This window comes from Tursiops truncatus, chromosome 14, assembly GCF_011762595.2.
Source record: "Tursiops truncatus isolate mTurTru1 chromosome 14, mTurTru1.mat.Y, whole genome shotgun sequence".
Lineage (NCBI taxonomy): Eukaryota > Metazoa > Chordata > Mammalia > Artiodactyla > Delphinidae > Tursiops > Tursiops truncatus.
This window is the reverse complement of record NC_047047.1, coordinates 70,390,961-71,484,767: the sequence shown is the minus strand read 5'-3', so window position 1 is coordinate 71,484,767 and position 1,093,807 is coordinate 70,390,961. Positions and strand designations below refer to the sequence as shown.

At 44.7% G+C, this 1,093,807-nt stretch overlaps 8 protein-coding genes, 2 long non-coding RNA genes and 1 pseudogene across 28 annotated transcripts; 4 read left to right on the top strand and 7 right to left on the bottom strand.

Annotated features, from left to right (window-relative positions):
* Positions 1-77,953: 77,953 nt before the first annotated feature.
* Positions 77,954-174,662, bottom strand: LOC109551224 (uncharacterized). Its single transcript, XM_073791641.1, has 12 exons — positions 174,647-174,662; positions 161,964-162,121; positions 160,641-160,717; positions 158,965-159,157; positions 158,471-158,887; positions 157,314-157,530; positions 157,014-157,144; positions 154,527-154,678; positions 152,205-152,357; positions 85,500-85,588; positions 83,665-83,856; positions 77,954-80,083 (listed from the first exon to the last, which is right to left on the bottom strand). The coding sequence occupies exons 1-6, from the start codon at positions 174,660-174,662 to the stop codon at positions 157,315-157,317; spliced, it is 1,077 nt and encodes a 358-aa protein (XP_073647742.1). The 3' UTR covers positions 77,954-80,083; positions 83,665-83,856; positions 85,500-85,588; positions 152,205-152,357; positions 154,527-154,678; positions 157,014-157,144; position 157,314.
* LOC101321408 (5'-nucleotidase domain-containing protein 3 pseudogene) lies at positions 113,678-119,952 on the bottom strand (annotated as a pseudogene).
* A 49,926-nt stretch (positions 174,663-224,588) lies between the features above and the next one.
* On the bottom strand, positions 224,589-501,875 carry LOC109551210 (uncharacterized). The gene is made up of 7 exons (XR_012325791.1): positions 501,598-501,875; positions 468,506-468,604; positions 468,136-468,234; positions 465,025-465,773; positions 364,919-365,010; positions 298,144-298,271; positions 224,589-224,941 (listed from the first exon to the last, which is right to left on the bottom strand). It is a non-coding gene; the product is annotated as an uncharacterized lncRNA (long non-coding RNA).
* Positions 302,660-305,223, bottom strand: LOC141276354 (uncharacterized). Its single transcript, XR_012325792.1, has 3 exons — positions 305,207-305,223; positions 305,006-305,080; positions 302,660-302,718 (listed from the first exon to the last, which is right to left on the bottom strand). It is a non-coding gene; the product is annotated as an uncharacterized lncRNA (long non-coding RNA).
* Positions 501,876-502,084: 209 nt separating the features above from the next.
* Positions 502,085-813,788, top strand: KLHL29 (kelch like family member 29). Its single transcript, XM_033838957.2, has 14 exons — positions 502,085-502,670; positions 586,770-586,877; positions 670,325-670,654; positions 744,743-744,884; positions 747,752-748,264; positions 787,962-788,100; positions 797,102-797,304; positions 798,458-798,717; positions 801,440-801,638; positions 801,781-801,963; positions 802,169-802,349; positions 807,598-807,791; positions 808,155-808,299; positions 810,312-813,788. Exons 3-14 carry the CDS (start codon positions 670,370-670,372, stop codon positions 810,493-810,495), a joined length of 2,628 nt encoding a protein of 875 aa, XP_033694848.2. The 5' UTR covers positions 502,085-502,670; positions 586,770-586,877; positions 670,325-670,369; the 3' UTR covers positions 810,496-813,788.
* A 19,505-nt stretch (positions 813,789-833,293) lies between these two features.
* Positions 833,294-984,207, bottom strand: ATAD2B (ATPase family AAA domain containing 2B). 3 transcript variants are annotated; one of them, XM_019943168.2, is made up of 28 exons: positions 983,619-984,207; positions 962,454-962,605; positions 955,798-955,847; positions 955,291-955,444; positions 953,807-953,909; positions 952,293-952,401; positions 948,987-949,103; positions 945,935-946,010; positions 940,989-941,087; positions 939,333-939,444; positions 938,808-938,923; positions 937,164-937,338; positions 929,341-929,429; positions 923,263-923,422; positions 918,278-918,368; positions 912,543-912,854; positions 910,072-910,207; positions 901,981-902,167; positions 890,983-891,168; positions 878,795-878,930; positions 876,555-876,751; positions 872,862-873,021; positions 850,203-850,325; positions 846,973-847,110; positions 842,592-843,275; positions 839,917-840,044; positions 839,479-839,607; positions 833,294-836,708 (listed from the first exon to the last, which is right to left on the bottom strand). In XM_019943168.2, exons 1-28 carry the CDS (start codon positions 983,832-983,834, stop codon positions 836,667-836,669), a joined length of 4,377 nt encoding a protein of 1,458 aa, XP_019798727.1. In that variant the 5' UTR covers positions 983,835-984,207; the 3' UTR covers positions 833,294-836,666. The 3 variants fall into 3 exon arrangements, with proteins under 3 accessions (XP_019798727.1, XP_019798728.1, XP_073647664.1); XM_019943169.2 differs by having other exon boundaries at positions 876,570-876,751; XM_073791563.1 differs by lacking the exon at positions 948,987-949,103.
* A 3,469-nt stretch (positions 984,208-987,676) lies between these two features.
* On the bottom strand, positions 987,677-1,000,969 carry LOC141276353 (uncharacterized). The gene is made up of 2 exons (XM_073791565.1): positions 1,000,242-1,000,969; positions 987,677-987,929 (listed from the first exon to the last, which is right to left on the bottom strand). The coding sequence occupies exon 1, from the start codon at positions 1,000,967-1,000,969 to the stop codon at positions 1,000,361-1,000,363; it is 609 nt and encodes a 202-aa protein (XP_073647666.1). The 3' UTR covers positions 987,677-987,929; positions 1,000,242-1,000,360.
* UBXN2A (UBX domain protein 2A) lies at positions 999,676-1,038,631 on the top strand. 5 transcript variants are annotated; one of them, XM_073791564.1, is made up of 8 exons: positions 999,676-1,000,129; positions 1,000,255-1,000,341; positions 1,016,960-1,017,014; positions 1,022,107-1,022,245; positions 1,026,517-1,026,623; positions 1,029,461-1,029,598; positions 1,030,802-1,030,960; positions 1,034,168-1,034,500. In XM_073791564.1, exons 1-8 carry the CDS (start codon positions 1,000,075-1,000,077, stop codon positions 1,034,256-1,034,258), a joined length of 831 nt encoding a protein of 276 aa, XP_073647665.1. In that variant the 5' UTR covers positions 999,676-1,000,074; the 3' UTR covers positions 1,034,259-1,034,500. The 5 variants fall into 5 exon arrangements, with proteins under 5 accessions (XP_073647665.1, XP_033694847.1, XP_019798730.2 ...); XM_033838956.2 differs by lacking the exon at positions 1,034,168-1,034,500 and adding an exon at positions 1,035,988-1,038,631 and having other exon boundaries at positions 999,682-1,000,129; XM_019943171.3 differs by lacking the exon at positions 1,034,168-1,034,500 and adding an exon at positions 1,035,057-1,038,631 and having other exon boundaries at positions 999,684-1,000,129.
* MFSD2B (MFSD2 lysolipid transporter B, sphingolipid) lies at positions 1,033,493-1,061,453 on the top strand. 9 transcript variants are annotated; one of them, XM_019943162.3, is made up of 15 exons: positions 1,033,493-1,033,763; positions 1,039,750-1,041,866; positions 1,045,704-1,045,829; positions 1,046,994-1,047,118; positions 1,047,649-1,047,772; positions 1,048,088-1,048,166; positions 1,048,256-1,048,386; positions 1,050,244-1,050,334; positions 1,050,451-1,050,572; positions 1,051,002-1,051,085; positions 1,051,390-1,051,470; positions 1,051,705-1,051,814; positions 1,052,170-1,052,313; positions 1,052,701-1,052,871; positions 1,053,691-1,053,849. In XM_019943162.3, exons 2-15 carry the CDS (start codon positions 1,041,780-1,041,782, stop codon positions 1,053,713-1,053,715), a joined length of 1,500 nt encoding a protein of 499 aa, XP_019798721.1. In that variant the 5' UTR covers positions 1,033,493-1,033,763; positions 1,039,750-1,041,779; the 3' UTR covers positions 1,053,716-1,053,849. The 9 variants fall into 9 exon arrangements, 8 of the variants coding, with proteins under 8 accessions (XP_019798721.1, XP_019798725.1, XP_019798717.1 ...); XR_002177906.3 differs by lacking the exons at positions 1,033,493-1,033,763; positions 1,039,750-1,041,866; positions 1,048,088-1,048,166; positions 1,052,701-1,052,871 and adding an exon at positions 1,059,331-1,061,453 and having other exon boundaries at positions 1,045,176-1,045,829; positions 1,052,170-1,052,276; positions 1,053,691-1,054,159; XM_019943166.3 differs by lacking the exons at positions 1,033,493-1,033,763; positions 1,039,750-1,041,866; positions 1,052,701-1,052,871 and having other exon boundaries at positions 1,045,176-1,045,829; positions 1,048,135-1,048,166; positions 1,052,170-1,052,276; positions 1,053,691-1,054,684.
* A 140-nt stretch (positions 1,061,454-1,061,593) lies between these two features.
* On the bottom strand, positions 1,061,594-1,079,345 carry WDCP (WD repeat and coiled coil containing). Of its 4 annotated transcripts, none has more exons than XM_033838950.2 (4): positions 1,079,296-1,079,345; positions 1,070,150-1,071,962; positions 1,065,258-1,065,375; positions 1,061,594-1,063,456 (listed from the first exon to the last, which is right to left on the bottom strand). In XM_033838950.2, the coding sequence occupies exons 2-4, from the start codon at positions 1,071,941-1,071,943 to the stop codon at positions 1,063,335-1,063,337; spliced, it is 2,034 nt and encodes a 677-aa protein (XP_033694841.1). In that variant the 5' UTR covers positions 1,071,944-1,071,962; positions 1,079,296-1,079,345; the 3' UTR covers positions 1,061,594-1,063,334. The 4 variants fall into 4 exon arrangements, with proteins under 4 accessions (XP_033694841.1, XP_004312234.1, XP_033694843.1 ...); XM_004312186.4 differs by having other exon boundaries at positions 1,079,249-1,079,329; XM_033838952.2 differs by having other exon boundaries at positions 1,061,594-1,065,359; positions 1,079,249-1,079,329.
* A 1,580-nt stretch (positions 1,079,346-1,080,925) lies between these two features.
* FKBP1B (FKBP prolyl isomerase 1B) lies at positions 1,080,926-1,092,187 on the top strand. Of its 2 annotated transcripts, none has more exons than XM_004312184.4 (4): positions 1,080,926-1,081,089; positions 1,084,645-1,084,692; positions 1,090,407-1,090,519; positions 1,091,534-1,092,187. In XM_004312184.4, the coding sequence occupies exons 1-4, from the start codon at positions 1,081,053-1,081,055 to the stop codon at positions 1,091,576-1,091,578; spliced, it is 243 nt and encodes an 80-aa protein (XP_004312232.1). In that variant the 5' UTR covers positions 1,080,926-1,081,052; the 3' UTR covers positions 1,091,579-1,092,187. The 2 variants fall into 2 exon arrangements, with proteins under 2 accessions (XP_004312232.1, XP_004312231.1); XM_004312183.4 differs by having other exon boundaries at positions 1,080,932-1,081,089; positions 1,091,579-1,092,187.
* The last annotated feature ends 1,620 nt before the right edge of the window (positions 1,092,188-1,093,807 follow it).

Sequence of the window (1,093,807 nt, the reverse complement as noted above, 5' to 3'; positions counted from 1 at the left end):
TCACTTACCCTTTCTAAGCTTCCGTTTCCTCGTCTGTAATACAGGAATATTTCTATTTCCTTTATCTTCTGTCATTAATAAAATGAAGACCGGGACTTCCATAGAGACAATTTCCTAAGGATAGTTTCCTAATTTCCAAAGAAGTATACAGAACAGCAGGCTCATTCCTGGCTGCCTGAATCACCATTCTTTAATATCTTTTCTTCAAGAAGGGATGGTTTCTGCTCTTAAGTCCTGGCTCAATGGGGGAGCCAAAATCTTTTCTTTAGTAATCTATTATATAAATTTGAGAACAGTTTACAAAATTAACAATATATTTCTTTGCCAAGAATCTCAAATTATAAGAGAGAGTGAGAGAGAATAAAACAAGCAAAACTTCACAAAGTATGTACCTTGAATAATCCACTTAATGGATGCAGTTTGCCTCTGAAGGCACCCAGAACCTGGGTCCTGTCCTACTTATGAGCAGAGACCACAATCAAAGAGCTCTCTTCCATTTTTCAAAGTCTAAATCTGAGAGGATAAAGTGGCGAGAGGGTCTCCACGTCTTACACTCCAATCTACCTGGGGCCTGCCTTCCAAATTCTGGTTTTCCTGGCTAAAACCAGTCTCTTCCATTGACAATGTCCAACTCCTTCAAAAGATACCAAAACAAGCTTTAGAATGTTGTAATAAAATAATAGAACCCAACTTTCAAAGAGGACACTCTCATACACACTATCAATGGACTATTAAATTACAATCGCACAATTATACTCAATAAATAGTAGTCACTGCAATTTTTTTCTTGTTGTTGTTATTGTGAGTCAGATGTTTTAACTTCCAGGTTAAAATATTTGTGGTGAGGATGTGAGTAATGACAGACAAGCCACACAGAGTTACTTATGGTCTTGGCAACCCTCAGCATTCCCCTTGGTCATGAAAAGGTTTTGCGATGACACCTAGCTGAAGCCAATAGGAATGAAGCCTCATAATACTGTCAGCAATGTTTATTTGTCATTCATCACAACATAAGTCATAAGAGATTCAGGATCCAAGAATTGGTCAGAAGGGGCTCACGCAGAAGAAATCACTGTCCCAGGCTGCTGATGAGACCAGCTGGCCTCAGCGGCTGTATTTCTCAGGCACCAGAGAGGAATAACACGCTGTTTGTGATTCCTTGATTCAGAAAAGGATTATTAAACACACAGCATAGGGAGCCTCTGCAAAAAGTAATGAGTTTAGTAACTGAGATTTGTGGTGACGACCCTAAACTAAAGCAGAAAATATCAAAGTCGGGTCAATAGTATAGATTTCTCCCTTTTTAACAGTGTCTTAATGATCACAAAGAGGGCTGTTCTGTTTTGATTTTTTTTGTTACATTCCAGTTGGCATTTCACGTTGACCTCAAAACAATTTATTTAGTAGGAACATCCCTAGAAGTATAGCTAATAAGTGCAAGGGATGATGTTCTCACAGGCTGTCTGCTTCCAAAGGAGATGGGAGTGTGTGTGTGTGTGTGTGTGTGTGTGTGTGTGCGTAAAGAAGTGATGGCCTCTCATCTTTTTCAGAAAAACAAGCACTTGATTTTGTCCCAAGTCAAATCAACATAATTCTGTCTCAAAATTCTCTTGAGAATGTCTCATAGCCACTCAGAAAAGAGAACACATAATTTTGGAAGTTATGTGCTTAGGCTCCATTGCACACTGGGGGGTTATGAACATGAGAGGCTTCAGTTGGGTTTTCCATTTAAAGGGTTTGGCCTAAACTGAAGTATGGCAGGTTCCTGGGCAGAAACTTATAGCAGTGTTTGAGGTCGTGTCATACAGAAGTCATCTAGTATCGTTTTGGCTAAATGTACAGGAAGTTGGAAGGAATTTCCAATCTGTCTCATCTTTTCCCAAGCCACTGCCCCCACCCCTGATAGCAAAATGCAGTTCTGAGAGGACTGGGAACCCAAGTGCCACTACCTCATTGTTTACCACATGCTTAATTACGAAGCTCTCATTTTGTTCTGCAATCAGGGAAAGCAAAACATCATTTACAAGAGAAACCACCAGAAAAGGTCAGTCCTGAGAAGTGATTGATGCATTCCCACAAGGAAAAGACTCTCATTGGAAGCCTGGTGGTTGATAAACACACTTATCTCACTCCCCATGGTGGAAACGGACAGCTTTCTGGAGTCAGTGAAGTGGCACAAACGAGGAGCGGGCTTCCCCGGGGCTGTGGGCAAGGCCAACAGCGCACTGAGCAGAAGCCCGGCCTCCAGGCATGGCTGCAGCCATCACATCACGGGCCCATTAGGAAACTCATCACTGCTGCCAGAGGGTGAGTTTCCCCAGAGGCGCTGACATACTCAGCCACAGCCCCACACACATACAGGCACAGTTCTGCCAGCGCCAGGGGACCCCAGGCCGGAGATGGCAGAGCAATGGAACCGCAGGGAAACCTCAGGCCACCTTCCAGATTCAAGGTGTTATCTGTGCACTCAAGGTCTGGTTATAGGAAAGACAGGGCTTCTCTGCCCCTGCAGTTCTATTGTCAGAGTTTGGAAAGCTCTCATCACTACAAAATTCCTTGGCAAGATCAGGACCCAGCAAAACTGAAACAAGGATAATCCACCTAGTGTGGCTCTCTCTCCTCTGTGCCTGGGTCCCTGGTACTTGCAACACCAAATGGCAGGCTGCACAGCAGGAGGACTCAGCAGTCCACTGAGGCCCCTGCTTTGTTTTAAACCCTTTAATGACTCCAAATGTCAGGAAAGTTTCTCAGGCTTGAGATTTTTAGCACAACTGAACACAGCAACCCCACAAACATTAAGAAGGCAACAAGCTAACCTACAGGTAGCTGAATATCTACACTGAGATCCTATATTCAGAGGTGAAGAGGAGGTAGAGGGAGAAAGACTATTCCAAAGCTCGGTCCAACATCTCACATCTAAAATTTAACATGACAGTTCAGTCAATGAAATAATTTGGCTGCCGATTCCCCATTGGCTCCCAGAGACATCAAATCCAGCATGATCTCAATCATTCAATAACCATTTATTAGGCACCTGGTAATCAATCTGAATAAAACAAAGATTCTTCCTCTACGAGTCAGGGTGCTTGGTTAACAATAACAGAAATGATGGCTTATTAGAAGAGTACTAAGTAGTTTGCAATCTCAAGGTGTAAATGAAGAGCCAGCCTTAGAAAACAGGCAGGAACGAGAACCAGAGGCAAGGTCATAGTACAGAGATGATCTAGATGGGACACTACTGATATCACCACTGGACATCAAACGCCACTACTGAGCTAGAGCAATGATCTCACCAGACCATGGCTTCTACCATAACCATGGCTGGAATCAATTCTCAGCAGCCCCTAGTGATAAACATTAATGCTCCAAATTAAGGTTCTAAGTAGGATCATGAGATCAGCTAATTTATATCATGTACCTGTGCGCCAATGTTGGGAGCAGGAAAGGACTATTTTCCAGACTTTTTGGCCTCTGTAGTCAGAAGCAGGGCCTTCTGTTGTAACATACATGATGATATATTCTACCAGAGAAAGAGTGTTAAGATTTCCAATGGTCGAGAAAAAAAGAAAAAGCGACATGTCTGCTAAAAACTTCAGAATGGAGTAGGAGCCGGGAGTGGAGACCTGATTATCTATAAATGTACATAACTGTGACACCAGCAAAGTAAGACAGATGCTACAGGTCAGGTGCTAGGGATAGATCTTGGCACCTAAATAAAGAAAATACTACTCTGGCTGGGGGGTAAGGAAAATTTCATATAGAAATAATTTTTAGCTGAACCTTAAATGAAAGATGGGCTTTCAAAAGGTTTGTAAAGATATTGCAGGGAAGAAATACCGCCTGTAGTATTAGAAGATCTTCCCAAGTATAAAATGAAACTTTGTTGGGGAGAGGTTTGGATGAGTGGACAGATGCTTTGTATACAGCTTGAGAGCTTCTGCCAACTTAACCTTTCAATAAATCAATGATCTTTCCAAAACAGAACAAATTCACATGACACTAAGGGAAAAGTGATATTCATCCCCAGGGCAAAAACAGAACAGGAAAAGTTATGCCCATCAGTTTCATCTTAACTTCATTCATATCACAAATAGGGAATTAATATAGAGGGAATACCTAACCTCTTTGCTTTTACAAAGTAATGGTAACTATAAACACAGACGGAACCAAACAGAAAACTGTTGACTCATGGCTGAGTTTGGTTTCTAGACCTTGAACAGGTTGAGAAACTGCATATAATCAATTAAGTTGAAGTAATTAATCAATTTCACTAAGGCTGAAGGAAGATCTATCATAGAACTTTTCTGTGAGGGAAGGAAACTGTTTCCACCACGTGCCAAATTACTTAACATGACCATCAACGCTGGCATCTAATTGATTTGCTTTCATCACATTTCTGTCTATAACGACTGTTGGAATTTTACTTATGAGAAAGGACATGAAAATTCAAATTCAAGATGAGGAATTTTTCTTACATAGAAATGTAAGAATTACTCTGTCTTTGTCTGAAAGAGGGTGACCTAAATGGCAAGGAGTGTGAAACACCAGGCACAAGAGAAATGTGAGGAAAAGCATAGGAAGAGCTAGAATGCAAGGGCCAGAGAAGCTGCAACTCAAGGGGAATATGGGAATTCTTTTCAAATAGCTGATGGATTATAAGATAAAATTGGCAAAAATTAAAGTAATCCAGTAATGGATTCAGCTATAAATAAGAATGGACCATTCAAGTAGAATTTGGATAATGATCTGTTGTTATGGTGATGACTGCTGAAGTTCTTCAAATTTCAAAGCTGAAATGACCAGATGGGATAGCTGCATGTCGATTTGTCTAAATCTAAAGGTCAGCATAAGAACATTTATATAAATAATTTTGAAAAAAATAACTACTGTTGACTAAATGAATGCATGATTCCTGTATAAAGATCACGTTAATAGAGAGCAAAATCTTGAGTTTCTTCTCATTAAGCGATAGTTGCCAAAGACTTTACAAGGACCTAAAGGATCTTTTGCTACTGGAGTTATCTAATTATTCCTGGAGGTCAAAATAAAGTCATTTCTGTAAACAATTTCTGAAAGATAAAATATTCTTTGGATAAACAATTCTTCCATGAAGATCAGATAAAAATAAATCAAGATTTTGGGTCCCCTGGCTGATGTCTAAGTGGCATTAACTGTCCCCACTCTTCTCTCATCTCCTCTTCTACCTGCCCCACCCTCAGTCACTCTATCATAGTCACCTCCGCCTCTTCAGATATGCCAGGTACCATCTTGCCTCAGAGCTTTTGCATTGGATGGTCCCTTGGACTAGAATTTCTCTCCCAGAGAAGAATTTCTTTTCTCCATATCTCACCTTCTTGGGATGGTTTTCTATGACCACTCTACATAAAACTCCCTACCACAATGCATACAAAACACACACACACACCACCCACATACTTGTGTATATGCATATACATACACAGCAGAACCAATCTCCTTACCTGCTTTTTGATTTACATATACTTCCCACCTTTCAAAATTCATACTTACTAATTACATTCACTCTCTCTCTCCCCATTTTAGAATATAAGTTAAAGAGTTAGGAGTCTGCTTTATACATGAAAGAAATCCTCACGTCTCAAACAGTACCTTGCACATAATAAACCTCAATAAATAATCATGGAATAAATTGAAGCATACAGATTTGACTATGATATTACTAAGTTAGGATTTGGTATCAGCAACATAACTATAAAATACATTTGTGGTAACTCATGCATTAAAAAAATTATAATGAAAAGTAGACATCAGAAGTTACAAATTGAAAGAAAGAAACTACTTACTAAACATAAAAGGAAAAGCTAGTACAGTATTTAGAGGGAAATGTATATCCTTACGTTAGAAAAAAAGGAAAGGCTGAAAATTGATGATCTAAATATTCATCTCAAGAAAGATTCAACATACTATAATAAATTGAAATAATTTAAGAGAAAGGAAATAATAGAAATAAAATTAGTTAAAATAGAAGATGAATACAAAAAGAGAGTTTTAGCAATATCAAATTTGGTTCTTTGAAAACACTAAAAATACTTTTAAAGAAAAAAGAAATGTCCTTGTCAAAAGTGATCAAGAAACCAAGGGAGAAGATACTAAAAAACAATAATCAATGGGGAACACACAGAATTCAACATGAAAGATGAAAAAGGGGAATACTAACTAAAACTTTACTGTAAAAAGCAAAAGTTAGACAAAGTAAGTATTTCCTTGAAAATACCATAAGAAAAATGAGCTGAAAAAAAATAAGAACAACATAGACCAAAATTAAAAGACAAAATATAAGGAGATATGGGTGAAGAAAGGAAATAGAATAAAATCAAAATAGAAAAGCAAAATTAAAATCCACCAGGAAGGCAGTAAAGAGCAGGTCTGATTTTGTGAAAAATCAGATCAGACGTTTAGAACAACCCGAGAATTTCCCTGAAAATGAGGAGAAAACCAAAAGGAGATGGAAAACAATGAAGGAAATAGTAGAAATACAGATTCATCCTAACAAAATATGCATTCTAACTTAAAAAAAAAGAATGTTTTGGGACTTCCCTGGTGGCGCAGTGGTTAAGAATCCACCTGCCAATGCAGGGGACACGGGTTCGAGCCCTGGTCCAGGAAGATCCCACATGCCAAGGAGCAACTAAGCCTGTGTGCCACAACTACTGAGCCTGTGCTCTAGAGCCCGCGAATCACAACTACCGAAGCCCATGAGCCTAGAGCCCATGCTCCACAACGAGAAGCCACCGCAATGAGAAGCCCGCGCACCGCAACGAAGAGTAGCCCCCACTCACTGCAACTAGAGAAAGCCTGCACGCAGCAACAAAGACCCAACACAGCCAAAAATAAATGAATAAAACAAATAAATTTATTTTTAAAAGAATGTTTTATAATGAAGTCATAATTAAGGCAATTTTTTTGTGTTTTTTTTAAGTCTTGAGTTGAAATAGATACATGATGTGTATTGATTAACAGGGCTCAGACTAAATTCTTGGTAAAAATCGATGAAAGGAAAAAGTCACATCTAGTAACCTGCTGGTAATTATCTTAATTGTCAGTTAAAAAATAATTACTAAATTTTTAAGCAAATACGCAGAAAAATGTGTTACTCACAAAGGGACAGGAATCTGCTGGTCTCTAACATCTTTTTTACGCTCTGTCAAAAATACAAAATACCTAAAGTTCTGAGAAAAAACATATTGAAACCTAATGATTACAGACACAACTAAATCGTCTTTCATGTCTTAAAGCAACAGACAGGGAGGTAAATATTTGAGAGAGTCAAATATACAGTACTGATATACCTAACCCCTTTGAAACAATTATTTAAAGACATACCAAGTGACTGAAGGGACATCAAAATTAATAAATCTCAATTAGGAAGGCTGTAATATTTCTAAAAGTGGCAGCTTTTCATTGCTCAATTAGTTGGACATCTAATTCAGAATCAGTTTATTTATGTGCCGAAATTTAGATTTTGTAATCCTACATACAAAATCGAGCGTGCTTTGCTTCACATAGCTACTCCTCAGCAGACTTCTTTCTTTCCCCAGAACCAGGCAATTATGTGGAGACATAACTTCCTCCCACTGTTGTATGGGAATGTGTTTGAGGAGAAAACAGTGACTTCACTGTGACAAAGACTGCCAGCATTGTTTATAGTATTCATGTTTTTCATCTACTACCAAGATAATTACAAGTCTTTCTCTTCCATCCACAAAATCAGAGAAGCAATTTTAATATCAAGATAATTAAATAACTGATTTTTATAATTTAAACTCCAGTTTAATAGCTAAAGTAAGTTTTTAAACATTAGGACAAAGCAATAAAAACTAACCAGCGGTCAATAGTATACCAAGCGTCTCTTCATTTCCCCTTCATTCCATGGATTGTAACTGATCTGTATTCACTATGCTTTAAAATCACCGCACAATGTAAAGTAGAAGCTATATTAAACTCCAAAGAAAGAAAGATTTTAAGAAAATACAACAAAATTTTCCAAGCTTATCTTTAAGTAATAGAACTTTTGTTCTATAGTTACAATAGATTTTGTTGTTCTTTGTATTTTCTCTATGTTCCAAAGTTTCTATATTTTTTACATAAGAAATATTAACATTTTAAAACATTACAAGGAGACTAAAATTATGCAAATAAAAAAAGAGTGGATACATGTGTATGTATAACTGGTTCACTTTGCTGTATGGCAGAAACTAACACAACATCGTAAGTCAACTATACCCCAATAAAATTTTTTTTTTAATTAAATTTTTTACAACTCACCAAAATGTTAACAGCAGTTATTTAGTGGCACTGCGGTTAAGGATGAACATTTTTCTTCCCTCAAGATTTCTGTAGTCTAAATTTGTATGAGTAATGTGTTTCATACTATTATTTATTTTCACAAAATGTAATTAATTTAATATTTATTTTCATAACAAAAGAATAATTATACCTATGTTAGGAAGGGTTCCTGAAGGAAATAAAGGACACTCTCGAAAAGATTTACCTGAAAGAGCCTCGTGAAGGGATTATTTAAAGAGGTTTGGGCAGGGTTAGGAACAAGGTAAAAATAGATGAAAGGAAAAAGCCACATCTAGTAGCCTGCTGGAAATTATATTAAATTATCAGTAAAAAAAAAAAAAAAAAGTTACTAAATTTTTAAGCAAATATGCAGGAAAATATGTTACTCCCAAAGGGACAGGAATCTGCTGATCTCTAACATCTTTTTTATGCTCTGTCAAAAATATAAAATACCTAAAGTTTTGAGGAAAAAAAATATTGAAACCTAATGATTACAAGGAATGGTGAGACACCCAGGGTTGGGGAACAGAAGAAAGCTGTTCACACTTGTGATTCTGAGGGAGTAAAGGGAGAAAACGGTGCTTCTAAAACCCAGGGAGAGCTGAAACTACAGCAGCAAGGACAATTTGGCATGTGCTGTGGCTGGAACAAAGTCACTGCCAGATACGTGATGGGGGCGGGGAGTGCAGATAAGACTCTGACTCTCCATTCTCTTGCCCTTTGAGATTCCGCCCATGTTTCCCATTGCTTGAACCCAAACAGAGCAACAGGCAAGAGAGCCTACAAGATGCAGAGCACAGAAGTCAGGCTTCTGGAGCACAGAGCAGGACACAGAGGGTGGATAATGAATCTGGGTGGGCAGGTAGGCAGAGGGACAAAAATAACCAGTACAGGCCTCTGTGTACACAACACCCTAGCTGAGAGCATCTGTGCACTTTTCACCTCATTCTCAGACCCCTGACTCAACAACTGAATTAACTTTTGGACTCTAGTCTCTTTTCATCTCTGTTCTACCTGGACCTGGCTATTCTCTGCTATTCAAAGGATAAACTGTAGTACAATAATCCAGATCCAAGATAATGCCTTAACCGGAAGGGCAGCAGTGACGTGGGTAAAAAGTGATCCAATCCTGGATATATTTCAAAAGTAGAGTCCATTGGATTTGCTAATGGACAGATGAAGACTGTGAAACAGGGATGAGTCAAGGATGACAGCAAGCTCTGGTGGCCTAAGCCACAGGGAAAATGGTCTTGGCACCAACAGAGAAGAAAAAAACATCAAGAGCTTAGTCTTGAACATATTGAGATTTCTATTAAACATCCAAGTGGAAATACTGAGTAGTCAGATGGATACTTACATTACATAAGTGTGGAGAAGGTCTGTGCTTGGAGTATAAATTTGGAAGTCACATTTTGTATTTGGTGTGTGAAACCATGTAATTGAATAAGATCATGAAGAAATAAGTGAAAGAGCGCTAAGCCCTGCAACATTCCAACATTTAGAAGGCAAGGAGATAAGAAAGAATCAACAATGAAGACTGAGAAGGAGCAGCCTGTGAGATTGGAGGAAAACTGGGGGTATGTGTTTTACCTGGAAGCCAATTTAAGAAAGAAATTATCCAGAATCCAGGAGGAAAAGGTAAATAACTGTAGCAGATGTTGCTTTAAGTCCAGTAGGGGGACGGCTAGGAAGTAATTATTGGATTTATTAAACAGCGGTTCCTGGTGAGCTTGTCAAGATCATTTTTACTGGATTGGTAAAGGTGGACTCAAAGCAGAACAGGAAGAGAAAAATTAGGGATAGTGTATATCACAGACAATTCTTTTGAGATTTGTTTTTAAAGGCTATTGATGTGGAAAGTGGGGGGATCAAGGTTTACATGTTTATTTGTTTTAAAGATGGAAAAAATAATGGGATGTTGGTATATGGTTGGAAAATACCCCATTCTCTAGAGTGAGATATTCCTCAGGGTATCAGATATCTGACAGCATTTTCTGGAAAAAAAAATATATGTGTATCCATATCTATTTATAAATTCCCTTAAGATTTTGAGAGCTGGTCTCTAAGGAGCTGATTTTAATCTTTGCCATCTCCAAATTAGACAACCTTAGAGAGTGGAAAGATAAATAACGTCTCTGGTGTCTTACAGCATCAATTGATGTTGGCCAGCACTGACAGTTCTTAGTAATTGAAGAACCCATGATTGACTTACTTCTGCCCCCTCCACACTCTGTTTCTGAAACATGAGGGACTCCTGGAGTGAAGGAGGCTAGGCAGAGAGAGATGGGAGCAGAGGCCAAACATGACTTCCAGACAATTCCTACTTCAATGTCAAGTAGACTTCATTTTTATGCTTTTGATGTAATCACTTTCCTACTTCCTATTCTGCATCTCTGCTTCTTCTTCTCCCAGTGAGAAAGAGAGGAAATGCAGCAAGTCATGGGTGGCATTGGTTTTTCTTTATTTTTCTGAATTTTTTCATCATGGTCTTTGGGATCAGGGGAAAAAATCTTCCATACGTCACGTTAGAGTCCATGGCCCTGTTCTGGACTATGCTTCCCATTCCTGACACACCTCTCTCTAAATAGATTTTTTCCATTTCTACACAGCTATATTTCCTGGCAAAACACAAACTGTATCAAGGTGAAATTGTGAGGAAGGCATGGAGCTCAGTTTGGACAATGATTAAATTCAGATATAATAACCAAGGAACCATGTAAGCCACAGGCAGGGAAACGAGGAGTTGATTAGTATGGGCCCAGGGTTAACAACTAGGGAAAATGAGAAAAATGATTAACAACAAGAAATCATTGAGCAGTGCCATTCTCTGCTGGGTCCTGGCAGCCAAGTAGCCCAGGAGTCTTCCCAGATTCCACTTTTCTCTGCTCCCTAAGTTCAGCCTGCCTCCAACTGCTGAATTTTCTTCAAATACCTTTCTTTGGTATTTCTGCAACCTTAGGCAAGCTGAGGGCCTCCAAGCCTTATAGTTTAATGCCTGTCTTTGCCTGGTGTCTGACTCTCACTCTCCAGATTACCCCCACCAAAGAAGTTTCTGCTCTGCAGCAAGAATGAGCACTTACAATTTACTCTCTTTCCAATGCTTCCAAAATCAAATCCAGAGTCCTGGTCTTAAGCTTGTGGATTTTCTATCATTCCTTGTCCCTGTCATCAAGTTTCCCTTTAGAACCCTCTCTCCTAACCCATTCCTTTACCCCTACACCTACTTCCTCTCTTCTAGGGCTTCCAGCTCAGAGTTGACTGTCTTTACCTGTGCTATATATTGTATTCTTAGAGATCAAGTGTTTTCTCAACCCCAGTTTATATGATTCTGTGATTATCTGTTAATAACTCCATAAATTCTGTACACACTAAGGAGATTGCAAGCACTTCAGGAAAAAAAATAATCCATATGGTTTATCATTGCAGCAAAGTAATGGGTGGAACACATTAGACATGAGTCACCCAGGCAGGAGTGTGTCTTTATAAACCTTAGCACATCAGCATGTTGGGTTAAGGAGTGCAATCTTTAGCAAAGAAACCTTAATCCTCTCTGCATAATAACAAAGCAGCACTTACCTAGGCTCAGTGGAAAAAATTCATAGAGCCAATGTCTGGAGGAGAATCAGCTGATGTGCTTTATATGGTCTGTTTAATCAAACACTCATTCCTTTGACTGCATTTGCAGCAACTTTACAACATGGTGTACGATCCCTCCCGTCTGTCTCCTGACTGTCTCTCCAGCCTCCCCCATCAGAGCTTCTCCACATGCTCCTTACACTCAAACCAGCTCCCCAGGTTGTATTGTCCTTCTTCTGAACTGGTCACATAGTTCTCTGTGCCTTGTTTTCCTTCAGACTCCTTTTTCACTTGGTAAACACCTATGCAACTTTCAAGATTCAATTCAAAAGTCACTTCTTCAGTGAAGCCTTTCCGACTGCACATCTCCTAGCAAAGTACCAAGTATCCACAGCAGGCACTCAGTATAGACTTATGGATTGACTGATTATATTTTAGAATCTGTTCCACTTATTGTCTTTCTAGACCTCCAAACTATAAAGGTCTTTTTGGAATTTATTCAAAACCAACCCCAAAATCAAAGTCCCAAACTAAACATATAGCAACAGATTTAATAGTGTTTTGTGTAGGTGTAGGAACAACTCAATCCCATCACTGTGTACAATGATCTGGGTATTGGAACGAAAATCCAAGTATTAACCTTTGTTCTGATATTACTATGTAGGTAAATTTCAAATTGTGCAATAGATGTATTTCTAAAACATTAAATCATGTTTTAAATGCACTGCTGTTTGCCCCTACCAGTTTAAGAAAATCAAAGAAAAAAACACTTATATAAAATAAAACACTTCCTAATATGAACAATTATTCTCAAATATATCTAGTTTGTAAATTTAAAGTCTGGCAAATCCACCTTCTCCAAATTAGGATCCACCATCATTATTATTTATCATTCAAAATAGAAATCTAAGTGTGCAAACGTACAAAAGGTAAGAAAATAGGATAATTTGTAAGAAGATATATAGAACTGGGCAAAATATCCCTAGTTATTCTCATTTTTTTCCCTTAAAAACAAGAAAGCAAAACAAAAATATATACAATTAAAGTATTAAAACCCTCTCATATCATTTAATCTCTATAAAATCACTACAAATAAGCAAGGAAATTATTACTATTGTAACTATTTCATAGATGGAGAAAGTAGAGTCCAGAGAGAGCAAAGCAAAGAATCCCAGGTTATATTGTGTCAAAGTTAAAACTAAGTCAGGCCTGGGGACTTCCAATTCTGTGCTCTTTGGAACTCTTCTATAGAGAAAAAAAAGCCAAGTTCAATAGTATAGCTGTAACATTTACAACTTGAGATGATTTTGGAAATCTTCATCACAATAAGCTTCAGTGAGTAGAAGTTTAATCTGTTAGTGGGAGAGAATTGTTTACTCGGGGAACCTTGATAAGAATAACATTATTATAAGTCATTGTAAATATACAGACTTCACTTAAAAAAAAACTCATGGAATATGTGAAATGGGATATTCCTCACATAATTATAATTTTCGATATAAAAAAAAATGATATATGCCAGAAACGGTGTCTTTATTCCAACCTTCATGACAATCTGCACAGCAAGTAAAACCATTCATATTTTATAGATGAGAAATTGAGGCTGAGAGCAGTTACTAAATTATCTAGGTTGACATAGAAAATTTACCAGTGTTGTCTCCCTCATTCCTGGCATTATGCCTAGGACAGGGAATGCTTTAGATAAATATTTTTGAATGAATGAACAAACAAAGTAGTAAAGCCATGGTTTGATTCAGGTGTGTCTGCTTCTGAAGGTCAAAGTTTCTTCCTTGTGGCACACTCTTTGCTTTATAGATAAATGTATTGCTGGAGTCTTTAAAAGAGAGAGTGTCGCATGTGAATTTTCAGATGATCTGCTATGTGAAGTAAGGGAGGCCTGGACTGTAAAATGCACTCCATACTGGCGGCACTGAGACCTGCCAGGCCTGATTTCCACTCCTGCCTTTAATCTCTCAGTTGGCTTGTCTGGATATGGCTAAAACTTTAGGCTGGTTGGTAAGTGAATCACTCTATCCCCTCCTTTCCTTCAGCTCCCCAGACTCCATCACACTCTCCCTGGGGTCTTTCCCTGCTCTCCAGAGCTGTACTTAACATTCAAATTAATGCACATGAGTACGCCCTGCCTGTAGGCACCTCTGAAAGGAACATAGGCAGCTTCAACAAGATGACTATTTCCAGTAGGGAGAGATAGCCAGTGACAGGTGAATGCATCCTATTCTATCACATGAAGGACTAAAGATATTTACTTGTCATAAATGGAATAAAAATGGGAATGAAAATCTTTTTTCCAAATCATGAATTCCCAAAAGCAAATCAAGAGGTAAGGTTAAAGAGCAGTCTTTTGTATATAAAAAAGATAAACAAGCAGGACCTACTGCATAGCACAAGGAACTATATTCAATATCTTGTAATAACCTATAATGGAAAAGAACCGGAAAAAGAATATATATATATATATATATATATATATATATATAATTGAATCACTTTGCTGTACATCTGAAACTAACACATTGTAAATTAACTATATTCCAATTTTTTAAAAACCCAGCTATAGATTTTTAAAAACTCGTAATATATACATGTTATCAGTGTACAGCTCAATGACTTTTCATAAACTAAAAGCACTCACGTAATCAGCACTCAGGTCAAGAAAGAGAACCTGACTCACACCCTAGGATCTCTCCTGGGTCTGCTTTCCAGTCACTATTTATCATCCCAGTCCCCCAGTCACTATCCTTATTTCTAACAACAAAGGTTAGATTGTCTTGTTTCTATACTTTATACAAATGGAATCATGCAGTAAAGTAAATAAATAAAAAATAAAGTCAGGGGATTTTCTTCCACATCCTTGGGTCCTTTGCTACAAATTCTCAGTAAGCAATCAAAGACAAGTTCACAAACCAAGGGAAAATGGTGGGGAGGGTGGGCGGTGTGCAGACCACTGTAACATGTCACCATTGACCCTCATAGGGAAGGTTTGCCCAGCAGGTAACCCTACCTCCTCCCTATTTTCACCAAGGCTTTTCAAGTCTATTATTGTAAAGTGTAATGATTCCACAGACTCTCTGACTCCATCTCCTAACCCCACATGTTGTCTGGAGACAAAGAACCCAATGTGTTGGGAAGGCTCACCTGAGGGTGCACAATTACAAAAGACCAAAAGAGGCACATGGGGATGCAGGGCAAGCCTAAGGAAGTAGACAGAAGAGAGGTTCTTGCAGAACACCAGCTCACTGGAAGAAATACCAGAGACAGCAAGTCGTGAGTAGATAAATTCACAGCACACAACTGCATTTCCTAAGCCTTTTAGCCTCACACTCTCTCTGCAAAGCCTTTGCACCATAGACCATCTCTAACATTCTGAAGGCATAGCCTACCCCATCACCATCATGAGTTGGGTTTTCTCCAGAAAGAAGGATGCAGCCATGCAATCTGGTGTTTGTATAGAAAATACAACAGCAGAGGAAGGGGAAGGTACACTCAAGAACATCTGCTCAGAGACATCATCTGAGAAGTAGTCAAGCACTCACGGGATGGAAACATCTGTTTCTAACAGTTCCGCATTCCAGGAGCCTGGAGCTGCAGGAGAGGCGGAACCTAGAGAGAGGAGCTGGGAGAGGAGAGACTTAAACAAAAAGGAAGTCAGAAATTAAATGATTCCGATAACGTGCAAGGAGATGTTGAAAATAAAGACACAGAGGGTGGGAAGGAGAAGTGTCTCTGGACAGAGTTTTGGTAGTCTTCCAGCACAAATGATGAATATGGCTCCTAAGGAGAAAGAAACATCAACCTGTGCTCTATAGAGCAACTAGAAGGAGCACCAAGACCCACAGTTCCCTGCTAGATGCTTAGGTAACTTGGCCCAAAGTCACAGGTTTTAAGCAGAAACTAGGGTAAATGCAGGTCTCTCAGACCCAGTGACCATGCTGGTTCCCCTACTCAACACTTGAGCTTTTTGTAGCATTTACAGTAACCATTATTCTCTCATCCCTGAAAAGTTCTTCTGCACTGGCCTCCAGGGCTCCTCCCTCTCTGGGTTCTCCTACTACTCCTCTGCCCAGTTCTCCTCAGCATCCTTCTCCACCTCTTCTTTATCTCTTACATACTCCCTATGCCTCCAATTTGTCCCTCATGCATATGAGCCAGAGAGTTAATATTTTCCCTAGATGATATACCTCATCGACTTCTGTATATAACTCTATGCTGATAACTCCTAAACGTTTGTCTATATTAGATCAAACCCTTTCCTTAGCCCTACATCTACATAACCAACACCATTTCCAACTTCCTCAGAGGAATCACAATCAATATTTCCCAAACTAAGATCGGCAGGTCTATATCTCCAGAGGACACCCCTTCCCATTTTACTCCAAGCTGCATGAAATGCACCACTATGTTCCCATAATTTCCAAAGCAACATGTTGTTATAGTTCTCATAACAGAACATTTTAGTTGTGTATTTACCAATCTTCCCAAAAGACTTGAGCTGTTCAAGAATTGGAACTGTCTCATTCATATGGATCTAAATATCAAGTAGGCAGTTAATGTTTCTTGAATGAGTAAATGTAGAGCCTAGTTAGAGACACCACCATAGCATGTCCCACAAGAAGTCATTCTAAGTGCCTCCTTTTCTCTCACCCTCACATCCAGGTGGCCAAGCTCTATATTTACTTACCTTCTACATAACTTCTGAACATTTTGTTCATTACCATTTCTAACCAGTCTCTCCCCAACTCTACCCATCCTTTCACCAATCCCCACCCGGTTTCAACTCTCAAAGATCTAAAGGCAGTTAGTGAGTGATAAAAGTGAATTAAAAAACATAATTGTGGGCTTCCCCGGTGGCGCAGTGGTTGAGAGTCCGCCTGCCGGTGCAGGGGACACAGGTTCGTGCCCCGGTCCGGGAAGATCCCACATGCCACGGAGCGGCTGGGCCCATGAGCCATGGCCGCTGAGCCTGCACGTCCGGAGCCTGTGCTCCACAACGGGAGAGGCCACAACAGTGAGAGGCCCGTGTACCGCATAAAAAAACAAAACAAAAACAAAAACATAATTGTTAAATACATAAAAAGCCAAACCTCTCTTTCTGCACAAGCCAACAGCCCAAAAAGTCCCAAAGCAAGGGAGAAAAGAACCATTAACTTTAAATATTGATTGCTTTTGTAGTGAACATTTTTTAATTGAAGTATAGTTGATGTACAGTATTATATGTTACAAGTGTATAATACAGTGACTCACAATTTTAAAGGTTATACTTTATTTACAGTTATTATAAAATTAACCCCCTACCCCTATATTACCCCTCCTCATTTCCCTCTCCCCGCTGGTAACCAGTAGTTTGTTCTGTATATCTGTGAGTCTGCTTCTTTTCTGTTATATTCACTAGTTTGTTGTAATTTTTGGATTCCACATATAAGTGATATCATATGGTATCTGTCTTTCGCTGGCTGACTTATTTCACTTAGCATAATACCCTCCAGGTCCATCCATGTTGATGAAAATGACAAAATATCATTCTTTTTATGGCTGATTGGTATTCCATTGTGTGTGTGTGTATAAACACATACACACAGATATATATATATATATATATACACACACACATATGATCTTCTTTATCCATTCATCTGTTGAGAGACACTTAGCTTGCTTCCATATCTTGGCAATTGTAAATAATGCTGCTAAGAACATTGGGGTGTGTGTATTTTTTCAAATTTGAAAAATTTTTTCAAATTTTTTCATATATATACCCAGGAGTGGAATTGTGGGATCATATGGTAGTTCTATTTTTATTCTGGGGGGAAACCTCAATACTGTTTTCCACAAGGGCTGCACCAATTTACATTCCCACCAACAGTGTTCAAGGGTTTTCTTTTCTCCACAGCCTTGCCAACATTCCTGATTTGTGTTCTTTTCAATGATAGCCATTCTGACAGGTGTGAGGTGACATCTTATCCTTGTTTTCATTTGCATTTCCCCGATAATCAGCAATGTTGAGCATCTTTTCATGTGCCTGTTGGCCAACTGCATCTCCTCTTTGGGAAACATCTCTATTCAGTTCTTCTGCCCATTTTTTATTGGGTTGTTTGTATTTCGATGTTGAGTTGTAAGAGCTATTTATATATGTTGGATATTAACTCCGTATCAGTCATATCATTTGCAAATACTGTCCCACATTCCATAGGTTGTCTTTTCATTTTGTCAATAGTTTCCTTTGCTGCGCAAAAGATGTTAAGTTTAATTAGGTCCCATTTGTTTATCTTTGATGTTATTTCCTTTGCTTTAAGAGACAGATCCAAAAAAAAATTGCTACAATTTATGTCAAAAAATGTTCTCTCTCTGTTTTCTTCTACGAGTTTTATGGTATCTGGTCTTACCAAGGCAATCTACAGATTCAATTCAATCACTATCAAAATACCAATGGCATTTTTCACAGAACTAGAACAAATAATTTCAAATTTGTATGAAAACACAAAAGACCCTGAATAGCCAAAACAATCTTGAGAAAGAAAAACAGAGATGGAGGATTCATGCTCCCTGACTTCATACTACAAAGTTACAGTAATCAAAACGGTATGGTACTGGCATGAAAACAGACACACAGATCAATGGAACAGAATAGAGAGCCCAGAAATAAACTCACGCACTTATGGTCAGCTAAACTATGACAAATGAGGCAAGACTATACAATGGAGAAAAGACAGTCTCTTCAGTAAGTGGTGCTGGGAAAACTGGACAGCTACATGTAAAAGAATAAAATTAGAACATTCCCTAACACCATACATGAAAATGTAGTATTGGTTACTAATAGAACTGGACATTCTAGTTATTGAACAAAGACTGTTTGGGAGACTAGACCAACCATAAGAACTTTAGTTGCTGAAGAGTAACTAGAGAAGCATAGGACTTTCCTTGTACTTTTTTCATCTAAAGAGAAAGAGAAAGAACTAGCCCACAGAATGCATTTGAAGGGACAGAGGGAGACTAAGGTAAAGTCGCCATATTATTGTGTTCTACAAGTTCTGCTTATTTGACACAACATTTCCCCAAAAGTTGAGCTGTAGTTAAGTAGTTAACATAATTCCATCATTTATAGGCATTTAATTAAAATAATTTTTATTTTGACTTGGCAGCTGTCCAACCATGAAGCTAATGTGTCTCCTCTCCCATGTCTCACCCCATTTGAGGGCCCTTGTGTAGCTCATGAACCCTACTCATCCTGCCTGCAGAGCCCAAACAATAAAGCTTCACTGACTCATTACACTCACTCAGCCAAAGTGCACTCTGAAAAATGTAAATCAGATCATGTGTTTCCTCTATCTAAAATCCTTCCATTAATCCTAATCACCTACAGGATAAAGTCCAAATTGCTAAATAGGCAAGCATGAGCTTCACAGGTCTGACCCCAGTTCCCTGTCCAGCCTCATCTCTTGCCACTACCTGCCACCATGTTCTACTATTGTGGGAATTTATGCAAATGCAGCATGAGGCTACTTTATACATGTTTTACATTGTCTGGAATATTCTATCCTGTATCATGTATCAAGTTCAAGTCTTTACCATTTTTAAGACTTTTAAGAATATCACCAACTCTCTGAAACCTTATTGAATCTCCTTCCCCAGGCCTAGCCATAGTTTATCAGCCATCCTCCTATTATTGCTTTTATCACACGCACCTGGCTAAATATTTGTTACATATCTGCCTTGCCATCTGGACTGGGAGGCAGGGGCTAAATTTTATCCAAGCTTGGTTCTCAAGCTTTAAACCTAAAACTTGACACGTATTAGTTAACAAAAAAACTTTTCTTGAACTAATATATCAAAGAATGTAGTTGCCTCTAGTAACAATGTAAATTACAATTATTTGGAGGCTATAAAGAATATACATAGTAAAAGAAGGAAGATTAGGCCAAAATAGGTGAAGGAACTTTAAAAGGAACTTCAAATATGTGATTATGTTACGTATTTGTAACACAATGAGAATGTGAAGGAGACACAGAAGATCATAGAAAAGCAAATATTATTTCAGGTTATAGAGGAATAAGATTGATTCTGGAATCTAGAGGTAGCTTGTCTTGACATCACCCCTAGCAAGATTCCATAAAATATTACTGAATCAATTATGTATGATTAAATTGAATCTACAGAGGAAACAGCATTACTGGGAGTAACTATTTCTCTCCTAAAAAATAAAAATCATATATCTAAAATCATTATTTTTGTTCTCTCAAAGTTATTAGTCTGATAATTTAGGACCATGAGATACCTATAAAAAATTTGTCAAAACCCTTATTTGGATCATCACAATATTTTCTTAAACAAGAAACAGAAATACTAAAATATGAGTTAATTCAAGTACTTTGACGTAAGAGAACCCATTCATACTACAGGTCTAACCTCAGAGTAACAAGCATTCTTCCACCTGGGCAAGATGAGGAGAGAGATACCCCATGTAATGTGTTCATATTAAGACCACTGAAGGCTAAAGGTTGAACAGGAACACTGAGAAAAAATCCTTCAGCACCATTCCTTACCCAAAGCACACAAAAAAGAAACTCATCACTAGACAACTTTAAAGACTATGTTAGACAAGAAGTAACTGTAGTAAGGAAAAGTACCAAAAACAAAAATTCAGTTGAAATATTACCAGACTGATTCAATTCTCTACACTAATGGCCTAACAGAAGGAGATGTGCCCATTTCCTTTTGTAAATAATAGTTACTTCAGTCTCTTCTGTTCTTCAACATACTGTCTCTGATATTTAATAAAAAATGATGACACAAACCAAAAAAGCAAGGAAAAGAACCCACTGTCAATAGATAAAGTAGTCAATATAAGCAGACTTAGGGATGCTTAGAACTATCAGATAGGTACATTAAAATAACTACAATTATTATTTTAAAGGATCTAGAGCAGGGATCAGGAAGCTATGGCCTTCAGCACAAATTCAGCTTCTTCTTATATTTGTTTTTTTTTTTAACATCTTTATTGGAGTATAATTGCTTTACAATGATGTGTTAGTTTCTGCTTTACAACAAAATGAATCAGTTATATATATGCATATGTTCCCATATCTCTTCCCTCTTGCGTCTCCCTCCCTCCCACCCTCCCTATCCCACCCCTCCAGGCGATCACAAAGCACCAAGCTGATCTCCCTGTGCTATGCGGCTGCTTCCCACTAGCTATCTACCTTATGTTTGGTAGTGTATATATGTCCATTGAACATAACCACACTCATTCATTTACAATTACTGATGGATACTTTTACACTACAATGGCAGAGATGAATAGTTATGAGACTATAGATCCTATAAAGCATAAAATATTTAATATCTGCCCTTTTACCAAAAATAAAATAAAAAGACTTGCTGAAAAAAAAAAAGACTTGCTGATCTCTGGTCTAATGGAAAAGGTTGACAATGTGCATAAACAAATACGGAATATTGACAGACAGATGGAAACTATAAAAGTCAAATGGAAATGCTACAAATAAAAATGATATCAGAGATGAAGAATTCCTATGTTGGGCTCATTGGGAGGATGAAAACTGTATAGCAATAAATTTGTTACTTTACAATGTGTCAATGCCTATAGAAATTAACCCAATTGAAACACAGAAATATAAAAAAGGAGGAAACTAAACAGAATAGAAAATCTAAGAGGAGTGGGAAGTATCAAATGGTCAATGAAAATGTGATTGGAGTCCCAGAAGGAGATAGAACAGAATAGAGGAACTATTTGAAGTGATAATGAAAAAGAATTTACCAAGCACTGTCACCTAGACCTGCAGTTGGTTAAATGACGATGTCCAGTAATGTGAAGGGTTAAATAAACGGATGCCGTAACTTAAACAGAAGACTTTCATAATATAAAACATACTTCTGACTTTCATCCTGTCCTTTATATACTTTTGCTGATGATTTATGTGAAAATATAGGTTTACTAATCAATTTTTTGGATGACATTGATCTAAGACACAAAAACAAATCACAGTGAGTGGAAGAAGCAGAATCAGTAATATCTAGATAGGCTTACTTGTACAATGGGCCAAACTATAAATATAATCACGAACTTTAAATACATAATACAAACCTGTAAAAATAGAGGGTGGAAGAGGCTTGGCTTAATTGGATATCCAAAGTATAGTGGATTTACATGAAAGTGAATTCCATACAAACCAGTTATCTGTGTGTGATGTGACTCCCAAACAAATGGACGTACTCCCAAATGGTATCAGGAGAGGTACAGAATTTAAGGCAATCAAAGTAAGAGTCCCCTTCTAGTCTTCAGCTAGCCTATTGAAATCAGTGGACCATTTGACAACTACATTGTTAATAAGTACACAAACTACATTGTATTCAAATGTAAGTGGCAGGAATGATTGAGAGGACTTGAAATCACACCAACAGAACAAGAGATGTTTAACTTGAGAACAGTCAATGCAATCAAGACATGAAACAATTCTCAAAAGTCAAAAGGGAATTAAACTTGTTTTGTATGGCTTCAGGAGACAGAATTAAAACATGATTAGGAATTCTGAGAAATCAAATGATAGTTTGATATACTGGGAAACTTTTTAACAGAGCTGTCCACAATAGCTGCCTGATAAGGAAGTGAGCTCCCCATCACTACAGATGTCCACATAAAAACTTCATAATGCAGATAAGACTTAACCATAGGATTGGTGGTTATGTACATAGCCTTCCCACCTGGATTGTCTACATTTATGTAATTCTGGAAAGAGGAAGCCATATGGAGAAGAGAAAAGGGAAATGAAGATGATGGTGGGACCAGTCACTAAAACAGGTGTGGATTTAGGAGGAAAAAATAATCTCACATTTCACGTTGCTTTTGAAGTGCCTGTCAAATAACCTATCAGAAATGTTAAGTTGGCAATTAGTTACATTGTCTGGAGTTTAAAGGAGAGGTCTGAGCTAGAGATAAGTTTGGATATATTCATTGCATACTCCCCAACAGAAATATATAATGAATCTATTTTTAATAATATATTTTGCTTAATATGACACATTCAAAATATTATCATTTTAGCATGCATCAATATAAAAATTATGAATGAGATAACTATATTCTCTTGTTGTTTGTAATAAGTCTCTGAAATCTGTTGTGTGTTTTACACTTTTATTACATCTTAATTCAGATACCCACATTCCAAATGCCCAGTAGCCACATCTGGCTAGTGGTTATTTACTATACTGGACAATGCAGGCATAGATGATCACTGAATTCTTTAAAATTGATAAATATGGGGGGAAAATGCTTTAGGATTAAGCAGTGATAAAACCCAACAGAAGAAAATATGATATAGTCAACAGAGACGAAAAATCTGGGAAAGTATATTGATATGAGAGCCATGAGAAGGAAGTGAAGATGTGTAGGATCAATTATGTTAAATTCTGCTGAAAGTTCAGGAATTAAAAAAAAAAATCTGTTAGATTTAGGTATGTAGCAGAACTGGGTACCATGGGCAGGACAGTAGCTGCATGACAGTGGATTGAATAAGGACAGTTTGAACTCAGTTATTCTCAGAATGAGTAGGAATGTGCTCAGACATTATGGTTCTCTGCCCAGTTAGCCAAGGGCTTTGGATCTCTGTTGGTTAATCCCTTAAAGGAAAAGAACAAAGGGCAGGTTTCAGGGCGCCATCTCAGGAGGCTCCTACGCAAGGCACAGAAACGAAACAGCAGCAATGCCTCCTTTTTGCACATATCACATTCTTTTGTAGTGGATTCTTTTAGAAGATGCAAGCTTTCTTCCTATTCTTCAGTCACAATCTGGGATAAAAATTGTTCAAAGCATAAAATAAGGCTTTAAAAGAAGGATTCATCCTTTAAAAGAAGGATTCCCTGGACATCTTTGGGTGAGGAAGGGATGGGGGAGCATCTTCATGCATGGAGCTGAGATACTGATGGTGACTCTTCAGAACTAACAGGTAGGCAACAGATGAATGATGCCTTTGTGGTGGTCACCAGGGAACAAATCCAGGTGTTTATGTGACCTAGTCTCAGCTCCATTCAGGTAGATCTTCTCACAGCTCCGTCTATAAGACACTATTAGATAAACGATATCTGCATGTTCTGCCAAGCACAGCAAGGACACAGCTAGGTCCCACAATGCCCTCACTTAGGGGGCCATATCCAATAGTCTTTATCATTGCTATCTACAGAGCTGTGTCCATTGGCCAGAGACGCCCCCAGCTACCTCCCATTACAAGTGAGCATATCCCCTGGAAAAGAAATGGGATAGAAAAGAATGATATTTTTAGAGACAACATGTCTTAGGTCCAGATGCAGTCTCAGTCCTGAAGCATCAGACTCTATGAACAAAACTTCACGTTCAGGCCAATGGGTTCAAATGAAGAACACATAAAGATTCTATTATATGGCCTGTTTGCCTTCAGTTGACGCATGGCAAGTCTGTGCTCATTCATTTACTTGTACCTCATGGTACAAGAATAAAAGAGGCCTGAGTTCTAGCTCTGTGTGATACTGAGCAAAGCCAGTCCCTTTTCTGGGCCCTCAGTCATTTCATCCTTTTTGGCTCTGACATGATCTGATCCTACCTCCATCAGTTCAATGCTCTCAGGTTTCTCTACTACCCTTGGTCCCCCTAGGATCTCTGTTCTCTTCAAAGTGTTTTCTCCTGCCAGCTCACTCAGAGGATTCATGATGACTGTGGTTGCCATAGGAATGATTCATCTATCATAAAGGTGGCTGCATGAGATCACATATACTCGAAAGAGAGCTAGAGGGGGGGGAAGTGATATTCAGAACGAGGAAATAGATCCACACTGAATGTGGATGACAGCTTAATGAGAGGGAGCGATAAAGTCTGTGCATTTTCTGTAACTCTCATGTGTATTTGAACTGCTCTGAGAGCACAAGTGCAGATCCACCATCCAACATGCCACCCACGTGTTTCCCATGCCCATGCAAGACACTTCCTCCACAAAGATAGAATGTAGTATGTAAGCTGTAAGGAATCAGCCCCCTCCTCACCAGCCACTTGATGAAAATGGAAGGTCAGGAGAGCCTGGGTGATGCTGGATACCATGCCCTGAGCATCAACAAGCTGCCTGCTTGTTTATGATAACTTATTTGTCATTTACAAGAAAGGGCTGGAGACAATTTTGAAAAGATTTAGTTTTTTACATAGTTTGTTTAATACTCGAACTTGTTCTTTTTATTCTTGAGGTGGACCATTTGTATTACAATATAATCCAACTGCCAATACTTCGATGGTCATTTTCTTTTCTTTCCCTAATAGGACTTCACAACAGCCTACACTCTAATTTCCACCCCAGACTGAGTATTGAAACTCAGTTGTGAATTGAACATCCTGTCAATACTGGTCACAGACTGAGCCCCCTATTCTAGCCCTAGATGGCCATCCTCCCAAGCCTAGCCATGGACAGAACCCTAACTCAAGCCACAGAGAACCCTGTGGGTGGCCAGAGAGTGACCACCATTAACTAGAGCCAGTTATCTCACCATGACCCCGGAAGGGAGCAGAGGAGAGGAGAGGTGGGTGGTCAGTGCTAGCCAGTGCCACATGGGGCCACACTTGATTGTACATGTCTCTCTAAGGATGGGTCAGAGGCATTTTTATTATGAAATATGATACATTCATTTTACAGTTTCCTAGCAACAGGATGCCAATCAGGTGGCTGTAATTCAAGGATTCTTCTTTATTAGGAAGGAGCTGGGAGCAGCAGGGTAGGGTGGGAGGACTTCCCAACATGAGAAACAACTGACAGTTTGCTTTGAGGATGAGGAAACCAAGCCTGCAGAAGAAGGAACCTTGGAGAGTTTGCCTTTCTTCCTTCAGACTCTTTGAAGCAGGAATTCGCCCTGCTGCTGCTTCTGCTGGCTTCTTGCTTCTGCACTAATTACTAGTGTTGATGGGTCCAATTTCAAGTCATATGGCATGTTCCTGAATCATGCCCAGAGCTTGCTCTGTGCACAAAACACTGGCAGTACAAGACAAATCAGGACAGGAACAATAAACCGTCTCAAACTTCCCTAGCATGTTGGCTAAGATTTGGAAATGCTGCAATCACCAACTCACGTGGATAGGTCCCTGAGACATTATCCTGTGGCTCATTCCCACTCTTTTTAGCACCTGCAAATTTATTACATAAGATACTATTTTGTACTCAATTTAATTAGTTAGAACTATCTGTAGTCATTTGAAATACTCTCCATGTTGATTAAAATAATTAGTGTAGGGCTACTAAATATTTACCTAAGATATGAATCCAGGGGGAATTTGATAAATTTAATTAGCAAGAACTAATTATTGTTATGATAGGAATTAGAGTTTAATAAATTTAATTACGGAGCACAAATGACGGTTTCTTAATTAATAGATACTAGTTGCAAACACAAGAGCCATGATCATATTTTCAGGCAGGACATGCTATTCAGCACACCTTCCAGATGTCAACTCTAGCAGCCATGGCGACTTACAATAAGAGGAGCTAACACCTGTAAAGTGCTTCTGCTGTCAGGCACAGGTCTAAGAGCTGTTAGCATATGAATTAATTTAATTCTTACAACAACTTTACCGTTGTCCACATTTTACATGTATAGAAACTAAGGCACTGAAACGTTAAGTATCTTGCCTAAGATTACACAGCTAGGAAGTGGCAGAGCTGGCATTGGATCCCATGCAGTGTAGCTCAAGCATCCATGCTCTTTACTATCTCTAATACCTAAACCAACCAAACTACAAAAATAAAAATAGAAAGTGTGAATGTTCAAAAGATCAGCAACCAAAATGCTCAAGTCTGCTTTGTTAGTCAAGTATAATAGACTTGTGTTGTTTGCAGATTTCATTTACACAATTGTGGAGACTCTGAAGAGACCCTGAAGGCATCTGGCCTTGGGTCATTTATAATTTTGCTGAGGCTCAGATGTGGAAAGGCTGGGGTGCTGAAACTGATGAGTAGTGAGAGAGCAGAGCTGCATTCAGGGCTGCATTCCAAGACTACTCTGTGGTGCTTCCTTATCTGGCCCGTTCTGCATACGTATTCTATTTGGGAATTTTCTACCATCATGGCATTTGCGAGTTTGGAGAATCAAGAGAGTATCAGGGGTCTACTATGTAATAACTTTGCAAAAAGTACAATTTGTACTCCAACCAATCACGGGCATGCGCCTCATTCAGTCTAGGATATTTAAAGCTGAGAGTCCTTTCACAGTAATCGAAACGGTCCTGAATCACTGCCTATCTGACCAGACATGGCAGGTTCCACATGATCAGGCCCTGACCTCTTGCACTCCCTATTAGGAAATGCCTTTCTTCAAGAGGGTCTGGCTCATTTCTAACTTGATATCAAAATAGGGCTTTGGTGATGTCCCTGAGTGCTGTAAATGAATTCACAGGGAAGATACAGACCCTCCCATCACAATCCCTTTGGTGCCAGGGATATTCTGTAAGGACAATGACTCTTACCTGGAGACAATTACATAAGGTAATCCATGTCAATGAGCTCACTACAGCACTTGAGCTGTATTCAGTATTGGTTGTATATTTTCCTATATTTGTAATAAAAAAAAAGGGAAGACTCTTGGAGTCAGTGTCCAGAATCCCATGAAAGGTTGGTGTTTCAGGATGCGCAGTGGAACAGCCCAACCTGTGCTTATCCATACCTATGGTCAGATGAGCCATAAGTATGCAAATTATGGCCATTGCAGGAGGAAATACAGAGCAAGGATCCCCTCCAAGTCAAATGCTCTACATGAGGAGCTGAAATTCTCCTATCTCTCAGTGTTTCATAGAGTGATGCAGAGGACCATTTGACTTGGCCTGTAAGGAAAGTCCTTGCTTTGTTCTTGAGGCCTGGAACCTGACAAACTGTACACATCACTTGGATCTCCAAGGGCAGCCTGGCTTGCAGAGATCAGTTTCCTAAGTAGATTATTTGACAACAAAGTATATGAAGAGCAAGCCAAACACGTGGAATGTTTACCAGGGTGGAGACATCAGCTGCAATCTTCATGCTCTGCACTTGTGTCCCCAGCTCTGATCAGAGCAGAAGTCTCTCCTTCAGTCCCCTGGTCTGGGTAGCAGCCTTCTGAATCAGCAGCTCCCTCAGGAGGCAGACCAGATATAGGCATAGGTTGCACCCCAAGTTCATCCCTCAGAAATATCTTATCTGGCTTGTTTCTAAAGTTCTTCAAGGTTTCGTCTGTAGCTCACCTTACTTGTAATTGAGAGAAGTCGCTATAAACTTCCCCTAAGTCCTGCGCTGAGTCATACAGCAGTGATATTTTCCCTTGGTCACATGCTCCAGGATTCCGTCCACTCTTCATGGGAGCCCAACTCATGGAATGAAATCCTAGTGAGTCCCAGAATCAAGCTCATCGCACTTTTAATGGAAAACTCTTCCTGCCCTTGATACATTTTTACATAACAGTTGACAAGTCAGTGCCTCATTCTATGCCCCGCTACACATATATTTTGGCCACCAAATATGACCCAAGAATTTATTAAAGTTGGCCATTTTGCTGTAACCAGAGAAGTCATTGGATGTCAGTAAAGCCAGCTTTACATTAGCAGAGGCACGCTAGCATAGAAGAACTCAAGTCTTCTGATCCCAATTCAGTGCTCCTTTCATTGTATGCAAAATGATGTAGAACTTCTTTCTAAGAACACATGTCCTGTAGGCTTAATTGCCATTCTGAAATCTGGACAATGTTTGGAATGGATGGTCTAACTTCTTTCAAAATGTTTGAATTATTCACATTAGCAACATGAAGCAAGACCACTAGACTCAACAGATGCTTCCTAGAGCTTTTTTTCCAGGAAAAAGGGTTGACTGGCTACCGTCATAGGCACCGGTCCCCAGTTCCCAGCTCATATTCTTACCTAGTGTCCTTCCCATCAAGAATTCTGTCTTTGGGACTTCCCCGGTGGCGCAGTGGTTGAGAGTCTGCCTGCTGATGCAGGGGACACGGGTTCATGCCCCGGTCTGGGAAGATCCCACATGCCACGGAGCGGCTGGGCCCGTGAGCCATGGCCGGGGAGGCTGCGTGTCTGGAGACTGTAAAAAAACAACAAAAAAAAGAATTCTCTTTCACCTGTGCCTTTGGGACATTGGGGAGTGCCAGGGCTTCATTCATGGGGCAAATGGGTAATTGTTAAAGGACAGCATTATGGGGAGATTGCAAAAACCCAGATAGTCTAAGGCCCAGGGCTTTCTATTCAAAGTGGGGTTCTGGAAGATCTAGATTGGTGCCAAAGTGCAGAACAAGCCTGGAGATCACCTCCCTCAGGCTCAGCTTTGTTTTGAAGAAATGGCATTTCTCCCTCAGGTCAATCCTGAAACCCAGTTGAATCTAAGGGGAGCAACACGGGAGGGGGAAAAAAAAAGATGAGAAAAACCAATAAATAGTAATAACAGGAAGCAGGAAAAGACAGGCCTGGATGTGCAATTCCTTTTGTGCCTGCTGAATGAACTCTGGTGGGGATGTGGAAAGAGAATTATCCTATTTATATATTGAAAGGAATTTTAAATATGCATAGGCAGGGAGAGCGGATCCACAGAGATTGAAATGCAAAACACAGTATGGTCTGAGCATCTCTCCTTCTATCTTCCAGTACCATTAGCAAGTTCCTTGCACCAATTTCTGGAAAGCTCCTTCTAAAACTCAGAGCCATCCTTCTCCTTACTCAGCATTTCTATCTTAGAAAAGCAATTCTATTTTTATAAAGAAATGGGCCTTCACTTGCAAAACACCTTGCAAATGCTTTCAGACAGAAACAGAGCTCACGTTTCTACACTGATGCACACACATGTCCAACCAACCCATTCACACACACACACGCACACACACATATACACACACATGCACGCCTCCTTCTGCACCACAATCTCCTGGCTGCTTGGCACTAAGGTGTTTTTTTTTTAACATCTTTATTGGAGTACAATTGCTTTACAATGGTGTGTTAGTTTGTGTTTTATAGCAAAGTGAATCAGCTACATATATACATATATCCCCGTATCTCCTCCCTCTTGCATCTCCCTCCCATTCTCCCTATCCCACCCCTCTAGGTGGTCACAAAGCACCAAGCTGATCTCCCTGTGCTATGCAGCTGCTTCCCACTAGCTACCTATTTTACATTTGGTAGTGTATATATGTCCATGCCACTCTCTCACTTCGTCCCAGCTTACCTTTCCCCCTCCCTGTGTCCTCAAGTCCATTCTCTACAACTGCATCTTTGTTCCTGTCCTGCCCCTAGGTTCTTCATAACTTTTTTTTTTTTTAGATTCCATATATATGTATTAGCATACGGTATTTGTTTTCCTCTTTCTGATTTATGTCACTCTGTATGACAGACTCTAGGTCCATTCACCTCACTACAAATAACTCAATTTCATTTCTTTTTATGGCTGAGTAATATTCCATTGTATATATGTGCCACATCTTCTTTATCCATTCATCTGTTGATGGACACTTAGGCTGCTTCCATGTCCTGGCTATTGTAAATAGAGCTTCAATGAACATTGTGGTACATGACTCTTTTTGAATTATGGTTTTCTTCTGGTATATGCACAGTAGTGGGATTGCTGGGTCGCATGGTAGTTCTATTTTTAATTTTTTAAGGAACCTCCATACTGTTCTCCATAGTGGCTGTATCAATTTACATTCCCACCAAAAGGCACAAGGGTTTTAGATACTGTAGGTTCATAACATGCACATGGAAACAACTTTTCACGCTACTGTGCAGGGAGACACAGTAGTGTGGATTAAAGGCCATGGGAAATATCATCATTCAACTGATCACAATCACTTTGGGAACATGTAAAAGACAGAAAACTGGTCATATTTCTTCATTAATATACTTCATTCACATTGAGAAAACAATCTTTTATTCCACACAAATATCTCTTTCCTTACTAAATCTCCCCATTCACCATCCCCACCAAGCACACATCACCTCTCCTAAAACAGAAGGAGCTACTATCCTCAGAGGCTTCACTGAGGACCAAATAAATAGAGTAGCTGCTGCTGGCTCCCCTACCATGGACCAACACACCTTAAGTTCCAAATCAAAGCTCTGAAAGAAAGAGGAATTACTAAATAAAAACAAGACCTTTAATCCATTTGGAGTTTATTTTTGTGTATGGTGTTAGGGAGTGTTCTATTTCATTCTTTTACATGTAGCTGTCCAGTTTCCCCAGTACCATTTATTGAAGAGGCTGTCTTTTCTCCATTGTATATCCTTGCCTCCTTTATCATAAATTAGGTGACCATATGGGCATGGGTTTATCTCTGGGCTTTCTATCCTGTTCCATTGATCTATATTTCTGTTATTGTGCCAGTATCATACAGTCTTGATTACCGCAGCTTTGTAGTATAGTCCGAAGTCAGGGAGCTTGATTCCTCCAGCTCCGTTTTTCTTTCTTAAGATTTCTTTGGCTATTTGGGGTCTTTTGTGTTTCCATACAAATTGTAAAATTTTTTGTTCTAATTCTGTGAAGAATGCCATTGGTAGTTTGATAGGGATTGCACCGAATCTGTAGATTGCTTTGGGTAGTACAGTCATTTTCACGATATTGATTCTTCCAATCCAAGAATATGGTGTATTTCTCCATCTGTTTATGTTATCTCTGATTTCTTTCATCAGTGTTTTATAGTTTTCTGAGTACAAGTCTTTTGCCTCCTTAGGTAGGTTGATTCCTAGGTACTTTATTATTTTTGTTGCAATAGTAAATAGGATTGTTTCCTTAATTTCTCTTTCTGATCTTTTGTTGTTAGTGTATAGGAATGCCAGAGATTTCTATTCATTAATTTTGTATCCTACAACCTTACCAAATTCATTGATTAGTGCTAGTAGTTTTCTGGTGGCATCTTTAGGATTTTCTATGTATAATATCATGTCATCTGCAAACAATGACAGTTTTACTTCTTTTCCCATTTGTATTCCTTTTATTTCTTTTTCTTCTCTGATTGCCTTGGCTAGGACTTCCAAAACTATGTTGAATAAGAGTGGCGAGAGTGGACATCCTTGTCTTATTCCTCATCTTAGGGGAAATGCTTTCAGTCTTTCACCATTGAGTATGATGTTTGCTGTGGGTTTGTCATATATGGCTTTTATTATGTTGAGGTAGGTTCCTACTATGCCCATTTTTCTGGAGGGTTTTTACCATATATGGGTGTTGAATTTGTCAAAAGCTTTTTCTCGACCTATTGAGACGACCATATGGTTTTTATTCCTTAATTTGTTAATATGGTGTATCATATTGTTTGATTTGCATACAATGAAGAATCCTTGCATCCCTGGGATAAATCCCACTTGATCATGGTATATGATCCTTTTAATATGTTGCTGGATTCTGTTTCCTAGTATTTTGCTCAGGATTTTTGCATCTATGTTCATCAGTGATACTGGTCTTTAATTTTCTTTTCTGTGTGATGTCTTTTTCTGGTTTTAATATCAGGGTGATGGTGGCTTTGTAGAATTAATTTGGGAGTGTTCCTCTGTCTGCAATTTCTTGGAATAGTATGAGAAGATCTGCGTTAGCTCTCCTCTAAATTTTTGATAGAATTTGCATGTGAAGCCATCTGGTCCTGGACTTTTTAAGACCAGACACTATAAAACTCTTAGAGGAAAACATAGGAAAAACACTCTTTGACATAAACCACAGCAATATCGTTTTTGACCCACCTCCTAGAGTAATGAAAATAAAATAAATAAACAAACAAATGGGACCTAATTAAACTTAAAAGCTCATGCACAGCAAAGGGGACCATAAACAAGATGAAAAGACAACCCTCAGAATGGGAGAAAATATTTTCAAATGAAACAACGGACAAAGGATTAATCTCCAAAACATACAAACAGCTCATGGAGCTCAATATCAAAAAAACAAACAATCCAATTAAAAAATGGGAAGAAGACCTAAATAGACATTTCACCAAATAAGACATACAGATGGCCAAGAGGCACATGAAAAGATACTCAACATCACTAATTATTAGAGAAATGCAAATCAAATCTACAATGAGGTATCACCTCACACTGGTCAGAATAGTCATCATCAAAAAATCTAGAAACAATAAATGCTGGAAAGGATGTGATGAAAAGGGAACCCTCCTGCACTGTTGGTGGAAATGTAAATTGATACAACCACTATGGAGAGCAGTATGGAGGTTCCTTAAAAAACTAAAAATAGAACTACCATATGACCCAGCAATCCCACTACTGGGCATATACCCTGAGAAAACCAAATTCAAAAAGAGACATATACCACAATGTTCATTGCAGCACTATTTACAATAGCCAGGACATGGAAGCAGCCTAAGTGTCCATCAACAGATGAATGGATAAAGAGGATGTGGCACATATATACAATGGAATATTACTCAGCCATAAAAAGAAACGAAATTGAGTTATTTGTAGTGAGGTGGGTGGACCTAGAGTCTGTCATACAGAATGAAGTATGTCAGAAAGAGAAAAACAAATACCGTATACTAACACATATATACGGAATCTAAAAAAACAACCAAAAAAATGGTACTGATGAACCTAGTGGCAGGGCAGGAATAAAGATGTAGACATAGAGAATGGACTTGAGGACATGGGGAGGGGAGGGGGTAGCTGGTGCGAAGTGAGAGTAGCATTGACGTATATACAGTACCAAATGTAAAACAGTTAGTTAGTGGGAAGCAGCTGCATAGCACAGGGAGATCAGCTCGGTGCTTTGCAACCACCTAGAGGGGTGGGATAGGGAGGGTGTGAGGGAGGCTCAAGAGGGAGGGGATATGGGGATATATGTATGCATATGGCTGATTCACTTTGTTGTACAACAAAAACTAACACACTATAAGTGAAGCAATTATACTCCAATAAAGATCTATTAAAAAAAAAGAAAAGACCTTTTTCAATCATCTTAATTTTTCCCCACCCCCGAGTCTCTCCCTTTCTCACAAATTCATACAAAGTCCCTGGCCCTCTTCGGTTCTGTTGATTTACAGGATTTAGTCACTGACCTGGGTATTACTCTGGGAAAGCTGCCATTCTCTGGTTACTTACAGGAGAGGATATTTTGAAATTATGAAGATTGCTAATAGAAAGTCAAGACCTTCAGATTTTTATAACAGGCTTCCAGTAAATGATTAAAATATAGAGAAGAAAGGGAAGAGAAGGAGAGATGAATTGTGAGAGCACAATCAATACCTCAGTGTCAGCACTCTGTTTGTTGTGTGTGGCTTCTTCAAGTAGGAGGACATCTTGGACGAGTAGCTGTATAGCTTGACCATCCACCCAAGACCCAGGAAGAAGCCCTTTACCAAATTCCTGACCTACTTGCAGGCCCAGTCACATTCTGCAGGGTTTGCCTGGCTAATATCTCTGTATCCTTTATGTTTAGTATCACTTCCTCTAGAAATCTCTCTCAGAATGCTTCCCTTTTGACGTTTGAGTCATTGCAGTTTGGAGGGAGAGGGCTTCAAGGATAGGAAAGATGACTAACTCCATACTGAGATCTGTGGGTTTTGTGATTTCTACGGAGAATCCAGGTGGTGAGATGTAGTGAACAGCTGGCTCTCTGGGCCTGGATATCAGGGCACAAGGCTGGGTTCAGAAGCAACTGGGAAGCTACCAGCAAATGAACTGTCCTGAAGGCACTGGGTTGAGGGGAGTCCCCAGGTGTAGCCTAGGCTTGATGCATCCCTGGGCCGCCACCATACAGAGGGGCGATATCAAACTCGGAGGAAAGAGATGAAGTCAGAGCTCTATGTGAAGGGTTTTCTGCAGGCCCAGATTCATGATACCAGCGTACCATCATACCTGGGCCTGATGATGAATCATCATCACTGTAATTACGTTAATGTAACATTTCTTACTGAGAATCCAGGAAAGTGCTTACATCTACACTAAGCTTTCATGCAATCAAACACTGAATTTTTTTTAAAGCCTGAAAATGGTATTAATGTGTGAAAAACACTTAAAAAAAAAAACCCACCAATATCTTGAGAACAACTGAGAAGAACGTTTCACCAGGCTGTCTACAGTTCATAGCTCCAGCCTGAGCACAGGCTTGTAAAGACATATAACAAAGGTGCCTCTCTCCCTGAGGAATAAGCACCTGAATCATCCACTGCCTTCAAGTGTGGCACCTACCAAAAAACAACTCTCCCTTTGATTGCCACAAAATGCTCACATTTCCTTAGTGTTGATTTGCAGGTGAGAGGCTGAGGGAGCCCAGAACCAGGTCTCCAATTAGGCCTCATTATCACTAACCAACAATGGACCAGTGGAGGGACCGAATGAAAACTCTAACAGCCATCTCTCTGGGTGCTTTGATGTCCACATCTTCCATCTTCCTTGCAGCCTTCCTTGATGCTATTTAGGCTGGGCTCATAATGTTAGGGGATCTCTTTTCCAATGGAAGCAGAAATATAGTTTGGCAAAAAATAAAACCATGGTCCAGTTAGATAAAGGGAAGCTATGTATGCCTTAAGCCTCCTCCCCCTAATTTCCATTTATAAGGACATTTGTAGAGCCTTGAAGGCATCTGCTTCTGAGTTCTGTGTCTGATAGTGCATCATAACCTGCTTTAACCTTTTACATGCCGTTGGCCTACCTGTGGCTTTCCATGCTGATCATTTTCCATGGTCCAGATTAAGGACCACCTCTCTCATGATGGCTGATGGTGCCAGTGAACTGACACCACCCTGACACAAATGGGAACCTTCCTAGACCCTTCCCTTGGTCTCACATCTAGGTACCATGTATGTCCAGGAGAGTACCACCCTTGGCACATCACCCATAGCCCACCCCATGCGAGCTCAGAGCCCCATCCTTTCTTATCAGAATTTGAAATTTCTTTGTCTTAGTTAATTCTCCCTCTAATCCTTATCACATACAGAAAGCAGAATGAGCTTTCTACAATGAGTGGCTGACTTTTCCATTCTTCTGTTAAAAACTCTTTAGCCCCATCACTGCCTTCCCATGCATACAGGAGGAAGTCCAAGCTCCTGCCCATGGCTTACAAGGTCTCCATGATCTGTTCCCTCTCTGCTTTGCCAGATGTAACCCCTGTGCAGGACAAAGTGTGTCAGACAACTAAGGAGATGATTTTATTCAGGCTATTGCAATAGGAAGAACGAATGAGGAACATATCAAAGAACAGGAAGGGGCTTTGAATTTGATAATAGACAGGTAAACCAGGGAGTCATGGGCAAGTCCTATGGAAGTTATGAAGAAGAACTGAGATGGGCCTATCTAGGAATATATGAGATCACAGTGATTGTTTTTGTGGTTAGATTTTCTTGGAACACAAAAGGGTGAGGAGACTTCCTAAAAGCTATCTCCAGGAGCACAGGACTCAAGTAAAGTTCAGCATTGTCATCTCATTTCACTCCACCACTCTGACTTCTAGCCATAGACACACTCACCTGAGCTGTTTTCACACCCCTGGGACAGAGCTCAATCTGCTCTCTATGAATGGAAAGCCCTTCTCTGTCTTCTATGCCTGAACAACTTTCAAGATTCAGTTCAAGATCAGTTACTTTCTCCATAAAATCTTAATCAGGACCCACTTTGTTGTTATAAGGATTAAACAGAGTGATGTAAGTGAAGTCCTTTGCATGGGGCACCCGGTAAGCACTGAAGAAACACAGACTTATAAACACCTTTCCTGGCTGGGCCATGCAGGTGGAGCTGCCCCCACTGTACCCCACTCAAAACATCTGTCTTCACACCTGAGACACTAGGACTCAGTTGTTGCCATGAGCTCCTCCTCATGCTGTTTATTCATGCTTTTAACAAACATTTATTAATCCTCACTGGGGCTACAGCAGTGAACAAGACAGTCTCACTGCCAGCCCGTACGGAGATAACAGCCCCTGAGGCTACATATGAGTAAGTAAATAACTGCAATTTGGAGGGGTGCAAGCACAAGGAGGCTACTAGGTATGCATGCTCTGGGGGTTAAAAGTAGACCTCTGACCCAGACCGGGGCTGGGTGCACACAGGTTTCTGGGAGGAAGTGATGGCTAAGCTTAGATGAGGGGGAAACTGTTCAAAACATAATTTGTAAAAGATGTAGACCCTGGAATGAGAGAGGGAGGAAGGAAGGGGAAATGCCTCACTTAAGGCAAGATAACTGGTCATCCCTTTCTTTGCCTTCCTAGTCTACACACACACACACACACACACACACACACACACACACACACACTCTAACACTCTGTCACACACAGGAACATGCAGACACTTCCCTCATGGCTTATCTCTGTTCTGCCTATAAGCGTCAAGGTGTGAAGAATGAACCTTTTATCCTACACCTTGGATGGACCGTCTGTGTCTGAACTTTTTGTCTTGGTGCTGATAGGAATCTAAGTTATTAACCCTGATAAGCACCCTTTAATTTTTTTTCCTTAGAAGTTAAGTGGGACTAAGACTCTACTTAGAGGAAGAGCTGGGGGAAGAGAGTAAGGAGGTCCCGTGATAAGCACTCAGTAACCATTTCCTTCACTTGTTCCAGAGCCAAACCTTTCTAGCAGCAAGTGTGATGAATTTGTGCACTGTGTGTATAGTAGTAACACTAGATATTGTCAGGAAAAAAACAATGTTTTGGAAAGCTTGTTCCAGGCAACATGCATGGGGATAAACCCCTGGGAGTCCAGAGTGTTGGGAGCAGGGCTGCTGGTGAGTAAGTGGGGGAGGTGGAGACCAGGGCCAAAGAATGAGTGAGGGGCTGCCAGCAAAGGCCCAAAATGCCTCTCTGGGAGAACTGAATTCATTAACTTCAACTTTGAGTCCTCATCCGTTTTCTGCACTGAGGGACTGCTGTAGATGGGCCACTTAGTGATAACACTCACAATACCTGCGGTTGGCTAGGGACGTGGCTGTTTGTATGAGATACCACCCTTAGCCACTAAGAGCTCTCTGTGTGCTCTGCTTCACCAGCCGTCTACCATCAGCCCCTGCAGACACACCGTGGGCACTCATCACCAGCCCAGAAACTCCATTCACTGTGAAGCTCAGGTCAGCCCATTGCTCCACTGCCTCTGCAAAAGGCTGTTCCAGGGCCAAGGATGCACAGGGAATTGTTAAGGATCTATAAAGGAGTTGAGAAAAAAATACGGTGTAACCAGAAGAGCCCTTGAGAGCCAAGATCAGCTTTATATTTTGCAGGGTCCAGTGAAAAATGAAAACATGGAGTTCCTTGTTCAAAAATTATTAGCAATTTCAAGATGGCAACAGCAAAGCATGAATCCAAGCCTAGGACCCTTCGGATCGCAGGGCCCTGTTTGACTGCACAGGTTGGACAAAGTCAGACCAGCTGAGAGGTCATAATATCCAAACCCCTTATTTTATGAGTGAGAAAATTAAAGACCAGAAGTGGAAAGCATTCTCTTGTTCCAGTCCCATGCAATTTCATGCAGTAGGAGGCCTCCACACTGGGGTTCCTTAGTCATGAACTGTTCATTTACCAGTTGCGCAACCCCAGACAAATTATGTACTCTCTTTCTCCCTCAGTCTCCTCACCTGTAAAATGGGGGTAATAACAGTACAGACCTCAAAGATTATTCATTAGAATTAAACACAGTAAAGAGGCAGAGAATTCAGAACAGTACATGAGCTATAGTAGCTCCCAATAAACGATCACAATTTTAAATATTGGTAATAGCAGTAGTAATGATTGTAGTATTTCAGTAAGCTCCTCCTTTTGTCTCTTTTGAGTGGCTTTCCTTTTCTGTATCAAGGAGGGGACAACTTTGCCAACACTGACTGTGAGCCACCTCACCATGGTCATAGTTGTAGGGCAGAGGTCCCCAACCCCCGGGCCACAGACTGGTGCTGGTCCGAGGCCTGTAAGGAACCGGGCCGCACAGCAAGAGGTGAGCAGCAGGCAAGCGAGCGAAGCTTCCTCTGCTGCTGCCCATCGCTTCCCATCGCTCGCATTACTGCCTGAACCCTCCCCTCCACCCCCCACCCCCACCCCCGTCCGTGGAAAAACTGTCTTCCACGAAACCGGTCTCTGGTGCCAAAAAGGTTGGGGACCACTGCTGTAGGAATTAGGGCTATAATTCCTATAGAGAAAGGCTAGACTCTTATAAAAAGCTGACTCCAGCAGTCCTGCTCCTGGGACCCTGCAGCATTTACTCCCATCAAAGACTGGGCTGTCTTAAAAAAGAAGGAAATCCTGCCATCTGTGACAACATGAATGGACCTGGAGGGCATTATGCTGAGTGAAATAAGCCAGACATAGAAAGAGACATACTTTATGATCTCAGTTATATGTGGAATCTAAAATAGTCAAACTCATAGAAGCAGAGAATAGAATGATGGTTACCGGGAAATGGGGAGATAATGCTTAATGATACAAAGTTTCAGTTATGCAGGATAAATAACTTCTGGAGATCTACTATACAGCACAATGCCTATGGCTAACAGTGGTGTATTGTATACTTACAATTTCCTAGGAAGGTAGATCTTAAGTGTTCTTCACCACAAAATAATAATAAATAATAATAATAATAAAGGGGATGGAAGGAGACTTTGGGAGGTAATGGGTATATTTCTGGCCTTGATGGTGGTGATGGTTTCACAGGTGCGTACTTATTCCCAAACTCATCGAGCGGTATACATTAAATGTGTACCGCTTTTTATATGTCAATCATATCTCAGTAAAGTGGTTTAAAAAAGTAAAGCTCCTAGTAGATTAAAAGAAAAAAAAAAAGATAGGGCTGAGCTGCATAAAGGTAGGGCTTCTCAAACTGCTTTCATCTACATAACAGCAGGATGTCCAGGAGTGCTTGCCAAAAGCTCACATTTCTAAATCCCAACTCAGACCCAATAAATCAGAATCTCCCAGGGTGGGATCTAGGAATCCAGTCTAACAAGAACCTCTAGAAATTCTTATTTCACACCAAAGGGCGAGAACCACTGTCCAAGGCCAGCTGCAGGTGCACGGCCATCAGCGAGCCCTCCGGCGCGTGGTGCCTGCATGGAGCGTGGCATCTGCCTCACTCCTTCAGGCTGTCTAGCCCCATGGTAATCTTGCATGGGGAGGGCACCCAGCAGCCACCAATTAGAGCATGTTGGTTGGCTGTCAGATGGTTCACCACACACATCTCACATCTAACACACGAGGAAGGCCAACTGCTGTGCCAGCTGGTCAGGCTGTTCCATCTGGGCCTGGTCCAGGGAGACTCTGGCTGGGGTCCTGAGAGTGACCGAGAGAGGAAAAGCATGTCACCACCCACAGTGTCTTGCTCTTTGCAGCCTTCAACTGTGGGACACCTCTCCCAATTCTGGAATTTACTCAAGTCTCACAGCTTACTGCTAAAGCTCGAGCTATACAAAAAAAGAACGAGGGGCATTTTAAGCCTCACTTTAAACAGACTTCAGAAGGATAAGGGGGTCAAAAGGTACAACCTTCCAGTTATAAGATAAATAAGTTCTGGGGATGCAATGTACAGCACGGTGACTACAGTTTAACGATACTGTTTTGTATATCTGAATGTTGCTAAAAGAGTAGGTCTTAAAAGCTCTCAACACACACACAAAAGTGTAATTATGTGAGATGACGGATGTTAACTAGATTTATTGTGGTGATGATTTAGCAATGTATAGATATATCAAATCATTATGCTGTGCACTTTGACTAATACAATGTTATATGTCAATTATATCTCAATAAAACTGAAAAAAAAGTCTTCCACCAGATGCACAAGGTCATAAATTGCTTTAATATGATAAGTTATCTGGTGGTTCTTTATACCAACTATACCAAGCAAATGGCAAACATTCCTCACTACTCAGGGTAGCCTGCCTGGCCCTTTCTGTCTGTCACTTGGGGAAAGAGAAAGAAATCCATTTGAAACCAGGCTCTGGTCATCATGGGGATGGCGGGTGTTGCTTTACCATCCTGAATTAAATTCTCCTCTCCCCAGCACTCAAATTTACCTTCTTTCAAAGCACATAATTTGCACTTTTAATTTATACCTTTGTCAGAAAGTAAAGCTGACTTGCTCACTTTTTTTGGCTGGCATCTCTAATGGCCCCAAACTCTGCTGCATTTACAAGGAAAGCACAGGAGGAGCTTGGGGATGTCCCAGCACACCCTGCAGGAAAGGGAGCAGCATTCTGAGGAAGTGAGGCGTGTGACCCTGGGGGACCCTCATGGGGCTCTGGATGCCTAGGTGTCTGCTTCAGGACATCTTGAGAGTTAACATCAACTCAGCAAGACTCCCTAAAAGCAGATCCAAGCTTGTGCCCACTACTCATCCACAACACAGCCCCCTGTGTGGCTCAGAGCCACTCCTATAATCCCCTGCACTACATCCACCTGCATCAAATCTTCCCTGTGGACCATGGAGGCAGCCAACATATACATTTATGAAAATAAGCACAGTATGAGAAAAGAAAAATCATAGGCCCACTTTCCCCAAAGCTTTATTTTTCATTATTTTGGCTCACAGTGCTTCTTACCAAGTTTTGTTTGTTTGTTTGTTTTATATTTTTATCTACTGTATTATGCTACCACTACCATATAAGCTTCATGAGGGAAGGACTATGATTTGTTTTGTTCGTAAAACATACAGGTGCTTAAAATGTGGTTATTAAATGAGAGAATGAAGGAATGAGCTCACTTAACCTAACCCAGTCTTGATGGACACCCCTCCCACGAGTGATATCATATGCTACCTAGTTCATAAAGAATATTTAACAAAGACTTGGGGGATAAAGAAGTTTGTTGAAATTATTCTTTTTTAAAAAGTCAAAATATACATAAGCCCATTACTTTAATTGTTTGTTCCAATAAAGAGAAAGGCAACAGTCTAAAAAATAAACATAACCAGAAAAAGAAATAAATATAACAAGAAAAAAACTCCTAGAAGAAAACATGGGTGGTAAGCTCCTTGACACCTGCCTTGGCAATGATTTTTTAGACTTGACACCAAAAGCAAAGTCATCAAAAGCAAAAATAAACAAGTTGGACTACGTCAAACTAAAAAGCTTCTTTGTACAGCAAAGGATAACAAAATGAACAATCTAATTTAACAATGAACAAACAATCTAATTTAAAAATGGGCAGAGGATCTGAATAGACATTTTTTCAAAGAAGACATACAGATGGCCAATAGGTACATGAAAACATGCTCAACATCACTAATTATCATGGAAATGCAAATTCAAACCACATATCACCTTTCACCTGTTAGAATGGCTGTTATCAAAAATGCAAGAAATAGCAAGTGTTAGCGAGGATGTGGTGAGAAGGGAACCCCCAGGCACTGCTGATAGGAATTTAAATTGGTGCAACCCCTACAGAAAACAGTATGGATGTTCTTTAAAAAAATAAAAAAAGAACTATTATATGACCCAGCAATTCCACTTCTGGGTATTCATCCAAAGAAAACAAAAACACTAACTTGAAAAGATATATGCACTCCTAGGTTCGATGCAGAATCATTTACAATACCAAGACATGGCAACAACCTAAGTGTCCACCAAGGATGAATGAATAAAGAAAATGTGGTATGTACACGTACACACACACACACACACACACACACACACACACACACACACACACAGGAATACTATTCAGTCATGAAAAAGAAGGAACTCTTATCATTTGCAACAACACACATGGACCTTGAGGGCATTATGCTAAGTGAAATAAGTCAGATGGAGAAAGAAAAATACCACATAATCTCCTTATGCGTGGAAACAAAGAAAAGCACATGAGGGACAAGTGGCAATGCTCAGAGAAAGAAGACACAAGGTCAGGAGAGATGTGCTGAATGTGGATGGGTCTTGGAAGGAGGTTAGCTCCTAAGTCATTAATTGAGAAGAAGACATCCTCTCTTCTGAGAAGACTTCCTGACCTTACAGGCTGGCAGTCCACATAGTCTTTTATTTTTTTTTAACTGTTTTTTTTAAATTTATTTGTTTTTATTTATTTATTTTTGGCTGTGTTGGGTCTTTGTTGCTGCACATGGGCTCTCTCTAGTTGCAGCGAGGGGGTCCTACTCTTCATTGCAGTGCATGGGCTTCTCATTGTGGTGGCTTCTCTTTTTGTAGAGCATGGGCTCTAGGCACGTGGGCTTCAGTAGTTGTGGCACAAGGGCTCAGTAGTTGTGGTGCACAGGCTTTGTTGCTCCACAGCATGTGGGATCTTCCTGGACCAGGGCTCGAACCCATGTCCCCTGCACTGGCAGGCAGATTCTTAACCACAGGGAAGTCCCCACATAGTCTTAAAGACATTGCCAATCATGGTACTTGTCACAAGATATTTTAGCACCTGTGTACTTGCCCATGCACTTTTGAAAGACTATGTTTTATTTGCCTCTGAATCCTTGGGCTCCAGCACACAGTAAGTTCTCATTAAATGTTGGCCGAACAAATGTTGGCTGAACATGAGTTGGCAGGCTTTTCTGGGTGGAAGGAATGGATTGAACAAAGACTCGTGGCAAGGAACAGTGTAAGCAGACAAGGAATGCATGTTTGTTTGTTGCTAAAAAAACTGGAGCTCTGGACGATTCAATGTTATAGTGACAAATGCACCTAAGTTAGTGGTCTAAGCAAAGAGCTGCATTAAGAAACCATCCCTTCCAGCCTGAAGCTACCTTTGTTGCTGCACCCAGATCATTAATAAAGGCATTGCTGTTTCCTCAGTAGTTTTGTGGAAAAATGAGTACCTGTGTCTTCATCTCCCTCCCTGGGGCTTTCCCTACAGGTTGAAAAACAAGAGGGTTCCAGCTACAGGGAGGGGAATCAAGATCCCACTTCAGATAACGAGATTCTTGGACGCATGTACACACCCTCGGTGAGTAAGAAATACCATCAGAATGTCAGGTCAGGGATGGGGTGGTCATGGCACCAGCTCTTCCTCCCGCTCGCTCTTCCTCACAGGATTTCCAGAAGCAAAAGACTCTTGTGCTTTCTAACAATAATCTAAACCAGAGGCATCTGCTTTCATCTTTCTCAGCTGAAAGGCCTTTTAAGCTCCCCACTGTTTGTTTTGGTTTATTACTGAAAGGCTAAAACTATAAAAAAAAAGGTATTGTTGTGGGTATTTTCCAATTGAGATGAAATATTTAACAAGGGTGAGGTGGGGAGGAGGAAGTTTGCTGAAAATACCATTTTTTAAAGGTCAAAAAATGCATAAACCTATTACTTTAATATTGTTTGTTCCCACGAGAGACAAAGTGTTTGGAGCCCTCCCTGCTGCTTCCTCCCCCCAGACTTCTATGCACAAATGCACACACATTTCAGGTCCATCCTCCAAAAGCACAGCTATGATCTTCTTACAGTTCTGCTTAGACTCTTCCTTGGCTCCACCCAGCCAAGAAAATGAGATACAGTCTCCTAGTGCCGCAGGAAAATCCTACCACAATCTAGCTTGAACTAGTTGTGTATGCTCACAGCTCACAGGGTCCTCCCAGCCCCTCTCCATTTCAGCCTATCAAAAAGATATATCCATGCATATATTTTCAATGTATGGTTTTACCTCTCTGTGTCATAGAATCATGACAGTCTCTGAAATAATCTCTGTGCCTCTCCCTTCTCATCCATGGTGACACATCAAAACCTGACCCAAACTTTCCATACTTAGCGCAAGTTCGCCTCTTCCAAGATGTCTCCCCATCGCCCCAGTTAGAGCCCTCGTAGAGGCACGTGGCCATGCTGGGCATCTTCTCAGGGATCAACTTCACTTTTAGGTTGTGACTTTCCCAAGAGCAGGGGCCAGGATCTATATAACTTTGTGTCCCCCACCAAACACAATGCCTCCGCCTAGCCAGTGCTCTGTATTTTCTGAATGACTGAATTAATGAAGAAAGAAGCCAGCCCCTTCCTCTCTGCAGTATTTACTCCACTATTTGTGCAAAAATTAAATTCTTAGAACATGCCAAAGCACTCTACATAATGGATGCTTCTTCTGATTGGATTATAATTAAAATAAGATTTTTTTTTTTGGTAACAACATAGTTACCTCGATTGGCAGAAGGGAGATGGCAGATGTAATGGATAATTGATGAACAGTTTGAATGTTGCCATAATGTATATCCTATTATGTTTCCTGTTTCAAAAGACAGCTTTAGGGGCTTCCCTGGTGGCGCAGTGGTTAAGAATCTGCCTGCTAATGCAGGGGACACAGGTTCGAGCCCTGGTCCGGGAAGATCCCACATGCTGCGGAGCAACTAAGCCCGTGCACCACAACTACTGAGCCTGCGCTTTACAGCCCGCAAGCCTCAACTACTGAAGCCTGCGCACCTAGAGCCCATGCTCCGCAACAAGAGAAGCCACCACAATGAGAAGCCTGCACACCACAACAAAGAGCAGCCCCGGCTCTCAGCAACTAGAGAAAACCCACGTGCAGCAGCAAAGACCCAATGCAGCCAAAAATTAAATAAATGAATAAATAAATAAAATTTTTAAAAAAAGACAGCTTTAGAGGAGCATCCCAAGAACCTGTTGTTGAATTATCATCCCCAAGTATAGCCGGATTATACAGCATGAGAAAGCTGGAAAATTGAAAGAGCTGACAGCGGAGGAGGGAACAGAATAGGAAGACCGCGGGGCTGAAAGAATGGGGCAGTTCATTAGGAGGCTGCAGAGTGGCATGACGCTGGGTCCTAAGTAGCCTGAGAGGCAAGGGCTGCTCCGCACACATTCTAGACAAGCATCGTCCAGTACAGTAACCATCAAGCAAATGCAGCTATTGAGCACTTGAAATGTGGGTGAACTAGTATGTGTTGTAAGTACAATAAAATCCATGCTGGATTTTAAAGATTTAATATGAAAAAAAAATGTAAGCTATCTGGGGCTTCCCTGGTGGCGCAGTGGTTGAGAGTCCGCCTGCCGATGCAGGGGACGCAGGTTTGTGCTCCGGTCCGGGAAGATCCCACATGCCGCGGAGCGGCTGGGCCTGTGAGCCATGGCTGCTGAGCCTGCGCGTCCGGAGCCTGTGCTCCGCAACGAGAGAGGCCACAACAGTGAGAGGCCCGCGTACCGCAAAAAAAAAAAAAAAAAAAAAAAAATAAGCTATCTAATTAATGATTTTTATAACTATTGCACATTGAAATGATAAGACGTTGGATATATTGGGCTAAATAAAACATATTATTAATATTAAATTCAACTGTTTATTTTTTAATGTGGTTACTAGAAAATTTAGTATTACATATGGGGCTAGAGTTTGTGGCTTGGATATTTCTAATGAACAGCACAGTTCTAGACTAAGTTTTCTAGACTAAGTAGGATGTCAGTCTTCTCACCCCCAAGAAGAAAAAAGAGCATCAATCACATTCAAAAAAAAAAAAAAAAAAAAAACAGAAGAAGAAGAAGAAAAAACAAAGCAGGTACCAGAGCTGGCAACTTCGTGGTAGGAGAAGAGTCATTTTCTGTCCAGACGTCCATACAAATTTTTGCAGAGCTCCAAGGCCTGGGACTGCATCTGAGTGTAAAGAGTAATAAATTAACAGTATAACTATTACCATGGCCTCCGGATAGCTGACCATCCTAAGCCCCAAGCAGGAAAAACACCAAGAAGTAATTGTCATATTTGGATGTGGGAATAAAAAAAAAAAAGAGGTTCTTTAAAAAGGAGCTGTTATGCTTTAACTTGTATTTTTTCTATCTTTGCAGGGCTCATTCCTATTAATGGTTTATTTAACCTGATGTTCCTAAATGGGCTGGTATGTGTGGCTTAGCTAATTCTTTATCAGCTTTGGGTACCATTCACTATAATAATTAGGTCTAATTTCTTACCAAAAAAAGTCTTAAGATTAACATATAACCAAAGGAGTCTTTGAAATCAGTAACTTTGACCATCACTTTACTTCTTCAACCTGAGTAAACTGAGATGTGGCATAGCAACCTGTCAAGGGCCACATACAATCCTGGTAAGGGTTGGGGTGGGAGGATGGGGACAACAGTTTGAATTTGAGTATTTCTAGTGTCAACAGAAATCTTTTTGCTGTAATTGGCTTAGTCCCCAGTTGAAGTTATGCTTATCCAAAATCTTAGGTTGTATATTAGTTATCTACTACTGTGTAACAATCTACCCCATAACTCAGCAGCTTAAAACAACACAGTGTATTATCTCAGTGTCTGTGAGTCAGTAATCCAGGTGTGGTTTAGCCAGATCTTCCATCCCAAAGTCTCTCACAAGGCTGTAATCAACATCAGCCAAGGCTGCAGTCACCTGAAAGTTCAACCAGGGCACAGTCTGCTTCCAAGCTCACTCATGCGGTAAATACTTTCATGTATGTATATATGTGTGTTGCAGAGATAAATTCTCATAAATACTGCTATTGCTTTTTCTATTAACTGGACAAATGACTTACCCTGCATTTATATCTGCTCACCACTCTTCTACCTTCTCTCTCTGCTCCTACCCCCTCCCCACAAAGAGTAAAAATAAATTTACCCTTGATTAAAAGACCTGTAATCAAGGGTAAATTTATTTCACAAAAGGCTGTCAGCAGCTTATGTAGAACCAACTTCCCTGTATCACATGTAAGTTCTACCAAAAAATGGCTTGTAATGCAATTCTTTGTGAGTTTTCACTTGCAGCTGTACTAACAGATGAAAGATCAAAGACGGAGCAGTCCCTTGCACAGCCGAATGCCAGTGGCTTCTCCAAACTAAGCCATTACTCTCTCAACAAACAGGCGTCCACCCTTCTGCCCACCAATTCATCTCACCCAAGAGACCACCTGAAGAGCAACTGGACTGAAGGTGAAGCTGCAGCTTTTCAAATAACAAGGAAAGGCAAAAGCCTCTTATGACAGGATGTGTTTCATTCCTCCCATATTTTCTGTTTGTTGAGGCTCATCAATCCCCCACCTGCACCAGCCAGTGGACTGTGAGGGTGGGGGTGAGAAATCGCAGAGAGAAAAACACTCAGGGCAGATATTCTGCAGCTTGGCATCTCCCCTGGCAGGTGCAGCAGGGCTGCTCATAGAGGTCTGGGGCGCCAGGGCTTGTGAAGTCTCCCTTCTCCCTCGCTGACCCCACTCTGGCCCCTTTGTCCAATCCTGAGGGGACTCCAGTCAACATTTTCACTCCCCTGCCAATGGCTTTAACATCATAATTGAGTTTTACTGCAAACCTCTTTTTATATTTTGTTTATTTCCAAAACCTGCCTATTGTTTCTCTACCTAATTAAACAGCAGACCTGACCATCACATGTAACTATTTACTGATGACTCAGATATCAAACAACAATGACCTCAAGACCACTGAGTGTGTGTCTGCTTGTTCTCGGTCAAAATGGCCCTAGATCTTTGTGCCTTTAAGTTCATGTACCATTTCCTATAGATTTGCTCTCTCTTCCCTCAAAACTAGGCTTTGATAACCATTTTTACATACGGTTAACCTGCCTGGCTGGAATTCTCTCCTGTATGCAAATCGAAGCACACACACTCATATTCCTCTCTAATGCAGGGCTTCTCATCCAATGGGGGCTGGGGGAGAAAAATACAAAACAAAATATAACATCTATGCAAAATGAGTTACAATGTTCTGATTACAGAGCTCAAGGTCTCTCTCGTGAGTTCAATGCATCATTTTTACCTTCAGTATTAGTTTGCATAGATCCAGTTTAACAGCCTAATAGCTACAAAGAATTGTGAACTCTGGGTAAGTGATTAAAGTCCAATTTACACCTTAACTTTTATACATGTGTAATAGAAGTTTGGTGTGTGTGTGTGTGTTTGCGCATTACGTTTTCCCTGAACGTCACCCACTCCATCATCTGGTGTAGAAATACTGAAGATATTATTGACTCATCATTCTTCTTTACTCCTCACATCTGATCAGTCACCAAGTCCTTATAATTCCACTTAAAATATTTCTCAAATCCATTTCCTCTTATGCGTTCCATTGGCTATTGCTATGTGTAACAGTTTGCTAGGGCTGCCGTGATGATTGATTTTATGTGTCAACATGATTGTGCCATGAGGTGCCCAGATATTTTGGCCAAACATTACTCTGGGTGTGTCTGTGAGAGCATTTTCGGATGAGATTCACCTTTGAATCAGCAGACCAAGTAGAGCGGATTGCCTCCCTAATGAGCGGCTCTAACCCAATCAGCTGAAGGCCTGAATAGAACAGAAAGCCTGACCCTTTCTCAAGTAAGAGGAAACTCCTCCTACCTGACTGCCTGAGCTGGGACATCAGTCTCTTCCTACTTTTGACTTTGAAGTAAAACATTGGCTCTTCTCGAGTCTCAAGCCTGCTGGCTTTGGGAACTTTTATCATCTGCTCTCCTGGTTCTCAGGCTTTTTTATACAGACTGTAACTATACCATCATCCCTCCTGGGTCTCCAGCTTAGTCTCCATAATTATGTGAGCCAATTCCTTACAATAAATCGATAGATAAACAAACATTCAGACAGACATACCCTGTTGGTTCTGTTTCTCTGGAGAAATCTGACTAATACAGATGCCATAACAAAATACCACAGATTGGGTGGCTTAAGCAACAGAAATTTATTTTCTCACAGTTCTGGAGGCTGAAAGCCCAAGATCAAGGTATCAGCAGGTTTGGTTTCTCCTGAGGCCTCTCTCTTTTGCTCACAGATGACTGCCTTCTCCCTGTGTCCTCACACGGCCTTTTTTCTGAGCATGAACATCCCTGGTGTATATCTTGTGTCCTAACCTCGTCTTCTTCTAAAGACACGTCAGATTGCATTGAAACCCACCCTGACAGCCTCATTTTAAGTTAATTACCTATTTAAAGGATCTACCTCCAAATCCAGTTACATTCTGAGGTTCTAGGATTTAGGGCTTCAACCTAAGAATTTTCGGGAGACACAAGTCCATAACTCCATGGCTATTGTCTTAGTTTATGGAAATACTCTTTTATCATTCCTCTCCTTCCTCCTGCCACCTTCCAATCCATCGACAATTGTTAAAGTACTCTTTCTAAAATCCAAATATGATCATGCATTATCTATTTTATTTGGTCTTGTAAGTTCTTAATGTTTCATTGCTCGTAAGACACAGCTTAAAGTCTTTAGCCAGAAAATATCAAGGTCTTCTGGGTCTCACCCTTAACTACCCCATTCTAGTGTCATCTCTCATCATTCTTCCTCATTTGCCCAACACCCTATTTGTAGCCATCCCAGAAAACTCTGCAGAGATCATTCATCTTTGTGTTCAACCCAGAGGCTTTTTTAACTATATCCTTTGAAATGTGCAGCCTCCCTGAGCACATGCCCTCTGGCCATGGCTACATAATTATCAGTGGATCTGAATCTTCCTTTCCAGACAGAATAAAACTTCAATACTACTTTGTGTCCAAATAAAAAACATATTAATTAGTTAACCCATTAACTATTTTCTGGGTACCTGCTTTAGATCCAGCCCTTTCCTAGGGACCAAACTTCCCAGTCTACCTTGGGAGGTGAGAAATGTACATGTCGTAAAAGAACTAACAATACAATCTATACTCTCTTGGCCTTCTCCCAAAGATGGCCAACAGAGATAACTCATCTATATCTATTGCTAAGGATTTGGTACTATCAATGGTTTAAAATAAATGGAAACAGTGTCTAGCAGAATAGCAACTTTTCTTCTGGCATAACATATACAACAAACCAGTAATAGCCAGCTCCTCTAGTCCACGATTTGCTGCCTAGAAATAGTCATAACCAGAAATAACATAAGTGTGACAGTCTAAAGACTCAGACCATCTATCAGTACAGTGATTTCAAAAGCTTAGTGTAGGTGGATTTATAAGACCAATAAGCCACCACTGCCATTATCTATAATAAAGTAATATAGACCCCAAGGAAGCCTGGGTAGCTGAGAACACTGTGTGCACATGGTTGTGTGGGTAGGGGTGATGTGCTTGGGGGCTACCCATTAGCTCTACACACTGAGACTTCCAGTACAACTTCAATACCTTAAGTTAAATTGGGCAGTTAAATGCCATCAGGCAATTTCTCCTTCCCTATCAAAACAATAAGCCACAGTATCACTACTGTTAATTATCTGAACAAGCTGCTTACATAGAAAAATAATGCCATCACAAAAGAGATCCACAATGCCTTCATTGGATTTCCAATTTAAATTTTTTAAGATGTTCAGGTCAGATGAGTAACATTTCACCAAAAGGAAACAGTCTTTTCTGAGTCTTAACTGACCTAAATAGAACAAGCACAGGGAAGGGGATCAATGGGGACAAAATATGCAAGAAGATTTGAAGAGGTGCTGTTGGTTGGCTAAACACTGCACTTAAAAGGCGCTGGGGAGCACTGATGAAGTCATGAGAGGGAAAAAATATCTCACTAATAATTCCGAAGCTGTGAGCACAGAGACCATAACTACCATATACAGAGAAAGCATGCAGACATGTTTTATTAATTTCTGGGTGAATGACCAGACCACATAGCCCTGGGTATTCTAAAACGTGAAGGTAATTGTTGTCATAGCATTCTTTTCTTTTTTTCCCAACATCTTTACTGGAGTATAATTGCTTTACAATGGTGTGTTAGTTTCTGCTGTATAACAAAGTGAATCAGCTATACATATACATATATCCCCATATCGCCGCCTCCTTGCATCTCCCTCCCACCCTCCCTATCCCACCCTTCTAGGTGGTCACAAAGCACCGAGCTGATCTCCCTGTGCTATGCAGCTGCTTCCCACTAGCTATCTCTTTTACATTTGGTAGTGTATATATGCCCATGTCACTCTCTCACTTCGTCCCAGCTTACCCTTCCCCCTCCCCATGTCCCCAAGTCCATTCTCTAGGTCTGCGTCTTTATTCCTGTCCTGCCCCTAGGTTCTTCAGAACCACTTTTTTTTTTTTTTAGATTCCATATATATGTGTTAGCATACAGTATTTGTTTTTCTCTTTCTGACTTACATCACTATGTATGATAGAGTCTAGGTCCATCCACCTCACTAAAAATAACTAAATTTCATTTCTTTTATGGCTGAGTAATATTCCATTGTATATAGGTGCCACATCTTACTTATACATTCACCTGTCAATGGACACAGGTTGCTTTTATGTCCTGGCTAATGTAAATAGTGCTGCAATGGACATTGTGGTACATGGCTCTTTTTGAGTGATGGTTCTCTCCGGGTATATGCCCAATAGTAGGATTGCTGGTTTGTATGGCAGTTCCATTTTTAGTTTTTTAAGGAACCTCCATACTGTTCTCCATAGTGGCTCTCCATTCCCACCAACAGTGCAAGAGGGTTCCCTTTTCTCCACACCCTTTCCAGCATTTATTGTTTGTGGACATTTTGATGATGGCCATTCTGACCGATGTGAGGTGATACCTCATTTTAGTTTTGATTTGCAATAATCTAATGATTAGTGATGTTGAGCATCCTTTCATGTGTTTGTTGGCAATCTCTATATCTTCTTTGGAGAAATGTCTGTTTAGGCATTCTGCCCATTTTTGGATGGGGTTGTTTGTTTTTGTGATATTGAGCTGCATAAGCTGTTTGTAGAGTTTGGAGATTAATCCTTTGTCAGCTGCTTAGTTTGTAAATATTTTCTCCCATTCTGAGGGTTGTCTTTTCGTCTTGTTTATGGTTTCCTTTGCTGTGCAAAAGCTTTTACGTATCATTAGGTCCTATTTGTGTATTTTTGTTTTTATTTCCCTTACTCTAGGAGGTGGGTCAAAAAGGATCTTGCTGTGATGTATGTCATAGAGTGTTCTGCCTATTTTTTCCTCTAAGAGTTTGATAGTGTCTGACCTCACATTTAGTTCTTTAATTCATTTTGAGTTTATTATTGTGTATGGTGTTAGGGAGTGTTCTAATTTCATTCTTTTCCATGTATCTATCCATTTTTCCCAGCACCACTTATTGAAGAGCCTGTCTTTTCCCCACTGTATATTCTTGCCTCCCTTGTCAAAGATAAGGTGATCATATGTGCATGGGTTTATCTCTGGGCTTTCTATCCTGTTCCATTGATCTATATTTCTGTTTTTGTGCCTGTACCATACTGTCTTGATTACTGTAGCTTTGTAGTATACACTGAAGTCAGGGAGCCTGATTCCTCCAGCTCCGTTCTTCTTTCTCAAGATTGCTCTGGCTATTCGGGGTCTTTTGTGTTTCTATACAAATTTGAAATTTTTGTTCTAGTTCTGTGAAAAATGCCATTGGTAGCTTGATAGGGATTTCATTTAATCTGCAGATTGCTTTGGGTAGTAGTCATTTTCACAATGTTGATTCTTCCAATCCAAGAACATGGTATATCTCTCCATCTGTTTGTATCATCTGTAATTTCTTTCATCAGTGTCTTATAGTTTTCTGCATACAGGTCTCTTGTCTCATTAGGTAGGTTTCTTCCTAGGTATTTTATTCTTTTTGTTGCAATAGTAAATGGGAGTGTTTCCTTAATTTCTCTTTCAGATTTTTCATCATTAGTGTATAGGAATGCCAGAGATTTCTGTGCATTAATTTTGTATCCTGCTACTATACCAAATTCATTGATTAGCTCTAGTAGTTTTCTGGTAGCATCTTTAGGATTCTCTATGTATAGTATCATGTCATCGGCAAACAGTGACAGTTCTACTTCTTTTCTGATTGGGATTCCTTTTATTACTTTTCCTTCTCTGATTGCTGTGGCTAAAATTTCCAAAACTATGTTGAATATTAGTGGTGAGAGTGGGCAACCTTGTCTTGTTCCCAATCTTAGTGGAAATGGTTTCAGTTTTTCACCATTGAGAACGATGTTGGCTGTGGGTCTGTCATAGATGGCCTTTATTATGTTGAGGTAAGTTCCCTCTACACCCACTTTCTAGAGGATTTTTATCATAAATGGGTGTTGAATTTTGTGGAAAGTTTTTTCTGCATCTACTGAGATGATCACATGGTTTTTCTCCTTCAATTTGTTAATATGGTGCATCACATTGACTGCTTTTCATATACTAAAGAATCCTTGCATTCCTGAGATAAACCCCACTTGATCATGGTGTATGATCCTTTCAATGTGCTGGTGGATTCTGTTTGCTAGTATTTTGTTGAGGATTTTTGCATCTATGTTCATCAGTGATATTGGCCTATAGTTTTCTTTTTTTATGACATCTTTGTCTGGTTTTGGTATCAGGGTGATGGTGGCCTCTTAGAATGAGTTTGGGTGTGTTCCTCCCTCTGCTATATTTTGGAAGACTTTGAGCAGGATAGGTGTTAGCTCTTCTATAAATATTTCATAGAATTTGCCTGTGAAGGCATTTGGTCCTGGGCTTTTGTTTGCTGGAAGATTTTTAATCAGTTTCAATTTCAGTGCTTATGACTGGTCTGTTTATATGTTCTATTTATTCCTGGTTCAGTCTCCGAAGGTTGTGTTTTTCTAAGAAGGTGTCCATTTCTTCCAGGTTGTCCATTTTGTTGGCATACAGTTGCTTGTAGTAATCTCTCATGATACTTTGTATTTAGGGTCAGTTGTTACTTATTTTTCATTTATAATTCTATTGAGTTGAGTCTTCTCCCTTTTTTTCTTGATGAGTCTGGCTAATGTTTTATCAATTTTGTTTATATTCTCAAAGAACCAGCTTTTAGTTTTTTTGCTCTTTGCTATTGTTTCCTTCATTTCTTTTTCATTTATTTCTGATCTGATCTTTATGATTTCTCTCCTTCTGCTAAATTTGGGGGTTTTTTGTTCTTCTTTCTCTAATTGCTTTAGGTGCAAGGTTAGGTTGTTTATTTGAGATTTTTCTTGCTCCTTGAGGTAGGATTGTATTGCTATAAACTTCCCTCTTAAAACTGCTTTTGCCACATCCCATAGGTTTTGAGTCGTCATCTTTTCATTGTCATTTGCTGCTAGGTATTTTTTGATTTCCTCTTTGATTTCTTCAGTGATCTCTTGGTTATTTAGTAGTGTATTGTTTATCCTCCATGTGTATGTATTTTTCACATATTTTTTCCTGTAATTGATTATCTAGTTTTATAGCATTGTGGTCAGAAAAGATACTTGATACAATTTCAATTCTCTTAAATTTACCAAGGTTGATTTGTGACCCAATATATGATCTATCCCGGAGAATGTTCCATTAGCACTTGAGAAGAAAGTGTATTCTATTGTTTTTGGATGGAATGTCCTATAAAGATCAATTAACTCCATCTTGTTTAAAGTGTCATTTAAAGCTTGTGTTTCCTTATTTATTTTCATTTTGGATGATCTGTCCATTGATGAAACTGGGGTGTTAAAGTCCCCTAGTATTACTGTGCTACTGTTGATTTCCCCTTTTATGGCTGTTAGCATTTGGCTTATGTTTTGAGGTGCTCCTATGTTGGGTGCATAAATATTTACAATTGTTATATCTTCTTCTTGGATCGATCCCTTGACCATTATGCAGTGTCCTTCTTTGTCTCTTGTAATAGTCTTTATTTTAAAGTATATTTTGTCTGATATGAGAATTGCTACTCCAACTTTCTTTTGATTTCCATTTGCATGGAATATCTTTTTCCATCCCCTCACTTTCAGTCTGTATGTGTCCCTAGGTCTGAAGTGGGTCTCTTGTAGACAGCATATATTCAGGTCTTGTTTTTCTATCCATTCATCCAGTCTATGTCTTTTGGTTGTAGCATTTAATCCATTTACATTTAAGGTAATTATCAATATGTATGCTCCTATTACCATTTTCTTAATTGTTTTGGGATTGTTATTGTAGTTGTTTTCTTTCTCCTGTGTTTCTTGCCTAGAGAAGTTCCTTTAGCATTTGTTGTAAAGCTGGTTTTATGGTGCTGAATTCTCATAGATTTTGCCTGTCTGTAAAGGTTTTAATTTCTCCATCGAATCTGAATGAGATCCTTGCTGGGTAGTGTAATCTTCGTTAGAGTTTTTTTTACCTTTCATCACTTTAAATATGTCCTGCCACTCCCTCTGGCTTGCAGAGTTTCTGCTGAAAGATCAGCTGTTAATCTTATGGGGATTCCCTTGTATGTTATTTGTTGCTTTTCCCTTTCTCCTTTTAATATTTTTTTTTGTATTTAATTTCTGATAGTTTGCTTAATATGTGCCTTGGCACGTTTCTCCTTGGATTTATCCTGTATGGGACTCTCTGTGCTTCCTGGACTTGATTGGCTATTTCCTTTCCCATATTACAGAAGTGTTCAACTATAATCTCTTCAAATATTTTCTCAGTCCCTTTCCTTTTCTCTTCTTCTTCTGGGACCCCTTTAATTAGAATGCTGGTGCATTTAATGTTGTCCCTGATGTCTCTGAGACTGTCCTCAATTCTTTTCATTCTTTTTTCTTTATTCTGCTCTGCAGTAGTTATTTCCACTATTTTATCTTCCAGGTCACTTATCTGTTCTTCTGCCTCAGTTATTCTGCTACTGATTCCTTCTAGAGAATTTTTAATTTCATTTATTGTGTGTTCATCATTGTTTGTTTGCTCTGTGGTTCTTCTAGGTCCTTATTAAATGTTTCTTGTATTTTCTCCATTCTATTTCCAAGATTTTGGATCATCTTTACTATCATTACTCTGAATTCTTTTAGATAAACTGTCTATTTCCCCTTCATTTGTTTGGTCTGGTGGGTTTTTACCTTGCTCCTTCATCTGCTGTGTATTTCTCTGTCTTCTCATTTTGCTTAACTTACTGTGTTTGGGGTCTCCTTTACAGAAGCTGCACGTTCGTAGTTCCCATTGTTTTTGATGTCTTCTCCCTGTGGGTGAGGTTTGTTCAGTGAGTTGTGTAGGCTTCCTGGTGGAGGGGACTGGTGCCTGTGTTCTGGTGAATGAGGCTAGATCTTGTCTTTCTGGTGGGCAGGACCATGCCCGGTGGTGTGTTTTGGGGTGTCTGTGAACTTATGATTTTAGGCAGCCTCTCTGCTAATGGGTGGGATTGTGTTCCTGTCTTGCTAGTTGTTTGGCATGGGATGTCCAGCACTGTAGCTTGCTGGTCATTGATTGGAGCTGGGTCTTAGCATTGAGACAGAGATCTCTGCGAGAGCTCTCGCTGATCAATATTATGTGGGGCTGGGAGGTCTCTGGTGGTCCAATGTCCTGAGCTCAGCTCTCCCACCTCGGAGACTCAGGCCTGACACCCGGCCAGAGCACCAAGACCCTGTCAGCCACATGACTGTGGCAGGTGCCCGACACTTGAGAGAGCAGAGGGTTTAAAGTCAGAAAAACTGGATGAAGTGATGCCTCAGTCGCTTGCCAGTTGTGGAACCCAGGCACAGCCCAAATCTCCCTGAGCCTGTTTCTCACCTCCACTCAGCACCAGGGCTGTTCCAATGTCATTGGGTCTCCGCCTGTCACTCGGGACTGGTGCACCTCCTCCCCCATGTCCAGCCCTCAGCTGACCCAGAAGCAGACACTGTCATAGCATTCTTGAAGTGATAACTCATGTGATATTACCCTGTTCAGGTGATGTTAATGGAAGCTGAAATGGGAATAAAATCTCCAGAAAGTCCCCGATGGTCCGAATGACGACAGCGCCTATGAATTTTTCTCGTCTATGGCTCAGCTATGGGGTCGCCGTATTGAACCTTCTGTTTTGAATGCATCCAGCCTTGAATATGAAATGATGGATCTCCTTAGATTTTAAGCCCCCGACACTTTGTTCTATTAATAAATATTCATTTTCCTTTTCTCCCTCCAGTAGCATTTTCTCATCAATCATGGCTGAAGTCATAGCTGTGAAAGCCCTTTATCTGTTACTTTTCATCTCTACATGATTCTGTGCATCCTTACAAAATTATGAAATTATTGAAGATTGGGTCTGAACCTTTTGTTTAGTGTTGTTTTTAATCATCACTGAATCTGTGTTTATTCCCAGAATGAAACCACTTTGTTATTTTTTCTTCATTTTCTTCTAGTACATGTATAAATCACTCCATTGGAATCTACTGTCTTGTAAAAATAAAAATGATCCCCAAATGTTCAAGAATTACTCAGGGACTATTCAGTATTCAATATGTCAAAGCAGCCAAGACAGACAGTCAGGAAGAAGATTAGAATCAATGAAGAAAAATCCATCCCCGGCACAAGTTGTCCTGCTGCCAGCGCTGTCAGGGAAGGCCTGCTCACTCGGCACTCTCATTACTGGAAGAAAAAGTCTTCAAGCATGAGACCAGGGAGAAGGCTGAAGTCTCTGCTGCCTGAGTTCTTAGGACAAATCCAGTTTATTTTGTCAAAACAGATACTCCTATGGAGTGGCCGTCTGCTGCATGGTTTTAAAGATCTCCTTCACCTCTCTGCTGCCTCCAGACAAGGAACAGTCAGTGAGGCCACAGCAGGGGCCTTGGGATAACCCCAAAATGCTGGGATGCTGAGATCTCCAATTATTTCCTGCTGATCCACCGACATCAGAGGCTCTCTGCCTGGGGCAGGCTTTTTGCTCAGTTCTGCCACTCTTCTCATCCTTCCATCCAGAGCTGCATATCATCCAGTCTACTCCTACCCCATTCAAACTCCTTCCACAACTGGGCACTTTAAAAGGTTAACATCTGCCTGGATTTCAAATATGAAAACTGGCTCAGGTGTTGACAGAGTTGATAATAATAGATGATGGTCACAAAAATGGGATCAATGAGCACCTCACAAACCAAGAGCCTGGGAGCACCTTCTGCAGGCATGGCCCATGCTAGGCTGCACATTTGCAAAAGCAGCTCTGGAAGCCACTGGATGGCTACAAGTGTTGAAAGCAGCAAAGAAGTTGGGGCAGGCTGAAGACAGTGAACACCTGGAGCAAAGAGGCTTAGTCTTCCCCTTCCATAAGAATATGCTGGAAAAGATGTCTACTTCTAATGCATTGCTAGGCTCACACAATTGCGAAAGGAATCCCAGCTTCGGCACCTGTCTAGGTTGTATCTAAAGGCCCTTCCAAACCACTGATGCTTAGACTTTGTGGTCAGGAAAGGAAGTAAATTCAGTTCTTCTGTATGGAATACAGGGTCTGCTTGAACCCCAACCTCCAATCACAAACTCCAAACTCTTTTTGTTTTCCACATCTTTATTGGAGTATAAATGCTTTATACTGTTGTATTAGTTTCTGCTGTAGAACGAAGTGAATCAGCTATATGTATACATACATCCCCATATCCCCTCCCTCTTGAGCCTCCCTCCCACCCTCCCTATCCCATCCCTCTATGTCATCACAAAGCATCGAGCTGATCTCCTTGTGCTATGCAGCAACTTCCCACTAGCTATCTATTTTACATTTGGCAGTGTATGTATGTCAGTGCTACTCTCTCACTTCATCCCAGCTTTTCCTTCCCCTGCTGTGCCCTCAAGTCTATTCTCTACATCTGAATCTTTATTCCTGCCCTGCCAATAGGTTCATCGGTACCGCTTTTTAAAATTCCATATATATGCATTAGCATACGGTATTTGTTTTTCTTTCTGACTTACTTCACTCTGTATGACAGATTCTAGGTCCATCCACCTCACTACAAATAACTCAGTTCCTTTTCATGGCTAATATTCCATTGTATATATGTGCCACATCTTCTTTATCTATTCATCTGTGGATGGACATTAAGGTTGCTTCCATGTCCTGGTAGATAGTGCTGCAATGAACACTGTGGTACATGTAACTTTTTGAATTATGGTTTTCTCAGGGTATAGTCCCAGTAGTGGGATTGCTGCATCATATGGTAGGTCTATTTTTAGTTTTTAAGGAAACTCCATACTGTTCTCCATAGTGGCTGTATCAATTTACATTCCCATCAATGGTGCAGGAGGGTTCCCTTTTCACCACACCCTCTCCAGCATTTATTGTTTCTAGATTTTTTGACGATGGCCATTCTGACCAGTGTGAGGTGATATCTCATTGTGGTTCTGATTTGCATTTCTCTAATGATTAGTGAATGTGAACATCTTTTCACGTATTTGTTGGCCATCTGTATGTCTTCTTTGGAGAAATGTCTATTTAGATCTTTCACCCATCTTTGGATTGGGTTGTTTGTTTTTGTGATATGGAGCTGCGTGAGCTGTTTGTATATTTTGGAGATTAATCCTTTGTTAGTTGCTGCATTTGCAAATATTTTCTCCCATTCTGACAGGTGTCTTTTCATCTTGTTTATGGTTTCCTTTGCTGCGCAAAAGCTTTTACATTTCATTAGGTCCCATTTGTTTATTTTTGTTTTTATTTCCCTTACTCTAGGAGGTGGATCAAAAAGGATCTTGCTGTGATGTATGTCATAGAGTGTTCTGCCTATGTTTTCCTCTAAGAGTTTTAGAGTGTCTGGCCTTATATTTAAGTCTTTAATCCATTTTGAGTTTATTTTTGTGTATGGTGTTAGGGAGTGTTCTAATTTCATTCTTTTCCATGTATCTATCCATTTTCCCAGCACCACTTATTGAAGAGCCTGTCTTTTCCCCACTGTATATTCTTGCCTCTTTTGTAAAGATAAGGTGACCATATGTGCATGGGTTTATCTCTGGGCTTTCTATCCTGTTCCATTGATCTATATTTCTGTTTTTGTGCCTGTACCATACTGTCTTGATTACTGTAGCTTTGTAGTATACGCTGAAGTCAGGGAGCCTGATTCCTCCAGCTCCGTTCTTCTTTCTCAAGATTGCTTTGGCTACTCGGGTTCTTTTGTGTTTCCATACAAATTGTAAAATTTCTTGTTCTAATTCTGTGAAGAACGCCATTGGTAGTTTGATAGGGATTGCATTGAACCTGTAGATTGCTTTGGGTCAAATTACAGGTTGAAAATGCAACCTGTAATTGCAATTTCACAATATTGATTCTTCCAATCCAGCAGCATGGTATATCTCTCCATCTGTTTATGTTATCTTTGATTTATTTCATCAGTGGTTTATAGTTTTCTGAGTACAGGTCTTTTGCCTCCTTAGGTAGGTTTATTCCTAGGTATTTTATTCTTTTTGTTGCATGGTAAATGGGATTGTTTCCTTAATTTCTCTTTCCAATCTTTCATTGTTAGTGTATAGCAATGCAAGAGATTTCTGCGCATAAATTTTATATCCTGCAACCTTACCAAATTCATTGATTAGTTCTAGTAGTTTTCTGGTGGCATCTTTAGGATTTTCTATGTATAGTATCATGTCATCAGCAAACAGTGACAGTTTTACTTCTTCTTTTCCAATTTGTATTTGTTTTTCTTCTCTGATTGCCTTGGCTAGGACTTCCAATACTACGTTGAATAATAATGGTGAAAGTGGACATCCTTGTCTTGCTCCTGATTTTAGAGGAAATGCTTTCAGTTTTTCACCATTGAGAATGATGTTTGTTGTGGGTTTGTTGTATGTGGCTTTTGTTATGTTGAGGTAGGTTCCCTCTATGCCCATTTTCTGGAGAATTTTTATTATAAATGGGTGTTTTTGAATTTTGTCAAAAGTTTTTTCTGCATCTATTGAGATGATCATTTGGTTTTTATTCTTTAATTTGTTAATATGGTGTATCACATTGATTGTTTTGTGTATATTGAAGAATCCTTGCATCCCTGGGATAAATCCCACTTGATCATGGTGTATGGTCCTTTTAATACAAACCCCAAACTCTTCAGAACTGAGTGAAAAGGGAAATGTATCAAGTCCACTTCCTCATTCATATTTAGGAAACCTGAGCTCAGGAAAGAGAAACAGGCCCAAAGTCATGCATTCAGGTGGACATGTGACCAGGGCTGGAAGCCATGTCTCTGGGTTTTCATACCTAGACTCTTTCCCCACACATCTTAAGTGGGGGCGATATGGGCAGTAGGTTCCTCCTTTCTACTGAAAGCTGAATGTTGGATATAGCTTCCATCAGCTTGAAAAATAGAGCCAGTCTCCAACCAGGAGACTCTGTGGCATGTAGTCATTGAAGCACAAGGCTTTTAACAAAGACCTCCACAGCTGTGTCTCAGGAAGTGTCACCAATACCTATTGTGGGTTTGACTATATGACATGCAATCTTACCCTGGTTTCTTCTTTGTAAAACAATACAGAGATCCTACTGTTCTTACAGAGATGTTGGAAGATCAAATTAATGATTAGTTATGAGCACACAGAATTTCATGGAGATTACTTTTCAATTTCACATTATTATTTTCAACAAAACTGTTGTTATAATTACATGTCCAATGAGTAAGACTAAATATTGGGAGGATTCTTTTTTAACTTAAAAGATAACAAATGCAATCTCAATAAAACAATTTAATACAGTAAAAGCTCATAAAGCATCCCACAATTATGCTTGACATGCACAAATCTCCAATACCAGATGCCCTATGTGACAAATTTCTGACAGGCTTCCAATCCTCCATGTCATGGCTAACAAGTACAGGCTGTTGGCACCCTCCCCAACTATGAAGACGCCAGAGGAGAAAAAGGAAGCTTGCATATTTAAGAAAGGTGGTCAAAAACTAAGCAAAATGTGTGTGAAGTTTCTGGGGAGACAGAAGAGTGATGGTTAAGTTTGGGCTGTGGCCTAAAGTGGAGCAGGCCAGGGTTCAATTGGGAGACAGCTGCTATACCACTCTGAATCCCAATAAGGCCCCAGCATATTACCTTCCGGCTTGCTTTAATCCAGGGTAGGAATGCAGCTGTTTACATCTCCCCAACCACCCTATGCCTATTATCACAGAGGGGGATACCCTGGAAGGGAGCCCTGGGAACTTCTCTGGAAAGGTTATAAAAAATGATTGAGCATAAATATCAGCACCAGAGTTTCCACATCACCAAGAGGAACAGTCTAGGATCTAAGGTTTGCTCCTCCACCCTGATGGTACTATTTGCCAAGACAGCTGGTGGTCCCTAGGATATAAAAATAAGCTCACAGAGAAAGTGAGGTATTTGAAGACAACATGGGCTATTTTTTAAAAAGACAACAAATGGAACAACCAACAGCAGAAGATAGAATATATACCAAAAGGAAGACAGCTAGGTCTTTAATCTGCTTGGAGTTTATTTTCTTAAAATATAATAATGAGCTAATTCTCAAAACTTGACTAATGGTCTATTTGTTATATCCCTGATTTGTGATCCTGTCTCTGTCATTCATATATATATATATATATATATATATATATATATATATAAAAAACAGATTGTGAAAGGCAATACTATTAACAGAGGAAATGTAGAATATATGGGTACCTCAGATTGGATAGATATTTACCTTATAGTGGGAAAGGCTTTATTAAACAAAATTCAAAATATATAAATCATGAGAGAAAAAAACTAAACAGAAAAAGATTCCTGTACTTCAAATGCCACTCTGTGTGAAGGCAATAATAAGAGAAACCTGGAAGATATTAATAAGGAATTACTACCTGGATATATGAAGGATTTCTGTAAATAATCTAGAAAAGATAAGAAGCCAATACAATATAGATAAAGGATAAGAATAGGCAACTCAGAGGGGATCTGAAAGGCTAATAATAGATGTTCAGACTTGGTAATCATTATTGTAATCATCTGATAGGCAAAATTAGAAAGTAGGCAAAACTAATGTTGGAAATAGAAATAGTTATGCAGTGCCTTTCTGGAGAAAATCTGGTAGAACTTACTGAAATTAAACATACACATAGACCATGATTCCCAGTCATCCCATCCCTGAGCAGATAGCCCAGAGAAGCCCTCTCACAGGTCCATAAAAAGACATTTGTGAGGATGTCCACATCCACGTTACTGTGACAGCAGAAGTTGGAGCCAACCTAGATGCCCATACCTAGAGAATAGAAACATGAAATGTGCTATAAGCCTACCATGAAACTCTCCGCAGCAGTCAGAAATCATCAGCCAGTTTTCCATAGAATAACAACAAGGCTATAAAGAGACAGAAAGATTTAATCACTCTCTGAAATGGGAGGACATCCATTATCTACACTAGTGAGAGTACCTGTGCAGGAAGGAGAATGGGATGGCAGTTTAAAAGGAAAATAACTGGGCTTCCCTGGTGGCCCACTGGTTGAGAATCTGCCTGCCAATGCAGGGGACACGGGTTCGAGCCCTCGTCTGGGAAGATCCCACATGCCGCGGAGCAACTGGGCCCGTGAGCCACAATTACTGAGCCTGCACGTCTGGAGCCTGTGCTCCGCAACAAGAGAGGCCGCGATAGTGAGAGGTCTGTGCACCGCGATGAAGAGTGGCCCCCACTTGCCACAACTAGAGAAAGCCCTCACACAGAAACGAAGACCCAACACAGCCATAAATAAATAAATTAAATTTAAAAAAAAAAGGAAAATAACTAAAATTAAATGAAACAAAAGAGGCACCTTGCATGAATAATGACAACATTAGGTATTCATTTCTGCATACATTCACTCATTCATCTGGTAAAATATATGCTGAGTGCCTACTTGTGCCTGATAAGCACACTAGGATTCCCAAGGTGAGTTCCTGCCCTCAGGCAACCTCCTATTGGTGGACTGAGGAATAGAACTGATGATTGTGAGTAAATCAACTCTGGATTCCTGTGATTCTAAGGGAAATTGAGATGACAAAGAAAATGATGAGAGTGATGGTGAGAGATGAGGAGGAGGATGATGATGCCAACATTACATCTGAAGAGACAGAGCCCAAGGTTAATAATTCCCTAACCTCACTAGCATATATATTTAAAGGAAATTAATTTAGGCAAACTGGATTCTGGAGCTTGGTGAATTTCCTCTGGGAGGCATAACACAGAAACTCCCTGTGGGAGGACGTCAAGTTATCTGGTGCCTGGCAACATTTCTCACACCCTGCATGTCCCCTAGATGCCACAGAGCAATCTTATGACACATGTAGAAAAGAAGCAAAATACCCACTGATTACTCCAATTTTCCTAGTGTTATCACCCATTAGGTTTTTCCCCTGGAGCCTAAATTCAGCCCAGCCTCCAGTGCTGCGCTGGATTCTGTTTCCTGTGAGTGGATCTGCCTCTAATACAGGTGGCCAAAGGCAAAAGATGGATTCCTTCTGAAAAAAAGAGAGTGCTGCTCAGTGCAAAATGACCAAACCCTTGCTACTCTGGGTCCTTCCTTGAAAGCTACTCAGAAGAAATGAGTTTTGATGGACTCTTACCATGCAATCTACATTTTCAGGACAAAGCAGTAGCTTTGTCGCCTCAGAAAGTGGCACAGGACTGTGGTGCATGTGTGTGCTTACAGGCAGCTGAGGTGGTGGGTGTGGAGGATAAAGAGGAAATTAGAATATCCTCCAGAAACAGCACCCAACCTCAGGTATGGGGCTAACATATCTCATCCTTAAAGATCCTTCTCAGAAATTCAAATGTCTCAGGAAAAGGGCTCATTTCCTTTAAGACTGTGCTGCTTGCTATTTCTTAAACGCTAACCATTCTGGATCCCTCATTCATCTCATGCTCCTTCCTTCCTCCTCCCCACACATTTTTCTGCTTCATCTGGATCAGAGAAACAGTCAAATACACTCAGGCTATGGATATGGCTGAGGCTGGAGGTAGGCAGGAATTTCCAGAACAAAACATGGACACTTTCTCAGGGTCTGTACACAGGCACTTAAAAACCTTCAGACACAAGGTTTTTGAAACATCGCAACACCCTCCAGTGTTGGCAAAGGTACAAGGAGGTTAACCCTGTCACAGCACTTGGCAATGCATTTCAAGGACTTCCTATTTGTCCACTACCTCTGTCCAGAATTGCTCTTATGGGAATTTATACACAAGGAATTATCAGAAATATGGGCAAAGATTGACATTTAGGAATATTTAATGCAACATTTTGTTTGTGACCCATATTGGAGGCCTTCCTGTCTTCTGAAAATTAAATAAAATTATCCTGACTCTATCTCATGTGCTATGGAAATTGCAATGTCTTCCTCAAGATTTCTGATAATTCTCAGGGCTTAAGCTTTAAATTCCTGTAACGAGTGAACTCTAAATCTTCCCAATATTAATCTAAAATCAGAGCTTTATGCCAACTGAGGCTGGGGATTCGGTCCCTTTTCTTGACTTTCTTTCTAAAACATGTGGAATTTCTACGAGTTTCAGTATTTAGAGAGGAATCAGAAAAATAGAGATAATACAGACACAGGAATATAAACACTTTGTTTGAAAATTAAAAATTCTTAAATTCTCAAAAAATTCCTTCAGCCTCCCAGACTTTTGATTCAAAAGTCCATCCCATGTAATGTTGCTCAGATCAATGTCCTTTTTGTTTTAATCATTTTATCTCTCTTACTTCTCTATTTGCCCCAACCCCGAATTTTATCTAATACCATAAACAGAGAAATGTAATCTCTCTGTTTTGCCACCTTCAGATAGATCATGTTCTCACGGCCACACCAAAAAGGCTATTGACATATTTTCCTAAAGATAGTCAGTTATGAAGAATTTCTTTCCTAGTAAGGACATGTAGGGAGTAAGCATGCCTCTCTGTCAGCTGACATCATCATGCTTTCATGTGGTGCCTGAAACAGTGGCAGTCACTTGGTAACCATGGGGAGAAAATACAAGGGTCAGGAATGGAAGAGCAGAAAGGGCCTGGGACCCTAATAACATTACTGAGCTGCAAAATTAGCCCTGACAGGAATTACCACCATAATTCTTCTTGCAAGAAATAATAAACATTCCTTTCTTTTTATCATTATTTAAAACATTTTTAGACAAGAATATCAACTCAATTCTGACACTATTTACCCAGAGATAGTGTCAGATCGCACAGCCGAAGGGCTCAGTACCACAAGACTGCTCCTACCCCATGCCACCCCTCACTTCAGACACCAGTTGCAAGCCCTGGTTATCACCTGTGCTTCTGACCAAACTTCCTGTCCTTGGGTCCAATTAATTTGCTGGAATAGCTCAAAGAACTTAGAGAAACACTTCAACCTGGAAGCTCTCCAAAACCCCTACTATTGGGATTTTATGGAGGCTTACCCACATAGGCATGATCAATTATTAACTCTGTTTCCAGACCTTGTACTCTCTCTGGAGAAGTTGGGAGTGGGGCTACAGCTAAAAACCTGGGACAGAGACCAATATATTTCCTATTATCCCACAACAAGTATAATTTTACTTGTAGCCAAAGGCATATTTGATACATAGTACATCAAACTCTTCGCATCTCTCTGCCTCAGTTTTCCCATCTCTACTATTGATATAACAATAGTAGTTTATTATATTGGGTTCTTATAGAGATATAATAATCTAATGCCTACATACAGCAAATAACCTATATACATTATATATTATATAACTCTCCATATACACACACACACACACACACACACACACACACACACACACATATATTCATTCATTCCCTGAATAATGATTAAGTGTCTAGTAAGAGAGATTCTGAAATGAAAAATACAGGATTAAGTTTCTCTTTTTCTAGCAGCCTTTAATAATCTGGCCTTTTCAGCTTTAGTTTTTGTTAAATCCCACCAAAAAGCCTTTGCTCTGGATCCACTGTATTCACATGTTATTTGCCTAGGAGGCTATGCTCCTTCTGGACTCTGTGTATTTGCTATTTCTTCTGCCCTACTGCTTCCTCCCACTCTTCAGGACCTAAAGAACTCATCTTTACCTGATTTACCTACCTGCAGAATATATTGATCATTTTGTTTTCCTCTGTGACCCATAAAATGTGTGTGTGTGCTTCCACTGGCATGTTAGGCAAGAATCCAAAAAAGAAAATACTGAATCCTATTAATCAATGTTTCTCCCTGATGAGATTCTGATGAATATAGTCTCAAGGAACAGTAGTCAAATGGGATATCCATTTGGCTACTGTTCCCAAAGCACCATTCTGCTATTAGCTCTAAGAGCATCCCAATGCTGAACCCTCCTAAAAATTGGGTTAGAAAAGTGGGTTTGGCTCAAGGCCTAAACAGGGCCTCCTAGTTCCTCCCTCCCACTGCTGTGAGGTCTAAACTTAGCCTCTTACCTCCATCTTAGTGGCCACATAAAGAAAGGCAGACCAGAGCAAAGAGTAAAAGGGATGTTCAGGCACCAAAGAAGGTGCCCCCGCCGTTTGCCAGTTCTATCAAATATTGCAGAATACAGAGAGAGGGGCATGAACTAACTCTTTCCTAAGGGCAAGCTCTATCTAGGTCTGTCTACCTCAGGGCAACAGGAAGTGCCAAAGAGCATAATTAGCGCCTTGAACAACGATTAGTCATATTAGCAAGCTCTCCTTCCTCGGCATATTTCTAATGAAAGGAACTGAGACTAAAGCTTCCCTTCCCAGTAGTATGCGTATGATTAACTTCATATTTTTATGTGGTAAACTACATTACTACTCAACATTATTTATTGCCCTGCCCCATACCTCCCTGCTTTCCTGTTTGTGGCCCTGTGACTCTCTCTGGCCAATGAAGTATGCACTTCTAACCAGCTGACAACACTTGTGGTTAAAAGCTTCAAGAGCCAGCACTTGCTTCACCAAAGTCTATTTACCCACTGCCAAGGTAACCAGCAATGTTCCAGAAATAGCTGATCTATCATCCTGGCTCCTGGAGTGAGAAAGGGGATGACACAGAGCAGAGGCCCCAGCCAACCATCAGCAGCTAAGTGGGGTGCGTGAGCAATAAAACTTGTGAGTTTGAAGCGACTGAGATGTTCCAGATGTTTGTTATAGCAGCAGAGCCTCGCCTAATCCTGATGATCCCAGGAGTTCCTCTAGGAATGGATCCATCACTATATCATCAGTCTAATACAAAGCCCAGCACATATGCATGCTCAGTGAAATCTGCAAATAAACCAATGAATGTTTTTAATCAAAGCTATCATTTTCTGCACTGAGAAGCAATGTGGTTTAGCAAAAGAGATTAGACTTCGGAGTCACAGAGACTCATTTAAATCCCATTTTGCCACTTACTAATTGTGAAACTTCAGGAAGTTCAACTTTCTAAGTCTCCTTCTCCCCACTTAAGATAAATTTTGCTTGAAATGCTTTCCTCCAAAGGGTTCTTGTTAGTGTTAAATGAGAAAATATCTAGAAAGAACCTCATATGTTGTCAGAATTTGTAGACACTTAATACATTAAGTTTATTATGAATAATACTGGCCATTTTCTGTTTTATTCAAAAAAACACACATAGCACTGGAGGTAAAGACAAGAAGCAACATACTACAAATATTGCTGAAGTATAATCAACTGCACTGAATAACTGATTGGTTGAGCAGGATTGAGGGAAAAGAGCTAAGAAGTAAAATACAGGATAATTACCGGATTTACAAAGGATATGGTGTGAGCACTGCTATTTGATCCACATAGAGCAGACAGACAGGTTATATGGGGCTTGACATGGTTGGCCAGGGGTATGGGATTATACATTCAATTTTACGTATCTTGGGGCCCAGGGGTTGTGGATCATCCACATAGAGTTTTGGAGTTGATAATGAATGTATAGGCCTGAAATTTAGGAAAGATCTATGTCTGTACCTATAAATGTTTACTGACTACATTAATAGTTAAATTCGGGTCAAAAGAGGTAAGTTAACACTCAGTGAGTTTTTGGTAAGCATACTTCATATTTCACATGTACATTTTTTTTTGGCCATGCCAGGCGGCACGTAGGGATCTTAGTTACCCGACCAGGGATCGAACCCGTGCCGCCTGCAGTGGAAGCATGGAGTCTTAACTGCTGCACTACCAGGGAAGTCCCCTTTCATGTGTACATTTCTGCATAACCACCAATTTTCTACAGATAAAGGGATTAGCTTACTTTGACTCTGATTCGTACATGTCCTATTCTGACAACAACAAAAAAAATTTTTTAACTATTTTGAAACTTGAAATTTATATTAAAGGAGACCCATGGCTATTTAACCAAATACAAAGATAGTCACCAAAGATTAAACCATTTGCGAAGTATAAAAAGAGCTAGCCTCATTAAGCAAAATTTTCAGAAAGCTGGTCATTTAGCACCAATTTTTTTTTTAACATCTTCATGGAGTATAATTGCTTTACAATGTTGTTAGTTACTGCTGTATAACAAAGTGAATCAGCTATACATATACATATATCTCCATATTGCCTCCCTCTTGCATCTCCCTCCCACTCTCCCTATCCCACCCCAAGCTGATCTCTCTGTGCTATGTGGCTGCTTCCCACCAGCTATCTATTTTATATTTGGTAGTGTATATATGTCCATGTCACTCTCTCACTTCATCCCAGCCTAACCTTCCCCCTCCCTGTGTCCTCAAGTCCATTCTCTAAGTCTGTGTCTTTATTCCTGTCCCGCCCCTTGGTTCTTGAGAACCATTTTTTTTTTTTAAGATTCCATACATATGTGTTAGCATATGGTATTTGTTTTTCTCTTTTTGACTTACTTCACTCTGTATGACAGACTCTAGGTCCATCCACCTCACTACAAATAATTCAGTTTCATTTATTTTTATGGCTGAGTAATATTCCATTGTATATATGTGCCACATCTTCTTTATCCATTCATCTGTCGATGGACACTTAGATTGCTTCCATGTCCTGGCTATTGTAAATAGTGCTGCAATGAACATTGTGGTACATGACCCTTTTTGAATTATGGTTTTCTCTGGGTATATTCTCAGTAGTGGGATTGCTGGGTCATATGGTAGTTCTATTTTTAGTTTTTTAAGGAACCTCCATACTGTTCTCCATAGTGGCTCTATCAATTTACATTCCCACCAACAGTGCAAGAGGGTTCCCTTTTCACCACACCCTCTCCAGCATTTATTGTTTCTAGATTTTTTGATGATGGCCATTTTGACCAGTGTGAGGTGATGTCTCATTGTGGTTTTGATTTGTATTTCTCTAATGATTAGTGATGTTGAGCATCCTTTCATGTGTTTGTTGGCAATCTGTATCTTCTTTGGAGAAATGTCTATTTAGATCTTCTGCCCATTTTTGGATTGGGTTGTTTGTTTTTTTGATATTGAGCTGCATGAGCTGTTTGTATATTTTGGAGATTAACCCTTTGTCAGTTGCTTCTTTGCAAATATTTTCTCCCTTTCTGAGGGTTCTCTTTTTGTCTTGTTTATGGTTTCCTTTGCTGTGCAAAGCCTTTAAGTTTCATTAGGTCCCATTCGTTTATTTTTGTTTTTATTTCCCTTACTCTAGAAGGTGGGTCAAAAAGGACCTTGCTGTAGCACCAATTTTTGTGTCTCATGAGTTTTAGCCATTAGTCTCTTAATTAGTACTAGTTATTCACCACAGTTGGAGATGGTAGTTTGAAGAAGATGGAGTGACTTTTCCCGAGTCATTAATTCAACAATTCGCTTTTTTTAAAGCATAAACTCTGAGAAAGGTACTGCCCTGGGCATATTGTGGGCTGATAAATTAGAATCAGATGTGATTCTCACCTTCAAGGAGACCACAGCTTCAGATGAGGCAATGGTAGGAAGGACTACGGGAGAGACCCAGGTGAGGTGCCACGGATGGAGGAGCGGGGAGTGATCACTTCCAACTGAGGAGGTCAAGTGGGTTTGTGTGGAGCCTGTGATTCTTCAGCTACTTCTTTAAAATTAAGCATAATCTATATATGTGGGGTAAATGGTGTAAGGAGGGCACTTTAAAGAGGAGAATCTCTAGAGCAAAGGTATAGAGGTGGGAAGGAGTTGTGTACTTATGCAGAAGAGTTAAAACTCAATTCGATTATAACTGAATATTTATCAAGTGGTGAGCAATGGGACAGAAAAAGTAGATTAGGGCCAGGCCGTGAGGGATTTTGAATACCGGGCTATGGAATGTGATCTTTATTCTGTAACAGATCCTAGGACTCCACTGAAATAACTTAAGCAGAAGAGAGATTGACACTTATAGGGAATTCCGAAAGAATGATATTTGGGAGCTTTCCTGGAGATAGATTTTCTCATTATAAAATCAGGGAAATAATATTTACTGCACCGAGGATGGTTTTAAATGAGATAACCTATATAATGCCTTGGCTGGTAGTAGGTTCCCTTCCCATCCTCTTCCCTGAAAGTGACCTGATAATATCCACCTGCTCCTCATTAAGACCCCAAGGGCAGCAGTGCAACAACATGGGAGATATTAACAAGGGCAGGTGCTATAAAGGCACCTGGAGACCCAGAAGCAGGGATTTAGCAGATAAAGTAAAGGCAAGCAATAAAAAGAGAAAGGGGGAAGAAATGTTTGGCAAGCGCTGTTGAAAAGAAATAAATTGGAAACCTGTTATGCATGTATCTGGGACACTGCTGTTAACTCAGGAAGGGAGGGAGGGCTTACAGAGGAAGCTCCAGCGGACCCTCGGGGGGGGGGGGGGGGTGTGTGTGTGTGTGTGTGTGTGTGTGTGTGTGTGTGTGTGTGTGTGTGTGTGTGTGTGTGTGTGTGTGTGTGTGTGTGTGTGTGTGTGTGTGTGTGTGTGTGTGTGTGTGTGTGTGTGTGTGTGTGTGTGTGTGTGTATGTGTGTGGTGTGTGTGTATATGTGTGGTGTGTGTGTGTGTGTGTGTGTGTGTAGACACTGCAGCACATCCCAGCTGTATGGGCTGGTAGAACAGAGCTGGAGCTAATCACCAGAATTGTTTCAGTTAGGAAAATCAAGTCACATGTGTGACTTGTCTCATCAAGTCACAAGTGTGACACCACAGTAGTGTCTGCAGGCAAATTGACACATGCAAAGTTCCAACAGGAAAATCTGCAGAGGAGGGAACGGCAGCCCTCAGGGCACTACTAGCAACTAAACATACAGAGTGGAAACAGCTGAAGATAGGCCTCACTGCTGCCAGGGTTAAGTTCTTACCTGTACAGAAAGCCAAGGTAACCTCAGGGTGTGATCCAACTACATATCTGGCCAGCCACTGAAGTATCAGGAAGTCATCAGTGCCCTTGAAACAATGTGTCCACTGTTCAAGAACTGGATGGGAGGGACTGCACTTGATGCTTGCTCTCCAAGGAGGCCAGAGTCTAGACAGAGAGAAACAATATGCCCTCTATGAACTATGAAGACCTCCAGGCCTCCATGAAATATGCAGACACTAAGGGACGGAGATGCTCAGAGGGGCTATACGAAACCATTCTGCTATAATCAGGAAGTTTCCTGGAAGAGAAGCACACGAGCTGAAGCTTGAAGAATAACAAGGAAACACGGGAGAAGTTAGCTAGGGTTGACAACACAGGGTAAACAGTAGGGTGGGTAATGACAAAACTAACCCAAGACAAGACTCTGTTCCTTCTGCTTAGTGTTTTCATAGGTACACAGCTGCAACTTTCAAAACATCTACAGACAAGTTTTAAAAAAACATGGATTACTGCCTTTCCTCCTAACATATCTCCTCCAGAGCAAATACTGCCATGAACCCTGCCTGACTCTGGGAAGAGTTTACAGCTTAGGTTGTATCCTAAGCAGCCACAAATCATCCCAGCTCCACACCAGAGGTCCTGGGTAAAGAACTGTTAGTACTTCTCTCCTACAGAGTCTTGTAAGAGGATGCAGGCTCCATAGGGCAAGAACGTTATTGAATGAATGAATGAATGAATGAGTGAACAGGATAGGTAAACCTTCGAAAAGAACTTAAATGGGGGGCTCCATACATACCCTAGAAAGAGGGGTTGGCAGACTGTTTACACATATAGGTATCTGTTGAATTACTGAATTAAATGATGCAAGAATCAATGAGTAAATGAATTAATGGATATGCTACTTTAAAAACTACCAGAGTTCTGGGCTTCCCTGGTGGCGCAGTGGTTGAGAGTCCGCCTGCCGATGCAGGGGGCGCGGGTTCGTGCCCCGGTCCGGGAGGATCCCACGTGCCGCGGAGCGGCTGGGCCCGTGAGCCATGGCCGCTGGGCCTGCGCGTCCGGGGCCTGTGCTCCGCAGCGGGAGAGGCCACAGCGGTGAGAGGCCCGCGTACCGCACCGCAAAAACAAAAAAACTACCAGAGTTTTGATCCCTGAGAGAAGCCTTCCTGAAGGTGTGCACTGGGCAAGCTTTAACAGCACTGCTCACCATGGTAGCAGAGCTGAAGTTTCCAGTTCTGCTCTCAGGGTCCTACAGGACACCTAACCCCGTTCATAGCCCACCCCGACCGCCCGCGCACATACAGCCCACCGTGCAATGTCATAAGTTCCTGCAACCGCAAAAGCTAGTGAGTTAGCTAATGAGTCCTTAGGGACGTCAAATCGGCGCGTGTTTTACATGAGAAAAATGATACTGATCCAGACAGCTTGAGTTGCAATAATTTTGGGGTTCTGTGATTTGGAGGGTGTGTTTCCTACCTTAGGTTAGAAAACTGGTGCCAGGACAGGGAACACGCACAGTGTTATTATTCCTACGGTCACCGGCAAAGCCCATGAACAATTCCCAGGAAATCAAAATAGAATCTGGGTAACAAGATAAAGTCTAACCTTTTTTTTTCCTTTGTGCTTAATGTAGTTTCACTTGCTCATAGGGTGCCGAGTTCAGAGGCCTTGCACCTTGCACTCTTCAGACAGAGTTTCCTGTGCCAGGTGGCTGTTCCCGGCTCTTCGGCTCAGTGGAGAACGTGCGAGAGCACTGCTCAGGACACCTTAATTCAAGATGGCGGGGGCGCGCCCCGTGCAGAGACGGGGCACCCAACTCGCGAGAGCTGCGCCAGCCCCGCGAGAGCTGCGTCAGCCCCAAGAGAGCTGCCTCAGCCCCGCGAGAGCTGCGTCAGCCCCGAGAGAGCTGCGTCAGCCCCGGGAGAGCTGCGCCAGCCCCGCGAGAACTCCGCCCCTTTCTCCCTAGCAGAGAATCCTGTAAAGCAGCCCCGCCCACAGAGAGAGACCGTGTACTCTAGAGCCGGAGCTCGCACTACACTATTCTTTAATCAAAGAATAAAATTTCATTTGCTTCTGAACTAAACTCCATCTCATTCTATTGGCCTGAACAGCACCAGGCAGAAGGACCCTTGTTGGGGACTCGAAAGGGTCAGTAACACTACTACCCATTGGCTTAGATCATTTGTGATCTCCTTTCCAGGGGGACCTAACATGCTTTACTTACCCTAGTAGGTCACTAAGTCCTCTGTGGCAATACTTGGAATTAAGGGGTCAAGGCCCCCAGTCCATGCTTGTTCTGTGCACCTAATACTTGACAGATTTCAGCAATGTGCTTTCCTTCCTGGTTAGAAACAAAGCTCTTGGAGGGTTGTGAATGTCTATGACATTTTCTTTATAAACCTTCATGTCCTAAAAACACACAAGTGGCTCCCAAAAGATGCAGTTTGTAGACAGAGGCTCCTACCGGAGCTTCAACTCTGGACCCTGGGTAGATGATGACCATTTGCTCATCACCAAAATGTTGATGGATTTCTCCAGTGACCCTGCCCAAATTACCAGGGAATGACTGTCAACTCAAGCAAACAGCCCACCAGTCACTTGGACAAGCTCAAGCTTTTTGTGGCAATTCGTTTATTTAAGCTACATAAAGTACTAGCTTAGATTTGGCTCCCATGTGGTAGGTAGTTATCCTTCTTCATTCATAAACCAGCATTTAAAATGCAGAGGACTCACACTGCCTTTAGTGTCCTTAAGTTCCTGGCTTATGTGAGAGTTTTGTTTAGGTCAAAAATCTCAAGCCTCAGTCTTTGTCTTTCAAATATGGGCAGACTCTTTTCCTGCGAAACTTGTATGCTCTCTGAGAAATAAACACAGCTCCATGCTAGGGAGCAAAAAACAAAACAACAAAAGAGAAAACAAAAACATCATGAGTTCATCCCAGCAGAGAAAGATGGTCCCACGAGATGTTCTGAGGCTTGGCGACAGGCAGAGCAGGCAGCAAGCAGAGTACCAACTGCTATTAAAGTGGATGATGGGACATGATGGTCATGACCAGTAGGTAATTCGGGTGAGGCAGTGGGCAGGAGGGCTGGGAGGTGGGCTGGCTGCCTGGAATGCTTAGGCATGATTTCCTCTACCTTCATGCTGTCACTCTCAGCCCTTTATATAGCACCAATGTCATGCCACATCAGCTGCACCTGTGCCCGTGTGATGACTTTCAGACTCAGATAAATACCATCAACTGGATGTCAGGATAATGGGCACAATGGAACACTCTGGTGATTGATCTGTTTGTTTCCACCCTGGGGCTGTGGGTCTATTAAATAAACACTGGTATTTTGAAGGAAAAGCAGGAGAAAAGACGCTTGATAGTGGCCTTTAAATTTCTTGTTTGGTTTGGATGTTGTTGTTTGCTCTTTGGATTTTTTTTTTCTTTTTTTTGGTGGGAATGATTTTTTTCAGGTAAATAGATCTGGACACAAGCAGCAAGACTTCATTTGCCAGTTCCAATTCCTCACTGAATGTACTCCACAGCTGGCAAGGTGTCAGTGATTAGCTGATTTCCCTGCTCTGTTGTGAAATTCTGCCCTGTGGCCAGATTAGACATGAGAAATAGAGGGGCTACGTGATCTTCCCCAGAGGCCTCACCACATGATACTCCTAAGGCCAGCCCTCTCACCTCAGGCTGGTAGATAGAATCTGGGATAGAACAGACTCTTTTTCTCATTTTGCACAAAGCAAGCTAGTGTAATATTCTGCCTAGCTGCTGCATAATTCATTGCATTTTGGATTATTTAATTTTAAGGAGAAATTATTCATAAGAAAAATATTTATAATTGGAATTACTGAGAAATTCTAGCTCATGAAAAGCTACCCTCTTCCACGCTTTGAAATTGTTTTTTTCCAGTTTTTTAAATCCTGGAAAAAAATTATTCAAAATTTGAGTGTTCCTTTTCTTATTTTTTCACCCAAGAGAGTTCCTTACTTAGTATGTTACCATTTCTTTACCTATAAAATTCAGATGATATCAGTGAGAATTTCATAAGTGGAATGATGTAAAGCTGTTTTGAGTTACTTTCTTCCTTGTACCCTCCTGAGAGGGTACCCAGCATTAGAGAATCATGATATCAATATTAGGTACGTAGGAACTTGGAATACCGAAAGTTAACTCTGTCTGCATCATCCCTGCCAGGCCCTGAACGGAATGATCCTGGGAACAACGTGAAAGGAACCTGCATGTCCTTGTAAGCAACAGGTGGATTCTAAGAGGTAAGGTGATGACTCCCAGCCTCTGCTCATTAATTCTCCCATATCAAGCTGGAATTAAAAATAAGATGGAACATAAGACAGTCACATTGTGAGAAAACTCCCTCCAATTTTCTAATTTTTGTTGAGAAATATGTGAAGAAGGGCAACAACTGACAACATGATACCCTCCTATACTACTTCTCTACAGTTGTACTACTCAAAGTGTGGTCTGTGGACCAGGGCTAGAGTATGAACTATTTGTCAGTGATCTGCAATGAGATGAACAGAGACATTAAAAGCAAATATGTCAATACTTGGATAGCAATTTGACATTCCACAACAACCAGCCAGTAATCTGTGGATTCATCTTTTTTGAACAGCATACAGACTAATCTGGGTGTTGTCAGACTTAGTGGTAAATCACAGTGGCTCAAATTGTATTCAGTCGTGTGTAATAGGATATATCTACCCGTGACAGGTGAGAAATCAGAAATGCCAGATAGATGACCCATAGATAGGAAGAACAAACAGGTCCTTTGCCACAGACAGTGAGAGGCACAGTGTTACTGTAATCACCAAACTTGTAAACTACCCACTTATTGTGCATCCTGCTAGGTTGAATGTAAGCTCCATGAGGGAAAGAACTGTGCCTGCCTTCTCCAGTGCTCTATCACCAAAACCTAATACAATTCCTGGTTTGTTGAATGAATGAATGAATGAACGAATGAATGGGGAATGTTTAGGGTTCCACCTCCCTCTCAGGTTGGGCAGCCATTAGATGTCAAGAGAAGGCAGTTACAGTACCTATGTCAAGTCCAGACAGGGATCACTCAAAGCTCTCACTGTCCTCACTTACCCAGACTTTAGTGTCAGTCTTAAAGTCTTTAAAGGCAGTGAGACAGAAGAGTCTGGAATACATCTTCAAATATGTAAGTCAAGCCTCTAAAGAAATAGGATTCCCTCTATAGAATTCATTTTATTACCACCTTTTCAGGATCACAGCTATTCCAAAAGCACAGTATGACTGATATTGCTTATTATAAGTACTTATTATTTGGAAGTAATCAGTGTCCCATGAACATGCCATGGTTCCTAATAAACTTTAGAGAGTAAACAAGGGTTGCTGACATTACAAAAAAACCCACAAAAGTAATGCCCTTGTTCCCTCTGAGGACACATAGGAGAAACAGACAACACTCACCGTATCATAATATTTTGACTTAAAATATATTTTGTCGACAAGTAGTAGAAAGTGAAAGCATTAGGCTAGAATCCACAGTGGCTCCCACTTGAGGGTGGTACAGTCCTTCAGGGGGACTTGGAAAGGTACGGATGTCCCAGGTATCACTGCATAGCAATGCCCTCCAAATTAAAATGGCATAAAACAACGACCATTTTATTATACTCACATTTTTGTGGGTCAAAAATTCAGAAGGGGGCTTCCCTGGTGACGCAGTGGTTGAGAGTCCGCCTGCCAATGCAGGGGACATGGGTTCATGCCGCGGAGCGGCTGGGCCCGTGAGCCATGGCCACTGAGCCTGCACATCCGGAGCCTGTGCTCCGCAACGGGAGAGGCCACAACAGTGAGAGGCCCGCGTACCACAAAAAAAAAAAAAAAAAAAAATTCAGAAGGGGTACAGTTGCCTCTACTCCACAACAACCCAGGATCTCAGCTAGGAAGATTCAAATAGCTGAGAAGTTCTCAAATAACCGTAGGCCGGAATCATGTAGAGACTTCTTCATTCACATGTTTGGTACCTGGGCCAAGATGACTCAAAGGTGGCCTTAGCTGGGACTGTTGACCAGAGCAACTGTATATAGCGTAGCACCCTCAGGGAAGCCAACATCTTACATGCTATCTCAAGCCTCCAAGATTAAGACTTCCTGCAAACAAGGGGGAAGTTACATGGCATTTTAGGACCAAAGCTCAGAAGTCACACAGTGTCACTTTTGCTGTACTGTATCAGCCAAATTGAGCACAGGCACACCCAGATTCAGGGAAAGGTAACATGGGCCTCACCTCTTGACAGGAGAGGTGTCAAACAATGAACAGCCATGTTTTAAAACCTCTCCAGGGCAGAAAACTTCTGGAATTTTAGTAAACAACAGCCAGGGATGCCAAGGATCCTACAAAGCATGTGACAGTTTTGCACCTCAAAGAACTCTCCTTCTGAAGATGCCAGGAGTACCCCTGTCTATAAATGCCAGATCCTTGGATTCAGAGAACCAGACAGAAGTCATTTCACCCAAGAACATGACCATCCACTTTACAAAAAAGGAAATCAAAGTCTGGGGTTGATGGGCTGAAACTAGACTCCAGGTCTCTTTCTTCCAAGGTAGATAGTCCTAAGCACCTGCACCTTCCTCAAGTAAGTCTTTGTTAAAAATTCCTAGTATATAAAATGTAACAGTGGATGTTAAAACTGGTTTAAAAGTGTGATGAGCAACAGGATATTTACATGGCCCCAAAGTATCTGCCCACACATTCTTTACTAAATAAACAGAGAAGAAGAGTAACCTTACAATGGAAAAACCTGGTGGATAATACCTTTACCTGATGATCAAAGTGACAGATGGGCATCACTTGACTTCTGATATGAGGCACTGAGAAGGCACAGCATCACTTCTATGACATTCCTGCTCAAAATATACAACCTAAATCTAATCATGTTTGAGGAACATTCTACAAATAACTGGGCTATGTTTTTCCAAAAAGTAAAAAATCATAAAGACAGTCTCCTCACTCTCAAGTAATTCAGAAAAAAAGAATATATTAGTAGACACACACGCAATAGAGGAGAATGAGAAAGTAAAATGGGCACAACAGTTGGTAAATCCGAAAAGCGGGTTTGCAAATGTTCCTGCACTACTCTTGCAACCTACCTGTAAGTTTTGTATAATTTTGAAATTATATCAAAATCAGAAGTTACAAAATCAGCAACAACAAAACATTTAATGGTGAATTTCTTGGTGATGTTCTCCCAGCTACTGCAATGAATTCCATTTCTTAACTTTCCAAGGAGTCATAGTTTAAACAAACCACAATGTCTTGAGCTTTGCTCCCATGCAGCTCTCTCTAGTCTTCAGGGAGTAGATCTAGGCTTTGGGGGGAGATGTCAACCAGAATATTTTAGGGCACAAATCGGTCCTGCATATAGATCTTTTAGTTAGGTTACAGGAAAGTTGGTATAACAAAGACACCCAAAATCCAGAGGCTTAAATAAAAGAGAAGTTCATTTCTGTCTCATCCAACAGTTCAGGAAGTTTGAGCAGCTCTGCCATCCTCAGTCTGAAGCTTCCATCAATGGGTCCAAGGGAGCAGCTTCGATTACCATTTCCTAGTCAGAGAGGAGGGGGAAAGAAAGAGAGAAAGACACATAGCTTCATTAGAAAACTCAGTCCAGAAGTTTACCTATATCACTTCTATTATCACTTTCTTGGTCAAAATTTAACTACATGCCACAGCTAAACCATAAGGAGGCTGAGTAATCAACCTCTATCTCTGTAGATGTGTACACGTTCCCAGCTAAATCTCAGGGTGGGGGTAATGTTCTATTATTAAGAGGAAGAGAGTGAGAAGGGATCATGGTAGGTAATTTGATCCTCTGCCCAGAGAACATAGACTGGGGGGACTTCCATAGGACCAGCAGAGCATCTCAGTCATGTTTCCAACAGGGGTATGGGCTTTGGGAGGAGGTAGGAAATTCATGGAAGAAATCGGGCTCCCAAAATAGACACTGTCCTGTTTGGTGTCCATTTGAAAAAATTATTTAATTAGCTGTAAGATTTCCAGACCCGAGGTACTTTATTCTGGAGACAAAAACCAACATTTTCCCAGTCATGGAGAGTCAGAATTGCCATGTCAGATTATTTTCATTCTGTTGACAAAATAAACTGTCTTTACACAAACAAAGCGGCCTTCATCCATGCCTACATTCACATCCATGTGCACACGCGCACAGATTTGTACACTCACAGACATGGTACATGAAGTTGCCCCAGGGTGCTCCCTGAATCCTCTCTCAGTGACTCCCCATTGATTGGGAGTGTGAGGTATATTTACACTGTCGACTCTCACCTACATTATGTGGTTACTAAATGGTTTCCATAAAATAACAGGCAAATTACCCAACATTGCTTTTTAAGGGATTATGTCTTGACTCATCAAATTTATGAGTGGCTAAATTGCTTTATGTACATCTGAAAAAATAACTTATCCCAGAACAGGCGAGCTAACACATCTGTATTCTAGTTGACTACAGCTCCATTTCATTTTTGAGGCTTTTCCCTCAAAATAGCATTTCAAAATGTCTCTTCCTTCCTTTTCTCTCACATCTCTGTAGGATGCGGACATGTACACAGGCAGACGGCAATGGGCTCTGCTTTTTCTGTCCAGCTTCACTGTACCCCTAGGGAGGCAAAGAGGAAGTTAACAAGGGTACAGGAGCATGCTGTCTGCTCTATTAGAAGTGCCAGTTTGCCATTTTAACCCAAGTCCTGAAGATGTGAGGACCACCAAGGAACGTAAGTTGTTTATCATCATCACGAAGCCTGAAGACAGGGACACTCATGCACTAGGAAACCACAGATCCTGAAGCCCCCAGGGTGCCACAAAGAGGTTTTGAAAGTCCCCCTGGTTTCCCATGAACTACCCTGCTGACCCTGCCTGCTCCTCCCTGCTGGTGACTCATCCAAATGCCCAGTGAGGTTCTCCTTGGCCCCCCATTACAGCCTCTTCATCCTGCCCTTCCGCACTTGCCCAGTCACAGCCCCAGACCAAGAACTCTCAGAAAGGCTGCCAACCTTGGCTCATCTGTAGACCTCTCAAAACAAGAGCAGGAACATCCCTAGACTTAAATGCAGCTCCACTGTTTTAATACACCCACACCCACTTTGCTTTTCAATCCCCCATTCCCAACCAAGGATTGTCACTGAAAGCAACATTCACATCTAGAAGGTCTCACTATCTAAATGTAAGAGGTAGCATAGCATGGTGGTTGCAAGTGTGGCAGTGGAGTATGATTGCCTAGGTTTGTGTCTTGTCTCTGCTGCTTGCAAACTCTGACCTAGACAAGGGACACCTCTCTGTGCCAGTTTCCTTCTTGATCTGATTGATAATATTACCTACTTCACAGGATAAAGTTAAGTTAGTTAATACATGTAAATCACTTAGAAACATGCTTGACATAATGAAAGCTCAATAAACATTAGCTATCCCCATCATTATTATTGTTACTATTATTAGAGAATCTGACAATTAGAAGCTCATTAGTGACCTTGTCCAAAGTAATTTCTATAAACCAACGGGGATATATAAACCAGTGTGATGGGGACAGATGAGTGAGTGGGGTGGTGAGAAAGTGGAAACATGGAATTTGGTCAAGAGAAGGAGAATAGATATGAGATAGCAACTAAAGAAGGTCACAAGGTCAAAAAGGAACCAATTTGTTCTCTGACTGTAAAATACCTTGGCAGAAAAATTGTTATAAACTTTGGTAATTCTGATAAATTGGTATGAATTAAAGTCAATCTATTTACAGCAATGAAAATATTAATCATAACTTAAGCAAAGTACTTCAAAGTTACCAAATAGTCTATGTATATCTCACTTTATTCTTAAGTCTGAGGTTACAGGGGAAACCCCTTGACCCCATGTTATACAAGAAAAATCACGTCTCAGGTGAGACGCCTTGTCCCAAGCCACATATCCATCCTGGGCAACCTTCTCTCCCATCTCTAAATTCTTAATATTTCAGAAATACTGATATATGTCACCCCTATTCTCATGAACCTCAGAGAATCTCTATTAATGAGACCAAGTATAATTTCTTAGTTCAAAATTAGAGAACTGCTACAATTTGCTGAGAGCCTGCTTACCCAAACTCCTCACTCAGGACAAGTGTCATAACAGAATCTCCCGTATCATTCCTCTTGGTCAACCAGGGGTCACCTGAGCAAGTGTATGTGCTGACACTCTGACACCCGTCCAGAACTCTGAGCATCTTCCTTTTCTGCTTATCTCCTTCCTTAGGAGTGGACCCCCAACACACACGTACCCAAGCTGAGGGTGAAAGACCCTTCTTTGACTCCAAAACATGGACTACCTGGGCGCTCACTCAGGATTTAATCACCACGACTGGTAAATTATTTGTCTGCACATGTATCTTATCTTTATGTTGGATTCTGAGTTGGGGAAAGTTCCACTTCTTCACAGTCCTCCATCTTCCTATCACAACAGGCCTTGTACCTGTCGCGGGATGTTTTGCTCCCTCCTTCTGATTCCTCTGCTGGTTTATGCAAAGCCCCAGTGACTTAACATTGTGCATTCTCTTTGGCGTTGCTTCTTCTTGCAACTCCCTGGTGTCTTACCGTCTAAATGGAAGAGGTTCTGTGCTGATAGACAACACCGACCAAGATAAACTTGGCGGTGACCGGTGTTTGCAAGGTCACTCTGGGGACCAGTCCAGCTGAGCACAGCAGGGAATGATGCCAGCTGCCCTGGGAGGCCCTCCCATCTCTAGACAAGGCCTGACACTTGCTCAGCCAGGACCTTGGCTTATCAATCATGGCACGTCACAGAGCACTTCATGCTCGTTGCTCTTTTTCCATCCACGAGAGAACTGCTGTTTCAAAGCTTTCCTTGGATAGTCACAACAAAATGTTTGAAATGCTTTAAAGAGGTTTGGCCCTTTATTTTACATTCCTCTAGTCACAAGCAGCAGCTTTAAAACTACTTTTAAACACAGCGGGGAGTAGGAAGGGGTTGTAAAATTCAGAGCTTACATTAAATAAATCCTATAAATGTAATTTCCTTTATTAGGAAAGCAGACGATGTCACAGAAATAAGAAGGTAGAGGTACTAGTTGCCTACGCTGCTATAACAAATTATGACAAACTTAGTGGCTTAAAAAAGACAAACCTCGGGGCTTCCCAGGTGGTGCAGTGGTTGAGAGTCCGCCTGCCGATGCAGGGGACACGGGTTCGTGCCCCGGTCTAGAAAGATCCCACATGCCGCGGAGTGGCTGGGCACGTGAGCCATGGCTGCTGAGCCTGCGTGTCCGGAGCCTGTGCTCCGCAACGGGAGAGGCCACAACAGTGAGAGGCCCGCGTACTGCAAAAAAACAAAAAAACACAAACCTATTATCTTACAGTTCTGGAGGTCAGAAGTCTGAGGCATGTCTCAGGACGCTAAAATCAAGGTGTTTGCAGGGCTACATTCCTTTACGGGGAGGATTTGTTTTTCTTGCCTTTCCCAGCTTCTAGAGGGTACTCACAGTCCTTCACTTGTGGTCCTTTCCATCTTCAGAGCCAACAACGGTAGGTTGAATTCTCCTGACACTGAACTATTTCGAGCTTCTCCAGGGTCACATCTACCTCCAACTCACTCTTTCCCACTTGTAAGGACCCTTCTTATTGCATTGGGCCTGCCAGGATAATGTCCCTATTTTAAGGTACAGTGATGAGCAACATTAATTTCATCTGCAGCCTTAATTTCCCTTTGCCATGTAAGCTAATTTATTCACAAATTCTAAGGATTAGGATATTGACATCTTAGGGGGAGGCACTACTCTACCCACCACAATAGATATCATTGGAGCTATGCTCAGCTCACAATTTAGTGATCCTGATTTAGTTCAATTTCATTGAACTCTGAAATTTGGAAGACAATTTCAGGGGAGTCTGAACCATCCCCACATCCTCCCAGCCTCCCTCGTCCAAAATGGGTCTGCCAAGGTGCTAGCCACATACAGGCTAATCAAGACTCAGGTCCCAGGGATACAAGCTAGAGCAGTGCCCTCTGTGATGCAGAAAGAGCTCTCATGACTAATCTTTGTAGAATTCATGGAAGTGCAAGCTCTCTGAACTGCTCTCCCTTAACCAACTATTTAATGAATCCTTTCCATGTCTTTGGTAAATCATATTGACTGACGGCACAGCATGCTGAAGGCTCTCTGCTAGTTGGCTAATTTCTGATATATATTAACACTGTCACTTCCACCAATTGAGTGGGATGCTCAGCCATGTCAGCTGTGATTGTACCCCAACCATTTATGCCTGTATGTATGCTCTTGTAATGATGTAGTTTAATTAAATGTCACATAAGCCAATGGAAGACGAACATGAAAAGAGAGTTGTTTTTTTATGCACACCAAGTAGAATGCCTTGGAAAGACTTGATATAGATGAGTCATTTTTAAAAAAGGAAGAGGCAGGCAATTAGATGGTAAAACAAGTGTAAGAGAGAGGAAATGCAGTCATAAAAATCTCCAAGGATTTTGCCGAAAAGCGGACGTGGAGCCAATAGTGGGAAATTAGCTACAGTTAAGAAACTGTAGAACTGGAACATGGTGGAAACAAGGTGGGGGAAATCCTTGATGATTAAACAAGCAGTGTAAGTGATCCTAACCTTGCTTGTACTGGCTGAAGAATGGGTGGGTTAGGTCTGACTGATGTGAACCTCCTGTGTAATCCATCTAAGGATGGATTTGAGAATGGTTTGAGAAGTGCTGTACAGATGTGAGGATTATTTCTAAAAGGGCGAGCAGGACAGCTCTTTCTCCATCACAATAGTTGCTGTTTCCCCAAATCCTCCCTGCCTTCCTGCCCAGAACTAGCGGGAGTATTGGAACACCATTCTGTCTGAAAAATCTGTCAACCTGTGCGTGATCCCAGGCTGACAGATCAAGCCATTGAAATAATGCTTCTCTGAAAAACTATTTCCAGAAAATCCCAGCCCTTTGCTTGGTAACCTTACCCTTTTGAAGACAGTTAGTAATTTGGGGAATATTGAAGAGCATTTGGTGACAGATCTGACCTCCTCCTCCTTCTTGCTCATGAGCGTGTCTGGAGAAAAGGATAAATCCATTCTTTAGTCACTGTCTTAAAGTCTCCGTGGGCCTTGTGCCCATACATGCAAAGAAGTCAGATCTGGGCCCTAACAGATTCAAGACAGTGGACGAAGACAAACCAGGAACGCTGGCTACACATTTTCCCTACCTGTCCTTTCTCTGTGGGTTTTTTACCAGTCAGAATGCAGAGTCTTGCTGTCTTTGAGACTAGGATCTAGAGCTGCTCTAGAAGGAAGAGTTGGGCCATCGAATGAGCTAGAATCCTGGTACATTTGTGCAGATGCCATGCAAAACATGTGGAATCCAGGTCCCTAGCCCTCAAGGAGCCCTCAAGGAGCAAGGAAAATGTAATTGTACGTAGATGGGTCAAGAAATAGATATTTTAATATAATTTCAAAACTAGAAAATAAAACAATAGACTTAAAACTAAAACAGGACGACTGACAGTTGAAAGGAAAAGGAAGACGTGTAAGTGACAGGTATGTCTCATACACTAAGCAAATCAACAAATGGTATTTTAAGTTGGTAAATCATATCTGAATTACTATTAGAAGCATTAAAAATAGAACAGTTAAAAGACGGTGTGGGACAGGGAAAGAATGTTTTTCTTTTCATTGGATACTCTCTTATACTGTTTGAATTTGTATGTAAATAGTAAAATGTCTAGAAAAACATATGTTAAACTTTTTAAAATGTGTTCCTCTAAAGGAGTGGAAAGTGAGAAGAGAATCCATTTACTTTCCAACCTCACTTCTGTATTATTCTCAATGAACATGTGTCCCCATTGAAATTTGAAACTTGACAGTGAGTGATTATATATTTATAAAGTGGGATATTATGAAACTATTTAAAATATTGTTGTTGTGGAAGAGTCATGGCATGGAAAATGTTCATAATATGTGGCCAAACTGCTAAGAAGAGCCTTAAATCCTGTTCCCATGTGGGCAAAATGAACTGACCATATTCAAACAAATTGTTGGCTTTGGAGCTTAAAATAGCTATTAAATTATATGTTTTGTCAGTTATAGAAATTATAACAACTTGCTAGCACTAATCAAGTTAAAATAATAAAAGTATAAAAATTATAGCAAAATACTCATGTTGTCTGTTCCCTAGAGATAACATTCTAGTGTAGAGTCTTTGGAATTTTTTCCATGAATTTAGAAATTTTTACTGTGTACATATATACATACAGATACATACACACATATGATTTCATTAAACAAAGTGGGATAACTCCTACTGTTCTACAAAAATAATACAAATGGTTCAAAAATATGTGTAACATTGTTGTACAAGGGCCTCATCAGTTTTTTCTGTGTCCTTCTAAGTTTATAATATGAACTGCTATAGTGAGGATAGTTTTTAAAATATTATCAAAATTATAAAGACTTTTGAATTTAAAATGAGTTCAAAGACAATTAGCTTAAAAAGCCCAAAAGGCTTTATTGAGTTAATGGTACATTTAAAAAATGAAATTAATTTTAAAGCATTGATATTTTTCTAAAAGAGCGATACATTTAAATTGTTTTTTAATTCAGTGTTTCAATTCAAGAAATTGAAATTAACTCAATTTAGCTTTCCTATAGTGTTTGCAAATAGGTCTTGGTATTCACATGGCCTACACACCACAACATGCTAACTCCTGGTAATTTGCTGTGCCCCAGAAAACTGAATTCAGCAGTCCGCAAGCTTGCCTTGATCAGCATTGCTTGGGAAATGGGTGGTGGGGAGCACCATTTAGTTCTTGAGACTCTTAGGCATATGTTGAATGTGATGGTTCTATCTATGCATGTACCCTTTAAAAGGATGGCACTGAAGTTTTAGGCTAACCCTTGTGCTAGGGAAATCTAGTCTGGGAAAAGCTTCATGCACCAGCTTTAATTATTGCCATCCCCTGGAAGGCTGCCACCTTGGCCTCCGTATCTGCTGTCTTTTTCTTATGTGCTGCCTCTTCAAACCATATTATGTGTCTGTAATCCCTGTAATGAAAGCAGATGGAAAGACTGCCTTCATTGAGAACTGGAGTGAGAAGGCACTTCCTCTGAGTCCAGCACCCGCTCTGGCACACTGACACATCATGGTCTTGTATGAGAAGAGGAAGAGCCACACCTCTAAATGAGGCCACAGAGTGGGAAACCCAGGCTTCTGACTGGGTAGTGTGATTCACGGCAGCATTTATTAAACCTCCTTTATGTGTAAGGTACTGAACTGGAAGCACATCCATCAGTGAATCAGATTTTTGTGTTCTAACCCTAGGGCCTTCTAGGTAATAATTAGATGAGCTTGCGTAAATAATCTAACCCTAATGTGACTCAGTTCTCTAAATGTAAAATGGGGACAATAAATAATACCTCTGTAAATTTTTTTTTTTTTTTTTCCCGGTACGCGGGCCTCTCACCGTCGCGGCCTCTCCCGCCGCGGAGCACAGGCTCCGGATGCGCAGGCTGAGCGGCCATGGCTCACGGGCCCAGCCGGTCCGCGGCATGTGGGATCTTCCTGGACCAGGGCACAGAACCCGCGTCCCCGGCATCAGCAGGCGGACTCTCAACCACTGCGCCACCAGGGAAGCCCTGAAAATCAGCTTTTAAGCACTATCTTGACCCGGTTTTGAGGAGCTGGCTAGACGTCAGTCAGTTCCCCTTCTTTTTTTTTTTTTTTTTTTTTTTTGCGGTACGTCGGCCTCTCACTTTTGTGGCCTCTCCCATTGCGGAGCACAGCCTCCGGACGCGCAGGCCCAGCGGCCATGGCTCACGGGCCCAGCCGCTCCGCGGCATGCGGGATCTTCCCGGACCAGGGCACGAACCTGCGTCCCCTACATCGGCAGGCGGACTCTCAACCACTGCGCCACCAGGGAAGCCCATCAGTTCCCCTTCTTAAGCAACCAAATAAAATAAGTCCACACTTCCAGCTACGTCCCTTATCAAACTCTCATACTTCAGGTCTCTAATCATCCCAGGGCCAGGTAACAGACAATTCCTGACAGCCCTTATGGCCCAAAGCCTACTAAAATTATCCAAATTAGCCAATCCTAAATCCGCTGGCCCTGCCTTGCTCTTTCTTTCCTGCAGAAACCCCAATAAAGGTGCTTGCCCACAGTGCACCTCCCTTTGCTTCATTACCCACCCCAGTGCTTCCCCGAGTGGCATGCTGTGTTCTCTCCAGAGAACTGTGGGTAGAGCAAAACTGTATGTTTCTGTTTTCTTTCTCTTCATCTGTGTTTGGCCTCACCATACCTACCCAAGGTAAGATGGTTAAAACAACCTGCTCTGCATAACTCACAGATTGGTTAAGAAACATATTAATATAATGGATATGAAAGCCCTTTGAACAGTTGGAGGGATTACAGACATATGATATGGTCAGAAGCACCCTGTTCACTATTGGACAGAAGCAAAATATGGTGACAGATACACATTGAGGTAGACATAATTAGTGGCCATCAATATCGAGTTCTCTCCTTACTGGGCACAATGAAGACTATCTCACCTAGATCTCTTGCACCTGGATAGAGCCAAGCAACTATTTCTGGCCAAAAGCTGTGAAGGAAAATGGCATGCTTCACTTACAAAGTGAGACACGGAAAAACCCTGCAAGACATTCTAGCTCTATCTTCATTTAGCAGTGGATATGGAAACCATGCAAGGAGACTGCAGAAACACAAGATCTAACAGCCTAGATCACTGACTCAATATATGCTTGGGAGCCCTTGAGGGTTAATATGACCTCTAGCAACTCTTACTTGAGTGAGAAATAAACTTAGACTATATTCCACCAGAACTGGAGATATTTTATAGATATTTTTAAAATAATAAGAGAATACTAAGAACTGTCATATGGCTATACATTAGACAACTTAAATAAAATGGAAATATTTTTGGAAAAACACAAATTACCAACAGCACAAGAAGAAATGGAAAATCTGAATAGCAATAGGTCTATTAAAACAATTGGAATTTTCATTTAAAAACTTCTAATAAAAAAGTAGAGGTGTCCTTACTGGTGAAGTCTATCAAACATTTAAGAAATAAATAGTATTTCTATGCCAAGACCTGTTCTAAACAGAAGATGTAAGAACATTTTCAACTTATTTTATTCCTCTGAGTCCAGCACCCGCTCTGACACACTGAAACCAAAAGTGATACCAAAACTGATACCACTTTGGTACCACTGATACCAAAACTAGACAAAGATATCACAAGAAAACTGAAGACCTTCATGAATATAGATGCAAAATTCCTTAACAAAATATTATCATATCAAATATAGCAATACATAAAAAAATACATCATGATAAGGTGGGGCTTATTCGAGCATTGGCAGATTTGTATAGCATTCTAAAATCAATCAATATAGTTTATCATATTAAGAAAATAGGGAGAAATACCATGTGATTCTATCAATAGATGTAGCAAAATTATTTAACAAATTTTAACACCTATTTTCATCTTTTAATGTGGTGGAGTTATCTATGAAAAACCTATAGCTAAGATAATATTCAATGGTAAAAACTAAACTATTTCCCGTGAAAGACAAAAACAAGGTAAGGAGGTTTGCTCTCACCACTACTATTCAGCTTTGTATTAGAGTTCCAAGCTAGCTCAATAGGCTAGAAAAAGAAAAAAAGGCATACAGATAGGGAAAGAAAGAATAAAAGTGTTTTTATTCATAGGTATCATAATCATATAGAGAGAAAATTCTAAAAATATCTAGAGAAAAACTTTGAGAACTAATAATAAGTTGAGTAGAGTTTCAGGAAACAAGATACAAAAATAAATTGTATACTAAAACAATTGAAAATTGAATTTTAAAAATACCATTTAGGATAGCATCAAAAAGTAAATACTGGGGAATAAATCTAACAAAATATGTTTAACTTTTGTTCCTTTAAAACTGCAAAACTTTGCTGAGAAAAATTAAAGAGGACTAAAATAAATGGGTGGAAATTACATGTTCATGGATTGAAAGACTCAAGTTGTTTATTCTCCCCCAAATTGATCTATAGGTTCAACTCAATCCCAAACAAATTCTCAGCAGGATTTTTTTAAGAAAGTGATTTGATTCAAAAATGTATTTGGAAATGCAAACATTACAGAATAGCTAAAACAGTTTGGAAGAGAAGAAAAAATGGAGGAATCATATAACTTAGTTTCAAGATCTTCTATAAAGTCAAAGTAGGACATAAGGATAAACAAATAGATCAATGGGAAAGTATTCAGGGTCTGAAAATAGACCCATGCACATATGGTGAATTGATTTTCGGGAACCCAAGTAATTCAATGGGAAAAGATAGTTTTTTCAAGAAAAACTGCTCTAAAACTGATTATTTATATGGAAATAAAGCCTGTCCATTACCTCATACCATACACAAAAATTAACTTAAAATGATTATAGGCTTAAATGTGAGAACTTAAAACTTTAGAACTTTAGAAGAAAGCATGGAAAAAATCTTTACTTTCAGATAGGCTAAGATAGAATAGAAAAAACACAAGTCATAAAAGGACACGTTGATAAATTGAACATCAAAATTTTAAAAATTTGTTCTTCAAAAGATACTAATAAAATGAGTCTACAATAATATATTTGCAATACATATATCTGAAAAATGATTTGTATCGAGAATATATACCATACTCTTATAACTCAACAATATGAAGACACAATCCAATTTTCCAAATGGACAAAATATTTAAAGGGAAACATCAGAAAAAAAGTAATATAAGCACCTGAAAATGTACTTCAAATCATTAGTCAGCAGGAAATTCAAATAAAAACTACTGTACACCTGGGATGGCCAAAATTTTAAAACACTGGCAGTACCAAAAGTTGGTCAGATTAGTGAGCAAATGGAGCTCCATATAGGAGTGTATGAGAGTTGCTGGTAAGAATATGCCACTTTGGCAAACAGTTGATTAGTTTCCTATAAGTTAGACATACCTTTATCATATTAACCAGTCATCCTACTCTGAGATATTTACCCAAGAGAAACAAAAGCATATATTAACAAAAAAACATATATTCAAAGTGTTCATCATAGGTTTATTCATAATAGTCCCAAACCAAAATCCACCTCAACAGCCATCAACACATGAATAGATGAACAAATTGTGTTTATACAATAAATACCACCCTCCTATCAAAAGAACCAAGGACTGACACATGCATCAAAAGGGGAGTGTCTTGATGAATGGATAAAGAAGATGTGAGATATATATATAGAGAGAGAGAGAGAATGGAATGAGATATATATATATATATATATATATATATATAGAGAGAGAGAGAGAGAGAGAGAGAGAGAGAGAGAGAGAGGGAATGGAATGTTACTCAACCATAAAAAGAATGAAATGCTGCCAATTGCAGCAACGTGGATAGACCTAGAGAATATTATGCTTAATGAAATAAGTCAGAGAAAGACAAATACTTTATGCTATTACTTATATGTGGAATCTAGAAAATAATACAAATGAATGTATGCAAAACAGAAGCAGACTCACAGATACAGACAACAAACTTATGGTCACCAAAGGGGAGAGGGAGGAGGGGAAGAACAAATTAGGGTTATTGAATTAAAAGATACAAACTACTATGTATAAAATAGATAAGCAACAAGGGTATATTGTACAGCACAGGGAATTATAGCCATTATCTTACAATAACTTATAATGGAGTATAATATGCAAAAATATTTAATCACTATGCTGTACACCTGAAACTAATATAATATTGTAAATCAACTGTACTTCAGTTTTTAAAAGGTTGTGTCTCAAAAACATTATTCTGAGAAGAAAAAAAGGAGTACAAAGTATGTACTGTATGATTCCATTATATGAACTTCTATAATATGCAGACCTCCTCTGTAGTCACATAAAGAAGATTAATCGTCACAAGCCAAATATGTGATCATAGGATGGACTATAAACAGGTAGGCCTTCCTACTTTCTGGAATGATGGAAATTTCTATCTTTACTGTGCTTGTGGTTACACGTATGTATATATTTACCCAAACTCATTGAATTGCACACTTATAATGGGTTCACTTAAATGTATATCAATTACATCTCAATAAAGTTTATTTAAGTTTTAAAAAAGGTAATCAGTGAAAGGTACAGGAAATTTAGCAATATGAAAACAAACAGGACCTGAAATGTATTTTAAATTCCTATTTCATGGTAGAAATACAGAGAAAAAAGGATTCTAATCATGTTCAGATGCCCGTATCTATCTCTGAGTGTCGTGTGTATAAGAATGAAGTTAGCATGTGTGCCCTAGCTGTCCATTTAAAAGAATCATCTGAAATAGGAATATCAAAGACATCGATGAAACAAAAGTTTGAACATCTTCTTTTACCTAATCAACACAGACTTTCTGGAAGCAACAAAGAACTTGAAGAAAGATGCATCTTCTTTCACTGGCACCGCCCAACCCCTTCAATAAAAAACAAACAGAAGAAATCAAAAGATGAGAAGAGAGAGACTTGTGTTTGAATCCCAGCTTCTCTATTTACCAGCCTTGTGATTTTGGCAAGTACTTAACCTTTTCCAGACTTGCTCTTCTCATCTGTTAAACGAGGACAGAAAAGATAACTCATGAATTCTTTGCAAATATTAATAGAATACCATATGGAAACTGCTTAGCAAGGCTTGAAATATAATATACTTGCAGTAAATAATGGTTAGGAAAAAAAGGTAGCTCTTGTTACGTCAGGTTTTTGTCATATATTCCTTTTTATTATATATCAGCATGTGTTCCCCAGAATTGCTGGTGTTTCAATAGCCTTTAAAGCACCGTAAGTTCTGCTGTTAGAATATATTCAAATTCTTTAGGAATAAGATAATACACAAATGTTTTATATGTTCTGTTATCATTTTTCTCTTTGTTGTTTGTTTCTTCTATAGGAAAATTAATGGAAACGCAAAAGGAACGTAGAGATGACTAATTTCAGAAGCCTAGGGAAACCAGAGGGGACAGATATGGCAGTTTAAATTTAGGTTGAATTTACTTTATTCTGCATAGTTTGAAAGGAAATGATGTCACCATTTGGACTGTGAGGAAGCAGGAAATTCTTATCTGACCTTGTGAATGATGAGACATCTCAAAGTCTTATAAATGTAATGGCTGACCATCCTCAATGTTTAAATCTTACCCATCATTCAGGCTTATTCAACTATTTATTTACAGTTTCTAAATTTATTGAAATCTGTTCAACTGCTTTCAGGCAACAAACAGATGGAGTTTAGGAATGGTGAATTCAAATCATCAAGCTCACAAATAGAGAGAATGGACTCGGTCTAAGAACAGACTGCATTGTTGAAAATAAAACGTAACTTTTATACACCAGCGTTTAACTGCTGGGAAGTTCCAAACACTGATGAAAACAGTTGGCTGTCCATCTGGAAAAGGTATTTAAAATTAACTAAAATGCAGAGTGTTATTTTAAGGTAACAATTGCTTCCTATAGATGCCCATTCTGTTCAAAAGTAGGCCTCAAAGTCATAAAATATAACATTGGAATCTGTTAAAGGCTAAACTGCGGTATATTAAATTTTTTAAGTTTTTTTGAGCAAAAATCGATTTCAATTGAGTAGTGCCAAACCCGAAGCGTTTATGAGTACTCCACCTACAGGACAGATTTTTATGGAGTAAAGGCAGAAGCAGAGTAAGGAAAAACCATTGACTGGCTATAGCTTAAAGTCGACTTGGCTGTTTGTGATTGGTTGCCCTTAGGGTTCAATTTTGAGGCATTTACAGGCTTAGATTTTGGTTTGCTTACATATGCTGCCATGGTGTAGAGCAATACCAGTCTCATGGCCTCCTTATTTAATTAATTTAAATCTCAATAATCTCAATGCTGAGATATCTTCTGTAACTCTAAAAGTTACCGTTGAATCACTTTAAAATTGAGAGAGGTTGAAGGTAGTAACTAATGTCAGCAATTTATGATGAATTCAAACTATGAAAATGCCAGATGCTAGGTTGTAAGATATATATGATTGCATTTAACAAGGTTTTCTTTTCACACAATGATTCAAGGATTTTAATAACATATTCTAATCAATAGCAAAATGCCTGACCAAAGCTATTAGCCTCAGCATTAGAAGGCTAAAAGGTAATACTATCCCAACGATATCATAGCTACTAAGATAGTATGGCAGCAGTTAGCCTGGACATATAGTTAAATTACTAACGTGTTACCCAGAATAAATCAGGGAGCAGACACACCGCTTTTCAGAATTAGAATCACAATGAACCCACACAGCAGGTCTGCAGCTGGTGGGTAAATCCTTTTGGGAATCTTGTTCTGCCCCCGCAAATATGCAAGTTCCTAATCCTGGCCACAGGCTTACAGGTCATTGTAGCAACAGCAAAGTAGTCTGGTCTCTTCCATGACTACAAGACTCCCCTGTGTATTCATTAGCCAAGGCTAACTTTAAGAAAGGTGAGATAGGCACAGGGCCACCAAGACATCCATGGGTTCCTCCACATGTCACAGCCTCCCTTGCAGTTGGGTCGGGGCCAGGAACTGGATTCTGAATAATGGAAAAGAGTGGAAGTGATAAAACTTTTTGTGGCCTATTGAAAGCCTTTCATCATGGGATCCAGCCCTTTTTTCCCCTTCTGTGGCAATGCAAGAAGTTGTGGAAGCAGCCCAGGACTTAGAATTCACTGTGTGAATAGAGACCCAGGAGACATGTCCAAGACACACTAGGTGTTGCCTCAGAAAGATATGAACATCCTCTTTTCTGTTATTGTTATTAAGCCAATGGGGTTGCAGGATTTATTTGTTATTGCAGCATAGCTGACCATATGCTGACTAATAAAAAGGATCTTCCTGTTTTGACTATAACACAGTGGAAAATACTTTTGATTCCTTTTATGCCTGATAAATCCCTGAGAGATTTCTGTGAGAAAAGATAACTTTGCTTGATATTCAACCAACAAGAAGGCTTAGATGTATAAAAGAGTAATTTCAGCCACTATCCAAAATTAAGAATCATATAACCTTCCATTTGTACAGCCATATCAGCTTTTTTCATAAAGCTTCATGCACACATCTTCACAATAGCCCTAGAGCTTTTTTTTTAAAGTGTATAAAAGCTCAACTTTACAATTGAACAACGTGAGTAATAGCAGGATTTTAAGCGAGATGTCCGGGAACTCAGCTAGTGAGAGCACAGATGAGACAGGCTGCTGCCTTTGGTCCTTCTGTAATCAAGAAATGCTCCAAGCTTTCAGCCTTGTTGCAGCTTTTTACAAGCTCCTCTTTTAATAACCTTTCTCCGTTGCATTCCTGACTTATTACCTCCCTGGCTCCCAGCACTCTTATTTATATGCAGACTCATTCCAGATGCACATCCCATTGTTTATGCTGTGTTTACTATGTTGTCTCCTAACTAGAGTCCATTATCTGCTGAAACAAGAAGGATGTTCACGAATAAAACACAGCTTGCTTGTGGCTGCCAGAGGAGCCGAGCAAAGATGTATCTTTGCTGATGGGGAGTAACCTGCTGTTTTCATATGAGCTTCCCCTTGGGTGGCTGCAACAGTAGGAGAAGGACTAGAGGGCTGAGAGCATGTGACTTACTTCAGGGAACCAAGCCAAGTGTCATTTCAAAGTCTCACTTCCAGGCAAGCTTTGCCCTCTGACCAGGAACCAAGCTGCAGGGTAGATGGGCCACACTCAGAGCTTCTGATAGACTCGAGATCAGGGAGGTTGCACTTGTAGTCAAATCGACTTAAATAGAAGAAAGAAAGACTGTGAAGGTGGCTGGAAAATACCTGACCTAAATTAACCACTTAGAGTATTGAACATAGCTCAAAGCCAGGTTCAAAAGCTGTCTCTACACTTCTTGTCTGGATCATACATCTGGCCTGTTTAGAGAAATAACAAGGAGAGATGCCTAGCTTAGGTGGTGGGGGTAGGTGTGGCATGAGGGGCTGAGCACAGGGTGAGCCACTCTCACCAAGAGCCACAAGCCAGGTTGGGCCCCTCCCTCATCCCTTCTGCCAAGTATTAGTGGCCATTATGGAAGCTGGTAAAATGTGGACTAATGTAGATGTAATGTAGAGCCTGCTGGCTTTGAAGTCAGACCATTATGTTTTCAAAATCTGGCTTAGCACTTAATAGCTGGGTGACCTTGGTCAAGTAATTTAACCTCTCTATGACTTGGTTTTCTCATACGTAAAATAGGAGGTAAGAATAACTACCTTTGTTGATTGTGAAGATTGGGAATTATATATACAAACGTTCATACACATATATAATGCTTGGTGTGGCATAAGCCCTGGCATATGATCAGCCCTCCGTAAATGGTAACTTTTTAGTCATTTTTATAATTGTGATTATTACACGAAAAACTGCTTATCTGTGCTCTTGCTCTGCTCTACCTCTCACCATCTCTATGAAAACCATCTGTGTAGTATCAACCCCTAAAAACAAACAAGCCCCTTTCGTATGGAATAGAAAGCCAGCAGAGGGCCAACACTTAGTAGATACTCAATATTTCAATTTCTTGAATTGAATTGAATTGAACCCAATTGTGCCCAAAATTTTATATCCATAGGCAGCTTCCTTGGTTTGCTTTATTGGCTTTGATATTCCTCTAAAAATTAAGCTTGGCTTACTCCTGCCTGGAGCTTCTGAGTGTTTTGGCTGAAGTTATGAAATGTGTATGACTTTTTGTGTATGAAGAGTTTTATATTTGATCATGTGCTTTCACATAATTATATTAATACTGGGTGAATTAGAAAAAAAAAAAGAACAAAACTGATGGATCACATTTCTATCTGTATACTACCCATTTTGGACTGGTCTTCTGAAAAAAGTAGAAGAGACCCACAAAGAGGCTTCAGAATGATAGCTATGGGTGAGAGTTTAATATTGTAGAATACTAGTGTCATGGCTTCTAAGGCTGTGGCAGTGTCTTAAGATTAGAAGGGAATTTAGAGGTCATCTAGTCCTACCCCCACCCCAGGCACTGTCTGCCAGCTCCTATCAGGGAAACTGTGAACAGCAGTGGCTCCACAGGCCCTGGCACCAACCCCAGTTCATACTGCCAGACCCTGGGGCACCAGATGCCCACAGCTAAGGAGGGTCTAAGGAGGGTCTAGGGCTGTGAGGATCGTTTTGACCACTGCATACCAAGGAGTCTTGCCTAGTTGTCTCCATCCTACGAAATTAAACAGTAATGGGCAAGGTTTATTGAATTCAATATGCTTTTAAGGCATAGAGCTTGAGAGTATACGTGTGTTCATACGCGATCATATGCACATTTCAAGGTCTAGATTCAGCTAATACTCACAACGAGGACACACAGTGGGCACACAGCACAGTGCAGTTCACACACGACCTCTTACTCCTGGAGATCACATATTACTTTTTAAAGAACATCTGATATGCTTATTAACATAGATTTCATTTAGCGCACACTTCCTTCGTGAAAATGTATCTTAGGGCATGCATTTGTAGTGCTTCCTTTATATCCCTGGGAGTGAGAGGCTGGAGGTGGAGTCACCATCTGCAAGCTTAGGTAGTTTAAGCCCCAGTCCAGGCAGTGACCAGGTGAGGGCATGGGTCCCATCCTGTCCCTGCAAGGGCTAAGTTTCTACAGAACTAGGCTTGGGTGGGGATGTCTGCTCCCTTAGCTGCACGCCCAAAGGTCTATTTACATTTTAAATCACTGTTGTGTCATCGGGTTACATTTTGATAGCTGCCAAGTAGTTAAATTCAGAATTTTTACTCTGAACTGTAAACAGTTTACTTTTCAAATAGCATAATTTTTGAAGTTTTTACTCCTCACCATCACTAAGAAAGCTATCAAGTTTTGGAATTTCATGGAGAAATGTGAAGTGGCCTTTGTAAGCGCTAGATGAACCCTCTGAGGCCTGACATTCTCAACGTGATGGCTCTATTTGCATATATATTGTCCTTCCTAGGAAATGCTAGAGGTGTGGCTTTGGGATTACTGTATCTAGGCAGCTCTGGCTGCCATAGGGGCCTTGTCTTTCTTATATTCATGTATGCATTCATTCATTCACTCACTCACTCGTTTATTTATTCATTCAAAAAGAGTTTATCGTTTCATCTTTGATATCTGGGGAAGTCTGGGCTCTTCTTCTGCCATTAAGGAGGGTGTCAGGAGTCAGGAGTCAGGTGCCTAGAGTAGAGAAGCCAAACACTCAGGTTGATAAGAACATCGAACCTTAGCAATTTTTATCCTGCCCAAAGAATTTTCAGTCAAATAAAGAAATTGTATGGCTGTTCACCTGTGGTTCATTTTGAGTATCTGAGATCCTTCTAGAGGCCTTCTCCAGAAAACCAACTTGTATTTATCCTTGCATTAGACTGGTGTTTCCCTTCGCCTCCCTTCTCCTTGGCTTGAGTTTTCTGGACTCAGCTCATTAAGTCTTGCTGAGAAGGCAAATAAAGCTCCCCTTCAAAAATGGGGCTGAGGAAGGAACAGAATTCCAGGGCGTGCCACGCCTGCAGTGAAAAAGTTATACCAGCTCCAGCGCCTACCACGGTTGCCAATAACTCCAGCGAGAGCGGCAGCAGTGATGTTAATTACAATGATCTGAGCGGTACTGATGTCGCAGGCTCTGGACTAAGGGCAAACATGTATCAGTCATCCAATGGGATGCTTACAAACCACCCTGAGAAGCGGATTTAGTGTCCCCTCTTTACAGATGGTGAAACTGAGAGCACAGAAGTCACGCCGGCTACCCAAGTCCCTCCTCCAGGCAGCTGAGGTGCGGTTCAAAGCAGCCATTCGGCTATGCTACCTCCCTCAGCCAGTTACCACAGCAAAAAGGCAAAGAATGGTATTTTTAAGCTTTTTAAGCTGGAGTTTTTAAGCTTTTAATGTCCCCATATTTATTATCTGTTTCCTCATTTTGCCTGTAGTGTTAATCAGTAAGAGTCAAACAGACTCTGACATTGAAGAATTCCAAGGGATATAAGAGGATAAGCACAGTAAAAAGAAGGCAAAGGTAGTCTGAGTTGATAGATCCTGCTTCACGGAAGAAAGCAACCTGAGACCTAGATTTAGAAAGAGTTTCTGGGATATAACCATCACAAGGCCTCCATGCTTCCCCACAAACAGCTGAAAGTTTTACAGAAGGATAGAGAACCTTACTACATAAAGAATGAGAAGCTTAAATCAAAATACAGTTTTTGGATGTGTTCATTGTTTTCCATCACTTGACCTACTTAGTGCTCCTTAATCAGGAATACATACACAGCCATGCAGCTGAGATTGAGCACACAAATTGAGATGAAGAAACATGGTTAGGAAAGTATCTGGCTGGTGTGCATTCAGTTCATTCATTCAAGAAATGAACAGATTCTGAGGCCCACTTCAGGGCTGGGTGCCAGGATCAGCAATGAGAGAACAGGCAAATAAAGCACAGCACCCTTGCCCTTGAAGAACTGATAGAGTATATTGTATCGGGGTGGGAGGAGTAACAAAGATGATCCACTCAGAGGAGTAAAGGCTCCACACTCGTGTGTCAGGTGTGGGGGACACAAGGCAGCGGTTGAAATGTCTTAAGGCTATACATTTTCCTGGGTGACCAGAGAATAAGCACACATTTTTGCCTTGGCAATGTGGTTCTCACACATGGGAGTGGAGAAAGCCAGAATGCGAGCACATTCTGTGGAGGAAGAGATAGAGAGATGCTCAGAGCTTGCACCTCTCCCTGACAATGAGAGAGCAGCGTGGAGGGCCAGTTCAAGGCAAGCCACAGGTCCACAGATGGGGAAAGATTTAAATTCCCAAAACAGGTCACATGTGCACTGGGCAATTGTGTTAACGTTCACATTTACATTTTTGTTTTAAACAACATAGAGTGGCAATGGAGAGATGAGGTCTGGTAAAGAGTCACTAGGGTGATAATACTTGCTATTAATGTTGAAGGCTGGGAAACAGTATATCAAGGAAAAAGGAAAAGAAGAGAATTCCAAGTGGAGGAAACAGTGTCTTCAAAGAAGGTGAGGGAGAGCAAGGTGATTTGTCCTCCTGACACTCAGGGGTGGGCCTTCCTTCCACTCAGGGTCACCACAGGTAAAGGAAGATTCCAACATGAGTTGGTACCTTAAGGTGTGTCTCCCACAATAATACTGACAACAAAATGCACATTATTTTTCTTTTGCAAAGGATTGTACCCCAATCATCTAGTTCCCAAAGGTGGAATTTAGATCATGTATTTTTAAAATATTTATGGAACACATTATAGTCCTGGCCCCAAGTAAATACTGATGTGAGAGGGAAAGAATCTGGGTCGGGGGTGACAGAGCTGATATTATACCTCATAAGGCCTCAAGCTAATGGTCCAGTAATGTAGGCAGAAGGCACTCATATCTCTGAAAATAAGACAGTAGATAATAGATGTGAAGTGGTTAAAACAAGCCAGGTTCTTGAAGAGAGCAGACCTTGGAGGAGGAGGGGGCACTCCTTCTTTGCCAAATGAATTAAGTGGCTTGACAGATGGGGCAAGGAAGAGGGTGTTGGGCATTCCAGGAAGAGAGCATGTTATATAGTAATGCAAAGAGCCACCAGTGTGGGGTAAATTTGGGAATGATAAAAATTATGTAAAGTATATATCAGGGACTCCCAGAAAAGAAAGATCAGAGCCAGATTCTAGAGGGCTAGGCTAAGCTTCACTTTTAGTAGACAATGGGGGACACTTGAATTTTCTTAAGCAAGGCAGTGACTTAAGAAGATGAACCTGTCAGGGAGCATGGAATAACTGGTGTCCAAGGAGCAGAGAGGCAGAATGTCCAATTGAACCCCTATCATCTGAGACTGAAATGATGAAAACTGGACCAGAGTTCTGGTGGTTGACATGGAGACGAGGGAAACAAATGGAGAGATGATTAGAGGTGATTTATACTGTGCGTGAAATATTGAATGAAATAAAATGTGTGAAGGAAGGTGTAATGTTATGGAGAAGGTGCTGAGGTGTAACAAGAAAAAGGATGTTCTTAACAATCGTTCACAATACTAAGCATGCCTTAGAAGAGTTATGGAGAATGAGGTTTTAGAAGGATTGGGGAAACCACTCACAAGTTACTCACACAGCAACCCCAGTACAACCACCCCAGGGTGGTGACTGCTTTTCTACAAAAGCACTAGCTACTTCCCTTTCCCTGAGCCTATCCAGTCTTCTCCTTTCCTCCACACCGCCCAAGCCAGAAGGACAAAGAAAAGCTAAGCAATCTGTGGGATGCCATTCAACATATAGTTTATTCTGGGCAACCAGGGAAGTATGAGATGATGTACCAACTCATCCCAAACCTGTCCCTGAACAGGAAGAAAAAAATCTCAAGCTATACAAGGTTCTATGTGAAAGTAGGTAGGAAATATTTTGAGAAGTAAGGAATGGAGGGTAGTGGGATTGAAGCATTGGCATCACATCTGTTTCCCGATGCTTCATCTTCCTTATCATGGCTCTTGGGAGCCCTACTGAGAACCACGGGGATGGGAGAGGATGCCAGCACTCTGGAAAGAGTACCCTGGGGAACCACAGCATGTTTATGAACATACTATGGTCCTGTCCTTTCTAAGAAAAGTAGGTTCTGTCGTCCATAACTCTTCCCCTACCTCCTTCCCAAAGGCAAACATCCCAAAACAATACTAAATGATGAGAAGTTGCGCACAAGAAGGCTGCAGGAGACCCTGCCCCTTTAAACTGAGTTCATCTCCTTGTGCTGAGTTAAACTTTTATCCCTATTTTCAGTGGGAGCAGCAGACATCTGCCTTTCAGAGACCTAGTCCACCCCACACCTAGCTCCTTTCAGTAGCTTCCAGACTCCTTGTAAGTCATGGAGACTTACTGACTTCAGAATGATTCCTTAAATATATTCTGCAGTCAATGAACCTGAGGACCTAAATAGTCAAATAATAGAGAAGGTTCTGTAAGTGGTTATTTGTTGTGTCCCTCGAGTGATCATAAGACATTGGTCTTCAAATTGTTTCTCAGTTACCTGGCGTGGTCTATCTGCAGAATCTCCATTGTAAATAAGTGGCTGCCTCTGAAGACAAGATTAGAAAGCAAAGGTTAAGACGACGACATCAGGAGCCCCATATTCTTGGAGGCTGATGCTTCTCTACGGACTATGGATATTTAAATCCCGCGAAGTTTGTGCCCTATTTTCACTGAACCACCCCAGTTGATGAATGTGCCTGTTAATTTATTTAGGAGTTGGTTTTCTTTAAACTATGACATTCAGTTTCCCCAGAGACGCACCATTCCAAAATCAATGAAGACCTATGACTTATATTTATATGCAATTCAGTGGGAGAGAAAGAGATTTTTGAATGCTTGTGGCTGGGGATATAATACTAGGTACCTCCAGCTCATTAATTAATTATTGCTATTAAATGAGTGTCTACTATCTGCCGTATACCAGTCTAAGTGCCAGAGAATATATATATATATATACACGCAAAACCAGTCTTTAAGAGGAGTAGATAATCTTGCAGGAAATAAAGATCAGACAAGGAAAGTAGAACTGTGACACAACAGCATTAGGAGAGGAGAATCTGAAATAATGCTAATAATAATAATAGCAATAATCATAATAAAACGTATAAATAGCATGCAGCATAAGTCAAGCACTATTCTAAGTATTTTGGATACGGTAATTCAATGAATCCTCTGAACAGCCCCGTGAAGTAGATGCAGCATTTATCTCCATTTTACAGGTAAGAAAACTTAGCTCATGGAAGTTATGTAACTTATTCAAGGTGATAAAGCTAGTAAATGGCACAGCTGGGTATTGAACTAGGCTTATACAGTTTAACTCCAAATGCCATGCTCTGAACCACTGTGTTATTGGAGCACGGTGCTGAATGTTCAGGAAGGCTTCTTGTGGGAACTAGGTTGTAAGTCAGTCCTAAAAGATGAGCTAGAATTTAGAAGCGTGAAGAAGAGGAAAAACAACATTCCAGATAGCACTAACAATCTGAGCCTTGTTTTGGAGGCAGAAGTAACCACGCAGGAGTGAACAGCACAGTGATTAAGTGTGTGATCCCTGGAACCAGACTTTGCAGCTTCAAGCCCTGGCGCCACCACTTACTAGCTCTGTGACTTTGGACAAGTTCCCTAACCTCTCTGTTGTCTTGCGTTTCTTCTCATAAAATGGGCATAAGAAATAGTACAGAATGGTAAATTGGTAAGCACTTGTAAACCACTTAGAACCACCCCCGATGCATAGTAAGTGTTGTATGAGGCTTTTCTGAGTGGGTAAATGTAAATTTGGGGCACTGAGAGACAGACCTGGCTAAAAAGCTAAATGACATTCAGCTGCCTGTCGGTATATATCTTCCCTTATTTCCCTCACCTTTCAAGGACCATCTCCATGGCATCCCAGCATAATTTTTGCTTGGGGATAGAATTAGAGAACAGCTCCTAGCCAAACCCTGTGATAAAGGACACCAGTGCAATTTCCATCAAAATAACCACAAACATTCACCCAGAGCCTACATGTGCAAAGTACTTTTAGGTGTAGTTAGTAATTAAAAAAAAAAAAAAAAGGAACAAGAAATTGCAGTTTGAATGCCTCCGGGTGGAACCAGCTGCATGGAAAGCCGTGGCTGTATCAGGCTCGTGGCTGGCTGCAGTGCAGGGCAGAGATATGGTTGGTTCCACTGCTCAGAGCAGCCCCAGGAGCGAGAGGATGAGTCAAGGGGGTCAGGAGCCCTTACTAGCTCATTAGTGCTTCTGGATTTAAAAGAGAGATTCCCAAACCCCAAGAGGTGGCTTACGGCTCGAAACAAAACCCAGTGCATTAACATCTTCGTATTCCAAAATGCTCCCCAAAGCCCTGCAGTTATGCTGATAGAATGTGATCTATACCAAGACGAGTGATGCCAAGGCCCAGACTGGGGAGGCAGCTGAGCAAGGGAATAATTGAGAATGCTATGAATTTCTCTGTTTGTGAACCTCCCGATTAAATAAGAGAAGTGCATCTCAGGAGTCTGGGCCCCCAGCCCTAGACCCTGCTGGCCTCTCTGCCACACTGTGCCTGTGGATGGCAGACCTAGTCTGTCACTGCATCAGATCTCTGCATCTCAGCTAAGCTCTGGGCAGCCCAACAGGTTTTGGAAAGTGCCACAGAGGCCATCTCTAAAACCCTGCACTCTGAGTTTGCTATCTTCAGTGCAACGGTTACCCAGGAGATGGTCCTAGATCCAGCTCAAAGGCTGCTTCAGTTTCTTTTGGGAGGATATCTTTGGGAGGATGAGATGGGAACACGCTGGTGAAATAAGGAGGGACACAATTCACATGATGCAACAAAAATGCCCATATGCATGTGTGAAATGTTTTCTCCAGATCAGCAATATTACGAGTTCGCTTTTCTCTTACAGTCTCGCACAGCACCTCATGGTCACCACTGCAGCCCGGGCAGAGGATGTTAAGAAACAGATCGGGAGCGTGCTCTCAGGAGTCAGGCCACAGTTTTCTTTCAGAGCTCTACTGTATTAGAAAATTGTTTACACATGTTCATAAGCTCCTATCTAAGGCCATGTTCAATTAGAGATCAAATGACTATTATTTTCAACTTGCGAGTCAATCAGTGTATTAGTCTAGACAGGCTACTTGTTGTAACAAACAACTTCCAAGTCTCAGTGACTTCACCACAATAGAGGTTTATTTCTCACTCTTGTCACCGTCTAATGTGGTGGGGGCAGAGGGGGCTCTGCTCCACATAGTCATTAAGGGATTCAGGCTTTTCAGATATAGTGGATCCCACCATCTCCTAGGACCTTGGCATTTTACACTGGTTTCTCCCTCTCCCACTGGCAGACAAGCAGAAAGTGAAGGCGTCAGGAGCCAAATTTGGAAGTGACATACATCACTCCCACCCACATTCTATTGTCACATGGACAGCATTTCCACAAAGGGGAAGTAGGAAAATATAGTCTATCTCTACACGCAGGAGGAAAGGGAATTAACAGAGCTTAGTGAACACTTCCATTGTCTGTGCAGTCAGGGAGGCTTCCTGGAGGGGGCGCTACCTGAGTGCTCTAAGGATGCACGTTCTTGTAGCCTCCCCTGCCTCTCAGGTTGGAAGTAACCTCACAGGTCATTTCAGTCACTGTCTCACAGTTCAGCAAAGCAGAAGCTGAGTGCACAGTAATTGCTTGGACAACATTTGGTGTTTGATCTTAAATGGGATCTAGAGGGAAATGCAGCAGACAGAGGGGCTGAGGGTGGACACTGGACCCAGGGTCCAGAGCTCGGCTATTGATACTGCCTGAGTGGGAGGGAGAGAAACACTGGCAGGATCCCTACACATTAACTCCGCTAATGGTGGGCAGGAGGGTGGGCAAAGGAATCTGTCCGATGCTTTGCAGCTGTTGTGTGTATTAGAACTATCTCCTCTGCAGTGAAAATATCTAGACAACTTCTGCTGAACACCATGTGTATTTGACAGTCACCTGATTTGGTTTCACCAAACAGTATCTGGAATATATAATCTGAGACATATGTAAATACTCATTCATAATTAGCCCATTGTTGCTCCTTTTCTCTGGAGTTAAAAGATTTCTAATCTTGGGCTTCCCTGGTGGCGCAGTGGTTGAGAGTCCGCCTGCCGATGCAGGGGACACGGGTTCATGCCCCGGTCTGGGAAGATCCCACATGCCGCAGAGCGGCTGGGCCCATGAGCCATGGCCGCTGAGCCTGTGCGTCCGGAGCCTGTGCTCTGCAATGGGAGAGGCCACAACAGTGAGAGGCCCGCGTAACGCAAAAAAAAAAAGATTTCTAATCTTGTAGTTTAAAAATCCCACTAAAACTTTTCGATGATAAATCTCTGCCTGTGTTCTTCCTATAGTTAGAGTCCTCTGGCTACAAAGGCCATGAGAGGTCGTTCGACCCTTTTTTCCATTTTCCTGGAAAGACCCCAGTTAATGACAGGGACATGTCTTGTTTTCAGTACCACAGAAAAGGATAAAACACAGGGACGTGTCTTGTTTTTAGGACCACAGAAAAGGAAGAAACACAGAGTATCAGTGCATGAAGAGCCCAGGGCTGTTCCAGTCTGCTAAGACTCACAAAAAGAGGCTACCTGCCCCTCTGGAGGCAGCGACAAGAACCTGAGCCCCGGTTGCCTGGGCCCTGCCTGAACTCCTGCTCTCCCCCGGTTGGAGAGCATCAGCCCTGTATTCCTCTGCTCAGACTATCATAACAAAATATCACAGTCTGGGGGGCCTCAACGACAGAAGTTTATCTTCTTACAGTTCTGGAGGCCAAAAGCCCAATACCAAGTGCAGCAGGTTTCATGTGAGGCTCTTCTCCTTGGCTTTCCTACAATGTCTTCTCCCTGCGGCCTCTTCTCTTGGTGCGCATGTGGAGAGAGCAAGCTCTGGTGTCACTTGCTTTTCTAATAAGGACACTAGTTCTATTAGATTAGAGGCCCATCCTTATGTCCTCATTGAACCTTAATTACCTCTTGGAAGGACTTATCTCCAAATACAGTCACACTGGGGGTTAGGGCCTCAACATGTGACCTACAGAGGGATGCAATTCAGTCCATAACAGCCACTCACTCGTGAGGACCACGCAAATCCTGACACCGCTGTGTAGAGCTGGGTGGAACTGAGCATCACACATGGGGGCCCTCCTCTGCCTTGGGGTCCAGATCCTCATGCTGTCTCTCAGTGATCATCACCCCCTCAGTTAGTCCTGGATCCCTCCCTCCATCCTCCCAAACTAATGGTAATCCCCTGGCTGTCCAGAGGCAGTGTTGCCTAAGGAATTGACAAATTTCTGATCTAGACACCCTTGGTGACAGCCTGCATCCCTGTCTTCTCCCCACCTACAGGCTCTGGCCCAGGAAAACAGGGCTGCAGCTCCCACCATCAGGCCGCTTCAGGATTCTCACTGATGGTCAGCCCTCCCTGGAGCAAATATTGTCCATGGTCACGTGGAATCCCATGAATTAGATTGCTGAGTCCTGACCTTATTCACCACCTGGTGGAGGTCGTTTATTCCTCAACAGATTCTGGCTGATATCGGCTGACTCCCCAGCCTGTGTGAGTGGTGTGGCTCTTGCTTTTGCTGTGGGCTGAGAAGGGAGGGCAAAACATGGCTCTGATCTCCCTGAGGAGCTTGAAGCCACCTCACAGGAGATGGAGGAATCGCAGATGAAGTTGCTTAGTTTGAGATCAATCCAGGACTGTGGGGTGGAAGGCAAAGGAAGAAGGAGCCCAGAACAGGACGCCAGTCTTCTGTTTCCTGCTCCGTCAGCTATTCTGTGTGACTAGGTAACTGACAGCCCCTGTCTGTGCCTCAGTCCCCTGAATGATTGAGTGGGAGCATGAACTAAACGATATGTCCAGTCTCCTCAGATCTGGTATGCCCTGCTGTGCCAACCCACTATCAGATCCTTTGTCCTTATCTTCCTGGCCCAGGACATCCAGGAGGATTTATTCCAAAAGGCTTCTTGGACTCCACGCAGATTCCTTGGGCATCTCCTAATCAGACTCACTCGCCTAGATTTCCCTAGATGGAACTGTGGCCCACCTACCTTCATGTCAAAGGCCTCTCTCATTTTCGAGGTCCAAAAAGATGAATGCTCAGCATTTTCACCAAGGGAAGGGAGTATTTCTTCCAGGAAGTTAATAAGATTGTATATTGTAGCCTTGGGGCACTGGAGAAGGGAAAGAAAAATTCCCTGAAACAACATATCTCTTGTTTAATAAACTTTTATTATTATTATATATGAGTGTGTGAGAATGAGAAATCCATATCCATTCTTCGCGGTCACAGCGTTATTGGTTCTGAGCTTAAAAAATCAGTCTGGTGACTAACAGAATAAAGCACTGACTGACCAGTGATTTTTAATATTTGGCTCTTCCAGGAAGCAATCTAATAGAGTAAGAGCTTATTGGAAAGTGTAGATGATGTGGAAATGAGTTACACAGAGGGATGGGCTGTCTGGGCTTCCGCCTTGGGAAGGACAGGCAGGTATGACAGGTGACAAGGGCCTCTGTGATTGCTGGCTATGCTAGCTCAGCACAACACCTCAGCTTTGGGGAGTAAAATCAAGCTGATAGTTTTGTTTTTCTCTTACTCATCACCAAGTCCTTGTTTTGAACCCTCCTTCTACTGAGAGAATCTTTCTCCCCTGGAAAACCCTTTTGTTCAGGCAGGTCCCAGTCTTCTACCATTGTGTGGCCCATGCACCAGGGCTTATAGTCTCACCCTGAGCTCTCCCTGAGAGATAGCACACCCTGCTTCCTGTTGGAGCTAGGCAAGGGCTCTAACTAACATTGGCCCATCCTTGGACTCTAGAACCCCCTACATCCTAGGTCTAGACTGAGGTTTTTCTCTGGCCTGGGGATGGTGGTTAATAACTCTTTAAGAAACATCAAAAACTCTCTGTTTTCCACAGTGGCTACACCAATTTATATTCCCACCAACAGTGTACTAGGCCTGCCTTTTCTCCACATCTTCATCAGCGTTTGTTATCTGTGGTCTTTTTCCATATGAGCCAGCAATTCTACTGCCGGGTATAGCCAAAAAAAAAAAAATGAAAACACTAATTCAAAAAGATATGTGCACCCCAATGTTCATAGCTACATTATTTACAATAGCCAAGATATGGAAGCAAACTAAATGCCCATCAAGAGATGAATCGATAAAGAAGATGTGGTACATATATACAATGGAATATTACTTGGCCATAAAAAAGAATGAAATTCTGCCATTTGCAACAAGACAAAAGGACCTAAGGAGTATGCTTAGTGAAATATGTCAGACAGAGAAATACAAATACTGTATGTTATCACTTGTATATGAAATCTAAAAGATAAAACAAAGGAATAAATATAACAAAACAGAAACAGACTTATGGATACAGAGAACAAACTAGTGGTTACCAGGAGAGAGAGGGAAGGGGAGGAGCAACAAGATAGGGGGATGAGGTTAAGACATACAAACTACTGTGTATAAAATAAATAAGCTACAAGAATACATCATACAGCACTGGGAAATATACCAATTATTTTATAATAACTTTAAATGGAGTATAAGCTATAAAATATAGAATCACTATATTGTACACTTGAAACTAATACAGTACTGTAAATCAAGTATATTTCAATGAAAACAGAATGTAAAAAATAATAAAAACAAACCTGTTTCTGGACCTCCCACTCTGGGGTCAGCCTCTCTACCCTTAATTTCCTGAGCTTCCTTGTTATTATTCATAGCAACTGACTTTTGAAAGCCTGAACTAGATAAAACCTAAAATACTTTAAGTTTGGCTTTTCTGAGTACAGTAGCAGATATGACTTTCTTTAGATGTTAAAGTAGTACTTTGAGGTCAGGTGACATAAGGTAAACCAATCTCAACGACCTTATTCCCAGGAGACCGTGATGACAGTAGGGTGCGTTGGTGGGTGTGTGTCGGAGGGTGGAGCAGAGGTGATATGATGCAGGGTATAGTAGATGCTAGGGCCGCCATAACGAAGTACCCCAGGCTGAGTGGCTTAAACAACAAAAGTGTGTTTTCTCTCAGTTCTGGAGGCTAGAAGTCTGAGATCAAGGTGTTGGCAGGGCAGCTTCTTTTAAGGCCTCTCTCCTTGGCTCGTAGGTGGCCGTCTTCTCCCTGTGTCGTCACATGGTCTCCCCTCTGTACATGTCTGTGTCCTAATTTCCTCCTCTTATAAGGACTCTAGTCAGATAGAATTAAGACCCATCCTAATGACCTAATTTTAACTTAATTAAGTACCTCTTTAAAGACTCTACCTCCAAGTACAATCACACTCTGAGGCACTGGGGGTTAGGACTTCAACACACAAATTTGGGGGGGACACAATTCAGCTCATAACGCACGGGGTAAAGGAATGGAATCTGTGTGAGACACACACCAGGAATTAAGAAGTGAAATGTGTCTCTGCTGTCATCAGCATTCCTCTTGTACTGGGGTACGCCTTCCCTGTTCTTAGTACCCAGGATCCCCATCACCCCTCGGACCCCTCCTTCTCTACATCTTCTCCCAGCACATGAGTGGTGCAATGATTGATGAGGCAGAGAAGGTGAACCCACACAGGCCACAGGAGAATAAGCCTCTATCTAATAGGGAATCATAAATATTAACCACAGAAAATATTGTTTTGAAAAAGAAGATGTCCATGTACCTCTGAGATCATGTACAGGAAGCAGTCACTGTCACTGACTCAGCCCAAGACTGGGATGATGAGGTTTATTCGGTCCCTGAATATCTGAATCAGCTACTTATGGCCTTGCTGTCTATTTTCCTCTAGCCGAAGACATTGAGAAACCAATGCTCCGAAAATGCAGAAATGCCAAGTGGAGTCAAAGGAGAGCTCTTTGGACCTGAGTGGCTGTCTTTCCTGCCTGGATACAGAGATCAAGGTTCTACCTCCCAGAAGAAGAGTAAGTATTGGGTTAGTGACATTCTGGGAGGGGCACCAAGCTTTGGTCAGAGAAATGCAAACCTGAATTCCATTTGGGAACAACATGCAGGAACGCATCACAGTTCAACAGATTTAAGTGACTGTCCCAGACTTCAGATCTACTCCACTGAGTAGAGGGTTTAGGTAACAGGGTGAACTGACCCTTGGAAGGGCGAGGGCCCCTCCTCCCATCTAGAGTTTTTATGTCCTCAGGGAGCTCCTCCACGTTCCAGGCTGAGTTTCCTGCAGGGGCACCAATGAGAGCAACAAAGCAGAGGAGGGGGCCTCATCCATCTCTGCTTCCTCTGTTTTAGATTTGGCGTGTCCTGGGGATAACTATGAAAAGCTGAAAGTCTTCTAATTTTTTGCACTGAGTTTTCATTACACTTTAAACATTGCCATGGATGGAATTAATGAGCAGAAACCTACTGAATATTCAGCCAGAATTCTCAGAACCCCAGCAGTCTTGACTCTCAGAGCTCAGGACCACTTGGCACTTAAATGATTCCTAACTTTGTTTCTGATTAGTACCAAGGAGTGCCTCAGTCGCCCTGGGGACTCTTTCACCTTCTACTCAGCCAGGAGTATGTTTGACTCACTCTGTTCTTTGTCTCACGGACATGGTTCAGGGCCAGAGGGTCCCGCAGAGGTGGGGACTTATGATTCCCGAGGACATGAGCAGCTGAGAAGATAACCCTTTTCACAGGACTATCTTCACACAAAGAAAAGCTGGCACTCTCTGCATGGATAACCAGAAACATCCTTTGGCCCCTGAAACTTTCCTCCTGTGTTCTCAGTGCCTAGAATTATATTACCAGAACTTGACTCCCTTAGGATTATAAGACATTTTGGTCTTTTAAAGTCCTTTATTAAAATGCAAAGATATCTAGGAAGCATGAAAACTTATAATATCAACAAGAATTTGAAGTCATTGAAGGCAGGAAAGATGACTTAAATGACTTTTTTAATATATTAGATTCTTAGCCGGCCAGGACTCTCAGAAGGTCAAGTCATTCTGTATAATCAAGGTGTTTTATTGAAGAGTTACCTCTTATAAGTCTAATTTAAGTAATATGAAGTATCTTAGATAGAGATCTGGTCTAAAATGTTCCATGCTACCGTACCTTCTTAAATGCAGCCTACCAAATGCAATGAAACATTTTCTTGATAATTCAAGGTCATCATTATGAACTCCCACTACTGCACTCTGCATGGATTCTCTACAGAGGGCTGGGTTGTTTGTACCTGCATGGCAGTTCTTGCATTTCCTTTTAAGCTTTCCGTCTTTTCCCTCTCATATAAGCCACTTTCACCGCTTGCTCATGTGGAAGTGTTTGCCTTAGGCATTCTTTCTCTTTCTAACCTATCCTTTTAATCACCTGTGGGTGGGAAATAAGATACCCAAGCTTTTGGAGGTCTGTGAGTAAAAGAAGAGAAGACAGGCTTTGAATAAGAATGTTTCCCATAGACAAAGGCAAGAATTTTATTATAGAACACACTAATTCTCACTACACAGATACTTTTGCTTTTTCTGTGATTGTCAGCTATTATTTGGATAAGTGAGGAAACCAGATATCCTGATGCATTTCAGGGGGCGTGACTTGCTTTAGAAAGTAAGAGAAAGAGGTGCCTGACCTATAGTGTAATGGAAGGGGCAGGAGTTGGTGATCTCACTGCCCAAACTTGACTCAGTCTCATCAGCAATCCTTGCCCAGTCTGTAAAACATTTCCTCAAAGTAAATTATTTTCCAAAGTGGACACTTTTGAGAATGAAAGGATGCAAAATTAATAATTACTTCAAGACAACAGGCATAGACCAGGACTGTCCTGGGCAAATCAAGACCTAGGGTCTCCCTATTTCTAGGAAACACTGCAGCAACATCAGCTGGTACAGAGAACTAAAAATGCCCTGGACTATTGAAAAGTTGGATGTGCATCACGGAAGCAAGCATAGACTCTTGTTGGGCAACTTCTCCATTTGGATTTAAGTTTACAGGTCATGGACTGTGACCAATGGCTAAGACTGACATCTTAGCAAAGCTAAAACCAAGATTTTATTATCCCTCTCATATTTTGTATGCTTACCCTTCTACTTCCAAATACCACTAAGTTTCTTGGGTTAGCAAATAAAATGTGTTTCTGGATTATATTCCTTAAAGTATCTCTTCTAACGACTATATGGACTTCAGCTGGGGCTGAAATGTTACAATCATTAAATCACATAATGTATCTAAAGTGCTTAGTCTAACATCTGGAATATAGTAAGTGCTCAGTTAATTTTAGCTAAAGCAAATGCAGGTGCATTTGTGAGTGCATACACACACATACACTCACACACATATAACTCTGCTTTTAAACTAAAGCACAATCTGGCAATGTGTGTCAATATTTAAAATATCCTTTCACCTAGATATCCAAGTTCTAAGAATTTGTCCTAAAGAGAAGCGTGTTTATCACAATGTTGTTTATAATATTGGAAACTTAGAATAACCCAATAGGACATTAGCTAAAAGAATAATAGGGCATCTATACAATAGAATATGATACACAGCTCTTAAAATAATAAAGTAGAATTTTATTTATGATATGAAAAAGTCAATGATATATTATCAAATGAATATGCAACTTACAAAGCAGTATTTATGTGTGATTTTTTTGGACAAAACAATGAAAGAAAAGACATCAAAAATACCTTGAAGAGGTATACCAAAATTATATATCTTTTAAAAAATTTTAGTTATTTTCTCTGAATTATGAGATAACCAGTAATCTTTATTTTCTTTTTTGAATGTTCTGAATTTTGTTTCATACAAATGTATTTCATAACTATATATAAATAATATATATCCCATATATACATAATATAGATCCCAGGCCCTATTGAGAGGTGTGCCTTGGCTCCCTGGTCAGTATTCAAAGATGCTGCTCCTGTGTGCTCTCATAATTTCCAGTGCCTGTAAATTTTTTTTGCATTTATCCCTCTGCATGACAGTTTTCCTAATATATATCAGTCTTATCAACAAAACCATGTACATTTGAGGGCAAGCCCTTGACCTGATTCAACTTTGATTTTCCCTTATATGCCACCTGGCTTATAGTTTATGCTCAGTCAATGTTTGCTGAATGAACAGATGCATAAATGAGTAGGTCTCATGGTTTCTAGAACTAAACCAGTCTTCAGAGTCTAGTTAGAAAGCCATCAGAGAAGTGATACATGACTTTACCTTCATAATCCGGCTGTATCACACAAGACCCACAGTCTAGGACCCCCTGGAGGGGTTCCCTCAGGTATACACCAAGTGCTCAATACTCATTTGTTGAAAGAAAGAATAAAGAATTGAATGGATGATAACGAACAGAAGAGATTATAACAGCACCAGCTCCATCCGAAGCAGAGGATCTAGTAAGGGCTGGCACCAAGATCTGAACATCACTCTGAAATTAAAAGTCACAGAAGTGAAGGAATCTTAGAGATCAAATAATCCATCTTTCTCATTTCACAGGTAAAGAGACAATGGCCCAAAGAGGAGAGATGATTTCCTAGAGACACAGGACAGTTTAGCAGCAGAATCTAGGCTGGAACTGGAATTCTCACCACTCCCTGCAAAGCTGCCTCTTTCCTCAATCAGTGCCTGAGGTTTCTGTATATTTCAGCATGCTCTAGCTTTCTAGCTCGACAAATAGAAGGCAAAATCAGGATGTTCCCTATTCATCTGTTTGTCTCGTTTCCTTTCTTCCATCCACTTTATATGCTGTCTGAACCGAACCCCTTCCCAGAGCAACTGCCCCTCTGAAGGCAACCTGCAAGCATCCAGAGACCCAGCTGCCCCAGGTGGTGAATCTCACCTACCAGGGTTTTGTTCTGTTGAAGAAAAGCAAATCCTGCATCAGGCAACAAATACTTTCTGATTCTTGAATAATTGAAAGGCTGGGCCCCAAGCTGCAGCAGGCGAATAACTGATTAGAAATGGAGAAGGGGCAGCAGGGGGGCACCAGCAGCCAGCATCCCGCCCTGAAGTTAGGGCACTCCACAGGGAAACCGCCTCCCTCAGGACCTGCGGCCAGGGCCCAGGCCTGTTTTGGGGACAGCGGGAAGAACTATGCAACCATTCGCATCTTCATAATTCCATAGCAAGCCTCTGTTTCTGCTACCAAATTAATCTCTATGGTGAAAGCAAGAAAACAGAGATCACTTAATGTACCGCATCACTAAGCCTGTGAAAACTGATCAAAGGAATTGAAAGTATGACTCAAACAAATGTCTTCATATTATCTTCAGATGGACTATCAACGACAATAAGCCCATTCTCAGCTCACATATGAGCACTGAGACAATACAGACCTTCTCCTCATTTTCACGCTCTCCTTGCCCAGGTCAGATGAAAAAGACAAACCACACCTCACATTAACAGCATTTCTCAGCCTTATAACCATGGCACCTCTTATATCCACTCAATGAGGCAGACAGAACAGAGATCTCCTTTATCCAGGGGGAGATCGAAGAACACAATAGGAATTGGACCCAGGACCTGCAGCTCACGCTTGTGTTACCCTCTGAGACCAGCTCTCTCCAGTCTTATATGCGTCCTGCCCATGCTCTCTATGGAACCACAGCCATTTCCACAAACTTCAGGTTCAACCAGATCATTCTTCCGTTACATCTATATTTTGTCAATAATTTTCCATTGCCCTCAAGATAGAGACCCAAGTGCTGAAGAGGGTTCAGGGCCTCCTCATTCCAGTCCACCTTCAGGTTCTCAGCATGCACGATGCCCCCCCACAGTGGGCATGACCCCAACCACAGCGACTTCGGCCCTCCTGGCCTCGGAAGTGCCAGAATCATGGCTCAGGTCCTTCACATGTGTGTCCGCCAGGCCTGGAACATCCTCCCCTAGTAAGCTGTTCCTCATCCCTCAAGGCTTTGATCCCTAAGGCTCTCTAACCCCTAGGGAGGGGAAGCCCCTTGTCGTACGTCCCTATAGCACCCTCTCCTCCCGGTTCGTCTCCCTTGTGACTCTGGCTCCAGGGCCCTCTTCTCCATCAGACTGTGAGCCCCATGATGCTACAGGATCACAACTGTCTGGGTCATGTCTATGAACCAGCACCTATTACAATGCCTGGCTCAGAGCAGGGCTTAGTAAATATTTGCTGAATGAACTAATTTTTTTAAATGGCTAAGCAAAAAGTGAAACAGAATCAAAATCAGGCTACTAAAAAATCCTTACTGAGTATATTTGCATTCAGTTTTTATAATTGTTTAATGAATATTTATTTAGTGTCTGCTATGTGCCAGGAACTGCTCTAGGCACAGAAAAAACAACAGTGAAGGAAACAGGCAAAAATCCTTGCACTCAAGGGGTGGATTTTGTTAAAGGAGACAAAAAATGAAGAAAATAAATGAAAGGTATAGTTTGTTAAATGGTGCTTAGAACAATTGGAGGGGTGATACAGGAGGAAACGGGACGTGTAAACATAGGTGCTGAGCACAGGTAGCTAAAGCTAATTCTCATGCTACCTAAGAAGTCCCCGAAGTCTGTATTCCGCTAAATTTCTTTTCTTTTTTATCCAATTCCCCTAATGGTGTACGTTTAATTAGCTTTCTATTTTAATGCTATTTTAGCTCATTCTGGGTTGATATATGGGTCAGGCATCATTTTTTCTCCCATCAAATTATTTCCTTTGGATAAATTTCTAAACGGAGAATTATTTAATCAAATGTACATTTTTCAGACCTCACAAGGCACTGTACTTCCATTTTGTTATCACAAATAATTTTAGAAACTTACAAGGCCACAAGCAAAAACTGATGTACCACTTTCATCATAGCATCAGCAGGGATGAGAACTATTGTTGCTTGTTTGTTTACAGCTGTTATTTTAGTAGATGTGAAAATAGTATTTCAAGGTTCCTTTCATTTGTTCCTCTTTGATTCTCCCATTTTTATTTCCACAGTCTGATTGCCCGAGTACAAAGTAGTGTTTCTCTAACTCGTGGACAAACATGACTGTGTTTCCTAAACTCAAGATCTTTGCATTTTCACAAGACAGCAAAGGCTGCGTGAAAGGCCAAGACAGGAAAAGAGATTCCACAGAATGACCAGGCTTTTCCATTTAGACAACTAGATCATGAAAGCTACTAGAAATGAAGTATGAAAAAGGGTGATAGGGTTCTGACCATGTTGGCAACATGTCAAATACTTAAATATCAAATACTTAAGGCAAATAAGCAATAATCACGTACAATACTAAGAACTAAAGTTGTGATGGTTCTCAAGCACTTATAGCACATCTATTCCTTTTGACCAGTTGAAGAATAGCCCTCAAAGGTAATGTTTTTTGCTCTTTATTTGCCTTTTCTTTTCTTTTTTTTTTTTCTGGTCATACACATTTTAATAAGATTGCAGCACACCCAGTGGGGGTCACGGTGTGGCACTTCATTACAAGGACAGTTTTTTGGTTTCATTTTCCACCCTCCAATGATCACCTTCAAGCAATACACGGGTAGCAGTTTCAGGTAAAATAAAGTCCTGGGAGACGCACAGCAAATGCACTGGCATTTGTCTTCTGACCTGTTCGTTTCGCGCAGCCTCATTCTACAAAGTCTGTTCTGCTGGCTGGAATTTAACCAGAAGCTCTTCTCTCTTTGCCCTCCTTTTCTGGGGGAAAGAGTGAACCTGCCCATCACTTGGGGCACAATGATCCTTCCCCTGCAGCGGGCAGGACACGGGACACGGATACTGAGGACAATCAAGACCAAGGACTTGCAACTTCTCTTGTTCTTTTTTCTCACGAAAGACTTCCAGAGAGGCTGAGTCTGCTTTCAAGTGAGGCACCAGAGTGCCAAAGCCCTAGTATGAGAAGATATCTGGGAACCGGCTGCCGTCTGGGGACCATCTCTGCCGCTGACATCGTGGTATGCTATCGGAGCGCTCGCTCAAGCATCAGCTTTCTGTGAGCAGTTCACCGGCGCACGTCACTGGGCCCCTGCACGGCCTGTGAATGTTCAGTTTTTCCTTGCATTTTCCATGGAAGAGTCAAGAAGAGTTTCAAAACGTCACCTGCTGGAATCCAGAGATGGTATCAAGAAGTCTCCCCATCCCAGAAAATCTGACGCCAGTTACGGTACCTTAGTAAACAAGAAGGCTGATCACAGGGTGTTGACAGGAAGCCAGCCGCTGTCCCCACATGTACAGGAAGGCAGTCCCCGTGGGCTGCTAGCTCCTGTCTTCACGAGCTGGGGGGTATCCTCCGTAATGTACAAAACAGATATCACAAGGCATGTCTGTAAGCGACAGTCACGTCCACACAAAGTCTGCCCAGTGCGGGGCCGCCGCTGGTCCTGGCTTTTCGCGCCCAACATGGCTGGGCCACTGGCTACTTGGCCTGGGCCTCCTGCAGGAGTGGCAGCCTGGCGGCCGGGGGCCTGTCGGACCAGGCAGGAAGCTTGTGCTGCAGTGGGGTCCTCCAGGGGTAGAACGTGTAGCTGATGTCATAGCTCAGGAGGCAGCTCAGGGATGCCACGTAGATGTCGGCAAATCGCAACAGGCGCCGCAGGAAGTACGTGGGGTTCTGGTCTATGCGGAACAAGCTTCCAAACTGGGCGCTGAAGGAACATTTGGTCATTTCTCTCAACTCCTTCCTCTCCTTTTTGCACTCCTGCAAAACCAGCTGTGACTCCGCATCTCTGTGAAGCTGCATCTGCTCCAATAACCCAGTCAAGGTCTGTAGCCAGGTAATTGTTTGAATGTACTTTTCCATGTTCATGATTCTGAGCTCAGATCTCAATTCCAGGATAATTGCACCCGTTCACCAGCCATGCTTTAGGGTCAAGTCCACCAGGTCACTGTATACATGGTCACCAAAATACAACACTTTGGATCCCCACCATCCAGTAAACTTCAAAAGTTCATCTAAATTGCCCTGCTTATAAATCTGGCCTTTCTGCAACGTGTAGATTTTATCCTAGAGTAAGACGCCTTTCACATTCACCTTTTGGAAGGGACTCCACTTATCACTAAAGAAGTTTGGCTTCTCTGCCTGAACGATGACCACATCAAACAGGTCCCTCCAGTCTTTTTCAACAATATACCTCATCCCTTCATCCACAAAGCTACTGGGGCTATTGGTGATGAGAAACATCTTCTTGCCATGATCAGCCAGTTTGGCCAACACTGCATGGGTCTGCTCAGGGTAGCAGATGTACTTTTCAATATTGCTTCAACTGCTCTGTACATGATTCCTTTGGTGTGCACCTCCCGAATTGAATCCTTGACGTCTTTGTACAGGTGCACAGGCTCATAGTCGATGTTGTTCTTCAGAAAGTACTCGTTCACACAGGACAGCAGGGTCATCTCGGGCAGGGAGAAGATGTCCATGAACAGGGACGTGATGTCATGGTGTTTCCGTGGGAACTCTCATAAAAGTTGCTCATCTGTTCCAAAGGCACATGGGAGCCCTGGTACATTTCAATGACTTCCTCATCAGGGACCACGCTTAGGCCTCTGTAGACAGTTCCCAGCTGGATGTAATGAAAAGCACTGATCTTCATCAAGACCACCGCTGCACATCATAATGCAGTCCACGGATTGCAAAGTTTGGGTCATACTCATACTTCCTGATTCCATGGGATACCTGTGTTGGTTGATGAGAAGGTCCCGAGTGGCATTAAATATCAGTGTGTGGAGGTGCTTAGAATAAAACACCAAGGTGTAATCATAATCAAAGCCGTAGATTTCAAGCCGTAGATTTCAATGTCCAACAGTCTCATCTCATTGTTTGAGAAGATGGCATCTGGATTCTACAAGTTGCTCATAACTGAAGTAACCAATTCTTCCGTGCTCCTCTTTGCCTCCCGGTAGCGCTCCCAAAGGTAGCACTTCATGTCTGGGGCGGTCCCAGGTGCCCTGCATAAGGGCCCCATGCGGGGCCCTTGTGCGACCGCCCCCGAGCCGCAGTCCGGCAGCCGCCCCACAGGGCCGCCAGTGCACCGCTGCCGCCCCACCGCAAGTGGCGCCTCAGGCTATTTGCCTTTGTTGAGTAAAGATTTTCCAGTTTATATCCTGGAGGCTTGATTATTCAGATTATTTCTGTATTTCTATATAGCTGAATAAATTAGTAAGTAAAGGCCTTTTTGGTTAATTCATTTAGAAAATTGTATTAAATAGCTATTTAGATCACTCATTGCTCTATTTCATTCTTATGTTATCGTTAATATGTAGTTTTCAGAGTTGTACATGGACTCTAACCAATCAGATGTTAGATTCAGTTTCACTTTCAAAGATAGTAATTAGACATTTCAACTGCTAATTTAAGTTTACTGTCAAATAGGAGACACTTTGGACAATTTATATTTTTTATTGTCTGGCATATTTGTTCTTTTGACATCAACTAGTTATCATGTCTTTTGATTTCAACTAGATTTTATGTATTTGTATTCCTTTTTAAATGTAGCATAATTTACGTATGACATTGACCATTCTGATGTGCAATTCTATGAGTTTAACACATCAGGTTACAAATAATGTAACAGCTACCAGGGTCAAGATTTAGAACTGTCCCATCTCCTTCAAAAAATGTCCTTATGTGGGGCTTCCCTGGTGGCGCAGTGGTTGAGAGTCTGCCTGCCGATGCAGGGGACACGGGTTCATGCCCTGGTCTGGGAAGATCCCACATGCCACGGAGCAGCTAGGCCCGTGAGCCATGGCCGCTGAGCCTGCGCGTCCGGAGCCTGTGCTCCACAACGGGAGAGGCCACAACAGTGAGAGGCCCGTGTAAAGCAAAAAAAAAAAAAAAAAAAAAAAAAATGTCCTTATGCCCCTTGGCAATCAAGCTCTCCCTCTATTTTCAGCCCCTGGCAACTACTGATCCGTTTTTGCCTTTTGCAGATTATCATGTAAACAGAATCATAAAGTATGCAACCTTTTGAGTCTGGCTTCTTTCATTTGGCAGAATGCATTCAAGATTCATCCAGGGTGTTACACGCTTCAGTACTTTTCACGGCAGAATAGTGTTCCTTTACATGGATGTGCCACAGTTTGTTTATCCACTTATTAAAGTGCATTTTGAGTTGTTTTCGGTTTAGAGAAATGATGAACTAAGCTGCTATAGACATCCAGGCACAGGCCTTTCTGTGATCATGTTTTCATTTCTCTTGGGTAAATACCTAGGAGTGGCATTTCTGGGTTGTTCAGTGACTTATAAAAAATTGCTAAATGGTTGTACATTTTGCATTCCCACCAGCAAGATATGAGAATTCCAGTCACTTAACATGCTTATCACCTCTTGATATTGTCTGATATTTTTATTTTAGCCTTTGTATTAGGTGTGTAGCAGTGTCTCATTGTGATTTTAATTTGCATTTTTCTGATGACTAATGAAGATGAGCAACTTCTCCTGGGCTTATTTGTCATCCCTGTGTTTTGGTGAAGTGTCTTCAAATATTCTTCCATGTTTAATTGGTTGGATGTTTTCCTATTATTGAATTTGCAGAGCAATTTACATATTTTGGATACAAGTCCTTTCTGTTTTGCCAATATCTCCTCCTAGCCCATGGCTTGTCTTTTCATTTTCTTAACAGTATCGTTTGCAAAACAGAAGTTTTTCATTGTGAAGAATTCCAATTTATATTCCTTTTAAACAGTGTGTGTGTGGTTTTTTCCTATCTCTTTTTGCTCCTTGCACCACCATCAGTGATCATTGTACAACAGATTTGTTTTGGTCTATTTCACAAAGCACACACAGTTGCCACTTCATCTGCTTAACATCAAGGGAACAAGTATGAGGACATGGGATGAGCATTGAACTGAGAGTCAAGATGTCTAGATTCCTGTTTTGTCAGTGGTTTGCTATCAACTGTGAGCTAATTATTTAAATTCTTTAGGCTTCCATTTCTTCATCTCACATTAGAAATAAAACCCAACTTACCCATTTCAGGAATGGTGAGGATATAGTGAGATAAAAGATGCAAAACTACGTGCAAAATGCTGGAAGGATGCTACATGCATTATATTTTCCTCTTCCAAGAGCCTCGCATCAACTTTGAGAGTCACACTGGACCCACATTACAAAGGTACCTCTATAACTACAAATATAAGGCTCTAATATACTTTGTGTACACAGTACTTCCCTCTTTCACTCTAGAATATCCTTTGGTAGCTTCAAATTTTCTTTTCATGCTCTTATATCCATTTTAAAAATTCTATATATTTAATACTCGATAATCTTCAGATTTCATTTCAGAAACTTGTAATTTTTATTTTTTTCAAAAAGAAATGCTCTAACCAGCAATAGAATTGAGTAAGATTCCTTCCCTTTGACATTTGGCAGAAACATCTTCTTTCATGAAATAGTGGTGTTATTCAACAATGGAGCATGATTTTTTTTCTTCTCTCTCTCAAGGGAGGAAACTGAAGTATAGCAGAAGATTAAACATTCTCTAGGATATGTACAGTCCCTTTTCCAGTAAAAATAGGTAAAGAAAAGGATATCTCTGTGGACAGGAATATTTGTGTTTAGGAAGTTTAGCTGTAAGGTTCTAAAAATTCAAACTGTCTAGGAAAGGAATAAATTTTTTTAAAAGGTTTAGTCTATATAACCATAGGGAGTTGATAATTTGTTACTTTCATGAAGTATTTAAAATCTTTATTTAACATTTTGAATTTAAAAAATTAAAAAGGCTTCTTTATCAGTTATGTAGCTAATTTTGGTAAAATTGCTGTTCGTCTATTTTGGGAAATAGGTAAATCTTACAGTGAATGCGTAATAACCAAATAAATCAAGTCCAGAATAATTGCTTTAAAATGAAGGTCAAATTATGTCACCACTCTGGTCAATGGCTTTGCCATCTTACTCAGAGTGACAGCCAATTCCAAGGGTCCACTCTCCCCCACCTCCCTGATGTCAGCTCCTGTCACTCTCCCCTCTTGCCTTCCCCACTCCAGTTTACTGGCCTTCTGTTCCTTGTTCATTTCAGCTCTTGTGTTCTCACGGGTGCCCTCTGCCCAGAGTGCTCTTCTCCCAACTATCGCATGGCTAATTCCCGGTCCAGGACCAGCTACATAATTTGTTGGGCCCAGTATAAAATGAAATGTATTTTTTTTAAAAATTATTAAGAATCTTAAGATGGCAACAGCAGAGTATTAAATCAAGTGTGGCTATACAGGTAAGTACACCCACAAAGCCTGCCCTGCCTGGCTCCTTGATTCCTTCATATCTCTGTTTCAAAGTCACCTTGTCTTAGAGAAGTTGTCCTTCTGTTCATTCTATATGAAAGAGTTACCCCTAGCATCCTTGGCCCTTTTATTTTGTTTTTATTTTATGTATTGATTACTCGATTGTCTACCTTTCCCCACTGGGATATAAAGTCCTTACATGCTGTATCACCCAGAGCATAAGACATACCCAGCACATAACACAGTAGCCACTCAAATATTTGTCAACTGAATGAATAAAGGAGTAAATGAGAAGTAATAAAAATCCAAAGCCATATGAATAAAAAAAATCAAGAGACAGACCAGCTTTTAAAACAGTAAATATAAAAACTGTATTTGCATGTATGGGGAGAGGCTCAGATTTGGAAATTCAAATTTAGGAGAAAGGAGAATGGACTCAGCCTCAGTTCTTACATTAGCTGGTTCTGTGACTTTGGAAAGGTCTCTCAATCCCTCTGAATCCCATGCTGTCACCAGTGCAGTAAGGGGCCTTCCAACACTTCATTCTGTGACTTTATGGAACAGTCTCAAATGTGACAGTATAATATAACAATCTGATTAGTTGAAGATATTTTGTATACATTTGGGTCAAAAAACAAAAACAGGATGCTCTTTGGATGACTGGTCTAGCATTTCTCCAGTCTTCTCCTTCAATGTGACGGGCCACTTACGAATATGTATGGTATACAGTATACATATATACTGTATGATATATTGTGGCCTCACAAAATCATTTTTCCCAAGGGAAAAGAGCTCTGCTTTGAGGAGTAGCTAGAATTCTTATAAATAGCTTATTACGTATAAGAGTTTGGGTGCCTTGGCCATTTAAACTCTTAAATTGATGACATTCATGTGTTTATTCGAATCCACAGGCTGTCATAGGTTAGTTCTTTAAGAAGAGATGCAAATCTAACTTTGGAGGTCCCCAGGCCCGCACACTTCTCCTCACTCCTTTTTGGGACATTCTGGGGTATCTACTGCTGAATCCATTGTGGAAAACAGAGTCTTCATTTAATATGCCAAGCTCCCTTTTGATATTATTAATTTGAAAAATCATGAAGAAATGTTGTGATCATAAATTCTCCCAGCATAGACGATGTTGAAAAAAAAACCCCACAAAACACTATAATGCCTTCTGGCTCTGTATGTGTCTGTGTTGAAAAACATTTGTTTTCCAAATCTCAGCCTCTATCCTTTTTGGTCAATAGCTGTGCATAGTACTTGCTCTGTAGTTTGTTTTTCATGTCCATTTTGCTTGGGATAATGTCCTATGTCTTTGTTCTTCTTCTGATTCTTTTTCCTCTACTCATTGTGTTTTTTTAGAAAAGAAGCAAACTGATTTCTTCCCCTAGAATCCACATTAATCCTTCCCACTGAAAGATTTCTGATGTGCTTTTATCACTATTTTTATATAATCCCCATATTCTATCTGATAGGAGAGCAAGATGGACCCCCATCACATAGAATAGACAGAGGCAAAATGAACTAAAAGTGAAACCCAATACAGACGTTAAGAGCACAGCTATAGCCTTGGTCAATTGAATAAGGAAGGGCTTAGGAGTCCTATAAATCTCAGTACAAGGTTAGAATAGGACTTACTACCAGGCTCCACTGATGTTGAAGTCTTGATATCCTCGTGATTATGAATCCTACTTCTAGGGGCAAGGATTATAGTTCCTTATTGGGCAGCCCCAGTTCTAACAGTTAGGGAAATCTGAATATAGGAAATTTGCTTCATCATCAGAAAGGCAGGTTAGACAGAGCAGAGCTGAGTGAATTACAGATACGTTATAATTGAATGTCTTCTTGCTCAGACAGTAAGGACAAAATAAGAATAAAAAGCACTGTATGTACATATTATTCCCAATTGTGCTACCAGCATGCAAAGAGCATCTGAGAAGCATGAAAATCCAGAACATCCCATGGACATCCCATAAATGAATCTGCAAATATAGATTCAGGGACATCAAGGATGATTTCCTGTCTATGAAAAACACCTCCTTCTCTCCTTCCTAAAGGTTTGGATAAAAGCATAAGAAATCTTCCTACAACAAAAAATTAAAAGATAGATTTGGCCACCTGGGATAGAAGAAAAGACCTCTGTGGTAGGAACCGGAAGATCTGTTTCCAATCCCAACCTTTTCACTAACCAGCTTGAGTAAGTTTCTCGTAGACCCTTTGTACCAACCCTTCTGTCAGCTAAACACCATGAGTGGGACTCACCCAGCTGACATCAGGTGGGACAGAAGAATCACCCAGCTGAGCCCTTCTCAAATGTTTGAAGCACAACACCACCTCAAAATTATACAATTATATATAATTATTATAATTATATATAAAAATAGTTGCTGTTTGAAGCTACTAAATTTTGGAGTAACCTGTTACACAGTAATAGGTAACTGAAACTGAATTTTGTACTGGAAGCAGGTGCTGTTAGAACACAATCCTGAAGCATGTGGCATTGGCTTTGGAGTGGAGACGTGGGTGAAAGGTAGAAGACCTTGGATGAGACTGTTGGCAAATTGTCAAATGACAAAAGGAAAAATGTTTTTGGAGCCTGGAGAAAAGATGTAGTGGTAGAAAGTTCAGCGAAACTGTTGCCTATAGTAATGTAGAAAATAGAAAAACTAATGAACCGTTAGATCAGGCTAAAGAGATTTCCAGACAACAACAAAAGTAGCAACTGGTTTATTTTTACTTTATGTGACAAACTGCCATAGAGAGTATTTAGATTAAATAAGAAAATGTACAATTTTCAAGCAGATTTTAGAGGAAATACAAGGAAGCCAAGACTTCCTGTTTCCAAAACAAAAATGTTTTCCATTCCCAGCATCTCTGGATGGTAAAATAATCTCAAAGTAAGAAACGGTCTCAGGGTAAAGATCTTAAGGTTGTTGCTATAAGACCTTTGTTGAGACTCAGAAAGATTTAAGGGTGTGCATAGTAGGACTGATAAAAATCTTAAGGAAATGCCTAGTGGATTCTCTTTGGTAGGAAAGGAGCCTTTAAGAATCTAAGGGTTGAATGTTGTAAAATTTTTTATCTAGATAAAAAGGTGTCAAGAATCTTGAAGGCTTTGTCCCATAGCACCCTGTGTCACAACAAGCCAGAGCAGAGCTTACCTGGAAGATAATTGTGAGTATGATTTTGACCTAATGGAAATTAACCCCAAAAAGAGTCCTGCAAACACACAAAGAGAGTTTTAAGAGAATTGTACTACAGAAGTAGTTAGCTGAATGGACACAGTCCAGAATGAAAAGAGACCTTTGTACCCACAAAGGAAGCAGACTGAGAAAACTACCTAGCCAAGCACAGGTCATTTGTTATATAAAAGAAAAGATGACTCGGAGGGTAAAACCAAGAGCCCAAAGAAGAGAGAAAGGAACCAGAGAGAATCATACCCAGGGAGGAAGACTGGGTCTAATCAAGGAAGTGGCCACAAGTACACAGTTCTATTTTCTACGTAGTTGGATTTCTGAATTGGTCTAGACCAGTGACTGCTATGTGCCTCCTATTCCCACCTGTTTGGATGAGAATGTCTGTTATATTTATCCTCTTCCTGTATCACCACTGTCTGTTGGCTGTGAAGAGGCAGATAACTCGTCTCTTTATTCAACATATTCAACTTCTAGACTTACTTACATAACAATATTCTGAACCTCAGCTTGAGCCTGAAGCTAGAATTGGGTGAGAATTTTGAAGGTCTTGGGAGATGTAAATGTATTTGCATGTGGAAGAAATATTAGTGGTCTGTGGCCAAAAGGTGGACTGTGATAGGTGAAAGGTGGTCACAATTTCTTTGATACTCCTACCCTGGAAGGCTGGAGTCTCATATTCTTCCCTTCTAATCTGAGCTGGCCTCCTTGACTTGTTTGATAGAATGCAGCAGAATTGACATTCTGGGAATTTTGAGACTAAATCATATAAAGTCTTGAATTTTTCATCTATGTGGCCTCTTGGGACACTTTCTGGGAACCAGGAACCACCATGCTGGAGAGGACACATGTAGGCATCAAGATGACGTCTCCACTTAGCACAGTCCTCCAGCTCAGACACAGCATGGAGCTCTCGTGGACCCGTGGACCAGCCCAACCACCAGCTGTATATTACGGAGTGACCTCAGTCAATGCTGTGTGGAGTAAAAGAGTTGCCCAACTAAGCCCTGCCTGAATGTCTGAATCACAAAACTGTGAGAAAAAATAAAATATACTTTTATTTAAAGCTGTTGTGTTTCGGGGGGATGAATTGTTTTGCAGCAGTAGATAACCAGAACAAAATCTCTTTCTCCTTCTGGGTCTCAGTTTCCTCACCAACAAAATGTGAGATTTGAATCAGACCTCTAAGTTTCTTCAAATTTTACAAAAATAGCAAAATAACACATAACTATTTTTATTATACTGCCATAATTTTACTTATCAAACATCTATAAATAGTAAGCATGACAAATTATGCCACCTCTGACTAAAATGTCAGAAGTAGAGTTAAAACACTGGGGAATTATTGTCAATACACACTAACCACCATTCTGGCTGAAGATAGGTTAACAAGGTTAACGTTTTTATAGAGACAAACTGATTTCTCCTCAATGATTCTCCATAGGGGCTGGCTAAATGCACTCAAATTACTTAATATCTAAAACAGCGAAGTCTTTCAAACAAAATTTACCTTGAACAAGGCATGTGAAAATTGATCCAGAAAATTAATTCCTATCTGCAAACACATCACTGACTATGTATATATGTATGGGTAAACGCATATACTTCTGCCTACCCATTTAGCACGGGAGGTCTTAACTCAGAGTCTACGTACCCTCAAGGAGTCCAAGGATAGAGTTCAGGTGGTTCACATATTTTCAATGGAAAAAATTACGTATTTATTTTCCCTAACCTTTAACTGAATTTAGCATTAACTTCAATTATGCATGCAGGTAGCAAACCAGAAAAGTATTAGCAGTATCTGTGATTTTTGTTACCAGTAGCAGTCACCAATATTTTCATATCACATAACAGTTGTTGCAGATATCTCTAATTATCATTTGCGCTCATCACAACTTTGTAGGGTTATTAATCCCACCGATAGTCACTATTGAATGCATTAATAAAGATATATATAATTAATGTATGAATCCTACTATATCATAAATTCACTTTTGATATTTTAATATTTTATCATAATTGGTTTCCTTTTTAATGCTATGTTTTAAAATTTATGTATTTTTAAAAAATTATTCTGAAAAAGGATCCATGGGCTTCTCTAAGTCTAGAGAAGGGGACGATGGCACCAAAAGGTTAAAAACCTCTCACTGGCCTCTCCAGCCAGCCAGCACACATCAAGCCCCTGCCATGGGCCCAGAGTGGTCCTGGAGATCGACACACCAATACGTTAGTTTTCTCTCATGCTTTGCTTCCGCTCCCTGTTTCCTACGTTAGTTGCTCTTAATATCAGCCCCTGACTTAGGCCCCGGTCTCGCTTCTGGCCTCCTCATTCTTCACAGATTATTCGGCCTCATACCTCATTACAGAGAAATTGGAACTTGCTCATTTTATCCATGTCCATTGATTCTATTGCTACCTATATGCTGTTCTCTCTCAAATATATAAATTTCCAAATCTCATGTCTCTTTTGAATTCTAACCGCCTACTCATCCTGAATATCCTCCACACACTTCAGATTAAACAGGACCATTCATTACCCATTCCTGCCACCACAAGCTCTGACTCACTCACCCCGAGGCACAGATGGTGACAACAGTTCTGTGCATTAGACCCTTTGGTGCCATATCTGGATTTAACTCCCTCTCCCTCATCCCCAAATTGTAATATTTAATTTGTCCCTTTAAATATTTCTGAAATCCATTTCTCTTACTCGGCCCAGACCCTGCTCAATTCTAGCCATGACCATTTTAAGAATCCTTTAAAGAATCTCCTGGTTTCTAGTATCTCACTGTCTTCAGTCCAACCAGAGTTATCCTTCTAGAACTCAAATGAAGCCATCTCACTTTCCACCTGAAAAGCTGTATTGCCTAGATCAGTGAGCCTCACCTGGGTGATCTGTTAAAGCACAGGTTGCTGGGCCCCACCCCCAAGGTATCTGATCCAATAAGTCTGTAGTGGGGCCTGGAAATTCGCATTTCTAACCCATTCCCAGGTGAGGCTGATGCTGCTGCTCAGGGAACTACCCTTGAGAATTACTGGCCCAAACCAGTAAAACTGTTTGCTTCGTAGTTCTTCCAAGAAAAAATGTTTCAGTACCACCCTCCTAAATATGTAGGCCTATTTATTTATACATTATGTATTCAACGCATGTTCTAATGCACTAACATAGTGGGTACATCATGAAACACACTAAAAATCATCATAAAAAGATGAGATCAAAACAAATAGAAAGTTCAAGACTATTCTTCCTGCATCCAAATGGACCGTGTTGTTCACTCTGCATCAGAGGATTCTGGGAGGGATAAAGATTAAGAATAAGCCCACGACCTGAGATGCAAAGTCTTATCCTCAGTTTTTCTGGTCAATCATAGCCAGCCTGCGTTCTCTCTAATCCTGGCTCCAGACCATACGTTACGACCTTAGGAAATTTCCTTAACCTCTCTAAGCCTCTGTGCCTTCCTCTGGAAAATGGAGATAATGTTAGTAACTACTTGGGATCGTTCTTAGGATTAAATAAATTCATATGCATAAAAAAGTCCCTAGCGTATAATAAATGTTTGATTAACGTTGACTATCATGACTGCTCCCAGTTAGACACCTTATGCTATAACCATGCTGATCAGTTCACTGTTCCCTGAATAAACATCTACAACTCAATGTCTTTGCTCATGTTGTGTCCTCTACCTGGAATATACTTCCTTTGTCTCCAGTTGATAATATCCTCCTCATCTTTCACAACCCAGCTGAAAATATTATGTCCCCCGTGACAACTTAACTCGAACTTCCTGGCGTAATTAATTGGTGTCTCCTCTGCGTTCCTCTGCACTTGTACAAGCCTCTGAATATGGCTTTCCACAATGTATTATGTACAGTTGCTTACATGCCATTTCCTCCAATATTGTGAGCATGATGTGAACAATGTCTAGTTGACCTATGTATCCATCACATCACCCCCAGGAAGTGCTTGGCACATGGCAGATGTGAAAGAGGGTGAGGACATGAGGGTGACAGTCCTATTCTAGTACCACAGCCCAGCCTGTGACCTTGTGTTCGGCTGCAGATGGTGTTTTCCCCAAGTGACTCCCCACTTCAGCCCCACTTTCCCTGGTTCCTTGGCCAATGAGGCTGTGATATAATAAAAATGAAGATTTGGTCTTTTTCCCAGATTCCTGGCACACAGTTCCTAAAAACCTTGAAAACTTCAGAGTGATGAGTGTCTTATGCATGCTACTGAGACGACTGGTTCTAGGGGACCCTGGACAGCTTCAGGATGGCGGTGGTTCATTAGAAAGATCAAGCTTTAATTAGAAACTTGGGACTTTCAGTCCTTTCCCCTAACTTCCTGGGAGAGGAGAAAGGCTGAGATTGAGTCTAATCACCAATGATCAATGGCCTAACCAATCATGCCTGCATAAAGCAACCCCCATGAAAACCCCTGAACAACAGGGTTTATTAAAGGGCTTCTGGGTTGATGAACGCATCCATGTGCTGGGAAAGTGCTGCACCCCAATTCCACAGGACAGAAGCTCCTGCACTTGGGACCTTTCTGGATGTCACCCTATGTACCTCTTCATTCGGCTGTTCATTTGTATCTTTTATAATGTCCTTTCAAATCAACCTGGAAACATAACAAAGTATTTTCCTAAGGTTTGTGAACTCTTCTGGCAAATTATCAAACCTGAAGAGGGAGTTGTGGGAACCCCAGATTTACAGCCAGTTGGTCAGAAGTACAGGTGTCAACCTGAGCTTACAACTGGCATGGAGGCAGTCTTCTAGGACTGAGCTCTTAATCTGGGTAGTCAGTGTCAGATTAAATTGAATTGTAGGCTACCCAGTTGATGTCCACAGAGATGAAGAATTGGTTGGTGTGGGGAAAAAAAACAAAAAACACCCATTTGGTGGAATGTGAGTAAAAGCAGTTCAGAGAGGACAATTAGGTTTCATATGGAAGTCTGCATCCATCTAATAGAAATATGCTAGAGGTACCATTCCTCAAACTAGGCCTTCATCAGCCCTGCATCCCATCCAGCTGAATAGTATGGCCACAAAATGGTGACAGACAAAACCTATTCAAATTGATACCTCAGTTCTTCTCCCTGGTTTCTGTAATGTCATGGCCTTGGATATAAAAAATTGAATGCTTGTCCTCAGTTGAAAACTCCCCCCAACCACATTAATAAGAAAGCCCAAGCTTCCAAGGCCCTGAAGGCTTTAAATTATGTTTCCCTTGAGTCAACACTGGACCCCTCTGTTACAGTATGACCCAGTGCACATCCACATCCATTTGAACCACAGGTAAAATGTATTAGAGGTTGTGCTTCTCAACATTGCCCTGGTTGTCTGCAGGGCTCATCTTCAGCTCTTTCAGAGTTGCTACCAGGTTCTCTGAGTAGACTTGCTCTTTGTAAATCCTTGTTGCCCACTGTATGAAAAATACTGGAATCAAAGTACACTAACATTTTAATAAACCAGTCAAAGCCCATCAACCACCTGCTAATCAGGGTAAGACTGTCACCCTCCCTCTGCCCAGATTCAACGGAGCTCTGTTTACATGTACTCGTGATACTGGGCTATTTTATTGTGAAAGAAAAGCTAGCTTCATGTCACATAAGGTATATTTTTAAACCATGGCACACAGCATAAGGGAGCCAGATACGGCCCTGTCAACCTTAATGAAAGAAGAATATCAGACCCATTAAAAGGCTAAAGTCCAATCACCCTTCAGTGACTTTTCTTCTCATCAGCAAAAATGCTCATTAATTCTAATATCTCTGCTTTCAGGCATGAACTCTGAGATCTGAACAGAAATTTCATTTGTAATGAATACATTTTGACAGAAGTAGAATTATGATGATTCCACTGGTAATAATAATAATAATAAGACATATCACAGGAACCAGAGGATTCTCTGAGCGGCAGGGGATCTGTGAGACCCCTCTGTCTGTGACATAGTCTTATGATGCCCATGCCCAGAAGCACCTGTATAAATAGTGTGACTATAAAATCATGAGGCTGCTTCTTCTAACCAATAGACCAGAGTGCATAGGTCCAGATAGCAAGCGTCCATTACCGACTTCATCAAGTGTTGAGGATGTGGCCTGGCCTTTTGAATAACCCTGCAAGCCTATTTTTGAGCCTGTATTTGGTGAATTTACAGGAATGCTTTTTCTGGGATGGGAGATTATTGTAAGGATACTGGGGACAAGTATGTAGGAGGCCACAGCGTCACCTTGGAACCCAGAGATTCCAGGTCTGGATTTTCCTAAAGAAAGCGATAATCATTCTCCACGATTTAGACATCAGTGAAATAACCAAGATCCTCTTACTTGTCTTAGCATGTATATTTCCCACCAGAAAAAAAATCTTTGAGCTCTGCATACAGCAGGTACTTAACAAATATTTGTTCAATGAGTAAGTGAATAGGTTCAGATTTGCCACTATCCAACACTATCCAATTGCTTCCCTAGTCTTTAAGGAATAAGGCTGTCCAATCCCACAACCTAATCTCACAACCTAACCCCATGACTACGCTAAAGGCAGGGGGAAGCCTCATGGAATAGGCTTTCCTATTTCAATAGGAATATATCAGCCCTGGGCTCCTCACCTCCAAGATAATTTAACATAAAAGAATAGACTACTACTTTTTCAAGCCCCTGCATTTATGTCTCTGCTACCAATAGCCAAATATATCATAGTTTCTAATCCATCCCAACATATACTACCGCTCCCATTTCACAGGTAAGCAAACCAGTTCAGAGAGATTAAGATTCTTGCACCAAACTACACAGCTAGAAAGCATGAAGCCAGGCTTACAAACCCTGGTCTCTCACAGCAAAATCTTGTTCTTCCTAATGTGCCTACCACTGTAGTGGCCATGAATCAATAGAGCAATTAGAATTGTTATGTCTATTGTAATATGTAGTTAGAAAAAGGATTTGGTTTCAATAGATCAAAGAGAAAAGAAATTAGAAAGAGAGCCTGTGGGGAAATGTGTATGTGGAGAGTTGCCAGAAGAGAGGCCAGCCAAGAAAGGATTTAACACAATTGCTTATCAAATGGGCAAAGGACAGGACCTGCAATTCACAGGCGAGGACACATAATTAGAAGACAAATGGGGAAAACATTTAATTTCTGTAGATATCGAGGAAAAGCAAATTGAAACAACAGCTTTATGCCTTCTAAGACAACAAAGAACGGCAGCACTCAGTGTTATCAATGTGGTGTGAAGGCCATACGCAAATGGACCCTGGTGAAAATATAATTTAGAACACCTATTTGAAACAAATTTACCTATAATTGTCCAGAGTCATGAAGATGTTTATGTCCTTTATCTTAAAGAACATATGAGAGAAAGAAATGTATTTATATAGATAAAGATGCGAACCACAGCAATATTCAGAACAGCAACAGTTTAAAATTAAGTGCCCACAAACAAGAGGATGTTTGTGTTATATGGTGGAATATTACAGCGTTAGCTCAGTCTATCCCCTCTGGTCTGGACCAATGCAATAGACTTGTTTCTTGCCGCCAGCGTTGTCCTCCAATCCAGGCTCTACTCTGCCACCAGATGGGTCTAATGAGTATGGCACTCCCATCGCCAGCCTGGTGGAGTTCCAAGTTCTGAGACAGGCCCCCAGGGCTTCTGCGAGCTTTGTTCCACCTGCCTGTCCAACTTCATTCCTTGCACCTGCCCCACCTGCAGGCCTGTGTCCCCAGTGTATTCAATACAATATAAACACATTCATTTCCTGAATATACATCTATAACCCAATGTCCTTGCTTATGTTGTAGCCTCTGCCTGGAATATCCTTCCTTCATTTCCATTTGGTAAAATCCTTCACATCCTTCACAACCCAGCTGAGAAGGTTAGCTGGGCTTTACTCATGCATCTTTAGAATTAGCGGGGCTGTATCTGTGCAACAGATGCCAGTTTGCCTTCAAAACTGAGCTTACTTACTGCCTCTTTGTAAATAATTTCTTAATTTTCTACACCTTCATTCCCAGGTGAAATCAACCATGCTTTCCTTGGGACCTCCAATGAATGGTCTATCATGGTTATACGGATGTTTATCATGGTATCTGTTATTCCATTGCATGTATTTTTGTATATTTCTCTCTCTATTAAACTCCTTGAGATCATGGGCACGTCACCATAGCCAATCATATCAGCATCTTATTCACTATCATTTACTTAATGCTTACCCTATGACAAGAACTGTGCCATGCATTTTGCATTTTATCTCCATATCTCATTAAAATTTTACAACTCTGATAAAGTATGCTGTTAATTAGTCTCAGTTTAAAATATGTGGAAACTGAGGCTCAAAGAAGTTGAGTAACTTGCCCAAGGCACAAAGTGAGCAAATGACATAGCCAAGACTTGAACCCTGGTTTAATTGATTCTGGCCATCTACCCACCATACAGTCTCATTCTCTTTTTTAATATAGTAGCTGAGCATCTTGTCATCATGGAGGAGCCTGAAGGTTCCCAAAGGCAGACATTGGGGCTTCTTAATGAAGACAGGCCGAACGAAGGTAAGGCCTTGACATGGAAGAAAGAACAAGCTGAGTTCTGATGACATCACTGGAGCCCAGGATCCAATGGTGCCTGAAGCTGGCCCTGTGCTGTGGAGACCTCAGCTTGCAGGATCTTGGTTCCAAGGCTGGAGGTCGGGCCCGAGCTCCTGTGGTAGGAGTGCAGAGTCCAAACTTCAGGACTAACAGAGAACCTCAGCCCCAGGGAATATTAATTGGAGTGAGGCTTACCAGAGGTCATCACCTTGGAACCAAGACCTGCCTCTACCCAACTGCCTGCAAACTCCAGTGCTGGACACCTCAGGCCAAACACCCAGTAAGACAGGAATACAGCCCCACCCATCAAAAAAAAAAAAAAAGAAAAGAAAAGAAAAGAAAAGAAAAGACAAAAAAATATGTTACAGATGAAGGAACAAGGTAAAAACTTATAAGACCAAATAAATGAAGACAAAATAGGCAACCTACCTGAAAAAGAATTCAGAGTAATGATAGTAAAGATGATCCAAAATCTCGGAAACAGAACGGAGAAAATATAAGAAACATTTAACAAGGACCTAGAAGGACTAAAGAGCAAACAAACAGTGATGAACAACACAATAACTGAAATTAAAAATACGCTAGAAGGAATCAATAGCAGAATAACTGAGGCAGAAAAACGGATAAGTGAGCTGGAAGATAAAATGGTGGAAATAACTGTCGGGGAGCAGAATAAAGAAAAAAGAGGTGAGGACAGTCTCAGAGACCCCTGAGACAACACTAAACACACCAATATTCGAAATATAATGGTCCCAGAAGAAGAGGAAAAGAAAGGGGCTGAGAAAATATTTGAAGAGATTATAGTTGAAAACTTCCCTAATATGGGAAAGGAAATAGTTAATCAAGTCCAGGAAGTGCAGAGAGTCCCATACAGGATAAACCCAAAGAGAAAGAAACCAAGACACATATTACTCAAGATATCAAAAATTAAATACAAAGAAAAAATATTAAAAGCAGCAAGGGAAAAGCAACAAATAACATACAAGGGAATCCCCGTAAGGTTAATGGTGGATCTTTCAGCAGAAACTCTGCAAGCCAGAAGGGAGTGGCAGGACAATTTAAAGTGATGAAAGGGAAAAACCTACAACCAAGATTACTCTACCCAGCGAAGATCTCATTTGGATTTGTCAGAGAAATCAAAAGCTTTTACAGACAAGCCAAAGCTACGAGAATTCAGCATCACCAAATGGGCTTTAAAACAAATGCTAAAGGAACTTCTCGAAGCAGGAAACAAGAGAAGAAAAAGATCTACAAAAACAAACCCAAATCAATTAAGAAAATGGTAATAGGAACATACATATCGATAATCACCTTGAGTGTAAATGGATTAAATGCTCCAAACAAAAGATACAGACTGGCTGAATGGATACAAAAACAAGACCCATATATATGCTGTCTACAAGAAACCCACCTCAGACCTAGGGACACATACAGGTTGAAAGTGAGGGGATGGAAAAATATATTCCATGCAAATGGAAATCAAAAGAAAGCTGGAGTAGCAATACTCATATCAGATAAAATAGACTTTAAAATAAAGACTGTTACAAGAGATAAAGAAGGACACTACATAATGATCAAGGGATCAATCCAAGAAGAAAACATAACAATTATAAATATTTATGCACCCAACACAGGAGCACCTCAATACAAAAGGCTAATGCTAACAGCCATAAAAGGAGAAATCGACAGTAACACAATAATAGTGGGGGACTTTAACACCCCACTTACAACAATAGACAGATCATCCAGACACAAAGTAAATAATGAAATATAAGCTTTAAATGACACAATAGACCACATAGACTTAATTGATATTTTTAGGACATTCCACCCAAAAGCGGGAGAACACACTTTCTTTTCAAGTGCACATGGAACATTCTCCAGAATAGATCACATCTTGGGTCACAAATCAAGCCTTGGAAAATTTAAGAAAATTGAAATTGTATCAAGCATCTTTTCTAACCACAATGCTATGATATTAGAAATCAATTACAAGAAAAAAAACTGTAACAAACACAAACACATGGAGGCTAAACAGTGTGTTGCTAAATAACCAAGACATCACTGAAGAAATCAAAGAAGAAATTTAAAAATACCTAGAAACAAATGACAATGAAAACAGAATGATCCAAAACCTATGGGACACAGAAAAAGCAGTTCTAAGAGGGAAGTTCATAGCAATTCAAGCTCACCTCAAGAAACAAGAAAAATCTCAAATAAACAACCTAACCTTACACGTAAAGCAACTAGAAAAAGAAGAAAAAGAAAACCCACTACAACTTAGGAGAAGGAAACTAAAAGTTAGTAGAAGGAAAGAAATCATAAAGATCAGAGCAGAAATAAATGAAATAGAAATGAAGAAAACAATAGCAAGGATCAATAAAACTAAAAGTTGGTTCTTTGAGAAGATAAACAAAATTGATAAACCTTTAGCCAGACACATCAAGAAAAAAAGGGAGAGGACTCAAATCAATAAAATTAGAAATGAAAAAGGAGAGATTACAGCTGACACCACAGAAATACAAAAGATCATAAGAGACTACTACAAGCAACTATATGCCAATAAAATGGACAACCTAGAAGAAATGGACAAGTTCTTGGAAAGGTACAACTTTCCCAGATTGAACCAGGAAGAATTAGAAAATATAAACAGACCAATCACAGGTAACGAAATTGAAACTGTAATTAAAAGTCTTCCAACAAACAAAAGTCCAGGACCAGATTCCTGGTCCTAAAGATGTGGAAAAAATATATAGTAGCTGACACATAAAAGGTGCTCAATAATTGTTATAAAAATAAAATTACATGGCAAGCTGGATAAGTGTTTACAACAGTTAGAATAAAGGCAGAATATATAAAATGGATCTACACACTGTTTACAACTCAAGCAAAACTATGTGTGCATCTTTGACAAAGACTTGTGAAACTGACAATGGCAAAGATCAATTTATTAGAGAAATAGAATTCTGGAAATTTTAAAATTGACTTTCCCCTTTCATAGTATTCTTAAATAGCTTATCAAGAATTTTGTTCATGAAAGCCTAGCTCAGTGCTGTTCTACCATGAGAGCTCCCCAAAACATAAAGGTATCAACTGAATGCAGAAACCAGAGGTCTTAACTGGTTAGCTACTGAACATTCCTGGTGAAAACTGTATGCATATCAGCAGGTCAGAAAAATGGATATGTACAACGGAGAAGAAATGCCAGTTGCCTTTTGTGCTGAGCTGCCATACATAAGGAAGACTTGCACAAGACCTTAATTCTGTCTGAAAAGTAAACAAAGCCAGAACTTGCCAGCACCATTTCATAGAAGTGAATTCCAGAGATGGGTCTTTAAGTCAACTCTCCACTATATGCAAAGAATGTATTGAAAGAGTAGGGGAGAGAGGCAAGAGAAAGGAGAAAGAAAAGGAAAATGAGAGTGGAAGAAACAAAATGTGATTTGACAAAGAAGAAAGAAAAAGAGGCAATTAAAACTCAAATACATCTACCTGTTGGTTCTCTCAAAAATCCTTCCCTGAATTTTCGCATTTCAAAATGTGCCGTTGTTTAATTTCACCCAAGGAATAGGAAAAATGATGGTGCCATTAATTGAAATGGGAAATCCAAAGGAGGGGATGCTTTGAGAAAATACAAGCCTGTAAAGAGGACTTGATAAACGTGTGTGCGTAGGCCATTAAATGCAAGTGTCTTGTTTGTTGAGCTTCAGTTTCCAATAGGACATCTTCCATGGCCTGCCAAAATAGGAACACCTCCTCCCAGGGGGCAAGACTACATTTCAGTTAATTTTCTATTTCAATAAGATAGAAATTGCAAGTCAGCAAGAAACAGAGACAGGCTACACAGTTTCCTTAGTCTTGTATTCCCGATAAAATGCAGGGCCCAGAAACAGCAAGAATAGATCTCACTGCTCTTGCCCTTTGCCTACAAATGACTAATGATGAGGGTAGGTTGGGTGGAGGTAGGCTGAGGGCAGGTGGGGCTACCCTGGCATTGAGGCCACATTGAAGGCTAACAACACACACCCCTTTGCAATAAGTTTAAGGGAACAGCATAGTCTTTTCTTCCCATCAGAGACTGACATTTAACCCCACCCCAAAGTAATCACCACCTCCACTTTTCTCTCCCTCTATAAGTCAACAGGAAAAATAACATTCCCCAAATAAGAGATTCATTTCTTATCAAAATAGAACCTTCTTTTATGTAACTACACAGAAGCTTCCTTACTGAAGCACTAAATTCAAAAGCAGCTATAAGTAAAAAGAATCTGCTCTTATCATAAATAAAAGATTGTATATGCGAACTTATTTGCAGTAAAATCTTATGATAAAAAATATAATTTATACCCTAGTTTCTCCTGTGTATTTTATGTAATATCCCAGTAAAATATTTCCATTTTACAACATGTACCTATTAAAACCATTCCTCATAAAACTGTCAGCATAAAATACAAAAACTGGAAGGAAAAAGCAGAGGAAAAGAAAATATATCAAAAAGAGGTGATGAAAGGCAACAGAAGGATGCTTGTGGAAACCCTCCCAGTGAGACATAAATAACAGTAATATGGAGGCAGTGGAAGATGCTAATAATTAAGTAGGATCTTTTAAGGTGAATCCTTAAATCCTTCTTCAAATGCCATTCGTTTCTCTATGCTAACAAGGAATACTCTCACAATAAAATCTGGAGACAGGACCTTACTAGTGACACAGAATGAGTCTACAAAATAAGTCAATTAAAAAGAAAGTGTCCTGGGCTTCCCTGGTGGCACAGTGGTTGAGAGTCCACCTGCTAATGCAGGGGACACGGGTTCGTGCCCCGGTCTGGGAGGATCCCACATGTCGCGGAGTGGTTGGGCCTGTGAGCCATGACCACTGAGCCTGTGCGTCCGGAGCCTGTGCTCTGCAACGGGAGAGGCCACAACAGTGAGAGGCCCATGTAGAGCAAAAAAAAAAAAAGTGTCCTGGAGGACTTTCCTGGTGGTGCAGTGGTTAAGAATCTGCCTGCCAATGCAGGTGATATAGGTTCTAGCCCTGGTCCAGGAAGATCCCACACGCGCAGAGCAGCTAAGCCAGAGCGCCACAACTACTGAGCCTGCACTCTAGAGCATGTGAGCCACAACTACTGAGCCCGTGTGCCACAACTACTGAAGGCCGCGCGCCTAGAGCCTGTGCTCCAAAAAAAGAGAAGCCATGGCAATGGGAAGCTTACGCACCACAATGAAAAGCAGCCCCCGCTCGCCGCAACTAGAGAAAGACTGCACGCAGCAATGAAGACCCAACACAGCCAAAAATTAATTAATTAATTAATTTTTTAAAAAAGAAAGTGTCCTGGAAACGGCAAATATTGTCTGTGAAAATGCAGCCCAACATGTGATTGAAGTTTACTCTCGAGTCAACAGGTGCTCCTCCCACCTACAGGTGGACTTGCAGCCTGTGAGCCAAGGAGCCCTTAAAACCAGCTAATCGGATCCGTCAGTCTTTGGGAGGTTGTCAGTATTTATTTTGAAATCATTTCAGATGTACAGAAAACTTGTAAGAATAATAAAAAGAACTCCAGATACCTTTCTTCCAGATTTCCTACAACTGTTAAATTTTTATCACTTTCTCATATATATATGAATTATTATAATATATAAATTACATACATTCAAATTACACATATAATTAAATATACACATGTATTTGACCAACTGAGAGTAAATTGCTGATTTATGATACCCATTCATCCCTGAAACTTCAGCGTGTATTATTTGGGGGTACTCTTTTACATAACTAGGAGAACATAATCAAAATCAGGAAAATAAGATTTAGTATGATCTAATCTGTAGATCTTATTCAAATTTGGCCAATTGTCCCAACAACAACCTTACAGTTTTTAAAAATGAGATAACTAAAAAAGGAAGAGAAATTGAAAGAAAATTTTAGTCCAGGATGCAGTCCAGGATCACACATTGCATTCAGCTGTCCCGTCTCTTTGGTCTCCCTTAATCTGGAACAGTATCTCTGTCTCTTTGTTTTTTCTGACCTTCACTTGTTGAAGAGAACAAGCCAGTTATTTTGTAAAGTAACTTGGTTTTGTCTGGTATTTCCTCATGATTATATTCAGATTACACCGTTTTGACAGAAATGCCGCAGAGGTGATATGTCTTGGTATCAGGAGGCATATGTTCATTTGTCCCATAAATGGTGATAACTCTGATCACTTCACTAAAGGGGGGTCCTTTGTAAAATTACTATTTTTCTCTTTGTAATTCATAAGCGGAGATACTTTGAGATTAAGTAAATACCCTGTTCCTCATCAAATTTTCACCCAACAGTTTCAGCATCTGTTGATGACTCTTGCCTAAATCAATTATTATTGTGATGGTTCCAAATGAGAAGTGATGCCGTGCTCTATAGATGGGGTGACTCAGATCTCTGGGGGATCAGATGGCTTAATTTTTGACTTGGAAAAGAAAGCAGTATCTATTTCTACTACAATCTATAGAAAGTTAAGATCAACAAAATTGTCCTAGTTGATGGCACTATGGAGAACATAGCATCCATTTTCTGTGCATCAGTAATTCTCAGCAGAAGGGAGAGGTTTTTTGGTTTTTATTGTTTTTGTTTTTGTTTTTGTTTTTGCGGTACGCGGGCCTCTCACTGCTGTGGCCTCTCCCGTTGCGGAGCACAGGCTCTGGACGCGCAGGCTCAGCAGCCATGGCTCACGGGTCCAGCCGCTCCGCGGCAGGTGGGATCTTCCCGGACCGGGGCACGAACCCGTGTCCCCTGCATCGGCAGGCGGACTCCCAACCACTGCACCACCAGGGAAGCCCAAGGGAGAGGTTTTTTAATCACTATCAAAAAGGTCACAGGTTTAGAAAAGTTGAGAAATACTGTACTAGATGCTTTTCTTTCAAGAGAAATTAACCTCCAGTTTAGAAAATGGAATGGCTGTTTTTCTCCTAAGTAATTTTGTTTTATTTTATGCAAAAACATTCTGAATTATGTAACCAACCAAGTTTTTCCTTTTGACAATACCTGCTAGAAAACTCAGAACTTAAACAGTGTGTAGTTCATGGTGATAAGTCTTTTAACTCTGCATTTTAGGGTCTCCTTTTTTGATCATTTAATGTTTCCAACTAGTTTTGCTTTCTCCTTTTGCTCTAATTTCTTATTTATGCATCTATTTTATTAGGTATTTTTGGAGCCAAATGGAAACTTTGTGGACTAAGATAGGCATACAAACTAATTAATAAAATAGTCTATAATTTCTTTTTTCATCAGTTGCTCTCTCTCAAATCTCCAGATCAAATTTCTTATCACCTGGGGCTATCCTATTTTGTTCCACTTGACATGACATGTTGGAGGAGGGGGGGGTGTGAAAGAACACATGAGAAACTTTAATTCAGTGTCATTGGTTAATTCAGTGACTTTATGCTTTCCAGGGCCCTAAAATAATGAGATTGGTTATTGCTTGTCACTTGGAATGGATCCTTCTTGGTGCAGGGAGAAGAGCACTGAACCAGTCATCAGACGGCCCATCCGTGGTATAATTCTACTTCTGCCACAGATGTGGTAGGACCTTGAATAAACCAATTCCAATATCTGAACTTCAGCATCCTTGGGGAATAACTGGGAATGAAAGCACCTAAACTGCCTAGCTCACCAAACTATTGGAAAACTCAATAGGAAAGTGCTTCAAGAACTACAGGATCCAAGAATTCCTTATCATCTGGTAAGAGCATCAGACCATAAACAAGTAAACAAATATACAAATAACTTAATTTCAGATAATAGTAAATGCTATGAAAACAAAATAGATGAAAAGATTCAAGAAGGAAGGCGGGGAGGGTGATTTGAGACCAGAGGGCCAAAGGAGACCTCTGTAAGGAATGGATATTTAATCAGAGACCTGAATAAGGAGAAGCAGAAAGCTATGCAGAGATGACAAGAGCACATGAAGCGGGGATAAAACCTCGAAGGCAGGAAGCCACTCCGTGGGCTCCAGTAACTGCAAGAAGCCAGTGTGTGTAGGGGGTGCTTACACAGGGTAGGTGTGGCAGAGGCGAAATTGAGAATGGAGGTGCAGCCTTTGCAAACCGATCTCTCTGCAGCCTCAGCATTAAGAGCATGGGCTCTGCAATCCACAAACCTGGGTGCACCACCTGGGTCTGCCTCTCACCATCATGGTGGAGGTACTTAAGCTCCCCGTGCCACAGCTTTACTGTATATAAAACAGGAATGATAATAGCAGTTTCTTTACAAAACGGTGTGAGAATTAAGTGTGCTGATGCTTAGTACAGTGCTTGGTACAGGTGAGCTCTTAAGAAGCTTATTACTTTCCAGTCCACTCCATCAAAGGAACAACAATGACCCTTAAAGAATAAACCGCACAAGTCAGGGTTCAAGCACATTTGATAAAACTTTTCTCATAGGATAAGCAGTAAACTCCTCAAGGATAGAGAACCTGTCTGCTCCAGCCCCTCAGCACCTAGCACAGAGCTGCACATAGTAGGTGCTCAATAAGATATCTACCCTGAGTAAATATTTGTGAAAGGCGGTTCCTGACAGTAGTAGCAAGCCAGCCATGAAATGCAGGCAGTAAATCCCGCTCCCCTGTGCCCGGCTCTATACAGAATTCACAACAGGCACAACTTGCTTTTAAACTCAAGTTATGTGAAATGTTTTGAGATGGTCCTAACTTATTCGGAGGCATGCTCACCTTAAGTAATGGGCTGTCTCAGGAGTGAGTCCCTGGCTCTGCCGTAATAGCTGGTTTTTATCAACAATTAGGAAAAGAGGCACTTGTCTGATTACTCGGCCAATTTCTGAGCAAACGGCTCCTCAGCCAACCATTACAAATACGTCCCACCACCACCAGCGTTTCCAAGTTCAGACTTCGCATTCTGGTCATGCTAGGAATGTAATCAACTCCCTCTGTAGAAGTAAGTTAATTATCTCCTTAGGCTGTGAACGCACACACGGGTTTGCTTTCTGACCACGGTGCCTCATGAGAGGGCCCTCCAGAGGAGCCAGAGGGCTTGTCGGCTGCCACCACGGGGCGCCGGATGGCACCCAGGAGCCGTGGTTCAAAACGATCTGGCCTTTATCCCCCAGGTCCCCCATCGCACCTGCTTTAGTGATGCAGTGCTGGACACAGAACTTGACTCTCTCCAGTCTCCTCTGGCCAGCATGGCCGTGCCCTGTTGGCTGGGGCTGGGCTCCTGGAGCTCACCCAGCACCTCCTGCAGCCCCGCTCAGCTCCCAGCTCAGGATGTCCCTCTGGAAGCTGATCCTGAGATAGATAAGGGAGGAAATCAGCTTCTCTGTCCTCCATCACCAGGCTGCCAGGGACAGCAGGACCCAAAGACTCAAACATAAATCACCCACCTATCTCCATGTTTTAAACTTCAGCTTTAATCCAGCTCAGAGTAGGATTAGCTGCCTCAGAGACTGCTAATTGCCAGATGGCCGCTGATAGCCAACCAGGGAAACGTGTGTGTCAGAGCCTGCTGTGAAGCCTTAGAAAGTCAGAACTGGAAAGGATCTGAGCGAGGCAGGCCAACCCTTCACTTCTTCATCATCACAATGGGAACAGGGGCAAGGCAGCGAGCTCTCGGATGCACAGTGAGTTAACAGCACGTGCTGGGACCTTCCTCTGGGTTATTTGAATTGAGGGGAGAAAGAGAGATGAGCACTGAGAGATAGCAGCGCATCCCTAGCTGATTATGTCCTGCTGCTCTCAGACAGGGGCAGAAGCAAGAGGAAGGAAAGTTAATTTACTGAATACCTCCTATATTCCAGGTGTGATGTCAGCTCTTTTCACGTGTAACACCTGGGTTCTAATCCCTGGGCTGCCACTGACCCTACATGTCATCTTGGGTAAATCACTTTCCCTGTGGAGGAGTCTTAGTACCTCAAGTGCAGGCTGAGAAGGGTAGAGTGGATTATCTCTAAGACAGTGGTTCTCATTCTTTAATGTGCACCAGAATCCCCTGGAGGGCTTGTTAAGATACAGGTTGCTGGGTCCCACTCTCAGTTTCTGAATCATGGCGCTTGAGAATATGTGTGTCAAACAAGCTCCCCAGTGGTGTGTTGATGGTGTTCATCTATGGACCACACCTAAAGGTGCATCGCTCTAAGATACGACCACCAACTCTAAAGTTAAATAGCATGCGTGAGTTCATGAAAAAGAAACATACATACACACACACACACACACACACACTCTCTCTCTCTCTCTCTCTTTAAAAAAGAGTAAAAAACAAAAGACCCCAAGCTAGTAAATCAAGCCCAGTGGGTCCAAGCCTATAGGTTTCCTTAAACTCTTGAAAACAACTCTAACATGTAGCAAGCCAAATCTGAACTCAAGTTTATGTCGTGTGGCTCAAGTCCTTTCTTTGGAGAGAATAAAGTGCTGCCTTACCCCCAAGAAGCCTATAAGCCTGAATGAAGGGCGTTCATTAACACAGTCACACTCAGATGGAGGCCCAAGTGGCATCCCAGGGGAGCATCTGAATGTCTTTAGTATCTAGTACATCCAGACATTTGCTATGTACCCTACGAGGACTGCAACCAGCAGGGGTACCACTGGGATGGAGAAGATGCAGGAGTGCTCACCATTGCTTCCGTGGTGTGACCAGAGGTCCACACCCCTAAAATCCCCACACAGAGCACTGCCAACCTCCCAGGACATCAGCAGATTGTTTCTGGGAAATTTCTCAAAACATATATCAACCCAAAGGAAAGCAGAAAAAAAACACATATATATTGAAAAACCAGAAAAATACCCAAATGCTCCTAGGAGAATGTTTGACCCTTGACACGCTATACTCATGGGCTGAATATCTAAGATCAAAGCTACCTTGGAAGGGTATTATGGCTTTTACAGAACAACAACAAAAATGGGCAGGAAGAAAGCCCGGGGCAAGAAAGCCAGAGAACTTCCATGGGGCGCCACCTCTCAGGGAAGATATGTCGTGGGTAAAATCCAGGAAAGCTGTCTGATATTGGTGTTACTTTTGGTCTCCGGTCCTACAGGCTGGTCCACTATCATTGCAGAGAGAATATTTGGCCAACGATGGGAGATGAGAGAAAAGAAAAAGAAATCTCCTTTCCGGAGTCCCCAGTGAGGCACCCAACAAGCTTAACCCCAGGCGGGAGCCGGGTCTCTCACCCAGAGTATCATCTAATGCTTGTCTCCCCAGCCCTTTCCTTCCTACCTTTCAAATGGAAGCACTAAAAGCATTTACACTAAAAAGTAATTCTATATAATTGTTACAAACCAGAATGCAAATGTCATAGATAATCCTTCCGGTAAAATATACATAATGTAAAAAAAAAACAACTTAACAATCAATCTAACAATTTAACAGAGTACCCATTTATCAACTCAAGCCCAGAGTGGGGACAGAGGGTCGGGTGCAGGGGAAACAGAAGAGTGGAGGGTAGAGGTAAAAATAAGCATCTCTCTTCCTCTTAGACAACAGAGTTAATAGAGATACTCGGCACGGATAATAAGTGACATATAAGATAAAATATTGTTTATTTAATGTAACCATTAATAGAATGTAAAAGGCTTTATATCCCACAGAGACTACCAAAAAAGAAATCAGGAAACAGACCGCATGGAAGAAGCAAGAAAACGGCAAAAAAATCACCACCACCCTTCCAAAAAGGAGGCATAAACAAGAGAAAATAGGAAAATAAGATAGCAGAATGAAGACAAACCATGCTTTCCTAAAAGCCAAACCAAAAGGAAAACACCCACTGCTTCCGACGATCATGTGGTACATTATACCCGTTCCCTCTGGGCCCCTTGGTTGTTTCATTTCTGCATCTCACGGACTTGCCTCCACTTCAACCACTGTGGCCACTGTCACTCATTAGACCCTGTCATTCCCTAAAGTGTCCCCCCTTCAGGAACAACTAAACCAATCACTGTACTCACATCTCCTGACATTTCAACTGCAAAAGGAGAGAGGGCAGGTTCAAGGGAGGGCTTTGGCTTCTTTAGGTTTGTAGTAGGAGAAAATGAGATTTTGTTTAAAAAAAAGAAAGAAAAAGCCAATGAAAAGAGTTACAAAGTAAAAGGACGAACAAACAGGAAAGAAAAGGGAAATCAATATGGCAAGTTTTGAAGATGGCAGTTTTGAGGTAGAGACGGGGTCAGGAAAGGGTGGAGCCACTGGCCTCGGAGTTAATCAAGCCTGCAGTTCCTCAGCCACATATCAAACTATGGAATGAGACTGAAGCAGCATTCAGAGAAAAATTCTGAGCCTCAATTTTATTGCTTCAAAAAGGAATGAAATAGAGAAACTAAGCATCTGCCTCAAGATGTCAGAAAGAGAACATAATAATATGAGAAAAGTTTTTATAAGAATGTAATAGAGATAATATTACAAATTATGGTTTTTAGAAAGAAATCTACAGAAATGGAAAAGTAATTCCAACTGTTGACTTTAAAGAAACAGAAAAATATATAGTGGGTGCAATTAAGGGGAAAAAGGTTAGGAATAAACATGTCATTTAACCGTAAGTATGAAGTTTACTTTTTTAAAAGGTAACTGAGTACTATGTCAGCCCTGTTAGTATATTTGAAAATCATTAGGAAAAGAGTTTCTAGAAAATCTATAAACACCAAAATTGATTCATTAAACAAACAGCCCAAGTAGTTCAATAATTATAGGCAAACCTTAAAGAGTTCAACAGACTATATACATATAGACTATATATGTACTACACACATACATATAAAGCAAGCTGTACTCAGATGAAACTTTCATGTTCTCAGGGGAAAGATAATCTTAATGGTACCCAGACCCACAATCCCTTATTTATAGTTCTAAACTTCCAAACGCTTTGTAGTTTATTTTATAAAGTGTTTGAAGACAAAACCTGACTGAAACTCATTTAACATTAAATTTGATCTGAATTCATATATATATATTATTATTATTTTCATGTCATGGTATGAAATAGTAACATGTTTATTATGCCCTGCTGCCCCACATCCCACTAGGTGAGATATGTAATATTGGTTTGGCCAAAAAGTTCGTTCAGCTTTTCCGTAACATCTTATGGGGTTTTTGTTTTTTGGAAGATTTTTAATCACAGTTTCAATTCTGGTGCTTGTGATTGGTCTGTTCATATTTTCTATTTCTTCCTGATTCAGTCTTGGCAGGTTGTGCATTTCTAAGAATTTGTCCGTTTCTTCCAGGTTGTCCACTTTATTGGCATAGAGTTGCTTGTAGTAATCTCTAATGATCTTTTGTATTTCTGCAGTGTCAGTTGTTACTTCTCCTTTTTCATTTCTAATTCTATTGATTTGAGTCTTCTCCCTTTTTTTCTTGATGAGTCTGGCTAATGTTTTATCAATTTTGTTTATCTTCTCAAAGAACCAGCTTTTAGTTTTATTGATCTTTGCTATTGTTTCCTTCATTTCTTTTTCATTTATTTCTGATCTGATCTTTATGATTTCCTTCCTTCTGCTAACTTTGGGGTTTTTTTTGTTCTTTCTCTAATTGCTTTAGGTGCAAGGTTAGGTTGTTTATTCGACATGTTTCCTGTTTCTTAAGGTAGGATTGTATTGCTATAAACTTCCCTCTTAGAACTGCTTTTGCTGCATCCCATAGGTTTTGGGTCGTCATGTCTTCATTGTCATTTGTTTCTAGGTATTTTTTGATTTCCTCTTTGATTTCTTCAGTGATCACTTCGTTATTAAGTAGTGTATTGTTTAGCCTCCATGTGTTTGTATTTTTTACAGATCTTTTCCTGTAATTGATATCTAGTCTCATAGCGTTGTGGTTGGAAAAGATAGCTCATATGATTTCAATTTTCTTAAATTTACCAAGGCTTGATTTGTGACCCAAGATATGATCTATCCTGGAGAATATTCCATGAGCACTTGAGGAAAATGTGTATTCTGTTGTTTTTGGATGGAATGTCCTATAAATATCAATTAAGTCCATCTTGTTTAATGTGTCCTTATTTATTTTCCTTATTTATTTTCATTTTGGATGATCTGTCCATTGGTGAAAGTGGGGTGTTAAAGTCCCCTACTATTACTGTGCTACTGTTGATTTCCCCTTTTTATGGCTGTTAGTATTTGCCTTATATATTGAGGTGCTCCTATGTTGGGTGCATAAATATTTACAATTGTTATGTCTTCTTGGATCGATCCCTTGATCATTATGTAGTGTCCTTCTTTGTCTCTTGTAATAGTCTTTGTTTTAAAGTCTATTTTGTCTGATATATGAGAATTGCTACTCCAGCTTTCTTTTGATTTCCATTTGCATGGAATATCTTTTTCCATCCCCTCACTTTCAGTCTGTATGTGTCCCTAGGTCTGAAATGGGTCTCTTGTAGACAGCATATATATGGGTCTTGTTTTTGTATCCATTCAGCCAGTCTGGGTCTTTTGATGGGAGCATTTAATCCATTTACATTTAAGGTAATTATCGATATGTATGTTCCTATTTTCTTAATTGTTTTGGGTTTGTTATTGTAGGTCTTTTCCTTCTCTTGTGTTTCTTGCATAGAGAAGTTCCTTTAGCAGTTGTTGTAAAGCTGGTTTGGTGGTGCTGAACTCTCTCAGCTTTCCCTTGTCTGTAGAGGTTTTAATTTCTCCATCAAATCTGAATGAGATCCTTGCTGGGTAGAGTAATCTTGGTTGTAGGTTCTTCTCCTTCATCACTTTAAATATGTCCTGCCACTCCCTTCTGGCTTGTAGAGTTTCTGCTGAAAGATCAGCTGTTAACCTTATGGGGATTCCCTTGTGTGTTATTTGTTGTTTTTCCCTTGCTGCTTTTAATATGTTTACTTTGCATTTAATTTTTGATAGTTTGATTAATATGTATCTTGGTGTGTTTCTCCTTGGATTTATCCTGTATGGGACTCTCTGTGCTTCCTGGACTTGATTAACTATTTCCTTTCCCATATTAGGGAAGTTTTCAACTATAATCTCTTCAAATATTTTCTCAGTCCCTTTCTTTTTCTCTTCTTCTTCTGGAACCCCTATAATTTGAATTTTGGTGCATTTAATGTTGTCCCAGAGGTCTCTGAGACTGTCTTGAGTTCTTTTCATTCTTTTTTCTTTATTCTGCTCTGCAGTAGTTATTTCCACTATTTTATCTTCCAGGTCACTTATCCATTTTTCTGCCTCAGTTATTCTGCTATTGATCCCTTCTAGAGTATTTTTAATTTCATTTATTGTGTTGTTCATCATTGCTTGTTTCCTCTTTAGTTCTTCTAGGTCCTTGTTAAATGTTTCTTGCATTTTCTCTATTCTATTTCCAAGATTTTAGATCATCTTTACTATCATTATTCTGAATTCTTTTTCAGGTAGACTGCCTATTTCCTCTTCATTTGTTAGGTCTGGTGGGTTTTTTATCTTGCTCCTTCATCTGCTGTGTGTTTTTCTGTCTTCTCATTTTGCTTATCTTACTGTGTTTGGGGTCTCCTTTTTGCAAGCTGCAGGTTCATAGTTCCCATTGTTTTTGGTGTCTGTCCCCAGTGGCTAAAGTTGGTTTAGTGGGTTGTGTAGGCTTCCTGGTGGAGGGGACTAGTGCCTGTGTTCTGGTGGATGAGGCTGGATCTTGTCTTTCTGGTGGGCAGGTCCATGTCTGGTGGTGTGTTTTGGGGTGTCTGTGGCCTTATTATGATTTTAGGCAGCCTCTCTGCTAATAGGTGGGGCTGTGTTCCTGTCTTGCTAGTTGTTTGGCATAGGGTGTCCAGCACTGTAGCTTGATGGTCATTGAGTGAAGCTGGGTGTTGGTGTTGAGATGGAGATCTCTGGGAGATTTTCACCGTTTGATATTATGTGGAGCTGGGAGGTCTCTTGTGGACCAGTGTCCTGAAGTTGGCTCCTCTATGTCAGAGGCACAGCACTGACTCCTGGCTGCAGCACCAAGAGCCTTTCATCCACACAGCTCAGAATAAAAGGGAGAAAAGGTAGAAAGAAAGAAAGAAACAGAATAAAATAAAATAAAAAAGTAAAATAAAATAAAATACAGTTATTAAAATAAAAAATAATTATTAAGAAAAATAGTTTTTAAATCAAACAAACAAAAAAAACAGACGGACAGAACCCTAGGACAAATGGTGAAAGCAAAGCTATACAGACAAAATCTCACACAGAAGCATACACATATACACTCACAAAAAGAGGAAAAGGGGAAAGCATAATATATCTTGCTCGCAAAGTCCACCTCCTCAATTTGGGATGATTCTTTGTCTATTCAGGTATTCCACAGGTGCAGGGTGCATCAAGTTGATTGTGGAGATTTAATCCGCTGCTCCTGAGTCTGCTGGGAGAAATTTCCCTTTCTCTTCTTTGTTCGCACAGCTCCCGGGGTTCAGCTTTGGATTTGGCCGCGCCTCTGTGTGTAGGTCGCCGGAGGGCGTCTGTTCTTCGCTCAGACAGGACGGGGTTAAAGGAGCAGCTGATTCGGGGGCTCTGGCTCACTCAGGCATGGGGGAGGGAGGGGTACGGATGCAGGGCGAGCCTGCGACGGCAGAGGCCGGCGTGACATTGCACCAGCCTGAGGCGTGCTATGCATTCTCCCGGGGAAGTTGTCCCTGGATCCCGGGACCCTGGCAATGGCGGGCTGCACAGGGTCCCGGGAGGGGAGGTATGGATAGTGACCTGTGCTCGCACACAGGCTTCTTGGTGGCGGCAGCAGCAGCCTTAAGGTCTCATGCCCATCTCTGGGGTCCGCACCTTTAGCCACAGCTCGCGGCTGGAGCTCCTTTAAGCGGCGCTCTTAATCCCCTCTCCTCGCGCACCAGGAAACAAAGAGGCAAGAAAAAGTCTCTTGTCTCTTCGGCAGCTCCAGACTTTTTCCCGGACTCCCTCCCAGCTAGCTGTGGCGCACTAACCCCCTTCAGGCTGTGTTCACGCCGCCAACTCCAGTCCTCTCCCTGCGATCTAAGCTCCGAAGCCCAAGCCTCAGTTTCCAGCCCCCGCCCACCCCGGCGGGTGAGCAGACAAGCCTCTCGGCCTGGTGAGTGCTGGTCGGCACCGATCCTCTGTGCAGGAATCTCTCTGCTTTGCCCTCCGCACCCCTGTTGCTGCGCTCTCCTCCGCGGCTCCGAAGTTCCCCCCTCCACCACCCACAGTCTCTGCCCGCGAAGGGCCTTCCTAGTGTGTGGAAACCTTTCCTCCTTCACAGCTGTCTCCCACTGGTGCAGGTCCCATCCCTATTCTTTTGTCTCTGTTTATTCTTTTTTCTTTTGCCCTACCCAGGTACGTGGGGAGTTTCTTGCCTTTTGGGAGGTCTGAGGTCTTCTGCCAGCATTCAGTAGGTGTTCTGTAGGAGTTGTTCCACGTGTAGATGTACTTCTGATGTGTCTGTGGGGAGGAAGGTGATCTCCGTGTCTTACTCTTCCACCATCTTCCCCCCTCCTCGGAGACAGGGTCTTTAAAGAGGTAATTAAATTACAATACGGTTGCAGGTGTGGGCCCTGATCCAATATGACTGGTGTCCTGATAAGTATAAGATGAGGAAATTTGGACACAAACACACAGAGGAAAGACCATGTGAGGACACAGTGAGGAAGTCGCTATCTACTAGCCAAGGAGAGAGGTCTCAGAAGAAACGAACTCTGCCATAACCTTGACCTGGGACTTCTAAATCTCCAGAAATATGATAAAATAAATTTCTGTTGCTTAATCCACCGAGACTGTGTAACTTGTTGTCGCAGCCCTAGCAAACTAATACAGGCACATTTAATATTCAAGTCTGAATAATTACTAAGTATTCATTCCACCATTATAAAAACATCTCTTTTCCTTCTCTCTGGGCACTACTTTCATGAAAATTCCAAGAATCATAAGGACACCTACTCTGTGCAAATAGTCAGTCCTGGTGACCAGTTTTACAGAAAAAAATGCTAGAAAATCTGAGCAGTCCACCAGAGGGCCAAGTGTACTGCTACTGTGATTCTTGGACCACACACACGGTATTTGTTGAAAGCACGTGACTCAGAAACAGGGGTCATCCTTGTCCATGGATCAGAGCTTATCAATGGTCCAGACACCAGCACCAGGTGGCCCACTCTCCCGGGCCATTGTCACCAGCATTGGGGTGCTTGAGGCATACACCACCCAGGCTGGTCCCATAGGACTTCTCAGGATACAGAGAAGGAGGAGGACACGGCTCCCTCCCTGTATTATGCCTGCATACGGTGGTTCCACATCATTCAATGTCTCAGCTCCCAATGCTGCCATTCCTTTACACAGCACTTTCCTCATGCACTCAGCCATTTTCCCTAAGGCACTTGCACTGGGCCCAGGTGACTGAGTCCAGGAGGCTCCAGACTCAGCCACACACCCTGACCTGCATCCTGCCCCACACGCTCAACTTCCTGGCCCTCAGGAGAAAAAGCAGCCCTTCCCTCACTCAGTCCAGAGCGTGCCTATGCCTGCCTAGTATTATTAGTCATACTATTTTCAAGGGGAAATCTCACCTTGTGAAATGAAACGTGACCTGGTGAAATGAAATAAAAGCAAACCAAATCCTGCCAAGTAAAAGGAGGTGTGTTCCATAACTAAGTAAAATTATTTCAGGAATGCAGAGACAGATAAATATTAGGGGAAATTTTTAAACGACATATCACTAAGTCAAAGGGGAAAAAAAAATCTTCTTAAAAGATGAGGAGGTGACTTCAATAGCATTTCTAATTTATAACACTAACCACCACAACAAAAACATTTTATAAACTAGGAATGGAAGATTGCTCCTTGATATGATAAAAAATCAAAATTGTCCCAAGCCAAATGGCAGTAATAGCTAGTTAAAAGTAAGTGATGTTCCCACTTAACAAAATAATAAGACAAGGCTACTTGCAATCATGGTCATTGTTTATAGTGTTCTAGAAGTTCTAGACCTGTACTGTCCAAAATGACAGCCACTGGCCACATGTGGTTACTGAGCACTTGAAACAGGGCTCATCTGAATTGAGGTGTGCTGTACCAGATTTTGAACACTTAGTATTTTTTTTAAAAAGAGTGTAAAATACCTAATTTTTAATTTTTGTATTGATTGAGGTTGAAATTTTATTCTGGGTATATGGGGTTAAATAATAATATATTATTGAATGAATTTCATGTTTCCTTTTACTTTCTTTTACCATAGCTACTAGAACATTTTAAACTACATATATGAATGGCATTATATTTCCATATTTCAGTGCTCTTCTAGACAGTGTAATAAGGTAAAGGAAAAGAAAAAATCTTTAGCCACAAGAAATAAGAAGGTGCAATTATTACTGTTTGAGGATTAGATGACTGGGTAGATGAGAAGTTATTACACATTTTAAAAAATAATTATTTAGAAATTAATGACTACTTTCTATGCCAGCATTAGACAGTTAGAGAATATAATGGAAAAATGAATCTCAAATGTCCACAAAATATATAATATACTCAAGAATAAATTATACGTAAAATGTAAGACATTTTTATAAATAAATAGTTTAAAATGGCTTTAGTTTCTCCTTTGCAACTGTTTAGGGAAGAAGTAAAGATGTTCTCAGAGAACACTAGTCTGAACTGAGGCCCCCAACTGAGCAAACAGCCGTACTCACCTGACTGCCAGTCTGTAGTGGCTGCTGAGGACCAAATATCCGTGTCCATCAAATACTGTAGAACTCACAGCATACAAGTTCAGCAATGACCTTGTTTCTGGCTCCATCTTAGGTTTCCTATCCTGATGTTTCTTTGCTTAATCATCCAAGCACTGCATTATAAAACATGATACATGCATCAGCTATAATTATACACTGACTTCATGGTTTGTTTTTTCTCCTATTCCTTTAACTTTTTAATGTAGGGCTGGCTGGTCCTTCCCCTTCTCTCAAATGATATTTCTTAGTCATCTTGCATCACTTCTTCAGGGACAACCATAGTCTCTGTTTCTGCACCTCTGCCTTTTCATCTGAACAGATACCCCCTTTTCATTAGAGGCATTTGAAAATGTAACTCTTAGGACTCAATCTTGACAAATATTGCAGAGACAGAGGGACATTTTAACCTTTGACTTGTCAAGGGTAGTCACATCTACACTGAGGCTTAGTAAGGATGTGAGAACATTCCTTACTAAATAAATCTTTTTCTGTAACTTTGGATGTTAACTTTAATGTCATTTAATATAGGAGGAAATTTGTATATGATTTCTCTGAATCCTTAATAGCCTAGGTTTAATAGACTGGAAAGGCAGGGCAGGGAGTCACATATCCTTGGCAGAGGATATAGGACTGTTTGGAGAAAACCTGAGAAAAACCCTGAGAGCCTCCAGGACCCAGTACCTTTGCAATCTGTCTGGTTTATTATCCTGGCCTGGAGCTTGGGACCTCTTACCTCCCAGGTAAAAGACTCCTTTGGCCCTGGGGACAAGGACAATAGCCCCCCAGAAGCCCAAGGGACAATTTACAAAGGCCCAGGGCTTACAGAGCCTTGCAGTGTCTCTTCACTCCAGACATGAAATAGGGCTTCTGATCCAAGGGCCATCCCAGGGAACTACTGGGAAGACATGAGGATCTAGGCTGACAGGGGAAGTGTGCCATTTCTTAAGGCAAAAAGCAGTGGAGAAGAAGCAAATATGGAGGATAAGGAGTTGAGTTTGGGACATTTTTTTTTACTTATTTTTGGCTGCATTGGGTCTTCGTTGCTGCACATGGGCCTTCTCTGGTTGTGGCAAGCAGGGGCTACTCTTCATTGCAGTGCATGGCCTTCTCTTTGAGGTAGCTTCTCTTGTTGCAGAGTACGGGCTCTAGGGTACACGGGCTTCAGTAGTTGCAGCACACGGGCTCAGTAGTTGTGGCGCACAAGCTTAGTTGCTCCGCGGCATGTGGGATCTTCTGGGACCAGGGCTCGAAACTGTGTCCCCTGCATTGGCAGGTGGATTCTTAACCACTGAGCCACCAGGGAAGCCCGAGTTTGGGACATTTTTATGTTGACGTAGAACTACCAAGCGAAGATATATTAGTAGGCATTAGGATCTGGAATTCAGGAAAGACATTAGCCTACAGACGCAGATGTTAACAACTAAAAACGTAAGTCCAGTGGTATTTGATATTTCTCTCCAGGAAATCATCGAGTTTTTCATTTTCAGGAGCACACAGAGGACATGTCTTGGATGACACAGAGGAGATTTTAGAGGAACAGCACTGAACCTCTCTTACGATGCAGGAGGCCAGGAACTTCTGAGTGTTATGTGTCCATTTTCAACTACTGCATAACAAATTATCAGACTTAGCAACGTGAACAATACACATTTATTATGTGACTATTGCTGTGGGTCAGAGTCTGCGTGTGGCTTAGCTGGGTCCTCTGTTCAGGGTCTCATAAGGCTGCAGTTGAGGTTTTAGCCAGGCTGTGTTCTCATCCAGAAGCTTGAATGGGGAAGAACCTGACTCCAAGCTCACTCAGGTTACCGGAAGAATTTATTTCCTTGTGGCTGTAGGACTGAGGGCCCCAGCTTTTGCTGGCTAATGGTTGGAGGCTGCCCTCAGCTCCTAGACGTCACCCACCATTCAGAGAGGCCCACGTGGACTTCCCCAAAATGGCCACTTACTTCATCAAAACAGTGAATGAATTTGCTAGTAAGACAAAGCCTCATATAATGCAATGTAATCATAGGAGTGACATCCGTCACTTTTGCCATATTCGGTTGGTTAGAAGCAAGTCAGGTCCCCCTATACACACTCAAGAGGAAGGTATTATACAGGACACAAACAGGAGATCAGGACCATGGAGGGTCAACTACCTCAGAATCTGTCTGCCACATGCTGCATGGATGGGAGAGGCATTGAAACAGAGCTGAAAAGCCATCTCCAAGGAGCAAACATATAGCAGTGGGAGGCACAAGAACATTCACCACATATTCTGCCATAGGCCACATAAAAGGTGCAAAAGACCACAAATTTAGGCAGCTGCACATATCAACCACTGATTAAATACATTCATTGACATATTCTGTTACGAGGGTACCTATGCTATACTTCAGAAGGTTGAGAGCGAGAGAGGGGGGAAGCAAACAAGCTAGGCTGACGATAACCCTCAAAATGTATTACCTGGGATATTCTGGAGAGATTTGATCGGCATAGGCATCTGAACATTGAATGGGCATGGTGATCGGTCAAAGAATATCTTGGTTGATTTATTTCTCCATCTTCCCACTAGGAAGAACGGAGTTGATGCAACTCTAGAAAGAGGAAATATTTGAAAACTTCTATAACTCAGTAATCAAAACCTACATGAAATAATAGATATATGCCAGGTGCTAAGCAGTTCATCAACAACCTGTGTCTAACTGCTCAACACAGGAAGCTCTGGCCTGGGTTGTTGCTCCTGTGCCCTAACTAGCCTCTCACCTCAGCACCTGCCCTGGAAGAGCTGGCCAAGACTCTCCAAAGCTGCCAACATGAGGGGGTGTGCAGTTTCATCTCCATCTTTTCTCCACCAGAAGCACACCCATGACACTGCCATCTGCTCAGCAACATGGCATCCCAGGCACCAGGGACCCCGTTCGGGACGTGAAACTGGGTACAGGGCCATTTCCTCTTGACACCTCAAGAACTCATCTCCCTCCTGAAACAAGGACAGACATGCCCGATTTATCAGGGACCCAGCGAGCATGGAGGCAAATCTTTGTTCTCAGTAATTCTGAGACTTCAAGGATATTTGGTAGCAACCGAACCTAGCCTGCCTGAGCAACTGTTTCTGCAACACCAAACTCCATGAGGTTGTTAATGGTGAGAAGCGACTCTTGCTTCATCACAAACCAGCAAGAGGACGTGCCCATTTCTGCTTGTCCAAAGAAACAAGCATGTCAGGAAATAACAGCTCTCCCAAAAGGGCAGATGGGCAGCTTCTCCACCCCGCCCCTCCCTTTCCGACCCCATCACAGACAGGAGAAAACATTCAACCAGCCAGGCCAGGGGAGGTGATACATGGAGGAGAGATGGATAAAAATTTCATTTCAGGCTTTGAAGGTGTACCCTTTGGATGCTCCTTGTCCCATTGTTTTGTTTGTTTATTTTCTTGCAGGGGTGTTTGGGGAAGCATGATGCTGTTTTGCAAAAAAGAAAGTACAGGATTTCTGAAAAGACAGCCCCGGGTCTAAATGCTAGCTTTCTCCACGTATTCTCTGCCCACCTTTCAATAGAACAGTCTAATCCCCTTAAATCTGTTTCCTCATCGTCTTAGAAGGGAACATTTAAAAGGTACTTAATCTCACTAAGTTATTGCCACGGGAGCATGTTGAGACCCAGCATTGCACAGAGGCATCCTACACTCCGAAGGACTGCAGAGCTGAAGCCAGCCCGGGGTCCGTCACACCCATGTTAACACTGCACGCCTGGAAACTAAAACCCGTGCTGGGAAAGGGACTTGGCCAAGTTCTCTATGCCAAAAAGATGCCACATGGGGTACTGCCTCCTGCCCAAGCCTGCCGGAGTGGGGAGACAGAGCTGAAAAGTAAACTTCAAAAAACAAAGAAGAGAAAAAGAAACAAACTCCTCCGCCTTGCCTGGGGGTGAGAGCCTTGCGGTTCAAGTGGGACTGAAGAGGGTGGGGCTTTTAGCGCAGGCGCAGGACTGGTCAGGTGGTGAGTCCCCACCGCAGCCAATGAGAGCTCCCATCCAACCTGCAGCCACCCTAGGTCTGCGTGACTCCAGGGGTCCCCTGCTGCTGGGCATCCGAGTGGCCCATCACCCCAGGCTCTCAGACTCTGTTCTGAAGGAGACGGGAGCAGAGCTGGTGGAGTAGCAGTTTCAGCAGCTCCCGTGCCGATCGGCAGGTCTGCGTCTCTGTATCGGGGCGGCCCCATCTCTCTGTGCATCAGGAAGCTCCATGGACATATTTGTTTACTCCATTTGCCGATACGCAGTTTGCACAATATTGAATCTGGAAAGGACACTGCATCCACTGACAGGAGTTTTCCCAGCTGTTAAAAGAAAGAAAGAAAGAAAGAAACCAGCTTTACATTTTTTACATTTTGGAGTAAAAATAAAGACACTCTACCGTGTGCCAGGCTTTCCGATGGATGGTTCTCGGGGCGGGGAAGGCCACGTCCGTGGTCAGGCCACGCTCCCAGATCCAAAGTATTGTTGGATGGCTTTCTCCTAAACACTGTTGGCAGCTCCAGGGACGGCTCTTTTGGTAAAAAGGATGTGCTGGAACGAAACATGGGCCTCCAGCCAAGACACATTTCTTCCTATAAAACAGAAAACATGCACATGTCAGGATGCAAGAAGCCAAAGCCTCTTCAAGAGGGGGGCATCCTCCTCCACAGCATCCCAGGAGAACGGGGGGAACAAGGCTGAGCTGGGCTTTGACCTGAGATGCGTGGTAGGGAGGAAAGAGCTGAATATGTATTCCAGTCCTCCCCATCCCCCCACCTCTCCAAGCCAGGCTTTCAATCAGATGCCTTCTGTCAGCTTGCTTATATCCTCAGATTGGTCTAAACACCTAGCTCCAGTGTAAGGCATAATGAGGCCCTCCAAATCTGTAAGAGCTAAGACGCAAAGCACAAAGTCAGGGTAAGTGGAAGGAAGCCCAGGAGGGGTTGTTCTTCACAGACCCTGGACAGCCATTCCCCTGGATCCTCTCTTCTCACTCAGACCACACTCAGACCCTTCTCATCACAGATCCTTCCAGCCTCCTTGGCAGGCTCTGGGGAGCTGCACAGAAGCACTGCTTGTCCAAACATCATTCTACACGTGGCACAATTCCCTGGACCCTCCTACCCAGAGTGGGGTCCTCGGGGCACCGTCAGCCTCACCTGGAGGTTGGTTAGAAATGCAGAATCATGATGCCCAGGTGTTTCACAGGCACATGGAAAGTTTTACAGGCACTGCCTGGGGGCTTCCTGGAGCATCCTCCTAACTGGACACATGTGCCTCCTTCAAGGTCCTCCAGCAGAGAAGGATGGACAATCGGTGAATCATGAAGTGACAAAGCCCCTCCTCTCACAGCACTCCCAGGTCACGGCCTGGGTGTGGATAAAAGGCACTTTGGACTATAGATCCCACAGCCCCCAGGACTCCAGTTTTCCCAGCCACCCAACCTCTACAGTAGGGGAGCATCTGCTCACACTTTCCCCTCACCATCTTGGAAGAGGAAAAACGGTAGAGCTCAATTCCAGGATGATTTAAGACATCAAATGAGAGGTAAAAAAAAAAAAAAAAATCAGATCTGGGGTTCTTCATTGTGAATTTTTTACCCTTTAGCCAGAGTTTGGCTTTACCTGCTCTAGGGACAAAGGAGTCAGGTCCCAGGCAGCCTGGGTAAAGTTGGAAATTAAGGGTAGTTGTGTCCCTTGGGTGGACATCTGCAGGAGCAGTGGCCCATCGTGAAGCCCAGTTCTGTCACATCATTTGGCTCTTTCAACGCTGTTGCTCTAGTCTGGTCGCTGAATCTGGAGAACTTATGAGCTCATTCCTGGGCAAATCACCAAGCCCTGCAGATAACTCAACAGCGAACTCCCATCAGGAGCAAAGTCGCCCTGCACACCAGCAAGGCTCACCAACCTGGATCCTCCCTCAACATCCAACGTGATGGTGACATAACCACCCAGCCCCTGTGATCAGTAAGCACAACTGCAGGCCTTCAGCGCTTCTCCGGGAGAAGCAGGGGCTACCTTTCCCTCCCGGTTTTGGCCCTCAGGACCTGGTCCATAAATATTACGAGTATCTCACCTTGTATGACGGGTGTGGCAGTTGGAAATGTTTGTTCTGCCACCATAGCTGGTGGTTACATAGCTGGTGCTTACATCCTGTAAGGATAATGGGAACAGAATTGTATTTACTATCAATATGCTATTGGCGTGTGCTATAGAGAGTTTTCGTTTGGCATCATACACATAGATTATAAATTGCAGTTTTGGCCCATCACATCCAGTTGCCATTGGTCATGCCTGGAAACTAAAGCCTAGGGTGAGAAGGGGACTTGACCAAATTCACTGTCCAAGTTTTGTTTTGTTTTTAAGGGCTGCAGCAGTCAGAGGGTTATAGCTGTTTAAAATTTTTTTCAGGTTAAAATTACTATAGAAGATTACATTCTATGAAACCGTGTGGATTTGGTTACCATTTTTCCCATGTGTTAAAGCAGACACAAAATGACTTTCTGAAGAGAATCTTGGTCTAACCCACAGGTACAGCCTGGGTTATCTCCAAAAGGAAACATGAGAGCTTTCTATTCAGGCAGGAGTTCTTGTAAGGTGACACAATTTTGACAAGAGTGTGTTAATCTTATTCCCACCTTGGGTGACTATTAAAACATAAGGTTTTGCACCTACCCACTTCCCTGCAACAGAGAATATTTGCACTCTTAGCAGTTGTCAGAGAATGTAACCTTGAACTTGGTGTCACTCAAATCTCTCAGTTCCTCTTAGCTGAGAGGAGTTTTATTTAGAGAGCATTTCCCGAGGGGAACTGTATTTGTTAAAATAATGCTAGCTACTCTAACAGACAAATCCGGAATTCTCAGTGGCTTGACACCATAGAGGTTGGTTCCTTGTGCATATCTAGTGAAGGTTTTCTGGCTGGTGTCTTCCACCAGACCCTCAGTAGCCTGGGCTTCTTCCTCCCCGTGTCTCCACCTTCCTCTGGGTCCTTATAGCCTTCTCCTCTCAGCCAGCGGATGGGGAAAGGGATTATGGAGAGAATGTATTTACTTCCCAACCATTTCAGCCCAGAAGTGACACACATCACTTCTGCTCAGGCTCAGTGTCAAAGCCATGCCCAGCTGCAGAGGAGTCTGGGGAAAGTACTCATGTGCCCAGGAGGGAAGGAAACAGGCTCTGGTGAACTCAAAGTAGTCCCTGCCATGGAAATGCATTGCTCTAAATCCCTTAAATTGACCCAGATTAAGCCTGTCCATCTGAGAGCTGAGTATCTGGAGAGCAGCAAGTGGGCTCTGCAGAACAGCTTCTCTAGAACAGCAAGGAGTTGTGCCCCTGGTCTAAACAGAGACAAAAGAGAAACACTCGGTGGGCGGGGAGATGGAGGGGGATTTCATACTGATGTGTGCCAGGTGCCGCTGAGGTCAGCAGCTGGGGCCTGATGAAGCTTCTTTTCAAGGAAGAATCCAGGAAGAACATCACTCCAAGAATGTGACACGATTTCGGTGTCACTGGTATGCTTCCGCTGTGCTTCGTCCCGTGTCCTCGCATCCTGGCCTCACAGTGTGATGTGTGCCAACTCCACTCCTGTTCGCTTTTATTTCTTGGGCTGTGACTCATGCCACTTACTGTGCTTTCCTTGGCCTTGGCTGTTGAAAAGCTTAGACTCAGATCAATACAGCCCATCTCTAGCAAAATCGGTGAGACATTAAGGGATGTGTATTTTGAACCAACCTCACACCTGGCTCCATTCACCTCTCCTATTCTTCCATCTCCTGTGCCTCATTTTTTGTCATTTTTATGTCGTCTTGCCATAATCCAACTGTTTTTGTAAACTGCATCTAGTTCACCTGAGGAACACAATGGAATACAAGCAAATAGATTAACCACAGGATTATCAAACAAATACAAGAGTAGCAGTGATCCAGGAGCTACTAGAGAAAGTTGGAGACAGTGGCTTTTTCCCTTCTCTTCTTGCCAAGGTCTTGGCATTATGGGCGTGGCTGCTTCGCTCATGGTGTCTCCTAATGAGCAAATCTCTGGCCTGTGCTCTGTGTAGCTCTGTGTGTGGCAGCCTTCAGGAAGGCACCTTCCCAGGTCTCAGAGCTCCCACACACTCCGGGAGATGGTAATCGCAGCTCGCTGTCTTTTGTATAGAATGACTGGTGTCATGGATGCCTCTCCCTCCCACTGGGCTTCTTCCCCGTATCTTTGCATCCCAGTGCGCCTTTGTACCCAGCAATTGCTCTAACACACCAACCACTAACACCTCTGAGTTCCATGGCAGAATTAGCCAAGGGGCAGCACAGCTCACGGTGAAAAGCAAGTCTCAGAGAAGAACTCCCCACAGAACAAATAGGCAAACAAAACAAAATGAAAGCAAACTCATAGATCCAGAGAGTACACAGGTAGATGCCAGAAGGGAGGTGGGCGATGGGGTGGGAGAAAATAGGCAAAGGGGACTTAGAGGTACAAACCTCCAGTTATATAATAAGTCACAGGGATGTAATAACATACGGAATGTGATCAATAATATTGCAATAATTTTGTATGCAGAAAGTTGGTTACTAGACTTATTGTAGTAATCATTACATAATGTATGCAAAAGTCAAATCATTATGTAGCACACCTGAAACTAACATAATATTGTATGTCAACTATATTTTATTACAGAGAGAGAGAGAAAGAAAGGAAGAGAAGCACTATTCAGTATGGTAGCTACTCGCTACATGTGGCCACAAACACTTGAAATGAGGCAAGTTTGAACTGAGATGTGCTGTAACTATAAAATTTTGAAGACCTAGTACAAAAGAAAAAAATAAATTATCACATTAATAATTTTTAATATAGAACAGGAATTCTCATCTAACCTCTCACCACTAAGTTCCGGAGGGGCACTTGCCTGGGATTCATGTTAAAAGAGAGAGACTGGGGATTCTATACCTCTGCCTACAAGTTTTAGCCCCCTGTCTAATGCACTCAGCTCTGAGACTCAGCCCAGAGAACAAAGACTTTGAGGTATTATTCATCTGTATCATGTGGGCTTTGTTTTCAAGGACAAAAACTATTAACTTAAGGGGAAAAGTCATTTTGGGATTTTTTTCTTTAGTAAAATTAAATATTACCTGGAGCATCTTATCTTTCTCAAGTACAGAAGTTCAATTGCCCACCCTGGGTCCTCTGAATAGCAACTAAGAAAGATAAAAATATTTTCCTGTTCAGAGATGATTTCAGTTATCACAGCACTAAATAGATGGCAAATGAGCAACCGGTTTACAAATGTTTGTTCATGAAGCCTGAATCTGTTGTTTGAGAGAATCTGGGAGGAACTGCTGAGGAAGTCAATGACCAGTGGGGGAAAATGTTTTAAGTGCACATGATAATGCTGAAGGCTGGCCCACGGAGAACACGTGGAAGAACAGGACCTCAAACCAAAATGATCAGGTGCATCTGAAAATCAATATGCCTGCAACACAGATCTGTGTCCCTTATCCTGAGCTAGGGAGAGCTCCCAGTTGCCCTGCAGCCCAGAGAGGCACCACCTTGAACTGCCAAGATGCCCCAACTCCCATGCCTTGCACCCTGCCTGGCCCCACATCACCTCCCTTTTGTCCATTTACCCCTTAAGCATCCAGGCTTCCCCTCTGAGAAGCATGTGCTCCTACATCCTTCCTCAGCCGTGCACACATCCTCACCTCTTTGCTCACAGCACAGGCCAACAACCCAGTGCTCCTTACCACACACATATTATACTGTTAATTCTCTTGTCATTTCTGTCCTCTTGGTCCCCCAATTTCTTAAAAATGACCCTCAATGACACCTGACTCCAAGAAATCAATCCTTCAGTCTCCAGAGAGGGACACAGAACCCCCACAAGCAGAGGATTCAGTAGAAGCCACTAATGGTTCAGTTATCTTCCAAATAAACCCATTTATTCATCAGCAGAAACTCATCCAAAGGCCCATGGACAGAAGTCAGGGGGTCAATGAAGTTAGACGGGGAAAATGTCTATCTTTATTTTCACTAACCTCTAACTGAACTATAGCATTTCCCTCAATTACGAATGTGAGCAATAAACCACAGTAGTTTTAGCAATGCTATGATTTGTCAACAGTAGAAATCAGATATTTTAGTATGTTACGATTGTTGCAGATTTCTCAAAATATTATTTATTTCAGACATATGTCAGTTATTCAACCCATAAGTAGATCTTGCTTTTTGATGAGTTAATAAAGAAGCACATATATGACTGTGCCACACATGTTTTATTTATATTTTGATAACTGTATGTCAGTATAATTAGTTTCCTTTGTAATCCTATATATTTTATTTTGTGCATTTAAAAACATTCTGAGAATGAGTCCTGTCTTAGTCTGGGCTGCTATAACAAAATACCACAGACCAAATGGCTTAAACAACAAACACTGATTTCTCACAGTTCTGGAAGTTCAAGATCAAGTCAGTGTCTGGTGAAGAAATTCATGCAGATAGCTACCTTCCTGTTGTACCCTCACATGGCAGAGAGAGATCATCTGTCTCACATCTCTTCTTTTTAGGGCACTAATCCCATTCGTGAGGGCTCCACCCTCATGACCTAATTACCTCCCCAAAGCCTACCTGCAAATACCATTACATTGAGGGTTAGGGCTTCAGCATATGAATTTGGGAGACACAAACATTCAGTCCATAGCAAGTCCATTGGCCTCACTAGATGCCAGAAGAGTTTATGGAAAAAAAGGGAAAAGATTGTTAGCCACCCTCCCATGACCCCCATGAAGCATGCCCCCACCACAAAGATCCCTGTGACAACACCAGCCACAGAGTCTTCAACAATAGCTCTCCAAGCACTTTACAGACCTGAATTCTCTTAATTCCTCAAGAGGTGATAAATATCCACATTCATGTCAAAAGCAGGAAACTCATTTTTTAGATTCTTTTCCCATATAGGCCATTACAGAGTACTGAGTAGAGTTCATTGTGTGTATATGTCAATCCTAATCATCCAATTTATCCCTCCCCGCCTTACCCCCTGGTAACTATAAGTTTATTTTCTACATCTGTGACTCTATTTCTGTTTTGTGGATAAGTTCATTTGTAGCCTTTTTTTAGATTCCACATATAAGTGATATCATATGATATTTGTCTTCCTCTGTCTCACTTACTTCACTCAGTATGAGAATCTGAAAAAGAGTAGATATACGTATATGTGTAACAGATTCACTTTGCTGTACACCTGAAACTCACACAACATTGTATATCAACTATACCCCAACATTTTTTTTAAAAAAGCAGGAAACTCAGAGTTTAGATGCAGCACAGGGGCAGAAAGGGGGTAGTGGGAAGCACTGAGAGGCCAGGAGAGCTGGTATCTGGGGCTCCTCAGGGTCCGTTTCTCCGGAAGAGGAGCTGAGTGGCCTCCACCCCCACTCTGTGAAGGCCCAGTTATGCCACGCGCAGAGGTGAAAGTCAGGAGGGTACAGCCGCAAGACCACCTCCTCAGGAGCAAAACCCAGCCCAAAATGCTGATACCAGACCGACAGGGCAACTCTCTCAACTCTCACAAGAAAGGAAGAGGAAATTCTTTTGTGAACGTAATTCCGAACTGGGTGAGAGATATTGTGAGCTGCTCAGTTCCCTGCCCCTCGCACTAATTACACAAGCGCTCAGGGTTAATTTGTAGGCGCGGACCATATTGCTGAGCGCACATTTTTTCTGGGTTTCAACCACTCTACTTCTCAAGTTGAAATTACTTCGCTGCAACTTTTCTTTCTTTCTCTCACCTTTAACTCTAAGTCTGTCGGCATGTTTTCCTTTGGCAGTTTGGGAAAAAAAGTAAAAAGGGGGCCAAAAAAAAAAAAGGTTATTTGATCCTTTGAAGAGAGAAATCCTGCTCATGGATTTTCTGCATTGAATTCATCGGAGAGAAAAGAACGATTGAGTGAACAGAATGGGAAAGGGAGGACAAGGAAGGGCACAAGCAGCTTTGATCTCCTCCAGGGGGAGGTAGGGCAGCTGCCCCCTGCATCCCCCAGATATCCCAGGGCATCCGGGCTCCCCGCCAAGCCCTTGGAGATCCTTCTGCAGCCAGGCCACACCCACCTGATTGGTGAACTCTGGGCTACAGGTTCTTCAAACAGCGCAGAAGAGGGGAGCGTGAGACTGAGCCAGAAATGCTCGCGTTCCCCTCCTGGTGCTCACTGCCTCGGGCACTTTGATCAGAGGAAGAAAAGCTGAGAACTAAGAAATCATTCTGAGCGCCAGCTGAGAGAGGGAGAGCTGATAAACCAGGGAAATACTCTTTGTAACATAAGCTTGTATTTCTTCCTTCATCTCTAGGCATAAGGAGGGAAGGCAGAATATGTGGTCATCAATACTAGGTGATAAATGCTCAGAACTTCTGGGTCAGCTCAAGGGCTCACTCTAGGCTGAGAAAGAGAAAACACCTAACATCTAACTCAGGGCAGGCACTGAGCGAAAAACACAGACTCTTACTGCTGCTCCCCACTGCAGAGCCCTCTGGAAATGTACTCCTGACTTTGAGCAGAGCTTTGCTGTCAAGGAGCTATGAGTACCACAGGGCAGTCATTAGGACTCAATTCTGTTTAAAGAACAAAATCCTTAGTGCTTAATAAGTGCTGGGCATCATGCTAGAAAAATCTGGAGTCCAAAGATGAATGGGAGTTGGGGTGCCCACTGTTTACCACAGTAAACTGATAATAACTCAGTGATAAGTGCTATAAAAGCTGTATTCACAAGGTCAAGGATAGAAAAGAGGGAGTGGCAATGATTCATTAACTGGGACAAGTGATGTCTGGGAAGGCTTCCTTGCAGAGGTGATAGGCAAGTTGGGTTTTAACAAATGAATAGGAAGAAAACATGGCATGAGAGCAATGTTCTATACTAGAGAAAGAACACATGCAAAGAGGCAGAAATGTGAAATCTGGAGGTGTGCTCAGCAGTCAGGGTTGGCTGGGGTCCAGGGTCTGGGGAGGCGTGGAGTCTTGACGGATGCGCCTGCAGTAAGGTCACAGAAGACCTTTGCCCCACTGCACCTAGCTCTCCAGGGATTTTATCCTGGTGGAGTGGTTTTAAGAAAGTAACGTGATCAGAAGGGTGTGAGTGTGTGAATGTGTTGTGCACATGTATCCTGGCAGCAGGGTGAATCAGAGGTGTGTAAAATACAGCGATTTCCCCTTTGGACATGCTGATTTTAAGGCACCTCCGGAGACACAGGCAGGGAGCAGCGGGAGTGTGTTTCCGTCACTCAGGCGGGGAATCTGTGCTGAAAATGCAGATCTGGGAGCTGCCAGGCTAACGGTGGTGGCTGAAGTCAGGAAGACGAAGAAACAGACATGAAGCCGCCTCCTCTGGACCCTGGTTCTGCCAAGTGGCTCCCTGCTTTAGAAATTCCTAGAACGTCAGACCTGAATGGTTCATAGAGATTAGCCCTCATCCCCCATTTTGCATATAAGGAAGCTGAAGACTGGTGGCAGCTGCAGCCTTCGCTCTCTGGTCACCGGATTCCCACCTCTGCCTCAGCCTTGACTGGCCTGCCCACTGTGTCTAAAATGGGCCAGAGGTGGGAGGAGAAGAGAGAGACATAAGGGATTGAGGTGGCAGAGGCCAGATTTAGAGGCAGTCAATCTATGACCAAGAAGATACGGGGAAGACAAAGGATATTAAGCAATAGAATGAGAAGGGGGCTACAGGTTTCCAGTGTGGTGCCTTCTTTTTCTCCACCTGGTGAGCTCTCTCCAAGCTCAAAGGCCGTCTCCTCCATGAAGCCTCCCAACGAGCAGAGCCCAGAGTGACCTCTCCCTTCCCTAACCTACAGGAGTCCTTCTTGCATGGTACTCCCACATTTAGCCATAAATTAGAACCTGCCGTATAGCACAGGGAACTCTACTCAATACTCTGTAATGACCTATCTGGGAAAAGAATCTTAAAGCAAAAAACGAAAAACAGAAGTAGAGTCACAGATGTAGAAAACAAACGTATGGTTACTAGAGGATGAGGGGGTGGGGAGGGATAAATTGGAAGATTGGGATTGACATACACACACTGCTATATATAAAATAGATAACTAATAAGAACCTACTGTATAGCACAGGGAACTCTACTCAATACTCTTTAATGGCCTATATGGGAATAGAATCTAAAAAAAGAGTGGATAGATGTATATGTATAACCGATTCACATTGCTGTACACCTGAAACTAACACAACGTTGTCAATCAACTCTACTCCAATAAAAATTTAATAAAAAAGAATTATCTGTGGGCAGGTCTCACGTTGCTCTCAACTGTGAATAGTGGATGGATATCATTGTCTGAACGCCCAGAACTGAGCAGGGGTGGGCCTGCCACAGAGTGGGGTCTCCATAAACAGGGGCTAGAGGAATCAATGCTCCCTGGGAGGACACGAGAGAGCAAGGCTGGCAGAAACAGATCCGGGGATGAAAAACCGAGCAGGCAGACAAGGAAAATGAGAGCAGAGCTCAAGAGAAAGCTGTGGGGCTGCCAGCCTTCAGGAGGCCCAGCCCAGCCCCCAGCCCCCGCCTGAGTCACAGGCAGGAGAAAGCATGAGTGATCTGATACCAATCATGCCAGCTGTGGCAGAGGCAGTACGGGATGATCTAATAGATATTTTCCAGCCTTCGTGTGTATTATCCCCAAACAAAATGACATGTGCTTCCCAGCAGCTCCTCTCTGGTTATGAGCACTATAATTAAGTACAAAGTACACACCCACCTCAGTCTGCACAGAGAGGGCGGGGAAGCCAACCATGGCCCAGCAAAGCTGTCTGGTGGAATCAGTGCCGAGTCCCAGCCTCAGATCGCTGGCCCTCAGACTCGGCAGCCCCGTGCTGGCCTCTGCGAGCTTGCAGTCCACTCAAGACCCCAGGGAGTCAAGGAGGAGGCCGTGGGCTAGGGGAGTGTGGGCAGGATTCTAGCCCCTGTGCTGCACTACATGGGGGTCCTTCTCGTCCTGAGTCTCCAGTTTCTCATCTGGTGTCCCCACCAGGTTAGTCTCCCCGTCACATGAGCCTGGGTTCCCTCTTCGCTTAGGCCAGAGGCCTCAGCAGCTAGAGGCCCTCAAACAGCAGCCACGGCTCTGGCAGGCATGGGACGTTCCTTTAGGACCCTGGCTGTCCCCAGAGCCCCCATCACAGCCAACCCAGGTCTGCTCAGAGGTGGCTTTGGGAACACATGTCTGGATTCCACCAGGGGCATTTAGTAAGTTTGGAACCACAGCGAGATTCCCCTCCCAGACCCAGTGCCGGGCCCAAGCTGGAGGCAGTGACTCTTGTGACAGGGACACTAAGCACTGGGTCAGGTCTTGTCCACCCCCAAGTTTTAAGGGCCCCTGCCAGGCTGCAACAAGCCAAGGGACCCAGACCAGTCAGATCCTCAGAGTGGTCCCCGGTGCCCCAAACTCCCCAGGCTGTGCCCGCTGATTGGCAAGGACCCGGACCTGCCCTGCGGCTTCTTTGTTGCACTATAACTAGACTCAGCACACGAAGGGCCCCCAAACCCCTTTCCTTGCTGTTTTTTCCAGGAATAGATCGTATGCATCTCCTCTAGCCCTGGACTGACCCCAGATTTTCCTGCCGACTGTCCCCCGAGGTCTTCCCGATCTGGGCTGGCCAAATCCAAGCCAGACTCAGGGAGGCAGAGATAGAAGCAGAGACTGGGAGGGGTACGGCAGTCAGAGCATGAGATTCAACATCTGGAGAAATTCTCCGGGCACTCAGGTCTCCTCTCCCCATCCTGGAAAGTCGCCACATGCGCAGAGCAGTGAAAAAAGAGCCTGCGGGTTCCGCCAAAACAGCGTTGGATTGAGGAAGTTGGAGTTTAGGCATCAAGTCCTGTGGTGCTTCCTGCCTCTCTGCGTCCCTCCCCTCCCTGCATCCCACAATCACTGCCCTAGATCGCCGATGACTTCTTGTTCCAACACAACTGTCCTGCACCTGCCAGACGGACCTTTATAAAGTGGTTTCTTCCCGATGTCATCCCCCAGCTGTAACCCACAAGGAGATCTCCATGCCCGAGAGGTGAAGCCTGCTTAATCTGTTCCTCATTGCCTCCCAAGGCTGCTTCTCAACTTCACCTCCAGTCTCATCCCTTTCTTCCTCCTCTCCCACGTGCTTCTCCCCAAGCCAGCCAGGACAGTCTACTTCGGCCTTCCTTCTGCCCTTCCTAATTTCCCCCAAGGCCACGTCCTCAACGCTCAGCCCAGCCTTCCGTCTGTGCAGACGCTCACCCCCACCTCGCCGGCTCACGCCACAGCACAGTCCTGGCCCCTGGGACCCTGCCTCTTGGGCACCTCTCAGTGGTCGTGTGAATTATGGTCCCCAGCTCCATCCTCCTCCCACTTCACAGGGAGGCGGTGGGGATGCTGTCGTGAGGGGTCTTGCTGAGGCGGGACTCTTGCTACGGCCCTTACTACTGTCCAAGGGTTCCTGCCACTCTCTGACCAGAGGCAGCCCACGGAGGGCACCCTGCACCCTCCTGTCCACATTTTTCTCCACTGTTCTTACCACATTCTGACACGATATTTATTTAATGTGTGTTTATGTCTCCCCCCCAAAAAAATTCTACGAAATAACTCTATGAGGGGAGGATTGTTTTTCTGGTTTTGTTCTCAGCTCTATCCTGTGTCCAAAACAGTCTCTAGCCCATGGAAGGCACTCTATAAATATTTGTTGAACAAATGAATGACCGAGTGAATGACTGAATGCTATCATAAGCCCCAGCCACACAGCATCCCTGTGTAGGTAGATTCTTTCCGTGTGAAGCCCTTAGAGAAGCCTGAGCTGAGGTAGAAGGACCCCTGGCTTGGGGCTCAGTTCCCCTGAGACCCAGCAGGAGCAACTTTCTTGTCCACAACCTCAGTTTTCCCACGTGTAAGATGACAGGGCTGAGGGGTGCCTGCAGCCCATGTGCTGAGATCCTGCAGACCTTTCCCGAAAACTGCCTGCAGGCCCTGCCTGGAGCCCAGCGGGCTCTAATTAGGAGCTGGTCTTATCATTTTTATACTTTAATTCTCTCTGGTCAACACCACTTTAATGACGGGCCTCTGTGCGGTGGATCCTACACTCACTGAGCAAGGCCACAGCTCCATGTGGAAGACCTGCTTCCCCAGGGACACAGCAGAGCCCCCCGGCTAGTTTCCTGCCCTGGCCCTGACCCGCACCACTCTCACCCTCCCCTCCGCACCGCTCTTTCTTCTCGACCAGACCAGCGTTGTTGGCCCTTTCTTTCTCTGCCCCATCGTAGGGACTTCAAGGAAGGCCCAGGCCCCAGGAGTGGGTTTGCCCTCTCAAGGCTTCAGGGAAGAGTCAAGATGGGCACTCTGAACTGGCCTTTCCATCCAGGTCCGCCCAGGGCACGTGGACATCCCGCCAACCTATGGGACTAGAATATGTTTTCATCTAGACTTGAGGGTTATATTGTTATTTCTACAGTGAAGCCACTGTCCTCGCCAGATCAAACTGAAATTTTTCTCAAAGAGCGCTGTCCTAGGAGGAGGTGGCTCTCCCCATGCCGTCTCTGGGCGGGTTTGGGGGCGACAGAGCTGAGGCCTCCAAGGGCAGGAGGCAGGATCTGACTTGGCAAGAGGAGGGAGGCTGGAGGGGGTTTGGGCAGGATGAAAGGTTTGAACAAGGCTACAGAGAAACACCTTTCTGAGTTGGAAAATCCTTGACACAGGGCTGCAGCAGCCTCCTGGAAGGTCCATGCTGGCATATAAAGGACTGCTAGGGGGCCCTGGCCTGCACTTTAGGCTGGAGAAAAGGACACAGTGTCAAGGCCAAGAGGCAGCTTAGGGAGAATGTTAGCATGAGCAGGGATGCTCTAAACCAGACCGCCTGGGTCCCAAGCTGGCGGTACCACCACCCACTGGCTAGTAGCTGTGCAGTCTCTTAACACCTCTCCCCATCTGAAAGTGGGACTAACGAGAGCACTTCATAGGGTTGCTATGGCAATTAAATGTCTAATTACGAATAAAGTCTTAGGTCAGTGCCTGGGACAGAATAGACACTCAATGAATGTCTGCTATTATTATTTTTATTTTTATTATTATCATTATGATGATTCCTCCAAAGCACCATTGCCCACATCACCACCAGCACCACCACTCAAGACATCCCTAATTATCAACACGTGGAGCCTCAACACACATCCTCTGGCCTCCTCTGAACTCCTCCTCAACAGAAATTGTGCAGCTCACCCTGAAGGGCCACATTCCAGTTCCCAGGGCAGCAGAGTCCCCAGGCTCTGTCCGAGGTCCCCAATATCCTGTAATCGTGAGAAATCACAAGGCAGTCCTTCATCAGAAGAAATCAGTCCACCCCACGGAAGAGAAGATGCCCCCCGACTGCTCGGATCATCCATTTCCTCTCCACCTCTCCCTTTGCCACCTGTGCCTTCTCTCCAGAAGCTGAGGTTAGAGCCCCACGCCCAGAGCACCAGCAGTCTCTCCAGACCAATCAAGAATCTGCCTCTCATGGGGAAGACCCACTACCCACCTCCAGCCTCTAGTTTAGACCATGATTTCAACTGCCAAAAAAAATCCATGCAAATTGGGGCCAAATTGAAAATCTGTTCATCACTTCTCCTGGTGCCTAGGGTCCCTTGCTGGGGAATTTTTAACAGGCTCAGGTCATCTGAAGCCAAAGAAGAGAGAGGAGACAGATGGAGTCATGCATTTTTACAGTGATTCTTAAGGACGATCCTGTGGAAACCCCCTCTGCCCTCACATGCTGCAGTGGGGAAGTCTCATTCCATGACCTACTCTTACTAAAGATATTTCTCCCCACACCTGACGGCTCGGGCACGTTTCTGCGGGGACTCACTTGCACAGTGGCCTGCAGGAGGGATGTTTCTCACACAACTAGCTTGGAAAAATCCAAGGCTTCCTTGCCAAAAAAAGCATTCTTTTTGCTACATAAGAGAATGCAAGAGCATTGGGTTTAACAGGAAAATGTCCACTGGTTAGAGGGACTTCTTGTCAATTAAAACCAACTCCACGCAAGAAGTGAAAAAATTGGGAGTGAGCCAGGCTCCACCCAACACCCTTGTCACGTTTCTGCATGGACGGTCCAATTTAAAGAGTCCCTGGGGGGCTTCCCTGGTGGTGCAGTGGTTGAGAATCTGCCTGCCAATGCTGGGGACATGGGTTCGAGCCCTGGTCCGGAAAGATCACGTGTGCCACAACTACTGAGTCTGTGCTCTAGAGCCCGCAAGCCACAACTACTGAGCCCGTGTGCTGCAACAACTGAAGCCCGCGTGCCTAGAGCCCATGCTCCGCAACAAGAGAAGCCACCACAATGAGAAGCCTGCGCACAGCAACAGAGTAGCCCCCATTTGCCACAATTAGAGAAAGCCTGTGCGCAGCAACGAAGACCAACACAGCCAAAAATAAATAAATAAAGTCTATAAATAAATAAAATAAAGAGTCCCTGGGATTCCCTTTGCATGAGCCCCTCTGGGCAGTCTCATGGGCATGGGACTTGACTGAAGAATTTGACTCAATGTCTAGTCCTCTAATACCCTGCAAAGGGAGCCTAGCTCTCAACAGCTGCCCTCGGACCATGATCATTCAGCAAAGTCCCAGCTCTGCTCAGGGTGGTAGCCAGGGTGCTCCAGAGAAATAAAAGGATCTACGTAGGTATATGAAGAGAAAGATTTATGTTAGGAATTGGTTCATGAGATTGTGAGGGTTGGCCGGTCTGAAGTCCATAAGGCAGGCTAGTAGGCTGATGATTAAGAGTGGATGCTTCAGTCTTGAATTCTGCAGGGCAGCAGGCTGGGAACGCACGCAGGCTGTCAATGTGACAGTTTTGAGGAGAATCCCTTCTTCTGAAAACCTTCGTCTTTGAGCTTAAGGCCTTAACTGATTAGGTGAGGCCCACCCACATTATGGACAGTCATGTGCTTTACTCAGAGCCTACTGATTTAAACGCTTATCACATCTAAAAACACCTTCACAGCAACATGTACACTGGTATTTGACCAAACAACTGGACACCGTAGCTTAGCCAGGATGACACCTAAATTTACCATCCTACTCGGCATACGTACTCTGCTCTCTGACCATCGCGCTTAGCCAATCTCCCCGCCTACACCTCTGACAGTGCCTGTTCCTCCTCCTTGAGCTTACATGCTCATCATCAGCTCTGTGCTTTATCAAGCTGCCTCTCCCCTTCCCATTGAAAAGCACCCCCATCCCAGCCCTCTTCAAATCCTTCCTTCCTCCTCCAGACCCAACTTCAGTCTTACTTCCTTGATGGAGTCTTCCCTGGCCTTTTTAGGCCACACGTGTCTCCCTTAGGACTCCTGAACCCCCAGGTGTCCACAGCATAAACCCAGCCTTTGATCACACACCTCCTGAACGCCTCCCTTTCCTAGTCTCATTTCTGAGTTAAGAGACCAGCTCACATACCTCCACCTCCCACCTAGGGGAGGGCTGGGAAGATTGAAATGGATACAGATGTCCATCTGCTGGGGGTTTTCTCTACAAAGAAAGAACAACGATGGTAAGCACTGGATTAAAAAACAAAGTCAAAACAGAAAAAGCAGAGAAAATCTGGAGGTCTTTCTGTTTGAAGTGAGCTAAAAACAAAAGTTGAGGTGGGGGTAGGTTGAAGAAGGTGACCTCACTATAGATAAATACATCGTATGGCTCCTGCCCCAGCCAATCTGTAAAAATGTGGGATATTCTGGCCCTGCAACGGAGCTGCTTCTGCGCTGCAGAGGGGGTTTCTGGCAGGCACTGGGACCGCATTAAAGGTCTCCACTCTGTGGAGACCTCTCCAAACCGATGAGCTCAAAGTTCTGCTTTTAATCGATTCAGTGGTGGTATCACTGGGCAGCATTTCCTCCAAAGATAATGGCAGCATCGATTATCAGATACAAAGCACAGGCAGCCTTGAGCAGCTAGGAGCCCAGTGCCAGAGCAAAGGGGCCGAAACCAGCTTTGGGAGTGGGGTGCTGGCTGCTACTGCTCTGTGATGAATACAACTCCCGGCTCAAGCTCCAACCCTGGTGGTGGGAAGGGCCCAGAGCCTCCCCACTGTGAGCCAGCCACCAGCTGTGGGAAGGAGGGAAAAGGAGTGAGCTATACAGAGCCCTCGGGCATTTCTGAAAGGCAGGGTGCAGCAAATCTCAGTGTCTGCTCCATCTCACTTAATTTATTAATATCACTGAGCATGAAAAAGTATCACACCCTGTGCTGAGTGCTATGGATGTAACTGACAGCCCTGAGCCCTGCCTGTAGGGGGCACCCATTCCACCAGGGAAGAAAGACATCGGGCAAGTATTGATATTATAAACAATCGCCAAGAGAAATCAGGCTGATCATGTACCATTTTTAAAGGACAAAGTGACATCGTGGGAGTAGAAGGATCTTCCATGCCGGGGTTGGCCAGAGTTGAAGGGGGTTGGAGATTTTTTTTTTTAATAAATTTATTTTATTTTTGGCTGCATTGGGTCTTTGTTGCTGCGTGTGGGCTTTCTCTCTAGTTGCGGCGAGTGGGGGTCTTCCTGGTAGTGTGCAGGCTTCTCATTGTGGTGGCTTCTCTTGTTGTGGAACACGGGATCTGGGCGTGCGGACTTCAGTAGTTGTGGCACACGGGCTCAGTAGTTGTGGCTCATGGGCTCTAGAGCACAGGCTCAGTAGCTGTGGCACATGGGCTTAGTTGCTCTGCGGCATGTGGGATCTTCCCGGACCAGGGTTCGAACCCATGTCCCCTGCATTGGCAGGCGGATTCTTAACCACTGCGCCACCAGGGAAGCCCACGGTTGGAGATTTTACATATGATTGCTTATCTATAAACAGAAGGCTTCCAACACTGCCTTTACTCCTTAGCCTTTCCTGTCCTGATCAGCTTCTAGCGGCTCCGCTCAGCCTGGGGAGGGCTGGTACCAGATCTTAGACTGTATTAGAGGCCCCTCCTATAAGCTCATATTATGATCAGTGATAACCACCCCTCCACCACCCATATTACTTCTCATTTTCATTGTCCGTTTCATTGCCAGTCTCATCTACTGAACAGTAAGCTCCTTGCAGGTAGGGGCATGTCAGTTTCACTCACAATTTTACCCTCAGAGCCTACAGTTAACAGGGCACATAGCTGGCCACAGCTTTGAGTGCGTGTTTAGAGAAACTAATGCACATTTAGAGAAACTTCCGCTAATAATGGTAGCTGACATTGTTTGCACTGGCATTATGTGTCAGACACGGTAAGCACTTGGCAAACACTGACTCATTGAGTCCTTGCGATAATCTTTTGAGTTTGGCATTATTAACCCCCTCATGCAAATAAGGGACCTGAAGCTCAGAGAAATTAAGTAATCTGCCCAAGGTCACACAGCTTGGGACTATATTCAAACTCAGAACTGTCTCTGGTCCCCACAGATGCTGGCCTGAGGTCCCCTGGAGTGGAAGCATGTTCTCCCCTGTAAGTGTACAAAAAGAGGGAAGTGGTTCTGGCCAGATGTGGAAAAGATCAGAGATTTGAGTGCTCGACAGACACATCCACGAGGCAGGCAGAAGGATCCACAGTTGCCAGGATCTAAAGCTTCCAGGGATTGGGTTCCTAAGCCCACAACATCCTCTGTAAGGAGGTGAAGGCAGGTACCGGACTCTACGAGGCTTCTCCTGGAAGAAGAAAGGAGCCTAAGGCAGGTCCTAGGAAGGTGGTGGAAGGGTCAAGGATCAACGCCCCCTTAGGTTCTTGGCATCTCTCTTGGGTTCATCTGGGCTTCTCCCTGAAACTCAGGGCCTGCTGCATGCAGGAAGCTTCAGAGTCAGTTTCAGACTGGGGCTGGATCTGGGGCAGGAAGCAGAGGGATAGATAGAAAGCTTGTCGCTGTGAAGGTCAGGGCACAAATGAACACAGACAAGAAGCACAGGCACAGAACTGCCAAGTGATATACCTGCTGTCACAGCACAAGCCTTAAGAGGGATACACTAAAACATCATAGACTGGTCTGCCTGTGGAGGTATGCTTCTCCCCAAAGAGCCCCTTCAGCCTGCTGCTACTTCCTTGTGGAAAATTAAGAGAGGCGCTTGTCATCACCGAAGGAAAGGAAAGTAGCCTCCTCATTTCATCACAAAAACTCCTGCAAGCCTATGGCAAATGGCCTCAGTTCCTTCCTTCCACCTGATTTATACCGAAGCCATTGTTCACCCGGACGGTGCTCAATATATCACCAGAATGAACACTGTGCATCTTGGTATTTCACCCTCCAAAGTCTCATAGAAAAATGAATGCTAATGAAGAGGCCTTCCATGCTTTCCTAAGAAGGCCATAACCTCTGATAATACAGAGAGCTTCAGCAGATCAATAAAGGCAATAAATCAATGCAATTTATTAAATGCAACAAGCACCTTCCCAGGCAAGTGCTCAGGAAGAGTCCAGAGCAGCATGTCGCCGGCACTCAGAATGGGAAAAGGTTCTGGTAGCTACGGAGTATGAACAAAGTTTCAACAAATGCCTCAAGAGACAGTTAAATCCAGGTACAGTGACGCTCAAAATCACCTCATCACAATCTCTAGCAGAGCTCTCCCTGTGAGGTCCTCATCTGTGCTCTTTAGACAGAATCCAATTTACCATCCTTTCTACAGCAACACCCAGATCAGCTCCTGGGACAGAGCTAGAAAATGTTCAAGTGAACAAGGGCAAGTTTCACTGTGCAAAAGGAAAGCATGAGTGAGGCAAGATCAAACACAGTGGGTCTCAACAACATGGGAATTGATCTTTGAATCTGCCCATTGTCTTCCCGGAGAGAGAGCAGAGAATGGTCCCCCATCCATGGTATGTAAGGCATCCCAAAGGAGAGTCCACATCCCAAGCCTGGTCCTCACATGTAGACAGAGCTGGTTTAACAATTCATCAGAGCAGGCAGACCACTAGTGTCTGCTTCCTCTGCAAGCAAGAGTTCCTAAAACAGCCCCTGCACTGATGAAGATGAGATCACACTTCTCCCCGGCAAGGGCAAGGTTGGGACTGCCATTTCCTCACCTCAGCTCCAGTTCTGTTCTTATCTCTCTACCTTCAGGCCACTGAGGAGAGAAAGGCCATGGCAGGGTTGCTGTGGGATCATGGTCCAGGCTGTAGACACCCTGGCCCTGGCCTGAGGATGGGCTCCTCCATGGGCAGCGAGCTTTTGTGAAAACACTGACTGTCCACGTCATCCATCCTTCCACCCATCCATCCATCCATTCATCCATCCATCTACCAGCACATCCATCCATCCATCCACCCCCAAATGTTTACTGAGGACCCCACTACATTCAAGTCTCTGTAGGGATGCAGAGGGTCTCTCAAGGATCCAGAGTGTACAACAGATGATAAAATAGCCTGCTGACCAGTGACATGACAGAAGAAATATGAGTTCTGGAAGCAACTACACCTGGTCCTCATGTCAGCTGTGTCTTTGGGTAAATTATGAAACCTCTCAGTGCCTCTAATGCCAAACCTAGAAAACAGGGATAATAACGGTACCTACCAAAGAGGTTCTTTTATCTCATTTAATAATGAGATAATGGAGTTTTCCTAAAGGATGATAAGGCATGCCATCAGGAGTAGAGGAAATTTTAGTTGGAGCAGGGGCAAACTTTTATCTAATATACATATATCTTTCAGTAAAAAGTAATATCAAACTCAATTTCACAAATATTACTACTTAAGATAAATCTAAAATTTAAACTAAGTTTACACAGAGTGTGAAAGGTATTTGTAATACATGTTACCAACAAAGGGTTTGTATCCAGAATATATAAAGAATTTCTACAAATCAATAAAAAGATCACAAAATAATGAAATAGTACAACCACTGGAAAGCCTATTTGACACTGCCTCCTACAGCTGGATGTCCCATCTCATAACCCAGCAATTACACTCCTAAATATACGGTCAGCATACATGTGCTTTAATAAGTATGTATAAAAATATTAATACTGCCATTATTTATAATAGCCAGAAACTGGAAACAACACAAAGGTCCATAAACCACAGAATAAATAAATAAATATTAACAGCAGAATACATAATGGTGCTGTATTCGTGCAATGGGATACTACACAGCAAGGAAAATAAATGAACCCCAGCTATATATAACCACAGAGCTATGCTTTCAAACATGAAACTGAATTATATAAATCAGACATACATAAAAACATACACACTGATCCCATATGTATAATGCGCAAACTAAATGACAGTGTGAGAGTCAGAATAGGGGTACCTCTGGAGAAGCTGTAGGGGAGCATGAGAAGGGTGTCCAAGGCCCTTACCCTGGTCTGTTTCTTGACATTTCATGATAATTTATTGATTTACGCATCTATGATTTGTGCACTTTTCAGTATGTTATATTCATACCTTTTTAAGTTTACAAAGTCTTTAAATATTAAGTAAATCCATGGGTGTGTGATTATAGCAACACTGTGAAGATAATAATCCCTAAAGATGGGAAAATGCTCAGGTGATAGAATTCACTAACCTTCACAAGATACAGATCCTATTCTGTACACTTTACGTAAATCGTCTCACTTAGCTGTCACAACGATCCTAGGAGGTAGGTAATATTATTAGCCCCCATTTTACAGGTGGGGCATCTAAGGCACAGGAAAGGTAAGCTACTTGCTTATGGTCACCCCACTAGCTAGCAGCAAAGCTAAGATTCAAAGCCAGGCACTGAATGATGGTCATGCTCTTAACAATCACCCCATGCTGCCCTCATGAAAAGGACCAACACAATAACTGACACGTAGCCACGCTCATTCTGTATTGACTCTTATTATTAAAAGTAATAGTCTTTCCTCTTGATTCCCTGTAGTCTGCTCAGTGAACCTTCCCGTCATCCATCATTCCTCTCCCAATTTATTTCTATGTTAAGGTTTTGATACCCCTCCTTCCCCTGAAAATTTTGTGTCCATATTTCAAGAAGTCTAGTGAAACGCTGCCTACTTGGGGCCTAGGGGATATCAAAGACGCAACAGCACAGCCTTTTGAAACATAAAAGAAAATAGCCCGGCTGGTGTCCATGATATCTTAACCACGAGCGCACAAGGCGGGATTAGGCTTCACCTGATGATGGGGAGACCACCCAAAGGTTTCCAGCTGAAGGGCTGAGGTCTCGATGTGTGCTCTTCCTTGGGATCCTGCAGGAGCACGGGCGTTGACGGTGGCTGATCACAGGGAAAGCCTGTTGTGAACAGCAGGCCTCTTGACCTCCTAGAAGGAAGCCAGAGACGGACGATGCAAATGCATTCAGGATGAAGCAGGGGGAAGAAAATGGCTCGCAAATATTAGAAAAAGTAAGGAGATGCTCCTAGGGTCCCAGGGCTTGAGGATGTTGCCTGAAATAGACTCAAGATGAATCTGCTCTCAGGAAGCATCACCCTTTGAGAATGCGAGGACATCCACCTGGGAGAAGAGCCTCCCCTGAGCCCCTCCAGAGCAGGAAAGCCTGGCTAATTTGCCGTCTGAAGACTGCTCTTCTGGCTCTGAATATCTACACAATCCTTTTGGTGCTAAATTTATTTGTCATCATTGCAGCAGCCTGTTTAATTATAACTAATGGGTGTACTCATGCTAAGTGACATGCTGTCGGACATCCCCCTCCCCCAACTGGAAATGTCCACAAAGATGCTGGGCAAGGAGGCAACTATTCTCAGGGAGACCAAGCTCCTCTAGTTGAGGCCCCACTTGGATGGAGAAATTTCACCAAAGAAATCTCCCCCCAGGACACCTTCAGGCTGTAGGGCCGGGGCGTTCTATTGGTGAGCTGCCATTTCTGAAAGCTCGACGACAGAGGCAGAGCCCCCATCTCCCAGCCTCCTACAGAGGATGTGATTTCCTATGCACATTATTAATGAGCTTCATCCTCAAGTCACTCTGGCTGCATGTGGAGCTTAGAGGACTTGGGAGGACAACTGGGCAGGCAGGAGAGGCTTTAAAACGCAGCATGTCCCCAGCCTGTTTTAAAAAAACATAGCATCAAAGAGGAAATCAGAGAGTGGGGGGAGGGTGGGGGGCAGTAGCAAAAATGGGATGAAAGAGTAAAATGAGGAAAAGAAAATTTTTTAAAAAGTATTTTAGGGGCTTCCCTGGTGGCGCAGTGGTTGAGAGTCCGCCTGCCGATGCAGGGGACACGGGTTCGTGCCCCGGTCTGGGAGGATCCCACATGCCGCAGAGCGGCTGGGCCCGTGAGCCATGGCCGCTGAGCCTGCGCGTCCGGAGCCTGTGCTCCGCAACGGGAGAGGCCACAACAGTGAGAGGCCCGCGTACCGCAAAAAAAAAAAAAAAAGTATTTTAAAAACGTTTTTAAAAGGAATATATATATATATATTCAGCTCCATTTCTGTTCTGCACTGTTCCTCCCAGCCTTGGGGCCAATCTCTTGCCCGGAAGCCTCTCCTGTGCTTCTCTGTCTGCTCAACCCCTGCAGGTCTTGCAGGGCTACCTGAGCCATTGCCAAACGTCCTCTGTTGACTTCCCCAGATCTCAGAGCACTTTTCCTCCTGGAAATTCCTTCCTAGTAGCCATTTGGCACTTCCTTCATTTAATTATCATCAAAACAAGTATGGATTCCTTGCTGTGAAGTATTTGTGGCAGACGCTAATCCCAGGTCTTAGATAAGGCAGTTTTCCCGGTGGGTGGGTAACTTGTCTTGTTCAAGAGGTTGAGATCCTGAGAACAGGAAGTGCGGCAGGTTCATGGCCACGAAGCCCAAGGCCTGGCACATGTTGGCCCCTCAGGGAATGCCTCTGGATGTGATCAAACTGGATTCAACATGATGCAGAGTGGCCTTGCTTGTTCTTTCCCAGTGACCCCTGACAGGATGCTGTCAATAGCATCACTGCCCATCTTCCCAGAGGGCAGCTGGGAGCAGAAGACCAGCCCCTAAAGAGAAAGGTTTTTGGATGCTAACCCAGCTTTTGCTCGTGAAAGGATAGAACCTCTAAGCCCCAAACATCAACCTACCCTCTTATGTCTCCTGTCTGGTGACTTGGCATCCAAAGAGCAAAGACAGTGATATTGATGGGAGTGGGCGGGGTGAGGGGAGGAGCTACGGATGGCTAAAGACAGCTGGTTGTTTTCAGAGAGGAATAAGCATTTATTAGTGAACAAGTAAGGACCACAAAAGACTCTGATGAATGCGGAGCTTTATGGGAAGATGGGAAGGAGGGAGAGGTAGAGACCTGGTTTCTGCCTTGTCCTCAGAGAGAAAAGACATGGAAGGTAGAGCAATGGAAGAATAATCAATTCCTGGTCTCAGTAGAAATGACAGAGTTACGCCAACCCCACTTCAGGGAAGAGTTTTGAAACCCAGTTCACACTTGTTCCCAAAGGAGCCTCTTCTCATACAGTCATGGACCAGCCCAGCTCCCTCAACATGCAGAAGCATTTTCAACTAAGCCCTATCCCTGGGACTTCCCTGGTTATAGACACATAAAAAAGGAAATCCTGTCATTTTTAAAGGTTCTCACAACCATGATTGTGATGCTTCACTTACTAAGATTTCACATTAGTAAATATAAAATCAACTTTCCATGATCAGAATATATTCCAGAAGTTTCCGTGATGCATCAGTTACTCTTCAGGCTGCAATGAGAGGCAGGCTGAGTTAGCCATAACTTGGCCTGTAATTAAGGATGCTGACCCAGGCTCGCTAGGTGCTCCAACAGCAGAGGCTTCGGTCTCTGCTGCTCTTGAGTCAATCTGAGCTCCCGGGGCCCCTCCTGGCAGAAGAACAAGCCGGGAGATCTCCTTGATCAGAGTCAAGACAACACCATTGGCAACTTAATCACAAAGGAATGAAGTAAAATACAGATACAGCCTAAACGTCTCACCGTCTCCCCAGACAGGCCAGGCTTTGAGATTCTGGATGATGAAAACCATTCTTTCCTATAAGCTCCCAGTGGTACCCGGATTTCCACAGTACTTGCTTCCCCACTTCAGGAGGGAGGGGGCAGCTAGCCATGTCCCTATTGTAAGATGTGACACAACGGCAGTTTTCTGGCCAAGGCAGCACTGACTGGGAGACCTCAGACCTTGGCCCTCATTCCCTCCTCCATCACCGTATGGATCTGCGAGGGAAGCCTCCCCCACATTGGAAGACACCTTGTTCCCAACCCCAAGACATAGTTACTTTCCCCAAGAGAAGACTTTGGCACACACTTCACTGCATCAGTGAGTGCATCAAAATGAGAGTCACCCCAGGGTACACCTGTTTTGAGTCAGGATCTCCAAGTTACATTCCACAAACATCAACTAAGGTTTTCCTTCCATAGGCTTAAGTCTAGATTCTTACATCCAACACCAATCTCCCTTTCCACTGATGAACATCTTGATGTGTGTCCAGTACCATGTTGTGTGATAGAGAGGCTTGCCACTCTGGAGGGATACGACAGTGGCTTGGATCTGTCAACCTGTCCTCTTCTTTCCTGGAAAGGTTACAGTCAGAGTTAAATAACAAGTGATTATAAGGCAGCTTTCTCATTGAAACGAGAATTAATATTAATGCAATTATGTGTTGATGGCTTCGGTGTTCTGTTGACATGGATCAACATTTAAACACTATCACTTAACAAAAATAAAACCATCCTACAAAGACTTCAACAGTAATGACAAGAGGCAGAAATGCGCAAAGGACTCTACAGGGTACCATTTTTACAAGACTGTTCTAAGAATTAGAGGGGAAAAAACCCACAACTCTCCCAGTTAAAAAATCTTTGTTCCCGGGCTTCCCTGGTGGCACAGTGGTTGAGAGTCCGCCTGCCGATGCAGGGGACATGGGTTCGTGCCCCGGTCCGGGAGGATCCCACATGCCGCGGAGCGGCTGGGCCTGTGAGCCATGGCCACTGAGCCTGCGCGTCCGGAGCCTGTGCAACGGGAGAGGCCACAGCAGTGAGAGGCCCGCGTACCACAAAAAAAAAAAAAAAAAAAAAAAGTTTGTTCCCATAAAAAGTAAAAGTTGATTTATTTTTATGAAATACTACAGATATGCTCTTAAATTCACTGAATTCCTCAGCTACCTCATCCCAAATCAATGCTTTATGGAGCTTTTAGGGCCTTCAAAATACAGCACTGTAGCTAAAATTGGGCCATTCCCCAAGCAACAGGATTGCAAGCAGGATGTTAGAGAAGAAAGCATTCTTTCAGAACATGGAAAGCTGTTGTCCTTTTCTTGCAACCCAGATGGTGTGATCTGAGGCGACCGAACAGCATAAGCCTCTCTGCTCAGAAACCCCTGTCCCCTCACTATCTGACCTCATGCTTAGAATCTCTGGCAGTTCATTTTAAAAACAAACGGGCCACTCAAACCATAGAACTCTAGGGTAGAAGGGACCTCAGTGGCCATTCAGGTCCATCCACCCATGTCTCAGTGGGGAAAATGCAGGTCCAGAGACTCAGCCAGAATCATACAATTGGTCATCGATAGAACTTAGACCCAAGCCAAGGGCCCTGAATGGCCAGCCTGGTACCTTGTCCATTGCTCAGCGTTACAGAGTGATTTGTGCCCCACACGTATAAAAGATATGTTGGCACCCTAACCTCCAGTACCTCAGCGTGTGACCTTATTTGGAGATGGGATCTTACAGAGGTAAGCGAGTTAACCTGAGGATATTAGGGTGGCCCTAATCCAATATGACTGCCGTCCTTATAAAGAGGGGAAATCTGGATGCAGAAATAGATGTGCAGAGAGGGAAGACGATGTGAGGAGACAGGGAGAAGCACCCTCTGCAAGGCAAGGGGGAAGATTTTGAATAGATCCTTCCTACACAGCCCTCGGGAAGAAGCAACTTGCCAAGACAATAAATTCCATCGTTTAAGCCTCCCAGCAGCCTTAGCAAACAAATATCACACCCTATATCCACTGTCTGGAGCGGACTGTGTGTCTGTGTAAATGTCTGTGTAGATATGCAGGCTTTATTTCACAGTTCAGGTATCTCTAAACCTGACTTCTTTAAAAGTCCAAAGATACAATTTCCCTAAAAGTATCTTTTACAAATGCTAGCCTCTAAAAGGCACACATTTGGTCAAAACCCAAGGCTAGGCCAACAACCCTAACAAGCAGATACTATTATTAACTCCATTTTCGGGATGAAGTCCCTTGGAGAGGTTGCAAAAACTGCCAAAGAACAACCACTGAGTAAGTGGCAGAGTGGATTTCAAACCCAACTCCATTTGGTTCCAGAGCACAAATTCCTGAGTAGTATACTGCACACAAGGTAGGGAGCTTCCCATCACCAGCAGTGTTCAAGCAGAAGGCGGAGGGCCACCAGTGAAAGATACTTTCTAAGGAATCCCTTCCCTTGAAGGAGAGGGGAAGTGAAGCGTTTTCTAAGGCCCCACCAGCCCTGAGCTGCCCTGAGTTTACAATCCTATAATTACGGCTGGTTTGAGGATTCAAGGGAAATTTCAAAGAGGAAGGAAGATGAGAATATGAATCAGAGTTACTATAGACAGAAAGGGAGTTAATGTTTTAATGTTGGCAGAGGAAGACTTCAGTAGACAGGAGGAAATTAGGAGGAATAGCAAGGAAGGTGTTAACAGGATTCGAGTTCTTGGGCTTTCCTGGTTAGACGATGCCCAAAGCTCCAGCCCCACCAACCTCTATGCTGAGTGTGGGATCACGTGAGCCTCTCAGTTCAGCCTCCATCCTGTGCGCAGCCTGATTAGACTCAAGTGAACCCTTGCAGATTTAAAAGTCACACAGTATTAAGGATGGATATAGAGCTGATGTTCTGAGCTCTTCATTTAGCATTTTTTTCCAGCCCTAAGTTAAACACATACACACACATAATGCTTCCACCATGCTACGAGCTAAATTCTGCTGGTGTCTGAGTGCCCACGTAGCTTATATTATCCTTCATGTGAGCTACATGCACACGCAGTGGAGGGAGAGTAGGTCTCAGAGCCCTCAGTTCCCAGAGCAGCTCCCGAATTTATGCGGAGTCAGAATGACAGTCATTTGAAGGACGGCTTTCCGTCTCTGCCAGGGTTCAGGCGCCAGACACGGGCTTCCTGATGCGGCAGCGCAGCACATAAAACTTGCTCGTTTTCAAGCTAAGTTTTCATTTTCTCTGGTCGGTTTCAACAGGTTGCTGTGCAGAGGATCCACTCAGTACGTGACATTTTCTCAGCTTGCTTCAGAAGAGGAAAGGCAGACTTCCAAAACCCACCGAAAGGTTTTTCTAGGTCAGTAGGAGAAAAGAGTGGTTCAGAATCCTGGCACTGGTTCCCCGGAGAGGCTGGTGAGGGGCTGCTTACGGGGGGAGAGGATCGCCTTGGGGCTGCTTGGCATCAGCTAGGTGAGCTGGACCAGAAGAGAGACTCAAATCCCATACGCAAACGTGGGTGCCCCAGAGCGCAGGGCGTCGGCACCTCAGGAAAGGAGGCTCAAGCTTCACCTCTGCCCCCCGAAAGAGCAGACCCTGCTTACTTCTCCCACTTTCTAGAAAACGCTCAATGCAAACCTTAAATCTGTCAACCTTCATCAGTTTGTGAGACACATCTGTTCATTTCTGCCAAAGGAAATGGGAATTTCTAAGAGAGGGAAAATAAACAAAGCCACATGTGGAGTACCTTGAGTATCCTGCATCTTTAGAGAAGTGCTGCTGGTGACTTGGATTCTTAAGTGCTTGCTGCACCTCTTACGTAGATGCCAGCAAACACCCAGTTCCCCAGTCACAAAGGGCTCCTTCAGAGCATGGGACGGGGGATTTCCTTCTCTCCAGCAGCCAGGCGTTCAAAGCTCTCCTTTCGTACTTCCTTGAAAAAGCTATTTTCATCCTAGGTTTCTGGTATATTTTTCACCCCATCACCGCCACCTATCAAATGATATTTGATCACTGATTGCCTTTTAATGATTCCATCGTGACCGCCTCTCATATTGTAAGCTGACGCAAACCCTCTTTGGAAGTAGCTGGTTATAAAAAGCACCATCACAAAGTGTTTAAGTTAAAATGGGTGGAGGGACTCAGACTTGGAGGAAGAACCCTTCCAGTGATTATACAGGGCATTTTGGAGCAAGAAGAGAATATCTATGTCTCAGCCCTCCAGTGGGAACACTGAGGTCAAGAAAGCAAATGAGACTTGCCCAAAGTCACCCAGCTCATCAGTGGCCAAATGGACTGAAAGAGAAGGTGCCTGATGACGACACGGTGCTAATTCCATCACAGTCACTGATCAGTCACTGATTCGGATACGTGGGGTCCCGGCCACCTCTACAGATGCTGTTGCATCCACACCCCCTGCATGGACCGAGCCAGAGGAGTTATTTTATTTCCCTTTTATCCTATTTGCTTTTCCTGCGGCCCTTGCTTAGACTGCAATGGAGTCTACTCTGCTTCTGAGGGTTACTATTTAGGGAGGGGGAATGGCATCCTCAGAGGTTGCGGGAGATGTGAGGCCATGGACCCACTGTGGCCTTGGCATTTTCCATGAAAACACGCAGGATGTAATTAAGCATCAAGTGGACACCCGGGTGCCTGGCAGCAACATGCAAAATACATTATTTTTCCCCAAACTCCCAAATATCTTGTGTCAAGTTTCTTTCCTCCCACTCTGCAAGCAACACTTTGGGAAAAGCACAGATTTCTCTTGAGAATTTGTTGTTCTGCTTGTTCTTGGCTTGAAGTGACAATTCCTTGAGTGAAGAGCCTGCGGCTGCCGTGGGAATAAGGAAACAGAGAGCGTGCACCTGCTGACGAAGAGCAAGGGCAATGAACCTTCAACGAACCGTGGCGAGTCCCTGCCTGATACCCTGCGAGGCTCCCCACCCTCACGCCCTCACAGGATCGAGTTCAAACACCTTACCTGGTCCACAGGGGCCTCCCTGGCCTGCCCCTGTTGACCTCTCCAGCCTCAGCCCATCGCATCACCCCCTCCCCTTCATCCCACAACCCAGAAACACTCAGCTGGTGTAGCTCCCCAAACACACGGAGCCTGGTCTTGACCCTGGACCTCTGCTCATGCAACCCCTCCTGCCATTCCTCCAGCCTTCTGAGTTCTCCCTTCTCCCCACCCTGGGTCCTGAGGGGCCACTTCCTCTCTTACCCACGTGGCTTGATTTTTTCTTCTTGCAGTATAATATTATCCCAACTATTAGGAAGACCCATTTCATCCTAGAACTCTTCATCTTCCCCTCAAAGTTCAAGGGTCCCAGAAACTACCCATAGGGTTGACTCTTCCCTATAGGTCATGCACGCTGGGGTCACCTCTGGTTTTCAGTGTCAGGTCCTTTGTGGTCCCAGCAGGGAAGCTATCTAAATCCTGCTTCAGCCTCAGGGCTTTGAGCCACGGGTCCTCTTTTTCTACAACCACCGTGACCAGTAAAACACCTTTATTTCTCTGTTTCTTGGGAAATACCCCATGACCATCAATACTTCTCTCTCCTCCACCCTAGGAGCTTTGGAGTCTCTTAAAGCCCCGAGGGGTCAGCTGGTCATGGCAAAACTAGAATATGGATAAAACTCAGGAACTCAGAACTCAGGAGACCCAAGGCTTTTTCTAAGTGTTAAGATGAGTAAACGTAAGTGGGAGGACATGACCCAGACATTTCCATGGGCTGAGTCAAAATTCACGATTTACACTTTGTTCAGATGATCTTCACAGGAATCATCTGAGGAGTATTTATTTTAAAATGCTGTGGCATAACTCTTTATATAATTATAGAATCACAGGCTGCTAGGACTTGCGCAAGATCTTCAATCCACCCACCTTTTTCAGATGGGGTGGCCGAGGCCAAGAGAGGAAAATTAAGGAATTCAAGTTTCTTCACTAGGACTAAGCCCTCTGTCCCCCACTGCCGCCTACAGCCACCTCATCCAGGGACCTGGCCTCTATTCATAGGCCCCTAAGTTACACACAGAGAAGGAATCTCTGCCCCTGTCACAGGATCTGAGAGCAGCTTCACATCTCCCAACTGGGGCCGCTACAGCGTATGCAGTTATTAGCAAGTCTGCCTGACAACATCAATAGCAAAATCTCCCTCTCTCCCGAAGGGACTAAGTGACTCCACACGGATGTCATGTTGTCTGAAGGTTCTTGTCCCTATTCTCTCTTTGTCCTTGAGCCCATCTCCTGGAGCAAGACAAACAGAGGGTTCTAGGGATCCTCCCTCCACTGTTTCCTGGTGGAATATCTCTTATAAATAGAATTTTCTTTGGGATTAAAAGTCCATCATGTACAGCAATTCAGAAGCTTCCATAGTTCAACACGAGTTCCAGATCTGCTTCCCTTCATACGTAGCTTTCTTCCAACCTTGGGTTCTTAAGTCTCACTATGTCTTCCCAAGGACCCAGAACTTTTTTTAAGACTTTATTTTTTTTTAGAGTAGTTTTAGGTTCATAGCAAAATTGAGAAGAAGGTACAGAGACTACCCATGTTCCCCTGCCCCATCGCATGCACAGCCTCCCCATTAACAACACCCCCACTAGAGTGGCACGTTCGTTACAGTCGAAAACCTGCACTGACACATCATCATCCAAAAGCTTCAGCTTACATTAGGGTTCACCCCTTTTTTTTTTTTGCGGTACGCAGGCCTCTCACTGTTGTGGCCTCTCCAATTGCGGAACACAGGCTCCGGACGCGCAGGCTCAGCAGCCATGGCTCACGGGACCAGCTGCTCCGCGGCACGTGGGATCTTCCCGGACCGGGGCACGAAACCGTGTCCCCTGCATCGGCAGGCGGACTCTCAACCACTGCGCCACCAGGGAAGCCCCTGGGGTTCACTCTTGGTGTTGTACATTCTATGGATTTGAACCAACGTGTAACGACATGTATCCACTATTACACTATCATACAGAGTCTTCCTGCTATCTTAAACATCCTCTGGACTCTGCCTATTCATCCCTCCACCAACCCCTGGCAACCACTGACCTTTTTACTATCTTCATAGTCTTGCCTTTTCCAGAATGTCATATAATTAGAATCATATAGTATGTAGCCTTTTGAGACTGGCTTCTTTTACTTAGTAATATGTATTTTAGATTCTCCCATGTCTTTTCATGGCTTGATAGCTCATTTATTTTTACTGCTGAATGATATTCAATTGTCTGGATGTCCCAGTTTATTTATCCACTCACCTACTGAAGGACATGGTGGTTGCTTTCAATTATGAACAAATCTACTATAAACATCCATGTGCATGTTTTTGTGGGACATAAGTTTTCAACTTCTTTGAGTGAATACCAAGGAGTGCAACTGCTGGATTCTATGGTAAGAGCGTGTTTAGTTTTCTAAGAAACCATTACAGTGTCTTCCAAAGTGGCTGTTCCATTTTGCATTCCCACCAGCAGTGAATGAGAGTTCCTGTTGCTCTGCATTCTCTGCAGTATTTGGTACTGTCAGGGGCCTGGGTCTTGGCCACTCTAATAGGTACGTAGTGGTATCTCACTGTTGTTTTAACTTGTGTTGCCCGGATGGCCTATGACATGGAGCATCTTCTCATATGTTTGGTGAGGTGTCTGTTAAAGCCTTTGGCCCATTTTTTAATTGGGTCGTTTGTTGTCTTATTGTTGAATTTTAAGAGTTCTCTGTATATTTTAGACGGCAGTCTTTTATCAGGTGTGTCTTTTGTGACCCAGAACTTCTGACTCTCTAATTCAGAGATAATTAAGACCCCTGGGATAGACCAGAGCTTTAGGATTCAGATTCCCACAGAGATGGGTCTGAACTAAGTGGAACCCCAGAGAGGACTCTGTCATGAGGAGTTTGATGAGTGACTCTGTTCCTATTGAGAAAAGGCAGTCCATTCTTAGGAGGCAACACCACTGAGACTTTAGGAGTCAGACGCATACAGTCTCCAGATACCCACAGGGCACTCACTGTGTTCTTGGTACTAAATCTAGCCATAGGCATAGGCATCATTGGTAGGAGCAGCAGTAATGTCTAGTATCATTGAGTACTGGTGCTTTCTGCGAAATATCTCATTTTATCTTCGGAATAATCTTATGAGGTAGTATGGTTGTGACAGGCTGAATAATGGCCCCCCAAAATGTCCACAACCTAAACCCTGGAACCTGTGAATATGTTACCTTTCATGAATAAAGGGGCTTTGCAGATGTGATTAAGTAAAGATCTTGGGATGGGGAGATTTTCCTGGATTATCTGGGCGGGCCTAACATCATTACAAGGATCCTTAAAGGAGGGAGGCAGGAGGGTCAGAGTAGATGTGATGATAGAAGCCAGAGTGATATGGAAGAGGGAAGATACTGAAGACGGAAGGGGACCATGAACCAAGGAATGCAAGTATTCTCTAGAAGGCAGAGAAAGTAAGGAAACAGACTCTCCCCTAGAGCCTCCGGAAGAAGTATAGTCCTGCCATGCTAGATTTTAGCTCAGTGAGACCCACTTCAGACTTCTGACCTCCAGAATTATAAGATGACACATCTGTGCAATGTTAAGCCACAAAGTATGCGGTAATTGCTACAGCAGCAATATGAAACTAATACAACCATCATTATTCCCATTTTGCAAATGAAGAAACAAAGATGCAGAGAGGTAAAATAACATTTCCTAAATGGTACATCTAGCAACTGACAGATCCAGTACTTGAACCCAGGTAGTTTGATTCCAGAGCCAGGATTCTTAGCTACTAAACCATAATGCTAACTACTAATTGAATCCATGAATTAATAAATAAACAGATAACGAAGATTCATCCTTGAGGTTGTAGAGATTAGAATCAAGTTAAAAGATGATGTAGAAACAACAATACAGAACCCAGAAGGCATCAAACGCAGGTAAAACATACCTTTTTTGTACAAGAGTTTGTAGAAGAGTTACTATAATTTCCTTTGTAGAAGAATTACTATAAAATGAAATGATCAAGTTTTGCTGGTAGGAATGCAAAATGGTTCAGCTGTTGTGGAAAATAATTTACTGGTTCCTCGAAAAACTAAACATAGAACCATATGACCCAGCAGTTCTACTCCTACACTTATACCCAAAAGAAGTTTAAAAAGAAGTACTGAAACAAATATTTGAATAGATGTGTTCATAGCAGCACTATTAACAATAGTCAAAAGGTGGAAATAACCCAAATGCCCATCAACAGATGAATGGATAAATAAGCTGCAGTATATATGTATGATGGAATATTATTCAACCATTAAAAAGGAATAAAGTACCAATACATGCTACAACATACATGAATCTAGAAAACATCATGCTAATTGAAAGAAGCCAGGCACATACATTGTATGATTCTATTGATTTGAAATAGCCAAAACAGGTAAATCCACAGAGAGAGAAAGCAGATTGGTGGTTGCCAGGCTGGGGTGGGGCTGGAGAGGCAGTGGAGAATAACCGCTTAACAGAAAAAAGGGCTTCATTTGGGGGCGATAAAAATGTTTTGAAACTAAATAGAGGTGGTGATTGCACAACACTGTGAATGCACTAAATGCCAATAATGATTAATTTTACATTATATGAACTTAGCCTCAATACAAAATAAAATAAAGGAATACTGAAAAAAATTATCAAGGAGGGCTTTCTAGAAGCTGCGGAACTTATTCTGGGCCGTGAATGATGACTGGGATTAGACAGGCTAGGAGGAGATCGAATAGTAAGCAAAAACTTTAATTCCACACAACAGACATTCTTGCAAATCTGCAAGTTCCTGCACGGTCTTCCCCAGGCCCGCCTTACATAATCCCTCCCAAAGACTGGACCCAGCCCTTAGAGATCCTGTAGGCATTATCAAGGGCACTCCCGCACATTTGCTGATGGCTTTACATAAATCATGTGAAAAAGAAGACTTACTGGAGAACAATGTGCTAATATCAGAAACACTGGGGCAAGCTCTAAGTGATGCAGAAAGCCAGAGAGCAACCCCAAATTAGTCCAGGGTTTGTGGTCAGGAGATCTGAGTGACTGTGCATCACGTGACCCACCTTCCACCCCTGGTGGCACTCACAGTTCTGTCATGCAGCCCATCCACCATGATCTACCTGGCCCTTCCCCACCATTACCTGACTTCTCCTAGAATTCCTGTCAAGGCCACAGGTCAGGTGTCCCTGAAGAGCTGCAGGGGTCTAGGGAGGGCAGTCCTCTGTAAGAATTTTTTTAAAACCCAGCTTTTCTCAGTCATCAATCACACGGCCTGAGGAGTAAAGAAAATGCCAATGGTCTCCCTGAAGGCAGAAGGCTGGATCCACCTTTCTTCAGGAAGCAGAAGCAGTTCAAGGCCCCAAGAGTGAGTGAGGGTTGCTTCCACTCCCTGCCCCTCTAAGGAAGGATTTGAGGAACTGCTTTGAGGAACTCAAGGCAGAACTCATGTCTACACCCAGTTTTCCAACTCTGAGCTCCAAATTACTTCTGTGGGAGCTTCCCAATGCTGTCTTTGGTCACACACTGGGGTCCTCTGGTTCCTTCCCACAAGCCCAGTCATCAATCACTGCAGGATGGGAAGCTGCGTGGAGAGAAGTAATGCGATACATTCAGTTCTGTTTACAGATTGCTTTCAGCCCTGTGGAGAGAGGTACTTCTAAATGTGAAGTGTTACTGCCACACAAGGAGGATGTGTGACTGACAGCTTTGCCTGACCTACCAAGGCTCAGGGCAAAGCCACCGCCCCCGTCCGAGGCCCTCATTCCTCATGAAGAAACAGGGGCACTGGCAATAGAGTCCATCTCTTCTCCAGGCAAATGCATCGTCCCATCCAAGTCCAGAGACCTTTCCTCTGAACTCCTTCAACCCTCCCTATTTGCATACTCGCTGGGTATGTCACAGACAGCCTCGTTCATTACCTTTTCTATAGGTATGCCTTTCATCTAGTACCAGCCTGGCAATTCATCCAGGGGGCAGAGTTGGTGTTCTTCATCCTGAACTCTCATTGAAGGTGTCTTGGTGCCTGCCCATATATACGCTGGCTGACCGAAAGTTGTGCGTTTATATTCCTGCTCCTGTGTCACCAATACTGCAAGCCTTTATGATCTCAAGATTTATGCAGACAAGTAGTAAAATTGTTAACATTTATTGCATGCCTATTGTGTGCTAAGCACAGTGCTACGTGCTTTATACGCACTTTCTCCAAATCTTATAACTACCTGCAAGTATCCTATTCTCAGGGGACAGTGAAAGGCAGTGCCCTCTCTACATCCTCAGCTCTCTCTCTCCCTGAGCCACACCAACTAGTTTCCACTCCTACCTTCCTGCCACTCCCCCAAAATTGCCTTTTCTGATATTGCCTACAACCCCCGTGTTGCCAGAACCGATGGCTACTCTTTGGAGTTCGTCTTGCTGAACCCAAGCAGCAATGCCACCGGGCTGACCACCCCTCGATCTGGAAATATTCTGCTCTTAGCTTCTAGACATCATGCTGCTGGTTTCCCCTCTATCTCCTGACACCTCTGACTACTTTGTCTCAGGCTCCACAGGGGTTGAGGGAGAAGTTCTGGGGCCAGATTGCCGGGTTCCTACCCTAAGCTCCTCCAACTACTAACTGTGACCTTGGATACCTGCTTACTTCATAGGGTTATTGTGAAAATAAAGAAATAAATTCATGCAGCACCTTTAGAGCAATGCCTAGCCCACAGTAAGCCCTCCATGAAGGCTGGCTCTTTGTAAGGTCATTATGATAACCTATTATCACACCATGTCTAGATTTTGAAGTTCACAGAGCCATTCTGGGTCCTCGTCTCATCTCACTTTCACCTAAGGCAGCCTCACTCATCTCCGTGATTTCCGATGACATCTGTATGTTGGCATCTCCAAATTCCTATCCCCAACCCAGATCTCATTTAAGCTCCAGACTCATGTATGCAATCGCCTACCCGACACATCCATTTGGACGTCGTGCAGTCACCTCAATCGACACGTCAGAAACTGAACGTTCCTCTTCCACTTGGCCCTCCTCTGCCTTCTTCATCATGGACAATGGCACCATCGTGCACCAGTGGTGACTTAAGTAAGAGGCCATGGGATCATCCCTGACACTTCTTTTTCTCACACCTCCCACAGTGAATTCATTGCCACAAGCTTCCAATTTCACCTTTAAAGGATATCTTAACTCCATTTCCCTTTTCAACATTTCACTTGCTATCACCCTACCCCAAGTTGCAAATCTCCCTGTTTTATCTTTACCAACCCTAGATTCCTTTACTTACTTGCAACAATGAGGAAGCTCTTGGTGGTGGTGGTGGTGGTATCCTTTTAATGTTTTAATGTAAGTCAAATCATGAAGTCGATCTACACTTAAAACTTTCCAATTGTTTCCCATTGAGAAGAGATTTTCTCCCAAGAGAAAATCCAGTTCCTCACTGTGACCCTCAAGGCCCTTCAGTCTCTGCAGTGTCATCTTGCCACCATCTCCATGGCTGGCCCTGCTCCTGCTGCACTGGGGCTGCCTCCCTTCTCCGGCCTGCTGCCTTAGCCCTTTTGTTCTCCGAACTGCTTTGGCAGCCTGGGGAAGCTTCTGGAGCCCTGCTTGGGATGTTTGTTAGTGTATAAAATAAAATGCATAGAATTACAAAGGAAACAAATTATATCAAAATACAGTTGTCAAAATATTATTTTAAAAATATATGTGGGGGGGCTTCCCTGGTGGCTCAGTGGTTGAGAGTCCGCCTGCCGATGCAGGGGACACGGGTTTGTGTGGCGGAGCAGCTAGGCCCATGAGCCATGGCCGCTGAGCCTGCACGTCCGGAGCCTGTGGTCCGCAACGGGAGAGGCCACAGCAGTGAGAGGGCCGCATACCAAAAAATATATATATATATGTGGGGACTTCCCTGGCAGTCCAGTGGTTAAGACTTCGCCTTCCAATACAGGGGGTGTGGGCTCGATCCCTGGTCAGGGAGCTAAGATCCCACATGCCTCACGGCCAAAAAACCAAAACAGAAGCAATACTGTAACAAATTCAATAAAGACTTTAAAAATGGTCCACATCAAAAAAAAAAAGTCTTTAAAAAATTAAAATTTAAAAATTAAAAAAAATAAAATAAAAATATATGTGTGATGTACCACTTTGGTGAGGGATTTTGATAGCGGTGGAAGCTGTGTGTATAAGGGGCGGGGGGGTGGGTAGGAGGTTTATGGGAAATCTGTGTAGTTTCTGCTTAGTTTTGTTGTCAACTTTAAGCTGTTCTGAAAAACATCCCTTAAAGAATTCAATTGCGATGTAGCAGTAAACATGTACTTCTTTCTTTCTTTTTTTAAAATTTATTTATTTTTGGCTGCATTGGGTCTTTGTTGCTATGCATGGGCTTTCTCTAGTTGTGACAAGCGGGGGCTACTCTTCATTGCGGTGCGCGGGCTTCTCGTGGTGGCTTCTCTTGTTGCAGAGCACGGGCTCTAGAGCGCAGTAGCTGTGGCACACGGGCTTAGTTGCTCCGCAGCATGTGGGATCTTCCCAGACCGGGGATCACACCCGTGTCCCCTGCACTGGTGGGCGGATTCTTAACCACTGCGCCGCCAGGGAAGTCCCAACATGTGCTTCTTTATCAAGGCATTAACTAACAAGATCCAGCAATGGGTCTAATAACTACCATAATTTCAACGTGATATAATAGCTGCAATTTTCACCGGTGTCAACGTCATACACAGTCACCACTAACACTACCGTGAAATAAGGCCAAATTGAGCCTTATTGTCCAAACCAAATTCTCTCCCTTGTTCTTCGACTAAGTAACTCCTGCTAGCCCTTCAGCCCCAGAATTCCCTTCCTTGAACCCCCAAACTAAGGGAAGACCCTCTTCTGTTACCCTCTGTCCCTATACCCCATTTTTATATCTCCAAATTTATCTCAAATTATAATCACATATGCATTTTCTTGCCTGCTTAGTAACTACGTCGCCAGATTGAAAGCTCTGTGAGACTGGAATGATACGTACTCTGGTCAGTGATGGAGACACAGGAGGGCACAGTTCAATGACGGGAGGAATGAACGAATGAGTTGCTCGTAACTGGTAGGCAATGCATCAAGGCTGTAACAACTCCTAAGGTTTTGCTCCTTCCCTGTGCCACACTAAAACATGTTAAGAGCTGGCTTCTGCTTTACACACACGTACCTTCTTTTATTATCTTCCACTGATCTCTCTGCTCAACAGAAAAGTTACCTATGTCAGCCTTCAGAGAGGTTATCTTTACGAAAAATATTTATAGCTCCAATGGTAGCTTTTGCTGAGAAATGGCCCAAAAATGGGTTCATGATTTTAAGTTATTTTTGTGAAAAGTTAAACGATTTCCGATCTATTCAGTTCCTAAGAAATAGACTGTGATGATAATAGTAATAATAAACATTTACTGAGTGCTCTAGGCACTCTTCATATGTTAGCTCATTTAGTCTTTACTGTATCCCTACTTCACAGTTTAGGAAAGGGAGACACAGAAACATGATGAGCCCAAGCCAACAACTACACCCTGTTCGCCCTCCACCACCATATGTACCTATTTTAGATTTTTCTCCATCATCCCCAAGAGCCTGAGATTTGATAACAGAGATTCTTAATGCAAACAGATTCTCGGAGGGGTGGCACCTTAACCCATTCATCTCGACTAATACACTACCCAGGACTAGTCTATCATCAAGTCAGCTAGTCGTTCACCTTGGGAATCAAAAAGCAATGATACAAGTTCGAAGTTCAAGGCTCAAAAAACCTGCCTGGGGAACAGGGGTCATCACATTAGCGATGCCCAGAGCAATACACATGGGAGTGGAGGGGCAAGTGAGGGGAGGATGTGTAGAACAGAATATGCCACCCCAAAATTACCACTCTGGCATAAGGATTATTTTGAGCTAAAAGCAATTGAGAAAAAGTGGACACAGGATGAGTTCTCTACAGTCCCCCTGTCTACCTGAAAACAGATCCTAACTCCCGCCTGGGGAGGTGTCCTCCCTAATCCACTTCCTATACTAGGAGGGGAATAACAACCTTATCACCAGAGATGTGATGGCACCAAAAGAGTTTACACAAACCTTACTAACTAGTCCTCAACTACCAGCAGTTTCCCCATATACTTTCCTTCCTTCAATTTGCTGACCGCAGAATCTCAAAATCCCCTTCCTTTGTCTTGTCACTCCTCTGTAAATTTATCCTCTTTTCCCCAGATGGTTTAAAAGCCTCCAAGCCTAGCTTTTTCTCTGGGAGTTTTCTTTCTATGAAGCCCTCCTGTGCCACATTAAACTTTTAACATCAAATAAATTTGCATGCCTTTTCTCCTGCTAATCTGCCTGTTGCCAGCTTTTCTTGTTTTTATCTTTTTGTTTTTTCACAGACCTAGCCAGAGAATAGAAGAGGGTAGAGGAAACTTTTCCTCCCCTACAGATGACAGATGAAAGCACCAAATTCCAGCTCAGAAGAGCCAGACCTTACAAATATTTCCTCGTTGGGTTAGGTTTAAAGCTGGGTTAAAATTAGAGTTTGAATCTACAGTGATAAGATTTATTTATAGCTAACATCTGGACCAAGGTAAGGGTTAGGATCAGACTGTAGGTTAGGATGAGAACCCTGTTTCAAGTGAAGCCTGGTTCAGGCGGGGCTGGGCTTCCACCTAGACCTTAGCGTTAGGTGGTGTATTGGAAGCTGTTGAGATCTGGTTTGGGGTCAACGTTAAGAGTTGAGAGTCACAGTCCAAACTGCCTCAGGAAAATAAGCTTGGAGGTCCTACTAAAAGTAGTATTTAGGTCTGAATTCAGGTCTTTAAGGATGTTGTCCTTCAGGTTACTGACAAAGACCAGAGGAAGGATGTGTTTTGAGTAGAGAGGTGAGATAGGTTTATGTGTGTTGGTAAGTGCAGATGACAGTCTGGGATTGCAGCTGGTGTAAATAACGCCACAAATTTAGAAGGCGTATGGTAGACCCTACTGCTGCCTAGAGCAGTTTTGCCCCCGGGTCCCTGGTGTTGCTGTAAGCCTGATGGAGAATTCCAGGGTTCCAGACCTTTCCCCACCTGAGAGTCACTGCAGAACCAGCCCTCCTACCCTGGCTTGCTCACATTTCCTACTCTCAAAGCAGCAGCCCGTATCCCTCAGAGAAAGTGAGGGGATACCTGAATCCCCACACCACAGCCTCAGTCCCAAACAGCTCTGATTGGCCCTCATTCAAGCCTCTTTTCCCAGGCCGCTGGACTTGGAGCTGAGTACCTCAGCCTGGAGGGAATGTGGGGGATGGTAAATGGCAAGCACTGAGCCCCCAAACAAGAGGAGGGAGGAACATGTCAGACTAACGGACAATTCCCAGAACAGTGCTGGCCTCACCCAGATACCGCAACTCTCTCTGCTCTGGTGGTGGTAGGTGGGCCTTGTCCAGAGGAGAGGCCACCACGGGAGCCTCATAAGTGAAATCAAACTGCAGAGTTTGATTCTGATGATTTAGCTGCCGAGAAACGCCAGGGATTCATTTCAGTCATCAGGGTAGTAACAACAAGGAGACATGGCCCCCAATTAGGAAAGGACACACGACACGTCTATGATACACAACACAGCAAAGAGCACAGGGAAACTCGGCCTGGTTTAGGAGACCTCAAGCTTGCAGAGGCTCTTCTCCACTCCTTCCTGGGACACCAGGATCTGATTTGAACAACAAATACCCACACTCTTCAGAAAGCTTTCCTGAGAACCATTTGAAAAAGCAATCAGAAAAGAAATCACCCTTTTCCATTGGGAAAACTTTATAATTGGAGGTACATTCCTCCCCAAAGCCAGTACCAGATAAGAAGGAGGGCGCAGGGACCTGGGCTCTAACCTAGAAAATGCCACTCACTGTGCCACATTGAGAGGCTGGCTCCTTTAGGACTCGGACTGGCATCTGTGAAATTGGGGTAGCTGTGCGGCCCCACCTCCCAGGGTACTGGGGCCACGTTGTAAAGGAGCAACGCTTGATGCAGAAGCCAGAGAGCTCAAGCAAACGCACCTGTTACCTTCACAGATCGCACGTGTGAGATGATCGAAGAGCAATGACCTGGGGAAATGGCGGAGTGCAAACAAACGTGCAGTTTGCCCCTGGTCCTGCAGGAACGGCTGGGCCTTCTCCGAGGTGGGCTCCTTCGACTAATTGACCCCCCAGTCACCAAGTGCTCTCACCACGCAGACTGCCTGTGTCCTTCCCTAATTTGGGGCCATTTCTCCTTGTTGTTCCTACACTGATGACTGAAATTAATCCCTGGCATTTCCCAACAGCTAAATCATCATAATCAAACTCTGCAGCTGCCAGATCTGCTGACTCAAACCCCCTATGTATTCATATGATATTTGCCGGGTAATTACAGAATAGAGGTAATTATATTCATGACTCCATTACTTTCATAATTTCAGAGACCCAGAAATCACTAAAAAAATATTCTCACAGGGCCCAGAGAAGAAATTCCTTCAATAACTATCCTAACCCAGCTCTTATCCTGTTTGTCTCCTCACATAATTCTTTTTGGTTTTTTTTAAAATTTTATTTATTTATTTAATTTTGGCTACGTTGGGTCTTCGTTGCTGCACGCGGGTTTTTCTCTAGTTGCGGCGAGCAGGGGCTACTCTTCGTTGCGGTGGGCAGGCTTCTCACTGCAGTGGCTTCTCTTGTTGCAGAGCACGGGCTCTAGGCGCACGGGCTTCAGTAGTTGTGGCACGCGGGCTCAGTAGTTGTGGCTCACAGGCTCTAGAGAGCAGGCTCAGTAGGTGTGGTGCACGGGCTTAGTTGCTCCGTGGCATGTGGGATCTTCCCGGACCAGGGCTCGAACCCGTTTCCCTGCATTGTCAGGTGGATTCTTAACCACTGAGCCACCAGGGAAGTCCCTCCTCACATAATTCTCTCTTCAAAACTGTCCCACTCAACAGTAGCACCTCCTGAGCTCCTCAATGAAGAGAGAAACCAGGGAGATGAACGCAGAGCAGGATAGGGTGGCCCCTGCTTGGTTAAGCCAAAGACTTTGAGTTGACTAGACCAATGTGCATTAGTTATAGTAACACTAACTACTGTATTTCAGTTAATTCCCAGGAGTTCTCAGGGGGTTAACACAATGACTGTCACAGTCCAATTCGGGTGCTTCTCGTCAGGCACCTCAGGGACCCAGGGTCCTTCTATCTTGTGGCTCTGCGCACTCTAAGTCCTTCAAAGGTTTCTCCAATCAGCTGACTGGAGAGACTTTTTAACTCCCTTGGTCCAGACGTGACACGCCTCAACTCCACTAACATTCCTGTTGGCAACAGCTCATCACAGGAGCCACCCAAACTCAAGGGTGCTGATGAGTGTAGCCCTCACTGGGCAGCCCCTCCCAGCAACAGCTCTGTGCTCCCGTGGAGAACACACACCCTTGATGATCGGTTGGCCACTTCTGCCACTGATGATACTAACAGGGCATGGATGAGAGAGGCCAAGGTATTTGTGAAATGATGGACCACTGCACGCTGCCATGCAATGCAAATTAAAGCAATAAAACAAATAACCTAAAGAGATGGCAAAGAAAATTCACTGTCTCCCCCTTCTGTTAACATAACATCCGAAGAAGATCCCTTTACAATTATCTCCAGGTGGGACCCTGTAGCCCCTCCTGGGCAGGGGATTTAGTCCCCCCTCCCATGTCCCATGTGCCACCCTGCCTTTCTTGCATGCTGTCACAGATGGTCTGATGGTGTTACACCTCAAACAAGCAAGGATTCTGGTCACCGGTCAAAGGGGCAGGCAGGGTGACCTCTGAGCCTGATGAAACTGGAGAAGGAGGCAGGTTGTGAAGGCGAAACTCAGGAGTTAGGATGCAGTCATGTCCTACAGATGGTACCACAAGGGCTGCCGCTGGGAATCCTTGTCCCAAATTTGATGGCAGCAAAGGAGGCCCAGTAGCAGAGACACACGAGAGCACAGCAGGGTGACTGAGACCCTGCGCCCTGGAAAGCCACAGGAGGGGCCCTGCAGCTGCTTATAGACTCGGAAAGGATCCCCCAGACTAAGCTGCGGTCAGTTGCATCAGTGAACCTGCCTGTGAGCAGTGTGGGATGGGGGCAGGGGTGCTGAAATGAAGTCAGGACTGGCAATGAGGCCAAACAAAAGAGAAGCTCACAGAAGCGATCTACGGGAAGCATCTCACTCACGTCAGAACGGCCTGTTAAGGCCCAAGTCCATTGCCCAGCAGATGGGTGGTCCCCACACAGTGCAAACGTGTGGAAAACTCACAGGAATTCTTTCTCCTTTTTGAAACTCCAACCTAATAACTACCCTATATTTCCCATTCTGAATTTTCCACTTCAGCCGTTTTCTTTTTGTTTGTTCCAGAAAAGGGATAGAATTAAGTTTTACTGGGCTTTTTACACTTGAAAACCTCTACAACAAAATACAGCTTTTCCCCAGAATTGTCCTTGCGACTGGTCAGAGAAACCCATGACTGGGGCACCCAGGCAGCTTTCCAGCCTGACAGCACTAAGCCCCAGCTCCCGAGAGCCCAGGGTGAGTGCCTCCCCCAACACAGTCCTCTCGTGGGACAGTGAGATGGCAGGACACAACGTCTAGGGCAAGGATAAGAATCTTCCAATTAAGAAGCCATCCTCCAAGGCGTGATTTACCCTTGTCAGCTTTCTCACCTGGGAAACCCTTGGGATTTCCAAAACACTGGTGGAAAATATTTTTTGTGTGGCGTCACTTTTTCAAAATGCAGCATTTAGAAGCATATATTAATCAGCAATAACAAAGAACAGGTCAAATTTCTTTCTTTGTGTTTCTAATTCCTCTTCAAGTAGAAGGAGATGGACTTTCCACTGACCTCTTCTGTCTGGAGGCTCACCCTCTGTGCACCACCTGTTTCTGCAGTTACATTATGTCCCATCATCCAGAACTCAAGTACCCCGCAACCTCAGCCATTCGGAGCACAGCTGAGAAAAGAAAGGTGTTAAAAAGGCAACTGGGCGCCCAGGTGAGAGGTTCCGCTATCCATGCAGAGATACACATGGGAGACTCGCAGCCTCCTTGTTGCACGTACATTTTAGTAGCTCGGTGAGTTTTGTTTGTAGCCCGTAGCACACAAGGACAGCTAATTGGGAAGGGGACAGGAATGACCACGACAGGAGGTAGGAATACTGGTAGCCATAAGAGGTGAACAGACAGACAATCTAAAAGCTCTAAAAGCACAGTCAGCTGGGTCATTGATGCCTGAGGCTTGGCAGGAGCTTGCAGGAGCTGGAGGGCCCTGGAGGAGGAGTGTGGCCTGAATGGACACAGAGGAGAGTAATCCAGTCCCATAAGGACTGCAGGGCATCCCGGGTTCTGAGCAGGAACGTCGAGGAGAGACACCAGGTTGGTCTGGGGAGTCCAGGGCTGTCAGATCCATCATGACACGACACAGAACAGCAAAGCCAGGAGAGACCTGACGCATCAAATTTCCATCCCAGCTTTGCAGGCACTGACTCTGAGACCCGGATGGGGGCGGGTGGCAGTGGTGGTAACTGGCCCATGCTCTGACCACAGGCCAGTGAGACAACCAGGGCTGGTCTGAGACCCCTTCCTCCCTGCCCGGGAATCCACCTCTGCACCTCTGCACGGGGCTGCCTCGCACCCTCTCCTCGCCCCCATCCAGCGGGGGTCCCAGCATCTGTCCTTGCCCTGTGTTGGGGTCAGCAGGATCTCCTATTACCCTGAGCTCACCTAGCGAGCTGGCCTCAACCATTTAGCCTAGACTGAAGCAGGCAGTGGGGCGCCTGCCCAGCTGGGGATTTGGGAAGCTTCCTTAATCATGCTTTCAGAGCACTTTGTGATGCAGAGATGAAAGACGTCTGAAGAGAGCAAAGTACAGCCATTACCATCTCCATCTTCCTAATTGAGGAAAATGAGGTTATTTCTGAATCCTCTGTGATGCCATGGGAAATGTGTTCCACGGGCCTGCATTTATGGCTTCCTCACAACAGCTCCTCAGGGTGCAGAGCACCCAGTCCTCCCGCTCCAGGTTAGGGCCCCACCGTGTGGACGCGCCCCAGCTGCCCAGAGTGGCTCCAGATGCACCAGCCCCGGGAAGGGCAGCCTCGACACAACATCAAAGTCAGCACCTTCATGTGGCATGAAGTCCTCCTCCTCTGCACTGAGTAATTGGAACAAAACGACCCAGGTAGTCTTGCTGTAACATCAAAGCTGCGTATAATAACCTCACAGATGAATTCAAGAGTGAATACGTTCACAGCCACTGTTCAAGTTTGAAGTATGCTGTGATTTTTTTCAGCTTCAGAACTGAGCAAGAAGAAAAAGAAAAATCACCAGCCGTAGCTTTCTTTGTGAACCAGCTGCCCCCCCCCCCCTTTCAGGCTACGGTGAAAGGTGTGGGCTTCCAGCCTTCAAGGAGTGAGAAGTCAGTCCAGGAACACTGATGAGCAGGGGACAGACCCGGCGGTAAAACACCATGATGAATGTGTCTGTGCACAAGTGCAAACCCTGGCCCAGCAGCAAGGTCTCCAGCCCACAGACGGGTGAGGAGGCCAGAGAGGCACTGACCCAACACCTTCAATGACCGTGAAGGTCACAGTGGAGGGGCTGGTCATTCTCTGCAGCCTCTAAGGAATAGCTCCCTTCATTTAGGCTAGAAGACTAAAGATATTTATTTATAAATAATAGAGCTACCAAAGAAAGGAATCCACAATTGGTAAATAGAGCTAATACGGAAAGCCTCAAACGTTGAGCAGCTGGAGTCCTAGGACTTTCCAGAAGCAAGTCGCAAGTCCCCCATCCTGGGAGGGATGTCAGAGGTCACAGCCAATGTGACCCAAGGACAGGATTATGACATGCACCATGGCTGTGAAATAGCACCTGTTGAGATAATAGAAAATATACATTGGTCTCTGCCCCCAGGTCCTGGCACAGAGCTCCTGAAACCCTTGGAATTTCCTAAGCGATAAGAACACTAGGAACATCTTTTGTTCTAATATTTGGTCTTTGAGCCCAGTTTCTGACACAGGGCTCCTGAAACCTTTGTAATTGGGTAATAGGAGTGTCTTTTGTTCTAATGAGGGAATTCTAGGTGGGCTCCTGGAGGAGGACTGGCCACCAGAAAGCTCAAGCCATGATTAGAAGTTTGTGATTTTTATCCCCAACCCCCATTCTCTTGGGAAGGGAGAAACGATGAAAATGGAATTAATGATAAATCATGCCTACATGATGAAGCCTACACAAAGATCCCAAAAGGACGGGGTCTGAAGAGCTTCTGGGTTGGTGGAGATGTGGAGATTTGGGGAGTACCAAACCTGGAAGCCCTTTGCCCCTTCCCAGATACCTTGCCCTACACATCTCTTCCATCTGGCTGTTCCTGAGTTACATCCTTCTATAATAAACTGGCAATCTAGTAAGTAATATGTTTCTCTGGGTTCTGTGAGCCACTCTAGCAAATTAATCAAAGCCAAGGAGGGGGGCAAGGGAACCTCCAGTTCACAGCCCATCAGTCAGAAGCACAGGTGACAACCTAGGCTTGCAGTTGGCATCTGAACTGGTGGTGGGGGGTCAGTCTTGTAGGACAAAGCCCTTGACCTGTGGGACCTAATGCTGTCTCCAGGTAGATAGTGTCAGAATTGGGTTGAATAGTAGGACACCCGGCTGGTGTCAGAGATTTGCTTGGTGTGTGGAAAAAAACCCACACACACCAGAATTAGTTGGAATCAGAATCTTAGCATCGTTTGGAACACAGCCGAAGGCAAACTTTTGAATATCTCCTGCCTTCCCGCTACACCACACAAGCCCTGCTGCTCTCTGCCCAGCTTGAAGCCCTGTTCGGTGCCACCTCCCTTTTCCTCATGGCCTAACCAAATCCCCTGAGTCTTTCGTTCCTTGTTGATCTTAACGCCCTGCCCCCCATTCCAGACATGGCCTGCTGCCAACACACACATTGTTACCCTTTTTTTTATAGCTGCCACACTGCGGCATTACACGCCCAGTTAATGCACTATTTATCCAACCCATTTCATAGCTGAGAAAACAAGGGAACTAAGAATAGGACCATTCTCTTCAGGGAGGGAACACATGGGTGGCACGTTATTGCCATAACGACTGAGAGGTGCTTGATCTTCAAAAATCCAGGGGTCTTTAGATCCATCATCATCCTTGCACCAACTCTGTGAAGTAGCACTCTGTAAACCCTGATTTTACAACTAAGAACACAAGTACTGAATGACCCGCCTAGCTCACATGCCACAGGGCTGCCACCTGCCCGTTCCTAAAACTCACACTCTTCCCCATATATCTTATAGCCCAGTGGCACCCTTGCCCCCTATTACGGTTTGACTTCTGTCCCCCCAAAAAGATGTGGAAGTTCTAAACTCCAGTACCTGTGAATGTGACCTTATTGGGAACTAGTCTTTGCAGATGATCAAGTTAAGATGAGGTCATTAGGGTGGATCTAATCCAATATGACTGTGTCCTTATGAAAAGGGGAAATGTGGACACAGGGACAGACATGCACACTGGGAAAACAGCAAGTTAAGATGAGTCAGAGATCGGGGTAATACAGCTGCAAGTCAAAGAACAACAAAGATGCCAGCACACCAGGAGATGCTGGGGGAGACTCAAGGGGCAGATTCTCCCTCACAACCTACAAAAGGAACCAACCCTGGCAGCACCTTGATCTTGGACTTCTAGCCTCCAGAACTAGGACACAATAAATTTCTGCCACTTCAGATGCCCAGTTTGTGGCACTTTGTTAGGGCAGCTCTAGTAAATGAATACAACCCCGTTATACTCACTTCAACCTTTTTGTTCTCATCGCTGATGTGGATGCAACAGGGCTTCCCTAGGCCTCCAGCGCAGGGCAGAGTCAGAAGGAAAATGATAGCTGCAGAGTGTTCAGCTCTCTCACTTGCCTCCCTTATACTGAGGATGAGTACGAGGTGGGCGGGATTCCGGGGACTCTCACATATATCCTCTTATTCCAAGTCCTGCCCACCTTCCCCCACCACACACACAAACATCCTCCCCAGGCACGGAATGGAATCAAAGGGCCTGGGCCAAGGTTGGCACGTTGAGCAGAAGGTGGAAAGACCAAGGGAGCCTCCCTTGGTCCTTGAAGCTTCCACCTGCCGCCAGCACCTTCCCTCTGTGGCTGAGGTCAGGAGCCTCCAGGGCAGAGGCCCAGCCAACCTCCCAGCCTGGCTCACAGTCTTCACTCCCCTTCCCTGCCTCATCAAGGTGATAAACTGCTCCTGGCTGCCAAGGCTGACCGTGCCCCCAGAGCCACTGTTTTCAGTGCCCAATGCTAGATGACCCCACAAGGCACTGACCTCTGGTCCCCCAGTGCTTCAGAGGGCCCCGCCCAGCGTTTCCTGACTCCCTGCTCCACTCCTGGAAACTCACTACTTCTCATCCCAGTGTTTTACAGAAACTCACGGTTACTTGGGTTTACTTTTAATTTTTTAATAGATCTTTATTGGAGTATAATTGCTTCACAATACAACCACTATGGAAAACGGTATGGAGGTTCCCTAAAAAACTAAAAATAGAACTACCATATGACCCAGCAATCCCCCTACCGGGCACATACCCTGAGAAAACCATAATTCAAAATGAGTCGTACCACAATGTTCATTGAAGCTCTATTTACAATAGCCAGGACATGGAAGCAACCTAAGTGTCCATCGACAGATGAATGAGTAAAGAAGATGTGGCACATATCTACAATGGAATATTACTCAGCCATAAAAAGGAACGAAATTGAGTTATTTGTAGTGAGGTGGATGGACCTCGAGTCTGTCCTACAGAGTGAAGTAAGTCATGGTTACTTTTAATCAACTTTGCCTTGTCTCTACCCTCAAACTTGGAGGATGTGTGGGAGCGCCTGAGTCTCTCTCTGTGCTGGTTCCTCCTCTTCACCAAGCAACACATACCCTTTATGTCCTGACAGCTTCCAACAAGGCCCTCAATGCATTAGGTGAAGAAGCAGTCAGAACGGGGAGAGTTTGCACCAGCACAGCTTGGAGCTCATCAGTGCTTATCAGACTAACTCTGGTGTGCTGGCACCGTGGGCTCTCGCCCCAGGGGCTGCTTCCCCTTGGTCCAAGCTCCCTGTAATACCCTCTGCAGGGTCTTTTGGGCTCTGGGCAGAGACAGGGGTAGAGGCTGGCAAATTCAAACAATGGGAAATTCCCTTTGACATGAATTTATCACTCAGGAAACAATCAGGCTGAATGATTTCTACAAAAGTTCCTGACTCATCATGATTTTGACCCAGGTGTTCAATTGTGGAATTTGCCTCTCTTTAAATTTTGTGACTTACTGCAAATAAAATAGTCTTATTGATATGATTTTGTGTCACTGCTATTTTTCTTAAAAGGGGTGATTTTTTAAAAGCTTGTCAGTTAGGTAGGATGACAGTCTACATAAACCAGAGTTATTTTTTTTCTACTAATCCATATCTGATTTTATAGCATACTTAATAGAAATTGCTGCATAGCTAGTTCCTCTTCCACAAGGTGAGGACTGGAGTTTTATTCTCTTTGTGTTCAGTCACACGTGCCCCCCTGTACATGGGGTGTCAACACGCACATACACAGGAATTAAGTGAATTAAATGCAGGGGCAGATGATGGAAAAGCTCCTCCACCAGATGAAGTATTTCGAGATTTATCAGCATCTCTAGGGTACTCTGAGCCTCCCCGGGTTACCTCTGAAATGCACAGGATTTGGGAGGGATTAGGAGAAACTTGAAAGTCTCTAAGAATGCAAGAAAACAATTTATGACTTGGAAAGTAGGACTCCTTAAGGTAGGTTAGGAATGTGGCCATGGAGTTTGAACAAGAGCCACCTGAAGAGACAGGAATTCTTTAAGGAGCCTTTGAGTCCAGCATGAACTCGCTCACATCTAACTTACTTTTTCATTCTTTTATTATTAAAATAAAGCAATTGCTTCTTCCCCATCAGCCTCCTTTTCCTTGATCTCTATTCAACAGCCCCCATCCCTACCTTTGTCTACTTAGTGTTTTTCAGCTCTGAGAGATATGTCTTTGGTAGCTTCTCAGTGGCTCCTTGTTGTAATTTTCATAGCAATGTAGAGTGGGAGGAGAAAGAGTCAGGGGAGCAAGACCCAGTAACCAGATAATAACTGTCTACCCACCCACCACTCCCCCACATTTCCGCCCAGTGCCTCCAAAGAGACCTGTTCTATCATGTAGTGTCTCTGACACCTTCCCCGTTGCAAACCCTGCAGTCAGGCCTTGTGTATCACTGCTCTCTCTCCACTCACCATAATATACACCATGTCTGCCCAACATGGGATCACCTCTACCAAGAAGGCCCCAGCCCTATAAACATCCCCATCCTGTAAGACGTAGCTCAAGTCTCTGGCTCTCCAGGGATCCAGCTTCTTTCCTGCCCACAGGGAGCAATCCTTCCTCTAAAAGCCTGCCCAGACGCTGTTCGCAAAGCATTTAGATTCATGTAGAAATTCATATTTTCACATGGACATACTTTATCCTCACAACTCAACTGTAAGCTTCCTAGAAGTCCATGTTACACATAGTTAATATTCAATAAATATTTGCTTATGGAAGGATTGTGGCCAAGGAATCCCCATTGATTCTTGCGAGTAGGGGAATTAAAATAGGTAGCGTGTGGGTGAAACATAAGAACAAGTCTAACACTTTACTACTTGTATCCTTCTGCTTCATCATACTGGTCCTGAGTGTTGGCAGACATTCCAATATTCTTGAGAAGTACATAACACAAGTATACAGATGAGTACAGTAGAAACCAGGTTTGCCAACCTACTAAGCCTTTTCCTACATTCTGGGGGTACAACAGTAGTCCGATGACACTCCCACCAGCACATCATGACCCACCTTCATCTGGTACACCTGGACCCCCATGCTTGTCTCACCTGCTCTTCACCATGCTTCTCTCCGAGTTGCCCTGGGGCTTGGCCCTTCACTACCTGGGACTCCAGGACCAGCGTCCATCTCTATATCACTGATCCTCCACTCTGGTTGCATGGGCCCCACCCCCAGACACTAATGTTACTGGTCTAGGTGGGACCCAGACATAAGTGGTTTTGAAAGCCCCTCTTGTTTCTAACATGCAGCCGGTTAAGACACACTGCATTATATGCCTCCACTTCTGCCCTGGTTAGGGGAACCCCACACTTCCTTTTATGGTCCTTGCCTTTGTTCTACAAAGGCTGAGAATAGAAACAGACTCTCCCAAAGGTGTGTGGGCAACTACAAGGAATGAGGATATAGAGGTAGCACAATTTAAATGAGATACAATATGATTTTCCTAAAATTCAAGAGTAATGATAAGCTCTTCCCAGGAGATGCTCTCACAAGCACAGTCCAGTTCGTAAACGTGCTTCTCAGTGTCAGGTCAGCCAACCCCATCTTCTGAAACACAGCCCTCCTCAACCCTTCAGTTTTTGACCCTCCACACACTTTACCACTAGGGGTTGGTCTCAGCCTTTCATGCAAACTTCCTGCTCATCAAGGCAATCACTGAGACACTATTGTTTTCAAGATTGAATCTATTCCATCTGGAATAACCCCACTGGCGCTTTCAGCAAGTCACTCCAGGGTGGTGGCAGCAACATGTTCACCTCATTGGGACCCAGGGGAAACTTTAGCACCTATTACTCTTGAGATATTCTCAGTATCTTCCTCTCTCTCTCTCCTCTCTCTCTTTCTCTCTCTCTCTCTCTCTCTCTCTCTCCCCCTCCCTCTCTTTCTCTCTCCATCCCCCTCCCCCAAGAACATAGAATTATTCTCAGATACAGGAGACAGCACAGTTTGAATCCATAATAAAAGGAGAAATATTTTCCTAAGGCTACATAATCCATAAAGACTATTGTCCCAGCCACCATGACAATCCTTGCATATTATTAACCAGAACAGCTGCAGCTCTTCTCTGCCACTTCCAGAACACGCCCAGGGGTCCAGGGGCCACCAATACATCAGAAACAACCGGCTGAACAAAAGCATGTGCCCTTGAGAGTCACACTTATGTAGCCAGAGAACCCTGAAAACAGTGGTTTATCAATCCCGGCTACCTAGTAGAATCACTTGGGGAACTTTAAACATTTATCCATGCCTGGACCTTACCCCAGATCAATTAGATGAGAAGCTCTTGAGAGGAGGCCCAGGCACAGGTGAGAATCACACTTGCAGCTGCTCTGAAAATAAAGTTTTCCTTACCTTGTGACAAAAAGGCCTCAGTAGGGCAGCTTACCTCTGCTCTCCATTAACAGATGACATTGATTTTTTGCCCCCCACAAAAAACAGAGCAATCCTCTGGAGGCAGGGTAAGAAGCAGGTATAGTTGTACTCCCAGATACACATGAGAATAAAGATGCAGTCCTGTGATGGGCTGAATTATGTCCCCCCCACCAAATTCATACGTTGAAGTCTTTATCCCAAGTACCTCAGAATGTGACTCTATGTGAAGAGAGGGTCTTTTAAAAGGCAATTAAGTTAAAATGAGGTCATTAGGGTGGGCCCTAATCCAATATGACTGGTGGACTTATAAGAAGAGGGAATTTGGACACAGACACATACAAAGGGAAGACCATGTGAAGCCACAGGGAGAGGATGGCCATGGGTAAGCCAAGGAGAGAGGTGTCAGAAGAAACCCACCTGCTGACGCCTTGACCTTGACGCCTCTTTATGAGAAAATAAATTTCTATTGCTTACATCCCCCAGTCTGCGGTACTTTGTTATGGCAGCCCCTTGCACATGAATACAAGCCCTTGCACATGAATACAAGCCCCTTTTTATCAAGGAGCTAGCAGCAAGAGTTTGAGACCCCAAGAAGACTCACAGTGAGTTAATGGCAAGACTCCAACGTTGGCCCTGACTCCAGGAAGTTGTGGAGATTTTTTTCCAGACCTAAGAGCACATAGGTATCTCTTTTTCTGTCAGGAACACATTAGTTGGAGTCTCACTACAGGCAAAAAAAAAAAAAAAAAAAAAAAAAAAAACCTGTTTCTAAAAGCCCCCAGGTCACTTATATCCCCAGGGGCCTAAGAACACTAACTCTGTCCCCAGAGGGCCTTCCAGCTCCCTCTGAGGACCTGGCTGTCCCTGGACCTTGATCTGATGGAGAACCACGTTCCCTGCCTGTCAGAGCCGTCCCTCTCGCTCTCGGAGTCAGTTTCCCATTCAGATTGTATTCTGAAGCTCCCTGTGTGGGGCGTGAAGTGCATGAATGCTCTCAAAGGAGAGTTTTTATCCCAGAGCCTGAAACTGTGACAAAGAGGGAATCTTCACCTGTGAATTAGCTTGATTTTTCCAGCTGCCACCGCTCACTTCTCCATTAGAAGACCCGGCCTCTACACAAATGACGTCTCTGAAAGCTGGAGCAAAATTTTCTAGCTAATAGCAGGCTTCATTTTTTTTTTTTCCCAACCAGGAAATGTCCTCTTTTAGCAGGCAGCTTGAAAAATACCCTTCCAAAGAACTGAGTTGTCAGTATAAACGGCTAAATGAACCTTTATTAGAACTATAAAAAAAAGGCTACTTAACATTTAATTGGACCATTCTTCATGCTTAAACACACTGTTAAAATCATGTCAATAGCTGAGTTAGAAACCACAGTAAAAGGCAAACATTTTATCTGCAAGCTCCATTTTATAGCCTGGTAAGATGAGATCACATCCATCTCTGTGTCTTTCAAGATGATAGATAGAAATTTGCCCAGGTACCTCTATGCCATTCAATTTTTCCTCTCAGATTTACTGAAATTAGCTAATGGAAAAGTCACTCTAACGAGATCATTCCACCAAGGCTGCTCCAAGCAGGATGGAGAGATGAACTCAAGTCCCCCACACCCCAATGTGGTTCCATTTCCATTTCCTTCCCTAATCCTAATGTTCATAGGGCTGTTTATTATCAACCAGTTTATAGATCTCTAGTTAATATTTGCTCAGGGCTTATGTTGATTTCTCAATACATGCAATTTTCTGGTTTCATCTTTATCTTTTAGGATTAGATTGGATCGAGCTGCCTTGTAGTAATTTAGTTTTTATCTTACGCCTTACAGTTTTATGCTCTTGTAATAGCACTTGCTTCTCCTTTTTTATTTAATTAAATATATCTTCTTTCACAACTACAGCATTTTTGTTTTGAGTTTATTTATTTAACAGCTGGCAGGGTGCTGGTGCTTTGTAGAGGGAACCACACTGGGTATTTTTAGAAATTCAGAAGTTGGGGAATGCACCAGCTGAGAAGATGGAAGAAAAATCTGAACTTGGGAGATGAATGCTTAGAGATTAAACTTGGATTGCTTTGGTAGCATGATGGAGCGCCATAGATTAAGTCCTTAAAACAAACAACAACAACAAAATAGCTTTAAAAGTTTGCTCAAGAAAAACACTCCAAGACTCTCTCTTTGCCCTTCTAGAGAACAGCTAGCTCTGTTCATTGGCTCAGCTGGTGCAGAATATAGGCATTGCTAACACCTGAGGGTTGCTTCCACCTCATCCAGACAGGGTGCTATGGATTGGTGAGGCTTTCCAGCCATCTCTGTCTCCGCTGACCAGCTCCATTCAAGTCCTGTGCACAGAAAATTCGGATCCATGCAAGTCACGTACAGGTGTGTGGGACCCTGGGGTCAGGCAAGGTTGTACGACCCTGAGCGATACCACCTGAAAATCTGTGTTCTCCAGGAATAACACCTGTGTGTCCAATAACCATATTATTCTGTTGAAAGTATGCCCACAGCGGTGTTTAGCATCCTAGGGATGGATTAACCATGCAGGAGCAGTAAACAAGGCTGGGAGTGGAAGGGGAATTACCGTGTGCTGAGGGCCTGCCACTGGCCAACCCTGTTGTTGATTAATTTCCTTACAACATCGCATTGACTACTCACCCAAAAAACAAAAACAAAAAACCTATGAAGGACTGATAAAAGCTAGGAGGCCAGTGTATCCAGGTCCAAAAGTCTCTGGGGTAGAGAGTAAGGTAGGAACAGGTATAAAAAGATGAAAAGTGGAGGAAAAAAATCCATGCTTACCTATGCCAAGCCCAGACCAAAGGCCAATGTCTTCCTTCAGTGCCTTTCTAGGATCCTAGCATCCAATAGCCAATCCAGGGCTCTTCCTATAAATGCCTCAATGCATTTCCTTTCCTTGCTGACTATTATTGAAGCAAGAAAGTCAAGGGACCCTTGTCTTTAGCCATTGATCCAAAAACCCAGATGCACCATTTGCGCTGAGTCAGGACAAGCAGAACTAGCCCCAGAAAGAACCTGGGAGGTATCAGGGCTGGTGGGTGTGATGCTGGGAGCATTTGATGCTGGGAGCCCTGGTTTTCCCAGCCACAGTTCTGCCACTCACTCATCCTGTGGCTTAACTTGAGGCAATGCCCCAGCCCATGCACTGCCAGACCTCAGGGACTGGCTTTTGTTTTGCTGAGTTTCCATATGACAAAGTCACTGCATCAGTCTCTCTCTAAGAGCCCAAAGGACATATAAGTGTCTGAGTACAGCCTATTGGTCAAGGAAATGCCCCCTGCCTCCAGGCATAATGAAGCCGTCACCTGAAGTTTTAGTAGCTGCAGAGAAGCTGCCATTAAACCAACTTTCATGTCCCAAACCTGGCCAGGTGCCGCCATCTGCTACTACAGTCTCTGCCGGAGCCCAGCATGAACACTGCATCTTAGAGCAGTCTGAGGAGGGGGCTGCTTTTGGATTTTTGCTCTCATAGTCTGAGGTTTTCAAGGGTGCTTTGCCTTCCAGATTTATTTCATCAAGTTGCTGTTAATTGTGTTTTCAATTAGTTATGTTTAAAACATCTTGAGATTTGGGCAACTTAAATTGCAGTGCATTAATAATTATTAAACAGAGGTTCTAATCAATTATTTATTGAATAAATTTTTAATACTAATGCAGAATCCATTGTCACTGCCACCACGAGTTTGGCCATTAAGGAAAACGCTGACGAAAGAAAACTGAACCTCCAGGATCCTTAAATGAAGGCCTGTGGAGCAGAGCTTCCTGGAGGATTGGCAGCTGTTTCTCTTTCATGTCTGTTTAATCAAGGCTTTGTTGCCTAGAAACAGAGTGTTCCCACATAGTAGGTACTCAGCAAATGTTTGTGCAAGGAGCGAAAGAATGAATGAGTAAATAAATGAATTTAAGAGGAATTAAACTAGGAGAGACTCTTTAAGATCTAAGATCTTTTTCTATTTTAACCATTAACAAACACTTAGAGCATTCAGCTAGGCAATGAAGTATCCACGATGGATAAGACCGTAATCCCTTCCCTCTCAGTCTGGCAGATCATCATAACACAAATTTAAATATAGTGATAATAAAATGTAGTAACCCAAAGTGGCACAGAAACCCACGTGAGGGGTGACTCTTGTAGAGCAGTCAAAGAAGGCTTCAATAAAGAGGTGGTGTGAGGTCCTGGACACTGATTTTTCCAGATGTAGAAATGAGGAAAAGATAATACAACAAGCGTACTTACAGGTACAAGCAAAGACAAGGATGTGGGTGAATTCAAGATCATGAGGAGTCTGCTGGGAAAACAGGAAGTGAGGCTGGAAAGGAGGATGGAGGGAGAAAGTAAGCCACACTAAGAAGCTGGTTTTCACCTGCAGACAAACCCACAGGTGGGTGTTAAGCGAGGGACTGACTGGTCAGATTTGTATTTCAGAGCGAGCACACCAATTCACATTGTACTGAATAATCTAAGCACTATGCAGAGGCAGAGTGGCTAGAGTTGCAGGGTTGGATGAGGAGAAGGGGTGGGATGGAGAGTGAGCTAGTAGCCACAAGTGTGGAACTTAGACACCAGCTAGCTCTAGAAAAGGGTGAGCAAGGCAGCGGGGAGTCAGAGGTGACCCCAGTGTTTTGGCTGTAGTGCTTTTGAGGAAGGAGGTCTAGGTTGAGTGTATGTTGGTGGGGGGCAGAGGGGGCGCGGGGAGGGGATGGCAGATACCAGATACAACAAAAAGCTTCGGAAATGTTAACTTTGATGTCTCTACAGGATATCCAGGTGGAAACCCAGCAAGCGATTGGGTATCTAGGTCTGTAGATCAGCAAAAGGTAGGGGTTGAGCTCTAGATGGAGAATCACACAAGGCAGCAGTTCCAAGCATTTGTTCAGAATACACTATGCCCAGCACTTGGCTGGATAAACCTTTTGCTGTGGAGAGTCATTAAGAATGATCATCTATAGAATTTTTTAATAAAATGAATTAAACATAGGGAGAGTCTAATGTCTCTGTTTAGGACAAAGAAAAGGAATACAGCAAGAAAGCAAAGCCATGAAAAGAAAAGGGATCTTTCTAGAATTCACACCAGTCTTAAACTCAACCCGAAACGAATGGATCAGTCAGTTAATATTACAAAGCACCACCTCTAAACCTTTAGGAATCCAGGGATGCAAAGGTGACATCATGCAATCCCCTCTCAGCCTCACCGAAATCCCTCAGAGGCTTTGAGCCTCACCTTCACCTGTCTGCCCCACCCACTTTCCAGAATCTTCTCTGACCACTGAAGACTAGAGGGCCTCTACATCTGAGCACCTTCAGCCCCATCAACCTCTGACCCTCTTTAGGCTCCGAGCACACATTAAACCTGTACAGTTAGGGCTCCTGGGAGGCCACAACTCCGCCCCACCCCACCACAGACTCCAGCAAGGCGCAGCACAGGACTGAACACGTAACATTTTGTTCTGGTAATTTCTGGTTCCCCAGCAACACTGCCAGCCCTACGGGGCCTCCACTCTCCCACCTCCTGCCCCACCTCCAGCGTGGCTCCGCTTGGCCAACCACAGAGATAAGCTCATATTAGATGTTTAGGGAGGACCTGGGTATAATGGCCCATTGGATCTATGTCATCACACTTCCTCAGGCAACTTCCAGCACCCGCAGGACTCTGAGCTCCTGGCTCATGCAAACTTGCCAGCTGGAGGGAAAGGAGAGGGAGGGGAGATGGGTTAGATTCAATAACCCTCTGCCTCCCCCTCTCACTGACATTCCTGGAAATATTTTAGAATCCCTCAGAACAAACACCCAAAGGATATAAAGACACAATGCCTGAGACAGGGAAAGTGCAAATGAGAGGTATGACATCAAAAGATGAGAAGTGGCCAACCCACCCTCAGATGAGGTGTGTCCAGGCCAGCAGACTCAGAAGTGAGGTCTGTAAGAACTGCCAGAGGCAAGGGCATGAAAACGGTACCCGTGCAGGATGTGCAGCAGTAGGAAGTGAGCCAAGCTCGGAAGCCATCTCCGTCCTTCCAGGCAAAATCCCCTACTCCTTCCTTTGTCTTCTCACATTGTTTTATCTTTCTACTTATTTCCCTACCTCCTTACTAGATATGAGCTCCTTGAGGTGAGGAACCTGAATTTCTCACTTTTGTATTCTCTACAATGTCCAGCAAAGACCTGGCACATTGTAGACCCTCAAAAAATTGTTGATGCCTAAACGAATAAATGAACCCTATTTTTAAGAAATTTTATTTACTATGAAATAGTTGAGGATTTCATAAATGATCTTCAATTCCTTCTAATCCATCATCAAGTTGCAAGAAAATATAAAACAATACAGTGTCAAACTCTACTACCGAACACTATTATGTGACTTTCTGAATACGTCCTACATATCTGAGAACAACAGAAAGAGCAGAGGGGAGGAGTCGAAGGCCATTACATGACTGTATGGTTTATAACTGTGTCTGCTATCTGGGTCAGTGTCTTCCAGGAGGGACTGAAGATCCATTAATAACAGTTGGATTTTAGAGGAATTCTTTTTAAAGGAAAATGTTGTGTCTTGCAAATATTCTGTGTCCTCAGGGAAAAGAAAGCCAAGGAAAGAAAAACTGCAGCCAGCCCACTCAGGAAGAATTGGGTTGGGCCCAGGAAATCAAGATGAGAATGAATTTAGCATTGGTGTTGCTAGAACTAATTATCAGGAAGATTCTTTATATATATTTTTTAAGAGCAGGAAGGAGGAAGGAGCAGTACGCTTCATTAAAATTATAGCCAATAAACAGCAGGAATGGAATATTCCCTTTTTAGCTCTTGGATGTAATATCATCATGCTATTGAGATAGGCAGACCACTGTCATACTTGACATATAAATCCAATGGCTTTTTCAATAACAATGACAACAACATAAGCAATAATAAAACATGTTATGATCTCAAAGCTTACATGATCAAATTAACTACACGACAACCTTCCAAATACAGCTACTACTGTCCCTGTCCACAGGGACAGAGATATTGAGAGCCCCAAAGTTAACCAGTGGTAGATCTGGGACTCAAATGCATGTCTTCTGACTTCATGCCTGTGCTTTTTCTTCTCTGTTTGGCTTGGAGAACTGCCTGATGGCAAATTCCCTGTAGGTCTAGGAAATGGTGGTGGTTCTCATTCCCACATGAGAGCTACAATAACTGAGGTCCCAGCTTACACAGAAAACTAGAGCCACAGAGGCCCTGGGGTCTTGCCCACCCAGTAGGGACTTGACTCTCATAATTAGTAGCATGACACACCCACTTTCCCCAGACATAGATTCATGATGGAGCTGGCCCCACTTAGAAGCCTCAAAGAGGTTTAGTCTGAAACAGGGCTGCCTGATGGCCCCATCAGAGGGCGGTTCATAGTTGGAACTCAAAAATCACAGACAGAAAGACACTTTTGAAATCAGGAAACCTACAAGGGGCAGCAGCTTCAATGGCTTGTCCTTAGATTATACCTCCAACCCTGCAACCCCTTGCTCTCCTAGCCTCCCGCTTCACTAGCACTCTTACTGTGAAGTAGGAATGAAAACAGTTCACACAGAGGCTTGTTGCGAGTACACATTAGAAAAAAAGAGCATGAACAAGCTCTTGTTAATATAGCCCACCCTATCTTAGGAAGAGAAGCCTGGAGATTGGCACAATCAGCCTCTTCCCTCCTTACTGCTGACCTTGGACCCAAGGACCAAGTAAGAGGGAAGGCAGGGAACAAGGACTCAATGTATTGGTCAAGATTCTCCAGAGAAACAGAACCAATAGGATAGAGAGAGAGAGAGATAGCAGTGGAGACTTACTATAGGAATTGGATCAGGTGGTTACAGAGGCTGAGAAGCCCCATAATCTGTCTTCTGCAAGATGGAAAATCAGGAAAGCCAGTGTTATAATAAGTCCAAGGCCAAAGGCCTGAGAACCGGGAGCTCCAATGTCTGAGGGTGGGAGAAGATACAAGTCCCAACTCAAAAAAAACGGCGGGAGAGAATTCGCCCTCTGTTTGCCTGTTCGTTCTATCTGGATCCCCAGTAGATTGGATTGATGACGAGTGAGTGTGCATCTTCTTTACTCAGTCTGTAGAATCTAATGCTAATCTCTTTCAGAAACATTCTCACAAACAAACCCAGAAACAATGTTTTACCAGCCAGCTGGGCATCCCTTAAGCGAATCAAGTTGACACATAAACTTAACCATCCCATTCAGGATACCCTCCAGCCTCAAAACAAAGGTCCAGCCAGGACCTTTGGTTTCTGGAACAGGGAAGCCCACCTGCTCGTCAGTGCTGATTGCATTGTGTTCCAGGGCTAATTGTGCCCCCCTTGCCCTATGCAGACAATAAAAGTGTGTCTTAAATGAAAACCCGTCTCATTTCCCTTGACAATACTAAACCTCCTAATTTCTTTCCCTCCTCTGCAGTTAGTAACTTAAGTCTGCTTGGAGCTAAATGGCCCAGTTAGTACAGCCTGGCTGGGAACATGGCTAACTCAAAGCACCATCCTGCACTCACTGGGGAAGGGCTCTCACAGCAAAGGGGCTCGTACATATGCCGTCATTTTCCATTCCATTCCAAGCTTAAGTTTCTAGGTCAAGAACTCAAGAGGCTGGAGGGTTCTGGATCCCCCAAGGGGAGCCAACATCACCTAATTCTGACCTCACCAGTCACACAGCTCATCTCCCCCCAGGCCTGGATGGATGAGCAAAAGGTTTATCTTGGTTATTAAAGGTGCAATGATTTCTCTTTTAGAGAAATACACTGAGATATTTATATAGAGGAAATGATGTGATTTACAAGATTTCCTTCAGAATAATCTGGGAGGGGGTTGGTGAGCCTAGTGTGTGGATGGGGCAGTCTCGGCTTGAGTGACCCACCACGGGGACCAGGTGATGAGTACATGGGGGTTCCCTAAAAGAGTCTGTCTGCCTTTTTTTTTTTTTTTTTTTTTTTTTTTTTTGCGGTACGCGGGCCTCTCACTACTGTGGCCTCTCCCGCTACGGAGTACAGGCTCCGGACTCGCAGGCTCAGCAGCCATGGCTCACAGGCCCAGCAGCTCCGTGGCATGTGGGATCTTCCCGGACCAGGGCACGAACCCGTGTCCCCTGCAGCGGCAGGCGGACTCTCAACCACTGCGCCACCAGGGAAGCCCTGTCTGCCTTTTATGCTCACAATTTTCCATAATAAACTCCATTTTTTTTGGATAGCATGGTTGAAATCTGAAACGCTGAAGGAAAGAGTCCTAAAAAGCCACATTTTAAGTAAATAAAATTTCAAGATGCATTTGGTACCTCTCTAACTCAGATTGTTTATTATTTATTCCTTAACCTGGTTTTTACTTCTAGGGTTCATCAGAGGACTTCCTCTTAATTTATCCTAAATCTTTATTTCAAAAACAGTCTCTCTAAGACAACAGCTCCCAAACTGCATGCTGGGGTGACATCAAAAGCCTTTTTTGTGGCTTCTCTGGTGGCGCAGTGGTTAAGAATCTGCCTGCCAATGAAGGGGACATGGGTTCGAGCCCTGGTCCGGGAAGATCCCACATGCCGCGGAGCAACTAAGCCCATGAGCCACAACTACTGAGCCTGCGCTCTAGAGCCCATGCTCTGCAACAAGAGAAGCCATCGCAATGAGAAGCCCATGCACAGCAATGAAGACCCAACGCAGCCAAAAATAAATAAATAAATTTTCTTTTAAAAAAGACTTTTTTGGCATCTTGTTCACAGCCTTCTTCCACCTTAGCCACGAGCAGATTGTCTTCCTCATAGGACAAGTCAGAAAAGGGAAGGACCCTACCATTTCCCCCATTTCCTTTCACCTGCCTGTCCTGCCCCTTTGTGCCAGGCAGAGACAGAAAAGGAGAGAAGAGGAGATCACAGTCATATTGGTGGCTCAGATCCCCTTTGGAAAATGTTCTAATTGACTGGAAAAACATAAGAATCTTCTTCTCCATCGACCCATACCCATGTATCAACCACTGCTTGGACCCTGGGGCTGTGTCTCAGTACTTCTGTTTACCAGCTTACAATATACCCAAATTATAAGCCTGCGCCTTAGAGGAAGGAGCCTTTTCAGATGGGCTAGTGCAGCAAACCCAGTTCTGTTAAATCACAGAAAAGCCCCTGCTGCCTCACTCAGCATTTTTCTCTCTAAACCTAGCTAACTGCTGGATCCCATCAGATCCCTACCCCACGTCTACACTGTCTTGATACTTTTCCCTTCTCACTCTAGCACTTTCCAGCCATGAAAATGTCACCTTCTATCTAGACCACCCCATTCCAACAAAGATGACATTTTAAAAACTGGTTTCTATACACATTAATTGGGATTTTAGTCAGAGAAATGAGTACATGTGTATACTTACAATCCACATTGCCTGGGGAGACCCTGACTACAGTTTCTACCCAATTATTATCAAGACCAGCTCCGACAACCCCTCTGCCCAGCCACAGGACACCCCATCCCCTGATGGTACCCTGAGCACGGTGAGCTACGCACAGCCCAGGAGCAGCTACGTGAAACAGACCTCATGCCTTACCCCTCCCTCCCCTTGTCTCACTGAGCGTGAGAATTGGCTTTCTAAAGAAGTGTGCAATGGGGGACATTGCCAGCCTGGTGCCCTGTGTGCTCCAAACCCAGAAGCAAACAAGGGTAGAGATGGAGTATTTTTGAAAGAATGAAAGAAGCGGTACCCATCCAGGGATAAAGTACTCGATTCCCCTGGCGGATCTCTCCTCCTCCTTCCTGCTTTCATGTTGCCTACCACCTGGTTAATTGATCAAAGTATCAAATGGAGAAGCCAGGACAGAAGATGGAGCTGGAATCAGGTAGGATATAGTTGCTGGAAAAATGGGGTGTCCTTGTACCCAGGAAGGCAAACCTCCCGTCCACAAGCAGAGCCTGGGCTGCTATTTGGTGGACCATTCACACACCCTGATCTCCCGGTCAGGAAACAGCTTCCCGATATTTCTTCCAAACATATTTTTTCACCATATTTAACATCTACCTGGCACAATGACAGGTTCGGATAAACAGGAAGAAACATGACTGGACAATCGCGGTCCAAGTGGGTCTACCTCCTTGGGGATCTAGTCCCCAAGATTCAACCACTCTAATTTAGCAACAACTTTTGTCTTAGATTCTCACTAACTGCCTTAGAACACAGGCCTGGATGTCAGTGAATAGGAAATAATCACCCTCCCAGTAACTCTGGGTTACTATCCAGGAAGTAGTTACATGCTATTGAGAATCTTGAATACGCTTTGGCGACCTCCATGCCAGAGGAAGCCCTTCGCTCCCGCTGAAGGAGCCAGATCACTCTTCCCAGGCTAAGCTGCAGCAACCATTGTGAGTATCCCCACGGTTCTCTCACTGTGCACTAAACCAGCTTCCTTTGAAGCAGGCAAAAGTATTCATCCCCTTCAGACAATACGAAGCCACTCTAGTCTGCTGGTCTGTGGGGATGGGGACATGTAAGCAATATACTAGGTGACCCTTCCTACACTTACTAAAGAAAGTGAGGCTGGCATCACTACAAGAAAGAGCCAACTAGTGCATCTGAGACATAACTTGAGATCACCTCCTACTCCTAAGGGAGCAGGAGGTTGGAATTTTTTCCCCTGATTTTTTTTTTTTTTTTTTGCGGTACGCGGGCCTCTCACTGTTGTGGCCTCTCCCGTTGCGGAGCACAGGCTCCGGACGCGCAGGCTCAGCGGCCATGGCTCACAGGCCTAGTTGTTCCGCGGCATGTGGGATCTTCCCGGACCGGGGCACGAACCCGTGTCCCCTGCATCGGCAGGCGGACTCTCAACCACTGCGCCACCAGGGGAGCCCTCCCCTGATTTTTTAATGCTACGGCAGCTGAGATTCAAAAACTTAAAGCATTTTAAGGACTTTAAAAATAGTAGGCATTCAATAAATATTTAGTTAACAAATGAAAATAAGACAATCAGATAGATACATCAGACTCCACCCTCTTCTTTCTTCTCCTCTGCTCTAAGGTAAGATGTAAGGTAAGATTACTAAGAAATTTTTTTATCGTAGTGATTTCATCTGATCCCAAGAGAGGTCCTACTTGTTTCTGAAAACTGTCTAAAGTGTGTTCAGGTTTAATCATACACAGGACTTCCCCCTTCTCAATGCTACTGGCTGGAGGTACCTCCTCAAAGTTAGGATCCTAAGTTCCTGGTGGGGATGAGTCCTTTCATGTTCACCTTCTTCTAACTAAGCATCCAGGCAGCTGCAAAGGCAAGTTTTCTGCATATTTCTCCCACCTAATGGAATGGGCTTTAACAGAGAACAGACTGCTGGCAGCCACACCTGCTGTACTCAGATAGGCGAATCAGAGGCAGTGCCTTGTAGGTGTAGGTCCCTGAGTTACTAAATTATTAAACTGGGCACTGATTCCAACTTAGCCCCAGCCTCACCAAGGCCTTCCACTGTGGTACGGAGGAGTGACACAAGAGATGGGAAATCTGGACATTTCTGATGATCAGGATCTAAGTGTCATTTTGTGTGTCCTAGCAAGACAGCTGGAATGTCACCTCAAATGTCACACAGTGTTCTTACATTTTTCAAGGAGTACTTCCATCATGTTATTAGATCCTTACAAGCACTCTGTGAGGAGGGTGGGGAAGGGATTAGTATCCTCACTGTGTACAAGGAGATCCTGCATCATTCAGCATCATTCAAGAAGTCACCGGAAGTCAGACACGAATCACTGACAGAGTTGTGGGTCCAGAACTTGGGGTGGCCTCCACCTCTCCCTTCTGGTGATCACTGTCACTCACTGTCACTGTTCCTGGTGCTCAGTACACTCCTCTGGGCCACGTATACACTGAGAGATCAGCGAGGTATCTGCCTTGGCCTCTTTCCCAACTTTTCTCTTTCTACCATCCTTCTCCCTGACCTGGTGTAGTGCTCACAGGAATGAGGCCAGGTCTGCGAGCATAAGCCCTTCCCCGAGCTGTCTGGGGAGAGCGCCACATGACATATTCCTAGATTAATTTGAGGTGAATTACCTTCATGAGTGTCCCACTCATAAACACAGTATGTTGTTTTCCTTTTTAAAAGTCTTCTTGGGCTTCCCTGGTGGCGCAGTGGTTGAGAGTCCGCCTGCCGATGCAGGGGACACGGGTTCGTGCCCCGGTCCGGGAAGATCCCACATGCCGCGGAACAACTAGGCCTGTGAGCCATGGCCGCTGAGCCTGCGCGCCCGGAGCCTGTGCCCCGCAACAGGACGAGGTCGCAGCAGTGAGAGGCCCACGTACTGCAAAAAAAAAAAAAAAAAAAAAAAAAGTCTTCTTAAATGTCCTTTAATAGAATTTTTTCCATTTGTGTTTTATACATTCTTCATTAGATTAATCCTTATATATCCTGCAGCGTTTTATTGATATCATGAATGGTATTTTATACTCTATTATGTCTTCAATTTTGTTACTTCTGATATAGAAAGACTCTATATATTTTTATGTCATCTTGTTTCATAACCACACTCTCTTACTGGTCCTAGTGGTTTGTTGATTCTGATGGCTTTTATAAGAAGACAGTAACAGTTTTGTATCTTCCCTTTTAATCAAAGTGGGTGTGTGTCTTTGTGTTTGTGTGTCTTTTGTGTGCTACTTCATTGACCAGAACCTCCATAAATCTGTGGACTATAGTGATTTTAGTAATTTAAGTCATGTCTTTCTTTATTGTCTTGGTCAGTTTAGCTAAAGATTTGTCAATTTTGTTGGTATTTTCAAAGAAACAACTTTTGCTTTTGTTTATATTCTCTATCATTTTCTATATTTCATTAATTTCTTTTATTTTTAATTTATTTATTTAATTTATTTTTGGCTGCGTGGGGTCTTCGTTGCTGCAGGCAGGCCTTCTCTAGCTGTGGCGAACGGGGGCTAGTCTTTGTTGCGGTGCACGGGCTTCTCATTGTGGTGGCTTCTGTTGTTGTGGAGCACGGCCTCTAGGCACACGGGCTTCAGTAGTTGTGGCACTCAGGCTCTAGAGTGTAGGCTCAGTAGTTGTGGTGCACGGGCTTAGTTGCACCACAGCATATGGGATCTTCCTGGACGAGGGCTCGTACCAGTGTCTCCTGCATTGGCAGGCAGATTCCTAACCATTGCGCCACCAGGGAAGTCCCTATTTCATTAATTTCTGCTCATATCTTTGTTTTCTTGCTTCTGTTGGCTTCAGGTTTATTGTGCTGTTTTTTTCAGTGTCTTAAGATGAAAGATGAGGTTATTGGTTTAAGATCTTTCTTCATTTTTTTATTCATATAGGCATTCAAAACTGTAGATTTTCCTCTAAGCACTGCTGTAAGTTTTGGTATGTGTGCCTTTATTTTCATTCATGTCAGTGTATTTTCTAAGTTTTCTTCAGTTTCTTCTTTGATCCACTGATCATTTAGGAGTAAGTTGTTTAATATCCATATGTTTGTGAATTTTCATTTTTTTGTTATTGATCTGTAATTTCATTCTACTATGATCAGAGAGTATACTTTGTATGATTCTAATTCTCCTATATTTATCAAAGCTTTTTTCATGGCCTACCACATCCATGTGCACTTGAGAAGAGTGTAATCTGGCTCTTATTTTTTCTATAGATGTCTATTAGGTCAATTTGGTTTACAGTGTTGTTCAAGTCTTCTATTTCCTTGTTAATCTTCTGCCTAGATGTTCTATCCATTATTGAAAGTAAAGTATTAAGATTTCCAACTATTAGTTTTGGGTTGTCTATTTCTCCCTGCATTTCTAACAGTCTGTGCTTTATGCATTCGTGGGCTCTGTTTGTTAGGTATATATATGTTAATTGTTATATCGTCGTGATAAACTGATACTTTTATGTTTATAAAATGTCCCTCTCTATCTCTATTAACATACTTTTTGCCTTTTATTTTGTCTGATATTAGTGAGACTCCTGGTTTTCTATACATGATTTGTGTGATATATCTTTGTCCATTCTCTACTTTTATTCTATTTGTATGTTTGAATTTCAAATGTATCTCCTATAGACAGCCTATAGCTGGATCACAATTTTTTTTAATCCAGTCTGAAAATCTTTGTATTTTGGTCAGATTGTTTAATCTATTCACATTTAATGCTATTATTATTATATTTGAATTTAAGGTTGCCATTTTACTTTTTGTTGTCTATATGTCTCGCATCTTTTTTGTTCCTTTATTCTTCCTTTACTGCTTCCTTTTGCATAAAGCAAACATTTTCCAAAGTAACATTTTAATCCCTTTAATAATTCTTTCATCATTTTTAGAAGATATTTTCTTAGTGAAAGCTCTAGGGCTTACCATATACATATAAATTTATCAGAAAATAAATCTATTTCAGATTTACACCAATTTAATTACAGTGAGACATAGCAATGTTACTCCTATATAAACCTGTACCTTTTCCTCTCCTGTTGTGCTGTTTTGTTATACATATCACATGTAGATAAGCTACAACCCCAAAATACATTGTCATAGTATGACTTTATATAATTTTATGTCTTTTAAAGAAGTTTAGAGAATAGAGAAGAACAAATATTTATTTACAGAATTTGTTATGTTAACCTTATTTGCGATTTCTGGTTCTTTGTTCCTGTAAATTCATGTTACCAACTAGTGTCATTTCTTTGTTCCAATACAGTTTTTCTCTGACCTATCCTTGTACTTATGTTGTCAAAAAATATCATCTCTCTTTGTTAAAGTCCCAAACAACAGAATTATATACATACTGTTCAATAAACTCCTTTTAAAACCAGGAAAGAGAATAAAAAAGAAAAAAATATGCTTTTATGCTATCTCTTATAATAACATAATTATCTTTAGTCTTTCTTTTTTTTAATGTGGTTTCAAATTACTGCTTGGAGTCATTTGTTTTTAACCTGAGAACTTCTTTTAGTATTTCTTGCAGATTTGCTAGCAACAGACTCTCTCAGATTTTGTTTATATGCGAATGTTTTTATTTTACCTTCATTTTCAAAAGACTGTTGTGCTGGATAAAAGATTCTTGGTTTGACAAGTTTGGGTTTTGTTGTTGTTGTTTATCCAGCACTTTGAATATCCCACTGCTTTCTGGTCTCTATTGTTTCCAACGAAAAATTAGTTCACAATATTATTGAGGTCTCCTTATATATTATGAGTCACCTTCTCTTGTTGCTTTCAAGATTTTTTTTCTTTCAGCTTTTTTACTGTGATATGCCTGGGTGTAAATTCCTTTGTGGTCATCATATTTGGAATTTGTTGAGCTTCTTGGTTGTGTAGGTTAATGGTTTTCATCAAATTTAGAAAGTTTTCAGCCATGATTTCTTCAAATATATTTTTTGCTCTTTTTTCTCCTCTCCTTCTAGTACTTTCATTACACATATGTGTCCCATATTTCTCTGAGTCTGTTCACTTTTCTTCATTTTTTTCTCTGTCATTCAGATTGCATAGTCTCTAAATGATATACTTTTTTTTTTTTTCTGGTACGTGGGCCTCTCACTGTTGTGGCCTCTCCCTTTGCAGAGCACAGGCTCCGGACGTGCAGGCTCAGCGGCCATGGCTCACGGGCCCAGCCGCTCCGCGGCATATGGGATCCTCCCAGACCGGGGCACGAACCCATGTCCCCTGCATCGGCAGGCAGACTCTGAACCACTGCGCCACCAGGGAAGCCCTAAATGATATATTTTTAAGTTCACTGATTCTTTCATCTGCCACCTCAAATCTACAGTTAAGCCCCTCTAGTAAAATTTTAATTTCAGTTATTGTACTTTTCACCTTCTTCATTTCCATTTGGTTCTTTTTTATCTATATCATTTCTAACTCTTCATTATTTTTCTCTATTTTATGAGACACAGTCATTGCACCTCCTTTCCACTCTTTACTTCTCTGACTGTAGTTTCCTATAGTTCCTTGAGTATATTTATAATACTGGCAGGCCTCATTTCATTGCACTTCTTTTTATTACACTTTGCAGATACTGCATTTTTTACAAATGGAAGGTTTGTGTCAACTCTGCATCAGGCAAGTCTATCAGCACCATTTCTTGACAGCATTTGCTCACTTCATGTCTCTGTGTCACATTCTGGCAATTCTCACAATATTTCTTTTTCATTATTATTTTCATTATTAATATTAATAGCTTTAAAATCATTGTTATATTTGTTATAGTGATCTGATCTGTGATCAGTGATCTTTGATCAGTGATCTTTGTTACTATGGTAATTGTTTTGGCATTTTTTAGCAATAAAGTATTTTTCAATTAAGATGTGTACGCTTGTTGGACATGATGCTATTGCATACTTAACAGACTGTAGTGTAGTGTAAACATAACTTTTATATGCATTGGGAAACCAAAAAGTTTGTGTGAATCACTTTGAGGTGATATATGCTTTATTGCAGTGGTCTGGAACCAAACCTGCAATATCTCTGAGGTATGTCTCTAGTTGCTTTAAAGTCTTTGTCTGCTAAATCTGACATTTGGGTCCTTGACAGGCAGTTTCTGTGGCCTGCTTTTTTCCATCTAGGTCACCTTCTTCTATTTCTTTGCATGTCTTATAATTATTGAAAACTGGACATTTTAAATAATGCACCGCTGTATGTTGATCCCTTTCTCTGGGGCTTGTTGTTGTTTGCTATTTGTTTGGTGAGTTGGCTGAATTATTTTAGTCATTTATTTCTCCCTAAGAAAGCAGCCTCTGGTATCACTGCTCAGAGGGTTCAGCCTTGGGCATGCATACTGTCACTCTGGGATGGCAGTGATGTTATTAGTGATTTTTTGTCTCTTTTGCTGATCTCTGTTGTCTGCCTCCATTGATATCATGCCCAGCTATTAGCCTCCACTAATTGCTCGCTGATTATTCTATTATTTTGACAATGCTCTGGGGCATAAATTGTTCCACAGTCTGCTACGATTAAATGTGGGTCCCTTTACAGCGGTAATCTTTGAGGCCAGTCTTGGAGGTTTGTGTTAACCCCAAGAGGGTTCTTCTTAACTGTCTCTTTCCATAATTCTCTCTGGTAAGTTGCTATATGGTCTAAGGTTTAGCTTGTTAGTCACATGGAACTACGAGTTTCCTCTTAATTGCTTGTCACTAAAATCTCCATTGTTTTTAAGAACACTCCTAGGTTTGAACTTCCTCACACCATTGTACAAACAAAGTTAGTTCTCTTGGGGAGAGCTTCAGAGCTCTTTATTCTTATGGCCTGCCTCTCCTCTTGAGCAACAAATCTGCACCACTGCTCCACAGCTGGGGTCAGGGACAGTGGCCTACTTCTCTCAGAGTCACATCCCTGCTCCATGACCTTCATTACTGTCACCTGGGCTGGGGTAGCAGCCTCCAGTCTTTGCAGCTTGCATTTCCTGGAATGGAGCCTTTGCCTTAAAACCAAGCTAGGGTGAGGTGACTAGGGTGCTCTATCTCTGGCCTTCCATGTGTGAAGTAGATTTTCCACCCTACAAGTGCAAACTGGGTAGAGGAAGAAAGCCCTATACTTCTCAGTCACTCTTGCCAGGAATAGAGCCTCTGCAACACAGGATGGGAGTGGGGGCAGGATGAGAAGTGCTGGTTGCCTGCCCCTCTCTAGGAGACACCACAGCCCTCATCTGGGGTCTGGGTGAAGATGGAGCCCTGTGCTCCTGGTTGCATTTGCCTGGAGTGGATGTCCATCACTGTGAGCTGGGAGAGGGGAAGGGAGGAGTAAATTGTGGTACAGATGCCACACGATGTTACTGTTCTTACTGAGATTTAGTAAACTGTCTTGAATAAATATTTCATTTGCTGTATGCCCTGAAGACAGTTTCCAGAGACTTTGAACAGAGAGGGTCCATGGAGTGCCCCACACCACCACTGCAGAAATCATGTCTCCACAAGTCATTCTGGGGTTCCTAGAAGTGTGTGGGTAATGTGCACTGTGAGATACTGGTGGCAACTTGGATCATGGGCCACTGAGAATGGAGATAAGAAGAAGAAAAGGTAAAAAATGGAGAGTGTTGGGGAAGAGAGAAACAAAGAGAAAAGGTGGAGGAGATGTCTATCTAATCATAAGTTTGAACATATTGCAAAAACAAATAAAAATTAATCTGGTTTCAGTCAGTGGCAACTTTGGACACAACTTTGAAGTGTGCATACGTGGTCTTTGGCAGCTCTACCTTCCATCCATGAACTTCTCCTCATCCCTGGTAGCCTCTGGGTGAGGGGACTTGTACTCTAGACTTTTCTCTCCCTCATCTGGTCCCTTTTCAGCTCTGTGTTTAAGTTCTAAAGGAAGTTGCCAGCCCTTAATTCACACTAAAGAAGGTATCACTTGCTGGGAACTGCTTAATGTGAGATATTGCTTTTGGAATTTGCCTTTTAACAGTGAAAATCCTACTCATCCCAAAGGCATAATCTTCTAATTGAGAAACTTAAGGACTCATCACTGGATCAGCCCAGGAGATATTAGGTTAGAGAGAAAGAGGTTCTTTTAGAACATTGACAAAGGCAGTTTCACACATTCCCGAGGCCTCTTGAGCCAGACATTCTAGCTGTGGAATTTCTATCATGTCTACCAATCTGAGGAAGCACACTTTCTCAGTAAGCACAGCTGCTCCCCATTTGGTTAATGATAGCCCATTTCAAATTTGGTATACGCAAACAAAAGAGCCACCAGGCCCAGGTCTATATAGTTTGCCCAGAAAGGCCTCTGTGCCTCAGGCTGCCGCATGGTCTCTGGTAGAGACAGAAGTGTCTGTGTTTTATCTGGCGCATCAAGGCTGGACTATGTCAGGTGAGTGCCAGGTATAGACACTGGGTTATACTGTGATCTACCAGCATTTGGTAGCAGACAAGCCAGTGAAGGGATTGCATAAAGATACCAAGTGCTGTGCTAGCAGCAATGACAAAGCAGGAGTTTCTAAGGACAGTAGATTCCCAAATCTACACATAAAGAAACTGGTCCTCAGAGAGGGCACCAGACCCAAAGTCATACACTTAGTAAATATAAAAAAATGTTAGAATTCAAGTTTTGATATTTTGATTCCAAAGTACGTGCTTTTTTACAGACTATTTTAGTTCACGTGATTGTTTAGGGCAGCAGAGATGTCCTTTATGGAGTTTCTCAACTCACAATGCATGTGCCTTTAAATAAGGCCATCCCTGAGAATGAAAAGTGGTCCTATGGTGCCCTACTAAACTTCGCCAGGCTGAGGTTTGCTCCAACCATTCCCTGATCTAATCTCCCCTGTCCATGGTGCTGAACTTGAAGACCCACAAAGTTGGCCTAAAGCAAAAACAAAGTAATCTGAATCTGAATTGTAAAGGATCTTGAATATTACTCTGAGGCTGGCCATTGAACATCAGTAAAGTCTTTTTCAAACCCTCTGCTTTAGCCTACAAATCTCTCCTCTTTTCCAAAATCTTCAAGTTGAACTGGATAGAATAAGTGAGGCTTTCAATTAACAAGAATTGTTAAAACCAATATCTTTTCAGTTCTATAATTCCAAAGATTCCACTATCTGGGAATAAATTGATGAAAAGAGAGAATTAGAAGGTCTATTTCATAAACATCAACCCAGATCTAACCAGAGTTCAAATAAAAACAATCAGAGACTAGAAACCATCGAGTGGGTCTCAAGCCACAGCACTGAGCTAATGCAGGGTGCTGAGGCTGGTACTGAGAACAAAGGCTGAAGACAGAGTATGTCTTTATATCTGGTGCAGAATTGATTTTCAAGCCATAAAAATGTTAGTTAAGGAACACTGACATGAACTAGGGCAGGGTGGGGGAAAAAAGCTGGAAAACAGCAAGTGCAATTTCAGGCTTATGAGAAATGGAATTAAAGTTAAGAGAAGGAAGGCAATCTATTGTTGTCCAGGAACTGGCAAACAGCACAGCCACTGCATCATTACAGTGGCAACGGCCTGCTGTGTACATGTCTCTCTGAGCTGTCTGACCTAGGAGCTGAGTGATTTATCTACTTTCCACAGTTTCAGCTGGGCCAGGCCAAGAGGATAACTTGGAGAAAGGGGTGGTAGTGGGGGTGTTGACACTCAAGCACCAAGCCAATGAACTCCATATGTCTTGTGTTAGAGAGCATGACCATAAATCAACCAATATCACACATTTATTTCACACCTACTATAAACAAATCTCTGTGCTAGAAAGACGCTGGTCATACAAAAGTTGAAAAGGGCAGAGTCATTGGCCTTGGAGAGCTTAGAATCTATTGGGAAAGATTAAGCATGCAGAAACCAAATTAGTAATATATGTTAGATTATGACTAGAGACAACAGAAGCTGTCAGAATACAGAGGAGAACTGTTAACTTTCATATCATGGAAGGCTTCTGAGAGGAGATAGGACCTGAATCAAATTTAAAAGCAGGTAGAATTTGCACAGGCAGGAAAAAAATGGGGGTCAGCACTTAAGGACAAAGCAATTAGCAAAGCTGCAGAGGCAGGAATGAGTCAATTATGTTTTGAGAAAGGTAACACTGCCCATCTGAAGCCAAATTCATGATCTAGATACAAGAGAGACAGTACCCAAAGTCTCCACATCAAGGGAGAGATTTGAGGCAGCAGTTGAGGCAGTTGAATACTCAAGGCTCTGTGTACATCAATACTGGACTGAACTACTTTGCCAAAAATTGAATGACGTCTCGTGTGAAAATTAAATTTCTACATTGCTGGCTACAGTTGGATATGCTGCTAAGGTACAGAGAAACATCAGGGCCAAGCAGTCTTTCACCCCATGACTCTCCCAAAAAGTTATCTGTGAAGTTAACCAGGATAATGTTTCTTCTTCAAGCTAGCGTGCTCTTATCCTGGTAAATAAGAAAATCCAATGGTGAGGGTTAATTCTGGCAGGAAGAATAGAGAGTCCATAAGAGTCTTTAGAAGTTAGACAAATAACATTTTGTTCAAGTGTCTTGTATTCAATGACCTCATTTCCGACTTGCAACACCAGTTAAGCACATCACATCCTCATTACAAGTTAGTCTACCTCATAGAGCAGCCACCACAGCACAACAATTTGCAGTCAGAAAACAGATTAGAGGGAGGAAGGAAAGCTGAGGAATCCTCAAGGTACAAGGGAGAAAACATCTTATTTCTTATTCTAGACATATTTCTAAAATATATCTAATTTTTAATTTTAGCTCATAGAAGGATAGAAGGAAAGAAAGTCCAGATGAAAATTAAGATGCCAAATCTCAGAGACAGTGGTTTTAAAATAATAGTCTTACAACAAAGGGGCCTTGGGTATGTCGGGGAGAGGCAGGAGTAAATGTGTACTTTGGTGTTGCAAACAAACCTGCTCCAGAGGACTCATCCTGAGGAAAGATCAAAGCTGTATGTCTTTAGGCAGAGGGAACTCAAACAAACAAAAGCAAATGAAAAGATATCTAGCAATTTGGTGTTATTCAACTAATAGAAATTCTAGAGAAAAAATACAAACTTCATTCAGAGAGAGGAGTTCACCTGAGACCTGACCACACTGTACCACTGAGAACATGCTCGAGAACATGCTCAGTGGTCTCCCAATCACCAACTTCTGAGCATTCACATGTATCAAGCATTCATGTAAGTCATCTCGCTTGATGAGTTCAACTCTGAGACTCCCTGATCCCTTGACTTCTGCCTCCAGCACCTTCTTGGATCTCCTTCAATGTTTCCCAGCAATCGAATTCAGTCTCCTTTTCAGGACACTCTCCCTCCTCTCCCCTCCAGATTGAAGGTGTCCCCCCCTGAAATTCAGCTCTCTCTTTACTCCTTTCCCATATTAAACTCAATCCAAGGGAGAGAAAGGCAAAAGGCTTAGAATTTAATCTTAGGGACCTCCAATGACTAGTTTGGCAATGTTGGGCAATGTACTTAGCCATCTTCAATCGTTTTCCTTACCAATAAAACACAGATAATATTATCTTTTCAGCTTATGTTAGTTGACTGTTTTGAAAATCACATGAGATGATAAAAGGGAGAGTGCTCTGAAGACTGTAAAGACTTGTAAGCTGTTCATCTCTAAGGTAAGATGGATGATGAAAATTGTGGTGAATCCTCTCTCATCTATACTGCACACCTTAGGAGCTCCATTATCTGTCTTCCAGCTAACTTGGCTCCAAACACAAACCCCATACTGTAACCCAAATGTGCTAATCACTCCCCTCCCTTCCTTCTACCTCCATTCTACCACTCTTAAGACAACCATTAAAAAAACCCCCCCGTTTAGGACATGGATTAGAGGGAGACTTGGGCTCAACTTGGATAAGACGGCAGCTGGTATAACTGTAAACCACACTGTTGTTCTACCAAGAGACATCTCAATATTGTATTTAACCACGAGGGCTCTGAAGTCATACTTCCTGGGTTCAAATTCCATCTTCACCAGTATGACTTGCTCTTTGACCTTAGGTAAATTGCTTGACCTTTTTGTGCCTCAAATTCCTCAACTATAAAACAGGGATGTTAATAGTAGCATCTACCTCATGGGGTTCTTGTGATTTTTACATGAAATAAGATACATAAATTATCTGAGACATCGTATATGTGAAATAAATATTTGGTCTAATTTCATATACTTAGAGGTGGTAACAAGAACTCAATCATTCAACAAATATTCAAGGATTAACTAGAAATCCATTTGCTCCAGGAACTGGGGATACAGGGAGAACAAAGCAGAGATCTACTCAGATTTATTAGAGTCTAATCCGGAATATAAACAAGTAAATAAGAAATTCAAGCAAGTGGTAAGTGTCATGATAGGGAAAAAATAAAGGATGCTGTGAAAACACACAGAAAGGGCTTCTTGGAAGGATGGAAATGAGGAAAAAGTAATGAGGTGTTACGGGCTGAATTTTGTCACCCCAAAAGTCATACTTTGAAGTTCGAATTCCCAGTACTTCCTAACGTGAATGTACTGGGAGATAAGGTATTTAAAGAGAGAATTAAGGTTAAATGAGGTCATTAGATTAGGCCCTAATACAGTGTTAACAGATGTCCTTACGGGAGGAAAAAATTAGGACACAAACACACATAAAGGGAAGACCATGTGAAAACAGGAGAAGATGGCCACTACAAGCCAAAAAGTGAGGCCTTCAGAGGAAACAAACCCTGACAACACCTTCGTCTTAGACTTCTAGCCTCCAGAACTGTGAGGACATAAACTTCCCTTGTTTAAGCCACACAGTCTGTAGTACTTTGTTAAGGCAGCCCAAGCATACATAGGGTGTGGCAATGGTACTCTTCACAGAGACATGACAGCATATCTGAGACTGAAGTATGAGTAGAAGAGGGCATATTTTGGCAAGGGCAGAAGGCAGGGGGCCACAAGAGAAAGGTCAAGGCCATGACTGCTCATAATACGACCTTTCATTTGTATATATTCCAAGCTCTTTGGAGCACATTATTAACTTCTTTTGTCCTCACAACAGCTTTGAGGTGTTGGACACATCTGAGTCATAACTATCACCATTTTCCAGAGATCAAAGCTAAGGTTCAGCATGGGGCTGAACTTGACTCACCCATACTATAGATAAGTGCAAAACTGAAGCTCTTAGTGAGGAAATAACAAAGCTATCTCTTCCTTGTATTTGGTACTGAATATAGTTTATCTTTATTGATGACATGGAGCAGGAGAAACTTTAATTCCCAGTATAATCCCTTCAAAAACAGCTAAATAATACAAGATAATCAGTTTGGAGACAGATAAGTGAACAATTTGAAAAAGACAGAGAGAATGGTTGAACATGGGCTTACAGATGAATTAGGCCAGCAGATAAGAATGGAAACTGGCTACAACAAATGTTTTGGAGGGGTTGTGGGTGATGGGTAAATTTGGTGAAATCTGTATGTTCTTTTCAAGGAAGGAGAGAAGTGAATATTGAGTCAAAACTTCTCCCCTAGTCCTCAAACATCTTCGATGGTGATTTAAACAGCCTGCCCCCCACACCTAGCACATCTTCCTTGAGGTTAATGAACCTGAGTTGAGCTCTTCGAGATGAATCCACACCGCATGAGGACTTCCAAGAAGGAGGTCAACGTGGTGTTTCCACTGTTCTGACACAGTCTAGTGATGGGACGTTGGTTGAGATAACTAAGAAAGCATTCTTAAAGCATCACCTCAGTTTTCTCACCTGTAAGATGGGGCCTCATTTAACATGAGAGCTAAATGAAAGCATTAAAGGAGACATCTAATGCTTGGTCTAAAGCCTTGTGCCTGGCACAAAGCAAGCACAGGATAAATAGTAGGTCCTTATATAAAATTTTAGGGGAGAAAAGGAGCTGCTTCTGACTTGGGGCTGCAGAGTGATTTAGGTGCCATTAAGCTCCCTTCCACTCTGAACTTTACACTATTCAAATGCATCAGTAATGGATTAACACTTCCACAGCTAAGAGTTCCCTTGAGCAGACAAACAAAGACAGCTGGCAGCACCTAGCATCACCCTCCTACTTTCTGAGATGAGCAAGCTAAAGTCAAAAGGACCTAGTGATATCAGGTAAATATAGTTGAGCCTGTCATTGGAAAGTTCCTAATAAGGCTCCCAGGTGATTCATTGGGGGACAGGAGGCATCTGACACCCAGGCTGCCCTTGCTCACATCCGCAGATTTGATGGACAACTGGCCTCAGATAGTTCTTTTTCGGAGCAATCCAACGTGTTCTTCACAGGGTATCGAAAACACAACAATTATTCCGCTGAGAAATGATGAGAACTAAAAATAACAATTATATTATCTTCACCAAGACAAGAGTACTGGAAAGATGAGAACCAGTTTTTTTCCAGGAAGAGAGAGACACGCTCTTTTTCAAGCCTATAAAGGGTAAACACCAGAACCACCAGATTCCCCCGGGGTTCATGTCAGTGGGCTGCACATGTCTGCACAATCATGCAGTGCCGCATTACAGGGAAATGTCACTAAGCCAAAGGACCTCAAACAGGGCATCCAGTAAATTCTGAGCAACAATAGTGGCCTCATCTGGCTGGACTCCAAAATCAGAGTATTTGGGAACGTGACCTTGCTATACATGGAGGCTCCAGATAGTGAACTGAGGACAGCCTGCCAATCACAACTGAAAGATGCTCCCAGACACCCCCGTGCAAGTGTGAAATCTTCCAACCACATGCTCTTAGCTTCTGTCAACTCCCACACAGGCTCCTGTACCATTCAAGGTACTCCCTGATATTGACGCATTATTGGATTTCTGCTGAAATAATGCTGTTAACGTTGTTCAAATGTTCTGCCTACCCTCCTTAATCTTAAATTCTTCAAGGGCAGCAGGAAGCCCTTCTCCAATTCCTCATGTCCTCCTCTCTTTCTCCAAACCCCTGCCCCAGGCCTAGCTTTAGCCCTAACCTCAGCACAGGCCCCACACTAATGCCTGTGGTACGACTGAAAGAACAGAACCCTATTTGCTTCAACCTCAAAGCACATGGAAATCCCAGGATAAAGTCCTCATATATGACATTGGTCAAGGCAACTGCCCTGTACCAGTGTCATCACAGTGTTCACTCTTGAATATCAAACTCCTCCTTATTGGACTAATATTTTAAGTTCATTAAAATGGCAGGCAATTTGCTGTCTAAACTGTGATATGTTTGTGGTGTTTGCAAGAAATGCAGAACAAGAAAACTAGTAAGACAGAAGTCGTTTTAATCAGGGCCAGGTATTGAAGATGATCATAATGGTGGGTGCTCTCTGTACATTTCTCTTCTCATCTCACACTGACTTTGCTGAATGAAGAAGTTACAAGACTCTGAGTAGGGAGGCAGAGAGATCTTTCTAAAGATGCAGAGCTTCCCTATCCACAATCAGACCCTAGAAAATTGCATAGGCTCATGCCTCTAAACCACAGGTTTTAAGGACCCGCTGCACCTTAAGGCTCTGACTGCTGCTTCTAATGTGTTTCCAGAATTAGAAACTGTCCACAGGAAGTGTCCTATGATCTGGGACATCCCTGTGCCCCTCCTAAGACATTCTGGAGGACCTAGAGACACACAAGAAGGGAAAAGTCTTTTCTTATCTCTTGCTTTCCATCTTCTCTGGCTATTTTCTCCTTTCCAAACTCCACATACATACGCACATGCAACGCACAGTTGGAAAGAACAGGAAAAATCTCACCAACTCTGACCTCATTCTTGAATTATTTGCCCAAAAAGAATAGAAAGCAGTAGAAACCAGAGAATTTTACATGTTACCTATAAAATTAGTATCTATGAGTTAACTATGAATTAGTTAACAATGAAATTAGTAAGTACTCCTTGTAAAAAATATTAAAACAATGCAAACTAGAAAGTAAAAGTTTCTACATATATTTATATGGTTTATGAAGATTTCACAAATGGAAAAGTCAACATTCTTAACATCTTGAGCTACAAGCTCTGATTTACCTTCTGAAAGATAGTAGATGATTAGAACATTTCTGGAAAATCATACCAGAAATTGATAACTGTAATTACTTCTTGGAATGGAGAAAAACTTACTTTTCATAACCTTTTACAGTGTTTAAATTTTTCACTCTAAGCATGCATTGCCTTCTAAAAGTGAAGGTAACCAAATCAGACAATTAATCAATTGGCTAATTTTTAAAAGTTGTTCTAGTTAAGAAGACATCAAATCTAGTCCCACAAATTAAAGTTATTTTCTGGTGTGAGGATCTGAAAACAAAAGCTTTAGTCTCAGCCCTCTCCTTAATATGTCTCATGACTTGTGTTTCCAATCCATGAAAACAGAATTGTTCCATTTATTGATTTTCTTCTATTTCTTTCATCAATTTTGTAGTTTTCCACATATACATCTTATAATACATATCTTGTCAGATTTATACCTAAGCATTTTGGTTTCTGGTGCCATTGTAATTTTTTTAATTTCAAATTTCAATTGTTCATTACTGGTATATAGGAAAACATTTGACTTTTGTACATTAAGTTTGTATCCAATGACCTTGCTATACTCACTCATGAGTTCCAGGAGAGTTGTGTGTTTGTTTCTCAATTCTTTGGGACTTTAGACAATCATGTCATCTGTAAACAAAGATATTCTTTTCTGTTTTTGTGTTGTACAGGTTTTTTTTTTAAAATGGAAGTATAGTTAATTTACAGTGTTGTATTAGTTTCAAGTGTACAGCAAAGTGATTCACTTTTATATATATGATATATATATATATCATATATATATGAACATATTCTTTTTCAGATTTTTTTTCCATTATAGGTTATTACAAGGCATTGAGTATAGTTCCCTGTACTATTCAGTAGGTTCTTGTCATTTATCTATTTTATATATAGTAGTGTGTATATGTTCATCCCAAGCTCCTAATTTATCTCCCCCCACACACCTGCTACCCCCTTTGGTAACCATAAGTTTGCTTTCTATGACTGTGAGTCTATTTCTGTATTGTAAATAAGTTCATTTTTATCTTCTTTTTTAGATTCCACATATAAGTAATATCATAAATTTGTCTTACTCTGACTTACTTCACTTAATATGATAATCTCTATGTCTATCCATGTTGCTTCAAATGGCATTATTTCATTCTTTTTTATGGTTAAGTAATATTCCATTGTATATATCAATATATACCACACCTTCTTTATCCAGTCATCTGTTGATGGACATTTAGGTTGCTTCCATGTCTTGGCTATTGTAAATAGTGCTGCAATAAACATTTGGGTACATGTATCTTTTTGAATTAGAGTTTTCTCTGGATATATGCCCAGGAGTGGGATTGCAGGATAATATGGTAACTATTTTTAGCTTTTTAAGGAACCTCCATACTGTTCTCCATAGTGGCTGCACCAATTTACATTCCCACCAACAGTGTATGAGGGTTCCTTTTTCTCCACACCCTCTCCAGCATTTCTATACACTAATAACGAAATATCAGAAAGAGAAATTAAGGAAACAATCCCCTTTACCATTCATCAAAAAGAATAAAATACCTAGGAATAAACCTACCTAAGGAAGCAAAAGACCTGTACTCTAAAAACTATAATATGCTGATGAAAGAAATTGCTGGATGACACAGATGGAAAAATATACCACGTTCTTGGATGGGAAGAATTAATATCGTTAAAATGAAAGAAATTGAGGATGACACAGATGGAAAAATATACCGTGTTCTTGGATGGGAAGAATTAATATTGTTAAAATGACTACACTACCCAAGGCAATCTATAAATTCAATGTAATCCATATCAAATTACCAATGGCATTTTTAGGAGAACTAGAACAAAAATTTTTTTAATTTGTATGGAAACACAAAAGACCCCAAATACCCGAATAGCAAAAACAAACATGAGAAAGAAGAATGGAGCTGGAGGAATCATGCTCCCCAACTTCAGACTATACTACAAAGCTACAGTAATAAAATCAGTATGGTACTGGAACAAAAACAGACATATACATCAATGGAATGGGATAGAAAGCCCAGAAATAAACCCATGCACTTATGGTCAATTAATCTCTGACAAAGGAGGCAAGAATATACAATGGAGAAAAGACAGTCTTTTCAACAAGTGGTGCTGAGAAAACTGGAAAAGAATGAAAAAGAATGAAATGTAAAAGAATGAAATTAAAACATTCTCTAACACCATATACAAAAATAAACTCAAAATGGATTAAAGACCTAAATGTAAGACTATAAAACTCCTAGAGGAAAACATAGGTGGAACACTTTTTGACATAAATTGCAGCACTATTTTTTTGGATCTGTCTCCTAGAGTCATGGAAATAAAAACAAAAATAAATAAATGGGACCTAATTAAACTTAAACGCTTTTTCACAGCAAAGGAAACCATGAACAAAATAAAAAGACAACCTATAGACTAGGAGAAAATATTTGCAAACAATGTTACCAACAAGGAATTAATTTCCAAAGTATACAAATAGCTCATACAGCTTAATATCAAAAAACAAACAATCCAATCAAAAAATGGGCAGAAGACCTAAATAGACATTTCTTCAAAGAAGATATACAGATGACCAACAGGCACATGAAAAGATGCTCAATATTGATAATTATTAGAGAAATGCGAATCAAAACTACAACGAGGTTGTCATCTCACATCAGTCAGAATGGCCATCATTAAAAAGTCTACAAATAACAAAGACAGTTTTATTTTTTCCTGCCCAATCTGTATAACTATATTTGCTTTTATTGTCTTTTTGCATTAGCTGGGACTCCAGTATGATGGTAAATAGAAGTGGTAAGAGAGGGCATCCTAGACTTGTTACCGATCTTAGGGAGTAAGTTTCTCACCATTAAGTGTTAGGTCAACTGCAGGGTTTTTGTAGGTGTTCTTTACAAAATTGAGGAAATTCCCCTCTAATTCTAGTTTACTGAGAGTTTTTATCATGAATTAGTGCTGGATTTTGTCAAATGCCTTCTCTGTACCAATTTATATTATCATATGACTTTTTTTTTTTTTACCTGTTAGTGTGGTGGATTATGCTAATTGATTTTCCGATGTTGAACTAGTTTTGCAAACCTGGGATAAATCCTATTTGACTGCGGTGTATAATTCTTTTTATACAACGTTTGACTCCATCAACTAATATTTTGTTGAAAACTTTTGCTTCTATGTTGATATAGTCTTCCCTTCTTGTAACGTCTTTATCTGTTTTGGGTTTTTTTTTTTTTTTAATCAGTTTAATGCTGTAGTCATAGAATGAATCAAGAAGTATTCTTTCTGCTTCTACTTTTCTGGAGGAGACTGCTGAAAAGTAGTATCACTTCTTTAAATACATGGCATAATCTACTAGTGAACTATCTGGGACTGATGCTTTCTTTTTTTGAAAGGTTATTAATTACTGACTTTATCTCTTTAATAGATATAGGGCTATTCATGTAACCTATTTATCCTTGTGAGAGTTTGGCAGTTCTTGTCTTTTAAGGAATTCATCCATTAATCTAAGTTATCAATTTTGTGAGCATACATGGTATTCCTTTATTATTCTTTTAATTTCTGTGGACTCAGTAGTGATATTCCTCCTTTATTTCTGATTTTGGAAAATGTTGTGTCTTCTCTCTTTTTCCCTTGGTTAGCCTGACTAGATGTTTATCAAATTTATTGATATTTTCAAAGAAAGAGATTTTGGTTTTATTGACTTTCCCTATTATTTTCCTATTTTCAGTTTCATTGACATTTGCTCTAATTTTTATTATTTTTTGGCTTGCTTTAGGCTTAAGTTACACTTCTTTCTCTAGTTTCCTAAGGTGGAAGCTAGATAATTGATTTAAGATATTTGTTCTTTTCTAACATATGCATTTAACACTATAAATTTCCTTCTAAGCACTGTTTTCACTGAATTCCACAAATTTTGATGTTTTATTTTCATTTAGTTCAAAATAATTTTTAATTTCTCTTGAAACATTTTCTTTCATCTGTGTGTTATTTAGAAATGTGTTTAATTTCCAAATATTTGAGTATCTTCCAGTTATCTTTTTGTTATTGAGTTCCAGTTTAATTTTATTATGGTCTGAGACATACTTAATATGATTTCTGTTATTTTAAATTTGTTAAGATGTGTATTAAGGTCCAGAATGTAGTCTATTTTGGTGAATGTTCCATGTGAATTCGAAAAAAAATGTATATTCTGTTGTCATGGGATGGAATATTGTACAAATCAAGTTGACTGATAATGCTGTTCAGATCAAGTATATCCTTACTGATTTTGAAACTACTCTTATCTATCAATGACTGAAAGAGGGGTATTAAAGTCTGCAGCTATGGTAATGGATTTTTCCATTTCTCCTTGCAGTTCTGTCAGTTTTGCCTCATGTATTTTGTACTCTTTTGTTAGTTACATACACATTAAGGATTGTCATGTCTTCTTGGAGAACTGATCTCTACATTATTATATAATTACAACTCCAATATTATTATATGGCTTCTTTATTCCTAATAATTTTCCTTGTCCTGAAGTCTGCTTTGTCTGAAATTAACATAGTTACTCCAGCTTTCTTTTGATTAACGTTAGCATGGTATATCTTTCACCATCCCGTTACTTTTTTTTTTTTTTTTTTGCGGTACGCGGGCCTCTCACTGTTGTGGCCTCTCCCGTTGCGGAGCACAGGCTCCGGACGCACAGGCTCAGCGGCCATGGCTCACGGGCCCAGCCGCTCCGCGGCATGTGGGATCTTCCCGGACCGGGGCACGAACCTGCGTCCCCTGCATCAGCAGGTCGACTCTCAACCACTGCGCCACCAGGGAAGCTCCATCCCCTTACTTTTAAAGCGTTTTTCTTGTAGACAAAATATAGTTGGTTCTTGTTTTTTTAATTCACTCTGAGAATTTCTCCCTTTTAATTGGTGTATTTAGACCATTTACATTAAAGTGATTATTGATATAGTTGGATTAATGTCTATTATATTTGTAGCTGTTTCTATTCACTACACTTGTTATTTGTTTCTTTTCCCCACCTTTTTGTGCTTTCTCTGGTTTTAATTACATGAGTCCATTTTCTCTCCTCTCTTAGCATATCAATTATTCTTCTTTTTAAAAACAATTTAGTGGTTGCCCTAGAGTTTGAAATATACATTTTTAATTAATCTAGGCCCACCTTCAAATAACAGTATACTGTTCCACATTTATGGAAAGTACCTTATAACAGAGTTTTCCCAATTCCTCCTCCCTGTCCCTTATGACATTGCTATTAGTCATTTCATTTATCCATAAGCCATATACTACTTCAACAGTTATCTTTTAGATGAATTAAGAGTAAGAAATGTAAAAAATTTTATTTTACTTTTCTTCTCCAGGGAAGCATATTTCAGTGTGACTTTGCTGTATTCACCTGTCTCTCCAGATTTCAAAGTGATAGTTTGCTCCACAACATCATTCTCTGATGGTCCAAGAAAAGTCATTGGTTTTCAGTTTGCTCAGCTTTTTCTTGTTGTAAGGATGACAGTGATGACTTCCAGGATCTTCACATGTAGGAGCTAAAACTGGATGTTCCTTTTGACTTGTGTTTCAATATTCTCACCTATAAAGTGGAAGAGACCCTGCCCTGGAGGCTGCAAGGCGATGAGTCATATAGGGTGGGGGTCTTGCAGGAGGATCATGAGATAGGACCTTCTTTCTCTGCGATCTATCAGCCTTTCATTTTATCAAAGTTGATTACTTTTTCATTCTACTCATTCAGAATCTCACAGACTTAACGTATCTTTGCCCATGAGGATTTCTGAATTAAGTCATAAAGTACTAGATTATGTATTCCTTTTGGCCTCTGTATCCCTAACATTTTGCCCTACTCTGCACTTTTATAGTACGGACTCTACCAAAAATAGAATCAGGTTCAAGTTAGGAATAACAATGGTGGTACTCAGGAATCAGGTGAGTTATAGGTTGTGGGATTAAAAGTGCAAGGCTCAGAGATGGCTGGGGCAATAGAAACAGCATATTCAATCTTAGAACAGAGTGTGGGTAGAAAAAAAGAAGGGCATCGAAGGGTCTGTCATTCTCATTACCCTGGGATAACTCCTACTCCCTTGAGATTCCAACTTAATCTCTGGTTGGTCTGTCTGCCTGCTTCCTCTCACTGCTCAAAAATTACAATAGCCATTATTTCTAGAATTATAAAATACTCAATATATAAGGAAAATGAGCATTCATATAGTCCAGTCATCCACCCAAAGCAAGGATCCTTTCAAGCCCCGTTACATTACTAAGACAGTAGTTTTTCGTTTTTTGGGTTTTTTTTTTTTTTTGCGGTACGCGGGCCTCTCACTGTTGTGGCCTACTCCCGTTGCGGAGCACAGGCTCCGGACGCGCAGGCCCAGTGGCCATGGCTCACGGGCCCAGCTGCTCCGCGGCATGTGGGATCTTCCCAGACCGGGGCACGAACCCGTGTCCCCTGCATCGGCAGGCGGACTCTCAACCACTGCACCACCCGGGAAGCCCCTAAGACAGTAGTTTTGCCCTCAGCCAAACCTCATCTTACAATTTTCTCATCTCATTGTTCAGGACTTCACATTCTGAGGGAATCATCAGAATCCCCCAGTTGAGAATCACCTGAAGGCTTCGTTAACCTGAAGGATTTACTCCCCACCCAACCATGAGCTGAATAAACTGCTGTCTGTCTCCTCCTTTGCTTTGGTCTTCTGGCCACTCTTAATCCGTGTGACAAGGGCCCATACAGCCAAGCTACCCCAGCTTTGAAATAAATGATGTGAACACTGGTGCCAAATGTGTAAGTAAAGTTCAAAGATTTATGCTATCCTTTAAAATTCGGCCAATTCCTGTGCACAAGAAAAAATCAATTGTTGGGCCTGCTTTGTTCTTGAAAAACAAAAATCAATCATGGTTCTTGCCAACGATCCCATTACCCTCTGGGTGCCGGGGTCCCTCCTTCACATCCCCATTGCATGTTTACATCAGCTATATTGAACTGCATTTCCATAAGGCTTCTGTCTTGGTTTAAGATTGAAACCACCTTTTATATTCCCCTCTCTTCCTAGCATCCTTAGATCCCTATTACTTTTCCTCAAAATAACTGTAAGTGTGTGAACTAATTAGCTTAGAGAGCACAAGCTCCCTTAATGCCTTCGGAATCCTGCCATCCCACACTGATTTCTCTATGTTCTGAGCTGCAAAATAGCCCCTCACTTGGTTTTGGCTTAATTATTCTTCAAGGTCATCCCTTTGCCACTCCTATCCATGTTCTTTTTCTTCTCTGCTTCTGTTTTTAAGAGGATTTTTAAATAGGTTCGGCAGCTCAGTTATTTTTGAGTCATTACTAGCTTCAATCCCCTTTCACACTTATTACTTGTCCTATTTTTTTGCTAGCCTCACCTCCTTCTCTGCTGTATTTGCAAGCGTGTTTCTGATTCTCTCTGACCCCTTTGCCAGGTTGGAATTTTTCTGTGTTTTGGTGGCCTGTGCCTTTTCCCTGCAGTTTGAACTAGTCTCGCATGGCCTGGATTTGAGAATGGGCTCTCTCCTCCCGTTTATAGCACAGATGGGTCTTTTCCTTCATCTTCCAGCTGCCCCTTCATGAAGCTGGGCTGAATGTTCCCTTGATCTTCAGGACACTCACTGGTCAGGCAAAAGCTCCAAGAAGACATCTTCCCCATTCATGGTGGTTCAACAGCACCCCAGACTTCTGGGTTTCCAGTCCACCTACTGATTTATTTCTATGTTCACCTTTGACAGAAACCAGAATCTTGAGGTGAGAATAATAAAGCAAATGCAACAATTATAATAATAACGCCACCTCACACTGGAGAGCACTGAGGGCTTTTCAAACACTTTCGTATAAATTCTCCCATCCAGAAGACACATTACATAACAGACTTTTATAATTTCCTGCTTTCTTCTAATTATTATTCTAATTATTTTCTATTTTCTTCTAATCTCCTATTGTAATTTCTCCTTCCCACTCACTTTGCATTATCAATCATCACCTAAAGAACCATGGAAAGCACTTCAGAGCTGGATCTAGACCAAGGGATTTTGAACTTTTTGAAGTAGCAGAACAAAGAGCTGACACTGAAGCCAGAGTTCACATCCTATAAGGAATGTGTAAGGAGAATTAGAAAACTGAGGATTAAAACCTCACAACCAAGCACACCCAATAAAAATGGGAAATGCTACAACTGTGAGGCCCACAGAAGACCTAAGCATCCCTCACTAACTCCAACAGCAGGCTCTGGGCAGCACCTCATTCCAGGCATCATAGATTATAGAAATGGGCTCTTAAATGAGACTTAATCTGGTTCTCAGGGGGAACTAAGTCTGCAAGGTATGGGTCTCTGTGGGCAGAAGGTCTGGGCAAGTAAGCAGAGTAGAATGCTAGGTAGAGAGGGAAGAAAAAGAGATACCCAACAATGATGCCAGGCAGAAGACTCAAAGGCCAGGAAAACAAGTCTTCAGAAGTTCACTGTTATGGCCCAAATTGGAGATAGGGCCTCTACAGGGGTGATTAAGCTAAAATGAGGAGGCCATTAGGGTGGGCCCTAATCCAATCTGACCGGTGTTATTATAAGAAGAGGAAATTTGGACACAGAAAGAGACACCAGGGACGCACACACAGCGGAAAGACCAGGTGAGACACAGCAAGAAGATGGCAGTCTGCAAGCCAAGGAGAGAGGCCTCAGAAGAAACCAAACCTGCCTACACCTTGATGCTGGAATCCTAGCTTAAAAAAAATAAATTTCCGTTGTTTAAGTCATCCAACCTGTATTTTGTTATGGCAACCCAAGCAAACTAATGCATTCACCCAGAGGATAAGTTAAGCAGAAAACCCTCAGGTCAGATTTCCTGGGTTCCAATCTCACCTGACCACTTACTAGCTATGTGACCTTGGGCAAGTTATGTAACCAAACTGTGCCTCAATTTTCTCATCTGTTTAACAAGGAGGATAATGGTACCTAGCTCACAAAGTTGTCATAAGGGTTAAATAAATTAATCTTTGTAATGTGCTTAAAAAACTATCTGGCGTATGCTATATTAGTTGCTACTATTATTACTATTACTATCATCTTCATCATCATCATCATCTAATGTGCCAGGCTTTTTCATGGGTTTCCAGAAAGGTAGAAGAAGATTGATGAGACTAGAGAGGGACTAGAGACTAGATAAAACATGTAAACAGAAATGGATTTTTGAGGCAGAAAGTTTGTGACTTAAAGCTTGTACCCGGCAAACATCAATAGCTAATTCTAGGAAATGAAGACATTTCCGGAAGACAGAGTATGTCTCCCCTTTAATTCACACTCATTGTCAGAAGTCTGGGCTTCCCAGCGTTCAAAAGCATTTCAGCAATAAACATTAAGCACCAACATTTGCATTAATATGAAGAAAAAGAACAATAAAGATAAATATCATCAGTGCTTATGTGCCAGGGGGCAGACTTTATGGCACCACAGTCCAAAAACAGGAGAAAGAAAACTTCTGGAGTCATATCAATTTTTGATGTTAAATTTCTGCATACTCTTCTTTTATCTCATTGCATATGAGAAAACATGAATACTCCTTTCCCTTGAAGCAAAGACCCCTCTGAAAAAGATGAAGTGGACAAAAGACAGAGTTCAAATTGCTTGATAGTGTTAGAGTCTTTTTTTAAGCAATAATATCCATGTTTTTAGATGAAAAGATTGTCTAAAAATGTAAGCACAGGCTCTGTGATGTGGTCATAACATGAAGAACTAAATATTTGGCCCTTTAGGTTCTTTGGTCATCATTTCAACCTGCCTAGGAAAAAGGAGATTGAAGCCACATTCCCAGAAATGTCATATTTATCAACAGTAATAAATTTCTCAGAATCGGAGGGACCCATCTGCACTTACTTTAGCAGCAACGACTCAGAAAATGGGCAATTGCTTCCCCAACATGAAAAAAGCATCCAAGAGCAAAGCAACTGATTGAAAAAAATGAGACTAGCCTAAAAGATGAGAACTCTGGGAGGTCATCCACGTTCAGATAAAGGATCTAAGCCTGACTGAGAAAAGCAAGATGACTAATACAATGGAAGGAACTCAGTAGAGTCTGCGTAATACAAACAGAGGGAGCATGGCTCATGGTGAAATTGTTATTTTTTTCCATCACTTAGAAGACTGGGATCAAACTGCTTATCTCAGAGTTCTACTGGTCTACAAATCCATCTCAGAATCCCTGGTTTTAGTTTTGTTTTTCTAAGGCTCAAGAAAGACCACTGTTGGTTTGAAAAGAGATTATTTCAAACTATTTTATTCTGATCCCCTGAGATATCAGATTTTCAAAACTGTTTCAATTAGATTTGTACCCTTGTAACCCTTCATCCCACAACAACATCCCTAACAACAAAGTCCAGGAGCTATGAGTTATGTGTCTGCCGAACAAGTTAAGAAAGGGTTTTAATAAGACCAAATAAAGACTGACCTCTTGGTAAGGCAGGTAGGGAAGGGAATGCATAGGTCATTCATTGGTTTAGAGAGTTTTTGAGGATGTCTGCCTTCTGCAGCTGTGAATGACCCCTCGAGTGTCTCGATTCCACATCCTGTTTGATAGATCAGTTGATCTACCAGCTAGTTCTACTCTACACAAACGTGGCTAGGCTACGTAGCTAACCCAAGCTCTGCAAATGCTGAGGTCTGTTGGCATTACTTTTCCCCCTTGTTTATTATGTGTTGACATCCAGACAGATTCTTAGGCAGGTCCTGTAGACTTCAGATTTTCACAATATTACAATTTCAGCAGGCTGAATTGTTAAAAAATGGAAACTGGACAGACTGTTATCAACTTTAATCGACCATTAGAGCATCGGAGCTTGAAGGCACAGTATTTAACGGCTGGAATGGGGTGGTCAAGTAAAATGCTGTCTCTTTCATTTGGAATCTGGGAATAAAGCCAACCCAGATAGAAAGGGAAAAAAAGCCATTACTCAGACAGCTGTGGCAGAGCACAAGGATCAGTGATGCAAAGGAGCCCAAGATGCAAATACTGCAGTGCACTCGGGTGAGGTTTGTCTACAAATTCTGGTTTGCAGATTTTTTACATAGTGAAGATAAATAAGCTGAGGAATGAGATACTGACCTACCAGAATGAAGGCTATTATCTAATATCAAAAATGGATCCTGTGACATCATATTATACTGCCAGACATGGCCTCAATATGTCATCAGCTCTCTGTGCAGAAATGGCTCTCTTCTCAGAAAGGCAAATCATTTGCTGCCTTGGTTAGGATTCTCCGCCTCAGCCCCTCAGCATGGAACACTGTGAATGCTTCAGACAATGATCCTGGAATTAAGGTTTTTAATTGCACCTGACATTAGTGAGCTTTCGCCTGTTGGCAGCCATCTCGTTAAAACCACCCACGGGAGAAAAGTTATTTTACTAGAAGTTAACGCTCCTTGCTCCTTCGTGCCTCGGTTGGCCATGCCAGATTCCTTCCTGACACCGTTTACTCTGCTAAGGTGGTTTTGCACATTATGAACTTTCAGAATGTTAAACTGAGCACAGTTTTCTTTTAAACAAAATATATTGTTTATGTAAAGAGTCTAATGGCCCATAGCAATCCAATCTACATGTAAAGTACAAGATTTCATATTGAAGCAGTTTTATTACTTCACATATGAAAGATATTGAGCAGTGGTAGGTATATTGTATTTGTATCAGAAAAATGCAAGGGCAGATATATGGGGCTTTGCTTAATAATATTAGAATCGATTATCCCAATGAGAGGCAAGACATCTGATCATTATGGGAAGAAGCATCATTTCCACCCCACCACTGTTGTCTGATGAACCCTTTCCCCTCTTCACTCAGTGAAATAACCATACTTAAAGGATTAATAATGCCTCCCAAACTGAAAACATTAACTGTCTGTCAGCAGCAAGGGAATATTGTTGATATCATTTAAAATTTACTAAGCACATGTGGTTTGCTGGACATTATACCAAACCTATAAAACATTAGATATTTAATCACTGGTTGCTTTTGCATGCTAATTATGTTGATTCACTTGACCTCTAAAAAACTGGATTTAATCTTTCCCATAATTTCTACATTATGGAAACCCCAAACCTATTTTTCTTTACATTTTAGCTTCTTTATCCGTGAACTCTAATCATTAGACAATCTCTTGCAGAGTAATCTGTACTCTTATAAACTATCAGCTATTTGAAATATTTTAGGAGAGAACTAACCTCTTTTTTTTATTATTATTAATCTGGAAGGTTGTTCTTTTTTTTTTTTTTTTTTTTTTTTTTTTTTTTTTTTGCGGTACACGGGCCTCTCACTGTTGTGGCCTCTCCCGTTGCGGAGCACAGTCTCCGGACGCGCAGGCTCAGCGGCCATGGCTCACGGGCCCAGCCGCTCCGTGGCATGTGGGGGATTCTCCCGGACCGGGGCACGAACCCGTGTCCCCTACATCGGCAGGCGGACTCTCAACCACTGCGCCACCAGGGAAGCCCTGGAAGGTTGTTCTTTAAGCACTGCTGTTGAGAGGGAAAAGCTAAACCTTTGCAATGTTCCTAATAAACAGATTCTCTAGATGCCCTCTCTCCTTTTACCACAATAAATATTTATTCAATATAATTGAAAGCCTCGATTAATATTACTTAAATCAGATGGGGTGAGAGCATATTCTTGAGTTAACAAAAACTAAAACTAGCAGGCAATTAGGGACACAGAATAATTTGAAATGAAACCAATGCAAAAGGAAATTTGCATATAATATCCTTTTGGAAATTTTGTTATATTTTTGGATACAAGATTTTGTTGTATGAAATTTCACTTTTAAACATTTTTTTTTCCTTTTCCATGTTTTCAAGGGTGGAAAGAAAGAGCTTTCTTTTCCACCCTAACTGGCTTCTAGGAGTAAAAGGTGGTCCCTAGCCGTCCATGTCTGAATTGATGTGATGTGCTTTGGGATTTAGTTAGAACGCACACATTTTTCCATGTCCTTCTAGCTTCTAGGCATGCAGGCCAAGTTCAAACACAACATCTTAAGTAAATAAAACTAAATTGAACAGCTAAAGCCTTCCTTCAAGGAAAGATATACAGATTAGTGAAGGCCAGACCACAGTGTGATTCTTGCCTTATACCCCAACGATAATTCAACCACACTCTAGAGAGAAAAATGTGCCTCTGCTGCATGACTGTGTGTGTTTGAGTCCACACACAGTTTGCACTTCCTGGGCCCTGCACAATATGGCCTGTGGTATGGATTAGATATAAAATCATTACACTGTGGATGTCAGTGCACTAGTCTTATTTTCCTTCAGTAGAAAAAGAACTCTCAGCCAGAATACCGTTTACATTAAAAAAATGTTTCCTCCACAAGAAATCTTCCTCCCTGTAGATTCCCAAGTCTAGACTTAGCTGCGAAATCCAACCTTTGCCAGCAGGAGTGCTCACCAAGCTGGGAGGGAGCTGAAGCAGACACACCTCTGCTCAGAGGGGAAGTGGGCCGCCCAGGTGGGTCATGACTGCACAACGGGCTCCAAGGCTCATCAGTATGTACCCATCAAAAAAAGGAGCCCTCAGGCACTCCTGTCTCTTCAGATCTCAGAGACTTGGATTCCAGTGAGAAAAAACACACATTTAATCAACTAATAAATTTACTTTTAAGAGGGTCTCCTAACGTCTCGACAAGGAACTTCTACTTTTTAACGTGCTGCAATTTCTACTCTTAATACCTTAGTTCTACCCTCTTTGATGGATCAACATCCCTTATTAAGCAAGCATCCGTAGCGCCTCATTCATCAGGAAACTAAAAGAGCTGTCTTAGTCTGTTTGGGCTGCTATAATGAAATACCGCAGACTGGGTGGCTTATAAACAGCAGTTTGTTTCTCACAGTTCTGGAGGCTCAAAGTCCAGAATCATGGTGCCTGTACGGTCGGGTAAGGGCCCTCTTCTGGGCTGCAGACTTTCTGTGGCTTCACATGGTGGAAGGGACCAGGGAGCTCTCTTTTATAAGGACACTGATCCCATTCATGAGGACTCCATCCTCATGACCTAGTCACCTCCTAAAGGCCCCACCTACTAATACCATCACTTTTGGGTGCTGAAGTTTCAACATGAATTCTACAGAAATGCAAACATTCAGACCATAGCAATAGCCAAAGGACTGATGTTCCTTGATCATCCCAGTTCTATTCATAGCTCTTCATGGCTCATTGCTAATGCCCAAGCCAAAGGGCTGGGTTTTGTAGGGAAGGTCAAGATTTAGGAAACATGTTCTGCTTCCCAAGGAATTAATGGACTCTTTGGAGAGTGTCTTGGTCCATTCAGGCTGCTGTAAGAAAAATACCATAAACTGGATGGCTGATAAACAACAAACATTTATCACTCACAGTTCTGGAGGCTGGGAAGTCCAAGATCACAGCACCAGCAGATTTGGTGTCTAGTGAGACCCACTTTTTGGTGCATACATGGTGCCGTTTTGCTGTGCCCTCAGAGGATGGCATAATTCCAATCATTGGGGCTCTGCCCTTGTGACCCAATCACCTCCCAAAGTCCCCACTTCCTAATACAATTACGTTGGGGGTTAAGATTTCAATATATAAATTTGGGCGGAGGGGATAGAAACATTCAGACCATAGCAGGAAGGTAAGATTCATATGTGATATAATTATTAAATAACACAAGGAGATGTGTGATTAAAACAATCAAAATGTGAGGCTGCTGAGGTTCAGGGAAACAAATATTCCATTATATCCACTACACTCTATTACCAAGGCAGGAAAGTAGATTAACATATTCTTGAAATATTTCCAATGGTAATTGAAATAATGAGTTCTCCTTTCCTTCCCTATAAGCAGAAAAGTCAAGTAATCATATCACGTTGCTACCTTGTCATTCCATGTACTTGATGAAGCAAAGGAAAAGCATCAATAATGCCACTATTTTTCTACGAATCGAAATGTCTTTGGGTTCCACCTTACTTCCTTTCCTAACACAGAAGCATTTTCCCAAAGAGACAATGTAATACATATGGCAATTAGTACCCCTTCTATTTCAGCCCTTTAAATGCACCTGCCAAGCCTATGTCAGCTGTTAGGAGAAATCATAAAAAAGCAATCCTTCCAGAATATCTCCAGGTCCCCTCTAGCCAACCGGTTCCAATTGTTCCCGTACGCTAGTACCCTAGTTCTCAATTCTCTTCCATTCTCTTTGATACCAATCTTGGCTGTCAAACTCTATCAAGCTTCTTGACTTGGCCTTTCCACCCCTTTAGAACATGACCTCCTGTAACTGCCTCTGTGCTCCACATGTGGAAAGACCCTCTATCCCCTCACTCCATCCACCCCTCACCAGAACACAGACCTTCAAGACTCAAGAGTGGTGGTTGGTGTCCAAGGGTCATTGTAAGAGCCAAAAGTATGAGGATAAAAGACTATTTACTCAAAAGAACCAGGGTTCTCTCTGCCTAGAGAACTTTTTTTGAACAGTATGACAAAATATCTGTCTATCTGCCTATATCCTCCACCGGTGGGTGAACTCTTCAAAGCATGGGACAAGGACTTCCTTATCTCTTCATTTTAACACACTGCCTAGAAAAATAACACACACGTGGTTGCTTAATTAATTAATTAATCCATGCTCCAAGGTTAATTAACTCCCCCAAACAAAACTATTTATTCAGTAGTCTCAACTAGAGTTTAGAAGGAAAGTGAACTAATTGAATTAATTCACCCTGAAGCATAAATTATTAAAAATACATCATTCTGGGCTTCCCTGGTGGTGCAGTGGTTGAGAGTCCGCCTGCCGATGCAGGGGACACGGGTTCGTGCCCCGGTCCGGGAAGATCCCACATGCCGCGGAGCAGCTGGGCCCATGAGCCATGGCCACTGAGCCTGCGCGTCCGGAGCCTGTGCTCCGCAACGGGAGAGGCCACAACAGTGAGAGGCCCGCGTATCGCAAAAAAGAAAAAAAAAAAAAAACATCATTCTGATACAGGACCTGACAATGGTATTTTTTTTAATCTCCCCAAGAGATTTTCATGAGCAGCCTGTCTTGAGAACTAGTGGCACAAAATGTCCTCTGTGCTGTGGCCCCTGCTTCTCCCATCATCTACCCCATGCACGTGCCTCTCTAGTTGTACTGAAATAAATGTCCTTTTTCATGCACATCATGCCTGCCCAGACCCCCAGATCTGTTTCACCATACTTGGAGAAATCTGAAGTTAGGGATGATGTTAATGTCTCTTCCAAGGTCTCCCTATCAGTATTATTTGCCTCCTATGGTCTGAATGCTTATGTCCCCCCCAAATTCATATGCTGAAATCCTAACCCCCAAAGATGATGGTATTAAGAGATACGGCCTTTGAGAGGTTCTTAAGTCATGAGAGTGGTACACTCATGAATGGGATTAGCACCTTATAAAAGAGGCTCCAGAGAGACTCCTTGCTCCTTCCTCCATGTGAGGTTACAGGAAGAAGTTGCCGGCTATGAGCCAGGAAGAGGGTCCTCACCAAATGCGACCACCCTGACACCTTCATCCTGAACTTCCCAGCCTCCGGAACTGTGAGAAACCAATTTCTGTTGTTTATAAGCTACCCAGTCTGTGGTATTTTGTTATAGCAGCCCAAACACTAAAACATTGCCTCCCAAATCAGGTTATTTTTTTCCCTGGAAATGCATGTCAGAAATAATGTTTCATTTTGAACAAGAGTTAAATCACCAGAGTAAGGAAACTACATCAAAAACTACTCTGGGAATTTTGGGAAATTTGATGAATCTAAATGAGAAGAAAATACAGAGTGAAGCCTTTTAAGATTCATCTGCAGCAGCTCATCTCAGTGGTGGATGGATTGTGTTGGTGTTGGTTTTCTTCATCTGCAGGGTAAAACCCATTGTCTAACTATAGAAAAAGATTTATTGCAGTTGCCAGAGCTATGAAAGGGAATCATAATTCCTGACACCTCTCCCCATTCTTTCCTCATCCTCTAGCATAATATATCCAGACAATTTGGTTATGACTTAGTAGGTACTGATGGTAGAGCGTAGGGTTCCATTTTGATGGATTCAAACCCAACCCATCCTGCTGGTCTTCGGTAATAACAGAGAAGGTCTCAGAGACCAGAGTGAGTTCAGGGCAGTTTTCAAGTACATAAAAATGGGTGTTTCTCTTGAAGTCAACATAATCATATTCTCTGATGATGTATCTGCTACACTCACGACTCCATCTGAAATATTTAGGGCTTGTTCTTTTAAGATGATCCCGAAACACCCCCTTCAGCTTGTCTTCCACAAACATGCCTTTTCTGAGCGATTTAGGTGTAGAAGGAGGAAAAAAAAAAAAAAAGAGGTGAGGGATTTATCAGGATTAATTAATACACAAGAGGAAAGAGATGTATGTGATTAAACTAAACTCTCAGGTTCATTATAAATATTTTATGCATTTATGTGGCTCTGAATTCTGTCTTTGTCATTTAGGAAATAGCCCTTTGTCATTTAGGAAGCTTCCTACAGGTGAAAATAAGCTGCAAGGATTCTTATACCCAGGTCTGCAGTTGGAAAGACCCAAATAGAGAGCAGTAGGACTGCTGTCAGAAGAGGTAACACTGCCAAGGAGATAGGAAGGGACACACCATCACTGCATTCACTGGGCTGACTGATTCTCTGGAGACACTTTATACAGGAAATATAGGAGAAAGCCTTGGTGGATGAAGGACAGCTCCCAGAGGAGGGGATGGGTGGGGCTAGCATCCCCAAACTCTCCTTTACACCGGCCTCTGCACTGACCTCTGGAGATGCCCTGAGTGTTCCCTCCTCAGCACCTCCACTATTGTTTTCCCCACACCATCCCCTAGCCCTCCACTATGCAACGTCCTCCCTTTACCCTTCTCTCTGCCTGGCTTCTCCCACCCATCCTTGGAAATCAGGCTCCAGTTCGTCTCCACCACGAAGGCTATCATGGCGTTACATATTTAGCATTATCTACATCCCTTGGAACCAGAGGTTCTATTTCAGAGTGGGGCTGATTTCAAGAAGTAAAATCTCAACCACCCAAAGTAATTAAAAAGGAACTTCATTCTCTACTCACATTTCTCAAAAGTCATGAGAAGGTCTCCAAAAGTATAGTTTAGAGTCATATTTATTAAAACTCTCTTTCGTTACTGTCCGTCCTATCCCCAAGGGACTCCCACAGCACTTTTTTCAACCCCTCCCCAGAAAGTGCCTCTTTGTCCCCCAGCCCATGAGGCTTTCTTTCTTCCTTTACTACAGCGGGGAAGATCAAAGTAGAGACCACATGATTCTCTTTGGTGTTCTGGGGGAGAGGCAATGACTTTGAACATACAGACTTCATGAATTTGTATCCCATCATATACTTACTATATATCCTTGTATTCTAGACATTTTTTCCTGTGTATTGATCCTGTCTTCCCGAATAAGTTGTGGATTCTTTAAGAACTATGTTTTATCCACTTTTGTATTTTAGTACAATGTAGGTTTTCAGTAATAGTTTTAGAATGAATGAAAGAATTAAAACATATGAAAGTCAAAGATTAAATTTCATATTTCATTAATTCCTTCTGTAAATATCACATACTACACACTCAATCACTATTTGCTGATGATAATAAAAGAGGAAAGCAACCTAATCAGGAGGAAGAGAGGAGGCAAAGGCCCAGATCAACCCTGCAGTCTTTCACCCATAATGAGCTCCAGTCAACCAAACCTCCAGGGCTTCTTCACCCAGTAATCTGTTATTCAGCCTCTTGTACGTGGACTTGCCCAATTCATTATATCAATCTCGAAAAAAAAAAAACCCACCTGCTTTGTTTTGCTTTTGCCCCTACTAAAATTCATCTTATTAGATATGACCTGTCCTTTCAGCTCTTTGCAATCTGTTTGATCCCTGGGTTTGTTACACACCATGATTCCTATTCTCTGAAGACTTATCAACACGGTTGTAGAGTCGCCTTTTTATTTTTAGTTGTTCATCACATCATGAAAGAAACTCATCTCCATCACAAGGAACTGCAGGTTGTAATTTGAACGCTATGTACATACATTCAGATGCACATTTATGCATGTCACACAGGGGAATGTGCCCACTCCTTCACCCAAAGCATAGGCACGCGCTGGGCACTTCTCCTGACACACACCCACAGACGCACCTCAATACAACATCAAAATGGGTCCAAAGCACATGGCAGGCAGGACGTAGTCTGTACTAGGTGCTACCTGGTTGAGAACACTTGCTGCGGCCATAAAGAGAGGGGCACAGGCACACAGCGAGGCAGGAGGAGGTGCAGCTTCCCAAAGCATGGCTTGAGCATCCTGGACCAGATATTGCCCTCATGGAGCCTCAGGGTCAAAAAGTTTTCTGAAGGGAGAGCAGGGCCAATTTGCTGAGCTCCTATTACAGGCCTGCACCTTCAGATGCATTTGCTCTTCCAGTCACCAAAACACCAGCATAGATCTTATAAACATCAGCATATTTGTACATAAAATTAAGGCTCACCTAAATTAGGCCATGCGTCTGTGTCATAAGGTCAGTAAGCGCCAAAATCAGAACCAAAGAGTGATCTCATCCAGGCTCCAACTGCTGCTGCTCTGATCCCAGATAACCTGTTGGTAAACCCACAACCTGCATCAACCTAGATCTCAGCTGCTCCTCCCGGACACACATGCTGCATCCATCCCTAGGAAACTCCATACAAGTCCTCCATCCTCACCTGGACCACAGTCAGATCCCACTTCCTTTCCCCACAGTGACAATGCCAGGTCTCCATCCTCCTCCTTGGGAAGCCCTACTCACCCTGCCATTTTTTCTACCAGATGAGGAACTGAACTTCTTATTCGCTTGGTTCACTTTTCACCAGCAACTTATCAATGGCATTGTGGTTACAGAGCCAGACTAAGTGCAAATCTTGATCCCTCTACTTTCCAGTTGTGTGATTTCAAGCATGTTAGTTCGCCTCTCTGAGCCTCAGCTTCCTTATCTGTAACAGGGGGCTAAGAGCTGTATCTATCTACTGAGCAATCCCTGGGCGGTTTGAACGAATTGATGAGTATGAAGCACTTGGAACGATGCCTGGCACACCGTGAGCATGAGATGCATGCTGGTTCTCACATGTGCCAGCTCTGGAAGCCAGGAGGACAAGATGGACACAGCCCCTGCTGTAATTCGAACAGGGGAATCAGTGCTAAACACGTAATTGGACAAATAATTAATTAGAGCGGAGATGAGCATTCTGAAGGAAAAGGACAGAGGCAATGAGAGCATCTACCAGAGGGTCGGGATGAGTAGGAATCAGGTAGATCAGGGGTCAGCCAACTATGGCTTGGCAGCTTTAGTAAGCAGAGTTACTGGCACGCAGCCTCACCCTTCCATGTACGAATGTCTATGGCTGCTTTTGCTCCACAACCCTAGGGTCTAGGCAGGGACCTCGTGGACCACAAAGCTGAAAATATTTACCATCTGGCCATTTAAGAAAAAGTTTGCTGAACCCTGAGCTACAGGAGGAGGGAAAGAGAAAAACAATCCATAAAGAGGATGTAGGAAGGCTGGGCTGGGGCTCAAGGAACTCGGAAAATGTGTCCCTCAGGCATGAACTCCCCAGCTTCCTAAACCATATCACCTGCACATACAGACACCTTCAGCTGCACCTTCTTCCCTCTGGCCTCTGGGAAATGGCAAACGTTCCCCTCATTCAGGACCGCAGCCTCCTCTTTGCTCAAGATTTCCTCTCCTCTGAGAACCTGCCCTCCCAGGTTCATTCTTTCTTTCTTTCTCTTTCTCTCTCTCCCCATCCCCCCTCCCCAACTAGTCATCCTACCTCCAGTCTTTCCCACCCATCCTCCCCACTCTGCCTTCAGGGTCATCATTCTAAAATGCAAATCTGACCATGTCACTCCCCTGCCTAAAACCCACCAGTGACTCCCAATTGTTTATGGGTAAGAGTCCAAATTTTAAAACAAGATATACAAAGCTCTACATAATCTGCTCTCACCACATCTGCAACTTTATCCCTGGCAAACTAGGACTACCTATCCTATTGTAACAATCATTAATCTTTCTTCTTGACCACTAACACCTTTGGACGCCCTCCCATGTTTCACAAATCCCTCACCTCATGAGTTTTGTGCGAAGAGAATACAAACCAAATGGTCATGTTCCCAGCTTCCCTTGCAGCTAAGGTCCAGGCTGCCTGAGGTGACCTCAGCTTCCCCTGTCAGATGAACCCAAGTCAGGTTCTGAATCTGAAGCCAGCAGTATGAAGAAGGATGCACAGCACAGAGTTCATTCTGCTGAGGGTGGGGACAGCAATGTCCAGGCTCAAGTGGCAGTGCCCAGTGCCCAGCATTGCAGTGTCAGCAGTGAAAGCCACCCTGGCTGTGTCCAGCAAAGAGACAAAGATGTCTCCTCTGCTAACTGCCAGTCTAGTTCTGGGAATATAGCAGAGAACAAGAGAGAAAAGGTCTCTACCTTTACTGGGATTATATTTTAGAAGCTGCATCCGACTTGCTTCTATCTTCAAGTGACCACCATGGTACTGGACACAGAGAATGTACTCAGTCCATGTTTGCCTCTTGTGTTCCAAGCCATTCCTCTGTTTTCAGTTCAGCCCACTGCCTAAGATCTCATTGTGTCCATGACCTTCATCCTGAGGGCTACTTCACCACCAGTGCCACGGCTGTGGAAGTGGGCTAGACTCCACGATGGGCCCTGATCTTGTTTGCTTTTTACAAAATCCCTGGAATAACTATCTTATTCCTTTTAAGTAGCATGAAGCTGAAAGATGGCTCATTGCATGTTCCTGTTGTTCTAGTTATAGGTGACTACGGGTTTTGATTTATTTCCTTGTGTCCCCATTAGCCTAACTCATCCCAGGACTGTGAACCTAGTAGGTGTTCCATGAATTTAGGTTGAACCTGACTCAGTTGTCAAATGTGTGTGTGTGTGTGTGTGTGTATCTCCTCACAAACAGAGCTTGTGAAGAGAGTCACAGAGTCTAATTTTTGCAGAAAAAATTCAGAACAGCTCTGATTAGTGAGTTTGTTCCATTTCCCAAGAAATCGTTTTAACCTTTAAACACAGAAGGTCAGCCTCTCATCTCTCTGTTCACACATAATTCCCCCTGCCCTCTGCTCTCAGTGCCTCGGCAACCCACCGGAGAGAGAGCCCGAGTCTGCGGGAGGGAGAACATGGGTGCTCCAAGGCCCAGGCTGCCTCCCTGGGACTGACTAAGTCGTCAGAATACGTTATCTCCCTTGCTACATTATTAATGAAATTGCGAGAAGTTTGGGAGAAAAAATTCCCCCCCCCCCAGAATAATTAGCATTTATGCCACACATGGTGCAAACTTAGGAAGATGAACATCAATAAAACAGAAAATGTTCCCTTTGAATCTTATTCTGGAGCCAGTGCCACTTTGAAAGAGTGAAGGGAGTGGGAGAGCTCAGCGTGAATAAATCAGGGCTGCTGGGTCATCTGGGCACTGTGGGTGGCCCCAGTTAGGGCCAGAGGGGGCTGGGGGAGTCCAGCCAGTCCCAAATCTCTGTAGTATCATCACAGATCCTGGGTAGCGGTACTGGAGGTAGTCAGTGGTAGGATGTCCTACCATGGGTGATGGCTCACAAGAGCCCAGGAGACGCAAAGTCACTGAAATGAGGCCAAGGTCAGACAGGCTGGCTTGGTAATTTCCTGAAAGGCCCGGACTGGCCTGCAGGGCTGACCCTGCAGCTGAAGGAAGTTACATGATCTTAAGTAGGTGGAGGTATCCAAGCAGGTCACTCTAACTAGTGGGAATGATTCGTCATAGAGCCCAGGATTTCAGTAGCTTTTTAACAACCATGTCGGACAGCTAATGGGCCAAGTGTTACTTCCTTGTAGAAGTCTTCCCTGCCTCCCCCATTTAAAATAGCACCCCATCATTCCATTTACCATTGCTAGGCTTTCTCTTTCCTCTCACCACCCTTTGTTAGCCTGTATCATATAACCTACTTATTTGTATTGCATACTGTGTATTGCGTATTACATTTTAACACTAGAATGTAAGCTATTTGAGGACGATGTCTTCTTATTCACTGCTGTGCCCCCAGCTCCTGGGTCAGTGCCTGGTATCCAATTAGTATTTACTGAACTCATAAATATATTCTGAACTAAAACTCTGATGTATTTTCACTTGAACTGCTCATTGACCAGGTTTATCTCAACTGTATTTGTTCAATTGTTAGTTTTTAACTTTAAAAATGTAGCATTTTATCTTTTGGGTTTTTGTCCATTTTTCCAGTCTTTCAAGTTTAGTAAGTCTTGATTCCAACACAATGGTGGGTCCCCTCAACCTCATTTCAATGCCTCCAAAACCTGAGCAGCATGCCATTGTCCCTCCATCCAAGTTGACATGCCAGTAGACACGTCCCCTCAGCCTGGATTAATTATTCTTAACCATTTGAGCCAGGAATCATTGCAATAGAGGCTCTCCCTCTGAAAAGGACCTTTGAGATCAAGTGATCAGAAGCTTCAATTTTACAGACTGGGATTCTGGGACCACATGGGGAAGTGAGTGACAAATGGATGGCCTCTCTGTGACATCATAAAAAGTGCAGGGCTTCCCTGGTGGCGCAGTGGTTGGGAGTCTGCCTGACAATGCAGGGGATGCGGGTTCGTGCCCCTGTCCAGGAAGGTCCCACATGCCGCGGAGCGGCTGGGCCCGTGAGCCATGGCCGCTGATCCTGTGCGTCTGGAGCCTGTGCTCCGCAGCGGGAGAGGCCACAACAGTGAGAGGCCCGCATACCGCAAAAAAAAAAAAAAAAAAAAGTGCAGTGATGGGTTCATAAAGCCTCAGCCCCCCTGGGTTAAGTAGGCGCTTCCATAGCAACAAGCTCCCAGGGTGGCCTTGGACGAGCACCTGAATTCTCCAACATCCATGCTAGACAGGTGGGATCCATCCACAAAGTCTGTCTCTTCTTTATCTTTTCCCATACCAAGCGTGGTCCATGAGCAACAGCTGGAAGGACTCAGAAGCCAAGCCAGGGCCCTGGCTTCTCTCCTCTTCACCCTATCCTTCCTTCTCCCTCCTCCTGAGGTGGCAATGCTCTCCTGTTCTCTTCCTTTTCCACCCCACTGAGACATGCAAACTTATTCAGAGGGGGTGCAAATGCCAAGAATATACTGATGAGCTATGGCCAACAGATACTCAAAGACAAAAGAGAGGTTTCCTGGCGCTTCTGAGAGCATAAAATCCTTTGGCTCTCAGTGACTGGCAGCGTTTAATAAAAACATGTCCTGAAACAGCCAGAAATATAAGGGTAAAGGGAAGAACCAGTCACAGTAAGTATTTGTTGAATGAATGAATGAATGAATGACTTCAGTATATGAAACAAAGTAAATGGACAGAGTAATGGAACTGCTGGTGCCTCCTCAGACTTACCTTGGTCTAAGTGGGGACATCAGGGGAAATCACAGCCAGTGCCTCCGCACCTCCCGAGGAAAGGCCGGGCAAGAATAGTCCAACATTAGGGTACAGTGAACACTGCAGAGGTCGCTGTGTGCCCACCTGAGGCCACATCCTTCCTTGGCCTTCTTCCCCTGCCCTAGCCTGCTTCCCTCAGTCCCTGCTCCTGGGAGCACCGCCTCCATAAATCACTTTCTCAAGAATCCCCATCTCCAGCTCTGCTTCTAGGAATGTGACCCAAGACATTATATTTCTTAAAATACAGCAGGCAGTGGAATATTTTCTATTGAATCTGGCCCCTACAACCTTTTTAACTCCCTCCCACCAGACCCCTCATTGCTGGTCCCAGAACACAGTGTCACCAGACTCCCACTTCTGCAGCCGGCTCAGGCTCTACAGCCATGACGTCAATGGCAGCCCGCACAATGCAGGGACGCTCAGAAGTAAACTGTCGGCAGCCACAGTTTTAGACACAAAGGTGAGCAGCTTAGCTTGTGAAGTTTCAAAGCTGCCAAAAGGTGTCTTCGGTTATAGGAACAGAACCCACTGTCACAGTCATTAATTATTTATGGAGCAGATTTGGGAAAGAGTCAGGGGCAGGTGGTGAGACAGGCAATACAGAAATGGAGAGAGATTTGCATGTGCTTATCTTAAAAACTCCCGGGTGGGCTTCACACAGGAAAGCAGTCACTCAGGCTGCCCTCTGCCACCAACACCTCACCTCTCTCCCTTCTGGGAGACCAAGAAGGAAGCAGATAATCCGGAGTAGAAAGCTCTGACCTTCCCAGCCTGCTCAGTTTTAGATTCGGAAGGGCTTTAAATGACAGGCCCAACGTGGCCACTTGGCGTGGCCTGGAAGTATCCCTGTGGCGCTGTGGCCTGTGTGCACAGACTCCCCAAGGCCGTGAAGAGGCTCCCGGCCAGCACGCCCCTTCCCTCTCCACGGGGCTCCTTCAACTATCCCCCACTCACCCACCTGTTTGCCACCTTCTTCCTTATCGTACGAGATCTTGTCTCCGGCTTCAAGGGAAATGCAGAAGGGAGCAAAGTGTGAGGTACTGAGCCTCTGGCTTACACACACACACAACACAGACAACACAAAAAAACACAGAAGGCACACACTATACACCCACAATAGACCCACAACACACACTACAGATACACAACACGCAGACAACACACAATGCACGCGCGCGCACACACACACACACACACACACACACACACACACACACACACCTGCTCTCTACCTGCCCTTTCTTCCTGAAAGCTTGGAAGAGGCGACCTGCTCCTCACACACCCCCTCCCACTGCTTCCTCTTCTCTCCCAAACTTCCAACCCCTTTCGCATTGCAGGCCCCTTCCTATGAGCATTTACTGTGCTGGAGTTTCACTTCTTAAAAAAAAAAAAAAATGGGACAGTCATAAGCAACAGACTACCTCCCCTCCTACCTGCAATGAAAATAGAAGCATCAGATGGGCACCACACACAGACACAGACACACACACACACACACACACACACACACACACACACACACACACACACACACGTCTACACACCTACTGGGGGCCCCTCAGTGGCAGCCAGGCCCTCCCACCACAGCATCACCTGCGCTCCAGACCCACCCCTTCCCCACCCCCAGAGCCAAGTCACAGTTCCCTGAGTTAAACCCTCTCTTAAATGTGCAACTCCTTCCTTTGCCAGCTCCTCTCCCACTTTAAGCCCAGCTCTTCCTTGGGCTCCTTCACTTCCTGGCACCCAGCATCTGAGGGATAACTGATAACTCCACACCCGTGTCTCCAGCCCAGCTCTCCCGCCAGGTCAGCCGCAGGTGTAACAAGTTCCTAGCGGACAAGAGCCTTGAACAAAGCATGTCGAAAACTAAACTTCTCAAGCTCGCCTCCTTTCTCCTTATAATTAATGTCCCACTTCAATAAATCAGCATTTCCAGCCAGCCAGTTGTCCAAACCAGAGACCTGGATATGGTACTTGACTCTTGAGATTTCACCTCCTTCTCCCTTAACCAGTAAAACTCCATGTCCTATCTTTACGTCCCCTAAGTGTCCCTTAATCCATCTCTTTCCCCCTATTTCTTAATTGAGGCCCCCCCATCGCACCTTCTAACACTGGAAGAGCCTCTGTCCTACATGAGGCCCACCCACTCCCATGCACTGCAGTCATCACTCCAACAAGCAAAATGGAGTTGCCACCTTCTCTTTAAACCCTTTCCTGAATATCTTCCCCCTTCACAGACCTCCTCCCAGGAGAAACAGACTCAGGGAAGAGAAACTGAGCAGAATACAGCAAATCCAGGGGCAGGGAAATTACTGATTCATGCATTTGTTCGTTCATTAAATTATACCTTCAGAACTTGGAGTTAGTCCTTCTGGGAGTCTCCAGGCCCAAGCATTTAGTGTTCTTGTTTATTTCCTTCATAGCACTTACCTCCATTTGTTGGTTTTTTGTTTTTTGTTTTTTGTTTTTGATTCACTATTTTTATACTTAAAAAAAAATCTACCTCCCCTTTAAGAATAAGTTCCTTAGGGCTTCCCTGGTGGCACAGTGGTTGAGAGTCCGCCTGCCAATGCAGGGGACACGGGTTCGTGCCCCGGTCCGGGAGGATTCCACATGCCATGGAGCGGCTCGGCCCGTGGGCCATGGCCGCTGAGCCTGTGCGTCCGGAGCCTGTGCTCCGCAACAGGAGAGGCCACAGCAGTGAGAGGCCCATAAAGGTACTCTCTCTGTCTGTTTGATATGGTATCCACAGCCCCTATTCCTAGGTGGGACATATAGTAGTCACTTAATAAATATTTATAGAATAAATGAAAGGATAAATGAATGACCACACTGGCACATGGTAGTTTCTATCCAGAGTCAGTTCCATCAACACTAGTTTGAGAACAAATCTCCCATCATCGATCGGCAAGCATTTACTAAGTACCCGCCATCTACAGGCGGAGTGGGGTGGGCGCCAGCAGCACACATACAGAAAGTGTGATTTCTACACTCAAGTCTCTCTAGGGAGGGATGGACTGAGGTACAAAGGGCTAACTCTCAGCAGTGTGGGACCAGGGCTCTCCATGCCCAGGGACGGGCCTCGCCTGGGGTGCCCGACACAGATGCCAGCCTTGGAGTGGGGACAGTTCCAGCCTGAGGAGCTGGGCCCTGGGGAATGTCCTCCCTCCTTTGCCTTATGCCAGACTCCAGATACCCATTCCATGTGCTCAGCCCCCAGCAGGAGGAAGAACGTGCCTTCCACTCTGGTCCCGGGACGCTATAACTGGAGGAGGGTGTGCAAATTTATCAGGAGAGAAGGAAGAAGCACAGGAATGCGTTAAAAAAGAAATGAAGAGAAAATGAGAAAGAAGGAAAAAGGAAAGAGAAAAGCCATCCCCGACGACATCTCTCATCTCTCCTTTACAATCCTGGCCCCAGGCCTTAGCGCGCTCACCGGGACAATGCGATGCCCTTCCCACCAGCCTCCCTAAACCAAAACACCCACCCTGGCTTCCACTGCAATCCAAGCTCCAGCCAGGATCTGGTGTGGACTTTTATAAACATAAAATCAGACTGTGCAGCTGTGTCACTCCCTGCTTAAAATCCTCCTTGACTTCCCTCACATTGAAAATAAAATCCAAGTTCCATGTTCAGTCATGGAAAGCCCTTCATGATTTGGTATCTGCCCCTGTAGACTGAATCCAGCCACACTGACCTGCTTTTTGCACCTGAAAACACCAGGCTTGCTGCAGCCACAGGCCCTTTGTCCTCATTGTTCCCTCCTCCTGGACGGCTCTGGCCCCTCATTTTCACCAAACTGGGTCCTTGTTGACATTCAGCTTAAACATCACCTTAGCGAAGTGATGCTCCCTTGACTCCCCATTCTGAAGTAACGACAGGGCTCCCTCTCCATTCCATGCCTGGGGGTTATTTTTCTGTACAACCTTTACCAGTATTTGAATCTTTCCTGGTCACATTTTTCTGTATTCCCCGGTATATTAGTCTTCTACTGCTGCAGAACAAATTACCACAACCTTAGAAGCTGAAAACCACCCCCATTCATTAGCTCATAGCCCTATGGGGCTGAAGTCCGGCACAGACAGGCTGAGCTGTCTGCCCAGGGTCTCCCACGGCTAAGATAGAGGTGTTGGCTGGGCTGTGTACTCGTCTGGAGCTTGGGGTCCTCTTCCAGGCCTGTGGGGTTTTGGCAGGATTTATTTCCTTCAGTTGTAGGCCTACAGTTCCCAGTTCCTTGCTGGCCACCAGCAAGGTGCAGCCCTGAGCTCCTGAAGGCCGCTCCCATTCCTTGGCATGGGGCCCCTCCCACTTCAAAGCCAGCAACAGAGTTTTCCTCACATTGAGACCCTCTCACGCTGCGAATCTACCCCACCAGGAAAAGCCCAGTCCCCACGAAGGGATCGCCTATGTCAGGTGGACCCGGGACCATCACTCTGAAAGTCAAATCAGCCATATAACGTAACCTAATCCAGGGAACGACCGTCCCATCACATTCACAGTCCACATCCACACTCCAGGGGAGAGGATTATACCCAGCAGGTATGCCGGGGGGCGGGGGGGGAAATTTGGGGGTTAACTTAGAATTCTGCCTACCATGCCCCCCTTGAGGAGGACATTGCCTGCCTTGTTATCTCTGCACCTCAAGGCCTTGGACAGATCTTCCAACCACAAAGAGAACATGCTGACAATGAAAGTACTGCATAGCACAATGTGGGAAAGCAACAGCATTGCTCAGAAATTACAGGTGCCCCAGGCCCAGGAGCCCTGACCAGCCCCGGCCCTGTCTGTCCAACCCAGGGACAAGGGAATCAGAATCCCACACGCCTGAACCCAGCCATGGGCCGCCAATGTGCCACCACACAGTATTGGAAGCCTCTGGCCTAGACAAGTTCCAGCACATAGCAGATGCTCATTAATTTGTTTTTCATTTATTAATGGAATGAAAGGAAGAGGGCTATCTCTCCTGGAAACTAGAGATGGACAGAATTGAAAGAATTGGGGTGGCGAGAGCAAAACAGAAGCCATGAGCCAATCAAGTACTTTCCACCTCCCTCTGCTCTCGGCCTGTCCAACACCCACTTCCCGAGACCCAGCTCCCTCCAACCCCACCTCCCCCAGGAAGCCTCCTCTGCCCCGGCCTGAGGTCCTGTGCACTGAACGCCTACCTACCTCATTCAGCCCTTTTCAGAGAGCTGCCTTTGGACCCCTCTCTCCTATTGTGGAGCAGTAGGCCAAGTCCTGCGTGCTGTTTGCAATTCACCACGCCTGTGTCTTGGGTTCCCGTCTCACCTTCACTCTGCTTGAGAAGGTGGCTGTTTCACCCACCTTTGTCTCCACCCAGTGCAGATGGAGCGCATTTTGGCTGTGAAGACCTCTGGGACCTGCTTGGTGGTTTGGAATTGAGACCTGCTGTAAGCAGGAAATGGGAGCTGGCCTGAGGTGGGGTAGTCGTGGGGTGAGGCATGCCAGGTGGGGTGGAGACAGAGGCGGGAGAGCAGGCAGCAGGAGCACAATATGAGGCCCTGGCACCTGTGAAAAGGCGACAGAGGCCAGAAGGTCACAGCAGACCTAGAAAAGGAGAGGAAGGAAAGCAATTGGAGCAAGAGAACTGGTCATCATCAGTGGCCTGCAAACACAGGCTACTTGCTTTTGTCCAAACCTGCCTGAAGAGCCACAGTCAGAGAACTGTCTCCACTGTCGCTTCTCCTCACTTCCAGTAGTGGTCACTGTTGGTGCAGATAAAATGAGACGGTGATGCTGGTGGTAGATGGGATATATTTTGCCCTTGACATCCCAGGGAGTAAAGAAAAATGATCTGGTATGCTAGTAGGCTGAAAGGTGACCATAAGCCTATGAGTGAGACTGTCGCCAGCACACAAGCCCCCTTTGGGTACGTGAACAGGAAGGTAATGCTCAGGCCATGGGTTCAAGAAAGACTCTCATTAGGAGTAAGACGGGTCAGAACTAACTAGACTCCAAGTTCTGGTTCTGGGCTCCCCTCCAGGGAGACAGGTACTTAGCGAGGGATCAGAGGGCAGCCTCAAAAGTGATAAGCAGACCGGGCAGCAGGGCCTGGGAGAAAAAGAAGCTGGGATTATTCATCGGGAAAAAACAGGCAGGCAGGATTTACTACAATCTTCAGGTATCAGAAGAGTTCTTAGGCAGTGCAGGCGAAGTCCTGGCAGTGGCTACTGAGGATAGAATAAGGAAAGGAACTTAATCCCTAGCATAAGGGATTTAGGATAGCTAAGGGGGAGAATTTCCTGATGGTGAAGGTTGTTAAAAGTGGCAATGAATGGTCTGGGGAGAGACTCCGGTCTGCTCTGGAAGCTTTTACAAGTAGAAGAGATTATCCTCTGGTAGGGCAGCTTATCTCTAATCCTGCCTGAAGGCAGGGGAATGGACGCAATGACCTCAGGGTCTCCTTCAGACTTGGAAAGCAGGCTTTCCCATCAGTGGGCCAGGCAACACTGCTGAGCAGGAGATGTGCTTTAAGGAAGGCCCAGAGTGTTTCTGGAAATAAAAAGGAGCAGCCCCACGTGAGAGTTCCTTTCCTTTGCCTATCTTTTAGCCAGGGCTGCCTCACGGCAATGGCCAGGCTCCTCTATAACCTCAGGTGTAATCAAGGGCACCTTAGACAAGAAAGCCAAGAGCAACCACAGACCACGCAGAGAGAGATTACTCGCCACTCGGCAAAGCACCCAGGACAGCAGAGCCTTGCTGTGGTCTTCTCCACAGAGGGCTCTGCATTAAAAAATCCATGTGAACTGTTTGTATATTTTGGAGATTCCCTTTGTTATACAGCAGAAACTAACACACCATTGTAAAGCAATTATACTCCAATAAAGATGCTAAAAAAAAAAAAAAATCCACGTGAAAAGCTTGCTGGCCCCCAGGCAGTAGCAACAGGGCGTTTTCAACGTGTTGCTGCCAGCCCAGATGACCAAAAAGGGCTGCGCTAGCTCCAGCTTTCCTCAAACCACACTGCCACTTCCTGTCTGTAAATTGACAAGCCTTCTGGGAACACTGGCCTGTGCGCAGCTGTTCACCTTGCGGACCAGGGAAGAAAAGCCCATGACCGTGTGCATGCACAGCTGAGACCATTAACAAGTACACAGAGCACTGGCCGGGACGGCCTCAGAAGGCTTCTGCGCTTGCACAGAGCTCGAAGGAAGGGCAAGATCTGGGCAGAGACGGGAACACCAACATCTTCTGAGGTGGTTTTCCAAAGTGCCGCCCAGATACGTGAACTGCTCTCAGGGCCATAGTTGATTCAATGTTTTCTGAAACCCAGAAAGCCAAAGACAAGATGACCTTTGGCTTTCTAGAACCTCGGGGTCTGACTCTGCCCAGTATTCAACCAGATAAATTTGGAAGTGCGTATATCTTTTATTTTCAGTTCTATTTCCCCAATGAAGAAAGAATTCTTTAAACCCTAACCCTCTACCTTCACAGAGCTTGATTCTTCATCCCTGCTATTTCTTTCTTATAACTTGGCTGACGTCCTCCCAGCGCTTTTTCTTTGTCCTCCATATCTCTGTTCCAACTCTTTTATAGGATTTGCACCAGCCCCATCTCTGCTTTCCACCTCTCAGCTCTTGATAAGTCCACAGCTCCGTACCCTCCCCCACAAACAGGGCCCTGAGGCCAGTGTCCTCCCTTCAAGGACACCTTTCCTTCTGGAAACTTAAACATCAGCTTTCTGGACACTCCTACTTAGACCGCCTCGTAGCACAGGGATAGGACTGGAGCAAACGGCCAAGGATACTTAGGGGAAATAAGCATGGAAAGGTATTGTTCTGCCCATTGCACATGCTGGACACAGGCAGGAGCTGGTTGCAAAAGCATATTAAGCATGCAATCAGCTGCATCCTCGAGCCCAAATAAAGCTATTTTCATTTCATAAAGCAAGAGAGGAAGTCAAGTCATTAGGGAAATAGGGAGGGAGCTTAAATGCCTAATTGGAAGCTCTATAGCACTTGCAAAGTACCTTTGGTTTTTCTAAAAAGTTAAGGGAAAAACATTGAGCTCAGAATTGCAGATAGATCGATCTCATGTCCCTTCCCGCATTAGCACAGAAGGAGAATCCCTTCCTGTGGGCTCATCCCAACCCAGGTTATGGTACATAAATGACACTGAGGGCCCAGAGGAAACAAGTGGCTCCCAAAAGCAGGAAACATTGAGGAGACAGAAAAAGTCCTCTTCCTTTCCATGGAAGGCAGAAGCTCATGGCCACAGCACCTCTCTGGCTGTTTTAGTTTCCATCTGTTAGTAAGAATTTTAATGAGTTTGATTTGTTGGACATTTCCTACGTGCCTGGTGCAATGTGAGGCTAAACTACCTCTGGAGCGTCAGTGGCCTCCTCTGTCAAACGCAGGGGTTAAGCATGATTGGTGGTTTAGCCCTGAGATTCCACAAAAGTGCCTGGGAGCCACTGAGGGGAGGGGTCCATGTGAGAGATGGACAGACAAGGAAGATTCTACTCCCCCACGCCCATGTCCGCTTGTATCTGTTTAATATTTGGGGATTCCACGTAAGATATTGTTTGGCGGGGGCAGGGGGGCAAGGTTTCTGTTGCTTAAACACACACACACGCATACACACACACACAGAATCCACCGAGGGCTCCTCCAGGATTGAGAAATTCAAGATGTATTCTCCTAATCTCACCATGCAGATGAGGGAAGTGCTCATTGACCAGCTTGGTAACTTTGTTATAGAACTCAGTTGCTCATAGATTCTCTGGAGCATGTAATCCAGGAGCTCAGAGCATAAGAAAACAAGGATTATGTTTCCTGGGAGGTTCAGGCTTGACTTGTTGATTGATCCTGCACATATGACTGTTTTGAGGTAGAACAAGAGCAATTCCTGCATCACATACTTTTTCATAGAGAGCTCCTCTAAACTCATCTTTTCCCAACTCATCTAAACCATGTCTCTTACAAGTTGCAGAAATGAGAACATTCAGATTAACCTGGATGCTCATCTGGTGATGGGGTCTTCTTACAGATAAGGTCTTTTATCCAGAAAATCTGTCTCAGGAGGGCTGAGGGCGTTTATCAACACAGGACTCTTCAATCAAGAGGAGCACGCAGGGGCTTCCCTGGTGGCGCAGTGGTTGAGAGTCCGCCTGCCAATGCAGGGGACACAGGTTCGTGCCCCGGTCTGGGAAGATCCCACATGCCGCGGAGTGGCCGGGCCCATGAGCCATGGCCGCTGAGCCTGTGCATCCAGAGCCTGTGCTCCGCAACGGGAGAGGCCACAACAGTGAGAGGCCCGCATATCACAAAAAAAAAAAAAAAAAAAAAAAGAGGAGCATGCAGGATCAGCAGAAATAGTCAGGAGGAATAGCCTTCTTGAGCCAACATCATGGTGTTTCTGAAAATTCCCAGAGCCCCCAACTCCAAAGGAATGAACCTCTAATGGTTGAATATTAGGTTTTCTGAGTGCCTAGGAGGTAATAACTAGAGCCTCTGGGAAAACTAACTGCCAGGTCCCCTCAAGGAGCCAGCCCTGCAAACACACAAGGACTTAGCCCTTGACTTTTTCTTCTGATCCCTACAATGGGTTCACACTGCACTCCGACGGGCACTTTCCCATTCCACGGAATGTCTGCAGCCACCTTTATCATCACAGAGAATGCAACAAGAAGATAAAGTTAGAAAGTACTTCTTCCCCTGATCTGCAGGAATGATCTCCAGACCTCAGGCCTGTGGTTCATGAGAACAAACATATCCACTACAGTGATCATGAGTAAGTCAGCTTGACATACACATGACATGACATAATGTCCTAAGTGTGATTAGATTAGGTCCCTACCTGCACTGGAAATGAAACCACAGGCATATAACGGAGGACTTGCATCGAGTCACACCCAGTCTTTCTGCAACATCACCGAGCTGGGCACTCATGCCTCTGTCCCGAAGCACAGTCCGTTGGGAGTCCCACAGGGTGTGAAACTCAACTGTTTTCCTGGCTGAAGAGACAGTTGGATTTGCATGGGCAGCAGGGACTGGAACTGCAACTACCAAAACTCTAGGTTCTCCCCAAAATTCTAACCCCAAATAGAGACAGCGTGTCCCTGGAGAAATGGCAGGATGTGGAGAGAGGAAGAGGAGAGAAGCGAAGTCGCAGAGAAAGTGATGAACGGCCAGTCTGCTTTGCCGAGCTAGTTATTACTGAGTCGTTTGCCATTTGGCCCCATGTATTTTTAAAGCATATAGTTAAGGAGCATTTATTAAAATGTTTTCAAGTTGTCCTTCTAAAGAAGAGCCCCTGACAGGTCACTCAGTATACTGCAAAGGTGGGTTAAATACTATTATCCCTGCTGCAGAGATAGGAAGACACAGTATAATGGATTACCTTAATTTCCCAGAGACGTGTGGTGCATTCATTACTGGGAGGGAAAAAGAAAAAGAAAAGAAAAGACAATCAGATTAAAGAGTCCTGAAGCCTGGGCTGCCTTGCCAAGAAAGCCAACCAGTCTGAGAAAAGGAGAGGCGAGCCCCACACCTCCGAGGATGCTGCTCCACAACACGCAGTCCTTAGAGACACAGACACCTTCAGGAGCTCCCAATTAAAATGCACAACAGAAACAAATTCGCCACACAGAAAACTGCGAGGCCTCACCAATCTGCCATGTGAGGCAGATTGGGAGAGAAGGAAAAAATAATCCAGATCCTAGTTTAGTTCAGGAGCTTGTTTTCTTACACCGACAAATCCTTCTAAAAATGATTTCCTGATTAGAGTCAAACGTTGGAGGCCCAAACTCTCCGAGACTGTTGTGTTGTCAGCATGTTAATGTGTTCCTTAGCAACTCTCTCCCTCCACCTTTAGGAGGAAACAACACCTCTACCAGTAACACAAAGCTGGAGAAGCCTCAGCACCTCTGATGATTCACAGCCGGGGAGGGAGGCACAGATATCTGAGGTCGATGGGAGAGTGGGACGCTGGCTGGTAGCAAGACATAGGCAGCAAACGCCGAGGCAGCTGCCAGGCTGTACGGGGAGGCTGTGCAAAAGGAGAGAAGAGGGGCCACTGCATCTCTGTATCTCCACATACTTGCAACCATCATTTGCCATTTCATTTTCATTCGTGAAATGCGAATCCCAGTACTTACACAGAGCTAGTATCTTTTTTCTCACCAGACTTAAAGATGCAAAAAGCCCTAAGGAGAGGTCAAGTTACTGAAGGAAAAGGGTTTCCTGAAATGATTTTGTTTTAATCCTAAACTCTGGAATCTTCAGAATCAGTTCGGAAAGAAATGAAAATCAAAACTTTATGTATCCATTGATTAAATACTTATTACACATTTGGCAGTACGCCGGCCCTTGTTCTCTGTGATTTCAGGTCAGCTCTTTGGGCAATGAGCACCATCAATGAACCCTAAAGCTAGAAGGGACTATCAACTCCAATAATCTCATTTTCCAGATGAGAAAGCTGAGGCCTCGTGAGGTTCTCCTCCTTGAGAGATGAGTGATTTACTGACAAAGCTAGACTATGAATCCAAGTATTTCCACCATGACTACTAATTCTCAGACCAGATGCTGCCAAACTGGACTTGGATGGTCTCTGTCTGAGAAGGGGAGAAGTGAGATTCAATTTGCCAATATTCACAACCTTGGAGGAAGTGATATTCATCCTAAGCCAAAACATACTGGAAAATTCTCTAATTTAGTCAGATGATGTCTCACTTTACATGATAAATGTTTCTAAAAAGTTGCATGCAAATCAAATTTTTGCAAATTGAATTACTTTTTTAAAAGCACAAGACAGATTGCTTTGTAAAGGCATCCTGGGCTGAAAATGAGAAATATTTCTGCAATTTAAATAATAACTACCTCCATAATTTATCTCTTGTGTAATTCATAATTTAATATTTCTTGGTTTTGTTTAGCATCACTTGTTTAAAACAAGAAAGATCTATATTTATGCAGCTAGTGTCACCAAGAAGTTTGAAGTACATTAATAATAACTAATACTTTCCTTCTACATACCCTTAAGAACTAATAAGGAATTGGTATTCCCATTTGGCAGATGGAAAAAGCCAAGGCATGGAGTAAGGATAGATCTAAGATCATGGAGAAAGTCAATGAGGTGGACAGGATGCCTGCATGTTTTTGATTATAAATCTTGCATTTTTATCTATTGATGTTAGGACACTGTAGGAAACTATCATATTCGAGTTCTCCAGAGAAAGAGACCCAATAGGATACATATGGATACATAAGAGGGGACTTATGAGAATTGGCTCATGTGACTATGGAGGCTGAGATATGCCATGACACGCTGTCTGCAGACTGGAGAACCAAGAAACCCAGTGATATAATTTAATTCGAGTCCAACGGCCTGAAAAAGGGGGCAAGAGAAATGGAAGAGGGGCCATCAGTGTAACTCCCAGAGTCCGAAGGCCAGAGAACCAGGAGCTCCGATATCCGAAAGCAAGAGAAGATGGATGTCCCAGCTCAAGAAGAAAGAGCAAATAGGCCCTTCTTCCACTTTTTTTTTTTTCCATTGGGGACCCCAGTGGATTGGATGATGCCCACATTGGTGAGGGTGGATCTTTTCCACTCAGTCAAGTGATTCAAATGCTAATCTCTCTTCTGCGAACATCCTCACAGACACACCCAGAAATAACATTTCCCCAGTTATCTGGGCAATCCCTCAGCCCAATCAAGTTGAAAAATTAACTGTCACGGCTATTGTCTCCCAGGGAGACATTCTCCACGTCACAGATACGTGGACTCCAAAGAAATTCATGAGGCATCTCAAAGATATATGTTCCGGGAATCCAAGACAGCCTCCTACCTTTCTCTCTGCCCAATCACTGGACTCACCTAGGAAACATGGAGACCAAAAAAGAGTCTCAATCAATCCACGACAATGTGGCTTCACGGATTCCCCATCACAATCCACCCCTCTGACGGTAGAGAAGAAAAGAGGAGAAAGTATAGGCTCTGCCCCAAGAACTCTCAGCCTACTGAAAGAGGCAAGGCTCATACAAAAAACTACATTAGAGTCTAAGTTCATATGGGTCTTCCCCACTGGATTGTAGAGCCTTTAGGAGAGGGACTTCTTCATCTTTGCAATGTTAGCGCCTTGCCTTGGAAAAAGCCAGTACCCAGTTGAATTTTTTGTCATATTAAATTATGAAAATGTAGAGAGATTGGGAAGGATGTTATCTGCAAATATCTGGAGAGATGATATAGAATAGATAGAATAAACATATTGTTTGTATCTCCAGAATGAAATCATCTCCACTGCAGTGCGGGAAGATTAATAATAATGCCAACCTCAGAGAGTGGCTGTGGCACTTGAGTGGCAAAATAGATCTAAAGCATTTAGCAAGTCTCTGGCACACAGTGAGCACTTAATAGGCAGTGCCTATCATTTATGTTACAAGGATCACAGATAGTGGTGACAGAGGACCACATGACAGATCGATGTGAGGAAGAATTTTCCAAAAGTATCAAGGGCTGCTCCCTGTGGAAGCTACTACATGGGTGAAGCTCCCTCTCCCAGAGGCTGGACAGTCATCTCTCAATGAAGATGTCAAGAAAAGTCCTGTACTAGGCAAAGGTTGGCTGACAGCACTGGTTCATTAACCTGGCTGAGAATTAGAATAATGTAGGCAGTGTTTTAAATATACACAGGTTTAGGCCAATCCAGACTTCTTTAACAATTGTGAAAAGACCCAGGAATTTATATTTTAATAAGTATCCCAAAGTGACTTTTAGGTAGCTCATCAAGCATGGATCTAATTATCTAAGTTTGAGAACCACCTGTATAGAGAAAGTTTATACTCCCTTCCAGATTCTGAGGCTCTAGGAATTCCTTCATCCATCCTTGATCACCTTCAGAACAGTATCATGGAAAATCATACAGGTTGATAAAGTCAGAAAGATTGGCTTCAAATCCCTGTTCTGCCACTTCCTGTTTGTATCACTTAAAGTGTATTGATTATTCTCCCAAAGCCTCAATTTTCTTGTCTATAAAATAAAGATGATTACCTTGTATGGATGTTTATTCTAGGAGGGGTTTCTGGCACATAGTAAGTATTGAATAAATATTTTATCAGAAAAGTGCCTCTCATTGTACATACATACATACATATATACATACATACATACATACATAAAGACTTAATAAATACCAGTTCCCTTTCTCACCACCATCCCAAACTTTCACATTATGTAGAGGAAACTGAGTTCACTTAAAGAAAGGAGGTGACAAAAGATGAGAAAGTAAGACAACAGAACCACGCATAGATGGAGATACCAGAAGAACAGGAAAATAGCTTGGGAGATTCCAAAAAGCAAGAGGAGTCTCAAAATCTGAAGTAAAGCAGGCACAGAAAAAACACAATGCATTAAATTTCAGTGGGGAAGTGAAGGAGAGTGAACGTATCATGGATCTTTCTGGATTTTGTTGGGTGTTCTCAATCGTTACATCTGCATTTAGAAATATTTATATTTGCTGAAAACCAAGAGCCTTGGTGCACAGGGAGAATGAAAAGAGCAAGGGACAGGGTCTAATTAATCATCGGGGGGCTGTCACACTGACAACTAGAAGAATTGGAAAGTTACAAAGTACCAGCACCAAACAGCATCAATCACCCAACGATGGTAAATAAATTAATCAAAAATCATTGGGTACCAAAAGGTCTGGGGGAAAAATAAGAGGCAGAAGAGAAAAATGATCAGGAGCAGGAAGCAAGCAAAAATAGCAGAGCCTGACCCTGTTCAAGCTGAAGCCAGGTAACTCGGCCACTCTGCCTTCAACGCCTTGCCCACCCCCAAGCAGACTGCCAAGCACAGCTGGGTTTGTAGCTATTACCCCTTCTGTTCTGAATGGGAGATTCACTTAGCATCCCTACTCCCTACCCCTAATAAAAGGGGAAATATTGGTCTTGACAAGTAGGTCATCCTAAATACCACTTTGCTCAAAGCCATTCCCTGACTCATTACTGAGCTGCTATATTTGTGCGTTTGAGTTAAAATGCCCCACCTAAACTGCTGGGGACCAGTTATTACCAGCCACAGGTCTTGGTGGAATACATGACTCTCTTCTCTGGGATACTGGAGGCCCTCACTGACCCAGAATTTTAACACCTGGCCCACCCTCCCTTACCTGGCCTCTATTTCCCCCAATCAGTTTGGTTTTTGTTTGTTTGTTTGTTTTTAACCTGGCAGAAGAGTGGTTATGGAGGATATTAACCAGATCATCAATTTCCCCATTCTTTTCCAGTCAGGATGCACACATCTGCCCCTTTAGGTTCACACAGGATTCAGGGGACTCAGCCATGAATTAAAAGAAGTGAACACCTGGATTTCCTATGGATCCACACAGGGTCATGAAATATTCCAGTAGAGTTTAACATTTGCTACGATCCGCCTTTTTTAAAAATATATTTTTGACATGCTAGATCACACATCCTTTACAATTCACCCACAAGGGTTAATCTGCAATTTAATTCCATTTAACAGATATTCAGTGAGTACGCATAGGTTTCTAGCAATGATATAGAAGTAAGTGGGGTCATGTCTCTATTCTGAGAGCTCATAGACTAGTAAGAGAGACAAAACCATCACAAATGACATGATCCGGGCAACTGTGACCATGGTGACCACACAGAGACATAACCCAGGCACAGTAGGACTAAGGACAGAATTCACTCTCATGTGAGGCATTGGGAAAGGCTTACTAGTAGTGGGGAGCGCTGAGAGAGAGACAGGATTTGATATGACTTGGAAGAATGTTAAGACTTGGATGATGGAGACAAGAGAATGGCGTTAAAGGCACAGAGACAAACCTGAGAAAAGCCTGAGAAGTGGGTGAATGCAAAATATATGGGAGGAGCCATGGAGAGGCTGACCTTGCTGAACAGAGGAAGTGGGGTCATGAGTGGGAGACAGTAGTGATGAGGGTTAGGAAGAGTCTTATAAGTACAAAAGCATCCCTCCACCCTGAACAACTCTGACTGCCTGGGTACATGATACTCTCCCTTCTCTAGATGTCCAGAGAGATCACAAGGGTGTCTCCTGGATCTTCCTGGGGGCTGGAGTCTCCAAATATGAGAGCAGCAGCTGTAAACACCAGAGGAGCTCCAAGGAGTTAGTCCCCAGAAGGCAGGGCCCATGTTTGAGGCCCAGCAAGGGAAATAACACATAAATGATATCTGAGCACAAATAGGTTATGTACAGATCACATGCACCCAACCAGGTGATAGACAGGTAGGTATCAAGTTGATAATTTGTTGGGTGGGTAAATTTTGGAAAGTGAGACAATCTATATGTGTAACTGATTAATTGAATGAACCAGACTCATAAGGTCCAAGCAAGAAGAACTGACTTTTTTGTCACACCTGCCCTTTTCAACCTGTTCTATGGGATCATTACTCCCTGCTCCTAAATGAATATCCAACAGTCTCATCACATTTTTTGTTAACTCTCAGATAAAAAGCACATTAAAAAGTCCAGTGCTATGTAATGTTAAAATTCTAAAATCTCCTCTAATTTATGATTGCACCAGTTAGACCCATCACAGTCTTGGGGGCCTGAGGGGAGAAGTCAGAGCCTGTGTTCTTTTCTTTTGCTCCCTCCTCCCCACTCCACGCTCTGATCTGTGGCTCCACAGGGGTGAGTGCAAGGGAGAGGGAGGGGAAGGAAGGGGCAGGAGAGGTCCTCTGAAATGGTGCAGATATAAGCCAGCATTAGTGCTCTTGGAATACAGGGAATGTCATCCAAAGCTAATTATTTTCTTCATGGGGTGCTTTTACGAGGACCCCCATCTTGCATTTTCTTGCAAAAACAATGCTTCCCGTGGCCCTGCAGCACTCCCTCCATCACTGGCACCTTGCAGTACACCCCTCAAGCCCCTCATCTCTCCAGGGGGTCCTCGTGAGCAGCTGAACCCGATCAGCCCTCTTCCTCAGAGCCTCTTTACTCTACAAGGATGTAAGCTTAGGCTTACATTCTAAGCCTGGTTATACCTCAGAAGGGCAGGCCATTCCCAGGGCCATTCTGATTCTTTCCTCTCTTCTTGCTTCATGCAAGCTGACCAACAGAGTCCAGTCACAGTGTCCACCAAAGGCCAGAGAACACAGGTAAAGCTTCTGGGCAGTCCCCTTGATTAGAGAGACTCCACCTTTCCTTCCTACTTGGGATGCGTGGGGAACAAATCACTACGTGTTGACAACTTTCCCCATCCTAAATCCTGGCCTCCTACCTTCTACCCCTTTTCCTTTACACCCTGGAGGTGGCTGATGAGCTAATGCTGACAGCACAGTTTAGGGTCAACTCCTTTTAAAGTACTCTATAGATGGGCTAGTCTCTATCATCTTAAAATATGGGTGCACTTGGCAGGTATTTTTCTCAGACTTTGGGCATCAGCTGAAATTCCAAGCAACCAGAAAGTTTTATTTAACATCCCCCTACATGACTATCACAAACTTATAGAGGTTCAAGAGCCCTTAGAGATAACACAAGGCCCCTAACTTATTTTATGTATTAGAAAAGTAACACTCCTCCCTTGTCTCACCTTGTACTTCCATCTCATGTGTAGGGGGATACTGAGGCTGCTAAAAGACTGTACCACACCCGGCAGAAATGGCACCTCCCATCTGCTCAGGCAATGTCTCTCAAAACCTAAATAGCCTTCTCCTAAGAGAAAGGGCCTGTGAGCAGAAAAGGCCATAGTGCAGCTGGGACATGCAAGTCTATGTATTAATCAGGGTAGGTTCGTCTTTGCTGCAGTAACAAATAATCCCTGAAATCTCAATGGCTTAATAGCACAAAGTAAGTTTATTTCTAACCCACTTCAAGTTCTACGGGGATTGATAGTGCTCCTGATGTCCTCTCCTCCACGTAATGATTCAGGGACCCAGGTTTCTCTTCTCTTTTGTTTCTCCTTTATCATGAATTTGAGTTTGCCCTCAAGGTTGTCCACAAGCCAGCAGATGGGCGAAAGGGAGCATAGGAAGTCACACGATCACTTAACCACCTTGGTCATATTACCTCTGCTCACATTTCATAGGCCAGAACTAGTTATGTAGTGAACCTAAATCAAGGGAGGCTGAGAAAAGTAGAGAAGTTCACAGAAATCTCCATAGGACCAACTCTCTACCACCTACTGAGCATCAGTTTCATTCTGGGGACAAAGGTATTTCTCCTCTTTATTCTGGTGCTAAAGTCCACACTCTTCTCACCACACATGTCTCCACTTTGTGATTTGATGAAGAAGAGGAATTTCATAATCAGAGGCAGGATAGCATTGAGATTCAGAGCACAAACTCGAGTCAGAATGTCAGGGTTTAAATCCAAGCTCCACCACTGGTTAGCTAAGTGACTTGGAGTCAGTCACTTAACTTCTCTCATCAGTATCATAGGGATAATAACAGTACATACCTCAAAGGATTGTTGCAAACATTAAATAAGTTAATATATCTATAGAACTTAGAACAGTGCCTGACTTATGGTAATCCCTACAAAAATGTTTAATGTTAATATTGTTGTTATTTTTATTCTCTATACCAAACTCTTTGCCCTGTTAATTACAGTTGCTGTTGGCTATACATAATTCCTTATTAGCAGACAGCACCTCACTGAAAGATGCCAGAGCACTGTAGCTCATTGCTTTAGAAAAGAAGAAAGATCCCATTGTCTGCAAAGCTTCCTGGTCATTTTTCCAAATCAATTCTCTAGGACCAGGCATAGTCAGAATAAAGTCTTCACTGTCGCATTCCAGGCTGGTAGAAATGCTCCATGCTTCAATAGCTCAATGGCCTCACACCAGCTCTCAGTGGCCCGCAGCCTTCTGAAGAAAGAAGTTATGTCCTAAGGGTGAAAAGTTATTTAGTTTCCCTGCCTGACATTCTAGTCCCAGGCCTTCTAGAGACAGAGAAGCTGTTGTCACCATGCCAGGATGTGACAAATGATGTGAGGGAGTGTTATGATACAGCCATCCATCCACCGTCAGAGGCCAGGACCACAAGGGGACAGAAAATGAACAGGGAAATTGTTAATTGTGTTGCTCTAAAGCTTCCCAAGAGAAACTTTGGAGAGAAGTATGTTTTGCCACCATCTAGAGAGGCATAATATGCTGAAAGCCTTTAGAAGGTACACCACCAGCTAGGCAGGAGACTAGCAGAGCTTGGGGAGGGAAGGAAACACCTCAGAGTCAGTGAAAGCAAAAGACGAACACTACAGAAAGAATCGTTGCAAAAGCAGGTGTCTATTATGCTTGGAGAGAGAACTAAGGTTAATCTTTACAGGATCCTGGATAAGTTACTTAACATTCAGAGTTGGCAGAATATGTAAAATGAAGAAGGTATATATCTTACTTTCTTAAAGGCAGGGGGCTACTCTTGAGAACCCTCCAGAGTCTAAGACCATGTGATTCTTTAAGTATGTGATGCCCTTTCTTCTCTCCAGTGTAGAGTTATTTATTTGATGAATGTAAAATGGGGGATTTCATGGCACTAAATTTAGTCTCACTTACAAAAGATATAAGCAGGATGGAGGCTAAATACATACATAACAAAATTCCATTGCACAAATCACCTTCTCCTTCTGGAGAGTGGGTTCTACCATCACATGCAAATATTTGCCATGCTGTGAGGTTATAGTACATGGGCTGGATATTTCTGAAGGGAAATACCTACTACATGCCCTATAGCCCTGATGTTTTTATTCTCTCCAGTCCACAACAGAGACTCTCTTGAAAGGATTAATACTTTGACTCTAACATGAAGCCTACAGAATCCATATTAAAACAACAGTGTAAAATTTCTGCTTATGCCTAAGAAGGAGTAAGAGGAACCAGATTTATCTTCCTACCTGAAGCCAAACAAAAACAAAATAAAAACAAAAAAAGCAAGCAACATACATGAAGCAATGTTTTTAAAGACTCAGTACATCAGGGAATGAAGGATGGTGATCCCTGAAAGAGAAGAAACAAATGAGAAGAGCCTTAGAATTGCCCCAGTTTACTGCCTTGAGAGAGTCTCCAATACATGACCCAAGGAGAGGGAACCTAGGCAGATCCCAGCACACAGCCTGAGTCAAGCAGGTGAAGTTGAAAGTCCAGGGGTCCTGGGCTTTACTCTTATAAGAATTTTTACCATGTGAAATAGTACAATATTACTTGAAGGTAGACTATGAAAACTTAAAGATGTGTTCTGTAATCCTCAAAGAAACTATTAAAATAACTAAACAGAGTTATAGCTATAAGTCAACCAACAAAGAAGATAAAGTAGAATAATTTTAAAATACTCCATTAATACAAAATAAGATTTAAAAAAAAGGAAAAGAAGAACTAAAAATAGATGGAACAAATAGGAAACAAATAGCAAGATGACAGATTTATACTATAATCACATTAAATATAAATGATCTAAACACTCCAGCTGAAAGGTAGAGATTACCAAAACCATACAAAAACAATACAAAGAAAGAAAATTTCAGACCAATATCTCACATGAACTTAGACACAAAAATTCTCAACAAAAAATTAGCAAATCAAATCCAATGATGTATAAAAAGAATTATGTCCCATGACCAAATGGGATATATTCCAGGTATGCAAGGCTGGCTAAACATTCAAAAAGCAATCAGTATAGCTCATCATATCAACATGCCAAAGAAGAAAATTCATATGATAATATCAAACGATGCAGAAAAAGTATTTGACAAAATCTAATACCCATTAATGATTTAAAAAAAAAGACTCTCAGCAAATTAGGAATTGAGGGAAATTACCTTAACTTGATAAAGAGCATCTACCAAAAAAACCGACTGCTAATATCATATTTATGGCAAAAGACTGAATGTCAGAAATGGAGAACAGATTAATGGTTGTTAATTAGGAGTTAAAGAAACTCCTTAATTAGGAGTTAAAGAAAAGGGCAGGGTGGGTCAGAGGAAGGGAAAACATGAGATTTTTTTGTCGATGGAACTTTTCTATATTGTGACTGTAGTAGTAAATACATGAAACTATTCAAGTGATAAAACTGCATAGAACTAAAAACATATGTACACACATACATACAAATAAGTACAAGTAAAACAGGAAATCTGGGGCTTCCCTGGTGGCACAGTGGTTGAGAGTCCGCCTGCTGATGCAGGGGACACATGTTTGTGCCCCGGTCCAGGAAGATCCCACATGCTGTGGAGCGGCTGGGCCCGTGAGCCATGGCCGCTGAGCCTGCGCGTCCGGAGCCTGTGCTCCGCAACGGAAGAGGCCATAACAGTGAGAGGCCCGCGTACTGCAAAAAACAACAACAACAACAACAAAACAGGAAATCTGAGCAAGTCTGATGTATCAACATCAATATCCTGGTTTTGATATTGTACTGTAGTTTTGCAAGATGTTACTGAAGGAAATTGAGCAAAGGAAACACAGGATATCTCTGTATCATTTCTTACAACTGCATATAAATCTATAATTAAATCAAAATAAAAGTTTTTAGGGCAGATATTTTTGGATTGGGTAAAAAAAAATGCAATACCAAATTTGTGCTACCTATAAGAAAAATATTTTAAATATAAACATAAATGGGTAAATTAAAAAATAAAATATATATGTGTATATATATATATATATATATATAGAGAGAGAGAGAGAGAGAGAGAGAGAGAGAGGGAGGGAGAGGGAGAGAGAGAGAGAGAGAGACACATCCCTAAGTATCCATAGGGGATTGGTTCCAGGACCCCTATTATACCAAAATCTACGGATGTTCAAGTTCCTTACATAAAATGGCATAGTACAGTCAGCCCTCTGCATCCACAGGTTCTACATCTGTGGATTCAAGCAACCCCAGTCCAGAGTTGGTTTAATCCAGGGATGTAGAACCTGTGGATACAGAGGGTCAACTGTATACACATATTTGTGTGTGAGCATATAACATTAATCAAAATAAAGTTGGATATAACTTTCTGGCTATTAATAACTGGCTATATTAATAGCATATGAAGTAGATTTCAGAGCAACAAAAACTTATCAAAGATACAGAAAAGTCATGTCATATTGGTAAAGGGGTCAATTACCAGAGTCACATAATAATTCTAAATGTTTATGCAACTTATAATGGAGCTTCAAAATACATGAAGCAATAACTGATAAAACTTCAAGAAGAAATAGACAAGTCCACAATTATAGTCAAAGTTGTCAACATTTACCTTCTGATAATTAATAGAACAAGTACAAAGGAAATCAGGAAGGTTATAGAATATCTGAACAATGTCATCATGTATACATGCAAAATGTGTCCACAGATGTTCATAACAGCGTTATTTACAAGAGCAAAAACTGGCAATAACCCAAATGCGTATCAACTGATAAATAAACAAATAATGGTTGATCCATACAATGGAATACTACTCAGCCATAAAAGGAATGAACTACTTATACACATAAACATGGATGGCTGTCAAAATACTTACACTCTGTGGGAAAAGCCAGACAAAAGAGTACCTGGTAACAGATTCAATTTACATAAAACACTCAAAACTGAAAATTTATAGTGGCAGCAGACCCTTAGTTACCAGCAGACATGGGGAGCAGGGAGTGATGGGGATCACAAAAGTCTCCAAGGATCTTTTGTTGATAACAGTTCATTATCTTGAATAGGGGGATAGTTTCCTGGATCCTGTATAAGTCAGGTCTTATCAAATTGTATACTTTAAATATGTAAAGTTTATATTATGTCACCTATATCCCCAAAACACACACAGTATGACCAGCGCCCACCAAGAGGCATCAGTCATTATCCCCAACAATGATCCCTTCTATCCGAGCCAGACCTGTATCTTCACTGTGTCAGACACCTGGAACATCCCTCTCCTTCCTTCCTTCTGTCTCTTCAAACTCTATTTGTCCTTCAAAGTCCAGAACATGTCCTACCTCCTCCAGGAAACCTTTCAGGACCTCTGTCCCTCACTGCACATATAGACTACAACTGTTCTATATGAGAGTATCTTCATCATCCAAATAGAGGTTGAGCTCCCTGAAACCAGGAACCATGTCATCAGCATCTTTCTTCTACCTGCATAGGCCTGAGTCCAAGAAGCCTCAGTTGATACCTGTTGATTATTTGGTTGATGAATCTTTCACTGACAGGTCTCCCTCATGAGGCTACTCTTCACTCTGTGATGACATGTCATTAATTTTAAAAAGGGAAGAACATCTTCTGTGCTTTTGGCCTTTGCCTCTGCCAGGGACCACTGGTGTTTCCAATCAGAGCATGCCTCTGGAAGGGTCCTGTGTGCTGGCTCATGTAAGAACTCCCTGCAGCTGGCTACAGTGCTGAGCTTGCTGCAGAAAACCAGAGAACCAAGGGCTGCTTTGGTCCACTCTGTGCTTCACATATCCCAGAGGTTCAGCAACGTTTGCAAAGAAGCCATGCACTACTCTGATGTTACTACAGCCTCAGAACATAAGAAAATGTCTAGTGCCGACTAAGTTCTTGTCCAGATGAATAAACCAAGGCCAGGGAGATCATGTGGGCAGTTTTGGGTTACTCACTGAACCTTGCTTCTTCATTCTTACTTTCTTTGTGTTTGGGGCTTGTCTCAAGTGAAGAGATCATAAGATAAACAGAAGGACAGACCTCCCATTCCCTGTTGCTTCACTAGACCAGAAAAGGGTCATCACAAGGTTTCCATGCTCTTCTACAGATGTTTCATGATAAAATTTCCCATCACTTGGTTAAAAGTAATTTCTTTAGCACCTCACACTCCAATCAACTGTTCTTTTTGTTTTTTTAAAAAAAGAAAAAAGTCAATAGGCTTACAGCCTTAGAAGTGGATAAAGATATTAGCAGGAGGCCTGCTGGTTCCAAGAGTAGTAGACAAATAATGATAAATAGTTTTTATCTCCTAATGACTGGATGGCGATTGGGTAGCCTCCAGCTAAGAACTTCATTGACAACTACAACGTTGCTTCAAGGAGGGAGGGGAAGTGTACCTTCCAGAAACTCCTGGATCTCAGTCACCACAATCCTAGCAATTGAGTTGAACTGGATTCTTTTCTCTGCACCTTGTAATCATCAAGTTCTTCTCTAAAATTGTCCCCACCTTCCATCCCTGCAGCCTCTGCTCAGAAATCACCTCAAACATGTCTGATAGCAGACAAAGAGGTCTTGGTCCATGAAAATTATGTGTATCCTATTATGTCCTCCCTGGAGATCTTTACGGGGGTCCCTAACACCACTCATGTCTACAGTAAGTCCCCTACACACAAGCCTTCAAGCTGTGAACTTTCAAAGATGCAAACGTGAGTTCGCATGTCCAATCACATAAGTTAGTTCATATGTGTGGCATACACTGTCACGCGCATACATCCTCTACAAACGGCTCTGCTTTTGTGTACTTTACTGTGCAGTACTGTATAGAGTGCCATAGTACGGTATCTCTATTTCAAACCCAGGATGTCCGGAAGCAAGCGTAAAAGCAGTGGTGATTAGCTGGTACCACTGTACTTTTCAAGGTACTGTACTGTAAAATTAAAAATGGTCTTTTTATTTTTTGTGTTTGTTCGTTTTTTATGTATTATCTGTATAAAAAGTATTAAAACCTATTCTAGTACAGCACTATATAGCCGATTGTGTGAGTTGGGTACCTAGGCCAACTTTGTTGGATTTACAAACAAATGGGACTTTCGAATGCACTCTCGTAATAGAACTCATTCATACGTAGGGGACTTACTGTGTTTCAAACTCTGCAGTGAGGACTGAGCATCCTTCATTAGCTGTCCTCTGATTCCTCCATCTTTGTCAACAATCTCCCTCATGCATCAGCCAAGACATGGAACATACTTGCTTTCCACCTCCCTTCCTCCTTGCCTTTGCCGAACTGGCTGCCTCCAGCTAACAGGTTCTTTCCTAGTGACCCATATCGGCCATTTTCACAAATTTTCACTCAGAAGCTCCACCAGATAGCGCGCTGATTAACTCCACCTCATCCTGGTGGTATCTTTCCTCCCTGCTCTTCCCTATTTCCCGATACAGACTGTTCAATGCCATCTCATTCGGGGATGACACTGCTGCGGGATTGGTGATATTCCCTGTAGAACGAATTCTCCAATTAATTCTCCAGTGAGAGGAAAGAAAATGTCTCTTGGGCAGCAGAGGCACACGATAGCATTTGGCACGTTTGTGAGTGAAGGCATGGAGCACATTCGTGCGGATACCACATAGCCTAGCAGTGCATTTCCTCTAGTACGTCAAATGGAATGCCAGTTCTCCAGGATGTTAATGGGGACCACAGTTTTCTCTACATGGAGTTCCATGACCAAATAAGCATGGTCAATGTTAAATTAAAGAAAGTTGAAAAGTTTACTGCTGAAAGTCTCACAGTCTTCCACACGTTCAGATGAAAAATTCTCTCCAAGAGGGAGGCATATTGTACATCATGTCCAACTTATATGATCATGGAGCCCTTTATGCACAGAGTATCGCACAAGGTTATAGCAGTCCAGGAAGCAGTCTTTGGGAAATATTCCCCTAAAACATTCAGCTCACAGGTTCACTTCATTCTGCTGAATGAGGATCTATTCTTTCCAGAGCCTCGGTTTAGTGATTCAGATCAGCTTTTCTTTGCCTAATTCTCACATGGCCCCAGTGTGCCATGTCAGTCTGTGCCAGAAGAAGAAGGAGAAGGAGAAGGAGGAGAAGGGGAAGGAGAAGGGGAAGGGGAAGGGGAAGGGGAAGGGGTGCTTTGCATAAGCACTCTAGCCCAAATAAATGGCTAAGAAAACACACAACACCTATCAAGAGGTGGCCACAGAAAAATGAGATATCTGTGTTATAGGCAAGAGTGCTGTAGGAAATAGGAGGATTTACACCAGAGAAGAGGAAATTCAGAGTATAAAACTGAATGTCTTCCTATGTCTGAACAGCTCTCATGTCAGGAGTATCATTTGTGTCATTATGGAGTCGGTTACAAGGGGGTCAATTTGGACTTGATAGTAAGAAAACTTTCTAACTCTGTGCAGATGTCAGCAAGGGTTATGTTGCTCTTTAGGATCTGTAAAGATTGCCTTGGGCAACAATTCAGTGGGTTTTGAAAAATCAAATTGCCTTTCTAAGAATCACTAATGTGTATGTCCATGTGGGAAGGGAGGCTGGATTTATACATCTCTGAGTTTCCTTCTGAAACTAAGACTACGTGTGTCAAGTGTGCCCTTTGTGCTCCAGCAAGAGAGGTGAATATACCAGAGAAGATTTTTACATGTGTGAACCACACTGAGAGGTATCCATTGGCACCAACTCGCCTCAGAAAATCTCCTGCATGGAGAGGTAGGCAAGGTCTGACTTAGTCATGCATATGGGACTCTGCCATTCAGTGTGGGATGAACATAAAAGCTCTTGAAGCTCTGACCTGAGAATACATGCCAGCAGCTTCTAGAAGTTCAGAAGTATTCTACTAGCATGTGACTTCTGTTTAATGGAAGGAAGAAACTTTCAATCAAAATAGCTCAGCAAGTTCACACTTGACATTACCACCCTGGTTCCAAACGTGCAGGAGTGATCTATTAAAACAACACAAAAATATCACTGGGCTCACAAACAAGTAAATGTCTTCATGGATGAGAAACACGACAGCAATTCCAAAACATAAACAGCTCTGAAGTCACAGACCCAGACCAAGGCAATGGTAACTAGGATTTCAATGCCTCTGGGACAACAAGGGGCTAGAAGCAGGCTCACTGCCTAAAGCTAGACGGTGGATTGCCCCACAACATTCCCTGCAACACATGCGCTCATCACTTGAGAAAGGAAGAAGAAAGCAATACGAATCCAGCCCCAAGATCAGGAACTAAGCAAGACACCCACTAGCTCAGGAAGAGGGCTAGTAATTTCCCTGATCACACAACTGGGGTGGAAATAAATACCACCATTATAGGACCTGTTCAGGATCAGGGTTAGACTTATGGAATGATAACCACATAGCCACTCAGATAGGAGTGAGCATTAGCAGGAGAAAAGAGAGCATTAGCAGGAGAAAAGAGGAAGAGAGCATTAGCAGGAGAAAAGAGAAAAGAGATTTATGGAGCCATAAATCAAAATTCCAACCATGTAAAGAAATACAACACTAGGAAATAAAACAAACGTACGGCGTCATTGAGACAAAAAAAAACAATCTATATCCCTTATATTCCTTTATTGAAGCATGGAAATAAGTATGTCTAGGTGGATTAATGAAAGAATAGCACCCTTTAAATGAGCAAAAATTATGGTAAAAGGCAAAAATGAAACAAAAAAATGATATGGAAATGAATGGGTAAGAAGTTTTATAAATGAAAATTATAGTAATGGATATAAATGAATTTTTAAAGCAATAAACGGGATAAAATCTAGCCTGAAAACAGGTGAAAGCAAGTTAGTGATGGAAAAGATGGTGCTGAGAAGTCTACCCAGAGGCTGTGCAGAGAGAAAAAATAAGAACTGTGAAACATCCATTAGGAAAGATGGAGTAAAATAAGAGGCACAAACATGGGTTAAATGAGTCTTCCAGAAGAAGAGAATGGAGGGAATGGCATAGAAACAATATTTATTTATTTATTATTATTATTTTGTTAACATCTCTATTGGAGTATAACTGATTTACAATGGTGTGTTTGTTTCTGCTTTATAACAAAGTGAACCAGCTATACATATACATATGTTCCCATATCTCCTCCCTCTTGCGTCTCCCTCCCACCCTCCCTATCCCACCCCTCTAGGTGGTCACAAAGCACCGAGCTGATCTCCCTGTGCTATGCAACTGCTTCCCACTAGCTATTTTACATTTGGTAGTATTTATAAGTCCATGCCACTCTCTCACTTCATCCCAGCTTACCCTTCCCCCTACCCATATCCTCAAGTCCATTCTCTAAGTCTGTGTCTTTATTCCTGTCCTGCCCCTAGGTTCTTCAGAAGGTTTTTTCTTTTTTTTTAGATTCCATATATATGTGTTAGCATATGGTATTTGTCTTTCTCTTTCTGACTTACTTCACTCTGTAGGACAGACCCTAGGTGCATCCACCTCACTACAAATAACTCAATTTCATTTCTTTTTATGGCTGAGTAATATTCCATTGTATATATGTGCCACATCTTCTTTATCCATTCATCTGTTGATGGACACTTAGGTTGCTTCCATGTCCTGGCTATTGTAAATACAGCTGCAATGAACATTGTGGTACATGACTCTTTTTGAATTATGGTTTTCTCAGGGTATAGGCCCAGTAGTGGGATTGCTGGGTCATATGGTAGTTCTATTTGTAGTTTTTTAAGGAACCTCCACACTGTTCTGCATAGTGGCTGTATCAATTCACATTCCCACCAGCAGCGCAAGAGGGTTCCCTTTTCTCCACACCATCTCCAGCATTTATTGTTTCTAGATTTTTTGATGATGGCCATTCTGACTGGTGTGAGGTGATACCTCATTGTAGTTTTGATTTGCATTTCTCTAATGATTAGTGATGTTGAGCATTCTTTCATGTGTTTGTTGGCAATCTGTATATCTTCTTTGGAGAAATGTCTATTTAGGTCTTCTGCCCATTTTTAGATTGGGTTGTTTGTTTTTTTGATATTGAGTTGCATGAGCTGCTTGTAAAGTTGGGAGGTTAATCCCTTGTCAGTTGTTTAATTTGCAGATATTTTCTCCCATTCTGAGGGTTGTCTTTTCATCTTATTTATGGTTTCCTTTGCTGTGCAAAAGCTTTTAAGTTTCATTAGGTCCCATTTGTTTATTTTTATTTCCATTTCTCTAGGAGGTGGGTCACAAAGGATCTTGCTGTGATTTATGTCATAGAGTGTTCTACCTATGTTTTCCTCTAAGAGTTTTATAGTGTCTGGCCTTACATTTAGGTCTTTAATCGAAACAATATTTAAAAGCTGAGAATTTTCCAGAATTAGACAAAGACAGAAATCTTGAGAACAAAGTTTCCCTCCACTTACCAGAAGGGGAAAAATAAAAATAAATCTATACCTAGACATATCATAGTGAAACTACAGAGCATTAAAAGTAATAAGAAGGATCTTAAAATCTACCTTTAGAAAGAGCTATCAAATTTAGTTGACAGCAGGCATCCCAAAGTCAAATTTAGATACCAGATGACAAAGGAGTAACATACTCAAAATGGTGAAGGAAAAACACTTTGTAGTGTTTATATCCAGCTAAACTATTATTTTGGAAAAAAGGCAAAATAAAGTTACTTTTCAGACATATAAAATTGAAATCAGATGGAAGATAGGATACATAGGAAATAGCTGTGAGCAGAAAACTGATATGGTATATCATTAAAAATAAACACTTATCTAATATATATGTCACTATAAAAATATACTGCCTGTTGGTTCAAAACCTGGCCCCCAGACACAGAGGGCAAGGAGAGGTGGAAGAAAGAGGCAGACCTCTCCAGAGTCGGGTAGGTGCAGGTTTAATAAGCAAGGGACTTACATACAAGGCTTGGGCAGCTGTAAAATGAATAGATCTCTGCACGCACCTGCCACAATCTGAAAAGTTTATAGAGAGGCATTAACTAGGTTCGTAAGTATTCAGTCCAGATGGTCTCAACCACACCTTACACTCTCAAGGCTACATCCTCGGAACCTGCTCCCTCTGGGAGAATGTGGGGTGAAATGTACATTCCGAGGACAGGGGAGGGGTGAGGAGCCTCCTATTGCCTGGGTCCAGCTTGGAGATCAACCAAGAGTCACATCCTCTCAATGACCTCCTCCAACACTGCCCCATTATCCTGAAATAAAATTTGTAGACAATATAATCTTTCCTTTACACATAACTTCAAAAATATCTGTAGGCAAACTCTCAGGTGGCAAGCAACCAGGGCTGGAGGAGGAGGAATCTTCCAGCATGTGAGGAGCAGCGGGAGTTGGCAGTGCTTGGCTGAGGAAATGGCTCCTGTGATTGGAAGACTGGTTACTCACAAGGTGATTGAGAAATAAGTCAATAAAGTAAGAATGTGCAAGCCAGGTTTCTCATTGTTGAGAATGGAGGTACAAGTATGGAAAGGAGAAGTCTAGAATAAACCTCACAATGTGAGATTGTATTTAGGGATACTGATGTAAAGTTACGGTTCCTAATAGATAGATAAATATACATGTACATAGCAGTAGACATAGATATGTAGTGAGAGAGAGAGAGAAAAAGAGAGGAGAGATCGATTCTAGCTCTGTCTGCTGAGAAGGCCTGGAAGCAAGACAAACAAGCAGCAATGAACACACCCAGCACCAGATCCTGGTTTCTAAAGGGCACCAGGGATTCCTGGGAAAATGGCTGATTCCAGGGCTGTGGCAGGGAACCAAGCCTGGACCATCTTGTGATGGAATGATAGGAACGTGCCTAAAAGATGCAGAATCCAGCTTGACAGGTGTTCTACCAGCCAAGTTGAAAACAACTTGGGCATCAAAATAAATGCCAATGGTAAGGGATTATAACCCACTGAATAAAATAGGAACTCATAAGTACATACATCTATACATAGTAGTTCTACCTTACATGGAAATGCCAACTCGTAAGTATAGAAGGCACCATGCAATTAGAAAATTGCCATTGGACAACTGATTCAGGCAAGATTCATCAGTAGATTCTAGGGTGAAGGTTTGATAAGGAAGAGCATATGTACATAGTATCACAGGATCTGCTCTTAAAAATACCTACTAATTAGCTTTACAATGGAGAAACCTGATGGTTACCATTTTAACTAAGTGATAAAAGTTCACTGTTTTATCCTTATCAGTAATGGGAAAACCAATATCATGCGTCTTCTGAAATTACACACTGAGAAGAACACAACATCACCTCTGTGACGTTCCTGCCAAAAATGCACAACCTGAAATCTAGTGATGAGGAAACCCCAGGCAATGCCCAACTGTGGAGCCATCTACCAAGTAACTGTCCTAGCCCCTTTAAAAACATCAAGGCCATGGAAGACCAGGATGACAGAGGAACCGCTACAGATTGAAGGAGACCAGAAAGCCATATGACAACTAAATGAAACGAGTGTACCTGAACTGGCTCCTGCGTCCATAAAGAGCATTACTGGGACAAGCTAGGCCTGTGAATGGGAACTGTGGTCGTGTATATGTGATGGTAGTAAGATATCAATGTCAATTTCCTGATTGCAAGAGGTGTAATGTGGTCTTAGAGGAGAGTGTCCTTGTTCTTAGGAAATACATACTAAAGTCCTTAGAGACAATAGGGTATCCCTGTGCACTTAATCTCATATGTATTAGGGAAAAAAAGAGAAATGTGTGTCTTTATACATAGATATACAGAGAGAGATTGGTAAGGCAAATGTCATAGTGTGTTCTAGAGGAAAAGGTACAAAATAGTATTACAGAACAACTGAATGAAAAGGAAAACACTTAGAAGGAGGTTGAATTTTAGATCAACTGAACAATATATAAATTTCCAACTGATATTTAGCAAATTGACCTTGAACCAAGACATGAGCCATCTAGGGGAAAGCCCGAAACGGGAAGTTGGTTGCCCATGCTGACCCACAAAGGGGCTTCCTTTGTGCCAGAAACTGACCTGCACCAAGGCTGTTCCTCAGAGCTTCTCATCAGAGCCCTGTCAGAACCAACGTTCCCTTTTTATAACAAGCTTTTAATAATGACCCGACTTGAAAGTCATGGATAATATATCTGACCCACATCACTTTTTACAATAGAAATATATTGTCCTAAGTAAATGGAGTGATTAAAGTAAATAATCTACAATGAAATGCATAACTCAATATGTAAGGGATCATGCCTATACTGGAAGACATTAAGTCATGAGGTGTTCACATCTATATCTGAAAGAATCATCATGAAGGTGATACCTAAAAATGCAGGCTAATCAAGTGTCTTGTATTTACGACTCATTCTCTGAGTGCTATTTCTATCAGTGAGTTCATTTTTCAAAATGGTGAGCAACTCCTGGTAAAGTTCTAAGCAAAACAAAGTATATCCTCACCCCATTTCACAACAGAACTGTATTCTTAGGAAAAAAGCAGCAGCAATTTAAAACATGCAAAGACAAATACCAATATAACGTACTAACTAGAATGTCATGGAGAAATACATGGGAAAGAATGTATGAAATAGCACTTCTTTCAATCTGTAAACACTCAGGAGGATGACTAACTAGAAGACATAGCGAAATGGCCAGACGCTTGTGTCTTTACATAGCCTCACCAGGAATGAGACAGCTAGAAGCACAGATTGCTACAATCTGTGGGCAATTCCGATACCATGAGAGGCGTTGCCATCAGTGACAATGATTTTCCATGATGGGAAGGATGTGAGCAATTCCTGATAAATTTTTGAACATCATAACGTGCAATATTTTCTCAATTTACACAGTAGATATTGTCCCTGGGAAAGTCAGTGCAGATCAGCGTTATACACAAAACACTTTGTGTTATATGTAGAACAGTTAAGACCTAGGCTCAGCTAATTGACAAAAGTGTTTTCACCTACACCAGCATCCACTGAGATATTCACAATTCATGCAGGATGTGGGACAATTCCTCATGTACAGGACACATCCTCCCCCTCCTGTCCACATCACTGGATAAACCAAAGGCCTCCTCAGAGGCAGAACTTCTCCAAAGGTCAAGAAGTCTTCCTAAATGACCAGTTAGGTCAGAACAGAACTATAAGCACGTGGTCTACAGATTTTTGGACCCCCTGTCCCAGCCAACACCAAGGCTAAGGAAGGTTGGACATTTGAGCTCAGAGCACCTGCTTTAAGCCCCTTCTGCAGTAATGTATCCACCACAGGCAACTGATAAAACTTCATGAATGAATGAGCAGGTCACTTTTCTGATTTGCTGTAACAAGCAATACAGATGCTGTCTGGAAAGAGGTCAGCAGGATCAAGTAAATCCAAGTGTAAATAAAAAAGGGAACATGCCCTCAGATGCACAGTTAGAAACAGTCAAGTGCTGCAACAGAGCCAAGATTCAAAGGCCTCCTTGGAAGCTGCTGCGGTCACTTCTCTGCTATTAGGCAGCTCCAACTTTCTCAGGTTTGAGGGTCAGTGCCAATTCTGCTGGCTTGCTGGAAAGAGGTCCCCAAGCCACACATAAAAGCTAAAAGGTATTACAGGGTTCTCCTCAAAGCAGAAAGGCGGGTGAGGGGAGATCTTTCTGGAACTTTCCCCCAACTTGGCTGGATGGGCTTCACTGAGCACCGTAAGTGGTCACAGAGACCAGGCCCCTAGAATCACAGAGTCGGCAGGAGCAGAACCACAGATTCGTTCATCTTTGTTTTTTGAATTTGATGTAAAATCCTGAGTGCCTAACATCTTATAGGTGTTCAAAAATTCATAACTATGATTGTTATTTCTTTTATTTTCTGTTCGTGGACAAGCAAAAAATTAATAGCCTCTCAGCTATTTCCTGGGACTCCAAATTCAGTATTTACAAGATGAAACTAGGTCTGGGAATCGCTGAAGTTTATTTTCACCTGATACACATTTTACTGTCAATCTTTCCACATGTCTTTTACCAAATATTTTAAACGCAGCAAACCCAAAGCAATTTAAGCAATTAAGTGCACTGAATAGAAGTAATTTCCCAAAGATAGAGCCAAACGGATTATGAGCATGAATAAAAGATCACAAACCAGATACCCCTTGGAGATCCACCTCCAGATGGAGAAGGGGAGACTCTCCTCTTTCTTTTCCACAACACTTGGATCCATCAAAAATGCATCAAAAAAAATTTGGTCTCTCCTCTTTCCTATTTTTCAAATATCCTCCTACCTGTGGGGGAGCATGAGGGCCAGTGGAAAAGGCCCCTGACTGAAGCTTCTTTTGCCTGACCGCCTGGTGTAGCTCACCCTCAGCGGAAGTTCAGTGAGAGACCTTTGCCCCTCACACCAAATAGAAATGTCTTCATGAATCAATAACTGATCTCAATTCAGTCCTCTGAGTAAATCTCTCCTTCCTCACATCTCCACCTGTTAGTATCCCTGCCAGGCACAATTTTGGGTGGAGCTGGGGTCTCTTCCAGATCCCTCCAAGGGCTGGAGTCACTGGACACTGAGTACACAGATCTATTGCTTTTATTTCAGGAAAGAATGTTTATTTTCAGCAACTGCATCTCTTATGGAACTAGACGACCCAGAAACTCTAGGAAAGCCATTCAACAAAGGCACGTCTGAATCTTGTAACACTGACACAAAACAGATGGACCCCTGTTTTCTCCGTTCCATTCAGCATAAACCAGGAGTAGTTCTTTTCCTTCTTTGTGCTGATTTCTGCTCTCAGCTAGACCAGTTAGCCCTGTGAATGAATAGGGAGCGGAAGACTCGATCATGGCAGTAGCCAGGGGGTCAGCTCTTCAGACTGACAGCCCCCTGCGCCCAGCCTAATGAGCATCTCGGGCTGTGTTCTTCTCACTCGTGTCACTATGTTAACTCTGGGGTGTGTGTGTGTGTGTGTGTGTTTTGCCTCCCCAGACCTAAGGGCAGAGATGTTTTATAAAAATCTGTCTTCCCTACCACCATAGCTCTCAAAACAAGGAATGACACACATTAGCAACCTAAATCATGTTGAACAAAGGAATGAATGAAATAAAGTACTTCTGGCTGTATTCCCAACACTGAAAAAATAACTGCAAGCATATGTCCACCCAGCACACTTGCTGAAATGTCTCCATGAGATTCAGATACTCACCGCTGAGCCCACAACCCTTGAGCCTCTCTCTCTCTTTGTGCAAAATGAGAACAAATCAGGTGTCCTCACTAATCTCCTCCAGTGCCAGGAAACAAGGGGTGCAGTCTCCACAGATGTGCCCACTGACCCTGAGAGAAGGAGGAGAAATTATTGAAATAAATGCCAACTTTGAAAAGCATCCCGCAAATGCAAAAATACTCTTATGCTACCCAGCAGGCTTGTGGGATATAGCAGGTGGCATACATCACTGCAGACCATAAACACACACACACACACACACACACGCACACACACACGTGTAATGCCAGGACAAATAATGAGCCTTGATGCTATGGCCACATCAGTCCAAAACCTTTGAGTCACAAAGAGACTGGGAAACTGTATCTGGGATATGTCTTACTAAACCTATTAGCTAGGACTGGGAAGTAATCTAAATAGTTGTGGACTGTTTCAGAAGAATCTGTTGTGAAGGAGATACATCTATGGGTTACTTAGTATTAAACTTCCCATCAGGGAGGGCACCTCCTGGCTGGCTCACCATCAGACCAAAGCCCTGGCAACACTCGTAGGCACTACTCTCCCAGTTCTCAGTTCACCAACACTTTCTTTTCTGACCGTGAAGAGGGAAGTTCTTGGAGTTCTAAGTGTGCAGAGGTCCCAAGAGAGGGGCATGACTTCCAAGAATCAGAAACAACAGAAACAGATGAACAAATCTAGGCAAGAAGGCAAGTCAAGAAGGATTCGAGCCAGTCAGCCATCAGAGAGCCAGCCAATAAACCGGGAAGGGCTTTTGTTTGACCCACCCTCCCAGTCCACCACACACACACCACAGGTTTGAATTCCATTGGTGAACACAGACTGGACTTGACTATGATCCCACCACATACCATAGTGCAATATTCGCTATTGGGCACTGATCCGTAGTCCTAAAATATCAGGCGTTCCGTAGATACAAAATCATCCAGTATGAATTAAGCTAAGACATTTGTAACAGGTGTGATTGACATTATAAGATGCCTTAGTCACTGTTAACAATGAGCCTGCAAGTCAAGCCAACTCTTGAGTTTATGACGAATGACTGATTAGGAGAGAGATTTAAAGGGTACTAGCTAACGCTGGAAATGAAGTACGATGGGCAGCCTGAAGTTTCTGTATCTGTGAGAAGATACTCAGTATTCAGCACCAACAGAACAATACAATCAAGCTTTGTGTTTTTCTTTTTTTTTTTTTTTTCACAAACCAGAGCAAGGCGTCTTAGGAAACAGGTGCCAAAGAATAGATGTGTCCTGAAGCAAAATTACTCAGTATAGTCCATAGAGGTCAGATGTGCACTGAAGAGCAACTAAGCATGGGGGAGATTCAAAAAGACCCTGGGAAGCAGAAGACCTGGTGAATAAAGCTTGGAATTTGTATCAAACTCCGACATCGTATAAAAGAGCAACAGAAATGAAACGGGAGCATTTCCTTAAAACTGCAACCAACCTGGAAGTTGCCCGGAGTTGACCAAGCTGCAAGAATGACCATAACTAGAACAAGCCCAATGCAGGAAGGGTTGTACTTGAGTGGGTGTATAATCACGGATGTGCAGGGTCTCTCTACATGAATGAGAATGAATTCATCTCATGCATGAATGAGAGACAAATGTAATAGGGAATGCATCTGTTGAAAACAGGAATTCCATCCTTGAGCTCTAAGTGATGCTCTTTTCCACAATTAGAACCACCAAATCCCCAGAAGGTTTTGACAAACTCCCACATAGCTTTCTGTTGGCAAAGAGGGGAAATAGTGAGGCCAGAACATGAAGGAATTCCAGTGTGTACTATTTAATGAAGTGTGAACTACAGTATCACCGCTAAATGACATTTATCTTAAGCACCCAAGCCCTGAACACGTATATCCACCAGAGAATTTTTTTCCATGAATATACCTCCCCCTGCCTCCTAAGGTTGGTTCTGGGCATCTGGTTCTAAATGTTCACTTCTGTTGATTCCTGACTCCCCCACCTCAAAAAATGAATCCTCTCCCAAGAGCTGATGGGTCCCTTATACAAACAGACTTCTCGTTAATGCACCTCACCAGTCCACCACGCATACTCAAGCACACATGATAAACTTGAACTCCATGGGTGAGCTCAGCCTGGACTCAATCTATGGCCCACCACACAGTATTTACTAAAGCTTGCTGAGCTCAGATTTGGGGGACAAGAAGAGGGGCAGATGAATGTGTCCTAAGGTAAATTTGGTAAGGATAACCCACAGAAGCCAGATGTGTCCAGGAGAGACAAAAGGCACAACAGAAGGAAGGAGGGGAGGAGGAGACGGGGCAGGGCCTCTGTCCTATGGGAAATTCAAAGAGCAATTAGGGGGAAAAGATGTACTCATGAGACCAAAGCAATTCAATGCTGAGTGTATGGTATACAATAGGGGTTCTTTACCCTGGCTGTACATTAGAGTCATTGGAGAGCTTTTAGAAAACAGTTATCCTGGCCTCACCCCAAAAGATTCTAATTCAATTGTTCTGGGGTGAGATGCAGACAACAATATCATCTAACAGCTCTCTGGGTGTTTCTAATGTACAGCCGTGGTTGACATGCATTTATTCCAACTACAGAATCTGTAAGAGCTCAGATGAGAGGAAGAATCCTGAGGGTAGGAGCAATCAGGAAAGCTTCCCAGAGGGATAGGTAGGGAAGGAAAAAAGAACCAGGACTGTAGGGTAACAAGGGGAGAGGAGGTCTGGAACATGTCTGATTATGAAGGCTTTGAACACCAAGCTCAATAGTGCAAACTCGATCTTATAGACAATAGAAAGAAATGAGGGTCCCTAAGGTGGGCTGGTACATCCACATACACATGACAGTTTTCAAGTCACAGGGCATTTTTCCATCCATGGTCTTGTTTGTCCTTTCAACAACAATAGAGATAGGCAAGCAGGGAAAACATAAACATATCCATTTTACCAATGAGGAAATGGAGACTCATAGAGTTTGAGTGACTCAGTAAGAGTAGTGTTTTCAGAAAACTAGTCCAGTGATAGCATGCAGCGTGAATTACAGTGCGGGAGAGGTCCTGGAGAACACGGATGCCTTCCCATAAATGGGAGATAATACCAGTCCACAGCCTGGGAGAAGCCTTGGGAAACACAGCAGAGAGGGGGTCTAAGAGTCACCTTACTGCCATGCATCCCTCTATTTGTGTTTGGTGCATGGGCACTAATCTTTAACACAGCAGATTAAAGTTGGAACAACTGTGTCTGCATTAAGAATTAGGGAGGCTGCAGAGCAGACAGGATGGAGTACACCTGAGCAGACATGGCTGAGAACTTGGCCTGGCAGCAAGGGGAGCATGCCTACATGAACTGATTTTAAAGGTAGAGGAAGCTTTCTCTCCATTCCTGAAGTTTCCTTCCAAGTGGAGAGAACTCTATTGTTGACAGACTTTGATCTCTCCCCATCTCCCAACACATCATTCATTTGACTGGTGAATTTGAGAAAAATAACTAAGGATGCTCACTTGAGCTCTAGCTTCATTACTTCTGGGAACCAGCCAGTCCAGGGGGAACAGGAGTTCCCCCAGAACTCTTGCCTGGGTAGCCCTTTCCCTGTAGAAAGCCCTGTTCTGTTCAGTGCTACCAGGGTTGAGTGGGTGAGCCTGCTTCATTCTGGGGCTGAGAATCAACAAGCCCACTTGGCTACAGAACTGTAAGCATGACCTCCGACTTAGCTGTCCTCAGTGATACGTGTCGAACACACTCTTACTCTTCATTCAGTTCATAACTTCTTCAGCGCCAGGAAAGATAAGAGGAGTACTACTCATAGGGAGATTGCTCAGAGACCCCAACAGTTGACAACATTATTGGAGCAAGAAAACAAGGAGATTCTCGGCATAAGCCCCGTGATAATGGCAACCCCAGGGTGGGTTTTCACCCCTCAATAGCCTTGCAAAGGAAGAGATCACTGATGACTTTCCAAAGGAGCACAGAAGCTTAATTTCTCCACCCACCTGCCCAGTGGAGGAAGCTGCCTCTGATTCAGCTCTGGAACCCACTCTGGGAAATACCATCCGGCCACCAGATGGTATTTCCGGCGCCCAAATTTTGCAGGCGTCTTGTTTAGTTACAGACTGTTGCCTCCCTCAAACTCCTTCATTCAAACAGTCAAATAAATGATTGGCAGGCTCTATTCTGTGATTTTTATACCACTGACAAAGTGCAGAAGCCAAGACAAATATTTTAATATTCTTTACCTTGTTAAACAGCCTGACAAGCCAGCTGATTACACAGCTTACCTTTAAAAGGCAAAGATGGTATGAAGGATCATTTCTTTTTTTCTGAGATGAGATAATTTTGTAATTCTAGTTCCTTCAGTAAGTCTAAAGTCTGTACCTTTTAGGGAGCCAGAGCCAATATTCATTCTCTATTTTTTACAGGTTTTGGGATTAAATCTTCGACTAGGTTGAACTCGATCATCTAGAAGCTGCAGCTACCCGCTTGTTCCAGGAAATATGTCCTCTGGGTCATAAGCTCCTTTATCAATACCATCTCCTTTTACCCAAGACTCTTAGATCATTCTCTGCCCTATGGAAGATGTGTAATAAGTATACACATTTAGCCCAAAATATAGTTAAGTGATGTGATAGAGAAAACAGAAATTCAAATTTTAGGGTTTTGTGAGGTTTTTGTTGTTTTATAATTTCTACTTTTAACATGTGGTTCAGTAAGTTGCTCTCCATTTACCCCAATTACATTTCCAAGACTCCACGCTATTAGCCCACTTTGGTTACATATCTAAATAAGCTCCACTGTGGTTAAAATTTATGCCAATTTGTCAGTTTCATGTCCTTCTCTCCTCTTCTACCCCTTGGGGCAGGAGGGTGGGGGGTCAACAGAGGCCAGGTTTCGGCAGGAGATTGAAATTTGGGCAGGAGTTAGTGTTTACTAGAAGTGTGTTCCCAGAAGGATGGGGCCAGAACGTGAGTGACTGTCCCTGTGAAGGGAGAAAGTTCACGAGACACTCAGTGCTAAGTAGAGGGGGACCTACTGTCCTATTTCTCTCTTTCTACACATAATGAGACCTTGGAGAGAGGATTTCTTTCACAGAGCAGGAAAGGTAGGAGGGAGTTACTGCCACTTCCAGATCCTTTTGTTATTGCCAGATCCTTTTGCTGGCACTACGGTACTTAAATTTCTTTTCTTTCTTTCCAAGTTTATGTCAATGTCCAGTTTAAGCCTTGTCTCCTCCAAGAAGTCCTCCCTGACTATACCCACTGGAATAAAGTCCAATCCAGCCAAGAAGCACCTACCACCAGGTCAGCCCTATAGGTAATGCCAGCATTGGCTGTTTGAAGACACTGTTGTGTATTGACACAAATAAAACAAGATAAAGTGTAGAAAAAATAAAATAAGGGAAGAAAAAGAACAAGGAGCAACATGGGTTCAAACTATGGTGCTTTCAGATGAAAATGAGAGACTAGAAATGGCTAAAAATTATGGAGGAACATCAGGGTTCATCTAGCTCTGACTCTGATGAACAAGTTCTTCCTAAAAAAAAATAAAAATATTTCCAATAAGCCTTAGAAGCCCTCCACACTGGTCCTACTTGAAGAGGCAGAGAATGCATTTCATCTCCCCAACTCACTCTGCCAACATCTCTGAAAGTTGAGATCAATTCCTTAGGTTGGTTATGGTCTATTTCCTTGTGTGATAATGGAAAGATATTATTAAGATGGACTCTTCCATTCATTCTTTCTCACAATCTATCTCTGTCCAATATCAGTACAGGGGCACAGGAGTCTATCAGTTGTTTATCTATCTCTCCACATATCCATTTAGCACCTACTTAGTACACCAGCTGGATGAAATTTCAAGAAGCCAAGCACTCCCAATCACATTGCATGTAGCCTTACAGTCAGACACTGAGGCTATTCATTCACTCACTCAACACTCTATTTGGGAATGTCTACAAGACACCAGGCACTGTTCTCAAAACTGGGTGTACAGCAGAGAACAAAACAAGCAAACTTCCTGCCCTTTCAAAGAATCTATGTTCTAATGAGGGAAATTAACAAGAAATTATAACTATATATATAAGATAATGTAGTAATAAGTGCTATGGAGGAAAATAAGGTGGTATCAAGGGACAGATGATGACTGAGGATGTTATTTCAGGTGATAAAAGAAAGACTAAGGAGATGACATTTGGGCAGAGACTGAAAAGAAGTGAAGAAATGAGCTATGCTAATGACTGAAAGAAGAGGTTTCCATGGGGAGGGAACACCTAGTGCCAAGACTGAGGCAAGAGGTGCCTTAGATGAACAAAACCAAGGCCTGTGCGCTGGAACCATGAGCAAGCAGCAGGCAGGGAGGAGATGAGGTCAGGGATGAGACAGGGTTTCAGCAAGGGTGGTAACCATGTTGGTGCTACTCTTGCTGTGATAGAAAGCTCTGGAAGGGTTTTGAGGAAAGTCATAGTCTGATGTAAGACTTACAGCATTCACACCGGCTGCTCTGCGGAGAACAGAACAGATGGCTCAGGGCCCAGAGTGGAGGCTGGGAACCCAGGCAGGAATCTCTCTTGTTTGTTCCTGCTGCTTCCTGTGTATCATTTTCCCAGCCCAGTTGCAATCTGTTCTAGGGCAGACTGTTCTGGTCTGTCTCGAAACCCTACTGCTTGGCTCCAGGGAACCTTCTAGAGCCCCAAACCGCTCCCTACTTTCCCCTCAATGTGTTTTCCTTTCCTTTGCAACCCAACTAAATATGCTCATACCACTGTTTCCCAGGCATCATACCCTTCCCCTACATGCTCAATCCACCCACACCCAGGATCAAATTCTGTTCAGATGGTGCTAGGGATGAGCCACCTAACCTCACACGCTGGTTCTCACTGAGGTGCAAACGGCCATTGCAATCTTAATGCAACGTGTCATCCATGTCACGTTACCTGGGAAGATTTAAGAAAACATACATTTTCTCAAAAGCAGCAGAGAAAGAGGGGAAACCTCCTTACTTGCTATTCCCTGGGCTCAGGTACAGTTTGGGTGCTAGCTTTTCAGAGGACTCTGGTCACCTCAGAGAATTTTGTTCTTCCAGAGAAGGAGGAATCCTATGGTATCCTATGGTCTAAAGTCTGAGTGGTGGTGACACCACTGAAACAGCAGATTAAATATTTTTGTGATTCCAGAAGCAGAAAACAAACTGCTTGATGAATGGCAGGCACTGCACAGATGCCACCTATTAAATAATTAAAATAAAGTAGAAATTAAAAATAAACAGTGGAAAATGATTTGAAACACAAACAACCAAAGGAAGCAGAAAGAGTAACTTGGGAATGAGGAAGTGAGTAAAATTAGATTTGAGTTATTTCTAAATCCAATTGCAGCTAGATTAACTGGCTGTCTTTCTCCCATTGTCAGCATGAAATAAACAATACACTGAGAAATCCTAGAAGCAAGTGCAATTCTAATGCAGCGGCCATGGTGCCTCTTTTGATGGGCAGGAAAATGCCTGGATTTTGCTGATTAGGACAAAATGTGTATATATAAAGTGAGGTGAAATGAAAATAGAATTTGTAGTGGTCAGCAAATGCTGTGTAATGAGCATTTACAGAAACTTTGTAACACACAGTGAACATTTACCTATCTCAGATTTGTGGGTCCATTGTGAATTTGCTGATCTGTATGGGGCTTGTCTAGGTGGCTCTGTTTCATGCTGAAATTTAGGCTGGGATTGGTGTATCTCAACTTGTCTGTGCTCTGGTGTATTTCACGGTACTTAGTGTGGGAACCAGGCTAAAATGGCAACAGCTACTCAGAGGAAGCTTGTTTCATGGTAATGACAAGAAGGTAATTTCAAGAAGGTAGGTGTAAACTCACAATTCCTCTGAAGCCTCAACCTGGAACTGGCTACTCCTACCTACACCCCACCAGCCAGTACAAGTCCCATGGTCAAGCCCATGGTCATGGGATGAGAAAATACACTCCATCCACCCTACTAACTGATACTGCAAAGTCATATGGGAAAGGGTATGATTATGGGAAAGGGTTTTATTAAACATGATACTTTTCAAAGCCAATTGTTTCTCAGGTCCTTCAAAATGATGTTCTAGACCATGGTTTGACAAACAATGGCTCACAGGCCAAATTCAGCCTGCCACCTGTTTTTGTAGGTCCTGCAAACTAAAAATGTTTTTTATGTATTTAAATGATGGGGGAAAAACAGTCAAAAGAATAATAATGTTTTTGGACACATTAAAATTATATGACCTTCAAATATCAGTGTCTATAAAGTTTTATTGTAACATATCCACATTCATTTATGTATTATCATGCTGTGTTTGCACTAAAATAACAGAGCAGTTGCAACAGAGACCCTGTGGCCTGCACAGCCTACAACATTCACTAACTGACCCTTTAAAGAAAAAGTTTACTGACCTTTAGTCTAATAGAAAAATAATGTGAGCTATATATATAATTTTACATTTTCTAATAGGAACATTATAATATTGTGATTTATAATAAGAAATATGTATTCGGTCTTCCTCTCATTTCTAACTAGCTAGCTCCTCGCTCCTAAAACCCTTGGAATTTCCTAAGTGATGAGAGCAATAAAGGTGACTTGATTTTCATAACAATCTCCTTTCAACCACACCTGAGTTTATGTTAATAAGGTGACCTTTGGAAAACACCTACAGATGATGGCTGGTTGCCACGGGAACCAATTGTGTGATTGGAGGGTTGAAGCTTTCCTTCCCATCCCCCTGACCTCTGGGGAGGGGAGAGGGTTTGGAGATGGAATTTATGGCCAGTGGCCAATGATTTAATCAATCATGCCTATATAATGAAGCATCCACAAAAAAGCAAAAGGACAGGGTTTAGAGAGTGTCCAGGTTGGTGAACACGTGGAGATTCTGGAAGAACATGGAAGCTCTGCACCACTTCCAGCATACTTTGCCCTGTGAATCTCTTCCACTTGGCTATTCCTGAGTTATAACTTTTTATAATAAACTGGCAATCTATTAAGTAAAATGTTTCTTTGTTCTGTGAGCCACTCTAGCAAATTAATTGAACCCAAAGAGGGGGGTGATGGGAACCTCCAATCTATAGCCAGTGGGTCAGAAGCACGGGTGGCAACATGGAGTTGTGATTGGCATCTGAAGTGGGGTCAGTCTTGTGGGACGGAGCCCTTGGCCTGTGGGTTCTGCCAATAACCAGATAAGTGTCAGAACTGAGTTGAATTTGTGGAGAACTGAGCTGGTGTCAGAACTGTACACATCAGAAAGTAAAAAGAAACAGGTGAAATAAATTATAATAATATATCTACTTAAATATATCCAAAAGGGTACATTATGAAAAAGTATTAATGAGATATTTTACATTCTTTTTTCGTAACGAGTCTATAAGATTTGATGTGTATTTTATATTTATAGCACATCTCATTTCAGACTAATCACAATTCAAGTGATCAATAGCTATCTGGGCTAGTGGAGACCATACAGGAAAGCAAAAATGTAGACCATTTTTATCTCCCCTTTGCAAAGCCCAACCCTGCGTGGTGGTGGTTGTTTTCAGATCTCTTCTTAAATCAACTTATTCTAAATAATCTCTTAGCTTGAACGACTATGGAGTGTGTATCTACAGCCAACATTATGTTATCTTGTGCCAGGAGAAGAGCTCTGCCCACGATGGATGCTCAAAAATTGTTTGTTGGATGAATAAATATGTGAGTGAATGATGCACTTGTCCATATCATGTTTCTGGAGTCATTCTCTGGCTTCTCCCTGTGTTGGATTCCTGCCTCTCTAATTAAACAGTTTGCTTCTTAAGTGTGATGACCAGGTATCTCCTATTAGAGCAGCCCGCCTGCAGATAACTATAAACGGTGGAGAATATTTTTAAAACGGCTACATGAAAGTGTCAAAAACAAGACGAAACTAGAGAGGAGACCACAATTGGAAGAAGGGAATGGTGCTGGGTTGATTGTCCATTTTTACCTGAAGGCAGACTTCAGTCAGCAGCAAGTGGAACAACTAAAATCTGGTGCAAATCCCACAGTCTTACCAGCTTGCAGAACCAGAGGACAGAATTCACGGCGCCCATAGTTGCTGGGAAGAGGAGGAGGTGACCCAAAAGGGAATGAGCCCAGGATGGGGAGCCCTACATTCTGCTTATAAATTCTGCCCCAATCTCTGGCTGTCCCCTGAACAACACAGGTGTGGGACAGACACAAAGCAGCCCAGCTGAGACTGAGAGAACAGAGCAGAGAACCTTGCTGCTGCCCACAGTAAGGAAGACAGAGCTTAGAGTTTTAGTCTAGCCAACACTTTTCCGAGGAATATAACTGAATAATCCAGAGTGTCTACAATGTATCATTGAGAACATGCCAGACACATTTTGAATGACTGAACACTTCACTCCTGCACATCTTCCTGGAGAATTCCTTCAAGACCCAGTGTAAATATCAGTTTTCTTAAGAAGCTCTTCTTGCCTCCATCCTAATCACCCCCTCCTCTGCCCAATCTCTGAACCCAGGGCACTCCTGTCATACTATGCACCACAATTTAGGAAATTTTAGTTCTTTTTTAATGCCCCTCCCTCATTACACTATGAGCTGTACGAAGGCATAAACCTGATCTAGTTCCTCTTGGTCTCCCCAGTGCCAGGACCCATAGTAAGGATCCAATAAATGTACCTTGCAGCGGGTGGTGGGGATGGAGAGGAAAGAAAAATACTTTTTTTTCTGAAAATTAAAGGTCTGGCGGGGGGGGAGAGGGATAAATTGGGAGATTGGGATTGACATATACACACTAATATATATAAAATAGATAACTAATAAGAACCTACTATATAGCACAGGGAACTCTACTCAATACTCTGTAATGACCTATATGGGAACAGAATCTAGAAAAGAGTGGATATACGTATATGTATAAGTGACTCACTATGCTGTACAGCAGAAACTAACACAACATTGTAAATCAACTATACTCCAATAAAAAAATTAATTAAAAAAAGGTCTAAAAAATTTTATAAAATCCCTTTGACTCAAATGCAAGCTTTCTGTAATTGTCACAAGACTACAGTTTTAGATAACAATAACAGCTCTTCACATTTCTATAACATTTATAATTTACACAGCACTGAATATAATCTCAGTCGTTTTTGACAACCCAATTATGCATTAGTACTCAAATATTACAGCTGAGAAAGCCAATGATTAAAAACATTGACTTGAAAAAAAACAAAAAAACACATTGACTTGTCCAAGATCTCTGGCATATGACTGAAAATGCACAGAACTTTGACCCAAGCTTAGGTCTTTGGATTTAAGGTTTGTTTCGTTTTGTTGTTTGTTTTCACGACATACAAACCTTGAGGATAAATTAACCCCTGCCTCCTAATGTGGGTGGAGCCTTAGCGTCTCCCAGGGACATGCCAGCCATCATCAGCGGTGAACACTACCAAGGCCTGCTGCGGCGGGGGTTCATGTCGGGGTTTGCAGAGGCCCAGGTACCACCAGCTCCTGGTCTAAATCCAAGACCCCAAGCTAAGACCCGACTCCCATCTCATGGGGCCAGTACCATCCTCAGGCTCAGCTGTGCAGAGGCGCCTGTTACTTTCCCTCTGACTCTTTCTGCCACACCTGATGTGGTTGCAAAAGGAGGCTTCATAGAAAATAGAACATGAGATGAGTCTTCATGGATGCTCAAGTGGATAGACAGAGAGGAATGTGCAAAGTGTTTGATGCAGGCAGTAAAACAAAATTGCCAAAGCAGAGAGGTCTATAGTTTACTCCCAGAGTCTATAGAGATGGACACAAGTGGGGCTCTCATGGGTTGAAGAAGCCCCACCACCACCACTACCTCTGCTATGGCCTCTTTCTTTCCAACCATGTCTTCCATTCACATTGGACATGAATCTGAACATGGCTGTGCATCAGGCAGACAGCTCTGGGGGACACAGTGGCTGATGCAAAGTCAGAGGTGGGCTTTAAAATCACACAGTCAGCCCTGCCCCACCCTCTAGCAAGAAGCTCCCTGCCACACCTGTGCACGGGCCTGCGGGAGGCCCCCTAGTGAGTGTCAGGGTGCTCTATCCCAGGGAGCCCCCCCAAACTTGATGGAGCACCTTGAAATGGCCAATTGTTTTTGAAAATGTCTGGGTACTGGGACGTGCCTGCCTCTGAATCACTGTGGGCAGTTTTTAAAACTAATTTTTCCCCATTTCTCCTATGGTAATTCTGATCTCTAGGTATAGAAAGGGTCTTTAAACATGATTCCCAGACCCTATGCTGGACAAGCTAAATCAAAATTACCTAGGGAGGGCTGTGGGGACGGGTTCTTTAAAAAACCTTCCCAAACGGTTGTTTAAAAAAACCTTCCCGGGCTTCCCTGGTGGCGCAATGGTTGAGTCTGCCTGCCAATGCAGGGGACACGGGTTCGTGCCCCGGTCTGGGAAGATCCCACATGCCGCGGAGCGGCAGGGCCCGTGAGCCATGGCTGCTGAGCCTGCGCGTCTGGAGCTTGTGCTCCACAATGGGAGAGGCCACAACAGTGAGAGGCCCGCGTACCGCAAACAAAAAAAGCTTTCAGGGCTTCCTCCTCAAGACACCTGCTCTGTGTTTGAAAAATAAAGGCTATCATCTTCTCCTCCGTCTTTTCTTTTTAAGACTAAAAGGAACATCACAGCAAGAAAAAGAGGGATTTTCCTGCTAGGAGCCTCCAGAAATTAGTCTCAAAATAGTATTTGCTTCAGGGACTTATTTATTATAACTCAGAAACAAAGTGTTTAAAGTGTAGAGAAAATTCAAACTGATTTGTTTCACCTTTGTATCATTGTATTCAAAATGCTGAGGAATTTCTTTTCTCAGAGTCAGTTTTGTTTTGGCAATTGACCCTGTGGAAAATCAAAGAAAAAAATGATTCAGGCAGATCCATGAATTGCCGCCAGCTGAGGCCATCATTTGAAGGGTTCTGGCCCCTGGCTCTTCTCAGCAGGGTAGGGAAGGGAAGGGAAGGGGCTCCATCCTTTGGCGGCAGCCTCCATGCAGAGCCCCAGTTAGCAAGATGAGATGTCCAGCTTCATCAGGGCTGGGCTCTGGATCTGGGAAAAGGAGCATCTGTATATTCACGTCCTGGGAACCTAACTGGAGTGGAAAGCTGAGAAGGATGGCCAGAGGCTGCAACACACAAATCTTACCCCTCCGTCAGAGCCCTGGCATGTGAGAATTAGCTGGTTCTGGGAAGGGAGGACTTAAAAGGCATTGTTACCGGGATGCAATGGTACAACATTAAGCGCAGGTGCTTACACCTTAGACTGGATTTACCTTTTCACTGGTCAAGCATTGGTCCAGTTAGTCCCAACGGGGTAGGTGGGTTTCCCCAGTGGGCATCGTCTTTGTGTGCTGAGCACATTTCTTCATGACAAGCTTGATGTTTAGCAGGGGCTTAACACCAAATGTTGGAGAAATAAAGAAGGGCATTAAAATAAATCCTCAAACATAACTAACGTTGATCTATTCTTGGTGGAGAGAGTTGGTCCCAAACTGCTGGACCTCAAAATTGTGATATGCCTGAGATGAGGGGAAGGGATAGTTGAAGAACTCCTGCCATGGATATAGGCATCTTTCGCCTAATATTTTCACAGCCCTCAAGAGTCTTTCTCATGCTTTAACCCAGCTTTAGTGTCAAAAAATCCAGTTCTATAAGCAAGGTACCTACTATTATCCCATTTTACAGATAAAAAGAGTTGAGGTTCAAAATTTATATCACTACCCAAGTTGGCAGAGTAGAAAGCAGCAGAACTGGGACTCAAACTCTGTCTACTTCCAAGTCCAAGATGCTTGCAAAAGATGACCTTCTTCACGAAGGCTAAAGGAACTATATACTAGCACCTACTAAAACCCAGGAGCCTCTGCCCTCAGCACTCAAGATGCCCATTCTAAAAATATTTCCTGTTGTTAGCATGGCTTTGTTTCTAAGAACTACCCGGGATCACCTAGGTAGAGCCTAGATGAAGTAGCAAAGTCCTAAGGAGAGAAGCTGGCGCCTCCTCTTGCCATCAGCAAACCTCCTCCACGACATCTGGATTCCCAGGCCCAGCAACAGGGCTTACACATTAAGAGAGCCACCCTCTCCTGTGCAGTCAGAGGCAAGAGCTACTGTACTGCACAACAAGGATGGGGAGAGGAGACTAAGGTCCTTCAACTCCAGGAATGTGTGACAATCACGACCGGACAGGCAGGAAGGAGTGTTGGCTCAAGAAACCAAAAAGAGGAGAGGTCAGAAGTGAAAGCTATCAAGGAAGGGGCTCGGCCCACCTAACTCAGGAGGAGAACTGAGATGCACACGCCTTATAGCTTCTTCGAGCTGTGTACCTTCCCCATGGCTGTTAATTTTTACCTGATTCCTGCAATTAGGAAGTGAAAATCTGAGGGGTAAACCAAGAGTGGGGGGTGAGGGAGGAGGAAGGATACTGTGGCAGGGGACCTGGAAGGGGGATACTTGGGGGATCTGAGAACAGATGGAGGCAGCAGAGGAGATTCACAATCACAGACCCCTTACTAGCCAACATGGTGACCTTGCACACACTATAGAAGAACTAGACCTTCCTTTCTCAAAACACTTTATGGCCATCTGCTGGAAAATTGTCATACTGGTGCTGTAAACTTAGGATGACTAGGAATGTGAATGGTGCTCCCTGGGGTTGTACAGGCACACGCACAACCAAGAGTGGACGCTTCACCTCTGTGCCGGGCAGAGGCAAGGCAGGGCTGTGTTAATAATTAGGGGCACAGCACCCGGGACCTGGAGAAGTTCAGCCTCCCCGTCTGTTTTCCTCCAGTGCTCACTCAGATAAAGACATGTGACCCACAACAAAGAAGGGAATCCTGAGGTCCTTCTCTCCTGCTCTCCTTGGTTCTTGCCAAGCTCTTCCCCTCTCCAGCCTGGTCTGCTGTATCAGACACTTGCCTTTAGGTTCACACTGATATTCACAGATTCCATCGCAAAGGTAGAGCACAGAGATGCTCCGAGGACAGGACACTTCACTGATGTAAGATTCCCCTGGGCACACACCACTCATTCATTCTTTCCTGGGAGGGCATATCCTGCTCTTCTAGAGGAATGGAGAAGAAGGACTCTTTGGAAGCCTCACGGGTAAGGAAAATACAGAAAGGAGAGACCAGAGATGCAAAAGAACTTAGAAATCATGGAACTAATCTGTAGCAGAGCTGGGAGGGATTTGGGCTTCATCTAGCCCAGCCAGGGAGCCAGGGTTAACTTAAGCCTCTTAGCTCCCTGACCAACGCTGCATTTCCAGGCTTCAAGGTACACCAGGCAGCTCAGTTCCAAGGGAGACAGAGGCTGTGCTCAAAGGTTCATGAGAGCCACGAACAGGACCTGACCAATTAAGCCTCAGGCTTCCAGCCCTCAGGCACCTGCCCACAGACACCAGGGCCATCCTACAAACGCATGTATAAAACACACACAGACCGAAACCTAACCACCCAGACACCCGGATGCAAACAGCACACAGGCACAAAGGCAATACATGTTCACACGGGCAAGTCAGAATAACACTAGTTCCCATTTAATGAGCTTCTTCAATGTGCCAGCCTCTGTACTGGGTAATTTATATTCATTACCTCATTATCCTCCCAACAATCCCACTTGTTAACCTCACTTCACAGAACAGAAAATGAAGCTCAGAGAGACTAAGTAACTCACCAAAAGTCACACAGATGACGCCATATATAAATATATATACACATATTATAAAATATAACATACATATGCTAGACTAATAATATGTAATGTTAGTAGAGATAATGGTAATAAAGATGTGTAGTAGCAATGATAGTGGTAATAATAATAGCTCACTGTCTCAGGTGCTGTTCTAAACCACTCATCGTTCCAAGCCCTTTCCACAAATTAGCTCATTTCATCCTCTCAGTTAACACTCTCAATTATGTACCATTTTGTAGATGAGAAAACCACAGCCCAGAGAAACTGAGTTGAGTTCTCAAGGTCCCCCAGCTGGTAGGCTGGAGAACCAGGGCGTGAACGCCGTCACAGGGCTTCATGTGGGTCCGGAGGGGAGGCTGTAGCCAGGCGCCACCTGGGCCCTGGCTTCAGCCCTGAGGCTGACCCCGTCATCCTCCCAGGCGGGTGCTTTGGGAGGAAGCACTCCCGGCAGCCCTCCGTCCTCGGCCCTTGCTCACCTCTGCTGAATTTGCAGCTCCGGTCGGCCAGCTCCAAGGCAGAGCTCTGGGTCTCCGGGGAACGGAGCAGTGAAGGCAGGCAGCGTGGCCAGCCCTGGAGGCCCAACATCCCCGGCAGAGGGAGTCAGGCTGCTTGTTCAACAGCTGAGAGCTTGGGCGCTCTGGAGCACCAGGGCACGAGGCCATTTTCCAGGCGGCTCCATCCAGGGTGGAGGGAAAGCCAGGCTACTGATCCTGCGCGGCACCCGGGGGCCCGCTCCCCCTCGCGGCCTGCCCTCCCTTGCACCTGGCCTCCTGGGCTGTCTTCCCATGCTCCCCTTTCCTCCCGAGCCGGCTCCTCTTCTAGCCCCTCTCTTTCAGCAGATCAATCCATTTTGTAAGAGCAGAAGAGTGAGGAAGAGATCAGGCTACAGAGACTGAATGCACGGCCCTGATAAGAGAAGGGAGAGCCACCATCTGTGGCACAAGGGGTTGTGGAGGGGATAATAGCCCAGACCCTGTGTTCTGTTCGGCCACACAATGGGCAGCTTTCAGCAAGTGCCCTCCTGGTCTCTAATCTAGCAGAAAGGGCTTGTGTGCAGTCTATTAGCATTTATTTTCCCTTTCTGCATTGTACTGATAACCCAGTTTCTGACCCAACCTCTCGCTCTCTTTTCACTCTACATTATAATTCTGCTTTCTTAAAATCCTATTCGGCTATATTTAAAAGAAAAAAAAAAAATCTCTAACTCTCTCCACCTTTCTACCTTTTGAAAGCACACCAGTAATTTTTTTCTCTGCTGAACCAAGGTGACTTCTACAAAGGATTTACCACTCTGGATGGTAATGATGGTTCAAGAGCTAAGGGACAGGTAGCGTTCTTCAGAATGTATTTATGAATTCACTAATAGAAATCAACATAAAGGATGAACCTCAGCAGTGAAACACAGCTGTCACAGAAACCAGATGCCCAGGACAGGCAAAAGCTTCCTGGTCAGCTCCGCCTTCCAGAGAGCCTGCAATGAGCACATCACAGGTGGACTCAGGCCGTACCATGTTGCGACTGCCCAGTGGACTTATTCACCCCACTATTTGTTTTTAACAAAATTTGCCCAAAGTAGGATGCAGCGTTTAATCAATGGTTAATGATTCTGAAAGCAGACATTTCATGAAACCCTCTTAAGCTCTGAGAAAACTAGCAAATTGCTTGTAATCATAGAAAGTGGAATCTTCTGTGCCCAATACCTTTTGTTCTTTACTGGAGCCTCCCAGACAGGAGTCAAACCTATTGATCGTCGGAATGTCCTAAAATAACAATTGGATAAGTGAGAAGGCAACTGGGATGTGACCACCATGTGGAATACAGAGGCCCGAGCCCGAGTTTTACGCCACGCGTGTGCTAGTTTGGTGTTGTCTACTGATATTCCTTCTGTGACTTAAAAATAACCCTCCAACATAACAAAATGAACAGGCATTTCTAAGCCAGGGGAAATCTCCTGGACTCCCCGCTTATGCTGGTTGTGTAAACATTAAGAGAAATTCTGATGCACAACTTCCTCTAAAGGAGTAACTCTCACAGAAGCCCGACCTCCTGCTGCCCTTGAAAAATATAAAAATCTCCAGGAAATTGGCCACATATACGAGGGAACAAGAATACAGGATGAGTGATACCCCAATTCTCACCCAGGAAGGCTTTTTCTTTTCCTGGAAGGGCCGCAGCTTCCAGAGCACAAGTGTGAGAAAGCTGAAGGATTGGACTCCAAAGAACCTTCTGACTAACAGGAGTGTTGGGTTGTTCAAAGGGAAATGGAAGAGAAAATGTGCCCACCATGGGTGACAAAGAAGGGCATGACGCTCGGGTCATGACTTCTTCCAGTCAACAGATGGTCTTTAGGCAGATGACCCTACACACCAAGTCAGCAGGACTTGAATTTTGAGTCATTTCCTCAGGAGTGGAAGCTCTGGTTAACATGAGCGTTCACCCCGTCTTTACCGTGCGTTTATGAAAATGTCTGGGAAATAGCCAGAGAACAAGCAAGATGCTAGGTTGTGGTATGACGTGACCAGGCCCAGCTGGGGACCGGGCACTGGCCCTCTAATCTCCACGTGTCCACTGGAGACCGATCCCAGGTTGGTGATAAGTGAAGGGTGCCGGGGAAGTGTCCTCGCCACATGCCTTCTCAGAAGGATGGTCTGTAGAAATCTACACTGGACAAGTCTCAAACTCAGAGGCCTAAGGAGACCAGGTAGGAGATGCAAATGAGGGAAATAGGCTGAGACAGAACCTTCTGTGGCCAACTGGAAAGCATGCATCCTGGCTCGAGGGCAGCCACTTCTCAATTCCAATCTCATCAGTGTGTTGCTGGAGAGGAATGCAAGTCCTACGTTGCCAGACAACCCAGACTTTCAAGAGATGTAGAAAATCGATTTCATTTTATGTTGTCAAGTAATTCAAAACTTTTAAAATATTATGCAGGCCAGATCTGGATGGACGTCAGGCCATCAGTGGGCAACCTTGTTCCTAAGAACATTGAATCCAGCATTTTTATCATTACCAGGCATCTCCCCAGTATCTATTTGGACCAAGAACTTGTTTCTCCAGTGAAATTCAGTAAATAATTCTGCCTCTCTGGAGCTTGGTACCCTCTGTGTGGAAGATATTTAATTCCCAATTGCAATTCTAGATGTTTTCTTTCAGGGTTCATTCTGGTATTCAGTGTCCTAAGCACTAAGAATACAAAGGTGATAGTCAAGATACTTGCTCTCACGCAGCTCACATGCTAGTTGGGAAGGTGGGAAGAGAGGCTACGTACATGTATACATACCTAAATGCATATACATATATGTGCATGTACACACACATGCATAGATACACGTATGCATTCATACTATGGATAGATTGGGATATGTGTTGTAGGTAAAGGCAATAGGATTTGCAAATGGTTTGGATATGAAAAATTAGAAAAAAAATCAAAGAGGGTGCTTTGAATAATCCTAGTAATTTTTAATAATTATTGAGTTTTTACCGTGTATTTTTTCTCTTCTTTTTTAAGTCCACTTGATTTACAATATTGAGTTAGTTTCAGGTGCACAGCAAAGTGATTCAGTTAAACATATATATATATATATATATATATATATATATATATAAATTCTTTTTTAATTCTTTTCCATATGATGTGTTTTTTTAACTGCTTTATTAACCCTGTCTAAGCAGTAGCCCTAAGCAGTAAATATTTATTATGAGCCTTATTTTACAGATGAGAAAACAGAGACACAGATAGGTTAGTAACTCACCCAAGGCTACACAGTAAGTGGCAGAACGACTAGACAAATGCAAGCAGCCTGGTTTGCAAGCCCAGTTCTTAACCACCATGCTATACTTCCTCTTTCATAAAACAGGTGGATGAGGAAGATTGAGGCATGAGGTTTACAGAAAAATCAAGAGTTCTATAACTGAAGTTGTCAAATCTGAATTGTGTATTAGACACCCAGTGGCAATATCATGTATGACTCTACAGACGATACCTATGAAAATAGAAACTTCCTTGATGGTTTCCTCAAGAACCCCAAAAAGTCAATGGAAGTAGATCGAAATCTACAAAGCTGCTTATAATAACACTGACCACCGCCATATCTAGTGGCAATACTGACCTAGGAGTCAGGGTCCACACCGTATATCACCAGGATCTTAATCATATTGTACCAACAGTTCCAGAACAATTATTTTTTACAATCTTATGATAAAGTTATGGGAAATGTGCCACTTTAAGCTTTTATAGATCTGTTTAGATATCTTACTAAAGAAAGTGTTTCTATCCGTCACTAGAAATCCGCCTTGGAGTTAGCTTTCCCTGCTTCATCGTCACAGGCCAAACCCAAATCACAGAGAGTGACCTTGACACCATGAACCACAGAACAGGAAAGTGCGAAGAGGGGCCTCTCCAGCCTGCCTGCCCCTAGAGGCACATGCTCCCGAGTGCATCAGGATGTGTGGTCGCCTGTGAGCGTGAAGAGCCATCTTCATTAATTAAACTTATTGTTGCCATGCTTGGAAAAATGACTCATTAGCTCTGGCACTGGAACCATGCCTACAGTGTTTCTACCTAATGGAGCCCAGGGATTTACAGCAACTGCAGTACTCTGTGCAGTAGCTGTGATTTTTGACAAAGTGCACACTCACCACCTCCTCCTAATTTACTGAGCCCTTTTGCCCTCCAAGGTACCTTGTCAATGTCTGGTGATTTCTCAGCACTCCTCGCAAAGGACGCTGTGGGATGTCAAGGTACCAGGAGGAGGGAGTGGAGCCCTGAACCCAAAGCAAAGGCAGACTGAGCCTCCAGAAGAAATCAGACCCCAGACAGGGTAGAAGGTGTTATGTCAAGTGGGTGGTGAATACTAGGGATCATTCAGAGCAGTCATCCCTGATCACAGAAAAAAATGAAAGTAGTGAAGGAACTAGACGGCTCCTCTACTTTGTGAAACTCCTCCTCGGCCCCCAGACAGCAGGCCTAGATCTAGCAGAGCACAGGGGAAGGCTCTGATCTCTACCATGCTGTGGAAGGTTTGAACCACTGCTCGAAGTCAGAGAGAAAATATTTACTTTATTAAACCCCCCTAAGCAAAATCAGCCTAGTCAGATTAATATTGCTTCCCGAGATTGCTTTCCAAACGTTAGGGGCAATGACCTGGAAAAGTGAAAAGCTTTATTTAAGAGTGTTGATGTCTGCATCTAAATGGATGGGTCTTTGGATGTCAGAAGAACAAAACAGCCATTGGTTGGAGTTTAATAATCTTTGGCCGTCCAGATATGAAACTTGCTGTTGCCCCCACTGAAGACTTCCAGGGAGCAGAGCTATAAAACATGGATGTTTGCTTTAGAATGCAGAAAGTCACAAGGGAGTGTCGCTTCCATGCTACCATTAGAAGAAGCCTGATAAGCTGTAAAATTATAGTTTTTAAACTCATCAGAGAGCTGAGGATATCAATAAGCCTAAATGAATTAAATTCCAGAAAGCAATGAGCCCTTCCTTGAAAAGTAGAGACTCAGAGCTACTGGCATCATTGGTGGAGTGGTGGGAAAGGAGGAATTCAGAGACAATAGAGACAAAGGCACAGAAAAACCAGACAAACATTTCATAAATCTCCCATGGCCTGTGTGAGCTGGTGAGATAGGAAGCCCATGGTAACCCTTCCACAGAACAACTCAGCATCCACGCCCCTTAACTTTCCCATAGGCCTTCACCAAGCATATGCGCATAGTATATTAAAGGCTGGGGGCAGGGCAGAGACCTGAAAGAGATGTCCCTCCCACAGCATACGAGACCTCCCCAAAGTGCAAGACGGACCCACTGCCGGGTGCACGCAGGGCAAGAGAGCTGAGAAAATCTCCCCGAGACCCCATGGACTCACTAGATGCCCAGGCACAGCCACTGAAGGCTAGGACAGGCGCAGGGCAGGGGAGCCGGGAACAATCCCTTCGAGGCTCTGAAGGTCTTTGCTGAGTGCACTGGCGTAGCCCTCCAAAGGCTGGGAGCAGGGGAACAGGATGGAAAGAAACTTCCCAAGAAATAGAAAACCAGCAGCAGGACTGAAGAAAACAGAGAAGTCTCCAGACAAAAGTTGTCAGGTGGGCTCTCAGAACAGAGCCTTCCATTGTTCAGGAAACTGTAAAGCTTAAAGATCTCTTGACTCTCCCCTCTGTTCAGATCCCAGGCCCTGCTGAAGGGACAGTCTTGAGCACATATTCGGAATATTTAAAGCCAGAAGTGAACTGAATCTAACCAAAGCCACCACAAAGCTCAGGCCCAGCTCAACATATCAGATTAACTCATCCTTCCAAACTACCAGCCTGACAGAAGATGGGTCTTTTTCTTTTCTAGAGGTAAAGTTTATTTCCCTCTACCACTTCAGTCCTTTTTTATACGTATGATGTGGCACACAATAAAAAAGAATTAGGAAACCAACAAGGAAGCAAGAGAACGTGACCCATGGTCAAAAGGAAAAAAAAGAGAACTGGAATCAGAATAAGGGAAGTTCCAAATACCGGATTTGCAAAAAAAAGAGAATTTGCAAAAAAAAAAAGTCTATGATAAATATGTTAAAGGATCTAAAAGATATCATGGACAGTATGTGTGAAAAGATGAGGGATTTTATTAGAGAGTTGGAAATTACAAAAGGGAACAAAATGGAAGTGCTATAAATAAGAAAAACAATATCAGAAGTGACTAATTCATTTGACAGGGTTAAAACAAACTGGACAAAGAAGCAAACAGGATTAGTGAGCTTAAAAACAGGACAATAGGAATTACTTTGAATGAGAGAAGTTTCTGGAATCATGGAGATGTTTTACATGTTGTTTCAGTGTCAATTACACAAGTGTGTACAACTGTCAAAACCCATCAAATTGAACCCTTAGGATCTATGCATTTTACTTTATGTAAATATCCATAAAGTATGAATGGATGAAAATGTGGAAGGATATTATTCAACGTATTTATTGAGCCTCTGTATGTGGCAGATACTTTACCACGAGACAGGAATAAGAGGAGGAGGTTCACAGTGCAGCTGTTGCCTTTATCGGGCTTACAGTCCCTGAAGGAGTGAGACAGCCCCTTCCCTTTCACGGAAAAAAGTCAGGACATTGTTTCCTCATGTGACATGTTAAAAAAACAAAACAAAACAAGGTCCTCAGAGCGTATGAGTTGATCTGAGTGACACAGGGAAACCGTACTGGGCCCTACGCATCCCCCAGGCCTCAGCTCTGTGGTCGGTGGAGAACCTCGGCCACCATTTCGACCCCGCCCTACACCCTGACATCCTAAACACCTGGCGGGGCAGAGGGGGGCGGGAGGGGGTAGAGGGGTAAAGCTTCCTGTTCATTGCCCAGGACAGAAGCCTCCGGAGCTCCGGTGCCCAGGTCTGGCCTGAGGAAAGGCACACAGGCTCTGACTTACCCTGCAACTGCCAGAAGGGGCTGCGTAACACTGTCCAGAAATCGCAGGGACACAGTGCCCCGTGGAGTGAACCTGAACCTGGGCCAAGAGACAGGAGCTAGGAAGAATCGATAAATAAGCTTCCTCGCCTCCCCGCCCCCCTCCCCCCTCCCCCGCCTCCGCACCCCACTGGACTATTCTCAGGAGGGGTCATTCCACATGGCCCCCTGGAGAAATCTGTGTGGGGGGCGGGGGGGGCGGTTAACATCTTTACTGGAGTATCATTGCTTTACCATGGTGTCTTAGTTTCTGCTGTATAACGAAGTGAAGACGGGCCAACTGGAATCCCTACAAAAGCCCCCCTGGCGTTTGCTCCCCTTCCTTCCCTGCCTCACTCCCCTTTACCCCTCACTGCTGACCTGGAGATTAACCCTCCTCCCTTCCCAATAAAACAGGAGCACAGGAGCTTGGTCTCAGGCTCTGTTTGCTAAGCACCCAGGCTCATACGAACACAAAACTTATTTCAGAAAAAGAATAATCCTAGTAATTTTTAATAATTATTGAGTTTTTACCGTGTTTTTTTTTCTCTTCTTTTTTAAGTCCACTTGATTTACAATATTGAGTTGGTTTCAGGTGCACAGCAAAGTGATTCAGTTAAACATATATATATATATTCTTTTTTAAATTCTTTTCCATATCATGCGTTTTTTTAACTGCTTTACCTAAATTAACCCTGTCTAAGCAGTAGCCCTAAGCAGTAAATATTTATTATGAGCCTTATTTTACAGATGAGAAAACAGAGACACGGGTTAGTAACTCACCCAAGGCTACACAGTAAGTGGCAGAACGACTAGACAAATGCAAGCAGCCTGGTTTGCAAGCCCAGTTCTTAACCACCATGCTATACTTCCTCTTTCATAGTAAATGAGACCAAAACAGTGAACATGCCAGGCATGATGCCTGTGACAGTATTAGCTTATTCGAATCTGAATGTCCGATGGGAAGCTACAAATACAAGTCTGAAGCTTGAACCAGACCAACGTATCCAGCCAAGGGCCTGGAAGCATTTCACCTCATTTAAAGCAGCTTCACTGGGCCCTGTGCGCAGGTGTGTGTGCACCCACACACACTCTTGTGTGTGCAGGAGTCTCAGTGAGGCACACCTGCCACACTGGATATGGGAACGCAGGACAATTGTTCTCTCTCCACCCCTCCCCCATCCCTGCAGTCCTTGCAAATGCTCTAAGAGACTTGTCACATGATAATGATAAACTGAAATGTGACGGATTCAATTACAATTTATACTTTAACTTAACAATCAATTACCTTCCCCTTATTGGAGGAACAGCCTTAAGCTACGATACCAGCTCTGGAGAGAAACGCTCTTAGGGAAAGGAGCCGCTGGCCCAAGGAGATCTGAAAAGGGCTGTTATCCTCCCAGGAACCTGGGGAGGGGGAGGAGAGGCACTGAGCAGGAAGCGGGGGTGAGGAAGGGCTGGCTGGCTTCCCGGGGCTGCACAGGTGTGAGCAGGGAGGTGTTCCCTGTCTGTGCTGAGAGAGGAAGATAAGGGGATCCCCTCCTTATGCCTTCCCTGGTTCACGTGTCTGTGGGTGCTTCCCCAGGCTGTAAAATGAACTAGAAAGATGAAGCTCCCATTGCTTGTCACCTAGGAGCAGCTGATCTCTGAAGTGAAATGTTTGCAGAGAAAGGGATGAAGGACATTGGTAGCAGCCAGCGCTGAACAACACAGACCCCCCGAGGACCAGGTCACGGTGCACGAGGCAGAGGCAGCTTCTCCTGTGCAGCCTCTGCTGAGATCCTTCAAGAGGTTTGGGGCGACGGATGCACACTCGCTCCCCAGGTGGGCTTTGTAGAACTCAAGAGGCTCCCTGGGGTTCTGCGTGGTGGAAAGCCACAGCAGCGATAAGCCCTGCACAGATGCAGCACCTCCAAAGAGCAGCCGCACAGGAGGATAAAGACTGAAATCCCAGCTTTCCTTCAGGGAGACGTAAAGACGGGAGGGAATCCCAGTGCAGGCTTCTCTCTCTTTCTCTCTCTCTTCCCCACAGGGATGGAACCCAGACTGAGACAGGTCTCCACGCCTCCAGCGTCTCCTCTTCTAAACCCTTCCTCACACTGCAGCCAGAAGGAGCTCTCAAACACACAGGTCTGACCATGTCACTTAAGGCTTTAAACCCCTCACCTTATAAAATAAAGCCCAGATTCTCAAGTGTGGCTTTTGAAGGAGATCAGAATACGCTACCCCCAAATATGCCACTTTGGAATAAGGATTATTTTGAATGTAAGGCCACTGAGAATCGTTCTCTGCCCTCCCCTTATCTGCCTAAAAACAGGGCATAATTTCCCTTTGTGAAGGTGCTTACCCCTGTACCAGGAAGGGAAGAGAAGCTCTTATCACTGAAGATGAAAAGTCAACACTGAGATGAGTTTGCATAAACAGACCTCACTCTAATAACCCTTATCTTCCATGAGTCGCCTCATGTATTTCCTAGTTACTTCCCCACAGTTTATTGTTCCTTCAAGCCCAAACCCTTTTTCTGTTGTTAAAATGGTATATAAGCATCCAAGTCTAACCACTTCTTTGAGTTTAGCTTCTTTCTGTGAACTCCCATGCATACAAATATTAATAAAAATGATATGCCTTTTCCTCTATTAATCTGTCTTTTGTTAGTTTAATACACACCCCCCAGGAACTGAACCTAAGAGGGTAGAGGAAAAGTTTTTCCTCCCCAACACATTCAAAGTCCTTCCCAATCTTGCCTCTATCACACACACTTTCCAGCTCCCCCGCTAAACTTGGCCTGGTTCTCAAACCACTGTTAACTTTTAAGTGCCTCCTAAAATTTACACACACTCTCGCATTCTCCCAGCTTCTCCATTTGACCCAACTCCTATTAAAACTTTGAAGTCTCTTCAAATAATTTCCTCTCCTGAAGCTTTCTTTCAACATCACCAGGTAGTGGATGGCCCTTTGCCTTGCTCCCAAAACACTGTGCCCACACTATTTGTTACACACTATTGCAATAATTATGATGTAACATATAGTACAGAGTGAGGAGAGACAGCATAAGAGCACTAGGGGAAAACTGCTTGGATTCAAATCCCAGTCCTGTCTCTTCCTAGCTGAGGGATCTCAGACAAACTGCTTATCCATTTAGTACCTCAGTTTCCTCGTCTGTAAAATGGGGTTGATGTGACTACCTTACTTGAACGTGGTAGTTGGAAGGATGAAGTGAGTTGCTGTATGAAAGCTGCTGGATCAATGCATGACACCTAGTAAGTGCTCAGTAAATGCTGGTTACTAGTTATTTGATTTTTGGTAAACTAAAACTTTACCAAAAAAAGTTTTTTATGAAAGTGTCAGTTAAATCTTAATCATCTTTGGGCCCAATGTCAAAAAAGCCTGTCACAGAGCCTGGTGTTTCATAAATTCTCAAAAAAGAGGAAAAAGTGTGCTGAATGAACAGTCACTATGCAGAGCTATCGTGAACGCAGTAGCTGCTGGTATTCGAAACCATGAATACATAGTTTTGTGGAACATTTCAACTGCTGATCCTGTCAGATGTGCTTACATGTAAGTATTGTGAAAACATTTTAAGGGCTCATACTGTCAAATGCATTGAGGAACCGCTGTGAATGTTGACCCTGTCAAGTGGGGTGTCAAATATGGTTATATGAAAACAATGTAGCATCAATGTATGTGACATATGGATCTATAGTAAAGATATTGCGCCAAGAACGAGGTTAGAGCAAAGCACAGTCCAAATAAAACACCAAGCCCTACCTTTCGGCTCATTGTCTTAAAGCCGCGATGGCTCCAGAAATTCATCATATGATAATTCTTTAAAAAACATTATGTTGTCCTGGGTGGGGGAGTGAAATGTAACACGAAGGACCCCTTAAGGAGAAGCAAAGGGCATGGCTGCCCCACCCACAGTGAGGAAGGCCTTTCCTAAGTGAGACTTCTGCACACTCTTCTACCTGATTTCCTGGAGCTGGGGGCAGTGTAAGCAATGACATAGGTGTGGCCGAGATGTTCAGATCACAAGGTCTTTGGTCATAAATGTTGGAGTCTTGCATTACTCAAGCCAGCCCCAGTGAGGGCTGAAGATGAGATGCCCTCTGTCCCCATGGGGTCCTGAACTGGCAGGGACCGTGGGGCTCCTGTATAATGGTCTGAATGATACAGTCCAAACCCACACCTCACCCAGACCTGCACAGCAATGCCGTCACAAATTCTGGGAAAATGGAACTGCGTCTTACACATGATATCACTTCTGTTTCTGAAGGGTAGCTGTTACTTTCTAGCTTAAAATCAAAACAAACGCAAAATGATAAAAAATATCCCTGTGTTTCTACCGCATTAACTTGTCTATTGTATCCAGGAGAGAGAAATCATAGTTTTGTTTTACGTCTGCTGGTCACATCAGATCTGAATTGAATGTCCAGGTTAGGAAAGGGAATAATAACAGCATTACCCCAAATTTTTCACACTATGTCTCAAGAATCATAAAAATGTTCAACATGTTTACATCCTTTACTCCACTAGTTACAAATCTGGGGATTCTGTGCAGTTTCTCACATTCTGACATTTTTGAAATTTGGATGCACACTTGTATTTGACATACGCATGTAATGAAGTGTTTCTCCCCCAACCCCCGCCCCCGCCAAAGTGCTATCAAATTGATGGTGTGTCTTAAGTCAATTGTATTCATGTGCTCGGCTGCCATAACAAAATACCACAGACACAGCGGCTTAAACAACAGAAATTTATTTTCTCATAGCTCTGGAAGTCAGAGTCCAAGATCAAGGTGTGAGCAAGTCTGGTTTCTTCTGAGGCCTCTCTCCCTGGCTTGTAGGTGACGCCTTCTCACCGCGTCCTCACATGGCCTTTCCTCTTGCACCCTCACATCCTTGGTGACTCTTCTTATAAAACCAGTCATGTTGGATTAGGGCCCACCCTCATGACCTCATTTAACCTTCGTTACCTCTTCAAATGTCTCATCTCCAAAGACAGTCACACTGAGGTTAGGGCTTCAACATATGAATTTGGGAGGCACACCATTTAGTCCCTAACATCAGTGGTGTCTTAGGATCAAGGAAATACAGCATAACCTTCATAATCAATAAACAAGAAATGAGTGTTTATTGAAGAAAACAAGAGACATCACCATACCTTCTCTGACAGATGGAATGTTCTGGCAGCCTGTCTGACCCATTGCTGACCACCTCAGAGGCCTGGGCTCCACCAACAGGGGGATGACAAACCCAGCATCCCTCTCCCCGCAAGTCCCCGCCACTCTGCCCAGGTCAGGAATGACTCCTGCCGTGTTCTCTACTGTCTCAACGGATATTTTGGCCCCTGTGGCCGAGGACTCCAACACAGTGCCCTAGGCTCGCATTTTGCCCCGACCCTAATGAGTCTTTTTTTTTTTTTTTTTTGGCTGCATCGGGTCTTAGTAGCGGCATGTGGGATCTTTTGTTGCAGCGTGAGGGTTTTCTCTCTCTAGTTGTGGCACACAGGCTCCAGGGCACGTGGGCTCTGTAGTTTGCACACACGGGCTCTCTAGTTGAGGCGCACGAGCTCAGTAATTGTGGTGCACAGGCGGGCTTAGTTGCCCCTCGGCATGTGGGAGCTTTTTTCCCTTACCAGGGATCGAACCCTTGTCCCCTGCATTGGAAGGTGCATTATTTACCAGTGGACCATCAGGGAAGTCCCCCTAATGAGTCTTATATTGTAATTTAATCTTTTCTGAGTAAACCTTGTCTTTCTTTAACCACAGAATTACCTTCTCCTATTTCTGCTTAAGTATCTAGCTGTCATCTCCTCCTCTGGGGAACATTCTTTGACCACCTGACACATCAAGCATGGGGTAGGTGTCCCCTTCTGAGCTGTCAGTACCACTACAAGGTTTGTCCTGACTATGTACCATTATATCACACACTCACACTCACACTCACATGCACAAACACTCTCTCACACACACACACACTCACAGACACAAACACTCTCTCACACTCACACTCACACTCACATGCACAAATACACACACACACACACTCACACACACACACACACACACACAGCAAGCCCGTTAGTGCTGGAAACTCTGGCTTAGCTTTCTGCCTTCGTGGCCCAATGCAACCACTTACTAGCTATGTGCCCTCTGTGCCTTAGTTTCTGTCTCTGTAAATAGGGACAGTCACATAGGATTGATGGGAAGGTGAAATGAGATGGAGAAATATAGACAGTGGTTTGCTCAGGGTCCATATGTGACTGAGGAGGGGGAGGGGGTGGATGACAATACAGCAGCGCCCAGAGAATGTCCAGAGGAGGAAAGGAAGCTTCATCTAAGCCATGGTTATGTGTTCTCCACCTTTTCCCTCCCCCATGAGACCCAGGCGCCCAGGTCTAGGCACGGGGATCACTTCTTAAACTAGATTTAAGGTGAATAAATGACTTGGGCTCCATCTAACCTGGGACCCATTAGGGTTTATAGTGACAAATAGTAAGTAGGCTCTCAAGAGTTTAACCGTAATGATAATGGGTAGGTAGGTAGAAGAGATAAATAAATATAAGACATGAAAAGTCCACCTAGTCCCTGCAAAGCTTTTTTTTTTTCTTTTTTTTTGCGGTACGTGGGCCTCTCACTGTTGTGGCCTCTCCCGTTGCGGAGCACAGGTTCCGGACGCGCAGGCTCAGTGGCCATGGCTCACGGGCCCAGCCGCTCCGCGGCCTGTGGGATCTTCCCGGACCGGGGCACGAACCCGTGTCCCTTGTAGCGGCGGACTCTCAACCACTGCGCCACCAGGGAAGCCCCCCTGCAAAGCTTTTAATCCTGGTCCACAGACTGCCCGCAAATATTCCAGCATTTCCTTTTCCTGTGCAGTATGGCTCTGCTTGTGAGGTATACTCATGGGGCAACCTACTCACATCTCCAGGGAACACCCCTGTTACATGGTGCACAGTGTCTAAGTCAGGACCACCCACAGGAAAACATCACCATGGGCTACAACAGCTACTCAGTCTGACTCTGAAATCCCACCTCCGGGAAAATATCTTCAGAACATGATTCGAGAGGACAAAACTCTATCTGTATGAAGATGCAATAGCATATAAGATCTTAAAAATACTAATTAACTTATGAGAACAGTCCAATGTGCCCACGCATTGACAATAAAATATTCTATAGCTTTGAAAAGGAGTAGTTGGAAGTCTATGCTTACAGTTAAAGAAGAGACCCAAGTTCCATCTGCACTATCATTACAGCTGTGTAAAAATATATATGCTGTGGCCAAAACACAACATATGCCAAGAAGAAGACAGATATTTTGTTAGGAAGGAAGGAATTGGGGGGAATTAGGAATGGGCTCCATTTACATTAAAAAAAATCCTCTGTGCTTTTATAAGAAGGTTTCTATAAGAGAATGCCCTACATTAGCAAGTTCCCAGCTGTTGGGAACGCTCCCTGACTCCAGAGGATTAAGAATTCAGGCAAGGGCTTCCCTGGTGGCGCAGTGGTTGAGAGCCCGCCGCTACAGGGGACACGGGTTCGTGCCCCGGTCCGGGAAGATCCCACATGCCGCGGAGCGGCTGGGCCCGTGAGCCGTGGCCGCTGAGCCTGCGCGTCCGGAGCCTGTGCTCCACAACGGGAGAGGCCACAACAGTGAGAGGCCCACGTACCGCAAAAAAAAAAAAAAAGGAATTCAGGCAGCCACATAGCACAGGGAGATCAGCTCGGTGCTTTGTGACCACCTAGAGGGGTGGCATAGGGAGGGTGGGAGGGAGGGAGACGCAAGAGGGAAGAGATATGGGAACATATGTATATGTATAACTGATTCACTTTGTTATAAAGCAGAAACTAACACACCATTGTAAAGCAATTATACTCCAATAAAGATGTTAAAAAAAAGAGCACCAAAAAAAAAAAAAAAAGAATTCAGGGAGCCCTGATGGCTGTCATTGTTCCAAATAGTCCTTAAAATTCACAATCGGAAAGAGTTGGCCAAGAACATTCTCGGTATAGATGAGGCTCATGTCAGATGGTGGCTGCCTGCTGCCTCTCTGGGGTTTTCCCAATTGCAAGATGCTTAGGAGAGACTTCCTTTTGTTTCCTCCTTGGTGTGTATACTTTAATTATTCATGCCATCAATTGGTGTTCACTAAATGTTTTTAAAGAGCTTTTCCTCTTGTTTCTGTGACTTTGGTGACGTTCAGTTCTGCACTTTGGCCAGAGGAACTCCAAGGGCTCCACGTAGCCCAGTCAGAGGAGGGAGTCCAGGAAGTGCCGCCATCTAGGCCATCGCAGGGGTGGATTTGAATAACTGATGGTTTTCTGATATTAGTTCTGCTCTGATGATGTTTTTAAGTGTGTGCAACTTGTTTATTGAGCAATCTCAGCACGATGGGATATAAACGTGAGTTTTCTTCATTCACTGCCTTTAATCAAACCTCATCTAATCTCTCCCATTCCCATCCCTTTTTTTTTTTTTTCCTGCGGTACGCGGGCCTCTCACTGTTGTGGCGTCTCCCGTTGCGGAGCACAGGCTCCGGACGCGCAGGCTCGGAACGTGCAGGCTCAGTGGCCATAACTCACGGGCCTAGCCGCTCCGCGGCACGTGGGATCTTCCCAGACCGGGGCACGAACCCGTGTCCCCTGCATTGGCAGGCGGACTCTCAACCACTGCGCCACCAGGGAAGCCCCCCATTCCCATCCCTTAACAACACCCTCCTCAAGTTTCATGACCTTCTGATCACTTTTGGTTATTAAAAGTCAGATACGTTTAAAACTTCTGTGTCAAACTTAACCTTATCTGCTCCTCTCCTTCCAAGGAAGGCTGACAGTGACCTTGACTGCTTGCAGTGGGGGTCTCTAGCCCCTTAGTCCTCCAGCCCTTCAAGGTCTGGCTACTCTGGTGCTGGGCTGGGAAAAGAGTAGAACAAGAATGCGATCATCACTGTTTAACTCTGCTGGTGGTCCCAGCTCTCTATACCTGGACTTCTTTGGGGCCACCCCCTCCCCTGCACACTTCCCTGAGATGAGAAATCCAATTCCAGCTCTTATCTTTCATTGTGTGCTAAGGATGGAATGTCTGTGTCCCCCGCTACTCCCGCAAACTAAATTTCATATGTTGAAATCCTAACCCCTAATGGGAAAGTATTAGGAGGTGGGGCCTTTGGGAGGTGATTAGTTCATGAGGATGGAGCCCTCATGAATGGGACGAGTGCCTTATAAGAGAGCCCTCCCCCCAAATCTCCTTCATCCCTTCCACCACGTGAGGCCATGCAAGAAGACAGCATCTATGGGTCTTCCTCAGATGCCTAACCTGCCAGGGGACTTGATCTTGGATTTCCCAGCCTCCAGAACTGTGAGGAACAAATGTTTCTCATTTTCGCTGCCCAGTCTGTGGTGATTTTGTGATAGTAGCACTTACAGACTAAGACACTGTGCCACCACACATCCCAGTCTCTGCTGCTGGCCACCACCACCCATCAGGCAACAGGCACGATAGCCGGGGCATTGCCAGCCCCGCCCTCTCGGCACTGTCGGCTGGACCCATGGAAAACTCATGCCCCCTTGAAACACCAAAGCACACACAGAGGTTCCTCCCTGTTCGGCTCTGTGGTCACGCTGCCCTCTCTCCCTTGTCTTCTCTTCTCCTGCTCTTCCAGGTGTCAGGTCAGATCCGAAAGTTAGCAAACTAAGCAGACATGTAATCTGGAGTTAGCATATGAGCTTCATATTCTTGTTGAAGAACCCCCAATTCTCTTGATTCCCCCTCATTTGACTTGGGGGGTCAGGGTGGAAGCTGAGGGATTGACCGCTCCCAGTGAACCATGTGTGACCATGACTTCAGCCATGGTTTCCTCTCCTCTCAAACTGAGGAAGGGCTTCACCCCAGAACTGATGGCGGCAGGACTAGTGTTGACCCCAGATGTTGTTGATTGTCTCCAGCACGTACAGAACTTAGCAACTCTTTGTCCTTGGTTTCAGCCTCAGTCACCAATTCTGGGTCAACAGAAAAATGCATTCAACTTCCTGTTATGTGTGCAAGTTTAGATTTGGGTCCAAATTGGCCTTCTATTTCTTTGGAGCTTAGCTCACAATTTTAGAAAAGGGTAGAATTTGGTTTTACTTGGTCCAAGCTTTGGTTAAAGAGTGAAGTTCAAGAGCCAGCCGAAACTACAAGCAGGCAAGAGAGAGCTGCTCAGGGCACAGCTGCAGAGGGCGGGCCCAGCCCTGGTTGGGCGGGGAGTGAAGGAAGCACCAGAGGAGCCCCCGCGCCCCCATCTGCGGAACCACCTAACATGTGGACACAGCGGGAGACCTCCAGGGCTCCGCGAAGGCTCTACCATTCAGACACTCCTGGCTGAGTCACAGCTGATCTCATTCAGGCAGAGCACCAGCGCCTTTCCCTGGAACCAAGCCTTCTTCAATCTGTGGGAGAGAGGGGAGTGCAGTGCCAAGGGGACACCCACTTCTACCCTTTATAGGCATTGTGGGTCAGTTAGTCATATCTTCAGGCTTTGGCGTTTTCCATAAAATAGGGAAAACCAATCTACCTCAATGGGATGCCAGAGGATTAAATGAGATGATGCTGTATGTGAAGTATATATGACAGTGCTTAGCACATAAAAGGCAGAATAAATTCCCAATCTACCCACCGGGCAGTGAGACCACAGTGACCAGGAGATAAATGGTCCCTCTGCCTTCAGATCCATCCATAATTCAGCTACTTCTCACCATGGTCACTGCCCCACTCTGGTCCAAACCAGTATCACCTCTTACCTCGGCCCCTGCAGCAGCCTCCAAAGTGAAGCCCTGCTTCTACCCTTGCCCCCTACAGTCTATCAGAATGACCCTAATAAAAGGTAAGCAGATCATGATACCATGTAAAACCCCACAATGACTCCTGTCCTCATCAGAGTGAATGCCAAGGTCCCCACAGTCACCTACAAGGCCCTACACATTCCACCTCCAGTTGCTCTCCTGTCCTGTCTCCATCCCACTGGCCTACTCCCTGTTCCTCCAACACAGCAGGCCTGTTTCTGTCTCAGGGTCTTTGCACTGAACAGTCCTTCTGCTTGGAATGTGCTTCTTTCTGATAGCCACATTACTACCCCTTACTTCTTTCAGGTCCTGCATCAAATGTCACCTTATTGGTGGTCTACCCTGACCACTCTGTTTACCATTGCATCATTCCCACATCTGCCCCAATGGCTGTCCTATCCCGCTCCCCATAGCATTTTATCTCCTGACATACCATGTAATTTACCGATTTCTATTATTGTCTGTTTCTCCTTCCCCCCCACACACACACCAGAATGTAAGTATCATGAATGCAAGAATTAGTGTCTGCGTTGTTCACTGCCGTATCCCAGCATCTCGGACAGTGCCTGGCACATATTAGGTGCTCAATCATCTACTGGATGAATGACTAAATGAATAAAAGAACAGGAGTACTCACAAGCAGGAAGTGTAAGACCCAGTTAACTACTCAGCGTAGGGCGATGCTGAGAATGAATCAGAGGAAGGATGAAGTCAGCTTAGAAGAGGCGCCCAGACTGCGTGAGTGGGCTCCACCCTTGCCTCATCTCAATTTGGACCCAACATAGCAAACACATTTTGAAAGCATCCCCTTTAGTCATTCCAATCATTTGTTTCCTCTAAACTCCAACTTGTCTGGGGACCAAAGTCCAAAGCTCTTGCAAATAGAAGCTGTGTTAAGCACAAAAAAGTTCAATGGCACTTTCACCATTTTGACTTCAGAGAGCGAGGGTGCTACCTCAAAGCCTCCCAGACGCTCCCTGCGGCTCGGCTCTCTTAGCTACCTGTGGTCTCAGACTCTCTTCAACCAAACGCTTGACTCACACCTTGAACTGAAGGGATACAACTGTTCCACGTGCGTGGGGGTCTCTTCTCTTCACAGGAATGGCAAGTAAAACAACAACTGGGTATAAGAAATGCAGAACTCACTGGCAAGTGCTTGCTCCATCTAAAGGCATTCAGACATGAATGAATGAATAATAACTACACAGCCAGCTCCGGTCAAGGCAAACAAAACACTTCAGATCTGCAAACCGACAGTTTGCAGTTCAAGTCCTGATTGCAAGGTTAGCCCCTGTATCAGCACAGCAACGTAGCCGGCACTTAATAAATAGCTGTTGGCTACAAAGTACCAAGCACTGAGTCATAGAAAGTAACCCAAAAGAGGCTTAGAAAGTCTTGTTGCGGGGAGTGATTCTGCCGTTTTGCAGATGTAGTATATGGAGTGTTCTGTTTCTCACCCCTCTCCCCCATGGTCTCTGACCCAGAGCATATGTGAGGTATCTGTGAACCCACTGGTCGTTGGGAAGAGGCTTACACTCTCTGTATGGAGGCAATGCCCAAAAAAGGGGTTCAGAGGAGAGAACTGCTGGTGGGATGAGAGAATTGAGCAGGGAAGAGACTGTGGTTCTCGCTACAATGTAGCCTCTGTGCCATGCTGGGTTTTTAATTGGTGCTCAAAGCACTTCCACCAAGTCTGTCCAATCCATGCTTCCCACACATGTGCACACACACTCCCCCCACCAACTTCTCTGACCCCTTTCCTTTCCTAACTGCACTTTTGCTTAACCTACTCAGTAGCCTTTAGAAATCCTCAGGACATTTGCAGCGTTAAAACAAGTGTATCTCCATTTTATTGCACCTGTATTTCTTGTAAAGAGCAATTTCATTTTGTGTCTCCATTGTATTCAATCTGACTTTTGCACTCTGAAACTTCTCCAAACAAAGCTCTCCTTGTGAAGCAGGAAACACAGCCGACAGCCTCTTGCTCTCCCAGCATTTTTTCAGAACGAGGAAAAAAGCACAGAGCTCAGTCTGCAGCACGCCAGCCCAGTAGCTGCTTCATCCCAGTGAAGGGAAGAGAGAGCAGCAGCCTCCACTGGCCGTAAGTAGGAGTTATGAAGACACCACACCCCTTGCTCACTCCACCTACTTCCCACAAACCCAGGGAGGACACTTAGGAACTTGTGAGTGAGTGAGTGCGTGAATATTTGCATTATTGTAATAGCCCCTTAAATTGTCTTTTGAGTCTAATCTCACCTCTATCCAAATCATTCTCCACATACTTCCAGAGTAATCTTTCGTGTCACTCTTGTTGACCTTAAACAAATACGGTGCCAGTTATTTCTCCAGCAAAAATGGGTTTACCCAGGATCAGCAAAAATTGCAATTTGGGGACTGCAACCACACAGTGAGCCACGTGCAAGTCTCACGCAACAAGAAGAGGAGAACTCTTTTATAGAAGGGAAAAGGAAGCTGGGAGGCCTGCAGTAAACAAAGAGTCCACTGGAGGAATCAAGAGTTTGAAGTATAGTGGCTTTTCATTGGCTGCCTTGTGACAGTCTCTCGTTGGCTGAGCTCTTGCCAGGTAAGAAGAGGAAGCCTTTCTTCTTCCTGTTGGGCTCTGCCATCCTTGCAGGGCATATGAGTTCCCCCTTCTGGTCTCCTGACTCTATTTTAATTGAGGTCTCTATTTATTAATTTTCACACTCTCATTCAAAGCCCTCAGGATAATGCAGTCTTCTACATGTGAACTTTCCTGACATGAGTGCCAACTATTTCTCCACTTGATCTCTTGTACTCAGTCCCCTTCACCCTCCCCTCCAGCCAGATCCACCTTCTTTCCTTTTAGGCACAGGCCACATTCTCTATCGCCTTTGAACTTTTGGCCTTTTGTCTCCATGCCCAGAGCACTCTCCCCTCCCCCACTTTAACCCCTTTTTCAGCCAATCTTGTCCTTGGTGAAATGAAGAAATGGGTGAATAAATGATGAGATCAAATGGAAATGTCTGGTCTTGGAGTTCAGGAGAAATATTTGGGTTTCAGACTGAGTTTGGGGAATCACCATGTGTCCCCTAAGACTTTTAGACCATGATTGAAAGAGCAGCATTTGCTGCTGGGTAGGGGAGACGACTCCAGAGGGTCCTCCAGGACCTAAAGGGTGTGTGCCTGAGACAGAACATGGTGAGGACACACTCAAGGGGAGTAGCACCAAGGCTAAGCACCTTCCCCTGTATCTTTTCCCCTCCCACCCCTCTTGTAGCTCATCCACCTTAGGAATAGGCAGCATCACTTCTCAGACAAAGCTTATCTTCCTTCCTCTCAGCAGCCACATCCCGCCTGAGTCCAGGAAGAGCATTTATTCCATTCAGCGGACGACACTACTTCAGGCAAAGCTTCTAACAGCCCAATTAGCAGCAGCACCAGTGTGGCCAGAACTAGTCAAAGCATTTCATCTATGCTGCGTGTTCCACCTGCAGAGCACAGAATATTTAGAACATTCGAATCAAAATAAAGCCCCCTAGAGAAGAAAACTCTGGGGTCTAATAGGGAAACAGCTCAGATCACTGGGGAAGGAAAAGCACTGGGCCTGTCTGTGGTTTCACCCCATCCAAAAAACAAGTCCTGGAGAAGCCCTTAGGAATCAGACGAAGATGTACCCAGATGACACAGGGAGTTGCTTTAAATGATGTTTAGGAGAGAGGAATCAATTCAGAAGAATGAGCATGTGTCCACTTCATTTTGATCAGAAGTTGTAGTACAGAGAAAGTTTTATAAGGAGAAATGCAAAGATTTCCCTTAAACAGTTTTTCTCAGTTTGAAAGCTAATAGGAACACACTTGCTATGGATTGAATTGTCCCCCCGAACTCAAATGCTGAAGTTCTAACCCCTAGTACCTTACTGCAGCAAAATGTGACCTTATTTGGAAACAGGGTCAATGAAGTTATAATTAACTGAGCTGAGGTAATTAAGGTGGGCCCTAATCCAATATGACTGGTGCCCTTATAAAAAAGAGAAAGTTGGACACCAACAAATGTCCACAGGGAGAATGCCATAGAAAGGTGAAGGCGAGATCTCAGTGATACTTTTATAAGCCCAGGAAGCCCAAAGATGTCCAGCAAGCCACCAGAGGCTAGGAGAGAAGCCTGGAACAGACTCTGCCTCACGTCCCTGGGAAGGATCCAACCCCACTGACACTCAGTCTTGAACTTCTAGCCTCTGTAACTGTGAGACAATACATTTCTGTTGTTTAAGCCACCCAGTTTGTAGTGCTTTGTTATAGCAGCTCTAGCAAACTAATACAAAAAGCAAGCAATATATGTAGAAAATATGATTTTTCCTACTCAGTGTCCGTTGCATACACCGTGAGTCACCTCAAAAGCTCTGTGCCGGCGCTACTGCTACACGCATTACTGAAGGTTTCCGAACCCTGCAGGTGCCTCACTCCTGGCCACCGTGGCATTTCCTTGCCTGTCCCTGTGACAGAGGGACAGTGCAACAGAGCTGTTATGAGCCTGGGCTTTGAAACCAAGCCGATCTGCCTTTGGACCCCTCTCTGCCACTTACAAGCTGCAGTGCTGGGGCACAGCTGGCCACCCTTCCTTGCTGGTGGCCTGAAGCTAGCAGCACTGCCTGCTTCACGGGGCCGATGTGAAAAGCACCTGAGATGACTAGGAGTGCCCAGAAGCTGGCTGTGGCACACTGAGCCCTTAGTGACATCAGGGCAGACCCTTAACCCTAGATCAGGGTAAATCAAGACGGTGCTCACTGGCTGCCTTATATGTCTGCCCTCTCAGCCGCAGCAGGTTTTCTCCTCTGCTCGCTTGGGACCTGCTCTGGCACCTGTACGTGCTGCTAGACAACTCCCCTCTGTCTACTCCAGACGGGGACTTGGTAGCTTGGGATAAGGGACAGAGCCATTTCAGGTACGAAAGTGGGTCCCAGTACTTGCCACCTCAGGGGAAGCCTTGCTGGATGCAGGAACGTGCCGGCTCCCTGAGACGTCTGTAGGGTTAGTAAAAGGACCCCGAGGGAGCTTCAGCCCCACCTCCTGCATCCTTCAGGCCAGTTCTGAGGATGCGATGTGCACTTTAGTTCACTCTCACACCACTGTTTGGCCCAGGAATGGGGGCACTGTCCTCCAGCCGCCCTCGTTCATCACCCTGTCCAGAGGTGCACTGACATCACCACACTAACTACAGATTGGAAGGAACTTCTCTCCGGATTGATGAGAAACTTACGGAGCCCATAATCTGGACCCAGGCGCCAGCATCAGGTCGTGCTACATCGGACCATCCGCACACACTTGGATTTTTCCCTCCTGGGGCAAGACGGGGCCTCAGTTTACATCTGCCTGAAGGCTGCTTAGAGGGGAGTTCAAGGAATTTACAGGATATCTTCTTTTCTTCTCAGGTAATTAGGTCCAGAGGAACATGTGATCACCTGCCAGCCTGCCCAGACAGCGGGTGAGGTAAGCCTTCAGCTCTGACAAGGTTAAAGAACTTGTGGCTGCCTGCAGCCCACTCACTGTTTAGCACTCGTCAGCGGCCCAGGGGGCCTGGAGCCAGGTCAAGAACACCTCCAAGCCCCAAGCTAACTGAGGCGCTAAGACCAAGCCAAGCAGGGGCAAATGCCCCTGGCCCGAGCTAAGAAACAAGGATTCATCTGCACCCACCCAACTCACGGTGACCTCAGGCAAGTCACCTGAATCCTCTGGGCTTCGGTTTCTTCTTCCGCACAAAGATCCCTTCTTGCCTCCAGCAAAAAAAGTTATTAGGGAGAACAAATGGCATGGGGGATGTAAAGCTTCCTTGGAGATGATTCACAATCAGCATTGCTTAAGATGTTGTTTACAAAGGCAAAGTAACGCTGGGAATTTGCTGGAGGCAAAATGCAGTTTTAACGGAAATGCTTTATTGGTCCTCTGACCATTGCTGACCTCAGTAAATCCTCAGCACGTACAGATGGATCCAAAATGATGAGGTAGAGGAGGCTTCCCCAAGTGCATCTCTCTGCTCAGTAATACCATGAGGACTACTACAAATACCCCTAGCGTGCCTGACACACCCCAATAGAAACATGGTAGTGAGTAAAACTGAGACATGATGCAAAGTCAAAGGGAAGTCCTCCCACCCCGGCTCAGCCACTAAAACAAAGATGGCCACTGGATGGTCTTGCAAGTAGGGAAATGGCTGAGCTAAGCAGGAACGAGGGTTGCTTAAGGGAAGGCAGGATGCTTTACTCCTTTGATTTTAGGAATGAGCTTAGCAAGGACCAAAACCCTGCTGTCTCCATGCTGGAAGGTGAAGAGTCCAGGGAAGCTGTTGCATAGCCTCTACGGATACTGCCCAGCTCCTGCCCCACTGAGGCCACTTGTCCCCCCGGTGCCTTAGCTGTTTGCATAGTAAGGATGTCTCCTGTGCCCACGGCCGGAGCAACTCCCAAGCCTGTGGACAGCTAGGACTGCAGAGAACAATTACGTAGTCCCGGTTCCTCTGCCCACCTGGATTTCCTGAGCCAGGCTACATAAGAGCTTTCCCTTGTATCTGTGTCCCAGCTGGATGCCAGCAAGTCTCCATAAATCAGGAGGGAAAACCGTTTTGGAGCAAAAAGGCTTTCCCTCATAACAGAGCTCAGGCAGATGGTAATTATTTATTCTAATTAACAGTAAGAATAGATAAGCTTAGTAAGAATGTTCTATGGGCCAGACACTGTTCTAAGTGCTTTATGTGGATTGAGCTCATTTATCCATTATTACAACCTTAGGAGATAATAACTTTTATTATCCCCAATTTACAGATGAAGAAACTGAGGCGAGAATGGTTAAGTGATTTTTCCCAACACTATACAGTTAAAAAGTGACTATCTTCATTAAGTAATGCTAGCTGCTGTCGTAAATAAACCTTGAAATCTTACAGGCCTGATACATTAGAAACTTGTATCTCACTCATGGAAAGTCTCATTGGTGGGAGGAGTGGATGGTCAGCCCCACAGAGTCACTCAGGACCCTACTGACAGAGGTGACACCTGCCATCCTCACCATGTGACATGCAGTGTTGCTCTGGGCATCTACCTCCAGCCAGCAGATGGGGGAGGGTGGACATGGAGAGTCATATGGGGGGTGTTTATGGGCCCTGCCCAGAGGGGCATATATCACTTCCATCCACCTTCTAGGACCCAAGCTCAGTCACATGGACCTGCCTGGAGGCAAGTAAAGGCTGAGAAATGTTGACCCTGGTGGGGCAAACACGTCCAATCACCATTCTACACTGTGAGAGGGAAACACAAACCTAGGGTGGTCAGCAAGCCACTGCTGCCATGGTTTTGGAGCTGGGATCCAAACCCAAGTAGCCTGGCTCCAGAGTCTGTCCTCTTTATCATCATGCTACCTGATCGGGGTCAAGAGCTGCTGGTGAGGTGGTCACTGGTGGAGCTGGGCTAAGATTGGAAAGGAGGTAGCAGTCATCTCTCAAGTGCCCATCACTAAACAGCCTTTCTCAAGAATCTCCTCCACACCCCTGTCATAGGGTCTGAAATCCCACCATTAACATGATGAGTCTCTGGGTCATGGGCTCAGGAATATTAGGTGTTCCTACAAAGTGGCAGATATCTCTGGGAATGGCCACTCCAGATCTTTTTTTATTTTACAACTTCCCTGAATGAGTTTATCAGATCTTTTCCGAAGGGGACCCCTGGGTGAGTTTACAGTCCAGTGGGAATTGGAAGTCTGGAAGATGGGGTGAAAGTACTATGGAAGGGCAGAGGGGGGGGAGTTCAAAATCTAGGAACACACCCCGTGGGTGTGTTCTGTAATCCTACAGAGTATGCTGGAATACAGTTTAAATATAAGATGTTACAGTTAATAAAGTGGCAGGGGTTGGTGAGCAGCCCAGGGTATCTAAGCAAAGAAAGCTTTGTGCAGGAATGTGATGGTTTCAAACATATGTCCACAGATCCTTTGTTATTCCTCCCTTCAAGAGGTGGAGGCCAGTTCTCCTTCTCTTGAATAGGGACCAAACTTAGTGACTTACTTTTAATGAATGGAGCAAAGCAGAAGTGATGGCATATGACCTCAGATCATAAAGGACACTGAGGCCTCTTCCTTGTTTTCTCTCATTCTCTCTTGAACCACTTGCTCTTAGGAAGTCAGCTGCCATGTTGTAAGGATGCCCAAGCAGCCTTTGAAGAAGCCTACATGGCGAGGAACTGAGGCCTCCTGCCCACAACCATGTCGGGAGAGCCATCTTGGAAACAAATCCTCCCGGTCGAGTTTTCAGATGACTACACTCCTGCTAACATTCTTTCTGCAACCAAATGAGACACCCTCAGCCAGAACCACCCAGTAAAGCCACTCCTAAATTCCTGATCCACAGGTACTGTAATATAATAAATTATTGCTTCCTTAAGCTGCTAAGTTTTGGAGTAATTTATTTTGCAGCTATTGATAACTAACATGGGAGAAGAAAGGAAGCCAGTGGAGGCAACATGCTCCACTCATGGAGAGCTTTGAATGGCAAAAAGCCAGCTCTGGTCTTCACGTTTTATGAGGAAGCAAAGAATCTTTCAACCCGTGACATGAAGTAGGGAAAAGAAACAGGAAAGCATTCCTCTGGCCACAGAGAGAGGAAAACTCATGCTCCTGATATCTCAAGCTGGGAATCTGCCTTTCTCTAGCCCAGTGGTTCTCAACTAGGGGTGATTTTTCCCCCCTGCCCCAGGGCCATTAAACAATGTCTTGAGAGATTATATTTTGATTGTCACAATTGGTGGGGGAGGGGGGTGCACTACTGGTATCTAGCAGGCAGAGGCCACGGTTGCTGCTTAAGTATCCGACAGTGCACAGGTCAACCCCACAGCAAAGAAATATCCAGCCCCAACTGTCAATTGTGCCAACATTGAGAAGCCCTGCCTAGCCCTCACCTTGAAACCACTACCTCCCTTGAAGCATCTACAGATCTGGCCTCTCCAGAGTTGGAATCACCAGTTTGACTCTCACACTGAGACACTTCCCAATTTTGAGAACTCAGAAGAAGAAAATACAGGCCTGGCCAATCAGAAAGACCTTGGCCAGATTCCAGGAGGCCCAGGCATAGCTGTGGGCATAGGACTAACCTCTTCCATGGATTCTCACAGCCAAGAAGTCAGAATAGGGTAAATTACGCTATGCCAACAAGTTAACTCTAAAATTTCAATGTTTTAACACAAAAAAGATTTATTTCTCATTCACATCACAGTCCAGGGGAAGCCTAGGAGTCTCTCCTTCAAGAAGTAACCCAACCTTCAAAGGCCACTTCCATTTACAGTTCTTCTGTCTGGCCTTGGCCTTCTCTGGTGGCAGGGGGTGGAAAAAGAGAAGGGAGGGTCACACATGGGAGATTTTATGGCCAGTCCTGGAAATACCTACATTTTATTAGCCAGAACAAGTCACATGCTCCCATCTAACTGCAAAAGAGGCTGGGAATGTAATCCAACCATGAGCCTGTAAAGATGAGAAAAGTGGGTGTTGGTAGCAGTGGCAAAATCTGTACTCTGATACAGTCCCTACTTTTCCTCACTTTCAAGGCCCCACATTCAGGACACGGGCCTGGCCCAAGTCCACCGGTACAATCCCAACAGAATCCATCATAAAAGAAACAGGCATTGCCTGAGGTCACTGGCGGGTCCTCAGGAAGGAGATGGAAGACAGCACAGGAGCCTTATCCATTATCTTTGCCTCTACAGTCAGCTATACAAGGGGCCTCATTACTCTTTGGTTCAGGAAAAAAATTAAAGAACTGACCCTCCAACTATAGACCCAAATTAAGTAAGTTCCACTTTCTAAAAGAACTCTCTTATCAGCCACACGCGATTACGATTTTGTACCTCAGTTCTCAATTCCACATGAAAGATTTTTTAACCTCAGATATTTTTGCAAAATGAGAAGCAAATCTGAAAGTTACTTCATAAGACAGCCTTCTTGAGTCCTTTATACCCTTAGCACTAGAACACTGTACAGTGCCTTACAACCCAGCTCAAGTGAAGATATGTCTGAGCCTGTGCAAAAGCTGAAAACTTCGTCATTTGATAAAAAGGAGAAGCTCCAAATGTGGGCGTTAAAGATAAAAACAGGAGTTCAACTGCACACCATTTATATACATTCTTTTAACTGTATATTTCATTAAAGATTTTTTAAGAGCCTATTCCCAATTTAAAATAGTAAGTGAATACTGCATTCTTGGGATAAAAATGAAGGTAGCTCCATTTGACATGTGCCCCAAATGGAATCAACTCACCCCAGCCCAACTCTTCTCAGCCTCTGTTCAGGAAGTTTGAGTCCTGTTTCTTTTTCTCTTTTCCTCTCAGGCCTGAGAAGCCGCCCTCCCTTCTACCTGTCACCCCGCGGGTGTGTTCTGTAATCCTACAGAGTATGCTGGAATACAGTTTAAATATAAGATGTTACAGTTAATAAAGTTTATCAGAATGGCTTGTCATTATTTTTGCATCATTATACAATTACTGCAGCTTTGGAAGGTAATAAATCACTGCACAGGTGACAAATTGAGACGCTAAGAAGAACAGTTATTCTCACAAATAAAGCAACTGCTGCCACTCACGAGATATGGTGACTTGGTGCTCAACCTTTTAAAACTGTCCCATGGTCCTGCAAGATGCCAGTGGGAAAGCCATCCACACATGAAAGCACTCAAAGCCCATTGCCAAGACCGCAAAAGAGCTTGACACTCCAACACCTCCAAAAACGAGCGTCCCAGTCTCACTCCTTTATGGCCCAGAGGGAGCGTCGTTAACCCTAATAACCAAACCCCAGCAAGACTACATTTCACTGGCTCTGCGGTAAGGGCCCAGACAGCCCATTATTCACTCACTGATGTCTCGGAAAAAGCCTGTATCATCACTCGTGCATGCGTGTGTATGTGCACACGTGTTTTAAGTTGTGTAAGTATTAAACTCTATCTGCATAATTTCCTAGTACACTAAGTTTTGTTTTGTTTTTCACACTTGGGTAACAAAAACTAACAAAGCATATTTTCTACAGACTATAAAAAATAGATCTCTAGACTAAAATCAAGCAGGCAACATGTGAGTCCAAGAAACAGTATTCGAGGAGAGAATTATGAAGGCTGTAAGGGGTTTGGAAAAGAAGAACCGGTTCAACTCCACTCTGATGCTGATGGCTGAGCTGGTCGAGGTGCTGCAGACCCACCAAACTTATCAATGGGCTCCTAGAAGACAGAGAACTGCTGAGAAAAGAGCTAGTAAGAGCCTCTTCCAGAATGTTCCAGTGAAGCCATTTATTTGGCACCAACCTATACCGCTAAATAAGAAAGCATCTTTGGTTTTGATGAGCAAATCAGGTAATTAGTGCCTGGAAGTAGGAAAATCTGTGTCAGGGAATTACACCCCAGAGGAGTGGCTCTCACAATACGGTGCCCAGACCAAGGGCATCAGTATCACTTAGGAACTTCTCAGAAATCCAAATTCTTGGGTCCTACCTCAGACCTACTAAATCAGCAACTCTAAACCGCTAGCCAGAAATTACTAAATCAGAAAGGATGCCCAGGTTCAGGCATTCTTCTGAAGCACGGGGTCAGCCTATGATTACATATTTTTCCTTCATTCAGGGCTGCCACATCTGGATGTGCAAGTTGGGCACTACACAAATTCTCCCTGATCAGGAGATAATTAGGGGGCTAGAATATAGGCTTTGCTTGCTCCTGAGCCATGAGTTTAATATGCTACATATGCCATGAAAGGTGTTTTCTAATACATGCAAAGACATCATACAGGCTGGCAGCTCATGTTACCTTCATCCCTTTATTCAAATAAATCCCAACCTTCAGGATGAAAAAAAGATGAGCAGCAAGTGAAAATCAGAATCTTACCCTTCCAGATAGATGGATGAGCAGTTTAACCAAAATGGTGACTTCATTCCCATAGTGACTTGAACTCACGAAAGCCCAGTTCTCATGGCCAACCTCAACTGAAACTAAAATGAATCGCAAAACAGAACTCTGAAACTCACAGCCTGCATGACATTCTCTAACCTGCACCCATCCTACAATCAAGGTTCTCCAAATACTGAAGTAAATTTGGTCCTATTGAATCCAGCTAAGTCCAGTACCAGGACCACCCCAGACGACAATGGGGCCATGCGGAGTTCAGACAGAGCCCACATAAAGAGGTCCTTCCTCACATGGGGAAAGGCAACAGGATATATTTTATAAGCCTCTGATATAAAGCATCAGTCTTTTCATCCACACAACTTCCCAAGGTCCAAGCATCTCCCAAGACAAGCAAAGTCCTCTCCAAATTAAACCAGATAAATAAGTGCACTGGAAAGGGTTCTAATCTTCCTCTTCCGCCAACCTTTCCAGAAAAAAAGGCCACTGGGAGGTGGCCCAGTTCATGCCTGCTTACCCCTGTGACTCCATAACATCACTGAGAAAACTGCATCAGATTAGGGGGATTGGAGTGGGGGGTTACTTCACTGCCATTGTTCACCACATGCAGAAAAATGATGGTTTTGTATATTATGCACTGGGTAATCAATTCCAATCCCCTGGAGATGTCCTGGGTCTGCTAAGCACATTTATTCTCCTGTTTCTAATCTATTCCTTTGATTTGCACAACTTGAACATACTGTCATCATTTTAAAGGAGGGGAGAGAAGAAGAAATGAGAAAGCAAGGGCAGAGGAAGCAGGAGAGAGGGAGGGAGAAGGGGCTTGATCCTGTCATTCCCCAGCTGGAAATTCCCCTTTGTCTATAGGACAAAATGCCTATGCCTCCCATTTAAGACATTAACAGCCTAGCCCCAGAACCTGCCTGTATATGTCTAGGCTGAGTTTTCAAGGTTAAGTGTAATGACAATGATAATATAACAATATCATCATTATCAGCAGAGCTGAGCAGTCTAGACTAAATACTAGAATGTGCCTGACACTCAGCTTGAAGGCTCACAATAATCACATGAGTTTAGTGGCTATTATGATCATTATTTCATTAGCTAATATGTGGAAGATCTTGGATTTGGGCCCCAGCAATCTGACCCCACATCCCCATGTTCCTAGTTGCTATGTTCAGTGTTAAACTTTTCCTGACATAGAACCAACCCCTGGGCCTTTCTGTGTCCTGTGCTCCTTGCAGTGAGAGGTCAGATGAAGCTTCAATTCAGGAATGAAATTTTCTCCTCCAAGCCATGACTGTTTACCCTCTTTCTCAGCCTCAAATCGGAAGAGACCTTGTATGTATAGAAACTGGATATAAACTAATCAAGAGATACACCTGTACAGACATTCTCTGCTCCCAAGGATTCTCTGAATCCTGGCACCTAACATAAGGTTTCACAAACTAGCTGTTCAATAAATGTCTGCTGAATGAGCATGTTCTCAGATTCATGTTCTGTAAATTGTTGCACACTTATAAGGCAGGCAATGTGCTAGAAGATTTCTTGGAGTTACCTTGCAGGAACTCAAGGAATAAATTTAAGTCAGGCTGATTTCTTTATGGGAAGGTCAGCCTGCAAGGATGATCACTATTGATCCCTTCCCTACCTCCACTGTTACAGAGGTGTCATTTCACTCATCAAAGGTGGCATCTAATTTCCCCTCCCCTCGGATCTGGGCTGACTTTATCAATACAGCATGAGGTAGAGTGACTCTGCAGTAACTGGCCTGGCCTTTCAAAGGACCCGCAGCTTCCACTTCCTCTGGGGGAAGTTGAACACCATGTAGGAAGTCAAACCTCTCTGAGACGACCATGCTGTGAGGAAGCCCAAGCTGGCCTCACGAAGCAGCCACATGGAGGAAAACCAGAGAACCCAGCTGGCAGCCAGAAGCGGAGCCCCAAACATAGGGCCCAGCTGAGCTGCTCCATCCAGCTCCTGGCCATGTGAGCCTTTCCAGTCAAAACCAGACATCACGGATCACACACAAACCGTCAATGATATATCCCCACATGCCCTATTCAAATTCTTGACCCGCACAAGTGTGACCAAATAAAACAGTTGTTGTTTTAAGCCACTGAGTTTTAAGATAGTTTATTGAGCATCAATAGATAATTGAAGCACTTTCTAACCCCTTCCCAAGACTAGCCACACCATAGTTTTGAAGGGAGAGAACAGGAAAGCCCTGTGTTCAAGGGTTGCCCTGGGGGTGTGGGTTTGTCACACTGGATGAGGTGACAGCTGGGTGAGTTTGCAGAAGGGAACATGGGAGGAAGCCAAGGACATATCTCCCCTGTTTCAAAGTTTTGCCCAAAAAAATTAAAGGAAAGAGGATTCTCTTCCTTCTTTAACTTCTCCCCCCTCACCTCCATTGACCCTCTTCCCAGGATGCACAGAGGTCAGGATAATATGTATTAAATTGAATTTTTAATTTATTTTATTTTTACATACGAAATAGTTCAAACATACAGAAAAAAAAAAAAACAGAAAATAATTTAACAAACGCCCTTGTACTTACCACCTAGCATTTAAATAGACTTTTGAGGAGCAGTCAAGAATCTTAATCAGTTTTCATAGAATTACTATTTACAGGAAAATATGTTTCACATTCTGAAAAAAAGTGACTTGGGGATGAATTCCTGGGATACCCTGGCAGTCAGCAGTGGGACTGAGTATCCGCCTCCCACGGATCTCAGAGTCTGGCAGACCCTAAAACAATGCCAGTGACTTCCATTTTCCATATCGATAGCCCCTCATGCCCCTTTTCCCACCACCACTCAGGTGTTCAGGTGTCCAGGGAAGTTACACAGACAAAGGCCCCCACTGGAGAGCTTGCCTGGACTGCTTCTCCCTGAGCCACCCGATCCTGCACCATTAGCCTCCACCTTACAATGTACCTGTCCTGTGTTCCATCCCTGAGATGGCCGGTAGCCAACAATTTGATAGACATCCAGACTTTTTATTAATGGCTAAGCCAACACTGTCCCAAGGTTAGATATTTGCAAGTGAATAAGGACCTTCTAGAGACAGTGCGGTGTGACCCACAGCAGGAGTGTCATTACAAGAGGTGTTATGCGGGCACTGGGATCCTCCACTGGCACCTCCAAATCCACTCTCCATTCTTCTCTCCCTGGGAGGCTGACCTACTAGGATTACATGAGGGGCTCCCTCGCTTCTAGCTTTCTACTGAGTTTGATCAATGAGGGGACACTCACAGGAGATGAGAGAAGGGAGGACAATGCAGTTCCGGTGTTTATCCTTCTGGCGCCCTTCCTGTGGAGTCACCACGGGCTGGAGTCACCAGCAACCAAATCCTGAACTCCCACTAGACGGCCAGTCCACACAGCCCTCCCTTTCTTGGGGTGAGGAGCTGCTCCCCACCCTTGCTTGTTCAGGCCCAAGAGAGGTAAGGAGCCCTGCTGTTCCTGCCCCAGGAATCTGCATTATTCCCTGTGGGTTCCTTTCATCCTGCCTCCACCTCCGTACAGAGTCTATTACAGTCCCATCAAATTGCCTAATTTGAGTGTGCCATCCTATTCCCTCTGGGAAAGTAACAGTACAAAAGGAAAGTAAAACCTCTCGGCACCCCTCAACTCTTGCCACTTCCCCTCTCTTGGACAGGTGGCCCAGCTAGGAGCCACCAATGACACAGGCAGAGTAGCCCTGTCCCCTGCCCAATTAGGGAGATACACTCCTGAGGCCATTTCCAGCTGCAGGTGCCCGGAGCCCTCTGCCCTTGGCAAGCCTAGGTGTGCGTGGTAAGCCTGGGGCTACAGGTGAGGATGCCTCCACACTCCTGGTCCTACCAAATTAAGTCCCCCTAATTCTGAGCACTTCTCTTATGCTTTATGCTTCTTCATAAAATGATAGGACATATTATAAGCAAAATAGCCTTGCTAAATATAGTCTATTCAGCCTGGGGAAGGCTAAATTATTCATAACCAGACCAGGATATACAACACACGCTAAACACAAATCCATTTTTGATTTTGGTATTTTTTCTGGGGCCTGTGTATTCAGCGCCCCTGCATTGATCTGTAACTACCCCCCTGATGCCTGCATTTGCTCAGGATGAAGATCTCAGCATCGGGGCCAATTACCAAGCTGTGAATAACCCCAGTCTCGCCCTCTGCAGGACAGCAGTGACCACAAGGTCATCGACTGTCCATCCTGTGCCATGGTCCTGGAGGCATGTGCATCCCGGGAAAGGATCATCAGCTCCCCGCAGAGCCCCAAGGATAAACAAGCCCTAAAAAAGACGTCATCGAAGCCAGCACAGCTCAGCATCCACTGCACCATGAAAGGCAAGAAGGAACAGAGGCAACAATTAAAACCACTGAGTCCTCAAAATGATCAATGCCCAGGAAACAATGTATAAGTCCCCTCCAAAGCAGAGGTCTCAGACTGGGCTCCCACATTTCAAATTATTTTCAACCCAAGCTCTCTTCACACAGAAGCTGCTGATTCGATTTTTCTGTGCTATGAGAATCGTCGTTGAAAATACAGATGTCTCTAAGACATTCTTCTTTTCACTACTGCTGTTTTCCAAATAAGATGAAGTAGAACCATAAAATAAAACACCGACCTCAGCTATTCCTTCTGAGTGTTGCTCCAGGAGCTGAAGACTTAGCCAGCTGACCGTGACCTAGAAGCTTCCTGAGCACCTCAGAATGGAAAATTGGAGGAGGATACGATGGAAAAGCTATAAGAAGGAATCCCTAGGCAATAATCTGCCAAGATATGGCATTTCTGTCCTAACAGAAAAGAGAAATCTGTCATAAATACATTATGTCTCTACCAAAATGGATCCAGATTTTACAAACGGTAGTTAGAAAGGAAGAGGTTTTATCTGAGGACAGAATGTGAAGTTTGGATTGAAATGGACAGTGAGTTGGTAATGCATCTATTCCCAGGTACCTACCATTACCTAAGGCCCTTGGAGATTGGGGTGACTTCTCCTTCCTAAATGAGGGCACAGGCTGTATAGATTTAAAGGACAAACCTGCTGTTGCTTGACTCATGTGAGTGATTTGAGCGGCAGCCCTTGGTCTTGCAGAACCTGAGGTCAGGGAGATATCACTGGAAAGGTCATCTGGATGAGGGGCAGAGAGCAACAGCAAAACTCAGTTGCTTTCCTGACATCACAACTGCTACTAACCACCCCAGAGATGGGCCCAAACTTCAGGAGGTTTCATCTTGCAAGTGATTGCCTGGTTTCTTTCCCATATGAGAGGAGTGTGCTTTATTGATCAAAGAAAAGAGCCTGGGATGAGGGATTCTGCAGGACTGGTGGAGCAATCACCCCTTCTGGAAGCTAGTGAACATTCTGTTCCATTGCCTGAATCACTGGATGAAGAGTTCCCTGAAAATTCAAACCAACAGAACAAGTCCCATACAAAGAGAAAGTTCTGGGAAGCACTGGAGTATGTGAGGAAGGGGATGGGGCTCAAACCCCAGCTCCCCTCTCCCCTGCTTGTCAGCCCGGGGCCTTGAGCACATCAACACCTAAATAGACATTTCTCCAAAGAAGATATACAGATAGCCAATAAACACATGAAAGAATGCTCAACATCATTAATCATTAGAGAAATGCAAATCAAAACTACAAAGAGATATCATCTCACACCAGTCAGAATGGCCATCATCAAAAAATCTACAAACAATAAATGCTGGAGAGGGTGTGGAGAAAAGGGAACACTCTTGCACTGCTGGTGGGAATGTGAATTGGTACAGCCACTATGGAGAACAGTATGGAGGTTCCTTAAAAAACTACAAATAGAACTACCATATGACCCAGCAATCCCACTACTGGGCATATACCCTGAGAAAACCATAATTCAAAAAGAGTCATGTACCAAGATGTTCATTGCAGCTCTATTAACAATAGCTAGCAGATGGAAACAACCTAAGTGTCCATCATCGGATGAGTGGATAAAGAAGACGTGGCACATATATACAATGGAATATTACTCAGCCATAAAAAGAAACGAAATTGAGTTATTTGTAGTGAGGTGGATGGACCTAGAGTCTGTCATACAGAGTGAAGTAAGTCAGAAAGAGAAAGACAAATACCGTATGCTAACACATATATATGGAATCTAAGAAAAAAAAAAACGTCATGAAGAACCTAAGGGTAAGATGGGAATAAACACACAGACCTACTAGAGAATGGACTTGAGGATATGGGGAGGGGGAAGGGTAAGCTGGGACAAAATGAGAGAGTGGCATGGACACATATACACTACCAAACATAAAATAGATAGCTAGTGGGAAGCAGCCGCATAGCACAGGGAGATCTGCTTGGTGCTTTGTGACCACCTGGATGGGTGGGATAGGGACGGTGGGAGGGAGGGAGACACAAGAGGGAGGAGATACGGGAACATATGTATATGTATAACTGATTCACTTTGTTATAAAACAGAAACTAACACACCATTGTAAAGCAATTATACTCCAATAAAGATGTTAAAAAAAAAAGAAACAACACCAATCTGGTGCCTTGCCTGGGAAGGTTGTGAAAGAAAGCATCTGTAAACAGTAGAGCACTTACAGCTATAGGAGATAACTATCATTTTCAAGTTGGAAGCCATCAGAGTCTTGAAACCATGACAGGCCCATATGATCTTTCCTTAAACAAGCAGTTCTCAAAGTGCAGTCCCCTCACCAGCATCACCTAGGAATTTGATCTTGCAAATGATCGAGACCCAGACTCACTGAATTAGAAATCCTGGTCAGGGGAGAGGAGGAAGGTGGAGAAGGAGGTGTTTAACCAGCCCCACACGTGGTTCTAGTGCACACTCAAGTGTGAGAACCACTGCTCATAGGAACTGGTGACTTGTCTGGTATGTCTCCATCCCAAGATGACAGCTACTGCCTTGCTTAGACCAGGAGGCCCTCTTCGGCCTGGGACAGATGAGGAGATGAGTCAGACACAGAGAAGAGAAGGGCCCATCCCCTGTCCTGGCCTTGGGGGGAGTTCAAGTTAAACGGGAGCAAGAAAAGCATCCACAGACTATCGGCAAAGGATCACAGATGCTCAGAATGTGTGACTGTCTGGCCTGGCTCAGTGACTGTCACTGCTGGGGGTGGGAGGGCATGGGGAGGAAAGAAATGAGTCTCCAGGGACCTAAGTTGGATGGGAAAAGGCAGAGATGAGGCAGGGCACTCCTGTGTGTGGTTGGAGAGGGGTTCGTAGGATGAGCACCCAAGCAGGAAGCAGGGTAGCTGGGAGGGGGATGGAGAAGGACCAGCTCACCTGGTCCAGGTGATTCCCTCGAGGGTCCCCTGAGCCTGAAGCTGGTTTTCCTTGTTCAGTTCAGATGCAGATTCTCTTAAATTAGTAAACCACAGGCCCTTCCAAGTTACACACTGTGCTTAATCCTCAAGCCTCCCCTAATCTGTCTTTTCCCCCCTGCCAACCACATCAGGCCTATAAATAGAGAAGCTTCAGAGGAAGGAATGGCTGAAATTACATGGTTTATTAGGATGATTATATATTAGTTATGTAATAATTACATACATGACTATATAGCATTACAATCATGTCTATATTCTAGCTTTATTAACCATAAAGTATCATTTTTGCTTTTAAGGTTTTTATGGTTTTTTAAAAGATTTTAATTATTTGTAATTTTATTCAAATGCACCCTGAGGTTTTAGAATGAACAATGCTGCTCTAAAAATCTAATAGATAAGTAAATATTGGGCTTCCCTGGTGGCACAGTGGTTGAGAGTCCGCCTGCCGATGCGGGGGACGCGGGTTCGAGCCCCAGTCCGGGAGGATCCCACGCGCCACGGAACAGCTGGGCCTGTAAGCCATGGCCGCTGGGCCTGTGCGTCCGGAGCCTGTGCTCCGCAACGGGAGAGGCCACAGCAGTGAGAGGCCCGCGTACCGCAAAAAAAAAAAAAAAAAAAAAAAAAAAGTAAATATTTAGTCTCTACCATCATTTCAAGAGATTTAGCCTAATATTAAAAGCTTTGGTAGTCTCAGTGTGTGATTGAGAAGGATGCCGTATGGCTTGAAACCATCATGGATAAAATCATTCATTTGATCAGCAAAAAATCTACTGAGTGTCCACAGGCACTGTGCAAGGAACATCTTGGGATACGCTTTCTCTGTACTCAGGACAGATTGGGAGGGGCTCTGGGAAATGGTTCCAGAGGAGGACCCCTGGGTTTCAGAGGGGACCCTATCACCAGCTCTCTGCAGATTGTATTCTTTCTCCTTACTCTAAAATAAGGGTGTTGTTCAGGGTAGACTGTGAGAAGTTGCCCTCGTTATGAGCACTATATAAGTAATAGGTACTCTAATGTAGGTCACTAAACACAACATAGGAATAGAACTCAGATCAAGGGATTTGCCTCCCCTGACCCCTAACTATGCAGGAACTGGAGCCCAGCCCCAAAGTTCTGAAATTCAAGTCCAGAGACCCCACACCAGGGGCCATGAGTGAAGTTCTCACTGCCTCCTTTGGACATTTTTCTCCCTCATACTGCCCCTCCCGTATCATGTCCCACAGCCCTGATATAACACCTATTAGCGAGTATAAGCTGAAGTCAAGGCACTGACAGAACAGAAGCACCAAAATATATGTTTGAACACATGTGATTTTTGAAATACTTCAAAAATCATCCAAGTAATCATTTGGGGGGAAATAAGAGTTTTCTTGGACCTTCTTACACTTGTTTCATGGTTAAGTGTTTATTTTATTTAAAATTATATATCAAGGGTTCTTTTATCTATTTAGCATTTGGTCCCCTAAAGGTTGCATTGGCAGGAGAAAAGAATACAGTAACATAACTCACAATAAGGTGTTCATGACTTCCTCTAGCTTAGACCTCTGTCAAGTACAACTCTACTGAAAATAATGCCTATATTGTGAGACTTTGGGATATTTGCAGAAGACCCATGGCAAAGATAGTCTTAATAAGAAGGTTTTCAGAATTCCTCTCAAACCATACCTTGGTGACAATTGCCTATCTCATCTACCCAGAAGGCAGGAAGGGTATTTGGGTCAGTGATTTCTGTGCAGTGGAAGAAAATGTTTCAAATCCACTCAACATGGAAGTTACTCTCCTCCCAACAGAATCCAGGGTCAACTGCACAACTCCTGTTCCTGCTGCAGCAAAACAAGAGATTCAGAAATTAAGAGGGTCAAAAGCCATTTCTAACTTCTGCAGCAGACACTATGGTAGGCATTTTGCTGATCACTTACTGGAAAAAAGGAGACTCTGTTAATGCCACCTGAAGAGGGACCAGTGTCACTAGAGCTAACCAAACGTAGCCAATAAAGATACAACCTAAATATAACCCTGGAATCATCACATAACAAAGGAAGATAGCAAGGGAAGAAAAATGGAATAAAACAAGAACAAAACAGACTGGAAACTATTAATGAAACGGCAATAGTTAAGTCCTCACCTATTAATAATTATTTTAAATATAAATGGATTAAATTCCCCAATCAAAAGGCTTAGAATGGCTGAATAGATAAAAGAGCAAGATCTAGCAATTTGCTGTCTATAAACACCCCACTTTAGCCTTAAGGACATATACAAGCTGAAAGTGAAGGGATGGAAAAGCTACTCTGTGCAAATGGTAACCAAAAGAAAGCAGGGGTGGGTATACTTATGTCAGAAAAAGTAGACTTTAAGTCAAAAGCTGTCCTAGAGATGAAGATGGTCATCATTTAATGATAAAAGGGTCAATTCACCAGGAAGATCTAACAGTTACAAATATATATGCGCCCAGCATCAGAGCACCTAAATATTAAAACAAATATTGACAGATCTAAAGGGAGAAATTGACAGCAATACAATAGTAGCAGGAGACTTCTCTATCCCACTTTCAATAGTGGACAGAACATCCAGACAGAAAATCAGTAAAGAAACAGTTGATGTGAACAATGCTATAGACCAAATGGACCTGAAAGATGTATTAAGAACTTTCCACCCAATAGCAGAATGCACATTCTTCTCAAGTGCTCTCAAACATTCTCCAGGCTAAATCATAAGTTAAGTCACAAAACAAGTCTCAACAAATTTAAGAAGATAGAATGATTCCAAGTATGTTTTCAGAACACAGTAGAGTAAAACTAGAAATCAATAACAGCAAGAAAATGAAAATATTCATAAGTACATGGAAAGTAAATGACACATTCTTGAATAACAATTGAGTCAAAGAGGAAACCAAAGGGAATTTTTTAAGTATCTTGAAATACACAAAGATAAAAATACAACATACCAAAACTTATGGGATGTCATAAAAGCAGTACTAAGGAAGTTTTAGTTTTTTTAGCAAAAAAATACATCAAAAAAGAAAAGATCTCAAATAAACAATCAAAATTTACACCTCAAACAATTAGAAAAAGAAGACAAACTAGGCCCAAAGTTAGAAGAAGGAAGGAAATAATACAAATTAGAGCAGAAATAAATCAAATAGAGAAACAGTGGAAAAAAATCAAGAAAACTAAGAATTCATTTTTTGAAAAAATAAAACAAAATTGACAAACACTTAGCTAGACTAACTGAGGAAAAAAGAGAGAAGACTCAAAGAAAATCATAAATGAAATAGGAAACTTTACAATAGATGCCTCAGAAGTAAAAAGGATCATAAGAGACTTTAAGAACAATTACACATTAACAAGCTGGATAACCTAAAAGAGAGGGATAAATATCTAGAAGGAGACAATCTACCAAACTAAATCAAGAAAAAGTAGAAAGCCTGAACAGACCAATAACAAACAACAAGATTTAATCAGTATTTAAAAACCTCCCCAAAATGAAAAGCCCAGGACAAATATGATCTACAGCTTCAATGCAATCCCTATCAAAACTCCAACATTTTCACAGAAATAGAAAAAGCAATCCTAATATTCATAAGGGACCACAAAAGACCCTGAATAGCCAAAGCAGTCTTGAGAAAGAGGAACAAAGTAGGCTGCATCGCACTTCCTGATTTCAAATTAACCATAGTAATCAAAATAGCATAGTACCAGCATAAAAACAGATACATAGAACAATGAAACAGAATCTATAGCCTAGAAATAAACCCCCACATATACAGTCATTGAATCTTCAACAAGGGCACCAAAAATAAACAATGGTAAAAGGATAGATTTTTTAATAAATAGTTTGGAGAAGACTGTATGTCCACAGGCAAGGGAATGAAATTGGACCCATCTTACAGCATATACAGGGATTAAAGACTTAAATGTTTGACCTGAAACTGTAACACTCCTAGAAGAAAACAAAGGGAAAAACTCCTTGACATTAGCCTTGGCAATGATTTTTTTTGATATGACACCAAAAGCACAAACAACAAAAGCAAAATAAACAAGTGGGATTGCCTCACTTGCACTTCAGACACCAGTCAAAAGTTGAGGTTGTTACCTGTACTTCTGACCAACTAGCTATAAATCAGAGGTTCCCAAAACCCCCTCCTCAGGTTCCATTAACTTGCTGGAGCACCTCACAGAACTCAGAGAAACATTTTATTTACCAGATTACCAATTTGTTATAAAAGGATATAACTCAGGAACTGCCAGATGGAAGAGATGCCAAGGGCAAGTGATGGGGAAAGGATCAGCCACTCTCCCCAAATCTCCATGTGTTCACTAACCTGAAAGGTCTCTGAACCCACTCCTCTTGGGTTTTTATGGACACTTCATTACATAGTCATGACTGATTAAATCTTTGGCCATTGGCAATTGATTCAACCTCCAGGCCCTCTTCCCCCCCAGGAGGTTAGGGGGTGAGGGCTGAAAACTCCAACCCTCCAATCACAAGGTTGGCTCCACTGGCAACCAGCCCTCATCCTTAGGTGTTTTCCAAAAGTCACCTCATTAATAAAACAAAAGATACATTTTATCACTCTCAACACTTAGGAAATTCCAAGGACTTTGGGAGCTCTGAGACAGGAACAGTGGAGGAAGATCAAATATATATAAAAATATATTTTGGTAACCTAAAGGATCAAATATATATTTCTTATAAATCACAATATCACAGGATTAATATCCAAATTCATATATTTATAACGCAATTAAAAAATGGGCAAAGGATCTGAATAGACATTTCTCAAAAGAAGACTTACAAATGGACAATAAATGCATGAAAAGATGATCAATTATCAGGAAAATGCAAATCAAAACCATAATGAGAAATCACCTCACACCTGTTAGGATGGCTATTATCAAAAGGACAAAAAATAGCAAATGTTGGCGAGGATGTGGAGAAAAGAGAACCGTTGTGCACTGTTGGTGGGAATGTAAATTGGTATAGTCATTATGGAAAATATGGAGGTGCCTCAAAAAATTAAAAACGGAACTACTATATGATTTAGCAAGTCCACTTCTGGTTATATATCCAAAGGAAATGAAATCTCAAAGAGACACCTGCACCCCATGTTCACTGCAGCATTATCCACAATACACGAGATATGGAACAGCCCAAGAACCCATCAACAGATGAGTAAAGAAATTGCATCCATTATATATATACATATATATACACATGTATACATATTATACATGTGTACAGATGCACACACAGACACACACACACATTCAGCCTTAAAAAAAGAAGAAAATCCTGTCATTTGTGATAGGACGTGAGCCTGGAGGACACTATGCTGAGTGAAAAAAGCCAGACACAGAAAGAAAAATTCTGCATTATCTCACTTCTGTGTGGAATCTAAAAAAGTTGAATTCATAGAAGCAGAGTGTAGAATGGTGGTTACCAGGGGCAGGGCGGGGAGGGGGATTGGGGGAAATGTGGAGATATTGGTCAAACAATGCAAAGTTTCAGTTATGTAGGATGAATAGTTCTAGAGATCTAACGTACAATACTGTGAATATAGTTAATAACATTGTATTGTATACTTGAAATTTGCTAGGAGAGTAGATCTTAAGTGTTCTCACCATACCCACAAAAAAAGTAACTATGTGAGGTGATGAGTATGTCAATTAGCTTGACTATAGAAATTATTTCACAAGTCAATTAGCTTGACTATAGAAATTATTTCACAAGGTATATGTATATGAAAACATCATGTTGTATACTTTGAATATACACAGTTTTTATTAAAAAAAGAAAAACTTCAAGTAAAAATTTATAAACATTAAACAGGTGAAAAGAGGAGAAAGTGCAAGCTGACTGAAACAATATGAAGTCTATTGGTAATTACATGCAATGTAAATGCAGTACCTTTTAATTACTTTTTAATGGTTATGTGATGTATTCCATAGGATTGGTAATGCATTTTTAACATTCCTTTACTGATGAACATTTAAACTGTTTCTAATATTCCTTATTAAAACCAATGTAGGGAGTTCCCTGGCAGTCCAGTGGTTAGGACTTGGAGCTTTCACTGCTGTGGCCCGGGTTCAATCCCTGGTGGAGGAACTGAGATCCTGCAAGCTGTGTAGGGCAGCCAAAAATTTTTAAAAATAAAAAATAAATTTCAGAGGGCAGACAGCAGAAGTAAGAAGAACTACAATTCTGCAGCCTGTGTAAGGAAAACCACATTCACAGAAAGATAGACAAAATGAAAAGGCAGAGGACTTTGTACCAGATGAAGCAACAAGATAAAACTCCAGAAAAACAACTAAATGAAGTAGAGATAGGCAAGATTCCAGAAAAAGAATTCAGAATAATGATAGTGAAGATGATCCAGGACCTCGGAAAAAGAATGGAGGCAAAGATCAAGAAGATGCAAGAAATGTTTAACAAAGAATTAAAGAAGAATTAAAGAACAAACAAACAGAGATGAACAATACAATAACTGAAATGAAAAATACACTAGAAGGAATCAATAGCAGAATAACTGAGGCAGAAAAACGAAAAAGTGACCTGGAAGTCAGAATGGTAGAATTCACTGCTACAGAACAGAATAAAGAAAAAAGAATGAAAAGAAATGAAGACAGCCTAAGAGACCTCTGGGACAACATTAAACACAACAACATTCGCATTATAGGGGTCCCAGAAGGAAAAGAGAGAGAGAAAGGACCCGAGAAAATATTTGAAGAGATTATAGTCGAAAACTTCCGTAACATGGGGAAGGAAATAGCCACCCAAGTCCAGAAAGCGCAGAGAGTCCCAGGCAGGATAAACCCAAGGAGAAACACGCTGAGGCACATGGTAATCAAATTGACAAAAATTAAAGACAAAGAAAAATTATTGAAAGCAACGACGGAAAAACGACAAATAACATACAAGGGAACTCCCATAAGGTTAACAGCTGATTTCTCAGCAGAAACTCTACAAGCCAGAAGGGATTGGCATGATATATTTGAAGTGATGAAAGGGAAGAACGTACAGCCAAGATTACTCTACGCGGCAAGGATCTCATTCAGATTCGACAGAGAAATCAAAAGCTTTACAGACAAGCAAAAGAGAATTCAGCACCACCAAACCAGCTCTACAACAAATGCTAAAGGCACTTCTCTAAGTGGGAAACACAAGAGAAGAAAAGGACCTACAAAAACAAACCCATAACAATTAAGAAAATGGTAACAGGAACATACATATCAACAATTACCTTAAATGTGAATGGATTAAATGCTCCAACCAAAAGACACAGGCTCGCTGAATGGATACAAAAACAAGACCTGTATATATGCTGTCTACAAGAGACCCACTTCAGACCTAGGGCCACATACAGACTGACAGTGAGGGGATGGAAAAAGACATTCCATGCAAATAGAAATCGAAAGAACGCTGGAGTAGCAATACTCATATCAGATAAAATAGACTTTAAAATAAAGAATGTTACAAAAGACAAGGAAGGACACTACATAATGATCAAGGGATCAATCCAAGAAGATATAACAATTATAAATAAATATGCCCCCAACATAGGAGCACCTCAATACATAAGGCAACTGCTAACAGCTATAAAAGAGGAAATAGTAAAACAATAATAGTGGGGGACTTTAACACTTCACTTACACCAATGGACAGATCATCCAAACAGAAAATTAATAAGAAAACACAAGCTTTAAATGTCACAATAGGCCAGAAAGATTTAATTGATATTTATAGGACATTCATCCAAAAACAGCAGATTACACTTTCTTCTCAAGTGCGCACGGAACATTCTCCAGGATAGATCACATCTTGGGTCATAAATCAAGACTCAGTAAATTTAAGAAAATTGAAATCGTATCAAGCATCTTTTCTACTGCAACGTTATGAGATTAGAAATCAATTACAGGGAAAAAAACAGAAACACATGGAAGCTAAACAATACATTAGTACATAACCAAGAGATCACTAAAGAAATCAAAGAGGAAATCAAAAAATACCTAGAGACAAATGACAATGAAAACACAACGATCCAGAACCCTATGGGATGCAGCAAAAACAGTTCTAAGAGGGAAGTTTATAGCAATACAAGCCTACCTCAAGAAACAAGAAAAATCTCAAATAAACAATCTAACCTTACACCTAACAGAACGAGAGAAAGAAGAACAAACAAAACCCAAAGTTAGCAGAAGGAAAGAAATCATAAAGATCAGAGCAGAAATAAATGAAATAGAAAAAAAGAAAACAATGTATTTGTATGCAATGTATATGATTACAACTAAGTTTATAGAGTGAACAATGTAATAAAATATTTAATTCAAATATAATAAAGTATATTAAAATATATTATATAAAATATAACAAAATATATAATAAAATATTTAATTCAAATGTTTGAATTAAATATACATATATCCCTGAGAAGTCATATTCGTTGAAATCAGTAAGTTTAAAATGACTTTTCTGGCACAGACTAGCACAGAGCATGGAACACATGGAACACAGTAGAAGATGTGCTCATGATACAGAAATAAAACCATGGCCATAAAAGATAAAGAACAAGGGGGAGCCATGAGGGAGAGATTTGCCGTAGTCAGATGTTTCCAAGAGATTCATTGATTCCACCCCAAAAAAGAAACTGGAAGCTAAATCAGACCCAAAAATGTACAGTGAATAGATTTAAAATAGACTTACTCAAGTTTAGGTTAACTGGCTTGTAAACGCTACTGAGTTCTTATTTCATAGTGTGCATGTCCTCAATTAATCATTTTGTGGTTATTATCCAGCTAGAGTTGAAGAATTGGTTTGGGAATTTTTGTGAATGGATTATCTCAACCTGGGAAACTCACCTTGGCAACTGTAGTCAAAATAAGGAAGATCAACTCAACTTGGTTCTCTCCCAGAACAGGGTCTAAAAAGTTCCAATTCTGTCTGAAAATGTCTGCTTCATATTATACTAGCCCTAGATCTGAAAAGGGGATTGATATTCCAAGGGAAACCTCACCTCAGTTGTTTTTAGGACAAGTTACCAAAAGATATTTATCTCCCCAAAATATGCACCATGTCTTCAAGGTCTCTGGCCCCATCCAGTTTCTCACATTTGATGCCAGCTCAAGGCCATCCCAAGTACCCTCACCCTCACTGTTCTTAGAGGACATAGACCAGTACTGACCAATAGGAAAAGAATGCAAGCCACATATCATTTTAAATTTTTAGTAGCCACACTTAAAAAAAGTAAAATGAAAAATGAAACAGGGAAAGTAATTTCAATAGGATGTCTTCTTTAACTCAATATATTCAAAATATGATCATCTCAACATGTAATCAACATAAAATATTATTCAACAAACGTCGCCCATTCTTTCTTTGGACTAAGGCTTTGAAGTCTGCTCTGTATGTCTTACACATAGCGAGTCTCCGTTTGGACCAGTCACATGTCATGTGCTCAGTAGCCACGTGTGGCTCCTGGTCTTCCTTTTGAACAGTGCAGACTAAATGACCTCGTTCCAAGTCCTCCATCCCCAGCTGTGATGTCCTAGATTAGGCCCAGGAACCAGGCCTGGATGCCAGTACCCACCGTGGTATTTGCCAGTGTTCCTCACCTACGAGTCTGAAACGGGCCAAAGAGAGCCAGCCTCTGTGCCCACAGGACCTGGCTGGGCAGCAGGTGCCAACTCTCCCCGCAGCCCAGCGAGCCGGACCTCGCTTCTTATCTAGGATCTGCTCTCTGAGTGGCCGTTCTGAGTCCTGATGAAACAGTTAACTCCCTTTATAAAATTTCTGAGAGGATGTTTTATTTCTTCATGTGAATTAGAAAAGGCTATTTTTAAAATCAAAGAACGATCTTTAGGGGGAAATGCCTTCCTCACCAGTGACCTGTGTGGGCAATTCACCCTTAAGGAACACGGGCCTCCAGAAGCAAAGCTCATCACCGCCAGGGAAGGTGAATGTCAAGCCCTCTTGCATCCACCTAGCCATCCCCAGGTCAGTGGGGGAGCCGGCCGGAGAGCAAGGAGATGAAAGCAGGCTCCTGGAGGGCTAAGTGGGAACACGTGCTGGAGACGTTTCTCTGAAAATCTAATCCAGGGTGTGCAGGAGGCTCAGCACCTCCTGGACCAGGAGGCAGTAATGAGATAACGCGTGAAATGATTTAGCGGCCCCTATCACCTCCTCGTGGGGCTCAGCAATGCCACCATTAGCACTTCTGACACTTAAGACACCCCAGGAGGAGACAGTTATTGTCACCCCAGAGTGAGGAAGGAACCTGGATGCAGGTCCTGAAAAAGGAAAGTCCAGAAACGAATACAGAATGGCAGACAGGGTGTGGTGGGCAAATGCTGCTGATGCCCTCTCAGTGCTCAGGACAAGGCCCAAAGGGCTAAGGTGGCAACTCAGGCACTAACCCATTCTGTGGTTCTCTGGGCTCTCTCAGGGCAGGCTGCTAGCCAAACGTTGGCCTGGCCTCTCCAGCACCCACCTCCATAAGGCCAGCAGTGGATGTTAAGTGACACCGTGCTGATGGAGAGGTGGGCAAGTCCTAGGGCTACCAATCAAGCTATGTATTCTCACGTTCAACAGATGCATATTAAACACCAAGGTCCCAGTTAGCTTCTTAAAAAGATCATCTCAACATGCAAACAACCCGAGTGCCCATCAACTCATGATTGGTTTAAGAAGATGTGGTATATATACATACATACATATATATATATATATATATATACACACACACACACACACACACACACACAGTGGAATATCAGTCATAAAAAAGAATGAAATATTGCCATTTGCAGCAACATGGATGGATCTACAGATTACCATACTAAGTGAAGGAAGTCACACAGAGAAAGACAAATATTATATGATATCACTTATATGTGGAATCTTTAAAAATGATACAAATGAATACATATACAAAACAGAAACAGACTCACATACATAGAAAACAAACTTATGGCTACCAAAAAAGAAAGGGAGGGTGGGAGGGATAAATTAGGAGTATGGGATTAACAGATTAAAAGCTATCATACATAAAATAGATAAGCAGAAAGGACCTACTGTAGAGCACAGGGAAATATATTCAGTATCTCATAATAACCTATAATGGCAAATAATCTGAAAAAATATATATACATATAACTGAATCACTTTGCTGTATGCCAGAAACTAACACAGTATTGTAAATCAACTATGTTTCAATTAAAAAAAGATAATCTTCCCCCCAACTAATTGTGTTTTAACCAGTTTTGGAATCCTGAATCTGTGTTCTCTCTGCTCCTTTCTCCCTCCCTTGCTCTCTATCTATTCTCTGGCTTGCTGAGTGTTCCTTATATGAACAAAGTTCTGTGCAGGCACAGAGCACAGAGGAACTAAATCCTGTAGAGCTGTTGGCCAAGCCTTCAGGACTGTGACATAAGAGCCGGAACTGAAAGGTTGGGTGAGAATTTGTCATGTAGAAAATGACAGGAATATCCCACACAGAGGACATAACAGTCATAGAGCAACAGAGCTGAGAGAAGGGTTGGCAAGGTTGAATCCAACCTTAGAGAGTTCACAGGCTGCCCCAGGCCTGCTCAGAGACTGGACCTACACTGAAGGTCTCCTAGCGTCTGTGGATTTCTTTTGGCACATGGCACAGTTGGAATGTGTTTGGTCTCTTCTATAATTTCACTTGCACACCTCTGATTTCACATTTCTTTTTTTCTAGACAAGCACAAAAATAATCCCTGAATTTGACATGCCCAGAGCTTCCTAACATCCTCAGGTCTGTGAGCTATTCTTACAAACGGCATAAGTGACTTCAACATTCCCTACCAACGCAGCTGTAGCACTTTTAATGTTTACAATCCTGCATCACCCTGGGCCTGAGATGCTCTTCCAATTAAACCCTGGTTACACTTCTCTTTCCAAGTGCGAAAGAATCCAATTAAAGTTAATGAAAGTAATCAGTCTGCAAGTCTCAGGGTGTTCTGCCCCATTTGTGAATCCAGGTAATAACACCCACTGACCTCGTGGAGGGAGAGGAGGCACCATCTTTGTCTGCAAATGAGCCAGACCTGAGCCAGCCAGGGAACCCTGGAATTTAGGAGGTCGCCCTCTTTGGGCTGCCCCACGGAGCTCAGGATCCCATTAAGCATTAACTGTAGGAATCTGTCCTTTAAGGAGCTTCAGACTCATTTGGCTGCCATATGGCTGGGGCTAGCAGCGCCTCCCACAAGCCCGAATTCCTGGGACACCCTACACTTATTTTCAAGAAGCCATTCATTGCATTACTCTTGATTTTCTATCTGGCTTCCGAGAAGCAGCTCCCAAAGAATAACACAGTTAGAGCACCAAAAACCTGTGAGATGAAATCAGCTCAAGTCCTCTCTCTGAGCTTGCATGACCCTTCTCCAGCCCCTGGTGCTAACTCTCAGAGCACCAGAGGGACCTGCTGGGTATCAGCTGAGAGGGTCAGCCTGGGACCCTTCAGGAAGCATCAACGGGACGCACGTCCTCATGCCAGAGAAGCTGTGAGAACACCCCTCAGACGCCAGAGACTTATCAGGAGCGTTACTTGTCACCATTCATTCTGGAAGGGCCTGTCCTCCCGGGGCACTCCTTCTGCCCAAGTGCAGCTGAAGAACCACACGTCCACCTCAGCTGCATCTACTCCTCACTGTTCTGTGTTTGTTTTGAAGGCTGACTCACTCGACAGTCATTTCTTGGCATAATCTTGAAGTTTTGACCTCAAAGTTATGGTCTCATGCTTTCTGTTTCCTCAGATCACTGTCTTTAGATGTGAGAATCTGACCCTGGCCCCATCTGATACCAACGAAGGAGCCTGTCCCTGTTCTCGGGGAGCTCGGCTCCGGCTGGGGAAACAAAGCTGACGCTTGTGAGCAGTTGGAAAACCGAACAAGGCAGTAAATAATTAAGTGCTACTCAATCACATAATTGATTAATTATAACTAATTGCTACTTAAATGAACTGTGCTAGCCCACATTGATCTTCCTCGGCTCTGACCTCATACAGTGGCCATGGTCTGAACTGCTTACTTGGGCATTTGCACATTGTCCAGAACATTCATCCCATCCTCTCATGGATGAGTCTCCTCTCTCATGACTGGTAGTGTCCTCAAGGGCAGGACCAGGTCTTTTCAGTTTCTTCCTCCTCTGTCTCCCACAGCAGAATCAGCCCATTCAAAGCATAAGGCTCTTTGCTTAATAAACACTTGGTGATTAATGTCAAAAATGTGGACCAGTGTTCATATATCCAATGTGCCCCAGCTTCATGCAACGATGAGTACAAACTAGGGTCACACAACCATAATCAACTTTGCTTCATTAACTTAGCCCCCTAAGCATGTCCTTGGCAATGTCCCATCTTACGTTCCTCTACTCTGTCTTGTGAAGCCACCAGGATAGTGGTTCTGTCATTGGCCACACTGTCCTGCTAGGATCCATCCCGCAGCCACCACTCCGATGGCTCACACAAGACCCTTCTTTCCCCTGTGTGTTGTTTGACGGATGATGCAAGGGAAGGGCAAGCCAGGGCGTTGCCCACCTACCTCCTTCCGCCTGTGCTTCTTTAGGGCTCGAGGTCCCCTGCTAGGCTCTGAGCAGCTTGAAGAATCTCTATTCATCACTGGGTCCCCGTTACCTGGAAGTGACACAGCAACAGTCAGCTAGGGCTGTCAGAACAAAATACCACAGACCGGGGAGCTTACAGAACAGAAGTTTATTTTTTCACAGTTCTGGAAGCTGGAAGTCCAAGATCAAGGTGTTTGACTTGGTTTGATTTCGTTCTGAGGTCTCTCTCCTTGGCTCGTAGGTGGCCATCTTCCTGCTGTGTCTTCACGTGCTTCTCCCTCTGTGCGTGTCTCTGTCCTAATCTCCTCTTCTTATAAGGACCCCAGTTAGATTGGCTTAAAGTCCACCATATGACCTCATTTTACCTTAATTACCTCTTTAAAGGCCCTATCTCCAAATACAGTCGGATTCCGAGCTACAGGGGTTGAAGATGTCAACCTGTGAGTTGTATGGAGGACACAATTCAGCCCGAAACAACCACTAATAGCCTAAGTGCTTAATAAATGTTTTGGGCTTGGTGGAAAAGAGAGAGATGACAGATGGACAGATGGATGGATAGAAAACAGAAAGGCTGCTGAAAAGATAGATATTTGGCCCTGAGCAAAAGGTGGGATTAACAGGTCAGGAGATTCTTTCCTAGTCCTGGGCCCTTCCTACTCCACCACATCCTTCCCTTTCTCACAGGAAGAGATGGGCTTTCCAAGACGGGAATTCCTCTGTTTCCTCCCCAGCCACAGGACAGTGACTCCACGTTGTCCCCACGTAAATGCATGGAGTGAGGGCTGCTGTCCCCACACACACCCATGGGTAGCCATCTGGCTCTCTTCTGAGGGTAGAGCAGAGGACACAGCTCAGGCTGTGGCTTCCTAAGCAATGCCAGAAATGCTAACTCAACACTGAAATGAAGACTTTTTGTAAATAACCAACATCTGAAAGGGAGACAAAATCCCAGAATTGGGGCCTTTTTCTTTCCATGTTCAGCGAAATCGTTACTGCTGCTGAACAGGAGCTGTGCTCCCAGCAGCGGGCGCAGTCCAATAATTACGGTGGGGCCAGGAGTGCTCAGGGTCAGGAAAACAAAGAGGAGGAAATTGCCTGCACAGATTGGCTCAAATATCAGGTTCAACGAAGAAGAAAACACAATTTGCTCATTTGGAAAATGACTCTGATGACATGAAGGCCCTACACGTTGTTGGAATTCAGTGAGAAACAGGGCAACAGCATGGGGAACCCCGCCCCCGCCCCCCCAGGAGAAGAGACAGCACCCTGCTTTTAGACCAGAGAACAATTCTGCGGGCCGAGCAAGTGGACAGCGGAAGAGACCCTCTGTCGCATTTATGAGTTTAGGTCTTCAGGTCCACAGATCAGCAGGGCTCCAAGGAGCTCTGAGTCCTTGTCTTGGGACAGTGTCTTTGAAGGTGTCCTTGGCTCGAGCTCCAAGACAGGCAGCATTGCCCAGGCACCTCCAGGAAACAGACCCCCCCACCTTTATTTTCTTTTTATTTTTATTGGAGTATAGTTAAGTTACAATGTTGTATTCGTTTCAGGTGTACAGCAAAGTGAATCAGTTATACATATACATATACCCACTCTTTTTTTTTTTTTAGATTCTTTCCCATATAGGCCATTACAGAGTATTGAGTAGAGTTCCCTGCACTGAAACAGGCTCCTTTGAAGGAAAGCTTTGGGGTGTCACCAATGGGATCCTCATCACTCAGCTGGGACACTGGTGTGAGCTCATGCTGCATCTGCATCCATCAACCATTCTAGGACCCTCTGGCAAGTTCCTTTCTCTTCATTTCTTCCTCTGCACAGTGTGACATTTAAACCTGTGCTGACCCAGTACAGAGGAGCCAGAGAGAGGCTGTGAACGGTCATCATGCTAGGTGGCTTCTGGGTCAGGGTGTCACCCACCTAATTTGCCCAGGACAGTCCAGGTTTACACCTCTGGTCCCAGCATAATCATTAACATCCAAAGTGTCCCAGTTTGAATACTAAATTAAACAGGTATCCCAATTCTCTGGAATTTTACAGGACCAGATCCCCACTCTTCCATGCCTTTCAGCCATGACTCTCCTGATGGGCCCAAGCTCCACCTGGAAAAGACACCCCGGATCAGAGGCCTTTACACAGTGCAAGCAGGTCCTCCCTTTGGGAATTAGGAATAGAGGAGCCAAGGAGAAGATCACCGCGGGTGTGGGACATCACTCAGCCCAAGGTTGCTGTGCAGTCAGTCACGCATACCGAGCACATACGCCATTGTCTCCACGGTCTGGGGGTCCACCGGCCTCCCAGCACCCCCCCCACCCTGCCCCTCAAGGTAGAGCCTAGCCAGCTTCCTGGAGATGAGCCCCTCCCCCTCTCTCCTCAGGCTCCCCAGGACCTTGGCAATTAAGTCTCATCCTCAAATGTAATCCAGACACATCTCTACCTTTAGATCCTGCCTGCTGAGGCTTAACAGATCTACCCTCAGATACAGAAACAAAGAGTTATTTCCAAAGTACAATCGGGGTTCTTGTCACCACCAGGGGCTAGCGACGAGCAGGGAATAGGAGACAGTTTTGTGAGGGAAGTGATCTAAGTTGGAACTTAAAGGATAGGGAGGCTTTAGATCAGTGGGAGGAGCGGGAAGAAGGCCCAGGGACGTGAAGGCACTGATGTAGGGAAGAGTGAGGAACTGGCCATCAGCAACCGGCAGCAGACGGCATGGGGACGGGGATCCGAGGTCAGGCCCTGACCACATCCCTGAGAAGCCCGGGCCACCTCACAGCCGCTCTCCAGCTCCCACAGACCCTGCCATCTGTGCCGTTCCACTTAATGACACTGTCTGGCATTTGATTGACTCTTAAACATAATGCTGCTATTGTGGACAAAGTTCAGTGTCGTTAATTAAGTCATTGAAAATCAAAATAAAACGCACAGACTGAACTGTTCACAATCATCCAGTGAAACAGAATGACTTTCTAATCTGTAAAAAAAAAAACAATTGCACATCCTCAGTCTCCTCCCAGGAGTTTCTGACCAGGCTGGGCAATTAATGGGTGAGTGGGCTCCGCAGAGCCCAGGGAGGCCTGTATCTGCTCCTAGCATCCTTCACTCATGGACGTGACCTCACGGTTTCTGCTGCTTTCCTTTGTGCAGGAACTGTGTGTTTCAGCCTTTAAGATTCCAATTTTTATTCTAATTCACGTTTTGTTTGTGAAAGGGTGCTCAGCAGCATAAAGATGAAGTTAGCTAAAGACAGTGTTTCCTTTGCCCACCTGGAGAAGGCACTAAAATGTGCGTAATACCTACCACTTTAGAAATAGGAAGAAAACAGAAAGGATTCTTTTAATCCCAACAACTATTTAAAAGATAAATACAAGTGGAATTATACCAACTAACCGTATTACCAGCAGTCAGTTGCTGGAGAATAAACATTCTTATTTCCAGGGTGTTCTACTATATTCAGAGACATGGAGAATGGCACCAGAAGAATTTATCACTGACTTTTGCTAAATTAGATATTCCCGAGGTCTGCCTATATGGATGCCAACATTTTTAGCACTTCAAGGTCCTTGCAAGAAAAAGTCTCTATAAAAATTCAGGACGGTATTGTTATCATCAACACTTTAAAATTGACTGTGATTGTTACAGCAGTTTTAAAATCAAAGAGACCTAAAAAGAAGGGGGAAATTATATGTGTACTCTGTATTTGAATTTTTATACATGAGATTTAAAACATAATATCGTGATGTTTATTTCAGATAAATTTGTTTTCACCAAAGACTTTTTTCTGAGCCAAAGTCGATGCAAAGTTTATCGAAGACCTCGCCAAAAAAAGAGTTTATTGAAGACCCATCAGCGAGGTAACATCCATCAATAACCTGCCATTAACCACCGTGTCATGTTTGACAGTTCAGCTCTCAACCTGTTTAGCTGTGCTTTCCATTTTGGCTGCTGTCCTAATTAATGACTAATCTATAAAACGGGGATAATAAAACATACCTCATACATGCCACATACATAATTATAAGGAGTGAATCATGTTGCACATGGTACCTGGCACAGTAGATGCTTGGTAAGTGTTTGAATTTTATGTTTCTTTTTACTTTTCCCTGGCATTTTGTTAATGCTTATGATCTTTACTCTCGGGTTTCCAAGGCTATTTAGAAATAAATAATAACAAAATCGGAAGATCTTTTTATATGATAAAATCTCCTGTTGGGGCTCTATCCCAAAAGCCACTCAAAGGAATCAGAAGCCTTGGGTATCGGTTTGAGGCTTTTTGGCTGGGGCTCCCACCCGTCAGAGACTTGAGACCAAACTTTCATGGTCACCATGGTCCAGCTCTATCCCAGCGGATAACCAGATTAAAAACCTAGAAATGGACTGAATCGCAAACATATTTATACTATTTTACTAGAAATGTACTTGTACTCGTGCATCATTTTTGCTTCCTTCCCTACTTTGGGTTCTCAATCTTCCGCTTTAGGAAAATTCTCAAAATTACGATGGATGCCTGCAGCCTCGCCCCAGTAGCAGATCTGGGCTTCCTGGTCATCTGTTCCCTAATCTTTCTCTCCCCTTCCTCCTCCAGTGACCCATCATCTGTACTTTTCTCTCTACTAACTCTGTTTACTAAAACTATGCAACCTCCAGAATTCAGAAACAGTGAATTCCTTAGGTTAAGGGCTACGGCTGGCATTGAAATAGTCTATAGGTGCTGTCAATAGCTGGTTCTCAACTAATCATCTTTGTATGGAACTGATCTTTTTTGTTACTGCAATGCTGTCAGCAGACAGTAACAATGCTGAGATTTGGGGTCTAGACATTATGTTGGTGCCTGCAGTCAAGCTTACTTTCTGAAAGATGAGCCTTATCCAGACCATCTCAGCTCCAGCCACAGCTGGCCCTTCCACAGTGCCATATGCAGACGTGAGCCTGGCACAGGGGATACGGAGCTTCAGCCAATGACCCAACCCTCCAATAGTCAAGGACAGCTGTTAACAGGGGCATAAAGAAATTTGTAAACCTGCTATAAAGCTTAAATAAGAGTTTAAACCTTGTTCATGTCTGAACTTTTTTTCCTCCCAAATTTTATTGTATTTATACTCACCATATATATTTGTGTATACATATATACATGCCAACTGATATTACCTAACACTTTATAGACACATGGAATCAGCTTGTATATAATTTTATTTACATAACATTAAATATAAAGCCCAGATATGGCCTTAGAACGACATGCAATGAAACATACCACTCTGCAGCCATATCCGTGAAAGCCCCATTCAGCAGGACACAAGGGAATTTGAATCATCAGTTAACGTTCTGATCTGTGGGTAATTCCTAACCACCATTTAAGTTTAACCAACCCCATAACTTCTGCAACTTTCTTGGGCTGAGGACCCACAATGCATAAAAATAAAGTAACTCATCCTGGTTTTTCTCCTCTAGGGCATCTTTTTGTGAGGAGACATTATACGCTCAGACCCATGAAAAGTACTAGAATTAGATTTCTGTGATCATTTTATGGGTTGAGGCAACAGATGCATCCTGAGAGGCCAAACTTTCTCCTGGCAGAAACTTGAGCTCTGTGTTCACCACATCGGGTTCTTGTCTTCAACCTCTTCCGTCTCTCATGCTGTAATTTCTCTCTGCCTGCCCACCAGGCATGAATACGAAATTCTCTGTATGCCGGGGGCACTGGCCCCAGAGTGTACCTTCCTGTTACAAACCAGACCTCCCAATAAAGAAGAAACCACAAATCTCAGACACCTCACCACACAATACTTCCCTTTGATTTTCAACTCTAACTTGTGGTTATTATACAAAGGCAACATGTGACTTACTGTGTCTCACTGTGATGAAATGTCAGACCAGGGGAACCAAATACCTCAATTAAGTTTTTGTGAGCACAAACATGACGCCTAGGAGTGCCTTCGGAGATCACCCGGACAACCCCCTCATTTGACATAGGAGGACACGAAAGCATGAGTTTTTAAGAGACCTTTACGCTTCAGTCCTTCTCTCCGGACACCTCCCCAGGAGGTGTCCACACCCGCCCCACCGCCAGTCACCCACGTAGTCGACAACGTGCTCAAAGCTCTAATGCTCCAAAGTGATCTTTCAACATGGAGTCTGTTTCCTGCTTTGCCCAACTTACTTCCCACCTCCCTTGATGAGCAGACATATATTAGTGCTAACTCTTTTATAAATTGAATGCCTCTGTTAGATCCTTCAAAAGAGGTTCTGGTAAAATAACCACGAGCAACCCTCTATATTGAGCATCACTCCGCATTTTACAAAACACTTTTACAAAACACTTGTAAATAAACAAAAGGTTTCTTTGTTTAGGGAGAGAGGAATGGAGAAGTCAGAGAGTGTTGAATAACAGAAGGGCCCATCAGAAAAAGAGATTCAAAAACATGGATGGGGCTCAGTGAAACATATTTTTCCTTTTCGGAGCTGGGAGCTGAAAGCCAACTTCCCCATCATGATCTCTCATTTGAGGGGCTCAAGCCTGAGAATCTGTCTGAAATAGAAATCAACTGATCTCTGGGTGAGGTACTGACATCAGACCCATCAGAATACCCAGCGCTGGAGTCTGCAAACCAAGTTCCCGAGAACCCTGAAACGCTCCCAGGGGGGTCTGAGCGAGGCAGGGTGTGTGTTTAGGCAAAAAGTGCAGATTCTGATCACAGAGGCTGGAATCCAAGGAGAGGCCAGAAACCGGTTCCAGAAGCCAGTTCCAGCCTCTTCTGACCCAGATGGACTGATTGTTCCCTCAGGGCTGGTTGGAGCTCATGTATATAAAGTCAAGGCATTATTTGTCATTGATGATGAAAACATATTTATAATGTCAGGAGAATTTATGACACATAAAATTCCACTATCAAATCATATCAAGTTTACATTTCTCCATAATCCCTGGTCCTTCTTATCCACATACACACACATTTTTTTGCAGCCATAAGAGGAGGTTACTTAAAACTGTGTATCCTTTTTTTATGGTATTATTATCTGTTTTGCATTTTTTCCAAGTTTCTACAGTTTCCATGTCATAATGGTCTTGGTTTGTATAATCATAATTTAAGAGAAGGCAAAGTTCAGATTATCCCTAAATTTGTAAATAAAGAGAATTTCTGGGAATAAAACTAAGTCAGTTTGCCAGAGAAGAGCTAAGCCAGCCACGGAAGGAAGTCAGGATCCAATCTGTTAGGTGGAGGCTGAGATGCTACAGGTCACTGACATGACTGGGTGTAGCCTCAGGGAGCCAGGGCTATGAAATGACTGCTCAAAGATCAGGATGTGTGTCCAGCAGTGCCTGGGAGGGAGGCCCAGCACCTGGGGCTTGGACATCTAGCCACCAGGGATGTGTCCTCCTCTGTGAGCTGAAAATGGCTCATCAGACTCCACCAGGGCCCAGATTAAGCCTCCCCCTTGGCTCTAATTCCTTGGTCACACAGAAGTTTGGGGTCATATCCTTCCAGAAATGCTATCCAGAGATGGAAATGCCCTGAGTGATGAGCCGAAGCATTCTAGTCACCATCTAGGCGTTTCCACTGTAAATGCATGATCTGGTCTCCACTTACACAACAGGCTCACATAGTTCATGTCTTCACCTCTGAGGACCTGGCCACCTGGCTCAGGTTTCTGGACATACATTACTGAAAACCAGTGACCACATAAGGTTGCATGATCCCAATAAGGCCCTAGCCAAGGGCGAGTTGGCATCCTTCCAGGGTTTGGCCTTCTCTCTCTACCGGTTGGACCACACCATGGAGTAACTTAACCAGAATATGATTTCTTCTGTTCCCTGGGGCTGGTTATCTTGCTTGTTCATAGCTTTATGCTCGTCTAGAGAAGATTGACATAAACACCCTTGTGCCTTTGGCTTTTGTCTTTAAGGGATTGTGAGGATGGCTGAAGATTATACTCCCCACCTTGGGGGCTTTTTGCCCACAGGGCTGAAAAATTCCAGAATGGTGATTTAGAGTGCCACAGGAATCCAAGAGTGAGAGCAGAGAGGTTTCATTTTCAGGTCAGGGACCCAAACTTTGAGTTCCATGGGCAGTGCCTATGGTATCATGTCATGCAGAACGTCATCCAGCTGAACCCCTGTGTCCTGTCCTCCTGTCCTCAGACATGCCTGGCCCTCGCTCATAAGAAAGCTTGAATCGCTATAGACACAAACTATGGCAATGTCCCTTCATCTTCAAATCTCTATTCCCTATTAAATTTAAACATGAATTATGTATTTGCCTTCCCTCCAGATAACATTGTCTTCTGCAATATGAAATTAGATGGAGGTAACAGGAATGATTGCTGAGTTGTTTGAATTTTAACCATGAGACTGAAAAAAGAAATCGTAACTCAACTAACTCTTCATTAAAAGTACTATATTTCATCCAAGATAGAACATACCAGAATACAGGTTCTTGGACACGTTTTGTTTGTTGGGTTCTTTAAATTAATTAATTAATTAATTTATTTTTGGCTGCGTTGGGTCTCCATTGCTGCACGCGGGTTTTTCTCTAGTTGCGGTGAGCGGGGGTTACTCTTCTTTGCGGCGCGCGGGCTTCTCACTGAGGTGGCTTCTCTTGTTGCGGAGCACGGGCTCTAGGCACGTGGGCTTCAGTAGTTGTGGCACATGGGCTTAGTTGCTCCGCGGCATGTGGGATCTTCCCGGAGCAGGGCTCGAACCCGTGTCCCCTGCATTGGCAGGCAGATTCTTAATCACTGCGCCACCAAGAAAGTCCTTGGGCACGTTTTTTATGGTGCTCGTAAGAATTCAAATTTCCCCATGTATATGTCACCTTTTAATAATACTAAAACTAATATGGCTGATTGTCCCAAGGAAAAAGCCATTCTTTTATATATCAGAGGCCAGCAGCCCATGACCAGCCTGTCACAGGTGACTTGCACGGGGATTCGGAGAGAAGCCAGAGAACACAGAATGCATCGGTTTTCCTGACTTGACTCTCAGCATTACTAAGACTTTGGCTCGCTTATTGCTCTGGCTCTTTCTTCTCCTGGCTAACTCACAGAAGAAGCTGCAATCACTGAGGAGCAACTCTCTGTCCAAGACTCCTGGCCCAAGGGAGGTTTGGGGCGGCAAGTGCCTCCAGTGTAACGTGGCCACAATGGACCATCATCTCCACAATCCCCTCCACACACACACACAACACAGCACACACACACTTATGCTAAACACACACAACTCCTCTTCCTATATTCTCTGAGACAACGAATGGCCTCACTAACCTCCCAGCTGCTTAAGCCAAAACCTGGATAATTCTCAAATCTCCCCTCCTCTGTTCCCCAATAGCCATGAACTGAAAGCACTATCTATACTAATCCCTGAATACCTTATTCTCTACCCCATGATTAGAGTTCTCGTATCTCTCATCTGAACTACAGTATCAGGAGATGCTATCATTAAAGAGACTCCACAACACCTTAAAAATTCAAGCCATTGATCAATCACCAGGTGTACTGTGAGGGGCATCACAGAAACACCCCTGACCTCGAGCCGTTCGCGGCCTTAGACATGTGCTGCCTGACCATGAGGAAATGAGGGAGGGAAGCAGTGTCATGATAAAGTGACAACCAAATATAATAACCACCAGATGAGTTCCCTGGAGGGGAAAAGACTGATGGGGTAGGAGTTATCAGGAAGGCTTCCTGAAGGAAGTAGGAGCGTGAGGTAAGCCACCAAAAGCAGAACTGGAATCTGGGAAGTTGAGGGAAGAGTGGAGCAAAGTCTTGAGAGCCAGGTAGGCCACACAGAAAGAGAGGAGAGGAGACTGCATGTCAGGAGCGGTAAGAAACAAAAAAAAAGCAGGATGAGTCAAAATAAGGAGGTAGGTGCTTCTGAGCATGGGTTGGCAGTTACAGAGACCAGGGAGGATGAAGCAGGGAGGCCGAAGTGCCAGGAGAAAGAGGTGAATGAGTGTGGGCTCTCCTCCTTGCTGAGCTCCGAAAGGCACAGTGGGTGAGTAGCCAGTAAAACGAGGCCTGGAACCAAAACTATTGCCTCTTTCTAGAGCCACCTCTTTGGCTGAGGCCCCAGTGTCTTATTCTGTCTGTTGTCAGCCTGCCCGATCTACCAGGGTCACCACTGGGGACATGCAGCTCTTTTCCCAACAAGTGGCCAATTTCTCCCAGGATCCAGAAAAGTATCCACTTAGACTCTAAAATCTGTAAACTCCAGGGTCAATGGCACCACACTGGACATGTGTAGGGTTAACAGCGGGGAGTTCAGGAAGGAACTTCCAGTGGAAAAGCCCTTTATTCACTGAGAAGAGAAATGCGTGCCTCACGCTGCCCAGGGAAGCACAGACCTGAGCTGCACATCCCTTTGGGCTTGGAAACCAAATACATAGACCCAGGACATTCAAGTTAGCAGAGGGAAATTAAGAATTCACTTCCTGGGGCCTGGAGAGAGTGAACCAATAATAGAGGCCAGGCTTATTTTTCAAAAGCAGATTCTGCCAACCCACTGGGGAGATAAGTCACGGAAGCACTGATGGCCTCCAGGGTCATGTGTGCACCTCCAAGCTGGAAAACAAGCAGTCAGAGGCAGCTAGGACAAGAGGCTGAAATCAGACAAGAGAAGGGTGGAACTGGAGAGCTCAGGCTGGGAATCCAGGCTTCATGACTATTCCAACAGCCTTTGTATGAGTAGAAAGAACCATGGCTGGCATATCTAGGGATATGTGTATTTTCATTCCTGCTCTGCTACTTGCTACTTGTGGTATTCAAGGAAGTTGCTTACCCAGCGAGGCTTACCCAGCAAAACACAGGTTATCAGACCTCCCGTCCCCACCACTACCACCACAGAGGGTTTGCTAAAGGGATGACTGAACCAACAACCAAGGAAGCAGTTTGTCACTGTGTGGTCCTATGCTCAAATGAAGGTATGTTATCATCACAATGTGCTCCCCATGGCCCCAGGCCACAGAAGAGGGAATAGGATCACGCAGAGTCTGGCACTGCCCTCAAGAAGTTCATAATCAGACTTGGAAGAGAGGCATACCACCCAAGGACAATCGTTAGACTGGGTAAAAGCTCCTATCCAGACTGCTATGTGCTGCAGAAAAATGGTGGTAGATATAAGCAGAAAAGATATCCCAGGGAAGTTTGAACATGAGCTGGACCACAAAGGATACAGTCAAATCTGGAAAGATGGAAAAGTGAGAATAGAAAAGAAAAAGAAAGCTGCAAACATCAGAAATGTAGGCCAAAGGTCCAGTTTTAGAGCTCATTCATGGCTAATGTACAGGCAAGCACCGGGGGCTGCAACCCTTTTCACTTATTTATTTTTCTTTATGAGCAAAGCCAAGAAATCTGAGAACTTTAAGGAAGGGGAAAAAAAAGAAGAAAATTAAGATTACCCACGGTTTCCTAATACTCGGGATAACCAGTGTTAGTTTATTATGTGTCCTTAAAGTCTTTTTCAAATTTTCTTCTGCAAGATCATTTTTAAATGCTTGCATATATTTTATTACATAAATGTAAAATGGTTAACTCATGCCCCTGTTGATGAGCCTTTAAGACATTTCCAAATAATATAAACGATATTTCAAAGTTTGTGATTGGGAATGTGGAATTCTCAAGTAAGGGTGTCTGGGTTCAAATTCTGTCTCCATCATTTATTATCTGAGTTACCTTGGGTGAATTTAGCTCTCTAACTCAGTTTCCTATTCTTGTAAATTGGGATAAAAACAGAACCTAACACTCAGAGTTTTAAAAAAAATTGTGGTAATATTCACATAATGGAAGACAACTCAGCTATAAAAAGGAAGGAATTATAGATACATGGATGGATCTCAAAATAATCATGCTGAATGAAAGAAGCCAGAACAAAAAAGAGGGTACATAGGGTATGGTTCCACTTGTATAAAATTCTAGGAAATGCAATCTATATTGACTGAGAGCAGCTCAGAGGATGCCTGGGATAGGGTAGGACATGGAGGGGCAGCAGGAAACTGTGGAGGGTGATGGGTACATTCATTATTTTGACGGCTGTGGTAGTTTCATGAGTATATACATATGTCAAATGTTATCAAATCACGCACTTTAAATAGAGTAGTCCTTGCCTAAGCTATGCACAGTGTGCTGTGTGCAGTTTTCTGTGTTAATTATGCCTCAATAAAGTTGTAAACAAAACTCTTTTTTTTAATTTGCGCTAAAATAAGCTACCACCAGGAATGTATGGGCATGGCTTTTGTCTTCTCCCTTCTGAACACTGGGTATTCCTTTATTTTAAACAGTTTTGCCAAACTGATCAACAAAAATAAAGGTATCTCATTATCATTTTAAATTGTGTCTGTGATTACAAATAAAGTATAAAATACTTACTGTTTTGTATGTATTTGCATTTCTTTTCTATGAATTATATGTTGATATGTTTCGCTCATTTTTGCTGGTGTGTTTATCCTTTTCCTTATTTATTTCTTATTGTGATTATGCAAGTACGTCTTTCCAGACTTTTCCCAACCAAATACATATACTTTTTTAAAACAAAAATCGGATCATACTTTATATCCTATTCTGTAACCCACTTTTTACACTAACATAACATGAATATCTCTCAATGTCGATAAATGGGCGGCTACATCGTAGTTTTAATGGTTAGAGCAGCAATTCTTAATGCTGCTCCTTAAATCATATTTCAGTTTCAGAAAATGGAATGAGGCTCTCCCTCATTTCAAAGGGAGTTGAGAGTAACTTCACAACTCACTTTTTTATTTGTTACAGCCTCATAGAAACTGCAGTAGGTTCTTTGATGAATGACAACCAAGAATTCTCCTCACCCTGAAAGGGAACTTTATGAAACTGACTCTGGCTAACTTCTTTTTTTACAGTTCCCTTAGAACAGTGCTGATAATGAAATTTTCAGCTAGCCGCACTTCACTTGACAAATTATGAAGAGATCAATTTGTTCCCATTAGTCTCTTCATTAATACCCAAGACGAGGTCCACTCTAGTAAATAGTGAACAACCTTTGGCTCAAGTAGAGATGTCTCTTTGTCAAAGTCTTAAGAGAAGCTCTTCCTTAAAGTTCAAAAGGAAATACTTTGATTAAAATCAAAAAGCTACTCCTCTTAAATGTCAGGCAAAAAAACTGGTAACGTCCTATGAGAAACACAATTAATTCAAGGCAACACATTGCTATGACATTGGGGTTAAGAATTTAAAAGTGACACAGCTTAAGAATGAAAAGTTATGGTTTACCAGCAATAGTAATCTATCTGCTTTACAAGTTACTTTTGAGTGACACTTAATATCCAGGCTCTGTCATCCAATGGGCTGAAAGAATTATTCAAACTGGGGTCAGTAGAACCTTACTTAAAAATCATCATTCCATTCACTTTTGTATTGTGTTTCAAACAAGTCAACCATATAAATGAGGAAAGATTCAGTCTGAAGGTCAGACTGGCTGAGATTTTTGTTTTAAAAGCACTGGTCAGAAACAAAGCATTATTTTTGAAGGGAGAAAACCAGGAATTGGGTTGCAATAACCAGTCCGTGGCAGCCTAGGCATTTCAAAAGGGCTTTCTCCCCCCGATGATTAGAAAGGCATTGAACATTCACTAAACACTGGGGCCTTCCCTGGGCCCTATGTAATTCTGGGTGCCAGTAAGCATATCGTCAGCTAAGTGGACGAAGAGATAGGCATGTAAACAGCTCACTTTCTGATGAGGCCAATGGGGTTGGGTGTAATCAGAAAGAAGAAAGTTTTCTGTGAGCGTAAGAAACCAGTGACTAAGGCTGGCAGGACAGAAGGCTCCCTAAAATAGACAGCACTTCGGCCTGAGGAGAGAAGGAAACACGACTTTCCAAGCCCACCCATCTTACTACCTTTGGATGCATAAAACCAACGCTGGAAGTAACTATTGCAAGAGATTTTTTTTTTTTAACATCTATATTGGAGTATAATTGCTTTACAACGGTATATTAGTGTCTGCTTTACGACAAAGTGAATCAGCTATACATATACATATATCCCCATATCTCCTCCCTCTTGCGTCTCCCTCCCACCCTCCCTATCCCACCCTTCTGGGTAGACACAAAGCACTGAGCTGATCTCCCTGTGCTATGCGGCTGCTTCCCACTAGCTATCTATTTTACGTTTGGTAGTGTATATATGTCAGTGCCACTCTCTCACTTCGTCCCAGCTTACCCTTCTGCCTCACCATGTCCTCAAGTCCATTCTCTACGTCTGTGTCTTTATTCCTGTCCTGCCCCGAGGTTCATCAGAACCTATTTTTTTTAGATTCCATATATATGTGTTAGCATACGGTATTTATTTTTCTTTTTCTGACTTACTTCACTCTGTATGACAGTCTCTACGTCCATCCATCTCACTACAAATAACTCAATTTTGTTTCTTTTTATGGCTGAGTAATATTCCATTGTATATATGTGCCACATCTTCTTTATCCATTCATCTGTCAATGGACACTTAGGTTGCTTCCATGTCCTGGCTACCGTAAATAGAGCTTCAATGAACATTGTGGTACATGACTCTTTTTGAAACTCTTCCAAAATATAGAAGAGGGAGAAACACTCCCAAACTCATTCTATGAGGCCACCATCACCCTGATACAAAAAGCAGACAAAGGTGTCACAAAGAAAGAAAACTACAGGCCAATATCACTGATGAACATAGATGCAAAAATCCTCAACAAAATACTAGCAAACAGAATCCAACAGCACATTAAAAGGATCATACACCATAATCAAGTGGGGTTTATCCCAAGAATGCAAGTATTCTTCAATATATTCAAATCAATCAATGTGATAAACCATATTAACAAATTGAAGGAGAAAAACTATATGATCATCTCAATAGATGCAGAGAAAGCTTGCGACAAAATTCAACACCGATTTATGATAAAAACCCTCCAGAAAGTGGGCATAGAGGGAACTTATCTCAACATAACAAAGGCCATACATGACAAACCCACAGCCAACATCGTTCTCAATGGTGAAAAACTGGAACCATTTCCTCTAAGATCAGGAAAAAGACAAGGTTGTCCACTCTCACCACTATTATTCAACATAGTTTTGGAAGTTTTAGCCACTGCAAGAGGTATTTTAAAATCTCAATGATCCTTAAAATAAATCGAAGTGGGAAAAGTGCATTTCAAGTAGCCAGGCTAACGAGCACTTCTTCCATAAAGGTGATAAAAGCAACTACACCCTAACAGAAAAGCTCTCTGTGGATGTCTCCCCACAGTGCAACACTTTATCAAGTTTCATACAAATACTAGATGTTTCCAATAAACTAGAAACTTACAGCTCATCTGAGAGTGAGAGGACTCTTCTGCAGAGCACCAACCGCCTGAGAGAAGAAACCCTGATGAGTGAGGAACCAGGTGCCCTTCAGAGTAGGCAGGTAGGGAAGTGAGTGGGCAGGTAGGGAACACAGCAGCACTCCTGGAGGTCCCCCCCCTTGGATGACAAGGACAGGTGCTTCCCAGGAATCAGGGCCATAGGGGTTGAGACTGGAGATGTGAGACCAATATGCTGCAAGGAACTGGCAAGCTGAGTAAGTTTGACCACCCAACATGGGTGCAGTCAGTGGGAAAACCCCTCAACTCCCCACAGCTTGGTCTGAGGTCTGCAAACACAGGGAAGAGTTTGGGACCTAAAAACTTAGAAGTGCAACCTAGGAGAAGGGGGCTTGGTGGTCAATCCCAGATCCTTTTCTGAGATCTGAGTTGGCATGAAAGAGAACAGAACCTATAGGAAAGGGGAGCTGAAATGAAGGGCTGAGGGACAAAGGAAAACCTGGCCAAGCCACAGTGAGGCCACTGCTGCTGAAAAACTGGTCTTAGAGCTTGGGCTGGTTCCCAAGGGTGGGGGGCAGAGGTCCCGCTGCAGATATGGTGATGCCTGGGCAGGATCCGATCATTCTGGATGGTCTGCAAGGCCTCCTATCAGAGGCCCTAGGGCTCAAAATATGGGAGACAGGCAGAGAGCTGGCACCTGGGTACTTAGGATAAATGCATTAAAATAATTGCAAGATAATAGATACCTTCCAATGATGACACTAAACAAAGGATAACTGGTATCCCTGAAGTAGAGATATAACAAGTGGTATAAAATAAATGAAAGATATAATAGGAAAAAAAACTTTCCCTTAAATGAAGGAAGAACTAAATCTCCATAATTAAAAGCACATTCCAAGTAGACCATGTTGTAGGAAATTTGAGACAGAATGAACACTACCAAGATCAACCCCGGTAAATTACTGAACATTAAAAAAAAAAAATTGAGAGAATCCCTTAGGCATCTGAAAAGAGGAAACAAAAAAAATTTACTTAAAAGGCTGATAAATAAGGCTAGCCTCATGTTTCTTTATAGCAACATTAAAATACAGGGAAAGAAGGGAACAGCATATGCGAGTTTCTGAAGGAAAAAAGTGTGATCCAAAAATTGCAGGCCCAACAAAATGTTGTTCAGGTGTAAAGGTGTCAGGAATAAAGATGCAGACATAGAGAATGGACTTGAGGACATGGGGAGGGGGAAGGGTAAGCTGGGACGAAGTGAGAGACTGGCATGGACATATATGCACTACCAAATGTGAAATAGCTAGCTAGTGGGATGCAGCCACATAGCACAGGGAGATCAGCTCGGTGCTTTGTGACCACCTAGAGGCGTGGGATAGGGAGGGTGGGAGGGAGACGCAAGAGGGAGGAGATATGGGGATGTATGCATATGTATAGTTGATTCACTTTGTTATACAGCAGAAACTAACACACCATTGTAAAGTAATTATACTCCAATAAAGATGTTAAAAAAAAAAAGTGTAAAGGTGTCAGACAGGCATTCACGGATTCACAAGAACTCAGGAAATACAGCACCCAGTAATCCCCTAGGAGAAAAAATTTGATGACAAAATCTAGCCATACAAGAATGAATGAGAAGTTGTGGTGAAAAAAAAAAAAGACCTATAATGAGCACTGAACCCACACATTTAAATGGAAGCTAAACAATTTTATATATACATATACTTATACATACACATGCATACATATGTAACAAATTGGAGAAGTGCTATAAAGGAACTAAATAATATGATGTATGTGGTTAACGGTGGTTATCTCTGAAAGTAAAGGCAGTCAGAGGAGACAGGGAGAAGCAATTTTATTTAATTTTTTCTCCCATACTCTGTTTTTAATTGAGGTATAATTTACATGTAATAAAATGCATAAATTTTAAGTACACAGTTTGACAAATTTTGACAAATGTGTAAACCTACATAATCACTACTCAAATCAAAAAAATATTTAACATCTCCTCCACCCCCAGGAAGTTCCCTCATGCCTCTTTCAGTCAACTCTCCAGACCCCAGAGGCAACCATCGTTCTGATTTCCATCGTCTGTTCTAGAACATTATGTAAGTGGAGTCACATGTGTTTGGTTTCTTTCACTCACATGTTTTTAAGATTCATCCATGGTGTTGCATATATGAGTAGTTTATGTTTTATTGTTGAGTAATATTCCATGGCTATACCATGCTGTGCTTATACTTTCTCCTGTTGATGGATATTTGAGCTGTCTCCAGTTTTTGCCTGTCACAAAGACACCCTACACAGTCTTGTACAGTATATTGTCATTCCTCTTGGGTAAAATCCTAGTAATGGATTAGCTGGGATATAATGTAGTTGAATATATAACCCTATAATAAATTGCCTAATAGCTTTCAAAGTGATATATCATTTTACCACCAAGTGCCAGATGTTCTACGTCCTCTCCAATATTGTTAGACTTCTAATTTTAACCATCTAAGTGTGTGTAAGGTGGTGTCTCTTTGTGGTTTTCATGTATGCTTATCCAATTACTGATGATGCTAAGCTTTTTTTTAATGTGTTATTAGCATTTCATACATGTTTCTTTGGGAGGGTCTGTTTAAAAGTGTTTTTGCAGATATTTTCACCAAGCTTGCAGTTTGCCTTTGAACTTTCCGAAGAGTGTCTTCTGAAGAGCAAATGTTTTTCACTTTCATAAAGTCCAATTTATCAATTTTTTCTCTCTTAGGGGTAATGCTTTTTAATGTCCTTTAAACGAATTTTGCTTACTGGTTCTTTCACTCTGGAAAATTATTTTGAGATTCATTGATATTGTTGCATGTACCGGTAATTTATTCTTTTTTATTACTGATAGTATTCTACTATGTGGATATACCACAATTTAGTTATTCACCTGGCAATGGACATTTAGCCTGTTTCTAGGTTTGAGTTATAACACATAAAGCTTCTATAGACTTTTCTTTTAAGTCTTTGTGTGGATATATGCATTCATTTCCCTTGAGTAAATAGCTAGGAGTCGAATGACTAGATTGCATAATAGGTGTACACTTAACTTACTAAAAAACTACCAAATTTTTCCAAAATGATTGTACCAGCAGTTTATGAGAATTCCAGTTGCTCCACACCTTTGCCAACAATTAGTAGTTAGTGTCTTTATTTTTAGCCATTGTAGTGTGTGTTGTGATTGTCATGTGGTTCTACTTGCATTTTCCTAATGACCAATGATGTTAAACATCTTTTCATGTACTTATTTGTCATCCATGTATCTTCTTTGGTGAAGACTATGTGCAAATTTTTGCCCCTTTTCTAAGTTGGGTTGTCATTTTACAAGCGAGTGGGAGGAGTTTTTATACATTCTTCATAAAAGTCCTTTGTAAGATACATGTTATGCAACTATCTTCTTACAGTCTATGGCTTGCCTTTTATTTTGAAGAATAAAGTTTTTAATTTTGGTGATTTTTCATTATTGAACTTTTATGTTTAAAATTTGTTCTTTTTTTGGACATATTTATAAAATCTTTGCCAAGCCCAAATGCACTAAGATTTTCTCCTATGTTTTCCCCTAAAAGTTTTGTAGTTTAGCTCTTGCATTTAGGTCTATGATCTATTTCAAGTTAATTTTTGTGTACAGTGTGAGCTAAGGGTCAAGATCCATGTTTCTGCATATTGTGATTGTTCCAACACAATTGGTTGAAAAAGTCATTTTAACATTAAACTGCATTGAGCCTTATAGAAAATCAGTTGGCCAAATACATGTGCATCTATATCTTCAGTCTCTATTCTGTTCCATTAATCTACACACATGTATGTATGTCAATATTACAGTTCCTTGATTATTGTCACTTTATAAGTCTCGAAATCAAACTCTGTTCCTCTTTTTTGAAGTTGTTTTGGTTATTCTAGATCCTATGCCTTCCCATATAAACTTTGGTATCTGTTTATAAATTTATAGAAAAAGAAGACTGCTAGGATTTAATTGAAATTAATTGAAATCTACACATCAATTTGGAGAGAACTGACTTCTTGACTCTATTGTATCTTTACATCAATGAATATAGTTTACATCTCCAGTTATTTGTGCTTTCCTCGATGCTCTCAACAAAGCCCTTTAGTTTTCAGGGTACAGCTTACACAATTTTTGTCAAATTTGTCCCTTGCATTTCACACATATTGCACTATTTTTAATACAGTTGTTTTTAAATTTTTCATTCTCTGATTGCTATTGTTGCATATATAGTAATGTATAGAATAAATACAATTGATTTTTTGTATCAATCTTGTATCCTGAATAGTGAACTATTAGCTACATTCACTTATTAGTTCTTATAGATTTTTTTTTGTAAATTCCTTAGAATTTTTACATAGATGATCATGTCATCTGCAGATAAAGTACATTTATTTCCAGTTTGGATGTTTTTTATTTCTTTTTCTTGCATTAATGCAGTTGCTAGCTTCTCCCATACAATGTTGAGTGGAACTGGGGAAAGCAGACGTTCTTGCTTTCTTTCTGATCTTCGGTGGAAAGCATTAATTCTTTCAGGATTAAGTATACTATTTGTTATAGGTTATTCATAGGTGCACTCTATGAGGTTAAGAAAGTCTGCTTCTGTTTCTAGTTTGCTGTAAGTTTTTATCATGAATGTCATATGCTTTTGCTGCATCAATTGAGGTGAACAGAGGGGTTTTTTTTTTAGTCTGTTAATATGGTGAATTACACTGATTGATTTTTCAAATGTTGAACCAATCTTGCATTTTGGGGTTTAACCCCACTTGGTCATGATTCTTTTTATGTAGTGTTGAATATAATTAGCTAAAACTCAAAATTTTTCATCTATTTTTATAATGGACACTGGTCTACCAATTCTTTTTCTTGTAATATCTATCCCTCATTTTGGTATCAGGGTAATTCTGGCCTCATAGAATGAGTTGGTTTTTTAAATTTCATTCTCTGATTTTCTGGAATAGTGTGCAGAATTGGTACCATTTTTTTTTCTTAAGTATTTCTAGAATTCACCAGTGAAGCCATTTGAACCTAGAGTTTATTTGTGAGAATTTTTTTTACATACAAATTCAATTTCTTTAATAGACATAGGGCTTTTCAAGTTATCTATTTCTTTTAGAATAAACTTCGGTAGTTTGTGTTTTGTTGTTGTTGTTGTTGTTTTGCGGTACTCAGGCCTCTCACTGTTGTGGCCTCTCCCATTGTGGAGCAACAGGCTCCGGATGCGCAGGCTCAGCGTCCATGGCTCACGGGCCCAGCCGCTCCACGGCATGTGGGAACTTCCCGGACCGGGGCATGAACCCGTATCCCCTGCATCGGCAGGTGAACTCTCAACCACTGTGCCACCAAGGAAGCCCGGTAGTTTGTGTTTTTTGAAGAGCCTGTCCACTTTATTGATAATTTATTATCAAACTCACAGTCATAAAATTGTTCATAATATTCCTGTATTATACTTTCATGTTTGTAGAATCTTTAGTGATGTTCCCACTCTTATTTCTGACATTGGCAATTTGTATTCTTTTTTTTCTTTTTCCTGCTCTATATGGCTTGGGTTATCAATTTTGTTGATCTTCTCAAGGGACCATATATTAGTTTCATTGATTATTCTTATTGTTTTCGTTTTCTGCTCTTATCTTTATTATTTTCTTTCTTAGGCTTACTTTGTGTTTCATTTGTTCTTTTTCTAGTTTCTAATGTGGAAGCTTAGATCAGGGGTCAGCAAAAAGTTTTTATAAGGAGTCAGATAATAATTATTTTAGGCTTTGAGTTCATATGATCTGTGTTGCAACTAATCAGCTCTATTGTTATTGCTAAAAGAAGCCATGGACAATACATAAATGAATGAACATGGCTGTGTTTCAATAAAACTTTGTTTGTAAAAACAGGCAGCAGGTTCAATTTTGCCCATCTGCCGTAATTGGACAATTCCCAATTTCCATCATTCATTTGAGATCTTTCATCTTTCTAATATAGGCACTTAGTGCTATATATTTCCAAGTACTGTTTTAGATGCATCCCACAAATTTTGATTTGTCATGTTTTTATTTTTATTGGAAAATGGAGAATGTTTTGGTTGTTGACTATGAATCTGGTCTTTACTCTCCTTAATCACCACCACCTCTGTAGGCTCTTTACCGTAACGTTACTAACTGAAAGCAGGCTGGGCATGAAACCTCCGCCACTGCTATTGAAGCTTCTCTACCCTCCTTTCTCTGGGCCTTGCATGTGAGGCAGTGTCAGTTTCTAAAATTTTCCAAGACGCCCAAACTCCAGACCCCTTTCTAGTCTCCCTTCTCCAATTATATCTCCTCCACCTCTTGAATAGAATGGCTTGATCCCTCATACCAATGACCCCCCTGCTCACATTATCCTGAAACAGAAAGATTGCAAGTTGACTTATCCCTGAGGATGGACAGATGGGGGAAGGGACTGCATTTATTTGGGTCCCTGAGAAGGGGACATCTAAACAGGAGTAGACATGCAAGAGACTGGTGGGAGAAGGGAGCAGGGGAATGAAGGGACCATCTTCAGATTATGGTGCGGATCTGACAATTCTGAAAGGAAAGAGGGAAGGAAGGAGGACTCAGGAGGAAGGCCCTTGGACTGAAGCACAGTTTCAAGAAAGATTCTGCAAGGCCACTGGAAATACTCCAGCCAAATTCACCTGTTGGAGCAGTCCTGCATTTTGCTGAAACGGGCCTGCCTTAGCACCCGTGCTCTGCTTAGTCATTGGTTGGAAACAGCCTTCAGGAAGTATGACCTTACTGTGAATACAGTGGTAGATCCCATAAAGACCTCAGAAAGAATCTCCAAATTATCTACAGCATCTGAATTCTATGTCCTGTTAATAAAGGAACTGGATGGAGAAAAGCAGATGCCTTTATTCCTTGTTGGCTTAGGGCTGCTGCACTAATCAAGAAGCAGATCTCACTCCTCTCACCATGAGTCACCGATGGAACCACACACCACTGAAAGGCCTTCCGCACACTGACAATACTTGCCCTCCATTACAAGGACACCTGTCAAAACAACACTTGACAGATATATCTTGCCTTGTTCTGAACTGCATTAACCACAGAAAAATATACCTGCTCCAATAAAACACTCCAATGTTATTATAAAGGCCACTAAATGTACTTCTGGGCACTTTTTCAGCAGAATGTGCCAGCAGTGGTGTGTGCTGTTATGCACATTGTAGCGATGAATTTCCTGACTGTTGCCCAATGGTAAGAGCCACTGAAGCATTAGAGGATGTGACCCACTCGGTGATGGGTGGGCGTAAATTCTATGCCTGTGTTGGTGGCAACCTAGATTAGGTGATGTGTCTTTAAAGGCAAAGCAGATTCAGCCCAATGGACCTTTGAGTCTGCACTAAAGGATTAATAAAGCCAGAGTGGCAGAGACTAAACCAGCCAGAACACGAGCAACCTTGCACAACGTCTTCAGGAGCAATTTTCTCACACACCACAGCAAACCTCCTAGAGGCCCATATGTGGCAAAATGCCACATTGGATAAACTGAGGCAGAGGAGTAAAACCAAAACCTAGCACTACACTCTCAACACCCTCTCCCCTTCATGTGTAAGCTATTGGGCCATATGCCTTCGTCTTTCAGCAGAGCTGTCATTATCTAGGCAGGGCCTGCAATATTCACTGAAGACCTAATAGGCTTTTGTTTCTGGCAATAAACACTGCCCCTTGGTCATTCAAACAGAAACAGCTCAGAAATAGCTTTCAACGTTTGCAGGCTCTGTGATTCCCCAGCTGGGCATCTGCTCCCTGAAGCTGGGCTCTCTGAAGGTGTAGGGTGAGGCACTACCTGTCCACACAGATAGATCAGCCCAGGACTCTGACCAGCTCCTGGCAGAGGCCAGAGTGCAGAACTGCTTAAATAATTCCCAGGGCTATTTATCAATGGTGCCCCTGGGAGGCACTTTACCAAAGCACTCTAACCTGCAGAATTGACAGCATGCTATTTTAAAGACTATTTTTCCTATTTATTTAATTCCTTCATTTATTCATCACATACCTACTGAGGTCCTGCTCCATGCAAACCCTCTTCTAGGCACCTGGGATACAAGGACCAACAAGGGGCTGTTGAAATTGTCCAAAGAAACAGCGTGGTCCTGGATTAAGGTCATGGAAGCTGAAGGGAAGGGAGGTGGGTGGATTTGAGAGATATTTAAGAAGAGTAAGACCGAGCCACCCCTGAGCACCTACCATAGCCAGGCGTATAGTTTGTCTTCAGCAAACTACAGTTTACACGGCTCACTGTAACATGAAAATACAGGAAATGCAGGGCCACTTGTTCTGAAAGAAGGAAAAGCTGTTCCCTTGTTCCTTACTCTCTCCATCTCTCTGGACTGTAGCATCCTTCCAGAGGCTCAGCAAGGCAAGTGGAAGGCCTCAAGCCAAAGTTTTGTATGGGAGGAGACCCGCAGCTTACTGGCATGGGTCTGCCTTACAGATACTCCCAAGGCAAGGGCTGTCTGCCACAGGTCCCGCTCTGTGACTCAGTACCACACCCTTGCTCAGGTCCCTTCTGAGAGCAGAGGGTGGCTGAAGTTGCTAGGGCAAGACAAAGGAGTGAGCAGCTAAGAACCTGTCCTGGGGATGTGGTGAGAGTGTAGGACCCCCAGCGTATCTCCGTTGCTCTATTGAACTTCACTTACAAAACACAAGCTCAAAGATAATGTTATTTAAGACTGGCAAGTCGGCAACCACAGAGCATTTAACCCCAAGTGCAGAGCTCTTCTGAACATAGGGCTTTTGCCTTTTGCAGCTGCCTTGGTCACAATTCAGCCCGTGAAGCTGGCTCTGGTGCCAGCCACCGTGTTGGACTCTGTGATGCAAGAATGAATTAGATTCAATTCCCACTCACCCACTGTGATGGGGCAGGGAACTGTGGGATACTCCTAGGACTTAGGGGGTGATTTAACAGAGGAAGTGAGGTCGAACTGGAGCATAAACTGTTATTAGCTGCAGGAGGAATGGGGAAGTGGAGGAGAGGAACCTTCCAGCATAAGGAACAGCAAGGGGCTTCCCTGGTGGCGCATTGGTTGAGAGTCCGCCTGCCGATGCAGGGGACACGGGTTCGTGCCCCGGTCCGGGAGGATCCCACATGCCACAGAGCGGCTGGGCCCGTGAGCCATGGCCGCTGAGCCTATGCGTCCGGAGCCTGTGCTCCGCAACGGGAGAGGCCAAAACAGTGAGAGGCCCGCATACCGCAAAAAAAAAAAAAAAAAAAAAAAAAGAGGGTGACATTGTAAGAGCTGGCAGACAATGGAACGTAATAGGTGAGAGAGAGGAGGGGGTCACAGAGGATGCCCACATTTCTGGACACTGTGTGGATAGTGCAGATTGTGGTCCCCTGAGCTAGGAACCACAGGGGGAGGAGCAACAGGGGAAGGGAGGAAAGGAAGAGCTCAGTTCTTCCCATGTTCTGCTGGAGCTGCTCCTTAGTCATTCAGGTGAGATGTTTGGTAGACATTGGGATGTAAGGATCTGAGGCCAGGTAAGGATTCTGGGCTTGGGTATGGGGTTGTTTTCAGCATATCTTTGGTAATGAAACCATTAGCGCGTGTGAGGTCTTTCCTACAATTCTAACCCCTAAAAGGGGAGTAGCAGCCTCTCTGGATAAGAAGCACCATCACTCACGCTTTCAAGCAAATACTGGGATCAGGTAGCCGAGGGGAGGCTGGAATGCAAGGCCCCAAAAATTCCTTCAGTTGAGCCTCTGAGTCATCAGCCTTTTCTACCATCTAAAATTTATTTTCCCTTTCACATAATAAGAAATTTCAATTTAACTTTAGAGTCAGACATACTAATGCTAAGACATCAAATTATATTTCCTAGAAGACTGTGTGCTATCTCTTGTTATCTTCCAGGCTTCTCCTCCTCTTGGGGATGCCCCTTTTTGCACTTTTCTCATCTTCTTTGTACCCCCCAAAACCCTGATCTTCCAGCCTCTTCTATCTCCCTTCCCCACTAGCCTGCCTGCCCTCTTTTCTGCCTGCCCTGGTAATTCCCATCATATATCTCTGTGACTGATGAATAGGAAATTAATCAGAGTGCAGTCAGCTGTACCTTTGAATCGTGGACTCATTTTGAGTTGTCTTAATTGAATCATCTCCCTGGGAAAGATGAACTGTAGATAACAATCAGAAAGCCTTGAGCAAAGGGTAAAGGGGCGAGTCTTCTAAAATGAATATATGTCAAAGTCAGATGACAAGAACCTTAGGTTCACCTAAAATCATTCAGTCAGCTAGTCATCACTCAACAGATGTTTACCATGCACCCCACACCCTGCTGGGATCTCCAGGAATTCAGGATCGTGGCTGGCTCTGCCCTCAAGCTATTTCTCTGCCTTTGCCTGAAGACAGCTGAAGACTATGCAGAAAGGGATGCGCTTGAACATCCTTCCTGTGACAACAAAGAAAGAGACCATGGGAGCTTCAAGGTGGCGGAGGAGTGAGATGCGGAGATCACCTTCCTCCCCACAAATACATCAAAAATACATCTACATGTGGAACAACTCCTACAGAACATCTACTGAATGCTGACAGAAGACCTCAGACCTCCGAAAAGGCAAGAAACTCCCCACGTACCTGGGTAGGGCAAAAGAAAAAAGAAAAAACAGAGACAAAAGAATAGGGACGGGACCTGCACCAGTGGGAGGGAGCTGTGAAGGAGGAAAGGTTTCCACACACTAGGAAGCCCCTTCGCGGGCGGAGACTGCGGGTGGCAGAGGGGGAAGCTTCGGAGCCGCGGAGGAGAGCACAGCAACAGGGGTGCGGAGGGCAAAGCAGAGAGATTCCCGCATAGAGGATCTGTGCCGACCGGCACTCCCCAGCCCGAGAGGCTTGTCTGCTCACCCACTGGGGTGGGCGGGGGCTGGGAGCTGAGGCTCGGGCTTCGGAGGTCAGATACCAGAGAGAGGACTGGGGTTGGCTGCGTGAACACAGCCTGAAGGGAGCTAGTGCGCCACGGCTAGCGGGAGGGAGTCCAGGAAAATGTCTGGAGCTGCCGAAGAGACAAGAGACCATTGTGTTGGGGTGCATGAGGAGAAGGGATACAGAGCACTGCCTAAATGGGCTCCAGATATGGCGCGAGCCGCAGCGATCAGCGCGGACCCCAGAGATGGGCATGAGACGCTAAGGCTGCTGCTTCTGCCACCAAGAAGCCTGTGTGAGAGCACAGGTCACTATCCACACCTCCCTTCTGGGGAGCCTGTGCAGCCCGCCACTGCCGGGGTCCCGGGATCCAGGGACAACTTCACCGGGAGAACACACGGCGCGCCTCAGGCTGGCGCAAAGTCACGCCAGCCTCTGCCGCCGCAGGCTCGCCCCGCATCCCTACCCCTCCCTCCCTGCCGGCCTGAGTGAGCCAGAGCCCCGGAATCAGCTGCTCCTTTAACCCCATCCTGTCTGGGCGGGGAACAGACGCCCTCAGGCGACCTACACACAGAGGCAGGGCCAAATCCAAAGCTGAACCCCAGGAGCTGTGCGAAAAAAGAAGAGAAAGGGAAATCTCTCCCAGCAGCCTCAGGAGCAGCGGATTAAATCTTCACAATCAACTTGATGTACCCTGCATCTCTGGAATACCTGAATAGACAACGAATCATCCCAAAATTGAGGCGGTGGACTTTGAGAGCAACTATATATATATATTTCCTTTTTCTCTTTTTGTGAGTGTGTATGTGTATGCTTCTTTGTGTGATTTTGTCTGTATAGCTTTGCTTTTACCATTTGTCCTAGGGTTCTGTCTGTCCGTTTTTCTGTTGTTGTTGTTGTTTTGTAGTACAGTTTTTAGCGCTTATCATTGGTGGATTTGTTTTTTGGTTTGGTTGCTCTCTTCTTTTTTTTTTTCTTTTTTTTATTACTTTAAAATTTTTTATTTTAATAACTTTATTTTATTTTAATTTTTCTTTCTTTCTTCCTCTTTTTCTCCCTTTTCTTCTGAGCCATGTCGCTGAAGAACAGGGTCTTGGTTCTCCAGCTGGGTGTCAGGCCTGTGCCTCAGAGGTGGGAGAGCCAAGTTTGACATTGGTCCACCAGAGACCTCCCGGCTCCACGTAACATCAAACAGCAAAAGCTCTCCCAGAGATCTCCATCTCAATGCTAAGACCCAGCTCCACTCAATGACCAGCAAGCTCCAGTGCTGGACATCCTATGCCAAACACCTAGAAAGACAGGAACACAACCCCACCCATTAGCAGAGAGGCTGCCTAAAATCATAATAACATCACAGACACCCCAAAACACACCACTGGACGTGGACCTACCCACAAGAAAGGCAAGATACAGCCTCAACCTCCAGAACACAGGCACTAGTCTCCTCCACCAAGAAGCCTACACAACCCACTGAACCGACCTTAGCCACTGGGGGCAGACACCAAAAACAATGGGAACTACGAACCTGCAGCCTGCGAAAAGGAGACCCCAAACACAGTAAGTTAAGCAAAATGAGAAGACAGAGAAACACACAGCAGATGAAGGAGCAAGGTAAAAACCTACCAGACCAAATAAATGAAGAGGAAATAGGCTGTCTACCTGAAAAAGAATTCACAGTAATGATAGTAAAGACAATCCAAAATCTTGGAAATAGAATGAAGAAAATACAAGAAAGGTTTAACAAGGACCTAGAAGAACTAAAGAGCAAACAATGATGAACAACACAATAAATGAAATTTAAAAATGCTCTAGAAGGAATCAATAGCAGAATAACTGAGGGAAAAGAACAGATAAGTAACCTGGAAGATAAAATAGTGGAAATAACTACTGCAGAGCAGAATAAAGAAAAAATGAAAAGAATTGAGGACAGTCTCAGACACCTCTGGGACAACATTAAATGCACAAACATTCGAATTATAGAGGTCCCAAAAGAAGAAGAGAAAAAGGAAGGTACTGAGAAAATATTTGAAGAGATTATAGTTGAAAACTTCCCTAATATGAGAAAGGAAATAGTCAATCAAGTCCAGGAAGCACAGAGAGTCCCATACAGGATAAATCCAAGGAGAAACATGCCAACACACATATTAATCAAACTATCAAAAATTAAATACAAAGAAAAAATATTAAACACAGCAAGGGAAAAACAACAAATAACATACAAGGGAATCCCCATAAGGTTACCAGCTGATCTTTCAGCAGAAACTCCGCAAGCCAGAAGGGAGTGGCAGGACATATTTAAAGTGATTAAAGGGAAAAACCTACAACCAAGATTACTCTACCCGGCAAGGATCTCATACAGATTCAGCAGAGAAATCAAAAGCTTTACAGACAAGACAAATCTACAAGAATTCAGCACCACCAAACTAGCTTTACAACAAATGCTAAAGGAACTTCTCTAAGCAGGAAATACAAAGGAAGGAAAAGACCTACAATAACAAACCCAAAACAGTTAAGAAAATAGTAATAGGAACATACATATAACTACCTTAAATGTAATGGATTAAATGTTCCAACCAAAAGACACAGACTGGCTGAACGGATACAAAAACAAGACCCGTATACATGCTGTCTACAAGAGACCCACTTCAGACCTAGGGACACATACAGACTGAAAGTGAGGGGATGGAAAAAGATATTCCATGCAAATGGAAATCAAAAGAAAGCTGGAGTAGCAATTCTCATATCAGAAAAAATAGACTTTAAAACAAAGACTACTATAAGAGACAAAGAAGGACACTACATAATGATCAAGGGATCAATCCAAGAAGAAGATATAGCAATTGTAAATATTTATGCACCCAACACAGGAGCACATCAATACATAAGGCAACTGCTAACAGACATAAAAGGGGATTTCGACAGTAACACAATCATAGTAGGGAATTTTACACCCCACTTTCACCAATGGACAGATCATCCAAAATGAAAATAAATAAGGAAACACAAGCTTTAAATGATACATTAAACAAGATGGACTTAATTGATATTTATAGGACATTCCATCCAAAAACAACAGAATACACTTCTCAATTGCTCATAGAACATTCTCCAGGATAGATCATATCTTGGGTCACAAATCAAGGCTTGATAAGTTTAAGAAAATTGAAATCGTATCAAGCATCTTTTGTGACCACAACGCTATGAGACAAGATATCAATTACAGGAAAAAATCTGTAAAACAATACAAACACATGGAGTGTAAACAATACACTACTTAATAACCAAGAGATCACTGAAGAAATCAAAGAGGAAATCAAAAAATACCTAGAAACAAGTGACAATGAAAACACGATGACCAAAAACCTATGGGATGTAGCAAAAGCAGATCTAAGAGGGAAGTTTATAGCAATACAATCCTACCTCAAGAAACGAGAAACATCTCAAATAAACAACCTAACCTTACAGGTAAAGCAATTAGAGAAAGAAGAACAAAAAACCCCCAAAGTTAGCATAAGGAAAGAAATAATAAAGATCAGATCAGAAATAAATGAAAAAGAAATGAAGGAAACAATAGCAAAGATCAATAAAACTAAAAGCTGTTTTTTGAGAAAATAAACAAAATTGATAAAACATTAGCCAGACTCATCAAGAAAAAAAGGGAGAAGACTCAAATCAATAGAATTAGAAATGAAAAAGAAGTAACAACTGACACTGCAGAAATACAAAGGATCATGAGAGATTAAACTAAGCAACTATATGCCAATAAAATGGACAACCTGGAAGAAATGGACACATTCTTAGAAAAGCACAACCTTCCGAGACTGAACCAGGAAGAAATATAAAATATAAACAGACCAATCACAAGCACTGAAATTGAGACTGTGATTAAAAATCTTCCAACAAACAAAAGCTCAGGACCAGATGGCTTCACAGGCGAATTCTATCAAACATTTAGAGAAGAGCTAACACCTATCCTTTTCAAACTCTTCCAAAATATAGCAGAGGGAGGAACACTCCCAAACTCATTCTAGGAGGCCACCATCACCCTGATACCAAAACCAGATAAAGATGTCACAAAGAAAGAAAACTACAGACCAATATCACTGATGAACATAGATGCAAAAATCCTCAACAAAATACTAGCAAACAGAATCTAACAGCACATTAAAAGGATCATACACCATGATCAAGTGGGGTTTATTCCAGGAATGCAAGGATTCTTAAATATATGCAAATCCATCAATGTGATACACCATATTAACAAATTGAAGGATAAAAACCATATGATCGGGGCTTCCCTGGTGGCGCAGTGGTTGAGAGTCCGCCTGCCAATGCAGGGGACACGGGTTCGTGCCCCGGTCCAGGAGGTTTCCACATGCCGCGGAGCGGCTGGGCCCGTGAGCCATGGCTGCTGATCCTGCGCGTCCGGAGCCTGTGCTCTGCAATGGGAGAGGCCACAACAGTAAGAGGCCTGCGTACCACAAAAAAAAACACAAAAAAACCCCATATGATCATCTCAATAGATGCAGAAAAAGCTTTTGACAAAATTCAACACCCACTTATGATAAAAACTCTCCAGAAAGTGGGCATACAGGGAACCTACCTCAACATAATAAAGACCATATACAACAAACCCACAGCACACATCATTCTCAATGGTGAAAAACTGGAACCATTTCCACTAAGATCAGAAACAAGCCAAAGTTGCCCACTCTCACCACTAATTATTCAACATAGTTTTGGAAGTTTTAGCCACAGTAATCAGAGAAGAAAAAGAAACAAATGGAATCCAAATCGGAAAAGAAGAAGTAAAGCTGTCACTGTTTGCAGATGACATGATACTATATATAGAGAATCCTAAAGATGCTACCAGAAAACTACTAGAGTTAATCAATGAATTTGGTAAAGTAGCAGGATACAAAATTAGTGCACAGAAATCTTTTGCATTCCTATAAACTAATGATGAAAAATCTGAAAGAGAAATTAAGGAAACATTCCCATTTACCATTGCAACAAAAGAATAAAATACCTAGGAATAAACCTACCAAAGGAGACAAAAGACCTGCATGCAGAAAACTATAAGACACTGATGAAAGAAATTAAAGATGATACAAACAGATGGAGAGATATACCATGTTCTTGAATTGGAAGAATCAACATTGTGAAAATGACTCTACTACCCAAAGCAATCTACAGATTCAATGCAATACCTATCAAACTACCACTGGCATTTTTCACAGAACTAGAACAAAAAATTTCACAATTTGTATGGAAACACAAAAGACCCCGAATAGCCAAAACAATCTTGAGAATGAAAAATGGAGCCGGCGTAATCAGGCCCCCTGACTTCAGACTATACTACAAAGGTACAGCAATCAAGACAGTATGGTCCTGGCACAAAAACACAAATATAGATCAATGGAACAGGATAGAAAGCCCAGAGATAAACCCATGCACATATGGTCACCTTATTTTTGATAAGGGAGGCAAGAATATACAGTGGAGAAAAGGCAGCCTCTTCAATAAGTGGTGCTGGGAAAACTGGACAGCTACATGTAAAACAATGAAATTAGAATACTCCCTAACACCATACACAAAAATAAACTCAAAATGGATTAAAGACCTAAATGTAAGGCCAGACACTATAAAACTCTTAGAAGAAAACAGGCAGAACACTCTATCACATAAATCATAGCAAAATCCTTTTTGACCCACCTCCTAGAGAAATGGAAATAAAAACAAAAGTAAACAAATGGGACCTAATGAAACTTAAAAGCTTTTGCACAGCAAAGGAAACCATAAACAAGACGAAAAGACAACCCTCAGAATGGGAGAAAATATTTGCAAATGAAGCAACTGACAAAGGATTAATCTCCAAAATTTACAAGCAGCTCAATATCAAAAAAACAAACAACCCAATCTAAAAATGGGCAGAAGAACTAAATAGACATTTCTCCAAAGAAGATATACAGATTGCCAACAAACACATGAAAGAATGCTCAACATCACTAGTCATTAGAGAAATGCAAATCAAAACTACAATGAGGTATCACCTCACACCAGTCAGAATGGCCATCATCAAAAAATCTACAAACAATAAATGCTGGAGAGGGTGTGGAGAAAAGGGAACCCTCTTGCACTGTTGGTGGGAATGTAAATTGATACAGCCACTATGGAAAACAGTATGGAGGTTCCTTAAAAAACTACAAATAGAACTACCATACGACCCAGCAATCCCACTACTGGGCATATACCCTGAGAAAACCATAATTCAAAAAGAGTCATGTACCATAATGTTCATTGCAGCACTATTTACAATAGCCAGGACATGGAAGCAACGTAAGTGTCCATCGACAGATGAATGGATAAAGAAGATGTGGCACATATATACAATGGACTATTACTCAGCCATAAAAAGAAACGAAATTGAGTTATTTGTAGTGAGGTGGATGGACCTAGAGACTGTCATATAGAGTGAAGTAAGTCAGAAAGAGAAAAACAAATACCCTATGCTAACACATATATATGGAACCTAAAAAAAAAAAAAAAAAAAAGGTTCTGATGAACCTAGGGGCAGGACAGGAGTAAAGACGAAGATGTAGAGAATGCACTTGAGGACACGGGGAGGGGGAAGGGTTAGCTGGGACGAAGTGAGAGAGTGGCATGGACTTATATACACTACCAAACGTAAAATACATAGCTAGTGGGAAGCAGCCACATAGCACAAGGAGATCAGCTCGGTGCTTTGTGACCACCTAGAGGGGTGGGATAGCGAGGGTGGGAGGGAGACGCAAGAGGGAGGAGATATGGGGATATATGTATATGTAAAGCTGATTCACTTTGTTATAAAGCAGAAACCAACACACCACTGTAAAGCAGTTATACTCCAAAAAAGATGTTTAAAAACAAAAAGAAAGAGATCATGGGCTGAGAAAGTGGCCCAGGTGTGAAAACCCTCTTAGCATGGGTTAGTTTCACCTGCTAGAAAGAAGCAAAGGAGATTGCAGCAGACACTGGCTAGTTATTTTCCAAACTCTTTCTCTCCTTTGCCAGACAGAGCTGCCGGGCTACATTTCCCACCCTCCCTTGCAGTTGCAGGTATGAGAGTTCTGGCCACTTGGTTGCACTGGTGCCTGTATATTCAGGCCAATCCTCCTCCAGTTAGGGTGATGTGACCCACTCAGCACTCTAGCCAGTGTCTCCCTCTCATTGGCAGAAGCAGTGGCCAAGTGAAGTCAAGCTGACCTGCACATTCCATTCCCAGCTCTTTCAAGGAGAAAATGAGCCCATTCCACTTCCTGGATAAAGGGAAGTTAAAAAGCAGAATCTTCAGGCAGTAGAGCCAGGGTACTTAGCCTCCCTCAATGTCCTGCTCAGATGTCTCTGATTATTCAAAATCAGAAAGGACAGAGGCCAAATTCAACTAAAACTAAATTCCGGTCAGTGTCTGCACTCAGGAAGAATAATTAGCAAAGACAATCAGGCATTGTTTATCCTTCTATCGCAAGAAAAAATCATTGGTTACCTTCAGCAAGTCTATGTATCACCATTCTAGATGTCAGTCTTAGAGAATACTAATTTCGGCTTGGGCTCCTGCTATGAAATGCAACCCAGCTGATATTCAAACATGCATAAATATCATCATTTGCTAATAATGGCTAATGGCTTTAATCACAGAATAAAACAAATCAATAATTAACCTTAGCAGTAGAAGTGCAACTTGGATTCAAAAATAATTAATTCACTAATGGTTCTTGTTGCTATTAGTATATATACATCAAGGTAAATATGCAGAAATGTGCCCATTTCCAAGTAGTTAATCTATTCATAAATGTTCGGATTATGACTCCAATTTGGATATGAAGGTGGGTAATAAATAATACATCCACCAAGTTTTCTCTAATCTATTAAGAAAGCTATAAGCTTACATGTCAAAACATTTATTTACCACCCTTATCCCCGTTATATACCAGGTCTGTGCCAGAAGCAGGTGGTAGAGAACAATAGAGCAACATTAAAATACAACATTAATGCCAGTCCTTCTCAAACTCTTTCAAAAAATTGAAGAGGAGGGAACACTCCAGAAACTCATTTTACAAGGCTAACATTACACTGATAACAAAGCTAGATAAGGACATTACAAGAAAAAAAACCTACAAGCCAAATCCCTGATGAATATAGATGTGAAAACTCACAACAAAATACTAGCAAACCAAATTCAACAGCACATTAAAAGGATCATACAACATGATCAAGTGGGATTTAACCCCAGCATGCAAGAATGCTTCAACATATACAAATCAATAAATGTGATACACCACATTAACAGAATAAAAGATAAAAATCATGATCGTCTCAACAGATGCAGAAAAAGCATTTTACAAAATTCATTATCCTTTCATGATAAAATACTCCTAACAAACTGGGTGTAAAAGGAACATACTTCCACATAATAAAGGCATATATGGTGAGTCCAAAGCTAACACCATACTCAACAGTGAAAGGCTGAAAGCTTTTTCTCTAAGATCAGGAACAAGACAAGTGTGCCCACTCTTACCGCTACTATTCAAAATAGTAACAGAAGTCCTAGCTAGCGCAATCAGGCAAGAAAAAGAAATAAAAGGCATCCAAATAGTAAAGGAAAGATTAAAATTGTCTCTGTTTGCAGATGACATGATGCTATATACAGAAAATCTTAAAAGACTCTACCAAAAAACTGTTAGAGCTAACAAATAAATTCAGTAAAGTTGCAGAATATAAAATCAACATACAAAAATCCGCTGTGTTTCTACATACTAACAACAAACTATCCGAAAAAGAATTAAAGAAAATAATATCATTTACAATAGTACCATCAAAAACAATAAAATACTTAGGAATAAGTTCACCCAAGGAGGCAAAAGATTGAAACATTGAAAACTATAAAACATTTATGAAAGAAACTGAGTAAAATACAAATAAATGGAAAGATAGCCTGTTCTCATGGATTGTAAGAGTTAAAATGTCCATACTACCCAAAGCCATCTATAGATTCAATGCAATCCCTATAAAAATTCCAATGGCATTTTTTACAGAAATAGAAAAAACAATCCCAAAACTCATATGGAGCTGCAAAAGACCCTGAATATCCAAAGCAGTCCTGTGAAAGAAGAACAAAGCTGGAGGCATCACACTTCCTAATTTCGAACTATGTATACTACAAACCCATATTAATCAAAACAGTATGATACTGGCATAAAAACAGACACACAAAGTGATGGAACAAAATAAAGAGCTCAGAAGCAAATTCACGCATATACAGTCAACTAATATTTGATGAGGGAACCAAGAATACTCAGTGGATAAAGGATAGTCTCTTCAATAAATGATGCTGGGAAAACTGGATTTTCATGCGCAAAAGAAGAAAATTGGACCCCTATTTTACATCACTCAAAAATTAACTCAAAAGAGATTAAAAATTTAAATGTAAGACTCAAAACTGTAAAACTCCTGGAAGAAAACATAGGGGGAAAGCTCCTTGGCATTGGTCTTGGCAATGATTTTTTTGGGATATGACACCAAAGCACAAGCAACAAAAGCAAAACTAAACAAGTGGAACCACACCACACTAAAAATCTTCTGCACAGCCTAAGAAATAATCAACAAAATGAAAAGGCAACGTATGAAATGGGAGAAAATATTTGCAAGTCATATACCTAAGAAAATATCTGCAAATCAAATATTTGCAAACTCATACAATTCAATAGGAAAAAAAAAAGTAATCCAATTTAAAAATGGGCAAAGGACCTGAACAAACATTTTTTTCCAAAGAAGACATACAAATGGCCATCAGAGACATGAAAAGGTCCTCAACATCACTAATCATCTGGGAAATGCAAAGCAAAACCACAATGAGATATCAATCACCTCACACCTGTTAAAATGACTATTCTCAAAAAGACAAGAGATAACAAGTACTGGCAAGGATGTTGAGAAAAGGAAACCCTTATGCATTGTTGGTGGGAATATAAATTGCTACAACCACTATAGAAAAGAGTATGGAAATTGCTCAAAATTTTTCAAATAGATCTACCATATGATCCAGCAATTCCACTTCTGAGTATATAGCTGAAGGAAATAAAATAACTATCTCAAATAAATATCTGCACCCCATGTTCACTGTAGCATTAGTCACAATAGCCAAGACATACAGACAACGTAAGTGACCACTGATTCATGACTGAATAAAGAAAATGTAGTGTGCGTGCGTGTGTGTGTGTGTGTCTGTGTGTGTGTGTACACACAATGGAATATTATTCAATCATAAAAAATAGGAAATTCTACCATTTGCAACAACATGGATGGACCTTGAGGGCATCAAGGTAAGTGAAGTAAGTCAGACAAAGAAAGATAAATACTGGATGATCTTACTTATATGTGGAATCTTAAAAAACCAAACCCGTAAAAACAGAAAATAGATTGGTGGTTGCCAGAGGCTGGGAGATGGGGAAAATGGGAAAATGTTGGTCAAAGGGTACAAATTTCCAATTACAATATGAGTAAGTTGTGGGAATCTAATGTACAGAATGATAACTATAGATAACAATTCTGTATTATATACTTGAAAGTTGCTAAGTAGCAATGTTTTCACCACAAAAATACAAACAAACAAATAAAAACAGTTACTATGTGAAGTGACAAATGTGTTAATAAACCTTTTTGTGATAATCACTTTGCAAAATATGCATATATCAAATCATCACACTGTACACCTTAAATGTATGCTATGTTATATGTCAAATATATCTCAATAAAGCTAGGGAACAAAATTGGTTGGAACTAAATCCTGGAGAACCTAGAATGAGAATTTGTTGTATTTGGAAAACATGAAGTGCCTTTGCCTATTTAGATCTTAGGAAAAGGGCTGACATTAACCATCTGTGTTAGAGTGATCAGTCTGATGTAGAGATGAGAAAGGATTCACTAGGAGCAGTTCTGGAAGCAGGGAGTCTAGAGCCATAGCTCTAACAGAAGCAGTGGGAATGGAAAGGAGGGAACAGGTTAGGGGATATTTAGGAAGTGATGCCATGGGACTTGGTGACTCATTGGTTATAGGAAATAAGAAGGGGGAAGGTATACCAGGTCACCACAACTGACATACAATGTCATCATGATGGAAAAATACTATAACACCTTGACAGACAGGTACTTCATGTCATAGTGACAGACAGGTACCATCTATCATGGTGACACACAAGTATACCAATTATTATGTCAGGGACACCATGTCATGGTGACAGATATGACATCTTTTGCATTGTCTTGATAGACAACCTACCATGGCATGACTATGGCACACATTTATCATGTCTTCATCACATAGAGACACAATGGATCAACATGAGAGAGAGAAATAGGCTGTTGTATGCAAACAACACCTTAGCAACTAGAAGACACATAAAAGTGGTGTGACAAATTTACTGTGCTATTGTTGTAAGTGAGCTTGATAGCTTCCACTATGATGAAAGTGGTACTATACATGTACATAGTTATAAAGTTAAGTGATGATTTTAAACGATGGAGAAGTTTTGCATTTTGCTCAAACAGTCCTTATAATAAATGCAGAGAACTCTTTACTCCAATTAGAAGTCGCTGTGATGACTGGTGTTACCATCATCTGGTGCCACCTCTCCACGGACGTAGCAGCCAGAAGGGAAACTAAGCTTCCCTAGAATAGACACCGAGTGTTTTTCACTACTTTATTTACTCTTTTTGTTTTTTAGATATTACGTGGCATTTACTATGTGCCAAGCACCATTTTGAGTGCTTTTAAATTCTAACTTGATCCTTATAACAATCCTATGAAGCAGGAATATTATTTCCATTTTACTGATAAAGAAAATGAGGCATGAAGAGGCCATTGAAGCTAGTGGGTGGTGAAACTGAGATTCAAACCCAAGCAGCTGGTCCAAGATCTTTTTTTATCCTGGGATCTAAGCTCTTAACCTCTACATGAATGCCTAGGCATCTGTTGGGATGCTTTTAGTTGTAAGTAATAGGACTCATCTCAAACTGGCTTAAACTTTAAAAGGGATTTATTGGCCGCCATAACAGAATTAAGTGTGGCTTCAGGCAAAACTTGATACAAAGGCTTAAAAGGGATGTGACCAGGACCTGAGTTCTAACTCTCAAATTCTCAGCTGAAGTTTTTTGGCCTTGGCTCTATCCTCAGCAGGGTCTCCCTAATCGTTACCAGATGGCTACTCATGCTCCCTGGATGTGTTTCCAGGTTCTAATCCAGAGGAAGGGAAAGGTCCACATAACCTGATATCTAAAACAAAAGTCTTTGGGTTGACTCCTGATGACCTTTGATGACCTGAATTAGGTCACAGGACCCTCACCAAATTAATCACTGTGACTAGCTGCTGGGAGGATGGTGTGGTATTGATCGGGTTCGCCGATCCAGTTAATCAGGCACACACTTACAGCTGGAGATAGACGCAACCCCTTCTAAACTACATCCATAGCAAACTTCCTTTTGAAAGAAGAAATGAGGGGACTAAATCCTGAGGAGGAAACCAATAAGTGTCCATTGTATGATCTTATCCCCACCACCAAGGTTAGCACATGGCACAGAGTAAGTGTTCAGGGAATGTTTGCTATTTGGATGGGTGAGATAGATGGATGGATGGATGGATGGATGGATGGATGGGTGGATGGACGATGGATGGATGGAAAACTCATGATTAGGACAGAAGAGCTACACTGGTACATTTTCCAACCTTCAGAAACTCCAAATTAGTTACCAGGAAGAGTTACATGGATCATGGGACCAGAGGACAGATGGGCTGACTAAGACATGTTTTCCTCCCAGAAATCACAACTTTGCCAGCATCTCTTCAGTGATTATGATTAGGCTATTGGTTTCGGTGACCATTTCGACACTTGAACTTGATACAGATTTATTTGCATCATTTTGGGGTTCTTAGTGAGTCTAACTCTTCTGGGATTCATGGATTATAATGTAAGTCTCAACTGTCTCTACCCCTGAGCAACCCTGGCCCTTGAGTACATCCTATGGAGAAAGTATTGCATTCCCACCTCTGCTTGAAAATCTTCTGGATCTGGTTTAAGTGTGTTTCAAATGATTCATTCTGGAACACTTGGCATGTCATTGAGGAAGGAAAACATACTGCTCATTAATGGAAAATGTTGGATTTCCTCATTTCCAGCAAGGATTATGCAAGGTCAGGACTCACTCCATCCTAGTCTCCTTAAATAAATCAGCCCACCTGTGCAAATTGAGCCTAGAAATAATTAAAGCCCCTTCAGGTATGAGCACTACAATGGCCCTGCTTCCTTGATGGCCCTCTCCCGTGCCCCGGCCCCACGAGGCATTGCACCTTGACTCCCACGGTCTCCTTGGAGCTAACTGACGGACAACACATTTAGATTCCATTGTCAACTTTGAATCCAATACCCCCTATAAGAGACAACTTACCCACCGTCTTGACACTTCCACTTCCACGCCCACCCTAGGCCCAGCGGGACCTGAACTCTGGTCTGTGTCAACAGCTAAGTGACAGCCCACTTCTGTGACAGGGACACAAAGCTATTCCTATTGAAAAACTAAAGACATTCAAGGGGAGAAGGGGGTAGGAGAGGGATGGATTGGGAGTTTGGGACAAACAGATTGCAAACTACTATATATAGAATGGATAAACAACAAGTTCTACTGCCCACGTTATGGGCAGTGGTCTTGTCAGACCACCTCTGAGTATCTTTCATAAGGTAGTTATCCAGCGAACGTCTGTCTTTAGAAATGTTGCATCAGCCCTTTCTTTGAGAAACTCACCAGATGGATCAATGTTCTCCCTTGCTCAGAGGCACATAGTCTGTCTACGAAAATCCAGGGCAGGGATGAGCAAAGCCAGTTAGAAGCCCCTTGTCTGTAAGAGTCACAGTCTGTCTTTCCAAATGCAAGGAAAGGGAAGCAGTAATGTCTGGTCGATTCTAAAGTAACATCAGCCAATTAATCACAGGGTGCCTCGTGTAAGGTCAGAAGTCAGCAAAGCCAAATTTCCAAACAAAGTTGCAATACATTTGAAGAAGCAATGTTTAAAATCTCCCAAGATGAAAATAGCTGAAGAATGATGTTTTAGGAACTCAGATTTAACTCAGCAAGTGACAGTTCAGCAAGATGAGATGTGAGCTGGGCAGTGAGACAAGGGGATGAGCTCATCCTCGGGCCACCCACAATCTGACCCAACCTGCTGCAGGCAAGCGAGGTGTAGGCTCAGACTGGGATTTTAAAAGGTAGAGAGAAATGGATGTGACTCGGCTGACCCCAGGGTCCAGAGCAAAGGCTTACTTGGACATCTAATGCGACTGGTTCCGGATAAGACATGGTTTTGAGATGAGGGGGAGGAAGCCAAAGAGGAAGGATAGAAATGCAATTTGTAAAATCTTTGTATTGTGATAAAAATCCAATACAGTTGGACTGAGCGAGGGCTTGAAATTTCATCAGTTCTATGAACCATCCCCAGGGTGCAGGGAAGGGTCTGGGTTTTACCATGGCAAAAAGTCAGCAATAAAGGAACTGTCCTGCAGTCCGGGCAGAGCCAAGCTGACATTTCAGCCCAAGATGCATTCCTTTTAAGGGCCAGGATTTTAAGGAATGTGCTTTTCATCTGCTCCCACAAGCTGACACAGGCAAAGCCAAGGCAGAAGGAGCTGTGTGCGCAGTGAGACGTGTTTTTCTCATTACCCTTAGATGCCTTTCAAGCCTTGCTCACCAACTCCTCCCTCCTGGCACTTTTCCCAGGCAGAGGGGGCTTGGCTGGAGGGCTGTCGAGGGGAACACACTTTGGAAGGAAGGCGAAAGGAAATGTTTTTCAAGTCTGGCTATCCTGAGGACTCGCTGAATATCATCTGGTCACGTTTATGATGAGTGTGTATGTCAAGGGGAGGGTGCTGTCCTGCCACAGAAATCCACAGATCTACCCTCTGATGTGTCAAAAGCTCAAGGCTGAACGTCATTTACAGTGACCGGGCATGCACGCGTGCATTCATTCATTTGCCAAATTCATTTACCAAACAGTTCTCGAAAAATTTCTCTTTACCCAAATACACACAAAGGAAATAGTGTCAGTCCTAAAGCCACATCTCAAACAATCACAGAGCAACCACTAGTGATGTTTTTCTGGTCATGGGCTGCAGTGCTTTGCTAAACTCTGCTATAATCGCTTCCTGGGGTAAAAGAAGGGGAAATGGGCATTTGGAAGACTACAGATGACCAAGTCCATATTTTAGTGTTCTCAGCTAATCAATCAATAAATAGAAATTGAACATTGCCTATGGATCTACTAATCAGAATATATTTCTGGTTAAACTGGAAATGGGTTTGGGATATGAGATTTTACTTTATAGACAAGTTTGATGAGTATGTCCCAATGCAGAATACTGGTCATCAAAAAGCCAAAGTCGGGGCTTCCCTGGTGGCGCAGTGGTTGAGAGTCCACCTGCTGAGGGTTCGTGCCCCTGTCCGGGAAGATCCCACATGCCGCAGAGCGGCTAGGCCCGTGAGCCATGGCCGCTGACCCTGTGCGTCCGGAGCCTGTGCTCCGCAACAAGAGAGGCCACAGCGGTGAGAGGCCCGCATACCGCAAAAAAAAAAAAAAAACGCCAAAGTCATTTCAGACCTTCAGGGCACAATAGAATCTTCAGAATGAGTTTATTGGTGAACATTTATTTCTATTGCTCAGTTCAAACTGAACTTTTGCATTATAACAATAGGGGTCCATTTTATCTTGAGGGTTACAATATTCAGCCACAGAGATGAAATAAAATCTCCAGGTAATTTGACAAGTGATTTCTGCATAGATACCAAAATTACATACAAGAGTAAAGTCTAAGAAAGCATTGAAACTAGCCAGAATGTCTTAGAAGCCCTTACTCTACTTAGCAGAAGTACTCACTAAGGACAGTGTCCAAAGTGTATGCATTTCTCCAGTCTCTAAGTTATTTCATAAATATCATTTGTGTTTCGTAGCACAACGGTTGATGTCAATACAGTAGTTATTCCCACTCAAAGTTATATGGCTTTTGAGGCAGACACTATACAGTTTTTTAGTCTTTGTAAAGAGAATTTTGAATACCGAAAGACATAAACCATGCTTATGAACACATGCAGTCACTCACATATAACAAAAATATCAGTTGTTCATGAGAACTGTAAGAGCAGAAATTCATGGTATTATAAAGGATATCCAATGCCCATTGTTTTCAGATAAGCTCCCACACAAACCAGGCATCAGTTATGTTTTCTAAACTATAATGTGAAGATATTAAGAAGTATGAGATATTAATAGGTGTTAAGATATTAAGATATGAAAAGAAAGGTTCAGTGGCCAACTAACACTGGGAAAATGGTAGATGAAACCAAATCAAATACGTTGGCATTTTGTTTGTTGTTTATTTATTTGTTTTTACTACTGATCCTGAAGGAGCTTTAATATGTTAACGCACACTGTGAATTCCAAGAAGGGAACGGAGTATGAAACATTTCTAAACTTAATTAACCACCTTTATAAGGGATACCAGTCTTCTGCAGGAAATACCTCTGTAGAGGATAATTATCTCTGTCTTGGTCATAAATATTTTAAGAATCATCTTGGCCCTACGGAATTGTCTTTGACCCACCCATGGAAAGATGAACACTCCTTTGTGCCCCCACAGTACTCTGAATAAAGTACACTGAAACTCAAATATTCTTCTATCTTATACACGCCTTACATATTTATATGCCCAAAGACAAATTATGCATTATTCATCCACATGTCCTCAGTGCCTGGCCCATGGTCACTGTATTAATCTTAGTAGAATCTTCGAATGAATGAATGAATGAATGTTGCTATTGAAAAATAATCTACTTTACTGAAGTTTCAGGTGTGTCAGGTTCTCTATTTGGATAATCTCACCTGCTACATGGTTAATACTGACCAATTCATTTTGCCACATGAATTGCGATCTGTGACTCAGCATCCAGTAACTTAGGTGTTCTGAAATAGTCTTTGCTGGGATCTATGCATCCCAGTAAGCTTCCTCCTGGTGATACCCCAGGCCCTCTATGGACTGGCACCAGCCTCCCCGCATGCTCTGACTTTCCACTGCTTCCTGTCACACACCCTCCTCCCCAAACAGCAAAACTCCATCACCTCTAAACCTGGCTGACCTGGCCTGCCCCATCCTCTCCGTCCTCAGTCTTTCGACAAATATTCAGCCAAAGTCTACTGAGGCCTGGGCGTTGCACGAGGCACTGGGTTACAAAGATGAATAGATATGGTTGCTGCTCTCAAAGGGGTCACAATAGACACAGAAACAGAGACATGCTGTGACAGAGCCCAGTACAAGGTACTATGTTAAGACAGAAAGGGTACTGGTTAAGGCTTTAGAAGCAGGAGCTTTTCAAACTGGATCTTTCCTTGAACTACATATTACCAGTGGGTGCAGTCACTGATCCACAAGGGCAAGAATCTATGCTCCACCCTCTCTTCTGCTTCTCATTTCCATGGCATAAACTCACAGGGCATGGCCATGTAGGATATCAGGCATCCTCAGTCATGCATTGCGTTGGGTGAGTTGTATACCTGAGACCATCCTACAAATAAAGGCTGAGATTAGGGAGGAAGGAGGTAGGAAGCAGTCTATCAGGCAGCCCTCACAGTGTTGCTGGTGGCATCTTACAATTACTGCTGAACAAGGTGGAGGTGATGGCACTGTCATAGCCCACACGTGAGCATACTCGGCTGTTGTTCTGGTGGCAAGGTTACATAATTGCAAACCTTAGTCTTTCAGTTGACAAACTACTTAAGGACCATTTGAGAGAAAAAATGAGTCCCGGGTTCTTACCTTCTGGTAAGATCAAAGGAGCACCAGATCTAGAACTTGTAAATGGGTGTCAGGGTTAGGGAAGAAAACACCAGATCAATAGTGTAGTGCTGTGGGATAGAAAAGCTCATCATCACTGCTCTTAATGTCAGGGAGGGAGGCGTAGAGAACCACAGACAGCAGCAACCCTACATCAGAGAGACATTCAGAAAAGCCCGTCTTGTGAAGACAGTTTAGGAATATTGCAGCCAGTGTAGTCTGCTTATATTCTCATTTTACTATATGCACAAATGTCTACTTAAGCCTTAAAGAGCTCTTTCAATAAGTACAAAATTACAATTCTAAGTTATAAAGCAATGTGGTCATAGTTTAATTGCAGTACTTTTTATCCTCAGAGGTACATAAAATAATGGTGCATCTTAAAATCGATAATGTCTCAGATGCTTTGAAATACAGAGGCTACTTGTTTATCCAGCTAACCCACTGAATCCTAACTGTAATTAAGTTTTCTCTTTATGTATCGCTCCGGTTGAGTTGAAAGCTTCTCCAGTCCATTAGCTATCCACCTGAGCTCTGGAAAAATATGTCAGTGTTCTTTGTGTTCTCTGGAAGAGAACAGCAAAATGTGAAAAACTTTAATATTTAATACTGGCTTGTTATCCTCATTTCTGGTTTCGGGAATTAGATGGGGATGACTTCATTGCTCTGCAGGCAACTGTATTGATGGAATGGACCTCACTCTGTGCAACAGATGTGCTCCTGGAGATGTGCTTAATTTAGATTTTTTTTTAATTCAATTGTGCTCCCACAGAAAAACAGTTTGCTTAAGACATCTTTCACACACACACACACACACACACACACACACAATTTCACTTCAGAATCCTATGAACAAGGATCACAAGACTAGTTAAGAGCAGAGTCCAGGTCTGCATGCCAAGTTTCCTGACCCTGGTGGCCGCTCCCATTCTTTTGAAGGATAATTATCTCTTTAGATTTACAAACCCAGAAAAATTGAAAACTCTTTCCACATTACCTCTTAAACATGGGGCAACACAGTGTTACTAACAAGTATGTAATTCGTATATCTACAAGCCTTTGCTATAGGCTTTTGTGTCAAAAAATAGGAAAGTTAGAAGCCAGATGCTCAGCCTCGAGGAAGGGATTGCAATTGATGGGATTTTCAAAACGAGAAAATGGTCCAGGTCCAAGGAGATGGTGTTCGGTCACAGTATCCTAAGAGTTTTCACTGGAAGGATTTTCTTCTCCTGTCATTCTGAAAATCTTAATGGGTTTGAATTGATTCACTGAGCCGTGCCGCTGAAAAAGAAGGGAAGTGTCAAGCTTTCATGTTTCCAGTCGTGCTTTTGGGGGCCAGACCAAAAGGCACCTCAGAACTTCTAGGTTCGAATGTGTTTTCATCAAGAAAAAGAAATCATTGGACAAGTCTTCCCAAGAACCTATCATGTTCCCTGAATTTCCCTAGGTCCCTCCCCCTGGTACTTACTCTCAGTTGACTGTGGGGACGTGGCGGGGTCAGCCCCACACCTACGGATAGGGGAGAGCCACCTAAGCAGCTTTACTGTTCCAAGGGTCCCGGGTTGTAGTTGCCATGGGACCAATGTGTCTGAGACCATCACACCACAGCCTACACCATGGTGGGAAGATGGAGTCAAATTGGTGGAGAAATGTGCCCAGAGGCCAGCAGTGGTAATAGTGCTTCCAGTACCCCCTGCAGAAGTGAAGACCTCCTTCCAGCAGCTCAGACTGGCACCTGGAGGTTACAGGAGAGACATCATCATCACCTTGAGAACTTTCCGCTGCCTGGTGGCTACCACCTGGGCTCTTTCACTTTACTACATGAATTGCCATCATTCTGGAGCCCTCTGATTGCCACCGGGTCTCCCTGTTCAATCCCGGTAAGAACCAGAAACAGGGAATCGGAGAAGGGGGTAGGGAAGGGTACTGCTCTATAGGATGAGGCACCGCATCGCTGAGAACTCACAACATCCCCGTGGGAAATACAAAATGGCGTCATGACCTACTCTGGAGTTGAAGCCAGTGGTCCAGCACTTGAATTATGTACCTCAATACAAAACCGGAGGAGGACACTCTTCTCATACATCCTAACTGCAACTCCAAGAGCCTCCCTTCTCTCCCCTTATGCAGGTTTTTGTCTAAATAACTACAAGGATCTCAGTGCAGGGAGGAAAATATGCCTTTAAGGAGAAGAGAGATGCTAGTGATTTGGTGGGGTAGGGACCATGTGTGTGTGGGTTGGGGGGTGGAAAGCAGTGAGGCATTCTTCCAAGGACTGGGGACCATGAGCTCAAATTCCCACCAATTAAAGAGGATGTCACTTTCCCATCTGCCCTGGAACAGGAGTGGAGCCCACACAGCTGAGCAGTACTGTTCCAGCTCCAGCTTCCCAAGAAGAGAGGAGAGAATACTAAGCACAAAGGTATCTAAGCCCGACACTCTCTGACGTTTCTAGACACAGCTGTGCAGGCCACCCAAGTCCACGGCCACTTTTCTCACCTCTGATGAACCCCCAGAGAAGTGCATTGTTTAAACTACTCAAGTTTCAGAATAGATTAGCCCAGCTGAGAGCTCAGCTCTGGACTTGTCCCTGAATTACACAGAACTCTAAGCTGGCAGATGAGAAAGTGGGGATCATCTCTCCCATTTCTGATTTATAGGTTTCCCAGGGAGTGTCCCAAAGCTGGAAGGCTGAGGTCTATTAATTGGTTCATTGGTCTGAGGCCAAACTATCAGACAACACTTCCTGCTGATATGTTGGATTCTCCAATATAGAATTACTTATTCATGAAGTTATTTAGACCTAAATACTATTCAAGCTTTTTCATTCCCTTACTTCCCCTAATAATCTCTCATTGGAATTATACATCTGATTCCCAAATATAAGCTAAGACTTACCTCCAGGGCCCTGATATTGTCTTAGAAAATGCAGAGCTGAACCCAAAACAAAGCCAATAAAGAAGCCATCTAAAATTCCTTGGCACCGCCATGCAGTTTGAGTCTTATTTAAAACAACTATTCATTTTAATGACTGTTCAAGTTTATTTTCATAAAAATGTGTTTTACATAAGCTCCAAAGTTCCTCCTACAATTAATTCCCTTCACAAAGAAAGTGTGTTTCAAACCCAAAATGGTCATGCTGGTCTCCATGACCATGGAGCTTGTTCCTTTCAAGTTGCAGTTGCCTTTTTAACCCTGTAATTAAGCTTAGGGGAAAAAATCATAATGCAAACCAAATAAATCCTGCCCTTCAGGCAATTATGTATGGTATGTGGTGAGAAAAAAATGATCTAGGCTTTGTTCATCTTAAAATACACTTGGCAGCCACTTCACTTAATAAGCTCCTTTCTCTTTCTGAGAACAAGAAAGTCATGAAATCCAGGCTGTAAGGGCAGAATGCTGGCACCTCGGGAGGGGACATCCCAGAGGAGAGACCTGCGCACAGAGGCTCAGAACACTGTTCTGATTCAGCTTCTTCAGGATCATGAGTTTGTCTTTAAGTCTGTCTCTCTGGGTCTTGCTTTTCTTACTGTTTCTGCCTCTGGTAGAACCTAATTTTTACATGATGAGATAAGGACTCACAAGCCCTTATGCTCCTACAGGACCCACGGGCCTCACTGAGCACCAACCTGCCCGCTCCAGTCTCTTCTTCTCTTACCACCCCTTCTACTCCCCAGTCACACAGGACTTAGCCTGAGATCCTGCCCCGCGGGAATCTCACAGCTTTCTCCCTCTGGGGTCTGGATTCTACAGCGATGAGCTTCCTCTTCATCTACCTTGATCAGATCCCATCATGAGTAAGCACCTTCCTGGTTTCTTCTCTTCCTGTGTTCACAGGCCTTGGAACACTGCTGGGGAGGCCACAGAATGGGGCAACCCCTCCGATCTAACCACTTCTCCACCCTCGCTTCCACTGCTGACAATCAGAACTTCTACCTTGGACTAGTCCAAAGCTACCCAACATCCCTACTGTCTCCAAGTTCTGTGCCCTCCAATCCAGAGAGCAATTGTTCCAAAATGCCCATCGAATCAGGTCACACCTCCTGCTCGGCAACCTTTTCTTTTTGCTTTTTCTTAAATTTTATTTTATATTGGAGCATAGTTGACTAACAATGTTGTGTTAGTTTCAGGTGTACAGCAAAGTGATTCAGTTATACATATATATGTTATCTACTGTTTTTCAAATTCTTTTCCCATTTCGGTTATTACAGAGTATTGAGCAGTGTTCCCTGTGCTATACAGTAGGTCCTTGTTGGTTATCTATTTTAAATATCTGCTCAGCAACTTTCATCAGCACCACTGTTGATCAAAGTGTGGAGAGACCCTTACACTAACTTTCAGGAGTCTGGATCCCCACATCTGCTTCCAAGTTGACTTTTCCAGCCTCTTTCTTCCCAGATAGTATATAGGACGCACTGGACTACTTGCTGATCCCTGCAAACATGCATCCTTTCATCACCTGCCCCTGTGCCTTTGTCAATGGCTGTTCCTTCTACTTGGAAGGCCAAGGCACTATCTGTTTGTATCCTATGCTCTATTCAAGGCTTGGCTTAAATACCACCTCCTCCCTTTAACAGAAAGTTTCTTCTTCTCCACTTGAACCCAAAAAAAACCCTCAGGTAGCTCACTTAGAGTTCTTGGTTTCAACAAGGAGCAACAAGCACCCCAGACCCGATGGCGCATGTCTGCTGTCTATGAGGATGTCTTAGTTGGCAACCAATATGAATCCTCCCGCAGGGCTGAAGCCACATCCGATTAATCTTTCTATTGCTCCTGCCTGGTAAAGTGGCTTGCATTGAATAGGCATTAAATATATATTTGTTGACAGAATAACTGAATGAGACACTTCCCCAGAGTTTTATATTATAAAGAAGCAGCTTAGAGAAGGAAGGAGAGAAGTAAATGTGCTTAATTTGTTCTGGATTACGTTTGGCACTTCATCACATCCAAGGAGGTAGCAATCTTTTAAGTCTCAGATTAAATGTTACTTCCCACGTGAGGTCTGCCGTTGCCCCTCTACTGGGTTAGGTTCCTCCTGTGGGCACTGTCTCACACACATACACACACAACCCTCCTGTGAGTGGTGGTGCAGAGCAGAGGTGATGGGGGAGGAACTTCTTCCCTACTCCTGGTGTCTTCCTCCGCGTGAGGTGTGCTTGCACTAACATCACACTCCTGGCCTCTGTCTCTGCCCCTCACTCACTATGCTGAGTTTATACTGATTCCTATAAAGGGGACGGTGAAGGGGAGCCTGAGTCTGGGGGGCCCAGCCCTCCACCTCTCCAGCCCTCTCGGAAGCGAGTTCCCTGCCGCAAGCACACCCCCTGCCCGCCGCTCCTCCCACAGTGGATTTCACCCAGATACTCCACCCCGGCCCAGGTGGCCAAGCCGGGCAAACTCTGTACCTCAGTGTCAGGCAGCCCACAGGCCTGAAGAGATGAGTTACATTCTCCAATAGCAGCTTCCCCGTGGATTTCAGTGCTATTTTGATTTGCCAGCCGCCTTAACCTTTCATCTTATTTCTCATTTGGCCCAGAAATTGGGTGAGAAAGAGGAGAGTTCTTCATTGGACCTCTGCCTTATAACAATGACTTATTTAATCATCAGTGTTCTACCCTGGACCTCAGCTCTGTGAGGACCGCTTCTTCCTTTTCAGTGTGTCCCCAGTACCTGGTGTGGGTTGAATGCCAAACCCGAACACAGGTTAATTTAAAGAAGTAATTAATTATTCATGTTATGGAGAAAATTAGGAGAAGAAAAGAATGAAAAGGGGAAAGGAAAAGGGGAGGGAAGAAAAAGGAAAGGGAAGGGGTTTTACGAGAAAGAGACCAGAGAGGAAGAGAAGGAGGAAACAAGAGCATCGATGAAAGAGGAAGGACAGAAGAAAAGGAAAGAGGGGGGGAGTTGAGAAGGGAAAATAGAAAGAGAGAAAAAATAAAGCACCAAGGCCAGGGGCCTCCACACAGCAGCCAGAATGCCCACTGGGAGTCAGAGCTTGACTTGCCTGACTCCTGACCCCTCGCCCGTCTTCCACCCACATCAGGGGACTTCCGGTCCCCCTCCCCTCCCTACTTCCAGCTCCAGCTGCTTCACCTGAGAAATGAACATTCACTTTCCTGCCTCTCGGTCCACGGGCTGCTGGGAGGAGGAACTAGGATGGATACAGGTGACAGTGCCTCGGAAGCGGGAAGGCTCACCAGAGACAGGGGTTATGAGTGTTGAGAAGCCTTCTCCAGGACACCCCAACCCTGCAGAGGTCAGGCCCCATCCAGGAATCACAGAGAGTGGCCTCTTCGGCTCCCCACATCTCACCAGGCTGCCCTACTTTCTCCCCTCCTTCCCCCCTTTGCTATTCAATTCTCATTATCCTTCTGCTAATCGAGTAGAGCTGGGCACTCGATCAAAACCATTGGTTCTGTAACTCACCCAGACGCATCACAAGCTGAGACATTTATGACCATCCTGGGGTATATATCTCTGTGATAGATCTCCTCCATGAGCTCTCTGGCTGCCCCGGAGTCTAGACACATCTCATAGCAAAGGATGTTTGAAAGAAGGAGACTGAGGCCTTGACGGGGCTCCCTTCCGGCACTCCTCAGCCCTGATCCCCACGGCTGGGGAAAAGCGGCACAGGCCTTCCTCAGAACGTAAGTGGGTAAACTGAGGTCAATTATTTTGTGTTTATCTGATCTATAGATGAACTAGCATCACTAGGCAGCACTCACAACTGAATACTCCCTGGGACTTTGTCACAGTGGAGATTTTTAAAAGAAATTCAGCTTTATTGATAAGAAACATATTGTCCTGTTTATACCCAAGTCACATCCCTGACAAAATGGCCTTTCAATATTTACACATGCAAAGTACATTGACAATGATGAACATTATGGTTGCGTTGTTATTTTAAAAACCTTAAGCTTTCCTCTCTGAGCTTCAGATGATTTGAATGACATCCTGTATTACTCTGCTAGGGCTGCCATAACAATGTCCCACAGACTAGGGGGCTTAAACAACAGAAATTTATTTTTCTCACAGTCATGAAGTCTGAACGTCTGAGATTAAGGTGTCAGCAAGGTTGGTTTCTTCTGAGGCCTCTCTCCTTGGCAGGTAGATGGTCATTTTCTCCCTGTATATGCACCTGGTCTTCCCTCTGTACTATGTGTGTCTTGTCTTATAAGGGCACCAGTCACATTGGATTAGGGCCCACCCTAATGACCTCATTTTAATTTAACTGCCTCTTGAAATTCTCTGTCTCCAAGTACAGTCACATTCTGAGGTTCTGGGGGTCAGGACTTGAACGCATGAATGTGGAGGGGATACAAGTCAGCCCATAACACACCCTGTCCCAGGTTCTCTCCTCAAGTCAGACCAGAGTAACCAGAACAGAAGAATAAACACCCAGCTTCAATCTCTCCTAAGAATGTGGAAATTGCTCACATATATCTCAGGATCACCCCAACCTCACAGCCACAGAACTGGAACCAACTGTCCACCCAAATATGAGGCTGCCCAGTTCCAAGACACTGAAAAGAGATAAACGGCCACCACCAGAGATGCTAGCTCAGCTGTGTCCACACATCCAGGGGATGTGAAGCAATGTGTTAGATCTCCATGCTCCCAAAAGGATGGTCATAACCCCGGAGGAAATGGCTGTGGAACCTCAGCCTTGCTAGTTAACTTCCCTGAACCTCAGTCTCTTCATCTGTACATGGAGAAAAGAACTGGATCTATTTCATTCAACCACATGAAGATTAAATGAGAATATCCGTGTTCTTTTTAACACAGTGCCTGGCACGTAGTGAGTGCTCCAAACACTCTGGTCAGAGTGGCAGTGGAAGCAGCAGTGGGAATCAGGGGTCGGATCCTGTCAGCTTTCCCACTTCCACAGCCTTCCTGTCCATGCCACACGATGTTTCCCGCCTCTTCTCCACCCATCACTACAGGGCCAGCTCCAGCCCCACTTTCTCCCAGATGGTTTTCCAGAACTCTCTAGCACACAGAGTCTCTCCACCTCGGGGCTCCAGCAGTTCAGGCCTGTAGGGTTCTCATTCGGCCCTGAACACTATCTTGTGCTGTGACTCCATGCTCTTCCTCACTCCCGTGGAACCCCCTCCGCCGTGAAGGCCCCACAGCGTCACCTCTTCGTATTCTCTTCGGGGTGGTCCCTCCAACATGCCCTGCATTTTCAGCCCTTCGTGTCTTTGCTCACATGATGCCTCCCAGGGCACCTCTGACTACAGCACAACCCACTTTGTGAGCCTGGCTAAAGCCTTCCTTGAAGTCCTGAACAGGAAGGGAGCTCTTCGGCTTCCGTGCACTCAGAGCAACAAACAGGTGACTCTCACATCCCTTTGTGATCATTGCCGCCACCCACCGAACGCTTGCTATGAGCCTGTGCTGTGCCAGGGGGCTTCTCCCACACTGGCTCCTAAGTACAACGACCCCCATTCTACAAGTAAGGAAACCCAAGCTCCAGGTGAACTGACCTGCTCTGGGTCACGTGAGAGTTCAAAAAGGAGGTTGTGACTTTCTAAGTCTGTCTGGCTCCAAAGATAGACCTTGAGCTACGATACCAGTGATTCTCAAATGAGGAGAATGGAGACATAAACCATGGGGGGGTCACGTGATGGAATACTACCCAGCAATAAAAAAGAATAAACTACTGCCACATGCACCAACACGTAATATAGGCAAAGTAGCCAGACACGAACCACAACTGTATGACTCGTTTATATGAAGTTCAAGAACTAGCAAAGCTAATCTACACGATGGAAATTAGAGGAGTGGTGACTTCTGGGTGAGTGGGGTAGGGGGATTGACTTGGAAGAGGCCTGAGGGAGCTTCTTGGAGTGCTGGAAATACTCCATGTCTATCCATGGTGGTATTCATACCAATGCATATGTATGTAAAATTCATATACTATATACTATATATGCTTGTTATACCTCAATAAAATTTGTTTAAAAAACATCTCATGGAGGACATGTGTAGCTTTTAAAATATATTCAATATTATAATTCCATATTTGGAAACCAAAAAACAAATGTACTCTATTGCTTTTGAAACACAAACTTTAAAGAAATTTTCAAGATTTATGTTTCTCCACAGGAGACGTATGTTGAAAAGGCTGAGACACATTGCACTACGCTGTTCACATTCTGCCTCAGTTCCCTGAGTAACTCCGGCTCCCCCACTAGACTCAGGGCATCCTAGGGGGAAGGCACCATCTTGGTACGTGGACAACAAACAGCTCAGGGTCTGCTCAGGCACACAGGAGAGGGTTAGTAAGAGATTGTCTCCCTAATGGCCAGAATGGGTCCCCAGAACTTACTGGCTAGCCATGCCTGCCCTCCAGAACCCCCAACGTGCTGAAGCGGCCGAGAATTCAGGTCCCAGACTGCTCTTCCCCATCCCAGCCGTGATTCAGCCACATTTTTGCAATTCAGAAAAAAAGAGAAGAAAACAAGCACTGTGGCTAGCCTTGCTCTCAACCAAGGGCTGGCTGCTCGGCAGGCCTGGCCGGGCGCCGAGCCGCTGAGGGTCTGACCCCATCCCACCAATCACATGAAGTTTCCCTAGCCAAGGCCGCTGCCCCCTGTGGGCAGTTTGCTCTGCACACAGACTCCGGGCACAGAGAAGCTGCTGGAAGTTGTTCTAGGAGGCGATGGCCTTTGCTGTTCTTAGAACAAAGCCTTTAATTTGTGTGGCAAGAAGCTTAGTGTATTTCATGCTGCCATTCTCATTATGAACTCCCAGGGGACGGGGGCTGGCATGAACCTTCCTGTAGTGAACACCAGGCACATCAAGTCCTCAGCACGGATCCTAGGATGTCATGGGCATATACAGGTAAATTCACTCCCCCTTCCCTGGCTGTTCCTCATGAGAAGGAGAGCATTCAGGAAGGTTGGAGGTATCAGCCAACCAAGGCACAAATTCTTCTCAAGGACCTACCCTATGCCATGGGGTTGGCAAGAGGGGAAAGTGTCTTTGATGGCCCCTTGAATAGCTGAGGCATGCTGAGCACTGGAAAGAAAAATGCAGAAGTTACTGTGCTCTCTTTTAATGGGGCAAACTGTGGGTGTGTGACACCTTCTTGCAGTTCTTACTCTGTATCAGATCTCACAAAATTCCCAGAAATTTCCTGCCTGGCTGTCAGCTTTGAATTACAGGTAGATGACAAGGTATCCTTGGGTTTAGTGATGCCCCAGACAGTAGAGGCTCTTGCCTTCATTGCAAAGATACCCCCTTACCTTTGTCAGATTCTGGAAAAATCTCAGGCTTCCACTCGCTCCTTTGTGTCACTCATTTGGAGAAGTTAGAGAAACTTTAGAAACTGATTATAGGCTCATGAATGTCCAGCCTCTTGGTCTTTGTTCATTGGGACCAGGTGGACAGGTTAATTGGCTGATCCTCTCTGAACATCCAAGAGGTGCCAAACATAGTCAAGGAATCAAGCAATGGGAAGAAAGAGAGATGAGAGATAAGGGTCCTGTCTAGAGAGGCTCCAGAGACTCCTGGAGTAGAACATCACTTAGAGATCTTCTAGTCCATTCCTTCTTTCCCGGTGTCTGTAGATGTCCCAGAAAAGGGCAGTGGCCAAATTCATCCTCCCAGAAATCTCAAGGTAGGAGTGGGCCTCTGCTGGGTCAGTTCTTACTCCTAGGCCAAGTCATCTTAGTAACCAGAGTCAGGAGCTCCTCTCTCTTGCAATGAAGCTACAGGGTTGTTCTCCAGTTAAATCTCTCACTCCTTCTCTGCTACCTAAGTTTGCAGAGTAAGTTCTGTGGCCCCTCCATAGAAGAGGGCTGAGCCCAGCACGAGGCCCATTCTGACCATAGAGTTCACAGACATGAGACCTGCAGGGCAACCAGGTAGCAGAGAGTCCTCATAATTCCTGACAACAATTTTTATACCAATGTAGATGAAAAGCCCTTTCACATTCATTCATGTCTAATGCATGAGGTACACGGAGGGTCACAGAGGTGAATTAGACATGTTTTCTGCCTTCAGAAGTTCTTAGTCTAATAGAAGGAACTTGTATTCAATAGCAGAATACAAGATAGGCCATGAGAATTATCCCCTAGGAGGGCCCAAGGCGCTATGGGGCCACAGAGGAAGGAGATTCCTCATAGTTGGAGGAATCAAGAAAAATGAACCATAGAAGAGAAAAAATTTGTATTGGACCTTGAAAGAGAGATGTCTGGATATATGTGAAAATGGGAAGGAACTATGTCAGGGTGAGAGGACTCAGAACCAAAAATGGAGAGATGAGAAAATGCAGGGCATGTTCAGAAAACAGCAAGTAGATGAATTTCACTAGGCAGAGTATGTGAAAAGGAGAAGTAAGAGATAAGACCATTTAGGAAATGCTCTAATTTAAGAAAAGGCAAAGTCTTGGAGGACTCTGAATGCCATTTTGGAAGCTTATATATTTTTCATTAGGCAACAAGAAGTTATTGAATTGAAGAGCATGATCAGGGCCAGGGTCAGATTGGGGGGATTGGAAGTAGCGTGAACTTTGCCTTCAGAAGAAAGATATGGAAGCTGAAGAATCCAAGGCAGAAAATACAGAATCCCCATCCCAGAGGAAAAGAAGTTCTGCTTCCTTGTCAAGCTCTCCACAATCTCCGTTCACTAGTGTTCCCTTCTGCATTTATACATTCAGATTCTCCTCTCTTCTGGTTCTTTCTTCACAGATCACAAAGTGTCAAGTCTATCTCTTATATTAAGAAAATCAAATCTATATAAATTCCACCCTCCCACCCTTTTCTTTATAGTCAAGCTTCTTAAAATGATAGCAAGCCTTCTAAAATTGATGATTTTGTCCATGCTCTACTCTTAAAACCACACAGTATTCACAAGATGATCTATTAGGGAGTAGGAATAAAATATTAGAATCTTAATTTTATTTATTTTATCTAAAAATATATAAGTAAAATTATGTTTTACTAATTCAGTAGAACTCTGCCATAATTCAATAAGTAGAGTCAAAAATTTTTTCAATCATGTAAAATTCAGGGTAATGTTCTTAGAAGGTTAATGAAAAATAGCATTTGGGGATGAAAAGTTTACATTACCCGCAAAGAATATCAGCAAACATCTTAACAGTCCCAACAGAAGACAAGAGACAACAGAATATTATTTTCAAAGACCTGAGAAAAAAGTAATGGTCCACTTAGAATTCTGTACCCTGCTAAGTTATCACTGAAGGATAAGAGTAAAGACTGAAAGAATTTACCACTAACAGACTTTTGCTGAAAGAATAATTTTCTTCCTCCAAATATAAAGGATGAAAATTAGGAAAGTGGAAGTGGAAACCAGAGGAGCAAGATGTAAAAAGAAATGGTGAGCAAGAAATAAGTAAGCATGTGTATAAACCTAAACAATAACAATATAAATGATAAAAAATCATGATTAATTTGGGGATCATAAAAATCAAGATAAAACTACAAATACTGGACAAAAGAAGCTTGTAATATGGAAGGTTGTGATGAGAGTTAAAACTTCCTAAACTCTTTGTATTTCTCAGGAGGATGACTGAGCTACTGATTAACTTCGTTTGGTAAGGTATACATAAAATTGTTTTTAAAGTGACCATTAAAAAATGAGAAAAGGATATACAACTTTCAAATTAGTACAAGGGATAAGGAAAAATAAAGAAAATGCTGTCTATCCAAAGAACATAGGAAAGGAGAGGAGAAATCATAGCAATGGAAAAGAATAGAATAAATCCAAATATATCAGTAATCACAAGAAATTAAATGAATTAAGCTCAGCCATTAAAACCCAGATTATCAGACTGGATAGAAAAACTAAATGTAGTTACATGCTGTTTACAAGAAACATGCTTAAAACAAAAGACAGCTATTGCATGTTAAAAGGCAGAGAAAAGACATACCAGATAAATACCAACCAAAAGAAGCCTGATAAAATGGAGTTTCAGGGGAAAAGCATTATTAGAGACAAAGATGCTCACTACCCGTTAATAAAAAAAATTATTCCCAGGAAGATATATCAATTCTAACACTGGTCACACCTAAGAATATAATTGCAAAATATACAAAGCAAAGATTGACAGACTTGCCATGTGAAATTGACAAATCAGCAATCACAATGGGAAATGTTAGCACCTCTCCCAATAATTAGTGCATTAAGGAGAACAAAAATTAACAAAGGTGTAGATTTTAATACCATAATTAAAAACCTGATCTAAAGAACATCTATAGAGAGAGCTGTCTAGACATTCTCTGTCTATACTTCCTCACTTCCCAGCCACTCTCCAACCAACTGCCTCCACTCCCAGTCCTCCTCTCAAAGAGTGGCCCCAAGAGCAACCTACGACCTCCCAATTACCAAATCCTTACAGTTCTGCTTTTAAAACTGTTGGTTACACTCTCCTTGAAACTGTCTGATAAATACCCTTCCGTGATGCTAGATTCTTGTTTCTCTTTCTGCTCATTCACTGTTTCCTTTATGTGTTTGACTTCATCTGCTGGTTTTCCCAAGGTTCTGTCCTCATCTCTTCTCATTCCATTCCACACAGTCTCCCTGACAACCTTATTTCGCACCATGGGTTTATGTCAGAAATGCAAGTTTAGGAGGCAAGGGTTTGGTGCAGGAGACAGCATGGATGCGGGTACAGCCCACAGGCCTCCTTGGTGAGTGCCCTGGTGAATGCCAGGGCGTGGCAGTGGATGGAGGCTGGAAGGCCTGGAAGGTGGACAGTCTCCCTCTAAATTCAGAGCAGGGACCACGTGTGTCCTGTTCACTCCTACACCTAGCTCAGTGCCTAGCCTCTAATAGACATTTGATAAAAGTTTATTACTTGGTTGAGCACACACTGAATTTTGCATGTGCTCTAGAGAGCTCTAGAAATACAGTCTGTTGAGGGATGGAAAGTTATCATCAATCTCTGAGCTTCCTCCAGGGCTCTGACTCAGGCCAGGAGCTCTTGCCCAAACAACAGCCAAGATCACGGTCAAGAGATCAACCTAAGCCAACCCCCAGTGAGGTCACTTCTTGGCTGTTGCACGTACTGCTTTGAAAAACCAGAGCACTGTCTTAGATCATAAGACGCCGCACATCTGCTCGTTGCTTCCTGTCCCTCTTTTTCCCCGTCCCTGGTAGAGAACATCCCTCCCTCCACCACCCACACAGCTGTGAATCTGCCAGCAGTCCCTGAGAGAGACAGGATAGGGGCACCCTATGTATCAATGATTGTGGACCAGGGAAAGAGACTTCTGGCAAAGCAAAGTGGCCATTTTCACAGACTTTTCATAAGTACATAAGCCAAACCCTGAGCTGCTGAAAAATCAGTCTCCTGTCCTTTCACATTCTTGCGGCAATAAAAGTTCATTTTCTCACCATATGCTGTAAATTACAGGCTGAAAAGGTGGGTCGCGTCTGACTTCAGCCTATAAATAGCTGATCCTCCTTTGCCTCCTCGGAGGGGCCATTCTCAACGGTGGCTTAGCTCAGTGCATCCCCGGCCGAGGGATAAGAACGCAGGAACCAGAAATCAAATCTCCCTCCAGTGAGCCCGGGGCAGTACCTGGAGTTCCTCATGCCTCAGAATCAGAAAAGACCCTGCCCAGTGCATACATATTTTTCTATGAGGCAACATCTAGGTAAATCCACTCCCAGTCTCTCTTCATCTCTCTTATGCATCCCTTCTGCAAATAGCTCCCAGCACTGTCCCAGAATCTTGTAAAATAAAAATCAAAGCTGAGCAAATAATTTCAGACTCGTGTTTAAACTTTCCCCGGGTTCCTGAGTCATTGCCTCTTAAAGGGGAAGCGTCTTTGCCACAGGCTCCAGAAGCTGTTCCCTATGACAGCATCTCGACCATCCCCACAGAAGAAGCATTTTGTTTGGCGTTTCAGGAGCTCCTCACAGGGCTTATGGAAGGCAGTTTTTAATCAATCGACAACATTATCATCAGCTGCATGCCTGGCACGGAACAGATGCAAAGGTGAATGAAAGACATGAGTTTCATCCTCAAGGAGCACATAGTCAAGTGCAAGAGACACATCACATTCTGTGAAACAACAGAGAACAGGGGAAAATTGGGATTAAGCATTCAGTCGAGTGGATGAGATGGCAAGTGTGCTAGGAGTGCAAGGAGAGTGGTCTGTGAGGATGGAAAGCTTCCTGGTGGAGGTGAGGACTGAGCTGGAGGCTTTGGAGAAGAGAAGATTGAGGGGAGAAACTAAAGCCGGGAGAACAGCATGAGCAAAGGCAAGAAAGCCAAATTAAAACCAGGTCTGGGGTCTTCCCTGGTGGCGCAGTGGTTGAGAGTCTGCCTGCCGATGCAGGGGACACGGGTTCTTGCCCTGGTCCGGGAGGATCCCACATGCCGCGGAGCAGCTGGGCCCGTGAGCCGTGGCCGCTGAGCCTGCGCGTCTGGAGCCTGTGCTCCGCAACGGGAGAGGCTACAACAGTGAGAGGCCCGCGTATGGCAAAAAAAAAAAAACAACCATGTCTGGGGAGATGTGACCTGCATGTGTCACATGGTCTGTGTTTTGGGCTGATCTGTGTCCTCTGCCCCTAAAATTCGTATGTTGAAGTCCTAACCACTAGGACCTCAGAATGTGACCTTATTTGGAAATAAGACCTTTAAAGAGGTGATTAGGGTAAAGTGAAGTCTTATGAGTGGGCCAATAGGACTGATGTCGCGATAAGAAGAGGAGGTTAGGACACAGACAGGCACAGGAGAAGGACCACGTGAGGACACAGAAAGGAGGCAGCCATCTGCAAGCCAAGACTAGAGGCCTTAGAAGAAACTCACCCCGCCAACACCTTGATCGTGGACTCCCAGGCTCCAGAACTGTGAGAAAATAAATGTCTGTTGGTTAAGCCCCCAATCTGTGGTACTCTGTTATGGCAGCCCCAGCAGACTGATGCAGTCAGGTTATCTTGGAAAGAGCTCTCTGGAAGCAGCTGGAGGCTGTCCCAAGAGTCCAAGCACAAGGCCATCTTGGCCTGATCCAAGGCAGAGGCTATGAGAATGGATGTAAGGAATTAGAAGGTAATAGAGACCAGCCTTGGCCACCAGTTGCATGCAGGGATGAAGGATATCTATAAAATCTGAGGAAGAAGGACTCCAGGGAAACAGGCTGCCATTTCAGTTCCCAGGGATGACCTTATCCACAGAAACCCAGTGTCCTCTCCCTGCCCTTTCTCAACCCTGGTCTCTGTGTGGCAGGGGACACCTTTAGGTTGCAGGATGTTGATGAGATAAACCTCAACATCCAGTGCTTCATGCTGACTCAAGCTTGGAGCTTCCTGGTAGGAAAAAACTTTAAATCCTAACTTACACCCGCTCCGGCACTCCCCTGCCCACGTGGGTAGTCAGGAAAGAAATCCCTCCTGGGGGCACCAGTCATTAAGAGACTCTGGAAAGTAAAGCGCCTAGCTCATCACTCAGTCACTGGGGACCTCAGATTCCTCAATCACTCAATTCTGAGAATCCCAGCTGTGATCACTGACAACCTCAAGCTCCAGACACCGCAGCTCGTGCTGGAAGGGGGAATCAGGAAATGTGTACCATGACTCCTCAGGGACATCCCTGACCTCAAAACACCTAATGAGCTGGGTGCACGATGGCCCATGCTCACTCTGCACAGGCGCAAAGGGCCTTCCATACATCGACGATGTATCTAATTATTCAAACAGACTTGCTGCGATGTGCAAATTGTTCCCCCAGTGAGCACCACTGTGCACCTACCAGAGCTACCGTGAAAATCGCCAGTGTTGATATGGACATGGGGCAGCTGAAAATCCCCGTCACTGCAGGTTGTACAACCACTGTGGAAAGCTGCTCAGTAGGATCTACCAATGCTGAATGTACATTCACCTCATGGTCCAGCCATTCCACTCCTAGGTACAGAAGTGTGTGTCTACGTGCACCAAAGACATGTACAATCTCAGCACTACTGTACCAGATCTCCCCCAAATTAAACGGGGATGAATAAGTACAATGACACACAACGATATGGAGGAGTCTCACAAACATATTGGGAAAAGGAAACAACACAAAAGACTACCTATTGTATGATTCAATCTACTCAAAGTTCACAAACAGGCACAACTAACACAAGGTCTGGGGCCGGCTTCTCAGAAGTTTCTGCAGGCCCCAGCAAGGGGCCTTCACACCAGGGCACAGCCCTGGGCAAAAGCTGAACATCCGGGGAGCCTGTCCCCCACTTCCGATATCCCAGGGGAGAAAAAAATACTGCCGGTCGGAAATGTGTTAGAACTGTCGAAAACACGTCAAAACAGCTATATACATAGTGATCTCTAAGTCACAGTTCCATTTGTTCTGTGACAGTATAAAAATAACAAAATTTTCATCGAGACAGAAAATAAAAACAAAGGAACCACTTCAACGGTATGTGAAAACAATGTCTCAACAAAAGCCCCTTTTTTCCTCTCAGTGGTGGCCTCTATTCAGTGACATCTGTCTCCCTCCCATTCTCCCTCTCAGCACACTCCTTCCTTCTCTCTCACCCTCTTCTTTCTCTTCTACCTGGGTCTTTTTCCCATACCTAGCTCAGACAGCGAGCAGGAGATTGCAACCTTCTGATCTGAAGACAGGTCCAGACAGTGCCCCAGAGTCGCTCCCAGCTCAGCTCTGCCAGCTCACATTCCCAGGACACCGACCCAGGAAGACACCCTGACCCTCCAACCATAGGATTTACATATTTAAGTTGGCCTGAACAAAGGCTGGGGGTGAGGGTACTCTTCTAGAAGGTGCCAAGAGAAAATTCCCCAGAGCTGCTTGCTCTATTCTCATGCTGTTATAGCACTGAGCATCCTGGGTTGTGTCTTCTTCAATTAAGCCTCAAACTACATGAAGTCAAGAGACAATGATCCTTTGCCTCCCCCCAGCCCCATTCCTCAGCCCCAGCCCCAGACTGAACAAATGAATAAAGGCTGGCCTGAATGCATGAATAAATGAATGTCTAGATCACAGGGAAATAGTGATCATAATATTTATTTGCTTGTATCAAAATAATACAGGCACACAGTCTAAATAAAACTCACATCGAACTAACACTTAAAAGAGAGAACAGAAATCTCCTTCCGCATCTCCGTCCATCCACCAGTCCTGATCCCAAGTGACAACACTCCCGTACCTTTTACCTCTTTGTTCTGATATGTACCTTCACATATCTTGATTGTTAAGAGTGGAGAGAAAAGACACCATGGGATGTCCACAGCCCAGTCCAGCAGGGGAATCCCAGCATAGCGCCCTGGAGCTCAGGAGCAAGGCCACACCATCTGTCCCAGAGAACTACACACCACTCAAAAAGTAGCTTCTGGCGGGATACTGGGCCCTGGCAGGGATAGAATCTGATCCTGAGGCATCAGAAGACTATGTGAGCAGAGCCACCTACCATAGACTGGTTCTGTCAGACCCATCAAATCATAAGGTCAGGTGGGCCCAGCAGCAATCCATAATAAGATCAAAGTGGTACATTTGCACAGGGCAGAACCAGAGCCAGAGGGCACAAGTAAGCTGCATGAGCAGATGTCTCAAATCCTATCATCCACTGCTATTGCACTGGCACCTCTCAGTCGGCCCACACCTATGGCTACAGATAGAGGTGGAAGAGAGCTGAGCCCTGTTTACAGATAGGTAGCTTGACATGTGGGTGCCAACCGAAAAAGGATTACAGCTGCACTGTATCTTCACTCGGGGTCTCCGTCACCCAGAACCCACCTCTCTGGCTCCACAAGTGTTAGATGACGGAAAATAAGTACAAATATTTTTTAACTGTGGTAAAGTACATAGAACACAACATGTACAGTTTTGACTATTTTTAAGTATTTTAATGTTCAATGACATTAAGTACATTCACATTGCTATGGAATCATCACCATCTACTCCATCTATATCTCCAGAATAGTTTTCATCTTATCAAACTGAAACCCTGTACCCAAATAACACTGACTCCCCACTTCCCCCTCCCCCAGTCCCTGGCAACCACTATTCTACTTTCTGCCTCTATTAATCTGACAACCCTAGGTACCTCATATTTGCGGAATCATACCGTATTTTTTCTTTTGTGATTGGCTCATTTCGCTTAGCATAATGTCTTCAAGGTTCATCCATGGTGAACCATGTGTCAGACTATCCCTCTTTCTTAAGGCTGAATAATAGCCCATCATATGTATGTGCCACATTTTATTTATCAATTCATCTTCAATGGACACTTGGGTTGTTTCCACGTTTTAGCTATTGTGAATAATACTACCATGAACATGGGTGTACAAATATCTGTTCAAGTCCCTGTTTTCAACCTTTTGGGTATATATCCAGAAGTAGAATTGCTGGATTATATGGTAATTCTATTTTTAAGTTTTTGAGGAATTTCCATACCATTTTCCATACCATCTATGTTCCCACCAGCAGTGCACAAGGGTACCAATTTCTCCACAGGCTCTCCAACACTTGTTGTTTTTATAATAGCTGTCCTAATGTGTCTGACATGATATCTCACTACGGTTTTGATTTGCAGTTCCCTGATGATTAACCACGTGGAGCATCTCTTCATGTGCTTATTGGCCAAATATCCTTTTAGCTACCAGGAAGACTCAAATTTACCAAGTAACGACCAAATAGCCCCATTTTCATTGCAGAGTGATCTATGCAGGCAGCAACAATGCACTCACTTTGGAAAATAAACAAAGATGTATTTTATTGACCATTAATTCATAGTATCAAGAAGAAAACGTTTCTCAGTCTCAGTCATAGGAGGATTTGATCAGTGGATGCTGGTTCAATAGTTCAATTATATGAGAAAACTTCAGCTCAGCAAAGATGGCCTGACCTCTTTACTGAACCTTCTAAAAACTGAAATGAGTTTGAATATTGCACAGGGGTACTAATTTACCCAAAGGAAGCAGAGAATCTGAACCCTACATATGCTGCCGGCTAAACAAGCCCAGCAAGCCGTTAGAACCTATCTCTACGTTCTTACGGCCTTGAGACCACCGCTGCGCAGGCTTAAAATGATGTCAGTGCGTGAAAGGCCAATTTCTCACAATGTGAAAAAAATACAGGTGGGGTCAGAGGAGAGACGTGAGCAAGGGTTTGTATACTTTGGAGACTTTTTGGTCTCCTTTCCACTCCAGGCAAAAGTGGTCCTCTCCCTTCCTCCCAGGAGCTCAGCACAAAAACTTCCTCATACTTCATCACACTCAACATCTAGTTACTCCCACAGGCCAGTGGACTCCACTTTTGACACCACTCTGCCCCCTTTCTGTTCCCTCCTCCTCGACCCCTCTCCCTACATCACATTTAGAGGGACACCATTATGATTCCAAAGCAGAGACTGGCTACACATGTTCACCACTCTCAGTTCTCCTTCCTAGACCCATGGGAAGACTACATTTCCCAGACTTCCTTGTAATTACATCAGGGCCAGGCGATGTGGATTGTGGGCAGAAATTGTATATTAGATTTTCAGTCTTGGCCATAAAACTCCCAAACAATTGCCCATACTCTCTCTTCCCCTTCCACAGCAACCATGCAGGCCATGGATTGAAAATGGCAGCATGACAAGATGGAAGAAGTCTGGATGCCTTAGTCATTACTTGAGGCAGAGCTCCCAGAAGAGCCTCTCAACCCACATTAGATAGTGACATGAGAGAAAAATATACCTTTTTTCAGGTCAAGTCATTTAGAGTTGAGGGTTGGTCATCACCACAGCATAGTATAGCCTATCCTGACCGATACAAACCTTCCCATCTTTCCATAACTCTAGTCACCAACAAAAATTCTCAGCTAACTCTGGACATTGGCTGGTTAAACCAAGTAGGACTCCAAGAGCATATGAAGTTCTACCATAAAGCTAGACTTTACTAAACACCCTCCTGGCCTAACTATAAACACTGAGAGTTGAACTCATAGAAGCAAAGTAGAGCCCTGGTCGCCAGAGGCTGTGCGGTGGGAAAAAGGAGAAATTTGGGCAAAGGGTACAAACTTTCAGTTATAAGAGGAGTAAGTTTTGGGAGCTAATGTACAGCCTGGTAATTATTTTAATAATATTGTATATTTGACGTTTGCTAAGAGAACAGATCTGAAGTCTTCTCACCACATACACACAAAAAGTGTAACTATGTGAGGTGATGGGTGTATTAAAATAAGCTTGATTGTGCTCATCATTTCACAATGTATATGGATATCAAAACATCATGCCGTACACCTTAATTAAATGCAATTTACCAAAAGGTGGTCCACTACAACCATAGAATGTAAATGTTTTATTTTATGTTCAGTGGCATTTTATCTGTTGAAGTGGACATGCTCAATTATTTACCTAGAAAAAAAATTAATGCTATTGTGTACGACATGACACGGAAAATGTGCACCCCTTGATTTCACCATAAGAATGGCTGCCGCACCCTGTCCTCTTATGAATGTGTTTCCCTGACCGATGTTAAAATCAATCAATCTCCATGGAAATTCGAACAGTCGGAACTGGGCCGTCAGGAACTGCTCACATTCAGGGTCTTTCTCCACCTCATTTTCAGAATGCAATAGCTTGGCTATTGTGTTAATTAACAACACACTTTGTAAGCAGCAAAAATCAATTGAAAAAACAGCTGTAATTTGTGGCTAATAACCAAATGAAACTCATCACAAAAATGCCAAGAGCATTTGAAAGATCACAGGGAACCCAGAAACTTGTGTTCAGACAGAGGAACCATGGGAGGGAGAGACAAGTGTGGTCCAGAGTGGTCAGGAGTGGTCATGGAGAAAGCCCACTCGGCTGACACAGAGTCAGACAGCAGAATGAGTGGCATGCCGCAAAACAAAAAATATAAAGTATGTGTCATCTCCCTAGTGGCGGGGCAGCAGATGGTAAAGCTGTAGATCAGAGGCTGGAAAGATGGGGACCCACGATATGCAATGGCAGAACATTCAAAACTGTCACCTGTCATTACTTGGGATGCAGACCAACTGCGTACTGAGTATGGCTTAGAGGAAATGGTTGGAAAGAGCCAAAATGTTACTGTGTGTTGGTTGCTCCTCCCTGCATTTTACAAGGCATAACAAAAAGATATGCACTCAAGAGAAATATCGGCTGGTTTGCAAGCAGAAAATGAAAGGGAATAGAGAGAATCCAGGTAATAGGGCCCACCTGCTACACCTCCAAACAGTAAGAGATAAGACTGCAAAATTCTTTAGGCAACTAAGTCCATTGAGATTTCTTGGTTAAAAAGGAAGACTCAATCCTGTAGCAAAGAGTAAATTAAGGATTCCCACCCAAGCCTATTGATTGAGATGGTCTCAAGATAGCTGCCATCATGCTGAGAAAGAGATGGATGAAGAAAAAAAATAAGGCTGGCTTAATAATTATATCTAGGAAAGAACTTTGGGTGAAGTTATGGACACCTGCAACTGTAAAAAGCAGGTTGATCAGAAGCCTGTTAAGTTTGTGACAAAATTCTATTGCCAAAGAAACTATAATCCTGGACTTTTATAAAAAGTCTGTGTTTATTAACTAATCCTCAAGCCCCTTCATCTTGCACCAGGAAGAAGCAAGCAAGGAGGGGACACTCGCCCACTTCAGATGTGTTCAGATACAGGATGGTGGACAAGGAAATACCTTCGAGAGAATGGAGCTGGCAACCGTGAGAAGAGCGAACAAGAGTTCCTTCACTCAAACAGAATCAGGGCTCATAAAGGGACCTCCCCACAGCTGGGCAGGAGTTCTCACGATGGACCAGTGTCTGCTGTGTCTTGCATTCCTGTCTCTTGTGAATGGGAGAGGTCACTGCGCTGCTCCACCGTGCCACGGGTGGGTAGAAGGAGGGGGCAGACTGCATGTCTTTTGGTTCATCAGTTACTAGGTTATAATGAGTCATATCCACACCTGATGGTTTAAATTCCAGGAATTTGAGCTGGATGCATGAATTTAACTTTGGGGAGCAGTGAGGACAGTTGAAGTGTGAGAATTAGGGTGTGCACAGGCTTTTATTATCCAGGGACAGACTGTGGCAGTGATGACTAGCTGTCTACCAACTGATACTGCCTCTTCCGTTGTGTGGAGCTGTCGCTGAGAGGCTGCTGTCAGGCCAGGGACTGCATTTCCCAGCTCCTCCCTTGCACTTAGATGTGTCCCCACTCTTCCCAAAAGAATGTGCATGGAAGAAATGTGTATCACTTTCAAGCTGGGGGGTTTTCATCTCCACTCTTCTTTCCCTTTCTGGCAGCTGGAAGCAGAAGACTTTGAGGTCTTAGGCAGTGGTAGAGCCTAAAGATGGAAATTATCTGGATCTCTGAAGCACCATTTGGAGAACCATCACCTGCCAACCAGGAGCATCCAAAGTAGACTGTTACATGAGGGAGGAAAAACACCTTTATTGTGTTAATAAACCTTTACTGTGTTAAGCCTTGTCAAGAGGTAGAGTTACCCTAACTAATACGTTAGCAGACTATTGGAAGCAGTGTCCTCGAATTTCTCTGTCTATGGCACACTTTCAAATGTTAGTATTTTTGTCAGTGCACTTGAAGGGACTACAGTCTGTGCGAATTGTCACTCTACTCACTTCAGCACTGTGTCCCGGCCTAAGTGGATCAATTTACTTGCTCTTTTACATGTAAAAGGAGGCAAAGTACTTGCATTTGGCAGTGAAGACGTGATTGCCCTGTGGCTCCGATGTGTTGTGTTGCTATCATTCTTGCAGTACATTCTATCGTCTCTACACTGTGTCACCCATCTCATTCAGCTCAACATTCCATTTCGAGCCCCACCAGAGTGAGTGGTTACAGAAGCTCATTTTATGCACTGCTCAAAATTCTGGCTACTCGCCTATAATGGTTCACAAGTCCCTTTCTAGGGTACCAGGGCACACTGGTTGAGGACCGCTGGTTCAAAGGTTAGAAATACCCAAGCACAAAATGCTTCAGCCCAAGAATCCCTAGTGAGTTTTTCCAAGTCCACAGAGACGGGTCTCAAGGAGTAATTTCAGCTAGGGTAACTCTAGCTTTCATTCACACAGAGAAGTATTTCTGCAACAGTCAAATTTGACTTTATGGCTCAGGGTCAAGAGGGGCTGAAATTTCTGTTTCTATTTCAAAGTGTCTGGTATCTTCCAGGTGGCAGAGGGTGGTTCACCGCTATGCTGACAGCTAATATGAAACAGACTGTAGCCTACGGTGATGCAAGTACAAAATCTACAAACATCTAAAGATGAATAAAAACGAACTAATGCATAAATAACTAAATACACACATGCTAAGAATCAAACGATCCACATGATTCTGTCCACATCAACATGACTTCACTTTTCTAGGGGAATCTTGCTCAGGCAGGTAAAAGTTGTTCAAACCAGGAACTTTCTGAAAGACTCAACTCTTGAATAGAAAGCATCAAATGGCCATTTATCCCCCAAGACCCTTTGAACCCATCTCTCAAACTCCTCGCCTGTTGTGTTCACCAATCCTAAACTATAAAATCATGATTCTTACCTGCTCCTTACCAAGTTTCTGCATTGAAAGGTCCACCTTAAACCAGACTTGAAATTCTCAGTAAATACTCCAACTTTGCTCGTGCCCCAGTGAGATGCCATTAGACTCTGTCAAGCTGGGGCTCTCTTACCATGGTAGGCAATAAACTCCGCTTTGCTTACCTACAGGTTGTCATGGTGATATTTTGGGATCCAGCATTCAGCAACCCACTTATAAGGTACATTCTGGTCCTGTTTCTATAACTCATTCACAGGGTATCTCAGGGCAAGTATCTTAACCTCTCTGTTTGCTGACAATAAATCTGGAGATGCTAGATAAACACATCTGCCGAGTTATTTTAGACAAGGCTAAGCATGATCTACTGTGGCCTGAGGCAGAAAAAAAAATCTATCAACAACACAGGTACTTGTATCATTGAGACCAATCACTAAATCCTTTGAGGATTCTTGTGAACATCGTTACAAAACAGACACATGCATTCACTCTGGGCAAGGAGGAAACAAAAGTCATTTAAACAGAGAAAATCAAAATTGGGAAGAGGATTGGAGAAAAGGAAATTAAAAAACAAGCATTGTATTAAGACGAGAAATCTAGAATATAAGAACTGGAGCAGAAAAACTTTTTCAACAGGTTTGTAAACTGAGCAATGATTTTTCTTCCCCATGGCCAGCATATTGAAGCTAATGGTAAAAGTATTAATTTATCATGAGAGTTTAAAGATCTCGCTTGTCAGTAATGAAATAAACACGTGACAGGGTAGCCAGAGAGTTATTGTTTATAGGAAGGTTATTATAATAATTAAGATTAATAGCAATTACTTGTTGTGTTTGTGCATTTTTTTTTCCTTGGGAAAGAACTGTAGCCATATTAAATAACTAATCAACACATCCCCATGTCAGGCTACAAATGCATGGATTCACAAGGCTTCCCATACTCCCCAACCCGCCATAACCACCTAAATAAATAAACAAGCACGGTATAAAAACTAGCTCACATTTTGAAAGGCAACTTCAAAATTAAACCCATCACCAGATTGATGAGAGGGTCTAAAATGGAAACTGAGGCTTTCTCCTAGTCACATGCTAGAACACCTCGTGGAGCCCACTGATGGCTGAGAAAATGTAGATTTTGGATCTCGCTGCCTTTTCGTGTGTTTCTGTGTAGGTACATAAATAAATCTATATCTTAAGTGTTATATATTTTATATAATAACTTGAATCATTTTATCTTCATATAAAAGGGGATTTTTCACTCTTCAGCCACAGCCCTATAAGGGAAATCTTAAGCCTTAAGTATTAAAGCCTAAAAGCTATTTTGATTGAACATTTTCCAGAGCAGCATGAAAATAGATAGGAATGTTTCCTCATATACAAATTTTTTTTTTAAGGGGGGTGGGCCTTGCCATTTACATAGCTCAATACTGAGGGAGGGAGGAGGGTCAAGGAAATCACTCTTCCTCACTGGGAGAACGCTTACAGCCTGCCACTGAACAGAAGCAAAACACATTTGTAAATAAAGAAAGACTTGGTGGAAACGGGGAGAGGAAATGCCTGCTCCCTCCCAAAGCTTCCTCCTAACGGCAACACCACAGCTGAATTAGGATCACAGACCAGAAACGCAGACCCGGGCCAAGGGCTGGAACGTGTATAAAGGATGGAGACAAACTGGATGGTGAAGACTGCTGTGGTCCAGGGCAGGAGGGCGGGCTTCCCTCCTCCCACCCGGCCATTAAACTCACCCCTAAAGCTCCTCTTTTCTACTCTCTCTCCTTCACATACACACAGATGAACACACACACACACACACACACACACACACACACACACACACACCAACACACATGTACACAGTCATTAACCGCAAAAGTGCAGAGACTTCCATTTCTCCCTGAACCTTCATTTTGAAACTGGTAAATTATATTCATCCCACAATAAATCTGTGTGCTGTAGTGGGAGAAGGAGAGGGGGAAGGAAAGATGGGAAGAAAATAAGCGGTATTTATTATTGGGTCTGCTCTGAGAGAGGATCAGTGCTCGGGCTCTGGGCTCAGTTAAGATGACAAAGACTCAGCTCCAGACCTTCAGGAGCCTCACATCGATTCTGCTGTAAGGGAGTTGCCATCTTCAAATTACAACACCTAGCGCTTTGCAAATTCTGCTCCCAGAAAGGATCTTGGGAGGGGGGCTAGTGTGACAGGGCTGGACCACATGCCACCTCTGCCTTCCTCTGGGATGCCTCCCTCTGAATGCACACCACCCAGCCCCTGGAAGCTACGGGTGTCACCAGAGCAGCAAAGACTCAAAGAGGATGTCTCAAAAAGATGTCTCTGCAAAAGCAGAGATACAAGGGAAGGGTGGCCTGCAAGGGAGGTATGAAGAGTATGCACAGAGGGATGGTGGTAGAAATGCAAGAGATGTTATCAAGTCCAAGGATCCACAAAAAAGGGGGAAATTCATGCATGCAGGATACATCACAGGAGGAGAAAAGATGGGGCATCTTCTAAAACCAGAGTAAGTTTGTCAGAAAGAAAAATACTGAACCCTCCAGGGTGGCTCATAGATATGGATCCTGCATCCCTGTCAGTGAGGCTCCACAAGCAGGTGGGTCAGGTAGATGCACAGTTGGGTACCAAGAACTGGTGCGCAGAGCAAAGTCTGGGCAGGAGATGGGATGCTGCATGTCAACAGCACATGGGTGGTCGCTATGGCTGTGAGAGCGGGTGAGGTCGCCAGGGAGAGTGTGCAGCGTACGAACGCTGTTAACATGAGGGCAGAATCATAGAGAACACTAGTCTATGAGGCTAAGCAGGTGAAGAAGGACAAGCAGGAAAAACAGCAGGTGGAGGAGCTTGGAGACTAAGGAAGGAGAAAGCTTAAGGCAGAAATGTCACCTGGGGGCTTCCCTGGTGGCACAGTGGTTGGGAGTCCACCTGCCGATGCAGGGGACGCGGGTTCGTGCCCCGGTCCGGGAAGATCCCACATGCCGCGGAGCGGCTGGGCCCGTGAGCCATGGCCGCTGAGCCTGCACGTCCGGAGCCTGTGCTTCGCAACAGGAGAGGCCAAAACAGTGAGAGGCCCGCGTACCGCAAAAAAAAAAAAAGAATGTCACCTGGACATAGCTGGTTCCAGTGCCCCATCCGTCCATCCTCCAATCCACCGTCACATTAATCCTCAGTGAGTGCCTTTGTGACCATGACCTCTGCTTACTCAGAGTGCCCCAAAGACTCTACCATCTTAGACTGGTATTAAGGTTCTCGGCGAACCAGTTCTTGCAAAACTCTCCACCCTCACCTTGTAATTGCTCCCATAGAGATACCCTGGAACTCGCTAAATCACTTCCTCACCATTTATTTCCCCTACTTTTTTTTTTACCACCATGTCTTTATTCATGCTGTTCCACCTTCTGGAACGCCTGTCCTGCCTGGACTATCTTGCCTGCCAGAGAAGTCAGTGAACATGCTCCCTAAATCTGTCTTATGACTCCATCAATAAGAAGTCACCCAGAAGCTAACACGTGTGTACATGAAGCCATGCTGTGGACAGGCACAGCCAGATGGACCAGTCTTTCCTCTCATCGCTGTGGGTAGATATTGGCCAGCTGGTAGTCAGACCGCAGCCACAATGTGCAGTAGCACATCCACCTGGACACAGAAATGTGTGGGTGTGAACTCACGCCCCACGACCATGTGACTCTGTTTGTTCCCTCCAGCCCCAGAACAATTGTCCCCCAGCCGCTATTAAAACTCCAGCTGGCCTCTCTCTGGGTCTTCGTTGTCTCTCTGGGTAGAAGAAGCCTATCTGGCATTTGCGATAGCTGGCTCCTGGCGCCCCCAGCTACTGCCTAGAGAAATCTGAGCAGAGCGCTTGGCGACGTCCCAAGGTGAGGCCCCGTATCCGAAATAATAAAAAGCAAGTATGACTGTGTTACTCTCGGCTCTGACACAGCCTGGGAATCCTTATCAAACAAACACCAGTGTGGGAGGAGAGGTCACTGTGGATATTCCAGGGCTAACAGTCAAACGTTAATAACTTTACCGCGTAGATTAATTTTAAATGTCAGACCACGTCGCTGTGTAAAGCTAAGGAGCTTGGGAAAACCGTACGTTTTCAGGCATCCTGACGCCACCAGCACATTTTGTGTTTGATCACTAGTGGGGTGGGCAGGATCAGAGAAGAGGGTGTTTCTCTAACAGTTGCTGCCCCTGCAGTGCAAACATTACGAATAAATGGCATCTGAATGCATCCACGGCCTAGCTTCTCAACCAGGAAAAATGGCTGAAATGACAGTAATGAGATTTCACACAGAACCACAGGACTGTGCAAGGGCCGAGACCCAGCCCAGGACGCCAGGTTCCAAGCCCAAACAAATATGTGTAACTTGTTTAAGAGCCCCTGGAAAATAGCATTTGTAATGGAAACAGTGGTAACGCTGGGCTGCTGATTCCGCCCCAGGCAGGAGGCAGAGCTGGGTCAGGGCTGCTGAGGGTGGGCATGCATAGGGGGGCGGGGGGCAGCCCCAGCCCAGGAAAAGCTTGAAAGGAAAAGGGATGTGAGGCAGAGACTACAGGAGGAGCACGGAGGAAGGAACAGATGCTGCACACAAAACCCACCCAGGGCTGCCAGGATTGCAATTAAAAATTCACATATTTTGGACTGAAATTCTCATATTTTAAGAGAACTTGGGCAAAAATCCTCCTCCCACCAATATTAGCAATGCAAAACCGGCAGTCAAGACAGACTCAAATTATCATCCATTTTACAAAAAGGATGAAAATTGTATAGCACTGAGTCCAAAATTCTTCAGTGAAAACAATCATTAGAACGCACCTGGCAGCCCTTGGTCCGACCCCCCAGGCTCCAGGACCGGGACAAAACGCCCGCCCTCTCCCCCACACAGCCCTGGGCTCCAGATCTGGGACTGTCACAGCGGTCACCAGTCGCCAGGGGCTCTCAGGATTCTCTTACAGTTTAAGAGGCCACCCTTATTGGGATAAATGTGCATGCTGGATTCAAGAGGCGATAATACTACAGCAGGATAAAGTGCAAAGGCAAACATGAAGCGTGCCAGAAATTCCAACACAAACACAGTCCCAGGCCTGATGCACCTGGATTGGGCTTCTGATGTACCCGGATTGGTGTTCAAGCCAACAAATGGGGTGGGAGAGAAGGAAAGAGGGGGCCAGGATGGCAATGTAGGCACCCAGAATCCAAAGTCAAGTGAACCCTCAATAAGCAGGGTCCCGCACGGAGCTGAGCACCTGACAGCAACTAAGTTTCTGGCTAAAACCTCTGAGGTTCTAAACTAGTGGTTACCAGTGGCGGGGGGGATGGGCAGCATAAGGGTGGGGAAGTGGGAGGTACACACTACTGGGTGCAGGATAGGCTCAGGGATGTACTGTACAACACAGGGAATAGAGCCAATATTTTGTAATAACTGTAAAAGGAAAGTAACCTTTTAAACTTGTATAAAAAATGCAAAAAAAATAAAAATAGGATACATAAAACTACCAGAGGAAACAAAATAAAATTAAATTAAAATTAAATCTTTGAGATTCTACCTCCAAAATGAATCTCAAATACATCTCCCACCTTCTTCCCATGTTCACCCTCCCTATTCCAAACTTCTTCTGCACTGCCTCCAGGGCTGCTCCATGAACACCCATTTCCTTATGTCAAGTGGCCACCACTGCAAACAGGATCAATTTTCAGCTCCAGCGAGGCTCTCTGGAGGCTGGTCCAAGGTGGCAGCGCCCACCTGGCAGGCAGGAGCACAAAAGGTCGAAAAGCAAGAGGCATAATGGGGAGGGACTAGTCTCACCAAACAGTACTGATAAAAAAAGAAATGTTTATACATATAAATATTATATTTATTAAAGGGCTATAAATACAAGTATAACAGAAATGTCAACAGATTCTGAATTCAGCAACACATTCTAAGGGCTAGACCCAATGGGCTGGACCTCTGTCGTGTTCGCGAAGCTGACGCAGAGGGCAGGAGGTGCTGGGACAGCAGCAAGATTTGCAACAAGTGCGACCTCTCTTACCAGGTTAGCAGGTCTCTTCAGGACAGCTGAGGAGTGGAGAGTGGGGGCTTCAGAGGATTGGCTCTAAACTCATACATCTCAAGTTCAAACCCAGCCCATGGATTCCCAGCGGTAAGAAGGCAGGCAAATCACACAATTTTTCTGAGCCTCACTTTCCTTACCTTGGTCTGATAATAGTATGTACTTCATAGGTTTGTTGGGAGATTTCAATGAGATGATTCACATAATGCATTTAGCCCACTGCCCCGTGACTCAATAAATGTTCTTTACTGTTTTTAGAATTAGGAGACCAAGGAAGAGGAAAATTCTACCCAAGGTCACACAGAGAGCTGGGGGCAGAGCTAGAACCACACCCTGGCCTCTGGCTGCCCCATCCTGGCTCCCCCCGCATGCCAGGCTCCTTTCCTTTGCTGCAGAGTCTGCAGCACAAACATTACATCTGGAGCCAGAAGATAATCAACCTAATTGGGCCATTAGGACCAGTCACTTCCCTCTACATTGAGCCTTTGGGGGATGTTACCAGTGATCAATATAATAAATAATATTGCATAGGCTGGGGCACTTCTCAAGGGAGCATCTTGGAAACCAAGAGGAGAAAGAGACTGAGATCATCATAAGAGATTCAGAGAGAAAGCAGGGTCTCCAAGTATCACTAAGCTTCTCCCTTGCCTCCCTTGCCTAGTTCTGTGCCAGATGCAAGGGGAGGGAGGGAGGATGCCAAAGACGGACAAGGTAACCCAGGTGTTCCATTCAAGTTCTGTAGTTCCTGGTTTTTGTTATCCAAGGTGCTTCTCTCAGTCATGTCACCAATTCACAGACATGGTTCACAGATAATAGTGGTGAGACTTTGGTGAGCTTGGCCATAAACAAAGGCTTTCTTCCCTCTCAGCAGAACCTTAAATGCCTGAGATAACCTCACAGAGCCCAGGCACACCTTCAGGGGCAACCCTCAACCCCAAGGGCATTTACCAGTTTACGGGCGTTCAGAATCATGCAAAAACATCTGTCCTGGATAAACGTTTCTCTGGTCCCCTAGAAGAACTCTGGGTTCAAAGAGCACAGTTTAGACTTATAGAACCAGTTTGGAGAGAGAAAAGTGTCCTTGTGGGATCCCTAGAAAATCAAGGAGCTGACCAATGTACCAGAAAATCAGAAGTAACCATACATTCCCCTAGATTTCACTGCAAGTCATGGCCACGACCTAAGAGGATGGAATAGAGGTTCTAGAGAAGCTGGGGCCACAGATCCACAGATAAACCCCAGTGGATGTGCAGCCCAGATGATATTGGAAGTGGAATGGCTGAACTGCAAACGTCTGAGTGTTGGATGCTAGTGAAGACATTCATTGGTGTACACAACAATTGCTACAATGACCCTGTCTGCCAAAGGAGGAATGTTTTGTAAGCTTGAACTTCCATCAATAGCTTATTGATGTGTACACATTTATCCAGTGAACACAGAGCCTTCAGGTGTGAAGAGTGGCAATATCAAGCCAACAGGCAAAGAAGCCGTTGTCCAGTTCTGAACAAAGCAGATCGCAGCCCCATGCGGAGGGGACTCAAGGGATGCACAGCTCCTCAGCAATGTAGTAACAAAGATTCAGTCCATTAAAGACCTCTGAGCAAGTGCAGAAGTAGGAACAGAGAATTTCTCCAGGTCAAAACTCTAAAATCCAGAGCTGATTGGAGACAGCAAAAGACAGAAGTGAAGGATCTTAACTGTACCAGAGCAGAGGCTATTATCTAAGTAAGAAGGAATTACAAATTAGTAACAACTCAATATGATATTATTTGCTGTGCTAAGCGTACTTATATTCTCTGTCTGGTCACCATGTCTAGATCTTTCTCATTACATTCTGCTCAACTCATCCCTATTAGTATCTTCAATGAGATGACTCCTCCACATACGCTGTTGACAAACGTGTGGTTTGAGTGAGCTCTGATATCACTTGAGGACACTGTTTGCAGAATGAGCAAAGCCAGGGACAGGGCCTCCTTTGAGAAGCCACTTGAGCACAGTGGCTTTCTGTCTGAGAGCTCTCCATCACCCACTCACCAGGAACCTGCTCACACACGCATGAGCGTCGACAGCGCTGATACCCACAGACAGAACTCCTCCCCCACGTCTCACCTGCACCCCTGCCCCTCCGTAGAGCGCCTACCGTCCATGACCACTTGTCTCTGAAATATCCATGCCTCCGTACCTGCTGGAGTAAACGTGACAGCCTCCCGTGGATCGGATGAAGCCAGGGAGCCAGGAACAAGAGGCGAACCTGAAAGCGCTGGGTTTCCTTTGTTATTCCCCAGAATATAAAAAGACTCATTCCTCTGAAATATCATCTCTCAACAGCATCAGGCAGGGAAGGTCGCGGGCAGTTTGGTTTCTGTGTCTGAGACGGCACCCGTGGGTGTCTGCATCTGAGGCTTTGTTCTTCCTGCAGTTCTTCCGTGACTGTGGGACCTGTCTGGGCACAACTGGCCAAGCCCCGAGCCGTGCTCTGGACTGTGCCTGTGCCTCTGAGCCAGGACTGTCCAAGACTGACCGTATCTGTGATCCTTCCTGCGACTTCCCAGGCTCCGAGCTACGTCTGTGCATAATTATTGTCTGTTCCTAGAATTATGATTGTTTGATTATACCTGTAGTCACTCTGATTGTAACTGTCTTGGTGAATGTTTCCTACCATTGTGATTACACCTGATTATGTGGGTGACATTCAGAATATTTGACTAGTCCAACACCAACTGGTTGGAACAGATGCCCTCTGTGAACAACCGGTATGGCTGTGCTGAGGCATTTCAGCCAGACCGTACACAGCTTATTGAGCAGTCTCAATTCGGTGACGTATAATCACAAAAGTGCTTTATTTTTTCCATCGCTGCCTTCAATCATGCTCTGTCATAACCCTTCCCTGTCATTTAATGACATCTTGAGTGGATCCCACTGCTCCCCGGTCACTCTCAGTTATTGGAAGTCTGGTCCAGCCCTCAGGGTACGTCTGATTTCAACCCAGAGAAGACAGGCTACAGAACTGTGAGAAGAGAGAGCACAGCCTCTCTCTCTCCCCTCCTCTCATCGCTTGTCTGGAAACAGAAGTCGGGAGGGGAGATGGGAAGGATGGTAGGTGTCCTCTCACAGGATCGTCACCTGTGGCAATGGGGCTGTGGGGTCCCTGACTTGGCCCTGGCTCCATCTGGTTTCACTGGTCGCTGGTTGTGGCTGTAATATGTGTCGGGTAGATTTGCTGGACCTTCCTTGAGTGTGTGACCAGTGTCACCACAGCTCCCTCCATCACTGAGGACAGCTCCTTTGGCCCCCCGTCAGCAGTCCACAGCCCAACAGCCCTTCAAAGGGCATCAGTGCGCCCTGTGGCTCCACACCCGAATCTGCATGCTCCTTCCCGGGGAGCCACACGGACCACTGAGGCCTCCTTTCCTGTCCCCAGAAGAACTGAAGGCAACAGCCCCCCGTCTCATCCTCTTCCTCAAATGCGCACCCCCAGATCCCTTCTTGGAACCCGCTGACTTCAAAAATCTCCAGTGGGAGGGCTTCCCTGGTGGCGCAGTGGTTGAGAGTCCGCCTGCCGATGCAGGGGACACGGGTTCGTGCCCCAGTCCGGGAAGATCCCACATGCCGCGGAGCGGCTGGGCCCGTGAGCCATGGCCGCTGAGCCTGCATGTCCGGAGCCTGTGCTCTGCAACGGGAGAGGCCACAACAGTGAGAGGCCCACGTACCACAAAAACAAAAAAAAATCTCCAGTGGGCAAGCAGGCATCAGTCACTATGGTCAGGAAGACCCTGAAACTCGAAGGGTCAAGTTCTCCCAAGACCTCTCCTACTCCCTCTGCAGTCCTGACCCCTGATGACCAAGACACCAGTGTCCCCAAGCCACCCTATGGAGAACTCTCACATGGTTCTGGGGGAGGGAGTGGGCAGCACAAGGGAAGCCTTCTTGTCACAAACTCTGCACTGCTGTCAACTTGAGCAAGGGCCCCTCTCTCCCGACCGGTCTTCTCTCATGGAAACGGAGGCTGGAGGCAGAGGGGCAGGTGAGAGTGCTGACTGCCAGCATCAGGGTTTCAGGGATAGATGTCTGGTCCCTACTGTTGGCAAACTCCATCTTTAGAATGCAGGGTACTCAGCCCCTCTTCCTCAACTTTGGACTGAGCTGACATTTCAGGGGCAACAGGGACAACTCCATTCCCATCCAGTTCCCAATGCCTTTGTCCCTCTGCCTAGACCATTTCTGAGACTTCTGTCTGTTGCCTGTCGCTGCTCCCTCTGTGGTCACACACCTGGGATTCTGTCTCAGTCTTCATACCACGTGTCTATGACCATGTCTGTCTGTCTGTGGGATGAGGGACTCTCTCTGTGCCTGCAACCATGGCTCAGGGCCCACCCACCATGGGGTATCTGTGACCGTGTCTCTGTGACAGCATTTCTGTGCCCAGGCCTGCACCAAGCCTGACTGGGGGACTCTGCCTTTTGGGTCTGTGACTCAGTCTCTGAGCCTACATTTTGTGCTTTACAGACAGTGTCCCTGTGTCTGACCTTGGATAGCTGAGGCTCTCAGCTGTCTTCCCTGCTGTGTCGTCTGTCCGTGCTGTGGCAGTGGCCAGCGTCTGAGGCTGAGAGGTTTTCTAGAGGGGAAGGGCTGCAGTAGAACAGTGTGGGAGATAGTACACATGAGTGTCTGTGCAGGGCTGACTCCATTTCCCCCAAGGTTAGGGTTCCAAGGCATTTCTCTGTCCTCAGCTACCTTTTCAATCTCTACTGCCCCTTCTACCATCTCCCCTACCCACCAGTCAAATCAGAACTGGACACACTGGTCAGAAACTCATTACGATCCACAGTGAGGACATGGTCCTTTGCAGGACCCAGGTAATTTTCAAAGGCCTCCTTGATTGCCCATCACCAACCCATGGACAGCCCTCTCCCTGCCTTCCTCTGGAGGCAGGTGTGGTCTGATAGAAACGCTGACTTGAAACCTGATTTATACTAACCTCCCTAAATCACAAACCCTGGTGGGATTGTTGTGAGGACTAGGGAAGACATAGTCAGTAACGCAGATTGGCCCAGGGCCTGATACGTAAGTGCTTAATAAATCTTAATTCCTGCACTCCATAGAGCTGCCTTTGGGAGAAACAGGTTTTGGGGGAGGCCCACCTGCCTCATCCTGATGGATGCTTCCCTGTTACATAATCTGGGTGAACCGAGGTGCTTCTGACAGTATGGATATTTCTACACATGAAACATCATCGTATATCATGGCATTCAAGGGCCCCACAATCTAGCCTATATTCGTTTTTTTGTTGTTGTTGTTGTTTTGGTCTTCCTAGGTTCCCATCTGCTCTGGAGAAAAGGCTCAGCATATAACTGGACAATTTTCTTTTTCTAGTACTGAAGAGATTAGGCATATGATTCATGGATCCCCTTAACCATCTCAGCCAAAGCCAGGAATAGAGGTAGGATTATCTAGGAAAGCTTTGTGGAGGACTCCCTTGTTTAATGATGTGATGACATACACAGGAGACTCACAAGATTTTTGAGAATGGCTTACCCTTAGAAATACTGCCAGATTGCATTGAAAGGGACAGGGACAAGATGAAATAAAGGAAGACTGTCAGACACACTCCCCCCCTCCCCGCAACTTTACAGGCAGGAAGCAGGCTAATAAAACCACACAGCTGCAAACACGTGTTACCCTTCAAGAAAAAGGAAGAATGACTCCAGGTCAGAGCCACAGTCCAGAGTGTGGAGCTGTGGACCCTGAGGACTGAGCATTGAGCCACAAATGATAATTCCCAGATCCTGAAACCTAATGGAATGTACCCTGCTGGATTTTCAAATTGCTTTGCCCCGGTGACTCCTTTCTTCCTTCCATATACTCCCTTTTTGGAATGAGAATGCCTATAACTATCATCTTCTCCCTGTCCCACCATTGTATCTTGGCAGTAGCTAACTGGTCTCCTAATTTCACAAGTCCACAGATAGAGAATTTTGCCCCAGGATGTATCATATCCAGTGTGTCAGCCATACCTGACTTAGATCATAAGACTTGGGACTTTTGAGCTGATGATACTTAAATGATATTTAGGACTTGAGTTGATGCTATAAAGGGTTGAGACTTTGGGGATCCTGGGATGAGGTGACTGCATTTAACATGAGGAATGGATATGAATATTTAGGGCCCAGCCAGCAGACTACAGTGGGCTGAATAATGACCCCCAAAGATACCAGGCCCTAGTCCCTGGAACATGTGTTACCTTATATAGAAAAATGGTCTTTGTAGATGTGATTAAGCTAAGAATCTTGAGATGGGGAAATTATCCTGGACTATCCAGGTAGGCCCTAAATGCCACCACAAATGTCCTTATAAGAGGATGTGATTTGACATGCACAAAGGGAAAGGTGATGTGAGGTGGAGCAGAGGGAGATTTAAAGATGCTGGCTTTAGAGTGATGCAGCCACAAGCCAAGGAATGCTGGTAGCCACCAGAAGCTGGAAGAGGCAAGGAACCGATTCTCCCATAGAGCCTCTGGAGGGAGCAAGCCTTGGTCAACACCTTGATTTCACGCCTGTGATCTGATTTCAGACTTTTAGTCACCAGACTTGCGAGAGAATAAATTTCTGTTGTTTTAGGCATCAGGTGTCTATACAGTAGTTTGTTACAGCAGCCATAAGAAACTTTACACCACCCAAAAAGGCTTCTTCTGGCAAAACAACCTTCTCCCTCTCATGACAGGGGTGGCCAGATGACCCAAGCTGAGCAGTCATAGCTTCCCATATCCCAGCCACATAATTGATGCAGGCATGGCATGTGCCTCAAGCTGGACCAGTCAGAGGCCTTCTCTGAGAAGCTTTTCTAAGTAGATTCGGTGGAGAAAGTCTCTTCTCTCTGCTTGTGAGGTTAGAAGGATCTAAGCGGGAGTTACCTGTATCCTTGGTTCCACCTCAGGGGAACAGCTAACTTGAGAAAATAAAACTCTCACACAGAAGAAGCAGGGAAGAAAGAAGAGGGTAAGGAGGAGAGAGTTCTGAGGCTGCCTCAACCCCCAGCTATTCTGTGAGTTCATCACAGGCACCATTATATCCCCTCTTTTACTTATGCAATTGATCTGGGGCTCTGTCACATATAACGAAGAATCCTGATGTATTTTGTCGTCCTCCTAATCCAACCTAATCTCATGCTACCCTCTACCTACACTCTTCACCCCTCTTAAGCCAATCTCAAATGAGTTCAAGTGAGCAAGCCTTTACCAAGCATCAAATTCATATAGGATATTGAATACAGAGAGGAAGGAAAAGAAAGTCCTTACAGACAAAGGGCATTTAACATGAGTCTTCCAGAATGGATGAGATCTTCTGGCAAACAGGGATGAGCAGGACGTACCTCCGAGCAGAGGAAGCAGCATGTGTAATGGTACAAGAATAGGACATTTGGGACTGGAGAGTCCAGCTTGGCTGGTGACTGTAGTAATGACAGGCAGGAGGACGAACAGCTGATACACAGAAGGTCTGGTCTACCCTATGCAAATGCTTAGACTCAACTCTGGAGATTATGGGGAGTCATTAAAGAGTTAAGCAAAAGAGTTGCCCCAGAATAGATGCTTCAAAGAGATGCTTGGATGATGATGGAAGCAGGGAGACCAGGCAAAAGATGAGGTTGGTCTGAACCTGAGCAGTGGCAGGATAGGCTGAGGGGAGGAATCAGAACCCAGATCCCAACGTGGAGCCACACCCCCTTTATGGACTGATGTTCTGCCCTCTGGGACCAGTTTCATTCCCACCCACCTCTGCACTTCTGCCCTTGCACATCCCTCATCTGTAATGCCCTCCCTTTTTTCCTGCCGTTATTAAGCCCTATCTTTCAAGGCTGACTTCAGAAGCAGCCTTTTCTGACTGAAGGGTGACCTGGCCACGCTTCTCTGAACCCAGACCCTTAGACTGTAAAATGCAGACCCCAAAGATGTCCTAGTTTCCCTTCCCAACCTAGGGTTCCATAACTATTCTGGATGTAGGTGCGTGTGCATCCATGCCTATGTATAGATATGTATGTTTGTACAGAGGCACATGTTTATGGAGGGCTTCCTGTAAGTCCTTGGCGGGCAGGGGTCCTGTTGGTGTCCCACTGGAACCCACGGCGTGTGCACACCCTGCAGGTACTTTGTCGATACTTGTCAATATGTAGGATCTAAACTGACTCTGCACCAGTGGCCCTACTCATCTCAGTCCTTTTGGCAAGGACAGGTCAGGTGGACACAGGAAGGGACAGTGATAGGCTGTAGGTCACACAGTGCACCAGTGACCAGGCCAGAGTGGGGGTAAAGGCAGCCCTCTGACCTGCCAGCACAGAAGGTGCTTTTCTCCCATTTATCTCTCTTGTCTCTAACTGCGTGGACCAAAGGGAAAGCTTTAGAAAACTCAGGTCAATATAAGTAGATTTTCCCTCCTCTTTCACTGCTCTTTTATTTTTTATTTTTTTTAAGAACAGGTAATATGACCCTTCCTTTCCTTTCCTTTACAGAGATTTTATTCCTAAATGAATTATGAATAATTAAAACTCCACTCCATTTGTTCTAATTGTTGTTAATTGAAAAAATTAAAGATGCATGTGCTGCACTGGCCGGGTGGCCCTGGGAGAAGCCGGTAGACGGCTCAAGAGGAGATGTGCCAGCGCCTCCCAGGCCTGCTGCCAGCGCTACCTCCAGAGGGGCATGTGGTCAACCACTGTGAGCACTCCTCTTGCCTGTCCTCACCACTTACAACCAAGCACACCGAGGGTATGATGTCATTTCTCTCCTTATCCACACTTCTCTTTGCCCATGTAAAAGCCAGGAGGTGAAAGAACTGTATTTATCATTAAAACGTGGGGAAGCCTCACTCATTTCTCTCCAGTGGCTTTCCAAGTGATCCAGGTCCCAGGTGCCAGGGTGACCTGATGGGTGTGAGATGTGACATCTTCCAAGGACACTGTATAAAGTCTCAAGTCTATTGCCCAGACTAATCACACCACCCACCCCTACCACCAGAGCTGACAGGTACAGACCCAGAGCTGAACAAAGCAAGGTCTCTACCCTGGAACCTGGGCCAGGTGTGTGCTAAGTCAGCTTGGTGGGCTTCACCCCTGTCCTTTTCCTCTGAAATCCTCTCTGTCCCCGTCTGCTTAGGCTCGTCAGGCCACCCCCATTGCCTGCTTAGCCCACAACTGTAAAATGTTTGTTGACTGAATAAATCCTGTCCCCAGGCTGGGCTAATGCAAAGTCAGAAGCAGTTAGCCATTGTATCAGGCAGGATACGCTACCTATTGTCACAAACAACCCCAAATCCCGGTGGCTTCACACAGTAAACATTCGTTTCTCATGACCCCCTCATACAGCACTGCTCTGCAGGTGGCTCTTCTCAAGCAGCAACTCAGAGACCCAGAGCCCCTCCTTCTAGCATCCTAGCTTATTCCGTGCAAGCTCCCTGGAGTGTTCTCTACTTGGCGGTGGATAAGGAAAGAAAATGGCGGATCCCCTGCCAAAGCCTGTCATCATTCCTGCCCTCTCCTCCTCGGTAAGACTCCAGGGATGCTTTCTTCCAGGTCTTCCCCCACGCTGGTCCGTTTAGCATGAGCTCTTGCAATACCTGATCTCCTTGGAGTCCTTATGGACGATCTCGCGTGACTTCAGGCCCACTCTGAGGAGGGCTTCTCCTGCACGCTCCATCTTAATAAGCTTCCTTTGACACGAGATGAGCTGCTGGGGTTGAAACAAGACCCCAGGCTACAGGGAGAGAAACTGCCCGGGGTTCTAGTCTTGGCTGGTGCTCCTTTACGTGGTGAGCTGAGCCTCCTGCCACCAAGGCCAGGCTGAAGTTTCACTGGGAAGGGGAGCGACCCCTTCCCAGGCAGGCACGTAACATGTGAGGCCGATGAATTCGGCTGGTTCCCCAGAACTGTTGCCCCACTGGAGTTTTGCTTCCCTTAGGCACTCCTGTGGGAGAAGGAGGGGAGATTCACGTCCAGGAACCCGGGGAGAAACACCTTCTAATGAGTCCCTTTCCTCCTTGGTTTGTGAGCTGCTGGCTCAAAGTCATGCCTTGCTGTGAGCTCTGCTTTCTGCATTTCGCTTCCCCACCTTTAATACTCCCCTGATCCAATTTCCTTTGCAATAGATAAATAAATAAATAAATAAATAAATAAATAAATAAATAAATAAAAGTGTTTTCGTTGAATACAAACCTACTCACTGCAAGGGGCCTGGGTGGCGCAAACTATGAAAGATTCGCTCTTCGTCAAAGCAGTCAGTCCTTAATCTCCACACTTTCTTCTTCCCCACAGTCTGCCTTGATCATGGAAGTAAAACCACAGCCTCCTCTCCCTCAGGGAGCTCATTCCCAGAGGGACAGACACTAATAAACCCCAATGCCAGTGGATCTCACAGGCACCAGGCATCACAAGCATTAGAGCCACGCTGGGGCCTGGAGAAAAACAGGTGGGGTGGTCCAGGCAGCTTCCCCCTGGAGTTTGGTTTTCTGTGTGTCTCGACAGCCCAGGAAGTCACCTTCGAGATGTTCCACGGTGAGAATGGTGCCCTGTAAAAGGAGCGGGAAGCAGGCACCTCTAACCACTGGAATTGATCAGTGGGCCCTCGGTTCGCTGAACCTGCTTCCTATGAGAGCCCCTGTGGCCCAGAGATGCTGCTGTGAGCGCTGCTCGCACTGACCCCGCCTCCAGCATTACCTCGACAGGCTCCCAGTACCTCCCATCCCATTCCAGGGAGGGAGCTGCTGCATCCCCAAGTCCTCCCCTGGACTGCAGACTGGCAGTGCCATCACCTGCTGCCAGGCTTACTCATGGATGAAGGCCACAGCTTTGAATGCAACGCTCTTCAGAACAGCACTGGGAGTGTCCCCCACCTCCTTCAGGGGACTGAGCCCTACTTTTCCGCCTTTTCAGGAACATGTGGGGAAAGAAGAGGCAGTCGGGGGAATAATCACTGTCCCATTCGGTGCAAATCCACCAAGCTTGGTTAATCGAGGTTGAATTGGAACTACCTGCATATTTTCTTTAATGCAAATGCATATGGAGCAGGTGTTTTCTTATTGGTTTGACTCAATCAACCACCCACTGATGAGTCCACAGGGCACCCCAGCCCTGCTGAGCACAGTGGGCTGGGGATGGATGTGAAGACATCTCCCTGCCCTCCAAGAGCTCCATCTAGTTGAGTCAACCAGACACACACCTGAAAAATGAGATGAAATAAGAGCAATTTAAGGCCAAATGAGACTGTTTAAGGGAGGCAGAAAGTAAAATTACAACAAGAGCTGCTATTCTTGGAACGCACGCCCACCGCTGTGCCTCAAAAATCTTTAATCTTCACAACAACTTACTGAAATAGGTATTATTCACCCCGGTTGGCAACGAGAAAACTCATGCTTAGAGGGGTTAAGTGATTTTCCTGAGGTCACACAGCCAGTAAATGACAGAGATGAAATCTAAACTCCTAAAAGCCTGTGCTTCTACCCAGAGGACACATGCCAGTGGAGAGAAGACCCCAAGGCAGAGCTCAGCTCAACATAAAGACATTGCTACTAGCCCAGTGATGGGATAGGCTGAGTAAATGAGCCCCCGGCCCATGAGAGGTTCATAGGCTGCAGGGTACCCTGGTATGTAAAAGAAGAATCTGAGCCTCAAAGGAGATTAGATAAATACATTCCAGATGGGAGATGCCATAACTGTTAGGGAAGTAGGATTTGGAAGAGCTAGAATTTAAGAGGAAGGTCAGGAAGGTGGTAAGTGTGTCAGCCAAGATGCAGAGGTAGGGATCACAGGTGCGTCTGAGGGTAGTAAGTGAAAACTGATTGGCTGAAGCAAAGACCCTGTGTTGGTCAAATCTCCCCTTGCAATGGGCAAGGTCTAGCAAGGCGATGGGGTTGGGTTAAGAGGACCAGTGATTAGAAGTGGCCAGGAAGATTTGAAAAGGTGGGAAAGGTAGGGAGAAATGAGTGCCACATTCTCAACAGAGTCATGGCACAAAGAGAGAAAACTCAATTTCCGCCTTTAAGAGCCAGGAGCCAGCTATCTGCATCCAAAAGCGAGGGGTCAGGTCACCACGGGATCAGACACTGGAAGCAAGAGCCAGGCTGGGGGTCCTTGGAAATGCTTCTGGCTGCAGCATCCACATCACAAGTGGTATTCCTGCAGCTGCATGGGTTAAAGGTGCAGGGGGCTGGGGGCAAACAGTGTTGAGAGGGGCAGACCCACTTCTACCCAGTGGGGCTGGCCTCAGGGGACAGACTTACCCCCGAGGTGCCCCCCACCCATGGTACAGCAAAGCCCTCGGAGGATGAATAGAGAATCAGCCCGAGACCAGAACAGCCCATTCAGTCCAGAGCACGGTGACACGGCGCCTGTCCCAGAACATCCATCTGGGCAGAGGCAAGCAAACTGCAGCTCTGAATCTGCTCTTGGCCATTTTCTAGAAATGGCTTCACTGGTTTCACTTGTTTAAAAAAAAAAAAAAAAAAAGGAAAGGAAAGGAAGGAATATGGTCCAGTTCCGAGGGCTAATTGCCTTTGCTCTCAACTAGAGCCCATGCTTTTTCCGGCAAACATGCTCTCCTGTCGCTGTGCCACCAGACCCACTCTCCATTTCCAATCAGCCCTGAAAACAGCCCTTGATAGAGATAATAGGAAGAACAAAGAGAAATTCAGAGGAGCAGAGAGAGGGAAACAAGTCATGCCTAACAGGCAGCCCTGAAGTTGTTTTCATAAAGAACCCCTCAGTTAGTCCCTGATTTGTCTCCAAACAGCGAGGCGTTCAATAAATCCCAAGAAACAGACTTGGACCGAGACCAAGGGTTCTCTGACTTTTTTAGGTCATAGACTCATTTGAGAATCTGGAAAAGCACAGACCCTCTCTCTCACCAGGAAAATGCACATAAACACATATTCCATATACTAATTCAGGGGCTCAGAAACTCCACCGGAAGCTCCAACCACAGACCCTAAAGACCCTAGTTAAGAACGCATGATATAGGCAACCTCTTTTTTAAAGGCTCTCCTACTTATTTCTCCCTCTCTCTCTCTCTTTCTCTCTCTCTCCGAGCATATGTGTCTGTTTATAAGGAAAAGGTTGAGCTACATTTCTTCAGGCATAGTCTAAGGGATTTTTTTTTAATTGTTCGATTTGAAATTTTGTAAGTCTTTCTGCAAATAACTGAGGGTGAGGGTCCAAAGAAGGGGGGTTGGTTCTATGTGAGCCATTCTCAGCAAAGACACTCACTGAGGGAGTCAACCCTCAGCCTTGGCACTCTCCCCTGCAGGCCTGAGCAAGAACAGGTGTATCACTAAAAGGCTAATACCGGCCACGGGGTCTGGAGGGGCTGTGGGAGCCCGGAGCCTCACACCTGTGGAGAATGGTCTATGCCAGGGCTTCGCAAACTTTACTGTGGATCCAAATCACCTGGAGGTCTTGTTAAAATGCAGATTCTGCTTCAGCAGGCCTGGGGTGTGGCGGAGATCCTGCACGTCTAACAGCATCAAGTGATGCTGCTGCTTTGAGTAACAAGAGTCTATGCGATGATCAATTCCATTCTGGGTCTGAGAGCAGGGACAGAAGAGGGGCTGAGGGATAAGAAGGAACTAGAATATCAAAGAGAGAAGAACTCTTAGAAATGTCATAGTTCAATCCTATCGTTTTACAGATGGGGACACTGAGGCCCAGAAAGACTTGTTCAAGACCAAACAGCTGGCTGACAGCAGGGCCAGGATGCAAGTACAGATCATCTGACCTCCTGCCCATCTCCACCTCGCCCTGGGTTCTGGTGAGAACCGGACAGCCTTCCTCTCTGGATTCCCAGGTCATCCCAGGCAGTACTCTGTCTCAGGCCTGCCCTCTAAGAGGCCCCCACTCAGCCTGGCACAGACCCAGGCACATGCAGGTGTCAGGGGGCAACTGTGATTCAGCCCACGAGGGACAGAGAGGCTTACCTGGGAGCAGCGCTAACTCGGGGCCTCTCCCTACACACTACAGACTGTCAGCCTAATAGGCCTGCGCCGATCGCCTGGGGGAAAGTCAGTTCCAATCAGGCCACGACCCGTGGCCAGCAGTCAAATGCAGGGTGAAGGCAGGAGATGTGGCCTCTGCAGGAAGCCAGCCTGGCCCTCCGCCTCTCTCAAACAAGCTCACGCGTGGAGAAGGGGGAAAATGAAAACTGGACTTTCCCACCGCCAGCAACAAGGCCCCCCTTGGTCCTTAATGGTCCTTAATGGTCCAAGAACACCATTAAAAAGATACTGCAGGGCTTCCCTGGTGGCGCAGGGGTTGAGAGTCTGCCTGCCGATGCAGGGGACGCAGGTTCCTGCCCCAGTCTGGGAAGATCCCACATGCCGTGGAGCGGCTGGGCCCGTGAGCCATGGCCGCTGAGCCTGCGCGTCCGGAGCCTGTGCTCCGCAACGGGAGAGGCCACGACAGTGAGAGGCCTGCGTACCGCAAAAAAAAAAAAAAAAAAAAAAAGATACTGCAGTTCCCTTGAGACCCTGAGCTGCAAATGGAGAACCAGTGAATCTTTAGCCAATGCAGGCCAGCCTCAAACTCCTGGCTTCCGATCCGTGACCACAGCCTCAGAGTAAATCAGGCAGGTCCCTTCTGAAGACAGAATCTATTCCCCTGTGCCTGCTGATCCTGGGCCACAAACACCCATTTAAAAGCATCACATGAGACACTGTGAAGGCCATGCCACGACCGAGACCATGGGAATGCCACGCTGTCCTCAGAAACACATGTGCAGGGGCAGGGGTGCATCCCTAAGCAGTGACTCAAATTAATTCCACAAACCAGTAAGCACCTACTGTGCGCTACTCTACACTCTTTGCAGTTTCAGGGCCAAGGCAACTTGCCTGAGCTGGTCTCATCTCACATAAACTGAAACCAAAGCTTCTCTGTTCCACTTTCTTAATCACACAGAAACACACAGCATAGATTTGGGGGTGATGCAGTCAAATTTAAAAGCAGGTGCCTTCAACAGCCTTTCAGAAAACATGCGACCACCATCTGGAACTCTTCAGTTTGCCCCTCTCCCACTGGAGAACATCCTCTCCACCTCCTGTTGCTCCCAAATTTGACACCATGAAAAAAAAAAAAATCAGCGTCTAGCCCGCAGTTCGCAGAATCAGACCTCCCTGCCCCTTTCCCCGAGAGGCATGCTGGAGTGACTAGTTCCCCTCTGAGTCCTGGAGAAGCACCAGTTTCCTCTGATGTTACTAGTACCCACAGCTTAGGATTGATGCGAAAACCACAAGATCATTCAAGTAAAGTACTCAGCATGGGGCTGGCAGAGAGTAGGCCCTCAATAAACGGCAGCTATTATGACCATGGTCCTGATGGAGGGAGTAGAAAAGCGGACTCAAGTACCCAAGAGCCACCATTGTTTCTCGACTCTACCAGCCCCAAAATGTTCTACTGAGACAGGATATGTCAGCGGACCACCCCGTGTAGGAGGCTTTGAGACAAGGCCTGACTGGTGCCGTTGGGCTGCAAAGGCTGCTGGTGTGAATGATGTGCTCTGGTCTAGGAAAGCACAACAGAAATTACTTTGTCAATCACCTCTGAGGGAGGGGGTCTGCCAGAAGCATAAGACTTCAATGGTGCTGCCATTGGAGCGTCGTCTTTTGTAGAGACTATTTTTAGCATAAATACTGTACACTCTGTTATATTGTCAAAACTGACAGATGAGCGTTCTCGTGGCACCCACAGACCATGCATTCAATTGGGAAGATGTTAAAAAAACGTTAGATGAGCTTCTCCCAACCGTGGCACAAAGAGTTGCTATGTATCACACACCATGGCCACTGATATTCATGACAGGTGCCTCTGCCCTCTGCCCTCTGCCATAGGTGTCCTGGCCTCTGAACCCTGCAGCTGGAATTCAGACTCGATTCCATGATGGGCGCATCTCAGTCGAACACTCAGCCAGGAGCAACTGAGTCCAGGGAGTCCACTGTGGCAAAGCATTTGCAAAAACTATATTACAGGTAAGAGGTAAGAGGTGTACTATAGGTAAGACGGGATGAGAACTCCATAGTCATTGGGGGCCTGGCAAACGACCTGTGATTTCTCATCGTCCAGTCTCACAGCCCTGATGCCCTCCTTGGTCTCCCCCCAGGGGAGCCACTGCTTGGGGACAAGCAGGGGGCAAGAAAGTCAGTACATCTATCACACAGGAAGACCCAGATCACTTCTCAGGTCCTCCTGAGACTAAGGAATTCTTTGTCTGTTTGGTTAGTTGGTGTGACGTTTTCGTTTTCTAGCCTCCACTCACTATGTTCCTCTGACGGTATCCCTGCACCATAGTGCCCAGCATGCTATACTCTGCCCAGAATGCTTTTTCCCCCTCTCATCACCCAGCTAATTCTACTCACTCTCTAGAGCTCTACAAGAACGTCACTTCCACAGCCAGGCTGTCTCTGGCCACCCAATTTAAGAGAGCCCTTCTACGATTCACTCTCAGAGCGCCCTGCACTTTTCCTACAAAGCATGATAACAGTTATGGCTTATTTGTCTCCCTTATTAGCTTGCAAGTTCCCTGAGAGCGAGGACATGCCTCTTCTGTTTGCTTCTGTTTACAGTGCCCAGCACAAGGCCGGGCACAGAGTCCAGCACAGAATAGAGATTCATTAAGCGATACTCACTGAGTCAAATGAATGAATGAAGGATGGATGGATGAATACTTAAGAGGGGCCCAAGGATCGTCTAGGCTGAAAGCCTCCAAAATTCTTCACATTCCTTAATCCATTGCATTCATCCTTAGAGAGGGAGAATCTTTTATCACCTAAAATGGGTGAAATGCATGCCTCTTTGTGGGGGAAAAAACCATGAGCAAATGCAATCGTCTGCCCTTTGGATTGACCAAAGAAGGGCCCAGGGAAGGGGAGGACCCAAAAGTACCTTTTCAGACACTGAAGGGGTGCAAGCAGATCCACGCGAGGCCACTTCAAGCCTTGACACCCTAAATTCTAGGATTTCCAGTCTGCTACCGACAAATGACAGATGCTGAGGGCTCAGTGGGCCTGGCTCAAGCCTCCTTCTCCTTCGCTCACTGCGTCACCGCAGGGGCCTGTCCCCTTGCTATTCCTCCCCGCTCCCCTGAGAGGTGAGCTCCCAGCTCTCGCCAGCATCACCATAACCAGATCCATGGCCAGGCATCGTCAGTCAAGGCTACTTGGTCTTTGGTTTGATCACGATTATAGGAACAGTATTTTTCAACAGGAGGGCAGATCAACAAAGGTACTATCGCACGACATAGAAGAATAAAGACGCGAGTACAAATAGAGAAGAAATAGTGAGGGACGGTGCTGCCTGCTGCAGACGCTTTGGATCTGGTCCCATTTATTTGTTCATCTGCATCCCAGAGGGGCCGGGCACAGTGATAGGTACTGGCTGGTGGAAAGGGAGAGCTGGGTCAGAGGATGCACAGAATAAGCAGGCCCAGGACTGGCGGGCACTATAAGGCCAGTAAATCATGTTACTGCAACTGAGGCAGGCTGGGAAGAGCCCAGGGAGGGCTGGCATCCCTGGAACATTCTTCTCTCCCCAAGGGTGGGAAATTACTAAACAAGCGGTGTAGTCAGGCACAGTGGTTGAGGGTCCGCCTGCTGATGCAGGGGACACGGGTTCGTGCCCTGGTCCGGGAGGATCCCACGTGCCGCGGGGCAGCTGGGCCCGTGAGCCATGGCCGCTGAGCCTGCGTGTCCGGAGCCTGTGCTCTGCAACGGAAGAGGCCACAACAGTGAGAGGCCCACGTACCGCAAAAAAAAAAAAAAAAAAAAAAAGGTGTAGTCAGGCATGCCGGCAAGTGGGCCATCAAGGACTGGATTAGATCAATGTGATAAACCATAGTAACAAATTGAAGGAGAAAAACCATATGATCATCTCAATAGATGCAGAGAAAGCTTTTGACAAAATTCAACACCCACTTATGATAAAAACCCTGCAGAAAGTAGGCATAGAGGGAACTTTCCTCAACATAATAAAGGCCATGTATGACAAACCCACAGCCAACATCATCCTCAATGGTGAAAAACTGAAAGCATTTCCACTAAGATCAGGAACAAGACAAGGTTGCCCACTCTCACCACACTTATTCAACATAGATTTGGAAGTTTTAGCCACAGCAATCAGAGAAGAAAAGGAAATAAAAGGAATCCAAATCGGAAAAGAAGAAGTAAAGCTGTCACTGTTTGCAGATGACATGATACTATACATAGAGAATCCTAAAGATGCTACCAGAAAACTACTAGAGCTAATCAATGAATTTGGTAAAGTAGTAGGATACAAAATTAATGCACAGAAATCTCTGGCATTCCTATATACTAATGATGAAAAATCTGAAAGTGAAATCAAGAAAACACTCCCATTTATCATTGCAACAAAAAGAATAAAATATCTAGGAATAAACCTACCTAAGGAGACAAAAGACCTGTATGCAGAAAATTGTAAGACACTGATGAAAGAAATTAAAGATGATACAAATAGATGGAGAGATATACCATGTTCTTGGATTGGAAGAATCAACATTGTGAAAATGACTCTACTACCCAAAGCAATCTACAGATTCAATGCAATCCCTATCAAACTACCACTGGCATTTTTCACAGAACTAGAACAAAAAATTTCACAATTTGTATGGAAACACAAAAGACCCCGAATAGCCAAAGCGATCTTGAGAACAAAAAACGGAGCTGGAGGAATCAGGTTCCCTGACTTCAGACTATACTACAAAGCTACAGTAATCAAGACAGTATGGTACTGGCACAAAAACCAAAAGATAGATCAATGGAACAGGATAGAAAGCCCAGAGATAAACCCACGCACATATGGTCACCTTATCTTTGATAAAGGAGGCAGGAATGTACAGTGGAGAAAGGACAGCCTCTTCAATAAGTGGTGCTGGGAAAACTGGACAGCTATATGTAAAAGTATGAGATTAGATCACTCCCTAACACCATACACAAAAATAAGCTCAAAATGGATTAAAGACCTAAATGTAAGGCCAGAAACTATCAAACTCTTAGAGGAAAACATAGGCAGAACACTCTATGACATAAATCATAGCAAAATCCTTTTTGACCCACCTACTAGAGAAATGGAAATAAAAACAAAAATAAACAAATAGGACCTAATGAAACTTCAAAGCTTTTGTACAGCAAAGGAAACCATAAACAAGACCAAAAGAGAACCCTCAGAATGGGAGAAAATATTTGCAAATGAAGCAGCTGACAAAGGATTAATTTCCAAAATTTACAAGCAGCTCATGCAGCTCAATAACAAAAAAACAAACAACCCAATCCAAAAATGAGCAGAAGACCTAAATAGACATTTCTCCAAAGAAGATATACAGACTGCCAACAAACACATGAAAGAATGCTCAACATCATTAATCATTAGAGAAATGCAAATCAAAACTACAATGAGATATCATCTCACACCAGTCAGAATGGCCATCATCAAAAAATCTAGAAACAATAAATGCTGGAGAGGGTGTGGAGAAAAGGGAACCCTCTTGCACTGCTGGTGGGAATGTGAATTGGTACAGCCACTATGGAGAACAGTATGGAGGTTCCTTAAAAAACTACAAATAGAACTACCATATGACCCAGCAATCCCACTACTGGGCATATACCCTGAGAAAACCATAATTCAAAAAGAATCATGTACCAAAATGTTCATTGCAGCTCTATTTACAATAGCCCGGAGATGGAAACAATCTAAGCGTCCATCATCGGATGAATGGATAAAGAAGATGTGGCACATATATACAATGGAATATTACTCAGCCATAAAAAGAAACGAAATTGAGCTATTTGTAATGAGGTGGATAGACCTAGAGTCTGTCATACAGAGTGAAGTAAGTCAGAAAGAGAAAGACAAATACCGTATGCTAACACATATATATGGAATTTAAGAAAAAAAATGTCATGAAGAACCTAGGGGTAAGACAGGAATAAAGACACAGACCTACTAGAGAACGGACTTGAGGCTATGGGGAGGGGGAAGGGTGAGCTGTGACAAAGCGAGAGAGAGGCATGGACATATATACACTACCAAACGTAAGGTAGATAGCTAATGGGAAGCAGCCGCATAGCACAGGGAGATCAGCTCGGTGCTTTGTGACCACCTGGATGGGTGGGATAGGGAGGGTGGGAGGGAGGGAGGGAGACGCAAGAGGGAAGAGATATGGGAACATATGTATATGTATAACTGATTCACTTTGTTATAAAGCAGAAACTAACACACCGTTGTAAAGCAATTATACCCCAATAAAGATGTTAAAAAAAAAAAAAAAAGGACTGGATTAGAAGGAAGAGAAGATGCACCAGGCCACATGTGCATGAGAGAAAAAAGGGAAGCGACCAAGTGGGAGGGGAGAAGGAGTTAGGTCCAGAAACCTTGACAGGAACTGCTCCTTGTAGAGCAGAGGACATCAGAGCTTGTTGGAGCCCAGAGATCCATTCCCAGGTAAAGGGTGGGGAGGCGTGGGAGATAAAATCCCCGGTCATCTCACAAGGCCCACAGATGGCAGAAAATCCTAACAGGAGGAGGTACAGGGGAGGCCAGGAGACAAGGTGGCAGAGAGACAGAGAGACAGAGTTCACTGAGAGAAAGCTGCTGCCCAGGTTGTTACCAGGCATGATACTGGCCTCCTGTGGGTGGATCCAGCCTTGCCCCCAGCTCTGGACAGTCACTAGTCTCCTTTTTTTTTTTTTTTTTTAATAAACTAGTCTCCTTCTGTGAGGAGTTCACTACCAAGAGCTGTGGAAGGTCCCAGATTGTATCCTCTTGCAAGCTCACAAGTTAGCCACAGTTTTACAGACGTGGGTAGAAAACGTGAGACCCTTGGATCAGAAGCAAAGCTCTTTATTCCTCACAGTCCAGCAGGTAGCACGAGCATCGCGTCTGCATTGGTGCCTCTGGTCCACCCATGGGGACAACGTGGAGGGGCCTAGAGGGATGCTGCACACACAGTGGGTTTGCTCCACAGCTGACGGAATACAAGCTTAGGAAACCTGAACCTTTTAAAATGGGCATCAACCTGCCTGAGGGAGATATTGTCTTTACTGGAGAGTAAAAATACCGGCCATCTGTTCCTCACCCCAGAGGGAGACACTGTCTGCTTCTTCCAAGGCTGCGTGCTATACAAATATCCCCAAAGACAGAATCTAGAACAAAGGCCGTCAGTGCCTCTGCTCACAAGACTTGCAGGAATGCAAGAAACCCCCAGAGAATTATCTCCCAACACTCACAAACTGCAGAGAGATAGACTCCTACCCTCCCAAGACAGCTCCCATCTCATCCCTGGGAAGAGCACAGGATAGAGCGGGCAGGGATGCTTCAGGAAGAGAAAGTCCTCACGCCTGATCTTGAGGGATGGCAGAGACAACCTCACGCTATGGTTGGCTCGTCCTGAGGAACGCCTCCTCTATTTCACTATTCCTCCTCTATTCTTCTATAATTCCACTTTAAAACATGGGTCTGCCAGGGTACAGAGAGGCAAGGAACCGCGCGTGAGCAAACAGAATTCGCCCTGCCCTCCTCCAGGGAAAAAGATGCTCTAGAGTTTTTTTAAGATTGCCTAGAATCTGAATCACATTCGAAGCCATTCTCTGGCCACTGAATGAGCACCCGTTACAGCTCCCAATCTCCTTCCACTCTGTCTGTGGCACATGGCATTCCACCCCGCGGTAACGGTGTCCCCGGAGTTCTCCAAACACAGCCTGGAGGGTCCTGCCCTCCAGGTTCACGCCCTGAAGCAGCCAGAGGGGTAAGGGGGCCTGCACATGTGCCTTTCTCTTCACAACAGGCAAGTGGTGAGAAATTTAGAACTGGGTCACCTACCTGGCTTATCTTCTGCCCTCATTGAGAAGATTAATTCACAAACCTTGCATTCAGAAGGCAGGTCAGATGGCCATTTCAATGACTCCTCAGATCATTTTACCTTTACCTATGGGGGCCCACCCAGCAGCCAGGATCACTCAGGGTCACTCTTCTGAATTATAAGTAAGTCACAGCACATGACACCACCAGCCCTTTCTCACAGATTTTAGAGCAGAGATGCACATGCCACAGTACAGGATCCCCCATGTGAATAGCCCCCTCCTAGGAGCTCTCTCAAGGTTTCCACAAGCCCCTAATCTTCTGTCCCTCTCCCCAGGATCTCTTAAACAAATGTTATACGTTCAATTATTGCATTGGCCTATTTAATTGATTTATATGCACTTTAAAAAGCTTTACACTGTGCAGGAAACACATCTATCATAATCCTTGACTGAATTGGAGAAAGGAGAAGGGAAAAAGGGAATTAAAATTTATTGAGCACTTATTATGTGCCAGGTAATACACAAGGTACTTTACATACATTACTGAGTTTAATCCTCACAACTGCCCTGTGAAGTAGGTATTTTTTCCTACTTAGCAGATGAAGAAATTGAGACCTATAGAGGTTAAGGGACTTGCCCACAGTTACAAAGCATCAGCTGGAAGAAGCAGGACTCAACTGCAGCTCTGATTCCAAGCTAACATGTACTTCGGGGTTTAAATACCAAGTGTTTCTATAAAAAGTTACGAATAAGGAATGCACCCCTTATTGTAGCATTGTTTCATTGAGGAAATAAGATCCAATTGGCATTGTTCCCTTGAACCACGTCTTTTACTACAACTGGACATGCCCAAGTGCACCATTTCACACTAATGGGGGGATGGGGAGGGATGAGGAAAGGGCCCCTGAGGGATAAGGTAGGGGTGTTTACAAAGCCCAAGAGTTTTCTCTCTGAACACTAACACTTCTTAGAAAATTCTCACTATTGAAAAAACTCTTCAACTATTTCTACTCAATGCCATTGTGAAGGGGTATAGAGAACATTCGTTCATCCAACAAGGGTTTATATATGATAAGTCACTGTGTGTAGGTACAAGGAGACAGCAAAGAACCAGACACTCATGGTCCCTCAGAGCCCACATTCTAGAAACTAAAGTGGTGCTCAAAGTCTGAAACAGCCAGTTAGGCACATCCCTGAGCAGACAGAACAGACACAGGTGTCAGTGCTGGGCAGAGTCCAGGGGAGGCGACAGCTGATCCAAGACCCAAGTGACAAGAGGAGAAGCCCTGTACCTTCCATTCATGACAGAGGTGAGCACTGTCAGTCCATCACGTGCGGCCCCAAGACCAAAGTAAGTCTTGATCTGTTAGTCTGGGTTCTCCAGAAAAACAGAACCAATAGGATGAGATAGATGATAGATAGATAGATAGATGGAGAAAGAGGTTATAAGGAATTGCTTAATGACATTATGGAGGCTGAGAAGTCCCGAGAGCTGCAAATTTACAAGCTGGGGACCCAGGGGAGTGAATGGTAAAGTTCCACTCCAAGTTCAAAGGCCTGAGAACCAGAAGAGCCAATGGTGTAAGTTCCAGTCTGAGTCCGAGTCCAAAGGCAGGCGAAGGACAATGTCCCAGTTCAAAGACAGTCAGGAAGAAAAGCATTCCTTCTTCGTCACAGGAGGGTCAGCCTTTTTGTTCTATTCAGGCCTTCAGCGGATTGGATGAGACCCACCCACATTGGGGAGGGCAGTCAGCTTTACTCAGTCTATCAGCTCAAATGTTAATCTCATCCAAAACACCCTCCACACACCCAGAACACACCCAGATTAGTGTTTGACCAAACATCTAGGCATCCCACGACCCATCAAGTTGACACATAAAATTAAACATCACACTTGGGCAAGTATTTACCCCTTTACTAAGTAGAACCAGACTGCTGAGTTCTTTGATTTTTCATCTGTTTTGTAGTTTTTCTGTCTCTTATTACTAGACTGTCTGCTGTCACTGCTGACGGTCACTGCCCTTGCCCACAGAAGGACCTCTCCTCACTTCTAATTCAATCTGGGTTTGAAAAACAAGAGTGCTATTCTAGTTGGAATTTAATAAACTTGAAGGAATCCACAGACGTGGAGGTGAAATGCTTGAGATGTAGAGCAAATATTTTGTGACATCTCTCTTATCTTCTCACAGGGAACTTTTTTTTTGCATCTATTCTGATTCTTAGAGCTGTGAGCTAGATAAGGCAAGTTACCAGAGAACATGAAGACTTTCTGTATGAGGATGAGTCAAACAAAATTGAAATCACAGGGGCTTCCCTGGTGGCGCAGTGGTTGAGAGTCCGCCTGCCGATGCAGGGGACACGGGTTCATGCCCCGGTCCGGGAAGATCCCACAGGCCGTGGAGCGGCTGGGCCCGTGAGCCATGGCCACTGAGCCTGCGCGCCCAGAGCCTGTGCTCCGCAACGGGAGAGGCCACAAAAGTGAGAGGCCCACGTACCGCAAAAGAAAAAAAAGTTGAAATCACAATAGAGGGCAAGTCATGGGTAGAAATGTTTTCACAACTTCAGGGGTCAGTTTGGTATTCAGGAATCACAAAACACAACAAATGTGAAAACAGGCAGCTAAACAGAACCAATCCTCCTAGCTTTCTTGTCTATTTAAATTATCCTAGGAAGAATAATTTCCTCCAAAGCCAACAGAATGAATCTTCACTGTGACTTCCCAGGCAATAAGCTAGTCAGATCCTACCAAAGAGTTTCCAGAAACAATGGGTTTTTTACTTTTAAAAATGATCAGAACTTTCAGGACTTAACACACACACAGAAGTAGCAACCATTCTGCTTTGGCCCCATTTTATCACGTGTGAGTGTCAAAATTTGTATAGCTTCAAATCAACAACAAGGAGCTGTAATTTTTGTGTTCGTTTGTTTAAAATACCAGCAGTTTTCTTTTTGCTTGTTTAAGCTTCATTTAATTCACGCTCCAACCTGCCCCTCTTTGATTGCATTTCCAAATCCTAAATAAAAGTGATAACTCTTTCTGCCAATTGTAACAAACTGCTGGTGCCAGTTATTGCTTTTTGAAAGAAAAAAAAAAGCAAAAAAATCTTTTAATACTTAGCTGACAGCTTTATCCAAAAGGGGGGAGAAAACCCTGGCCTTTCAAAGCCACCCGATATATCTGTAACAACCTCTTTACTGAGTTCATGTATCTTCTTTAGTGTTCTTCATAAACAGGCTATTGGATCTCTCTAGCCTGCAATGTGAAAAACGAAAAAATTTCCTCCCATCCATGCCTCTCTTATCTCCTAATTGTTTTGTTCTGAGGTAGGGGAGACCCTTATAAATGTCTCTCCTATTTTATATGTCCTCTCCAAGCCCATTCATGCTTTACTCCAGGGCTTTTGACTCCTGTTCTGTTTCCGCCTGAACCTCTATCTGCTTACTGTTCTCCACATCAAACCCCACGAAAGTGTTTGAGATTTCATTTCAGAGGGTGATGTAAGAGAGATAAGAGTCAAAGGCATTTGAAAAGCCACTTTCCAGCGTGTCTGTGCTGCGTAGGTTGGAGGGAGAGACGCAGCTTACCTGACATCACAGAGAACATCCTCGTTCAGGTCTGCGACGTCCACTTCTCTTCTCTGTTCTTTCCAGAGGGCTCTGCAGCTGTGCGTTCTGCTCCGGCTGCTGCAGCTTCAGAGGCTCCTCCATCTCTCTGAGCTCCAGCCTCATCATTGTCCCCAAGAAGCTGAGGTCTGACCACAACAAGAACAGCCCTTGTCAGGGACAGGCAGGTCTGAGCACCTGTGGAATGGCTTGTTGGGGAGGAGGCAAAATTCGTCCATGTGGTTAATTGTCCTATAAATGTAGGAGATGCACATTCCAGGAAAAGGTCATGGAAAGGAGTCTGGAGGGGGAAAAAACTGCTCACTAAATCTCAATTCCTTGATGATATGCCTCAGAGTGAGCATCTCAGACTTGAGTACTGGAGCAGTTCCATGCAATAAAAAAAACCATGAACACTCATTAGTTAGGCTTGGCTGTGATACTGCTGTGTAACAAATAATCCCCAAATCTCAGTGGCTTACAAGAGACATTTCTTTCTTTTCACTCTTGGGTCCGCAGGTTGGCTGAACTCAGCTAGGCTTGGGTTAGGTCTGCTCCATGTATCTCTCCATCGTGGAACTGTGACTCACACAAGGTATACATATCTCATGGTGAAGGCAGGAGCACCAGAGGACAAGCCCAAACATTTGAGGCCTGGGCACACCCCCACTTCTGTGCACTGCTTACATGGCCATGATGGAAGTGAGTGAGGCAAATGAGCATACACCATCCTGAGGAGGAAGAGAGAGGGGATATTGAGTGAATATTTGCTCAACAACAATCCTCTCTACCACACACACACACACACACACACAGAGAGAGAGAGAGAGAGAGAGAGAGAGAGAGAGAGAGAGAGAGACTTACAAGGTCAAAGAGAACTGCTTTTCAGGGAGGCAACAGTCCTGCAAAATAGGAATTGCCTGCTCTTCCTACCTGCCCCTGGCTGTTTGCAGCAGTTCAACAAAGACATTTTTGGATCTGGGACTGAAAGCAACTTTAAATGCCATCTAGCCCTACATCTTCACCACAAGAAGTTTCTAGTAACAGCTCCAGTGACAGGGAGATCACTTTCTTCAAGGCAACCCACTCCAAGCACACAAAATGAGTCTCCTTCTCCAGTATAGCAATGCCTCAGATGTCAGTGGCCAGCTCTTAGGTATCCCCTAAGCCTTCTCTTCTCCAAGTGAAAGGCCCTGGGTGTCTTTCCCTCAAAGCCCATGGTTCTGAGTCAGTTTCCTCCAAGCACGTGCTATGTGTTAATGCACTTCTCATGTTGGGAACCAGAGCTCCAGAACCACAACATTCGTATAAGCGGAGCAAGGCGATCCTCTCCCCCATTCTGAGCCAGCATCCACCCGACAGGAACCACTCATATGTCTTCCTCAGGTTGAGCTTAAAGTCACCTCAAGTCGAAACAGTCTTACATGTGTTGCTGAACCATTCATCAGTCAACCAATCATGGAGTGCTTAGGATACAGCCTGCATCCTGCGACGTGCTGGGGACACTGTGGTCAACAAGGTTGACGTACGTAGTTCTGGCTCTCGTGGAGGCTACTTGGAGAGACAGATAAGAAATAAGTAAAGAGGGGGCTTCCCTGGTGGCGCAGTGGTTGAGAGTCCGCCTGCCGATGCAGGGGACACGGGTTCGTGCCCTGGTCTGGGAAGATCCCACAGGCCGCGGAGCAGCTGGGCCCGTGAGCCATGGCCGCTGAGCCTGCGCGTCCGGAGCCTGTACTCCGCAACGGGAGAGGCCACAACAGTGAGAGGCCTGCATACCACAAAAAAAAAAAAAAAAAAAGTAAACAGACCAAAAACTAAGAAAATGGAAATACATACTATGAAGATAAAGAATAGATAATGGGAGGAGGGAAAAGGGAAAGCTGTATGAGATACGGTGGCCAGGGAAGGCCCCTCCAAAGAGGTGAATCCTGAAGCCCGGGGAGAAGGCCGACAGGAAGACGACAGGGAGGAGCCCTGGAAGCCGACTGGGCAGGATGCGGGCCTGCAGGATGAAGGATGGAGATGTGAAGGTAGTCCGGGTGGCCAGGCGTGGTGAGTGGCGAAGGGGGCACAAAAGCAGGCAGAGTGTCAGCAGGTCTGCTTGGCCGTGAAGGGAGCAGAGTGTATTCTGAGCACAGCAGGAAGACACTGACGTGCTTTAAGCAGCAAAGGGCACAACGTGACATGCATCTTCAGCAGAATCCCTGGCATTCCGAGTGTGTGCATCCAAGTGTGTGCATCCGAATGTGTGCACCTGAGTGTGTACATCCGAGTGTGCGCACCTGAGTGTGTGCATCCGTGCACGTGGATCGGTGCAGTCTTTGTGGAGAGAAGGCCCAGCCGGATAACTTGATGTCTGTCCCAAATGAGTTTCTCTTTGTAAATTTAGGCCCCTTGGTCCAGCCTGTCGGCCAACAGCCAGATTTTCCTTGCAGCTCTGTGCCACCAGCACAGGCCAGACCAGGAGGAAATGTGACTCTAATGGGTGAACAGCAGAGCCCTTGGGCACATCGACTGAGATAGAAAAAGTATAAAAACCTGACAGAAGAACTTTAAAAGCAGAGCCTTCAGCAACCATGATTTTCAGGAACAAATGGTTCATCTTCCTAAACACCCAGCCCAATGTTGAGGAACAGATCCTGGGTGATGAGCAACAGGGATATAAAACTTCACCTTTGGGAAACAGAAATGCAAAGCACTGTCCTAACCAGATGAGCTGGAGCCTGCCTGCAATCAGCCAGAAACCCCTGGAGTCTTGTCTGACTGGGAGGAAGAGGTCTCTGTGCCCTGCTTCTGCCAGACTCACCAACACGTCTGTGTGACCCCTGCTTGGCGGGCTGGTGCTCTGCCCAGTGGGGTAGCACTGCTTCCACCTTCTCCACCAGCCATCCCCGTGGGTCACTGCACGGGTCTGGACCATGCAGACAGGATGAGCAGAGACCAGAGGACTAGTGAGGAAGTAGGGGGCCCTTCGAGCACAGCTGAGTGGGCAAGGACACTTAAGAATCTGACCTGGGGGGATAAAGGAGAAGCTGTCAGCATAGATGAAACAGGCAGAGGAGATTCTGTGGATAATTAGAGGCTTAGAGTTACCTGGGACTCTCTCCTGAGCCCATGTGCAGGAAGGCTCTTAGAGATGCAGGAGACACCTGCTGATTTGCTAGGAGCCAAGCAAGGCCAGGCAAGGCTCACCTGACCAAAAAAAAGAGACAGAAATAGAGATATTTAGATACATATAGGTATATAGATATCTATAGATACAGATGTTTAGATAGATAGAGATATTGATACAGATGTATCTTCCCCAGAACACATCTTGTTTTCAGTGAGTGACCTCCCCCAAGGAGCCAGGAGCTCTGGAAAAGGAAGTAATGACTGAGACCCACACCTGGAGACGGGCACAGCTTTTGTGGGGGACAGAGGTAAAGAGAGCGCCATGCAACTGAAGGATGCTCCAACTCACCCCTTGCTTTTCTCTGCTTCCTCCCCTGCCCAGCCTCAGGGGTACTCTCTCCTTTGTCCCGTTGTATCCTTCTTCCTTACTCCAGCCTCCTGGTCTTGTCTGAATAACACAAAGACTTCAAGGGTCAAACCCAAATTATCGAGAAGGAGGCGTTTCAAACTTCTTATCCTCATTACATTTTTCAGAGAGAAAACAGGTTTTCAATCAATATGTACGGTATAATCCTATCTTTAAAAATATATTATTTATTACTATAAGGGGCAGAGTATATGTGCATATAAACAGAGGTGAAAAAAGTCTGACAGAACACAGGGGATTTTTAGGGCAGTGAAACTCTGTATGATACTGTAAGAGGGGGTGCATGTCATTATACGTGTTTCCAAATCCACAGAATGTACACCACCAAGAGTGAACCCTAGTGTGAGCCATGGGCTCTGGGTAATAATGATGAGTCAGTGTCAGTTCAGCAGCTGTAACGGATGTCCCCTCTGGTGATCGTGGCGGAGGCTGTGCAGGTGCAGGGCAGGGAGTATGTGGGAACCCTCCATACCCTCCTCACAATTTAGCAGTGAACCCAAATTCACATCAGGTTTTTTTCTTTAAAAATATAATCTTTATATTTTTAAAACTTCAGCAGATATTTATCAGACAAATCACAGTCTTCTGAGTTCATTCACTCCCTTGGATATTTATGGGGACCTCCTGTGTTAGACATTTTACCAGAATTGAGTATCAGAATTTAATTAATTTAAGTGATTTACTTTTCTTTCTTCATTCTCTCTCTTTCTTCTTGCTTATCTCTCTTTTCTCATTTTGCAAGTCAACATGTAATGATAATGAACCAAAGAAAAAGAGTTTCAGAGCAGGCCTCCTCCTTTCCCAGCTCTCACACCCCAGGCTAGGCATCCTGGTGGAGAAGCTTCAGACTTCTGCTGTAGTGTTTGGACATGAAGTTCCTGCTCTGCTCTTGGCCCTGGAATCCCGTCGGAGCTCACAGGAAGCCCTAGCCGGCCTCCCCAGTCCCCCAGGAATCCCCGGGGCTAGGATTTGGGTGGCTGTGAAGAGCCCTGTCATCTCACCGAGGTAATATGGCTCTCAGTTCATGCAGCACTGGAGAGGGGGCAAAGGAGACAAATGGAATTTCTGCTCAGTGAGTTGATGATGATAATAAATAAGGTCTTTTCTCCAAAGACTTGAAATCTGTTGGCTCATTTCAATGCACAAAATTATTCATTTAAAAACTCCTCCCCACAGGCTTGAAGTAGATGGGGGATTAGTAATCATTAACCCCATTTTGCAGATGGAGAAACCAGGACCCAGCAGGAGCTGGAGCTCATAACCACTGGCAAAGCAGGTGTGCTGACTCCCCGGCCACTGCCTTATTTGGAGGGGGTGCAGACACAGCCTCAAGCTGGTACTGGAAGCACAGGCCCAGAAGGTCATGGCTGTATCCTCAAGAGTCTATGTTGAATTCTCCACCTATTCCTCTAACTGCTTCCCTCCTCTGACTCTGAGCTCCCAGAGGACCCGAAAACCATTTCTTCCTCTTTCTCTGTCCTCCCAAGACTGAGCAGACTGAGGGCAGGGTCCAGACACTCCCTCTGCTTCCCTCACGCTGAATGTGCTCAGGACAGGGCTCCCCAAAGGCCCCCGATGCTTGATGATCAATGATGCATGGATCGGCTGAACCGTGGCGGAATGACTTCCCTGGTCCAGGCTCTCATATTTGCCAGGAGAATACTGCCTGGGAGGCAGAGGCAATCGTGTGGCTCCGAGCAGGGAGAGGACATCCTTCTCCTGCTCTGCCTTTGCCTGTCAGAGCTTCCAGCCTCGGGTAACCATGGTAATCACCAGCATTAACCACGGCAGTGACAGGAGCCTCCGCAAGCCAGCTCTGACCTGCTCCCACTGCAGATGGTGCCCTGGCTTCCTGCAGCACGTCGGTCCCCAGTTCGTACCCCTGCTGCCTGTACCCAGGGGCTGCAAAGGATGGTCTGCCTAACAGACCCAGGAGTCAACGCTGGAGAGAGAAAACAGCCCTAAGCCTCCTGCACCATCAGCAGGACCTGGGTCAGAAGAGGTCGAGGATGTGGCCCAAGATCTTAGGGGCCATGATGGTGGTGCCCAAGGACCAGGGCTTATTCCCTGCACTCCCCGTCCTGTCCCAGCCCTGCCTTCAAAGATGGCAGCCATCAGCTGTCACCACAGGAGGCCAGCCTGACCTGAACCTATGGGTGCCCCTCAGGGCAGGAATTAGGGGCATCCACAAGTAAACTTCTGCTGCCCTTGACTTAAGGGCCATGCCGGAAGAGCCGCAGCTGAGCCATTCTTGCGAAATTTCGGTGCTGCCCCTCTGATCCTGCCCACCGTGCCCATCAGCTGCACTGCTCCACGTCTGAGACATCGGGAGACAGCTTACCATGTCCCCAGGTCTTCATACCAGGGACACGTCCTACCAGCCCGGCCTCACTTCTTCCTAAGCCCTGCTCCCCATCTCGCCCTCCTATGAAGCATTAAACTTTTTTCCAGGTGGCACGGAGCTGAGGCACTGCCCAGAACCCAGGGGCCCGTCCTTTGCAGCTCTGAGGGCCAGTCCAGACTGCCCACGGGGGACAATCAGAGGCCTTTTCCCAGGTCCTCGGGTGAGGGGAGCAAAGGACAGCTTCTGTGAGCTACCAGAATCCCTGCCGCAGCCGCCCCAGGGTTTGCAACAGGCTTGTGGCCGCATCCGGGACTCAAGGGCTCTGCGAATTCCTGACAAACAACACTAAGGATGGTTGAGCCCAGCTGCTCCTGAGAAATCTTTAAATGGGAAAGGGCCAAAGAATGAGTTTCCCAGGAACCGCTCCCCGAGCCCTGGCTGCCGCCCAGCCTGGCTTCAGCCGGGAGCCCAGCGCGGGTGACGGAGAACGACGCGGCGCTCCCTCTAGCGGCGAACCTCCCGCACAGCGCCTCCCGTCTGCCGGCGAGCCTTCCCGCGTGCAGACGCTCCCCGGGGACCGCGCTCCTGTCCTGTCTCCCGAGTGCAAGTGGTGAACCGGTCAGCTCTGAGGAGCAGGGCCGCCTCACCTGGGCCAGAGGAAGGTCCGTGCCCCAGCGGAGGAGCCCCTCCGGCCTTGAGCCGCTCCCAGCCAGGAGTTCGCAGCAGATCCCCTGACCCGGGGTGAGGCCGCCAAGCTGCCCTCTGCCTCGGTGAGGCCAGGAACGGGCCAGGAAAGCTGCGTGGCTTGCCCCAAACTGAGACCTCTACAAGGTCTCTGGGCTGCTTTGCCAAGCCAAGCAGCGCTGACGGCGCAAGACGCTTCGCAGGCCCACCTGCCCCACCCCTACCCCCCCCCATCGCCCCCCCTGCGCCAGCAGCCCCCTTCCAGCCCCTACCCCGCTGAGCTACCACAGTTGGGTCACGTGCCCCACCCACCCCTTGGGGATGCACTCTCTTATTCATCTCTGTATCCTCAGCACCACGCACAGTAACTGTCTGTTGAATTCATGTACGAATGAAGAAATAGAACAGCATTTGCTGTGACAAAAGATGTTCCTCTACACAAAGACGATCTGTTTTGCCAGAATCCACAGGAGACTCGATCTGTGCCGAGGAAGTTATGTTCAGTCTCGACTGTGCTCATCCTTTCCACACCTCCTCTCCACCCTGCTCTACTCCTTGAGGAGGAAGGCCCTGTCTACTTTATCTCTGGGTGGGGGTCTCCAGAAGAATGCTGAGGAAAGACTTAAGTGAAGAAGGGAGGGAGGAAGGGATGAAGAGAGAAGGGAGAGAGAGATGGAGGACCTGTTATTCATGTCCAATCAAAGCTGGCTTTTGATTCACACCCACTCTGATTGGCCTGTCCAGTCATGACATCATCAGAGAGCCAGGGGTGCTCTTACTCTAATTAATCAATGTTAGTAGCTTTATTGAAGTATAATTCACATACCATACAATTCACCCACTTAAAGTGCAATTCAATGATTTTTGCTCTATTCAAAGAGCTGTACATTCATCACCACCACCATTTTCATGACCCCAAATAGAAACTCCACACCCATTCACAGTCACTCCTCAGCCCCACCCAGGCCCCCAGCCCTAGGCAACCACCAGTCTACTTTCTGTCTCCACGAATTTGCCCATTCTGGACATTTCATGTAAATGGAATCATACAATTTGTGGTCTTTAGTGACTGGCTTCTTTCATGTAGTGCTCTCGGGGACCATCGATGTTGTAGCATGTGTCAGAACTTCATTTCTTTTTATTGCCTAATAATAGTCCATGGTATGGATATATACATTTTGTTTATCCATGTATCAGTTGATGGACAGTTGGGTTGTTTCCACGTTGGGCTCTTACGAATAATATTACTTTTCCAGTAATAAAAACCAAAACCGTTTGATGTTCCCCCTGCCTCCGAAGAGGATATGAGGTAGTTTACCCTAAAAATGGCAAAGCTACAATCAAATCCAAGACTATTCGCATATTACTGTTTAATTTTGAACTTCCTCCGTGTCTCAGACAGGGTGCTAGGGACTTTCACAAAACATTATCTGTTTTTGAGAGAAAATTTTGAGCTAATTCTTGCATGACAATTGAGTCTCAATTTGCCTGTAAGCTTCTTAACAGCCAAGGCAAAAAGGGAAGTATAAGGAAATGTACATTATATTACTGTCCCACTGGTATCACTGTTGGATCCATCATTCACTCTTCTCCTAGAATTAGGAGAGCAGAGCTGCTCTTTGGGTCTCCATCAAGCATGGAGCTTTATTCCACCCCGCTCCATGCTTGTTAACCATGTACCAGTTAACCACTGACATCCCCAATACCATTAACTGGTTTGCCCAGCACTTTCATACCCGTGATCTCTTTTAACCCAGTGGGGTAGTGCCTGAGCCGTATTACTAGCCCTATCCTGCAGGTCTTCAGTGTTTCTTCAACCAATGTCTGTTACAAGTCAAATACTATGAGTCCAGGTGAACAAGATAGATACAGCATTGCCCTCCCAGAACTCACGGCCCAGAGAGGAAACCAGACACTAAACAAGCAGACAACTAAGTAATCCCCAAAGCCAAGGTGCTGGGGATGAAACCAAGAGGGAGTAGCGGTGGAGAATATCAAAGCGCGTGCAGAACATACTCCCAGGAGTGGTCAGGAGAGTCCTCCCTAAAGATGGGGTTTTCAGCTGCAACCCTAAGAAGGAGCCAGCCATGTGGTCAGAGGGAGATTGTTCCCTGCAGAGGGAATGGCATGAGCAGGGGCTCTGGGGAGGAAAAGAGCCTGTTGTGTTCCAGGAACAGGAGGAAGCCACCGTGGCTGGAACGTAGGAACAGGGAAGAGGCACAGGCAGGGCCACACGGACACCCAGGGCAGATCGGGAAGGGCCTTACAAACTAAGATAAGGAGTTCGGTTTTTATTTTCAGTGCAATTGGATTCAGTGAAAAGGTTTGGAAAGGAGAGTGATGGGATCCCATTTAAGTTTTGAAAAGACTGCTGTGCGGAAGATGAACTGCAGAGCCAGAGAAGAGGCAGGGAACCCTGTTGGGAGGCTCTTGGAAGGTCCAGGAGGGAATGCCTGTCACCGGCAAGGCGATGAGAGTCACGCTGCAGAGAAGACATAAAGAAGAGGGATATATCACAGGTGGCTCCTAGGTTTTGGTTTGTGGAACTATAGGTAAAGGACAGTGCCATCTACTGAGGTGGAAAAGAGTGGAGAAGAAATAGTGCAAGGAGAAATATCAAGAGCTCTGTTAGAGACGCAGTTGGTTTAAGATGCTTGTGTAACGCCCACCTGGAGAGGTCAAGCTGTGAACTGGCTAGGAGCCTGGAGCTCTGAGCCGAGGCTTTTCTAGAGATGCAAATTAGGGACTGTCAGAGTGGAGGTGGCATTTCGAGGCATGGGTATGGATGAGATCACCTGGGGAGATCTCTCAAGCTTTTGAAGCTTTTCTCTGTATCTGCCTCCCGGGTGCCAAAACAATAAGTCAACTCTGTCAGTTCAGAGAGGGAAAAACTCACAGATGATGCTGGCCATTTGGTCCCATGTAGATGAAAGTTTCATCGAGCAACTTTTCTTGCAGTCAATCACAGGTTTGATCGCGTGTGCGCAGATACACAAACCGCGCCTATCCCCCTGACCACGTGAGGACAAAGGAGACTGGGGCAGCCGGCCAGACTCAGGACAGCAAGTGGGCTCGCCCCCAAAATGGGAAGACAGGCTCCTATCAAGCAGTGAGATTGCACGTCAGTAGGTCACTGCTGCAGCAGAAATGTTACAGCACAGCCATTACTGACGAGCAACAAGACTGGGATGATGCTCCGAGGGCTTAAAACAAGAAACGGAGGCTCTGTGTGTCCACACTCAGGTACAAACGGGAGGGAAGAAGCCCCGCCAGTTTCGACCATCCATATACCACCCCCGCCCACGCACCCTCATCATCTTCACCATCATCGTCAACACTCTGCTGATAGGAGAGACGTTGTTTTGTCCAGTAAAAATCTACAGAAAAATTCCAAGTTTTATTTTTCTGAAAAATCAGCCTTTAATAAAAAAATTGCGCTGGGCTCATTGAGGAACGCTGGTGTATTTCTGAGACATGATCACATGGTTTTCATGATTTTATAGGAAAACCTGGGTGAAAATAAAAGGCTTCTCCAGAATCCCATTCCAGAAGCAAAGACAGCTCCAACTTTCGCTGTTTATGAATGGAGGGTGACTCAGCCTCTTCTGCCGGCCCCAGGGCCCCAGCCCTGGGGGAAGCGTGGGCGGCAGACAGAGTCTAAGTTAGGGAAGGAGGAATTAGCCTGGATTGGCTCGGATGTAGCTTTGTCCAATCATTTCTGAATGATAACGGTGATTCAGATATAAATGAACTAGTGTCAGGAGGAAAAGAAAGATGTCGTCAATCACCCAGTCGTCAGTTATCAATCGTGACGATGGGTCAAGACCCGAGGTGAATGATGCCAGAACGGAGGAGAGGAAAACCCAGCCCTCGTCTCAGGAAAACCAAAGACAACAGCACATGCAAAGTTCACAACAAAGCCAGTCTGCGTGTGCCAAAGGCTAAATAAGGCAGAACTCAGCCCTTCGGGAGCTCTTGGGGAGACAGCACCGTGCAGGGGCAGTGCAGGCAAGCACAGAGGGGAGGAGACCTCAAGCTGGGAGGGGCCCAGAGGATTCAGAGGACAGAGGACCTGTGATTCAGGGAAAGGGTCCAAGCACAGCTCCAAAGCTGGAAGGGAGGATGTGGTTGGGGGGCAGCAGGGAGACCAGTGTAGGTAGGATGCAGAGGGCAAGGGTGGGGACCCAGCAGGCAGGGCAATGGCTGAGCACCAGCAAGAGGGGACAGGAGTAAAGGCTCTGTCTTCAGGCAAGATTTCACCTGACCTGAGCTGTGTAGGTACATCTGCCTCCCGCGACCCCACCTGAAACTCTGCAACGGGCCCACTGAACTCTGTCCTGACTCCACATTCACTGCAAACACATAGACAAACTGGCTAAACACTGTAATGCAATTTATCAGAACACATGCCTTGCCCTCCTTTGCCAAGCTTTCAACCATATAGATACGTGGGGAGAAAGAGAGAGCAGGTTAACAAATTATGCAGTTCTACCCCAAAATAAAGCACAAGCACCCCTCTCCCCGCTCCAGTTCCCCAGGTTAATTGATTCTCATGAAGCCGTGGCATTTACTGCCCACTGCTCATCTTTATTTTAAAAGATCACAAGCGATACACAAATTGCAGGGTGAAGACCACCTCTGGCTCTAACTGTTTAGTGAAAGGTTAGTCCCCGAATTAACAAAAACGTGTTATGTTATTTTATTTAAAAACATATCTGGGGGCTTCCCTGGGGGCGCAGTGGTTGAGAGTCCGCCTGCCGATGCAGGGGACGCGGGTTCGAGCCCCGGTCTGGGAAGATCCCACATGCCACAGAGCGGCTGGGCCCGTGAGCCATGGCCGCTGGGCCTGCGCGTCCATTCAGAGTACTTACCAGCCCAATTTTTGGCAAATAATTCTGTTTTAAGTAGGCTGGGCCCATAAGAAAAGCTGAGGGTGGGAAAGTGCCTGCGGGTCGCTCACACTGAGGCCGCGTGAAGAGAGGAAAGGGCCTGGCCGGGCACGGCTGGGCTGTAGGGACTTGATCCAAAGTAGGTGACTGAATTACAAGGTCCCAGGGGCTTGGCAATCCACGGCAATACTGATGTTAAAACATGCTGTGATTTTCTTGGAAATGACTCCCAGTGTAATTTCATGGGTCCAGGTTCTTTTGTTTTCCCTGCATCCCTTCTACCAGGCTAGACTATACAGTTTGTTGCCCAGTGAAGGTGGAAAGAAAGCTTCAAAGAAGGTCATAGAGCAGAGAGGCAGGGTGTGACATAAAGATGACCTGAAAAGTGAAGTAGAACATCCTTCATTGCTGGTGGAGGAGCCCACAGAGAGATGAAAAGTACAGGGAAGAGGTCACTGGCTCCCTCTAACTGTTGAAATCTCTGGAGGCAGAAGAGAAATTGGTAGGGCCGCCAGACAGGCTTGCAGGGAAATCCCAGCATGCACAGCTTACTTCTGACTTCCCAGGGCACGTCTCAGGAAATCAGAGTGTCTGCAGAAAAACCATCTCTTAGGCACCGCAGTACAGGGTGGGAAATTAGAAGCGCCTGAGGAGTGGTCCAGCTGGCCCAAGGTGGCACCCCTTCCTCGTCTCCTGCTGTCCTAGGAGTGTTGCATCAGGACCCGAGAAGCTCCCTCCCACCAAGCCCCAGAGTCGACTGCCACGCTCTGCCTGTGCCAAAAACACAGACCATAAGCCCCCGCCCCCAGCAGTGGATGCTTCAGTGGTGGAGCTGGTGAGGCCAGAGGCCACCCCAGGGACAAGTGGGCAAGCAGGTCAGCCGCAGGACTGTGCATGGACCAGGCAAATCCATCAAAGCAGGAGATATGAAGATGTCCTGAACGCAGGCATCCTCCTAGAAAAGTTGGCAGGAGGAGGAAGGGAAAAAGAGCCCGCTTGAGGGGAGTCACAGACCTGAAGGAGAACATGTATTTTAATTGATTTATTTACTGGGGCAGGGGGAGGGGCACTCTTTCAACTAGAAGAAATAATGCTATCTTCCTTGTCAAGGTTAAAGACTGCTTTTGGTGGTGGTGGTGGTGATACTTGTGTTTTTATTATTGCTGTCTTTCCTGCCATCAGCAAGAAAGCAAGCTGAAACTAGTTCTGGAAAAAATTTTTTTTTTTTTTAGGTGTTGGGGGTAGGGGTTTATTAATTAATTAATTTATTTTTGCTGTGTTGGGTCTTCGTTTCTGTGCGAGGGCTTTCTCTAGTTGTGGCAAGCGGGGGCCACTCTTCATCGCGGTGCGCGGGTCTCTCACTATCACCACCTCTCTCCTTGCGGAGCACAGGCTCCAGACTCGCAGGCTCAGTAGTTGTGGCTCACGGGCCTAGCTGCTCCACGGCATGTGGGATCCTCCCAGACCAGGGCTCGAACCCGTGTCCCCTGCATTAGCAGACAGATTCTCAACCACTGCATCACCAGGGAAGCCTGGTGTTTTGTTGCCCAATTTTAAAGCTACCTTTTCCTGCACATATTAATACTTGCCAGTTACATTTCAGCCCCTTCACCACTTTCAGTGTCTAAAGGGCCTGTCACACATGGACACATGAGGCAGCAGGAATCTCGGGACTGTGGTATTTGGCAAAGTGCAATCAGGGCCAGCAACTTTGTCCCAGGGGGGGTCCAGCTGTGTTGAAGGAGGACTGTATCCACAGCTACAAACACAAGGACAGAGCCCAGCCATTCTCAGAGTGGCCTGCAAGGGCCAGGAAGGATGTCCAGCACGAGCCAAGCATGCAGCTCAAGGAGAAATGAAGCTCCAGGCAGGACAACTCGGACCAACTCCAGCTTATGGTCCGGAGAGACTTACTGAAGTTTCCCTGGGGAGATAGCAACTCAGGGGGTCATCTTAGATTGGACATTCAGAGCAAGAATAACTGTAGCACCCACCCACCCACTGCGATAGCGCCCACCCACCTGCCGGGCCAGACTCCTAGGGAAACAAAGGTTGCTAATTCCCCAAAGATGCCAGCCCTCGGTGCTCTCCCACTTCCCAATCACACCAAGATGAGATAATGGATTCAAAAGCACGTCGTCAACTGCAAAGTGCCGTACAAAAGCTGGCATAATTATTAATATCAGCGGCGAATTTTTTTTTCGGGAGAGAGATGCCAGCATTTGTGCGTTCATAAATCATAAAATGCTTCCCGCCTAAGCCTTCTTCCCTTGTCTGTCTTTGGCTTGTGAACTTCCCAGGCCTACCAAAGGAGTCCTTTTGATGGAGAGGTTGTTCGTTATAGTGGACGAGGAGTTCATGGCTGTCTCAGTGCCAGGGCCGTGGCAAGGCTTTGCCAACACCTGCCTGTACCGAACAGAACTGGAAGAGATGCCACCCTCGGGCTGATGTGAAAAAGATGGGTGAGCGGTGTGACCACAGCAAGCCCTTAGGAGACTGCATCTCATCATTTACATGTAAACCTCATCCCTGGAGGCCTGTCAGTTTTCCAGAGGGCAGGGCCTGTGTATTCTGCATCTCTCAAACCCAACAGTGCCCATCCTGAGGCTGCAGGCTTGCTGGGTGAAGGAGTGCTCGCCTGATGAGCTAGTGATCTGCTCAACTGATGATATGCTCGTCAAAATCCATAAATCAGTGCCTGAGCCCAAAGCCCAGATCTTGCCGGGGAGGTGCTAGACTAAGAGGCAGGAGGCATGAGTTCTGGTTCTTAGGGGCCACAGTTTCATGTGTGACTTTGGAAAAGTCCCCTCCCTTCTTTGGACTTCAGTTTCTTCATCTGTAAATTTAGGAAAGGGGGGTTAAAAATTTTTTGAGTGTGTGAACCGACATTCTGTGACCCCATCTATGCCTCTGCTCTCCTGGGCAGCACAAACAAAACAGAACCCGACGAAATAATCATCAACAATTTAGCAAAAAGTGCAGCCCTATTCTTAATGGGATTCCAGAGATTAAGACTGGTTTTTATTAGATTTTGCAATTATTTAACGCTATGAGAATGTTGTTTGTGGAATGATTAAAAATTGTGGGTAAAATGTAAGCAAGTGATTCATTTAAATCTGAATCTGAAGAGATGATAGAGCCACAAGGAGGACTGAGACCAACATCTAACAGGGGAGCCAAGAAGGCAGCAGGAAAATGGGTCCAGAGCTGCAGAGACCCACCATGAGACTTGCCACGTGCAGCCTAGGGGATGAGAACAAAGAACAAGCAACAAATCCAGGCCCTTTGAACTCTGACTACCGCCAACACCTGTGCACCTCTAACTTGTGAGGCATCTAAATTTTCAAAAGCTTGCAACACAATTAATTTTGAAATCATATTCAGCATGGCTTAATTTTGAATCTTTGATGATTTGAAACGTCCTGCCTCAAATTTAAATTATTGTGGCACATGCAGATTTACACACACACACACACACACACACACACACACACACACACACACACACCTCTCTTTCCCCCTCTAGAAACCACTGGAAGTTTCAGTCTTAATGATGAGGAGAAATAACAAAAGCACTGGAATTGACCAAGACTCTGCCACGAGAAGCCATAGCACAATGTCTGGAACACGACGGGTATTCCATTCAACAAACAGCAGGGGTGATATGATGGTGACGAAGAAGAAGACGATGATGATGCTCGTGATCACAACAATGACAGTAAAAGCACAGGGAGACCCAGGGACCTACTTCTACTTGTACGCAGACCAGTGCGGCTCTGCATTGGCTGCCAGCAGAAATCGCCAAGGACATAATTCCAACCTTGTGACTCGGCGCTCCTCCCAGCAACTGTCTCCATCCAAGCTTCGGACTTCACCCCTTCTCATCACATTTCTATCCTCACCTCACCTTTCTGACCTGACTCTCACCGGTGCTGAATGTGTGCTCCCCAGAAGCTGCTTTTAAAAATAAACCTTTGATGTTTGTTTCCTGGGTGCCTGTCCCTTTCTCTAATAGCAACTCATTTAATCACAAACAATCCTATGAAGTTAGTAGCACAGCATCCTCACTGAACATGTAAAGTGGTTGTGAACCGAATAAGTGAGTGCTCTTTTAAAAAGGAGGAAACTGAGGCGTAGGGAGTCCCTTGCCCACATCATAGAGCCTAGAGTTGAGGTCTGAGCCCAATTCTGTCCACCTCCTAAGTCTGCACGTTACAATAAGGTCTCATTCTCAACACACTCTGTTCTAAGGATTTCAGGTTATCTTGCCTACAAAGCTGTGAACGCTGCAAGGCCAGAGACATTGCCCGTTTTGTTCACTGCTGTGTCCCTGAGCACAGTCCTAGGCTAGGGTACTGAGTAGCGTCTCACTAAATATTTATTGAAGAAATGAATGAATTAATTCTGTCTACCTTAGGAGGTGATCAAGGAAATGGAGGCGAATGTGTTTCGGTGGCACTTAAATTAGATACACATGAAAGAAAAAGATGCTTGAGGTACAGTTTTTAGCAACTCAGTTAGTTGGGATCTAAACAGGAAAGCCGCAAGCCCTCCTAGTATTCACACACAGGAGATTTAATAACACGTATTGGTATGCCACGAGAGAAAAGAGGCTGAGAAGACAACAGTGAATGGTAAAGCACCCTAGAGATGAATGCAGCGGAAACTACGGCCACTCTTCAGCTGGAGGGATAAAGAAAAGCCACAGAGTTACTGAGCTGGGAGCTGCGGTCACCCAGTAGATGCTGAAAACCACAGTGAGCCCATCCATGAGGAGCTGGGGCCATGGAACTTGCAGCTTCCGCCAAGGACTTAATCAACCCCAGGCAAAGAGAAAAGGAGAGAAATATGCCAGCTTCTCCCTTCTTCTTGCCCTCAGTTCTTCTCCAGGGCTTCTCATTGGCCAGACCCAGCCAGGAGCCTGCTCACAGGGGAGCCTGGAGGAGCAGCCAGCATCACTGTCCCATGAGCTGAGCAGGGGAAGGGAGGAAACAGGCTCAGGTACAGCTCAGGGACTGATTCCAAAGTGAAGATTCTTAAACTATTACCAGGCAAAGGAGGGGTCAGTCTTTTTCAGACATTTCTTACAATACTGCATATTCAGAAAAAACAGGAGGGGGACATTTTGAACAAGCTTGAGAGGAAACCACCTGTAGATCTGAAATTCCTGTCTGAGATGGCTGAATGATGCAGTGCCGGGGGGCCGGGGTGCAGCGTAAGGTTTGTCTCTCATTCTGTCATTCATACTGGAGTGCAGCTCCCAAGGAGGCCCACTGCCCAGGGCGCCTGCCCATCCAGGAACATAGCCCCAGCCCGGTCCATTCAGCCCCCGTGTCTCAGAGAGAACTGGCCTCACAGTCACGAGACTGGCTAAGGGAGTAAGTTCTGTGGTCCAAGGGACGATCCATCTCTTAGAGCTGTCTGAGTGTCTGATTGTTCCACCAAGGATTCCCCAAACCAAGGCATAGAAGACAGACTGACCATCAGAGCCAGGACCCTGTGAGCTTGCCTGGTCCCATCCCACTCCCCACGCCTACCTTGTATTCCAAATGAAGAAGCTGAGGTCCGTGGTTGAAAGAGGCTTGGCCATGGTCATATGGCAACGTAACAGCAGACTCAGAGACTCAGAACATCAGCTCAGGTCAGGGTTCCCCAAGGGGTGGGAAGAGGGTGGTTATAAAGTAAAGATGGAAAACTTTATTTATTTATATAGAGAATCAGCATTATGGTAAACTGAGTGATCTGATTGAGAATGTTCACGCTTAGCACATTAATCTCAATTTCAAAATACTTAAAAAATAGTAATTATAAATTATATTAAACAGAACTTAATAATTTATTATCAATGATGTTGAAGATGCCAAAAGACCTTGCCAGCCCTCAGTTGGGGATGCCTCAAAGTAATGCAGGAGATAGAGTTAAATGTGCAATGGCCTCAGGACATGTGCTGGAAACCACTTTTAAAAATAAATATCTGGAGATGTTGGCTTCTGTTTTTGACAGAGTAGCTTGTATCAGGTTAACCATCCTGCTGAGAGCAACTATAAAAGCTAAATATATTGCAGAAAACAGCTGTTTGGAGTCATAGGAGAGTAACAAAAGCAGCCAGGACTTTAGGGGCCAAGATTCCGGAGAAAAGGGAAATGCAGTGAGTAAACCCTAAATGTCCCTCATGTTTTCCCTTCAGGGCATTTGCCAGTTCTCAAAAGGCATCATCACCACAGAGAAGAAATATACGTCTAGAACCACAGCAGCCTTGCTGGTCTGAGAAGACAAAAATTGGAATTCAAAGCTACCAAGGAAGCCAGAACATAGGGAACCCTTATCCTGGAGAAAGGTCCCATATATAGAAACAAGCCAGGCACTCCACATTTGAATTCCCCTCAATGAATTTTCTCATTCATAAGCTTTCCTTGTGATAGGCAAGAAACTAAGCAGTAAACAGCTTCTAAAAGGCTGGGAAAGCCATCAGAGTTTCAGCAATCTCAAAGTGTTAGAAAGAAAAAATGCTGACATTTGGGGCCCACCAAGGAGGAGAGGTTTTGGCAAATAACCTAGATTTTCATTGAGACAGCTAAAGGATTATACACCAAGAGAAAAGACAAGCCAGACAGAGACTAGCCCTCACAAAGCCCAAAATCCAGCCTTAAAATATCTCAATTTCTGACAGGATCAAGGTGATTTGCCCACTGTTTAACTGCCTGCTAGGGAAAAAAGATCCTCTCTAAGGGAAGGTAACATCATCCAGAGCCTTGACAAATTTTCATTTACAGTATCCAGTATTTAATCAAAAATCATCCAGCATTCCATGAGACAGGAAATAAAGCCAAGTTAAAAAAAAAAAAAAGCTAAAGACTTTAGAAATACACAAGATACTGTAATTATCAAAGATACTGTAATTATCAAAGACTTTATCAACCTAGTATTAATATGTTCAAACAAATACATGAAAAGATAGAAAACTGCAATCTATTTTAAAAGAAACAAATAGAAATTCTAGAATTGAAAAATATGATAAGAAAAATTAAGGATTCAATAAATAGGTGATAGATAGGTTTAATAGCAGATTAGACACAGCAGAAAAGAGAATCAGTAAATTAGAAAATAACCAAACTGAAGCAGGAAAATAAAAGATTACACACACACATACGTACATACTTACACAAAGAGAGAAAAGAGCATAAGAAACACAGTGAAAATAATCACTGTGGAATTTGAATCTCAGAGGAGGGCAAGAGAGGAAAGGGGGAAGACTCAGTATTTGAAGAACTAAAGACCGAGAATGACATCAATATACCCATTCAAGGAGCTCTAACAAAATCAAACACATAAAAACAAAGAAACCGACACAAAGGCACATCATAGTAAAGCTTCAAAAAGCAAAAGACAAAAAGAAAAATCATAAAATAGCCAGAGGAGGAGAAAGGATACGTTAGGAGCAACAACAAGACCTACTCAACGCAAACAACAGGAGCCAGAAGACAGTAGAATGACAAAGCTAAGATGCTGAGAGAAGAGGGAAAAGTGTTAGTCTAAGACTCTTAGTCTATCCAGTAGAAATATCCTTTAAGATTAAGACAAAAATGTCAAGCAAATAAAAATTAAGAAAACGTACGGTCAACAGATACATACTCTAAAAGAAATGCTAAAGGAAGTTTTTCAGACAAAATGATCCCAGTTGGAAGAATAGTAATGCAGAATGCAATAGAGGGCACCAGAAATGGTAAATTTAAGAGCAAATCAAAATGAGTATTGGCTATTTAAAACAGTGAAAATGATGATGTCTTCTGGGATTTCAAATGCATGCTTCAAAAGAAGTAAAATGCATGATCGAAATAGCATAAAAGGAAGAAGAAAGTTGGGTAAATGGAATTAAAGTGTTGTAAGGTCCATTTATTGTCCACGAATGAGTAAAATTATTAAAGAGTAGATTCTGTAAAGGCATATGGTAAATCTCTAACAGAGCCTGGCAAACTATCACCCATGTCCAGATCTGTTCCATAGCCCATTCTGTACAGCTTAGGAGCTAAGAATGGTTTTGCATTCTTAAAGAATAGTTGGAGAAGGAAGAAAAGAAGGAGGAGGAGGAGGAAAAGCAGGAAGAAGAGGGGAAGGGGGAGGAGGTGGGAGAGGGGAGTCAGAGACTGTAAGTGTCCCTCAACACCTAAAATATTTACTATCTGACCTTTTACAGAAAAAGGATGCCAACTCCTGCCCTAGGGTAACACTAAACAAATAATAAAAGAATTTATAGCTAAAATCTAATAGAGGGAGGAAACAATAACAAAAAGCATTTTATTAAAATAAAGAAGAAGAGGAAAAGAGAACAAAAATCAGGTAGATCTAATATAAAACAAATAATTTGATGATAGAATTAACACCAAAAAATCAGGAATTTGTTAAATGTAAGCTGACTCGATAATCCAATCAAAAGTAAAACATTGTCAGACTGGAAAAACAATACAAGACCCAATTATATGTTGCTTACAACAGACAGACACATAAAGGGTATAAAACATAAAAGAGTATAAAACAATGTGCCCTGAAGACACTAACCAAAAAAATATTGGCTTAGCTATATTGATATCAAACAAAGCAAGACTTAAGGCAAGAAGTATTCCCAGAGATAAAGTGGAACATCTCACAATGGCAAAAATTCAATTCAACAGGAATATTTAATAATCTGAAACGTGTATGCCCCCAAAACCAAAACCTAAAATATGCAAAGCAAAAACTGACAGAACTAAAAGGAAAAACAAATAAATCCAGTATTATAGTTGAATATTTCAAATACATCTTTCAGCAACTAATAGAGCAATCAGAAAATAAATCAGTAAAGATAAGATTTGAACAACATGATAAACAAAATTGACCTTGTTGGCATATACGGAACACTGAACCCAACAGCAGCAGTATTACGTTATTTTCAAGCGTTCAGGGAACATTTGACAAAATAAACCGTATTCTGAGTCACACGGCAGATTTCAGTAAAGTGCAAGGGGTTGAAATTAAACAGAGTATGTCCTCTTACTAGAGCTGAAAAATCCTAGAAATCAATATGAAATACTTTAAAAATCCTCAAATGTTTGAAAATTACTAAGTAACACTTCTAAATAACCTGTGATTCAAAAAACGAATCAGAACTTAGAAATCTGCATGGGAATTAGAAAATATTCTCAACTGAATAATAATGAAAAGCCAACATGTTAAAAACTTGTAACAGAGCTTAAACTAGACTTAAGGGAAAAATGTATAGCCTTAAATGTATATTTTAGAAAAGAAAAAGAATAACAGAAAATCAGTGATCTAATGACTATCTCAAGGAGTTAGAAAAGAACATCATATTTAAGGCAAAGGAAATAAATAATAAAAATATAAGAAAAAATAAAATAGAATAGAGAAATAACAACTAAGCCAAAAACTGGTTCTTTGAAAAGACTAATAAAATTTACAAATCCCTATAAAGATTGCTCAAGAAAAAAAGAAGGAATAAACTACTAATCTCAGTGATTTTCTTTTTTAAAAAAATGTGCCATCACGAGAATTCATACAAACATCAAAGGGGCAATGAGAAGATGTTATGACAATAAATTTGACAATTTAGATTAATTAGATTAATAATTCTTTTCTTAAAAATCACAAGCTGAAAATATTGACACAGGAAGAATTAGAAAGTCTTAATTATCCTATCTACGAAAGCTGAACACTGCATGCCCATGATCTGGCAATTCTACTCCAGTAGAAATGCCTACCTAGGTGCACAGAAAGATGTGTAAGGAATGTTTATAAAGACACTATTCCTGGGCTTCCCTGGTGGCGCGGTGGTTGAGAGTCCACGTGCCAGTGCAGGGGACACGGGTTCGAGCCCCGGTCCGGGAGGATCCCACATGCCGCGGAGCAACTAGGCCCGTGAGCCACAACTACTGAGCCTGCGCGTCTGGAGCCTGTGCCCCTCAACGAGAGAGGCCACGACAGTGAAAGGGCTGCACACCGCGATGAAGAGGGGCCCCCACTTGCCGCAACTAGAGAAAGCCCTCGCACAGAAATGAAGACCCAACACAGCCAAAAATAAATAAATAAATAAGTAAATAATTTAAAAAAAAAAAAAAAGACACTATTCCAAACAGTTAAAAACTAGAAGCTACCCAAGTGTCCATCAGTAGTAGGAAAGATGACCATATCATGGTAGTCATACAATGGAATACTATATACAACAATGTAAAAGCTGAACCCCTGCTACAGGCAACAATATGGATGAATTTCACAGACACTAATGTTGTGTGAAAAAAGTCATATACAAAAACAATCCATACTGTGTGATACAGTTCATGTGGCATCAAAGACAGATGTGGATTACTTTGTGAAGGTAATGACTGGGAGGGGTGTACCAGGAGGCCTTGGAAGTGTGGGCAATGTTCTCCACCCTGGTCAGAGGATGCTCGCTATATAGAAATTTATCAGGATTCTTGAGATTGTGCACTTCACTGAATGTACGATAACTTAATTTTTTTAATTTACAAATAAATACTAAATAAGTCTCTGATGAAAGTTTGTTCCTGGGCATCTGTCTCTTTCTCATAACTAGTAGACAGCAATACAATAGTTAACCCCTTTATACTCTTACAAATAGAACTTGAGAGCATTTTACGGGCTTCCAACCTAGGATCATGCTTTTCCTATACTTTTTTAGGGAGAAATGATTCCCCTTCTGCTTGAGAATAAACAATTCTCTGTATCTGATGGATCTACAGCATAAGGAGGATGGAATGTGAGATGAGAAGGAAGGGGCTTTGATTCTACCAGTAAGGGACCAGCCCACATAAGCAATGGTGTACCTAACAGAGGAGCCAGCAACACCTTCTGAACCTTCTATTGGCTGTTCCCAAATGGGGATTTACAAGGGAAACCACTGGAGCATCCATTATTGAGCACACTCTTCACCCTTGAAGGGTTGGATACTGAATGGTGCCTTTGTTGCCAGAGAGTGGCCACTTTTGCAAAGGGGTGAGATTCCCTAGACGAGTCCTTCCACAAATCAGGGAGTTCTGGAGAAGAAAGAAAATTCAACTGGAAACAAATTAAAAAGGTAAAGCTGTTTTTGCCATGGTAACTAAGGTCGGCCCATACCTAGATTTATTTCGTTGACTGAAGTGGTTGTGTGGGTATAAGTGATTTTTGAAGAGCAAATTAAAAAGACTTTTTATAAGTCCCAGTAGACAACAATATAGTATTAGCTAACGGCAGCTGCCGTCTCTAAAATAATTACTTTTATAATAATCTGCTTATTAATGAAATGATCTGCAAAATGGATAATGGTTTCTCTAGATTTAAAGCACAGGGATTCTTCCTTCCACTTTATTTTGCTTTTTTTGCAAAAGTATACTGTGAAGTAACTCAAAATTTGCTGACAAATTTTACAATAATTTCAGAAATGCATGTTCAAGTAGTATGAAGTAACCCATATTTCTTGTATTGTGCCCTTAAATTATTCCCTCTGGTGAGAGAAATGTTCTAAAATTGGTTGTGGTGATGTTTGCACACCTCTGTAAATTTACTAAAATTGCACAGTTAACATGGGTAAATGTTTCGGTCTGTGAATTATAACTCAATAAAGCTGTTTTGGGGGAAAAAAAGGGAAAAAATAAAATCAACTGAACATTTAAAAAATAATTTTCTGTTTCCCCAATCTTGTCACAGAAATGTTGAGTGTTGAGAAGGGAGTGTTCCAGGGAAAGGTGGCAACTACACAAAAGTGAGATGCAAGCCTGGGGAAAAGAAGATCCAAGAGTCCTAGCAGACCACAAACTGAACAATGGACACAAGTTGGCTGTGGAATGTTATTTTTAAGAAATCAAGCCCCGTATTAGGAAACGTTCTAAAAGCAGCACCTCTCATGCCTTAACACCAGAGTTCCGGCAGGAAAACAGACCCCGGGTAACTCCCAGACCCAGCACTTCCTCACTCGCTGCTCCTGCTACTTCCTTTTATCTTCATTAATTACCACCTTGTTTAGTCCTTATGTTGTCTAGTAAAGGTTAGTATCCACAGACGTGTGGACTCTGACCTCTCCAAGGGCAGGAATTACGTTGTATTTTCCTTGTACCCAGAGTCAGTGAAAACCCCAGTGCCTAGCACAAAATAGGTGCTTAGTAAGGGCAGTTCCTATCTTTTTAGCCGAGTACCTGGCATAAACAAAGTGTTCAAAATGTTTCCTTCCCTTCTAGACTCTCAGGTGCTCAATCAATACCAACCTTATAACACAGGCTTGATGAAAGCTGCCATGGCATTTGCATGCCATGGCATGCCGTGTGAACCATCTAGAAACCACCTGCCAGGAGGGTGAGCTGGGTCCCAAGAAGTGAACAGGACCTGAACCCAGTGGACCCAAGGCCCTTCCCCTCCTTTCCCACACCATCCAGCCACTGCTCAACGTCACAGTCAGATAACAGCCTCTACCCCACTTCCTGCGCCCTCTGGAATCTCTTGCTGGCAAATACAGCCTGGTGTTATCAGTGATCATCCCCCCCAACATGTGCCTCAGGCCTCTCTCCAGCCAAGCTGTGCTCAACCCACATCCAGCTCAGTTTTGACCCAGAGCCCAGCCCTGCACAGCTAAGCACAATGAGAACTGGCGGCAGATGGATTGTGGGCAAGGCTGACACACTGTGGTTCCAAATGGTCAGGGTGCAGCACACTGGAAGGATGACCAGAGAAAAGACATGCATGTTCACTGGCATGCCCATTGTCCCGGAGCAGCAGTGAGTGGCAGAGCCAGGACTAGAACCCAGGGCCCTTGACTTTGGACCCAGTCTCCACCATGAGTTGGTCATGTGACCTTGAGCACAGCTCTAAGCCTCAGGGTCCCTATCCGTAAAATGGGGCATTGGCTTTCTCCCTCAGCTTTGCAGATGCTGGAAGAAATGTTCCAGTCCAGAGGGGCAGGAGACTCCTCCACTGCCTACCTCAGCAGGGCCTGAGCTCTAGTTTCAGGGGAAGTGGGCTTCAACCAGATGCCACCACTTTTATATCTGCCCTGGGGCCTAAATGCCATTGTCATCATTCTGTTCCTGTTGCCTCACTGAATCACTATGTTTTTAGCCTGCATTTCTGGGATCTTTTTACACTCTACTTGACAACTCTGTTACTTTGGGTTAAAAACAAACTTTTACAGCTGTATAGCCTTTAGTCTACAAAGATTGTCAGATCTGAATTCAGAAAATAACACTGTTCCAAACTCCTGTTGCTGAGAAGGCCCAAGGTGACAAAATCCAGGAGGGGCAAAAGCTGTGCTCTAAAGATGCTAAGGAGATATAGCAGGGGAGGCCACTTAAATTTCATAGGTAGACAGAAATGTCTGACTTATGTAACGTTTCAGAAAAACAAGCTGCAATAATGACACTGCTAAATTAACACCACTAAAGAAAAGCAATTATTAGTGCTTAGAATTAAGGGCTCTGAGAATAATAAAAACATGCGTAGTATAGTGTCAGAGTGGTGAGATCCCCAGCTCTTAGAGTCAGAACCCAGTTTGAATCCCAGCCTCCCTGTGTTCATGGAGGTGTAGTGTGTTATTTAACTGTTCCACAGCTCCAATTCTCCATTTGTTAAGTGGAAATAATGTCCAACTCTTCAAGACAGTGAGGGATCAAATTAAATGAGATAATATATAAATGGCTTGTAGTAGACAGAATAACCACCCTCCCAAAAATCTCACCATCCTACTCCCCAAAACCTGTGAATACGGTACGTTATATGGCAAAAGGAACTTTGCAGATGTGATTAAACTAAGTACCTTGAGATGGGGAGATGAATCTAGATGGGCAAACCCAATATAATCAAAAGAGCCCTTCTGAGAGGGAAGTAACAGGATCAGGGTTGGAGCAGATATGATAACAGAAGCAGAGAGAAAGAGAGAAGACAGACAGATTTAAGATGCTACATTGCTAACCTTGAAGACAGAGGAAGGGGCCAAAAGCCAAGGAATGCAGGCAGCCTCTTGAAGCTGGAAAAGGCTAGGAAAGGATCTTCCCCTAAAGCTTCCAGAAGGAAGAGCCTTACAGACACCTTGATTTTGGACTTCTGACCCCTGGAACTGTAAGATAATACGTCTGTATTGATTTATGCCATGAATTTTGTAGTTATTTGTTACAGCAGCAAAAGAAACAAACGACAACAACAAAACAACAACAAAAAAACTGGTACAGGATTTTGGAGCCTACTTTAGCACTGTGCCTGGCACATGTTAAGTTATCACTAAATGGTAGCCAGTAATAGTAGCTACTAATATTTGGAGGGACTCTAATGGTTTCTTTGTGGCCAAACACCCAAGGGATGCCTTCATCCCTTCCTTGAAGTACCAACAAGGGATTTTCTCTCTCCACTTGGTCATGTCCATTGACAGGTGCTCCTATCTCTGAGCAGCCTGTTGTTTGGGGCAGCTGTGAGATGGCTGGAGAGGGTTCATTCTCACGTGGACCTGAAATCTTCCCATCTGTCCTTTGAAGTCTGCCTGGGTCCCTCTGCTCCTGACACCCCTTCAGATAACTGCATACAGGTCTCAGCTAACCCCATGGGCTTCACAGCTAACCTCTGAGTCCATACAGGGCTTTGGGCAGCTGAACAACATCTTTGGTGCCTCTCAAACTGCAGCTGCTGCCTCTTAGCCCTGGACTTGTGCAGGGGACTGTTTGGACCCACATGCTCAATCCTATCATTTGTCTGTTTCATCTCATATCATTACATTTAGCTTAATATTTGAGCCTATGTTTTGGGTCTTGTTATGCCAACCAATGTATTCCCTACACATCATCTCAAAATTTCAGGATTAACTAAGTCATATATGTCTGCATCACTAATAAAAACATCAGATGGAACCATGGCTGTGGCCGTTCACTAGAAATGTACTTTCATACTGATAGTGATTAGCATCTTTGGGTGTGTATTACCCAAATACTAGTCTGCAGTTGAAATTATCTTACACACAAATTTATCATGAGATTCCTTGACAAATACCAATCTGAGGTATGCTTTGCGTCTACCATAGCTAACACAATTCCCTGACATAATAATCTAGCAAGCCTATCACAAAACTGGGAACACAGTTTCCTGGTTGTGGCTTGCTCTTAAAGAAGCCACACAGGCTTTTAGAGAATTCTCCATTTTTCATATGCTCACAAATCAGCCTTAAATATCAACTTAATGAGGGTGAATAGACTATCCCCACTTTTGAAGTCTACATAATCTTTTCTCCTCTTTACTAATAAAAGTTATATTTTCCCATCTCTAGTGTTCCATTTTCTTTCCCACTCTCCATGTTCCTTAAAGATTATCAGCAGAGGCTCTACAGCTCCGGTGGTGAGTTCTCCCTACTCCCTGGGGTGTAATTTGTCCTGGCCAAGAGACTTGAGATCATTTACAGCAGGTTGGAGCTTGTTACAATCTCTCTACTCATCTTGAACTTCAATTTTCTCTTACCACAGTTTTCTATTTCTTTTTAGTCAGTAGATTGTTCTCCTCGGCAAAGAAAAAGGAGGTAAAATCCCGTTTTTTTGCTGCCATTCTAAAAGGCAAATAGCATCGCGTTACTTGGTCTACTCTAAACCCATGAGTGGCTGGTTCCCCTTAGCCTCCAAGAGGGATTCTCAAACTCCTCTAAAGTGCTTGTTAAAAATGCAAATCCTCCAGAGAATTCCCCTCTCAATTGCTGTATTAGTTAGGGTAACACTAGCTGCGAAAACAAACAAATCCAAAATAATAAAACAGCTCAAACACAATAGAATTTTATTTCTTGTTTTCTTGAAACCCCAAAATGGGTGTTCCAGATCACTGGTTGGCCCTCTCCAAACAATCATTCAGAGACCCAGAGCTTCCTGGGTTTTGTTGCCCTGCCGTCTTTAACATGCGGCTTCCAAGATTCCTGTGTTTGCCTGCATCAACATGGAGAGAGGGAAAAGAGCATGGAAAGCACGCAGGGCAGATTTTAATGGATCAGGTCTGGCAATGGCACATATTACTTCTATTTATATGTCATTGACATGAGTGCACCTAACTAAAAAGGAGACTAGGCAATATAGTATAACTGCAAAGGATGCTGGGAGATGTAGTCCAACTGCAAAGGATGCTGGGAGATGTAGTCTAGCTCAGGAAGAAGACAACATGGTTATGGTGAACTATCTGCTGGTGTGGATGTAGGGTTAGGCTTAGGAATCAGCCTCCCATGTGATCCTGATGTAGGACCCCACTTTAAGCAACACTGCCCCATTAAGCCCCAGTGTAGAGTCTCCGAGGCCCCATGTAAAATGGCCTCCTCTTTCTTTTCAAGCCCTGTCTGCACTCTCCACCCTGCTCTAATCGTATGAAGCACGAGCAGCTTCCCCTGCCTGTCCTGTGCTTGGCCATTCTTGTTCTCCCTGCCCTTCCTCCTATTGTTCATTTGGCGAAATCCTGCTCATCCTTAAGGACTAAGCTCAAGTGTAATCTCTTCTGTACAGGCTTCCCCGACCTGCCTGCTCCCAAGTAGCGCTGGCAGTGCCCTTCCCAATGTCCCAGTGCTACCTGTACTGAATCTCATTATGGTATTGATCATGGCCTCGTTTATATGTGTCTTTGCATTAGACTGGAAGATCCTCGAGGGCAGCGACCTTTTTTTGATGATCTTTCTATCCTTAGCCCTTGGCACTCTGCCTGGTACACAGTGGCACTCAGTAAGAGTTTGCGCCACAGAAACCCGCAGTATTAGACATCTTACCACAATCACCAATCAGATCCTTTCTTGATTTTCTGCTCATGTCAAATAAGAAAAGCTGTTTTGTAATCCTGACCATTTTGCTGCCTTCATTAATTATAGCTCATTAGGTGTGTGTACCTCGACACCCTTCTGTCCTTTTTCCAGCTGCACTCAAAGGTGAACTTTCTCACGGTCACTCTGGTTTCATCAACACCCATTCCCACCTGACTATTTCTCTTCAAGAGCACTGGCAACTACACATTAAGAATTCTATCAACAAGAGTTCTTGAGCCATCTTCCCTTTCGGAATCTCTTGTAATGTCCCCTGATCTCTTGGGGACCTTCAGAAGCCTGAAAACCTGAAACCCAGTGAACACCTCCTACCATGCCCACTCTTCCCCTCCCTGAACACATGGAATCTAAGACAATTGTTGTAATAGTCAGCCTCCAAGATGGCTCCCAATGAGCCCACCTCCCGGTATCCACAGCTTTGTGTCCCTTCTCACGTTAAACCTCTGTTGGTCTATGTTGTTTGTCCAAGATTAAATTACAAAAGACATTACAGCTTCTGTCTTGGCCTCTCTCTCTCAGATCACTTGCTGCTCGGGGAGAAGCCAGCTACCATGTCTTGAGGCAGCCCTGTAGAGAGACCCACATGGCAAAGAACTGAGGCCTCTAGCCCGCAGCCATGTAAGTGAGCTTGGAAGCAAATCCTCCAGTCCCAGTGGAATCTTGAGATAATTGTAGCCCCAGCTAACATCTGACTACAGCCTCATGGGAAGTCCTGAGCCAGAGCCACCCAGCAACGCTGTTCTTGGATTCCTAACCCTCAGGCATTGGGTGAGATAATAAATGTTGCATAAGCTACTAAGGTTTGGGGAAATTACTAATACAATTGGGGGCTTCTCTCTTATTCTAATCTTACCTTCCAGTGTCCTTTAGGTCAGATTTCAGTGGCATGAGTGGTATGACCAAAGGCTGGGGATGCCCAGAGCTTACCAGCGTGAGGCACCTGGTATACGCTTACGTAGTGAAAAGGCACAACACGACATCAGACTTCCATTCTGATTCTGAGACGTGCATCCAGAATGAGCCAGCCACATCCCCCCTCCAGCCAATGGATTGTATCACACTCCCTACTGATGAAAGAACATCTGCTCCTCTCTCTATGTGTCTGCATTAAAATTTTTAGACTCAGGATTCATCAATTCCCACATCCTTTGTTGTAAGGAATATAAGAAAAAAATTTTTAAGAAAATCAAAGGCTTAGAACAGTGTCTGGCACATAGTACTAAACTAATATCAGCTCTTATTGATATTTTCATCATCGGTACATCATTATTTTATATACTGTCACCCCAACTAACATCTCTGTTGCTTTTGAACAATACATACACATCTACTGCCACATGTCAATCTTGACTCCCAGGAAAAACAGTCCTGACTATAATGATGAGTTTATATCTGCAACCCTTTTAAAATCTTAAGTTCATTAATAGGATTTATCTGCAGCTCGGTATATAACCATCTCAGATTCCAAATACTGCTCTGACTCTTTCCAAGCCCTAGGTTTTTCTAAACCTGCTATTCTAATGCTAAGTTCTGGTTATTTCTAATGAAATTTTACATTAGCCAAAACTCTCTGGCTAATTTTGAAACTGACCTGAAGCTACACTGAAATTATCAAGGGTTTAGCATTAAGCTAGAAGATACCTACCTGTTGCTTTCTAGGAAAATTCACAACCACCTAAATGAAATATGTCCAATTTGCAACGCTTCTCCTGAATTGGCAAAAAGTTAAACCTATAAAGAATTGAAATGTTTTTTTTTTTTAATGAAATCATCCGGTAAGTATTTTTCAAAGGTTTAGAAGTAGTAAAAAAAAAAGTTACCACAAAGATCTGTAGTGTTACACTTTTCCACGATTAGCATTTGTCTCCAAAGTCTAAAGGAGAAAACTTTTACCTCAATAATACTACATTCTTCCATTTACAGCAGGTCTCTGATTTTTTAAAACACTTTCTATTCAAGACATCTTTTATGACCTGATACAAATGTGCCTTTCTTTATACAATCAGGTAACCTGGTGCATTTGCCCCTTTTCCCCTTAGAGATCCTAATTGTAGAACCCATTCATCTTGTGTGCCTAATGCCTCTGACCCCACGGTCCTCCCTTTGGGTTCTATCTGTTCTATTTCATTCCCAAATGTCTCCTTTTGCCCCATGTTTTAACCTGTAAATTGCTCAAGACGTCTTGAAAGTAGGTAGGTCACAAGCCTTAAATAAATAAAAATAAATTAATGTGTTTCTGACCAGTTGTATATGAACGGAATGTCTACTAAATCCGCCACACATTAAATATCAAAGGGGAAAGCTTCACTTACGGGCAGCTCATGCATCCTTTTGTAATGTAAACTAGCAAATCCTTCTGTTTTATCATTTTGAATTTTCATATATCATATTTTCTTATATCAAGATGCACCTGGACCAGATGGTGATTTTTATCACAGACTTAGGCTTTTTTTTTTTTTTTGCGATACGCGGGCCTCTCACCGCTGGGGCCCCTCCCGCCATGGAGCACCGGCTCCGGACACACAGGCCCGGCGGCCACGGCCCACGGGCCCAGCCGCTCCGCGGCACGCGGGATCCCTCCGGACCGGGGCACAAACCCGCGTCCCCTGCACCGGCAGGCAGACTCACAACCACTGCGCCACCAGGGAAGCCCTGACTTGGGCTATTTTTACGACGCTTAGTAAATATTCAGAGAGTACCCTGAGTTCAGGCCCTATTGCTTTTCTCTTCCTTGTCACCTCTGATTTCTCAGGGACAGAGCCTCCGGGGCCAATGTGTTGACAATCATGTTTCCATCGGGCATGACCTCACAAATTCCTCCTTCCAGACACACTGCACATAAAATGTACGCAGCTTCACAAATTCGAGTAGGGGTAAACATGAAGATAAAATACGGGGACACGTATTCCAAAAGACCCCAAATTGCTGAAACCATTAGATACTTCACCCTGCAAACCGAGATTTAGCTCACACTCCAAGAGTGCCTGCAGCTTGACTCCCAACACCCCCATCTTTGGGGAGAATAGTGAACTTGTTCCCTGGAGGATGGGCTGCCTTTTGCTTATGAACATGACAGGCAGCCTCTAGCTTTGGGGATACGGAAATAAACAATAACTCCTGAGACAGTGTCCTGGACTTGGCCGTGTTCATGAAACAGCTGATTAAGATGAGATTTGTGGCCAAAGGCTCTGCGTGGTGGTCTCTCTGCCTCCCGCTGTGTTCCCCCCAACAGCCTGTGGGGACTGTGACACTCTCTCGGGCAGCCTGAGTCCAGACAGAGAGCAGAGAGCACAAGGGTCTCTGTCCTAGAGACAGAGCAGAGCACCTGCCCTGGATGGGCATTGTTCTGCTTCTGGCCCAATCCAGGGCTTCAAAATGACCACACTAATGACATGGTCCTGGCCCCAAGTTCTACTGAAATCTCCCGGGGAGATAAAAGACATTGGCACCAGTGGATTCTGGAGTCAAACAGGGAACAAGCAGGCTGGAACCTCTTTACTCTTAAAAACAGCTTAAAAAATATGCATGCAAAGAACTATGAGGATTCAATCTTCTCTCAGAAGTCTCCTGCGTTTTCCCTTTAGTGAAAACCTGTTTCAGTTATCGAAAGACTCCTCTAACACTCAAATAAAATGTTCCTTTCAACTATCCTCCCAATCATTTGGGTCTTCTTTTTACAATCTCTAATAGAGAAATATTAGGCCCTTCTTAAACGTCGAAAAAGTAAAGTGGAATTTTGGTCACTGTGAACAATTCAACACCCAATAAATATGTATTGAGCAACTATGAAACCCATTCCTTTGACCAAAGTGTTTGAAGAATCACTTTATCAATGGGGAGAGTAGAAGCTGCTCTCGTAAATCCCCCGAGCTGGTTTGCTGTCGGTTTGGGAGTCAGAACCATCCAGGAAATTTGCTAGTGGCTCTGTCTAATTAGCACTCCTGCCACCTGCAAACAACTGGTACTAAAAAAAGCTGCTGCATTCCCACCATTGAAAATGCCAAAAAAGACACCACCAGTTTCACTCTGAATCTTAGAATCTAATAGTTCACTGATTTGGGCAAAGAAGGAAAACACATTTTCATTTTCACCCAAAGGAAATGACTATTACCAGCAAGCAGTGTTTCAGAAACTCTCACACTGGGATGGGTCCCCCAGTCCAGGAATCCTACTCCTCTACCCTCCTGGCCCCTGCCTTCCACTCTGGCGGCTCTGGGTTCCCTCTGCCCCCCAGGAAAAACCTCCTCATTCCTCAGGTCCAGTCTGACACCCACCCACCCATCCTGACCAGCCCCACTCTTACAGATCATCCCCTGCATCCCACAACACTTGGAGTCTTTTCCCCACATCTGAGCACTCAGTTATGCTTCTTGATAACAACTGTTGTTACCTTAGCCTCTGTCAAGAACAAGAACCAAGTACAGTAGTCCCACCTTATCTGCAGGGAATCCGTCCCAAGAGCCCCGGTGGATGCATGAAACCGCAGACAGTACCAAACCCTATAAGCACTGACTTTTATCCTATACCAATGGGCAGGTAGCGTACACAGCGTGGATACGCTGGACAAAGGGATGATTCACATCGCGGGCAGCATGGCATGAGATTTCATCACACTACTCAGAATGGCATGCAATTGAAAACCTATGAATTGTTTCTTTCTAGAATTTTCCATTTAATATTTTCAAACCGGGGTTGACCACAAGTAACTGAAACCACAGATAAGGGGGAGGGGGAAAATCCTGTATTGTATTTGGATGCCTCAGCCCCTTCTGGGGCACAGGCAGGGTAAAAATGAGCAGAGTGAGAAGCGCACCTTGTACCTTCCCTATACTCCTGAGAGCACCCAGCACAAGGCTGAGCGTGCGGGAGGTCCTCTGCAAATGGCTGATTGCATGATTAGCATGTGCCTTTTCCACGCATCCACAGAGCAGGGTGGCCACAGTGAAAATACAGCAGCTGTGACTTCTTACTTCCTGCTTTAATCAACACCATGGGGTTGAAATGCAGGACACACAGTAGGTGCTAAATAGATTTTTATGGATTGATTAGCCACTGGAGGGACAGTGACTTATGTAGGGTTTATTCATGCTTTTGATGCCAAATGGGGGTGGTTTTAGTGGAGCAGAATGTTAGAAAAACAAAACAGCAAACACAAAACCAGACCAGCAGAGAGGCTGGCTCCTGCTCTATTTATACCCACTTCGCTCCTGGAAACAGATGTCCTCTCAGACCTGAGGGTTTCTGATGAGGCGTCCACTCTTCCAAGTGACCTGTGCATTCAGTAAACAAAGAGATGCTTTTCCCTCTTCTACATCAGCCCTCTGTGTCCTAAGACTGATCCCAGTCCTGACTCCAGGACTGGCTGCTGATAGAGGCAAAATCAGCATCCACTGTGTCTTCTCCAAGGGAAAAGCACTGGGTTAATGACAAAAGAAACTGCATTTGTGTGTTGAGGATGGTGAAAAGAACAAAGGCTTTGGAACCAGGCGACCAGACTCAAATACCAGCTCTGCCATTTACTGGCTGTGTGATTTCAGGAGGTCACCTACCCTCTCTATGACTCAGCCCTTGGGGCTGCTAACACTAACTCCACAGGTTGCTATGACCATTGACCAGGTATTGTGGGTAGAATACCTGGTACAATGGTTGGCACATTGCAGCCACTGAGTAAATGATCGTTTTGTTGTGATTACTATTTATAAATACAAACAGGGAGGGAAGTCCGTCTCAGCCACAGTGGGCACTCCCAGACAGTAATGCTGGGGCTTCCTCTGGTGCCTCTCCAGGTGACGGCGGTAGCCTTTCCAGAACAAAGTCCTTGTCTGATGGACTGCGCAAATAATGGTCTATGCTCTGAGTGGGGAATGCATGTTCTGCAGCATTCCAGTCTACCTCCCTGGGCCTCACAAGTCCACTCCTTCCCAACCCATCTGCTTGGAGCAGACACATGAGTCCTGATCTCAGAGTCCAGCTTGGGGCATCTTCGTCAGGACAGGGAGGGCTGGGTTTTGAACCTCACTCTACAGAGCTTGATCCCGTGCTTCATGGAGAAATCTTTGACCAGGGCTGAAGCAGCTCTCACGTGTAACACGGAACAAACCACATTTACCACAGAGAGAGATCCATGCTAACCATGGGGCTTATCCCAACTACCACAAAGCAGGGCAGTGAAAAACCCAGGACAGATCCCAGCTACGGGCAAGGTCTACACAGAGAGATCTCTTACACAACACAGAGCAGATCCACTGTATGTCACCAAGAGCCTGGGGGAACAGGGGCAGATGACATGAACAACAGCACTTCAGGTGAAATGGAGCTCATGTCTAGACCAGAGCCGACTCTTCCTAAGTCCAAACCCAACAGTTCCTAGCTAGGCAGAGCCCCACTGCAGAGGAAGATCTCAGCTTCAGACTCTGGAAATCCTTATTTGCATTCAGGCTCTGGGGATGAAAGAAGGGTGGGGTGAGGAGGGGGTAGACTAGCCCACTGTGATTCTACTTCACACAGCTTTTCTCATTCTCCTGACAGGCTGGCACCCCCCCCCCCCCCGCCCCGGTGAGCCGTTATCAAGATCCAACCCTGAAAGCGTTGCAGCACTCTAGAACCAGCACCCCTGGCATCACCCGGCTGGATGCAGATTCAGCACAGTCTCTCTTCTCTGATAATGCCAGCAGGGAAACTGGGAGAATCCTTACACCTTCACCTAGAGATGCAGCTGAGGAAGGATTCCTGGAGTGCGTATTTCCTGCTTTCATTTGAGGATCATTCAAAATCACATCAGACATTATGAGTGCCTCAGATTGCCAGATTTTAACCTATCCCTTAACCCTGCAAACCTTAGCCACATTTCCATAATGTCTACACCTGTCCTACGTGCCACGGCTCCAGGATGTAGCCTGGTGGATCCCACAAGCTCACAGCTGGTGGGTCCATGCAGATCATTTCAGAGGGCAGCTTCCTACAACATTAATGAACATTGACTCACCTGCGCCTTTGTTCTCTTTGCATTCAGTGCTTGAAGTGTTACCTGCGTCCTTTTTTAAAACCCCAAGTAATCCTTCTTTCTCCTTTCTCCCATCTACATTACCCTTCAATCACTTTTCATATACCACGTTCAGACCGTGGCATTCAAACCACATCTCGCGTTCCTCTTCAGGTTGTTGGAGGAGCTTTTGTGCCCCCACTCCCACCTGTTCCCCCTTCAAGGCACCCTCGATCACCCTGGCTTAAAGACACACCACTTCTCCTGGCTGACCCCCCCATCAAGGGGGGATTCCTCGCTGCAGTGCTTTACTCTGTCCTCTCCCCACCGCCAGGCTTCACACACCAAAACTTCATTCGATTTTTTTTCTTTTTTCAGAAAATGCAGTTACTCTAATACCAATGGGTCCTTTCCCTGGTGTTCTCATTCCCTTTCACTGATGGTCCTCCTGCTACTCTCAGTAGATGATTAGTATTTATTATTTATCAGCCACCACACTGTACTCTACTTCCCACAAGATATTAAAGAAGGCACAATCCTTGCACCGAGTTTACAGCCAAGGAGAGAAGAGGCCTGGATTCAGATATCACAGGAATAAGCTGAAAGAGATTTACCAACGAACCCTCCCCATGCCCTGGCAGATGGGGGGCGGGGCCTGGCAGAGCCCGCCCCGGGCTGGCTCCGCCCAGTTCAAGCCAAATAGCAAGCAGCTCCCTACCTTTCCACACCCACCTCCCCAGTTTCTACCCAGGCCTCGGGCCTCAGCGGCTTCGCCGGGGAGGCGGGGGGGGGGGGGGGGGGGCGGGGCGGGCATGGGGGGGAGGGTTGTTGAAGCCCAGAGATGGGGGATGGGGGAAAAAGATATATTTCCTCTGAAATTCAAAACCAAATGAGGAGGAGGTAGGGGAGGAGGGAGAGGGCAGGGAATAAAAGCCAGATCTAGATCTACCAAAGAAGGGAAGACTAGTGCTGAAATGAAATGTTCTGGCACAATGGAAAGCCCGCACTGGGGCTGCCACGGGCTTCCGGCCAAACCTTTCCCATCAAGGTTGAAGTTAGGGTCTGTGTAGACAGCGTGTGGAGACGGGGAAGTGGTGGAACTAAGAAAGTCAGTGTAGACAGGGTGGGAGTCAGTGTAGACATGGAAGGCTGGGGTGGCCTGAGTAGGGGCTGTCTAAACAGAGAGGTCCTGTGGATTCAAGAGGGTCAGTGTAGACAGGAAAGTCCGTGTACACCGAGGAGAGTCGAGGGTCGGTGGCCAGGATTTACAGGGCTAGCCGTGGTTCTTCAGAGATTTGGACAATTCCTGCTCCTTACCGTGGCTGGAGTGTCATAGGGAGGGCGGAAGCTGAAAGACGATTGGACTTTTCGTTCTCAAACTTTTCCGCCAGTTTCCTCAGGTGTTGAGAGAGGACGGCGAGCTCGCCTCGGTCCCGTCAGCCAACCCTGGGCGGGCGGGGCCGGGAGGCTGGGGCCCAGGAGCCGGTGCCACGCGCCGTGCATCTGCCGGGCGCGGCCGCCGAGCGGGCCGAGCCGGGAGCCACCGCAGGGGGGCGGGGGCGGCGGACGGACGGACGGACGGACACACCCGCGAGCACTCCTCCCGGGCCCGGCGCGCGGCTGCTGGGTATCCCTCGGGCCCCGGGAGCAGCACTCGGCGCCCGGCCGGGGGCGCCCCGCCTCCCCCACCCTCCGCCCCCGCCCACTCGGGCGCCCGTGATTGGCTCCGCCCGCCCCTGGCTGCACGCCGCAGCCCGCCTCCCTCGCAGCTAAAGCAGACGGTACCCGGAGCGGAGCGAGCCAGAAGGGAGCATGGTCCCCGTGCCGCGGCCGCGCCAGCCCCCGCGCAGCCGCCGTCCCCGCCGCCGCGGATCTAGCTGCAGCTCCAGCCCCGGCCCCGGCTCCGCAGGGCCCGCCCGCAGTCCCGGCGGCCGCCGCGCCTGAGTGCAGCCCCCGCCCAAAGCCCGAGCCCTGAGCCCGGAGCCCGGAGCCCGGAGCCAACCCTAGCCCCGCGGCCGCCGCGGCTGCGGGGAGAGTGGGGGGGCGATGCTGCCGGAGCCGCCGCCGCCGCCGCCGCCTCGGTGAGAGCCGCGCCGCGCCGCGCGTAGCCGCACAGGCTGACAGGAAGAAGGACTGACTTCCCTCTCTCGGGCATCCTTACTGGGCTGCCGGGAGGCGGCGGCGGAGGAGGAGAAGAAGGAAAAGGGGGAGAAGGCGGAGAGCAGGAACGCGAGGAGGTGGACCTGGATCCGTTTCTCCCGGCCAGGACCCGAGCGGCCCCAGCTACAGCTACCCGCAGGCGCCGTCCCCTATCCATCAGCCCTCCTGCGCCCACTCGCGACCCCAGGCTCTCTGCGCGTCGGACCGGGGCCAGAGCCGCGCGGCTGGAGGTAAGAGCCAGGCTAGGGCAACAAGGATGCGGCGCCGGGGACCCAGGGTCCTGGAGGCTGCGTGGGGCCGGGCCGGGCTTGGGAGCGGGGCCCGAGGACCCGGAACGCTGGGCTCGGCTCCCGCGGCGGCAGCGGCGGCAGGAGCCTCCCGCGTCTGGACTCGCAAGGCTGCAGGAGCCCTTGCGCCTGCGCTGCTCCAGGGGGGAAAAAAGGCGGAGGGGGGGGAAACTTCCTGCCCCCGGGTGTGTATGCACAGGGGCTGGCCGAGGCCAATGTCGCTGTGGTAGGGGGCGCTGGAAGCGAGTGTGACCCCCCCGCCCCCCAGCCGAGGCAGCTCTTCGGCTGGGCCCGACAGCATGCGTCCCTCTCCAAGCCACCTCCCCTGAGCGGCCCAGGGCCCGAGCCGGGCTGGGGGCCAGGAAGAGGCACCGGAGAGCTGGACGCTGGGGGCGGCCACGCGTCTGGCCTTTGGGGAGGTGCGCGCCTCTGTGCAGCGGAAAGCCAGGTTGGGGTTTCTGATCCCTCCCGTCCTCAGACCCGCATTTGGGGACCTGGTCTCTTCACTCAATCCCAAGTAACTTTCGAGGTAGAGGAGCGAGAAAACCACAGGGAGGAAGCCCATACAGACCTTGTTGTGACCCGCCTTCCCTTAACGCCTTGTGGGTGCCAGCGTCTTTGGGGGGGGCGCGGAAAGGAGAGCGTACGGGGCTGGTGAAGCGGCTAGGATGTGTGTTGGGTGGGGAGGGCTTGTTTATGTGCGGGATAGTGTGGACGGGGAGATGTGTAATGTGGGAGTGTGGACGCGCGCCCAGACTGCCGCGGGAGGTGCCAGGTGGCAGAGGGCTCATGTCCGGGTCTCTGTGGCCTGGAGCGAGCCGAGAGCGCGAGGGTTATATGCGGTCGCGGCGCGGTTGCGGACGCTGGACAGTGCGGGCTCTGGGCCCCGAGGGAGGGGAGAGCTCGCCCGGGGTCGGGAGAGCAGAGTCGAGAGCCCGGATAGGTCCGAGGCAGCTCCCGGGCAGGTCGGGTCTGCGTTGGCTGGGGAAGGCGGAGACGCGCTGGCTGCCTGCAGCCAACGGTGATGGGGCCAAAGCGCGAGTCTCGGATGCCTGGGTCCGCTAGCTGAGAAGCCAGTTGTCGTTCCTGAGCTCTGGAACCCAATGGTAGACACGGTCAGTTGGTGGGTCCCCCCGGGGGTCCCTAGGGAGCCGCCGCCTTTGCCATCCCTGCCTCTCTGCAAACGCTCTCCTCTCTCTCTACGGTGCTTGCGCCGCGGCGCGCCCGGGGCGAATCGTGGGCGCAGGTATTTATGCAGCATTAGACGAGACCTCGGCGCTGGAGGGACGGGACCGCTGAGGACGCCGATCTGCTGCTGCCCGCGAAACTTCCACTTCGTCAGCTCAGGGAAAGTCAGGCTCCACTGCTGCAGGCTCCAGCCTCTCACTAGCCGAGCTATGCTGGGATTCGGACTCCTCTTGCAGTGACAGATCTGTCCTGGTTACAGCTGTATTTACCCTAATTTCAGTCGCTTTAAAGTCATCTGTCTACTCACTACAGAGTACCTTTTCTTGCCATGCGGTCTTATCTCCAACTCAGCCCTGGGAGGGCAGATTTAAGGAATTATTTCGGTTTAGGATGAATGACAGCAGATTTAATTAGCCCACCTCATTCGTGATTTTTTTGAAAATTACAATGGAGAGTGCACAGCTACTTTTTCACTTTTGGGGGGGGAGGGCATGATGAACAACTTTACTGATTGTTCATCCCGACTCTTGGCCAAAACGTCGGATAATTCACAGGTGAATACTTTAAAGGCTGGTTGGCATGCATGTATTTGAGTAGTCACATATTCTAGGCATTTATACTAGTATGGAGCTGTGTGCCACTGGTGAATGCAGTCTCCGTCCGGTACATTGTTCTGAGTGCACTTGATTTATCATCCTGCTATAAATCAGGGAATTACTGGCATATGTGCCCTTAAACTCTATATGAATTTAATGGCATTTAAATTGGTTTATGGGCTGATGTATTTAACCAATTTTAATAACTTTTCTGCACAAACATCTTATAAACCGTATTTGTCCGTGATTAAGAAAAAACATTTTCTTCCGTTCAGTCTCTCCATTTCTAGCAGTTAACAGAAATTTATAGGTCTTCAACTTTCATTTGCAAGCAACAATCCAAACGAAATACCTAGAGTTGTACTGAAATAAAATATCCTATGGTAGCCATGGTAACAAATAGATTAAGGGTTACTGGTTTTCATGTGTATGTGAAGGAAGTGAGGAATCTAGGTTGTGTCTTTTTAATTATGCTTCTAATGAGTGGTGGTCATACTTCAAGTACTCAATGCGGGAGATAAACAAGACTGAGAATTCAGTTTTGTGAGAGGTTTAGTGGAACAAAGACTAGTAGAGCCCAAGAGAATGACTTCTGCTAACTGCAGCTCCTCATATCCAAAAAGCAAATGATAAAACCTTTTTTGTTTTTCAAGTAGATGAGAATTGAGTTAGTCCCTTGAAGAATAGAAAATTTATTTTGTAAAAGAAAAGGAACCTTTAGATCCAGCCCGTGTTTTCTAGGAATAAACATGTTCGAAGTGTGGATGTTGGTGTGGATTGTCACAGTTGTTATCAACACCTGTCAATCTCAGTGAGGCATATCATTAGTGTATTCAGATCTTGCCTATTTCAATATTCATGCATTTCCATGGTGATCCATTCCATTTTTGTTTACTTAGTCAACCTTATAAATCTTTGGCATCAATTTCCGTTGTACCATCTTTTTTTCTTTCATTTATCAATTGATTTGACTGCAAATCATTCCCAGTTTAAAGCATTTTCTTTTTTTTTTCTCTCTATCTGCTAGTTCCCAAAAGTTTACACTATTCCTGGTTGCACACAGATATAAAAGGGTTAAATTTTTTTAATCGACTCAAATAACACCACTGATGCTAATGTAGTTTTTTAGCATCTCATTTGATATGTGTGTGTGCATGGGGTTTTTTTGTTTGTTTTTCTTTTTTCTTCCAGCAGGCTTACCCTAAAGCTTTCTCACTTTATGGCCTGGAGATGTCAATCCAACCCAGCAGAATTGACTAAAGGTTTCCCTCTCTCCCTTCTTTCCTTCCCTCCTTCCTTCTTTCCTTCTTTCCTTCCTTCCTTCCTTCCTTCCTTCCTTTTTTCCCCTCCTACCCTGTTATGGTTCAAGGATTCTTTATGTCTTCAGCTGTATCTGGCTTAAACAGACTTCTGGACTTTGTGTGCTGGAACAAGCCTGTCCTCCTAGGATCTTTTCTCATCCAGTAGTAGCCAAAGACAGAAGGTTCTGGAGCATCTGAGGCTTTTTCTGAATACGATATACGTTTAGTCACAGCATATAGTGTCTCTAGGATCATTGTAACATTGTTAAGTTCACTGAACAGGAAGCTTTGCTTAAATGCGAGTGATGATTTTGCTCACCCGCTTTCAACTTTGCTTTCTAATGATGCAGTCCTATGCTAATCACACCCTGTATATTTTAGAAATATCAAGGCAAGCATTAGCACGCTACTGACTTATTAGGATCAGGCAAAATAATTGGAGCACTTAAGTTCAAAGTCAGATGGAGAAACGGAATTATAACCAATCTTGTGATTCTGTAATCGGTCAGCTAAGTGCTTACTTGGGGATAGGGGGAGGAATAAACACCATGAATAAGAAGTCCAGCCTTTGGTTGTGGTGGGTGAGGCTAAACCAAAGCAGAAACCATGTAGGATGACTGGAGAATAAGAGATCTCTTTGCAGGGAATTCCCTGGTGGGCCAGTGGTTAGGACTCAGTGTTCTCACTGCCAGGGCCCGGGGTTCAATCCCTGGTGGGGGAATTAAGGTCCCACAAGCAGCGTGGCAAAAAAATGAAAGAAAGAAAAGAAATCTCTTTGCAGACAGATAAATCACATGTAAACCCAAATGTTTAGAAACTGGAAGAATGTAGTTTATGCAGAAGATGGTCGTTTGTTATTACTCAGGAAATCGGGATTCATCTCCTAACATGCTAAAAAAAAATAGTCTGAATAATTTTGGTTAAGAAGGAAAAGTGTGTCAGAATTTTTTACCTGCCTGCTGAGATCAAGATCACTCTGAAAGCAAACTCTGGTTCTTCCTACAACAGCTACCCGCTTACCTTCCTGAAGTCCTAGGTCAGAAAGGTAGTCTCTGCTTTCTTTAATGAAATCACTTGAAAACAGGGAAATTGAAGCTGCAAAAAAAAAAGATGAGGTAGGTTGATCATTGAAAATAGCAACACAATTATTTGTGAAATAAACTTTATTGTCTTGGGGGATCTCCACCTTTAGGGAGGGAAAGGGAAGATTTCTCATTTCTCATGAGAGAGGATAGCTGCATGAAATTCACATGATTCGGACTCTTGACTCTGCAGCAGGTGGTGATGATTCAGAAACTAGAACAGGGATGGTTGAGCATTGTGAAAGTGATCTGGTTTGGGCCAAGAGATCAGCTCCCGAAACATTTGATGGCTGTCATTGGCCCCACAGGTGTCAATTTTTTGTAATTATTTTCTAGAGTTTTGAAATTTTTAAATCATTGACTCTTTTAAGGATATATGCGTGTGTTATGTATATACATACACATACATATATACAAATACATTATACATAAACTATGTCTATATACACACATATATACAGATATGTATTCTGCCACTTTATTTTTTTTAATTGTGGTAAAAAGAAACACGTAACATAAAATGTATCATCTTTACCATTTTTAAGTGTACAGTTCAGGAGTGCTGATATTTATATTGATGTGCAGTGGATGTCCAGAACTTTCTCATCATGCAAAACTGAAACTCTATGCCGATTAAGCAGCAGCTGCCCATTTCCCCCTTCCCCATTCCCTGGCAACCACCATTCTACTTTCTGTTTCTATACATTTGACTACTTTAGATATCTCATGTAAGGGGAAATCTTACAGTACATGTCTATGAACATGGGTGTGCAGATATCTCTTCAAGATCCAGCTTCCCATTCTTTTCCATATATACCCAGAAGAGGGATTGCTGGATTCTCCCATTTTTTACATGGATATGTTACACTGATCCTCTGTTTAAGAGACATGGTGAAAATGTAGTCAACAGAATACAGTCAGGGAAAGAATGCAGTAGATGTGACTGACATTTGTTCTTCCTTTTCTGTGGGTACATTTCCTCACAAGTCTCTCCAATCACTTATGTTTTGCGTTTAGGGCTTGCCTGAGTTGCAGCGATATGGCACAGTGGGTAAAGTCATGGGTTTAGTGTCATAGTCCAGTGCCTGGTGCCTACTAGCTGTGTGACCTTGGAAAGATCCTTAATCTCAGTATGCCTCCATTTTCTTTTATGAAAATGGAAGGAATAATCGTGGTCAAGATAACTCCGGTAAAACCTGCATCACAGTGTCTGTCTGGCCTAGAGAAGTGCTCTAGAAAGGAGAACTTCGGTCAAGTCGTTGTGATAGAAAAGGCAGCAGCAACCCCTGGAGATCTCAGAAACCATAGACACCTATCCTGTTAAATTTGATCATACAGGTTTTCGTAATATGCCAGGGTGTATATAAATACATTGTATTCTGTGAGTCTCATTAGCAGGACTTATTCTGAAACGAGATTTGCATCACAATTACAAAAGTTAAAAATATCCTTGAGTGATTTGGTATATGAACTTTTAATTCCATTGTTAGTATCATAATTTTAGAGTTGATGTGGATTTTAGAGGTCCGCTGATCTATTATTCAATCACCAAACCTGTATCAAGCCCCAATAATATAATAATAATAGCTTCCAGTTATGGCTGACCACTATATTTTAGTGCTTTACATACATTACCTCTAATCCTCATATCAACGCTGAGAGGTAGGGATTATCCACATTTTGCAAATGAAGATGAGGCTCAGAAACATAATCAACTGGCCCAAGGCCATGAATTGTACCTCTGGGTTTGAACCCACATCCGTCAACTACCAGTCTGTCTTGTCTTTCCGGTGTGTGTATGGTGGGGCGGGTGTGAGACTCCAGACTGGGTCTCGATGCATTTGCACCACTACACGCTGTCCGCTATGCACCAGGTACCGTGCTGTCTGTGCTAATTAACATTTTAAGTAAAATAATTCTACTAGAGGGAACGTGAACTTTAATAAGAATATTGACCAGGTCCAACATTCACAGTACTTTGGGATTTGCTTACCTGCTTCCATTTCCTCTGTCTCCTGGAACGCTAAGGAGAAAAACTTTCAGATGTTTGAATGGCAGCTGTTTCCACGTTGAGCCAGTGTAATAACTAAATATCGAAGTAAGGAGTAGAAACAATGTAGAGAGGATTAAGGATACATCCAGGACCGCTGAAGACTGATCTGGGTGTGTTCACTTTTCAATCCCCGTGCCTAACACAGTGCCTGGCACAAAACTTGATAGTAAAACTATTTGCCTGGATAAATTTATGCCCAGAGAAGGTGTCAGGTAATAGACATCAAAGGCTACTTTTTGGAGTTCCTTTTCACTCAGTTAGCTGTGTAGCTGTATCTTCGTGGTTTTTCATTGTGTGGAATTTTAGATGCTATATTTGGGCATACATCTATTAAATATGCTTGTTGATGAATTCTAACTAATCTAAATGGAATCTTTTAGGATTTATGACTTGAGACTTGAAGACTAATTTTCTTGGAGCTTCTTCATTCCAGTGATAACTCGAATCTATTTGGCACTTGTGAGAGTCGACGCAAAGTCCGTCCTAGTCCGTCCTTCATATTACACTTACTCGTGAGGTGTTGTCCCCACTTAGATTTTTTAATTTGTGGCATTTCATAAAAGCATTGTTTTAATGGAAAATAACACACCTTGCAATCATAGAGACCACTATGAAAGGGCAATAACACTGTATTTTCCAAGTTCTGTCCTATTTGAATTCTTTGGTGCAGGCGTGGGGGCGAATTGGTTGGTTGCTTCTGGAGATGGATGAGAGGATGCGAACAGAACCTGGGGCAGACACACAAAGATGTGTTTGCTCCCTGTTTTAACTCTTCTAGCCCTCACTCAGGCAAGGAATGACTTCTCCAGTTTGAGATTCACTGGGAGAAAGGCATGGCTACAGTGCCTTTGATTGAACTTGTAACTGAGTGATCCCACAGGAAATGATGCTGGGTGAGGGTGAGGTTCCGCCCCACCACCTCCCGCTTCCTTACTCCTGGGCTTGTCTCTCCCCTCAAGGTAAAATCAGGCAGGAGGAGGCTTTCTGTTCCTTCAGGCCTCCCTGCAAAGCTCTTAGAAGCAGGGTCAGTGGTGGGGACGATGAAGCACGAACAGACAAGAGGACTCTCTGTCTTGTGAAAAGCAAAAGCTTAGGCCAAATTAGAGACCTAACAGCTGCCAGATCGTCCCTGTTTTCCTTTTGGATATTTAGCGACACTGAGAAGTAGTGGGGAAAGGTGAAACGTGCATTTAAAAAAACAAACCAAAAACTTACCTTTCTCTTTTATCTTCTTGTTTCAAATTTCCAGCTTTAAGCATTTGCTTTCGGATCAAAACTGCAGCTGAGCTTAGCCTCCTAAGGAACTTTAATGATATATTCGTCTCCTGGAGCTTCTGAACGAGTATAGACTCAGTAACTGTTTACTGAGCAGGTACAGTGGAGAGAACGGTTCCTTTCATGCAGCATCTCTTTTGTTGCTCACCTTGTGACGTGGGTGGCATTATTCCCGTTTTGCAGATGAGTTCTAGAGAGACAGAGCATTTGCCTGAGGTCAGATCAACAAACACAGGTGGCTGGATGGGTTAAAGGAATGCACAGGCCTGGCCTCCAGACGACTGCCCACCTCTAAAGAAGGGAGAGAGCCAGTATTCTCTTTCATACAGAATATAAACTGCTTATTTAAATAACAATATATACACACTTAGCCACATTGCTCACTGATTACCACAGTTGACATAATAAGTTGAGGTCCAGCTAATTTTATTTTAAGGCTTGAAATAAACCTGAAAGTGAGACCCGTCAACATGATTTCAAATTCCTTCACACTTAAACTCACTGCCATCGTCGTTTATAAACTGAACAAAAGTTCGATTCTGAGTTTAGCTTGAAGGCTTAGGTCTAACTGACTATCCTTGTGGTCAGAAGGCTTCTTAGGGTGCCCTGACTTACATGGATGAGAATCAAATATTCGAGGATTAAATGGCTTCCTGTTTACAGCGCTTAGAACAACACCAGGCATATCATAACTGCTGTCTATGTGTATGGGTGGGTTGGTTTCTGCTCCAAATCATGTGAACAAGTGGTTATTTCTGGATTCATTTTGGGAATCATGACCTCCTTGAAGGCAGGCACCAGCTTTGTCTTTTGGCCTTGGACTTTACACATGTTGGGTACTCACTGTTCAGATGCCCTGAGATGTGGCCCCGACCATGAGCTCCCAGCCAACTCAGAAGCCCATGGCATGTGGAGAGCAGGCAGAAGAAGATCAATGAGGATCTAGTCCAGCAGTTTCCTGTGAAGTTCTGAAAGACAGACCACAGGGGAAGAACCTGATCCTGAATGCTACCATGGGCATCCACGCAGTTCCACCCGGGCACCTAGGTTGGGCACTGCTGCTGCTGGCCAGGCTGTCCAGGCCAGTAGAAAATGATGCCACTCTAGCCCTGGTCCTCATGCTGCCAGACCTCAAATCAGTTACCAGTCTGAGACAAGGTAAAATGGGAGTAAGCATCTAGAAACTTCTGTTGCATTTGCCACTGCCTTGACAGCCAAGAGCGTGATCCTTGGGCTTCTCTCATTGAAGGTGTGGACCAGTCTGGGGCCACGTCACACTCCCGTGTGCGTTGCCGAGAGAGCAGTATGTGGTGTGAGCTGTGGTCTAGTCGTGCATGCTAAGACCACATTTTGGTTCTTAACAGATTGGAGGTACAAATAAAACCCCCAAACCTGGTCTTTCACCACAGACAGGGGTAGAGGGCAGCGTGGGAGCCTAGATGCAGTTGTCTTGCCAAAGCACGTGCAGTGATTTTCTAAAGCTCTGATCTAGAATCCCGCATCAGTGAGGCCAACCTTGCCACCTTTGGGACAGCAAGCAGACTGAATTTTGGCCAGTTCGTCAGTGCTCACTGTAGCGGGGGGAGCTGCCTGATCTGTTCTGTCCAGAAAATGATGGCCATGTTTGGTGGGCTGTGAAGAGGGGTGTCTGCTCTGTGTTCATGTGCATCCCCAGTCGTTTCCCTGATGCTGAGTGAGAGCTTCAGGGTCTTAGCTCAGGAACCTCATACCCACATTCGTATGAGGCCATTTTGTTGCAATTCTGCACTGTTTTGACTTCTTGAGCCATGCATAGGTTATTTCTGCCGTTGAATCAGCTTATTTGTTCGGGGTAGGCTATTTTGCCATTGAACTAGCCTGTTTGCTTGATCTGAAGAACTATAAGATGACCATACTCTGATTCTGGCTTTCCAAACCAAAAGCCAGGGCCACCGAATTTGGGAAGTGTCAGTGCCGCATTCGGAAGCCGGATTAGTGAGACCCGGAGGCCGCGTGCAGCAAGTGGGGCTGATCTTGCTAGCGAAGAGCCTGCTGTAAGTGGAGTGCTGTAATCTATTCGTTTCATGCTGTTCCAACCAGCTTTAATCATCGAAACTTGAATAATATTCAAACTGTGAAAGGAACCTTTTTCTTGCTGAAACCTAGGTGTGCCAAGTAGAAGCTCAGAAGCTTCTCAATCTACTGATCTATGGCAACACATTGCAGGGGAAAAAAAAAAAAAGAGGAGTACCTGGGTTGCTTCACGCCCTGTGGGAAAACTGCCTTTTTCCACAATTAAATGGCACTAAGATCTAAAATTTCCTCTTTTGCCCCCAAGGAGAAGAATGATTTTCATGGAAACCATGCTTCATGGAAGTCACTTTTTTTCCTCTCCATGAACTCACCACCTCTCTTGTAAACTGAAGGGACATTTTTTTTCACTGGCCCCAGGTCTCCAACAGGGTCTGCCCTGGCACCCCTGGGGGAGAGGTCTGACAGTGTAGAAGCCCACAGGGCTTTCTGGAGGGAGGGGATGTGTGTTGTGTGACCTGGAAGACACCAGCGACTGGGGAACTGGGATGTGAGGGGAAGGTCACAGGCAGCAGTGGGGAGACTAATAAGAAAGCGGGCTAAGGTAAAGCCACACAAACCATTATCCTGTGGCAAGGGCTCCAGCCCTGCATTTCCAGATGGGCTGTGGGGACAGCCCCTGCCTCTCCCATGCTCTCTCCCTCACATCCCCCAGTGAAAAGGGCATTCCAGAGCCACCACCCTGCTCAGGTTCCCACCTAGGAATTTAAAATTTCTCTCCCAGATTCTGCAGAAAGCACAAAAAGCCCTCTTTGTTGGTGAGGACTCCTGGGGAGGTCACAGAGGTGGGGTGGGTACTCACTGAACTGTGAAGTCACAACTCAAGAGCTGTAACTGTCAGCTGTTTTTATTCCAGGTATGCCTCCCAGAACGTCTGGTCTTCAGAAACATTTTTTTGATATCTGGACTAGACACCAAGGCCAGGTATAATCTCCTTGGTCCTAGGGAAAGGGTCAGGCAGTTGCCTGTCTGACTCTTGGCTCCTGTGCTCTGTGTGACCAAGGGACCATTGGGGGTAGGGACGGGGACATGAGATTGACATCTAGGGACTGAGCATGTGACGGTGGGAAGGGCGAGACTGGGCTCTCAGTCCTGCACAAAGTTACAGATAAAACTTACTTACTTTCAACTCAACAACAAACAAACAGCGCGATGTGAAAAATGGGCAAAGGACTTGAACGGACATTTCTCCAAAGAAGATATACCAATCACCGAGAAGCACGTGAAAAGATGCTCAACACCACTAATCATTAGGAAAATGCAAATCAAAACCATGATGAGATATCATTTCACACCCATTAGGATGACTATTATTTTTTAAAAATAGAAAATAAAAAGTGTTGGTGAGGATGTGGATAAAGTGGAACCCTTATGTGCTGCTCATAGCAATATAAAATGGTGTGATCACTAAGGAAAACAGTATAGAGATTCCTCAAAAAATAAAATATACAATGATCATACAATCCTGTAATTCTGCTTCTGGGTATATACCCAAAAGAAGTGAAAGCAAGGACTCAGATAGATGTTTACACACCCATGTTCATAGCAGTATTCTTCACAATAGCCAAAAGGTGGAAGCAACCCAAGTGTTCATCAGTGGGTGAATGGGTGTGTAAAATGTGATATAGTCACACACTGGAATATTACTCAGCCTCACAAAGGGGAAGGGAATTCTGACACATGCTGCAACGTGGATGAACCTTGAAGGCGTTATGCCAAATGAAATAAACCAGCCATAAAAAGACAAATATTGTATGATTCCACATCTGTGAGGCACCTAGAGTTGTCAGATTCTTAGAGACAGAACATAGAATGGTGGTTGCCAAGGGCTGGGGGAGAGGGGAATTAAAACTGTACCCACTAAACAACCCACTGTTGTTTAGTGGGTACAGTTTTGATTTGGGAAGATGAAAAAGTTCTGGAAAGGGATGGTGGTCATGTTTGCACAACAGTGTGACTATATCGAATGCTGCTGAACTGTACACTTAACTGGTTAAAATGGTAAAATTTATGTTATATATTTTTACCACAATTAAAAAAAAAGACTTCTAAACATATTCCAAATTGGCTCTCCTAATAAATTCTTTAAACAATTTGCTTAGGGGGAAAAAAGGCATTTACTTCAACAGTTCATCAGTTTGAGCACCTGCTGTGTACCTTGCCCTTCGCTGGGCATTGTATGTATGTATGTGTTTTATTTGAGGTGTAATAGTCGAAGCAATACAATAAAATCCACAGATCTAAAGTGTTCAGTTCAGTGAGTTTCGATAACTGTATGTACCTGTGTAGCCACCATCCAAAACAAGATGTAAAACGTTTTCGTCACCCCAGAAAGTTCCCACATGCCGCCTCCAAGCAATCCCCCTTCTTCTGACCATTTTCTGATGTCTGTCATCAGAGATGAGCTTTGCCTGCTGTGTGACTTTGTATGAACCGAAGCATGTGGTGTGTACTCTGGTGCCCTCTGGCTTCACTCAGCCTACCCCGGGCGCCACTTATCCATCTTGACACTTACCCCAGTAGTTCGTTCCTTATTGCTAAGTAGCGTTCCGTGGTGTGTACCAGAGTTGGTGTGTCCACTCTCCTGTGGATGGACATTGAGTGTTGCAGTGTTTGGGGAGAGTTGCCAGCGAGTGAGGATGTTAGCTGGCCATCTGGGAGTGTCCCCACAGATTGGCGTTGTAATATAAGCTCTCCGTGCAGGGGGGTTTCCTACGAGACTGGCAGCTTACCCGGAGTTGAACAGTCTCCAGGTCCTGGCATTTGGGTGATTCACGCTAAAAGTATGGCACCCGCTAGACCAGATGCTCATGTTGCTACTGGACAGATTTCTCCCTTGAAGGTGCATCACACAGGAACCTGAGTCTCTTATTGGGAGGCTGCTTGGTGACACTGCCCTGGGGACAGGAAGTTGGTGGATGGTCTTAAAGGTTAGTGTCCTTGAGCAGTGACTGCACCTCCCCAGCTCAGGCGGCCACCTGCAGAACTGACTGGATCCCATGGGGTAGGGACTAGGGTGACCGCTCCCCAGCTCGGCCCCTTCCTCTCTGGTTTGCAGCCTCAGAGCTGGTTGACACGTTCTTTCTGCAGCCGCGTGAATGCCTTTAGTCTGAGACTGTAGCGCAAGAGCTATTCTTGCAAGAGCTGTCCTTCCAGTGACCTTGCCCTCTCTGTTGTGACCCATTCTCCAGTGAGTCTGCTGTCTGACTCTGAGGTCAGCGTCCCCCACTTCCACATTTCTGGGCAGCATCTCAGCTCCTGAAGTAGCAGTGAGGCCTTGTGCCCACGAGCCATGGCCTTTGCTGCCAGGGAGGTCAGGCCTCAGCATCCTAGCAGGGCCGCCTAGAAATGGCGAAATCCTAGGCAGTTTACCTCATCTCTTGGAACATAGCCACCTCATATAATGACACTAATAATAGCTTTGCTGCCCTATGTACTGCCCGTAACAGGACTGTAAGGTGGGGGGCGAGGTAATTCTCGCCTTCCAGGAATGCACACAAGGTACATCTGCGTGAAAGCTGAGTTCACTTGTCTCCCCTGGGTCCACATTCCTGGGCCATGCATCATCGCATGACTTGGAGAGTGCGGGGTGCTAACTGGAACTGTTGCCTCCAGTGGAGAGCTGTGGGAACACGGGCCGATGAGGGTGTGGTGGTCGCTGGGAAGCCCCCTGGAGCAGGGCAGTGGGAGGACCTCCCAGGGCAGGTGTGCTGGTGGTGGTCGCCCTCCCTCCATTCGGGTGCCTTCCTTTGCACGCCCCGGACCCCCGTCCCCAGTCCACCAGCTCACAAGCTCAATACAGCTAACAAATCTACTCTCCCCTGTGAGAGGTAAGCTGGGAAGGCCAGCTTGGGTTTGCACTGTGATTTCTAAAGGATGCATTGGTCTGAATTCACCTCTGAGAAGTGTTGGTGGCACAGCTGGGAGTTGTGTGAGCCCCACGACTGTGTGGTTGGCTCCCTGGCCAGAGCCCGTGGTGCTGATGCTCCTGGGACAGGGGAATGGGGCATGGAGCCCATCTCAGCAAGCCAGGGCCTGATGAGTCGTGCCCGCCCACCCGTGGGCACAGGGAACTGAGCCCCTGATGTGGCTGGAGAGGAGGAAGATGCACTGGGGACAGAGGGACTGTCAGCTGGCCGAGGAGCCGCTCTGGCCAGGCTGAGGCCACCCTTGACTCCCCCCTCCCCTCTTCCATCTCTAGAAGGCTTGTCCATCTCTCTGCCCATCCTTCATGGCTTCCTCTAGGATGAGCCCGTGACCCAGGTTCTCCAGGTAAACGCTTCTTAGGGGTCCCCAGCTGACCGTGTGCTCCTGGAGGATTGATCGCCTCACCTTGCGTTTATATTCCTTTGTTGATTTTCCTCTAAGAGCCTAGGCCAGTGCTGGGCACATGTCACAGTTTGATCGAGTGAGCCGCAGAGCAGGGGAATGCCATCTAAGACGTGCCAGTGAGAGGCAGAGCTGGGACCAGAACCCCAAATACTAGAACATGGAAACAGCATCCCGAGTGTGCAAGGAGGGGTGGGAGCGGCAGGTCTGGGTGAGGGATCCTCTCCTGTGAATCCTGTGCTGTTTCAAGCTGTTCTGGGTGAAAGAGTGCAAACGCCGGGGAATTTTCTCTCTCTGCCTTGGTTATTGTCACATGCAAGCAGGGATGATTTCCTAAAATGTGTGACTAGATAAGGGATCCCTTCACCAGGATGTGAAATGACTGTGCATTCAAATCTGAGCCATGAAAGATGATCTTTGCTCCATTTTTCCTGTGCACCACACACGAATCTTCCCAGGACACTAACCGTGTGCTCGTCTGGAGGCCTCGGGGCTTGGGGTCACTGGTGAAAGTGCAGCCTGGAATGGCTCCCGGGTGTTGCCCGTGCGCACCCCCCACTCTACTGTCTTCTCCCCCGACCCAGTCTGCCCAGTGATGCACTGACACAGCCTGGTTTGTCTCAGGGGAAAATCTGTCCTCAGAGTACGTGTTTGGGTACTGGGGTGGAGTTGGCAAAGAGGTGGCGTGAAGAGAGCATTCCTTGCCTTTCTTCTGATCAGGAGACTACAAGGAAAAATACAAAACACTTCTTTGAGCATTGAGAGCAAAATTTTTAGAGTGACTTTATCATGAGTTTGTTTATCATGAGAATCGTTTTTTAAAAGGAAACTTGGTTAATGAAAAGAAATCAGGGACATATTATATATATATACAATGACGTCAAGTATGTAAAAAAAAAAAGAGCATAGAACGAAAGACTGAAAATGTGCCGTAATGTTAACAGTAGTCATTATTCTCCTTTTAAAATTCTACTTAAAATTTGTCTATTTAAAAAATAGGTTTTTTAAAAAACAATCAGCATATTTTTCATAATGGAAAGGAATAAAAACATTTAACAGGGGAAAGAAATTTAACTATACTAATAAGGTGAATTTTCGCCACCTGCCACCTTCATAGTGAGCACTGTGTTTGTGTACACGCCCACACAAATACTGATGAAAACATGAAAAGGACAGGCCACAATGTGGAAGAGATTTTTAAACAACCAGTTTTTTAAAGGGAGGAAGGAACAAAATAATTTCATAGAATCCCATATATAATATTCTTCACAGTGAATCTCAGACTTACCTTAAATGAACAATTCTCTCAGGGTTCTGTTCCATCCTGGGGCTCCAGCAGGATCCAAAATTGGGGGGCTGTCTTCTTAGAGACAACCAAGCTAAAGCAGATGCCAAACCTGAAAAGCCTGCCTTGCTGCATGCTAGCTGAGTGCCAGCCTTCTCAAATAACTGTGCCCCCAAGTGGTCACTTGTCCCTGTAAATTACATCCAGCAAAAAGGTTGCAATTAACCAGATCCTGAGTCACAGGGTTTATAATTTAATAATAATGATGATGTCAGTTACATAGGACAAAAAGGAGTGAGAAAGGAAAGAAGAAACCCAAAATGTGTGTGTGTGTGTGTGTGTGTGTGTGTGTGTGTGTGCGCGCGCGCGCAAGTGTAGAGCAAAAGACAGGGAAGGATTTTCTGAATGTTTACCTACCCATACCCCTCCAGAAAGGGGTGTGTGTGTGTGTGTGTGTGCGCGCATGCATGTGTTTCCACTGGCAGAGGAGCCTGGCCAGAGGGGTGAGGGCGACTGAGCAGAACCCTCCGAGAATTCTGGAGACTCTGCCCCTTTCTCAGGATGCTCCTCCACGCCTTTGACGGCCTGCTTCTCTGCAGCAATAGTTCCATGATCGTCTCTTTGGCAGTCTGCCAGAGGCTCTAAGTGTACCAAGAATTGTGTTTTAATAGAAGGCTTTACCTCTGATACAGATTTAAAATGAGGAAGAAACTTTCTTCTCCTCAGCCAGAGCGAAATGCATTTTGCTGCTTGTGAAATGCTGGTGATTACAAGCTACTCTTACATAATTTTATTATTTTCAATTGCTGCCTGTCAGTCTCAGGTGATGGTTTCCTGGGAGCAGAAAGGAGGCAGATTCTGGGCGATGATTAAAAAAAAAAAAAGCCACCCAGTCATTAGCAGATCATACAGAAGTTTAGAAAGGAGAATAATTATCTTTGTGACGATGCGGTTCAAGATAATCGGAACTTGCATTGCTAAGGTAGACATGCAGAAGTGAATCGAGTGTTTAATGGCCTTTTAGAAAATGCATTTTCACTTTAACAAAGGGTTGATGTTTGAAATTTTTTTAAAAATCTTTAATGAAGGAGTTCCCTTCAATAACCACATTTTCAGAAATCTTTGACACTATCGAGGAGGTCCACTGTCACGCCCACAAGAGGGCATTTTCTCATCAACTACTGTAAAAAAACGATTTGTTTTTAAAGAGAAGCTAGCTGAGAGGCCTTGGGGAAGGAGAGTGTTAATCAGTAACTGGAGATGGAGAGCTGCTTGCAATTGAGTTGTATGTATGTTCCCACTGAATATGTCCTGCCAGTGCATGAGCCAGTGCTACTGGCCAGGAATTCTGCTCAGTGTGTTTACTCTGTTTTTAATGTCTTATTCCCAGAATGACTGGGCACTAAAGGAAACCTTTACAAGAGTTTTCTCCAGATACAAGATACCACATGCTAGTATAGCTAGTACCCAGCTAGAATTAGGTCCCGAACAGGTATGTTACCCATCAATGACTTTAATACTAAATTTGATTTTCTAGTATTTTAAGACTCCAACCAAAGGCTTCCACCCTTTCCCGCTCCAAGGTCCTTCCTTTATTTATTTAACAAATACTAATTCAGCACCTACTGTGTGTGTCAACAATGAGCCAAGCTAAGACCTTGTCTTCGTGGAACATACATTCTCCATAGGGAGACTTAGCATTAAAAAAGAAAACAAACAAATACTGGAATGTAATGTAGATAATTGTAAATGCTATGAGGGACAATAATTGGGAAAAGGAAAGGGGTAGCTATATGGGACTGGATAGTTAAGAATACTTCTCTGAATGGTAACAAATAATATTCTACTTTTGTTCAATGGGCACCAGTACTATTTAGATTACAAATGTAATAAATTCTTTAAACTCCCTTCTTCAGAAAAGTTAGTTGCAATGTTTAGTATTTTATGGACCATGAAACATGATGAAAATGGGGGAAGAAACATGAAGTTGCCAGTTACTAGTTTGTTAAATAACATTTTAAAATTACCATCTACTCCACCCCATCATTTCAAAGAACACTGAATGTTTTAACACCAAAGCGTAGGAAGGATATAATCCCAGAATATGGAAGAGTTGAATGAACTTAGTGTTTTAGAAAATTCACTACATACTTTTGAGTTTTCTCATTTTCCATGGACTAGTCTGGCTCATGGTAATCATCTACCCTGTCCCCAGACAGGCCCAAGCTACAGAAGGTACAGTAATGGCAGCTCTGTTGACATCAGTTCCACAAGCCTGCCCCACTCACAGCCACGCCTAAGACACAAAAGCAGAAGGTGGTGGTGTGCTTCCTACCCCTTAGATTCTAGGATACTTGGTAGAGAATTCAGCACAAGATCTATGATGCCCTTAGAGACCCATGTGACAGTTCCTGAAGCCAGGAGTCAAAACTCAACTTTAAAGACATGTTTTGAAAGGTCAGAGCAGAATGGGCTGGGCAAATCAAGGAGGGCTTCGTGGGGGAGGTGAGCCTTCAACTTGGCCTTAAAGTACAGATAGGTATGAGGAAGAGGATCATAATGGGTGGCATGTTCATTTTTTTTCAGTTAATGTGGAACATTTTTGGTAATAAAAGTAACACCCATTGTGTAGTATTTTCGGGCAAAATGAAGTAGGTATTAACCTCTAAAACCCTATTGTCTACAGATGGCTTTTCTTACTATTTTATCGTATTTTCTTCTAGTCTTCCTTTTGTTTTGCATTTTTACAATAGATGGGGCCATGTTGCAAATGAAATTTTGCATCTTGCATTTTTAAACTTTAGAACAGTTTCCCGCGTCATTAAAAGTGATTCCTAAACATCAATTCTTAACGCCTACATGGTATTTCGTCATGCCTGCAAACTGGTTTACTCAGCCATTCCACCCAGCAGGTATACATTTTTTCTCCTATTATCACCCTCTTGTGGATCATTTTGGTTCATAATTTTGGTGTCAGACAGATCTGACAAGGCCCAGGCTAACATCAGGCTCATCACGTTATTCACCCAGGCCTCTGTCTCTCACATGTCACGTGGAAATACTAGTACCAGCATTATGGGGCGGTTGTGAGAGTTACATGAGAGAATGTTTTGGATAGAGTTCTAGAAATAGAATTACCAAGGTTTGATCTTTTAAAATTATATAACTTTCTAATTATAAGAATAATGTTCTTTATGGAAAATTTTAGCAGAAAGAAAAACCATGCCTAATCTCATCACTAAGAGATAAAAACAGTTAACATTTCAGAATCCATTTTTTGTCACTTTGAGTAGAATTGGGACTGTACTATAATATATATCATTTTCTCTCCTGCTTTTTCCGTCTTAACCTTGTATTGATTTCCCATTGTCATTATACATTCAAAAACATCTTAAAAGGCTGCATTTCATTATATTCCATTATATTAATGTGCCATGTTTTATTTAACTTCTAATTGTTGGATATTTAGATAATGATTTGCTATTATTAATAACGTTGAAATCAGGTGTTGTTGAAAATAAATATCGGCAGACATTTTGGATTATTTCCTTAAAATTAATTCCTAGAAGAGGTGTTACCAGATCAGAGGTAGGAACATACAGAAGACATTGATTTGTACCTCCGCGTCGCCTATTTACTCTTCCATAAATAGCACATGAACACCTATTTTACCCAATGCTTACCTATGACAATTTTTAAAACTATCTCAATCTCTTCGTGGTCTCAATTTGCACACCCTTGATTACCTGTGGGCTAGAGCATTTGTTTCTGTGTTTATTGACATTCCTGTCCTTTGCCTATTCTTCTATTTACATTCATCTTTTCTTATTGATTTGTAAGAGCTCTTTATGCATAAGAGAACATTAACCTTTTGGTGTCATGTTAGAAATATTTTTCCCAGTTTGTCATTTGTCTTTTAAATCCATTTATGGTTTCTTGATTGTATAGAACCCTTCAATTTGTGTGTTGTCCTATTTGTCAGCCTTCTTCACTTTGATGTTTCCTCTCGGTTTTTTATGCTTGGAAAGTCCTTTCCTATCCTGGCTTCAGATATCTGTTCATTTACATTTTCTTCTACCTGTGTCATGATTTCACTTTATAGATTCAAATATTTATCCTGTTCTAAGTTATCTCATTTTGTTGTAGGATGTAAGGTAGGAATTTAACTTTTTTCTTAATGGTTATGCAATCCTTCCAGTTCTGTTTATTGAATGATCTTTCTTTTCTCCCAGTTTGAAATGCTACTTCTCTTAAACACGCAATCCTTATTTTAGCTAGAGCATGTTTCCAGCTTCTTTATTCTGTTCCATTCTCTCTCTGACCTAGTGCTATACCACACTATTATAATCACAGATGCTTTTATATTGTGTTTTAAAATCTGGTATACAAATCAACTACATTATTATTATTTTCCAAAATATTTTTAGCTACTATTTCCAACACATCTAATAGCCCAGGTGAACTTTAAAATCATTTTTAACATACTAAAAAATCTCTTGTTGACGTTTTCTTACATGATATCATATGAATTAGATGATGTCTATAAATTGATTTATAAAGAATTGACATCCTGACTACAATATTGAGTCTGCTCATTCAAAAACATGCTATTCCATTTACTCTCTCGTATTGTTTATTTAAGTTTACTTTCATATCTCTCTGTAAATATTTGTGGTGTTTTTCATATGAGCTCTGCACTGTTCTTAGAAATTTCATTCTTAGATGCTACATACAGATTGATATCTTTCTGTATTTTTGTGAGTTATTTATTACTGAGAAAGCCGTTAATTTTTATGTATTTATTTTGTATCTTGCCAGGTTATTGAGCTTTTTAATGGACTTTTGTGAGGCTTTCCAAACATGCTGATCATTTTACCAAAAGATTGTATCTACAAACAGTAGTATCTGGAAGAGCTTATATTATCATATTTAAGAATCTGTATTAATTTGGAGGAAAATGGCATCTCGTTGTGTCCTATCTACCATTTCTATGAAATTTATTTCTGACATTAAGCCTGAGTCCATAACAGAATTTATTTGGTGCGTACCATCTCAGCATGCAATGCTTGTAGGCCTCTCCTGAAGGATGGGCAGCTATAGTGACTCTGATGTGCTGAAGGGCTCAATGTTCAGCTAGGAGTCTGGGGTTCACAGCCCTGCCTTGTGGAGGAGGTGGGAGGGACCTGTCATAAAGAACATCGCAGGAGTTAGCCTTGGGCCTATGTCTCAGAACAATTGGGTAGAGTCTGTTGTTACTGATGTTAGGTTTAATTTCACCCAGATGTACACTCACAGCCAGACAAACTGGAGTGTAAAGAAACAGTCAGACACTACTTGTCCCATTGTTGAGCCCTGAAGGACACTCAAGATCTCCATTCACAGCACACAGACAACCCCTCCAAGTGAGCAAAAAGAAGTCTGGCCAGAGATGTAACTGTAGTGTCTAGGCACTTGATTCTCGGCAGGTCTGCAGAACTCTCATTACATTGTTGTCTTCTCCAAATTAAGGCTTTCTATCGGTTGTGGGGAAGGAAAAGGTTTCTCCTCCCCGGCTTCTCCCTAGCATATGGCTGGGGGTGTGGGCGGAATCTCCCCACATCCCCGCACAGACGGCTTGTGAATGTACCGATGGTGTGCGTTTCCTCCATTGGACAACTCTTCTTTTACTCTTTGATTTTTATGCCAGTTTGAGAAGGTTGTTTTTCTCCCACTTGAAAATCTCCTTCTGAAGGAATATGTTGCCATCCCCAAGCCCTCTATGTTGTAACTATCTCCTATGAAGCCAGACTGTAAGGCAATGCATCTTCCCTCAGTAAAATCCAAACCCATTATTCGTGCTTCAGCAAATATCTGCGTACCTTCTGTGTGCCAGCCTTTGTGCTTGGCGTTGGAACTCAACAGTGAGCAGAAACATGCCTGAGTCTTTCCCCCCAAGAGCTTCTAGTCTAGTTGGGGAGACAGACATTTACCAGGGAGTTCAGACAGAAGGCACACTGGGCTGTTACCGGGAGCCTCACTGCATGTTGGGTTCAGGGAGCTGGTGATGACTGAGCTGAGATTTAAAGGAATGGTCGACCTCAGGATTTAAAGGGTGGTCAAGCTGGGGAGGGGATGATGCATTGCAGGCAGAGGAGACAAAGGGACTGCAACCAATAGAGGAGAGAGTATGACACTTTTCAGGAAGAGGGAAAGCCAGAGAGCCTGGAGCTGAGAAAGCAAGAGCAAGTATGGTCCAGGAAGAACCCAGAGAATTAGGTAGGGAGAGAGCAGGCTGGATCTTGTTGGCCGTATATGGGATCTTTGTCTTTATTGCAAGAATACTGCCTGACTTCGATGGTTCTTAAGCAAAGGAATAGCATTTTGTTAATAAATATTTGTCTATTTTTATTTATTTATTTGTTTGTTTATTTATTTATATCTCTGCATTTATTGGGTGTTTCCTTATGCCAGGCACTGTGGTAAACACTTTACAGCCTACAACACTTGACATATCTATGTCTTTAAGAGGTGGGAACTATTATTTGTTTGTTTGTTTGTTTGTTTTTGGCTGTGCCATGTAGCATGTGGGATCTTAGTTCCCCAACCAGGGATCAAACACACACCCCCTGGGGCTTCCCTGGTGGCGCAGTGGTTGAGAGTCCGCCTGCCGATGCAGGGGACATGGGTTCGTGCCCCGGTCCGGGAGGATCCCACGTGCCGCGGAGCGGCTGGGCCCGTGAGCCATGGCTGCTGAGCCTGCCTGTGCTCCGCAACGGGAGAGGCCACAACAGTGAGAAGCCCGCGTACCTCAAAAACACACGCACGCACACACACACACACACACACACACACACACACACACACACACACCCTGCATTGGAAGCATGGAGTCTGCACCACCAGGGAAGTCCCAGGAACGGCATTTTTTAAACGATGGCCCTGGCTGCCGTGCAGGAACCTGCTGAAGAGTGCTGAGGAAGAATATGGGGTTCGGTTAGGGGATGGTTGCCAGAGTCCAGGTGAGAATTGATGACAGCAGCTGGGGCGTAGGTGATGGTGCAGGTGGGCAGAGGTAAATGAGTCTGAGACACTTAAAAGGTGGAGGTGGGAGGCGTCGGTGGTGGGTGGGATGTGGGGAAATAAAGGAGAGGGTTGCCTCAAGGATGACACCAAAACTTCTGGTCTGAGGAACAGATGGATGGTGGTCGTATTGATGGTATTGGGAACACTGGGAGGGGGTCAGGTGTGTTGGAGAAGATTGAGGTTTTTTTAGGGCCAGGTGTGAGGCCTCGTGAGACATGGCAGTGGTACCAGTTAAACATGTGGGTCTGGCTCTTGGTCAGAGGACAGATCGGGGCCAGAGACATACATTTGGAGGCACCATCCGAATTAGATTCAGGAAGAAAAAACTTAGACCTAAGGGACAAGCCAGCCAGCCAGACCTAGTCCACTTGGGCCCCCCTGCTCCTACCATGTGCTGGCGTCCAGAGACGGTGCTTTCCCAGTTACGGGGGGGATTTCCTGTGTATCGTCCACCATGTGCCTGAGTCAACACTGGATTTAATAAAAAGGGCATAGACACAGAGAAACCACACATCTCGGCAATCTGTGAACTTGCTTGCCTTCCAGGCTCATAGGTCCCGCCCTTCAGGGTGAGTCTCTGAGTAACAAGATAGAACCAGGGTCTCTCCTGCCCCCTCCCTTTTTTGTCCCGAGCCTTCCTTTCCTCCCCGAAGTCCCTTGTTTCTGAATGATGAGCCTTAAAATACCTTGCCCGATCATTTTGTTACATGAGCCAACAAGAACATTGTTTGTTTCAATTTAAGATCACTTATGCAATCGTACGTTCAATAAATATTTATGAAACACCTACTCCAGGCATCATCAGAGACACTGTGGGTTCAATTCAGACCATCGCCATAAAGAGAAACATCAATAAAGCGAATCAACACGAATTCTTTGGTTTTCCAGTGCGTGTAAGAGCTATGTCACACTATACTGTAGTCTGTTAAGTGTGCAATAGCATTATGTCTAAAAAAAAATGTACATACCTTCATTACAAAATACTTGATTGTTAAAAAATGCCAAAACAATTATAATAGCAACATCAAAGATCACTGATCACAGATCATCATAACAAATATAATAAGGAAAAACTTTGAAATATTGCAAGAATTACCAAAATGTGACAAAGAGACTAGAAGTAAGCAAACAATGTTGGGAAAATGATGCTGATAGACTTGCTGGACTCAGGGTTGCCACACCTTCAATTTGTTAAAAACAAAAAAACGCAGTATCTGTGAAGCGCGGTAAAGCAAAACACGGTAAAATGGGGTGTGCCTGTGTGTGCCAGACACTGTAGCATGAATAAAAATGGTGACGAGGGCTTCCCTGGTGGCGCAGTGGTTGAGCGTCCGCCTGCCGATGCAGGGGACACAGGTTCGTGCCCCGGTCCGGGAGGATCCCACATGCCGCGGAGCAGCTGTGCCCATGAGCCATGGCCGCTGAGCCTGCGCGTCCAGAGCCTGTGCTCCACAGCGGGAGAGGCCACAACAGTGAGAGGCCCGCGTACCGCAAAAAAAAAAAAAAAAAAAATGGTGACGAGACATAGTCATACCCCTCCCAGGGAGCTTTTAGTCTAGGGGAGGAGACAAAAGACAGAAGAGATGGGTTATCATGTTGGTGTGACAAATGCTAAAATAGAAGGATGTCCCAAATCTCATATGAGGCCAAGAGAGGGACGAGCCTATTCCCTGGAGTCAGGAAAGGGCTAGGGTGAGTGTGACATGTAGCCAAGGGCAGGGGTGGGGCAGTGAGGGCATTTATGGTCAGAGGAGGTATCTGGGAAATGTGAAATGGTTTCCATGACTGGAATATACCATATGTGTGTTGGAAAGGTGTGCATGTGATTGGGGTGGACGGACCCAGGGAATGGGGGTAGATCCAGGGAGATGGGGGTGTGTGATGACTCAGCTGCCCAGGTGAGCGGCATCCAGCTAATGCAGGCCCTGGGGAAGAGAGTGGCAGTTCGGCCGGATTTCCTTTCGTTGTGTGCGCCAGAAGAGTTTTCTCAGCCTTCTCCGTTCCTGCTGTCAGGAGATGAGACAAAAATATCCTTCTTCTCGCGCTGGGAAATGAAAGGCTGCACTGGAGTCTTAACAGGTACTGCCGGTGCTGCCTCCTCTACTTCCCAGATGAAAATGGCAGCTCCCAAGATCCCCACCATTGAGTGGTTTGTTCTGAGGCTCTTGGGCTTTTTTTGGCAGAATTGAGACCGGTAAGTTCCTATCTGAGTCACTTAGGCTGTGTGCTTGGGCCCAATCTAGTAACGAATAACCTTCCAGAGGCACCAAAATGTAAGGCAGGCATGTTTTCTGACTCATGTTCTCCCTGGAATGCCCTTTAGTTCCCTTTAGGTGTGTCTTACTTCCAGGCTCCTTAGGAAATGTCAGAGGGCTCTGACCTAAGGCAGCTCGGGCTGGGCTTCCTCCAGTACCTCTAAACAGACCCAGGGATCGGGGTGCAGTGGAGTCACGGAATATCCAGCTCATACATGGATCTGCTCAGAGCTGGTCAACGGTCGAGGAATTTCACAGAAGGGATAGAAACGATTCCCTGCCGTTGCTCTGACTGAGGTCCCAGGCAGTGTTTATGATTCCTGGGCCAGGCTCTCATCTGACCTTTATTAAACACCCAGCCCAGTTGGTTGTGAGCACCAGGGGGCAGAGGAAGGTGAGGAGTCAAGAAGCTGTTTGGAGATAAGGCAGATGGGGTCAGCATCACAGGCCGTGGACTGCAGACTCAAAGTTTGACCGGCATATAGAAATGCACCTGCGCGCACTGAATCCGAATTGCCCTCCGAGGCTGTAGGACCTGAAGACCGTCGTCTTGAGGGAGAGAGGGCCTGCAACCCCTAGAGCTGGGGACAACACTGTGAGAATGAGAGGAAGTGGAGATTATTGTGGACTAGAAGTATTTCTGAAGCTCTTTTGAGCAGCTGGGACTGAATGAAAGGATTTCACAGCTTCTTTCAGAAGATTATCATCCTGCACTTGGTAGAGGGAGAAGGTGGTGCATACCAGTCTCGGGCCACTGCACGAGCACCTACCCAGGTCTCTTCTGCTCGGGAGCCAAAAGCAATGCTGCAGAACTCTTCTACCAGGTCTTTGAGGCTGTCTGGGGTCCACATGACGCTCCAAGGATGACTTGTCTCCTCAAGAAACTCGGAGCTCGAGTGCCCTTTCACAAATGGGAAAATGGGCAGGTATTGGGCCTGTTGGGGGAGATGGCTGGTTCGGGCTGGCCCAGACGTCCTTCTCCCTCTGCCTCTGACTGTTTGTTTCCAAGTCACCTTTAATGCTGTAAACCACGGCTTGTCGCTTTGCCAAATTACTTTGCTCTCACTTAAGGGTGATTCATGCACTGGATGTTTTTGACATTTGAAGATTACTTGGTTCTTTGGGCAATTTTCTTGTTTGCCTTCAAGGAAATGCCTGCAGTTCTCTATTTCATTTGGGGAAAGGTGAGACCCAGGATGCAGGTAATGAAGTGGCTGAACTGCCAGGTGTTGGGTCTGATGAACTTGGAGGGTGTGGCTGAGTTATAAGGCTTTTGCTCCTAAACAGATCAAGGCAACTCCTCAACCCTGTGTTAGGGATCATTTGTGAGTAAAAATTATTCATCTGCAGAATCACATTCCCCCTGAGTTGGCCATAGAGGTCATCCCTATGCAGAAGCCAACCATGGGACCAGCCCGTGGCCAGGGAAGGCACTTGGGTGGCACCTAGCCTACCTGCTTCTGTCCTAGCAATGCCCACACGCTGTGTGATCTTTTCCTCTGTGGCCAAGGGCCAATCACTCTAGACCCATGGACATGGTTGTTGCAGTATTGTCTTTCCACTCCACTGAGCCAGAACTGCCATTACTGGGGAGAGGTTGCTAACTGGATTTCATGTAATTACCCACTCACTTATTAAGATCCACCTCCCTCCCCCCCAAAATAAACCACCCCCTTTCCAATGCCAAAACTGAGTTTATACCACTGCAGGAGGCAGAATTCAGAATAACCTGGTCCCCACCTTGAAGGAAACCATTGATCTACCAGGGAAAGGCACAGATTCATGGTCATGTACAACTGCTCATCCCTAGATGCTTGCTAATTTTCCCGTTAGTTCCCTATTTAAATTGTCTGTTGCTCTCCACTGAAATCCAGTGCTCTGAACTTGGCATTCAAGGCCCTGGGTTTGTCCTAGCTACCCTCCCTCCCTTTGTATGGTTTCCCACCCTTCCTCATGCATTCCAGGTGAGGAGTGGGTGCCCTGCTGTGGGGTGAGATGGCATCGGCCAAAGAGATAAGGAACCAAGGCTGTAAACAGGTGATTTCACTTTTCGAATGATCCGAAAAGAGGCTGCTGCTCTCATAGATGCCTGCGAACCCCACCTCTGAGCTCCTCAGCCCTCCCAGCTGTGGTGTTCCTCAGATGGAGTCCACTCCATGAAAGCACCGGAAAACAGGGCTCTTGAAGACAGGGTAAGGGATTAGGGATAATTTCATTTCAGAAGAAAGAGGCTGAGGAGGGACTTAATTGTCTTTGAAGGATGCTCCTGAGGAGCACGAAGATGAGCTGTTCTCCATCTCACCAAGAGAGAGAAGACAAAGTGGATCCCAAAGGCGCGAGCAAAGTTGCCGGTGAGCTCCCCGCCTGGAGGGTGCAGGGAGACTCGGCTGGAGGGTGGGCGGCTCTGGAGGGGACGCTGTGGGAGAAAGCAATATCCCAGCCCTCTCCTTGAAAGAAAATTTTAAAAAGCAAGAAATTAACAGAAACGGTAAGACTGTAAGACTGTGGGAGGAGGAGAGCTCTCCAAGGGCTGGGAAGCTGGGCTGCAGGAGGGCTGGAAAGATGAGCAGAACTTTTAAAAGCAGAAAGCAAGGGGCGGGAGTGGATAGCAGTATGAATAGAGATGAGAACTGGGGATATGCTGACTGTATCCTGCAGGCTGGGCAGGAACCATCTCAGCTGAAGTATCTCTGGAGGGAAAGCAGGAGGTAGAGAGATGGGGCTGGCTGGTGTTTTAACCTTTACCTGTGGGCAGTGGGGACACACTGTTGATGCTTCAGCAAGGGAGTGACCATTATGGGGTTCCTGGTTCTCGTGTATAACCCTATGAGGAAGGGTGGGCCGGCAGAAGAGTGTAGTCCCGAACTCCTGTCTACAGGTCCCCTCCTGCCCGTCACAGACTGGTCTGCCATAGAACGAGAAGAACACAGACAGTATAGTGAGCCTTTAATAGAGCTCAATGCTTTCCATTCAAAGTGCTGTCCTTTATTCTAAGATTATGTTCTATCAGTCAAGAGTCTAAGTAGAGGGATAAATTAGGAGGTTGAGATTAACATATATACACTGCTATATATAAAGGAGATAACCAACAAGGACCTACTGTATAGCACAGGAACTATACTCAATATTTTATAATAACCTATAAGGGAAAAGAGTCTGAGAAGGAAAAAAAAAATATATATATATATACATATATATATATATATATAACTGAATCACTTTGCTGTACACCTGAAACTAATACAACTTTGTAAATCAACTATACTTCAATTAAAAAAACCTTTTTTTAAAGGATTAAAGACTTAAATGTGAAACATGAAACCATAAAACTCCTAGAAGAAAACATAGGCAGTATGCTCTTTGACATCTTGTATGTGACTAGTTATTTTTGTGGTATTTTTAATTAAAACTTTGAAAACAATATTTCAAAAATGTGCTGAATAAAATTCTTAATTTCAAAAAAAAACAAAAGTCTAAGTAGCAAGCAACAGAAGCCAATTCTGGCTAATTGAAGAAGAAAATGGATTTATTAAAAGGATATTAGGCAGCTCAGAGTCTCCAGGAGGGTTGGGAAGCAGGTTCAGAGGCCACACAGCCAGGAATGACAACCAGCCGTGCCTAGGTCTGACCCAGTGAGGATCCCACAGCTGCCCTGCTGGGTCAGACCTCCAGCTTATGCCACCAACACCGCCAGCTCCAAAGGGTGGGTGCTGCTACTGCAGTGATTCTGCACCATCCCCACTTCTGTGCCTCACTGGCTTCTGATTAAAAGTGGATGTCGATGAGTGTGATTAGTGGACAAAGAGAGGTTGGTGTGTTTGCCATTTTCACCGTCTTCCTTGGAAGGTGGGTTTTGTCTCCTTCGGAAGGGGTTCAGGAGCTGAGAGCCAAACAGAATGACGGGAGTCTCTCCTGTGTCTCTTCCCTCCTTGAGTGTACGTGCCCGTCTCCTTGTGCATGTACTTGGTAAAAATGTTCTTTCTTTTGTGAGGCGAAGGCGATTCGTTTGTTTGCTATTTAAAACGTTGTTAATTGGCAAAATGTGAAGCTGACAGCCTATTATTTGTCCCCAAATGTTTTGGAAGCTTAGTAGTCCATGAAACCCAAAAGACTGGGAACCACGGGTTTAGATGATACACTTGGGCGCCAGACAGCCTGGGTCCAAATCCCAGGGCTCATGTGAGTGGTGTCAGATTTCTCAGGCCTCATTTTCTTATATGTACAATAAAGGTCATAATCCTCACGTCTAAGAGTTGTAGCAAGCAGTGAATAAGAAAATATGGAAAAGTGCATAATTGGCAGCCGGTAAGGAATTGGTAATCCTGTTGGGTTGAAATTGACCAGAACAGCTTTCCAGAGGCAGATCCAGAATAATCCAGGACACCTGAGAATCCGTTCACGTGCCTATAGGAGGTACACCGTCACGGTACCAGATGCCTGGGGACATGCCTACCTCCTGGGTAGCCTCATTTATTTCTTCTCTGCTAACACTTGTAGGCTGGAAGGAAGCTGTGTTCCAGACACTGACGGAGCCCAGGTTCAGAAACCCTAACCCCCCAAGAGCTCCGCTACTGGCAACACAGCCAGAGCAACCCAAGCCCCACCTGACTCAGGGATCTGGTATCTTGGGGCTGTGAGCATTTTCCTCCTCTTTCTCCCTCTCTCTCCTTCTCTAGCCCTTGTCGGATGGACAGGACAGGTTGTGTTGTCCTCAACAGCTACATAACCTCCGTTTCCTCATTTGGCAAAAGGCAAATGACTGACCAAGGTCACCTGGCCGGTGAGTTGGTGGCAGAGCCCAGAATGAAGTCCAGGCTCTATTCCTGCAAATGTAAGAGATGCTCCGTAGCGTTGCAGTCCTGGGCTGAGGGACCGCAGTCCTCTGCTGCCTGTGAGGTTCATGGCACCCTGTCCTTTGGGATATTCCCAACTCTCCATCAGTAATGCCGCAGACAGCCACTGTCCATGCATTTACTGAATATGGAGAAGCTGCTCTTTCATCCACTGTGACGTCTCAGGAGTCACCAGTGTCTCCGTACATTGCCAGCCATGCACGCAGTGACCCTCCCTGCCAGGTTCACTTCCCACCCTCCCGGGCTCCATCTTTGTTCTTTTCCTCACTCTACATATTCTCCTTGAGTCATGTTCTAAACTGCCAAAGACAGTGGTTCCCAAATCCACAGACCCCACGGCTGACCATAAGGTCCATAAAACCAGCTCGCTGAGAATCATCTCCCCTAGACATCCCACAGGCACCTTCTGTAACGGACCCAGCCTCTCTCCCCAGCCCCACCCCCAAATCTCTTCCCCCTGGGTCTCCGTGGCCGTCCACCCTGTCTGCGATGGTGTGGGCACAGGCTCTCTTAGGAACCCTCTTGGGAGGACATGTCCTGAGGGTGACACTCCCCTGTTGGGTGTGAGGGCAGATCCCGTCTCCCTCCTGCCCCTTCCCGCCAAACTGTGACCTGTAGGGGGACAAGGCAGGAAGCAGATGAAGTGCTGTGGTTTGGAAATGTTAGCCTTCAACATGATTTAGTGCCCTGGCATTTCTGAGCTAGTTTACAGTAATCAGGCATTTGTTAATGTTCACTTTCTCCTCCACGGACTGTTGCTGACACAGGAACTTTCTTTGTTGATTAGACTTCAGCCTGTGCTAAACAGTAAGCAGTGTGGGGTGGCGGGCAAAGCTGGACTTTGGCGGCTCCCGTCGCATCAGGGACACCTTCACTGTCACTCACTAACTTGGTTAGCAGCTTCACCCTCTGCATCTCTGCTATTCCAGCTGTGAACTGGGATAACCATACCTTCCCCTTCAGGGTTGTTGTGAGGATCAAAAGAGAAAGAATGTAACACACTGTGCTTGATGCATAATTTGCCTTTAATAAATATTTATCCCCTTTTGATTGTCCCTTAGTACCCGTGTGAAGTCTGGCTTGTTGTAACATGGTAACTGCAGGTGCCTGATGGTACTTTTCAGTGTGACGGAATAGATGTGTCATGAATGGGCTTTCTTTTCTCCTAATAAGGCATTTCTGCCTTTGCCTCCTGCCCTGTCACATTCCCCATCAGTATTTTTTAGAGTCCAGGGTTGTAGACTACTACTAGTAAATTGTCCTACTGACTAAATTTAAACGGGTAGAGTTGGAAGAAACCAGGCTTCTAGAGTCCCAGGCCAGTGTTATTCATGCAAAAAGAAGAGATTCCATGAAGTCAAATTTGTGGCTTGAAATTTTGAACCCTGCAGATACTGACTCTACCCTGGAACCAACTCAGAACTGTGTCACTCTTTTTCTTCTCGATTTCTCTTCCATCACTTTTGCTGTGTCTGGAGTCAGTGAAGGTGGAGGCTGGGTGAAGAGCCCTGTCCTTCTAGGTGCTCCCTTTGGCCTGATGGGTCCCGGTTGGGGTGGGGACGGCCACAGCATGATCTGCTGGGTGGTCTGCTCACCCACACTTTCTGGGGGACCCTGGCCTGGGCTGTGGCTGGATCTTTACCACCAGCGTGACCGTGTGACTATGGCAGTGTGACCTCCCCCTCCCCTGACCCTCGCTTCCTGTGCCAGCTCTGGGCATGACTGTGGAGAGGTTGGCAGTGTCCCAGGCAGCCCCGGGGCCATCCTTCCTGCGGCTCTGGGAAACAGCCCATGGCGGGGACTCCTTAGAGCGGGACAGCTAATTTATTTCCTTTTAATCACTCTGGACTCCGATGGTTTATGTTATTTTCAGGGCATCGTCTCAGTTTCATCCTAAAAATATGTCTTTGTTCTGTTCAGAATAGATTTTTAATTGCCCTTTTCCTTGAAAACAATGAGCAGAATTAGTCTTTGGGACACCAGTGGCCTTAATGAGGAGTCCAGTTTCCACTCAGTGCCCGAGGTGGTACCTTCGATCAGGGTCGCGGTGGCTCCGCGGAAAGGACTTGGGGCCAGTCTGTTATCCCATGACGGGGCTCCTGTCCCTCCCAGTGCCTGGGTGACTCCCCACAGCTGCCTTCTCCTCTCTGAGCCTCGGGGGCCTCACACATAACACATCACAGAGGCTGGATCAGCACTTCCCCGTTTGTTCACCCATGGAACGTGGGCAGAACAAGAGATTCAGGCCACTAGTGGTGACCCGCCAGGGACGAGGGCCCGTATGACAGCACATGGTAGCCATCGCCTCCATTGGGCCAGTCTCAGTGGCCCACCATTGGGACACCCTGGGCCAGCCGACCTCGAGGAGCCCCCTCAGCTCTGACCGTGTCCCCCCGTCCACCCTGCCCGTTGACCCTCATGGACTCCCCACACTCTAGCACACAAATACCACCTCCTTAGCCATCGAAGCTGTCCCCAGCTGGAGCTCCCCTGGCATTTTGGTTGCCCCTCCACCCCCAGTCTCCTCGCTTTCTTTGCTGCCCGCAAACTGACCGTGTTATTGCTGCCTCTCGCCCCTCCGGCTGCAAGGGTCGGAGGCTCCCTGAAGGGCGTCAGAACCCCACGGGGGCTGAAGACCTCTGGCTCCAAGGACCAGATCATCCCACTGTGTCCTCCTCACCAGCGTGGGTGTCCACACGTCTTCATCTTGGACTCTGTCCCCAGAGCGACTGCTGCCTGCTCAGGCCCAGCCTTTCCTTTCCTGTCTTTCTTCTTTTCCTTCTGCGATCAGCTGATGCATCATGTGGGTTTTCTGGTGCGAATTCCAAAGGAACGGAGTCCAGCAGGCTCAGCGAGTTGGCGCTGCCCCACTGGGCAGAGCTCTTTGTGCCAGGGCATCTCCGCAGAGCGCCTGCTGGACGGAGTGTTGACTGCCTTTGGGTCAAGGGCCCATCTCTAGTCCCATCTGTGTCCACCGTCCTGCCAGGAGTGGCCCTGCTGAAGCCATATCCCTCAGCGGGGCTCTGGGCAAGAAAGTGTCGGAAGAGCACCCTGGGTGCATGAGGGCGTGTACAGAACCCATCCTACCACCTAAACCCTACTGAACCTTCACATCCCAGCACAGACCGCAGGCCCTGCAAGAAGCCCCTTTGGGTTCCTCCTTGTCTTCTCCACTCGACAGAGCCCGTGTGGAGGTGGGGGCCAGGCCCCATCCCAGTGCTTTCAGCCACGTTTTCTCCCTCGGCTCAGTCCTCACAACAGCCTTCTGGGAGCTGTATTCGCTCTTCACAGGAGGGAAACTGAGGCCCAGAAAGGTCCTATGATTCGCTCAGTGGTGCAGCCAGGCTCGACTCCGCCCCATGACTCCCATCCCATGTTCTTTCCATCCTGATACAGCGCCTCTGAGCCCCTGAGCCCTTGTTTTCCCTTAAACAACACTAGACAGCGCTTGGAGGCAGTCTTGTGACGATCTCTGGTTTGTCCATTGCCCACGGTGTGTCTGCTCCCCGCCAGGTTAAACGGTCAGGTCGGCACCCGGAGGGCAGGACAGGGCACCCTCAGGGCTCAGCTGTGGAATGGGGCTGAATGGAGCTCAGGTTCCTGGCAGTCTCTGCCTCTCCTTTGTCCTCTGCCTAGATGTCTTCTCCTTGAGGGAGGAAGCACAGGATTTCTGGTGCAAAGTCTCTTCTGCTTGTCCTGAATGTTAGGAAGAAAGTTTTAGATGAGTGTGTGAGTATGTGTGTGTGTGTGAGCGTGTGTGTCTGGGTGTCTCTGTGAGTGTGTCTGGATGTGTCTCTGTGTGAGTGCGTGCGTCTCTGTGTGTCTGTATATGTGAGTGTGTGTCTCTGTGTGTAGGACTATGTGTGTCTGTGTCTGTATGTGAGTGTGTCTGTGTGTGTATGTGTGTCTCTGTGTATGTATGAGTGTGTGTGTGTAGGACTATGTCTGTCTGTATGTGAGTGTGTCTGTATGTGAGTGCATCTGCATGTGTGAGTGTGTGTGTCTGGGTGTGAGAGTGTGTGTGCACGTGTACACACAGGTAGGCCGTCAGCAGGCAGGGGCGCTGCCTTAGGTCCTGACAGGTGACGCTGTGCTCCGTCTCGGAGCCTCCGATTTCCCGTCCAGCGCCAAGCCTGTGAGGGATCCAGTCGCTCGCCCACACCTCTGTCGGTAAAATGCCAACAAGCCATTTTTGTCCCTGTTTCTTAGAAAATGAAAAACTCGAGTCATTCAACCGAAGCAGCCTATGAATGGGTCTGGCAGATTTGCCTCTCGGAACCCGGGGGCTGGCCTCTGAGACCCGGAGCCCCTGCTGGAGTCCGGGTTCCCAGTGGTCCCGCAGGCTCACCCGGGAGCAAGCACAGACCTCTGCTGAGCGTCGCTCTTCCCGGTGCCTGGCCGGTGGTGCCTGTGCCGAGGGGCAGGCGGGGACCCGGAGAGGATGGGAGAAAGCTCCACCCTGGGCTGGGCTAGTCCTGCTGCTGGAAAGACGTGCAAGAGGCCGGTGAGAACGTCCCTTGGAGGTGTGTTTGGGGGTTGTGAGGGGCCCTTCTGTAGGTAATATAGACACACTCTTCTGGCATCGTCCAGAGTCGGGGCCTCGGGCTGGGTGCAGAGGGCTGGGCAGGGCTGGGCCCCATCACTGCCTCGGCCTGGAGCCACCGGCCCTGGCTGAGCTAGTGGCTTTGGCTGGGTCCACAGGTGGTTCCCAGAGAAGCTGCTTACGTCCTGGGAAGTGGTTTTCCCACACCTGCTTCTTGTTTCTCTTCTCTCTGCGAATGTTTAAAAAGCCCGTGTGAGCCTCCTAAACTGCCGTGTGGGCTGCAGTGGGCGGGCCTCTTCTAGGGCCTGCTGCCCAGGTGGTATTGGCCCTACGTGGTCACCTCACCGATGGACCCCCCTGTGTACAGCTACTCGAGTCCAGGGTCGCTTCCCTTCACAGAAGGGGCTCCTTCTGCCCTCCTCGGGGCTCTCCAGGGGTCTGTTGGCCCTTGCATTCAAACCTCTTTGAGAATTTCTCAAGCAGATGCAGAGTCGATGCTTTTGCCCCTGAAATTCCCCAACGACCTGAAGAAGGACTCTGGACTCGTGTTTCCCTTGTGTTTCCCTTGGTGATTTCTGGAGTGTTTGATTCCCCTTTGGCTTGGCGGGTCTGTGGCTGGTGGTAGGGCCCATCAGGAGAGGCCTAGCCTCAGTGGGAGGAGGGGGCTCTCAGGGGAATGTCATCCAGATCTTCACTAGCAGGGCTGTTGGAGCTTCTCATTCTCCTGGGCCGTGGCTTGTGCTCGGGGACTCCCTCTGAGCTCCTTTTCCATCCTGGAGTGTCCCAGGCAGGTAGCCCAAGCATAGCTACGTGCCCCCGTGGCTCCAGCAGTGATGTGTATGAAATAACAGCAGAGCATCTTTCTCCCTGAAAAATAAGGCAGAACTTTGTTACAGGTTTCCTCAAAAGGGCTGTGTGGGATGCCACATGTCACATCCCCAAGGTGCGTTCTCCAAATCCTATTTGGAGCCTCTGATCTCCTGGAAGTTTCCCCAAAAGACCACTGCTCAGACTCTCCTCTCTCACTCCCCATGCCTAGTGCCTCTCCTGACTCAGCCCTCTCTCCTCACTCACCTCCTTCCCAGCCATCCACCTTCACCCCCACAGCCCCGACTTGCTGTCCCCTCCATGCAGAGCTCCCTGAAGGACAGTCTGTGTCACTCCCACTGCTTTTCTTGTGATAAAAGCAACACCCCTTCTCCTTCTCTAACTAAGGATGGGTAGAACCAATACTCCTAGAACAAGTGCTTGGGGCTTACTGTTGCTAAAAGTGGTAAATGCATTTGTTTCAAATCATATATTTTTTAAATCTGTAAGTGACTACTTATGTAATTTTCCCTGAAATGGAACTTTGGGGACCTCTGAGCGTGTGCATGCATGTGTGTACATGCATGTGTGCCTATGTGTGTATCATGGAAGAATGCATGGCTAGCAAAGATCGGACAATTGTGCTCATTTCTCAGTAACCAAAAGCTTTATAGCTTTGGATCAACTTGACTGCTATATACTTTTAAATTGTTTTTATTATTTGTCATATATGGTTTCATGTACAGCCAAAGTATGGCTATAAAAAGTAACAGGGGCTTCCCTGGTGGCGTAGTCGTTGAGAGTCCGCCTGCCGATGCAGGGGACAAGGGTTCGTGCCCCGGTCCAGGAAGATCCCACATGCCGCGGAGTGGCTGGGCCCGTGAGCCATGGCCGCTGAGCCTGCACGTCCGGAGCCTGTGCTCCGCAACGAGAGAGGCCACAACAGTGAGAGGCCCGCGTACCGCAATTAAAAAAAAAAGAAAAAAGTGACAAATACAGAAAACATAAAGAACATTTATATTAAACCACCCCGAGTTAATGAGGAACCTCAGAATGATAGTTCTGCAAATTTGCCTCAGTCATTTCTTCCAGATTCATAAGTGGTGATCATCTGATCCAAGTTCTTATATAGGTCTTCTAAATGTCTTTAGTATGTCAAATGAGGTGACAAAAAAGGATGGGGTAGGGTCCACAGAAAATAAAGAGAAAAATTAATTAGCTTGTCTTTTTATTGACTGGAAAAAATATTACCAGCAATGTGTTATTTTGAAGAACTTATAAATCTCTCTCTGAATCCTGCTTTATCTTATCATTTAGATAACATGTGAACATTGCAAAAATAATGTTGATTTTTCTTAAGCTCAAAATGTGAGAATTCTAAAGATCAGGTCACAAAATACAATTTTTATCTATTTTTGAAGCTGATGCATATAATTAAGTTTCAGTTATGTTTTAAATATATGTTGGTCTCAGAGCCAAAATGTTGTTTTTTTATTTGTCAACAAATCAGTCTTTCCTTGCACAACTAATTTAAAAGAAGTGAAATGTTGTGCATAACTTGTGAAATGTTGAAATGTGTCCTTAAATATAATGAACATTGTTAAAAATTGTCTTTTAATGCTCATTTAATATAATCTTTGAATAATATACTCATATAAAATATTTAACTAAAAATCCTCTTTTACTGTAAGCCATGCAAAAATGATAAAGTGATTTTTTCTAATTGTAGGGGGTTGGTGAAATTATAGATTACTGTGAATAGAGTTCATTAGTCAAAAATGGGGTTAGAAATGCCAATCTAAAGAGACAAAACCCAGGAACTCCCAGTAGCGAATGAGCAGGAAGAGGGAAGAGAGGCGAGCTGTGGTGGTGAGAATAGGGAGAGGCGGGCCCCGCCCGGAACAGTGTGCAGCTTCTGCTCGGGCTCTGGGACATACCCTCTCACTCTCACCCTCCAGAGACCGTCCCTACGGCAAATGCCAAAAGCTAGTCAGAGGGGAGGGCACTTATCAGTGTTACCTTTACCTCTTGTTCCCTGAAACTAAGTCACAATGAAAAGTACATCCTTCAAAGATCAAAACCCCAGGTGGGCAGCAGGACCCAACCCTGTTCCTGCAGCCACCGATGAAGTGTGTGTCTCCCCAGATGGCAGCCGAGGCTAATCCCCAGCTAAGCTGCTTTGCCGGCCTGCCTTAGATTAGACTGGGTGGACAGGGTGCAGGTGACATCATTTCTGAGAACTGGCTGTCAGGTGGCTTGGCAGGAGGATAGCAGGGAGGCAGGATTTCATCCTCTGTACCATTTGTGAGAGCTGGAAGGACCACAGGGCACTGGTCACCCAGGCCAGTTCTCTTTCGGTATGGGGGCCACAGGGAGGCCCAGAGATGGGAGGAGGCTTGCACACAGCCTCCTCGTGGTCCAAGAGGATCCCTTGTGTGCATTCTTCCAGGGAATCTTCAAAAGTGGTCTAGTTCAAAAGTACATGTTATTTAAAAGGTACTGATCACAGGATGATTGTGCCCTTGCCACGCCTGGGAGATGGCTTCAGGGTCACGGGGAAAGGCTCTCGTGCGGGAGGACAGCTTGGTCTCGGGGAGGCAGCCCCGGCTGGGGAGGAGGCATATGTTCAGGGCAGAGGATTACCTCTGCAACAGCAGAAGCCATCTACTGTGTTCGGGGCTCCGTGGGTACTTTGTGACCCATCCTGCAGGAACATTTATTTGTATCTATTCCAGTTGGTTGACCTGCCATAGCCCATCTTCAAATGTATCAATCCCAGGTACTATTATTTATAGAATCATTGACTCGTGAGCTCCCCAAGGGCTCCCCTGCCAAGTGACTTCCCGGCTGCCGCTGGTCCCCTCCAGGGTCAGGAGCGCGCTGCCCCCATGGCTGTCCATCCCTCCAGGCACGGCCTGTCGGAGGGAAGGCCCTGCTCCACTAGCTCTTTCCCTCCACCTCCAGTTCCTTCTCCCCCTTGGAGTCACCCAGAGCACACCTGGCCTGCCTGATGCAGGACAGGTACAGATGGTGACCACACCCTCCCCGTGGCCGCAGATAAACGCCAAAGCAGCAATAGTGTCTCCTTCCACTGCTCTTCACACAGACGTTTCACATCCTCTTAACATCTCGGTCACGCATCTCTAAATGGGCTGCAGTTTGTCCACATCCCATGGAAGGCGCGGCCCGAGAACCAAATGCAGCGCTTGGAGCGATGACCAGGCAGCAGAGGGTGGGGTTGCCAGCTCTTTGTGCCAAGATCTCTTTGAGCAGCTGGGCCCAGTTACAGCTGACAGCTCTTCTGGAAGCTTCTACGTTCTAGTGGGGGCTGTGCAGTTTGGCATGGGGGTGAGGCACACAGGAGGGGTGGTGGAATTTCACCTGTAAAAGGACCACATGTGTCGTTCAGAAAGAACGTTTCTGTCCAAGGCCTTTTTCTCTCCTACAGAAAAGTACCATCACTCTTTTGCAGAGTGATATGGACTTGAGACATTCTGTGACTTACTTAACGACACCCAGGCCTCTGGACTGGCTTTTCACGGACCAGTTGGCCACCACGAGGCACCTCTGGAAATCCCTTCTCTCTTTCCCGAGGACCTCATTGGAGCTCAGGATCCCCTGAAATTTGACAAGAAAGCGCCAGCTAATTACACAGCAGGATAATCGTGCAAGAGCCTCTTCTAAGGACAGTACATCCAGTTGATTCTAGGCTGAATACTTCTACAGCGTTCTGTGTTTACACCAAAATGGAGATGAACTTCACAATATGGCCGTTATCACAGGCAATGAATTAATCTGTCAGAAATCGCTCTTTACTGAATGACTTCTTTAACCTGAGTTACCAGCAAAGTCTATCACAGTAGGAAGTCACGCTCTGAATGATGTGTCCTGATGAAAAATTGATATTGGTGGAAATAACATTTTTAAACATTCTAGGTATTAACAGTAACTTTGAGTTCTGCATGAGGCGCAGAGGGTGGCAGGTTCTGCGTGTCCACACGCATGTCTACGAGTTTGCAACCTTCAGCCGTGGCGTTCCACCGTCAGCAAAATTGCAGACGTTCCGCACCTGCGTACAGTCACGTTACGATGGCTTTGAGGAGAGATGGCTCATGCCGTCAGGCATTTTGGTGTCACACTCAATTGGCTAAACATAGTCATTTTGTGTTCTATTATTGACAAATTTGGGTAATTCACCCACTGGGAAATATTTAAAGATAAAAATGTAAAATCCTGTTGGTTCATGAGCGAGGTCCTTGATGTCAGTTCTGTGACATATTTTTAAACACAGGAAGCTGTTCGGAAGGAATATTCTGGCATGTTATGGTTAAGTAAAACGGTGTTGGGAGCCCATCAGCTGTCTGTCTGCGCACCTTCCTGTGCTCATGGAGATTCCTACCTGGGCAGCTGTTTCATACCTGGGTGGCTCCGGTTTAATAGAGAATGCCATTAACAAGCGTACCAGACTGTGTCCCCGCTTGGAGCCCTGATGTGTCATCAGCATGCTCGCAAGCTTGTTTCTTGATCGGTGTTGAAATATGTCACACCCAGACGGAGTGTTGCAGGCTGGATTAATGACAGAGCACCTGCCTCATAACCTCACCCACGACAAGCCATGCAGAGGGAACAGAGTTTGGGGCTGTGTCTGCAGGAAGCCTTGCAGTGCCACCCTGGGCAGCCTCTAGGACTCTGCGTGGGCAGAAGTGGAGGGTAGCAGTGACTCTGGGACACATTGCCGTGTCTCTCTGTCCCCTGCATGTGGGGTTTGGGAGTTTGAGGCCCACGTTCCCCTAGAAATGTTTTTGAGATGCTTAGGGTCTGACATGGTCGTAGGATTTTACTAGTTTTACCTAACTTGCATCCCTCCTTCCTTGTGTTCTGTAACCCCTTTAACCTGTCTTACGTTATGTGGGTGTCCGTGTCTCGTCTCTTACCTGCCCATAACAACAATGACTGCACATCCTCTGTGTGCAGCCACCATTGCCAGGGTGCATCTGGGTTATATTATCTGGGGGTCAAGAAGGGCAGCCCATTCTGCCCCCCATGCCCCTCACACGTATCATGTCACGTTCCCTGGACTGACTTGGGATCAGTCCTCAGTGTAAGTGGCTGAAAACGAGTCAAACAGGAGAGCAGGGCTGAGTTGTGAGGAAGGACCCTCCTCTCGTGCCCCAGAGCCTAATCACAGCTCAGCACACCCTGAAATTTCACAAGATTTCACAAGATGGAAGGAGTGATCTGAGGGCTTTAGCTCCCCCAACAGAACCAGCAGGGCCTCCAAATACTTTTTTTTTTTTTTTTTTTTTGGCGGTACACGGGCCTCTCACTGTTGTGGCCTCTCCTGTTGCAGAGCACAGGCTCCAGACATGCAGGCTCAGCGGCCATGGCTCACGGGCCCAGCCGCTCCACGGCATGTGGGATCCTCCCGGACTGGGGCACGAACCCGTGTCCCCTGCATCAGCAGGCGGACTCTCAACCACTGTGCCACCAGGGAAGACCCCAAATACTTCTTGTATTCGCTTTCCAAATGCCTCACTCTTTCTCTTTAAGGCACCTCTCTAGACAATCCCTGGAAAGTTCTGGGCTCCCTCTCTCAGCCCAGGCTGGAGTGAGGCTGGGCTCTGGGCTCTCTTCTTGACTCCTGCTAACTCAGGGTGTAACCTTGGCTGGGCAAATGCCTTCTCTCTGGGCCTCAGCTTCCCCACGTGCACAAGGAGGGAGCTTGGAATGAATGACCCACTCTGAGTTCTGATTGTGAATGTTTGCTTCTCACCAACACAAGCCTGCCCTTGGACACATATGTACACACAAACACACACGTGTGCATACGTGCTCAGCTGGATCCTGATCCGTCACCAACGAGCTCAATGTCTGTCCTCTCCATGTGAGTCCCTTCTGTGCAGCCCAGGGAACCATGGTTGCTGGCAGTGGGGCTGGGCAGCCACTCATCCTGGGAGAAGCTGTCCTGTGCTCCTCGCCATGTAAACCGCCATTCAGCCCCAAAGGATAGAGCAGCGCTCCCATTGTGGGTTCTCACCGCACTGTATAAATGTTTCTCTCTTGCTTTATAACTAATATCACTGCCCCACCAAAAGTTTAGAAACTGGAGATGCAGGGAAGGGAAATCACCTCTAATACCACTTCCCCAGCAGCTGCCACTATCATTTTGTAAGTTTCGTTCTAGTGATTTTTCAAACGTGCATTTGACATTTTTTTCACGCATGGCACCGAACTAGGCACTTTATATATATTAACTACTTGAATCTTCACAACACTCCGGCTGGATTAGGTGTTAATGGGTCCCATTTTATAGCAGAGAAAACTGACTGGAGGTTGAGTGGGTTGCTGAGGATATGTAGCTGCTAGGGCTGGGATTTGAACCCCTGCCTTGTGACCCCAGAACCTCCCCGCCTTCCTCTAGCACAGTGGTTCTCCAGTGTTGCCTGTTTAAAAATCACCAGGTTGCTGGGCCCACCTCCAGAGTTTCTGATGCAGTAGGTCTGGGCCTGAGATTCTGCATTCGTAAGAAACACCCAGGGGATGCTGACGCAGCTGGCCTAGGAACCACACTTTGAGAACCACCGTGCTGGTCGATACAGCTTCCCTGCGCAGACCTATTTCTGCGTCCGGATTCCCCTACTCATTCTGAAAGCATGGCCCTGTGTTACTCTTCAGCTTCACAGACATCAGTTTTAGCAGCTACGTGGTGTGGTGCATGTTCTTTAAAAGAAATCTATTGATTATTTGATGCCCTGGCATTCACAAACTATGTCTTCAGCTGAGAGCCCGGGAAAACCACCACAGTTATATCCCTCCCTGAGAAGGGCTCTCTGGGTCCTCCATCTGGTCCAAAAGTGACAGTACCTTGGATCATTACATCAGTCCCAATACTGTTTCCAGTCACCTAAATCTGTCCCATTCTTTAAGGCACCATTCAGCTTTCATCTCCACCAGGAAGCCCACCCTGCCTGCACCAGCCCTTTGGGATCTCTTCCTTGCTGAGCACAGTAACATGGGTGTTACTGTGGTTGATGGCCTCTTTTAGAACCTAGGAATGAATTCTGTCTCTTCTGGAAGTTGATCCTCGGCTACCGGAGCACAGACTGGCAGCCCCGGAAGGCCCTGGGTGGACACTTGGTCCAGCCCCCTCACTGTATAGATGATGAAACGGAGGCTCAGAGGTGAAGAGACTTGTCCCAGGCCACACAGAGCCTTGGGACACACTTGTCCCTATCCACTCCATTTTGAATTAATTCATGACAACTATAGATTTGTTTTCTGACCTTCTAGTTGATTTACATTCACTGTTTAAAATGACATCCCAGATATCCCTATACCAAAGCACACAGACTTGAGATAGATGGGGTATGGCAGCTATCCCCCCACCCTGCCAAGCAGCCTGGGGACTGCCCCTGGAGACACTGCCACCATCTTGCCCAAGGGCCCTCTAGCACCCGTGTGGGTAGCCACTGGAGAAGGCGCCGGATCCTGGATCCTATTCCAGAAATTTACAAGGGGTCCACTGGAGCCCAGGCACCCTCGGCTCTTCTGACTCCCCAGGGGCTAGAGCTGAGTTTACGGGTGCCCCGAGTTTGCAGATGGGCCCTTCATCTACAACTGTGACCTGTGTGCAGAGCTCAGGATGGAGTGAATAATGCGGAAGGAAGCCACAGCTGGTCTTTCTCTGTGGGAAGGAAATATGCCTGGAGGCTTATGTTTTTATTATCTAGCAAGTGTATTTTCTCTGAAGCAGGCTCAAAATGAGGCAAGGATGATTATTCCCTGCAGCCCCACCTCCACCTTCTCCTCTCGGGAGACTGTGTGACAGGCCCTCGGCTGGCCCTGCTCCCTCCGCCCCTCTACCTGCAGCTGCTCCTCAGTGGCTGCTGTGAATAGGGATGGTGGAAGACTATTCTTCATTTCAAATTTGCCCTTATGTTTTTCTTATTACAGAAGCAATATATATGCTCGGTATTTAAAAATCAGAAAATATGAACCAAAAAGAAATGAATGAAAATACCTCATAATACCAGCCACCCCAAAGATAACCACATATAAATCTGCGGGTACCAATTCCAGATCATCCTTCCTTTCTCCTTCTTCATGTTCTCATTTAAGATTTTTATGTACCTATAAACGTGCTATCTGGTGTTATAGGGCTTTTTTTTTTTTACCATAAATAAAATCATACTTATGTATATTATAACGTGCTTTCTTCACTTAGAGTTTCTTGGGCACCTTTGCATGTCGGTGCTTGAAGATCTAATTCATCCTTGTTAAATAGCATTCAATAATTAATAATGCCAAAACACTGATTTACACAACCCTCTTTTTTTTTTTTTTTTTTGCGATACGCGGGCTTCTCACTGTTGTGGCCTCTCCCGTTGCGGAGCACAGGCTCCGGACGCGCAAGCCCGGCGGCCATGGCTCACAGGACCAGCCGCTCCGCGGCATGTGGGATCTTCCCAGACCGGGACACGAACCTGTGTCCCCTGCATCGGCAGGTGGACTCTCAACCACTGCGCCACCAGGGAAGCCCCACAGCCCTCTTTTGTTGGCTATTTATTTTCTGACTTCGCCCTATGAACATCACGCACATCTTTGTGTACTGCCCAGTTACCTCCAGTTAATTCACTGGGTATTTTTTAAACGGTGAAGCTTATTTATTCATTCATTCCAACAGATACTTACCAAGCTCCTGGTATGTGCCAGCATTGTGTCACACGTGAGGACTGCAGTGGTACACAAGATCCCTATCCTAGCACTTCTAGAAAAGTGTCATGGTTCATTTAAAATAAGTAAATTCACAAAACCACTGCAGATTGTGAGAAGTGCCCTATGAAATCAACAGTGTGATGTGATGGAGAGATGGAGGGAGCAGGTGTGGGAGCTGGTGTGGACCTGGCAGGTCAGAGGGGACCTCTCTGACGAGGTGTGTTTGAGCCAAGACCTGCAAGAGAAGAAGCCAGGGCTGAGCAAGATGAACAGGGGCTGAGGCAGGAGGGGCTGCAGGGGCTGATGAGGGGAAAGGCGGCAGAGCGGAGGGAGCAGGGGACAACTGGTCTAAGAAGACGCCGGAGAAGTTGGCGGGGCCGGAGTGCTTGGGACCCAAAGGCTAAAGTCAGTTTGTAGATTTCCTTCTGGGAACAATGTGACAGGGCAGTGGCAGGGGGATGGGGAGACAGGAAAGGATTTGAGATTTATTTTGGAGTTGGAACCTACAGGACGTGATGATGGGGCCTGGAGGTGGAGCAGGGAAAGAGAGGAATCAAAGGAGATGTCTTGGTTCATGCACAAGGAGCCTGGTGCAGCCTCCCCTTTGATTTCCAGAGTCAGTGCCCTGAGCTGTCAAGACGATGCCAAGGGAAGGCCTCCTGAACTGGCCAGCTCCCTCTGTGGGGTTCAGAGCACCCTCAGGCCCACCAGCGTTTGCCCTCCTGCTGGTCTCTCTTGCCCCCTGCAGGATGGACGTGTGTGCCGGGCCTGAGTCTGTTTCCACCAGAAGAAGGGTTAGAAAGCCCACAAAGCATGTACTGAAATCTCTTTACAGAGTTACCAGGACGCCTAAATTATGGAGGCCAGAGACCTGTTAGGATGCTGCCCAGATCCTGTTTTCCTAAGACTTTGCTGCCTGACTGTCCCCAGGAGGGAGTATGGGGTTAGGTGGGGGGCCACAGGCTCACGCGTCGCCATGCAGTGCTGTTCAGGTGTCCTGGCGCCTGTGGGGTGTGGGACTGGGAAGAAACTGCATCCCCTGCAGTAACCGGGAGGAGAAGGGTCCTATAGGAGGCACATCACAAAGGCGAACAGATTGCCAGTCAGATTTTACAGAGCAGCGGTGATATCTTTTTAAAAGATAAAAAATGTTACCTTTGAAGTGCAGTAAGTTTTCTTCCTCTTTGAGGGTGCGCATATAGTGGGGTGTGTGCGAGCGTGTGGTCTTTTAAAAGAGCCAGGCCCGTGGGGCATGGTCCCAAGTCAGGAACTCCGTGCTTTGACAAAGTGCAGAACCATGGTTTTGTTTTCTCTGTGGGAGAGGAAGGGCTTGCCCAAACCCCTCATCGGGTGAAGGTACCAGTCAAGAATGCAATCCTAATTAAAACCAAGTAGTCAGTAAATTACAGTTCGAGTGGACTGACGCTCTCCTGATTTCAGGCTCGGGCCTTTTAGAAAGGAAGGAAGAAAGAAAGAAACGGAAGAGCTTAAGATTCCTTCCCCCAGGCTATTTCTGGTGAACCAGTTACTGGGGTTTTATACACATCTTCACAAAAGGACAAATATGTGGGACAGATGAAGTGGCTTTGCAGGGGGCTGGGTTTTGACATGCTGGAAATGGTTGTCCTTAATGGGGCAAGACTGGCTGCACTGAGCAATTACCATGATTAAATCGTCTTCCTCGGGGGCCCCATTGGCTGTGGGTCTAGCTGTGAGCGGAACACAAGCGTCCCGCCATCGTATGGTCTGGGCGGGCTGTGCCTTTCAAGGCCTGGAGAGAGGGTGGGAGGAGTGAGTCTCCGTGGACATGGGCTGTCTTCCCACCTGCCTGAGGGAGGATCTGGGAAGTGGGAACAAGGGCCGGGCTGGGGCTGGCTGAGGTGTTGCCATAAAGAAGACTTCACAGAGCTAATGGAAACATCACGCCGTAGTGCGACGTACTGGAGGCTAGTGTCAGGGGGAAACTGGGTGTGATGGAGGGGTGAGGAGGGGGATGATTAATTCACTGGGGACCCACCCTAAAAGGGGGCAGCCTTTGAGCGTGGCCTTTGGAATGAGGCCTGTCGGCAGCTTTGGCGGAATGGCGAGGTGCGTTCTGAGGTGCAGGAACCGCAGGACCAAAGGCGTAGACGTGAAAACACTTGGTGCACGTCGAGGGCACAAAGTGAGGCCTTGGGAGGTAGGCTGGTCAGTGCTCCTGCAGGCCGTCCTGCGGTCTGTCTCCTGTGCACGTGACTGATGGCATCACCAGAAAAATGGGTCTGTCGAGTGGAGGCTGAAGCTAGGCTGGATGGGAAAGAAGCTCCAGGCCACTGGGAGCCACACCGCCCGGGTGGAAAGGACGGTCCTGACCAGGACAGTCCTAGTGGCCTTGGCACAGAATCAGCAGGCCTTGGGAATCAGCTTGGGTGACAAGGTCAAGGAGAAGTCAGCTCAACTCCCAAGTTTGGGGAATGAGCTGCTGCCACATGTAAATCAACTTTCTACTCCACTAAGTTTCATTTAAGCACCCAGACTTACATTAACTCTTTTTGGAAGAAGGCTCTCTAAACCGTGAGCAGTGAACATCACCCTCTGCCTTTTTCAGCAAAGAAGTAGAACATAACTTAACCACAGTTGGATGGGACAGTTGCTATGAGTAGTTGTAACTGTCCTCGTTGTCACAGGCCTCAAGGCCTGTTGAGGTGTTTGGGACCCTTTGCCCCAGCACTGAATGGCCCCAGGCTATTGTCCTTAGCTAGATCTGGGGGTCTTCTCTTAAAATGAAAAAAAAAATCTATTACTTCCTCCCCATTCTTGCTTCCCTTCTTTGCTTCCAGCTGTCATTTCTCAGTTGTAGAGCTTTTGGCACTCTCGTGCTCCTATTTCTAATCTGCCCCAAGCTTTTCAAATCTACAACTCTTCCTAAAATAAAATATATGGCCATTTTCATGGCTGTTTCTCTTGTTAACTGGCTGATTCCTTCCAGTTCCTTCCACCTCCATAGCTTTACTGCAGATGGTGAGCCGAGTACACGGGGACGTTTTTGCAGTCCTTTGGTGTGACCCTCAGTGCCTGGCACTGCGCTGAGCATGTTGTCCGTACTCAGTAAACACCGGTGGATTTAAGAGAGGTAGATAGGCTTCTGTCTATTTTTCCGTTGTCAAAGGAGTTTACCTTTCAGTCTCTGGTAGGCTGGCATTCCAAAGCCACGCTGCAGAGCCAGTTCCTCCTCCCTTCTATGTGGTGTTACTTGTTTGGGGATTGCCGGCGGCCCTGTGGACGCCTGTGCTCCCGGAGCGGAATCTCTCTGCCTTTCCTCATTGTCTGTGGATCTAGGGCACCGAGTGCTGCACAGAGAAAAGCAAGTGAGTCACAGGTGTGGATCTGCTGGGTGGCTCTTGTCGTTAGCGAGACAAGCCACAGGTGTGCGTTCAGCGCTGGGAAGCAGGGAGAGGAGCCTTGACGATTTTCAGGGTCTCCGGTCAAGTTCATTACGTGTAGACTTGAAAATGCTGTGGAGATGCAGCCAGGCTTCCACAGCCATGGAGCAAATGAGAATGATTTCTGCTCTTTGCTGTGGGGGGCCACCATTGAAGCCCATGTCTTGCTAGGTCAACGTTTTCATGCCCAGAGCTATAAATTAAAACCTTAGACTTGGGTACCATCTCTCTGATGAGAAGCCGGGTGTGTTTATTCTCTTGCAGCTGCTAGGAACATTGTAGACTAGAAGGAAGAGGACAGAGGATGAATGATTTTAAGCATATCTTCCAAGAGGAATAAAACTGCAAACACAGATTCCCACAATCCGGACAGTAACCGCTTTCCACCTGGTGTAGCAAAATCTCATCACAAGATCAAGACTCTGAAAAATCAATCCCCCGCACTGTGGTTTAGCTGGGTCGCCAGCTTGACTGAAAGCCCTAGTTCAGCAGAATGTGTGGGCAAGGTGTAGTAAGTAGGCCAAGTCTATGGGAACCAGCATCTGAAACAACAGGTTGGGGTGACATCAACAATCATCCTAGTCTAGTTCATCTGGGAGCAGCGGTTTATCTCAGAATCTCATTTAATGCCATGAGATTAAGATTGTTTTCTTGCTACATCAGATTGCAATTGCAAAACTCCTGCAGCATTTTGGTATTCTGGCCCTCCCTCATTTTGATGTGCTCCTTAATGATTTAATCCCACTTCTGGATGAGTTGGAGGCATCCCTTTTACTAGAGAGACTAGGATGAAAGGCGCCATCGTTTATATGGGTGACATGGTTTTGTTTTCACAGATCCAGAAAGGACCTAATAAAGGACAGGCTCTGCTAATTATTATCATGAAGACGGCTGCTGAATAATTATTCTGAACCCAAAGTGAACACTTTTGCTATATGTTCTCCAGTATTTCACTGGCTTATAGCAAACATCCTGTCTCAGTTTATATTCAGTATATTGCTGGGCAAAAATCCACCCCAAAACTTAGCTTAAAAGAACAACAGTCACTTATTTGCCCAGGATCCTGCAGTTCGGCAGGCCTCAGCCAGGACAGTTCATCTCTGCTCTTAATGATGGCAGCTAGGATGCCTGGACCGAGGCTGGAAGGTGCGTTTCCAAGGTGGCTCATGGAGATGGCTGATGGATGGGAGCTCAACTGGGTCTGTTGGCCAGAGCCTCAGTTGTGGTCTCCCCATGTGGCTAGTGTGGGTTTTTCATAGCATGGTGGTTGGGTTCTGAGAGGAAGTATCTTAAAAGTAAAAGTTCCCAGAGGACAACCCCACAGTGCAAGGACATAACAAACTTCTGCTTGTGTCATGCTTGCTCATATCTCATTGGCTAAAACCAGTTACATGGCATGGCAGGCAGCATAACCATCCCTCCCCAAGATGCGCACATCCTAGTGCCCCAAAACTGTGGATATGTCATCTTTTACATGGCAATGGGGTTTTGCAGATACGATTAAAAGTTGGGGATCTTGAGATGGAGAGGTTATCCTGGATTATATGGGTATCCCAATCTAATCACAAGGGCCTTGTAGATGAAAGAGGGAGGCAGGAGAGCTAGTGTCAGAGAAAAAGATGTGAGGACAGAATCAGAGTTTGGAGTAACACAGAGGTCGGCTTTGAAGATGAAGTGGCCACAAGCAAAGGAGTGCAGGCAGCCTACTCAAAGCTGAAAAGGCAAGGAAATGGATTCTTACCTAGAGCCTCCAGAAGCCCCTGCTTATACCTTGATTTTAGCCCAATGAGACTCATTTCAGACTTCTGACTTCCAGAACCATAAGGTAATAAATTTGTGTTTTTCTAAGCCACTAAGTTTGTGGCAATTTGTTACAACTGCAATAGGTAACTAATGCGCATGGCCAAGCCCAGAGTCAGTGTGGGAGGGATGTACCCAGAGTGAATATGGGAGCCTTGGTTCATTGGGGGTTCACCAGGGTAAAAGCTTACCCTTCAAATCAGGATGCATTTTACAAACCAGAATATCCTGGGGTTTTCATCAGGAAGTTATCTTGCTCAAAGTTAAATATTGTATGGTGCCTTATCATAATTTTCCTTGGTCAAGATGAGCATTTAGTTATCTATGTTCTATACTTATTTCAAGCTAAAATTATTACTGGCATGCTGAATGGGACAGCACTTTAGGACCTTGTGTTGGAATTAATCTAATATTCTTTTTCCTTTCCCCAATTTTTATTATGAAAAATTTAAACATAGAGAAAAGTTAAAAGACTAGTACAATGAATTTCTGGATACCTACCACGTAGATTCGATCATTGTTAATATTCTTCCATATTTGCTTAATTTATATGTGGTGCATATTTATCTATCTACAGATAGATTGATTAGATAGATGATAGATAGATTGATAGATACATACATACGTATATACACACATACATACATAGGGAGAGAGGTGGGGTTTCTTTGTGGAATCATTTGAAAGTTTCAGACATCACAACCCTTCATCCCTAAATACTTTAGCATATGTGTCCTAACTATAGGGACATTCTCCTACATTACCACATGGCTATTATCAACAGCTAAGAAAATTAATAATTCCCCACTATTACCCAACATTTGGTCTATGTTCAAATCTCCCCAGTGGCCAAAACGTATGTCTTTTATAGCTTTTTAAAAATCCTTTCATACGTAGCATTTATGTATCTCTAATACATTAGAGATGTGGACATCTCTAATCTCTTACTCTAAAACAACCCCGCACCTTTTTCCTCCTTTCAGGACATTGACTTTTTGAAGAGACCAGGCTAGTTGTCTTGGGAACGTCCCACTTCCTAGTGTTGCCCAGTTATTTCCTCCCAGTGGTGTCCGACCTGTTCCTCTAGCCACTGTATTTCCTGTCAATTGGAAATTGGGTTTCAAGGCTTGACTGGATTCAGGTTTGTTGACTCTTTTGTCAAGAAAACTTCACAGATGATGCTGTGTCCTTCCGCATGGGCCTCACACCTAGAGGCACATAAATGTCAGGCATCCCCTATTGGTAAAGTTAACGTTTAATCACTGGGTTAAAAGTGGTGGCCATCAGATCACATGGTTGCAGAGGTAGGTTTTTCCCTCTGTAACTGCAAGTAATCTTTGGGGTGATATTTTGGCACTGGGAAAATATACTGTTTCCAGTAACTTTTTGCCTAATGGCTTTTGCATCCCTCAAGGACCCTTACCCAAGCCAGTTATTTCAGGTGTAGAATGGTGATTTTTTCTAATTCTATCATTCTTTCTACACTTATTAGCTGAAATTAACCCCTCCCTGATTTTAGGCACAATATGTCCCAGACAGACCTTGTATTTTCACTGTTCCAGACCTAGAATCAGCCATTTTCCTGAAGAACCCTGGTTCTTTTTAGTGCAGAATTTTAAACCACCATCTTAGGCCCTAGGGATGCTCATTCTAAGTCCATTTAGTGCATAGAGCCAGGAAATATATTTATTTAACAAGCTGTGTGGTTCAAATTGATATTTCCAATTCAAATTTAACACTCAAGCCTTTTTTTCTTCTTAGTTTTATTTATATTTGTACCTCCTCAAACTGAACTTTTGAATCCTATACATTAACATATTTACTTTTTTGTACCTAATACACATACACACGTGAAATAGTTTTCATCTTGTAAGACCAATATTATTACTAACAATAAAACTGCTGAGTGACGTTTCTCTTTATATTTGTTTTGACCTTAGAATAGATCCTATTATGAAAGCACGGTCAGGGTACTGTGTTCCAAAGTCATTCTTTGTGTGATTATGTTATCAATTTGATAAACCCCTTCATTTGTTGACATTTGGATTATAAGGTTTAAATTAAATTAATCCTCTTAAATTAAATTTTTTGGGAAAATGTAAAACGTTTACATGGTTTAAAAGTCAAAACTGGGGGCTTCCCTGGTGGCGCAGTGGTTGAGACTCCGCCTGCCGATGCAGGGGACGCGGGTTCGTGCCCCGGTCCGGGAGGATCCCACATGCCGCTGAGCCTGCGCAGTCCGGAGCCTGTGCTCCGCAATGGGAGAGGTCAAAACTGTGTAATAAGGTAACCTCACAGAAATCTTGATTCCACACCTGTCTTTTTCATCACATCCCCCGACATAGGGAACCCTTTTGTTAGCTTCTGGCTTGTCTTTTTTGTATTCACTCTCATTTCCCCTTCTTTCGTAGACACCAGTAGCACAGTGTCTGTGCTCTCCCTCACCTTGTTGTGTCCACTTTTCGTACCGCCTGGAAGCCACGCCACTCAGCCCATTGGGGCTGTGCTGCTTCTCGCTGTGTGTGATGCGCCTCCTCATTTCAGTGGATTCAGCCAGTCCCTACCCATGGGCTGCTGGGTTGTTTCTGATCTTTTCTTTTACCAGCAATGCCGTAATAATTAATCTCTAGCATGTGCTTTCTCACACAGGAGAAGGTATATCTTCAAGTGGGATTAATGGGTCAAAAGATAAAATCACATGCAGTTTCTCGCCAGGTATCACTAAATTCTGCTCTCTGGGGGTTGGACCATTTGGCACTCCCCCAGTGATATGTGAGAAGGCCTGGGTCTCCACAGCCTTAACCACAAAATGTTTGTCACACTTTTGGATTTTTGCCAATATGATGAGTAAGAGATGGAATTCCAGTTTAGTTTTCATTTATATTTATCTTATTATGAGCAAGGTTGAGCATTTTTTCAGGTCTAAGGGCCATTTCCCTTTCTCTCTGTAAACTGTACACATCCTTTGTTTTTCTGTCAGACGTTTGGTCTTTATATTCTCAATTTTCAGAGACTTTTCTTTTCATATTAGAGAGATTAGACCTTTGTCTGATAAAAGTTGCAAGTGTTTTCCTTTCTGAGTTTTGTCATTTGACTCTGCTTGTTGTATTTTGCCATGCATTTGTCTTATTTTTACGTAGACAGAGGTATCAATCTTGCATTACCTCTGGATTTTGAGTCATAAATTAGAAAGGCTTTTCCTCTCCCAGGTTATCGAGGAATTCACCCGTGTCTTCTTTTAGTTCACATGTAATTCCGTTGTCCGTTTAGATCATTTAATCCATTCAGCATTTATTCCGATGAATAGTACGAGATATGGATTCAAATTTAGGTTTTTCCAAAAGGCCATGCATCTTTCTCCCAAAGGGTTGAGATGCCACCTTCATCATATACCAAATTTCCACACATACTTGGGTCTACTTGCCAGTTTTCTATTCTGTTCACGGATCTGTCAGACCTGAGGTTCGTGAAGATCACCTTGACCCGCCTCTGGGTGGAGAGACAGTGTGTCTCTGTCACGTCCTTCCATTGTCCAGGGTCAGCCCAACCCCAGAGGATGAAAGCTCCTGACTAACCGCTTAATCTCAGCATGGAGTAGCTGCGGTCCGTAGGATCAGACTGTGATAAACATCACAGCAGACTCTCAGCAACCCAAATTGTACCAACAGCTTTGGTAAGGGCAACAGTACTTACAGAGAGAGTGTAGGGAACAGCCAGTGCATCTAATCCTCAGGGGTGGATGCTCTGAGAGCTCTTCCCTGGTCATGCTGGACACTTAGGTACCGTGTACCAGTCTATACTATGTCGACTCCCTGTGGAATTGCTCTTTTTTTTTCTTTTATTTTTGGCTGCATTGGGTCTTCATTGCTGCACGCGGGCTTTCTCTAGTTGCGGTGAGCAGGGGCTACTCTTCATTGTGGTGCGCGAGGTTCTCACTGCAGTGGCTTCTCTTTTTGCGGAGCATGGGCTCTAGGCGTGCGGGCTTCAGTAGTTGCAGCGCGTGGGCTCAGTAGTTGCAGCACGTGGGCTGCAGAGCACGTGGACTTCAGTAGTTGCAGCACATGGGCTCAGTAGTCATAGCTTGCGGGCTCTAGAGCGCAGGCTCAGTAGTTGTGGCGCACGGGCTTAGTTGCTCCGTGGCATGTAGGATCTTCCCAGACCAGAGATCGAACCTGTGTCCCCTGCATTGGCAGGCAGATCCTCAACTACTGTGCCATCAGGGAAGTCCCTGTGGAATTGCTTTTGGTGAACAACCCTTTAGCGACTGGTCGTGGTTCTATATTGAGGGATGTGCTAATAAAAAAAACCCTGTGAAACTCAAGGGTATTGTTGAGCATTCACTATACCATTCTCTCCCTTCTGGTTTTATCTTATTTTCCCTGTATTTATCCTGATTTCCTGACATTATTTTACTTGTATATTTTTTAAATGCATTTTTGCAAAATGTTTTGAAGCAGAGAGATATATTTTCGAAGGAAAAGGGAAGGAAGGGAATCACAGGAAGGATGGTTTTGCACTGCTGAAATATGTAAACAACGCACCGTCCTTGATTTCAGGCTAGATTTACTGTACTTTTCAAAGGAACTTCTCTTTGACAGGTTTACCTAATGCAGAAAAACACCTTTGCTTCCGGGTCAAGCAGCTTTCATCCTGTAAATCTTACCAGTTTAGATCAGAGAGGAATAAATGCAGAAGGATTTTAAAGGCTGATACAGGTTCAGAAAAGTGTTTCTAGTGACTAAAGTCAGCTTGAGGCATTCGTGTTTGACTTTATTGAACACATCTGCACCCTGACTCACCTTTGCCATCGTGGGCCTGCACTGGAGTGAGAGCTGCATTGCCTGGTGGACCAAACGCAGACCTTTCTGCTGGCATTTGTTACCATGTGGTCTCTATCTCCCTCACTTCCTGATCTTCCTCCTTTGGTCCAGCAGCCCTTTGAACCTGTGTGGAGACCACACCACAGCTAGGAAGTCTCGGCTGCCTCATTCCCTTTAAATTCCCTTGCTCCAGTCTCCCCAGCCCTGGGCTCTGCTTGTACCTTGGGTGATGAAATCGACCTTGCTTTCCTGCTTCATAAATTCATTCACCTTTCTCTCAGGTTTGTCAGAAACCCAGAGTGAGGACTCCCTCTGGAATTGTTTTTGGTGAACAACGCTTTAGCGACTCATCATGGTCCTATATTGAGGGATACGCTCAGAAAAAAACCCTGTGAAATTCAAGGATATTGTTGAGTATTCACTATACCATTCTCTCCCTTCTGGTTTTATCTTATTTATCACAGTGTCCTGTGACATCAGTCCTGTGGGTAGAACATGACCTTGCCCTTCAGTGGTGCTGAGAAAGATGGTTGCACTCATGGTGCAGGCTCTGCAGAGGACACAGTGAGAGGGGAGCCGTGGTCCCAAGACTGCTCCGTGGGGAGGCCCAGAGCTATAGGTAAAATAAACCTCAGAATTAAACTCCTGCCACCGAAGTGTTTTCCGGACACTGGAAACTGCTAGGTCAAAGCATGCAACTTCCTCCTGTGTTCTCCTACACTCATCATCTTCCCAAAGTGATGACACTGCCCTCTGCCCCTCCAGACATGTCTTCCTGTGGTGTCTTGTCTTCCCTGTTCTTTTAAATGTTTGAAAAGCTTTGCTGGAGTCATTGCTTGGGAGGTGCCTGCATTTGTTGCATTCAGTCAAGCATCCTTGCAAATATAAAAAGTCGCACATCAGCCTGTCGTGTCTTCTGAACACTTACGACTGCCTTGGCTCAGACCCAGCTGACCCTTTGTGGCTGGCCACGTGCCCCTCAGTCTCAGTACTTAGGCCATTGTCATGTCATTATTCCTTATGCGAAGACCCATTTTCCCTTATCTGAAAATCTGAAATAGGAAAAGCTCTGGAAGCAAGAAGTCATTTGACAGCAAAACCTGGCCTAAACTGACATGAGGCCACTTAGAGTCCTTATCTATCCCAGTAAATGTAAATATCCATACCTTTTACTATAGAATATTAATATGTCTGATTCTGGGTGCTATTCCAGAACCTCCTGGAAGTACCACAATATGTGGCATTCATCTTCTGAATTCCAAAGCAGATCTGATCCCAAGGACTTGGGATAAGGGCTTGTGACCTGTATACACCCAGAGTCTGGAGATGCCTGTAATTTCACTCCATGTGACTGACAAGGTAATTCATGGAGACAAGTGACCCACTCCAGGAAGAGTGAAAGTGTATGATACCCAAGACTTTGAAAATATCCAAACCCGATCAGTATACTAAGAGCTTCCTCATCCCTGGAAGAGCCACAGACATGCATGAAGTCTAGAAAAATGTCCTCAAATCAGAATGTAACTGGATGTCCCACAGTCCCCATAATTTGTCATTGCTGGGTGCCCTGATTCCAGCAAGTTTCTAGAAATCTAATGATATTAACGTTTAAAATGCTTTTCGTGCTCGCTTCGGCAGCACGTATACTAAATGCTTTCCACATGCCAGGCCCTGTTCTAATTGCCTAATGTGGATTATCTAGCCAAATCCTTGTGACAGCTCTTTGAGGCATAAAACATCCCTATCCCTTTACAGATGAGGAAACTGAGGCCCAGAGAGATTAAGTGTATCTACTGCAGTTCAGAAGCCAGAAAACAGAACCTCTCTGGCTATTTAAGCGGAGATTACCAGAGGGGATTGGGAGTTTCCAAACTCATTGGGAGGACAGGATCTAGGCTCAGCCTCTAGGAATGATTGCCAACTCAGTGCAGACTGGAACGCCAGGGCTGCTGCTTCCACAGGTGGGAAGGTTGGGAATCAGGACCCCACTATGGGAACTATGGACCTCAGAAACACCCACCTTCACTGCCATCCAGGGACCAGGAGGCTTCACCGAGACCATTGGCTTCAGAGTTGTATCTGCTCCGTGGGTGTTCTGCCTTCCAACACACCCACAAAGACAGTGACTGGTCTCCTCGCCCCTGTTTGGCAGGAGAACAGCAGAATCTATGGCCGTATGGCCCCCACCTCATTTCCTTGGCCTCTCAGATCATATACAAGCACATCTGCTGGGTAGAACCTAAAACACATCTCGATCCCTGGAGGTGCAAGGGAGTAAGGCCATTTTAGCTTTCTTGACTTTGAAATACAGGAGGAAGCTTGAATGGATGTTGGCTGAGCCAATCTATGGTTTCATGCATTAACTAACTTCTCAAAGATGGCGTAGGAGGTGGTACAACCAGGATTTGAAGCCAAACTGTCTGGCTCCAGAGTCTAAGCTCTGGAAATTCCACTGCCTCTCCATGAGCTCATGCCTGGCCTGGCTGGCCCACCATGACGTGTCTTCTCTGTGCTCTCTTCCTTCCGCAGGTCTACAACTGGTCCATGTGTCTGTATGGTTCAGAGGGGGCCTCTAGCACTGAACCCTGAATTGGGGGGGGCTGAGATTGATGATCTTCATCTGCCCTGGACTATCTCTGTCTGTCCTGTACTGGCTGGGTGAATCAGTTACCTATTGACCCAACAGTACTATGCAACAAGCCACCCAAAATCTCAGTGACTGAAGACAATAAATATCTAGCGTTGCTCATCTAGTCTGTAGGATAACTGGTTCTTCTGGGCTTAGCCAGGTTCCTTCATATCTCTGTGGTCAGCTGTAGGTCACCTAGGTGGCATTGTTATCCTGGCTGGCCTCCCTCAGACTTGGGTTTAGCTGACAGATCTCTAGCTGGGTAGGCTGGTCTCTCATCTTCCAGCGTGTTCTTATAGCAGTTCTTGAGAAGTGAGAAAGTGGGAATGCACGTGTAGTTTTCCAAACTAAGTCCCATGGCCATGCTCAGGGTCATGGCAGAAAGTGTACTACAAAGTTCCAGGGCAAAGGGTATGGATTCAGGGAGGCTATCAGTTGGGGCCATCAACCTCAGGCACAATATTTAACCTCTCAGACAAGCCCATGCACCTGGTACCCTAGAAAGCACTGCTTAGAGGCTTTCCAAGGGAGGCATGGAGGGCCAAGCCTTCTGGAAGCCCACAGCATCCAATCTAATGCAGAATTCAGCCCCCGGGGGCTGTCCGGCAATGTCCTACATAAACTAAATCTCCTGTTCTTTCGGCTGGTTCGGTTCTGTGCTCAGGCCAGACTGACCGGCTGACTCGGAGACACAGCCCTTAACTCAGGGCCTCCACTTAACCGAGCCGCTGCTCGACAAAAACAGTCTCTTGACATCTAAAGCGGCATGTCCGCTCGCTCGCCAATTAAAAGGCTCATGGGGCTTCCCTGGTGGCGCAGTGGTTGAGGGTCCGCCTGCCGATGCAGGGGACACGGGTTCGTGCCCCGGTCCGGGAGGGTCCCACATGCCGTGGAGCGGCTGGGCCCGTGGGCCATGGCCGCTGAGCCTGTCATCCGGAGCCTGTGCTCCGTAGCGGGAGAGGCCGCAGCAGTGAGAGGCCCGCGTACTGCAAAAAAAAAAAAAAATAGAAAGCTTCATGTCCTCAACGTGACAAATACCAGGGAAAACAATTCTGCGATTCAGAACACAGGTGGGGAGAATACGAGCGAGGTAATCATGAACCAAGCGCCGGCCTTTTCCTCAGCTTTCATCTGGCTTCTCAGTGAGACAGCACATCTCTCCCAAGATTTCCCGGGTCACGCTGGCCGCTCTGCCCGCGCAGCAGGGTCATGTGAAGGGTCAGGGTTGTTTTTCTGTAGCTTAGATTTCGGCAGGCAGATCTTACGTTTTCTTAATCCATATTTAATAGCCTGACAGTGCTGCCCGGTGGCTGTGCTGTGAGGACAGAGCGGAGACCGAGGTCCCCGTGCAGCCGGACCCTTCGGTCCCCCTTTCCCTGCAGAGCAGGAGGGGCTGCCCGGGCCTGAGGATCAGGGAGCAGCTCTGATATTGGAAGACTCTAAGGAAAACAGGCATTCCTTCCAGTTTTTCCTCTGGATCCATTTCCCTTAGTTGTCTCCCCAGACCCCCAGTTGAAAGCAGAGTTGTATATTCCTTGGTTTGCTTCTCAAGAAATTAATTTTAACTAAGTAAGAAAAAAAAAAAATTTAACAGCTTTATTGAGATATAACTCACATCCCATGCAATTCACCCATTTAAGGTGTACAAATCAATGTTTTTTAGTATATATTCACAGATAGGTGCAACCATCACCACGATCAATACGTTCATCACCACAGAGAGAAACCCACACCCTTTAGCAGTCATTCCCCGTTACCCCCTCCCCCCAAACCCTGGCAACCACGAATCTACTTTCTGTCTCTATAGATTTCCTTATTCTGGACATATCAAATGAATGGAGTCATAGAATATGTAGTGTTTTGTCACTGGATTCTTTCGCTTAGTTTAAACAAGGTAAATTTTTTCAAGTTTTGCCTTTGAAGGCAGATGAGTAGGTTTGAATCCTGACTCCACAGCCCTTAGGCTGTGTGGGTTTAGGCAAATGGCTTGACCTCTCTGAGCTTCAGTTTCCCCATCTTAATATGCAGAGTGCTCCAGTGTTAACACACATAAAAGCTTTGAGCTGTGCCTGGGACACAAGCTTCAGTAAATGTGAGTTCTTACCATCTTTCTTGTCCTGATTGTCCCTGAAGACCTTTCTAGCTCTGTCTGGGGGGCTTGCCTCTCTGTTTGCATTCCCTCAGCAAACATTTACTGCAGTCTGCACAGCTCTCCCCACAGGGGCTGCACCTGTGTCCCAGGAACTGGGCAACCCTGTGTGTGCCTTGCAAGTCCTCACCCATGTGTTGAGCCTCCTGCTCACCACCACCTCTTCCCAAGGCAGTCTGATGGCCCCTCTTCAGGCTCTGAGGTTCAGAATAGTTCTGGGAATGTCACCTAGAAGGTCTCCCCTTTGTATCCTCAGTATTTCTACTCTGCAGTTGGAAGAGGGTAAGCATGATCACAGCCCTGGTTGAAAGGGACCGCTCTGCCTTTGCTCCTACTTGCTGATGTGCAGTAATACATTAATGTTAATATTATTAACCATAAAATGACACAAACACCCTTAGAAAGATCACAGGATAAAATAAAGGGAAATCTATTCCTCAAGCCTGAGATACTTACTGACTTCCTTCTGGAGTATTCATCTTTCCATCTCCAGGTGGGTAGAATTTTATGAGACCAAGTGAACTCTGTTGAGGAGGCTCTGAGAAGACAGATTCCCCCACCCCAGAATGCTAAAGCAGCATTTCTGTGTCACCACCCCATTTACACTGGGACTGTGGTTTCTTTGTGAGTTTTTATGTCTTTTCCATGTCTCCCCTGAGAGCCTGTAAACTTCTAAAGAACAAGAACTGTGTTGTCTCCTTTTATAGGAGTCTGTGTTTCATAAAATAAGTAAAAGTAAAACTTCTTAAATGTTTCTTATCTATGCGCACAACGTTCTCTTATTGACGTGACCATCCGGTGTCTCTGGAAATTGTCTTGCAAACACTTGCCCACCCCCATGGCTTAGTCCTCATGTCTATCCAGCAGTGTCTTTTGCCCCCAGAACCACCTGTGCTGTATAAGATGACAGGAAAATGCGGCAGTGGCCAGCGTAGGGCTGAGAGGCAGGATTTCTCTGAAGCTTGAGGATTTTGTTTGCTTATACGGCATCTCCCATATTGAGACTTTTCAGAAATACTATTGAAAATAAAAGTTTCCTCCCTGCCATGTGGGAACTCTGGGAAAAGAACCCACCCTCTATTCTAGGCCTTTGCTTTATTTCATTCACTCAGAGGATGAAGGAGAAAGCATTTGGTGTCGTAACCAAGGCATCGTCATGGCCTGAGATGGGGCTGTAATAAATAATATAGTGGCTAGCATTTACTGAGTGCCTACTGTGTGCCAGGCCCTGCTCTAAACATCGTAGCATTATTTCATCTCACCTTAACAAAACTCTATGAAGAAGAGATGCTCATTTGCCAATAAGGAAATGGGGGCACAGAAAAGAAACACAACCTCAAATGTCCCACAGCTAGTAGCAGTAGAACCAGGACTCCTGCCATACTGGCCACATCTGAAAACACAGAATAACAACATCATTTTCAAAGTTCAGTCTTTCTTCTTTCTGTTTTGAACCATCCTTCATGGTGGGCAAAGCATGTGGCCCCATTTTCCCACCGGGGTCTCATAAGCATCCTTTTGAGGTCAGGAGCATGTCACAGGGGCCCAAGTCTCCAGGGGGTATAGGTCCAGGCCTTGGGTGCACTCACTCCTAATCTCTCGCATTGGTTGCTTCTTTCTTAACATTCAAAAATAAGGGAAGGAACTTATTAAATCTGCACAGCAGTCCCACGGAGTTCAAGCATTAGCATCCCCACAGAGGTCAAGAGATGCTCTAGGGCTTCCCTGGTGGCGCAGTGGTTGAGAATCTGCCTGCTAATGCAGGGCACACGGGTTCGAGCCCTGGTCTGGGAGGATCCCACATGCCGCGGAGCAACTAGGCCCGTGAGCCACAACTACTGAGCCTGCGCGTCTGGAGCCTGTGCTCCGCAACAAGAGAGGCCGCGATAGTGAGAGGCCCGCGCACCGCGATGAAGAGTGGCCCCCGCTTGCCACAACTAGAGAAAGCCCTCGCACAGAAACGAAGACCCAACACAGCAAAAATAAATAAATTAATAAACTACTACCCCAACATAGTCTTTAAAAACAAAACAAAACAAAAAAGAGATGCTCTAGGGCTTCCCTGGTGGTGCAATGGTTGAGAGTCCGCCTGCCAATGCAGGGGATACGGGTTCGTGCCCCAGTCCGGGAAGATCCCACATGCCGTGGAGCGGCTGGGCCCGTGAGCCATGGCCACTGAGCCTGCGCATCCGGAGCCTGTGCTCCTCAACGGGAGAGGCCACAGCAGTGAGAGGCCCGCGTACCGCAAAAAAAAAAAAAAAAAAAAAAGAGAGATGCTCTAGATTAAATCGGGCTGGGAAGTAGCGTCCCCACCTTAGAGCATTGCAGGGCACGTTTGTGGGCCAGTTGTTTTCCACACTTGGTCTAGGGCAGGACGTCTGTGAGTGTAAATAGGGGGAATATGTGGCTTTATTTTCCCAGTGAAAGCTGGCACTCCCTCGATTCACAAATGTAGGTGACAAACCACAGTAGTATGTGGATTTGTCACCCGTAAGAATCACAGATATTAATATATTCCTCCCTATTGCACAGGCCTCAAAATATCATTTACATTCGTCACTACTTTGAAATTACGGTAGTTTTAAAGATGATGCTAGACTTATTTAATGCTTTAATAAAGAAGGGCATTTACTACATGAACATTTTGTTTTTTAATATTTTGATAACTATACTTAAACGTAACTGGTTTCTTTTATCATCCTATGTGCTTTATGTATTCAAAAGCGTTATTCTGAAAAGGGATCCACAGGCTTCACCAGGCTGCCAAAGGTGTACACACACACACACACACACACATCCTCACTGAGAGTGGTGGGGGCATTTTCCCTAGAACCAGAGCCCCTGCCACGTCCTGGCAGCCCAGTTCTCTGAGCATCTCGAGGAATGGAAACCACTCCTGACTCATGGCAAAGACACTGCTTCGTTTAAGCCAGAGAAATATGATTTATTACCAGCATGTTTTCAGTTCCAGGCGATGCCTTGAAAAGGTCAGTTTATATGAATGTTTAGAAAAAGAAGATCATAAAATAAGAGGGACTTGGTATTTAGGTTTTGGTTTGTTTTTTTTTTTTTTTTTTGACGAAGAAAATTCAGTCTCGCTCTTACAATGGGCAAACTCCTGTACTCTTCACTTGACCTGCATTTACTCTTTAAGAAGGAAGATGTCTTAGAACGGCATTTGGGGAGAAGATGTATGTCACGGGGATTTTACAGCACTTGAAACCAGGGCAGTGAGCCCTAAACATGGGACCAAAGGCCCACTTGCCATGTACTGGCCAATGGAGATGGCAAATTAGGAGAACACGTCTGCTTTGAAGGACCTGTTCAGTGCCTAATTGTTTTGTATTTGTTTCAGCTGATGGCTACTCTTTTCATTAGGGGCTTTTAACCGGTGAGTCATCTTTTGAAAATACAAATTTGATGGAGCCAGTTCTTCTAAAACCTCTGTTGGCTCCCCCTTGCCGGAGAAGAAAGTACAAAACCCTTAACCTTACGGCCAGGCCCTTTATGCTCTGACTGCGGTCTCATGTATCAGACTCTGCCTCCTCCCCTCCCCTCCCCTCCCATTCACACAGTGGTGGAGACTCACTGGATTATAGTGTACAGTGAGCTTTGTAAAAGAGTAACCTAGTATGTTTATTCTTTATTTCATATAGTAATTGTTTTAAAAATAACTTTATTTTTGTGCTTAGTGGGATGGATTTTATTTAAACCCCCAGATTTTCAATTCGTCTGTAAAATGTACAGTCTTGAGGTTTTGTATAACTTTGGTAAACATTCTTTACAAAATCCTGGGCTTATTTTTGAAAAGATGCAGATTATACATTTTAAAGCAGTTATTTATTCCGCTTTTTCTGTTCCCTTTTCGAATCATACCAGACAATTGAATAATCATTTACTTATTTCATTTGCACAGTCTCTTATGATTGTCAGGATGCTCAGCTCATAGTGTCTCTGATTTTTGCTGTCCCTCTATTCTTGCATTTTTCTACAATCCTCCCTCTTGCCCAGATCTCTTCCACAGCGAGTGTGCTTTTTCAATTCCCTACGACCACTGTTTCTTGGTGCCTGCCTCCCACCAGACTCTATGCCAAGTCCCAGGTGTAGGGGGTGGAAGAAACAGCCTTTCTCTCGGTATCACATTCCACAGAGCCTGGCACTGATAAAGAACTAAGGGTTTTATGCTGAGTTTGACAACTTATAGAAGCAGAAGGTGGGGGCCCATTTATATTTTTTCTCAAGTCCACACCCCATGTGCAATCAGTTTGTAGTCTCTGGAGATAAACTTACTGTGAATTTATTAAGACCTCCCTTTGATGCCTCCAGAACAGACGCTTCTCGTGTCCGTTGCTTTTGGTAAAGTTGTTGCCTTTAGTCCCTTAAATAATCAGCAACAACGTTTTGTTTCACCCCTAAAGTTAGACCACTTCTACGAAGTCTGGCCTTTCATGACCGATTTACAACAGTGTGTAAAGGAGTTAACTAAATATATATTTTATAAGTGCCGTGTAATTCAGAGTTACAGTTCAGGTCGAAATCAAGGCTTGTCAGCTTAACCTATTTTAACTTAAAAGTGTTTGTAGCTTTGTTTAGTTTGATTAGTTGTTGGTTGGTCTGCTGTTACTATCATCATTACCATCATCACTGATTTGCCCATCTGTTTTCAGGGAAGGTTGTTGTTAAAACCAAATAAATAAATAGAAATCCAGTGAATGTAAGATAGTTTTGGTTATGAATTGTATTCATCTTTCTGCTCAAGAACTTCCTCTGAGGGCAGACAAGTTTGCCATTGGGTGCGTCATTGGGTGAAGCGTCCGTGGAGGGATGGTCTCCTGCTTCCCTTAATTCTACCATGACATGGTCAAGCATGCTCTTCGGCTCATTTGTTAGCCCCTGTTATACAATGAATTATGTCTCCCCAAAATTGATATGTCAAAGCCCTAACCCCCAGGACCTCCGAATGTGACTGTATTTGAAGATAGGACCTTTAAAGATGCAATTAAAGTTAAGGGAGTCAGGGCTTCCCTGGTGACGCAGTGGTTGAGAGTCCACCTGCCGATGCAGGGGACACGGGTTCATGCCCCGGTCCGGGAAGATCCCACATGCCGCGGAGCAGCTGGGCCCGTGAGCCATGGCGACTGAGCCTGCGCGTCCGGAGCCTGTGCTCTGCAACGGGAAAGGCCACAACAGTGAGAGGCCCACGTACCACAAAAAAAAAAAAAAAGTTAAGGGAGTCATATGGATGGACCCTAATCCAATCTGACTGGTGTCCTTAGAAAAAGAGGAACTTTAGACTCATAGAGACACACCAGGGATGTGTGCACACACAGAGGAAAGACTGTGTGAGGACACAGCAAGAAGGCTGCCATCTGCAAGCCAGGGCGATAGGCCTCAGGAAAACCCAGAGCTGCTGCACCTTGACCTTGGACTTCCAGCCTCCAGAACTGTGAGAAAACTAATTTCTGCTGTTTAAGCCACCCCATCTGTGGTATTTTGTCACGGCAGCCATAGCTGACAGAGACAGCCACCAAGCCTATTTCAAAGGATTCCACTTCTGAGCAGATTCCAGTGTGATGACAAGAGCCAGCATCCCCTCCATTTCTGTAAGTGGAGAAGCCAAGGCAGAGGAGACCCCAGGCTCCTGACGCAGTGGGGCAGGGGCTGAGGCGGGACCCCCAGCAGGGTCCCCCTGGTGGCCCAGTGCTCCTAGGGCTGTGCCGGGGACCCGGGAAGATGCAGGCAGGAGGGCGTTCTAGAATCCTTGCAGCAGTGACTGGGGCTTTGTGCAGGAGTGTTCCTTCTCTTTTCCACGGATCCTAACAAAACGTCTGAGCGCTAAATCTGAAACTCTTTCTCTAGTGAAGCCACGTGGTGCCTGCGTCTAGCACCCGCGAGGGAAGAGCCGGAAACGTTCTCCCACGCCAGCCCTGCGGGCTTCTGGCTACTTGTGCTCGGATGTAATGTTCACATTGCGTTTTCTGTTCCTGCCACGTTTAACACTTCAGCCTGGATGCAGCTTTATCACTGCTTTGGGGATTTTCTACAACTTATTTATGAGTATTAAAATTCTGGAGTCTTCCCCCACCAGGATGGCAGCTCCAGAGGAAGCCTGCATGGTAGTCCAGGAACCTCCAGGGCTGGCCGCTGGATGTACCCAGGCTGGTTTGAAATGTGCTAACAGGGCCCAGCTTAGCCAGCACTGGACTCAGGGAGGCGGGAGGCAAGGTCACTGCAGGTCACACTCGCCACGGAAGAAGCGGGCCTGGGCGGAAGGGAGCTGAGTGGTGGCCATCAGCATCTCAGGGGTGGGGGGCAGTGCAGCTGGGATCCAGCGTGTTCCGAGGCCTGTTGGCCTTCCCCAGGTGTTTGCTGAGACCCACCTGTGTGTTTTGCGCTTCCTGATCCAGGGGTTGGAGCTGGCAGGGGTGGTGACAGAGGCAGGAGGAGGGTAAAGCAGGCCCTGCTCTGCCATAGTGCAGGGTAGAGAGAAAGGGATGCAGCGACCATTATAGGAGGATGTTTGCCAAAAGGCTGAACTCAGAATGAGCTCTGAACAAGGAATGGCGAGGTCTTTGGGGGCTGAGGTGGTGAAGGTGATCTTTTACTCTGGGTGGTGGTTGCATTGAGCTGCAGGCTTCCGCAGGTTTGGCAAACAGGAGGGAGGGACAGCCAGGGGTTACTAGTTCTGTCCTTGGGTCTGTCCCTTTAGGGGTTTTGCTGTGTTCTGGGCTCCTTCCCCGCCCAGGACCCCCGCTGTGTGGTTGGGACTTCTTTGGACCCATGGAGTCCCCCCAGTGTCCCTGAAGTAGGGTGGCTCGGAAATTGCCTGTTCTTCCTTTAGGGCTGTCACAGGATTTTGACAGGATCCAGCGGGCATGGGGTAGCCAGTAAGAGTTCCCCTGTCTCTGAAGCACCGGAAACAAGGGCCCCATAGTCAGATGAATGGCCCCCTCCTTCCCTGTGGTGACCAGTCGGCTGGGAATCTAAAGAAAATTCAAGGATCCCCACCCCTGGGGAAAAGAGGGGGGGTCAGCTCATTAATAATTGCCCTCATTATTCTAATGCAGGCCTGCAGTGGCCAGCATTGCCCTAGAGAGGGCTTACTTCAGTCACTCAGCAGATAACAAGACATCTGTTAGAAACTTATTTATTCCTTGCCTGTTTACTCTTCATCTGGTGAATTTGTATCGAATGTCTGCTTTCTGCTAGGCCCTAGTGCTCCAGCCTAGAGCAGGGGATGGCAGACTTTTTCTGTAGAGTAAATATTTTAGGCTTTGAGGGCCATGTTGTCTCTGTTGCAGCTACCCACCTCTTGTAAGGCCAAAGCAAGCGTAAGCAATACATAAGCCCATGGGTGTAGCTTTGTTCCAGTACAACTTTATTGACAGGCATTGGGCTAGATTGGCCCAGAGGCCACAGATAGCTGCCCCCCGCCCCCGGACTGGAAACACAGAGTTAAACAAAAGTAGACATGGTCTCTGTCTCTATGGAGCTTACACTCTAGGCAAGGAAGACAGGAATTAATCATATAATCGCAAACATAAATTATAATTAGAACACGGGTGCTTGAAGGAGAGAGAAGCTCTCATAGCTCTAGAAATGGGGGTGTGATATAGTCTCAGGTCAAGTCAGGCTTCCCTCAAGAGTTGATGCCTGAGTTGGGCTCTGAATCAGCATTAACCAGGTGAAGAGAGAGAGGAAACAGTGCATGGAAGGGCCCTGTGACAGGAGTATGGAACATTCTGGAAACTGAAAAAAGGCCAGTGTGGAGGAGTGTAGAAGAGGACAGAGAGGAGGAGTAAGATGAGGCAGGATGGGAAGTAGTAATCAGTCCATGCACAGCCTTGGGGGGCGGCTTAAAGCAGGGGAGTAACAGGATCAGATTTGCATTTTGAGAAAAACCTCTTTGGCTGCAACATGAGAACAGATCGGAGAAAAGCAAGTGAAGCTTCAGGGGAACCGAGTGAAAGGACCGTTGTGAGAGAGAGAAGTGGCAATGGGGGTAAAGAGAAGTAGACGAAGATAAAGATTTCAGAAGGGGTGTTGGTAGTGTGGGGATGGAGGGAGAGGCTCCTAGGTGTGAGGTTTGTACAGTCGGATGGTTAGCGGTGCTGTCTGTCTACTGAGACCAGAGCACTGGGAAAGTCCCTCATGCTTTGTTTTGTTTGGGTCAGAGGAAGGGGCCTGGCAGGTTGAGTTGCCATTGAGACATCAAATTAGAGATGTCGGATAAGCAGGTGAGATGTACAGATCTGGAGCTCAGAAGAAAGGTAGGGGCTGGAAATCATATGTTTTATGGAATCATCAGCATATGGAGGGTAATCGACGCCCTGAGCATGGATTAGACAAGCTGGGGCAAGAGAAGAGAGTAGGGCAAAGGGAAGAGAGATTAGAGAAAATCCTCAAGGAACTCTGATATTTAATAGCCAGAGAGAGAGGGGTGTTCCTGCAAAATAGACTGAAATAGCAACCAAGGGAGTAGGGAAAAAAGTATGAGATTGCGGGCCTCCCTGGGGGCGCAGTGGTTGAGAGTCCGCCTGCCGCTGCAGGGGACACGGGTTCGTGTCCAGGTCCAGGAGGATCCCACATGCCGCGGAGCGGCTGGGCCCGTGAGCCATGGCCGCTGAGCCTGCACGTCCAGAGCCTGTGCTCCTCAATGGGAGAGGCCACAGCAGTGAGAGGCCCGCGTACCGCAAAAAAAAAAAAAAAAAAAAGTACGAGATTGGGAAGGAAGTGTTTAAGCAAGGCTCGTGTTCAGCTTGTACACACAGCACAATGGGACTGACTGATGATGCCCAGTGACCATTCTGACTGATCAGTGCATCCCCTGTGATTGGTTGGTGCCCATGCCATGCCAGTTGTTTATATCATGATTATCATCCCTGCTTTCAAGGAACAATCATCATTGTGGGATGGCAAACAGGATGAAGAATGGAAACCTTCCATTGGATTTACCCACAAGTATATCGTTGGTGACCTTAGCAAGAGAACTTGAGGTGGAGTGACGGGCTGAGGAGTGAGCTGAGGAAGGAATGGGAGGTGAGTTAGTAGACAGGAGACCCAGGCAACCATTGAAGAAGTTTTGCCGGGATGCAGTGGAGCTGAGTAGGACAGGTAGAGGGGAAGCCGGAAGGGGATGGGAGTGGGGGTAACTGAAATTTTTCTATAAGATGTTAAATGATGAGAATGACTTATTTGTTCAACATGCCTTCTCTGTATATAGTCACTTACCAAACTTGTATCTATCTCATTCATTTATTCATTATTTGATCCAACATGTTTATCTCATCCTTGGCAGAGATATTTACTATGTTACGAGCACTGAATTCATTTTACTTCCTTCTTTCCTTTTCAACGGGCATTTATTGAGCACTTACTGTTTGTCAAGTACTGGACTAGGTCCCACTGATAGAGAAATGAATAAGTTATAGCCTATGTGTTCAAGGGACTTATAGTTTAGTGCAGTGCTTATCAACCAGGGGTAATTTTATCCCCTTCCCTTTCCTGGGGGACACCAGGCAATGTCTGGAGATATATTTTGTTGTCATAACTTGGGGGCAGGGAGTGTGAGGGGGAAACTAGGGATGCTACTGGCATCTTGTGGGTGGAGGCCAGGGATGCTGCTAAATGCCCTGCAGAGCACAGGGCAGCCCCCCAACAAATAGTATTGGTCCAAAACGTGAATAGAGTGAAAAGTGCCTCAGTAAATGGTAACTGCAGGAGTTCTGAGGTTGACCACTTAGGCACCACTGTGGAGCTGGCCAGGCAGGAGATGAGGGACAGAAATGAGGGGGCAAGATGCCCACTCAGAAGCTTCCAGTAGTGCAGGGTGGGGGCCCCATGGCCAGTAAGGCTGAAGTCGCTAGAGTAGGGCTGAGGCCACTGATACCAAGTATTTTGGATTTTGTCTATTTGGTGGGAAGCCACTAAAGGGTTTCCAATGAGAGGAAACCAGATCTGTGTCTTAGGAAGATCATTCTGGTGGCAGGCAAGAGCAAACAATAACCGTTAACATTTATTAAGAACCTACTCTGTATCAGTAGGTTTCCGAGTACTTTCTTGAATTACCTCATTTAATCTCCTGGCAGCCCTATGCGGAAGTGCTCTTCTTCCCATTATACAGCTTAGGAGACTGAGGCAGAGGGGTCAAGAAGCTTGTGAATGGGGGAGCCAGCCCTTGACTGACACTGGGCTCATGCACAAGCGTGAGATAGCCTGTGGTTCTTCCGGTCTCCCAAGCTGGGTCTGGGCTCTGGAACCAGACTGCAGAGTCCACAGGGTGTCAATTCATAATTCATATGTTCCAGCTCTCCCTGCAGCTGCTCCAAAAATTCCATGCCTGCAGCTTTGAAAAGTGTGGCCTTAAGGTAGCCAGTTTAATTCTTCCTGATTAGGAGTTCTCATGTAGCTCTTAATTTGTCAGAGACTTTGTAGCTGAAATGCCCCCATGGAAAGAGAAACACATGCTTCTGGGACATCAAATCCACTCTTTGCTGCTTGAGACCATTAAGTGGACCCCAGTAACCTCATGGAACTCCCCTATCAGGACACCCCACCTCACTGTCAAATGCACCTTTTCGCCTCTATTTTTGCTGGGTGTGGGGGGTAGGTGGATTTGCATGACTAATAAAATTTAAAGTAGGTCTCAGGGCCCAAAGCTACATCATTAGCCAGCACAGATCCTGCTTTCCTGGGTTTTAATTACAGTGGCTCCTCCTCCAACTAGGAGGGATGGTTGAGTGTGACAGCCCCTGGCCCATGACTGACAGACAGAAAGAGCTGGAGGCTGGGCTTGCAGGTGGAAGGGACTGCACCCCAGACAGAGGGGAGGAGAGGATTTTGCTGCTCAGGGAGGTCAAGGGTGTGGACAGAGGTGGGACCAGAGGACTCCCGCCTGACACTTTTTAGCAGGGCTCCTCCCATTTAGAAAGAAGACTGGAGATGCATTTTCATATTTACATATGCTTTTAAATAAATGTGACTTCATTTTTTTAAAGCAGTGGCAACATTCTGACAAGGCAGAGGAAATGCAAACTGGTCTGGGATCCGGAAGAGAAGGCAGGTGTCAGTGCAGCAAATAACCCGCTACCAGGGGATTCTTTGAGGTTGGCTTATGACCAGTGAGTTCACAGCCCCAAAGTATCCCCACCTGATAGATGCAGAGCCTAGGCCCAGCTGCTGTCACATGGGGTGTCCGTGCAAGAAGCCATGTTCTCCTCTTGCACTGATGGTGGGAATGTAAATTTGTGCAGTCACTATGCGAAACAGTATGGAGGTTCCTTAGAAACTAAAAATAGAGCTACCATATGATCCAGCAATCCCACTCCTGGACACGTATCTGGAAAAGACAAAAACTCTAATTCGAAAAGATACATGCACCCCAATGTTCATAGCAGAACTATTTACAATAGCCAAGACATGGAAGCAACCTAAGTGTCCATTGGCAGATGAATGGATAAAGAAGATGTGGCATATATATATATCTATATATATAGATAGATAGATAGATAGATAGATAGATAGATAGATAGATAGATAATGGAATACTACTCAGCCATTAAAAAGAATGAAATATTGCCATTTGCAGCAACATGGATGGACCTAGAGATTTTCATACCTAAGAGTATCAAACTGAGTAAAGTAAGTCAGACAGAGAAAGACAAATGTTATGTAGTGTCACTTATATGTGGAATCTAAAAATTACTACAAATAAAAAAATGCTATTTACAAAACAGAAACAGACTCATAGACATAGAAAACAAACTGTTACTGTACCAAAGGGGAGGGGGAAGAGGGATAAATTAGGAGTATGGAATTAACAGATATACACTATTATATATAAAACAGATAAGTAACAAAGATTTACTATAGAGCACAGGGAAGTATATTCAATATCTTGTAATAACCTATAATTAAAAATCTGAAATATATATATATATATATATAAAACTGAATCAGTTTGCTGTGCACCTGAAACTAACACAATATTGTAAATCAACTACAGTGCAGTTTTTTAAAAGTCATGTTCTTATTTTCAGGTTTTCTTCTCGTTTTACTTCTTCCTTTAAGGATTCTGTGATAGGTCAGAAAATTCTCCGGGCTTCAGTTTTCCCATCTGCCCAATGAAGGGACTGTTGCACTGAAGACCTTCTCATGTCCCTAAGTGGGTTTGATTTGTAGACTAAATTTAGCCTTTGCCAGGATGGCAACTGTACACCTACAGTGCTAAGAAAACTAACTTTACACCCAAATATAAGGCAGTTGCCCACGTTCCCAAATAAAAGGGCTCTGAGAAATTTTTTAGCCAATATGTGAATATATGAATATTTTTGGAATACAGTATAAATGAAGCAACAAACTGTTACTTAAAATATGTAATTAATTACTTTAGTTACACATCTTTAAAATTACAAAATATCTAAACCGTCAATTTTTAAATAGTGCTTTCTCCCACTTATATTTCATGAGTCTCTATCCAAACCTGTCAGGTGCAGTTTCAACTCCAGAGTGTGTTTTGTTCCCGGTGTATTTTTGTATCCCTAGAGCAGCTTTCTGAGTCCTCTGACAGTTTTCCAGAGCTGTGAGCCTCACTTCCATCCACGTTTTCAAGAGACGGCAGAGACAGCACTTTTTGAATCCATGGATTATGTCTTCCTGTAAAATTGTATCCCAAGCCACAGGTCCCAATTCCCATAAATGGAGGCAGTTATGTTTTGCTTTTTCACTTGCTTTATAGGTGGCTTATTCATGATCTCTTGCAGCAATTAACCATTGTTGGGTTTCTTTTTAAAGTGACTTTTAAAAGTCTTGTTTACAATGACATCCAAACACTGAAATAATGAAGTCATAATCCCAAGAGTAATTACCGCATCTGTGTTAACTAAATCAGGTGGGAGAGTGCACTGCAAGACGAGACTTTTTATTGATGTCGAATCCGTCAGATTGGATATTGGATATATTGAATTTAAGGCAATGCCCTTTTTATTGTAGTGTAGTTGATTTACAAAGTTGTATTTCTGCTGTACAGCAAAGTGGCTGTACATATATATACATTCTTTTTTATATTCTTTTCCATTATGGAACACCCTTTTTTCTGAGGGATAACAGGAGATGCAGGGGAAAGATGGTCATATATTTGGGCCTAGTCAAAAAATTATAATTTATCAAATTCTCCTTTAACACCCGTCAGCTTATGACGTTGCACATAGGAGCATCTCTTTGCTGGCTGTTCGGTAGTTGATGTCTGTCAACGTAGGCAGACATGTCTGATGGATCCAGGTCACAGAAAATGGTGCTGGGTCTGCTGCCCCACCGAGAACTCTGGCCGCCATCTTTCCCCACTTCCCAAACACCAGTACGTAACTGCAAGCCCCTCCTGGCCACCTTTCTGCCGACCGGTCACTGGGCTTTTGTGTAGTTTAATGAGCATAGAGTCGTTTGGAAATATGCGCTGTGCTCCACAAAAGGAAATAGTAATGTAATCAGCAATCATTGTATTCTAGCACTTCAGCACTATTGCTGCTATTAATGTCCATTATCACTGTATTCCCTGCAATGTGTTTAACAGTCACAGGCACTAATCAAGGTGCCTGTCCTGGAGAACGTGTATTCTATCTGGACCATACTATGTATTGTGCTGCGACTGTTCCGCATTTTTTTCAGATAATTGGAACCTGCTACTTCATACTCTGAAAAATAATGTAGTGGGTGAAGCCCTGAGAGGTTCAAAGCCTATGCTTACGTCAGGGAAAGAATGCAATTTCCATGCAGAATGATTATAATATTATTCAGTGATTACATGGGGGTGGGGGTGGGTCTGTTTTTGTTAGAGTTTTGAAAGTGGAAAATGGAATTCCATCCAAGTAATCAGAGGTTATGAGTTTCCAGCACAGTATGTTTGCACGTGTTGGAGGCTCATTTTCCCAGAGTCCTCCCCACCCCAGTAACCCCTGAGCCTTTGCTGGCCTCTAGGGACAGACCTGAAGTGCCTACGAGTTAATTCACTGACAGGAGCTCTCAGCCGATGAGAAATGGGAATTGGCGGCAGATACTCCAGCTTCCTCACGTCTCGGGTGGGACAACACTGAGACATGTCCCTCTCTGTCCCCCAGAGATCCCCAGGGACATTGGCCCAGGTGCCCACAGTGGAGACCTGCATATTTAGGGCAATCTCTGTCGGCTTCCTTCACTCACCGGTCTCGCCTCCCCACTCACCTGCCTGAGCTTTCTGGCATCACTCTTCAGATAAACCACTTGCCTCAATCCTTGTCTGGGTGGGTTCTGCTTCCCAACAGAGGTACACCTGGCGCCCCAGCTCTCCCTTCCGACCTGGAGAGCACCCAGAGGCCTCTTTGGATCCCTCTGTCCTTTAACCTGGCTCCACACAGGAGTCTTAGAGTTTTAAGGCATCATCATCCTGACAGATGAAAACTCTGAATTTTTTTTTTGGTCAGGAAGGTGATGGGTATAATTTGTTTCTCCCTCTTCTCTTGATTATTTTTACCCCATTCAAGTGAGACAAGATGATTTAATCCGGGTTGTATTTTAAATGCCCATAATTGATGTCCTCAGAGCATGAATCTATGTGCTCTTAGAAATTTATGTATAATCTTAATAGATTTGTCAATGGCAGCCCTTCCTCATCTAAACAGGCTGCTTGCAGACAGATCACTTAATTTGCTCCCCAATGTTCTTTTTCATACGTGGTTGCTCCATGGCTGACAGCAGATGATCCCATTATGAACACATTTGACACAGCATGGGCTGTGGGGATGAGCACCCTCAAGGTCCTCTGCTGTGGCAAGCAGTGTGTGTCTCCCTCTCACTCAGAAGGGGAGGGTCCCAGAGACCAAGGCACCTGAACAGGTGCTGAGGCTGCAGTCCCCAGTAGTACGCAGCAGCTGATGGGCGCTCCAGCTTACCTGCGCTATCAGAGGTTGTTGACGCCACACCCATTCCCCAGCCTGGGGATCGCCTGCTGACGGTTCTTGCTTCCTGCCTTTCTCTGTGTGGGAGTGCCCAGCCCATTCATGGGGCAGTCTGGAAATGCTGGGGGGATTGATACCCCAAAGCACTTGGCAGCCGGTGAGAGGTGGGAGGTCATGAATAAATACCCCAGCTTCCTTCCTCATTTCTTGGTGGGACGACTTTAAGATATGCTCTACCCAGCCTCTCAGAGCATCCCCAGTAGGAATAAGCCCCCAGTTGCCCAAGCGGGAACCCACTGGTTAACGCTTTCTCGACTGAATTTTCCCTGTCTCCTTTCTCACATCTCTGCTTCCTCATGTGCTTCCTTGGGTCTACTCTTAAAAAAAGAAAAAAAGAAAAAAAAAACCCACTTACATCAAAATCAGTGTTTCAGGGGCCACTTTGGAGGGGAACTCACACTAAGACGCCTGTCCTTCTGAATGTCTTCCGGTTGATCTTTCAGATGTGCTCATCCTCCAGGACCTAAATTAGGGCCTGGCATGGAGCTTCCTGCACCCAGGAGCTCTGCTTCCTCTGACCACCTTCAGCTCCACCAGCATAGTTAACTCAGCCCTCGCTGTCTACAGCCTTGGGACCTCCCCTGTTTCTGCACGTGGGTGTGTGATGGAGTCGACACCAACTTTGCCAGCTCCTAGCTGACCTGCACGTCTGTCTGAGAGATGATGGTGCTCCAGCCACATCCTTGGTTTGGAGTGAAGAGCAGAGATGCCCAGCAGGGTGGAGGATGGGGTAGCCAGACAACACTGTGGGGGGAAAACCCCTCCTTCCAAAGATTGACGCGGGTGCTATTGGATTATTTGCGCCATTTCTGTCTGCTGGGGTAATTGCAAGGCGAGTACCTTGTGTTCCAAGGGAAAAATGTTCTCTGGATGTGGTAATCTTTGCCATGCCTGCTTGTGACAGAGAGAACCACATCAAGTTCTAAATTTTCTCAATGGAGTGAGATGTGTATCATGTGTAATAAAATATAAACAAGCCGTTAAGAAACATCTATGTGTTTCTTTTTGTCAACCTTTAGAAGCGTTAAAGCCAACCACAATTTTATATGAATTCTAGATGATATGTAGTATTTTTATTTGCTACTTCATTGCTAAATGTTTCATATAAAACTGAAGAGGAAAAAAAAAAAAAAACCACAGTCCCACATATAAAAGAAGCAGCAGATGGCTAAATGTGACCGTGGGAGAGAAGCAGTGAATGAGTGGGTTCAGAACAGAGGCTCCCCCGCTGGGTATGGGCCCTAGGTGGAGCGGAGGGAAGTTCACGTATGAGGGTACCTGTGTTCATTAGCCATTTGCTTCCACTGTGTTCTAAGTAGCCCATTAGTATTCAGGAGAATCTACAGGTATCTTTGTTATGGCTTTTTTTTTAATCTTTTAAATGTACATATAAATGAGTATGTATTATTTATAGATGTCTTTGGATTTAGAAACATCGAGCTTGAAAAGTAATGCAGCAGGGAATATTTGATTTACTGCTCACTGGAAAGGAGAGCGAAGAGAGGGGGACTTTCTGCAGGAAGGAAAACTGGGTTGGGGTAAGTTGCTTAACCTTTCTAGGGGACTTTCCTGGAATCTTCAGTTACAGTTAAACTGTAGAGAGATGAGTGGGTGGGAAAGGGCAGCGGCCAGAGAGTTTGGAAGCCGGCTTTGTGGTCCCCGCTCTCCTGCTAATCAGCTGTGTGACCTTGAGCTTGTCACTCACTGGTCTTGCCTTTGGTTTCTTGCCCGTATCTGGACATCAAGCCATGCCAGGCTGTGGCCCAGTGCTTTGGTGCATTCGTATTGACTGCTGTGGGCTCTGACCGAACTCCTTGGGTGCTGGGTTAGTTTGCAGAATTGCCATGAGGTTGGTGAGCCGTGGTTGCATTTTTTTCAGATGGAACGTGAAGCTCTGATGTGATCAAGCCACTTGCCTGCATACTTTGGTAGAGACCAGGAAAACAGAATTAGCTTCTCATTCTATTTTCAGTTCCTAGGCTGTTTCTATATTGGCCAAGAAAAGCAGAGAACTTACAGAAATTCCTGGTAATGACTACTTTTTGCCTGGGTATGGAGAAACTTGCCTGTCTATGGTTTATTTTTAAATGGATAACTCATCATATCTGGGTAAAAAGTACTGTAATCTCCAAAGACTTTTCTTTCACATTTTTTTTTTTCTCTCTGAGAAACAGCCTCAGATCTATTCAAATAAAATAGTTTTCTACTGGGTGAGGAAGTAATGCCTCTCAAACCCACTTGGGGCTGGGAAGGGGTTTTCAGCCGCTGGCCCTGTGGCTTGGATTCGGAGGAGAGGGGTAGAAGCCATGAAAGCATCTGCCCTCAGGCCTGGAGTTTAGCAGTTGCTGGGGAGGAGGAGAGGAGGGACTAAAAGGCTGAAAGTTAAAGGCTGAAAGTGTCCTCTTGAGGGAAATTCAGGGAGATTAGCTGCAGAGGGCAGGAAGTGGTAACTGACCAGTGTCAGATAGACCCAGGACAACTACACACACGGTCAGCCCATTGGTCAACTAGCCCCCAAGGAAGATCCCTCCCCATTCATTTGTCCTCTGCGTGCTCACTTCTGTGGAGAGGTGGTAGGAAAGAAGGCCCCCACCTTCCCCGTGGCGCTCTAGGTACTGCAGGGATACCTATTCTGTGCTTCCGTTGGCAGGCTATAATAATAACGTTACAGCCACGAGTTGATATGTGCCATGGGCCATGCCAAGTGCCTTTCTTGCAATCAAACATTTAACTCTCAGAACAAACATGGATGTTCAGAAATAGCGTCCCCATTGTACAGAGGAGGAGACTGAGGCAGGGGTGGGAGTGGCATGGAGGGTCTGCCATTAAACTTAGAGATTTAGACCCAGGTCTCTAAGATTATCCATCTTCCATGCTCTTGACCACCCAGGTGTGTCAGGGACTAAGATGAAAATCCAAGGTGAAGCTCTGATTGTGCCATGGAACGAGGCTGCAAGGTTCAGACTTGGGAGAAGGGGTTCCCAAACCTCTCTGCAACTCCCTGGGGAGACCACAAACCCACCGAGTCTAAAAGCCCACCTTGTTTTACTCTGTGAAGCTGCATTTTCCCCATCACTTCTCTCTAAAGCTGTCAAGAGGCCAAGGACCGAAGAGGCATGAGATGCCGAGCAACCTTGAGCCCTGGCAGCTGAGGTATCAGCCGGACCTGCCTCGGTCCAGACCCTGACAGTGAGCAGACGCTGGATCCATGAACTTGTTTGGTAGTTGTGTCTCCTGTCCCCACGGCTGTCTCCCACCCCCTGACGTGTACAGCTGTGGGCCCCATAGAGGACCGATGTGGTAGCTAAGTGAGTGCCTGGGACACAGGTCAAAGGCTCCCCTTAAGAATCGAGGCAGGGCTTCCCTGGTGGCGCAGTGGTTGAGAGTCTGCCTGCCGATGCAGGGGACATGGGTTCGTGCCCCGGTCCGGGAAGATCCCACATGCCGTGGAGCAGCTTGGGCCCGTGAGCCATGGCCGCTGGGCCTGCGCGTCCGGAGCCTGTGGTCCGCAACGGGAGAGGCCACAACAGTGAGAGGCCCGCGTACCGCAAAAATAAAAATTAAAATTAAAAAAAATAATAAATAAATAAATAAAAAGAATCGAGGCAAACAGCCCCAGGGTCTGTCACCAGGAAAGGGACAGCCTCTGAGAAGAAGTTGGAACAGGGAAAGTGGGAGGGAAGAGGGAAGTCCTAGTCTCTCTGGGCTCTACGTGTGGGTCCAGACTTGAGGTGGGCTCTTGCCTGGCTGGGAATTCCAGTGTGCTCAATGCTAAGATGGGGGCTGCCCCATGGAGCCAGGATGGAACCTCCTGGAGACCAGCGGGGGCGCCAGCTTATCAGGCCACGTTCTACTTCCTCTTTCCACTGCTCTCACCCCCCTCCTGGCGTATTGTTCTGTTTTACTCCCCAAGACTCTAGATAAGTCTTATCCAAATGTTACAGCCTGGCCCCAGGAGTGCAGGGAGAACCAAGGGAAGAGACTTGTTCACATCTGAGTCAGAGTTTTAAGTGGGCAGCATGGTCTTGCGGGTGGAGACTCCACAGATGCCCCACCCACATGGCCACCTGGACAGCACTGAAGAGGAAGGTACTGTGGCTCTCGGCACCAGGAAGGAGAGCGACACCCATACCCACCACAATCCAGCTCCGCACATCAGCAGCTGGCCTTCCTGTCGGTGAATTAGGGATGCCGGCCCCTGTCCTGCCTCTCCTGGGGTCCACGTGGCTGTCTAATGAGGGAAAGAAAATGCAGAAACACTCCAAAGAGCCCATGGCACCAGGCAAATGTGAAGCATCATCATTAAAAGCTTAAATTTATGGGTCTGAAGGAGAAGCAACATCTGGGAAGGAATTATTACAATTTAAAGGGAGGATGCAGGCTTGTTTATAAGAGTGAAATCTGGAAGCAATGTCTGATTCTTTTTTTTTTTAACTGGTTTGTATTCCAATCATGCAGCTGTGGTGTGAATGTCCAAATGTTCGAAGCAAAATTGTAGAAAGTGAGTTGAGTCTTGGAGGCAGTTTCCTTCCTTCAGCAGAGCCTTACTGAGCATCTACTACGTGCCAGGTGCTGCATGCCCTGCCCACATCTTCCTGCCACCATGGGCGAGTGGGTGTAACAGATTTGCTGGAGCCTCTGCCCTTCTCTCCAGCCTGCAGCCTTCAGGAAATGCAAGGTCTTCCCAGTCCTGGATCCAGTGACAGGAAAGCCTCTATAAATTTGTGGGGGGCTCTGAGTGGTGGGGCTGAGTTGGTGGATTCTTAGTTAACTGAAGTGGGTCTGCCTTGCAACAAGAAAAGAGTTTGTGTCGGGGGAGCTGATTTGCAACCTTTTTTTTCTGAAACATTTCAGCCTAGGTTTCTGGCAGAGCCCTGTCGTGACAAAACTTAGGATCCAGTCAGGCCACGGGCACCCCGTCGTCCTTATCTCCCCATTCTCCTCGCCCAAGCCAGCCGAGCGGAACCAGGAGACAGGCCATTGCGAAGCCTCCTTTGGTGACACTGTGTTCTTATCTTGATATTCTCCAGGGATTCGCCCAGAGTGTCTGTACTCCAGAGAGTGCAGAAAAACTTCTGGAGAGGAGTTTTCAGGAGGAGAAGGGGTGAAGGCAGGGGGAGGAGGTCCGGGAAGTAAGAGCAGGTGTGTGTCTGATCACAGAAGTGGAGGAGAGCTGGGGCTGTCCGGGGCAGGAGGCTGGACGTGGCAGGACACCGGGAAGACTCCAGACTGGCCTGGGATCTTGCGGCCCCAGACATGAAGGGACTCTGGCCAGGGAGTGACTTGACCCATTCTGGGGTCGAGCACCACCCCTTAGTAGTAGCCAGGCTGTGAGCCAGGTGAGAGTTGGGGAGGCCTCGCCCCAGGCAGCCATAGCAGAGATTGGAGAGAACTGTTCTGAGCAGTGCCATGGGAGGCGGCAGTGCAGGGCCCGGCGATGAGGGTCCGGCAGTAGCAGCTGTGGAGGAAGGTCAGTCCCGAATGCACGCAGTCTCAGGCAGGCGGGGGTGACATGGATTGGTGGAGCAGGGAAGCTGCAAGAAAACCTCAGTGCTGTGGTTTTGACCCACCAAAGCTCCACCCTGCCCATCAGAATCCTACTCCTTAGAGTTGAATTTCTCTCACGGGAAAGAATTTCACGTCATTTTTCTCTTGGGGTGGGGGGTGATGATGAAAACAGTGTTGGGAAACATCGAGTTAACAGTAACGAAGAACCTGGGTGAGCTGCGGTCCTGCCGACAGAGGTCTGCGGTAGGGGCTGGGCCCGTCTGGGCTTCTCTGCTGTGAGAGGCTCTGCTCAGGGTCAGGGGGTCACTTGGGAGCCTGACCACCTCCGGGGCATCTGCGAGCTGCCGAGAAGTGGGCAGTGGTGGGGGGGAGGACAGCCAATCGGGTTGTAGGGTTAGTTTGGGCTCACCAGGACCTGACTGGAATGCGGACGTCCACCGACACCTGTGCTTTTATTCAGCCCAGGGTGGTGACTGCAGGGAAAACACAGAACAGTGCTAAACTCCTCACTGGTTGGGATCCCGGGAACGAGGGGGCCGAAATCCAGAACAGAGACGTGGGATGCAGGCACAAATCCAGAGCTCCCCTTCCAGCTCCCTCCCACTTTCACTTGCTATGTGCCTTTAGGTAAATCTTATTGTCCATGAGCCTCAGTTTCCTCGTCTATAAAATGGGAATACTAATTGTAAAGTATTCACAAGCTTGTTAGAAAAGGTGAATGAGAAACTGTGAACGGCTCGGCTTTGTCAACATCAGACGTTATGAAAATATTATTATTGTTCCCTCGATCAGCAGCCATGGCCTCTGAAGATCCTGTCTTTCTTTGAAGAACACGTGCCCGTGGAAAAGCTTGCCGGGTGGCGCATCCCTATCGTGGAGAATATGTAATGGATCTCATCAGTGGCCAGTTCTGGCTCCTTAATGGAAAGAAGAAGCCTGAGCGTTGTGCCGGGGGGGCTCTCGGAACCGGCTTGTGCTCCTTCTTTGCATCTTAATTCTCCCCTTTTAAAAGCAGTGCCTTCCGGGCCCCTTGGTCCATGAACTGTCGAGAACCTGATGGATAAACACTCAGAGAGAGTGTTTATTTTGGGGTTGGCAACATGCCTACAAGCTTTGGTGAACCCATGGTTGATGTTATTAATGGATGGCCTGGTTTTCTCTCTTCTTAAAAGAAAGAGAATGTGAATGAGAGTTCCCCTTGCAGGATACGTTCAGAGCAGACATCCAAGCCTGTGCCAGGGGTGCCAGAGGGCCCTGCACCTGGGCTGGCAGGAGGGTGGGTGTGGGAGCGGGTTTTCTCACTATAGTTTACAGCCTCCAGCTCCTTTGCCTTTTTTCTTCCTTCCAAGGAAGGAAGAATCCTTGTTTCCTAGCTGGCTGAGGGGTAGTGAGCTACCCGGGCGCTGGAATCATAATTGGGTAGCATGGTCAAGACCCAGGCAGGGCTGCTCTCTGATCCTGCATCAAACGGGAGACTCCCTAATTGGTTTTTCCTCTCTTACAGCAGTTTCTCTCCAAAAAATTGATACCTTTTATAGGGAAGTAAAAAAAATCCTGGGCCCTTGTTTATTATTCTCTTCGCTATCAATTTGGTTCATGTCAGGCACCATCTTTATTTGTAGATCTAGAGTTAGAATGGGTCTCAAAGATTTCTTTGAGTTTAATTCTGAGGATCTCCCGGCATTTAGGCAGTCATGTAACCCAGACAGCCTATCCACGGGTCCTGCTTTCATATGAGCCTTTATGGTGTCAAATTCAATTAGCATCTCTTAAGGGCCTTGAGAAGGTGAAGGACTTAAGACCAATTTCACAGGCGTTGACTTATTACCTACCGTATTTTTTAAACTAAAGTAAAAAAAAGTCCCTCAGCCTTTGGCTTTTTAAATTTTATTTTCCTTAAGCCTGGAAGCTGCCCTTTGATGATGAGATTAGTGGAAGAGAAAGGGTCAGTTTGACCAGAGATGTCAAAGGTCAGCTCCAGAGGTAGTACCTTCATCTCCTCTGGGGTTGGAAAACCACACCTACCTCCCTGTGATTTCCAGGGTTCTTTCCTGAGATTCATTTTCCCGGGCCATGATCTTTGGAACCTTAAGGTTTTACAGTGTTATCATGGGAATGAAATTATTACTAGAAATCAGTTTCTAGTCATTTATTTTAAAATCACTTTAAATACCATGCATCTCATTAGAGTAGAATGTGTTTCGGTTTATGGATGTAGCTTATACAGGCCTCCCAAGAAGAAAAGGTACTGAATGAAGGGTCTGTGTACACCCCCATGTGATGGGTGTTATGGGCCAGAGATTCAAATATTAAGATAATGTCTGTTCTCAGGATGCTCAGGCTCAGGATTTGAATACAAGGAGTAGAGGTTGGGTGGGAGAAAACAGAGCAAGAGGAGGAAAGAGAGGAAATTACTGAGGCATAAACTAATAGCAAATAGTAGCTGAGAACAGCTAGAAACCCCTCGAGGGAGGAGCATCTGGTTGAGGTGGGCAGAGATGTCGTGAAGGAGGTGTGACTTGCCCTGGGACTATGAGTGGATGATGGCAGTAGTGAGATGCCGATGCTGATGCTTTTGCTGAGGATAATAATTATGTACCAGTTTCTCTGATGCATTAATAACGGGAAACAAGAGTTCATAGAAATTAAATAATTTAGCCGGTGTCACAAAACTAAGGGCCGTGTTAGAATTCTAATTCGGATGTCTGATTCCAAAGTCCTGCTTCTAACCATCTCTGAGAATGTATTCATTAGGGTCTTGACAGGAAACAGACACATTCAAATGTGTAATTTGAAGAGAGTTAAACGAAAGGACTATTCACAAAGGTGGCGGAGAGAGAACTGTATGGAACCCATCACCAACCAGAGCCGCAACCTTCAGTAGAGAGTCACAGCCATCCCATGAAGACAAGCAAGGAGGCAGGAAATTGGGAATAAACACCCAGCCCCACCCCAATCCCTGGTCTCCTGCTGGTGGCTGCATTGGCTGAACGTAACTGGAAGTTGCAGGGTCTCAGAGCTGGAGTGACACCCTCTCTGCCAACTGGGTGAGCCTCCCAGGACACAGAACCGGATGGAAAGCCGACCTGGAGGAGCGAACAGAAGATACCCAGCACAGCCTGTGATGTCTCACACGTCAGCTCACATTAGGATCTTTTCATAAGCACATTAGGGAACAGTCCCAGAGAACTCAGCTTTGCATGTGGTTTATTTTTGTTCGGAACTTTGTTTCGGTTATCTCCTCTAGAAGTGGCCTGTGGAGACCACAAAGGAGGAAGGACGAGGCCATTGTCATCAGAACAGTTTAGACAGCACTGGTGGCTCACCCCCCTGCACTGCCCACCCCCCTCCTGTCTGAACTGTGCTGTATTTGTCTGGCACGACCCAGAGAGTCGAGCCATCTGGGTTGCAGAAAAGGGAAGTGGATTAACCTGACGTTGGCAACCAAGAGGTTTGTCTCAAGAGAGGGAGAGCTCTTTCTAAGGCTTGCTGGCCAGGGTCTTGGGCTCTCAATTAGTTAGTAGCCTTTACAGTGGCCTGCAAGGCCCTACGCTAACTGAATTCTCACCTCTCCAGCTTAATGTCGTATAGTCTCCCATGTCCAGCCACAACTGCGGATCCAGGAACACAACAGTCACGCTCCTCCCGGGGCATTTGCACGGGCTCTTCCCTCTGCCCTGAATGCTCTCCCCGGACACCTGCACAGCCCAGGCCCGTATCATCTTCCAGCGTGCTTGAATGCCATCCTCTTGTGAGGCTTATTACCCCGACCACCCTCTCTAAACTGCACCACAATCTCCCACAGTCATCTTCTGCTCTACGTCTTCTCTGATAAATAGTTCTGACAACCTTCTAATATATTGTACAATTTGTACTTATTTCTTAAGGTTATTGTTTGTTCTGTGTTTCCATCCACTAGAAGATGAGCTCCATGAGGGCAGGAATTTTTCTTCCTGTTTTGTTCACTTGTATTCCCAGAGCCTAGACACTGCCTGACACCTAAGGGGGATGCCCTTAATATGTATTGAATGCATGAATGGGTCATTAAATGAATGACATCCTCAAGAATCTAAAAACGGACTGACGACTGTCCCCTGGACCTCTCTCTTCACCGACACGTCATTGCCAAGGCTCTTTCCCAGAAATACATCGATCGTTTATTATCACCAGTACTGTCAGTATTTTGTGGCCAAAGAGATCGATTTAACTGTCTGCTTCACATAAGCTCGGTAGAGGAAATGTACTCACGACTTTGGTTCTGTATCAAAATTAAATGGTGACCTTGGCTTACTTTGCTTCCCCACTGAGGTTATTTCTTAATCGTAAAGGGAACACTCTATCCTTGGGAAAAATAGTATTTTTGCCGCCTTCAGCTTTAAAATGGCTCTTTGATATGGCCCGTGTGTGTCTGTCAGCAGCATCTGAAAAAGCTTGAGTTGAGAGGCTCCGAGAAAGACCCGTTGCATTGTCGGAGAGAAGCTCGTCATAAGGTGGAATTAGTTTACAATAACTTATTTACCTGTCCACATCCTTCATATCACATTAAAGCTTTCTCCCTGCTATCCGGGACTCTGGAGTGCTAAGAGGAAAAGGGAAAATCAGTGGGTAATGATACATTCAGTTTAGAAAAAGGTATCGATTCCCAGGTAACGACAGTCATGCGTTTTTTGCAGTGGAGGATGCCATTTCCTGTCGTGAAGATGGCTTTCACATATATTATATTTGAACTAGGGAACTAGGGATAGCCCTGCCTCCCCATATTCGATAGCCTCTCTCTACGAGGTAGTAAATCCATATATTTTTTTATAACCCTTCTCTCCAGGGAACCCATCCTTTGCCTCCTCAAGGTCTCTTTGTCCATTGTCTAAAAGTAATGATGTGCTTTTGTAGTTCTAGAGTTTGTGTCCTATGCTCTTTTCAGCCTTAAAGAAGACTTACATTTCTTATTTTTCCCCATCTCTGGAATTTCTTGGTTTGGATTAGATGGAAGGGAATGCCATTATTCTCTCTCTTATTGCGTGTTAATGGGTCTACCATGGGGATTAGGGCTTTCTGTGTTTGGGGGTTGGAGGGGTGAGATCTAGTGTCTGCCCCTTGGGGTTCTCTGCTGCCCACTCGGATCCCCTTATCTTGGTGTGCTGGGGCAGAGTTTGGGCATGACCTTTGTGAGATCATCCACACCGGGAAATCCAAGATAGGGACAAGCTTCCACTTAAGTTGGGGACCATCTAAGATGCTGGAATTCCAAAGAGATCTTTTTGCAAAAGGTGATACCTTTCCCCACCCCACCCCCACTCTTCTGTCTCTTTTTAGACGGCCTGGCCTCCTGGTGATGTTCACGCTGTGCTAAGTGTTGGTGGCCATCGAGGATTTTGCATCCTGGGGACGAATCCTGAGCTTGCCAGAGACGGACGGTGCAAGGTAGGTCAGCTCACCTGGAAATCATCTTCTCTACCACTGATTTCCTCGGGGAAGTAAGGTAAATGTAGCTGGTCCTCTCACCCTTTTGGTCAGTGAGATTTTTACCGTAGACATGGGATTAACTGGTAACCAGAGCCAAGCTAAGCCACCTGGGCCCCACCCTTCTGGCATCAACACACGAGCAAGGCTGTCACTCTTATTCACTCACCTGGGGCTCTGGTCCTCCAGGAGGTTGGATCTGGGGGTGGCCAGCAGCTAGGTGACTACTTAGCTTCTTAAAAACTGCAATTCTTCTTTTGTAATTTAACTTTTCTTGTTATTAAAATAGTATTATTAAATACCATGAAAATAGTATTGATGTTATTAATATTGAAACAAATAATAATATATTATTTGTTCAGTGTAAAAATATTTTAAAAGATAGCACCTAAAATTATATAAATTACTTATAATTATAATCCCGAGAAATAAGCATTTTAGTGTCCTTTTCCAGGCTATTTTCCTAAGCATATGCATAAAGTGTACACGCACACATGCACAACACAGATGAGGTCACACTGTAGGTACTAGTTGGTAATCCATTATTTTGACTTCACAATATGTTGCAGGTACCTTTTTATGACAGTAAATACAATTCTATAGCATTTTTAAAGGCTTCATATTGTATGGTTATAATAAGCCACACAGCTTACTTAACCAGCGCCTTAATAATGGGGATCTAGTGTATTTTTAATATTTCACTCTTACGAACAATACTATAACAAACATTTTTGCATATATGTCTTTGCATAGTCATTTGATTATTTCCTTGGATTAAATTTATAGAGGTCAGCCTTCAGATTTTGATTCAGGAATCTCCAAGCTAACAGGAAGACCAGGCAGCCAGGAGAGGTAGGGGGAACATGGCCTAACCTTGTGACGGCAGAGTCTGATGAAACTAATCAGCGAGCTGGGCCTGGAATGAAGGTGGGCGTTGGGGGTGTAGGTGCCGGGATTCAGGACGCTTGAAGCTGAGCTGACCTAGGCTAGCATGTCTTGATGACACTCGAGCCTTTAGAAGTCCATGGGCTGAAGCCACCTCTGCATCACTCCTAGGGCTGGTGCTGGGCGAGCTCAGATGCTGCATTCTCAGCAGGCCCATGCCCTGGGCCCTCTGACCAGGAGCCTCAGGGGCTCTGCCTGGGACCAGCCTGTAGCCAGGACTCCAGCTTCCTTCCACAGCAGGGGTCTCAGCAGCTGACCAACAAGGTTCCTGCCACGCCCTGATTGTCTGCTGGTCAGAGAGCTTTCTCTTTGGACTCAGAGACAGTGGAGTTGGGGATGCGCTGCACTCCCAGAGCCCTCGCACAATGAGAAGGGATCCTGAGTTGCAGGCAGACTGGGTTGTCAGCAGGAAGCAAGAGGAGGCTCCAGGCTGGGCCTGAATCAGCTACCGAAATAGAAGAAACATCCACGTGCACCCAGCCTGCTGCCACCCAGCAGTCCAGCAGGGGTGGCCAGTGGGGACAGATGGGCGCCTGACCTTGAGAGCTGTTAGGCTGTTGGCACACTCCTAAGGACATCACTGACTGGCTGGCCAGCTGTCCAGCTACTCATCCTGGACACTAGGGAATGCTTTGCTTCTGTGACTGTCGGGCCAGAGGAGGGGAGTTGGAAAGCTAGACAGTTAAGCTTGGATTTGGTGACCGTGGCTTTCTCAGCTCTTGGAGGGGGCAAAGGTGGAGTTAAGTGTCTGAGAAAAGATTCAGGAGATGCTCTTCACAGAAGTCAGCTTTCCAAGAATACGCCTTCAAGTTTTAGAGTGTGAGTGTGAGTGTGGCTGAGGTGAAGGGGGTAGGGCAACCCAGGGCAACGGGTTTAATGGCCTTTATTTTGGGATCTTCTATTCCCTGCCTCTGATGCAGGGTGACACATGGCTCTTGTTCATCCCAACCTTTGAGGAGCATGTATTTTAGGATCGGGAGGGACTTGAAGGTTATCTCACCAGGCATATCTGATAGGACACCCCCCTTGTGGGCCTTAAATCTCTGTGCCCACCAGACTGGTCTTCTCACTGTGAACCCATGGCAGTCTTCCCTACCTCCTGGCCAGTCCCTGGAGGAGAATCATTGATTCTCTCTGTGCTCCCTTCCACCACCCCGCCCAGCGCCTGCCGAGGCTTTCAGTAAATACTCAGCGCACACACACACCCCCAGCCTTTCCTGGCGGCACCGCCATAGCATATGGCCTGCAGCTGGGTCATACGTTTCCCTCACGTGCAGGACTCCCACAGATTCCCAAGAAGATAGGAAGCTTCCACGGCCTGCGTTGACCCCTGGTAACCAGTGGAAGAGCTGTCACTTTCCTGTGGAAATTGGGCCAGGTCACTGGGCTCCATGAATCCTGCTACAAAGCGGGATCTGCTCAGAGGCAGAGCGCGGAGGGCCGCTCTCTGCTTGTCCGTGGCCTGATGAGCAGCCTCTGTAACCAAGAGCATGGTACCGGGACCAGCCAGCAGGAGGGAAATCTGATGCCAGCACTGCAGTGTGCGACCGTGGCCAGGGTGGGGCTGAAGAGTTAAGGGGTAAAGCTGAGGACCTGGTTCGTGCAGAACTGAAGACTGAGCCAAGAATGGCATTAGCAGACACCTAGGCTCCGAGGTGGTGAAGGGCCAGTGCCCATCCCCATCGGTGCGGGGGACGCCCCTGTGCAGCCTCCCCAACCTTCATCCTGGGACTGTCGCAGTGCTGCCTATCCCGGCCCCTAGTCCCCCTGGGCGCCCTGCATCCTGGGAGGACATTACAGATGCCTCCAGAGCTAATGGGACCTGGAGCTGTGCCATCAGAGGACACCTTGTGCTGTGCCCCGGACTTCTGCACTCACAGCAGCTTCACCCGGCAAAGCCATCCCAAAGGTGCCCTTGCTGACCGCACACATCCTGTGCCTTTCTGCACTCCCTCGCTCTTCACAGCCTTGCTTCACTGGACCCCTGGCCCCTCCTCCCTCCTTCTCTTTCTGATCCCCCTTTGGCTTCCACCCTGAGGATGGACCTGTGGGCTGGCATTTTAGTGCTGCTTTCGCCAGCATATCCAAGCTGTCACCCACTTGTCCTTTGTTCTTGCTGCCTGTCCTGGCCCGCCCTGGAAACTTCTGCAGCCCCTACCTTTCCTGGGCCTCTGGGCCCTCAGATGCCTGAGGGGGCCGTGTAATCACGCCGAGGGGCTTGGGCACAGATCTTTTAGCAGAGCCTGAGCCAAACCCTCAGTGCTGCCCAGGCATCCTTCATGCATCACTTGTCCATTCCCTTTCCGGTCCTTGCAACTGTTCCCTGCCTCCCCCATTGTCCTCAAGACCTCCAGCCAACCCTGTCCTCCTCAGGATCAGCAAAAGACCTCCCTACTCGTTTCACGTAGACGTGGAGCCTCCCACCCTCGGCTCGGGTGGGCTGCATCTCTCTGTCTTTCTGGCCACTCCAGCCCCTCTTCCTGCTTCTGCCTGTAAACGAAGGTGTTTGTGCTACCGGGTTTCCCTCAGCTTTACTGTCTCTCAGTAGCCCCTCTACTCCCTCTGCTTCAGCTGTCCCCAGGGCTTGATTCTCAGGAAGCACCTCTGTCCTAAGGTCCTGACCACTCCTCCATAGTTCTGAGAATCCATTACCCACCGGTCTGATTGCATCTCAGACTTGACCTGGACAGAAGAAGCCACCTCATTGCTGTGAAGCCTTTAGGGATGCCTCAACCCTCGCCTCTCCCTAGGCTGTGAACCTCTGTCCTCTGTGTCTTGAGCCTCTCATCCTCTTTCCTGGACCATGAGCTTCTGAAGGACAGGGACCATTCTTTTTTTTTTTTTTTTTTTGTGGTATGCGGGCCTCTCACTGTTGTGGCCTCTCCCGTTGCGGAGCACAGGCTCCGGACGCGCAGGCTCAGCGGCCATGGCTCACGGGCCCAGCTGCTCCGCGGCATGTGGCATCCTCCCGGACCGGGGCACGAACCTGTGTCCCCTGCATCGGCAGGCGGACTCTCAACCACTGCGCCACCAGGGAAGCCCTGGGACCACTCTTTTATCTCCCCATCATGAGATCAGGTGATCTTATTCAGTTCAGAGGTCACAGGACTGCGGGACAGATGACCTCACAGGCAGTGTGTTAGAAGGGACGCTGGACTGAGAGACAGGCCTCTGGGCTCTCATCCCAAATCCACCACTAACGCCAGGCAAGCCCCGTACAGCTTTCTGAGCCTCCATCTCCTCTGCTTCAAATGTAGGATAACCACCCACCCACCCACCTTCCTAGCTCCCAGGAGAAGGTAGACAGGTTCAGAGGCAAAAATGACATTACCTGGGCCAGCAGTGCTCAGGCCTCAGTGAACACTGCAGTCACCTGGAGAGATTTAAAAAATACAGATGCCTGGGTTCTTACCCCAGACCTTCTAATTTCATTGTTCTCATGAGGATGGGCATCTGTGTATCTTAAAGCGTCAACCAATACTCTCAACTCAAAGGTGTTAACCAAATTCCTGGATTCTAAGCCCTGAGGATTTGGGATGGAGGTTGTGGAGATTTGGCAAAACAGAATTGCTGGCTGATGTGTAATTTATCTACTCTTTCAGCTATTCTAAAATCTGCCCCCTGGGGCTCCCCTCGTGGCGCAGTGGTTGAGAGTCCGCCTGCCGATGCAGGGGGCACGGGTTCGTGCCCCGGTCCGGGAAGATCCCACGTGCCGCGGAGCGGCTGGGCCCGTGGGCCATGGCCGCTGGGCCTGCGCGTCCGGAACCTATGCTCCGCGGCGGGAGGGGCCCCGACAGTGAGAGGCCCGCATACCGCAAAAAAAAAAAAAATCTACCCCCTGGGTCAAGGCTTCTGAAAGCTGGGTACCATGGCGATAGCAATCTGTCAACCCTGTTCATCTCGCCCCACCCCGAAATGATTTTCCATGAACGCTACAGGCTGTGAGGAGATCTTATTTTCCTATGGAGCATGTAGATACGCTCACATTTAGGACTTTGTGGCAGTCAGTGTCCATCCTGTCACTGTGACTCCTTTGCTGGGACCTGAAATCAGTGCCTCTGACTTCAGCATAGGCATCTCCTCCCGAGCCATCATCACAGTGTCTCATGTCGGATCATGTCGTAACAGATAAGCTCCTTGTTTGCCTCTTCTAAGTCTAAACAGTGGCTCTCAACCCTGGCTGCATATTAAGATCACCTAGGGAAATTTTTAAAATTCTGATATCCCGGCTACACACCAGATCAGGTAGATGAAAATCTCTATGGCTGGAACCCAGGCATTAGTATTTCTGTGACACTCCCCAGGTAATTCCCAGTAGGAGGCCAAGGTCAGGGGCACGGCCAAGCCTGGAGGCAAATCTGTGACCCACCTGTGACACACGTTTGAGACCTCCTAGGGGTGTTTTCATGGAGACAGCGTGCCCTGCACACTTGTTTGTCTCCCTCCAGCTTTTGACTTGCATTGTCTCACAGTCTCCTTTTAAGTCACCTTCAATCCTTTCTGAACTCAGTGAGGTGAAAACAGGCAGAACCAAAAGCTTCCTGCTTTTCTCTGGCTGGGCCCTGGGCAGCCAGCTCCCACCCCGTCAGGCCTCCCGGGAGAGAGGGTTGCAGACCCCCTTCCGTACCCGTAGGTGCCAGGCCAGAGCCGTCGATTCTGGCGACCCCACAGTGGGGAACTGCAGCCAGTCTGCCAAGAGCCCTCCAAGGCCCGTGAGAGAGGCTCGGTCAGTTCACAGCACCTGTGCGCTGACACGGGACTGGGGCAAAGAGGGGGCCGACAGGGTGGTCTGTCAGAGCATCACTGTGCCTGGGACGGTGGCTGTGCCACCCTCGTCTGCCCTCCCTGGCCTGTGAGACTCGGCCCCATGCTGAGCAGCGTGCTGAGACCATCAGCCTAAGGCAGGCGATGCCCCAGGGGTGGATCCCCCATTTCTGGAGTTGAGTTGTTGGAAGCAGCATATGCACAGGGAGGGCACTTCCCCTTGGCTAATGGGGGCAGGGCGCACACAGCAGTTCACTCTAGCTGCAAAACATTGTTTGGCACCTGGGCTAGAAATAGCTTATCTGCAAACCTCAGAGTTTATTTTTGTGGCCAAGTTTGATTTCCAAGTGACCTGTCTCCTTCTTTACTTTGCACCTGCCCCAGAGACCAGGGCTGATGGGAACAATTGTGGGTTTGTGCCCTACAGCAGGGCACCTGGCCCGGGGGGGGCGTGGGAGTTGACGCCCAGCCTGTGCTCTGCAAGCTTGGCTGTGCCTATGAGGGCTCAGAGGGAGGGACACCTCTTTCTAAGTTGCACAAAAATGCTGAATAGGCTGGTAGTGGCCCTGCCAGAGTCCTGCTCCAGTGACTGTGTAAGGACGCTCCCGAATTTGTGAGCTTCCGGCTCTTATTGATAGTTTCATATTTTCACAGGTCACTCAGAACTTTTAAGCTTTTATCTGCTAATCATAAATTCTCTCTCTCTCTCTTGCAACGTGACAGATAGAGCCAGAAGCATTGGGGCTGTAAGAAGAATACCCAGCACACGGTAAAACTCATTCATTCATCCACTCAAGCACTTACTGGCAACCACACTGTATATTGTTCTAGGTCCAGGATCCAGAGAGGTCAGACAAAAGCCTGTCCTCAAGGAGCTGGCAGTCCAGTGGAGAGACCAGCAAGTAAATACATTCTGACAATAAGATGCGATAAATACAACAGTAGGAATTTATACAATGTGCTATGGAAGAACTCATTCAGTCAACAAATATTTCTTAAGCACCTGCTCTATGCCAGGCTGTATTCTGGGCACGGGGGGTACAGCAGTGACCATATGAGACAAAATCCCTGACCCAGAGCACACATTTGAGGCCATGAGAGTATTCAGCAACTAGTTTGATCAAAACCACAGGATTCCAAGAAGAGGTAACTTCAAGCTGGAAATGTGTGTGTGTGTGTGTGTGTGTGTGTGTGTGTGTGTGTCAGTGCACACACGCACATAGGCAGTGTTTCAGGCAATAGAAAGAAACAGCTTGTGCAAAGGCCTGAATATATAAAGGGACAGGAGAGCCCAGAGCATAAGTGCTAAGGGAGACCTAAGAGTTGGGAGATGTGGCTGGAAAGGTAATTGGGTCTCGGCTGTGATGGGCATTGAATGCCATGCTAAGCCTCCAGAAGCCACGCTCTCAGATAATGGAAGCAGAGCTGAAGGCTCACAGAGCACTGGCCAGAGAGCACTCTCACAGCCAAGCTCCCCGTGCACTCCCTGAGCCCCAGAGACTCTTTGGCAGCCTCGTGCTCAGGGCAGCCACTGCCCCAACCTCACTTTGTTAGAACATCCAAGACTAAGACCGTAGGACTTACTTTACCTCTTCCCATGACCCAGTGCTTTCAGTTTGCAAAGTGTTTTCACATAACTTCATCTACTTGGTCATAAGGGAGACCCTAGGAGGTAGATAGAGAGGAATTATTGTTGCCATTGATTATACTGAGCAAAACAAGCTGAGGCCCAGAGAGGGCCAGTGTCTTGCCCAAGGTCACACAGCCAATCAAAGCAGAGTGGGAACTAGAGTCCTTGTCTCCTGGTTCCTAATCCAGAGCCCCTCCTGCCTCCACATCAACTGCTACTCCTTAGATTGAAGCCTAAGACCTCTGAGCGAGTGTCAGTCTGCGCCTGCCTGCCTTCCACAAACATTAGTTGAGCACCTACTGTGTGTCAAGCCCAGCATTGAATGACCATCCTCTGGGCCTCAGTGTAGTCCCACCCCCACCCAGGAAAAAAACTGGAAGAATCACATCTTCCTTCCTTCCTCCCACCCACAGTGACCCAAGAGGCCCAAAGACCACAGTCAGCCAGGCCCAGGCATCACCCACCTACACCAAGTTGAACAGCGAATGGAATTACCACTGCAGGCTGCAGACCACTCACTCACTGCATCCTCTCATCCAGGCCACTCGGAGGCACATTCATTACAGCTGCCAGTGCATGTTCTCACTCTTACTTGTAAGAGAGCTGGATGCTAAAAGGATGGGGGAGACTTAATTCTCATTCACAGAGCTATAGCTTCCCTGTGTAAGACAGATGCAGCCTAGCAACCCTCATGAGCCCTTCTTTTGATTTGTAGCAACTCATTTAGATAAAAGCATCTGGTTTGTGACGTAGCAACAACAACAAAAAATCATTAAAAGCATATTTCTGCTTTTACAAAGTGACCTAGTAACAGCACAGGAGGTAACAATTAACCTATCCCCCCTCCTCCAGGTACACAGGCAGGTGCCGAAAGTGGGAAATGAAAGTCCGGACACGGAGAGGCTCTATCCAGGGTCCCTTCTCAGATCAGTGCCATGCTCACGGATGTGCACAAGGCAGCCCCCAGCAGCCAGCCAGAGAGCCTCGCCCTCCCATTAGCACGGACAGGAGGCATCCTGCTTCTCCAACCCAGAATAAACAGTGCGATTACTTACTCAGCAGCAGTTCAGGGCTTTCTAAAATGCAATCAGAGTGCTCTGCATCTTGCACAGGTGAGCACAGAGCTGCACTACTGGCTCTGTGAATCAGATAAAGTAAATCTGACCCCATACCAGCTAGCCAAACTCACCTCCCCTGACTTCCACCCCGGCACCCGTGCATGCCCCACGCACTCACACACGGCCTCTGTTCCCCTCCAGACAGACCCTGTGCTTCTAACTGACCCTGCTTGTGTGCCTCGAACCTCTGAGCACCTGTCCTGCTAAGCCTGCATCTCCCAGGAGTGCCTCTCCCATCCCTACCCATCTCCTGGCAAAGCGCTCCCAGGCCACCCACGCTGGGAATTTTCTCTCTTCTCCTCTGATTTCCTGATACGGTTACTCTCCCCGGCACCCATTTGGTTCTTTTGGGGTCAAGTGCAGTCCTTTCACTGGCCAGTGTGCTCAAGGCTCATCCCCGGACCACTGTGAGCTCAGAGCTGAGCACATGTAACACTGTAAAGGAACTGATCATAGGAGGTCAACTCACACGGCCTCTGGCAGTGCTCCTGGGTCCCTCAGCCCCTCTGCTTCCCTTCTGTCACAGAACCCTCTCACCTGGCACCTGGCTGTTTTCTTGTCTGCCTTGGGAGACAGCTGGGAGTCCCCTGAGGGCAGGGACAGTGTCTTGGTCACTGGGTCACTCCCCACAGCCTGACACAAAGAAGGTTCTGGCACAGTTATGGAATGAGTGAGTGGCATGTGTGCCTCACTCAGAAGCATCTCATTTAACCTGTCTCACCTGCGTGTACTCAGGGTCCTGCCACGCCCATGAGAGCAGCTCACAGCTGCCCACCTCAGGGCAGTGAGGGCAATGCACTGACCCAGCCCTTCCAAGGCCACTGCCCCTGGAGCACCAGCACCCCAGGCCAGAGCTCTCCTTTCTGCTGTTCCAAGCTCAGTCCCCAGTCCAAGAGGAAGACAGGCTCCCAGACCCTGCTGGAACCCAGGGTCTCAGTATGCTCAATTTAACATTTAAAACACTTTTGGAAAAGAGGTCCCATATTCAAAGGGACCTCCCAGCATTCATTCACTCGTTCATTCATTCATTTGGGGAACATTTGTAGTAAGCAGCGTAGTGTAGTGGTCAAGGGCACAGATAATGAAACAAGACTGCCTGGGTCCTAATCCCAGCCCTGCCCCCACCAGCTGTGTGACTTCCGACACGTTATTGAACCTCCTCGTGCCTCAGTTTCTTCACCTGCAAAATAGAGATTATAAATATACCTACCTCATGGGGTGGTTGAAAGGATTAAATAGTTCATATAATACAACATCTAGAATGGTGCGTGAAACATAGCTTAATACAAGGGTTTGCTGTTATTATCCTAAGGGCTGGGACCCCAGCCGACTCATGGACGTAATTCATACTTTCTTCAGGACCAAATGCCCACCCCCTACCTCCGCCCCCTTGCCAGTCACCCTGTGGCCTTTGCTTGCTAAATACATCCAGTCACCAGGGGACCTCTGCTCCCAGGGAGGTGGCCCTCCTCAGACCACAGGGATCCCAAACAGCCGCTGGGCTGCAAACTGATTCTCCAGGGACAACGGCAGAGGGTCCTGGGGCCCCTCCGCCTCGCTTCTGGTGGGGGATCTCCCAGCACCCATCACAGAGGACTTGAGCTCCTGCTCAGCCCGCAGCTGCCCCCGGAGCCTAAACCCGAACGGCAGACAAATGCTCCTCAGAGCACTGGGGCCTGCCCCATCAAGGGCTGCCGCTGGCCGGCTTCGGGACCGGGAAGCGTGTCCCTGCTCCTCTCTGGATCTCAGTTTCTTTGTCTGTGTCCTGAGGGGGTTGGATTCGTGATTGATCCCCAGGGGCCAGTCAGGCAACGTCCCTAGGAGTGACACTCTGGATGTGGCCACATGGGGGCTTCGGGGACTCCACAGTTAGCACTGTGGCTTCAGAAGGTGCGTCAGCTTGTCCTTGGGGCATCTGTCATTAACAATCATGAGGTCGTCATCTGGTAAATAATTCATGACCCCAGAGACGGGATGAGCCGCCAATGAACAATAATCCGTTTAGAACGAGGCTCCAGGGGCCGTGCAGCCGGGGGACGCAGCGCCCTCCCCGCCTCCGGTGTCCTGCTGATGGGCCGGACCCGGGCCTGGCCTTTCTGAAGCCCTCCCTCCCCACCCCTCCCCTGGCTCAGCAGGGTTTAGTCTCTGGAATAACAAGGACGAGTATTGAGTGCTGACCAAGGGCCAAAGGCTATGCTGAACGGTTTCCATGTACTTTCTCCTGGAATCCTCCCAGCAACCCTATGGACGGACGTGGGTACTGTTATTGTCCCCCTTTACAGAGAAGTAAACTGAGGTTCCCAGAGGCTAAATAACTTACCCAGGGTCAGAGCGCGCGCGGTCTGGGACTCAGGTCCGCTCTGGCTCTGAGCCCGCCCATCCCACCCCCTCCTACTGTGAGTTTTAACCTCTCATCTCTTGTCTGGCCTTGATGTCTGTGTGACCTGTGCCCTCCCAGCTAAGCTGGGAGCCCTGGAAGCCTGTGTTCCCCCACTGGTCTCCCTCACCAAGCGGGGGGCCCAGGAGGTGTTTCATAGGGACTGCAGACCCCAGCCTCACTGGCCGGCTGACTAGTTAGTGGTATCATTAGACTCGTGAGGGGTGTTTAGAGGCCAAACCAAAGCCATTGGAGCCGGGAGGAGGAGGGCATGTCTTCATCTGAACTTCCCATCTTCTCACCGGCCTGGTACACTTCTTATCAGGAACACAGCCTTCGGGCCACGCTTCCCCATCCTGGGGGAGGAGCTCTGTGCCCAGATGGTGTGAACCCGACTGTATGGGCTGGTCTTTAGGATTGGGTGAGCGCTGCCAAGAGCTGTTCCTCTCCTGCCCATACTGTCGCCCTACCAGCAAGGCCAGCTGCTCGCCCTACATCTGCAGGACTACCTCAGAGTCCTGCCCAGGGACCCCCAGTCAGGGAGAGACCCCAAAGAAGAAGAGGTGAAATCTCTCCCACTGCCCATTCTTGGCTTCTCCTGGGTCGGGGCACACAAGGACACATCAGCACCCCCACAACCAGCGTCCCCAGGGCCTGCAGTCATGAACGGTCTTGGTGACACTTCTCAGCCCACCAGAGCCACCCTGAGTTGGGAGCTGTGAGGAACAGGGTGGAGTTGCTGGATGCTGGAAATGTCCCACATCTGGAATGTTGCACAGACCTCTGGGCCAGGCCGTGTAGTGGGGGAAGTCCCATGCGTGCTCATTTCTCAATAACGGTGGTAACCAGCCCTGGGAGAGGCCCCTTGTAGCCTTCTTACCTCTCCTACTGTGGACAGCGGGGTGGTCAGGACTGGAGGACACAAAGGCCAGGAGAAGTGGTCCCTTGCTGCGTTCCAGAACAGCTTGAATCAGACGGAAACTTCCCCTCTCCTTTGAGGAGGCTTCCCTGAGGAGACACCGCTCCTGTCCTGCCTGTCAGGCTCCCACACTGACCTACGTCCCCAGGCCCCTTCCTGTACAACTTTGCATCCAGAAGTGGGGGATCCACCCCTGGGGCATCGCCTGCCTTAGGCTGATGGTCTCAGCACGCTGCTCAGCATGGGGCCGAGTCTCACAGGCCAAGGCGGGCAGACGACGGTGGCACAGCCACCGTCCCGGGCACGGTGATGCTCTGACAGACCACCCTGTCGGTCCCCTCTTTGCCCCAGTCCCGTGTCAGCACACAGGTGCTGTGAACTGACCGAGCCTCTCTCACGGGCCTTGGAGGGCTCTCGGCAGACTGGCTGCAGTTCCCCACTGTGGGGTCGCCAGAATCGACGGCTCTGGCCTGGCACCTACGGGTAGGGAAGGGGGTCTGCAACCCTCTCTCCCGGGAGGCCTGACGGGGTGGGAGCTGGCTGCCCAGGGCCCAGCCAGAGAAAAGCAGGAAGCTTTTGGTTCTGCCTGTTTTCACCTCACTGAGTTCAGAAAGGATTGAAGGTGACTTAAAAGGAGACTGTGAGACAATGCAAGTCAAAAGCTGGAGGGAGACAAACAAGTGTGCAGGGCACGCTGTCTCCATGAAAACACCCCTAGGAGGTCTCAAACGTGTGTCACAGGTGGGTCACAGATTTGCCTCCAGGCTTGGCCGTGCCCCTGACCTTGGCCTCCTACTGGGAATTACCTGGGGATCCCGGTGACTAATGTGAGACATCTACCTCTTGCTTATCCCGAAAGGAGGGGCGCATCCCCTGTTGTTCAGGGCCTTGTTCCCTGGGGCTGGTACTTCCTCTCCCGCTGGCAGCTCCAAGCTGAGACCTGCTGCGCAGCTCCACGGGGGTCCCAGCAGCTCCCTCTTCCAGGCTGGCTCCTCCAGCCCATCAGGACGAGACTTCCCGTGCCCCGTGCCATTGCGGACGCATTGACAGAAAGCAAAACTGTCATTTAGGGAGGGGGAGGCGGAGAGCATGCATCTCCATGGGCTCTGACAGATAGCAGGTACAACCTCCGACAGCCCCCAGAAACGATGCTCTATTACGTGTGTGCTCCCATGTAATTCGTCCTTGTGTTCTCAGTGAGGGCGTGCTGCGGGGCTGCACGCGGAGGGGGACCTGCTAGGCCTGCCCCGGGCCTTCTCCTCCAGCGAGCCCTGGGGATGGCTCAGCCCTGACACTAGAGCCTCTGCCACAGGTCTCCAGGGCAGGAAATTCCATCAGCTCCCACAGTCCCCACTGAGGTGGCTCCTACAGGCTTTTCTTCTATCTGACCTAAATCTCCCTTGCTGCAATTTAAACCCATATTCCTTTGTTTTGTTTTGAATGGAAATGGAGAACAGCTAGTCCGCAGCTGCCTCCTAAAGCAGGGTGACCCGAAGCCCTTCGTACCTCCTGCCACAAGGACGCGTTCTCAGAAGCCTGCCCTGTGGAATCCCTCCCGAGAGGAGGCTCTGAGAGGACAGCTTGCACGCTGAGGCATGAGGCGAGGCTCCATCCCTGGCGGCAGGGGGCCTGGTGGGGGCAGAGCCCCTGCTTCGGGCAGAACACTGACGTGGCCCCTGAGGCTGCTGAGTGAACCAGGGGAGGAGCAGGGGAGGGGTGGGCGTGCGAATGGATCACGGTGAAAAGTGCAAGGACGGAATCTGGCCAGGGAGCTGGGGGAGCCTCCAGAAGGAGGTGACACCCACCCACCTTAAATCCCACAGGAGGGAGGGAGTCAGCCAGGAGGAAAAGGACAGGCCTTCAGACGGATCCCAGGAGGGGTCTCCTCCCCTCCAGGTCCCTGGTTTGGCTTTGAAAACATCGTTCTCTTAGTTATATTTATATTATTATATTATTTATATTAATCTCAGTTACAGTTCTATATTAAGCAGATTTTTTTTCCTGCCTGCCTCTGCTGGTGGTGAGTCTGGAGTTGCACACCCTCACACGGTCCTTCACTTTTCAGTGAGCGTACAAGTGGCAGAAGCCCCCATGGGCTAAGAGCATCCTGGAGGGGGGTCTGTTGGCCTTGTGATCTCCTAGACCTCTAGGTTTCTGTCTCGTTTTTGTGCCTTTTCACTTCTGGGAACAAATAACCCCCACTTGTTTCAGCTATTTTGTAGTCCACTGAAGACAGTTCCTAGAAGAGATGGGTTCATAGTTAAAAAAAAAAAAAATTAAATTTGATTGGAAAGCAGTAGATCGCAGCTAAGTTCTGAGTTTAAAAAGCAGGGACACTGAGTGTCCCTGACAGCACTCAGGCAGGGTGCAGTGAACACGAGAGAAGAATTTTTATTTTTCCTAGGCCAGTGGAATTAAAACCTTCCGATTCTGTCGGATAAATGGAGAGAAACTGAATCCTTTTTTCCTAAGCAGTTATCTAACGGCAATCCTGAGATGTGAGCAAGGTCATTTGACTTTTTTTTTTTTTCCGTTGCCTGGTCAAAAGCCCCCTCCAAACTACTCTGCTCAGTACAAAGGGACCAAAAAAAAAAAAAAAAAAAAAAATTGATTGGATTTAAATAATGGAATTGCCATTAATATCTTCCATAGAAGAAGATTGATTCTGACTTGGATTTATGGGAAGTTAGGGCTTGTAAAAGTAAACAGAGTGGTACTCGTTCAATATTAATGCATCACCCACCCCGAGGGCTGGTTAAATGGATGGGCTCTCGGCCAAAACCCCCCATGCCAGCAGCTGGGTTACAGGGGCCTCTGGAGGGTGGTGAAGGCATCCTGGGCCCAGTCCAGTTACCAGCTGTGCTGGTCTAGGAAGCCAGGCTGCGCCCTTCCCCGCCTTCCTTCGCATTCGATTCTAAGGTGAAGATCACTGCCCTTTTTTGTCAGGAGGCTGTGGGGGAGACCAGCAGCTCTCCCTGATACTCTGCAAACGTTCACTGCTCCTAATAGGACCGAGGACCCTCTGATGGGCCAGAAAAGTCCCTCTCTCTCCCTGCACCCTCTAAGAGCTCCCACCCTTCTGCAGGTGGGTGGGTGTGTGGACCACCGCAGCCTCTAGCGCTGCTGTTCTTGGGCCCAGAGCTCAAGACCTTCAGCGCAGGGACTTGTGGGCTTGGGGTTTCAGAAGGAGTTTCTCCAGTGACTCTTTACTCCTGCCCAGGAGAAGGTGGAGGTGAGGCCCAGGTCCTCTGGGAAAGTGGTGGCAGGGCCCTGCGTGGACTAGGAAGGGCCGGTGATTGAAGGTGATGGGGGATGTCGATCACATCACAGGGCTGGTGGCTCCCACTCGTGCCAGCGTCCCACCCAGCTGGGCCTTCAGCTCCACTCCTGACCCTCTCACTCTGCCTCTTTCATCCCCATCCAAGCAGTGTGAAGCCCTTATCACTGTCCTCCAGCCTTCTAGGTGCTATTGATCTCCTGTCCCTCAGCTATACACCAGCATCTCCCAGACCCATCCCCAGAGTCTGTATAACATGTCCCCCCTGCTCTCCCCAGGATGATCCCCAGGTGCCACAAGACCTCACAGGACTCGTCATCGTTTTTCCAGCCACTCCCCTTCCCGTGCTCCCCACCTCTGGGAATGGCCACGCCATCTACCCAGTCCCCAAGTCAGAAGTGTGGGCGTGCCGCCAGCCCTCTCCTCCGTCCCTCCCCATCCCCAAGCCCTGGAGCTAAGCTCTGTCTCCTAACCTCTCCCCACCCATCCCTCTCCTCCATCCCTGTGCTCTTGACTTGGTTCAGCAGGTGCTCACCACTTGTAACCTGCAGGACCACCGTGGTCTCCCGCCTCATTTCTCCCCCTCTCCCTCTTTGCCCCCTTCCAGTTTCTGCGCACTGGCCTCCAGAGTGATCCTCCAGGGTGCAAACCACACTGCCAGTTCCCCCCGTCCATGTAGGATAAGATCCAGACATCTGCCTTTGGAACCCCCCATCCCTGTGCTGACAGCATGACCCATGATCACACTCTGTACTTAATACCACGGTGCCTTTTCCATGCCTTTTCCTCTACCTGGAATGCCATTCCCGTCACCCTGTCTGGACTTGCCCACCTAGGCCTCTTCCCAAGGCAGAACCAGCCATTCTCTCTTTATCATGACATGCTGTTTGTACTTTGCGTGCAGGAAAAGAAACGAACCTTTGACAGCCTTCTGTATCAGACAAGTTTGGGGCTGCCTGCCTTGCCCACTCCAGCTTCTGGAAACATCTGCACCCACCCACAACCCCTGCTGCTGATAGCAGGTCATGCAGCCCCACCCCTCCAGTTTACTGGGTGAGGGGCAGAGTCCTGATTTCAAGGGTGCCCTTCCATCGGCTGGCCCGCAACGTAGGACTGATGGCTCCTGACTTTTAAAAATTCGCTAGACCAATAGGATCTCTCTCCAGAGAACCAGAGAGAGTTCCATTTGGGGCTGGGCACTTCAGCCGAATGGTAATACAGATGCAACACAAGAGCAATTATTCTGGAGCTCTGTGCCTGTCCAGGTTCAGTCTCAAAGGCAGTGATAGGGAAGGAAAGGAAAAGGAAGATGATGGCCTAGGAGAAGCAGAACCTTGAACAAGAGATGGAGCTCATCGTGGCTGGTCCCTGAAGCTCTTCCTGTTTCTGTCCACCTGCTGGCTCCCTCTGAAACCTCACCATGGTCTCGCAAGAGTCCTCCCTTTCACATGAGCTGGTGTGGGTGCGTTCTCTTTGGTCCTAGAATGTCTACTTTTGAGTGCCTTGCAGTAATCCTGTCAAGCGGGTATTATTATTATGGACATTTTCACAGATGAGTCTATTGAGGCTCAAACACATTAGGTAACGTGCTCAAGGTCAAGGGCGAGGAAGCGAGAGAGCCGAGATGTGGGCCAGTCTTACGTACAGCAGCACCCCTTCCTCAGCATTGGCTGCGTCCTCGCAGTGTGTTCACTCTTCCCTAGTCTCCCACTTGGGGCTGTCAGCTCCTAGAAGACAGGAGCTATGTTCACTCGCCGCAGTGCCCTCACTGCCCACCACGGGCTCCAGCACCATGCAGGCATCAAGTGTCTGATGGGTATGATTTAATTTCCACACAGCCTAGCAGAGAAAGCCCTGGGCTCTGAGCCCAAAAGCCAGAATTCAGGTCCTGCCTCTCTGCATGATGGTTGTGTTATCTTGGGTGGATTACTTTCCTCCCTCCATGTCCTGCAACAACGGAAACAGTCTAGGGTGTTCAGACAGACCTCATGTTATTGCACTTTGCTTTATGGAGCTTCACAGATACTCTGTTTTTTACAAACTGAAGGTTTGTGGCAGCCCTGCGTCGAGCAAGTCTATCGGCACCATTTTTCCCACAGCACTGCTCACTTCGTGTCTCTGAGTCACGTTTTGGTCATTCTCTCAATGTTTCAAACTTTGTCATGATTATTATTTTTGTTACGGTCATCTGTCATCCGTGATCTTTGACGTGACTGTTGCAAAAAGATTACGACCCACTGAAGGCTCAGATGATAGCATGTTTTAGCAGTAAAGCATTTTGGAATTAAGGTATACACCTGTTTTCTTAGACGTGCTGCTATTGCACACTTACTAGACTACAGTATAGCATAAACATAATTTTTATGTGCACTGGGAAACCAAAAAACCTGTGTGACTCGATTTATTGAGATATTCACTTTATTGCGGTGGTCTGGAACCAAACCCGAAATATCTCCGAGGTATTCCTGTAATGGGCAGTGGATGATTCTGGACAATTTCTGAGGTCTTTTCCTGCTCTAAAATCCCATGGCTGTGTCATCTCTGCCCTGCCTACCTCAGAGGAATGACATAAAGTAGAACACTCCACGCTCCTGGCCAGCTGGGTGTTTGCCCCAACCTGTTCTTGCAACTAGCGCTGCCCTTTTCTACTCAATTCCCTGGAGGCCCCTCGCCCTTTCTTTCATTGCTTGCTGTTTGCCAGGGATTTGTGCCGCGGTCAGGTGGGCCACGATTTTCGTGCACCCCTGATAGCAGCTTTATCTAATGAAGATGAGGTGCTTACACGTATTTTCATTCTTTAAAAAAAAAATCGGCTATTAATTTGTCAGAATTATTCATATTCTACTGATGATATTTTCCATGTATCTAATCAGGGAGCTCATGAATAGAAATGAAACTATTTAAACACAGAGATGGTGTACATTGTAAGATCTTGTTTTCTCACGCTGTTTCATAATGCAGTGCATACATTTATTCCTTCTAAAAACAGGTTTTGCAACCATCAAAAAAAATTTTTTTAATCTTTGATTAAATATGACTATTCATATTTATATGAAGAAATATGCTAAACTGGTGTGAGTGCCGTATGTATATGTGTGTTTGCACGTACGTGTGTGTCTGAGACATGTGCTCATTAGAAGCTTGTTTCCTGGTTTTCTCCATAGGGACAGGAGACTGTTTTCACTGAGAAAAATGGAAAAACACATTTGGATCAAATCTTTAGGATGGATGGGTGACAAAGTCAAAGTACAAATTGAAATGGGGCTGAATAATATTCGAGATAATTATTTGTACAATGTAGACTTTTAAACTGCTCAAAATTCCAGCAGCACTTACCTACATTGAAAGAGGCTTAGAAACCATTAAACAAAGCCAGATATTAAATATACTACTGCTATCTCTCGAAACATTAACAAGTAATGTAAAACACATGGCATCTACTCAATGGAAAATCTGAGAATACAAATTATAATAGTTGTCTTATAAGACCTCTGGGAAGCTTGTACTAAATTGCTTAATTCCATTAATAACAAACTATTACTCTAGCTATTAAAGTAACATAAGGTAATAGAGATCATGTCGGGAGATTGCACTGAGGCTCTTTCTTCACCTAGCACAAATTTATTCAGGGGCATTGATAGATTTTAATTGACTATGGCAACTGAATAGCAACAAAGAAAATTGAATGTCTTTTGAAAAGCTCCACATTTTGTAGAAACAAATAGCAACACCAAAGTGAGGGTTTGGGGTTGCTGGGGGAGGTAGGAAGGATATCGGGGAGAATCTGTACCGGCAGCTTCTCCAGAAATGCTTTCCTGTTATCGTAACAAGAAGTTTCTCAGGAACAGGCACACCACTGGCCCGAGCATCTTTTTCAGCTCTGTGCAGTCCAAATTGAAACAAAAGCAATCCACGCTGCTACAAAGACACGTGCTTTGTCATGGGGCACGCTTCCAAGATACAGGACTGGAGGGGCAGAAGGCTACTGAGTCTTCTCCAGAGAGTTCTGAGAACAGGGTTTGTTTCAGCCTAAGGGCCTGGCATTGGTGTGAGTGACCCCTCACCCTGGGCCAGCCATAATATGAGTGACCCCTGATCCTGGGCTGGCAATGGTGTGAGTGACCCCTCATACTGGGCTGGAGATGGTGTGAGTGACCCCTCATCATGACCCTGAAGCTGAAGACCACTAAAGACTCCCTCAGTTCCCATCTAGTCCAGGGTGGATTCTAGTGACCTGTCACCTACTCTTCTCTTCCACTTTTGGTCCTGTGTCCACTACTCATTGCCATCAGGGTGTCTCTCCTGCATCTCATATGGGCCTTGCTTTGCATGAATTTAGTTTCTGTATTAGCTCCAGCTGCCGCAACAAAATACCAAAGACTGAGTGAGTGCCTTAAACAACAGAAACTTTGTGTCTCACAGTTCTGGAGGCTGGATGTCCAAGATCAGAGCGCCAGCATAGTCGGGGTCTGGTGAGGGCTCGCTTCCTGGCTTGCAGATGGCCACCGTTCTGCTGTGTCCTCACATGGCAGAGAGAGAGGGGGGTAGAGAACTTAAGCCTTCCCTGGTGTCTCTTCTTGTAAGGACACTAATCTTAATGCATCAGGACCTCATTTAACTTTAATTCCATAAAGCCTCTATTTCCAAATATAGTCACATTGGAGGTTAGAGCTTTAACATATGGATTTGGGAGGGACACAGTTCAGTCCATAGCAGTTCTGAAGTCTTTGTTGCATCTTGCTGGGCTAATCTCGTCTTCTCTTCTCACCCCCAGCCCCAAGTACCTGGCGCTTCAGTACCGCCTCTGTTCTCTGAAGGAAAGCCCATTTTTAAAGGAAACTGTACCAAGATGTGAGGGGCTACTGGAAGCCTCCCTGTAGTGGCATTCTAGGGGGTGGTAGGGAGCCCTGAGGGCAATGGAAGAGGTGGTAGGAGGTCACGGGGTGCCCCCCAGTCACCCCCTCACCATGCTTTTTTGTTGTTGTTGATATACAATAATATTATATAAGCTAGGTGTACAATATAGTGGTTCACAATTTTTAAAGGTTACACTCCATTTATAGTTATTATAAAATATTGGCCATATTCCCCATGTTGTACAATATATCCTTGTAGCTTATTGTTTACCTAAGAGTTTGTACCTCTTAACCCCCTACCCCTATATTGTCCCTCCCCCTACCCCCTTACCATGCTTGTTGGTGAGTTGCGTCCAGATCATTGCACCACCTGGCCCAGGGCACATGATAATCTTGCTCTGCAGGTGTTTGAAGCAATTTCTGATGTCTGGGTTTTCCCCTGGGTTTTGTGTATGTCCTGAACATCACCCCACTTCAGCCTGTAGGGTGCTCATAATCTTCTTAGTGGCAGCGAGTATAATGGTCAACTCTGCTGCATCCACTGGGATCAGGGACCTTCCGTCTCTCTCTCTGCCCATTGGTCCCAGCTTCTCTCCAGGACATCACAGAGGAGCTTAGAGGGCTTGCCTTCTCCAAAGTATCCCCTCTGTACTCACAGCCCCAGAGAGGGGACTGGCTCTTCTCGAGTCCTTTCAGAGCCAGGCTCTGGGGTGTGGTGCCCGGGAACGGGCTCTGGTCCTGGCTGCGGGCGCTGGGCTCTCTGGCGCTGGGAGAATCTAATCCCACCGCAACTGCAGCACATGCATGTGTTTGAAAACCTCGTTGGCAGGCAGGACCTCCTAATTTTTTCCACTTCTTGTGATTAGCGTTGCAGACTAATCCTAGCGCCAGACTCAATACCAGCTGTTCTTCCCCCACTGCTTGTTTTTACTTATAAACCGAATCCTGGAGCCGCTGCTGCATCGGCTGGCCCCCACTCCTCCCCCAGCCCAAGCTGCAGCAGGTCACCTGCGGCATGACCTCAGGTGCGTTACTTTTCTGCGTGGCCGCCTGTGTCCTTCACACAGCCTGGGTGGCACTGTCAGGTCTCAGAGGGCCAGTGAGGGCCACTCTCGGTCCCAGAGAGGGCTTTGCTTACCTGCTAAGATGGTTTGATAGCAGCAGTTCTCAGAGCCAGGCTTGTCTTAGAGATTTCACTTTGCATCCAGAGATATTGGACATCCCTGAGTACCACATACAATTTTTGATGTGATAAGATAGATTCAAAATAGTACATGCAACATTTAGATAACTTTTGTGACCTGACAGTAAAATGAACACACATGATCCCACCTCTGAACTTAAGAACTAGGATAGTACCAGACTACTGACATGACCTGTTTTCTCCACAGTTCTTTCCAACACCCCTTAAATTTGGAAAGGTATCTGCAAGGAGAACACCTCTCTCCTCCCGCCACTGCCTTGTCACCATCCAGAGGACAAGGACCTCTCCCCAGGGGTCCCCCAGTTTGTGGCAGCAGCATCATCATCCTTCGGCGGGGACCTGGCCAGGAAGCAAGAACTCAGTGGCTTCCAGCCCAGCAGGAGTGGCCAGAGGTTCCACTGTCCTGTGGAATCCAGGGAGGGTGACAAGGCAGGAGCTCGCTCTCCTTTGCTGATTCCTCTGGCATCTCCCCTTCTTCTGATGGCTTCCATGGCCGTGCAGGGGGAAGGTTATTTACAGCAGGCAGACACAGGAGCTCAGACTTCTGCATCCATAGACACCATCAATTTTCATTTCTGTGAGAGTTTCTCACATACCTGGAAGGCCCTAAAAACAAATAAGAGAGCGTGGCATATGGGACATCTGCCCTCCAAACACGCCAGCGTCAAGAAGAGTTGTGATTGTCAGAAATATCATATTCCTGTCGAAAGCCCATGAAATCAGCCCTGTAAATTGAGAACCATAAGTCACAGTTCTACTTGTTCTGCCGCCGTATAAGAACCACGAGTTTTCCATAGGGTAGGAAACAAAACCAAACCAAACCCTGAGCCCTCTGAGAATGACTTAATGTCCACTCACAGCCACCTCTACCCGGCCTTGCTCTTTCTCTTGGTATGAAATTACTGACTCCCTTCGGTCCTCACATATTTTGGGCAGGTTGGTTTTTTTCTTGGCAACTAAAATTTACTTTGAAAACAGGATTAGAGTAAATCTCTCTTTTTTTCCTCCCTGGCAATCTCTCCATGGTTTTGCCTCTCCAGCGGCTGCTGTCCATTTACATCTCTCTCCTTCCTCTTGTCTCTCCGTTACTCCTTCCGATTGTTTCCTAGGGTAGAGCCGTGCTCAGCACCTCAGGCAGTGCACATGTGCACATGCTCCCCCTATCCTAACCGCCCCAAAAACATTTTAGTTACACAGGCCTGTGTTGGGGACGGTGCAGCAATGACTCAGGCAGGATGAGCAGAGGTGGCAGAAAGAGACCAGAGCTCACCTCTGCCCGGAGAGATAGGGCCAGGCGGGAAGGTACTGTAGGGATCTCAGAGAAGGGAAGCGGACGGCTGGAGGAGTTGGGGAAGGTTTGTTAGCCCCGAGCATCTTCCGCTGGATCCTAAAACAATACAATCTTGAGGTCTAGGGAGAAGAGCGAATGCCAGCTGGGTGGAGAGAGAAGCCTGGGCTGAGGCTGGTACGCGTGTGCGTGTGACCTGAGCTTGACTGTGGTCGGAGGTGCGGGCCAGGGACCGTTTCCTCGGCACTGAGGTCAAGGGAAACCAGCCTTGTGGATGCCATTCTGAAAAAGAATCCTGTGTTACGTGAGCACTGAGCAGAGAATGTCCAGGGGGACAAAGACGGACTGTGGGAATGGTTGACTCCGGATTTCAGGCCAGGATCCTAGGATTTTATACACTGGCCGTGAAAGCAAGATCCCGTGAGTTCTCAGACTCAAATGCTGGGCGTGATAGTGTTTGTTGCTGTTGTTGTTTGTCGTCATCTGGAAAGCAGGCAAGGATCCCCCTGACAATCTGGAAGTCTGGGGTTTGAGAGGCAGTAGTGAGACCCCCACGTAGACTCCGTTCTTCCGTCCCTCGCTTGGCCAAGTGGGCCGGGGGCTGGAGTGCCAGTGAGGTGCTCTGACATCCAGGTGGATATGGCAAATCGGAGCCAATGCCCAGCCAGGCAGGAGCCTGCTGCCTGGGGCCTCAGCGTGCTCTGCAGAGCCGGGAGCCGCAGGCCTCTGGGTGGGGAGAGGCCCCTCTGGGCAGGGTCGGGAGGGGCTGGAGGGAAGGAGAGCAAGCCGACTAGAAGTGAACTTGATCCTGCTGTAGCCATCACCCAGCCATGCCACTGCTCTCTTGCTTGGCACCTGCATTAGGAAATTCAGAAAGATTGGGGCAGGGGCTCCCTGGAACGGTACTGCCCACTGCCCAGAACCTTCTGCAGTCATAGAGATAGTCTATACTGTGCTATCTAGTACTGTCGAGTATTTAGAATGTGGTTCATGTGACTGGGGGGCTGAATTTTTTAATCTCTTCAAATAAAATTAATTTGAATTGAAATAACCACATTGACTAGCGGCCACAGTATTAGCAACACGACCCTAGAAGACCCAAGGCAGAGCCTGAGTGAGGCTGCCCCGTGCCTCCCAAGACTCCAGAAGACCTTTGATTTTGTCCCTTTCTGTGCCTCCAAGTGGCAGAGCAAACAGAGCTGTCAGAGAGAAATTACCCTGAAAATCTGAACGGGCTGAACACTTAACAGAGGTCCCTGTGGCTGAGGTTTCCTTTCGTGGTTAAAATTGTATTAGGCACAGGAGAAGATCCTGTAGGTTTTCCCAAAGCCCTTTCTTCCTTGCTGCATGAAGTTTCTTCTGTCAAAGGAAATGGGTTTGCAAGGCTTCATTATTTTGGGATTTTCAGCAAATTCACTGAAGTCGTACCCGGGTTCCCACTTACCATTTGATTTCTGACTGCTGGGCATTCCCTCCTGCCCAGGGTGGTGGGGACCGGTTAGAGTTGCCCACATCTCTCACTTTTCCGGGGGGAGATTGGAGAGGGAATCAAGGGGCTGGCGGCCACCGCATACAGAAAATGGGCAGATGGGAGCGATTTGATCAACATTCCACTGAAAATGCCTGCCTTCTTTGGGTGTAAGTTAGGAATGCCCAGATAGATATTTATTTTCTTGCTCCACGATTGTCAGGCCCAAGCAGCAGCTGGATTTTCGATGATTTGGTGAAGTGCCCTGGCTCTGGGGTAGCTGATGGAGGCATCAGAATCCCCACCTGATTTCAGCAATCTCACCTCCCAGGGTTGTACAAGATGCTGAGGAGAAAGGGGACAGCTGGAGCAAGTCAAAGCTGGGGGACGTGGAGCCACAGACCCTGATCTGTGCCTACCTGCCCCCCCCCCCGAGGAAGCAAGTTTGGGGGGAGGAGGGGGTCGAGTGGAACAGGACTTGGAGATCCAGAATTCCCCAGATCCCTGGTGTGGTCTCAGGAAATAATGGAGGGGCAAGGGAAATAGCTCAGCAATCTCATCGTGTTTATGACACATCACCGCTTAGGATTCTAAAACCTTACTCTTTGAGGCTCAATTGCTAGAAATAGAGCCTTGTCCACTGGCTGAGAAGGGTGGGAACAGATGATTACTTTTCCTAGGGTAGAAGCCTACATAGTTGAAGTGCATTTGCTTTGGGTTTAGTATTGTGAGAGTAATTAATTTATACAGGACTCTCCTTTAACCCACAAATATGCATTGATGCCAACTGTATGGCAGGCCCTGTGCAGTCCCCCAGCAAGGGAACAGTGAGTGAGATCGTCTCTGCCCTAAAGCAGAGACTCTTTCCGGCACAGTTCGGGATGGAAAGGAGCAAGATGTTCAGTGTACAGAAGGACACAGGGTGGTGTGGTCATGCCAGACACCGGTGTGCAGAACACAGGGAGTCCAGGAGAAACTTAAGCTGAGGCTTGAAATGAGTGGCGGACTTCAGATGTCTGGAAAGAGTGCAGGGGGTCTTCAACAGTTGGAACAAAGATGTGGTGGTGGGAAAAGAAATAGGTAAATGGGAAGCCACAGAGAAAATTTTATTATTATAATTTGCAATCCTTTGGGTATATACTTGCTACGTTTAAACCTTTGAATTTACAAACCACCAGGTGTCCTTTTATTAGATCCTGGTTTGTGCCTCAAGCAATCGGGACCAGTGTTGGGGAAAAACTCTGCCCTTACTACCTAGAAATGCCCCCTGACCTTCCCCATCTCCTCCCAGGGCAGAAAGGTGTAGAAACAGACAGGATTCTGATAGCGGGGACATGATTTTTATGTGATGCCCAATCAACTGTGACTCTGAAGCCACTTTTAACACATTTCCTCCAATTTATAAACCTGTTTGGAGCTTTGGAAGTTGATTTCTAGGTTTATAGAATAAGTATTTTGAGCTTGAAAACATAATTAACTATTTCCTAGAAAAGAGTTTTAAAACCTGATTACTTTCCCCATCTCCACATCTCTTTGAGGCTAGTTTAAAATATCAGATTTCAAATCATGCGCATGGAATGAGTCACTTTTTCGAGTTCAGTTGACGAGGCTGCACTTTGACATGCTTTTCAAGATTTGAATATTTTTATAAATCATGATTGTGCTACTGTTTAATGAGAACAAAAGTGGAAATAGCATCTGCTTGTCTGCCGCGGAGCGCCTCCCGGCCTGTGTGTGCTGTCTGGAAAAGTAGTGGCCCAGTCTGGAGAGCTGATGAGCGCCTTGATTAGCTGAAATTGCTTCCTGCAGTAGTTTGGGGGTGTCAGTGTTGTGATGAACTGGGTCATCTCAGGGATGCGGGATGCAGGCCCAGCTCTGAGACTCAAGAGTGGCTGACGGACCAGAGTTAAGTCCCAAATCCCCAGCTCTGCCCAGCGTGGACGCGTAGCCAGCTTCCCTTCTGGCGCAGGTTGGGATCTTGGGTCCATTCTCTGCTAGACCATGAGCTTCTCCAGGGAGGGCTAGGAGCTGGTACAAGTTGAACTGAACCTAATTGAGAGGCACCGTAGCGACTGCTGGCGGCGGGGAAAGAGGTCACAGGCACGGGAGGTGGATTTCAGATGCCGTGGAGACGGCACTGCGGAGTGGACAGAGGGCAGCTTTGGGGCCACACCCTGCGTTCCATTTTCCTTCAGCCCGATCGCTGGTGTTCAGGTTGAAGAGCTTGTGTCAGCAAGAGTTTAAATAACTTGGTGTTCTTTGTTTTCTAAGTTTTAGAACTTTGCAGCATGTTCCTTTTCTTTCAAAATTGCAAAGCTAAAAATATTTTTGATTTTTAAACTGTTACCATTTTTCTCTGGAAAACTCATTGATCTGGAGTTCCTTACCACTATCACCCCGGCCCGAAGTTCCTCTCTAAATAATGGCTTAGTGTAACTCTAAAGAAGGAAATGCCTAGATCTTGGGTGTACAGTTCAATCGGCTATGCACTGACTGACAAATGCAGACGTCCAAGTAACCCACATCTTCATCCACAAAAGGAGCACTTCCATCAGAAAGTTCTTTGTGCCCCTTCGCAGTCAACCTCCCTACTCCAGAAGCAGCCACTGAAGGGTTTGTTTTTAGCAAGTATTTTCATTTGATGTTGAAACTGAAAAGGGCTGCTTTCTCGGAGGAATGTCGGTTGCTGGCTCCTGGGCACACGGTGTGCCCTACCGTGTGCCTACCGTAACCAGCCCAGGGAGACATTCTTCAAAGGTTGCAGTGCCCCTGGCTCAAAATTGGAGGGTGTCTCTGCACGACTCCATACCTGGAATCTCAGACATTCGCAATACCTGCAGAACAATGTGGATGGCAAGAAAATTCATTCTGTGCTCTTTCCGGGATCGCTTGCATGCAATTGTGCCTGCTGTGCAGGAAGACTCCAGATTAGATGGAGAGAGGGAGAGGCCTACTCATCGGGCTGCAGAATCAGCAGCGCACAGATTTCTGCCCCAACAAAGAGAACAGTGTGTTCCTGAGACATTGCTGTGTAGCTGGGAGGCTCGCTGGTGGGCGGCTCCTCGGGGAAGGAGTCGGGTATTTCAGTAGCTTCCCCCACGCGCACTACTCCTTTTTTTTTTTTTTTTTTTGGCCCAGACTTTCTGGCTCCTGAGCAGGGGGTGACTCCCATGGGACCTGGCAGAGGATAGAGGTGGCTCTGGCTTCTGTGCCCCTTCCTCCCTCTGACCCTCGCGAAATAAAATTCCTGCAAACCCACCTGTCTGCCAGGTGGGTTCCCCATCTGTGTTCAGCCCTTCCGGCTCTTGTCACTAGCCTCAGGTGGTCAGGCCACCATTCTGGCCACTTTGCTGTCTCTTTAGATGCAGTGTGTGTCTTTTTTTTTTTTTTGGCCCCACCATGTGGCATGCGGGATCTTAGTTCCCCGACCAGGAATTGAACCCGCGCCCTTGACAGTTGAAAGCGCAGAGTCCTAACCACTGGACCGCCAGGGAATTCCCAGATGCAACGTGAGGCTTATTCCCGTGATGCTGGTGGCCACTCCACATTCTTATGGGGACTCTGCTGGGTTCCCAACCACCCCCCACCCTTGCTCTTCCGGTGAGTCATCATCAGGCTCTGCTAGGCACCGTGGACACTTCTAGATAGAATCAGCCAGGATGCCGGCTTGCAAGACAAAAGTGAACAAATACCCAGGCTGCGGCGTGGTTCATGCCCCTTCGAGGTCAGGTCTCTCCCCTGCGGCCCTCTGCGCTGGACCTCTTTGGTCTGATTATTAAAACCCCATCAGGATTCAGGTGTTTGGGGGGTGACCAAGCTTAGAAAAATTCTTTTTCTTTTTTTTTTTTTCTTCTCTTACCTATAATTGTATTTTCCTCTTTAATCATAAGGATTTAAATCAGGAAAACTAGCCAGAGAACGAACGTATGTGCTTTGTTTGAATGTCTCGGTCGTGCCCTTTGCAAAATTACCCCAAGGCATGAGAATTAAAGATGTGAAGAATTAAGATGCATGGGACTGCAGTAGGTGAAGGCGGAGCAGAACTGGAGGTGCTCCCTTGAGGGGGAACGCAGGGCACAGCCCTGGACTGGGATACAGGGGCTCTAGCCTGGTCCTCACTCTGCCTCTGTTGTCACTCTGACTGTTGACAAATCATTTTCTGGCCTGTGCCTCAGTTGCCCCATTCGAGTGAGAGTTGGACTAAAAGGTCACTTCCAGCCTGACGCTCTGTGGCTCTGTAACTTCTTTGATATCACTGGTAACTTACATATTTGCCATGATCACTGCCAATTACACTGGTAAATATCTAGCAGGTTCTAGAGACTCAGCCCAGAAAATACAGAAGATGTTATAGAAGTTAGTGCTGTCCCACCGATGGCTATGGCTTTTGCAAACTCTTCGCATCATCACCAGCACCCAGCAGCTCCGCCAGCCATGCTCAAATGGTGCGGCCTTAGTTATCCACAATGGAGGCAGCCAAGGGGGCTTCGGAGGCCCGTGGCCACAAAGCCCCTTCCCTTTGTTTTGTAGGAGCCTCCCCCATCCATGCAAGGCCGCAAGTGAGAAGTGAGGGCCCCGACCCCAGGAGGCAGCAGCTGCCAGTGAAGGAGGACGAGGAAGCAGACAGGAGATCTCGGAGCGCAGCACTGCAGCCTTGGTCCTGCACATGTTGCTTTCTTTGTTTAAAAAATGGAGCTAGCCTTCGAGGCCGTGTAAATTATAAAATGCTTCTGTGTGCCTGCACCCTTCCCCCTCCTCCACTGGTAGCCTCCTACCAGCCCAAAAGAGTCCACTGGGCTGGGAGCATCTCAGAAAAGCACTCTCTGAACCAGCCAGGGAGGCCCCGAGAGCAGGGCCAAGCCCCATTCTTCTGGATCATCCCTTCGGGCCTTAAGGCCAGAGGTCATGTCAGGAGACCCTGGGGGCTTTGCCCCGTGACAGCTCAGGCCGGTAATGCGTTTTCTTGAGAACAATTCCAGGTCATGGAATGGAGGGAAGAGAATATCACGTTCCATGTACTCTACTCAGGGCCAAAAAAGTTCATAATACATGTCACAAGTGTTTTTGTTAAAAAAAAAATCTTTTTTAAAAATTAATATTCGGTGCTTAAAGTGACAAATGTCATTTCCCTGGAAAATTCACTCATTTGGAAGAAGTTCAAACAGAGAGTGATGCTTTGATAGCCCACCAGCCTAAGCAGGGGCCTCTGCAGCACCGACGGGAGCTGCGGGCAAGTGAAACCGCAGGCGTGGGGTGTCTACACTCGTGCTTACCCTGTTCTCTGAGGAGCGGGGGCTGCTTCAGTCCTCTCCAGCCCCAGCTGTGAACGGCCTGTGGCCACAGGCAGGGACTCAGCTCTGTGTTCCAGTGGGCGGCAAAGGCGAGCTTGGCTAGCCATGCCCTCTGGAGCCCCAAGGGCAGTTCCTAGGGTTTCCATCTGGGGGCCGGGGCCGGGGAGGAGAGGGCTGGGGGCAGAGGCCCAGCTTTCCCTGAGCCTGGTTCAGGGACTTCCTTGAAAGGGGATCACAGCTCCTGTTGCAGCTGGAACTAGAGGAGGGACAGGCCTTAGTTGGGTCGTAAGGGGCTGGACTCTGAATTTCATCTGGTTCTAGTGCAGGCTGGGCTGGGATTCAGCCTGTAGTTCTGGCGCTCCCTGGGGGAGGGCCTGCCCTTGGGTCAACACGTGCCCTTGGGCCAGCTGGGCAGCAGTGTCCCTGAGCATCCCGGCCTGTGGCCTGAAGCCCTGGCCAGTGGGTGCGGCCCCATCCCTCGCCCCAAACCCCCAGCTTCCCTGATGGTCTCGGTGACCTTGTGGCTAACTCAAACCTCCAGGGGCACAGGGTGGCTTTGATCTGCCAACCTGCCCCCAAGAGGCAGTCATTTCCTGAAGGTCCTTCTGCCTTTAATCTTCCCGCAGGGAACAAACACCCTTCATGGAGCTCCTCCCCTCGGCTAGAATGCTTAGTCTTCTGCCCCGCTGGGCTTTTATACACTACACTTGAAAATTTCTCACCCTTCAAGGTGTAAGCGCTGTTCACCATTGTTTGCAACTGGAGACACTGAGTCCCAGGCACCGAGGGGAGAACTGGAGTTCAGAGCCAGGATTCAGGGTATCAGGACACTAGCCTTGTCCTGGCAGGTCGGTCCCTGAGGGTCCCCCCACCCCAGTGACTGCTTTCCCCACACGTGGGTGCATGCTGTGTGCAGGGGATGCTCCCTCCTGGATGGATGAGAAGAAGCGTGAGGCCCGGGGTGCATTCTCCCCCCCATTCAGAACCCACTCTCCTGGCCGTCCTTGTCCACACTCAGTTTCGTCCCTCTGCCTCTTCCTGAGGACGTTCAGTCGGGTTGCCTGGGTGACTCTCAAGATGGCAGACGCTGGCTTTGGTGCCACTCTGCGTGTCCTGCCTCACCCTGCACCCCAAACAGGCTCTCAAAACCCCAGCTTGGGTCTGTTACCCTGGGCCCCATCATCCAGAAAGGAATTTCCACCAAACACCCCCAAGAACCTCCTACAGACAGATCCAGAGAACAGGCACCCTGGGTGACGGGGAAGGAGCCTTTTCAAGGGCAGCACACACGCCCCCCTAGACGGCTGCAGACTTGTGAGTGCACGTGCCGGAAGAGAGGCCAGGGCGCTGGGGCTGGTATCTGCTGCTGCATCTGCATGACGAGCACCTCCCAGCCTTTCCCTGGGGGGTGGGCAGCCAAGGACTCCTGACCCAGTTTGGGAACAGCCTCTCAGCCTGGGATCTCTGAAGAGGACGTTCCGTCTGTCACTGCCTAGGCCAGGCAGCTCCCGGCCAAGCTAATTAGGTCGGCTTCCCCTCCTCACGCAGCCCAGCCAGGCGGCGACCACGGGCCGGCTCAGCTAGGAGGAAGGGCATCATGACTCAGCCTGGCCCTGCCATCTAAAGCCGCGGGAGCACGGTGCGCGGCGAATGCCCGCCATCCTTTCATCTCCTCTTTCGAGACAGTGATGAGAAAACAGGCAGATTTCCCTGGGAGTGGCGGGCATTGTCCAGACGTATTCCAGGTGGGCATGATTTGCAGTCTTCTCCTGCCTCTGGTGCTTCATTTTCCAACAGTCTGGGCAGCTGCCCTTGTTAACAGGTCGTTTGTTAGAAGACGGAGCTGCTTCTCGTCGTGCGCTGGAAGGACTGGGAAGGCACACGTCCTGACCTTCCGGCCGCACATTCAGCGTAGCCGCATCCCCCTGGGTGCCTTTGTCACAGTGCTGCCTCTCTTAGTAAAATGACCCGCAGAGCCTCCAACGTGATGCTGGAGATCGTCCAGGCGGGAGGGGCACGACAGGATCCTTCAGCCCCACCCTCATCCCCTGAGTCACCTGTCCTGCAGGCGGCTCTGATCAGTGTTTTTTGCTCCACCCCCTTGTCGGACAAGGACTCCAGCTACCTACTCCCTTTATGCCACCCTGGCCTAAGTATGGGTGTTCGGGGCCATTCCCTTCTCTGTGGCCACTGCGATCGTACTAGAACATGTAAAGGAGCTTCACCAAGGGCCGTGGGAGAGCAACAGGGAAGCGAGACAAAGAGTACGACTTCACTGGACCATCTGCCCCCCCAGCATCTGCGTCTCCTCCAGGAACCACCAGCAACTCCTCTCCTGGGTTCAGCCAAAGAGCGGACGCCATCATCGCACCCAGAGCTCAGACCTGGGCATCCGGCTCTTCAAAGGACCCTCAGGGGCAGGCGAGCCGGAGGCAGAGCTCCCTCGAGGCCCACTCTCTGCCCCTGGCCCCGATGTGTACTGTACCTCCCACACCTGCGGGGAGGGGGCAGAGTCTGTCTCTTCAAGAGCCGCATGGGAGCCCCAGATGGGGGTTCAGGGCAGGGAGGTTGCTGAGTTTATGTCAGAGAAGCTTCCACACTCAAATCCTTTAGATTCTTTTTATACAAGCCGTGACTGGAGCCAGCATGGGGCCGACCCTGGGGTTCTGAGCCAAGTTGTGAAGGTGACCCTTCTGGGTGTGGCTGCACAGGTGGGCCAGCTGTCTGCACACACAAGCGCTCCCGTGCACGTGGGTCCCAGACTTCTTGGTTCAGGATCCAGGCCTGTGAGCACCACAGGTGTCAGGAACCTACAACATAAGGGGCGGGGAAATAGCCGAGGCTTGCAGAACGCTTACCGTGGGGAAGAAATAACCCGCGAGGGAGAAGCGTGTCTTTCCGAGGCCCGTTTATATGCTCTGACCTGCTGGATAATGGGATCGCACGTTCCTCATCTCCCCCATGACTGGGCTCGGTGCCGGCCCGGGTCCGGAGCAGTGTGACGGCAGGACATGCGTCCTTCTTTTCCTGGTCCCCACCCTTAAGAACAGCCACAGGAACAACTCACTTCGGGGATCTGATATCACCAGGGACTCAGCTTTCTGACTTTGTGGAGCGTCTGGGAAGAGGTTGCACTTTTAAGCCTAAGTTTTCAGCATTTGCTCTGCCTGTGACGTCGCCCATCTCTTAATTCGAAAAGCCCAGACTGAGGACCCAAACTGCACATTGCCGTGAGCAGTTCTGAGAAGCCACCTCTCTCAGGCTGTCCACCCAGTGCAGCAGGTTTGCTCCTGTGGTGCTGTCTGTCCATCTGTCCACTGGTCTGTCAGGCCCCTACTCTCAGCTCCCCAGCAGGGGTCTGGACTGAGCCCCTATGGCCTGATGCTGAGCACAGGGCGGGAGCAGGGAATGGCAGGAAGCAGAGAGGCGGTGTGACCTGGCATCTGTTCAGGCCACTGTTGCTGTGTAACCACCCCCAGACCTCGAGGTGTAAACGAGCGTTTTGTCATGCTCACAGAGTCTGTGGGTCAGGACTTCCGACAGGGCATGGCAGGGAGAGTGTGACCTTGGCTGGGAATGCTCACAGGCTGGGCGATTCCACTGCGGGCCCTGGACTCATCCGGAGACATCTTCTTTCACGTGGCTAGTGTGGAGGCTGGCTGCCCATGGGTCTCTGCTGGGGCTGTCCTCCGGAGCGTCTGTGTATGGCCTCTCCTCTCACAGTGTGGTGGCCCAGGAGGGTGGATTTTTTACATGGAGGGTCAGGGCTGGGGGAAAGGGGTGTATCCCTTGATGACTTAGCCTCAGAAGGGTCGCCTTGTCACTTCTGCTCCATTCTGTCGGTTACAAGGGAATCACAAGTCCACCTGGACTCCAGAGGAGGGAATGGGGGAGGATCTTGATGGAGGCGGCTCCAGGTTCTAGAAGGGCATAAGATTACAGTCTGCCACAGCATCCCTGCTGCAGGCCTCTCTATTTTGCAGATAAAAACCCACAGCCTTGATACGGTGCTCATGGGTCTGTTCTGAGCAGATTCCTCGAGCCTGACCACACTTGGGATTCCCACGCTGGGCTCCCGTGGCCCGTGGTTTAATACAAGCAACTCTGCAAGCCAGTTCCCAGTGACAATGACTTTTTTGTGGGACCATTTCACATAAATCACAGCCTAGCACAGCAAAAGGCAGCTTCCATGTAGTGGTAAAAGCAGAGACACCAGCTAGACTGCTGGTTCCAGGGCTGGCTCTGTCACTTAATGTGTGACCTTGGGCAAATTACTTAAAGTCTCTGTGCCTTTGTTCCCTTATCTATAAAATAGGGATGATAAAAACGGTACCTCCTGTGTTAGCTCAGGCTTCCAAAACAAAATACCACAGACTGAATGGTTAAGCAAGAGCAATTTACTTTCTCAGAGTTCTGGAGGCTGGAAGTCCAAGATTAAGGTGCCAGCATGATGAGATCTCTCTTCTTGGCTCAAAGATGGCAGCCTTTTCACTTTGTCCTCACATGGCAGCCTCACAGGGCTGTGTGGTGTCTCTTATAAGGACACTAATCCCATCGGCTCACTCCATGAGTCTCTAACCTCATGACCTCATCTAAACATAATCACCTCCCAAAGGCCCCACCTCCAAACATGTCACATTGGGGGTTAGGGCTTCAACTCATGAATTTGAGGGGAACCCAGTTCAGTGCACGGAAAGCACCTCCTTGTATGGCTTCCATGAGGATTAAAGGAATCGCTGTTTGGGACATGTCTAGAATGGTGCTTGGCCTGTGATAACCACTATAAAATACAATGAAAGTAATTGGGAGAGGAGCCCAGGGCAGGAAGCAGCAGCTCTGGGTGTCCGGGATGACTGTGGTTTGTGGAGTCCTGGGGACACAGGCAGTTTCTGTCGCTGCATTGCAAGGACTCACGTCTTTGATGAGAACGGCAAATCACGCCCACGTGGGCAGGGAAGTGCAGTGTGGGGCGATGGGCCGGCCACCAAGTCCAAGGTCTCGCACTGAGCTGCAATGTGGGCATTTCACCTTTCTTCATCTTGGCGTGCGTGTGGGTTTTTTTTAAGTTCATAACTTATTCTCATCCATGGTTTTGGGAGAGAGTGGCAGAGAGGAGCCGAAGTTGTCTTCAATTAAACATTGCCCCTCCTTCCTTCTTAAGGTCACGTACAGTCAATAAGGGGAAGGAGAAAGAGCTCTTTAGAAGGCCTTGCAAATGGAGAAAAAAAAAAAATGAATGACTGAATGCAAAAAATATTCTTATCTAGCCCACATCCTTCCTTGGGTTGTGATTTAGAATATGCCCAGGGCTGTATAGAAATACAAAGCAGCTTGGAGAAAAAAGTCTCAGCCCTGAGGATCTTATAGTATTAAAACTCGAATTATCCCACATGAGAGAAAAATACAGCAAAGGCTGTGCTTGGCCCCGGCAAACCGGTGGGCTTCACCCACTGCGACCTGGGGCCTGTGGGCCGTCCCTGGAAAGCCCAGCGCGGGCTGCTTTTGACAGCGGAATTTTATTAACTGTTTTTTCATTACTCCTGATGGGCCTGGCAATGAACTCTTATCAGTGTATTGTGGCGAGTACAAGTCAATTAATTTCTTTTAAATAACTTCAACTGAAATCCTATTTGATTTATATTCCAAAAATGATTTTCGTTCCATTCCTTCCCAAGATTATAGTCCCAGCTGAGTTAATCACACCGGCTGCATACCCGCTACCCCAGGGAGAAAACAGGATCAAGGAGAGAAGGAAATGAGCAGAGGGTGGATCTGAGCTCATTCTAAAGACCCTTTATTCAGTGTGAGGCCATGTGCCCCGTGAGAGGAGAGCTCGTTTAAATCTTGCCTGCAAAAAGGCTTATTTCTAGTCGTCGTGGCAAAGGATGAATTGAGAAACACACAAGATGTCCAGAAGGGAGAGGAGTTTTTACCAAGAAGCATGACTGGTGTCCACCGTGGCTGCTGAGGTTTGGGTGCAGACCACCCCCTCGTCCGGCGCACAGAGTTCACTGTAGTTCCTGGGGCTGGTGTCCCAGGAGCCCCTCCCTTAGCTCAGCCCCGGCTGTTAGCACCTGAGCTTTATATGGGCTGCTGTCTGGGGCCACCCCAGGCATGGTGGGGGCGTGACAGTGAGCTGTCCTCGTGAGCAGAGCTTCCACGGGCCTTGCTGCCAGTCTTCCCATCTCCCAGACAGAGGCCTGCACAAGCAGACACATCACCTTCCCGAGGGTCTGCCCGCACGGCCCCGGTCTGTCACCAGCCAGGCCTTTCAGGTGATAATGCCGGGCTTTTCTGGGCGGCGGGGAGGACAGTCACACCCTCTCGGAGAAAGTGGCGTGAGCTGGGTGGCATCTGGCCCTGGAGAGCAGAGCTTAGTGAGTGTCTGGTATGACAGTGACGAGAGCAGCTGTCTTCTGGGAGAGGTGCTGTGGTTGAATCCCAAGGCCGGGCAGGCATGGGGCTGGTGACGGGTGCCTTCTCAACCCCTCGAGATTTCGAGCTGTGTATCACTTCTGGCTTTATCAAGAAGCAAATCTGGGTTTTTTCCTGGAACTCCTGTTTGCCGTCTTGGACTGTGATGGCTGTGCCTGACACATCAGTGCTCAGCAGAGGGCTGCTGACTTCAAGGTTGGGGGCGTTCTGTGTGGTTCGTGGCTGGGATGGCTTCATCTCTCTGGATGGAGGTTTGTGGCTGGTGGCGTCACTCAGCCGGTGAACAACAGACGGGATGGTTTGGTGCTTCTGACTCCAGCGGGCGGGTGTTAATATCATTGCTTTAAGTGACATTCGTCCCGCCTATCTTCCTGTATGTATACTTATCCCGGCCAACGAACACGTGACAGGAGACCACATGGAAAGAACTATGTCAGGCCTGGAAATGACAGGAAGCACAGGGAGTCCTGTGGACCTGGAACGGTGTTCACACTTACTGGGTGGGTCACCTGGCAGGTCACCCTCCTCCTCTGTGCCTCGGGTTCCTTATCTGCATGACAGGGAGAATAATAATACCTCTGGCACAGTTCTGTGGTGAGCATTAAGTAGGTTAATTATGAAAGGAGTTTTGAAGAGCGCCTGGAATGTAAGTATGCAATAAACGTTAGCGATCAATATATTTTTTTCCACCTGGGTGAGCAATGTTCTGAGATTTACTTCAAACAAGATATCATGGTTGTTCTCTAGGGACTGGCTAGTCACTAACAAATCCATTTCCTTATCATGATCTCTATAGCTCAGTGATTTTTCTGCTCTCTGCTCCAAGCTGAGGCAAGAGAGCTTCGCCCCCCCCAGACTGCAGGGAAGCCTCAGGCATTCATGCAGGTCTTGGCTATCCTACAAGGGGCGGGGCCGTGGGCCGTGTGTGCACGTGTGTGTATACACATGTGTGCACGTACGCCTTCAGTCCCAAAGTAGCTGTGTGTTGGTTAATCTTTCAGTTCCTGGAGATTCTGGGAACGAGCAGCCTGTTGAGAGGACTTTTCTGTTCGTGCACTGGGGGCTCTGCTTCCTGCGAGGCAGTGGCCCCGATGCACACTATTCACTCTGCCCCGGGTTCCCCTAGAACCCAGTCCCCATGCACGGGCTGTGATGTGGCCAAGGTGGCCTGCTGCAGTCCACCGTCACTCACCCTTAGCAGGCTCCACCTGTGATGGTCCCCACGAGGGCGGAGGGCAACGCCGCCGCTCCCGACTGCGAGCACAATACTTCTGCAAGGGCCTCCCTGGGACACTGTCTGAGAGTTCTTCCCCGTGCCTGTACTTTAAAATCATGGTGAAATGTTGAATTTGAGGAGAAGGGGAACAGGTCAAAGTATCAGGACTCACTGACTCCTACTTGTGGATTAATTCTCTAATCCAGTTTTTTTGGGTGCAAACAATCTTTTGGAAATGCACTAGAGACGACCAATAAAAGCAGAGCTCCCTGGTTAAAGTGGGGTGCCCTCCTTCTGGAGCCCCTGAAAATCCCACACAGAATGCTAAGATGTCTCTGAACCCAGGTGGAAAACTCCCGCTGCAGTCTGGGCATCCTCCTTGCTTTCTTAGCTCGTCCCCTGCTGCTGGCCTCTGTCCCTGACCGTGTCCACAGCCCCTCCCCTGCAGCGCAAACAGGACAGTGTCCAGGAGAGGAGGGACCGCTCTTGCCAGCACAGGGCCAGTGTCCTTTTGGATCATCGCTGCAGACCTCTTGGCTCAACTGTGCTGCTGGAACTTGACCTTTCTGCACTCTCCCAGCATCCGACTACCAGCGCTAACTGAGGCCTGAGCGGGGAAGTTGAACATCTTGGAGTGTCCATCCAGACTGTCCTTTGTCCCACTCTGGTTACTAGTCTCCTCCTCCCTCCCACGTCTCTCAGGGGACAGTACAGTGGGAGGAATCGGAAGTGCTGGGCCCCAGGAAGTAAGAAGGCAGGACCCACTGAGGATGCATGGGCTTTGGCGAGGGAGCCTGCAAAGCCCAAATGGCCCTGGCTTCAGAATTTTGCATCAGCCTACAGCCACCCCAATTCTTCTATTATTATTATTTTAACACCACACTGGCCCTATTTTTAAAATCTGCTGCGCTTGAGCAATTTTTTCTGACGTCAGCTGGCTGCCGGCAAATCTGCTTGAAAACAAGAATAACCAAATCTTCTAAGGAGTGATGCTGAACCTGCTTCCAATGCAATAAATCACAAAAACCATTGTTTACGATAAGTGGTATCTGATTGCCGTTAGAACCAGTGTTTATTGCTTTTGTGCATTATGGTCTCTTGTAATTTGGACAGCCAGATATTGTATTCCTTTATGCACTGCGTAGGAAGGGTTTGTAAGGAGGGAAACATCTGTAATTATGCTGCTAGGGAGTGGGTTTGGGGAGCCTCGGAGCAGCGTGAAATGCGATCACCTGTTTTTCACCTGAGGAGCTGTGGGTGCACCTGGCTTCCCACTTTCCCGTTCCTGGAAACCTCCAGGCTCCTTCAGAGACCTGAGTGGAGGGGGACAGCAGCAGGGGCCTCGAAGCCATGGTGCCCCGGATCAGAGAGCTCTCAAGTGGCCACCGGCAGCGGAGCAGGGGGTGGGCAGGCAGCCGCAGCCCTGCAGGAAGCTGGGCAGATGGTTTTCTCTGGAAATTGCCTCAGACGTCCCTGCAGGTTTCTTCACTCAGTCTCGCCCATCCTGACAAGTGCCCACTCAGCTTCGTCAGTGAGGGCCGACAGCAGGGTTCCAAAGACAGACACTGGCAGAATTCTTGGTGCCTCTGTCTGCAAAATTGGAAAAGAATCTACTTGGTCACGGAGCCCGGATCTTGACACACAAGGTACGCAGCGGATCTGTGAATCGCTGATGTCGCTTGATTTCTTTGAGGCACTGTTGGGAAGAGAGGTGGTGTCTGGGGCGCGGTGGGGATGCTTTCTTCCTCATAACTCAGACATCTGGGAAGAGGGTCGAGTTTCTTCCCTGTTGAAATGGACCATGCTCCATCTGTCCGCACTGTGTTTGATCTGTTGGCTCCCCCACCTGGAAGGCTCCATCCTGCTCACTGCACCTGCGTAGAACCCGCCCAGCCTTCACGTTCCTCTGCTTCCGTCGAAGTCTTCCCTGAACTGGTTCCTCCTCCAGTATTCTCAATCGCAGTAGAATTTCACCACCAGCCTCCAGTCTTTCAAACCTAAAAACTGGGGTTCATCCCAGACACCTCTCCTCCCTTCCACCGCAGCGCTAGCTCAGCACCCAGAGGGCTCTCATGAATGAACTCAACAGCCAGTCCGTTGCCAAGGCATTTACCAGAATCGCCCCCTGACTATTTCTCCACATCGTCCCTCTTCCCCATACCGACTATCACGGCCCTCGGGTGGGCCCTTAGCTGTTCTCAGCGGCAGCCCCCATCAGTCCCCCAGCACTCTAGGACGTGGTTGGCGTTTGGGGCTGTGCCTTGGTCTCTGCCCCCTGCCTCACCCCCTCCCTTCCCATCACCTATTCTGCTCCTCGAGCCCCTCTCAATTCTCAACACACCATGCAGCTTCCTGCCTCTGTTCTCATTGCTAAGGCAGTTTTCTCTGCCTAAAACGTCCACCTCCAATTCCTCACCTGGTTTCTCCCCTTCGGAGATGGCTCGGGCACCGTCTCCTCTAGGAAGCCTTTTCCAGCCATACCTGTGGGCCTTGGGGTGTTTTCCCCTGTGATAACTCTTACAACCGCAGAAACACCCTGTTGTCTGTCTTAACATCCCCAGCGTCCAGCGCAGAGAAGGGGGTTCCAGAAACGTGGTTCTACATGGAACTTGCACGAAAGCTCAAAGAGCACGTGGAAGGCAGAGAGCTCATTTAAGCCCTGATGGTGCACGACTACACGCTGCAGCAAGTTCATACACGGCTCTCCCACAAAACCACACCCCTGCACAGGCGGGGACCAGGTCCTTGCACGCAGCCCGTGGGTCAGGCGCCAGGCCGGCCTGTCCCGCTGAGGGCCTGAGCACTCACTGTGTACAAGGACTCAGCCTGAGGAGTTCCAGCCCCAGCGGTATCTGAGCACAGAGCAGGTGTCCCTCAGGGAGGCTCCGGCCGTGAGCCAGCTCAGAAGAGGCCTGGCCTCACAGAGGGATTGATATTTACGCCCCACAAAGGATGCGGCTAGTCAAGCGTGCTTTCTTGAAGAGGTAAATGATCAGCTCAATTCTCAGGCCATGAGCTCTGCTCTGATGGCCCAAGCCCTGGCCTCGATAAACACGGAGCTGGACAGCAGGGACCCCCATCACCCTTAATGATTTTAATTAATTTTTAAATTATTAATGAAGTATAGCTGCCGTACGATATTATATAAGTTACAGGTGTACAATATAGTGATTTGCAATTTTTAACGGTTCTCCTCCATTCATAGTAATTATAAAATCTTGGCTGTATCCCCCATGTTGTACAATATGCTCTTGTAGCCGATCTTATACGTAATAGTTTGTACCTCTTAATCCTCTACCCCTTGATTGCCCCGCCCCCTCCCACTCCCCACTGGCAACCACTAGTTCTCTGTATCTACAAGTCTGCTTCTTTTTTGTTATATTCACTAGTTTGTTGCATTCTTTAGATTCCACATATAGGTGATAACATAAAGTATTTGTCTTTCTCTGTCTGACTTATTTCACTTAGCATAACTCTGAGGCTCCAGGACCCGAGCTTCAGGGTAACATGTGGATCCCTCCTGCCCTGGCCAGCAGAGCCGTACAGGAAGTGGGAAGAGAAGCCAAGGCAGGGCTTGGCTTGGGAGGGTCCGGGAGACCCTCGCTTCTGGGGCCGTGGGAGCAGCCAGGTGGGAGCAGCTGTTCACACGGCACCCTGCGTGCAGCCCGGCAATCGCGCTTCTCAAGTGTCACAGGTTCCAGATTTGATGATTTCAACACGTCTCCCCTTAGTTCACTTACACACACACACACACACACACACACACACACACGAATGCTAAATTGGCCAAACTCACTGCCAGCACCAAGAAACAAAGGGGATCCTCCTCCCACCCACCCTGCACACCCCCCAGGGACAGATTTGGGCTCTGGTGCCACTGCTCAGCAAGCTAGATTATGATACTGGCCTCTGTGGTGGAGCCAGATGGGCCCATGACCACTGATGGCTTTGACTCTGCAGGGAAGTACTGATACGATCTGAGTTGCGAACAGCTGACTCCCCAGCAGACTTTTTGGAATCCGAACTGCTTACAAGCCGGGGCCTGAGAAGTGGACCCTGAGGCCAGCTGGCCAATCACCAAATTCACAGGGACCCTGGTCCGGGCCTGGGCTGGGCCCTGGGGAGTCTGAGGAGGAATTAAGGCACAGAACCCCTGGTTCCAATACCCCCGAGGTTCGGTCTGGAACCAGGTCCTCCTGACCCATGGGCATCCAAACCTATGGTTCTTAGGACAGTGGACGGTAGGGCTTAGGGAACCAGAGGCAGAGTGGGCTGGGGCGGGCTGGTGACCGCTGTGCCTCTGCCCGTCCCGTCTCAGCTGCCTCGTGGAGCTGAGGCTATATGGCCCACAGGGAGGAGGCATGCACAGTGTGCTGGGTGTGCTTCGCATGCCCCTATGTTCAAGGGCCAGCATGAGTAGGACCCTTTCTTAGTCTCTCTCCTCTGGCCCAGGGGCCTGCCATCTGCAGACTTCTTTTTTCTTTAAACTTAGCAATATGAGCAGATTGGCAGAAATTGTTTTAAAAACTCAATATACATAAAATGTGAAAGAATCAGCCTTTCCAAGTTCTTGTCGCATCTTTTCCACATGCAGACACAGAGTGGGTACCGGACTCTCCGGGTTTCCGTTTCTCTCCTAATGGGATTCCACTGCCTCTGCGTCTGCTCCATCCCAGAGTGGGCTCCCCCAAACCCAGCCCCCAGTGCAGCCCTCCTGGAGTGCTGTGTCCCACACCTTGGCACCCTCTGGCCTGCGCCAGGGCCCGGGACACCTCCTAGCCCCCGACCAACTGTCACTCCCAGCCAGAGCTGCCCACCCAAGCCATGTCCTTGGTTCTGGGCCCTGGGCACAGCCTGCCCTCCGCAGTCACTCCCAGCTCTGGCCCACCCACCCACAGCTGTTCCCCTCCCTTCTTCTGCCCCCAGATCGTGAATCCAGTGACGGTCCCCCCAGAGACTGACTCTGGATGGCGTGTGGTGCTGAAACTCTAAGGGCTGGTCAGGAAGCAGTCAAAGTGCCCCACCCCCGTTGAGCTCCCAGAGCAATGTTTTCTTTTAATTAGTGACTCCTGGGTGCAGGGAAAGGCCTGGTCTGTGAGCCTAGCGAGGGACACGGCCACCAGGCAGCGTGTGGACAGGGAGCTCATCTCAGAGGTCCTGCACGCAGTGCTCTGGATGCACTTTCAGGGCCCAGGGTTGTTTAGAGGCTCCATGGCCGCCTGTGCTCAGAGGTTATGGGAGGAGCTGCAGTCACCAGGCCGTGGGGTGGGGTGTGGGGGCAAGGCTGGGGGGTGTGCCTCTTCCCCCGGGTCAGCAGACCTTGTGTTCTGCTCTTCCTCTGCTGTCAGGCCTGGTCCATCCACTCCAGCCCTCCATCCAGGACACTTTTTGCAGCCAGCTCCTGCTCTCACCTCCTCAGTCTTTGAGATCCCCAGGGCCCCTGACCCCTGACCACTACCCCCCACCTTCACCCCACTTCTCTCCTTCCCCCCCCAACCCAGGGCATTCCCACCTGCTAGCTTAGCCCCAGAATACACCTTCTGTGGTTTCTGTTAACTCCCTGATGGCCAATGTGCCATGGCCTCTGGAGAGCTGCTCAGCCCCAGGCCAGCCCCATGACAGGACCAGGGTGTCACCCAGCCTGAGGGCTGTCAGCAGAGGGGGTGTCAGCATAATGATACCTCTCAGTATCACCCAGCTGGGACAGTAGCCAGGTAAGGGAGACCCAGGAAGAGCAGGATAGAGCTGAAGGCCTCTGCATCTCATTGAAGGGGATCAGCGGCCACTCCAGGGGAGGGTGAAGCCCTTGGTCAAACACATGCCAACCCAGGCAGGGCCAAATCCCCCTGGAAATGGGGTACTGGGTGGGGATGTCCACTGTGGTAATTTTCTCAAGCTTGTCCTCTGCAGTTTCCTGGGATGCAGGGCAAATGCCTGTGCCTCCCAAGACCTCAGTTTCCTAATCTGTGCAATGGGAGGGCTAGAGGGAGAAGAGGCTGCCGGACCCTTTCAGTCTGCCCTTCTCTCATTCATTGAACACTTAAAACCAAAACAAAGCCTTGGATGTGGGTGATGGGAAGAGGGAGGACAAAGCACGCCTGTTTGCTTGTGCTGGAATCCAAGGAGTGCACTCATTGGCATACCCCCCACCCCCTGCTGGAGGTCAAGGCCAGGCCACTACCCTGACTCCTATTTCCCGGTCCCGAGACGGAGACCATGAGACCGCCAGAATGCCCTGGAAAGGGTAGATGCTGGTGATTAATTACACAAGGCTTTTCTTTCAGGGAGCTATTTACAAACCCCCACCCTTTAGGGGGAAGCAAGCTTCTGTATTACAGCATATAAACGTTTTCCCTGCTTTAAGGTCACTTTTTCACACATTTTTTCCTTAGGACAACATGAATCCTCATTATAGATATTACTGTATTTTAGCGAAAGGAACCGTACCCATACTAATGAGATCCCCAAATAGAGTTCAGTTCATTTTCATCTCTCTTTCTTCCCCAAATATTATTGCTGGAAATGTTACATTATCATAAACCAGAGCTCAGGCTGCATACAGGGTTTTCACAATTGTCGTTTCTCTCTGGATACAAAGTCTGATTACTGCCCGCATTTTACGAAGACCCCTCTCCCTCATGCCAGCGTTTTCTTTGTAGGTATGTTTCTTTTCTGAATGCACAATTCAGGTGATGAGAATTAGGCGGGTTTATGACGGAGGGCTCCTGTGTCCTCCATCCTCTTCCCTGCCGGCCATCTGGGGCAAGGAGCCTGGGGCGGGGGTGTGTATGGGGGATAGTGAGGGAGGTGGCTGATGCAGGGGGCTCCCCCAGAGGACCCTCCTTTTGGCAATCCAGAGGGACTCCTGGAGAAGGCTGTGGTCCCAAGGCCTCCTGGCTGGCCCTACCTTCAGGAGGAAGGGAAGGGGCTCTTATAGGGCAGCCTTGGAGGTGAGATGTTGGTGTGTTGGAAGTTTCCAGGTGGACTTGCTTCCCCTCAGGCAGGACTGACACTCAGACTTCTCGGGGGGTTTCAGGGTCAGGCCTTCTCCCTGGTGCACTGAAGCTGTCTGTGCCGCCTGCCCTTGTGGCCCGTTTGCTGGCATCAGGGCCAGCTGGGCAGTCGGCTCAGGCCCAGCGGTTGCCCCTCTCTCCCTCCGCCTGTTCCCTGGTGCTTGCAAATGCCTCCCCCTGTGGACTTTCTGCGAAGCCTATGCTTCCTCCCTGTGCCGTGTAGGGCTTGAGAAAGAAACTGGCTTTGGACTCAGATAAACCTGTATTTGAATCCCACTGACAAGCCATGTAACCCTAGGAACGTGTCCTCACACCTGTGTAAGATCCTTCGTCTGTGAAATGGAGTTTTGTAAGAGGTACAGCCCAGTTGGGAGGATGGAATCAAGTAACCCGGCAAGCACCTTATCCAGGGCCTGGCGCCCCTAGGCGTTCTGTAGGTGATGGGTCGGGAGCAGCGGGGGCGGAGCCTGCCTTCATGCCCACCCACGCTCCCTCCCGCTCTCCTCTGGGTCTTCTCCCTGCCACTTGTACCCCTAGTAAAGCCCTCACTTTCTTTTATCTTAACCATGTTGGGTAAATCCTTCCAAAGCGATGGCTCACACGCTCCCGTCTCCTACAGCATGTTGGATGTCAGGGCACATTCTCTGCGTGCCCCATGCACTGTCCCCTAAGCAGCTGACAGTAGCCGCCTCCCCACAGCCGAGAGTGGGAGCTCCCTGTGTCCCCATTGCCTAGGAGAAAGCAGAGGCTCCAGGAGTTTGAGCCAAGTGCTCAAGGACACGCAGATGACAAACGTCAGAGCCAGGACACAAGGCTCTGCTGGATTCCAAAGCCTGCCGCCTTAAGAGTATCGCTTATTATGCAGTGATGCCATGATGCGCCAGGGTCCGGGCCCGTGGAGGCAGTTAGGAAGTTTGTCCCTGAACTAAATGGCTCAAGGCTGCTGCCCTTGCTGAGGTTGTGCCCCTGCTCACCACAGTCTTTCTGCCTCTCCTCTCATTCTCAGCTTTTAAACTCGCTCTGGTCCTTGTCTTGCCTGAGGCAGTAGCACCCGCTCACCTGATGTGGGTCTGCTTGTTAGAGTTATGTGCAAAGGAGGCATTCATAGGCTACAAACAAGGATGCTGGGACCTGCCCGTGAACAGGGAGCTTCTGCAGTACGATGCCATCTGGTTGGCTTGTTCTGAGGCTCCAATTGCTTCTTGACTCGTGGCTATGTTTAGGGTAAAGGAAGGATGGCTCTTCCTGATTTCTGGGCAGACTGGAGAACTTTCACCTTTTTGAAATCTGACCAGAAAAAAAAAAAAAAGCTTTTTTGCAGGGTTGGATAGTCATCCAAGTGGGTGGGACGGGAAGGTGAGGCAAGCCTTTCAGGTTTCCCTACAGAGTGGGCTGGTTGCCCCCAGGGGATCCAAGGTCCTGGGGTGCAAGAGGAGGAACCGAGGCTCAGGTCCTGGGAAGGGGGTTTGTTCTCCTCTAACCCCCAGCCCTAAGTCCGGACACCCCGCTTCTATTCCTGGCTCCAGTGTTAGCTCTCTCTAGGCGGTGCCGAGGCATCTCCCATCGCTAAGGACCAGGCTGCACGTCTGTGAAGTGGGTGGGCTGCTGTGCCTGCACCACCCCACAGAGGCAGCAGCTGCCGCGTCGGGGTGAGGACTTGTGGTACGGCCTTGACTTTGCCAATGCCCTGACTGCAGCCTTCAAAGAGCTGATCCCATGGCAGGTGTTAGAAGTGTCTCTGCAGAGTGTTAGAACCTGTGCACCTGCCCCTCGGGGGTGGTTACGGACACTCGGTGGGAAGGGGGATGGCTTCCCAAGCCTGGGGCAGGAGAGGGCGGGCAGAGGCACTTCGAGCTGCTTGGCATTCTAACTTCCACTGGTTCCTTCCCCAGCCCCAATTTGCGTTCCGTTCAGCAAACTCCAAACTGGAAAAGCTTGCCGCCTGGATCCGGTGGGTAACAGCACAGCGCATCTGGGGCAGGGTCGGGGCCAGAGAACCCGCATTCCGCTGGGAGAGCAAAAAGGATGCATATAGTTATTCTCCAGAGTGAGTTTTCGAATCCCTCCTGTGATCCTTCTTCCATTCTAAAGCAGAAGACATAAATGCTACACTGTGGTTCTTGCCAGGGCTGATAAGGAAAACCAGTGAATACAGGAGTCTCATTAAGAAAATCCTAAAATTTTAGTCTTATCACTGCTGCAACATAATACAGTAAGTATGTTCATTCCAACCTCCCTCAGCCCCCCTGCCGCCTGAAATCCCTCTCAGCGAAGGCTGCAGAATGAACTGCCCTGCCCGTTACAGCCTCAAGTCCTGTCTGACTAGGATTTGTCCCCTTGCCTCACGTGATGCAGTGGGTCTCCAATTTGAGTGGACAGGGCTTTGCCCTCTCACACTTCCGGCTGCCTCTGCAGTAATCAGTTCAACGAACATCGTCAAAATCCCTACTGTGTGCAGGGTGCCTAGTGAGAGCTGTGAAACGTCAGAGTGTAGCTGAGTCCATCTCCTTGCGAGAGCCAGTGAGCTGAGCGGGGAGCCCTGATTTATGGGCCAAGCTGCCAGCTGACCTCTTCCCCAGCAAAGATCCGTTACAACAGGCTTCTCGTCCAAGTGATTATTTGCTGTTTGTACCGCTTGGACTTGGCAACGATTCTGCAATCCCTATTAGCAAAGAGGGAACAGGAACCTTGAAGTCAGTACTCATCTCGTGAAGAGACGATTCGCAGAGGAAGGCTCGCCTGGGAGTTTGCCTGGACACCTTCAGCCCTACTCTGGAATGATACTAGCACCCTTCCAAAGTCCTTCCCTAGCTGGCATTCTTTTCTTCCCGGTGACGCTTCCGTGAGGGAGGTAGAGTTGCCCCGAGTCTTCGCGTTTCACAGGGAAGGAAGCACATGCCAGAGAGTGGAGGTGACTTGTGACCTGCTCCCCAGCCCATGTGCCATGTGAGGGAGTGGCAGCGCCCCCCCAAACCAACGGCCGAGCATCTCATCTGCATCTCTTTCCACTCCACCGAGCCCCAGGCCAGCTGGGAGGGCAGATGACACCACAGTGGCACAGGCGCCCGCCAGGTCCACCTGGGCTCCCTTCAGAAGCTGGTGCTCAGAGGGGCCGAGGAAGCAGGAGAGGCTGCGCCGCCCTAGATGCGTAAGAGGTGCCGCGGGGCACGGTGGGGCCGCAGCTGCCGAGTCACGGTGATAGACGTTCGCGGCTCACAGGTGGGAGCTCACGGGGCCCTGGTGCCAGGGTGGCCGCGCAGCTGGCAGGTCAGAGGGCCAAGCATCACATTTCAGCAACATGATCTCGGCCTGGAGAGTGAGGGGAAACGTGTGCCCGCCCAGCGTTGGCGGTCTTCAGCCGGGAGAGGGGCTGGAGGCCGGCAGGGGGACGGGCAGTGTCGGGAGTCTCTCTGGTTCTGTGTGTTCCATTCCTCTGCTGGCCTTGCCAGCTTTTTCAGAATAAGCGATGCCGTGTGTCCCTCCCAAGACCCAGTAAGAAAACCGTGCTTAAGAGTCAAGAGTATCTGAAGGACTTCGCAAGGAGAGGAGCACCCTTGGAATGAAAATGTTCCAGGAAGATGCAAGCCTCCCAGTTTCCTTGCCTCTCAGCAAAAGAATTAGAACGGCATATTCCAAGTGTGGGAGGGGCTGGGGGGGACACAATTTATATTCGCTAGAGATCTTACTTGGAAGTAATTTCACTCCCTGTAATTTTTTACTTAAACCTTCTCAGACTGGTTCTCAGCTGGGTGGCTTAGTGATCTCCAAAACGTGCTGGCATTCGGGCCCCTAAGAATACGTACTGTTACTTCTAATGGCTGGGATTTTTTCAATTATTTTTTATTGGAGTAGAGTTGATTTACAATGTTGTGTTAGTTTCTGCTGTACAGCAAAGTGAATCAGTTATACATATACATGTACCCACTCTTTTTTAGATGCTTTTGTGAGATTTGTTTTTAAAAGGTTTCCCTGAGCCAGCGGAGCGCCCAGGTGCAGCCACAGGGCTGGCCTTGTGCACGACGTCAGGTTGCCAGGAGCTAAGTATTCCGTCTAGACACGGAGGAGGGAGGAGAGGACCAGAGGAGATGGGGTCCTGGGAGCTGCAAAAGGCCTGCGCCCCAAAGAAAAGAGCTCTCCCTTTGTTCCACTGCCCACTGCTTGTCCCTGAGCCTGACCCCACAGAAGGGCAGAGGAGACCTCTGGGGCTCAGCCTGGAGAATTCCTGTCTTCTTTTCTTACTTCCTCCTACGCCACGTGGCTTCAGACCATGACATTTCTGTTCGATGCTGTCAGTGCCTTGGTTTGAGGAGAATCTCTCTGTACCCGGGTCCCTTGGCCAAGAAGAAATGGTGCCCGGAGCCTGCTGGCATCTACTCCGGCCTGTCTCCCTTCCTCTCCCACATGATCCTCAGAAAAGAAACAGTTCCTTCCCCCAGGCAGTGGGGCAGAGCTAAGGGGGAGGTGATGGGCCAGGCCCAGGGCCCCAGTCCCGAGCTTGCGTGTCTGGCTGAGGCTCTGCTTCAGCCTGGCCGGGGAGGGTAAGGTATAGAACCAGCCAGGACTTGCCTCTCTCCTCTGAAACTTAGTGATCAAATAGCCACCAGACCCAGCCCCTGCCCCTACCCAGAGGCGAGCCTGCAGAGCCAGGGCCCACCGGCTATTTTTAGAAAGCTATCAGGTGTGCAGGACACCCAGTGGCTTTTTCCACCTGTTTGGGGTCATTATAGGGATCCTGTGTCGCTGCCACAGGCCCTGCCTATTCTGCCATGAGAGTCTCACTGTGGCCGGGGCAGCCACTAAGCTCCTTCCCGATTAACCCAGTCATCTCTCCCGCCTCGCCCGGCCATGGCAAGTGAGTCTTTGGGCCCATAGTCGTTTTGTCGTTGGAAGCATGGACATTGGGCACTAATGCTTGGCCTCCTCTGCTTCCTTGAGAGGGAGTTTTCAAAGGTCAGAAAGTAACGTCAGGTCAGGAAGAACTTGACTCGGGAGCCCATCATGAGGAGTGTGGATCCCGCGAGCGGCCGCACAGCGCGTGCTGTCAGGCAAGGGCATGCTGCGTGCACCCTGGGGTTCATTGCCAACAGATGCAGGGAGCTGGGGGCGTTCAGAAGAGGAGCTGAGCCTTGAAGGATGGGCAAGGTTTGATCAGGGAATACAGGAGGGCAGGTGTGCCAAGCAGAGGAAAACTTGTGGGCAGGATCACCCAGGTTGTGATGGGAACCTCGAGGAGACAGTGAGGCTGGAGCAGGGGGCTCTGCAGGGACAGAAGGACACAGCCTGGAAAGCCCATGAGGTGGAGCCCGGTGTGAAAAGCCTTGGATACCAGGTGAGGTGTCTGGACGTTTTCTGAGGGATCAATGCCGCTGGGGGTCAGAGCGGGGAGAGTCAGGGGAGTGTGGCAGGGTGCTGGCTAGCTTTGATCCCTGCTGCCAGGAGGACGTGGCGTCTTCCCGTTCACAGAGCAGCAGCATTCTTGGGGCAACATCTTTGTGGCCCCGCCCTCCACACCCCGTTCACAAGTCCCGAGGCTGCGGTAAGCTGGGGCTGGCTTGGTGGCTCCTAAGAGCCCAACGTTGGTAGCTTGAAATCGAAGTGGGAATGTGTATACAACAGAGACTGGCAAACGCTAGGAGTCAGGGTCTAGCTGGTTTGGTTTGTTTGTTTTATCCCTCATCGCCATCACAGACGGCTGTGAAACCTTCACCAGCACAGCCCTGGGTGATGGCGAGCCCCCCTGAAGGGGTTTACGCTGGGGAGTGAGATTGGGGTCAGCCGTGACCACACTGAACTGGGAGAGAGTATTTGTGGACGTGGGTCGTGCCTCCTTCCCTGTTGAGGAGGCTGGAGGGTGGGCGTGGGAGTGGCCCTGGGCCGAGAGAGTTGAGCCGTCTTCCCCATCTGTTGGCCGATTCTGAGGACCAAACTCCTTAACGTGGTCTAGGCAAACTTTGACCCTCCTCACCCGGAGGAAACTCACACTGCCTTGCCTGAGCAGGCTCTGTCCCGGCCACACTGAACTGCTTTCAGCATCTGAAACGCAGCCTGCTTCTCCTCCATCCGAACCTGGCACTGAGGGTGCACTCAGTGAACGCACACCTGCCCGTAGCTCTCTTACCACACGCTGGCCAAGCGTGAGAGCCGGGTTGGGGGGCACTGGCTTTTCCAGGTGGGCAGAGGAGCTCGCCGGCAGAGAAAGCATCTGAGCGGGGTTGCTTTCTTAACGGTGATTCTGGTTAGTCTTCACTACATGGTGAAAGCAGCAGGATTTGTTCAATGCTTCAGAGTCACAAAGCACTTGGCCCAAAGGATCCTTCCAACAAGCTTGTAAGATGTAAATGTAAAATGTAAAATCCCATTTCAGAGATGAGGAAACTGAGGGCCAACTGGTAGACCCCAAGCCTTGACCCTGACTCCTGGGACCCTCCATCTCGAGCTGGCTCCCTGAACTGGGGGCTTCAGATGGTTCATCCCAGGTGAGCTCAGATGTCAGGAGCAGTCCAGCCTCTCCCAGGAGATCAGATCCAAGGCCTGACCCCAGAGACAGGTCTGCAGACCCCATCACCACCGTCTCTCAAGGACTTGCCTCTTAAAAATGGGCATTAGTGGTGGCAGTTGAATACACTGTTGCTTTTTTTTTGCTCTTTTGGGAAAAGAAAAACCTGGCTTCTTAGAGCTGTTGTATTTTATTTTTCTGTAAAGAGGAAATTAATTTTAGTCTTTCTTTTTGGTTTAAAATGTTGTTCTTTGCTTTTTCTGCCCTACAATTTAAAAGGAAACATTTGTCTGTTGAGAAAAGAAATGATAATTATAGACTAAAAATTGTTTCTATTCTGATTTGAAAAAGTGACAAAAAAATAAAAAAATTCCATCACACAGATGGGGCCCTGCTGACGGAGGGTGTTTAACAATGAAGCCCCAGGCTGGCTGGGGGCTCAGAATGGCATTCGAGGTGGATTTGGGCTCCAGCATTGCGTGGGAGAAGGGATTTTTCCGAGGCTGCTCTCCATTTCTGATGCTGGGTAGCAGCCCGTGTGGAGTGTGGACACTCTGACCCTCCACGTGGTTCAGCAGTGAGAGGACAGTTTACCTGTGGATTGAATGGTCCCTCTTAGGTGAACTGTGTGCCGAGGCCAGCACTCCCTCTCATGGCCCCTGAGCTTGAGAGCCTCCTAGCCTTATTCCCTTAGCCGAGAGTTTTACAAAACTACAATCGCTCCAAGTCCTTTGATCAGTAATGCAGGAAGCTGATTAGACTGTGAAATTAAACTAATAATGTCATACTGTTAACCCTCGAAAGAGCTCAGAGTGAAGGCTATTTCCTCCATCCATATTGCCCTCTAGATACATGTATTTACTTTTTGGAACAACTCCTAGGCGCACATGCATTCCTGGGACCCCTCTCTTTCCCCCAGACCCAGTGTGATTCCCCAGTGCAGTGCCCCACTTAAGGGAAGAACAACTGAGGCTGAGTGATTGACGCTGTGTGGTCACACAGCTAAAGGAGAGATGAGCCTGGCTCTAGAACACTGGTCCAGAACGCTTTGGTTGCCCGAATTGTCTCCAGGGGCTGTTCCGGAATTAACGACGTCTTTGTCCTTCCCTGGCCTTGCCACTGAGGAGGAAGAGCTAGCATGCCCTTCATGCCCTTCCCATTGGCCCTCCCACGGCTGGTCCTCCGCCGGGACCTGTCAGTTCCATCACGGTGGAATGTTGCCAGGGATCAGACCCTCTCTCTAAAAGTGGTGATGGTATTTAATAACTAATTACTCTAATGATCCTGCAGAAATGCTGGAGACCTGTTTTAGGAGAGATGTCAATTAGAGCCATCTGCACGGTGAATAAAGGAACCCTACCCCAGCTGTACTGTTGAAACATGTTAGCGTTTTCCTACCAGCGGCCATATGGTACTTAACGAAAGTGAATTGTTCACACTGCACAACCCGCGCCTCCTGATGAATACCAGCATTTTGTTTTGGAAAATAGTTCTTCAATCGTGTGGAATATTTGTCAATGCAATAAGTAGCAAGTTGGAAGCCGGCAAGCCCTTGAATGCAAAAAGACTTCCCTCACCTCAAGATGCTCTTGCCCCATCCCAGCCCACCCCCTGCCCCCGCCGGCTGCCAAGCCCAGCTCCACCCCAGCCCCGTATCCCATCTGTGCTCAGTCCTCAGCATCTGCTTCCGAATCTGCTCAGGAGAGCCAAGGCCATGCAGGGTTCTGGCACCACCCCACCTTGGCATCTCGATTCGTGTGAAATCAGAAGCAGGATGTCTGAAGCTATGTAGAATGGGAGCACGGAGGCTCCAGCTGGAAGGGCACAAAACATTGGGCAAAAGTCACCCAAGAGTTGAGAAGGAAGTATAGGATGTTTGGGTGTGGCTTCCAAGAAGGGTTAGCTTTCTACTTGCAATCTGTTCCTTTCAAGAGGTACAAAGCTCAGGTTGGTACCTGGATGCTCAGAGAGCTGGAGGAGGGTGGTTTCGGGGGCTCAGCAGAAGCCGGCCTGAAGCCTCGTCCTTGGCACCAGCACAGGCAGGGCCACCAATCAGTAGTGACCACAAGTTGTTGCCACCTGGTGGCCACTGCTGACCTGTGCCCAGAGAGCTGGGACCAGGGTACAGCCACCCTGTGGGTTCTGTTAACTGAGAACAGGCAGGTTTCAGAAGCCGACCACGCCAGGACCAGGCCTGTGCTGGGCTCTGATAGTTGTGCCCCCACCTCCCACCCACTGCCAGGCTGTGCTGGGCAAGGGAACCCTCCACTCCCTTGTGGGGCTCTGTGGCCTCCACAAGCTGAAGGTCCTGCTGTCAGGACCACAGGAGGAAGCTGTTTTATTGCGGTCAGCTCTGGGACCAACAGGATTTCACTTGCTGGCAACGTCTCTTCTGGAATTTTCCCTAGGACCGAAGTCACTTATTAACGCTTAAGAAAGGACAAGACTGACTGCCGTTCATGATACAGATCTGCTGCAAGTCCTGAAATCCAATACGTTCTTCGCAAAACCGTGGTCCCTTAAATCTCACTTAGTTCCAGTTCAGCAGCAACAGGTCCCTAGTTACAATAATGATCCTAAGTTGAGCCGAACACATCCCTAAAGGAAACCCTTCAGTGTGAAAACTAGCAGAAATGAGCTCCCATTGGTCTTGACCAGCAGGCTTCACCGTTTGCTTCCCATGTCCGTGCCCTGAGTGTTGCCCCATTCTCACTGACGCCTGGCCCTGTAACAGACGCGTGTCTGAAACAAGCAAGTCACGGTGACCCCAGGAGGCCACCTCAGCCAGGCGACCAAGGCCGCGGGCAGCCTCGAGCACGCTTGACCATGAAAGGTGCCCAGAGCACCTCAAGTAAGTCACTAGCCTTCCCATGGGCCAATGACCCTCGCAGACTAGAGCCCACTCTGCTGCCTTTCTTCCCACCCCATTTGGGGCCGTGCTTCGCAGTTACCCTAGAGAGTTAAGCCTTTCCTCATTTTGGGGTTGGGAGGAAGGGTAGGGGAAGGCTGGGGCCAGTTTGACATATGCAGCCTGGTCTGAACATGAGTGCTGTGCTCAGTTGCTGAATTTGATGAATTGCATTATAAAATTTAAAAACAAATTTTAAAAAACTCTATTAACTCCCTGTAATGGCCTCCTCTTGGAATACACAGACGACAGCTCACTGGCAAGGAGAAAAAATACTCTCGTTGGCAATGTGCTTCGCTTACAGCAGGATGGAGGCTGGTGGGAGCTGGTGAAGCGTGCGGGGGCCACACACCCTCTGCCCCGTGCCCGGCTTCCTGCTCCTGGGTCAAGAGCGAGGCCCCTTCGAGTAGACCGTCACGGGACCCACACGGCCCAGATTAGACTTTGGCTGGCTCTTATGTCAAAACCTAAACTGTGCTTGCTTTCGAGGCTAAAACACTTCTTTCAAGACTGAGCCATGAGAGTGATGAGCTTACAAGGTGTGGTACAGCCTCGGGGAGGACAGCCTGTGGTTTGGGGGTCAGAATGTGTGTTGGGCAGGAGGGTGTGTGTCCCCAGGGTCACCCTCTGCACCAGGGAAAGGGGCAGGGCAGGGAGGTTGTTCATTGGTCACTGCGGGCCTCTGCAAATCCAGGAGCATTTCTGGGAGAAGGCGCGTACTGGCCTGGCTGCAGGCTACCAACTGGAGAGAGATGGACTTTTGTCGAGAAAGGATGCAGCCCTGCAGCTGTGTGTGCACGTGGGCAGAGAGGAGGAGCTCGGCCAGCAGAGAGGAGCCCCGGGGACCCAGGGGAGAGCTCCCTCCCTGTCTCTGCAACTCAGAGACCCCAAAGCTCAGAGAGGAGGACGAGGGGCAGAGTGACCTGGTCTTTGGGGAGCTCAAGAGGCTTTCTGCCAACCGGGGGCTCCTCCTTTTGACGGTGGCTCTTGGTCCCTCCGTGCACGTAAAGTGGTTTGGAGATACTTGGGGAGGATGAGGCGTGGTGTGCACATGTGGCAGCCCTGGCTGTCCAGAGGCGGTGAAGAAACCATGTGTGTACGTGTGTAGGTTGTGTGTGTGTGTGTGTGCACGTACACGAAGATCTGTGTGTGCACAAGTAAGCTGTGCCTCGTGACCCGGCTGCCCCGGGGCTGCGGGTTTAATGCGGGCTGTGCATCCAGGGACCGTGCGTTTCTGGGAGCATCCTTCAAAACACTTGAGAAATGAGATGCACTTCAGCAGCCTGAGCCTCCCCCACCCTCGAGGCTGCTGTCGCACCCACTGGGAGGCTACGCTGGGCTTGGGCGCTGAGGAGACTTGCAGCTCCTGCCTGGCAGGACTCAGGACTGGCAGCATTTGGTGTCAGAGAATTCACGAGCCTCTCCTGGGAGCTCAGCTTTGGATACAATGCAAAGAGCTCCAGGTCGTGGCCACAGCTTCTGTGTGGCCTCTCGGGAGCCTTGACCTAGCCCACGGAGAAAAGCCAGGTAGACCCGGGAGCTCCCAGAAAACTCCCCCCGTGGCAGCTCCAGATGGGGTGGGGCATTCAGAGTAAAGGGAAGAGAGATGATGTTTGTAATACTTTGAGGACCACCACCCCCGCTCCCAGGGACTAACAGCATAACAAGAATGGAGGCATCCACAGTCATGAAGAGAACAGAATTTCCTCCTGCCATCACACTCTCTAGAAGGCCCGTTCCTGGACAGCCAGTGCTACTTACAGGCCAGCTGTGCTTGGAACTTTTGGGAGCCTGCTTTGGGCCATTTTGTATCAATAAGACTGCTCTTAGGAAAAAATAATATTGCTAATTAGCCCCCACTGTTTTAAGTAAATGAGGTTTTCCTATGGCATTAAAAAACCCAGAGATATGTGTGTGCGCAATTTACAGAGCTCTTTTTGTGGCTGTAATATCGCTCCCACCATTTCAATTGAAATTCGAACCAGGTGAGGCGCCACCCAAGTGCCCGGTCTTTGGAATGCCCTTCAAAGCAGCACTGGTTCCTCTCCTGTTTCCCCTCTGCGCATGCGGCAGGCAGTGCTTCGGTTTTTGTGTATTTTGTGTAACAGTAAAGAGCAGAACAAGGGCTTTGGAAACATCCAGCCCCGGGGTTGAATCCAGGTGCAATGCTTTGTGAACCTGGGCAGTCACTCAGCCACATTGCACCTGATAGAACTTTCCTCGTAAGGTACTCTCCATCATTATTCTTTAATTTTTGTTAAGCAAAATCGTGAATGTGAAACACTGAGCCCCATGCTTAGTGCATAATAATAAATTACATCGTAAATGACAGTTCTTATGGGTCAGTGCCCTTGTTGACACGCAGTGTCTTCCCAGGCTGGAATCTTCTTCTCTTTCTTGCCTTCTGTTCAAAAGCCATGCATCCTTGAAAAGGCTGGCCTGCATGCCCCTGATTCCAAAAAGCCTTCCTCGTTGGCCTCAGCCAGAATACTGGATGCCTTTGTGGCATCCCAAGATGCAAACGTGTATTCCCGCCCAGATATCATTCTTTCCATTCTGCTCAGCGTCTCCCCTCCTGCACGTTGGGGCCATTCCTACGCCTGGCCTGCCACAGTCGCACTCAACCCAGGCAGGGCAAAGAGCGGGTGCTCAGGACATGCTTGTAGAGTGAATGGGTTTTGAATTGTTAAGTGAAACTGAGGTCCCATAGTCTGCTTTGGGCTCCAATAGTTCAAAAAATCCCTTGCCAGGGACACCCGGGGTTTCACAGCCTAGAACCCCCCCCCCACACACACACACACAGGCTTCTTCTAAGTCCCCTAACCCCTTTTGATGCTGCAGCAATTTGGCTCTAAAAGAAGCAGCTAACTTGCAGTTGGGCACGAAGGAACTTTCTGGGCTGATGGAACAGTCTGTATCTTGATTGGGCTGGTGATTGTGACGATGCATACGTTTGTCAGAGCTTCTCAAACTGTATACTTAACATCTGAGCAGTTACTTTATGGAAATGTTAGCTCCATCAAATTAGTTCGTTTTTTAAAAAAATGCAACCCAGCCAGACAGGCCAGGTGGAGGGCCCTGTTCTGGTCTTTGTGTTTTCCCCTCCCACTGTGGATGAGGTGGCATTGAGACGTGTGGCTAAAGCTAGGATGTCCCAGGATTGCTCTGGGAGGAAAGGAAGAGAGGGACAGAGCAGCCTCTGCCTCTGTGGGATTGTAATCCTTTCAGTCCTGAGCTTAGGCTTGGTGCAGGGGTACCTCCCCACCCTCCCCCCGGACCTCACCCCAGCCTGCCGCTAAAGAACAGCCAAGCGCTAGCTCTCAGCTTTGCAGCCTCGCTCAACCCTGAGCTCGAGTCCACCTCTCATCAGATGCGAGAGGAGTTAACATTATTGTAAACCCCGAAGGCCCCTCCAACGAATATTTCACACCCATGATTTGTAGCTGTGTTGTTCACAATAGCCAAAAGGTGGAAGCAACCTGAGTGTCCATGGATGGATGAATGGATAAACAATGTGGTGTATACACACAGAGGAACAGTATTCAGCCTTTAAAGGGAAGGAGCTTCGACATCCATGGGCATATGCTGCAACACAGATGAACCTTGAAGGCATTGTGCTAAATGAAATAAACCAGGCCCCAGAGGACAAATATTGCAGGATTCCACTTATAAGAAGGACCTAGAGTAGCTAAATTCGTAGAGACAGGAAGTTATTAGAGGCTGGAGAGAGGGGAGAATGGGGAGTTAAGAGTTTAATGGGTACAGAGTTTTAGCTGGACTAGGTGAAAAAGTTCTAGAGATGGACAGTGGTGATGGCTGTACAACATCGTGAATGTACTTAATGCCATTGAGGTATATGCTTAAAATGGTCAATTTTAGGGACTTCCCTGGTGGTCCAGTGAGTAAGACTCCGCGCTCCCAATGCAGGGGACCCGGGTTCCGTCCCTGGTCGGGGAACTGGATCCTGCATGCATGTCGCAACTAAGAAGTCTGCATGCTGCAACTAAAAGACCCCGTGTGCCACAACTAAGACCCAGCGCAGCCTAAATAAATAAATAAATAAAAGTAAAATGTTTTTAAAAATGGTCAATTTTATATCCGGTACAATAAAAAAAAATCTTTCAAGAAAAAGAACAGCAACAATCCAAGGCCTATGCCTGCCTTCTGACCGCCATAAATTCTGACATCTCATATTCCAGAGGCGATGCTTGGCTAAGGATTGGGTCTCTAGAAAGCAGAAGAAAACAGAGGCCATCTGATGCCTACCCCTTTCTTAAAATCCAAGTGCACGCCCTTTCAGAGTAACAAACGTCCTTCCTGAATGCTGGGGTCCTTTTTGTCAAGACAGACACACTCACACCACTGGATTAACTTGATTTCCTCTTGTTGACTCTCTCAAGCAATGCTTGGCCTCAACCTGACAGCTGAGGGGTGAATTTTGCTCCATCACTCCGGAAACTCCAAGCATTATAATTGGGGTGACCCGGTCCTCAAGACCCGGGGACCCCAAGCTGCAGAAATTAGAGCACACTCTGTGCAAGGAGCCTGGCTGTCAGGGTGGGTTCGTTCTTGGCCTGTAATGCGGAGTGACACTCGGCACTTGTCACAGCAGGGAGCCGGGCCCTCAAACAGCCACATGGCTGAGGACTTAAGGAGGCTGGCTGTCCCACCTCTGCCTGGGGGACCAGATTGGATTTGTCCCTTGAATGTCATAACGCTGCACCCATCACCACCTCAAACTCAGTGCTGCCACTGTGCGCTTAGAGGAGAGACTGTCTGGGCCCAGCAGCATTCGGCAAGGGCTGCTGACCTTTCTGTTTGCCAAACAAACCCGGAATGTTGAGTCCTGATCTCTCTCCATAAGCGTATGTTGTGTTCAGGCCTTGAAGTGAACAAAGGGAGGATCCATCAAAAATGCCTGAGACCATTCGGTGGAAAGAAACCATATACTGTCTACCCTTGGATGGATGTGAATACGTACCACACGTGGTAAACAAGGACAGCGGCATTGAGACAAACTTCGAGTCTCTCCTCCTGCCTGATGATTTAGTGGAAACCAAAACACTCCACACACACACACACACACACACACACACACTATACACACGCACACGCACACACACACACACCAGGGATGGTGGAAAGGACTGTTCTGAACCTACCTGGCACCCCCTTTCGTCTGTTAAGTTCCTGTTCTCTGCAGAGCCTGGATGAGTGTGTGTTGCTCCCACTTCACACCAGCCCCCTCCAGTGATCGCCTTCCTGTAATCTGCTTCTGCATTTGTTCCGAGTTCCCTGTGGGTGCCGTCCATGGGCGCATGGACCCATGGGCAGCCTGCAGCCTCACTGGACACTCTGTGGATTTGGGGCGAGGGGTCTGCTTTCCCCTCGTTGTCCCCTCCATCATGCCTCTGTGAAGAGAAGGGCATTTCAAGTCCTTTAGGAAGAAAGAGTAACTTCTTAGTTGGCTTTGAGCTATAGATTCCTGCAGTGGGCAGAAACATGGACTCCATGATACTTCAGGTGTAACACAATTGAACACACACACGTGCACGCATGCACACACACACACACACACACACACACCCCTATAGCAAATCAAGAGGAGGCATCTGTTTAAGCACTCATGACCAGTATTATGTCAGCTGCATTAGTGCTTGGAACGCAGAGTTGTTTTAACTATAAAATATACTAGGATTCATTTGTTGGCAGAATTAGAGCAGAACTACAGGGACTAAGGGAAGCAGGACGCCCCATCTGGGTATTTGGGAAGGGATGGTCCATCGCCTTTTTGCTGGGATTGTAGGCATTTAGGGCTTGGCTACCTCCAGGAAGCTGCATGTTGAAGGGGAGCTGGAGAGGAAGACCTCTGGCCAGCCCAGCACCTTCATACACTCCTGATCAGGGTGGAAGGGCCGAATTCTTTTTTTTTTTTTTCTTGGCATGCGGGATTTTAGTTCCCCGACCAGGTTTCAAACCCGTGCCCCCTGCACTGGAGGTGCAGAGTCTTAACCACTGAACCACTGGGGACGTCCCCAGGGCTGAATTCTAATGGTGCTACTTTGGTTTGGTATTTGGGGCTGCTGGAAGCTTTGCAACGTGTCCAGAGGACGTCAGGATTTATGCCATAGGCTTCATGACAGTGAGAAACACTTCTGAGATCCCATGAGAATTATCCATGAGGAAGAAGGCAGCTCTTGTCTGTAAAGCAAAGTGGCTCTGTTGGCCCCACGGGTACCTACAGACCTCACCTTGCTGGTTAGAAAACAGGTGCAAGGCTGAGCCCATTGGGCTGGACCCCAGTTAGCATTTGGGAAAACAGAGGCCAGCAAGGAGAAAGGGCTTATGCAAATTCACACCACCAGTAAGTGGCAGAACTAAGGCTGGGACCCAGGTTTCTCCTGATTCCTAATACAGTTCTTTGATCACCTAAACGTATTCTGAGCTGAGGAAGGCAGCACTCTCAGTGTGCACCCAGCACTCCTGAGGATTTGTTAAAATGCAGATTCTGATTCAGTAGGCTGGGGTGAGGATTCTGCATTTCTAACACGTTCTCAAGTGATGCGGGCACTGGGGGACCACACTGGGGGGAACAGAGATGCTTGCGGCCAGCTTCACTGGCAGGGAGGCCAGTGGTTTGGGTGCAAAGCTGGAATTCGTAATTCTCCATCCTACCTGCTTGGCTCCATTCCTGTTCTGATTTATTATTTTTTACCACAAGGTCTTAAAGCTTTTGGACTAGACCCCCAACAAGTAGGTTGTGTGTCACCCTTTGTCAGCTCCTTGCTCCCAGATCCCTGGTGCTCTCTGGCCTGTAGGAAGCTGGAATCACGCCTAAAAAGTACATTCCAGGCGCTGGGAGGTGTGTGCCTGTGGCTTTGTGTGAGTAAAGCGTGAAAAGTGGTCTCTGGTCATGGGCAGGGACACTCTGCGAGATACATCACTTTGTGAGTTGCCTGGGCTGCAGCTTGACTAACTCTCCTGTGTAGTGTCTGCCTCCACGTTTACGGATGATGTGACAGTGTGTGCCGTGGATCTCCATCAGAATAAGAGGTTCTCAGTGGAGTTTGTCAGGGCCTCTGCTTTTTCCACCAATTCTCTTATCTGGAAATCTCCTACCCAGGGCCTAGATTGAGAAAAGGCCAGAAAGCAGCTCTGAAAGGCTAACAGAACAAGTAGAGATCACCAAGTTTGTGTACCCAAATCTTATTCTTTTTTTTCATCATCCACCCATTGGGGTTTAATTCAGAACTATTCTTAAAAAAAACACAAATCGACTATAAGATTGATAACCTAGATTCAAAATTCAAAGCAAATGTTGCAAATTCCCAATCTGGCAAGAGTAAGGAAGAGGGGTTGGAAAGATAACAGAAGCAAGAAACGTTTGCTAGAAGCTAATCGGAGAGGAAGCAGCTGCAAAACTCTGGAATTCGACATGAACAGTTAGGAAACACCACAGTCTGGACCAGTCAGTGTGGGGACACTGGGTCCTGCGAGGGTCCTTCAGTTCTAACTAAGCATGATGCGGTTTAACAGCCCAGTGTCCCTGTTACGTTCAATTCTGTTCAGCATATTGGGAAGTATGCAGTGTATTTCAGAATATTTTGTCTCTACAATGGCTAAAATATTTTGTTCTTATTCAGGATTTAAAGGACTCGATTTCATTTAGCTCAAAAATATGTCTGCGTGTAAGAAAAATAAGACTTTTCACTAATAATCCTGGTGAATGTGGATGGTGCTACACTACCCTTATTCTACCTCCTTCTGGTCACGTCCCAGGTCTCTTTTCCTTTTTCTCTCTTTTTCTGACCTCTTAATGGGCGTATTCTGCACAATTCTAACCTTGCTATATGTTTAATCTTTCTACAATCTGACCAATTACTCCCTAAGCCCTAATGACTCCAAAAGCTTGTGTCTCCAGCCTCCAACTTCGGATTAAACGACCTTCAGCCTGATGTCCTCCCACCTTAGAGTCCACACACCCCAAACCCAAATCCTCACTTCCCTGGCAAACCTCCGTCCTCTTCTGCGTTCCTCATTTCAGTGAACGCTCTCACCATCACCCAGTCCTGGGAGTTGGCTTTGGCGTCTTCCCCCTTTGTAACTTCTCACTTCTGGCTCCTCCCTGTCTCCTCTGCGGCAGCTCAGACCCTCATCTATCCCCCCCTGGGCTATGTGTATCCCTGTTTCCAGTTTTCCACCTCCAATCTGTCCCCCTCATATCTGCCCCCAGTCCCTCGGAGGTGCTTCCTCTTCCTCACGCTTTCTCCTCAGAGGCCTCTGTCCACACCCGCACTATTCAATACAGTAGCCACTAGCCAGATGCACTATTTAAATTAAAGTTAAATAAAATTTAAAACTCAGCTCCTCAATCATATTAGCCAATTTTTGAGTAGTCATTAGCCACATGTGGCTAGTGGCTACCATATTGGATAACACAGATTGTAAAATATTTCCATCGTTGCAGAAAATTCTGTGGGACAGTGCCAGTCCACACTGTTCTTTTATTTTTAGCATCTTTCTTTCCCTCTCCTTCTCTCTGAATCCTCCCAAAGAGTCACAAAGAAGTTTCCTTACAGCCCAAACCTCGTCTTAAGCAGCACAGTGCCTAGTCCTTCTGAGAATGTATAAGAACACATTAGAACTCCTTTGACCGCAGCAGACAGGCACACAACTCCAACTAATTTGAACAAAAAAGGGAATGTGTCAGCTCTTGTAACTGAAAATTTCGGCAACAGCTCCCGTCACAGCTACACCCAGGAGTTCATGTAATCTCAGAACTCTTTTCAGGCTCTAATCTCTGCTTCTCTGTGTGGCTGGATTCATTCTCGTCTGTGTGCATTTCTTCCTCCCCACGCCCAGGGAAGATGGCCAGGAGCTGTTCCAGCTCACAATGTCCACACTGTTCATGATCCCAAGGGAAGAGAGACCCTTGATTTCTGAGTTCACATAACAGATCTAAAATATCTGGGTCTGTATGGGCCATGGACCCTGAATCAGCAATTATGGCCAGGAGGATAGAATACGCTGATTTGCCTGGCCTGGTCACGCGCTGACCCCAGTGGTGGGTCAGAACACCCAAGCCATATTTAATGGGCTCCACATGGAAAATCTTCTTTTATCACATGGAGACAAGGACTGGATATCAGACAACAACAGATTTCACTACTCAATTCTGCTCAGAACCTTTCTCACGGTCTCCATTTAACAGTCATCTTCCTGATGTCTGGAGAAGCATCTGAACAGATGCTCAACAAAGAGTTGATACATTAATGGATAGATAAATAAATCAAGGGGTGGATGGGTGGGTGAGTGCAGGGATGACTGAATGGATGGAAGGATGGATACACACATGCTTAGCTAACACTGTGGAGAGGGCAAGAGGGGAGAACCAGGTCCCAGAGCTCAAGGGGCTCACACTCATGCCCAGCGGAAGCACCACTTCCTGGCTGCTGGTCTAGGATCCCCTTGAGGATTGGTCCAGCCCTGCCAGACGGGGGCTTCTTGAGAGCATCTCTGCACCCCTCACAGCCCCTGGCAGAGTACTGAGTACCGACCAGGGCTGGCTAGTGGGCTACGTGTCTGGCAGCGGCTCTGTGCGTCTTTTGTTTTAGAGGGACAGTAAGACAGGAGCTGGCCAGTCATGCAGTGTTATTCCGGTGTCTGAGGCAGCAACTCTCCCAGGATTCCTGGTCGAAGACACTATGCATTCACCATCCTTATGCAAGCCCCTCATAATTGAAAACATGTGTGAGATAATATAAAATATATATTGGTCTCTGTCCCCAAGTTCTGACACAGGGCTCCTGAAACCCTTGTAATTTCCCAAGAGATAAGAACACTTGGAGCATCTCTTGTTCTAATACTGGTCGTTGACCTCTGTTCCTGACACAGGGCTCCTGAAACCCGTGTAATTTCCTGGGTGAGAGGAGTGTCTTTTGTTCTAGAGGGGCAACTCTGGGTGGGCTCCCAGATGGCCCCTGGATGAAGGCTGGTCACTGGAAAGACCGAGCCATGATTAGAAGCTTGGAATTTTTAGCCCCCCCCCTTCATTCTCTTGAGAAGGGAGAGAAGCTGAAGATGGACTTAATAATTGGCCATGCTTACATGATGAAACTTCCATAAAATCCCAATAATACAGGGTTTGGGGAGCTTCCAGGTGGGCGAACACACCCACACCGGGAGGAGGATGCACCCCATCTCCATGGGGATAGAAGCTCCTGCCCTCCGGACCCTCGCAGGCCTCGTCCTGTGTGTCTCTTCATCTGGCTGTTCATCTATAGCCTTTATCGTATCCTTTAATAAAGTGGTGAGTATAAGTGAGTGTTTCCCTGAGTTCTGTGGGCTGCTCTAAAAAATTAATCAAACCCGGGGAGGAAGTCATGGGAAACTCCATCCATTGTTGGTCAGTCAGAAGCACAGGTGACAACCTGGACTTGCAATTGGCATCCGAACCGGGGGTGGGAGGTCAGTCTTGTAGGATGGAGCCCTTGACCTGTGGGAACTGAGGCTGTCTCCAGGTAGATAGTGTCAGAAGTGAGTTGAATTGTAGGACACCTGGCTGCTGTTGGAGACTTGCTTGTTAGGTGGGGAGAAAATCCCCACACATTTGGTGACCGGAAGTGTCAGAAATAAGTGTTCTATGTAAAAGAACAGGAGACCCACAGGATAAAGACCCACAGTAGGGAAGAACTGAGTTTTCCCCTACCTGGGAAAAAGAGTTTTTCCTATACAACATGTTTTTTTAAGAAAGTCCAAGCCAAAAAAATCCACATAATTGATGCTCCCGGCAGACAGCAGCAGAGCGGGTGCCTTCTTCTTGTGCAAAATGTGTGGGTTTTGGCCCAAAGTCCAGCTCCCGGGAAACAGTAGGTGTGTCTTCCATCCAGAAGCTCTTGTTTCTGGCACGGCTGCAGGCACTGTCTAGTAAACTGAAGAATTAATCCTGGGAAGTAATTAGCACTGCTGGGAGTGGCTGGGGTGTGGGCCGTGTGTTGTCGACAATGTCGCCATGCTGGTAGCCTTGGGCAGCAGCACCAAGAAGCCTAAACGGCTCAGTCAGGCGACCAGGGCCGAGCAGTGTTTTGTTTTGCTCTGTTTTAATTTCCATCCCTTTAACCTCTGGTTTAAAATAGCCTCTCTGAAGTCAACAGTCATATTTCTTCCCTGGTTTGTTCGTTCTTTTTCCATCCTTCAATCGCATCTTTTTCTGTGCACGTGTTCATAAAGGAACAAAAACTCGCTAGGCTTCTAGAGGACGTATTTCAGCCTCAATAGAGTCACCCGCCTGGAGGCGTGCACACCCAGAGACGCTCCTGCAGACGGCAGGGCCCAACGGCTGTAACCAGTTATGCAGGGGAGGTGCCCCCCCACCCCCCGCCGCCTCTGCCAACCTGATCTCCTTCTGTTTCCATGAGGCACTTGTGCTCTGATGGGGCAGCGTGCTCTCAGGGTTTGGCTATTGCAAGATTTGCTGAGTCTTGCTTTCTGGAGTTGACCTTTCCTACAAAGCATGTGTCGTGCACAGGGCTGCCCAGGCATTTGGAAGAAGAGAGTCCTCAGGAAGCCAGGGTACAGCCTTTTTCCTTCCTGCCTTCTCTCCCCAGGATGAGGCAGGGTAGAGACCATCCCACAGGGACAGTCTCCCGCCTGGATCCTCAGGGATTCAGCGTCGAAACTGGGAGTTGAACTTGGAAGATGGGCTCAGAGTAGCTGCCTGGGCCTCTCACTGGGGACACCTGGGGGAGGAACCAGGTCTATTTAACGCTCCTAGTTTACAGCTCCTGCTTGGCTGGGTCCAGGCTCCTGGGGACCTCGGGAAAGTCACTTTCAACTCTCTGAGCCTCTGTTTCCTCACCTGTAAAGTTAAGATTGCACTGGGGCAGGCTGATTGCCGAAACAACCCCAAAATCGTAGTGCTGTAATCCAGTAGAAGCTTCTTTCTCTCTTGGCCACCGTGGGGGTGGGCCTCCAGGAAGGAGCTCTGCTCCGTGACCCCGACAGGAACCAAGGCTCCTTCCACGGTGTGTCTCTGACACATGGTCCTCGTCCTGCCCTGCCAAGGACAGGGGACGAGAGGGAGAAGAAGGCAGCCCTGCTCATACCCACGTAGGGCTGTGGGGGACCCGAATCACTCCCACGGCCCCAGCTAGAATCATGCGGGACTGGGGTGTGTTGTCCCACTGTGGACCCCAAGAAAGAGGGGGACACAGACATGGGAAGTACCAGCGGCCTCTGCCAGAGAGACAACAATGAGATGTTCCTCCCCGGGCTGCCCGTGAGGGTTAAATGTAAGATGCTGTGGCTCTCCCAGCACAGGGCCTGGCCCCGAGACGTGGAGATACTGTTATTTTTCTTCTGTTTCCCCTACCAGTTATTCCCTTGAGGTTTATGCAAATGGCAGCCCAAGGCAAGGAATTAAGTGCATGTCCGTCACCTCTGAAGCTGCTTATTTCCTTGTTTCCTCGCAGTGTAACATTTCATTAGACCTTCCAGATGCGGAAGAGCAGGCAGATTAGAAGTCGGATAGTGCCTAGAAGCCTGCTTCGTGGGTTTCGGGGACGGCTGGAGCTTCAAAGCTATTTGGCATTTCCACTGCCGAAAGGAGCAGTTGTGTTTTAATAAATGGCCGCCTGAGTAATTTTCCTCGAAGGAATTGCTTCTTGGATGTGCCCGCCCCCAAGGGCGCGCTGGCTGTTCGCTCTCAGTGCTCCTGGAGCCGGTGCGTTATGAGAAGATGCTTGGGGCCAGGAGCCCATCCAGTCTACCTACCCCGCACTCATGATGTGACCCCAGCGAGCTCTCCAGGACCCTGTGGAGGGCACTGGACAGGGGAGAGGAATGGGATATATGGGTCTTGACCACAGTTCTAAGGAAGAGGATTTGTCCAACCAGCCTGACCTGTCCCTTCCTGGCGGCCACGGGCAGAAGTGGTTCCCACTTTAAGATCAGGGCAGATTCATTTCTTCACTGACCTTGACTGACATAGCCCACCAACAGGTGTGGGCGGCCTGGTGGGTGGGGAAGCATAGGAGGGGACAATGGAAGTCCCCCAACCGGGATGTCTCTACCTATTGGAGCCATGCTGACATGGAATTGCAGCATTCACTCATTCATTCATTCTTTACTGAGTGCCTGCAAGGGCCCAGGCAGTCTGAGCCATGATCCAGCAGTGAATAGAACTGGTGGTGGGAGGGCATGGTGGCTGAGAGCCACACTGCCTGGGTTTGAATCCTGGCTCTGCCACTTCCTAGCTGGGTGACCTTGGGCAAGGTGCTTGGCCTGTCTGTGCCCCTACTTCCTCATCTGGAAAAGGGAGATGGCCATCGTAATAGCTGATTGTTATGTGGATTAAATGAATCAATATCTGTAAGCACTGCCTTTACAGAACTTACATTCCAGTGTGAAGGAGACAGAGAAATCTAAGTAAATTATGTAGTCTAAAAGAAGGCAATAAGAACTACCGAAAAATGAAACAGGAAAAGAACTTGGCATTTTAAAATAAGCTGGTTAGAGAAAGTCTCACTGAGAAGGTAACATTTGAGAAGAGACCTAAAGGAAAGCAGAGCCCTAGCCCTGGGGCTAACTGGGGAAGAGTGGGGCAGGTGGAGGAGGAGTAGCATGTGCAAAGATCCTGGGGTAGGAGGGGCCTAAGGTGCTGGAAGAGCAGCAAGGAGGCCAGCGTGCTAGAGCAGAGCTGTCGGTAGCTGGGGTGGGGGAGATAAAGTAAGAGAGGGAAGTGGGCCCCAGGCCTCACAGACCTTGTAAGGGTTTGGCTTTTTCTCAGGGTGAGATGCAGGCCATTGCAGGGACTTGAGCAGAAGAGAAAGATGGTCTGACTCGGGTTTTATCAGGATCACTCAAGCTGCTGTGTGGAGAATACGCTGAGTGAGGGTAGGAGATGAAGGAGGCAGCTGAGCTGAGAGGCTCTGGCAGAAACCCAGGTGAGAGACGATGGCAGCTCAGACCAGGGTGGCCAGGATGGAGATGGGGAGAAGTGATGGGGTCAGGAGGTAACTCAAAGCCATCAACATATAAGAAGCATTGTGAGTTGGAGGCAAAGGATCTGCAGGGCCAGGCTGGCAGGAAGCTTGAGTCCAGAAGTGAGGCCCGGAGGGGATGTGGAAAGAGCACAAATACAAGAGCTCTACTCATGGCACCACCACTTCCTCTGTTTGTGGCCCTGAACAAGCCACCTGATCTCGGAGATGGTTCCCCCTCTGTAAAACAGACGCAGGGCTAGGACTCACTCACGTGGCTTGAAGAGTGAAGGCATGCTGCAGGTGCTCGATAAAGGCTCCTTGCCTCTCCTCCCCGCTGTCTCCTTGCAGCTGGGTGAGGAAGGGTCAGCACAACAGAGGGGGTCCCCTGATCAGGAGGCTGAGGCCAGCAAAGGCTCAGGGGTGTAGAAAGTGATGCCCATGCAGGCACAGGGGGTGTTGGCACCTGTGTCTCTGCTTCACGGTGAGAGTCACCAGGTACTTCCCGTGGGTGGGCAGCCCTGGAGGCTGTGGGGTGAGCGCGCTGCTCCTGGGGACAGGTCATTTTCTGGGCAGCCAGGGAGTGCGTGCCAGGTCAGGCCTTTTCTCTGGCTTGAGCTATACTGAGCTCCTTTTATTCTGGCCGCAGAAGTCCATCCTGGTGGTGCCAGGCTGGTATCTGACACCAGAGTCCCCCCAGCCTCAGGCAGGGACCCCCCCAACTTCCTCCCCATCCAAGCCCAGACCTCTGCAGCATTCTTTGTTGAACCCCAGACAGTGGGGTATCAGCCTTGCTCTGGTGCCGCTACAGGCCAGCCCTCTGTTAATGGACCGCTTGTGCCTGCAGACTGGGCTGGGCGGAGCCGGGAACAGATGATCATCTCACTCCCTCTCCAGGGGCCTCTGCAGCTGAGATCTGGCCCACAGACAGCTGAGCTCTGCAGCACCCGTTCAGTGGCCCGGACCCTGTCATCCCCATTTGTCCTCGGGATGCCCACTCCTTTGCCCTCAGTAGACCCTGGGACTGAGCCCCCGTAGAGCTGGGCTCTGCACAAATGTGACTGGGGGTAAAGTAGGATGGGTGTAAGTAGGGCTTCCACCCGGGCAGCCGATGGGGAGTGCCCGATGCTGAGTGTTTTCAGAGCTTAGCACGTGACCAGGCACATGGGACCCTGCAGAACAAGGGCGGCAGAGAGCGGGGCCAAAGTGTAAAGCAGCAGCGTAACCTGGCGTCGTCAGGAAGGCTTCCTTGTGGAGACCAGAACTGAGCTGGAGGAGGACTGAGTCAGCTCTTGCAGGCCGTTTGATGTGACCATTCCTGTTGTCCTGGAGTCTCAGATGAGGCACAAGGTTGAGCGTGAAATGTGCTCAGGAACCCCACGTTAAAAGGGGAGCTACGTAGCCCCAGGACACCCCCAACCTCCCCCAGCCCCAAAATTAAAAAAAAAAGCTTGTGACGACTACAGGAAATATACTTCCTGAGAAGAGCGTTATCCTAGGGAAGGGTGCTGAGGCTTTTCCCTCCCCTCCTGGGGACGTACCCCCCACCCCACCCCCAGCCATCAACCCAAGCCTTTCCTCCGCGGGACCTGGTGCTGCCCTGAGACTGGAGCATTTGGGAGGATGTAACCAGACACCAGCACTGTGCCTGACTCTGCAAGTCCAGAGGTGGCCGGTCAAGGTAACGTCCCGGTCATGTTTCCAGAGTAGCCAATGTACAAGGGAGTCAGATTTGAGCTGTCTTGGGAGAGCCCACCCAGCAGGGGGTGAGCTGTCAGAGCCGTTCAGGGAGCACACTGAACACAGCCAGCCCATCCGGGCAGCTCCAGCAAAAAAACTCACAACAGTGCCCACTGGGTCTCCGCCATCCAGAGGCCATCTCTGCAGGCTTGCAGTGCTCTGGTCACACGTTGCCTCTGTCCTCTCAGCCTCCCTCCTGGGCACTCTGGGGAAGCCAGAAGCAGCTGTTAGTGAGTGACAAAGAGGCAGCACCCGGAGAGTGTCACATCCCACCCACCCCACCCCCATTACAGGATGCTGAGCCTGGGTCATCGGGGGCTGGGCCGAGGGGAGAGACTTTGAACTGGCTATGAGATCAGAGTTCTGATAAAAGATTGGACTTAGCTAAGGAGAAGCTGAGGATGAGACTGTTTTTAGAGTTGACCTTGCCCATGACTAGGTGTGTGACCACATAGGCTACTTGAACCTCTCCATGCTTCAGTTAAACATTCTAAGCACCCCCCTCATAGGTTTGTTCTGAGGACTAGAAAGGCTGATGCGTGGACAGCCCTCAGTACGATGCCAGGCACACAGTAAATGCTCAGGAAGCATCAGCTCTCAGTAGTAGAAGTAGCAGCAGCAACAGTAATAACAATAGAAGTAGCACCCAAAAGTGACCAACAAAAAAAGCAGTTTGGGTCCAACAGGGTAGATTTGAAGGGAAGTAGTAGGAGAAAAAGAAATCTGTTTGCTACTGATTGATATCCCACTGAGTTCAACCTGTTTAATAAGCCCGTTACACGATTATCATTTCACAGGATCTGTAATAAAAAGAGCAGTGCTGAGTACAGGGGTGGGTTGGGGGGAGACCTGGAGCAGCTATCCCTGCTGCCTGAATGGTCCAGGAAGGCTTCTGGGAAGAGGTGGCACAGAATAAGGCCTCAAGCCATGCAGAGGTGGAGATACACCACTGGGAGAAGAAAGTGGTCTCAGGACCCTTGTACATGTCTTGTCCTTTTTGCTCATGCTGCAGCCCTGGGGACAGTTCAGCCCAGTAAACATCAGTGAGCCCCTCTGTTATGCCCAGCCTGGGGTGGGGGGCACTGGGACAGTGAGATGAGGACACAGGCTCTGCGCTCAGGGAGCTGCCAGCCTTGTGGGATGAGAAGACAAAAATCGTAGCATGTCGGGCTTCCCTGGTGGCGCAGTGGTTGAGAGTCCGCCTGCCGATGCAGGGAACGCGGGTTCGTGCCCCGGTCCGGGAAGATCCCACATGCCACGGAGTGGCTAGGCCCGTGAGCCGTGGCCACTGAGCCTGCGCGTCCGGAGCCTGTGCTCCGCAGCGGGAGAGGCCACAGCAGTGAGAGGCCCGCGTACCGCAAAAAAAAGAAAAGAAAATCATAGCGTGTCAAGCGAATGTGGCTCCTGGTGAGATAGAGGGATTCAGGGATGCTGTAGGGTTCAGAGGAGGAGAACTTAGCCCAGGATGGGCACTCTACACACACACACACACACACACACACACACCCTTTCATCTCTGTCTTTTCCCCATAACTGTTTCTTCTTCTGGGCAGATGGTAGGGTTGCACTCCTCCACCTGCTTGAAGTTAGACATGACCACGTGGCTTGCTTTGGCCAATGACATGAGAGCAGGAAGGACGCATGTCCCTTTCAAGGGACAGCTTTAAGAGCCAGTGTGTGTGATTCCCCAAACCCTCTGCCACCGTGGCCAGCAGAGCCCAGGTGAGGGGCGCTCTCTCAGCCTGGGTCCTGAAGAAGGATGACCCCAGGTGACCAGTGGTGAACGGGTAGCATGAGTGAAAAGCACACAGTTGGAGTTAAACCACTGAGATTGGCTGTTCATCATCGTAGCCTAACTCACTTATCCAGGTGAATGCAAACATAAATTTTTTAAGTGGCCCAAATAGAAAATTAACCCTGGGAGAATCTTCTCTGAGCCCTGTGGCCTTTCCTTCATTGGAGCCCCCTTGCCCTGGGAGCGGCAGGTCTGGATCCCAGTTCCATCTCTGCCCTAACGCTCTGTGCCTCGGGTAACACTGTCGTCCAAGGGGGTTTCTGACCACAGAGAGGCTGTGAGAGTCCAGCACTGTAGGGATACGGTCTTCGGGGACTTGGGGGTTAGGGAACAGCCAGCGGTCAGCCTGCATTCATCAGCTTCCCTGCCTTGAGCCCTGAGGGTCACGGTGAAGGTCAAACACAGAGTCAGAAGCAGAACAAACCCAGGGCAGGGGGAACCCAGAGGGAACATGGTGGTCCTTGCTGCTGGTGGGCATGGGGCCAGCAGTCCCAGGGTGCCCGACAGGGTGGAAGTGGCAGCCTAGAAGCCAAGTGTCCCTGCTTGGTTAATCTAAAAATAAACAGAAAAGCAACAAAAATCTATGTCTCAATTACTGCACACAAGCTGTTCAAACAGCCAGCTCTGCACTGGAGATGTGAACTTGTCAACAGAGGCTGCCTCGTTTGCATGCTTGGGTGGTGATAAAACACACGACCTCGAAACAGGCTGCCCTCTGGTCTGGGTAGCTGTTTGGGGTTTTTTGTTTGTTTGTTTGTTTCTGATTTAATTTAATTAAAAATACAGACATAGAATAAAGACAGTGAAAAGCTGAAGCAAGTACAACAAGACAGGGCAGCAGCTCCCAAAATGAAGGTAGAGGAGGCTCTGAGGTCTGAGATAAGCCGGGCCCTTGAGAGAGAGGTGAGCAGGAGAGTGGCCGAAGCAGGGGACAAAAGTCTCTCCCAAGTGGCCCCAAACACTCCTCCCCTCCCCTGTTGATCATGGAGGAAGCCCCAGTGAACAGTGTGGGCCCTCAGCTCCCAAAGCCGAAGCAAAGGCTTTTTAGGGACCTCTCTCTCGGGGAGAGGGTGTTATAGCCCACGTCTGGGATGAGCTCAGTGGGCCGGATGCACGGCGGGCAAAGCTGAGACTTCCATCCTTGGCATTTATTTCCTCTCCCACATGCTCACCCTCACACTGTCCTAGCTCAAATACAGTCTGTTCTCTGAGATGAATGAAGCCCCAGGAAGCTGAGCTTCCCTGGGCTGCAGCCCAGACCAGCCACTCCCTCCCCCGAGCCCACGGGCGCTCATGCTTTTCTGCGTCCTTACTGTGTGCTCTCCTCTTGACAGGGCTACTTTGCACGGAAGCCAGAACCTTGCCCCACCCCTGCCTGCTTTCAGGATCTTGCCCAGAGCCAGGCATAATGAAGGCAAGAGGTGGTCAGTAAATTTGATACGACTTGACAAGGAAAGGGCAGAACATGTATTAATCAAGAGCATGCCCAAGCGGCTGCTTGGGAGGGAAAAGGGGGCAGAGTCCTGACCCGTGCACGTGGAGCCCCGGAAGAGGAAGCAGGCTACCTCTTAATTTCCCAGGAAGGGGTTCTGGGTAAGCAGGAGCCCCCAGAGATGGAGAAGAGAGGGCAGCGTGCTCATGCCAGCGCCGGTGAAGGTGCTACAAATCTTGCTGCTGAAGTGGTGGTTGGTTCTGCATTCACTCTGGACAGGGATTTTAATGTCCCCAGCCCTTGGGGCAATTCTGCAGCCATCAGCCCAGACACTACTTACTCAGTGAACTAAAAAAGCAGCCGAGTCTCTCCCAAGGATGATAATATCCTGTCACAGGCAGTATGATCTGCCAGCCATGTGACGGCCGTTCCCTAATGTTTCCAAATAGACTTTTGAATAGACCCTTGTCTAGAAGAGAGCAAATTGCAAGAGCATTTTTGGCAGCCAAATAGAGAGCGAGTATTAGTCTTTCTTCTTCGCAACTCTTGCTGCTAGGTCTGGCTCCAGGCACCGAGTAGGATTCATCCATCAGCTTGGGTCACTGATGAACACCATTTGCTGTGAAGAGACATCTTGTTGAATTAGTCAATTCTGCAAGATTCGGAATAATCAGGCGTGCCAGAGGCAGCCTGTGAGAGAGCGGGAGGCCTGCTTAGAGAAGGGAAGTAACTGCAAAGTCTAGCTCCCAATTCTGCAATCGCGTGTTTGCAGGACCGGGGGAAAGCAGGCTCCAGGCTCTGGTGTTTCCATACTCTGTGAAGCCACCAAGAACAGGGAGTCAGAGGAGCAAAGATGGTTCCTCGTCACGATGACTCTGGGTAGTTGTCCTCTATGCCGTCAAACCATACCCGCCCGCCATAGCTGCCTCATCGATCCCGGTGTTTACGAGCCCCTAATTTATACACACCTCCCTTCTTCCCTCAGTTTATGCTGGTATTATGCGGCCAACTGTCATTTCCAATATCTTTTTTATTTTTCATTATCACCATTATAAGGATTTACACCAGTAGCGATAGCACAAATGCCTAGTCAATCTGTCCCATGAGAAAAGGCTCTGAATCCTGTGTGCCTTTTTGAAAAAAAAAATTACTGCATCAAAACCCACAGCCAGAATGTCTCAAAGTAAAGGTGCACACGGGAAGGGACAGAAGTGGGAGGCTTGTTCTTTTAATATTGTTCCTCTAATACAGGCACTGGATACCACCTTTCCGAGGCAGGGAGATTGCTTTTTGCGTTAGAAATTGGGCCCAGAAAAGGAATTGGTGGCATTTTTCTGGAAACCTATCATCAGAAAAGCATTTTGAGACATGTGTCTTTTTAGGTCATGTATTAAGCCCTGTAATTATGGAATGTGGATTTTCTCCAGAATACCTCTGCCCGCCAGGGCCTTCCAAGGACCACAGTGCAGTGGCGAGCACTGTAGGAGCATCAGAGCGCCGGGGTCCTAGGGCCGACTCTGGTCCTGCTAATGGGCGGATCTTAGGCTGGTGTGTCTCAGGCTCTACCTGCATTCAGGTCCTCCTGGAGGATCTTGTGAAAACCGCAGATTTCAGCTCAGTAGTGCTGAGGCTGGGCCTGGGATTCTGCAGTCTAACAAGCCCCCAGGTGGTGCCAGTGCTGCAGGTCCACAGACTGCACTGGGTCAGGGGTGCTGAGGCCACTATCCAGGCCCTGATCTTCATCCTCTCCTCTTCATCTCCCCCACTTACAAAAGCCAGTGTCAACGCATCCCTGCCTACACCATTGGGACGTTGTGAGAAGGAAATGATGTAGTGCTTTTGAAGACCCTTGCGAAGGGTAAGCACCGTGGCCCTACAAGGTCATGCTGTTGTTGCCATGACCACCACTGGACCTTTAACGGAGGGGCTCCCTCTCTGCCCTCCCCTGAGCCAGTCCATTCACTGGTCTGGGGTCTGCTGGGCTGTGTCTCCCCCAAAGCTTTGGATGAGCCAAGACCTAGGAAATACACGCAGGTTTAGCTGGTGGTGGAGAAAGCAGTTCCCTGTCTTCCTTTAAAGGTAAAGATGACACCCTCAAGCCCTCTGTAACAGAGATTGATGCCGCCTGGGGAAAGGAAGCGGAGGTCAGGTGTCACTGCTCTGGTTTCTAATCTGAGCTATCGCATCCCTGACTCCCTTCTCCCCCCAGCCTGGAGGGCCTGGTAGAAGCTGCTTGGTTGGGTCCAGACCCTGGAGCTGCAGCAGGTCTTGGTGGAACCTGCCAGCAGCTAAGCAGCGGGGCTGGGATGAGCCACCGCAGCCTGACACCTGGACTGGGAAGGTGTCACACTTACCCTGCTGAGTGAGTGACCAGTGATGGCTGGGCGGGGGGCGGGGGCGGGTGGTATTCACAGGAGGACAGTAGTCCCTCCTGGATGCCCAAAACAGGTGGAAGGGAAAGGCCCTTTCAGAGCAGGGGTGAAATACGACAGCAGTGGCTGTGTTCAGCTCACTGGGGCCTTGGTATTTAAGGAAAGGCGCTAACAATAAAACCACACCTAGGTCGCTCTTCTGGCTGAGAACAGGAAGAGGCTGGTGTCAGCCTGTGACTGTTCCAGAGCTTCCCTGGCTTCTGAGCTGGTCCAAAGGATTTGGAACAGGGCCCTGGGTCCAGTCTGGCACCTACACGTGGCCCCCACTACCCGAACATTTTATATCCACTTGGAGGTGCTGAGCACCTGCTCCCCGCTGAGGAATACCTCCCCCCAGGAGCGGGAACTGGACTGGATGAGACGGGTGAGGAAATCTGTAAGGAGCCCGCGCTTTCAGGGCCAGACCTGAGAGGGTGGCCTCCTTGCTTTTTTCACCCTGGGCGCCTCTCTTGCCTCAGAGTGTGTTCTGAGCTGGAAAGGGCTTGCCACTTTGATCTGGGAGCATTTCCTGTGTCCCGTGCCCGGGTGCCCAGCCAGTGCCCGATCAGCTCCATGGAGAAAACAGAGGGGGGTCCAGTCTTCAGGGAGCACACCCTTGAGGAGTGGCACTCACTTGGGCGGTGGAACGTGCTAGCCCATCGCTGGGTCGTGGCCTGCCTGTGGAGCTCAGAGAAGAAAGGGCTGCTCAGAGGACGCCTTCTACAGGAGGGGCTGGGGCAGGCCCACCCCCGAGCCTCAGCCAGAATCAAGTCGTCTAAGTCAGTGGGGTCTCGGTGGGGACGGGGGTCGGTGGGAGCCGAGGCAGCCCCAGGAAGCCAGGAGGCATGTCCGAGGGGTGCCCCCAGCTCCTGCTGACATCTATGCCAAGTCAGGGCCAAGCCGGCTTCTCCAGAAGCACCTGTAGAATTCCTTTGTATTGCATTTGCCAAGACGGTGTTCCGGCTGCTGTTGCTTATTTTGCTCCAGAAGAAAGGCTAAAAGATGCAGAGAGGGAAACGAAAATAAGAGAGATGGGCACCGACTGTTCCAGCCAACTGGGCAGTGTCTCCCCCAGATGAGGCAATCACACGTTTTCCTACGGGGCCGGACGGGCCATGGCTCATCCCTCAGCCTCCTGTCCGGAGGCAGTGCGGCCTCCCCACTGGCCTGTGGATTAATCACGCCTTCATGTCCTTACAGCCAGCGCCCACTCCTCCGTGTGCCTTAACGATAGGAAGGAGGGAAGGGTCATCGGTCACCTGTGATCCCCGGTACAGCATGTGCACACAGGGCATGTCAATAGTGGGGGGAACGGAGCGCATCCTGCAGCGAGTTCAAGGCTGCACAGCGTGCTGGTCCTCGAGCACAGGGCCTCAGGAGTGTCGTGGGCTCCTGGACCGTGGCCCCTGGGCCCCAGCCCCACATGGACAATACAAAGGAAAGGACTGTGACAGTCACAGTACTTAATTATTTATTCATGCATTATTCATGTAGAGGCAAGTCTGTGGGGCAGGATGCTGACCTGGTATCCAGCAAGTGTACATGAGACTGAATTACAGAGATACAGCCCGGGCAGCAGGGCTGAGCCTGGTGTCTGCTGTTGCCCTCCTCCAGGCCATCCTCGGGCCCTGGACTTGGCATCCATCATGGCACCCCTGAGCTTCAGGCAGAAGTCCATCCGTCAGGGTAGGCTGTAGGGTTTGCAGTAGGAGATCCCCTAGGTCACAGATGTTCAGCTGAGGATGACCTTCCTTCCAGCCCAGTGTGTTGTCTCCCAGTGGCCCCGGGTGACAGAGCACCCTGCGAGGTCCTGGCTATCCCCCCAGCACAGGGGGTCTCAGGGAGTCTGTGAGACACAGACCCACACAGCTTCGTAGTTCACAGCCTCCTTTGTCCTCATCCCAGAAACTTGCCAGGTTGCTTTGGCTTTGGAGTCGCAGGCCTGTCCTTTTCTGCCCTGTAACTCGGCTCTGCTCGTTACCCAGCGCTGGGGCTTTTCCCCAGGTGCAGAGGGCTCACAGGATTTACAGTGTGGTCCTAACAGAGGCCCTGGGGGCGGGTAGAGCTGTCCATCCCCGCTTTCCAGATGAATAACCTGCAGCCCCCGAGTTCCTGGGGCTAGTACGGGGTGGTGCTGGGGGTCAAACGTAACCCTCTTGACTCTCCACCCGGCTCTCTTTCCACTGCCCAGGGGCCCCGGGTTGAGTCCTGGAGTGGTCACTGAGGGCTGAGCCGACAGAGCAGAGGGGCCAGGCCCAGCACTTGGACTCAGGCAGGTAGTTAGGTATGGCTTCCCCGAACAGAACAAGGAGTGTGGGCCCCTTTGCAGAGAGGCCTCGGAACGCAACAGCTCGATGGCCAGCCTGTGCACAGGGCCAGAGAGGTGCCGAACACCAGGGGCCTGCCCAGCTCTCGGGGTCGGACAGGAGCGTTGAGCATGGAAGGGTTCAACTCTATGCATGTTTTCCAAAGTCTGAACTGGACCTTAAACTAGGCACCGACTGGGGTGGAGCCCATATTTCCCCGCGGGGAAGGACGCACAGGGTAGGCTCCATGGTACCAGACTATTTCTTATACAATTCCGAAGTAGAGACATTAACTTTTCTATCATTATAGAGGTAACCTAACCACAGCATAGAAAATGTAAAAATAAAATAAACAACACCTAAAACTTTGGATCAAATTCCAGACAGGTGGAATTACTAAGACAAGGGAGGATGGGTGCAGAGTGGAGGCCCCGGACATGCTTTCTATCTGGGCATCAGGAGCACGGAGAAGGAGAGAGGCAGGAGATAAGGGTTCCAGGGACAGGCAGTGGGCAGAGGTTTGGGGTAAGAGCTGGAAGTCAGGGGCTGGGGCAGTTTTGTCATTTGGTTTTCATCCCAGTTAGCAACCCGGCCGACTCCTCCAAGGGAATCGAAAGAGCCTGGGGACCGGGTGGTCCCTCCTGTGTCCCTACACACCTGGTGCTCTAGTGGTGCTGGCCACATTGAGGAATTGTCCACAGTGCCCAGTAGGCACGGAAGCCGACTTCCAACTTCCATTCACTCCGGATGGAAGGGAAGCCCAAGTGTGGAGCTTGTGTGTGGAGGTCCCAGGCCAAGGCCCCTCCCAGGGGAGCACACACCCTTTCTGGTGAGCAGGTGAGCCATCACGGGAGCTGGTACATCATCCCGCAGGGTTGGAGGCGGCAAGAACAGACCCTCCACTCTCTCCTGGAAAGGAGCCCTGGACAAAAAAGGCCTTCCTCACGGGGCACAGAGACGCCACCAGGCACACCAGGGTGGCTTCTGTAACGCTTCCAAGGGGTCATCTCAGCTTTGAGGTAGTTGGGCTTGCCGGTCGTGATTCTCCCTGGAGCTGGTCTGTGTGGCCCTGCTGCATTTCTGGGGTGCTGGGGAGACTCTGTCCTTAGGCTCAGGGCATGCCCGCTTGTGTTGAGGCTCTGAACGGGGAGACGGGGGCAGGGCGGGGGGTGGGGGACAGGTGGTGCAGGAACACTGGTTGTGCGTTCACAGCAGCACTTTGGCCCATCAGGAGCATCTCAGAGTGACGTTCACCCCGTTCTTCACATTTGCTGTGATTCTGTAGGCAGGGCCTCTGCTCCCCTCCCTCTCCCCGGGGGGAAGAGAGGTGTGTACAGAGAGAAGGGACTGGGAACCGGGGGCTGGGACCGGCTTCCCGAGCGGTGCACTGGGCCCAGGCTCAGCCTCTCTGGATCCGGGTCGGGCTCTGAAAAGTGGAAACCCAGGTGTCTGCACAGGGGGCCACCAAGTGAGATGGTGGAGGTGCGTGCCTTTTAGGAACTGGGAGGCATGTGGCTTCAGGCAAGGGAAAATGGGGTTCCCCCCACCCCAGGGGTGTCCCCTCCTCTCTGTCAGCCCAGCATCCCTGGGACGGTGCAGAGGACAGCACTCGTGGTAGAGAAACAGTTCTGCCGCTCAGGATCCCAGAGGCAAGAGCCAAGTCTCACACGCAAAACTCCCACCTCTGGGCGACTTTTCAGATTTAACCCCGGACCTGCCCCGAAACATCTGTACCCTGGACCTCGGCCTGACCTGGCTCCACCCACGAATATAGAATTTTCTAGACCCTAGAGCTCTTTCTTCACGCATGTGCATGGATTGAAAAGGTGCTGGCCACACACTAACCCCACCCAGGTGCGAGCCCTGGCTCCTGGTAAACAGCCCCACACGCTCGGGCATGGCTGCAGCCCGGCTCCCTCCTCTCTCGGTGCCGGCCCCCGAGCCAGGCTCTGCCAGGTCATAGGCCGCCTACCAGGTGCGCGCCGTGACAAGGAAGCATTTCTACACGTTCTGTCTGTAACTGCTCGACCAGTCTCGTCTGAGATGCCTCGTGCGCTGGGGGCCTCCTCCCGCCCCAGTGACGCCTCTCCCCCCACCGCCCGGGCTGCACGTGTGGGCACAGGGGCCACAGCCCAGCAGGAAGTACTGACATGGCCACCTCTGTTGCTGGCACTCTGCCATCTCACCAGGGTACACCAGGCAGCACTCTCCTTTCGTTCCGTTTGAAAGGGGAAGTTAAACTGAGGAATGAAGTTGAACCCAAACCTGCAAATAGTTGACCTTTTTTTTGGATATACTTCATGAGGCTGAGACCAGATTGTGTGGCCTCCAGCTGCCTGAGTTTCCATCTCCTCTCAGGCGTTTTCAGGAGACTTGAAGGGATGAGCAGCGGGGTGGGGACCCCCAGAGGTGCAGCTGCTGGGCCAACTTTCCTGCCACGCACTGGGGCTGTGAGGAAGAGGGAACCACAGTGTGGTCCAGCGGGCGGCCCAGCCCAAGGCAGCGAGCTGCGAGGTATGACCGCCATCGGTGGTGTCCTTGGAGCCAAGCACACTCTGCCACCTCTGGGCACGTCTCAGGGGCCACCTGAATGCCAGCCCTCCTCATCTCCATTCCCACCAGCTGGAAGCAGATGGTTCCTTGACAATATGTGAGGTTGTGTTGTTTTGTAGGAATGTAGGGGCTGATTTCGTGTATCAGCCAGGCTAGACTAGACTTTTAGGTAACAAACTGCCAATCTCAGTGCCTTAACACGATGAAGATTTATGTCCCAATCATGCCAAGTCCCGCGCTGAGGGAACAACCCTCTCCCGTCAGATCGCTGCACCAGCCGGGAGATGTGGCCTCTGAGGTCGCCAAGGCAAGCAGAGAGAACCACAGGATCATGCAGGATGTTTATAAAGGGCCCCTCCCCACTTATTCTGTCTGCCTGAATTCAGATGCATGATCCAACCTAACTACAAGGGAGGCTGGATGGGTCTTCTGGGTGAGCAGAAAGAGGACACAGTGCTTTGAACTCTGAGCATCATCTCGGCCCCACTTAGGATCCAACCTAGGGAAGCAGTCGCCCCTGGGGGGACTGGTAATTAACCAGAGCCCTGCCTAGGCAGGTGAATCTCAGGAGACCAGAGTCTAAGCTCTGCAGTCCAGCTGACCCTGGACGCATAGATTCTCCTTTCAGAGCTGTCTTTAGAGACTTCAGTTCTGATTTCCTAGAAAGGTAGGACATTTGCTAACTCCAGTGCCTACACAGAATTTCCAGCTGGAAGACTCAAGGTGTTTGTGTCTGAGGTTCTCCCTTTACACAAATGTATTTCTCCCTTCCTGAAACATTGAGCAATTAAGAAGGAATAAACATGTGTTTGTTCATTCAGCAAACATTACGTGAACACCCTTCTACGCTAGAGTCTGCTAGGTGCTAAGATTACAGAGACAATAAGCCTGGAGTTTACTCTCAAGGGAGTAAACGTACGCCAGCCATCCACGAGTGCTGGGATGATAGTGGGTACAGACGTTCAGGGGGACAGAGGAGCGCCTCTCACCTGACCTGGGTCAATGCAACCTCTGAGAAGAGTCAGTGCCTGAGTTGTGTCATAACTGACACACAGAACTTAGCCAGGGGGAGGGGGAAGCCAGTTCTGGCAGAGGAGCCGGGGGGACTTGTCCCCGAGGTGAGAGAGGGTGTGACGCCCTCAGAAACTGTACAGCGTTTGGAATGGCCGGGCATCGTCTCTGGGGTGGGAAGAGTGAACAGTGATGCTAGAAAACTGAGCCATCCCAGATGCTCAAGTGTCCTCTGGGCCACCCCGAGGAGTCTGGATTGTATTCTGAAGGATAGGGTTTAAAGCAGGAGAGGAGAGGATGGTGATCAGACCTGTGCTTTAAAAAGCCATAAGGGCAAGGGTAAGCTGGGACAAAGTGAGAGAGAGGCATGGACATATATACACTACCAAACGTAAAATAGATAGCTAGTGGGAAGAAGCCACATAGCACAGGGAGATCAGCTCGGTGCTCTGTGACCACCTAGAGGGGTGGGATAGGGAGGGAGACGCAAGAGATATGGGGACATATGTATATGTATAACTAATTCACTTTGTTATACAGCAGAAACTAACACACCATTGTAAAGCAATTATACTCCAATAAAGATGTTAAAAAAAAAAAAAAAGCCATAAGGGCAGTTGGTGGAGGATGGACAAGAAGGGTGAAGCTGGGGCAGAGGACCGATTGGGATAATCCATGTGGGAGACACGATTTGGGATGGATGTGCAGATGGAGGGGGGCAGATCTGAAAAATAACCAGAGCAACAGACGCAAAGACCCCACTGTGAAATACGGGATGGACATGGGGACATGCGGCTTTCTCAGAGAGAGGGAATTCCTGAGAATGCGTGTTTGGGCAAAGAACAATGAGTTTATTTAGGGACTACAAGTTTTAGGTACCTTCAGGCAGTAGGATAGTGGGCATGGTGCAAGGAGAGGGAGGGAGCTGGAAACGTGGCCTTGGGAGTCGTCAGTAAAGAGGTGAGAGCTGAATGAGGTCATCCAGGGAGAGCGTGTAGGGTGAGCAAAGGGGAGGAAGCAGGGGCCCTCCAGGAAGCGCTGAGAAAGAGGAGCCTGCAATGCAGACGGAGAAGGAGTAGCAGAGGAAGGAGAAAAAGTGAGAGCACGACGTCACAGAAACCACAGAGAGGAGCTTTCCAGAAGGACATCAACCACGCCAAGTGGAGGGGGGGTTCAAGGAAGGCACGGCCATCAATGTCCCAGTGAATGGAACGAGCAGGTCCTTCTTGACCTCGATGAGAACAACCCCCCAAGGAGTGGCCAGAGCGAGAGCCACATGGGAGCAGGTTGCAGTGTGACCTGGAGGAGGGAAGGTGACCAGAGCCAAGTGTAGACATCTCTACCGAGAACCTGGCTCGGAAAAGTTTGTGAGGGTGATCAAAGGGATATTTATTTTTATTTTTATGATATTAATATCGAACAGATGAAAAAACAATTTTTGTGGCATTGTGTAAGCCGTGAAGCATAGTGATGAAATAAACAGTGAACCCACCGTCCAGCTAAGAGGCTACGGCCAGCTCTGCGCCAGGTAGGCCTGCAGGCTGAGCCCAGGCCTCGGGGTCATGTGCCCAGCAAGAGGGGACAGTGCCGAGGGAAGGGACAGTGGCTGCCAGGGCCCCGCCAGCCACAACCCAGGTTGGGCTGAGCCTGGCTCTGGCTCTGTGGCGCTAGAAGTTGGCCACTAGTTCTGGATGTACCAAGACCAGACTAGGATCAGGCTTAACAGAAGTTTTAAAAATAAACTGGTCCATTTACTAGCCAACAACTCCGGAGTCCCCAGGCTGAGCTGGACTGGGGCGCAATAGGAAAGTGATCCAGGAGCTGTCCCTGACCTCCAGGAGCTCACACCCCAGACAGGAAGTGGGTGGAGAATGGAAAAGAGTCACAGATGACCACATCCCTTGTGCCTGAGCCGGGGCAGGGCTGGGGATGTGATGTGCAGGCAGGCCCCACACTCACCCTCATCGGTGCCCCGGCACTGCCTATGTTCTCCCATCTGCCTCTGCTTCTGCCTCGCTGAGGCCCCTCCGACTGAGACAGCGTCTCCTGTATCTTTACATCCTTCCTGACTGAGGGTGGCTGGCAGGCAGCCAGGCAAGTCACCGTCGTGCTGAGCAAAATACGATCCCCGACGATGCAGGAGGCCCTCGGAGTATCTGGTGCGTCTAGGTCTCCATGACAACACTGAGGGCCTTAGGTTCGGATATTCAGGAAAGTTGTGTGGGAGATTGTCTGGTTGACAGAGGCCGGGGAGCACGGGGGGCTCTGATGCCAGCAAGGGATTTGTAGGTTATGAAAGAAAACTCTCAAGTCCCGGAGGCTTAACACCTTCTCAGACTTGAGTCGTATACGGAGCCGCGGTCTGGAGGCTGGAGATCCCGGCCACTTTCTCACCTTCTAGTTTTCTGACCTCGAGGGAATCACTTACTCTGAATGAACTCCCTGGTCCATAACATGGGGACGACCCTGCCACGTCACAGGCCACTCCAAGGATCAAATGAGATCTATGTCAAGGGCCTTGTTCACCACAGAGCGAGTCTACAGACGTGGCTGCTCTCACCCCATCACAGGGTTGAGGAAAACGCAGCCTGGGGGGTCCACGGGGTCTTGTTTTCACAGTGGGGATGGAGGGAGAAAATCCCAAGTCATAATTAGAAGGTGCACATCTGCATCGTGCAGGGCACCGTGATGCTCCGACCAGAAAGGATTACTCTAAACTGCGCCTGGGTTCAAAGCTCATTGACTGTACTTTTGCCACGTGATCCCGGACAAGTCATTTATTCCTCGTCTGTGATGGGGCTAATGATCCATGCTTTGCGGGCTGCTGTGAATATGAAATGAGCTAACGTTTGAGAGCCCTTTCTTTGAGCCTAGGGAAGGCGCTTAATGGATGCTGAAAGCCAGTGCTGTCCTCCTCGGGTCCTGGCAGGGCTGCCGTTGGTCTAAATCGCCCTCCTCTCCACTCTGTGCCAGCAGGTCCGGCCTCTGTTTCCACGTGAGGAGCAGCCGCGGCCCACCGAGATGTCCCGGCACCACAGCCGCTTCGAAAGAGATTACCGGGTGGGCTGGGACCGCCGCGAGTGGAGTGCCAACGGGACGCATGGGACCACCAGCATCTGCAGTGCCACCACCGGGGCGGGGTGCGGCACAGCCAGCAGCCTCAGCGCCCGGCCCGGCCTCCTGCCACTACCCGGGGTGCCCTCCCGGCTGCCCACACCCGCCACGGCCCCCGCGCCCTGCACCACCGGCAGCAGCGAGGCCATCCCCAGCCTCGTGGCCAGCTCTGCCTCTGCCGTCACCACCAAGGTAAGACCTGCCTGGCGTCCGCTGTGAGCAGCAGTCGGGCAGAGGGGCCTGCTTCCCCCACAGCCCTGGGGCAGCTCCGCAGCCCGTTCCCTGGGCGCTGCCTTCTCCAGAGCGTGGGCAGCCCTGGAGCTGCGCCGGGCACCTGTTTAAGTTAAAGTGCGCGTGGTTTTATTTTCCATGAAGCCTCTCTCTGTGACTAACGTGGGAAGACGAGCAGGTGGCTGAGGCCCCGCGTTGTCCTCTGCCATGTTGATGAAGGGTGCTTAGCCAGTGAAATGACCATGAAACTCCCGGTTGGCAATACGGGTTTCCTAACTAGGCGCCTGTACGCCAGGCAAGCCCCCTGGGGCACCGGTTACTTGGGTTTGGAAGAAGATCCTGAGCAGCAGTCAGTCCTAAATGGTCATAAATCTGCTACTTATTCACCAGTATTAGTACTGAGAACACTCACATCACTGTCTCCTCCAAGCCTCGGACAACCCCATGACATCAGTACTTTTGTCACCCGCCTTGCAGTTGAGTATGGAGGCACACCGAGTCTCCGGAGCAGGTCCAAGGTGGGCCCTCCTCGGGGACCCAGGCCTCGGGGGTGTTAGTTCCAGGTCATTCCCCCTCTTCTGGAGGCGGCTAAGCCCGGGGATCGACAGCAGAAAGCAGTTTGTTTTACCAACCGCGATATAAAATGAAAATGTCACCAAGGCTCCTGCTTAGATTCCGGACGAGCCGGGCCCCCTCACGCCGCTCAGAGCCCCTGAAGGGACAGGGGGACCCGGGCCGGTGGCAGGAGGCCCTTTCATTGCCGTCCTGTCTTCTGGGCCAGCAGGGGCTCTGCAGGGGCTCTGCAGGCCACTTTGCCTCTGCCAGCCATTCAGAGCCGCCTCCTAGGGGGGAATCTCAGCAGCTCAGGGCCAGTGTGCGCACGCGCGTGTGTGTGTGTGTGTGTGTGTGTGTGTGTGTGTGTGTGTGTGTGTCTAGTCTTGTCTTTTCTGCTTTCATAAAAGTTGCGGGAGAAGTTAAAGGTCGGGGAGCCCCGGCCCCAGCCATTGTGAGGCGGCCGTGGTATTGGAAAGTCGTGCTCCAGGTGTGCCGCGCCTTTGTCTCGGTGATTTTCAAAACTCCCTTTCAGCCCCGCTTCCCATCAATAACTGCGAGTGCTGCCGGCGGAGGCCCGAGACAATGGAGCTATTGGAGGCCAGCTCGGAGTGCACCGGCATCTTCTGCAGTGCCTTGTTGATTTTATTTTCCTGTTATGAATACGCCGCCCCACTGAGGTGCGGAGGGAAGGGGAGAGGAGATGGAGGGTGATTTGGGCATGATACCCCCAGACCAGCCAAACACGCTCCTTCCCAGGCGCCAGCCCCCAGCACTTCTCCGAGGCGTTGACCTCTGCCCAGCGGACCCAGCCGGCTGCCCCAACGGCCACATCCGGCAGCCGCTCAGCTAGGCCAGCTGTTGGCCATCTGGAAGATGGCAGCCTCTGGAGCTGACTGCTGGGGCCTCCAGGTGGAGAGAGAGGAGACGGACCTGGGAGCCCACTTGATGGTTTCTGCCCTCTCAAGGATGCAGGCCTTTTTAGGGACGGTGTCAGGCTGTGCCTCAGGGCTTTGGGCCCCGCCAGGCGAGGGAAGTGGCGAGGCCTCTCGGCGAGGGCCCGCCGTGCCCGCACAGCTCCTGCTTTGCTCCCAAGCAGCTCTAACTGGCTGGGCTCCAAACCACAGCACATGGGAGGAAAGGAACCCAGCGTCAGACAGAAAACAACAGCTGGGCAAGGACTGAGCTGAGCGGCTGGGAGGGGACAGGGGCTGAAAGTTCATGCCTGTGAGGACAGCCAGCTCCTCAGCACACCTGCCCCCAAAGCCACCTCCAGCCCAGTTTCACACCTGCAGGGCCTTGTTCCGTCAAGCAGAGGTGCTGCTTGCGCCTTGGAATCTTCGGGATGCTCAGGAGAGCTGGGTGTGTGGAGGCAGGGAGGACAGCAGGCAGCAGTGTCTTCCATCCAGGGCGCTGTGGTTGAACTTGGGCCCTGGTGCCTTTTTTCCCTTCTGGCCTAGCTGCCGACCCCCCAGACGCCTGTCCCCAGCCTATTTGTCTAACCCTACACGAGGACCGCATCAAGCGACAGGCAGGCCAAACAGAGGTATCTGCGGTTTCCCTGGTCAACAAGTTGCGTCTTTTGAGCAGCCCAGGGCAGGCTCTTGCCCACAGGGAGCTCACGGGCCAGAATATAATGAATCTGTGGCCTGGACAAATGACTTGAGAATGTCTCTCCCATTGAGGTTGTGGACAGAGGCAGCTTCATGGAGTGGATAAAGACAGACTTTGGAGCCAGACGGCCTAGATTTGAATTCTATTTAGATAGAATAGAATAGAATAGCTTGCTGAGTGACCCTGGATGACTTGCCAGACCTCTCTGGGCCTCACTTCTGTAACACGGGAGTAGGTGGTAGTACCTGCCGTCAGAGCTGTTGTGAGGATTGTGTGAGTTAAAACTCGTGTAAAGTGCTCAGAACAGAGCCAAGCCTGGCAAACAGTCCTATAGAGGTGCTATCGTCGTCACCATTGTCACAGTCACCCAGAGGAGGCCTATGGGACAAGGCCATGCCCCTGTAAGGAAAGGTGATCATTGCTGGCCTCACCAAGAGGAAAAGGTAAGTCTTCAGATAAGAAACAGAAGCTAGGCCCCAAGCAGGCGGGGAGAGGAATTGGGTTTGTGAGTGGTTAGGCCTCAAGCTGACCTCGTGACGTGACCAAGGTGACACGACAGCAAGATGGGCTGGAGGGAAGAGGGCATCTAGCGGGCCTCAAACTGAAACTGAGTCAGCACCACCTGGTGATAGATGATGGAGGGGAGGTGTGTTAAAGCCTTTGTCAGCCTTGGGCCCTTTCCTCCAAGAAAGCCCAGTATCTACACAGGGTCAAGGCCCCCCTCTGGTGGAAGACTGGGGGAGACAGCGAGCTGCATGGAAGCCAGAAGCAGGGCTGTGTGTTCCTCTTCCTTTTGTGTGTTCCTGCTGCCCCGTGTCTAGTAAAGGCTGCTTGAATGTACTGGCCTGGCTTCCTCGCTGAAGAGTCTAGTGCCCCATGTGAGCCCGAGCCACCCCTGAGGACTCAGGGAAAGGTCCGCAACAAGGTAACAAGTGTCAACACTGTCAGGCCTTAGCATCCCCACTGGGCTGGGCGTGGAGCAGGCTGAGTGTCACATGCTCTGGGGGCTGCGGGCGTCTCCAGGGCGGGGGGCTGGCTATGCTCCCAGCAGCTAGTTGCGGGCGTCTCCAGGGTGGGGGGCTGGCTATGCTCCCAGCAGCTAGTTGCGGGCGTCTCCAGGGCAGGAGGCTGGCTATGCTCCCAGCAGCTAGTTAGGCAAGTGATGACAAGTCTTTCTGTCACTGCTGCCTTCAGGCCTGAGTTGATCTTTTGGCTTCTTCCTTTTTCCGGGCCCTGAGGATTTCTTGCATGTTTTAGATGAAAGGCCAAAAGGCCATTGGACGAGCACAGACTCCTGGGCCACTGAGGCATGAGGAGGGCCTGGCCAGATGCACCCACACACATACACACACACACACACACACACACACACACACACACCCCACACTCTGTCATTGCTCAGACCAATAAACTGCTTCCCTGGGGCCTAGATCAGCTCTTGATCCTATAGGACACAAATTCCCAGAGCCCAGGAGGAGTAGAATAACCATGCCACACAGCCCCTCTATTCTGTAGATCAGAAGAGTGAGACTAGGGACTTCCCTGGTGGTGCAGTGGTTAAGAATCTGCCTGCCAAGGCAGGGGACACGGGTTTGAGCCCTGGTCCGGGAAGATTCCCACGTGCTGCGGGGCAACTAAGCCCGTGTGCCACAACTACTGAGCCTACGCTCTAGAGCCCGCGAGCCACAACTCCTGACCCCACGTGCCACAACTACTGAAGCCCACATGCCTAGAGCCCGTGCTCTGCAACGAGAGAAGCCACCACAATGAGAAGCCCGCGCACCGCAACGAAGAGTAGCCCCCACTCGCCGCAACTAGAGAAAGCCCACGTGCAGCAACGAAGACCCAACGCAGCCAAAAATATAATTTATTTATTTATTTATTTATTATTTTTTAAAAAGAAAAAAAACAGAACCTAATATTTAAAAAAAGAAGGGTGAGACCTGGAGAAAGAAAGACTTGCAGAGGTCACCCAGGGAGTGAGAAAGAACCAGGCTGGACTGGCTCCTTTCCCCCCCACCAGGCTGCCTGGTATAGTGCATTCAGCATGGTAACCAATACTGCAGCATTGTTATAGTAACTTTTCCCATCCTCTCATCCACCTAGCTGGCAGCAAACACTGAATTTTGGCAAGAAAATGGGTATGTATATATATACATCTTGTGTTTTACGCAGAAAAATTTAGGCCAAAGATTATGTCAATTCAACATGGCACAGCTGGTGAGAGCTTCAAGCCCTTGAGTCAAACAGAACTGGGTTTGAATCTTACCTCTGCCATGTAGGAGCTGCGTACCTCTCTAAGCCTCAGTTTCTTTGTCTATAAGATGGGAATGATAATAGTATGTTTCTCATGGAAATGTTGTGAGGATTGGTTAAATTAATATGTGTAGAAAAGCATAGAACAGTACCTCACTTGTTAAACACTCAATAAAAGTTAATTTTAAAAAGGTAAATCAGAGACGGGGTCCGACCAAATATCCATACATTTGGGGGAGACCAGTCCACCTGTTGGGTGGCGCCAGTAGGCTAACGGGAAGCTCATTGGATATTCCCACCGCCACCCCTGACCCCGGCACTCTGGGCTCCAGGCAGTCATGGCTCCATGGGGAGGGTGCCGCTGAGAAGCAGAAATGAGACTCGGCAGCCAGGCCTGTTTATGGGACGGAAAGGAAGCACCGCTGCCCTGCAATTGCTGCTGCATCATATTTAAATTATTCTCAGCAAACCTGCTTGACAGATGAAACAGAAAAGGGATGGCTTCATAAAATGCAATTTTGTTCTCGAAAGAATGGACTTTGCAGAATCCTCGCTGATGTCTGTGAAATGTATTGGGGGCTTTTTCTCCTTGTGGTCAGGAGCATTCATTGCCTGATGGGAGCTGAAACATTCCCATCGTTCCCTGAAGCTAAGCCCTTGAAAATAAATCTGGGCCGGGAAGAGAGAAACTTAGCCCGTGTCACAGGCCCAGGGAAAACCGAAAGGGGCCGTGGAATCTGCACGCTCCATCCTCAGAGCACCAAACACCCAGATTTTTTAATTTATGGGCATTTGGGCCTTTCAAGGGGAATGTCTGTCATCATAGCAATGACCCTGGAGACAACATCTTCCTCGTGCACCCTAAATTCTTTGGAGAATTGTTCCTCTTGGGGGAGATGATCTGGGGTTTCTATGGAGAATCATGTGAATGACCACAAGGCCCCATGCAGCGGGGTCCCCCCCTCTCCTGTGATTCCGGGGGATCCAAGAATGGATAAAGGCGGCTTTTGCACAAAGTGAGAAGCAGACCTCTCTTTCCTCTTGTATTCACATTGAAAACCAAAGGCTACTGAGTGGGCTCAGTTGGGAAAATCACTGAAGCCCCTTTTGTAGCGCATTTCCAGACTGTGCGTGCTTCTCTCTAGAAGGCTCTTTCTTGCCCCATGAATAAGAACTTGTGGTCTCCCTTGTGATACATTATCAGGCACTGATAATGCATCGTAAGACAACTTGTGCATGTTCGTACCCAGCGAATGGGTTGTTTTTGTTTGTTTTTTCGCGTACGCGGGCCTCTCACTGTTGCAGCCTCTCCAGTTGCGGAGCACAGGCTCCGGACGCGCAGGCTCAGCGGCCATGGCTGACGGGCCCAGCCGCTCCGCGGCATGTGGGATCTTCCCGGACCGGGGCACGAACCCATGTCCCCTGCATCGGCAGGCGGACTCTCAACCACTGCGCCACCAGGGAAGCCCCAGCTAATGGGTTTGACCTGCACTTTAAGTGGCAGCCACAGTTTGGGTTGTATCTCATTGACTTAAAGCCTATCCATTGGTCACCAAGTGTATGCAAAATTGAAAAATGTCATGATTGACCAAGCATCCATGTCAAAGCCTACAGTTTGGGGAGGGTAAACCTGAGTGGCTTGAATTCTTAGGTTTCTGATTAAGGGGGCAAAAAGAGGGGAGAAGGTTATATAAATTCCCATGTTTGTAAGGGATGAGCCATAGTCTGGATGAAAGGTAGCTGTGAATTCCAAAGGAAGGTTGTGAAAAGATGTGCTTGATTGGAGCCAGTAGGGTATATAAGTTAGCTTTTGCTGCATAACAAGCACCCCCAAATTTAGTGGCTTAAAACCATCCCAGTTCTGTGGGCTGCTTGCCAGCTCTGGGCTGGGCTGATCCCTGCTGGGCTCTCTCCTTTGTCTGTGGTCAGCTGAACGGTGGCTAGTGGCTGGTGGATGATCTAGGATGGCCTCACTCACACATCTGTGCTTAGTGGACCGTCAGCCAAGATGTCTCCATTCTTTGTGTGGCCTGTCATCCTCCACACCGCTGTCGCAGGCGTGTTCGCATGAGGGTCTCAGGCCTCCGGGAGCAGCAAGCGGGCAAGGCTTGGTGCACAAGTGCCTTTGTAGCCTCTGCTTGAGGCACATTTGCTAAAATCCTATTGGCCAAAGCAGTCACATGCCCAAGCCAGATTCAAGAAGTGGGCAAAACAAAAATCCCTGCCTCTGGCTAGAAGGTGCCACACCACGTTGCGAAGGGGCATACATGCAAGGATGGGAAGCACTTGTGGTCATTTTTGCCATATGCCCCCCAGTGTTGCCAGCACACTTGTTTAAACACAGTTATTCACCCTCTAGCTTCCGGCCAAGGCTCGCATGCCGCAAACAGAAGGAACAGGATCAATCTGATCAATCGGTCAATCAATCTACACGGCCTGGTAGACAGAATCAACAGGGGACAGTTGTGACTTACACGCACCTGGGTGACACACATGCCATCCACACCCAGAGCTGCCCAGGGAGGTCTGAAAGGAGACACCTGGCGAGGATTGTGCTGCCAGGGAGAAGGCAGTGCAGCTGGCCCCCAGGGAACCTTGTCGGGTACTAGCCAGGACTTGGACCTTAGTCCTAAAGGCTCCAACACTTGATCCCGTCACTGCCCCAGAGTTGGTGGGACTGGGACACTGCTGTTCCCGGGACATTCACAAGGACAGATGCTAACCTACTGATTCAGAATCAAAAATCCAACCCAAGGAGACCACTTTCATGGACTTTGCGCAGTGACTCTCTCCCTGTGAGAGTCCACACAAGAAAAGAAATTTAGACCGGAAGACTTCCTGATGAGCCTGAAATCAAGAAAGGGAGCCAGTTATAGGATGCACATATTCAGTAGCTGCAGATCAGACAGAGTCCTGGCTCTTTCTCCTTAAGAGGATAAATCCCGTGCCATTCCCCAAAAAGCCCTTGGAAAGACCTCTTCTTAAATTAAATTAGGTTTTCTGCAAACAGCATCATTCAAGATGAACATAAATCTACTTCTTATTCAGTTTTAATGGTTTTCCCTGTTTCATTTAATTACTCATGTTGCAATCAAACAATTTTTTTTTCATTGCAGAAGGACAGTATTTCAGCTACATTATGGGTTAAATAGGCTTTGGAGAACTAGCCTGGGAATCTCATCACCATTTATAACATTGTTTTTTTATAGGGAAAGTATGTTCCAAAATCTAAACAGCCAAATTACAAATGAACTTTCAGAACCCAACCCATTTTTAACTGGAAACTCTCTGTAATACTAAAAATAACTCAGGGAAACAAACATAAAAAGGAGAGTTGAACGCCCCTCGCCCCTTGGTATCATTTGTTCGCCATCAGCATCTACAGATGTAGTTTCGTTTCAGCGAGAATTTCCTCCAAACCCAGACAGACTCTATCCCTATTTTATTCACTGTCATGACACAGGCGGCCACACTGGCTTTAGTCCTCCCAAAACATCATGCCACTGAGAAGAGTCATGGTGTAGTCCCTGCAGAGCTACACTGTTGGAAAGTAGCAGATTATCAATGTTTCAACACCACATTCACTGCCCTAAAATGAAGGCTTAGGAGAACTCTCTGTGCAGCTCCACTGCCGTGTCCACTGGTCCAGGTGTATTCATTTGCATTGGGAATCTGCATCTTTAGAACCCGTAGGCAGGAAACCTCATTTTCCTCTGGCAAATAAATAGCTGTGAGAACTCAGCAGAGCATCAGTGTGCATTCAGAGACGCCTTCCACATGCCTTTCCTTTTGATCAGCGTAGGGGTCCTGCCTTCCCAGTCTCCCCTCTCCTGATGCTTCATGGAGAAGATGGGTGAATACTTTGTACCCTCTGGAACCATGACAGGAGTCCTGGGAGCTGGGAAAGAAGCAAGGTGCCCACTCCGATCACAGAAGGCCAGTATTCAGCACGTCCCTCTCTTGACTTAAACTGCTGGCTGATGCCTGCCATGGTCCCTTAAGAAAAACACTCTTCTGTCACCACATGAGCCTTTTCTTGCCAGACCTGCTCCGGAGGCCCAGACAGCTCAATCAAGCTTGCTGTCCTCTCTTGCTCCCGGAAGGCCACAAGGGTTTCCCCATGGCCCCTCCCTGGGCTGCCAGCAAGTATAGTGCTTCTTGCCCTGCTCAACTCAGCCCCAGACTCTGGCATTGAATATGATCCAGACTCTTGACCTACTCCTTAAAGAATTCCTTCACCAGGTGAGAAGTGGCCGTAAAGCCATCAGGCTAGGGGATAGGAGGTAGGAGTAGGGAGGTAGAATGGCCAAGCCTGCAAGTGAATCAGGTAGCCCTCACTGGGGGCGTGCAGAAGCTGGAGAACCACTCCAGGCTTGACAAAACAACCTTCGAGGTCTGTCCTGGGCGTTGCTGGCTGTCTACCCAATCTCAGTTCTGTTCAGGTGTCCATCACCTCCCATGCTTAGGGGAAGTGAACCCTAGTACCCACTGGGATTATGATGATTCAAAACCAGGCGTGGAGATGTAGAGAATGGACTTGAGGACACAGGGAGGGGGAAGGGTAAGCTGGGACAAAGTGAGAGATTGGCATGGACATATATACACTACCAAATGTAAAATAGGTAGCTAGTGGGAAGCAGCCACATAGCACAGGGAGATCAGCTCGGTGCTCTGTGACCACCTAGAGGGGTGGGATAGGGAGGGTGGGAGGGAGATGCAAGAGGGAGGAGATATGGGGATATATGTATGCATATGTATAGCTGACTCACTTTGTTATAAAGCAGAAACTAACACACCATTGTAAAGCAATTATACTCCAATAAAGATGTTAAAAAAAAAAAAAAAAAACCCAGACATGGTAATCCCCTTCCCCTTCCGCATCATTGGTTTAGGAAGGGTCCCCAATTCTGGCCAGTGCCACATGAGGATAATCCTATCTGGGGGCTTTGGGAAAGGTTTTCTTGCTTCTAAGGAAGCGTCACAAGAAAGAAGAAATCCTTCTTCCTCTGGACGCTGTCGTGTCTGGACTTGATGCCTTGAACTGCTATAGTCATCATGCTACAAGCCTCAGGATGAAGCCAACACACAGGAATAGAAAAAACAAGAGGATTCCAGAAATATGGAACTAGAGCCCTGTGCTGCATCCCTACCTTCCTCTGGGCTTCTGTTACCTGAGATAATGCATTTACTGGTTGTATAAAAAAATGATTTTTAAAACTGCCTCCACTGCACAGACAGCTCCCAAGCTGGATGCCTTCTTCCATCTCCCGGACCTCACCCGGCACACTGACTTGCTAAAAATGGCTGCAGCAGCCTTTTTCGTTTATTTCCTATTATTATTATTCTCTCTACCTATTATTCGTTTATTTCAGCTCACTGAAATAAACGAATTTATTTGTTTACAAGGATTCTGTGTACAAGGATTCTGCTCTCTATTGCTTCCCTGAATGCCAACCCCATTGGCGTAGCTTATGACCCTCACACTTCACGGGACCAGGTTTCTGTCCAAGGGAAATCCACCAACACACTGGAGTGCCTGAGCCATGGGTCATTTGAGAGCTTCACCCCCATCACCCACTTCAGCCACAATCGCCAAACATGAGAGGTGCTCTCATACCCCAGGGCCTCTGCACTTGCCACTGCCTCTTACCAGAATTTTCATTCCCTCTCTTGCCTGCCCAGAAATATTCCTGCTCATCCTACAACCGACACCCTAAATGTTAACACCTCTGTGGTGAAAAAAAATGCTATTATTTCTTTCTCTCCCATGACACATTTCTTTATGTCCCTGTAAATAACTATAACATATGGTACTTATCCATTTATTAATATGTCTCCTTCTAGGCTGTGAACTCCATAGGAATAAGGCACATGTGATACCAAGCATATAAAGTTTCTCAGTAAGTGTTCGAGGACAGAATGGATAAATTTATGCATATGAATATTTATTCATTTATTTAGCACCTACTGTTGGGGTAGGGAGGATGAATGCCTTTGACGTCATCTTTACCTACGCCTTATCTATGTGGTCGATGAGTCTTCAAAAAAGAGTAATTTCTGTGGGTGCCTATGATGAGGATGAAGTTGGGGCCTGCATGTGAGCCAGACTGAAGCCCTCATGGGCTCACTCTCGGGACCTGTGTGCAGCTAACAGAGCCACACTGGCAGCACAGATTTTCCACATGGAGGCCTTTGCCCTAGGTCCTGTGCCTCTTCCCGTCTCTCCCAGAGCATCTGGAGTCATGGGATCACAACATCATCTCTCAGCTATTAGTACCTCCTTGGGATTTTTCTCCCATTTGCCTGTAATTCTCTGCACCCTTCACATTTGTTTATTTCATTTAAGGCACTTGTGTAGTCATTACTTTGTTCCAGACACTGCTCAACATTAACTTTTTAAATCCTCATCACAGCCCTCTGAGGTCGTTATGACAACCACCGCTTAGAATGAAAAAGACCAGGTGACTTACCCACAATCACTCAGCAGAGCTGGGACTCACCCCTGGGCAGTCCAGCTCCAGAGTCCAGGCATCTAGCTCGGACAGGCCCCACCCAGACAGTCCTCAGTGAAATCTGTTGAACGAGCAACTGGCTGAACATCTTCCCATTAACATCTTCCCCAGGTGTTAGCGGCATCTTCTAAAGAGATAGTACGGGCTCCCCACTGAAGCAGCTGAGCTCATCAGTGTTTGAAACAACTGCAGATATCAGGCCCAAAGCAAGTGTAGGATTCCGTCGTCCTGCCCCACACCTCCCAGATGTGACGGCCCGACCTCCTTCCCTTAACAGCCAGGCCATGTGGGAGGTGTAGACACTGCTCAGATGCAGGATCTTGGGGACCACTGAGCCACAAGGCCACAACTTCTCTCTCTTTCTCAGGGTTTCTTGTTTTGGTCCACAACACAGTGCATGGCTGGTGTCCACGTTTGTGGCTACGTTCAGACTGCTTTGGCTTGTTCCATCCCAGAAGGCCAGGCTAGATCATCACAACTGCCCTCAGGTATTGCTGGATGGGCTTGGAGCAATACCTACACTCATGGGGGCTCTCTGTCTTGTGGGTGCCTCAGGCGTTCCCCTGGATTTAAACCTAGGCTAAGCACTGGAGATGCCACAGAATCATGGGCTGACCCTTAATATCAGGCAGGATTGAAGCAGCCATGACTTGTGGCTGCCTCCCCTGTAAGCTCAGCACTGCTTTGGGGAACAGAAGGAAGCAGGAAGAGGTCACTGTTTGTTACCGTCCTCTTTCTGGGAGGCATTTCTCCCGGGAATGGGGGGAAAAGCCCCAGGCTGGGGTCAGGAGATGGCATTCAAGGCCAGACTCTTAAGCTCTCCAAGACTCAGCTTCCTTACCTATAATCTGGACACAACAGGGTCCACTTCACTGGACTGTTGTGAGGTCCACATGAAATAGCAAAGCAAGAGTGCTTTGTAAACATAAATGCTCTAATTCACAGAGACAGAAAGTAGATTGGAAGTTACCAGGGGCTGAGTGGAGGATGGAGAGTTATTCTTTAATGGGTACAGTTTCTGTCTGGGGTCACGAGAAAGTATTGGATTAGTGGTGACGGTTGCACAGCATTTTGAATGTCATGAATGCCACTGAATTGTATACTTAAAAATGGCAAAAATGGCCAATTTTATGTCATATGTATTGGACCACAGTGAAAAAAAGTAAAAATAAATAAATGCCCCGCGGTCAAAAGAGAGAGAGGAAGTATCTGTGTAAATCCAGGCAGAGCTGACTCATCATGGAACTTCCTTTATTGAGAGAAATGGGAGTGCCAATCATGGTGGCTGGAATGGAGACCAATCAAATGATGGCACTCAAAACAGACCGACATGGGCTTGATTAAAATGTAGGGAAGAACCCCTGAGGAAAGGGCGGGAGGGCGGCCTGGGTGACGGCGGGGCTGGCGTCATGGAGGAGCCCTGTCCTGCCTCACACGGCAGCCTTGGGAAGATGCCGGCCCCCCAGCTGCAGCAGGTGACTGCCAACCACAGCAGAAAGGCCAAGCCCTGGAGAAGGAAGGTCCTGGGGGATGCTGGAGCCATGGAGGGTGTATTTGTGGTCATTTTCTCCAGCACCGGAAGAGCTGGGGCTGCAGGTGAAGACTCAGCTGTGCTGTGTTCAGCAGCGGTTATAAATCTCGCCGGCAGCGAGGGTGCTCTCCACGCCAGACACACGGACCTCCCTGGCACAAGCGTGCACCTTCCCTCGTACACTCAGAAGCCATCCTAGGAAGCAACGCAGGACTGCTGGCCAGCCAGGGCCCTAGACATGTCCTTGGAGTCGCTGATGTTTATAGAGCGCTCTCTGTGAGCCAGCCAGGGTTCTAAGTGTATTCGCCCACGTTAACCCACTGCGTCCCACAGCGATTGTACAAGGCGGGCGCCGTGATCATCCTCATTATATAACTCAGCAAGGTGGGCAGTGTTCAGGCTTACACTGCAAGCCCACTGCCGTCCAGCTTCCTGCCTCCTCGTGATGCTGCCGTGATGTGGAGACCAGGCCTGTCGTGGGGCGGGAACAGCCCGGTTCCGATGGTGAGTGCGATCCTGGAAAGGGAGCAGAGGAGTGGGGGAGCCTCGAGCACCCGGCCAAGTGCTGGGGCCTGGCCCGCCAACTGCTCTGCATGGGCACCTCCACTGCAGCCACGAGCAGACAGACGCCCCGCTGCCATCGCCTCATGAGTCAGGAACATGCTGAGGGTGTGATTTTTTGTTCGCTCACAATATTAGGCTGAGGAGAGGATATTGGGCAAAATATATTGTACCCATAATTCATATTAACAGGAATTCGATAGTAGCAACTTGTTATCTGCTGAGATTAGAAGGGAATACTGTGAATATTGTGTTATAAAGGCATTAATGAGGCGTTATGCGTTAGATTCCATTCCACCACATCGTGTTCCTTGTAAATAACTGAGGAAGAAACTGGTGCTCAGAATTTGGGTTTATCCATTTTTGAGATCCCAGCCGTTCCCTCCACAGGCTGATGGGGCCGCCTTAATCTGACAGCTCACACAGCTATAGGGAAAGTCTGCATGTGGCTGGTCCGAAGCCGCCACAAAAGGAGAATTACACTTCTGAAAAGACTCTTCCTCCCAGCAGAAATCCGTAACTGCCACATCCAACACTAGACACGGTTTTTCTAGCAAAATCTTCCAGAGTCTAGATATTCTCTGTCCCTTTCCTCCAGTCCCTGGAACTCTGGCTTGGCAGCCGGGGCCCAGGTGGGCTCTGGTGGCATCACTGAGTCAGCAGCAGCCTTCCTACCCGATCTCATGCCCGCCTCTAGCTGTCTTAGTGGCAGAGATCTGAACACCCATACATCCAGGGTCAGGCAGCCAGTCGAGCGCTGGCCACTTCAGCCCTGGTGGAGTGAGCCCTGGCCAGCAGCACCCGTCTCCCGTGGGCCTCTCAGTCCTGCTCCGCCATCCCGAAAGATCCGTCACCTGCTGGCTGTACCACCCCTGGTGTCTCCACATGGCCCTGTGAGGGATAAATGGGGCTTCCTGGCTAATGCCAAGTTCGATCATTTGCTATCAAAACCAAGAACGTGGCTTGGAGCAGTGGAGTGGCTGCCCCCAAGAAAAATCTGAAAGGAGAGCAGGGGAGGAAGCCCCGAGCACTTGCCCCAAGTGCAGAGCTGGGCAGAGCAGGTGGACATTCATCCCGTGTCTCTGGCTTTGTTCAGAAGCCCCTCCATAGCTGACCCTGCCCCATATAGGGACTCTGGGGGCTGAGAAATTCTCCTGTGACCGCTGCTAAGTTTGTGGGCAGTTCTGAAGCAGCTGGTCACTGGTAAATGAGCGACTCCCCTTTATCGTTAGTGGTGTTGTTTCAGGATTTCAAGTTTGACGTCTGTTGGATGGAGTGCCTGGGGGCGACTGGAGAAAGGAGGTGGATGTGCAATGAAAGAGGCAGTCAGGGCCAGATGGTTTTTCACATGGAGCGTGAAATGGTCAGTTGGTTAGCCAACCACATTAATCATTCCTAGTCGGGACACCCGACGTATAAGCGCACCAGATATAGAAGTACTTGACACACCTCTGTGCCAGCACAGTGATGGGATAAGGAGCCCAGACTCCAGTTTCACACTGCCTGAGTTCGAATCCCGACTCTTCTGCTTTCTAGCTGTGTGATTTTTAGCAAGTTACTTACCCTCTCAGAGCCTGGTTTCCCCTTCTATTAAAAGGGATAATAATACAATCTACTTCATTGGGTTGTGGAGGAGATTAGATGAATTAGTAATGCAAGTGCCTGGTGTCTATTACACACCCTGTAGGCATGATCTGTTATTATGACCATGGTCTTCATTGTGTGGCCTCCCTTCTCTGTTTCTCTCCCTCTAGAATGCGGGTCCTTGAGACGAAAGATCCTGTCTTCTTAGGTTTTGCATTGCTAGCACCTCACACTGGCCTGCTATGTGCTCAGTAAATATGTGTTGAATTATTAAGTTGAATTGTTCGAAGAAGGTGTAGTCTTGGAAATTCGCTCGTTTTACAAAAAAAATAGTTGTGCACTTTTGAAAATCGTCTTCCACCTTTCCACGGTCATATATTCTCATTTCAGAGAAGGGCCATGACTGCCTCTAGTTCTTCATGTGGCATCTCCATGATTGTAGCCAATAGCTACAAATAAATCAATGCGTTTTGAAATACGCTAGCTCCTCACTGATTCAAGGGGTCCCAAAGCAGGGCATTTTACAAAGCAATTACTGTGCTTCCCTGAAATGAAAAATCATCTCCTGCATTTGATGATCTCAAATCCAGAACCCTGTGCCCTGAATGGTCCTGGGCTCCAACCCACTTTCTGTTTGTGGGTGGTTGTGGTGACAGTTGCGTTTTTGTTGTGGTGGTGATTGTTCTTTTGTTTTTTTAAACCATTTATGGAGATCCAGGCACCATGCCAAGAGCTTAACATGTTTTGCCTCCGTTCTTACAACAACTCCACGTGGGCCCACCGTTATCCCCATTTTACACATGAGGAGACAGAGTTTCAGAGCCTGGGCAACTTGCTCATAAGTACTAGAAATGGGATTTGAACTCAGACCTTTCTTACTTCAAAGCTCATGCCTCTGACTCCCAATCCTTTTCCCTGGATGTCTGCCCTTAGATATCTGCCAGGAGCCTTAAATATAAAATGCCCAGAATTAAACCCCACCTCCTCAGCCTCAAACTCGTTCCTACCTCTGGAACTCCTGGCTCAGGGCCAGGTCCACCACCTACGCAGCTGTGTAAGCCACCGTGTCTCTCCCCCGCCATCTGCATCCCATCACCTCTCCTCACCATCCCCATCAGTCACTGCCCATCAGGCCCACCTTCAGATGTTTCTCAAGTCCACTCATTTCCCTCAGTTTCCACTTCCACTGCCATAGTCCAGGCCACATCAAATCTCACCTGAGGATCAGAGACAGCCTCCCTGCCCATGTACCTGCCTCCAGTCCGCCCACTCCCTCTCATCCATTCGCGCCACCACTGCACATCTGATCTTGTCACACCTCTGCTTTTAAAAGTGCAATTAGGTCTTCCCTGGTGGCGCAGTGGTTGAGAGTCCGCCTGCCGATGCAGGGGACACGAGTCCGTGCCCCGGTCCGGGAAGATCCCACATGCCGCGGAGAGGCTGGGCCCATGAGCCATGGCCGCTGAGCCTGTGCGTCCGGAGCCTGTGCTCCGCAACGGGAGAGGCCACAACAGTGAGAGGCCCGCGTACTGCAAAAAAAAAAAAAAAAAAGTGCAATTACCAGGAATTCCCTGGCAGTCCAGTTGTTAGGACCCGGTGCTTTCACTGCCTGTGCCTGGCCCTGTTCAGGGAACTAAGATCCCGCGAGACACGAGGCACAGCATAAATAAATAAACAAATAAGAGTGTAGTTACCCCAAACTGGCCCTGAAGATAAAGTGGCTTAAGGCCCTTGGTGACCCTACCTCCACTCACCTCACCAAGCCTCGTCTCTCACGTCTGCACCTCCTCCTGCCTCGTGTCCCACATTTCAACCCAGCATCATCTACAAGCCCCAACTCTGATGCAGGTGAGATTGGCCAGGGCATGCATGTGGGCCTGTGGGACCAAGTGAGGAAAAACACAAACTGGAAAGAACACAAGCCTTAAACTTAAAGATAGGCAGCCTTGGGCTCATATCATGGGTAAGTTGCTTAACCAATCTATAGCCTCATTTTCCTCATCTGTAAAATGGGGACAACAACAGTACTACCTTACAGGAGTTGTGTATGAATTTGGGAAATTACAGGTAAAAAAAACCCTTGCCCATCACTGGGCAAACAGGAAGTGCTCAGTAAATGCTGGAGGTGGTAGTGACAGTGTGTAAAATACGAGTTTAGTTTTACAGAGAAATTCCTGGGGGCTAATTTTTTTAGAGAAATGGACTCTCATCTGAGAAAATACAAAGTGTGAGCATTTAAACCCTGACGCCTTGCTGGTTTCTGCCATGTTCTTCAGAGGGAGCCAGACACCTCTTGCCTCGTGGGGCAGCTTGAGTGAAACTCTGGCCTTTTAGTGTATGTGCTTGGTCCTCTCCTGGCCCCCAGCATCCGGCCTGTCTGCCTTCCCACATGCGGGACATTGCTGGAATTCTCCCTCCTGCAGTCATTCAGCAAATGTGCCCACTTTGTTTACTGAGATGGTTCTGTGGCCCAGCCATTTGGTATGGACTTTTGTGAAGGCAGTGTCCCTCCCGTCGGGGCATCCCATTTGTGGTGAAGGACACACCAGTCACAGGCAGTGACAGCCCATCAGCGTCCACCTGCAGCCACCCCTGCCTAGCTCAGCGCTGAGGGGCCGACAGCATCACCGTGCATTTAAGCACTGGTGTTCGCCTTTGAAAAACCCTCCCAAGACACAAGCGCACTCATTAAGCGGGTTGAGTCTGATGACCTAAAGGGTAGCTTGTCTCGCAGCCCCTCCTGTCCGAGTCCAGCCCTCGGGCCGCTGCCCCGGCCTCGCTTCCCTCAGACGCCCAGCCAGAGTCAGGGAACCAGAGGCCTCACTCAGAAGTAGCACCACCGCCTCCAGGCTCCCATCTCCTGCAGTCTGCTCACCGGGGCGGCCACAAAACGAGGAAGAAAACTCTTTTTGGACTGGAAGAATAGGGCTGCTGCTGTTTTATGGTGGTGTGGTTTACGGTTTTCAAACATTTTAATTAGTTTCATTTTCTAATATAAACGCACCCTGATGTTTTGCACAGGAAGGGCGCGGTTCTTAAAATCTCAGGAATAAAATAGGAAAGTGACCGGTTGGCTGTTAAAGCGTCACACTCAGATGTGTTCTTATTATTGCTGTTATTTAACGTTTCTAAGCACCCGCCCTGAGCCAGGAGTGGTGGTGGGGAGTGGAGGGCGAGAGGCCCGATGCTGCCTCCATCTCAGGGTGGTGACTTGGGGGGCTTCCTGGGGACTGGCAGTGGCTTTCACCGCTGCTTGAGCCGGCCCTGCCCCACAGGGAGCTTCTCGGGGTGCCAGTCAGCCATCTGATTTGTGATCTGAGAACACAGCTGGGGGATCTGGGCTTGCTGCCCCAAACCTGTGCTATGCTCACTTGTGAACCTGCCGAGATTTCCCAGCCCCGCCAGGCAGGGATTTGAGCTATCTGTTAAGAACAGGCCTCCTCCGAAAAAGACCCGTCTCATCTGTACAACATTTGAATCAATGAGAAAGCAGAGTTAGAAAGACAGGACTTTAATTTCAGGGCCCCGTCTGTGAAGTGGGTTGAATAGTAGCCCCCCAAATTGTACGTCCATCCAGAACCTCCGAACGTGGGCTTATTTGGAAACAGAGTCTATATAGATGTAGTTAAGGTCAAGTTCTCAAGACAAGATCGTCCTGGATCGGGGTGGGCTCTAAATTTAGCAATGAGTATCATTTTGAGAGAAAGGAAAGGGAGCTTTGACACTGGGAGGGGATGGCCGTGTGAAGACAGGCGGAGATTGGAGTGATGCTGCCACAACCCAAGGAATGCCCGTGGCCAGCAGAAGCTGGAAGAGATGAAAAAGCAGCCTCCCTTAGAGCCTTCAGAAAGAGAGCGGCCTGCCGAGACCGTGCTTTCAGACTTCCGGCCTCCAGAACCGAGAAAGAATGCATTTCTGTCATTTAAACCACTCAACTTGTGGTAATTTGTTGCGGCCGCCCTAGGAAACTACTACACTGCATGCAAGTCCCTCTTCCCCAGATCTCCTTAAAGAAAGCCCACCCGAGCGGGGGCTGGGTTCTTTGCGTAGTCTGCCCTTGATGCTCAGAGTTTAATCCTGGAGCAGGATGGCCTACTGACCTCCTCTCCGCCAAGTTGAAATGAAACACCATCACACCTTTTTCCTCGATGTCAAAAAATGTTTCGATAAGCTTTCTACTTACCACCCGCCTGCTGCCTGTAACATATGGGCTCCAATTTGGAAAACTTTCAAAGGGCAGTTAAAGTGAGCCGCTCGGGCCCTCCTCCCCCTCACAACCTACGGCAGTGTCCCCTCGGAATCTGCAGGCAATGGGGCACATTGACGTGTGTTGGTGTCTACAAAATAGGTACGGATGTGTGAGTGCGGGGCGAGACTTTCACTGTGGCCTGCATGTAATGTGAGCCTGCGTCGGGTCTCTTGTTTAGCTGGAGTAAGAAAATGGGAATGGACAGGCTCTGCTGGTTATTCCTCTGGAAGATCAAGCTCAGAGAGCCATCAAGGAGATTCTTTAAATCAAAAAACGACACCAGTCAAATCAAAGCTCCAAGCGCTAACCGCTCCCCTCTTGTTACCAACTTTAGTTCAGAAGAAAATTCTCTTTGCTGCCGTCTCTGCTCCTCCTTATCTCATTGTAATTGAAAGGAGAAGAATTTGCCGGAGCCGTGGTCTCGACCACTCCTCATCTTCAAAGGTGGCACTTGGACCGTGTTATTTCTGGCAGATCATTTTACACAACTACAAGACGGTGTTATAATCCAAGTAATCCAAGGTGGGACCTCCTTGGGCAGAAGACCTCTCCAAACCCATTTACCTGCTTAGACCCAAATGCAAGCTGTGGCTTATGGGCCTGTTTCAGAAGGCAAGAGATCCTCAGGTCATCAGCCTAGCGGACATGTTCTGTGTCTTTTCTCCAGCTGTTCCCATGAATCTGGGTATAAAATGAGATTGCAACCCAGCTGTTGCTGGCAGCCTAAAGCCCGTAGTGGGGCAGGTGTCACTGCTGCTCCAAGGATATTTATTCTTCAACCCCTCGGGGATCGGAAGCAGAGCTGTGCTCTCTGGAGGTTAGGGTGGCAGGAACTCTGGGAGTAGAGAACCTACATTTGGGAAGCATTGACTCTGCCCAGGGGTGTTCACACTGGTATCTTATGTCTGGGAAGTGATTTAACGACTCAGGTTTAATTTCTTTGGAGGAACATCTGAACCATTTCGGCTAATCACGTCCCTCCAAGCCTTTGGTGACACTGCAATTCCAGACGGGCAGTGCTGGAGGCATGGAGGCTGGGGGATGACCGTGGGGGACAGAGGAAGTCAAGGGTGATACCACTTGGTGTGGAAAGTTATACTTGGCCTCAAACAAAGAGATTAAGTGGAAGATGCAGACGGTGGTGCCAGACCCCACTGTAGGAAATGGCCGTCAGTGGGCACAGATGCGCAGAGGGAGGGCAGGGTTCCTCAGGAAGGCCAAACAAATGAATGGATGGGCTCCGTTTGCCTCGTCTGCCAGAGACTGCTCCGAAAAACGGGGCTGTTAAAGATCAGGACGTTTCGGGCCTCCCTGGTGGCGCAGTGGTTGAGAGTCCGCCTGCCGATGCAGGGGACACGGGTTCGTGCCCCGGTCCGGGAGGATCCCATATGCCGCAGAGCGGCTGGGCCCGTGAGCCATGGCCGCTGAGCCTGCGCGTCCAGAGCCTGTGCTCCGCAATGGGAGAGGCCACAGCAGTGAGAGCCCCGCGTACCACAAAAAAAAAAAAAAAGATCAGGACGTTTCTCCCAAGCTCTCAGCAACATGGCAGCTGAAATCAGTATAATAAAGGAGATAGATTCCAGGAGGTGGAATCCGTTACTGAAAGATTCTTGGACTCTGGCAATGGCTGCAGCTCACTGCTAACCGGGAGACTTATGTGACAGGATTATCAGTGGTATTAAGCACATTTAGAAGAGAGGATTATACCTATTTCTGGGGCAGTTGCATGCCACCAGGCTCCGGTCTGGCCAGCATGTTAACAGATAGACTGCCGGCTGCACGAAGGTGAATTAGATATTTGCAGTCACAAGAAGTCACAAGAAGAGGGGAGACGCAGGTCACAAGAAGAGGGGAGTCACAGGTGACAAGTTTAATGCTGGGTGGTTAGTTCAAATCCAAGGGAAGGATCTGGTTTGGGGTCTCTGTCCAACCTGAGGAAGCTCCATTTCCACGTCCTCCCTCTCTTCCCCCCACCCCGCACCACCCACACCCCTGGTGGCCTCCCCAGACCTATGGCTCGGTGAACGCCCTCACCGAGAGGAGGGGACCACTCCTAACTGGAGACAGGAGGGCAGAGTCGGGAGGCAGCGAGGGGTGACAGGAAAGAGGCTGTGCCCAGGCCACCAGCCACCCCCCCAGAAGGGGACTTTTATGCATGACTGACTCTTCTCAGGAGGTTGAGGCACGCTTTACTTGGCTTCCTTGGTTAAGAGCTTCTTCAGAGCTTCTAGACACGCTGAGCAGGAACCACAGTGCAAAACTGCCGCAATTTAACAGGGCATCTAATTAAAAGGAGTGACATGAAGGGCCTTTTCTTCCTACTCTGGGTTTTGCTTCTTTCTGTGCAGGGTTCAAAAGTCTGACAATCTGTCTCCACAGGAGAGAGATTACAGTTAGACCTGGCAAAGCTCCGGAGAATATGCTGTTGGGAGCAGTTTCTCGGTGGCCTTTCGGAGGGCGGCTGTGATGTGGCCTGATGGCTCCTCCCGTCTCGGATGTTAAAGCCCAGCCGGGAGCCAGGACCGTGCAGGATGCAAGTTGTCTAGGGGTGCCCACACCCCGCCCTGCCCCATCTCACGGATTGCCCAGTCACCCTTGAAGTTGTAAACAGAGCTTAAATTGAATTTGACCTCAGAAAACGTTACTTCTCAAAAATTGTGCTCAAATATACGCCAACATAAAATTCACCATTTCAAGCGCACACAGTTCAGCAGCATTCAGTACGGTCACGGGGTTTTGCAGCCATCTTAATTATCCAGCTCCAGAACATTTGCATCACCCCAGAAGGAAACCCAGGCCCCTTCGGCAGGCACTCCCCATCCCCCCGCTCCCTGAACGCACTACTTTTTTTAAGTAAGGGTAAGGTAATAGGATGGCCTCACAGAATGTCCACCCTGCCGACACGGTGGGGGGAAGAAGGGCCTTGTGCTTGGGTGCCCCTCCCCTCCCGGAGGCCGCGTGCTGCACTGCCTGAGCACACCCCGGAGCGCATTTCAGTGGCCTAAGCTCTCTCCTGCCCCCTCGGGCGCTGCCAGCGTCTAGCTGCTCTCTGTGACCTCGGCGTCTGGCATAGCAGCCAGCACATAGCAAGCCTCGGCAACATTTGTCGGACAGAAGGATATCAAAACCGGTAATTCGGTAGCCGATATGCCGCTTTTCATTGTTTGGGGACATAACTCTTTGTCCTCCACTTGTCAGACTTTTGAACCCTGCACAGAAAGAAGCAAAACCCAGAGTAGGAAGAAAAGGCCCTTCATGTCACTCCTTTTAATTAGATGCCCTGTTAAATTGCGGCAGTTTTGCACTGTGGTTCCTGCTCAGCATGTCTAGAAGCTCTGAAGAAGCTCTTAACCAAGGAAGCCAGGAGTTCATTTTGTTCTTTTTTTCCTTATTTTCTTTCGAAGACCAATTACTTTTTTTAGACATTTTGCTTCTTGCCTGTGCCATGCGTTGAGATTTGTGTATAGAACAATGTTCCTTTCACAGAGGAGGTTAGTGTGGTGTAGTGGAATCCCCAGGGCCCCCCACTAATCACTTGTGATGGAGTAAGACTTGGAGAATCTATTATTTTGCCTCATAGTCCAAAGAAATGCGCTGTTCTCTCGCCCCCTTACATGGAAAAGTAAGCCACCGGGAGAGCACGGCTCCGGCCCCTCCTCCGCAGCCTCCCCGGGCCACCGCCGAGCCCCCCTCCGCTCTCTGGGGGGACCTGGAAAGATCAGAGGAACAGATGACAGTGCTCGGCGCCCATTTGTCACTCCATCGGAGGGAACCAGTTGCAGTGTTAACAGTCAGGCCTGGTCCTGTGTTTCATGAATATTTTAGAGTGTTTGCTGGCAGAATTCTGACTGCGCCGTGTCCTCCTCCACGTACGTGTCACCCGTATTCCAGCTCGAATTGGGGCTTTGGGGGAAGGAAGCGCCACTTCTCCACTCGTCGCCTTTATTTTCCTGAAACATGCCGGCTAAGCGGTTCCGCGTCCCGGGTCTGAAGTCCGAGTGGTCTTTCTCGTTCTGAATCCAGACACGAGGACAGGGAGAGCGGTTTCGTTTTTCTTGACCAAAAATTTAGGGGCTAGAGAAGGAACAGCCCATGTGCTGGCGCCGTTGTAACATTCTTCTGGTGTCTTCCAGACTGTCCTTCTGTGGTGGTTTGTTTCTGCAAAGCCCCTCATCCCAGCCCTCCCCCGTCCTCCAACCCCACCTGGGCCCGCCGCCTCCGGCCACTCTCCCCAGAGACCTCAGGTGGTGCTGGATGTCCTAGTCTCCAGCACGCACTTCCGGCTTGTCCTGTCCCCTCTGTGGAGACCCAGTGGCCGGGCCTGCCCCTCCTTCTGGCCTCCCCTCCTCCTAGCCTGGCACAGAGCGGGATGCCAAGTGGGTCTTGGGAGGGAGGCTGAGTTGGTAAGAGGCCACAAGAGGCCCGGGCCTCTGCCTTCGCCGGGTGGGAAAGCACACCCGCCCGCCGGGGAGCAGACCAAGGAGGCAGAGTCACGGGGTCTCAGCACCACTCACCAGCTTCAACCACCCGCCTCCCGCCAGCTGCCAGGCCGGAGCGCCACGGGGTGCTCCCGACCCACACCTGCCTCTCCACCGGGGCCCTGGAGACACATGCTCCTGCCATAGGCGGGTCCGGTTCCCCGTCTAGGTGGTTTCTTCCTGCACACAGTGACAGTGGTACCTCTGGGTGATATTCGTGACCAGTCCTGCTGGGGTTCTCTGGTGATAGAGGCTGTCGTCATGGAGCTGTTTTTCGGAGAGAAGGAGCAACGGCCTCTGTCCTTTGCTAGTGGTCACACAGACTCCCACCTGTGAACAAAATGACACCATGTGTGCCGAGCGTCTCCACGCCCCTGAAATGCAGGAGCACTCTGACTCACAAATTCCTGAAAGGCCTCCGTCCAAGAGGCTCCCCCCTGCATCCACGGCAGGCGCACGCTGTTTGTGAGACCAGTCACCACGCTCGGCACCTGCCGGCGTGGGGCAGCCTGACGCCTGGCGACCAGTCAGCAGAGATGTCTGCTGAGGGCCCTCTAGGTGCCAGCCAGAGCCCAGTCCTCAGTGGGGCTCCGCACTGGGCACCTCGGGGATGCGTCCGACTTGGACCCTGCCCACAGTGGAGCCCAGCTTGGGGTCAGGACACCGACTGTGCCCCAGGATGGATAAGTTCAGACGCTGGTCCTCCCGGCCTCCAACTGTCCTCCCCACTTACGCACCTACCCTAACCCTCCGTGCAGGGGTCTGTCTCCTGCGACATGCATGCTCCTCCCGGCCCAGGGCCCTCTCATTCATCCTTATCGCCCTCACGCCCAGTGGGTTTGACACGTTGAAGGTGCTCCATAAATGTCTGTTAATTGAATGTAATCAAATCGCTGAATTGAGGCAGAAAAGGGCCTGGTGGGCGGCCTGTGTGCTCCTCTCTTTGGACCCAAGCAGCAGGAATGGAGAGAGGGCCTGACCTGCCGTCTGAAGACCCTACACCTCCCCTAGTGAAGGAAATATTGATTCTGCTGTTTGCTTTGCAAGGAAGCCGTCTCCACTGGGACAGCCAGACCTAGTACAAGTGAGATGGAAACTCGGAAGGAGGCAGCGCGCTTGCAGCTGGTCTATTAACAGGGCGGCCCGGGCGTGGCGTGGCAGAGGTGAGGCCCCGCGCCAGTGGGGCGGCCCTGGAGCTGTGGGCCTTGCAGGGTTACTCTGAAATCCCACCCACCTGCCGCCCTCAGCTGGGCTCCGCTCTGCGCTGCTGCAGACAGAGATGGGGAACGCGGCAGCGGCGACCCAGTTCACTTGAAGCGGGAGCCCAGTTCTGAGCAGCCTTAGGTGCAGGACTCCAGTGAAGGACTCCTAAAACCCCGCCTGGACACAGCTCAAGGGTCAGCAGGCAGAAGGCACATCTGAGACCTACAGGGAAACAAGCTTTTCTTTTTTGCTTCAGAGGAAAATTTGACTTAAGGAAAGCAGGCCAGCCCAGCAGCCATCTGGATGCTACACAGCCCAGAAGCCAAATCCAGTACTCTCATTTCCCAGAGAAGTCCTCAGAGGAGCCTTCCCAAATACTGGGGCTCGATGAACTTTAAAATGGGTGCTAGTGTCGGCAGTTCAGGACAGATGAGGCTGCCATGTACAGCTGCACAAGCTGTGCACTGAACAACTGTGGACTTCCATTCTGGGTCCTGCCATATTGTGAGAACTTGCAAGGGAACACAGCTGGCATTGTGGAATAGCCCAGCTGGCTGTTTTGAAGGAGGCTGCTAGAATACCAAGAAATGGAGCAGCTAGCAGAGCCAGAAGGCCCAGTGTTCCAACCTCTCACTTTACAAACAAAAATAGAGGCCTGGGGAGGGAAGGGACTTGACCAAGGTGGCACATCATCTACGGCAGAGCTAACTGTATGGCTGGGCCTCCTGGCCCCCAGGCCCCTCCTGCCTCTCATCACCTTTTCTGTTTGATTCCTCTTATAATTTACCTTCCTTGGTACCAGAGAAGGATGCAGCCTTGAAGGAAGATCACCTTCCGGAGTTTTCTGCCTTCCCAAGCAGCGTTCTACATTTTCTCGAAGGCCCTAGGCTGGGCTGGCCCTTCTGCCTTCTCTGTTCAGGCTTTGGCCCATATGTTTTGTCCATTTCATGCTCCCCCTCCAGCTCTCCCCAGATTGTTTCCTGTAGGTTTCGGGTTTTATTTTTTGCATCTGCCACCGCCAAAATATGTGGGTTGATGTTCAAGATCTTAAAACTCAGGGAGCCTTTGGAGCAATAAATTCCATCCAACTCCAGGCATCCTGCCCAAGCTCAGTGTTCCTCTCCAGACTTATGTGAGGCCCAAGGGGTGGCCAAGAGCGTGCTAAGATCACCACCCACAGGGAGACCACTTTCCATCCCTACACTGCAGGGCAGCATCCGAGGTCCAGGCTGCCTAGAAAGAGGGTCCCAAGTAGCCCTCCTCGGACCTGACGCCTTCAATTCCCAGACCCGGAGCTAGGCTAAGAGGGTACAACCCTGAGTTAGTGGCAAATCAAGGCATCCTTGATTCAGTGGTGTTGGGAGTGAGGCCAACCTGTGGAGACTACCTTATTCATTCACTCACTAATAAACAAGTATTTATTTAGCACCTATTGTGTGCCTAAGCAAAACAAACATCCCCGCCTTCATGGAGCTTACGTGCTAATGGATGGAGACAGATCATCAAATGAATAAGTAAATGTCAGATGGTGAAAAGTGCTCCAGAGAAATAAAACAGAGAAGTAAGTCAGAGAGTGCCAGGGTGGAGAGGGAGGTGTGCTGCCGTTTGAAAATCCTGTTTAGATGACCTTTGAGCAAAGACCTGAAGAAGTTGGGTGGAGAGCCACGGCGGGAGGGTGGGGCAAGAACGTTCCAGGCAGAGGGATGAAAAAGTGGAGGTGCACCTGACCTGTGCAGGGAACGTGTGAGAGACCACCACTCACGGGGCATTTGGACCAGACCCCTCTGGCCACCTCGTGAGGGAGTGGACTGAAAGGACTAGGGCAGAGCCAGGACACAGCTGCGAAGGTCCCACATGCCCTCCCACCTCCAGGCCAGCCCTCTCTCTGGGGTCGCTGTCCATACAGCCAGCTGCTTTCTGGACCAAGCCTTGGGTGCCCGTGGACACCTCAGCCTCACTTCCTGCAGCCCTCCAGCTCTCAGCCCCCGGCTGGGCTTCCGGACTCAGACCCCCACGTCCAGCCCAGTATCATCCCTGACTCCTTCCTCACCCTTCTCCCGACAGCCCATGACTAATCACCACCAACCTCCTTGTTAAACTATCCCTGTTATCCGTCCCCTCCTCTCCATCCCCAAGGCCATGGTGCCAGCCAAGCCCCTAACCCAGACTCCCCTGGGTCACAGGCTTCCAAATGGCCTCCCAGCATCCCACCCCTGCCCCCCAGCATGTCCCCTCACCCTCACCCTCTCCCGGGGTAAAACCGCCTCCTCGTTGGGCTCCAGCCCCATCTGCCGATCCGCACCCTCCACCCCACCTGCTGGGTGGCCACCTGCGAGGTGAGCAGCGGGTTCTCAGTGCAGGTTCATCCCAGCCTTTGCCCTCGCGCCTTCCTCTTCCTGAAGCGCGCCCATCACCCCTCCCACCTGGGGAGCGTTCCCTCATCTCCCAAAACCCGGCCCTATCGTTCCTCCCCTGAGTCTTCCTGGCCAACCTCTGCCACCCCTGAAAGTGGGACTGACCTTCCCCTCCTCTCTGTCTCCTGAGAGGTCCTTGGTAAGGGTCAAATGGAGAAATGAGGACCCTTCACTGTCCCCCAACTTCCTCTTTCAGCACCTGGCCACTCTAGCCTCAGAGCTGTCCTGGGCCCACAGGGCTGGGCGCACTGCAGGTGTGCAGGAACCGTTGGGCTGGTGAGTGGGCCTTTCTTGAGCACCTCTTGAGGCAGCCGGTGCTCGCTCACTGCTGCGGAAGGAGAGGCGTTAGAGTGGCCCCTGGGGAGAGGGTCCCATCCTCGTCAGGGACAGTGATCCCACCCGGCGTGAGGCAGCCATGGCTTCGCAAAGAGACATGGCCAGGAGCTCGGGAGGGTGTTAGGAGCCCGGGGCATTAGGCCGCATGATGGCAGCTCTAGGGACAGAGGGGAGCAGGAATGGAGAGGTGGGGTTCTTTAGTCCCAGGGAATTGATTCCCACACCGAGCCCCATGCTGCCCACCCGAAGCTCCAGGTCACTTTGACCCAAAGACCCAGAAGTCCTGGAAGCTGAGCCCAGTGTCTCTGAACTCAGCCCCTGGGAGCTGTCATGGGTGCTATAGGGCAGGTGCACAGGCACGTTCTGACCTGGGGGAGCAGGGCAGGGGCTGGTAGGTAAGCCCCCCAGGAAGCGGCTCAGGTTCCACGTGGCGACAGGCCCCCCTCTTAAGGAGCACGGAGATCCGTTCCGGGCCCTGCCAGGCTGGCTGCAGCCCGGGTGTGCCCTAAGGTCAGCCTTTGCTTTGCTAAAATAGACATTTTAGCAGGAATAATCAATCCCCTTTCCAGAGTAGACATGCCAGGGATGTAGCTTATCTGCCCAGAAAAGAAGGAAGAACAGAGAGCTCGAGGTGACCTTGCTGTTTCTCGGGGACAGCCAAGAACACAAGATTCTGCAGGAATCTTTTGGGAGAAAGGGACCATCTTCTGGTCCCCAAAGGGCTTTGTGTGGGAGCCTCCCTGACCGTCTGCAAGTAAGCCAGCGGCCCTGCCCTGCTAGCACGCTGGTCCAGCACTTTATACCTGCCCAGGAAGCTTTTTTTAAGGAAATTTTCACCATTTGGTTTTTGTAAGTTTTTTTAAAAGGCTATTTTCCCCACTACCCCACTGCTTCTCTCAGGGGCCTTCTCTGCTCAAGGGCTGTGGCTTTCTTTGTCTTTGTGCCCATCATGGAGTCACACAGAAGTTAGCAAGCAGGATCTGGAGGGGATCTTGAATGCCCTGGTTGAATTGGAGTGGGCCACACACGGGAGGGGTCTCCCCCAGGCCCCCAGGTGTACTTGGCAGGGACGGAGAACCTCTCAGTTATCAGGGTACCTGGTCTGGTGGCTTGTTGACAGTTCGGTGATTTCTAATGAAATTCAAAAGTAGAGAAAGGGCTTCCCTGGTGGCGCAGTGGTTGGGAGTCCGCCTGCTGATGCAGGGGACATGGGTTCGTGTCCCAGTCTGGGAAGATCCCACGGACCGTGGAGCGGCTGGGCCCGTGAGCCATGGCTGCTGAGCCTGCGCGTCCGGAGCCTGTGCTCCGCAACGGGAGAGGCCACAACAGTGAGAGGCCCGCGTACCGCAAAAAAAAAAAAAAAAAAAAAAAGTAGAGAAAAATCTGTCATTTATCCCAGTGTTTTGTTTACAAAGCCTGGGTGGTTTGGAGCCATTCAGACACTGAAGGACTTGGGTTGGATTTTCCCCTTCTTTTCCACCAGGAACAGTGTGTCATATCAGAAGAGTGAACAGGGTTGTCTGCTTTGAATAGTTCCACAGGGCTTTCCTCTCTCTGAGGCCCCATCTCCGCAGGATGCTGGTGATTCTGGGTCCCCTTGGATAGCAGGATGTGCGGGTCCCTCTTTCCCATGGGACGGCCTCTCCGCCCCTCCTTTGGGGCAGCAGTGACCCCTCAGGGGGCATGGAGTCAGGACCAGAGTCCTGTTTACCAGGCACGTCCAGTGAGCCTTCCTTTCCATCTCCTCCCTCCCCGCTGAGAGGTCCCCAGCTACACAAGAACACCAGCCTGGAGCAGGGTTCTGCTGCCACTTCCTGCGGGCTTTATGCCTCACCTGCCCTGCCTGTCGCTCTGAATAACCAGCCCTGTGCTGCCTCCCTCGCTCGGTAGTTAGGAGCCTAAAATGAGAGGCTGGGTGTGACAGGCCTTGGAGGCGGGACAAAAATGCAAAGGTGTCTCTAGGTTTGTTATACAGCAGTGGTTGAAAGTTTCTGCCCGGCACGTTGCCCTGCAGCTTCCTGGGCTGGCCTCACTTGGGAGCCCAGGGAGCCGCAGGCTTCATGGGTAGAGCAGCAGTTTCATGGTAAAGCCAGGCGCTGGGCTGTCAAGGGGGGTAGGTGCACAATCTGGAACTGATCGGCATTTTCCTAAGTCAGAGGCCGTCCACAGTCTTCCTGCCCAGCTCCTCCAGGCCTTGGAATGGTTCCCACCTGGACCCAGGAGCAGGGGCGTTTCATTCCCCCCCGGAAGCTGTGTGCCCCAAACACTCGGGCATGCACCCCCAGGCAGCCCCGGTGCCATTCTGTGCCGACCCTTTTCATCGCCTTTCTGTAAACACGTTAAAAATTGCCTTTCCGAGATTCAGTTTTCCACCCCTCCTGCAATTTTCTGGCCTCCCCTGAGTTCAGCCTTGAGGATTGAAATTCTTTCTCCTGGTCTCCATGAGGAATTGGTGAAACAGAAAAAGCAGGAAATTAATGTCCCAGCCTCAAGGCTCCACACAGCATTAGATGGAATTAAAGGAGAATAATGAGTTGATACACACACAACTCTGTTGTTCTTTGATTTTCCTTTCAAAATTCATGTAGTGAACGCTTCTTCCATCCCACACCGTCTTAGGCTGAGAGACTCGCTAGCGTCCTGAATGAATTTACATACCAAATGGGTTTTAATTTTATATTTTCGCTTAAGGTCAGGACATTTATTTATTATCATTATTTATTACTGAAGCACGAGTGGTTTTAATTATTTTAGTGTTCCTCCTACCAAGCCGGATCGCTGCTAGCTACAGAACAGTTTCCGCTCACATAAATAATATAGTTTTTAATTTCATGAAGATTTAGTATTCGTCTGCTTTGTAAATTAAAGTCATCGTTTACCACAACAGAGACAGAACATTCGGAACACCCTGACGGACTTTCTCGGCAGCGTCTCCTTTGGTGATCACTTTTCCCAAGTTTGGTCATCTTGTGCAGGTGCCCAGAAAGAGGGACCCGCTGCCACCGGTCCGGGAGGGAAGAGAGCAGTGGGGCGTGGAGAGGGAGGAATGGGAGGAGGGGAAGTGAACCCCTTCTCTCACACGGTATCACTTGCGTTTACATGTTTTACCCATTTGGGCCCCATAAAACCCTTCCCAAGCCAGCGTCATGTGCCTACTATACAGATGAAGAAACTGAGGTGCCTGTACATTAGCTAACTGACCCGCGGCCACTCAAATCCAGGCCACAGGTTCAGATCCACATGTGTCTGACCCAAGGCTGAACCCCTCTCCCTCCCTCCTACAAGGACAGGCATCAGGACCCAGGCCCGGGCAGAGGTGGACGGAGGCTGCGGCCAGCATGGTGGGAGCAGGAACGCAGAGAAGGAGGAAGCAGGCAGGATGGGGGACCGTGGCCGCTGGCCGGGCCGCGGGAGTGAATGTGTGCGTCCTAGCGGAGCGGGAGAAACATCCTGATTGTCTAGCGGGCAGAGGCCCCCAGTCTTGCCTAGAGGCCGTGTCCCCAACACACAGCCAGGATTATCCCTCTGGATACCCTGGAGTTGCTGAATCTTGTGGAAACCCCTCCCCAGCGTCTCTCCCATCCCCGCCACCTTTTCTTTCCACCTAGACCCTCTCTCTTTCAGGGAGGCGGCCGTGTCAGTAAATTATGAGTTCCCCAATGCGGGAAGCATCTCCCATCCATAACCCATGATGCCTTGTGTGTAAATCACTCTCCCTTGCCTCTCCAAGGCCATCCCTGGCTGTCCCTCGGCTGGCTTCCTTCTCGGAAGCCTTCCCAGAAGGCAGCCGATGGTCAATCAGGAACGATTTTCACATTATCTGTCAAAAGGACACCATTCCATGGCACCAGGTCCACTTTTGCTGCCAGCGTAGCCTCTGGAATGAATAGGTTGTTTGGGGTTGCCATGGAGAAGCTGGGCCCTTTGGTGGTTTGAGCTGTGCTACATGCAATAAGAGGCCCTCGCCCAACAGCCAGAGCAGGGCAGGGGCAGCCGCCTCCCACCCTGGTGCCCTCCCTGGGCGGTCAGTGCCCTCTGCTCTGACCCAGCCAGCCAGCCGCATCCCCATCCCTTAGGGTTATTAGCAGGTTAAAAACAGATTAAATTTAAATGACGTCAGCTTCGTTCTGCAGGGGGTTTCTTGAGTTCTCATCCAGGCTCCAGCTACAAAGCAGCCCCTGCGAGACTCAGTCTCCAGGCAGAGGTCTTCGTGCCCTGGTGGCTACGTCCCCGGGGAGAAGAGGGAGCCCACTTAGTAACCGCGTTCATGTCAGCCCGGAACAGAGTCACTGGTACGTGCGGCGTGATTAATCAGGGGCCATGCCACACTGTCCTTGCACACAACCTGGCTTAAATTTAAGCATAAAATAGAGCTCACAATGAGTCATACTTCTCCATAACAGAAGATGGGAGTCAGCGTGCTGGGGGAAGTCCCCTGCCGGAGCAGGAATATACCTCTTTAGCTCATCTTTAATCCCCCCCTGTGAGCATCTCCCTCTAAATGAGGGACATAGGAAGACTTCGATACCAGGACAAAGCCATCTCTTACCTAGAATGGTGAAATTCTTTCCTCCGTCTCAGACCCAGGAGGACGTAAATAAAGAGGAAATGCCCGGTGCAAACTTTATCCATTTTTCAGATTTTCTTCCCTCTTACTTATGGCACTAACGTAAGTGGTACTTCTGGATTGGTACCAGCCAGATAGGTGCCTGGGGACTCAGAAAGTCTCAGGGCTGCATTTAGAATCAAATAGAGCTAATGGCGAAGGCTCTCCCCCCTGAAAAGGGAAATAAAATAGCTTTCGAAGCCGGATTGCTTGCTGCATTATACCGGGGCGAGGGTGTGGAGTCCGTTTTTGTTAGATGGGCTTCCCCTGAAATCCAGGCCCGCACATTAAAAAGACATTTGGGGGCAAAGCGAGAGAGTGGCATGGACATATATACACTACCAAACGTAAGGTAGATAGCTAGTGGGAAGCAGCCGCATAGCACAGGGAGATCAGCTCGGTGCTTTGTGACCGCCTGGAGGGTTGGGATAGGGAGGGTGGGAGGGAGGGAGACGCAAGAGGGAAGAGATATGGAACATATGTATGTGTATAACTGATTCACTTTGTTATAAAGCAGAAACTAACACACCATTGTAAAGCAATTATACTCCAATAAAGATGTAAAAAAATTTATAAAAAAGACATTTGGGGGGAATCTTCCTTTTTAAAAGTGTGCAATTAGGCGTTTGTTTAGCATTTCCCCTATTTTATAGAGGAGGAGACTGAAGCGTGGAGACTGAGGAGACTGCCTGAGGTCACACGGCCTCAGGGGGGTATTGCTTGGTCTGCTCAGCTCAGCTCAGCGCTTGCCCTCATTCTGGCTGCACAGGGAGAGCTAGGCAAAGAGGTGGTCAGGGAACAAGATAAGGGCCACTTGTAATTAGCTCCTGGCTGCAGCAGACACAGCGGCCGTCCTGAAGGAGGCTGGGCCCGATGGGTTTGGGTGGCAGACACTGGGACGGACAGACCAAGGGGCAGCAGGATGGCTCAGAAGAAACCAGCCTGGCAGGAGCAGACACTACCCGGCAGAGGCTGCATAAGGGAAAGGGCGAAGGAGCAGAGCCACAAATGCCTGGACGAGAGTTGGGCTTGATCTGGAGGAGGGAAACAGTCCTAGAATTGAGATTCAAAGCCCTGGACCTCCTCCAGGCTGTGCTGCAGACTTGATGTAAGCTCCTTCACCCATCTCTAAAACCAGCATCTGTAAGGCCTTCTCTGGCCCCGACATGTCACCAATCCAGGGCAGGACACAGGGAGCCCTTGCAGGTTCGCCTAAAGAAAAGAGACGGGGGCGTCCATGGAGGTGCATCCTCCAGGTCCTTTCCCCACCCTGCCCCAGAGCCCTGGGCCCTCGTGCTGGGAGGGTTTCTCCTCCCCTGGGTGTCAAGGGATGGGCCCCATCTTCCTCTGGGCCTGGTGCCAGAAGTAAGGCTCCTTTGCAACCTGGGGAACACTACAGGACTTGGAGACATCAGAAAGGCAGCTGGGCAGCTCTGCAGGGTGTGGGGGACATGGCCTCACATCACAAGGACAATAATGACCAGGCTGAGTGCATGGGAGTTTGGTAATGAAAACAGTGGTGATGGTGGTTGGCATTTATTGAATTTTACTGCCTACCAGGCATCAGTAAGTGCCTTGCACGTATTTTGCATCGTATCCTGTAAGGCAGGTATTATCATCCGCACTTTAAGATGAAGACACTGAGCTGTGGGAATCTCCTTTGCCAAGGTTATTTGCAAAGTAAGTAAACTTCCAAGATTTTGAACTCAGGCTCACCTGACTTCAAGACAGTGTGTAAGAGTTTAACATCCCTGTGTTTGCCTCAAGCAAAAATGAAAATTCTGGCGGCGTTCATTGTACTGTTTGCATACACACGTGCACACTCGCACGTGGGCTGCGCACGGGCACACACAGCCCGGTCCTGGTTGCACCCACGTTCCCTGATGCCAGCTCCCCCTGCAACCATGGATGGTGCGTGGGAACTATCACTACACGGTCACAGAAAGAACTGATCACCCCTCTCCAAGGGCAGATCAAAAACTCACAAGCACAGCAGGGTCTGCAACAGAGAAAATTCCCAGAGTGCCTGCCTGCAACCCCACGGCGGCCCAGGGGAAGGCTTTGGCAGAGGCCTGGGCTGCAGTGCGCTTTGCCCGTGATGGGGAGTCTTCATCATGCTGGGTCCCTGGGCTGTCCTCCTTCCAGTAGTGCCACGGGGAGCCTGATAGCTCAAAATGGCCATATTGAAATTAGGCTTGAGAGTACAGAACTGCAGGGCTTGTGCCCTGCAGATCCCAGGGGTGACCTTCTTCAGACTGAGAAGGCTGGGGGAGAGGGGTGGGCATGAGAGAGCCGGGCCTGGACTGCAGCCCTTTAGGAGCCGCCAGCGCTCAGGCCAGCTTGCCTGGGGAAGGGTCACAGGAAGCCCCACATTCCTATCCCAGCATTCTTTCCTACTGAAGAAGCGTTTATGACTTAAGCAGCTACACTGGGGCAGGCAGGGGCAAGGGAAGGAGAGAATGTGTCAGTTTCTCGATGTCAGACAAGAGTGAGGACAAAGGAGCATCGTGCAGAATCGTGTGAAGCTGGTGGTGAGGACACTGGCTGAGCCTCAAGCCCTGGGTTCGAGGCCCAGGTGTGCCCCCGCCTCACCTAAGTCTCTTAGTGTGTCTTGGTCCCTGTTTCCTCACCTATTAAGTGGGGACAGTACCCCTGAATATGCCACAGGTAGTTGCAGAAAATGTCAAGGAGCTCTCCGAATGAGGAAGCCAGGGCTTTTCCTGTCAGTAATCATTAGAAGACAGGGAAGGAAATGTTGGTTTCTTTAGCTACCTTTTCAACCATCATTGACTCCTACAGTAGTGAAATAGCTGTAAATATTTTAATATATATAACATATATAATATCTTATATACATTTAATACAGAAAATATATTTTTATATTTACATATAGAAATATGCATATATCTACACCTGTATACATGTACATATACACATGTCTTTTGGAAAAGTAAGAACAAGAAGCATTCTAAATGAGGCTACTGGTACTCACCCTTAATAGTACCCATGATTTTTTTTTCCTCTAGCGTTTTCTGTTGTGTGAACAGAGAATGTGTGTATTACTGTTTGTAATTTTAAAACAAAGGAGAAAAATGAGCCCAGCCTCTTTGCAAGGTGCCACCGGTGCCAGGTCCTTCCTCTGTGCTTCCTTCCGCATGTTGGTTACACAGAGCTCCTCAGGGTTCAGCCACAGCCTTCCACTGCCTTCCTTAAGGTGTCCCCCAGAGGTCCTGGCCCTCCCTCACATTCTGCAGTGAACAGATATATATGCCACTTGAAGGGATAAGCCACATTATCCACAAGGTTTCCAGTGTGGGACCAGGGTGGGAGCAAAGAGGAAATTAGTTCCCACACATTAGCGGGAACACAGCCCAGGCTGGAGGTTGGTGACACCGAAATAATTGGAGGTAAGAGCTGTGAGGCCATTAAGATAAATTTTTGACATAAAAATATAGGCTGGTTCATAAAAGGTTGCAGTGACAATAGGTTATAGTGACAGCTTTTCAACAACTGTATGTGTCTCCAGATGGAAGGGAATTCAGCATAATGAATTATGGGCAGTCTGGACAACACAGCATCCTTTTATAGGCATAGATCTAAGGGAAGAATAAAGTTATTCAGACTGACCCATATTAAATAGCATTATTGTTAAAACATGGAGTGGAGAACGAGTGAAAGGGTTAGAAGCTTAAAGACTCAGCTACCCAGGCGGAAAGTCCTTGGTCTTCCAACCTGGGCACTGGGTGTTTGTGGCTCCGATCTCTTGTCTAATGAGTATCTTTGTCCCAGGATCCCAAGCGGACATCCACGCTTACCTGGCAGGGCTCCCGGGCCTTCCTGTGTAGGGAGCATTGTTCCTCCACCAGCTCAGCTGTTACAGTTTTGCCCCTTTGATTACATTGCCTCCACTGACTCCTGGATGAGACCTTCTTAAATGGAATGTTCTCTGGATGGGAGATACCAGTCAGAAAGAATGGAGCTCCAGGAAGAAGTGGGATCCGTCAGGCTGGGAGATGGGAAAAGACCTGGCTCACACAGAACCCTCCCTGCCAGAGTCTGCTCTGGGCCACTGATCAAGTTCTTGTCCCTGAGTCAGAGAACAGAAGAGGCCACCTTTGGCGCTGTCCACCTGTGTTTAGCTAAGAATAACAACAGCCACAATGATAGCCACCATCACTGCTTGCCTGCGGTGTATCTGACGCTGCACTGAACACTCTGCATCGTCTCACTGAAATCTCAAACAACCCTATGACATAAGTACCATTATTCCCATTTTACAGATAATAAAACTGAGGCTTAGGGAAGTTAATCTGCACTTAGCTAATGTTCAAACTGTTTGGAATTTAAATCTGGATCTGTCTGACCCACAGGTCCAGGCTCCTGACCACTCCACTGTACTGTACCAACCCATAAATATTCACATGCTTGAAAACTAGACAAAAAGCATCATTAAAAAGGGGAGAAGGGCTTATAAATGCCTGCAAGAGCTATGGAGAGGCTCAGCAAGAGGGGAAGCAAGATTTGCTGGGCTGCTAAAATTCTCATACTTTTTAAATGGGCTTTGGTTGGGAGGAAAGCGTCCTTGAGAGTAAATGTTTGAGTTCAGTGATTTCACTCTAGGTGTGTGAATTTAGATTAATAATTTGCTAATGGCAGTTAAATGAGGTGAAGTAATTTCTGTGGCTATAAGGAAGCAGAATTCCACACTGGAACAGGCATATATTTTCAGGACTCCGCTCTCAGTGGTTTGCCACAGGAAAGCACTGGCAGGTCTGGGATCTTATTAAACCATGTTGTGCTTGTGAATGATGCCCTCAGATAAGGGCAGACCCTTTAGGGACCACCTCAGTCCTCAGGGTGGGAATTGAGGACGGAGCCAGGCTCTGTGAGAGCTATCAGTTCCCTTTTTCATTGTGATTTCCTTCCAGCTTCTACAGTCCTGGAGTAAGAGCAAATTCCTTTAGGTAAGACCACTGGAGTGGGAGAGGATGTACTCTTAGCTCCGAGATGGCCAGTGAAAAACAAGAGTGCACCTCTGTCTTACTCAGTTCTAGTTGCTATAACAAATCCACCATAGCCTGGGTGGTTTATAAACAAGAGAAGTTTATTTCTCATAGTTCTGGGAACTGAAAGTCCAAGATCAGGATGCCAATTTGGTCGGGTTCTGACGAGGGCTGTCTTCCAGCTTACAGACTCCAACTTCTTATTGTATCTTCACATGGCAGGAAGAGGGCTCTCTGGGGTCTCTTTTATGAGGGCATTAACACCATTCATGAGGGTTTCCCCTCATGACCTAATTATCTCCCAAACTCCCCACCTCCTAATACCATCACATTGGGGGTTAGGATTTCAACATATGAATTAAGGGGGGGACAAAAACATTCAGTCCATAACAGCCTCCCCACTACATAGTGCATTTTTGCCTTTTAGGTTCTCAGGCTAGCCCACTGCACTGCCCAAACTGGTCTTGCCTGATGACTTTTTTATGTTGTCTTCAGGGATTTCTACCCTATATCCTAGCGTGTCATTTGTTTATGTCCCAACTTCTCATGGGCCACGCCAGATACACAACCTAGCCTCCCTGGCGTCGGGCACACGTGGGGCTCAGTTAAGAGCTGCTGCTTCAATGTTACCCAGAGAAGGAAGCCCGTGGGGCTCTGGGTTCAGAGGAGGAAAAATGGCCAGGCTGAGGCAGGGGGAACAGAGCAGAGTCCAGTGGCCATGGCAATCACAGCCCTGGAGAAACCCACTCACCCAGGGGCAGGGGACAGCAGCAAGGGGTCCCGGGTGTGTCGCTGGTCCTCAGCACCTTTGACAAGCACAGGATGTCTACTCTCTAGGGACCCCCTGGAGAATGCCTGGTTTCTGCAGGATTTGGAGACAACCAGAGTGCAGGGCCTCCTCACCCTAACAAGCAAAGGGATAGCATGCCAGTCGGTTAGACATGACGCCATCCCTGTGCCTTCCGGAGCGTCCCCTGAGTCATCTGCCCCTCCTCCCACCTCAGGTCTGTCCCAGGCCGGCGTGTTGTGTTACCCCCTCTCCCTGGGCTTTTCTTAGTAACAGTGCTGGCTACAGCAGCTACGCAGAGGCCTCCTGGAGACATTCTGTCCTGGTCAGTCCCAAGGCTGACCCTGAGTCCATATGTCCACCCCACCTGCCCAGTGTCCTGGGTGAGGTCAGTGGAGCACCTTTGGGAAGCCACTAGGAGGTCAGGAAAGCCGTGGCCATGGCATATAAGCAAGTGGCTGTCCCTCCCAGCCAAGGGACAGCGCCAGGCAACTGTTCTAAGAGAAAATGCTGGTGTAAACGCAGGTCCTCTCTCCAGAGGGTCTGATTCCTGGAGGGGTGTGAGGCTGGATCTCGGGTGCTACGTGAACCTGGGCCCTGGGGACGGCACCCCATTGGCTCAGAGACATCAGGACACGGGAGGGTCTGCCATCCCAGGCCAGCTTGGATTAGCCAGCGTTTCTGCAACCCACTGACCCCCTGATTTCTCAGGAAACAACATCACAACTCTTGCCAATTGGCGAATGAGACACTGACTGTGGAGTGAGTGGCCCTCTGTGCCCCGCTTGGTAGTGGGCAATGTGGGGTGAGGTCATAAGTCAGGACAGTGATCCCTGCCCCCAGAGAGAAAGTGAGGTTTTAGGAAAGCAGATCTGAGGTCAGAGATAAAGCTGGGTGGAATTCTCAGGACCTAGAACAGTGGGGAATGCTCAGCCCATGGGAGTTCGGTACCTGCAGGTCTGCTGTACACACCTCGGGGTGATTTGGGCCAGAAAAGGCAGCCCCACAAGCCCCTGTTCACCCCTCACAGTTGGCTGGACCCCCACTCCAACCAGCAGTCAAGGATCTCCCCTGGCCGGGACTTGTGGCTGGGTGGAGGGGGTCAGGACAAAGGTGTGTGCCCCCGGCCTGGTCCTGGGCTTTTGGAGTCTCTGGAGACCTCGAGCTGGCCCTGAACTCTATGTCTCAGGTTAAAAATCTGGGATTCCAGAGCTGAAGGAGCCTCAAGGTCTCCCACCCAGCCACTCATTTTACAGGTGGGCTCCAAGGACCAGGCTTGTCAAAGACCCTGGGGGGAATTCCCTGGAGGTCCAGTGGTTAGGACTCTGAGCTTCCACTGCAGGGGGCACAGGTTTGATCCCTGGTCGGGGAACGAAGATCCCTCATGCTGTGTGGCACAGCAAAAAAAAAAAAAAAAGGCCCTGGGGTATATGGAAGAAGAGTGTCCCCTGGTTGGTTTTCTGAAAGAGGCTATTGGAGGATGTGTGACCATGTCCTCTCTCTGGTGCTGGGGTCCAGGAAAGCGTATGGACACATTTGAGTCCCCACCCCATCCACCCTGGGGAGCAGCGCCCAGCTGTGGAGGCCTGTGGGCTCATTATCAGAGGCTCTGATGCAGCTGCATTCAGGGTCAGAAGGAAAAGGAGTCTGCACTCAGCTCATCATGGAGCTCAGGGCAGGAAAGGGTCTGAGCTCCACGACCAGGGGGGCCCCCGGTCGTTCAGCACTGTACCCATGTCCTCCAAGGGGGCTCTACCCAGAGGATGTGCCTGGATCTGTGGTGAGGTGGCCATAGTGCCAGGAGGTCAGTTCTGCGGGCTCAGGCTTGGGTGTCTGGTGGATAGACCTATTGCAGGCCAGGTCCTCAGTGCCCAGGGGCTGGGGTAGGTCCAGCGGACCCCTGTTGCTACCCAGCATGAGGCATCTGGACTTAGGACCACTGGACGTCTGGAAGAGCATTTCCCCCTCTGTAACTGAGGCAGTTGCCACTGGTTACAAGGCCTGCTGACAAGTGGTCCCACTGGGACGTGGGTGTCACCAGAGGAAAGAATTGACAGTGATGAAAGTGGCAGATTTCCTGGGAAACAGTATCCTTTCCAGGCAGCAGCTGGAACCCTGGAGGTGGACACTGAGAGCTTTTCCTTCTGGTTCTGACGCTGAACGTGCCCTGAGGACTCAGGCCCCTGGACATCTGCAAAATGGAAAGACCAAGTCACTTTGGGTCATTTGATTTCATCAGAGAGAGCGAGAGAGAGGAGTAAGAACAACCATAAGAACAGAAAGAAGGACGTTAAAACACACGTGGATTCCACGCCACCCTCTGAAATTAGAGAGGATCCCTTCCTTGAAGCTGCCGCATTCCACCCTCCCACACTTCTCTGCTCCTTGGCTGACTGTGGACACAGGTCCCATCCTGACCCAGCTCCCTGCCCCCACCCACGGCGGCAGCCAAGGCCCGGAAGCAGTTGTCCTCTCTGCCATTTGCAGAACCCAGGGCCAGGCCTCTCTGATGGTAAAACAGGAAGGTCCTATGGACGGTCAGCCGAGGGTTCTGCCCTACGTGCTGGAGTGCGGCCTGATCCAGCCTGACCTGACCTCCTTACTCTGTAAGGCCCTGGAGTAAGTCCTCAACCCCTTGGAGGGCAGCATGACCCTGTTTCTTGCTGGGTGACTCCCATGCAGCACTGTGTCCCTGCTGGAGAGGCCCCGTGGGGTCCAAGCAGGCCCTGCACAGAACATGGTCCCTGGCTCCCAAGAAACCACTGCCTGCGAGGGGCATGGAAGAAGCCCTCACCCTGCATCTTCCCTCTGTTTTGCTGAGATATAAAGTAAATTCTGGTCATGTTTCAGAACATGTAAATCCTTACTGATTAAAGTGCCCATGCAAATTGACAGATATCCTAGCCTCTGGGCCTGAAAGAAAGAGGGATTCTAATAAAAGCAGGAAAGTTATCCAAAACCCTCCTCCTTCTTCAGCACTGTGAAATTCTGCCAAATCTTCAGGAACTTCAGGGAAAACTCCTTGAAAGACAAGTTGCAGTATACAGGGGTCAGGATCAGGGTCAAACTTTGAGTGTATGTGTGAGTGCGTGCATGGTGGGGGGAGGGTCCGGACGGATTTCAGAACATTCTTTAGACACTCAGGAAGGTGGTGTAGGCAGAAACCACGCTTCAGCTTCAAAACCGGGCCTTGTGCACAGGGGGTGCTCAGGAAGGCGAGGCGGCCTTTCCCCCCCCAACCCCGGCAGGCTCTGCTGCAAGGTGCAGGGGTCCCTGTGACCTCATCTGTTTAGGATCCCCTTGTGGGGCTGCCCATCCTGTCACTTGCTCTGTCATTAGCTGATTTTCGATTCCGTCCAGCTGCTAGATCTAATGCACCGTGTTAGGCAATGCCTGACAGGTCCTAAAGGGATCGACCCAAAATTCTGGGTTCAGCCTGACCAGTTTAACAAAGAAATGTTCACTTTATGAAATTCCTCTTCTTATGAAATGCAATTAGCCATGTTAACCTGCTGCGGGAACGAATCATTCACTGCTTGGAGTGAGTACGTTTTATCAGAGTTTTTCTCCCAAAGCTAAACGGAAGTAAGAGGAGAGGGGAAGAGGAGAGTCTCCCATGGAGGGTCTGGGCACCCAGGAAGTGGGCGCTTGTGGACACATCAGGGAGGGAAGGAGGAAGCCAGAGACTTGCTGAGCCCCCACTAAATGGCAGACGCTGTCCTGGGACCTCAGCTGCCCAAGGAGTAGTTAGGGTGGTCCATCACGTCCTGCAGGCAGGAGATGGTGACTCAGAGTGGGCTGGCCAATTGCCCAGAGCACACAGGAGACAGAGATCAGTGGGGGACTTGAAAGGGAGTCCTCTGACCTCAGAGAAGTATCTCTTCCCCCTGCCGCACACTGGGGATGCCTAGAGGGATGGGGTGGGATGGCAAAATGATTGTGAAACACGGGGGGAATGCGGAAAAGGAGGTGGAAGACTACCAGCAATGCACTTTGGTTTTTTAGTCTTGGACCTAATGGGAATGTTGTTTTTCAAATATCGGAAAGAGAATTATATCCGAAGATACAGAGACTTGGTACTTCTCTCTTAACTTTGTTTCTTCGATGAGCAAGGCTCTGTCGTAATGTGAACTGCCATTCTCCAGTTTATCATTTAGTCAATTTAGATTCTCACACACCCCTCTTTCTCAGGACACTTGAACTGACCCAGGATGGGGAGGGAGGGGCAGTGAGGCTCCAGCCTAGAGCTTATCAGTAACTGGCCAAAAATGTCACCTTTTGGTGTCCACAGATAGTAATATCCATTTCTGTTCCTGGTATGATGAGCGACAAAAAGGCGATGCCCAGAAATAATTTGGAAGGTGTTACCACATACAGAAGGGAGTAAAACTGTGTCTGTAAACGTGAAAATGGCAGTATCTGCTTTAGTGAAGTTTTAGTCTTTTATTTCGTTTTCTCCTGAACATATCTATAGCTCATTGTCTGTACCAGGAACTCCCATACACCCTGTGATGGTCTCTCCCCTACTGCCCTGAATCACATTGAACATTTTGGTTCTGTAAACATCCTTCTTCCCCAACAAGACCGCAGTCTCCTCGGAGGTAGAGCCCAGCTTTCTTTCTCTTTGTCTTATCTTCAATCCCTGAGATATCATAGGAGCTCAGAATATGTTTGTTGTTTTGTGTTTATTCAAAGTTAGAGCTATAATTCACAAAATACACACCTCACATGTCCTCTGGTAAATTCTCCCTTTAATTGAAATGCATTCATTTGAGAAAGCGATGCTGATAGGAACAAGATAACTGGAGAACTGGTGGTTTTCTAAGTGGCGTGGGCCCCTCAGCCTGTAAATTACAATATGGAGCACTGAGATACCAAACCCGTTGGGGGAGGTACTGAGGGTTATCCATTCTCGCACAGAGCACTCAACACAAACCCCAACTCATATTAATTAAAAATTCTAAATCACACCATTGTTTTTTTTCTGGAAGTACTTTTATGCTCTGTTTTATTTGTCACCATTAATAATAACGATCATAAAAATAACAATAAAACTACTATGTGATTAAGGTGCAGATAAGCAATTAGAAAACAACATATTTATGGGCTTTTAGGAAGCCTTGCACTAGGAACAGGAATAGAATAATTACAAGGAGGTTTGTATGAGAGCTGGTTTCAGAAGATTCTTCAACTGGGAGTTGAGGTTGGTCACAGGGTTCTATTTTGTCTGTGATTCTGTTAACCTGTTCCCCTGGTGGTGATCAGTTAGTCACTCATTCATCTGACAAATATGTATGAAGTGTATGCCAGGCAGAGTGCTAGAGGCTGGGAGTGCAATGGTAACTAGAATAGCCCCCACTCTTGTGGTCTGGGGTGGCTACAGACAGGTGTGTGTCTATTACAGTTAAGTGTGGTATGGCTAGCAATGGCAGTTGTAGGTACTTTGCGCTATGGGGGAGCTTTCCCTGTGGGTATTTTGTCTAAACTGAGACCTATGGAATGAGTTGGAGATATCCAGGGGAAAGTTGGCCCCTGGAGAAGAGAGAGCTCCCTGGAGAGCCCCAGTGACCAAAAAAAAAAAAGGTGCTTGGTAACTCAGAGGACTGAATTTTGGACAGGGGTGGCAATCAGACCTGAGTTGGAGAGGTCAGTTTGGACCACATCCTGAGGGCAGTGGGGAGCCACTGAAGGGTTTATCGGAATAGTGATCAGGTGTGCGCTTCAGAATGTCCATGCTGGCTGCACTGTGGGGTGATGAGACAGGAAGCAGGACCACCAGATGCAGAAATTCATGATGATGGTGGCCTGGATATCGGTAATAACAGTGGGGACAGGTGATAAAAATAACAATGATAAATATTTAATTAGTTCTTACTATTCATCAGACCCCATAGTAAGTGCTTTACATGTTTATTTGATATAAACTTTAAACAGAACTTATGAAGCAGAGTTTATTATCACCATTTTATAGGTGAAGAAACTGAAACACAAAGAAGTTAAATAATTGGCCCAAGATTGTGCACACCACTAATCTGAGTGGCAACTGTGAACCAGACTCCTGTTTGGACTTGAACCCAGACCCCGGTTTGATTTCAGAGCCCATGGTCCCTACTACTCTATTCAGTGACTTGGCAATGGGAAGTATGTTACTCAGGTAGGGAGGATGGGGTAAGCGGATGAATGTTGGTGTGACAAATACATCAGACAGTCCCTTGGGGCTCACTTGGTGCCAGAAGCAGTAGAGAGCCCTCATCCCCTGGACAAGGAGACACAAGAAGACAATATGGGGCTTCCCTGGTGGCACAGTGGTTGAGAGTCTGCCTGCCGATGCAGGGGACACGGGTTCGTGACCCGGTCCAGGAAGATCCCACATGCTGCGGAGCAGCTAGGTCCGTGTGCCATGGCCGCTGAGCCTGTGCGTCCAGAGCCTGTGCTCCGCAACGGGAGAGGCCACAGCAGTGAGAGGCCCGCGAATCACAAAAAAAAAAAAAAAAAAAAAAAGACAATATGAACAAACATCAGTAGAAACAACAAAAAATAGAAACTGAGACTCACAGGGGCTTCAGTTATATTAGAGTTTACAGAAACAGACACAAACTTTAAAATAATTATACCTTATCATGATCAAGGTGTTAAAAGACAAAATTGGAGTTTTCAGCAGAGAATGAGAAACTGTATTTTTTAAAAGAACCAAATGTACATAAATGCATAATACCCAAAATTAAGAACTCAATAATGAGTTTAACAGATGCAACCAAAGGGAGGAATATGAACTGAAAGATTGGTTAGAAAAGATAACCAGCATTAAGTAGAGAGAGACAAGAGAAAAAAAATACCCCCAAAAAAGTAATAAGGTAAGGACATTGAAGTTTCGGTGAAAATGTCTAAGATATGTATGATTGGAATTCCAAAGAAAGTTCAGAGAAAATGGGTCAGAAGCAGTATTTCAAGAGGTAATGGCAGAGAACATTCCTAAACTTTCAAAAGACATCAAGTCACAGATTCGAGAAGCACTAGAGACTCCAAGCAGGATAAATAAAAAGTTCACACTGAGGCATTCATAGTGAAACTGCTGAAAACTAACGACAAAGACAAATCCAAAAAGCAGGGGGAAAAGATTACTTTCAAAGGTCCAATAATTAAACACATAATTTTGGAAGTCAGAAGACAATGGAAATATCCTTTAAGTGCTGAAAGAAACTGTCAGCTTAGAATTTTATTCCCAGTGACAATACCCTTCAAGAACAAAAATGAGATTTTTTTAATGTGCAGACGGACCAAAGCTGAGATAATTCAACATCAGAAAACCCACACTAAAGGAAATACTGAAGTATATTCTTCAGGCAGAAGGAAATTAATTCAAGATGAAAGGTTGGCGTTTCAGGAAGGAATGAAAAGCAATAAAAAATGTAAAAATGTATGTCTAAATGAATATTAGCTTATAAAACAATAAAAATACTCTCATATGGAACTTAACACACAGAGAGAAATAAATAGATGCAAAAATGGCATAGGGAAGGGAGAGGGGATGGTAAATGGAGTTAAATTATTTTAAGGCCCTTGAATTGACAAGGAAAAGAGTATAAATATCAATTAACTTTAGACGTCAATAAATGAAGGATACAGGTAGTAACGTCTATGGATATTGCAGTGAAACAATGCAAAATATTTAATCTGAAAGAAAGCAAAGGAAAAAAAGAAAGGGGAATGTCGAACAAGTGAGACCAACAGAAAGCATTTCATAAAGTGATAAATTTATACCTAAATACATCAGTAAGTTCATCAAATATATATGTTTCAACTCAAAGAGAAAGATTTTCAAACTGATTTTTGAAAATTGACTCTATGCTGTTTATAAAAAACACATTCAAGGATAAAAGATATAGAAAGATTAAAAGTAAAAAGACGGGAAAAAAAGATTCCATGTGAAAAGCAAGTGTAGCTACGTCAATATCAAACTAAGTAGACTTTTAGACAAAAAGCAGGACATTCAGAGTTAAGAATAGAGTTAAAGGACATCTCATAATTATATTTTTTTTAAAAAACAAACCTCTGTTCACCAGGAAGATACAATAATTGCATGCACATAAGAATATAGCCTCAAAATGTACGAGGCAAAAATTGATAGAACTACAAGGAAAAAAGTAGAAGAATCCACAACCACAGTGGGAGATTTTTTAATACATTCTCTAAACACATTCTCTAAACAAAACAAAAGTGAGGGTATAGAAAATTTGAGGATGCAATTAGTAAGCATGTCTTAATGGACAGGTATAGAATATCGTGCACAAAAACTAGGGAATACACACTCTTTTGAACCACAAACAATATGTGTAAGCACCATGGAGAAGAATAAGTATGCAGTGTTGTGCATGTACCATTTTAAATAAGGGGGTCAGGAAAGACCTCACTGAAGTGGCGTTTGAACAGAGACCAGAAGGACATAAGAGCGTGACTCAGACGCTGGAGGGAAGAAGAGGCTCGGGGCCTGAGGATGCACATGCTGTCTGGTCGGGAAGCAGCCCGGCCCCGCAGGGCAGGAGCAGAGGGAGCTGGGAGCGGGGAGAAGACGTGGGCTGTACTGTCCCCACGGGGGAGCGCGGGACCGGCCGTGGATTGACGGGAATCAGGGGCTGCTGCTCCTTACAGAGCCAGACCACCTGGCTCCATCAACACCATGGAGCCAATGTCTTCCAAAATTCTGTTCAAGGCCTCAAGTTACTTCTTCCTGTCCGTGTCTGCTTAGCCCCTCCAGTCTCCCTTCGTCTCTGGGTCTTGACCCCCTTTCACAGCTCAGCCTTCCTCTGTGTCTTGTCAGCCACCTTTTCAGGGAAGGCACTAAACCCAGTGTCTATGGAACATGCACTGGGGATCTGCAATGCGCCGGGCCTTCTCAGGTACTTTATCTCAGGGGTCCCCAACCCCCAGGCCACGGAGGCCTGTTAGGAACTGGGCCACACAGCAGGAGGTGAGCAGTGGGCAAGCGACAGAAGCTTCACTGGCCGCTCCCCATCGCTCCCCGTCACTCGCATTACCGCCTGAAACATCCCCCCCACCCCGCACCGTCCGTGGAAAAATAGTCTTCCACAAAACCAGTCCCTGGTGCCAAAAAGTTGGGGACCGCTGCTTTATCGCATCCTAGCAAGCCTTGGCGAGAGGGCCGGGGGTTGGGGGGCGGGGGTAGGTGTTATTATACCATTTGACAGATGGGAAAACTCTTATGAGATTTTGCTCCTTTGTAAACTCAATCTTTTCACAGATGCTCACTTGACCCTCTGATTGAATTGGAACCAGGCTCTGCTGGTGACCCAGCTTCCAGGGCAGCCACCTCCAGGGGTCGCCGCTCTTCCTCCCACCCTGTCCGTATCTCTGGGCCCAGAGGACAAGCGAGGACCCTCAGCACTTCCCTCAGGCACTTCCCATTGCCGCCGGTGGCAGTCCTGCAGCCCTTTCCAGGGCAGACTCAGAACCCCACCATCCTCCTCTGCAAATCTTCCCATCATCCTGGTCATGCCAAGGGGACCAGTGTGCAGCCCCAGCCTCCAGTCCAGGGAAGGCAGAGGAGAAGCTCTCTCTTCCTTCCCCATCCAGCCTCCCGGGCCCAGTTCAGATTTCCCCTCCCCACTGGGCCTCCTCTGCAGGCTCCAGCCCTCAGGGACGTGTGGTCCACCCTGTTCAGTTTCTCACATGTCACTCAAGGTCTCCTACTGAGCTCTGCTCTTGCTGCATGTGAGTCTCATCTTTCTAACCAGGCTGAGGCTCTCTGGTGGCCTTTGTTCCCATCTCCCAAGGCCAGTCTTTGCCCCAAGGAAGAAGAGAAGAGCCCTGCTCAGGGGTCTGAGGTTGGATGAGGTTCTAGTCCCTGAGCACTGGCAAGCCTTCTACAGCTCACAATGTGATCACTGACACTCCCCAGTCTGTGCACCACAAGAACCCTCCGTCCCTGTCACTCAAGTCAGAAACCACAGAGTCCTGGTCAAGCCCCGCAGCCCAGGAAACCTGTTTGGTTCTACTTTCAGCAGTGATCCCAAATCCAACTACATCCCACTCCTTCCCTGCACCACCTCGTCCACCTTCTTTCTAGCTGGGCTGCTGGTGCTGCCTCCTAAGTGGTCCTCCTGATTCCACTCTTACCACCCACAGTCAGTTCTGCACGTAACAGCCAGGGAGATTCTTTTTTTAAATTCTTTTCCATTATGGTTTATTACAGGATATTGAATATAGTACCCTGTGCTATACAATAGGACCTTGTTGTTTATCCATCCTATATATCATAGTTTGCATCTACTAATCCCAAACTCCCAATCCATCCCTCCTCCACCCGCCTCCCCCTTGGCAACCGCAAGTCTGTTCTCTGTTTCTGTGAGTCTGTTTCTGTTTTGTAGATAAGTTCATTTGTGTCATATTCTGGATTCCACATATAAGTGATATCATATGGTATTTGTCGTTCCTCTTTCTGACTTACTTCACTTAGTATGGTAATCTTTAGGTCCATTCATGTAAATGGTATTATTTCATTCTTTTTTTTTTTTTTGAAGTATAATTGCTTTACACGTTGTGTTAGTTTCTGCTGTGCAACAAAGTGAATCAGCTATATGTATGCATATATCTCCTCCTTCTTTTACCTCCCTCCCACCCGCCCACCCCCATCCCACCCATCTAAGTCATCACAGAGCACCGAGCTGAGCTCCCTGTGCTATGCTGTAGGTTCCCACTAGCTCTCTATTTTACACATGGTAGTGTATTTCATTCTTTTTTGTGGCTGAGTAGTATTCCACTGTATGTATGTACCACATCTTCTTTATTCATTCATCTATTGATGGACATTTAGGTTGCTTCCATGTCTTGGCTATTGTAAATAGTGCTGCTATGAACATAGGGGTGCATGTATCTTTTTGAATTATAGATTTTTCTGGATATATGGCCAGGAGTGGGATTGCTGGATCATATGACAACTCTATTTTTAGTTTTTTGAGGTACCTCCATACTGTTCTCCGTAGTGGCTGCACCCATTTACATTTCTATCAACAGTGTAGGAGGGCTCAGGGAGATCTTTTAAAACATAAATCTGATCATGTCATTACCCTGCTCAAAAGCTTCCAATGGTTCCCTACCTCACTCGGAAGAAACACCCAGACTCCTCCCCTCGATTATAAGATTTGACCCCTGCCTGCTCCTCCGCTCTCATCTCCCACCCCTCAGTCTCGCTCATTGTGCCTCAGCCTTCCCGGGTTCTTTCCTGACCTTCTCACACGCTGAGGGTGCACCCCCTTGAACACTGCCCTGAGTCCAGGTGTCTGCAGATGAAGGCCCAGTGCTCAGCCCAAAAGGCCTTTCATCAGGAAGGCCTCCTGCGACCAGTCTATCTGAAGTCGCACCTGTGCTGGCAGGCTCTGGACAAGAAACAGATGGCAAACTCCAAGAGGGCAGTTGGAGACTGCTTAATGACGGGCTACTTACAGAGGTATGCTTCAGGTTAGGGACGGTGTATGAGCACAGCAGGAAGCTGGTACCGTCCTTAGGCCTGAAGAGGCTAGGAAGGAGAGTGTGGTATCAGGACACAGAGGGGAGCATAGCTGCAGGAGGGGGCCATGCCTGGAGCCACGGCCTTTAGTAGAAGAATGCAGCCACCACCAACCTCAGCCCAGAGGAGCGAGCCAGAGTACATACCCCGACCTCTCCCTGCCCTCCCATCTCCTGCGGATACTTCCAGCAGCCAAACCCACCTGGGAGCCAGAGGGCAAGTCAGCCCAGGGATACACTCCTCAGAGGCCATCCTCCCCAACACACAGCAAGGCAGAGAAGTGGGGGTGGACCTGGATGGAGCAGAACTGAGCTCACCCAACACAGCATTCGTTACTCTGAAGCTCTACCCTGCTTCATTTTTCTTAAGAACACTCATCACTCCCTGGTGAAGTATTGTGTATTTAATCGTCTTGCTTTATTTTTGTCTCTAGACCCATGAGGGTGGGAATGGGGTCCTTGTCAAGTTTTGTTTGTTTTCCATTTACGTCTCCCAGGTACCTAGAACAATGCTGGCCTGTGGCAGGAGTTGAATAAATAGTTGGCGAATGAATGACTGAATGAGGCTGGTATTATCATCCCATTTTATAGTTGGAAAGACCAAGCCTCCGAAAACATAATCAGTCGAGGTCCCTGGGGGAAGCTGCCTGGGTCTTCTGACCCCCAGGGCATGGTCCCTTCACCACACCCCAGAGCAGAGTTACAACTGCTGAGAGGGTTCTTCGGTGCTTTGGAAACCACTGCGGGTCCAGGTGGCCACCAGAGCATCAGTCCTTGCTCTTCCCACACCCTTGGGCTTTGCACAAAAGTTGAGCATGGTTTGAAATCCTTTATGCCTTAATAAAATTAGCAGAAAAGTCCAAGTATTTTTCGTGATGCTGCATGCTTGCAGCTCGTGTGTTTTCAGCATCCTGATACTTACCCCTTTCCCCACCCCTGCCTTTGATTTCAGAGCCATTGGGAGCTTTCAGGGAAGGTCACACTCGTGCCCCAAGGCCGGGAGCCCACGTGCCCAGGGGCCTCTGTCTACTGCGTTCTGCTCTGAGGGCTACCTTTCTGAAAGGGGCGTCGTTCCAGGGAGGCGGTTCCGGGCTCTGTGGGACCAAGCTTCATCTATCGGCGGGCAGGTGTGGGCTGAGTGCCCGGGCAGCCTGAGTGCATCTGCACAACTGCAGCAGGCGTGGCGGGAAGGAATGTTGCTGAGGCTGCACCTTGCATGGCCTCCACCCCGGCTCCGGCTCCTCCTGGGAGAAAACCCATTATTCCTGTCTTGGTGGCTTCACACCCACGGGCACCGGCACGCTCTCATTTAGAGCCGGATGATTACTTGCTTTTGGGGTCACCGCATGGACGCAGCTGGCACTGAGGGTTTTGTGTTGAAATGAAGTGGCCGAGTCAGTCTGGTTCAGCTGCACTGGCCTTCAGCAGAGTGACATCACCATCCCCCTCGTTCAGCACAAGGTCATTTCTGTCCCCTGTCAGCAAACATTCCCGCCCCTGCTCCGGGTACCGCAGGACCCGCCTCTGCTTCTATTCGGGAACCGCTTCACTGTGGTCTCTGGTCTGCCAGGACTGGTGACCTTGATTCTTCCTCATGAGGGATCCCAAGGTCAGTCCCCTCAGGGCTCATGAGAATGACCTCCATGGGCTTGTGGGTCCCAGTAGGGAGAGTGGACCTCTGTGCTCCTGTCCACACCTCCCCACTGGTAGCACATCCGGGGGTTACACCTCCCACCCTGCCGTCCCACCAGGCTCCCCCACGGACCCTCCTCCCCAGGCAGCCCTGTGGAGCCTTTCTTTTCTGACCCAGCTTGTCTTCCTCTACTGAGCCCTGCAGAAAACTCACACCCAGCCTGGCTTCATCATCTTCTTTAATTCTGTGTCAGGAAGGCTATGGGGTTTGGTAGAGCCTCGCCACTCTCATTTTACCTAAACTAGTCTTTCTTAAATTGGGAGAAAGAAGGAAAGATGATAGGAGAAACAAGACATAGCAATGAACGCCAGAGTGAGAGATTTGCCAAGCATCTGAACTTTGTCCTCCCCACACTCCCTGTTCCGCTAAATAAAGAAAATAGAGGTGCCTCCGGGCCTTTTTTAAATCAAGATTTTATTAAAAAGAGACGTAGTTTCAATCACCAAGCAAACAATCCACAAAGACATTTTCTGGAATCATGAGAATAATAAAAGCTATCATTTTGGAGGGGCTGAATCCATGCCAGGCCCTGGGCTGTGGGTTTGGCCATCTATCATTCTCACCCACCCCATGAATTGAAAGGTTGATACCATCCCCTTTTTACAGATCAGGAAACAGGTTTGGAGAAGCCTGGCAACCCGTCCAGGACACAGTGCGTGTGAGAGCTGGGTCTGGGGTTGGCACCAAGTATGGGCGGCTCTGGCACTGTCTTCACTGTCCCTCACGGTGGAGCCCCACTCAGACCAAGGCAGGTGGCCAGAGGCCACACCAGAGCTTCCGTGGCCGGAAGCTGTTGCGACTCCCAAAGCTAAGAGAGCACCGCAGAGGGATCCCTACGTTTGGTTTTTGCTTCCCATTTCAGAGCTTCCTTTCTGGGTTAGGGCTGTGACCATATCACAGTATGTTTGCCCAGCCCAGTTTGAATCCTAAGCTGGTGAAACAGAAATATCCTTGTGAAAATAGGAGCACACTTTTATTTACCAAAGGTAAACGAAACCTTTCACTGGTCTGAAGGGTTTCCGTGTTTCTGCCTCCCGTCTCCTCCCCTCCGCTCGCTTTGATTGCCCATAACATTAACCTTCAGAAAGAAACGAAAGTAAACAAGCTGGCAAATCCAAGTATCTGATTTCCCGGCTGCATCCTTCTCAGACACGGTGGTGGCACCTGCCACAGACCCTCTCGGGAGTTACCCGGCAGGGAGGCCTCCGTGGGCCTCACGTCCACCCCACGCCTGCCCCTCGTGCTCTCGGGGTAAGGGAGTTCCTTGCTGGAATTTGGTCATCGTGAAGCTCGCATATGTATCGATTCATTTAGCTTTCCCTCGGTCCAGCTGGTCTTGGCAAGGCTCCGCCGCAGCTCCAGGCTTGTGGCTCTGTAATGGGGGAAAAAAGGAGGGAAAATGCATTCCATGCAGGACTTGTTTTGCGTTGGGTCAGTCTTATTTTCGGGCATGTTGTCTTAATAGGGGAAGGCTTTTTCTCGGAAAATATCACCTTCAAGTCCTGTGACTCTTTTCCAGGTTATATAAAAGGGCATCAGGCAAACACTCGGATATTCAGCAGCTTCCTTTCTTGGGAGCGCACGTGGTGGGGGAACGGGCTACAGTGTGCCTCTAGCAGCAGCCATGCAGAATAAGAATAGGCAGCATTTACCTTCCTAATCAGCCTTCAGTCTGGATAGTATCTGCAGTACTAAAGGTTACAGCTTTTTCTGTGACATATTGCTTCTTCAGAGAGTATTAAAGATGTTTTGAATCTATTTTTTAGGAATCTTGAAACCACCAGTGGAACATTTTTGATGTCGTGGGTAATGCATAAAGCAGCAGCTCGGGAAGGCTGGGCGGGGAGAGGTACCAAGGGTGTTGGAAGCACAAAAGACACTGCCCATTATAGTTTGAACAGTTTGGAAGCAAGCAAGGTGGGGCATATGCTGAGATGTGGGAGTAGATGTGGCTGGGAAGTGGCATAATTCCTTTTATTTGCAGGGGGATGGAGAAGAGGCAGACAGACCCTGCCTCTCCTGGGAATGGGCAGTATTTATTGGGAAGGGAGAGCCGGAGGAAAAGTTCCGTAATCATGGAAGGAATTCTCAAGCCCTGCTCCGCATTCCTATTGTTTTGGCTTTTTATGCTGCCTGAACTTTCCCAACCCAGAGAACAGATTCATATAAAAATTGCAACAAGAAGTGATATCACTGTGGAAGTTGTAGTAGAGGGTGAATTTTATGTGTCATCTTGACTTGGCCGGGGAGGGATTGGGGGGCAAGATATTTAGCCAAATGTTATTCTAGCTGTGTCTGATTACCATTTGAATCAGTGGGGTGAGTAAAGCAGATGACCCTTCCTAATGTGAGTGGGCCTCATCTAATCAGTTGAATGTCTGAATAGGACAGAAAGGCTGACCTTCCCACAAATAAGAGGGAACTCCTCCTGACTGACCACTTGAGCTGGGACATAGGTTTTCTTCCAGACTCAAACTGAAACATCAGCTCTTCTTAGGCCTCGAGCCTGCCAGCTTTTGGACCAGAACTTATAGCCTTGGTTCCCCTGGGTCTCCAGCTTGCCAACTGCAGATCTCGGGACTTCTAGGCCTCCAAAACCCCATGAGCCAATTCCCTATTAATTGATCAATCTCCTATTGGCTCTGTTTCTCTGGACAACGTTGATTGACTAATGCACGTGGCATTAATAAAGCAGGGACTGAAATATTACAGTCTTTCCTGAATTCATAACCTGACCATATCAGTTGTGTCCACTATGAGAGAAAAGGGTCATTGAATCCCCAAAGTGTTCAGTATGTGGCCAGTGGCCCCAGAAAGCTCTCTGGCCACACCTCTCTGCTGAGACTATCAGAGGCCATGAATGGAAATGAGGAGAAAGCAACACGACGGGGAGGGAAACGGCCTCACCTGCCTGTCTCACCTGGCACCTCCCGGCTCCTCCCACCCAGAATGCCCCTTGGAAGAGCAAAGGACTCAAGCAGAGTTGGCCTGATACCCAAGCCCAGCTCCACGTCCCCCACTCCCGGCCGGCCTGGCCTCCCAGGGGTGGGTATGGTCCTGCTAAACTCTGGGAAATGAAAGCTAACATTACCCACATGCTGTTGACACTCTTTTACTGTGATTGAGACCCAGGTCCATGGAAGAGTCCCTCCCACCTCCTCAGAACTGCTTTGGTAGGAAAACAGAAAACCCTCTAGCACCCTCAGGCAGCTGTCCTCTCTCTAACTGCATCTCCCCAGGTGGCCCTCGGCCACAGAGAGGTCCTGACTCTTTTCTACCTGCACAGCCTCTGTTTTTGCCCAGGTGACAGGGCCCTGGGGCTGGTGGGAGGGGCAGGGAGAGGCCACAGGGCTCAGACCCTGGACTGGAAACTGAGAGGAACTAAGAGTCCTGCCTGGGAGACTGGGTATCACCTGGCACCCACACCCAATGGTCAGTTGTGGTCTGGGGGTTCGTTTATGGGGTCCATATGGGGTGGGGGCCCCAGTTGGTCCAGATTCTACTGCCCACCCAGGCACTATTACCAAGAATGAAAATACTGCCGGGCTTTATAGCTCAACAGTTAAGCACACAGGTTTTCTAATCAGACCCAGCTTCACGTCTCAACGCTACTTCGTTAGCTGTGTAACTTTGAGCAAGTTAAGTAACCTCTCTGAGGCTCACCTGTGAACCTGGTTATGAGGAGTAGATTAGATTATGAAGCAAAGAATTTGGTTCTGTACTTAATAAAGTTAGTGCTCAATGAAATTTTGTTATCATTTTCCTATTTAGACCATCAGCATTTCTCACTAGTTATATTAAGACCCACAAGATTTGGAGTCTCAGCAAATAACATCATCCCGTCCATGAAAATGGTGCAAAAAGTAAGTCTGAGTGATCCACTGAAACGTGCTAACTGGGAAAAATCCAAGAGCAGCCCTATGAAGTAACTATTTCATTTGTACCCTCATTCATTCATTCAACAAACATTTATTATGCCAGCCCAGGCCCTCAAGGAACTCACGGCCTGGAGGAGGAAGCAGGCAATACTCTGTGATGAATCCCAAGGTCAACTGTCCTGAGCCCCATCACAGCTCATTGGAGGAAGAGACAGTCTGGCACACAGAGTGGTCAGGGAAGGCTTCCTGGAGGAGGTAATGCCTGTGCTGAAGTTTAAGCTCCACTTGGGTGAGCAAAGAGGTGGTGGCAGAGAACTCCAGGGAGGACTGTAAATGCAAAGCCAGAGAGACAAGAAAGAGAAAGACTGGGGACCAAGAGAGAGGATGCAAGAGTGTGTGAGGAGCATGGTGAGGTGTGAGGAGCGTGGTGAGGGATGAGGCTGGAGACCAGACTGGGGCCTGGTCCTGGAAAGACTCGTCAGCTGTATGGCCGGCTCAAACTCTGACCTGAGGACAGTGGAAGGGCCCTGAGGATTTTGAAGCAGGAGTGGTATGGCCAGGTTTGCATCTTTTGAAAGCTTAGGGAGGCCTGCTGGGCTGCCTGCCTTGGAAAGTCACAGCCTGGGATGCAGCAGTGATTCTTCCCTATAAGAACATCACAGGGGCCCCTCCCACCAGGAGGACCCTTCAGGCCAGGGCGTGGCCAGGCCTTCACTGGAGATGCAGTGAGTGCCCTGTGCAAATGGCAGATCTCCCTCGCACAGTGCCCACCAGTCCTTGTGGTGCCTTTGTGTAATTTCGATAAAGGTGCTTTACTAGTCAGAGTTCTCTAGAGAAACCAATAGGCTGTGTATATATATAGTGAATATTTATGTTAAGGAACTGGCTCATGAGATTATAGAGGCTGAAAGTCCAAAATCTGCAGGGAGGGCCATCAGGCTGGAGACCCAGGGAAAAGTCGATGTTGCAGTTCAAGTCCAAAGGCTGTCTGTCTGCTGGCAGAATTCCCTTTTGTTCCGGGAACAGAATTCCCTTTTGTTCCTTCAGCTGATTGAAAGAGGCCCACCTACATTAGAGAGGGACAATCTGCTTACTCAAAGTCTGCTGATTTAAATGATTTTTTTTTTTGGAGGGGGTGTTAGTTTAGTTTTCTGCTTTATGACTAAAAGTTTAAATGGTACATACTGTTGCTCATTTCATTCTTATTCTTTTAGTCATCTATTCAAGCACAAACTTGGAATTTCATAGCCATAAGGTCAGGACATAGACTTAACAAATGAAACCCTGGGCCAACTGTGTTAAGAATTTACTTGCTACCTCATGAACTATACCATGTTAATTACTTCCTTGACACGCTATGAAAGAATGATAAATGTTAATCTCATCTAAAAACACCCTCACGGGAACAGCCAGCATAATGTATGACCACATATATGGGCACCACGGCCCCACCAGGCTGACACATAAAATTAACCATCCCAGACACCCTTCCAGGCGGATGCGACCCTTTGCCCCAGGCACATGGCTTAGTGGGCAGAGAAGGGCACTGCACAGCCACATACATGCAGTAGCTCGGCCACACCCCATGTGCTCGCAGGTCTCCGCTCTGACCTCTTGCCTGCTACCCCACTGGCCCTGGACCAGACCTGAGGCTGTTCAGACACACCTGCAGCAGCTGCAGCTCCTTGGCCTCTCTATTGCAGGAGGCCAGTTCCAACCAGAGCCCCTGGTCCTTGGCCCCCTAGACCCAGTGACTGCCCCTCTGCTCACGCCCGGCTAGAAGGGAAAGGAAAATGTGAATGGCATGCTTTAAAATAATGGGTCTGTGATTGTCCTCACCACAGGTGAGGCTCTGAGTCTAATATGTCACACCTAGGGGCATCTCCAGGGCTGAGCTGAGAGCTGGGGCTCACTCCTCCTGCAGTGTAAGTGCCCGGCCCCGGCCTGGGCCAGTGGGATATTTTGAGGGTAGTGGGTGCACTAAGGGGGTCTGGGGCCTCGACGTGACTGGGGCATGGGAGAAACGGATCTGGGAAATGGGTCCACTCCTGCAGGCCTTGGCTGCGGCTCCTCTTGAAATCCAAGCATCCCAGGGACAGGAGCCCTAACACTGATTTTAGAAAACTTGGTCCCAGGGGCCCAGGAGTGGGCCATGGTCCGCGATGACGGAAGAGATGACGATCTACAAATATGAACTGACTGCCGGGATGCAGAATGCAGAGGGGAAGCTGCCTCCCCTTTGGCGAAAAATCAATGCCTGGTGTCAGGACTCCCTATTGACAGCTTGATTAGGAAGGACTCGAAACTCACTCTGCCCTGGAATCATACCAGGAAGAGACAGATGGAAGCATTTCTGGGGCCTTGGTGAAGCCAGCAACTGCACTAAATGCAGATGATTCCCACCCCACCTTCTCAAACATCATGGAGAAGCTTCCTTATTAAGCCTTCATTGACCCCTCAGATCTTTACTGAGGACCTACTATGTGCTGGACCCTATCCTGGCGATAAGGCAGAGTCTTGACTTCCAAGAATTCATGGTCTATTGGGGAACAGATGAGCAAATAGGAATTACAATCTGGGAGCACATGGGGACTCCATCCCCGTGAGGGGGAGGGGTAGAGAGCGTGTTAGAAGACCCCAGGTGATGCATGTGGCCTGGCTGGGGAAGCAGGCTGTTCAGCGGAGGCTTCTCTAAGGAGAGGATGCCCAAGCTGAGTCTTCGAGGGTGAGATGGAGTGAGCCTCGATGAAGGGGAGCCCACTGGACACACAGAGGGGAGGGTTTGAGCCAAGGCATGGAGACAGGAAGCAGCAAAGTGCCAGGGTAGGAGTGGCGAGGAGAGGAGCGTGCTGGGCCCCGGTGCTGACGGAAGCGACTCCTCCAGGCTGGGAAATGGGCAGCCTGGAAAGAATGTGGAAATGCTGAGCCCCCAGGACAACAAGGGGAGCACTCATACATCTTAAAACAGGAGGCGCCGCCACAACAACGTGCAGCGGAAAGCTGCCCCCGTGCGTGTGGGGACGGCTCCCCAGACAAGCTGCCTGATGCCCATCTGTGAGTGACAGGCCCTGGGAGGGGACGGGAAAGGGGCAAAGGCCCCCCCTCCCCCCTTCATCCTGAAACTTCCGCAGCCTCCTGCTGCTTAACACTCAAAATGAGCTCAGAATGATGTCACTCTGTGATGGTTAAATGCAGCTCTTGGTATCCAGGGCCCTGGCATAGGGGCGGCCACCGTACATCCCCAAGGGCTAGAGGCTCAGCAGAGTCCAGCGGGCTGCGGGAGGTGGGAGCACGTGTCAGGACAAAGGGGGAGATACGGGGCATCAGTGCGCGCCAGCTGCTGTCTCTCTGTACCCTTGTGTGTGAACTGTGGGTGGTTCACGTGTGTCTTAGCTCAGGCTGCCGTCACGAAATACCAACCTGGGTGGCTTATAAACAACAGACGTTTATTTCCCGCAGTTCTGGAGGCTGGAAGGCTGAGATCAGGATGCCAACACCATCAGGTTCCGGCGAGGACCCTCTTCAGGGGTCCGACTGCCCCATGTGTCCTCACACAGCGGAGAGCACGGGGAAGAAGCAGGCTCTCTCGTCGTCTTCTAAGGGCACCGGTCCCTCTCAAGAGGGCTCCACCTTCATGACCTAATCTCCTCCCAAAGGCCCACCTCCTAATGCTATCACGTGGGGGTTAGGATCTGAACTCTGGGGGGACACACACATTCAGTCCACAGCCGCGTGTGAGGAGTGCAATTACTGCTGCGCTCAGGAGTGTTTAGGCCGCGTGCAAGCTTGTGTGTGCAAATAAGGCCAAAACAGTGGCCCCTTGCGGTGAGCACCTCACTGTGCCAGGAGTCAGCCAGGCACTTCCGCTGTACATCCTTACACAGACCCTTCCTCAGGCCTGGGAAGGAGGGGACTCTATCATTCTCCTTGTGCAGGTGGAGAAACTGAGGCTCAGAAACATTCCATCCTTGCCTGGGGGACTTCGGAAATGAAAGAACAGGGATCCAAACTCCCCACTCTGGACGACCTTATGTTCTGACCCCAAAGGCATCGTGTTCCCTGTGCCCAGAACAGCACATCACCCCCTGCTTTCACCCCCAGCACGCCCCTCCTCCTCTGGCTCAGGACTCACCCCCTCCTCCAGGCAGCTTTCCTGGACACACACGGCTGGGATAGGTGCCCCCCTCTGTCACAGCACTTGATCTCCAGGTTGGACCCATTTCCTTGCCTGTCTCTCTGCCAGTCTGATCTGCTGGAGGGCAGAGTCCTCGTCCTACCCGAACCATAAAGGGTGGACAAATGGTGGTCCCAGAAGAGGGAGGATGGCGAACTCCAGCTCAGGACCCTGGACCTAGCCATCTGCTCCCAGAGCCTTGCAAACCGCACTCCAGTGTGGGCTGATCCTCTCAGCCCTAACTGCAGTGTTGGCTTCCCCTGCCTGGAAAGCCCCCACCTTTCAGGACCCGGCTTCAGGCCCGCCCCCTCATCCCTCTGCCCTGCAGGCCTTTCCGATGCTATCTGAGTGCCAGACAGGAAGCCGGCTGTCTGCATGGGTGACACCAACAAGACAGCACCCACACACAGCACCCTTGCGTGCTAGGCGTGGGTCTAAGTCCTTTGCACTTATTAATTCATAATCCTATGGTGTAGGTTTAGACTTACCTCAGTTTTAGGGGTGAGGAAAGGAGGGCATGGAGAGGTCCATTAGCTTGCCCCCAGCTCACCACACTTGTAAGTGGCAGGACTTGCATTTGAACGAGGCCACCCAGCTCTAACTACCCCCAACCATGAGAAACCCCAGGCTTCCCTGAGGAGCTCACAGTCTGGAAGGTAAGACAGACTTCTGCTGTCCCAGTGGGCCCAGTGTACAGGGGAGAAAGCCATCCCACACAGACCTCAGGCCTCAGACAGGGCGTCAGAGGTAGTGAGGCTGCCTGGAATGTGCTGGAACGTCTATCCCTCCCTCCCTGGAGAACTGGCCGTTGCCAGGTTCCGGTGGGCCTGCTCTGTGGTGCCTGGAGGCCTTTGCGGCCCCTCCAGTGCTGGCCTGTGCCCTGCAGTGGGGATGGGCCCTGGAGCCCTGCGCCCAGGTTTACCCAGCTGTGGCCTGGGGATGATGCACTGTCTGAGACCAATCTGTTTGCCTGCCCCTCGTAGAGGGAACGGGCTGTTTTCTCCCTCCTGTAATTGTTACCATCTGTTTCCCTTCCTCGTGTTTGTTGATGTTTTCTTGTTTTAAAACTGAAATGAGTCAGATTGGAAACTGATTTAGGAAAAAGTGTCTGGGAGGGAAGCTCAAAGTGGCCATGCGGGACTCTGTGCTTCAGAGCCGGCAGAGAAAAAAGATTCCGTGGGGCAGGCCGGGGGTGTCTGCCAGCATCACCTGCCCTGTGGGGGGCTGGAGTCTCCCGGCTGCCCAAGCAGGCTGGGGCTTGGAGGCGGGGGTGGGGGAGGGTGTCTGTGGGGGAATGTGGAAGGCGTGTGTGTAGGTAGGCAAGTGCGTGTGTGCACACTTGTGCACCCTCGTGAACGTCCAGCTGCCATTCTATCGGGGATTTTAAGTCAGTGCCTGTGCCTCTCCCTTCCTGTTCTCATCCACCCGTCACCCTAGACTCTTGGTTCCTCATTGCTGTTATTTAAGCCAAAGAAAGGTGCCCTGGGACCCTGGCCCTGGCTATCTGGGTCTACAAGCCCAGCCCAGCTCTGAGACCTTGACCTGCAAGTCAGACCAGCTGCCACCAGAGCTTGTAATACCCTGGCTTTGGTCTTATGGCCAAATGGCTAGGCTTCGATAGATGTGGCGTGTGACTCACAATCCCGCCTGCTTTCCTCTCCTTTGTCCTTTCTTGATAATTCATAGCCTGGGGGGGTTCTCTGGCTCCAGCAACCCAGAGAAAATGGATACGGAAGACAGAGGTCTTGAGCCCGTGCTCAAGGGCCAATAGCAATAATAGCTGCTATTGCTGAGCCCCCTGCTTTGCCCCAGGTTCTGTGATAAGCCCTGGAAGTGGGAGATTTCTACTCCTCACTGAAATCCGTCTTTGGAAGGAGGATTACCAGGCCAGTTTTCTAGATGAAGAGGTAGGGACTCGGAGACATAAATTGACTTGTGCAAGGTCACAAGGCAAGTTTGAGGTGGGTGCCAGCTCCCACCTGCGGGGCCAGAGCTCTGATCGTTATGGAGATGGGAGGCACTTCAGGAAACCCTGTGCTGTCAGCTGGACGATTCCGTGGGTGGCCACCCAGGCTGGCTGGGTTTCCACCAGAAGTTTTCGGATCCTGCTTCTGCCCTTGTACCTTTGATTCCGAGCTCCTTCTTCCTGGGAAGCCACCTGGCATGCCTCACTGCACGAGGCAGGGCATGCATCTCACTCCACTTACTGTGATGTTTAGGGGCAAGCAAAGGAATCTTCTCATGTCTGCGTATTTAAGCGCTTTTATTAAGTGGAACAAGCTATTTCTGAACACGAGAGTGGCCAACAGCCTTAGAGGAAATTAAAATGAACCATGACAATGGAAAATTGCATAGGGGCATGGCGGATTCTCCGGAGATAAATACAACAAGGCTTTCAACAGCATTCGGGAAGGACTAGAGATCAGGGAGATTATGTTGTGAGAGGAAAAATCAAACCACCGGAAAATGAGAGCTCAGGCTGGCGGGAGGACCACGCGAACGCTGGTCAGGCCTGTGGGTGGCCCTCCATTAAGCACCCCTGGAGTCCGGTGGACAGAGTGGGGCAGAGGAGCAATGGGCAGATAGAGCTCAACTCAACTAGGCAAGCATTTTCTCAGCATCCGTGGCGTGCAGGCTATGTGGGTACAAGGGACTGAACTGTGTTCTCCCCAAATTCATAGGGTTGAGTTCCTAACCCCCACTGAGGTGGTCTTTAAAGATGGGGCCTTTGGGAGATTATTTGGTTTAGATGAAATCATGAGGATGGGGGCCCCCATAATGAGACTATTGTCCTTATAAGAACAGGAAGAGACTAGAACTTTCTCTCTGCCGTGTGAGGACAGAGCAAGAAGGTGGCCGACCACAAGCCAGGAACAGAGCCCTCAGCAGAACCTCGTCATGCTGGCACCCTGATCTCGGACTTCCAGCCTCCAGAACTGTGAGAATTTCTGTTGTCATGTCACCCAATCTATGGTATTGCGTTACGGCGACCCAAGCTGATACAGTGAAGCATGGAGGTGGACACACTCTTCTGGGACTCAGAGAACTCTTGGGACTTGAGTGTCGTAAACTGGCACATCTAAAGGTTTGACAGATATTAGCTGTTATAATTGTGATTTCTCCTATAGCCTGTGCACTCCCCTAAGCCAGAGGCTATCTATCGTTGTCTCAACCACACGACAGCTTCTCAGTAAGTGTGGGTGAATGAATGAGTGAATGAATGATGCATCTGAGTCAATGGGCCCCAGCACCAAATGGATGGAGCTGTGGTATCCAGGCAGCCCTGCAAGGAGGTGAAAGGAAGGGAGCATTGGCCCAGGTAGTCTGCTGGGGAAGGGGTGCCCGTGGATGGGGTTTGTCTGGGACCCTCTCTGGGACCCAGGATCCACAGCGAGCAGCCCCAGGTAGAAAGCCTCTCAGGCCGTCTCCATGGTGGGTCCAACCCAGCGACCCCAGGGGTTGGTACAGTGCCTGCCGCATCCTCTTGCAGGGCAGGGCCAGAGCGTCACCCTGCTCTGGTCACCCGGAAGCCCACTCCTCCTCCCATGTCACCCCCCTGGAGAAGCCTATCTGTCTGTCTACGCCAAGAGGGGCTGCTTCCCTCTCTCTCCCGCCCTTCCACCACCTCTTAAGGATTTCACCGCTTTCCCTTTTGCACCTGGACCTCCAATGAGCTTAGATAGAATCTATCTGCCCCAGCAAGCTTTCTGAAGCCTGAAGAGATGGGGTAGTACCGAATGATGCCATTTCCCTTAAAAAAAAAAAAAAAAAAAATCACTTGAACGGCCTCAGTCCTGAACTACCATAGCTGAGCCGGACCACGGCCAGAGGGCACACCCCTCCCTCAGGACACTGCCTGACGCACACTGCTCTCACAGAGAGCCTGGGCAGGAGACAGCAGAGAGAAAGCCCCAGGCAGCGGGAAGATGTCAACTGAGTGCCTCTTCAAGCGTTCTGGAAGATTCCACTGCAGAGCTGGTCCACCCCCCGGGCTCCCAGCCCTATGCCGCCTCGGAATCTAGGCTCCAGTGCGGAGACGCACACTCGGGCACTGACTGGCCGTAAAACAACTCCTTCAGCTGTGCCACCCCGTCGGAGGAGCCGCCTTGTGGCGACATTCGTGCTATGTTGTTTGTTTCTTCGTCCTGCCTGGCCTCGGGGTGACCCTGCCACAATCCTCTCTCTGATTAGGCTTCTAACGAGGTCGCCGAAGATGCCTGTGTCAGGACCGTCTTACCAGGCGTGAGAGTCGAGCTCTCGGTCGCCTCCTGCCCAGAGAGTCACAAGGCAGAGCGCTCAGAGGTCAGGACTGTTCCCTCTCGCCGGCGAGCCTTTGTCTGTAACGACAAACAAGGAGTGCTCCATCCAGACCCACGACTCAGAAGGTGGACGGTGGATTTGAATAGGAGTGTCAGGTGTTTGTTGAAGACAGGACCCCGGGGAGCCGCAGACAGTCGGCTACTGCTCATTCTTGGGGTCCTTTCTGGCTCCAGTGGGTCCTCCATACAAGGAGAGCACAGTTTGTCCTAGAATGCTCTCTGGGGAGGGGCTGGGAGGGCCTTGGGGTGCAGAGGGGCCAGGCTAGCCCCTGGCCAAGCCGTTCTTGAGAGCCCGCTGCTTCCCCCGCCTCGGGTGGTTCAGAGCCAACTCCAGGAAGGCCTGGTCCCAAATTAATATCGGGCGCTCAGAGTACAGGCGTCTGAGGGCCAGGCCGGGTCAGCAACAGACCTGCGCGTATCCCCGCACCCGCTCTCAGCTCAGCTGCCCTGTGCAGAGGACTTTTCCTCGCCAGACTCACTGAGGATTTCAGATCTGAAGATAACAGAGGCTCCTGACGTGGCCGCTGTGTGATGTGCGTCTGTGAGTCTGGAGCCAACCCCCGGGGAGGACGAGCGGGTCACAGGCTCTGAGGCTGGGAGGTCGAGGGGTGGCCCCAGAGTCATCGCCTGCAGGGCCAGCATCTGGGAAACGTCCATCACAGATCAGAGCAGGGCCGCCCCTGCCTCACCTACCTTCCCGCCCACTCTGGCGACAAGAATGAAGATGGGTCGCTGTGCTCCGGAGGGAGCTGCGCTGTCACCGGTGTGGAGCTGAGCAGGAACAAGCAGGGCGGCTGGGCCTCTGAGCAGACCGGGCAGGTTCCAAGGAACACAGCTGTCAGGGGGGCCGTGAGGGCCAATTGAAGGGGGCGATGAAAGGCCTGGCCCAGCGCTGCGAACAGGTGCCCCTCACTCTCCTCCCCGTGCCCACCCATCTGTCTGGGCCACTGGCTCCCTCACATCACAGGCGTCTGCTGAGGGCCAGGCCTGCCCTGAACCTTTCAGCAGAATGAAAGGGAAACTGATATCAGAGGGGAGCTGAAGCACAGGGAAGGCCTCTTTCTTTTCAAAGACTTTCGTCTGTGATGGGCTTTTTTTTTTCTAGGAGATCTTATTTCAAAGCCTCTTTGAAAATTTTGTGGGGTTTTGTAATGGATGAAAAGTTACTTGGAAATGGGACTAAGAAGTTTTCCGTTCAACGTCGTTAGAGGAAAGTTGAAAGCTTTGAGTTGTAAGGTTCCACCAGATTTATCATTTCTTTTGTCCGTGAGGCCCATCCACTGGGAGGGGGTCTGGGGGAAGGGGCTGGGGGCCTGGACAGGGCACGCGAGGGAGCACGGCGCAAAAACCAGCCCCAGCCGCAGTTGCCTTACATTTGCAAGGGAGGCCATCTGAGCTGATCTTTCCGCAAAAATGTTTCCAAGGTATAGACTTTGATGTTGGAACAGGGAACAGCAAACATACTTCCAGAATACTATAGGAAGCTAGGCTCTACCAGAGATGATGGCTACCACACATGTTTCATATCAGAAAAATAATTTTTAAAGAAGATAGGGCCCAGATGGACCTGAGAGAAGAGGCCAGAGCCAGAGCGACACTGGCGTGAGCCCTGGAGCATATCCATGCTGGAGAACCAGCAAGAGAAGAGGCCAGTGAACAACACAGCAACCAGAAAAAGCATTGGTACAGAAACTGAAGGGAAGAGTTTCAAGCAGGAAGGAGGAGGAAGCTGGTGTCAGGGATGAGAGCCTGGGGAAATGCTACTGGGTTTGGCAATAGGAGATGACTGTCCATTTAAAGGGGGTGGTTTCACTGAAGAGCAGGGGTGGGAAGAGTTAAACAGTGAAAGCTGAGGGGTAACAGGAGTGGGTACCAGGTGTTCTGAATCCCATGGAAGGGGTGACGGCAAAAGGTGGAGGGGGGACAGGGAAGGTAGATGGATGCTGGAATGGCACGTAAAGTGGTCGAACAAGGATTTTTCAGTGCCCGTGATGGAAAGCCAAGGGGGAGGGGCTGATCAGAGGGAGGGAGAGGGGACGTGAAGGGTGGGAGTGCATTGTTGGCTTTGGAGAAGGGTGGAGATGTCAGTCTGTGCTACCCTGGTCTGAGACTGAAGAACTGGCCCCATTGGAGAGGGCCAAGACCTCACTGGCAGGGGTTGGTGGAACATGTCAGTGGTGGGTTAGAGTCTGAGGGTCTAAGGGAGTGGGAGAGATGATGGAAGGACCAGTGGATCTGGCTCCCCAACCCCAGCGTGCTGTTGGGGTCAGAGCAGGAGGCCCACTTGGGCTGGACACGGTGGGAGGAGGAGAGGCCGTGGCTGGTACTCCTGTGACCAGGGATTCTAAGTGTAACCCCAAAAGGGTAGTGTGGGCAGGGGCTTGATAAGACTACGCCCATTTATGGAGTTGCCAACCACGACGGGGGGGCCTGGGAACATTCCAGCCATCACAGAGCATTTCTGAGGGTCTTAGGATAGAACAGGCCTCGGTTAGCGCCCCAAGCCTGGCAGGCTCTAGCTGTCATTGAAGTTCTCTGGGCCTTCTTACTCTCGCCTGTAAAATGAAGGTGAGCGGGAAAGAAATCCCATCCTGGCCATGCCTGGCATGTAGAGGGCGCTCAATAAACGTGAGCCATTAGGATGGGGGCAAGCTGGGCAGCCCCACCTCATCTGTGCCTGAATCCATTTATGGCTGGGGTTTGCTGGGTCCTCGTGGTGATTCAGTAAGAGAAAGAGGCACAGGAAGTGCTTGGTGGTTTCAACTTCAAGTATTTGCCTGGAATCGCAGGGCCAGGTTAGAGGCTGACCACTGGCCTCTGCAGTGCTGTCTCCCACCCCAGCACATGGTGGCCCTCGCCACACTGCCCCCTGGGGTGGAGACCTGCTTTCTCTGCTCCCTTACCCCTCCTCCCATCACATCCTCTGCCCCCACCCAGCTCCTGGCAGGAACACTTGCCCTCCAGAGACATCATCATATTCCATAATATGATTGGAATCTGAATATATATTTAAAATGACAAGTTTGAAATTAAAATTTAAATAAAGAATTACTTTTCTGTAAGTTGCTCCGAAAGCAGTAATTTAGCAGCAAATTGAAAGAGAAAGGTAAGCACTGGTCCTTTAAACCATCGTGCAGTTTCCAGAATGCAAGCCAGAAGTGTCTCAATTTAACACATCATTGGTTAGTATTATTAGAAATTTCATTGGGCTCCAGAGCGCATTATGGCGCTGCTCCGAAGGGGGTGCTGGGGGCGCGGCCTGGGTTCAGGGGGCCAGAGAGGGCAGCCTGTTTAATGAGGGCAGAAGGGGCTCAGGAGAGCCTCCTCCGGCCCCAAGTGGGGATTTAACTGCAATTATTTTCTTGTTTGTAGTTCAGTAGCAATCATGAAATGAGAACTGAGAGACCCATAAATGTCATTTGCTCTTCCCAGAGGTCACAGACTTACAGCTTTGGTGTCTGTCAACACGTTTTACTGACCCCTAGAACCTATGCTGGGAACAGGAGTCCATGAAGACGGTGTCACCTGTCTGGCTCCCATGAGCCACATGAGCAGGACCAAAAAGTCTGTCCCGATTGGGACCTGCCCAGCAGCCTCAGCCCCTAGGCTCCCCACACTGGGGCACAGGGGTCTGAGAACTTGAATGTCAAGACTGTCCTTACCTCCACCAGAGTGAGATCCATAGACTGCATCACCTGGTAGGCCTGTTAAGGAGCCACATTTTGGGGTCCCCCCCCAGACCTACTGAATCAGAAGCTCTGAAGGTGGGGTCCTGAAGCCTGAATTCTTAACACCCTGCCCCCCGAAATCTTCTTATGTGCACTCACACAAGTCAGGGGGCCCCTGCCATAGAGGTGGTCAATGCTCGACCTGTGTGATCTTGGAGGCCATGCTCTCATGGATAACCTGCAAATCCTAGAAAGCCAGACATCTGGGTATAGACCCCGGAGCTGTAATCTAAAAAACTCAGACACCAAAATCTCTCTCCCTTACTCCCAGCCTGAATTTCCACCATTACAACACCATTGCTGTAAGTAAGAATTGCTTTCCTGGGCTTTCACCTTTGCAGTGTGAGGGCCCCTGGGAGGTTCCCAACACCCCAGTCTGAATAGGTTTACCAAAAGCTGGCCTCTATCAGTCCCCACAGTTGGACCTGAGCACCATGAAGCCCCTAAGTGCCTTGCAGGAAGAGGGATGCTGAAAAGGAGGTGAAACATCCACTCTTTTCAGGGAGCAGGCTGCCCAGTTATGCTCAGTCCTGGAGCTGGCAGCCTCCAGGAGCTGATTCCCAGGGCGACGCAGGGTTTGGTGGTCAGAGATGCCTGGGCATTCATGTCTGCTAGGAGCCCTGTGGGAACCTGCAAGAGGAGCCCTGAGAATGCTTCAGAGTAAGAAGAAAAAGGAAATGAGAGCATTCACCACTGATGCTGGGCCCAGGACACCAGAACCTGCATCATCCTTGTGCTCCCAAATCCGTGTGCCTCTGCTACCAGCCTCTGCGGAGCGTGGACTCGGAGCTCTGCTGGCTTCCCCACACTGCCCAACCCCCAGACCAAAACCTCACCCCTGTGTGTCTGAGCAGGTGGGCACATGCCTGTGCTCCAGCCGCGAGGGAAGCAAGCTGGCAGAGCACATATTCTGGCTTCCACCTCAAGATGGGGGCAAGATGGGGGTGTTCATAAGGTGCCAGGCAGGGCTTCCCTGGTGGCGCAGTGGTTGGGAGTCCGCCTGCCGATGCAGGGGACACGGGTTCGTGCCCCGGTCCGGGAAGATCCCACGTGCCGCGGAGCGGCTGGGCCCGTGAGCCATGGCCGCTGAGCCTGCGCGTCCGGAGCCTGTGCTCCGCAGCGGGAGAGGCCACAGCAGTGAGAGGCCCGTGTACTGCAAAAAAAAAAAAACAAACAAAAAGGTGCCAGGCCGTCAGGAAAAACATTTCCAAAGGTCCACTGCAGGGCTCAGGCCACACCAGCAGTCCCTCGGCAGAAGGGGCTCTCAGAATCCAGGGCCAGGGGTTGTGGGGATATCTCACCAAAGCTTGTCTTTCCCAAATTAGGTGGGGATCACGGGAAGCGGTGACATAAAATGAGGCTGCAGGTGAAGCTCAGAGTGTAGTCAGCTCCGGGCTTCCCACTACTGTCCTCGCTGCTGCTTCTCTTTTCATCACAGGCCATTTCCCAACCCCCACCCGGCTGGGGTGTGCCTTGGTGTCCAGTGGTACTTCTGGCCCAGAGTGAGCATGGGAGTATTGTCTGATCGATTAAAGCGAGGTGAGGGCTGGGGGCGGGGGGGGGGGGGGGGGAGACTCTGGGATCCCTTGGGAGAAGGGGCTCACTGCTGTGAGGGATGGGGCAGCTGTACTCAGGAATGCTCAGCAGATGGCAGTCCCCGCTAAACTGTCACACCACATGAGTGACAATAGTGTCAAGACTTGCAGGTTCCAATCTGTGGAGGCAGGTTCATGGGCAGGAGAAGGACTCGGACGCTGGCACTGTCATTCCCCCGGGAGAGGCCCACGTGAGCCCCGGAAGTGGAGCCTGGCTCCGTCCATTGTATCTAGGCTGCAAATGCACCAGCTGCTGTGGGGTCCTTTGGTAGCGACCTTGGCCAGAATCATCTGCCTTGTTGAACCCTGCCCAGCTTTTGTGGTCCAATGTCAGCTCTCCCTAACTTCCAGGCTCCATTGATTCACTCTCTTCTGACGTCCTTGGGTGAACAGTGGAAGAAGTTGAGTTCTGGTTTTTCCACCAGCCCCATCGAGGCAGGAGTCAACCTCAGCATCCCCCATCTCCGACTATGCTCAGGCACTGGGCGAGGGGTCAGCGGATTGGGGCATTAGGCCTCCAGGCAGCCTCCAGCAGCATTCAGGGCAATGATGTTGGGGGTCCCGGCACACGAGGCCTCCACGGTCTGGAAACGTCATCTCCCCAGTGAGAGGAACACATTGTATCAGGCTTCCCAGGTGCACTACGCGATTCCACATCTCTGTTCTGTTACTCCCATCATTCCCTCTCCTGAAGTGTAGGCCATGCATTCATGCACTCGTGAACCAACAGTGATGAACACTCCTACTGTTGGCCAACACTGTAACTCAGAGACCTTGCCTTCCCTGGGCACCTACACCAGGCCAGCAGGAGCTGGGTCAGGTCCTGCCATGCGGGTCCCTGCCATCATGGAGCCCACCCACCAGTACAGGTCAGTACCGGCCCTGAAAGGCAGTGTTCCGAGGCTGTGATCCTCATGTGTGCAGGGCGAGGGGTGAGAACAAGCGAGGCGTGGCAAGGCCCCGGGGAGTCCCATCATCTTTCAAATTTCCCTGACCACCTGGGATGCTGCTGGTCTATACGGCACCCTTGTGCAAAGTAGAAAAAAGGGCTCCCTTTGGATGGACAAATTAGCAAAAGCGGCCCTTCCGGGCTGTCACAGCTCCACGGGTGCACAGGCATCTTCGCACCGTGCACCGTCTGCGGCCCCGCACGCCAACCCCTAAGTGGAGCAGGGTCCCCAGTGCCGCTCTGTAGGCGACGTGTAACTGGCTCTCCCCACGCTGATAGAGCACAACCCAGGGGCCTCGGGGGCTTGTCGCAGGTGGAGCTTCCCAGCCCCCCGACCAGCAGGCGCTTCAGCCCATGGCGCCCCTCACAGAGAGCTTCATCCATAAAGGATCGGGGTCCTTAGTGTTCTTCAGCCGTTGAAAGAAGCAGGATGCTGTCAGCCGCCATAAAAATGTGACCTTTGAAAATGTACAAGAGCTTGGGGTTTAAAAGCTGCTGCTGATGCATCCCATTAGCATCTCATTAAAGGGAAGCAGAGAGAAGCCTGCTTGGGCCGATGATGGGCAGATAGGGCCACTCGGAGGCGCCGGGCAGGAAGAGGGCTCTCTTCGGCTGCCTCTCTGTGCCAAGCGCCATCATGTCACTGGAGCAGAAGCAAGGCCAGGAACACTGGGGAAAGGCCAGATGTCTTCGTGGCTTCGGTGATGTCCTCTGTGAGGGCAGTGGGAGGGGCGAGGGGAGGCTCCTCCCCGCCGGCCCAGGCTGTCCTCCTGGTTGGTGTCTGTACATTCTTGAGTTGGCAGCCCCCTGAAAGGGGGGTGGCCTGGAGAGCCTTCGGTGGAATTGTGGACCTCTGGGGACTCTGAACCAAGGCGGAAACTCTTAGTAGGAGCCAAGTTCGAAGCTGGAGGCGCAAACCCACACACGGTCCCCTAGAAGCCTCCAGAACCTGGGAACCTCGAGTTTACCTTGGGCCTGGAACCCGTTTGCAGGACAGGGCTCTGGTCAGGCCTAGCTGACTCACGTCACCAGCTGCAACATTCCTCACCAACTGGGCATCCAGGCGCCTTGGCGAAGCGCGCAACCCGTGTCCATGTTTTTTCTGGAGGGAGTGAAGGAAGGAATGTTCACTTCTTTTTTTCAATAAAATGAAAAAAAAGTCCTGAACCGCAAGTTGCTCATAGCTTCAGAAGTTGCTAGTGCCAAATAGAATGAGTGTCCTTATTTACCTTTCCTAAAGAAAAAAAAAAAATAGGCTGCTTTCCTTCTCACAGCAGAACCTCTTTCTTGTACATAAGAACTCGCTTGTCATAGTCATGAAAGACACAGGCAGACAGCAGGCCTGTTGTAGCCACAGCTCAATCACCCCGGAGCCCTGGGCCCGCCCCAGTACCCCCTGGACCCCCTGCACCCCCAGCTTCCTTCTGGAGTGTGACTCATAGCTGGGAGCAGCCCCTCGAGGGCAGGGCTGAGTCTCAGTGACTGCCCGTCCCCAGCCCAGGGGGCCCAGTTTACTGAAGAGCAAACCCCCTGATCAGCAAAGGCGCAAGTGAGCGAGCTGGCAGGAGTGTTTTAGAATCAAGGGCCTGAGGAAAAGTGTGCAGTTTTTCAAGTTCAGAAACTCCCCCAATTTTAGGGCAAAACCCCGAACGCCTGAAGTTTTAGAGTCCGATTACCTGCTCTCAAGCAGGAGACCCCGACCACCCCTTCTGGCGGCAGCGGCTGCTCTAAGGACCAGGCCCAGGGCCTCCAAGTTCCCGGAGGCCTTCCCCACCCTGTCAGGTTACCAGGCCTGGGCGCTGATTCAGCCAGGACAAAGGGCAACTGCAGGAGGACCCGGAAAACCAAACCTGCCTCTGGCCTAGGAGGCCTCCGGGAATTCCAGGCTGCAGAGAGGGCGCTGCAGCACCCCCTACTGGCAGAAGGGGTAAGGAGACCGGGGTCTCCCCATTCAAACTTCACCCCAAAACAGGGCCCCGAATGGGACATCACACTGGCATCTTTCCCCCCGGATGCCTCTTATTGTGGGAAAAGCAACCTCTGCACCTCTGACCCACCAGCTCCCCAAAAGCCTGGGAATACAGAGGGGGCTGCAGGCAGGGCACCCTGGAAGGCTGTCTGTTTAGAGAACGCTGTACAAGCCACGCTTCTGTTTCCTAAGTTCCCTAAGACTATTGGTGAGTGTGGCTAGATCCCCAACCTCCCCGCCTACCCTGTCTCATCTGTCCCACAGACACAAGTTGGGCAGAGGCCTCTGATAAGGAAGCTTGTCCGCAGAATTGTTCTTTCCTCAGGAGATTCACTCTTTTCCTTTGTTTCCTGCACTGTTCACAGAAGTGAAGCATCTGAAATGCAGGCTGGAAATAAAGTACAGCCTAATGCAATTAGCTCAGTGCAGCTTATGGTGCTAATAGGATGCGCTCCCGCTTCTCCCAGCAGGCCCTGATGCAGGCACTGTCTGTCATCTGCGTAAGGCATCAAAGCCCCAGTAAGTCCAAACCCCTTCCCACCTGCCAGTACTCTTCAACCAGCCTGGTAAGGAGAGTCCCGCTGCTCAGAGATGCCCAGAAAGGGGTGCTGCCCCCCACCAGCTGGGTCACTGACTTAGCTTCCAGTAGGAGGCAAGAGCACAGTGGCCTCACCTGAGAGAGGCCTGCAGATGACCCTGGAGGCTCCTTTGCCCTTCTGTGACTGTCCCCAAACCTGGCTGGGCTCTGGCTACACTCCTGCAAGCTGTGGTCACTGCTCCCGGAACCATCTCTCTTGAGACTCTCACCCCCTCACAACCCAGTTATCCCAGTACCAGGCCCTCCAATGTGTTTTGGGGATTTTTTTTTTTTTTTGCTTATTATAAATATTATAATGTTATAAATAATGGTAATGGCCACAGTAGAAAATTAGGCAAATACAGAGAAGTATAGACAAAAAGAATAAAAGTTTCCCTTAATCCCTTCACCCAAGAATGACATTCCTGCCAATATTTTGGGATTTTTCCTTTCTGCACATACCATTTTACATGATAAGTTTGTATGCGTGTCATTTGATGTCCTGCTCTTCTCGTTTAACATTATAGCGTAAGCATTTTGCCACCTCATCAGGAATTCTTAGTAAACATGATGTTTTTCTTTAAACAAGTCTTAATCTCCAAAGACTTTTTTTTTTTAATTTATTTATTTTACTTTTGGCTGCATTGGGTCTTCGTTGCTGCGCGCAGGTTTTTCTCTAGTTGCGGTGAGCGGGGGTTACTCTTCTTTGCTGTGCACGGGCTTCTCATTGCGGTGGCTTCCCTTGTTGCGGAGCACGGGCTCTAGGCACACCGGCTCAGTAGTTGTGGCTCACGGGCTCTAGGCGCACAGGCTCGGTAGTTGTGGCTCACGGGCTCTAGGCGCACAGGCTCGGTAGTTGTGGCTCACGGGCTCTAGGCGCACAGGCTCGGTAGTTGTGGCTCACGGGCTCTAGGCGCACAGGCTCGGTAGTTGTGGCTCACGGGCTCTAGGCGCACAGGCTCGGTAGTTGTGGCTCACGGGCTCTAGGCGCACAGGCTCGGTAGTTGTGGCTCACGGGCTCTAGGCGCACAGGCTCGGTAGTTGTGGCTCACGGGCTCTAGGCGCACAGGCTCGGTAGTTGTGGCGCACGGGCTTAGCTGCTCCGCATGATGTGGGATCTTCCCAGACCAGGGCTCGAACCCGTGTCGCCTGCATTGGCAGGTGGATTCTTAACCACTGTGCCACCAGGGAAGCCCAGTAAACATGATTTTTATTGCCTATATAATATTCCATGGTAAAGTGGTAGCTCAGGGAGACCAGTACTGTCCTAATGTTTGTTTTCGCCCTGAGGTTTGTTTTCTCATTGAGTACCTAAACTAACAAGTGAGATCCTGGAGCAGAGAGCCTGCCTTCTTCCTGTAGGGCGGAGCCAAAGGTCCCAGTGAAGATGCTCCCTGCCTTCCAGCCCTGCATCAGGACCTGTGCTGTCCTCCCAGGGGCCCCAGTCCACCCCCTCCCACGTCTCCTCTGTGGAGTGGGAAGTCTGGGGCCTCGGAGGCTGGTGTAGAAGCAGGATGGGGCCTGACGGTAATGCTTTGGAGAGCCATCGTCTCGCTGGTCAAAGGGCTGGGCACATGGTGGTACTGGGCCTGGGCTGAGTATACAGTTGGTGCTCAGCACATGCCCGCACATATTGTTGTAGCTTATTAATGACCCAAGGCCTGGGGTGATGTCATTTCTCATAGCACAGAGCGCTCGTTCCGTTTTGATGGCTCAGGTAGAGTGGGTGGTGGAGGAGGCACTGGGTTAGGTTGGGTGTCCCTGGAGGCGGGAGTCTAGCCGAGGCCACGGCTGCTGCTACTGCACCAAAACCCTGCGATTATCCCGTGGTACTGGGTGCAGGGCCAGACCTCTGCCTCTGGCCCCGTGGCTCAGGCAGCAGGAGTACTGCGGGGGATGGGTGCCAGGGCAGGACCGTTGCCAGGCTGTGCTCACACTCCTGCTCTGCTTCTCCCCAGGCCCCCGGCATCTCCAAAGCAGACAGTCAGTCCCAGGGACTCACGACCAGCATCCGGTGGGGGCAGACGCCCATCAATCAGTCCACGCCTTGGGACACCGATGAGCCGCCCTCCAAACAGATGAGGGAGAGCGACAATCCAGGTGTGTACTCCAGGGCAGACAGAGCCACCCACACCGGGAGCTGGAGGAGAGGGCGAGAAGTGCCTGGGACCTCCTGGGTGCCCCAGCTCCTCAGTAGGTCCTGACCCGCGGTCTGCAGCAGCCCAGAACTCAGGCTGCACTGGGAGCAAGGGGACGGGGGTGGGGCAGTAGGGCGTGACTGTGTGTAATTCCCTGGGCAGTAGCTGTGTCTCTACCCCTTTCTCAAGAAAATATTGGGAAGGACAAGGGAGTGAGAGTGACGTTATAGGAGTGACTCTGAATCTGCTTCGAGTTATTTTGAATAGTTAGTCATTCCTAAACCTCAGTACCCTGATTCATAAATTTCCAAAATCACCCATTCCAGGGAGGTCTTGCCTTGCCAACAGTTACGTGAGAACTGAGAAGCTCCCCCGCCCCGGGGACTGGGGGTTTACCACCTTCTACAGCACCGGAGACCTTCTTACACGGCTCTGACCATAACAAAAACCTTCCCTGCTATCTCCCTTGGATCCCAGACCTCCCCTTGGGATACACAGAACATGTGGGCTTGGCCATCCACACCACAGCCCTACAGATATCTGAAGACCCCTGCTCATCCCCTCTCCAAGTCTCCTGCAGGACAAACACCCCAAGACTTCAGCCATACCCTCAAGCCCATGGCTTCCAGTCCCTTTACCTTCTTGGGAATTGTTCCTCTTTCTGCATCCTTCAGTGCCCAGAACCCAAAACAAAGAACCCACGAGTGGTCTGTAGCACCTCCTTCATTCAGCCCCTCTACCTTGATCATTGCAGCCTCACATCACTTCTGCTCTGCTGGCAGCCACATCGCATGCTGTCTCAACAGTAAAACCCCAAGACTGTCAAGGTGGCTACTCTGACCCTTGTCCATCTCCTCCCAATCTGGCTTAAGCAGCTGGGTGTGGGGACCCAAGGGCAAGACCTTGTCAATATCTTCCTGTAGGACTCAGCATCTTTTAGATGCCTGCTTTTATTACTGACCTTTACCCAACCTTCCCAATATGATGTCTCCCGCAGACTGGGTCATACGTCTTCCATATTGTCATCCAAATCATTGATAAAAAATGGTGAGCATATCACTAGAGACCTCCCTTTATGTCTCCTTTATCCCCTGGGCCATTCCCTGGCTCACGAAGCAATCACCTCTGTGGCCCTAGCTCTCTATATGTTCACCTCAGAGTTACCTGAGAGCTCGCCAGCTGTACTCTGAAGTTCTAATGCATTTTTCCAGGCTCCCTGGCCAGTCCTGCCGAGGACTGAGCTTCAGATGGCCTCATGTCTTGTGCTTAAGACACCAGGCTAGCTCACACTGATGCCGCCTCCCGTTCTCCAGGCTTGGGGACCATCCCCCTTAGCAGCCAGTTCTATGATTTTCCTGGCACTGCTTCACAGACGTTTGTAGGCCTCTAGTTTGCTCCAGCCTCTCTCATAATCAAAATCAAAACTATTCGTTGCACATCTATTATGTGCCTTGTTCTGTGTGTCATCTCACTGCTCACAGCAACACTACGAAGTTGGCACTATTGTCCCACTGCAGATGAGGAAACTACTCGGGGAAGGCTTTGCCCTAAGTTCACTCAGCTAGTGAGGGCAGACCCGGGACTAACATGCCAAGCCAAGCCTGGCTCTCCACCCCCATGCCGAGTGGCTCCCCCTTTGGACAACTCCTCAGAGAGAGTACCCACTGCTGGTTAGGGAGTCACCCCACCATGCTGGCTCCTGCCCTGCCTCGAAATTGTACTTCTGTGAGAGAGCTCCAAGCCCCACCTTCTAGCCTCTGGAGCTGGTGGCCCTGAGTACCCCTTGGGTCCCACTCTCCTTCCTCGGACTATGCCGCCACTCCAGGCGTCATGACAACAAAGGTGGCCTTCAGAAGACAGAGTCCTAGACCCAGACTTATTCATCAGAGGTGACCCAGATTGACCTTCCCGGTCACAGCATCTTCCAGCTTCACTCACAAGCCCACTCAGGTCACCTCCATGGCAGCTGAGCTCAGAGGGCCCTGCTCTGCCTCATCTGGGCACAGCTGGCTTTGCATCTTAAACTGGGGTCTCAGGAGGTGTGACTGACCCCTTTGTTCAGCCAAAATGGACTTCCCTTGTTTCCCCCAGGGCTAGCCATGCAGAGGTTGCTTAGGACAAACCCTGGCCCCCCAGCAAGGCCGTGAGAGCAGCTCCTGCCAGCCGCCCCCACTGCCCCCACCCCTGGCTCTCCCTTCCTGCACCACAGAACCTTTGCAGGGCTCCAGGCTCTGGCCCTCTCCTTTTGCCCAGCAAACACCTACTATCTTCACAATCCAGATTTCTCCCCACCTTTCTCAGACAGTGATTCTCCAGAAAGGAAGGAAAAACACCCACATCTATGGAACATGTAACGCATGCCAGACATTCTGCTAATTTGGGGCGTTTTTGTCAAATACATCTTCATCATTCAGTTCTTCCCGGGAGACCTATGAGGTGGGTGTTGCTAGTTCCATTTGACAGAAAGAAAGAATGAGTCTCAAAGATGATAAGCGAGCTGCCTAGGGCTCTTAGGTAGTAAGCGGCAGAGCTAAGATGTGAATCCAGGTCTCTTGGAAGGTCTCTACTTTCTCCTCTCTACTTTGCTGCTTCTCAGCCTCTCCCTGGCAGGTTATGGTCCCCCCTCTGAGACCCCAAAGCCATGTTTATCTACTCCTAAAGCACTTATTTTGTGCCACTGTAACCACGGATTCTTAGCCCGTGAGCTCCCGGGCACAGACCTCTTGTTCACCTCTGTGACGCCGGCACTCGGCCCAGGGCCGGGGGCAGTCGGTGTTTGTTGAGTGAAGATGTAACTGGCGGGTGACATTTCTTCCATCTCCCTTGCAGGCACAGGGCCGTGGGTGACCACAGTGGCCGCCGGAAGCCAGTCTGCCCTGATCGCACACTCCTACGGAGTGGCCCAGCCTCCCACCTTCAGCCCGGCTGTGAACGTCCAGGCACCGGTCATTGGGGTGACCCCTTCACTGCCTCCCCACGTGGGGCCCCAGCTCCCGCTGATGCCAGGCCACTACTCACTCCCACAGCCGCCCTCTCAGCCGCTGAGCAGCGTGGTGGTCAACATGCCCGCCCAGGCCCTGTACGCCAGCCCGCAGCCCCTGGCTGTTTCCACGCTGCCCGGCGTCGGGCAGGTGGCCCGCCCAGGACCCACCACTGTGGGCAATGGCCACATGGCAGGGCCCCTGCTGCCTCCACCGCCGCCGGCCCAGCCGTCTGCCACTCTCCCCAGCGGTGCCCCTACCACAAATGGGCCCCCCACGTCAGACTCGGCCCACGGGCTGCAGATGCTACGGACCATTGGCGTGGGGAAGTATGAGTTCACCGATCCCGGGCACCCCAAAGGTAAGTCCTGCTGCCCACACGCTCCTGCGTGCCCGCATCTGTGCTTCCCTGTACGGTCACTACCACAGCGCGGACAGGAGTCTGGTTCCTGGCTTCCGTGCTCCCCAGCAGTCTCTCACTGGTTTCAATCCAGGCTCCCTGCCAAAGGCAGCCTGGCCGCAGCCCAAGGAGGCAGAGGGGAAGGTGGAGGGCAGGACAAGGAAGGCGGGGAAATGTGAGTGCGTAGGAAGCGGAGGGGAGGGGAGAGCCTGCAAAGTCCAGGGCCTTCCGCCTTCAGCCCGAGCCCTGGGCCATTCTCCCCTCTGACCCAAGGCCAGGCCACGTGCAGAATGAGCAGGCATCCTCTGCTCCTCTTAGGGCTCCCTTAGAACAGTCCCTTTGGGGGCCTTCTCCATTTCCACTAACGAGGACAGTCAGAACATGAGCTGTCTGTGTTCCCTGTCCCCACTCTGGAAAACATCTACTGCCATGCCGTGGGGTGAGAGCAGCTCAGGGGCATGAGGTGAGGCCCAGGAGCCACGCCCAGACCATCCTGAGCCAGCTGAATGTTGGTTCTGTGAGGTCCCATGGTGGCTCTATTAGGCCCCAAGAAAGAGCACCTCTGGCCTTGGCCTTCGTTTAACCCCCCTTCCCCGAGCCCAGGGCAGTTTTCATTCAGGGGAGCTCCAAGGCAGATCCTCGAGAACAGAGCCAGGGGAAGGAGGGCACCAGGATGTGGTTTTAGGTTGGGCGCCGGCCGGAGGGTCAGTGCAAAGGGCTCCAGCACACCAGCCTCACTCCTGACAAGTGTCTAAGGGGTCTGGCCAGCTGGGATGAGAAAGGGAGTGGGAGGCTGAGGCTGGTGGGGCTTATCTGCCCCAGGCTTGTCTATCCCCTCCAGGTCCGGTCAGCCGGGCCTCTCCTCCCGCTGAATGGAGAGGGGGGCCAGCGAGCCCTGGATCTGGGTGCGGGCAAGAGGATACTTAACAGGTGGTCTGCCCTGCTGGGCATCCAGGCCTCCTTTGAAAGGGGAGTAGATGGTCTAGGAGGTGTGGATCTCGGGCATGACTTCTCAGCCTCCCTACTTACAACCACTTGAGATGGCAGAGTTGGGGGGTGGGGACACGTGCAAAGCAGAGTCTTAGCAGAGCAAGGACTCCAGCCAGCCATGCTCGTCCAGCCTGCTCTCTATCTTTATCCCTTCGAGCAACTTCCAGGCCTTGTCAAGCGTCCCAACACCACCAAAGCCATGTCTAGATCTCTGATGGGTTTAATTCCCAATCTGATTGTGCCCCTGACTGCCTTTGTTTGGGAAATCAACACTAGTTTTAAATGACAAAATTATAGAAAATTACATCTACATTTTGGTAAACTCTTGCTTTAAGATCTTTTTTTAAAAAAAAATTGACTAAATTGATTTTTGTTTGTTTGTTTGAATTGTTTTGGTTAAGCTCCCTCCCCCTTTAAACAAAAACTCACTCCCAGTTTATATGCCGCCAACTCTGACACACTGGGCACCAGGTGTCCTGGCTGCTCCTAAGGCTGTGCCAAGGCCTGAGGCACTGGGTGGGCTTCCCTCTCCCCACCCCATCCCACTGCCGCATCCCAGGGGGCCTCCTAGGACTGAGCAAAGGTCTTGCTTACTTGTCAATGTCAGGCATGCACCTAGGAAAAGGAGTTGTTCTGTGTAAAAAGGTAACTGGCCCAGCCGGGGCTGCTCCCTGGTTCAGGGCTTAGCACGGAGCTGGGATCCACCTCCCGGAAGCTGCCAGGCGTCGGCACATCTGATCGCTGTTAAGCATCTGAGTCCCTAAGACCAAGAAGATATAGGTGGTAGAGGCAGGTCCCTGCTGCGCCCCTGTTGGTGCTGGGCCTGCAGGCCCTTACAGAGCCACACCTGTAACATCATCAGACGGCGTGAACCATCCTCTATCGCGGACCTGAGCCCACACACAGGAGGGGAGTAAAGAGGGGGCCCCTGGTGGGATGTGCTCTTCTAGCCCCTATGGTGTATATTCAGCACCAGGTGAGGGCCAGGGATGGTGTGGGCCTAGAAAGTGTTCACAGCCCCGCCTTCCGGTGACCTAGCTAGATTCCCCCAGCTCCAGCCGGTGACCCAGTGACCCACCCATCATGATGATTTTCCTAGGTTTCCGGTGGGCTGGTTGTTTCCCCAGAAATTACATTGAACTTGCTTCTCTACTTATGGCCCTCATCGGCTGATTTATCCCCTTATATTGGCGATGAAGAAAGACAATGAAGCATGCACACACAAATGCCTCCCAACTCAAGCCTGGGTGGGTTTTGTCTTTTTTTTTTTTTTTTTAGGTAATTTCTCCTTTCATTTCTAATCTTAAAAGCCTTTATTGCTAAAGCTATAATTTGTCTGTCAGATCTAATGTCAAACAACTGCATATTTTTTTAAATAAGAAACCTGAATTTTGAAACCAAACCTTTGAAACTTGCTATGTGAGACTCATCTTCCTGACAAGACCACGTGGGTTTGGATTTGGGTCACTTTTAATTTTGCCCCTAGGGATTTTACATCTCCGAAGCCCGATTGATTTCACACTCCGAAATGACAGGCAGCTGGCTCCGAGGGGGAACCTGGAGGCCCTGCGTGACAGCATCAACACTAGTCAGAAATCTACTTAAGAAAAAAAAAAAAAAAGAACTTTCCTTTTCTCCTGTTCTCTGTTTGAAAGCTTGCCCAGCATTATAATAAGATCCACCATAGAACTCCTTGAGATCTAGCTCATTAAAGTCCCGTGATTTTTCGTACTATTGTTTGACATGACAACCTGGCCTCTCGCGGGGCTGAGTAATTATGAAGAGATCCCCTCCATGAAGAAAAGGTCTAGCCAACCAGAAGGATGGGGCCACTGGTATTTTTAGACTTCATTAGTGCCCTGATTTTAAACTTCACATTTTGTTTCTTGTAATTATCTTCCCATCGACTGAGCTGAAATTTCAGTTGGGGCTCTGTTAGTCTGCCTTACCAAGAAAGGGCGCTGGGGCTTTCATTTAAAACTTAACCAGTTGAAAAATAAAGGTGGTGTGGAAATGCTTTTTGATTTGCAATAGGTCAAGCAATTGTCTCTCACCTTTGACTAGAGAAGCCGGGCTTGCATGCAGCTCACTGTAATGAGTGTTATTTCAATGCAATGAGCACACACAGATTTTTCTTAAGAAACTTACAAGATAAACCTTTCTTTCTCCAAGAACAGTTTGGGGGTGGGAGGAATCTGTAGGATTTCTTTTCTTTTTTTTTTTTTTTTTTAGATTATATATTGAAAGCTGATTAAAATAGATTTTATGTGTACAAAGTGATAAGAGGGGAACAAAGATTTAGTTCCACTTGAATCCTGTTATAAAATACCTGAGCCGTTGGTCTTGTTGCGTCGGAACCCCTGAGCTAATCCACGGGCGGAGCTGGTGGCCAGCATCAGACCTCGTGAGCCGTCGAAGTCCAGTGTCACTGCACTGGTACCACATGAGCCCAGCTGTGTGTCACAGCAGAGGTGCAGGCTGTTGATGTTATTCTTTCTAGCCCCTACCTTCTTCCACAAAGGATTTTTGGTGGCCAGGAGGGTGGCCAGAGACCCTCTAAAGCCTCAGACGCTAGTGGTGAGCTGCAGAAAGGCTATTATATTTTCACCTGCATGTCAGGGAGAGAGAAGCCAGGATGCACCTGCTCCCTCTTGCTTCTGGACCGAAAAGCAAAGTCCAAGTTGACCAGAAGTGAAGAGGCTTGTCTCTTTTGACTTTAGATTTCACAGGCCCAGGGTGAGGGACCACGAGGATTCTCAGGGCTGGGGAGTCATGTGGTGGGGTGTGTGGAGCCCCTCCCTGCGGGTTTTGCATTTCCTCCTATCCCACCCTTGCCCCTGGACCTCCACCCTGCGGAACTCTGTCTGTCCTCATGCCACCTTCTGCTTGGACAGCAGCTGCCCTGGCCTCCACAAGTGGCAAAGACAAGGTCTGGTAAAGATACTTTGAGACAGAGTGAACAGCTGTGTGACTGGGGCAAGGCTTCTGACCTCTCTGAGCCTTCCTTTCATCATCTTGAAAATGTGATGACAGTACCACCATCATCGGGCCTCAAGGAGGATTGAATGAGATCGTGGGCTTGACCGTCCATGACACTATACCCACCTGACATCAAAACAGTTACTCCCGCCGACACAAGCCCCAGGTCCGGGGAGTTCAGTAGAGAGAGAAACTGGTGAAGGGGCAGAAAGCAGGGGCCTCTCCCCAGTGCAGAGGAGATGGAAGAAGCCCAAGTTTGTTCACAGGGCTGGCAGCCACTGGTCAAGCTGCTTAATGGGAATGCCATGTCCCCGTCCCTAAAAGGGAGTGGGATGAGTTACCTTCCTGGCTGGGGGGTGCAGGACTGCTCCCCCCAGCCCCGGCACCAGCACAGATCTCACCTCTCCCTGCGCCAGCCTCTGATGTGCCAGGGCACACTGCTCCCTCAATAAACATTCTAGAAGAAGCTGGGGATGCCTGATAACACTGTTTGCCCACACGTGGTTAGCCCAGAGACACAAAATGTCCAAACCGAAATCATCTTGCCACAGAGCTGCTCTCCCTGTGTCTCTGTCTCAGAAATGACACCATGAATCCAGGCAGGAGTCCGGAGTCAAAGCCTGTGGTTGTCCTCGTGCCCGTATGCAGGGAGCCTGGAAACGCCTTTGCGTCTGCCTCCTCTGGACGTACCTCTCCCTTCCACCCCCACCCCACGCCTCCTTTCAGGCCGCCATCACTCCAAGCCTGCATCACCAGACCCACAGTACAGCCCCTCCCATCCAGAGTCCATGCTGCAGCCAGAGTGGTCTTTCCAAAACACAGGTTCGGTCCTGTCACTCCCTGGTGAATGACTCCAACAGCCCCACCGCTCTCAGGACAGAACCCAGCCCTTGACATGGTGCTTCAGGATCCGGCTCCTGCCTGCCCCCCCGCTTCGGCTCTCACCCTTCTGCTTGCAGGCTGCCCTGTAGCCACTCCACGGCCTGGGTTCTCTCCTGTGCAGCTGTGCTCTGGCCAAGCGTCTGCAATACGGTTTGCCTGGCCCATTCTCCCAACTAGACCGCGAGCCCCTGGGTTGCGGGCAGGTACAGACTCCATCCCATTCCACCCCCAGTATCCAAGCCAGTGCCTGGCACTAAAGGATGCTCCAGAGGAGTTCGGGAATGAAGGCACAGAGCACTGGGCTGGGAATTATCCAGCGAGGTTCCCTGACTTCTCTCCAGCCACCTCCTCCCTTTGTGTGGTGAAAGCAGGTTAGTACTTGAGGGTCCGGGCATATAGGAAAGTCCGTGGGAGACTTCCTTCTGCAGCTTCATGGTCACTACCCCCATACCTGTCCCACGCTTCTGGGAACAGAAGTCCATCTATTTCAAAGTTCCTCCTGTAGCCAAGCACCTCCACCAAAATACTTACCCCTGAGTACATGGGATCTAAAACTCTGTTTCAGTTTCCTCATCTATATCAAGGGGATAACAATAGAATCTGCTTCTTACTGTTGTGAGGATTAAGCGAGTTATTTGACATAAAGCCCTTAGAAGAATGCCTAGTACTTTGTAATTACTATAAAGGTATTTGCTATGATTATTTTCATTCCTGGTACCAGAACCATCTTTCAGTGTCCATGGCCCTTTAGGGGCCCAGGGTAATGTGAAAAAGCCAAAAACCACTTTGCCTTCCAGAGTCTTAGGATGTTGCGCTAACATCATGATGTTCGAAGTACCTAGTTCCCGGAGGTCCACTTTGTACAGAAGAAAATTGCCTTCTCTCATCACATCATTTTACAATTCTCCACCATCACAATCACAAGCAGAAGGAACCAGCCCATTGCTGGGAACTTCCCCCTAATTCCAGAAGCTATTTGTCCCACAGGGGCTCTCAGCATCCTTTGACATTCAGTTTGATATTGGGGTGCCAAGGATATTGCAGGGGTCCTCCTCCATGGCCATATCAATAGATGGGACAAATAGAATTATGTCACTCATGCAGACCAACCAACCAAGGCTGCAGGTGAAGAGGGGGTTAGGAGCATGTGGCTGGAAGCATGGAAAGTGGCCAGGAGCCCGGGTTCTGCACCAGAATGCTTGGGTAGAATGGAAACTCCACTACCCACTAACCCAGTGAACTTGGCTAGAAACCTGGTATCGCTAAGCCTCTAAGTTATCTGTAACATAGAGATAATAACAGCGCCGTCTTCTTAGATGTGCTGTAAGGATTTCATAATGTATGTAAAGTCTTAACATAGTGCCTGACACACAGTGTGCTCACAGTAATGTTAGCTGTTGTTATTACTCCCATTCCTGTAAATTCTAAAGAATCCTGGATCCTGGGGTTTTGGGGGGTGGGGGATACTGTCTGAAGCCCCTTTGGCTCGGAATCTCTGTTATTTTTAAAGCAGCATTGTTCAAAATAATCTCCCAGATCTGGCTGACATAACACTCAACACAGATCTGGAATCAAACCCCCAGTCCCACCATCACCCGAACTTTCCCCTTTCCAGCCCCCAAGCCAACACACACACACTCTCCCCCAGGAAGTAGGTGTCTCGGAGCCTATGGAATTTGAAAAGTCCGTCTACACGAGGTCTTCCCTCCTCGCGTGGATGGTACCTGCCCCCAGCCTGCCTTGGAAGGCCCTCCTTCCCTTCACAGGGCTCTGTCCTCGAGGGGTTTGTTAATCATTAATTGGAGGGTTGTCCAGGGCTTAACAGTTTTGTTAACAGATCATTTGACAGTGAATGAACCAGGCAAGCGGAAAGATGCAGCAAAGCGGCTAGACCACCCAGAGATCGTGTCATGCCTGGAGCAGGAAGTGGCCCATGAGCCCCAGCCTGTGTACGTCCCTCTCCGGACCCCACTGCTCAGCAGGGCACAGGCAGAGCGAGGCTCCCTGGGCCCTCTCCTCACTGAGCTGGGAGTGGCACATGGGCTTTCAGCCCCAAAGCTCCGCTGAGCAACTTCCAGGTCAGAAATCCCACTCCGGCCCTAACTATCTGACAGGCAGGGCCAGAGGAGTCCAGATGCCGACTGCAACGAGGGGGCTCTTCAAATGGGAGCAAAGGGAGGGAGCATTTCCTTTCCAGAGGTTTCAGGAAATGGTGCTGACCCACAGTAGGAAGCCAGTTGCCCTGGTCCCAAGCCCTGTCTTCTCTCAGGAGTGGTGGCCCAAGCAGACACCAGCAGGGATGACCACTAGGTTCTAGACCACTGACAGTCAGAAGCCACTGACAGGCTTGAGCCATGTTACCGCCCTCCGTGCTGCACCACCAGGCATTTATTGAGCAAGTGATATGTTGTATTAGGCACCTACTGTGTGCAGAGTCCACACTTGGCTTCTCCCAGGCAAAAGATGTGAGGCAGGGCCTCCCTGGTGGGGCAGTGGTTGAGAGTCCGCCTGCCGATGCAGGGGACGCGGGTTTGTGCCCCGGTCCGGGAAGATCCCACATGCCGCGGAGCAGCTGGGCCCATGAGCCATGGCCTCTGAGCCTGCGCGTCTGGAGCCTGTGCTCCGGAACGGGAGAGGCCACAACAGTGAGAGGCCCGCGTACCACAAAAAAAAAAAAGATGTGAGGCAGTGTGCCAGCTGCATGCCCCGTACAGGTCTCAGCTCCTACTGAAGGTGAGGCCCTGTGGTGACGCCCACGGTGTTCCAGACACCACACCGAGCGCTGGGAGGGACGGAGGTCTCCCTGGAGGAGCCCGAACTCCACTTGAGGGGGCCGTTGGGGGTGGGGGCAGTAATAAGAGCTAAGGGGCTGGAAAAGAGAGGCCAGTGTGGACGGGGCCTCTAGAGGCAGTTAGAATGATGCAGAGGAGACAAGCAGAAGGCAGGTAGTACTGCAAATGCCACATCTTAGGAAGGATGTTTGAGATAAGCGCCAGGGACCCAGACTTGTGACTTCTGTACCATAGAGTTACACGCACACGCTTCTACTCAAATGGTTCTCAGGGCTCGTCCTGATCGGAGACAGGTTCAGCTTGTGGTTTATACTGATTTATGCCTGTGAAGTCCATTCTCTGAACCCTTGACACATAAAGTCGAGACAGCCTGGGCTTTCCTCGGGCTGCCTGGCTCTTCTCTTTAGCCCCCCACACCCCCATCAGTAATGGCACTATAAGGACCCGGGATCTTGGGCGAGAGTCCATTTCCTCAGTGCCCAAGGCCATTCTGGTCTTACAAGGTGAAGACCCCTTGGTCTTCAGGGGCCTTCATCTGGGAAAGAAGTGCTTGGGGGCCATTAACCCCCAACTGGGGAATCGGTGCACACCCAGGGTCCAGGAAGTCTTGGTAAACCTTTCTCCCTCCTATCGTAACAGACATTAATGGCGAGTTTCCTGTTGCCTGATCACTATTCAAAGAGCCAGCCTGTGCCTTCTTGCTAGGAAAGTCATGTCCCGTTGGGCTGACCCCTAGGGCTTTTCAGTTTTCGAGGCTGGGGATGAGTTTCAAGAGGAGGAGAGCTGGGCAGGTGTGACGCATCTGCTCCCTTCCCTGAGTGATGGGGAGGTAACAGTACACCAAACCATGACACCGTGGCACAAACCTGACTCAGACCATTCGGTTGAAAGTGCATTCCATTCAGGAGCACACTTACTATTCTAAAAATGTAAAAGGTAAAAATAATACAAGCACAGTAGGTAAGGAACACACAGCATTGTGTAAATTGCTTGACGAAAACAATGGCCAAAAGGTTGCCATCTACTGAAATTGTTGTCATTGCCTTTTTTCTTAGTGTACCTCTCTTTAAAAATATACATCTCAGAGGGAAGCCCAAGCGTTTCCGGTGCAGCACCAAGAAAACGTTCTTCACTTTCTAGGTCTCCCCGCAGCCTTTTGGATGACCAAGCACAGCGCCGTGAACTGTCTGGTTTTGCCCACTGGCCTCTCAATGCCTTTTCGTCCCTTCTCCCAAGAGACCTCTCAATGTTGCATTGGCTCAGTGTCTCAGACCCAGGTCTACACACGTCCCAGGCAAATACATATTAGTTTTTTACCACCTTCTGCAGGACCAATTTCATGGGCTATATATTACTCAGCTTAGGCTGCCGTAACAGAATCCTGCAGACTGGGTGGCTTAAACAACAGAAATTAATTTTCTCACAGTTCTGAAGGTGAAAGTCCAAGATCAGGGCGCCAGCAGGTTAGTTTCTGGTGAGGCTTCTCTCCTTGGCTTGTAGACGGCTGTCTTCTCACTGTGTACACATGTGGCCTTTCCTGTGTGCGTGGGCTCCTGGAATCTCTTCTTATAAGGTCGTAATGGATGAGTCCCATCCCTATGCCCTCATTTAACCTTAATTACCTCCTTAAAGGCCCTATCTCTAAATACAGTCACATTGAGGATGAGGCTTTCAACATAGCAATTTGGGCATGGGGGACACAATTCATTCTGTAACAGGCTATGCTCAGTCTTGTTGGCAAATGGAAACGGTAGCCCCTTACCACAGCACAGTTACTAGATAGTTACAATGTAACTATGGATATTTTCAATGGTTTATAGTTATCTGAACCTTTTCATAAACTTACTATCATCATTTTTACCAGTTTAACTTCAAGCTGCTCACCTATTCCCTGTTAAGTGAGCACTGTCTCTATTTTCCATTATTAGAATCATCCACATTTGGGGTTAACTTTTTAATTCCACAGAACCTTCATGCTGGGAGGGATCTCAGAGCCATCTAGTGGAAGCAGGAATCCGCCCTCCACCACTGGGGACTAAGCAGCGGCCACCCACAGCTAGATGGTTTATCCTGTTAAATGATTGAGAGCTGTCTTCCTGTAACTTCCATGGTCCTGCCCTCTGGGACCCTCAGAGCAAAGCTGGCCCCTGTTCTACATGACAGCCCTTCAGATTTGTGACGGTGGCAGAATTTCCTTTTCTACAAATATCTCCAGTGACCTCAACAGTTCATCCTATGGGTGCTTCGGTCCTTTACCACGCTGGCGTCCTCCCTGGTCATGCTCCAGTGTGTCAAAGGGCCTCTTAAAGGGACACCAGGCGACACGGGACAGTCACCCCCTTGGTCCTGAGCATCACACTGCAGAGAGTCTAACATTTCTGTAACAATCGTGACTTATTTGTATAAAAGACACACTCATACACACACAGGCACACACACACTCCAACTTCCAAATTAAGAGAAAAGAAAAAAATCTCACAAAAGTCCTACTGTCCACTCCACTGGTCCTTTGGGGTCTCCTCCCTCCTCTTTCTCATCAGGCTCGGGATTGTTGGTCATTCCTCTGAACCCCCTTCATTCCTGCACCCTTTTGCCCCCAGTCTTGGCCATAGCAGCAAGTTTACCTTTCCACCGAGTTTTCAAACTTACTTCCTTTGGTGCCTAGGTGTTAAATGTATCTCAGCCCAGCCCACCGCAGCCCCACCTCCCAGCTGTGCTCTCCCAACAACTCCATACCCTCCCTTCCACCCGTCCCCTCCTCCACCACGATAGTGAATTTCAGAGTAGGCCATTACCTTAAAGCTCATTTAGAGACTGGCCTCCCTCAGGTTACAAGTGGGGAAACTGAGGTTCAGAGGTGTCACTGAGATATCGCAAGAAACTGCCTCTAGCAAATTCCCTGTGAAACCTCCCCCATCCCCTAGGATCATCTGCTGCTAGGAGTTCTTCTTCCTAGAAGCTTCTCTCTCCCTGCAGACTGAACACCACATAGAGACAGGCCCAGTGAGCACTGTCCCATCCCTATGCCCTCATTTAACCTTAATTACCTCCTTAAAGGCCCTATCTCTAAATACAGTCACATTGAGGATGAGGCTTTCAACATAGCAATTTGGGCATGGGGGACACACTTGGCTGCACTTGGCCTGATGACCATGCCTCTCCAGGCCCTGCCCAGGGGACACACACTGCCAGGCCACTGTGATCAAAGCAGCACGGGCCACAGGAATGCTGTGCTCACCGGCAGCTCCACCAGGCCTGAATGGGAGGAAGAGAAGGAACAAGACACCCACACACTTAAAGGGGGGCCACGTCATAATAGCACCACCATGGGCAAGGCCCATGTTGGCCCTGGGAGTGACGGGGAGGAGACGCTGTCCAGCAAGGAGGGGGAAGGATGACAGGGGGAAACTCTGTAACTCGGGCTCCGGGCCCTCACCCCATCACCCCCGTGGCTGGGGGCTTGTCCTGGAAATGCCTGCTTAGTGCTCCCCTGAGCAGAGTCCCACCCTCCAGGTCTCTACAAATATTAGGTGGTTTTGGTTTTTGTTTTTGAACTTGGGGGCTTTCAAAACTGCTGATACACTGTGGTTATTTCAGTAAGTTGAGACCCATTTAAAGAGCCCAGCTCCTTCCTAGAAGCATGAACGCCTTTAGCGGTCAGCCACGCTTGTCCATTAGGGGCCAGAGCACCTTCGAGGACCAACACAGTGGCCCAGTTCACATGCCCAGGATGCCTTACACTTGCTCAAACCCCAGAACCTGTTGCCAAGGACCTCACAGGTCCCTAAGTTGAGGAGCCGCATGTGGTGATTCTGAAGGCTCCTGGACCATCTGGCCATTTGAACAGGCAGCTTTCAGAAATTCTCATTGATCCAAAAATAATTCCTATATTTTCGGTCTTTCTTCTATATGGAGACATTCATTACCTTCTTCGACTAACCAACAGTTATGTATGAGGCAAGGTTTCTTTGGTGCGGGCAGTGACTCCAGAATTCCTAACTTAATGTCATTCGTCCCGGAAGGCAGGGGATGAGTAGACTTGTGGCCTCCCCCTGGGTGTTTGCAGTAATGCCACCAACCCGGGCTGTAAGGCCGGCCCTGCTGCGTGGTCTCAGCCATTCCAGGGGGGCTGGTGGGCAACGCTGGTAGATGCAGCCTTCCGGAAGGGCACAGAGTGGGGAGTGGATGTTTCATTTTCATCATCTATTCACTCTGTATTTATGTAATCCTTGCAGCTGTCCTGTGAGGCAGATTCATAGGTGGAAAGTCAAGGCCTGGGTATATAATCAAGGCCCAAGTATAAGTGGTAGAACGGGAAGGAAGTCATATCAAAACTGCGTGCCTCTGATGCCCACCCCTTTCCACCGCACCACAGCTTGAAGCCTCCGGTTGCAGCCTATATTGTCACTAGGCATGTTTGGGCTAAGGATGGGCAAGTCCCACAGTGGCTGTCTTATGTCCCCGAGAGTCATGCATCTGGTATTTCTCAATATAAATTGATGATTCTTGGGTTCTTTCCTCATCCCCAAAAGTGTCCTGTGGATGGATGGGTGACTGGATGGCTGGACCTAATTCCCAAAGTTAATTACGGGGCACATCGGGCCCTTTCAGGAAGCCGAAGACAGGGCATTCACTGACCACCACAGAAGCCGCTGGAGCTTGACAGTCAAGCAGATCCCTTCCTGTCGCTACATCTCCCACACGTTATACAAAGTATTACCAGCGCAATAAAGTTAATGGAGCCCGTCATCCTACGAAAGAGCCAATTCCGTGCAAAGATGATACATCCTTGAAGTTAATGAGGTCTATTAATGAGCTTATGCCCTTTTAAATGAACGAAAGTTTTGAAGTCCACCAAATAGCAGCACATCCATTTAGAAGTAGTTACTGACGCCTCATGTCGGTCACCAGTGGACGAGGAGCCACCAGGGTAGAGCTCTGGGAATTGGCTTCCCACTGACATCTCACACAGCCTTCACCTCCTTGGGAGCTCAACAGATATGTCTGACTGACCATTCTTGCCTGAATCACCCCAATACAGCCACCGGGACTGGACAACGTATGGTAAATAGCTCAAGGGAGAAAGTGATCAAACTGAACCGTGGATCTCTGGAAAAGCATCCGCCCTGGCCCACAGCTTTTAGACCCTTTAGACCCAGCCCAGGATTAGTGTGGAGAGCTGCACAGAGCACAGGTAGAGGGCCACCCCTTCAGAAACAGCCACTGCACAGGTGGGTCTTGGGCTGGGTGGTCCTTGGGCTCAGGGAAGGTGAGCAGACACCATTCCCAGGAAGTACAGACCTGTAACTGGCTGAGCAGAAAGACAAGTTCTGGCTCAGACCGAACGGGGCCCGTCACGCCATGGCCCCTGGGCCCCTGAATACATACCGACGCTCTCTCGATTTCAGTCTCCTCCCCAGCTAGCACCGCTCACAGTTGCTGCAGAGCACAAAGTGATACTTGTTGTGCCCACAGAACATCTGCTGAAGGCAAAACTTGTGTTTATAGCTCTTCACTTCAAAAGACTGGCCGTGTTATAAAAAGAAAGGGACCATCTGTCCCTCTCCTGGACCCCGGCGCCTCTTGGAAAAGATTTCTATGCAAGAAGGCAGTGAGAAGTCAACACTGACTTCAGGGAACTATTTTGAGGCCAGGAAAGAATGGTGCCTCCCCTCCGAGGGTAAGTCGAGGCGGCAGATGAAAGCTGGCTTTGTGGAGGCCAGGAGATGGAGGGCACCACAGGAAGGAGGCGGGCAGCGGCCCCGCCGGGGCTGCCCAGATGCTCTGGCTGTGCTGAGGGCCGGCTGGGAGGACAGAGAGGTGTGAGGGCAGAAGGGGAAGGGCTGAGAGGCCCTGGGGCCCCAGGAGGAGGCAAGAAAAAGTCAACACCGGTTTGCTGCTGCGCAAAACCAGAAGTCATCCGTCTGCATCCATCCACCCCGGCTTGTCCAGCCTTTCTTATCCAAAAAGCCCTTTAGGACAGCATCCGTTTCTGCATCTTGGGGACCACCTTAGGCTCAATGATTCCCTCCCAGTGGCTGGTAATTGAGGCGTTCTTACAGGGCGCACGGGGGTCCGATCTGTCTGTGAGGCCTGCTGGGCGTTTGTCTGCCTTAAGCTCTTGGGCACCCACATGGAAAAGTCACAGGAGAGGCCAGGACAGGCCAGGTGGGCGCTGCGGTGGAGCTAGGTGAGCACCAGGTGGGGCTGCAGAGGAGGGGTTCCCTGGCCTCCCGGCCACACTCTACCAGGCTGGGCCCCCACTAACCAAAACTCCCCAACGAGGCTCTTCCCTCCTGGTCTACATGCTGGAAATTTCAGCTCATTGGTTCTGAAACAGTCCTGCTCCTTCTTCCTCCCTCCTCCCCACCCCAGGAAAAAGTTGGTTTCTACCAGATTCCAAGCAGATTCCAGAAAGCCTTGGTCTGTGAACCTCCAGCTTGAGGCTTATTTTGTTTCAAATCAAAATCTGCTTTCCTTCTTAGCTTCTGTCCATGGGGTGGACATGGGGGAAAGGAGCTGGAGGTCAGAAGTGGGGTCCTCTGAGGACACCCCTTGTTCCCTTCCTGCTTGTCTCTGACAGGGCACCCCCGCCCCCGCCAGCTCATCCAGGGTGAATGAATTGAGAGCTTCCGCCTCCGCCCTGGGGAAGGTTCTCATGCAAGTTCTTAAATGCACTGAATTCCCCGCACTTGGGTGCAGGCATTTAGATTCCAAGGACGAAGGCGGCTCCTGGAATAGCATATTCAAGGCTCCCAGAATCCTAAAAGGTCACACTCCTTTTATTCTTGCCTCTTTTCTTTTCTTTTTTGTTCTTACTGATTTCTTTGGGCACATAAGAAAACACAGTAGGCAAAGCCTGCTACTTCCATTGAAATAAAATATTCTGCAGTCAAACCACACACCATAAAGAAATAATTGCAGTCTGTATATATTGCTAATGGACATCTCTCAGCAATTCTCTGTCTCATAAGCTTTAAACACAGACATTAGTATAAATATGCAGAAATCCCCACTCGAGCAAATTACCCTGCGTTTCTGAACAGAAGGAAGATTAACCATGTGCTGATATCTTTGAAGGAGCTCAGCAGAGCCGGAAAAAGGCACTGGCCCTCTCTGGGAGCGAGCTGGGGACTCTGTGGGGTCTCGAGGACACTGCTGCAGGCCTGGCTGCAGCTCCTTTTCCCCAGAGCCCAGGCTCCCCTGGAGCACTGAGGAGGGGACGGGCTCCACACTGGCCGGATCAGCTCACCTGAGCTGCTTGGTCACCTGGGTGTCCTGCTTCTGGAGGCTTCCAGGCTCTGGCAGGTGCAGAAGCCAAGAGGCTGAAGATGCATTTTTTTCCCTGGCCTCTCAGCTGCCAGACAAAAGCCCTCAGGGATCACCAGGCTTCTGAGGTAAAAGGCCCAGGAGGAGCCTGGGGAGGTTTGTAGAGGTGGCATCACCATTGGAACCAGGGCCCACAGATCTCCCTTCCTCTGGCCTTCACACTTGGCCTCTCCTCCCCTCCCCCCTCCTCCCTCCCCTCCCCTGCTCACTCCCGCGAGGGTCCCACAATCCCCGACAAAGGCCAGCATGGGGATAAGGGTCTCTGTCTTCCAGGGCTGAACAGCCTGTGCCACCAGAGCCGAACCCCAGCCTCAGCTTCGAGGGTCTGTGAGGAAGGCCCCTCCCTTTCAGAAATCACCCCTCACTCCTGGTCACCAGGGAAGATGCCCCATCAGCACAAGTTGCTAAGTCTGGGGGTGACAGGGTCTGACCTCTACTGACGGCTGATTAGAGGGGTGGCAGCAGATGTGGGGGAGGGGGGTGTCCTCAGCCCAGGCCACATGTCCTCTCTACAGATAGAGGCTAGGGACTTGGCTTTGCCTGGGCTGACAGCAGGGGAGGTGGGCCAGGTGGGAGGCCCACCTCAGGAACTGTGGGCCAGCCTTGCTGTGGGATGTAGGAGGTGAATTATGAGCTAGTCAGGAATCACCGCGGAGCCAGGGGAGCCTGGTGTGCAGAGGTCTTCTGATTATTTATTTTGTGTTCGCCTGCCTTTCCCACAGCAGAACTGAACGCGGGCGGAGAGGAACATTTACAATCTGAGGCCGAGGATAGGGAGTTGGGCCTCTCAGAGCTGGAGCCAGAGCCTCATGGCCTTACCTGTGGCAGTAAAGTCTGGACAGGACGGTCGGAGGGCCTGGGAGCAAGGCTGTCCTCAGCCTCAGGCCTCCCATGAGGCTGGGGTTCCTACAACCCCCGAGCCTTCAAGTCAGAACTCTGAGGCACCAGCCTCAGCCAGAAACAGAGGAGCTCAGGACCATCAGATCCTCTCCTCAGTTAACCCCGGCACGCGCAGACTTCACTCGCCCGGCTCACCAGCGAGCATCTTGATGGTCTATTTTCATGTCTGTCTTCCCCACTCGACTGTGAGTGACTTTAGATTTAGCAACTTTATGTGAAATGTTTAAAGATACCCTTTTCTCAAGACCCTTGCCTGCCACCTACCAGAAAACTGTCACAATGACTAAAGACATCTATGATGATGCTAGGTGAATGGCGCCCCCTGGAGGTGTGCCGTGTGCAACGTGAGCAGCCTGTTAGGAACTTATAGATGGTATTACCTCCCGTCACCCTTAGAAGGTGCTCTTCTGGGCATATTACTCCTGTTGACGCGTTTAACTCTTACAGCAACCTCTGAAGTGGGTGCTATTATGACTTATTTACAGATGAGGAAAGCTGGGCTCAGAAACATGAAGTAACTTCCCCATGTTTACCCAACTGCTCAGGGACAGAGCTGGGCTGGAAACCCAGACTGTCTGGCCCCAGAGCCTTGCCGTTTGCCCCATATGCACAGTTATATCCTCGGCACCTAATTCTGGACCTGGCCACGAGGATGCCCAGCGTGTGTTTTCTGGAACAACACAGAAGGGGCCTGGCTTCCAGCCTAGTCCAGCCTGCCCCGCCCTCCCCCGACCCCCGCACTGAATCTCTGCCTCCCCGTGTGAGAAATGAGGAGCTGGATGCAGAGTCTCAGACGTTCAGGGACACGGAGACCCGATGGTAGCTGAGGCAGGTTGCCACGCAGCCAGGCCCAAGGAGGTGCCCAGACGTGGGCCCAAGCTGTGCTCAGGGCTGGGGAGCCCCAAACCTCCAGGAGGACTTCAGGCCTGTCGGCCGTTCTTCACCAGGGCCTTTCAACCTCAGCCCACCCGACCCTCCACACCCAGGCCCTCCTGCCCACCCCATCAGCCTCAGTGTGGTCTGTTTACCTCCCCCGCTCTGCTCTGTCACCCGTCCGTCAGGGCTCCCTGGGTGGCCATGCGGCCTCCTCCTCTCCCCCTGGCCCCAGGCCTGCCCCCTCACTGCTACTCTCCACTCCACAGTTAAAGCATCTCTAAAGTGCCCGTCTGAGCAGGCCCTGCCCTAGTCAAAACCCTTCGGTGGTCCTCACTTCTCACTAAGCTCCCTCCCCCGTCACTGGAGGCTGCTGCCCTCCAGCCACCCCAGGTGTGGCTCTGGTCAGCCCCAGCTCCTGCCGCCTGCTGCCTCAGCCAGCACTGGCCCCATCTCTCCGGATTCACGCTGGGGCCTCCACCCCAGCTGAGGCAGCTCATCCTCCTTGGGGAAAGTCAGGTGTGATCTCAGCAGGGTTTCCCAGCAACCATCCCCAGAACCCCTGTGGCTGCCAAACAGAAACCAGAGGGCCCTCCTGAGGAACTGTAGAAAACAGTATGTAGTGCCTGCCCGAGAGTTCCCAGGAGGGAGGAGGATTCCAGGAAAGTGGAGCATTCCGTCCCAACAAGAGCTGGTTCCTGCAGCGGAAAAGGGGAGAGGATCTCAAGTTACTGTCCCCCAGCCCTCAACCCTTGAGGCTCCAGCCCCCTGGGAATCCAGCTCCTCCCCCGGGGGCAGGTAGCACTAGGGCTGGAATGAGAGCTGCTGGTTGATCGGGGCATCCAGCCAGCCTCTGCCCTGGTCAGTCAATAGGAAGGAGAGAAGCCCAAGCTCCGAATGTCCTATACATCCAGGAGACGCCCCTGAGAAGTCTTCACCTGTACGGATGCACCTGCACACGTGTGCAAGGCCTCCGACCGCGTTCATCAGAGGGCCAGTCCTCCACCCTGCCAGGCTCTAATTGTGGCTGGGCTTGGAGTCCTCCTGGCACTGGAGCAGGGGGAGAGGGGAACATGGGTGTATAATCCCCATCCCAGGACTAGGTCATTTATCTGGAAGGATGTGGTCTTCCCCATCTGGGAGTAGAGACCCCCCCCAACACACACTGACCTTTGGCCTGGAAGGATCTCCGAAGAAACAACCTCCCCAGCAGGCTAGGAAGAAGGGCAGAGAGACGATGAGTCCGTGCAGCTTGAGGCTCAGAAAAGCCATTTGCTGGGAGCTCTGGCACCAGCTGCAGCCAAAAGCATGAGTGAGGATGCCTGTCGGCCCGGCTGCGCTGCCCAGCCCTCAAGAGCCCGCTGAACCACACCAGCCCTTGAGAAGGAGGGACAGAGAGGCCAGCAAAATCCTCTAGGATCTGTGCTCCGTGGGGGCAGGGCTATGGGTCTGTTTCCTTCATTGCTGTATCCCCAGTGCCTGGAACATGGTAGGTGCTCAATAAATATTGGTTGAATGTACGAGTGAATAGAATGAGTGAAGGAATGAACGACTGTAGCTGAAAGTGATCGATTATGCTCACAGTACTGAAGCATAAACCTTACCGCAGTGCTGTGGACACAGGGTGGGAATCTGGGGGGACGGGACAGCTTGAGTAAAGGCATTGAGGTGGCTCCAGTCAGGGTGTCTTTTAAGGCAGAAGTCATCCTGAAGAAAGTTGTCCTTTTTCAGTCACCTTCTATGATTTTATATAACTTAATTCAAATGTTCTGCCCTTTGTCACATTTTCTCTTGTCCACTTCGGCAGGGTTTAACCTTATTACCTTATTATGGCCCACTGCCCATAGGTAACTCACTCTCTGAGGGAACCTTGCCTCGTGCAGGACCACGTTACGCTTCTGGGCAACGAGCAGAGTTTCTCCTGAGGGGTAGTTGTGCTCTCAGGGGCTTTGGCCGTGTAGGCCTTGGCCATTTCTAGGGTTACCTGGGGGTAGTGCAGCTTCTGGTCTGTGGCCATTGAGCTCACCAGCACCACCTGGGGCCCCGGCTCCTCCCAATGGGTCCATTCTGCCTTCCTTCCCTTCCTGAAGGTCTGAGGTCCCCTCACCACCTCAAGTCCAGAGCCCAGGCCCCCAGCTGACTCCAGATCCAAGGCCTGGGCTTCGCCTTGGCCCCTCCCATCCCACCCCAGGGGCCCCTAGCAAGGATCTTGCCCAGCAGGCCCGCCAGCCAGCCCTCCAGCTCGCCTCCCCAGCCAGCTCTACCCAGCCTCCGTCATCCACATTCCCCTCCTTTGGCTACAGCACGACCGTTCATGGTGCTCCTTGGACCCTGAGCCTCACCTTCCCAAATGACCCCTAAATCTCTCTAGGCCCCTGGGCAGGCCCTGCCCTGCCCTGAGAAAGCAGCTAGGGCAAGCAGGAAACAGCAAACTATAGCATCTTAAAATTATAAATGCGGGGCTGCGAATTAAGCAGAGTTTGATTCAAATCTTGCTTCTGCCACTCAGCGGCCAGGGACTCTCTCTGAACCCTATTTTTCTCATCTGTGAAATGGGGACCTTCAGCCATAGAGTTGCTGGGAGAATAAAAAGCGATAATGTAATCCGTGCATCTCAGCGGGGTAGCAGGAAGCATGCACGCTGGGGGCTTTTCAAAGCGCGGGTGCTTCCTCCCCTCCCCTCAACGAGATGAAGCCCATGGGGGCGGGGTGGCCATTGGGTATATATGACTTAAGGAATCAGCAAGATGGCTGAGGGCGGCAGATGCAAAGTGCCTCTAGACCCAGTAACTGACACGTGGTAAACAACCCAGAAAGGCGCTAGCTTTGGGTTTTAAGGTTGGGTTCCTACTCCTCGCCGGCCGTGAAGCCCAGCACAACACCCAGACCTAGCCGGTCGCTCTGACTGGGGTACAGGCGCCCGCGCGCGGACTTGGGCGCGCCGCCTCCGGGAGAGAGGAGGACCCACCCCCAGTGACGTAGCCGGGCCCGCCCCCCGCACGTGCCTCCGGGGAGGGAGGGACCACGGGAGGTTCCCGGGCTTGCGGGGCGGTCGCGCGTCTGCAAACGCCTATTTGCATATGCGCAGGCTGGATATTTATAACTTCTCTTTAGCGAGTTCCAAATTATTGATGTCTTCAAGTGACTTTAATCGGAGGCTTCTTTTCTTCAAATGGGCTTTTGATTTCCGGAGTGATATTATACATGGCTGTAAGCTATTGACTGAGCGATCGCCGTTGTGTTCTCAATGTGCTGATGCTGAAAATCTGCGATATAAATAAACTTCCTCTGGTAGAATCATTATAAAGCACAAGCAGCAGAAATTTATGGAAAGAACAGATTAAATGCTTAGACTTAAATTCTTCAGTGTGCTGCTTGCCCTAAACTGCTGTGTCTGGAGTTTGGGCTGCTGATTCAGGTGGAAAAAATCAAACGGACACATCGCTTGTCGGTGCATTTTTACTATGATCTATAGTGTTGCCAAAAGAGAAAGCTCAAAAGCTGCCATTGATAATCCTGGTTAAAACTGGGAGCATAAATTATTAAGACCTGTAGTTTCTTTTCGGAGTGGTTGGGGATTGGGGCGTGCAGCACAGTAAAGAAATATAACATCAATATGTGCTTATACATTGTAATGTGGGACATTTTTATGCCCATAATAAAACATTCCACCTACAACTATGTTTATGAAAGCAACAGATAGGAGATCCATAATGCCACTTAATAGAGTTAATCACCTCCCATCGGAATGGTTTAAAAGGCTTTTTATTGCATGTTGAAAAGCTCTGACCATAATTAATTCTCCACACACTGTCAGGTGCCAATCAGAGGGCTGGAGACAGAGAAGGGAACTTTCTAGCGTACTGGTGCTGGGAGGGTTCTCAGAAGTGGGTCCAGTTGTCTGAACTTCAGGTGTTTAAATTGATAATCTAGCCTCTGTGTTAAACTGGGCTCTGGCTGGGGCTTGAAGTTCTAGATTTTAAGCTCTGGGCTCTAGATGTAAATTCTCAGTTTGCTCTAGGTCCTGGGCTCTGGACCGGTTCTACTCTCTTAACTCCAGACCCTGGATGACCCACGCTGGGTCCCTGGGACCTGAGTGAGATGATCCCACAGCACATCTGTACTGAGAGAGCCAAGAGAAGGGAACGGATGCTTCCTAACAGTCCTGGTTTAGTTGGCTGTCAGCTTGGTGGATCAGGTTGTCCACAGAAATTTGTGCTGTTTGCCCTCCCTTCACCTCTGACCATTCGAGCCAGTTTTCAACAGAGAGGAGGGAAGCCATGGCTGGCCTGCCCTACGGTCAGCGTATGGGTGAAGGCTGGTCCCTCAAGACAACAGCCTGCCATGGAACAGACCCAGTCTCATTGGCCAGGCCCACAGCCAACCAGCCACGGAGGCTCCGGAGCTAATCTCTCCCCATTTCCTCCAAAGGAGATGGCTTTATCTCCTTTGTCCCTTATCACACAGTCACTGAGTGACTGGAACCACAGGGAATCTCCCTAACAGCCCAGAAAAGCTGAGGAGGTGAAGGATTAGCCCGAAATAATTAAAGAACAAAATCGCCCTTTACAAGCTCAGTTCCAGCCAGCAAGAGTGAAGCAGGCAGCAGGGAGACAGTGCTCTCCGATGGGGGCGGCGGCGGCATAGGGGGTCTCTCAGGTGCCCAGGCAGCAACTCCGCGGAGGCTGGGAGCTGAGCTGAAGCCAGCTGGTACTCTAGCAGAGGTTTTTCCGAGTGTGAAAGCTCTTTTTTCTCTTGGATAGTTGGACCACCAAGAACTAAGAGTGGCCCCTGAGGGCAGCAAGTGGAGGGTGGATGAGCAGGAAGGCTGAGCTCTGTCTCCCAACACGGCCTGGCAGACTTCTCTTCGCTGGACTGACCTCCCAGGGCACATAAGAGCTTGGTGGGTAGGTTGTCACCAGAGGCTCAGAGGCTTTTGTCCTCGCTGGGGAGGTCGTCGTAAGAGCTCTGTGTTAGACAGAATCATACCTGAATGGACTTCTGGCACCCCACTGGAACACCAGTCACTGGGTTTCCGTCACGGCCTGGAAGGATTGACACCCCTCTGCCACCTCCCTACCACCAGCACCACCCGAAGCGAGAACTGTGCTCAGGTGAATTGGCCTTTCAGCTCGGAGGCTTTTCCTGACCCGGGCTGTGCACTGGGTCCATGAGGGGCACTGTCTACAGCTGCTCTCCCAGAGGTGGGCACCCTCCTGGGGACAGGCCACACCTCCCCCATCCCAAGTCATGCACAGGTCACAAGGACGACTGGGAAGATCGTCAGGCAGGGGTGCTGTAGGGGAAAGGCTCATTTGTGCCCTCAGCCAACAAAAATGTAGTGAGTGCCTACTGTGCATCACAAACAGAACGCTCTGCCCTCACAGAGCTCACATTCTGCCTCCCCAAAGCCTCCCAAATGGCCATGGCCTCCACCCCCGGGATTCAGCAGCGAGAGAAGTTAGAAATTGGATGTGACCTTTCCAGAGCTGTGCGTAGCAGGCTGAGCTGGGAACCCAGAGCGCCGGGGCCTGGTTCTCTGGGGGGTCTTCAGGCTCACATCCCAGGCCCCCTCGGGGAACTCCCTCTACCCCAGGCAGCCACTGGCGGAGCGTGCCCAGCTTAGGGAGGACACCCTGACGAGCGCTGAGCCTGCAGGAAGGAGGATCTACCCCAGGCAGCCACTGGTGGAGCGTGCCCAGCTTAGGGAGGACACCCTGACGAGTGCTGAGCCTGCAGGAAGCAGGCACTGAGGTTTCAGTGCCTCTTAGTCCTCAGGGAACAGAGCCAGAGGCCAGCGGGGGGCAGAGCTGGCTCATCCTTGAGGCAGCAAAACAAGGGAGACTGAAGTTACAGAGGCCATAACTGTTTGACAAGGCCTGGGAGAAGGTTGCAAACCAGAGCTGGAGGCACAGTCAGCGTCTGTTGAGGGGATGTGGGGGAACGGTGCCAGTCTCTCATCTTGACCGGGCAAGTTGTCTCCTGAAGTCCAATGTCTCCCACCGGCTTTATGCGAATGAGCTGTAGGACCAGTTGGGCAGACAGCACACATGGGGCACCACTGACAGGGCGGAGTGGAGTGCCCAGCCACAGGCCAGCCCACCTAGACTGGCACAGTGCACCTAGACCGGCCCGGCCCTCGGCGATCAGAGCTGTCTTCCAGCAGCTATCAGGCCCCCGCTCTCTCTGCCCACAGCGCTGGTGGCCTTGAGGTCCCCACCAGGCAACTGCTCCTGAGCCCTCCTGGTCTGTGGCCTTCAGTGAGCCCTGAGGCCTGAGCGAGTTGGGGGACGGGGTTTTGGTGCACAAAGCTGGGCTCTGTGAGTGGAGGACTTCTAGGATGAGTTTGCTAATAGAGATATCTGTTCTGGGAGGTCGTGTTACAACCTGTCACTAACCGGAGCACCCTGCCCGGGGTTCTCACCAAGAAATCACAGACAGCTGCTTGCAGGCGGGTGAGTGATTTGCAAGGACCACAAGAATATTTGCATAAACATATATAGAGAAGTGTGTGTTTATTTGCATTCATTTGCATAAATTCCTGGCTCTTCGAACCGTCGTTCCTTATTTTTATTTAATTTTTTTCACTAAATTTCGTTGAGCTCTGGAGATTTCAGTAATGTGAACAAAAAGGCAGAAACAACAGCGCTGGGGCAGGAGACCAGAAGCTTGCAACTTTGCTACACATTAAAATTTCCTGGGGAGCTTTTTAAAAATCCTGGTGCCTAGATCACCCCCAACCCACTGCGGGTTGTGGGGCCCAGGCATCAGTATTTGTTTTTTGAAGCTTCCAGATGAGTTCTTCGGTGCACAGGCCAAGGTTGAGAACTGATGCCTTAGGCAGGGCAGGCTCCTGTCAGATCAAACCCGCCTCAGCTTCCAGCGGGAGACACCGGGCACCTCACCTTGCCTCCCTCATATGTAAAAGACACTCGAAACTTAAGAGCAGCGACGTGCGTGAAGGGCCATCTCAGCACACACGGGCTCTCAGTGAAAGGTCGCCATGCCCTTCATCATCATCACCATCTCTGTGCAGTGTCACCATGCAGAACCAGAGCACCTGGAGACCTGCCCGCTCCTTCTGGCCCTGCCACCCAAGTCACCCTGGACCGCCCGGGCCTCCGATCCACCCCTAGGAATAGCGAGTGCTCCAGGGCGGGCCTGGGTCTGTTCTGGCTGACGTGCACGGTCCTTTCTTCTTCTAGATGACTTCCAGGCAGATGGTCCGTCACTGCTCAGATGCCTGGGGAGTGGGTGCTGGCAAGGGAGAGAGTGCGCTCGACAGCGTGCCCGCGTGGCCCTGCTCGCCTCCCTCCGCCCTCTCTCCAGGCTGGGAGAGAGCCAAGGGCTGGGGATTGCAGGGTTTTCTTTCCCTGGTGGGTGCTGCCAGGGGAAGAAAGATGCTGGAGATATGGAAATGCCTACCGTACTCGGCGCGGTTGTTCCCAGGGTTCTGCGGCTTCTCGCTCTCCCTGCTTGATGCCATCGCTCTGCCCGTCCACCAGCCCACTGCCCCACACTCCGTAGAGTCCGTGGTCCCTCCACGGGCTTTCCTGCTTCTGTGCCTTTGCTTGTGCTGTGCACTCTGGGGGCCACACTTCCTCCATGGAAGGACTCAGGATTTGTTGGCTCAAATCCTATCCATTCAAGCCCCAGCTCAGTGCCTCCTATTCCGTGACACCTTGTCTGATCCAGCAACTATTCATTCATTCCCTCAATCACTTATTCAGACCTTACCTGAAACCTGTTCGGAGCCAGAAGCTATGCCAGGCACTGGGGTACAGAGGCTAGTCAGATCCAGGCTCTGCTTTTGAGAGCTTTTCTTAGCAGTGGGAGCTTTTCGGAGCAGGGATCAAAATCTATTACGTCCTCCTCCGCAGCAGCTGCCAGAGAAACAGAAAGCTCCTGTCTGTGCAGACGCACCCCGTTAAGAGAGCTGCTCAGGGTAGACAACACAGGTCCTCCTAACAGCGGACAGGCACAGCCATACCTTGGCCTGCAGAGCCTGAGGAAGGAGAGAAGTGCTGGTTTCAAAACCTCCAGGACGTAGCGGGGAGAAGATGGGAGCTGAGGGAGCAGCTTCTGGGGCCAGCCAGCGCACTCCAGCCAGCCCTGGATCCACCTTTGCTAGGACACATGCAGTCATTCCCAAGGCCCCAGGGAGCTCTACAGCTTGCTTTGCAGACCTGCCCAAGTCCAGGTCAGCTGTGCTGGGGAGAGCCTTCTTTCCAGCCTGCCCCAGGGCCTGGATGCTTCTCCCTGGGCCCGGGGTTGTAGGTCCCCACCCAGACCCTCCTACCCCATGGATTCCCCCTCACCTCCACCCACCCAAGGTAAAGTTCACCCCAAGAAGGAGCCAGCCCAGACCCCCACCGGAGACTTGTAGAAGCTCCAGGCCCACAGGTGGCAGAGACAACTCCCAGGTCAGGACCAGCATCACCTTCCCCATCCCTGGACCCGAACAGGAGGCTACTGCTGGAGCCTAGGAGGATTCTCCATCAGGTTCTGTGTCATCCCTGGACACTGCAGACCCAGCTGGTCAGGAGCCCTCCACGTGGCCAGGCTGCAAGGTCTCAAACCCTCGAATCCCGCAGGACTCTGCTTTCTTTACCTTTTGGTCAAAGCCATTCACTCCATCAGCAGACACCCTCCCCGCCCCTCCCAGTCCCCCCATTGGGGTCTCATCTGTGGGCACCCACAGTCCAAGGGCTTGAGAGATGAGAAAATAACCTTGGCTCTGTAGTGAGCCCAGTGTGGTGGGACAGAAGGCGGCATCTGAACCTGGTCTCGCGGGATGGGTAGACGGGTCCTGCAGAGGAAGAGGACCCGATGAAGGGAAGGGAACAGCCTGTCCAAACAGCAGCTGGTAGCTGCCCCTTCAAGTCCAATCCACGCCCTTCACTACCCGTCACTGCCATCATTCCCCCGGTGAGTGCACAGTTGCACCTCGTGCCAAGAAGGCTTTCAAGGGCAGAAAGTGGGACAGCGGGGTCGCCTTGGTCTCCTCCCCACCTGCACACAGAGACACTCCATTCCCGTAGGTTGATTCCCGCTGGACACGGCCCATGCGGGAGACTGGGTAGGCTGGGCTTCTTAGCCTTTGTGCCATGCAGGGGGTGGAGCCGCCCCTCATGCCCACCTCAGTCAGCCTCTGAGCACAGTGGCAGGTGCCCAGGGTGCCCATCCGCTGTGTCCAGCCCACCCGGAGCAGAGGTACACCAGAACCCAGGACTGCAGCTGAGACACAGGCCCGGCCCTGTCTGCGCAGGACGGCTTCTCTTGGGTAATTACTTCCAATGAGAGTTTGTGAAAACAGTACTCTGGTTTTATTATAGAGTCTAATAGGTTCAGCTTCTCAAGAAAAATAGACTGTCAGGCTAAATACCTCTGGGGAAGTGACCAGGCGGAGAGGGGTATCATTAAAGCCAACAGCTCAGCTGAAATCATGAGAACAGTGTGAAAGGTCCTGTGTCAGGGAAGTTAACCCAGAAGGTGCAGGAGCACGGCCTGCACGTGTGCCCGGACAGGACTGTCTTCCTGCATCAGGGTCGTGGCTGCGTACGTCGTCACTGGGAGCCCAGCATGTGTGAGCCACCCCGGGACCCAGTCCTGTGGGTTCCAGAGGCAGCACCGGGCTCTGGGAATGCGGGGAATGAAAGGCACCAGAGCTCACAGTCTAACCAGGGACAGAATTCATCAGGCGAAGATCACATACCGAAGAGGGAGGGCCTGGCAGGGGAGAAGCCTGAGCTGCAGGCAGGAGGTGGGGTCGAAGGGGGTGTCAAGAGAGCCCACCCGGAGACCTTTCTGGGGACCAGGCCTGGGGTACCTCGTCCACGGGCTGCGTGCACCCAGGACCCCACGGCCAGTGTGACAGGCAGGAGCGCAGGACACCTGGCTGGTAGACGGGGCACCGAGAGTGGGCCCACCCGAGGCAGGGCCGGGGCTGACTCCTCCCCGGTGGCCATGGTGTCTCTCAGGTGTGACACCGGGGCTGGCCCGGGCACGCTAAGGCAGACCTGGCCCTCTGGCCCTCTGGCCCTGCAGCTGGCCCCTGATCTCCTGGGGGGCACAGCCCCACTTTCTTCATTTATGCTAATTTTCTAATTTTCCTAGAATGATGGTGGCAATTAAAGACCGTCGGCAATAGGAAAATTGAAATATCGCCTAGGCTTTCACCTCCCCTGAAATGACCTGAGGCGACGTGTTGCCACAGACCTGACCCTGCCCAGGCCCTCAGGAGGGGTAAGCACGGATGGAGACCCAGGGGCAGACGGCCACGGAGAGACACCCCCTCCGAGAGGAATATAGAGGGACAAGTGCGGTAGAGAGAGGTCCCCATCCCCCCAAACCCATGCACGCACGCTCCTGCCCTGCCTCCTCACCCCGAGTCCTCTCGGCCTGTGAATCCTCTTCTCCTGCGATGTGATTCACAGAGCTCTGAGCTGCCATCAGGCCCTGCTGGCATCTGGGGTCTCCGTTTCATTTCCTTCTTTACCTGGGTAACTGAGCTGATTGTACTCCCAGCTCCGGTTCACTAATTCTCACAAATCCTTTTAAACGATTGATTTGCTGGAACCGTGGGGGAGGGCCATGAGTCCCCCGCTCCTTGTCTCTCTCTCCTGTGTGGTCCCCCATCCTCCCCAGAACCTCATCCCGCCCCCTGTCTGTGCCGTCCTGCCCCTTCCTCGGGCAGGGGGCTGACCGTCCCAAAGCCAAGGTGGCCGGAGCCTTTGAGGGACTCCCTTCAGGAAGCTTCCAACAGAGCAAGGTTCCACGGGATATAGCCCATGACAATTTAGGCTTGTTGCTCTTCTGTTTCCAAAGCAGGCCCTCCTCTGCGGTCTGCAGTGTTGGGTGCAGAAGCTCTGGGGCTCCTCACTCGCCTCTCCCCTACCCAGCCCCTTTGCTCACCCACACAAGACAGCTGTCTCACCCAGGCTTCCCAGGAGCCTGGTGGAAGGCTGGTCAGCAAGGCCTCTGGGTGAAAGACGATGGGGCCATCATGGTGGTCAGTCCAGGTAAAGAGCCCAGGCCCCTCTGGGAATCCAGGGCAGTGAAGGAGGGAAGCAGGGACCCCTGTGGGCTCCCCCTGCCCTGGGCTGCCTGCTGGCCAGGAATGGAGGGTAGGCAGCCCTCTCCACGTTTGCCCCAGGTGAAGAAACCAGGTGGCGCATTTTGTAGACTGGGCACCTGGAGTCGCATCTTCTCTGCTGGGGACTGGGCTGTGCTGGAGGGTGTGGTAGCCGCCGCCGTCAGCTCCCCGATTGCTTAGTTGAGCTCTGAGTTCATACCTCTCTGGGGGTGCACGCAGGACTGACACCTCTTTATTCAAATTCTCTGGCGGGTCCCAGCTACAGATTCTCACATGTATTCAGAAGTCTGACGTCTTGCCCCTAAGATAATGAAAGGTAAAACAGAAAGCTGTAAACTCGTAGTAGCAGAGCCCAGGACAGCACAAGTGCTGATGGCTCCGTGTCAGAGGAGGGCCTCTGTCCTCGCAGCCCCGGAGGCAAGGCCTGGAGACCATCCACCGATGCAGAAGGAACAGAACCAGCACCTGGTTTCTGAATGCCATGCTCCAGGCCTTACCCGGAGGTGGGGACCCTGGAGCTCCAAAGTCAGGGACAGTGGTCAGAAATCCTCCCCTCAGCCCCAGCCCTACATGGACTCTCAAAGCCCTGTGGTTCTGCTTCCCCCTAGACCCCAGAGCCCCCTCCACCGTCCTCCAGGCTCTAGACCAGGCTTCACCCTCACCGCTCACCTGCCCAACAGCAGCAGCCCCTAGGGGCAGGGTCTCACCACCTCCAGTCATTTACCCCCCATCCAGCCCACCCCTCTGTGCCCCAGGGAACTGGGACAGCTTTTCTAAGTTTCCCTCCCAGGCCTACAGTCTATAGGTTCTAAGCACAGCTTATCCAGCCTGTCATGGGGCTCCAGGCCTCTGCACAGACAGACCTCCCCTCACCCACTTGTACACTGTGCTCCCCCCACACCCTCGGCAGCTCTGCTAAAGTGGCATTCATCACGCCGCGTACGACACAGGGTAACATGGGTGCATGCATGTCTGTCCCACTCGGGTCCTGGGACGCCAACCACAGTCCACAGCTCTGACAGAGTTCAGCCAGGCAGATCTTTATTTGAGGCTAAGCAGTTGGGCTGGGAAATGGGGCAGGAACAGAGGCAGCACAGAGCAGTCCCCAGCAGGACCTGTCTGCTTGGGACTCTGCACTGGCAACATCTCCCCCGCCGGTACTCAAGTGCCACTGAGCCACTGACTCTGCCAGTCACCACGGTCACCATCCCCGGCTGGCCCTGCCCTGCACGCCTCCCTGGAACCTCCAAGTCCAGGGCACGAGCATCAGACCAGCTGAGCCCAGGTCTCCTGGCTACATGCCAGCTGCCAGGGAGCCGCCTCCACTCCACTCCCTCAGGGACAAGGCCCAGTTCCCCAGGCATCTTAGGGTTCTCCCCAGTAGAAAGGGGGTTCCAACGTCAAGCAACCAAACTCACCTGTGTTCACTGCAGCGTCTACCTCCCCCATCAGACCGTGAGCTCCTTGAGGATGGAAACTGCTTTCATCTTCTTAGTCCAGGGCCTGGTACATAGTAGGTCCTCAGTAAACCTGTGTTAGACTGCGAGCTAAATTAGGAATAATACCTCTCCTCGTGTGCCTTTGGCTCTCCACGGTGACATAGCTAGCCATCCCCCGACACCCCCTGCTCTTCCTGGTCATCCCCAGGCCACCCATCTCTCCCTCCTCAGGGGGACTTCAGCACCCCCGCTGCCTGCCATGGAGCTCTTATCCAGCTCTTCACCACGGGCGCCTTGTGTCCCCACTGAGCTTCACTCTCCCCTAGGACGGGGATGGTCTGGCTCATCTACTGCCCCGGCTCCTCTGCAACTCCCACCCCCGACCCCAGCTCGCAGCTCTGTGCCCTGCACCTTGAAGGTACCTGACAAATGTGCTTCAGCTGGTTGACTGTGTACCTGGGAAATTCAGAGGAGGGCATCAGAATGGGTTGGAAGAGCAGAGTAACCATCGGGAAGAAGGGAAGGCCTGATGGTGTGCGAAAGGCGGGGGCCGACACAGGCGGATGCAGGGTGAGGATGTGGGCCCCGGTGTGGGGTGTGAGACCACTCACAGTTGATTCTGAGCAGCCTTTTTGAGTGTAGGAGACAAAACTGACTCTCGCTCCCTCTCATAAAATTCACCCATGGCACCCAGTCTCCTGTGGGCTAAAGACCTCGGGAGGGTTTGTTTTTTCACAGCCTGATATGGGCTTGCCTCTCACCCCGCATGCTCAAACACACATATTCACACACACATATGCTCGTACACATACATGCATGCGTACATACATGCTCATACACACATCATGTGCTACACACGCCATATGTTCCTGCCCACATACTTATACACACCACTCACGCAAACATACACGTACATACGTGTGGTTCACACCTTGCCCCTCCAGCCCACCTGGTCAGCTCCCACTTATCTTTCCAGTGTGCCCTTAACCATCGCCAGCCCCGTGGAAGCCTCCCTGCTCTCCATGGAGCAGAGCCAGCCCCCTCCTCTGCCCCTCTTCTGCCCGATGTTCGCCCCACTAAAACTTCTCACCCGGCATCACAGTTACTTAGTGTGTCCCCCGCTAAACAGTGAGCTCCCCAGGTCTCTGAACATGTGCATTCATGTGTGTCCCTGGGACCGCACCCAGTGACCAGCACACAGGAGACAACACCCATTTGATGGATAAATGAGTGGGACAGACACAAGGTATCTGAAGTTCCCAGAGTCTGCCTCTGAAAGGGGATGTCCGCGCCTCAGCCTCATTCAGCTGTGGACTTAGTCTCCTCCTCCAGGGCACCCCTAACCTCTCAATCCCTCCCTGCTTTCTGCCCTGACCCCTGGACACTTAGAGCTCTCCAAGGTGCTGAACTTTGTTCTCTCACTTGGCCCCAACTATCTGTCCTGGCCTCTTGACTCTAGTCCCTGTAGCCAAGAACCAGCCCCGGCTTCCAAGAATCTACACGCTGGTGGAGAAGAAACAGTGTCTCTAAATATACTATAGGCAGAACACAGTTCACAGAGGCACAGAGCATTATGAGAGCACAGAGGGAGGGGGGTGCTCCCCACCCCAACCCCATACATCAATTTCAACTCTGTCCCTGCTGCCAGACCCAGTCTCATCCTCCCCTGATCCTGAGGACCAAGGCCCCTGTGGGAACCCGCCTCCCTGAGGGAGTTCTAACCAAGTTCTAGCCCCTGAAGGGGGCCACCTTCCCTCCAAAATCCTTGACCTCTGGGCTGCTCCCAGCTCATCTGCCTTGGTCTCCCACCAGGCCCTGTGAGCCCCACCTTCAGCATCCTGACCTGAATCACCTGGATGCTTAATTCACGGCACATCAGCCCTCCCCACTCCAGCGTGTCACCCTGGAGTCCCAGCTCCTTGCAGAGCTCTCTGCACGCCGGTCTTGACCTCATTTCTCACCCAAGCATCCTAAGCCCTGGCCTTTTCCTGAGATCTCTCTGACCGCCTCCCACCATGACATTTTCACCCTCTCCTGCTCAGAGTATTCCCGTCAACCCCTCGGCTTCCAACCTCAGAGCAGGAGAAGGAGCCAGGCAGAAGCTTCTTTACTGGGGCAGGAAGGACGATCAGCTGCCAGTGTTGACCTGACCAGGCACTTCCCTCCAACTACAGCCTCAGGGTTTGCTCAGTGACCTTCCTGCTCAGCCACTTCTGCAGTGACCACCCTGTGGCCAGGCTCCTCAAGGCTGGTGCTGGGATCCTAACACTACGCCCCCAGCCTCCCCCATCCCTCCCCCAACAAAATACCATTCCCTTTGCCTCCTACCCCAAGGTCACAAGGCAAGAGCTGTCAGTGAAGGTGGCCAGTTATTGGCCTACATGTGGGCAGGTCTTACCATCCAGGCAGCTGGGAACCTGGAAAGTTGAGAAGACCACCTCTCTCTGACCACTGCGTGTGAAACCCCCTGTTCTGAAGAGTTGCCTTGAGGGCTCCAGGCTGCACCTGTGCTCAGCAGAGCTGGTGGGGCGGTCAGTCTTTCCCAGGAGGGCTTTTTAGGCTCTTCAAAGCCATTGGCACTGAACAGAATAGATAAATCCCTCCCCAAGGAGGATCTAATCAATGTAACCATGCTTTAGCAGCCATAGATGCCATACGAAGTGTGGGGCCATCATTGTTATTATTAACACTGGTGTCTCCTGAAGTTAAAAGGGGCTTGGTTTTTGCATTCTTTCCATCTGATTCCACACAAGTGTGACATTTCAAATGGTTCTTTTGGATCATGTTTTGGGGAAGTTATTCTTACCACCCAGACCATGTCTGCATCTGGTCTGTAACACACCCTGAATTCCAATCAGAAAGGAACTTTTTGTGAAAAACATGGTGTCAGGTGTCCAGTGGGGAGGGGGCGGGGGGGGGGGGCAGAGAAGCAAGCCCTCCAGGAGATCACAGCCTAGAAAGGAGACAGACAGATAGACATTCCTCTGAAATTAGGCAGCCAGGGATCTCTACTGCAATTGAGACACCAGCAAAGTCTCGTGGGACCACAGGAGAGGTCTGTGATCCAGGAACTCGGTAAGAATTCTTATAGGATGGAATTTAAGCTGAGGCTTAGGGGATGGATGAGACCCTAAGAAACAAGCATTAGGGGAAAGCTGGCCAAAGGGGCAGAGAGAAACAACCAAAGTGAAGGAACAGGATACAGCGGGCATGAACTTAGAGAAAGGACTGAGGGGTGTGTGGGGACATGAATAGAAGTGAAGCTATAAACAAAGGTTACAAACAGGTCCTAGAAGGCTCTGGGAGCTACTGGGTAGGAGTTTAGGAATGAGGGATCAGGCATTCCTTGCCTGGATGGGCCTGTAGATGAGGCAGTCATGGTGATCCTGTGGCTTGATCTAGGTCTCTGGGTCCTGCTGCCCCCATGCCCAGGCTGGCAGCTGCCTCTGGTCAGTCCTTGACTCTAAGAGACAGAGGAAGAGAGGGGGATGTTTCTGTTAGTTTTAGGTGGTTTCAAAAAAACTGAAGGGGAAAAATTTTAATGATTTTTATATCATCTTGGAGGGCATAAGAATGTTCCAACTGAAATGTCAACTTCATTCTGCCGAGCAAATGCTCAGTGAGCACCCGCTGGTAGGCACCCCTGGGGCGGGGACTGTAGGAAGAGGAAGGACCTTTGGTGCTTGAGAAATAGGTCTGTCACCCAGCATTGGACGACATAGAAAAGCCAGGCTGGTGAGAGGTGGCAACTGTTCTTAGGGCTTTTGTTCCCTTTCAGATAGATGGCAGAAATTTCCATTCAGACAGCAGGACAACCAGAAGGTCTCCTTACTAAAATGCTAAGTCAGGCAAGAAGCCTGAGTCTTTCACACTTCCCTGCTCTAGAGAACCCCGTTTCCTGGGAGGGTTTGCCCGCACGTTGGTGGGACTGGGACTGGATGACTTCCCCGTAGAAGGCCCATCCCTCCGACTCAGGCTGGTCGTGCAGCCCACGGGGGGTTTTATTCCATCTTACCAGGAAGCTGGAGCCCAGCTGGCTCTCAAGGCTGATTCTGAACCCAGTACTTCTTTGGAAGCGGAGAAAGGGGTGGTGTGTATATCTGATGGGTGGGAGAGGGAAAAGGAGGAAGGGCAGCATCCGGCTTGGCAGCCCGGCCGCTCCCTGACCGGCTATGGCAGAAGCAGCAGGAGGCTCTGTTTGTGTAAAGCCATCATTTGTCCCCGCGGTGTCGGCACATGTCAGGCTCCTGGTCCCGAATGAATTATCCTCTGGGTGTGCATGAGAGCCTTCGCTGTGCTCTCTCAGTATATTTCACAACTGCTCTGAGTTTATAATTTTTTCGGGTCCTTTATCAAATAGGTGTCATAAATACCAGTGGAGTCAGGTGCATTTATCACCTAGCTGGGTTCTTACTTGAGCTCTGAAAAAAATTATTTGGCCGCACAACCTTTCTCGGGGCTCTGATTTAATGGACTCTGCTGCAAAGCCACTGAAATTCGTTGCCTTTTAATATTTGACATCTCTTCCTCTTTATTACCACCTCAGACAGCCCTTCTAGTCCAGCTGGAACGAGCCCATTAGTCTCTGACAAATAACTTGTGTCGTTTGGTGAAAAATATGCAGAAGTTTGGCTGCAACCTCATCTCCAGTGTTGGTTCTGTTTGCGGCCTCACTCTCCTCTAAGCAAAGCATCCAGCCCCGGGCAGACCCTTCCTAGTGTCTCCTTTCCCTCTGATGCCACTTGCTGCTGGATCCACAGAGCAGGTTTACCCTAACCACAGATAACGGAGTTTGAGACAGGGTGTTTAGAGATGTCCGTGTGGGGTTAAGAATTAGCCTCACAGCAGCACTCTTCACAAGAGCTCAAAGGGGGAAGCAACCCAGGTGCCCACTGACAAGTGAACGGATACGCAAAATGTGATCAATACATACAATGGAATAGTATTCAGCTTTTAAAAGGATGGAAATTTTCACATATGCTACAACATGGATGAACCCTGAGGACATTATGCTAAGTGAAATAAGGCAGTCACAAAAAGACAAATACTGTATGATTCCATTTATATGGGATGCCTAGGGTAGTCGAGTTTAGAGACAGAAAGTAGAATGGTCATTGCCAGTGGTGGGGAAAGAGGGGAATGGGAAGCTGCCCTTTAATGGGTGCAGAGTTTCAATTTTGCAAGATGAAGAGTTCTAGAGATTGACTGCCCAGCAGTGTAAATGTATTTAACACTACGGAACTTAAGAATGGTTAGGATGGTAATTTTACAACAACAGCAAAAAGAATTAACTTCAAACTGCACCAGCAAGCGAGAGAATGACACAGAGGAAGTTCTCTGAGCACTTGAGTTCATCATCTGTTCATGCCTTTGATATCAGTTAGCTCTTGCAGCATAACAAACAGTTCTAAGGTTTAGTGGCTTAAAACAACAACCACTTATTTAGATTATGCAATTTGGGTTGGGCTCAGCTGATCTGGGTTGGGCTCAGCTGATCTGGGTCAGGCTCAGCCGATATTGGTGGGGGTCTAGCTGGTGTAAGCGGCTCATCTGTGAGGGCTCACCTCTGCTCCACGTGGTCTCTCATCCTCCAACAGACTAGCCCAGGCATGATTATATGGTGGTGGTGTCAGGGGTCCTGAGAAAATGAGCAAAAGCAAGTAAAGCTTCTTGAGGCTGTGGCTCAGAGTCACAGTGTCCTTTCAACCATGTTTTAGGGTCCAAAACAAGTCATAAGACCAGTCAAGATCCAAAGAGTGGGGCAAAAAGGGTGGAGTTATCCACCCTTTGATGATGGGAGGGGCTGCAAAGAATGTTTGCAATTTACCATGACGACTATATATATATACTCCAGGACCTGTGCTAATTGTTGAAGATAAAAATAAAAAGAAAATACAATCTAGTGCAGGAGACATCCATATAAATAAATAATTACATAGTATGCTCTAAATAAGTAAGCACAGGACGCCGAGGTGGGCGGAGGGCAAGGAGATCTGGCAGGAATAGGGGAAAGAGGCAAAGAGGCCTGGGACAAAATAATACTTTAACTGGTGTTGCAAGATAAAATGGTAATTAGCCAGAAGAAGCAGGGAGGAAGAAGGATCTGGGCAGAGGGGCAGAGAGGTGAGTGAAGGATGGAGGGGGACATGCCTGGGGTGCAGTGAGACTTCAGTGGGGAGTGAAGGGCCCACCGGGGAGGGGAGGGGCTGGGCGTTGTTGGGGGAGGCATCACAGAGGGCCTTGTTCCCACTACCCAGCCTTGCAAAGTTTATTTAAGCAGGGGCTGATGGGAACTTCCCTGGTGGTCCAGCGGTTAAGACTCTGCACTCCCAGTGCAGGGGGTCCGGGTTCGATCCCTGGTCAGGGAGCTAAATCCCTCATGCCACAACTAAGACCAGGCGCAGCCAGATAAATAAATATTTTAAAAAAATGCAGAGGTTGATGGTCAGGCTGATGTATGGAGAGAGCTTGGAGGGGAACAGGCCAGAAACAGGGAGACGGCCTTAGAGGCTGCTGCAATGACTCAGGTGAGGGATGGCGGCGCTGGTGGAGAATCGATGCAGAGGTTTCTAGGTGGTAAAAGAGGCAGGACTGGGTGGGGAGGGGTCAGGGAGAAGTCTAGTAAACTGGTGGGTGTGAGCTTTCTACCAGATGGTCTGAGTCAGGGGAGTTCCCCAAGGAGGGGCAAGGCAAAAGGCACAGGGCAGCCACTTGGGTGGGCAAGGCAAGGGTGTGGGGTCCCACTCAAAGCAGGGAAGACCAGAAAACAATTCCCTGATGCCAGCCAACAGGGAGGGACCTTGAGGTCAAGACTTCTCCTCCTTCACAAGCCCAAGGCAGCCAAATTCTGCAGGGCGCTGGGATGCGTGCGGCTGGAGTCAACTCTGAGGACACAGCCCCTGCCAGGCTCTGCCCTGAGGCCTGCAGACTGTCCAACCTGGGCACCGGCATGGCTTGTCCAGAGGCTTCCCCAGGAACCCACAGGCCTCCAAGCCCCTCAGACATTAAGGAGTTGTCCTTGCCAATATGGGGCGGGCAGGAGGGTAGTTTGTGCCCGGAGCCAATACTGGTTTCCTCCCGTGGACCCTCGGTCGTAATGTCCCGAAATGCCAGCTCTCCAGCTGGGCACTCAGGGGGCAACAGTAAGCACGTACCAGCTGATCAATACTTTGAATGTACTTGGGGCCCTGCTGTGAAAAGGAATCCCCTGGTGAGCCCTTTCATAAACTGAAAAATTCTTCTGAAACTGAGTAATCTTGCCCAGTTATTAAATCCAGATTTCCACAAAATGAGAGTAGGAAGAGCCTACAGTTATGATGACCTGGATCTCCAAGCACCACCTCTCAGATCCGGCCCGGGATTCCCAGGGAAGCAGGCGTTGAGGCTGGGTCTGGGGCTGCAGATGTAATCGTTGCTGGAACCTTGGTTTGAAATAAAATCTTCCAAAACAATCAGAATGCTCTGGGCCCAGAAGGAGTGGCGTTCTGTGTAGCGCTGTGTTCTCCCGGCCCCCTGAGCACGGTTAACTCAAGAGGCATGTGGGGCTGCGTCCATCCCTCAGTGCAGCGTGACAACTGGGGCCACCAGAGCAGGTGCCCGTGGGTGCTTGAGGGAATTGAGCACCAAAAGCTGGAGCAAGTTGCCCAGGGTCACCCAGCCAATTAGTGGCAAAGCTGGAGCAAGAATCAGGAATTCCAGCCCAGAACTCTTTTCCCCTCCAAGGGATTTCACTCAAAAACATGACATCATCCATCTGGCTCATGGTTTGGGAATGAACTCAGTTGGTGGCTCTTTTTGGAGCTGATGTGTGAGCGCAGCAGTTCAGCCTTAACCTAGCCTGACCCTGTAGGCCCTTCCTGTGTGGGATCCACCCCGGCAATGTGCTACACGTCCCCACTGCCACCTCTCCCCAGGCATCCCGCGGCCCTAACCCTAGGCCCACAACTCAACTCATCACCCCCTCCCTTCCCGATGTCCCCCCCAGAAGCCCGGACATGGTCCTCACACACCCCCTACCCGCCATGGTCCCTCCAGGATGGATGGCCGTGGCATCCACAGCCTAAATACTTGTCTTTCTCTGTCCCTCCGTCACCGCTGTAGTTCAGGCCTTTGTCACTTCTCACTTGGATTGCAGAGTGACCACCACCATCAACAAAAACATGAAAATGACCACCGTTGAGTGTTTACCATGTGCCGGGCCCACGGCTCACAGCTTACCGCGGGCCAGCTCCTTTAACCTCCACCAGAGCGGGAAACTGAGGCTTTGGGGATGCTGCGTAACTTTCCCAAGGTCACACAGCTGATAGGAGGCAGGGTTCAGGTTCTCCCTCAGGCCTGGCTCTGAGGCCCAGCTCTCCACAGGGTGCTTTCCTGCCCCCCATTCGGAGTCTACCCTTGTCACCCCTCTGCACAGAATCCCTGCTGACTCCCTGGTGCCCATAGCATTAAGCTCGAGCCCCCTCACAGGGCTCTTGGGATCTGACCCCTCCTGTCCACCCATCACATCTCTGTCTCTCCCCCAGCCCTTGAGTCTCTCCCCCCGTATCTACCCCACAGGTGCCCTCCACGCCCTCAGCTGTTGCTTTGGGTCCTGCTGGTTTCCCTTACTCCAGCCTCCACGGGGAGCCTTTAGAGACCCCAGCCAATGCCCCCGCAGGACACACACCCCTGCATGTGCCCTGCAGCAACTCCAGCTCAGCCTGATGTGGGGTTGGTGGGGACAGTGATTCAGCATTGCCCGACCACCTCAGCCCCCCATGTAGGGTGTGCTCCAGGGCCCCCCCTTCCCACCGTCTTCCCTGGTCTTCAGCAGAGCTGGAGCCCAGTATGTCCTCTCAAAGAAGGACCTGGCTGACCTCAAAGCCCACAAGCCCTTGGCCATCCCCGGGCCTGAGCATCTGATCTTCACCCAGCTCTGGGAGTAGAATGGGGGCCTCCATCCCCATTTTACAGACGTAGAAACAGAGGCTCGGGAAGTACCAGGGCTTGTCCACAGTCACAGTGTCCGGGGAGGAGCTGGGCTCAGCAGGGCATCTTGGTAGGCACCCGGTGCTGGCCCAAGAGGACAGAGATGACTGGTCAGGCTGGAGCAGGGCACACTGGAGGGTAATTCCGGAACACCAGCCAGGGTGCAGCAAATACCCACGCGGAGGGCTTGAGGTGCTGGTGCGGGACTTAGAGGGTGGGGCTCAGTTCTGCAGACCACCCTCTCCCATTCACCTGCTGAACAGTCTAGGTCATTCTGGCCCAAGGATCTGGACCTCTGATGTCCGGCAACCAGCACTGCGAAGGGCAGGCTCTGTCCATGGGCCCGTGGGGTGCGGGGACAGGCCGATAGGGCGAGACTGTTGGGAGCATTACTCATCTGAAGGCCTTAACTTTGCAAGTGAAAGAGTTTATATAAACTGAGCAGGGCAGCTGTCAGGCTCTCCTCCTTCCCCATTCTGAGCCTTGATGTGGGTCTGGGAGAAGCTTCTGACATCCCCAGGTTCGGAGCCCATGGACCTGGGGCACTCTCCGTGCTGGCCCCAGGTGGCCAAGCCACCAGGCAAAGGTAGGTGTGTATCAGGGTGGGAAGTCCCCTGAGGCCACTTCCTGGGACTTCCTGGAGCTGCAAGCCAGGCTCCCCTGTGCTGAAGACCCAGGTGAAGGGTGGGGCTCCTGAGATAACCCAGGAAGTGGGAGGAGGTGCAGACTATCCCTGCCCCTTGCTTGCTTCCCCTCCTACCCCCTCATCCCTGCATCTGTCCCGGAAGTGTGAAAGGGAAGTGCTCGTCAGGCCCCCACTCCACCCGTCCTTTCTCGGGGGCCCCTCCCCAAGAAGCTCGCCCCAGCCATGGCTGTGAGTGTCTAACATAAGGGATGCTGTTTTTGCAGGTTTTGTGGTTTTTATTCCTTTGAACCATATCCAGCCCATCTTACATCACAACGCCATGCTTTACTTGGTATCAAATACATCAGCACTCATTGGCATTTGGAGAACTTGTTGCGTAGTTAAATTACAGTTTTTAGTTGTTTGTGATGATGTATTCTCTCTGTTTCCGGTTGTCAGTATGGGAATCTTTTCTCCCAGACTTTCAATTTCTGGGTTTGGTTTTTTTTTTTTTTGGGGGGGGGCGTTTAGTTTGTTTCGTTTTTCTGTATTTGTTTTTTTGCTTTTGAAAGTCGTTATTTCTTTGGTTACGTAGCCCCTCCCAGTTGCTGCTTGTTTACGCATTATGTTTGTGACCTCTTTTGACTGTCAGTGTTGAGCCAGTCTTGCCAAGAAACAGTGTCAAGTATTCTCCTATTTCTCTACTTCTTGAAAAAAAAATTTTAATTAAAAAAAAAAAAAAACTCTTAATGGGAACCTGGCCCTGTCTGTCTTCTCTGTTCTGCAGAAATGTTGAAGGAATTGAACCAGCAGCGCAGAGCGAAAGCGTTTACAGACCTGAAAATTGTTGTTGAAGGCAGAGAGTTTGAAGTCCACCAAAATGTTCTAGCTTCCTGCAGCTTGTATTTCAAGGACCTGATTCAAAGGTTTGCCTTCCTTCCAGCTGTGGTCGGGTCTGTTCCTTTGTAGGACGCTTTTGTGTCGCTTTTCTCCTCCCCTCTCTTGCAGGTTCCTGAAGCGTGACTCCCTGTCACAGAGCCAGTAGCCATCTCTCCTCCGCCCCCTCCTCCCCCCCCAGTGCCCTCTCACACACAGCCTCAGAGCAGCCACTGTCCCCGGCCCTGCCCACACAGCTTTGCTGGTCTCCAGGGGCCTCTGCCAGCAGTAGACAACACCCTGCCCCACCCGCCGAGGATCCTGCTTTCCCAGTGGCTCACAAGCCCTCCCTGAGATTAGGAGGACTGCAGCCTCCACTTTAAGGGACCACTTGCACGCTGCCCCCACTGGGCCAGCACGTGTCCCCAGCACCATCGTCACTGCTGTCGATAGTGAACTTAACGCCAGGAAAGCACTTCGACCAGACCATCCCCCACCGAGGAGCACGAGGCACCCAAGGGGTCGCTTTTCCCCAGCCAGAGTCAGGGAGAATTGACTTGTAGCTAAAGCCTCATTCACGCTGCATGTCTTGATACTTGTACTCGGAGCCTAAAACCGGCGCTATCTGAGCACAGACCAGGTGTGTCCTAAACACGGTCTCTCTCAGCCTTCGCTCCCCTCCCCTTCTGCCCTCTGCCCTGGCTATTTCTACCTGAATGAGTCTTAATGGTGCATGAGCATTTTTTTTTCCATTATGTTGATTTTTTAATTTGTCTGCTTCATACCCTTGCAAAGACGTTAGGGGCCACCTTCTAGCGCCTTAGTGAGGGAGAGCAGCCGAGGGGGCCGGCCCAGGGTAACGCTCCTGTTTCTCTCACCCATCAGCAGATTAATGCCGCTGCTCATTTTGCCTTGCAGCCTCTCCGGGGCAGACGCTGAGCCAGGACTGTGCTCAGAGTGGGAGGACAGGACCTCTGCTTGCTTCCCAATGCTGTGTTTGGACTTGCCAACTAACCCCAGAGTGATTGTGTTTTGTTTCAGGATGGCACACTGGCTGGCATCTCCTTTCCAATCTGCTGTGTCCTTTCACTTAGAGCTGAGCTACCCGGCGTGCGAGCCCCGCCGAGCCGCGATGGCCCCAGCCACGCAGGAAGGGGCAGGCTCTTTGTGACTTCCAGTCTCACGGACAGCTCGGGTCTCCCACCCCCAGTGCTTGGGTTCTCTCTGTCCGAGCACAGGGGTCAGGGGCATGAGCTCTGGGGTGAAGGGGCACGGCCAGTGGCCTCTTCAGGCCAAGGGAGGGCTTTGTGCTGCCACTCTTGGCAAATTCTCAACTGACGGTGACCAGCAACTGGCCACTGGATTGCAGGTGTGGCATCTTAGGCCTTGGTCCCTGATCCAGATCAGTTGGAGAGCACAGAGGTGGCAGGATGCAGGGACAGGTTGGTACTGAGCGATGGCCCAGCCCTGGGCTAGAAAGATGTGGGCAAGGGAGCACAGGAGCTCTTTGACTGTCTTCAGAGACCTAACATGTAAACCAAAACCTTGCACACAACAGAGAAGAGATACCACTAGCTGGGAACCCAAAGTAGTGAACGCTTCTTGGACAGACCAAAAAGAAGGAGGAAGAACATTCCAGGCAAAGGATGGGTTGTGAGGAATGTTCTGGAATGCAAGAAATATTCTGGAATGTTTTAGAATATTCCAGGCAAGGGATGGGTTGCCTGGAATAAAAATTTGAGGACAGAGACAGTCATGAGCAGTGGGGATGGGGAGATGGCCTTCTCAGAGATAGGTTGAGCTAGGTTGGGATGGGCAGACAGGCCCTGACCTCCAGGCTAGGGCCCCGGGCTCAGTCTGAGGGTGTGGAGGCCGTCAGGGTAAGTGGAGTGGGGATGCCTACCTTCAGGCAGGATAACTGCAGGATGTGCCTCAGTAACCCTAACGGGAAAAGATGGGTGCAGGGGCTGAGAGGCAGTCGCCGGAGGAGAGAGGGCAGCCTCTTGGGAGCTGGGAGACCTGGGTTCTACATCTGACTCTGCCACTCATCCTATGACCCCAGGCAAGTCACGTCCTCTCCCTCAGGCCTCGGGTTTTCTCCTCTGTAATAGAGGAGGTTGGTTCAAATGATGTCCAGGTTTCCGTCCTGCTCTGACATCCCAGGGTGACAGTGAAGGGATGGGCAGGGCTTCCCCAGTGCAAGCACGGGGACATGAGAAGGACAAAGTTACAGGCAGGCAGGTCCATGGACCAAGGGCAGGGGAGAGCTAGGGGGAGGTGATGCACTGAGCGTTTGGCATGTCGAGTTTTAGCAGCCTGAACACACCCAGGTAGAGACAGCTGGTAGGCAGCCAGACGGATGGATCTGAACCCAGAGAGGTCTGAGGTCTGTGGAGACAGGGTTGTGTCTTCAGCGTACAGGAGGTTCACTCAGCGGGAGAGGTGGCCACAGCAGAGCCCCAATGTGCCCCTTCAGTTCAAAATCACAAGCTTAATTTGCAGCCAATTTAAATTTGACTCCTCTCGTCCTAACCATGAGCACACGTCACCATCTCTGCCGATAGCTGCAAACAGATCCCTTCCATGGGGAGGATAGCAGACTTTCTTCCGGAAGGTGATTTCCCTTCCGGCCGTGGAAAATCCTCAAGAATTTCACATTCTTAGTGATCGGGGAGCAGCTGATGTTGCACATCATTTCAGTCTCCTCGAGACTGTGGAGCCTCCAAACCTGTGACCCTGGAGACTTAATGTGCAGTGGCCCAAATGGCCCAGCAGGGGAGACGGGGCCCTGCCCGCCGAACCCCAGGCAGGGTCTTCCCTCTCAGGCAGCTGCACTAACTCAAGCAGAGGGTGTGGGGACAATCCGTGGGACATGACACGCTGGTCCTTACCTTCGTGAGGGCCTAGGTGAACACCGTCAGAGGTGGGGGGCCCAACCTCTGCCGTCCTGGAACCCCCCAGGCCTCGAGGCTCGGACTGGACTCCCTCCCACCTCTAGCCTGGGGCGGGTGATACATTCACCGCTTTGGCCCCATTGAGGACCCTGTCCCAGCCCCAGCCCCAGCCCCAGTGTGGATGCCCTCACCTGCAGCCACAGGCCAGCAAACAAGCAGGAGCCCCTCCCAGGCACAGGTCTTGTGAGAATCACTGGATGGGGTGGGTCTCTGCCCTCGGGGGGCCCACGGTCTGGGCGGGGAGAAAGTGTAAAGAAGTGTGTCTGGGAGAGCAGGATGAGGGTAGCAGTGGAGGTTTGGAGCTCCCAGGCCGAGTGCCTGACGCCACAGGGGGAGGGGCATTCGGGCACAGTGCCTGGGAAGAGGTGGCGTCTGGCTTGGGTTTTGAACCCAGAGGGCAATTGGCCAGGCAGGTGAGGGCAGGGCCTCGGGACAGCAGGGGGTGAAGGCAGCGCAAGTGACCTGGTGTCCCTGCAACGCCAAGTGCGAGGTGAAGACGGAGGGAATGAGGCGGCGCGGGAGGGGGGAGCCGGGTCATGGGGCTCTGTTTTAAGCCTGGGGTGTCATGGTCAGACTTGCAATTCATAAAGGTGACACTTGGACCGTGAGTGGGAGAGCCGGGTCTCAGAGTGCCCTCTGGACCAGCCTCTGATTCCCCTTCGGCCCATCAGCCCCCCATCAGCCCCCCCACCCCACCAGCCCCGTGGCCGTGCAGACTTCCTGCCCAGAGCCCCATTCTCCAGGCTCCGGGCCGACGCCCACTGTGTCCACCTGTTCCTCCTTCACCTGGGCTCATGCTTTTGCCGAGCCTGCAACAGCTTCTTGCCCTTCATCTTCCCTTATTTAGTTTCAAACTCTAGTCTTCTTCCTCTGACAAGGGCAAGATCCAGCCCACAGGGAGCCTTGCTGAGATGTCTAACGTCATCCTGCAAACCCTCCCCCTGACCCTGAGGGGCAGGTGCCATTAGTACCCCCATTCTACAGGTAAAGGGATGGAGGCAAGAGAATTTTAGGTAAACGGTAGATCTGGGATTTGAACTGAGGTCTGACTCCAAAGCTCATGCTCTTACCATCACCCATTTGCTAGCCCAGGGAAGAACAAAACTGCACTTTTTGTTTGTGCACAATTTGTAAGGAAGGGAAATAAAATCTCAGTGTTGACAGTGTAGACAGATATGCAAGGAAAAGGGACGCAGAGTGTGTGTGTGTACTCGTGCACGCGTGTGTATCTATTAGAAACACTTGTAAACTGCCCACAGGATCTGCCCAGGAGAAGACACAATCCCCCCCTGAGACAGATACCTAAGTGGCAGGACCTCTCCCTCACACCCAGGAGGGGCCGGGTCCCCTGGAGAAAGGGCTGGAAGGGGCTCGAAGAGGCCAGGAGAAGAGCGCACGAGGCCATGGGGAAGCTCAAAGCAAAGCCCAGGCCGAGACAACTGGGCTGCCCCACCATCCATCTGTTGCCCCATCTGAGTCCCTATGAACCAGGTGAAAACCCAGCAGGAAAAGGAGCTGCAATTCTGTCTTTGGATAATGTGAAGGCTAGTGCTGCGTAACAAGCAGGCCTCACCTGCATCTCAGCTGGAGGGGGAACCCCAGGAGGACTGAGTGGAGGAGAAGACTGTGGGCTGAGCCTCCTTCCAGGTTTCAGGAAAGAAGGAGGATAGGTTTGAGCAGACTAGACCTAGTGGGGTCCTGGGGATGCAGCCCCCAAGTCACAAGAGTCACTTCTCAACCCCAGCAAGCAGGACCTAGGTCTGCCCTGGACTTTCTCTTTGGGATCATAGAGGAGAAGTCCCTTCACTTGTCCCCCAGGAGCCAAGGAGCTCTGGGGGATGCTTGGTGCCACCAGGGGCACTGGCTGCCCTCACTGGCTGGGTGGGCTGCAGGCCCCATCAGAGGGGACGGGACTGTTCTTTAGAGACAGCAGGGACACTGCCCTCCCTTCCGAGAGTGTGGGAGGAAATGTTCAGCCCCAGAGGAGCACTGCCCCCTGGTCCCACCAGATGGGACAGAGACCTGGCGTTCTACCTTCCAGCGGAAACCCTCATCTCGCTAAGCCTGTGGGAGCCACCGACGTGTTTGAACTGTATCCTCTTTTCATAGTAAATGAAAACAGATGGACAAACTGATTTTGTGCAGGTTGATTTTCACAAGCCCCACGTGTAGACTCTGGGCTTCTCGCTCCAGCTCCCTCTCCAGAGGAAGCTAAAAGGATCTCTCTAATTGAGTGGCACAGACCCGGGATGTAGGGGAGCCCAACAGACATTAACGCAGTAGTCAAGCCATATGCCTTTGCCCTCCTTCCCTGAGACTCTGGGCATTTGTGGGTGGCAGTCTGCCCCCTCTTCTGGGAGAATAGAGCAGTGTGACTAGAAGAGCAGATAGTCACACATCCCTAATGCTGGCAGAATGACATGAGCCAGACTTATTGCCAGGAAAGTCCTCAGAGCCAATGAGTCTGGTGTGTGCTTGTGTTTGTGCCCTGGAGCTGATGACACACTTGAGTGCCTCTCCGTGGGGCAGGATGGGCATCATGTCAGGAGGGTGAGGTCACCCTCCTGAGCAGAGCAGGGTACCATCCACGTTCATCCCTGCTCCGTGACTGTCCCCACCCACCACTGCCCCAACAGTTCCAGGTCCAGCTTGCAAAATGAAAGCATCTGATCACTGAGGTGTGTGAGGGGTAGATGGGGCACTCTGTCCTGAATTCTGGAGAAGGCAGTTCTTATCCCACGTGAGTGAATTGTTAATGGCAGGGTCGCAAACATCCTGATATTGGGGCTGAGGCATTCCCAGCACATCCACAGACTTAGGCCTGTCAAGCAGAGGCTGTGTCCCACACCTTAGAGACACACCCCATCTTGGGAGAAGGTGACCCCAGGAAGTTTTAGTTTTCTGATAGAACCTGTGGACTGGGCAGCTCCAGCCTGACCCTCACTCCCATGCTCCGACCCCCAATTGTCGGGTCCATAGCCCCACCCTGATAAGGCTAAGGCTGCCCGATCCTGCCCTGCTCCCCCTTCTCCAAGGTCATATCATGACCCCGATTGCCCAGCAGCTCCCCAGATACTCCATGGGGCTGAGAGAAATGGGATGCTCAGACCCCCAGACCCAGCTCAGGAGAGGGACGGAATGGTTATCTGGGGAGGACACAACTCCCCACTGGTGACCAGGGCCACCCATCAAGGGCGATACCTCCCAGGGGGTCCTTGCTCAGAGGGAAGAGGTCTAAGGAGCACAGAGGTCCCGTCCCAAGACAGTCTGATGGTCAGGGTTGGAGAGTGGCCACTGGCCTACCTCTGCCCCCACAGCTGTCCAGCCACACAAGAATGCCTGTGTGGACCATAAACATGCCTGTGCAGGGGAGCTGCACGAGGCCTCACTGTCGGGGGTCTCTCTTCCTCCAGATCTTGAACTCAGTCACGTGACAAAGTCTTCATCCCATCCCCAAGAGTTCCTCATTCCGAGAGGAATGGTCAGTCAGCTCACAGTGTCTGGCATCTGGCCCCAGGGGCCTCCAGCCACTCCCCACAGGTTGACCAGCGGCCCTCTCCTCTCCACAGGTTGCCCCCATGGGAAGTGGGGGGTCTGGAGGAGCAGAGCCTCAGCTGAGCATCACAGGAACAGCGGTCCTCTTCAACCCTGGACAGAACCTGCAATGGTTGACATCCCATGAGCCTCCCCAAGCAACCCCTTGGCTCCTAGCCATGCGAGCATCACCTTGTCCCCAGGATCCTCTCCCTGGCTCAGATTCTGGGCAAGACAACATCTCCCCACAAGTGCAGCCATGCAGGTCCCATCAGACTATAACTCAGGGCCAGGGGTTCCGCTGGCCTTCCATCTACCCAACACCCGTCCTCACAGGGTTGTTCCTTGGTTCTCGGGGTCACAGGTCACATGCATTTCAGTGCGTGCGTGTGCACGTGTGTGTGCACATCCTAAAGTCCCACCTCAGCTCTTCACTGATTTTGTGCTGAGGACTCGTGGGGAGACTGGAGGGCTGGCCAGAGGGGGAGGCAGCAGTGGCTGTGAGCCTTGGGAGAAGGGGAGCAGCCCTACTTTGGCCTCATCAGCCCTGCCCTGGCTGTGGCCCAACGTGACCTCTGCAGAGCATGAAGGGCGTGGGGGTGAGGGTGTGGAGGCCAGAGAGTGGCAGGTCGGAAGGAAGGCAGAGTAGAGTAAGAGGTTGACCAGATGGCCCCGGAGGCCTGGGGTGAGGAGAATGCCTGTGGTTTCAAGTGATCACATAATAAACCATTTTTATACTTAACAAAGTCACCCAAGCATGGGACTCCATCCTAACAGGAGAACACTAGGTGTGTTAAGACACTTTAAAACTCACACACACTGTGTACATCTATGGGTTTGAGAAGGGGCTCTGCTCAGACCCTCTGTTTAGCCTGTACCTTTCCGCTCAGCTTTCTGGCCCTGCCCAGGGCTCGAGGCAGAATGAAGCCTTCAGGGCCCTGGTCAGATGAGCCATCCTACGTGGAGGTGCAGAGTGGCACCCCTGGGAGGGGGGCCTGGACGCAGGCTCACTGCTTCACCTGTTCCCTGCCAGGTCATATTTGTATTGTAAAGGCCATGGGAGGCCAGTGCCTAACCGGAGAGAATGTTGCTCAAACGGTGGCATTTCAGGTTCTGTCGTGTAGAGCAGAGTCTCCCAGGAAGGTATCTTCCAGCCTCTGTCACTTGAACTCTATGGGACTTTGGACCTCATCCAGTTCAGTCCTCTGTTTTGCAGATAAGGAGCCTGAGGGCCAGAGAGACCAAGGCTGCCCACCTTCGGTGGCAGAGCTGGGGCACCCAGGTCCCCTAACTCCCTGCTTACACGGGAGTCGGCCTCTCTCTGGGGCCAGCCTGTTCACCCCCCGGACACCTGCACACCCCCACCGCCGGCCACAGGTGCACCCAAGGGACCAGTCACAAGAGTCTCGGCCCCTGGCCTCCTCAGGACAGGGTGGGGAGGCAGGGCCAGGAACGCAGAGGTCATTTCCCAGCACGTGGCTGAACCCAGCCCCCCCGGGCAGGACCAGGCTCAGTGCGGGTAGCAGGACAGGTCAGAGCGGCCGAGACCGCGTGCCAAGCCGATGGCCTCTGAGAACCCTGCCTCCCTCCTAACTCTCTGGGTGTTTCTCCTCTTGGTCACTTCTCGATTGGTGTTATTTTTGCTTCATCTTATCTGTTTCCTTCCAGGTCCAGCTTTAGGGTGCGGCTGCCAGGCCTTAGGAGCCTTTGCAATGGTTTTGTATTTCTGTAGACACCAGATATAAACATATTTATATATCTGTGTCCCTCCCCTGCTCCCCCCAGTTCACAAGCCCGATGCACACTCTACACGCAGGCCACTCTGACCTCTGACCCCGCGTTCCATGTGGCAGGAGGCCCCGCCCCGGGCCAGGTCCTAGGTCATGGCTGCTGGCTGTCTGTGGCGGAAGTCCTTGGTTGTTCTCCCTCCCCTCCTCCTGGCTCTAACCATTCTGTCCGTCTATCTCGTCTCGTCCTCAGTTTCCAAGCAATGTCATGAAGGGCTTCCTTTCCATGCCTAAAAGGAAACAATATGTTTTTGGAAAGAGGTGGGGTTGGAGTCAGGGTTCCGGGACGGCTTGGGGCCCTCAGTCTTCAGGGCAATCAAGGGATTGGCTGCGATCGCAGGCGTTTGGGAGCCTCAGTCACGCTGGAGATTCTCCCACTGGAGGCAGACGGGCCCCGCGGCCCGGGACCTGCCGGCCACGTTTTGTTTGGCGGAGACGCCGGGGCCAGCAGTGGAGCCGAACCGTATTGTTTCCCTTTGAGGCCAGTCTTGGTCCTCGTCCCCATCCACAGCTCATGCTTTTTGATTTGCATCTTTTTTTGCATGGACATGCCGAGTAGTGATAAGCAGGGTTTTCTGTTCTTCTGGGCGTCTCTGGTCAGACTCTTCTCTTTCAGATCCCGTGTAAGGTCGCTAGGTTCAGGTGTGTCATTGCTGTGTCCCTTGAGTCCTAAAAGGAAGGGCGTGACCGAGGAGTGCAGGGAGACCTAGCCCTGTGAGGAGGCGGCGCCGTGGCCGCAGGGCGGCAGGTAAGGACACCCTGGTCTCTGTGCCTAGGTCGGTGCAAGACGGCAGCCAGTGTGGCCGGGAGAAGCTGGAGCTCGTCCTGTCCAACCTGCAGGCCGACGTCCTTGAGCTGCTGCTGGAGTTTGTCTACACGGGCTCCCTGGTCATCGACTCGGCCAACGCCAAGACCCTGCTAGAGGCAGCCAGCAAGTTCCAGTTCCACACCTTCTGCAAAGTCTGCGTGTCCTTTCTCGGTGAGCCGCAGGGAACAGTGCTGATGTGCAAACAGCTCAGAAACAGCAAGGATTGAGAGGAAAGGGCTGTGCGTGCCCAGCCAGACCGCCTCAGGGTGTAGCTGGATTCCACAGCAGTTTTAAGGTGATAATTTGGGTCACTGTGCACAAAGGCCTCCGCTCACTGGCGGACAGAGATGTTCTCTGCATTGCTCCTCTGAGGGCCAGAAAGGCCACACCGGGACCCCGGGCAGCCTTGTGAGGACAAATGGACCGAGAAGCCTGTGTGAATGGTCTGTTCATGGGGAGCCTGTGCCCTGGCCTCACAGCCCTGCTCTCTAAACACTGAACAAACTTGCTTCTATTAGACCCAGCCCAGAGAACACACTCACTTTACAGTTTGGAGCTGCCCAGTTGGGTGAGAGCAGGGAGAGGGAGGGGCAGAGACAGGAGTCACCAGAACTGGCCTGAGTGTGGAGTGAGAGAGGCAGGGATGGGAACAGGCCAGGTGGGGATGGCCAGGGGCCTGAGACGTGACCTTGGGGGAATGAGCCATCTAGAAGAGTCAGGAACCACAGCTCCTGAGTTGGGCCCACAAAAGTGATGGGCCTCCTGGGACCCAGACACGTCTAGACTAGAATAACCATTAGTCGGATCTCAGGAGCTCTGGCCAGACTGATCCCAGGTCTGGAGGTCAGGTTGGGTGAGGCCGAGACCCATGGGAGGTGGTGGGTGGGCTTATAAGGGGTGTTACTGCTACCATGACTCTAAAGTAGAAGGCTGTGACCCCAGACGTGCCTGTCACAATTATGGCGGACACCATAAGCCTCAGTGTGACCCCCCAAGTCCAGGCCTCTTCCACTCACAGGCACTGAAAAAGGTCCGAGCCCGGCACTGACACTCCATACCTCAGTCTCGGCCCTTCTGCCGGGACCTGCAGCAGCAGAGGGAGGCCCCGGGGAAGTCAGCATGAGATGGGGCAGAGAAAAAGCCAGAAAATGGATCTGAAGATCCAGGAACACAGGAAATGGGCTTGTGGGAACTCTGAATGCTGAAGGCGGGTCACAAAGACATGAGCTCAGAGAGGGATCCAGAGTGACAGGTGATGGGGACGGGTGGTGATCCCTTCCAGGGCCCTGCAGTCAGTGGTCCCGTCCTGTGCTCTTGCCCCCAGAGAAGCAGCTGACGGCTAGCAACTGCCTGGGGGTGCTGGCCATGGCCGAGGCCATGCAGTGCAGCGAGCTCTACCACATGGCCAAGGCCTTTGCGCTGCAGATCTTCCCCGAGGTGGCGACCCAGGAGGAGATCCTAAACATCTCCAAGGATGACTTCATTGCTTACATCGCCAATGACAGCCTCAACACCAAGGCCGAGGAGCTAGTGTACGAGACCGTCATCAAGTGGATCAAGAAAGACCCCGTGTCCCGTGCGCAGGTAGGGCCTGCCCCACCCCCACCCGGCTTGCCCCTTCTCCCTCACAGTACAGGGATGGTGTCTGGAGCAAGGGGCCAGGAAATTAGAGGAGGCAGGGCTGCCTGGTCTGACCAGCAGTGGGAGCATCTGAGAGCCAGCAGGCCCGGGTAGGGAGCCTGGACCAGCTCCCATGGGTGCAGAGCGGTGAAGGGGGATGAGAGATGAGAAATCAGGCACTAGAGGGTTCTCTAGGGCTGGCATTACACCTGAAGGAGACCCAAGCCAACCGAGAGGCCGCAGGGCCAGGTGCGCAGCACCAGGACCCTGCAGGGAGAGAAGTGTGTGCCTGAGCCAGGGTGCCCTGGGCTCCCGTGAGCTCGGACCCAGCAGCAGGAGCCCCACCCACGCTCGGGCTGTTGAGAGGGTAGAGAGCACCTGGACCAAGCAGAAACCACGGCCCACCTGATGGGAGGGAGGGCGAGTCCCTCAGGGGGGACAGCTGAAGAAATCAGAGCCGGAGCCCAGGGCGGAAGGAAAAGAGAGCAGGGTCCGCAGGAGGGCCCCTGAGTTACAGGAAATCGAGCACAGCCCGGAAGGATCTCCGACCGACGGCCTTGCTTAGAACGGAATTACCTTGGTTCTAACGTGTGAGGAGCCCCCGGCCGTTAGTGCAGACACACAGGTAGCTCTCAGGAGAGCTCAGAGGCCCCCCAGAGAGCAGCAAATGGGAGGACAGAGTCAGGGAGGCGGGAGCCCAGAACGAGCTGAGGCAGCTGAGTGACACGTGACAGGGGCTACTTCGTTGCGTGCGGAACAAGAAGAGGCATGAGGGAGGGAGGGATGGGGCGGGCGGGGGCATTCACAGCCTTGGGTGGATACGGGACGCAGACATGGCTCTCCACCCCTGCCCCAGCCACTGGGCCCAGGAGAAGGCGGTCCTCTGACTGATCAGGAGGGGTCGGGGCAAGATTCATTTTCAGAGGAAGGAAGTCAGGTTGGGTGGCTGTAGTAATGACCACCACCGTCCACCACAATGCCCAAATCTGTCTCCAGCCCAGACCTCTGCCTTTGATTGTCTACTGGACACCTCCAGCCCATGTCCCCCAAGCCCCTCTAATTCATAAACCCCCAGACCTACACATCTTGTTGTGTTCCTTATTCCAGTTCTGCCCATTACCCATGGCAGAAGTTGAGAGTCCTCCCACACCTTCCACCTCCACTTGGCCACACACCACTGCCACTTGTGCCTCCTCTTACGAGAGCCAGCTTCTCTCTCTCCCCATTCAAGGCCCCTCATCTCACCAGGATGACTGCAGTCGTCTCCTGAGAGGTTTCCCCGCCTTCAGTCTCCTCCTTCCAAATTCATTCCCACCCTGCAGCCTCGTGGTCTTCCTAGGAGCATGTTTGGTCCTGTAATTTCTCTGTTTAAAGCCCCTCATGAGGGACTTCCCTGGCAGTCCAGCAGTTAAGACTCAGTGCTTTCACGGCAGAGGGCACGGGTTCGATCCCCGGTCCAAGACCTAAGATCCCACATGCCACGTGGCACAGCTCCCCAAAAAATTTTTAATAAAACTTTAAAAAATAAAAATAAATAAAGTAAAACCCCTCGTGAGTGCTCCCATCCACTCTGCAGGAAACACTACACAGCCCTTGGCAGACAAGGCAGGAGGTCAGCGGAGGCCAGTGCCTAGCTGACCTCTCCAGTCTCATTTCCCCCTGTCTGCTGCCCAACGCCCAGCAGAAGCCTCCTGCATCCAACTCCATAGAGTCCCCCAAATGCAACACTCTCTTTCACACTCCGATGCCTCTGTGTGTGCTTTGAATCCCTCCCCCTCCCCCACCCCCAGTCCGCCTTAGGCCTGGAAAAGTTGGCAATCCTTCCACACCCGGCTCAGATGGTACCCACTCTGGGGAGCCTCCTCTCCTGCACTCCCACAACCCCTATCTAGACTCTTGCTGTGGGAAGAGTCCTTTTATGTGATGGATCCCTTCCCCACCCTTAAACTCTGTATACCTGGAGGTCAGGGACCAGGTCTTATTGGTCTTTGCACCCCCAATAGCACACTCAATGCACGGCAAAGAGTGGTCACCGATTAGTTGTTGGATGAAACTAAAATACAGTGATGAGCAAAGAGTTTGCCAGACAAGAGGGAGATTCACATCAGTCCATGAAAAGCCTTTGATGCAGGTGAGGGAGTCCAGTGCGTGCCACGAAAGGGGCTTGCTGGCGATGGGGAGGCACAGGTTCTGACGGTTCTGACTTGCAAGCGCGATGATCATCGTCAGCTGTCCTGGGCCCTCCCACCACCGTCAGCTGTCCTGGGCCCTCCCACCACCGTCAGCTGTCCTGGGCCCTCCCACCCCTTCCTGAGCTCCTGCCCCACCTCGTCAAGGATCAGGATCCTCATTTCAGTCCCCGGCAGCCTGGTGTGAAGCAGAGGCCCGTGACCTGGGTGGAGGCAGAGAGAAGGTGCTCAAGAGATTGATGGATGGCCCACCCCAGGGTCAGCCACAGCACGCCAGACCTCCCCCTTCCTTCCCTCCTCACCTCCTGCTGCCGGGAGCGCCCGTCAGCTCTGCCTAGGCCGGGGTGAGCAGTGTCGACACTCCCAAGCCAAAGGCACCCTCGAATTACCCCTTTTGCCCAGTCCCACACCTCTCGCTTCTTCCTTCTCAACACACTTCACAAGAGGTGATGCCACCTTATGATCTAAGAAGACCCCATGCCCCCTTGACCCCGCAGTACTCGGCGGAGCTCCTGGCCGTGGTCCGCCTCCCCTTCATCCACCCCAGCTACCTGCTCAACGTGGTTGACAACGAGGAGCTGATCAAGTCATCGGAAGCATGTCGGGACCTGGTCAATGAGGCCAAACGCTACCACATGCTGCCACACGCCCGCCAGGAGATGCAGACGCCCCGAACGCGGCCCCGCCTCTCAGCAGGTATGGCGGGATATGCCCCGAGCCCCCAAAGGCAGGCGCCACGCCGTCAGCCCAACTCTGGGTGGTCCCCCAAGGAGGCACCAGGCACAGTTGCTGACACAGTGTCAGGCTATCCCAAGGGTGCCCATCCGTGTCCCTGCAGGTGTGGCCGAGGTCATCGTTTTGGTTGGGGGCCGTCAGATGGTGGGGATGACCCAGCGCTCGCTGGTGGCTGTCACCTGCTGGAACCCGCAGAACAACAAGTGGTACCCCCTGGCCTCACTGCCTTTCTATGACCGCGAGTTCTTCAGCGTAGTGAGTGCCGGGGACAACATCTACCTTTCAGGTGAGGCCCCTCAGGGCTGGGCTGGGGACCGGGCACAGACTTCCCCAGGGGGCCTCTCCCCACAGCAGGGTTAAGGAAGGCCAAGGCCACAAGTGTCTACTTTGCAGGGGAAGCCTTCTCCTCCTGCCCCCGGGGCTGCGCCTGCCCAGCCTGAGACCCTTCCTCACTCCCTGCCCACTCTCTGGACCTCCCATACTGCCCACAGGTGGGATGGAATCAGGGGTGACGCTGGCCGATGTCTGGTGCTACATGTCCCTGCTCGATAACTGGAACCTCGTCTCCAGGATGACGGTCCCCCGCTGTCGGCACAATAGCCTTGTCTATGATGGGAAGATCTACACCCTCGGGGGACTTGGCGTGGCAGGAAATGTGGACCACGTGGAGAGGTAAGGAGGTCACAGTCACGACAGGGGCATCCTCTGACATCCCCTGAGAGCTAAAAGCACATCACTCCTCCTCCCCAAACCCCACCCAATTAAGACCCACTGGAGACTGGACTTTTATTTATTTATTTGTTTATTTATGGCTGTGTTGGGTCTTCGTTGCTGTGCGCGGGCTTTCTCTAGTTGAGGCGAGCGTGGGCTACTCTTTGTTGCGGCGCGCGGGCTTCTCATTGCGGTGGCTTCTTTTGTTGTGGAGCACAAGCTCTAGGCACGGGGGCTTCAGTAGCTGTGGCTCATGGGCTCAGTAGTTGTGGCTCGTGGGCTCTAGAGTGCAGGCTCAGTAGTTGTGGTGCGTGGGCTTAGTTGCTCCGCAGCATGTGGGATCTTCTCAAGCCAGGGATCGAACCTGTGGTCCCCTGCATTGGCAGGCGGATTCTTAACCACTGCGCCACCAGGGAAGTCCTGATGGTGGAGTAGAAGCAAGAAGGGTAACAACTGCCCAGCCACCGAGACGGGACACTCTTGTCCCATTCAGGGGGCCTGACAAGCTGGAGGCATGAGAGCCAATGGTGCAAAAACACAGGATGGGCTTGGATGCCCTGACCAGGCAGTTAGGGAACTTACTGGGACCGGAAGTAGCAGCCCAGAGACTGGCTGGGATGTAGGGCTAAGCTGGAACCAATGGTCCAAATGTGCACCGCGCCAGTGGCTGTGCCTTCGTGTTCCTGCCAAGTGGAGGTGACACACGGGGGAGCTCCCTTCCTCCCTGCCTCCCACACCTCCAAGGAAATCTGCATGTAACCCAGAGAAGGGTCGCTGCACACAGGCCTGGCCAACCCTCTAGAATTCTCTAGAAGAGAATGTAAGTCATGTGTATAAAGCCTGCCCTCTGCTGGAAGCTCCAGGCTGGCTTCCTCACCTCGGCCCTTCGAAGCTGGCCGCACCTGGCGGAGGGATCCTGTGCAGGCAGGAGGGGAATAGGCTGGAGGCCGGCGCTTCTCTGGGTGGAAACAGTCTTCCTTTGAGACGGGGAAATGGATCATGCAGAGAACGGACACCTTGGAGAGAAACTGCAGAACGAGCTCAGATAGCTTTTTGAGTCAGCAGCAGGATGGGGGAAACTGCAGGGCAGTCCTGCTTTTGGAGAATCTAGTGCCCCAGAGAGTGACAAGTTAGGCTGAACTGGCCCCAAATTCCAACCCAGGGGGTCACGGCTAAGGTCACCGGAGCCTTTTTCCCACGTTCTTCCCGCACCCTGGCCCCCCCACCCTGGACCCCATTATCAGCTTCCCGTGTGATAGCTTCTCGCCTGCAGAGCCGCACAGACCCCTCCGTTTGTATTCTTCCCTCGATGGCTAATTGGACACTTGATAAATGTTACGGCAAAGATGGTTTCAGAGTGAGACAGGCTCTGGATTTTCACTGTGGGCTTTTAACTCCCCCAAGTGGAGCTCAGAGATGGCTCAGTAACAACATTTAATTGTCATATTGATTTGAAGATAATGGGGAATCCCCGTGTGATTATGAAGATATTAATACTGCTGTTGAACCTGGTTCAGCCCTGACGCCGACAGCCTTCTGTGGGACCCACTGCACACCCATCACTCTCCAAGCTTTCCAGAAGCACCAGGTTCCACTCGTTTGTGATCCACTATAAACACACGAAAATGAGACATTTTCTATGTAGGAGTAAACTGAGCTGGATCTGTCATCCTGTCTCGCTCTTATCAGCTATTTTTAATCTCCTAAGATGCTGATTACTCATTTTGCAAACTTGTTGATAAATACAGGGATTTGTTCAAGGATCAAATGCACAAAGAAGGGGAACAAACTCCACTCCTGTTGGGCCCAGGAGCAGTTCGCCCTGGCAGCTGGCTAGACCTTTGTTTCGCTGCAAAATCAGCTGGGGCACAGAATGGGCAAGACCACCTTGGGAACCCCAGGAGATGGAGGAGCAGTCCAGGACACGGTGCCCTGAGGCCTCCCCTAGTCCACTGGGATCTGTCAGCCGTCCTTGTATGGACAGGACACAGACCTGAAGGCTCTTGAGTGGAGGGTACATGGAAGGGGTGCCCACTGCTTCCCAAGGAACATAGCTAGACCCCCTTTGGTCAATTTCTGTGCCACACAGTGACAATGATGAGAATTCAGGGTGACAGGAAGGTCGGGGGAATGGGGACAGACACGAGGACACTTTGTTCCCCGGGAAGCACTAAGGGTAAAAATTGTTCTTATATTGATAATGAATGAGATGTATGGTGCATTATAATTACCTTACTGTATTGCAGGACTAGAGCAAGATTATATAATTATAGTTTAAAACAACAGTGTAATAGACAAACCTGTATTATATCATTATATAAATAACTGGGTCTAATACTTTATAGCAATATATTGCAGTAGCTGTGGTTACTGGATAAATGATAGCAGAGCGCCGCACTCCGCGGGGTCATTTGCATGTCATTAGCATATCCTTCTCAAGCAGGAAGCTGACAGATTGAGCTGACGGGAGGGCTTGTGGCTTGGCAATCAGCCACCTGGAATAACAAGAAATTCACGTTTGGCAGAATGTGCCATTATACCGAAAGCCTGAAGACTAACAGCCACATAATCTTCCACTGTCTCCCAGCTCCTTCTGCAGCTCTTTGGATCTCTGCCACATCGGCTTAAAAAACATATCTGAACTTCTCATACTGTCCCAAAAGGCTCTTATTCCATTGCCTATTAGCCACGTATCATTCGTCTGGGGCTTAATTGAATCAGCCCCTGCTCCCCTTTCAGGTACTTGAGCTTCTTCTCAAATCCTGAGTCTGTGCAAGCACAGAGCTGGACGTCTCACAGCCAGGGGCACCAGCTAGGAGAGACCATCTTCCTGGGTCACTGAGCTGTGACCATGCAATGACTAATGCCTCAAGGAGGCTCACGAGGAAAAGTGGGCCCCGTGTGCTTCCCGGGAAAGGTGTGCTGGGAGAATCCCAAGTGTTGTGGTGCAGCAAGCCCACGGTGGAGGCCCCGCCTTGGGTCCAGAACCCACGAAAGAGCAGTGAACAGCGTGGTGAGCCGTAGATGGAAGATCCAGAGTGAATGCTTGTGAGGGTGGCCCTCAGGGAACAACTGAGAAACACAGCTGCCCCACTAAGAAAGACCTCAAAGATCCCGGTTCAGTGGCCCATTTGCTTAATGCCAAGTCTACTCTTGCCATCCGCTGTGTCTCTTCTCACGTTTTCCCTGCCCTGCCTGGAACTCATGTTCCATCACTTCTCCATCCTCTGACTTTGCCACTTTGTCCTACACCACAGATCCTAGAGACCTGGGCAAGCCTGTTCAATCCTCCCCTTTACCATCTCCACGCCTGCCCTCTGGGAGCTGATTGCTGGTGGAGAAAATCCCTCAGTCTTGTAGATTGGCCTCATGTGTATTGAAGTCTTCCAACCTCTACTGGATCCTCATGGTGCAGGGCATTTTTTGTGTTTCCCTTGTCAGCCGTTTCTCCCACTCTCAAGAGCGTGCGTCTCCCATCTTCACCTCTCTCCTCAAGGATCTTACCCCACAGACTCCTCCAATACTTGACTCCTGCTTCACAGAGAAAATGGAGCCATCAATCAAGAACTCTCTCTTTTTCCTGCCATCACTCCTGCATATGTCCTTATGCTCATGACATCCTTGCCTTCCTCTCTCATGCTTAGATGGCCACCACTTCCCTGTCTACTCTGGATCCAATTTGTATCCAGCTACCAGGAACCACCCATCATCAGCTCTCCCCTCTCTTTCATATATAGTTCATCGTTCCTTATCCACTTGGGCTCCTTCCCATCAGCATGTAAACACAATTAAAACTCCCCCCCGCAAATTAAAATAAAACCCATGCTGTGCTGGAGCTGGTTCATACTGGTTCATTAGAGCCCACTGTTAAATCTTCAGGAACTCTGCAAGTCAGTTGTTAGCTACAGAGATTATTAAAAATTAACTCATATAAACTTAGAATTATTTAAAAACAAAGGTAATCCATACTCAAAACTCAACACTGTCTAATTTTTTTTACTACATTTTACTACTGCCTATGTTCTGGAGGTTGTATGTGTCCACTGCATCTGTACTGGGGGAGATTCTGTGTCCTGGGGCACTACTGGGCATCTCTTCCCAACCCCACATTCAGTGATGTCCCAGTGATGGTAGCTTGAAATCAGCCATGATGAGAGGATTTACATTACAGAAATCAGCAAATGCTACACACCAGGACTTTCTTCCCTGGAGAGCTGGTTGTTAAACATTTATCAGCAAAACCCCCTTTAGCTCTATAGTCCTTTCTAAGTCCCACCTTCTCTGCTCCCTCCTCCATACACAAATAGCCCTGCACCTCCCGTTCCACATATGATGCCCTTGACATGACCACCAGTGACCTGTTGGGGACTTCCTGACCTCCTGTCACATCCTCCGTGCTGCAGCTTTGCCTTCTGTCACATCACTCTTGGACTCCTCTCAGCTCCCCTCATACAGGCCGGCATCTCCCCAGTGTCCTCAGCCCATCCTCACCCCACACGCTCCCTGTGAACTACCTCGTCTTCAGTTTCCATCTATGTGCCCATGATCCCATAGCTGGATATTTAATCCAGACCTAAATACCAACTGCCCCTGCACATCCCCAATTTGTTACCCACAGATACTTTAAACTTCCCATGAATAAAACCAAAATCATCCTCCTCCCCAAACTCTCCCAACCTCGATTCCCTGTCCCATGAGTAGTGCCCCCTCTGTCCAGTTTCCCAAGCCAGAGACCCTGAGGCATCCTCAGCGACTCCCTGAAATGAGACATCAATTCACGCTAACCCTTATCAGTTTACCTCTCCTTCTGTTCCCAGCTCCTTCCTTGGTCCAGGCCACTATTCCCCCAGTTTCCAGCCCATGGGCTGGGTATGTAGGAGATGCCCAGTGCCGGGTTGCTGAATGAAAGAGTAGGACTGAGCTGCACAGAGAGGGCTGAAGAGGCCCGGAAGCTGGGGAGCTGAGAGAGGTTTCCACAGACAGACAAGAGCCCCCCTAAGGTTCAAGAGGGAGGCTGAGAGGGCCGGTTTGGGCTAGATCCTGGGTGGCCTTGAGTGATTCATCCCAAGTGCCCTCCACTGTGTGATATCGGGCTACACCGAGGGCAGGAAGTGGGTGGTGGGGCTCCCCCGTGTCTGCTGTCTTGCTTGAGGCCCCTGCCCTGCACGAGGCCCATCTGATTCTGGCTCTTCTTCTCCTCTCTCAACAGGTATGACACCATCACCAACCAATGGGAGGCGGTGGCCCCTCTGCCCAAGGCAGTGCACTCGGCAGCAGCCACAGTGTGTGGAGGCAAGATCTACGTGTTTGGGGGCGTGAACGAGGCGGGCCGAGCTGCAGGCGTCCTCCAGTCTTACGTTCCACAGAGCAACACATGGAGCTTCATCGAGTCCCCGATGATTGGTGAGAACCAGCTGTCTCCTCGGCCCAGGATCAGGGCAGTGGCCCCACCTCATCGCTTTAGTCAGTGTCAATATTCCCAAACCCAGGGGGCGGGCTGAGCCCAAGGGTTCTGCACACCCAAGTCCAGGGGGGTGGGAGGGGAGGGGAGGTCCCAGCTCAGATGCAGCTGAAGCTCCCACTACCTGGACAAAGGGCAAGCTGGTCCGTGCCAGGTGTCTCCTGGCCCCAGCCTTGGTCTCGGGCCAACCAGTGATGTTGGAGGTCTTTGCAGCTCCTGTCCCCTGCAGGGCCTGCTGGGATGGAGGAGGGGAGGGGGCCCGGCAGAGGGCCCTGACCTGCCTGCCTGCTCCGCTCTCCTTGCAGACAACAAGTACGCTCCTGCCGTCACCCTCAATGGCTTCGTTTTCATCCTGGGTGGGGCTTATGCCAGAGCCACCACCATCTATGACCCTGACAAAGGGAACATTAAGGCGGGCCCCAACATGAATCACTCTCGCCAGTTCTGCAGGTGAGGAGGCTGGGCCGGGGAGGAGGAGGGCCGGGGAAGGGACAGAGGGACGGGTTGGTTCATAATGACTGACCACCATCCGATGACCGAGGTGGTGCCTGGGCCCAGAACAGCACCAGCCTCAGCCAGCCGCGGGGGGGGGGCATTCGTGCAGAGTGTGAAGTGCTCCAAAAGCCTGACCCTGTGGCTCCAGCTGACCCTGCCTCCAAGCTGCACAGGAATGGCTTCCTACAGACACCGGCACCAGGTCCTTAAGGCCACACCTTCTCTCAGTGAGAGGTGAGGGTGGTGCTATGAGGTCAGCTTCCCCCAGGACCGCCTGCCCGGTCACAGACGAGAGGCAGCAACAGGCCAGAGCTGTGTGATACCCTACGTGGGGCAGGTGGCTTTTGGGGGAGTGCCCTGATGGCACATGATCCTGACGGCTCTTTGGAGCTGGACCCAGTGAGGCACGAGGCATAGCTGCCCTGGAGTCCCGCAGCTGACTGGGCAGAAACACACCCAGACCAGCCCCCCGGAAGAGAGAGGTAGAGGTCGGAGTGTGGCCTGGTTCCCTGGGCGCTCTGGCCCAGAAAAATTAACCACCCTGGGCAGTGAGACACACACCCTGCTCTTCTAGCCCCACCCTTTCCTGGACTAAGAGGAACTAGGGAAAAAATGGGAACCACAGAGACCCCATTTGCAGCATTTCCATAACAGAGCCGTCCTGAAGACATCTTGTACCTGTGCAGAGGTGATCCCTGAATCCTCGGTGTGGCAAGAGCATGAGGCATTTATCGAGTGCCTGCTGTTTGTGTGGTACAGCTAGGAAAGCTACAGTCTACCACTGACACCTTACGTGACCTTGGGCAAGTAACTTCCCCTCTCTGGGGAAGCTCTACCTATGAAACATGCCCTTGGACTAGATGAGTGCTAAGTTCCTATTAGTATGAAGATGCTACAGTTCTTGAGCCCTACTTTCATGTGACATATCCTACATAGTGACCGTGTGCAGGGCAACTCTGAGAATACTGTCCAGTGATCAAGACAGCCGGAGTGTGGGCGCAGAGAGATGATGCCTGAAGGGATATTTAAGCTGGGTCTTGCAAGAGAAGCAGGGAAAGGATATGCCACAAGGGGAGGCGTGTGAGGGGCCCAGATGGCATGGAGCTGCAAGAGAGACAGCTGGGGGCTTCAGTGTCTGGGAGGACGTCTAGATACACATGTTCTGTCCAGGCTCAGATTTTCAGAAATGGGTGGAGACTTTGGAAGGGTTTCTGTTCAATTTCAGGGGACAGCCAAGAAGAAATGGCCATTAGCGGAAATGAGAGAGAACTCGGGGCTGGAAGCATAGATCTGGCATCCGTGTGAAGGGGTAGCTGGGATGCAGTGAGATAGTAAGCGCAGAGAAGCAGAGAGCTGCCCGAGACAGCTTGACCAAGCCCATGAGTGTGGCACAGGGAAGGGCCCTTGCAGCCACGGGCGGGCGGCAGTATCAGGTCACACATGTGAAGGAGTCACAGCAGGAAGTTCTGACTGAGCACCTGGGCAAGGGTGAAATTCCCAGTCGAGTGGCTGATGCTCAGGTACAACTTAGTTCCGTGTTATCCTGTCTGCTATCATTCTGGCGCATCATGTTCCCAACTAGATTTGAGTGGTAGGAAGGCTCTGTCCCAGCAACACCGAAAAGATGCTCCATAGAGACCCAGTGAACTGAGCCGAGCACCTGTACACAGAGGCCGCTCATCTCCCAGCTGACTTGAGTCAGGTGGGCAGGTCCTGGGACACCCAGTACGCATCAGTGTCGCCCACAGCTTGGAGGGTAATATAGCATGACGTCCTGATTGGTCCTGGAGGAAAGGTGTTTTTCTTATCCCCGCTGAGGTCAGAGGGAAAAGAAAAGCAGCAAGACCCCCCCCATGACTTTTGCAAAAGGGGAGAGGCAGCCTGCGACAGGACAGGGTGCCGGGAATCTATCTCCAGGTCCCAGGTGGAAATCCAGTGGCTAAGTCTCTCCTCGTTCTCTCTGACAGTGCTGTGGTACTCGACGGCAAGATTTATGCAACTGGAGGCATTGTTAGCAGTGAGGGACCTGCCCTGGGCAACATGGAAGCCTATGAGCCTGCAACCAACACGTGGGCCCTCCTCCCCCACATGCCCTGCCCCGTGTTCAGACACGGCTGCGTCGTGATAAAGAAATATATTCAAAGCGGCTGACATCAGCAGAAAGCCCACGCCGAGACTGTGGACAGACACGTCTGGTGAGGCAAATGCTACTCACAAAGATCAACTTCCAGCAACACCAATAAGAGGCCGACCAACACAATCAAGGAACTCACTACGCCACACATTTTGAATACCGTCTACACTGAATGTAGGAAATCATCCTCGCCTTTGGGGAAAACGAGGGAGTAGCCTCCGAGCTGCGGGAACCGCGACCGAGCGAGCGAGCTGGGCCCTGGGGCTCCTGCAGAGGCCCTTGCTCTGACCGGAGGCGCTCACTCTGCCCGGTGCAATAGTTTCACATATTTTTCAACTGGGAGAGAGAAGCCGTTTTTCCTTCCTGCAGGGCAAGCTTGATCCCCAACCAACCATAGATCAGTTATCCTATGACAATATTAGGCGTCAGGCTCTCTTGAAATAAGATCAAAGTGTCCTTATCACTTTGATTCCTACTTCTGTTTTTAACCCATCTACGATTTCAGTGGCCGAGGGGAAACAAGGGACAATACTATGTATGGGGCCTGAGGCCTAGGAGGCTGCTGGTCCCCACGAGGGCGAAGATAAGTCCAGGTTCTCTGCGGAGCCAGACGTGACTGGAGCGGCGGCAGCCGTGGGGACAGCTAGGGAGAACCGTCTGTCCCTTCACAGGGTCTTCTACCGTGTTTTTGCTGGAGAAGGACGAGGTGATTGTGCTAGCTTTCTCTTATCCCATATGAATTATTTAGATTTCCAAGGCATTTTCTTGATAAACAAAAGGCTATTTTTAAGTACCGAGAGAAAGAGGCAGCCACGAGAGGGATAACGCGGGAATTCCCAAAGCTCTTTGTAGGTAGTGCCAGAGTGGGGCATTTGCTCTAATTTTTCTATGTTCAGAATAGAGGATCTCTCCTGGGTGGGGGTGAATGCCCCCATTTTATTTTTAGAAAAAGTAACTCCCAGACAGCCCCGTAAAAGCCGTGCCTCATGGAAGCACTGTCGTAGAGAGACAACTCTGTTCCTGAAGGAAACCAGTTCTGGCTCGTGACACCAGGTCAGCTCCCTCCATGAGGTAAAGCTGAGGACCCAGGCCAGGCTGGAAGGGAAGGAGGGAGAATACATGTCTACAAAGCACAGGAGACTATTTTTGATATTTATAGCTATATATTAAGGCACCTGCCACAAAGAGCTCTCAGGATGGGGACAGCCTTCTCAGACGAGCCGTGACAGCCAAGGCCTGAATCATTCTTCTAGTAGCATCTTAACCCAAGCAAGGGGAGCCAGGAGGGAGGCCACCCCGTGGCTCACAGAGAAAGGCCTTCCCTCTAGTCCTCAGACCCTCAAACCTCACGTGGTGACCAGTTTCCATTCCAGGGCACGAAGGAGGCAGCCGCCACTGCTGTGCTGTTTAGCTGAAGTTGGTACCAAATACGCATTTACCATTTTTATACCTGGTAAGTCGACTTGCCGTCATTTCATCATAAAAACCACTTATAAGGAGAAAAGGACAGGACACGCTCTCCATCCTTCAGTATTTGATGACACAAAGTCCCAGTGTCGGGCATCAACTTCTAGCACTACAAGTGTGGCTCCCACTTGGACAAGATACCGAGCTTCGTTATGCAGTTTTTAATATTATTTATTCTTTTAAAAAGTAATAAGCACAAAACTACATACATTGTATGTCATTTAAAGTATTTATGTCAAACAGGGTGCAAGTGTGAACCCAAGGACTGGAGCACAAGTGTCTAACTGCCTGGGGCAGGGCGATGTCAGCGTTGGTGGGCGTCTACCTCCAAAGGAGGTGCTAGCGGTCAGCGGGACTCAACACAGACGACACTGAAATCCTGTTCTCTCCTCAGTTATCACACTGGAGCAAAACTGGCTATTTCTGTGAATGATATAAAACAGGGTTCTCTGTAACGGTATTGTACATAGTATATGTTTATTGTTAAGTTCTTGTTATAATAAATATATTTATAGATCTAGACTCGGAAGCCAATGTAATGCCTCTGTGTGCCACTGTCCTTGCCACCGAGATGAGAAACCCCAGTGCAGGCCTGTGCCACCTCTCCCATCAGCTGTCCGGGCTCTGTTACAGACTTGAATGCACATCTTGGTGATCATAAAGGATAGGACTCCTCAGCAAGGGAATGAACGTACAGGGCTGAAAGGCAAGAATAAAGGGCAATTAAAGGTCAAAGCTGAAAGGGACTTGCAAACACTCTGGCATCGACTCTGAGGGTCTCCCTTCAGTTTAAGTGCTCTTATTACACTTGTGCAACCGAAAGCTTCAAAAAGTTAGCTTCCCCCTGGTCTGCTTCCTGTGCCAGAGGCTGTCCTGGAGAACTGTGACAAATCCACATGGCAACTCCACGCCATCAGCCTGAGAAGAGACGCAACACCCTTCCTTCAGGAAGAACCAGTTGTGACTGCCATTCTAAAATCCAGTCGGGGGCCTCCCTGCCTTCATTCAGTCCCGCCTGAGGCTGTTCTCTAACCTGTTGTAATAGACCAGCTTTGCTCTCCTAAGGATACCCACGCAAAGCCCAGGGCAAAAGCATAGAACACCAGATGGGATTGCTCCCTCTCTTGCATGCAAGGACTTTAGATTTAATGGATTAGTAGGAGAAGGTAGATTTACCAGCATTTTACCCAAGGGAAGAGCCTTAATCCCCAAATCTCACCAAGACCTAGTATCTCCTTGCAAGAAAAAAATCAGAAGAAGGTAGGTTGGGGTGGGTGGGACTGGGAGCTCTCAGAGAACTCGGCTGAGGCCTCATGATGAGTGGACCACACACTTGCCAAAAATATCTGCACTGGTACCTTCACAACACCAGTCCTAGAGGAAAGGATGGAGAATGTCTAGAAGATTCCAATCATGAAGAGCTAAAATTATAAGCTAAATTATAAGCTAAAATTATAAACACCAAGCAATTGTACTTCCTGGTGGTGCAGTGGTTAAGAATCCACCTGCCAATGCAGGGTACATGGGTCCAAGCCCTGGTCCAGGAAGATCCCACATGCCACGGAGCAACTAAGCCCGTGTGCCACAACTACTGAGCCTGCTCTCTAGAGTCCGTGAGCCACAACTACTGAGCCTGCGTGCCACAACTACTGAAGCCCGCGTGTCTAGAGCCTGTGTTCCACAACAAAGAGAAGCCACCACAATGAGAGGCCTGTGCACCTCAACAAAAAGTAGCCCCTGCTCGACGCAACTAGAGAAAAGCCCGCACGCAGCAACGAAGACCCAACGCAGCCAAAAATAAATAAATAAATAAATAAATTCGGAAAAAAAAACAACAAAAAAACACCAAGCAATAGTTTTGTTACCTCCTTCTTTCTCTACTCTATTTGCCTAAATCAAAGGAAATATGTTCTCTGGCTCTATGAAGAGTCTGTGTACTTACCGTAGAAGGCATCTGTGTTCGCTGTTATTAGGCACCCATGTAACCATGGGGAGAGTCTCTCTTGTTGGACTCAAGGCACTACCATCAGACCTGGCATGGATGGTGATGAAATTCATTGTGACAGCCACGAACAGGAGACGGATCACATTGTGTGTGTCTGTGTGAGAACTTTAAAAACAAAAAAACTCAACCCTAAAATAAGAAGAAAACAGGAAAACTATTTGCGGTCCATATGACAAAAGATTAATATCTTTATTAAAGAGGCCACATAATTCAATTAGAAACTGTTAAGGGATTCCAACTGTTAAATAGGTCATGAACAGACACTGCAAAGAGGAAACATACAACAAAAAGTTCAACATTTATAATTATTAAATAATGAAACTTAAATAATTGGGTAACATCTTTACCTAACTAAATGAGCTTCCCAAACCTAAAAATAAAGGGAGGGGTGAGGGGTGAGGGGCGCTGATGAAGAGCAGTGAAACTCCTGAGTAGCGCCAAGGGCTCTGTAAACTGAAATGGGTCTCAGAAAGCAATGTGGCAGGTGCCATGTATCAAGAGCCTAAAGAGTACCTGACCCAGTAAATCCACTTCTGGGCGTCCATCAGGAAATAATGCAAACTATGGAAAAAGTCATATAACAACCAGCTCCCACTTACTGACACTAACTATTGCCAGACACCATGCTAAGCACTTAAAGCACTGAATCCTCATAATTCTACTAGACAGGTACTAAAGACATGCAGCAATATAGAAAACATTAGAAGAGGGGGGGAAAAAGGAAGATTCATATTTGTATATGATTGTGGTTATGTAAGATATGTATATAATGATATATAAGCTATATATATATACACACACAAAGATATGTAAAATATGTATATTAAAATGACCAGATGTACAGTCATAAAACTACTATTAATTGAACTGATGGAATTGTGGGCAATTTTCTTTCTCTCTTCTCCAAAATGTATATAAAGTGATGACATTACTTTTATAATAAAGACATCGATAAACATATATATTTTTTAATGGGGAATGAAGGACAGAAAGTAATCTTTCTCCTATATTTTAGTCTGAGAAATTCTCAAAGATCAATTCCTACCTTGGACACCATAATCAATGGAGAAGTTAAAAGTGTTCAGAATAATGTAACAAAGAATTTTGAATAAGAAAACAGATTTCCAGTCATAATCAAGACTTTTTTTTAAAAACCTAAAGGCTAGGGGTGAATGGATTATATCTTTCAGTGCGTGAAGATTTGCATGAAACAAATGAATACCACCACTTCTCTGTGTTCTTGGAAGGTCAAGAAAGATGAAAAAGACAATAATAAAGAAGAAAAAATTCTAGTTCAACAAAAGGATACATGTATTAGTGCAAAACTCTCCAATAGGTTACCAAGATCCTTGTGAAGTCCTTTTCTAATTAAACCTCAATAATATATAACATAATTGCATACATTATCCCATTTTATCCTCTCAGCTACCCTAAAAGGCATAGGGCATCATCTTCACTCTTTAAGAGGAAACAATATCAAGAAAGTTAAGTGATTTGTGCGGCAATAGTTATGCCCCAGGTGTTCTCCATGCACTATCGCATTTGATGCTCATCACAGTCTTGCAGAGGATGGTTAAACCTGCTGCACAGATGAGGCCACAGGTTCCAGATGTGAAGCAGAGTCCGTCTAAGGCACATCAGTATTCAAAACCCTGCTCAGTGGGCCTCCAGAGAGGCTGTACTACATCATATGGTCTGTTCAAGGCTGCCTGGAACTGTGTAGCTCTTATGGCTCCAAGACTAAGGCTCCTTCCTCCTCCCCAGGCTACCTCAGAAACCTGTATTAAGAAAACAGAGAATTCTGTGACTATAAGAGACATTCAGCTCTGTGTTAGATACAGTCCTCTTTAGAAGCAATTTTTGAAATATCTGGTTAGAGTCTCAATAACACACTGGCTTCCTCCATTGAAGGCTTGGCTTTACACAGGAAACTTGGGTTTGGGGGAAAGAAAGAGGCCTCTGACTAAGATATCATTTCTGCCTCATTTGAAACTCCTCCTGTGAGCCTTCACTCTGCTGTGGAGTCTTAAGGAGTTCCTTACCTTCTTGCTGACCACAAACCTGGTCAGGGAGAGTAAAGGAAAGGAGAGAACATCATTAACACTGGCTGCACCATCCTCAGTCCCAAAGGGCATACCATGACCTTGCCACCCAAGGAGGTAGAAGGTCAAAGAGCTGACTAAAATGAGGACCCAACTCCAAGAAGTCTGCCTTTTCCACATGATGGCAAAAATTAGACAATCCAAAAATCTGTGTTTATCTTCCCAAATTTATAATCCATGTGCTCTGCTGCCCTCTATGTAACACTTGGCAAGTCACCTGGGTGTCTTTCCTCATGAAAGGTGAGCACAGCCTTTGAATGGATCAAACTAGGTCAGCAAGACTACATTCTCTGCAGGCAGGGGTCATGTCCTCTTATCTTCCCCCACAGGGCACCTCACCCTGATGAGTAGCGACAGCCAGATTCTATTGGCAGCATGAAAAATGTTTTGAGTTATGAAAAATATAAAGGCAAGGCCACAAGTTTGTGCACTGCTTTAGCCATCCCTGTTATCTACAGATGACTAAAGAAACAATAGTTTTTGTTAAAGGGTTTCTATTTACTGTGTGTATAGATTTCCGTCATTCTCGGAGAAGCTAGCCACCACTAGCGCAAACCTAGGCACCACCGGACCCATCAGCCCTGTCGACTTTGCATCCCTGGTGGTAAAAATCAGTCCTTGAAGCTCTTCAGTTCACTCCCTACATTCTCTGGTACCTCTCTGTTACTACTGCCCTATTTTAAGCCCTTATTTCTCCTTAGTTGTTGCTATTATATTTTCTTTTTATAGGTGTTTTTTAAATAACAGCTTTATTAACATATAATTCACATATGATAAAATGCACCGTTTTAATGTATATAATTCAGCGGTTTTTAGAATATTCACAGAGTTGAGTAACCATCACCACTATTTAATTGCAGAACATTTTTATCATCTCAAAAAGAAACCTGGGAGTTCAGGGTTGTGGTGGCACAAGCCACCCGCCTCCTTGCATGGCCCTGCAATAAACTTTTCTCTGTTCCAAAAAAAGAGAAACCTGTATCCATTAGCAATCACTCTCTATCTCCCCCACCCCCAGCACATGGCAACCACCAATCTACTTTCTGTTTCTATGGATTTGCCTATTACGGACATTTCATATAAATTGAATCACACAATATGTGTTCTTTTATTTCTGGCTTCTTTCACTTACCATCGTGTTCTCAAGATTCACCCATGTTGTAGTAGGTACTAGTACTACATTCCTTTTTTATGGCCAAATAATATTCCATTGAAGGGGTATATACATGGATACATTTTGTTTAACCATTCACCAATTGATCGGCATTTGGGTTCCTTCCTCATTTTAACCATTAATAATGCAGCCACAAACAATCGTGTACAAGGGTTTGAGATTAAATAAATTTGGGAAATGCTGGGTTTAACAAAGTTAAACAGGTTTCTTTATGACAGAACTTCTGTGTCAAGAACACAGTAACATTGGGGGAGAACAGACACATGTATACGTATGGCTGAGTCACTTTGCTGCGTACCTGAAACTATCACAACATTGTTAATTGGCCATACTCCGATATAAAAAAGAAACAAACACAGTAACAGTCATTACAATTTTACTGAAGTGGATACACAAGGCAGGGTTTTCCAAGCTTATTTAGCCACAAATTGCCCCCCCACCTCCCAAATCTAGAAAACTTTTTTTCTTTACTCAATTATGACACAAGCTCAAATAGTTACATGGGATTCTGGGGTCAATACATTCTGTCTTTCATCTTCAAAAGAAGCACATCAGAAAGTAAAGGTAATATTGTGAAATATTCTGAAGCAAATTCTAGTTTAAAATTGTCAAAATATTTCTTAAGAAAAATTGATACTTTTTATATGGTAGCAGAAGAAAAGAGATCAATATTCTTTGATATGAACAAAATACTTTCCCTGAATACAGCAAAATATGTTTCACCGCAATTTTCTAAGTTCCAAAAAGACTTCAGCATCTCTTACACTGCAATGTAAAAACACTGAAAAAATGGAGATAATCACACAATAACCATTCTACACAACTAAAATACCCAACCCACACATCTAATGATAGTTGCAAAAGTGTGACCTGACAATTTCTGGAGAAGACTCTTGGGCATTTTGTATTTTATTAATCTTGAACACATGACAATCTTCTCAACAAGTCAGCTGCAGAGGAGAACAAAGACATCCATCATTTGTCCTAACAATATTTAAAATTCAAAACTTTCACATTAATTCCAATATTCTCATTAAAACATATTAAAACATAAAAATTTTCTATCTAATATCTCTTTAGATTAACATTTGTGTTAATAGTGAGACAAAGTTTCATCCAATTCCAGCTATAAAACCTTGAGCATGTCTCAGAAACAAAGAGCTTTTTGACAATCTTTTGCTTTTTTGTTTCTGTGGATATATGTTTAAGTTCAAACAATGTGGAAATTAAGTGTAAAAAAAAATTCCAAGGATGTGAAACTGATTTTTTACAGTGTGATAGGCAATTACTCCTTCCTTTGCTACAAACTCCATTTAAAACAATCTTATTAAAGAAATTTCTTTATTAAACCATGGTAAACTACACAACTGACAGCTTACTGATGTTTCCTTTAAATATGTGAAGTAATTTGAGACTTCCCACCACAAATAACTTTTATTTCAGTAACATTTTAAGTATAATGTTACTTGTGGATTGTCACATTTCTTTTTAAAAGGACATTCTGTTTGCAAAGGCTTGTTAAAATACTTTGCACTTATTAAAATGCTAAAATAGACATTTGTAATTATGTCCAACACTTTCCCAAGGAAATTTAAGCTATAAGCAAAGTAACTCTACACAATGTTTCAAAATTAATTTTGCTTTTTTGCCACAATGAGACATTAGGAAAGCTCTGTGCTCTACATAGACAGCCATAGACATATGACTCAGGCTGTTCATGTGTTTTTTGAATTAATAGCACCAAAGTTTCTTAAACCTGTGGTTTTACTGATGGCTCTTCAGCTACTGTGACAACATACGATTTTGGAGTAATGCTTACTGATTTACCATTTGTGGAGAAACTCTAAAAAAAAAAAAACCTGTTCTACCTAAGAAATCTTAAACTTTGTGCTCTGACAAAAGTCTCCATCCAATACATTCACGACTCCTCCCACTGTATTTGCTCTTTAGTTTCATTTCAGACATTCAGTCCTTAGATCCTTTCCAGTGTCTCCCAATTTAGTAACCCCACTTTGGTTTCATTTCCATTCTTACCCAGGAATGGAATTCCTCTCCCAAAAGTTACCTCATCCCCCTAACATTCTGGTCCTTCAATTGGACCAACAAGCCTAATTATAGTCCTAATCTAACTATCAGCCTCCTCTGAGGCTTCATTCGGGGTGACACCTACAAGGGGGAAAAACCCACATTCACATAGGCTGGCACCACTACTAATACATGGCGCCCACACTCACCTGTGCCCTCAACTTATTCTCATCTGTTCCTGGAGAGCTCCCTTTCCTCTTTCCATCAGTGACTTCTAAACCTTCACTTCTCCCCCTTAAATTTCTTACTTAGAACCCCTCACTCTTATCAGAAGAGCACAACTTTACATCGATAAAACTAATGCAGAGGATGATGGCAAGTGACAATACAGTTTTTTAAATCGTCCTGAATTGACCATTAAAAACAGAGAAACTGGGGCTTCCCTGGTGGCGCAGTGGTTGAGAATCCACCTGCCAATGCAGGGTACACGGGTTCGATCCCTGATCCAGGAAGATCCCACATGCCGTGGAGCAACTAAGCCCGTGAGCCACAACTACTGAGCCTGTGCTCTAGAGCCTTCGAGCCACAGCTACTGAAGCCACTGCACCTAGAGCACGTGCCCCGCAGCAAGAGAAGCCACCACAATGAGAAGACTGTGCACCACAACGAAGAGTAGCCCCTGCTCACAGCAACTAGAGAAAGCCCATGTGCGGCAACAAAGACCCAACGCAGTCAAAAATAAATAAATAAACAAACAAACAAACAGAGAAACCAGGGTGAAACATTCAAAGACTCCTGGATAGCATCTAAAACAAAACTAAGTAACAAGGAATCTCCAGAGCTCCAAATCCCAAGTGAGTGGGGTCAAACCGCTGACACTTACGAGACTGTGGTACACGTGTGAGGATGAAAGCAGAGGAGAGGCACCGGCAACTAAGGAAAGTAAGAACCCGCACAGGTACTCAGGCCAGGAGTGAGGGTGGGCCACTGACGAGAGCACCTGATACTGAGAGGAGTTTGCACCCTCTAGTTCTCAGGTGAGGGTAAGTGTTCTGTGGGAACTACTAGCCTTGCGAAAATTCTCAAAACAAATCAGCCAAAGCCCCGTTTCAGGCCCAAGCCCCATACTAAGACAAAACTACTAGGGACAGAATCTAAATTGAACAGCACAGGGACAAAAGAGAAATCCAGATAAAATAGGGGAGGGGAACAAAGTAAGCAGATTTCACAGAAATAACAGAAGAGAGAGCTCTAGAGCCATAAAATTCAGGCTTCCTTGTAAAAGTTCAAGGAAAGTAATTTCATATAAAAAATGAGGAACTTTTGTGTGGATTGAGGGAAAATCCCACATAAATATATTACCAGAAAAAACTTTAAAAGCAGAAAGCTACTCTGCAGGCAATAAAGGCCCTCCTACAAAATACATGAAAACTATAACCTACTATTTCAAAACAAGCAAAAGGATGAAAAAAATAATAGAAGAATGAAAGAACAATGTAAACCAAAATTAGAAAACCTTACAAAGGATGTGAAATAACTCAGAAAGAAAAAATATCATGTTAGAAATGTACACTAAAGTAGAAAGAACATAAGAGTCAATTTAAAAAAAAATAGATAATGCCTTAAGACAAACAGAAGGGAAGAAAAGGCAGGAAATTTTTTTTTAAATAAATTTATTTATTTTTGGTGCTTTGGGTCTTTGTTGTTTCATGCGGGCTTTTCTCTAGTTGTGGTGAGCAGAGGCTACTCTTCGTTGCGGTGCGCAGGCTTCTCATTGCAGTGGCTTCTCTTGTTGCAGAGCACGGGCTCTAGGCACACAGGCTTCAGTAGTTGTGGCTCACGGGCTTAGTTGCTCCGCAGCATGTGGGATCTTCCCAGACCAGGGATCGAACCCGTGTCCCCTGAATTAGCAGGCAGATTCTCAACCCACTCCGCCACCAGGGAAGCCCAGGAAATTTTTTTTTAAGTAACAAAGAAATGAAGACATTCCTGGTTCTGGTTAAGACTGAGTAAGCATACTCCACTGTATCTCTCCCAGTGTTTACAACTAAAAGTCCACATAAAACAATATAATTAATTGCTAAGGGCTCCGTGAAAGATAAACAAAGCATGTGAACTCAGTGGGAAATTCAAAACTCAAAAAATGACCCACATAGTAGTGAGTTCCCTGGTTTGCCTTTTATCACCTATATCCCCCAGCTTACACTAGGGAAGCCAGAATCTCAGAAGAAAAATGGTCTCTCTCTCCAGACCCAAACCCAGGCGAGGCTCAGTAATCAATCAGCCTCCTCATGGCAGCAGTGACAGTGATATTTTTTCTCTTTCTATCCAGATAAGCAGAAAAGGGGGCTTTGGGGAACCTGACAGTGAGGGAGAAGATCACAAAGAGTAGGGAATGGAGAATGAGGCCCTTTAAATTACTGTATGAGACTCTGAGTTGCACATGCATAGAACTGACCAGGATCAGTGGAGCAAAGGCTGTGAGATCCGAACTACAGCAGAGACCACCCCCACTTCCTGCTAGTCCAGCGGCACCTGCGTGGTGCACATAGGGAGCTATATTAGTTTCCTATTGCTGCTATAAAAAATGACTACAGGTTAGTGGCTTAGGACAACACAAATCTATTATTTTATGGTTCTGGAGGTCAGAAGTCTAAATGGGTCTTATGAGCCAAAATTAAGGTGTCAACAGATCTGTGTTACTTCCTGCAGCTCTAGAAAAAAATCTTTTTTCCTTCCCTTTTTCAGCTTCTAGAGGCTGCCTGCATTCCTTGGCTCAGGGCTCCTTCCTCCATCTTCAAAGCAAATCACTCCAAATATCAGTGGTTGTCTGGGCAGAGAGCAGGGAATGAACAGGTGGAGCACAAGAGACTTTTAGGGCAGTGAAGTTAGTCTTAATGATACTGCAATGATGGATACATGTTGTTATACATCTGTCAAAACTCATAGAAAGTACAATACAAAGAGTGAGCCCTAATGTAAACTATGGGCTTTAGTTAATAATAATGTATCTATATTTGCTCATAAATTGTAACAAATGTACCCCAGTAATGCAAGATGTTAATAATGGTTAAATGGGGGGAGGGGTATAGGTAAGGGGATATAAGGGAACTCTGTACTTAACACTCAATTTTTCTCTAAACCTAAAACTGCACACACACAAAAGTCTATTGCTTTTTTTAAAAAGCAGTGTGCAAAGGAATATCTAGAACAACTCCCTTCTGTGTAAGAATAAAGGGGGAAAATAAGAAAATATACATGTAACTTTATTTTAGCAAAAGAAACAGCAGATAAAGAGAAACAAATGAGGTTGTTTACCTTCCATAGTGGAAGGGATAGGAGCAGTGATACTTCTCTGGATCGAACTATTTTGCACAGTCATGACTTTTGTAAGTATGTTAATGTTTTACATATTAAAACACATAAACAACAAGAATAAGAGGCACATTAAAACTGAACACAAACAAAAAAACAAAACAACCTAACTATATTTCAAAGAATAACACAACCAGAGTAGATGGGCATAAAGAAGATTAACCGAAGTAACTTTTGAACACAGTATTTAGACTATATGCCCTCAGACTAAAGACAAAAAGCACTATAAACAGAATTTGAACTCTACTTAGTAGGTTTGAGGTTTTTTTGGTAGTATGGGCTAACTTATCTAACTACCTTTTATGTAATTAAGAATCTAGAAGGGGCTTCCCTGGTGGCGCAATGGTTGAGAGTCCGCCTGCCGATGCAGGGGACATGGGTTCGTGCCCCGGTCCGGGAGGATCCCACATGCCGCTGAGTGGCTGGGCCCGTGAGCCATGGCCGCTGAGCCTGCGCGTCCGGAGCCTGTGCTCCGCAACGGGAGAGGCCACAACAGTGAGAGGCCCGCATACCGCAAAAAAAAAAAAAAAAAAAAAAAAAAAAAAGAATTTAGAAAATAAATACATATATTCAGGATAAAGGAGCTATCTTTCTTGTTGGAGAAGGAAGTTACATATATGGAAAGATGACAGGCCAGGGCAAAGGAAGGTAAAATGATGGGAAAAGACGTACCATAAAAACACTAATTTAAAAAAAACTAAAGTAGCCATATTAGTAACAGACAAAGAAGACTCTGAACAAGGATAATTACAAGGGATAAAGAAGAATATTACATAATGATAAGCAGTTCAATTCACCAAGACGGCATAACAATTTTAAATGTGTATACAACTAACACTAGAGGGTCAAGCTATAAGAAGCAAAAACTGACAGAACTGAAAGGAGAAATAGACAAATCTACAGTTATGGTTGGGGAGTTCAACACTCCTCTCTTAGTAATTAATACAAGTAGACAGAAAATCAACAAGGATGCAGAAGATCTAAACAACATGAGCAACCAATGTTATCTAACTAAAATTTATAGAACCCTCCATCCAACGACGACAGAATACACATTTCTTTTTCAGGTCGACATAAAACACTAATGAAGGCAGATCAAATTTTAAACAAAGCAGAATAAATTTAAAAGAATTAAAATCATACTGACTATGTTGACTTTACCAGAATTAAATGAGAAGTCATTAACACAAAATCTGGGAAATTCCAAATATTTGCAAACTAAACAATACACGTTTAAATAATCCAGGAGTCAAGAGGAAATTTCAAGGTAAAATAGAAAATATTTTGAAATGAATGAAAAGGAAAATACAACATTTCAAAAATGTGTGGGATGCAGCTAAAGAAGTGCTTATAAATTTTTAACATTAAGTGATTACATTAGAAAAGAAAAGAAGTCTCAAACCAATAATCTAAACTTTCAGTTTAAGAAACTTAACACAAAAGAAGAAGGAAGGAAATAAACTTAAGAGCAGAAATCAGAAAAATGAAAGAGAAAATGGAAAAAATAGGAAAAATCCATGAAACCTAAAACTAGTTTTTTGAAAAGATGAATAAAAACAGATTGAGCAAGGGAAAAAAAAAAAAGAGAGCAAGAGAGAAAAGACATGAATTGCCAATATCAGGAACAAAAGAGGAGATAGCACTACAGACACAACAGAGATCAAAAGCTAACAAAGACTAATATAATAGGGTTGTGTCCAGAGGACTCAGGAACCAACTTGAAAAGGTTCCCACTGGCCAGAGATTGGACCATTTTAGCAGGAATAAGCATAATAATGGCAGTGCATTGAAATATATTACATAGGCTTAAATCTATGAATTCATAATGATACCAAGAAAACAAATTCTTCACCTGTGGATGGGGACATCATTCATTTTTTTTTAATTAATTTATTTGTTTTCATTTTTGGCTGTGTTGGGTCTTCGTCACTGTGCACGGGCTTTCTCTAGTTGAAGTGAGTGGGGGCTACTCTTCATTGCAGTGTGCAGGCTTCTCATTGTCGTGGCTTCTCTTGTTGCAGAGCACAGGCTCTAGGCGTGCGGGCTTCAGTAGTTGTGGCTCACAGGCTCTAGAGTGCAAGCTCAGTAGTTGTGGTACATGGGCTTAGTTGCTCCATGGCATGTGGGATCTTCCCAGACCAGAGATCAAACCTCTGTCCCCTGCATTGGCGGGCGGATTCTTAACCCCGGAACCATCAGGGAAGCCCCCATCATTCATTTTTAAAACTGGTTAATAAAGGTAAAGAATCAAACTTGGGACTTCCCTGGTGGCGCAGTGGATAAGGATCCGTGCTCCCAATGCAGGGGGACCGGTTTCAATCCCTGGTCAGGGAACTTAGATCCCACATGCATGCCGCAACTAGGTCACATGCCACAACTAAAGAGCCCACCTGCTGCAACTAAGGAGCCAGCGAGCTGCAACTAAGGAGCCCGCCTGCCGCAACTAAGACCCGGTGAAACCAAATAAATAAAAATTTTAAAAAAAGAATCAAACATTAATCCTACCTTTCCTATATGATTTGCACTACTGAATAACCGGATAATAGACAAGGCAATAATAAATTAGTAAGGAGTGATTTCATTAGAACTCACCATTTGCAAACTCTAATGAATTAAGGTATCTAGGCATTGAGTATCGATTACTGCTAACATCACAAAAAGAACGACAACCAGGTACTATGTGCCTCCAAGCAGAAGAACACACTCATTATCACTTATAAAGTAGTCTCGCACAAAATAACAAAATAAAACCCGAATCTGATTAGGCCTCTAGATTAGTGCTATCCAATAGAAACACAATGCAAGCCACATGCTTTGTTTTGGCTGCGTCATGTGGTATGCAGGATCCTAGTTCCCCAGCCGGGGATTGAAACCACACCTCCTGCAGTGGAAGCGCGGAGTCCCAACCACTGAACCACCAGGGAAGTCCCACACATGTGTTTTCAAATAACCACATTACAAAAGAAAAAAGAACTAGATAGAAATTATGTTTTAATAAATTTAACTTTATATATCCAAGGTATTATCATTAAAATATACAATCAATATAAAAACAATGATATTTTCATATTATTTTTGAAATTAGTCTTTAAAATAGGTGTGCATTTTACACTTATAGTATATCTCAGTTTGGACTAGCCACATTTCAAGCGCCCAATAGCCACATGTGGCTAGTGGCTACCATATCGGACAGCACAGCTCTAGAACCAAGCCCAATTTATGGGAAATACAGAGGACAAACAAGCATGTTAGCTGCACCAAAGGGATTCAATCAGCAAAATCCAGACTCTGGGAAATTCAACAGGTCAAAACTGGTTTCTTCAACAAACTAATGACAAGGAAAAAAGAGAAGAAGGAGGAATCTGTAGATTAAGATATTTTAAAGACAAAAGGGAAAAAAAAGGCAGGAAAAACTTAAATGTAGATTAAGATATTTTAAAGACGAAAGAAAAAAAGGCAGGAAAAACTTAAATGTCTAGAAATACACACAGGTGATAAAACTATAAGGAAGGCAAAAACATCATTATCATAAATGTTAGAATAGTGGTTACATTTGGGGAGAAAAAGAGGGTTTTAATTGGAATGGAGCACATGGAAAGCTTCTGGCTTGGCTGACAAAGTGTTATTTTCTTTACCTGGATGGTGGTTACATCTTATAACAGCTTATGATAAGTTACACATTTGTTTTAAGCAATTTTCCATATCTGTTATGTTTTATAATAAAAAGGTATAAATTCAACACATACGTAAATATTTGATAGGAAAAGTTTGACACCAGCAGGTATTAATTTCCTGAGCTTCGCAATATCCTATCCAGTCCCCAAACTTACCATGTCCATCTGTACCCACAGTTTCTGGTCTTCAAGAATTAAAAATCCTTACTCTTATTCAAGACCAACACTGCCACCTATGTTCCTGATTTTATCCCCCCACTCCATCTTTTCTGAAATCTTGATCCATTAATTATCACCTCTTCCAAATCTTCGACCTCCACCTTTCTATTGAGGCAATACAGGATAATGGTAAGTAACTGGACTATTGTGTCAGAATCTCAGGGTTCAAATTCTCCTTCTGCTCTTTACTAGCTGTCAGTCATGTATCAGTAACAATCTCTGTGATTAACTCTCCTCATCAGTGAAATGAGGAAAACAGTATCTATTTCATAGGGTTGATGTGAAGAGTAAATGAGTTAACAGGTGTAAAGCCCTCAGAAGAGGACCCGGAATCCAGCACCTTTTCAATAAATGTTAGCTACCTCCACCACTGCTACCATCATCTCCATTCCTTCAGTGCATAACATGCTCAGTCTTTTTCACTTTTATCAAAATCCTTTCCTCAACCCTGTGTACCTCTCTCGTTATGCTCTCACTCCTTCCCTTTTTCCTGAAAACAACAAAGATTACCAAACTGTCATATCTACTGGCAATGTTTTAGTATATATTTCATTGGTCTCCACTGGAGCATTTGACACTGTTGTCCATTTTAAATATAACATTTTCTCCTTGAGTTTGGTGACACCACTCTTTTGGTAGTGCTGCTTTTGAGAAAGTAGGATCAGTCCCCTTTGTAAGAGACATCCTCTAGTGCTGTTTATACATTTTTGTTCCTCTATGTACCATTTTCATTCTGCTTTGAAGCACTACCTAAGTGGTCTGATTCACATTCACAGTTTGAATAACACTTATGGCAGCTAACCCCAAAAGTGTCCAGCTCTGAACTCTCCCAAGCTTCAGATGTATTTACCTAAATGTCTGCTGGACCTGAATGTCAAAATGTCCAATACTGCATTCACCCCAGATTTGCTATTCTCTCCTGTTCATTCTCAGCTAATGGCATTACTTATCTATCTGCTTACCCAGGCCAAAACCTAAGAGCAATTCCAGGCTCCTCTTTTATCCTCATCCCCAAAATATAATCACTCTACATTTTCTGCAAACTGTCCCTTTCTCAACTTCCCAAGTTCAGGCCTGCAGCATCCCTTACCTGGAATACGAGAAAGGCAAATAAAGTCCTTGTTAAACCTCTAATACTATTTTTTTCTTTACTTTGCTTTAGAAAGAGCAAACTAGAAGTGCCCATAGTTGCCTGAACTTAACATGTTTGCCTCTGTCTCTATACCTTTGTTATACTGTTCCCTCTTCCTGGAATGTTCTCCCCCAGTTTTTTACTGCATATATTCCTTCACTTTTTGAGATGCTGTTAAAATATCATATCCACTTGAAGAACCTCCTATGAATTCCTAGGTGAGTTGAGTTCCCTTCCTCTGTGCTCCAATGGCACCTAAGCTAAACCATTATCATTGCATTTACCTAATTTAAAACATTTTTTTTCTCTTACTATGTCATCTTCTACTGAATATTTATTTCCAAGGGCAGGGACTGTTTTACCTAGCTTTTTAACTCCCATGTCTAGCACTTACTTGGCATATGACAGGCAGTCAACATACCTTGAAGAAAGAAATTTTCTATTTTGTATGTATCTGTCAAATTAATATTTCTAAAGTTCCATTTTCAACATGCCATGGTGTTGTTCAAAAATGTTCAAGGATTGTCACATGATAAAGTAAAAATATCTTAAGCCTAGTCCTCCATAACAAGACCCCAAACTACACACACAGCTTTATCTTCCACTATACTTCCATATACATATATATATATATATATATATATATATATATATATATATATAGCTTTAATTCTAAACAAGTCTACTCAGTCTTCCAAACTGACTTTTTGACCCTTACCTCCCAAAACCATTACAACCCCAAAAAATGTTGGCCTATTAAATTCAAAACTTTGTTAGCAACTCACTAGTGATTAATCCACAATGCTGTGTGATATTAAACACACTGCTGTAATGGATACCTGGATGGGATCGTCACATTCTAACTTCCTTATCTCCAGTAAATGGCTAGTGGGGGAAAGGCCAAGATAACATTTTGTTTAACTTGTAAAAGACATCACATATGTAAGAAAAACACTAAACGTTTCTCTGCTTTACTCACCCTCTTTTCTCCAGTCCAGGCTTCTTTCATCTTTCTTGGCTTGAAACTCATCAGGGATGAGGCGGAGAGGGTCAGCTAATATGGAACTTCTTTCCCTGAGGCTAGGCTTCTTCTGTTAATCAAAACACTGACCCGAGGGCTTCCCTGGTAGCGCAGTGGTTGAGAGTCCGCCTACCGATGCAGGGGACGCGGGTTTGTGCCCCGGTGCGGGAGGATCCCACATGCCGCGGAGTGGCTGGGCCCGTGAGCCATGGCCGCTGAGCCTGTGCGTCCAAGAGCCTGTGCTCCGCAACGGGAGAGGCCACAACAGTGAGAGGCCCGTGTACCGCAAAAAAAAAAAAAAAAAAAAAAACCGAAACCATTTTTATGGGTACATACAAATATAATATTTGTATAATCAGCGCAGTAATGACTAAGAATTCTTGAACATTTACTATGTGCCTGGTACTGTTCCAAGTGCTTTACATATGTTGACTCAAATACATAATCCCCACAATAACCATCGTGGGCTTAGTGCTATCATTATCCTCCATGTTCCAAATAGACTGATGTGCAGACAGGTGACGTAACTTGCAGAATGTCACATAGCCAAGAATGGACATACCTAGGATTCAAACTCAGTCTGGCTTCAGCACCCACACTATTACCCTCTCAAATAATAAATTAAAAACACAGACAAGAAAGATATTCATCAAAGGCATCAAAGTGGCTCCCTCTGGGGAAGAAAGTAAAGGAATGGGACTGGGGAGGAGTAGAAAGGGAACTTCAACCTTATCCAGAATTTGTTTTTCTTTAAAAAAAGAACAAAATCAATTATGACAAACTGTTAGCATTTAATTCTGGATGGTGGGAATATGCACACTATATTATTCTCTGTAGTTTAAAAAATGTTTATTAATAGGGGAGAAAAACTTGAATAAGGGCAAGTGAATTTCTCTTTCACCTTAATGATAGATAAGAATCCAAGCTCTGAAGCAACACAAGACAGAACCCCAGCTAACACTCATTAGTTGTGTAACCTCGGGCAAGTTGCTTAACCAACTCGTTATTTCAGTTTCCCCTTCTGGTAAGCGGAACCAACGACAGTTCTTACCTCATATAATTGCTGTGATAATTAAATGGTTAATTCTTAAAATAGTACCTAACACGAAGATGTTTGCTATTACTACTACAGGGTGATGCCAGTAGACATACTGTCACCCAGGCATTGGCCACTACTATATAACATCTTGTTTACTCTTTGCCCACTGAACTGTAAGCTCCAAGAGAAGCAGGACCTTGCTGTCCTGTCCTCAGCTGTAACTCTAATGCCAAGAACTGTGCTTGGCAAGTGGCAGTTGCTCAAATTAATTTGTTAAATAAATTTTGACCTGTAGTGACACGGAACTGCTGTACTTTCCCCTGCAGCTGTCATGCTATTTCACTTCTCAATCTGTGCTTCTGTTGCTCCTTCTGCCTGGAAGGCCTTTCCTATCCTGATGCCTCAGCTCAGGCATCAGGTTTCTCAGGAAGGCTTCTCTGAGGTTGGGCTACATGCTCCTCCTCTGTACACCTATAGTGCCTTATGCAGAACTCAACTGTAACACATGCCATGTTATACTGAAATGATGTTTGTGTGTTCGTCTACCCATACAAGAAGTCAAGCATAGTGATTAAGGGCATCAACTCTGGAGCCAGACTGCCTGCATTTGAATCCTGGCTGTGTGACCTTGGGCGAATTACTTTATGTCTCAGTTTCCTGGCCTGTAAAATGAGGATAATAATAACTTATCTCATAAGGTTCTCATAGGATTAAAGAGTTTCTATCTGTATTTGTGAAATACTCAGAACAGTCCCTGCCACCTAGTAAATGTGATATAACAATCTCATTGAAGATAGACACAATGCCTTGCCCATGTTTACTTTCCCTCAAACTGATGACTTTTACACTAGTTCAAACTAAAGGATTAGTGCCCAAACTAAGTCAGCTGCAACGAAGATGGAGAAGCGGTGATGGATATTTGACAAGTTTAAAGGGAGAAAAAAAATCAACAGAACATGCTGCATGATTAGAATGAGATGTACCATAAGACAATAAAATTTAGGATGACAAGATTTGGATACTTGATGGACATGGTCTTATTCATAAGATGGAAAATATAAGAAAAGCAAAAAGGAAAAAGGAGGGTTCTTGGCAAATTTTTAACAAAATGCTTCATGCAATGCTTAAAGAAAGAACGCTTTAAAAAAATAGTTTGAACCCTGATCAACCATGACAGAAATCTGGCACATTACATCTAAAAGAACTTAAGCTCCATGAAGACAGGGACTTTTTCTGGGTTTTTTTTTGCTGCTTTATTTCCAACTTCCGCAACAGTGCCTGGCATACAGTAGACACTTACCGTGTATTTGTTGAACCTATGAAAGGATGCTTTAGATAAGTTTCAGCTTTCTATGTCAATTAAACCAGAAAGAATTACACATTTTCTATATGTCCAGCATTGTTTTAAATTCCTACAAGGAATATAAAATATAATACTTCTTTTGTATCCCCTTTTGTATTCCCACGTGAATAAATTACTAAGATTTACATAACACTAGTCATTTACTATGTTACACAGTACAAAATACAGCTGAGTTCTGAGGATGAATGATAGCGTACAGGAGATTTATTGGTGTAGAATCTAGGCCCACTCCTGAAATATGAGCAAGATTTCAACAGATTAAGATACTCCAGGTGGTGAAAGTGATACAATATAATATGAAGGGTCACAAGAAACTAAGAAGAAGTTTTGGTAAAGTGGGACTAGACTATAGAAAAGCCAGGTAGAGGCAAAGGGCAAATAAAATGCCAGCTCCCTCGGAAGGCTTCCCTCATTGCCTCCATCCCTAAACAGAATCAATTGGTTCCCTTCTTAGAACTCTGAACAACACTGTGTTCCTTCTATTACAGCCCTTAACCCACTGAATAATTACTACTAGTATTTGTACCAACCGCCCCTAGCAGACTATAAGCTCCTTAAGGATAGAGAATATCTCACCTGTGTATCACATATGTCTAGCATAGTGCCTAGGACATAACAGACATATGACTGTGCGGGTAAGAGAGGGAATTTATATTTTAAAAAACAGCCAAGAGGTAACTTTTCAGGTGTTTGGGCATAGGGATAAAATGAAGTAGGTACTTAAATATTAGTCTCTCACTTTACTGTAGTTTTGAGTCTGATGGAAACTAAAACTGGATACATAAACCCAGCTTCATCCTTGGAGCCCTCAAAACTTGACTGAGACTCAAATGCAGTTATAAACTCTCTAAGGATTCAGATAAAGCTTTATTTTTTTTAATAAATTTATTTATTTATGTATGTATTTTTGGCTGCGTTGGGTCTTCGTTGCTGCACACAGGCTTTCTCTAGTTGCAGCAAGCAGGGGCTTCTCATTGCGGTGGCTTCTCTTGTTGCGCAGCACGAGCTGTAGGTGCGCGGGCTTCAGTAGTTGTGGCATGCAGGCTCAGTAGTTGTGGCTCACGGGCTCTAGAGCACAGGCTCAGTAGTTGTGTTGCAAGGGCTTAGTTGCTCTATGGCATGTGGGATCTTCCCGGACCAGGGCTCAAATCCATGTCCCCTGCAATGGCAGGCGGATTCTTAACCACTGCGCCACGAGGGAAGCCCCAGATAAAGGTTTAAAAAAATCTGTTTCCCACGTTTATCATTACCAGTCTTTTGATACAGACAATCAAAAGTAAAAATTAGGGACTTCCCTGGTGGTCCAGTGGTTGACAGTCCGCCTTCCAATGCGGGGGACGTGGGTTTGATCCCTGGTCAGGGAACTGGGATCCCACATGCCGCGGGGCAGCTAGGCCCATGCACCACAACTACTGAGCCCACACGCCACAATTACAGAGCCCACGTGCTCTGGAGCCCATGTACCACAACCAGAGAGAAGCCCGCGCGCTGCAACAAGGGATCCTGTGTGCTGCTGCTGGGACTCAATGCAGCCAAATATAGATAGGTAAATTAATGAATATTTAAAAAAAAAAAAGTAAAAATTATACAATCTGCAAAACCAAGAAAAACAAAGTCTTACTCAAATTCAAACAGTTCCTTTTTACTGTGAAAAAAAAGGAAAAAAAGAAAATTAAAGATTTATATAGAGGAAGTTTAGTATACTAATCTTGGGACATGAAAAGGTGTCTCGTGGCAGACAGCAGAAACATGGGCAATCTAAAGCCAAGAACATTCTATTCACTTAAAGCAATAAGCCTCTCAAAATTCTGGTATGAAATCTCTCTCCACATTTAAATTCTACGTATTGTTCAAAATACACTGATAACTACTTGATTTAAGAGAAAACACTATAGATTAAGTGAACCATACTACCTGATCGTCTATTGTAGCATAGTCTTCCAATGAGAAAAACAAATTTCAGAAGTAATCCATTTGCTGCTACACAACGACTTTTAGACAATCTTCAATTGAAGTTAAAACCACACTTTCTCAACAGAAAAACTTTTAGATAAAAAATACTGAGGGCTACTAAAATTTAAAAGAATCATATAACAAGATTTTTGGCATGCTTAATTAATAAACATCAATACGTCCTAGCTACAAAATAATGAGTTCAGCTAGAAAAGTAGCATTGCACTTGCAGCCAACAGTAATCATAATTAAGCTAAAGAAAGACATGTTTTTCTTGTCATCTTTATTCAAGTATTTCACAGCAGTTATATTACAAATTACAGTAAATGTTCAAAATTCCAGAATTCAAAAATTAAATAATTTATTTCAAACTAATGTAAAATGAAGTCAAATGCAAAATACCAACTTAACACAATTCTAAATTAAACTACAAACCCAAAACAGACCATAGTTGATGAAGTGTACTTAATCTGCAAAGTAGACATACATGACTGAAACCAAAGAGGACTCCCAAAGTCTAAATAACCAAATGTACAAAATACAAAAGATGTAGGTACAAGTCCAAATTCAAGCTTACAATGTGATTACAAATAATAATTATAATAACAATGGCATTCAGCTACGGGACCTGACACTGAAGATACCTACTGAATAGCACCATAGCTGAACCAACTTAATCAAAAAATGGGAAGATATTACCACCCCACTCCCTAAAAATAAAATCCAGTAAACCTACAAATACATTTATTGGCATATGAGAAAAATCAAGTCATGAAAGGACATTAAAAAAAAAAAATCACAGGTGAGATTCAAGCTCAAAAACACAATTAACTCCACAGCCATCAGTTTCAACCCTAGTGCGGTTCCATCATCTTCAAAAGGCTCCTATGGTCCCCACAGCTGAGCATTAATTATTGTTGGGCTGTGCCGTGATACATATTTTAGTGATCTGAGAGCAAGGTTCTACACAGGAGCGTATCATTTATAATGCTCACAATAGGAAATAAGAACAGAGGTCAATTTGTACATATTTTTGCCAATGCTATACGGCAAAAATTAACAACTTACAGAAAGGTAAACAAAATTGAGTCCACTTGGATAATTTCACAAGCTGCTTTAAACTATAGAACCACCAGATATCTGTAAAATAAGAAAAACTGGTATAGTGGGGGGGGGGGGGGGGAAGGGGCCAGAGGAGTTGGTACAATTTCACCTCATTTTTCTCCCCTTGGCATTAGATTGGCTTTCTCTTTAAGACCTAAACTGTTCAAAGTGGCAGTTCCTATCATACTGAGGTTGCCTCCTATTTCTCCATCTATATCAAGGTTAAAATTAAAAAACTTGATCTTTTGGAAGCATTTTAATGCTAAACAGAAATAAATTTCCCTTGTCAAACTCACTGATGGCTAAAATCTTAATTAACTTGTACAAATTTAGTAAACTACTAAGAACATGTGCATTTTTTTTTTCTATTCACAAGTGCTGCTGTTACTTGAACAGAATGCTTCTGAATTAGAGTAACTGGAATAAATATTTAAAGAAAAATAGTGCAGCAAGAACCTGAGACTTGCAAAAAACCCTTTTACCAGAAACTTGCTACAAAAAATCTGCTACATCTTATTTCATCAAATCTTTAAATTCTGTAACAATTTCCATCAAAATACAAAATGCTAAGGTATTAGACTGTAAAATAGCTTGAACTGGTATGATGGTAATAAATTACTAAAGTAAGCATGAAAATCCTCCCAATAATCAAATTAGAGGTTTCAAATAACCTCCCCTTTAAAATTGGTTCATCGTTAATCGCACTTGCCCACCTTAAAATACAGTGTGCCTACATGGGTAGTATCTTGAATTATATATGACTAACTGAATATTTTGAAAACTTCCTAGGTATAAAGAAAACAAGTGGCATTATTTAAAAATTAAACTAGAATTAGAAGGCATAAAATGTTAATGTAAATGCAAAGAAGCACTTCAGATTACTGCAGTAGCCTTGGCCAAAGTGTGCTTTCTGCGCTGGCATCCAGCACCCTACAAAGCCAGAGACGAGGAGACAAGTACCTTAGCTTCAGCATGTAAACGGTGGCAAAGTGAATACAGAACTCTGTAGACACTGTTGGTAACTAAAATACAAAAAGCTGAGGTAGCTCATTATCTCTGCAGTAGTCCAAGACCGTTTGCTCTAATTGAAACCCAAACTACATGTGTTGCATATATTGTAAAGACACACCTGCAGCTAACAGCTATAATGAATGAAGATATCAAGAAAACTTGTCAAAATTTTCTACTTTTTTGTTTAAAAATCATCTGATAAAAAATGTCACTGCACTCCCTTTGCCTCTTTGCAACTGCCTAGACTGTGTCTCTGAATTTGTAGAAAGTTTTTGTAAAACTAGTAACCCATAAGTAATTTTAGATAAGTACAAGTCACAGAAATCGCTTAACAAGATCCAAAACAGGTTCCAATCAAAACGAATAGTTGTGAAGGTAAGCTTATGATAAGGGATTTAAACATTAATACTGTTATTCAAGGACCATACCAGAGCTCACTTGCAACTATGCATATAGAAAATGAATTTTATGGAGCTTCTGACAAATTCCTCTCTTTTCTGTCCATTTGGCAAGTCCGGGCTTTAAACCAAAACTGTAACAATTTATTATACATGAAAATCGTTCTTCTCGGGGAACTCAAACATGAATAACTATTAAACTGCCATTGACAGAAGAAAATAGAGTGTCACTCTATTTTCTGACCATCATTGTCATCCATACCAAAAAGGGTGTGTGTTTTTTGATGGACTGTGAATTTTTTGTTGTTGTTGTTTTATTATGTTTCTTAAACAGAAACGGACCATACAGGAAAACTTACCATTTTAGTATATTATGTGGCTTAACCACTGTCTTGATCGAGTTTTGAAAACAAGATAGGCATTTTATACCACAACACTGGTTGCCTCTTAATGATACAGAGTATCAAAACTTATTTTCAGGGTTGTGACCGAAGAAAACATTCTAATCCATTTGCTACAAGTAAGCCCATCCTTGTGTTTAGCCTTATCTTTCTCGAATAAAAAGGCACGTTAAAGGCAGTTCTAAAGAGCCTAATCTAATTTTATCCAGTTTCTTCAGTTTCCCACCAGAATATACCATAGCCAACTTTAAAACAGGCTTCAGTCCGTTACCCAGAAGAAAAAATAAAAACAAATATGATAAAAGGGGGGTGGGGGGGGAAAGGTTGCCCACTGTTTAAACAATTCAACACACTTAGAACTGCCCCATCCAGTTTCCTCGTGTTTGCTGGTCTGCTCCCTAAGAGAGGTCTCCAAAAGAGAGTGCACAAAAAGAGAAGCAGAAGTGAGAGCAGTTTCTGTAGCACCAAAATCTCCAATCTGTGGGGTTGTATTTTTTATTTGTGGAAAATACAACATGTTTCTGAAGTTCTGTTTGGTTCTTGTAGGCTGGTTGGTTTCAGGTACCTGAGACAATAGCACCAAATTCAACAGAGAGAAAGAATGAGTGAGAGAGCACTTTACACCAAGGCTCTGCACATAATTGGTGCAATTTGAAATTGAATGGCTCAGAAGACTGCTCTGGCAGGAGCAGATGGGAGAGGATAAAACACTCTTCTTGAAAGGTTCATAGGAATGTCTCAAACATATGAACTGTTCTTTCCATCTCCTATAAGGGGGGAAAAAAGTACACGTTATCTATTAAAGGAAAGACAAAAGCATTACAGAAAAATTCACTTCAAATTAACTTTCTAGATAAAGAATTTTAGATACAAAGTTAAGCTTTAAATATATTCCTGATTACAGTACCATAGCTACTGTGTAAGCCTATCTGCCCTAGACACATCCACATGCCTCCTACTTTACATTTAGGCTAATGAGGATGATGCTAGCAACAATGAGTACTTATTGTGCCAGATACTGTACTAAGAAATTTACATGTATAAGTAATCTGCCAGCTAAAAACAGCAGTCAGGATTTGAATACAGGCAGCCTCACTCCAGAGCCTGCACCCTTCCTGACTCATTATATTCGACTGACTCCCAAAGCACAATGAATGTATTCAGTATAATAAAACTTGTACCCAAAGTAGAACGTACCCTGCTCCCAGTGCTACTCACTTCAATCAGAGCTGAAATTTAAAAAAAAAAAAAAAAAAAAAAGCCAGAAAGAGTCGATGCCATCAATGCCAGGAATGCCACTCACTGGTGATTCTGCTATAGATTCCTTCTCTCCTAAATGAGACCCCTAGATTACAGGGTTCCAAGACCCATACTGCAAGGTGTTTCAACTGCTGAAGAGTATTCAATCCATTCACGCTAATCAAATGTCAAGCACGTGAACAAAGAAGTTCTAGAATTTTTAAAAAGTAAAGAACTCTACCCCACACATTACATTCAGATGGGCAAATGTCAAATACATCTAAGACATTTGGTTTTCCCTTCCATCTTTAAACACCTCCAAAGAAATTATATCCTACCTCTCTACAGAACTAACAGGCCATACTAACAGATTATTATCTGATCAAAAAGTTCTTATAAATGACCAATCAAAATTACTTCTGCTAAATGTTTCATCATGTTACTGAGTAGGAGAAAAGTTCTGTTATAAAATACAATATCCAATACTATCCCAATTTTTAAATATATATTCACACTTTTATACACATAATGTACATCTAGACATTTTTAAAGGATGGAAGATATTCTAAAAGATTAATAATGCTGATTAGTTTCCTCTAGATGGTGGGATATGGGTGATGTTTTTATTTCTGTTATTTCTATATATTGTATAAGGTCAGAATAGATTCATAAAAATGTGACTCATAAAAATGAGATTACAAAGTAACTTTTAAATGCTCTCTTGCATTGATTCAAGTCCAATACAGGCATACCATGGAGATGTTACGTTCCAGACGAAAGCAAATAAAGTAAATCATACGAATTATTTAGTTTCCCGGTGCATATAAGAGTTATGTTTGCACTATACTGTGTAATGGCATTATGTCTAAAGAACAATGTACACACCTTAATTTTTTAAATGCTTTAAAAATTTTCTTAAAAAAATGCTAACCATCGTCTGGGCCTTCAGCGAGTCATAATCTTTTTGCAATAACATCAAAGATCACTAATCACAGGGACTTCCCTGGTGGCACAGTGGTTAAGAATCCACCTGCCAATGCAGGGGACATGGGTTCAAGCCCTGGTCCGGGAAGATCCCACATGTCGCAGAGCAACTAAGCCCATGCGCCACAACTACTGAGCCTGCGCTCTAGAGCCCGCGGGCCACAACTACTGAAGCCCGCGCGCCTAGAGCCCGTGCCCTGCAACAAGAGAAGCCACCGCAATGAGAAGCCCGCACACTGCAACGAAGAGTAGCCCCCGCTCACCGCAACTACAGAAAGCCCGCATGCAGCAACAAAGAACCAACACAGCCATAAATAAGTAAATAAATAAATAAATAAATAAATTTTTTTTAAAAAATGATCACTAATCACAGATCACCATAACAAGTACAATAATGAAAATGCTTGAAATATTGCAAGAATTACCAAAATGTTATTAACACAGAAGCACAAAGTGAGCAAATTATGCTGGAAAATGGCGATGTTGCCACAAACCTTCAATTTGCAAAGAACGCAATATCTGCACAGTGCAATAAAGCAAGGTATGCTTATATTCTTTATTACACATGCAAAATAATCACATCCTCTATACAGAAATCTTTAACATACTAGAAATACTTCTTGAGAGCAGAGACTTTTGTCTTATTCATTTTATTTGCTCAGATGACCGCAAAAATAATTGTGACTTAATCATGTAAATTATATGAATAGAGATATAAGCTTGTATTTATAAAAACTTTCTTATGGCCCAGAGTTGTCCAGAAAGTGAACGGTTCACCTCTAAAGTGTCTAAGCACAAGGACAACAACTCCTTCATGTGGTTATTTCACAGGACTAGATTTGATTAAATGAGATGACTTTTAAGTTCTCTTCCAATCATAATAGGGTGGCCAGTAAGTCTCATGGCCCACGCCAACTCCTTTTAACCAGTAGTGGCCACCTCGGGAGCAGTGGAAACATGGACTGTGAGGCCATGCTCACATTCAATAGGCCAAAGTGATATATGCTTAATCGGTCAAGTCAGTGATAAGTAAGGGAGGGGAGAACTGTGAATGCTAATCTGTGTATTTGCCAACCATGAATCTCTGTGTTTTGATAAACAAAGAATCCCAGATTACTTCTGTTCTGAGACAAAATGGTACCAAGAGTATATTTTTGTAACTCTTAATGATTCTTCTAATCTTAAATCTTCAAACCACTCTTCAGTTACTTGGTGAAAGATTTAGACTAAAATAACTTTTTTTTTTCCTCTTTTCTTTGGGACAAGTAAAAGCACATATTTGTTTATTCCACAGATGAAGTAATAAGCACTCACCTCTACAAGCTGTGATTTGTCATAATCTTTACGGTGACGGTAGATGCACTGACTAAGAAGAGAATATAATCTCTCAAGTTGATCAACTGCCAGATTGTTGCTTTTATCTACCAACAAATCAAGCAATTTCTAAGAAAAATTAAAAGAAAAAAGAATAAAATGAAATTTGATTTCATTGTTCAAACTGAAATGGTTCCACTCAAATGCTAGGCAACAGACACCACATGCTATGGTGTAATAGTGACACCTGAGTTTAGAAGATTCCAGGGCTTAATTTATTACCAAGAACATTCTCATATTTCTAAACCCCTCAAAACACACACAACTCTTTTTCATTAGAAGCCCTGAAGTACCTATATTCCTAGGTTAAAGCAAAAGATTATCAAATCTAGCTTTATTTCCATTCATTTAAAACTGCCTGGGAAGAGCTAAGCTTACCTTCAATCTCTCATGATCAACTATAAGAGGTGGCACAGGCTCAGATGTCTCTTCTGGAACCAGTTCCAGGCTTGTTGTTTTTGCCTGCTCTAAAATTAACTTACGATATTTCTTTACTTTAGAAGCACCTACAATTGGGAAAAAAAAAAGCACTGCAGCAAATAAAAGTTAAGAAAAATCAGACAAACAATTATACATTCTTTTACCCACCACAAATCCTTTTGGAATAAGCGCGTAATTCTTTAAATAATAAATGATTTTTTTGAGGGATGTAAGACTAAGCAACCCAGATTAAAGAGAACTAGACCACAACTATGAAAGCCAAGTCATACCAGAATATCATCTTAACAAACATATCCCCTAAAAGGAAGATACGAGTAATCTTCAGCTCTAAGCAGTAACTTATAAACTGTCTTCATTCTCTGTATGATAACCATTTTAAAATTCGGAGCTCTCAGAACTAGAAGAAAGGAAGCACCCTAGAAAAGCAGATACTAACACAAAGTGAGGCCAACCTGCCTCATATCTGCCTCCCAATGCAAAACATTTGCTTCAACATTGCCTGAAACGTCTTTCTTTTCTCTGTTATACTGCCTGTGTTACACAAAATTTTCTCTTAAAAATATAAACCGATTAAAAATGCAAAAGGTCTAGTGTCCTATCCTCCTACCTTAGAGTGAATTAGTATAATCTAATTACTTTCCTCCCAACATCTTGCTGAGACCAGCCACACTGAAAAAGCAGAAACTGTGAGGTCGCTGAGTGTAACTTGACAGCGTCAGGCACCCTGATGGGTAGGGAGGGCAGGTAAACCATCAAGCCTTACGCTCCCTAAGCAGGAGCACTCTTAGAGGAGGCCGAGGCAGGAGCAACACAAGGACAAACCTGGACTGCTTCAGAACTTTATACAGGACCTGGCCCACGCTCAGGGCCACTAAGGAGACCCTTCCTCCTCCCTCCTGCATTAGTTCTCTTAGTCGCAAGTCTTTAAACAATTCCTCTTCCTCAATGCCTGCTATATAGATAAATAACAAATGAACCAAAATGTTGCCTTCAAAAACATATACCCAGAGAAATTTTATATTTCAGAAAGCCTTTAGAGTGAAAGCCTTTATTTACAGTTCAATTAATATATGCTAGGAGTTTTGTTAAGACCATACGGATCCTCACTATTACATCCATGGACTTCTAGAGGCCCAAAAACCTGAATTAGGAACCACTACACGAGGTTACATTGCCCTGACAGTTACAAATGAAAGCTTCAGGTAAAGCGTTTACACAACAAATATCTTTAAAGCTTTTAGATCACCAGCTGAACATAATATTCATTTAAACCTTTTCTGCGAGCTTACTAAAATCTCATAGTGAACTAGCATTAAAAAGAACTTCTCCTCCCCATCCATTCTGCCTCATAACAGGAATCTCTCCCTTTTTCCCACTCTGTCCCATTCATTACTTAACTCTAGCTTCAACACATTTTTTTAAGTTCTGTCTATATGATAGCCCAGGATAAATAATGCTCTTAAAATTGCTTTCTATTATTAAATATTGGAGAAAAAGAAAAATTCTCAACAGGCAGCATTCAAGAACCGTACCTCTCTCTTTATCCATTAAAAGAATTCTAAGACTTTGAATACCATCCTACTCTCTCATTCTACTGGAGGGCTCAAAAAACTGGCATTAAAAAACCTTTCTCACATAGCCCAAATCCCAGGCTAACACTATATACTCCGCACAATTTAGAGAGCATGATACAATTTCAAGATAACCTGGTATAAGAAGAGTGCTTATTCGGGAAGGAAATTCAGTACACTGAGCAGAGTAGATCTCTAAATCACCCCATCTCACTATGGGCTAAAGAATAACGATAAACAACAAAGTGGGGCCAGAAACCCTCAACGCCCCCTTTCTGCTGCTTCTTAGAAGAATCATATATCCAAAGCAAGTCAGGAGTGGGCAGAGTGCTCTGACTCTGCGAGAATAAAGTAACTTTGACAGTGAGGATTCTGCTGCTTTCTTCCGCCACTGATCGTATAGATAGAGTCTCCTAGACTAAACATCCCTCAGATTCAACTAACAGTGACTGCCTGGCATGAATATACCTTAGTACACTACCAGGAGAGGCGATTAATATACATGACTTATATAATCCCTGCAGTGGCACCACTCTGAAGTTTAATTTAGAAGATAAAAGACACAGGGTTGGAGAATATAAGCAACTAGCTCAGAGTCACATGATTATAATGAACACGAGTGGTAATTTAATGTGGGTTTATATAACTTTACTATGCCATACTGCTACAGTATCCAAGTCTTCTCACCCACCCCCACCCCACCCCAATAATCCTTCTGTTAGAAATCCATCTTCCTAACACTTGTGGATCTACTCAGCTTTTAGTCATAAATCCATTAGGACAGGGATGACAATCAGGTGGGAAGCAGAAGAGGAAGCAGCCAGGTAAGCAATGCATTCTGGACCACAAACCCTCTGAAACATTCACCAAAATTTATTACGTATGTGTACACTTTTCTAGGCAAAGGGGTGAAAAGTGCAACAGATTCTCAAAGGGGTATAATTATTTATCAACTATTGCTACTGGGGACCAGATAAAATATGCACTTAATTAACTCTGCAGTTAAAACCTTCAGGAAAAATTTTCAAACATTAGCTCTACCTTCTTTATCCAGTTCTGCATCTTTAACCTCCACATCAGGGCCAGGTTCGAACTTCTCATTATTGCTACATTCCACTGCCTCTAGTTTCTCAGCATCATCTCCGTGATTTTCATTTGAAGCTTCTGGTTTTTCTTTTGACTGGTCCTCCAGAAGATTCTTTTGTTCAGAACTACATTTGTCTCCACTACCACAGAAAGAAACTACTTCAGCTTTGCCATTCTGACACTCCAGAAGTGGTATTCCTTCAAAACTGTCAGTGGAGGCCTCACCGTTTAGACAGCTTCCTTTAAGGAAAGACTCTTTCCTAGATGTCTGTTCTGGATTTAGAGAACTGCTGCTGTTGACCAGTAGAGACTCATTTGAACTTTCCTCTTCAGTAGATGCAAAGTTCTCTTTTGTGCCCGCTCCGTTGTTAAGCCTCCGCCCCTGGTCCATGTCCATGATGTCACACGATGATTCATCATTGGTCATAGATAAGTCTCCAGTCTCTTCTCCATTTTCTTCATGGCAGTCAGTGCTTACCTCAAACTCTCCATTTTCTAGCAATTTCCTGTCCTCCATATGATTCTCATAGTCAGCAAATTTGGTGTCCTCTTCATCTTTTTTTAAATTATTGACTTTCCTTTTCTTAATAATTCCTTTACCCCACTGTGATCGCCGCCTTGATTTTCTCCGAACTCGAACTATTTTACAAAGAAGGGAAAAAGATATGTAGAACCTGGAATGCAATGCTTGTTTTACAAATGTTTATTAAGTAAGACGCAAACGAAAGTAAACCCATACTAGCGTAACACACAGACAAAAACTACTTAGCTCTTGACATCCATGCTGACTAATCCTCACAAACTACAAGTAAAATGGATATGAAGTCAGGGATGAACTCTGAAGAATGAAAGGAATTTACATTTATTTCCTGTATGAGTTTACTCAGCACTCACTTTTTACCACTGCCCTGGATTCTACTTTATAGCTGTTCCTAATTCCTAACATGCAGGGGCCAAGCGTACTATACACACATTTAGGGAATGACCACATTACCAAGCTGCCTGGAAGGTTTGGGGCTATAGCCCTGGACTTCCACCAGGAAGATGAGTGCTTTGTCAGCAAGATCACCCAAGAGCTTCTAAACCATGAAAGGAAATTAAAGTATGATCCACTATATGAAGAGAGAATAGTTACAGGTATCCCGACAAAGCAATCTCTACTGCCTCTCCTTCCAGAAGAAACATAAGCCCTATGAAGGTTATATAGACAATGTGGTTAGCCAGCTGTTAGCCATCTACCACAAATGGTTCACCTATCAGGATCAATTTCTTGCAAAGTTGTTATTTGAAAATATGTAGAAAAATTAAGCCCTCTGCTATCAAGGCAGCAACAACATTAACAAACAATGAAAATAAATATTTGGTCAGTTATGTGAAACGGGAGACCTACAAAAGTTGTAGGGACTATACTCCTAGATGTTAGAAACTATCATGAGCTTTTATGAGTAGATAGCTGGTACTTCCAGGTAATGATGGCCCCAGGAATCTTTAATTTCCCATGTATGTATCAAAGGTAGCTGGTTATACAAGTCGATCCCATTGTCCCTTAAATAAAAAGTTAACTTTTATTTTGCAATGTGGGACATTTTCGCAAAGAAATTTAAATACAAAGTTATTAAAGCAAACTAGTTAAGCTAGAGACCTATCACTTCTGGTGTCAAACACCAAATTCTAAATATTAGTTTGTTGAAAGCCATCAGAGTAAAAATAATTCATATTTTTCCAAGGCTATAAATGTAATGTCAAATCTGGCTTAATTTTAAAAGAGATAATATATATTTTTAATATGTCAATGTTGAAAGCTTCCTGGGCAAAGACATTTTAAAAAGAAAATACAAATATGAGACCACTAAGTGTAGATTGTTTAATCCACAGTTTAAAAACTGCTTTTGAAAGACAAATAGAGGGGAATGTGGTCTTAAGACAACCCTTCTTTACTCTAGCACTTAATATGAACTTGTGATCTATCAACAGTATATAGTGTGTTTACATACTTTTCCCATCCTTTCATCTTTAATCCTTACTGAGTCTCTGTAAAGACACCAAGGTATTCACAAGTGTTGACAAATTTTGTCATAACTATCACTCTTCTTTCTCATCTAAGAATAAATCTACTAAAGGTTTCTAAAATCATCTGCAAAATTCAAGTTATTTAGTCACTTGGCTCAAAATTTATTTTGCCTTCAAAACTGTACTATCATTACCATCATCTCTCCATTCCTTTATCCCCTATTAATTTCTATTTTTACAATTTACAGCTATAGGGTAATTGGAGATGAAATTTCTATATTAGTCTACTTTTAAAAGCACAGGCTATAAGTGATAGGCATTCATAAGCATTCCATTACTTATATGAAAAACTAATCCAGTCCACATTAAAAATGTAAGAAAAGTATTCAGCTTGCTCTTTCTCTAAAATGTAGAACTGTTAGGTTTTACTACCTGACAGGTCACTCCTGACATTGTGTCCTTGCTTATTCTCCAATAACCAAAGGTAAAAGAGGTTCCCTTTTTCTTTCCTCACTAAGCCATGGAGCACTAGAGCAAGAGGCTGGACCCTGCTTGATCAGGAGCCAGCGCAACTCCTTAAAATGTACTCATACCCTAAGCAAAGGTTAGAAGCCCTTCTGAAGTAAGGTTATTTCTAATGCTTTCATCCCAGCTAAGAAAAAGAAAATGTTCTTATTTGGGGAGAGGTCAAACTAGAGATATTTTCCCCGTCCTTTTATAATCACTTCTAATGCTTAGTATGATTTTGGTAAAATAAGAGGAATTGGTTATATACGTGCCACAAGAATAGGGATTTTTGTTTTAGTCACTGCTCTATCCCCACAGCACCTGGCATGTGGTAGTATATATTTACAGAACTAATCTTTAACATACCCACTTCCTTTTTCAAGGGTGCTTTGTGTGAAAAGCCCATTTAGAGGCACAATCTTTAAAATCAAGTTTTATAACATCTCTGGGGTTGTTTCCAAAACTAAGACCTTAGAAAAGCAACTCTTCCAAAGGGAGATTTAGACATATGATTTAAGTAACTTAATGTAAAACAGACAAATGATGAGTCACATATGCCATCTACTGGTAAGAGAAAACAGGACTCACATTTGTAGATTACAATATTTTAATACTTAAAGGAAATTAAAACTGCTTGAAGCCAGTATTCAATGTGTTTTAGTTAGTAAATATTTTTACCAGTTGCAGAGAATGTAGGGATTTCAAGGTTTAAATTAGAGTGCTGTGTCACAGAATCCAGGTCACGATCCAAGGTACAACTAGGATAAATAGCTTAATCAGTTTTATGGAACTAAATGCACCATTAAGTCCTTCAAATGTTCTCACACATGAATGCCACTTATCACAAAGAGAACAAGATAAAAAAAACTGAGTCTGGTTCATTCATTCAAATTCAATGCCACTGGCGAAAGAACTTATTATGGCCATCTTTACTGACAGTTGGAGCAGAATTACCACCTTTATATCAGAAGAACAGCGTATATCTTCCAAAGATGGCTATCTTTAGTGAAACATAAAGATTACATTAGGATTGTACCCCAATAAACATGTTAAAAAAATTACATTAGGAAGATGCTGTGTTTATTAACATTTGTCTTTTAGAAATTTTACAGATCACCATGAATGAGGAAAAGTGAGGAGAACCCAGAACACTGAATTTTCCCCTAAATACATCTGACTTAAACAAAGCCAGTTAAAGAAGGCTACACAGATTTTTCTCAGAAAAATCAACTTCCTGCTGTCAATTCTGTCACTCTCCTAAGCTGGAGTTTCCATTTCCCACCATAACAAGAACATTCTGCATAACATACAGCAAGGGGTTGGAGGCGGGGTGGATAAAAAAATCTATTGGTGGGCTTCCGTGGTGGCACAGTGGTTGAGAGTCCGCCTGCCGATGCAGGGGACACGGGTTCGTGCCCCAGTCTGGGAAGATCCCACATGCCGCGGAGCGGCTGGGCCCGTGAGCCATGGCCGCTGCGCCTGCGCGTCCGGAGCCTGTGCTCCACAACGGGAGAGGCCACAACAGTTAGAGGCCCACGTACCGCCAAAAAAAAAAAAAAAAAAAAAAAATCTACTGGCTCCACATCTCTATCTAAAAACCAAAGTTTAAAACTGAAGATATTCAAATCTAGTTCAATTACAACAGCAAGCATTGAATGGAGATAGGAGAAAAGCAAATAAGGTTAAAGAAATGTATTCTGATTCAGCATTTTACCCCACAAGTTCTTAGCAGCCCTTTGGTATATGTGCCCAATTCCTAACACATCTGCCTCATTTGCAGTTGTTCCCACTACTGGATAACACGATCTCAAATACTCACATGCACATTTATTTGCAGAGCTGTGCCAGATATCCATTGGATTTCTTTGTTTGTGCCGAAATGCCTCTTCAACTCTAGTTTCCATCTTTCGAGCTCCAGTACCATGAGGATTTATTTGTTCTGCTGTTACCGATAAGCCTGCAAGCAGAAGATAAGCGACACCTATTTAAATATTTCCAGCTACATAAACCAACAAGGTTAAAAAAAGTCTGAAATACAAAACTGAATTTTAAAGTCATTAATTATACTTGGACAGTCTGTAATTTGGATGAAATAGTATCTATTGATTTAAGATGGGAAAGAAACTAGATATAAAATCATAAAAATAAAATGGCAGGCCATGCTTATTTACACTTAATCCCCAAAGGGCCCTGTGTTTATTCATTTTACTTTGCAGAGGGATACATTTCACATTTTTATGACTGTGAGACAGTAAGATTATATATAGTCTAAAAGTCATGATTTCTGCCATCTTAGAAAGTATAAGCATATATTTGGCCACTGAACCCCATTCATATGAACTGTTTCCGTCTGACATTAGCTGGTTGTCACACCACACTGCATAAGTTTGGTTTTCGTGCACTGATCTTCATAAAAATAACCATTCCATCTCAATTCTCTTTACTAGATTTCTTTCTTCTATGCCATCCTTAAATGTTGCCTTCCTTAAACATTTCTAAGGGCTGTCTCTGGAATCCCTTTTCTTCTCACTTTAATCTACACCTTCCACCACAAATATTCGTGCCTTCAGCTCCTACTGGCATTATATAATTATTCCCAAATTACATCTTTAGTCCAAAACTCTCTTGAGCTTCTGATTCATATCAGTTGCCTACTTGATATCACCAACTGGATATCCTAGAGATAGGTCAAATTAAAGATAACTGGTTTCTCTTTCCCCACCAAAAAAAACCTGTCCTTATATATTCCCTCTCTCTACTGGTGGTATTAGCATCTACTTAAGCCATTAAACCAGTAACATGGCAGCCAATTTTGCCTCTTCCTTTCCTTCACAATGCCCTCCACCCCTGCAGCTGCATCTCTCTCATGTTAATCCTACCTTCATTCCCACTTCACTAATTAAAACTCTGGACTACTCCAACAGCCCTCCCCCCACCAAAAGCTTTATTGAGGTACAATTTACACAACATAAAAATCACTCATTTTAAGTGTACGATTCAGTGATTTTTAGTGAATTTACAGAGCTGTGCAATCACCACAGCAATCCAATTTAGGTAACGGTTCCAGGCAACCACTAGTCCACTTTTTGTCTCTATAGACTTGCCTTTTGTGAGCATTTCATATAAATAGAATCATGCAATATGTGCTCTTTTGTGACTGCCTTCTTTCACTTAGCATAACATTTATAAAGTTCATCCATGCTGTACCATGTATCAGTACCTTATTCCTTTTTATAGCTGAGCAATATGTCACTATACAATATACCCTGTTTTTTTTTTGGTTTTTTTTTTTTGCGGTACACGGGCCTCTCACTGTTGTGGCCTCTCCCGTTGCGGAGCACAGGCTCCGGACGCGGAGGCTCAGCGGCCATGGCTCACGGGCCCAGCTGCTCCGTGGAATGTGGGATCTTCCCGGACCGGGACACGAACCCGCGTCCCCTGCATTGGCAGACGGACTCTCAACCACTGCGCCACCAGGGAAGCCCTTATACCCTGTTTTGTTTACCCATTCATCAGTTGACGGACATTTGGGTTGTTTCCGGTTTTTAATTGTTGTGAATAATACTGCTATGAACATTCACGTACAAGTCTTTATATGGACATATGTTTTCATCTCTCTTGGGTAGATCCCTAGGAGTAGAATCGCTCGGTCATATGTAAATATTATGCTTAACTTTTTAGAAACTGCCAAAATGTTTTCAAAACTGGCTCCAACAGCTTTTTAACTGGTCTCTCATCCTCCTACTGAGCCACATTGAGACCTTGCTATTTCCTGCTGCCAAAGCAATTTACCAATCCATTCCACTGTTTCAAATACTTCTATGAATCCTACTGACTATGGCAATTGTTCTCAAACTTTAGTGTACATAAAAAGCACTTCAGTTTGTTGAAGTGCAGATTTCTTGGCCTTCAGATTCTCGGCCAGAGAATCTAATTCGGTAGTTCTAAGCTGATGTGGGTAATAAACACAAACACATTTTTAAAAACATAGATCTACAGGATAAAGTCCAAGCTCCTTAGCAAGACATTGATTCATTCAAATATTTATAAAAAGCCTGTTGTGTACCAGAGATAGTTCTAGGGACTGCAGTAGAGCTATGAATAAGACATTCACAGCACTTATATTCTAAATAAGGAGGAGAGAGACAACAACAGTAACAAAATGCCAAGTGCTATGGTGACCAGAGCCTAATAAGATTAGGTGGCCAGGGAAGGCCTCTCTAAGGCAGTAGAAGAAAAGCGTCTTCACAACTTCAATGTCCTGGACTCAGCTCACCTTCTGAGCTCTGTTTCCCACCATTCTGTACATCTTTAGCAATACCAGTTTGCAGTTCTTCCAATACACCACGTTATTTCACGTCTCTGCGCCTGTACACGTAGTGTGCTGTGCTTACAATACCTCCTCCTTCTCCGTCACTGCTTCCCTTCCTCTACTTCACTAGAGACAACACTTCTATATTCATTCCCCAAACTCTGATCAAAATGCTGGGTTTCCTACCAGGAGGTCCCTCCTCTGTGCTATGAACATGCTTCAATCAGTGCATATGCCACACTATACTCGATTTGTTTTACACTTACTCTCTCCTACTAAAGCGTGAGTTCCTCAAGGACAGGATTATATATAGAACGAACAAAACGCATCTGCTAATTCTGTGTTTATATTAACAAAATTGCACATAAATTCCAACAGGTTTAAAAAAAAAGTATTCCTAAAAACCATTTTTAAGTATCGGTATTAGATACAAACTGATGAAAATAAACCCTCTTCAAATATGAAAGCCTATCTAAATCCTTTAAGAACAGAAATCCATAATTAAAGATATATGCCTGCAAAAGAAATTTCACTAAGAAGTACTTTATTTCTGTCATTTGCACTAAAACTGTTATAGAAAGTAAAATTTTAAAACATCTTTGAGAATTTACATGACATTTTCATATCAGAAATTAAGGATGGGCCTCAAAATACATTTTCATAATACCAGCAACCGTAAAGAAACAACATTCAATGACCTCTTACTCTTCAGTAGCAAGTTCATTTCTATAACTTACCTCTTTTTATTCTTGCTTCCTTAATTTCTTCACAGAGTTTATTAAATTCTGGATCCAATTCAGCTGCAATGATGGCATGCGCAGTGTCCTTCAGGGTACAAGCCCTGTGCCTAATTATTTTATCTGTTAAAAAGTTGGTATACATTTATTATAAATACAAGTGAAATAACATGAACAAAGGGCATCTTAAAAAGAAAAGGAACACAAACATTTAAATAAAACTGTGACTGCAATGAGAAGCCTGGGCACCTCAACGAAGAGCAGCCCCCTGCTCGCCACAACTAGAAAAAGCCCACGCACAGCAACAGACTCAACACAGCCAACAAAAAAATTTTTTAAAAGGCTTTATCAAAATAATTAATTAATTTAAAAAACTGAAAAGCATTTCTAGCTAAGAAGCAAGCTCATTTAAATGATGAACAAAAAATAAATATAATAAGCTACTCAATCAAGTTGACAATCCTCTGAGAACTATACTTTTAGAACTTCAAAGTACTAAGCCTACTTAACAAATCATTACCTCAAAGATATGGCTTAATTTTATATTTTTCAAAAATGTATGACATTCAATAAAGATTTTTAAGAGATTTACAGGATATTCACCGTATGTCCAGCACCAGAGCTACCATGGATAGATACCGAGATTTCAGAAAACCTTACATAATTTTCTCCACGAGACAAAACTGGTCAAAACTATGCTAAATTAAGGGTGACTGATTAAAAAATTGTGACAGGAACAGACAAATACAATAAGGCACCTAAGATAAGAATGCAAGATGACATAAATTGCAGGTAGATCTAGGAGAGAAGTGCATACTCTGTTCTAGATAAACTATATACCTAAAATTGCTACTAAAAGAAGAGTCTCTGCTTTACACTAACAGAGGAGTCCTCATTAACTAACAATATGCATAAACAGTGCTCCCTAGAGCTGTGCAACTCCAAGATATTAAAAGTCAAGTTAATATACCAAGGTCACTTAATTTGTAACAGAATTTAGCACTAGCATCTAAGTCACAAAATAACATCTGCTTTTTCACCTCTAGTAAAGACAAAAAGTATAAAGATGTATTTTATTTATAACTTTTCTTATTAGAAAGTCTAATAGTTCACTGTAGAAATCTTATAAAAACAAGCATGCAGCACTCAAAAAGCAACCCACTGGTATATTTCCTTCCAATGTATTTTCTCTAAACTTTCACTCAATAAATATTGTCAACTGTACCAGGAAGTAAGTCAGGTGATGGCTACACAGTAGTGAACAAAATAGACAGGTGTCCACTTTCAAGGAGCTTTTCAGAATAGTATAGAAAAGAGGTATTTTACCAAATAATCTCATATACACATATAAACACCTTCTCCTACCCCTCCCTCACCCCCCAAAAAACCTGTAACAGCTATGATGAAAATCTACAGGATACTGGTGTGGATACCAATTTTGAATGGGCAAGTCAGGAAAGACTTCTCGGAATTAGTGGCATTTAAGCTGAGACTTAAAGCATGCATGGGGGTAGCCACTGACAAAGGGAAAAACCAGTGCAGGTTCAGAAAATACCATGTGAGAAAGTTCTGGAGTTAAAAGATCTTGGAGATTTTAAGAAACTGAAAGGTAGCCTAAGTGATTACAACACAATAAGCAAGAGGCAAACGGGAATCTGACCATATTCAAAGGATTTTAGATCTTATCCCAAGAGCAATGAAAAGTCATTGAAAAGATCCAAGCAGAGAAATTACATGATTTAAATGCTCATCTTCGAAAGATCTCTCTGGCTGTTCCCTAGAGACTGGATTGAGAGGGTCAGGCATAAAACCAGGGAGTATAATCGGAAGGCAATTTTTAGTGAAAAGAGAAGAGAGAACTGAACCAGGTGGTAGTGAAGAAAAGGAAGACTACAGCTTTGAAATGTGTTCTCAATGACACAACTTGGTAGTAAAGCAGGGGATGAGATAAGCATCAAGGAAGATTCCCTAGCTTCCTGCATGAAAAATGGGAGGATGGAAGTACCGCTTACAAAAATAAAAATTTTAAAAAAAAAGGAAAAAAAAATCCTACAGTATAATTAGAAAGGAAGCAGGAAAAAAAGTTAGAGATTTGCGCTAGTTTAAAGAGTTTAGTTTTGACATGACTAAAAAATATCTAATAGAGCCTGAGCCAAGATCGCAAAGTAGAAGGACGTGCTCTCACTCCCTCTTGCGAAAACACCAGAATCACAACTAGCTGCTGGTCAATCATTGACAGGAAGACACTGGAACTAACCAAAAAAGATACCCCACATCCAAAGATAAGGGAGAAGCCACAATGAGAACGGTAGGAGGGGTGCAATCACAGTAAAAAAAAAAAAAAAAAATCCCATAACTGCTGGGTGGGTGACTCACAGACTGGAGAACACTTATACCACAGAAGTCCACCCACTGGAGTGAAGGTTCTGAGCCCCACGTCAGGTTCCCAAACTGGGATCCGGCAACGGGAGGAGGAATTCCTAGAGAATCAGACTTTGAAGGCTAGTGGGATTTGATTGCAGGACTTCGACAGGACTGGGAGAAACAGAGACTCCACTCTTGGAGGGCGCACACAAAGTAGTGTGCGCATCGGGACCCAGGGGAAGGAAGAGTGACCCCAGGGGAGGCTGAACCACACCTACCGGCTAGTGGTGGAGGGTCTCCTGCAGAGGCGGGGGTGGCTGTGGCTCACCATGGGGACAAGGACACTGGCAGCAGAAGTTCTGGGAAGTATGCCTTGGCGTGAGACCTCCCAGAGTCCACCATTAGCCCCACCAAAGAGCCAGGTAGGCCCCAGTGTTGGGTCGCCTCAGGCCAAACAACCAACAGGGAGGGAACCCAGCCCCACCCATCAGCAGTCAAGTGGATTAAAGTTTTACTGAGCTCTGCCCACCAGAGCAACAGTCAGCTCTACCCACCACCAGTCCCTCCCATCAGGAAACTTGCACAAGCCTCTTAGATAGCCTCATCCACCAGAGGGCAGACAGCAGAAGCAAGAAGAACTACAATCCTGCAGCCTGTGGAACAAGTATCACATTCACAGAAAGATAGACAAGATGAAAAGGCAGAGGGCTATGTACCAGATGAAGGAACAAGATAAAACCTCAGAAAAACAACTAAATGAAGTGGAGATAGGCAACCCTCCAGAAAAAGAATTCAGAATAATGATAGTGAAGATGATCTAGGACCTCGGAAAAAGAATGGAGGCAAAGATCGAGAAGATGCAAGAAATGTTTAACAAAGAACTAGAAGAATTAAAGAACAAACAGAGATGAATACAATAACTGAAATGAAAAATATACTAGAAGGAATCAATAGCAGAATAACTGAGGCAGAAGAATGGATAAGTGGTCTGGAAGACAGAATGGTGGAATTCACTGCCACAGAACAGAATAAAGAAAAAAAGAATGAAAAGAAATGAAGACATCCTAAGACACTTCTGGGATAACATTAAATGCAACAACATTCACATTATAGGGGTCCCAGAAAGAGAAAAGACAGAGAAAGGACCCGAGAAAACATCTGCAGAGATTAGAGTCGAAAACTTCCCTCACATGGGAAAGGAAATAGCCACCCAAGTCCAGGAAGCACAGAGAGTCCCAGGCAGGATAAACCCAGGAGAAACATGCCGAGACACATAGTAATCAAACTGGCAAAAATTAAAGACAAAGTAAAATTATTGCAAGCAGCAAGGGACAAATGACAAATAACATACAAGGGAACTCCCATAAGGTTAACAGCTGATTTCTCAGCAGAAACTCTACAAGCCAGAAGGGAGTGGCATGATATACTTAGTGATGAAAGGGAAGAACCTACAACCAAGATTACTCTACCCAGCAAGGATCTCATGCAAATTCCATGGAGAAATCAACAGCTTTATAGACAAGCAAAAGCTAAGAGAATTCAGCACCACCAAACCAGCTCTACAACAAATGCTAAAGGCACTTCTCTAAGTGGGAAACACAAGAGAAGAAAAGGACCTACAAAAACAAACCCGAAACAGTTAAGAAAATGATCATAGGAACATACATATCGATAATTACCTTAAACGTGAATGATTTAATGTTCCAGCCAAAAGACACAGGCTTGCTGAATGGATACAAAAACAAGACCCATATATATTATAAGAGACCCACTTCAGACCTAGGGACACATACAGACCGAAAGTGAAGGGATGGAAAAAGATATTCCATGCAAATGGAAATCAAAAGAAAGCTGGAGTAGCAATACTCATATCAGATAAAATAGACTTTAAAATAAAGAATGTTACAAGAGACAAGGAAGGACACTACATAATGATCAAGGGATCAATCCAAGAAGAAGATATAACAATTATAAATATATTAGCACCCAATATAGGAGGACCTCAATACATAAGGCAACTGCTAACAGCTATAAAGAGGAAATCGACAGTAACACAGTAATAGTGGGGGACTTTAACACCTCACTTACACCAATGGACAGATCATCCAAAATGAAAATAAATAAGGAAACAGAAGCTTTAAATGACAACAGACCAGATAGATTTAATTGATATTTATAGGACATTCCATCCCCAAACAGATTACACTTTCTTCTCAAGTGTGCACGGAACATTCTCCAGGATAGTTCATATCTTGGGTCTCAAAACAAGCCTCAGTAAACTTAAGAAAACTGAAATCATATCAAGTGTCTTTTCTGACCACAATGCTATGAGATTAGAAATTAATTACAGGGAAAAAAACGTAAAAAACACAAACACATGGAGGCTAAACAATACGTTATTAAATAACCAAGAGATCACTGAAGAAATCAAAAAATACCTAGATGGGCTTCCCTGGTGGCGCAGTGGTTGAGAGTCTGCCTGCCGATGCAGGAGACACGGGTTTGTGCCCCGGTCCGGGAGGATCCCACGTGCCGCGGAGTGGCTGGGCCCGTGGGCCATGGCCGCTGAGCCTGCGTGTCCGGAGCCCGTGCTCCGCAACGGGAGAGGCCACAACAGTGAGAGGCCCGCGTACCGCAAAAAAAAACAAACAAAAAAACCTGGAGACAAATTACAATGAAAGCACGACGATCCAAAACCTATGGGATGCAGCAAAAGCAGTTCTAAGAGGGAAGGTTATAGCTATACAAGCCTACCTCAAGAAACAAGAAAAATCTCAAATAAACAATCTAACCTTAAACCTAAAGGAACTAGGGAAAGAAGAACAAACAAAACCCAAAGTTAGCAGAAGGAAAGAAATCATAAAGATCAGAGCAGAAATAAACAAAACAAGAAACAAAGAAAACAATAGCAAAGATCAAGAAAACTAAAAGCTGGTTCTTTGAGAAGATAAACAAAATTGATAAACCATTAGCCAGAATCATCGGGAAAAAGAGGGAGAGGACTCAAATCAATAAAATTAGAAATGAAAAAGGAGAAGTTACAACAGACACAGCAGAAATACAAAGCATCCTAAGAGACTACTACAAGCAACTCTATGCCAATAAAATGGACAACCTGGAAGAAATGCCCAAATTTTTAGAAAGGTATAACCTTCCAAGACTGAACCAGGAAAAAATAGAAAATATGAACAGACCAATCAGGAGTAATGAAATTGAAACTGTGATTAAAAATCTTCCAACAAACAAATGTCCAGGACCAGATGGCTTCACAGGTGAATTCTATCAAACATTTAGAGAAGAGCTAACACCCATCCTTCTCAAACTCTTCCAAAAAACTGCAGAGGAAGGAACACTCTCAAACTCATTCTATGAGGCCACCATCCCCCTGATACCAAAACCAGACAAAGATACTACAAAAAAAGAAAATTACAGACCAATATCACTCATGAATATAGATGTAAAAATCCTCAACAAAATACTAGTAAACAGAATCCAAAAACACATTAAAAGGATCATACCATGATCAAGTGGGATTTATCCCAGAGATGCAAGGATTCTTCAATATATGCAATTCAATCAATCTGATACACCATATTAACAAATTGAAGAATAAAAACCATATGATCATCTCAATAGATGCAGAAAAATCTTTTGACAAAATTCAACACCCATTTATGATAAAAACTCTCCAGAAAGTGGGCATAGAGGGAAACTACCTCAACATAATAAAGGCCATATATGACAAACCCACAGCAAACTCAACGGTGAAAAACTGAAAGCATTTCCTCTAAGATCAGGAAAAAGACAAGGATGTCCACTCTCACCACTATTATTCAACATAGTTTTGGAAGTCCTAGCCACTGCAATCAGAGAAGAAAAAGAAATAAAAGGAATACAAATTGGAAAAGAAGAAGTAAAACTGTCACTGTTTGCAGATGACATTGTACTATACATAGAGAATCCTAAAGATGCCACCAGAAAACTACTAGAGCTAATCAATGAATTTGGTAAAGTTGCAGGATACACAATTAATTCACAGAAGTCTCTTGCATTCCTATACACTAATTATGAAAAATCTGAAAGAGAAATTAAGGAAACACTCCCATTTACCATTGCAACGAAAAGAATAAAATACCTAGGAATAAACCTACCTAGGGAGACAAAAGACCTGTATGCAGAAAACTGTAAGACACTGATGAAAGAAATTAAAGATGATACAAACAGATGGAGCAATATACCATGTTCCTGGACTGGAAGAATCAATGTTGTGAAAATGAGTATACTACCCAAAGCAATCTACAGATTCAATGCAACCCCTATCAAATTACCAATGGCATTTTTTACAGAAATAGAACAAAAAATCTTAAAATTTGTATGGAGACACAAAAGACCCCAAATAGCCAAAGCAGTCTTGAGGGAAAAAAAGAGAGCTGGAGGAATCAGACTCTCTGACTTCAGACTATACTACAAAGCTACAGTAATCAAGACAATACGGTACTGGCACAAAAACAGAAACAGAGATCATAGGAACAAGATGGAAAGCCCAGAGATAAACCCAGACACCTATGGTCAACTAATCTATGACAAAGGAGGCAAGGATATAAAATAGAGAAAAGACAGTCTCTTCAATAAGTGGTACTGGGAAAACTGGACAGCTACATGTAAAAGAATGAAATTAGAACACTCCCTAACATCATACACAAAAATAAACTCAAAATGGATTAGAGACCTAAATGTAAGACTGGACACTATAAAACTCTTAGAGGAAAACATAGGCAGAACACTCTTTAACATAAATCACAGCAAGATCTTTTTTGATCCACCTCCTAGAGTAATGGAAATAAAAACAAAAATAAACAAATGGGACCTAATGAAACTTCAAAGCTTTTGCACAGCAAAGGAAACCATAAACAAGACAAAAAGACAACCCTCAGAATGAGAGAAAATATTTGCAAATGAATCTCAATGGACAAAGGCTTAATCTCCAAAATATATAAACAGCTCATGCAGCTCAATATTAAGAAAACAAACAACCCAATCCAAAAATGGGCAGAATACCTTAATAGACATTTCTCCAAAGAAGACATACAGATGGCCAACAAGCACAGGAAAAGCTGCTCAACATCACTAATTATTAGAGAAATGCAAATCAAAACTACAATGAGGTATCACCTCACACCAGTCAGAATGGGCATCATCAGAAAATCTACAAACAACAAATGCTGGAGAGGGTGTGGAGAAATGGGAACCCTCTTGCACTGCTGGTGGGAATGTAAATTGATACAGCCACTATGGAGAACAGTATGGAGGTTCCTTAAAAAACTAAAAAATAGAATTACCATATGATCCAGCAATCCCACTACTAGGCATACACCCAGAGAAAACCATAATTCAAAAAGACACATGCACCCCAATGTTCATTGCAGCACTATTTACAATACCCAGGTCATGGAAGCAACCTAAATGCCCACTGACAGACGAATGGATAAAGATGATGTGGTACATATATACAATGGAATATTACTCAGCCATAAAAAGGAACGAAATTGGGTCATTTGTTGAGACGTGGATGGATCTAGAAACTGTCATACAGAGTGAAGTAAGTCAGAAAGAGAAAAACAAATATCGTATATTAACGCATATATGTGGAACCTAGAAAAATGGTACAGATGAACCAGTCTGCAGGACAGAAACTGAGACACAGATGTAGAGAACAAACGTAGGGACACTAAGGGGTAAAGCAGCAGCGGGTGGGGGTGGTGGTGTGATTGGGAGATTGGGATTGACATGTATACACTGATGCATATTAAATTGATGACTAATAAGAACTTGCTGTATAAAAAAATAAAATATAATTTAAAAAAAAATCCAAGTGGAGATATGTAGGCAAATGAATATAGATCTCGACAATTTATGACCAAAAGCCACAATGTGTAATCTGTATTTATTATTTAAAATTTTGTACTTCCCTAAGCCTTAAAAGAAAGAAAAAAGATTATGGCATAAGAGACATATAATAAACTGCACATATTTAAAGTATATATTGTGATATGCTTTGACCTAAGTACAAATCCATAACATCATCATTATATCAAGATAATGAATATATCCACCATCACCAAAAGTCTCCTTGTGCCCCTCTGTCATCCTTCCTTTCACTCTTTACACAACCCCCCATTCCCAGGGAACCACAGGTCTGTTTACTGTTACCATAGATTACTTCATATTTTCTAGAATTATGTACATTATAATAGATATGAATTGCATATATATCTCTATATATTAATGTATATATAATTCTAACATATTTATAAATACATATATAAATGGGGTTATAAAGTATATATTCTTTTTTTGTCTGGCTTCTTTTACTTGTCATAATTATTTTGACATTAATACCTATTGTTTTATATAATACTGTATAGCAACTACACTTCAATTAAAAATTAATTTTTTAAAAAAATAATAAAAGTACCTATTGTATGATCAACACTCCATTCCTTTTTATTGCTGAGTAGTATTCCACTATTGGATATAATACAATTTATCCATTCACATGTTGATGGACATTAGGGATGGTTCTGGGTTTTGGCAATTATAAACAATGTTACATAAATATTCATGAACAAGTCTTTATATGGACATATGCTTTCATTTCCCTTGAGTTAATATTTAAGAGTGGAATGGCTAGCTCAACAATGGGTGTATGTATGTTTAACAATCTTAAAACTGCCAAGCTTTTTCAAAGTTGTACCATTTTATATTCCTATATTCCAGTTCCAAGTGTCAACACTTGGTATGATCAGTCTTTTTAATTTTAGACATTCTTATAGGTGTTTAGTGGTATCTCATTATGCTTTTGATTTGCATTTTGTTAAAGATTAATGAAGCTGAGTATACCTTCATGTTCTTATTTTCCCTTTGTACATCATCTTTGGTGAAGTGTCTTCAAATCTTATACCTATTATTTTAATTGGGTTTTCTTATTATTAAATTTTTAAATAAACTTATTTATTTATTTATTTATTTTTGGCTGCATTGGGTCTTCGTTGCTTCATGTCAGCTTTCTCTAGTTGCGGCAAGTGGGGGCTACTCTTCATTGCAATGCGCGGGCTTCACATTGTGGTGGCTTCTCTCGTTGCAGAGCATGGGCTCTAGGCATGCAGGCTTCAGTAGTTGTGGCATGCGGGCTCAGTAGTTGCGGCTCGCAGGCTCTGGAGTGCAGGCTCAGTAGTTGTGGTGCTTGGGCTTAGTTGCTCCACTGCATGTGGGATGTTCCCAGACCAGGGCTTGAACCCATATACCCTGCATTGGCAGGCAGATTCTTAACCACTGTGCCACCAGGGAAGTCACTTATTATTAAATTCTGAGAATTCTTTTAATAGTCTGGATACAAGATAGCTTTTATATTTAAGGTATATTATCCATTGAGATTCTTTATATAGATAAGAGGTCTTTTTTTTGGCATACTTATATCCAATTGTTCTAGCACTGTTTGTTGAAAAGACTACTTTCTCCACTGTACTGACTTTGTACCTTTGTCAAAATGCCACTTACTCTATATGTGTGGGTCCCTTTCAGGACTCCATATTATTCCATTGCTCTATTTGTCATTCATTATGCCAATATTACACTGTCTAGATTACCCTAACTTTATGTCTTGAAATAAGGTGGTATTAAGTCCTCCAACTCTGTTTTTACTTTACAAAGCTGTTTTGACTATTTTAGATCCTTTCCATTTTCATATGAGTTTTAGAATCACCTTGTCCATTTCTATAAAATGTCTTCTGGAATTCCGAATGAGGTGGTTCAATTTGAGAACTGACATCTTCACAATGTTGAGTCTCCCAATCCATGAACACAATATATCTCTCAGTCTATTTAGGTTCTCTTTAATTTTTCTCAGCAATGTTTTGTAGTTTTCAATGTATAGGTCTTGCCTATCTTTTGTCAGATTTATCAACATCTCATGTTTTTTCATGTTAATGAAAATAGTAATTTAAAATTTCAATTTGCTATTGTTTGGGGCTAGTATTGTATTTCCATAAATACAACTGAGTTTTGTATATTGATCTTGTATCCTGCAACCTCACTAAACACACTTGCTAGTTCTAACAGTGTCTTTGCAAATTCCATAGGATTTTCTATGTAGACATCATGTTGTTTACAGATGAAGATAGTTTTACTTCTTCATTCCCAAACTAGATGCCTCTTATTTCTTTTTCTTACCTTACTGCACTTGCTGGAACCTTCAGTATAATGTTGGGTAAAGTGGTAAAAGTGGACATCTTTGCCACATTCTTGACCTTAAGGGGAAGCATTTAGTCTTCTGTCATTACGTATGATGTGAACTGTAGGCTTTTTGTAGATGTCCTTAATCAGACTGAGGATGGTCCTTTCTACTCCTCGTTTGCTTACACTTTGTACTCAGGAATACCTATTGGATTTGTCAAATACTTTTGTGCACTGACTGAGATAATCATTTCTTAGTCTGTTAATAGAGTGACTTACATCGATTGGTTTTCAAATTTTAAACCTATCTTGCATTCCTTGCATATTCAAGCAGGAATAAACCCTACTTAATCACAAGGTATTATCTTTTTAACATATTGGATATAACTTGCCAAAATTTTGTTTATGTTCATGAGGGATATGGGTCTATAGTTTATTTGGTCTTTTTTCTTTTTTCTCCTTGTAATATCTTTTTCAGAGTCATGCTAACTTTATAGACTAGGTTGGAAAGAATTCTCTCCACTTCAATTTTCTGGAAAAGTTTGTGTAGAACTGGTATTATTTTTTTCCCTAAATGTTCAGTAAAATTAACCAGTGAAGGCATCCAGGCCTGAAGTGTTCTTAATGGGAATGTTTTTAACTGTTAGTTCAATTTCTTTAATAGAAAAAGAATTACCTATTCACATTATACATTTCTTCTTTCATGAGCTTTTTTTTTTGTCTTTCAACAAATTTATCCAATTTACCGAAGTTGTCAAATGTATTGGCATAAAGCTGTTCATAATGTTCCCTTACTGTTCTCTTAATATATGTAGAATATGTAGTAATGTTACCTCCTTCATTCTTGTTAATGGTAATTTGTGACTTCTCATTATCCTGACCAGCTCCACTAGAGATTTATCAATTACCAATCTTCTAAAAGAACCAGCTTTGGGTTTCCTTGGTTTTTTCAATTTTTTTTCCTGTTTACTATTTTATTGATCTGCTCAGATCTTTATTACTTCCTTTCTTTTGCTTACTTCGGGTTTCATTTGCTCTCTGTTTCCTAGTTTCTCAAGTTGGGAGCTCAGGTCAGTGATTTGAGACTTTTCTTCTTTTCTAATTTAAGTATTTAGTGCTATAAATTTCCGCCTAAGTAATGCATTAGCTGCACCTTGTAAGTTTTTATATTTTCATTTTATCCACTTTAATAATTTTTAAACTTCTCTTCTGATTTCTTCCTTGATCCATGGAGTTATTTAGAAGCGTGGTATTTAGTTTCCAAATATCTTTTCCAAATAACCTTTTTTTATTGATTTCTAATTTAATTCCACTGTGGTCAAAGAACATACTTTGTATGACTTGAATCCTTTTATATTTAATAAGGCTCATTCCGTGGCCCAGAATATGTTCTATCTTGGTGAACATTCCAGTGCACCTGAAAATAATGTGTATATATGTTGCCACTGGGTAAAGTGTTCTATAAATATCACTTAGATAAAGTTGATGGATAGGGTTGTTCAAGTCTTCTATATCTTTACTGACTTTCCGTGTACTAGCCTTATCTAGTTTTAGGAGAGGGATATTGAAGTCTCCAAGAAATTACAAATTTCACTATTTTTCCTTGTAGTTCTATCAATTTTTGCTTCATGAATTTTAAAGCTCTGTTATCAGAAGCAATAAATATTTAGAATTATATGTGTACTTGATAACTATGAAATAATCTTCTTTAACCCAGGTATCTTTAGCCTGAAATCAACTTTGATATTTATATAATCACTCCAACTTGGTAGGATTACGGTATTTCATGCTTTTAATCTATTTGCAGCTTTATATTTAAAGTGGGTTTCTTGTAAAAAAAAAAAACTAATTCAAAAAGATATATGCACCCCAATGTTAATAGCAGCATTATTTACAATAGCCAAGATACAGAAGCAACATAAGTGTTCATCAACAGATGAATGGATAAGGAAGATTATATATATATACACATACATATATATACACACACATACGGAATATATATATATATATATATATATATACACACACACACTACTCAGCCATTAAAAAAATGGAATTTTGCAATTTATGACAATATGGATAGACCTGTAGGATATTATGTTTAGTGAAATGAGTCAGAGAAAGACAAATACTGTATGTTATCAGTTATATGTCGAATCTAAAAAATAAAACAAACAAATGAATATAACAAACCAGAAACAGACTCACAGATATAGAGAACTAGTGGTTACCAGTGAAAAGAGGGAAGGGGGAGAGACAAGATAAGGGTAGGGGATTAAGAGGTACAAACTACTATGTATAAAATAAGTATGCTACAGGATATAATGTACAGCAAAGGGGATATAGCCAATATTTTATATAACTTTAAATGGAGTATAATCTATAAGAATTTTGAATCATTACTTGTATAATACTATAAATCAGCTATGCCTCAATTTTTTAAAAAGTATATGGGAGGAAAATGAATGAATAAGTTATTTTTTTTAAATAACCTTAAACAAACAAGGAAGTCAGTTTCTTGTAAAGGAACCTCATTAGTGCAGTAGGTAGAGTGTCAGTCTCATCAAGTGGGCTTCCTGTAGGGAGGATATGGTTGGGTCTTACTTTTTTATCCAAAAGACACTCTCTGCCTTTATTTGTGATGTTCAAGCCAGGTATCAGCAAGTGTTTCTGTATAAGGCCAGAGAGTAAATATCTTAGGCTTCTCAAGCCATAAGGTCTCTGGCAAGTATTCAAAGCCGCCCCTGTAGCATAAAAGCAGCCCTAGACAACATGTAAACAAATGGGCATGCCTGTGTTCCAACTATAAAAACTTCATTTACAAAACCGGGCAGTCAGTTTGACTGTAGTTTGTTGATCCCTGGTTTAGGGGATCATTTGCTTTTAATATAATTTATGTGATTATTAATATGCTTGCTATTTACTTTCTACTTGTCCCACATGCTCTTTGTTCCCTTTTTCCTCTTTTCTTCTCACTTCTTTTGGATTGTGTACAGTTTTATGATTCAGTTTTTCTCCTTGTTGGTTTATCACCTCTAACTATTTGCTACACTACTGCTAGCCCTATATAAACATCAAGGAATATTCCCTCTCTTTCTCCGGCCTCAGGTAGTTTCCTCACACATATGTGCTGATCAGTATTCAGCTAAAGACTGGAGGAGGCTCTTCTGCAGATCTCCAGAGTGCTCTCTCTGTGCAGCTTTCTCCTTCCTGGTACTCTGCCCTGAGAACTTGATCCACCTTGGCCTCTTACATTCCCAGCAATTCAGGGAGACTTCCAGGCTCTGCCTGGCTTCTTCTTTCCCGTACCACAGTCTGGAAGCTATCCAGGCAACTATAGTGCTCAACTTGTTAGTTTCCCATCCTTCACAGATCATTTCCATCGTTTCCTGATATCCAACGTCTTCAAAATTGTTCTTTCAAATATTCTGTTCAGTTTTTTTTCTCCATTGTTTCAGGCAGAAGGGGAAATTCAGTCCCTTTTACTCCATCTTGGCCAGAATCAGAAGTCTCCTGATATTTTAAAACATTCTTTGAAAACCAAATTTTAATGGTTATGTAACAATCCAAAGAAAGATGAACCTTAATTTTTCAAAATTATTGCTCTATTGTTGGAAATTGAAAGTTCCTTCAAATTTTAACCACTACAAACAAAAAACTATAATGAACATCCTTAGAAGGAGCTATGCTTTCAAGCTGATATTTGTAGCCCAAGCAGCTTTCTGCCACTGGCTTTCCATTTCAGCTTGAAAAAAAGCTAAAAAAAGAGGTAAAATTAAATATAAAGGTCACGTATCCAGCACATTATACTCTAAAATAACTCAGTGATCTTTCTTTATGTTTTTTTTTAAACACATGCTTCCCACCCACATTCCATCCCCAATTAAAGGGGGGAGAAGAATGAATTAATTAATTAAGAAAAGAATTCCATAAAAATTTCCCACTGATCTGAAGGACAAGGAATTTATTCTAAAGAGCATCTGTGGGGACTTCCCTGGTGGCAAAGTGGTTAAGAATCCGCCTGCCAATGAGAAGCCCGTGCACCGCAACGAAGAGTAGCCCCCGCTCACCACAACTAGACAAAGTCCATGCTCAGCAACAAACACCCGATACAGCCAAAAAAAAAAAAATAATAATACCAAGAAGTTTTTAAAAAAATAAATAAACAATAAAGAACATCTGTGGGAATTCCCTGGCGGTCCAGTGGTTAGGACTCCATGCTTTCACTGCTTAGGGCCCAGGTTCAACTCCTGGTCAGGGAAATAAGATCCCACAAGCCACACAAAGCAGCCTAAATAAATAAATAAATAGCATCTGCATCTGACAAGGTAATGCTTTTTAAATATGCCTATCATTACAATTCTTTTTAATCATTCTTAGCTTCGAACAGTGTCTAAGTTTATACATAGAATAGAACTATAAGCTCACAGATTAAAATTAAAAGATATGTCCATATCTTGGATCTTCATCTTTTTTGAGGGGTAGGGGAGTCATCCTGGATCTTATAAGCTTGTGATAAAGGTGGAAAAGTATACATACAATTTTGTATGTAGTTGTTCAGAGACCCTCTCATGGCCACCACTTTTAAATTCCTTGCTTTAAAATTATACATGAATAATAGCTACATATTTACCACCAGTTCTTTTATTTTGTCTCATACGTTAAAATCTTAAGATTCTCCAAATCCATGAAATTTAAAAGTAACATAAGCATAGCAGAAAAACCCCATACATAACTCGCTTTGAAGTTAAGACAGATCACTATCCATTCAGTTGTGCCATGTAATATTTGTGGGTTTGTACACAAATTACATAACCTCTCTGAGACCCAATCTCCTTATATCTATAAAATAAAGATATTACCACCTAGTTTTGCCTTCAATAAAAAGTAATGGCTATTAGAATAAATTGATAAGTATTAATAAAATTAATACAATCACTACTTTTATGAAGGTATTTCAATGTGTCTATGTTTCTTTTGTAGGTGAACAGAAGTATATTAGCTGGGTTTTTTTCAACAAAATTATTAAGAAAGATTAATAATATATATATATATTTATTATTATTTTATTTATTTATTTATTTATTTTGCGGTACGCGGGCCTCTCACTGCTGTGGCCTCTCCTGTTGCGGAGCACAGGCTCCGGACGCGCAGGCTCAGCAGCCATGGCTCAGGGGCCCAGCCGCTCCGCGGCACGTGGGATCCTCCCGGACCAGGGCACGAACCCGTGTTCCCTGCATCGGCAGGCAGACTCTCAACCACTGCGCCACCAGGGAAGCCCAATAATATTTTTTTTAAAACTGATTTTTATGGGATGATTTTTCACCCTAAATCATTTCATAAATAAGAAATTTTACTGTATTTACTGGTTCATATCTGCATTATGTTATTATGCCTCCATTTTATAATTTCTATGTACTCTGAGACTCCTTCAGTTAGTATATAAGAAGAGGACATTCATAAAATTTACTCACTGGTCACATTTATTAAGAATATGCTCCATACAAGATGTCTATACAGATCCTGTTCTCAATCAGCTTAGAGTCTAAAACACAGGATAAGGATATGTAAATAAGTAATCACTCCAGGAAATAAAAGAAAGGAATAAGTGTCTCAGAAAAGTTGCATAGTGTTATGATTCCAAGACAAAGGGATTACTTGTAACTGGAAGGAAATCGGAAAAAACTTTCATGAGCATAGCATTTAATATTCCTTGAAGGATAAGTGGGATTTTAAAAGATAAGCATGGTTTTAAAAGTGATGCACTAGGTTTTCTCGTATATAACTTACTTCTCAACAAAACTGATTTAGAAAGAAAGAATGAAAAAAAGAAAAAAGAAAGAAAGAACGAATGTACACACTCTCAGCAGAGGCAACACATTTAACAAAGGTACTGGAAGTACCAACAGTAAGACTGAGACTTAAATTGAGAATTGGGACCCATATTCCCTTGAGGAGGGTTCCTTCTAGGCTCCCCTCTCTTTTCATTCTGTTTACTGCCTATGTGATCTCATTCACCCCTATACACTTATGACTCCAACCAGGTCTCTTACTCAAACTTCTATCTCTGAACCCCCATATACAACTACTATACAATGTCTGCATTTTACCTGGGTGTACCAGAGGTAACTTACATTAACACACCCAAAATTAAACTTAGCATACTGCCCATAAACCTGTTCCTCCATTGGTTTACTTGTCAGATTCCTAACACCGAGACCACAAAAACTCAGATGTCATTCTAGATTTCTGTCGGTCATACATAATTGGTTGGTCACTAAGCCCCCTATGTTCAATCTATGCTGCCATATCAAGTGAATCTTTTTTTTTTTTTGGCCACGCCACGCAGTTTGTGGGATCTTAGTGCCCTGACCAGGGATTGAACCTGGGCCCCAGCAGTGAACACGCTGAGTCCTAACCACTGGACGGCCAGGGAATTCCCCACAACTGAAAATCTTAATTGGTCTTCCAACCTCCATCTCATCATTCCCTTGACCTTTGATACTGCCTATAATACTATACTCTTAAATGCAAATCAAATCAAATCACTTTCTGTCTCAAAACCAACCAGTGGCCCCTTATCATCTAGACAATTAACTCTGAAATCCTTACACAGGATCAAATGAAGATAGGGAACTTAGTATGACATTTATTTATCTACAGGACTCCCCGCTAAGAAGCCTTTAGGCATCTCTCAGGCCAGAGCTGCATATCTCCAGCACTGAACACAATTTACACACAGAAAATATTTCATAAACGGATGCTCAGTAAACAGAGATTCAGTGAGTGGAGAAGTGAGTGAATTTCTCACTAACTCCTCCACAGACACTCTACTTTCCAGCCATATTCTTTTTTTTTATACCTTTGTACACTACTTTTCTCAGCCTAAAATGAATGCCCTTTTTAATCTTGTTCATCTCCAGTGTCTTCACCTCTGTGCTCTACTCACACTGTACATATATCTAATACACACCTTATGAAACTGCATTACAATCGTCTGCTGCTGCCTCAAGACAAAATTCAAAATCGCCACCTCTATGATATCTCTACACCTTAATAATCTATTACAATTACCAATAGTTAGATATTTGTCATTCCTATAAAACAGTGAGTTTCTAGATAGGAAGGACTGTGGCTTATTTATTAACTGTTATGGGCTGAACTGTGTTCTTCCCCAAAATTCGTATGTTGAGACTATAACCCCTAATATCTCAGAATGTTACTGCATTTGGAGTAGACTTTAAAGAAGTAATCAAGGTAAAAGATGGTCATAAGAGTAGGCCCTAATCTAATCTGACTTGTGTACTTATAAGGAGAGGAAATTTGGACACACACAAGAGACACCAGGGATGCATGGACACAAAGAAAAGACCATGTGAGGACACAGCAAGAAGGCAGCCTCCGAAAACAAAGGAAAAAGGCTTCAGAAGAAACCAAATCTGCCGACACCTTGATTTTAGACTTTTAGCCTCCAGAACTATGGGTAAATCAATTTCTGTTGTTTAAGCCACGCAGTCTGTGGTATTTTGTTAAGGAAGTCCTAGCAAATTAATACTATAACATATAGCATAAGGTCTGTCACATAGTAATTATTCAATATGTATTACTGATTTGAATATCTCCATCTCAAGAGGCAAGGACTGTCACAGTACTCTAAGCACTCAGCTCAGTAACAGCACATGATACTTACAAATACTAATAGAAAATATGAATGAGTTTGACTGAAGCATAGCCCATAGAGGGCTCCAAAAGCTGAATCTGTGAGCTTTATTCCTAAACAACTGGTGCAAAACAGAAGATTTTGAGAATACTACAAGACTAGGGCTGAAATTTCATCAAAATTAGCTAAATGAGGGTATGTATGCGAATGCACTTGAGGGCTAGGGGGGGCATGTGGTACAAGACAAAGAATGGGGAACAGTTAAACATAAAATATATCACATATTTATAAGATAGTAATTAGATCAAATATCTGATACTAGCCACATTTAGAACCTACAAACTAAAATTCTTCTGGCTAACATATTTAATTTTTGTCCACTTTATCCTCAAGGGAGAATCTGGGTAAACACTTAGGCAACATGTACAGCTTCCAAAATGTTGGCTTTTGTCTTCTATGTACATGCTAGTTTTTTTCCCCAAATGGCCAAGTGTTCTGCAAAACAGAACACTGTAAGCTTTCAAATACTCATGGGAGCTTATAAAAGTAATACAACATTCATGTAATTTCCACTTGCTACACAACAGACCCTGAGGTTATTTTCCTAATACATAACAAGTTGTTCTGTTGCTAAGAAGAAAAAAAGGGCTCTTGACTGAAGATATGAAAAAATCTGAACAGAGCCGAAATCATGCTTTTGAATTATATGACACTTTTTGCATGTAAAACAGTGAAGAAATGAAGTTACAAGTGTATCATGGCAACTCTAACTGCGAGATAGAGCCATATTCTTTGATTATACAACTGCATTCTGTAGTAAAAGGTTATTATGCACCAGAAATCATTGCTTCTTTCATAAAAGCAATATTATTTCAATGTGGTTATAATTAAGTTACATGGGGCGGGGTGGGGGGAGAATCTGGATTGATCCTTTCTACTGGCTTTTTCTAACCGCTCAAATTCATTTTTCACTATCAGTCCCTAGATTTGTTCCAAAATAGGATTAAATTTTAAATGTGGTCCAGGGAATATACTAATAAGTACAAAGGGTCATTCTAAAGCAAATATGTAGGTACCCACTAAGGAAACAATTTATAAAAAATTAAAGCATAATTTAAATAATAATGATAACAAGAATAAATATATGAATGACTAATCTTTACAGAATACTTCTCACATCTCAGGCACTATGCTAAGGGCCTAACATATTCAAGTTGAACCACATGAAAATGGCAGTTTCATAAGGTTTAACCTAATACATTTTCTCATCTAATCCTTACAACTACCCAGTGACAAGAGTACTATAATTATCCCCATTTGCAGATAAGGGAAGTAAAATTTAGAGGACTTAACTTGATCAAGTTAAAGAACTAGGAAATAAAACTGGGACTGAAGCCCAGGTGTACATCCAAAGCCCAGGCTCTCCTTACCTACTGCACAGTTTCAGTAACCTCTATGTCTTGAAAAACTAACAGGATGAGAGTGTAGGCACTCAAGTACTCTCACACACTGCTCAAGGCCACTATATAGACACTTGTGCAACTGTACCTTCACCAAGAACGCAGCAAGGGAATCAAAGGAGACTGACATCCAACCCATTCTTTACTAGCCAAACTGTGGCCCTGTTGCTGATGCCATCTACACTGAAAAGGAGATTCTCTCAGTCCCACAAAACTGCTATATTGGTTAACAAGTGACCCTGATGCTGCTAGAAGATTTTTTAAATTGTGAGAAAATTTTAACAACACAGTTTAAAAGCCTTAAAAGAGATTATTATACAATCTTTGATCCAGAAATTTCACTTTAAGGAATTTATCTTCAGGAAATAATTAAGGATATACATAAAATTTATGCCATATTCATCAGTGTTATAATAGAGAAAAAAGCTAAAAAATCTAATATGTCCAACAACAGGGTAGTAGCTACTATAATACATCCATATGATAAAAATTATGTGGTAAAAATACATTAACTCATAACCTTTTCACAAAATATTACATGAATGAAAATGTTTACAAGAGTTATATTTTCATTTTAGTAAAAATATTATTCATACATGTATTTCATATATAATATCTGTGCATGTGTGTGTGGCAGAGAGAGAGGGAGGGAGGGAGAGAGGGAAAGAAAAAGAAAGAAAACACTAGGTAACAGGATTATAGGTTGCTTTAATTTTCTTTGTTTTTATCCTCATAAATTTTTCTATGATATACAGTGAAAAGTAAAAAAAAAAAAAAAAAAAACTAAACAACAACAAGATATAAATGTCCTGATACAAAGCTTAAAAACTGTTAGATACCAAGAGTAGCTATATAAAAGTTCATTCTGCCTCTTAACTTGGAATTAAAGTATGCAATTTACTGTGGTCTAAACTAAGACAAGAAATACTTAACTTCATGTAGAAATGAGAAATCCAAGTCATTCTAACAGGTGGCCTGAGTTAAGAACCACTGCCCATAAATACAGACATAAAGCAGAAACTGAATTCTGAATATCTTTAGATAACTGAAAGTCTGCATTAATTTTTTAAAAATAAAAAGCATCTTGGGCTTCCCTGGTGGCGCAGTGGTTGAGAGTCTGCCTGCCGATGCAGGGGACGTGGTTCGTGCCCCGGTCCGGGAAGATCTCACCTGTCGCGGAGCGGCTAGGCCCGTGAGCCACTGCCACTGAGCCTGCGTGTCCGGAGCCTGTGCTCCGCAATGGGAGAGGCCACAACAGTGAGAGGCCCACGTACCAAAGAAAAAAAAAAGAAAAAAAAAAAAAAAAAAAAGCATCTTACTTGTATATCATCTGTTGAAGAAACAGAATTCTCAACAGAGTGAGAAATAGAGTAATGACCCCTGCCAGCTGGGAAAGGGCCTGGCACTATCAGCCAGGCCTTGGTGTATTCATATGAAACATAAAAACAATTTTAGGGACTTCCCTGGTGGTCCAGGAGTTAAGAATCTGCCTTCCAATGCAGAGGATGCAGGTTCCATCCCTGGTCGGGGTACTGAGATTCCACATGCCTTAGGGCAACTAATCCCACGTGCCGCAACTACTGAGCCCGCATGCTCTGAAGCCCATGTGCCACAACTAGAGAGAAGCCCGCACAACGCAACGAAGATCCTGTGTGCTGCAATTAAGACGCGACACAGCAAAATAAATAATTTTAAAAAATGAAAAGAAAAAAAAAAACATAAACAATTTTACAGAACACCACTCTGTGACCATGATGGATCAAAATAAAAACAAGACCACTCCATAATCATGTCTGAACACAGACATAAGTATGAACACTGTCCTAACCACAAAAATAACCAAATATAATCCTATCCTGGGTAAGATGAATGACTGCCGCTTCTTTACCAATCACAACTTTAGCCTTGCTCCATTCTTCTTGCCTTCCAGGTTCTTAAAATACCTAGTGCCCCAATTATTCCCACTTCCTAAGAGCATCTAATCCACTGCAAAGCCCTACTTCCTTAAACCCTCCCCAAAATCACTTAACGCTAGCTCAAATCCTATATGGCTCCCCATGATATACATTCTCCTTTATTACAATGTATCAATAAATTCATCTTGTTTAACTACAGATTATTCCTGGAGGTCTCCCCTGGAGGGCATTAACAGAGTTGGGACTACAGATTTGAGTACAGGGTGGGATTAAGAGTAAAATAATAAAATTATATAAAAATACATGCAGTCTATAGAACAGATAACGTCTGTCTACCTAAAGGGGGTCTTTTGATAAGTAAACTTATCCACAGTAAGTTTCCACAAATTCGAAATTACCAGTGTTTATCAGCACTGGTGATGTTGACTAAATAAATAAATCTTAAATTCTCAACTATTCAGTTTTCCATTTTACCTGAAAAAAATAAGAATCTAAGTATAAAAAGTGAAAGGTAAATCAAGAAACTAAACCCTGAACACAACACTTAGAATAATAAAATCCTCTAATCTAAATATATTATCTAATAATAAATGAATTAGCAAATATTATATATAGGATGGATAAACGACAAGATCCTACTGTATAGCACAGGGAACTACACTCAACATCTTGTGATAAACCATAATGGAAAAGAATATGAAAAAGAATATATATATATGTATAATTGAGTCATTTTGCCGTACAGCAGAAATTAAACACAACATTGTAAATCAACTATACATCAATAAAATCTTTTAAAAAAGAATAAAATCCTCTAATTTAAATATATTATTTAGTAATTTAACAAATGAATTTAATAATTAAATATTTAAGTATATTATTAGTTCCTCATCAAGAAGTTTCTAAATACAGTAATATGTCATTAAGATTAATTTATCTATCTGAAATATAGGCAAGCTTTATTTAAATTTTAAACTATCTTCTCATTGATCACCAAAGTCAACCTTGCCCAGTGCATCCTTACCTCCTGGGTCCTTATCTGGATTGTACTCTAAAGCATTGCTACAGATGAGGTCAATATCTTTCAGGAAATCCTTAGCAGTCAGGTAATTATGCTTATCAATTTTAGTGATTACTGTTGATAAATCCATTGGTTCCTTGATTACTTCAAGATAATCTGAAACCTAAAACAGGATATTTTAATGAAAATTACTTCTGGTATTTCATATAATCTACTCATAAAAACATAAAACAAAACCATAGTTATTTTAAAATTAAATCTAGATATCTAGGAAATAATTACAGATAAGGATAAAATTATAGAGCAATTTATGCCACTAAAGATACTATGTCATACTTTCCATGAAAAGCTTCAGTTTCAAGTCACATCTAAATCAACTCTGAAAAGTTTCTCATCTTGAAATATGAAACAAACTGTGTCAGCTTTTTTTTTTTTTAAATCCTTTGGATACACCTGAGAAGAAAATGTATTGGTAAAAATACCCAATAAGCATCAATAAATGTTACCTCAAGAAAAGAATTTTTTAAGGAAAATAAAAAGAAACACAGATTTTTTTTTCTTATTATTAGAGATGTTCTCGGGTAAATCTCTTTAAAATCTCTAAACAAAAAAATTATCTGTCTTTTTCAGTTTTCCAGGATGAATCGTTTCATGGAAAGAGTTTTCTGCTCCTTTGGATTCATTACAAACATTCTGAGTCAACTGTATAACAAAAGTAAGTATTGCTTTCATGACTAGAAAAAATTTACTGGCTTTGTCCCTAAATATAAACAAATCTACAAGCAAAAAATACATTTTGCTCAGTGTGATTTTCTGGGAGATAACCCAAAATAGAGATATTGGTCATGACTGCCCAATAAATTGTATGTTTTGTATCATCTGACCAATAAGAAAGCTCTTCCAACCTATATATCCACAGGTATACCTTGTTTTATTTGCACTTGCCTTTACTGCGCTTTGCAGATATTGCACTTTTTTAGAAATTGAAGGTTTGTGGCAACCCTGTGTTGTCAGATCATGGTTAGCATTTTTTAGCAATAAAGTATGTTTAAATTAAGGTATGCACATTTTTTGTAGACGTAATACCATTGCATACTTAAAGAACACTACAATATAGTGTACACATAACTTTTATATACACTGGGAAACCAAAGAATTCGTGTGACTCACTTTATTGCAATATTCACTTTACTGCAGTTGTCTAGAACTGAACCCACAATATCTCCAAGGTGTGTATGACTGTATTGTCTTCCTTAATGCAAATCTCAAATCAAGTAATTAGGTCTGACATAAACACAGTCTTAGAAATGTCTAATTAGTCCGGGACCAAATTCTGGGAATAGGGTAATTTCTGTTCTATGAAGCTAAAGGCTAGTTTTCTCCATTGCAGATGGCACTGATGCTTTTTGGGGATTTTTTTGTTTTTTTCTGGCCTCGGCATGTGGGATCTTGCCCAGCCAGGGATCAAACTCATGCCCCCTGCATTGGGAGCATGGAGCCTTAACCACTGGACCACCAGTGCAGTCCACTGATGCCTTTTTAAAAATTTACATACTGAATATATATTCATATGAATAAATACACATATATGCATATACAAAAACATATGCATATATATATATACATACATATTATTTATATGTTTTTAAATTTTTAGGTAGATGTGTGTGCATGTTTTGATTTATTTTTCATTCTCTAGGAGCTAAAAAGCCAGCCAATCTCCTTATAGGGGAGACAGTGGAGCTACACTCAACAAGGAACAGTTCAGAAGGTATTAGTTGGATCCTTGGCTCTGACAATTGACATGTATTGTGTACACGTGGAAAACATTTTATAAACTTTTGCACTATAAAAATTTATATTACTAAAGACCATAAAATTTTAGCACCTATGCTTATTTAAATTCAACACTTATTTTCTAAACTTTTGTTTCCTCTGCAATTTGCTTTGGAATTTGATAAAGTTTTTAGACATTTCAAATTCATTATTTTAATAAAAGTTTTTGTGTTTTAGGTTATCAAAATGCTATCTTAGGTTCCTCTCTCTATCTGTCCCAGAGACCCCTAAGTTTTCAGCCTTAAAAGTAAACAAAGAAGCAGTAGCAAAATGAACCTGAAAAAGAAAAGAAAAAAAGGAAAAAGAGAAAACATCACCCTAAAATTAAAGTTTTAACTGACCAACATCTTCTATCCCCTCCCACTGCCTTACCATCATTTATAAAACTTTCAGTCTATCACAGATGGCATTTGAAATCTGACAATCTCTTCTGGTTAGACAGAAAAAGTTTTCCTGGACAAAGGCAAAACTGGTTCACTCCCAGCATAGGAGGCTGACTTGGGGGCAAGTCCTTATCAATTAAGTGTCAGAGTTCCCATACCCAATTTGAAATAAAAATAAACATTTATAACAATCTTTAAAGTGGGCTGATAGTTTTAAGACTTTCTGAAAATACCACGAGGGAAAAAATATGCTTCACGAATATAAAATATGTATTAATTGCAAGAGCAAATAGGCAAGTCCTGTTATTCCAGTAGAAAAAGATTGACAGCTGTGATATAAAGAATGTGGACTTCGAATTTTAAGAAACATTGAGTGCTGGCTGCGTCACTTGCCAATAAGCCTCAGTTTCTTCAACTGCAACATAATAATGACCTTGTGGGGCTGCTGAAAGGATCAAATGGCTAAAACTGTGTATTGTGGATAAACATACAAATAAAATTAAACACAGTCCCTTTATTCCCAAAAAGGGGAGGTGGGGGGAATAGATATTTTCAGGTTTTCCAAGGGGAAAAAACATAATGCTAGCTCACAGGCATAGATGAGGTAATGATTCCAAAGGAATCTGCTCTGATCCAAGAGTACAGATTTCACAATGAGGACACAACATTAAACTCTGCATCACTTCATAATTCAAATGTAAAAAAAGATGAAGAAAAAATTAAAACTAAAAACACCAAAGCTGTTCAAACATGGAGTCTGAACTATAAGAAGAATGCCAGTAAAGACTGCATTATGTGCATCCACACACTATATTATCCCAGGATAAAACAAAACAAAATAAAATTTATTCTACAGTATTATAGTAGATTCCAAATGGAAAATTTCTTTTCTCATCATCACAAACCATGCTCCCACAAGGACACAAAACAATACACATAGAAAGTGAGAAATTTTCCACTCAGAGCAGAGAAAATTCTTGGAGAGAAAAATAACAGGCTGTGCCTATAACCTCATACAGCATCTTAGTCACAGACACTTCCAAAATATGAAAGACAAATTTCAGGTTTCTTAGCTACCTCCTTCAGTAAGGTATACACAATTTGGGAAATGCCAATTTTAATTGGTATTGATTGGTTAATACCAATATTCTCTTGGAGAGCAGGATTTATCCTGGAATAAAAATAGTCTAGTATGGACATTTCACTAAAGTGACTTTTAATCCTCTTCTTAAATGAAGAGTAGGAGATCACAAAGATCAATACTAATCAAGAGGACATATACAAATTGTCATTAATTTCATCCAAAAGTCACCAGATGTTTGCTGATGACATTGGTAGTTATCACATGGATTAAAATTTTACAGGCTAGGGGTAATATTCATCCATGCCTTTGCTTTTTTCCTTCCAAAAAAAGATGTCAACATTTTTTTCTTTTAGCCAGTTCAACTTCACTGTTTGCACACTACTGAAACAAGACCTCTTCAATATCCACCGGTTTGCTGAAGATGTTAAAGCGTTTATCTGTGGCCAGCCTCTTGGTTACATCCCTGAGAAACAACCGCAACTCTCTTAAAGTATTTTCCTCCTGGTCCTCCATCCGAATTTTTTCTGATTCTGATAGTTGACGAGGTGGAGAAGGTAGTGCAAGTGGAAGAACTTCCATAGCACAAAGACCTAAAGAAAGTAGAAGAAAATGTTAAGATTCCAACATGGCAGGGTCAGGACCTCAATTACTTTTCTGACACTCTCTCAAAATGTTTTTTTAAGAAAAGGAGAATTCCAAATACATGTGAACCATGTGAATTCAGCAGGTAAAAATTTGAATGGAAACCAGAAGTACATTAGGGAATAGCTTTACTTTTATAAAATAACTTACAACAGGACGTCTTTAAAGCACAAATGATATGATTTTAAATAATTTGATTCTGAGATATTATTTATATACAACTTTAAGAAAAAGATTTCAAATCAACATAAATATCTTCAGGTGAAGTACTTGTATACTGATTTGCTGAAGTCAACCTTGTTTAAAGACTGTTTCTCAAAATGAGGTTGCCTTACATGCATGAAATTTAAACGGGCAAAGAATAATTCTTTGATCCTTCCCATTCCCAAAGACTTCTAATTTTAGACAAGTCTCCTACCCTCATATTCCTACTACAACACAGTTGGGATAGTAAATGGCACCTGCAGGGAGTGAAAAAAAAAAAGTAGTAACTAAAAAAAAGAATCCCAAAGACATGAAGAAGATGGAAAACCCAGGCTTAAGTGTGATATATGAAATCTATGGTATTCACTATCTACTGTAAAACAAACAAAACATCTTCTTAGAAGGTGAAGTATTAACTTGCCTAACCATAATGCTCTCTAATTCCTTAAAAGATTTTCCTGGTATCACACTGAAGCTCAGGATTAAAATCCTAAGTATTCTCGCCAATTTCTAAATAGCCCCTAAGATGAAAAATGAAAGTCAACAGGAGCAACTCAAAAAGAAAAAGAATTATGTTCAGCCTTAACATAGAAAATTCAGATCTACGGGACTAAAATATGACTAGGAACATGCAAGATACTTTATTAAAATGAATCATTTTAATAATGAAATATTTTAAACGCTGTTATTTAGATTAGCAGAAGGCAACAACCAATAATCAGAAGGTATAACTTCCATGTTGAATATTCCAAAGTTTCTGTGGGGAAAATCCCACAGCTATAGTCATTTGATAGATGTTCATCTTAAAAGCACTGAGAAAATGTGAAAAGGAGCCACTAAAGGACAATAAAATTATTAAAGTATTGGATAATATAGCCACTGAAAAACAAAGTATTGGATAATATAACCACTGGAAAACAAAGAAGTATGAAAAAGCAAGGAGTTGGCAGGGATGGAAAATGTATTTAATATCCTATAAGAACAGCTACGAGAAACATAAAAAGCAGAACAAAAAGAAAGAGGCTTAAATTTTTTTTTAACAAACAGGACTGCTATTTTCTAGAAGAGGATGAAAGATTAAGCAAGGGGATCTTATCTTTTTGCACCTTTAGTATTAGGAAAAGAAACTCTCTTTTGAATGACTTAGCATGCAGTCCTTACTTAAGTCAGGGGACTGAAAATCTAATTTTGAGGCCCCTCTTAATGCTATTAGGCCCAAATCCAAGAAAACTCTAATGCTTAAAGAAAGCCATGATAGATTTCCATGTGCCTAGCATAATATATCTAAATAATAGGTGCTCAATAAATATTTGAAAAATCAATCAATAAATAAGACAAACAAGAAAAGGCAAATGTTCCCACCAGTTCTTGGCCCAACAAAACTACCCTGGCCCAGAAAGCAATAAGCACAACACCTGTTGTTCACAACCTGATAGTTCCAGTCCTTAGTACTTAAAGTGACTAAAACACAGCAGAACCAAAGACTTTCTATGACTTTTTGAGCCTCAGAATGTGAAATCTACCAGAGCATCTGGACTGAAGTGATAAGGAGACTACATAAACAGTCACTCATTAGTAAAGCTTTAACAATGAGGCTGTACTTCCCAATCTCCTCAAGTCAGGTAAACACAATGGCCACTTCCACATGTGTTCATCTAAAGTTAAACAAAACCTGAAAAACTGTCTTCATTTCCACAAAGAAATGGGTTTTTTAAAAAGATGACTCCAAGATAGGATATCTCTTAACTCCAACCCACCCATTTTCCTAAAGGCTTTAGGAACTTTACCAGTGTGTTTCCTTCGTGGTGGAGCCATTGAGGCCTGATTGAGAATCAGTTCTTGGAAAAACTTTCTTCTGTCCTCTTCAATAGGCCTTTGAATATACAAGACCTCTTCGTACTGTATTCTAAAGATACATTTAACCTACACACATACACACACACACAAAGACATTAAATATTTAGAGAATTAAAAGCTTACATATTATACCAAATTATAATTTCTTCAACTTCGGTACCATTGTAAATGTCCATTGAACATCCATGCGCGGTTAAGGTTAACCTAGTCTTAGCCTATGCTGTTGAGAGGTTCAACCTCATGGAATAAACAAGAATGAAAGAATGATCCAGTTGCTCAAGTCATTAATAAATTATACTATAATATAAAAAAGGATAGTTGATTGTAATAGTCAGATGGCAACAATCTCAAAGAGCTGTTGCATAAGAGCTGAAAAGTAATTATCTACAACCTATTTACAATAGAGAGCTGGGAGGATGCTAACAACATTGCCTTATTTTAAGCGGTTTCTGTGTGCTTCCTATCCACTAACTTCCCTTCCTGGGCTCTTTCCCTACTAAGTCTATTCCACTGTATCCTCTGGAATCTTGATTTCATTGCATAAAAACTACACCTTCGATCTCACCAAAGAATGCTCCACAATGACACCACCTTCCATGCAAAACTCCCAAGCAAAATTAAGCCAGTCACGCTCATATCCCTCAACTCCTTCCAGTTAGTGATTGCCACCTCTCCTTTGTTCACCTGCTCTATAAAGACTTTGACCTCAGATGTCCCCCTTGCTGTTTAAATCCTCTTTACATCATCCACATTTGTCGATACACTTTATTTAATTCATATGTTTTCCTAGAAGGTCTGTTTCCTACTTCAAGATACTGAACTCCCTGAGAACAGAACTCATCTGTTTTCCTATACCTACCACCATGCCTGGTACCTAGCAATGCTTAATAAGCATATACTGAATGAATAAAGCTTGTCATTTTGTTACCCAGCCCACATCAAATTGGAAACTGCAAATAAAAAAAGGGTAAAGGTCACTAATATGGAAATAAGTACCAACCATGACAGTGTGGAAATACTGGATTAAAATTTAAAACATCAGATTCTAGCCCAAATATAGGTACATATTTCTGGTAAACTTTGGACAGTCCATTCAATTTGTTATGTCTAGCCACTTACTGAATTGCAGACTGTGAAATGAAGAATTACTTAAATATTATTTTTATCTTTGTAACAATGAGGTAGGTACGTAGGGAGTCCCTCATTTTACAGATGAAAAAACCTAGGCTTGGAAAGGTTTAAGTAACTGGCTTGAGGTCACAAAGTGAATAAATAGAGAAGACTAGATTATATAAGCTCTAAAGGTCTTTTCTAACTCTAAAATCCTAAGACAGAGAAGAGACAATGAAAAGTAGCCATCAGAATTCAATATTTAGATGGGAAATTATTTACGTCAACCCAAAGCCAAATCCTTAAAGAGTTTACATAAAATTTCACCTTGTGACCTTCCGATATTTTCTTTGAAGACTACCTTTATGTAAAAACCCCTCCAATTCTTCGATCTATACTTTGCTGGCCTTCCCTTGAAAGTTCTGGCAAGCAAATTTACCACTGAACATGTGTCAAATATCACGTGTCAAATATCATGCCAAACACTGCAGTTAAAAACTTGAAGAAAACAGGCTTACTTCCTGCTGTCAAGTCTCTTCAGTCTCATAAGAAAGCATTATGATACCATGTCAGAAGTGTTATAACAGAGGTAGTGAAACAGAGGAGACCCTGCAAGGGGCATGGGTGAAGAGGCATTAGATAAGATATAGCAGAAAATGCTAACATTAACTGGGTCTTGAAAAATAAACAGAACACAATACCCTAGAAGTACCAGGATTTTGTTTAAGGGTAGTAAAACATTTAATTTCAGTTTTAAATATTCCTCCTTCTGATCATTTTTCAACATTGTGTTGAACCTGGTAAATGTAAAAGCATACCAAGAGCAAGTCTACAATAATCCCCCTGATATCAGCCTTCCTGATTATTAGCAACAGCTTGTTTTTCTTTAAATTCACTCCTATCTTCTGACATTCCCAGCCTCAAACTTCATACTGCAACAAGACAAACCTCATATAATTCCCTGAACGAATCATGTTCTCTTTCACACTGGTTCACAACAGTCTTTACAGATGCTATTCACTCTTTCCTAAACTGTTTTTTTTTTAAACTCTCCACTCAAGCCAGTGCTTTCTGGGTGATGCTTTCTCTGACTTTCCCAGATAAACTTAGACATACCTTCCACTATCTCTCATTAAATTTTTTTTAAGTTCAATAATTTTTAGTGAGTTAATTCAGCTGTGCAACCATCGCAGGTCAGTTTTAGAATATTTCCATTACCTCCGAAAAGTTCCCTTGTGCCCATCTGCAGTCCATCCACACTTACACTCCCAGCTGACAACCAATGATTTGGTTTCTGTGTCCAGAAATTTGTCTCTTCTAGAAATTGCGTATCATAGACTTGGTAGTCTTTTGTGTCTAGTTTCTCTCAATTTTAGCATAATATATTGAGGCTCACCCACACTGGAGAATGTATCAGTGGTTCACTCCACTTATTCCTGAATAACATTTCACTCTATGTATATACACGACATTTTGTTTTGCCAATCACCAATTAATAAATACTTGGGTTATTTCCACCATGATTAACAATACTAGAAGGAACACTGGCGTACAAGTTTTTGTGGGAACATATGTTTATATTTCTCTGGAGTAGTTACCTAGGAGTGGAAATGCTGAGTCGTATCATAAGTTTATGTCTAACACCTTAAGAACTGCCAACTTTTCCAAAGTGGCTATACCATTTTACAATTCCACCAGCAATACACAAGGATTCAAGTTTCCTACATTCTTGTCAACACTTGGTGTTGTCTGTCTTTGTGATTATAGCTATCCTAGTTGGGTGTGCAGTGGTATCTCATTCCTGAATGACTAATGATATTGAGAATCTTTTCTCATTCTTATTACCTTAAGAATATATATACTCTTTGGTAAAATGCCTATTCAACTCTTTAGCCCATTTTTAAATTGTAGTTTCCTTTTGAAATTTGTGGTAAAACGGTCATAAAAAAATTTGCCATTTTAATATTTTTAAATTGTACAGCCTGTTGCATTAAGTGTATTCACATGGTTGTGCAGTCATCACTACCTATCTACCTTCAAACCTTTTCCATCCTCCCCAACTGAAACTCTACCCATTAAACATTAACTCCCTACACTCTCCCTTTCCCCAGGTCCTGTCAACCACCATTCTACTTTCTATCTCTACGAATCTGACTACTCTAGGAACCCTGTATAAGAGGAATCATACAATATTTGTCCTTTTGTGACTGGCTTATTTCACTTAGTATAATGTCCTAAGGTTTACCCATGCTGTAGTTACTCTTGTTGTAGAATGTATCAAAATTTCCTTCTTTTTAAAAGCTAAATAGTGTTACACTGTATGTATATGCCACATTATGTTTATCCATTCATCTGCTGATTTCTACCTTTTGGCTACTGTGAGTAATGCTGCTAAGAACATGGGTATACAAACATCTGTTTGAATCCCTGCTTTCACTTCTTTTGGGTATATTCCCAGAAATACAATTGCTGGATCATATGGTAATTTTGTTTAATTCTTTAAGAAATCACCACACCAAACCATTTATTTTCAACAGAGGCTGCACAATTTTATATTTACATCAGCAATGCAGAAGGGATCCAATTCCCTCACATCCTAACCAACACTTGTTATTTTCTGTTATGTCAGTAGCCATCCTACCGGGTATAAAGTGATATCTCATTGTGGCTTTGATTTCTATTTCCATAATGATTAGTGATGTTCAGCATCTTTTCATGTGCTTTATTGCCATTTGAGTATCATCTTTGGAGAAAATCTATTTAAGTACTTTGCCCATTTTTGAACTAGCTGTTTGGGGTTTTCTCTGTTGCTGAATCGTAGGAGTTCTTTATACGCGCCGGGTATCAACCCCTTATCAGATATATGATTTGCAAATACTTTCTCCCATTCAGTGTATTGTCTTTTCAATCTATTAATAGTTTTATTTTTGATGAAGTCCAATTTATCTATTTTTTCTGTTAACCTGTACTTTTGGTGTCTCATCCAAGAAATCACTGCCAAATCCAATGTCATGGAGCTTTTCCCCTATGTTTTTTCCTAAGGGTTTTATAGTTTTAGGATTTTTGTTTTTTTTAAAAAATTTGTTTATTTATTTATTTTTGGCTGTGCTGGGTCTTCATTGCTGTGCGTGGGTTTTCTCCAGTTGCAGCGAGCAAAGGCTACTCTTTGTTGTGGTGCGCAGGCTTCTCATTGCAGTGGCTTCTCTTGTTGCGAAGCACGGGCTCTAGGCACATGGGCTCCAGTAGCTGCGGCACACGGGCTCTGTAGTTGTGGCTTGTGGGCTTAGTTGTGCCGTGGCATGTGGGATCTTCCCAGACTTGGGCTCAAACCTGTGTCCCCTGCATTGGCAGGCGGATTCTTGTTTTTTTTGTGGTACACAGGCCTCTCACTGTTGTGGCCTCTCCCGTTGCGGAGCACAGGCTTCGGACGCGCAGGCTCAGCAGCCATGGCTCACGGGCCCAGCCACTGCCGGCATGTGGGATCTTCCCAGACTGGGGCACGAACCCGTGTCCCCTGCATCGGCAGGCGGACTCTCAACCACTGCGCCACCAGGGAAGCCCAGCAGGCGGATTCTTAACCACTGCGCCACCAGGGAAGTTCCTATAGTTTTAGGTCTTATGTTTAGTTCTTCAATCTACTTGGAGTTAATTTTTGCATACAGTATAAGAAAAAAGTCGAAGTTTCATTTCTTTTGTATGTGAACATCCAGTTTTCCAGCACCATTTGTTGAAAGGACCATCTTTTTTCCTGATGAATGGTATTCACACTTACCGAAAATCATTTGACTTAGTCTTATTATTATGCTGAAAGAGTTTTTAATACATTCTGGATATAAGTGTTACCAGATATGTGATTTGATATATTTGAAACATTTTCTCCCAGTCCGTGATTTGTTGGGGTTTTTTTTCATTTTCTTGATGGTGTCTTTTAAAGAATAAAAGATTTTAATTGTGATAAAGTTTACCATATCAATTTTTTTCTTTTATGGATCATGCTTTTATATATTCTACTATTATAGCACTTCTCCTACTGTATTATTTTTTCCAGATCTCCCCTCCCTCTAAACTTTAAATTCTTGGAGAACAGTGGCTATCTGAATTTTCGCCTATTTTACTTCATTCAATGAAGATACTGTACTAGAAATATGTACGTGTATACATGCATCTATGTGTGAGTATTGTGTGTGTGTGTGTGTGTGTAGAAACTGTGTTAGGCAGTTAGACACTGTGAATGGAAGAGTGAAGAAAACAGACACTGTCTTAAATAAATTACATTACATTGCACAGAATAGGCAATACATTTTTGATGAATGAACAATGATCTCAACTTGATGAATACAAAACTCCATTCCCGGTCTTCCCTGGTGGCGCAGTGGTTAAGAGTCCACCTGCCAATGCAGGGGACACAGGTTCGTGCCCCGGTCCGGGAAGATCCCACATGCCGCGGAGTGGCTAGGCCCGTGAGCCATGGCCACTGAGCCTGCGCGTCCGGAGCCTGTGCTCCGCAACGGGAGAGGCCACAACAGTGAGCGGTCCGCGTACCGCAAAACAAAACAAACAAAACCCCCCCCCCCCCGCCGTTTCCCTAACCACTCATCAGCCTAATCATCACAATATGCAAAAACTGTCTCTCTGTAGTTTTAGAGAGTACAGGGCATTATAAGTGCATAGCCTTTGGAATCAGACAAACCTGGGTTCAAATCCTTGCTCTGCCACTAGCTGTAAAACCCTAGGCAAGTTACTTTACCCCTGTTGGCCTCAGTTTCTTCATCTGTCAAATGGAAAAGTAATACTTTTCTCACGGAACAGTTTAAGAACATATGTTAGATAATATATATGATTAACCTACAGTGCCTGGCACATAGATGCATAAATAGCAGTAATTCTTTCATTAGCAAATATTTTTGTTTTACCTCATTTATTAAAATGTTAGAATTGTTAGCCCCCAGTTTTGAAGGTAGTGTCCATGTGACCTCTGTAATGGGCAAAATTAATGGTTTAAAACCTCGAAATCAAAAAACAAACCAAAAAAAACCCCTCAAAATCTCAAAGAGAAAAGGTGTGGAAAATGAGGTCAGAAATGAATCTACAATAGTTTTCATAAATAAAGTTTGCTTTCCTTAAAACAAAACAGGTAAACAATCCATCAAGTAAAAATAAATATTAGTATTTAACATATCTTAAAATAGTAATAATTCATGTTCATTTACTATACCGTTTTTAATTTAAAGAAAAGAAAAACTTGGGAGGATCACTTTCCTCTTAAATTTTAAGAAATCATAAAATTGTTTTACAACCAAAAAGTTAATACTAAGATATTTCTCTTGTATACGTTATCATTTATCTGAGTTTTCAATGTCCCTACTTGATGTTTCTACTTAAGTTACTGATTTTTACCTCCCAGGTCCCACCATAAACTGAGAGATACAAAATGACATGAAATACAGAGAAGACAAAATACTGTATGTAATCTTTACTTTCATCAGTGTAGCTGAGGAGATATTTCTTTAAAATTCACTTCTAATATATTGAATTATACCATTCTGAGCCTGCCCATACTTTAATGCCAAAGTACATACCGTGAATCTCTTCAGAAATTTAAGTGCAATTCCAAAGTCTGCTTTCCTTCCTGCAAATATTTCTACTTTTATCTGCTTCCTTGTTTAAAAGTCTCTTTACTATGCTCAACCTTTGATTCTTTTTTCTAATTCTCCTGAAGAGAAATAACTTGCAATTCTCATATACAGCAACTAAAATTCTCCTACTATTCTCAGAAAAGTTCTTCAGGGTCCACAGAAGTAAATTTACTTACACTAGAATTTTGCAAAAAAAAAAAGATGCAGGAGGCTAGGCAGGAGTTACTTAAAGCCTTTGTGATGATTCAACATTTTCTTCTTTCATGCAACAAACATTTACTAAGCCATTCCACTGTGTCAGGAAGTGAAGGGCAGTAAGACAGTCCCCTCCTCTCAAAGAGCTTGTGGTCTAGGTCAGAGAGTCTCAAATATTTTGGTCTCCACACTTTATTAAACTCTTAAAAATTATTCAAGAACCCAAAAGAGCTTCTGCTTATCTGGATTATATCTGTCAATATTTATGTACTAAAAATTAAAACTAAGAACCTTCCAAATTATGTATTCATTTAAAACCTATTACATGTTAACATTAAAAAATATATTCTTTTAATGAACTTAATCTACTAAACAGAAACAGAATCACAGACATAGAGAACAGACTTGTGATTACCAAGGGAGAGAGTTGGATTGGGAGTTTGGGATTAGTAGATGCAAACTATTACATATAGAATGTATAGGGCTTCCCTGGTGGCACAGTGATTGAGAGTCCACCTGCCAATGCAGGGGACATGGGTTCAAGCCCTGGTCCGGGAAGATCCCACACGCTGCGGAGCAACTAAGCCCATGCACCACAACTGCTGAGCCTGCGCTCTAGAGCACGTGAGCCACAACTGCTGAGCCCGCATGCCACAACTACTGAAGCCCACACGCCAGGAGCCCGTGCTCTGCAACAGGAGAGGCCACTGCAATGAGAAGCCTGCGCACTGCGGCGAAGAGTGACCCCTGCTCGCCGCAACTAGAGAGGGCCCGCGTGCAGCAATGAAGACCCGATGCAGCCAAAAATAAATAAATAAAATAAATTTATTTTTTAAAAAAGAATGTATAAACAACAAGGTCCTACTGTATAGCACAGGGAACTATATTCAATATCCTGTGATAAAGCATAATGGAAAAGAATATGAAAAAGAATGTATATATGTACAACTGAATCACTTTGCTGTACAGCAGAAATTAACACAATACTGTAAATCAACTATACTTCAATAAAATAAATGTAAAACATATATATATTCTTTTGAAAGACATATTTTTCCAAAATATAAAACATTATATATATTAAAAAAATTTAGTGAGAAAAGTGGCACTGTTTTACATTTCTTCAAATCTCTCTTATGTCTGGCTTAATAAAAGACAACTGGGGCTTCCCTGGTGGCGCAGTGGTTAAGAATCCGCCTGCCAGTGCAGGGGACACAGGTTCAAGCCCTGATCGGGGAAGATCCCACATGCGGAGGAGCAACTAAGCCCGGGAGCCACAACTTCTGAAGCTTGCGCGCCTAGAGCCCGTGCTCCTAAGCAAGAGAAGCCACCGCAACGAGAAGCCCACGCAACCGCAATGTAAAGTAGTCCCCCCAGCACCCCCTCCCTCCAAGGGGCAAAGAAACAAAGACCCAATGCAGCCAAAAATAAATAATAAATTTATAAAAAGAAAAAAAAGACAACTGGATTCTCATTTTCTGCCTCTGCATTCAATCTGTTACAGTAATGTTGCTCTGATTGGTATACATGAAAAAAACCCATATTCAAGAAGATACATAGCTGCAAAATACAAAAAAGACGAATGTGACAAACCTCTGAAAGTCTTGCGGGGCCCACAAGGGTCCTTGGATCACACTTTGATAACAGCTGGTCTAGAACAATGATTTCCAATGTTTTGTTTTGTTTTGTTTTTTGATGAAACACCTCATCAGTAAAAAAATTTGAAAATACTACCTCCAGACTTGACACTTGTGCATATCAAACTCAATAAATGATACTTAAAAAAAAAAAAAAGAACTTCCCTGGTAGCGCAGTGGTTAAGAATCCGCCTGCCAATGCAGGGGACACGGGTTTGAGCCCTGCTCCAGGAAGATTCCACATGCCGCAGAGCAACTAAGCCTGTGCATCACAACTACTGAAGCCCACGCCCCTACAGCCCATGCTCCGCAACAAGAGAAGCCACCGCAATGAGAAGACCGTGCACCGCAAAGAAGAGTAGCCCCCGTTCTCTGCAACTAGAGAAAAGCTGGCACGCAGCAATGAAGACCCAATGCAGCCAAAAATAAATTAATGAATTAATTTAAAAAAATACTCCCTCCAGTATATATACATACTTACTTAAATGTACTATTCTACTAATATTACTATTTCTATTATGAAACATACACACACGTTTTTAAGATAATATGAAAAATAAAAATGAATAGAAGTTCTAATGTTTTTCTCAATATCCCAATGCATTGCCTTACTTTGGGATTAAAAAGGGAGAGCTATACAAAGACACATTTACAAGAGAATTTTAAAAGGGCTCCAAAAGATGAGGTTGTCACTCTGTCCCACAAAAAGAAAACATTTTTGTATCCCTAATATTAGTCCCATGATGACTGACTTTTTTTGTTTGGTGTTGTTTTTAAAAATTGAGTAGAGAACCTTTTCATCTCTGAATGAGTTTATTTTCTGATGAGAACAGCAGCACTTATTACAGAAGATTTAGAAAACAGGTAACAAAAATAACTATAATCTTAAGACCCAGAGATAATTACTATTAACATTTCTATTAATAGTTACATATAGTTTTTTATATATGACTATATACCTAATATATAATTATTTCTATATAAACCCAGATAATGCCATATATATTGATTTAATATCTGCAATTTTTAGCAATACATTCAAACATCTTTTCATGACATTAAATGTCTTCTACATCAATATTTTTAATGGCCTCATTGTATTTCATGGAAGGAATCCACTATAATCAATCCTCTACTCTAGGACATTTAGTTTCCAATTGATGAAGAAAGGCTATGATAAATACTCTTGTACTTTTTGTGTTGCCTGTGCTGTATCTTTGTGTTTGTCCATGAAGAAAGGCTATGATACTTTCTGTGTTGTCTGTGTTGTATCTTTTTTATCTATGAAAAACTACTTACCTATAAATGGTATTGCTGACCTAAAATGAATAGACATATTTAAATCTATTACGATGAACTGTCCTGGAGAGAGTTTATCCAACTTTTTTTTTTGGCCTATTTTATAGGTTAAAATCTGTATCTTACTGTTATTTTAACTTACCATTGTATTTTCTTAAATACACTATAGTAACTGGATATTTCTCTCTTTCTTTTAGAATCACTTAGTTTTTGATACCCACTGTCTACTTCATGTCTTCTTCCATAGATCTGGCACCTTGCTAACCTAGTTACTCAGTCTGCAACTCTCCATGCTTTTCATTCACTTACCAAATATTTATCAGTAGGTGCTAAGTATTATTCACTACTATTTCAGTCTGTGACCTAAACAAAGCAATATACTAATGGCAAAGCTGAAATTAAAATGAAAGCCTTGGGGGCAGAGGAGGCTTTCCTAAGGACAATTAGTATAAAATGTTATGTAATCAGTAGTCTAAGAAAAACCCCATAATCTTCACCCACAAATGTGAATATCCATGATAGCTTTAGTAGCTATTTGCTATAATAAGGGCAAAGACTACAGAAGACAAAGCGGGGGGGGGCTGAAATTTCAGGATTCAATGCTTGTAAATTTTTAATATTTTAGCTATTAATTAAGGTTATTGGTAAACAAATAATGAAAAAAGCCTACTCACCAGTAGGCTTTTTGAATCCACTAAAAATTATAACAATATAGCAACATTGAAAATATATAGATGCAATGTTAGTTTTTTAAAAAACTAAACAATAAAATCACATATGCAAATAGACAACAAGAATAGGCAAAATTAAAATTGCTGTGTATCAAGACAGGTTCAGTAAGACTTTTATTTACAAATTTTTCAAACAATATAAGGAAACTTCAGGTAAGTATATATTCCTAACTAGAGCCCTTAATTATCCCAATTTTCTTTATTTTTTATAAAATTATAATAAAACTAGTTGACAGTGAGGATCTAATTTTTAAAAGTGGCTCCTAGGTTATGTTCAGGTTCAGTCCACTCTCCTAAATCAATTTCGAGTGCATTCTTACTTTATAATACTAATATAATACCAAACATATTATAGCTCTGTAGCTTCCAAAATAAACTCACATATACTCACACCAACAAGCCTGTCTGTTATTATCCACGTTTTATAGGTGAGGAAACTGAAGCTACTCTAGGTTCAAATATTTACCCAAAATCAAAAGACAAGTAAGTCAATACCAAGGTTTTTCTGACTCTTACTACATACATCTTTCCACTAAACTTTATTGCTCCCTGTGATAAAAAATATTTTGATTAATGGTCTCCAAATAATATCAGATTCTGAATAGCAAAAAATGAACTAGTCTACATTTAATATAATTTTCTTAACAAGAGTAGTAAGTTGTACAAATCCAGTTTAGCAATAAGATAGATAATAAGAGCTAAAACAACAAAAGAACTTGGTAAAAAAAAAAATCTGAATCATAAAATTCTACGTAATCAAGATTTATATTATAGCATTTGAAACATGTAAATTTTTTATAAGAACTGTGTTGCCTGGGCAAAATATTTCTAAGCATTTTGAAAAGAGATTATTTCAAAACCTAGTAAGCTCAGAATGTTAAAATAATTTCTTAAAAATCAATTTCATTCACATGAGTTGATCTACTAATTTTTTCATTCACATGAGTGATCTACTAATTTTTTTCTGAAACTGTGATTTTTATCTTTACTATTGAGTTGGATTTGAATTCAAATGCTAAATATCAGATTTGAAAAATATGCACAGTCATAATAATCTTCAGCTTAACGTGATGAAAGGTCAAATCTCACCAAATAATCAAATCTCACCAAATAATCAAATCTCACCAAATAAAGGTCAGTGAAAGAGCTGAAAGGTCAAATCTCACCAAATAATCTAACAGATGATAAGAATGAGAAGGATAATTATAATGGCATTGATGATGATACAGCTAAGATCTTCTTAGTAGGTACTATATATGTCGAGGTCTGGTCTAAGCATGAATTATCTCAAAATTCACAACAACACTGAGAAATATATCAAAATACATACCAAAAAAAAGAAACTGAAACTTAAAATGTTAACTAACTTAAGTCACATGGCTAATAAATGGTACAACCAAGGCATGAACCTTGACAGTACTGATTTTATAGTAACTAAAATGTGCCAAATTTACGTCAACTATTTTAAAACCATATAATAAGAAAAGATAAATATTTAATGAGTTCTTACCTCTTCAGGCAGTTCACTGTACATGGTTTCAGAGGTAGACAATAAAAATATGGGTGAAAATGACGGTATATCTTGTAGCAAAGTCAGAAAAGTTGCTCTCACAGTTTCACTGACAGCTTCCCACCAATCACCAATGTGAGGCATGTAAACAATACTAGGTACTGTTCTTCGAGCTTCACGAAAAATCTAATTAAGGAAAGAACTGGCATCAAAAATTCAAATAGATATTATTCTAAAGTCTATACAGTAACCCCCAAATACATTAAATGTGTCAGGCCTGTTACTATAATTACTTTCAGCCCCAGTATTTAAGCTGTTCAAGATATGCAAAAGCCATACATACAGCTTCTATCTACCCTTACCCACCTAAGAAAAGGAGTATTTTTTTGTTATTTTATTATTCCTATTCAGTATATACTAATAGTATAAAGGCATCAAATTGTTCCACTTATCTATCATATAAATAAAGCAAAATACCACTATAAAATATGCTGCAAATAAAGAGATAAGCATGTACCTATATGTCACCCACTTAAGAGTGATTATCAGGAAGCACAAAGAAGAAAAAGAGACATAGCTTACATGTTCGTGCACACTGGCTAAAATCACTCAACATATGAATTAAATAAATATTTTAACCAAGATGTACCACCCTAGAGCTTAAAATTAATGAACTACCTGCTGAACCACTTGTTTACCTCCCATTATCTTAATTCAATCTTCTATAAAATAGTCACAAAATACTCTTAAATGTCTAAAGAACAATAAATACATTAGCTAAAAGCTATGAGATACTCCCACTTCAGAAAATAGAAAATAAAGTTCCCTCAGGTGTTAAAAAGAGTCTTAACCATAGCTTCAGTCACAATCTGCCAACACATGCCAATAAAGACCAGGTTGGCTATTAATAAGTTGTCAAACAGAACTACTGACCTTTACAGAAGAGTCAACAACAGCTCAACAGCCCATCAAAAAATTCTCACAGATTATTATGACATCGCTTAAATACTTTTAACAAGCGTAAGAATAAGTTAAAAATGACTATCTTTCTTCAATTTAATTTGAGAACTCTACTTCTAAAATTCTCTACTATTTTCTCTTAAACACATTTCAATTAACCTATATAATGTACAAGATACAGAAATAAGAATCAAATAATTTAAATGATTAGGATTATCAGAAACATTCCTAAAATTCAAAAGGATTGTTTTTCTTTAAAGAGTAAGCCTACCACTTGCATGAATTTTTTAAATACTATATTTTATATAGCTTTAAATCTCCTGTGTAAAATAAAATGTACTGCCAATTTAATAATAAGCCAGATGAAAGATACTCAAATAAAATTTTCCCCCAAATCGGAAATGTAGATGTTATGATCACTCACATCAAAAGTAACATTTGCTCCTTCCCTTCCTTTAATATTTGCATATCCACCAATCCAGAACAGTTGTACAGTACAACTCCTTCAGGACTCTCAAATTTTGACCTTTTCTGCAAACACGCACCCTCTTATCCTGGATCTTGAAAATCCAAGGATTACTGTTTTCCAAAGTTCATGTAGAAGATTCATAAGAGAAAAACAAGCATAAATATTGGCAAAAGGAAGGAACCACACAGGAGCACAAAGGCAAGAGAGGCATTTGATTCCAAAAAAAAAAAAAAAAATGTTTTTATTACATGCCACCCAAATCAGGCATGGTATGTGGAAGACACTGACCAACACCTGTTGCTGATAAAACTAGGGAAAGTCAGCAGGGAGAGAAAGGTGATTATATGAAAAAGAGTAACAAACTACACAGCTTACTGAGAAACCTCACAAAACTACCTACCCTAATTCAGCCATGCAAGTTACCACATGCCCAGGGAGAGATGAGACAACATGCCTTTTTTAAAAAATGAAATACTGCCTTGCAGTCTAGTATTTGTAGGTTAGGTTTTCTATATGTGTTGAGAACATCTAGCTGCTAGCAAATATCACAGTATGGGCAAAGCAACAGAAGGTTAAGTGATAATAAATAAAAAACTTTACAGAGCCAGAAGTTAAACAATGCAATACTGTAGGTGTTTTAAATTTATCTGCAAGGCTGAACTAGATACATAAGGGTTTTTTTTCTATTTCTTTCCTTTTCTCATCCAAACCTCTCAAAATTAGCAAACTGAACATGATAATGATACTCTAGTAACCTTTTTATTTCCAAAGACTTTAGGAAAGTATCTTTATAAGTAAACCTTTTGAAATTATATTTGAAAACCTAGAGGGGAAAAAAAAATCAGGAAAAAAGTCTAAGACAAATATAGAAAAATAAAAAGGCTCTGCCTTTCTGGTCCATGAATATATAATTACATGGACTGAGAATTAATCTAACTATATGCAATACCAATAGCCAGGGAATATTTTCAAAATTTTCTCTGAAGCCTTTAAAGGAAAAACATCCTTAATTTCCAGAAAAATTTAAAAATACTACTAAAACAAGTTTCCTTTTTTAATTCCTTACCCCATGTTATCTCAGAATATTAAAATAAACTTTCATATTTTCTTTAAATAGCCAAGCCGTCCTAATTCTCCTGCTTTTGAAATGAAATTTCAAAAAAGAATAGAGTCTGAGCATAGTATTTAAAAATTCAGAAAAAAGTTTAAACCTATTGTGATTTTTCTATAATGTAAAATCGGCTCCTCAGCAGTTTGCTGGTAATTTTTGAAGTTATGGAATAAGTTACACTCTGTGAAATCAATTAACCAGATATCTTATAGTAGAAAAATAAAGCCTAGTTTTAGTGAAGCGGCAACTGTCTTGGGAACAAGTGATGCCATTTGATAACTAGAAAAATACTCACCTACAGGGTGTCTTGGATTGGTGGATGTGCAAGGTGTAGTAGAAAACAGAAAAACTGTTATAGAGAAAAAAAGACAGTAGGCCAAATTACTGAACCAACCGTTTCAAAATACCTCTGACATGACCAGCACTCTTGCACAAATAAAATGAACGTACACCAGTGTATGTGAATGTTCATTTTGATTCTTTAAACAATATATTTCTGGCCTCTTCTTGTCCCAGACATCATAGTCCCTTATACAACTTTTTTTAAGTTTCTTTATTTAAAAAATATCAAAAACTACTTTCTCTGAATATTAATGATATGAAAGGCAAAAATCAGGCCACTGAAATTAGAAGTATCCATGCAAGGAAGCACTAACAATATAAACTGCACCTATATTTATAAGGGTCCTTATCTCAAAAGCTAAATTTCAAATCAGTACGTTAGATGCCAAATTAAAATGTTCAGTGTGTGAAAATTCACTGTATCTTTAAAAAATGAAGAATATACAGCCTATAACAAGCCATTTTCATTAAAAACTGAAAACTGGAATAATTTTAAATACAGAGGTACATGAAGCAGAAACCTCCAAGCCAGTACAGCTTTCACTTTCCTAAAAGGGGCTATATGAGAAAAACAACTTTTTGTCATCAATGAATTTCCAGAATTTGTCTTGGTCATGTTACAGTACTAAAATTATAAAACACAGGTAAAAGAAAAATCTTAGGGGCTAAATTTGTCCTCAATTTTTATAAAAACTAAAAAGCACTATTTAAATAAGTTTAATTCCTTAAACCATGCTATCAAAACTGTTAAAATAAATAATATGTCTCCATTACTGATAACTTTATTATATTTGTCACTTACTCCATTTATGTTCTATTGACCTAAGATTTACTGAGCATCTCTGTGAAAAGAAGGCACTGTCTGGGATCTGAAGATTCAGGATTCAAGAAATAAAAAGCTCTATTTCTTTACAAGCATATAAAATCAGCCTGTTATAAAACACAACTATACTAGAGTTTCTGAACAATGGATTTAATACAAATCAATATTTCTTGAAAATTAAAAACACCCAAAATCCTTTTCTGATATTTTCGTTGCTAAAAACATCAATAATTTCAGTAAATGTGATACAATTTGGGCCAGGATAATTTAATTTGTTTACAATTCAAAAAAAAATGTGCTATGGTAAAAGACAGATGTGTACCCACATGCACAAACACAAGAGTATCCAAAGTATACACAGACTGTTATGGAGAAACCCAGAAATCCTTTTTCATAAGCAAGAGCATCCAAAGTATACACATAGGTAAGTATATTAATTCCTTAATGCCACATAACCAAAACAGATTTCCCCTGAGAATTTCCAGATACAATTTCTTTCTAGGGAACAAAAAATACTAAAATTTTCACCCCAAAAAATACCTTACTGACCATGTGAAATTACTCATAACACCATATAGTACCCAAACTCCAAAGCTTTGAACAGACCATATTTAAATTTATCAATTCGATCATAACTCTGTATTAATGAAAAAGATTAAATATAACACACTCATCAATCCCTTTTTTCCTAAATCAGCAGTGGAAATAATACAAGAGGGAAAAAAATACATATGAAAATGTCAGTAAGGGGACTCATAGTTGTTGCTATTTTTTATTTTAAGAGTTTTAATACAGTAAGTCTTTTACTACAGATACTAACATCTCTGACTTTGTTGTAGGGTTCAATAATTACTTGTGAACTTACTGGGACAACCATAAATCTTCCAGGCTACATCAGTTTCCATTCTCCTTCCAGAGCATTTGGAAGACTATGAAATGCTCAGTAACATACATACACACATGCGCACACACAGAGTTACTTTATGAACGCTGGCAACTGTTTCAGTTATAAATGTCGAACTACTGTCCAGTGATCAGCTAAAGTACTATATTTCAAAGTGTGGTTTACTGAAAACCTAGAATAGTTACAACTGGGATGCATGTTTGAAGTGCAGATTTCTGGGCTTATCCCAAATTTCATGAATCGGAATCTCTGGGTGTGGTGCCAGGGAATCAGAAATTTTAATAAGCACCCCCAGGAGATTCTCATGCTCATTAAATTTTAAGAAACAATGAGGGACTTCCCTGGTGGTCCAGTGGCTAAGACTCCGCGCTCCCAATGCAGGGGGCCTGCGTTCAACCCCTGGTCAGGGAACTAGATCCCACATGCTGCAACTTAGAGTTCGCATGCCACAACTAAAAGATCCCACACACATCAACAAAGATCCCGCATGCCACAACTAAAGACCCGGTGCAGTCAAATAACTAAATAAAGATTTAAAAAAAAAAGAAAGTAAGAAAGAAACAATGAGAAAACCCTACAGCAGTCACTAACTCCTCTACCATTTTTCATGCAACTGATAATATTACTCAATAGCTGGGGCATTCAGAAGAAGAAACAGTTCTAGGTCATATATCTGCTTGTGTGTGGATGTTTTAAAGAATGGCATAGAATTAAACACGGTCCCCATGGCATAAAGAAATATGAAGTAGGGCCCTTCCCCCCTTTTCATCTTATCACACACATAAATACAGATCTTTAAAGGTGATTTAAGACTTCTTTCCTTTAAAACTACCTTTCGTGTTCATGTTACACTATTAAGTAACCCAACTTAATTTATATCACATATCTTAGAGGCAGGGGAAAAGAAAATCACAGAAGAATAACTTGCCACAGACCAAACCCTTATATTCCACATCTATTTAGAGAGGATTCTACCTATAGAAGGACTGGCTACAAAGAGAAGTAAAGCAAAAGGGAAGAAAAGAAAGGGAATACAGAACAGAAGGATAGAAAGAAGGTTTTTTTTTTATCTTTCCAGCATTTCAGCACCTGACTTATGTGCTCTCCTCCCTAGGACTTTTATACCTAGTTATACCCAGGCTTACCAATCTCTACAAATTAAGAAAAAATTCCTCAGTTTCATTATATAATAGCCTCTTTTTGAAGAATTTTCCAGAAAAGACAGTATTATGTTATAATAAATAATTTTTAATATGCACTTAAAATACAAACAATCAGGGATTAACCGTGACAGTTTACATGGTCTCTGGTCAGTGTTCAGAGAAAGTCTGAGCTTCAGCTACCATGACTACAAAATTCTGTCTCAGTGCCTTGTTAGATTAGACATCCAGGTGGTGGTCACTTCAGAATAAGCCCTACTTCCAACCCAGAAGCTCATAGGTGGAAGCAGAGAAGATGAGATGTCTTGACATACTGGATGCAATGTAACACAACCAAAACAATAAATGGAGGGGTTTTGTTGCTTCCCACCACCAAGTGACACTTCTCTCCACCCTCCTCACCAACATGACAGAAAAGTAGTAAAAGCCAAGATATGTGAAAGAGACCAAAGAACATGCAGTCAGAATTCAAATTTAGCCCAATGATGCCAAGTAGGATTCAGAGAAAAAAAAAATCCCAGGATTCCAATAAGATCAACATAGTTTACTACAGTGCTTCATATTTCCTTACCTAACATTAAGCCAGTATTGTGTTTGTGAATATACACACACATTAGCCAGAAGGAACAACTATAGACAGAATGTTCCTCTTTCAAAGTGATTTTATCTTTCAGTTTGTTTGATACTGTCAAGGATACATGTAAAAGGAAACAAAAAATTCTAAACCATAGAGCAGAGTATAAACTAAAATCACAAAGTTTATCCATTCCCCAAATCCTCCAAATTCCTTCCCCCAAGCCAAAACAAAGATTATTAACAGTTTTTGGGGAGTATTCTTGGATAATATTTCTACTTATATATAAACATGAACATATATTTTTAAGTTTTTTTTTACATGAAGAAGATCATACTTAGATTTACAACTTGCTTTTTCACTAGTATCTCCTTCACCTTTCCGTATCAGCCTATGTAAATCTACCTCATTCTTGTTAATGACTTCCTAGTATTCCTTTGTTACTATATTTTAGCCAGTCCACCATAAAAAGGACATTTAGTTTGTTTCTTTTTGTCTTATTTTGTTTGGTAATTCTACACACAATGTTTTGATGAATAACCTTGTACATTCAGCAGTGAATACTTATAGCTAATATATCTTTAGGAAATTTTTTTTGTTTTTTGAACAAGCGTTTTTTTTTTTTTTTACATCTTTATTGGAGTATAATTGCTTTACAATGGTGTGTTAGTTTCTGCTTTATAACAAAGTGAATCAGTTATACATATACATATGTTCCCATATCTCTTCCCTCTTGCGTCTCCATCCCTCCCACCCTCCCTATCCCACCCCTCTAGGTGGTCACAAAGCACCGAGTTGATCTCCCTGTGCTATATGGCTGCTTCCCACTAGCTATCTATTTTACGTTTGGTAGTGTATATATGTCCATGCCACTCTCTCACTTTGTCACAGCTTACCCTTCCCCCTCCCCATATCCTCAAGTCCATTCTCTAGTAGGTCTGTGTCTTTGTTCCTGTCTTACCCCTAGGTTCTTCATGACATTTTTTTTCCCTTAGGAAATGTTTTTTAATATAAAATTCCTGGGTCAAAAGATACTTGAAAGTTTAAAAGATAGTTCCAAACTACACTCCAAAATCAATAAATAAATTTACATTTCCACTAACCAAGTATGAGCACCCATATCTCCAATATTAGGTTTATCAAGCTTTTCATTTTTACAAGCCTGATAGTTGTTTTAAAATAGCATCTTCCTGCTTTAATATGCTTCTCTTTTTTTTTCACTTATAAGTAAGGTAAAGAATCTTTTCAAATTTTTATTGGTTGCTTTTGCTACTTTTTTCTCCCTATAAATGTCATGCTCCTATTTTGCCAATTCTTTTATTAGGTTGTTATTCTTTTTTCTTCCTGATTTTAATATATCTTTGTATAGTAAGGAACTTGCCCTTGACATGTGTTGCAAATACAAATTTTTACCAGGTTATGTCTATTAATCTTACTTAAAGAAAGTTTCTTGTCATGTGTAATTTAAAATTTTATAAAGTCAAATTTGTTCTTATCTTTATGTTTCCTGGCTTCCGTTTATTGCCTTGAAATTAAATACTTTCTCATGTCCAAGATAATATACTGACCTTGTGAATTATCCTAACACTTTTATAGTTCCACTGACAATCTAGAATTTATTTTGGGGCTAAAGAAAAAGGTAGGAAATCAGTTTTGTTTTTTCTTATTCCCTTCATAGAGCCAGCCAGTTTTCTAACACTATTTATTAAATAATCCATCTATTATATGATATCAAATGTCATCATCATCATCATATACTCAACATCATCAGATACTAAATTCTATTTCTACACAGGCCTAAGCATGATTTCTCACTTTTGTTCTATTGTTTTGTCTATCCCTGCACAGGTACAAATACTTTATTACCACAGGTCTATTACATGTGTAAACATCTGGTAGGGAATCCTCATTACACTTTTTTCTCTAGAATTCTCCTTGCTATGCTCATATTTATTTTCTAGAGGAAACAAAGAGCCTTTTTTTAACATCTCCTCTTAAATTTGGAGGGATTATAATTATAATTATAATTGCACTTAATTTATAGATTAATTTAGAAAAGAACTCATAGCTATCCAATGTTGAGTCTTACCAGCCATTAGTTGTGAAAGGAGCTGCAGCAGTAGTGATAAACATGATGATAGCTGTCATTGTTGAGTACTGTATGCCAAGACTATTGGATGAGCTTGTTTTAATAATCACAGTAATCTTATGTGGTATCATTATCTTCATTTCATAGACGAGAAAATTAAGGCTCAAACAGGTTAAGCAACTTGTCCAAGGCCACAACCAATACACAAGTAGCTGAGATTTTAATCTGTGCAATATGACTTGAGTCTACACTCTGAATTACAGTAATTAAAAACAAGGTGTGGGGTCTTCCCTGGTGGCTCAGTGGTTGAGAGTCTGCCTGCCGATGCAGGGGACACGGGTTCGTGCCCCAGTCCGCGAAGATCCCACATGCCGCGGAGCGGCTGGGCCCGTGAGCCATGGCTGCTGAGCCTGCGCGTCCAGAGCCTGTGCTCCACAACGGGAGAGGCCACAACAGTGAGAGGCCCGCGTACCACAAAAATTAAAACAAAAACAAAAACAAAACAAAACAAGGTGTGCCTTTCACTTATTCAACTGTCCTCAAGTGACTTTTTAGCTTTCTTCTTTTAGGCCATGCAAATTAATTGTTTAAGTTAATTCCTAGGTAAACTTAGTTGCTATTTTAAATGGGACCTCTTCTTCCATTACACAGTTGACCCTTGAACAAGGCAGGGGTTAATCTGTGTATAATTTATAGTCAGGCCCTCTAGATTTGCAGGTTCTCTGCATCCACAGGTTCAACCAACCATGGACCTTGTAGTACTGTATTTACTGCTTAAGAATATCCATGTATAAGTGGACCCGTGCAGTTCAAACCCGCATTGTTCAAGGGTCAACCATATTTCTAACTTGTTATCGTTTGTATAAAAGGAAACTATTGATTTTATAACATTAACTTTGAAATTGTCTGCCTTACAGAATTCTCTTATTGGCCCTAACCGTTTTTCAGTTAATACTACAATCATATCATAGGCAAATATTTACAACTTCAGTGTGTTCATTCCAATATTTATATATCTCACATGTAACTAAATCAATTTTGCATGCCTTAGTGATGGTATATTACTCTTTCAATGTGCTACTAGATTCCATTTGTAATATTTACTTTATGACCACTGTCTAAGTGAGATTACACTACAATTTTCTTTGTATTTCTTTCAAAGGTTTAGCATCACTCTTTTTTTTGATTTCACATCTTTCCTTCTTTTTCTATGCTTTGGAAAAGTTTAACTGGCATCAAAATAATCTTATCCTTTAAGATTAAAAGAATTCACCTGTGAAACTGTTTGAATTTAGTGCTTTTTGACACTCAATTTCTTCTTCCACAACTACTGTCTATTTAGATCCTCTCTCCTCTGAAGTCAACCTTGTTAATTTATATTTTCCTAGTAAATCACCTGGATTTATTTTAAATGGTACCAAGTAATTCTCTTACTTGCATAAAGACTGCAATAATTTTGTCTCACTAAAAAGGAAAAATACAAGCAAACATATAAATCAACATTATTGTAAAACACTCCCAGCCAGGATAAATTAAATGTATAAAACTTGGAGAAAATTACAGGTATATAGTTTTTTAGGCAGGCCATGGGTTTTGGAAAAAAAAACTTTAAATAGGGCTTTAGAAGTAGTGAAGTACTGCTAGGATGTTCATACCCAAAGAATTGTAACTAAAGAGAAATAAAACTGACATTATGAACTGTTTAAAAAACTCTATTTCATGCTACAAGGTACAGAACGGTTTTCAATTAGATAGTTTATGTATTAAATATTTATGAACTATAACTGAAAAAACAACAAAACTGTGTGCAGTGCTCTTAAGTGTTACTACTCCAGCCATCTAATCTCTAAAAGTAGGCTAAATATCAAAGTAGAAAGTGACATTCAAACACTTAATGAGTACTTACTATGAGCTGGGCACTGTGTCAGAGACACAGAAATGGTGAAGACATGGTCTCTTGGTTCAAAAAACTTATTCCCTTAGCCTCTAGTTCCAACATGACACACTTATAATAAATTCACAGTTATATATTAAAACGTCAAGAAATATAAACAGCCCCACTATAATTTTGCTTCACAAGCTAGCAAATATAAAGTAGTTGAAAATCAAATATCAAACACACTTCATTATTGATACAAATGTATATAATTTTAAAACTGCTATCACTTTTCTATATTAATTTTAAATCCTGGCATTCTCAAAGTGGATATCATTTCCCTTACTACGATAAGGCTGTAAGTACAGATAGAAGTCTAAAGAGGCCCTGAAAAAAGGGTCAGTAAAAGGCAAAAAGAAGCTCCCTTTCTACACTGTTTAATGAAATGAACCTTTAATACAAGAAATTGGATTATTAAAATTTCAGAGAAGAATGAAGTATCATGGGAAAAACAATGAGCTCACTTTAAAATATCAACAGAATCCTCTGCCTTAATATTAGAATGTTAATGAATAACCAACAAAAAGTTAATATTCATATTACTGTTCTTTGAAAAAATTTTATCTATAATCACTACCGAGATATAAACAATAAGAAAGTAGGAAGTACTTTGATACAGTACAAACCTACCTGTGCACATGATTCTTCAGGTGTTTTGGCACTAACTGAATAAAGTGCTGGGAGATCTAGCCTGTGCACAGAGAATTTTTCTAGAGTGTGCAAAAGTGCTGGAGCAAGGTGAGAAGTTTGACCTGAGCCTCGTTCTCCAGACAGCAATAGTCTTGGCCTGTAAGAGGTTGGCTGATGATATGGTGACCTGCAATAAACGTAAGACATAATAATTATTTCAAAACCATACACTCTAAAGACCAAAATAAAATATTAGGAAAATATTTACATAAAAGAATGTAATGCCAAATTAATAGAACTTTTTTTTTACCTCTCTCATTTTTTTAAGTACAGCAAAGCATTTTTTAAATAATTACAGTTTTAAAATACTGATCTCTCTGGCCATATTAATACCAAGACATAAAAGTATAAAAATCCATCCTAAAAGAAAGTTCATCCTATCATACCACATATATTAACATGGAAAATGCTTCAGACAGTAAGTATGATTTAGTTATGAATTAACCCAGGTCAAATGTTAAGAATTCCACTTCTCCAACAAAGAGGTACATCTAAAGATTACTCAAAATGTAGGACTTCTGGGCTTCCCTGGTGGCACAGTGGTTGAGAGTCCGCCTGCCGATGCAGGGGACACGGGTTCGTGCCCCAGTCCGGGAGGATCCCACATGCCGTGGAGCGGCTGGGCCCGTGAGCCACGGCCGCTGAGCCTGCGCATCTGGAGCCTGTGCTCCGCAACAGGAGAGGCCACAACAGTGAGAGGGCCGCGTGCCGCAAAAAAAAAAAAAAAAAAAAAAAAAATGTAGGACTTCTTTTTTTTAATGGTTAAAATGGTAAATTTTATAAATATTTTATCACAGTTTTTTTTAACATCTTTATTGGAGTATAATTGCTTTACAATGCTGTGTTAGTTTCTGCTTTATAACAAAATGAATCAGTTATACATATACATATATCCCCATATCTCTTCCCTCTTGCATCTCCCTCCCTCCCACCCTCCCTATCCCACCCCTCTAGGTGGTCACAAAGCACCGAGCTGATCTCCCCCTGTGCTATGCGGCTGCTTCCCACTAGCTATCTATTTTACATTTTACCACAGTTTTTAAAATAGGAAAAAAAAAAAGTAGGACTCCTTCAGTGGCAGCAATTTTGTTTCTAGGCCAAAAAAACTTAACTGTTCTTATCCTAATATACGATATCTAAAGCCCTACACCAGAGAAGGCAAATTTAGGATAACATATTAAAACAAACTCAATCAGTATTTTCAAGATTCTACAGCACCATTAAAAAGATAAACAAGGGGCTTCCCTGGTGGCACAGTGGTTGAGAGTCCGCCTGCCGATGCAGGGGACATGGGTTCGTGCCACGGTCCGGGAGGATCCCACGTGCTGCGGAGCGGCTGGGCCCGTGAGCCATGGCCGCTGAGCCTGCGCGTCCGGAGCCTGTGCTCCGCAACGGGAGAGGCCACAGCAGTGGGAGGCCCGCGTAGCACAAAAAAAAAAGATAAATGAAAAAAGTTTATCTAATATCACTATAGATAATGCAGGAAATTCTAAGCAATGCAATAAGAATAAAGCAAATTTAAAAATGGAACTAACGGAAAGAAATTGAACAAACACTGTTACTTGTAAAGAACATGATTATACACTAGAAAATCCAAGAGAATCAACTGATGACTGCCATAGTCCACCAGCAAAATAACAAGACTGAAGATGGAAATAGAAAAACCAAAAGATTTTCCTAAACACCATCAATAACCAATATAAAAAAGGAAGGAAGATTCTACTCACAACTGCAAAAATACAAATGATAAACAATATTAAATAATCTTAACGAGAGAGGTATGAAACTATATAGAATACATCATGAGCCTGAATATAGATGTCAATTCTTCCTATGCATTTATACCTAGCTATAGTTAACTATATACATATGGTTGGTTTATAGTATTTTATTTTATAGATTTTAAAAATGCAAATCAAAATCTCAAAAAAGATTTGAGCAGGGGGGGCGGGGCGGAGATTTAAACTTATTTGCAACATTATCTGAAAAAATAATCAAGTAAGAACATCAAGGGGACTTCCCTGGTGGTCCAGTGGCTAAGACTCTACACTCCCAATGCAGGAGGGCTGGGTTCCATCCCTGGTCAGAAACTAGATCCCACATGCCGCAACTAAGAGTTTGCATGCCACAACTAAAAGATCCCGCATGCCGCAACTAAAGATCCTGCATGCCTCAACTAAGACCCGACGCAGCCAAATAAATAAATTTTTTTTTAAATTAAAGAAAAAGAACATCAAGAAAATTTTGGATAAGTGTGCTAACATCAAGAAAATTTTAGGTAAGTGTGCTAGCTCCAATTTCAGAACATTTAAACCTGTTTTAGTAATTAGCACTTCATACACACTTCTTGTTTAATTTTCTTAACAATTCTATGAAATACATAAGTTTCCTCTTACTAAATAGATAAAGAACCCAAGGCTAAGAGGGGTTAGGTATAAGATTATACAACTGGGTGTCCATATAACTGCAAAGTCCAGGTTCTAAAACACAAAGTTAAGATGCGCCCTACTTTATACTGATACATATTACAGAACAGAATAATAGAATGAAGAATACACCAAAGAAAAGAAACACAGATCAGTGGTACATAGCAGCCCAGGAAACAAATCATAGTAATTGAAAGAATTTTATATAAGATAATAAGCATAAAAATAAATGGAACAGAGATGAATTATAACACAAGTATTGTTTTAAAATAGGGAGGGGGTTTCCCTGGTGGCGCAGTGGTTAAGAATCCGCCTGCCAATGCAGGGGACACGGGTTCGATCCCTGGTCCAGGAAGATCCCACATGCCACAGAGCAACTAAGCCTGTGTGCCACAACTACTGAGCCTGCGCTCTAGAGCCTGCAAGCCACAACTACTGAAGCCCACATGCCAGATCTCCTGAAGCCTGCATGCCTAGAGCCTGTACTCCACAAAAAGAGAAGCCATCACAATGAGATGCCCTCGCACCGAAACGAAGAGTAGCCCCCACTTGCCGCAACTAGAGAAAGCCCGCGCACAGCAACCCAATGCAGCCAAAAACTAAATTACTTAATTAAATAAATAAATCTATAAAAAAAATAGGGAGGATTCAGATCCTCATTTCACAAAACAAAATGAATTCTAACACAGAAACAAAAAAAAACAAAAGATTCATGTTTTTTGTTTTTTTTTTTCTTTTTTTGGGGGGGTACGCGGGCCTCTCACTGTTGTGGCCTCTCCCGTTGCGGAGCACAGGTTCCGGACGCGCAGGCTCAGCGGCCATGGCTCACGGGCCCAGCCGCTCCGCGGCATGTGGGATCTTCCCGGACCGGGGCACGAACCCGTGTCCCCTGCATCAGCAGGCGGACTCTCAACCACTGCGCCACCAGGAAAGCCCTCATGTATTTTTAATTCATAAAAATCGAAAAGCTTTTGTTACTCAAAAATTACAATCTGAACCAAATGGCAAACACTCAAATGAGACAAATAATTAAATTTGCCATTAATAGGATTGGTTCTTAATGCATAAAGAGCTTATATGACAGTATTTTGACAAAAAACACCTTCTTATACAAAGAATGTAGACAATTCAAAAAGAAAATAGAAATAAATAACTTCTTAAAAAATGTTCATTCAACAATTTTAGAATGCTTCCTATGTTGAATGCCTTGGCCCGTGGTATCCAACAGTACCACTGTTATCATAGCGCTCATAACTCAGTGCATTTATTGGAAAAAGGAAGTAAATTACTATAATTCAGTGTGATTAATAAGCAGCACTCTTTAAGTACAGGGTGCTATCAGAGACTCATAAATGGCTTTCCTGAAAAAGTGTTATGAAAGCACAAACCCAACAGATTGAAGGCAGAAAGGATGAATTTCAAGAAATAAAAACAGAATGTACAAAGGACCAGAGGCTAAAAAAACCTCTTGGCCCTTTGGGGTAGAGGATATAGTTCATTACAGCCAGCTTCTTTTAAGGTTTTAGGGTAATGTAAGGGTAAAGATACCGGGGTAAAGGAGGGGAAGGGAGAAGGAGAATCAGACTGTGAAGGGCTATGAAGGGTTCTGTAAACCACGTTAAAAGTTGGAATGTACACTGAAGACAATGAGGAAGCATTAAGATGCTTAAGCAGGGGAAGTGACATAAGCATACACATGTCTTTGGATGACAACTCTAACTCAGCATGTCAGTATAGGAAAGGGTTTTGAAAGAAGGCGAAACAATAGGAAAGGTGACCAGTTAGGAGTTTGCTATAATAACCCAGGCATGAGATGTTAATAACAGTATAGACAAGAACAGTGTCAGAGGAGGTAGAAGGAAGAGCCTGGAATTAGACTTACTTAGTAAGAAAAATCCATAGGACTTGGTCATTTACTAGATATAGAAGGGAAGAAAGAGGAAAGAGTTGAGAATGATGTCGAATTCTAGCTGGGACAACTGAATGGATGGTAGCTCATAGGACTCATGGGAAGAGAAGGAAAGACACAAGCCAGCATATACCGAAAGATCTGTGACAACAAAGGGTGATAGGCAACTGGACAAAGTTTAAAGCTCAAGAGTGATCTAGGCTTGAGAAAGATTTGGTAGTTACTAACAAAGATGAAAAATAATGAAAATATTGAGAAACATCATTTATCTGTTAGATTGATAAATATTAGAATACCGTTATTAGCAAATAGATGATGGGAAAATTGGTATTCTCATGAATAGTGAGAATGGAAAAAAGTACAATTTTCTGAAATTAAATTTGGCAAGTATGCCAAATATATGCCAAAATGTATATCCAAGGATATTCTGCAATTCATCCCACTCCCAAAGATTCCCTTACTTCTTAGTGTTCTCTACATTTTTTCCCATAGTACTTATCTTCTAACATCTTATCTATCACACTGATTGTTTTATTGTCCGTCTCCATCTAAAATGTAAGCTGAGTAAGGGCAGGGATCCTAGTATATTTGGTTCACTGACATATTCCAATTACCTAGGACAGCATCTGGCACATGATGGGCACTTTGACAAAATATCTATATGAGTGAATGAATATATGAAAGTGCAAACAATTCAAATAAATAAGAAAATATTATTTTCATCTATCTAGTTGGCAAAGATTTTAAAAGACGAACAGTGCTCAGAAATTACAAGGGAATAGAAAAAATAACCCTCTCATATATTAGTGATGAAATGTAAATTGGTACAACCTTTCTGGAAGGTAATTTAACAATCTCTATCAGGTTTTGAAATGTATACACACTTTGACACAGCAATCAGTTTTTAAAATCTACCTTAAGGTCTGAATCAGAAAATGTTATAAAGATGTATACTTAGAAAGATGTCTATCACAGCACTGTTTATAAAAGAGGAAAACTGGAAATTTCAATTTTTATCAATAAGGTTATATAAATTATGAAACATCCAAAAAATATACTATGCAGCTATTTTAAAAGAATGACATTAAACATATACTGACATGAAATAACATTCCCAACATAGTGGGGGGGAAGCAAGTTACATTAACAACCTTACAGGAGAATATAATTTGTATAAGATAATATATGGGTCTGTCTATATGGATACAGAGAATATGGAAGTGTGGTCACCAAAATGTTAACACATATTACCTTCAGGTGCTTGGGCTTTAATTTTTACTTTCTTCTTTATGCTCTTCTTTTTTATTTGAATTTTCTACAGAGTATATCGTCTTTCTAATCAGAAAAAACAAAGCTACTTTCATTTGGAAAACCTTAAAAAGTTCTGTTTCTAATCCCCTTATGGTAATATACAATAAGAAAGAAAACTTATCTTCCATCATAAAGGTTCTCTACCAGATTGATAGGCCTTAAATAGCTTGACTTCTATTTCATCTTAAATCTAAAGAAAAGGTTGCAACACTGTTTTAGGAAACTATTCCCAGAAAAAGAAACCTACCATCAAAGCCCAAACTAGTGTTACTGACACCAGCATTAAAGTCATGCTTTCTACTTGTCTAGAATCTTTTATGTATTAATCTGGCATGCTAACACATGTTGCTCAAACAAAAAAGCCAAACCAAACCAAATCAACAACAACAAAATACATGTGTAGTCCTCATTAAAGGCTTATGTTCTAAAGTAAATGCTTCTTTGGAAAGTGTGAAAAATCATATCATCCAACCTACCCTAAAAAACCCTATCTACCTATTAAGCTCAGAAATCAATTTGGAAACCACATAGTACAAGAGAAAGAATATGATCCCAGGAAACAAATAGTACCAAGTCTGCCCCCTACTAGCAGCATGATCATGGGCAATTTACTTAACTTCTTTGTATCTCAGTTTCCTCATCTATAAAATGATGATACCACAAATGCTAATGACTGTTGAGAGGCCTATATGTATTACTATATACGAAGCCCCAGCTTTATATACCTACCACATGTCTAGTTTGTAATGAGCAACAAATGCTAACTCCTATACCTTCATACTCAAAAGGACAGCAAATGTCACCATTTTTTCTGTGAAGCATTCCTGGACTTCCCTGTGGAAGCTTCTTAGTTCTGCTTTCATAACACTTTAGCCATATCACAATGTTTGTCACCCCCAAGAACAAGAACTCTTCCAGAGTAAGAACTATGTTATATCTTATTCATGCTTCGAGCACCTAGTACAATGCCTGGCACAGGGTAAAAAAAAAAAAATGGCAGAATGAGTGAATAAATAAATAATTTATCAAAACATCTTTAAAAAACAGCTCATTCTAGGATATAGCTGTCTCACTATTAAATTAAAGTCAAAGCAATGAACTAGAAAAGCGTATGTAAAAGAGGTTAAAATTAAACCAATTCCTTGAAAAAGGCTAAGCCAACCAAAATAAGCCATACCACTGATATACATTAAATCAGTAACAGAATGTTCTTATTGAAAAATTGATAGTTTCTTAGCTCCTACTATGTATTTCAATTCAAATAACTAAAATTGTCAAAACAAACAGCACACACATGGCACACAGGCTAGCCAGGTGAAAGTCAGAAAAAAATGATTATTTGGTTTTCCCTTAGCCATTAATAAACAGATCTGTAAAATCACTGAAACAGTTTAAGAAAACTTCCCAGAGGGCATAAAAGAAAGGCTCTGGAGTGAAGAAAAAAGTTTCTAATAGAAGAGCTTGCTGTTAAAGAGTAAATTAAAGTAATTTAGTCTCATTTCAAAAACCAAAAAACAAGGAAGGGTTATCAATGCAAATAATCAAATTAACATTTCACCAAAATCTACATGGGAAAAACTTTGATTAAAGACTTAAATGTGTTCAAAATATCTCTAAAGAAAAATTACTTAAAAGTATACACAATCCAGTGTCTTCTAATAAAAGTCCTATTAGACCTACTTGACTGGAGCATTATGATTCTTTATCATGATAATTATGTAAATGCAAGTGATGACGCTGTTAGTATTTGAAAACTATTTAGTCTCTTAATTTAAAATTACATTAGCACTAAAATTGTTTACCCATTGAAGTGCACAGCAAAAGCTGCTTTAATATAGACAAAGGTAAATGTAAATAGAAAAAACATAAAATCTAAATTAGGAAAGTGTAAACTAATGAGGTTTTGGAGAATCAGAAAGTTATTTGTTTAGTTACTGAGCAATTTCTAATTCAAAACCTCTTTAGTACCCTTAGAATCCTAAATTATCATTATGAAACTTATTACAATCAAAATATTCTAGATCATGGTAAATATTTCATTTCTGTCCACTTTAGTTCAACTAAAAAGCAATAAAATTGGGGACATGGGTTTACTTTCTGAAGGCAACCCTTCCTTCTACTCTACTTAAAAAAAAAAAAAAAAAATCCCACAATCATTTTAGGAAAAAATATCTTGAGTTGACCAATAAACCAATTTATTACCACACAAAAACATAGACACAGTAAAGTTTTCCAGAATTGTGTCCAAACAACAGAAAAACAAAGTCCTCCAGGTTACAACCATAAGTAAAAATATACTGTAATTCTAACTATGAAGTAGTAAAAATCACTCTAAATTGAAAGAAATTTCAATATAAATTGAAATCAATGATATAAATTGCTTACATTGTAAAATGAAGGTAAGGTTTATGTACAGCAGCAGCTGATGACTGTTTCTTTGGTGATCCTGAGTGACAACTGGTCTCGAAAATTGATAAAGCATTCTCATCTTCACTATCATCTAAAATCAGAGTTTCTATATCTATTTAAAAAAAAAATCACAAAGATTATGAGGCTTAAAAAGTCCTTTAATATTAGTGCCCTACCAAAGCTAAGAAAAACTGGTTTAAAAATCAAGTGGCAAAAACTAATAAGTTATCCATCAAATAACACAGATTGTCCAAGGAAATTGACAAACTACAGTATTCTGAATAATTTATAAATGGAACCAATGTAATTCTTTCACCTTTACAGACTAGTTAAGTGTTATGAGATGCATTTTGGGAGACTACAAGAACTCTGGAAAAGAAATGGCACTCTCATAAAATACTCACCTACTTACTAAAAATTTCTAAGTTAATTTTGACCAAAACCAGTACATTTAATATAAATAAGATGGTTTAATTAATAGAGTAATTGAAGTATGGCCCAGTTCTTACAAAAGCAACAAGGAACAAATTGACCTTTATTTTTTCACATGGCACACACACACATATTTCAAGGAAAATCTAGTCTTAGTTAAGAAGGGACTCAGGAATTCAGTGGGAAAAAAACCAATCTTAAAAAATGTACTCATTCAAGTAACACTGGGTCTTAAGTTGTTGTTCGATGGACTAACGGGAACTAAAATTCCTATTGAAAGTGCCATACTTAAAAATTTATCTGGACTACAACCTAAAGTATTAATAGCCGTAATTCATACACACTTAACAAAAGCGTCAATTCATTCAATAAAAAGCAATGCTACATGTGTAGGAGAAATGGGAGGAAATTAAGATTGACAGAAATCATACCCTTCCCCCAAAAAAACAAAGAAAAAAAAATAGGCATGCTTTCTAAAATGAGATACTGAATTGTGCTGGCAGACACAGATTTCAATGGCTTTTAAAAGCCAAGTATTTAATACAACTAATATTGTAAAGGTTAATCAGAAAATAATTGAGTACCATGTGATTGATAATTTCATATATAAGGAAAGGATACTTGTCTAAGAAAAATATTAAAGACCAAAACAATCCAGAATAATATATCTAAATAATTAAAAAACAATGATTAATAATCAAAGAAAATTTGGTTTCTTTCCTCCACTGGTATGTGACGAAAAAAAATGAAACTAAAGCATACTTTATACTTATGGGGATAAAATGGTAAGAAAACACAGATAATAATGCCATAAAAAAATTCTCAAATGCAAGTAAAGAAGTTACAATCTCTCAGAAGAGAAGGTAAGATTTTTATGACCTTCTAAAGGTGACATAGTCTTTTAAAAATTAAAAAAAAATTGGGAGAAGATACATATCCTCAGTTTTGAAAATCAGAGATAAGAAATGTACAATTCATGGCAGAGTAGCTGGCTCATACATAATATTTGTTCTCCTCCTCATTTGACAAATTTAAGAAATCAAGTAATCGATGTGGTATTTCATGAGATATTTCATGTGATATTTCATGAGAAAATACATATATGACAAGCAAAATTCATTGAATATCGATGATTTTTACTATATATAACAGTTTTACCATTAACATAATTCATTGGACAATTTTTTATACAGTGCAGACTACATGTTAAACAAAGAAAATGAGGATAATTTTTTTTAATTACTGTCTCTTCTAAGTTCATGGGCTTTTACTTTGATTAGCACAGGAACCTAGAGTTTTCCTGTATGTGAGTAACATTTTTAAAAGTAGCTTTCTGTTTTTATCTCAAATCCAACCAAACTACAATCTTGAGGCCAGAAGTCAAGACCTTCTATCATCAGGTTCTAATTTACTGCCCTACTAGTAATTTACACTCCATTAGCGCAGCACACTGCAGAGTGCTGTGCCAATAAAACAGTATGATGAGTTGAATCCAGAGGGACATTACAGCAACATGGTTAAGTGCATGGGCTCTGGAGTCAGGCTCCCTGAGCTTGAGCAAGACCTAGAACTTACTGAGTGACCCTATATAAGTGAACATCTTCATTTTTGATAGAGTAAGAGTACCTACCCCCAGGATTGTTATGAGGATTAACAAATGACAATTTATGTAAGGGCTTTATGATAATAAAAGAAATGTAAGCCAATAATATCATAGCCAACTTTTCTAAAGGTGGTAACACTCCTACATTAAGATAGTCAGAATGTTCCAAGAGTGAACAAACAGAACAAACATCCATTCATTCTTTTTATGGACACTGACTAGGCAACTACTGTATGCCAGACAATACACTAGGCCTAGAATAAACAGTGGCCAGTGAAATGGATACATTTCCTATATTCATGGCAAATACAAAAGAGTAACACATAAATACCCTTATAAGAAAACTCAGAATTTATTTACTTATGCCTGTACTTGTTTCATTTTAACAATATGAAAAGGTAATTTATACTACCTTCTTTCTTGTCACTCTGGCTAATTTCAGCATGAGGAAACACTTTTTGCAAGACTGCTAGGATGTTGTTGAAGCTTCTTTCCAGCAGTGGTCTTATGATGGGGGATAGTGCATGTCCCGAAGACATGACAGCACGCTGGGAAGCAGGCACGATATTCTGCATTGCGTGGTAAAAATCTTGGGCGTTGAGCACTATTGAGGAAACATCTAGCTGCAGTTTATGACTGCTAGCATAGATCTGGGGGTAACGCCTCCGCAGGGCAATCAGGGCAGCTTCAGTGCACAGGGCCTTGATATCAGCTCCGCAATAGCCTAATGCACAAAAGGAAAAGGATAACAAAGGTAAGTCCATTTTTCCAAGTATCAACTCTATTTTGCAAATATGCACATCTTTATCTAAAATAAAATACTAAATCAATCATGTGCAATTTCACTAGCAAAATGAAAACTGACCATTTAAAGTCACCTAATAAAACTGTTTACTCATTAAAACTAAAAATGTTTTGAATATTTTAATTAACAAACACATGAACTAATGATATTAAAAGAAAACAAGTCATATATTTTGTGCCAAAACCAATTACAATGTACATCTTTCTTCAGGAAAGGTTTTAAAAAAATAGTTTTATATCAATCTTTCATCAATATTTCCAATTATTAGTTTAGTCCTCATGACATTACAGTTTTCTATAAATTTTTCTAATATTACTAATTTCCAAACACATATAATGGAGCAGTACAAAGTAGTATACATAAGCGGAAACTTCAAAATCAGAGCTATTCTACTACTAACTCTGAGTGCAACCCACAAGCAGGTTAGTATCTTATTACCCCCAAAACTATACTTTAAAGTTATGATCATCTCTGATAGTTCCAAAGGTATTACAGGGAATGAGAATCCATTAAATTTCTACATTATCTTCCTTTATATATATATATTTAGTTTAAAATGATTGATAATCTAGTTCAAAGGGCTACAAAGATATGAGGTATCATCCATTACCCATATTTAACTGATCATGTAGTTAAACAACAGATCAAGCCACCAGTGCTCTGAAATCATTTCATTCATTTGAGCGACAAATACATAGAAAAACATATGAACTCTTAGGTTTTTACCACAAATGGGAAGAAAACCTCAAACTAGTCATGGTGTTTTTTTATATCGACAATGAAACCTGCATTTGGCCACCTTTTATCAGTTATGCCAGCAGCGGGAACCACCCGAACTAATTACAGAACATTAGTCCCTAAGCTCTTCAAAGAGTGGTATCAGGTTTATTTATCTTTTTATATCTCACAATGACCTTGTAGAACACTTAAATACTGAAATTAAAATGGTGATTAGATAGGAAAACTATAAGCAGAGAAGAAATAGTACCAGACTAACTGGCAGAAAAAGAACATTAAGGAACAAAACCATATAAATCAAACTGACTCACACATCTATAATAAATTCTATCCCTATATCCCTCAGTAGGGCAAATGATCACGTTAAACAAGTCCTACACATAACAGAAAACTCCTCACCCTGCTCTCCTTTTTCCACAGCACTTACAACCTTATCATCTACCTATTATGTTTACTGTCTGCCTTCCCCAACTAGAATGTGACCTCTGTAGGAACAGGGGTATTTGTTTGTTTTGTTCGCTAAATGTATCTCAACTACCAAGAACGATGCCTGGCCTGGCATTCAGTAGATATCCAAAAAATATTTCTTGAGTGAAAGAATGAATGAAAAAGAAAAGAGTAACTCCAAGGTTATAGTTTGGAAACGTATAACTATTAGGTTACCATGTATTACAAGAAAGAAGGGGATGAATCATATCTATTAGGCTTTTCTTTTTCTAAGAAATCTAAATTCTTTTACTATTAAACCAACTTACTCACTGTAACTAAAAATTTCAATGAAAACTATCAAGTACTATATTCATAAACATTTATTCAGAGGTAGGGGAAAACTTAATATGACCTATGAGAATTTAATTCAGAAAACTATAAGCAGATTAAGCATTAACACTGCCCCATGACAGCAATCAATCTCCCAAATAATTCTTCAGAATAACCAAGTTTACCACGTCTCTCATTTTATTTTCTATTTCTCAATGAATGAACCTGACAAAAAGTATCTTTTCCTGTTCCATACACATCTGTTACATTAGTTCAACAAAATAACTGTAGAACACCAGCTCAGTTATAAACAGTTAACTAAATAATCCATTTCAGAGGAAGTAAAGAATAAACTACCGTCTTCAAAAAAATATAAACCACATTTCTTTTTCTTCTTTAAAAGTATATATACTTAGTGAACATACTACATGACCCTATTTTTAAGTGCAAAAACCTAATTAAAAAAGAGAAAACGTTCAAAAACAATGCAGAACAGAAAAAAGCCACTAAAAGGTATTTTATGTAGTAAATGTTGCCCATAACATTTATGTTTGACATAATAATACAAATAGCAATGTTTGTTCATTTTTCTTAATTTATTAAAGATAATTTTAAAGCTTATCAACAATAATAGATTCCACTTAAAGAAGTAAATTTTCTTCACTGAGTTAAATAGATGTTTTGTATACTGACACATTTTATTAACCATATCAAAAGAATCACATTTGTTAATATCATCACCAATCTCATCGCTAAAGTCTTTTAAGTGCTGGCAAGCTGTCAGCTCACAATGACAAATATAAGTCATAGAATGCCCTTTGAGAACTGCTGTGTAGCTTATAATCCCTTTTTTGTTTTTTAAAAAATCCTAATTTTTGCTTGGAAGTTTGAATTTCATCATTAGTTATAAACTAATCCTTGAAAAAAAATAAAGAAGTAAATTTTCTCATGGATTATCATAACCAACAGACTATAAATGATAGGATTTATCTTCTTTACATTTGTTTGTGAATGAGAATTACTAGTTTATATCTGTGGTTGTCAACCTTGACTAGTCATCTGAATAAACAATGAAAATGAGTCAAAAATAGATTCCCGACAAACTTAATGAATCAGAATCACTAAGTGGTGGTTTAATATCATAAATGTGTATTTTGAGAAAACTTTACAAGTGATACTGATATACAAAAAAATTGAGAACTACTGAATTAATAATACACTTTCCTTACTAGACTCTAAAACAGAATTAAAGGTACATCATAACCATGGCTAAATAGGCTATATTAAGGGTGACCACATGTCCTGGTTTTGGCCATTTGCCTTGTCATAATTAACAGCGTATTTTTTCACTCTCAAAAGGGTCCTGGTTTAGAAAAATAGATGATATGACTATCCTAGAAATACTGAAATACAGCCTTTTGAGAGTTAAAAGTTGATGTTAAATATCAATATCCCTTCCATAAGAATTCCATAACCATACTAGTTCTACCATTACAACTCTAATAGTCTGATGAACACACATAGCTAGATACCAAAGAAAACGCATTCCTAAATACTGCTATTAAGATGGAAATTTGTCTGAAAGAATGAAAATATAAGCTATTCAAAGAGGTTATAAACTAGAGAAAGGTAATAAAATTTTATGAAGTTACTTTTTAAGTAAAATACCAAACAATGAAGGTCCACAAGCTAAGATGCCACACTGACAGATACCCTTTCATTGTTTTGGCCCTCTTAGTGAAAATGAATAGAGAAATATGATTAGATTAAAGTTCTTCATTAACCTTAAGTTCCTACTATTTGTGCACATGTTCTGGATACCAAATTATTTGAAGACTACTAAAAATCACACCTATTATGCATGCAAACCTCCAAGTACTTGGGAATTCATTTCAAGGTAAAAGTTACCAAATCCATAACCTCTAACAAGAGGTCAACTATCTTTGCAGTCGTTCATTAAGACTGCATACTCTTTTGTTAGGCATAAATTTCATTCAGCTGAACCCATACATGTTAAAACATCTTTGGGATACCTAAGTGCTAAGCTCATAATGAATTAAAAATTTATTGCTATTCCGTTCCTGTTGGAAGACCTGTATTTGCTTTTTTCTTTTTTTTTTTTTAAAGTGAACTTAAATGAAATAAATGTCATAATCAAAATCAGAAGTCAGTTAATTATAATGGATTTTTATGTCACTCTCCAGTAAGAAAATAGAGTATATATAAGCAGATTCTAAACCAGCAACGCCACCCCCAAAAAAGGCAAGAGAACTTTTTCAGTCCTATAAAAAAGTATGTCTTAAAATTTTTTTAACTTAAGAAACAGACTAAAAGCTAAAATAAATAACTTGGTAAAATGAGAAGGAGTGGCCTTTCGAAATGAAAAAGGAAACTGAGAGTCTAATATTTAAGATGAAGAATTAGAGTATATAATATTTCAGATGGTAGACAGGGTAAAAAAGTAATTTTAAAATTACTCTTAGGGAATTTCCAAAATTATTTGAAGACTTCTGCTTATTTCAGTTAAGGATCATTCTGTGACAAATTCACAGATGAATCTACAAATATTTCCCATTCTGATCTATACTGTAACACAATAATATCATAAAAGTAACAGGAAATAAAAGGGGTCAAATTTCAAAAAGGGCAAAGACTGGATTTTGTACCAAATACCACCCTCTCCCATAAAGCAGCACAAGGCTTTGCAAAGGTCAAGCCAAATTTACATGAAATGGGTTTGGCGCATGCTCTCTTATACCAGGCAAAGCTTAAACTGGAGTAGTGCTGGAGAGATTTACGTTTTCTCCTCACCAGAAGATGTCGAGGTCTTTGTGGTTCAAAAGCTGAGGTATGCTGCTTCGGAGATGGAGGTCCCTGTGGATGAAGAGGATAATTCGGATGTAGCTAACTGAATGGACTAATGTTCTATTTAAGTTTTAATTATTTGATGGTGGACCACAATGATTTTTTAACTAAGTTGTTCTTTTTGGTTTTGGTAACTTTAAAATTTTCCCAAGTAGACTGCTGACTGTTAGTGGACTTATTAGGGGGACTTCTTCATAATGCTTAAAAAAAGTTCATGGAGAGATTTTTTAATTTATATTTTTGAGAGAATGAGAGGAAAACAGACAAAAGACAGAAAAAGAATGAAGGAAAAATACCTGTGTGTATATTCAGTTGCTTAATACCACATTCATTTTTATTTCAGACCTAATTAGAGCCAAAACCCTGAATTCTAAAACCTCTGAATTCCGTCTCCTATATATGGTCATGTATGTACATAAAACACTCTCACCATATCCTTTTAGGACAGTAGTGTTCGTTCACTCTGTAGGAGATCTACTTTGTGAATAACTTATTAACTTGGAGAGTTTTACATTTGGGGAAATACTAGCAGATGTCATTAAGTATTTTCTTTGAAGACTCCTCTCACTCAACTTCTTTCTAAACCACCAGCATGAGGATGAGTCCATCATGTAATCTGTGAAGTAAAAGACTACAATCCTGCCCTATCCCTGGACCTTCACCTCTCGTTTAAGCTTATTTTTCTTAGTAAAACTTCTGAAAGGGAACAATTCCTAAAAGGAGACACTGTAGTAATACTGGAAATCCAGCACTCAATGAAAGGCATATGACCACTGAGCTTTGATAATCAAAACACCTAATGGCAGCTAAAATTCTAATTTAGAAGTGTTCAAACGTCAAGTGAAATGTTTACATTTAAAGGCAAAGCCATCTATTGCACAAAAACACAACTATACTCATTCACATTCCAAACATAAGGGGAAAGGGAGGCTGATCAGAACAAACAATGACAATCAAAAAATTCAAACAGTAGCACTTACCAACACATGTTTCAGCCAATTCACCTAAAAAAGCATCTGACAATTTTGGATTCCAGTCCCTGGTATGGATCTGTAAAATGTGTTTTCTTGCCTAAGAAGAAAAGCACAGATAAATAAAATCTTGCCTAAGGAAAAAAGTACAAATAAATAAAATATCCTCAACCCCAAAATGTATTAGATGGAACAAATTTATCAACTAACCATATCCCAGAAAAGCAACTGTTTATTTTAAAAGAAACATAAACAGCTTGGCATCCGCATCAACTCTGATTCCCATAATAACCCTGTGAGCTATGTAGCAGAGATCTTTGTTTCACAAACTAAGATACTTAACATCCTGAGAGGTAAAGGAACTTGACTAGTGGCACATATGACTACGTGACTGATATAGGACTAGAACTCAAAACTAAATTTCACTTTCCTCCAAGTCATTTTAACCATTTGAAAACATGTAAACAAAAAAACTTTAATGTGTTATAATAATCATCTTTTAAACAAACCTTATATTTAGATTTCACAGGCCTTTTGGTTCTAATATGCATAAAGTATCATTAAAGTTTTAAGTTGAAGAAGTTTTCAGTTAAGTAAATAAATATAATAAACATCATCTTGTAGGTTAATGCTTTCACATTTAATATATAACAAGGTAATCTCCATAAATATTAATTGAATTCACTGTAAAAGAAAGGTTTAAACAATTTTACCTTGATTTTTTTCTTTCAAAAGAGCATTCTTTACCTTAAATCTAACTGTATAGCACAATCAAAATTTTAACATGTTGGTTCCAAATTAAATGAAATTTTTCTCCCACAGTAAAAAATAAACACTGAAGTATGAGTCCATAATCACCTAAAAAGTCATATCAGAATTTTTTTTTCACATTTGCCTTCTTTCAGGGGAAAGACAATGCTTTCTAAAATTGAGTATACTTGGGCTTCCCTGGTGGCGCAGTGGCTGAGAGTCCACCTGCCGATACAGGGGACACGGGTTCGTGTCCCGGTCCGGGAGAATCCCACATGCCGCGGAACGGCTGGGCCCGTGAGCCGTGGCCGCTGAGGCTGCGCGTCCGGAGCCTGTGCTCCGCAACGGGAGAGGCCACAGCAGTGAGAGGCCCGCGTACCGCAAAAAAAAAAAAAAAAATTGAGTATACTTGTTTCCTCAACACTGCTACTTGAGTTTCTTGAGACTATGAAAAAGCAAATTATAACCAAGATGATAATATTATTGCCTTGGTGAGGAATCTGGGGTCTAGCACAAAAACAAAAAGAACTTGAAAGTTTTCAAGATAAACTTTGCTCAAAAAGTTGACAAAATCTAGAATCAATAGCTATTGCTTCATTTCCAAGTTCTAAGTTAGGTGTTCAGCTACCAAAAATAAATCAATGATGTAAGAAATATTTTCTTTCAACTTGAAATATCTGCCTGAACAGATATTAAAAGAATATAAAACCAAGGCCCCCCAAAAATATAATTCTCAGAGCTTACATAGTCTAGAAGATGACATTAAGAATCTATATAGACTTCATTATTAGAAGGGGCGCCACTCATTCAAGACCCTTAGAGAATCAGAAACACGGCAAAAAAAAATCTAAGCTGGAAGATATCTCAAAAAAGATCTATCGGGGCTTCCCTGGTGGCGCAGTGGTTGGGAGTCCACCTGCCGATGCAGGGGACGCGGGTTCGTGCCCTGGTCCGGGAATATCCCACATGCCGCAAAAAAAAAAAAAAAAAAAAAAATCTATCTGTATCCCTTCATTTTACAAAATAAGTAAAGATTTAGAGGAAATGAAATTAATTACGTAAAGTCAAAAGTTATTGTCAGGTCTCTGAGACATTTAAGTGCCTTTCTCTTTTTCTATATAAAGAGTCTCCTTTCTTTATCATAAAAACAAGAAATAGAAGAAATTATTTAAATCAAGAAATGTTTCATTACAATTTACTCTATATGGCATACAGAATAGTAAATCATATGGTTTCTCCTAATAGAAAGTAGCTTCCTCTATTATTAAGAGTCAAAGGCAAACTCAGGTCACTCATTCTTTAGGATTCATGAATATACACATAACATTTATAACAATAATCATACTGCTGCTGATGATAAACAAAAGAAATTAAGCATTACTGCATAAAGAAGGTACATGCTATTTTATGGTAATAAAGAGTTAACAAAATTATTAAAATTTGGCACCAAGACTTACTTTTTTTGTTGTTTGTTTTTTACTGTCACTTGCTCAAATAGCAAGAGTCATGATATTCCACTTCCCAAACTGCATGCTAATATTAGACACTGACTGGTATCAATTTAAATTAATAACCAAATGGACCCTATGACTGCCCTTAACCCTTCTCTATTCTATTCATGAGGCTATCTTCCAGCAGACTAGTTCATAGCCTCTCTGTCTTCACACTCAGCCTCTCGTTCAGAACTTGCTTCCTAATCCACTGAGAAAACTGAAGCAATCAGAAGGAAACTTCCAAAGGTACCCCATACCAACTCTGTCCACCTGTTAGCATGTGTACCCGCAATATTCTGTCTTCTCCCTATTATAACAGATGAACTATCAAATTCCTATCTATAGTCATTCTCGGGACTTCCCTGGTGGTCCAGTGTCTAAGACTCCACGCTCCCAGGGCAGGGGGCCCAGGTTTGATCCCTGGTCAGGGAACTAGATCCCACATGCTGCAACTAAGACCCAGCACAGACAAATAAATAAATAAAATTTTTTTAAATTAAAAATAAAGTCATTCTCATCACTCATACATTAAATCCAATTCCCCTTCTCGCCTATCAAGGCAAGAAGATAATTCTCCTTTCTCAATTTCATCACCAAAACTTCCTTCCCTACGGGATATTTCTCCCATCTTAAAAATAACAAAACACCTTCTCTTGTCCCCAATTTGCTCAACATCTCACCTCAATCCTTTGCTTCTTATTACAGCAAAACACTTTGAAAAATTTATCTCCATTCACTGTCTCCAATTCCTCCCCTCCCATTCTCTTAAACTAATCATATTCGAGTCAAGTTTTTTGCACCCACCACTAATTGAAATTGTTCCCATCAGGTTTCACCAATGACCTGCATAATGCTAAATACAATCGCCAATCTTCTGTCATGTGATTTAATTTAGCAACATCCGACACAGTTAATTATACCTTCCCCATTGATATAGTTTCTTCACTTGGCTTCCAGAATCCCACTCTCCTAGTTTTCCTCTTACCTTACTGACTGCTTCTTAAGACAGAGGAATTGTATCATCTAGTCTCATGACCTTAAATATTACCTAAGGAAAAAAAGGTGAACAGCCAGTCTAGGTTTTTTTCCACAGACCCAGGCCAAGAAAAATGATCTTAGGTTTAGGTCTTAAGCACTGTTTTCTTGAAACTTCGAAAGCTAAAATTAACATGGAAAACTATGTTCAAGATCCATACTTATACAATATAGTAAGCCACAGAACATTTCCATCATCACAGAAAATTCAACTGGACAGTACTGTTCTAGACTTCGGTTACTGTTATATCTCTGATTTGTGTGGACTATACCTGAATTGTGAGGACTATGGTTGGCATATGGACTTTGAGGCCTACATGACTAGGACACTAGAGAAGATAATTGGAAAATCAAGGTAATGGCTTTCCTGTGCCGAAATGAACACTGGCTGTGTCTCTTAGAGCTAATAAGCATATTCCCCATCTACTGGTAGAGCCTAAAAGATGTGCTTGAACTGTTGTAAGATGTTCCAAATAAGATAGCTGATGCTTCCCCATGCTGAAGTAGACTACTTCAGTCTTGTCTCCTATAACTAAGCGTACCTCTATGCACTGGTACAGCCCTAGAAGCTCACTCGGGTAACAAAAATGATGCTGTATACACTATGTTTCCCATCCTGACAAAGCTAAATAAACTTGGTGCCAAAAAAAAGCCTATAAGTTGGATCGTCAATCCAAAACTGAGACAGATATAGTGGCTGTTCAGACTGTCGAACTGAGGTAGAGACTGCTCTACACAGACTGCTCTATACAGCAGAGCCATTGCCTTCATTTCCCTAGAGTCTACTGTACTGTACTAATCACTAAGCTTCTCACATCTATGTACATAAACAAGGCATTTTACAGAGATCCAAAATCAAAGCCATATAACAGCAAGTGCTCGTGTGTGCATGTGTGTGTGTGTGTGTATAAATATATATATTCATATGTAGTACCTTCTCTGCTCTCTTTTGGTTATATTTATATAGGTATGTGTTATAAAGGTTCTAATTAGGCTTGATATGTTTAATACATGCAAAGCATTGTCAAATACAGAATCTTCTCTGAATATGTCCCTCCCTCTCAAATATAAATGTGCAGTGAAGATGACAGTCAATGATTAAACTGGTCAAAGACTAACCAAAATATTGCCAAGTAAAAATAGGACAAGAGAACTCTGTATAACATATTAAATAACATTTTACATAGTCAATGACTACACATTGCCCTGTTTTAATTATGTTCTTATTTTTTTTATTATGTTCTTTTTAAAACTACACTATAATGAATGGCATTTGCTGCTTTTAATTAAGATGTTACAGCCATTTCTATGAGAATTTGCATATTGGGCTCTTATTCATAAAGCCACCATTACTCTAAAAACGTTATTTTTATGGGAACAAAGGTACTTTGGTGAACAAGAGACATATAACCTGTCATACAAGATAATTAATACAATGTGGAGAACTAAAGAAAAGAGTAAGTAAGCATCTATAGTAACCTAAAAATCATACCCTTACTTCCTAAAAATCACAAACTTTCTGATAATTGTTAACAAAAAAGATTAAATTATTCAATAATGACAAGAATTTTTTACGGAGTAACTAAGATATCCAACAAGCACAAAATTTTGAAAATGACAACTCATAAAATACCACTTTCAAAGTATATGTATACATATATATATATATTTCATAATTGAGTCACAAATAAATCTTAATATATCAAAAACTCTTACCTTTTGATCAGGAAGGTTGAAAAGAAATTCTCTGTCAAAACGACCAGGTCTCCTGAGAGCAGGATCTATAGAATCAAGTCTATTTGTAGCACCAATAACAACAATTTCGCCCCTATTGTCTAATCCATCCATAAGAGCAAGGAGGGTTGATACTATAGAGCTGTAACAAAATTTTCAGACAAAATTTTAAAAAGGGAAGAAAGAAAAAGTTGCAAAAATTGCTGCTTATACTAACTTTTATCAGTCTTAAAGACTAAAAAAATGGATTTTTATATCCATGTTCACAAGTAAAACTAAGTTCCATTTAACTTTCTCGTATCACTCTAAACAGGTTTAAGTCTTCTGCAGATATAACTGACATACAATACACTGAATATATTTAAAGTATACAAATTGCTACGTTTTGAAGTATGTGAAACTATCACCATAATGAAAAAAAGTAATATCCATCATGCTCTTCTTCATGCCCTTCAAAATCCATTCCCTACTGCTCTTCTTTGACCCAATCCCCTGGCAACCACTGATCTGAGTTCTGTCACTATAGATTAGCTTGCATTACCTAAAATTTTATATACATGGGATCACACAGTAAATACTTTTTTTTTCTGGATTCCTTCCCTCAGCATGATTATTTTGAAATTCACCACATTGTTGGTTTAACAATAGTTTATTCCTTTTCATTGCTAAGCAATATTCCATTTTATGGATGGATCCCAATTTGTTGATTCACATGTTGATGGACATTTAGACTGTTTCCAGTTTTTGGCTATTACCAAAAAAGCTGTGAACATTCATACAGGTCATGAAGATGTTCCCACAGGTTTTTTCCTAAAAGTTTTATACTTTTACCTCTTAAGCTTAGGCCTTCATCCTCTTAACCTTTAATGTTTACAGAATCTAAAATAACATCATATTTTGTATTCCTAAATATTGCTTTATCACTGTCTTTTTTTATCATGGCCAATTGTGCAACAGGTTGGTCAATTTTATTTTTTTCAAAGAAGTGACTTTCTACTTTCCTGATTTCTGCATATCTCTGTTTGCAGTTCATACATAGTTAGCTATAATTTTTTATTTTACTAATACCAGAGATTGCTTAGAGTTAGGACAATAGTTCTTGATAAAAACATAAAATTCTCTGCTTATCTTTTTGTCATTTGTTTCTTATATTTTGTATATTACTAAACTTTGGAAATTAGTTGTGATTTAAGGCACAATATATGGTCAATTTTTATAAATGCTGTGTCTGTTTGAAAACAGTGTTCATTCTATAATTGCCTTAGATAAGTATGCCCACAAGATCAGATTAATATAATAAAGTTGTTCAAATAATCTGTAGAGAATTTATTTTATGCTCATTTGGTCTATTAATTACTGAGAGGTACATGATATCTCTCACAATGATTATCAATTTGACTCTTTGCAGTTCTGCCAATTTTTGTTTTATACAGTTTGAAATGTAGTAATTAGGGAATTATAAATTTTAAACTATTACATCTTTTAATAAATTGAAGATTTTATCATTGTAAATTGATCCTCTTTTTATGTATAATAATGCTTTCTGTCTTAAGAGTCTCTTTTGTCTAATATAGCAATAGTAGCTTTCTGTTAGTATTTACTTGATACACTTTTATACCATTTTCTGAATTTGACTATTTTGGACATTTTACATAAATGAAACAATACAATATGTGATCTTTTGTGTCTGGCTTTGTTTCAACTAGCGTTAACGTATGTGAGGTTCACCAATGTTACATGTATAAGATAAACACATGTAGCATGTGTCAGAATCTCATTCCTTTTTGAGGCTGAATGATATTCTACCATGTGGATATACCACATTTTATTTAACCATTCATCAGCTAATGGACATCTGGGTTATTTCCATGTTATGACTATTATGAATAACACTGCTGTGAATATTTGTTACTAAGCTTTTGCATCCCTTTTTCCCACCATTTGGAACCTCTCTTATATGTATCCTTATATGTATTGATAGTTACAGTTTCACAAGTAAATACATATGTTAAAATTACCAAGTGTACTCTTTAAGTATATCAATGAGTATATATAGTATTCTGTATCAATTATACCTCAATAAAAGAGCTTTAAAAAAATCAGTAGTAGGGGGCTTCCCTGGTGGCACAGTGGTTGAGAGTCCGCCTGCCGATGCAGGGGACACGGGTTTGTGCCCCGGTCTGGGAAGATCCCACATGCTGCGGAGCGGCTGGGCCCATGAGCCATGGCCGCTGAGCCTGCGTGTCCAGAGCCTGTGCTCCACAACGGGAGAGGCCACAACAGTGAGAGGCCCGCATACCGCAAAAGAAAAAAAAAATCAGTAGTAGGGCTTCCCTGGTGGTGCAGTGGATAAGAATCTGCCTACCAATGCAGGGAACACAGGTTCGATCCCTGGTCTGGGAAGATCCCACATGCCATGGAGCAGCTAAGCCCATGCACCACAACTACTGAGCCTGCACTCTAGAGCCCGCAAGCCACAACTACTGAAGACCGCACGCCTAGAGCCCATCCTCCGCAACAAGAGAAGCCACCGCAACGAGAAGCCCGTGCACCACAATGAAGAGTAGCCCCCCTCGCCCTAACTAGAGAAAGCCTGCGCGCAGCAACGAAGACCCAAAGCAGCCAAAAATAAAAATAAATTAATTTTTTAAAAAATCAGTAGTAAAATAAAAAGATTCTAAAATATCTCCAAATATTCTCTTTAGAAAAGCAAGAAATGAAAAACAAAAAGAAAACACACATAAATAGAAAACAAACATGAAATGGTATTCTCCAATTCATTTGTGTCAATGATTACATAAACATTAATGGATTAAACTTTCAAATTAAAATGAAGAGATTGTCCAGTTAGGAAAACAAGACCCAACTATGTATCATCCACAAAAGTAATACTCTAAATATTAAGACACTGAAAGGTAGGTAGTAAGTTAATGGAAAAAAAATGTACCAAGCAAAAAACATCAGAAGTCTAGATTAGCTTAATCATTAGATAATCATTAGATAATCATTTCATTAGATTCTAATGAAAATAGGTTTCAAAACAAAAAGTGTTAACAAAGATAAAGAGGGGCATTTCATAATTAGAAGGCAACTTCAAAATAAAGACATCCGGGCTTCCCTGGTGGCGCAGTGGTTGAGAGTCCGCCTGCTGATGCAGGGTACACGGGTTCGTGCCCCGGTCCGGGAAGATCCCGCATGCCGCGGAGCGGCTGGGCCCGTGAGCCATGGCCATTGAGCCTGCGCGTCCGAAGCCTGTGCTCCGCAACGGGAGAGGCCACAACAGTGAGAGGTCCGCGTACCGCAAAAAAATAAATAAATAAAAAATAAAAAAATAAAGACATCCAAAATAATAAATGTGTTTGCACCCAAAACAAAACTTCAAAATAAATGAAACAAAAACTGGCAGAATTAAAGAGACAATTCTACAATCATAGTTGGACATTTTACCACATCTCTCTAATGTTCATAAAATAACTAGACAAAAAAAATCAGTAAAAACACAAAACGTCCTGCATAACATTATTATAACCCTGTCTTACTTGATATATATAGAGAATATTATACCACAAACAGCAGAATACAAATTCACAACACAGACAATACCTGGGACATAAAGAAAACTGCAGTGAATTTAAAATGACTTTAAGAGTTATCGTTTCTGACCACAATAAAATTAAATTAGAGAAACTAATACACTGTTTTATGTTAATTATACCTCAATTAAAAAATTAAATTAGAAACAATAAGATAAAAAACACAACTTGTAAACTAAACAACACACTTCTAAATATTCATTGTGTCAAAGAAGAAATGACAAGACGAATTGGAAATTAGTTTGAACTGTAGGACACTGATTATATAAGAGGTCAAAAACTGGGATGCAGCTAAAGCAGTGCTTAAAAAGAAATTTATAGCTTTCAATGCCTATATTAGAAAAGAAAAAAGTTTCAGTCAAAGTCTAAAATTCCATCTGAATAATTTAGAAAAAGAGAAAACTAAACCTAAAGCAAACAGAAGAAACAAACAAACAAACAAAAAGCCAAGAAAAGTCACAATGCATATTGCTAAATGTATATTGCTAAATGAAAGAAGTTAACCTGAAAGATTACATGCTGGATGATTACAAATACATAGCATTACGGAAAGGGCGAGGGTAGATAGTAAAAAATCATTAGTGCCAGGGACTGAGGGGGTGGGGTGGTGAGGGAAAGGAGGGATGAGTTGGTAGAGCACAGAGGATTTTTAGGACAATGAAAATACTCTGCGTGATACTATAATGACATATGCATGTTATTATACATTTGTCCAAACTCACAAAATGCAAAACACCCAGAGTGACTACACACTTTGTGTGATTATCATGTGTCAATGCAGGTTCCTCAATTGTAACAAATGTACCCTCTCTGATGAAAGATGTTGATAATGGGGGAGGCTGTGTATCAGTGTGGGCACAGAGTAAATGGAATAATCTCTGTACCTTCCTCTCAATTATGCTGTAAACCTAAAACTGCTCTTTAAAAAAGATTTTTTTTTAAATTACAAAGAACAAGGTTGGGGACTTATACTAATAAGACTGTATAAATTTCTCAAGTAATTAAGTCAATGATATAAGGATAAACCTAAAGATCAATGGAACCAACTAACAAGTCTAGGAATAGACAACTTAATGGTCAATTTCTGACAAAGATGCCAAGTAATTCAATGGAGACAGGTAACCTTTTCAATAAATGGTCCTGGAACAATTGGAAAAAAAAATATGGAAAAAGTAAATTTCAGTCCATACCTTGCACTAGCTATAAAAATTAACTCAAACCCTTACCTTATGCTGACATATGAATGTTAACTTTAAAATGAATCACTGACCAAAATTTAAGGGCTAACACTACTAATATTTTAGAAGAAAATATAGAATAGTTGACAAATTGGTTTAGGAAATTATTCTCAAGACACAAAAATATATACCAAAAAAATTTACATAATGGGCTTCATCAAGACTAAAACTTTTTGATTTTCAAAAAGTCATATTTAAGAAAAAGGCAAGCCAGACTAGTAGAAAACTTTTCAAAACATAGATCTGACAAAGGGCTTGTTTTAAGAGCACATAAAAAAAATCTTACACTACAATGAGACATACAATATGATTTCTTTATTTTTAAAGGGTAAAATAATATAACAGACATTTCACAAAAGAAAATATGTAAATGAGCAATAAGTGCATGCAAAGATGCTCAATATTATTAGTCATCAGAAAAATGAAAATTAATCCACTACTACACACTCATTAGAATAGCAACAGTTAGAGAGTAAAAATACAAAATGCTGGCAAGAATGAGAAGCATCCCAAATCCTGATACATTACAGTTAAAAACATAAAATGGTAAACCACTTTGGAAAGTAGTATCAATTTAAACAAACATTTAACATAGGATTCAGCCATTTCTCTCTAAGGTATTTACCCAACAGAAATGAAAACATATGGTCCCATGAAAATGTGTATGCAAATGTTCACAGCAGCATTATCATAATAGCCAAATATAGAAGCAAACCAAATCTCTATCAGAGGAATTAAACAAATTGTGGTACACATACAGACATACACACAGAGACACACATGCTGCCCAAGGACTACTACTCAGAAATTAAAAAGAACAAAATATTAGTGTATGTGACGTGGATAAATTTCAAAAACATTATGCTATATCAGGATTAGGCATCTTTTTCTGTAAAGGGCCAGAAAGTAAATGTGTTAAGGCTTTGCAAGTCATATGATCTTCCTCTCACAACCCCTCCCTCATCTCTGCTCTTGTAGTGCAAAAGGAGATATATATAACGCAAAAAGCAATGAATATGGCTGTGTTCCAATGAAACTTCATTTACAAAAACAGGGAGAAGATTTGGCTCATGGGTCCTGGTTTGCTGACCCCTGTGCTAATGAAAGAAGTCTTCCTCAAGAACAGAGGTCACATCTTATAAGCCTCATAGCACTTATCCAAGGGCTAAATCTAAATACTATGTCAACAAATGAAAAGAATTCAACATAATCAGATTAGGAAAAATTACCTGTGGATCTGATCTTGCCTGCTAGAGCGAACTGGAGCTAATCCATCTATTTCATCAAAAAATATTATAGACGGTCTCATCAAATATGCCTAGTATAAAAAGAAAGCAAACATTATTTATTGTATTAGTTTTCATTTTTAATTTAATTACTGTATTTTCTTAATAGGTAATATAAGCAAATGGTACAACATACAGCAGGTAAGAAAGATTATACAGGAAAAAGGAAAGCTCCTTATCACCCCAGACTCCAACCACAAGGTCTCCACCCAGTAGACAACTACTGTTTTCAGTTTGTTTATTCTTCCATACATGTCATTTATACACATAAACAAACATGTATTTTTAAACACATTTAAACACACTATACATATTGCTTTTATTGTATAACACAGCCTATTTTATGTTATTGATATATTTTAATTAGCTTACATGTAAGTACATAAAGATCTGCTTCATACTTTTTTAACAGCTACAAAATGCCACACTATATGGATGTGCCGTAATTAAACGAGTCCCCTACTCATGGACATTTAAGCTGTTTTCAATCTTTTCCTATTATCAATAATGCTTGAACAAACATCTGTGTACATTTAACATTTCACATGAATATAAACATATCAATATAAAAAATTATAAAAGTGGAACTTATGGTTCAAAAGGCATGTGTCATTCCTAATTTAGATACTTGCAAATTATCTTCCATTGATGTATCAATTTACACTTCTCACCAGAAATATTTAAGACTGCTCACCAACAATTTATTATCAAACTTCTTGTTCTTGACTAACGTTTTAAGATAAAGGATGTTACCTCATTTTCATTCTAATTTTTATTTTTATTATCAAGGAAGACGAGCATTTTTCATACCTTAAAAGAGCCATTAATATTGCTTTTTCTACACAAGTTCTGTTCATATCCTTTGCCAATTTTTCTATTGGATCATTGGTCTTCTGCTTACTGATTTCTAGGAGCTATATTTACTTAAAAATCAGACTCTCTCTATGAAATGAAATGAAAATATTTTTCTTCAAAGGGTATCATCTTTTGGTTTTGCTTACCATATTGTTGCCACGCAGAATGTAAAAAAAAGATTTTATATAGTGGATTCTTTTCTTCCATAGTTAGACTTTCCCTACTCTGAGATTAGAAACAAAATTCTCCTGCGTTTTCTTCCGGTACTTTCACAGTGTCATTTTTCTCAATAAATCACAGATCTATGTAGGAACTTGATTTAAGGTAAATAAATTTTAATTACAAATGAAAACTGTTATATAATTTACTCAAATTAATAGAGTTTATTTTCATTTCAAAATTACTTAAAGCTAATTCTTAGTTCACAGGAAGGTCAGCTTATTAAAGAATGGATACAATTTTTCATTTCTCCCTTACTGATAACAATGTTCATTAAACTTCCAGTGTTCTCTAATAATTTTATTTTTTTAAATTTATTTATTTATTTTTGGCTGCATTGGGTCTTTGTTGCTGCGCACGGGCTTTCTCTAGTTGTGGCGAGCAGGGGCTATTCTTCACTGTGGTGCACGGGCTTCTCACTGTGGTGGCTTCTCTTGTTGTGGACAGAGCATGGGCTCTAGGCAAGCAGGCTTCAGTAGTTGCGGCACACAGGCTCAGTAGTTGTGGCACACGGGCTCAGCAGTTGTGGCACACAGGCTCAGTAGTTGTGGCTCACGGGCTCCGTTGCTCCGCGGCATGTGGGATCTTCCCGGACCACGGCTCAAACCCATGTCCCCTGCATTGGCAGGTGGATTCTTAGCCACTGCACCACCAGGGAAGTCCCTCTAATAACTTTAAATGAAAGACAATTCAACCACAAAACTTTGCCCCTTTTGAAAAAAAAAACTTTATAAGGCTAGAATTACATACTAAGAGAAGAAGAGTAAAGATTTAATCATTACTTTTACATACATGAAACACAGCTCTTTTTTAGAACTATGGCCTCACACAATTGCAAAAAGGAAGTACAGTGTATTTAACACCAGTTAATGTGATAAGCACTTTACAGTTGACCTTTGTATACGTGGATTTCTTTCAATAAATATATTGAAAATATTTTGGGGGAGATTTATGTCAATTTGAAAAAACTCACAGATGAACTGGGTAGCCTAGAAATAGTGAAGAAATTAAGAACACAGTATGTCATGGGTGTATAAAATATACGTAGATACTAGTCTATTTTATCATTTACTATCATAAAATACACACAAATCTATCATAAAAAGTTAAAATTTATCAAAACTTACATGAATAAACACTGTACCTGCTCCATTTACAGTCGAAATGTAAACAAAGATGCAGTATTAAATCATAACTGCATAAAATTAACTGTGGTACATACTGTACTACTGTAATAATATCATAGCCACCTCCTGTTGCTATTGCGCTGAACTCAAGTGTTGCAAATATCCGCTTAAAATGCTGTGTGATGCTAATCTTCTCCTTGTGAACAGTTCCTCTCTCCAGTAAATTACATATCACAGTAAACAGTGATCTTTTTTTACTTAAAGTGATGTTGCATATTTTTCCTTGTGTTTACTGCAATACAGTAAACGTTAAATAACACCATGGGACCTATACAAAGTGCCACTGTTGATGCTGGAAGTGCCCCCAAGAAGCAAAGAAAAGGCATGACATTACAAGAAAAAGCTGAATTGCTTGATATGTATCGTAGATTTAGGTCTGCAGCTGCAGTTGCAGCCATTTCAAGATAAATGAATCCAGCGTAAGGGGTATTTTAAAAAAAAGAAGAAAAGGAAATCCCTGAAGCTCTTGTTGCAGCTACACCAACAGGTGTGAAACCTTGAACTTTTTGCAAAATACCTTTTTATCTCATATTGAAAATGCAGCTTTTATGTGGATGCAGGATATAAGAAAAGTATTCCTGTAGACTCTAATATAATTCAAGAAAAAGCAAGGTCATTCTATGAAAACTTAAAGCAAAAGGAAGATGAAAAATCTAAACCTGTAGAAATTAATGCCAGCAAATAATTTTAGATAGAGGTATGTGCATAGGCTAGGGAGGATAAATTACAAGGATTTATGGAGCTGGATCATATTACCGGGAACATAGGAGTGAATTCCTGCCCCAACCAAAAGGCATTCGTGTGGATTTTTTTTAATTCAAGTTAACTGGCTATTCCAAAGTGGTTTTTTTCCCTATTTTTGACGATTGGAGCCCTTCAGATGCAGGATGGAACTGTGTTTTGCATTTTTTGGTAAAATAAGCAAAGCAAGGACCTGGAGATATATGCTGGAGCAATCTCCTTGGAAGGATTCAGCATAAGTAGATGGTAAACATGTAAAGGGGAAAGGGAGGGTTTGTTTGTTTTTAAACATTTATTATTTATTTATTTTATTTTTGGCTGCGTCTGGGTCTTAGTTGCGGCACGCGGGAGATCTTCGCTGAGGCATGTGGGACCTTTTGTTGCGGCACGGGGGCTCTTCATTGCAGCACACGGACTTCTCTATAGTTGCGGTGTGCGGGTTTTTCTCTCTCTAGCTGTGGCACATAGGCTCCAGGGCTCATGGGCTCTGTAGTTGTGGCGTGCAGGTTCCAAAGCGCGTGGGTTCTGTAGTTTGCAGCACGCAGGCTCTCTAGCTGAGGCACACGGGCTCTGGCAGGGGCTTAGTGGCCACGGCATGTGGGATCTTAGTTCCCTGACCAGGGATCAAACCCGTGTCCCCTGAACTGTAAGGCAGATTCTTTACCACTGGACCACCAGGGAAGTGCTGGGGTTTGTTTAAAATAGTAAATCAGTTAAGTCACTTCTAAATTTAAAGAAAACAAAATTGGAGTTGAAGAATAAGCAGGTTTCCAGTTGGCTATTGCTATTTTTCTTTGAAAAAAATAAACATTTTTTTTAAAAATTAAAAAAAAAAAATGTCAAGGTAACAGAAGCACCGTCTGCTGACCAAGAGGTAGCAAACAAGTTCCCAGACACAATTAAGAAAACCGTTGATGAGAAAGGGTATCTGCCTGAACAGGTTTTTAATGCAGACAATAGTGCCCTATTCACATTTATTAGTAAAGAAGAGAAATGAGCACCAGGATTTAAGGCTGGAAGGGATAAGCTAACTCTACTGTTTTGGGCAAATGCAATCGGGTTTACGATCAGGACTGCCTTTATCTATAAAGCTGCTAACTCTCGAGTCTTGAAGGGAAAAGATAAACACCAGCTGCCAATCTTTTGGTTGTACAAGCAAGCCTGGACAATGAGAACTCTTTTTCTGGATTGTTTCCATCTATGCTTCATCCCTGAAGTGAGGAAGCACCTTTCCAGTAAGAGAACCACTTTTAAAGTTCTTTTGATATTGGACAATGCCCCTGGCCACCCAGAACTCGATGAGTTCAATACCAAAGATGCTGAAGTGGTCTACTTGTCCCCAAACATAACAACTCTAATTCAGCCTCCAGATCAGGGGTTCATAAGGACTTCTAAGCCTCATTATAGACAGGACACTATGGAAAGGATTGTCAACACTATGGAAGAGAGCCCCAATAGAGAGAACATCATGAATGTCTGGAAGGGTTACACCATTTCTCTCCATTATTGTTAGAAAAAGCCATGAAAGTCACCAAGCCCAAAACAATAAATTCCTGCTGGAGAAAACTGTGTCCCGATGCTGTGGGTGACTTTACAGGATTTATGATAGAGCCAATTAAGTAAATCACAAAAGAGATTGTAGATATGGCCAAAAAAAAAGGTGGGGCATGAAGGGCCTCAAGATATGAATCTTGGAGAAACTCAAGAGCTAACAGACATAACACCAGAGGCACTGACAGAAGATGAAATATCCAGAAGATGGATATGAGTGCTTCCGAACTAGTGTCAGGCAATGAGAAAGAAGATGTAGAAGCAGCAGTGCCAGAAAACAAATTGACCTTAGACAATCTGGCAGAAAACTTCCGATTACTCAAAACTGCTTTTGACTGCTTTTACCACATGTCTATGACATGGGCACTGAGACTAGAGCAAACGGTGGAAGAAGGATTGGTACCATACAGAAACATTTTTAGAGAAATGAAAAAGCAAAAAAGTCAAGCAGAAATTATGATGTATTTTCATAAAGTTACACCAAGTGTGCCTGTCTCTCCTGCCGTGCCTTGCATCTCCTCCACCTCTTGCACCTCTGCCACCCCTGAGACAGCAAGTCCAACCCCTCCTCTTCTCCTCCGCCTCAGCCGGCTCAACATGAAGATGACAAAGATGAAGACCTTTATGATAATCCACTTCCATTTAATGAATAGTAAACAATCATCATTCTGTACAGTTAATAAACTTTCTATTATGTATGTGTGCCAGTGTCTTCATGTGAAAATCTAATAACTGTACAGCAAGAACTGTATGAGACATTTTTGTCATAATTACCACTTAAAGTATTCATTGTGTAGACTATTGTGTGCAAGACTTGTACTGAAACGGCCAGCATATCCTTACATAGTATAAGGTGAGTGATATTTAATAAAAAATTAATAATGTGTTCATTTTCTTACAGTTTTACACCTTTGCTTTCAAAGAACTATATTACTATACAGCATGCCCCTCTCTCGTAATTGGAGAAGCTGCATATCAGCCAATCATCACAGGTAAGAGTTTTTTTCCTAATATAACAATGTTTCCATTACTGTATTATGAATATGACTGTAATTTGTGTATGCCATAAAAATTTTATAACAATTCATTCACTAGTGCATAGGCTAGGCTACCATGAAACAATCATACTGCTGCTTCTTTGCTATCAATGCATGAATCATTATACCTGTAATAAATATGAATTTCTTTTTCATATTATCTTTTCATTCTTGATGTCTAGTGTTAGTAATATATATAACATCTACAGTGTTTTGTATCATATAAGACAATATTGATGTAGGTTGAGAGAGAATTCATCTTGTATTCAGGCAACATAAAATTTTGGTTGTGATAACTACAGTACAGTACTGTAAATCTTTTATGATTTTCTTAATAACATTTTCTTCTCTCTAGCTTACTTTATTGTAAGAACACAGTATATAAACACAATACAAAACATGCGTGCTGTTTATGTTATTGGTAAGGCTTCCTATCAACAGTAGGCTATTAGTAGTTAAGTTTGCAGGGAGTCAAAAGTTATACACGGATTTTCAAATGCGCAGAGGTTGGTGCCCCTAACCCCTATATTGTTCAAGGGTCAACTGTATACACTTCCTTTCGGTAAAAACTCACAGTAGTCCAGTTAGATAGGTATTATTTCCCCCATTTTATAGAGGATGCAAATAAGGATCAGATGCTTTCATTTACTTAAAGTTACATACTTAACAGTAAAGCTAAAGATAAACTAACACTTTTCTGACACCAAAGGCCAAACTCTTAGCCAATATATTGTACAGTCATCCCTCAGTATCCATGGTAGACTGGTTCCAGGACTCCCTGCAGATACCAAAATACGAGGATGCTCAAGTCCCTTATATAAAATAGCGTAGCACAGTCAGCCCTATATATCCATGGATTCCACATCTGTGGATTCAACCAACTGGAGACGAAATTGTTGCCTGAATCTGTGGATGTGGAACCAGCAGATATGGAAGGCCGACTGTACCTCCTTCATCTCATTTAGTGAATAGATCATATACTTAATTTAGGAATGTAGACTCTTCACATTTAAAAAGACAAAAATGACTATGAGCAGTTTTTTTAAAAAGAAAGCAAACATTTCAAATACTCTTACCCACAAAGAAATCTATGAAACAAAGTAAATATAGATTTAAAAAGCAGATTAATGCTATGGTTTTGAATGAAACCAAGACACATTCCTACCCCAGTAGGAAGTGGCAAAAGGAATAAGTCTGTCAAAAATTTAAAATTAAGTCATGGACAATTTGCCAGCATTCCCAAGCTAACTCTTCCCTAATCCACCAATGTTATTTTATATTATTTTCCAATTATTATTAAATTCTCTTTAAACATGAAGACTGCATATGTTTGACTTCCCAATGGACATTGAGCACCTTGAGGCTAGGAATTTTATTTTATTCCTCTTTCTAGAGCCCCCGTTACCTAGAACACAGCAGTTTTTAATACTAATATAACTAAAAATATTTGAAGTGCTTTACCAATTACAAAGGACTTTGATACACATCAACTCAGTAATGGGTCTTCAACAAATGCTTGCTGAAAGCATTTTTTTAAATGTCATGTGAATTTCCTTAGACAGAACAAAATATAAGTTGCATTACCAAGTATGAATGACTTCCTTCAGTAGCTCAAACAATTAAAAGTAAATTTATATCAGGACTAATTTTTGTAAGTATTAGGAAATGATATTTTTAAAGTTACTGTTATATATAAATAGTAAAGACAGCCTACATGATATTATTCACTTACCTTACTCTGCCTTTTAAAAGCATTCACTTAATACTGAGTTCTTCTAATACCATATTTACAACTTATGAAAATAAAGAATATACTGCTTCCTGAGATTTCTTGCACAGATATTTAACTTTTTATGCTTGTTCTACTTCCTCAGTTAGATTATAATCTAGTGATACATATGTTATATCCAGGGTTCTCAAAAGCACTTAACATGGTATTATATGCCTAGTAGCCACCTCAGTAAATATTTTGTGAATCATCTTAAATTAGTACTAGTGAAATTGCTATTAAATACCTCTAAGGCATACAAATTCAGATTACTGATCCTAAATTTAACATTGGAAACTGACTGGAATTGATTGGAAAATATGACTCGTCATGAACAGTTTGTATTTATAGACCAAACGTGTTAAGTATTCTAAAGAAGATATTCTCATATTACCTGACTTCACTTACCTGATCAAAAAGAAGCCTAAGTTGCCGCTCAGATTCGCCAACCCACTTACTTAGACAGTCTGCTCCTTTTCGCATAAAAAAAGCCACCTTTTTGTCTCCTTGACTGCACTCATTAGCTAACGCTCTGGCAACCAAGGTTTTACCTGTGCCAGGAGGGCCATAAAACAAACAGCCCCTAGAGGAATAAAGAATCAATAAAAGTAGATAAATGTTACCACCAGCACTAATAACCAATACAAAAGCATGCACCTCCCATATAATTTTGTACTAATGTATATTTTATTATTATTAGACACTGATATAGCTTTTTCTAATATACAGACAAAAGTTTCACTTTGTTGAAAGTCCTCAAGGATGTTCTCAAAGAACCAAGCTTTGGTACACAAGAAATAGTTCAATCAGAGTAGAGAGTAATTTGGCAAGCTACATCAAAATTTTAAAGGTACTTTCCCTATGACCCAGAAATTTCACATTTTAGATTATATCATGTAGAAATAATCAAAAGAAAGTGAAAAAGATAGATTTTTTTAAAAACCTAAATGCTATCTATTAACAAGGGACAGATAAATACACCACTACATCTGTAATTTAAACACGAGTATGATGTCAAAAAGAATAATACACACATTATTTATGGATATGGAAAGGTGTAAAGTGAAAAATAAAGTTACATAAGGGTATTATTGAATAATCTCATTTATATTAAATGTTTAAATGTGCATAATACAGGCAAAATATAAACTTATTATATGCATACATATATAAAAGAAAGCTGTTCATCCCTAAGGAGTAGGATTACTTTCTGCTTATAATACTTTTTGTTTATAACTCCATTTTTTAAAGTTTCTCCCAAGGCTATACTACTTTAATGGCTTTGAAAAAAATAACAATTATTTTTAAAATTCAAGTTATATCATATAAGAAGTAAATAAATTGCTACTATGATTTCTAAAACCCACTGCAGAATTACAGGCCAACTCTTAACCCACTCAAACAGAAGATGACTCTTTAACAAGATTTTCTGCATCCTTAAACACATGAATAATAAATTAGAAACACATGAATAATAAATTAGAAATAAAAAGGGATATTTCACAGTTTAAGTCTGTATGCACATCTTCAAAATATTTTATTCTGCCCAATTTCCTTTGACATAATTTCTCAGCCTTTACTAATAGTTAACTAGCTAACCACCTCATGATCAAACACAATTAATCTGATCATAAAAATAAACTATCAAGCTTATCATTTCAAAAATACCACATCAATGAGTCAAAGCAACACTTCGCTGAAACTGTGCTTTCAAAGACTAACCAGTATACCGTATCAAACTGAATGCTATTAGGAGACCAAATTAAGGAAAATCCACTTAGGCGATCCACTTGTAAATTCAAGGCCTGTGTAAAGAATCTCATCCTGTGTCTGACTCTTAAATGCTGAAATATAAACTTCAAGAACACACTTAGTACCACAGCTTTTGAGCCCTAAATAATAAAATTTCATTCCTAATTCTCATTGCTAGAACACATCAAATAAATACATATGAAATATTTATAAATAATATTTAGATTTATAATCACCTACTAATTGAAATTTGATAAATTAACAGTAATAAAAATAATAAACATCTAGGACATTACTCACCTTGGAGGCTGAATTTTAAATTTTTCAAAAATTTCTGGATATAAAAGTGGGAATACTACCATTTCCTTTAGTGCATGAATATGATGGCTCAATCCACCTATGCTATCAAATCGCACCTTGGAAAGAAGTGGAAAAGTTTATTACAAAATAATTTTAACCGTTTATAGATTTCTTTTTAATATATGAGATAATCTTATGATTCCAAAATATATGCCTTCAGCAGGAACTGAAGTTTAAACATAAAAGTTCATATATAAAGTTAAACAGAGTTCAAAAAACTATACTTTGAGGAATTCCCTGCAGGTCCAGTGGTTAGGACTCTGTGCTTCCACTGCAGGAGGCACAGGTTCAATCCCTGGTTGGGGAACTAAGATCTCGCATGCCACGCGACAAAAGAACAACAACAACCAAAAAAAACCCCACTAACAATGGTGATCTTCTACTTTTATTGTGTGTTGTGTTAGAAACAAGTAATGACCTTTAAAAAAAAAAAACTATTTATAGGAAAACATTTACAAAACTTACTGATTTATCAATGTTCATTGGATCAACATCAGCCAAGCTTGCACCCACTTTGACACGTTCTCGGAGAATACCACTAGCTAAATCTTCTGCTCTTAAGTTCATAGGCAAACATCTGAAATTCATAAACATTCAAGTAGATAGCATTAAAGTTTCATATTCTTAATGTCATAAGCAAGTTTAAATCTTTGTTGACACATTTTCATCTTCCTCCCTTTTCTCATAACCCAGAAAATGACAAGAGATTTCATATTTTTAAACTACTTTTCCTAAATTCTTTTCAACAGGCCAGAAATAAATTTATTCACTAGAGAAAGCAAATAAGATCATGAATCTCTTTGTCCAAAAAGCCCAATCTAGTCTAAATTAGAAAACTTAACAAACCTGATATTCCACATTATATAAGCATAAAATAAAAAGACCTACTATAAATACTATAATATATGGCATTAAATGAACTCAAGCTTTATTATAACATTTAAATTTATCCTCAGATATTATGTGGGTATGTCTACTCAGTTTACATGATTGAAGAAATAAATTTCCCTCTGTTTTATTCAAGGGAAACCAATTTTAGACCCTATTTTGAAAACTAAGCATTATCGTTTGTGTGACTACCTTAAAATACATTTTCAGCTACTTAAAATCCTATATGATATTAATGTAATTACCCCTAAGAAAATATAATCTACTTCCTCTTTTAACATTGCATAAACACCAAAAGATGACATAAATAGCCTAAAAAAAGTATAGCTTCTACAATGAATGTACTTTCACTGACATTTCTGAATCCTAACTTACTTTAAAAATCTATTTCCAAAGCAGGTAACAGAATAGTTCAGATTAAAGAGGCATTAAATTCTTTTATTTAAACTTAGATTTTTCTCTTACATTTTCTTTCCATCATCCACATGTGGAACTCTTTTTAGCATACAATCTACACCAACCCAAACTTGTTTCCAAGACCAGCTAACTGAAAACTTGGTATTTCTACAATAGATATATAATGCCAAATTATAGAAATGCTTTCCTAAACGTAAAATTTCTAAATAAAATGTACCTTTAGTATTATAAATATAAGCTAGAAAATTAACTTAAATTTTAAAGAATAAATTATAATTTGATGCTTTAGTAACTTACTAGACAAAATACTGATTCTCTCATCCACTGAAAATTCTCAAGATTTTAGTGAGCCATGTAGCAATGAGTCATTTACTCTAGTTAAGCAAAGATCACCAGAGCTAAAACAAGTTTTCCAACAAAACCCAAGGGCTCCGGAAATAATTCTACTTACTCTTGAGTGCTATAATCATTATAAGCATCTGAAATCAACCTCATTAAGTGGATTTGGATTAGAGGAGAGGTACTGAAAAAGACTGTCCAAGAGGCTGCCCTCTTCCACTGGCTCTTTCTTTACCTTCCCACACACTATTTTATTAAGTACTTACAAAGCAAGTAATTTGTGGGAAGTTTCCCAAGGTTAGATTTCTACTCTAAAAATTACTAAGTGAATACCAAGTCGGTGTATTACTCTAGACTAAAATATGTGTTAAGTATCACTGTTAGCAAAATGCTAGTACAGGTAAGAATCACATTCAAAAAGTTTAAACTGTTATTCCTTTTTTCTATCATGGAAATAACAAGTAAAACTTTACTAACCTATTTCTTGCTCTTGCCATGCTCTTTGATTTCCTTCTTTCAAAGCGTTCTTCATCAGAAGAAGTTGTGTCACTACTATGAATGGCATGCTTCTTTCTCCTATTTAAAGAGTAAAATCCTTAAAATCATTACAGCAGCAAAGGGCTTTTAAAAACACATTCTGAGCATCATATATATATGAAAATATACAGTCACTCATTCATTTGGCAAATATTTATTAAGATCCCTATACTCATGCCATTTACATCTGATGAAGTAAAAACATGGTAAGTTCTACAGATAAAAAAAGAAAAACAGGCGGAGGAGGAGAGGGAGGCTATAATTTTTTAAATAGGGTAGTTCATAAAGGCATCAAGCAACAAATTGAATTTGCATCCAAATTTAGGGAATGTCTATCACTGATTGATAAATAACATTGAACTCTTATTAGAAAAGAAAGTTTATCTTTTTCTCTTCTTATTTCCCCTTTCCCAAATAATCAAAAAACAGTCCAGACACTAAAGAAAATAATATATTGGTTTACAGAGAGACAAGCATTTCCGCTTTCCACTTAAGACTTATATCCTGAAAAAAAAAAAAAAAAACTTATATCCTGTTTGAATTTCTTATAAAATGTATAAAGTATTTTTGATGAAATAAGCAAAGAAATAGTTTACAATCAGAACTAGTATGGAATGAGTAGATAATGTATCAAGCTAAAATCATCCTCGAGGAAAAATAACAATAAATGCTTCATTATTAATATACTTGATGACATCTCTATGATACCTATGGAAATCATACAAAATGGAATCATTGTAAATTAATTTACTTCAAACTCAAACTGGCTTTCAAGGATGGTCCACAGCCTGTGCATCCCTATTTTACTGCAATTCCCACCAACCACAATAGCAAAGCCAGATTTTCCCCAACTCCCATTAAGATCTTTAACCTGTCTAATATTCCTTCTCCTGATTAATAGAAGTCCCTTCATTTCATCCTGCATCAGTTTTTAATGTCTCCCAAAACTTCAAGAAGACTGTTGCAATAACTACCTACTCAATCTTTGCAATTCTGATATAAAACCTCTTTCCTACTTCTTTCTCTCCATCAGGAAAATGCCTGTTTCCAAGTTTCTTATTTACCCTGTGTGTGTGTGTATGTCTGTATGTGTGTGTGTGGTGGGGGGGTAAGCCTAATATATAAAAATGTAATATATCTGAAAATAGCACAAATGAGGTAGGCAGAAGCAACAATGTAAGTATTGGGCTAAAGAAATGATTCCAGATGATAACTCAAATGCACAAGAACAAATGAAGAGAACCAGAATAATAAAATAAAAGGTGACTATCCAAAAGCTATAAGCATGCACTTGATTGACTTTCTTCTCTCAACTTTTTTAAATAACAGAGAATTATATAAGTAACTTTAATAATGTATTGCTACGTTTGTAAAATGTATAAACGTAACATGTATAACAATACCACAAAAAGCTGAGTAGACCTTAAAAGGGAAGGGGCCACACCATATACAAAAGTAAGTCAAAATGGATCAAAGATCTAAACACAGAGCTAAAACTATAAACTCTTAGGAAAAGCCACAGAAGTAAATCTTCATGACAGTAGATATGGCGATGGATTCTTAGATATGACATGAAAACATGAACAACAACAAAAAAGATAAACTGAACCTCATCAAAATTAAAGTCTTTTGTGCTTCAAAGAATACCATCAAGAAAGTAACAACTCACAAAATAGGATACAATATTTGCAAATCATATATCTGATAAGGAATTTGAATCTAGAATATATAAAGAGCTCTTACAAGTCAATGATAAAAAGACAACACAGGGCTTCCCTGGTGGCGCAGTGGTTGGGAGTCCGCCTGCCGATGCAGGGGACACGGGTTTGTGCCCCAGTCCGGGAGGGTCCCACATGCCGCGGAGCGGCTGGGCCCGTGAGCCATGGCTGCTGAGCCTGTGCGTCTGGAGCCTGTGCTCCGCAGCGGGAGAGGCCACGACAGTGAGAGGCCCGCGTACCGCAAAAAAACAAAAAAACAAACAAAAAAAAACACCACAACACAATTTTTACATAGGCACTGGACACAAAGAGACAGTTCTCAAAGGAAACTTTTAAAATGGCTAATAAGCACATGAAAAGATGCCTCATATCATTAGTAATCAGGGAAGTGCTATTCAAAAACCACAATAAGATACATTTCATACTTGTTAGGACAGCTAGAATCAAAAAGTCAGACAATATTAAGCGCTGGGGAGGATGTGAAAAACTGGAAGTCCCATACACTGCTGGAGAGAATGTCAAATGGTGTAGTCACTTTGGAAAACATTCAAGCAGTTCTTAAATGATTAAGCATAAAGTAATCACATGACCCAATAATTCTACCCTGAGGTATATTGTCAAGAGAAATACAAAAATATATCCGGGAATTCCCTGGCAGTAGAGTGGTTAAGACTCCATGCTTTCACTGCCAAGGATGCAGGCAGGTTCGATCTCTGGTTGGGGAACTAAGATCCCACAAGCCACACAGCATGGCCAAAAAAAAAAAACAAAACACATATATCCACATAAAAACTTGTACATGAATTTTTATAGCACCGTTACTCATAATAGCCAAAAGTTGGAAACAACTCAAATGACCATCAACCAATGAGGAGATGGACAAAATGTGACATAGTCCTACCTTGGAACATCATTTGACAATAAAAAGGAAGGAAGTACTGATAAATGCTTCAACATGTATGAACCTAGAAAACATGTAAACTGAAAGAAGCCAGTCACAAAGACCACATATTATATTCTCATTTTTACAAAATGCCCAGAATAGGCAAACCTATGAGGAAAGAAAGCAGATTACTGGTTGCTTAGGACTTAGGGCATAGGGGTAGTGGTAGGAAGGTTAGAGTTAAAGAGAACAGGTTTCTTGCTAAGCAGATGAAACAGTATTTAAAATTGTCTGTGGCAACAGTTCCAGTTATCTGTGAATATACCAAAAAAAAAAAAAAAAGCTGAATTATATGATGTGGATCTTAATAAAGCTTTTTTTTTAAAAAAGCTACGTGAGGGCTTCCCTGGTGGCGCAGTCGTTGAGAGTCCGCCTGCCGATGCAGGGGACATGGGTTCGTGCCCCAGAACGGGAAGATCCCACATGCCGCGGAGCGGCTGGGCCCGTGAGCCACGGCTGCTGAGCCTGTGCGTCCGGAGCCTGTGCTCCACAACAGGAGAGGCCACAACAGTGAGAGGCCCGTGTACCGCAAAAAAAAATTTTTTTTAATGTTTGCCTGAATAGAATTGCAAGGATGGAAGATAAAAAGAATAAAATCTCTCAGGAAAAAAAAGGGGAGCGCAAAAACGACAAAGAAAAATGAGAGAAAAGGCAAGTGCCACAGAGGACCAATGTCCAATGTTGGACTAACATAACAGTAGTTACTAAGCAGAAGAGGAAAAAAATGAAGAGAAGAAACCTAACAAAAAATAATACAAGAAAATATCCCAGAGTTGAAAAAAAGAAATCTCCAAACCAATAGGGCCTAGAGCAAGAGGCTCAAAAAACTGAACAAACGAACAAAAATATATATATACACACACATATATATATATATATTTATGTTCATCTACAAAGAAACAAGATATTAAACCAGACTGAATTCTCAACAGCAACAATATGTCATGGAGTACGGTGAAGCAAGAACTTTAAAGGTTTAGAGGAAACCTATTTGGATCTACAATTCTCTTAACTCACAAAACTACTGGGAACTATGAAAATAGAAGACATTTACAAAGATGCAAAGTTGACTTCCACAAATTCTTTCTGAGTAAATTACCTGAGATTATATTCCTGCAAAATGATACAGTAAAGCAAAAAGGAGAAAGACATCAGATCCAGTAAGTGGTGGATCCAAACCATGAAAGCAATCTTAAGTCCTACAGCAGTCACTTTGCTGCAGGTCTAAAAAAGTATCCCCCCAAAGTGGAACAGAAAGATGACATTAGGAGAGATGTCATCTGACAAAAAAAATATGAATGCTTTGGTATGTTCAGAAGCTAGGAAAACTTGATACTACTTGAATGTTAAAAAGGAGAATTCTTGGGACTTCCCTGGTGGTCCACTGGTTAAGACGCTGAATTCCCAATGCAGAGGGCCGGAATTCTGGTCAGGGAACTAGACCCTACATGCCGCAACTACGATCCCACATGCTGCAACTAAAGATCCCACATGCCTCAATGAAGACCCAGCGCAGCTAAATAAATAAATTATTTATTTATTTATTTTTTAAAAAGGAGAACTCTTGAAATCATCACCTTTACTGAGACTATCAGGTGATCTCATTGGGTCCTTTTTCTCCATTTACATGAATCACTTCAAGAAGCCCCACACATTCCTGTCCCTGAAGGAATATGTAGGCTGTGCAGAAGGTGATACAATCGCCCCCATTCCTATCCCTTTGAACTCTATGTTCCCCTTCACCCCACTATCTTTTTCCAAGCATTTGTCACGATCTGACACACTATGTTTATGTATCCATTAGTTTATCTCCCTCTAGTAGAATGTAAGCTCCGAGAGAAGAGGGATTTTTACATTTTTAACTTCTGAATATCCAATGCCTTGAATGATATTTGGTGCGTACAGAAGATACACAACATAGATTTGTTGAATGAAAGAATAAACTTAATTCCAGGAGCATTTCCCATTGAGTGGCCAGAGGGAGTAATAAAATCCACAGAGGAGGGCTTCCCTGGTGGCGCAGTGGTTGAGAGTCCGCCTGCCGATGCAGGGGACACGGGTTCATGCCCTGGTCCGGGAAGATCCCACATGCCACGGAGCGGCTGGGCCCGTCAGCCACGGCCGCTGAGTCTGTGCGTCCGGAGCCTGTGCTCCGCAACGGGAGAGGCCACAACAGTGAGAGGCCCGCGTACGGAAAAGAAAAAAAAAAAACTAACAAAACATACCTGATATGACTCCTTCTTGCTGGAGATCTGTGAATATCAAAGAGCGTATTTTCCCTCTTTTTTTGATGAGCTGGTACTGAAAGAAAAAAAGAAAAAAAAAAGAACATAGAAATAACTGATAATAAATTGATAAACTGATGTATTAAAGAAGAAGAAATTAGTTCTGTTAACTTTCTGAACAGAAGCCAGTCATATGTCTTCAAGTTCTAAATGCTGCCTAGAAGAAGCACAACAAAAATTAAAACTTTGTGGTAAATACTGTAAGTTTCAAATAAACATTCTAAAAAAGAATGTTAAGCTAAATCTTTGTGACTTTGGGTTAAACAAAGATCTCTTTGACACATCACCAAAGCACAACCCATTAAAAAATTTTTGAGCAACTTCCCTGGTGGCACAGTGGTTAAGAACCCGCATGCCAATGCAGGGAACACGGGTTCAATCCCTGGTCTGGGAAGATCCCACATGGCTTGGAGCAACTAAGCCTGTGTGCCACAACTATTGAGCCTTCACTCTACAGCCCGTGAGCCACAACTACTGAGCCCATGTGCCACAACTACTGAAGCCCAGGTGCCTAGAGCCCATGCTCTGCAACAAGAGAAGTCAACGCAATGAGAAGCCCACACACCGCAAAGAAGAGTAGCCCCCACTCTCCGCAGCTAACTAGAGAAAGCCTGTGCACAGCAACGAAGACCCAAAGCAGCCAAAAATAAATAAATAAATAAATTTATAAAAAATAAATTTTTTCTGGCTTCCCTGGTGGCGCAGTGGTTGAGAGTCCGCCTGCCGATACAGGGGACGCGGGTTCGTGCCCCGGTCCGGGAGAATCCCACATGCCACGGAGCGGCTGAGCCCATGAGCCATGGCCGTTGAACCTGCGCGTCTGGAGCCTGTGCTCCGCAACAGGAGAGGCCACAGCAGTGAGAGGCCCACATACCGCAAAAAAAATAATAAATTTTTTCATAAACTGAAATTCATCAAAATTACAAATTCTTCTCTTTGAAAGACACTATTAAGAGAATTTTTTTTTAAAGCTACAGACTGAGAAACTATTTACAAATCACAAGGACTGATACCTGAAGTACATAAGGAACTCTCAAAACTTCAATAATAAAAAAACAAACCGCTTAATTGAAAACATGGGCAAGAGATTTGAATACTTCACCAGAGATAATGTTGGCAAATCAGCACATAAAAATATGCTCAACATCATTAGTAATTAGGGAAATGTAAATTAAAATTATAATAAATATGTATTAAAATTAACTTGGAAAAATAACCACACCAAATGTTGGCAAGAATATGGAGCAACTGAAACTCTCATACACTCTTAGTGAGAATGTAAGCAGTATAATCACCTTGGAAGAGTTTGGTAATTTCTTAGAAACTTAAACATACACATAGTCATAAAACGCAGCCATTCCACTCCTAGGTGTTTATAAGAAAAATGAAAATATATGTCCAAACAAAGACTTGCAAATATATGTTCATAACAACTTTATTTATAATAGCCAGACACCAGAAATGTCAACAATCCAAATGTCCATCAACAAATGAATGGATAAACAAATTGTGATATACCCATACAATGGAATGCTACTCAGCAATAAAAAGAAAAACACTACTGTTAAAGTCGACAACATGGATGAGTCTTACAATTATTATATTGAGTGAAAGAAATCAGACCAAAAAAAAGAGTATATACTGTATATAAAATTAAAGAAAATGTAAACTAATCTATGGTGACAGAAAGCAGATGAGATCTGTCACTGCCTGAGGGTTAGGAGTGGGGAGGCAAAAGAAAGTTAGGAGTAGATTATAAACAGGCAGAACGAAATTTGGGGGAGTTGATGAACATGTTCATTACCTTGAGTGCGGTGACAGTTTCATAGGTATATCCCTCAGATAGTTCAAACTTGCCAAATTGTACACATGAAATATTATATATGCAATGGCAGTGAACTACATATAAATTATACCTCTTTAATAACGCTTTAAAAAAAAAAAACTAGAAAAATGGCTCACAATCTTTTTTCTGTCCCAACATACCTCCCCCATTATTAACAGGGCTATCTTTGACAGTGACTCTTAACTGGAGTAGAGAAATGTCTACATACTTGGGCAAGCTTCTTGTGAGGTAACTCTAATAATTCCAGAGAATCAATCACTGCTTCAGAGCGTTAAGAGTTTGAATAAAATGATCCAGGTTCTTCCTTGAAAACATTATGCTAAGTGAAAGAAGCTAGACACAAAAGGTCACATATAGGCAAATCTATCGAGACAGAAAGTATCAATACATTAGTGATTGCTAAGGGCTGTGGGGATGGAAGTGTAGAAGTAATAAAATGTCCTGGAATTAGATAGTGGTGATGACTGCACACCCTTGTGAATACTAAAAAGCAATAAACTGTACAGATTAAAAATCAGCAAAACCCAGCAAAAATGGTAAATTTCATGATATGTGAATTTTATTTCAATTTTTTAAGAATTGGAGGAAATCAATAGTGATGGAATTTCCCAACAGCTGGGAAGAAAGTCAATAAAACAGTACCTGTGGAACTGATTACCTGTCATTAGATTTAAAAGCATTAAGATATGGGCTTCCCTGGTGGCACAGTGGTTGAGAGTCCGCCTGCCGATGCAGGGGACACAGGTTCATGCCCCGGTCCGGGAAGATCCCACATGCTGCAGAGTGGCTGGGCCCGTGACCCATGGCCACTGAGCCTGTGCGTCCGGAGCCTGTGCTCCGCAACGGGAGAGGCCGCGACAGTGAGAGGCCCGCGTACCGCAAAAAAAAAAAAAAAGATAAACTTTTTCCTTCTCAAAAAAATAACCAAAAACAAAACACAAACATAGGTTACTGGCCAAGTTGCCCTCTTCTGACTGTAGCTGAATTATCAATACTTAACCACTTGGAACACAGAGAAACTTGCCCTAAAGAACTGCTATAAGAGATTTCATTCTTTTAAATTCAGCAACACTGATTTTTTTAAGGGGTGGAGTAGAATAAGCTACTCTACTACAAAAAGGAAAGAAGTTACTTAGAGTCTCTTACCTATTGGAGGTGCTTGGTATCGATCCACTGTTTTTCTTTGTCTCAAATTATATGGCCTATCGTTTTCTTCTCCTTCTGCCTCTTCAACCTCAATATCTCCATCTTCCTCTTGAGATTCTAGTTTCACACACACACACATGCACACAAAATAAAATACTGTTTTAATCCACAAGGATTGGTCCACTCTAGAACTGAATATTTTTATTTTTATTTTATTCTTTCTGCACAAGTTAGCTTTAAAAATGTCAACATTGTATGATACAGCATAAATCAATACAATTAAAAATGAACCCTGATGGGGACTTCCCTGGTGGCACAGTGATTAAGAATCCACCTGCCAATGGAGGGGACACGGGTTCAATCCCTGGTCCAGGAAGAGATCCCGCATGTCGCAGGGCAACTAAGCCCCTGTGCCACAACTACCGAGCCTGTACTCTAGAGCCTGCGAGCCACAACTCCTGAGCCCTCGCACCACAACTACTGAAGCCCGCACGCCTAGAGCCCAGAGCCCATGCTCCAAAATAAGAGAAGCCACCTCAATGAGGGGCCTACGCACCACAACTAAGAGTGGCCCCAGCTCACCACAGCTAGAGGGGGCCTGCGTGCAGCAACGAAGACCCAACGCAGCCAAAAAAATAATAATAATAATAAACATTTTAAAAAACTTAGAGTAAGCTTTCAGATGTCATGAGTAAGTTGTAAAGTCCTTTGCATTTTTAGTTTCTTATTTCACTGAGCATGGCTGACAGTTTTAACATTTTTTTCAATGTCTTAATATGACTGTGTTATAGTGACAATTCCTGTGGTTAAAAAGTTAATCATAAAGTACATTGCATTTGAGGACCATAAGCTTATAAAGTTTCACCAGACTTTTATTTTGAACTATAAATAGATGTCACATTATAGCTATAGCCAAACTGCCTTTTTTTTTTTTTTTAATTTATATTTTTGGGCCACGCCGGGCAGCATGTGGAATCTTAGTTCCCCCACCAGGGATTGAACCCATGCCCCCTGCATTGGAAGCACAGAGTCTTAACCACTAGACTGCCAGGGAAGTCCCCCAAACCACATTTTAAAAATAAACTTTTAGAATTTATGTACATTATAATTTACTTTTTATTTATTTATTTATTTTAAAATTTAGTTTTGGCTGCGTTGGGTCTTCATTGCTGCGTGCGGGCTTTCTCTAGTTGTGGTGAGCAGGGGCTACTCTTTGTTGTGGTGCACAGGCTTCTCATTGTGGTGGCTTCTCCTGTGGTGGAACACGGGCTCTAGGCATGCTGGCTTCAGTAGTTGTGGCTCGAGGGCTCTAGAGCGCAGGCTCAGTAGCTGTGGCGCACGGGCTCAGTTACTCCATGGCATGTGGGATCTTCCCAGACCAGAGATCTAACCTGCGTCCCTGCCCTGGCTGGTGGATTCTTTACCACTGCACCACCAGGGAAGTCCCGTAATTTATTTTTTAAATGTATAGCTAGGTGAATTATCATAAAGTGATCACTCATGTCAAGGCATAAACTATTACCAATACCCCAGAAATCTACTTTATGCTCTCTCTCAATCCCTGCCTGAATTTTTCTACCAAAATGACTAATCTGTGTTTACCTGTTGTCAACAGGCCTAACAAATCATTATACTGCCAACAAAAATTGCTCTTGCTGTAAGATAAGTAATTACCCTTTAAGCATTTTTTTTGAACTATCAAGTAGTATGTGAATATTGACCTTATTCAGTGGTTAATTGGGCATTGAATGAAGTGTGCTGTAATAAAGTTTTGAGTCATTCTATTATTGCTTTGTATGACCAAAAAGGTAATAAAAAAGACTGAAAGGTCATAGGTAAATCAGGAGCTCAAATATGATCATATTGATATATTTAGCAGAGAACTAATATTTTTAAGAAAGGCATTTTCTTTTACATCTGTTGTTTTTTTAATTAATTAATTAATTTAATTTGGGCTGCGTTGGGTCTTCGTTGCTGCACGCGGGCTTTCTCTAGTTGCGGTGAGCGGGGGCTACTCTGGAGCATGGGCTCCAGGCGCGCGGGCCTCAGTAGTTGTGGCGCACGGGCTTAGTTGCTCCACGGCATGTGGGATCCTCCCGGGCCAGGGCTCGAACCTATGTCCCCTGCATTGGCAGGCGGATTCCCAACCACTGCGCCACCAGGGAAGCCCCTAAATGTTTATTATTAAGTTATAGAGAGAATCAGTAAATACAGTATTACTTAACTAAATAACACTATAAATCACTTGCACCCAAATAAGTTTCCTTAAACCTTCAAAAAAATTACTTTTTGAAAAAAAACCTTGCATTATTTATTATGGGAAGAAATTCTATACATGGCAAATCTACTCTGGGAAATCTACAAAGATGTTCAGTTAAAGATAAGGCAAAAATCACATTATAAATCTGTCTCACCTATACTGATTTTCTCCAAAGGAAGCAATATAGAGGTTCTAGCTGTAACAACAATAATATCTGCTCAATAAAATACCTTCATTAGAAATATCACCTCTTCAAAACTTGCTAATAATATATTAATTACAGAATTTGAGAAATAAACCCATTCTTCTCCATCTAAGCTACACAAATAGTAGAACTAATAAGGTTCCCTGGTGAAATACAACTACCTTGCATTTACAGTACACCAAATCTTCTGAAAATCCATTTTAATAAAGAAGGTTAACACCTACAGAATTAAATCCTATGGATGCACTGGTCATCAATTTATAATCCTTGGGGCAAACGTGCCTTCATCTGTTCCCAGCTCCAGCCCGACAACTCCAGTCAGGATTCATCAATTCAAAACCCAGACAGGCCTCAGAAAAGAGCAGTACAACTCCCTCCACTAGTTCTGGCTGTCTCTCTTTACTGTACCATTTACTACTCCTCTGTCCATAACTAAATTTGAGACCCAAATATTCCGAGATTTAGAGGCTATGGATAGAAGGTGGCTATGGACAGAGACTTTCAGTTAGAACGTACCTAAATACAAAAGAGGCCTCACCTAACACGCAAATCAGCCCATGGCAAATGCTACACCAGATTAGGTCACTTAAGGACTACCAATAGCTACTAATAAGATATATTACATAACAATGCACAGTGTACAGCAAAGGCATTTTTCCAAATGAAGAAAATGAATACTCAGAAATGCCAATGGAATAAAAATTATTCCAAATTATGTAACATAGACCTCTAAAGCCAAAAATCACCCATCCAGCAATATTACACATATATTACTCGTACATATTTTCTTCGCTCCCACCTGAACTTTATAGTATTTATTTCATAAGGTGCTTTCACAAACCTTCTTCTTCACCCTCAGTAGAGACTTCATGATGATTTTGTATCCCATAACTATTTCTTCTCAGTGACTTTCTTCGCCTTTTCACTCTTGAATACATATCCATGTTTTCCTTTTAAAGAGAGAAATCTGTCAAATATTAACATGAATTTTATTCCCAGCTATAAATATCATTAACCCAATGGGACATGCCCATTCAATAAAATTTACTGAGGACCTATTTGCAAGGCAAAGATTCATGAAAATCGACCTTACTGAATTCAATACATGTAAGAAACAAGAGGAAAAACAAATAAAACTTATAAAATATTTGAAAATGTAAAACTACAATGCCATGGACATACTTTCTCCCTTAAGCAAATTACAGCCTAGTAGGATAAAACAAGTCAAGTCACAGGTAACTATAAAAGAAAGTAGAGGGCTTCCCTGGTGGCGCAGCGGTTAAGGATCCGCCTGCCAATGCAGGAGACACGGGTTCGAGCCCTGGTCCAGGAAGATCCCACGTGCCACAGAGCAGCCAAGCCTGTGCACCACAACTATTGAGCCTGTGCTCTAGACCCCACGAGCCACGACTGCTGAGCCCACGTGCCTAGAGCCCATGCTCCACAACAAGAGAAGCCACCACAATGAGAAGCCTGCGCGCCACAACAAAGACTCAACGCAGCTGAAAATAAATAAATAAATAAAATTTATAAAAAGTAATAATAAAATAAAATAAACTAGAACAAGTTTAATGCCATAAATAAAGGTACATGGGCGTTCCCTGGTGGCCTAGTGGTTAGGATTCTGGGCTTTCACTGCTGTGCCCAGGGTTCAATCCCTGGTCAGGGAACTGAGATCCCACAAGCAAAAGGTACAGAAGAGTCTAGAATTCAAAAAGATTAATCCGCCCCTGCCGGCCGTGTTTGGGGGAGGAGGGGAGGAAGCATCTGAAAAGAGCCTTGAAACAAAGGTAGAACTGCATCAGGCCTTAACCAGAAGTATTAACAGGAATAAAAGATAGGAGAATAAGAATGATTCATTTATATTTGGGCAATGGTATGTGAGAAGATAAAGTTGAAACCAGATTATGAAGGTCAAGGTGATTTTAATTAATTCAGTACACATTATAAAACCATTAAAGGGACTTCCTTGTTGGTCCAGTGGTTAGGACTCTGCCCTCCCAATGCAGAGGGCACAGGTTCAATCCCTGGTGGGGAACTAAGATCCCACGTGCCGCACAGTGCCCAAAAAAAAGAAAAAAGACTGTTAAAGGTTCCGATGAGAAAAGTGACAGAATCAGAGGTGGACTTTAAGATGACCCTCTGCAGAAGTGTAGAGGGTCTTTTGGGGAAGGTTGTGGCAAGGGGGTTAAGGATAAAAGAAGAAAGAAAAGAATAAAATCCCAGATTAAACTGGAAACGAAGAAGGAACAATTCTGTTAATTCAAGAAAATCCAAATGCTGCTCTCTCTCTCTCTCAATTCCTCAGTCCAAATAAAAAATACGTGCAAAGGTTGTTAAAGTTAATATACTCACAAATTCTGTATCTGTCCACATTCGAAGCCGTTCTACTTCTCCTGATCGACGATTCCTTCTAATGTTTATATTGTCCATTTCCTGTAGTACAGCTTCAGCAGTACTACAATTATATAATAAAACTAGGGTTTAGACAACCATGGAATCAAACACTGTGTCATACATGTAAAAGAGCTCTTCGTCAACGCATAATTAAATCCTGATATGTAACTGTACCTAACATCCCAATTAATATCTGTTTCTGAACTGGCATCCACCAGAAGATAATGCCCCCAAAACAGATGGAAACAGGGAATTCTCTGGTGGTCCAGTGGGTATGACTCAGCACTTTCACTGCTGGGGCCCAGGTTCAATCCCTGGATGGGGAACTAAGATCCCACAAGCCATGCAGCACAGCCAAAAAAAAAAAAAAAGATGGAATCAGAACATCTTCTACCTTAATATAACTTACAAATATAAGACCTTTGTTTGTAAGTCTGCAAATATTTAAATTCATAATGCTACTACAAATAACTGACTACCAGACTTAAGGCACTGAAAAAAAAAAATTCAAATCTTTTTACTTGAAGATGGTGTTAAAAATTGTATAGAAAAAAGGATTTGTAAAAAGTTTAAAGCTAATATAAGGTTAACTGAATAGATACTTTTAGAAATTAGAGGACATTGACATCCACAAAATATATGGTAACATTGGCACATTTGTTAAAAATTGGTGTTAAAAATTGTATAGAAAAAAGGATTTGTAAAAAGTTTAAAGCTAATATAAGGTTAACTGAATAGATACTTTTAGAAATTAGAGGACACTGACATCCACAAAATATATGGTAACATTGGCACATTTTATGTTTTAAACACACACATAGCCCAGATACTGATCTAAGTACTTAACGAATAATAACTAATTCTGACACTACCACTATAGAATAGAATATAATTTCTTCTCATTTCAAATAGCAATTACACTGACCTCACTTCTCCAGGCTACTGCAGTGATTAAGGAGGATGATTTATTAGCTGAGAAGAATAAAGTTTCATTGCATGTAGTCACTGAACAGTCAGCTAGGCTACATCCAACATGTGCAGTCTCAAAAGACTTTCAATTCAGAATCTTGACTAAGTAAAACTATGCCTACTATATATCAATAATGAAACTTAATGCTGCTTGAAAATTGTCAAAAACACAAATGTTAAATGAGCAAATATTAAAGGACTATAGTAGTGAAGTCAAAATAAAATTACTTTTTATATTATCTATGCACAAGTGCTTTAAAAAGTATGAGAAAAAATGAGCTATCACATAAATTGTATTAAATGTAATAAAGTAACCAGAAACTGACAATCATTGCTAGCCATGGTTAATTCAAATTAAGTTTTTAAATAATTGTATTGATTGCTAAGTCAGTGCTTAAGTTACTTTTTAAAACATAACTGGCTTAAAAAAATCAACAGTTACATGAAACTGCTGACTGCAAAAGCATTCATACCTATTTACTAGTTGATCAAATAACAAACTCTGGTTCACGCTTTCAAATCTGTTTTTCCTGGAACGACAACTTTTTCTGACTTCCATGTCACCATTTATACAAGAAAGGTCCCCATCTCCCTTCTTTTCGCCTCGAAGGGGATGGCTTCGAAGGGCTACAAGAAGAGAGAAATTGCCATTTCAAAGTATAGAGTATAAAAAGAAAGAAAAAAAATCAAAAATTACTTTTAAAAGACTATAAAAAGCTTACTATAACCTCTTAAATGGCTTTAATATCCAAAATCTAAAATTTCTATAACTGTTTACAATCTGCTATAATAATTTAAATTATTTCAGTTGTACTGATTTCTCAGTGTTTAGCAATTACATATTTACCATGACTGAAATCCAGTCACTTCCAACAGTATACTTAGCATACTAGTAAATTACGCTATTTTACCCCACTTTAATACTCTTAACAACATTATAAGAATTTCAATACTAACCAGTTTCATAACAGAATACTCACATAAGCTACTATGTCCGTTTGGTAATGTAGCACCAGGCTGAGAAGTTAACCTAGAACACAATTATATTTAATACGCAAACACATCAACATTCATTTAAAGAAGCAAGAAATGCAAATACTGGTGGAATCATTTTAATCTTTAAAATGTCAGTAATGTAATATTACTTTTTTAAGAGTAAAGACATTTTTTTACCCTAAGACTGATAATATACCAATTAATAAAATATACTAGCTAAGAGTCGTTTCATTACTTCAAGAAAAGTTTTAATAACAGATTACAAACTGAACTTACTGTCTTCAACTCTATAAATTAAAATCCAACGAAAAGGCTTAAGCTTAATATGTATCATAAAGTCAGCTGACGCCATAAGTAACAATGGTCACAGACATTTACTATTGGTTTTTGTTGACAACATAAAATTCAAACAATGACAAAGTTATTCAAATGATAAACTGTAAGACGAAAAAAGTATTTGCACACCAACACCACTTAATAATTTCCTCAAAGTATTATATTACACATTCTAAACTAATAAATGAAAATTTAGCTAATTTCTCAAAATCTATTGCACAACTCTCCCTTTTGGTGGAGGAACAGAAATGTTAAGTCACTAGAAAGATACTTAAAGGGTCATTAAAACATGAAGACTTATGAAAAAAGTCACAGTACGCCTTACTATAATTAGAAATTCAAAACCAAAAGCTAAATTGTTACATAGCAAAAGAGCTATCAATTTAAACTTACTAGAGTATTTTTTGAAATATCCAACAATTATCGTTTTCAAAGAGTAAAAAAGGGGGGAGAGAGGACATTCAAAAAACAGTACATATGACTGTCATCCGCTTATCTATGTGGTTTGCACAACATTTTTTAACTAAAATATTCTAACATTTTTGGTTATTCCAGCATTCTTCATGTAAAATTATAAATGTTATAAATATTAATTATAAATGTCCCTGTCTAATAAAGGTCACAGATAGGATGACTAAAGGTATGAACAAAAACTATTCTGTGCCTTCAGACTATCAAAAACACAAAATAAAAAACTCCATCTCGGGCTTCCCTAGTGGCGCAATGGTTGAGACTCCGCCTGCCGATGCAGGGGATACGGGTTCATGCCCCGGTCCGGGAAGATCCCACATGCCACGGAGCGGCTGGGCCCGTGAGCCGTGGCCGCTGAGCCTGCGCGTCCGGAGCCTGTGCTCCGCAACGGGAGAGGCCACAGCAGTGAGAGGCCCATGTACCACAAAAAATAAATAAACTCCATCCCTCCTTTCCCCATAAAAACAACATAACCATCTTGTTCTAATATACTACCTCTTAGAAAGTATTTCATTTTTAGCACCTTTATATACAAATACGCAATCCTCCTGGTATATGAGTTTGACTCTAAAGTAATAGAATTGATGTGTTAACAGGTCATTCCTTAGAAGATTATACATGTGGAATTCCCTAGAATCACTCTTAAAATCCACTTAAAACCACATAGAAAAATAATAAATATAGTTTGGCTTTGGACCCAATATAACATTAACTCAGTTTAATCACTTAATTCACAAGTCTTGGCTCCATATGAATTTTAGCTGTATGTAAGACTAAATGGTTGGAATTTTACACACTTAAATTATTCAAAAGAGTTCGTGCCCGGTCCGCGAAGATCCCACATGCCGCAGAGCGGCTGGGCCCGTGAGCCATGGCCACTGAGCCTGCGCGTCCGGAGCCTGTGCTCCACAACGGGAGAGGCCACAAGAGTGAGAGGCTCGCGTACCGCAAAAAAAATAAAAAAAAAGAAGACAGTGCTTAATTGGCTTTTATTTCATTGCTAATGAAAGATCTATTTTAAGGTGGGGGGAGAAAAAAACTTGTTCTTCAATCAATCCAATTACCAATTATAGTTTATTGTCATCATTTTACAATTATCATTTCTCTTTATAAAAAGGAGAAAAAGGAGGAGATAGAATATGAAATACTTGGGTATGAAAATAGAGAATATTGGGATTTTAAGGGTTGGTCTGCCTATACAATAATAAAGGTACCTAAAAAGTTTCTTAAATCAAGGTTGCCAAAAATTAATCACTTAAAATGTAACCAGGTGGGTTCACTGCTTAAATTAATCCTCTAATAAATCCTTTATGATTATGAAGTCTCTTTTATTTTTAAAAGAGGCTGTGACAAAAATAAACTCAAAATGGATTAAAGGCCTAAATGTAAGGCCAGACACTATAAAACTCTTAGAAGAAAATACAGGCAGAACACTCTGTGACATAAATCACAGCAAGATCCTTTTTGACCCACCTCCTAGAGAAATGGAAATAAAAACAAATTAATAAACAAATGAGACCTAATGAAACTTCAAAACTTTTGCACAGCAAAGGAAACAAGACGAAAAGACAACCCTCAGAATGGGAGAAAATATTTGCAAACAAATCAACAGACAAAGGATTAATCTCCAAAATATACAAGCAGCTCATGCAACTCAATATCAAAAAAAACAAACAACCCAATCCAAAAATGGGCAGAAGACCTAAACAGACATTTCTCCAAAGAAGGTATACAGTTTGCCAACAAACACGTGAAAGAATGCTCAACATCATTAATCATTAGAGAAATGCAAATCAAAACTACAATGAGGTATCACCTCACACCAGTCAGAATGGCCATCAACTAAAAATCTACAAACAATAAATGCTGGAGAGGGTGTGGAGAAAAGGGAATTCTCTTGCATGTAAATGATACAGCCACTATGGAGAACAGTATGGAAGTTCCTTAAAAAACTAAAAATAGAACTACCATATGACCCAGCAATCCCACTACTGGGCATACCCTGAGAAAACCATAATTCATAAAGAGCCATGTACCACAATGTTCATTGCAGCTCTATTTACAGTAGCCAGGACATGGAAGCAACCTAAGTGTCCAACAACAGATGAATGGACAAAGAAGATGTGGCACATACATACAATGGAATATTACTCAGCTATAAAAAGAAATGAAACTGAGTTATTTGTAGTGAGGTGGATGGACCTAGAGACTGCCATACAGAGTGAAGTTAAGTCAGAAAGAGAAAAAAAAATACCATATGCTAACACATATATATGGAATCTAAAAAAAAAAAGGTCATGAAGAACCTAGGGACAGGACGGAAATAAAAGCGCAGACCTACTAAGAGAAGAGACTTGAGGACAGGGGGAAGGGGAAGGGGAAGCTGGGACAAACAGAGAGTGGCATGGACATATATACACTACCAAATGTAAAATCGATAGCTAGTGGGAAGCAGCCGCATAGCGCACAGAGAGATCAGCTTGGTGCTCTGTGACCACCTAGAGGGGTGGGATAGAGAGGGTGGGAGGGAGGGAGATGCAAGAGGGAGGAGACATGGGGATATATGTATATGTATAGCTGATTCACTTTGTTATAAAGCAGAAAGTAACACACCACTGTAAAGCAATTATACTCCAATAAGATGTTAAAACAAGGGGGGGGAGGGGGTGTGGGTGCGGGATATTTCACTATATCTCTGTATCCTAAATTTTTTAAATGGAGACAGTATCACTCTGCATTAGATAATTATTACATTAAAAGTTTCTAGGGCTTCCCTGGGGGTGCAGTGGTTGAGAGTCCGCCTGCCGATACAGGGGACACGGGTTCGTGCCCCAGTCCAGGAAGATCCCACATGCCACGGAGCAGCTAGGCCCGTGAGCCATGGCCACTAAGCCTGCGCGTCCGGAGCCTGTGCTCTGCAACGGGAGAGGCCACAACAGTAAAAGGCCCACGTACCGCAAAAAAAAAAAAAAAAAAAGTTTCTACACCTTTAATTATGTGAAGCACACTCTAAATGCAATATCAGACTCAAAAATCATTACTTATTCTCCCTTTCCCACATAAACCCAAGGCATTCAATGATTTATGAGAATTTTAAACCTCAATTCAGCAAAATCAATCATTTGAAAAGACTTTAACCACTACCAGCCTTCATTCTAATGAGCCTCAGCAGTGGTGATTACATTTCTGCCTCACCTCACTACTCCCTCATCATCTGACCACAAAACAAAATTTTTGGGACTTCCCTGGCAGCACAGTGGTTAAGAATCCGCCTGCCGATGCAAGGGACACGGGTTCGAGCCCTGGTCCAGGAAGAACCCACATGCCGTGAAGCAACTAAGCCCGTGCACCACAACTACTGAGACCGCACTCCAGAGCCCACAAGCCACAACTACTGAGCTTGCATGCCACAACTACTGAGCCCACGCGCCTAGAGCCCATGCTCCACAACAAGAGAATCCACTACAATGAGAAGCCCACACACTGCAACGAAGAGTAGCCCCCGGTTGCCGCAACTAGACAAAGCCCACACGCAGCAATGAAGACCAAACGCAGCCAAAAATAAATAATTTTTTTAAAAAAAACATAAATAAATAAGTTATTTCACCAATCAACAGTAGTTTCTTTAAAGAATTTAGTGGTTGTTGGGCTCCCGTGGTGGTGCAGTGATTAAGAATCCAATGCAGGGGACACGGGTTTGAGGCCAGGTCCAGGAAGATCCCACATGCCACGGAGCAACTAAGCCCGTGCGCCACAACTACTGAGCCTGCACTCTAGAGTCTGCAAGCCACAACTACTTAGCCCGTGTGCCACAACTAGTGAAGCCCATGTGCCTAGAGCCTGTGCTCCACAACAAGAGAAGCCACCGCAATGAGAAGCCCGTGCACCGCAATGAAGAGTAGGCCCCGCTCACTGCAACTAGAGAAAGCCCCGCACGCAGCAACAAAGACCCAACGTCGTAAATAAATAAATAAACTAACTAAATAAATAACTTGTTTTAAAAAAAAGAATACAGTGGTTGTTAACAAAGTTCTTTAGGATTCATTATTTTTCATAGGTAATACTAATTTTTATCTATATTCAATTTTCCTCCAATGAACTGTATTTTAACAAATTATTTTTGTGAAAGAACTTTTGTGAAAGTCATTTTACCTTAGATGCTCTTAAGACTTTAGAGTACCAAAACAAAGGAATTAGGATTCTCAGGTTCATGACATAAAAATTAATACAACCCTTCAAACAAATCCTGATTTTTGTATTTATACTATCTCAAAATCTAAAATATCTTTAACTACAAGTTTCCCTAAAATTCAATTATGTTGAATCTGATAGGTCAAACCTATCAGATTTCTTTTCAGGTCATCTGAAACACTAAGAGTCTAATTCTAACAGTGTAGCACTTAATCACATCCCTTGATGAAAGTTTAACTCAAAAAACTTTTAAAATTGTGTGACCTGCTAAACATTATTCTCCTGCCAAAAAAAAAAAAAACCAGTAAATTTTATTAGTATTCATTATTTCTTAAGCTTTTTATTCAAAATGTACTTAGTATTTTTTAAAGGAATATCAAACTCTAAGGTACCTAAATGGAAGCAAAACTCTCTCCCCTCAAAAGAATTTTAAGCCTTTTTACATGAAAGACATGATCAAGATTAATTTACATAAAAGATTTGAGTGGATAAGATGCGGGAAATCTACGGTATCAGAGACTTACACCTGAATTAAACTGTTAAAATTATCTTACAATTAAAGGTCAAACTTTTAACACTACAAGAACACTTTTTAGAGCATTTACTAGAAAAAGAAGCTTGATTCACTCATTTAATAAATACAGGATACAGATTACAACAGATAGATCAAGTGTAGAAGTGTAATTAAAGGGCTGTACTTATTTTAAGTAACATCATTATAGTTATCTGGATCTGTTTCATCTCACAGATGAAGGAGTATGGTAAAGTTAAAAAAAAAAAATCAATAGACTATGATTCACATAATCTACTTAACTCCCAGACAATGCAAAATTTAAATTTTTAAATACATATTAAAATAGGTAAAGACTCTTTAGAGACTAGTAAATGTACAATGCCTGTCAAAATCTATATAACTGCAAAGATTATTTTCATTAAAGCCTAAGAGTATCCCGAATTTACCTACACACATAAAATCAAAATATTGTCAAAAGGGAATTCCCTTTTACTTCTGGTTTGCAGTTGGCACATCATCAGCACTTCTACATCAAACACTGGAAAAAAGAGAAGCTAAAGACTCTAAGCTCAAAATTTAAATCTTTTCTGAGTGTGCATACACCTATCCTATCTACATTAAATTAGTACCACTTACTTTGGTTAAGTGAGTAAAATTGTTTTCTAATACATATCAAAACAGACACAAAGCAAATTTAAGTTGAAAACAACCAGATAGATGAAAAGATTTCTTTAAAAATTAATTTAGATTTTATTACATTTTAGTATACCAATTCAAGTGGAATACTTAATTTTAGGAAGGGGAGATTTTATCTTATTTTCAAGTAAAAAATATAATTTTAACCATATGTTTTTACTTAAATTTTCAGGACTATAAACACGTCTGCACATTCAAGACCTATCAAAATTCTTATTGTTTTAGTAATATTAGTTTCTATTACATACTACATATATTTTTGGCATATTTAGAGAAAATAAAATTACATACAGAAATTATAAAATAAGCTTAATACAATTTATAAGTATTTCTAGCCAGGTAGCTTTACAATTTAAGAAAATTAGCAATTATCAGCCCTGAATCATGTCAAATAATTCATGAAAAAACAATGGAGGAGTTCTCCATTCTCACCTGGCCTGTCCAGTTGATATGTTCCATTCCTCTCGCTGACCAGTACTTCGTGATTTTGATTTGTCTTTGCAAACAGAATCAGGTTGTTTCAAAGTGCGTTTGGCTGGAGGAGACACATGGCTATCACTTAAACTACCATCGACTTCAGCTTTCTGAAAGACAAAGTTTAAAATGTATTTATTATCCTATTAAAATTCACAGAATTCTTAAATTCTTGGATAAAGTACAGTGCTTATTCAACCAATAAACATTTACTGAAGGAATCTCTCTACAAGTGTAGCAAAATGTAATAATCTATAAATACAGAAACAAAAAAGTTAGAAAGATAAATTTATCCTCAGAAAAGTATGTTTAGTTTGTTTTTATTTTAAAATAGTTTCAAGCCTACAGAATGTGTAGATACAACTTTTTATGACATGATTCATCATTCCTCTCCTAAATACTCCAGTGTGTAACTCCCAAAATTAGAACACTCTGCTATATTAGCATCATTCAACCCTCCCAATTAGGAAATCATCATTGATATAACACAGAGCCAGTCCACAGACACATTCAAATTTTATCAAATGTCCCAAAAAGGTCTCTCTTTCCTTTCTGGTTCAGGATCCTAACCAGGAACATATACTGTATGTACTTATCAGATCTCCTCGGCCTCCTTCTATCTGGAACAATCCTTTAGTCTTTCCCCATTTTCATGCCCTTGACTGTAAAGAATATAGGCTTTTTATTTTCCAGGATGACTATCAGTCTGGGTCAGTCAAAGGTGGTTCCTGCTTGGCTCCTCATCCCCTTTGTGATGTGGGCATCTACCTGATGTTCCTCATAACCCAAGTCAGGCCATAACATTCATAGAAAGAATATACAGACATGATATTATGCATACTATACCTACCCATCATTAGGTATAACCTTGATCACCTAGTCAAGTTGGTGTCTGCCAGGTTTCTCCACCGTAAAGTCACTATTTTTCCCTTTGTATTTGATTAGTTTATGTGAAATCATTCTGATAATTCACCAATATCCTGTTCCTCAACAAACCTCCACCCACTAGCCACAGCATTCATTGACTACTCTTGCCTTTATCCAATACCATCACGGTGGTAATTATCTAATCGTATCACTCCTATATGTTTTAGTTGGCATCCTACTTTAAAGGATTTTCTTGGGATTTCCCTGGTGGTCCAGTGGTTAAGAATCTGTCTTGCAATGCAGGGGACACCGGTTCAATCCCTGGTCAGGGAACTAGGATCCCACAGGCCACGGGGCAACTAAGTCCTCGCACTCTGAAGCCCACGCACCACAACTAATGAGCCCGTGTGCCACAACTAGAGAGAAGCCTGCACACCGCAACAAAAGATCCTGAGTGCCACAACTAAGACCCGACGCAACCAAAAAATAAATAAAAAGAATTTTCCCTCCCCAACCCTCCTTACTCAATTCAGTCACTCATTTATTTGTATCAGTATGGATTCATGGATTCTTACTTTATTCTGTGGGTTTTAACCCATTACTCTATTTCTTTGCTCAAATTATACAAGATTTGGCCATCAGGAGCCCTCTCAAAGTGGTTCCAATATTCTTTTGACATGTCCCCATCATTTTGAGTACTTCCTTACTTTCTGGCACAAAAGAAATCTGTAGGCTCATCTAGTACTCTCCCTTCCTGACCCTAGAAATTAAGCTCAGGTTCCTTTCAGTCAAGGATAGTATTCAGAAATCAAGATCTGGGCACTAGGTGTGCTCAATGTTACTGGAGTTTCACTGCTATTGAGTCCTCTCAGCAGAGAAAGCTAGGAAATATATTAATTTATATTGATACATAGAAATATAGACATCTATACCTATTTCTTTATCTGTGCATAAATAATAATTGAAAAAATGTGTGTACACCAATGCGTTCAACTAATTCCATACCTTAAGTTTCTTTCTAGACTTGCCCTTTTTATGTTTGTTTGTAAGTCCTTTCCAATGAGAAACACGGCTTCCATTATCTTCAAATACATTTATTCATTTGCTCTTTCAATTAATTAATTTGTTTAATGTAACCAATCTCTCAACCCGAGACCTCCATCCAACACGCTTCCGCTAATCCCTCCCTAGCTTCATGTCTTCAAACTAGGGGAGTCACTGTCTCTGAGGAGAAGCTTTCCTCTTCGCCACCCAATTCCTTGGATGCTGGATAGGTGGGGAAGAGAGTGGAGGAAAAGGGTTCCCTTTTCTTTAGAGAAGATTTAATTCATATGCTAATACTTTATCACTTAAGATTATCGATCAGTATTTCAAAAGCATGTATGATCATTTTCAATATACTAACATTTAAACATTTTTGAGTTATTTCCCTTTATGCTACAAATTTCTTTTAAGAAAAATATATAGGGACTTCCCTGGTGGCGCAGTGGTTAAGAATCCGCCTGCCAATGCAAGGGACACAGGTTCGAGCCCTGGTCCGGGAAGATCCCACATGCTGCGGAGCAACTAAGCCCGTATGCCACAACTACTGAGCCTGCGCTCTAGAGCCCACGAGCCACAACTGAGCCCACGTGCCTAGAGCCCGGGCTGCACAACAAGAGAAGCCATCGCAACAAGAAGCCTGCGCACCACAACAAAGAGCAGCCCCCTCTCGCCGCAACTAGAGAAAGCCCACGTGCAGCAACGAAGACCCAATGCAGCCAAAAATAAATAAATTTATTTTAAAAAAAGAAAAAATATAAAAGCTATCCATTTCATAAATGTCATTTCTGTATCATATGTTCCCAAAGCAACACAACTACATTACACAGTCAAAATGTAGCCACTCGCAAACATGAGAAATACTTGCAATATACGTTTAAAGGTATCCAAGTATAACCTATAGAATTAATATCCACTTACTAAAATGTTTTTCACAAAAAGACCAATTTTTTATTTTGTGCTGTAATACAATTTACCATGAACTAGTTTTAAAGCCACAAGACCACGTTTCGTACTAAACGGCACAAAGGAAAAAACAATTAGAAATTCAAACATCAAACTGTCTATAAGTAAGGATAATAAACATGTTAGTTGTGTAACATACACCTCCGCTTATTAGTTTAAGTTCCCCAGAAAAACTGGTTAGCTACTTCCAAACCATCCCACGTAGAGGTGGGAAAAACCATTTAAGATGCAATTCAATCATGTAATAGTATTTAACAGTAAACATGCTTAATGTACTTAAGAAATGGATGTTTCTTTTTTTTTTTTACTTTATTTATTTATTTTTTAGCTGTGTTGGGTCTCAGTTGTGGTGCACGGGCTCTTCGTTTGAGGCATGCGGGCTTCTCTCTAGTTGTGGTGTGCGGGCTCCAGAGCACGTGGGCTCGGTAGTTGCAGCACACGGGCCTAGTTGCCCCATGGCATGTGGGATCTTAGCTCCCCGACCAGGGGTCGAACCTGCGTCCCCTGCATTGGAAGGCAGATTCTTAACCACTGGACCACCAGGGAGGTCACAGAAATGGGCTTTTTAAAATTGTATTATTTCACTTCCTCAGGCCCTTGCCTTCTCCAACCCCACCCTTAACAGAGTAAATAGAGAAGCTCAGACATAAGTTAACTAACTCTAGCCCAAGGTCATATAGCTAACAAATGACTGACAGAACTTGAGAAAAAAAAAACCCCTAGAATTTAGGTCCTTCCATTCCTAATATTGTTCTCTGTCTACTACCTCAGACACTCCGCCCTAGAATATTTATAAAATACCAAGTTTAAAGTGTGCCTCAAAGGTCATCTTACTCAACTACTGATCCAAGACTTGATCAGCCTCTACATTTGTCACTTCAAATGTGCTCCACCCATGACCCATCCAATCAGAAACCATTTTTGACAAGATTCCCCAGATAATTCTTATATACGTTAGTTCGAAAAGCATTACTATATAACATATTCAACAAATAAGTCACTGAGGAAGCACTGTCATATGTTCTAAGCTAAGACATATTTGTGAATAAAGAAACTGATACCTGTAAACTACTTTACCAATTTAGATAGTCCAGGCCAGCATTACTCCTAATCAAACCTCACCACTCATCCTTCAAGACCCATCTGTTCCTCAAAATCTTACCTGAAGAATCTAACCTAAAGTGACCTTTTTCCCTCTGCTAGCTGCAACTCTACATTTTGGCACTTCATTATATTCAATTTAGCATTATATATTTACTTTTTTTTTTTTTTTGCGGTACGCAGGCCTCTCACTGTTGTGGCCTCTCCCGTTGTGGAGCACAGGCTCTGGACGCGCAGGCTCAGTGGCCATGGCTCACGGGCCCAGCCGCTCCGCGGCATGTGGGATCTTCCCGGACCAGGGCACGAACCCGCGTCCCCTGCATCGGCAGGCGGACTCTCAACCACTGCGCCACCAGGGAAGCTCCTTATTTACCATCTTTAAAGTGTCACATCCAAGTCTTGACATTCAAGCAAGATTTTAAGTTCTTTAATTATAAAAAATAGCAAGATTTTAAGTTCTTTAATTATAAAAAATACCCTACTTCTTTTTAATTCCACAATACCAAGAAAAAAAAAAGGCAAGACTTTCCCAAGTTTGTTCTGTAAATTAATAGAAATTATTAGGAGAAACAAAGGAAGGCTCATGGACAAATAAATTTGAGAAACAATGAGGTCCAAGGTTTTTTGCTTCAGGACTTGTAATAGTCTTTAGTATGTTAATATGCAGGGATTTCCCTGGCAGTCCAGTGGTTAAGACTCCAGGCTTCCAATGCAAGGGGCTTGAGTTCAATCCCTGGTCAGGGAACTAAGACCCCACATGCCGCGAGGTGCCGCCAAAAAAAAAAAAAGTTAACATGCAGTATAGCTCTAAGTATGGAAGACAGTATATAACATTTCACAAGCTTATTTGATCAAGCTCTTTTTTCATGGAGCATCTGTACGTACTGAAGTTTCACAAACACACTCTGAGAATAAGTACTATGTACTTATTAAATTAAAGACAAAATAGTAAAATATTTGAAGTCTAGCCATTTTTTTAAATAATGTGAGTTATTATATAACTCTTTGAATATTGATTTAAATGAGTTTGTGTTTATTTATTACTCATTCTCTCATGTTCTACTGGCTTTTTACAGTTGCATTCAGGAGTGTCTCTCAAAGTGTTGTCCACATACTACCTGAATCATAAAGCACCTGACTTCTCATTAAACAAACATAACCTGCTAAACTAGAGTTCTGGAGGTGGGATATTTTAAATGAGGGCCTCTGAATGATTCTTAGTACACGAAAGTCTGAGGACCTCTGGCATATAAAACAGTTCAAGTATAATATGACACACATCATCCTAACTGCTGCACTACACTACTGTACCACTCTTACAATGAAAGGGTTTCAGTCGTGACTTGGCTCAGTGACAGAGACCTCAGAATAAATAGCATTACAAAAGATTCCTTCCCTCCAAAGAAATACAGGGATTTAAATAAAGCAAATAACCAAAATGTAAATACTACAAAATAATTACTTCAACACCATTTAATTAACTTCAAGCTTTGGGAAAGTTTTTACCTACAAACCTGATACTAACAGTTCACCTTTAATAGGATGATCATAATGCTCAACTTTAACTTCTTCAAAGCATTTTACTAGTTAATTATAACCTAACCCTTTGAGGGAAGGCGTTGCCAGTTTCAGGACAAAAATATTTAAGAGAGATTATGCAACCTACCCAGAGTCATTTAGCAATATGTGTCAGAGTGATTACAATCCACGAGCAGGAAAGGCATCTCAAACTAAGGGAATAATTTCATTTAACAAACATTTGTTAAGGACCTACTGGGTACATAAGACATGGGGGTTGGGGGCGAGATGGTAAAAAAAAGAGTAAAACCTACTTACAACCCAATACACAATCTGTTGAGTTCACAAACAGTCACAGTAACGATATACGGCATATTATACTAAGTACTATAATAGAAATACACAATTCTCTGAAAGCAAAAAATGATAACTGCTAACAGAGATGAAGGAAGACATCATAAATCACGTGGACTTTATTTTGTAACAGTAATGTAACACGTAGAATGGTCAGAGGAACATGATTCAAGGATGAGATAACTTCCAAGAGAAGTGTAAGAGTAACAGTGTCAAATACTACAGAAAGTAAAAGTACAATGAAAAGTTAAGTCATCCCCACCTAAGTGACTTTTTCTCTTAAACTCTAACCTTCTAAAATCAGGCAGAAAATTTTTCCAATTTACAGAAATGATTTTCTCCTTGAGTCTTCAGTTTCTTAAACCATACTCATCAGCTACCACAAATACTGAACACGATTCTACCATAAATCTTGTAAAAATAGGTAAAAGATGTTGAAAATAATAAAACAGAGAAGAATTTATGCTGCCCTGGTTTTCAGGGAAGGCTGCCTGCCCGGATCACAATTTGTCAGAAATCCAGAACCTGTACTTCAATGTAAAGACAAAAAGAATGTACCCAAGTAGAGCATTAAAAAATGAAAAATTCAAGGAAATAAGTGAATTAGCAGACCAATAGATTAATTCAAGTCTTGATGATGGCCTCATACAGAATTGTAAAAGCAGAAAATAAGAAATTGATTACATAAAGCTGAATAACTAAAATATTAGTAATACCAATATTCAAAATAAAGACTGGGCAGGTGTAAAAAGTGGATTTTGTGTTTTAGGAGCTACGGAGGAAGGTGGGGGGACGGGAGGCATATGTTGACGGGAGAAATGTAACAGTGAATTCCAATTTTGAAAATAAGGTTTAGAATTCTAGCCAGAAATCTAGGGAGATGTCTATCAGACTGTCAGAAATGCAGTTCTGAGATAGAGTGATGTGAGGACTAGAGATAGATATGAAATTGTAATAAAAGCGTCACAGGTAATAATATATAGAAAAAAAAAACAAGAGGGCAAAAGTCAAAACCTTGGGCTTCCCTGGTGGCGCAGTGGTTGAGAGTCCCCCTGCCGATGCAGGGGACACGGGTTTATGCCCTGGTCCGGGAAGATCCCACATGCCGCTGAGCGGCTGGGCCCGTGAGCCATGGCCGCTGAGCCTGTGCTCCGCAACGGGAGAGGCCACAACAGTGAGAGGCCCACGTACCGCAAAAAAAAAGACAAAAAAGTCAAAACCTTTAAAAAATGCCTACATTAAAGGGATAGGCAGAAAGGATCTCATATAAACTAAAGAAAAATACAGTGTCTCACTCTAACAGGGGGAGTGGAAGTTGGTTACAAAAAGACTAAACAATGGGGCTTCCCTGGTGGTGCCGTGGTTAAGAATCCACCTGCCAATGCAAGGGACAAGGGTTCAAGCCCTGGTCCGGGAAGACCCCACATTCCACGGAGCAGCTAGGCCTGTGTGCCACAACTACTGAGCCCACATGCCACAACTACTGAAGCCCATGTGCCTTAGAGCCCGTGCTCTGCAACACGGAGAAGCCACCGCAATGAGAAACCCGCACACCGCAAGAAATAGTAGACTCCCGCTCACGGCAACTACAGAAAGCCCACACCCAGCAATGAAGACCCAACACAGCAATGAAGACCCAACACAGCCAAAACACAGCCCACGTACCAAACGCACACCAAAAAAAGTAAATAAATTAAATAAATTAATTAAATTTAAAAAACAAAAAGACTAAACAGGATGAAAGCTGATAAACATGTGGATTGGTAATTAGGAGGTCACTGTAACTTCTGATAGGGCAATTTCTGCAAAATGCTGAGGTGGAAATCACTAAGTGAAGAACCCAGTGAGTGGTAAGAATGTAGAGCTGATAAACTACAGGGCTGATATGTAGAGCTGATAAACTACAGGGCTACTCTTATGTGTCAGAATTAAGAAGAATAAGATAATAGGCTTAAAGAGGTTACAAAGTCAAAGAAGGCAGTGAAGGATTTTCTTTTTTTAAAAGAAGACCTGGATTCTTGTAAACAGAAGAAAAGGAACCACAGAAGAGAATAAAATACAATAAAATTTTAAAGAGGGTAATTCCCTGGAGGTCCATGGGTTAGAACTTGGCGCTCTCAACGCTGGGTTCGATCCCTGGTTGGGGAACTAAGATCCTACAAGCTACACAGCAAGGCCAAAAAAAAAAAGAGCAAGATAACTGATGAGAAAAAGATCCTCAAGAGACAAGAAAAAACAGAACAGGAACTGCCAACAGGTTAGATCAGAAAGTATATGGGTGCAATCAATCTTTTCCAATTTCCTTTATAAGACAGCCTTTTTTTCTACCTTTCTTAAAAACAGGTACTCCTGTTTTCATGAGAGTTTAGAAGTTCAGTCAATTTCTTTTTCTTTCATTTGTAAAAAGAATTCACAGAGGCAGCAGTTACCATGACTTCAGGAAACAAAACTCACACTGCTGTTTATTTTCTTAGAGCCAGTACTATTCTACGAAGTCCTAAAACTTCAGGCACACAAAATGTCCTAAAATTTCCTCAAATATCCCAAGAGCAATGGCTTACTAGTTTAATATTTCTAAACAATCATCATGAAAGAATACAGAAAGGGAAAAAAATATATAGAAGTGAGCTGAGGAGTTGTAAAAAGATAAAAATAGCCTATTATAGTTTAAACTGCATTTTTCTTCCTGGAAGATAATTCTTTTACCTGAAAATATTACACTACTTAAAATGACAAAGAGGGACTTCCCCGTGGCGCAGTGGTTAAGAATCCGCCTGGCAATGCAAGGGAAATGGGTTTGAGCCCTGGTCAGGGAAGATCCCACATGCCATGGAGCAGCTAGGGCCCTGCGCCACAACTACTGAGCCCACGTGCCACAACTACTGAAGCCTGTGCACCCTAGAGCCCATGCTCTGCAACAAGAGAAGCCACCACAATGAGAAGCCTGCGCACCACAACAGAGTAGCCCCCACTCGCCACAACTAGAGAAAGCCCGCGTGCAGCAACGAAGACCCAAAGCAGCCAAAAATAAATAATAAAAAAATTTTTAATGACAAAGAGACAATAGGCATACTGAAAAATGCCACAGACTTAGAAGTTAGACAGAACCAGTCTTATATTGCAGCACTACCACTGTAATTCAAAAACTACTATTTACCTAATAAGATTGTTAGAACCAGGTGAAGAAGTATAAGTAACAAATATTACACCTGCAGCCTGACAGTGGATACAGTCTCAAGTAAGGATACTTGTTTGGCTTTGTGGTATTAACATAATTTCATAAGCTTATTAATTATCTTCAGGGATCCATTCCTTCCACAAACAAAATTTATTAACACCTGTTACTGTGTTAGATACTAAAGATACTTGATGATTAAACACTCTGCCCTTCAAAAAACTTAAATCCTAACTCCTTAAATCGGCCAGTAAAAGGTATATAAAAACTTAACAGTGCTGAGAGTACTGGGGAGAGGAGTGCATACTGATTTAGCCTATTTATAGAACAATTTGGCAAAACCTATAAAAATTTAAAGTACAGTATACCTTTGACTCAGTATTTATTTCCACTTTGCCTAAAAGAGAAAGGTCATTTTATGTGACATTATTTATAATATTAAAAACATGGAGACAACGTAACTGTGTATCAATAGGGAAAAGTTAAAGTGATGGTGTAATGATACAACAAAATGTTAAAAAGCCAGCAAGGACAGATATGAAAGAATGTACATGATACATAGTTAAGTAGAAAAATTAACTATCATAAATAGTATATAAGGTATGATTGTATTTCTGTTAAAAGTATACACATATAGGGAATTCCCTGGCAGTCCAGTGGTTAGGACTCCGTGCTTCCACTGCAGTGGCCAAGGGTTCGATCCGTGGTCGGGGAACTAAGATCCTGAAAGTTAAGTGGTGCAGTCAAAAAAAGATAATAATTATTATTATTGTTATATATGCATACACACACATACACATATAAATAACCCATACATACACGTGCAATGGTCTGGAAAGACGTACGCCAGCTTTAACAGTGATTATCCCTAGGAAGAACGAGCTAGAGGAATTAGGGGAGATGGGGAAGGTCCTTCCTTTTTCTGTGCACTTCCATATTATTTGAAATACTGATTTCATAATTTTTAAATAAAAATATTTTGCCAAGGAGCTGAGGTTAAGAGTCTTGTGTACTCCTTTATCTTCAGTGTCTGGGACATCGAGTCACTCAATAGATATTAAAGAATTAAAGAAAGACACTTCCATTTCCAGTTGAATTGTTGCCTTTAAAATCATATGGTCAAAAAAAAATTAAAATATCATATGGTCTTGGACAACTATCATTTCTCCTCAATTCTCCCACCTAATAAACTTGGAGACTTAAATAGAAGAGTAATAACTAAAAAATGAAAACTAAATTAAATTTTTAAATTAATTTAAAATATTTTCAAAATTTTAACATAGAAGCCACCCCGCACCAGTTTCTCTCTTGTTTGCATATCTCAAAGAAGTTTCTCCTACTGTCTCTATATACACATTATAAATTATTATAATGTGTCACTGATTAAGGAGGTATAGGTCTGCACCAGGGCTTAGTTTTGTTTTTTTGTTTTTTGCGGTACGCGGGCCTCTCACTGTTGTGGCCTCTCCCGTTACGGAGCACAGGCTCCGGACGCGCAGGCTCAGCGGCCATGGCTCACGGGCCCAGCCGCTCCGCGGCATGTGGGATCTTCCTGGTCCGGGGTACGAACCCGTGTCCCCTGCATGGGCAGGGGGATTCTCAACCACTGCGCCACCAGGGAAGCCCAGTTTTGTTTTTTAAAAGTAGATTCCCTTAACTTGCACAATCAAGTACACAACTGCAACACTCACCCTAAGTGTGAGCACTGAAGTATGCGTTAGATAAAGGATGTTACTAAGTCGTAAAGGAAATGAACTTTCATCAAGCAACTTCAAGGCTTTATCCCCTGACAAGTGGGCCACTTGACACACAGGTACCAAATGGTCAACAGAGGTCTGCAACAAGAAGCACCAAGTCTTGTTTACTCAAATAACTGTAAAGTTCAGTAAAGTTCTCCAGCATGCCATCAAAAGTGCTTTAAAAAGTTTGCTTTATTATCAGTTTAGAGACAAAATGTTTCTAGGTGCCAACATCTGAATGAAATGAGTTCCAGAAGGAATGAAAAAGAGAAAGAATAGTTGAAGAAATAATAATAATTTTAGATTACCATTAAGAAATAAATTTACCACAATCAAATAGATGAAAAACCGCAGACTAAAAGATCTAAGATTGCCAAACAAGAGAGTGATGGAAAAACCCACGCCTAAAATACAGTAAAATTTATGAAACATAAGACCAAAAAATTCTACAAAGTTTCAAAAGAAAAAGAACACCTACAAAAGAATCAGACAAACATCAAACTTCAAGAGTAACACTGAATACAAGATGACAATAAAGTAACATTCTTAAAGTACTGGACCTAGAATTTTGTATCAAGCCAAGTTTTCATTTAAATTAAATGAATTAAATTAAATTCATTTAAATTAAATTAAAGAGCATAATGAAAATATTCTCAGGCATGTAATGCCTCAGAAAGTTTGTCACAAAAAGTCCCAGACTGAAAATATTCTTGGAGGAAGCATTCACAAAGAAGAGAAATAAATACAGAATAATAATGCAAAGACATAAAAAGTAAGATAAACTGGTATCTTAGTGAAATTTATTGTTATTGGAAAAAAACTCCAACAAAAAGAAAAAGTACTTATACCCATAAAAAAGTCAGAACAAAAATTCTAGACAATATAGGGCAAGAAGGGAGGTAGAACATTACAAGAGTATGTTAAAGAGTATGTGGTTAGAGGAAATATAATTTTTTTAAGAAAAGAGTTAATCAACAGACATTTAGGTCTTAAGAGCAATCACACACACACACAAAAAGGAAAAACCTTTAAAACCAGAAGACGCACATACATGGTCTAGTGGACACATCTATAACATTGGACCGCCGATGGCAGAATTCACATTCTTTTCAAGTGTACGTGGAACAATTACCAAAACTAACCATAAACAGGGTGACAAAAATAAGTCATAACAAATTTCAAAAGATCAAAATCATATGGAAAACACAATACTGTAAATCAACTATACTCCAATACATTTTTTTTTTTTTTTTTTTTTTTTTTTTTGCGGTCGCGGGCCTCTCACTGTTGTGGAGCACAGGCTCCGGATGCGCAGGCTCAGCGGCCATGGCTCACGGGCCCAGCCACTCCGCGACATGTGGGATCTTCCCGGACCGGGGCACGAACCCGCGTCCCCTGCATCGGCAGGCGAACTCTCAACCACTGCGCCACCAGGGAGCCCATAAAATTTTAAAAAATAAAATAAAATAAATCATATGGAATATGTTCTCTGAGTACAGGAGTATTAAACTGGAAGTAAATACCAAAAAGGTAATTAGAAAATAAACGCTCAACAATTTGGAAAAGTAAACAATATATTTTTAGATAACTAATAGATCAAAGAATAAAGCAAGAAGAAAATTAGAGGGACTTCCCTGGTGGTCCAGTGGTAGAGAATCCGCCTTGCAATGCAGAGGACATGGGTTCAATCCTTGGTCAGGGAACTAAGATCCCACATGCCATGGGGCAACTAAACCCGCGCACCACAACCACTGGGCTCACGCGCCTCAACTAAAGAGCCTGCTTGCTGCAAACTACAGAGCCCACCCGCCCAGTCTGCACGCCACGACTAGAGAAGAGAAAACCCACAAGCCACAACTTGAGAGAAGCCTGCGAGCCAAAACAAGAGATCCTGCATGCCTCAACGAAGATCCCACGTGCCACAACTAAGACCTGACGCAGCCAAAAATAAATAAATAAATCTTTTTTAAAAAGGAAGAAAATTACAAACTATTCTAAAATTAAAAGTTTATGTAATATATATATATGTATATGTATACCAGAAGAATCCGAACAATAAAAAAATTAGGTAGAATCTTTTTTTTTTTCCAGCCACACCCCGCGGCTTGCAGGATCTAAGTTCCCCGACTAGGGACTGAACCCAGGCCATGGCAGTGAAAGCCCAGAGTCCTAACCACTAGGACACCAGGGAACTCCCTAGGTAGAATCTTAATAAGGGACAAAACTGGATATTTGAGTATCAACAATCAATAAATTCACACTGTAATATTTTTCCATCTCAATGTTTTCCATCATATATATATACTTATATATATATTTACATTTTTCTACATCTAATAGAATATATACATTTTTCCCAAGCACACAAAGAATGTTTACCAAAACTGACAATATATTAGGTCACCAAAAAAAGCATCAAATTCCACAAGAAAAATATGCAAACTATGCTATGTGAGAGCTGTTCCTTGCTCATGGACAACTTAATACGAAAGTGTCGATTCTCTGTAAATTAATCTAGGAATTCAAAAACATTCCCAATCAAAATTCTAGTTGGGGGAATTCCCTGGTGCTTCAGTGGTTAGGACTCCATGTTTTCACTGTCAAGGGCCCGGGTTCAATCCCTGGTGGAAGAACAAAAATCCCACAAGCCACACAGAGCGGCCAAAATAAATAAACAAAATAAAAAATTAAATTAAAAATTTTAAATTTCTAAATCAAAATTCTATGGGACTTCCCCGATGGTCCAGCAGTAAAGAATGCGCCTTCCAATGCAGGGGACGCAGGTTCGATCCCTGGTCAGGGAACTAAGATCCCACATGTCGCGGGGCAACTAAGCCCACGCACCACAACTACTGAGCTCACGCACCTCAAGGAGAGAGCCTGCGTGCCGCAAACTACAGAGCCCATGCACCCTGGAGCCCACGCACCACAACTAGAGGGAAGCTCACACACAACAACTAGGGAGAAGCCCGCACGCTATAACAAAGAGCCCGCGTGCCGCAACTAAGACCCGATGTAACAAGAAAGGAAGGAAGGAAGGAAGGAAGAAAGAAAGAAGGGAGGGAGGGAGGGAGAGAAGAAAGAAAGAAAGGAAGGACGAAGGAAGGAAGGAAGGAAGGAAGGAAGGAAGGAAGGAAGGAAGGAAGGGAGGAAGGGAGGGAGGGAGGGAGGGAGGAAGGAAGGAAGGAAGAAAGGAAAATAAATAAAATAAGTAAATATTTTTTTAAAAAAGTCAAAATTCTAGTTGGATCTTTAAAGAAGTCCATAATCTTAACTGGAAATATATACCAAAATCTTTGACTACGTAAGTCAACTTTGAAAATAACGAAGAGGAAGAACTTGCCTTTTAGGATATTAAGACATACCTCAAAACCACAGTCACAGTATGATACTGCCGTAAGAATAAATAAACCAACAAAAAAGAATATAGAGATCAAAGCAGAATATATATGGGAACATGGTATATTATAAAGTGGCGCTACAAAGTATAGGTTGTCTAGTAGAATGAATAAAATAAATCAAAGACCTAAACAGGAAAAGTAAAACTGTATGTGTGTACAGCATCACAACATAAAAAGTATCCCTTACTATGGCACAAAAAAGGTTAAAAGCCACTGATCTATAATACTCTTGGAAAACACAACAAAAATAGCAACTCCAGTAGAAAACAAAAATATTAACAAGCATTTTAAAGATGAAGAAATTTTTTAAAGAATTACTATAGACAGGGACTTTCCCAGTGGCGCAGTGGTTAAGAATCCGCCTTCCAATGCATGGGACTCGGGTTCGATCCCTGGTCAGGGAACTAGATCCCACATGCGTGCCACAACTAAGAGTTCGCATGCCACAACTAAGAGTTCGCATGCCACAACTAAGGAGCCCGCCGGCCGTAACTAAGGAGCACACATGCCGCAACTAAGGAGGCTGCCGGCCCCAACTAAGACCCAACACAACCAAAATAAAATTTAAAAAAAAAATTACTAGGACATAAAGAGTTGCCCATTCTCATTGATAATCAAAGAAAAGCAATTGAAAAGCTAGATATTGACAAATACTGGCAGGGGTGTAGGGATATAGGAACTCCTATACACTACTCCAGAAATGGAGACCAGAACAACAAATCTAGAGATAATATTTAAGTACACATATACTCTATTCCACTTCTGGGTATTGAATTGCAGTATGTAACATACAAGGAGTACACTGCACAATTCCAGGGGGAGCCAGTAACACAGACTATAGTGTGAATGGTGCCTCCTTGACTTTTGCAACATGACAGCCCTATAACAATGAATCAAAGAGACAAAATGTTTGTCTACATGGCACTTAACACTTTAACGTAGTAGCTGGTTGATAAATATTTGTTGATTGAATGAAAGAACAAAGGAATAAGGAAGTCTCACTACCAAAAGTTAAACTCAATGACTTCCAAGTTCCTATCTGGCAAGATCAGAGAACATTTCATTCTAAGGGTATCTGAAGCACCACTGTTCCAGAGATCCCAATTCGGGTCCTAGAATACAGATGGAAACTAATAACGCTAAACATATTTAACCAATAGTATGTATCATCATATATAAATATACCATATAATGTCTTTTCAACAGGTTTAAAGTATGAAACATTTTTTACAAATGGAAAACACTTATCTACCCCAGAGATAAATAGATTCCTAGAGCATAAAATAAATGTACACACTGATAAATCAGTATCACCAAGTAGAGGGAAAGATGGCAGCACAAGTACACTGGAGACCACAAGGCCTCAGGCTTAGTCTTTTTATAGGGGTTTTTTACCCAAGCCATCTTTAAAATACTGGGAAGCAAAAATATTGCCAAAGAGTGGTCTCTACGTGATATGCCTGCTCCTCTCCCTACACGCACCCCGTGAAATCAGGCAGCAAAGCAATTACTGAAAAATCACTGTCCTATATTTCATATCCCTATAGGCTACTGTTCATACTTCCAGTCTCAATACTAGACACCACAACTCCAGATATTCTAGTAAAAATCTGTCTATACACAGTGCGTACAGTATTTTCTGACTGTACAATGGCATCCTTCTTCACTTTTTCAGATTTTTTTTTTTTTTTTTTTGCGGTACGCGGGCCTCTCACTATTGTGGCCTCTCCCATTGCGGAGCACAGGCTCCGGACGCGCAGGCTCAGCGGCCATGGCTCACGGGCCTAGCCGCTCCGCGGCATGTGGGATCTTCCCAGACCGGGGCACGAACCCGTGTCCCCTGCATCAGCAGGCGGGCTCTCAACCACTGCGCCACCAGAGAAGCCCTGGCCCCTATCTTGAACTGATTTATCCTGTTAATTTCTCATGTGTATACCGTGTGCATACTTAGAGCTCTGAAGGTAGGGGCTATGGTTTATTTACCCTCTATTCTCAGAGTCCAATCAATACAATTTTCACATACTAGATCGGCTCCTTAATATGCTATTCATTCATTCATTTAACAAGTATCAATATTTATTAAGCATCTTCTATATGCCAGATGATGCACTAGGCCCTGGGAATGCAGCAGTCGGGAAGAAAGTAAGATATAGTGGCTGGTCCCAGGGAGCTTACAGCCTACTCTAATAGAAGAGTCTAGGAGAGAAAGACTTTAACCAAAGGCGTATATTCAACCTCCACATAAAACTACAATAACAATCTAAAAATGAAAAAAAAAAAAAATCTTATACCAAAATACTCACAGTTCAAAAGCATCTGAAGTTCAGAATCTTACAGCATATACTCAAAGTATCTAAAAGCTAATACAAATCACAGTCTATTAATTTTAACAGATAACTTTTCTATTGTTTGATATAAGCCACACACAATAGTTACCTCTCTAAAAACCGTCTAGCTCATATTTAAATAAAGATAGCACATTTTACATGTTTTTTCCCCCTAACTCTGTACTTCCATAGAACTTTTTATCCAAAATTCCATATGCTTTTTACTCAACTCATTTTTCACAAAATCTTCCCCCAGCACAGAGACATAACAGAAATATAAAATATGCCTAGTACAAGATCAAAAACCCAAATATCAAGAAATCAAACTTCATTATGTATGTCCAAAAAAAATACCAAATACATAATTCAAAGTAATGCGGCACTTTTCTGAAGTGGAACCTTAAAGAGACAGGATCACACCCCATTCAGGTGCAGACACTGGTTGGGCTCCTTAGTTCTCATAACAAGTATTAATCCTACCACCTGTCCACCTAGCTTTCAGAGGTTACAGGTTTATCTATAATTAGGTATTTAGAAGACATGCAATCAAGGATGTATCCAAGGATGGTTAAAAAGATTATCTGCCAGGGAAAATGATTTAAGGAATTAATATGCATTCACTTCTACAAGTGTAAATTTCACCCTTGACCTAAAAAACTGCAAGTTTGTATATTTGAACTACAGAAATGGCCAAAAACTGAATTTTTTTTCACATTTCCCTCTCTATTTTTTGACATTTTAATTTTTTTATTTTATCTTTTTTTTTAACATATTTATTGGAGTATAACTGCTTTACAACGTTGTGTTAGTTTCTGGGGTATAACAAAGTGAATCAGCTATGAATTTTTTAAAGTTGCATTTTCAGTTGGATACCGGAGATAATCCTATGAACTCTATAGCTGCTTTGCTTCAAAACTGTGACGGGGAAATTGTTTTACAACATTACTCAATATCACCCATATGCTGCTCTATATGAATTTTTTTAAGGTAAGATTATTTTCTTTTTTTTATAAATTTATTTATTTTATTTTTGGTTGCATTGGGTCTTCATTGCTGCAGGCAGGCTTTCTCTAGTGGGGCGAGTGGAGGCTACTCTTCGTTGCGGTGCGCGGGCTCACTGCGCGCGGGCTTCTCACCGCAGTGGCTTCTCTTGTGGCGCACGGACTCTAGGCGCACGGGCTTCAGTAGTTGTGGCTCATGGGCTTAGATGCTCCACGGCATGTGGGATCTTCCTGGACCAGGGCTCGAACCCATGTCCCCTGCATTGGCAGGCAGATTCTTAACCACTGTGCCACCAGGGAAGCCCCATATATGTATCTGATATAAGGAAAAACTTGCTCTACTCTGAGGAACTTGTATTTTTCCCTACTCATCTGAGAGTTATATACATGGTTACATTTCCCTCTCAGACTTCTTTTCCATGTTTAACCCTCAATTTCCACCACTCTGCTTCTGTTACATTGGCAAACGAATGGATGTTGGAAAAGAATAAGTATAGAATGATAAAAGAGCATATTAAAGAAGGATTGAGAGGTTATTTTCTAAAAATAAAATCAAAAATCAAACAAATTTACCTATAAAGTTCCTTAAAATATGTATTTTGATTCTCTCAACTAAGATGTGGATTCAAAAAAGCTCAAAAAATACAAAAAGCTAATGACAAGCCAAAAGTACCAACAAACAGGCCTAAAAGAGGTAGAAAAAGAGTTGAAATATTTTCAAAGACTGCTTTCCAGTTCTGTGACTACAGTATTAGTTTGCCGAGAGTGACTCTTAGGTGAAGCAAATAAATGCTAATTACTGACATTTAGGTTAACCTAAAAGAGGTGAAGTTTTATACATGTTAAACAAACAAAAAAGCCAAGTATCAATATATAGCAGTAATTATTATACAACTAACTGCAGAGCACAAGTCAACTTGACATTAAAGTATAGGCACAAAAAAATCATTCCAATAACCTACAGAATGTGTCATGTGTGTATTTCCCCACCCTACACACACTTGGGGGGAAAGCAAAGCTATGACAGATCGTGGTCCTAAGGCTTTTTAGAGCAAATAAAATGTCTCTAGACACAGTGGATGAAATAGTCTAAAAAGAGTCAGGGCCAGGGGGTGGGTGGAAATCAGCATCAACTGTAAAGTGAAGAATATCACACAAAAACAGAAAAAAGGGAACCTCTTCAATTTATATCGTATCAAGAGGAATACATTTCTTCCTACAAAAATAAAGCAACGTCCTAAAGCAACGACATGAGCAACCCATTTTCCACCAAATAAGTCTTTACAGATGACAGCAAATGTCTAAGACACCACAGACACAGAGGGTGCCTTTAGGTACACCAGAAAGGGTAAATCAGGAGTGCTAAATTCTTGTAACATAAAACAAACTTGAAAGCAAGAGCTTACCAAACTCAAATCAACCCATTTCAGAAATATACAACAAGGAAATATACAACCGGCTTCAAAAATATACATAAACTTAAATTCAGAATTATAACTTATGTTCTTCTAAAGGACCAATCACAACATAGGATTAGTAAATCTCTTAAATTTCTCGGAGAAAGCAATTAGATCATTCCATCATCTACTAGGGTCAAAATATCAACCTTCTTAAAACTGAAAAACAAATGTTTCAAAGTAACTCTCCACTGGCCTGTTGTTCATGGTCTTTTAATACATTTTAAAAAGACCTTTGAAACAAAGTTTCATTAGTATCCTTCTAGAAAGAGCTCTAATATCTTTCATTCTTCTAGCAATTGAAAAGCTACCCCATGTTCATTTCTACATTAGATTATTGATTCCTTGCCTTTTAACATCTCCATAACAGCTGCTTGACAAATTACCTCACCTTATTCCTCAGGGGGTAAGGACAGCATAATATCCATGAATTCAAAAACGGGACCACAAAATGATCAGTGACAGATGAGCTAATTGATTCACATAAACGAGACACTGCTCTAATAGGCTAGGCATTCATAGCATTATACAATTAAATGCTTACACTCTAAATATTTTACTTGTCCTTAAGGATACAGGACAAACCCTTCTTAAATTACTTTTATTTTAAAATATATGTTAGCTTCATAAAGTCAGTAAGCTTGTACATGTTTGCAATAATTTCTACAGAAAGTCTGTACATGTTTGCAATAATTTCTACAGAAAGTCTGTAATTATTCTGAATAGTTTGCACAACTTTCAGATTTAGCTTTCTTATTTCCACCTAAGAGAGCTAGCTATAAGCTCCAAAATAAGTCTACTCATAAAGCAATTTTTAAAATATGTTCCAGATTTTTAGCAAAATAAAGGCCAATTATATTTTCAAAGATACAACATATTTCAGATAAGTACAGTAAAATATGTCTATTGTATTTGCCTTGGTTCATTCTGATTAGTGTCAGAACAGTATAAGATACAGAGAAAAAAATACATAATTTGTATTTATAATTTGTATTTAATATAATTTGTACATAATTTGTATTTGTATGCCAACATAATCTTGTAGACTCCTACAGAAAATGAAATATTGCTTTCCTCCCCTAAGAATAATAAAATGATGTGGATTTAAAGGACTATGTTAAATGAACAAGTTCCAGTCAAATTACTCTTAGAAAATTAGCCTCTCTCTAGACAGATGCAACACTCTTTTCTGAATTCATAACCAATCTCATAACACAACCTTATCAATTCCTTTAAAGTGATAAAACATACGTGCTAGCTTAGAGCCTTACCCTGTAATAAATTTCAAGATCTACCACTTTAAAAAAAAAATACTAAATCATCACCGGTCTTCTTCAAATGTCACTTTCGCAGTAGTAGGACGATGGTGTTAATTCACCTTTTATAAACTATTCCCAAAGCAAAAATGGAGACATCCAAGACACCAAACAATTTGGAGATGATAGTGCCTACTATAAATAATATTCGACACGTTTCTTTCGACGTGCCGCTTTTGTGATCTGAAGGCTCTACTAGAAAGCTCTACCGAGTCCCTACTAGAACCCTGGTTCGCTGGCTGGCTGATTCTCCAGCTAAACATCACGTTTGATCGCTCCTGCCTGGAGAGGCGATAGTGTTGATTTTGTTTTTAAAGTTGGTGTCAGAGCAGCTCCAAACTTTTTTCACCATCCCTGCCTGGCTGCCAACCGGAGCTCTCCGTTCACTTCCTCACAAACTTGAACCACCCCCAAACAGTTTGAGAGTAAGCTGGAGTTAGACACCGGCAGGAGCTCTCACACTTACAGGAAGGGTTTGACACCGCATAAAACTTTCACTTCTCCTCTCCAACCCTTCCACCCGGGAACTCTGGCCCTTCGCTCTTGCTCCCCTAGAATTCCCCTCTCAGGCAGGACAAGGACACGGAAAGCAGGCTGTTCTAATGTTCCCCGAAAAGACACCCCCCCCCCCATAGCCCTCTCCCCTGGACTCAAGTCCTGTTCTTTACACAAAAGAGCGGGGCCAGCAAAGCTGTCGTGGCCCTACCTAGCCGGCTGCCATCCTCCAACGCACCCCCAGACCCGGTCTCCGGCCGCCCGAGCGGTCTCCACTGGAGGCTTGTTGCCCCAACCTGGCCAGACAAAGCCCCGGCGGCCGGGCCGACTCGCAAGCCTCCGGACTCGGGCTGCCGCGCTCTTACCCGGGCCTCATCCAGAGCGACGCCGGCGCCGCCGCTTCCCCCGGCCTTGGCGGCGGGGCAGCTGGCAGCGCGGGTCTTGGAGGAGCGGGTCCGAGAGGAGATGAAATGGCTGCTGCCTCCGGTCGCCCCAGGCTCTACTCCGGCCCCAGGCCCAGGCCCGGGCCCAGGCGACTTAGATCCGAGAAGCCGCAGAGAGCTCTTCCGGGTGTTCACCATGGTTCAGCCAGGAGGACGGGGTCCACGCCGCGCCCGCGGCGCCCGCCGCGCCGGGGAGAGCCGAGGAAGGCCGGCCCGCCTGCCGGGCAGTCAGGGCTAGTGGAGCCGGGCCGGGAAAGACAAGACGACCCGGACCCTGCGCAGCGCAGACGAGGACAGGCGAGGGAAGGGCAGAGGAAGGGAAGTCGGCGTGCGAAGGCAGGTAGCGGGAGGCGGGAGCGATGTTCCAGGCCAAGAGCTCAGACCCTCCGCCGGCTTCAACCTACTCAGCGGGAGCCAAGCGGAGCCGCCATTTCTACCCCTTTCTCTCCCGTTCTCGCTCTCGAGCTCCGTGCGTCAGGGCTCCAGCGCCGCAGGGCCGACAAGACCTCTTCCGACTTGGCCGCTGCGGGGCGCTGCAAGGCCGGCCAGCCCTTCCCTTGCCGGCTCTCCCCCCTCTTCCCCCGCCCCGCCAGTAGGCCCCGCCCAACGGCGCGCCGTCAGCGCTCGGCGGCCACGGAAGGGACGCTCTGGGCTGTTTCAGCTCTATGGTTTCCAGGTCTGGCGGCCGCCTAGGGAGTGGGGGGATGGGAAAAACCAGAATGCGCGCGGGACTAGCTAGCGCCGTGTAGTCGGTCGTGGAGTCTTCGTAGCCGGCCAGGACCGACTACCCCCGCACCCCCAGCGTCATCCCAGGTGGCCTCGATGGAGCGAGGAACTACCCGAAAAGGTGGGGGATGGAGGGGGACCGGTGAAGACGAGGGCGCTGTGACCTGAGTTGGAATCCCAGGTATACCCAAGGCAAGACACTGAACTTGAGTTGTACTTTTCACGGCTGTAAAAATGTGAATGATAACTGAGATAAAATATATCTGTGCCGTATCTGGCACACGATAAGCTTAAGAAAGAGCAAACGCTAGAACCCTGCCTCTTTAAACAAAGCAAGGCACTGACGATTTCTATAACCTTAGCCAGACCTAAGGCGTAGTCACGAAGAGTGAATTCTTCGTACTAAAAACCTCCTTTTAGCACTGCTGCCCCGCCCGCGCAAGAATTAAGAATACAAAAAGCTGAATACAAAGAGATAAAATGTGTGATTTAACTTTCAAAGAAAAAGATTAAGGGACGCAATTAATATGAAAAGCTATGCTGTAAGTAGAATTATGTTCATTTCCAAAAATTGCCTCGCTAAGAAAAGTTGAAGACTCAAGAACAGTGCTGTAAAAATCAACAAGCTGCATCAAAATTTGAAATTCCACCCATCCAAGCTCCCAGTTGGTCAACAAAACTGCATAATGCAATGGGAATGGAAATAGGTTTTCTGTTGGGGAATCAGAATAGATTCCAGGAAAGCAGACAAGTCCCTCTTACACTAATTTGCATACCACACCCTCCCCAGAACACTTCCCCCACACTTTAAAACCGGCCTCTTTGGGTGTGGAGACCTCGTAATGGAAGACCTGAGTTTTCCTGTGTCAATTACCTATGAGATCATTGAACAGGATAAAGAATTTCATTTCCTGAAGAAAGAGGCTGGCCTTAAGTAGTATTTGAAGTGTCCTGAAGAGGTGTATGGTATGCAAATTAGCACACAAAGGACTTGAGTGCTTTCTTCCTTTGTTTCTGTGTTTGTATTTGTAGTCCTAAATTGAGAAAGCCAGATTGTTATTCAGGTTATGATAACCTATAGCATTTACAAACAACAAATGTTTATTCTAACCCCAATTGCTGTTAGATACTCTGTCAGGCCAGGAAATGGAGATTTTTTGAAAACAACATAGTTCTAGCCCTCAAAGAGGTCACAGACAAGGAGGGAATGGAGACAGGCAAGGAACCAGTAAGCTGCAGAACAATGTGATTAGAAAGAATAAGGCAGAGGGACTTCCCTGGCCGTCCAGTGGCTAAGACTCCCAGCCCCCAATGCAGGGGGCACAGGTTCAATCCCTGGTTGGGGAACTAATATTCCCACAGGCTGTGCCAGCCAGACAAAAGAAAGAAAGAAAGAGAGGGAAGGAGGAAGGAAGGAAGGAAAGAAAGAATGAGGCAGAGACCTCTAATTCAAGCAGGGAGCTTTTGAGAGGTGATGACTCCTGAGATGCATCTTGAACCACAAAATGGAGAAAGGAAACATGGACAAAAGAAAGGAAAGCTTGAAAAAGATATGAAGGAGTTGCTTGTTTTACACAGTATGACCTGAAGAAAATAATTGAAAAAATCAATTAAAATCGTTTTTAAACTTTACTTAAAACTATATGAGGGCTTCCCTGGTAGCGCAGTGGTTAAGAATCCACCTACAATGCAGGGGACATGGGTTCGAGCCCTGGTCCGGGAAGAACCCACATGCCACAGAGCAACTAAGCCCACGAGCCACAACTACTGAGCCCATGTGCCACAACTACTGAAGCCCGTGCACCTAGAGCTCTTGCTCCACAACAAGAGAAGCAACCCCAGTGAGAAGCCCGCGCACTGCAACGAAGAGTAGCCCCTGCTCACTGCAACTAGAGAAAGCCCGCGCACAGCAACAAAGGCCCAACGCAGCCAAAAATAAATAAATTTTTTTAAAAAACTGTATGAGCTGGCAAGATACTAAGGAATACTTAGACCAAAAACTAAGTCACAGCAGGAACTCAGAAAAGCAAGCAAAGCTCTAAAGACAGCTTTCACTTTCAGTACATTTGCTCAACTCCAGTGAATTTGATCTTCTATTTCTTCTGCCTACAGGAGATAGGAAAGACAGAAGACATAGTCCAGAACCTGCTCAAGTTACAGAGTCTAACGTAATAACCCTGCAAAATCCTGGTACAAAAAAGGATACACCTAAGTATAAGGGTGAATTAGAAATCAACCAACTGGGACTTCCCTGGGGGCACAGTGGTAAAGAATCCGCCTGCCATTGCAGGGGACATGGGTTTGAGCCTTAGTCCGGGAAGACCCCGCATGCTGCGGAGCAACTAAGCCCATGCACCACAACTACTGAGCCTGCACTCTAGAGCCCATGCACCACAATTATTGAGCCCGCGTGCCACAACTACTGAAGCCCATGCACCTAGAGCCTGTGCTCCATGACAAGAGAAGCCACCACAATAAGAAGTCCACGCACTGCAACAAAGAGTAGCCCCTGCTCGCTGCAACTAGAGAAAGTCCACGCGCAGCAACGAGGACCCAATGCAGCCAAAAATAAATATAAATTTATAAAAAAAAAAAAGAAATCAACCAACCAACCTTCCCATCACTAATCTCCAGGAAGCTGCAAGAACTGCCTTTCCCAACATTTACACTAAGAATGAGAGGGCAAAAAAATATCCCTTAAGAATTCAAAACAACAAACGGATCCTCAGATTTACAGGCTAAAGTCACCAAATCTGATAGGTATGAAAAACCTCAGGACGATAATTGAAATAGGCTTAAGTCAAAAGTGATCCTAAGCACAAAGCAAAGGCAAATGTAAATTATCTCCAAAAGAATGCAGCTTCAACAGGATATACAAAAACTCATGAATATGACTCAGTTAAAAACAAATCATCAGGGCTTCCCGGGTGGCGCAGTGATTGAGAGTCCGCCTGCCGATGCAGGGGACACGGGTTCGTGCCCCGGTCCTGGAAGATCCCATGTGCCGCGGAGCGGCTGGGCCCGTGAGCCATGGGCGCTGAGCCTGCGCGTCCGGAGCCTGTGCTCAGCAACGGGAGTGGCCACAACAGTGACAGGCCCGAGTACCGCAAAAAAAAAAAAAAAAAAAAAATCATCAAAAATAGCTAACACATACACACACAAAAAGCCAGCCAGCACAAAAGAATAGACAACAGAATGAGACCCACAATTTTATGTTCAGATATGTACTATACATCAAAGATTAGAAAATATTATTAAGCAAAAATGACAGTAAATTTTAAAAGAATGAGATAGAACACATAAAAATAAAAAGATTAGGGCTTCCCTGGTGGCTCAGTGGTTGAGAGTCCGCCTGCCGATGCGGGGACACGGGTTCGTGCCCCGGTCCGGGAAGATCCCACATGCTGCGGAGTGGCTGGGCCCGTGAGCCATGACCGCTGAGCCTGCACGTCCGGAGCCTGTGCTCCGCAACAGGAGAGGCCACAACAGTGAGAGGCCCACGTACCGCTAAATAAATAAATAAATAAATAAATAAATAAAAAAGATTAGAGTTAGAGGTGAAGCATGACCTAAACAAGAAAAAAACCAATAACTTGGAGCTCATCAAATTTAAGACTTTTGCTCTGTGAATGACCCTGTAAAGATTATAAAAACCACACAACAGACTGGAAGAAAATGTTTACAGACCACATATCTCACAAAGGACTCACTTAAATATAAAAGGAACTCTCAAAATTCAGCATTGAAAAAAACAATCCAGGGCTTCCCTGGTGGCGCAGTGGTTGAGAGTCCGCCTGCCAATGCAAGGGACACGGGTTTGTGCCCCCGTTTGGGAAGATCCCACATGCCGCGGAGCGGCTGGGCCCGTGAGCCATGGCCACTGAGCCAGCGCGTCCGGAGCCTGTGCTCCGCAACGGGAAAGGCCACAGCAGTGAGAGGCCTGCGTACCGCAAAAAAAAAAAAACAATCCATTAGAAAATGAGGAAAAGATCAGAAGTTATTTCACGTAAGAGGATATATAGATGGAAAATAAGCATACGGAAAGTTTTCAGGGGTGGCGCAGTGGTTAAGACGCCACGCTCCCAATGCAGGGGGCCTGGGTTCAACCCCTGGTCAGGGAACTAGATCCCATGTGCATGCCACAACTAAGAGTTCACATGCCACAACTAAGGAGCCCGCGTGCCGCAACTAAGACAGAGCACAACCAAATTAAATAAATAAATAAAATATTTGAAAAAAAGAAAGATTTCAACATCATTAACCAATAGTGAAATGCAAATTGAGACCATGATGAGTTATTATTACACACCTGTTAGAAAAACTAAAAAAAATAGTAACAATACCAAATGCTGGTGAAGAGGCAAAGAAACTGGATTATTCATTCATTGCTGGTGAGAATGCAAAATGGTACAGCAAATCCCAATATGAAAAGCAGTTTGATGGTTTCTTAAAAATTTAAATATACACTTAACAATACAGTCCCTATTGCAACCCTGTGTATTTATTCCAAAGAAATGAAAATTATATCCACATAAAAACCTGTATAACATAGTTCATTGCAGCTTTATTTGTAATAGCCAAAAAAAAGTCACTCATAGGTCAAAGGTTAAACAAACTTTGGTACATCCAACACGGAATACTGCTCAACAATAAAAAGGAATTAACTAGTAATATATGCAAAAATGTATGAATCTCAAAGGCATTACACTTAAGCAGAAGGAAGGAAATCATATATATGACAGCATAAAACAAAATAGAAAGCAAATAATAGAGAAATTCAAAATCAAAAGTTGATTCCTGGGAGTTCCCTGCTGGTCTATTAGTTCAGATTTGTCACTTTTACTGCAGAGGCCCAAGTTCAATCCCTGGTTGGGGAAATGAGATCCCGCAAGCTGTGTGCCACGCCCAAAATAAAATAAAAAAGGTTCATTTCTGTAAAAAGGAAAAAAAAGAGAGAGAAAGAGAGAAAGTAAAGATAATCCACTAGCCAGACCAGTCAAAGGGGGAAAAAAAGCGAGAAGACCCAAATTACAAATTTCAAGAATGAAGTATAAACATCACTCAAGATCTTAGACTTCAAGTAGCAAACTATTTTCTTGTTATAAATGGCCAGTTTGTAAATATCTCAGGCTTTGCAGGCCACCCATGGTGTATTTCACATACTCTTTGTTTTGATTTGATTTTTGGTTTTTTGCTTGCTTTTTTTGTTTTGTTTTGCTTTGTTTTGTTTTGTTTTTTAACAATACTTTAAAAATGTAAAAACCATTCTTAGTTCACAAATGTACATAAATAGGCCACAGACTAGATTTGGCCCACAGGCTGCTAATTGCCAACCTCTACTATAAACTTTAAAGGGACAACTAATAAATAATAAGGAAGAAAAAGTTATTTTAAAAAAGAAAATAATAATAATAAGGAACAACTTAACTTTATGCCAGTAAGTTCCAAAACATAGGTAAAGTAGACAAATTACCTGAAATAAAACTAATTACTAAAGTTCACTCATAAAGAAATAGATAACCTGAATACCCATATTATTAATTAAAGGAATTAAATATGTAATTAAATACTATTCCACAAATGTTACACCAGTCCCAGATGACTTCACTGGTGAATTCTATCCAATATGTAAGGAAAAACAATACCAGTTTTATCCTAACCCTAACCCTGATTCTTTTGGAATATAGAAGAAATATTTCTCAATTCACTTACAAAGTCAGCATAACCCTTATATTAAAACCAATAGCATAAAATAAACCCACAAACTAATTATTATACATATATAAAGAGAGACAAAAAAATTCCTTAACAAAATATTATGAAATCAAATCCATGAATATATAAAAAGACTGATAAATCATGACCAAGTGGGATTTACCCCAGGAACACAAGATTGGTTAAACATTTGAAACTGAAATAATCAGTGTAATTCATCATATCCACACAATAAAGAAGAAAAACCATAAGGTCATCTGAGTAGATCTAAAAAAACATTTAACATATTCAACATCTATTTGTGATTTTAGCAAACTCAGTAAAGTAGGAATAGAAGGTAATTTCCTCAGCCTTATAAAGAGCACCACAGGGACTTCCCTGGTGGTCCAGTGGTAAAGAATCCTCCTTACAATGCAGGGGACGTGGGTTCGATCCCTGATCAGGGAACTAAGATCCCACATGCTGCAGGGCAACCAAGGCTGCGCGCCACAACTACTGAGCTCACACACCTCAACTAGAGAGCCTGCGTGCCACAAACTACAGAGTGCACGCACCCTGGAGCCTGTGTGCCACAACTAGAGAGAAACCCGGATGCCACAATGAAAAATCCCGCATGCCTCAACGAAGGTCCTGCGTGCTGCAACTAAGACCCGACACGGCCAAAAATAATTAAAAAAAAAAATCCTATATCCAGCATCATAATAAATGGTGAAATTGATTTCTTTCCCCCTAATTTCAGGAACAAGGCAAGGATGTCTGCTCTAATCATTTCTATTCAACACTGGACTGAAAGTCCTAGGCAATGCAATAGTAAAGAAAAGTAAATAAAAGGTATATAATTTGGAAATGAAGAAGGAACTATTATGTCCTATGATAATCTCATGGGAAATCTTAAAAACAATAATAATAATAAATAAATAAATAAATAAACTAGTAGGTCTAATATGTGATAAAGTTTAGCAAAGTCACAAGGCATCAATTTATAAAAAATTTATTTCTGTACAGTTGTAATGAACAATATATAATCTATATACTGAAAACTAAAAAACACTGCTAAGGAAAAAAAGGAAGATCTAAATAAGTGGAGAGATTTACCAGATGACTTAATATTGTTAGGATGAAAATTATTATCCCCAAATTGATCAACAGATCCAAGCCAATCCCAGTCAAAATCCCAGCAGACATTTTGTAGAAATTGAGAAACTGAATCATCACCTAAACAATCAGGAAAAGACAAAAATAGAGAACTTACACTACTTCATTTTAAGTCTTACTACAAAGGTATAATAATATAGTGTAGATATATAATCAAATAGCTCAATGGAAAAGAATAGAGTCCAGAAAGAAACTCACATATATGGTTAATTGATTTTTGCAAGGAGGACAAGGTAATTAAGAGAGAAAGGATAGGCTTTTCAATTAATGATTCTACAATAGAACAACTGTATATCCCTGTGGCAAGGGAGGCGGGGAAGCCTTGACCATTACCTCATTCTATGTAGAAAGAATAACTTCAAATTGATCACACACTTAAACACAAGGCCAAAACTATAAATTTTTTACAATAAAACCTACCTTGGGGCTTCCCTGGTGGCGCAATGGTTGAGAGTCCGCCTGCCGATGCAGGGGACATGGGTTCATGCCCCGGTCCGGGAAGATCCCACCTGCCCCAGAGCAGCTGGGCCCGTGAGCCATGGCCGCTGGGCCTGCGCTTCCGGAGCCTGTGCTCGGCAACGGGAGAGGCCACAGCAGTGAGAGGCCTGCATACCGCAAAAAAAAAAAAAAAAAAACCCTACCATGGGGTAGGCAAAGTCTTATTACAAAGGACCCCAAAATGGGACTTCCCTGGCAGTCCAGTGGTTAAGACTCCATGCTTCCGTTGCAGGGGGCACTTGTTTGATACCTGGTCAGGGAACTGAAATCCTGCATGCCACAGGGCATGGCCAAAAAAAAAAGGGCACCAAAACATAAACTATTAAGGAAAAAGTTGATAGATTGGGCCTTCACTTTGAAAACCACTTTTAAGAAAATTAAAAGGCAAGCCATGGGGAATTCCCTGGCAGTCCAGTGATTAAAACTTGGCACTTTCACTGCTGTGGTAAGCCACAGACTGGGAGAAAGTATTGATAAAAATAAGAACAGAAAATAATGATAATAGAATATAAAGACTTAACTGAAAGGATAAGCAAGGACAAAATTAGTTGGTTTTTTTGTTTTTTTGCTTTACTTCTGATGAAGTTAAGGTAGACACTGTAACTCTATAAGGAGGTCCTTAGAGAAGAGTTGGTACTGATTCCATAAGTATAAGATGAGTTCCAAGAGACGGTATTTCTAAGAAGCATGACACATTTTATGAACACTGAATCATTAGACAAAATCAGAATTGGTGACATTAGTATTTTATACTCTCCAATATGATAACTACCACATATGGCTATTTAAATCTAAATTTAAGGAGCTTCCCTGGTGGCACAGTGGTTAAGACTCCGCCTGCCAATGCAGGGAACACAGGTTTGAGCCCTGGTCCGGAAAGATCCCACATGCCACAGAGCAACTAAGCCCGTGCACCACAACTACTGAGCCTGCACTCTAGAGCCTGTGAGCCACAACTACTGAGCCCACGTGTCACAACTACTGAAGCCCGCACACCTAGAGCCCGTGCTCTGCAACAAGAGAAGCCACCGCAATGAGAAGCCCACACATCACGGCGAAGAGTAGCCCCCGCTTGCCGCGACTATAGAAAGCCTGTACGCAGCAACAAAGACCCAATGCAGCCATAAATAAACAAACAAATAAATAAAAAATGGATCAAACACCTTATGTAAGAGCAAAACCTATAGAATGCTTAGAAAAAAACATAGAGGAAAATCTTCATGACATTTGATTTAGCAATAGTTTCTGCCAAAAGCACAAGGGGAAAAAAAGAAAAAACAGATAAACTGAACTTTATCAAAATTAAAAACTTGTGTATCAGGGACTTCCCTGCAGTCCAGTGATTAAGATGTCACCTTCCGGGGCTTCCCTGGTGGCACAGTGGTTGAGAGTCCGCCTGCCAATACAGGGGACACAGGTTTGAGCCCTGGTCTGGGAAGATCCCACGTGCCACGGAGCACCTAAGCCTGTGTGCTACAACTACTGAGCCTCTGCACTAGAGCCTGCAATCCACAACTACTGAGCCTGAGTGCCCCAACTACTGAAGCCCGCGTGCCTAGAGCCTGTTCTCTGCAACAAGAGAAGCCACCGCAATGAGAAGAGAAGCCCGTGCACCGCAATGAAGAGTAGCCCCCACTCACCGCAAGTAGAGAAAGCCTGTGCACAGCAATGAAGACCCAATGCAGCCATAAATAAAATAAATAAATTTATTTTTTTTAAAAATGTCACCTTCCAATACAGGGTGTGTGTCTTCGATTCCCAGTGGGGGAGCTAAGATCTCACATGCCTTGTGGCCAAAAAACCAAAACATAAAATAGAAGCAATATTATAACAAGTTCAATAAAAGACTTTAAAAATGGTCCACATCAAAAAAATCTTTAAGAAAAAAACAAAAACTGGGCTTCCCTGGTGGCGCAGTGGTTGGGAGTCCGCCTGCCGATGCAGGGGACACGGGTTCGTGCCCCGGTCTGGGAAGATCCCACATGCCACAGAGCGGCTGGGCCCGTGAGCCATGGCCGCTGGGCCTGCGTGTCCGGAGCCTGTGCTCCGCAACAGGAGAGGCCACAACAGTGAGAGGCCCGTGTACCGCAAAAAAAAAAAAAAAAAAAAAAAAAAAAAAAGGGCAAAGGACTTCATTAGACATTTCTCCAAATAAGATATACAAAAGTTAAGAGCCGCATGAAAAGATATTCAACATTGTTAGTCACTAGGGAAATACAAATCAAAACTGTAATGAGATACTACTTCACACCCACTAAGATGGCTATTTTATAAAAAACAAACAAAAACAGAAAATAACAAGTGTGTTGAGGATACGGAGAAATTGAAACCCTTGTTCATTGCTGACTGGAACGTAAAATGCTGCACTTATTTTACACCTTGGCAGTTCCTCAAAAAATTAAACATAGAAATACCATATGGGGACTTCCCTGGTGGTCCAGTGAGTAAGACTCTGTGCTCCTAATGAAGGGGGCCCAGGTTTGATCCCCGGTCGGATAATGCATGCATGCCACAATTAAGAGTTCACATGCCACAGCTAAGAAGTCCGCATGCTGCAACTAAAGATCATGCATGCCGCAACTAAAGATCACGCATGCTGCAACTAAGACCTGGCGCAGCCTAAATAAATAAATAAATATTTTAAAAAAGGAAAAGAAATACCATATGATCCATTAATTCCATGTCTAGGTATATACCCAAAAGAACTGAAAGCAGGGACTTAATTGGATACTTGTACACCAATGTTCACAGCAGCATTATTCACAATAGTCAAGAGGTAGAAACAATCCAAATGTCCATCCACAGATGACTGAATAAACAGAATGTGATATATATTGTATACATACAATGGAATATTTTTAACATAAAAAGGAATGAAATTCTGATATCATACAACATGATGAACTTGTAAAACATTAAACTAAGTGAAATAAGCCAGACACAAAAGGACAAATATGATACGATTCCTCTTATAAGAGGTACCTAGAATAGGGCAACTTCATAGAGATAGAAAGAGATTATCAGAGGCTGGAGGAATGGGGGAGCGGATTGAGGAGTTATTGTTAAAATGGATACAGAGTTTCTGTTTGGGTGATGAAAAAGTCTTGGAAGTGGATAGTGGTGAGTTGCACAAGATTGTGAAAGTACTTAATGCCACTTAAAAATGGTTAAGAAAAAAAAAAAAAAAAGGACTTCCCTGGTGGCACAGTGGTTAAGAATGCACCTGCCAATGCAGGGGACATGGGTTCGAGCCCGTGCACCACAACTACTGAGCCTGTGCTCTAGAGCCCGCGAGCCACAACTACTGAAGCCCGCACGCCTAGAGGCCATGATCCGCAACAAGAGTAGCCACTGCAATGAGAAGCCCGTGTACCACAATGAAGAGTAGCCCCTGCTTGCCACAACTAGAGAAAGCCCGCACACAGCAACAAAGACCCAACACGGCCAAAAGTAAAATAAACAATAAAATAACAAAAAAAGCAACTGAGCTTCTTAAAAAAAAAGATCATATTAAAAAAAAGGTAGGCCTTCCCTGGTGGCGCAGTGGTTGAGAGTCTGCCTGCCAATGCAGGGGACACGGGCTCGTGCCCCGGTCCGGGAAGATCCCACATGCCGCGGAGTGGCTGGGCCCGTGAGCCATGGCCGCTGAGCCTGCGCGTCCGGAGCCTCTGCTCCGCAACGGGAGGGGCCACAACAGTGAGAGGTCCGCGTACCGCAAAAAAAAAAAAAAAAAAAATGGTAAAAAAACAAACCAAACCAAAACAATAACAAAAACCCTACAGTATTTTGATTATTGTTCTATTGTTAACAGAAGTCAAAAAATAGATCAGCAGAACAGAACACAGACCCAGAATACAGGGCCCAGAACAATCCTCAGCATTGATGGGGATTTGGTATATAAGGTAGCATTCCAAATTTGTAAGAAAAAAAGGGACTGTTTGTTAATGGTCTTGGGACCATGAGCTCTATCTATTAGATATTACACAAGATAAGTATACCTAGATCTAAGTCCAAGATGTCAAGCAAGATGGAAGGGCATTAAAATAGATCATTCACTGAATATAGTTAAGCAGATTAAAATAGAAGGTTAACTACAGATGTACTAATACCCCCTTCCCAGATGCCCAACTAAAAGATTAATAGGAAACCAATAAACAGATTTGCACTGAAAAAAATCAATCAATGTAATACACTAAATTAATAGAATGAAGAAAAAAAAACACATGATCATCTCAATTGACACAGAAAAGTATTTGGCAAAATCCAAGAAACTTTCATGATAAAAACACTCAACAAACTATGACTAGAAGGGAGTTTCTTCAACATGAGAAAGGGCAATCATACTCAATGGTGAAAGGTTAAAAGCTTTCCCCTTAAGGTTATGAATAAGACAAGGAAGCCCAGTTTTGCCATTTCTATTCAAAATTATATGGGAAGTTCTAGCCAGAATAATTAGGCAAAAAATTTAAATAAATAAATGCCATCCAAATTAGAAAGAAGTAAAACTATCTCTATTCACAGATGATGTGATCTTGTATGTACAAAATACTATAGAATCTATTTTAAATTTTTAAATTTTTATTTGTTTTATTTTTTGGCCATGCTGCACGGCTTGCAGGATCTTAGTTCGCTGACCAGGGATTGAACCCGGGCCCCAGGCAGTGAAAACGTGGAGTCCTAATCACTGGACTGCCAGCGTATTCCCAAGAACCTATTTTTTAAAACCCACACAACTATCAGAGCTAATAAATGAATTCAGCAAAGGTGCTGTATACAAGATCAACACACAAAAATCAGTGGTATACACTAATGATGAAAAATCCCAAAGGAAATTAAGAAAGCAATTCCTTTCAGAACAGCATCAATAAAAATAAAATACTTAGGAATAAATTTAACCAAGGAGGTACAAGACTTGTACACTGAAAACTACAAAACAAAGAAGACATAAGTAAATGGAAAGATGTCCATATTCATGGTTTGAAAAAACTTAACACTGTTAAGATGTCAATACTCGAATTGCTCTACCAATTCAAAGCAATTCCTACTAAAATTCTTTTTTTTTACAGAAAAGAAAGAGCTGGTCTTAAATTGCAAGGGACCTGGAATAACCAAAACAATTTTTAAAAAGAACAAAGTTGGAGGACTCACACTTCCTGATTTAAAAACCTACTATAAAGCTACAGTAATTAAAACATTATGGGGGGCTTCCCTGGTGGCACAGTGGTTGAGAATCTGCCTGCTAATGCAGGGGACACGGGTCCGAGCCCTGATCTGGGAGGATCCCACATGCCACAGAGCAACTAGGCCCGTGAGCCACAACTACTGAGCCTGCGCCTCTGGAGCCTGTGCTCTGCGACAAGAGAGGCTGCGATAGTGAGAGGCCCGCACACCGTGATGAAGAGTGGCCCCCGCTTGCCACAACTAGAGAAAGCCGTCGCACAGAAACGAAGACCCAACACAGCAAAAATAAATAAATAAATTACTAAACTCCTACCCCCAACATCTTAAAAAAAAACAAAAACATTATGGTACTGTAAGCAGCTCTTTGCAGGAGATCACCCTCAGCAGAAAGCCCCTTTTCTTGTCATTTTAGCAAAGCTATAGTATAACTAATTTTTAACCCCCATGCTCTACTCATCTCTGGCCCACACACACCTTTCAAATCTTTTAATCACACAATACTTTGCCTAACTTGTCAGTTCTTTCCATAGATCAAAGAAGTCGAAATAAAGAATAAGTAATTAACAGATGACCAAATCTCTCCCCTAGCTTCCCCTTCAGTAATCTCCCGCACAAACTGTGTGACCAAACTGTGTGAACCAAGCTGTATAACATCTAGAGGAAGATCACAAGAAGTCAACGAGCCTGCAGGCAGGTGGGGGATGGCAACGACTCTGACCCCATATCGCAATGATTAACTGAGATTACTTCTCTCCTTCCCTTTAAAACTTTCATGGCTGAGCAGAATTTTCGGAGGTGGTTTTTGGGGGACCTTGAGTCCACCATCACCCCAGATTGCCAGCATTCTGATTTTTGTTTTAATAAATTCATTTATTATTTATTTATTTTATTGTTGGTTGCATTGGGTCTTCATTATTGCACGCAGGCTTTTCTAGTTGCGGTGCGTGGGCTTCTCATTGCAGTGGCTTCTCTTGTTGAGGAGCACAGGCTCTAGGCATGCAGGCTTCAGTAGTTGTGGCACGTGTGCTCAGTAGTTGTGGCTCACGGGCTCTAGAGCGCAGGATCAGTAGTTGTGGCTCTCGGGCTTAGTTGCTCCATGGCATGTGGAATTTTCACGGACCAGGGCTCAAACCCGTGTCCCCTGAATTGGCAGGCGGATTCCTAACCACTGTGCCACCAGGGAAGTGCCCAGCATTCTGATTAGAGGCACCTTTCCTTTGCTACCTGTAAGGCCAGCTGGCCCGAGGCAGGGGAACGCAATCAGACTCACAGGTTGCATCAGACCGAAACTTTCCGGACCACCCACTTCCAGAAACTGACGTGGAGACTTTCCGGACCACCCAGTTCTAGGAACTGACCTGGAGACTTTCCACCCGGAGCAGCCTTCCCGCCTTTCGAGGGGCGAGACTAACGATCCCAAGACGGATGCAACCGGCACTGGATATTGCGAAGAGACCACCAAATAAGGAATAACCTGCGCCCTCTCGGATTCACCACACCCCTTTCCCTTCTTCCCCTATAAATTCTGCCCAAACCCTCGCCCGGGCGCGACTTCTCTGGCCCCTTTCTCTCGGACCAGTGAACCTCGCCCAGGAGCGGGCCCAAGTAAAGCTTGTTTAAGCTCTCCTCCGTTTCTTGGTGCCGTTCCTTACACTACCAACATTTGTGAGTATGTAACTGACTTTGTAAGCGGCAAGCAGCAGAACCCCCATTGGATAACAGCACAGGTGTAAGGACAGACATATAGATAAATGGAACAGAATTTTGAGTCCAGAAATAAACCAACATATCTAGGGTCAGTTGATTTTTGACCAGGGAAGAGTCCTTTCTTTATCAAATGGTCCTGGGACAAAAAAGAACAGGAAAAAGAAGAGGCCTCACATCAAGGCCATTCATAGAAAAGTCTCTTTGCCCTAAGGAATCAAAGTAACTCCTTACCAGTGGCTTCAACAGACAAGATTTCTGGAGAACTGGTTTGAAGCTGAACTCACCACGGGATCCCAGAATTGCTCTCGTAAAGAAGAGTTCAAAAGACTCAGAGGGTGCCTTTACCTGTGTGGGGATGGCAGGGGCCTGTAGGTGAGGCCCAGTATCAATCTGAATTCCAGCACTAAAAACTATCAAGTAAAAGGGAGATGGGCTCTGTGCGATGCCCTAGAGGGGTGGGATAGGGAGGCTGGAAGGGAGGCAATACGGGGACATGTGTATGCATATGGCTGATTTCCTTTGTTGTGCAACAGAAACTAACACAGTATTGTGAAGCAAGTATATTCCAAGATTTATTTTTTAAAAAAAAGGAAAAAAGGAAGAAAAAGATAGAGAGGGAGAGAGATAGAAAGGGAGAGAGAGAGATAGAGACAGAAAGAAATAGGAAGGAAGGGAGGGAGGGAGGAACAAAGGAACAAAGGATGCACCTTTCACTGAACTGCCTAACCCAGTAGAATATTCCTGCTGTAACAAATGTCCCTTAGTTTACAATAATAAATGTTTTGTCCAAGTATTTATGTAAAAAAAAAACTGTCACGTAAAAACAAATATGAAATAGAGATTATATTTGAAAGGATTATTGGGGGGAGGGGGAAGACTACTGAAATAAGGCTGGAGGACAATTACAATGGGGAGAATGTTCAATTGTCAAAAAAAAAATCCTGGATTTAGATAAAGAGAGACTTTATTGGAAAGGTTTATTCCAAGAAGAGGAAAAGGAACTACTGCAATGGGGTTTGGGGGATGAGGCAACAACCATCGCCACAGGGCAAGGCTATGACCGTGAAGTCTGCAACTGTCTCCAAGGTCAGACAGAAAATGGCCCTTCTTGTATAGGGAGGAGCGAACAAAGGCTACAAAGAACTGGGTGTGGGGCACAGTGGAATGGGTGGGTGGAGGTGGCAGTGATCGCGTGGCAGATCAGAGTGGTTTACATGGAGGTCAGCCTATTTTTCAGGAGTGATGGTGAAGGAGGGCTTGTACGCTGGATCAGGATGAGGGTGGGTCAAAGTTTAGGAGCCTGGAGGAAGGAGAGAAGCTTAAGTTTGGTCAAAACAAGGTAGCTGGTATTTTGTCCAGATTGGTCAGTGAGAACAATAAGTAAAGCTAATCATTTATGAGGCAAAAAAAAAAAAGGGCATTTGGAGGGTCTATGTCTGACCTTGTCATAGGTAAACAAGGGGGCATCCCTGAGTCTTATCTAAACCACGTGGGGAAGGGTGGTTTCTTCCTTGCTGTCAGCCCTTTCAGGGGCATGAAAGGATGGGAGAATTTTTTTTTAACCTTCGCTTTCCAGAATCACAGGTCTCAGGTGAAGTTCAACATGGTCAGAATGCAGGTAAATCTCTCCACGGATTCAATCAGCGGCTGACGACGTACGGAGGTAAGTTGATGCTGGGTTCTCAGGTAGGTAGCTCTCTGCATTTCCCGCGTCGGGTGAAGAGGCAAGGAGCAGCAGCGCCCACGGGAAGAAAGCGGCGGCCGCCATTCGCGCGGGTAACGCTGCGGCCCGAAGCGGCCGGCGCCGCCAGCCCCGCCCCCGCGCGCCCCCGCGCGTCCCCCGCGGCCCCGCGCGCGCTCTCGGGTCTGCGCAGAGCCGGCCTCGGCGCGTCCTCGGCGCCGGGCGGCAGTGACCGAGGGAGGCGCGCAGGGTTGCAGCGGCGCGGCAGCCGAGCTTGAGAGGGTCTGGGGACAGTAGTGCTCCCAGTGTGAGGGGCGGCGGCGCGGCGGCGGCGGCGCCCGCGGTCCCTGAGCGAATTGAGGACGAGGCCGCGAGGCGACGGCGCGGCGGGGCCCCCTCCAGCGGCCGCGCCCGGAGGTGAGTTTCCTGGGGCCGCGCCGCGCTCCTGGGCCGGCCGCCGGGGGTGGGCGGGCGTTCCCCGGGCGGGGCGGTGGCGGTCGTTGGGTCGGGCCGAGTCGCCGCACCCGGTCTTTGTCTCGGTTTCGGTGCTCGCGTCTGTGACCCCGAAAGGGCACAGTCGCGCGACGGCCGGGGCGGGACTCCTGGTCATCGCAGGTGAGGCGCGGCTTTCCCGAGCGGCGGACTCCGGGAAAGCACCACGGTGGTTTTCTCTCTCTGCGAGCGCTCGGAAACTTCGAGTTCTCTAATCTCAAAATGCAGAAGTGCAGTACAGAAATCCAGAGCATGTCTGTTTGGGGTGGACATTTCTTCGGTAACTTCATTAGCTGCCTCCCGCAGCTCACTTTTGTAGGCTAGATGGTCTCTGTTTTTATATTTAATTTCTTTTTTTCTGTGTCCGATTTTTATTTGCAGTTTGTTACTTGTTAGCAATGACGAACGTTAGTGTGGCATCCAGCGTTGCTTCCTTCGTACTTATTCGAGATCACAGAAAATAAAGACAGGTGGGACTTCCCTGGCGGTCCAGTGGTTAAGATTCCGCGCTTCCCTTTCAGGGGCGCGGGTTCCTCCTCTAGTCGGGGGAACTAACATCCCGCATGCTGAAAGGCGACCAAAAAAATAAATTTAAAAGAAGTAATAGTAGGGCTTCCCTGGTGGCGCAGTGGTTGAGAGTCCGCCTGCCGATGCAGGGGACACGGGTTCGTGCCCCGGTCCTGGAAGATCCCACATGCCGCGGAGCGGCTGGGCCCGTGAGCCGTGGCCGCTGAGCCTGCGCGTCCGGAGCCTGTGCTCCGCAACGGGAGAGGCCACAACAGTGAGAGGCCCGCGTACCGCAAAAAAAAAAAAAAAAAAAAGTAATAATAAAGAGAGGAAATTGACAGTCTGTGTTTATGTCAATGTGGAATTGTAAAGTGTGACAGATTGTATAAGCGACGTGAAAACCAGCTTCTTCACTTCGTAGTCATAGCTCAAGTGTGTTTTTGGACTGTTGATAAGGTTTTTAATTATATTGATACTTTAGTTTTAATGGGAAACTTTAAAAGTTGATGTGTCTTATGTGTAAATATGCTGAAAGTCATATTGATTTAAAAAGCAGTTAAATCCACTGAATGTGGAGCACGTATGTGTAACACTGAAGTTAGAGCGAGGCACTGATGGAATCCAAAAATGAATAAGAATTATGTGCAGGATGGCGGGAGTGATTAAGCACAGTGATGCAAGGCAAAAACTACAACGCGTTGAGCACTGACTCTTAGCCCTGCGTGTGGTAAATACTTTACATGCATACTTTAATTACTTAATATTTAATGTTAATTACCTAGTTTATCATCCGAGTGTTTTTAGTACCTGTTGTGTGCTGAGTACTAACGATATGATGGTGACCATTATAGGTTTTTGCTTTTAAAGACTTTACATTGTCATTGGAGGACACAAGTAACCACACAAGTGAATGCCAGTCTACTTAGAAGCTAAAAAGGAAGAATGTAGGGTGTTGTGAGCGTATAATTGGGGTACATATCCCAGCTGAAGAAATCAGTTAAAGTTTCCCTAGGAAAAGTAATCTTTGCACTCAAGATATTACGGGTAAGTAGGAATTAGATGAAGGTGACTCCCAAATGAGGGAAGAAAGGTCCAGGTAAAGGAAATCCGTTCCACAGAGGCTTGGGAAGGTTTTGGGAACTGAAGGTCAGAGCAGTTGGAAAGAGTGTGGAAAGCGAAAGGGGGCTGTGGTTAGGGCCCCAGAGATGATGTGGGGCCTTTTAAACAATGTTAAGGATTTAGGACCAGCTTTTTCTTTTCTTTCTTTAAACTTTTATAGGGAAGTTTTCAAACCACTCAAATGTAGTGAGAGGACATTGCAGTGAACTCCCCTGTCATGTTATCCAAAGGATTTAGACTTTATTTGAAGAGTAGTGGAAGGTCCCTGAAAGATTTTAAGCAAGGAAGTCACACAGTCAAATTTGTATCTTAATCAAAAAGGTCACCCTGACTCCTGTGTAGACACTGAATTGAATGGGGACAAGAATGGATGTGGGGAAACCACCCAGAGATGGTCGCTGGGACTAGGTTTGTGGCTGTGATGGTGGGGGAAATTCTAATGTAACAGGGAAGAGCCAAATTGGACTCCATGTTGGATCCGTTTCTGTAACCTTTGCTTTCTGCTGCTTTTGTTCACTAAAAGGATAGTGTGTATACATAACGCCCTGCCTGGGGGAACCCTGACCCTCTGCCTGAAGGTTAAACCAAAGTGACCTTGTTCAGGGAAACATCTGGACCCTGTTCCACCTGTGGATGGCCACAAGAAAGAAGAAATTAACACATCCTCTCCTCCAGGCTGGCCATTCCAGGGGATATTTGCAAAACTTATGGCCTTTTTACTTTACTTCCTCATCTCCTCCCCCTCTCTGTGCTATAAAAGAAACTGGCATCCACACCCCTGGAAGATGGTTTTTCAGAGACACTTATCTGCCACCTTCTTGGTCTTCCGGCTTTCCGAATAAAGTCGTATTCCTTGCCTCAGCACCTCGTCTCCGATTTTGGCCAGTTGTGTGGCAAGCAGAGCGAGCTTGGACTCAGTAACACCAAGAGTACATAACTGATCTCTCCTTGCTGTGTTAGCAATTCTATATTCATGCCTTTTGGAGGAATTATGGAAGGTTTTCTTGAGATTGTATTTGAGATGGGTTTTGCAAGGTAAATAACATTTCAGTATGGAGCCCATTCTGAAATGCGAACATCTTGGTGTCAAGTGGATGGCTGACTCAGCAACCTTAACAGTTTCTGCAGAAATTTCACCTTCTAGGATTTTCTCATTTAAATTACTTTTGTCACTATACTTTGGTCTTTGGGAGCATATAACTCCCTTATTAACAATTTTTTCTAGAAGACAACAAAAATGTATTTTCTTCATTACTGCAATTACAGCTAAGATAAGCTGAAACTTCCCAAAAGATTTCATTTTTTTGTTGTATACATAATAGTTAATAAACTAGAATTCACAAAATATACAAATAAACTGTCTTTTAAAGTGTTTGATCTGATGCTCCCATAGTTTGCTCTTGGAAGCCTAATCCTATTCCATAGAAGATGTAACTGAAAGGTGATCCAATGGTTTCTTTAAAGAGAAACTTCAGCTTCTACATAGCAGGCCTAGTGGCATAATATCTTGATGTAAATCCATAATCTTAAAATAGCCCATAGTGTATGTTTATAAAAATAAGTAAAATTTGTAATATGCAAGTTTTTCTTTCAAATTTTAATGTATACATTTAAAAGACTACATTTCTTAGTAGTCTAAATCTATTTTGACTGAATTTTCCTTTCAGTCGATCGATATGTTCCAAAAAGCTCAGTCTACTCTGGTTCCTGACTGATTTTATTACTGCAGTTGTTGGGAGTAAGTGAGATAATATTTGAGAAGGTGTTGAGTAAACGGATGTACAGTACAAATGTAAGATGGTAGTGGTACTGATTAGAAGTAAACTGAAGCAAAATGAAGGAAATTCTGTTCATCTGTCCATTCTGATGCCCAGCCTCATACTGGTAACTAAGATATTTGTCAGATGGCTTCTTTATTCTCTACATACAGTACACAACGACTTAGGTTCATTCGTGTCACATGACTGATGATTGTAGACACTCAATAGATACAAATTTTACATGGTCCATTTCCATATTACTGATTTATGGTAGGAAATACCTAAAATAATGGTGACTTTATGTCCATTATAGAATGAGTTTTTACTTCATAATTCTATGCCAAGGATAAACATTCAGTATGTTTTTCCTTGTTAGTCTGTAAACTCCCTGGTGATAGATACTGTGTCTGTCCTATTGACTCTCCTATCATTAGTTGTAAACCAGTGCTTTATACACAGTGGTGGGAGGTTCAGTAAATATACAAATGTTGTTTAATTAGTGAAATCAAAAGTAAAATTTCATAGCCATGTCAAAATTAAAACTTTTAAAAAATTATTATTAAAAAAATTTTTTTTAGTTCTTTTTTTGAGTTTTTATTTATTTTCCTTAATTTTTTTTTGGCTGCGTCAGGTCTTAGTTGTGGCACACGGGATCTTTGTTGAGGCATGCGGGATCCTTTTTGATACAGCGCAGGTCTGCTCAGGTTTCTCTCTAGTTGCAGCGCACGGGCTTCTCTCCAGTTATGGCATGCAGGTTTTCTCTCTCTGGTTGTGGCGCACAGGCTCCAGGGCATGTGGGCTCTCTCATTGAGATGCACGAGCACAGTAGTGGCACGTGGGCTTAGTTGCCTCGCGGCATGTGGTATCTTAGTTTCCTGACAAGGGATTGAACCCACGTCCCCTGCATTGGAAGGCAGATTCTTTACCACTGGACCACCAGGGAAGTCCCCAAATTAAAACTTTTGAGACTTAAGTCTGAAGGTGTTTTCTTACCATAAGTCCTTGTAACAGAGGTTATGATTGTGGGCTGGGAAAAGAGAAGGGAGCATAACATTATTGTATTTCTTTTGTTCTCAAAACAACCTTCTTAGGAGGATAATTATTTCCAAGTTACAAGTTAGGCAACTAGGACTTAGAGAAGTTAAATAACAACACTTAAGCTCAAAAATGATGTAGCCACAAAAACAAACAAACAAACAAACAAAATGATGTAGCCAGTATTCCAGTACAGGATACTTTGAATCCAGGGTCTGTTCTTCATTCTTTTGCTGTCATGAAACAAGTAAAAACAATTATCAGTAGCTTATAGCTACGAAATGATGAAAAACATTAGTAATTTGCTAGAGAACAATAATCTATTAACAGGAAACATAGTGAGATACTCTAAGGATGGCTAGTCCTTGTTTTGCACTTGCTAAGCACTACGGAAGAAACAGGAAATGTGTAAGTTGTGATACCTGTCTTCAAGGATCTTGGATCTAGTAGAGCTAAAAGAAACAATAGTAAATAATATCAGACAATATGATTTAAATGCCAGAAATCTAAATGCTTTAGGAGAGGATTACTAGTAAGTGTTTACTATTTCACCTTTACAGTAGAAGTAGATCTTGAGCTGGGACTTGAAGGATAATTTAGATTTGAATGCCTGGAAGTGAGGCTGGAGATAGATGGGCTCCAGGCTAGGCGTTTACAACTGGCCTCCTGTTCATACCTCCTGGGGTAAGAAGAAGATGGGCTCCAAGCTGGATATTCATTACCAGCCCCCTGTTTACACTTCCTGAAGCAAGAGACAAACGGGCTCCAGGACTACATATTTATGACCGGACTCCTGTCTATATTTCAAGATCTGCACCTCGTTATAAAAACCAGCAACAGGAATAGGGTAAATAACCAGACATTGGGCATTTTTATGGCAGGGACAGAGTGGGACTAAACCCTATTAAAGGATCAAGAGGTCATACACTTCCCATCCTTGGGACAAGGGAGACATTACGCATGTGCAAAAGCCTTCATGGGGTCAAAAAGGCAGGGGATGCCAGACCATAGTAAGTCCTGCTATCTCCTCCCAGAGGCCTTCTTGGTGGGCTCCACCTTAACTTAGGGGTGCGTGCGCATCCAGGGGAGGGTCCAGAAGCAAATTAGGCATGGGCTCAAAACACTACTATTGGTCAAAAGAAGACAAAGACCTGGAAGACTGCCCCCTTATAAAGGATTTAAACTTCCCGAGGGTGCGACTCTTCTCTGAGTTTGCCCATGCGTCTTTCCGCATGTACTTTGTTTTTCCAATAAACTTCTTGCTTTTCTCTTTACCTTTTGCCTCCTTGCCTGAATTCTTTCCTGATAAGGCAGGTAGGAAACAGGGACCCAGGCCCTAGCTGCTGGCCCCTGTGGTCCAGTGGTTAGGTCTCCCTGTCCCGGAACTAAGATCTTGCTTCCTGCTACTGCTTGCTGCAAGCTGCCGCTTACTGCTGCCTGTGTCCAAAATCAGAAGGGTGGTTACAGTGTGAACAAAGAAGTGGAGTGAACATGTTATGTTTATGAGACAGTCAGGATCATATCTAAACTAAAGGATTATTTTAGAGTAGTTGAAAGTAATGTTGGAAAACTGTCAACTGAAAAGCAAACAGCACCACCAGAATGTAATGTCCACAGGGGCCGGGATCTGTTTTATTCAGTATGTATCCCAAGCACCACCTAGAATCATGCCTGGTATATAGTAGGAGCTGAATAAATATACATTTTATATATATATATATTTTTTTTTTTTTTTTTTTTTTTTTGCGGTACGCGGGCCTCTCACTGTTGTGGCCTCTCCCGTTGTGGGCACAGGCTCCGGACACGCAGGCTCAGCGGCCATGGCCCACGGGCCTAGCTGCTCCGCGGCATGCAGGATCCTCCCGGACCGGGGCACGAACCCACGTCCCCTGCATCGGCAGATGGACTCCCAACCACTGCGCCACCAGGGAAGCCCCTATTTTTTATTTTTATTTTTTTTGGCCGCACAGTGCGGCTTGTGGGATCTTAGTTCCCTGACCAGGGATTGAACCTGGGCCCACGTCAGTGAAAGTGCCGAGTCCTAACCACTGGACTGCCAGGGAATTCCCAAAAAGGAAGTAATTCTTAAGTGAAGCAATTAAATAGTTTTAGAAATATGAGATTTGAAGGACAAGGTCTTAGGAGAAAACCATGAAATTCTGGCTTTCTGAATATACTTTCAGTTGGTTTTCTGGTTTTTAAATTTTTAAAAAATCAAAACAATATATAGTTTAAAAGGCAAGTATGTAGTGTCAGAAGACTTAAAACTAAAAGTGCTCCCACTCCGTTTCCCTAAAGACAACTGCTTTGAAGTCATAGCTGTTTCTTATGTAATTTACAGCCGTATTTCTGACCAGTATGTGTTTTGAGTTATTAATTTTGAACATTGCGTTTTGTATTGCTGTTAGGATAGATAACTGTTTTAGCTCGATTATGCTGTTAGCTACAAATTGGCATTTTCCATTGGCACTTGCCATCTACCTCTACAAGGACTAAATCATGTGCTGCTGCAGCTGCTGATTTTCAACACCCCCTGAAAGGAGTTCAGGGTAGAGACCAGAAATGAGGCACTCTGTGCTCCAGGAAAAACTGGCAGAACAGGTCTTCAGATATATCGTTAGATATTTTCAGGAGCTGATTTTATGAGCCCAATTCTTGTTATCTCCTAATATCTAGAAAAACACTAAAATCCTTCATGGTGACATCTAATCTTCGTGACTAGCAGAAACCTTCCGCAAAAAAGTCTGTGCTGGATTGCATATACTCCCCCTTCACCAAAATCACATATATACTGACATTCCCCCCCTACCTCTTTGGAGCAGTTTCTCAGCGCTACCTGGGATGCTGTCTCCTGGGCTGCAGTCCTTATTTTGCCCCAAATAAAACTTAAAGCTCTCGGGCTTCCCTGGTGGCGCAGTGGTTGAGAGTCCGCCTGCCGATGCAGGGGACGCGGGTTCCTGCCCTGGTCCGGGAGGATCCCACATGCCGCGGAGCGGCTGGGCCCGTGAGCCATGGCCGCTGAGCCTGCGCGTCCGGAACCTGTGCTCTTCAACAGGAGAGGCCACAGCAGTGAGAGGCCCGTGTACCGCAAAGAAAAAAAAAAAAAGACAAACTCTCACATTGTGCATTTTTTTACGTCGACAATGCTTATCCCCTTTTCCTTTTCACATTCTTTTAATGGCTTTAGCTAAGTTTTTTCCATACCAGAAACAAATATATACACTATTTTTTTTCCCTTTGGACCTCAGATTTATCCTTGGCCCAGAGATGACATAATTATATTTATCTAATAAATGTAATAAGCACTTGCAAACTCAAAAGGACATTGACAGTGCTGTATCTTATATTTAACAATCAGCTTTAATGGTTGCATTTTTAAAGCATACAGTTTATCTAATTGTGTAACCCATTTAAGATGTTATACATTTTTGATATTTAAAAAAATATCTCCCCCCTTCTCTGATTTATTATTGATACTTTGTAAATCTAAAGCTTAATCCAGTGCCTTACATTTAATAAATATTGAGTAAAATTCTTTGAATGAAATAATAGTCTGTTTTCTTTCTCCCTTTGCGGAGCACAGGCTCCGGACGGGCAGGCTCAGCGGCCATGGCTCACGGGCCCAGCCGCTCCGCGGCATGTGGGATATTCCCGGACCGGGGCACGAACCCATGTCCCCTGCATCGGCAGGCGGACTGTCAACCACTGCACCACCAGGGAAGCCCTGTTTTCATTTTTTAAGTCTAGGGAATAATTTTGAAGAGCAGTACAGGAGGGATTAAGAAGTCTTTATAAATACAAAATACCCACTTGAGACAATAAAGACATCCAAGTTGCCTTGATTGTTGGATGCCATCTTCTCGGATGTGGCTCTAGTAACTCCTACCCAAAAGCTAGCTGAAAGGCTAAAAGGCAGCCTGTGAAGTTCTTGTTGGGGGTGCTGCTGAAGGTGCCCTCCCCCACCTTATGTTGGGTACTGACTCCTCTGCCTCATTGCATTTCCTCATTTTTCCTTCCTTTCAGTTTCTCCTTGTCTTTGAGAATTGCTCACAATTTTGTTACAAAAAGGCTAAGAAATAAATTCACTAACAGTTTATGTTCAATTCGTAATGAAGACAATAGAAGCATTTAAAACAGTTTTCAATTATATTTTCCAGAGCAGACTCTACTATCCTACTTTCATTCCTAGCAAAACAGATGCTAAGTGGGAATTAGTGCTCCAGCCAAATTGGCTGTGGTTATGAGCCCAGTTCCATTAGCAGCAGGAAACTGGAATGGAAGTCAGGACCTAAGATCATTCAGACTGATGTTGTCTGGTGAAAGGCTGCTGCTGGATCCTCAGTTACCCAGATTAAATCCACCTCCAGATACTTTGGAGACTTTTAAGTGGGAGCAGTATGCTACTACTTCTAGTGCCCATTTTCTGTTTCTCATTGCTTTGAAATGGATCTGGTGGATCTTCAGTGGCTATTACTGAGCAGGTCTGCCCTCTTTAAATATGCTTAATACTTACATTTTTTAATACTTATATTTTTAAATAGAGGTATTTGCTTTTTTATATACATATTCTCCAGAGAGAATTTAAGAAACGTATTTGATATAGTCTGTTTGAGAGTTGAAATATTTTTAATGCTTTCTGGAGATGTCTAGCTTGATTATATCTTCTTTTTGGTAAAGTGTTTTTCTTTATTTTTCTTTTATTTTGGCCGCACCGCACGGCATATGGGATTTTAGTTCCCTGATCAGGGATCGAACGTGCTCCCCCTGCATTGGAAGTGTGGAGTCATAACCACTGGACTGCCAGGGAAGTCCAAAAGTGTTTTTCTTTAGTTTTAAATCTGTAGAGTAGATTCTGGGACCTTGATTATCATAAACAGTCTATCATGACCTAATAGTAACATTCTCTTAACTGTTTGTTTTAAGCACATATAAAAAGTAATTGTAATCTTGTTTGGGTGACTTAAAAGTCTAGTTACAAATTATAACTATATAGGTTTACTAAAGCATTGTACTTTTCTCTCTATAATCAGTTTGGTTGTGTTTTCCTTTAATAACCAGACATTCCAGGTTACACAGAACAGATCTGAATTTCCTACCTTGAATGTTGACAAGTGATAACTTTAATTGTGCAATAGGCAGCTTATAACTATTGTCTGTGTTTGACTTCACATTGCACATCCGTGTGCTGCTAAAATTTCTCTCTGTGCCCACATTGCCTTCAAGCTGTGAGTCAACCAGATGTCTTATGAAGCTCTTTGGTTGTCTTAAAACAGATGTATCTTTATCCTAAACATGATCAATCTATTTCTCATGTTCATCACTTTAAATATGAGTTCATAGTACTTTTCCCCACTTCCCATTACTGATAGAGCAAAAGTACTGCCTTTTAAGAAGCTAATGAAATGACATTGTACAACTCTACATGTATATATTTTAAGATAGTTCTTTTATCCCAATTTTTATTATGAAAATTTCAAACATATATAAAAATGTGGAGAATAGTAAACTCCCATGTATACTCATTACCCAGCTTCACTAATTATCAAGTCATAGCCATTTTGGTTTCAATTATACTCCCTCCACTTCTCACTCCACTTGATTATTTTGCAGCAAATTCTAGTTATTGTATTTCATCTAGATATTTCAGTATGTAGCTAAAACAAATACTTTATTTATTTATTTTTGACCTCACCACACAGCATTCAGGATCTTAGTTCCCTGACCAGGGATCGAACCCAGGCCTCCTGCAGTGGAAGCACGGAGTCTTAACCACTTGACTGCCAGGGAAGTCCCTAAAACAAGTACTTTAGAAAGCTACAGGGGACTTGGCCTGGTGGGTCAGTGGTTAAGAATTCACCTGCTAATGCAGGGGACATGGGTTCGAGCCCTGGTCCGGGAAGAACCCACATGCCGCGGAGCAACTAAGCCCGTGCGCCACAACTGTTGAGCCTGCACTCTAGAGCCTGCGAGCCACAACTACTGAGCCCACATGCCACAACTACTGAAGCCCGTGCATGCCTAGAGCTCGTGCTCCGCAACAAGAGAAGCTACCGCAATGAGAAGCCCACACACCGCAACGAAGAGGAGCCCCTGCTCACTGCAACTAGAGAAAGCTCGTGCGCAGCAAAGAAGACCCAACGCAGGCAAAAATAAAAATATATACAAAAAAATAAATTTATTAAAAAGCTACAATCCCATTGTCACACCTTTAAAATTAACAATTACTCCACATATCATCAGATATCCATCCAGTGTTCAAATGTTCCTGATTCATAGCTTTTTTCCATTTAGTTTCTTTAAATAATAACATAAATATGGTCCATATGTTGTAATTAATTGATATATCTCTTAAATATTTAAAAAGATTATTTCTACTTCTTTTTTCTCCCTGGTAATATATATATTGAAAATGGATCATTTCTCCTGAAGAATTTCCCGAGTTCTGGATTTTGTTGATTGTGTCCCTGTGATGTCATCTGATCATGTTCCTCTGTGCCCTATATTTCCTGTAATCTGATGTTTAGACCTAGAGGCTTGAATGGATTCAGTTTCATTTTTAGAAAGAAGGCCTCACACGTGGTGGTTTGAGCTTTCACACTGAGGCATATATTTATGTCTGTTTTCTTTGTGTGATGTTAGCAGCCATTGATATCATTGCCTAGGTCTGTTTGCATTAGGGGTTGCAAATTGGAGATACTCTAATTCTATAAACCTTCATTTAGCTGAATTCATTTATAAAGGAAACTTCTTTTATTAACTCTTTGATTACTCTGAGTTAGTTCATACAGGAAAGGCAGGATGAATACTTGATTCTTTCCCTTATTTGCCAGTTTTCAAAATAAGTTGGTACCCTACTGTTCTGGAAAGATGACCAGTGAATGAGTTTCTGTGTTTTAATGAGTATCAATATGAACTTGTACTTGATGTGTTTCAATTCATGTAGCTGTTTTTCAGTCCCATCTTTCACCAATGGTAGCCTTTTCAAACTGACTTCTGAATCCTTTCTTTCATTTTGTTTTGTTTTTTCTGGCTGTGCCTCGCAGCCTGGGAGATCCTAGTTCCCTGACCAGGGATCGAACCCAGGCCCCCGCAGTGAAAGCATCGAGTCCTAACCTGTGGACTGCCAGGGAATTCCCAACTTCTGATTCCTTTTGACATTAATCCAAGATGTCAATACAAGGCATAAAGTGCATATTTCTTGCCCCAGACCTGGAGACAGCCATTTCTCTAAGAAACTGATTCCTTTTGGTGGGAAATAGTATCTGGAGACCACAAATGTGGGCGGTAGGTGTGCTGTGCTCATTGTTGTCTGATTGCTTATTGCTTTTTGGCCTTTTCAGTGGACAGAGCTACTATGTATTTTCTTAAGAGAAATGATGATGTTCATAATGATGTTTCTGATTTAAAATATAGAATTACAGGATTTTTGCTTGGCTTCTTTGATTTTTATATTTCTATCTCTTTACTCTTACTCTGAAAAAAAATCTTGGTTTTTAGGGACAGATCATAATTACTTCTTTGCTTTATCTCAGCGTCTCTCAACTTCAACACTGTTAACATTTTGGGCAATACTTTCTTGTGGGGGCTGTCTTGTGCATTGTAGGATTTTCAGCAGCATCCCTAACCTCATCTACTAGATACCAGTAGCACCCTCCACCTCAGTTGTTGTGACAGCCCAAAAATGCCTCCGGCCATTGCCAGATATCTTCTTAGGGGCACTATTGCCTCCTGGTTGAGACCCACTGCTGTATCTTTATACCATACTTTTCATATAAACAATACTAATATATTATTGCTAATAATATGACTACTAGAAACTTCATTTTTCCTCTTTGGGTTCATCCCACTAGGATATATGGTAAAATTACCATGTTTTAAATTTACGTGAAATAATTCCTCTCTGTCAGTTCAGTTAATTCGTTTCATTTTTACTTTCAGTTTTTAGGGATTGCTTTTTTAAAGTTTAACTTTGTTTTATAAGTACATAAAATATTTACATGGGTCCAAAGTTGATCTAAAAAACAAGATACATTCAGAGAAATCCAGCTTCTGCCCTTACTCCCTTCACCCAGTGCACTCTCTCCCACTTTATAAGCAACCTTATTATTTATTTTTTGGTTTACTTTTTCATTTTTTCCTAATGTAAACAAATATACATATATTCATGTTCACCTCTTTCTTAGATAAACAGTACCATAGCATACATATTTTTCTCCATTTTGCTTTTTTCACTTAACAGCACATCCCACTGTGTGGATTTACCATAGTTTATTCAAGAAGTCCCTATTAGGGGCTTCCCTGGTGGCGCAGTGGTTGAGAGTCCGCCTGCCGATGCAGGGGACGCAGGTTCGTGCCCCGGTCCAGGAGGATCCCGCATGCCGCGGAGCGGCTGGGCCCGTTGGCCATGGCCGCTGGGCCTGCGCGTCCAGAGCCTGTGCTCCTAGGCGGGGGAGGCCGCGGCAGTGAGGGGCCTGCGTACCGCAAAAAAAAAAAAAAAAAAAAAAAAAAGAAGTCCTATTAATGGACAAGTTGAGGCTTTTTACAGGCTTTGCTGTTACAATCAATGCTGTAAATAATACTACAGTGAATAGTGTAGTGTATTCACCTTTTTATACTTTTGCTAAAGTATCATTGGGATGGATTTTTAGATAATGGGATTTCTAGGTATACATGTCAAAGAAGAAACAGAGCTGGACAGCAGTTAAATCAGTGAAACCAGATTATGTTCAGGAACTATTGTGATAGGGGAAAAGAGACCTCAGTGTGGAACTGGACTCGATTCTGAATATAACATGGACAGGGGCTTCTCTGGTGGTGCAGTGGTTAAGAATCCACCTGCTGGGCTTCCCTGGTGGCGCAGTGGTTGAGAGTCCGCCTGCCGATGCAGGGGACACGGGTTCGTGCCCCGGTCCGGGAGGATCCCACATGCTGCAGAACAGCTAGGCCTGTGAGCCACGGCCACTGAGCCTGCGCATCCGGAGCCTGTGCTCCGCAACGGGAGAGGCCACAACAGTGAGAGGCCCCCCTACCACAAAAAAAAAAAAAAGTTTGCCTTTTTTTTAAAGTTTTTTTTATTGTGGTAAAATACATACATATATAACATAAAATTTGCCATCTTAACCAATTTTAAGTGTACAATTCAGCAGCATTAATAATATTCACAATGGTGTGTAACCATTACCACTGTCCATTTCCAAGACTTCTTCATGGTCCCAAACAGAAACTCTGTGCCCGTTATGCAGTAATTCCACATTCCTCTCTTCTCCCAGTCCCTAAAAACCTCTATTTTACTTCTCTATCTCTATGAATTTGCTTTGTATGAAATATGAATGTAACTAGAATCATGCAGTATTTGTCCTTTTGTGTTTGACTTAATTCACTTAATATTTTCAAGGTTTATTCGTGTTGTAGTATGTATCAAAACTTCATTCCTTTTTACGGCTAATTAATATTCCATTATATGTATATACCACATTTTGTTGAGACATTCATCTGTTGATGGACATCTGGATTATTTCCACTTCTTGGCTATTGTGAATAATGCCTCAACCACCAAATCCTTTTCTACAGCAGCTGTACCGTTTTACATTTCCACCAGCAATATTCCGGTGTTCTAATTTCTCCACATCCCTGTCAGCACTTATTATTTTTGTTTTATTAAATAATAGCTATTATGATGTGTATAAAGTGGTATCTCATTGTGACTAGTGATGTTGAGCATCCTGTTCATGTGCTTATTGTCTACTCATATTTCTTCTTTGGAGAAATGTCTGTTCACATCCTTTGCCCAGTTTTGAATTGGTTTGTTTTCCCTGCTGTTTTTAAGTTGTATTTTTCTTGATTCATCATTTGCTTGATAGCTGTAAACCTTTGACTACTTTCCAGAGTTTTAAGTTGGTTCTAATAGTTTCTGCTTGTTTTTCAATGTTTCTGTGGGGACAGGAGCTTGGAGCTGCCTATTCTTTCATTTTGCTGACATCACCCTCAGGTTCAATTTTTAAATTTTAGATCTTGGATATATCTGGAATTTATCTTGGTAATGGTGATTCCATATGACTGTTGAATTTATTTACAAGTCCATCTTTTCCTGATTTTTTTAAGATCTAATAGTATGGACTCCTCATGGGTTTCTGTTTTATTCAGTGAGTTATAATCCATTAGTATCATTATTTACTTTGATGTTCCATTTCCCAGACTTGTCCAGTGGGAACCCCTTCAGGTGGCTTCAGTGTCCTTTTGATATGTCTTCATCATTCATTGAGCACCGTCTTACTTTCTGGTGCAAGATATTTCGGGCTCATTTGTTCTTTCTCTGTCCCAGCCCTGGAATCAGCCTTTTCTCTAAGGAGCCATGATTCCTTTTCTTGGAAAATTATATTTAGAAGCCAAGATGTAGGCTTTTGGTATGCTTATTGCTTCTAGTCTGTCATTGCTTTCAGGACCTCTCAAAGGGCAGATGGCTTGGACTCTTTTAAACATCCATTTGTTTCCTTATTTCTTATATTATTTTTGTTGTAAGGGCAAGAGTATTGCAGAAAGTTTGGGAAAGAGAGAAAATAATCCAGTTTTTTACCCCCCCAAAAATAACTTTTCACCCTTGCTTCTCTCCATTTTTAAAAAAATTGATTAATTTATTTTTGGCTGCATTGGGTCTTTGTTGCTGTGCGTGGGCTTCTCATTGAGGTTGCTCCTCTTGTTGTGGAGGAGCTCTGTTTTATTCCCGTTTTGCCCCTAGGTTCTTCTGACCATTTTTTGGTCTTTTTTTTTTTTCTGTTTTTTTTTTAGATTCCATATATATGTGTTAGCATACGGTATTTGTTTGTCTCTTTCTGACTTACTTCACTCTGTGTGACAGACTCTGCAGACCTACTAGAGAATGGACTTGAGGATATGGGGAGGAGGAAGGGTAAGCTGGGACAAAGTGAGAGAGTGGCATGGACATATATACACTACCAAACGTAAAACAGATAGCTAGTGGGAAGCAGCTGCATAGCACAGGGAGATCAGCTCGGTGCTTTGTGACCACCTAGAGGGGTGGGATAGGGAGGGTGGGAGGGAGGGAGATGCAAGAGGGAAGAGATATGGGGACATATGTATATGTATAACTGATACTCTTAGTTATAAAGCAGAAACTAACATACCATTGTAAAGCAATTATACTCTAATAAAGATGTTTTAAAGAAATTTTGACAAAAATCATCTACATTGGAAAAAAAGAATGAGTTTATATTGATTTGATATTTTGTTACTATTGGAGATTGAGTGAAATGTTTACATTCACTTTTGTTTGTTATTAAACCAAAGCATACATTATTTTTCATCATAAATTTTTTTTGGCCGCGAGCACTTGCAGGATCTTAGTTTCCCAACCAGTGATTGAACATGGGCCCTTGGTAGTAAAAGCACAGAGTCCTAACCACTAGACCGCCCCGGAATTGCCCTCATCATAACTTTTATGAAATCTTTCTTTTGTCAGATTATCCGAACCCAAAATTTACTTTTTATTGCTTTACTTTAAGTGAAAGTGACAGCTTTGAGTTAGGTCACTTGTTCTTAAGACCCCTTTAGTGCTACTTTAGGAGTACATAATAACTTAATGGTAAAGAATCTTACTGCATACGCTGGAATGAATTTATTTAAAATACTGTATTAAGAACTTTACCTTATTTTTCTTTTTACTTTTACAGTAAGGCAAAAGAGAATGAAAGAAGTAGATAATCTTGAAAGTATAAAGGAAGAATGGTGAGTTAATTTATGCATTTTCTTTGTTATTAATGCCTTTGTTACCGTCTTTCTCTGTTTTTACATTTCACTGACTTAGTTTTCATTATGATTGTCTGTTAAATACCTAATAGTAATGTACTTTAAAGTTTTTTTTCCATAGCTGCATTAAATGGATTTTAGTCAAGTTATAAATCTTTTTGTGATTAATTTTTTTAAGTGTTAAATTTCTCTCTGCCCACATATTCTTTCTGTTATTTAAGAGGAAAATTAAAGTAACTATTTATTACTTCATTAGCCTCTTGTGTTATACTATCTTGAAGTCATAGTGGAAATATAAGGGCTTTGGAATCAGATAAACCTAGGTTTGAATCCCATCTCTGTCTTAACATTACTTCTCTGGCATTTGAGCAACTTAGGTAGATTCTTTGAGCTTCAGTATCTCATCTAAAAAGGAGGTTGGGCTTCCCTGGTGGCCCAGTGGTTGAGAGTCTGCCTGCCAATGCAGGGGACACAGGTTCGTGCCCCGGTCTGGGAAGATCCCACATGCCGTGGAGCGGCTGGGCCCGTGAGCCATGGCCGCTGAACCTGCGCATCCGGAGCCTGTGCTCCGTGGCAGGAGAGGCCACAACGGTGAGAGGCTTGCATACTGCAAAAAAAAAAATAAAATAAAATAAGAAATAAAAAGGAGGAGGTGTACGTAGGTACCTGAAAGGTTTTTATAAGAATTAGATAGCCAATTTAAAGCACTGAGCATCGTATTAGCATATAGCAGGCACCCAATAAATGGTAGATGCAAAGTCTGTCGTTCTTATTAATACAAAATTCTTTATTCTCACTTCTCTGAAGTGGAATATTTATTTTTGTATTATGTTCTTTGTTTTAAATACTTGAAAAGGTAAATATCTTTCATTCATAGTCCATTTAAGGAGACAGGTAAGTATTTACAAATACTTTGTGAACACTTTCTATACCGAACAAATATTATTTATTATTTTTTCACTAGAGTACTTACTGTTTTATATAAATATCTGATACTAACTATATAATTGTGAGGTTATGTCAGGAGCCCCTAAGACTGCCTCCAGATGTGATGATTTGCTTAGAGGATTCACAGGATTCAGCCAATAGTCATACTAATGACTAAGCTTTATTGCAATGAAAAGATACTTTGCAAGAGGGTGAAGTCCAGGGGAAACCAGGCATAAGCTTCTAAGAGTCCTTGCCCAGTGGAGCCACCAGGACACACACTTAATTCCTCCAGTAATAAGTTATATAGCACGTGTGAGATGTTGTCTACCAGGGAAGTTCATTGGAAATGAGCCTAGGGTTTATACTGGGGACTAGGCACATAGTAAAATTCCATACTCTCATGAGAAAAGTAAAAAGGATAGCAACAGTTAGGCCTGCTATGTTAACTCTTTTCTACAGAGAAATAAGTTGAATGGCTTGCTTATTTACTTATTTATTTTTGCCGCACCTTGTGGCTTGCAGAACTTCCCCAACCAGGGATCCAACCTGTACCCCCTGCAGTGGAAGCACGGAGTTTTAACCACTGGGCCACCACAGAAGCCCCAGTTGAATGACTAATTTTTAAAAAATTTTTTGTTTATTACTTTTTGGCTGTGTTGCGTCTTCATTGCTGCACGTGGGCTTTCTCTAGTTGCAGTGAGCGGGGGCTACTCGTTGTTGCGGTGTGCAGGCTTCTCATTGCGGTGGCTTCTCTTGTTGCAGAGCACGGGCTCTACATGTGTGGGCTTCAGTAGTCGTGGCTCACAGGCTCTAGAGCGCAGGCTCAGTAGTTGTGGCGCCCGGGCTTAGTTGCTCCACAGCATATGAGATCTTCCCAGACCAGGGCTCAAACCCGTGTCTTCTGCATTGGCAGGCAGATTCTTAACCACTGAGCCACCAGGGAAGCCTTGAATGACTGATTTTAAAGAGTAAGATTAACTTAGGACTTCTAACAGTTTTGTGGAGATGTAATTCACATACCATATAACTCATCCATTTAAAGTATACAATTCAGGGACTTCCCTGGTGGCACAGTGGTTAAGAATCCGCCTGCCAATGCAAGGGGACAGGGGTTTGATCCCTGGTCCGGGAAGATCCCACGTGCCGCAGAACACCTAAGCCCGTGTGCCACAACTACTGAGCCTGCACTCTAGTGCCCTTGAGCCACAACTACTGAGCCCATGTGCTGCAACTACTGAAGCCTGCACGCCTAGAGCCTGTGCTCTGCAACAAGAGAAGCCACCGCAAGGAGAAGCCTGCGCACTGCAACGCAGAGTAGCCTCCGCTTGCAGCAACGAAGGTGCAATGCAGCCAAAAAAAAAAAAGTATACAATTAAGTGGGTTTTAGTACATTCATAGAGTTGTGAAACCATTACCACAGTCAGTTTTATAACATTTACATCACCCAAAGAGAAACCCCATACCTATTAGCAGTCATACCCCATTCTCCTGTGCCTTACGCCTGACAACCAATGATACACTCTCTGTCTCTATAGATTTGTCTCTATAGATTTGCTTATTCTGGGCATTTCATATATGTGGAATCATAGAATATGGGGTCTTTTGTGACTGGCTTCTTTCATTTAGCATAATGTTTTCAAGCTTTATAATGTTATAATATGTATCAATACTTTGAATTTAAATAATTAGTAAGGGGCTTCCCTGGTAGTGCAGGGGTTAAGAATTTGCCTGCCAGTGCAGGGGACACAGGTTCAAGCCCTGGTCGGGGAAAATCCCACATGCCACAGAGCAGCTAAGCCTGTGCACCACAACTACTGAGCCTGCGCTCTAGAGCCTGTGAGCCACAGCTACTGAGCCCAAGCGCCACAGCTACTGAAGCCCACACGCCTAGAGCTTGTGCTCCGCAACAAGAGAAGCCACCACAGTGAGAAGCCTGTGCACCGCAACAAAGAGTAGCACCCACTCGCTGCAACTAGAGAACGCCTGCATGCAACAATGAAGACCCAGTGCAGCCAAAAATAAAATAAATAAAATTTAAAAATAATAATAGGGGATTCCCTGGTGGCACAGTGGTTAAGAATCTGCCTGCCAATGCAGGGGACACGGGTTCGAGTCCTGGTCCAGGAAGATCCCACATGCCGAGGAGCAACTAAGTCCGTGCACCACAACTACTGAGTCTGTGCTCTACAGCCCGCGAGCCACAGCTACCGAGCCCGCGTGCCGCAGCCACTGAAGCCCACGCGCCTAGAGCCCATGCTCTGCAGCAAGAGAAGCCACTGCAATGAGAAGCCTGTGCACCGCAACGGAGAGTAGCCCCCACTCACCACAACTAGAGAAAGCCCATGCTCAGCAATGAAGACCCAACGCAGCCAAAAATAAATAATAAATAAATAAATAAATTGAAAAAGAGTAGGGGCATTAGAAGCCTGAGTTCAGTTTCCAGCTCTGCCTACCAATAGCTTTGTCATCTTTGGCAAATTGCTTAAGCTTTTTCTTTACCTAGTAAATGAGGATAAAAACCATATGTGCTAGGGAGGGTGGGAGGGAGGGAGACGCAAGAGGGAAGAGATATGGGAACATATGTATATGTATAACTGATTCACTTTGTTATAAAGCAGAAACTAACACACCATTGTAAAGCAATTATACTCCAATAAAGATGTTAAAAAAACACAAACAAACCAATACGTGCCTTTTAGGTCACTGTGAAGATTGAAAGAGTAAACACATTGAAAGCGCTTAGAAAAGTTCCTAACATGTATTAATAAATGCTTAATAAATATTAGCTATTAAGAGAGGCTTTATAATGTATCATGGCTAGGAGCATAGACTTGGAAGACAGATTAACAGGGTTTGAATTCTGTTTCTGCCACTTACTAGCTGTGTAATCTCTAACATGTAACTTAACCTCTTTGTGACTCATTTTCCTTATCTATAAAATGTGGATAAAAATATCTGCCTTGCAGATCCTGGCACAGTGTAAGCACTATAAAAGTGTTGATTCTTATCTGAGAAATCTGAGAAATTATCTCTCAGTACATTTATGAATTTTCTATGTGACTTTAGAAAAGATCAACCAGAAACCATCCTTTTATCAAACAAACTCTTAGGTAATATTTCTTATATGACAAAATATAAGCACACATACACATACAAAAGCAGTAGCTGGGGTGGGCAAAATGGAGGAAGGTGGTCAAAAGGTACAGACTTCCAGTTATAGAATAAATAAGTCATGGGATATAATGTACATCATGGAGACTTTAGTTAATAACACTGTACTGCACATCTGAAAGTTGCCAAGAGAGTAAATCTTGAAAGTTCTTATCACAAGGAAAAAATTCTGTAACTATGCATGGTGATGGATGTTAACAATTAACTAGACATTGTGGTGATTATTTTTCAGTACATACAAGCATTGAATTATTATATTGTATATCTGAAACTAAAATAATGTTGTATGTCAGTTGTACCTCAATTTAAAAAGAAAGAAAGGAAAAAAAAAACCCAGTAGAGTATTAAACCACTACAGATGAAAGTCTTGAGTGGGAAATTTCATTCTGAAGTGTGCAAAGGAGCAAAACTATGATTATGACTGTTCCTCACACCTTACTACCTTTAGTTTCAAGAGTGCTTTGTGTTACCAAAAAGTACATAGTAACCCCCTTTAAAGCCATTTTGAGAGCTTTACAAAGAACACGTTGTTTTTTTACTCTGGACCAGTGGTTTTCAACCTGGTGCAGTTTTGCCCATCCCACCCCCAGAGGCCATCTGGCGTTGTCTAAAGATGTTTTTTATTATTATAACACTGGGGGGTTGGGGGATGTCCATGCTACTGGCCTCTAGTGGTTAACGGCCACAGGTGCTGCTAAACTTCCTACAGTGTACAGGACAGCCTGCCCAACAAAGAATTAACCCTCCCCAAATATCAATGGACTGAAGTTGAGAAAACCCTGCTCTGGACCGCAAGTGTTAATGACTTGCCGAGGCCACTTATCTACTATGTTAATTCAGAAGAGAGTCTCAACTGCAGGCGTGGAGGTAGCGTGTCAGCTCTAGATCCTTTAACTAGAACAATTTGTGTAAATTTTTAGAGAATTAGTGGTTAATAGTGCTTATTTTTCTTTTTTTTGTGTGTGTATAGGGTTTGTGAAACAGGATCTGACCACCAACCTCTTAGTGATAATCAACAAACAAATTGTGAATATTTTGTTGACAGCCTTTTTGAGGAAGCTCAGAAGGTTGGTGCCAAATGTTTGTCTCCCACTGAACAAAAGAAACAGGTAAGTGTCCATAAATTTTTTCTTTCCCAGTGCTTCTCAAAATATGGCCCTTTAGAGGTCAAAACTGTTTTCATAATAATAGTAAGATATTATTTTTTTCACTGTGTTGAGTTTGCACTGATACTGCAAAAGCGATGGTAGGCAAAACTGGCACCTTAGGAGGAATTGAGGTAGTGACACTACTCTGTACACCATATTCTTTCCTTGAACTTGCAGGGGGAAAAAACACTCGTTTCAATTAAAAATTTCCTTGATGAAGCAGTAAAATTTACACATTTCATTAAATCCCAACTCTTTAATACACATCTTACAAATATTCTATGTGATAAAATATGAAGTGTATGTAAAACATTTCTACAGTATACAGAAGTATCTTAAGGAAAAGTACCATTGCTTGAGATACAAGCTGAACAGTCTGCTTTTTCATGGTGTACTGTTTTTACATGAAAGTGATTTACAGACAACTAGTTATTCAGTCTTGGATATTCTGCAGACATTTTCTCAAAATGTATGAAGTAAGTCTGACACTTCAAGGGAAACAACTTACAGTATTTGTTGCAAATGATAAGATATGATTTTATCAACTTTTTTACATGAAAGTAAGAATTTTGATAATCTGCCATCATGCACTTGACAGCTTCCCAAAACTTAAAAGATATTTCTGATAGGATTATTGTCATATTAATAAATGTACCTTTAAGTTTCAGATTCCATGTTCAGATTCTCAACTAAATTTTTTTTTGAATAAATTTATTTATTTTTTATTTATTTATTTTTGGTTGCGTTGGGTCTTCGTTGTTGCACGTGGGCTTTCTCTAGTTGCGGCGAGCGAGGGCTACTCTTCGTTGCAGTGTGCATACTTCTCATTGCGATGGCTTCTCTTGTTGCGGAGCACAGGCTCTAGGCGCACAGTCTTCAGTAGTTGTGGCACATGGGCTCAGTAGCTGTGGCTTGCAGGCTCTAGAGTGCAGGCTCTGTAGTTGTGGCACACGGGCTTAGTTTCTCCGCGGCATGTGGGATCTTCCCAGACCAGGGATCGAACCTGTGTCCCCTGCATTGGCAGGCGAATTCTTAACCACTGTGCTACCAGGGAAGTCCCTCAACTTTTTTTTTTTTTAAATTGAAGTACAGTTGATTTAAAATGTTGTGTTAGGAAATTCCCTGGCTGTCCAGTAGTTAGGACTCTGAACTTTCCCTGCTGAGGGCACAGGTTCAGTCCCTCACTGGGGAGCTAAGATCCCACAAGCCACACAGCGTGGCCAAAAAAAGAAAAAAGTTGTGTTAGTTTCAGATGTACAGTAAAGTGATTCAGTTTTTTTATATATATATAATATATATAATGTACATAAAATATATATATGATATATATAATATAAAATATGTGTAATATATATTCTTTTTCATTGTAGGTTATTACGAGTTAGTGAATATAAGTTCCCTGTGCTATGCAGGAGGCCCTTGTTGTTTATCTGTTTTATATGTAGTAGTGTTTATCTGTTAATCCCAAACTCCTAATTTATCCCTCACCCCACCTTTCCCCTTCAGTAGCCATAAGTTTGTTTTCTATATCTATGAGTCTGTTTCTGTTTTGTAAATATATTCACTTGGTATCAGTTTTTTAGATTCTACATATGTGTTACCGTGTGATGTTTTCAACTAACTTTTTTTTTTTTTTTTTTTTTTTTTTTTGCAAGACGCGGGCCTCGCACTGTTGTGGCCTCTCCCATTGCGGAGCACAGGCTCCAGACGCGCAGGCGCAGTGGCCATGGCTCACGGGCCTAGCCGCTCCGCGGCATGTGGGATCTTCCCAGACCGGGGCACGAACCTGTGTCCCCTGCATCAGCAGGCGGACTCTCAACCACTGCGCCACCAGGGAAGCCCTCAAGTAACTTTTGAGATACTACTACTTACTACATTTTGATGTAGTATCTTGGAAAAGCTATTAAAATGCTTTTTGCAACTATGTATCTGTTTGAGGCTTTTTTTTTTTTTTTTTAATGTACTTCAATCAAAATGCCATATCACAGCAGACTGAAGGCAGCAGCAATTATGAGAATCTAGCTGGCTTTTCGAAGTCGGACATTAAAGAGATCCCTTTACTCTAATTTGCCTTTTATTTATTTATTTTTTTTATTATTATTTTTTTTGCGATACGCGGGCCTCTCACTGTTGTGGCCTCTCCCGTTGCGGAGCACAGGCTCCGGACACGCAGGCCCAGCAGCCATGGCTCACGGGCCCAGCTGCTCCGCGGCATGTGGGATCTTCCCGGACCCGGGCACCAATAATGGATCTCTTGGACTGAGTCTCTTATTATTTCTCCGGTTTTCCACCTCTTCGTTGTTTTGTTCTATTTTAATTGTAATATTTCTTCAACCTTATATTCAATCCTTTTATTTAATTTCCATTTTAAGTTTCTAAGAGCTCTTTTGCTCACTGAATATTCCCTCCTACTCCCTTTCAAACATCCTCTCTTATATAAGTGTATTAATTATCATTTTTGGATTTTTGTGTTTAAGTTTCTTCCGTTTTCCTCAGTGTCTTCTTTTTTTTTTTTTTTTTTTTTGGCGCATGCAGCTTGTAGGATAGTTCCCTGACCAGGGATTGAACCCTGGGCCCTCAGCAGTGAAAGTACCGGTCCTAACCACTGGACTGCTAGGGAATTCCCCTCCTCAGTATCTTTATGTGCTCTTTTCCTATTTGTTCTGTTCTCATTCTTTTCTTTTCTTTTTTTTAAATTAATTTTTATTGGATTATAGTTGATTTACAATGTTGTATTAGTTTCTGCTGTACAGCGAAGTGAATCAGTTACACATATACATATATCCACTCTTTTTTAGATTCTTTTCCTGTATAGGTTATTACAGAGTATTGAGTAGAATTCCCTGTGCTATACTGTAGGTCCTTATTAGTTGTCTGTTTTATATATGTGTTACTCCCAATCTCCCAATTTATCCCTCCCTGCCACTTTCCCCCTTGGTAACCATAAGTTTGTTTCCTACATCTGTGACTCTATTTCTGTTTTGTAAGTAAGTTCATTTGTACAATTTTTTTAGTTCTCATTCTTTTCTGTGAGTACCATGAGAGCAGAGTCTTGGCAGTTTGGTTATAGGTAAAAAAAAAGAGGTAATATAGTATAGTGGTTAAGAGTATGGATTCCAACCCCAGCTCCACCCTTACTGACTGTGTAATATTGGGCAATTTAATTGATCTGTGTTTCTAATTTCCCATCTATAAAAAGGATAATAATAATAATACCCATCTTCTGTAGATTTTAGGGATTAAATAAATATATGTAGGGAAAGTACTTTAAACAGTGTTTGGTACATGTAAGTGTACACACAAGTGCTCTCTCAGGTAAGTACATAGACAGACAGATAGATAGGCAGGCAGGCTAATAATATATGCTATCATTATTGTGACTGTTTTCCCTAACATCTTAATGGAGTGTCTGTTACGTATTAGGCACTCAATAAACATATGCTGAATGAATAAATGCTAGAGACAAGGGAAGGCCTCTAATAGTCTATTTTCTTAAATGGATTTTTCAGTCCTTCTGTGTTCAGCCTGAAGCATCCCTGCATTCTACTGTATTTCTGAACCTTTCTATATTTCTACAGTGACTTCTTTGATTGAATGAGTGAATAAATAATGTTCTTAGGAGATGATCAACAAGATGTTGAGAGATTAAATATTGATAACAGTAACACTGATAGTTTATATTTGAAGGAATAGCCATTAATTACTCATAGTTTTTTTTTCCCCCTTTATTATTCTTAATGTTCAAAGTCTAATGTTCAAGTCATTTCAAAGTTCTTCTCTAACTGTTGAGAAGTCTGTTCTGGCCAGAAAGCTTTAGTGTCCTCTAAGACAGGGCACAGAATATTTTTGCAAATGACCTCTCTTAAAGAAAATTATTAATGAATTATTTTAAAATATTATTCATTGTTAACCATATTTTATGTGTACATTGTAATTTTTGATATTTTACATTTGAAGCTTGCTGTTAAGAATGGTATATTTAAAAAATTTGTAGCTGTGTGTGGTGATGGATGTTTACACTTATTCTGTAATCATTTTGCAATAGATATATGTATCAAACCATTATGTTGTATACCTAAGACTAATACAATGTTATGTCAGTTATATCTCTATTTTAAAGAAAAGATTGATATATAAAATATACACTGATAGAAGAAAGTTTCAAGGGACTTTTAGTTTATTAGTACATTTCATTTATTACATGATGCATTTTGTTTCTTACTGCTTTGCAGGCAGATGTAAGTATAAAATTATGGAAAAATGGATTCACAGTCAATGATGATTTCAGAAGTTATTCTGATGGTGCAAGTCAGCAGTTTCTGAACTCCATCAAAAAAGGGTAAGCAATCTTTGTAAATAGAGGGATATTTTATTTATTTATTTATTTTAAATTTATTTATTTTTGGCTGTGTTGGGTCTTCATTGCTGCCCACGGGCTTTCTCTAGTTGTGGAGAGTGGGGGCTACTCTTTGTTGCGGTGCGTGGGCTTCTCATTGTGGTAGCTTCTCTTGTTGTGGAGCACAGGCTCTAGGCTCGTGGGCTTCGATAGTTGTGGCACGTGGGCTCAGTAGTTGTGGCTCGAGGCTAGAGCGCAGGCTGAGTAGTCGTGGCGCAAGGGCTTAGTTGCTCCACAGCATGTGGGATCTTCCCGGACCAGGGCTCGAACCCGTGTCCCCTGCATTGGCAGGCGGATTCTTAACCACTGCACCACCAGGGAAGTCCAAGAAGGATATTTTAGATATATTTCATTTAGAAGATTCCTTTTAATGTTGTTCACATGTTCCTATGCATTCAAAGACACTTTTTCTTTTATAAATTCAGATTTTTTCATAAGGTGAGTTTTCTTAAAAGAACCACAGCTGTAATTTTGAAGGGTCAGGAATTTGAATTCTGACCAACCAAAATCTGACTTAAATTAATTCACTTTTTTTTTTTTTTTTTTTTTTTGCGGTACGGGGCCTCTCACTGTTGTGGCCTCTCCCGTTGTGGAGCACAGGCTCTGGACGCGCAGGCTCAGCAGCCATGGCTCACAGGCCTAGCTGCTCTGCGGCATGTGGGATATTCCCGGACCAGGACACAAACCCGTGTCCCCTGAATCGGCAGGCAGACTCTCAACCACTGCGCCACTAGGGAAGCCCTACGTGTCTTTTTTTTTTTTTTTAAACTGCATTGGGTCTTCCTTGCTGTGTGCAGCTTTCTCTAGTTGCGGTGACTGGGGGCTACTCTTTGTTGCGGTGCGTGGGCTTCTCATTGTGGTGGCTTCTCTTGTTGCGGAGCACAAGCTCTAGGCGTGCGGGCTTCAGTAGTTATGGCACGCGGGCCCAGTAGTTTTGGCTCGCGGGTTCTAGAGCTCAGGCTCAGTAGTTGTGGCACGCAGGCTCAGTAGTTGTGGCACACGGGCTCTAGAGCACAGGCTCAGTAATTGTGGCGCACAGGCTTAGTTGCGCCGCGGCATGTGGGATCTTCCCAGACCAGTGCTCGAACCTGTGTCTTCTGCATTGGCAGGCAGATTCCTAACCACTGTGCCACCAGGGAAGTCCCAATATAATATATATTTTTTTTTTTTTTTTAAATTTTGATTATCTTGGGACTTCCCTTGTCATGCAGTGGTTAAGAATCCGCCTGCCAGGACTTCCCTGTACTTATTTTGGTCAGTTTTTATTTCAGAAGGGTTGATAGTATTCTACATCTAACCAATTTTTAATATATACATACACATATATAGGTCTCTATGTATGTATATGTACAACGTATATACAGATTTTAAATGGCTCTATATTATGTAATATAATTAATTTGGAATCTTTTTCAAACTAATACAGAAGTTGCAAGTGTGGTACAAAGAACTTTTCTAAAAGTATTTGAGAGTAAGTTGCTAAAGTAAAGTATTCAGGATGATGAGGCATCAGTTTGTATTTTTATTAAAAAGGAAATATATTTTCCTATGTAACCACAATACAACCATCTATTGATGTATAATATTATTACCAATTATTCCTCAGAATGTATTCAAGTTTCACTTTTTATCTTAATATTATCCTTTATAGCAAAAGCATCCAATTCAGAATTACACATTGCTTGTAAATGTCATGTCTCTTTAGTCTCCTTCAGGAGGGAACAGTTTCTCAGTTTTTGTTTTTGTCTGTTTTTAATGACCTTGACACTTGAAGATTATGGGCCCAAATTATGTAGAATGTCTCTCAATTCAGATTTATCTAATTTCGTCCTCGTGATAAGATTAAATTACACATTATTTGTAGTAATATCACAGAAGTAATGCTATCCTAACTTCAGTAGTAAGTTGTTCTTTGCTTTTCTTTATGGTTTTTTGCTTTTCTTTATAATTTTTTCATTTTATCTGTTTTTTTGAACTCTGTGTAAATGCAATGTGTTTATTTTTTGTGTCTACTTAACTTATTTCTTTGGGATATTCATCCATGTTGTTGCATATAGCTATAGTTGGCATGAATCCCAGAAGCAGTATAAGAAAGATAAATTTGATTATGTAAAATCAAATGCCAAACTGGGAATACTTGTTTCTCGTATATCCTGTAAATGGAATATATACATATTTCTTACAAGTCAGTAAGAAAAAGATAAAAAGAGTATTTTATCTTTGTACCATTTGATCTACTTTATAACAGAATAACAGTGTGCATGTGGTAAAAATGAATGACATATATCCATATACTAACATGAGAAAATTTCTGTGGTATATTGCTTTTTTTTTTTTAAGCAGTTTGCAAAATACAGAATAGTGTACATAGAATGATACCATCTTTGGAAAAAATATAATTATTATGTGGAATTTTACTATATAGAGAGAAAATTTAGGAGATACACTGCAAAGCTTTTTATTAGAGTGAGAGTGGAATTATAAGGACTGTCACTTTTGGGGGAGGGGGCTGTCATTTTCTTTCTTAAGTCTACATGTGTTTACATTTTTTTATGTCTTGTTTTTCTAGAACCAGCATGTAGCTATATTTTCATTTTAAAGAATGAAATAAGAGCTTGATTTTTCTCTATTATTTTAAATACATTTAGTTTTTATTGTATAGAATATATATGCCTCTTATTTCTGTATATTTTTCTATTCTTTTTACATGCACAGTATGTTTTTCAGAGAAAGAAAAAACATATTAGGGGCTTTATCACTTTCTTTCTTTACTTTCCAAGAGAATTACCTTTAGAATTACAGGGAGTTTTTGATAAAGAGGAGGTCGATGTTAAAGTTGAAGATAAGAAAAATGAAGTATGTATGTCAACGAAACCTGTGTTCCAGCCCTTCTCAGGACAGGGTCACAGACTGGGAAGGTGAGTAGGCTCATGATCTGTAATTTCCATAAGCAGAGGTTTGACTAATATTCAGCTTGTCATTATTTTACTATGTAGACCACATATATAGAGTTATCATTTCTCCCATTGGAAATGAGATTTTTCATGTTAACTTTTATGAGAACTTCTAAGTCATATTCACCTTAGTGTAAATTAACATATGCTGGCACTATACTAAAAAGTCATGGTGGCTGTTTTGGTTTTGTCTGATCAAAAGTGCCTGGCTTAAAAAAAAAAAAAAAAGTGCCTGGCTTAATGAGGACATTGGGCAAAATTGGGTGGCTAAATCATTTTTTCTCCCTTGCACCCACCACTTGAGTTTTGCCGTTAATGTCACAGAGTACATAGGCTAGCTTTTGGATACAGGGTTCTGTATTATAGTTACCAATGCCTTCAGCATTGTGTTCTCTGATCAGTATCTGAATTTTGAGGTAATAAAAGTGAAATAATGCCTGATAAAGTTAGTATCGGTATCAGAGCCTTTAATTATTGGGTTGGCCAAGAAGTTCGTTCGGGTTTTTCATACGCTCTTCCAAAAAACCCGAACGACCTTTTTGACCAGCCCAATATTTTCAAACTTTGCAGTATTCATCTTATCTAATTATGCCTGTGGCAGAATATGCAAAGAGGTTAACTATAGGATTGCTTTCATTTTTATGAATTCTCATATATTAATTATCAAGATTGGTAAGTTATATAAATGCATATTCATCCACACATGTAAAAATATCCCAATGTGACTTGCAGAGTGATGAGGGAATACTTTGTTTCCTTTCATTTCCTTTATAACCCAAGGACTGTTCTCTACAGAGAACTTACAATTTCTTTCAGAAATTTTAACCTGGGGAGTAGGTAAAGGTAAAGCCCATAGATCTGTCAGCACTATAAAATTGTTCTGTAAGGCATGATTCAAATACATAGGTATACTCTTCAAGTATACTTGCGTAACAGTCCACAAGCTTACAACTTACTTATATGTGCATAATTTTATTAGATTCTTATGATCATCATGTATAATGGATATAACTGATATTAATACCTTTATGTGTTAGGGAACAGCTGTGACTAGCTAAAATCTTCCTAAAAGCTATACTTACTGTAAAGTTTTTATAGTAATGGTTTAATGATAAAGTTCTGCTTAATGAAAAACATGCATCTGACTTGTTTTCTGGATTTTCTTAGTGCTACACCAAAAATTGTTTCTAAAGCGAAGACTATTGAAGTTGAGAATAAAAATAAGTTGTCTACTGTCCCACTAAACAGTCTGGAACCCATCACTAATATACAGATCTGGTTAGCCAATGGGGAAAGGATTGTCCAGAAATTTAACATTTCTCATAGGTGAGTCTTCCATTTCATTATTAGTCTGATTTGTTCCCTAAGTTTTAATTGTATTTCTTCTTTTCAGGTCAGTCAACAGCTATTTTTAAGAACTAAGGATCTTAATAAATAGTTCTCTAAACATAATGTTTCATGACAATGGAAATTCTTGGACGTTAATATAGTATTTTCAGTCTGTTTTATGGATTATCATTTCATTAGTTTTCCTGTTTATCTAGATACATAATTTTAAAAGCATTATTTTTAATATGTTTTTAAGTTGATCGTTAGCATTATGTGTGTATTTTTCTGTTAATTGTAGAAAAGGAATGATAATGCAGGAAAGTACTGAAAGAAATTGAAATCAAGTTAAATTCCATTACCCAGAGATAATCACTACTACTAGTTTGATGGATTTTTCCAGTCTTTTATCTCGTCTTAAAATGTTTTTTCATTTTAATTAAAGTAGGAACATATTGTATATAGGTTTCCAAGTCCCTGGGACCTCCTTTAAACTTTTTACATCTTCCCATCATTCTTTGAGCATTTTCTTGTTTATTGGCACAAAATTTTTTTTCAGGTTCGTTCTGTACGTTTTCTAAGAAGCCCTGGTTCTTTTTAGTGGCCAAGGGTATTGAGGATCTGGTTACTAGGTATACTTATTGCCAGCATTCCCAGGCCCTCTGAGTGGAAAGAGCTACAGGTGTCTATACATACATACACATATGCATATATATACACACACTAACACACACATTTACAAATGTATTTCTATATCTTTGCATAGCGAAAACCATGAGTTCACATAGATAGCTCTAATTTCAATCCACCACCACAGGGTTTATTCTAGTTTTCCCCTTTCCATATTTATAATTAACTTCTTCACTTTCTTCAGTTTAACTTTCTTCAGTGAGAAACCTGGCTCCAGTTACTCTCAATATATTTATTTATTTTTAAAAAATATTTATTTACTTATTGGTTGTGCTGGATCTTAGTTGCGTCAGGCGGGCTCCTTAGTTGCGGCTTGAGGGCTCCTTAGTTGTGGCATGTGAACTCTTAGTTGTGGTATGCATGTGTGATCTAGTTCCCTGACCAGGAATTGAACCAGGGCCCCCTTCATTGGGAGCACAGAGTCTTAACCTCTGTGCCACCAGGAAAGCCCCCAATATATTTATTTACTAATCAGTTCTCCTACATGTAACCAGTCTCCTTCTTCTACTGCTGCCTCCTCCCCAGCCTGGAAACCTCCCTCTTCCTGCTGGGTCTCTTGACATATCACATCATGCCAATGACCTGTTTGCCCTCCTGGGCTCTGGCAGTCAGTGCTGCCTATCCTCCCCTATGAGTGGTCACTTGCCACCTCTTTCTGGTTCTGACACACTGCAGTTGGCCCCTCCTCTGTATGAATGCTCTTTTTATTCTGCTTGAGACAGCCTGCTGTGTACCATCTCTCCTATATTCCTAACCCAACTTGGCTTCTGACACTCTGCACTGAGCACCTCTTCTGTGTGGACACACTCCTAACCCTGCTCATACTGCAACCGTCCCCACCTGCCTCCCTCTACATGGGCGCACTCCTCGTGCTGGTCAGACTCTGACACCAGGAAGCTGGGCCGCTTTCCTGTGCAGATGCCCTCTTCACCCAACCTGGACTCGGATTCCCTGATCTGGGCCACCACAACTCCCTCTCATATCTGGCCTGTATGCCAGTAGGTTCTCATTATTATCTATTTTATACATAGTAGTGTATATATGTCAATCCCACTCTCCCAGTTCGTCTCACCCTACCCTTCCCCCCTTGGTAACCATAAGTTTGTTCTCTACAACTCAGGTTTGTTTCTTTTTAGGGAAATAAACTATTTTAATCCCAACTTCTTTGTCTAGAAAAATACTTCTGGCATTTTCAATAACAAATAGTCACCTACCATTTTTTTTCCCTGAATGACTTAAAGCATTTAAAAACCTTTGACTGGCCAATGGTATTTATTAAGTGATAATTAACCAAGCTTTGTTTTTTAATTGGAATGTTTAGTCCAGTTTTTATAATGTTTTATAATATCCTGAACTAGTTAGGTTTAAGGCTACCATCTTGCTCTTTTTTTTCTCTTTACCTCATGGCTTTTTATTCTTCATTCCTCCTTTCTTGCCTCTTTTTGAGCTTAATGAGTATTATTTTTTATCCTCTCATAGCTTTTTAGATTGGCATTTCTTTATTCTTGTAGTAGTATTGCAGAGATCACAGTACACATTTTTAATTTTTACTGCCCAGTTCCTTTAATCTTTATTGGGTTTTTTTGTATTTATATTCTTTGCCATAAGCTTTAGCCTTTCATTATCCAATTTTTGGTACCCAATAAATACAAGTGACCATTTTCTTGATTTTGTTGGTAACCTGCACAGATTAACAGAGTAGCAATTGGTGAATTTGATTGAATGGGAAAATTCTGTCTTTGGTGATGTCATATTTCATTAATTCTTGTTTGCACATTTTTTCACATTTTAGCATCTCTGGAATGGGGATACATCCTTATAATTTCTTGTTGGCCATATGGCAGTAATGACACAATTGTCTTTGCCTTGGCATCTGCCTCAAAGCATGCAGAACAGGTGTCAGCTCAATGAAGGATCATCCCAGAGACAGTAGTGGAGCACTTTTCAAAGTACTGCTGTATCATCAACACACCCGATGATACAGAAGGGAGTATTATGTGGAAAAACATGTACATCAATGAACTGAATCAGAAGTGATTTGAAGGATCTGAGTCTGAATAACGTTCAACTGTTAGGAATGACTTAACCATTTTATTCTAATCTTATTATGGAAGTAAGTGATTTGATGAATGTTTGTGTGAAAATTAGTTAAAAGTGCTCTTTCAATAAGTATAAAAATTCTAAGTGTTTAAGAAACTATTTTGTCATAATCTGGATTTTTAAAAATTTTAGTAGTATATAAAATGACAAGTCTTAGAATCAGTGGCATCTCGGGGGGGTTTTTTTGGCCGTGCCACCTGGCTTGCAGGATCTCAGTTCCCTGACCAGGGATTGAACCTAGGCCACCAGGGAACTCCCAGTGGCATCTTAATTTCGATGAACTGTATACGTACTTTCCCTTTCTAAATACACACGCATATACTTACATGAACATAACTTTGAGCTATCTTCAAGATAGCAGTGATTGGGAGGACTTCCCTGGTGGCGCAGTGGTTAAGAATCCACCTGCCAATGCAGGGGACACGGGTTCGAGCTCTGGTCTGGGAAGATCCCACATACCGCGGAGCAACGAAGCCTGTGCACCCCAACTACTGAGCCTGCACTCTAGAGCCTGCGAGCCACAACTGCTGAGCCCATGTGCCACAACTACTGAAGCCCACACGCCTAGAGCCTGTGCTCTGTAACAAAGACAAGCCACCACAATGAGAAGCACGTGCACTGCAACGAAGAGTAGCTCCCGCTTGCCGCAACTAAAGAAAGCCCGCGTGCAGCAACGAAGATCAAATGCAGCCAAAAATAAATAAATAATTTTTTAAAAATCACTGTTATTAAAAAAAAAGGTTGCAGTGATTATATTACATTATAGTGTTTATTATACTAACTGAAAATCTACGTGCACTGGTTTAAGAATTATCTTAACTAGATTTGAAGCACAGCCTGATGTGGTATTGAAGAGGTACAGCCTGTGTCTGTGTAGGATTACTGGTTGGACCATTTCTGATCCATTCAGAGCAAGATATGTAGATATTTCTGTTATAGAAACTTTCAGGCATATGCAAAAGCAAAGATATGATATAATGATCCATCATCACTCAGTTCCCACTGAACTATGTTAAGCAAATCCCAGACTTCATATAGTTTCATATGTAGATATTTCAGAATGTGTTTCTAAAAAATAGAGACTCAAAATGTAACTCTAATACCCTTGTCACATCTAAGATAAGGAATAGTAATTCCTGACTATTATCAGGGGTGAACCTTTAAAAGATAGCCCAAGTGAGTAGTTACATCAACATAATTTGATTATTCTGGATTAACATAGCCAGGTATCATCACAAGTTATTACCTTAAATTAACTAATTCAGGTTTTCATAAAATTATATTAATAGTTTGTGCTATTTTACAGGGTAAGCCACATCAAAGACTTCATCGAAAAATACCAAGGATCACAAAGAAGTCCTCCCTTTTCCCTGGCAACAGCTCTTCCTTTCCTCAAATTACTAGATGAAACACTCACACTGGAAGAAGCCAATTTACAGAATGCTGTAATCATTCAGAGACTCAAAAAAACCGCTGAACCTTTTAAAGAACTTTTATAACATTGATTTTTGATACACTAAGTGGAAGGTTTCCAGAAAAATGATGGTCATAAGTGGACATGTACACCAAAATCGGGGGGAAGTCAGATTTGCTGAGCTTTGCACTATTTAACTCCCTCCTGATGAGAAGATTTTAAAATAAGTACAAGTTAGGAAAATAAACTATGACTGGAAACTATATTCAATGAACTTTTCCCAGAAGGCTACTCAGAAAGAAAAATAGACTTATTTTCAAATACCAGTTATTTAACGTAAGATATATTAAATAACTATATCATTTAAAATCTTAATACGGTATAAATTAGCAAATATGTTCATAGCATCTTTCATTCAAACATCATTCCCAAACAGCAGTGATTTGTTTAAATGTTAGCTGTCTCAGATTTTTTTAAATAGCAATACATTAAAAAATTATACATGGCAGGTTAAAAACATCAATGCAATTTTTTTATATCTGAGATACAATCAAAAGGCTGAAAGGAACTGCTTTCACCACAGCTATGCCTCACCCTCAGAAGTGTTCCCAATTTGCATTGTCTAGTGGCAAGATACACTCAAATATTAACTTGGCAACAATATCTGGGATGTATTTTCATTTAAGAATAAAATTGTGTGGCTTAGTATAATGTCAGTATCAATCTGCTGACATACATTTCAACATTTTCTAAACGTATAAATTTAAAAGAATTCTTTTTTCTCTAGGAACCGCAGTTTATCCCCTACTTTATTTTCTTTCAGAAATTAGGGGTTTGGGGGCATCCCTGGTGGCGCAGTGGTTGAGAGTCCGCCTGCAGATGCAGGGGACACAGGTTCGTGCCCCGGTCCAGGAAGATCCCACATGCCGTGGAGCGGCTGGGCCCGTGAGCCATGGCCGCTGAGCCTGCGTGTCCGGAGCCTGTGCTCCGCAATGGGAGAGGCCACAACAGTGAGAGGCCCGCGTACCGCCAAAAAAAAAAAAAAAAAAAAAAAAAAAAAAAAAATTAGGGGTTTGTTCTTAGTTAACATTTGGAGCGGGCCATTTGTTTGCCACCACTCACATAGAATCTAATGCTAGTGTTGTCACGTTACTAATTAACATTTTTTAAATGCGTCATGTAAAGTATGGTTTTCTATTTCATACATCACACAGCCCATTTATATATTAAAGGATTTATTACATTATGATGTCAGTAAGGAAAACATGCTAGATTTTTAACTAAAACTGGTTACACTTCAGTATTTCCCTGTCAGATTAAATCCCCTTGCCTGACAATAAGTTTAAGAAGCTTTTTGCAGACGATCTATTGAATCATATTTAAAGTGAAATATACATTGAATGTGCCAAGGAACTAAGTGGCCATGCCTAACAGCAGTAATGTTCATAGGGTGCTGGATGTCTGCTGGAAAGAGCAGTTCTCAAACTTTTTGGTCTCAAGACCTTTTGTTTATGTGGGTTATAAATACTAATATATTTAAAATAAAAAAGTTATAAAATATTCATTAAAAATAATAAACATGTTAATATAAAGAACATATTTATGAAAAATGTCTATTTTCCAAAATTTAAAAAGATTTAGTGAGAAACGTGGCATTGTATTTCATTTTTTCTAAATACCTTTACTGTCTGATTTAAAGAAGACAGATGGAATCTCATCTGCTTCTGTATGTCTGTTGCAGTATCACACATCATGTAGCCTATAGTAAATGCTACTGTACATTCATGAGAAAGTGAAAAAAAGCAAATAACGTCTTAGTATAATTATGAAAATAGTTTTGACCTTGCAGAACCCTTGCAAGAGCTAGTCTTATAAAGCAGTGATTTGCAGTGATTCTCAGGCCTTAATATGTAAGAATCACTTGGGAAGCTTTTCAGAATGCCTATTACCTGCCACCTACCACACACATTTTAACAATTCATTGTATTTGGGATGGGTTCCAGATGTCTACATTTTTAATCCCAAGTAATTCTTAGGTATGTAGTAGGAGAACCAGTCTTCAGGAAATCCTGCACTAAGCTTCCACCCTAATAAAATAAAACCTGTGTGCTGCATCATGGACAGTGCAAGACTCAACTGAAATCGGACTGTTAGACCTTTAAATTTTATTGTAGTCCACCAGTTTGTTCTTAGACTGTCCTCCCCCCCTTTAATTCTGAACTAATCATGAGATAAACCTGTGCTTTATCTTCTGTAAGCACAGCTGAGACAAGGCTGCAACATTTAAATGAGGTTTTTATTAAAGGCTCAGGGATAACAAAAGGGAAATATACACATAACTAGATGACCAGATTTATAAGATATATCTTATGTTTGAAGTTCATTTTGAGAATGCTTCCTTTTCTAGCTCTCAGCCTTCTAGGTGGTAGAGGTCTTTTTATCAAGAAGAGGGAGAACAAAGGAGAGCCTTTTCCTTTTGTCATTTACCCTCAGAAATGAACAGATATATAATAGAAAATATTTATTGTCTGTAACGTTTACATCTGTGGTAGAGTCATCTCTTTAGTAAAACAAAAATAATGGCATTCTTAAAAAAAATGAGGGGATGGTAAAATCAGATGTGACGTAAGTCATTGTTAATATATTTTCAAGACTCTGTAAGAAAATGTTTCATGTAGGCCTATCATGAAGCATTTTATAATTTTCATTTGCATAAATATAAGTCAATTTTTGATTCTCCATATATTTCTATAAAGGGGCTTCTTGTTGGAAATATTTTTCTTGTACATATAAAAAGGCCTCCTTTGTGGATTTTCCAGTTTATAGTAATAACCAGAAGACACATTAGAGGTTTTCTTGTGTGTACATGCAGAATACACCCCAGAGAGAAGTTCTGTAGAGAAAGACCTGTCATCAGCAAGAACCCTCATTTTTGTAACTGAAAACTCTAATTAATGTGGATGATATTCTTAAAGGTTTTCTAAAGTGAGAACCATCTGATAAAGCTTTTTACATTAAAGTTTAAAATTCTAAAGTTGTTAATTAAATATGTAGAATACCCAAAACATGTTGACTTTAGAAAACAAACTGAATTTAGCAAGGGAAGGCAAACTTGAAAATAAAGCCAGCATCTTAGATGTGGAATATAATTTGACCTAAGTAGTTGTTTCAAAAGTGGCATCAATCAGTTTAAAACCATTGTTGGGGGTGATATGCAGTATCTAATTTTACAGATTCTAATTCATTGGTTAAATTACTATGCATTATCCAGGTTCTAAAGGTGATCTTATTTATTTTATATACTTCTGTCATTCAGAATACTTTTCATTATACTTAATTGTGTTGAAATTATGTATGCATCTATTTCAGTGCCTTAAAGTATTTTGAAAGCAATCTTGCTAATGGTTAAAGAACTGTCGTCTTGAAGATGAAATACTTACTGTTCATTAAAAGGATCAGTGAGATAATTTACATTTGTTTGTTATGAAATAGTTACATATGGATGCATTTGTCATTTTTATTTGGCAAAGTCATTCAGTTTGAGAATCAACAAACATTTATTAGGTACTTTCTGTTTACCAGGTACTTTAACCAATGTTACTTTCATTTAGTACTCAGAAGTGTTAAAATGTGGTATTTTTAGTACTAACTCAATGGTTGTGTTTATTTCTTACACCATCCTTTGTGTCCTTAGTTGAACTAGCATGAAGACTCCTTAGTAAGATTTACCCCTTTACTCTTAGTACAAACCATTTAATTTAAACATTGCTCATCACACTGAATCTTCAAATAGAAGTGGCTTATTCAGTAGACTGATATTTGGCTCTTTGTCACTTGATTTAACTGTATGTTTTTTGCACAGATAATTCATATTCATTGGAGAAAATTATACCGTTATGCTACAATGATCTTTAGCTCACCTGTTATTCCACCATTCAGAGATAACCACTAATAACATATTGGTGTGCATCCTTTCAGATGTTTTGAAGTGTATCAGTCTTTAGTTTTGTTTCAAAAGACAGGCTTCTTGATTATTGTCGGCCTGTTTTATTTATTGAAGTCTATTTGTCTTTAAAAATTGCATTAGGAATATACCATCACTTTAAGCAGAATAGTAACTGTTAGGGAAAAAAATGCCTTTTAGTTACATTTCTGTGCAAAAAAGGGAGGGAGGTGTTTTTTGTTTTTATTCTGTTGCCCACTTCCCTTCAAAAGTAAAATTGTGGTAGTACATGCAACACAGTGTAAGTATTGTGAGTGAAGTGTTTCCAAACCTGCTGAAATTGCGTATAAAGTGTTGTGTTCAAACGTAAATTATCCAAAGAAACTCATCTTGAGTTTGTTTAGTTTCCAAGAAATTAAATATTTAACACATGCATTATCTAGTTATCTTTGCACTATTTGCTAGGGCTGCAATCAAGGAAACTGAAGGTACCCATTTTCTAGATTAAGGAATTGAGGCATAGAAAATGGGATGACTTGCTTTATACTGGGTAGTGTATACTTTCAGGTTAGATTTAGCTGTAATGGGAAATCCAAAATAATAATGGCTTACAGAATACATTTTATTTTATTTCCCATGCAGAAGTCCAGAGGGAAGCAGTTCAGAGCTGCTAGATCAAAAGTCATGACTCCAGTATTGTTAATCTGCGGATCTCAGCACCAGTTAACTTGAGGTCTTCAGATAGCCTGTTGGCACCAGCCATCACATTTGCATTTCATCATTTCATCCAATAGAAGAAGCATACCCATTCCCTTTTTGAAAAAAGCTATTGAGATGTAATTCACATACCTTACAATTCACCCATTTAAAGTGTACAACTCAGTGTTTTTTTAGTATATTCACAGGATTGTGCAGCCATCACAATCTGATTTTAGAGCATTTTTATCTCTGAAAGAAACCCCATGGGGCTTCCCCTGGTGGCGCAGTGGTTGAGAGTCCGCCTGCCGATGCAGGGGACACGGGTTCGTGCCCCGGTCCGGGAAGATCCCACATGCCGCGGAGCGGCTGGGCCCGTGAGCCATGGCCGCTAAGCCTGTGCATCCGGAGCCTGTGCTCTGCAACGGGTGAGGCCACAACAGTGAAAGGCCCATGTACCGCAAAAAAATAAATATAAAAAATAAAAGAAACCCTATTAATAGCCTTTCTCCACCCTCAGTTCTAGACAGCCACAAGTCTACATTCTTTCTATAGGTTTATTTATTTGGACATTTTCATGTAAATGGAATCATACAATATGTGGTCTTTTGTGACTGGCTTTATTCACGACATAATGTTTTCAAGGTTCATCCATGTCGTTTTATTGCTGAATAATAGTCCATTGTATGAATATTCCTAACATCCTAAACAGCCATTAGTTGATGGACATTTAGGTTGTTTCCACTTTTTAGCTATTAAAAATAGTGCTGCTATGAACATTTGTGTTCAGGTTGTTGCGTGATCATGTTTTCATCTCTGTTAACATCCTCAGGAGTGGAATAAATGCTGGGTCATATAATTTCATACTTAACTTTTGAAGAACTGCCAAACTTCTCCAAAGCACCTGCACAGTTTACATGCCCACTAGCAATGTATGATTTTCCATATTCTCCCCAACGCTTGTTACTGTCTTTTTATATAATTATAGCCCTCCTAGTGGAGTGGTATCTTGTAGTTTTGCATTTCCCTAATGACATGAATATCTTTTCATGTGCCTTTTGTCCATTTGTCTGTCTTGGAGAAATATCTATTCAAATCCTCCACCTAATTTTTAATTGGGCTATCTTTTTACTGTTTAGTTTTGAGTTCTTTATATATTCCAGTACAAATCCTTATGATTTGCAAACATTCCTCCCATTCTGTGGGTCGTCTTTTCACTGGTTGCATAGGTTACAACACAAAGTTTTTCATTTAGATGTAGTCCAACTTATGCTTGTGGCATCCTATCTAAGAAACATTTGTCTAACCCAAGATTATGAAGATATGCTCCTGCTTTCTTCTAAGAGTTTTATAGTTTTAGCCTTTACACGTAGGTCTGTGATGGGTTTTCAGTTAATTTTTGTATATGATGTGACCCCTTCCCTTTTAAGGACCTTTCTGGGAAATTGCTTACACCACTCAGCTTTTATTCAGTGGCCAGGACTTAGTTACATGGCCATACGCATTATCTGTATGAGGCTGGAGAATGTGTATTTCGGGCATCCTGTATCAGTTTTGTAAAGAGGGTTGTAAGCCTACTCAGTCATAGTCTTAGTCTGAGCAGGTCAATTCTGTTGCTTCGTTTTTCTAATGAACTTGTTTGTCGACTTTCACGAGGATTTAGCAGGCGAGATTAGCGCGAACGGCCGCTGGCTCTCACTCCCTCGGAGACCTACCCCAAGGAAAACGGTCCCGAGTGACTTGGCCAGCCTTTCCCCCGGCACATGTGGGCTCTGGCGTTTTTCCCTTCGGGAAACCGAACCCGCGCACTTCGCGGCTTCCCCGTTTTCCCGCGCGTTGCCCCTGGCCCGGGGCGCGCCCGCTAGCCCGCCCCTCTTTGCGCCGCGCCCTCTCGGCCCGGGAGCCGCCCTCCCTGCGGGGGCGGCCAGGCGATAACACCGAGGGCGACGGCCGCAGTGCGCGTGCAGCCGTGCGCAATGGCAGTGTCCCACGAAGGGACCCTGACCCCGCCAGTTGAGACGCCGCCGCACCCGCCGGAAGCGCACACCTTGGAGCCCGGTTCGGTGAGCGCAAATCAAGGGGAGCGGGGGCTGAGCCAGGCGCAGAGCGGGCGCTGGGCCGGAGGGGCTCCGGGGACCTTCCGGGCGTCTGGGCGTAGGCCTTCAGCCAGCCTCGGCAAGCCTCCAGGTTGTTGAACTGCCCCTGGTGGAGTTTTGACAGTTGAGAGCCGAGAGGCTTGAGGGTGTTCGGGAGCCCCAAAGAGAACAGGATGGGAAACCGAGTCCTAGACAAGCGAAGTAAGCTGCTGATTCTTTCACCTAGTCAGGCAGGGCCAGGGCCAGTCTAGGGCTCTTGTCCACCGCACTCCAGGTCTTCCCCAGGCCGCCTGCACCCTGGGCAGGCAGGACGCTGAGTGGTGCGCAAGGAGGCTGCCTCCCTTCCCCAGCCTCCGGGCAGGTGCTGCGGGCAGCCACAGCGACCCTCTCAAACCTGGCTTCCTCCAGGCGCCGGGCTCTCTTTGAGGAGACTGCCTCTAGAGATGTCCTTCCTGGCAACCAGGCTCCCAAGTGAGGGTAGCGGGCAGGCGGGAACCTAGGGGCGCCCTCAGCCCCTCGCATTCCCCCTCCCCCCACCCCCTGGATGGGGCTGGGGCGCATGTCATTCAGGGTGGCTGTGTTGGAGAGGAGTTAGGACGTCTGAACTTCCCTGATGAGTGCAAAAATCCACTGCCCGCCCTGTGCTCAACGCGTTCATTCTGTCTGTGGCTTCAATTCCCTATGCTGACTCAGTGCTTCCTCTCCAGCACCTCGGAGCAAAAGATTGTGGCCTCCAAGAAAGCAAGCAAGATTAAGAGGCCCTCTAGGGACTCTCACTTCCCAGGGAAATTTAGAAACTCAGGGTGAGAGGAATAGCTAGAGGGGAAACATGGTCCATGAAATGCTAGCATTTAATTCTCATAACAACCCTATGAGGTGTATTATCCCCATTTTAAATGTGAGGAAATGAAGCTCGGCACACTGAGTACCTTGTCCTGGGTCACACAGCTAGAAATGGCAGACGGAATTTGCATTCAAATTTGTCGAATTTGTCTAACTCTGAAACTTGATCTCAGGTGACTGTGAAGGGCTTATGATTTAAGTAGGTAAAACTGCCTTCCTCAAGATTCCAAGATTGTATCATATACCTAGTTTCAGCTGGAATGTCTGTTTCAAGTGCCTTCTATGTATCAGAAACTTGATAGGTATGTTTAGTGGGAAACCAGAGTCCCATTATGGAGGGGGCAGGGTGGGGGGAGAGTTATCATGTTGGATTCTGCCTGTTGTTAAGCTTTCTGGAAGTTGAAATAGCGTTCACAAAAATATCAGAAAAGGAGACCACATCCTGCCTCATGTGTGGGTAGGAAGAGTGCAGAGGACTTGATAAACCCTTATCTGGGAAGACCTTCCTTTCATTTGGGGTGTCTGGCAAGATACAAAAATGGGTGAAGCCATGGTCCTCTCCACTCCCCCTCCCATCTCCGGGCAAAAGATGAAAAAGAAGGATTCCCAGCGTCTATGGAAGAAATAGCACTTTCCACAGTGTCTTCATGGCATTTATTCTTTTAACAAATATATATATTGTCTATATGCCCAGCATTGTTCTAGGTACTGGGGACATGGTGGTGAATCAAAGTTATATAGTTCATGCTCTCAGAGAGTTTATATGCTGGTGGGGAGAGGCAGGAAATGAATAAGAATATATCCTGTAGTTAGTACAATTGAGAGAGAGATTTGGGTGGTCAGGGAAGCCCTCTCTAAAGAGATGACATTTAGGCTTCAGCCTGAATGGCAAGGAGTCAGCTCTTGCAAAGACCGGGAGGAAGAGCCTTCCAGACAGAAGGGACAGGAAGTGCAAAGGCCCTGAGGCAGCAACAGAAAAGGTCATTTTGAGTAACAAGAAGGAGGAGGCTACCATGGTAGAGCTATCTGAAGTGAGGTGGGAAAGGGAGTGGGAGCTGATTGTGTGGGTGCCTGTAGGCAATATGGGAAGGACTTGGAGTTTTATTCAAACTGTAATGGCAAGCTGTTAGAGGGTTTTAAGCAGAGATGAGGCACAATCTGATTTATGTTATGAAAAGATCAGTTGGGCTGCTGGACGGAGAGTGGATAGTAGGGAACGAGAGTAGAAGCAGAGAAGCCACTCAGGAGGCTCTCACTGATAGATTAGACAGGGGAATTGGGAAAGAGTAATCAAGGATGACTCCTAGGTTTGTGGTCTGAGCTGCTGAGTGGACATTGGAGCTATTTAATGAAATGGGGACGACAGGGTTAAGAGGTTAAGACAATGGGATGGAAATCAGGAGCTGTGTTTTGACCATGCTAAGCTGAAATGCCTGCTTGGCAACCATGTGGGGCTGTGAGTAGACAGTTTAATTTGAGTCTGGAGTTCACTGGGTAACTTAGGGATATATATATATATATATATATATATATATATATATATATATATATATATATGGATATACACACACACACATATATTTGGGGTCATAAGCATTACTTCATTTTAGTGGTGGGTTGGTAAACAGTCTCTCCAGAAAAACAAAACTCTGATTTTTGCTGTTTACTGATTGCTGTGGTGTAAATACTCTCACCATGGCCGATTTCAGGCTGCCAGTAACCACTGGCTTGCAAAAGTCCCGAATATTTAACCATCAGCTCCTGGAGCCATTGCCTCATTTGCTCATCAAAACATCCGGCACATATATACAATGGAATATTACTCAGCCATAAAAAGAAACAAAATTGAGTTATTTGTAGTGAGGTGGATGGACCTAGAGTCTGTCATACAGAGTGAAGTAAGTCAGAAAGAGAAAGACAAATACCGTATGCTAACACATATATATGGAATCTAAGAAAAAAAAATGTCATGGGGGCTTCCCTGATGGCGCAGTGGTTGAGAGTCCGCCTGCCGATGCAGGGGACACGGGTTCGTGCCCCGGTCCGGGAGGATCCCACATGCCGCGGAGTGGCTGGGCCCGTGAGCCATGGCCGCTGAGCCTGCGCGTCCGGAGCCTGTGCTCCGCAACGGAAGAGGCCACAGCAGTGAGAGGCCCGCGTACCACAAAAAAACAAAACACACACACACAAAAAAATGTCATGAAGAACCTAGGGGTAAGATGGGAATAAAGACACAGACCTACTACAGAATGGACTGGAGGATATGGGGAGGGGGAAGGGTAAGCTGTGACAAAGTGAGAGAGTGGCATGGACATATATACACTACCAAATGTAAAATTGATAGCTAGTGGGAAGCAGCCACATAGCACAGGGAGATCAGCTCGGTGCTTTGTGACTGCCTGGAGGGGTGGGATAGGGAGGGTGGGAGGGAGGGAGACGCAAGAGGGAAGAGATATGGGAACATATGTATATGTATAACTGATTCACTTTGTTATAAAGCAGAAACTAACACACCATTGTAAAGCAATTATACTCCAATAAAGATGAAAAAAAAAATCCCTTGAAGTTGGCAGGAATATCCATTTGACAGATGAGGCTTAGAGAGATAAAGTGATTTATTCAAAGTCCACACAGGAAGCTGGTGGCAAATTTAGGGGCCTCCTAACCCCCAGTTCACTCTGGCTTGCTGACTTGGAGAATAAAACAGACTGCAGTAGGAAGCACTGTGGGGAAATATAAGGAAGAACTTCTCCCTGGAAATGCTTAGAGGTCATGGTTTAGGATTTTTTTTTTTTCCTTTTTCTGTCTCACTTCCTTTTAAGATGATTTGGGACAAATTAGGACTGAGAGGTTGCTGGAAAAGCCTTCAAGACATAGGGACCTCAGGATGCTTTTGGAAGTCAGGGGGCTGGAGGGAGCTGTTGTGTGTCTGTGGGGGCTTAGCTCCTGTGTCTCCCCCAGGACAGCGGAGCTGGTCGCCTCTCATTCTGTACGAAGGTGTGCTACGGCATTGGAGGGGTCCCCAACCAGGTGGCCTCCAGCGCCATAGCCTTTTACCTGCAACTTTTCCTGCTCGATGTGGCCCAGGTGAGTGTGGGCAGCAGCCTCGGGGGCCCCCTGCTTCCATCTTCCTTGGTGTCTGGTCCTTTCACCCCACCTTTACTTCCACCCCCATCATCCTTGGTAGATGGTACTTCTGACCCAAGCCTGAGAAGAAACCAAATGCTATTGAGGGCAACCTCCTCAAGGATGTTTACTGCAGGCTGTTTGTAGTTGGAAAGTGGGAAACAACATGAATGCTCCCAAATATAGAAGTAGTTGGAAAATAAGTTGGGCTATATCCACATAATGGACTACTGTTTAGTCACTCAAAAGAATGAGTTAGATCTATACCAGTTGACTCAGAAGGATTTCCATGATGCACTGTCAAGTGAGAAAAGTTAGTTTTAGAGAAAGGTATATAAAATGATCCTATTTTAGCAAAACAAAAGCATGCCCCATATATGTGGGTGCATGGGTATATGGATGTATATACATCTGTACATGATTAAAGGATGAGCATGGGGAAAGTAAATTCCGGAAGGATATCCGCCAGAGTGTTAATGTTGGCTATAGGAGGGAATGGTGGAGGATAGAGGGTAAACAAAAAAGAACTTTTTAATAAGGTATCCATGATTTATTTATCTGTGATTGTTTAAAATGACGCTGATACAGTCCCATTTGTGTAAAATTATAAATTGCAAATGCACATAAGGAAACGCAGGACAGGATGATCAAAATGTTGCTGGCAGTTGTCTCAGGATGGTGGGATTTCAGATGAGCTTTGCTCAGTATTTTTCTGTACTGTTTGAATGTGTTTATAATGAGTGTATCATTTATGTAATCAGAAAAATCAATAAAACGTTTTCATTGTGAAACACAAGGTCTGCCTTTGACTGTCAGCTTCAGTGCACCCTTCTTGCACTGAGCCCTTCAGGGGAAGATCTCTCAAGTCTTCTCTGAAAGTGACCGGGCATAAGTATAACAGGAACGTGCTAGGGAACAGCTATCACTCCCTCCCGCTTCTCTACTGGTGCACATACGCCCTCGGAGCTCTCTGGATTCCTGTCCTGGGGAAAAGACCAAAAAACCTTTGCACCGTGGCTCTGGCCCCTGCCAGTTTCCCAGATCTTCCTCCTGATGGGCGGGCAGGCCTAGACACCCTCTCTGACTCTGCCAGGCCTTGGCTATCCCCTCCCCTGTCCCTTACAGATCCCTGCTGCCCAGGTGTCACTTGTCCTGTTTGGAGGGAAGGTGTCTGGGGCAGCTGCCGACCCTTTGGCTGGGTTCTTCATCAACAGAAGCAGGAGGACAGGGTCTGGACGACTCATGCCCTGGTGAGCAGCCCCATGGTCCTCAGGATCCTGGCACCCACCCCTGGCTTGAGGTCACTGTGTTTGTCACATCTGCTTCTTAGTGGATGGTTAGAGGACAAGTCTGGACAGTAGGTGACAGGAATGGATTGGGTCTGACTGAGTCATGCAGGTGTTCATAGACCTCTCCCTCACCTGGTGGCACAGAGCTGGACAAACCCTCCAAGAGTCGCTGCCCTGGCCCTGGGGGTCTAGGAATGCGGCCAGGCTGAGCTGGGTGTATTGGAAGGTCTCACAGAGATGTGACTTGCCTGTGCCCCCTGGAACAGGGAATGGCACAACCCAGCCACTAAGTGCCCCAGCCTCTACTCCTGGCTACCTCCTCGCCGTCGGCCACCTCGCGCCCTCCATGGCTCCCACCCTGAAAGCCCCAGCCCAGGGCTTCTCCAGGGGCCGAGAGCTTGAACCCAGAGGGGTGAGGTTGCTCCAGGCCCAGCCTTTGCGTCCCCTGTCCTGGTGCCGCGGGGCGCTCCACCTGGGCTGTGCTTCCACAGGGTGCTGGGCTGCACGCCGTTCATTGCCTTGGCCTCCTTCTTCCTGTGGTTCCTGCCCCCCTTCACCAGCCTGCGCGGCCTCTGGTACACAGCCCTCTACTCCCTGTTCCAGGCCCTGGCAACGGTAAGCAGGTGGCCCCCTTCCTCGGCCTGGACTCCTGGAACCCCAGTGCTGGCTGGAGGCCCCTCTGAAGTGTGTGTGTGCTGGGGGTAGGGGTCCAGGTCCCTGCTGCCCACCTGCTTACCAGGTGGCCGCCGACCATTAGCTTTTCTCGTGGGCTCTAGGCTGGGTGCCCCTCCTGTCCCTCAGCTCCTAACTCCGGGTTGAGGGAATCAGTGGGGATGTGCCAGCCTGGCGCAGGCCTGCCCTCGGGAAGCTGCTGGCCTGGGTTGGCAGTCTGGTGGCAGGCGCCATCCTAATCTCTGCCCGGTGCCCCAGTTCTTCCAGGTGCCCTACACGGCACTGACCATGCTCTTGACCCCCAGCCCCAGGGAGCGGGACTCGGCCACTGTGTACCGTGAGTGCAGGCAGGCGTGGGGTGCGTGGGGTGGGATGGCTCTGCCCCTGGCCCCATGAGCTGTCACCTTGCTCCACGCTGTGTCCCAGGGATGACCTTGGAGATGGCAGGGACGCTGATGGGAGCCACTGTCCATGGACTCATCGTGTCTGGTGCCCACGGGTCCCACAGGTGCAAGGAGACGGCGCTCCCAGGACAAGTGGCTGTTTCCCCCAATGCGGTGAGTGCCCAGGCTACCCAGACCCACTGGGACCCCCGCTTCGGGGTCACTTCTTTCTTCCAGGGCTGTTTCTCCCCCAGGTCTCTTCATGGTTGTTTGGGGGCTCAGCTCTGCACACCATGCCCTCTCATTCCTTCCCTGCTCCTGTAGCTGAGCCCATGCCCTCCGTCCTCCCTGCTAAATCTGCTTCTGCTGGGTGCCTTCTAAACATGGAGTCAAACAACAGATCAGCAGGCCATCTGGAGGGAGGAGGCAGACCCCAGAGAAGGGACAGGGGTGGGGAAGGGCCACAGGCAGGGACAGGGCAGAGAGAACGGTTTGGTGTCCTGGCAGAGCTCTGGGCAAAACCTGACCTATGACCAGTCCTACCCATCCCTGAACGGGTGACTGCCAACGCCAACCCCACCTCCAGTGTGAAAGGGTTAGTACTCCTTCCTGTCTCCTCAAAGCAGGTCCCTTTTCAGCAATTAGGGGACGTGCATCTATTTATCCATCAAGTTCATCTTCTATCCGCCCCCCCCACCGCCCTTTCTCCTTAAGCAAATGACATCACTCACCTCCACCAACATTTGGGAATTAATGGTATGAGAATACTACTACCAACACCCATGGTTCACCACCCGTAAGAAAACATTACAATGAAGTCCTTGTGTACCCATCCATCCCCAGACCCATCTGTAGCCCAGCTACAGAATTTGCCTGAGTACAGAGCAAAGTGAAGCTGTAGAGCCCCAGAGAGGGCGGGGAAGTCAGTTTCCCCTTCCCATGGTCTACTGCCCCAATCTAGGGATTGCCTGAATCAGGGTCGGGGAGAGACTGCCCAGTTGCCCTCAAACCCCATCATGGTGCTACGAGCCTGGGATCAGAGGGATTGTGACCTGCAGATTCACCCTCCCCGCTTCCACGCCTAGGCCCCACTGAGGCCTCTACAAGTGCCCTCCCCAAAGCTACTGGGTCACTGTCTGGGTGAGGGTGGAACAGAGGGTGGCAGTGGCCTTGGGTTGGAGAGCAGGAGGCTGGGCGGGGCCTGGGATGCCAAGAAGTAGGGAACAGGAGACTGAGAACCATCCCCACCCCGGAAGGCGAAGCCTCGTGTGAGCCAAGGCGAGTAGCATTCAGGTGCCTCTTGGTAGTTCCAGCTCTGTTGTTCCACTGACTTCACTTACAAAACACAAATTCATAGATAAAATCATCACGAATTTCAAGACAGCAGAGCATTAACTCCCAAGTGCAGTGCCTTCTGAATGTGGGACCCTGTGCAACGGTGCTGGATCCACACTGGTGAAGCCCTGCCCATCTCCCTCTTTCTTCCCCCACCAAAGGCAACCCCTATCCTGAATTGGGTGACTGGTACTCCCATGCATGCCTTAAATGTATTTTATTACATAAGTGTCTTCCTCTGAATGCTAGGTAGCACCGTTCTGGTTTTGACGTTTATCTGCGTCATCATGCGTCACACTGTCTACTCATGGATCTGTCTCCCCACCCACTCCAAGCCCCTTATTGTGGATGCACAGGATCACTTATTCATCACCATAACCGCAGGGTCTAGCATGCAGAAATCAGCCCCAATGAACGTTTGCTTAAAAAGAGAGAGAGAGAGAGAGGCGAAGGGGGCTTAGACCCATGGTGGCATGGATGCTTGCAGGAGGCAGAGGGTCAGCAGAAGGACCACTCTGGGCCCTTAGATCTCCCTCTCCTGCTGCGCTGGTTGGGAGGAGGGGCACCCAGCATCCTTGGGCTTGGGCTGAGGGTCCCTGTGCTCCCATTGGGAGGTACTCCTGCCCGGCCCCTGGGTATCCCCACCTCCGTGGGTTGGAGACATCACCCCCACTGAAGTTCTGTCCTGTCCCACAGACTCGTCTCTACTCCATTGCAGCCACTGTGGTTGCTGTGACTTACCCCGTGTGCAGTAGTTTGCTCTGCCTGGGGGTGAAGGAGCGACCAGGTAGGTGCGGGGTGCAGGCAGAGTGTGGGAAGCAGAAGCTGCGGCCGGGCTCCTCTTGGGCGTGGGTTTTGGTTTTGAACTCCACCAAGCCAAGATGTCCCCTTCCTGTGTTGCAGATGCTTCTGCCCGAGCCTCCGGCCAGGGCCTGAGCTTCCTGGCTGGGCTGCGGCTCACAGTGCGGCACCCGCCCTACCTGAAGCTGGTCATCTCCTTTCTGTTCATCTCAGCAGCCGTTCAGGTACCTCTGGCCAGGCTGATCCCCACTGGCTTGGCTCTGGCCATACTGACCCTGCGTAGGTTCAGGTGTCTCTCGTCCCCACCGCACCAGAGAGAAACCAGTGGCTGGCAAGTGCTGGGCAAGGCTGGTGCTGGGAGGAGAGGAACCTACCTAGAGCCTGTGGGGCTGGGGAGGGTCAGGGCCCAGACACCAGGAAGCTGACGCTGTCTGGGGTGGTTCTCAGCCCTGCTGGGGGGCGGGACAAGGAATGGCGTTTATACCCGTGTCAGCGATAAGCGTCCTTCGTTGGGGAGGGGACTGCGTGATGGCGGTAGGAACTGGACGCTTGAGATCCCAAAGGGGAGGCCAGACTTGAGACCTTGGCCTTGCCCTTGACTTCCACGTTTCTGCCATTTCCCATACACGCCCACTTCCTGTCGACCTCTTCAGGTGGAGCAGAGCTACCTGGTCCTGTTCTGTGCACACGCCTCCCGGCTACATGACCATGTGCAGAGCCTGGTGCTAACCATCCTGGTGAGGGGACCTGGGGCGGTAGAGGCAAGGGCGCTCAGGGGCCTGAGTTGGGGATGTGTGACCCTTGACGTGACACATGTGACCGGACTTCCGATGGTCAGGGTTCTGGACTCTGCTGTGGTCTTGGTCACCTGCATTTCAGCAGAGGGTAGAATTGGGGCCAGGGTCATAAAGTTCACAGCCACTGTTTCCAAACAGGTGGCAAGGTCAACATCGAGCATCCCTCCTAAAAGGCAGGGCTTTGAGGGCCTGGCAGAGGCGCAGGCGGCGTGTCCTGGGCTGTGATGATTCTGTCCGCTCACAGGTCTCGGCAGTGCTGAGCACCCCGATGTGGGAGTGGGTTCTGCAGCGATTTGGGAAGAGGATGTCGGCCTTCGGGATCTTTGTGAGTGAGGCAGGAAGCAAGGCCTGGAGGGATTTGGTGGGGGGGGAGGCGGTGACCTTGGAGCCTAAGCCTCCTGGGGGCCGGCAGGGCCGCGTCTATATTCACCGCGTGCTCAGTGCCTAGCAGGGGACCAGGCGCAGGGGGTCATCAGTAGAGCGGTGAGTGTGTGAATCAAAGAGCAGTTGAGCTGGGGGGTGCAGGTGGAGGGAGCAGCTAGTGTGTCTGTCTCCCTAGGGGATGGTGCCATTTGCAATCCTGCTGGCTGCTATGCCCACAGCACCCGTGGCATACGTCGTGGCCTTTGTATCTGGCGTGAGCATTGCCGTGTCCTTGCTGCTACCCTGGTAGGCTGGGTGAAGGGAAATGGGAGTGGGAGCCTCACGTCCTTCCTACTGGGTATCCCTCCTTCACACCAACCTGCTATCCCAGGCCTTGTGCACGGGCTGCGCTGGGGAGGCGCTCTCCCCCTTGCAGGAGATGGAGGCTGCCAGCACCATCTGTGGAGCCCTCCTGAAAGAGCACCAGGCGGCAGGAACGGTGGACAGCTGTGTGTTGGGGAAATATTGCCTGACTCTGTGGGTCGGTCCTGGGCAGCGGGGACCCAGGGGTGAATCTGACTCACTCTCTGTCCCCAGAGAGCTCCCAGGCTGGTGGCTGTCGAGGGGATAAAAGGGATAATTCTGCAGCCCCCTCCCCCAGGTCCATGCTTCCAGATGTGGTGGATGAATTCCAGCTGCAGCACCAGCACGGCCCAGGGCTGGAGACCATCTTCTACTCATCCTATGTCTTCTTCACCAAGCTTTCAGGTGCAGGCGCCCTGGGCATCTCCACTCTCAGCCTGGAGTGAGTCACAGAGCTGGGCTGTACCAGAGGCACAAAAGACTAGCGGCGTGGGAAGCAGAGGGCAGAGTCCCCCACCTTAGCCAGCCAGGGGTCACCCGTAGGTCCGGAGGGTGTGTGGGAACCTCCACCCTACTTTCTCTGTGCACATGACTGGGAGGGGCCCTTCTTGGTGGCTGTACCCCTTCTGAAGCCTCTGCTTCCCACATCCTCAGCTTTCTCTGAACTCCTCCCTGGTCTGTTCGTTCCCTCACACTCCGTCCCCCATAGTTAGGCTGATGTGTCCAGGAAACTATCCAAGTTTCAGGATAGCGTGGTGGTTGGGCATTTGGGACCCCTCCGTCAGGAAGCCAGGCTCTGAGCTGGATGCATGGGCTGGTGTTTCCCCAGCTTTGCGGGGTATGAGTCAGGAGCCTGCAAGCAGGCGGAACAGGTGGTGGTGACCCTCAAGGTCCTCATCGGAGCCATGCCCACCTGCATGATCCTCATCGGTCTGTGCATCCTCATGGTCGGCCCCACTCCAAAGGTGCCAAGTCGGAACAGCTCCCGCTCCCTTGGGAGGTAGGCACCTCTCGCACACGGGTATACACAGGAGGGCCGCCAACACCCGGGAGGCATGCAGATGTGCACGGCTCTCATTTGGTCACCTCCACCTGATGTCCCACAAGCATGGCAGTCAGTCTTAGTGGGCCCCAAACCGAATCTATCTTCTTCCCCAATCGCTGCTCCTGCTGTGCTCCGGTCCCGGTGGATGGCACCACCCTCTAGCCTGGGAGCCGAAACCTGGGAGCCATCTTCCACTCTCCCCCCCGCAGGCTGCACCGAGCAGCTCTCTCTGACCTTGTTCTTCCCCCTGCGAACCGCCGATCCCACTGCCCAAGGGTGATCTGCCCACTGTCTGGCTTTCGCAGTAGACTGTGGGGACCTTGAAAGCTGGGTCTGTTTTCTTCATTTTTGCGTCCCAAGAGCTCAGCCCAGAGCCTGAGGCCAAGCGGCGCTGCAGTATCAACACGTCTGGTCCAGCAGACGTTCACGAGCCTTGTCCACGTTTTTGCCGACGCTCACGCGTTTACAAACACGAGTCCATGTAGATACAGAGGACCACGCACGATAGGCAGGAAGTGGCTTTGTCATGGGTCTCTCACTGCTTGCTGTGGACGGCCTGGGACTCCAGCCCATCTTACTGAGATCATGCGCTACACTCGGGGAATAACAGGTGGATGGGGAACTGCTTGGTGGGACTCGGAAGAACAGAGTTTTAGCTTCATTCACAGGGTTGAGAAGGGGAGGAGCTGCTAGAGAGACAAGGAGCAGCCACTGACACTTCCACGGGGCCCCACCCACCTCATCCTTCCCTTTGGCTTCTTCCCTTTCCAACAGGAGGACCAGCTACAGCCTCGCTTGAATTTGAGACTCCTGTGAGCTGGAACGGCCGGAGCAGCGTCTTCTGGGCTCCAAGTCCTCCTTCTCAGCCCTTCAGCACCCCTGCTTCACAGTTTACACACGACCCATCTTTTCCCCTGGGATATGGCATCTTCGGTGACTCTCCTGAAGGGAGTGGCCTGGGCTCCAGGACCCCCGCCTGTCATGTCTTGCCTGTTGACTGCAGGACATCTCAGATAGGCCTGTGCCCCTGACTACCCAGCTCCAGGCAACCTGTGACCTGGAAAGCATACCAGTAGCAACTATTCCTGGAAAAAGGAAGCCCCTACCAGCTTGGTCTGCAGACTTCCTGTGGGAGCACCAGGCCCACCAACCTGCTTGGATGGCAAAGCTACCTGACAGGACAGACACACAGAACTCGTTTCCCCTGATGTTCCACTGGATGTCTGAGAGAGGCTGACAGCACGTGAGTGGGCAGAGTGGGGACAGATGGACATGCTGGGATGTCCAATTAGGAGAGAGACAGATGCAGCGAGGCCAACAGACCCCAGAGGGAGCGAATGGGGCCAGTGGTGGGGATAGACTGAGCAAGACATGAGGTGTTTCCTTCCCTTTGTACAGCTAAGTTGATGACACTGTTTCTAGAAGTGGACATTGACTGACGTTGAGCCACCGAAGACCCATCATTTTTATGAACAAAAGTTATTTTTGCGGAAATATTTTTCTGAAAGTTTATCTTTTTTTTTTCTGGCTGTGCCTCACCACATGCGGGATCTTAGATTCCCCAACCAGGGATGGAACCCATGCCCCCTGCAGTGGAAGTGCGGAGTCTTAACCACTGGGCGGCCAGGGAAGTCCCCTGAAAGTTCATCTTATAAAAGCACAGGAACCACCGTTTTCTAGAGGACATGTCTTCGGGAAGGAAAGATCCACTGAGATTTATTTTTTCAGAAACAAATTAAAGGGTTTATCTTCTATTGAGTCTGTAAAATTTGCCTGTGGCCAGCCTTCTCACCCCACCTCCTGGGAAAGCCCTGTCCCGAGGAGGGAAGGGGAGGGTGCCTGATGTCACTGAAACTGGCTATGGCCCATCAGCCATATGTCCCAGAGTCTGCATTTCCTCAGACCAGAGATGCCGTGTGGGAGGTGGGTTCCTTCCTTCCTTTGGAAGAGAAGAAAAGTTGAGACTCGATAGTGGCCAGGTGGCTCTTGTGGGTTTGGGGCCTGGGGAAGAGTTGAGGAACCTGTGGGGACCCTGATGCCCCAGCAACTCCTCCTAGAGAAGCCCAGATACCTCAAGGGAGACCAGGAGGTGCAGACCTGCCCCCCACATTTCTCCCAGCCCCTGGCTCAGTCCCCTCCTGAGCCCACTGCCCAGGGCTAGGCCCCCTTCCACTTCCTCTTTAGACCTCTGGCTGCCTCTTAGGTGTGAGATTAGGTGCGAGGTCTAAGACGGCCAGAGCTCAGACACGCTCAGGCAGGATGTGCCCCTCAGAGCTTAAAGTGTTCAGCTTCCTCTACAAATGCTATAGCACAAGAAGGAACCTGACCTCAGAGAGAGAGTACAGAGTGTGACCCAGTCTGTCTGATACCTGACCTTTCTGGCCCCGTGACACTGACATGGGCATCTGATCCTTGAGGTCACAGGGCCCTAGAGAAAGAGCTGGGCTCGGTCTCTCTTCCTTGTCCACCTGACTGGTTCAGGAAGGGGCTGACAGGAAGCTCTGCTCACCCCCCGCCGTGCACAGGCGCACACACCACACACATACCTCACACACTGCACACTCACACATACAGAACAGTTTCTTAACACTGGAAGATCACTTGCCCTGTGGAGACAGTACCTGTTATGACCGAAGGCCAGGTAGTTTCTACCATGTTATGTTATGCTGTGCTTTGGAAACCTGGGCAACGCAGGTGGGATCAGAGCTTGTGCCACATTTTATGTTACCTATACTATTTCCCGGGAGTGCAGTCTCAAGGATCAGAGCTTCACTGTACAAAGACAGCTGCAGGGGGCCACCTCTGGGGGTTAGGGGTTAGATCTCAGAGACAGGAGGTAATCATGGGCTGGCCAAAAGGTATTCCATTTCTTCTTCATAGCAGCCCTATGAAGCAGGTACTATGATTCTCATTTTCAGATGAGGAAACAGGCTTAGAGATTAAGCAACTTGCCTACGATCAGTTGGTGGTAGAAACGGTCTTGTACCCAAGTTGGCCCGATTCCAAAGCTTGTGGAGCTATCCAGGGCTTAAAATAGTTTTTGGAGGTATGGCTGACCCAGGACTTCGGTATCACAGGACCACTCCTCCTCTGAAACCAAACGCCAGCATCCCTGCCTCTGACTCTATGCTTCGATTCCACTGTAATTCCATTAATCCTACTCTTCGACCTTCGGCTCACATTTGCCCACTGAGCTCACCCCATATCCACGTCCCTCTCCTGACACCCACCCTCCTCAGAGCCCATCCTCCTGTTTCAGAGGAAGAAGATCTCTCCTTACCACCACGGCCAGCCCTGGGCCTATTGCCGGCAAAGGCAGACATCTCCCCTTGCCCCTTCCCTCTCCACGACCTTTTCCATCTCCACTTAAATCCAGGAGAGCATGCCATCCACTTGCTCAAGACCCTCTCAGCCCCACCCCTGCATCCCATCAACAGTCCCTCAAGGTCTCACAAGATCAGGTCCCTCCTGAAGTATCACTTCCTCAGGGAGGCCTTTCCTGCTTCCCCACAATCGCCTGCTCCACCCCGTCTCTACGCTCCACCCACTTTGCTTGTGCTCAGTAGAACCCACCTCCACATACAACTATATAGTTCTCAACGGCTTTCTTGTTTATTGCTTGACACCCCTGTTAAAACAGAAATGTCATGAGGGCAGGGACTTTGACCGCTACCTCCTCAGTGCCCAGAAGTGAACGTTCAACAGGAATAAATGTTTGCTAACTGAACAAGTGAATGTCCATGGTGCCCTCATCCTCAAACAAACAAAAACAGCCTTTCCTGTTCCCTTCACTTTCTCCTCCTCTTCAAATAATCGGTTTACTCTCCTCCCGCCACCCCGCTCCACAGCATTGTCTCCTGTCTCCTGACCCTCACCTGGCATTCCCTTCTTTTTTTGCGTGTGATTTGTTAAAATAAATTTTTTTAAAAATCTTTATTTTTGGCTGTGTTGGGTCTTCGTTGCTGCGAAGCTTTCTCTGGTTGCGGTGCGCGGGCTTCTCATTGCGGTGGCTTCTCTTGTTGTGGAGCACGGGCTCTAGGCATGCAGGCTCAGTAGTTGGGCTCATGGGCTCTAGAGCGCAGGCTCAGTAGTTGTGGCGCACGGGCTTAGTTGCTCTGCGGCATGTGGGATCTTCCTGGACCAGGGCTTGAACCCGTGTCCCCTGCAATGGCAGGCGGATTCTTTTTTTTTTTTTTTTTTGTGGTACGTGGGCCTCTCACTGTTGTGGCCTCTCCCGTTGCGGAGCACAGGCTCCGGACGCGCAGGCTCAGCGGCCATGGCTCACGGGCCTCAGGTGGGATCTTTAGTTGAGGCATGTGAACTCTTAGTTGCAGCATGAGGGATCTAGTTCCCTGACCGGGGATCGAACCCAGGCCCCCTGCGTTGGGAGCACGGAGTCTTAACCACTGGACCACCAGGGAAGTCCCTCCATTTATTTCATGAAAGAAATGTGTACACTGTTACCTACATGTTGGGACAGGTCTGATGATTAGGTGGGGTAACACTGACCAAGGAAACCTCAATCACGGGTAGCCATAATGCTGTCCGTGCTTCTTCAAAACCCTGTCCTCCTTGGCTCCCTTACCTCCCTCCCGGTTCTCCTCCACCATCTCTGACCATGCATTTTCTGACTTTTCCGTTGCTTCTTCCTTTGATGCTCTGTGGTCATCTTGGGCTTCCCAGGGCCAGTGATTTCATTCACTACCACCACCTCTACCCCACTCTATTTCCAACCCTGAGCTCTCTGCTGACCTTCAGGTCCCCAGAATCAAAGATCAGATGCCCATCTCAGTGTCTTCCAGGCAGTTAAAACATCACATGTCCAAAATGGACTCCTCACCTTCTCCCCACCTACGTTCTGTCTCCTGCATTTTCGGTGAATTTACGTCAGCATCCGTCCAGTCACCAAAACCCAAAACTTGGTCTCTTCTTAGTTTCCTTTCTCTCCCATTCACTCCACCACCCCATTCCCCATATACACCGAGTACGGATTAAAGCAAGGGAAAGTGTTGCAATTTGTGGGTTCTACCATTATCAAATGGTAGAAGTTATTTGAAATTTAACAGAAAGCTGTAACATCAGATATGGATGGGTGTGGCTCATAACACACACAGCAAACTGATGTAGCTGATCGTTAGGTGTTTGAGATGTGTATATATGTGTATTTATATATATGTTTGTGTATCCCTATGGGACTCAGTTCAGCTGGGTACAGTTTTCTGTGTTCACCTAGTGTTTCTTAAGGACAAAACTGGTACACAAGCAACAGGAAATTCAAGTTATGCTCTAATAGTTCCCTAATATAACAATTGTGTTGGAACAAATTTGTTTTCAAAACCAACATTGTAACAGAATTGAGTGTATATGTGTCTGGGTGTAAATATACAGAAATCCTAAATGGTCCCATAAATATTAAAGGAATAAAATAAGTATTTTAAAACATTCCCACAAAGAAAAGACCAGATCCAAAGTCTATCAAACATTCAATCAAGGATCATTCCTATCTTAAGAAAACTTTTCCAGGGAACAGAAAAAGGCATACTCAGCAACTCATTATACCAGGCCAGAATAAGCTCGAAACCAAAACTAGACAAGCAAAAGCGAACAGAAAGGAAATCTGCAGGTTAATCTTACTTATGAACATAGAAGCAAGAATCCAAAACAAAATATTAGCAAACTGGGTCTGGCAATGTCTAAAAAATAAATACATCATGAACATACTGGGTGTATTCCAACAATGCAAAGTTTGTTTAATGTTAGAAAAATCCATCAACTGATATTCACCACATTAACAGATTAAGGGAGGTAAAAATTACAGTCTCAATAGATACAGAAAGAACCATTTGATAAAAATCTAACACCCATTTATGATAAAAGTACTTAAAAACCAAGAAGAAAAGGAAATTTTTAAACATAAGAACGTGTACGGCTTCCCTGGTGGCGCAGTGGTTGAGAGTCCGCCTGCCGATGCAGGGGACACGGGTTCATGCCCCGGTCTGGGAAGATCCCACATGCCGCGGAGTGGCTGGGCCTGTGAGCCATGGCCGCTGAGCCTGCGCGTCTGGAGCCTGTGCTCCACAACAGGAGAGGCCACAACAGTGAGAGGCCCATGTACCGCAAAAAAAAAAAAAAAAAAAAAAAAAAAAAAGGGTATCTACCAAAAACCTAGGGCTAACATCACTTTTAAGGATGAAACAGTTCCTTTAAAATCAGGAATAAGGAAAGGATGCCCACTATCCACAAAATTTTCATTATTTGTGAATGATATGATTGCCTACATAGAAAACCCAAAGAATCTACAAATTATTAGAATTAATAAGACAGTATAGCAAGGTAGTTGGATATAAAATTAACAAAAAAGAATTGCACTTTATATGCAACACTTATATAATTTTTTAAAAATACCATTCACAGGGCTTCCCTGGTGGCGCAGTGGTTGAGAGTCCGCCTGCCGATGCAGAGGACGCGGGTTCGTGCCCCGGTCCGGGAAGATCCCACATGCCGCGGAGCGGCTGGGCCCGTGAGCCATGGCCGCTGAGCCTGCGCGTCCGGAGCCTGTGCTCCATGACGGGAGAGGCCACAACAGTGAGAGGCCCGCGTACCGCAAAAAAAAAAAAAAAAAAAAAAAAAAAATCATTCACAGTAGCAACAAAAAATATCAAGTACCTAAGAATAAATGAATAAAATGTGGAAAAACTTCTGCTTCTGGCCATGATGGAGCGGTAGAGACCAGATCTCACATCTTGGCTGGTTTGTTAAAAAACAAACAAACAACAAAAAGAACTGGACAGAATATATGAAACAACAGTTTTCAAGGCAGTGGCATCAGGCAACAAAGGAGGAATCTCTAAGAGAAGGGAAACAAATGAAGTGAAATTTACAACTGCCCCAGTTTACTGCCTTGAGAATTTCCAGATGACAGTGAAGAGAACCAATTTAGAGCCCAGAGGGCTCCCTGAGTTGAGAAGACCGGCTGGAAGAGACCAAAGTGGCTAGAGTTTGCAGGACAGAATAGTGGAGGAGTGAGCTACTCCTCAAGAGAAAACTCGGGAGATCTACAGAAGGTCCTACTCAAGTACCCAACAGAATGTTGATTAAAGAAATAAATGTGAAAGACAAAACTTTCATAAAAGGAAAGATAAATGTGACTTCATTACATTGTAAATCGTTTACTTCAATAAAAAAAAGTGACTTCATTAAAATTAATTATGTTTGTTCAATAAAACACACCATCAAGGAAGAGAAAAGACAAGTCACAAACTGGGTGAAGATATTAGCCACATACTAAACAACATCTAGAATATATAAAGAATCCCTACAACTTGGTAACATAATATTGTAAATCAACCATACTTCAATTTAAAAAAAGAAGAGAATCCTTACAACTTGACAAGAAAAAGACAACCCAATAGAAATTTGGGCAAAAGACAAGAACAGGCATTTTGCAAAAGAGAAAACTGGAATGGCCAATAAACACATGAAAGATGCTCAATTTCACTGTTGGTCCAGAAGTAAAAATCAGGTTAAAGGAGAAACCATTTATAACTATTGGAGGGTCATAAATTAAGAACCCTTGAGCCTTAGAGCAATAGGAGCTGTTGGGAATGAAGACTGATGTAATCACCTTGGAAAATAACTTGAATTTACATACACCCTGTGCTCCAGCAATTCCACCTCTAGATAAAAGGCCCTAGAGGGACTTTTCAAACACCTGCATCAGGAGACATTTAATAAGAATATTCAAAGCAATATTGTTTATAATCACAAAAATAGAACCAGGGAACAATCCAAATGTGCACAGCAAGAAAACGGATAAATTGTGGTAACTTAAAACAATGAAAGCAATAGAACATACACATAACAAGTATGAACCTTAGAAACAATACTGAGTGAAAAAAAAGCAGGTTGCAGAAGAGTACATACAATAAAATACCATTGTATAAAGCTCAAAAACATTACATTATCTAGGCCAATGTGTATATGTGATCATGGTGAAACTCCTTTTTAAAAAGAAAGAGGGAATTCCCTGGTGGTTTAATGGTTAGGACTTGGCGCTTTCACTGAGGTGACCTGGGTTCAATCCGTGGTCAGGGAACTAAGATCCCGCAAGCTGCACGGCGGGGCCAAAATAAAATAAAATAAAATTAAGAATAAAAAATTAAAAAAAAAGAAATGAAGAAATGATAATTTACAACAATCTAGAGATCAGTCACCTCTCGGGTGGAGTCACCTCTATGGAGAAGGATCCAGGAGGGATACACAGGGAGTTTGAATGGTTCCTAGTAACGTTCTGGTTCTTAAATTAGGTCGTAGGTGGTTCACTTTATTATTAAGCCTTCCTACACCTTACATCTATTGCATTTATCAAATAATACCGTACAAGATTTTTTAAAATGTGGGCCCAAAATAGAATTTATAAATAATGTCTTTATGCAAAATATTCTCAATGTAACATTAAACAATAATTTAAAGAATTTAGCTCTTCTCTCCCTGTTTCCCTCTCTCCCCAAACCAACAAATACTGGATTATCTTCTATGATTCCAATGATTATAAATAGTAAAGGCCAAGGAAACATCTTATGTTTGAGAGTTGTCACGGAATCAGATTTGCCGGAAAGAAAAAATTTATGTTCTCGACTGTCCACCAGAAGAAATACAAAGACAACATACACATATGTAAAATCAAGAACATTCCTTTATACCAGCAACAATCACAAAGCAAACACCATCAAAACATTCACAAAAGCCACAACAACCATTAGTGATTTTATTGAAGACTCATTCACAGGATTCTGACCAGCGAAATGAGTATAACATACACCTTGAGTGCGGGACCTACACTGATCTTACTACGGGGTACCCCAGACCCCCTCTTGAGGCTTCACAGTTCTGTGCTTTCACCCCACCTGGACACTTTCTTTAAAAATGGAAGCAGGCCTCAGACTGTCCTCAGCCAATGCTCTCAGGCGACTGGTTCCAGGGGCTCCACTTCATTATCCCAGCAGCTCCTCTAACGCATTTCAATCACAAAGTGGGCCCTCGCTTCTTCCCTATCCCAGCTCCACCTTCATAAACTGTAACAGACCAACAGGAGTCCTCAAGGGTACAAAATATTTCTTTCCAGATGATTTTAAAAGAAAGGGTGAAAAAGATGCACTTGAGCTCTTATGCATCTGAGCTCCTATGGCTGAAACAATTTATCTGCAGATGTGCTCTGACCAGCTACACACTGATCCGTTCGTTATGCTGCAGTGACTGAAGCTTATGACTGTCTGAAGGCAGTGAGAAAAGGTGAATCTATCTGAAGCTGGAATCAGGGCTCTTTCCACTATGCTAAGCTGGTGCTTTAGCCCATAATTATAATAAACTATCTCAGATTCAGTGAAACCTCCAACTTTTTGAAATACTTTCTCTCGCAGATTCTATGCTGGTCTCTAAGACTTGAATCCGGGAGGTGAGGGGAAGAAAAATATCAAAATTAAAGTGACAATTTAAGGGAGTTGATTACTGGGGAAAAAATAGGACATTTTTATGATCCCAACAATGGGGGGTGGGTAACCTATCAGGGAGAAAATCATGAGTGGCAACAGCACAAATCATGCTGTAGGCCTCACCTATGCTTAGCATTATACTAGTAACATCAGGACACACTGAAATGGGGTCCAGAGGGAGTCAAAGCACTTGAAATTTCATTTGAAATTTGCCCAGGGACAGTTTTTAGGAGTACCTGGAACTATGTCAGCCAGAATTTTCTAGGGAAGTGAGAGGGTTAGGTTTATATCCTGGGAGGTCCAACCAACATGAGAACTACTTTCTGTTCTAGGTAGCCCTGGGAGCAGAAGTCAATCGATTTTTTGTCTTCCTTTGAGCTCTGCTGATTCCTGCTCGTTTGGCGTAAAAAGATAGGCTGCAGCAGATGTTCTCCAGCACTCCTCACACTCAACTTTAAGCCAAGAAAAAGATTTATAACAATGCTGAGGTACCTTTTAAGTGCTTCTAAGGGCTTTAACACTGTTTTGGGTAAGGGACAAAAAAACCTCAGAGAAACCATAAAACACAATCCACATGGTACCATAAAATCGCTTTGCACCGGGAATTCTGCCCTTAGACAAAACCACACAGTAATGAATACATAAATAACCACTTTCTGAGCCATCTACCAAAGACTGGGCTCTGCTGAGAGTAGGCAATGTCAGCCTGCGGGGAGAGGTGGCCGAGCTAGCCATGGCAAGTTCTTCACCTCCCAGCGACAGTACAAATCCTAGCTGGGGAGCGTCGGAAAACAGATCTTGCTTGTAAAAACCTCATCTGAAAGGCTGTGCAGCAAATATTCTACAAACAAGTATCAGACTATACTGCCAAAATGGTTAGAACAGCCGGTGGCATCTACGCTTTGGGCAGCATGTCTCTAAAAGACTTCAAGAGACAGGGCCCCTAAAGTCATTTGACCTACCATCTCTTATGACTATTTCCTGTGTGGCTGTGAAAGTTAAGGGGATGAAGCCTTCACTATCAGCACAGAGAAGGATCCAGTGGGAGTCTGCAAAGTAAAATAAACACATAGGCAATTTAGAATATCCTGTCTTATTCTATAAAGAAAAATATGACAAATACGACTTTTTTGAGGAAAAGAATGTAGTAGTTGATGAACCTGACCATCACAAGACATTACAGAGAATGGGGAGATGGAGGGACCCAGTATAGACTTAAGGTCAGGTTACATGGCAGCAAGGGGATGCTGATGACAGGCATAGCTAAGGAACATGTATTTTCACCCAGGTTAGGCATTAATCACTCAGTGCTATGCATTTGAGCTTGTGTGTGCATGTGTGCACACAGGTGTTAGGGGTGTACGGTGTTCCTAACTTATATATCAATACATGCTGTTAAGCAGTTTCTCCAGAAACTATGTGAAGTTTGGAACAGCTACTCTTTGGAGGAAACTTCTATATTCCTGAGATCCATACCAGCCTCTAGACACCCAAGGAGGCTGAGCTGACTAGAGGTAGACTAGAATGGCCCAGATAATCCTAAATAGTTTGTTCTGGGGTAACCTAGGGCCACTAGCATAATACATACCTGGACTTTCTCTGGTTCTTTCGAGTCTACTGTGTCTCACCTGTTGACCCTGTAATTTCACTTCTAAAAATCTACACTTTCCAAAAACATGTAAAATATGCAGAGAGGTTTTTATTACGGTTATTTATGATAATGAAAAATTGGAAACCACCTAAATGTCAAAGAAAACATGGCCAAGTAAAATATGGTATTAAAAGAGTAAATCCTCATTACAAGGAAAAAAAGTTTTTTCTATCTATATGAGATGATGGATGTTCAATAACTTACGGTGATAATCATTTCATGATGCATTTAAGTCAAATCATTATGTTGTACACTTTAAATTTATACAGTGCTATATGTCAATTATAGCTCAATAAAACTGGAAGGAGAAATATATATGGTACGCCCAGGATAGACTATTAACCCAGTAAAAATAACTGTTATGAAGTCATATCATAAATTCATGTGTCAAAACAGAAAAATGCTGATGCTACAATGTTAAGGGGGAAAAGATGAAACAAAGTTCTATGTTCAGTGTAGTGGGTGTCCTGAAGACTCAGGCATAAGAAAACCGCCATGCTCTCCATTGGATGGAATACAGGCATGACTCAGTCCCTTGCCACCTAGGAGTACCCTTCATGTCCACAAGTCTGCTGCATATTAAAATGACAATTCCTTTAAGAAATATTCTGTGGGAGTTCCCTGGTGGCCTAGTGGCTAGAATTCTGAGCTTTCACTGCCATGGCCAGGGTTCAGTCCCTGGTCGGGGAACTGAGATCCTACAAGCTGCATAGCCAAAAACAAAAAAGAAAACAACAAGGTCTACTGTATAGCACAGAGAACTATATTCAGTGTCCTGTGATAAACCATAGTGGAAAAGAATATTTTTAAAAAAATGTATACATAAAACTCCCACCCACACACACAAAAGAAATATTCTGCAATGCTATGATCTTTATGTTTTAGTGCAACAAGTATATATGAGGTTTTTATGTTATTTCCTTGCAGCTGTTATATATTGCTTCATAACTCTATTTGTTTTTTTCATGTGTACATTTAGGTTTTCCAGCTAGGTTGTAAGTTCCTTAAGGGTAGAACCCATATTTTCCATGTATTTTGGCACCTATAATAGGCCTGGGCATACAATAGGCAATTAATGATACTTTTTAACTATCTAATGAATCACTGAATGGTTGGTACACTTCATTTTCATCACCAGTGAAAGTTACTTAATAGAGGGAGGGGGTGTCAGGTAGAGTCAATTTCTGAATTTTACCTACCATGTAGCATTTCAATAAGAGAGAGGCCAAAAGTCTGCTGGACTGTACTGAGTCTTAGCTTGCCGTTGCAGAGAAGCACGGCTCTTTTTTCTACAACAGGACCTAAAAAATAAGATTTCTTCAAATATAAAAATAAAAGTTGTTAAACTGATTGCAGAAGCAATGGAGTTAACATTTCCTAAGAATAGAATGTGTATTTTTAAAAATTCCTATCTATTACCGCTATCAACTAAACTTCAGTTTTAAAAATAAGGAGCTTTTTGCTGCATCATTTAACACAACTAAAGAATCAGACAAAACACAACCCCTAATTTCCTTTTGCTCTGTTCTTCCCCAGCGTTATGTCCTTATTGCTAGGAACTGGCTTTCCTAGGACGTGACTAATAACACTATAGGATGATGGATGGCAGCCTGAGAGATAAAATCTGATGGTGAGGAACAACTGCTTGGCTGTTGTAGAAACAGGTATACCTTGGAGATACCGCAGGTGTGGTTCCAGACCACTGCAATAAAGCTAGTATCACAATAAAGTGAGCCACATGAAAGTTTTTGGTTTCCTAATGCATATTCTATAGTCCATTTAAGTGTGCAGATGCATATGTCTAATAAAATAATGTACATACCTTAACTTAAAAATGCTTTATTGCTAAAAAATGCTATCATCTGACAATGTAGCGTTGCCACAAACCTTCAATCTGTAAAAAACACAATCTCTCTGAAGTGCAATAAAACTAGGTATGCCTGTATAACTAAGAAGTTTTACGTTTTCTTTATTGGGGAAAAAAATGCCAAGAAAGACTGCCCTAAGTCGTGGAGTAGCAGAGGATTTGCATAAGTAAAATAAACAAACTGTGGTAAAAATTCACTTAGCTTAGAAAAAGTACAAATAACAGTGATTTTTAAATTTTAAAAAGTTATATTAAAAATTAATGCATCTTTGAAAATGTTTGCAACTATCCATACAGAAAGAAAATATAGAACAATTATAGCTCTATTTTAAGACACATTGAGTCCAAAGGTATATTCATAGAACATAGAATAAAAAATGTAACTTCTAATTCTATATTATGAGACAATATCTTCATGTAAGCATTTCTTAAAGTTTTATAAGTTATGTGTCTAACTTATTTTCTTGTTAAAGTTATCACTACTCATTTTCTGACTACTAAGAAAAATAATTTCAACGATAAAAGGTAAACTGTACTCCATTTTTGATACGATGAACAGCTCAAAAGATGTATGTCTACTATGTAATAACATTTTAAAAGATAGCACATGAATAAACTGTAAGGGCCATAAGCAACTAATTATTCATCTTAACTCTTATGAAATGTCGCTTCTGATATTATAGGGGGAAAAACTCTTCATTGCTTTTATTTTGTTTTTCTTCTACTTTTCTCATTAAAAAAGATATATATGCTCAACATAAAGAAAACAGAAATTTAAAATGCAGAAAGTAAAGTCCCCAAAATTCTACCTCCAGAAGTACTTACTGATAACAGCTTGGCTGAACTAGCTCATTATAAACTGAGAAAAGGAAGAATTGAAAGGCAAAAAACACATTTCTTTTTACTTAAAAAAAAAATGCATTTACAAATATAAATATTTGTAAAAATATTTGTAAAAAAGTATATATTGTTTGATAAAATAATCTATTTAGGGACTTCCCTGGTGGCGCAGTAGTTAAGAATCCACCTGCCAATGCAGGCGACACGGGCTTGAGCCCTGGTCCGAGAAGATCCCACATGCCACGGAGCAACTAAGCCCGTGCACCACAACTACTGAGCTCGCATGCCACAACTACTGAAGCCTGTGCACCTAGAGCCCGTGCTCTGCAACGAGAAGCCGCCGCAATGAGAAGCCCGAGCACCGCAACAAAGAGTAGCCCCTGCTCGCTGCAACAAGAGAAAGCCTGTGCGCAGTAATGAAGACCCAACGCAGCCAAAAATAAATAAATAAATAATCTATTTAAAGAAAAATAAAATCAAACAATTAGACATTATATCTTTTAGATCGACAAAGGTTTTAGTAAATGCATAGAAAAAAATGGAATAAATACTTCCATTACTAACTATACCTGTGGTTTTCTCTACGGGTTTGGTTATGAAGAATTTTTACTTTCAACATTAAATATTCTTGGGAATTCCCTGTGGTCCAGTGATTAGGACTCTGCGCTTTCACTGCTGAAAGCCCAGGTTCGATCCCTGGTTGGGGAACTAAGATCCCACAAGCCACACAGGATGGCCAAAAAACCCAATAAACAAACATTAAATATGCTTATGCTTACATTAAATATGCTTATATTAAAAAACCAATAAACATTAAATATACTTAAATATGCTTATATTGGTTAAATTTTTTCTTCAATGAGCATACATTACTTTTGTAATTAGGAAAAAAAAATACTGTGTATCTGTTAAAAAAATTTAAAAAGCTCTGTGTGCTGACAGAGTTCTTGAGACTATGAAACTAAATGGAAAAAGATGAAGAACATTGTATATAGTACCTTACCTTTTGTGTAACAAAAGGAAAAATAAAAATAAATAGTAAGATCTGCTAATATCTGAATAAAGTAATAAAAATAAAAATGGTTACCTATATGAGGTGAAGGGAACAAGCTGAACAAGATGGGGTGAAACTAAGACTTCTCAGTATATACCTTTCTATTGCAAGAATGTTTTGTTTTTTAAAGCAAGTAAATGAATTGCCTATTCAAAAAGAGAAATAAAAAGGGAAAAAAGAAAAAATATTTGAAAAGTCATGGAAGGAAAAAAAAATCCAAACTAGATTTCACACTTATAAAGTACTATAATTTTTAAAAATAAAAAATCTGTTTATTAAAAATACACTGAAAACTTCATGTAGTTAATAAAGCCATTTAAATATTTTGGCTGAAGACAATGTGGGAAAAATCCTCTTCAAAAATCTAAGATTGGGATGTTAAATGTTTATAAATATTTGTTTCAATTAGCTTTGGTACATAATATAACTAAGATCACTAATGTGCTTGTGAAATTAATTAAAAAAATTTTTTTATATCAGTGACTTAACTGATTTTTAACTGATTTATTTGTGATTTAACCGGTTTGGGGGACAATTTAGGAATTTGAATAAGAAGTAGGTATTAGATGATATTAAGTAATTATTGTTAATGTTATCAAGTATGGTAATGGTACAGTGATAATTAAAGAAAATGTGCTTACACTTTAGAACAACATCCCAAAATACTTATGGGTGAAACACCATGATGCCTCTACTTAGAAAAATATTTTAGGAAACAAAAAAAAGAAGCAATTATGGTAAAATGTTAAGAACCATTAAATCCAGGTGATAGATATAGATAGGGTTTCATTAGGTATTCTTTCTATATGTTTACAATTTTTTCGTAATTAAAAATATATTTTATGTGTTTGAAATTTTTTATACTAAAAAAATTTTAGGGCTTCCCTGGTGGCGCAGTGGTTGAGAGTCCGCCTGCCGATGCAGGGGACACGGGTTTGTGCCCCGGTCCGGGAAGATCCCACATGCCGCGGAGTGGCTAGGCCCGTGAGCCATGGCCGCTGAGCCTGTGCATCCGGAGCCTGTGCTCTGCAACGGGAGAGGCCACAGCAGTGAGAGGCCCGTATACCGCAAAAAAAAAAAATAATAATGTAAAAACAATATAGTAAAATAATTCAAGAAAATCTAGACTATTACATATATATCAATTTCTATAATATAAAAAAAGCTCTTTTAAACTGATAATAGGAAAAAATGAGCAAAACGCAATTCACATTCAGTTGGCCAAAAAACATGACAACATACTCAAATTCACTAACAGTAAAGGAAATACAAATTAATAAAAGTGAAATACCACTTTGCACTCATCAGATTGGTAAGGAAGTGAGGAAAAGGACAGTCTCATTGGTCGCTGATGGACATGTGATGATGCACTGTTTAGTAAAAAATCTTTGAAAGGCAATCTGTCCACTCTATATATATGTGTCCACTCTATATATATGTGTGTATATATATACTCTTCAAACTTGCACTTCCACTTCTGGGAACCAAGCCAACAGAAATAAAAGTATGAATACAAATAGATACATATGAGAATACTATTGCAGCACCATTTGGAGTGCCTAAGAACTGAAAACAAAGTGAATGTCCATCAGCAAGGGAAAGGCTGAATAAACAAGCACACTCCCAACATGAAGTAAAGAATGCACCATACGACCCCATTTTTGTAAAACAATGACAAAGTCACCACCAACACCCCCCGCACCTATATACCTACGTATACAAAGACCTGTGTAAGATTATATGAGCGTGAAGTAAAATATGAAAGGATCCACATTAAGCTGCTAGTTAAAGTGGGTTACAGGGAGGAGGAGCAGGGCCAAGTGTGACGGGAAAGGATAGTGTTCATGATAAAAACAGATATAGTATGATCCCACTATATAATATTTTATGTTTGCGTATACAGGCATAAACAGATGCATTAAAAATTTTTAATGACTATAACCTCTCTTAACAGCATATTATAAGATGCTGTTATAATCTTATGCTGTTATGCTATTATAAGCTCTCTTATAAATAGAAGAGTGTCTGCGATTGCATAAGGAAAAGGTTTTCGCAATGAAACAGCATGAATTAAAATTTTTTTCTAAACATAGCGTGCCACAATGAGTGCAATCATTCATGTTTTCACACCATGCACATGATAAAATCACGGTGTATACTGGTGTGTGTGCCCATCCAACCAACCTGGAAAGGTATAACAACTTGCCTGAATGTAACATGTCCAGATCAGTGAAGTTCAACTAGAATACTATACTTCCTCATCAATAAATTTCTCTTGCAGTACCTACTGGCTGCAGGAGCCAGTGGTAGCTCCTCAAAGGAGAAGTTACCTGGCAAGTGATGTGAACGTAAGGCACATTCTGAGAGAGTGGATACACTGGAGAGGATTTCTTTCCATTATGTAGAAAGTCTGTGAGTTCAGAAAGACGCTGCTGCACTTCAATCAGGTTCCTAGATAAAATTTCCAGTATCTTAGATAGCTGATAATTTTCATTTTCCACTTGTAAGTTAGGAGGTCCCGCGGTACTGTTGTGGTCTGGTGTGCCGCTGGGTCCGGGCAGTGTTACCGACTGGTTAACAGGCCCGGCATCTAGAGTTTCTAGGGCTGTGGAGCCATCACAGATACTGGATGGAGGACTTCTGATTTCTTGAATAAGTGTTCTTCCAGGCCTTCCACTTTGACTGCTGCTATTAGCTGTTAACAAGATCCCTCCGTTTTGGTGACAAAAATCTGGGGAAAGACTTTCAATTAGCTTTTTTCTATTTGCTTTATTTAACAGAGTACTGAAAGCAGAGTGACCACTCTGGTTTTCACTCGGTGTCACTGGAGAGCCTTCTTCCAACATAACTTCTCTAACAATCAAACGAATCATATACTGATCAGACTTTGAAGAAAGAAGAAATGCCGAATCAGTGGATTTCTGTTTTCCTATCAAAATTAACAATAATTTATCTGTCAAGAAACATATGCCTTTTGGTCTTTCATTACTCTCTAACTGAATTTGCTGGATGTTTGGCATAAATGATGGAACGACAGAATAGATAAAAATTATATTACACGTATTGGAAGCCACTGCGACTACCTGTGCTTTAAGATTAAACGCCATTAGATCAGGAACCAGAATGCCCGGGATGGTGACTTTTCTGTTCTGGGTAACCTCCTTCTCAAAGGTCAAGAGGACCAAGTGTGAAGAATCCAGGCCAGTTCCTGTCAAGTAGTCCTTTTTTCTTAGACAAATAAGAGAACTAGCCTCAGATTTAGATCCATCAAAGTGTATATGAGTTAGATCCAGAGGATCAGAAAAGGATGAAGAAAAGGGAGAAACTGGTGTTTCAGAATTTGTTTCAGAGGAAACTTCGTCAATAACTGGTAAAGTATACAGACAAGTGCCTTCACTACTAGGGGGAACATCAAAGGTTCCAGATGCATTTAAGCCACAAATCTTATCTAGTGGAAGCTCAGTGGCTATAGCGACCTGTGAGTCCACAGTGGCTCCGATTGAGCGCACGTAGCTGGCCACATCAAACACTGGGCAGAAGGAGCACCTGTGAAGAGTCTTCTGAGCACTGTCCCAAATATAAGAATGCACGCTACTGCCTACTGCCACCACCAGCCTCTGGCCATCCGGGGTCCAACATGCACAGTGAATGAGGCCTTGGGTGCTGATGTCCACTTTGACCTGGGAACTGTCCCAGTGAACATTATGGAAAACGGAGACATCCTGTGCAGTCAACACAGTCAGGACAGCACTTTTTGGGTGCCACACACAGCCCTGGGGAAGGACAGGGAGTGACTGTCTAATCTCACAGGTCTGAGACATCAGCCATTTGCTTGTCTCCGTAGTGCTAGGACACAGCTGCCACACAATGACATGCTTCTTGTGCTGGACAGCGAGCAGAGCAGGCGTGTCAGCTGTACCAGGTGGGGCCCAGGACACCCGATACACATGTTCAAATTGTCCAATGACCGCTGAGTCCCCAAACTTGGCCTCTCCACCGTGAAGGTGTAAATCGGTCAGGACTACCTGATTCCCATCAGTCCAGGCAAGGCCGTGAATTGGGTGTATTGCTTGATACAACGCATTCAGTCCAGTCCTGAGAAGTTTTCCTCTTCCCAACTCCATCCTTTCTGATAAAGGTTATCTGAAATAATTAGGAAGTTATACCATAAGAATATAGTCAGACAAATTCAGGATGTAGTACATTCTACAAGACAACTGGCTTAGCCCTTTCACAGGTCATTATTGTGAGAGGATAAAAGGATGGGAGGAATTTGACAGATTAAAAGACTGCCTGGCAGTGCTGAGAAATTATTTTTCCTGCAAAATAAGGTCAAACTTTTGAAACCTAATGAATAAAATGTTTTAGTAAAATTTTAATAATGGGGATGAAATTTCAGATTTTGTTATTGTTCCACAGGTTCATTCTATGACTGCCTCTGTGGAATACTGGTTTGTTTGTTAATTTTTTAAAATTCATTTTATTTATTTAGGCTGCATTGGGTCTTTGTTGCTGCGCTGTGGCGAGCGGGGGCCGCCCCTCATTGCAGTGCACAGGCTTCTTCTCATTGCAGTGGCTTCTCTTGCTGTGGAGCACGGGCTCTAGGTGCATGGGCTTCAGTAGTTGTGGCATGTGGGCTCAGTAGTTGTGGCTTGCGGGCTCTAGAGCACAGGTTCAGTAGTTGTGGCACATGCGCTTAGCTGCTCCGTGGCATGTGGGATCTTCCCGGACGAGGGATCGAACCTGTGTCCCCTGCATCGGCAGGTGGATTCTCAACCACTGTGCCACAAGGGAAGCCATACTGGTTTTTAACAGTTGGTGATTTATGCAGCCAAACGTATATTTGGGGCACCTCTAGTTCAAACTTCCTTGATCACAGAACTGGGATACTAAAAATCAGCAATACAGGCAAAATAGTAACGCTTATGGTAGCAGTTTCTGGTTCAAAATTCTGAGCCACTCATAGGAAATCAGGTAAACAAAAAAGGCTTACTAACCCTGTGTCTCCGTAAGTTACTGTAATCACAGTTTTTTACTGTAGCCTCACTATGATACTATGATGAATTAGAAAGAGCCAATAAAATATGCAAGATGCACATAAGGCCAGAAATGAGTCAACTCATCATGGAGTTGATCAATACTATAGATGGCTGCCTCTAGTCCTTCTGTAAACAGAGTATGTAACAATTACATATATAATAAGATCATAAGTGTGCATACAGATTAAAATCTTGTAAAGTTAAATGTCAAAACCTAATTACAAAATGCATCATATTATTTGAAAGAGTGATAATTTTTATTGCAATTAAGGATCCAAGATATTTTAAAAGACTCTCATTTTTAAGGCTTTCAAATAACTTTAATTCATGTATATTTTTCTTTTAGATTGCTTACATCTGACTCTTGTCAGTATGCTTTATTTCATTTCCTTCCTAACACTGAAGGGAAAGCAAAAGGCAACACTTAAACTCCCGTTTGTCACCAGTTTAAAATATGGTAGAGCCTTACTAACTTCCATCAATTTCGATGGTAAAATTTTGGGGTTAGCCTTTCTGTGAAATGTGAGACATGTCAAAACTGAAGAAATCAGGATGACATTCTTATTGAATATGAAAAAACAGACCATATTCTATAAACACATCCAGATACTATCTGAATTTGCTGGGCAAATTAGAAGGAAAGAAAGGGAATAAACATGTCCAGTATGTGCCACACATGGTGCTGGTCACCTAGAATCCGATACAACCCTTGTAACAGTCCTGTGAGGGTAGCACTGTTATTCTTAGGTGAGAGACAACAGATCTGAAGCTCTAAAAAGTTAAGAAACTTGCCCTTCATATCTTATAACAAAATACCTTCCAGATAGATTAAAGATCCAAATGTGCAAAACAAAAATTAAGAGATCTAAAAGAAAGACTTTTTACACTACTATAGAAATACTCAAACATGTATACGTATGTGTATAAGGATTTACTATAGCATTTTTTGTAACAGAAAAACCTAAATGTACATCAACATGGAAATAAATAAAAAAATAAGGAAGCTCCATGAGTAGTGATATGGAAAAATCCCTCCCCCCAAAAAAAGCAGTGAAATTCACAAGATAACATGTTTAGTAAGCTACTATTTATGGAAAAAAAATCCACCTCTATATGTCCATATACATGTGTTTGTATATATTTACATAAAGATGCAGAAAAAGATCAGAAATAACACATACCAAACTGTTCACAGTACATACTGAGATGGAGTGAGGTGGCAGAAGAGAGAAGGTGGGACCCTCTTTACTTATTTCTGTATTTTTTGGAAAGACTGTTTTTATAATAAGTATATATTCAAATAGCCCTTTTCTAATTGAAAAAACAAACTAAAGATTCAAATGTACAAAATACTTAATTTACAAAAAGTTCTTGGGACTTCCCTGGTGGTAAAGTGGTTAAGAATCTGCCTGCCAATACAGGGGCCATGGGTTCGAGCCCTGGTCCGGGAAGATCCCACACGCTGGGGAGCAACTAAGCCCGTGCCTCACAACTACTAAGCCTGTGCTCTAGAGCCCGCGAGCCACAATTACTGAGACCATGTGCCACAACTACTGAAGCTTGCGTGCCTAGAGGCTGTGCTCTGCAACAAGAGAAGTCACCACAATGAGATGCCCACGCACAGCAACAAAGAGTAGCCCTTGCTCGCTGCAATTAGGGAAAGCCCCTGCACAGCAATGAAGACCCAACGCAGCCAAAAATAAATAAATAAATAAATAAGTAAAAAGTTCTTTTAAGCCAGTTAAAACGACAAAATTTTAAGTGGCCAAAGAATATCAACAGGCAATTTACAAAACAATTATGATGATCAATAAACATATTCTAAATGATGTTTAATCTTATTAGTTATCAAAGAATTGTCTAAACTTGCAGTGTCCATTTCTTCACCACTCATTCTCTTCTTAACCCACCCCAAATTGACTCCATTCCCAACTCTTCTCCAAAACAACTCTCACCAACCCACCAGTGCTATCCACGTCACTGAATCCGATGGACATTTTTCAACCTTGTTTTATTGTACTTAGTAAATGTCAAAGACAGAACTTGAGAAGCTGCCTTCAGACCCTAAATCCAAAGAAATGTATTCTTCACCAAACTGGAGGATTTGCTTTTAACTTATCTGCAAATTTTTTCTCATTCCTCTTTGCTAGCTTCATCCCTACTCTTAGAATCTTTTACTAAGAGAGAATGGTCTGTTATACTTCTTCTTTTTTTTTTTTTCTGTTATACTTCTTACACATGAGGTCAGGTTAAGTGGTTCTACAGTGGCTTGCTAAATGGAAAAATATGTCTTCTGACATTACTAATGAAGAAAACTGCCATCTCAAACCCGCTGGTCTTGTATAAGATAATATATGCTTTTCCCTAATACCTACTTATGCACTTTAAAAAAAAAAGACTTTTATTGATAAATAATGCATGATACATTTTCCTGGAAGAGAAAATTCCTAACGGGCCAGTTCCATCAAAAGCAATTTATATGATATGTTTTAGGCCACCCAAGTCAGTCTAATGTCATTGAGGATGTGTATGGCTAGGGTTAGCATAGCGTAAGGATTTGTAAATAAAGGACAAAAAACTTGACAATAAAGTTACTGAGATGTTTTAGAAGAATTAATTTTAATATTTTCATCTTTACTAACAAGAAGCAATTTGGTAAAAAACTAAAAATAGAGTTACCATATGATCCTGCAATCCCACTCCTGGGCATATATCCAAAGAAAACTCTAATTCAAAAGGATACATGCAACTCAATGTTCACTGCAGCACTATTTACAATAGCCAAGATGTGGAAGCAACGTAAATGCCCGACAGATGAATGGATAAAGATGTGGTACATATATACAATGGAGTATTAGCCATAAAAAAGAATGAAATAATGCCTCTGCCAACAATATGGATGGACCTAGAGATTATCATACTAAGTAAGGTAAGCGAGACAGGAAATGACAAATATATGATATCACTTATATGTGGAATCTAAAAAAAAAAAGATAGAAATGAATTTATCTACAAAACAGAAATAGACCCACAGATACAGAAACTTATGGTTACCAAAGGGGAAAGGACGGGGTGTGGGGTGGGGGGTGGGGTTTAAATTAGGAGGTTGGGATTAACGTATATATACTACTATATATACTATATATATTGATGTAAGATGTTATGGAAGGGATTCCCTGGTGGCGCAGTGGTTAAGAATCCACCTGCCCATGCAGGGGACACGGGTTCAACCCCTGGTCCGGGAAGGTCCCACATGCCGCGGAGCAACTGTGCCCGTGCGCCACAACTATTGAGTCTGCGCTCTAGAGCCCGCGAGCCACAACTCCTGAGAACACGTGCCACAACTACTTAAGCCCGCACGCCTAGAGCCCGTGCTCCGCAACAAGAGAAGCCACCACAATGAGAAACCCGCGCACCGAAACGAAGAGTAGCCCCCACTCGCCACAACTAGAGAAAGCCCACGCGCAGCAACGAAGAACCTACACAGCCAAGAAAAAAAAAAGATGTTATGGAAAAACCCGAACGTTTTGGCCAACCCAATAAAATAGATAACCAACAAGGACCTACTGTGTAGCACAGGGAACTATACTCTATATTCTGTAATAACCTATAAAGGAAAAGAATCTGAAAAAAATATATATATAATATATATATAATATATATATATATATACACTGAATCACTGTGCTGTACACCTGAAACTAACACAACATTGTAAATCAAATATACTTCAATAAAATTAAATTAAAAAATAAAAATTATGAAAAATTTCCTCAAAAACCCAATGATAATTACAAAAATCTCTTCCAATCCCTTCTACTCCCATTATTAGTCAGGGTCCTGACCACCTCTTCCTTTGTAGTAGGGTAGTACAAGAAGTCCTCTTCATTTCAGTCTCTTCTTTCCCACAGAGCCTGGACTCTGTGTGTTGGGTAGAATTATCTTGAGAAAAGTCACAGCTCTGGTAATTTTGCATTTGTGCTCAAATACCTTTGATGAGTCTCCACAGTCTGTGTATATAAAAGTTCTTCCAAAATGTTTAAGCAAAGCACTGAAGGCCTTAAATTATCTTATATTGCTATACCTTTCCAACCTTATCTCCCTGATCATAAAAGCCCTGCTGAATAATTTGGAATTTAGAGGAACCAGCACACATTCATGCAACAATGTGCAGAATGGACGTGAGAAACTAGGAAGCTGACAAGTTTAATAATGGGCCATGGAATAGTTTGAATATCAGGATGAGAAAGTGAGCCAAGTTTGTAGCTACCTCAGTAGAGAAAGAGGGCCAGATTCAAGCGATATTTCTAAGGCAGATAAAATTGATATCAAGTAGGGTAAGTGGTGAGGAAGAAAGGAGAATTAAAGATAACATGCAAATTTTTAGCTTGGGAAATTGCTGAACCATTAATCAGAGATAAAGAAGACAGAGACTGTTTCAAAGGTAAGAACAGTGTGTAGTGTGTGATAAGCTTAGTATTAGATGTGCTTCATTTAAGATGTTTATAGGGTAGCACTGCACCTCAGGCAGTCAGAGGTAAGGACTTGGGAGTCACTGTTATAGAGTTGGTAGTTAAAAAGATCAGAGAACCAAGAGGACAAAGGCTGAAATGACCTTCTGGTGCTCCCCAATTATTTTGTATGCTTTAAAATATTTACAATTTGCCTGAAGCTAACTGTATACCTGTTGGTCTCTCAACCCTCAGACTATAAGATTTCTCAAATCAGGAGCCCTGGTTGTTTTAGGAAGAGAAAATCTGACTATATTAATTCAGGGGAGAGGTGGTCAGAACGAGGATCTGGTGCTCAGTCTATGGCCATTTAATTCTTCTGTTTTTAATCTTCTTTAAAGACAACTTATAGTGAGAATCAAGGGGCTCAGGTGAAATGGAGCACTTCCAGTAGGTTTAAACAGTTACATACTCCCCAACTTGTTTTTCTAAATTTATTGTGTTTTCACTATAAAATAATTCCAAGTTCTTTACACTTATTAATGTTTTTTCGTTTTATTTATTTATTTATTTGGCTGCATTGTGTATTCGTTGCTGTACACAGGCTTTCTTTAGTTGCGGCTAGCAGGGGCTACTCTTTGTTGTGATGTGCGGGCTTCTCATTGTGGTAGCTTCTCTTGTTGCGGAGCACGGGCTGTAGGCGCACGGGCTTCAGTAGTTGTGGCTTGCAGTCTCTAAAGCGCAGGCTCAGTAGTTGTGGTGCACGGGCTTAGTTGCTCCGCAGCATGTGGGATCTTCCCGGACCAGGGATCGAACCCGTGTCCCCTGCATTGGCAGGTGGATTCTTAACCACTGCGCCATCAGGGAAGCCCTTATTATTGTTTTAAATTAACATACAAGAAAGGTCAAAAGGACCTAGAGACTGTCATACTGAGTGAAGTAAGTCAGACAGAGAAAGACAAATCCCCATATGATATCGCTTATATGTTGGATCTTAAAAAATGGTACAAATGAACTTATTTACAAAACAGAAATAGAGTCACAGATGTAGAAAACAAACATGGTTACCAGGGAGGAAAGGGGGGAGGGGAAGGGATAAATTGGGAGATTGGGATTGACATATACACACTACCATGTATAAAACAGATAACTAATAAGGATTTACTGTATAGCACAGGGAACTCTACTCAGTACTCTGTAATGACCTATATGGGAAAAGAATCTAAAAAAAGAGCGGATACATGTTATGTGTATAACTGATGCATTTTGCTGTACAGCAGAAACTAACACAACACTTTAAATCAAGTACATTCCAATAAAAAATTTTTAAAAAGGTCAAAAGGTAAATTCACACACAAAAAAACATTCATCCAAAGAAAATTATGACTACATCCCTCCAGATATTTTTCTATGCAGTTTGGGTTAAACTTTTTCAGTCATACTGTACAATTACATATCACGATCTTTTCACTTTACATTATATATTAGGATTTCCCCATGTTATTTAAAGACTTTATAAATTATTTTTAGAAGCCACTTAATATTCACTTTTCCTTACTGTTGGGGAAGTTCCATAATTTTTCCTTACTGGTGAGATACCCGGTTAGAGCTAACTTTATCCTTTTATAAATAACGCTGGGATAAAGGTGTTTATGCATAAAGCATGTTTTTCATTTTGAATGGCTTCCTTAGGATATATTCCCATAAGTTTCACTCGTGAGTCATAGGGAATATACTCTCTGGTTTAAACCCACCCTCTGCTCGTCCGCATCCGCCAGCCCTCGCACGCGGCCCCCCACCACTCTCTCCATCCTCTCCGCACATGTGACACTTCCTCTTCTCCCCCCTCCCCCAAAGTGCCTGTCCTTCCACCTCTCTCCCCGCCCACCTACAGCCTCCCCACAACAGCCAGGCCGGGAAGCAGTGGAGACAAAAATACCTTTGGTCTCACTGCCCCACCGAAAATCAGTCTCCCCTGGGCCGTACCTGCTCACACACCGCGGATCCGAAGCCCTGAGCGGGGACCGGAAGCATCGGCTCCCAGGCCCCTGATAGGTGAGCGGTGGCTGGGCAAGCTCGGCAATGACCCTTGCCTATTGGCTATTGCTTGTGTCCCGTTATGAGACGGTCTTTCCCATTGGCCAATAAGCTCGGGCTTTGCCGCACGGACCTCTGGGAGTTGTATTCCCCGTGAAACGCCACCGAAGGTAAGCCTGCTACAATTTCTCCCTTGAAAGGTACAGAGCCTTCCCCCACTTCTCATCGGTTCTCTTAGTCTAAGGAGTCCGGGAGCCCTAAAGTCAACACGGCTTCTTAACCTTTTTAGGGGTGCGGGGGTTGTTGGGGGAAGGAGTCGAGGACCTCTAAAATAAGATAAAATCTCCTCAGAAAAATGTTCTTTTCCGTACACAAAATACTGAAGCCGTTCCATGGACCTGTGCTAATTACAAACCGTTATTCTACACTTACCCCCAAAGTGCCTGACCATGGCCACAGTTCAAGAAGCTAGTGCTTCACTAGGCTTAAGACCGGCTATACCCCTGGGAGACTCTGGGCCACGCCTTGGGGCCGCCCATGGGGAATTTCAGATCCTGACCCTCACAGTACAGTTGAGCATCATGTTTCTTGAACACACAGCCAACCCTCCTTCAGCGATGCTGATAACCTGAAGTTTCTGCCCCGACCATCTGGGAGACAAGGAGAACACCTCTAGGGCCCACTCTTCTTTGCTCAGGCTTTTCTCCCCATGCCTATCTTCCAGCACCATAGCTGGAAGAATCATACCTTCATATCAATTTTTGCAACAATGCATGAAGAATGAGAAAAAGAGAGAGAAAGTCCCATTCATTTTTCAAACAAATGTTACCTTCTCCAAAAAATACCTTTCCAGATTCTTATGTCTCCTTTGGGTGGAGGTGAAGGGTCTGGTAGAACTCATTCATTCATTCATTTATCCCACAACTTAAATCACTCCACGCCGTAACTGTTTGTGTCCCTGCCCATCACAGATTCAGTTCCTCTAGGACAGCTATTCTGTCTTAATTCAGCCGGTATCCCCAGGGCACAGTTCTCTGCCTTGAAAGGTGGGAGTCCACCTGTGCGTACGTCAGAACTACGCAGGATGGAGAACAGTGGTTTAGGGGGGGTGGGGTAGAGTCAGTAATTACTGGCTTCTCCTCCACCCCCCGCCCCCACCCCTCAGCTTGCCCCTGCAGATTCGGACAGCCTAGCTGGGGTGGGTACCTCTCTGGTGCTTCCATGACGCTCTGAACGCTATGGCAGTGAACGCAGTTAATGAAAGTGTTGGTTTAGTTGCCGGCCTTCTCCCCCAAGTCTGTGAGACCGAGTTGACCGGCCCCCCTCACCCCAGCTTAACACAGAGTAGGTGCAAGATAAATATGTGTTGAACGGATGGATGGATGAATGGATGGATAGATGGGTGGGTGGATGCGCACGAGTGTCTGCATGCCTCCCGCAATAGCCTGGTCAAGCTCCCGAGCAGCCGCGTCAGGGTCCCTTCCCCCGAGCCCCGCCCCGGTCGACCCCACCTTTCCGCGCCGCTCCGCCCCGCCGCCCCCTTCCCGGTGGCCCCTCCCCGCGCAGGTCCCGACTCCAGCCGCACCTCCTCCGACTCTGCAGTGGCGGCGGGGTGGCGAGCCGGAGCGCCAGCGGGCCAGGGCCGGAGCCGAGCCGGGGTCGGGGAAACAGCGGGGACCCTCGGAGGCGGGGCCAGTGGGACCGCGATGGGCGTGGAGATCGAGACCATCTCCCCGGGAGACGGTACCGGGTGGCGGAGCCGGGGGAGGAGGAGGGGTCTCGGGGCGGAGCCCGGCGGGCGGGGGTCCGATTCCGAGGTGGCGCGGAGGGTGCTGAACAGGGAGAGCTGGCCTAGGATGGGGGAGGCGGGAGAAGACCGTAGATGGGACTGTTGGATGTCTAGCACACATCCTTCGCCATCCCCTTACGCGCCTGCTCACCTAGAGGAACGAAGGCGGCGGCTGGGAGGCTGGGGTCTGCGGCCCGCCACCGCCCCGGGGGCCTCGGGCTGCCGCTGCCCGCGACTGGAACCGCTCGATTATCCGCTACTCCTGATTTCCTAGGGCCGTTTTTTAGCTCCGCTTTCCCTGCTCTGCTGGTTGAGCTCTGGAAACAGGGGAAAGGACATGCTTTGGGGTCCCTTCTGCTCGGGGCAGCCCCCTTCTAACGCGCCCGCCTCCCGGCCTCTGGTTGGGCGGCCCCCTGCGATCTGGGCGTTGAGACGCTGTAGGGACCGACCCAGTCTGGGAATGATGAAGCGCTTCTTCCACTGCTTCTGCATCTTGCTTTATCCTCCCTGTCCCACTCAGCCTCTCCGGCCATCCTGTCCACTCCCATGGCTTTCATTATGGGCTGCAAACCGATGGTCTCCAAACTTAAGCCTCCAGCCCAGGCCTCCAATCTGAGTTCCGGGTGGTCCATTTATCCAGCTGCTGCTCAGCCTCTTATCTGCACATCCCACGGATCCCTCAAAGTCAGCAAGTCCAAAACAGGACTCATGCTCCTGGTCTCCCCCACTCCCTAGCACTCCTCTGTGTTCCCTTGTTTCCTGCCTCAGGATTGGCACCAGTCACTTTCCCAAGCCAAACATTACAGGCATCACCCTTCTGTAATTGAGTTTGGATGTGCCAGGAGTAGCTATTTCTTTATTTCTTAAACCAACCTTAATTCAGACTGGAGCCCTCATTTCTGCAGGATTTGACAGGCAAACTGCATGTCAGACATTATTGACACTCCCCCACCCCCGGGAAATTGGAGGGACTCTTGGTTCTTGGCCACCCTCCTTATTGAAAAGCAGTGGTCCCTAGAAGCCCCAGCCACAACCTTGGATCACCCATGGGCTGCAGGCTTCTTTTTCCATGCTGGGAACCATGGTGCTGTGCCCCAGGAAGCATCTCCCTGAGGCCTTTTTACCCCCCGGGGCACTGCCATAGAGTTCTGCCAGTGGCCTCCAGGCCTCTTCTCCTTTCCCTGGTTCAAAGAAGCCTTTAGAGTTTTCTCTCCTTATCCTCCCTCCCTGGCTAGACAAGGGGCATTTTCTCCTGAAGGGGGATCAGATTTTTAGGGAAAGCCTGGAGGAACTTTGCCCTTTTGCTTTTAGCTCAATCTAAACCCCTGAGTCAAGAAAGCGCAAAAGGGCCAGCTACCATGCTATAACCCAGAGGGGGCAATGTACCAATTAATATTTCAATGACTACGCTGCAGTGCTGGGGATGCCTGCCTTGGTGGAGCCCACACCACATCCTGCCAAGTTCTTCTGCTGAATATCTCTAAGGCTCCATCTCCTCAGCCCCTGCCCTAGTTCAGGCCAACATCCTCTCTCACCTGGATTTCTGCACAGTCTCTAAACTGGTCTCCCCACCTCCATTCTCACCTCCTGGCCTTCCATCTGGCCTCCCACCCCACCCCCACCATTTTCCCCACCACAGCCTGAGCACTCTTTAAAATGCATATTTGACCATGCCCCTCCCTGGGCATAAAACGTTTTAATTAATCTTACTTTTTCTCCAGGCAGACAGTGATACAGCCTCCTGTTACCTTCCATGCTAGAGCCTCATCTCTTACTACCAGTACCTACCCCCACCACCAACTTTTCCTCCGGCTTTATCGAGCTGTCTGCCAGTTGTTAAATATACCAGTCATTCTGCAAATATTTATTGAGCATATACTGTGTGCTAGACCCTAGGATTACACAGCAGGGAACCAGACGGGCTCCCACTACTGCTCAATTTGAAGCCTTTGAACATGTGGTTCACTCTTCCCAAATTATCTCCCTTACTTCCTTGGTAAACTACTCATCTTTTAAGACCCAGTTTAACCATTATCTCCTCTCTGATACTTTCCCTGCTGCTCAGTCAGTCAGGTGCTCCCTCCCAAGGGCCCCCATCTAAATGTTGGCTCAGCTGTTAGCCCTCACAAGGCTTTAAATCCCACTCAAATTTATACCTCCAGTGCAGACTCTCCATCTGTCTACTTGTAGTACAAATTCACATGTCTAAGAGGAATCTTAAGATTGCCACCTGCACAAATCTGTTCCTCATCAGCCTTCCCGTCTCAGGAATCAGCTCCTCCATCCTAAATCAGCTCCTCCAAACCTAAAACCCAAGCATCGTGGTTGTTTTCTCCTTCTCTCTCATCCTGGACCCCATCTCCATGCCATTAGCATGCCCTGTCAGCATGGAATTCCAAAGTATATTTCCAATCTATTTTACTCTCTTCTCTGCTGCCAACCACTTTAATTCAAGCCATCATTGATTTTCTGTCTGGATTATTGCAACAGGCGCCTAACTGTCCATCCTACACACAGCAGCCAGAATGATCTTATAAAATCTTAATTCAGATTATGTCATTCTCTTGCTTAAAACCTCCAGTGCCTTCCTGCTGCACTTAGAATTAAATCCGGCTCTGCAAGGCCCTGTGTGATCTGGCTCTTTCCCACTTGTCTCCACCTCCTTCCCTTCTTTCCAGTCGTCTAGGCTCCTTACTGTTTTGTAAATGCACTGATCCTTTTCTGCCTCACAGTTTGTGCACTTGCTGCTCCCTCTCCCTGCAGTGCTTTTCCCAGCGTATTGCTCATCCTTCAAGTCTCAGCTGAAATGTCATCTTCTCTGAAAGGCTGTCCTGGACCACCCATTCTAAAATGGCCTGTCCCACTGTATCTCTCTGTAATTTATCATTGTGTTTATTTAGAGAACTTATGACAATCTATATTGTCTTGTTTATCTGAGTATTGTTTGTCTCCCTCCATTAGAATGTAAACTCCAAAAGAGTAGGGATCTTGTCTGTATAATTCACTGGTGTATCCCGAGATCAGGCCCAGGCCTTGCACACAGCAGGTATTCAGTAAATATTTGTGAATGATTGTGTTTATTCATCCTTGTGCACAGTCATCACCCTGCATTATAATCTATTATTTATGTGTCTGTTTCCCTAACCTCATTGTGAGTTCATAGATTGCTCTGTGTCTCTGGAATCTAGTCCAGGCCTGGCAGAGAGCAGGCTGTCAGAAAGGTTCATGGAATGGACAAAGGAAAGTAAAAAGAGCAATCAAAGAAAGGAAAAGGACCAGGAGAGAGTGGAGTTGTGGAACCCAAGGAAATAAAGGTCAAATCAAGGCCAGAGAAGTAAAGTGACTAATCTGGTTCGTACAAAGCACAGAGCCAGAACTGGAACCATGGGCATCTCCATGGTATGGAGGGGAATGTGGGCCAGAGCTCTTGGTCACAATCACACCTGAAATGTCCCAGGCAGCTTTCTCCAATGTGCTGTTCATTCATCTATTCTCATGTCTCCTTGCAGGAAGGACATTCCCCAAGAAGGGCCAGACGTGTGTCGTGCACTACACAGGTAGGCTTCACTCCCTGAGCCCTCATCCAGACCTGCCCCTCCCCAGGCAGGTCTCTCCTCTGATACTCCTCTCCAGAGGTATCAGCTCCCCCAGACCAGGCCCAGAGCCCAAGGCAGCCAAGTCTCCCTCTGACCAGCTATCCCCAACTCCTCCCAGCCAGCCTTGAGGGAATGAGAAAGGGGGCTTGCAAGGTTAACCCCTGCTCTCTTTTCTTTTTTTTTTTTTTTTTTTTTTGCGGTACGCGGGCCTCTCACTGTTGTGGCCTCTCCCGTTGCGGAGCACAGGCTCTGGACGCGCAGGCTCAGCGGCCATGGCTCATGGGCCCTGCCGCTCCGCAGCACATGGGATCTTCCCGGACCGGGGCACGAACCTGTGTCCCCTGCATCGGCAGGCAGACTCTCAACCACTGCACCACCAGGGAAGCCCACCCCTGCCCTCTTATACCACCTCCATTCCCCTTCTGTCTGTTGCAGGCAGGGTGGAGCCCTGGCCCTCCTTGTGCTGTCCGATACTTGGAAATTCCTCTTACAGCTCTGAGAGCCCTGACCCTCCCTGCAGACTCCCTTTTCATCCTACAGTGTTATTAGAGCAGAGGAGGTCAGCTTCCTGAGAATTCCCTTTCTTTTTTCAGAAACAGACTATTCAATTCAGCCTACTGTTATTGATCACCTACTGTGTGTGAGATGCTGTGCTGAGCAGTAGGGGCACAAAAATGAAACAAGAGGATCCCTACCTTCATTGGGCTGGGGGGTGGGGTTGGGGGAGGGCAGGAAGTCAACTGGAGGCTCTGACGCAGTGTGAGGCACGGGTGGCAGTGGCTGTGTCGGGGTGCTGTGCGGCCAGAGCAGGCCCCGCCTCTGCTGAGCCCTCTTGGATGATCTGCACTGGAAGGCCAGGTGGGCTGAGATCCTGAGGACCACTGGCGGGAAGGTTACAAGCAGATGTTTGTTCTGGGGGTTGAGTGCTCTGCCTTGTGACCTGCTTCCCAACGTGGCAAACTTGGTGACAGCCACTTAGCAGACAGCAAGGCCAGTTTAATTCCTAGGACATAGTCAGATGGGGCCATTTTTAGCAGTTCTCTGGGCCAGTGTGAAGTGCCAGGTTGATTCTAGGCAGACAGTGTGGGTATTTCTCAACAGCTGTGTTGCCGGTCGCTGACGTCAGTGGGCTGGAGCTGTGTTTTATCTCCTGGTGATGTGGCCTAATTACCATGAGTCTTCTGGGGCCTCTGACCTGTGTAATTGATTTATCTGTTCTACATGTTGCAGACAGACCAGTCCTTGTCAAGTTACTCAAACCACAACATCCTTTTGCAAAGACCTTTCACAATACATACAGACAGGAGGCAATGTGCATTAAATACTAACATCAGCCATGAGTGGCTCTGGTCTGGGGAGGGATTGTCTCATCAAACCCAGCAGGAGACTGTATGGGACTTTTTGGTAAACTTTTTTATTATATATAAATACAGTAGAGAATATAACTCTAAGATGAACAGCTCGATGAAATTTTTCTAAAGTGATCACACTTATGTAACCACCCCCCAGATCAACAGACATTTCCAGCACCCCCAGGACTCTCCCTCTTGCCTCTTCACAGTCATTACACCTCCCTAAAGGTAAACAGCATTCTAACTTTTTGTCCCTGTGGATTGATTTCACCTGTTTTTGAACTTCATATAAATGGAATTGTAGAGTATGTACTCTTTTGTGTTTAGCTTATTTCATTCATTATGTCACTTTTTTCACTTTTTATGTCTGTGAGATTTATCCAGAGTAGTTTGCTCTTTTTTATTCCTGTACAGGTCATTGTATGAATATATTGCAATTTATCGTTTCTACAGTAGATGGACATTTAGATTGTTGTTCGTTTTTAGCTATTATGAATTGTGATGTTTTTTGGTGCACGTGTCGACATTCTGTTTGGCTATATATATGCAGAAGCGGAATTGCCGGGGCACAGGGTTATACCTATGCTCAGATGTAGCAGATCCTGCCGAACAGCTTTCCAAAGTAGTTGTGCCAGTTTCCACTGATACCAGCAATGTCTGAGCATTCCAGTTCTACATCCTCATCAACACTTGGTGTTGTCAGGCTTTTGTTTTGTTTTTGGCCTGTCCTGGTGGTTTTGACTTGCACAGCCCTGATGATTAATGAAGCTGAGTACCTTTTCACGTGCTTCCTGACCATTTGGATATCCTTGTTAGTTTGCCCAAATTTTGTCCACTTAAAAAAAAAATTTGGTGGTCTCTCTTTTTCTTATTGATTTGTAGGAGTCCATCGGTATCCTGGATATGAGTCCTTTGTTGGTTACACCTATTCCAGACATCTCCCATGCTATGGCTTGCCTTTTTACTCCTTTATTGGCATCTTTTGAACAGAATTCTTTTTTTTTTTTTTAACATCTTTATTGGAGTATAATTGCTTTACAATGGTATGTTAGTTTCAGCTTCACAACAAAATGAATCAGTTATATATATACATATATTCCCATATCTCTTCCCGCTTGCGTCTCCCTCCCTCCCACCCTCCCTATCCCACCCCTCCAGGCGGTCACAAAGCACCGAGCTGATCTCCCTGTGCTATGCGGCTGCTTCCCACTAGCTATCTACCTTACGTTTGGTAGTGTATATATGTCCATGCCTCTTTATCGCTTTGTCACCGTTTACCCTTCCCCCTCCCCATAGCCTCGAGTCCATTCTCTAGTAAGTCTGTGTCTTTATTCCTGTTTCACCCCTAGATTTTTCATGACATTTTTTTTTTAAAATTCCATATATATGTGTTAGCATACGGTATTTGTCTCTCTCTTTCTGACTTACTTCACTCTGTATGACAGACTCTAGGTCTATCCACCTCATTACAAATAGCTCAATTTCGTCTCTTTTTATGGCTGAGTAATATTCCATTGTATATCTGTGCCACATCTTCTTTATCCATTCATCCGATGATGGACACTTAGGTTGTTTCCATCTCTGGGCTATTGTAAATAGAGCTGCAATGAACATTTTGGTACATGACTCTTTTTGAATTATGGTTTTCTCAGGGTATATGCCCAGTAGTGGGATTGCTGGGTCATATGGTAGTTCTATTTGTAGCTTTTTAAGGAACCTCCATACTGTTGAACAGAATTCTTAATTTTAATGAAGTCCTACATATCATCAGTCTTTCCTTTATAGTTAGTACAGTTCAGAAATCTTTGTCTATCCCTAGGTCATGAAGATGTTCTTCTATTTATTATTTTATAGAAGCTTTATTATTTTATCTTTCATATTTAGGTCTGTGACTCATCTGGAATTGATTTTTTTTTTTTTTTTTTTTTTGCGGTACGTGGGCCTCTCACCGCTGCGGCCTCTCCCATTGCGGAGCACAGGCTCTGGACACACAGGCCCAGCGGCCATGGCCCACGGACCCAGCCGCTCCGTGACATGCGGGATCCTCCCGGACCGGGGCACGATCCCGTGTCCCCTGCATCAGCAGGCAGACTCCCAACCACTGCGCCACCAGGGAAGCCCCTGGAATTGATTTTTATGTGTGGGTGAAATAGGGGTTCATTTTGATGTTTCATTTTCCCCCATATGCATATACAGTCAATCAAGCAACATTAATTAAAAAAAAATCATCCTTTATCCATTGCATTCAGTGGCACCTTTGTCAAATCAGGTCACCATGTATCTGTGGGTCTGTTTCTGGACTGCATGGTTTTGGATGAACCTGCAGCAGTAGATAACAGTATATGGTCTGAAGTGGATTAAGTCATATGAAACCTGAAGAAATTGGGGAGTGAGCAAATCAGTCTTTAAATGGAGTGTGTGAATGTGTGTGTGCACCTATCCATATATGTATTGTACAAGTATGTGTCTGTGTGAATGTATTATATCTGTGTATCTAAATATTTTCCTAGCATCTGGCCATCGGGGTTTTCTTCCGAGGGTCTATGCATATATGCATGTGAGCATGCATGTGCATCTCTGAATATCTTAGCAGCCTGTGTGTATGCATGAGTTTGTATTTGATCTCCTATATTTGATACAGAAGGATCCATCTGTTTGCATCTCTGTGTAGCGATAGGGTTTTCTTCTTTGCCTGATTTAGTACCCAGGGCAAGAGCACAATTTATTCTGCCCAGAAAATAGGTAAATAAGAATGTCTCTTGTATACATTTATGTTGTAGAAATTAGGAAGTGGAATCACAGATGCTCAGATACTGAGCAGGCCCAGACCTTTCATGTTAAACATGGCAAATCTGAGGCCAAGAGAGAGGAAGTAATTTGCCTCACTTCACACAATGAGTTAGTGTCCGGGTGAAGTCAGAATCCAGTCTCTGAACTTACAGGCTAGGCCTTTCTCTGGTCCCAAACTGCCTTCTGTTGTGGTCCAGGGGCCACAAGAAGTCATGGAATAGCATCATTTACAGAATGTCTGATCTTTGAACTAGAGACACCAGTAAGAACAGAAAATAAAAAAGCAGCTCTTGGGTCTTAGGCAGCTGGACTGAGACAACACATGTACATCAGGGATGACAAGGTATTTGCAGCTGGAGGCTGAGGGGTGCTCCAAACTGCTAAGACAACACTCGGGGTGTTCTGGGTTCACATATCTCTTTTGTATGAGGTCTGGAGGCCACCACTGACTGGCTGGGTCACTTTTTTAAAAAAAAATTTATTTACTTATTTATTTTTGGTTGTGTCGGGTCTTAGTTGCGGCATGCGGGATCTTTCATTGCGGCGCACAGGCTTCTCTCTAGTTGTGGTGCGCACAGGCTCTAGAGCGCACAGGCTCAGTAGTTGCAGCTCATGGGCTCTCTAGTTGTGGCGCGCAGGCTCCAGAGCGCACGGGCTCTGTAGTTGCGGCACGCGGGCTCTCTTGTTGTGGTGCATGGGCTTAGTTGCCCCGCGGCATGTGGGATCTTAGTTCCCCAGCCAGGGATCGAACCCGTGTCCCCTGCATTGGAAGGTAGATTCTTGACCATTGGACCACCAGGGAGGTCCCTGTCTGGGTCACTTTACAGTTACAGTTCACTGTAGTAAAGGATGATATGACCTTTGGGTTTTGCATGTTGGGGGAACCTTGGGCAGACCAGGTGCGGACTCAACCTGAGGATGAAATGCCTGGGAAAACAGACCTTCAGGTTGAGGCAGCTCCATGATAAAAGTTGCAATGTGCAGAAGTACTTGAGAAAGGTATAACCTGAATAGGGCAGGGAAGGGAAGGAAGGGAGGGCAGAGAGAAGGTTATCAGGCAAACAGTAGCTAGATCTTAAAGTGCCTGGATACAATGTAGGCATTTGGATTCTGCCTCTGGGGAGTTACTGAAGTATTTTAAGCAAGGGAGTAATAGGATCAGGTATGTGTTTAAAAAAAAAAAATCATTCTGGGTACAGTATGGAGAATGGAATGGAGGAGTTAAGAACAGAGCAAAAAGGCCAGTTAGAGTTGGTTCCTGTACACAGGTGAGATATGATGGTGGCTTGATGAGGACACAGGGTGGTGGTAATAGAAATGGAGAAAATAGCTGGACTCCAAAGATATGTAGGACTTGGTGATAGGCTGTATGTGGAAGTATCCAGGTTTCTTGCTTGGCCAACAGGACGGATGGGGAGGACTGAAAGACAGAAGGTTTGTACAGAATAGGAATTCCATTTTAGACATGTTGAACCTGAACTGGAAGTTAGCTCATGACCACAATTATTTTCCACCCTATCCTTGCTTTCACAGGAATGCTCCAAAATGGGAAGAAATTCGATTCATCCAGAGACAGAAACAAACCTTTCAAGTTCAGAATTGGCAAACAGGAAGTCATCAAGGGTTTTGAAGAGGGCGCAGCCCAGGTAGGATGAGGATCCTTGTTAAGGGGGATTTGAGGAGCTGGGGTTCTGGGCTCAGCACTCTGCCCTCCACCCTCACCCTATCACAGACCACTACTGCTTTGACTCCACTGTCAGGCATGGTGATGCCACCTAGTTTCAGTCGTGGCTTTGTGTCCCCACCCTTTTAGTTGCCAGCATGACTCCTTTCTGTCACTGGGGGCTCTCATCCCAAGCACATCTCCCCAGCTAGTTCTGAGCAAGCCTGTGAGCTACCAGCTGTTTGGGACTGAAGCAGCAGAAGAGTTGGGGTGGGGGAGGCCAAGGTGATTTTTTTTTTTAAACTTAAAAAAAAAAACCCAATTTCAGACTTGCAAAAACATTGCAGGTAGAGTTCCCATATACTCTTTACCCAGCTTCCCCAAATGTTAATGTTTTACATAACCATAGTACAGTGATGAAAACCAGGACATTAACATTGATACAATACTATTAACCAATCTATTCAAATTTTTGAGTTGGTTATTCAAAATTTAAAAATCGATTATTCAAATTTCACCAGTTATCCCACTAATGCCAGACAAGTTCTTGAGGACTGCTGTGATGAGCCCTGGTTCAAACTCTTCTTCTTTGCTCTGTGAAGTCACGTGATGCTCCTTGCTGTGGCCTCTAATCTCTAAATCTCTCTAATGAACTGCTTCTATCACCTACTTGAGCATGTACATGTACATGTGCTCTTTATACACCTCTTTAGGCTTCTCTGGAAGAAGGAAAAATTATGAACAAATAGAAGTGTTGGGCCATACACTAATTGAATAACCAGCAGTGTTTGTTGGATGAACGAATTTGAGACTACTTTGTAGAAGTTATTTTCCCGCAGTCAAGTCTCTGTTAGTCTGAGGCACAATCTGCATTTGTTACAACTCTTAGCATCACTTCAATGTGCCACGTATAAAACTCATCTCAGATCTTCAGAGTTACCATGAGGATGGTTTGGGAAAATGCCATAGTTATCTTACCTTTTTCTTTTAAATCAAGCTGGGTCCTCTTTCTCCTCTCCCCATCTGCCCCCATCCCTGCTAGATGAGCTTGGGGCAGAGGGCGAAGCTGACCTGCACCCCTGATGTGGCGTATGGAGCCACGGGCCACCCCGGTGTCATCCCTCCCAATGCCACCCTCATCTTTGACGTGGAGCTGCTCAACTTAGAGTGAAGGCAGGAAGGAACTGAAGGTGGCTGGAGATGGCTGCTGCTCACCCTCCTAGCCTGCTCTGCCACTGGGACGGCTCCTCCTGCTTGGGGCTCTTGATCAGTGCGCTAACCTCACTGCCCCAAGGCATTATCCATTCTCTCTGCCCAAGTTGCTCTGTATGTGTTCCGTCATTGTTCACGCGCATCTTTGCTTGAGGAAACTTCAGTTGCAGATTGAAATGTTTCAGGTTGTGCATTTTGCGTGATGCATGTAGTAGCCATTCCTGATCACAGAACAGATTTCTTGTTCGCACAATCTACACTGCCTTACCTTTACTTAAGCCAGACACACAAGGTGCTCAGACATGAAATGTACATGGTGTACACAGAGGGACTTGAGCCAGTTGCCTTTGCTGTCACTTTCTCTCTCAGAAATTCTGCTGACTTAAACGATGTCCTTTTTGGAAATGATATGAAAAATAAAGGCTCTGTGCTTGACAAATTCCTGTCCATCCTTATTGAAGGTAGAAAGTGCTTTAAGGACCACGTAAGTCAGTTGCCCTTGGGAAAAGAGTGGAAAGGAGAAGTAGCCAGGAGAGTGATAATAAATACAGTACAGGTTTCCCCCACTATCTGAAAGTAGAAAGTAGAGCATTCCTATGAAGCCTTTTGTAAGCTGAAATGGTATAAAGCGAAGAAGCAATTACCTGAGGGCACATCTTGCTTACGGATGCATGAAATAAATCGAGATAAAAGCACAGATGCTCACAGACACAGTTCAAAGCTATGACAGCTTGATGCCGAGATGCTGAGTATAGTTCTTGGGGAAGGAGCTTGGTGGTGTCACTTTCACTGCTCAGGGTTCATACTGCCTCTATAATGGCTCTGAATGCTATTTTTGCTTTTCTCCTTTTTTCAGAAGAGCAAAAATCCTTTCTGGATTTCTTTCGTGCAGCAAAAACAGGTACTCCTGCAGGTCTTTCCTAAAAGTGAATTAGCGTGAAGCAAACTTTCGAAAAGCAGCGGATACTTGTAGCTCCGACGTACCTATTGTACTTGCTGGGCCTTGTTCTATTTTTAATTTTTTCTAATTTTAAAATAAAATTACCACCAATCCTCTAAGCAGCCCCACAAGGTAGGTTATGACTTGCCACTCACCTCACAGGCTCAGAATTCCCCTCTGAGTAACTAAAGGAATACATTGTGCTCAAAACCCACAGTTTAGCAATCAAATGTGGGATTTGAAACTTTAGGTGATCAATCATGAAATCTACATTGGGACTTAGAATAAGAAGGATGAGCTCCCTTCTTGGAAAAGTGCATTTTGTGCACCTAAAGAAATGAGGGTGTGTTAGGCCTCAGAGCCACACACTAACTCACATTAGAAAGTTACTTTTGAAAATAAATGTGTGCTTATTTTCATGTAGATTTGCTCTAACTTTACAGTGGGGAATTACTTCTGAGAAGAATGTATGATTTTGAACTTGTTTTCACATATGCTGCTTATTTTAATCTACATTTATTATAACTTACAGGACTTTCCAGTTAGGTTTTACAACCAGCCTGCTTATTGATATGTGTTAGTGTACGTCAGGGGAGCCTGTGGCAATGTAGCTAAGAGATTTTTCTTTTAGTTGGCATGGGTGAGAAAAGCTCTTGGCCATAGTCAGAGTTATTCTGTCAGCGATGTCTTGGAATTGTTTCAAGACTGAGGGAGGGGCAGGTAACAGGTACTGTTAGTTTCCTTCATGGACTCATTGATAATACGTCACATGACGATACATGTGATATGGGGACACAACATCTTGATTATTTTATGTATCCCTTTTGTCTCCAAGAAGTCCTGGCTGTATTCCCCTGCTGAGGACTGAGGAGTTAATGAAGATGCAGTGCTTTAAGATGCAGAAAATGAAATGAGAAAGGGGCTGCTTTGCTTTTAATCACCAGTCCCTGTGCTCACCTCTGCAGTGGGACCAGACCAGTCAAAAGGTGCTGCACTCATTCCTTTCTGGGGGGTTTCCTTCAGAATGTCTTGGTTCCTAGCTTTCCTCAATGATACAAATGTCTATAATTTCTCAGAACTCAGCCGGTATAAAAGACAGTCACGTTTTCTGCTGTGACA

Excerpts from the sequence above, each read along its gene's own strand:
- LOC109551224 (XM_073791641.1), bottom strand. Across the intron at positions 159,158-160,640 it reads TGCCACACCCGTCATACAAG|GAAGAAATGTGTCTTGGCTG; the intron begins GTGAGATACTCG and ends TCTGTTTTATAG. Across the intron at positions 157,531-158,470 it reads CGCAAGGCTCTCACCCCCAG|GAGGGAGATGAGTTCTTGAG; the intron begins GCAAGGCGGAGG and ends TCCTTGTTTCAG.
- KLHL29 (XM_033838957.2), top strand. The coding sequence starts at position 670,370 with ATGTCCCGGCACCACAGCCGCTTCGAAAGAGATTACCGGGTGGGCTGG. Across the intron at positions 801,639-801,780 it reads GCGGCCCCGCCTCTCAGCAG|GTGTGGCCGAGGTCATCGTT; the intron begins GTATGGCGGGAT and ends GTGTCCCTGCAG. Across the intron at positions 801,964-802,168 it reads GGACAACATCTACCTTTCAG|GTGGGATGGAATCAGGGGTG; the intron begins GTGAGGCCCCTC and ends TACTGCCCACAG.
- ATAD2B (XM_019943168.2), bottom strand. The coding sequence starts at position 983,834 with ATGGTGAACACCCGGAAGAGCTCTCTGCGGCTTCTCGGATCTAAGTCG. Across the intron at positions 929,430-937,163 it reads TTAGGCTTCTTTTTGATCAG|GCATATTTGATGAGACCGTC; the intron begins GTAAGTGAAGTC and ends TTTTTATACTAG. Across the intron at positions 847,111-850,202 it reads GGAAGCAAGAATAAAAAGAG|GCTTATCGGTAACAGCAGAA; the intron begins GTAAGTTATAGA and ends TTCTGCTTGCAG.
- UBXN2A (XM_019943171.3), top strand. The coding sequence starts at position 1,000,075 with ATGAGGCAAAAAAAAAAAAGGGCATTTGGAGGGTCTATGTCTGACCTT. Across the intron at positions 1,022,246-1,026,516 it reads CCACTGAACAAAAGAAACAG|GCAGATGTAAGTATAAAATT; the intron begins GTAAGTGTCCAT and ends ACTGCTTTGCAG. Across the intron at positions 1,030,961-1,035,056 it reads AAATTTAACATTTCTCATAG|GGTAAGCCACATCAAAGACT; the intron begins GTGAGTCTTCCA and ends GCTATTTTACAG.
- LOC141276353 (XM_073791565.1), bottom strand. The coding sequence starts at position 1,000,969 with ATGACCAGGAGTCCCGCCCCGGCCGTCGCGCGACTGTGCCCTTTCGGG.
- MFSD2B (XM_019943156.3), top strand. The coding sequence starts at position 1,045,502 with ATGCTTAGAGGTCATGGTTTAGGATTTTTTTTTTTTCCTTTTTCTGTC. Across the intron at positions 1,045,830-1,046,993 it reads TCCTGCTCGATGTGGCCCAG|ATCCCTGCTGCCCAGGTGTC; the intron begins GTGAGTGTGGGC and ends TGTCCCTTACAG. Across the intron at positions 1,052,277-1,053,690 it reads CTTCTTCACCAAGCTTTCAG|GAGGACCAGCTACAGCCTCG; the intron begins GTGCAGGCGCCC and ends CCTTTCCAACAG.
- WDCP (XM_033838950.2), bottom strand. The coding sequence starts at position 1,071,943 with ATGGAGTTGGGAAGAGGAAAACTTCTCAGGACTGGACTGAATGCGTTG. Across the intron at positions 1,065,376-1,070,149 it reads ACGTTCACATCACTTGCCAG|AAATCTTATTTTTTAGGTCC; the intron begins GTAACTTCTCCT and ends TTATATTTGAAG. Across the intron at positions 1,063,457-1,065,257 it reads TCTTATTGAAATGCTACATG|ACTCCCACTGGATCCTTCTC; the intron begins GTAGGTAAAATT and ends TTTACTTTGCAG.
- FKBP1B (XM_004312183.4), top strand. The coding sequence starts at position 1,081,053 with ATGGGCGTGGAGATCGAGACCATCTCCCCGGGAGACG. Across the intron at positions 1,081,090-1,084,644 it reads GACCATCTCCCCGGGAGACG|GAAGGACATTCCCCAAGAAG; the intron begins GTACCGGGTGGC and ends GTCTCCTTGCAG. Across the intron at positions 1,090,520-1,091,578 it reads TTGAAGAGGGCGCAGCCCAG|ATGAGCTTGGGGCAGAGGGC; the intron begins GTAGGATGAGGA and ends CATCCCTGCTAG.